Source organism: Aspergillus novofumigatus (assembly GCF_002847465.1).
Source record: "Aspergillus novofumigatus IBT 16806 chromosome Unknown P174scaffold_7, whole genome shotgun sequence".
Classification (NCBI taxonomy): Eukaryota; Fungi; Ascomycota; class Eurotiomycetes; order Eurotiales; family Aspergillaceae; genus Aspergillus; species Aspergillus novofumigatus.
The window spans coordinates 231,195-1,201,373 of NW_020194280.1; the positions used below are offsets into that span (position 1 = coordinate 231,195).

Here is a 970,179-nt window from a genome sequence, read left to right on the forward strand (position 1 = left end):
TAATATATTTAAGTACTATTAGTAAGCACTGCTAATCTATTAATATAACCTGGATAACTAAGCTCTCTAAGTTTATTTTAACACTACTCCTTTATTAACTGTGGTAGGTAGTCATTAACACCTTTAAAATATTAATAAACTAATTAATATAATAATTAAGGATAGAGCTTACTTATGCTAGCTACTCTATCCTAAAGGTTATTTAAGGTTAATATATTAGGTTTTAGGCCATAGTCTTGGACATCATTACCTGGCTAATAATATAATATTATAGGCTGCCCAGACACACAGTTAGGCTGCCTAGGTTAATGATAGATAGAATAGACATTCTATAAGTAAATAAATTTATAGATCTCTTTGCAAAGAATAGGCATATATATTACTAAAATAGTAATATAGTCTGCTTTTAAATCTTTCTGAAATTAACTATTTACTAATAACTATATGAAGTAGTCCTAGATATTATTAGTTTTAAGTTTTCTATTCTTAAGGAGCTGATATACCCACTAGAGGAATAGAATACTTTTTATTAACTAATCCCACCATGCCTTAATTTATTAATTAGTAGTGCTAGTCCTATAGTGAAAACAGCCTTTAAAAGAGGCATCCAGTTATAATCTCTTAATAAAAGAATAATGGGTAGATATAATAAGAGGAGTCTCTACACCCTAGTTAGCATGTAAGATCTGTGGGAGTACCTTCTATATCTCTAGAGTATTAAGATACTATTAAAGAATACTAACAGCTGTCCAATTTAAGATGCTAATATATATCTAGATGATATAGTGAGAGTATGCATTAATAGCAGCATAGACATCTATACCCTAGAACTAAAGCTTATAGTATCTATTAATTAACTAAAGATAATTTAGTCTAGGTATGACATATTCTCCATAATAGTATTAAAGGTCATTTAATTAGTGGGTAACCCCTTTAGGATCTAGCTTTTGCATAGCAGTGAAAAGATAATCACTAGGTGTATTAGCTAAATATATTTATTATAGATAATAAGAAAAGCTATACTGGGAAGCCAGATGCTAGTAAGTCCTAAAATATATATATAGAAGGCCACAGCCTAGTCCTTTAATACTTTTATTATCTAGTTCCTTCTATATAGTGGTAAGAAGTGCCTCATCAGCATCCTCTTAGTTTTATGGATTAATCTATCACATAAGGCCTATCTTATAATAGAGCTTAGCAAAGCCTCTAGAGCTAATCTCATAACCTTCCTACTATAGGATATTAATAATATTCTTATCAGATAAGCAGCATTGGTAGAATAATACTACTATTTAAGAGTGGATAAGTAGGTCATCTCTAATCCTAATATTTCTTTGAACACCCTATTCTAAAAGGCAGTGCCTAATTATCCTCTCCTAGACTAACACTCTATATATATGGTATAAATACTCTGCTATTTAAGTATCTAATATATAATACTTAGTCTTCTAAATTATTTCATCCTTATAAGGGAAGAGGTTAATTTCTAGCTAAGGCATTTTAAATAAGAATAGGAGTAATGCAGATATCTTAATAATAGATATCTTAAAGATAATAGATTATATATATTAGCACTATACCTAACTTAGCATGTGTAGCAAGGTGATAGAGACTATACTAAAATAAGACTAGTTTTAGCTAGCTAAAAGGAATTAGCACCTATACACATAATAAAGTTAAGTAGTTAGACTAAATAGAAATATAATAATATATAAGCTAACCTCCTCACCCACTAACTAGATAAAAATATAAATAGGACTATTATACCTATTATATAAATAGTATATAATTACCCTTCTATATATTCTCCTTTTTTTAGTTATTATAATACCTTCTTATAGGTCTGGATGGACTCTATATTATATAAAGCAGCTAAATTATAATTACTATAGCCAGAGTTCAGACCATGATGCCTGCCCTTACTATAATAAAGTAAATCTAAACTAGCTATAGATGATCCCTTCCTTGCCCAAACATAGATAGGAAGAAGATGTGATTATTATCTTAAGCCCTCCTATAATATTAAGCTAGTGGTTCTCCCCTACTCTAGAACCTCCTACTTAGCAGTCCTTAACATCAGATCCACTGCTTAAAAGGATCAGCAGTCTGATCTAGCAGTAGTTAATATAGAATACTCTAAATACTCTAGCTAAATACCTAAATGCTGGTAGTATTCTAGTTAGTAGGCATGGGTAAGGAAACCTAAGTTCACAAGCTAGGTAAACCTAGAAGATATGTTTTCATTGTAGCGGGCAGGGCCCGCTGGGTGCTCGGGCTGTTCGATCAAATCGTACAGCCCTCGCGAAGTCACGTCCAAACTGGACACCAGCTGCAGGTCATGTGACCTCATACTAATCAATATAGCAATCTGCCCAGTCATGTGACCGCGAGAACCATTTGCACACTCCTTTTTATGTTTAGCCGCCGCGGCCCTAGCTAGATTTCTCCCTTAGCGAATTCTTACCATCCAAACCTAGGTCATAGGTTGAACCAGCTTCTAGCCCGTGACATTAGAATTCGCTCAGCACCTCTAGACGAACCAGATGAACCAGACGAACCAGGTGAACCAGACAAACCAGATGAATCATACAAACCAGACGAACCAGACGAACCAGACAGGCGATACAGACAGCATAAACTATAATAACATGTTATCATGGATGTCAACATCCCCTGAAGGACCTAGCAAAGAACAACCATCACAGTAGAATGATATGCAGACAAATCTCATGGCCTAAATGGCCTAATAGTTACAGAATATCACTAATCAAATAGCTTAACTCAAAGAATAATAAATAACTACTACCACAGCAGCACCTACTCCCTAGACAACCCCACTTGCTACCGTGGTGGAAGACCTAATGAAAAGACCTAAGCCTGCACTACCTAATATAGAGATGTATGATGGCTCTAATAAGGCTGTGTACCAGACCTTTCATGCCAAGCTATAGGCAAAGCTATTACTTAACTGAGCTACAATTAGTTCCTTCCATGGGTGCTTATAGTATGCATTTAGCAGACTTAAAGGAAATACTACTGCAGCCTTAGCCCCCTGGATGGATTAGTATGGAAATGATCCAAACATGACTTAAGTGATGTTAAATAGCTTATATAACTAACTCAATCTTATGTTCCTTAACCAGGGCAGAAGTGAGAAGGCCCTGCAAGAACTATGAACCCTATACTAAGGCAGCCACCCATTTAATAAGCTATTAGCAGACCTGAACTAACTGCTGATGGAAGCTGGAGGCTATTTTTAGTCTAATAAAGTAAAGAAGAACTATCTAGATGGCGCCCTAAGCTATAAGGTGGAGGGAGCACTCACTAATATTAAGAAGGAAGAGACCTTTGCAGACTACTACCACTAAGTATAATAAGTAGCTAACTAAGTAGAAGCCCTATATGCAAGGGGAACTGGCCGCTCTAATTAGTGTGGGAAGAACATATAGACTACTAATTATAGTCATGTCACCTATGTTCCTACGCCCTGGGCAAACCCTACCTCAGCTGTAATGAACCTTAATAATGCCATGGACTGGGAGCCTTCCTCTATAACCTTAGCTTACTAGTGGCGTCACGCTAAATAGGTTGATGAAAATAAGTTATCCTATCATTACAGTAAAGGAAGATGCTTATACTGTAGGGCATCAGACTATATAATTAAGGGCTGCTAGTACCTAGGAGCTATTCCCCTGTAGAGTAAAGAGCTAAAGCCACCGCGCACTTCTTAAGCTATTGGACCCCTACTTAAGGATGATAAAGTAAGTAAGTTAGAAAACTAGTTACTCCTATGAAAAGACTCTCACAGGGGCTAGTTAAATAGTTAATGCAGCTAAAGAGCTGGTGTTACCCATACTCTAAGGAAGAAGATGTACTCACTAGTTATAGATAGTTCTAATAAGCTATTAGATTTAATGCTCCTGAATTCATTACGTTAGGTATTATTAATAAGGAACATAATTATAGAATCCTTTCTAATATTAGATGCACATCTTACATGGTTATAGCTGAATGCTTTACCTAGAAGCTATAACTAGAGCAGATTAAGATTAAACTAATTTACCTAGAGAACTACACTAGCACTATAGGAAGTGTTATTTTAATAATCACCTAATTCTCCCTAGATATTAGTGGTAACTACTAACACCTAGTCTACGCCTATGTGGTACCCAAGCTAGGCGAAGGCACTAATTTAATCTTGGGGATTCTATGGATGAGGGATTAGAGAGCAGTAGTAGAGGCTAAGGGACCTTGACTAAGGCTTATAGATGGGTTTATAGTAGAGAGCATGAAGAATGAGCTAAAACTAGCAGTGAGGCAGATTAGCACTCAGGGATTTACCATTTATAACCAACAGCAGAGAAAGGATAGGACTATACAGATCTTTACTGCTAGTATTAAGGATATTAAGAAGGCCTTGCAGGTTAAGAAGCATACTAACCTAGTCATGAAGCTACTAGCGCATTACTATAAGTTCCTAGAAGTATTTAACAGGGGGAAGGCTAATAAGCTACTACTATACCATCCTGGAGTTGACCATCAAATTAAACTAGTTAAGGATAAGAAAGGAAAACTAATGGAACCACTATAGGGACCACTCTATAGCATGTTATATAGGGAACTCCTAGTACTATAGAAGATGTTAATAGAACTACTAGAGAAGGGCTTTATTTATATTAGTAGCTCCACTGCTGCAGTACTAGTGCTATTTGCCCATAAGCCTAGAGGGGGATTATGATTTTGCGTCAACTACCGCGCTCTAAATGTAGTTATAAAGAAGGACTAGTACCTACTTCCCCTAATTAATAAGACCCTGGAACATATCTTAAAGGTAAGGTAGTTTACTAAGCTAGATATAATTACTACCTTTCATAAGATCTATATAGCCCTAGGAGATGAGTGGTTAATGGCTTTCTACACATAATTTGGCCTGTTTAAATGGCTTATTACCCCCTTTAGCATGGCAAACATACTAAGCACCTTCTAATGGTATATAAATTAGATCCTTTAGGACTTCCTAGATGAGTTCGCGTCTGTGTATATTAATGATATGTTGATTTTTACTAATAGATTATTAACTAAGTACTGGTAGCATGTCCGCCAAGTACTAGAGCATTTAAAGAACACAGGGCTGCAACTTAATATTAATAAGTATAAGTTTGAAGTGAAGAGCATGAAATACCTTAGTTTTATTATTAAAGCTGGTAAGGGAGTATGGATGGATCTAGATAAGGTAAAAGCTATATTAGAATGGTAAGCCCCTACATCAGCTTGCAGTGTGTGATTGTTCCTTAGCTTTGTAAACTTCTATTAATAGTTTATACAGAACTTCTTAGAGATAGTATAACTATTAACAGCTCTAATCTATAAGGGAGCCCCCTTTATATAGGGAGATGAGTAGGCAAGGGCCTTTAAATTATTAAAGAAGATGTTTACTACAGCCCTAATTCTCATGTAGTTTGACCTGGATAGGAAGACAGTCATTAAGATAGATGCATCTAACTAGGTGACAGGGGCCACCATGTCATAATATGATGATAATAGCATACTAAGGCTAGTTGCCTATATCTCTAGGAAGAATACACCAGCGGAGTGTAACTATAAGATCTATAACAAGGAGCTACTAGCTATTATTAATACTCTTAGGGAATGGGAATTAGAACTAATTAGTTTGCCATGATTTGAGCTTATTATGGACTACTGCAACCTTGAGTACTTTAAGACTATCTAAAGGCTTAATAAATAATAAATGCGCTAGTTATAGATACTAAGTAGATTTAACTATAAGATATACTACTAACCTAGGAAACTAGCTGCTCACCCTGATGCTCTGTTGTGAAGGGAACAGGACATGCTATAAGATATAGATAATAATAGGCTTAAGGCCTGCAACTGCTGCCTAGTACCTCTGAAGGTTATTACTGGCTAAATATGTATATAGGTGTTTTACACCCACAAAGTGGTGTCCAGCCTGGACATGAGGTCTTTAAATAAATGTAGTAATTAATGTAATAATTAGGCCCATCACATAACTATATTAGCTATATATACTAATAAGACGCCCCTACTACTAGAAGAACACTGGAGAGAGGCCTAGCTAGATGATACTAGTTTGAATAAAATATAATAGGCTGTAGAGGAAGGGGCAACGCGGTTCCCTGGTGAGTTATATATATAGGTGTTAATTACTGAATGCTTAATATCACTGGATGGTCACCTACTATACTAAAGCTGTAAATAGGTCCCTAACTTAGAACTGCTATAGATAAGAATCTTATAAGAGACCCATGACTTAGTGCTAACTAGCCACCCTAGAAGGAACACACTGTATATAATAATTGCCTGGAACTTCTACTGGCTGGAGCTCTCTATGGATGTCTAATAGTTTGTGCAGAACTATGATAAGTGCAGTGCTAACTATGTATGGTGTGAATAATACTAGGGACTATTAAAGCCATTGCTAATTCTAGACTGTAAGTGGCGCGAGATTGCTATTAATTTTATTATAAAGTTGCCTACCTCTGATGGCTGTGAGGACATCATAGTAATCAGTAACAGGCTTGGAAAGGGTGTGATCTTAGTGCCCTATAAGTAAATAGACTCTAAGATAGTAGCATAGCTATTAATTAATTAGTTTATTAGATACTATGGCGTCCCTAGTGCAATCACATTAGACTGTGGTCTATAGTTTGTTAGCTAATTCTAGGAATACTTCTGCAAGTAGCTGGGCATTAAATGATGGCTCTTAATAGCCTTTTATCCACAGATGGACAGGCAGATTAAATAAATGAATGCTATGCTAGAAGCCTACCTATAGAACTTCTATAACTACACCTAGACTAATTAGAAGTTATTATTACTAATAGCCTAGCTTGCTATTAATAGCTAAGATGCTGTGAGCACAGGAGTTAGTCTATTCTTCCTAGATCATGGATATAACATTAAACTGTTAGAAGTTAAACTACTAGATTAGGAAGCTGCCACTGTAAATATAGCCTGCTTACTAAAGGAGAGGGCTGAAGCAATCATGACAAAGATAAGAGAAGCTACTAATATAGCCCAGTCAGAGCTTGCTGCCACCTAATAGTATTAAGAAGAATATTTGAACTGCTCTCACTTAGCAGCCCCACACTATGCTGTCAATTCCAAAGTATGATTAGATCTGTAGAATGTTTAGATAGATCACCCAAGCCAGAAGCTTAACATACAGCATGTAAAGTTCACAGTAGTAGAGGCTATTAGGTTACATACTTACTAACTAAACACACCACTGGGCATATATAATGTGTTTTATGTTAGCCTCCTGCGTCCTGCTATGAATGACCTATTCCTGAGCTAGTTAAATGATGATTACCAGCCACCCCCAAGCTAGTTGATGGCGAGGCTGAATACGCAGTTGAAGAGATCTTAGAGGAATATGAGAGGTGCATTAGGTGAGGCCACCACACAGAGTACTTGGTTAAATAGATAGGCTATGAACGCCCTATATAGGAGCCTGCTATTAACCTCACCAACACAGCAGCACTTAACGCCTGGGAGAGCCGCCACCTTAGAGGGGAAAGGGGGGGGTAGTGTAGTGGGCAAGGCCTGCTAGGTGCTTGGGCTGTTTAATTAAATTATACAGCCCTCGCGATGTCATGTCTAAACTGGACACTAGCTGCAGGTCACATGACCTCATACTAATTAATATAGCAATCTGCCCGGTCACATGACCACAAGAACCATTTGCACACTCCTTTTTATGTTTGGCCGCCGCGGCCCTAGCTAGATTTCTCCCTTAGCGAATTCTTACCGTCCAAACCTAGGTCATAGGTTGAACCGGCTTCTAGCCCGTGACATTCATCTCTGGTTAGGTGAATTTGAAAACCCTAGCACAAAGTATTATGACAGGGATTCTTAGTCTAGGATAGGTTATATATTATTATTCTTAACTACTATACCTATTCTAATATTATAGCTTTATTGGAACCCATAGAAATATTTATTACTATTAATACTGCTTTCTCAACCATGGAGGAGTTCCTTGTGATTCTATTTAGTAAATATAAGGAGAAAGTAGAACTAATTCTTATAGAAGAGCAAGCTATAGAGGTTTTTATTACTACTATATTTAATAAAGATACTAGTCCTATATTACTTAAACCAGAGATTTAGAATAACCTACTTAACACTATCCTCTAAAATAACTTCCTTTTAAAGGGCTCTGGCAAAATAGAATAGATAAAAAATAAAACTATAAAGATCTATTAAAATATGGCCTTTATAATGCACATATATTTAGGCTAATAAAGTAATATAGCTACAAGCAGAGATGAGGCTTAGGATAATAGCTTAAAGGATAAGAAGCCACCATAGAAGAGAAAGAGAGAGATAATTAAGAAGGAGAAGGTAATTAATAAGGAGAGAAAGCTAATAACTCCTAAATAATCTATTAGGGTTAAGAAGGAGAAGACTACACTAGTAGAAATAAAAACTAAAGTAAAGGAAGTAGAAGATAAGATATTTATAGAATACTAACTACTACTAGAACTATTAGCTTTCTATCAATAAACATCTGGTAATAGTAATGAAGTATCTAATAACTAATTAGTAGATGCACCTACTGGACATATAAGATTCAGATAAAAAAGAAAGGAATAGTGACTATTTTATATTTTAGTTTAATATTCTGGTTATTAGTCTCTTTAGGCTCAACCCTCTAGAGGTCTAGGATAAGATTTAACATCTAACCCTCTATTCCTTAATAAATAAACTTATCTATATATATTCCCAGCTGCCTCTATTATGACTGTCTGCTTTAGTTATAATTATAGATCTTAACCCTCTACAAACTAGTAATAATATATTATCAGAACCAGAACCACCTGAACTAGATATCAACCTTTCTTAGTTAGAGAGATATAGATGCATGTTAATAGTAAACTATATTAAAGGCCCCCTATCCATGAAGCATTTTAGCTATATAGAATAATATTACCTCTAACCATCTATATACCTATTAATATCACACTAGTGCCCACCTGTACATATTTCCCTTATATAATAATATATATACTAATTACTACATAGAACATGCTGAGCAAGGAACTCATTCTATAAGGGTCCATTCTCTATAGTTTATAGGGTATAGATTAACTTAGTTTCATCATAGTTGCATTTATATGGCTGAATGGGTTGGAATAATATATATTACTAAAGGTGAATAGCCACCTCATGAGCATCCTCTGCGTCCTAATTCTTTTATTTTTTAATGGTTATATTACCTGGTGTCACCCCTGCATTGCCCTGCCACACCTTAGTAACTAATCTAGGGGTTATTCATCACCAGCAAGGTACCTCTATATAAAATATTAAAATCTAGAGGCCTTAAGTTCAAATCTAGCTAGTCTTATTCAGAAAAAATCTTTTTCCATTCTGAACCTGGATCCGCCACACTAAGACCCCCCTCAGGGGCATGGCTTACCATATAAAAATATATAGATATTGTGATATTGATTAATATGTGTGATTTCAATTAAGTCTATAAGGGTGCGCAGAGGATATTGGAAGATGTCATCAGCATGTATATAACTATGTAGATTCTTACATTCCTTCATAGCTTAGGTAGGATTATAAAAGGGGCCAGAATCCCTTAATATCAGCGGGATATGTACAGGGCGGCCTTTAGCCTACCCCCTACCCTCACATGATTTGAAGGCTCTATGCCCCCTATGATGAATGATTATCCCATCTGGTAGCATGTCTGGATCAGGTGATTGTATGATGCTTGATTCCTGAGAAGGTTCAAAATCCCTGTAAAGGATTTGATCTGAACCCCAGCAGCACTAAAAGACCATAGTCTTAGGACTTTAAGGACACTACTAATAGGTTAATTTTAATAAATGCCTTATATCAACCATCCTTAACTTAGTGGAAAATGCCTTAGATTAACTGCTTCAGCCTCCTTAGGCTAATCTAGATACCTATAATAATAATGATTCACCTGGGATATCTAGTTAGCTCTTCCCTATAGCTATATCATAGAGTGGATGTTATTGACTATCTGAGCCTTCTAAAAAGTGACTAATAATAGGATTAAGTTGTCTGATTATGAAGGATAAGATAAAAATAGGGATAATTAAAATTATTTTAATGGATTTAAATTACTATTAATAAGCTTAATTTAAATTTCTATTCCTAACTTAATTATTATTCTTCTCTTATCAAAATAGATGACATCAAATCTATGTCTTCTAGTATAGAGACTCCTCAAACCTAGTCTACCTATAATAGTAATAGCTTTAAGACTGACTAAGACTATCTTTAACAGTGGTTTGCTTAGGCAGCTCATGGTGTGACTAACCAGAATGCTTGAAATAAACTAATTAAACTATATGAACACCTAGTTAGACTTCTCTAGGCTGAGCATAATTATCCCTAGCTAGAAGGGGTTACTAGAGCTTTGACTATAGCTCCTAACCCCTACTTTCTTTCTTCTCTTTACTCTGAAGAATGCAAGCTATATTAAAAGGTCTCTAACCTTAAGCCTATCTCTATGTATAATGGTAAGTATAGTAAGGATGCTGTAGTAAAGTGGCTTAAGCAGGTTAATAATTACTTTTATAATAAATAAACTCTTGCTTGAAAGGATACTACTAATCTTAAAAAGATTATAATAGTTAAGTATCACCTTGTTAGCTAAGCTAAGGAGTGATAGGATGCTTATAAGTAAAAGGTTAAATATAATCTAATAGCTGCTATTACCACTCTGGATAATTTTAAGCAGTGGATTTAAGAAAACTTTAGAGAGATTAGGGGAGAAATTAAGTGTTAGGAAGAGTATAAGAGGTGTACTTAAGGTAATTAGATAGTGTAATCTTATGCTACTTCCCTAGTAGAAGCTACTAAATATATTAAGTTAGGAATTCCTAATAATATGTTGGTCTAGAAGTTTATTACTAACTTAAAACTAATTCTACATGCTTGCTGGGCAGAAGATTATAGTAAACTAACTACTTTTAATAATGTAGTTTATTACTTTACTAAGTATAAGTAGGGAGTTACTTTATATACTTAGGTATAGTTCTAATCCTTTAGCAAGACTGACAATCATTAAACAGACCTAATAGATATTAATTTGAATGCTATCCTTGCGTCTCCTAATTATCTGAAGAAGGGAATGCGTAAATAGAAGGCTTAGTATTAAATAAACCAAGCTTGCTTTAATTATGGATAGAAAGGCTATAATATGCAAGCTTATATAGCACTAAATTAATTAAAGACCTATTATAAGAAATAATTAGGAAAAGTAAATGACCACTAGACAAGGAAGCACTAGTTAGTTAACTACTAAAGGCTTCTAAAGTTAAGGAGTATGAGGTATCCAATAACCTTAAACTACCTAAATATCATAATAATTCAAATAGGAATAATAATAAGGAGGATCAACCACCTATTAAGGGAATGCTTAATGCCATATAGGTAGATTCAGAACTAGAAGATTATAATTATATTAATGCCTATCTGAATACTCTTAGATCTAATCTTATCTGCTTCCCTGCTGAGCTTGAAGCTTCTAGGATAGTAGCCTATATCTAAGCACTACTAGACTACAGCTCTAGCTATATATTTATATTAAAATATCTAGCTAATTTACTACCCTCATCATAGTTCTGCTTTTAGCATATGCTAAAACCTTTATGAGTTCACTTACTAAATAATAAAGTTATATATATATTATGTTAAGTTTAGATCCCTCTTAGACTTAGTGGTTAGCCTTATATTATCACTCCGTGGGTTCTTAAAATGACAGAATATAATATTATTCTAGGTTGAGATTAGCTAAGATATATTAATCCTGATATTAATTGGATTACAGGTTGAATGATAATTAAGGGGTAAGGAATAAAGTATATAACTATTAACCTTATTAATCTTTAACACTAAATTAAATTAGGCCTAGAAGTATATATAAGTCTTATCTCCATGAAATAACTTTAGTATACTCTTTAAAAAGATTAATAAGAAGCCTAATTATTTATTATTTAAGAGCTTAAAAAGGAAAAGAAAGAGGAAGCATTAATAGAACTATCTTAGTTAAGGCCTCTTCTCACCCAGTATAAAGATATATTTAGGGAAGAGTTGCACCTAGAAATACCTCTAGCCTAGTTAATATAGCATTATATTAATACTAGAGATTCCCCACTAATAAATATAAACTCTTACCCTTAGTTACCTAAAAAGTTTCGTGAGATAAAGAAGCAAGTTAAAGAGCTATTAAAGAAAGCTATTATTCACCCTTTAACTAGCATATGGGGCTTTCCAGTAGTAATTATCCCTAAAGCTAATAGGAAATAGTGAATATGTATTAACTACTACTTACTTAATAAGGTGACTGTTAAGAATACCTATCCACTACTATAAATTTAAGAACTTCTGGATTAAGCAGATTAAGCTAAGTGTCTTTTAAAGCTTAATCTCCTCTCTAGATACTGGCAGCTGTGAATAGGTGAATTATTAATTCTAGAAATAGCTTTTAATATGTTATTTAGCAAGTTTAAATTCTTAGTAATGCCTTTTAGACTTTATAATACACCTATAATATTCTAAATAATAATAAATAGCATTATACAAGATCTTAACTTCATGGTAGTATACCTTAATGATATCTTGATCTTCTTAGACTTAGATGAGGAACATGAGAAGCATATTTAATAGGTGCTTAACTAACTCTAAGAATATTAACTATATGCAAAGCTCTCTAAGTATATATTTACTAAGAGAGAGCTAGAGTTTTACAGTCATATTATTAGTAATAGATTTATTTAACTAATGCCTGCAAAGGTAGAAGTCATAAAGATATAGCTAAAACTAATAAATATTCATGAAGTTTAATAGTTTTTAGGACTAGTAATATACTATTACTAATTTATATATAAGTTCATAAGAATTACTACTCCTCTTTATAAGCTCCTAAAGGAATTAGATGCTTTGCTTTATAAAAAGAAGTTTTAACCTATAGTCTAGAATACTTAATATCAGCAAGCATTTATAATGCTAAAGAATATAATAGTTTATATACTTATTCTTAGGATTGCTGATCCCTCTCTACTATATTAAATTAAAACTAATGCCTCTGAATAGGCACTTAATATAGTACTATTATAATAAGATAAAAAGGGATAGTGGCATCTAGTAGTATTTAATAGATGTAAACTTAATAATACTAAAAAGAACTACCCTATACATGAGAAGGAACTTCTTGTAATTAAGGAAGTACTCTGATGATGGGACTATTATATTAATAATAGCTAACCTATTATAATTATAATAGATTATGAAAGTCTTCAGTACCTCACTAATATGAAGATATACTCAAAATGCCTTGCGCATTAGATTAAAGAATTTTAAGTGTACAATCTTATTATCTGATATTATAAGGGAACTAAAGTGGTTGTCCCTGATATGATAAGTTATTAACCTGACTTTATTAAAGAAGGTCTAGTGAATAGAGCATAAGTACATACTTTTAATCTATCTATAATATAATTATAGTAAATAATAGGTGAAAAGTGCCTTTACATGCTACTTAATCTCTCTGAATTAGAATAGCATCTATTAATAGTCTTATTCTTAAAAGGCAATAATCTAAATATGTCTAATAATATTAAAATAAAAATTAAAATATTAGCACCAAACTTTTAGCTTAAGATAGAATATATTAACTAATAACCTACTAATTAACTATATTATATGGATAAAGGTATTAAAACACCATATCTTGAAATTCCCTTTTGAAAAGACTTTATATTATAACTCTATGACTAGTTTAGCTATCTAGCTTATCTAGCCTTGCTTAGAGTAATTCATACCTATGCCTAGTGGCTAATAATATGAAGGGATATCTAAGACATTGCTAGAAGCTGTCTAAATTATTAAATAGTAAAGCCTTCAAGACTAAATCTTAAACACAAAGCTATATAATACCTAGTGAAAAAGGGCATCTATTTATTTAAGTATTAGGGGATTAATCTCATTAGGTGTTTATTAATAACTCTAAATAGTAATTAATAGATTATCATAGCTGTCAACCATGTAACTAGTTAGGTTATAGTAAGAGCTATACCTAATATAAAAGATGAAATATTAGCTTATTTTCTTTATAAGGATATCTTTATTAACTATAGAGCATTTAAAGAACTGCTCTTAGATAATGGAACTAACCTCCTATCTTAAGTTATAGTATTATATCTTAAAATTCTTAAAGCTAAATATTATATAATAACTCCAAATCACCCTAGAACTAATAGCAAAAATAAAAACATAAATAGCTTACTGGGAAAGATGTTAATAAAGTATCTTATAGGTAAACTAATATATTTATGGGATAAATACCTGCCTCTTATAGTTTTCACTATATAAGTATATATTTATACCTAGACAGGGCTTTCACTATTTTATCTTCTCTATAGTATACATCTATTACTACCTGGTTATCCGCGACATAATCAACTAACTAGTTAAGATATTAAAATATGATTATAATGTGTTAACTATGCTTAATCCCTAGCTAATAAGAAGTTATTAGCACATGCGATTAAACAGAACCTAATTTAAGATAGTAATATAAAGGAATCCTACCTTAAACCTAGTCAATGGGTCCTTATTTAAAATAAATCTCTGCAGAAGTTCTAAAGTAAATAATTCAGCCTATATTAAATTATTTAATTACACCTACTTAGCATGTATGCTATCGCGGAACCTAGCAGACATATAGTAGAGAACCTTATTAATAGCTAATAATTAGTAGAAGCTAATATTAGGAATGAACTAGAGAAATTATAGATATCTACTATACTAATATAATAATTATAAAAGGCAGGATTATCAATCCACATGCTAATTAAAGTATATAAGGTACTTAAAGAGGTTAATGACCCCTTATTCTTATATGATAAACTTTTAAAAATAACTTAAAAGGATTAGGAATCCACTGAATATCTAGGAGTATGTTTAAAGCAGGCAGGGGAGGATATCTTAATAAAATAACATACTTAATAAATGAGGCTTCAAGTTAGTAATATACTAATAGGGAATGGCTAACCTATGCACTATTAAAAGGAGTTAACTCTAGGAAGTGACTAGAGTGAAATTAACTTAACTTCTTTAGATAATAAGCTGAATGGGGGAATAATACATGAATTATTAAGGAGTAATTAATCCTAAAGGGACACTAGCAGGAAAGATATAGACTTTAATAGACTATTTATAGTAGTGATTCTAGCTTATTAGGAGTAATCAGAGAAGGATAAGCTGCTTAGTATTATAAGAATATTAAGATAAAGGAACAAATTACCTATTTAACTAAAGCTAATTACTTAAAGATAGCTAAGTATAAAAGAAAACCACAAACTAACACTAGCTAAGAGAGCCATATCTATACTAAACTCTGAGAACTATAAAATAAATCTAACTAAAAAAGCTTCTTTAACTTTATTAGCTTCTTTAATAGAAGCTATACTTAACCACCTTAGCCTCTGCCTCAGCCTTAATAATCACCCTAGTCTAAAAGAACCTAGTTCTAATATACCTTCTCACACTTATTAACCTCCTCTATATCTTCTTCTTCCTCTATCTTAATAGCCTCTAGAGCATTAATCTAATTCACTATAACCTTATTAAACTTCACTAGGTCTTAGTAAATAGAATATAGGCGCCCTAAGTTCTTGAAATCCTTAGTAGAGATTAGCTAGGTAAGTACTTAACTATCTATAGGATGGCCTTAACATCTCTACTTTAAAGGAGTAGTATTAGTTAAAGGGGTCAGATATTTCTTCCCCTTATTAAGAAGGGTAGAAGGGGCCTTAGAAGAAGCATCTTAGGAATAATATTAGTAAAATAAGACTATACTAAACTTATTAGCCTGGAAGAACCTATATAGATAAAGACTAGTAGACTTATGAGGTAAAGTAGGAGCACTCATCTTTAATATAAAGGAAGGAGGATTAAAAAAGGACTTCTTCTTCTAAGAATAAGTAGTAAGGCCTTCAGATGGAGAAGATATAATAATCTCTAGGGTTAACTTTTTCACAGACACTTTATCTTTCTTAGAAGGAGTAATTAGCTTCATAGAATAAGATTAAATAGTAGATTCTAGTACTTCTTCAGCCTTCTTAATAGGCTAGTTATATATAATAAGGCTATTATTATTAAGAGCATAAAGTCCCCCTTACTTAAGGAATAGACTGCATGAATTAGAAAGGAATAAAATAAAAATAAGGAAGGAAAAGAGAATTTATATATATTAAGGTCAGGCTTCTAGACTCCTGATTTACTAAGGTAAAAAGAGTAATCTATACCTTTATTATTCTATATATAATTTGCACAGGCACTAGCATACAAAGAATAACATCATCCAGAAGAATTAATTATATTAGGGGCAGCTATATAAGAATGAAAGGTACTATAACCACCTACATAGGTAGAATATGGTTTAGATACCTTATTACTATATTATTATAGGAGGAAGGCATTACAGTTAGGTTATGTCTTAAGGTCCTTTACAAGAATCTGCTTATTTTAAGTAGCCTAGTTAATCTCTTATATAGGGTCCAGTAACATCGCGCAGGATGTTTAAGTGCTTATTAACTTATAGCTAATCTCTTTCTTAGCTACCTGCATGGTGCTAGCGCGTTCAGGAATATTAGGCATCTTAAAATTAATAGAATAAAGATGAAACAAGGCATAAAGAACACTAAAATACTCTATATCAGGGAATAACAACAAGAGACTATTAGTTTAGATAAGAAGGAGTTTAGCCAGGGAATATACTATTAAGGCTTAAACTATAAAATATTACACATAATAAAGTACTAAAGATTAAGGGTATTTATACCTAGGCTACACATGCTAGCAGTAAAGACTTACTTATTTATTTATAATTATTAGTTAATTCTACCTTTATTAATTCTTTTATTTATATATATTTATAAATAGTAATATTTACTATAATTCCCTATACACTGCTTAGTAATTACTAATTACTTAGGTAACTTATATATTAATATCACTAAGTGAAGGGATCCAATTACAACCCTTATATATTAATAAAGAAGACACTAAGCCACCACCACCCTGATTTCAAAGTTAGAGAACAAAGAATGATTTAGTTAATTCTGTAGATATTTAATAAAGAAATAATACTATCCAAACACCAGATCTAGCAATTAATATATCTTAGCAATAGTCAAACCCTATTTAGCTGTAATAACAGGTGCTAACTAAACCTTCCGCTTGCTGACTAAGAACTCTGCAGACAGAGTTCGATCTAAGCAGGGGAGGATGTGATATTAATTAATATGTGTGATTTTAATTAAGTCTACAAGGGTGCACAGAGGATATTGGAAGATGTCATCAGCATGTATATAACTATGTAGATTCTTACATTCCTTCATAGCTTAGGTAGGATTATAAAAGGGGCCAGAATCCCTTAATATCAGCGGGACATGTACAGGGCGGCCTTTAGCCTACCCCCTACCCTCACATAATTCAAAGGCTCTACGCCCCCTGCGATGAACGATTATCCCAATATCTATGCCCCTTTAAGAGGTGTTATATTAGAATATTAGGTTATCACAGGCATGTATCACCTAGGCGTGCTAGTAATTATTATTTAATCATCCACCAGGTACCTAGATATCTTGTGCAGGCTTTACTGACTGGACCACCTCGCAATTAGTTGAAATTAAAGCTTCTCAGTTGAATATCTGCCTCCTACTTCACTCACTACCTTAGGTAATTCCTGCCAGCTACTCCATGTGATTACTAACTAGGTGGTGCGTGGCCGCGCGGGAAGCAGCATGGCTGGAGGTATCAATGGTAAAAATTTATTTTGGCCGGTTTGTACATTCAGTCCGCCGTACCAAACGGCCCGTGTAAGGTCTTCTGGTTGAACGGTCGGTTTCAGCTTGGTCTGAAAAAGGAGCGCTCGACCAATGGAGAGCGAGAGGACTGGGCCTTCGGTGGTGGTAATCAAATGATTTCGGCACTTGGCTGTGGTAAACCCCTGCTACACAACGTTGAGCTAGAGAAGAAGATGGTCCTTATATTCGCTGGTGGATAATCAAATAATTCGGCACTTGGTTGTGGTAAGCCTGCCACACAAGGTTGAGCTAGAGAAGAAGATGGTCCTTACATATATAAGGGCTGCAGGAGAATGTGATTTACAATAGACAGCAGACACTCATTCCATTCATTCCTTTCTTTCTTTCTTTTCACGACACGTTCAGTACCTTGATTTCAAAATGCGAGCAGGAGCTCAGCATCTGCCATTCATTCTGTCATGCCTTCAGCTGGCCTCGGCATTTTTCAAGGTCCCCTGTAGCAATCCACTGGTAGTTGAGAGAGCGGATCCTATCGTCCAGCCAGGCGTTGCCGCAAGTCATGCCCATACTATCATGGGAGGCTCCGGTTTTGGGTTCACGATGGATTACAACCAGACGCAGGAGGCGCAATGCAGTTCCTGCTCGCCCATTGCCGACAAGTCCAATTACTGGATTCCCTCACTTTACTACCAGGCCGAAAACGGTAGCTTTACCCCAGTGCAGCAGAATGGGGGAGCTCTTATCTACTACCTGTACGACTTCAACCTTGCCCTTTAATATGGCTAGCCCTTGCCAGATACTGACCTGACCAGACAACGACCAGATCCAAAAAACCAAACTGTTCTAGCACCCCCGAAAGACCTCCGTATGGTTGCTGGGAACCCAATGGACCGGAAATACAAAGGCACGCACGAAGCAGACGCCCGGAGCTACGCTTGCTTGGACTATAACAGCCCAGCAAAGCCCGAAACAAACGGATTTCCAAACTATAACTGCCCAAATGGACTTCGATCTCAAGTTTTCTTTCCCTCTTGTTGGAATGGCGTGGACTATGATAGTCCTGATCACAAATCGCACATGGCATACCCGGTTGAATCGTATAATAGCGGCTCTTGTCCCGAGTCACACCCCATCAAGATCGTCTCCATCTTTATTGAAGTTATCTGGCAAACAGGTGACTTCGCAGATATGTGGTACGGAGACAGCCAGCCGTTTGTGTGGTCAAATGGCGACAAGACGGGGTATGGCTTACACGCGGACTTTGTCAACGGATGGGACGTGCCAGTCCTCCAAGAAGCAATCAATACCTGTGACGACATGAACGGTGATATCAGGAACTGCCATGTCCTTGATCTTTACGATGAGACAATAACAGAAGGCTGTCTCTTGGAACCATCAATCGACGAGAAACTAGATGGATGGCTCGACGCCCTCCCTGGTTGCAACCCCGTTCAACCAGGACATGAAGACGCAATAGCAGTCAAGTCCTGTACCGCACCAGGAATTGGAGAGCCGCAGCACTACTACACCGATGTTACTAAGGAACTAGGGTGGGCGTGGATCGGGTGTGCTCGTGATTACATCAATTTCGAGCGCGTCCTGACCGGGTCGAGCTCCAGTAGCGACGACATGACAGTTCAGAAGTGTATCCAAACTTGCGAGAGAGACGGTTATACCTATGCTGGGCTCGAGTATTCGCGGGAGTGTTACTGTGGGGATAGCATTGACCCTGAGAAGATGCCGTCTGTTTCGCCAATGGGCAAGTGTCTGCATCCTTGCAGTGGTGATTCTAGTCAGAATTGCGGTGGATCTAAGTATATCGGGCTTTATCAGGCGTGCGGGTCGAGCTGTGACAATCTTAAGTATCCGGCAGTTCCCGAGTGAGCCGAATTATAACTTTAGCATAGACAAGCAATGGCACCGAATCGGCAATCCTAATGTTATCCGAGCGAGGAGTGCACGGGGAGCGCTGTCTGTAAAAATAGGCAAGTGCTAGAGAGCAAGTACGTACCCTGATATATATAGGTCTTGCCGGTCTCGTGCATGAACCCGGAAGCTGTAACAAAATACTGTCTGGGGAACCAGATTGATCCGCCTGAGGAGTAGCTGTTGGTCCGCGAAAATGACGTTGTTCCGGAAGAGGTTTACTCTTATTGACTACAGAGATGTAGACTGGTGACTTGTTAAAGACAGAATGACAGCAGGTATCAGTCTGGGAGGGTTCCCTGGTCTTCACCCTCGCATCGTAGTGCCTTGAGTACACCGGGTTGACTGCCCCTAGCAGACACGGTCTCTTAGACTTGAAGTATTGTCAGAATAGCATGGCAGTTTGCTCCGGACTTTGTGATCGCTCTGAACAATGTGATAATCGTTGATCTCGATCGGCTACTCATTGCCCTGAGCCCCGGGAGGTATATTTTGTGCTCCCCCACCCAAGAATCAGGTGGTGGCGGATCTTCAACCAGGCCACGTTGACGACAAGGAGAAGGTCCACCGCACTTTAAGAGGATTAGAGTGTGCCCCTGGATTTGATGTGAATAAGTTACCGGGCGAGGGCCCCAAATCTCTGGCAAAGGCTCAGGTAGTCCCTAAAAGTTGGGATCTTCAGGAACTGCAACACTTAGCATTCGAAGGCGAGGGGGACCGTGGCACACAGGGCAATTTGATCCTCCTCCACATCTGCGAACACCATCACATCGGCGACAAGGTTATGGATTATGGCCATCGATCTGATAGCCATGGATGATCATTGATTTCAACCGTTGTAAAAAAGCGATTTAATCTATGAGATCACCCAGCTGTAAGATCATTCAACATCTAAATTCCCTGAAAGGAATCTACTAAAGGGAATCGTCTATAAATACACCCTTAAAAAACACCCTATAACTAGTTATAAAAATTATTAACCTTAATTGATAAATTAAGACTCTATTAAGTGATATTCTTAGCTACTTTATTCTAATATCCTTTTTTTTCTATTCTTCCTCTATACCTAGGCAAGCTATCTATTGATATCAAGTAATCAATAGGCCATGTTGTAAGATAAGACTGGAGACACGTAGTAACAACACCCCGGAATAAGCCAACCACATTCTTCCACCTCGACCATCCCCGATCGGATCTATAGCACATATCACCATGTCGAAAACTCTCTTTGATATCGTCTCCGAGTTAGATAAGCACGTATCCCTACAGTTCTTGCACCGTTTCAATCCATAGCCACTAACACATTATAGCTTCCCATACTACGAGGAGGCACCAGCCCGCTTCACCGACACGCTCAAATCCTACCATGCATTCAAAGTACAAGGCATCGATGCAATTCTCGGCTACATCCCAAACACCCTTGTACAGAGCATTCCCTGGCCAAAAGAACATTGGATGATCGACTGCGGGGCAATTGTCCTACTGAACCCCCCAGACAATGCAGTGTCCACACACACTCAAATCATCCAAAACGCAATCAATAGGATGATCGAAGCCGGGTACACAGACATCCTGAAAGGCTGGCGCAACGAGAGATTCCCTATCTACGGTCCCAGCGGCGACGTGATCCTGGAGATTGAGCGGTCCGCGAGCTCACTATTCGGTATTGTAACGAGCGGTGTGCAGATGCTTTGTTATGTTAAGGATGCAAAAAACGGCATTCGCCTCTGGATTGCCAAGCGCTCTATGCGGAAGCAGACCTATCCAGGTATGTTGGACTGCACTGCCGCCGGGGCCCTGAGCGCGGGAGAGTCGCCGCGAAGTGCCATGATGCTCGAGGCTACGGACGAGGCATCTATCGCGCGTGAGATTATCGAGAGTGGCATGAGATATGTCGGGGCTATCTCGTATTTCCACATGAAAGTCTCGTCTATCGCTTTGAGCGAGGGGTCCTCGACGGCTGTTCTGCTACCCGAGGTCGAATACCTATACGAGCTTCAGCTGGACGAAGGTACTGTTCCCCGGCCGAAGGATTCGGAGGTGGAAGACTTTCGGCTTTGGAATGTGGACCAGGTGCTGGACGCCTTGGGCAGGGGAACGTTTAAACCGAATAGTGCGGTTGTGGTGATCGACTTTTTAACTCGCCACGGTGTCATAACACCCGAGACGGAGCCAATGTGCAAAGATATCATAAGGAGACTGCATCGCCGGCTACCGTTTCCTACAGCAGACTGGTCTACATAATCATGCACATACTCTGATATCCTCATTAGAGGAGCCAGTGGAAAGACGGCGGCGAGCAAGACAAGCTACACTGAGGCTAGTATTTGCACCTCAGATTGAAACACTAACCGGTCGAGGTTTCAAGTCCCAAATGTTACTATACTCGGGGCTGTACCCTGGGCGCGCAAAGGACGAGCTTCAGATCCTTCACCAGGAGTAGGTGCCCATAATCTCATCTGGCATTGTAAGCTTTGCATGATTTAGATACCGCCGAATGAAAGTAAAGACGGAACAGCACGGACACTCTGATCTATCGCAAGTCTCAGACAATAGACCGGAAGTAGAACCTTCCTATCCGTCGCTCTGAGTATGTAGAAGGCTCCATTCGAACGGCACCTTGAAGTCCGGGATCGTTTCATCCTTCATTTATTGCGAGCCGGGTCTACAAGTCTAGGTCTGGTGTAGATGTTTGGCACTGCCGATAATCCAGCCTAGCCGATCGTTATTCCCGCACTCTGACAGTCTGAGGCGATGGCACAAGTCGGGGAATTCAAGCAATGATATACAACGGATATCCACCACAACAGCCCTATGTCTGAGAGAAAGGACGGTGGAACGAGAATTATGCTTGCACCGCCATACCGGCCACCACCGCACCCACAAACATCATCGGCGCGACTGTCCTGCCTGCGACGTTCCCAGAAGCCGTTGCGCTCGTGGCAGAAGTCCCTGCTACTGTCGCACCAGTAGTAGAACCCGTCGTTGTGGTCGTTGTCGCTCTAGTAGCAGTTGCCGCTGTGCCAGTAGGGAAAGGACCCGTCCCTGCCACAGTCAAAGTAGCAGAGACAATTTCCCGCACCTCAGTTCCAGGAAGAACATATGTCCTGTCACGAGTCACAGTGGAAGAGCGAATATGCCATGACTGGCTGTACGAGCAAGTGGCGGTGGTAGGCGTGGGAGTGCCAGTAAAGGTGCACCCGGTGCTTGTATATCTAGAATCATCAGCGCGCAGCAGTATTATTTCCATGGTAGAACACACTGCCCATAGTTGCTCATGATGAAGTCGTAGGCTGCGTGATCCGGTCAGTCATGTCCAATGAATGAGTGAATGGAAGGCCTACAGCTGGGAGCAGCGATCAATGTCGCATCTGGATCAAACCTGATACAGGCCGTTTTGTCACTTGTTGGAGGGCAATTAATTGCGTACGTCGTCGTTTCCCCGTTCTTGAGTCATGATCAGAATTATGATTGTCGATGGCGCCATGAAACATACTTCACTTATCACGCGACCCTCATAATCGTGCCAGTAGTTCCCAGAGCTTGCAAAGCCCACCCATGGCATGGTCTGTTTGGTATGAACACCATCATCTACAGTTTATAAAGGTTTTGTGTGATGGACCTACTAGGACAAATTCCGCCAGACCGAGCTTGAAACAGCCCAGCGGGACTAATAATGACAGGGCGTACATGGAACGCATTCTGTGAAAGTTGACCTGGACGTAAAGCTATCAGACCTCCCTGAATAAAACTGCTGGAAATGAGCATTATTTATGCTTACCTTCTGCTGAGCCTCGCTTCTCTGAGCTAGTGCCTGACCCGCTAGTTTTTCTTCTTAGGTTGCATTCAACACAGCGGTAAGGCCAATCATACTGGTTTCTGGCCAATAGCTTAGAACAAGCCAAGTCAAATCGAGCATAGAACGTCTCGCCAAGCAAGGTCTTACCAGAAGTCCTGAGTCATCGTCCAGGAAGGTCTATGCGGCTGATTTGAAGGGTATTGCTACAGGTTCCACCACTCTGAGCGAATCAAGATGTGCTCTGAAGCCGGGGTCAAACTGTTGTACCTGCCACCATACTCGGCAGACCTGAACCCTATGGAGGAACTCTTCTCTGAGCTTAAGAGTTATATAAAGCAGAACTGGGAAATCTACGAAATATGGCCTGATCAGGGCTTCGGTACTTTTCTGCAAACATGCATCGATACCGTCGGTGCGAAAAGAGACAGTGCTGAAGGCCACTTTCGACGTTCTGGTGTAACAATAGAAGTATTTGAGGAAGACGAATGAGTCAAAAGGACAATGTTTTAATCTCACTGTGCTACCTAATCAACAGCCAGTGAACTTTCGCAGTATTGACAGCGGTAAAATATACTTGCGGATATGACTTATGCATAAGAGTATTCAGCATTGTAGAAAATTATTCTATAGGAGATTCACAACAGTCTCACCGCCTAAAGTTTCTGTTTCCCGAAACCTAATGCGAAGATGTACCATATTAATTATTTTGGGATTTGGTCTGAACTTTATCCAAAAATTTACCCGCAAAGCATGGAAGGTGGACGGCTTTATATTACGAGTTCCAAATGCTTGAAGCTCATGATCAAGGCTCTTGGAAAAAAAAAGAGCAAACTCTCAAACTATGATATTCTTTCCTCATAAATAGTCCAAAACTCCGCTTATACATCAGATAAAGTAGCAGGATAAAAATATATACCTCTTCCACAAAAAGCCTAGGCTTCACAATAAGGTGCCATATGGTTCTGACCACCACCTAAATTGAGATCTTCTTGTTAGCAAAACTCTCACAGAGGTTTACTCTTACTGGAAATACAGACAATTAAAGCATCTCAAGGGCATCCGACAGTTTCACTGAGCGTGATTTCTCATCCCACCTATGTAGTATGAGTCAAATGTCTCAACAGGAGGGAGCCCAGGGTCTCTTACATCGTCCGCATTTAACATAACACGTATCTTCCAAATAATTGTCATGGCCACAATTGAAACACTCATCATTCCACTTTCAAGCTCGGAGAACATTATCCCACTGCTGTTCACTGTAATCTGATACGGCGCTGCTACTAGAAAAGCCTCCATGGCCGTCATTCGTCCAGCCTATAGGGCTGTAGCCAACGCCATGGATGTCCTGTGACTTAAGAATACTGTTAGATAAGATCGACATATATTATGATGAGACAGTGGCCGCTTACTGTGGGCGAAGATGGCACATTCGTTATGACTCTTGTGTTTCTGGTCTGATCCGCAGACACTGTGAGTAACAATTCTTTCGCATATGCTGCTGCCACTGCCGCGGCGTGTCCCTGCCACTCCTTATTTTTGTGTGAGTCTGCATAATCACAGATTCCACGTATTACGAGACATGGGTAGTTGTTCATGAGTCCCGCCGCTTCCATCTCCACACAGAGAACACCCAATTCGCGACCAAGCTTATCCCGTAGTTGACTGTCTTTCACCACTTGATTTGCCGATGCAATTAATCCATAGTGAATGACAGGATTGCTGTGCCCCGACCAGGACGCGGTACGGTTTGGGTTGTATCACAGCCATTGCAAGGTTGGGTGTGGTTGTTGGTATGGTCATAGTTATCAAGGAATAGATGATCTGTCTGTGTAGGACGAGCAAAATTTGCAGCTTGTTCTGTTGGTAGTTTCTGCTCAATCTCAGCAAGAAAATTCATCACTTGGCTTGGTTTTGTGTAATGAGTCGCTTTTAGTTTAGAAAGCGCCGTCAAGAGACTCGGAGGCGGACGGTTGAGCATGCCTGTCCGTCAAAATTCGCCGCCACTCAATGCTTTGCCGTGATCGTATTACACTACTCCCCCATGAGTATCGGTAGGCTCACTGACCACGATATCACCAAGTCGGATATCCTTATCCTCCTTCGGGACCCCTCCTCCAATTCCGACCATAAGACCAAAGCGAATTGAGTGGAAACTAGACAACAACTGCATAGCTACCGTAGTAGCAGGTGCAATTCCATATTCGCCGCTAGGCAGGCATGCAACCACAATATTATGTTCCCCAATATGTCCAAGAACATACTCGTTGTGGTCAATATGGTTGCTTGGGTAAGTCCTGTGCACCTCATCGAGCATAACTGTTGCAGCGGCCATTTCCAGTGGTAAGGCGCAGATCCATCCAACTGTATATTCATCACGTGAAAGACAGGTCTTACCCGCCATAGTGTATGAGATATAGGCCTGAGCAGGAGTGACTAGGTCAACAACAACAAAAAAAACATATGATAACTAGAAGTTATCATGATAACTTGAGGAATGGAGGATGAAAGTTATATGACTGTGGAGAGGTGGAGAGGGGCCCCTCGAGGGAGGGGGTGAGGAGGGAAAGACGCGAGGCTGGACGTGAGGCTGACTCCAGCCTTGCACAATAGCGCTTACGACTACTAATGTACCAACAGTTTTCAGAGAGAATGACAGGGTTGTTGGATGCTATGAAGTTCCTTTGTATTCCAGCCGGCACAACAAAAGAGGGGGAATAATTATGGTGTTACAGTATGAGATCGGCGAATTCCTACAAGAAAGCAGTGTCTCAACGTAGGATCTTAGGGGTCGAAACAAGATTGTCTGGCCAAGGTAAAAGTCAGTTTGGAACCTTGGTTTGTCAAGTTGACTGTATGGAAGGACCAAAAAATCTCCAAGCTATATTCTAAGATTTGCCGTGCGTTGTTTAGAAAGAGCTTCTATCACAGAGAAATCATACTTCGCGGCCGTCCTCCACGGTTTGCGGTTGGTCTTGAATTTTCCTCTTTGATTCGTACATGGCGTGAAAGAAAACCTTTAAGTGGGAAATTTGCGACGTTTAAGATCATTAATCCCTTGAGCTTCCTGATGCTTATCTCTGAGCGGGCCTTCAGCTAATGAATATAGTGCAGGAAGTTATCCAGCAAATTACCCTACCTACAGATACTAATAAGAATCTGCTTTATGATGTGAAATTGCTGTCATATACAGCTGTCACATAGTCTTTTAAATATATGATCGTAAAAGGCCTTCCATATAGTCTACTGATGAATAGTTATATAAAGGTGGTTCTTCATGTCTCTAAAGAAAGATCTAACCACCTTGTACTATTGCCTCCTTGAGCCTAGCAAGGACGTTAAGGCGAATTAGATAATAGCTATAGTTTCTAGTACCTATATACAGCCGTTAGCTCCCAACTAGTGCTGATAATAATGGTGCTCTAAACACCATAATATAGCCAACTCTGGCGCAATGAGGCTATGAGGTGACTAAATAAGTAGGAAGCAGATTTTAAAGAGGCGGTTAGATCTATCCTAGAATCAGAAAGGAGAAAGAGTCTACTAGATTTAGATTAGTGAGCACCCTATCAACCCTCAGTCACCTTACCTCCTATAACAACAAAAGGTTCCTGAATTCAACCCCCCCACCCCTCCCCTCCCCTAACTGGCAACCAGGACACACCGGAGTCTTCAAGCAAATCTAATACAGCCCTATCTTAAATCCCATCTTCTCTAGTTCCCGTGCAGAGGAAAAAATAATAACAAATATTAAATCCTTAATGCAGTCCCAAGGATTCCAGTCAGAGTTACCCTCATGTCATGTTCATTGATTTTAGTTATGCGCAGATCACTCAGAAACGGAAATCCTTAGGATGGAAGCCACATTCATCAAAGTCAAAGAGACAGAGGATTGCTATGCGGTATGAGGTTATTATCTAGGTCACTTAAGTCATGTCATGTGCGTGGGATTACTAGAGTAGCAAAAGCAAGGTTCTCTAACAGTGCGGACCATACATTCCCCCAGAGGTTTGCTTTTATGGTCAAAACTCAGACTGAGATATAAAACTGTATACAATAGATACAACGGTGAATAATGTCTATCCCTGCTACACTAATGCCTGGAGCATCTCAACTATCTATAGCCTTTCCTCATCCCATCCCACCCCATTAAGCATCAAAGGACTTATGGCTGGTTAGGGACCATAGCAATAATGTTCACAGGCTGCTGAGACCGTCGTTTCTTACGCGACTACGGCCTACGACGTTGACGGAAAGTCCCCGAATCTGCCTCCACCTCCTCCCGATGCGGCCGGCAAGTCAGAGTTCGTTTGTCCTTATTGCTGGGTAGCTTGTCCTTCGCGACAAGGAAAAGGAAAGTCATGGCAGTAAGTGTCTAGGATCATTGGCGGAATGGGAGCATCGGTCCAACGGATACCAGAGAGCATATCCGCCAAGCTCTCCAGCTGTACGTATGTACCTACGAGAAATGCCCGGATGCTGACTGCATGTATGTTTTGCCTTCATCCGCTGCGAACGGTTCCTACTTTTGCAAAAACCACACTGGGTTAGGTATGAGTCTCACCACACGCCCACCCACATATGTAGTAGGATGCGTCGGGAGCGGATACAACTTTAGTTACTACCTTTCTATATCATCTGCTTTGAAAACAGCGGGTGGCTCTCCCCGACCCTACCTATCTCATGATCATCCTCGCGTGGGCTTCTATCTGGTTTACTAATACCTTATGTTTGAAATGCCTTGCTTCTTCGATAGAGACCAGGCCATTTGTATGCAGTCTAGTGGATACCCCGCTTGACACGTCACCTAGAGCGCATATACTTATGAATAGAGAGGTTTTGGTCTTCTGTGCAATATAGGTCGAACAAGTCTTCCACACTCAATATCTCTTCTTAACAGAACATTGCCATAAATAAAAACATAATAATGTCATCCACTACAATTGACGAAGTCATCTATCAAACAGACAAGGACTATGGTACTGTGAGGGACTTCTTTGGAGCCAGGTCACAGATTTTTCAACAGCTTATGACTACACAAGAACGAGTAAGGCTAAGTACATTGGAAATTTATGTTGTAATGGTTTCTAAAGCTAAGAAAGAAATGGCATTCCGGCAGGTTCAAGCAAGCCCTAAAGCAGAGAAATATTACAAAAACCAGAGAAAGCGCGCTACATATCCGACTGAAAAGCAAAAACAATCATTTTACCGCATGATGACGAGAATTGGTGACGAGCTGCAGGCTAGAGAGAAAATCATACTCGGCCCCTCCAAGACGATACATCTCCAGGCTCTCGATATCTGTTTAGCCCCGGGAGGATATTCCGCGACCGTCTTGAAATATAACCCTTATGCTAAAGTGTGTGGTCTCAGTTTACCAATAGACGAGGGTGGGCATGATGTTCTTCTCCCACGCTGGCAGACCGACCACCGCGTGAATATTAGGTTTACCGACATTACTATGCTCGCTGCAGAGATCGGCTTTCCCGATTTACCTTTACAAGACCATCCACAAGCATCCCAGTTTTCGAATGATTCACCTTTCGATAGTCGGACTTTCGATATCGTGTTTTGCGATGGACAGGTCCTGCATACGCATGTACGGGCGAACGATTCCAAGAATGAGGCCTTTCGACTTACTAGCGCACAAATCATAATCGCACTGCAAAAAGTCAAGCCAGGCGGGACTATGGTCATGCTTCTACACCAAGCTTATAGCCCACATACTATACGGCTCCTCGAATCATTTAACCAATTTTCTCAAATTTCGTTATTCAAGCCGAAAGTAAGTCACGCACACCGGACCTCCTTCTATCTCGTGGCAAAGTATGTGGAATCTAAAAGTGGGGCGGCGTGCCAATTGCTACATCACATGCGAGGAGTCTGGAGTTCGCATACAGTTCAGCAGTTTGGTGTGGATTTGCCGGAGCCTTACACTGGAACAATGCAGAGAACTCTGCAAGAGCTCATGGAATCGTTCGGAGAAAAGCTGGTTTCTCTAGCTGAGCCGTTATGGGAGCTTCAGATAAAGGCTATGGAACGGATGTTTCTGTGAATGCATGTGTTATTTATCTTCATTTTGTTTCCTTATAAGACAATGTCGTGCCCCTTTGACGTACTTCTCACGACCGCGTGCGCTTGACTGCTGAGACGGACAGAGCTCTTTCTCTGGAGCACAGTTCATGATTTCATCCGATTCGCTACCTAAAAGCTGGTCATCTCGCGCAATGCTTCTGGCGCTACTCCCCCATGAAGTTGTTTCTACAAGGACCATCTCCCATTGATGTTTGCTCGAGTTGAGATGCCATTGATGATACAAAGTCGGCCCACCAGTTGCGAATAATTTGGCGACCGCGAGGGTAAGAGGAAAAGTAATTCAGTGATTTCCATCCTCGAAAGATTTCCGAACTTCGGCGAAACCCTGTTCCCAAGCATACGTTGGAGCATGCAATGTGCCTAATAAAATAATTAGAGACATTCACTTCAGTGTCTGATGCTGCATACCTTGCTCTGTACTTGGACCCAGTTCTGGAATAAGCAGTTAACATGCCTGTTGTTACTTTCAGGGAGTTGCACCTCCTTCAGTGGAGGAGTGTAATTCTGAAGCACTAGCAAACTATAAACTCCCAGCTGGTGATAGAGATCATAGAATTTAATCATAAAAAGGTTAGATCAAAATTCTGCCTGTTGACGAGCAACTATATACCATGAGGTCTGCTAACAGTACTCTACATATATGCCATAAAATGATATTGTGCACTTTAGCCTGGTGAAGTCTGTACTTGGGAAGAGTGTATAAAACCATGTCATAACTAGTGTAGTCGCATTTTCAGCCATCTAGAAAGCTTTATCACAGCTTGTGGGTCGCAAAGTGCCTCTGCAGTGTATCTTTACAAGCATATATGTATATTTTGGCCCTAGGGTGGATGTTAGTGTGACCAAGGCATACTAGGCATTCAAGTCCACTCTCACTCTTTAGCGAAGTAGGGTTCTCAATGATTATGTTGGCTGAGGTTTCATTAAAATAGACTGTTCTCTGAAGCACTCTTAGTATATTAAGGTTATAGAGAGCCAGTTCGACTGGATCATACACCACTATCTGTTTATGGCCAGGGAGCGGATACTCAGACCAAACCAATATACCAAGAGAAATAGTATATATCGGGGATTTTTGACCAGTATAAATGAGGTGCCCTTCTTGTCTTCTCCGCTTGTATCCCATTGTGGAAAACTTGGAAAGAATGCCCAAATACAACTTCTTTCCAACCAGGGCGCAGCGGCTATGGTCCACCATCAAGCTATTGTGCCGCAAGGTCACCAGCTCTAGTTCACACTGGCGGTCCACTGTGACACCCTCAATGTGGCAGGACCACCAGTAAATGGCTCAGTCCCGAATTGCATATCTACACCAGTCAGTAGCGCTCGAGCAAAGCAGGCGACAGACTTACTGATCAGGTACTGGCTTGAAGCAGGGTAGCCATGCCTGCTGGTCAGGTAGTCCCAAAAGTCCATGACATCGCCACTGAAGGAGGTGATCGGGGTGGCAGAGACAAAGCTGTACGTCTTCTGGGTACTGCCGCCGTACCACAGCTGCCAGGTATGGCCCCCAATGCTGACGCTGTCGATCTGCGAGCCGATGGGTTGGACGCTACCGTAGCGAGCGAGCCTATACCAGTCCGTTAGGTTTAATTAGTCCGACTTGATGCAAGCTCATACCAGATCATCAGTTCATAGTCCCCGCTGTAGGTGACATGGTTGATATCCGCAGCTGTGAACAGGTCGTACGCTACGTCTGCGCGAGTGTTGGTCTTATCGTAGCTCCACTGCACGGTGGTTGGGATACTGCTGATCTGGCTGACAAGCTTCTTGGTCAAGGAGACCTGCGAGTTGGCGTAGCTTTTGACCTGGTTGTCGCCGCCGGACCATGTCCAGGTTGTGTGCCAGGCTACGCCGGAGTTGGAGATGCTGTCGACGTAGGTGCATTGGGAGCCGGAGCCGGAGCTCTTGCCCCAGAGGTTGTTGTTGACGGTATACCGGCCGTTGCTGTAGGTGGCATACTGGTCACAGAGGGTTTGAGCGAGGGCAGAGGAGAAGAGGGCTCCAAGGATTGCGAAGGTCTTCATAGTGTCTTTGCAGCGACTTCTCTCTTAAGGCTTGATAGGAAGAGAATCGACTCTGAGCAAGTCTGGACGGTCTTCTTTATAGACGGCCCCAATCTGTAAGTGAAGACCGCTCCCTCCGGAGTAGCCATTGTGTCCTCAGGGCTGTTGGTGTTTCATGTTGACAACAGCCTAATCATGGCCATCGTCTACTGAAGCATTCTGCAACCGGCTATAGGGAATATAGGTCTATGGCCTTCCATAAAGAGAAATTGTCGCCATGGCAGTGTCCATCTGCCGGCAAGTGCCGTATCTGCGCCAGTAATTGCATCCTGGGGACAGGCATCTAGGCCCGACAAGCCGACGGGTATGGCACTGAAGCTCTTCAACTTGTCCTATGGCTAATTCGCTAGTACTCTGTGGTATTTTCCCCGGTGAATACCTTCGTAGATATTCGTAGCGTGAAGAGAGTAGAGTGCCCTAACACTGAAATGGTAAGCCTGAATAGCGCCGGAGTTTAAGCCAACCAAGATTTGTCTTCAGCGCCACACGGACCTACGTTACTTCTTAGAGTGAGTATCGGCATCTGGCCGATATCCTCCAGGGACTAGCGATGTAACGAGGCGGGGTTGAGGCCAAGTCTGCACGAAAGGGGAAACTCCTGAAGCTGATCGTCATTTGGGCTTGCCAGCTGCCTGAAGGGGTAAATGGGGTCTTGCCCGCGACTTTGGCGGAAGATGCGTGATCTTATAAGCAGTCATAATTGCCGAGGACGTATACCGTCAACGAGCAGGAATATCAAGAAAAATCTACCCCATACATCTAAAACTTCGCGACGTGTTTCCTTTATGTGGTGGGCACTGTCAGCCATCCCCGTGCACGCTGATCCCTGCTCCTTGTTTGCTCGCCACAGAACAACTACTGTACTCCGTACGGACCTCATGGAAAGGAGGAGTCCGATGCTTCAACCATATGCACGGCCGAGATCCAGCAAACACGAAAATTCGGCTTTGATTTGTCCCCGGCGTTTCCCCCCGCAATGCCCAGCTTCCACAACAAGGTCATAACGCGCCCATTCTTTGCGGGGAACTAAGGACAAGAAGACTAGCCGTCTCTAGCGAGGCCATGTCTTCGATCTGTCCAATAATCATGGTCCCTGCAGTGTTAATTTCCTTGGTAAAGTTTGCGGAGAACCCGCGATGTAACACTGCCACGAGAGCGATGCGATTCGGGATGCATCTTTTCAGAGCCATGCGATGACTCAACGAGCAGTAAAGCCACTAAAATACATTCTAGCTAGTCAATCTAGACCACCGATATGGTCCATTCCAATCTTTCAGTCCCATCCGTCCACTGTGGCCGCGCGCTATTGATCCAATAACAGAAGCATGGCCCATGCGGGGAAGCAAGGGGGCCCTCACGCCCCTGTCGATTCCTTCCGCACTGACTATTTGCTCAGCGCCAGGATAAATAGTGACGATTGTCTCCTTTTTCCGATCTGTTTCCCAGTGATCAGCATCGACGCCCGCCCGACATGCAGAACCTCTTCCTTTCTCTCCTGGCGGCCGCCGTGACCGTCCACGCCTACGGTTCTGGTGGCAGCAACTGGGACCAGGCCTACTCTCGCGCCAAAGATGCCCTGCAGAAGCTCAACCAGACCGAAAAGGTGGGGCTAGTGACCGGAGTCAAATGGATGGGCGGCCCTTGTGTGGGCAACACATACAAGCCCGAGTCGATCGACTATCCTTCCTTGTGTTTGCAGGATTCGCCGCTAGGTATCCGCTTCGCGAACCCCGTCACGGCCTTCCCGGCGGGTATCAATGCCGGTGCGACCTGGGATACGCAGCTGCTGTATGCGCGGGGAGCAGCAATGGGCGCTGAGGCGAAGGGACTGGGTGTTCATGTGCAGCTTGGTCCCGTAGCTGGACCTTTGGGGAAGAATCCCAACGGAGGCAGAAATTGGGAGGGATTCTCAGTTGATCCGTACCTGAGTGGTGTTGCTATGGAGAAGACCATCAGAGGAATGCAGGACTCGGGTGTGCAGGCTTGTGCCAAGGTATGCTCTCCTCGCCAGCGTGAAGAGCATTGGGCTGACGATAAAGTAGCACTGGCTGGGAAATGAGCAGGAGCACTACCGCGACACGATCAGCTCCAATATCGGCGACCGTGCGGTACACGAGCTGTACGTGTGGCCGTTCATGGACGCGGTCAAGGCCGACGTCGCGTCGGTGATGTGCTCGTACAACAAGGTCAACGGCACCTGGGCGTGCGAGAGCGATGCGATCAACAATAAGCTGATGAAGAAGGAGCTCGGCTTCCCTGGGTACATCATGAGCGACTGGAATGCACAGCACAGCACCGTCAACAGTGCCGTGTCCGGATTGGACATGACCATGCCGGGGAGTGACTTCAGCAATCCACCCGGCAGTATCTTCTGGGGATCGAATCTGGAGGCTGCCGTAGCCGATGGGTCCGTCCCGCAATCTCGCCTCGACGACATGGTCACTCGTATTCTGGCCGCGTGGTACCTCGTCGGCCAGGATCGGGGTTATCCTCCGGTTGCCTTTAGCTCATGGAACGGTGGCAAGGCCAACGTCGACGTGACAGCCGACCACGCCACCGTTGCCCGTGCTGTCGCCCGCGACTCCATCGTTCTTCTCAAGAACGACCAGCGCACCCTGCCCTTGCGCAAGCCCAAGAGTCTGGCGATCGTCGGCCTCGACGCCATCGTCAATCCTGCCGGACCCAACGCCTGCTCTGACCGCAACTGCAACAATGGCACGCTCGCAATGGGCTGGGGAAGCGGAACCGCCGAGTTTCCCGTAAGTTGCCCCCCCTGCCCTTCTCACGCACAACATGCTAACAGGACAAGTACCTCGTCGGGCCTCTCGACGCCATTCAAAAACGCGCTGCAGCCGACGGCACCAAGATCGTCCCCAGCACGACCGACGACCCAACCGCCGGAGCCTCCGCAGCCGCCGCCGCCGAAACAGCCATCGTCTTCATCAACTCCGACTCGGGCGAGGGCTACATCACCGTCGAGGGCAACCAGGGCGACCGCAACAACCTGGACCCCTGGCACAACGGCAACGAGCTAGTCAAGGCCGTCGCCGCCGCCAGCAAGAACGTCATCGTCGTCGTCCACAGCGTCGGCCCCATCATCCTCGAGACCATTCTCGCCCAGCCTAGCGTCAAGGCGATCGTCTGGGCCGGCCTTCCTGGCCAGGAAAGCGGCAATGCTCTTGTCGACGTGATTTACGGCGACACGGCCCCCAGTGGAAAGCTCCCGTACACGATTGCCAAGCAGGCCGCCGACTACGGGGCCAGCTGGATCAACGCCGAGACGGACGACTTCACCGAGGGCTTGTACATCGACTACCGTCATTTCGACGCAAAGGGAATCGCCCCGCGGTACGAATTCGGCTACGGCCTGTCCTACACCACTTTCAAGTACAGCGGTCTCTGGGTGAACGTGTACACGAGCGCTGGGGCGGCCAACGGAAAAGTTGTTCCCGGCGGTCCGGCCGACTTGTTCGAGGTTGTTGGTCAGGTCTCCGTCTTCGTGAGAAATAATGGACGCTTGGCGGGTGCCGAGGTGGCGCAGCTTTACATTGGTCTTCCTGACTCGGCACCCGCAACGCCTCCTAAGCAGCTGCGTGGCTTCCAGAAGATGATGCTCCAGCCTGGCCAGATGGGACGGGCGACGTTTGAGCTGACACGCCGGGATCTGAGCTACTGGGATGTGCAGCAGCAGAAGTGGGTGGTGCCCAGTGGAACATTCAAGGTGTATGTTGGTAGCTCGAGCAGGGATATCCGGGAGGAGGGCTCTTTCAGGGTCCGTCGCGGATGGTCTTGATGTAGTATCAGTAGGTCGTTATTGGAAGATCTATAGTTGAGCGCCATAATACCTTGAACCTAGGCTAATCATGAGACCTGTCTTCAACTGTTCGTTTCCAATTTCTCTAGACCATGCTTGTAGGCATGGCTAGCTGCTTAACTAAAAAGCGCCAAGCGCGCACAGTCGTATAAGCGAATGTATGGCAGCATATGCTGCATTCTACTAGCCCCATTCTCCGGAGTCTCTTTGAAGCTGAGCACACCTCTCCACAGCAGAAAGACAAATGTCACGCATGAAGCTGGGAACACGGTCCAAGAGATCACCGTCCAGTATAGGATTCACCCCCCTTCTCAGAAGTGGCAGGTTATCGGTCGTAAGTTGTACGACAAGATCTCTGGGTACCCGATCACTCTCCGCTGTGGAGCTGTAGACTTCAACGACAGCAGAGGTGAATGAATCTCGATCAGGGTTAGCCATGAACGACTCCCTGAAGCACTGCTTTGCCTTGCATTTGAGAGCATAAATTTGGAAGTAGTCCCCCTGCGCGTACATCTGCGCATGGAAGTAAGACTCGCCCATTCGCGGGTTTGCAATGCTTGTTTGTCTCTCAGTCCCTGCAAAACGTTCAATCTCTCCCTCTGGCAGTGGTTCCAGCTTTGCGTCTGTTGGAGGGGTGTCGTAGGTATAGCTGCCCGTGTACAGAAATTCAAGCGTCTTTTTGACGAGTATTGGATCTTGACTATCGAGTGTTATCTGCCCGTTGCCTTCCTGTCCATGTTGGTTGTCAATATTGTATGTAGTTAAAGTAGGGGGAGGGGGAAATACCTTGAATCGTCCATCACAAGCCACCTCAAAGTACTTAGATTGAGGACAGACGATGTTCCTATGTGCTGGGAAGATTTCATCGTCGCTCGGCGTATGATCGACGCTGATTCTGTTGTTGGCTAAAATAGAACCCGCTGACTTCGAGAAACGTCTGGTCGAGATGGTCAAGAGCAGACGGATACATGCTGAAAACGTCTCTGGCATTGACAAAAAGTGCATCGCGTAAAACTGGACCGCCCTGAAAAATGGCCCCGGTGACTATCATTCAGGTAATGCCAACCTTCAAGTTTGTCCATCACATAGACTTCCCCTCGAGCGGCGGCCAAAGTGGTAAAGTTGCGTGATAATCCCGACCATGGAGCTGCTCATGATCAAGCTGAAAGCCCCAAGCAGCAGCAACCCGATCATCAGGCATATATGAACCATGACGTTCTAGCTCCCACTCGACGCTGGTCAAGCCCGCTCGGCTTGAGAACGTGAAAATGAGATAGAAATAGTGATTGAGATCAAAGTTGAGGGCCTTCAAGCGAGGCATACGCCTTGCGGCGTAACCCAGCGAGATGAACAGTCGATGAAACTGCTCTTGCTCGAAGATGGGTCGCTGTACGCATCTCTTTTCATAGCTGCGGATTTCTGCCTCCCAGACCTCAATCCCAGCAATCATGGCTTCCTCTCCTGCATCAGGGCGAACGATCCATTCCCCTATTGTACATTCAGAAGGTTAGCGATTTGGGTGCCTTTAGGTATCTGGCATATTGCATCTACATATCCATACAGCACATGAATTTCCGAGGAAAAGTTCTTACCTGAAGGAAGCCAGGGCTGAAATTGATACAAATTCAAAGTCTCCAGGTTGGGCCAGTGTAAAGGTGCGTTGGCTGGTAATGGATGATCTTTCGCGTCCAGAGGCCACAGAAAATCGAGAGATATAGGGACTTGAAGCAGTGTCAGCTCATGAAGGGAAAGGCTCAGTTCGCGGATTCTGATGGATAGGGTATCAACGCTTGAGGATAGAACATTCAAGGGGGGCATGGCATCCTTCCAATTCCTCTCGTCTGCATTCTCGAAGTGAAAAACCCGTAATGTGGGGGAGACATCTTTCAGACCTTCAGCCACGGCTACAGCTCCATTAGCAGGGAATCCAGGAGGCTACGAGGAACGTAACATAGTGGCATTGATCAACAGGGAGGCCATACCTTGGCGCCGCTTTTTCAAGTATTCCTGGTGATCTGGTCTGATATACTCATCCAGGTGGAGATATAGTTCTGTGAGTTCCGGACAGTGTCGAACAATCTGCATGGCGGCCCCAGCCCAGATCAGGTTAGGAAACGATATTTGATCAATACATGAAACATCTCGTAGCATTGACGCCCCGTCATCATCGAATCGCGCGCGGTACACGGGAACAGGCTGTGTGCCAAAGTCTACGGTGTTCGAGTTATATCGTCCAGCTTCGTAATCCTCTTCGGTACACGGTTCCTGGCCTAGCTCACGCCCTCGAAGCCGAAGAATGACGGACAAACGATGACTCTTGTCCCATGACCCTAGTGTGTTGAACAGATCGATGACTTGTGATTGAAAGGCGGTATCATTCGCCTGTCGAACAGGGTTATCGGTGGTATAGCCTTCCTCTTGACGAGTCGTCCAGTCTGGGAGTTCAAAGGGAAGAACGATATCGTACCACAACTGACGAATCCATGCTCGTCTTGCAATTCGTGGCCCAGAAGTAAATTCTCGGAATTGGTTCAGGCAAACACGGCGTCCACTGTAACCATCCTCCCTGTACAGGTTCAATTTGGAGTAAGTGAATGACTCAAACGCTGCCTGCCAGCGACGACAGACAGTTGTACATGCAACCAGAGAAGTGCCTGCCCGTTGGAGATAGCCTGCGATCTCACATAGAAGTTCAAATGGGAGACTGGCTGCCATATCTGTTGGATGCCAGTTGTTAATATCTAGTCGCGGGAAGTGTCTCCCACAGGACCAGCGGAGACTGCAGTGGAGAGTGGACAATGACAAAGCATACAGGCTTGGCACAAAAAACATGCGACTTGCGTATAGGACTTTAGAACGCAAACATGTCTTCTGTGACACAGCCATCATTCCCTCAGTCCACCAAATCAACATACTGCGATACAACCCAATGAAGAAGCAACAAGAAAGTACTGAGCGATAAGGCCAAGTCTGCTCCATTAGGCCACCCCATGTAACTCCACACTAACCACACAGCAGTAGTGAACAGCACGATAGAAATTAAACTGAAAATTCAGCTCCTCATATCCTTTCACCGCAGGTAGAACTGTGCTTACCTCCATGGGTTTCGTACGATTCTCTTGAGAACCCTGATCCACCGTGAAGGAACTGTCGAGGAAGAATGAGGGATCGACGTTGAGGTTTGTTTATCAGCAGCCATTTATTATATCTGACAATAAATAGATTGTGTCACTGGGAGAAGACAGAGCAGATTGCCCCAATGTTGCTTCCTTGAAATTGGTGATAGTAAGATGAAAATACAGAGGGTCATGCTAGGTACTTGACCGATCCTTCCGAGGGCCCATAGGACTGTTATCAGTATCCACTCTTCTAGTATTTTGATTATTTGATTCAAACTCCCTATGGAGACATGCCTTTTATGTAATAGGAAGACTAGTAGTTCTATAGCACATGCTTTGTGGATCAGATCACACTAAACGCAAACATACTGCTACATCTATTCAGCAATGACCCCCTTTATCACCTTGCGCCCTTGTTACAAACCAACCCAGAATACATAGAGTAAGAATTAACCCGATTAATGTATATGAATATGCCTAGTACTGCCTACCTAGTGACCAGCAGACATTCGTAGAAGCAGTCAACCCCGATTAGCATACTGCCCCATCTCAATCTCCCTATCCATCTCATCATACCGCACCACAACCCTCGTAGTCTTCCGGATGACACACGCCTCCGGGCTCATCCTCTCTTGCCCCTCAGCTGCCGAAACAGTCACGTCCGCTCCGCCCTCATCCAGCACGCTCCACCCTTCGACTTTTTTGGGGGTCGCGTCCACCGGCTGCGAGCGGTTCCCGTGCGAGGCTGGCCCCGCAGAGCTCTTGTGTAGTCTGCTGAAGAGCCGGGGAAAGAAAAAGGAGAGCGGGCGGCGCAGCGCGGGGAGACAGGCGCAGATGATGCCGAGGTTGGATTCGATGACGGTCCACATCGACGAGCCGATGCTGTTCCAGGTTGTGTCGAGGTGGTTGGTCGCGACGTTGAGGGTTGTGATGCGGAGGACGGAGGTGATGCAGGTGCTGTTGGTCGATCAGTATATCAGTATAGAGTGAACAGTTTTAGATGCATATGAGAAAAAGGGACTTACAAGAGACCCACGGCGAAGATGCCGCAGAGAGCAACCTTGGACTTGAGCGGGAGTTGCAGCTTCAGGACGACGGGGATGGGCAGCGCGATCAGGACCAGGTCGGTGAGGATGTTGAATGCGGCGTTGGCGTACCAGAAGGCCGTCATGTTGATGCAGGTGCCGCGGCCGGGGAGGGACTTGTTGAAGGCCCATTGCACCGGGGTGCACTGGAAGATGCTGGAGAAGACGGTGCCGATGGTGAAGGAGACGATGATGGCGATCCAGGCCCAGCAGGTCCTGAGGAACCAGCGATGGACGAACAGTCGGATGTAGAGAAGGAGAATGCTGATCTTGGTTAAGCCGAGGTTGACCTTGTAGAGAATCTGGGCCACGAAGTAGAGCTGTCGATGTGAGCTGAGGCCAGGTATTTTCGCCAACCGACGTACGTTTAATGTTCTGAGAACCAACTCCTTGGGCATCTCATGCTGATGCTTCCCAAATGCCCATCCGCAGACTAGTTCATTAGCTGTGTCGCATTACCGGCAGAGCCCGTCAACTTACCGATGATCATCTGGATTGAAACCGTTTCTGCGAAAGCCTACGGCGGGTCAATACGCAGACAGACACCTGCAATTGCTGATACTGATACTCACGCAAGAGACCAGAATCGTCCAGTCGTCTGCTCCAACGCGACCGGAAAGAAACCGGCGGCCGAGCAGTCTTGCAATCACCACGAGAGGAGTGACGATGGCAAAGACCAGCGATGGATAGGACAGCCGCGCAGAGCTGTCCGGGTGATCCCCATAGTCGCTAAACAGAGGCATGGCCTGCGGACTGACACATATCGCGCATTTTGCGTCAGGGGCGGAGGGCAGAGGGAGACCTGCACATAAATGCAGAGAGTCCAACAGAGAGACAGGGATCAATCACACCATGTCACACACAGTACTTTCGTGTCGCGCAGAATTGAGATTGAACCCATGTTGAGCCCAAGGAGACAAGACATGGGCAATTTCCATCAACAGGCTGGCTAGCAGCCAATTAACCGCAGCAATTGTCCACCCTGCTGTCGTTCTTCACCCATTCGGTAGGATGAGCACACTCGGCGCCACGGACCGAAGCAAACACTCCCATGTCTCAGCAGCGATTCATGCATGATTAAATTGAGGTTGCAGTTCCTTGAATAACCGGTTGGCATCACCTAATCATTTCGGGCCAACCCATGTCGGGTTTAATAAACTAGTCTGCACTGTTCATCCGATCGTCCAATCCTCCTCTTGGCCCGTGAGTGGACAAGGCCACTTGTTTCACTGTTTAATTTGTCGATAGGTGCCACCCGTGCAACCGAGAGGAACACTAACCACTAACCGCCATCCCCGCCGGCCTAGACATTTAGTTATCTCGCTAGTCATGCATCATCCATGCGATGGCGAGACTCGAGCAGGAATCTAATCCCGGCACGACTGTTGTTGAGCCCGTGGTGCGCCCATGTGCAGGGATCAGTGTGCCGTGAGGGGATAAATGTCCGTGTCGGCAAGACTCTTCATCTTGGTTTTGTGGCCATGTTACATTGATGTCTATTTATCTCAAGTCCTCTAGCAGGGGTATCTCCCTTTCTGTCAAATTCCTGTTAGTAACAGGTTCCGTGGCTGGCCACGCTATGCTGTGACGTTTTAAAAAGTCGTTTTTTCTCTTCGCCAGTCCTCTCAACGCATCCGTATCCCATCCCTCAATCCCAGGAACAGATTGCTCTGGTCGCGATGGAAAAACAGCCCAATCATGAGATCAGCCAAACAGGCAGTAGCCTGGAAACCGCGGCGCCCGAGATCGAGATCGACGAGAAGCGCGAGAAGGCGCTTCTGCGCAAGATCGACCTGCATCTCATGGTGCCTCTCTGGGTCATCTTCGTGTTCGGCTTCCTCGATCGAATCAACCTGGGCAATGTGGCGGTGCTGGGGATCCTCAAGGAGTTGAAGATGAACGGCAAGGATATGGCGCTTGCCATGCAGATCTTCTTCGTCCCGTATATCATCGCGGATATTCCGAGTAATATTGTGCTCAAGCGGTTTGCGCCGTCGACCTGGATCAGTGCTTTGACTTTTTGCTGGGGTAAGCGCCTCCCCTTCCCTTTGCTTGATAGTCATGTCTAACGAACTCAGGTATAACATGCATGTGCCAAGGCCTGGTGAAGAACAAAGCCGGTCTAGTCGCCTGTCGCTTCTTCCTAGGCCTCTGCGAAGGAGGCTTCGTTCCCGGCTGCGCATACCTGATGTCGATGTACTACCGGCGCCACGACTTCCAGAAGCGGTTCTCGCTTCTCTGGGTAGCCGGTCTCGTCGCTGGTGCCTTTGGCGGCCTACTAGCCTACGCTCTCTACCATATGCACGGGCTCGCAGGCTACTCGGGGTGGCGATGGATCTTCATCATCGAAGGCCTGCTATCGATTGTCTCGGCGCTGCCGGCCAAATTCCTCATCGCCGACTGGCCCGAGCAAGCTCGCTTCCTCAACGCCGAGGAGAAGGCGCTGCTCAAGGAACGCAACGCCCGGGATCAAGGCGGCCACCACGACAGCGCACGCATGGACCGGCTGGACGGCGCCGCGTGGCGACGCATCATGTCCGACTGGAAGATCTACGTCGGCAGCCTGATCTACATCAGCATCACGGTGTCCGGGTACGCAACTGCGCTCTTCATCCCGTCGATCGTCAACTCGCTCGGCTACGACGGCATCGACAGCCAGGTCCACAGTATCCCCGTCTGGGCGGTTGCGGCGGTTGTCACCGTGATGGTCTCGTACTTGACGGACCGCATGCGGCATCGGTACGGCTTCATCATGTTCGGCGTCCTCTTCGCCAGCATCGGGTATATTATCCTGCTTTGCCAGGGTCCTCCCGCGGAGCTTGGCGGACTCAACGTGCATGTGCGCTACATGGCTGTCTTTTTTGTCACCACGGGCTGCTATATCGTCCAGCCGGTGGCGATCGTCTGGATGGCGAATAACCTGGGCGGGCACTATAAGCGGGCTATTGGGCTGGCTATTCAGATTGGGTTTGGGAATATTGGAGGTATCATCGCGAGTAATATCTTCAATAAGGATTTGGCCCCAAGGTATATTGTCGGATATAGTGTATCGCTGGCGATGATGTTGCTCTGTGGGATTATGAGCACGGTGTTTGCTGTGGGCGTTGTGATGGAGAATAAGAAACGGGATGAAGGGAAGAGGGACTATCGGTTGAATTTGGATCCAAGCGTGTTGGATAATATGGGCGATGATGATCCGAGATTCCGTTTCTGCCTTTGATTAGCATTGGGGGTACGGAGGATAAAGGATACCAATTCAACTACTTAGGTGAAGATATTATCTAGAACACGGTTTCGAAGTGCATCTAAAGTCACCCCTATCTCCGTAGAAGAGGATGCCACCTTTAATCACCTGAGACTGAATATCGGCTCTAGCAAGAGTCCTGAGGTTGGACATCGCCCGGGCAGCTCCTCAGCTTCGAATTCAAAAACTGCATGTGCCTTGGACAGTCCCAGGGGTACCAACTTAGTGACCGGACGGCGTATAAGGCAGTCCCATAGGATCCACAGCGGTATCCTAAACTTGACATTACTCGTGGATCATGACTCTTCAACTAGTTGTCGCAGCTCTATTGTGATACTTTCCGGAAGCGAATTCGCAATGGCTGCCTCAACCACGGCATTGGTGACCACCGCTTCGCCTTCCCTTTGATCGAGAAGTAACTCGATGATCCATTTCCCTAGAGATTTGTTTGTGTTCTCCGCCGCTGCTATCAGTACCTCTTCCGTGGCGAATCGCGCATGTGGGAATTCACAGAGGAGAAGTTGCATGATATCAAAGCCGGCTCGTGGATTCCTCGCGGCCGCTTCAACAATACGTTCAATGCACCAAGGACGTGATTCATCATGCTCCCGAATCAGAAACTCGACAATTTCAAAACCATAATTCTCGTTCTCTGCTGCAACTTCAACAACTCTGTCCACGAGGTGGATGTAATGTCCATGTTGATCCATCATTAAAGTGAAGGTCTCCCAATCAAAGAATTTCACAATTGCCTGTACTCCGCTGGCAGTGATTCGCACCTTGTTGTGGCAGAGAAGCTTGCTCAATAAGTCTTTGTTGAATGGCTGCCGTTCATGCACTGCGTTAATAAGGTCCTCTGTGATCTGAATACAATCGCAGTACTCCGAAAGCTGATCCACAGTCTGCTCTGGAACATGATGGCTTCCAGCGACCGCTACCCAGAAATTCTCTGACAGGCAGACCTCGTCGGGACGTATGTCGAAAAGCATCTGGACCGTGTCGCAGACTGAGTAGCTGGTAGCTGCAGCTTCCATCACTCTCGTTGTGATGCATATTTGACGTCCCCATTGCTCGAGCAGGACTTGAAGTGCTGCTGTCGACTTCCCAGCCGCGATTTCGGCTGCTTTCTGGGTTATTTCCACTTCGGCGCCATAGTTTTCGTGAATCCAACGCAAGCTGTTCGCATTGGAGGCCGCTGCTTGCAGGACTCCATCAGTGATGAGTGGTCGGTCCGCTGTGTTCCCACATATGACCTCCAAGACGTCGCAGCTATTCCTCGCGGCCGCTTCGATCATCCTCGTTGTTATCGTGAACTCCCCCTCCCGCCTCTCAAACAGGAGACGCACGGTTCCAGGGCCCAACAGGCCAGCAATCGCCTCGGTCCCTGACTGCGACACTCGTACCCTCTCCCCATCACTGAGGAGGAGATTTATCAGCTCATGGCCATTGTCGAAGATGCGCGCTGCACTCTGTATCACGGATTCTGTTATCTCCATTTGAAGACCGTGACCGAGCAGTACCTCCAAAATTTCTTTTCCTGCGGAACTGTTTCCGACTGCGCCTTCCACTGCTTTAGTAGACAGGCTCTTGGGCTTTCCTTGATTCTTTAGTATCAAAGTCACAATGTTAGGGTTGGCAAGTCGCACGGCCTCCTCTATCGGGGGTCCAACAAGGGTAGCTCCATGACCCCCGACAGAAGCCGCGCGACCAAATATTCCGTGCCCCTCTGTAAGTTCAATCGTATCTCCCCTTTACACTCGGCAATGAATATATCAAACATACTCCTGCTGTCAACATAGTCAGGGCCTGTCACTGTCGCTATTGCTTTTTCCGTTATTCCCACCGACGGAGAACGCTCGAGCAAAGCTTTCACTGTCTTTTCGCTAAAAAATACATCTTTGACAGCTGCTTCAATCGCTTCTGGTGTAACCGGTAACTTGTTGCTGTGCTCAGTGAAGGCTCTGATGATTTCTGCACCAGACCATCTTTCGGCTGCCAGGATCACAGCTCTCTCGGTTACCTGGACAGATGGAGTATGTTTCAATAGACGTTGCACGATCGTTACGTGGGGCGCTGCTTCGATCACTTCCTCGGTGATAGATACTCGCTCACCGAGCTTATCTAGTAAGCCGCATATGAGGTCGCGTGTGCCCTCCGATACGATATAAACCATTGCCTCGGCAGTAAACCAGACCCGATCCTTGTGTTTTCCGTTAAGAACATTGAAGACAGCATCGTACAGGCCAGACTTGCGCTCTCCCCACGGCCATTCAGGGACCGAGCTTTGGACAAAACTCGGTGCTGTCCGCTCGGTAAACCGAATGTCATTTTGGCTGTGATCGAGAAAGAGGTCGATGATCTCTTTTCCATCGCGTGTATTATGGGTTGCCGCTAGGATCATAGCGTCCGTAAGCACCAGTTCACAACAACCATACTCGAGCAAAAGCTCGATGATTCGCTTTCCACTCTCTGTATTTGCAGCCGCCGCCAGGATGACTCCTTCGCTGTCCACCACTCTCCCCTGATGCGCAAGGAGGAGGTCGAGAATTTCTCGTCCATTTTTCTCGTGTCCTGCTGCAGATTGCCACACCTTTTCGTTTGCCGGGATTTCCAAACCATACTCGATGAGAAAGTGGATGATTTCCAAACCACACTCTTCATTCCTCGCTGCGGCCACAAAAATACGTTCCGTGTCTTGTACCTCCCGGCTCGGTGTCAATAACAATTGAAGCAGCTGCCTTCCTTGCTTATTCCGGGCGGCGCCTGCTAGAATCCCCTCACTGATCCAGATACTGGGTCTCCCTGCCAGCAACGACCTCATAAGCTCCACATCGAATACCTTGGCAATTATCTGTACACCTCTGGCTCCGATGGGAATATTCGGATTATCAAGAAGCTGTATCAGTATTTCCCTCCCGCACGCTTCATTTCTGTAGGCAGCCACAACCACCTGCTGTGTGATCCGTATAGGCGCACCACGGTCTTGGAACATCCTCATAATCTCCACTCCAGATTGCTCATTTGCAACAGCAGCCTGAATGACCGTACTTAGCAAATGGACCTTCCTCCCCTGCGTTTCGAGCAATAGAGCCATCATCTCAGGGTCCCAGATTCTTGCTGCTTCCTCGACTCCTTTTGGATGGATCGTTAATGTCGGTCTTTGGCGGAGTACTTGACAGACACGGGCTCGAATATCAGAAGATCGCGCCGCATCCTTGACCATTGCTTGCCTGAACACCCCGGAGTACTCCGTGAGAAAGGAATCGAGACCATCGTCATCTCCATCGCTGGCTGTATGTTCAGACTCGGAACCGGCTTCTTTCACCGAGTCTGTCGAGCTCGTTCTAGGGGGCTCTGGCGGCGCGATTAAGCTCGTGATTACCCCTGGGGTCTGGGTCGTAGATGCCGTGGATATGCGCTGGACTGGTTTTGTCTGCGCATTCTAAGTGACCACATTCGTAATTATAACGGGAAAGAAGTAGTAGTTACCGGTTTTGGGGCTGTCGTCCTCTTGAACAGCCGTGTCAATGCCATGTTGATTGTTCCGATAAGGAATCATCGCAGAACTCGAGGTTGGTGTGGCTGCGTCTCATTCTTGTGCCCAGAGCGTTCGCTTGACAGGCCGTGGGGGCGGGGGGTGGAATTGGGAGCGCATCAAGAGCCAGCTGTGCCCAGCGCCAATACCGACGTGGCTGTCTCGTATTGGGTTGACAGCTAAACCCTGCACTTGGGCCGACTGTAAATCGGACTTCAATCCGCGGCTGACTGAACTGGACTGGGTTCTTCCCGTAATTTATTTATCCTCAGCTGAACCTAATCCACGGGCGGTCTCTGCAAGGCATATAAGGATACAACAATGGCAGGCTTCTCAAGCTACCACCTGCAAGACCTAACATTCACCGGGCCGCAGGGCACCAGAAAATCCCCGTACGCATCCGTCGCAATCCTGGACCCGATCATCACGATCGAACGACACCATGGAATATACCATATCGCTGCGCGGTTTAATATCGAGACGGCGATTTTGAATTATGCCACGCAGGATAGGCACGTTCATCTTACCCTATGTCCTATCTCCAAATGCCCGTTCTAACTATGAAGAAAATGAGAAAAGTGACGCCCACGAGCTCTTCTTCCAAGACATCTGTCTCCAGTACAAGAGTCCCCGGGACAACGAAACACTCCTCATGAAGCCTGATTCGGATCCCACTGCTGCATTAACCGTATCCAGGGGCTTCACCTCGTCTTCGTCAGCCACCGTCGGTGCCACGGTATCGCAGACACCCGCGGGGAATGTTTCCTTGGGGCTTACGCGGTCCAGGTCGCTGACGGTAGAGTATGCCATGACGAGTTGGAGTTTGAGTGCGCATCGAGTGGTGCATGGCGAGTTTTCTGCTTCTGCGCTTCCGATAGTTGACTTCAAATAATAACCTTGCTGCTAGATGATGGGGCTTTTCCTGACGAGCAAGTTCGCTACCAGTGGTTCTGGGCCGGGACGCAAGACGAGTCGAGGAGGTTGTCAACCGATCTGAGGCATGCTGTTAAGCGGCATGTTGTCGTGAAGCGGATTGTCCCCGAGTACTTGATCGTACCGCTATCAGATGAGGCGGCGGACGCAGTAACGACGTCCTCGCCTCCCGAGAATACAACAGAGAGCCCGACAAAAGAGGAGGGACACGCGAAAACAGGAGATCAAGATCAGCCCTCTGACCTAAATGTAAATGCCAACGCCGATGCCAACGTCAAAGACACGGCCATATACACCTGGGACTCCCTGCTCGACTTTAGTTTCTCTGTCCAGGTTAGTCGGACACCTTTCCCCCCCCCTTTCAAGGATAACAATTTTCTGACCAAGACTTATTGGAAAGGTCCGAGTCAAAAAGCGGCTCAGCCGCCTGCACAGACTCGTCCTCCTGAGCAGCAACGAAGTTAAAGGAAAATATCTCCGCCCGGTTTATACGGAGAGCTTCCGGTTCCGAGTTCCCGCGCTCAGGGAGATGATACCTCAGTGCGACACGGCTGATATTTCGGCTACCCTGAATCAGATTAAGAAAGATGTAGGCCATGCCCATGCCTGCCGCACGCCGAACCACATCATAGGCAAGAAATTTAGAAAGAATATGCTTACTAAAAATGAGATATCAGTATGAAAATCGAATGGAAGAACTCTCCGAGAAGGACTTTTTCGAGCTGGCTAGCGCTCACATTCGGAAAGAGGTAGGTATTCCTGTTCTTTTCCCTAGGACTACGGAGATGTTCGAACCGAAGAGAGATATTCTAATGCTAACAAAACGTGCTATTAAGACGACCCAGCAACGTGAAATGACTCGCGCAGAACGTATCGCGCATGGTATAAATAGGGCAGAATTCATGGCACCGCCTGTGCGTGCTAGGCAGAGTAGAAGGCAGATGTAAGTGTAAGCGTAACCATGAATACCAGAAATGCTCTCTTTTGTGCAATCAGTGTAATGGCATAGATTTATACTCGGCTTTCTCTGTACACTTAGTGATTGAATATTATACTCTGCTTATCCTTGCATGCTTCAAGTATATTCGTGATGATGTGCCGGGGAGAACTACAATGAAGCTTTAGGGTGGGAGGTGGTAACTGGTAACCAGACAGGCTGATTAAATGCTGAATCTCAAAATAGGAATGGGAATAGGAATAGGAACATTATATCCAAGTGAAGTAATCCTATCGCTACTCACTAGTTGCCCTCTCGATCCTCTGGACTTTAGCCATTTACCTCTAATATCCTCCTGGTAATTCCTGGCAGGTGGCCTTCAATATCTTAAGATATCTTTTAAAAACGCCAGTAGATTAATCATAAAGGGAAAGTCCATGTCCATGTCAAAGATAGATAAATAGAGTTAAGCTCATTCTGATCACTTCTCCGAATCTTATTATCAGTCCAGAATCAGCGAGAGAAGTAGGCTTTCATGTTTTGCGCACAAGTCTAGCCTCGCTATCCCGCACTGAGTTGTATGCCTGTGAAATGACCGTACAACTTAGCAGAGCAGAAGAGGAAAAGATCTGAAGTACAGAATCACCGAAACTCAGCATAATGAAAATCAGCGGGAGCGAGACACTTTTGCAACTCGCCATAACTGTACAATCCCAGCATCATCCCTGTAAACCGCGCCCCGACTGGAGGTGCTCTGGTCATGACGCTATTCGCAACCGCCCCAATCCACTGCGTCGGAGATTCGCCGGCCTCGCTGGCCTCCTTGAATCCGAATCTGTACCTATCTCCGCATTCGATCAGGAAGATGATGTCGGAGCTTGGGCCCACCTCCCTGTCAACGACCTCGCCCTCCGCCGGTCGAAAGCGCACGATACGGTTTCCTTTCGGGGAGAGCCGGACGCCGATCGAGCTGTTGGTGAAGTAATTCCAGTAGACCACTGTGCCGGCTTCTACGTGGATGGAAGCGGGTTGGAAAGATAGTCGGGTCTCCCAGGTGCAGTGACGAGATGATTGCTTCCTTAGAAAGAGAGTTGGGCTGGCCGGTGAGGAGAGGTTGTATGGGCCGCCGTGCAGGCGCAGATGGTTTGGCCGCTCGGTAAGAGAATAGTCGATTTTTATGGGTGTGTCTATGCTCGTCAGCAGAGCTCACCACGATAGGATACTTTCAGCCGCGTACTCTTTCTATACCAGCCCAGCTGGAGCTTGGGATTGGAGAAGTCGTCCCTCCACGCCACTGGTGGCTCATATTCATAAAGCCCTGGCCCAGACTTGAGAGTGACCTTCTGCCCGCCATTAATGATCGGCCAATCATCCCTCCACTCCATGGGAACGAGGAACGTCTCCCGACCTGCCCGTCAGATATATCATCAGCTATCCTCATCGGTGATCCCAGCATGGTAAATGCACCCTACCAAAAACCGACTCCTCCCATCCCCCATCCTTCCACACCGGCCTTACCCCAGAAACACCGCCCACCAGTTCCCCTGCGCGTCCTCGACCAGATCCGCATGCCCGGTATTCTGTACCTCGTCGTCTACCCCATTCCGCCAGAGTGGATTACACGGCCCAACCTCCCACGGTCCGAACGGACTGACCTCGCTCCGACAAACCCACTCGCAGTGCCCGCTCTCGGTGCCCCCCTCCGCCGTGAAGAGATAGTAGTACTTTCCCCGCTTGAAGATATGCGATCCCTCCGCCACCCCGGAGGCCGATTCGCGGATCAGCCTCGGCTCGGAGGTGGAGTTACCCGTCTCGAGGTCGACGGTTGCGATGTGGATGGCGAAATCTTTGATATTTGCGCCGGGGAGCGAACGAGCTTGCGGTATGTTGATGATAGGTACACGGTTCCGTCGTCGTCCCAGAAAAGCTATTCCTCAGTTTTAGTCTAGTTAGGCTCAGGGCTGGATTCCAGGGCTGGGCTTACATCCTGGTCGAACCCGACCTGGTCGAAATACACGGGATCAGACCACGAATTCGAGTCCCAGATGTTCTCCGTCTTGACGTAGAATCCTCGCGGCCAGACCCGGTCGTCCTCCTGGGGACGATACCGCTCGAAACCGGCGGCGATGATGTAAAAGGTCCCCTTGTGGTAGCGCAGGGTTGTTGCCCAGATCCCGCCGCCGGGCTCGGGAGTGTGGATCTGCAGCTGGCTGGGTTTTGTTAGGGCATGACCGATCAATGACCAGCGGATTAGATCTGTGCTGTGGTAGATTGGGGCCCCGGGGAAGTACTCGAAGGAGGAGGTGACGAGGAAGTAGTCCTTGTTGACGCGGATGATGGAGGGGTCCGGGTTGAACCCGGGGATGATGGGGTTGTTGTACATTCTACACTACTATAGTGTCTCTCTGACTGACGTTCATCAAATTTGATGGTGATAGTAGATACCTAAGATATTTATTGCGGGGGATTGTTATATAGCGGAGGTGGATAACTTGATGCTTTCTGGTGATTGGTGGAGAAATCCAGTCCAGGGTCTGTCCGTGAGGATCATCTGTCGGATCGGGCTGAATGCATTTACCCATATCCACGTCGATTTAGCCGCAGATGTAGATTGCACAAGGTTGTATATTATGCCGGTACTCCCTGTTGATCTGATAGGCAACGAGGTTGACTTCCTCAGGCTTGAGGCTTCATTCAACTCACGATCAGGTTACTAGGGTGTCCATGACCCTTGGTAGCGCACTGAGCTACAATCTAAGGATCCGGGGCAAGCTTCCCGGGAGAATTGTAAGGGTCCATAATATGGGAAGCTCAGCCAACTTCTTAGATGTTTCACTCGCCATAATGGGCCATGGCTGGTCAACAAGTGCTAGCTTGACTCCGCATCCTCGAAGCAGGAGTAGAGAATGAGGTGCTGTCAACTGTCGCAAGATAGGTGCCAACTTCCTTTAATTTGCGGCATAAGCTGTATGTCTGAGAGGTACAGATGAGTGAAAAGGGGAAGTCGTCGACTCTACCTTATGATTCTTGTTGTATGATGGTTTTGTGGCATGTGATTGTGGATTCCCCGGATGGATCGCGATTCCACAAAAAGGAACAGGGCAGTCCTGACCAAATGGACAGCACGTTAATTTCAGATCATGTGAACCTGACTCCTGGCATGTGCTCCCTGCAAATGCTTGAAACTGGTAAAAATGAGTGTGAGATAATCCGAATACCAGGAGAATGGATCCTAGACTAAGTTATAAGCAGCACAATGCCAAGCTCTTTGTTGCCTGAATGACGAGGCACTATAGTGCTCGGAAGACACGCATCACAACGCCGAGTCAACTGGCAAGGCGACACAAGAACAAGAGATAATAAATCAATAAATGAAGCATCTTCAGCTCATCTCATCTCATCTCATCTCATCTCATCTCATCTCATCTCATCTCATCATCTCATTGAGGCTGTTAATCTGATGACTGATCATGATAATGATAGAATTCAGAGACTCCTCGGTATTGCCGATGAGGCTAGGAATCCCTGCATACCGACGCAGGGCTGATCTTGCCCATCCTGGTCATTTGATCTGTCTCGGCGCGTAGATTACCTTCAGTTCCGATGACTTTTCTTCTTGACCGAAACGACATCACTACTTCCCCTTCAAAGGTCACGGTATTCGATCGGAACACCCCGTAGATTCTGGACTGACTGAAATCAGGCATTCAGGCCACCACGCTGGCTGAGCCGAGGTAGATTCCCCATCGGGAAACGCCGCCCACAGGCCGAGGTGATAAACTCCCCCCCAATCCACTTCCCCGTGGAGAAAAGAAAGGCAGTTATAAGGGTCATTGTCCATTCTTTCATCAACTGCCTCATTTTGCTCAATCTACTCCTTACCTCCCCCAGATTGTCCTGTACCTACCATATTCGCAATGCCTTCTCCTCCTCCCGAATGGGTCAAGGCGCTGACGCCTTCGAGCCCGCAGGGTACCGACCTGCTCAAGCAGGAGCGTGCCCAGTCCAATGTCGAAGTCGACAAGCTTGCAGAGTTCCTACATACTAAAGCGTTCCTGGAGAAGCAGCAGCGCTTTCTTGAGCTTCTCTCGCCCGAGAAGGTCTTCGACAAGTCCCAGATGCACTCCCAGGGTCGTACTGAGCGGATCCAGCGGGCGTTGGCCAAGGGTAAGCGACTGCAGCAGTTGAAGGAGAAATACAACTGGTCGACCGAGGATTACCACTTTGCCAGTGAGATGATTGGAGAGCCTACTCCTTATGGTCTCCATGCGAGTATGTTCTTGGTACGTTACCGTCTGCAGCGTTACGGCAGGGCCTGAGCTAATGGTGTTGTGTTACAGGTGACTCTCCGCGAACAATGTACCCCCGAACAGAAGAAGCTCTTCCTCGAACCCGCCGAAAAGTATCAGATCATCGGTTGCTACGCACAAACAGAGTTGGGACACGGATCGAATGTGCGCGGTCTGGAGACCACCGCTACATGGAACCCCGAGGACAAGACCTTCACTATCCACTCGCCGTCCCTTACGGCATCCAAGTGGTGGATCGGATCCCTCGGACGCACTGCCAACCATGCGGTGGTGATGGCGCAGTTGTTCATTGCTGGCAAGAACTACGGTCCTCACCCCTTCATTGTCCAGATCCGCGATTTCGAAACACATCAGCCACTGGAGAATATCTACGTGGGTGACATTGGACCCAAATTTGGTTACAAGTGAGCATCATCTCTCGGTTCATTTGGTCCCTACTGACCTGTACAGCACCATGGACAATGGTTTCCTCCTCTTCAACAACGTCAAGATCCCTCACATCAACATGCTTGCCCGCTTCTCTCGCGTAGACAAGGAGACGAATAAGTACATGCGCCCCGCGTCGCCATCCCTGGTATTTGGCACCATGACCTGGGTGCGCTCCAACATCGTCCTGCAGGCCGGTTCCGTGCTGGCCCGCGGTGTCACCATCGCCACTCGCTACTGTGCGGTCCGCCGACAGTTCCAGGACCGCGACGCCAAGGCGGACGCCGGCGAGACCCAGGTGCTCAACTACAAGATGGTGCAGATTCGTCTGCTACCTCTGTTGGCAGCCATGTATGCCTTGCACTTTACCGGCCGGGGCATGATGCGTCTGTACGAGGAGAACCAGAACAAGCGCGCCGCCGCCGAGGCCGGACAGGACCAGCGCGGTGCGGCTCCCGAGGCCCTCCGTGCCGGGTCGGATCTGCTGGCCGATCTGCATGCTACTTCTTGTGGTCTGAAGGCGCTGGCCAGTACCACCGCGGGAGAAGGGCTGGAGATCTGCCGTCGCGCCTGTGGTGGCCACGGGTACAGCAGCTACAGCGGTATCGGACCATACTATTCCGACTATCTTCCTACTCTGACTTGGGAGGGTGACAACTACATGCTCACCCAGCAGGTTGCCAGATACGTAAGTTCTTTTTGTCCTACTTATCTGTCAAACAAAGCTAATGCTAGGTAGCTCCTCAAATCCGCGCGTGCGGTGCTTGCCGGCAAGGGAACCGGCAACGATACCAGCCAGATCCTCCAGGCGTACCTTGCGCGTCGCGACAAGGGTGCCTCGTTCGACATTCTCGAGGTGGACAGCGACATTGTGGCCGCGTTCGCCTGGCGCACAGCCCACCTCACCTTTGAGGCGCTGAAGCACCGGGATCTCGAGAAGCGGTCATGGAACAGCCTGCTTGTCGACTTTTGGCGTCTGTCCACGGCCCACTCCCAGTACCTGGTAGTCAAGAACTTCTACGAGGCGGTATCGTCGCCTGACCTGGCCGCCAAGCTCGGCCCGGAGACGACCAAGATCATGCACAACCTTTTCCGGCTGCACGCTCTGCACACGCTGGAGCGCGAGGCGGCCGAGTTCTTCTCCTCTGGCGCCGTGACCGTCCGCCAGATCACTCTGACCCGCACCAACGCGGTGATGAAGCTGCTGGACGAGATCCGGCCACACGCCGTCCGCCTGGTGGATGCCTGGAAGATCCCTGACTGGCAGCTGGACAGCAGTCTGGGCCGTTACGACGGTGATGTATACCCCGATCTGTTCAACCGGGCCAGCCAGAATCCTGTTAATGATCTGGTGTTTGATCCGTATCCGTGGAACGAGGCGGTGCTGAAGAACGCACCCAAGAGCAAACTTTAATTCTTTTTTTACTACTGTATATATTCAGCTGTATATGATAGACAGGGCCACATAGAATAGATGGATGACTCAGTCCTCAGTCACGAAGTATAAAGTACAATGTACATGACATGTCCGATGTCGGAAGCCCTTTGCATGCATCCCCGCAGTATAAATCAACACAACCCCACACCATATCATATCCATGCCATCTGTATACCACATCCTCAATTTCACATTCATTTTGAAAAAAGGGAAAAGGAAAAAGGAACAAAAATGGAAAAGAAAGAATCAGCAACCTACACCCACGGACACCACCCCTCCGTCCTCCGCTCCCACACCTGGCGCACCGCCGCCAACTCCGCCGCCTACCTCCTCCCCCACCTGCGGCCAGACATGCACATCCTCGACATCGGCTGCGGGCCCGGCACCATAACCGTCGACCTCGCCCGGCTGATTCCACAGGGGCACATAACCGGTCTCGAACTCTCCCCGTCCGTCCTCGAGCAAGCCCGCTCCCTCGCTGCCGACCACGCCCTAACCAACATCACCTTCCTGTCCGCCGACGCCAACGCCCTCCCCTTCCCCGAGGGGACCTTTGACCTGGTCCTCTGCCACCAGGTCCTCCAGCACGTGCGCGACCCGGTACATATCCTGCGTGAGATGCGCCGGGTCACGAAAGAAGGCGGGCTGGTTGCCGCTCGAGAATCGGATTATGCGGGGTTCGTGTGGCACCCGGCCACCCCCGGGCTGGACGTCTGGCGGGAGACATACCTGAAAGTGTGTCGGGCGAACGGCGGGGAGCCGAATGCGGGGCGGATGGTGCATGTGTGGGCGAAGCAGGCTGGGTTTGAGCGGCACGAAATAAAGTGCAGTTCGAGTAATTGGTGTTATAGTACGGCTGAGGAAGTGGAGTGGTGGAGTGGGCTTTGGGCGGAGAGGACGGTGGCGTCGGAGTTTGGGAGGACGGCGAGGGAGAATGCGGGGGTTGATGCAGGAGAACTGGAGGGATTGCGAGGGCGTGGAGGGAGTGGGGGTGCAGGAGGATGCGTGGTTTTCGGTGCTGTCGGGGAGGTGCTGTGTGTTAAGGGGGGAGGTGGTAGATGTCCTTTGGGATAGGATTTGTTGGCTCTACGATTCGTATATAGATATGAATGACTACGGGATTTAGTCAAGGGCGGTTCAAGTTGCTTTTTTCTTCTAGCAGATACACCAATTAGGGTTGGATGTCGCAGATTGATTGATAGATTTGATAGAACGAAGTGTCCGTGCCAGAACTGCTGCACTCAAAGAGAGCCGAATCCAGTTGCCCCTGTCACCTTCCATCTTCTGTCCCTGAGATATAGGCGCTTACACCAGGCTGAATGCTGCAAAGCACTCTTCCTCCAATATCCCCCTGTAAATGCGTCAAGGCAGGTTCTTCACACAGCTGGCCTGAACTGGCTGCCGTGGGAGGAGCTCTCATCCACGATTTCCGATTCAGCGAAAGCCCGAGAAGAGGATGGCTAAATAGCCGTACATATCAAATGCGCGGTTATACATCGGCGTGGTGGTTAGGAACTGACGTGCCATCGGCGGCATGTCGTCACCGATCAACGTCTCCTGTTGTCACCGCACCTACCTGGGTCTCCCATGTCTCGACGCAGACATAGCATGCGCTTATCACTGGGAGGGCCCAGTCTGCGTCTGGAGGAGCTGGTATAGGGCGGCTGGGTAGCTCAGCCATGGTCGCAAGTTGCTTGTATTCATGATGAAGCCAGTCGACATCAGCATCATCCGTGGCTTCGTCTGCGAGGTCCGCTAGCCTAAGCCCTGAATATAGGATTGCAAGATACCCACTCATATCGAACGCTCTGTTCTACAGGGGTGTGGCTGTTAAGAACCAGACATGGGGGCGCCTAGCGCAACGGCCTGGTGGACTCTCGTCCGGATGGTTTTGGCCGCGTGGCCTGTCACATACCATGCGGCCGAACCATCGGCCATATTCGAGTCAAATCGCTTGGCTTGCTGATTTGCCCAGTGCCGGAATTTGCTGTCATCTCCGTAGAAACGGACGGAGATTGCCTTGAATTTCGCTCATGTAGAACTGGAGAGCTGCCGCACAGGCCACATATCCATGTCCCTGGGCCACAGGCGTGCATCAGCACCGGGATCTGATAAGCGAACTCAGACGCAGCAGCGTTATTGTAATTGAGTCTGAATTTTGCCACTTGCAGCGTGAACCTTCCTCCGTTTTCCCACGAGGTTGACATCGTCTCGCAGGGGACCCGCCGTGCCAGCGGCAGTGGTTATTTGCTCGAGCCAACTAGATACATGATAATCAAGCCACCTCACCCTCAAAGATCTCCACCTCAATCTCCTCCTCGTCAGGGACAGGAGCAGGCACCCCGGCCATGGTGGACATGACCCCAAGAAGCCGGAAGACGTTGCGGTTAAGCGATCGCATGACATGCACAACCTCATTCTCCTCCAGATAGGAGGTAATGGCTTCTAACTCGGCGATAAAACCCTCGACACCCTCCGAGTCCCGGTCCGCAGGCGCCGTCGCGGCCCAAGTGGCGGCCCGACGGCGAACCTGCAGCGGGACCCGGAGGACTTCTTCTTGAGCCGCTGGCAACGTTTGTACTTGCGGTAGGCGGCGTCCCGTACGCAGGCGCACACCTGGCTCTGGCGGAGGGCGTCCTTCAGGCACCTCTGACAAGGGGCAGAGGGCACGGGCTCGGCGCCGGCAGGAGGGGAAGACAGCCGAGGAAGAACCCCGAGGGCGGCGCAGGGCTGAGGGAGCCACCGGCACGCAGGAGGCTCGCCCCGGGCGAAATGGCGGCACGAGAGAAGCTGTCGTCGGGGGCAGCACTGGTGGCACGCGGCATGGTTGCCAATGGAGAGGCTATTGAGGGACGCCAGAGCGGGGCCCTCGTCCTCAGAGGAGGACGGCTCGGACGCGGCCACGACGCGACGACGGCGCCGAACTGGGGCAATGGGGTCCTCGGACGAAGACTTACCTGGTTAGCACGGCAGACACGACGGCGACACGCCAGAGACAAGAAAGGAAGACTCACCGAGACAGGGGACTCGCCGCCGCAAAGATGCCCGCGGTACCAGGGTTGAATCGCCTGTTTATCGCCTGCTGGTGCAGCATCATCGGCGCCATCAGCCGCTGGGCTCTCGCTTCGTAGGTCAGAGATTAGGGTAAGGAGAACTGGACATTCCACGTTGCTGTTTGTTCCCAGACATGGTTGCCATAAACTCTGCGCCGTTATATACATCTAAAGCCCCTGATCCTGCGGAGCAACAGTTAAAAAGCTAACAGATCTGGCGCGCGAGCTAGGGGAGCACGCAACATTCCTAGGACGATAGACATTGGTGTTAGCAAGAGAGCTAGACAACCACCTAATAGGAAAGAAGTACTCACAATTGACCGGACCACAGATTCTCTAGCCCGAAGCAGGATCAAGAAGGCCTCCCAGATGCGCTGAATGTCTGCCAGGAAACCAGCGTTTGGGTAGTGGTCGTCTCGGAGTGCTCCTTCGCGGAGAACAACAAGGCCGTCGTGAAAGGTCTCTCTAGAGACCCAGTCCAGTGTGGCAAGATGACTGATGCTCGCAGTTTGCGGCAGACCAACGGCCGCGAGCAGAGCCATTGCATTACCTTCATGAATGTGGCGGCTTACCTGGTTTATAAGAGCCAGTATCTCTAACCAAGGGGATTATTGCTCAGCCTGTCGATGGCAGCTTGTGACATACCCTTGATAACTAGCCATTGGTTTCCTTGCCAATAGTTGTGCTCCAACTGGTCTCGAATGGCTTTCACCGCGTTGTGCAGCTGCTTTGGAGTGGAGCACGTCGAGAATGAACGGAGCTGGTGCCTTTGCTGCCATGAAGGTGCGGTAATTATCGGAGTGGCGGGCACAGAGCAAGGAGTAGGGTGCGCAGCAGCATCGCTTGACCAACAGCGATGCTGTTGATCGAAGCGAGCGAATGGCGGCGATTGAGGCCGAATCGCTGGAGAATGGAGGACAGATCGTGATTGTACCGCTCAACAGGACGGGCCAACCCGAATGCCTGATGGAGGATGAGTGCAAGTAGGAGAGGTAGGAGGAGGAAGAACATACCTTGATCAACAAGAAGAACGTGACGAAGCAGACGAACATCACAAAGCAGACGAACACGACGAAGCAGATGAAATTGACGGAGGGCCACAACACCGCGAGGACGGTGGTGTATCCAATGCTAACGCTTGGCACGAGGCTGGCGTGGGTGCAAGCTTTTGTATTGCTGACTCTAGTCCACAGACAGCGAGTGTGGATTCGGATATTTTCTTATCGACTGCGGCTTTGTATGCTAGCCTGGTCACTCGGGTCTTGATCGCTGTTGGCTTTTCGGAATTCCCAGCAGAGATATGCCTCGAAGTCTTCCTTGGTCAGGAAGGCGTCGGTCTGGTAAAATAGTCAGTTGAAGAAAACCGGATGTGTGTCTTTGGTGCCGTTGATTTCCTTGAGAACGTCGGTATGAACATCTGTATATATTGTCTTGCTCGTACCAAGCGCAGTTGGTTAGCGACGTCTGCTTTGCGATTGACACTGTGGCTGCGTGATCGGTATATATGATGACGGTTTTTGTGCATGACTGGATGATGTGCCCTAGTTTGCGGATGCCCCATACAACTCCTGCAATTTCTAACTCAGTTGGCCAGTGTCGACACGGTGTCTTACCGGCAAGAACTCACATTGGTGGATACTTGTGACCCACATCCTGCCCTCCAGGGCAAAACCTTCTTATATCAGCCGTGGTGTCGACAAGGCTCTGGTGCTCCTTTTCAGTGTGGTGGTCTTTCTGGTGTGATTGCTCCTCTCGCGCCAACGTCAAAGGGCCGGGTCTTTTTTCCGCGTGCTTGACTTTGTTTATAACCAGGTTGAAAGGCCAGTAGGCCGGACAGTTTTGCATGTTCTTGAGGTATTTGTGTAGCCATGTCTGTGAGAACCGACGGAAGAGCAAACGATCACTCGTTACGTAGGGCAATTGCGGCTAAGTGAGCGTGCAAATCGAGACGGAGAGCTTGCTGTGTGATGGAATACTGCATGGCTCCGAGCCAGCCGTCCGCGGATCGTCTGTTCAGAGGGACATGAAAATCATATACTCTTGCCTCCTTCAGGGCAATATCATCAAGGCTCTCTTATCCACGAGTATTCCAGTGAAAGAACAAATTGTTCACAGAAGCAGAACCTGACTTGTCAAACCCCTCCAAGAAGCTCTCATCCAGTCTGGATAGGAGACGATATCCGATATGGATACTATCTCAGAGAGAACCATCAAGCCATCGGTTTTAGGCGGATAGTCTCTCGAGGAATTATAAATTCAAGATGGTGGTTTCCGGTCGTCGCCCTGAGCTGGGTTCTGATATGACGAACCTCGTTCATCCTCGTCTCGCCACTGCAGAGGTAGTAGACCAGTCCCATTATGTTTCGGAGGACGTAAGTCGGTTTTGTTACGCCTCGATGGCGATGGGAAGTAGACGTGGTGAACAAGCGGCCAGTCTTTTCTCATGCCATTGTCGATGAGTTTGCAGTATGTAAGAATTATGATCGCGTCTAAGCGGCACCGCATGGCTGGCTCATTATTAGTAAATCTCGCAAATGCCCGATCTTATTTCTCAGGCGTGTCGACTAGTATATTGTCCGTTGTATTCAGTCCTGGGGATATTATGGATACTTACGTAGGTTGCGTGGTGCAATGTCGATAACCTCGTCTTTGGTCCAGAGACCAGGGTCGGTATCGACCAGGGAAAGAGAGAAGGTTACGGACCCTTTGTAGTCCTTCCGGTCCGACTGAGTCGGTTCGTTGTATTCTCTTCTGTCGATACTAAGGAGACTAAATGGAACTGGCAACCCCTGAACTTGTCAAGAGTAAGATATGTGGACGCAGGCTGGTGTAGCTTGCCCTCTGTCACCCCTGTCCACCGCCTTGGCAATGGCCAGGGCCATCGTATCCGATTCCTCATCGGCTGCTCGGTAATAGTCGTCGGGGAGCGGTGAGAAGGACAGGTGATGCGCCTCCTTGTCCGGGGCGCCGCTGCGCTTCATCTCAGCCACAAGCTGGGTAAACCGAACGTGGTAGTCCTGAAGCACCCTTGGGAGGTGTCTCAGATCCACAGACATGATTCGCATTGGTGGGATCTCATCCCCAATCAAAGCAGTTGAGTCTGATACATCCACGGGATCCCCCATGTCCCTTCGCAGACACACCATCCTCACGATCACGGGGAGGGCCCAGTAGGCCGCCCGGGGTACTGGATCAAGGTGATCTTCTTTCGAGCGGGAGACCACCTCTACGGAAAAACAGCACATACCTGTTAGCAAGGATCCATAAAGGACTAGTTGGAGTCACCTGCCTATCTGCGAGTCCCATCCTGCAGTAGCGCCCGGAACACGCAAGGAATATTTGGAACCCCGATCTCAAGTAGGGAATGCAAGGGATCAACTTCGAGGACAGCTGCCGAGATGTCTGTCGACTCCGGCGCCTAGTATGCGTCTGGTTTCTTTGCGCACTTGTTCCAATAGCAGGGGGAAGGCACGTGGAATCAATTCATCAAAGGCATATTTAGCCTAGGTTTAAACAAGCGAGAGTCTTGTGAGCAAATCAGGTATCTTGATTGTTAGGCGCTCGGCCAGAAAGTTGTATGCAAATTTGGCGGACTTCAGGTGTCTGTTCTTATCAGATGTAAGCAATTCGAATTCCGTTGACTGACGCCCGAAAACGCACAACTTCATGCCTCGCGTGTAGGCTGTCTTAGAGCGTGGCAGGAAATTTGCATACTTAGAAGATTGGTATGCTCTGAGGACGAATACGACCAAATGAGAGGCATAAATATAACAGATTGCGTATATGCAAGAATATATCTAAGATGACACGAAGTGACGGCGGATGGTTGAGAAGATAGAAGTGGGCGTTGGGGGTATTTATCCCTGATGGAGGCCAGTGAATAACCCATCTTCAAAGAATCTTTCAATTCATTGAGCAAGAATAGTTGTCTTTTGCCTATCATCAAAATTTATTCACAGACTTATTGAGTCAATGTCTAAGACTCCCTATGGACATTGTCTATAATCATTCACTCAGCCGACCCCTCAGTAATCATCTCTCTCCTCCACCTCCTTCAAGGTCTGTTCCTTCGTCAGACGTGGGTTGCGGATACAGAGCGAGAAGGCGATCAGGGGCACAGTCAGACAGATACCCGTGATACACAGCAATCTCTGCGCATGCTTGTAGGCCAAAACCACAGCGTCCCGGTCCGGCGTGCCGATGGGGTTTAATGTGGCGAAGCCGAAGGGATTACCATAGACTTCTGCGGCCAGTGTCGCGTTGCCAAGCCGATTCTCCAGCTCGCCGGGCAGGACCTGAGTCCAGATGGCGCCGGAGATGGTGTTTCCGAGGGCGCTGCCGACGTTGTACGTGGCGAGGTAGATGCCGGTGATGACCGCAAGATCTGTGGTGGTTAGCTTTGCGAAAGTTCCCGGGGACGCCAGACTTACGCTTATGCTTGGAGGCGGCTTGAATACTGGCCTGAGCTGGGTAAGGGAATAGACCACCGGCTGGACAGGTCAGTGGACAGTTTCTTACATGAATGGGAGCTCACTTACCAAAACCAAGCAGGATCTGACCACCGATGATCCCTGCATGATTAGAGCCGTCTGCGCCTCCCCGGAATCGGATGAGGATACCAAAGGCTGCCATGAAGATCAAGGTACCCGCGACAATGAACGGCTTGAGGCGTCTCACATACACGACCATGGCTCCGAGAGCAGTTCCCGTTAGCACAGAGACGAAGCTACGCATGTCAGTTAGGCCCAATACTGGCTGAAAGGAGGACAGACCTGTAGAGCGAGGTAATGCGCGTGGCGCTCATTGTACTCTCGTCGAAGCTCACAATGAGAACGGTGTAGAGGTAATCGCCTTGCAGGGTCCATGCTAGTCTATGTTAGCAACGGCTTGCGATGTTCCTTGGTGTGTATATACCTGTATTGAGCATGACAGCAATTCCTAACGCACCCCAAACCGCTCGATCTTTCAAGAACTGGACCTAGTCAGTCGATTCCGTACATCAGGTAGGAGAGACTCTACCTTGAAAGGGACCATCGGGTGTGGACACCACCGCTCCCACATTATGAAGGCTGGAACGCAGAGTACTCCAATGACAAGAGGGGCAATGACTTTGGCTGTCTTCCACTGCGTCACGGCACCTCCGGCAATCGTGAACGGAACGAGGATCAGAGCCAGGAGGGCAATCAAGAGCAGAATGCCAACCACATCCAAGTACCAGAACAGGTCGATAAAAAATCGACCAACTCCCTGGTCCAAGAGGGAGAACCTATAGGCCAGGGGGTTGGCTCGGCGAGCCTTGAAGTGGCCCACGAAGAGGACAGCGAGCAATGGAATGGTGCAGACGGGGTAGATGATGGCGAACATTCCGATACCCCATTTCCACGACGTGACTCCCAGGACGGCGGAGGTGACGTTACCGCTGATCCAGGTATTAATCTGTCATTGTGAGCTTTTCCCCACTGAAACGGGGACGGATATCGTACAATGAACGGCAATGCAGGAATATACGAGAAGAGCAGTCGAGACCGCGTGGATGTCACGTCGGCGACCAGAACCTCCACCAACAGGATAATTGAAGTATATCCGATCTTGATTTCCCGGTCAGCGGCAGTTTCATCGCTAGTTATCAAGGCGAAATACCTGGTAAAGCACGGCACCGATACAGAACTCGTACAAGCGGTCGGAAGCTGCCTCGACGATCGTGCCTACAGTATAAAAAACAATCGACAGCAGGACGAGCTCCACTCTCCCAAAGACATCTGCAATTTTAGCCGCGGTAGGCTGTTCCAATTAGCGTGGGAAGACAGGAAGATCAAGGCAGAAGGGCTGGTATACCTGAGCAGCAGCAGCAATTACCGAACGTAGAACATTGACCGTCGCCAGCAGACTGTGTGACCCATATTCGGCAGTCGCCAGAGGCTAGGAACGTTAGATGACATGTATACACCCTTGAAAGACGCATCCGTAAGACAAAATACCTGATAAGTATACCGAATTGTTCCATCCAGACCATAGACATAGGCGATAAGGAAGACACCGAAGAAGAAAATGATGCGGTGGACCAGATTGAACTGCGATGAGATCACCTCGATCCGCCTCACACCGGGACTACCGATGCCTCCAAATCGTTCAATGGGGAGGTCAGGCTGGACACGCGACTCAACGGCATCGGGGGCATTTTTCTCAGGGGAGTCGTGCATCGCCATGTTCACTTGCAGATCGTCACCGGTATAGGGGCACGAGAAATCGAAAAAAGAATTGGTCAGGCGGGTCAAGGCCTGCCTTAAGAACCCTGGTGCCACGAAGAGGGCCGCCTATTAGAGTTTGGCGAGCTCTGGTGCCAATGTCTTGGCGACTTTTAGTCGGCAGTACTCATCTTATCTGATGAGAAAATTGTGGAAGGAAGGAAATTGAAGCCGACAGACGTCAAGAAATGGACAAAGTTGGAGGTTTCAAGAGGAGACACGTTGGTGGTGGATGATGGATGGTCGTTGTGAGGCCGTCCGCATGCGGAAAGACCTGTCCACCATGATTGTTGTCTCGATCATATCCAGCAACAAAACGTTGCATCGGTTCGATCAGATAACCCAAAAAGACTCGGAAAATCCCTCTATCGGTGGTGGGGTTATCAATCAGATAAGCGGATCAGAAACTAAAACTAAAACTGAAATTTTTTCTGGTGGAATGACCGAATCGCTGCTCACGCTGGGGTGCGCCAAGTACTTAGTCCCGGCCCAAGGGCATCCAGCCCATCACACAGTCACACCGAGGTCAGGCCACCAATTCAGACGGGTGGGATGCTGGAAAGGGAAAAAGCAAAACTAATCATTTGACCTTGTTGTACACTTGGGTATCTCGTATTATACATGTCTGGTGCCACAAACTGCCAAAACAAAAAATAAGTACCTCAATAAAGTCAACACCAATGTCATGTGGAGACATTCTCCTTGGATCACGCTCCATTGCCAAGATCGCACATTAACTGACAAAGACTCTGGACCAATGGGGGACATTATCCTGGTGAGTGTCGCGTCGCAGGTCGCACTTGAACTGCCTCCATGATCTGACTGGGATCGGCGATGACAGCAGCACCATGGAGAGTCTGCAAAGCTGGACAGTCGCACCCCAGCTAGATGGACTTTTGCAGGTTGGTCGTTTCCTCGCCGTCTAGATCGACCGCTGGTCAGGGACATCAGACTACGGGTCCGATAGCGGACTGCCGACGACCGCTCGAGAGTCCTTGACTCTCGATACAACACGGTAGGACCAAAACGCGAGACTGCCGTGGCAGACTCCCAAAGCAAAGAACCCGGTCAAAGGTCCCAGAGGCGACTCTAGTTAATAATGCTGATCCACTCGAGCACGCTCTGGTACACCTGTCAGGCTTCGTTCTTGTCCTCCTTGCCGGCGAACAGCTGCAGTGCTTCTAGCGACATGTGGAGGAATATGGAAATGAGTCCAAAGACCAAAACAATCACGGGTTTGAGGGTGCTAACCGTCTCGAAACAAAGCAGCATGCGCGGATGTTGCAGTGCTTGCGACAACTCTTGATGTCTTGGAGTGATCAGCAAGGAACTCTTTCTCGGCTTAGGTCTTGTCGAATCCGACTTCGTCCTTGCGGACCACCACGTCTACCTTGGGCGCGGTCCGCTGCTCCAGCCAACGTGATCCCCGTCTTGATGAAAGCATCGAGGAAGCTGCGCTGAATCTCGACCTCTGCCTTGTAGTAGAATGGAAGATCCTGTCGACCAGTGATGAATCGCAAGTACTTGAGCTCGCTGCTTGCCTGTATGTAGCCCTCCACATAACTCCGCAGGTGCAGAGGATACCACAGATGTCGGGACGTATGTATTTCCTTGGACGAGTAGTAGATATCATCGCGGAAGTGATTCTCAGGGTCCGTAGATCGACTAGTCTTCTCGGTTGGCCATCAGCTCCTCATTCGGGAGGTCGCCTTCACTGGTACGTGAGCTCCAAAGCGTGACAGAGTCCACAGAACCATAGTTGCTCGAGCGAAGCCGCTTTGAGTATCAAATATTGGGCCGGCCATTCACATATCTCCAAATGCCAACAGTGTCCCTTTACGGCTGGAGATAGATGTAACCAAGTTCGAGGCGGTCGAAACAGAAATGTTTCGTGCTCAGCATCAGCCAGGTGAAGCAAGGGCCAAGGCTAAAGACTTGACAGCTTCGCGAACGCTCACTCGACGGCAAGGCTTTTTGACTTATTATTTCAGTGAAGCAGCTCGCAAACATGTGGCGACACTGACTCGCTCTCATTGCCCTATTTGGTGGCCAGCGACGCTGACAGCCATAATCTGAGAAAAGTCTTCTTGTACACCGCGCCGGTCTCCATGAAGGTCTCCTGGTTGCTGTGCTGGCGTCAGGTTCTGGCAGTCCCGCTGAGCTGCAGACCTCTAGCGAAGTCGTTGATATTGATCCCTACCATGCCACCCTCACTCTCGGGGAACGGAGAGGTGGTCTAGGGTGACATGGTCATCGCCGCAGACGCTGTAGGTTCTGTTGCGTAATGCATCGGCGCCAGCAACATTGCCCCTACGGCTCGTGTAGGAATGCATTACAACTCTTGATGTTGCGCCCGGCGGCACTGGACGATCCCGATTGAGGACCTAGCGACGGCGTACGTTATCTTCCCAATATCTGTTACGATTGCAAGGGAGAGGTGGGGACCGAGTATCCGGTCTTCAACCCGCATGCAGCAGAATCCAAGGCAGTCCCATCAAGGTGACGCGAGTGGCAAGACAACCAAAGCTTCCTTCCTGATTGATGCGGTGGGCTGGGAATCTCTGCGAAGCCTGCGGTATATCATTCCGCGCTAAAGTCCGAGAGGATGAGCATGTCCCAGATGTATCATCATCAATGCGCCTGGAGCAGCACTTGTCGAAAGAGAAGTTTGACAGGGCTGTCTCTCATGGCTGTGAGCGCGCCGTCCCGAAATGCCACATATGTACCAGTTCGCTCATTACGGTTCAAGAATAGCATGTAGCATCCCGGAGCAATTTTATAATGGCTGGTAAGTCATGTTCATAGAAGCCGCCAGTACTTCTGCTCAGCTCTTAAATATTCAAAAGCCCCTATCTACCGCCATACGAGTCGTGAGCGTGTACATTATTGGCCCGGCTCATATTGAAGGCCACTATGATCTGGGATTCGGATCCCACCAATCGTCTCGGCGTCAAACGCCCTAGAATCTAGCTGCAGTGATGTCTCCTGTTAGCCTGGTAAAATACACGACCTGTCTCCAAAAGTACTCTATTGGAAACTGCTCCCCGCATGTTTGGGGCAGATTCCCATAGCTCACGAAGCATCCACCGTGGTTCTCAGGTGGGGTCAGGCAACGCAACGAAGCTAATGTCACAGGGAGCGACAGACTTGACGTTCCAATGTATGCCAAGGACGATCAATAATATCAGCGACTACTGTGAGGTCAATAGCCAGATAACGGACGCCTATATAATTGTTCTGTCGACATTTCATCGCTGATGACATTGACAGGTTGCATCGGTTCCTGATATTCTGGTGTTTAGTCGTTGCTCGACTACCGTGGCTTTAGATGAAATCACGAAAAATCGCGAGATGGATGCCCCTGGCATTCGGCCGATGATGTCAGAAACGGCTGTCCTCGTGGCATCAGGCCAGGATAAAATCAGGCGTTGCACCATCTGGAAAGGCAGGTGTCGACCGTGTGAGGCTTTAACCTGCGGTCGCATCAGAGGCGCACGGCACAAATATCCGCCGCAATCATCCCATTGCGATTGATGAAAAAAGAGCTTGATATAAGCGTTGCATATAGATACAGGGGTAGTCTATCCCAGATTCAAAGCTCAATGGCCATCAATGAGGCCCTAGTCGGCGTCGCAGGGACGGTGCCAACCGCCCTTGCAGGTAGTACATTGATTTAATAACAGACGTGATTATATATCAACACCCTGGCTGAAGAGGGATGAATAATCCGAATAGAATCCGGGTGACTTGGGTAGAAGGAGAAAGAAAAAGGAAGAGAGGAAGGGAAGAGGTGATGATGACACAGGATGGCTGCCTGTCAAGAGGGCCTGATAGATAATACGGAATACCTAATCGGGCGGGCTGCCGGGAATTGACCTCCGCCATCAGCTGCACATCACCAGAAGCGCAACGCTTTTGTTTCTCTCCCACCACCCTCATATCCCTCATCAAATCATTCATTGCCTTTCTCTCCTGCTTGCGAGCTACCTTGGTAGTCAGCTCCTGTAACCGTCCTCCTGCCTTTCGTCTTCCTTCGTCTCTCCACCTTTTCCCCTTTCTTGCCCTCCTTCATCTTCTTTGTGCCGCCCCTCTCATCATCCTCCGTTTGTCCCTGTATGAACACCTTGTTTAGAACTCTTTTTGATCACTCTCTTCCGCTACACTACCTGTCATTCTCGCCTTGTACATTGCTAGAGACGACCTGAAGAACTAAGCCATATCATTATCTGGCTGGACTCGCGATCAAGCTAAGAAGCTTTCCCCGCACCGCACGCCTTCCAACACAATGTGAGTCGGTCGGGCTGAATCTGAACCCCGGCGGGCCGCCTTGCATCATCTGTTGCTGATAATTCTCTTCTGCTCTCAGGCGCATCACTGTCAGCGTTATTCGACCGGACCAGGCCGACTCTGACATCATCTCCCTCGAAGTCGGCGGGGATATGACGGTCGAGCTTCTCAAGGCTATCGTTGAGAGCGAAACATCCATACCCACAAATAATCAGCGTCTTGTATATAACAACCAACTACTTGGAAATGATGCGCAGACTTTGGAGCAGATTGGTATTGGGGAAGGCGACATGCTAGGCGTTCACGTTACAATGCGGAGCCCTCAGGCACCTGCTCGCAGCATCGGAGGCGGCCCCAGTGCAGCGGCTCAGCAGAACCTTCAGCGGCGGCAACCGATGACCCCCGACCCCGAGACAATCCGGCTACATATCCTGGGTGACCCTCGCGTGCGAGAGGCTGTCCGACGGCAGAACCCCGAGCTGGCAGACGCTGCGAACGACGCGCAGCGGTTCCGTGACGTCCTGATGGCGCAACAACGCCGGGAGGCTCAAATGGAAGCAGAAAAGGAGGCGCGCATCGCCATGCTGAATGCGGACCCTTTCAATCCGGAGAACCAGAGGGAGATTGAGGAGATCATTCGGCAGAATGCAGTGACCGAAAATCTACACACTGCCATGGAGCATCATCCCGAATGTAAGTGGCAGTTGATCTGAGGCTTGCTATCAGAGACTAACGAGAGCGCAGCATTTGGTCGCGTGACCATGCTGTACATTCCTGTTGAGGTCAACGGCCACAAGGTAAATGCCTTTGTCGATTCCGGCGCACAAGTCACCATCATGTCTCCCGAATGTGCGACCGCGTGCAACATAATGCGACTGGTGGACCGACGGTATGGGGGGATTGCAAAGGGTGTGGGAACGGCGACCATTCTGGGTCGGGTACACTCCGCGCAGATCAAGATTGGGAGCATGTTTTTGCCCTGCTCCTTCACAGTGATGGAAGGGAAGCACATCGATCTACTCCTTGGGTTGGATATGTTGAAGCGACATCAAGCGTGCATTGACCTGAAGAAGGGGGCCCTGGTCATCCAAGACGAAGCCGTGCCGTTCCTCGGTGAGGCCGATATCCCCAAGGAGCTGCAGGAAGGCTTTGAGGACGAACCTATCGTCAAGGGTGCTGATGGTGCCGAGGTCGGCGCTCGAACCGGTGCGGTCACACACCAGGCCAGCGGATCCGGCATATCAGCGGCTGCTCCGTCATCGTCGACGCCTAGGATCAACATCCGCCCGGCGCCGTCGTCCCGTTGGCCGCAGGACTCGATTGCGAAAATCACTGAGCTCGGATTCACTCGGGAGGAGGCCGTCCGAGCATTGGATGCAGCCAATGGGGACCTTGATGGAGCGATTGGTTTTTTGATTTAACATGTGATATCACCCGCAGGCCACTTTGGAACACGACATACTTGCATCTATACCGGGATCATCCGACTAGACCGTTATCTTGAGCAATCGCAAAAACGGAGCTTCCTCGTCCAGGCCGGCCTTGGTCGTCTAGACCTCTGCAACTACTTTAGAGAGGTCTATGCCTTGCTTGCCTGTGGCGCATACCTTGGTAGTGTTCTAGACTTCGACAATCGATCGATGAGATGTCCTGTCATGTTGTGGCAGCTTGTAAGATAAGAGGTCAGGAATGTTGCTGCAGTGAATACACACATCTTATGCCGCGAACCATCTCGCCTGTCATGCTGTGACGCATTTTGTAGAATAATTGACGCATTGTCTATTAATCATTTCGCAAGGCGAGCTAGAAAGCTATGTAAGCAACGCATATATTTTCAGCGAGCTCAAAAACAACAGCATCAAAAATTCCAACCGGCTTCACAGGGTATCAGACGGTAACAATTCATAAACAACCAACCCGCTATGCAGCACGCCATCCACCAAAAACCTACGCCAGCTTCCTCTTCCCCACCAACTTCCCCTGAGCCTAACCACCATATCCAGCGCCATAAACGCCCCTAGACACACGTCAGCGCGCCCCCATCGCAATCAAACCTCATACACAGAGTAAGACATCCATACCTAACGCAACATAAGGCCCATAAAGCATCGTAATACTCCTCTTCTGCGCCACGGTACGATCCTCCCAGCTCCACACCTGCACCAGACACGCCAAACTCGTCACGAACGCCTGCACGCCGAACGCAAGCAGATGCACCGGGACCATAGCGTTATCGCGGATCAAAGCGGGAATAGCCCAGATGCTCAGCGGGGCGTGGTAGAAGAGCTCCATTGCGATGAACGCGGTGAACCAGGGGGGAGGGGGCTCGGCGAAGAACTTGTCGTTGTAGGAGGAGACGTAGAAGGCGCGCATTTGGTGCGCGAGGTTTGTTTGGAGGGCGGTCGGAAGGAGGGGGACGGCATCGACCACTGATTGCATGAGCTTTCTTTCTATGTTTATTAAGGGAGGGTTGCGATGAGTGTGGCTTCACGTACGGAAGATGGTTGGGATGTGGATGATGAAGAAGATGAGATAGACGAGGTCGCGTTTCCGGCTCCAGATGGAGGCAGAGGCTGGTGGGGATGGCATGGTGATTTCTATTCTATCGCTTCACTAGGATATGGATTTCGTGAAGCAGTGAGCGACAGATTGATAGATGGAGCTCTACGGTAAGTCGCGTCTACGGAGCGTCGGGGGAGGAACGCAGGACAGACACGGAACCACGCGCGGTCAGGTGACCGGCTCAGAAAAAGCAAGCTACCTTACCGACCGGCTGTTCATGAGTCCCAAAGTACTGGAATGGAATATTCTAGAGAGATTCTATTGATATGGATAACAGCTAAGGAGATAATTGCTTTTTCGACTACGCGCTCTCAGACTCCAAAGTAAACACTAAGGCAGAAGTTAAGCTTAGCTACGCGGATCGGGGGTACTATGGTACGGATACACACTACACTACACAGTCGGGTAGACTAATAGTATGCGGACATGCTCCGTCACCCATGGTTCGAGCATGAGATCGCTGTTTTTTGCTTTTTCTGCTTTCGGTCTCTATATCAACGTCTGCCTTTCTTTTCTGCCTTAACAAATATGGTCGTCAGACTCCCATCAGCGATCTGCTGCGATCAGCACTTGTCTGATGATCTTTTCACCCTGGCCGTTTGACCGAGCAAACGAGGGCCTTCACCGCAAGTCTGAGACTTAGCATTTGTCATCGACGGAGAAGAGGCAACTTCCAAGTCGTCGTCTCCTTTTGTCGGAACTGGACTGACGATGGACGGCATGTGGTGACGGTCGTCGCGGCAGACCTTGTCCTCTTCCACTACTGCTAATTCGCTCTCTTCAGCCATTGCGCAAATGATACGTACAGTCTCCTTTCCTGTCACTCTCTGTGGGTATGCATTGAAGGATCAAGCATATGATCGAGGCAATTTCCTCGACGTGTTTACTTTACTAGTCTCCTAATCTAGTCCATGTTTCCATATTTTACGATTTAGACAGGCCGATCCTGGTCGAAATATTCATCGCGCATTTGGCTATCTGCGCAGAACCAAAGTTACAGACATTGCAGGTTAGGTTAGCACGCCGTTAGCGTCAGCCCACGCCCTTCTGGCTTTAATCTATCGCACACACTAGCCGGCTAGTCCGTCGCCAGGGGACCTTGAAGTTGAAACGTGAGACGGTGTTTGTCCCCCCGGATGTATGTTTGGGGCGAAACCTTGGGCGTCGGGATTCGATAATCCACAGTCCACACAACTTTCTTTGCCTACAATTGGATAGAGAATGCAATATACGAAGACACGCGACATGGTAGTAATTTACGGAAATAAACGAATCCTTCTCGTGGAAATTGGGCCACACCGGCCCGGCTGGCGTCACAATTGCCATTCATTGACCATATCCGGATATCGTTTCGTAAGAGCAAATATGCCAAAGAGACAACGAAGTATTATCCAGGGGTTAGGCTGGAGGTTAGAAGGTCGAAGCTGGGGCCTTGTCGTCGACTCGTCACGCCATGTGCGATCCTTGGGACTTAGGACTCGATCTATTCGATCTCATTCATACATCACCGACGTAGAATGAATTCAGGCAAGCCGGCAGAAGTACGAAGTACGGAGCACAAATGAGTGAATTACCTTGCCGGTCTTGTTGGCAATCGGGTGCGGATATTCTGATGCAGACTGCAGACTGCATGATGCTTCATGCTTTTGCTACAGGCTACTCTACGGATAGGAACATTATCATCATCGCTCGTATCTTTGTTGTCTATCTTTGAGGACGGAATTTCAACTAGACTCGTAAAGCGTTGTAGCCAATGTCCGACACGATGCCATGTGGGGAACCATGATAAACCACAGGCGTTGAACCGCGTTCCCGAAAAGGAACAGAAGGGCGTTAAGTCTTGGCTTGGAACAAGCGTAGGTGGGACTACTTCATAGGCAGATTCGATTAATTGGAATATTCCACGCTGTCATGTTCTGATGCATCAAGTCCATAGGTAACCGTTGTTATGTTACCAAGGCAAAAAGCTCCGTTACGCCGCCCGTTCAAACTGGGAGTACGACGCTGGAGAACTAGCCCCGAAAGCGAGTGTTCCGTCCAGTTCCAAGTTCTGGTTCCCATGGTCTGGATCTCTGAATGGAGATGGTGGTCGGGGAAGATGGGATAGCTTCCCAATCCTGGTCTCCTTCGTCTCTAGTCTGAGACCGAGACTGAGACGGGGAGCAACGACAGGGCCCGAGGAACATGCATGCCTTAGGCAGTTAGGTTAGGTTAGGCTTAGGCCACGGCAATTCAGCCCAATACCATGCCACAAAATCAACCAAATCAGCCAATTCGCGTAGTTCAGCCGAATATTTAGCGATCAGCATGAGTTTATCCAGGGGTTCTCTGTGTTCCAAAGAAGATTGATAGATACTCCACAATAATCATGTAAGCCAGTCCGCTGCATCACATTGCGACATCTTGCCTTATCAGCAGCAGCAATAAAAACCCACCACTCACGATCCACAGTCAAATTGCCGTAGAAAAGCCCTAGTCTGCGGGACTAGATCACGGTAGTAGACTAGCAGGACGAACAGCAGCCAGGGTTACTCATACTCACCACTAGACTCCGGAGTACTATTGAGTATCTACTGCGCGATATCCTCGGTCATCCGTAGTCGACCCCTAGCCTAGGTTCTACCAAGTGATGCAAGGAGTATGCAAGATAGTAGAGCTTTGCTACCAAGCTGCTGCAGCTACTACTACTACCAGAGTCAACAGCTCCGTTCCTTGGTTGGTTTCGTCGTCCGTACTCCGTATGCTGCGACATGCTCCACTCGGTTTCTAACTGCCTTATCACTGATGGGATCTCTGCGTTATGAGCAGATTAAGCGGTGAAACGGTAGAAGCGAATAGTCTACCCCGTAGAGTAGTACAGCTATCTACAGAGTACAGACTACAAATTGAGACAAAGGCAGAGCCCAATTCCCCGGAACACGGCGGGAGGAGGGAATGGTTACTGTAGATGGTTAGGAGGAACCTACCGTAGAAAATACCCGTTAGTATTCCACGATACTTAGACTAGCTCCTGGGGGCTTGGGTTTAGGGCCGAGGAGCTAGTTTCCTTCTATTACAGAGTATTTAATAAGATAATATCAATTAGTATTATAATATCCTTGTCAGAACATGATTCTAACATAATAATACAGAGCCAAAGAACCAATCGGCATCGCAATCAGTCACATCTGCGCAAGATGGCGCAAAGCTATGGGATAAATCTCAACGGGCCCCGGTAATAATGAAGATGAGAATGTCAGTAAGGATAGAACTTGAAGCCAGATGGACCCTTCCCAGGACTCTTGACCGCTTTTTTCTTTCCTTCTTTCTTCTGTCTTCTGGTCTGAACTTTGAATTTACAACTCGTGAAGTATGAAGTTCTTTGGGCTTACCATGCCGCTGCCCCTCCGTAGAGCAACTCTCCCCCTTTATGGCGATTATCCTGCATCTCCCCACTCATAAAGACTGAGAGTAACTGCATGAACATGCAACCTCATCAATTATATTATTATCGGCTTTCTTTTGAATTCAATTAATCTAACCACAAGTCCCCGGCCCGGAGATGAAAGGGAAATAATGAGTTTCCTAGTCTATCTAGTCTAGTCGCGGCCCTTTTTGTGACGCACGCCATTGCAACGAGATCATTGGCGCCATGGAGACGATGTCATCCACTTGGCTAAAACATTGGAATTAGATTATTTCGATTTACCTTTGATGTCCTGCTCGGCTTGCTTTATGTATGCAAGTAGTATGTCAGTATGTGCGTCCGTACTATGTCTTTATCGCCAGATGACGACTTGGTGGAGGCGAACGCTATTTACTGACTCCGTATCATACTTGAGACTTGATTAAGATTATTATTTTACAGCTTGATATTTTATGTTTTTTTTGTTTTATCTATCATCGGCAGAGTTCTCTATTTATTCCATTGCCGTCCTCGCCTTGACATCTAGACTTTTCTTTTCTTTTTCCTCTGCAGCATCAGATTTCGCCTTTTGAGTATATACCTGAGAAGCCTCACAAGGTCTTCTCCACCACCACGAGGAACAAGATTCTCCCTGCGTGTCCTCTTCATCTTGGCTTCTGTTTCATTTCATGAATAAAAGTTTCGCTTGAGCTCTCGAATCCTTTTTCGACATTGCCCTATCTAGACTTTTTCTCTCCATCATCTCAAGCATCTCTCCCATTCCGTTAATCATGCCTGCTTCAGCCCCCGTCACACCACCCAGCAAACCACAAGCTGTCAATCCTCACGAGGATGAGATCCCCATCAGCTACGACATCAACATCCCCTATGTCGATGTCACCAAGGAATCCACTTCACGCACCAGATACCCCGAGTACCTCCCCACATGGGACAAAGTCTGGTTTGATCCTCTGCCCCCTTCAAATACGACGATCCGGCGCTGCGCGTAAAGGACAAGAGCAAGCGCAACCTGCTCACCCCGGTGTCAAAGTCTCGCACATCCAACCCCAGATCGGGAGTGTCGTGGAAGGCGTGCAGCTGAGCCAGCTCTCCGACGCCGCCAAGGATGAACTGGCTCTGCTAGTCTCGGAGCGCAAGGTCGTCGCCTTCCCCGCGCAGGATCTCATTGACGCCGGCCCGGAAAAGCTGGAGCAGTTCATGCGCCATTTCGGGAAACCAAACTACCAGCCTGTCTCCGGGACGGTGCGCAATCACCCCGGATTCCATATCATCCACCGCGACGGCAACCGCCAGGAAATCGCGCGCTTCCTCGAGCAGCGCACCACCACCACCCTCTGGCATCAGGACGTGAGCTATGAAATCCAGCCCCCAGGCTACGTCATGCTGGGCCTGCTCGAGGGCCCTGAAGTAGGCGGCGACACCGTCTTTGCAGCCACAGACCTGGCATACAAGTAGGCCCTCCCCCTCCTCCCCTTCTTAACTCAAAAAACTGACCGCAGCAGACGCCTCTCCCCAACATTCACCTCCTTCCTCGACGGCCTACGAGCCGTCCACTCCTCCGCCAAAATGATCAACCACACCAGACTCACCGGCGGGCTCGTCCGGAAAGACCCAGTGGATACCGTCCACCCGCTCGTGCGCGTCCACCCCGTCACCGGTGAGAAATGCCTCTTCATCAACGGCGAGTTCATCACCCGCATCCAGGGCCTCAAGGAGCCCGAGCAGCGCTACCTCATCGACTTCCTCATGCAGCACATCATGACCGGCCATGACTTCCAGGCCCGCGTGCGCTGGCAGCCAAAGACGATCGTCATTTTTGATAATCGCTGCACTATTCGTAAGCCTCCCCCTTCCATCCCTACCGTTGCGTTTAGCGTCAAGCGTTGGGTTGCTGACAAATCACAGACTCCGCGATAGTCGACTACCTCGATGACGACTACGGCGCGAAACTCAGACATATCTTCCGGCTGTGTGCGCTGGGCGAAAAGCCAATCCCTGTTTATGATCAGTTCGAATAAGCGACAGACGCCTACTCTTGCTAATCGCGTTCGCAAAATAAAATTGCAGGGGTTTAGTCCATTTCCTTGTTTCGGGTTCTTGTTCCTTTCCCGGTTATACAGATACAGATACAGATACCTCGGTTCGGCTTGTGGATTCGATTCGGTTCTTATAGACGGTGTGCGTGTCAGTTCTTGGTCGGGGTTCTTAGACTTGGTCTTTTTTTGTTTCATTTTCATTCTCATTCAGGCCTGTGATTTAGATAGACTTGTTTGATTTGCTGGTTTGTTGGTCTGTTTGGCGTTGCTTTAGCGTGTGATGTTTGCGAGTGCCTTACTTTATTTACCCTGTCGGTAGATAATCCTAATGAACCATGATATGACTTCGATTGAACTGTCTAAGAGTTCTAAAAAGATACCTAGTATAGTCTTCCACAGCTCTTCAATTCGTTCAAAAAGATGCATTGACAATGGCAAAACTATGACCTGCCTTTTTCATACCAACAGCCTTAAATGCCGTCTCGCAGCGAAACTACTGAAAGAAAAAATAACGCCATATGCTCACAGTAACTCAAAAGAACATGCAGAAAACAGCTACCATGTCGCAATTGTACACTAGCATAAATTCCATCGACTCGTTACCGCAGAATTTCTGCAATCCGCGTGCGCAGCTCATGCGCAGCTTGCATCTGCTCGGGTGCAATCCCGCCCTGTTGCAACAGGAGAAGCGTCTCCGAGACACGCTCCGCAACTGCGTCGCTTCCGAACACGATCCCTCCCAGCCGGACTGTCTCGTGGTACCACACCTCGATCAGGTACAGCAAATCCCTGGCAATGTATTTGCGGTTCGATCCGTGGAATGGCGCCTCGTCAGTGTAATACATCGCTTCGAGCACGGCGTAGATGGTTTCGTGTGCAACGCCCAGATCCAGGAACAGATCAACAATCCACGTCGGCGGGCCGACATCACGCTGGTGCTCGAGCGCATACCGTTCAAGCATCGGTAGGAGGTCCTTGATCGGGAAGACGGTCTCGGACATGCGCAAACGGCTGCCGAGACTGCGCACCTTCTCAATCACAGCTTCGTATGGTTGAGGCTCCCCCTTTGCGAGTGTCTCATCATGCAGGTCTTGGAACAAGTGTTGCCATGTCGACCTGATATCCGCTGAATTGCGATAGTCCGCGAGGTAGAAGATCTGAAGGCAGATGTCGTAATAGCTAGCGGGATCGGCGTACTGGTTGAACAGCTGTAACACAAATTAGTATGCCCTTACGAATGCATGATTAGAACTGGAACGTACAGTACTGATGTCCATGATGGGGCCGTCCACCTCTTTCAGAACCTCCGTTCGGCGCTCGGGTGCGATGCGCGTGTCATCCTTCAGCCGCTGCAACAGATCGTCCTGGATGTTGGCAATATCGATGAGATTCGAAATGTCCTGCACGAGGCGCTGCCGGGACTGCCGGCCCACATCTGGAGTGAAAATTGAGGCGTTCGCCCGGGCGCGGCCCAGGTATTCGATCCTGCGAGCAAGAGGCAAAGCAAAGGCACTCTGCGCAAGGTGGTACTGAACGTTGGCGGCTTCGTAGAATCGCTGCGACTGGGCAAAATATCTCCAGAGCAGGTCCGCATGAGCGATGTCATCGGCTGACTTGCGCTCGAGGTATGTGACCACAAACGGAGAATTGTTCTGCAACAAACGATCGCTCCACCCCTGCTCGAGGTACCAGTCATACAAACTCGTCAAGAACACCTCGTCGGTCGAATCTGAAATTACGCCATAGGCCTCGTTCTTGCGTTTGGCAATGATTGTGAGTTGCCCATCAACCACACCCGGATCACGCGCTGCAAGATTGTCAACGGCGATGATGACCTTGAATATCAAATCATAGCATTGCTTTCTGAAGTAAAAGTAATCGCGTCGAGAATCCTGCGGGCGCGGATTAGCATGCTGCCTATCAAACAATGTCACAAGTGGATCCCTACATCTTCAGGGCGGCCGTCCACAATCCACGACAGTGCCATGTTAGCCTTGTCGGAACGAGCCGCGACGTTGAGAGCCAGCTGGATCGCGCCTGAAAATTGTCAGTTTTCACCATCCATGGTTGAGGTATCAAGACATACCTGCAAAGAACTGATTGGAGATGTAGCTCTCGACGGCCGAGACCAGGTAATCCATGGGAAGGCTGTCAGACACTTGCTGGAACAGATGGAGACTCTCATTCAGCAGATTCCGACCGACTTCCGAGTTGGCCCCTGCTTCGGTCGCCCTCTTCAACAACTCTTGAGCCTTGAAAATGACCACGTCCTCGGCACTGCAGAAGCTCCCGCATCGTCGTCTGAGTGCATCAGCCACGGTCTCAACGTTGGAGCCCTTGGCAATGTTTCTATTCACAATCCCCTTCACCAGTTCTTTTGCGATGTCATGGCCCTTGCTGGTGCTGAAAAGCTCCTCGAATGTGAGCTTGAGGAAGCGCTGCTTCGACTCGTCGGGCAGAGTTGCAACAATCTCATCAACACGCTCGTCGAACAGCACCAGGACGAATGAAATACCTTCAATGGTGTGTGAAACCAATTGAACCAACGAATGCAGCGCTCTGTGTTCGGCTTGTAGCGCCGTTTCTTCCTGCTTCGTCGACACGCGCGCCAAGGCTTCAGGACCGCTCAATCCCTCAATGAAACTCTTATTCGTCTTGAAGAAATTTTGCAGGGCAGACAGGTCACGCTGTACACTCTGCAGCTTCGTTGTCGCCACAGATGCCGAGATCGTCTGTGCACCATTCGGGCCGCTGCCGACCTTTGCGATTTCCTTCTTCCATATCGACCGAAGTAGCCTTGACATGTAGAGAGCGATTCCTGCATGCCTGGGCGATAGGATAACCGTGTCGATGGCTGGTGTGGAGCTGTCTGCGACCGCGTTTTCATTCACCGTCGGCCGGCCTCCATACTCGATGAACACTTTACGCGCGAACTCCAAAACATCAGGGTCATTGATCTGAGTTAGTCGTGAATCCGTTGAGACCTCGACTCCTTGTCCGCACGCGACTGCAAGCGCTGTCGCAAGAGTCTCGCTCCGGCCATACGTGCGGATGAAGTTCTTGATCTCGCCCTCGAGCCCCTCATCACCGCCACTACCACCACCCCGAACCAATGCAGCAAACATGTCAACGAGTCGCCGCCGGCGAATCACATGAATACCAGTGTTGGTCAGAATCGCAATCTCAGCCGCGGCGCTGTCAAACTGAACGGCAAGCTCGTTGCCAAATCCTCCCGGGGTCGAGGCAGCCGCGCTAGGCGCGGAGCAGAGGCCAACGTCCTCCGCCCTGCTACCTAAAGAGAGCCAGATGCCAGTCTCGCCTGCCTTTCCAGGAATGACATTCTCTTGAGAGCGAGCCACTCGGCCAGAGTCGGGAGAAGAAATGAAAAGTGTGTCGGTCTTTTGCGTGGGATCCTTGCACGTGAAGCAGAAGAAATACCCTGGCGGGTATCGCACGGTGAATCTGGTGGGATTGAGAGAATGAATGGGAACCCTAGATGCTCCGGAGGTCTGGAACCGGGGCTGACCCAGCTCCACTGGGGTAGAAGGAGGGTTGTCGAAAGGCGGAGTCTTCACATGATGCGCCTGCATGCTTGTCGGCGCATTCGTACCATGTGGAGCTGGCGACCAGCTATAAGACGCAGTCGCACTGAGATAGATACGGTAGCCGGTTGCGGTTGTGGCCATTAGATGGTATCTCGAGGCCTCGGCAGCTGGGATAGGGCTAATGGACACAATTGGAACTTTCGGGTTGAGGGTTTCGTTGGACGGAATGATGTGCCCAATGTTCGCGTAGATGTCCATGGCTGGTTTGGTAATAGCCAAAGCCAAGGTACCATCAGGTTTCATGTGGAAAACTCTAATGGTTGAAGATGACGACAAAGTATAGAGCAGTCTCCTTGTGTCGTCAATCTCCATCTGTTCCACCGTCTCAGTGGTCTTCTGAGTGAAACTCAGACTGGGCGTGAAAGCCGCGATGCGCGAACTGGTATGGTTGACTTTGGCGCACCTGCCTTGGAACCACCGTTCCTCCTGTTGATATGTGAGCTCATAGACATCGTTGTCGGTAGAGCCGCCGAAGAAGATACGACCGGTCGCATCCGACGAAGCGATCACATGGATATCCAAGCCACGAATAGCCACCGACATGCCGGTCTGATACAAGCTGACTTGTCGCGCACCCCCCGGCGTTGTTTCACAACCCATTCCCAGCAAAATGACCTCGGCAGTTGTTGATATAACAAGAAGGTGGGTAATTGAAGGCAGGAACACTCCGGCGCGAGGCTTCGCCAGCTTGACGGCATTGATACTATTGGGCTGGTCTTCAAACCCGACCAGTTGCGGATTCGGATGCGTATAGTCCCAGATGTAGAGCGCGTTGTCAATAGCAACCCAGGCGTGATTCAACTCGGCGAAGAGACCCATGCTGGTCGAAACCTGTGCTCGATTATACTGATCAAAGATCTGATCTGGAATATTATACATCTTCACTTTCTGAAAGGGCGCCCATGACGGTGAGGTGGGGATGTCGTAATCGGAAGAAAATCCTTCTGCGAAGGGACTGTCAGCCAGACCGAAAGAAGAACCAAGGCGATCAACATTTCCTTACGAGACAGGTAGCTATCCAGGTCGGGATACCGAGATTCCTGAACGAGCGTGTCGTTTACTGTGCCTGCAGCACGCTCCTCGATGCTCAGCGTTTGGCTCTGGGACTTCGATGCTGCCGGAGGAAGCTTCGGAAGAGAAGCTGGCGAAGCTCTCTCTGCCGGGGCAGGAGCTGGCTTGGGAGAGATGAGCGACATGTTCGATACATTCTTAGGTGCGGGAGTCTGGAAGAAAGCTCCAGGAAGATGTTTCTGAGGAGTTAGAGTCGGAAGATTGGGGTATGACATGGTTCTGTGCTGTCGCCGTCAACGGCTTAGGGAGAATATGTCGCGCTCCCCGGCGTGGTGGTACTTCGTTCGGCGAGGTAACGGTGAGGGAAGAACGATTTTAGAGGAAAAGAGAGGGCTGGAGACCAAGCATAAGCAAGTAACTAGGCGCCGTAGCAGATCAGGATTAGCATCAAAGAGTGTTGGTTCTCGTAAAACTATTACTATTATCGTATTGAGAGCCAATTGGGACAATGACAAAAAGCAGGTAACTGGCAGAATGGGAACTTCACAGCAGACAAGAAACAAAATTGTGCACGGACCAGACAAGATCAACAGCCCCAAGCAGCTTTCCGCCTTTTCTGTGTTCCCCGACAATGATTTCATTCCAAGTCCTCAATAAACATTGTTAGGCTCCACCCATGAAATTTGGGTTTATTCTAATTTTCTCAGCTCTTGTTTCTGATCAATCCAATCAATTGCTTGCGCTCCAGAAAAGAAAATGTTCAGAACTTTGAGGTCGACCAGTCGGCTGAACCTGAGTCCAGTGCGATGGAACTCGACCGCCAGTCCGGCTTCGCCGCCCTTAATGGCCAAAATTAGATCTGATCTCAAGGTTGCCATGAGGGCGAAGGATACGACCAGGTGATTCTCATACTACATTCGAAGATCTAAGTCCAACGTTAACTGAATTACGTCCAGATTGAACGTCCTTCGCGCGCTGATCTCGGAAACAAATAACGCCGCAAAGACCTCGTCGCCGATTCAGACAGACTTGCAATTGCTGTCGCTCATCCGAAAGCGTGCGGCTGCTGCCAAAGAGGCAGCAAAGCAATTCGCAGAGGCAGATCGGCCCGATTTGAAGGAGAAGGAAGATGCACAGGTCACGATCCTAGAGGAGTATGCCGGCAAAGTGGAGACGATGAGCCTGGAAGACATCAAGGCGATTGTGTCGCAGGAAGTCTCGAAGTTGAAGGAAGGCGGCAAGAAGGTCGAGGTCGGCGCTCTACTCAAGTCTCTCTTTGCTCCTGGCGGTGCCCTGGACCGCAAGCCTGCAGAGAGAGCCGAGGTTGCGAAGATCGCCAAAGAGGCCGTCGCTTCCGCTTGAGAAGAAATGATGTATCATGGAACCCCTTGTATTATGATGTAAAGTAGATCTTAGCCTTTCCTCTCTCTCTGTTCTCTTATCCGGCACCCAGGGACTGCCTTGAGGCGCGGAACAGTGAAAGAATTACTAATGACAGGTTGATTCCAGTCTCTGAGACGAAGACCTCCAACGCCAAGTGACGTGCAAGGATCTCCGTTGCAGTATATGATGATTTGTGTACGTCAAGATCTCGAACACCAATGTTCCCAAAATGCCAATGCATAATGCACCTGAAAGAGCCATTGCAGTCTAGAAAATCAAGAATAGATCAAAGCAATTCCGCCCATAGCAGTCATCAGAATACCAAACCATAGCCATCTGTCCGGGTCGCCGATGTGATCGCTCCGAATCAGAGTGTCCATGCCCACAGGAGACCCTATATCTCGGGCAATATGGCGCTTACTCTTACCCGTCTCCGAGCTGACCGGGTTCAAGGTCGTCGTGGGTAACATCTGAGGAGGTTTAAAAATAAGATACATTGGAGGCATTGGGGTCTCGTCGAATGCCTTGAGATCCAAACGTTTGACATGGTGGTATGAGTCTATGGAGACTGTGAATGACTACAACCCACAGTTAGCAACGGTATCAAGGGATGCAACAGGTCCTCAGCGTACACTAAAAGCCTCGGTCTGGTTGTATCTTGTGTACATGCCCACGTCCTTTGAGCATGGATCTGATACCAACTGGCGGCCATCGACCGCGATTGGGGTCATCTTGATGGATCCATCTGGCATCACAGCATATTTGCCATGCTGCCACAGCATGATACCTTTAGGACAGGAAGGCGTTGTGGCTGATGAATATAAGTCATGTCAGAAAACAGCCTCAGACGAGGAAGCGTGGGGAGCAACTGACGGTTGGCAACAGCCCGGTAGTACGCCTGTTCATAGTATCCATCAGCAGTAAATGAATATGAAATGCCAGTAAGACTTGGTTCGAGCAGTTTGTCGTCGATAGGATCATAGAAATCCTGCAAGGTACAGCGAGACGTTAGAGATTGCTGCAGACCACTCGGGAAGATCAGCGACTGTGCGCCTGCAGAGAGCCTACCGGGCCTGTCACAACACTGCGAGACTTAGTTGTCCAAGTTCCAACCAGATCAGCAACACTCCTGGCCCTGACCACGGCGACGAGGAAGCTGAGCAGCAAGTATCCGACATTCATCTTTCAGCGTATCCAAGCGAGAGCCTAGCAGCGTTAGGTAGCGCGAGGTGTAGAAAGATGATGAACAACCCGTGAAGGGACGCCATGTTGAGCGACAACCTGCCCTTCATTGCAGTGAAGGAGGTAAACCATGGCTGGTATGTAGAATTACCTGGCCCTGTCGATCCAGCCATGCGGATACTCCACATAACAATGTGCCAAGACGTGGTGACCTTCGTTCGGGAATATCGGAGAATACCGAGGGCCAAATCGCATCGACGGAATATTGATCAAACATATTCATGCCCTTTGAACAATATTGATCACGTCTTGAAGTGTTTAAAGAATGCGCATCGATACCATATTCTGCCAGCCGTCGCAATAATGATGGCTTCCGGTCTACAGACAGCTAAAAGGGACCTCCGCAAGAAGATCCGCGATGTTCTTCAGAAAACCCCCAATGAGTCAATCGTTCATCAATGTCAGACACTCTTCTTATCACCAACACATCCACAGTGAGCTAACAGAACATAGCCAGAGTCGCTACGGATAAGCTATTCTCCCTCACTGAGTATCAAAATGCCAAGAGGATCGGTGTCTACCTGTCCATGCCTTCGGGTGAACTTTCAACTACGGCCATAGTCCAGGACGCCTTGTCTCACGGCAAAGAGGTATTCGTGCCGTATATTCATAGCATAGACTCGCCGTCATCGACGCAGAAGAAGACCTCCATCATGGACATGTTGCTTCTGCAGTCTATGGAAGAATTCACGTCTCTTGAACCTGATAAGTGGGGAATACCATCGCTCACCAAGGCCCAGGTTGAGAACAAGAGAAACTGTTTTGGGACAATAGGTGTCTCCCCAAAGACGGTGGAGGATGCTACGCAGAGATTCGAGGGGCTTGATTTGATAATCATGCCTGGAATGGCCTTCGATCAAGGGTTCCGAAGACTGGGTCATGGTAAAGGTTACTATGATCATTTCTTGACGAGGTACTCGAAAAAAGTAGCCGAGAAAAAGACGACAACATCAAAAATGCCTTTACTCGGTGAGGAGCAGCCGCATCCGAAACCCAAACTCCCGTAAAATGATCTTACTAATTCCATATAGTTGCCCTGTCCCTCAAAGAGCAAATGCTTCCCTTGAATGAAGAAATACCCGTTGCGGATCACGACTGGCCAGTAGATATGCTCGTTATCGGTGACGGCCGCTTTCTTGTTCGCCAATCCTGATATTACCACTCGGGGAAAGAGTCTTCACATAGCAAAGAACCCGTCTATTCACTTAAGCATAAAACTGTCCTTCAGCGGCAAATCGTAAAGTATATGGCTGTGTGGAAATCGAAGCCGCCGTAGATGAATAGAAACTTTTTCCTCCTTTCGTGGTAGAATCACTGGACCGCTTGGATGAGAGACACGTTGTCGCCCTTAAGCAGAATTTGACCTGTGACGAACACGCGGGTTAGCAATAGCACTCACTTGCGATATCAAGTACTCAGTGGTAGCAGTTCATACCCAGAGGTCTCCGCTTCTCCTCATCAGTCTTTGTAGCCATTCTCACTTCCACCGCATCATCAATGACCAAGTTCATGAACTCATCGAATCCCTAGCGCATGTTGTTAGCTTGATAACGAGTTGCAAGGAAAGGAAAGGAATCGTACCCTAATCTTTCCCTCTATCCGGAACGCCAACTGCTCGTAGAGCCAAATAGAAACGGTCGTTCGTTGCTGCAGAAGCTTGAAGATGAAGTGAATTGGCGCAAGCAGCGTCTTGCGACCACCTCCACCGCCTGCTCGACCGGACATGATTGACACGCGACGTGGGAAATTGCTAAAAGAACGTAGCTGGCACTGAAACTGATTGGGCACCGTTCGACAGTGTCGTTGTTAATTGTAGAATTAGCGTTGAGGCTCTGTCCGTGGTGGTGGTTATTAGGCAAAGCTAGGCTGGTTGAAGGAGGTTCCTTCACCCGCACGTTTTCTTTGGCCGCCTTGGGGGACGATTGCGGCTCACCAACTTTTCCGTTTGAGTTTCTCGTCACCACATCCCACTTTCCCTACTACGTAAGGACGGTTGCCCGATCTATCAGTCCACTACGTTTATTGAATACCGGTGCCTGAAGCAATCGTTTCGTCTCTCGTCTGATGCTCATTTTAATGAGTGTACATGACATTTTCCAATAGTTTTTGAGCCTTTCCGGCCGGATTGACCCCTCCACTTCCGTCTCCTATACACTAGATCAAAATAATCCCACCTCCGTCGAACATGGCCAGTAAGGAAGGGGCCGCAGGACAGGCCTTTGGTCCTGTCCTCGCAGCAGTCGCTACAATGCAAGGAAACGTATCACGAAGTGAGAAGACACATGCTCATGAGTTCCTTGAAAAGTTCCAGAAGTCCGTGAGTTGGACCCTCGATCGCACCCCACACGGATTCACAGAATTTCTGCCTGACACTTGATATTTCTATCTAGATCGAAGCTTGGAGTATCACCCATGAGCTGTTACAGTCGCCGGATGTCCCTGTTGAAGCAAAGTTGTTCGCAGCGACCACACTGAAAGGGAAGGTACAGCAACCTATGCCATGGTGGTCAGGGAATGTGGTGCATAGGAATGCTGACCTTAATAGATCATATTCGATTTAGATCAACTACCGACGGAGTCTGTAGTTGCTTTGAGAGACTCTGTGCTGAACCTCCTCGTGGCCTATGCATCTGGTCCACGGCCGATACAGACACAGCTGTGCGTGTGTCTGGCGAGCCTTGCAATTCAGATGACCGAGTGGAAAGATGTCCTTGCTACCGTCGGCTCGGCTCTAGGAAGCAGCGCCGGTGACTGTGTCCTAGAATTCCTTAAAATCCTACCAGAGGAAGTGACCGAGGGTCGCAAAATCAATCTCAGTGTACGTTCCGGCAGAACCAACGCCTCACCACTCATAATCCAGTCTCAACGGATCGGCATAATCCAGGATCAGTGAAACAGACTCTAATGCAGATGTCTCATTATAGGAAGAGGATCTTACGATGAGGACTAAGGAGTTGTTGGAAGACAATGCGGAGCAGGTGATGCATCTACTGATCCAATATGCCCAGTCATCCCGTAAGTACGCATCTGTCATTTCTCAAGGCGCTATATACTAATTCGTGTCCACCTCTTCTCGTTTAGCAACAGCATCGACCAACCCACGTCTCTTGGACTGTATAACCTCTTGGATGCGCGAGATCCCGGCCGCGAAAATTGTTGAATCGCCTTTGATGGATGTCATCTTGAAAGCATTGGACAACGATGTCTCCTTCGAATCGGCTGTTGATAGCATGTGCACCCTCTACAGGGATACGCGAGAAGTCGATGAATCGGTGTCCATCATTCAGGCTCTATACCCACGGTTATTGGCTCTGCGTCCAAAGATCGCGGAATTCGCCGAGGCAGAAGATACAGACGCGTTCAAGGGTATCACCAGGCTTTTTGCAGAGGCCGGTGAGGCTTGGGTCGTAATGATTGCCCGCCTACCTTCCGAGTTCCGCGGTCTAGTGGAAGCGGTCCTTGAATGCTGCGCCCGTGACTGGGAGCACGACGCAGTCTCTCTTACTTTTGTTTTCTGGTACGAGCTGAAGCAATACGTCACACTCGAGCGATACGGAGACGCGCGTGTCGCTTTCACCGACGTATTCTCAAAGCTGGTGGACATCATGGTCAAACATCTTGAATACCCCCGTCCCGAAGAGGGCGAAACCGATCTATTCGGTGGTGATCGGGAACAGGAAGAGAAATTCCGCCATTACCGCCACTCTATGGGTGACGTACTCAAGGATTGCTGCGCCGTCATCGGTGTTACTGAGTGCTTGTCAAAGGCCAACGCGTTGATTCAACAGTGGGTCTCCAAGTACGCATCTCAGGCGAGCGACCAACATGTCCCTCACTGGCAGGAACTTGAGGCACCACTTTTCAGTTTGCGGGCAATGGGCCGCATGGTCGACCCTGAGGAAAGTACATTACTTTCGCAGATTATTCCATTGATTGTTCAAATACCCAATCAGGAGAAGGTGCGATTCCAAGCTATCATGGCGCTCGCACGTTACACGGAGTGGACCGCTCAACATCCCGAAACCCTGGAAGCACAACTCAACTATGTCATCTCTGGCTTCCAGCATAGTTCTCCCGAGGTCGTGCAGGCTGCCGCCTTAGCATTCAAGTTCTTGGGTACAGACTGTCAGAAGCTACTGGGAGGGCACATTCCGCAACTTCATTCCTTCTATGAATCGGTCATCGATAAGTTGAAGCCGGCCAGCCAGGAAGAAGTCACGGAAGGTGTTGCTGCTGTTGTTGCTGTTCAACCACTTGACAAGATCTACGAAACTATGAAGTTGTTTTGTGATCCCATCATGGCACGGATCATGAATCTGGCCAACAATGCGAGCGATGAGCAAGGCCAGCGCGCTGTTGCCGGTACGTTTGACTTGCATTTTTCACATATTTCGCAAGCAGTAGCTGACCAATCCCTATGCAGATCACTTGCAATTGATTACAATCTTTGTGCAAGTTGTGAATCCTTACGTTGGCCCGAACGAAGACAACCCGGCCGTCAAGTATTGCGGCGAGATTCTGCCCATCATGACGACGATTGTTATGAATTTCACTTCGTCCACTCCCATATTGGAGCGTGTCTGCCGTTGCTGGCGGTATATGATCATCTCGTACCGAACTGCGATGATTCCTCTGCTGCCCACGCTGGCCCAGAGCATTGCCAACGGATTCGAGGCTTCACGGGAAGGATGTTTCTTGTGGGCCACCGATGCTGTTGTGCGCGAGTTTGCTGAAGGGGCCGAGTTCGTCGACCGGTCGACAAGCAATGCTGTCTTCCAGTTCTACGAACAACAGGCAGTTGCTTTTCTACGGATCCTGAATGAGCTGCCACCGGAAAATCTGCCCGATGGTAAGCTCTATTGGTCTAGTAAGACTTTGTTATGGTACGCTAACTTTTTATGCAGTCATCGAGGACTTTTACCGGCTTTCTTCGGACGCTGTCCGGTTCTACCCCAAAGAGTGCATCACCTCGTCCCTCGCAGTGCCCATTTTTTCTGCGGCGCTCAGCGCCCTCACTCTCCAGCAGATTGATCCTCTGATTGCGACACTGCACTATTACCATGATCTATTCAGTTTTGCATTCGAAAAGCCTGCCGTCTCGGAGTTCACCAGCTCTGACGGGGATTCATACACGAATCCACCTGAGGTCAGAGAGGCTGTCAAGCAGTTGATCCTTGCTCAAGGTCAGGTTCTTACCCAGAGGATTCTAACTGGGATGATGTTCACATTCCCTGGGGACTGCTTCGCGGACGCTTCGGGCGTTATGATGACTCTCTTTGACTTGGTGCCCCAAGAAGCTGGGGCATGGGTGCAGTCCACGCTCCAGATGCTGCCGGCCGGGACCATGAAGCCAGGGGAGGCAGAGCGGCTGCTGAAAGGCATCGCGGACAAAGTGCAGACCAGGGAAATCCGGAAGATCAGATCTCTACTTCAAGGTTGGACCAAGCCCCAAGGCTCAACAGTCTCTATTACGACTAACAGCATCTTACAGACTTTACTCATTCATATCGCCGACGAAACGTGGCGCCTCGTGAGGGCTTAGGCCGGTTGGAGGCTACTCGGTTCCGCTTTAGCGGATAGATTTGAGACCAGAACTTCAGACTGAGCATTTCCAAGTGAGAAGTTCATGAGCGGGGACACATTATAGACAATCCCCATCATCCACCTTCGCTCAGCCTCTTGGCGAAAATGTCCTCTGAGTGGTCGCCACGGCGACTGCATGCGTCATGAGAGCAGGCAAGGGTCCATGGGGGATTTCATGTGTTAGAATCCGACCCGGTATGTTCTTCCCGGCAACCATACACAATCTGCGGACGTTCAGAATCCACGCAACATGATGGATGAGCACTCCGGAACAACACATGAGGGGGCGGCGACACATGCCACCGTCCGGTCCTGTAAGATTTTGATACCATAGCATTTAGCAACCTTAGAAATGGAACGGCGCAGATGCGACCCCAGGAACAACCAACTCCTCCTCTCTATTTTTTGCTTTTTCTTCCTTTCTCTCTTGTCTCGTTGCTTTTTTCTTGAGCGTGGCGCGATGCAGGCACGCTACTGCCGATATCGGCACTTAAATGTGAAAGCAAGCCTACAGACCGATCGTTGCCCCGGTACGCCAGCCAACTGCATTACCCAGGTAGATCCGACATTATTATGGTAGACGCGGTACGCTTCTATCTTGTGGGTCTAGCTTGACTCGTTGGCAGATGATCACCCTTGAGTCTTTGACATGAAACGTAGCTAACAGGCAACTACAGCCTTACAGTAGAATGCCGGATCGGTTCACCGATGAACTTATAGTGAAGGCAGCGTTGCCATTGCCTAGCCATTCACAAGCCTACGTTCATGCCAACAGTAGCAAGGTGACGATCCTTGATTCTGTGGCGGCCTTACTATCTGGAACTCTGACCGTTGATCACACTGCAGATCATATTATCAAGTTGAGTCGGTCCTGGGGTACTCAGGCTTGGTCTCGATAGGAAGGAATAGAAATGGCAGTTGTTGTGGAAAAAGTAGGAGTATAGATGTGGGGTTCCATTTAGCATCAAAGAGTGACTTGGTTGGGATGCTAAGTGGTGCCAGCACAAGTACACTCAACTCGATGCTTAGACCACACTGGTTTCGAATGGTGCATACTGCTAGGTCATTGTAGACGTTTAAGGCTTGGTTATAATCCAATGCTCCGCGGTTAATAGTGGTGTGGCTGATCTGAGCGACTGGGAGGATGCAATATATATTTCTATTTTGGGCGAGTTGTATAGCGGACTTCCCGAGTCGGATACGCCACGTTCTGGTTCTTTAGACTTGAGTACTCAATACTCTGGCAATGGTTTATAGGAGTGACATCTCTCTGCTCAATACTGTTTGCCAGAGAACTAAGATGCACATTCTGCCGTTCAACTGTCAACACACTTGGTCCGCCACAGATATTGACAAAGCGCCTCGGAATAACCCAGTCTAATCCCCATTCGTGCAAGGTCGTCGCCAAAGTCTTTAGTCCGGTTGGGCTTCCATCGAGGTAAAGTCGGCTACGAGCAAAAAAATATCATTGATGGATGGAGCGACGGGGAGTTGGTCTCGTGACGGGCCGATTCTTTGCTACAGCAGTAACGGCACAACCTGCGCGGAAATCTCCCTACCATCGACCTGAGACGTGGTCTAGATTCTGAGGCTCTGAGCATATTGCTTTTCAGTCAGATACATTGTCCGACCCGGAATATGCATGGAGGGGTCGCCAAAATAAGATTCCCGGTACGCTGGTACAGCACCGGGGAGGTCCGACGCAATAATGCAGAGATATCACGCCATGATCTGGATGCTAGGTGCTAGCCTGGTTGATGTATATGTCATGGTACCTATCACACGTGGACAGTCCTCCGTGTATATCTCTATCGAATGGCATCCACCGGACCTATCAACTATCATTCCATTAATCAATTTGTCCTGATATATTGGCAGCTCGATCCCCTTTCCCATCTCCGCGGTCCTGGTCACCGGTAAGGTCCCATTATTTGGGTCCGATGAGACTAGGCTGAATCATGTAGTCTCCTGATCATAAAGAAGAAAGGAACAAGGCTGATCGTATTAATCTCTGCCTCTTTGCCTGTTCTGGGCTTGCTTCCTTGATTTTTATTGGACAATGGAATTGCCTCAGAAAAGGGACCATCGGGGAATCACTGCGCCCGGGGGAAAGAGGAAAGCCAGAAAATAGGAATAGCCGCGACAGTCGAGGTGGGAAGATCGTTCTAAAAGCCTTACCCTCTAAAGCGAGTTAGATGGCCCTCGTGCGCGCCTGCTCGGATGGACGAGTGAGCCACAGGACGTATGTTCTTATGTGGGTGCTCTACTTCGTAGACGCAGATCTTCTCCGCATCATTGTACCTGGAGACTGGAGATTGGAGAATGGAGATGACAGGGACAGCATCATACACGACCACGTAGACACCTGCAGGAGATCTCCTCTGTCTGCATGGAATACAGCACCGCATTGGAGGCTTGATTGACCCAGTCGGCACCTGGTTCGCTCGGAAGTGCTGCGATCATTCCGCCCGCTTGACTATTCTCGATATTCTGGGCTGGAGGAAGAATGATGATCTGATGAAAGGGACTTTTGTTGACTCTGTCACTTAACCGCCGCTGCCGCAACTCATGCTTCACACACCTCGCCCAATACTCCTATTGTGCCATTGTCAGGACAGTGACACTCTACTCGTCTTCTAGTATTTTCTGGTCCCTCGTACTCCTTACAGACCGATTCCATTAGCGCCAGAAACTGTGCGCCCCGAGGAGGTGCTATTCATCCCAAGATCGGAGACTAAGATGGTGCCGTGGTCCATTTGTTGGATATCGACTATCGCGGCCAGGATTATGGATTGATTGACTAGCTGGAAACTAATATCTACGTGATTCTAGCTGGATTCCGAGCGTGTTCGATGCAGGACTGCAGGACCAATGACGGTCAGTAGAAGGGCGAGATGATCTCGCACAGAGCCATAAACCCTGTCGCTAGAGTCCGAAAGTAGTCGGCCATGGCCTCTTCATAGCAAGGATTGACATCTCCCCTTGCTTTTTCCTCAGTCCTGCCATTAAATTTCGTGTCAGAGTGTAGACTAAATACTCTTGAGTTTTGATGTGAAGATTTGATGTGATTGCGCTAGTTTCTAGGTAGTCTACGTCCGCGACAGGAGAAGAGGAAAAAGAAATACAGATGCCGATGCCCCACCTCGTGCTCAGGAAAAAGCTACGGAGTAGAGTCAACAAACCAGCGCACTGATCTCGTTCCTCGTTCAGACCAGCTGGATACCTAGAGGCCGCCTCTCAATAAGAAGACTCTCTCGCCCTCTCCATTGCCATCGGAAATTGTGACTTTACACCGGCTCGGCTCATCTCTCTCTCCAGAGCCAAGACAGTTGTTCCTCTTTCCCCTCCCCGAGTCCGCTGTCCAACGGTCCAACCACCGGCTAAATTGTCACACCACCTCACCTTTTTACCACGACTGACGATTTGGCTGCTGAGATCATATCACTCTCTCCTTCTTTTATATTTGTCTAGCTCGAGTTTACCTTCTATATCAACAAGATATACCTCCTCTGTTCTTCCCGCCAACCCTTCGGATCCCTTGCGAAACCTGTTCCCCACGGGGTTCCGCCGGCCGCCTTGGTGAAAGTCCCCCGCGCACAGGCCGTCCCGTCCAGATCTTTGTCACCTCCGACCTCCGTTCCGCCTCCTCCAAAACCTTGTCATGGCTCGCTCCGACCGACTATCTCCCTCACTGTGAGACCTCGTCGCCTGCGATCGTTTCCAAGGCTCGGGTCCTCCGCCCTCAGTCGGATGGTTACACTCGACACAGACGAGGTTACCGCAAGTTCACTACAGGGTATCGGATAAGCTCGACGACGCAAGATCGGGAACAAACCGCCACTACTGCGAGGACAAATCGTGCGCATAAGCCACAAGTTTTCCGCATCTGTCACACGACATGACATTCGTTGTTGGTACAGTGACTGGGTTGGATCAGGAACTCGACTACAAGCGAAAAGAACCGGGCGATAAGGAAGTGGCCATGGAGACCGACGGCCTGCGAGCGGACGGCGCGCCGCGCAAACGCAAGAGGGCCCGGAAAGTGAACTCGGATCGGAAGTTTGAATGTACACATGAGGGCTGCGGCAAGAGCTATTCGCGTGCCGAGCATCTCTACCGCCACCAGCTGAACCGTATGTCGGACGTCTTCCAACCGCAAGCCCGTTTCGGTGGATGCGGATGACTGATGTATAACTTGCTCTAGACACTCCCAAGCAGATTTATCGTTGCGACTTTCCGGACTGCTACCGGACATTTGTACGGCAAGATCTCTGTGTTCGCCACCGTGAACGGCACACGACGCAAGGCTCTCAGCTGCAAAAACGGGACCATTTCGCGCATGCGGCTTCGCAGAATAAACAACAAAGCCAGTTGCCTCACAATGTAGTCGATAATACTGTTCCGCAGATGGGCAGCACCCAGCAGCCGCCAATCTTGCCTGCGACTACCGTTGATTTGACATCGGCGCGCTCCGCAACCACCTTCCCTGAAGGCGGGGTGGAGACTCTGACACCGCAGTCGGCCAATGGTTCTAGCAAGCATATATCAGTCTCATCGTCGGCGTCGATGTCGATCGGCCGACCCCTCAACTACCAACCGTTGGTTGCTCAGCATGGTGTGGGGACACCAGACTCGACTGCATCGAGGTCTAACAGCTTGAGCAACCATAGCATTAATTCTCCTCCTGGTCAAGCAAATGCTCCCTTCAGCCCTTCAGACCTGCAAAAGCCAGCGTATGTGCCGCTCACCGGCCGCCACTCCATATATCCATCGGGCAGCCCTAGTGATCAAACATGTCAACTGACCGGACTGAATCCCGTTTCTAGGACAAGACCTCAAGACGCTGCATCATACTCCATGTCAGCCGACGTCAACGGCTCTTCAGTAGTTCAGTCGCTGCCGTATGGCTCTCCGACGAGCCTACAAATGCCTGTCGGTGGATTTTCCGACCTTTCGATGAATACCATGCCGCCCTCCACCCAGGCGTCGCTAGACAGATCAACCAGCATTACTGGATTAGATTCCCTGTCGGGGATGATTGCTTCCGCAGATCCTGCATTCGACCCGATGGCCTCTTGCGTCTACCCGATTTTCGGCGGCGAAACATACAACAACCGCTCCCCCTTTGCGATGGCCGATGACTTCACCGCCTGGCTGTTCAATGAACCTATTCCGGGATCGTCGTCCCTGGCCTATCCTCCCACGGCTCCCATGATGCCGAACTATCTGGATCCAACACAGCTGCAGAATCAGTTCCTCATCAGCGAGCCAGCGTTCGGCAGTTTCCTGAATGGCGTTCTTCCGCAACATCCAATGAGTGTCACCAGTATCTTAGATCCAGGCTCGCCCCAGGCGATCATGTCGGAGGAGAAGCGACAGGAGTTGCTGCATCTCATGGCCACTCGGTTCAATGAAGCCGCCTATTCAGCGGTGGCGAAGCGCAAGGATGCTCTGATGGACGGAGACGTCGACGATGACAGCCATGTTCTGAGCTTGCGCATGATGCAGACATATATCGGCTCTTACTGGTATCACTTCCACTCGCAGCTCCCCATTCTGCACCAACCTACTTTCGTGGCGGATAAGGCGCCAAATCTACTTCTCTTGGCCGTCATGGCCATTGGAGCAGCCACACTGGACAACATCCACGGACAAGAGGTTACCGAGACGGCTGCAGAACTGGCCAACTTCATCGGGTGGCATCTTCGATGGGAGATTTTCATGGACGCTGATTTCCGACCACCGGCCAAGCTCTGGGTCTTCCAGGCTTTACTCCTACTCGAGGTCTTTGAAAAGATGTACTCGACTCGCGCGTTGCACGAGCGCGCGCATATTCATCATGACACCACCCTGACGCTGATGCGTCGCGGCAGCTCGTTGATCGGCCGCTCCGCTCTCGACTCACCGGCAAGCTTCAGAGATGACCGGCAGACCCGGTCCACGACAGGATCTGCTTCGAATTCGGAATTTGCTGCTGACGATTCCTGGACACACTGGATCAAGGCGGAGGCCACCAGGCGGGTTGCATTTGCGGCCTTTGTGCTGGACTCGACCCATGCCACCATGTTCGGGCATTCGGCGAAGATGGTGGCCCATGAGCTCCGGCTCCCGCTGCCCTGCGACGAAGCCTTGTGGTCCGCCACCAGTGCCGCCGAAGTTGCGCGCGTTCAATCCAGCCTCCATGCAAACGGTGTGAAGCCGACCATGTTTCTCGACGGGCTCAAGAAGACGCTCAACGGACAGCGCGTTACCACGAATGCGTTCGGGCGCACTATCCTGATGGCCGGTCTGCTTAGTGTCAGCTGGCACATGAATCAGCGCGACCTGCAAGTCAGCTCGCTGGGCGTTCCGCAGGCCCTCGGTGGCCGAGACAAATGGCGATCAGCCCTTCTACGAGCTTTCGATAACTGGCGGCGCGATTTCGACGAGGCCCTGGCACAGGCAGGACCTCCTCCATTCCCTAGCCAATACCGGCGTCATTCTCTCGAAGACGAGGGCGTTTCCGAATCCCGGGACGTCCTGCACGGCCTGGCTCACATGGCCTCGCATGTCGACATTGTGGACTGTCAGATATTCGCAGGAGCTGGCCGACTCATGGGGCGATCGATCACTCCACGGGACTACAGCGCTGCCCGTGAGAAGATGACCGAACGATGGGCCACCAAGGCGTCAGCGCGAGACGCGACGTTTTACGCCCTCAAGTTTCTCTCCGAATGTCTTTTGAATAATCGGAGTGTATCCGAAGAAAGCGGAGTCTACTCCGGACGCGATGACTATCTGCTCAACCGGCCGTGGGTCATCTATGTCGCAGTGCTGGTCGTCTGGTGCTATGGATATGCGCTCGACGGGCCAATCGCCTCGCCTCCAGCGCTGGAAACGGTAGCTGAACAGCGACGCGACATGGAAGCCTTTCTCCGCCGGGTGGGCGGGGTGCGTGAGCCGAATGAGTTGGCGACGATGAAGGGTCGCAACCAGTGCCTCGGCCTGTTGATGACTATAGCGTTTGGCTTTGCGAACACTCGGTGGGAGCTGCTCTCAGAAGCATCCAACCTGTTGCAAAGCTGCATCAACAAGCTGCGGAACCAGACACCGCGATCGAGGTGAAGCCTTCACATCTAGGTAATACTCGATATATGGGATATATGTTTTTTTGGAGGAAGGTCTGCCATGTTATGATTTGATTATTGTTTGCATGATGTGATACCACGGGTTGGCGATTGCTTTGTATACTGTTGATAGGGATATCTAGTATGGAGTATATATTGAACCTTTCTCTAACTTACATGTATTCGACTCGACTAAACCAGTCCATTCCAGCCTTGCATACATTTAGTGCCAGAAATAAGCTATGTCATCTCGTCTGGATCGCCGGGGTCAGTCATCCACCCTTGCTGGTTACCACAACAACCACCCGCCTAAACACCGCCAAACCCACACCGGGCCAACCTCCAATCTTCACTCCTCGCATGATCATCTCTCAAATCCATTATCTACGGCCGTCTTCTTACGTGTTTGTAAGCGTCTATCATTGTTTACCATCTTAACAATATATTTGTCGCAGGCATTGACTCTCCCTTTCTTTGTTGCAGCAATACCGAATCTACCCCTGAAACGACAAATATCAACCATGGTACGTCTGGAATCCCCCCTCCACACCAGCACAGAACAATACGGAGGAATGTCGCTTGTGGATAACCTCACGAGGAGATCGGAAGTGAGAGTGAAACTGCATGCAATTCCTCCTGTCCCGTTGCTACTTCCTCCCTTGCGTCGCGTCGTCTTTCTGTTTGGTGTTTTGCCGTTGCGCTGCTGCCATTCTCAGATCGCCGCCTCTCCCCTCATCTTCACGGCCTGTAACAAACCAGTCAGTGGTTCTGGTTCCGGCTCTGGTTCCGAACAACTGAACTTCCCTCTGTCATTTCATTTCCATCTCAACTCCTCTTCATCACCAATCGTTTATCCGCTACCTGCTGGAAAATAAGATTGTTCTTTAAAATGCCTCGCTCACCTGATTCTCACAACGACCAGGCCTCAACCAACTACAAGGAAGCGTTCTCGCTTTTCGACAAGCGCGGCACGGGAAAAGTATCGCTTGAGTCCCTCGGTGACCTGCTGCGCGCATGCGGCCAGAACCCCACCCTCGCGGAGATTGCAGATCTGGAGAAGAGTATCGGCGGCGACTGTAAGCTCAAGTTTTCTTTGTGACCTGGTTTGGCTAGTGTGGTGCGGCAAGCTGACAGTGCACTAGTCGACTTCGAGTCGTTCCTGAAGGTGCTGAACCGCCCTGGTGGATTCCGGGAGCCCGGCGAGCCCGAGGATTATTGTCGGGGATTTCAGGTGTTTGATAAGGATATGACTGGGTTTATTGGGGTGGGGCAGTTGCGTTACAGTATGTTGCTCTGCGTTGCGCGTTCAGTTGGGTGTGGATAGGGTGCTGACTGCTGTAGTTCTCACGAATCTGGGCGAGAAGATGTCGGATGAGGAGGTCGATGAGCTGCTGAAGGCGGTTGATACCAGCTCTGGCGAGATCAACTACACCGGTATGTTTCTCGTCTGGTTTACTCGGCTAATAGACAATGGCTAAACTGATACCGCAGAACTCGTCCGCACGATCCTGGCCAACTGAACGATTACGATACCCCCCTTGACGCTTCCACGATGGTTTTACGATGTGCGCTGCGCGTCCGTCCACGCAGTCGGTGACTTGACTTGTCGGCTCCGCTTTAGCAATTAGTTTATATTCAGATAATATGACTTTTGTACTTTTGTACTGTATCTCCTTGTTTATTTCTGTAGACGAAGATGAAGATGTACACCCGTAGGATACTATTGAGCAATCCACCCGCTCCACTCCCTATCCATCGCCCGCATCTTCTCCTCATCGCCCATAATCTCCGTCTCCACCAACGCCCCAGGAAGTAAATATACAACCCGCGGCTCCTGATCCGCCCTTTCCCCTTCACCTACATCCTCACCCTTCCCATGAGCAACAGGGAAATGCACCGCATCAAGGAGATACCCCACTACAACCCGACACCGCCCACACCGCAGGAACCGCCTCTTCTCGAACCCGTCTTCCCGACGGATCAGCGTCGCCTTGCGATCGGGGAGTGTTGTGGATAGCAGGATGGTGTAGTGTTTCTGTTTGCGCCTTGTACCCGTCCTTCGCTTTCGCTTTTTTGGGTTTCAGGTCGGTTGGCTTCGGTCCCGGGTTCGGGGGATGTGGTTGTGTCTGCGTCTGCGTCTGCGTCTGCGTCTAGCTCGTCATCATCGTCGTCGTCGTCGTCGTCGTCGTCGTCGTCGTCAGCGTGCGGAAGAGGGAGAATCAGGGCGTTATCCTGCGCTGGGGCTTTTCGGCGGGGGAGGGTCGCTATCGTGCGTGTTGTGGCTAGGAGGAGGTGGTTGCAGAAGCGGCAGTGGTGGGTGTGAACATTTAGGCGTTGTGGCTGTTCCTGTTGGTAGTGTTCGGGTTGGTTGTCTTGTTGTTGAGGTGAGGCGGAGCGCGATGGCGAGGCGGAGGGGTTTGTATTTGACATTTTTATTTATTATTTTGGCCAAGTCAGTGTGAGTTTCGTGGGTAGTTATCTCGGGTTGGAGGTGGTGAAGTAATAACGGAAGAATTTAAGTTGAAGTGGTGATGTAGCGGGTTGAGAGGACTTGTCTTATCGATAATGTGGATAGCTAGCTAGCTACAGCACCACTTTACACGGAAGGAGTTACATTGCTAATATAGGTACGAAGCGAAGCGAATTCTTGATTGTTTAGCTTCTAATCAATTGATGTAGACCGATTAAGCCAGTCCCAATTCCTTGTAAAAGGCGTCGGTCTTGGGCTCGCGGCCGAGGAAGTCGGTCAATGTCTTCATCTCGTCCTGGCTGCCGCCCTTCTCGAGGACGCCGTAGCGGTATCTGCGACCGGCCGCTGGGTTCATCGGGTCGTCCTTGAAGACGGTGTAGAACATGTCGGTCGAGTAGACTTGGGAGCTGCGGTCGGTTAGATGATTGCAAGTACTCAATCGAAAAGAAAAGGCTGTTTACCTGAGATATCCGTAGTATCCGGCATCATAACCCCCAATCAAATGACCAAAAGTTGCTTCGCCGTGGCCCCATTCTTCTCCCATTCCTAGGACCTCTGGGCCGTCCTGCAGCGCGATCTGCTTTCGCAGCTGGTTGTATGTGGCGGAGATGGGCAGCTTCTGGATCCGCTCGTGGCTCTCGGCTTCGTGTACGGTCATGTCGAAGATGCCAAAGTGCAGCTGGCGGAGGTTGAACAGCGCATCGTTGACGTGCTTGGTCCGGATCAGGTTCTGTATGACCTCGTCGGGAATGCGCTCGGGCGGCTGGGACTTGCCGTTGGCCTGTTCTTGCCATGAGGCGAGGTACTCAGGCGACAGGGTCGAGTAGTGCTTGCTCAGAGACTTGAGCTGGGACGGTGTCCAGCACCAGTTCTCCAGCATCTGACTGGGGGCTTCCACAAAGTCCCGGACAGTGCTGGTTCCGTGGAAGCGCGAATAGATCGTCTTGGAGACGAGGTCGTGGATCCCGTGTCCGAGCTCGTGGAACAGGGTCACCACCTCGTCGTGCTTGAGGAGACTGGGTTTCTTGGCCGTGGGCTTGGTGAAGTTGCACACCAATGCAGTGGCGGGGTAGCGCCGCTTGCCGTCAGCGTCGATGAAGCCCTGCACTTGTTAGTCAAATGATATTAAACCTTATGTGTCTCACATACCGGCTGGAGATTGAAGTTGGCCGCGTGGCCGTACTTGCCAGGGCGGGGGAACAGGTCCAAGTAGAGGTAGCCCACGAACCCACTGCCCTCGCCCTCGTCATTCCAGACGCTAAAGACCTGGACATCTTCGTGCCAGACGATATCGCTTCCCTTGCCGGTGGGCGCAACCTTTTCACGATCCTCGCCCGTAATCTCAACGAAGACAAGGCCAAATAGCTCTTCGAAGATCTTCAGCATGCCCTCGATGGTCGTCTGCAGGGGAAAGTACTCGGCGATCAGTTGCTGATCCAGCGAGTAATCCTTCTCAAGCATGAGGCGGTCGTAGAACCGGTGGTCCCACAGGTAGTAGCGGCCATCAAAGGACTCGCCGCGAGACTCGAGATCTGCCTTCTTGAGCTCCAACAAAGCCTTAATCTCCTTGTGTCCTCCGGCAGTCAGACGCGACCGCAAGTCTCCCAGGAAGTCGTCAACCGTCTTTGGGGTCTTGGCCATCTTGTCTTCAATGCGGAACGCCGCGTGGTTGGGATATCCAAGCAGACGAGCGGCCTCGTCCCGCAGGATGATGGCCTCCCGGAACAGAGGCACGTTTTGGTTGCACTTGTTCTCGTTCTCGATCATCAGCCGCTTGCGCGTCTCCGCGTTCTTCGCATACTTCATGGTCGGGAACAGATCGGGATACTTGAAGGTCAGCCAGAGCTTGCCTTCATGCTCGCCCTCGCCCTTCTTCAAGCCGGATAGAACGTCTTCCGGCACGCCGTCGAGCTCCTCGCGCGTGAACCAGATTCCACCGTTCTCCTCATTCAGGTTCTTCTGGAATTCAATGCTAATCTGGCTCAGACGCTTCTTGATCTCCTTGAAGCGATCACGCTTCGGTCCGGCCGGAAGGCCCAGCCCGTTGCGGATGTAATCCTTGTGTTCCTTCTCCAGCAGTCTCCGGGACTCGGGGTCGAGGCTCTCGTTCTTCTTCAGCACAGCATCAACGAGCTTGAATACGTCTTCACGCATCACAGTCTCAATGAAGAACTCGTCCATCAGCTCCTCTGCCTTGGATGACGCATCCCGGAGCTCCTGCTCCGTAGACACGGCCTGGTAGAAGCTCAAAATGTGGGATTCCAACGCCATGGTATTCTCATCTTGGGCCAGAGGCTTCAGTACCGAATCGAAAGTCGCTGATTCGGGCTTGACATTCGCAACGACATTGTCCTGCACTTTGCGGGATGTTTCGATGAGGCGCTTGGCATCGTCGACGATGGACTGAGCAGTCGCGGTAAAGAGGGGCGGGGCCTGCGGGGGCCGACGCAGATGTTCGGGAGCCATGCTGGCGGTGGTGAGGGACTTGCGAAGATCGGTCAATGCGGAATTGTAAACGGCGGTAGTGGTAGGTAATCGAGAGCCACGAAGCTGGCTCAAGACCGAAGAGAGTCTGAAAGTGGGGGAGCTGAGGCGGAGAGGAGGAGCCACGGTGACAAGAAGAACGCCCGCGAGGAGGACGAGGGCGTGCAGATATAAAGCGCGAGAGAACAGTGGACTAATGGTGACGGTAGAGAGGGGCAAATCGCTAGGACAAGGCGGGTAGACCTCTAGCTTGAAGTAACAGATTATAAATAATCAAATGGCGATACACACGATCTCAATAGACGATAATTAAAGCTTTGATCCCGATGGAGTGCTCTCTAACTCCGTCCCTCCTGGCTGACAGTTCATTACTTGATTGGGTTTAGTATTCCTATTTAGGTGTAGTATCATGATCTGTATACTCCTCTACTCCACAAGGGACTCTACAATAACGTAGTACTACCTTACAGTATCTTCTTCTACTCTTCCCAACTGCTCATTTATTAATCGCTAAGGTATCTCTACTTATTAGCCAATCTACTTCATACTCTGCTTTACTGTTGTTAGGGATAGAGTACGCGCTGGGCTGCGATTCCCCTCTCGGCAAAAGACCACTACCGTCAAACCATGTGGTCAAACCATGCTCAGCCACTATACATTTGGATAGTTCTCCGTACGACCCTCTCCCATCTGGAGAGGACATATACCTCTATACTCCGTAGCTCTAACAGTGGGAGTTATCTACAACTTGTTATGTGATGTGGTAGGGCCTAACCCTCCGCATACCCGGTCAATGGCCATTGGTCATGTAGGCAGCCCTATACCTCACCTACTGTATCAAATAGTATGCTATTCTACATAGTCTAGGACACTGGAGATGAGCTTATCGTGAAAACAGCAACTAGATAGATCGTGGAGAGCATGGACAGAAGGCGCAGCCAATGAAATGCACGATTCAGTATGTCTTGGCGAGGAATCAGGTAACTTAAGTAATGGCGCCTTTACGAATTAAAGGCTTTCTTGGCCTCTTGCATGCAAAGGTAATCCTTTACATTCATTAGGTCTTGCTAATGTTTCAGAGAGTACTTCAGCATAGGATGGTAAGCTGGATCCAGGGCTTTTATAACCCAACCGCTTGGCGTAGATTGAGAGGGCCTAATACTACTATCGTAGGCACTTTGTGGTTCGAGGTCAAGTTAGGTTGACACATTGGAGTGGGTAATAGTGGTCATCATTTGTCACGTCAGGCAGCTCACCTTCCGCTTCCCGACAGTGGACACTCTTATTGAAGTTACTTGCCAATGCAGAGCCAAGGTAGAGAACAGAATGTCATGTCTCCTGTAGATGTGATTAGACGCAATAGATCAGCTGGTGGAGCTGTCGAGAGGGCATCAGAAGCCTTTGGCTGTGGTCACATGCAAGTTGTCTGGGGCAGCGAATACTTGGCTCAAGGACTTTCAGCTACTGATGATAACATCGGATTAGTGTAGCATGGTGAAGGGGCGTAAGGAGGATTCAGCTTGTATGAGGCAGACACTGGCTGATAGCCATATGTCAACTTCTTTGTGAAGGGGAAAAACTGGACAGGAAAGCAGCGGAGACTGCATCTCGGCTCCTTTCCCAAGTCTAATTTCATTCGATCTAAGATGACAGCCAGCAATATTAGGCAACCTCCTGCGAGGGGATGGCATGATTATCGACAATAGCATACAATTCAATCAGGGGGAAAAGTACGAGCGAGCTCCCAGTTCTGAATGCTGTAGCAGCTAAGTCTTAGACTAAGTACTGGTGCTGCTTAGCTCGGCTGCCGCAGAACTAACCAAGACGAGATAGTGCATCCCCTCGTTGCGGTGTTTCACAGAGCTTTGTCAATTAGCCTTCTAACCCCGGAATTGCTCTTTTGTTTATCTTAATCTCCTACCGACTCCAACTAAGGTTTTTATCATTAACTCCTGCTGGCCATTATGTTTATCAAACCAGAAGCCTTCATGGTAGGTTACTTTACAGCTCTGCGCCCATCTGGTTTACTTTCCACTCATTTTTGATGGAACGAAACGTATTGGTATCATGTCTTTAATATTCGTTTCAAACAGGTCTGCGTATCTCGCATTTTTAGAATGAGTTCAGACGAACAGTTGATCGTTCGACGGATCAACTCATGAATGTGCCGAAGCATGTGATGAGCAACCCAACTCCAGCAACTCCAAACGCACCGGAAGAAAAATTTTCAGAACGCCCACAATGTGCTAGACTTTGAACATCGACGATGTGAGATGAGAGAACAGTGTGAAGAATACGCTCGAAACAAAGCGGCGGTCATAAAATAAATACAGGAGGAAAAGGAGATATAGCGTAAGGAATTGCTCATGCCGCGTCAGCGGTGGGAATGGGCTCGGGGATCTTGGTGACCTGCTGACCAGCGCGGATAATGCGCTGACCGGACTCATCGCGGACATATTCGCTGCTCTCCTTCTGAGCACGCTTCCAGATCTCAACTTCACAGCCGCCGCGGATAACGCCGACACGCATGGTAGACAGCAGGTTGTGGGCAGCATTCGAGTGATAGTAAACACCACCGTTGAACATGGCAGTAGCATCCTTGCCAATGCCGGAGTTGATCATAGCCTTGCCACCAGGGTGGTCCTTGATGAAATCGGTCACATCGTGAACAACACCCGCAATAGCGATCAGTCCGCGGCCGTTCTTGGCCTGCTCAACATAGTCATCCCACTCCATGACGGGAAGCTGGTCGAGAGGAACACCCCAATCCAACTTGGCACGCTTCTGGTCGATCTTCTTCTGGAGCTGCTGAATACGACCCTTTTCGATTTCGTTGGCACGGAACTGCTTCAGATCATAGGCCAGACCAAGCTGCTTCCAGATCCAGATGGTCCACTTGGTGGGATCATACTGGTGCCACTCAATGGCGTTGCGGTAATCCGAGGGGAATTCGTGGTGGAAGTTGTGGTAACCCTCGCCAAGGGTGACCAGAGCAGTGATGACGTGATCTCTGGGGAGTTGCGGTCGTCGAAGGGCTGATCGCCGAGCCAGTGGGCCAGAGAGTTGACGCAGAAAGTGGCTTGCTGAACGAAGAAGATACGCAGGATACCGGCATAGATGAAGCCGCCAAACCAGTCACCCCAGCCGAGACCGGCCACGAGCATGGGCACGACGAGCCCCATCATCAGGACCACCTTCAGGTAGTTGCGGTGTTGCCACACGACAACCGGGTCTTCATTCAAATCGGTGATGTCGGTACGGCCGATACGCTTGGGGTTCTGCTTCATAACCATCCAGCCGAGGTGCGAGTAAAGGAGACCCTTGCGAACTGAGTAGGGATCCTTGTCGGTGTCGGTATAACGGTGATGAGCCCGGTGGTCACGAGCCCACCAGCGGATGGAGCCTTCGACTGCACCACCACCAACGGCTGCGAGCCAGATACGCAGAGGCAGACGAGCGGAGTAGGAGCAGTGAGCCCAAAGACGATGGTATCCTGCACATCATGCATTAGTATTTCTAGAGACTCCCCAGGATATGAGTTTGTGGCAACTAACCTGCTGTGATACCGAGACCGGTGAAGAAGTAGTAGACAACAGCCCAGATGGCGGTCTTGAGCTGCAGAGGCACCCAGAAAGCCTGGATGCACCCGTACAAGGGGATACCGATGATGAGGACGACGTTCAGCCAGTTGACATGCTTGTACCAGTTCTGACGAGTGATGGCCGTGTCGGCGATATGGACCTTCTTGGGGTCACCGGCCCGTGGGCGAGAAGCGTCTGCAGGCTTCGCAGACATGTTGCCGACCTTTTGCTTTTCTCTTCAAGTCCTCTAATTTCAGGTCGGGAGGTATATCCGCAAGGAAAGGATGTCCGCACTTAGTGGTTGCCAAACCGAGGGGGGGAAAGCAGGTTGATGGGGGAGGAGCACGCTCTTTAAAAAGACGACACGGGAACGAAAGAATTAAAAAGCGAAAGAAGACAGAAGAAGGTGGGGAAGAAAGAAGCGTGAAGGCGAAAGAAAGTAGTGAGCAGACGGAAAAGGCAGGGCAAGGAGGACTTGACTGTTCAACTGCATTCACCCCAGGGTCCACAAGCCGATGATGGTTGGGGCAACGAGCGGATAGGATTCGGACAATGCAGGGCCGAGAGATGTTGCTATGATGAAAGCAGACGGGATGGGGATGGACGGAGAAGGATAACAGGTGGACTGACAACGATCAGATGCCTGTGATCATGAGATTCCGAGGTCAAACGGACACCGATCTCATAATCAAACTGCAAGTTCTGTCAATTTTGATGCCCTCACAACTGTCAAATCTGCAACCAACCATACAAAAGCTGGGTATAGAACGATTACCGCTATCAGGGCCATAAGCTAGGTTGTTGGGCGGGCGATCTGATGGCGAATCGACGGCTAGAATCTTCCACTTTCGGACTAGGGCCATCCAATCCACCAATAAGAGCACATTCGCCTTCTGTTGAATCCCCAACACTTTTTCTAAGGTACGAGGTACCGTACCTTCCTCCCTTGCAGTTGCACTTGCAGGTACCTACAATTACTAACAAATGTGGCTGAAGATCCGTTTTTGGCCACTCGCTGTCTGTGGCGGCTGCTTATTCCGGTCGAAAACCTACGTAACGGCTCAATTATCCGCGATACGTATGAATGATGAATGGTCAGGACTTCAGGCTGCACATATTTAAATCTTCCAAGGCTAGGAAAGCACCTTGTCCAAGAGTAAAATCATCGGCAGTTCACATGATTGCTGGCAGTGTTGGGAAGGAATTTAGAGTTGTTCGCATGGCACATTGCCAAGACTCTATGCCTCAGGCATCGCACACCTTCCATGTACTTCACTTCATGAGATCATAACTACGCAGAGATGATCATTATTATGCCTGCTATATTTATAGACTTTGAGAATGATGACTGCGCCAATGGCACTGCAGCGTTTTAGACTCATATGTAAGTGACGACTGTGATGAGCGTACATTTGTCCACTCTTTAACTGAAAGGGCCATCGGTCGACCGAGATACCAACAGCCAAACAAAGAAGTAGTTGCGAAGTCTGACATTAGGGAGAATGGCGACGTTTGAACTTCTTTGGGCAGATTTGCCTTATCTCTATGGTACCTGGACATAGACTTTTACAGTTCATCCGTGTGCATGAGCACTTTTAGACACCTGGAACAGGTCAGCAAGATGCAGCTGCGACTCATATCATCACTTCTACGTTCTTGTCCTCGAATCAGCTGCGGTTTGCAGGGTACGTGGCAAGTCCGTGCGTAATGAGCACTTGTAGAATGTATCCAACACTTGAGCCTACACCCACCAATTTGGTTCTTCGCCTTCCCTATATCGCAAGGTTGGCGAAGAGGATCGGATTCTGTATGGCTAGCCATGGGAACTTCCAGATTTGAATGCTTCACGCAAGAGGCATCATACTGCTCCTTATCCTTCACACTGTCTTTAATAAACTGAAAGGCATTGAATGTCCAGTAAGGCATCGTGATTTGCCAAAATGCTGGATCCTCGTGTTTCTTAGAAAACCTCGGTTGAACATGCTCATGAAATATCGTGAACAACGCGCTGGGACTACTCAGGACTAGACAGAACCAAAACGTCCCTCTCTCCCGCCCTCCTGCAAGATGGGTTGGAGGCGGAATGGCAGCTTGTTCTTTGACTCCTCCTCTAGGAGAGCCTCCATGAACTCTTTGTGAAGTATCTTGTAGTCGTCTATGCTGATCAAATCAATAGCCTAGTTCGTCAACCAGTATGGAGGCTGAATCATTTCCACTAGATAAGAGGATGCCCACTCCAGATCGATAAGACACTTGATGTTCCAATTGTCGTGCACAATGATGTTGGTCTGATCAAAATCAGTGAGGTTGAGAAAAAAGGGCCGCGGAGAAGATCTTGGCGGAAAAAGCAAGGCCAAATGCTTCTCATAACCATCAGTGCAGATGTCAAGCGTCTCAGAAAGCATCTTGGCCCACGATGGCTTGATATATTCAACCAAAAGGTAGGGTGTGCCCAGCGCAACCTGATCTTTGTTCTGATGTTGAACGTACTGGGTTGGAGTCGGATAGCCTAACCAACTTAACAGTCGACGGTGCAAACGTTGAACAGCCAGGGCTATGAAAGGCAGGTTGTCGAGTATTGTGAACTAGGGGCTGTAAGCAATAGTTCTTCTTCGAGTATACGTGAAGTTGGCATACTCTTTGGCCAGTATATAGCCCAAACCCATAAAGACGTGGAATAGGAACAGACGGATAGCTTTCTTGCAGCCATGCGTAGGTACCAGCTTCACAGCGAACTTTCTCATCCGCATTACCTGGGTACCAGTTCTCTCCAATTCGGTAAGGCAAGGGAAATCGGATCATCACCTGTCTCCAAGCGTCTTGTCGTTGGCCACCAACATCAATTCGAATACAACATTGAAGCTTCTGTGTATCCAGTCCTCCACATCAACAACATGACAGATGTCTGCAGAAGTGAGGCCGAGATGGTGGCCAGCGATTGTCGCGATCAGTCCACGATTCCGGTACAAGTGGGTAAAAAATCAAATCCTTTGATCCCAGTAGCCCAGCTGGTGGAGGATATTGGCATCTTCTTCCTTTGCAGCTCTTATGTGATCTCGCTCCGAAGCAAGCGAAGAGGTTTTAGTGTGACAGGAGAGTCATGACCCTGAGACATCCCTTCAAATCGGGCACTTTCAGTCCTTTTGACGGACAACAGGAATCGAGACCGGACCAAATCAGTCAACGACTCGGTTGAATCTCAATCTTGTCCATCAGAATAAGGGCTGTGACAGATACCATGTCGGGAAAACGATCTTCCTTTTCGAGGTGTCACTCGTCGGGGGTCTTCCTGGGGTTCACGGTGAGATAGGTCTAGTTTAAGTATGGTGTGCGGAGTACGGATATATACCGCATAATATATCCAACTACCGGAGTACTAATTTCAAACCTCGCTGCAAGCTCAATCTAGTAGGAACTAGAAACATGACCATAGGTCAGCTGTTATTGTTGAGCGATCCTCGGGCCGATCCATCTATGCATCTAAGGATCGCTCAATTGATGGATCCTGTCCCTCTATGTATATGCCAAACCAGACACAGATCCACCTCTCAGGGTCATTCTCGATTCAATCACAACTTTGAGGGATAGGGATAAAGAGATGTTATTCAGATGTCGTTCGGCATATAGCTATCAGAGCCTGTGGAAGTTCGGCGCCCCCGCCTTGCTGATAAGACAGGCTGATTTTACACAAACAGCACCTGTCAGCTAGGGCGGTTCTTATCACCTCCACACGAGTCACATCGAACAGCACTAACCGTGGTTAATGGTCAGTCCGCCAGTGGAAAGCCCCTTCTATTCCCGAGAGTGGACATCGTCGCTGCTATCTATCGGCTAAAAGAGTGCTTAGAATCCTCTTCCACGCGACGCGAGAGATAACCGATCGTCTGATTATTCGATTGATTCACGCATCCTCATTCTATCAGCTTTGATAGAGCCGTATGGCTGTTATGCTTTTAACATCCTCATCTAATCTTGCGATTTTTGCAAAATGTTCATCTTATATAGAACGCACTGGTTCCGCTCAAATTGCGGGACCAGAATCCCCAGACTCGTTCCTGATCTGCTCCATTTTGCTCGGCCAAGATTGAGTCATTGACCGATTTCGGGACAATTTTTCTTCCCCGCACATTCTGTGTGCCACAGCTGCAGAACAAAGCTTAGAACCAGCGATTATCTTGCGCTTACACATTTCCCAGTCATTGTGAATAACAATAGACTTGAACCTCGTCCATACAACGAGCCCTGGACACATCTTTCGCTACCTCATCCGCCATGGACGGTCCCGATCGAATCGGTCCTGATCAGAGTCCCAGGCGGACTATCCGCGATAAAGCTCGACGGATCGTGAAGACATGGACTACCAAGTAGGTCGTTTACGGGCACTTGTATCTTCTGTCCTCTATATATGCTGATCCATGCACGATTATCAATAGAGAAGGATTGGTTGGAGACTACAACTACGCCTACCTCTTCACACCGAGAATTCCCTTTACCAAGAACATCAGAAGGACGTCCCCTTTCTTTGGGCTGCACGACAGGTTACCCGTGCTACTTGCCTTCATTCTGGGTCTTCAACATGCTCTCGCAATGTTGGCTGGAGGTAAGCTTGGAGACATTATTCATCAGACTGCCACTGATTAATGGTTACAAGTCATATCTCCTCCTATCATCTTGGGTGGTTCTAGCGGTGCCAACTTCGGAGATGCCGAGTACCAGTACCTCGTTTCCACCTCCTTGATCGCCTCCGGTCTGCTATCAGCTATTCAGATGGCCCGCTTACGCATCTGGAAGACTCGATACTTCATTGGTACTGGCTTGATATCGGTCGTCGGCACCTCCTTCTCCACCATCACCGTCGCATCGGGAACTTTCTCTCAGATGTATGCATCTGGATACTGTCCCACAGATGCCGATGGCAACAAGCTACCATGCCCCAGAGGTTACGGGGCTATTCTGGGCACAGCTTGCTTGTGCTCTCTACTTACGATCGGCCTGTCCTTCATGAGCCCAAGGATCTTAAAACGCATCTTCCCGCCTATGGTGACTGGTCCTACCGTTCTGTTGATCGGAGCAAGCCTCATCGAAAGTGGTATGAAGGACTGGGCTGGTGGCTCTGGCTGTGGATCGGACCCATCCGCTCGGGCTTTGTGTCCAAGTACTGGTGCGCCCCATGCCCTCCCCTGGGGAAGTGCCGAGTTCATCGGCCTCGGATTCCTGGTTTTTGTGACGATTATCCTTTGCGAGCGGTTTGGCTCTCCTATTATGAAATCCTGCGCCGTCGTGGTCGGTCTTCTGGTCGGGTGTATCGTGGCAGCTGCCTGCGGCTACTTCGATAGATCGGGAATCGACTCTGCGCCCGTTGTCTCATTCATCTGGGTGAAAACCTTCCCATTGACTATATACGCGCCTCTCATCCTTCCGTTCCTCGCACTCTACATCGTTATCATGATGGAATCGATCGGTGATATCACTGCGACATGCGACGTCTCCCAGCTCGAAGTCGAAGGTGCCGAGTTTGATTCGCGCGTCCAGGGTGGTGTTCTGGGCAATGGATTGACCTGCCTGCTGGCTGGACTCTTCACCATCACGCCCATGTCGGTCTTTGCTCAGAACAACGGTGTCATTGCTCTGACAAAATGCGCCAACCGCAAGGCCGGCTACTGCTGCTGCTTCTTCCTCGTCGTCATGGGCGTCTTTGCCAAGTTCGCTGCCGCCATCGTGGCAATCCCCAAGCCTGTTCTGGGCGGCATGACCACTTTTTTGTTCTCGTCCGTCGCCATCTCCGGTATTCGTATCATCTCCACCATCCCATTCACCCGCCGCAACCGGTTTATCTTGACGGCCTCTTTCGCGGTCGGTATGGCCGCTACGCTGGTGCCCGACTGGTTCTCGTACTTCTTCACCTATAGTGGTGATAACCATGCCCTGGAAGGTCTGCTGAACGCCGTGGAGCTCGTTATGGAAAATGGATTTGCAATCACCGCTGTTATCGGGTTGATCCTCAACCTCGTCCTTCCCGAAGATCCGGAAGACGAGGCGGCCATCGTCGAGGCTACGGCAAGCGATGCGCCATCGGAGGAGCTGAAGGATTCAGACCCTTCGTCATTTAAAGCAGGGCAACCATCTGGGTCTATGGCTGTGTGATTAATTATGTTACGCTGCATGGCTGAGGAAGCATTCCATGTGCGTGAGGTTGTTTGATGTTCTTTCTGGATACCCTTCTTTGGTACTATTTTCTGAGGATACATAATTCAATAATGATCTTCAAGCATTACTCTATTACTACGATTCCGCTCCTAGACTCGTAGCATGACAATAATTCACCATATCCAGGTAAATCTTTCAAATGCTGAACTACACCCCTTCCACAACCTCGCCCGGGTTCAGCATCTTGATATAGCGATGCTCGCCTGTTTCCAGCAGTGAAATAGTATCCCCTACGCAAATGACGAACTCTGTCGACAGTTAGCAAATCGATCTTTCATCATCGGGACATCACTAACCCTGTACAGCAGCAACACACTGCATCCCCAAACACGCATTCGTCGGATCACCAGGGTCAATCCGCCTATAGCTCTTCAGCGTCCTATCCGGCTCAGACGCGTGCCGGATACCCGTGGCAGGGTCAACGTTCGGCAGCCGACAGCGCATCGTCCGACAGGCAACATGTAACTCAATCCCAGCGTCAGCGTCACTCTTAACCGCCTTGGGTCTAATCAGGATGCGCTTCCAGTGATCCTCCGCAAATGCCTCGGGGCCCTGGACGATGACGTTGGCCCTGAACCGCCGCACCGAGAGCCGGGGATATCCCGTGCACATCGCGCCGCAACGTCCTGGACACTCGCGATGTTGAGGATATTCAGGGGATACGCGTCCGCGAACACGGTCACAGGTTGGAATCCGAGCTCCTCTTTGCGGGGAGCGTTGCGGAAGACCTGCCGGTGGTGCGTCGGTTCAACGCGGAAGAGGGTGAGAGGGCGAGACACACCCACATCTGGGGGAGCTAGAAACTCCCGCAGGGCGTGCGGAAGATGCTGGCCGTAGTCGTATGCCACCAAGGTATCTTTCCAGATCTTCACTGGCACGGAAGGATAAGCGCCAGCGCGGTCTGGTGGCGGAACGAGCGGGACACTGAATGACAGCTCCCGGGGGAGCAGACGCAGGGCTATCCCCAACTTGACGAGGTACGACAAATGCCCTCGAGCAGCTGGTCGTGAGTAGTACACGACCATCACGCCCTGAGACCTGACCTCATCCAGATCAGGCGCGTAGTCGGGGGCAGCGGGATCAGGGACCCAGATCTCAGGCCGGATGAGCGTCAGCCGGCTGTAATGGCCGTTACGGAGAGTCCGCGTATCCCAGTACGGCTGCGCCTTCCCATCGCTGGCGCTCGCATGGTCAGGCGCGAATTGTTCCGCGAAGCAGAACTGTCGATCGAACGCGAATCCGGTCGATACGACATCGGCGACGTCCAGCTCGACCGCGGCGCAGCTTTTGATGGGATAGGTGAAGAGTGCTTTAACACGACATAAAGGCTGACCTTTGTCATCGACGTCGCTTGAGGTTCCCTGGCCATACTTATGGTCGAATTCGTCGTGCAGATTGCTGCGGCCTGGTGGAAGGCCTAGCCTTCGGCATCCTCTCGGCTGCGCTGGATGAGCGGAGCCATATTGGCGCACAATGAAGATAAGTATGGGTAAAATTGAAAGCAGCGAAATGCCTGTAGTCGACAGTAAAGCCTTCACAGCATCTTGTTGGAAGCTGGTGAAGCTGAATGTATGTTCACTCAGCATTGATGAGATGTGCTTTACAGAGACCTCAGGAGTCACCAGCAAATGTAATCTCAGCAGCAGTTGCAAAGTACTCAGATGTTTCCTAGAGCGAACTTGTTATGTACTTATCTAAGAGTATAAGCTGCTGGACGCGATGAAATAATTGTGGAGGTGAGTCACTCCATTGGGGCGGATTCCGAATCCTTTTAACAATCCGCAATCTAAAATCTCCGCGCTGGAGTTGGCGCATCTGTTGATACATTGGTAATCAACCACCCATTTCGGTGAACAGCAGCCGAATATATGCTCCAACAAAGGTTGGACAAGGTCAAGCTGGCAGACTGGAAAAAATGCAAGATCTGGACTGCAGTAATGTCCTAGTGTCAACTATTCTTTCCTTGAATCTGCCGTTTTGCGTGAGACGATCTGGAGTCAAATCGGAGGAATCACAATCGCCGCCTGATAAGTGCCACCATGAGCACGCAGGATATCCTTGGTGTGTCCAGTCATGACCCTGGTAGGTTATCGACTCTAAGCTTTTCCTGCAATATGTAGCTGATTTCCATCGTAGGTCGCGTCATTTCATTCCCTGCTTCGCAGTATCTGCACGCGTCTACCGCGTCTTCAGTTCGTGGCGTGATTTCAACAGGACTCCCTCGACTTGACCAGGCAATCAGCCCGGTTTCTTCAGATGAGGCGTCACAGTCGTCAAGTGACGCAATTCTGGGAGGAATTCCTTGTGGTCATGTCACCGAGGTGTTCGGGCCACCTGGTGTAGGCAAAACGGCTCTGGCGTGAGTTTCACTGCAGATGAACTGACCATATGGTGTACCAATAAGCCTAATATTGACTGTGTATCTCAGAATGAGCATAACCGCAAACGCTCTGTGTGACGGTGGTAAAGTTGTCTGGATTGGTACGACATCCTTGACCGTTCGAGATGTTCGCTGACCGTTTAGATACTACCTCGCCACTACCAAAGCTCCGTCTAAAGAGCATTCTCATGCAGTGTCTCAAAACAACCAAATCATCTGATACAGCACAACAACTCATGGACAATCTAATCTACTTCCGCGCTCAGTCGCTGCCACATCTGCTAGCGCTTCTGCTCCACCCACCACAAGGATTCCCGCCCGAAAACACCAAGCTTCTGGTGGTCGATTCAGTGTCAGGGCCGTTCCCTTCTTACTTTCTGAGTCCGTCCGAGCTGAAATCCCGCCTGGCGCAGACGAAGATCACGGACAAGTCCCAGATCCATTGGCTCATGAACCGCAAATGGAACGTCACGAGCGAGCTGGCAAATCAGCTGATGAAGCTGGCGGCTTCAAGACGACTGGCCGTGCTTCTCATCAACCAAACCCACACAAAGATCAAAGGTCTGCCACGTGCTACCCTCAGCCCGCTGCTTGCGGGTGGCGCGTGGGAGAATAGCGTGTACACCCGGATTGTCCTGTATCGCGATCTCCCGGCCGTTGACGATGAAGAGTCAGAGATAGCTTCTAGGAGCGTCCGCTATGCGGAGGTATTGAAGAGGGATGGCAAAGCATTGACAGTGAGATCAGATGAGAACATTGTACCGTTCACTATCGACTCGGTAATCATCGCCCTATAGCCAAATGGAATTGCGTCAACATGCGACTGACATGAGGGAAACAGGACTCTCTGCGTGGGACGGACACGACTCAGCCGTCCCGCGCTGTTCCACAGCAGCCAGTTGAGGAGACTCTCCGTGCGGGTGGGCGGAAGCGGAAAGTGGACGAGATTGCGGACAGTCAGGATGAGGGCGATTCCGACGATGACTTCGGATGGGTTGATGGCGACGACGCTGGCTTGGTTGAAGGGCCTGCTGACGACTCATGAACTCACAGGACTCTCCCGCAGGTCCAGGCAGGAACTCGCTGCTTGGTCCGCTTCTGGTCATTTTCAATAAATCGTGGCCGAGCTATTTGAAGACATACAAGCGATCATTGGAAGAACATACAACCGCCTCGGCATTATAAGCTATAATATGCTACAATATCTCAAAATAAGTCATTAACGTATCGACATGACACCTCAATCATTACCGAGGGTATTAGGAACAATGGCTCAAGTCATCCTTCGGTCACCATCTCCATGGGACCGCTGCTCAACCCATGTTGAGAACTCAGTCATGGCCAGGATCTTGCCATCTGGGATTTGCGCATTGAAACTCCCAGTGGTTGCCCTCTTGATCTTCTCCGCCTCGGCGTTGTTCATCGCCGAAATCTCACAGATGTTGACATCCCCGTTCATACCTGGCTGAGCAGCGCCGTTGTTCGGGCCGGTATTGAATTCCAGCGAACAAAGGTGGACGGCATCCCTGCCTATCATGGGACGTCTATGTCCGTGTATCACATCAACGAGCCTGCCAAGGACGGCGAACTCCAACTTCAGCTTGAGGCTATATATCGCGCCTTTCAGTGTAATCTGGACCGCGTAGTAGCTGGCGTACTCGAGGCCCAGCAGGGCCAAATCCATCAGTACGATCAATATATTGATACCCACGAGCTGGTGCATGATCCTCTGCTTATCCTTGTCCGATCCCAGCCGGAGCAGCTTGACCGTCTCCCATACATAGAGGCCCGAGATGATCACCTCTTGTATTGTGAAGCCGGTCATCTGGAGCTTCTCCATGATATTGTACCCTCGCACGAATACAGGCGATCGATCGACAACGTTGGATCCGTACGTCAGGACCGTGGTAGGGATATGCAAAAAGAAGATGTTTGCGATGATCATTATCAGCACCCGCCGCAGGATACGCTCATCGCGAAGAACAAGGTGCAGGCGCGAGTAGAGCACAAATGCCTGCCCGGTCACCATTGTCCACCAGCCGACGCTGAGCATCGTGACCGATAAGGTGGAATTGGCGGAGGTGAAGAATTTGAGCAGGAATCCCAGCGAATACGGGATCACTCCGAAGCATCCGGAGAGAAGCAAGCTCCAGAAATACAGGCCTCTCCAACGCCGGAACGTCGATAGCACGAGCACGACGAGCTCCACGACGTTGTAAAAGGAGATGGCGCTGAAGATGAAGAGAGTCGCCTTGAGCCCGTCCCTGTGGTTCGCAAGCTCACCCGAGATACCGTCTAATGGATCTTGAATGGTCGACATCTCACGCTTTATGTTGCTTTGACATGGACTGTCTTGCTGAGGGTGGAGTTAGGATATGAGTATAGGCAGGTCGCGCGGTACGAGAATGTGAACTCACAGAGAATCAAGCACGAAACTCAACGATTCGAGATTGTCCCAGCAGAACTGTTTCTCCTGCTTCTACGGACAGTCTCTCGTACCTCTTCAGTAATCTTTCCTCGCTAGAAATCACCGACACATCAAATCCAAGCGTAGAAGCCTGGTGCTATCGAAACAAACCCAGCGACGGAACACTCATGACAGAATTGACCTCAAGTTGCGAACAGACAACATGTAATGTACCTTACTGAGACGAAGAAACAGACGGAAGATTGAACAGCCACCCGGGGCATACCACGCACAGCGCTCCTCAAGAGCTGGGGTAGTACAAGTCGTTCACTCTCCCGTCGGAGATAATTCCTCCCCTTATTGCTGTGTACCCTCGATTTCCTGCTTTCAACTTTTTCCCCCAGAGCAAACAATGATCGAATGCAACTGCATGCGTGTGATTGATGCGGGAAAGGCTCCTGGACCTTCCCTGCCTTCCGGCATTGCTTCGTGACTATTGCGTCTAGGCCTAGATAGTCGAGGGGGCCAAAAGTTTACTTACGGAGTAGACTAGAACCAATCCTTCTGCAGGTAGCGTTGCGATGGGATCTTTCATTCAAAGATCGGGAAGCTGAAGGATTAAATGTTCCGAACCTTGATTATGTTGTGATTTGGTGGTCATTGTAGAGGAAGGGAACTTGTCTCAGCTACGATAGGGTACCATTGATGGGGAAGTACCCGGGTGAGGCATTTTGTGATTTGGGCCGCGTTGGAGCACAGGACATGCATTGGCCCGTTTGTCGCCGCGTCGAGTCCCCTAAGAGGTTACATGAGTTGTGAGATGAGCTGTTAGTGCTGGCATGATCCTTCTCTGAATTTGCCTTATGCTTGTAGAACGGGCCTTCAAGTGGATCATGCATTGAGAGAACCCTTTGGCAGTTAGTGTGTTCAAATGACGGTTCAAGAGGTACAGGTCACTGATTGGTAGCCGATCCTACACCTGAGATGACGCATGCTTGCGATACTATTCCGAGAATTAAACTGTACATTGTACAGGAATGCCCTCATTTGCGAAAGCTGCACTTCATTCTCCTGGTTTATCTATGGGACTGCGCAAGTCATAACGTACCTCAGTCATGCCTTGATGATTCCCCTGCACAGCTCAATTGAGAGCCATATCAGTGGGTGCAAGCGTCCTTGGGGTATCCACTGAACTCTAAGGGGCAATGCTCATATGAATTTGGTCATTAGGTCGAAGGGACCTTGTAGAATTCAAGAATCGTCTATTATGCTACAAGGCTTGGCAGAGTTGAGAAACCGTACCAAAACAAAATCCATCATAGATTGGTGAGATAATCTTCAATCTCCTCTTTGGTCAACTTCCTGAACCGGGGGCCTCTGGCTCCTTCAACGCCTTCATAACCCAGAAGATGATCCGCGGGAGGGCCAACAATACCTGCGTAAGTCAGCTCTGTGTTTCGTACGGCGACTTTTGATCTAGATAAGTAGGACCCACCGATTTCTATTGTGTCTCCGTTCATCTCACCCTCGATAGTCTCTTTCAGAGTAAGGAGGGCGATATGGATGGCATCTTCAAGCTCCAGCCCCTCTGTGTACCGCTTCTCCAGGAACGTCTTGGCGCTGGTTGCATGCTTTCCAATGGCCGTGGCTTTCCAGGGATAGTAACTGCCGCTGGGGTCGACTTGGTACAAGCTGGGACCGCCCTTCAGGATACCACCAGTCTTACCAGTAGCTACTGTAGCCTTCTTGAGATCGTCCTCCTCATCACCGCGTTGAGCTTCACCTGTTTCGGGCTCGATACCCTCATCCCAGCCAGCGATCAGCAAGCTGACACCATATGGTCGGACACCACCAGATTGTGTTGCTTCCTGCACGACACGTGCAACATCTTGCACCAGTATCCGAGTTGGAGGGTACTCGTTATAGATGCGTTTGTAGCCAGTGTGAGAGACTTTGCGAGCCTTGTCGACTAGTACACGGTAGTCCGGACCCATTCCAGCATAGACCATACCGATATCCGGCGTGATGAGGGAAATCTTGGAGAGGGAGGGAGGGTCAATGAGTGGGGAGGACGACTTCTTTTCGGTAGCAAGAACAATCCCATTTGTTGCTAAGAAAAATAACGATGGTTAGAAGCTATTTTGGGTAGCTAGCGCAATCAGTCCATTTAAATGAAGCTTACCTTTGATTCCGAGGGCAGTTACGCCTTGGTTGACGGCGTTCAAGGCATATTCTACATTCGATCAGCATTGAGAATTCCATAAACTAAGACCAAGCGCAGTACCAATTTGTACCAGCTTCCCACTGTAAGCTATTGTTAGCATCCGATTATCTAAGGTGTCACCTGCAACAAGCTCCTCTTACCTGGGGGAGAAGGTAGTCAAAGAGAACGAGTAGCGATCAGCCATGGAGACGTCTTTTCAATTCTAAAAGCTCTGAAGAAGGTGGTAGAGCTCTAAAAAAAGATGAAGAAGGTAATATGAAGATAAAATGAAATTGTTGAAGGTCAAGTGAAGCTGTCCTTCTCCGAGCAACAGGCGACAAGGTGTTGACGCAGCACAGCTTAGGTCCATCCGCCCAGTGCCAAGCCGTGTCTGGGGCGGTGACGATACAAATGCCAGAACTGGCTTACGTGAGCACTAGTGCTGTCGTTGCCTGAGGCTCTTCCTTTCTCGAAGCTCCACATCGCTTCTTTTAAGCTGGTTGAGGGCTTTTTTCTTCCCATTTCTCTTCCTTTCTCTCTCTCCCACACAAATAATACAGCACGACACCCTTGTATTTATACAATCTGAGATCTCGTCGGATGCTCTTGCACCAGATCCCTGGTAGATTTAGTTAATATGCTGTGACTTTAGCTTCTGAGCATTCCACAGCAGCATGAATGTGCATAATGAGCCACTCTGGCAGTGGCCTTCCAGCGTCCCTTCTAATACTTCATTGAACTCGGAGTCAAGCCAGACACCTCAAAACACTTACCAGTCCAGTGACGAAAACACGACTCCTGAATGTCCCGAGTCTCCCAAGAAACACTATCCCAATCATACTTGTCGCATCTGCTTGGAATCAGTCCCTCCTACCTTCCACCCCCCTTCGGAAAACCTGCCAGGTTTCCTCCAGCCCAAGCCGCGAGTTGTCTATGAGTCTTCTGACCCAGAGCTTGGCCGACTTCTTCGACCCTGCAAATGCAAAGGTTCTTCGCGTTACGTTCACGAGGGATGTCTTCAGTCCTGGCGCCATGCAGATCCTCATTATGGAAAGAGGCACTATTGGCAGTGCCCAACCTGCGGGTTTCAGTACAGGCTAGAACGTCTGAAATGGGCGCACTGGATCAGTAGTGCATCTACCCAGATCGTATTGACTTTGAGCATTTTGTTGTTTACAGTATTTTTGCTTGGTTTTATTGCTGACCCCATCATCAATCTTTATGTGGACCCGGTGGAAACGATAGTTTACAAGGAATTCTGGGAGCCTAGTACTGTGTCGGGCGTCTTGCCGACTGAAACAAGACCATCTTGGGTAGAGCATTTCGTGAAAGGATTGGCCTCATTAGGTCTTCTGTCATTCATCAAGGCCATACTTGCATTGAGCCCATGGCAGTGGTGGAATCTGCGCAGTTCAGGCGTCGTCAGCAGTGGGAGGACCACCGGCAGGAGTCGAGCGGCTTCTATCAGTTGGATAGTCATCCTCATCGGTGTTGGTAGCTTCCTCTGGGTAGGTCAACGCGGCGAAAGCATCTCCCTTCGTCAATCACTAATCGCACTATACAGGCTGTCTGGAAAGGTGTCAGGACCTGGAGTCGCAAGACACTGGAGAAAGCCGGCGAACGCGTCATGGATGTTCCATTGCCTGACGATGATGACGAAGACGAGCCATTTACTTCCGCTGAAGGGTCGTCGAAGAAGGATGACTGAATGCGCTTGACCCTAGCATCTGTCCGAGAAATCGAACGCCTTCTGTAATGCTCCACGCACTACTTTGAGTTGTCACGCTCCTGTCAATGAGGTGCCAATCAGTCAATGTGCGGAGAACGATACTGATCCTCGTTAACTTCTGGGTCTCGTCTGTGAAGCAGAGCATCTGGAACAGGGCGTTTTGTTCTCTCCTTCTTTGCTCTGTTTCGTAAAGCAAACGTCCCCAGAGGGAGGATCGAGCTGCATTCTGACTCGATCGGTTTGGGCCGCTCCAGTGCAGTGAGCGTTTCTAGATTGAGGTGCGGTACATCGTACTGTCATATAGTGTAGTTGTCAATATATTCTCTTTTCATGACATCAATCCAGTCCTTGAGTACGTAATATTTGCTGATATCAATTCGCATCCCTAGCAGTCCACGGAGGCTTCTCGTCGCTGCCATGATTGTCAGTAGCCTCGACTGCCATCCATTACACTCAAGTCTCGAATCCCTCAGTGCTGCAACTGCTGCCCAGGACGCATAATCTGAATGCCACTTGAAACAGTCTTGCTATTTGCCAATGTTCTTGCGCCGTCTATGCATGCTGCACGGTTCACGAGATACTGACTCGCCCATTGATGCGACTTCTCGCATGAACTGTCTGCTAGTATGATGGGCATCCAATACAGGATCAGAGATATAAGACTAATGGATGCTTGATTACAGCGAATTCAGTGGGAAACAAGGCAATGGAAATATGGGGAAACTATGCCCTTGTGTGGCATTGCTTTCCCTCAATCTCTATATGCCCCAGCTGCCGAAACAACAGCCTATGATCACTTACTTCGTATCCGGATGGTCAAGGTTCCTCTACGGCCATCTGAGGAAGACGGCAGTATCTTGCCTGAAGAGCAGGCTTGGTTGAGCCGACTCTCTGTGAAACTGCACGACCTGTATCCATGAGTGTTTAAAAGACTCAATTGCACTGAGCTACTGCTCGAAGTCTTGAAACACGAGATACTTTTCTGGATTTAACAAGATGTGAAACAAGATCAATTCGTCGTATGTCGCTAATATGTGCTTTCCAGGAATTCCTTCTCTGAAACTCTTTGGTGGAAACATACAGTGAAACTCCTCTATACATCGGTAACTCCCGTCACTGAGATGGAGGGCTCCTGTTCCTAGACCACTTTGCAGTGAATAGTCTGAGGTGACCTCTAGTATCAACAAACTCGCGAGTATTCACTGCAGTATAATCTCGCTTATCCAAAAGCACCACTTCCCAGCTTTCTCTTTCAGAAATGTTCCTCTCAGTGTCCCTTTACACCTCTCCCATTAAGATTATCACTCAATTTCTTTGACTATCTACATCTACGCACTCTACACACTCTCTATCCCATACCTGCGGACTGATACTGTGATCATCATGGAGGACCAACGCCGAGACAATCACATCGCACGCCGAGATGAACACGTCCCTCAGAGTCAGGGACGTGAGAACAACACTCCTCCCCTCCCTTCTGAGAATCCTCAATCTCATGAACTAGACAGCTACACTGAAGCCTGTCGTGACCTTGAGCAGAAGCTAAAAGCCCAGATCGACCTCATCAAGAGACACCTCGGTGCTGTGGGCACGTCTCAGAGCTCAGACGCGTCTTCCGAGACTGTCCAAGCTGGTCCTTCTGACGCCATGCAGGGCCAGCCGATTGCCTCTGAGTCTTCTGCCCCTATTACACCTACTAAAACCCTCTCAGCTTCCGCCTTGACCAACAGCCACACTCACATTCACACTCCAAACATTGGCAACAGTGAGGGTCCAGTTGTGAATCAAGGTCTCATTAGTCCCGCTGTCTCGACTTCCCGTGCTGCAACGACCTGTGAGGCCTTTCCTGACTACTACGAGTCGTGCGAGAAAAATCCTCCCATCGTTGACAAAGCGCACGAAGCGGCTTACAACTACGCTATCTCCAAGGTTGTCGAGGAAGCAACTCGTTTCAAGAAGATTGACGCCAGCGTCACCAATCCTCCTGTGCTCAACGCAGCTACTGACCCTGTTGTGAAGGGCAGATCTGCCACCCCAAGCGCAAAGAAAGCTCTCGGGGCCTCTCAGACTTCCAAGAACTCCTCCACCGTACCCATGCCCCAATCTGCCCTCCCCTCACTGAGGCCGAGATCGCGGAAAGAAAGACGAAGCTGCTTGCAGAGATGAAGGCGTTCATTCCTAGCGGCAACATCCCAGCCGATCTCATGCGTCGTTTCGTTGCGATGACCAGCGCGATCCTCCACATGGAGATGATTCTCTTTCCTCGTGAGAACACTGCTTCCCGGCCCAAAAACTTGCTGTCCGCCCAGGAAACAGAGAAGATCCGTGCCATAACAAGCGATATGATCCAGTATCTCACTCATCTGAACAACACCGTGAAGAAGCAGGTAGACAAAGCCAATGAAGTGGCGTTCGTCATGGCCCAGATCGCGGGATGTCCTCAAGCCTCGGTGTACGAGCGCTATACGCGCATGGCTGAGGTGTTTAACAAGTAAGTTACCTCCAATCTACGACATCATTTTTCGTCTGGGATCCAACTGACCTCGCATTTCAATCATAGAAACGCCAAGAAGCCCAGCGACGAGGAGCTACGCCTACTTACCGTCTTCCTCGACCTCTATGACACCGTCATCTACACCCGCTTCCTCACGAGGCGCTTCAACGGCAAGCTTATCCTTGAGGAAATCCTCAACAAGCAACGCGCGGAACTGTCACAGCGTCTGGGTTCCCTCTGGGACATCCATAACCACGTCATCGAGAACTACCAGAAGATCATCAACTGTATGGTGCACATGAAGCGCAACATTGTTGCTCCAATATACGAAGAGATGACTCAGTCCAAAGAGCTCTGGATCGACCGTTGGAACGCAAACCAGCGTACACTGGAGCGAGAGCTGGCGCAGCAGGAGAAGGACCGGCAGGAGCTCGCGGCCAGGGAGCGTCGCCAGACTTAGGTGCTGATGCATGCCACCAGGAGGAGGAACTGTGGGAGGAAATACACGGAGAAGTGGACATATGATAAGGAAAGGGGGAAGAATGATTAACGAATTAACGGCCGGACGATGGAATGTATCATGAGCTCATGATTCTCATTTGGCGGAATCTAGGTACATCATAAAGACACAAAAACAGAGATAGGCAAGCAGCTTATCCAATTCAAGCAGAGCTATCATGATACGAACCCAACTTAAACAACCTCTTCGCATTCTCCCTCCCAATCTTCAACCGATCCGTCAGGTTCAAGGGAAGCTCGTCAAACCACTCACATGCATCAGAGAAAGTCTCGAAGGGGTAATCAATGGAGAACAGAATCCGATCCGCCCCAACCTCCGCCATGCAGAAATTCAACGTCGTGGTCGAGAAATGTCCCGACGTCGTGATCCACAGGTTCTGCGCAAAGTAGTCCCGGATCGTCTTCTTGCACGTCTCCGCCAGACCCAGCTGCTTCTTCCGATCCTCGAACCAGTGGTTGATCCGCCACATGTCGAAGGGGATGTGCTCGCCCAGATGGCCCAGGATGATCTGTAGCTTGGGGTGCCGGTCGAACACGCCGTTGGTCACCATCCCCAGGACGTGCAGGCTGACGCCGTGCGCGAAGCTCAACGGCGGGCCCACGAGCCACTTGCGGTCGGCCCAGAGCTTGTCGTAGATTGTTCCCGTGGGGTTGCGTGGGTGTAGATAGAGTGGAACGTCGAGGTCGGTGCAGGTCTGCCAGAAGATGTCCCATTCAGGCTGATCGTAGAAGATCATGTCGTCGCCGTCGGGCCCCGCTCGCTGCGTATCGTTTACCAGGGCGCCGAGGAAGCCGTGCTTTTCTACGCAGCGGCGAAGCTCGTCGGCTGCTTCTTTGGGGTCGTGCATAGATAGAGTCCTAGAAAATCATATCAGACTTGAGTATAGGAAGGACTATAGAAGCGGGAGTGGACGTACGCAAAAGCTCCAAATCGATCTGGGTTCGATTTGATCTGCTCCGCGATATAGTCGTTGATCTCAACTGCTAACGCCTGTGCCTCCTTTGCATCCCAGATATCCTGCACACCAGGCGCTGTGTAGGAGAGGATCTGGTAGCCGACGCCATGCTTGTCGGCGTGTTCGATACGGATCTTGGTGATGTCTGTGATTTCCTTGACGTGGGTTTCGGGGTCGGTAGAGAACAGACTAGCCCACCAGCGAGTCTTTTCTTCGAAGCGGGGAAGCGCAAAGGCTTCCTCGAGGGCGATCTTTCCGAGCATCTTTGTATGAAATGTTGCTTCACCTGCAGGCGCTGTCCGGATTTGATGAACAGAATACGGTGATTATGTATAGTGAATGATCAGGCCTTCATTCGACCGCTTATCTGGATGAACTGTTGAAAGCACTGGTTGTTGAACACTTCCGCGCTTTATACTTGCTACTGCTACGAGGTAGTTAGTATACATCATCATACCTATGTATGGGGTGCGGACCGAAGCCGCACCCGCACCGCAAAGCCGACGACAAGCGTTTCCACTTCTCCAGAAACAGTCGCAATTCGGATGATCAATAATCCATAGTAATTTGTCTAGGCTGTTGGAGAAAACTAAAAATTAGATCGTGTCCTTTTCCGGTGGCTGACGATACAAGTAACATGGGGGCTGAGGGGACCTCGTCAGCCTGGCATTCCACCACATATAGCACGTGGCTCAAGATCATATTTGGAATAGAATCTCCCTTCTGGGCTTTGGCCTCTACAGGTATCTATAGGTATAACTAATGCGTTATTGTAAGTCACTATGGTGAGAGACTACTCGATATTTATGAAGGCTGGCTAAGCCAGTGTTGTTCGAAATGCGGGGTTCTGTCGATTCATAGACAATGCAACGACCAACTCCATTGAAATAATGCCTATCAATCCACCAGAACGGGACCGATCACAGTTCTTCGGAAAAGGATTCAGTACCTTCTAGTTTTATGATCTCTAGCAGGAAAGAACGGTAAGTTACACCTGATATCATCCGACGTGCCCGGCAGCGATCCGACGGGGCTCTCAACCCCGCAAAATGATACATTGGACAAGGCTAGACTAGGAAGCCACTGATATAAGCGAAAGCATTATAGCACCATTTTTTTTATCGATCATTAGTACCAATGGAGAGTGGTAACTTAGCAGGAGACTATTGCCATGATGATTAGGATACGAGGCTTCGTATCATGCAACTGTCAAGCTGGTCAATTCTGCTGAGAGGACGCGGTGCATGTTGACACGAATACTTCAAATACGAAAGATACGTATTATTGGATTCCTTGAGACGAGTAATGGCACATGAGAGAGTAAGCGTCGCTCAATTGGAAATATGCCTCAGCATTAGTGACTGTATTGTGCGGTGGAGCGACTGGTCATGGGAAGTATTGCCGTGACATATATTGCGAGGACATGAACGTAGAGACTCATTGAAGAATTGCGGGAATCTCTACAGACAAATTGAATTAATTACCGGCTCAATGTTCCAGAGGATAGAGCATGCCTGCAGCAACCAGGTTCGGGGGAGAGGAAATGACAGAGAAACAGAATGCGTGACAGCCTTGTCACTTGTCGCTTGTCATGAGGCCCTCATGCATCACTTCCCGTCTCTGTCAGCTTCTACTCAGCACAACCAGGCGCTATTCTCTGGGGCGTCCCATTACTCTGGTTTCTGTATTTTTATCCTCCGAATGTGATCTAGCGCCTCCATTTATGACCTGAGCAATCATTTCCTTTCAAGAATGGATGAATCCACTTTGAAGGGATCAGCATTAGCGAGCACCGGAAAAGGGTTGACAGCCCCAGAGATCCGCAGTTTCAGACAGCAGTCAACCCCGGACAATAGACCAACAGAACGATTCGACGTGGCTGTGCGGCAACTGGGCGGAATACGAGACTCATTACTTTCATTGTCTGCACCGTTGGCATTTTCCTCGATATTATTGCTCAGCCGCCACCAACGACCATTGTTTGCTGACATTTTTGGTAGGAATGGGCAGGAAGAGAGATATGAGTAGAAAAAGCAATGGACGATCACAAACAATATCGGTGGATCTCTGTCGTCACTAGAAGCCTCTAGTCTTCGTGCCTGGGGCTCTGCTTGAGCGCATCTTGTTCATGGATGTACCTCTCGGCCTCTCCTGCGTTACCAGCACCTTGCTTCTTTGTCCTCGAGGGCTCACAAAGAAATAATTCGCCTTCTGCCCTCTTTGTTGCTACCATTTATGCTAGTATTCAGTGCCGATGGTCCGATTCAGCCCTATCCGTTTCAAATCTTTATTAGAAAATTTCTCTTTGATGGTATCCAACTTTACCGCAAATCTACTCTGCACGGCAAATCGTGAGATTTCAAATCCATCAACTTGCATTGATCTCCTCCTGGCAGTACTTATTAGTGTGCACTGATGCAAATATACAATTCAGTGAACTGCGTTGATTCTCTCCGACCTATTTAACAACAGCGCGCTGCCACTTGCAGGGATCAGAAGACATACGTCTGATTCGCTTCATCATTCATTAGAAGATGGCAGGACCAGGAGATACCGACATTTTCGGGGAGGGTACGCTAGAACAACGAGTTGAAGATATTGAACATGCGCCAGAGAGGACCAACTCCCTCGTGCCTCAGCGCAGATATCTAACGGCCGCAGAGCGAGCACGACGCAATTTGAATGCAAAACTCGCCAATCCATTGGCAGGTTATAGTCACGAGGAGCTGCGCAGTCAAGGGATCAAATTCGCCATAGAACATCATATGGGTGACGAAACCGACATTCGCGCTTTTGAGTTAGGCGCGCTTCTGGCCCAGGAGCCGGAAAAGTTCGATTCCTTTAGAAACTTGCTTACGGACGAGGAATTCGAGGTGTTACATCTCGAGTTCACTCATCGTTGGTCGCAACCCTGGACAATGTATTTGGTTATTGCCTTGTGCTCTCTCTCAGCAGCGGTGCAAGGAATGGGTAAGTGTCAGAATCAAGCACACTTGTGTATTTAGTGCTTAAGCTAAGTCTGCTTTCGACAGATGAAACAGTTGTCAATGGCGCTCAGATCTTCTACAAGACGCAATTCGGCATTGACGATGAAACCTCGAGGTCTCGCTGGCTGCTCGGGTTGGTGAACGCCGCACCATATCTGTGCTGCGCCATCCTTGGTTGCTGGCTGGCAGTCCCTTTTAACGCATGGTTTGGTCGCCGCGGGACCATCTTCATTACATGCTGTTTCTCCGCCATCGCTTGCCTGTGGCAAGGGTTCGTCAACACTTGGTGGCATATGTTCATCTCCCGGTTCTTCCTGGGCTTCGGCATTGGCCCCAAGTCCGCAACTGTTCCCATCTACGCGGCCGAAACTGCTCCTCCTGCCATTCGTGGTGCGTTGGTGATGCAGTGGCAGATGTGGACTGCCTTTGGCATCATGTTGGGCTATGCAGCGGACCTGGCTTTCTTTGAGGTCCCAGACCCGCCAAACATTGTCGGGCTCAATTGGCGCATCATGATGGCCTCTGCCATGTTTCCAGCTATCTTGGTTTGCTTGTTTGTATTTTCCTGTCCGGAGTCACCACGTTGGTACATGTCCCAGAATCGCTATTACAAGGCGTATGAATCCATGTGCAGCCTGCGCGCGCACAAGATCCAGGCCGCTCGAGACCTTTATTACATGCACACCTTGCTGGAAGCGGAGAAAGGGATGAAACTCGGCCAGAACAAGATGATAGAACTCATCGCCGTGCCTCGAAACCGGCGCGCCCTAATCGCATCCGAGATCGTCATGTTTCTGCAACAGGTAATTAACCCTCCAGTCATAGCAAATTTTCCGCCTGTCTCACTCAAATATCTAGCTATGTGGCGTGAACGTTATCGCGTATTATTCGTCCGAAATCTTCATCAAGGTGACATCAGCCCGAAACGCCCTAGCCACATCCTTCGGCTGGGGCGTGGTGAACTGGCTCTTCGCCATCCCCGCGGTCTACACAATCGACACATTCGGCCGTCGCAATCTCCTCCTCACTACATTCCCTCTCATGGCCCTCGCCTGGTTCTTCACCGGCTTCAGCTTCTACATCCCTACCTCGGAACACAGCAACGCGCAGCTTGCCTGCGTCGCCCTAGGCCTCTATCTCTTCGGCGTGGTCTACTCCGTCGGCGAGGGTCCAGTGCCGTTTACCTACTCAGCAGAAGCCTACCCACTGTACGTCCGTTCGTACGGCATGGCCCTAGCGACGGCAACAACCTGGCTCTTCAACTTCCTCCTGGCCATCACGTGGCCCTCACTGCACGATTCGTTCAAAGACCAGGGCGCGTTCTGCTGGTATGCGGCGTGGAACATGATCGGATTCGTGCTGGTGCTTCTGTTCATGCCGGAGACAAAGGGCAAGACGCTGGAGGAGCTGGACCAGGTGTTTTCGGTGCCGACGCGGTTTCACGCGGCGTATGGGCTGCGCCAGATCCCGTACTTCTTTAAGAGGTATATCTTGCGTCAGCAGGTGAAGCCGGAGATATTGTACGAGAGGGAAGATCCGGTGGGTCATTCGAGTGATTTTGTTTTCAACACTGCGGATTGGAGCAGGACAAGATACGTGCGGGGACATTGAAAAGGTCAGTTTGCGGCTAAGCGGATTTAGCTGTGCGCTGTTGGCGTAAATATATGTACATACTAGTTTTGTATTGCGCTACGACTCTTAACATGTAAATGATGACACGGTGCTCAATGATAATGACATTGCAATTTGGATTCATATATAGTTAGTCTATTGAAGGGTCTAAAGTGCCTTAACATCATGAAATAAGTGGTACAGCATTGCAGCGGCCTGCGCGGAAATGTTCATCTAGACTATAATGAGTCAGTCTTCTTTTCCCAAGTAATCCATCAACATTAAAGCCGGGACGACGTGCTATTCAGGGGAGCAAGGAAAGGAAGGGTCACTTTCTCAGACAGCAGTTGGAACGATTGTTGATCCGCATAGAAATACTCAGAACAGGTCTGTGTGAAATCTTTCTTCATCATTGGAAGTGACCCCGAAGACGGAAGGAGGCAAAAGGCAAGGAAAAGAGGAACGTGATATGAGAGAATACTATCTTACCTGCTGAGAGCACGAAGCTGCGTCCAAGAGACCTGGATATTAATCATGCTGTGCTGGTTAGCCGATAAAACTGATTTGTTGTCGCCTGCCTAGATGGTTGAAGAGTATTGCGAACGGTCCCTCCCGTGCGCTCAACCTGCTGAGCCGTGGTGTCAAGATGAGCTGTATCATCAACGGCCATGACGGTCATGGACCATCCAGACAGCGGGGCCTCGAATGACTCGGGCCGCTGCAAAGAACCAAGCAAGAACGGAGGTGGACGCGCCGCATCACGGACGTACGGTGGTACGACCGATGCGGACCGGATGTCCAGTTCCATCACACCGGTGTTCGACCATACAGGACGCACGTAGTCCCCGAAGTCAGCTTGTCCGACACCAGGTCCAAGGTGGATAACTCTTTGATTGAATAAATCCGCGAGACAAACCCAGAGAACCTGGAGGATGACGCCGTGAGCAACAACAGCAATGACCTCCTCGTTTGCGACATCTGCATTGACCAGGAAAGGCATTATGTGATCCTGTAAAAATGCGTTCATACGACTCCGCATGGAGACCACAGACTCCTCGTCGGTGTACGTCGGCTCGCCTCCACGCAAAGCATCCGGGGAACTGATGCTGGAAGCAGGAGCACCGGACTGCCACCGTGTACCTTCAAGGGAGCCGTACTGTTGCTCGCGAAGAGTCGGGACTTGTATCGGGGCCAACAACGCGCCACTTGCCAGCTGTTGTTGGCAGATACCCTGCGCCGTTTCCGAAGCCCGGTCCAGATCTGACGAGAAAACATGAGTGAAGCGGATCATGCGATCCCTGAGGCTTCGAGCGAGTAGATGCACTTGCGTCCTACCGTTCTCGGTCAGGTAGTGGCCATTTTCATCGCCTCTGCAGAGTCCGACGATGTGCCAGGACTGTCAGCTGCCATTCTACTGAGGTCAACAGAAGACGCGTACGCTGCCTGTCCCACGTTATGTCCACACTCTGCGTGACGGATCAAATAGAGCTTCATCCTGGTGTGAATCGGCTCAGATGATAACCAGCCTGATGGTATGACGAGTCCATCTTTTTAGCAGCAGAAGTGGCTTGTTTTAAGGAAGTACAGCAGAAGGCGACGTGGAACATGATGAAATTGTGATTGTTGAACTGCTGCCGGAAGAAATACGCTTGGTTCGCTAATGAGCCAATTAGAAACTGGTTAATGTTTGCCCTGTTTGAGGTCTTTGCTCTGTTTGACATATTTCGCCTCCATAGGTACTAAAAAAGTTTTGGTGCCATTAGGCAGACTTGAGGTGGAATCGTTGATGAGTATTCGTGCCAGCACAGGAGGTCTTTGGATGACTTAATTTTCTCTCTCTTTTCTTGAATTGCATAGCAATCTAGCAGCGAACATAATTCCATTCGCTGGTCCACACGGACGGATACTAATAAAGAAATTTATTCCTCAAGGTGAGAAAATCTAATCTTATCAAGATCAACCACTGCAAACACAGCTGCTAAATCTTCTCAATTCTTGCAGAGACAAACCACCTTCTAATTCATAATTTCAAAGAAAAATTCACAATGGCCGACGTTCCTGAGAGTCCCGTACCGCAGCAACAAAGTGTGTAGGAAGATACCTTTGGGCTGCTCATTTGGGGCTGTATCCAAAAAGATTCGCTTCGTGCCATTGTTTCAGAATGACTAATGAGTCCATATAGCTCCCGGAAGATCGCCTTTTCAAAATGGTGTTAGAACGTCAGGTCGCGCTTTCAGTTCGCCAAATTGGCGCATGAAGGGCGAGGAAAGTCCGAGTGCTCAGAGCTCTGGCTCGCCCGGGCGAAAGACAAATTCCTCGAGGCTCACATTCAGCAGACCAAGCTCTCAGGTGCCTCAGGCTATTTCTGAAGGCCGCCGTCTATACGTTGGCAACATGCCGTATACGGCCAAGTCGGAGGATGTGCAAGCATTGTTCACCGCCGCAAACTTCCCAATGTACGGAGATAGAATTTCTTGTATGGAGATGGCCAAAACTGAGTGCTTTGCAGCGAGCGGATCGATATCGCGATAGACCCCTTCACCGGCCGCAATCCCTCATACTGTTTTGTCGATTTGGAGACCAAGGAATTGGCGGATAAAGCAATGACCGAATTGGACGGCCGTGATATGCTTGGCCGGCCTGTCAAGATCAAACCTGGAGTTGCCAAAACGGCAAGCGAGCGTTCGCAGCAACAGCAACAGCAACAGCAACGAACTGAAAGCTCGCCTCGCAGCGATAAGGGCAGCCCGTTTGCCCTTGACCGCTGGAGACGCAACGACGCGGCCGCCTTCGCTAAGGTCAACAGCGACTCTAGCCGTCGCCTTTATGTCGGCGGTCTTCCTAAGTTAACCGACCCTGAGATTATCACCACAAATATTACCAACTTCTTCAAGGGATACAAGGTGTATGTCCGCAATTCCCCTCTATGGAACTGACTTTTCGAGACTAATTTGTCCCAAAAAAGTGGAAATGTCAGCAAATTGTTCCCACCTCACCCTGCGAAGCGATTCGAGCCTGGTGACCACTACTATCTGTTCGTCGAATTTAGCAGCACGGAAGAGGCTCAGAATGCCATGGATACCCTGAATGGCCAGGAAGGTCCCTGGGGGGCGAATCTTCGCGTGCAGAGAGCCCGTGGAGAGACTAGTAACTCTGACGAAAGGAGAAACAAGTGGTCATCTGCACGCGTTGATTCAAATGGTGCTCCGGCTACCAACGATATTGCTGTCGGTGTATAATCGACTCACTCAGATATTGTTGGTCGAGATAGATCGTCACACATGTGAATCCGCTCATATGGGAAGTTCATGGACGAAAGCTGCCTTGACATGCACTGCCAGACGATCAACTGTCATCGCTTTTGCCGACAAAGCAACCCAAGTTTCGAGTCATGCTGGAGATGGGGATAATAAAGAATTTCCGTTATTACGTCTACCCATACTCATCTCGCATGCTTGAACGCCCCGCATTGCGGTGGACGGAGGAAACATGCTTCCTTGGATGATCCACAGCATCAAGAAGGAATCTCCACCCAGGAGGACAGACCACCTGCGGAAGAGATAGTGAAACAACATACTATATCATGTTACTCCGCCGTCGCCTGCAACTGGCGCAAAGAGCGTTTGTACACTTAAGATATCTTAAAAGAAGACTGTAACCCCCTTGGTAATATTGAAAGAAGCCTTATTGGGTGAGAGTCATCTCACCGTGGCAGTATACGGAATCAACGCTTATTGCTGCGCTGCGATGCGAATGGGATATGGACAAGGGCGGTCAGGGGCTCAGGGCTGAATCAGGCCACCCTGAACCAACCAAATGCGGTGATAGAAGCGGTAGGAGCCAACCGGCAGAACAGTTATTTCGGGGATTAGCCGCATCCCACGCCCCCAGATCCAGATTCCATTGCTTCGACAGAGATACTCCATACTATACTCCGTAGACACATACATGCCTGAGTATCTCAGAGTCTCTTGTCTGTACATCGTACTACTCATGCACACTTAAACTGCAAGTAAATAAAGACAAACCCACTTTGTTTCTTCGCTTTGCGAGAATTCGACAGCCCACGGACCTAGGTAGAAAAAGTAGGCATGTCACCTGCCCGTTTGCTCCGTCTGGTTAGAGATGTAAGATGGCCAGTAACGGTTGCGACTTTACCCGACGAAAACAAGAGCATCACGTGGTACCATTTGTGGAAGTCATCCTTTCTTCAGCTTCAAAAAAATTCCCTCCATTGTATGAATATACACTCATCAAAAGGGGCTTTCAAGAGACCATCTATCTACTTCCGCTTCATCTTTTACAGCGGAGTTGCCATTCACTGCCCCGCGGCATGACGTCTGTGCTGTTCCTCTGCTTCCTCACCGCATCGACTGTTGGGCTTAATGTGATCCAGCCAGTTACAATTCTTGCCATTTCTGCAACGAATCCCCTGTAAGACAGCCGGATCTGTCATCATCTTATTCGAGGAAAATATACCATCGATTTCTCAGGCGATAAGGTGAAGAAATTTCGCCCCTACTTTTCTGTCCTGCTTCGCCAGAAATTCGTACGATCTTTAATTCGGCTGTCTGTCCGGTCGGGCGACTCTTGGCCGAGGCTAGAACCTATTTCCCCGACGTGCTGGGTCATACATAATATAGGAAATTTCCAACAGAAAGACAGTTCGATTGCTAAAATGACTTCTGGGAGCTCGAATCGGAGAGGCTCTGGTCACAAGAGCTTCTTTGCCAGTGTAAGTGCTTCTATTTCCTTGTGCTGCGTTTTGTTCACGGCTTGTTTATTTTCTTGGAGTATGGGATCTGCTTTAAGCCATAAGAGCTTGTGTATGTATCTGTCCTGTCGCTTTTGCTTCCTTAACAAGGCTTCGGCTATCTTCAAGGCGCATTGGCACGAAACGACAAGGATAATTGAACGGAAAAAGAAAAGGAGGCACGGCAGGCAGAGAACAAGCATGATCCATCCCTTACCCCTGGACTATGCTTTCAAAAAGTTTCATTTCTGTTGGTTAATATTCACTGCCCTTGCTCTCTGAGGGTTCTATTTCCCCTCTTTTTATTACTGGGAGAGTGCTCTTGGGACAGACATACAGAAAGACATTGCATGATACCTCATACGATCACTTAACTCACGCATCTACAGTCAGATGAAACAAAAATCTGTGTGGTCATGGTTGGCCTTCCAGCCAGGGGCAAGAGTCTCATAGCTGGAAAGGGTAGGTACACCCTCATTCGTTTGACTATCAAAGATAGGGGGTTGACGATATTATATGTAGCGATGCGATATCTTGCTTGGGTTGGTATTCCAGCGAAAGTGTTCAATGTTGGCACCTATCGGCGACAGGGAACTCCGCAGCCAACAGCTACTTTTTTTGACCCTCATAACACCGAAGGGGAGAGAATGAGGAGAGCCGCGGCAGAGGCGGCAATGTCAGACATGCTCAACTGGTTCAAAGCCGGCAAAGGCGTTGTAGCTATTCTTGATGCGACCAACTCCACAAAAACGCGACGTCGGTGGATCTACGAGACCTGTCGCGATGCTGATATTGAGACTCTGTTTGTCGAGTCAATATGCGACGACGAGGACCTCATAATGAATAATATCCTCGAAGTCAAAACCACCTCACCGGATTACAAGGGACAGGATCCCGAAGTAGCCGCCATGGATTTTCGAAACCGCATCCGCAATTATGAGAAGGTTTACGAAACCATTGATGATAATGAGAAACATTTCACATATGTAAAACTCATCAATGTCGGCTCCACTGTCATCATCAACCAAATAAAAGACTATCTTTCAAGTCGATTGGTGTACTACATTCAGAATCTACATATCAAGCCTCGCTCAATTTGGCTTTCTCGCGTGAGTGATGACCAAGCATGTATAAGACAGTGTGGTGCTAACAGTTGTTCAGCATGGCGAGTCTGAATATAACCTCACGGGAAAAATTGGCGGAGACTCAAACATTTCAGCACGGGGCGAAGCTTATGCTCGAGCTCTTCCCGGTCTTCTGCGAAAGTCTGGAGTTCCTGCTAATGCCAAAGTCGTCATTTGGACTTCCACTCTCAAACGAACGATACAAACTGCTCGGCACCTGGCGGGTGAGACAGGCTACGAGAAATTAGAGTGGAAAGCTCTCGACGAACTTGACTCCGGTGTCTGTGACGGGCTCACGTACGAGGAGATTGCAGAGAGGTATCCCGATGACTTTGCAGCGCGTGACGAAGACAAGTACAACTATCGTTACCGAGGTGGCGAGTCCTACCGTGACGTTGTCATTCGTCTGGAACCAATCATCATGGAACTGGAGCGCAGTGAAAATGTCATCATCGTCACTCATCAAGCTGTTTTGCGCTGCATCTATGCGTACTTCCTAAACATTCCTCAGGAGCAGAGCCCGTGGATGGAGGTTCCTCTTCATACGTTGATCAAGCTCACGCCTCGTGCGTACGGCACCGAAGAACAGCGCTTCAAAGCTGATATACCCGCTGTCTCCACTTGGCGTGCAAAGGGCACCTCAGCGAAGCATCAGGATTTTCCCACCGAAGTAAAGCATTGAAGCGCAGATATATATTCACATTCTCTCCCGGCTTTTTGGGCTTGTTCAGTTCTCCCGCAGGCTGTGCCTCATCCTTTACCCACCAATGTTCATCAGAGTCTCGTGCCTGGTCGCCAAGACCAGCAAGCTTTTCTACATCTTGTAATGGACGCCTCTCATGATAGCCTTGTTCTTGCTCGACAGTGCTTTCTATTTTCGAGCATATGATCAGTCAACTCAGTGGATAACACCGGTTGTACCGATGTTGCAACGTCCGACTATTTAATGGACTGCTCGATATTTTTGATTGCTCTTCCCTTTGCCCTGTTTCAATTGTTCTCTCCTCAATGCATAGAGCTCCCTACCCGTCATCCTGTCTAGTCCATTGGTCCCGGCTGCAGCCGGGGAGATCTTCAGATACCAGAGGCACTTGAAGCGCAAAGTGCTTTTATGTCACATATAAGTCTCATCTATTTTAGAACTGTATATCGCTGAATGCACAAGGGTAATGGCTGTAGATCCAAGCCAGTGCTCGAGGTACCTTATGACGTCTTCAGATGAAATGCGGGCAGAAACGCTCAATAATAGCGATATGATTGGCTGAGGTAAAAGACGGTGAGGGTCAGCTGTGTCACATGAGAGGGCGGGAAGCAACCGTCGCTACGGGGTACATGGTGTTCCCAGGGAATTCAGGTAGCTCCAAACCACAAGACGCCATGCCCAGGGCAGCATTTTAGCTGCGCTCAACCCCTCATTTCTTCTAATTAGATATGAATCTGGACTGTGCTCTCAGTGGTGAAGACGCCCGATCAGAGGAGCTCGCCGCCGAGCCATGTTATCCGCTTTCACGGCTCGGCCACTCGTCGAGCTCAAACAACGCGACAAATCGAAAATAGAGTCGGTCCTTGCATACGGGGACCGTCTTCTGGTAGGACTGAACAATGGTAGTTTGCGGATATACAGGGTCAATGAGGTCTCCAATGGCAGGCAAGCAGAGGACGATCATCATGGCGAGGGCGAAGAGGGTGGAAGTACGATGAATAACGGGGATAGCAGCAGGCCTGCGACCATGAGCTCCGTCACGAACCTAAAGCCTAAACAAAGCGAGCTACTTCGGGAGTTGGAAAAATTTTCCAGATATAAAGTTGAACAGTTGGTGTTGGTCAAGGAGGCCAAGCTTCTCATCTCGCTTTCCGGCGGATACGTCTCGATTCACGACTTACAGACCTACGAGTTCCAAGAGCAGCTTACGAGGACCAAAGGTGCGACTACCTTTGCTGTGACTTCGAACATAGTTCACGACCCGAGACCGGCGTCCCGTCGATCGTATCGCGCCTTGCCGTGGCGGTTAAGAGAAAGATCCTGCTGTGGACATGGCGCGATATGGAGTTGGAGAACGATACGGCGGAAATGAGCCTGGCTAGTGGCATAAAAACACTCACGTGGGTTTCTGGAACAAAACTCGTCGCTGGGTTGAGCTCGAATTTCGTCATGGTGGATATTGAGACCACGAATGTCACGGAACTGGTCGGACCGGGCAGCATTGGTGGACTACCTGGACAGGAAACAGGGCGACTGGCCGGTGTTGGCGTTGCTAGTATGAGCTATATTGGGATTGGCGGAACTGCTCCTAAACCGCTGGCCACGCGACTAAGCGAAGGGCAAGTATTACTGGCGAAGGATATCAACACTCAATTTGTTGACATCGAGGGCAATCCCTTGGGAAGAAGGCAGATTCCTTGGAGTCATGCCCCCTCCGAAATTGGGTACTCGTATCCCTTTCTGCTGGCACTGCATGACTCTTCGAAGGGAGTGCTGGAGGTTCGAAATCCCGAGACCCTGAGCTTACTCCAATCGATACCATTACCATCGGCGAGTCTCCTGCATATCCCTCAGCCCTCAATCAGCTTGGCTCACGCTGGCAAGGGATTCTTGGTTGCTAGTGACCGAACCATCTGGAGAATGGAGGCTTTGAGCTACGACACTCAAATTGATGCTCTCGTAGAAAAGGGATATTTGGATGAGGCGATCAGCCTCGCTAATATGCTTGAGGACGCCCTTCTCACGGACAAATATGGTCGTCTACGCTCCATCAAACTTGAAAAGGCGCAGACGTTGTTCTCTCTCCGAAAATACCTCGAGTCTATGGAGCTCTTCACGGAGATCTCGGCTCCTCCCGAGACCGTCATTCGGCTTTACCCGCGAGTTATAGCAGGCGATCTTTCGTCCATTCCCGAAGAGCAAGAAGGATCGGAGGCCGGTACGACGGATAGTCAGCCAAAACCCGAACAGGAGCAGAAGCAAGACACAGTCCCTGCTACGTCGGATGATGCTGCGCTTGCCAGAACGCTGGCGAATACGCCCTCAGCGAGGTCCCTCCTTCGGACGAAGACAGATGATACCAGCGATGCAGGTAGCATCCGCAGCAAGCTCATGGAAGATTCTCGGAGCGACAAACGCCTTGAAGGAAAAGACCTCAAGCTTGCTGTTCGTGAACTCCAAGCCTACCTGGCGGATGTTCGCCGGCGATTCCAGCGATTTCTGAATCCCGATGGCACGCTCAAGATGGACCCTACAGCTGATGCGTTGAAAGATGAATTTACCGAATCCGTCATGAAGTTGCTTGAAATGGACAAAGATGGAGGCGAGGATGACTTCGGTGAGAGGCTTCGAGCCAAAGCTAAACTCGTCGACACAACGCTCTTCCGAGTTTATATGTATGCAACGCCGTCCCTGGCTGGCTCCCTCTTCCGTATCGCCAACTTTTGTGATCCGGACGTGGTTATTGAAAAGTTGGAGGAGAGTGGCCGCCAAAACGACCTCATTGATTTCCTCTACGGGAAGAAGATGCATCGTCAAGCCCTGGAGCTCCTGAAAAAGTTTGGCCAGGCTGAAGTGGACGGAGAGACTGCGTCCCAGCTTCAGGGTCCGAAAAGAACTGTTGGCTATCTGCAGAATTTGTCTCCCGAGCATATTAATCTGATACTAGAATTTGCTGAGTGGCCGATACGTGAAGAGCCTGACCTGGGCATGGAAATTTTCCTTGCGGATACAGAGAACGCGGAAACATTGCCTCGTCATCGAGTACTAGGTTTTCTAAAAGGGATTGATGTCCGTCTGGCTGTTAGGTATCTTGAGCATGTCATTGGAGAATTGAATGACATGACTCCGGATCTCCACCAGAGCCTTCTCAGCCTTTATTTGGATCGCTTGGAGGAACAAAAGAACAAAGAATGGGAGTTCGCCAGTGAAGAAGACAGGACCGATTGGCGGAACAAGCTGCTGGACATGCTAAGGACCAGCTCTCAGTATTCGCCAGCGAAGATTCTTAACCGTCTTAATCGAGATGGTAAGTCCAGGGCTGGCAAGCCCTTGGCCAGGGCACATATATTGATCTAACTTATCTTTACAGATCCTGAGTTCTTCGAGGCAAGAGCGATCGTTTTCAGTAAGATGGGGCAACACAGACAGGCGCTAGAGATATACGTGTTCAAACTCGAAGACTATACCAAGGCAGAAGAGTCAGTCCTTACTACTTATGAGCCTAGCCAGGCCACTGCTAAAATCTGGTTCGCAGGTATTGCAATCACCTTCACAAGACCGAAGACGCCACGAGCACAGAGACGACGGCTATACAAAATATAGCCCTTCCGGATTTTGAGGGAGAAAAGCCTTCCATATACCTAACACTTTTATCTCTTTACTTGTCTCCGCCGCACGGATACAAACCACGATATGGACCCGCGCTAGAGGTGCTCGCAAAACACGGATCCCGCCTTCCTCCAAACTCGGCTCTTGAACTGATCCCGGAAACACTGCCAGTCAAGGAACTGCAATTCTATTTCAAAGGTCGTATGCGGGCGGCAACTTCTATACTCAACGAGTCCAGAATTGTGGCCAACCTGCAAAAGTCGCAGAGTATCAAGACACAAGCGCAGCTCTTGGTTGGCGAGGGTGGTGACGTGAAGGCATCGAGGTCGAGGCATGTCACGATCACAGAAGAAAGGATCTGTGGGATTTGCCATAAGCGACTTGGTGGAAGTGTTATCAATGTCTTCCCCGAGTAAGTCTCTCAATCAATCGAGCCATGTGGTGGCTTTCCATCCGTCTTCCGCGGACTCTCACTGACATTCATAGCAATACTGTTGTCCATCTTGGCTGTGCCAATCGCAAAGCTTCCCTTTCTTCCTAATTCATTTCTACTGTAACTCGAAAGTTGATGTGGTCTTCTCACATCTAACTCTTTTTTCTCTTGTTCTTCCTTTCTGGTGTGTCTCAATTGTATGTTGTATGCGCAGCGTGGAAATGTGAATAATATGGCGGGAGCTTCAGGCAATGTGATACCCCAGGATAGCATGAATGTCCAAGGAGTCGATTGAATTTGAATTGATTGCCGGCGTCGTCGTTCGGTCTTGTTGTGCAGCGGAATGAAAGATTGGCTCCGGCGAAGAGATCCATTCCCGATGTCATGGACCAAAGTACTGTTTTACGCAAGAAAAGCTTAAGTATCCTCCTCGACCACCTCCTCGCCGTAGTTCTCTTCTTCCTTGGCTTCTTTCGCAGACAACTGACGTCCTTGCGCTTCCGCTTCCTTCTTATCTTCTTCCATTCGCTCCGTTAAAAAGACATTGATTTCGTCTTGCAACTTCGGTACCAGACTCCTGAGTTCGGAAAGATAAGCCACCTTAACTTTCGTGTTTTCCGGTGAGGGGTTGGAAGAAGCGATGGGGGAGGAAAGCTTATATTCGAATGTGCGTGTCGATGGCTGAGGAGATTCGTAGACAGCGCGGAGGACCTGCTGAGAAGAATTGTTTGAGGCCATGATGATGATAGTGCAAAACAAATAGAAATTTTCTTGCTTGATGCGTGTTTCGAATAAGGAATTTGGTGGAGACAAAGTTCAATTCAACAAGAACCTTGAACTGTGAGACTGCAAAATGGTGGAAACTCGAAGGAAAGAGAGTTGCTGGGCAGGCGGGGCCAACAGGAGAAGGCGGCGTCGTTTCAAGTGCAGCTCAGGCCCAGTCGACGTCGAGATCGACGATGATAGGCAATGTCCCTCGTTTCTTGGTGCTGGTCTGGACCAGTTACCTACATATATCGAGGACTAGAAAGATTGGGAATGAAAACTACCTGGAAAAGGGATCATGGGGGCACATTTGTGATGCCCAAATTGCTTACTGACTAACCACGACTCGTCTTGTCTCATTCCGGACACGTCCTCTATGATGTTACGCTCTCCAATCCCACCTGAGCGCACCTCCTCCCGATCCCCAGCTCCACCGCGCCCATCCTTTGACGACGAACTAGAACGACCTGGCTCCTCTGGGAGTGATGCCTCTTCAGTTGCATCCAATGTGACCACTGTGTCTGCTATTCAGAGTTCCCTCAACGACTTCGGTGCTGCGCCAGGCACTTCCTCTCCCCGGATACCCCGGACTTCGAGCACCAACGGCAGTGGCACCACAGACGAAAATCCCAGGCGCCCGTCCGCCTCATCCTTGATGCCCCAGAATGAGATGACCAGCAGGAAGACTTCCGGTCGCGTCGTCCCGCCCGATCTGTCGAGGCATCGGCCACGACACCACTCGCAGGGCTTCTTCGAGCCATCCCTCCCCACAGCGTCACTATCAGATGTCACACTTTCCGCATCAAGAATCGCAGCCCAGACTGCGATGCAGCAGCAGTCGTCCGCTGCGCAACACCCGCCGAAACGATTGCCGACCAACATCCAGGGCCCTGATGGAAGGGGTGGAAGCATCTCGCCCCCTCCCCCACCGCCACAACAAGTGCTGGCAGCCCCTGGCTCCGGAACCACGTCGGGGCAATCATATCAGAATGGAATTGCTGGTGGAAATGCTGCGGCTACAACAGCTGCCAACGTGGTGTTTCCTCGAGGACCTGCGCTTCAACCGGGGATGCCCGGTGATCAAGCGCAGCCAGAGCGTGAGCAGAAGCAGAAGGGCGATAAGCCGAAGATGAAGTTGTTTTCGAAGCCGAAGCATATTGGAATCAGCCGAGACAAGGATTCTTACGGGAAGGATAAGGGTATACCGTCACCAAGCAAAATGGGCTTTCCGGGTTCTAGTGGGTTATCACGCATCGTCAGCGGCTCGACCGATACGCTGCCCTCGAACAACTCGTCGATGTATAGTTTATCCAATGCATCTGTGAGTACGGTAGTACCAGCGGACAGGCAAACATCCAGCGAGAAGGATAAGGATAAGGATAAGGACAAGGACAAAGCCCACAAGCATCATTTCCTGTCGAGGCAGAAACTCAAACTGAAGGACAGAGACGATCATTACAACCTGCCTCTATCTTCTGCGTCTAGCAATTCCAAACCGTCTGATCCCAACGCACCACAGTCTCTTTATTCTTTTACTCCGGCGTCTCCTAACGCAGGGTCGACAACATTCAGCAAAACTGTTGGCGGGTTGGACCTCTTGCACGGTGGTCGGGCGCTTCGAGAAAAAAAGAAAGAGGAGAAGCTGAGGGAGGAAATAGAGCAAGACTTGGTGGTTAGTGGCGCTACGCCAGCTGTCTTTTCGGGGCCGTCTTCCCTTGGAAACTCGACAGGACTCTTGCCCGAAGCTGCCCTTCGGGAGACTTTGTCAGGTTTCGGACTCCACAATATGACTCCGGATGATGCCTGGGATTTCTTGAAGGCGAAGCTATTGGTTATATTTGATGGTGAGGACGTTCGTATAGCAATTGAGGACCTGAACAAGTTGGTCCTTATTCACATTCAACGCTGCGTGCAGAAGCGCACACCAACCGCCATTGTCGACGATCTACGAGAGTTACTTGAGACAGGATGTGCCTCGTTAAATCATACGCTGAACGGAGTGCCTGACGAGAAACTGGTCCCTCATTTGGTGCAGATATGGCTACTGGTTTTTGGCACCATTCTTCCATTTATTCAGGCTGTATTTTTGCCTCTCGATCTAGAGTTTCGAGGCGCGGGTTCAGTGATGAATCTACGGGAAGCAAAGGATTTCTGGAACTCTGTACCGACCGGCAAGGACTTTGAAAATGAGCTCGAAGTTCGACACCTGGTCCTGGTGGCTTTCCGTGACATGGTTGTTCTAAAACGTTATGAAGGCTTGAAGGCTACATTTTCTCGCTTGAGTCTTGATAGCATCAATGTGGGCTCGTCGGCTCTCAGCATCACAACAAAGAGCAGTAACAATAGCGGTCGACCTGCCACGGCCGCTTCTCTCGATGCTGGCTTTGGCAGCTACAATTCTCAATCATCTACGCTCCTCAATACGGCGGGCAGTTACTCCTCTGACTCGATGAGCAATCGCAGCCGTGCTGCATCAAACACCTCGTCCAATCCGGACCAACTTATTTTCCAATCCTTCTCATCTCCAAATCAACGCGCAACCGTCATTCACAGGGCCTCACATACGGCAGATACCTCCCAACTCATTACTGAGACGGTGGGGCGGATGCTACAGTGCCTCAGTGTCCTGGCCAGTGTGCAGACAGGTGATGAAGCGCAAGAGAAGATTGAAACTCTGAGCAAAGCACTGAAACACAACTGGCTCGGACGTGGGCGGACAGGGCGGGACCGACGCGGATTTGTCGGAGCGAAGATTCGGCCCAGCATAACGACACACACGAATAGTGATGAATCTACGAATGATCCAAGAAATGGCGATCTAGGCTGGCAAATGCATGACGGGCGCCAGCAAGTGAGTGTCCTGTGAGACTCTGGAGGGAAGTTAAACTCTTGCAGCTTATTTTCTTACTTATGATTGGCCTGGCTATGGCTACCTTGATCCTTTTGTCTTTCTCTGGCATAGAATAGATACTTCTTGGTGGAATGATTTATTGCCTGGGGTATCTGGTGTGTATGGTTGTCACATTGAGCTGGGCCTCGAACTACCATGATGGGTTTCATCTTCCTGTTCTTTCGATTCTGGTCACTGGTTATCGAGATTCACGAAAACCAAGTTCAACTCCATTCTCCGTATCTGTACGCCCATGACCACCCTGGGAACCCCTCCGCCGAATTAGCTGAAAAGAAAAAGTGGGCTTCGCAAGTCCTGATTAATCTTGCTTTCCATACTGCAAAAGCGATTTCTCTAGTCCTCAGGCTCAACTGCAGCTGCAGACTGAGCCCTCTTGTTCAGCTCTTTGAACTTCTTCTGGATCGCATTCGCAGGATAGTTGTTTCCTCCATCCGCAGCAACAGCCTCGGCGATCTTATGCCATTTCTCCAGCTCGAACTTCTCCTCGACTTCTTTCTTCACCTTGAGAATCCTGGCTTCCTAAAGGCAGACAAGCACAGACGCATTCAGTCTCCTATCCACAGGGACAAAATCAAGCTCAAGCCGGACATATCACTTACATCTTCTGCACTGATGGAGACGAAGTTCGCCTTCATGGCTGTGTAGCGCTTCCGCAGCGTGCTCCCTTCAACCCTGATACCGGTCATTCTCGTCCAGGCATTGGTGATCTCAGACCAGCTACGGCCTTCCTCGTCTCTCATCCGCAGAACCATCTTGTTGGCCAACCCGGCTGATTCCAAAGTGGCCGGAATAGGACCCAAGCCTTTCTTGGGCGAAGTCTTTCCCTTCTTGGTCTCGGTACTGTCTGCGTCTGCGTCGCCGTCTGCGGTCTTCTTCCGGCCTCGCTTGCGAGGTGTTGCGGTTGCTGGGGCCGAGGTTGGCTGTGGTTCCTATGTGGTATTAGGTTGCTGCATCTTTAAAAGGCGGCTGTACTGCTTACCTCTGCGGCTCCGGGAAGCACGTTGCTTGACTGGTCGTTCTCGACCTTGATCTCGGCGACATCCATGTCGGTGTTGATGAGGGTGAAGGTAGAAACTCTGAGGACTGGTCCCGTCTGGTCGATGAGAGAGGATGTGTCGAGGCTCATCCTTGAAGGACTGATATGCTATCAATGAAGTTGTCTCAACCAGAGACTTGTGACTGTGGAGGGTATATCTGTGGATTGAGAGGTGAGAATGAGGATGGATGTGAAGAGAAGAACAGGGAGAAAGATAGGGAATTTATGTTGAGTTCAGGGTAGCAGGAGTATAACACCGGGCTCTCTATGCCTATGTTGGTTTCATTCACTGGACCATGTGAAATTCTGGCAAGTGTGAGAGAATTCTGTGTTCATCAATCAACTAAATGATAATAGTTGTATCTGGGTGCAATGTGTTTCCAAGAATTTGTTCTCAATGAGCTTTGTGGTCAATAAGCCATACTGTCTAGACAGCATGGCAGATAGCATATACAGAATCACTTAAATTGTCATATCTCAGGACTAAGTTCATTCCCGAATTTGGCAACTTTGATGCTTCTTTTCCACATTGTGTACACTGGCGGTCTTACCAGGCTCTAGAACAATAAGACAGTCAGAAGCCAAGAAACATCTCTTGAAGAAGCAATCCTCACTGCCGTCCAGTTCGTCAATATATTGTTGGGTATTAGCGTATGTTGACACTTCAGTAAGAGGCATCTCATACGAGTTGACTATGTACTCTGAGTGATCCGTGATCCAATTTGTTTTGCGTATCTATCCGACTTTAATTGCTTGCTTCCTGTAACTTATTTAGAACACGAATCCTTTCTGGTCTCGGTCGTTGAAACTGCCATGGCGCTGCCCTGGAACCGCCACAACACAGCTATCACATTCTGTGACATTACAGCAAGCGGGAAATGCGTCAAGTAGTCTACAGATAATCTGGCGACTGTACAGTTGAATAATCCTGGTCGAATTTCAATTCGCCCGTCGAGGATTCCTTGTCTCCATTCGGTGACGATCATCTCAGTTCAAAGTGAGGCTGCAGCTTTGACATCGGGAAAGGTTCTATAATATGATTGCAATGGTCTAAACTCATAATTTTATATTTTTGATCATCTACCCCCAGTCGTCCATTGACAATAAGAAGGTCGTTGCGAAATCACAGACCACCTATTCTCCTTGGTACTGGAACACAAGTCTGCGGCAATGCAGTACGTACGGGGCCAGGACGGGTCTACCCTAAGTGAGCAAAAGTACCATCAAGAGGACCCAATCCCACGACCAGCTCCAGTCTATCTAGATGGAATCCACTCTGTAGTCTTGGTTTCATTGTAAACTAGCGGGCTTGCATCGTCTTTCCTGGACTCGACTCTCAAGAGTCAAGCCCCACGAAATCGAGTCCTTGTGTAACCCAAGGATCGACAGCTGCAGATGGTCTCGTCCTTTGCCTTGTTGTCCCTGCTGTTCTCTCCCACGCTACCGGGATAATGGATATTGTTGGGTCGCTTAGAGCCAACGAGAAAAAGTCGGTGACGACTGATGAGGCATGTCTTCGAAGCGCGTTGATATGGTGCGGAGGGGAGGCGATTAGGCAGGTAGACAGGCAGCAAGCGCTTCGTTTCTTGACAGTGCCACTGTAATGAAAGTCATTTGGTCAGCGAGCTCAATTCCTGTAGTTTGCTTGATTACAGGTCCACGAGACTGGCTTGTTGGAGGACTGTCCACTGAGAATGAGTCCGTAAGATTTCGCTCTCACTCTCTTGGAATGGGGACAAATCAAGTGCATTTATTCAGCAATGATTCTGTGGGGCTGAACGCAGGTGAGGTTGACAACTGGTCCATTGCCAAAGGCCTCGCAGTGAGTCAGTGACAGGGCTGGGATCAGCCTAGAGACAAAGCTGCAGCTCCAGGCCACTACTAGGCTCACCAGGCACCCACTCCCAGTCATCGCCAACACTTCAGGTACAAAAGTAGATACTTAGAGAGGTGCCTAGTATCCATTAATTTCGTCTCTTTGGCTTCTTTTACTAGATCATTGTCTGGTCATCTGCTGTCTGGACGTTGTCTCCAGAGCTCTTTGTATTGACTGTATCTTCTCTTTATTTAGTTTCTTTTACTCGTCATCCAGCTCCAAGTCCTGTTCGCCTTGTCTTGAAGCTGCTTTGTAACTTCCAACCCACCTTCAGGACAGCTTCGTCTAGCTAGCCTATATCAACCCGTCCTGAAGACATAAGGACCAGTCATTCTCACCGCCACAAGCTGAGAGCTCCTTTCTGTCCTGTCAGCCAATCTTTAAGAGCCCAAGGACGCAAGGCGCTCCGTGTTCTAAAGGCATTCGTCTTGATTTCCTGGCGAACGTCAGAGATACATTAGTTTCTTCAAAGTATTTCTAGCTCACTATCCCCTTCCGGATCGCTGTCTTTCTTAATTCTTTACTTTCAGTTTGAAGCTGTTCCCAATCCTTCTTCGATCGTGCTGATCGTACTGCGAAGGCCGATAGCAACAGCTCTACGATTTAATCTTCCTATAATGTCAACTGACCCCAGTGTTGTCCCTAGCTCCACAAGCTCCCCGTCATTGATCTCAGTGCCCGACACCCCGACCGATCCAAGCTCCGGCCCGTTCACCCACTCTACTACCACGCCGCCTTCCGAAGCTCCACTGCGGAACCCGCCCCAAATTAAAGAGGCCCAAGCTACGCAGTCCGCTACGATGGCCGACCCCAACGCCAACAGTAATGCTGGATTGGATACCAAACATGAGGTAGAGCCTTCCATCGACAATAATGGAGCCAAGACGGAAGCAAAGCCATCTGTTTCTGTAACGGAAAATGCTGCCGTCAAAGTCGCATGCAAAAAACATTCAGGGAAAGAGTCGGACGCCGCCGGCCGAAAACGTGATTCCAAGAAAAAGAACCATAAATCGATCTCAACGCCGGACGAGAATACGACCTCGGAGTCAACTTCAACCTCTGGCAGCTGTAGTGTCAGCGATTCTGGCTCGGAGGATGACGAGACGTCGTCCAGCTCATGTGAATCAGAGACATCTCGAAAGAACCGAAGAAATCGGTCAAAGAACAAAGCCAAAAAGGTCCTTAAGGGTAACCGGAAGAGGAAGTCTCGGTCACACCAGCAAGTAGAAGTAGCTTCGGATACAGACTCTACCAGTGATGATAATGACGAAGATGACGACCCCCTGGACGAGAAAACGCTGAGAAGGCTTTTGACTAGGCTCCAGGCGAAGAGGTCGGCAAAGAAGCTTCGATCCAAGGGAGATTCCTCCGAGGATCAACCGGAAGAGGATGTTGAGGCCAATTCAGAAGAACTGGCTTTGCTACTGGCAAAAGAAATGGCGGCTCTGAGTCTCAAACTTGGCGACGGACGCAAACTAGGCGATGGACGCTGGGGCAGAGCTCGCGGAAAGAGACACGTGGGCGGCCTGACAGATGGTCAAAAGGGCAACCTGCAGAGGTCTAAGCACAAATTGAAAGCTGCTTCGAAAATGGCCTTCAAGCGGGTTGATCAATGTGAGTGATCGTAACTCGTCCCCCTGTATGAGGGCGACATGTGCTGACATTTTCTTCCCTCTCAGTGTGGGATAACACGATTCATAATTACAAGCTCACCGAGACTGTTGATGATACCGGTGCGAATGAGTGGGATCAGTATATTTTTACGGTTCGGCGCAAGTTTGACTGGGAGAACAAGTATCTGGAAACTGTCGTCGATATCAAGAGCAAACACTTGCGGGACGCTCTGGCTAAGATCATGGACGGTGTCAAGGGCGTGAGCTTGGTACAGGAGACTGCCGTTGTCGATCCAAACATGCTCTTCCTGTATCTCGAGGAGACTCGCGCATACATGAAGGAGCTGAAGCAGCAGGCCAAAAAAGAAACGAAGAAAAAGGCCAAAAAGCTGGCGGATCTCAAAGCAGCGCAACTCAAGGTTCTCATCAAGTATCTGGACACTGACTACGCAGAGACCAAAAAGACTCTGTATCCTTTGCTGGAAGCGAACATGATCACCTTCGATCTGCTCTGGGCACTATACAAGCCGAACACCATCGCCTATACATCGACTTATGGCAATCAGGACGAACCACGTGCCTTCAAGATTGAATACGCCACCAAGGAATCCTCTTTCATGAAAGGTCAATGGTACAGCATCGAGGGTCGCTACTTGGAGTACGACGGCAAGTCATTCGGCATGGGAACAATGGCTGCTGAGGTAGAATTCTTCAAGGGCGTTCGCAAGATTACGAGCCTCGGATGTTATCCACTCAAGTACCACAGGGAGGCTGAGGAGGTCAAGGCCAAGCTGATCGAGCGCGGCAAGAAATTTGTGGCGCTTGGCGGTATGAATTACCGCTTCCACAAGGGAATGGCCTTCTACAAGAAGAAGCGGACAGTCATCAAAGTCAACATCAATGGTCGAGTAATGATTGACCCCGCGATCCATCGTCGCATCAACCCCAACTACCCAATCAGTACTGTTCGTCCCAAGGATCCTGATATTCTAGGTGCGTCAGATGACGAGGCGAGCGATGACGGATGCAGATGCGGAATGTCTGATTCGGATGTCGATCAGCAACAACACGAAAGTCGAGACTCTGATAACCCCAAAATCGTGTACAAGGTCGTGCAGGACAAAGACGGTAGACCTCGTGTCGTGGAAGTGGAGCTCGATGAGAATGGGAATGTGATTCAAAAGGAGAAGATGGACGACGTGCAGGACCCCTCTGACCGTGAGTTCACAGAAGAGGAGTTGCTCATTGCAAGTCCCGTCGTTCTGGGGTTCGCCTTCAGTGAGAAGTTGTGGCTGGAGTTCAGCATCTCTGGAATCAGCGACATTGACTGGAATGAGGACGCATTTGACTCTCTTGTCCTTCCGGACAACCAAAAGTCGATCGTCAAGGCCCTTGTCGAGTCGCATACCTTCCGCGCCGCCCAGAACATCGACGATGTCATTCAGGGCAAGGGTAAAGGACTTGTCGCCGTGCTACATGGACCACCCGGCACGGGCAAGACCCTGACTGCCGAAGGTATTGCGGAGTTGCTAAAACGGCCTCTGTACATGGTCAGTGCAGGAGAACTCGGAACCGACTCAAGGACTTTGGAAGCCGAACTCAACAAGATTTTGGACATCGCCCACTCATGGGGCGCAGTCCTTCTGCTGGATGAGGCCGATATTTTCCTCGAGAAGCGCACAATCCAGGATATCCACCGCAACGCTCTTGTGAGCATCTTCCTCCGCCTCCTCGAATACTTCCAAGGCATTCTCTTTTTGACCACCAACCGTGTGGAAACCTTTGACGACGCGTTCCAATCTCGTATCCATGTCGCACTACGATACGGTGACCTTACCACCAAGGCAAAGAGAAGCGTCTGGAAAATGTTCCTGGAAAAGGTCCAGGCTAAAGAGGGCGTACAGACTGCAAAATTCACAGACAAGGACTTCGATGCGCTGGCACGTCACAACCTGAACGGCCGTCAGGTCAGTCCCCTTGCTTCCTCCTTGTCATGCAAGCATGTATCGACGGTTGCTAACACTCCTTGTAGATCAAGAACTCCGTCCGCACGGCTCAAGCGCTAGCAGTCAACGAACAGACTCCCCTATCGATGCAACACATCAAACGTGTCCTTGAAGTTGCCGAGACTTTCGACCATGACCTTCGCGGCGGGACTGGCTACATGGACGCCATGCGAAGCTATACGTAATACGTAACACGACAATCCGCTTCGGGTTCTCTATGCTAATGAATTTCCTTCCCTCCTTGCTTCTGTATTTGCTTCTCTACTCGCTTCTCTCCTTGCTTCTCCACTTGCGTCTCTACTTGCTTCTCTGGTGATACGGTCGTTCAGGAATACCCTTGCTTTTTGCTCCAGAGACAGTTTCTGATCGTTTCGTTTTCATTTTATCTCGCTCAAGCGTCGTCTGAACATTCTCACTTTTGTTTCTTTTTCTGCGATGTTTTTTACGATACGGCCAAGATTGGTGAATGATACGCAACAGTTATTCGTCCCAGGGAGGAAATATGCCTGATACTGAGAAGATCTAGCGAGAACGAGTCAATCCTTCTGATGGCAGATGTCTTGCTCAGGGAAACTATATGTCAAAGATACGAGCGAAGAACGAATTCAGGAACAAATTGAAATTTTTATTTATAGGAAATACATGCCATCTGCTTTTCCCATCAAATTCTCGCCAGTCATCAAATCCTCGTCAAGGGAAGAGAAATGCTTCAAACTCTGCAGCCGCATTCATCCGGTATCAAAGTCGATGCGGATGCGCAGCATATAGAAAAGGCGGGAATAATAGGCTAATGACAAAGTACACAAGTGACTGTTGTACAGGGACGAACGTAGCTGCAGAATTATTCACAATTAATTGGGAAAGACATTTAGGGGTTCTGAGCGACGAAGTCACGACCCTTCTGAATGTTCTTCTTGAGATCAGTGAGAGCAGCCTGGATGAGCTTCTCCTCGTAAGCGTTGACCTTGCCAACTTCAAGGATCTTCTCAACACCGTTGGGGCCGAGCTCGACACGGGAGGCGAAGAAGTCAACACCCTGGTCCTTGTAGAGAGGGCTCTCAACGAAGGTGGGCTCGATGACACCCTTCTGGCCCTGAGCGGCCTTCAGGAGGGACTCGGCGAAGCGAGCGCCGGCCATGGCCATGGAGAGGGTAGCGGAACCGGCACCGTCCTTGGCCTTGACGACCTCATCACCACCGAACTGGATGCGGTTGACGAGCGCATCGCGGGTCTCGCCCTCAATATCGGGGTGGTTGGACTGGGAGAGCAGAGGAACGATGGTGACACCGGAGTGGCCACCAACAACGGGGACGGCCTCCTGGGCGGGGTCGGTCTTCTTGATCTGGGAGATGAAGCGGGAGGCACGGACGACATCGAGGGTGGTGACACCGAAGAGACGCTTGGGGTTGTAGACACCCTTGGACTTGAACACCTCGGCAACAATGGGGACGGTGGAGTTAACCTGGCGGTGACATTAGTGCTGCTGATCTAGATATGATTGCTCGGAGTACGTACGGGGTTGGAGATGACCAGGATGTTGGCCTCGGGGAAGCCTCAGCAGCAGCCTTGGCGAGGTCACGAACAATAGAGGCGTTGGTGTTGAAGAGGTCTGCCAATGGCAGCGTCAGTAATTGTCCTTGCATAGAGAAGGCCAATGCACATACCGTCACGGGTCATGCCAGGCTTGCGAGGAACACCGGCAGGGATGAGGACGATCTCAGAGCCCTTGAGAGCATCGCGGAGACCAGAGGGAGTAGGGTCGTAGCCAGTGACGGTGCTGTTGGTGTTGATGTGGCTCAGATCAGCAGCGACACCTGCCAAAAGATCATCGAGTCAGCATATACTGGAATATTGGAATTTTGGCAACGCAAGTTTCGGATGTCCGGAGACGTACCAGGGCCACCGCGGATATCATAGAGGGCAAGCTCAGAAACACGGGGGTTGAGCTTGAGCAGGAGAGAGAGAGGCTGGCCAATGCCACCAGCGGCGCCGAGGACAGCGACCTTGGAGGCCTAAAGATGCAAATGGACATGGTTAGCACATTCGCAAAGCTCCGAGGTACCGAGCCGAGCGATGGGAGATGGGTCTACATACCTGGCTGGCAGAGGCAGAGAAGGCCCGCTTCTGAAGGAGGTTGAAGGACTGACGAGCAGCGAACATTTTGTCTATGATCCGAAGACGGAATTTGATCTATCCGCGAAAGAAAATGAATTGAGTAGGGAGAAGGATGGAGATGATCTGGATGGGGAAGAGAAGGAAAAAAGAAAAGGAAGGAGGAAGAGGTGACGGTTAACTTGCCGGTGAGAAGGATTTGGGGCGGCTAATTCGCTCCGTTTCCGACTATCTCCACAGCGCGTTGCGGAACTTCTTCGTGCGTCACATGGAGATGGAATTAGACCACTGCCTTGAATTTTCTGGGGAAACCCTCGTTGCTCTTTATGATATCTATCCCTATACGATAAAAAGACCTGTGTGGCAGATATTGCTTTTACTAACTTGTTGTTGCCCTGTCATTGACAAACATCAACCTGATCGTCCCACTGATTGGTCTCTTGTGTTAGGCTATTCATCCGTTCTCTGGAGAACCTAAACAACTGACCAAATGTACTAGGACCGGGTTCCCTCGAGCTAGTCCTGTGAGATCAATTGCAGGTAAACATGTTTGATTATCCATTCAAGCGACTCACTGATATCTCAGTCTGTCATCCCATAGCAGCGGGAGAAAGGAATTGCCTGTCTAAGGTCAGACAGCCGGCCCGACATTTTGCAATGCGAACTGAAGATTGGCCCGTCAGCAGCGGCCTGTAGGAGATCGACTACATGCTCCCTTCCGCCTTTTCCATCCGGTCGTACCCTACTACTGTTGTCTGTGCAATTTCAATTCTATTGCGCATCCTCCGTATGGACGAGAACGCATGATCTCTCTTGTACGTCATTCTTGATGATGCACCGACTCCAGATGAAACTCAAGAACTTGAGAACGACAGCGCGCAACCCGACAACGTAAATCGGAAGCAAACAAGATCGAGGTAGACCAGAACGCCTGCGCTTTCAAAGCCATCCGAAGCAAGAAAAATGCATGACGCAAGGGGAACAGTTCCAAAGAAATGAGTATATAGACACATAAAAATTCACCTCAAAAAGCGTAATACCAACCAGCAAAAGAGGAAGAAAGCGAGAACACCACCCCAAAATATCCACTTGTCCTGCTTTGCTCTTCGTTCGACTTTTCGAATCGTGTCACCACTCACACCCAGGGTATTCGCAACACTGTATAGCCGGCGCTGCGTGCCTTTCAGCACCTCGCGCTGTTGCCCAAGGTCTGTCAAAACAGCGCGGCCTCTATCGAGAAATTCATCCAGTTGCGAGTTCGTGTTGGCAAAAAAGGATTGCTCTCGGAGCGCATGCGTCTCCCTGGTGTAATCCGCTGGTGAAGCTCCGAAGCTGAGACCTGAGCGGGATGATGAAGGGTTTGCGAAAGGCGAAGATTGGGGGAGGGAAGACTGGGCGTACGGGTTCTCGGGAGTCGCTGCGTGGTGTGGTCGTCGGCCAAGCAGCTCGTTGCGATTTGTCACCGATTGCTATATAGCAGCGCACCATGTTAGCGATTGCCAGGACATGTACAAAGGGGAGGGGCTTGACTCGGATGAGCTTACAGCTTCTTCACGCTCCTTTCGGAGTTGATCAAAGTGTGTCCTATAATCCGCAAGCTCGGCGCGAAAATTCTTGACTCTTTCAAACGCCTTTTCTTGCTTCTCAGGTATCAGTTCCTTCTTGGACAAGGCGGAATAGTCATCGATAGTGCGTGATAGCGACGCCAAGGAAGCTGCAATCTGGCCTAATTATCCGAGCATTAGCATGTCACATAGACTAATAAAGAAACGCTCAGCGGTGAACTTGTAGCCCTGTACCGGATCTGGCGTGGGAGCGCATGTCTTCGAGCCGTACCTTGTAAAGCTGCAGATGTTGTTGCGGGCGACTGAGAGAATGTGTCCAGATCGCGGCGGATAGCAGAAGACTGCTTGAGTGCTGAATTGAAAAGGGAGTTCTGTGATCAAGTATGGAAGTGATATGTCAGTCATCAAACAATGCGCTTCGATTAACGACAATGGCGGGATTCACACACCATATTTGCTTTTGCAGAAGCTATCGAAGAGAGCTAGTTGTTTGTTTGTGTATGGTTTCACGAGCAGAACAGGATATGCTCCATATGATCAGGCAAAAGACGCAATGCTCTCCAGGCGTATGTTCGAAATTAAGGTCAACAAGAACCGTTAATCGGTGACGAGGAAGAAGTTATACTGCAAATCCACCGAACGTTGTCAATAATTCTTGTGGAAGGCCGAGGCCACATGTTCTGCAGCGGATGCGAATTTGACGTTGTTGACCGCCTCTGACATATGAGCTGTCACTACTTGAAAGATGGACACTTGATCACAAGTTAACATCTAGACCTTGCGGCTTTCAGTATAATGCCATGGTTTATCTATAATTTTATTTCTTGAATACGATGCGACGGGGATTTTCAGTGATTATCTTACCATACTACTTTTATCCACCTTGTTGTTGAATTGCCAGAACCGGTAGAGACAGCTAAAGCATATATATTAGGTGTGACTTCAATGTGAGAGACGAGTGGGTTTATTATCTTCGAATAAGTTACAATATGACGAGAAAAGGATCGCGAACTTCATCTCCCCCGGAATTCATGTAAAACCGCTGGGTTCACCCGATCATAACTCCATATATGGAGATAAACTCAAGAAGCACTGGGCCCCTGCTCATATCATATCCAGGACGCATCAAACCTAGTTAGGAGGGTACTTGTTTTGTAGCAGCCACCTAAATTCAATTCATTAGCCCAAATTCTCTTCTGTGCCTTGTCGCAGGATGCCGGTTCAGAAGAAAGTTGAAAACTCACTTGCTGACAAAGTAATCGACCGTACTGAAGGCTCCGACGATACCAGTCCATGTTCCAACAAGCTTCCACGACAGCTTGCCTTCAGCATGCTTCCTGTATGCGCCATATCCGAGCGCGGCACCGACAAGGGCGTACAGCAGGGCATTCCCGAGGAAGACAGGGTTGCGCTTGGCGACATGGCCGGCGCGCGTAGCCTTCGCTTCCGCCTTCTCCGCCTTCCTCTGCTCTTTCCGCTCCTCTTTCTCCTGTGCCTCTCGTTCTAAGCGATCAGCCTGAGTACTGGTCTTCACTTCCTTGTTGAGGAAATCCGAGTCTACTGAGACCACATGCGGGGAGTCGACGTCAACTAGGGAGGCCGTGCTTTCCCCTGTTTCACTCAGATAGGTTCGTGGTGGGTTAGGGGCGCGACTGTATTATGGAGAGTCAGTCAATAACCCCAGGAATTTGGCTAATTTCCAGATAACAACTTACGCCTACATTAGAGCCGGTCAGTCAGATCGCCTTTCGAGATACAGCATCCTCATGGGAAGCAGGGGAAACTGTGGGTAAGGCACATACCTCCTCTGGTGTTTGCTTAGGGCCTTTGGCCGCGGCTTCTGCGTAAGACATGTTTGCAGGATTTCTGTGACACAAAGGGCTGGAGGTGATGAAGAAAAGGCCTATTACCAGTCAGTGCTCCGTATTAAAAGTCGTAATGGTGAACAATGGGCGGCATATCGCGGAGCGGCTGCTCCAAGGTCGCCCACGTAATATGGTACATCATCACTTACAGGAAATAAGGTGATGTTTAGGGATTCGGAAGTCGAGGATAGTAAGTAAACTGACAACGGTGTGGGATACCAGAAAGAGAATTTGGGCAGGTGATGACCACTTCTATTTATGCAGAATGCAAGGGCCCCTAGCAATGGCTCACAAGTATGACATCACTGCCTGAAGCGGGAGTGGGCACTGCGCACATGGTCCAAGAATCATGGATGGGCCCATCACCTGTTTATATAACCCCAATCCCAATTTGTCAGTTGCAAGTTTACCGTCATTCTATAATGTTTACCAAGTTGCGCGGAAGTTCGAAGTAAAATGGAAATCTGTCTTCGCGGGCGACTTGGTCAGTCTGCGGTTGTCTCGTCAACTGACCTAGTGACAGCGGAGGGTTGCAGCAGTCCTGGTCAATCTGGTTATCGATGGTTGCGAGGGGTTAAACGCAATGTGAACCATCCTCAGATCATCCTAAGAACGCACCGTCGCCAATCTGGACTGAAACCGGACTTTAGCGAATTCTGGATCGCCTTAGTCACTTTGTTCTACACGATAGAAGTAGACCAGTATACGGGCTTAAAGTTTCTGAAGTAACAAAAGGAATCGATATTGAAATGCTAGAATCGTACTCAAGTGACCAGAAATGGTCGAATCAACTATAGTAGGTATTTTTGGGTACATATTACATGAGACCATAAAGGAACTCCGATCTCAAATGGTACATTTGGTATTTCGGAACTTCGATAGGTCGAACTTCATTCACAGAAGAAGCTCAAGGGGGTTCTCAACAATCTTCTTCAGTTCCTTGATCCATTCAGCACCAACAGCACCATCGACAACCTTGTGGTCGAAGCTGCCAGTCACGATAATCTGGTCATCCCACTCAACAGAGGTACCCTCCTCGGTCTCAACGGGAACAGCAACCTTGCGGGTGGTGCCAACGGCCAAAATACCAGCCTGAGGGGGGTTGATGACAGCGGTGAACCGCTCAATAGCAGGGTTCATGCCCATGTTGCTGATGGTAAAAGTACCGCCCTGGTACTCCTCAGGCTTGAGCTTGTTCTCCCGAGCGCGCTTACCGAGATCCTTGATCTGGTTAGAGATGCTGGAAAGGCCAAGACCATGTACGTTCTTGACAACGGGAGTGATAAGACCATTAGGAGTGGCAACGGCAACACTAATATCAACGGTGTTGTGCTGGCGGATGACAACTTGGCCATTCTCCTCGCGCCAGCTCGAGTTGACCGCAGGAACCTTCAGAAGAGCGGCGGCACAAGCCTTGACAAGGAAGTCGTTGACGGAGAGCTTGTATTTGCCCTCAGCAGAAGCGTTGAGAGCCTGGCGGAGCTTCAGTAGCTTCGTAACGGACAGAGTGGTCGAAACGAAGAAGTGAGGGTTCTCTCTCATCGACTGCTGCAGGCGGGTAGCAATGGTCTTGCGCATAGATGTGAGAGGGATGTCTTCATATGTAGGGGCGGCGGCGGCGGAAACGCTAGGCTTGTACTTCTCCACATCTTCCTTGGTGATCTGACCACCACGTCCAGTACCCTTGAGAGCCTTGATCGGAACACCCTTCTCCAGGGCCAATGCCTTGGCAGCAGGGCTGATGTTGGGCTCACGGTCAAGACTAGGCTGGAGCTTCTCAGTAGATGTCTCAGGCTCCTGAGCGGCGGGTGCAGGCTCGGGCGTCGAAGGGGCTGGTGCAGCCTCAGCCTTGGGCTCCTCCTTGCTCTCCTTGGCGGGTGCAGCTCCCTTATCACCACCGGCGTCTTCTAGAGTAAAGCTCTCAAAGGGGGCGACATCTGTTCCTTCCTCCACAAGGACGGCGATAGGCTGGTTTTGCGCATTAGCGATGGGACTCAGTGGACCACGGAAAATTTTTCAGTCAATACATACAGTGCCGACAGCCACATCCTTCTCACCAGTCTCCTTCAGAACCTTGGCCAAGACACCGTCCTCTTGGAATTCAAAGTCCATCTGTGCCTTATCGGTCTCGATTTCCACGAGAACATCACCCGGCGACAGGGAATCACCGGCCTTCTTCTGCCAAGCCCCAATGTTTCCTGCGGACATTGTGGGCGAGAGGGCAGGCATGCTGATGATGGTGTGAGGGGGGAAGGCTGTAGAGGCGCATGGTTAGGATCAAGTCTTCAATACGCGAATTTGATGGAGACGAGGAAAAACCGAGACGACATACACTTGGAGGCATAGAAACGGGAGAGGGCGGATAAGGCAGGCAATTGAGGTCTATAGATCAGGAAATTTTTATTAGTATCATTGTCAATACAGATTGACCATGAAATGTCCAAGGTGAACCATACTGGACAGCGTCCTTGAATCTGTGAATAACCTGAGGCCGCCTCACGCAGAGGCCGCCTTTCGACAACATGGCGCTGGGAATGCGCATTCGGACAGCAGAGGCAACCATGGTGCCAAATGCTGTAGCTATGATACAATTAAAAAAAGGCCGCGGCACAAGAGAGAAGAGAAGATAAGATGGAGATGGGGCCGGAGGATGAGTCTGGCAAGTGGTAGGGCCTGTATCAGAGAGTTGGGGATGCAGCTCCTGGAACTTTTCTGTTGAGCTTCCGGTGAGCGATCGGAATAGTTGTCGCCGGATTTCTCCAGGACGGCCTTCTCCGAGTTACGTAAGCCCAGCGCCGCATCTTTGGCACGCAGCGGTCGCCGTATATTTGTTCCGCCTGCGGGAGAAAGACACGCAGCCGCATCAGCTCCAGGACCCATGCAATAGCGCGATACTCCGGCCCACGGTTTCTATCTTCTTCCGTCATTTTTCCTTAGTCCGATTCTACATTCCATGTGTATTTTTCGTTTCAGTTATTGAATGCTCCGCTCGGAGTTTCGCATAAATGGCGGATGTTGAGAATGGCTCTTCGCAGGAGCCCAATCGGACATCTGTGGTGCTGCCGCAGGGAGACAACAAAGAGAATACTGTCGATACCTCAACGCCTGCTGAGTCTGAAGATGTTGTCGACGAAGACTCCAAGCCTTCTCTTCCTCTCGAATCACAGAGGCAGAAAATTGATATAGAGGAAGTTACAGACTCCAATTCACCACAGATCAAAGTAGACTCCTCCGAAGTAACAGAGACCGCGGACAAACCTCCGAGTCCTCCGAACGACGCCGCTGATGCTGAAGGTCCCGAGAAACACGGCTCCCCTCAGAGGGGATCAAAAGCAGACGATGTCGCTAGCTCGGAAAACGATCAGGCAGAGGCTCCTCCAGGAGACTCTGCTGGCGACAAGCAGGATGACGGCGCTGTACCCCAGTTTGAGCTTACACCAGATACCCGACTGCGCTCCGACTCGAGATCAACGACTGCTACGTATGCCACTCAGCGCTCCGTGCCTGTCAGCTCTGCAGTGTTCATAGTCAACGCTCTCGAGACAATTGGGGCGTCCAAGGAAGCCAAGAAGAGCAAAGAACTGGATGATGCCGTGAAGAGCGCGTTGGCGAACGTTAAACAATCTGACCGTCAGCCGATCGATCCGGAGCTTATATTTCGCCCTCTTCAGCTTGCGACAAAAAGCTACAGCATCCCCTTACAAGTCACAGCGCTCGACTGTATCGGGAAACTCATAACTTACTCTTACTTTGCCTTTCCATCATCTCAGGACCGCAAGGGCTCGGAAACTGAGGGCACGCCAGAACAAACTCCTCTCATCGAGCGGGCAATCGATGCCATCTGTGACTGCTTCGAGAACGAAGCCACTCCCCTTGAGATACAGCAACAAATTATCAAGTCACTTCTTGCGGCAGTCCTGAACGATAAGATTGTGGTACACGGAGCTGGTCTCCTAAAGGCTGTCCGCCAAATATACAACATCTTCATCTACTCGAAGTCTAATCAGAACCAACAGATTGCCCAAGGGTCACTGACACAGATGGTCAGCACAGTGTTCGACAGGGTTCGTGTGAGACTTGAGCTGAAAGAATTACGTTTGCGTGAAGGGGAAAAGGGACAGGAAAACACACCTGACGCTGCGACAGCCGAAACGGTTGAAGTGCCCCTGTCAACCGATCAGGATCAGGCATCTGATGCAGCCTCTGTTGTAGCACCCGATCAACCCGTGGCGAAGGAGCCTGGAGAAAAGCTTACTCTGCAAAGTTTCGAGTCAGGCAAGGATGTCACGTCGGTCGCGGATAACGCGCCGACAATGGTTACCCGCGCCAAGCTTGGTCAAAAAAGAACGCAGTCATTGTCTAGCACATCAGGGGAAGAAAAGGAGGACGGCGACGGGACTAACGACGATGATGAGGACGAAATTTACATCAAAGACGCATTCCTGGTATTTCGAGCTCTATGCAAGCTGAGCCATAAAATACTCAGCCACGAACAGCAACAAGATCTCAAATCTCAGAATATGAGGTCTAAGTTGTTATCCTTGCACCTCGTTCATTACCTCGTCAACAACCATGTCGCGGTCTTCACCTCCCCGCTCCTAACCATCAGGAACAGCTCCAACAGCTCCGATGCTATGACGCTTCTGCAAGCTGTTCGGCCCCACTTGTGCCTCAGTCTGAGTCGAAACGGGTCGAGCTCAGTGCCCAGGGTCTTCGAGGTTTGCTGCGAAATCTTTTGGCTCATGTTGAAGCATATGAGAGTGATGATGAAGGTTTGTCCATGTGCTTATCTTCTTTGTCTGACGGGTTCTAACTCCTCACAGAAAGAACTTGAGGTTTTCTTGAAAGAGATATACCTGGCTATTCTCGAAAAACGGAACTCGCCTGCTTTTCAGAAGCAGTACTTCATGGAGCTTGTGGAGAGACTGGCCGATGATCCTCGTGCATTGGTGGAGATATATCTCAATTATGACTGTGATCGCACTGCGCTGGAGAATATCTTTCAAAAGTACGTTTGTATCACGTCGTGTTTCAATCTCTTTGGGGCAGTATTGATTGTTTTTGCAGCATCATTGAACAAGTTTCACGATACTCGAGCGTACCTGTCACAGTTTCCGCAGTCCAACAGCAGCATTATCAAGAACACCATGTCAAGGTATCAAAAGTGGGCGCAGATTGGCATCAAAGCGGGACTCTGCCTCCGACACTCACGACAGCGCACATAGCCAGTATTCAGCAGCCAACTTCCCAAAACGTGCCATCTGAGTATATCCTGAAGAACCAGTCGCTGGAATGTTTAGTGGAAATTCTACAGTCACTTGACAACTGGGCCTCTCAACGAATTGATGACCCAGCCGCTGGGGTTACAAATCTGCTGTCCCAGAAATCAATCGATAATTCCAGAGAGTCGATAGACACCAACACTGCGACCTTTATATCCTCTCCAAGGGTCGAAGGCACCGATGGCAGTACTGGTCGGTCGACACCTGTGGCAGAGGACGATCCAAGCCAGATCGAGAAAGTCAAGCAGAGGAAAACTGCGCTGATGAACGCAATTCAGCAGTTCAACTTCAAGGCCAAGCGGGGTATCAAGCTCTTTATCCAAGAGGGCTTTATACGTTCGGACTCGCCCGAGGACATTGCAAGTTTCCTGTTTCGCAATGATCGACTGGATAAGGCCATGATAGGGGAATATCTGGGTGAAGGCGATGCAGAGAACATTGCCATTATGCATGCATTTGTGGACCAAATGGACTTCTCAAAGCGACGCTTTGTGGATGCACTTCGTCAATTCCTGCAACACTTTCGATTGCCTGGGGAGGCCCAGAAGATAGATCGTTTCATGCTCAAGTTTGCCGAGCGCTACGTGACTCAAAACCCGAATGCCTTCGCCAACGCGGACACTGCGTACGTGTTGGCTTACTCGGTCATTATGCTCAATACAGATCAACATAGCGCTAAGATCAAGGGTCGCCGCATGACTAAAGAGGACTTTATCAAGAACAATCGGGGTATAAACGATAACCAAGACTTGCCCGATGAGTATCTGGGGTCCATATTTGATGAGATCGCCAACAACGAGATTGTTCTCGACACTGAACGAGAGCACGCTGCAAATCTGGGCATTCCCGCGTCCACCACCACAGGCGGCTTAGCTTCCAGGGCAGGACAGGTCTTCGCAACGGTAGGAAGGGATATCCAAGGCGAAAAGTATGCTCAAGCGTCTGAAGAAATGGCCAATAAGACGGAGCAGCTCTATCGGAGTTTGATTAGAGCGCAGCGGAAGACGGCCGTTAGAGAGGCCCTCTCACGCTTCATCCCCGCGACTTCGGTACGGCATGTTGGATCTATGTTCAACGTGACTTGGATGTCTTTCCTCTCCGGGTTGTCTGCTCCCATGCAAGACACACAGAATCTTGAAACCATTAAGCTCTGCATGGAAGGAATGAAACTGGCGATACGTATCAGTTGCGCTTTTGATCTGGAGACTCCCCGGGTCGCATTCGTAACGGGCCTTGCCAAATTCACAAATCTGGGCAATGTCAGGGAGATGGTACCAAAGAATGTTGAGGCTTTGAAGGCGCTGCTCGACGTGGCGCTCACCGAAGGGAACAACCTGAAGAGTTCCTGGAGAGAAGTCCTCACCTGTGTCAGCCAGCTCGACCGGCTTCAACTTCTCACTGATGGCGTCGATGAAGGTTCACTACCCGATCCATCACGCGCCCGTATTGTACCACAAACTTCATCTGATGCATCCCGCAAATCTATGCAGGCGTCAAGACGCCCTCCCCGTCCCCGGTCAGTTAACGGACCTACGGCTTTCCGTTCTGAGGTTGCTATGGAAAGTCGATCCGCTGAAATGATACGCGGAGTGGACCGCATCTTTACAAATACTGCAAATCTCACTCATGAGGCTATCATTGACTTTGTTCGCGCTTTAAGCGAAGTGAGTTGGCAGGAGATTCAATCTTCAGGTCAGACAGAGTCCCCTCGAACATACAGCTTGCAGAAGCTTGTTGAGATCAGCTATTACAACATGACCAGAGTCAGGATAGAGTGGTCGAAGATCTGGGACGTCCTTGGGCAGCACTTCAATCAAGTTGGATGCCACACCAACACTACCGTGGTGTTCTTTGCACTGGATTCCCTTCGGCAACTTTCTATGCGTTTTCTGGAAATTGAAGAGCTTCCTGGTTTCAAATTCCAAAAGGACTTTCTCAAGCCGTTTGAGCATGTAATGGCCAATAGTAACGCTGTTACTGTGAAGGATATGATCCTTCGATGCCTGATACAGATGATCCAGGCACGTGGAGATAACATTCGCTCAGGCTGGAAAACAATGTTCGGCGTCTTCACAGTCGCTGCCAGAGAGCCATACGGTAAGCAAGTTTCTTATCGCCTAGGATCTGTGTGATAAGGATGCTAATACCTAGAAGAGGGCATCGTCAACATGGCATTCGAACATGTCACTCAAATTTACAACACGCGGTTCGGTGTGGTCATTACACAGGGAGCTTTCCCTGACCTAATCGTCTGTCTCACGGAGTTCTCCAAGAACATGCGATTCCAGAAGAAGTCTTTGCAAGCGATTGAGACCTTGAAATCAACTGTCACGAAGATGCTCAGGACACCGGAGTGCCCTCTATCACACCGTGGAACTACATCGGAAGGCGTTCAAGACGATGGAACAAACCTGGCCAAACAATTATCACGGCAATCTCAAGAAGAGCAGTTCTGGTATCCTATCTTGATTGCCTTCCAGGATGTATTGATGACGGGTGATGACCTTGAGGTTCGATCAAGGTGAGTTCCGAGTTCTGACTTTGCCCCAGGAACATCGCTGATCAGGAAACCAGAGCATTGACTTATCTTTTTGACACACTGATTCGTCACGGAGGCGACTTTCCTCAAGAATTTTGGGATGTCTTGTGGAGACAGCTTCTCTATCCTATCTTCGTCGTCCTTCACTCCAAATCGGAGATGTCCAAGGTGCCAAACCATGAAGAGCTCTCCGTATGGCTGTCAACAACAATGATACAAGCCTTGAGGAACATGATTACACTTTTCACGCATTATTTCGATGCGCTGGAATACATGTTGGGTCGTATACTCGAGCTTCTTACACTATGCATCTGCCAAGAAAACGACACCATTGCGCGGATCGGTAGCAATTGCCTGCAACAACTGATTCTGCAGAATGTTGCAAAGTTCCAGCAGGAACACTGGACCAAGGTTGTAGGTGCTTTCGTGGAGCTTTTCAGCAGGACCACGGCCTACGAGTTATTCACAGCCGCCGCCTCGATATCTTCGAAGCCAGCTTCGATTAAGAACGGGAACGGGGAGGCATCCAACGAGGATGACCTGCACAAGCCGGAGCAAGAGACAGCCGAGTCAACGCCTGTCCGGGAAACTCCATCGGACGCCCCCAGGGTGAATGGGTCGCAGCCTGTGACTTCTGAGCACGAAGAGGGCGACATGCCTGCCGCTTCGACCCCCGAGTTGGAAGATTACCGCCCGCAGGCCGAAACCCAACAACAACCCGCTGCCGTGACCGTTGCGCGGCGCCGATTCTTCAACCGTATCATAACAAACTGCGTGCTTCAGCTACTTATGATTGAGACTGTCCATGAACTGTTTTCGAATGACAAGGTCTATGCTGAGATCCCAAGCCACGAACTTCTCCGTTTGATGGGGCTGCTCAAGAAAAGCTATCAGTTTGCAAAAAAGTTCAACGAGGACAAAGAGCTTCGGATGCAGCTCTGGCGCCAAGGCTTTATGAAACAACCGCCCAACCTGCTTAAACAGGAAAGTGGCAGTGCTGCTACATATGTTCACATCCTTTTCCGCATGTACCACGATGAGCGAGAAGAACGAAAGAGCAGCCGCCGGGAAACAGAGGCTGCGCTTATTCCGTAAGTATAACGGGCTTCGTCCTTACAAACCACTGCTAACAAAATAATTTTGTCCAGTCTCTGCGCCGATATTATCCGAAGCTTCGTCCGACTCGATGAAGATTCTCAGCACCGAAACATAGTGGCCTGGCGCCCTGTAGTTGTTGATGTCATCGAGGGCTACACAAACTTCCCGTCTGAAGGTTTCGATAAACATGTCGAGACTTTCTACCCATTAGCGGTCGATCTATTGGGCCGCGACCTTAACCCCGAAATCCGCCTCGCTCTTCAGTCCCTGCTTCGAAGAATCGGAGAAGCAAGACTGGGTATAGCTGCTGTGCAGACACCCATCAGCCCCAGGAGCTCTATCTCGCAGCACCACTCCCGCAGGTATAGTCGGGATCACTAAGTGTCCGGGGTCGGAGTTCTGATGAAACGGTGGTTTGTTGGCCTTTGACTTTTATTTCTTTTTGGATATCCTTGCCTACTCTATAAGAGGCTATTTTACTTCGATCGCCCACTCTGGAGGAGTGCTGAATGTAGACTTAACAAATATATTGCAATGCCATTCTCGGACTTGTAAATTATAAGAATACAGACCGTCTACCTATTCTATCAATATCAAATTACCGAACTTGAGCTCGGCGAAGCAGACGTCGCTGTCACTATGATATTTGCGGCCGTAAAGCGGCATCAAGCCGATACATCAATCGCATCATTCTTGGCAAGTAGATATTGGCGACACAGTCGAGGCTGTCCCAGTTAACTAGCAAATTGTACATACATCAACTAGCTGCAGTGGACTTCATTATAAGACGGAATATTGCCAGATGCGAAGTGAGTAAGAAGACGATCCATGTCCTGTTCGCTCATTTTAACGAGCTCTTCGAGACTCCATGACTCGCAGACCCCAGACATCCTTTAATAAGTCAGCAGGCAGCTCAATCGGAAAGGTAAGTCTACAGTACCACTTCATTCTCTTAGGCCCCTCCTCTGGCCTGGCAGCGACCTCGCGCAGTTTCTTACGTAGTTTGCCCACATTTTCTATGGCGGCACCCATGTTGTCGGGCAATGATGCTGCAATTTTTTTCCGAATGATACTTGCGAGTTTAGGTCCATTTCCATTCGTGCTCACCATGACTTGCAGTGGTCCATCACGGTACATGCTGCCAAAGTAGAAGTCGCACTCTGCGGGCACATCGGCTATGTTGGCAGGTATTCGCTTCTCCTTGCACAGTTTCCAGACGCGAGACGAGGCGTCGGGGTCATCAATGGCACAAAGTACCATATCTGCTCCTTCTAGATCTTCTGGCTCAAATGTGCGATCGACATGCGTGACTTGGCCCTCAGATACACGGAAAGCGACTTCATCATTGAGACCTGAGCCAGGACAGACGACTGTTACTTTGGCATCGGCGTTCAGCGCGTGGAGAATGCGGCCTGCAGCTACCTGTTGGATGTCCTCGTTAGCTCTCTGTGGTGATACATATATATATATTTTCTGCGGCGGAACATGCATAAGACTATACCTCACCACCGCCGACCACTAGGACATGTTTATCTTTGACTTGCCAAGCGACTATCATGGAGCCTCCCCCCTGGACTGGAGGGTACTTGTGCGACATTTTAGCATAGGATAGATATTTTGAAGCTTTACTGAGACGTTATCTGTAGCGGGGGAGTCATTTGTAGTGCCGCTATCTATCGATTGGCGGGGCCATTGTACGGGGAGCTAGAGACACCCAAGACGACTTGGCCTATTTTACCTTTTCCCTTCTCCGCCAAGTTTTTTTCCTTTTCCCTCGGCCATTTGAAATGCCCTTCACAACCCCTACCTCCTTTCTACTCTTCGCTCCCTTCTCCCCATTGTCCATGCCTTCATTTCGCAGTACATAATAGGTCACAATGCGGGGAGTACAAATCTTCTCTGGGACATCCCACCCTGTCCTTGCTGAGACCATCTGCGAGCGTCTAGGCACACTCCCCGCTCGGGCAGTGCTCGGAAAATTTGCAAATGGCGAGACAAGAGTGGACATTGGAGTCTCTGTGCGGAACCAAGATCTATACATTGTCCAGAGCGGCAGTCAGAAGATCAATGATAGTGTCATGGAGCTCCTGATCATGATCTCTGCTTGCAAGGGTGGTTCCCCGAAGTCGATTACAGGTGAGCTTTTTGTCGAATGATTTGATGACCTTTGCAAAAGCTAACCCGATTTTGCGATAGCCGTCATGCCGTATGCTGCCCGTCTAACGTGAAAATTGCGCATTGTGCTGACATGGACGAGGTACTTTCCTTACTCCCGCCAGTCGAAAAAGAAGAGCCATCGGGGAGCCATCACCGCTCGAATGCTGGCGAACTTGCTTTCGGTCGCGGGAGTAGACCACGTCATTACTCTTGATTTACATGTGAGTTTAACAGATGGTTGATACAACGGACGAATAGACGTCTGACTGAATACCAGGCGTCACAAATGCAAGGTTTCTTCGGCAAGCCTGTGGATAACCTCTTCGCCGAGCCTTTCATCGCCCGTTGGATTCGGATGAATGTCCCTGGCTGGAAGGAGGCTGTCGTTGTTAGCAAAAACGCTGGAGGTACCAAGCGTGTAACATCGCTAGCGGACACCCTGAAGCTCAATTTTGGCATTGTCACAACCGACAGACGCCGTCCGAAGGTCACTCTGTCCATGACAGATAGTACTGTTTTTTTCGACTCCATGAATGATAGCGTTCCCAAAGAGCCGAGGCCTTTTGTCCTACACCTCCGCAAGAATTCCCACGGCGGCGAATCGAGCGAACACAACACCGCAGAGCCCGAGGAACTACTGCGCCCGGAGACACCACCCGCTGCTCGTCGCCCGTCAGAGTTGGAAGCAGCTCACGAGTACACAGACGTGCGTGTGCGTGATGTGATCACTGGTCGACTTGTACAGGGCCATATCGTGGATGATGATTTCCCCTCGGGTGGTCCCACCTCGGTACCTGCCTCTGGCCATACAACCCCAGGACAGCCGTCCAGCCAGGATCAACCCGAGTCCGTACCGGACGCGATGGTCAACTCGTTTATCTCGACCACATCTTCTCTACCTGGAGATCATGCACTTGGCGGGTCGTTCGATGCCGCTGAATCTTCGGATGAGGAAGAGAGCAACGGGCGAAGTGTCGAGCAAGAGAAGATGATCACCCTGGTTGGTGATGTTCGAGACAGGACTGTTTTCCTTGTCGACGATATGATCGACAAGGGTGGCTCGTGGATTGCTGCAGCAGAAACGGTGGTCAAACGAGGCGGGGCTAAGCAGGTCTACTGCATTGCCACACATGGAGTTTTTGGCGGCGATTCCCTCGAGCAGATGGAAGCGTGTGACGCGATCGACTATATTGTCGTCACGAATACCTTCCCAATAACTCCCGAGAAGATGAGAAAGTCAAAGAAACTGGTTATAATCGACATATCAAGTCTTCTTGCGGAGAGTATCCGACGCCACCATTACGGTGAAAGGTTTGTAGTTCTGCGGTCTGATCCTTGACTGAGTCAACTTGCTAACTTTCAATACAGTGTGTCGGCGCTTTTCCACCTCAATGACTAACCTGCGTCACCAAGTCTATCCATGTGGTATACGAGATTATTTCGCATACTATCAATGAATGAACATGCGACAATCCGGAAGTGTTGGTAAGAACGATGCATCAACAGTAACGACAGCTTACGACTCTCTTCTTTTCTCTTGTATTGATGACACTTTTTTTATACTCACGAGGAGGTCAAGGGTATTTGAGTGTATCTTCAATGTGATACATTTGCTGGATTTTTTCTCTCCCGATGTGAAGGGTGCTAGAGATACTGACTGGCGTCAGAACAAAGGCGCCCAGGTTTGACGTCTGAATAGGCTAAGATTGAACATTCTTAGCTCACCTATAGTGCAATATTATACCCAATGTCGGCAAGACACATCTTCGATTTCAGTGATATATGAGCCTTGAAGCTAGCTTCAACGGACTATGTCCATCTACACCAACGGTGCAGTCCACTTTGGGTACTGCAGGAGCATCTTGTCTTTACAAAGATTGTTCTTAACGGAGCGTTGGAAGAGCAAACATTTAGCCTTGTCAGTCCTCTGTCTTCTTCATGTCATTTGGCATGGAGGGACGGATGCGCTGCAGGGCTATATCGAGGAATGAAGGCATCAACTTCTGAGTCCCCGTCAATTGACGTGGGCTCTGGTCCTTTGGACCGGTGGACTTGATGCAAGAGAACATCTCGAACATTCTCATGTTATGTATCACAATGAGCTAGTAGCAAATATATAGATGATGTGAGGAATGGCTTGTCAGTAAGTCGAGGATTGTCTCGTGCTGCCGCTGAAATGGTTCTTCCGGTGGATCCTTGTAAGATCTGCGGTGCAAGAGGTAGCCGGCTGGTCTTTTCATAGATCTCTACTGTGACTATGCTGTATATTCTCGTCTCCATCCAAGTCACCCTCGTTTGATTGCAAGGAGACCCGCAGAACTAGCTGATACGTAGCTTGTAGTAGTCAGTTCCAGAGCTAGTCCGATGGATCTCGCAAATATTCAGTCAGAATCCCTCCCGATGTTTTCTTTATGAACAAGGGTGTATCAAGCGGTGTGCGCATAACCGTTCACTCGGCGCTTCGCTGCGGTGAGGCGCTTCTATCGACGTAGTTCTACAGAGAAGATTCGATCTACCTCATAATTCATGAACGAACATCACCAGGATCGCCATTGATATCACTGTGATGAGATGAGATTTGTAATATCATTTGAGTACCCCACGGCGTAGTGAGTAAACAGGCAGTTCATAGTGCTGACAACCTGACCCGAATTCCAGGATAGGTCTTGCTCTCGGGCCTCTCCCTGCATACTTCTGATAGATAGTCGCCGGGACTCACACCGTAGCATACATATCCCTGGATCGCGGTAGGGGGTATATTTGCCGGTGCGGTGTGCAGCGATTCCAAAATCCAACCACTTGCTTGTCATATGCATTGTCGCGAGGAAGAAGAAATTGTCGACTATCTCGATCTTCTACAATCAGAGCTGCGGCTGCGGTTGGAGCAGGGATTGACATTCAGCTGCAGCCTCACCTTGTGGAGCTTGCGATGCGATGGTTTCCAAGGCGCCAGGACAGAAATTAATGTACAAAAGTACGTCTGAAATTAGTACGTAGTGGGTTTAAGTGGGGGTTCCCCAAGTATGGACTTCCCGCCGAAGTCATGGTCATGGACTCATGGCCAGGGCGAGACGCACACTCGGTAATGAAATGTGATATGTCGACTTGTCAAAACACCGCACAAGTACCATGCGTCATCGGAGACGGGAAGGACTTTTAATTTCGAGTCCAGGGCTGTGGCAAAATGAGCAAGGGGTGAGACTAACAAGTGAGAACTGAGCAGTCTCGGATTAGTTCGAGATGGTTGGGACTTAGTGCACCGGGGAAGCACAACCGGTAGATCAAAGCCAAAGTTCGTGCTCCTGTGGAGTTTTGGACTTTTCAGGGAATCCAGGCTTTTCTTGCTTTCCAGCTCGTATTTCAGGACACGGTGGACAGTGACATGGATTGCTCGGTTTGTTATCGTATATGAGGACCAATCAGTTGATTAAGGTAGGTATTTCATCATACCTCTTGTCCATTCCTGAGGTGAATACGTACTATGCTTGTGTTCAGCCTGGTCGATGTGATAAAGTCGACAATCAACAATCCCAATAGCAACGATGAATAGACGATTGACAGGGAACTGACAGCCGCCATGTATCCAGGATACCTCTCCTGTTCCCTTAGCGTTCCTTCGAATCAGTCTCGACTCTCAAGTCATCAACTTAATCGTTTCAATATACGGAGGAGTCCGCGTGCCGTCAATTCGTAAAGACCATGGAGCATTGGGTTTAGATCCACTGCAGGTGTCCCGAATTGGCCAGGATGTCCACCGGAGAACCACTAAGAGGGCCGGAACTTTTATTTTTTAAAAACAGTTCCCTCGCTCGTTTTTCGGTTTCCGGAAGTACCCTGAGTTCAGTCCAGAACTGACCATTTACTTATTCGGTGTAGTCTGGAGTGTGGTGGAAAGTCGCGGCAGTTGACCGTTACGTGTTACATACACTCTTGGAAAGGCATAAATATGAACGACCGTCCTGTTTCTTTCGAAAGAGCGAACTAGCATGAGTCGATTTGGTTATCGCAGTGTACATCAAAGCAAATCAATTTGACCATTGATAGACTATGGACAACCTTGAGCTTGAGGGCTGGCAGAGAAGCCACTCTAGCCGCGAACCCGGTTGGCGGGCCCACGGATCACCCTGCACAAGCACGCCACGATCACCCAGCATCGGGCGAGATCTGTCAGAGTATTATGATTACTTCTTCCAGGGTCATTGTTCTCGTGTACAGACTAATACAAAGAAGTAGGGAGCTCTCTGGAATGAAAATTTATCATAATTTGGTAGAGTACGTACTGTAGCACCTAGCATATGTAGGTAGGACGCGCCAAATTCATTGGCGGGTGGTATGAATTGTATGTGTGTTTGTTTCCCGTTCCTCTCTCAGTTCCCCTGCTTTGAGTGGATCATGTCGAGTAATACGTTGGTTGAGATTAATCATCACTTGCTACTAAGTTAGTTAGTCGTAGGTTTGGAAAAACAAACTGAGCTGCGGCGAGCTCGGTCCTTTGTGAAGCTTCAAAAAAAAATAAAGAACAATCACGTAGCCTCACAAGGCATTATGATGGAATTGGTGAAACACTGTCCATAAACCTTGGCCTTGTCCTTGTCCTTGTTTTGATCTACGTTACTGTCCTACAGTGACTGGGATTCGGTTTCACAAAAATCTTCATGATCAAGTTTGTTTAGCCCATTGAGATTTCTACCACTTTCCTACATTGTCAAATAATATCCAGTCTATCGATTCGATGTTGCGCCACACTATGAAAATAATGATGTTATGACTTTAGCCTGTGCATACCATATGATGATATATCTACATCGGAGAATTTATGGGCAGGAATTTGTCACCAGCCAGGATTCCAGGCCCTTGGATCTGGGTTTGGTGCTCACGATCCTTGATCCTGGTTGACGTCTAGATGACCACACAGCCGCAGAAAAAGAAAAGAGATATCAGATGCACATTTGCGCCTAAGTCATAATATGTAACAAATGATGATGTATTCCGGGCCGTACTGCGTACAAAAATGTAGCTGCACCTCTGATTGCTAGATCTTGAGATCGTCCATGCCAAATCGCCAGCACCATTTGGCTGGGAAAGTGGGTAAGGACTGTGCTTTTTCGACCTCCAATCAAAACACGGCGTTCTCCCAATTGGCTCAGGGACAATCTTGATGCATGTTTAGTACATTGCACAGAATAAAAACTTGTCAAATCACAAAGAAAAGTCTATATGATGCTCTATTAACTAGTAGTTGATAGTCGTTGATAGTCATTGTTCCGAGTACTCGTATTAGTCTTCAATACCTTAATATCTCTGTGGAGTGACCCGTCTGTCTTGGTCTATTTGAAATCGTCTCCAATAATGCTGAAAAAAATAGAACAAACCATTAATTCGATATTGTGTATCCAATAATTTGTTAAACATCTTATTGTTAAAGTTAAGATTGGGACTATTGACGCTTCCCATCTCCCCGGGACTACTGCTACGGTCCATGGCCCACTGTCGACTATACATCACTTTTCCATGCGTCTTCGAACCTCTTCTTCCCACCTTCTCACTCTCCTTCCTGTCTCTCTTCTGCTTCAGATCTCATCTCTGTCTCATGTTGTGTTGCCCATCGTGCAGTTTGAGCAGTACTTTTTGCCCCCTTCTCTCTATCCGTCTGGGATTCGGAGGCCTCCATTCCACCATTGTCCATTCCTCTTCCTCAAAGAATCCAGGCTCTTTTCTCCACAGACCTAATTGTCAGCTCCGCAATTATCGGCTGCATGCATTGTGTGGAATAACATCATTTTCCTCGAAAAGCAACTTCCCTACAGCCACAGTCAAGCCATCTGCCGGTGTCAGGCCTGGACCCCGTAGATAGAAGGTTGTACAATCGCGCATCCTTCCAATCTCCTGAGGAAAGACAAACAAGATCCTTTTTGAGTGATGTGTTCATCGGATCATCGCTAGGCCTACACTTCTACCATCTGGTTGAGATTGAAACGCCGCCTATATATACTATGGAGTCGTCGTCTACAGCTTCAACTGATCTCTTCATTACACACAACACTCAAATCCCTATTCTGTCTCTTTTACCAATCCAAAGCATAAGTTGATCCTTGCACACCGACGCACCCTCTGTCCCGGCTCTTCCAGATTCCATCCCTACCATCTAGTCCAGACCCTGGAGCATTGTTGCATACGCCCTTGCCTTATTTCAACTCTAGAGCCCGGGTATTGTTTCCCAACCACTCGAATAAAGAAGGAGCCATCGCCCTTACAACCTTGTCTATCGAGACCCAGAGATCTGGTTCAAGCCGATAAGATTTTCTTATTTGACACTTCCGTAGTAAACGCAATAAGTACGTGGCGGAGCCAAGCATGACTGCCATTCCTCTGCTCACATACTAACCTCTGACAGTCATCAACATGGCCAACCAGTGCTCGGGACATGTCTTTGCCATTGTGCAAGCTACCAACGGGAATATCCTCACCTGGCGTTGCTCAGATTGCAACTCCGGTCCGTTCGTGGCTATCTGGCGGTGCAAGATCTGTGGTCACTGTCGTTGCAATGCATGCCATAATGCCAAAGCTTAGGCACTAGGTGCATCCACGGCGTCGTGCTGGACCGGTAGGCTCTCGTTCGAATAAGTCAGTGTGTGGAATTTGCTGATAGGATGCTTAGGCCATTCTCGCGTCACCTCAAGCAGTCAACTCGCACAAGATCAGCTGCTTATCCGTCAAATAGCATATTCTCAAAGCCATCAGTTGACTATCCTTCACGGATGTCCGCTTCCTATCCGACTGGATGGCAATTGTGATACTCACCTTGCGCGAGGCTTCTCTGACCGGTCCCTCCTACTCGATACCATGAAAGAAAGCACGCACAATTACGATCTGACTCCTCAGCTCTCTACTTAATGACGTTTGCAAAGACACGACCCAATACTGCTGTTTTCATGGACTGTCCTTTCAACACTGTATTGTTACTCGGTGTCAGGTTCAGCGACAAAAGCTTAGGTCTTTGTTTTTCTAGATTTGATTCCTCTTGATGGGCGCTTCTCTGCATGGCATACAGGTGGCTGTCTCTACTTTTGGTTTTGTTATGTTTTCAGTTTGGTTTCTTGGCCAGACTGCTCTTACTTGTTTTGTTTCCCTGGGAATGTTAAATAGAGAACATACATAGACACAGGCAACTGACGCGGCAACGCACCTCATTACACCATTTCAGACTCTCGTGCTAGGAAATACGACTTTCATAACTCCTTAGTCCAACAAATCATCATCATAGATCCCTTGAGATCAGGTCTCGTGCCCATTGACTTATTTTGATGTGGTAGTTTGTACCACTCGAAATGCATCGTGTACCACCCCAGCCAAGCTTCAACAAGGACCAGGAGTCCAAGGTGTGATCGCCGTTGGTTGGATTCTAAATAATAGCATACATCCTTGTGCTATCATTGAGTCATTGCTTCTTCAGGGATCGCGTACTATGCTGTGCGCATCCTGGAATTAACCGGTGGGAGGTATGGTGTACATGACGGCCAATAATACTCTTTTTGTGTCTCTGATCGATGGTAGTGCTACCGGTTGGTTGATTAGACTGAAGAATTTCTAAGAAGTATGTTCTTGACATAGATATTAAAAATGCTCTGTGTGTGACAGTTTCCTTATTGATGTACAGATGGGCTCGAAGTGTATGTTTATACGCCGGTTCCGACATCGCAGATAACCTGATCAGATGTGAGGCTTTCTTGAGGCGGTATCAATGCTGACATTCTGTCAGTATTGTTGCTTCTTTGGTAGCTTTTGTTGTTATTGCTGTTGCTTGTGGCTGATGCTGCTGCTGCTGCGCTCTGCTACTTTTGCTCGTGAGCGAAAGGACAAAGAAGGAGACCGAGGAATATGAGCTTTGGCCCAGATCCTGGATCTCCGATGCAAATCCTTTCATCGTTTGCAACGCCCGATTCGCGCTTCGGCCAGGGTAATGAGACGAGTTCATTTCACAATCGAGCAGTCGGAAGCTTTAGCTCACGCACTGTTTCTTCGGCATAGCAGTCTAAGTCCGCTCGTCCTTTCTCGATGTTACTGCTGAGATGGTAGCTTTCCACATTTCAAGGTTCTCTTCGAGCGATGTCTGAGCGATGAATGGGTGTGAGTCCGTACATGTCCGTCAGTACATAGCCGGCCATGTTTTTTGAGGTGGGATCAGAGCGTGTTGCGTGGTTTACTCGCCTCCATGAGCTGTTCTTTTGAATCTGACAGGTTCTGCTTTGTATGCTGATTACATGGATGTTTGAAACAAACTCCGCTGTGGCACAGGACGTTTAATCAGGCGTTCTCTCACATCCTCGCAGCTGTACGCTGCTCGACCATCCGCTTCTCTGAAGTCTGCTGGTACATCAAGTATGGCGTGGAGAGGTCGGCAAATACAAACGGATTCGGAAATATGCCGTCCCATCCATTCACGGCCTCTTCCCTTCTGGGGCTCAAATCCTCTAAGCCATGCGTCCTTCTCCATCAGAGTTGGGCTTGCATGGAACTCGGCGGAGTTTCATTTCGATAAGAAAGTCAACTGTACGCACTCCAGCAGTCGCTGGGCCGGTGTGAGGTCGGGCTGCAGCTTCGGCTCCAGCCATGCCTGGATGTCCTCCGGCACGAGGACACCTCTCTCGGCCATCTAGCAATATTAGCCACTGATATTTCCTGCTAAAGAAAAAAAAATCGCTCTTTCTCGTCCTCCTCGACAACACGGGACTCTTCGAGGGCCTTAAGGCGTTCGGCTTCCTCGCGTGCCCGACGTTCCTCCTCAGCGTTGTCGAGGAGGACGAGAAAAATTCGGAAGACGAATACTGGGAGAGTCTTGTGCTGAACATAATACTGCCGCCGCTCAAGGGATGATGCCTTAACGGCATCAGCCACCATGTTGGCAGTGGCGGTCCCCTCGGCTTATTCCACTGTGTCGGGTAAACGGGCCGGGTCTTGTCAGGCATTTGGACTTGCATATCACCGAAGAAAAAGGTGTCAAATTCACCATCATCCTCCATGCGTTTCTGTTGTTTTTCCCATTTGCGGGCTTCGGCAAGGCTCTTTTTATTTTGCGACAGTTCCACAAGGGATATTTCCCATTTGCGGTGCTCGCGCCGGAATTCCCTCATCAAAACATTGTATTCCGTGTGAGCTTTCTGAATTCTGTCGATCTGGTCTTGAAATGCAGCCTTAGCCTATCGTAATCTCTCGACCTTATCGTTAAATGGAGGGAGCAAGTGGCATTTTATCAGCTGCCATAGTTTTTCCAGTGGAATCGCAGATCTCGAAGAAAGGTGCAATGATTTTAAACTTGAGGTACGCAGGTGTATTTGCAAGCTTAGAAAGGCTGGGGGCAGCCGTTGTTGTCGCTGTTGCTGGTGCTTCTAGTGTCTCATACTGTTAGCAGGTCATCGACCTAAATCGTATATGCGGAGAAACCCGAAGATCCATGGTATCAACGGGAGAGTGGACAAGCTCACCTATTTTGACCATACAGGTGCGTCAAGAAGGAATAAGTCATTGCGAGAGTCCCGCAGATGAACCTGCAAATTGACTCTAATCGAGTGAGGGCCCTCTGACTCCATAGATATGAAGAAAGGAAGATGGAGAGCGGAGAATCGTGGGGGAGACGATGGTATTCGTCTCTATCTGTCTCAGTTCGATCTGCCGTTGAATGAGTCGTTCAAGGTCCTTACAGTGAACGAAGATTGTTGAAATTCACTATCCTTAAGCGCTACATATTATTGACCACAGTGAGCATTGCTGAGGACAGTGAATGTCATACTCAGTTAGTGAATACAGTTCAATAGTTCTGGGACATAGGGGAGACACAAAGTGAGACATACTGACGAGCAAGCCATGTGTCAGTCGTCTAGACTGAATAACTAAGGAAGTAGCTGGTTACTCTAAGCTGTTTCCAATCCTACCTATCTCAATCAGAAACTCGGGACCAACTGCTGCATCATTTACGGATGATACTAGGGCAGAATTGGATGATGCAACAATATGAACCGAGACTCGAGCGCAAGGGAACAATTGGATGTATTTAATGATACCGCTTTGTACTATACAGCGGAAATAACCCAGCATTGTTAGATGAGAATAAGTGCTCTGAGACTGGCTGATGTGATAGTATCCATCCAGCAGCGTCAATAGCCGGATTCGCCAAGTATTCGGGGGTTGAGGCCTGCTTCTCTGCTATGCTTGGAAGACCCGTCGGATAGATATTTACGACCTTAACCAAGCCAAAAACAAGAATCACCCTGCAATATGCTTCTTTACAAAGATAGCAATTCTCCACCAGTCTTGTCTCGTAGGCGGCCAATCATTTTGACGTGGAGACACCAACCTCAATATAAGATATCAATCAATCAGTCTTACATGAGTCGAAGCAAAGGCTAGCAGTACTGATCAGTCCACCACAAGAGACGAAGGCCTTTGAAAACAGCAACAGTAACAGCAATCAGCTTGTGATATTAGCCTTCAAATATGTGAGCAGTTGGCACTTTGGTGCGTTTGTGTGTACGCTCCCTGGACCTTTCCGGACAGACATTGTGCAAGGTCTCTCCGTAAGTCGACAGAACTCCCACCATCGGAGGATTCCATGAGCGTATGGCTCATAACTTCTTTGACCTGCGGCCAAGTGGAACTGACTGCTCACGTTATTACATGACTGGGTGACGACAAGTCTGTAGATCTTGCAGGTGCGAATTCAGTCCGAAGTGCGGACTACCCTATCCTGGTTGATGGACATACGGTGCATTGGTATTGAGCGTGCTTGGATCTGTACATGGCGGCGGTTTTGGGGCTTCATGAGCGCACAGAGAGCCATTGGCGGGTACTGCTGACATGGGAGAACCTGAAATTAGTCCTATCCTGATGACGCGACACTGGTTATCATAGCCTCTCTGTTGGTAGACAACTATGGGATATAAAGGAGGCTGTGGGCAGAGAATGAAGTTTGGGCCCAAGGTACTTGAATGGTGATTGATGGCGGGGCGTAAGCACTAAAACTACTGCGCAGTGTGTTTATCATTAGTCTCTAGTTTAGAGTTTTGGCTAGGCTACAGCGGCCTTAGGAATTGAGCCAGAGGCTGAACATGGGTCAATTGAGTCATTTCTCTGTTTACCTGGACTCTTGAAACTCTAGTATTTACGAGCAACTAGCTAATAGGCTAAACCTTCTCACGTAGACCATCCATCTTGATAACCGTGCAATTTCGTGGCTTATAAACTTGCTACTGTTAGACCCTAATTCCAGTCTTGCCCAGATCGGAGTCCAAAAAGGGCATCGCAGCCTAGAGCTCTCTTCCCGACTTACATACGTTCTTCTCACATTTTTTTGTACTTATACTTCTTTTTCGCTTCGAAATCGTCCTCGAAATATCAACGAATATTCGATCGCGTAGCTGTGGTCACCCCGTAACATTGTCATCTTCTCATTAACAACACCCACAATGGCCGCCAAATCATCCCCTCTCATTACTGTCTACCGCGGCTTCCCAGAAACCGGTTGCTACATCTGGTCCCCCTTCGTCACAAAGCTGGAGGCCCGTCTCCGTTTCGCCAACATCCGCTACCGCACCGAACAAGGCGCCATCCCCAAATCTCCGCGTGGCAAGGTCCCTTACGTCTCCATCCAGCATGGCCAGCAGCCGCCGCAGACGCTCTCAGATTCCACCCTGATCACCAAAGCGCTGATTGAGGAGGGGTACATAGAGGATCTGAACCAGCACCTGTCTCCGACTGAGCGACTGCATGACCTGGCGCTCAAGGCATTGCTAGAGGATAAGTTGCCTTCTTATCAGGTACGAATCGCATCATTACGCAGGACAGTGAAGAGATTAATCTGAAGATGGAAAGACCTACGAGCGATGGATCCTGAACTTCTACACCATGCGCTCCAAGATCCTCGCTGCCCTCCCCTGGCCCGTCCAGGTCGTCGTTGGCAACATCATCTACCGCAAAGTGACACGCAATCTCCAAGGCCAGGGTACCATGGCCTTCACCGAGGATGAAATCAGTGCGTTCCGGAAGGAGATCTGGGCGAGTCTGAGTGCGGTGGTGGCGGAGGCGCAGGCGAAGCAGTCCGATCGGGACGGGCCGTTCTGGGTCTGGGGTGGAGAGACGCCGACGGAGGTGGATGCGGTGCTGTTTGGGTTCGTTGTGTCCGGGTTGGTGTGTGATGCGTGAGTACTCCGCTTCTGCTTTGGTTTGCCTGTTGTGTACTGATATCTTGGGTAGCGCACCGGCCTCAAAGGAGATTATCAAGGGGTATCCGGCTCTGGTTGATTATGCGAGACGGATCCATGATAAGTACTTTCCTGACTACGAGCTGTGGGAGTAGTGATCGATGTATTCCTTTTTAATACAAGGTGTCGATCTCTTGCAGTATCACTAGTGGAATATATGACAATGAGTGGCTCAAATCTGGCTGATAAATATACTGACATTCTCATGGTATGGACCTTTGCTCGTGGCGACGGACATATTCCTCATTAAAAACCTGCTATATTTACATGATACTTGCTTTTGTGCCGATAGTGTTGTACCTACACTGCTGATATGGATGAATGTACCATTTTGCAGCTCATAATCTTCCTCGCTTGAATAGTCATCAAATGGTATCTAAAATCATGATTGCAACGAAGTACTTCGCTATTTTGGGACAAAGATAGAAGACGATTATGTATAGATGCTCTGCACCAAGATCAGCAAAAAATGTATCTTCTTAACCGTGCCATCAATGCACTTACCTCAGTGTATTGGTTAACAGCCAGACCAGGTTCTGCCATCTCGGCATCTTTCAGGAAATCGAGTGGCATCCAGACAAGGTGGCCTTTAATCTTGTCCAGCTTCTCTCGAACATCCTTGACAGGCTGGTACGGGTCGAACAGGTGACCCTCTCTGATTCCGCCTCGCGGTCTGAAATTATCATAGTCCCCAAAAGTGCGGATGTTGTCATCTGGATCCGTGCGGAAGAGCATCCGATATACTTCCGTGTTCGTTGTAGCTTGCTCTGTCCATGTCTTCCACAGGTCATCGTTCAAGGGATCCGTAACGAAGTCGTTCTCCGGGCCCTCAAGTATCTCATTTAGGCACACGTTAGGTGGCTGCGCATTGGGGTGCTTGGAGGCGTCGTAGTCTTGTGCTGGAAGAAGGCCTAGATGCTCCCGCCACAGCTGCCGCCGCAAAGTAGCGGCAAGGCGCGAGGCTCTATATGGCTTGCCATCCATCGTACTATCGATGAAGTCCTGATCTTCGACAACAATGGCCAGCTCGCTATCATGATAACCGAGTTGTGACTTCGAGTGTCAGTCCTGGAGTCAAGCATTTGTACAAGGGTGTACTCACCCGATCGTTGATGTTCGCACTGCCGCAGATGGCAATCCTGTCGTCTACGATGCACACTTTACCATGCACATAGAGCTCTTCCTGGACAAAGTTTGCCTTTTCACTCTCGGGATCTCCTTCCCAGGGCTCCTCAGATATCTTGCCGCCATTGAGCATCGTAGTATGCGCGACAGAGTCCTTGCTTCGGTATTGCTCGCTTCTGCGCCCTTCCTGCTTCTCCTCGTATCTGCGCAACCTTGCAAGCCTTTCTTCCTTCTCTCGCTCTGCGTCGTCGTAATTGACTTCGCGTTTGTCGCCTTCTTCGCCAACCAGCGGGTGAACGCTGTCGCTCATGATAGACTCGGCTATGCCACGCTGGATGTCATGATACGTTACCCCTGCTTCATTCTCCAGTTCTTCTAGAGCGGGAGTCTTGTTGATACGATCATAAGCGCGCAGATTAAAAAGGAACACATGCTCTGATTGAGTTAGTCATTTGCCCTTCTGTGAAGGTTGAGAACTCACCTCTTGGATCAACTCCTTGAGCAGAGATCTGACCAAAAATCGAGTGTTCTCCGCGCAGAATAGATTTGTATTGGTAATCCATGATCGCACGTGTGCCGGTTGCTGCACTTTGTCTCAGGTCTCCAGCAAATCCGGGAATAGCGGGAATCACAATGATTACTCGGAACTTCCGACCCTCTTTGCCAGCTCGAACGCAGGCGTCGACAATTGCACGACCAACTGTATTGATAATGGGCTTTTGCTGGTCTCCAGTGGCAGTAACTTGAACACGTCAGCATCTGAAGCATTGTAGCGAAGGTGGACTTACTGAAAAACTGGTTTTCGATATATACCAAATGTTGAGCGTTGCGAATAATCTCGCAATAAGCATTTTGAATACTCTGTTCAGTCAGGATTCCGCTGCTCCAATCACCACTGCTGCGAATAATCTGTCCCCGCACAGTGCCTTGCATTCCTCGCGGCTTGGTGCCTAGCGGATTGAGAGGATGTTGAATATAGTGTCCGCAAGGATACTTTGGGCGTTGTACCCCGACAAGAGCTTCGTCATCACCGGTGCGGCCCTCCAGCAGAAGCCAGTCGACGCCATGATCACGCTTGTACTTATCTCGCTTGACAAAGTTCCATCGAAGAACAAAATGCTCGGCAATATCATAGACGCAATCACCAACCAAGCCCATTGCGACATCATGCCATGGCATTCGACCATAGTCTGCTTTGCTTACTTCGTTCGACTGCCAATCTGCAACGCTCTGGAAGTCCATAATACGGTTGTTGTTCCAATCTTGACCTGGGAATATTTCGTCCTTCAAGTTCGCTGGGTGAACGTCCGCCAGGGGGTGTTGGTGAGCATCCCATCTACCAAAACATAAATCGATACCACCAATGAAGGCGACGGCGTAGTCAATGACAATAAATTTTTCATGATGTGCCTAGTATGTCAGCATAATACTGACTATAACTACAATCCACGACGGACTTACCCAATACAATGTCATATCTGCCGCATTCTCAAAAATATTGTGATCCGGGTGCCGTAGAACTTTGATGTTTCCGTGGCCAGGAGTTCCTTCCGGGCAGAGACTACGGAGCGCGTGTTTCGTATGCGCCGAGTTGCATGTCAGTGCTTGATTGACCTGAATCCTGTTAGCTGTATTGTACCGACTGAACACAGTCAATATGGCTGACAAACCTCCTTGTAAACAATCACATAGATCTTAACGCCCGCTTCAGCGCGGCGCTTGAGCACTTGATCGAGTCTCCATTCTTGCGTCAAATATGGAGGTCTACGAAGAAACAGCTCCGGGGAGAGCCACCAATCCTCGATATAGATCACCTCCTTGGCCTCCTCCAAGGCGACTGAGACAGCCCAGAGGTAGTCCAGCGCGTCGACATACCACTTGACCCTGTTGCCTTCTCTAACCGGAGCAAAGGACTTGAATCTATGTGACTCAGCAATCGCAGTTCTCTTATTGTCTGTTTCCCGCTCATGCTCCTCATCATGGCGGTGGTTGGGGTTGACGACGTTGAAGAATTTTCCAACTTTGTGTTTGATGTGGTGAGCTTTTGCCTTGGCTTCATGTAAATGAGAGTCTGATAGCCATTATCAGTCGGAATGAATATCTAACTGAAAGACATACGATACAGACCTTTCAAAGCACTTTCCAGATGGTCAATCTCGTGCTCGAATTTCTCCTTCAATTTCCCCATCTCCAAGATGTGACCCACAGAGGGTGCTTACTTGCAATCAAACCAAACGAAACGATCCAAACTGGCATCCAACTGTGAAAGAACCCTCCGAAGAAGTTCTCTCAATGCTCACGATTCTCGAGTTCGATCACGAATTATTCCTTTAAATATCTGGCTCGAAGACTCTTTTTTTATGTTTCAAAAAGAGGGGGATCGACGATTACTTGACAGTAGTTCGATACGCGTCGGTCCACGCTGTGACATCATTCCGTGCTAGCTTTACCAGCCTTACAGCCTTGTGGCCTGACTCTGAGGGAACCAAAAATTCCCGGCCCAAGCCCGTTCAGGAGAACACTTTCTCTCTCTCTCCAGTTGATCGTTGTTGCTCCTGCATCATTGCGTCCAGTTCATCAATGAGGATCATCGCAACATCACGAGGCTTTGTTGCTGTCTGTACCATTGTTTCTGTGCCTTTGGAAAAATCGAGGTAAGCCCCACCATCAGCCATGGTCGGCATCTAGCCTCCAATCGTCCACTAATATCGTCATTTGATCTAGATAATATTGAGTACCAGACTAGTCTACTACAGGAATCCTCGATTTTGTTTGACTAGTTCTCAACTACTTTCGTGGGACCTCTTGGCGCAGGTTTAGGCTGACACATTCTTACCTGTGTGGTCCACTGAATCTACCATAATGAGGGCAGCTCGAAATATCTACAAAGATGACGTCGATTTCACCACTCTTGCGTTGCAGTCGCCGGCTTTCGCGAAATAGTCAGTATTGCCCCTGTGATTGATACGCATTTCTGACCCTGCTGTCAGTGTGAAGCCAAACAGCCAGTTAGATTTCAGTGATCCCGATGCCGTACGGTAAGGATGGTCATAGACATTGCCGGTGTTCGCAGGTGACTGACCGACTTTTCAGCCAATTGACTAAGAGCCTCTTAAAGAGAGATTTTGATTTGGACGTTGAGATACCTGAGAACAGACTCTGTCCACCGGTATGTTAACTTGGCTCACAAAAAGTCTTACATGCTAACTTGATACTCTAGGTACCCAACAGGTGAATAAAACAGATTGCAAATGCAGAAATTGCTTATGTTCTGACGGTCAAGCAGGCTAAACTATATTCTATGGCTGCAAGACCTTCTCGATACCACAGGCGACCAGTACCGCGATGACTACGACCCGGACCGATCCGTCTTAGGCCTCGATATGTGAGTATCACCTGTTCTGGAGATGTTGCTCTTTCTGACTTTGATAGTGGAACAGGGTGCTGCAGTATATACCCGTTGCTCGGGTGCACGACACGACCTCTGTGGGATTTCGTTGCTACAGGTAATCATTGTCGGCTTCAATGCCTATCGGCTGGATGAAAGCTCACAAGAATCTAGATATAGATGACGAAAATGTTCGAACCGCCCGAGAAAATGTGACAAACAACGGGCTTGATAGTCGAATTCGGGTATTCAAAACCGAGCGCAAGGATGATCTCATTCCTCTAGACACAAAGCTCGACGTCCAAAAGTATGTATCCACTGAGATTGCATAAAACGGCATATATCTGAGATCTCAGGCTCGACTTTACCATGTGCAATCCTCCATTCTACGCCTCACGCGAAGAAATGATAGCTTCAGCAGAGGCCAAGGAACGGCCTCCATTTTCAGTAAGTCCAACTCAATGAGGCTTACAAATCTCCTGTTGAAAACCAGACATAGGCATGCACAGGAGACGAGGTCGAGATGGTCACCGAGGGCGGTGAAATTGCTTTTGTCCATCGCATGATTGAGGAAAGCCTTCATCTTCGCGAGAGGGTTGTCTGGTACACCTCAATGCTTGGGAAGCTCAGCAGTGTATCCGTCATAGTCGAGAAGCTCATGGAGCACGGGAACAACAACTACGCGGTAACCGAATTTGTTCAAGGAAGCAAGACGAAGAGGTGGGCTGTGGCGTGGTCGTGGACTGATCTTCGTCCGAGTATGGTATGCTTCAATACATCTGGGTCTAGTGTTTGAGTGCTCCCGTGCTGATTTGCAACAGAAAGTAGCCCGAGGCATCCCTGGCTTCCCGAAACACCTCCTACCATTCCCCTCCGAGTTCATGTTCGAAATCATGAATCAATCGATCGATGACCTCAGCGACAAGATTGACAAAGAGCTCAGCAGCCTTCGCATTCATTGGACTTGGCGTAAGAATCTGGCTACGGGCGTCGGATTCGCAATGGAGAATGTTTGGTCTCGTCAAGCTCGCAGAAAGTTGCAGAATTCAGCTGGTGCTGCGGATATGATGGAAATTGACGAGAGTGCAGCGGCTCTTGGTTTCAAGATTCAGCTGAAGCAGGATAGACTTGATGAAAAGTGCGTCCGCGTTGTCGTTCGTTGGCTCAAGGGATTAGATTCGGTCTTGTTCGAGAGCTTCTGCGGGATGTTAAAGAGAAAGGTGGAGGGAAGGTGATGCGGAAATGGGGCATGAAACGTTGAATGAGAACTCGCCACGAGGACATGATTGACCGAAGACAGATCTATTCATACTTAAACGCTAATCAAATTTCTATCCGACATGAATTGCATAAGACATCTCTCAGGTCTGACATCTAAGAACTTCCCACTTCGGAGTGCAGCTCTTTCAGACGATTCCAGCCCTCGGAACCCTCCCAAAAGTCCTTTCCTTTACCCAAAATACCCCTGACAGCGCTGCGGGCCTTGAATCGCCAGTCCTTAGCAACCATCTCAGCCTCCCCCTCATGTTTGCCTTCTTTGTCCATAGGCCCAAACTTGGCATATCCATCACGGACCAACCTCTCAGTTGCACGGACAACATCCATCCACTTCTTCGCATCGCCCATTTGGAACGCGCCCTGTGTGCACGAGGCAACGGTAGCTCGCCAGGCCTTCTCATGCGCCTCAAAGGCCTTGGAGGGCTGGCCACGGAAGTGTTCTACACGGGCAACGAGAAGCCAGAGCGGAGCCGAGTGGGTGATGAGAGGCACAACGCATTCGTCGACGAGGGAGAGGACCTGGCCGGCGATGGTGCCACTGCGGACGACGGGCTCCGAATTCTCGTCGTTCTCGTCGACCTTGATCAGGAGGTCCTCGTAGTTGTAGGTGTCGACGACGTGCTCAATCAGCATGCTGAGAACGGGTATATCAACGCACTTTTCTCCGTTCTTTGGGCCGAGAACTTCAATCACCCGTCTCTGGGCTGTGACCACATCGCGGAATGGTGTAGCTGGTGGAGGGATCGAGGCTGCGACGGTCAGGACATTGTCCCAAATGCGAGCATCGGTGTGCTTGAGCTGAGCGGCGCGGTGCAGAGCAGCAAGGGCCTCGCGCTTGCGCTTATAGGGATCCTGTGGTGCTTTTTTGGTTTCCGAGTCGGCATCGGCGTCTGCGTCCTGTTGCTCCTCTTCTGCCGTTTCGGTGGTTTCGCTGGGTTTGGCGGTTCGCAGGATGGCAGCAGCAAGGTTACTCCATGCTTCGGCGTCCGTGACTTCGAGCTGCACGGTCCGTGTAAATGAATCGATGGCGTCCTCCCATTTTTGCAGTTCAAGCTGTACACAACCAAGCGCAAACCATGCGCTGTGGTTGAGACGGTTGATGTGGAGACTCTTGCGGTATGCCTCCTCTGCCTTTTCGAGAGCAGGAGGCTTCAACGAGAGATAGTGGCGGGCCAAGGAACGCTGCGCGCGTGCGTATCTGTTGTTTGAGACCTCCCATGCGCGTTCGTACATGGTGGGATCACTATCGATGTCACCCAGGATGCAGAGCAAGCGAGGGGCGTCAACAGGCAGAGGAGACAGTTCCGGCCCGTCGAACTTCTCGTTCTCGTCATCTGGGTCTGGACCCGTGGGCTCATATAGCTGTCTGCGGACGATATGCTTAGCCTTTTCTTCTCTGTCTGTGGCGGCGTAGCAGAGAGCGGCCTCCGCCCACATCTGCAGGCGTTCGTAAATGTCCAGTGCAGTCCGCAGACCGCCAAGGTTGACCCAGCGTTGAGCCAACTCAGCTTCGAGACTCCACCGAGTAGGAGAGTTTAAGAGCCAGATGTACTCTAGTCTTTCAGCGGCCGAAGCAGACTCGGATTTCTCGGGTCTTGGGAGGAATGTGGTAGCCTGGTCACCATTTTCGGTAGCTTGAGTATCAAGAGTTGCTGTGTCTGCAATGACTTGGTCAACAAGCGCTTGCATCTGCAGAACAGATCTTTCTACGGTACGAGCTCGGTATCCTTCGACACGGCTTCGGACTAACAAAGCTTGAGTGTATACCTGCCAGTTGGAACTACCCCCTTCAAGGACACGGATAGCGTAGGGGTGGGTCTCTTCCCGAGTCAGACCGTTCTCCGGTGACGTGTTCGTGATTGCGGAAGCCAAACCCAGCAAAATGGCAGAGTCAACAGGGTCCAGCATTGGTTGGTTGCCGGGGTCAAGAGAGTGCAAAGCTGGGGGAAGCGTGGATTCTTCCTGGACAGTCGTCGACTTGTCTTTTGATGTCCGAGCGTCCTTGGTGAAGGATATGCTTTCGAGAAGTGTATCATCGTTGAGGTCTAGGTTCTTAGGTCCTGCTTGGGGGTATCCTCCTTGTCTTCCGGAAGAGCCGAGTTTCCGGTGGTCGTCAGTTCTTCGGCACTCTTTGCCAAGACGACCAGCTGGCTGATATCATGTTCTTGGAACTTCGTCCTTTTTCCCAGTCTTCCAGTCAATGCAAACTCAAATTTTCTGACTGCAGCAGCCTGCTCAAGATCTGACCGAGCCTTGGCGTCAAAGCCATGGTGGGTGTGGATAGTCGCCCTCTCCACAAGGAAGCGTCCTTTCTCTTGAGCAGTAGAGAATACAGACTTTTCACTAAGCAGCATCTTGCTCAACTCGTCCAAGTCACTATAGATGGCATCCTGTAATGTGCTAGTAGCTTCAGACAGCATCTTCTGGTGAAGGAAATTGACGCGCACTCTCGTCGTCCTCGCCACCAACGGTCCGTCAGGCACGAGGATGTCAGCATCAACAAGAAGAGCCTTCGCAACAGCAAAGAGCTCAACATTCGGCGTCAGCTTGTAGGCGGCTTCTCCGTCTACAGATAGTTCACGGATGATGTGATTGCGGACAGCCCGGAGCTTGGTGGCATCTGAGTGGAGAGCCTTAGGGAATACCACATCCGCCGAGTTAAAATCCAACGGCGGGCCGGTAATGTTGGATTGCATAAAGCTAAACAGAGCCGCCAGACCAATATGGAGGATCTGTGACCGTTGCTGTTCAGAAGTAAGCCCATCAAATGGCATCTGAGCCGTAGCTTTCGCCTTCTCGGTCAGGAAGGTGGTATAGCATATCTCGCCGTTGGAGACGCGGCTGATAGCACTCGCATCTGCAGAGTTGTGTCCCAGCAGTTCTCCAGCCAGTGGAAGCTGGAGGATGGGGACAATCTCTGCATCCGCTAGTTTGACCGGGTCATACTGCTCCCTCAACGGCGACGTCCCATCAAATAGAACGTCCAAGGACGACGGGTAAGAAGCGTTCGATGCTTCAGTCATCTTCAACAACTTCTTTAGAATCTAACACTTGAAAGAGCGACTTTCAAATGCCTTCAAAATGTCGAACTGATGGGTTATGCCTGACTGTACTTTGAATAGACCTCGGTTAGGCCGTCGACTTTAACGAACACGTGACGAATGGTATGACCTCGAAATCTTCACAAGAACATACTGAATGTTCTAAGCACTCGGATCAGGCCACTTAAAAACAAACTAGAAAAGAGCGACTATTGAAGGGCTTGGTGATGACGATGAAAAGCGCAGGTACCCCGCCTAACAGTTTTTTTTCCTCTCTCGCCCATTTTCGTTATCGATAAGGCGGATTTGGAGACCGTGGTGGGGCCACCAAAGGCCGTGGCAGTAATAAAATATGCTGGGATATTGAATGAGATTGCTGCAAATACGAGTTATGACCACGCTTAATGCACGCACCAATCACAGTGGTGGGGAATCGCAGTACATCCACAAGTCGTCAGAGTGGCTGATTGATAATAAGGTACAGATTATCTACTTTTCCGTACACCAGTCCCTCAGTGCTTCATTGCACGAGCATGTTCCCTCAGGATCTCATTCAGTCCTCCTCGCTGCACACACTCGTCAAAGTGGAAGCTATGTGCCAATGCCTCCAACTCCTTCTCATCCATTCCTCTGAAGAGCTCCGCGAACTCGTCTACAAAAGATGCTGCCAAGAATGTCTGGAAGACATTTCGCAGTAGATGACGCTCCGTATGCCATGGGGTCGGGTACGTTTCCTTTGCCCGTGGACTGACCTTGTCGATCCAGTCAACCAGTGGCTTGAGTGCTGCTTCAGGCTCTGCGGATGGCTCTCTGCCCCATGCATCAAGCCAGAACTTCTTTTTTTTCTCAAGCAAGGGCTGAATCGTCTTGTTCCATTTGCTGTCTGGACTTGTGTGGATCATTCCCTGCAGGCCAATGTCCTTGTACAGCCAGATAGACCAGTGGATGTTGTACTTGTCGTAGATACGAAGCTGCTCGCCCAGAAGGCTGTAACGCTCTTGATTTATGGTTTCTGCCTCTGCTTCCGTGCGGGGATTAGCGTAGACTGGACCGAACTCGCCGTTCCAGATTACCGTCCCGTTTTTGTTCATGAATTCGGCTTTGCGAAGGTACTGCCGTTCAAGGTATTCCTTTTGTTCAGTAGTTCCCTTGTAGCGCTCTCCGGTAGGGAAACCCATTGACTAATGAAAGCAATCAGCACGGAGGACTCTTTGGTCGGATGAGGAATCGCCTACAGAATAGTCATGCATAGCATAAACGCAGTTCGGAAGAACCGTATCGAAGCCTTTCCACTCCATGGCGAACGTATTTCCATCCAGCCACAGGATATGATCTGAGTCAATAGCTCGGATGGCTCTCTCGACACGCTCATAGAAAGCCGGAAGCCTGACGTGCTCCGGATCGCACGGTTCATTCAGGGGGTTGTATCCAGCAACCCATGGATTGTCCTTGTACCGTGCTGCAATCTGTTCCCACAGCCATACTGTCCGGTCTTGATGGTCCTTGAAATCCCAGAAAGCAGCGTAACTGGTCGGGTTATCAGAATGCCAGTCCCCGTTCTGTCCACCAGGAGCCGTGTGCATATCCAGAATGATGTATATCTTCTCTTTTGCGCACTATCATGGGGAATAACAAATTAGCATCATGCCGTCGTTATGCTGTAGGACTCTTACCAAATCAATCACCCGGTCCAAGTGCTTGAACCCAGACTCCTTCAGTACCCGTGGATTCATATCATCCTCAAAATGGCGATAATTGAACGGAATCCGGATGCAATTCAATCCCAGTCCAGCAAAGAACTTGGCGTCCGCTTCCGTGAAGAAATAATCGAGCCATTTGTCGAAAAAGAATTCGTACTTCTCTGGCCCTAAGACTCTCCGCATAGCAGCACGATGTTGCGACTCATGGCCTGGGTAACCAGTGATGAAATTCTCCATACTATTTTCAAGATATTAATTAGCATTTACTTCAAAGGTTGAAATAGAGGCATTGTGTTGCCGCGTACTTCATCCAACCGCCAATAGCGGCACCCCGGAGAACTACTTCGTCTCCATTGCTGTCAACGAGTTTGTTTCCTTTGACTTTCAGAATTCCAGTAGCCATTTTGTCTTCAAACGATCTAGAAAATTGTTATGTGCTTGCATTCGCGTTGCATTTACGACTTGATCGATTTTGCTTGGCATAGCTGGGGCTATACAAAGGGTTTTCAGTGCCTTTATAGTCCTCGACCCGTATGCTCGACTCTGAATAAAGGCAAAATCCATATCTAAATCTCCACGTCTAGCCACTGGAGAGAGCACAGCTGGTGACAGGCGGGGTTAGCTCCTGTTTCGCTTGCATTTCCTGCGGGGGACTTCCTACAATTTTGTCGGTTAAAAGACCCGATTTAGCCTGATTTCAGCACGATGAGACTGAGGTGTGAAGCAGCCAAGCCCTGAAGGAGCGAATAACCCGACGTAGCTTCATTCCCGGAGTGATTGTCGTCGGGGGGAACACCGACCAAGCAAATAAATCCGGGTGTTGCCCGACATTGACGTCCATGCTCGTGGCTCTACTGCTAAGAAAGACAATAATCACACAGACCCAATTGTTAATTTGTCAGAAGAAGTATAAGTACAGTGGTATGACGTATCAGACAGTTATAGCTGTCATGGGTATTTGTAAATACAGACGTCGGATGCATGGGACGCCTATTGAGGCACAAAAACAACTCCACGGATGCAAGAAAACCCTTCAACCTGGTTATGGACAATGATCCCTGACACCGAAATGTGAGAACTCCGAGAGAGACAGCGGGCTAATGGGTAAAGAAAGACATGAAAAACTCGTTTGTACTGCCACATGGCTACCAATCCTGACCTCGATCCCTCATGAGAATCTCGATAGCCTCATCCTCAGGAACAGGATTGTCATTCAAATCCTTCACGCATTGCGTTAACCCTTCGGCGGCTTCATCGACCTGTTCGGCCGTCCAGCCGGTACAGGCCATAACCATTCGACGGTAGTTCTGACCCAACACCACGTTCTTCGATTTCAAACGATCCACCTCGGCAAGTATCTCTTGATTGAAATCTTGATAGCATTTGATGCGTTGCTGCAGAATCTCAGGAGAAGTCAGAGACTTGAGAAAGGCTACCTGCTTTTCGGAAAACCCTGATGTAGGATCGAACGTTTCCGGGAAAAGGGCTTCAAATTCCGTCATGTCGACCCCAGAATCTTGATCCGCATCTCCAACTATCGTCATTTTGGAAGGCTCGAAGTACCCTCCATGTATCTCTTTGAGCATCACGAGAAGATCTTCCGATGACCTTTCCAAATTTTTGATCCGTCTGCTTAGTTCGACCCGATCAGAAGACTTGCTCTTGAGGTCGTCCAGTTTCTTCTGTTCTATTTGACGGGCCTTGGCAGTCTCGCGTATTTTGGAATGCCAATGTTCAAACTTCTCTTGCTTCTTGGACAAGTCGGTGGCCAGTTCTTTGTCGATACCGCCTAATGTCTCCTGTACTATTGCGCTAATCTGGGCCATTGTTGCTTCAAGTTGTCAGTAGATCTTGATCTTTGTAATTTGAGGGAGGGGTTCCGCACCATCAAAGATTTCTTTCTTTGTTTTGGCCAGATGATCAATGAAAGAGTCATTCTTGCTTCCGACTTGTTGGGATTGGGCGTTGCCGTCAACCATATCCACGCCGACGCCATAGTCGGCAGGACGGAGACCAGTGTGGTTGGGTATATGAGGGTCCGCACCAACTTCTAGTAATTGAGGCACTAAGACAGAGCGGGCTCGCCCGGCAAGATTAAGTGCTGTGTCCCCTTGATCATCCCGAAGGTTGACTATTTCCGAAATAAATCTGCCCAGGGTGATGACTTCGCCTGTTTGAGTTTTATTACCATTGGTACCCTCAACCCCATTCGGAGGCTGCTGGCTTATGGACGTGCCTCCGTGGCGAACTATGAACTCCAGTAGAGCCTCCAAATAGTGCTTCGCGGACACATGTCCACCACCACCAGTCGCAGCCATCACTGCGATATGGTGCAGGATCGTGCGTCCACTATAGTCAACCATGTCTATGGTGGGGGCCAGCACTTGTAATAAGCGCGGAAAGCTTCTGTAATCGAGGTTGTTTCTTGTCCCGACGGATTTCTGTAAAGCAGTCTCGCCCGCACCGTTTAAACGATAGATGCTCACGCCTTTCTCGACGAGCGCATAGACAAGAGGCATCCGAGCAAGCATTGCTGCCCAATGAAGAGCGTTGTTGCGGTATTCGTCAAGTGGAATTTCTAGATCTTCACCAGTGAGTTGCAACAACGCCGGATGGTTGGAGAAATCCTTGGTCCTCTTGTCAAGAAACAAGGTCATGATGAGCTTCATTTTCTGAAATCTTTCTGGAGTTGTGGCAGGAGGCAGAGGGTCTGAGCCACGCCTGTTGTCATCCACCATAGAAGCGGGCCCGTCCATTTCCTGGTAGAAAGAGTCGTTCGGTTCTGTCGGGGTAGGTTCTTGCATGGACAAGGAAGAGTGCTCCCGTTGAAGCCCGAAAGATGGCACATGGTTGGAAGACGACCTGATACGTTTACGAGGTGGCTCGATCGACTCTTCTGTTTCGAAGGCGGCGACATCAGGGCCATTGAATCGGCCATTGCTCTGTGCATTGCTGCCAAATCCACTGTCGGAGGCCACACTGTACATGCTCTGCTGACTGCTGAACGTGGGGAGCTGAGACTCCTGGCTGCTGATCTGATGTGACGACTTTCGCATGATACTCGAGCGCCTACTATCGGCATTTCTTGCTGCAGGTGAATCGAACCGAGCTTTGCTGATAGCGTTGACAGCCGTTGCAGCGGTCCGGGAGATATTCTGGAAGAAGGTACCCTGCTGCGGTTGCGACATTCCGCGGTTATCCACACCGCTATAAAGCCTCTTCCTCTGCGCTGCCATCGCTTGCTCCTTTGTAGGAGTGTCTAGGGTGTCATGGCCAGTATTTGCGGTGCCGTTGGGTCCCATATCGTATTCGAGAAGTGGTCTCAATAACTCCTCGACATGATACTCACGGCAAAGCTCGACGCCTCTCTGATAATTCACCCACGTTCCTTGGTATTTTCCATAGCCTCCCTGAACTTTCTCATGTTCGCCTGCAGCAATTTCTTTCTCGAGAGTTTTCGTTCTTCGAGCTTTAACAACGCCCGCTACTTTGAGGATTTGAGTAGCATTCAACCAGGAATCGGAACGTCGCTTCATAACGGCAACACCATTTACTTCCATTTCGTAGACCGAGACGTTGGAATAGACAGCCTTGAACGAGAAGAATCGTCAGTAAATAGAATCGCAATGTCAAGGGATAAACCGACTTTGTATATCTGCGGTCTATATTCCTCTTGATACTGCACCATTGCTCCATAGCCATTCATATCATCAAACCCCCCAAAGCTACCTCTCGCGCCGCCTGGAAGACCATTTGGATAACTAAAGGACATCGATTGCTGTGAGCTTTTCGGAGGGGGTGTCGCTCGAGGCGTCGACGCGACGGACTGCGAAGCATTGAAAGATCCCATTTGTGACTGAGAGAAAGCTATCCCATTTGCGGAACCTAAGCTGCTTTGAGAGTACGACATGGGCAAGCTGGGTCGCGGAGGATGGTGGTTGTTGGAAGTCATCACTTGGAGGTCCCGTTTCTGCCGAACCCTGACACCATGCACATGCGTGGTCTGAGCGTGATGTGTCAGTACAAAATGCGACTCCTCATATACTTATCACTACTCTTCCATCTCATTTGGAAAATAAGCAAAGATGAAAGGAAATTTCGGGTCGGGACAAGGATGAAATCGAGTGGGGAAACGCACCTAATCAATAACTACCGAGCAGGTGAGTCGCGCGAGGAGGCAATGAAGGGCGCGTGGCTGGCGCCTTGATCGTGAAAGGGATGGGAAAACAAGCCAATCTGAGCAAACGGAGAGATGTACAAGTAACAAGAGCCAGAATAAATCGACCTGTAGCTATGAAATATGCATTCGCCAATTCTAGATTCAATCAGTCTGTAAATCGTGCATGGAAGTGAACGAAGATCGTGACGAGGAGTCGCGGGGCCTGACGGTCGCGTTCTCCGCTTGGCGTTTTCGCGTAACTCCGAACTCAAAAAACCATCTATTTCCCTTTTCGGCCGGGGGATTGACTTGTTCTCCGCTCGATTCTTTGTCCCCGGGACCATCGGTGATCGTGACGACCACCTGCACTGCAAGATGCAGTATAGACGGATATTTCCAATTCCATGAACTGCGATCGATAAATTTTTCCAAGTGAACAATGTCCTCCTCACCACTCATCCCTCCCGAACAATGGCGACATCTCTTCCGTGCCTTGCTGCGCGAATGCACATATCTCCCTGATCCGATCGCCAGAGGTTACATGCATGACTATGTAGTCCGGAGATTTCGACGCTATTCCGACAAATCGCAATCTAAGCTACAAGATGATTTACGTCGGCAGCACCTCCTCCGCAAAACCGCAACCCAGAAACTGTCGTTATTGAAGCGTGCCAACGAAGGCTATTCTCGACCGCTCGAAAAAGTACTCCGGCTCTCATATGGACGAAATGGAAAGAAAAGAAGGGATTTGCTAGGTGTCTTCATTGTCCCGGAAGTTCCTCCCGATGCCTTGGCCGTGGAAGGCATTCTGAAGGGGCCTTCAATGTTCGAAGATGATTGGAAACCTCCGACGATTGTGCTCGATCTCTTGAAGTCTCAATTGCGGAATGGAGTCATTTCACAGCTCAGCGATCGTTCTGTTGTTAAGACTCTGGAGCCGCCTATACCCAAGGAAAACAGCTGGGGCAAGCCGGTTGCCAAAAGTCGTCGGCGGAATATCAGGAAAAGATGGTACTACGCCGTGCTCGACAGCCTTCTGCCGCCGCTCCCTGATGCAGAGCTCGATACATTGCATGGTCTGATCTCTGGGAGAATACCATGGACACCACCGAAGAGAAGGAAAGCCGTTGGCGTTCCCCTGGACTCTCGCAGCAAGACCAGTCTTGATGTAGTATTTCTCACTGAAGGACCAAAAAAGGGGCCGACATTTAGGGACTTCGTCAACGGGCGCCCTCATCAAATCACACGACGATTCATGCAACGACTTTGGGGGCGCATCTACTGCATGGTGCCGCGCTTGGAATGGGATGAGAAGAACCAAAAACATTATTTCAAGTGGGAATCGATGAAGCCCTTTCCCCGCATATCTACCGTCGTTCAACACGATCAAGTGCCAGACCTCTTCCAGAAGGTTGATGTCAACGGGAGATTGATACAACGTCCCTCCAGGGGCCGGGTACAGGTGGCTACGGAAGAGTAACCGCGTGCTACTCTCCGCCTTGCCCACAGCGGGCTTGCGGGTTCGCACAAGTGTAAGACCTCTCTCGCAGGCGGGTCCAGCCAGTCAGGCCATACATTAGCGTGTCCCTTCGTGTGACTAGTACGGCATTCGCAAGATCCTCGGTGACCGGCCCCCGGGTCCTCATTAGGTGCCTTCCCGGAATTTCCTCGAAGAAGATATCGTCCTGAGACTGAAAAAACTGTGTACAGTTGTTACACCTACATGTTGTCTCTGACAATAATGCTCTGCCTCCGATGGTTTCGGGTTAAAACAGAGCAAACTTATACTGGACATGACGTCATATAAAGAAACATAGGTAGATGAGCGAGCATTTCGAGAGAAAACAGCGATGAGCGGGATCAAAATATCTTCTAATAAATGAATAATGAATTAACCAATGAAACTCTGACGAGCTATTAGATTTCTCTGATCGTTGCAGGGTGACCGCTGAAGGTAACCGTGATAGCTCATATCGCGCGTCTGTGAGGTGGGCTTGTTTACACCCCTCTGAGCCTCCTCAAATTCGACGCGTTTTCCACCAACTGATGTGATTTTTCATCATTCAACTCATCTCTGTCATGTATTCAGTCTATTAAAAGACCCATTCAACGCTATACAGAACACCATGTCTCTTAAAAGAAATCCACAGACCTGGACCCTTCAAGTGCTGAGAACATCCCTCCTGAGATTGATAGTGGCGATGAACGGCTAAACTACATCGACTGGAACTGCGACCAAGTCCGTCGACGGATTCGCGCCTTCATAGAAAGCGGAGAGATGAAAATCGGCGAGTTCCAAGACGCAATTGGCGTCTCCTCGCGTTCTTACCTGGAATTTTTGGGCCAGAACGGCCGCGACAAGGGCTCTAACCACCGCAAAGCAATCAACACCACTCCCACATATTCAATAACAATCCAAGTCCTCTCAACTCTTCCACTTCGCAGTTGTTGCATCCAAGCCCGCTAGGTCTCGTCGTCGTGATCGAATTCCTTTTCGTGTTTGCATCCTCGGGAAGGTTATGAACGGAGAATTCGACAAATCGACAGCGGACAGCCAAGTCTGCCGCGGAGATCCTTTCCTATCACACCAGTCAACAAATAAGCGTGTTTGTTTGCCTCCTGGTTCCCACTTACCGCCGGTTACCATCAGACTAACCAGCATAGTTAATGCCAACCTTCCGTCAACGACATCCATCCCTCATTCTTCGATTGCGCTTGCCCTGTCGCGTACAACACCGTCTGTCAGCACATAATAACAGGTGGAGGTTCTAGAGATGAGTCAGCGTGGAGGACTTTCCCTGAACAAAAATTCCTTGGGCACTTTCCGGTTCAGTCAAGTCTCAGTTCCTTGTACTGGCTGATTCCAGTTTTCCGTGTCCCGTGCAATATCCACAAGCCTCTTCCTCTCTGTCGAGCGAGTTATCGAACAATCATGTCCCTACGCACCCGCAGACTAGAAATGAATCCGAATTGTGATGCAAATGACTGATCCTGCTCATAGTAGTCATCACTTTTGGTGCTCATCTTGGTCTCACCTCTTTTGGCGATTAACACCGGACACCACGTGAAGGTGTGAGCATATGGTCCCGGTAACCACAACGTCCGGCTACTGTACGTATCTGTACAGCACCAAGGCAACTATCGTGACATGTGCCAGACGCTTACCTTGGATCGGGTACAATGCATACATGATATGCACTTGATGGACCCCTCCCTCGAGCTACCTTCCCCAGTAGGTTCTCTTGCAGTTACTGCATAAAACCTTGAGGTTGGTCTTGTTCACAACATGGTTGCCCTTGCACAATGGTGAACCTTCGACGGCACCGCAATCGTCACAAGTGATTCGATTGTGGTTTATGCGATCCTGTTTCATCCGCGCATTGATTATCAAGATGCGGTTGTCTGCAGGGTCTCTGTGACTCCCATCGGTGGACCAATGTAGACCACATGGGGAGCACAGGATCATGACGAGTTCCTTGTTGACGTTAAACAGTTTCGTGGTGCCTAGGGAGCCCTCGGCTATTCCACAATTGCCACACACGATCTCGTTGCCGGCTTTCCGGTCAGCTAACATCTTCCCTCGGAGCACATGGGCTTGAGCTAGTGTCAGAGGCCGATGTTCCTTGTTTTTACGATAATAGAAATCGCATTGATAACAAAGCAATTTCCGGGTTTCGCGATTTGTGAGATGTTTCTTCCCACTGCACGCAGGAGAACCCTCAATCTCGCCACAATTGTCGCATATGATGTCCTCGCCTGCTTTCCGAGCCTCTATCAGATACACAGTGTCAAGGAATATGATGACCTCCTCAGAAGTGCGCATTCTTTGTTTGTCTTTAACAAACTCCCAGCATGGCTGGCAAAGAAATTTACCCGGGAAGAGATCATGAATCTGGTGACCGACAGTTCGTGGACTTTTGTCCCTTTTTGTCGTGTCCCACCTTACAAGATTTTGCGATTCGAGCCTTTCGCAACATTCGCATTTTGCGTCTCTTCCAGCAGCTTTCCTCGTTTCCAAACGCATTGCGATCTTGTCGAGGAACTCTCTGTCTGGAAGTACCCCGTGCTTAAATCTGTAGTTGCCACAGCAGCCACATATATATGGGCCTAGAGGGTCACCGAAGTTCAAGTGATAGCGCCGGGATTTTGGTGCATCATCAGGGCGCAGATGCTTTGGATAAGTCATCTTGTCGCAGGCTGGATTACTGCACTCGGACGGCGACCCAGCGGCTCTATTATAGAACCCTTGATATAAAGGCCATGCCGCATTCATCCCGGGCCAAGAGATTAACGGAAGGTTCAGACTTTCTCTGATTCTTTCCGTCAACTTATATGTGGCATGCGTTGCATACCTGTGGATGTATCCTTGGTACGTATAGGTTCCTAAAAGCACCATGAATATGCCTTCTACGAGGAGGAGATATCCATCCTCAACAGGCTGATTGAATACCACAAGCAATCTGAAGTTGCAATGCGCTCCATCTCGGCAAATTTGCTTATAATGGAGGCTTCGCTTGTTATCTCGCGGCAGACAGTTGGATGAATAATTCCGAGAAATGCCCAGATGTTCGGAGACACGTCGTGCGAGACATTTTGATGACCCTACATAGGCGTCACATCCTATATCACCCGGATTTTTAATTTGACCGGTGACAAAATTGCCATAGATACCTTGGCGTTTATCATCACCAGTTAGCGGAAGGGACAGGAGATCCTCTAAGGACCATGTCTCCTTCTCGAACAGAGCTTGGACTTGCAGAGGTACTCCGGGAAGTATCAAATCGACTAGGAAGTCAACTGATACGCGACAAAGTAGTCGCCAGAATCCCCAGGTCACGGCCATGTCCTTTGGACTCATAGCCGTGTAGTCGTGCTCTTTTGCCCAGTCTACTAGTTGGCTGATTGTCTTCCGCAGTATGACTGCGAACTTGCCATCAGCAACGGTAGTTGGAACGAGGATGGTCGGCTCGGTTTTGACCTCGCTGACAAAGTCCTCTTCATCGATGTCATCTGGACTGACAATAATGTCATCATCACCGATGTCTTCGATTTCATCGTCGTCGATCTCGTTGTCTAGTAAGGCGTCGATTTCGGCGTCGATTTCGGCGTCGATTTCGGCGTCAAGGTTATCGCGCTGTATGGCGTCGGATTCCTTGTCGTCGGTGGATGGCGGCGTTGAGGTAGAGACCCCTTCTGAAGGAGCCACATCTTCCTCGATATGAGAAAGTTTTCTCTTTCCTTTGCCATGCTCCTGCAGAATATTATCCGAGCCCATAGCCCGGCGTCGCTTTCTAGCTGGAGTGGGCTCTGAATCTTGGACGCGGTTTTCCTTGTCCTCAGAAGCCGAGGCCAGAGTCGCCTCGGGGAGCTCGACTCTTGCCTTTTGGGTTGTCTTATGATTGATAAAATCCATCTCTATGGATCAATTGTCAATTGAATAAAAAGATGGGACGCAATGGCTACAGTAATGATTGTCTCGATCGCGTTGAAGGAAGAAACCATCTTCTCGCGTTCCTCTACGAATGACCCATCCGAACTGGGGGAACCATCAGCATGACCTCCAGAATAGGAAGGCGTGCCATGCCTCAGGCTGATCAATCTTCTTCCTACGTGCTGGTTCTTGATCGGGGGCTTGAGGATATAGATCTGCTGATACATCATGTGCAATTAACAAGTGCAGGGATTAATCTACATAATATTCGTACTGAAATTTGTTGGATCTGTCTCGAATTCGGCTGGTTGTCTTGTTCGCTTGGGACCAGGAGATAATATCCATGAATTGAACCACTAAACATTTTAGGAGACGTCTCTGGTCAGTCTAATACAAGTTGACTGCCTTCAGATGCGCATTGAATCAAGATATATTCGATGTTGGCTATTGTATAGTACTGCTCATCGGGACACCATCCGGATGGAAGCAGCAATACAACAAACATTGCCTAAGAGACACGAAAGGTCAATCCCGTTATACCGCGATAACTAGAGATATCGTCGCTTCTACCACCAAAACACCTTTCCTATCCAATTTCCCAGCTAACACTCTTCTTAGTGCTGAAGGAGAGGCTCATGATATGGTATGCGGTCGTGCTCAACGTACACCTATCACGAAAGGACCCAGTATTCTCGCCATGGGAGCTATGATTCAAAGACGGTTAATACTCACGATGTTAATCAGTATGATCAGCCGAGGACATGGAGGTTATATGGGTCCATGGCAAGCTTAGATTGATGTTTAGCTCAGAGTTCCGAGTGTTCCAAGCATGTCACTGCCTCACTGCCAATGTGTCTGTCGAAACTGAGGCCTGAGGATGTATCGTGCTTTAGGTAAGCGCACTTTCCTTCCTTTCTCCTTCCAAGTAGCAGCAATAATAGCAGCAACAGCAACATCATCATCATCGTCATCATCATCATCATCATCATCATGGGTAAGTAGTCATCTCCTTGGCAATATTACTCTTAGAGGGCTGTAGACTGATTTGTGACTTAGAGGGCCAGCGTTCTTTGCTTGACAGAGTTACTACGGTAAGTTTCCCTTCTTCCTAATAGAAGCCCTTTTGAGGAGCAACAGAGATTGCTTTATAAACTTGATTAGTATTTATAAGGCTATTTCTATACGTTGTCTCTTTAATCATCAGTTTTCTCTCGATCCTGAGTAATCTGCCTTTGTTGATCGTTCCTTGATTATTTCTTGTCCTATTACCCTTTGCCCCTTCTATTCCCGTCACTGCTTGGTCGAGATTTCTTATTTACTACTTATTTACTATGCCTCATTTCAATACAGTGGCATGTGAGTTATGTTGTGGTATACTAATACTCAGGAAATACAGCCCAAGAGGAAGGCCGAGAAGAAGACCGAGGAGGAGCCCACTGCCACGCCCGCCGGTGCCACCACCACCTCCGCCTCCGCCCCTCCGCTCCTCCCCCGCGCAAGGTAATATAATAAAACTAGCATTCTTGACAGGCACATGACTAACTGACTTATAGAGGACTCGCCTGGAAATTATGAAGCAAGAGTGGTGCAAGGAGCTTTTACAAAAGGTAAGCTCCCCTTTAAGTATCAATGCATACATATATGTTGGATATGTACTATGTCCTCTATACTATATGCACTATATATCTTAAGATAGTACTAACTATAAGGTTATTTATTAGCTCCGGGCGGACCATTGGGTTGTCCCCGAGGACGACGAAGTCGGGGGGCCTGGCCAGGGGATACCCTGACCGCTGGCCAGGCCCTCCGACAGCAGGAGTTGCTGGACGAGCTCGAGGAGCGCAAGGCAATCAAGGACCAGCGCCTCCTTGAGAAGCGGGAGATCCAGGATGAGATCCGCGGCCTCCAAGTCCGCTTGGAGGCCGCGGATCAGGCCTTCCACCAGGCGAAGGCGGATGTGACAGAGACAGTTCGTAAATTAAATAAGCTTTAAAGAAGGCAGAACTTCGTCAATACACAGCTTTAAATCAAACCATTGGCACATTATTAGCCGTAGTAAATTTCACTATACATACAGAGTGATCAGCCATGTCCCTGTCGAGCTCGGTTTTCTCAACATGCCATATTTGTCAACATATGGAAGATTTTGTGTTGTTTTTTTCCCCCCTTTTTTTCCCTTTTTCTTTTACCTTTTAATTAATCTTATTCTTAAAACGAGACTGGCAGTTCACTTCATTATGACCCCGTAGCTAATAGAACGTAACTCCCCATAGCAATAGAGATTGCTTTATAGTGTGCTCAACAATTATTGGGTTGTACCAGATGATGGAAAAGGTCCGATACTATCGTCAGCGAATCATTGAAGGCCGACACCCTGCAAAGGTCAAAACAGTCTAGCCTGTTAGGTGACTGAACCATTGATATACTACTGTGGAGTTGTATAGCTTCAACATCATCGTCAAGAGACGTGTGCATCAAATTCATACTATCATAAGATCTATACGCATGACAGAATAGCAACCGGTTTGGCAGCCAGCTAATTAACAAATCCAAGCCAATTCCCTTTTCCTTTTGTCTAAGAACTCCTTCAGATGTCGTCCTCGTCTGAGAAGACTTCCTCTCCACGCTTGCCTATAAAAGAAGTTAGTATATGCATCTTTAGGGGGCTTTTCGAGGAGGGGTACGCACGACGAGCGAGACGCTCCTTCTTCTTCTTTCTAAGCTCGCTTGAAGTGAGCTTCTTCTTCTTCTCAACCGTACTTTTGTTGCCAAAGGCGTCCACTACCTCAGTGTCTCCCTCCTTGTCGGCCAGACGAGGACCGGAGCCTTGACCCTGAACCCAGTTGTGGCCGGAAGGAGTCATCTTGCCGTCCATGACAGCCCAGACTTCCTCGGTCAGGTTCTCAGTGAACTCACGGGAGTGGGTAATGATAACGACACCACCCTCGAAAGACTTGAGAGCCTTGGACAGGGCACCCAGTGAGTCACGGTCGAGGTAGTTGGTGGGCTCGTCGAGGACGATGACGTGAGGACGCTGCCACGAGCAGGCGGCGAGGACGACCTTGACACGCTGACCACCGGAGAGACCGCGCATACGGGAGTGGGAAACGAGTTCGGCATCAAGACCGAAGTTGGCGCAGTGGACCTCAATCTCCTTGCGGACCAGAGGACGGAACTGACCGCTGGCGAGGGCCTCCTTCTGGTCGACCTCGGCAACCATCTTGGCGTGGGACTGGATAATCTCGCTACGAGGAATCCAGGCGTTGTCATTGCTCATCATAGGAGTCCACTTCTCGCTCTTCATGCCGATGTTCTCACCGAGAGCGAACGAGCATTCGTACTCGTAGCTGTTCTTGAACTTACGACGAGCGTGGATACCGATGACACGGCGGTAGGTACCCTCGATCTTGTAGATCTTGTCCATGGCCTTCTCATCGTCCTCGGTGACGATCTTGTTGGCACGGTCCATAGTCTCACGGTCCTCACCGGTCTGGAAACGCCACTGAATGTACTCAGAGGGAGTCTTGTCGAGGTGGTTATCGATGTGAGCGAAAGCATGCTGCTTGATGTAGGCGATACGGATGTTCTCGTGCTGGTAGACATCACCGCCGGTGGGGATGAGCTCACCAGTCAGGACGTTGACGAGGGTGGATTTACCAGCACCGTTGGGACCGATGACGGCAATACGAGAGCCCAGAGAGACTTGGAAGGAGATGTCGGTGAGCTGGGGCCGGGGAGTTCCGGGGTACTGGAAGGACATGTTGCTGACACGGATGATGGCCTTGGCCTTGGTCTTGACACCCTCGAGGAAACCAGGCTCGGGGAACTTGAACTCCATGTCGGAGGCGCTGAGCTCGTAGTAGGAACGAGCGCTGGGAACCTTCTTGACGAACTCGCTCAGGTTACCGCGGTAACGCTTGAGCTTGAAGCGCTCGTAGTGGACAACGTGCTGGATGACATTGTCCAAGAACTTGCTGTCATGGGAGACGATGATGGAAGTGCAAGGAGAGGTGCAAAGGTAGTTCTCCAACCAGGCAACGTTCTTGACGTCCAAGTGGTTGGTAGGCTCGTCAAGGAGCAGAATGTCGGGGTTCTCGAACACGGCACGGGCAAGAGCCAGCTTCATCTTCCAACCACCAGACAAGGAGGTGATGGGACCTTCAAACTGCTCACGGAAGAAACCGAACTCCTCGAGCTTGGCTTCGACCTCGGACTGGGCGATGTCGATACCGACCTCACGGAGCTTCTTCATGGTCCAGCCAATGACGGTCTGCTCAGTGTCGGCAGCATCCAAGTCGTGCTCAACGTAGACAGTCTTGACCTCGTCCTTCTTGGGGAAACCTTCAAGCTGCTCGTTGTTGATGGCGCGCATCAGAGTAGTCTTACCGGTACCGTTAGGTCCGAGAAGACCGTAACGCTGACCACGCTTCAGGCGGAGAGAGGTCTGGTTCAGCAGGATCTTGGCACCATAGGCCAGAGAGAAGGTGCAGTTGCAGAGATCTTCACCCTCCTCCTCGTCGGACGGGACGGCATCAGCCTCGGCAGCGCCAGGAGAAGCGCGCTTGCGCAGAGTCTCGGCAATGGTCTTGGCTTCCTCCTCACCAACAATGGCGGTGATGTAGGGAAGAGCGTGATGGGTCCAGCTGGTGACCTCGGCGTCCTTCTCGTCAACGAGCTGACCAGCGATGGCACCGACATAGTTGATGATGGCCTCAGACTTCTCGATCTGAGCCTTGTACTTGGGGGAGAGGATATCCTTCAGGATACCAGCAACGGTCTCAACGTCACCGGCAGTCGAGATCTCGGGGATCTTGCCATCCTTGACATCACCGACACGGATGAGGGTGTCCAAGGCCTGCTTGGTCTTCTCACGGGCCTCAGGATCGGCAAGAGTGTCGTGGTTCTTCTCGAGACGGGGCATCAACTTGGGCAAGAAGGGAGCGACAATCTGGGGGTCCTCCACGAGCTTACACATGTTGTCGACAATAACGGCGGACTTACGCTTGATGGCAGTCTCGCGCTCAACGAGACCACGGTCAAGCAGAGGGACCATAATGGCGAGGGTAGGACCAGTGACATCGGAAACGAAAGTGGTAGCACCGAGCAAGTGAACAGTCTCGGGAACGTTCTCAGGCTTGGCGATACACTTGATGAGCTCGGGAATGAAGCGCTCAATATCCTTGTTGACGATCAGACCGCAAACCTTCTCCATTGTGGAATAGGCAGCCTTCTTGATATCGGCCTTGGTGTCCCACATAGCCTCGGACACAGCGGGGATCAGCTCAGGCACACGGAAGGAGAGCTGAGCAGGGGCGGACTCGACGAGGCAGTTGAGGCAGTCGAGAGCGCACATCTTCTCCTGCCACTTCTGGGCATTCTGGAGGGAGTTCAGAATGATAGGCACAACAGCCTTGACGGCGTTGGCGTTGATACCCTGCACGATGGCGAGGGCGGCAGCCTGGGCAGCCTTCTGAACGGCAGCCATCTTATCACCGGCAGCAGCGAGGACGGGGCCGAGGAGAGAGACGAGGTGGGGCTCAACACCGGGAGCGATGGTCTGGTGGGAGGCGATAGCGCGGATGGCTTCGCAAGCACGCTCACGGGCAGTAGCATCCTTCTTGTTGTTGAGCTGCTTCTGGAATGCATCGACAGCCCTGAGTGAAGAGAATGTTAGTACAGGCATTGAATTTCGCAATCATACGGTCAAAACTTACTTGAGAGGCAGTGTCTGTTCAGGGATAGGACCGCTGAAGTAGGTGGCGAGGTTGCCAGTTGCAGCGTGAACCTCGTCAGCGCTTGTCGAGATGGTGAGGTTCTTGATCAAATCCTCAAGAACTGCGACAGCCTGGGCAGTCTCCTTGCCAGAGACGGCAGGAACGGAAGAAACATCAACAGCAGGCATTTTGGACGAAATCGTGAAGACGAAAAAGGTCGGAAAGAATTAAGTGATGAGGAAATGAAGAAAGAACGGGCGAAAGGCGTTCTATTAGGGTATCTCAATCAAGAGGTGGCGGCCCACGAAAATTGCGTCTGTGTAAATGGACGACGCAAGAGACGCTCTAGATAAAATCTATGCTTTTGTCTATGCAGAAGACAAAAAGGAAAATGAAAAGTAAAGAGAGGACTAGACCTCTTTTCAGAAAGAAGAAAGGATGAGGAGTGAGACAGAGTGAGAAGGAAGAGGGGAATAGGAGGATGGGGAGGGATGATATTTATCGGTTTGTGGCCATCTTTTTTTTGCCGCCCAACCTTACAGCGAGGAAAAAAAAAACTGCAAAGATAAAAAATTTTTCATCGTTGTCCCGCGCTAAGACCACATTCGCACTAGTAGCTATGGCTGTCGAAGCAACCAACCCGATAGGGTCCGTGTCTACTTCGGGCTAATCTGGCCGCAGCTGATTGGCCAGCAACCCTCCATGATGGCGAAAGGGAGAGGAACCCAGTTGATGGAATGATTTTTGGTTGGAAACTTTTTCATATTTTCCTTTCTGGCTCGCTTATCAAATCTGGATCGGACAAACCGAATTCTGAAGTTTCAGCTTTTTTAATTCGATGCGATGGAAAAACTTCGCTCAAGTTCTGTTATCATAGAAAACTTTTTGTAAGCTTTCAGTGGTGTGATAATGGGACATCAATAAGATTAGTGGACTGAAACTTGGCCTTAGGAGGCAACTTCAATAAAGAATGGATCGAATAATTATGGAATATGGAGGCACTTCCAGCCAATCATAGTTTGAAGAGTGAGCAGCAGCCTGTAGCCCCTTTCTTTCTAATGAATGATTATTACAAGGCTGATGGAATCTATGTACAACACTTGCACAAACCTGGGGGAGAAAATAAATGAAGTACAGTTACCAATCTTTAATTCACAACAAGCTGAGCAGGCTTACAGAGGCTTGAATATGAGGATGGCAGCAATGAGTATTTCATACACTGAAAAACCGGATGCTGCGCATCCCTTGATCAGCATTGCGCTGTTGGGCTAGAAGTTTAGTCCCTGACAGGTGTGAATCCGGGGATGCAACAGTCAACCACTGCAGTTGACTAGTCTCCGTGAAATTGTTGGGGCTGCAGATGCTGCTGGGGCTATTTCTGTCGCCACAAAAGACTCTATTGTACCTCGACTTGGTGGCGCAGCGGATTCTTACTTAGCCTTTGGGCTCGGTCTTTGTACCAAAAACATGTGGAAGTCTGGGAGTGACGACGACAAACAAAAATTATTTTTAGAGTTGGGAAAGCCTTCTCCATTCGATCGCTTTATCCGCTCTTGCCGGTCATTCCCGCAGAGTAAGGTGATGGCTAAGCCAGTACTCTATGATGTACTCCGTTAGATTCTCCGTACAATTTCTGACTACGGTAGATAACGATAAGCGAACGATTGCGATAACAAGGCGGTGGAACTGGAAATTCAAGGAACGCAAGCTTGAATTTTCATTATTTTTCCTGAGAAAACTATCTCCTCGATCAACATTCTACGGTAGTATAATTCTTCGCATTGCCTTCATTTAAGAGGATTTGAAGAAAATATATCAAAGGGGGACCTACCCCTTATCGACAAGAAGGCAGAAAGTCAAAATGCAACCGAGATTACGAGCCAAAGGGACCAGCACAAAAGAGACAAGAGTAATCCGTACGCATTCAGGGATACTCCGGGGTTCAGCGTCGTTCATATGAAGCAGCTTACTACTCGTTCATTTCCCATAGTTCTGAAACGATGGCTTACGGGAGGCATGGATGAGCATCACCGCCATTCTTCCCTGAATAGGAGAAGGACAAATCTCACCGCTCAATCTGTATATGGCATGTAGCATAGCACAGTAAAACCTCTTGACCGATTTATCAGGCTGGCTGCTCCTAGGTCGAACTTTATAGTTTACGTGGTCTCCTTTTCCCCTTCCCAAAAAGCATGGTTGCATTGCAGATGACTCCTGAAAATTGATAGCTTGAAACAAATAAATCAGCAAAACACTACTCCATACATCTTCGGATATCAAAAATCGATCCTTATCCCTTATCGTTGCTTATCGAGCATCGGAATTGGATATTTTCGATCATTTTTGACGGCGCCTCGTTATCGCTATCAGAATCTCCGGATTGAGATCCCTTGATCCTGCCCTTATCCCCCGCGAAAAAAACCAGAGATGGTGGCAAGCCGGTGGGTCAAAAACTTTAACCTCACATTTATCGTTCTTTTCAATAATAGGCATTTCGAACTTTGGTAGATTTCAGTAGTCTATTCAACTTTTTCTCGAAATTTTTGTCTCATTTTTGTTGTCCTGTTTGTTATGATTTTTTGGGGAATTTTTCCACATCCCCCGTTGCCAGTTCCATGAATTTTTCCGATCGGATCTCACCCTTGCTCGTCAAGCATAGAGACCTCAGGACCTTTTTTTCCCGAAGTGAACCATTGTCTCTCCTAAAATCACAATCAGCCTCGACATCGACAAGGTCGCCAAATTCCTCGGTATCATGACTATTTGTTAACGTTATTTATTCGTAAATCCCATGATAATAAACCCACCATATCCAATCACTTTATATCATGTCATCCGCTCATGTCACAGCCAGAGCTTGTGTACCAGTCAGCTGTCAGCTCGCCACCACTCGAACACATTATTACGTCTTGACTTAGTAATCCTGCGGCCAGAACTGAAAAGAAAAGCAATAATGAACGGTGGTAACAGTTCCCTTGGTTGACACTCCCTGGATTATCCGGTGATTACAACCATATAGCGTAGACGAACTTCCAGATTTGCCACCCGACATTTGTTCAGAGCTTCCAAGCTCACTTCTAGAACATTTCCTGATTCTACCGCCGACAAAGCCATTGACGTCGCTCATTCTGGACCCTCAAATTGGACACTTTCAATGCCGTTCCATAGGAATGGGCTGTCGTTACCGAAGCGGGACCGATTCGGTCCAGGCGTTATGATGTGGCAACAAGAAGAATGCTTGGTACGCTGAGCATTGGGGAGAAAGTACCTCTGTAAGAGCTGGCCGATGTCAAGAGCTTCTCAAGCCGATTACGAAGGTGGATCCAATACAATGATGGAAGATATACATTTGTGATGAACGATAAGCTGTTAACAGTCTGTCAACTATACGGATGTAAGAATACAGAAAACGCCAGGAAACACCATCTTCATCTTCGGCTGTTTTGTTCATATAGAGCACAACAGGGTATCATCGTAACTGTCGTAGCTAGACTTGCAGCGAACAAGGTTGGCAAAGATCAAAATGAACTTGCGTTGGGTGACCAAGGGAACTAGTCAGAGCTCGAGCTAGAAGAGCTAGAACTCGATCCACGCCTGTGGCCCTTGTGGTGCTTCTTCTCCTTCTTGTGCTTCTTCGTCCTATTCAAAAGTTAGAGTCTATTACAATCAGTCAAAGTAAGTGCCGAGCCTTACATCTTACTGGCCATGTTCAATCCAGCAGCGCCTGCTAGTGCTCCTCCTGCAGTGCCTAGAAGTCCACCGCCGAGCTTTTTGCCTATAATCCCACCAGCAGCACCTCCAAGCAAGGTCGAACCCAGGCCCCTTTCACCCTCCTGTCCGACGGGCACAGGAGCATGCGCACCCTGGTAGTGTTGTTCCGGGTGAGGAGCGCCATAGTAAGATGCGCTTGCGCCTTGGGGATTGTGTTGTTGCTGCTGCTGTGGAGGATACGGAGAGTGACCACGGTCGTGCGACGGATAGTTCACGGGTGCGCCTTGCCCGTAGTTTTGATCACTTGGATACCCGCCCTGCTGGTGAGGAGCGCCATGTTGAGGCGGGTAGCCTTGTTGGCCGTATGAAGGGGGAGGACCGGAATATTGAGGATGGTGCTGTTGCTGGTCGTAGGAAGGCTATCAAACCAGGAAAAGTTAGCTCAAAGTGCCTTCAAGTAACGGCGCGACAAAACCAATCATTGACCGTGTAATAAGTTTCAGAAACACAATTTTCGACCAAGAGGGTACTTACTCCAGGTGGGTAATAACCATGTTGCTGGGGAGGCTGCCCGTACTGGCCTTGTGGGGGAGGGTGGTTGTAGTTGTGCTGACCTCCGTAGTATCCGTCGCTGGGCTGGCCATGGCCTTGCTGCGGGGCACCGTATTGATTGTAGTGGTTGTTGTACGGATCAGACATGGTGATGAGAGTGAGATAGTGAGTAATTTGTCTTTGATGGATGAGATCTTGCAAGTGCACAACAAGAAAAATGAAAGAGCGAGGCGCAGGCAAGGTGGTCTTATATACGAAGGACAGGCGTTCGCAATCTCAGTCTCAATGGCGGGGCCGTCTGACAATGTGGAAGGAGCCACGGCTCAGCGCGAAACAGTGTGAAATTCAGGGGCTCCGTCCCAGTCAGTACGTGGATTACGAGGCGGTGCAGCGGCTAAGCCGTCATTACCAATCATATTACTACCAACTCGTGAAAGCTGACATGGGCGTTATCTGACTCTGAGATTGCGTTGTATTTTATTTCATGCACCGCCCCATGACCTTCAAAAATGAGTATATCCAGTAGCCTGTGGCTACTGTGGCTAAGCAGTTGACCTACATGACAGGCAGCTGGGAAAACGGGTCAGGAAAATCCACAAACACAGTGTTCACAATCCAAATGAGTCAATGCTTTATATTGCTGCCATCTATTAATAAATCAAATCTCGATACTTTACACTGTTAGGCCATTATTGATTGTGTGGTCTGTTTGTCAGGGTGAATGTCACCGCCACCATATATCTGTAGCAGAAGCTCTGTGCTCCTTCATACAAACGGTCTTATCTGATAATCATACGAAAAGCGGGATACTATCAAATGATAGTCATAGATGTTAACTACATTCAGATCACAGTCGCCTCTCTCGGAATGATCCCACTGGCCGGATTATTGTTAGATCAGGAAACGAGGTGGCATATGACATAGTCAGCACATGGTAAAGCGAAGGGGAAATCAACATAAGAAGGAAATATGTCACTGCCAACCGACTGCTGCGTCGATATCAAGCGCTGTCCAGTAAAGAAGAACTTGGCCACCTCCTCCGTCGTGGCCTTATCCTTGTTAACAGTGGCCGCAACCACAACGGAATGAGAAATGCATCTCATCCATTTTCTCCGGATCTCTTTCCATTCCATCTCCTATCTTACTTTCTTGCCTCTATCGTGGTCTCTTCGGATCTGTAACCAGCTACATGAGTTGAAAGACCCCCTAAAGATGCATATACTACCTTCTTTTATAGGCAAGCGTGGAGAAGAAGTGTTCTCGGACGAGGATGACATCTAATCGAGTTGCTGGAAAAGAGAAGAGCTCTGGGTTTGGATTTGACGTTTTGCTGGCTATGTTCCCAGCTACAGACCTTTTACGCCTATAGACTTTAATTTGATAATATGAATTTCGTCGTTCATGATTCATATGAATGGCTGGTACAATTATAGATGTTTAAAAGATGAATTAACGTAGCTTTCGTTCGGCTTCAATCGTTCGCTAAATCGAATTGACACTGTACAAAGTCCGGCCAGGGTTCCAAGTGTCGTCAACGGACATCTGCTCATCATGCTATATGCAATGAGAACAAAGTGTCAATGGATTCGTGCCAGATTATCTCAATTTATACATCCATCTATTTCGTTTGCGATTTGCAGAATGCTTTATTATAGGCATTGCTACAGTTGGTGCACATAAGTCGGCCGCTTCTCTGATTCACAAGGATGACCTTTGCCTTTGGCGCCGAGGGATCTTTGATAGCTCCGCAGTTACTGCAGACAATCGGTCTCCCAAGCCTCGCGGCCTGTTTCCTGGTCTCGAAACGCTGCACGTGGCTGCTGTCACGCGTCTTGCCACTGCGGGCGAGGCTGTCACAGAGGTAACAGAGGACCTTTCCAGTCCCGAGTTTGCAATATGACCTCTTTTTGAGGGGTTCTCTACAGCGCCACAGTTGTCGCACCGAATCTCTCCACCTGCAGCTCTTGTAGCTTTCAGGTCAGAACGCTGCAAAAATTGCATAACCTCCTCTGGTGTACGTAGCCTTTTATTCTTATCAACAAAGACCCAGCATGCCTCACACAAAAGCTTTTTTGGGATGAGTGCATGTGTACGCCACCTGCGAGTATAGATGACTCTCTCACCCTTCCTCGATGTCATGGAGTGCTCATTCCTTGGGACTCAAAGGGTAAGAGGTGTCACGCACGCAGGAGCAGACCCGGTCCTGGTGTAGGGCATCCTTGAGGCACCGCTGACAGGGAAGAGCAGCGGGCAGGGGCTCGGCGCCGGCGGCAGTGGGGGACAAGGGAGGAAGGGCCCCGAGGGGCGGCAGCACGCCAAGGGAGCCGTCGGAACGCAGGGGCCTGCCAGTGGCGAGCTGGCTTGGCCCGAACTGGCAGCGGGAGTCGAACTGGCGTGGCACGACATAGTGCTGAGCGGAAGGCTGTTCAGAGACCCCAACGCCGGGGCCTCGTCCTCCGAGGAGGAAGGCTCTGACTCCACGACACGAAGACGGCCGCGAGCGTTCAAGGTGCTCGGATCGTCAGAGGACATACCTGGTTAGCACAGAAGACAAGACGGCGACACGCCAGAGACAAGAAAGGAAGACTCACGGAGGCTGCGGGAGACACAGGAGGAGGAGAAACAGCGCTTTTCTCAGGGTCAAAGTGTGCAAGGATGGGGGTGTCCACGAATGCGTTCTTCAGTTCTTCGAAGGCCTCTTGTGCCTCCTTCGTCCAGGTGAACGGCCCTGTCTTACGGCAATTCTTCGTTCCCTTTAAGAGGTCCGTCTACGGCGTCGTAATTCTGGAATACGCATGTATGAACCGTTGGGAGAATCCGGTGTACCCCAGGAATTACACAACAGTGACAGGCAGCATCCGGACCAGCCTCTGCTCTGGCCTCTAGACGGTCCTGTAACTTTGCAAAAACATCTTTATCTGGAAGGACACCCCCGTGCCATGACCTGTATCTGAAATAGATACCACAGAGACACAGCCCCAGAGGATTTCCAGGATCTCCACACTGGTGGTTATACTTTGGCGCCCCATCTGGACGCAAAGCTTCGGGATATGCTATCTGATCACATGCTGGATTGTAACACAGTGATGCGGACCGCGCTTTGATGTTAAAGAACCCCTAGCCTAAAGGCCAGGCTGCGTTTATTCCACACCACAAGGTAGATGGGATATCCAGATATTTTCTTATCTTTTCAGTTAACCTGTGGGAAGATCTTGTGGCAAATGTAGAGTAGTAGCCAAGGTGTTAGTATATATTAAAGAGAATCATAAAGATTCCCTTAAGCAGTAGTAAGTATCCTAGCCCTATTAAATGATTAAAAGTTGCAAGCCTTGAAAACCAGACTGAACGCCATCACAACAAATCTGTCTATAATAGAAGCTCTTCTTGTGTTCTTCTGGCAAGTTGGTCACTGAAAACTTTTCAGCTACTCCCAGATGCCGCGCAATGTGTTATTTTAGATGATGAGAAGAGCCCATATAGACATCATACTCCTCATCCTTATGTTGAAGATCACCAGGTGCAAAGTTGGCATATATGCCCTGACGCCCATCATCTTTGGCAAATGGGAGAGATGGGAAGTCCTCTTCGACAGCCTTGCGCTTCTTGTGCACCTCCTCCTGCTCCAGCTTCGCTACGGCCCACTTTCCGTCCAACTCGACGACATGGAGCTTATGCGCGGGGGTCAAATTCGACTGCAGCTTTGGAACCCCCAGCACTCTCCGGAACCTCTCCGGCAATGATGCCACATCGTGGCCCATGTCCTCATCTAGTAGATGATATCAATTAGTTACTGATATATACCTGTGTGCATAGACAATATAGACTTACTAGGCGGGTCGGCGAGTTGGTTAATAGATGTTATGATAGCATAAATTCCATACACAGTTTATTTGACTAAATTGAAGCTATACAAACCCCCGCAGGTACGTATATCGATTGTTCGGTCCTAAACCGTTTTAGTCTTTGCTTTCCCTGCGGGCCAGCATTATATTCCACATGGTGCAGGCGTCGCTGGCAGCAATGGCGAGGATGAGGAGTTGGTCCAACAGTCAATCAATTGTAGGGGATGTCACAGGTCTATCGAGATTGGCAATATCTCGATTTGCCGATATTGCAAGCCAGCGCAGCTGATAATGCGATTCCAGTGACCCGTTTCCCTCCACTTGACTTCCGTCGGCTTACCGTTTCCGCTCTTAGGATAAAACCGCGTTGGTACTTCTACTTCATCCCAGTCCTAAACTTGTCGGGCATTCAATGATTTGCTGATGATGGTATCGGCCCAACGTCATTATTAACTTGGTTGTAAGCACTGGATTGGGCCAGAGTCCAGACTGTCTCGACGACGATGACAAAGAGAAGGGGTCTGACCAAGGGACCGTCTATTAATATTAAGCATACGATAAGCATAAATGCATACGATATTTAGGGGTGGCCATGTACGATTCAAGTTTAATGCCATAAAGTGCTTTCGCAGTCGGAGAGGGCTGAAATCCAGTGTAGTGGTGACTATCTAGTAGTGGGGAGTCGATCTATGACAGAACAGTAGGTTGAACTGCGGTGATCCTTGGCCGAACCCACCGACCACTTTCCGACGCCAGCTGGGCTGTGTCCCTCGTTCAGGTTGAACGGGTGTCGAAGTTGGGCCTGGCTTGGTCGACACCCGCCGACCTGTGTCCCATTAAATGGCTTCATGCCACGGCTTGCCGAACTCCCGTACGACCGCAGGAGGGGCGATGGGGCCGACGGGCCCACTCTTGTCCATTTTTTTGCCTCAGGCATCAGCGCATTCTATAGATCCAGTGACTTTCTAGCCCCTAAAGCATCATCTATCTGGACTTCAAAGCAATCCCAAATACATATGGACATCCAACCTTGTATTGGTAATATCCCTCTTTAATGATTTAATGTATATGTGCTACTGTTTGCCTCACTTTATTGTCTGCTTATATTCACTAGGCCTGGTCAAGCCTGTGCAGCGGCCTCTCTGGGCTGCTAGGCCGAGGGAGCCATATTCATGTACATTAAATATCATGTCCGAAAGTCTTCAGTATTAGACTGCAGTATTCACTAATTTGTTTCACATCATATAGATCATGCCATTTACTGGCATCTAATATGCTTCTATTCACTGATGATAAAGCCTCGGCTATTTAGCGCTGTAGTCAAGCGAGGAAGTATAGACTTAAATAGTTCTGCCTCCCCCGTTCTTCTTGAACTTCTCTCTCATCTGTTTCTTCAAGTGTCTGCTCTTCTTGACTATCGAATGGGAACATGTCAGTCGATGACATGACACTGGGCCGAAGTCTCGACACTCACCCAGTGAAACGCATGTTCGCAATGGCGCCATCCATGATGCTATCCTTACAAAATGGACTGGCGGTCAGACAACCCACTGTCATGTACATTTTCTCTGTCTCAATCTCAACTCATTGATAGTTGATGATTCTCTGACAACGCTATGAACCCTCTGACAAGCCTTAAATCTTCCCGTCATATGTCGATCGAGTCTGACACCAAGCAGAGAGTCGTGGCACTCAACCAAAATGCTATTCTGACACACCAAGTTTGTCTCTTTATCTGGCTCCTCTGTCTTTCCCTCGACAATTTTTCAAATACGGAGCCTATGGACAATTAGCCCATTGGGTTGGACACCTTTGCGCCCCGCCATCATTTCAGAAAGGCGTTTCTCGAGCAAATGCATGGACCGAAGCAAAGGAAAGCAAGCAGATGACGGCGCTGCAGTCACAACAACAAGACAGGAAGGGCTCCGTTATTATGCTTATTTCTAGATTGGCTTGTCAAGCCAACCAAGCTTGATTTATTCGTCTTTTTATTCGTCTTTTTGTTTTGTTTTTGTCTTTTTTTGTATGGCTGGGAACCGGTCTACGTCAAAGGCTATCGGCATTGCTTCCAATGCCGAAACATGATAGAGTTTATCTTTTCACTTCGGAATCCTGCAGTAACGCTGGTATCTTTTGCAGAATGCGATTGTTATTCGAAACTCGAATGAACGTTTTTGCTGAGCCAGGCGTTTCAGGGCGCCCGCCACATGACCACTGATTCGGACACTGGATATCAATCCAAAGAAGACCTCAAGGGAGGCAGGGCTTACCTTGATGGCTGGGAGCCAGCCTACGTCAAAAGGGCTGTCGGCGATGCTTCCAATGCCGGAACATGACAGAAGTTATCTTTTTATCTCAGAAAGGCGCAATTGGACTGGTATGGCTTTCGCAAATTGCGATCCGTTACTCAAATCATACCAGTCCAATTGCGCGTTTTGGTCCCAACCACGAAAGAACTATTGGGGTTGTTACCCACACAGACACACTTCAACGGAACTTGGAGGAGGAGGAGATCCCTTCTTGTGTCTCTCCTGTGCCTTTCCTTCGACGAATTTTCGAAACGTGGAACCTACAGTCAATGGCTATAACTACATGCCATTGCACAGTTGCAGCAAGCGCAGAGTCGCAGAGATGTAACCGGAACTTCAGAAGGTAAGTCACTTTCATTTGATTTGAGGCTGGGAATGCTCCACGGTATTATTCTCATCTCTGTCAGATCAGCATATCAGCATTGCTCCGAACTGACGGTAAATCTTCTACAGGGCTCAAAAAACTGCGGGTATACAACAGGAGCTATTTTATGCGATTCATGGTGAGCCCCACAAGCCTTCGGAATTGATGGATTAATACTGACGAGAGTCTGCAGTCAACGTGGACACTGTGGATATCATTCTGAAGCAATATAATCATTACAGCAGCCAAACAATAGCATATGCGGATTTTCTCCTTAGCAAACACATTTATTCATCATGATAGCCAGATAAGATGTATATATGCAAACATAAACTCCTTCAAAGCAATTTAAGCACTTAGTCCTTGTGAGCAGCCGTAGCCTTCTCAGGATCCTCGTCGACAACTCCGCGGTGAGCAGCCACAATTTCCATATCGCGGTCATGCGCGACATCAAACTGACGGCCCAGCTTCTCCGGTCCAAAGAAGGTGATAATAATGACGTAGGCGTAGACGCATCCCATGAAGATGCAAATAACCTTGCCGTAGTCGTAGCGGTGCTTGACCTTCTCCGTCGGCGGCAGGGGGAACCGCTCCCCAATCGTCGACTCGATGGTCGAGCTGGCCGACGAAACGAGGTTACCCAGCTGGTACGCGGTACCGACAGCAAAGGTCCGGATCGAGCCCGGCGCAAGCTCCATCAGATGGATGGGGATGACGCCCCACGCGCCCTGCACGCAGAACTGCTGGAAGAAGGCAGCCGCCATGACGGATTTGTCATGGACAAAAGTATACGGGTACAGAAGGGCACCGCCGACGATGGCGATGACGATGATGGAGAACCGACGGCCCAAGATCTGACTCGCCCAGCCGCAGAGGGTACCGCCGGAGAGGGCGCCCAGATTGGCGACGACCTGGGTGACGGTGACGGCGTTGGAGGAGAAGCGGAATTGGTTGGTGAGCATGGTGGGGTAGAGGTCCTGGGAGCCGTGGGACTATTTTTGACCATGTCAGCTGGATTCGCTGTGCGCAAGGGCTGATACATACCATGAAGTTGAAGCCGGCCATGAGCAGGACGAGGTAGACCAGCAGCAGCCAGTGGCGCTTAAGCGCGACCTTGCCCTCCTCGAAGAAAGTGGAGGTGACGCCGCCGCGGACCTCAGCGCGGATGGCCTGGCGCTGTCTGAAAGCCTCCGTCTCAGGTAGACACAGACGGAAGGCGATGATGAGGACGGGAGGGCAAGCAGCGAACCAGTAGAAGGGTCTCCAGCCGTGCGGGGTGGTGTCGACGAGGGCGCGCGCAAAAGCGGTAGCAAGTAGATATCCGAAGGCGTAGCCCTGCTGCAGGAGACCGGACACGATACCGCGCGCCTCCATGGGACAATCCTCGAGGGCGGTGGCCGCTGCGTTACCGTATAATCCGCCCATGGCGATGCCGAAGAGAGCCCGGCAGGCGCTTATGCGTGTCAGTTTGACGTTCGACTGGAACAATGGCAAAAGAGACTTACAGGAACTGTTTGTATGTCTGGCAGAAAGCGGTTCCGAGTTCCAGAACAATGAAGAGGATGTTGTTCACGACGAAAGGCCACTTGCGACCCCAGCGATCGGATGCGATACCGAATGTGATGGCGCCGACGGATCGGAGCATGAGGACGAGGGTGATACCCCAGGTGATATCGGAGATGGATTTATCGAATTCCTTGGCCAGTTGGGAGGTGGTCAAGGAGACGGTGAAAAAATCGAAGGCGTCCCATGTCCAGCCGAGAAAGGCGACCTGGATAGATCAGTTAGGGTTAATCAGTGAGGATGCGATTAAGGGCTAACACACGAGAAAGAATAACCATTGTTGTTTGTTCAGCAGCGTAAGCGCCTTGAAAGGATTGGGAGCAGGGTTCATGGGAGGCTTCAAGGTCGAGAGCCGAGTGACGAGGTATCTGACGATGCTCATGCGAGGGCCGTCCTCGTCCGCGGCTGAGACGGGCGCCTCATTATGGGGAGGCTTTCCCTCATATTGTTCAGCCATGTTGAGGGGGAGGATAGCTGACCGAGATGAACAGACAGCGAAGGGATGAGAGATAGAACAAGTAGGGTGGATGAAGAAGGGAGGTTGTCGCAAAAAGCAGCAGAGAGGGAGCTGGGCCGGTTTTAAATCAGCGAACGAGCGACTCGGCTGAGAAGAAAGAAAAAGGCATGGCGAAATGACCCCTCACCCCGGTTATTATTCCGTCTGGGGAACAATAATACTACCTTACGTTTCTTAGTTCATAGACATTTACACGGTTACCCTACCTCGTGGAAGCATGCTCCAGTCTAGTCAGCCGCTAGGGAAGTTTAAGCCTCGGAGGAGAAGAGAAGCCGTGGCACCAAAGGGCTAAACCCGGGATGGGCTAAAGGGAAGCTTTGGTGGCAGTCTTGGAGAAGCCAATATCGTCTCGACTCGACTCCTTGCATGAAAGCTGCCATCCAAACTCCGAGGAAAAAATCTCCGACAGTGGCATTTCTTTACACTACTCTTCAATATATCCGTCAAAATGATCAAAAAAGTTATCGGGTTGATAGATATTCTAGGGGCTACAAGGGCATCACGCAGAAATAGTGCCAAGCTTTAGTCAAGAGGCCAAGAATCTCCGCAATTCTGGGGATAGAAACTTGAAATGACGCCCTCGTCACGACTTCGTTATGATTCTATTACTGTCTCTGTTCCGCGGAACTTGAAAATCAAACAGAGATGAGAACTATGTAGACTTCGATCTGCTATGCTATTATCGTTCCGTATCCTGCTCTTGAAGATTGATTCGCTTTGCCGAACTTCCCCGGGCCGTCTGCCAGCTTGTCGGTCACCCGAAGGTCTAAAGTGCGATACTTCTTTGCTGGCCTTTTTGCAATCCTTTTGCTTTGAAAAATTTCGCCACTGCAGACACGTAGTGGTCAGTGCGAGTGAAGTGGACGCTTTACCTTTCCCTCGAGGTTCCTGCCCTGGTCTGAGCAGCCGTACTGGTTGTCGGACATCGGCCGAGAGCGGTTGACGGTTTTGATTCGCTCGTCCTTTGGGGCACCGTGGGCGGTTCAGGTTCCTTTGAAATTCTAATAAATCCCGCACTGTGCGGTGCGGGGTGTTCGTGTGGAGATGTCTGGACTTCTCTTCTTTTGCCGGTACATCTGGAGAACCCCCATATTGCCATTCGGGATTTCTCGTTCGAAGGCGAGTACAAATACCTCAAAAGATACGACTTATTTTCGCCAAGATGAAGGTCAATGCTAACAGTGGTTTGTGGCTCAGGTTAATGACGCCAAATATCTTGTTATAGTGGACACGCGGTCGGACAAGCTCGCCCAGACAAACTCTTAGTATTCTTAGGCTCTTGACACTCTTGGCCCCAGCCCCAGTCAATAACTTGGGTCGAAACACGAGGTCTTTGCGGCTTCAACAGCGCCAGTCTTACGTCAATATCCCTTCGCACCCAGTGAGCTACCGCTTCGGCCACTCTCTCAAAAATAGTCTTGTTCTCCAATAGAGCTCCGTGTCCGCATTCTTCGGGCACTTTCCGTCGAGGGCCCCGACTCGAAAACGCCGTTAAGTGCCTCTCATGTACTCGGTTTCTCCGTGGATCGGGAACTCTAATTTCAGAGAACGGCCATCCTAGGTTGTCGTAGGTACAACAAGAAATAATCTTCCTGCCCTGCTGCAATCGTTTTCGAGTCAGTAGTAACAATAGCCTTTCCTGTTGACAGCGCCATGTCGCCGATATCCGGAGCAACTGGTTTTCTCGGTTATCTCTTGAATATCTCAGTTTCTCCGTTCTAACCACAGCTCGCCACTTAGAATCGCTTGAACCCGAAGCTGACTTTGACGCTTTCCAGACGCCGTAAGAGAAAAGTATACATCAGTCTCGAATGAGCGTCGGGGGTATTCAGCAGTTGCCGCACTGGCGTTGCACATCACATTCGAACGAAATATTGCCTTTCTAAAATCAAAACCACCTGTGTTATAGCGCCGAAGGTTTATAACATGCTGATCGAAGTCTGACTCTCCTGCTTAGATGCGAAGTACAAGGCATGGACATGTCACAAATCTCTACAATCCGTCGCGGGCAAGCTGTTGTAGCCTTCTTCGAATACATACTGTCAACAGGAGGTCAATTGGTCGGGCCTTCATCCGGGATTCGCTAGTCGCATGTCTGAAGTTAATATTGTGTTCCGGCTAACTCCAGCAATTGACGTTTGTCGGACGCAGGTTCGGGTTCGCAATGTTTCTTGCAGCTCTGATGAACACAAAGCATGGCGCTGAAAGCACCTTATCCCATGCCATGGTCGCTTTGACCGAGGCTGTGCATGCTTATAACCCTGACAGGGAAGACTTCAGATCGTTACAACTACTGCTGTTGGTGGTGTCCGGAGAGCGATATCTGCGGAGTGATTTTGGTCGTCAGAGGTTACTCCTGAATCATCACAATAATGGTCGCTGACACCTTTGATCAAGAGCCACGTTCCACTGTCAATCGCGTCTTGAACTCTGATAAGCAATGGAGCATCAAGGACTCGTAGTCGTGCGTTGTTGAGCTGCCTTAGTATGCTCGACTATAAACGGTCACATTACGGGTAACGGTCAAGCCCCGAATGAGATGCAGGAGGAGCTTGATTACACCGAAATACCAATGTGTCCTTGGCCCTTAGAGGGTCGGCCGGTTGCCAACATTGACACTTTGTGGTTTGAAAAGCCTGCGTATTGAATCTCCCTTTACTTTCAACCATGTCGTCTGCACCGCCAAGCACCAAACTCCTCGGCACAGACGTTTTATTTCCGATTGATTTCGGTCTAAACTTGCTGATACATATGGATCTCAATCTTCACTGCAGTAAAAAGGCTTCGATCCTTGCCAGCCAGTCACTGCATCCTTCTCCTGCGTTTATCTCTGACGAAGATATCATTCTGAACAACCATCGAATCTCACAGTAACCGTTTCGTCATACTGGAAGATCTGAAGGCCTATTACCGTAGTCAACAAAAGTCACGGTAGTAACAGACACAGACAAGACGTAAGGAGACATAAGGCTCATCAGAATCTGCTTAATATACAACTTCAGATCATACCGGCCGGCCAGAGAATTGACCGAATCACACTTTGAAAATTTCTTCATGCTTTATTCTTGGTTCTAGGATATCAAGGGAACCAGAAGACCTACGCTTTTCTATGTTGACCTGAGATCGACAGAGGTGTTGATTGGAGTTATCGACCAGATGGAGAGTGAAGAGTGTCGAGGTGTTCGTACCGCCGCACTGTGTGTTCGTGCCTGGACACGTCTTGGTTGCTCAGGTATATGAATGACTATTCATGATGATATTGAGAGCAGATAGCTAGTGGTCACACTGAGGTAATAGAACCAGATACACTACGATGGTTCAAACCAGCGTGGGAATGGTTACACTGTACCCTTTCTTAGGCGTACGTATAGACTATATTAGAGCGTTAATGTACCTTGTAGGTAGGCAGCTTTGTTTAGATGTAGGATCATCCTGATTGGTTTTTGATTGTTAGACGAGGCTTAAGATGGCGTGCTGTAAGCCTCTACGACCGTCATCTTCCTGTCGCACTTGTACCTTATGAGAGCTGTTATATTTTTCAGGGCCCCGTGATGCAAAGAGACTGAAGCTTCATACTTTTAGTTTCTATGTAACCCATCCCCTGGTTATTCTCTAACCTGACCTTGCTTCTGTATCTTAGTGATGGTGGAGCTATTCGGTATTGCAAACTTGACAAGGCGGATGACGTCGCCCGCACCAATTCGAAACGGTTTGGCAGTGACGGATAGACACAAGGCACCGCGTCGATAGTCCTTACAGGGTAGTCAAAATATGCTGGTAAATTTGTTTATGAGTAGCTCTCTGTTATGATCTCTCCTTAAGTCAGGCACAATTCAGACTTTTATTCATCGTCTTCCTGCCATCCTGGTGATAAGAAGCGTGCCGAGAGCATCCGCCAAGCCCGTTCCGTCTCCAGCGCCCAGCAGGAAAAAAAAAAGTATGATCCAGGAAATAAGGCCTCGTTTGAGTGGATGATTGGGTTTCACTCGGTGTCGACGGAGCACACACCCATTCTAGACTACCTCAAGGCTGCTAAGGTGGTCAGGAGGTATCTACTACTCCTTCTCCAGCTTCGTTCTGTATTACTTCAACATCCATTGCAGACCCCGTCTCCGTCGTCTTCTCTCTCCCTCTCATTTCTTCCTTATCTCCAGTCCGGCCGCTCCCCGCCTCCCGGCCAAGGATCTCGCTCTTTTCGTCCTGTATCAAAGGGGGAGCTAAGATTAATCCAAGAAACAACAGCGAAATAATTCCGGGGCTACGAGGCCAGCCACCAACTCACCATCACCCTTACACTCGTTCAGTATTGCAGTTTCTTCTCCCTCCCAATCAGCTCGTCCCAATTGCTCCTTTCGCATTCCTGGGGGCTCATCCCTTACCGCTGTCGCGATAAACCCACCCAACCCAAGGTCTTAGACTGAGATCCGCCTTTCCGCCCCAGAAAGCTTCGATCGGTTCCTGCGTGCTGGATGAGTACGAATATCTCCACCTCCTCCAATGCACAGACGCTCGTCTGGCTCTCCTGTCGAGGACGACGCTGAAGACTCGCCTCTGGTTTCACGATCCCCTACAGAATCAACAGCACATGCCTCTAACAATAATGCCTTCGAGACGGCCGAAAAGTCGCGCTCGCAGATAGCGAAAAGTGGTACGAGTTTCGATCTCCGACGAGACAACGGCGCCTCGACTCCTCGCTCCCGGAACTCAGGTCTGTGGAGGACGCCTTCGTCCTCGTCGACGACGACCATGGCCGCCGCGTCTACGGATACAAAATCCTCGTCGACATCCTTCCTGATGCCATTGGCTTCCCAGCGACTTCCCATGGAGGCTTCTCCTGAGAGTTCTCGGTTTCGGCCCTCCCGGCTTCGCAGCCCGTGGACTTGCTCGATATTGACGGCCCTCACGACGCTTGTCGCATCCGTGTTCCTCTTTTTTATCGTCCGCTCATTCTCGGCCCGTCAGGCAGGCGAAGATGGATGTGGGATACCCGTGATGAGCCCGACGTTTCTCCATATGGTGGGCTTCGATACCGAACATACGCGCTTCGCGAGCAAATACAATCTCTATCTTTACCGGGAGGAGGGTGTCGATTTTTACAATCATGAAAACTTAGGAGTATGTTATCCGCCTATGATCCGTCCGCTGCACTGCTAACGAGCCCAAAGTTGAACGGAGCTCCCGTTCTGTTCTTACCCGGAAATGCCGGTAGCTATAGACAAGTCCGATCACTTGCCGCCGAAGCATCGAGGCACTTTCACGATGTCGTCCGTCACGACCAGGAGCGCATCAAAGCCGGTACCCGAAGCTTGGATTTCTTCATGATCGACTTCAACGAGGATATGGCTGCGTTCCACGGCCAAACACTCCTTGACCAGGCGGAATACGTGAACGAGGCTATCGCATACATTCTCTCCCTCTACCACGACCCCAGGCGATCGCGAAGGGACCCCGAACTCCCCGATCCCAGCTCGGTGATTCTCATCGGACACTCGATGGGCGGCATTGTCGCCCGTACCGCATTGACCATGTCCAACTACCAGGCCAACTCGGTCAATACCATCGTCACCATGTCCGCGCCTCACGCCAAACCGCCCGTCTCCTTCGATTCGGACATCGTTCACACCTACAAGCAAATCAATGATTACTGGCGGGAAGCATACTCGCAGACGTGGGCTAACAACAACCCTCTGTGGCATGTGACCCTCATCTCCATCGCTGGTGGCTCGCGCGACACCGTTGTGCCGTCCGACTACGCTAGTATCTCGTCTCTGGTCCCCGAGACTCACGGCTTCACCGTCTTCACCTCTAGCATTCCGGATGTCTGGATCGGTGTGGACCATCTATCTATTACGTGGTGCGACCAGTTCCGCAAGGCGATCATCAAGTCACTTTTTGATATTATAGATGTTCGGCGTGCAAGCCAAACTAAACCGAGGGCTGAGAGAATGCGGATCTTCAAGAAATGGTACCTTACAGGCTTAGAGTCTGTCGCCGAAAGAACTCTACCTCAGAAGGGTTGGTCCCCTGGTTAAACTTTTCTGTAGGCCTCATTTTGACTAACTGTTCTAGAACCAAACACACTTCTGACCCTAGAAGACCAAAGCAATTCGATCCTCCCGCAAGGCCAAAGACTCATCCTACGCGAATTGGGCCACCGCTCGGGTCCAAAGGTTTATCTCTTGCCCATACCTCCGCAAGGAGTATCAGGCAAGAAATTCACTCTTCTCACCGACCAAAAATTCGATAAAACCGGAGAGCATGGCAATCTGGAAGTTCTCTTCTGCAGCGTTTTCCCTCTTCAGAATGGCAAATTTGCAACTGTTTTCTCTATGAACATGGATTTTTCAGGGGGCAACACGGGTTCGACGCGTCTCGCTTGCAAGAATGCGGCTGAGGATGGTATTCACCTACCAGCATCGACACCAGCTTCCAAGTACCCCTTTGACCGGGTCCAGCCTTTTTCATATCTGCAGTATGATTTGGAGGATCTTTCAGAGCACCAATTCGTTGCGATTGTGGACAAAGCCGATAGTCCCACCAAAGGTTGGGTTCTGGCAGAATTCTCCGACAGTTCAGATGCTGTGATCAGGGTCCGTGGCGGCCTTGGTGGTCTGCTAAGTGCCGGGCTGAAAATGAGACTGCCCGCAAATCGTCCAATGCTCACCGAAATCAAAATTCCAGCTCTGCATTCCAGTTTGCTGGATTACAAACTCCAGATTGTGAGACACAATCATGACAAGCGACAGGAGCTCTTCGCTCCTCTACTGCGACAGTCGATATCCGACCCGCACGAGTCGAAATTTTTCGTCAATGTAGACAAGGTCGATGTGAACCTTCACGGAGTAGCGCCTTTCATGCCTCCACCCCTCCGCGAACAAGCAACTCTCGGCGGTCTCTCCTTTCAGCTGTGGACGGATCCCAGCTGTGGTTCCACCGTCGACGTTTCGCTCAAAGTGGACATTGCAGGCAGTCTGGGAGAGCTTGTGATGCGGTATCGGACCGTCTTTGCTGCATTTCCCCTGCTTGTTGTCGCTCTTGTCCTCCGCAAACAATTCCAGATGTATGACAAGACTGGCTATTTCATCACATTCGCCGAAGGTATGGACAGTGCTCTGCGGTCATCGTTCCCAATTCTGCTGCTTGCCATGTCCCTGCTGGCATCTTCTTTGGCCACACCGACGCGCCTCCCACCCAGCGACGAACCGTTCCAGTGGCGAGTTAATGCCACGGAAACCCCGATTGACTTTACCAAAAACGATTTGCTCTTGGGATCGCAGGATGCATTCTTCTGGTTCTTGGTACCTGTCTTTGGCTTGATCAGTGTCGGTGTCTGCGTTATTCTCAACTACGTCGCACTCATCCTTCTGTCTGTGCTCTCTTTCATCTATGGGTACCTGAAAAGCAAATCAGGCTACATTAAACGCAACGAGAAGGGGTAGGTTACGACACTCTTGTTTCTTACGAATCTCGCTGACTGAATTAGAACCCCCATCTTCAGCGCTCCGACTGCAAGACGCCGGATGATCCACACCGCCATTCTGTTGGTTCTTGTGTCAACCTTGATTCCCTATCAGTTCGCCTACATGGTGGCGTGCATTGTTCAGCTCGCAACATGTGTGCGGGCACAATGGCATGCCAAGGAAACGGTACGCATCATCCAATGTCTTCAATGATGAGGTAACTGACAATATGCACAGAGGTCCACTGCTCATTACAACTTCACTAATTATGCCCACTCGATCTTCATTCTCATGCTCTGGATCTTACCGATCAACATTCTCGTCCTCTTGGTCTGGGCTCACAATCTTGTTGTCCACTGGTTCATGCCATTCTCGTCACACCATAATGTCTTATCCATCATGCCTTTCATCCTCCTTGTGGAGACCATGACCAGCGGGGCCATGATCCCCAGAGTCACCACAAGGTATGCGCCATCATTTCCTCGCGTCAGTGTCAGCGACTAATCATCGCAGGTTAAAACATGTCACATCTATGATCCTCTTTGCCATTGCCGTCTACTCGGCAGTCTACGGCGTGTCATACGCCTACCTTCTCCATCACCTCGCTAATATCCTTGCCGCCTGGTTTGTCGTCATCTACTTCTTCAGCAGCGGCTTCTCCCTCCGACGACTTTGGTACATTCTCGAAGGCGAAGATGCCACACACGGCATGTCCGAGCCAGGCGGGAGCCACCAGAAAAAGAAGCCATGACGGAGCCACTGGGCCCGATATTGAACGTCTTAATTTATGTCCCCATATCTAATATTTTTCCTTCTCCTGTTCCATCTTTGTCATCTTCATTTGGCTGAAGGATCATTACGCATACCGGAGTTGAGTTTCATGCGTGTCGTTTCTGGAGCGGAGTTCTTCTTTCGTTGCTGTGCTCCCATTGCGTGATGGGATTTGACTGTACAGAGACATCATTGAGTCTACTTTGAGTTTGAGACTTTTTTTCTCAGACCGCTTGACCTCGACATCCCCATCCCTACCCCTCTGCCTTTGTGTCTGTTGCCGTTGACTGGTCACTGGTCACTGATATACGAGGTGCTGTATGTATGGCTATCTTCAATGGTGGTCTTTCTTTTTTTTTTTTTTTTTTTTTTCTTTGGAAATCTGGATATAGAGCGGTTTGTCTGAGGAAAGCGCATGTACACAAGTCACGACGATGATCGATAGACTAGCAGTGAAGGCGATCCAAGAAACAGGAATCATACATAATCATTCAACATTTCATTCGAGGTATCATTTATACTATACAATAGTGTCAATGGAGAAAAAGCTAGATCTCAACCGGCCCGACCCTCACAGCGCCCTGTCTTCTCAACTCCTCGACCTCCTCTTGCCTCCGCAACTCAGAGAGCCGCTCAGCCCTGCGCGCCGCGAACCGCTGCTTCCCACCGAACTTCAACTTAGTGATCAGATCCGCCGCCTGGCCCCTGGTAAGATGTTTCCTGTGGATCAACCCGTGCCGGACCTTCGATTTATTCAGGAAGCGCACCTGCGCCTCCGTCGCGGGGAGCTGTCGCCATGGCTGAAACACCGAGATGTATCTCTCCTCGAACTCGCTGGTTGCGAATGTATCTGCCGCGCGGAGGGCGGTCTCGAAGTCCGGGGCTGTGGCGATGAGTCGCGGACGGGTATGCGTGACGCTGTCATCGGAGTTTTTGAATTTGGCAACGTGGCGGACGGTGAAGATGTAAGGGTCGTCGGGTGTGTTGGCGGTAGAGGTCGGGTCGGGGTTGGGTTGGGGTCTGTACGCTCGACCTGTGTCTTCTTCCTTGTCGATCGTGAGCCAGCCTGAGGCGTCCGAGAGGATGTAGCGGGCGTCGCCGACGCGGACCCAGACGTGTGGGCTTAGAGAGCGGATGTGTTTTTCGGATTTGAGGTCGGCGATGAGGTCGTAGATTGTGTCGTATTTTGTGAATGTTAGGTTGACGTCTGAGTCGTCCGGGGCGGCGGCGGTTCCTCTGTTCCTTCCTCGGCTGGGGTCCCTGTCCCGGTTGCGGTGCCTTCGAGTGGCACGTCTCTTAGATCTTTGGCTTTGGCTTTTTGGAGGACTTCGTCTGGGTGTAGGCCGAATAGGGTTGGTGTGGAGAGGACGCCGGTGTTGAGGGTTGCCACCATGTCGATGATGTGGCAGTCTTCCTTGCCGGGGTACAATCTGAGTCCCCGGCCGATCATCTGGATGAGTAGGTTCCGCGACCGGGTCGGTCTGGCAAGGAGGACGCAGTCGATGTTCGGGATGTCTGTCCCTTCTGTGAAGAGACCGCAGTTCAGCAGAACGGGATACTCTCGGTTTCTGAATGCGCGCAGCTGCTCCATCCGTACTTCTTTTGGGGTCTTTGCAGTGATGTACCGCGCATCGATGCCGTAGCTGCGGAAGGTCTCCGTAAGCGCTTTTGTGTGTGCGACATCTACGCAGAATACCAGCGTGGATTTGCGGTCTTGCGCGTTAGCGAGCCATGCACGCACGGTGATGTTATTGACATTCTCTGTGTTCACTGCCTTGGAAAGAGAGCCGATTGCAAAGTCCCCAAAGCTATCCTTTTTCACCTTGGACAAGTTTGCCTCGGAGCAGACCGTAGTAAAGACCGCATTGGCAAGCCAGTTGTCGTCGATCATGTCGATGTAATCTTTATGATATACAATGTGATCGATTGCAGCACCCAGTTTCAGTCCGTCGCTCCGAGAAAATGTAGCCGAGACGCCGACGAGAACTGGAGAATCCGCAGACGTTTCGTCCACTCCGAAATGCTTCAAAGCTTCTCGGTAGGAGGAAGCGACGATGTGGTGCGCTTCATCCACCAGCACCAGTTTAAACCGTTTCGGATTAAATTTTGCTAGTCTATTTCCTCGCGTCAGAGTCTGCACAGAAGCGACAATGATGTCCCCAGCTCCTGAGGCATGGCTATGGCCCATCTCAATCTCGACAGTTCGGTCAGGGTATGCGCGGCGGCAATGTTGGGCTGCTTGTTCCACAAGCTCTTTTCGATGCACAATAATCAAAGTCTTGTCGCCTATCTCATTGCGTGACGGGATGCGACCGATTAGCTCGGTGAAGATGACCTGCCAGCGTTGAGAGAAAGATCAGCCAATGTCCGAGCAATATGCAAACCGTCACACGAACCGTTTTGCCTGCACCAGTCGCAAGAGAGATACCCAAGCGCTTGTGACCCTCGTCCAAGTACTTTAACACAGATTGAATACATTCCTCCTGATAGTCTCGAAGGACTAACTTGGAAGATTCAAACGAGCGTGCAGGCTCTGTGGAAGGCTCTGTGGTCGGCCTTGAGTTGGTAGAGTTGAAACGGCCATATCGGTGAAATGCAAGTCGCCAGTGAGGTCGGTTAGCTCGAGTGATGATATCCAAAATGGGAATATGCCCCAATCTCCGTCGAAAAACGTTCATCTAGTTGCCATGAAGCAAAAGGATGTCAATAATGAGAGACACGGCCCTGTCTGTCACTGCTCGCCTCGTGGAGATAGTATGCTATCTACGAGGCAAACAGTGCAAACATTTCTTATCAGAAATCTTCCAGGCCGATAAGTACCTCGACGCAACATTTTTTTGGATTTTTGGATCTTGTTGCTATATGATATTTAGTCATTTAACTATGCAATTATAGCTTCTTCAGGCACCTTAGACCGTTGGGATGCGCCCATCATCTGCCCGAACCCAACGTCTTTGGCGTGCGTGCTTGAATCTCTCAAGACCCGACGATGAGCAGTTCAAGCGTTTACGAGCCAGATGATGACGAAGAAGCGTCTGATTCCGATATCGACTCCAGATACTCAAGCACAAAATTCTCAGCCTCGTCTCCTCCAATAGACGACTTTGAAGGCCTCGGTCCGACAGAGCCCGAAGGCGAAACCACTCCGGAGGTAATACCGAGGGCAACAAGAGGGACACGGGCTCAGATACTGGATACTCTACGCACATCACTCGGAATAAGATGTGTGGATGCGTACTCCGCTGAATTTGCAGAAGCAGCGAGCAATTCTGTGCCTTCCACTGTCAGCAGCGAAAATTACAATCCCACTCAAAATGGCGTCGCGATTTGGACTTCGCAAGAGAAGGAGATTCTGTTCAGCATGCTCGACAGAAAAGGGAAAAATGGCATCGCGGAAATTGCGCAAGCGATTGGCTCAAAATCGGAGTTAGAAGTTCAGGAGCATTTGAAGCTCCTACACAGAGGACTGGAACGGCAACACGTCCGAGATTCCCACAGCAGGACCATCGTCCTCGGCGAAGTTCCAGCAGCACTGGAGATTAGTCAAGAATGTTGCAAGGCACTTGACGATTATGCCGAACTATTATCTCTTGAAGAACAGCGGGCTGAAGATGTTGTTGGAAGAAAGTTACATCAGAACGTGTGGATTGTCGATCGAGAAATCGCAGAAATGGTAGAGGAACAGTTGGAGGAACGAGACGAGACTCCTCTACCTGGCTCAAGCGTCTATGTCACTGCCGAGCTTTTCAACATCAATAAGTGGATCAGACTGTCTGAAAGGTTCTTCATGAACGCTGGTGGTCCAAGGCTAGAGGACAATTGGGTCAATGTCGCCTGCGCTGATGAGACACCTTCCATTACGGCTGACGCTCTTGCGGACTTCTACGCTCTGGCCGTAAGCGTGACTCGCCGTCTCGTACATTCTACCCTGTTCTTCGCCATGTCACGACTGCGGAATATGAGGGAAACCGGAAACCGCAAAGCACGAATAGTGAGATCGCGTGATGTGAAGACTGCACTGAATGTGCTCAACATGCCTCAGGATCGCTTCGACTTTTGGGTTGGGTTAGCGCGGAGGTGCAGCTTGCAAGTTGCAGACCTCCGCCACAAGAAAGGATGGCAGTCGGAGCTTATGGATTACGACGAAGTGGAAGATATTCTTTCCGGGAAGGTTCCAGTCGACGAGTCCCTTAATGCAAGAAGCGCTTCCAGGCGAAGATCTGAGAGCCGCGCTCCGCACCACACAGTTGAAGAAGATGATGACGAATCTGACGTCTATTCCTACGCTTCATCCATATTGTCATCGCCTGAGATGACACCTATCGATGAGCCGTCGGTTAATCTCGAAGAGGAACACGCAGAAGAGATCGACCAGCTGAACAATGCCTCAGAAGAAATGCGGCTTTGGAACTTGATGGGCCAGCCAGCCTCATCTGGAATTTCGTCGTTGGCCTCCGGCACGGAGCAAGGCTCAAAGTTGCGCAAGCCGATTGGCGAGCGCAAGACGAAAGAAGACCTGGTCAGTTGGCGCGACCGGACTCTGTACCGAAGCGACTGGGAGGAATACGGGCACGAGGTGCACGATCTCTACGAAGACTTGTCAGAGAATAGACGGAAAAGGAGACGTATTGAAAGACACATGGTTACGGGAGAATCACCCGTCTCAGTAGCCAGCGACAGAGATCATGAAATGGGTGGTAATGATGATTCGCAGGGTCCAAGGCATCACACTGTTAAGGACGAGCTGAGGGCCTATGATGACCGAGACAGCGGTGGTGCAACACAAATCGACGAAAGCAATGATGCAATGGACATTGAAGGCTCCATCCAGGAGGAGTCGGGTTCTGCAGGCAGCGGAGACTCGAAGATGGATATGGAGACAGATCCTCGCCATCAAGGTCCAAGTCAGGATTTCAACCAGAAGGGGTTGGAGTACGGTTCAAATGGAGAACCGGCTCCTGACTCCGAGTTGAGCGATGGGGAACGAAATCATCCTCCTTCCTCTCGGGAACCTGAAGTCGAGGCCACTGCGTCCGAGCAACAAGATTCAGTCCTGACCAGGAAAGGGGAGGCAATTGCTGCTGATACAGGCGAACAGTCCGATATTGAAGACGCGTACGACTCTGGTTCTGATGCGACTTCTGCAGCAGAGAGCGGCTCTGATCAAAAACAACATGGCTCCCCACGAAACCAAGGGGGTGTGCCTGTGATTGAAATTGCTGGACCGAGTATCAAACACGAGAACTTACACCTTAACCGTGATAGCGACTGGGAGCCCGAGCAGGCGCCCCTTTCTAATCCCGAGTCCGACGAGGGTAGCGACCTCGACCAGAAACCTTCCGTACGGTCTCAAATCGAATCTAGAAACGAAAGAATACATGCTATTGAGGACACAGTGCCCGTTGTCAAAGAGGAGAACGTCAAATTTAGCCAGAGCCAAGATTCCGAGTCGGAGTATGAGACCGATTCTCAAGTTGAATCAGGCGAGGAGGGCAAACCAAGACCACATCTTCGGGCTCCCTCACGACCAGCAATCAGACCTGAGCATCAACTGGGAGGCACTGATTCGGACTCATACCTTGATTCCGATGACTCCGACAGCGACGATGACTCGTCGACCCGTCCCCAGCGAGGAGTCAAGCTCGAACCGAACAGAGAAAGCAGCCAAGCCGACGTGGCGCACCGGCGGTCTGCATCAGAGCCAGGTTTAGATTCAGAGTCGGGCTCAAGTTTCGATGATGATACGAAAGATAAAAATGAACGATATAAGAACGAAAATGAAGACGATGTGTCTTCCGGCTCGGATGACGATCTCCCGTACGATCGACACCAGAAGCGAGAGGTAAGATACTCATCATCGGAAGACGAGGACGAGAAGAATAATCTGCCTCTCCATTCTCAGCCCATGAGCCCGGTTGTTTGAGGAGCAGAATATATTGGTTGACGTGGACACGGCCGGGTTTTGGTTACTGGTCACTATGAAGTTACGTAGCCGATATATTATTGGCTTATCCATTGATCTGATACCCCAGACTTATACAGCAACTATGCTGTCAGTATATAGAAATTCTATGACGAAATATCAGCAAGGACTATTCAACCAATGGCCGCATTGGAGGTCGGCAGGTGTCAACCGCCAGAATCGATTATCATAGCGTAGGAGAAAGAACAAGAGATTTGTTACTATATCGGATTAATTGACGCGGACAGTATAACTCTCAAACTCCAAAACATCGTGCGCCTTTTCCTAGCTGGATGAACACAAACTGTAAACATGTCAAAGCGTTGCAAAAACCCATCCACCAGCTGAGACATCCTCTACCGAACCCGCGTCCAGAGATGGAGGAATAGTTGGAACATCCCTAGGTACGTCCTGCTTTCCCCTTAATCCGCCTTGATGATATTGTACAATAATTGCAAATTATAAATGAGTAACCCACTCAATGTCCCATATCATCAGAAGAATATGTGGTATTGCGTCTTCTCGCTGTTTCGGACACGTCCAATTTCATGCGAGTATTTTCTTTATGAAGAAGTTGTCATACGATCACAGATCAAGTGTTTTGTAGTCAGCGCCCGCCTCTGCACTCAAGGGCTGTACACCATCCCTCGCATCGCCACCTGCCGGTTGAAAGTTGTAACGATTGCCAATGCCTGCTGTGGCAGCATCTCCGATGAGATTAGCCGTCTCCTCAGTGAGTCCCTTTAGGCTGATAGCTTGGAGAGAGTCTTGAACTTCCTTTACTCTCCGCTTGAAGGCCATGCGGTCCAGGAAGAGCTGCTGGCGAGCGAGTTCCAACTCCCGGCGTTCAGCTTCGATGATCTCTTCCATCTCATTGAATTGTTGCAGCTTAATTTCGAATTTCTGAAGCGTCACGTTGACAGCGGCAGAGACGAGGCGAGTCATCTCTCGTTCCTCATGCGAGGCGAGGGCCGCAGCACGTGCTGCGGAGGTTCCGAGCGCAACCGTTGCGAGAGACGCCTTGCGCTGCTTCTCGCCTTCTCCCGACTCTGCAACATCAGCAGCTGCCTCTTCACGAGAGGTATCTACGTCCATCGAATCTTCATTCTTGACGCCTGCGCCCTCCTTCTCTTTGCCCTTATCCGACGGCTTGCCGGAGCCGGTGTCCTTGTCCAGCTGCTTCCTTAGTTCTTTGCGAATTTCTTCCACTGAGCGTCCTGCTGCGGCGGCGGCCACAGCCGGTTCGGCCATTTGCGCCAGGAAAGCGACCACGGACAAGACCGGGTTCTCGACATGGTTGATGGGGTCTCGCCCACTCGCCGCACGCATCTCCGGCATGTCTTCGACATATTTATCTTCAATTTCAAGTTGCAAGAACTTCATCACACATTCTTCTTTGGTCCTTGTGCCGACATGATTGGCAATCTGCTCCCAGTTGTCGTCGAAACTCTCTAGGCCTTCGAGAAGAAGTATCAGCTCCGAATCGGACCAAGGAGCATCCTTATCCGGTGCAATTGTGTACTCGTTATCTTCGAGCTTGACGAAGTCGGAGGCGTTGTGACTAGCAGGCATTCTGCCTTGTAGGAAACAGTTCGGGCAAAGATCGTACTTGGAGTCTGGCGCATTTGCGTTCGTGGTTGTTGGCGCTGCCTTGGCGTAATGGAATCTGAGTCGAGTGCAGTCGATGCCACAAGAAAAGCAATGGAACTTCTTTCTAGGCTCTCGGACCGCGCTTTCCATAGCCTTGGATGCGTCCGCAGCTGTACCGTTGGCGGCTGACCCCTCTCCGTTGGTCTGCTTTTCCTTATCTTCAGCAGCTGGTGTAATTTCCTTGCCCTTATCATCGTAGATGTTGCGGCGAATTTCAAGATTGAGATCGGCTTTGGATGCGGGAGTAGCGGAGGCAGCCCGGTCAGTGGCAGGGTGGGGCTTTCCGGCTTTGACAACATGCTGAGGACCAGGCTGGAAAGGCTGAAGACCTCGGGGTGTATCGGCGATCACGCGGAAATGTCCAGTGAAGGGAGGACCAATGTTCGATGGCCGTGTTTGAGGGTCAACCTTACAGGAGATCACTTTAGCTTCGGGAATGAAGTTATAGACAATACATGTAGACTTACCTGATAGTTGATCAAGCCCCATTGCTCGAGGAATGAATGAACTCGCATGATAGCGCATACATCTCCTGCCAAGTTGCGACGGCAAGCAGTGACTGTGAGATACTCGATGGGGTTCAATCGATACGTGTTGATCATGAAATCGCGATAGTCTTTGTAGACCGCCGGCGTCTTACTCCGGTTACGACCGTTGAAGAACTCCGCCAACGCTTTCTTTTCTATCGGATGAATTGTATGCATGTCGAACCACGTCGAATAGCTGGGAAGGATGATGGCGTGTGTTTGCGAGACGAGATGTGAGCGTGCCGAAGCTTCAAGCGCTGACTTTCCCTGCACTGTTTGTTCTTCCGATGCACCCTCAGCAGACGGCTGAGCACTCGTAGCGCCGGCTCCGTCGCCTCCCTCGGACTCCTTCTTCGTCTCTGGCTCGGTGCCGCCCATCTCTTCATCTTCAGGCTCACCCTCATTCTGGGGCTTGGGAGAGGCGGGAGCATCTAGTGGATTATCAGTGCCCGGAACGTCTTCGGTTTTCTTCACAGGAGATTCGCTGCGTGATTGCGACCCTAGGCGGTTGCAGCAGTTGGCGAATCTAGTGTCTTCTTTCTCAGGGGTGAAGTGGAGGCAAAACCTACCAGATGCATTGGCCAGTTCGGCCGGGGTATCTTGCGGCGCAACTGCCGTGTTAACATTGTCGGCAGCGCCGCCAGTAGTAGCAGAGTGTTCCTCCATTCTATTTGACTGGGATGGCCGCTGAAAGTTGGGGGTCGCAAATGATGTCCAACAAGGCTCGTTGCCGGTCTTAGGTCACTTCACTGGGGAAGACAGGGCGCAGCTGCAACCCTTGATTGGGATTAAGGCTTCAAAAAACAGAGCGACAAGTCTCCCGAATAAAAGAAAAAGGAATGGAAAGAGACTTCAAGCGAAGGATGTTAGTGGGTTTGATGATGGATGGGATAACTGCATCTAGGATCGCAGTGTAGTTACCTCAAGTCGCGACACGGCCAAAAACTCGCGCCAAGAGCCTCACGTGAATTAGCCTTCTTAGGACTAGCGCATATATCGATTCCCTACAGAACGCTACTACCTTAACTCTACTACGTCTACTTTGTGTTTTAATTTCATATCAGAGAGCAGCAATGCTGTAGAACGGGTTTCTAAAGAAAAAGATTCGGTGTGCGACTATGATACTTTTTCAGACTCAGTTGTTCTTAGACGTAGTTCAATTCGTGTATCCAAATACTGCGAAATCAATTCAAGTCCTTTAAATGTCATGCCGCCCAGGAACCCAGGTCCTTGAACCCAGTCATATTCCTTACTTTTCCTGTGCGGCCTTGGCTGCCTCTTGGATTTTGAAAGCCTTGGAAATAGCAGGCAGGGCATGAAGTCTCTTCAGCCACGCGTCGAGGTTTGGGAAGTCCTTCTCAAGATCGATTGTGTCCCCGGTGATTGCTGGAATAATCCGGACCAAGGAACGAATGCAGCATCGACATAGCTGAATTTATCCCCGACCAAGTACTCGCGGTTTTGAAGGTACTTGTTTAGGACGCCGCAGACACGGCGGATTTCGTTGTTGTAGCGCTCCTTCGCGCTGTCCACCTTTTCCGGATGGTGAATGGTAAACCACACTGCTTGACCAAAGTATGGCCCCTGGCCGGACATTTGGAAATGGAGCCACTGCTTAGCAAGGAAGTACTCTGGAGTGCCGGCGCGAAAACTGATGGTGTTCTGCTTGTCGTACGTTTCGACTAAGTATTCGAGGATGGCGCCGGATTCCCATAAGGATATTCCCGTATTGGGGTCTTCGATCGCTGGGACCCGGCCATTGGGGTTTATGTTCACGAATGGCTCCTTCTTCATCTGGTCCATTGGGACGTATTTCTGCTCATATGGAATACCCAGGTGTTCCAAAATGGAAACAACCTTCCAAGGGTTAGGGCCGGCAACATGGCTCCAAAGGACGATAGGCTTCAGAGACATCTTGTAGTTTGCTGAAGGGTAATAGAGAGACGACTCAGGGATTGATCAGTGGAAGATCCTTTCTCAACGAGCTTTGGGTCTGATTCCCATCACAGAAGAACCAGACAAGGGCAGAGATGGCCTCCATATTTATAGTCTTACCACTCGCAAAGTCGTCATGATTTCGCAGGCACCTCACATTGAGCATGCCGGCAGTGCTTGGCTGCGACAGCTCAATCTGTTTGAAGCTACCCTCTGAACATCACCTCCCTGTAGAGTAAATTAGTAAGCTCTCGAGCCCAAGCGGGGTGAATATATTCCATGCTGACAAATTGACCATCCTCATAACTAGTAGCTGGGATTGTTCTCCTTGAATCAATTCGTCAGGACTCGTCCAATCTTGGATGCCGACAGGACGCTTAACCGATGTGATGGGAAGGATACTCAAGATGGATTATCTAGGATTATCAATCAAGGCATCCTTGGCGGGTATCGAAGTACATGGAATCGTGCTTTCTCATTCAAGCACAAGGGTATGCTTGAAGACCGTAGTCCCATCTACGGGAACGATATAGCAAGAACGGTAAGACATCTCGAAGGTCTTGGAACTCAAGGTTGTGGCGATGATTGCGCATCTAGAGGAATCATGCTCGGTTTGTTCTTGGCGTATCGCTTGACCCCGTTGTGGGGTATCCGCAAGTTGTTAGACGGGGCATGTCATTGATATTGGCCTTCTCCGCTCGATGAAGCAAGAACATCCATCTGTTTGGACATTCTTGTAGTTGTAGACCTTGATCACACAGCATGAACCGTCATGCCTTCTAGCGTAAATGCTGACAGCTAGCCCGGCGACAGATGACAATCGAGGACTACCGAGGGAGGCCGATAAAATGATTAGCAATCAAATTATTCAGTACGCGAATAGTAATATCAAAAACAAGGCTCTACTGCCTTCGGAATAGGAGCAGATGCATACAAACTTGCGATCAGAATTCTCCGAGTACTTCCGTAGACCAGATGATTGAGGGTATCATGGACATGACCTCGCACTCAAAGAGTGCCACGGAGGATGAATATCACTTCCAGCCGTCGAGGAAAAATTTTTACCAGGATACTGAAGCTATTCAATGTTCTAGTGGCGTCTAGTCCTTTTGATATGCGCGAAGTGCAACGTGATGTTCTTTTCTTGTGATAAACGGACGTCATTGTTTCGGAGTAAACTTCGGAGCTTCGGAGTGGGTCCCTCATTGTCGGAATGCCCAAGCTCAAGGCTAAACAGACCCTGAACAGGCAACATATGGCCTAGACTGGGCTGACTGAGCAGATGAAACTGTTCAGCAGCTCTTGATGTCTTACTAAACAAGGTCATTGACAATTGAGGCGTTACGGACTGTCTCGAATGCGCGGCCCCAGTCTTCTTTACTCCGTCACGGCCACCCCGTGATCTCGACTTTGACTCATGCGCTTAATATTCCGAGTATCTAGACCGCAACGAGTACGCGCCAGCCAAAATCAGGACTGCTAAGCTTGATCGATGGGTCACAGGTGGATCCATTCTGTCCATCTTTGGATCGGATGATTCTGTCAGATGTTGCATTCGCCAGTCACGATCCCACATACTCCCATAGCTGCCTGAGGCTAGAACCCGATGGCTTACATATCTGTGACCAAAAGAGACTCCGGCAATGTTAGGCATATTGACAATTCATCGTGAGACTTCTACTATAACGACCGCCGTAGAATCCGACTCATGGAAGTACTTGGCGATCGAAAGTACGCGCATTACCAAAGTACGGAGTAAAAGGCGGAATGATCGATCTTTCTTTGCAGGTCCCTCGAGCAAAGCCTCAACGGTGGCTGACATGGGCCGACAGATCACGATCATCGTACTCCGTAGATGATTGGGCACTTCCATAATTATTAGGTGCCTGTAGGGCAGAATATCCGATGATGTCTTTGCGTCTGGTTCTAGGCTTGATGCACGTCGGTGGGTCCCGACTATTTTTTTTCTTACTCCGATATCACCGGAGTAGAGCATTTGATTCCGGAGTAAAATGTTTAGTATACAGCTTCACGCCGTCGAGTAAGTATATAAGGAATGTCGAGTATCGCCCTTCATTCGAAATTCATCACTCATCCAGATCAAGCTCACTTGAATACAATCAGTTCCTTGACAAAGCACAGAATCAAAACAATCCTCGCAACTCCATCGCAACAACATACCAGAACTATAAAAGACCACCACAAACCAAACAAAACATCTTCCGAACATCAGTCTCCGAAGTCCTCTCTGAAGACCAAGTCAAAATCACGTCAAAGACTTCTTCAAACAACAAATCACCACTCAAAACCAAAATGCCTTTCAGAACCTCCATGTCCTCCAACTCCTCCTCCGGCGACGCCGCCTCTACTCGCTCGGACTCCTCCAAAGCATCAACCCTAAAGGGTGTCCAAAACATGTACAAGAAGTTCCTCGCGACGAAGCACAAGGCCCACCCCCACGCCAGCTCTTCCCCATGCTCCGCTGCTGCTGAGCACAACGCGGCTGTCGCCAGCTATCTAGCTCTGCGGTGATTCCACTACTCGGAACTCGCTACTGCGCCGTCCATCCTGGTGACTGGATGGGCTTCTTCCGGAATGCGATACCCTCTCATTGCCTTGAAACGACGACCAGACACGACAAGTATGCTACGCCTTTTTTATCTTTTTTCGGGGCTTATTGGAATTTGTGATTTGAGGCGAATGGAGTCAGGGTTTTCAAGGACAAAAACACTAAATCAATGATCGATACCTCATTTGAGCACTTTGTATCCGCCTTGCGTTGTTTCGTTCTGTTCTGTTTGCATGTTGCTGTCGAGTTTGCTTACTATACTTAATAATTGCCCCAATGCATTAATAAAGCTTTGCCTGAATTTTTTTATAATACGTAATCAAGAGCGATTGCTTCTTGAAACAATGACTAGGCTTTCTCTGCCGTCTTCAATAAAGTTCGCTTCCCTAGACATGGAGTGCTAAGTGATATGCATAATCATAAGAAGGCTAGTATATACATAGAACCGGGACTGCCGCTATAGTCCCGCCATCAGCTCGTTCATGGAAATTGTTTTGCGCACAGCATTTGAAAACCCATCGTGGTACGTGATCCAGACTTTCCTTCCTGCTTTGGATGCTTCATTCTGCACTGGACTGCCATCCGAGCTCTGCGGCAGCGGCTCTGGCTCCTGGAGGATTCTGCCGAAGAAGTCACGCTTGATGCCCGGTGCGTTTCTTATTGCATTCTTCTTCGCTGACGGGCCATCATCATTCTTCCCACTCTTGCCGTTCGAGGTCTTCCCGGCCCTGGACGAACTAAGGGCTTCGGATTGTTTCCGCATAGTCTCCTTGCGGTATTCTTGGTCTAACACTTGACGAACGGCATATCGAACAGGAGCAGAGCCGCCTGTATCTGCTGAGGTACCTTTGGTCTTGTGGAATGTCACAAGCGAATCCAATGGCCTATGAGAAACTTGTTCAGCTTGGCCGGACAGCAGAAACACGAACAGGAAGTACTTACGGTTCCATACGATAAGCCCAACCCCCATGCCCACCACCTTCACCCTCAATTCGGATTTTCTCAAATACCACCCCTAAGCCTGCCATGACTCGAACCGCGGCCTGAACAAGTGCTCGTTCGCTTTCTTTGCGAACACTGGCCACGCTCTTCTGGTCCCCACTTCCACGCACCACAACTGGTTTCACATCAGGCGATAGCATGCGTATGAGATTTGGGATAAGTTCTGTCGTCAAGCAATCCGTTGAGCGGAATAATCGTAATAGAGGAGCCGAGAAAGAAGATTGGAACCCCGTAAGGATCGCGCGGCTCTGCTTTTGAGCTTCGAAGGCCGCAAAATCTGCTCTTGGACCCGAAAAGGGGTGCTCGTCCTCTTCGTCGTCATCGGGGTTCTTAGAGATCCTCTTGCCTCCGACGGATGAAAATAGATGGTGGAACGCTATAACTGACTGACTCAGATAGGGTGTGAGTTCCCATTCTTGGGAAGTAAAGACTTTCGAGGAGATAGTATCATGGAAGTGGAGCCAGTCGTATGCGGCGTTAGGCTTGGAGAGAAATGTGTCATCCTGATATGATTGAAGCGGATACGTAGCGAAACATTCAGATACACAGCGGTCATGATCGCCACTGGCATCAACCATTTCGCGCAGCTTATTGATGGCATGCCGTTTTCTAAGGTCCGCAACACCGAGAGGCACGTTCCCGCTAGAAATGGCGAACGGGTCATGGAATGATTCAGCATTTATGGGAGCGTCAGGGAAACCTCCACCTTCCAAAAAGACACGGTCCACAATGTCCCGTACACCTCCGCGACTCAGCCCTTTAAAGAATGAGGCTTCAGCCGTGCCACTGAGAACCCGTTGTTCGAGCCAGGTCCGTGTCAGCCTGAGAGACGACAGGTTTTCGTTTTTCAGCTTATGCGCCACCCACTCCGCGGCGACAAGCACACTTCGGATATCACCTTCGGCCGTCCCACTGCTTTTGAGGCCACCACTTTTCTTCCTCGCCAGACCCCACGACGCTTCGCATAGCCGCCGCACACCATCGTTGTCTGATGGAATACCCTCCAGAGCTAAGATGTTCTTTAAGCGTGAGACAACATTCTCAAACGGTGCTTGGCGGACATGAATGATCTCGGCAACAGAGGAGGCCCTCAAGGGGCGTAAGCTAGGGTGATACACATCGTTGCAAACCAATATCAGTGGGCGCAAGAACCGGAAAGTGTCGCCTTTACGTTTTTTCCCGTTCTTGGCATTCTGATCGGCTGAACCTGCCATGTTCTTCTGGTCGAGTAGAACGAGGTCAATTAGGGCCTTCATGAAGCCTCCTTCTCCACCGCTCCCAGACCCGCTAACGACTCCATCGACTTCGTCAACGACGACGCACACTGGTCGCCCAGCCTTTCGCACTTTGCGATCTCCCACCTCCACGTTCACTCCTTTCACGTTTTCAGTGCTAAGAGCATCTCGAATCCGCCCCTTGACGACGTCTTTGCTGCGGTCATCACTGGCATTGATCTCTAGTACCTCGTACCCCGCTTGTTTTGCGCAAACATGTGCCAATGTAGTTTTTCCGAGTCCTGGAGGACCACACAACAGTAGTACTTTACGTTGCAGCCGTTCGCCATCATCATTGTTGTTGCCCGGCTTTTTGGCTCTCGACTTGGCAAGATTTGGGAAGACGATTGGCTCCCAGCCCTTCAACCATCGCAAAACAGATCGATGGATTCGCTCATCGCCAATGAGTTCAGTGAACTTGCGAGCGCGATATTTCTCTGTCCACATCGCCGCCGCCATTTTCTTATTCCTTTGGCCCTCAAGAGGAGCCTCGACAGATTGCTGTATCGTACGGTCCAGCGCTTTTGTGGAAGCTTTAGCCTGTTCACTTTCTCTTGCAGCCTCATCCAATATTTGATGGATATCAATGCCATAGTAGCTTTTCTGCGCTCGTCCTGGTCCCGTAGTCGAGCGACTCGCAACTAGCCTCTCGTATGAAACTTGAGGCTGAGAAGTTTTCTGAGTGATTGTGTATGTCTTCCCAGAGCTAGTCTTTATTTTAACCAGTTGCGTTGTTCGTCGTGGCAAGTCATAAGTTAGCGCAATCGGATCGCTCACGCTCGTAGTAGAAGGCTCTGTGTGTATAGGTCTTGAGAGGATTTGTGGCAGGTCCACTGGCTCCTGCTCAATTAATTGCTCCTCCAGCTCAAATTGGCTCTTCATTTGAGCATCCTGAAATGCTGCCAGCTCATCCTCGTCTTCATCTTCTTCATCCAGGAAGCCGCCCATAATCTTCTGCCGCTTAGGCTCCATTGACTGTGACTGCTCATCATTCTTCCGCTTATGCGCCTCATTCGGAGAAGCAGCGCGCGATGCAACTGGGGATGAGATGAACGGCATCTTGGTGACGGGAGGAGAAGACGGTAAGTAAAAACTTGAGTTTATTTCAGGTATTTCATTCGGTTCGTGTAATGTCTTTCGCGCTCTTGTTGGAGTATCTGTTTCAATATCAGATTCCCAGCGGTCCTCCGCCTGCTCTTCAAAGCTGCATACCGGGTCTCACGTCCTCGTCACTTCGAAAAACTTCAGATAGATTCCAAGCCCGATGTCGTATAACAACCTTATTACGGATGTTCTCTAGTCGGTGGAGATTTAAGGCTTCGAGATCGTCGGAGAAAGTCTCTGAAAGAGGGTTCTGTTCTTCAGAGTGAAGGTGGATAGCGGGATCGAACGAAGGGAGAATTAATGGAGAAGAGGTCGTCATTAAGGTCAATTAGAGGGGCATATCAATTCGATGGCATTAAAAGTAACAAAACAAAAAAGAGGGTAGCTATCAGCTAACTCCCCATAGTTCGATGAGAAGTGGGATAAGACGACGCGTTTGAGACGCGCCAGCGGAGTACGCGCTTGGCCGCTTATCGTTGCTACTTTATTGCTGGCCACTCCGCATTTACTCCGTAGCACTCCGATAAGCTCCTCAACACCCCTAAGTTCACGAATCGCGATCAATTTAGCTTAATTGAATGTGTGATCACATTTCTCATGAATAAAGAAGGCTCTGAGACAGCTTGAGATAATATGTTGGGAGGAGACCACCCATCTAGCCTTTGCTACGTTCTGTCCACCAATTCATTAATGTACAGAGTAGCAAGAAGTCCTTACCATGTTTTGTACACGCCTCGTACGATTCAGGTGCACGTTGACTTAAGCAGCATAGGATGAATTGTTAAGACTAGGCTCCAAATCTATTTCCTAGCATTGGCGTTGCGTGGTATACAGTTATATAAACACCGCACCTGTAGAGGCTTGCATAAGGAAATGAATAACATGACAAGGCTGAATAAAAATCGTAAAAGGCACTTCCGCAATGAGATCTTTGTATTTACGCCTGGCTCTTCAGCTTCTCGGTAAGCTCTGGCACTTTCTCGAAAAGATCGCCAACAAGGCCGACATCAGCAACCTGGAAGATAGGAGCATCGGGATCCTTGTTGATAGCAGCAATGACCTTGCTGTCCTTCATACCAGCAAGATGCTGGATGGCACCGGAAATACCAGCACACAAGTAGAGCTGAGGCGCAACGTTCTTGCCTGTCTGGCCAACCTGGAGACTGTTGTCGGCGAATCCACTATCAACCGCAGCGCGGGAAGCACCAATTGCAGCTCCCAAGGCGTCGGCAAGAGGCACCATAATGCGGTCGAACTCCTCTTTCGATTTCAGGCCACGACCACCGGAAACAACACGAGAGGCAGTGGCCAGATCGGGGCGCTCGGATTTAGCAAGCTCTTCGGACACCCACTCGGTCTGAGCAGGAGCTTTGGGGTCTGCTCCCTCGACGATCTCGGCAGACCCGCCCTCGGTCTCAGTGCCCTGGAACGCAGTGCCTCTGACTGTGATCACCTTAATGGGATCGGTCGATTGAACGGTGAGGATGGCGTTTCCGGCGTAGATGGGACGGACGAAAGCTGCATGAACGGGTTAATATGCGGATGACTCACTCATCACGTAGTCCAACGAGATTCAATCCAGGGGTCACATACTATCCTCGCTCTCAATTGCTGTGATATCGGAGATCTGTTGCACATCGAGCAGAGCCGCAACACGAGGCAAGAGACTCTTTCCAAAGGCAGAATGCCCCGCGATGACGTGAGTATATTCGCCCTTCTTGATGTTCTCCACAAGAAGAGGAGCGTAGTTCTCGGGTAGCCCCTGGATTTCAATGAACATCAGTACCTGCAGAAAAGCACATAGATCGCTTTATGGCAACCTGGATCACTCTAACCTTTTCATAAGCGTCGTTCTCCACCGCCACTACTTTGTCCAGGCCCTTGATCTTAGCTGCCTCGGCGGCAGCAGTTCCCTTCACGCCTGCGCCAGCCACGAACGCTGTGACTGATCCTCCAAGCTTTTGCGCCGCGGCGATTGCTGAGAGGGAAGAGTTCTGGAGTTTGCCATCACGCTGTTCAAGCACGGCTAAAGTGGAGAGAAGGCGGGCAAGTGCGGAGGCTGTAGGTTGATTGAAGGCCCGCGATGGCTGGAATTGCGACCGCACGGCCCGCAGGGCGGAGTGTCTTGCAATCGGAATCATCGTGCTATATTCAGAGAGTGGTGAGACCTGCTCGGATCCCTTGTTGGGTTGGCAACAAGGATGAGTTTTTGAATGCGGGTAGCAGGAATCAGAGACGCTGACGATAATTCCGACGGGCTTTGTGGTTATCGTCGGAGCGCCAAGCATCGCCGATCCCGGCTTGTCCTCGGCTATGATGACCGAGCTCATGAGGCCTCTAACAAGCTTACGATAGACTATCTACGATTTGTACTCGCTTCTGGGAATACATTGCTTCTAAAAGGGAGCTTTTGCGGTGATCTAGAAAGCATAAAAGGCCATATCAGAAAAGAGACTTTTTTTGTTCGAGGGGTATTGAGAACACGCCCTGTGTCTATATCACAAAACTGACACACGTGACATTAAGTACGCCGCGGCAAAACCCGTACCTTGGACAAATACAACATCCGTAGAACACCAGTTAGAAGCAATTATGAAATCGACTTTCTCTTCTTCTTTGAGAACCCTGACGCCGCTCTCTCTGCCGTTGCAGCCTTCTTGTTACCAGACTCGTTCCCATCCTCCAACGCCTTAGCCTTCTGCCGCTGAAGCTTCTCTTTTCTTGCAGCCATGGACAACGCATCGTCATCCTCATCAGCCTTCGGCTTCTTGGCCTTCTTATTGTCCTCGAGTAACTTCTCCTCATCGCCAGTTTGCTTGCGCTTCTTGCCATTCTTCGCACCCTCGATAGCCTTGACATCTTCCTCAGCATCTTCCACAACGTCACCCTCGTCCACCCACAATTCGCTTGCCAGCCAAATTGGCATGGCCATAGTATTAGCGCCCTTGATGTGAAGAGCCTTGATGTTCCTCCAACCCTTCGTAATGAACTTATCCGTCAAGCCCTTGACAACAGCTTCAACATTCTCGGCGAGCTGCTCTGGAGTAAATTTAGATGAGCCCACACGAATTGCGGCCGTGGTAGCAGGCGCAAGTTGTACGGCGGCGCAGTTGAGCGTCTTCTCAATTTCCTTGGCAACAATGGCTGGGGACGCGAAAGTACTGTCATCGTCCTTTGACTTCTTCTTCGGGTCTTTCTTGACCTTCTTGCCATCAACTTTCTCAATTTCGGCAATACGAATGGGAATTGGCCGCTTGCTCGACTTGTAGAACACCTTTCCGAGAGTATTTACCAGTCGCATGATAATTCGGTCATCTGCGAGGAAAACATCGTGCTCAGAGAGTAGCTGACGGCGACTCTCGAAACTCTGATATCTAGCCTTGAGTTTCGAATAACCAATGATCCGGTCAATGCGAGAGGAAAGATGCTGAGGGAAGGAAGGATCGGCGACAATGTTCTTGACCGAGCGCTGAGGATCGGCGGTGATAAGACAGATACTTAACGACGGCGAGGCATTGAGGGAGTGTGGAATGCTGATTTTTCCGGGTTTCAAACGGTTCTTGTCGACAACGTGCTTCTTCGTGGTGAGCACAAGCCAGACCGCCTCATTTTTCAGCGGAGTGTCTTCTTCGGAATCTTCATCGTCACCAATAAGTGTCTTCTTTGTGGCTGTCTTTTCCTGCTCTTCCTGTTTCGACTTGATGTGTTTCAAGAGGGCGGAAGAAGCCCTGGCGACCTAAATGGTTCGTGATTAGCAAAAGGACTGGTTTGTGATGATCCCAAGGTTGTAGAAGTGGTGACATACTTGGTTCTTTTCAAGCTGATAGGGAGACCCAGATTCCACTTTCGTGGTGAGCGCTGTCGAGGACACCATTTTATACACTGATTGACTGCTGTTGCAGAATTCGAATATCTCAATTTTTGCGATAATGGAAATCAAAAAATTTACGGGAAGGCGGTAGGTAAATTTGTCCGGTCTTGGCGTGGATGCATCTGCTTAGTCATGTCCCCTCATCAAAATAGCACCGAACGACATCGACTCACCAGCAAAACTCATGATTCTCTAACCTTCTGAGTCATCCTAAGAGTTCATCTCTAGATAACGAGACTCTTATATTCAGCTCAGAAATGAAGGCGAAACATACCAGCTGGTGCTTGTTTCTCTTGGAATGTCCGGGTATCACTAGGATAAGCAATAATTTGGGTGCTGGTCATTTGCCCAAAGGTATGCTTCAATCGACATACTTAAGATCTCCTGCAGATCATACAAGCAAGGGCCCAGTATTCATGGTATGGCTACTTTGAGCATGTTCTTCAGAGAATTCTTCGGGCTCTATTATATCAGCAAGGAGCGCCTGATTCGCATGTATACTTCGCAGAGATGTGCATACATATATATATATACGACTGAACCAGGAGGACAAACACTCTTTAGACAGTCAGAGATAGCTTATGTAGTTTACAGGTCAGGTATCAGCATCGACTTTGTCTCAGTGGAAGCCATGTTATCCAATGTTTGGCATATCCTAGTTCAATTTCCATCGCTTCGTGCCCGTGAAAGATCAAGTATGAGCGTCTTGGGTCCAACATCAGCGGCTGTCTGAGTCCATCCTCCGACTGTGCCTGCCACCGACAGGCAAGCTGACGCAAATGCGATAAGATCATTCAGAGGGGTAGGTTATACAGATAGATGTGAGCAGTATAAGTGTCAACGACATTCGCCTTTGTGTCACTGTCATCTCATAGTCCGCTTTTCATGACAGGTATCTACTGCGGGGCAAATGCAGACGAAACACATTTGTGGTAGGGGCCTGGGCCATGAATAAAGTGTTTCCTGCATGGATCAGAATACTTGGTCCTTCAATCAGTAGACTAATCACGGCATCACCCCTATTCCTCGTCAGGGAATTCGGAACATAGTGCCGCAGCACAGTAGTCTCGGTTTAGTCTGACCGTACTCTTGCAGATTTGTAGAATATATCTACAGGCGCTTGGATGATGGCTGACGAGCTAATGAACTTAAACTAGAATAATATTACGATTGACGATGTGTTTACGACTATCTACTCGCATGGCGCATCTAAAGGAGTATCGACGAGACTCGACAGAGGCGAAAGACTCACTCTAGTTACTTGATTGAGTAACTCTGGAGATCCACCTATTAGTCTACGCTACTGGGCTACCTTCATGTGAGGGAAAGGCCTCGAATGCATGGCAATGGTGTCGGAGTGGCATTTGCTTCTCCAATATAATCTCTGCAAGATCCAAGGCCGCAGGGAGGAAAAATAGGCTTCGAAAACTTATCTTACATACTTAACAGCTTGATACCTCTATATATTGTTACCTGGCTCGTCGGTGACAGTTCAGTACGTTGGTGTAATTGAAGCAACGAAGGTAGTCCAAGCGGGGGAAACTGGGCTTCGAACTTCTGGAGTCAAAATTGGCCCTAGATTTCGACCTCGATATTCATACTTATAGGTGAACATATTTCTGCAAAATTCCAGAGATTGAAGTCAAGTAAACGATATCTGCTCTGTACTCAGAATGGCCCCGCAATAGAAGCAATACTCCGAAACGTGGGCAACGGGGCAGATTACCTAGGTATGATACCGCCCACCACATCTTCCTGTCACAGTGCTCCATGTATTTGACAGCCAGCTATGACAACAGCCTTGGTCAACAGTAATCAGTAGCAGCACGAACAAGGAAGATTTAAAATATTGCTCAAATGAGAGCAAGGCGCTCTGCGATGGACCAATTGCTGGTTAGGTCTCTAAATCAATCAACTTCGTAACTCCATTAAAGGTGTTGCCTAAGGTAAGCTGGTCCTCGACGGAGTACCCACAATGGGGCGATTTGGGGGATCATCTACAGTGCTTCACAGGCCACACGAAGTCTAGATAACAGGCACGCAGGAAGCTGCATGAATCAGCCCTCAAGGATATTTGAGAAATAATATCTTTCCCCGTAAATAGCCTGCTAGCTCAAGATCGGACAGGATCATTAAGGTCTCCATTAATCATCTAGAAAATCGTCTACTCAAATACTGACTCCGTAGTAGGTTCTCGAGCTCAGGTACAGGGGGTAACTTAGCCAGAACCAGCACAGATTGCGGACGGGAAAGGTAAGACATGTTCAGCAATCCAGGTCATCTATCCAAGCCATCAGAAATCTCTCGACTATCAAAAGTTGAGTCGCTGTCTTTCAAGTTGCGACTTGCAACATCCGATCTGCGCCAGTTAAAGTATTTACCAAGGGAACTATTGAGTTTACATGACTCAACCCCAAGATAGGAGAAGTCTAGACTTTATTCACCAATTAGATTGTTATTCAATCTACCAACAAGGTCCGACTTCTTGAAAACCAGTCCTTGAACTTCATATTTACTTTACCCTGCCGAAGTTAGATAGATACTGGAAGAACCATCCCCTATTTTGCGGGAGCGTGACAAAGTTTGGATCCAATGCAGATCGAAAGTGGATTTGCTTCCACAAACCGCGTTTCCTCAGTTGCTGCTTTTACTGAAAGCGCAAGTACACTCCGCGTCATGGACAGAGCTGGAATGACCCTCTTTCCTTTGCCGTTGTTTATTGTCTCATTATTACAGAAGAACTCAGCTGGCAACTTGCTGCTAACTTGACATCACCGTTCCTCCCGCAAGAATGACAACACATTTACCTTGCTATCATCAATGCCAGCCAGGACTAGGTACCTTGCATATGCAGTCATGCACATCAGAATCAGACATGAGACAACAACGCTTTGGAGACTTGGATTGCTGCTGGGGATGAAACCGTACGGCGATGGGATTGTTTGAACAGCCATCTGCTTTGTGATTGGTGTGCCTGGCTCAGGGGTGCGCCAGATTTTTGCATGGCCTGTGCCAAGGGTTCCAGCGTGATTGGCTAGACCTGACCATGGTAATTTCGGCAACCGCCAAGCTCAAGCCGACATTTCAGGCCAGGAACAGGAAACGGACAAACATCACGCACGGAGGCTAGATATCTGGGTAATTTGGTACTCCGTACAAAGTACAGGTCAAAAGTAAAAGGATATAAACATCCCCAGCCGCAACCCCTTGCCCAGTGTCTAGTGAGAATGTTCCAGTCTTCCGAATTCTGGAGTTTAGAGGCCGGGATTCTCGTGTTTAAGGGGAGGCAACTCGGCTTTCAGCTACTGGACTTAGCCAGAATTTAGATACTACTTAGACTACCGTAGTAGTCAGGATACGCACCACAAACTGTTGTAGACACGTCGGCGTCCCCACTGTGGCTGCTAATCCAAGAGAATTTCACGTTGTCCATGGATGATTTCAGAAGCGAGGTTTCTAACTTTGGGTTAGGTACCGACCTTTTTCCTCGGCGAGCGTACCCCTGATGAATGAATGACCAGTAATAAGACGTACCACACCGGTCTTACATCAGGCTCATTTCCGTCAACCATTGATTAAATCTCCCTACGGCCAGGTACCAGCTACTTCCAGGGCGCTAAGAAGACAACAACAGTAACAAAAACAAACGGGAGGGCGCCAACCGATTTATTATTGAATTCTGTACTATGAAGTGGTCCATACTGTACCATCTAGTCTGTATGCCTGGAGTCTTCGACCCCATTAACCTTCAGTCTTTCTCTCGGAGTGGGGCCCCCTATTTCTATTAGCATGACTATTATTATGATTAATTTAACACGTACAGTAGTAGTATTATTGACTATCAGCCTTTCTGTCTTTGTCTGTCCACTGTTTCCAGCGGCAGTGCCACCCACACACACTTTCGCTCTCTCAGCCCCCTGGAAGGGTCTGCAGTCTGCATTTACACCTTGTCCCGCAGCTTCCCCTGGACCGCCATTATTGTTGACTAACCGTCTTTCTCTCACTCTACTTACTCCTCTTCAGTCCCTTTGATCCCCTCCCTTATTTTTCTCTTTTGCGATCTTACGTTCCTCCAGAGAACCTTGTCTTCTGCGGCTCCAGAGATTCCTATCCGACCAGAGGGACTCGTCTTCTCTCTCGCACGCTCTTTTGGGAACCTCGTCTTCACTCTTTCAAACTCTCATATTCATTTCTAGGTTTCGGCCTTTTGTTTGCGACCACAACTTTCAGCGAGCAAACTGAGCTCCGGCGATTTTCTGTTTCTATACCGAGTCTTATCACACGAGCGTGCCTGGGCACTTTGCGGCGTTGAGGTATGTGCAATCGACCCTCACATCCTTGTCTGCTTTCTAGATTTGCACCACATTGAATTGTGGCACATCCGTGTCCATCTTTGAGAGGTCTGACCCTGGGCGGCGAGGCATCAGAGAGAGCAATGGACTCTTATGTATCTGTGCCAATGGCGCTTGTTGCATTGAGTGGATGAGAATCTCAATGATGCAATGGATTGGGATGCCTTACAATTTCAGTCTTGAACTCATTTTCTCACGGAGCGTACGCTAATTGGCATGACTATAAGATTACCATCATCGTCAGCGCAATATTAGGGACGTGAACACAATGAAGTTCAATACCGTTGCTCTTACTCTCGCCACAGCGGGTTCCCTGGTGACCGCTCAACATCACCACCAGCATCGTCACCACCAGCACAAGCGCGAGAACGTGGTCGAATCCGGTGCCACCGTCGTGCAATACGAGCTGGACGGAAAGCCGATTCCTCTTAAGGAGGTGTGTGCCGGCCTGGCTGATGGCAAACTCAAGTTTGCCGACAACGACCATCCTACCGGCGTCTGCGACAACCTGAGCAGCGCTGCTGCTCCTACCTCCACGCCTGAGGTCACCCCGCCTTTGCCCCGGCCCAATTCATCGAGCTCTCTTCCGTTGTCACCCCGGCCACCCCGACCTCAGCTCCAAGCTCAGAGGCAGCCCAGACCACCCCTGCCGCCTCTAGCAGCTCTGCTTCCAGCTCTTCCACCGCCACTGGTTTGGATGCCGACTTCCCTGATGGAGAACTTGATTGTTCTACCTTCCCATCCCAGTACGGCGCTATTCCCCTCGACTACCTCAATCTTGGCGGATGGTCTGGTATTCAGTACGTCTCCTACGCCGGCGACTTGATCAACAATATTGTGACGGCCATCGCTGGCGATACCTGCAAAGATGGTGCCATGTGTTCCTATGCTTGCCCGGCTGGTTATCAGAAGTCTCAATGGCCTAGTACCCAGGGCGCCACTGGCCAGTCTGTTGGTGGTATTGAGTGCCGCAACGGAAAGCTCCACCTTACCAATCCTTCTCTCTCGAAGAAGCTCTGCATTCCGGGTGTTGGAGGTGTCAGCGTCCAGAACACTCTGGGCGAAACTGTGTCTGTTTGCCGTACCGACTACCCTGGTTAGTCTGACCATTTCAGGAAACTTTATTCTGTCTAACGAAATCTTTCTAAGGTACCGAATCCGAGACCATTCCCATCGGCCTTGGTGGCAATGACCTCCAGCCCTTGACCTGCCCCGATGGTGAGACCTACTACAAGTGGCAGGGCAAGACAACCTCTGCCCAGTATTACGTCAACCCTAAGGGCGTTACCCCTGAGAAGGGTTGCCAGTGGGGCGATGGCACCCTGCCTATCGGCAACTGGGCTCCCGTCAACCTTGGTGTCGGCCTGAACAAGGGCAAATGGCTCTCCATCTTCCAGAACAGCCCCACAACTTCCGAAAAGCTTGACTTTAACATTAAGATTAAGGGTGATAACCTCAGCGGCTCCTGCAAGTACGAAAATGGTGTCTTCTACTCCGAAACCGGTAGCAGCAGCTCTGGATGCACTGTAAGTTTGAGTCGCCCCGCCATGTTGAGAATAGTTGACTTACATGCCATCCCCAACAGGTCGAGGTCATGTCTGGCGATGCCACCTTTGTCTTCTACTAAAGTATGAAGTCGTCCAGCTCCCATGGTAGTGCGTGTCGCCGTTGTGCGTAGATGGTAACGGCCACCTCAAATATTCCGCCAATACTCTGTGAGAGAAGACCATTGAGCGCCGCTCATCCGCCTCATGAACAATTACCCGGTGTGCTTGCTTTCTTCTGTGTATCTTACTATATTACCTTACGTGGCGTGGACTCAAGTTCTTGTCACATCTTGTCATGTCTTCAACCTTTTGTTAGAGACATTGTGGTTAAATTTTATTCTCCAACTTCAGAGCCGCCAAGTATCCCGGTTTATTTACCCTCGTCCATCTCAATTGCACAGTGTCGCTTCCTGCAAGTTTTGTCGTCTTTCCAAGTCTTATCTGTGACTGTCCACCTCTTGTCTTACGTTGTGCGAAATGTTCAGATTTTCCAAATACTTAGAACGTAACCCTTTTTTTTTTTTTTTGCGTTGAGCTTGGTTCAAATCTTAGACAGCACGTATTCGAGGAAATGTGTATCTTGCATATCCCTGGCTCAGCCCATAGATCCTACTATATATATCTGAGGAACATTCCACAGTACAGCCTGGATTTCGATATGCATGACACATGCAAAACTTAGTAGTCCGCAACCTTGATGGTAATACGCTGTATCCTTTGGGTGGAGTAGAAAACAATCAGTTGGGGATGCAAGGCTGGGTGGGAGGATGGTTTCGATGGCTGCAGCGTGCTGAGTACCAACGCATCGTGTAAATGGGAATAGACGAAAACCAGAATCCTAGAAATGCTTCCCGTTGGCTTGCGCACTGCGGTACGGGGCATGTTCTATGATATGCCGCACCGAACTAAGTCATTCCTCCAAAGAGCCTCTTTGGCAGATATTGAGATATTGCTGCTGCTGCCCTTAAGACTAGGAGGGAGTCCAAACGACAGGGACTATCTCTCCCGTCAAATTTGCTTTTCAAGTCGATGGCCCCAACCTGCTGGCCTCAACTTCTTTCAGTCCTGTCATCAGTAGGTAGCCTAAGCAAGGCACCAACAAAAACGCATGGTATCATCCAATTGGAGCACGACCAAGCTAGGTGGGCTGCATGTCAGGACCGGCATTCCAGCAAAGCGGCGCAAGCACTCTGACCAAGGGCTGACCCTTTTATCACGTGATAATGCGCGAGTCACGGGGACTCGAACCATAGAACGCGGGAGCACATGAGGCTAGACGCGGCGGACGCGCCTTTTGCATACACAACACAGATAAATGTATGCAGGCATGAGCCAGTGAGGCATGGTCTCTATCAGCTCATGCTTCACCATTTCTATCTTTTGCTTGGCTTGAGAATCTAAACGAGAATCATGCTGTGTGACACATAGTTTGAAATGGCCATTCAGTGAGGCTGCGCGAGGTTAGCGGTGGAGCTTCTGAGCCCTTGTCGGCGCCTATCGAACGCGTCTCAGTCTGTAAGCGTGCAAATCCGCGCTGGAAGGACGAGACGTTCCGCTCCGGCAGGCATTCCTGCACCACACACCAACTTTCACCCTTTTCTTCTATGCCTCGTACTTGTTCTTTCTCGCAGGCCAATTTTCTCGTGCTTCCCAACCTCCTGGTCGTCATCCTGGGGGGAAGCTTCGGTTCTTTCCATTTTGTCTAGGACAAGCTTCTCTCTTTCCTTTATATTGCTGTCCTGTGATTATTGTGCCATAGAAATAGGTCCCTACGCGGCCTCGACGCGAACCTCAGTCAATATCTTCTCTCATTAGGAGTTTGCTAGAGGTGCCTAGAACTTTTTTGTTTTTGGCTTTTATCTTTCAATTGCTCTGGACGAAGTCCATAGCATCATGGAGTCTTCTCCTCCAAGGAGCAGTGCCACTGCTTCTGTGGTAGGTGTGAAGCGTCCTGCGTCCTTATTGCCTGCTTTTGAGCCATTGAGCTCGTCTCCCTCCCTTCCTCGGCCACAGAAGCGTGTGGCTCGTGATAGCCATGGCATAGTATCGACCTATCCTACTCCTGTTCCGACCTCGTCGACCCATATCATGTCCTCGTCGCCGCCTCGGATGGCATTGTCACGGTCTGCATCACGTCGCACTATTGCCCAGTCGGGCTCCGAACGTACTCCCTTGTCGACCGTCCCAACACTGATGCTTCCTGAGAGTGGAGAGCCTATCTTGATGGGGAGGTCTAGTGCATCTTGTCACCACCAATTGTCTGCCAACCGAATGATATCGAGGGTCCATGTCAAGGCCACCTATAAACCGGCACCTAATCCATTTGATCGTGATAGGGTGGAGATAATGTGCATGGGGTGGAACGGGGTCAAACTTCTCTGCCAAGGCAAGACGTATGAGTTGGCCAAAGGGAAGACATTCACGTCCGATATCAAAGATGCGGACATCATGGTGGATGTCCACGACGCTCGGGTGCTCGTGCAATGGCCACGGAATGAAAGGAAGGACTATGCTTCAACGGACTCGGAGCAAACCTGGGAGGAGACAACACCAAAGGGCCCCAATCAGTCTCGCAGGAGCCTACAAGACAGTCCCCTTGGCGAACGACAGCGTCTGGCTTCCCCCGTCTCTCCGTCACCTGCGGTGCAGTCACTCGTTCCTCCATCCTCGCCTTTGTTTACTCCTACCCGCTCGCGAAACGCAGTGGTCGTATATGAAGATGAGGCATCTCCTGTTCGTCGTAACCCCTCTCGGGATGTGTCATCGCCCCGAGCCGCCCAGGAATCCGCACGCCTAGCGGATGTTCTCCAAAGCTCACAGTCCAGCGACCTGAGCGATCTGAGCAGACCTGACGAATTCTCGGATCACGACGAGGAGAACGATCCAATCATTCACTCCTTCGGTCCTTTCGGCGACAACCTCCTGCCCCGCATGGCATCTTTCTCCGCAGATGAATCACCACTGCGAGGCCCACGCCCTTCTCGCCCCCTTCAGCCTACTCAATCTCCCAAACAGCCAAAACGGCCTTCCGAGAAAGACAGCTCGGAACGCAAGTCAGGACTGACTGACGAGACCTATGAGAGAATCCAGAACCATGCGGCGAATCAACTGGCCTTCTCCCGCCTGTCTTCGACTCCATTCTCGACTATACTAAATAATCTTCCTCCGGCTCTGTGGAAGCGGGATGACCGGTTCAAACAGGGACCTTCGAGCGAGGAGATTCGCGCTATCCTAGAGTCCACCAAATGTATTGGCAAGGTTGCGCGTGAAGGAAAGGATGCCGCCGGCAAACCACTTGAAAGCGAATACTACTATATACCTGACTTCGACGACGATGATATGCGACGTGAAGCAGTTGTGAATGACCTCAGAAAGCCAGGTCTTCGCAACTGCCGAAAGCAACACAAGGTATGCTTCGAGTCTCTGACCGATCGTTAGTCATGCAACTAATTTCTGTACAGCAATACTTCTGGCGTAAGCCAAAATGAAACAACTTTGTGAAGACCAAGATGGCGTCTTATTCGCCGATATCCCGATTAAAAGATTTGCGGTAACCGTTCTTAGTACATAGTTACATTACCCCTTGTTTTCCCCTTGTTTTTGAAGTTCGAGGACTCGCATAGCGTGGCGTGGGCATACCCTGTTTGATTTTTCCATGTTGTATGAAGGTGTATGATGTATGGTGGTTCGTTTCTTCTCATCTAGGTATGATGCCTTGTTTGTTTAATATGCGCCTCAAACAGTCGAGATGCACCTTATATTTTGCATCCGTGCGATTTCATGCCACGTCCCTTTTGCTGACGATCGGGACTATGATGCAAGCCGATGGTTCCAGCATGATTGTTCATATGGAAATACTGAAAGTATTGCGTGGACCGAGTGTCTTTGCAAATCTTTTTGTCAGCAAAGGTCTCTTTCCATGTACCAGATGAGCTCGGCTCTTCGATAACTGTATGGTATGAAGACTCGTTCAAGAGAATAAAAGTATTCTACATTGCCTGCCGTCCTGACTGTCGAACCATTTGCTTTCCTTCAAACAGACGTACTGGTTATATTTTCGGTCCATTTTTTATCCGATCACTTATCTCTTCATATATCATATCACGTGACAACTATCATCCAAGGAGAGTGTTGGTCATAACGCGTGATCCCTGCTCGCTTTGATATCATTTGACGTTGGGTCTTGAGAGGGTACCTCTCAGAGGTGCTTTGGTAGAAATAAGAACTTGTCACTATCTGGAACCCCGAAAGTCTGTTATCCGGCCAATGTAACTTTCTCAGTCGCCACTACCTATGACATAGCTTGACATTCCGTGTCACCATGGGCTCCTGGCACCTATATTAATCCCTCTAAACTGTCAAATGGATGTCTGATATTCTTCGTGTCTGGCTAATCTAAACCCACTTTGCTGTGTCTCTGGAACTCCATCATTATCATACTCAATTGAGTAAGTCATGTTCCTTGACGGTTACTGGACTAATGCCTAAACCATCACGTTACAGCAAAGGCAGAAGAAGCCCCGCATCAGTAGTATAGATCAGTTCTATCTACAGCATCGCCCACCAACAGAACCATGTCGTCCACAGGCCATCAAGGACCATTCGCTGAACCCAGCTCTGAATCTCAGACTGTCCTGCTACCTGCAAACCCGTCCGTGAGCCGAAGCAGTGAGCCCCTCCCCGATCCACCAAGTGGCAGTTCTCAAGGCCGCTCCTCGGAGAAGCCGTGGAAGCCGAGTATCAATCGTCAACAAAGTTGGAGTGAGCAGGATCAGAAACATGAGCTTCAGTCTAGGCTGCTAGCAACGGAGAGGGGGAAGGAGACGGGGTTCACGGAGACGTTGCAGGATATGTAATATGCAGCTGTCTTTTTGAATCTATCTTTGAGCCTTGTTCTTGTGGTTGATGCTGGATAGCATAGGGTAAGACGAAGCTCAGTAGGCATCTGCTAAAGACTTGATTTCTATGAACGGGAAAGCTTGTGTTCGTTGATCACAAGAGACAGTAAAGGCGATGTTCATATCGTTGTCCCTCGTCAAGCAACAGCATGACCCCAAAAAAGTACAGCACCTTCGCTATGCTGAAATTATAATTCTAATACGGCTCACATTCTGCACGAAGTTTCCATAAGAGAAAAAATAAATGAAAGAAATGCCTTGAGCTAGGGCATCAGAAGAGCGCTTTGCTGGAATTTATAGTAAGGAAGTGGAAGGGCGATCTCCGCAACATCCCAAGGGTCCAGTTTCTCTGGCAGGACCGCCTTCGGATCCCACTTCGCCGCCGCAGTCAGTCAAATAAAAGAATCATCTTCATCTTCAACAAACAGTTTATAACTTGACGCTCAGAGGGCGTCTAGCTGTACCATACGCTGCGCGCCATTTTCGCCGTGCTTCACCAATGTGGCGTTCAAGTCACTTATGCGCTTTCCTTTCGGACTTTGAGAAAGGACCCCACGACAGTTACAATCGCTGCGGACAGCAGCCGGCAATAAGAGATGGAACGTCAGAAAAAGCGTACGCCTTTTCTTTGCATAGCATTTGAAGCCAAACCAAACTCTATTTGATATCTGACATTTTTGGCACATCTAGGGGAGCTCCGCGACCTGAATGAACGAGCCTGGGCTGGAGAGAGTGGTAATTACCTCCCCGTTCAATGACAAACTCCGCTGGACGCTTTCGTCTCACAGTCATCTAACTACGTATCGAACTATTCTACAGATCTCTTTCCAGTCAGCAGTTCGCTTGATTCGTCGCTGAAGAAGAATACGGCCTTTATCAAGCGTCTCCGAACAGGAATCAATGCCTCAGTCCTGCAAACCTTCTTGACCGATATCCGCACTTTGTCGCTCCACAAGTACCTTTCCGAGATTATCTCCGCATGCTATGAGGGTCTCTGCAAACTTAAATCCCCGGGGGAGATCGCCGCGGGCGTGGAAGTCACAAGCGCATTGCATCAGCGATTCGGACCGGACGAGTTCACGAGGCAGATCGGTTGGCTGCTAGGTCGCGGCCTCAGCACACCTGACAAGTCGCAGCTCAGAACCCTCAGCCAGGAGTTGCGCGAGCGTGAAGAGAAAGAGAGGCTCTCCAGACATCGGGTGCTGCTTAGGGTGGTCACGGAGCTATGGCTTGTCGGAGTTCTGAGGACCCTGGATGACATCGAGAGACCGGATGACCTGGGCGCCAAGGGCAAGGATGGTGTAGTCAGTATCGGTGGAAAGGCAACAGACGCCGTGTCGAAGCCTAAGGCGACGCCGTCTGCAGCCAAAGATCAAGACAAAGAAGCCGAGCCGTTCCCTCTGGAGGTCTTGAAAGACCTTCTTGGTCACGATCGCGAGCATGCCAATCTGCCACTTGCCGTGTTATTTGCCAAGAGCTTTAGTTGGGATATTCTAGGAGCGAATATGGTTGACGAAAACCGGAAGACGGTTGATGTGGATGGGACCACGACCTCTGTTGCTCCCGCAGAGACAGTGAATGGCGGAGACGATGCGACGGCCGCCGAGAACGACCCGCCGCTTGTGCCAGACAAAATGCAGCTTCGCTTCAGGAGTATTCTGAGCCGGTATTTGGAAGATGTCAAGGCGCACGTCGTTCGCGACCAGAGAGCATTGGCAGCCCAGAGTCGTCGAAATGCGGAAGCCTACGTTAAGAGTGGCGAGATATTCGAGGACCGTCAAGCGAATTTTGACAAGCAGAGCAAATCATTGGAGAAACTGGTTGCAAACACCCAGGTGTTATGCGAGGTCCTAGGGGTGGAAATGCCAGCCTTGGCCGAGCAGGAAGCGGCTGATTCTGCTTCGAGTGGTGGAATCGGGCTTGTGAAGACTTCGGAATACCTGCGTGGCCAGGGTGAAGGTCCCGGTATTTGGGAGGATGAAGAGGAACGGCGCTTTTATGAAAATTTGGTTGATCTCAAAGGCAAGGTACCGTCGGTTCTGCTTGAGGATGGCAAGAAGAAAAAGTCCGACACCGACGATGCTGCAAAGAAAAAGACAGACGGCGAAGCTACCCCCGACTCGAGCGCAGAGAAGCCTGAAAACGCGAGCCAAACACCAACACCGGAAGAGAAGTCTGCTGCGGAGGCGGAAGATCAGTCCATCGCTATCGCCAGCAAGACCGTTGGGGCTCAGGTAGATGCTCTCTTGGCTAGACTCCCCGAACTTCAAACAAAAGACCAAGTTGATCAGCTGGCACTCGAGTTCTGCTTTCTCAACTCCAAGGCGTCGAGGAACAGGCTCATCAAGGCTGTGTCAGATGTCCCAAAGGGTCGAGTCGATCTTTTGCCACTGTATTCTCGACTGGTTGCAACCCTCGGACAGTATCTTCAGGATATTCCTCAAGGTTTAATAACTTACCTCGACGAAGAGTTTCGCAGTCTTCAACGTCGGAAGTCCAAAGAATTCCTCGGCCAGGTTCGGATGACCAATATCCGTTATTTCGCAGAGTTGACGAAATTCGGTGTTGTTCCGGAGCATATCATCTTTCACTGTTTCAAGGTTTCCCTCGATGACTTTTCACGCATGAACATTGAGATTATTGGCCATCTGCTCGAAAACTGCGGACGCTACCTGCTTCGGAATCCAGAAACATCCCCGCGGATGGCTTCGTTCTTGGAGAAGCTCGGCAGGAAGAAGACAGTCCAACATCTGGGTCAGCAAGAAAGAATGATTATCGAGAACGCAATGTACTATGTCGACCCGCCGCCGCGACCTGCTATTCAACAAAAGGAGCGCACGCCTATGGAATCCTACATCCGCAAGCTGATTTACCTGGACATGAACAAGCGTAATTACACCAAGATTTTGAAGTCAATTCGAAAACTCCACTGGGAAGAACAAGATGTAAGCACACTCTACACCCTTTCGTGCCACAAGTTGCTAATCTCGTTCACCAGGTGGTCGATATCTTGGAGCGTGTCTTCAGTAAGCCGGTCAAGGTCAAATACGGCAATATCCACCTTCTCGCTATTCTTGTCAGTGCACTTTACAGGTATCACCAGGACTTCGTGATTAGTGTTGTAGACAACATCCTTGAGCAGATCACGCTGGGACTCGAACAGAACGATTTCAAGTTCAACCAGAAGCGTGTAGCTGAAGTGAAATACCTCGGGGAGTTGTACAACTACAAAATGATCGACTCACCCGTGGTCTTTGATACGTTGTACCGGATTGTCACTTTTGGATACGGTAAGCATCTTTGGATTCGTTATTGCTTCTATTACTCACATATTATGTAGAAGGTGGAACTCCAATCCCTGGGAAACTCAACCTACTAGATCTACCAGACGATTTCTTCCGAATTCGCCTGGTCTGCACTCTGCTGGACACTTGTGGCCACTGTTTTGATCGTGGATCTGCTAAGAAGAAGTTGGATTTCTTCTTGATCTTCTTTCAGGTACTGCTTCTCCCCGCTCAGTCTTCGAAAGGAGTAGTGATCTAATATTTTCGCAGTACTATTATCTTACAAAGGACCCTTTGCCTATGGACGTCGAATTTTTGATACAGGACACCTTCGCTATGGCTCGTCCCCAATGGAAGTTGATAACTGATTTGCAGGAGGCCACGCAGCTGTTCAGTGATGCAGTCGCTCAGAACTACAAGACTCAGGATTCTGAGAGGCCTATGGAGCCGGACGAAGATGATGCCGAAAGCAGCTCGTCTGATGACGGTCTCGAGGATGACGCGATTCCCGAGGCTGAAGAAGAACAAGAGTCGAGCGATGAAGCTGAAGTGAGTTTCACATCCATAAGGGCGAGGTAGCCTTAAGAGTCGTTACCGATGCTAATAAATGCAGGTCTCTGGCCCCAATGCCGAGCAAGATACTGATAGTGAATCCGAGGACGAGCAGATCTTTGTCACTCGTCAGGAGGAGGAGCGTGATCCAGAAGTCGAGGCTGAGTTTGAGCGCGAGTTCGAGAAAATGATGGCAGAGAGTATGGAGTCCAGACGATTCGAACGCAAGGCTGTGTTTGATATCCCTCTTCCCATGAGGCGCGCTGGCCGTGAGGCTTCGGCGGGTGATGTAGTGAATGAAGCGCCTCCCGAGCGAACCAATACAATGGCCTTCTCTTTGATGACAAAGAAGGGAAACAAGCAGCAGGTTTGTTGCACTCCCTAACCATATGCATTTCATGTTGCTGACAAGCCATAGACTCGTACAATTGATCTCCCATCCGACTCTAGCTTTGCAATTGCCATGAAGAGTCAGCAGCAAGCGGATCGTGAAGAGCAGCAACGCATCAAGAACTTGGTGCTCAATTACGAAATGACCAACGAGGCTGAAAACAACACTGAAGGTCAGCATCCCTCTATTCGAGCCAGTATTCGTTATCTGACTTGCGTTTAGTGGTTGAAAAGCGTACCCCTCCGAAGCTCGACAAGCCTGGCTCGAACCGCACAGCTTTCAGATCCAGAAAGCTCCAACTCAGCGATGTCAATTGGTAGTAGTCCTCTGTGTTACAGTTGAACTTGTTCAGCTGTACATTGCTCCATTAATATTGAGAGTGTACCCTCATCGGTCGATGTCTGAGGCGGTTGAGTAAGCTTCTGCGCGTCAGCTTCGCCGCCAGCGAACTTTGACGAGTGGCCATTAAGCATCACTACATCGTGTGATTTTTGACCTTGGACATCTCGAAGTGTTGACTTGTCTCCGCATGTACCCACCGTGCACTACTGGAAACATTTTATGCTCATGCTGTTCACTATCGAGAAGACTTTGTGAGGAGCATGATATGGCCTTCGTATGGTATGGTTGATGTCACGGAGTGGATTCCGGCGGGGCTAGTTGTGGTCGTTGTCAGGCTACTAGACTCTACGGTCTTGTCTTCTGGGATCGGATCGCGACAGCTCGAATGGCAGTGGCCTCGAAATGCCTGTCTTTGAGTCGGTGAAAGCGGGAAGCAAGATATGGGTGCTGCTGCTAAGCAGGCGCGGACAAGAAGAGGTCATAAAGCTTGGGCCGGGTCACGGTCTTCAGCTGAAGCACAATCCACTTTCCGCGTCTTGAACACTAAATTGCAATAGTCCAACGAAGTATTGATTTACCCGAACTTAAATCATCGATCCCCGTAGAGATAGATCAGTGACACATGGTAAGGTGATATGGTAACTCCGCAGAAGGCTCTATTTTCTATCGCTCCTCTTGCTGAATGGCCAGAACATAAAGTACAATAAGTTACATGATGGAGTAGGGTAATCAGGAGATGAATCAGATGCAGACCAAAATGGCGATGATGGGAAGAACACCCAGACGGATGAAAAGGAAAAGATCGGTCACTCCGGTAGGAAACAGTGTAGGAAAGAGAGCGATGAAGGTATAGTAGTACACGGCCTGAATCCCACATTTCCCACCCTTTCTGGACCGTCCAACTGATACGAGGGAAATTTTGTTCTGCTCGTCACATGTATTAATCTATCAAGATGGGACTGCTCATTTCTCCGTCTGCTGGGCCTTGGTGACAGTGTCGTTCTTGCCTTCGGTATCGTGCCAGGCCTTGGGAATAAGGTCTTCGCTCTCAGCCTGCTCGGCCTTTTCGGCGACTTCCGACTTCACCTGGGCGTGAACGTCCTTTGCGCGAGCCCGCTTTTCTTCGGAGTCAGAGGAGGCATCGATCTCAGCGGCGGGGCGCTGACGGCAGGGGAAGCGGGCTGCTCGCTGGGTTCTGGGATGCCGGCTGCGGTGGCAGCTGCGGCGTCGGCCTCGTCGTCATCTTCGAGTTCGGCACCGTAGACGTCGGGGTACCTCCGGAAGCACTCTTGCATGCCCCTGTCACGTAAGTAGTATTGGTTAGCACATGACTGCATCCCGAGCGATATTCAGCGGGGTGGGGATAGAACGAACTTGAACTTGTCAATGCAGTCCATGCCCTTGGGTTCTTCTGTGGAGTACACGAAGCAGCTGAACGCAGCCTTGAACTCCTCGCCGCAAGGACCATGAGCCATGCCACCCAGGCATGGGCAGTCCCAGTTGATCTCGCCAGTTTCGGGGTTGAAGGCCGCTTCCTGGCCGGCTTCGTCTTCGAGTTCTTGGGGCGACTTCAAGGCGGCTTCTGAGGCGGGTAGGGCCTCGTGCTGTGTGGGCTGCGCATCCGGTTGGGAGACGGTCTTTGTTTCTGCTTGTCTTTCTTCGCGGATTCTGGGCTTAATGGAGTCGATGGTTGGGAGCTGGGTTTCATTGGAAGAATCCGGTGTGTTCTGCTTGGAGAAGAGGGAGACTGTATCGTTGACCAAGTTCAATTAGTATGGGATTCATCTTTTATATGTAAAGCAGCTTGCTATTGTCCGAATATTGCTCGTTCAAACGTATGGTTCCAATTGTGTAGGAAGGGAAAAAAGCTATGACCGAAGTCAAAGATGACGACCAAACCCGGGATTTCGCACATACATGACGGCTGTTCGGCAAAGACACTGCTCGTGTTATAGTAGTATACAGCTCCAGCAGCCAACCCCAGACGGACAACGGTACTCTTCCAACTCCTCGACTTGGTGTCTGGGGGAGCGGTGCTTATCAATCGTCTGCTTGCAGGGCCACGGACTGCGACACCCGGCGCGCGGAGGAGAACTCTGGTCGCAGGACGGAACATGATGCGGAAGGGATGTGAGAAAAGGAAGTAGGGGAATATGAAGGGTCAAATACGAAGCCGGCTATGCAGACATTCAATCGGTATGCGAAGTCGAATTGAGGAGGATATGGCCGGCCAGACCGGTGCGAAGTGGAGAGAAAGAGGATGTGAACGAATTGATGTCCTGCCGGCCTGAGGCTCATGAATTTCCACTTTGAGAGTGAAGTGGGTGGTCACGTTTCGATCTGGCCAATCAGATGACGTCCATATCTACTTCCATCGTCTTCTTTTTGCCAGTGCTTACCATTATAAGAGCTGCGCTGATTAATTCGGTCTTCAATTCATGGCCTCGATAAATGGCTTTATGCTTATGAGGCTGTTATGTAATTCAATCTCTAGACTAAGAGAGAGATGTTTAGTGTTAGTGAAAGTTGGGATACCATAACGATATATATATGACGTGAATGAGAACATCAAGAACGAAGACCATTATGTCGATCTCGTACAGTAGTAGATGAAAAGTGAGACTATAAGGACAAGTCTTCATCGCTAGATGCTCTCGAATGAAGCGCCAATCTGCTTGTCTGATCAACCATCACCAGTCCCTTTCGAAATCTACTACATCCAAGTTAAGCCCCTCAATACAGATTTTCAGTAGAGGTAGACTTTTCCCAATTGCGGCAGAGCATCGTTCTCCAACACAGTCGCTCCCCAACCCAAGACGATCCAACTTAAAAGATCAAGTTGATAAAGTGATCGTCTGTCTAGCCAGACATACTTAGATACGCTTGAATGCCCGTGCGTGACATCACTGCCGTAAGAACGTTATCGTATCGCCATTTCAGCCCGCATCCCAGATACAGATCTCAATCTTCCTCGGATAAGGACCTGATCGAATCATCCTGAGAATTCCAACTCATCAAGCGATAATGTCAACGGAGTGGGACCCAACTCAATTCTTCTGCGACTCCAGCGAACCCATTTCTCCATTTGCGCTGCTCGTCCTCAACCAGCCAATCAACGAAAGAGCCTTTGCTGTCCTGAAGAAACATGGTATGTACCTGCACAGTGCAACTTCTCGATACAATCCTCTGGCATAATCATAAACGTACTTGCTGACTCATTCCAAGCATGCTTCACCATCTGCGCCGACGGCGGCGCAAACCGCTTCTATGACATGATGCACAAGCAGGGGAGGGAATCCCAAGAGGTAAACCAACCTGCTCTGCTCTACACCAAGACAGGACCACCCAAAACTAACAAACCGGAACCCAGCTACCGAACCTCATAATCGGCGACCTGGACTCCATCCGCCCCTCCGTGCGCTCGCACTACGAGGGCCTAGGCGTCTCCGTCATTGAGGATCCAGATCAATACTCGACGGATTTCACCAAGTGTCTCAAGTACCTCCGCGCGCACGCAGCTGAGATCATCAGCAAGCGCAAGACTTCAACCCCGTCGCCGTCTGCGCGGCTGGAGATTCTCATCATGGGCGGCCTGGGCGGGAGAGTCGACCAGGCGTTCTCGCAGATCCATCATCTGTATATGATGACGCGGGAGGTAGCTGGTGAGCCGGCGGCGGGGGATCTGTACCTGGTCTCCGAGGAGAGTATCACGTTTATTCTGCAGTCGGGAAGGCACACTATTCGCACGCCGAGAACGAAGCGGCCTGGTGTGTGTGCTGAGCAGGCTGAGGAGGAATATTATTTTCTGGAGGAGAATGTCGGGATAATTCCTCTATCTGGACCGGCGTGGATCACGACACGTGGATTCGAGTGGGATGTGGAGGACTGGTTGACTGAGATTGGAGGCCAAATTAGTACGAGTAATCATATTCGAGCCGATGAGGTGACTGTGGACACGGGGGTCCCTGTTCTATTCACGTTGGAGCTGGCGCAAAGATTTAAGAGGATGCGGTGATGGAGTCCCAGTTCCGGAGTTACTTTGTTTTCTCTTTTCCGTTTGTTCAAATAGACTCACGCTGGGACGGTGGTTGACACAAGTATATACACCCAAGTTACAGTATATAGAATTCTGATTCGAAGATGTCGGCTATCCCGAATCTGTGGACTAGAGCCGCGAGATTTCCATATGTTTGGAAGCCCGTTAAATGATATATTAATCAATTGATTCCGTGACACCAAAACTAACCAAGTGGATCGAATATACTGAGTATAGTGACAAGAAAACGACAATCCACAGATACAACCAAGGCGCCTCCCTCTGAAGCGAGTACAAAAAGGACCAAAAATTGCAGCAAACAAGACCCAGACAGACATCACGCCGTATTAAACCCCGAAAAGAAGATACCCAAGAAATGAGCTTCAACTCATCCTGACGCCTGAGTGGAGCGAGAAGCCTCCTTGTTCAACTGTCCGACCCTCTTCGCCCTTCCGCCCTTTCTCTTACCGCTGATCTGCTTATATATTGCTTCTCATGAGCTCGACAAATTTGCGCCAACTGCGCAAGAACGCATCATCCAACGCAACCCAGAGCGGACCCCGCCGCAAGACAATGACAAGCACGCATTGAAGCACATATATATCTATATCTACTTGCGAAGAATAGCCTCGTAGAGAGTGCCAACAGTCCCAATTGCAGCAGTGGTAAGCATGCCTGGCCAATGGAAGGGGACAGATACATTCACCCTCTCAATGGAGAAGTTGCTGTACAGACCCATAAAGTTGAAATGATGCGCATAAACCACGTACGTGATGACGGCTTTGGTGATATTGAAACTGAGCGGATCAAACTCAGGACGCGTCTTGTGGCCCTTGCGCGTCTCAGGCGCAGGATTGCCACTTGCTTGCAAGCTGATGTTGAAAAAGTAAGCAAAGAGCAACGGTAGGAGGTAGCTCGTGAGCAGCCACAGGGAGAACGGGGCCCAGAAGGCTCCATCCACAAGCATGAAGAGGTCGGGTACCCTAAGCGCGAACTCGGGGCTATTAATCGCTGGCACAGCAGGGATAGTGGTCAGATAACGGATGGGGATGAGGTCTTTCATAAGAAAAGCGCCTTCAACGGCCATCACGATGGTCTCCACAGCTCGTACGCTGCTCATTTTCGAGCGCAGCCAGTTGGAGGATTCCTGTACGCCCGAACGGACCCACGCGTCGTTGATGCGTTCGCGCCATTCGGCGGTCTGCCGATCAATCGCATCTGTGACCAAAGCAGGCGATAGTGGAGGCTCGACAGTGATTTGCGAGCGCGCAGGAGTCTTGGTTACAGCACTGGCAGCCTGGTTCGGTGTCGAGGCCACCGAAGCCTCCGAGTCGTCCCTACGTGGCAAAGTCAATAAAACTGTTGCTAAAGCTGCACGCGCATATCCAAGCTATCGCGAAAGCCAGCCAGGCGACAACGCGACAGACAAGGAGCTAGAAAGAACACAAAACGGTAAAGGACCTACGTCACTTCAGCCTCCTCCTTCTTCGGCTGTGTTTGCCTCCGACGCGTTGTTCCAGGCGTGGCTTTCCGTGCGGCAGGCGTAGCTTTCTTCGGGGCAGGCGTGACGTCGACCCCGACAGCTTTCTTGACCGGAGAAGTGCGCACGGGCGATGTCGAAGACGCGCGCGTCCAGTATTCCTTCAACTCGGGAACATTGATCAGGATAGTTTGGTTATCTTGAAGGTACTTGTGGAGCGCGACGGCCAGCGCGTCCTTGTTGCTGTAATCCGCATAGCTGCGCACAGATTAGAAGCGCCCTATTTCATTATTCTGTCCTTCCGGGAGCATACTCTTCAAGTCCAGCAGCATGCGCGAGGTCGTTGACCTCGGCTCTGCGTAGCTTCTTCAGCCAATTCAATCCGTTTGACATGGTGATACGCGCGGGTAGACGGGTAGACCAAGAGTGTGGGGACCATGCGACGGGCACAGAACACAGAGTAAGGGATGGGTTGCTTATACTATATACTGGAAGCGCTTATCGAGATCGATATCGAGTGCACAGAGCAAACAAGGTAAACAAAAGTGAAACCAGGGAAAATCGAGGGACTCAATTTAAATAAATAGCCAAGGTAGATGGGGATAGAGAGATAGAGAGTTTGGTTGCATCACCGCCGGAGACAACAGTAAGGCTTGACTACCTGAGGGGGTGACTCGTGGGGCTGGGGCGCTTTGTTTACATTTGGCCGGTTGTTGTGGTCGACCCATCGCCGTTGCTTCGCGCGGTTCGGCAAGCCTCGCCGTCATTGGCCTGGGAGCGATCAACATTGCATCCTCTCCTTACGTGTCTTTGTTCTTTCTTCTCGTCGATATATTCTCGAGAACATGGTTCATTCATTCTATTTCTGTTGGGGTTCTTTATTTTGTTTCGATACCCGAAGAGAAAGAGAGATTGATCTATGGTACACATCGCATAATTAGGCGTCGTCTAATGAGTCTATGCAAGAGAGGAAAGAAACAAACAAAATGCCGTACCAAGACCCCTCCAGAAATGGTACATATACATATCAACAATGACAGTGATGATTTGTGTCATCTTGTCATGATGCGCAATAGCGGAGAGGTTGGTCCGATGCAGAAGGGGAGAAAAATGAACATGCCACAACCCCGCCAGAACGCCCTGCAAAACATAGCCTGCCAAGGCACACACGTATGTTCCGGGTGCGATGCGAATATATTTTAGTTGAAGATAAGGAGCTCGACTAAAGATGACCCGTCTCCTCAGTAGTTTGCCATGTCTCGAGCTGCTTCAGCAGATACTGGTACATGACCAGCATGGTCCCGCTTTGTATGCTGGTCCAAACGCCGCGTGGGCCAACGCCGCGAAACCACCCGGAAAATCCTTCAGTCTGGTAGATCATCTTCAAGCCAGTGAAGAATGACGAGGTGTCCAGGCGAGGCGTTCCAGGGGGCCGTACCGAAGTAGAAGCTCCTCCGGTTGAGATCGGCCGGGAGTGAGTCCGGAGGCTCGAAGTGGTTTGGGTTGAAGTATGCTGCCGAGGAGTCTCCTTTGTAGAAGCGCGCTCAGCGGGGGCCTTGGACGAAGCGAAAGAAGGATTGACAGCATCTGGGTTCTGCTGTGTCTGAATTCGGGTCTTTACGACATCCATTGGGCAAGTAATCACGCCTGCCATTCCACCAGCGGTGGCAGCAGTCAAGATCTCTAGCCCAAGACCGATATCTCTAGACCCTACCCATTCTTTCGCGAGGCGGTGTTCTTGTTCGTAGAAGGCAAACTGAAGAGCAGAGAAAGGTAGATCACGGAAAATGGTAGCCTTGTACCCATGGAAGAGCGCAGAAAACCCTTCTTGTCGAATGATCGTTCGCAGCGCGTCTGAGGTCGAGCGGTAATTATATCCAGAATTGAAATAAGGGTTGTTATAGCGCCCCTGAAGTTGCAGCCGTGTCTTCAACACCTCCGAGGGAACATATACAACAGAAGCGGCCAAGTCCGCAATGAACCCTAGCGAGGAGAAAATAGATGTCAACATGATTGCACGTTCAACTCTCCCGGCGGATCATCTCCGACATACCTCCAGACAAATATGCCACATTCGCGTTGATCCCCGCATCCAACATCCATCGCTTGGTGAATTCATATGTCCCGAAGAAAATGACAGTTCCCGGGAAAGAACCAAGGAGGGCGGGGGTGACACCACCATAAAGACCGCGGAAAAATCCTTCTTGTCGGTAGATGGTCGCATACGATGAGGTCATGGAGGTGTACTTCGGGGGAAAATTAGGGTCGCCTTGTTGCCGGGTCTTGACCGTATCTAGCGAATGCATAAGCATGTCGCCGCAAGTGCCTCCGGTACCTCCGGCAAGCATTGCCTGTAATCAAAGAAAATCCATTCATCAGCACATAAAGAGAAAAGGTCACGTCGCAAGGGTCTTCCACTCTGGTGCGATAGCGCAGACTACCCCAATTCATCACGAGCCAGGTGATTGCGACTATATTGACATACATGTAGATATGGAGGCCGGGGCTCCTCCTCTTCATCCATCAAAGCATCTTGTCCGGCACCGTTTTCCCTCTTCATCGGACTAGCATTCTGAGAAGCATTATTGCCGCCGCTCTTGGTGTTCAGCAAGAATGATGACGATGTAGGCGAATCAGGTGTAGATGTCTCTGTCGTCGAAAACAGGCCCAAGACACGCGAGGTCAAGCTCATTGCAAGGACACCGCAACCCACCAGATCGTGGTGCGGGCCAGACCACGGGGGTTGAGATGCGGCGGCGTAGATTTAAGACAGCACGCCACCTCGAGCGAAGATGACGGGAAGGTGAGAGCGAAAGTGAGAGTCAAGCGCAAAAGAATACAGTTCAATATTATACAATTTCTGAAGGGAATGGAGAGGCGAGGATCGGTGACATCGCACCTCTCGATATGCCGAACAAGAAGAGAAGGGTGGTTGTTTCTTCCTATCGGCCTCTTGCAAACACCGCAAAAAGTTCCAAAAATTTCGGACGGGTTTTCCGCTTCCTCCGCCGCCCGAGCCCTGTGACAGCCTCAGGCACCATTCCCGGTCAACCCAGGAGATTTCCTACTGAGGAAGACAACTAGTCGGGATTGCACATATTCTGAAAGAATATCAAGAAACCTTAGTGTCACTATTGAACTTTCGAAAGCCCGTTAACAGACATGATATGCTTATTTAAAAAAGTGACAGCCAAGACAGTGCAAATGGCTAATAGAGGACCAACAACAATCAACAATATAATCGCACGGTGAATGACGATATAAGATGCATTGAAGATCTCATTGCATCTCGCACATCCAAGCGTAGCAGTATCTCTGCAAGAAACATAGAGCAAAAGGAGACTACGTCCTATGCCCGCTCCCCCATGCATACTTCAGCCATTCTCTCGCATAATTTTCACCACCAGCTCCTATCTTCAGAACCACGGGCCAGGCCAGATCATCGTCAGACCAATGGTCTTTATATTCGTAAAAAATCATCAGCGAACGCAACGGATATCTGCAAGCGCCCCCAAGGAACTCCTTGGAAGGAGAACCTTGACAGGATTTCCGTGGGACCGCTCTTCATTACAGACATAGCCAGCATTTTGGATAATTTGGACTACTGAGGCTTCTTGGCAGTGGCGCCGGCGGTGTAGCGGCTCAGATCCGTGGTCTCGTATCCCCGGCGCACAACGTTCTTGAACTGTTCCCAACCCTGGCGAACTGCGGGAGGAGTGCTCTGGTGAGAGACGGAGGCATCGACTCTGGCGGTGAAATGACGGACAGCCTGCTGGACGAAAGAGCTCTGGGAATATCTGGCGCGGAAGAAAGCCAGGTAGAGGATAAAGAGAAAGACGCTGCCCTTGGAGAAGGTGAGTAGGGAGACCACCAATCGGAAGAGGAGCGCCATCTCGAGGCCGGCAACAAGATCCATGCTGGTATCGTAATATTGTTTGACAAATCTTCCAATGGTATCCGCCAAAGGAGACTGCTTCGCAGCAGGTTTGGGAGAGCCAGGGGAGGACGGGGAGGCCACGCCAGTCGCGCCCTGGCTAGGAGGCTGCAGAGTAGGAATCAAGTGGGCACGTGTATAGGTGGCAACGTGGAAAACGGAGTACACGCTGAAGGGAAGCAGAGCCAGAGGGATCTGGCGAGAGTAGAGCCACACCAAAGCCATTCCTGACGTAGCTTCGTAAGCCAAGGCTGTCCGAGAAGTCATTGTAGCGATGAACCGCCAAGGAACCACTCACCAAGGTACTGGACATTTTCGTCTCCAGCGAGCTTCAACGCAATACTGGGAACGCTGCCCTGGAGACGGCCTCGGGCGATGTGTGCCTTGTACACAACAATTCCATATGTTCCGGCAGCCGCAATAAACGCCAGGCGATATGTCACCTGTGCAGCAGAGGAGTAGTAGTTGAAGGTGACATAGGACAACAGATAACGGAAAACCGAGATGAGAAGCGTCACGTGCCTGTAGATGGTCAGTGAACCTGCCAGCTAATGCTCCTGCATTCTTCGAAGGGGCCCTGGTGGTAAAATCGCAGGGTTTATGTGCGTTGACGGCGCCGAGCAAACCGAGAATGCAATAAATTCATAATTCGAGTCACTGACGGGGCGGATCGAGTGCTGTTCTTGCAATATGAACGGTGACCTACCCAACAAACCAAGCAAATCTATAGTGTTCACGCCATCTTCGTCAGTAACCAAATTATGAGACTAATGTGCAATGCAGTCCACATACTGTAATGTTTGAACGAGAGCCTTTAGCCTCTCAGGAAGTGGCAAGTTTGAGGGGGGTGGAGGAGCCATGAGTGCTTGTGTGGATAGCTGTTGTCTCAAGTGTTGCGTAGGCGGAGGAAGTAGGAAGGACGGAAAGATACTGTGAAGAGGAGTGACAATGGAATAGCAGAGACACTTTTTTCGGTATTAGGGCAAAATTCAGTTAATTGAGGCTGGCTGGCTCGATAATCCTTCAACAAACTGTGAGGGGGAGGCTGGGCGGGGAGACGTTGCGACTTGGGGTGTGCGTTTAGTCTGTATTATTGGAAGTGGTTTAGCTGGAGAACGGGCGGGAAGCTCTGCGCGGCTCTACTCCGCCTCGTCATTAAGTGACGTCGAGAGCTACCTCGGGATGATGCAACTGCTGGCCATTCTCAATGCAAACCTCAACTTCTGCTATACAAGTTTTTGAACGACTGTGCGCGCACACAACTCTGATTATCGCCGTCCGTTGACTTTTCCTTTGCTTTTCATATCCTTGATTTCCCTTACTTGTTGGTCGCTTCTCTGTCCTCCACTACATCATATCCACAACACATACGGCCCAAGACATCTAGCGAGAGAAACGAGATTACTTTTGACAACAACTTAAAATTGACAACTAGAACAGAGCAGACTGTAAGGGAAATAGGACATCGAGAAGGATGGTCGAGGGTGAGGTATTTCACTAAAATGTGTAACGAAAAGGGCAGAAGAGGGCAAGAGAATAGAATATCACGAGTGATTGGCCACATTGGGGAATAGGAAACAGGCAGACACCAGGTATAACGTAGGCGAAAAGTACATGACGCGAAGTGGAAATTGGGCGTAAGACAGCTGATTTCGACCTGAGCGGGCCACAGCCCCTGCTTATTCATAACCCTGTAAGTGAAGCAAAGGGACAACGCGAGCAAGCAGACATATTACTCGTCCGCTCGCCTGTTCCAATCTCACCTCCCAGTCAAGCCTCACTTTATGTCGAAACGATTCTTGCTGGAAAAGGAAAAGAGAGGGTGACTAGTTCTTTTTCTTAGTCCGCGCAATTAAATGGTAGAGTCGTTACCGGAAGAAGCAGATACGAGGAAGAAGAGTTTCAAGGAGTGTAGTGAAACAAATAAACACACGAGAATGGAGGGAAGTCGAAATGAGCGCTCGGTCAATCAACAGTCGTGCAGGATCAAACGTCGAGACACCGGAAGGTCTCCGACGGCGTTGCATACCTTTGGTGTTCCAAGGTAGCGCTTCTTGAAGAGAAGCATCAGAGTTCCAGTCACTGGATAGCAAAACCTTAACGGAGAGAAAAGCCCTTCCTCTTTCCCTTCTCTTCGATTGGCCTTCCACTCTCGAGCCGGGCCTTCTTCTCTTCCAGCTCCTGGCGTTGGCGTTCCAGTTGGTCCTTCATCTCGCGATGTCGCGCGTATAATTCGTCCTCGCTCTGTTTCAGCTTGCTTTCCTTCTCTGCAACCTTCTGCTGGAAGACCATCTTCATCTCTGCCTCCATCTTGGCGAGTTTCTGCTCGTGCAAAGCACGCTCCTCCTCCTGCTTGACTGCTGGGTTGACCTCCTTGAACACGCTTGGGTCCTGGGCGACACCCATTTGGGTAAGCTTGTCGGACCGGTAGTTCTCGTAGAGCCAGTTGTTGGTGTGCTCCTTGAGCTCTTCCATGTGAGTGCGGATCAGCATCTGGCGCAGTTTGACAAAGTCGCAGTGTTCCTCGTTGTCGACCTCAATGACACCCCAAGGATAGCTACGGCCGCGCACTTTACGGCCATCTGCTGTGGTGACCTCGGTGTTGGCACCAACAACGGCGAAAGGAACTTTGGACATAATCTCTTGGTTCTCGGCAATGGTCTCCTCGTCGTCAAGCTCGTAGCGGGGTCCCTCGAAGATCTGAATCGAATGGTGCTGGATATCTGCAAGAATCTAATTGGGGTCACAGGATTAGTTACTGTTACTAATTCATGATCAATGAAAAGCGGGGCCCACTAACTCTCTGCTTGAAGAGGGAAATCTCCTCGTCGGTCAATGTGTCGGCCTTGGCAATGACAGGAATGAGGTTGACCTTGGTGTGCAGTCTACGCATGACCTCAATGTCGAGGGGCTTCAGCGAGTGACCGGTGGGCTGGATGAAATAGACACAGGCGTGAATACGGTTATCGACAATGTTTGTGCGGTTAACCTTGTTCTCCGCCTCCAAGTAGGCATCGTATCTCTGCTCGATGTTTTCGACGATAGGGCGCCACGAGTCATCGTTGTTGACAAAATCACCAAAGCCGGGAGTGTCGACCACTGTCAAGCGAAGACGGACGCCATTTTCCTCGATATCTGCGCTGATGGACTGGATAGAGACTGTCTTCGGGATGATGTCGTGACTCGGGCCGGTACGCTCCTTGGGGGGTAGAGGGAGGTGTTGAACAAAGTGTTGACGAGAGTGGACTTTCCAAGACCCGATTCACCTATCATCTGAAGTCAGTAATCCGTGATGGGCGCCTTTTCCTTTCGAAATCGGCTTCGCTTCCGAACACCATTCGGAGAGAACTTACCAACAACCATTACGTTGAAGTTGAATCCTTTGCGCACACTCTTGCGGTGCCATTGGTTGGGCAAATTGGCGAAACCAACGTAGCCAGTCAGTTTGCGGCGAACGACGTTCTTCATGTCCGTGGCAGCTTGAGCCACAGCTTTTGGATCCTTGGAGCTGACTGTCTGAGCGTTGCCGGCACCCATGGGGTTGCTACGCTCAACGTAAGGAGATCCTGGGCTGCTAGGTGCAGGTGATTCCTTGACAGACGCGGGAGTGCCATTGGCAGCAGAGGATGGTGAAGCTACATCATCCGAAGAAGAGTCAGCAAAGTTATATGGGGTTCGGGTTTCACTTCGAGACGGATAGGTCCCTGGCAGGAGAGAGGATAGTGAAAGGGTCTTCGGTCCCGGCTTCTGTTGCAACGAACTGAGGGTCGGGCTCGAAGATTCCAGTGGTAGATTCTCCTCCACAGTGGGATGCTCCGAGGCCACCAACATTGTTGTATTGTAGCACGTAGAACTCAGCAGGATGACAAGTGAGAATTGACGGGTAGTTGGCGGACAGATTGACACAAGAATGAAGCTCGATGCAAAAGAATATCGAAAGCGGGCTTACCCATTGTAAAAATTATCCGTTGATTCTAGAAGCGAGCGTGGGATGCGATCAAGATAGCGAGCGTCAAGAAGGAAGTTCCCCTGAATAGCGCCTTCTGAATTAGCAAACAGAGATTCCTACTGCACACAGCTAGGGGAAGGAGGGGCACAGAAGGGAGCAAGGGCAATAAGCAAATCGATGCCTCGGTCTCAAAGGTTTTGCAGAAGTAGGGAGGAGTTGCAGCCCCGGAAGTGCTATCTTAACTTACCACCGTTTCACTGGCAAAGGGTGAAATCAGTCAACCACGAGCAGACGACCGAGACCACGGTAAATAATAATCCCAATCAAGCTCAACGGCGGTGCGAAAAAAGGTAGACACAATAACTATTGTAGAAAATAAAGTACTATGAAGGGAAATTATTGAGTACAAATAAAAAGAAGGGGTCGTTGAACGAGAGAAGTAAAGCAACAATAATATGAAGAACCAGGGGAAACTGGGCCTGCGGAGAGTGATGGGGTGGAGGTCGAAGAAAGGTGGTCGCTGGAGCGAGCCATACTACTAACTAGACTAGATACTGCCAATCCGCCAAAGAAAGGGGCACTTCGCTCAATTAAGCAACATCTTAGCCTCAAGCACATACTCGTCCTGAGAAACAAAACAGCATTGATCTATCTAATCACTTTGGCCATAAATTTCTCGAAAATCGAGCAAAAGACTTATCACTTTATCATGTTCTACACAGCTTACCTCTCTGAAGGCTGGAGATATCCTTGCTTTGGTTATTGTCCCCGAGGACCTTGAACGTGTCCTGATAACTGAGACAAGATTTAGAACTTCAGAAAGACAGTGAACTTGCCCAACCAAGGACGGACAGCGCGATTCTGCACAAAAGACACGTCTGTACGGGCTGTATGGCATCGAGTGCGGACTTCTTTTATGTTGCTCCACAAGATTTGAAACCTCGAGCTAGATCCTACAGCTTTCAGAACCTTACTGTACCGTAAACGGAGTATATCTACGGAGCATGCTCCGACCATCAATAAGAGTTGGCTCTTATGATTAGCTTAGTGCATAAGATTGACTGATATCAAGAATTTCCCGCAATTTTGACAACATCCCATCAGTTCATCCATATCAAGCGTATGTACGATATAGCAAGCTATCTCTGTCTGGCTTCTTGACCTACGCCGTGCAATACCTTACTGATGGTACCGCGGTTACCTTTTCAAATCAGGGGTAAAAACAGCCTCCCTTGGAACTTCCCGTCGATTTTCGAACGGAAATTTAGCCACCGACCAATCATTAACTTGATGAGCGGCCTGAGGCAGGATGAGATTCCCACCGTGGATGACCATCAAATTGGGTTGGTAGAGTTGAAACCTGGGCAGTCAAGATTCATATTTTGATTGCTATGTACTCCGTATCCTTTGCGCAATGTTTTGCCAGATTCGAGGATACTCTGAGATCGGGATAGAGTCATCGAAGACAGGAAATTACCGATATGGTGCCATCATCAATGTATATCCAGGTCATATTCCGGGTTATTTAAGGCATACAGAACTATTCCGTTGGCAGCACAGACGGTGAAGCAGCATATCAGTAATCTTCCAATGTAGTGCAGACCTGCAGGCAGGTCTTGAGACCACTTGATATTGGACGGAACATGATAGCATAATTGAACGATACGAGTCAGGTTGGATGCAATAGCCTAGAAGGGCAGATTTACTAGGTAGTGCTTGATCGAGGATAAAAAGCCCTGGATGCAAAGAAGAGGTAGCGCTTCGCACAATCACAAGGCCAGAGAACTGACCGCTGGTTCTACTAATGTAGCTTTACCGAGATCTACATGGCATTATTCATCGCTGAGGTACATTGTTCATCGTAGACCTATGAGCCGATGGATTATGACCAACATGGACGCGCTTTAATGCATATCCATGAAATTTCTCGCAACATTAGGTATCCGACTAATGAGTCTACCTCTGTCCGAAGCGATAGACCGAATCCTGTTTGGGATAAGGGTCTTTGTGCCGGGTTAATTTCAATAGTCGTGCCACAGACGGAGAGCTGACGCGATAGACGATTGCTTATGCGACACATCAGAACTCAAAGTGAGCTCAAGCAACAGTGACCGGAGCCTTCACTAAGAGATCTCTGTATTTGCAATTAAAGAGTAGACTATCTATATATCTAGATATTGGCTTAACATCGAGAGTCGTACTTCATTAAGATTCAACGTAGATTACCATGACAGTTTGTAGATTGATGGTACAGCATTTCTGTGAAGGGAAAGAGAGTTCGCTTCCAAGTGTATTCACTACACAATTAGGGTCAGAAGTATGTCGATTTTGTCCAGAACAAACCAAACTACTTCCCAATCTTGCTCTTTTTCTTGGGTCGTTCCTCTTCCTCTGACATGTCCACATCTTCCTCATCGTCGCCGGCGTCCGAAGCGTCATCCATCTCTGCGTCACTTGCGCTGCCGCTGCTTTCGTGCTCAGAATCAAATTCTTCGGCAACATCTGATTCAGAGTCTGCCTGGAAGTCTTCGTCAACAGATTCTTCATCCTCATCTGCTGAGCCGCGATCGGCCCGCCCGCCATCCTCATCACTAGACATCATGTCGTCGTTGTCAAGGGCAGCGGCAATAAGTGCCGAGGTCTGTTGCAATATATTAGCATCTAATGACCAGAAAGTTGTCGGTTGTTGTCGGAGTAGACATACATCATCTGACATCTCGTTCTTGAACCGAATGTTCTTGGCCTTGAAGAATTCCTCAAGTGGCTGTTGTTCCTCACTGTGGTAGGTATTAGTGACACTAGTGGCATGTAGTTCTGGAAATGGCATACCGGTTGATGTTACTAAACTGGTGTTCACCCATTCCAGCCTTCAATGTGACCGTAATATCGAATGTTCTACTTGCGGACACGGCGCCACCAACACGGGACATGGTGATAACAGCAATATTCTCAATCTGCACGTAAGTAGCGGGCTTGGGTACGAAAATCAAGCTCTTGTCCAAGAAGTACAAAAGACCTTCGTTGGCTTTGATCGAGCATTTGACTCCGCTGTGTCCGTGGTGGCTATTGCACGTAGTCAGCACGGGTCAGGCGAACTGCCAAGGATAAGTATGACTGACCTGACAAAGTCCTTTGATGGCATGATGACTTTCTTGCCAGACAGGCCACGGAAGATCTTGGTGACGACTTGATGAATCGGCTCTTCGTAGCGTGGTTCCAGCTTATCCTTGTAGCGGGATTCCAATAGTTCTCTACAGATAATTAGTTCCAAGTTCGACGTCAAAAAAATCTTTCGGGGAGAACTGACTCTGTCATATTGAGCTCCAGGCTGATTTCTTCATCGAGCTTCAACTGCATGACAAGGAAAGGATACCGAGTCTGACCTTGCCGTAGAGGAGGGTCAAGGCCTAATACAATGAGTGTGTGCATCTCGTCGTTCTTAGGAAGCAGGAAGAATTTCTTGATAGAGGCGTATTGAATCTTATAGTCGTATGTTTTGCCGCGAAGTCGGAACGACGATTCGTACATGTCGATATCAAAGCGACCTCTGCAGAGTTCCTTAGCACGCAACGGCGGGAAAGCGCGTTCAACAAAGAGACGTACCTGGGTGTAAGATGAAGGACATCAAGAAACGTAGCAAAAGTGTCACCGGCGACATCGCCAATCTCTGCCTTCTCCATAAGAGTTTCATAGAAAAGGTTGGCCGCATTCTGTTCCTCGCCTTCTTCCTCTTCTTCTTCTCCATTCTCCTCATCATTTTCTGTCTTAATGCCCTTCTCTGTCTTGACTGCCGTCCCCGGGATGTAGAAACGCATCTCGACTAACTCATCCGGACCCGCGGCAGCTTTCCGACCGCGGTTCTTTGTGCTTCCAGAAGGTTGGGCATTGGCGTCGCCGTCTGATGTGAGAGCGAACTCGACTGCGACCTCATTCTTTCCTGCCAGGTTTGTGTTCGAGATTTCCGAATACGGGATTTCAAATGCAGGTCGATTCTGAACGCTGAAAGCGAGTTCTGCCTTTGTAAATTCTGCTTTACCCCAATTCCACCCTCGTAGTGCATGCTCGCGGTTCTCAACATTGATGCCGTACCAAATCTTGAACGCCTTGCTCAATCGTTCAAAGTCCTATTCAAAACCCGCATAGTCAATAAAAGAGTCCCCAGATCTACCATTAAGGTTGGTTTTCGCCACGAGTCCTACCTCTTGGTCAAATCCGTCTAATTGAATCACACCCGATGAGCGTGATAGGATTTTCAGCTCATATCCCTTCGCTGCCCGGCTCCATTGAGCTGCTCCGATATTGTTGCTATCAAGCGTGAACGTATCGCCTCCGCCAGAAGGACGCCATCCCAAACCACTCTCAGCGAGCTTGCATTTTCCGGGCTGTTTTGAGAGGTCGAGGTAGATGTTGTCAAAGGCCTCCCTATGAACGAGATGAGTATAACGAGTCAAGGAGAAGGAGTGCGACAAAGGTAGCCCACATTGTGGAGGGTGTTTAGAGCAATTCGCTCTTGAACGTAAATTCACAATTCCTGATTTTGGCGTCAACAACGAAGAGAGAACAAAATCGCGATACTGTATCTGGTGATGAAAGTGTAGTCAGAGGTCAAATAGCTATCAGCTGCAGAGCTTCACTTTGAGATGTGCCCTTTTTTGGAGTTTGGACTTTCGCGTTGCGCGCGGCAGTCGGCAACTCCAACGCGGTTCTCATTTAAGTTGGCGCCACTTCTTGCGCTGCAAACTCGCTGCCTCAGGCTCCACTAAATACTCAGCCACAGGTACCCTCGCTCTCCCACAAATGTTCTATCCATGATTTGATACGCCCAAATAATTCGCTTTCTTTCATGAAAACAGCTCATCCAACGATTTAGGATAACCACAGGATTGCTGGGTCACAACCCGATAGCTGACAACGGCACTGTGGAACAAGAAACCCTATGTCAAATGATTCGAGCTATCTAAACAAATATATGCTATGGCCATCAGGGGCATGCATCAACTCCTGGGTTCATGACGGGGGTATGTCCGCTCAAGCTGCGGCGAGTCCTTCGTGCAGAGCGCTTCGAAATCAATTTTGATCAGCGCGCTGATCAGATAGAAGCCTCATACCCCAGCACCTTGCCATGCTCATCATGTTATGTCTGGCAACCAGCCGAGCTACTGCCACACAAACTCCCGGACTACAGCTATCACAACTGGGAAATCAGTAAACTGCACTCATCGTCACTGATGAGAATAAACAAGGCAACGTGACTTTCGTCCTACGTCTGTCAGCCCTCTCAATCGACGTTATGAACCACGGCATCCTGGATTTTTCGCCCGGCGCAATTGTTCAGTTTTATCCCAAGGAGGGTATGTCCTTGACATGCCACTATTTAAGCTCTCAGTACAGAGAATGCTACGTTATCAAGCAGCCAGAGATCCTGACTACTCACTGGTCCCATCTTAGAGGCGAAGAGCTACCGAGGCAGCGGGCCTTCTAATAGACCCATCATATGGCAAAGCTTCTGCTTGGGTGCAACAGAACACTGGGACCTTCTGATAGACGCGAATCTAAACTACATGCCGGGCGGAAGTTCCTAGTAGAGGGACAACTCCAGGCAGGGGCTAAAACTGGACCAGGTCAGGATGACGATAATATCTGGACTGTGGCTGAAAGCTATCATACATGGCAAGCTTTGGATGAGTCGCAATTGTCAACCATCACACACTACTCCAAAAGTTCTCACTCACAAGGTTATATCAAATTTCCACGTAGCCCCCTATGCAGTTATCACAGGACGGCTCTCGTGGCATGGCGAGGTATGTCTCTAGCTCTCGCACCATGGTCAAATTGAAATAGCAGCCTACCTCCATCCCCTCCACAACTCTCCGAGTTCCACATGCGCAGAAAAGTTCATATAGCCGGGTTCCTGCAAATTATGCTTAGTACTACATTTGACTTGCTGCCGGAAATGATTATAATTCCTGGAATCTTTTAGTCATGATCTGCTGGGTCAATCTCCTGATTGTTGCGCAGTTCCCACCCACCCTCTCAACAGATTACCCCAACAACATCAACACTAATATCAGGTTTGAAATGAACGACGTCGATATTGACTTCGATTATTGTTTGCAAGGATGCAAAACAATGGCGTGTCCAAATGCAAGACTTAGCAGTCTCTTTGTTCAACTTCCCAACGAGTCATTAATCGTATTATCGCCTGAACCTAACCAGTCACTACTTATTCGTTAACCACCCTGAAGATTTTCTTCTTTTTCCTGACATTCTTCCTCGAACAAATAGATGGATCAACAATTTCTACGACGAACACAATGATCTCTGATGACGTCCAGGGCCCCGAGGCCAGGCCCGATGATGGCACCACTGACCACGCCCCCATGCGGAAGAGTAAGAGTACTACCGCCAGAACAGCGCATATCACTGAGCAGCCCGTGACATGGTCAAACTGGCATCAACATATCAATTGGTTGAACTGTTTCTTCATTCTTTTTGTTCCTCTTCTGGGCTGTATTGGGGCCTACTGGACCCCTCTACATCCACGCACAGCCCTCTTTGCGCTTGTATACTACTTTAATGCAGGTCTGGGCGTTACTGCTGGTAAACGCCTTCCTTCCCACGTTTTATTCGCCTCTCCCTTCCTTGTCAATGATGAGATCGCTGACTTTTGCAGGGTATCACCGATGCTGGGCCCATTGTTCGTATAAAGCCGCCCTCCCATTAAAGCTTTACTTGGCCGCCGTCGGCGTCGCTGCGGGCCAGGGCTCGATCCGCTGGTGGGCGCGTGGCCACCGAGCTCACCATCGCTACACGGACACAGAGAAGGACCCATACTCAGTCCGGAAAGGGTTGTTATATTCGCACATCGGATGGCTCGTTATGAAGCAAAACTACAAGAAAGTTGGCCGCACCGATGTCACAGATCTCGACGCGGATCCTGTGGTGGTCTGGCAGCATAAGCACTATATAAAATCCGCCCTGTTCATGACCTTAATCCTTCCGACTCTGTTGTGTGGTTTGGGATGGGGTGATTGGCAGGGTGGGTTCGTATATGCTGGGATTCTCCGCGTTTTCTTTATCCAACAAGCCACCTTCTGTGTCAATTCACTGGCTCATTGGCTGGGTGAGCAGCCGTTCGATGACCGTAATTCTCCGCGGGATCATGTCATCACAGCCCTGGTGACCTTAGGTGAAGGGTATCATAATTTTCATCATGAATTCCCTTCCGACTACCGCAATGCGATTCAATGGTGGCAGTACGACCCGACCAAGTGGATGATCTGGATCTGGGAACAGCTTGGGCTCGCCTACGATCTCAAGCAGTTTCGCTACAATGAGATTGAAAAAGGACGACTGCAGCAGCTGCAGAAGAAGGTGGACCAGAAACGCCAAACATTAGATTGGGGCATTCCCCTCGAACAACTTCCTGTGCTGGATTGGGATGAGTTTGCTACTAAGTCGAAGTCGACTAACAAGGCACTGGTGGCCATTGGTGGCGTTATTCATGATGTCTCCGACTTCATCAAGGAGCATCCAGGAGGCAAGTCATTCATCTCATCGGCCATCGGAAAGGACGCCACTGCTATGTTCAACGGAGGGGTCTATCAGCACTCCAATGCCGCCCATAATCTGCTATCAACGATGCGCGTTGGAATCCTCCGCGGTGGATGTGAAGTAGAGCAGTGGAAGTATGTCACACCTGAGGGTAAACGACCCCTGGGAATTGGCTCGGAGCAGCCGCAGGTTGATCATGCTGAAAACCCCAGGTGAAAGCGGTGCAGTCAATTCAAATCGACAGTGGTTCATAACTCTGGGTAGACCGGCGGCTACAAAAGGACAACATTAATCTTTAGAGTTGTAGATAGCATACTCTCGCTCAAGAGCCTATCCATACTCTCCCACTCCTTATTAAGGCCACATGCGCTTGTACCACGACAGCTTGGTAGAAGTCGTGTGACTACCTCGATTCCAAGTTTGAAGTAGCTAGGTAGCATATGCATAGGTAATTTTGTGTTTACTTCAGTACACAACCGCAGTACCTATGCACAACTTTCTGGCTCATCTTATGTCCTTGATTGGCAACGACCAGATAAGTGACCATGGATGATGATCATTCCAGAATCTACCATGGTACTGTTTTCTAGTATAGTGTACTATTACATCGCAAGGTTTTGACACAGCCCGGATGCAAAAATGGCGAAGACAAACCATCACAGGATCATCCTCATAATGATCGCCCATTGTTTCATGTCATGAAACTCAAACGACAACGATGATCCCTGCACCGTGCTGTGTGCTTAATTGAGGGAGTTCGATACTGCTAGGAATGACGAGTTGACCCCTTGACAATAATGTCATCATTATTATTATTCAACTTATACCCCTAGAATCCTACATGAACAGTTAAAAGAGTCATAGTATTTAGCAGATCCCTGATACGTCATCGACTATATTCAGTGGTCTGGCCACTTGATACTAATATGAAGCCAATGATACTATGAATAGCATTTAGCGTCGAGGTTTGTCCATTAGCAAGGAACCTTACCAGTTCCCAAACTCGATACCGTAGGCACACCAGTAAATGTGAGGTAGCCGGCCTCAAGTACTGCACATATTTATTAATCTTAATCTCACGGTCATTATTGTCGTGCCTTACTTCGAGCAATAAGCAAGACCGAGCATCAAACTTTCTTAAACCAAATATACTGAGGTACGTAGTAGTATTTGTACAGCCCAGTCTGTCCACCGGAGGGATTCATCCATCCTGCCTCATTATTATTACATGGCTCCCATCCATCGCGATTCTGTGACTGGCTACCTAGAGTCTTAGACTCCTTAGGTACCTTAGATAGACGGCCGTGGCTGGTAAACAGTCGAGACGTGTCTTACATACCGGACCACCTCAACCTAACTTAACTGTGTTTCGAAGTGGGCCGCTTAAATGAGGTACGACCGTACGACTACCAAGACGGCCCGCAGTAAGTCGACCTAGGCTTTTTCGAGTAAGGGGTGTAATAATCGATTCCAAGTACCTTAGGCACCTGAAAACTAAGGTAACGGGAACACCACCGCCATGAGCAAGACTTCAAGTCTTCGAGCAAACGAGCCCTGCCATGTCATAATATTCCTTCGCATCATCCAACTTCATTCAGTCATTCGTTAACCTTCTTATCCTGCCCATTTTTATTCATGCATTGAGTTTTTTCCTTCTTGAGAACACGAAGTTCTATTCGTTCATTACCTATCACTGTCTTTTCTATCCCCCTTTTAGCACATTATTCGTATTCCTCACTTCCACTCTTTTCCGAGTCTCTCCTTTGCCAGCCTCTTGCATGACTTTGGGTGGAGGAATTTGAGCTCATTATATAGAACTCATCTTCATTCTCCGCCTAGTCAGCTTTTTCTTTTTTCTTACATACACCTTGGGCCAGGATTTCTGCAACAAAATTCAGGGCGATCATTGTCTCTCTCGCCTGTCGTCGCGCCCCTAAACAATGAGGGCTGCCTCACTGTCTGGGCCTGCGACGGCTGGTTTTTCGTACGCCCTCCTATTGAACTTTTTGACGGTTTTTCAAGCAGTTCCTACTGTGGGACTATCATTTACTTCGGTTTCGGAACCTCAGTTGGATCTGTCGCCTTTAGGCCGAGTCGCTTTTACAGGAGATTTCGATGCTGTGTCAATTTATTCGTATACCGAACAATCGAAGACAGCTTCGGTCCACGATGCCGGACAATCGATTCTGACACCACTTCCAAATGGCGGGCTTACAGCGCTTTCGTCCTCCGATGCCCAGATTCGTGCAATGTGCGCATTCACGCGAAAGGATGGAACCTATGAGGGTATCTTTGTCGGAGGGAACTTCACTAAGCTAGGCGGCGTTGAAACCAAGGGTGCGGCGCTATACAAGCCTGACTCCAACAAAGTTACAGCTTTGCCTGGTCTTTCAGGGTCGGTCTCGGCGTTGCTGTGCGACCAGGAGACCAACAGTGTCTACGTCGGTGGTTACTTCAAATACGAGAACACATCGAACGCGGTCGCTTGGGTCGGAGGCGAAGGCTGGAAGACACTGCCCTTCGATGGGCTCAATGGGCCGGTGGAATCCATCCTGAAGAATGACGATGGTCATTTAATTTTCGCTGGATCATTCGATGGCGTCGGCAATTCCACATCTTCCAAGAAGAAGGAGCAGATTGTCAACCTCCAAGGTGCCACAATTACCTCCGATGCAGTCTCGTCGAGATCAGGCTACAGTGACCCGAGGAATGTTATCTGCCAAACCAGTGGCGAGGACGGCGAAGGAAAGACCTGGTTGCTTGCTGATACCTCGCCAGGCTTCTGGCGAGCAGATATGGGTTTCGAGTACAGACCAACTAAACTCCGTCTGTACAATACCCATTTCGAGGGCAGGGGCACCAAAACCTTCCTGTTCAGAAGGCTTCCGGACAATGGCATCATGAACTTCACATACACAGATCCCGACACTGGCTACGACGTTCATTGCGACTCTACTTGCCCCCTGTCCGACAGCGCAGAGGAGAAATACCGTGACTTCGAATTTGTGAATGTCGTGGGCATGAGCGGATTCCAAATTGAAATCTCCGACTGGTATGGATCTGGTGCCGGATTGAATGGAATTGAGCTTTTTCAGGAAGGTGAGTCATTTCATAAATATGTTTTGTCAATGGTTTGTGCCTTACTGAAACCGAATATGACAGAAATCTTCACTTATGCCGTGGATGCGTTTAACGAGCCGACATGTGCAAGCATCGAGTATCCTTCCAAAGCAACCCGGACGGGCTCTTGGTCGACAACGGAGTCCGGGCAGAGTTCATCCAAGTACTTAACGGCTCATGTCACCGATTCCACTGCAGACAGCACTTCTGTGGTCTTTGAGCCCGACGTCAAACAGTCCGGAAACTATAGTATTCTTCTTTACACCCCTGGGTGCATCCAAGATGGAACCTGTGGTTCACGCGGTATCGTCAACGTGACAGCCACTGTTACAACGGATTCCGATGAGCCTATTCAGACTGTCATCCACCAAACCAATCTCTACGAGAAGTACGATACCATCTACACCGGTCATGTCGATGCCAGCGGTAGTTCGTTTCGTCCACAGGTGAAGCTGACTCCGGTGGCCGGCCAAGGAGACATCGCGGTAGTAGCATCAAGGGTCAAGTTTATGCTCACGAATGCATCAAACAATTCAACAAGTGGAGACTTGAATGGACTTTTTGAATATGATCCCACTTCCAAGGATACAAGCGCGAATCTGACACAATCTGCCGTGAATAAAGCGGGGTTACAACTTGACTCTGGCGCGTCTGTGAAGACTTTGGCCAAGCATGACAATAGAATCTATGCTGGGGGAAATTTCTCAGATTCTTCCATTCACAATGTCATGTTTTTCGGTGATGGAAATGCAACTGCAATGACTGGGGGTGGTTTGGATTCTGAAGTCACATCGATGGCGGTTCTGGACGACTTCCTCTACGTGGGAGGAAACTTTACCGATACATCTGATGGCGACAATCCGAACCTCAAACACGTCGCAGCTTATTCTTTCGATACTAAAACCTGGTCAGCTCTGGGCGGTGGTGTTAACGGCCCTGTCAACCGGATAATACCTTTACAGTTGAACGTCTCCATGGATTTCAATGAGACTGTGGTTGGGGTGAGCGGTGGTTTCAGCCGAATACTCTCGTTTGGCAATGAATCAGCGTCCGATGTATCTGGGTTTGCTGTGTGGGTCCCCTCGCGCAAAAACTGGCTTCAAAATCTCAACGTCAGCCAAATCGAGTACACCGGGCAATTAGCCGCTTACGCCAAACATGAAAACACAACTATTCTCGCAGGCAATCTAGCTTCAGGCGGTATTGCAGCGGCAGGCGCTGTGGCGCTGCTTTATAATGACGGGATGGCTCTGGACCCCTTGTTGACAAAGGTGGGCGGAACTAATACCAGTGCTGGGACATTCACCGGTACTTATGATACAAATTCTGGCCGCAATCTTACTATTCTTGGAGGTCATTTCACCACTATCGCCAGCGATGGTTCTTCGGTCCAAAATCTCGCTATTCTGAATGGCGCTGACAATACCATTCGCGGCATTGGCTCGGGGCTCGACAGCAATTCCACCTTTTTAGCCTTGACCGTCTCAGGCGATACCCTGTTTGCAGGTGGGAATGTTACCGGAACCGTGGGCAATTCCATGATTAATGGGTTCGTGGCATACAACTTGATGAACGAGTCGTTCGTTGAGAATGTGCCTCCCCCATTTACCGGGAAAGACGTCTCGGTCAATGCAATAGCTGCCCGCCCTGGAACCAGCGAAGTCTATTTCGGAGGCAGTTTCCAAACTGCTGGAGCGCTGCCTTGCCCCGCCGTCTGTTTTTATGATACAACCGAGGCACAGTGGACTCGACCAGGCGTGACTCTATATGGTAACGTCTTGGCACTCAAGTGGATCAGCAACAAGCAATTGATTGCCGTTGGAAACCTGACTGTTTCGGGAAATCAGATTGCCGTCGCGACCTACAATCCTAAAGATCAGAGCTGGGAGCCGTTGGCCGGGACCTCTACGGCTGACATTCTTGGCACTGTCACAGCTTTTACTCCTGCCAACACGGACGTTTCGAGATTCTGGCTTGCTGGAGAATCGAAGAATGGCTCTTCTTTCCTCGCAAGTTACGATGGATCTAATCTCCACTTCGCTGGAGGCATTTTCGGCGAAGGCACGACCATACGCAGCCTTGAGATCCTCCCTCTGTCCCAGAAGCATCGTGATATTTCTGTTCTCAATGATGACCAGACCCTGCTGATTACAGGACAACTTGTGATTCCGGATTTCGGCAATGCATCCGCTGCCCTATTCAACGGAACCGACCTGACTCCGTTCCTCCTGTCCTCGAAGTGGAATGGCCAGTCGGGCAGTATGTCTCAATTGTTCTACGAGAACAAGAATCCTTACACTAGTGGTGGTCAGTAGTACACATGGGGCTTATCTAGGCAATTAGTCACATATGCTAACTCTTGCCACAGGCCATCACCACTCGAACGGAATAGTGGTCCTCGTAGCTTTCTGCTGCGCTCTGGGTTGCGTGTTCCTGATTGTCATTGCCGGAGTTATCTTCAACAAGATTCAGCGGCGCCGCCAGGGCTATATGCGCGCCCCCCAAGCATATGGAACTGACCGGCCGTCGACCATGCGACGGGTTCCTCCGGAATACCTGTTCAACACGCTCAAGCATCCGAACCCAGGTACACCAGTGTTATGAGTCAAGATCCGGACTCGATGAAATTTGTCCATAATTGAGAAAACGACTCGAAAACATCATGTCTTGATTCTCTGGTACCTTCAGAAAGGCGTTCGTGGGAAGCGTCTATTGCTTTATACCCTAATTAATGTGTCTTCGATTTTTCTACTGATAATGTGGATTTCTAATTCTCCGCTGGCCAGGTCTTGTCAGATCTCATACCAGCCTTCTTTTCCTGCCGATTCCTCTATCATCTTTGCTTACCATTGGTCAGGCCAGGCATGTTGCGCTGGCGGTGGCAAAATCGATTGAGATCGGATATGCTATTTGGTGCTATCTCATTCTGAGCTCTACCTTAGTCTTTAGCTGCTTCGTTGCGCGGGGTTGGCATGTCCTCACCCTTAGCACGCTCTATCATGTTTCACTAGATGGACATAAATATATCCCGCGCGAGATCGCGGTAATGGAATGATACGGAATTCTTCCTCGTTTCTTAGCGCCTTATTTCTTCTATCAGTTCGTAGCTTTATCCAAGGGGACTATTCATTGCATTCGTCATATACGATCTTGGTGACTGTCCTACTGTCCATAATAGACTCCCCAGCAGTCGAGCGGTCTGGCTTCTGGTCCCTTGGAAGAAGATGACACAAAGATTAGCACAAGGGTACCACAGACGCAATTTTTCTTTGAAAGCCTAGTGGTTCGAGTCTCAACCTCCTTTCTTCTTTAAAGAGAACCAGTATTGCTACCACCGCACCATTTCTCAAACTCATGCTTTCCCCCGTTGAGATCAAATGCTTGATATGATTCAGAATGCCGTTTGGAATGTTAATTGCATCTTGATTGAATGAATGCCTTGGTAACACAATGGGAACTCTCTTTCAAGTTCTCATGTGCCATCCTCTTGCGTCAGTCCAAGAATTATGTTGATCCTGCCCTGAAGCCATTCTGAATGGCAGCTTATGATATATTTTTGTTTATATGGAAGCCATATTATTCAGTTCGCGCGACCCACTCGGCGGTCACCACTCCCCTTCCTTTTCCTAGGCGTCGGCGGATCGATTCGCATTTCAACCTTCCTTTCGCCCTTCAGTAGTTTTAAACATGGCTTCGTTCGTTTGACAGCGTGTGTTAACTGTGAAGGAGACAGGGTAGATTATATTAGAAGATGCCATGGCACTTCAATTCCCGCAAATGGAGTACTGTAGGAGCCTCAGGCGGAAAAAGGATCCCGCGAAGTGTTCCGATCTCAAGTGACACTCCGGACAGTCTCTCCTCTTCGGTCGGTCGGCATTTAATCTTAGTCTCCCAGGCTGTCATGGGGGAATTGGGGTCAGTCGGGGGGAACTTAGAGCCCTGTGCGATCCCCGGCCACAATTTGGAACCCCGCTTTCTCTCCCTCCCGTTCTTTTTCGTTCCCCGTGACCTAACAGAATTCATCTCCTTCGCGCTGTCATCATAGTCATTCGGCTGCCCTCAAAAGAGACGGCCTTATTTTAATATATGCATTATCCTTTAATCATAATCATCGTTGCGATTCGATAAACGCAACGCCATCCCGGTTCTGGCAGTTAATTTTCCCGATTACATTCTTCTCCTCGATCTAACTTACACCAACATCGTCCACGCTTCACATCGCATACTCGCTTCGTTTCTCGGATGCTGCAACTCAATCGCTATCGTTACCATCCGGTATGCGATCTCGCACAGGCTGGTAGGTAACTTGGCAAGGAGGAAATAGCGCTTGCTCATTTATAACACGTACTCCTACATGATTTTGTACTTCACGAATCTTGTCATGTACCGGACCATCTTGGACTACAGATCGACTGTCTAAAGATCAAAGAAAGAGACTTAGAGACTAACATTTGTCGTTCATCACAGTTTGACGTGTCGGACTCGAAAACTGAAATGTAAACTTCCACCCTTCGCTCTCATCGCAGTGACTCTGAACGTGTCGGAAAGTGACTAAAACCTGTGAATCAGGTGATGAGCAAAAACCGCAGTGTTCCCAATGTCGCAAAGGATCCAGAGAGTGTCGCCCTAGTGAGGGTGTTATTTTTCGGCATCAGCAAAATGCTTCGATGAACAAGAGTTTCGAGGACTCGTCGAATGGCCGCGGTAGTCTGAAAGGGTTTTATTCCTACAAGAATACTTTCGATGAGGACAGTGTCTGGCTGGATATACCTAAGGATGGTACGGACGAATGATTCCCGTTGCGCTCTTCATCTGCTCGAGCGTCTTCTTCTGTCTCTTGGTTCGATGACTGACATACGGATGTTGCTCTCTAGTGGTCTTTGTCGACAATTCTGATCCGTGTGCGGAGGAGCTGGAGACTGTTCTTGGGGAATCTGAAGCCGCTATTCTAGCTTCGAAGGCTCAACAAAAAGGTTTACAGACGCCTTCCTCTGCCGACGGGGAGATTCGAGGCTTGGAACAATCGTCCACAGCGGGATCTACTAATCGGTACTCTTTTTCTCCCCTCGCTACCGACAACGGATCTCATTCTCTGGCACCGGATCACAATACGCATTCCAATATGCTAGACCTTACCGCCCCTTCAATACCGTCTAGACCTTCAACCAATGTACCGCATACTGCGTTGGCCCCTCAACCATCGCCTCCGATTTCTATCTCTTCTTTCTCCAATCCCAACAGCAACAACACGAACAATGACATCAAATTCATTTTGAATCCTTCCCAAACTCTATCACCGCCCATTGATCCTAGTACCCAGCATACCTCGGAGCCGACAATATCTTCAATTCCCTCCAGGTCAGTGTTGCCACGAAATGCCGGGAATGCCGAACAGAAGTCAGAGCAGCCAGTGGAGACCGAGTATGAAGTTGTCTTTCTCCTGAGACACTTTTCAGAAGCTCCGGGGCTGTGGTATGTCTTTGTCTCCACCCTCAGTAGGATAGTAGGTCTTCTAACGGGAACTATGCAGGATGGATCTCTTCGATTTAGGGACCTACTTTGCGTCACTCGTTCCGGTCAAGGCTCTCACGAATCCTCTTCTCAAGTATGCCGCGTGTGCATACGCTGCGAAACAGCTTGGTCGCGTGAATGGCGTAAAATCTCCTTTTGGTGGCGTCAGCGGGAAGCAGGCTTTCACGGAGACGTGGCCTGATGGGAGACGCATAGATTGGACCTGGTGTGGCGCTAAGTACTATGAAAAAGCCATCCAACTCCTGGTGAATGAGCTGCAACCTGACGAAGGTCCGCCACCTTTGAGCACTCCGGAGGCGTTCGGTCAGTGGCAGGCCGCTGAACTGTGCCAGAACCGCGACAATTCTCGAAAACGTAGAAGACATAATCGATCATCTGGTGGTGTCCATTCCGACGAAGTTCTTGCCGCGACAGCGATATTATCCATCTATGAATTCCTTGATGCGACTGGTACCGCGTGGAATCGGCACCTGAGTGGTGTGAAATCCCTGCTGGATGTCGCTGAAGTTGGTATGTTGCCACTCGAGCAACACCCTTCTCCAGGGGATGGATCGCTTCAGCCGCCTAGGAAGTTCGGGCTTTCGAGAGCCAGGAGGGCAACATTCTGGAACTTTGCCAGGCAAGACTACCTGGCTGCATGTAAGTGCGCTCGGATGTGCCAGTCCCTTCCCCAAGTTGAAGAGATTAATGAGTATTTCATCCAGTCATCAACGAGACGCAAACCAGGCTGAATACCGACGACGTGGTATTGTGGACTGAAGCTGGTCTTCAGCTCGATAGCATGGGATTTGTGCGTACCACCAATTTGAACGCGGCCGGCTATCCCGACGAGGGCGACGAAATGAAAGAGGATCTCATTTCCAATGCCCTCGTGTGGATAGCTTCCAAGATTGTCAATTTCATTGGCGCCGGAGATACCCCTCATTTGACGCACACTGGTGCTGTTACAGCAGGCCAAATGAGCCTCTCTCAACAAGCTCTCCTTGAGCGTTGGCATCGCCTCGAAGCCGAGCTTGAGACATGGTACAAGAGGCTTCCGGCTAGCTTTCGACCGTGCGCTCGTATCGACTTATCCAACGTTCCGCACCCAAGAACGGCCGAGGATGAGGATGCTGCCTCGTTTTCTGAAATATGGTTCAGCATTCCGATGTGCTCGTCGGCTATACAGCATTATCACATGGCTCGCATTCTTCTACTTATCAACAAGCCTCATGATTCAATCAATAGGAGAAGTGCCATAACGAACCGGCTCAACTCATACCGATCTATTGAGAATGAGATTCGCTTCCATAGCCGCGAAATTGTCGGCATCTCATTGGCTCGTCCGCATGGCTCCGTTCGTATTAACTCTCTCCAGCCTTTGTTTGTGAGTGGTCAGTGTCTCACTGAGCCTCGTGAACGCCGGGTAGTTTTGCGCTTGCTTCGGGGTATAGAAGCTGATCTCGGTTGGGCAACCGAGTATCGCGTGAAGCAGTTGCTTAGGGAGTGGGGGTGGGATGAAGCATCCAATTCCACAGGGGTCTCATAAACGGTCGTATTCCAGCCCATTCCGGTATTCCATTCACGTCCCCCTCCCGTTGGTCGGAAGATTTCATTTCGGCTTCGGTATCTTCCTGGATTAGTACTCCAAGAGTGCTACCCTTGTCATCCCGGCTCTCTCACTGGCCGCAGAAAGGCGCTGAATAGCATCGCCACTAGCAAGTTCCAGTCCAATATGCTTGGCCTCAACCGCCTTCTCGCATATTGTCCGCGCCGCATGAGAACCACAACATCCTGACATCGGTGCAAGTGACGGACTCCCAAGTTATAACAGGCCTAGTGAATCATGCGAGTTTCCGCGATTCTTCACCCGCTTATGGGGTTGCGGCTTCAATGGCCAGCTTGCAGCGGATCAGTTTCAGTTTTGCCTCGCTCTGTTAGATATTGTCCTTTTTCCCTGTTAGACGCCTGGTCAGGCTCATCAGCGATCTGAAAGCATTAGCGTTGGCGCATATGATAGCGATATACGGTGATTTGATAATGAAATCATGATCTGAATGATTCCTCCTTTTAGTTACAGCACCGCGCAACAATTTCAGTGATGACTTCAAAATATAGGTTGCCTGGAGTCTGGGTTTGTTTTAATGCTTATCCACTCGGCTGAGTTGCCTGTCGCTCGGCGTGGTTATCCCCACATCAGGGTTGCATTTCTTGTTCGCTGAAAGTCTCCCGATGTTAATCGAACAAAATACTGCAGAACTACTGCATACTAATAATGCACACGGCTGGAACAAGCTAGAGGAGTTAGTATAAGGAGGACTGCCGATGTCACTTCTATCTTCTCATAATATGTCATACATAAACCCATCAACGTCATACTGACCATCCTGGCGTGTGAAGAACGTAGTAATCAGTAAACTGCTCCATAATGATCAACAGATCCGACCCACGAAGGCCCGAAAATCCCGTCGACTCATTCCCTAGATAAGCAGATGTCGATGGAGCCTGCAGGTTAGGGACATCGCGATCTTCACTGAGGGACAGCAGTCTACCAAGAGCAGGTTTGCCGATCGCAGTGGCAGGAAACGGCAGCACGGTTACGGTAGTGTTATGTCAATTCTCCACAGTTGTTCAATGCTTATCGCGATGGCCGTCCTTCAGCATTTGCGACGTGTGCACAGTGCTGTAGATACCCAGATGCCTTGTGGATCGAAGTTGTTGATGGTGATTTATCTCGGCTCTCGGGTTTCCTGTTTTGATGTTCCGCTTGGGTAGTGTATGGAGTACTTATGGCGATTGGCAAGTTTTGCGGATGAGGATTGAATTGCCGGATCTTTCGTGACTAGGGTGAGCGTCTTTGACGTATCGTAGTTTGTAGCTCCTGCAGGAATGATTTTTAGCCCTGCTGAAGTTAGGTACGCTGGCAATTGAATGCTGCACATTCTAGTCTGAAAATATATCTGCAATTCTTGGAACGGTCTGACGAATTGGATCATGGGGCGAAGGCTGAACAGGAAGTATACATCTATCAATATCTGTCTACAGGTGTATATTGCCTATTCCTGCCGAATCTATTTCAGCGGTTCCGAAGCCGCTTTGACATTCTTCTCGTTGTCGTAGTCTGTGAGGCTTGTATGACGGCCTTCACGTTTTCCTTGCTCTCTTTCATCTCCTTTGTTTCCGACTCGTCCTCGCTCGCAGGTCTTTTCAAGGCATAAGCCGTGGAGGTCGTGACTTCTGTCTCAACCTTGACAGACTCCTTGTCGTCGCCCTCTTCCTTCACAGCAACCTTGACATCTATCTTGCCAGACGTAGCAGCTAATCTGTCCGAGAATGTCCTCAAGTCCGCTGTGAACAGAACACTATGAGCCCAGCCGGCCTCCTTGCCCCAGAGTTTCCGAAAGTGGTTGCCAACGGCGTCGTAGGTTGCTTTCGTTAGCGACTTATGAGCGCCTCTGCCGAACTTGTAGTCTCTTTGCGCAATTTGCCAGACTAAAGAAAGTCAACATAAGTAATCTATAGAAGACATGTTGAGAGTCACTCACCATGAGTATCTACCGGCACCGCCTCTCCCCACCCCAACCCCATCAGACAGACACAATCCGCAACCTTTGGCCCAACCCCCTGTAGCCCCAGTAGCTGTTCATGCGCGTGACGGTACCCCTGTCTACCCTCTGCTCTCATTTCATCGCCGGGCACAGGCTCAACCCCGAGTACGGGAGACTCTGGATTTCGTAACGAGTCAAGCCAGCCCTGCTCTCTCTCTTTCGCTACAATCAAAGCTGTCTGGTGGATATATTTGGCCCGGTAACCGAATCCTAGACTTCGCAGGCGACCCTCAACATCGTCAGCAGTCAAAGCTTCCGGGGGAGGGAAGTCATGGTATGCGCGGTCGCCGACGGTGGCCACCAGGGGACCATAGTTGACGCATAACTTCTCGACCATTTGCGATATGCGCGCTATATTGTTGTTACTGCTGCAGATGAAAGATACAAGCGCTTCCCAAGCATCCTGGCGCAGAATCCTGATTCCTGTGAACTGGGGTGCCTTTTTCTTGAAGTTCGGGTCTTGCGAGGACCACTGGGCATAGAGGTCCGTAAGATTTGAGGAGAGATTGAGGTAATGCTTCAGAAGCTCTACAGTGTCGTCGTCATGGGAGTCATCTGATGATCCGTTCTGCGTTACTTTTCCATTCGAGCTATTCACAGCACCAGTTAACTCTCCGCGCGGAGAAGAGGAGGGTTGTATTCGCCGGTTGGTTGTGAACTGAGAGATAAGCGAGCGATATGTTCTATAATAGAGATATTGCGGGTCCTGTTTCAGAGATAGAAGTCGGCCATGGAGGACACATCGCCATTCGTCACTCTCAGGAACATTGTGCCATCTAGGGGCCCGAAATAGTCAGGAATATCGTTTCCATTCGATGATCAAGTGATATAGCCTACCGAAAGGACTGACCGCAGCGCAAGGTTGTGTTAATACATAATTCACTCAAACTCATGGGCAACTTGCGCCATTCTGAAAAGACTCCAACTGTCATGATGTCAAAGAACGGAACGTCATTTAGAGATAGGAACAACTTGCAGTCTTGCAGCTCTTAGAGGCACTAATAGGAGATAAAGTATCTTGAAATTCTGCCGAATTTCCCTCATAAAAGGCAGGCGGTAGTCCATGTACGCAGCGCGCGCGCTAACCGCTTCAATTCTAGACGCCGCGGTTGCTCTTCGCCGCCGATTTCACGACCTGCGAGTTTTCAGCCAGTCGCTCAGCGCAACTCCTTCCTTTGTCTCAGACTCCTTTGATCATTTTCATTAAATCATCAGGATCACCCTGTGATAGTATCTATCGCTCTGAAAGTCAGCCCTTATATCTTGTTGACTTCCTTTTCGCCACGTTGAGTAAAAGGAGCAGGAAAGGATAAGATAGCTCGTCCAACATGAACGGCGATACTTACTCTTCTTCGAGAGGTGAGCGGCCGTTTATCTCCCACAGTTTAACTGTAACTGACATGAGAACAGGAGAACCTGGCCGCTCAAGAGAGCACTACGTAAGTCGCGACAGCCGCTAGGATGAGCTCTTTTAAATAATTGCTAACAAGGCCTTGACAGCGCGACGAAAGACGCGAACGCGGAGGCGAACGTGGAGGTGAACGCGGTGAAAGAGGAGACAGAGGAGAGAGGAGACGATCGAGATCCCCCCATTACGGCTCCAGGGGTTCACGACGTGAATACGAGGCAGACTCATACTCGTCGAGTCGTGACTACCGCGCGAGAGAACGAGAGGACCGCTACTCCAGCCGGAGAGACGACCGCGAATGGGATCGGGACCGCGGCGATCGCGTCGATCGCGGTGACCGTCGACGCAGAGATTTCGATGACAGACCATCTCGACGTGACCGGGATAAAGACTTGTTCGACGAGAAACCCCGGAGAGAACGAGGAGGAGACCGCGAGCGCGACCGCGACCGGGAGAGGAAAGAACGGAAGAGAAGCGCAACCCCTCCGAGCAAAAGGGAGCCCACTCCTGATTTGACAGATGTGCCATCTGTTCTGACAAGGAAACGTCGTTTGACGCAGTGGGACATTAAGCCGCCTGGTTACGAGAATGTTACTGCTGAGCAAGCCAAGCTGTCGGGTAAGTTGCGACTGCGCGACGTGTGTCTATCTGTATCTAAGTCATCCTAACATTTCTAGGCATGTTCCCCCTTCCCGGAGCACCTCGCCAGCAGCCAATGGATCCCAGCCGCCTTCAAGCGTTTATGAACCAGTCAGCTGGTGGATCTGCGGACAATTCAGCTCTCAAGCCCTCCAACTCGCGTCAGGCCAGGCGTCTGTTCGTATACAACCTGCCTCCCGGCGCGTCCAGCGAGCATCTCGTGTCCTTCTTCAACCTGCAACTCAACGGCCTCAATGTCATTCACAGTGTAGACCCTTGTATCTCGGCCCAAATATCTGAAGACCATAGTTTTGCACTTCTAGAGTTCAAGACACCCAACGACACCACGGTTGCTCTTGCCTTTGATGGCATCACGATGGAGGAGCACGAATCTGCCAGTGGAACTGAGAACGGTGCTCCCAAGGGGCTCGAAGTGCGCCGACCCAAGGACTACATTGTCCCGAACGGCAGTGCGGATCAAGAATACCAGGAGGGTGTGTTGTTGAATGAGGTCCCCGACTCGCCCAACAAGATTTGTGTGTCCAATATCCCGCAATATATTCCAGAGGAGCCCGTGACCATGCTGCTCAAGTCGTTTGGCGAGCTCAAATCATTTGTACTGGTGAAAGATAGCTCGACGGAAGAGTCAAGGGTAAGTGGCGTCTATCCGAGCGCGGTAAGGTTTTTACTGACTTGTCAAGGGTATCGCTTTCTGCGAGTATGCTGAACCGTCAGCGACTGCTATCGCTGTGGAGGGTCTCAACGGTATGGAATTGGGCGACCGGCATCTCAAGGTTGTGCGTGCCAGTATCGGAATGACGCAGGCCGCTGGTCTTGACATGGGAGTCAACGCGATGTCGATGTTCGCCAAGACTACATCGCAGGATTTGGAGAGCAGCCGTGTCTTGCAGTTGTTGAACATGGTGACGCCGGAGGAGCTTTTGGACAATGATGATTACGAAGGTGAGTTTTTTCGTTGAGGGGGCAATTATGAAATATTTACTAACTCCGGTACAGAAATTTGCGATGATGTACGCGAGGAGTGCTCTAAGTATGGCAAGGTCCTGGACTTGAAGGTGCCACGCCCTTCTGGCGGCAGCAGGCAGTCTCCCGGAGTGGGCAAGATCTATGTCAAGTTTGACACGGTAGAATCGGCCACCAATGCCTTGAAAGCGCTTGCGGGCAGAAAGTTCTCTGATCGGACAGTGGTGACGACCTACTTTTCCGAGGTGAGTTGTCCCTAGGTCACTTCTTGTTGTTTTGTTCTGACGGTATCTTGCAGGAAAATTTCGATGTGAGCGCTTGGTAATCGATACCCGGAGGGCTAGGACTCATCGATTGTGGTATTATCCCTGGTGCTGACGGAAAACAATTTGCAACTCAAAATCTATTCCCTTTCCATTTTTTGAACCTCGCTTGACCGGCGTTTGCAAAGTATCCCTCGAAGGATCAAATCAATTGTGCTTGCATCGGACGATGCAACTAGTTTGACCGTGTATCATAGCAAGAAGTGACTTAAGCTGGTGAAAGTCGATCATCTTCTGTTGTAGTTATGTGCACATGGAAGGATTGCGTACTTCATGGACTCCCGACTTTAGACGAGGCCCATCCAACACTGCTACTATGCATGAATACGAACACAAGAGGTTCAAGTCTTCACTTTCAAGCCCTATCTGATCTCAAATCCACAATCACATGAAAACCGACCACCCGGCCTAGCTATGATCACTGACACCTGCTCCACTGCCGAGGCCGGTACATCGTACATTTTAGTCTAGACCTACCGGTGTCGACCCACGAACACATCCAGTGCACCACACACTGCGGCACATCAAACTCAAACTCGTCCATCTGGCACTATCGCACATGAGACCCAAACTTGAGTCGTTTACCCCATGGGGTGGGCAAATGGAGATCCATATCCATACCCACCGATGAATTGATAGTCGACGATCTCGTGTTCCATTTCCAGCATCCGCTTATCCGTGTTTGCGGGGTCGATGCTCGACGGACTAGTAAACTATCTACTTGTAGATCAGCGAAGTTTGTATACATCTCGACCAAGGTCTATCGAGCTTATGGTGTTGGGTTTGACACTCGTAGGTCGGTAGTCAGCTCAGCCTAGGGTGGTAGAATACACTTGTTGAACGATTTTCACATGGCCCGAATCGGCAATCTATTGTCACCACGAGAGTCCGCGCCTGTCGGCTGTAAAGTAGGTACTTTGTACTCATGATTCTCGTAGTGATGATGCTGATGCCTAGGTCTATCGGAAGGCCAAGTAGTCTCCATATCCCCGGAATGAGGGATTTTTACAGAGTAGTCTCAGTCTTATCTCCTGGACTTCTGACCGCGTATGGAAGACGGAGGACTCCGTGACAAGACTCTGTCTGATCTCGATTCGATAATCGATATTGTCTGCCCAGCATATCCACTCCACAGCAATACGGAACACTACTCTTCGAGTCTCTAGTCTCTACTTTATGACAAGGTATCCGTGATAGTGCCATGCTGATGCTACACCGTATGGACGGGATTCGCGTACATTAGTCTACGGATTATTGATTGATAGTCTCGTCCGACCATACGAATCCCTGTCCTTAATGCAGGAACGGTCCTGTTCCCTGTTTGGGTGTGGTGGCATTGCATCAGCTACCTTACCTGGATAGGGGTATGGTGACCGTGACCCCTGATATACAGTCTAGGGGACAGATACTGCATCACGTATCTACAGTGAGCGTCGAGGAATGCAAAATATAACTGATTCACGTTGACATCACGATATGGCAAATTCAAACTCAAACTTTACTGTACCCTACCTTAGTCTGCAGTTACAGTTTACCGTTTACTCTGAAACTCGAGCTAGCTCGAGTGCTAGACAGCAGACTACGCCTTACACCGAGTCACCAAACCGGTACGAATATGGATAGTCTACGCAGTCTGTCACAACCTGTCTTACGGTCTTACCTTTACTTCTGACCTTACCCCGTAGCCAAAGTCTATTTCTCCCAAATCCAAATCCAAGACCAATCTTCTTCTAGAAGGATCGGCTAAAGCAAGTTGCAGCTTACGAGGGAGATTATTGGTGGTTGGGTTGACCGTGGAACGATAGTGCGAGGTAGCTGGTGCAAGTGCCGAGTTTCAGTGTCAGATCGTCTCATACTGTTACTGTTGATGTTACAGTCCAGGGTTTGTGGTTGTGGACGGTGGATACTTGTTTGTGGTTGGACTCGTCAGCCATATTTTTGAGGTGATGGATATGCTTTCTATCGCAAGGATCTCGCCCACAAGCGATGCTGGAAAGGGAATGCGGGGAATCTCGTTCCTCAATCAGGTGGGTTGCTTCGTCTACAATCTTGGATTCTGCATACTCTGATGTGTATGTGTATGGAATACATTGTAAATCAGAGATGCTACGCTTGTGAAAGTAATATGCATAGCATTATCTTTGATATGAAGAGTAGGAAACAGAGGGCCAGAAACATTGCTAGGGTATACATTGCATCATCCAAACCAATATACAAAGAATTTTTTAAACACCTCAACAGCATGACATAGCATTACATAAAACCAAAGCCCAAAAAGACACCAGTCTAGTCATCATCTTCCCGATAGACGGCGGGGGCAAACGTTGTCTTGGGATCCCAGTCGCGCCCTTGTGATGCGCTGGGCGGCCGCGGGCTGGAGAAGCTCATGGACGGCCGCACGTACCTGGCATCTCGCCCGAAGTGGCCATTCTCGGGACTCTTCGTCCCCGCCATGCGCGCAGGACTTGGCGATCGGACCATGGGCGATGGCGATTTGTAGGAGGGGAGGCCCGTGCTGTTGAGCATCTCGTAGGACCGCGTGTCGCCCAGCCGCCCGCGTGCATCAGCGGACACGAACTCGAGACGGCCCTCGCCCACGCCGAACTTGTTCTGGAAGAAGTCGACCCAGCCGCGGAAGATCGAGGGGCGAGCAAAGAGGATGAAGTTCCAGAATCCGACCAGGGACAGGAGGATCAGGACGGCGAGTAGGAGCCCTTCGTTGGGCCGGACCTTTGACGCCTCGGGGTCGCATTTTGCCCGGTCACCCTTGTTGGCTGCCAGACATGCAATCCATGGAGTCGCCTTTTCCATATTCTCCGGGGTCGCTTTGAGGGCGCTGTCGAGCTCGATGAAGGTCACAGCGAAGAAAATCACATTCGCGATGATGATCAGGACCAGAGCTACGCCTCTCCATTGCAGTTGGAGGACTCTTCGGATGCGACGGTAGGCTTGACGAGCGGACACGGTGCGGACGCTGGCGGAGTACGACGGCAATCCCGAGCTATTCGTGGTTGAGTCCGTGTCGAAGAGAGACTTGACGTAGACATGGATGCAGTACCCCATTGTCGCCAGTTGGAGGATCAGTGCGGCAACGGAGAACGAGATGATGGGAATCCAGTAGTCCTGTAGGCCACGATCGATGTTGATATGGCAAACAGAGCCGAATCGAAAAGATACACCCGTCAAGAGCAGCATCACCGTGAGGCCGACAGCCGGGACGACCCAACCGAAGATCAACGCTCCCCACATGAATTTCGGACCCAGTATCACTTCCCAGCATACCTGAAGATGGAAGGCCACCGTACGGAGAAAACCTGGAGATCGTTAGTACGAGTCAATCCAGACGAGCTCAGAATTGTTCCCAACATACTCCATACTACCACCATCCAGCCTCCGAAAAGAAGAAGGGCACCTGTGAAAGCGCACGAGAGACTAGAATGCATATCGTTGGGAGTGATCTGGTTATGGCATTGATCCGGTTTTACCCCTAGAGGGATAATGAACGCAATCTGCATGTCGGTTAATAACACGTCCTGGGGCCCTCCAATGCGCCACTTTACTTACCTCCATGAAACAGATGCCCAATGTGAAGCAGATGCTGAGGTAGTGGCGATGCGTAAATTTGACCGGAAGAACTGCGTATGACACAAGCAGGAAGATACAGAGCGGCAGTATAGCAACACTGATCCAACTTGCAGCGCTCGCTTTCTCGAACAACCCTGGAAAAAAAAATCAAAGAGGTTAGATTGATGGGTTACTCTGCAGCTCGAACACATTGTGAGCTTACCATCGCCGTACGTCCATGATGCTATCGGACAGGGTAAACAGCAAGAAATATCACCCACAGGTTGACAATAACGACCTCCGACGACTAGCAAGTAAAAACCAACACGATCAGCGAATGTCGACAACAGCAAGCCAGCAATCATCAGGGGAGCGTACATCCACCGGTGGAGGGGAAGAGATCTTCCTGAAGAAACGGTACTGGACACCGTCCGTTCAATAATGTACGATTCGTCATACTGGCAGACTTGTTCGTGTGATTGTGACCTCTGCGAAATGCGATTGCGGTCGCCTCAAGTTCATATCCCGTTCATGCAATGGTCGTAGTATATTTTGCAAGTTGTTTCTGGAGGCTCAAGGGTGTGCACACCCCGCGCGAAGGGCTCGCAGCCGAGCAACAACGGCAATGGATATAATTAAACGTTGCTGAATAGAGGTATCGAGTCAAAAGGCGGAGGAGAGGAGGGGGAAGTGACAGAAATCTAGATCGAGGGGCAAGGTAGTAAGATATACATGGATCGAAATAATATGTTCTACTTCCCCGAACCCACAGAAGATACTATGGGTAACAAGCCAGGATCTTCAGTCGTTGGGGGCGAGTAGCTATAATAATAATAATGCTACTAGTCTACTCTGCAAAGTGCTAATGCCATCCATGCAGGCTCATACCTAGTCTCTACATCTAGTAAGGGGACAGGAGGCCCGTTCACCCAGGGCACGAGTACATCTGTTCCGCCAACCCGCTATGAGACGATGATTGGATCTGGGATCAGTGGGTAGTCCGACCAGTTTCCTTCGAGGAACGTGAGACTTGAGCTTGGCACCAGGGGCATTGGTGTGGATAGTGGAAACGAAGCGAACGAGGATGCAAGACGAAGGCACCAATGAAGAAGCACAGAGATTGTCGGGTATCCAATCGACCGGGGACGACGCCGGTGACCATCAGAATTTAGGGTGATTTGGGACTGTAACTGTAGTAGAAGTCTAACGTTGGTTGCTGAACTCGCTGTAACTCGCTACGGAAAGGATCAGTTCTGGGCGGGGCAACAAACAGCGATGAACTCCACCTTGAAGCCGGAAAGGAATTCAGACAGAAACTGCCACAGTCTAGACTACCTAAGAAGAGGAAATGCAATGATTCTGGTGTTCATCGCAGAAACATGATTGGGTTTCAAGTTACCAAGAGTGGTAAAGGTGGAGTTTGCCTATGGTTGGTTGTATCATTATAGGCGGCGCAGCCATCAGATTGGAAAATTCATTATTAGGGTATTATTGATACAAAGCTGGTAAATATGTGTCAGCGGAGGCGGAAAACCCTCCCTAAGGTTTGTAGTATCAAGCTTCAGTTACGTGATGAAAAATGAGTACTTTGTATGTCGATCTGTTCTGGACATGGACTGACAATCTGATTCTTCGGATCAGCATTCTCTGCTTTTACTTTGTTGGGCAAGTCTGGGACATACTTCTGTCAGAGCCATGGTACTACAGAGTTTTAGGTTGATTCTCTCATGACAAGGCACGCACGACGTTACTACCCGTCTTTCGGTAAGCCCCGTCTTCCTATCCTCAGTTCTTCACCCTTTAGCCAAATTCAGATACCTTTGCGGAGTACACAATCCTCGCCTAAGAACAGTTCGCAAGTACCGTAGGCAACGGAGGTCCTCGTCATAAACAGAAGACAGAGCCGTCCTCTTTTTCTAGGCAATATTCTTCCCAAACTTGTTAATATTACAATATGTAGAAATTCATTTAATACTCCAGAGTCTTCCAGGGTCCAGCATCAATGCAATTATTACCAGGTAGGTGAGGTATGACCAATTCCTGGTACCTTAGAGGTGCTGCTGGCTTATTATTGTAGTATTGCCCCATGGAGGCTTCGTATACCTACCTAAGCCCGGCCCATTACGACCTTTTATATCAACCAGGGGTATCCAAGCCTCTATGTTAATTAGGCGAATAGCCATGCATTCAAGATGGAACTTTCTGTCCGCTAAACCCAAGTAAGCAGACCTGCCAGACGCTAATGGCCACTAAACGAACTAAATTCTGATCGAAATTTATGGAAGAGGGGAACATCCCTGACTCTTTAGGCTCGGGCTTGGTTTGTGCCTTTTGACGGTCTCCCTCTTCTGCAAGTGGCAACACAGTAGTAGTAGTCAGTCGAGTGCTTCCTGCTGCCATTCGCCCCTGGTACCTGCGGCGGCCGAACCAGGTGCAGAACTGCAAAGGATGTCATACAAAGATTTTAACTTTCTCTTCCTCCCTACCTACCTACCTACCGAAAGTTTGATTCTCGAAGCATTCATAAAGTATGAAAATCATTAGACGGAAGGAAGCCAAAACCGGCTGTGCCATGCGAGCTGAGACGTCAGCAGAAGCGTCACTTGTTGTGGGCACAGAGGAATGTCATCCTTTTGAAAAGTAATCGCTAAAATAGAAATACGATCTAGATCTTGCTTAGGCAGCGATTCTGTGTCCGTTCTCAGCTTCTCCACAACGACAAGAATACTGATAATAATAATAGAGGATAGATACTTACTTTGTACCACGCAGGCACTTTAACTGCTCCCTTGTCTCATCCGCCAATCTCTGACGGAAAATGATGCACAAACAGATTAGTCTACAGACAGAATACAAATCTCCACAATCCCAAGCCTCATTGCAACCAGACCCTCCCACTTTATTGAAGATTTCCGGAGTTCGAGTCTCAGACTAAATCGTCCGTCTTTCTTCGTTATCTGCACCAAAAGGGGCCATCCCCTTGGAGCCGCACCTGCACCAAGTTCTCACCTCCACCTGTTTCAGATCGATAGCTAGGTAGTCTAGTACGCAGTAGGCTGTAGCAGGACCAGGAACCACACATTCACAAACACTGGTCTTTTTTCTATTCCAGGAATCGCATTTCCAGACCATACCTAGGTAAGCAGGTGTTGCTCGACGGCACAATATGCTTATTGATCGGCAGTCTCCGCGGAACAGGCACGCGGCGTGGGTAGCGGGAATACGGGATAGACTAGGGATGAAGTTTCCCCAACAGTTTGACGGGCAATCCTCGCCTCAGAGAAGCTCGAAAGTCTTTGAACTCAGAAGACGGGCGTCTTCTTGTCTGGTTAAGCAATGATCTTCGCAGCAGACAATGATTCCAACCCATAATTTGCTTGATATTACTCCGTATTCGTATCGATCTAGTCGAATCCTCAGAACAGATGATCAGATAGTGCTCTGCAAGAACTTAAGCCTTGTACATGGAGATTCAGAACCAGACTGGATACATAAAGGCTAAGATCACTAGATATGGCCAAGTTCTCCGTCAAAAGCATGACACATTAAGTACGGAGTCTCTGCACAACATCGCTCCTTGCTGAGTGACGAATTTGGTTGCTTTTTTCAATTTCCTCGTTCTACTTTGGCGTCAGCCACCCACGTGGAGTTTACTATTGTGGGAGCGTCCCCTGCTGTTTAGTATCCATGCCATACGCACCCACTCCGGCGCGGTGAGGGTAGCGTATGGCACGGATATTAACATCCTCCGTAGGATTTCTGCGTTGGATTTTCCACCCACGTTTCTGCGGCTCGGGCTCTCCTAGAGTCGGCCACCACTGAAGACCTCTGGGATAATGAACTATAAGATCGAAGACACGGCCCGTCTCGCAATATGTTTTAATTGCGATAAATTCCCACCGCGTACTCTATACTCCAAACAGGTCCTCTTTTAGTGGTAAGAGAGTAGGTTGTTGCGGTGATTGGGTATCGAGATTGTCGTATGTATACGCAAGTAAAACCCAATAATAGCGGCAGGAGATTCTCTCTCTGATTCGTCACAGTCATTGGAGTTTCAATGCGGAATGTCGTAGTACCTAAAGTTGATCCCTGACCTCTGAGGCAAACATCGAACGACTACTGCAGCTACGCCGCACCTGCGGCGATCAGCGCAATAGCAACAATGGCAATACCAGAAAAGAAACAGTTACAAAGTAAATAGAAGACGAGTCAGTCTCATGCTACGACATGGACAAGCAGCAATCAGGCTAATTACCATAAACCCATAATTTAGTCATAATACGAGAATTATTGTCCCTATGTGCACGGGAGGAGATTACACTGCAGCCTAGACGGGTCCAATCCTCGAGGCGAAGTTGCGATTTTGCCGTCAAACAGACGACACAACAGCGCACAGAAAGACTTGCATTTGAGTTTTGCCACTGCCTTGCATGAATTCTCGTCAATTGGCCGTGTTTTCGGTTTTGAAGACAGTCGCACACTCGCACTTATGCTCCATACAATCCTTGGAAAAGGCAGGCTGAGCCCAGACCTCGTCGATATTGCAAATGCTAATTGCTCCGTACATACGAGACAGTAGGACCAAGCTGAGCATTGGCATGGCATCAGCTCTTGATTACGGGGAACTGGTGGAATCGGCGGTGATTTGCGGAAGGATCAGCGGCAATTAACGGCCAATATACCATGCATCAATTGAGGCAAACTGTAGCGGCGTGAGGCGCAACCGGGATTTGGTGGAGAGGGAGAGACATATAACTGCCTTTTTAAAATCTATAGGACCATTATTGAACTTTCTTGATCCTGGCTGGCTTCCTTTGAATCATCAAAAGTAGAAACTATCCAGAGTCGATGACTTAGGCGACCTCCAGCCTGGATGCTGCCTTCTCCTTGGTTGATCGACAAGCGAGTCACATCGAACTCTCCCCGCCATCGAACCAATCGGCCTCCCTTCCTCCATCCTTGCGGTGATCTGAACGAGAATTGGTTCTCTTGCAAGCCAATCTACGATTATCTCAGACGCTCCTCGATCATCGATCTTTAACTCTACTGATCACGTCTCATGGACTCGATAGTCGATACGGAGTACCTTGCGGTCAATGCCCACACGAGATGATCGTCCAATCTAATGAATCGACGTCTGCTACAGCAGTCCGAAAGCGCTTCCTGCATTGATCGCCACCCGTTCTGCAGATTCTGTCATATAGACGTGATTCGACAGTGCTTCGTACACGATCTCTCTCATTTTCCTGCAGTAGTCGAATCGGGGAGCATTCTTTCGTTCTCGGCTCTTCCTTGATCCTGGCCACATGATGTGATGTCGGTTATTTGCTCCAATCTCTCTTCCAGAAAAGTATACTCTTTGGATTTGAAATCGTTGTGCGTCCGCGCCATGCGAGCGAATTGACTCCATGTTTGTCGACCTTCAAGAGTTGCGGTCACGTCGAATATTCTTTCGCTCTCTGCCCCGGATGAGTGCCTGGTTGTGCTTCATCACTTGATCCATGACGACTAGGAAGTCCACGAGACCAGATCCATCGTACCTATAATATCCAGGTAATGATCTTGTCGAAACCAGTTCGATCAAGCCTTATTTGGGGTCTTGAAAGCATTGCCCTCACCACTGATTTCCTGATATGTCCGCAGCTACTCCGGATATCGACAGAGACAAAGGATTCCGGAATGCAACCAGAATAAGCCTCGGGTTAAACTCATCGCGAGCCTGCAGGAGTTTGCAGCTGGACAAGAACTTGGAACACCGCGCATGTTCAAGCAACTTGCAGGGACGTAGGTTAACGCAACAACAAGATGCCCAACTTCTTCGCTCCAGGTTCACATCCTTGCATCTGCACTAACTAGACTAGGGGAGCGCAGTCTTGTTCGAAATGACGTCTTCATTCGAAATGTATGCTATGCACTTCTCTTCAGCATGCTCCCGCAGAGGCGCTGTTATTCAAATAGCGGTGTGATCCCTCTTTCTCGCGGTTCCAATAACAAGAGAACAAATTCAGAGTACAATACAGCTCATTTGCGCGTCAACAATGGCAGTACACCAGCAAACTCAAAGGTGCAGGTTTGACAGTCGAGAGTCGGGAAGTCATAATGACCCCACAAGCGATTGAAAACTGAGCCTCCATTCTCTGCACCCTCTGTTCCTTCTGTTGAATATTGCGTATGATATCACTTCTTGGTGGAAAATACACTCTGCACTAACCTCTCCAGCACCGCGTACTTTGCATAACATGGCTTGCTCAGAGTTCCAGAGGAGCAGCGAATCAACGGCATTCCTTGGATATCCCGGCTGTTGGGATACAGGGTCTAAAGCATTCTGTGCTATTGCCATCAGATCTCCAGAAAGCTCAGTTATCATTTGGGTTTACTGGAAGTGAGTGACTATCTCGCAGCAGATGAGTATCATAACGCAGCAATACCCGATTCTACCGGAAACTAACGCGCAGAGGATCATCATGTGTGATAGTATTCTCAGAGGCCGGAGAGGAATGATGTGCGCAGCTTCCATTCAGCCACTTATCACCCAACTACAAGCAGGTTGACGTGGCCTGTGATAACACAGCGTCCATCCCTTTTTTTGGACTTGAGGTATTGAAAGCTGTATCCAGCATTTACAGAGCAGGGGGACGAGCTCGTCCTGGCTAGTTGCCATTTGAACTTCCTCAGAGGTGAGTCAAGTTGACGTATGATCATTCGTTACGGTTACTACCTACATCTGACCTAGATAGGAAATGGTAGGTCTTATTGTATAGAAGCACAATCGTATTTCCCGCAGATGGGCGGATGTCATTGACTACGAGTTGCCTGTTTGGGAACGGGGAGTTTGTATTCATCCTCGGGATGTGCAAATTTTATCATTTTTCTCAATTCCTAAAACTAATCTGATATGCAAAACGCGAATTTATGATGGACGGAGTCAATTCAAGTAAAGGCAATGCCCAAAGAAAGCCTATCATCAAATCGAAGTCAGTAAGGATACGATGAAATCGATTGACGACTCAAAAGATGGAAATAGCATTGTTGTCAGAAGTCCATTAAGATCATCGAAGCAGACCACAAGGATCTGCTTCTGACATAAGAGGTACCAGAAAATAAAGTATAAAAGGTGTTGTCTCATCACAAAGATAAATCATGAGTAACAATGAAATTGCAAGTTCAGAACATACCTTTTGGAAACTTAGCTGAGAGCGATTGTGGAAACGTCAGTCAGTCATATGTACAGCTCTAAAGCTGGCAACCGTTCAATTGATCAACATCAAGATCAAAAACATTGAGTATTTTCGACAAAGGATAATAACGAAGAGGGAGGAAAGAAGTTCTGCGGACGTTGAAACCGCAGAAAAAGTAAGAAAAGCTAAGCGAACTCCACCCGCACGTGACCCACACTCCACCACCCACCCGTCCTTCATCTCATTCATCTTCACATCGGCTTCAATTTTTTACGATTTCATCCATCGCCAGTCCAACTCCGTCGACACACCCGACCAGTACACCCCCGACAATACTTCAAGATGGGGTAAGTTATCGCTCTTTGCGATTCAATGCGACTCGAGACGCATCACCACAATCGCTTATTCCGAACACTCGAACTAATGAACTCGCTACAGTCGTATGCACAGCAAGGGAAAGGGTATTAGCGCCTCTGCTATTCCCTACAGCCGTTCTGCTCCTGCCTGGTTGAAGACCACCCCCGACCAGGTCGTTGACCAGATCTGCAAGCTCGCCAGAAAGGGTGCTACCCCTTCCCAGATCGGTGTTGTCCTCCGTGACAGCCACGGCGTTGCCCAGGTCAAGGTTGTCACTGGTACGTTTACTCAATATTCGTCCTGTCCGTGCCTACCGTTCGCTAACATCATTCTGCAACAGGTAACAAGATTCTGCGTATCTTGAAGTCCAATGGTACGATACCGTCCACCATAACTCCAATCGCACCAGTATAGACGAGGATATCGAGGCTAGGGGATAATGGATAAGGATGTACGGCGGTTGCTCTGAGAATGAGATGCACGAGCGTAGAAACACCTCTGCATGAAACTGCTGTTGCCCGTCTTGATCCCCCGCCTCGATTCCGAATTCTATCACTGGAAGTGGGAAAGTCTTTTCGCAGAAATGCAAAAGTTTTCTCTATGCCTCTGCTTGGTCATTCCACAGGCTGACAGAGAGATTTTTCGTAAAAACAGGCCTCGCTCCCGAACTCCCCGAGGACCTTTACTTCCTGATCAAGAAGGTAGCGTTGAATTCTCTCTTGCGCTGTATTTGCTTCCTGCTGACTGTTGTAGGCCGTCGCCGTCCGCAAGCACCTTGAGCGCAACCGCAAGGACAAGGACAGCAAGTTCCGCCTCATTCTCATCGAGTCTCGTATCCACCGTCTGTCCCGCTACTACAAGTCCGTCGGTGTCCTGCCCCCCACCTGGCGTTACGAGTCCGCCACTGCCAGCACCCTTGTCGCTTAAGCGGCTCGCCATCTCTCTGGTCTTGGTGTGTGGTTGTTGGTTCTGTTGACATTCCGTTGCCGATGAGGAATTTCGCTCTGGCAACCTGAGATGGTTGCGGGGTGATAGACTAGGACTCTCCTAGTGTTAATGCATGAACGATCCTAGACACCTCGTGTCGCGAATAGTCAAAAATCAAAACAAAATTCAACTACCTGAAATCCTCAACTGTAGCTTCGAAGTAGTTCACTCGATCAGTAATATGACTGCCTGCAGGGTATAAACAGCTATACATCGCAATATTTCTATACATTATCCCAAATACCTCTATATGCGAAATCAACTCGCTCGTCTAACCTCCTTCGCAACCGCGTTGCAAAGCTCAACCTTCACACCAGCTCCAGTAAGAACATGGATCCACAACCTCTGGGTATCACTCAAACGATCATTCTCAGACTTGACCTCCACAAACATGACTTCCTTTTTCTCCACACTCCACAGAAAGAGATCAGGTATCCCCCCACCGCGCTGCTGATACTCCTGGGCCATAACCTTGCAGATAGTGGCCAGGGCTTCGCCTCGAAAACACTGCACGATCTCAACCAAGTCGTCCAGCTCAAAGGACCAGTCGATGCCGATGGCGCAGGTCTGCTTCGCTGATTCACGCTCATGGACATCGCGAATGATTCGCTCAGCAGCGCCGTTGGTTATCTCTACCAGGCGGTGATTGATCTCTGATGCACGGGAGGGGTAGAATGCATCGGTGTGGAGGTCTAGCGGACAGGTTTGAAAGGGTGTCTGGAAGACATTAGGGACGTAGGTGAATAGGATGTCGTAGAAGAGATAGCCGAACTAGGATTCGTATGTTAGGTGTGATATCATGCGAGATGGAATGAGGCGTACCAAGGTTCTGACGATCCCTCCTTCTGCATGGTAGCCCTTCCAGCCATGATCCCTATACCAGCTCAAACACATGCTCTCGACCCTGCATTCGCTTCCGCCTTCTCTCTCATCGATCCAGATAGTTGGACGGCCTCGCCTGGTCAACGATTCCTCGCTCTTTCCTGAACCACGAGCAGGTGAGTCCTCCCGTTCGATGCGAATACCCTCAATCGTCCGTACTTCTGGTTTGGCCAACATGACATGGCCAAAGTCGTGTTGCTCACGCTTGACTATTTTCAAAGCTCTTTCCAGCTTTGTGATCCGCTTTTGAAGATCATAGTGGTAGATGAGATGGCAGTCCGGATCTTCCAGCCCTTCTTCGCATGTCCGCAGAGCAATTCGCTTCCAGTGTTTCTTCTGGAGGTCCTCGCTCCGTCCATCAGAAGGTGTAAGAGCCCACATATAGTGTTCCTCCAACAGTGCTTTTCGCTGATACCATGCGCCACGTCGGGCAGCGTGGAACAAGCGCTGGCCTAGCAATTCACACAGGATTTCGTGTTCCCGTTTGTGTTCTTTGAAGCGCCCGAGAGGATGAAGACCTTTATGAATGATCCTGGTATAGACCCACGCTGGTGAAAAGCGACGTAAGTAGGCGCCTTCACCCGCTTCGTAAATCGTGTCTTCCTTGCGCTGTTCCTGTTCGAGTAAATTTTTCCATCGGGGATAGACGTCTGTACAAAGGAGTTTCACATGCTCCAGCCTTTCCTGAGTAGGGGTGCCGTTGAACTCAAGAAGATTGTCTATTTGATGTTGTTTCCGAAGTGCTGATTCAAATTCAAGCAGAATCTCTCTGGACGGAAAGATCGAGCTAGATCGAGATACAATATACTCGGGAAAATTTCTGCGGGAGATCTTCGCAAGAATTATAGTGGTGAGGGATCTCTCCGTCCACTCTGTCGACCTGTAAAAGACCAGATGGGCTCTCTCGAAGAGAGCATAGGGCCCCGGCGTAAGTCTGATGCAGTCACCGGTGTACTCAAGGATTTTCTGAATATAATGGTCATCTCGATTGAGAGCGGGGGGTGAGTCGTGCTCTTTATCGTTCCAGTTGAGACCTGTTTGTCTCTGGCTGGACGCACGAAAGGCCTCAAGGAGCTCCTTCTTACTTTTTCCTTGAACCTTTGCATCCTTTGCGAGGACTTTGAGTTCTTCAAGAAGTAGCAGAGAGGATGCTTCCTCCAGAGTGGTTATCTCATCAGTGTCGTCAGCGAATCTGAAATGAGTGCAACCCGCACCACTGCTGGAACTCATATCTTCAGAGTTATCATCTGAAGGTACTAGAGGGCCAGGCAGCTTACGGCTAGACCGCAGATCAGCCACCGCCTGGGAAATATCACTAATGTCGGAGAAATAACCCAAGCGATTGATGCGATGCCAAGCCGAGGTCTTACGAAGGAAGAGCCGTACATATCTGACAATAGACAATCAGCTTGTTTCTGACGACACGAATCCGCTAGCTCGACTCACAAGTATTGGGACTCATACGACAGCCCTTTCCATTGTCTGAAAACTTCTAATTCCGTCTCATTGAAAAGATGAGCTTCTTCGTCCAGCACAGTTTCCAGTGCCAGATTAAACGCATCCACATAGATTGAGCTCTTTCCCTTCCGCCATTTGCGGTCTTGGAGCCTCTGGCGCAGATCAGGCTCGTCATCCTGTTCTACTGCATGCGAAATCTCATACTCTTCGATAGCTTGTTTATCTGTAGGAATATCTGGTAGCGAAGACTCTAGTTCTGTCTGACTGTTTGGGAACGGGTTCTCGTCCTCGACCGCGAAATCGCCGACTTGAGCCGAGGGCAGGGAATCCCATGTATCTAACGGACTATCAGAGCTATCGATTTCGTTTTCGTTGATGCTGGATTCCTCTTTCGGGAGCGCGACTGATCTGGGACTGTCTTGACCCTCTTTAGGGGTAGTCTTCCTGCGCTTCACGGGAGGGCGCGATGTGTCCCAGTAGTCCAGAAGGGACATGCTGCCACAAGAGCTTTGACGTGATCATTCGAGACGGATTTCAGAGAGACACTCTGTAAACAGCATCACTAGCATCAAATTGATGGCCAACAACGCGCTGACACGACTGTTATTGAAGTCCGAAAGACCATCCCCATCTTCTAGGCGCCCAAACGTGTCACGAAAAGACGCGAAGTCACCTGAGTTTAATTGCATTTGTACCTGTTTGATATGTTTGCAGCCTGACCACTTGGCAGGCCGCAGTAAGATAAGCAGCGCCGATGAAGGCGCAATTGTACGTATCTAAAGTAAGCGCATGAATTATAACATCTATCCTCGCACTCTGTATATATATCATCGTTTGACATAATAGTAGCCATGGCGGACGTTCCTGTGAGAAATACTCTCCCCTCATGGCCATCCCCACAGTGGAGAGCTTGAAGAAGCTCCGCCCGCAAGCTCCGCCCTTGGAGATCTTTCTTCGTTCCAATTGCGACAACACTTTTAATTTTCTGTCTACTCTTGCTTTGTTTCTCTTTTCCCTTCAATCAGTATCGGTCGTACACTGAGATTGCTTCCCATCCGTCTAACTACTAGTCTTTAGTCACCCGACTCAGCCGCCTCGATCAAGAAAGAAATACCCTCTACGTCCTCTGCGCCTCTGAACAATTCACTCCCACAAAGTGATCCGACCTCCGGACCATGCGCATTACATCTACTCAACATGGGCAACGGAGCAACACCTAGCAGCAACACCGGCGCAGCAAATACCCCGCGAGCAGAGTCGAATACCCCCGCGGCGCAGCTCCGTCCAGGCGGCGCGCCCGCACGAGTATACATGAACGAAAAGATAGTGCCGTACTTGCTTGAGGGGATGAAATCCGTCGTGAAGGAACAGTGAGTGGCTTCTTATTGCTTGATAATGCGCCTGCGTTGTAATGGCTCAGCGCAGGGCTGCGCGGGACAAGGTGACTAGGACTAATATCACCTTTGCAACAGACCCTCAGATCCCCTACGCATGCTAGGCGAGTTTCTGATTCAGAAGAGCAACGAGGTGGAGGGCGGAGCGGTGCCCGTGAAAAAGTCGCCTGAGTAGGCTGGGGATTCAGACGATGGCGCTAGCGAGCGCTGTACATTCCACTGGGGATCGGTTACCTCATGATCTATTGTGTCTCATGGAGCGAGATTCAGAAAAGGCAACTGATTGCTCACGTCTGCATGAGGATGAGCACCACACCGGCCCTTGACTGAGAGCAGCTGGCGATCCTGATGAGAAGGGACATGGTCTTCTCGTCAATCTGTCTGTACCACAGATTATCACTGTGCTGACATCAAATGCTCGGCTTTGGTTATTCGGTATCACGGGAGAACATCCCACCACAGACAAGATTTTCAATCTATGTTGCAAGCTAGATTCAGCGAGGATTGTACGACTTTTGCCTTCATATTGTGGATATAGAGAGAGCCTTAATCTCGAGGTCCATATTGCCTCTCTAGAGGCGACGACATAAAATATCTTCTCCGTTATATGAACCACAGTAATCATTTTGTAGTCTTGCGTGGATGCGACCTGGCGGTGATTGCAGTATATATATATTTCAATGTCATTCAGCATCAACCTTGAAATCACATGCCCTGTAACAAACAGGATGACGTACAGGTCAGCTAAGCAAAATCAATTGGATAATAAAGGTTATACAATAACGACTCATGGCAACAGTCTACAGAATATTGCAATAGAAGTTGGTACCAACACAGCGGCTGAGATCAGAACGACTAGGATCTCCGACAAGACTTCATATGATGACTACTCCATGCACAAGAACCATGTTGCAAGAAGATCTTCCATATTAGAAGAAACTACTAGGCACCATAAAATCCGTGTGTAACAAGAATAATAAAACCTTGATTGTTAGTATTTCAGCAGAGCCAGACGAAAGAACCGTCACCGCAGGGCTAGTAGAAGGTTGTAGTAGGATGAGAAAGGAGAACTCTGCCCCAAAACTTCGATCAAGGCAAGTGATAGAACAGAAGTTATTACTGTATCTGACGTTAGTATCCTTTTCCTAATGTTTATCCTTACCTCTCGAGCTATTTTTATCAATCAGTGCCACCGACATGTCAACCAGCCCTTGGGGGTGCGACAGCAGGCCTGTAGATAGTGAATCAACCCAGGGTATTACTTTGGACTAAGTTGATCCGGTCCGGTGCCACAGGAGATGCCATTTGCAGAAGGCTGTCCTCGGGTTGGCGATACTACAGGCACAAATAACAGCGGCTGTGGCAGAATTGGCGAGGAAAAGGAGGATCCCGTTCAGTCAGTTTGGTTCAAACAAGGCGTAAGAATAGAGTCCTTGTGTGGGTGAATGGGCCGAAGCCATTTTGTTTGTTTATGTGTTTCAGGCCGAATACAATCGAGTCGTTACGTAGAGAAAGCTGTATAAGACGCAATAAGGCGAAAAGCTGACTAGCGAGACAACGACCAAGTTTTCCGGAAGAGTTGCAAATGTAGCAGTGCTGACGCATGAGATAATCCGAACAATTACAACGTTATTGTGAAAATTTTGTTTCTCTTTCCCTGCCGCCATATTTCCCGGGTGTATCGAAGCGATGAACAAATGAAAATATCAGTCCGTGACCGAAGAGAGTCGACACATTCTGTCCTGGCCTTTCTTTCTTGCTTTGTTTTTGAAGTGGTTGAGAGATTGGTCGCAAAACTGGTGGCCTTCCGATCGGAAACACATGTGCATGTGAAGACGACTTTTCCTTCGAAGACAAGAAAACAAACCATCCACGCCCTGGAGCCGGCCGTGGAATCGAGACCCAATTGTAGGGAAACTCTCGAAATAGAAGCGTTTCAAGGAAATTTGAAGAGTAATGGCACGTCACAAGAGGAAGGAGCAGGAGGATAGGAAGATGGGGAAAAGCCAGCGAAAAGAGGAAAAGACTAACATGGGGAATAATTACGTTGCATGAACCCGATTCGAGTGTTGGCTTCCCATGTCGTCAATTCACCTACCGGCCACTGTATCTGTCTTCACCACCACGGGGTTCATAAGAGCGGCCAGCGTAGGGTTCGCGGGCAGGAGGGGCGTCGCCGTAGCTGGGAGGGTTAGCATCACGATCATAATAGCCACGACGATCGTCACGGCGAGGCTCGCGACCGTACCGCTCTTCACGGCCACCACCACTACCGGAGGCGTAGCGATCAATGCCACCACGGTAGCTGTAGTCGTCACGATATTCACGACGAGGATGGTCGCGGTATTCGCGGCCGCCTTCGCGGCCACCACCATAGTCACGACGATCACTGTAGGAGTCATAACGACCATAACGGTAGTCGTCACCACCACCACCGCCGCCGCCGCCGCGACGCCAGCCGCCACCGTGAGGTCCGCGTCTGTCATCATAACGGTCACCACGGCCGCCGCGGCCACCAGGTCCACGGAATTCTGCAGAAGGGACAAGTTAGCAGTTGAATTGTATCCTTGAGACTCAAGGGTATGAGGACTTACCACGCTTGGGGGTCCAAAGTATTTGCCAGGGGTAGGAGTTCTGGGGCGGCTACGACGAGCCTTCTCAATGCTCAGAGTACGGCCCTCGATAACCTCACCCTGCAGGCCCTCCTTGGCAGCATCAGCCTGCTCGGCAGTGACCATCTTGACGAAGCCGAAGCCACGAGATTCCTTGGTGTGAGGGTCCAACATGATCGAGCAGTTCTCGACATCGCCGTACTTCTCGAACAGACGGGAGATATCGGACTCGGTCAGACGAGGGTGAATACCGGTGACGAAGAGATTCGAGCCGGGGTTGATGGCACCTTCTTCATCATCGTCGGGCTTGCGGGAATCGACGGGAGCACTGCACAAGAGATGTCAGCGTGCTGGTTCAAGTGATACAAAGGGACTGATGATCTAAGGGTGAAATTACCGGTCATCGGCACGTCCATGGGGCGAACGGCTGCGAGCACGATCGCCCCGAGGCTCATCGCGAGGAGAAGCGCTGCGGTCGCGTGCGAAGCGAGGCTCGTCTGAAGTTGAGAGAAGCAAAACAAATTAGTACTGTGACCGCTGTGTTGACGACTATGATAGTTGTCGATCGCGATGTCCTTAGGTAAACACATACCGTCATAGCGACCGTTCTCGTTATCGTATTCAGCAGACATTATGTCGACTTTGAAATGGAGGATGAAACGAAGAAAGTAGATAGGTGATAAGTGAGGTAAAAAGATGAACAAAGCTTGTTACTCGAAAGAGCGCGCGAGATGCACGTCCGGCAACAGGCTGTGGTTGAATGAAGGGGGAAAAAAGTAAAGCAGAAAAATCCAATCAGCAACAGTCGCGTATTAGACTAGGCTGCGTTAGGAATGCTGAAAACCCGAAGTTATCAGACTCCGTCAGTAGAAGGAGAAGTAGAAAAAGAAGGAGGAATGAAAGAGATGGGAGATGGAAGGAGGATGGGTGATGATGATGATGATGGTGGAAAGGAAGGGGGAGAGACGGAGCAGGAAAAAGCGAGGCGAACAATTCCAGACGGGGCGCGGTTTCTCGTGTGGATGGCGCCAAGCCTCAGCACGCCTGGTGTTTGCCTGCAGCAACGACATGTACCTGTCCTGTCAACAAGGAGTGTCTACGGAGTATTGTTGACAAATTAGTAAAAGCTGAGACAGTTCCTACTTATCTAAAGATGAGAAATAGATTTTTTGCAGTAAACTCAGGGCCATTTCATCCGTAATCAATTGATTCCCATTCTTAGCAAAGACCACAATGCGCAAAACAATGCTTCATCCACACACTTATAACACTCATAACACGCCTTTGCTCCCATCTCTAAGGTTAAGGCTCGAAATAAAACTCGTAAGGGGAATAGAGAAGGATTCAAAACAGGATCGCGAAGAAGAAAGAAAGCTTGCTAAAACCATGTTCGCAAGTACGTCGAAGAATCACTTGAATCCACGCCATCGCCTCCGAGTTCGATGGACTTTCACAGCCGTCTCGCTGGTTGGAGCGTCTGACGCAGCAGCGGCTGTATCCGTGGGCGCCGAGTCTCCCTCCATCTCGTCGTCTACCAAGTCTTTCAATTCATCCTCATCCAACTCGCTAAGCTCCTCACTCATCCCCCTCATGACATCGCGACCGGTCCAGCGTTCTTCGTGGATAGTCGTTCCGACGGGATCGAATGGTTGCATGTACCATAGAATACCACCCTGTGACAAGGGATGCTGCGGATCACCCTGAAAGCTTGGTGGAGGTGTGAGGAGCCCTTTCTGGGATTCGGCCGGCTGTGCGAGTAGTGGCGGGCTTAAAACTTCCTCCTTGCCTGGCTCGCCTTCCTGCTGTGCTTGAGCACTGGTGGGAATTGCTGCCGATGCTGCAGGAGCAGTCTGATTTTCCGGCTCCGTCACAGCCGCCGAAGCAGTAAGTTCAGCAGAATCAGTCATGGGAGTATCCTGTACTTGAGCATCTGCGATAGACCGCTCATTCCCAGCGTCAGGCATAGGAGTATCCTCGGCCTTCTCAGGTATGGCTGAGGAGGAAGATTCCTCTTGAGGCTCGACTTTGGTAGAAATCTCTGCTTTACCACCGACTTTCTCTTGCACACCATCCGAAGCTTCACCAGAAACCTGATTAGCGATATGCGCTTCGCCTTCAGCCGGCTCTGCAGATCCTTCTTCTACTGATCCTCTTCGGGAGAGGACGCTGTTCTCAAACATGAGATCCAGCTCTTTCAGTTCCTTTTCGAAGGGCTTGCGGTTGAGCTCGCTTTCTTTCTTGATCGCATCCTCGAGAGCGGGCTGAATGGCCTTAATGATGCGCTTAGCCAATTTCCTCTTCTCACGCTGTTCAAGAGGGAGTTCAGGAGCGCGCCCGCTGATCTGCATTTGTAACTCAGCAGTGTCCCCGGCAGGTTGAACCCCTATTTCCGACGTGAATATGGAAGCTAGGTCGGCCGAGAAGGCTGCAACCGATGTGTAGTACCGCTGCTGAAGTTTCGTTCGTAGAGAAAGCAGACCTTGTTTGAAAACACCTTTTCCGTCAAGCCTAAGATGCCATTAGCGAGGAAATTCTACCCTTCGATGACCCAAAGAGAATACTCACCCTTGAGCTTTGTCATAGATAGGCCAGAGCAGAGGGAAAATAGGGAAGTATACGGTATCCACAATGGTCCTCAAAAGTTCCGCATCCTTCAACTTTTCCCGCTCGCGTTTCTTTACTTCATCGCACAGCATCCTGAGCCGATCCAGGTCGTACGACAATCTTTCACCGAATTCAATGCGTCTCTGCAGTCGCTTGCCACCACTGACTCCCATGGCGACATAATCTCTTCGTGTCATCTCCATTGACGAGAAAGTCTCTAATGACAACTGCAGTCGTTTCAAAAGAGCTGCTCCTCGCCTGGCTTCGCGCTTGAGTGTCCAGTACTTGCAGGCATCTTCAGCATACTGTTTCCTCTGCCGAACACCAAAACGTTGAAGGGACGCCACTACAGAGTTAAGGACAACCTGAGGAATAACTGGAGCACCAGACGGGAGCTTCCATATCGTTTTTGGTGGACCAATGCGCTTTCTTTTGTTACCACCAACAGTAAGCGTGATGCGCGGGGTATGTGTCCTTTGTCCATCGAGTTCGCCGGGGTCGGCTCCCAAAGGATGGGATGGCTCCAGCGATAGAGCGGTCGCCTGGCTGTCACCCCATTGCCTGCCTTGCATTGTGTTGCGGTAATATTCTATAGCATCCGCCGTAGCAGCATCGGTGCCATGCTCCAAGCGCCAATCGTCAGGGACATGCTTATCACAAAATGCCTTGAGAAGATGAGAGTCCATAATTGCAGGAGCCCCATGGCCGGACTTCATCTTGAGGTAAAGCTGAGCGCGCCGTGCACAGGTAGGATGGAAGGCAACAAAGCAGTTTTTGTTGCTGCATTGAATTGAAGCTCCCATTCGCTGTTTGCAGATGTAGCAAGTTAGCTTCCAACGGCTTCGGGGAACTTTCTCAACGTCAGTCACTGGCTCCATGAGCGAGGGATTGCCAAGGGAGACTTCTGGGATCCATATGGCACAGAGGAGATGAGACCACTTAGAGCTCGTAGTCTGCTTGAAAGCACCCTCCGTGTTCGGGCAGAAGATACAGTTGACGGATCCCCGTCCGATCAGCTGGCACTTCCGACACAGCCATTGCCCCTCGGGAATAAAGGGAACACCGTAACACTCTTGGTGCACCGCGAGATCACAGCCATCGCAGAAAACAATGGCGTTGGAGTTCTCGCAATCGCCATCGTCGCAGATAGCGCATTTACTGTCTTGTTCCTCGCCCGGAGCAGTCGTTTCTCCGTTCACGGCTGCTGCGGAGCTTGACCGAGGGCGTTGTGTCTGTGGAGGTTTCGGATTCGGCTTCGGTATACGTTTTTCCAGAGTATGCCACTCCTTTTCGATCTTCGTCATGGTAATCTCAAAGACAGCCGGTTTGATAGGCTCTAACTGCTCTTCTCTTCGCTTCGCATTGTAGTCTTCCAGCCATTTTTCGTCTTGCTCATCCATGTCATATTCAACTCTGCCAACCGAGACATTGACTTCTCCCTCGCTAGTGGGCGGGTTGATAATATCCAGATCGTCTTCTTGCGCTCCCTCAGTCATACGAATCATCTGCCGCTCATGACGGACGAAAAGATCACTTTCTTGGTAGCCCACACTCGCCATCGTCCGGTCCACGTAGTTCTGCTGGCCAACACCTGGCTGGTCATAGAAGACAAATGGATCCCGCAACCGGAACGAAGGTTTTGGGAGAGTGAGCCTCTCACGGGGGTTTGGACCCGGTGGCGGTATAGCTTTCGGCTGAGGTGTGATACCGAGGGCATTCAGGATAGCCTCAGGACGACGGGGAGGACGACCTGGTTTGCGCTTGATAGGTGAAGGAGACGCGCCACTGGTATGGAGTTTGATAAGCTCCGCTAACGGATCCTTGCTCCCATTAATATCGATACCGTTCAACTGCAATATCTCCGTAATGGGTGTCGACGGAGCCGGACGATCTACTTCCTCCGCGTCGAAAACTGCAATCTTGGCATCGATATCCAAGTCCGGGTGGAACTCCTCCCAACCGCGCTCCTCGCGCGGCTTGTACCCGTCTCCCTGCTGTAGAGCCAAAGCGGCGGCGGTCGACGAGCCATAGCGACCACGACTCTGCGACTTCTCCCTTCTCAGACGGGCCGACGGGGAGTTGTCGGAACAGGGGGTGGCGGCGGGGTGGAGGGAGGAGGACTGGTTGTGGTTCAGGTTCAGGTTCGGCTATGGGTTCAGGTTCAGGCTCAGGCTCCAGCTCGGATTCAGGTTCAGGTTCGGGTTCGGGTGCAGGTGCATGTTCGGGCGCAGGTTCGGGTGCAGGGCGGCTTCGTGAGGATGAGGTCCGTCCGATGGGGGTTCGTTTGATCTTGGGAGGTTCATCTACGTCTATTTCGACATATCTCCCTCCACCTCCAGGTCCTCCGGGAATGTATCGTCGTTTCTTGAGAGGGGGGCCTTCGTTGGCTTCAGGGTTCGGCCCCTTGAGAGTAACTTTCGGACCCTTTCGCGAGGCCCTGCCGGCCGACAAGCGGTATTTCGATGAAGAATACGGCGCCATCCTAAAGAAAGTTCATGAAATAGCAGAGACTGATTGGAGGTAGCTTAATAAAGCGTCCCTGAATGGCGGTTCGTTGAGTTCGCCGCTGAGCCTCAAATTTCAAACGTAAAGATTAGGCCGCACCGTGCTTTGCAGAGAAACCAAATCAAACAACATAGAAGCGCAACTCATGACTTGGAGTATGCATGGAATGAATTAGCAACAGCTGTAAATAGAAGGCTCCACGGCCATGACGGGCGACGGCGAGGGGCGACGCGACGGCAACTGGACGTCCGCAATCCACTACTGTCAATGTCTTGGCGCTAACCGCCCTGGGCCAGCCAGAGCGGAGACTCCACTCCGGATCAGATATTCCCAAGCAACGCGGAGCTTATCCATCATTCTCACTTACTTCTTCGGCGCAGCAATCAGCTTGTTCCAGGATGAGTGGTCCCGGTGAAGAACGGTATGCATTCTCTTTTCAAATTCTATGCGTAAATAAGCCAGATCTTTTTACTGACAGGTGTACTTCTAGATGGCGCGGAGGTCGTCCGTACGATCAAAACCGCCAGTCGGGACAAAGACACTCTAACTCGAGGAACATGGGCGCACACAGCGGGAATCGCAGCGGACAGAGCTCAGCTCCCTGGTCGGATTCCCGTGAGCAACTCGCCACCGGGCCGTCTCAGGAGCACGTTCCTGTGCGCGGGTTCAATTCCACAGAGTTGAAAGCAGCTCTACGGAGAAGTAGGCATTCTCTCGTTATCTACTCCATTCCCTAGGATCCACTAACACTTATTTGTTACCTTTAGGCCCAGGAGGTAATACCCGCCCATCCATCCGGAACCTACATATCCGCCACGAGCAGAAGAGTCGCTGACCACCGCACCAGAGCCCAAGCCTTTCTTCTACAGACCAGGTGGAAAAGATGCCAACAACAATCGTGCCAGCGGACCCTGGGGTGCAAAGCGTACGTCATACTTCCACCGATCTGTCAGAGTCCAACGCTGTTAACACATGGGCAGCCAACACGATGGCGAATGGAAAGGACTTCTTTCTCGAGCTTCGCAAGCAGGTGACCGCGTTGCGCCAGGGAGCTACTGTTCCTGGAGGTTGATTCTAAGAGGATCAGTAGTAGCTCTAGGCGAAGAAGAAACATACGGGGGTGGTACCGTTCTCCAGCCGAGTCTGAAGTAAGGCTTCAGGGGCCTCGGTCCAGGACGAAGAATCGAGGATATACTGCTGCTGCTGGCTTTTGCTGGTTATTACCAGAGTGAGCGCCGTGGTCAGTGTGGTAGGCGAACTCGGGGTATGCGTTAGGAACTCTGGGTATTACCGCTATTCCTTTGGCATCTTCTCCTGTTGTACTGGTAGATGGCTATGACATGAACATATTCGAGAAAAGTACATGCAAGTTAAGGATAACGAGAGAATCTTCATGATCCGCATCTTGGTCTATAAATACACTGTACAGAAAGCAATGCACGTATGGTACAGTAGAGAGCAGTCTAGTATACAGTATCATCGACTTACTTTATCATCCACCCGTCAGCGCCCAAAAGACCACCGTCCTCAGCGCGCGGATCAAGAGCCCACTTCCTAAGAGCCCTACCACCGAGGTCCGTGCTGAAGCCTGCCTCGAACATCTCAATCCCAGCCCACCCGATCATGGCCGCATTGTCAGTACACAAGTACGGCGGCGGCGCAACAATCTCAATATGTCCGAACCCGCGGACATCAAGGAATGACCGCAGCACAGCCATCAGAAACCTATTAGCCGCGACTCCACCGCTAATAACGAGCGTTTTGACCTCTGGGACACCCTTGTTCCGCGCTTCCTGCTGCAGCTCCTCAAGAGCGATGATCGTCCGCGAACCAAGGTGCTCAAAGCAGACGCGCATTGCCTCACGGGCCAGAGCAACTCGCTCCTCATTGGAGACGTCCTCGCCTGCTGTCTTTTTCGCTCCCATCAGTTTGTTGATCATGCTCGGTAAAAACGAGAAGCTGAACTGCAGCTGTCGGGTATTGGCGAAGGGTGACGTGAGGGTCCAGCCCCACGGGCTTGGATGCTTGATCAGCTCCTCGCCTCGGCTCTTGGGAGCGCAGTAGCTGCTCCAGTCTGCGCTGCCGTTGGGAAAGGCAAACCGTTCCAGCAGTCTGCCGTACATTGTAGTTTTGGCTTCGTTGAGGACCGAGGGTGGGAGAATCTCTCGTGCTGCTTTATCGAGAGATTCACCGATCGCGATATCTGCAGTCGAGGCCATTATCGTATGCTCTGTGATAGAGGTGGACTCGACCAGCATTGAATGGCCGCCGGAGACCAGTATGGAGAGGAAGGGAAACTCGGGGGTTACGGGTGGGTTAGTAGAGGCGACATCGCTGCCGTGCTGCGCTCGGCTCATGGCGGAAACAAGTCGAGGAGTTAGGAGATGGGCTTGCATATGATGGACGCCGACAAATGGGATCTGCCATGCGACAGACAGGCCTTTGGCTGTATCGAGTCCAGTGAAGAGGTTCGCGCGCATCCCAGGCCCGCGGGTAGCCGAGATGAAATCCGGTTTGCGTCGTTCAGAGCCATCTGACAGGTTTATCCTTTTCGATGTATCTTCACCATCTTCTGCTGCTCGAGGTAAGTGCCCGAGGGCCTTATTGACGAGTTTGGCCAGGTTCTCTTGATGCGATTCAAGTGCTAAAATGGGGTGAATGCCGCGGTATTCCCTGGTATCTGCCGTCACATTCTCGAGGAAATGAATTCTCGCGGAAACATCTGGGGATCGGTCGTTTTTCTCGACAATCGCAACTGACGTATCGTCGCTAGAGGGAGGACATAAGTGAGCGAAATTCAGGCTGGGGGTGTTGTCCGACGGTAGCAAGAGGACTTACCATGACGTTTCAATGGCGAGGGTCAGAAGTCCTCGATTTCGGGCTGTCTGAATCACTTTGGAAGCACTGCATATTCTCCCACGGAGGAGGGCAGATGCAGATCTCGAAATCAGCATTGAGAGATGTAGTGAAAGTGGTCCTTCGGTTTAGCATGGCATTAGGTACGCTGCGAAAAACATTCCCCCGGAACCCGCACGGACCCTCGAAGCCCTGGAATACAGCCCTAAACAGGTATCAACCCAGCAACAGAGACGATATCTACTAGATACTTTGTGCTGCTATCAGCTTAGGTGGTGATAACACGCATTGGGGGCTGTCGTACAAAGAGTAATAATGTCCACCTATCTCGGTCTACGTCCTAAAATCTAGACTTCACCATAGTTTGATCACAACTAACACTTCAAGTCATAAAGAATGCATTTGGATCGTATCATCACGTCATAAACCATAATAGTATCTATATACACACTGTTTCTCAGGTTATCTCTCTTGCTGAGATTTCATTCGAGTAATCACCGAATCCATGCATTGCACCGACAATGCAAAATTATGGATTCTTGCGAGGATCCCAAAGTCGGAGCCGGGTGCAGACGCCAGAAAACATGCCGTCTCCGGGAACCCAACTGTCGACCTTGTGGTCTGGGCTTTGGCAGATCTGGTGTCTGGGCAAACACCGTACCTCATCGTTTCATTAAACCTCTCATTCACGCACCATCCAGCGTCTCTCTTCTTTTGACAGTTTCGTGTAGGTGCCGTAATACTCCTCAGGGTTCTCGATTGGCGTCACGCAGTGTACGGTGGGAGTACCCTGGAACTGGATTCGCTTCTCTGCGTGGCTGGTTGCACTGGCCATGGGCTGTTTCTTGAGGATGCTCTTTGATTTACACGAATTGGTGTAACCGTATGACTGCGCTTGCATACTCGAGAAACGCTTTCCGCCTGGGCTTGGGGGAACCGGCGAGTTTGGCGTGCGGGGGAAAGGACCAGGAGACTTCAGCGATAATGAAGGACGAGTAAGGCTCTGCGCGGTCGAAGTGACAACAGACAGCTTGGGTCTCATATTGACGGTATTGTGTGGTGAAAGATTTAACAGACGGTGATTGTTGAGTCTTGACGGAGTATGGTTGAACGCTGAGAGAGAGAGAGATGTGCAACTTGAGGTGAAGACTTTGATCAACAGAGTCTTCGCAAGATGTATGTATGTAAAAAGTGACTATTATTGACGAAGTGTAGATCCAAAATAAGAAGGCAAAAGATAGTAAATAATGTTTGGACCAGCCAAACAAACCCCTTGTGGGACGAAAATAGAACAGAAAGGACAAAAACGACAAACTGAGACGGAAAGTGTCTGAGGAAGAGAGAGACTCGCAGCAAGCCAGGGGTACTGCGCGGCTATATAGTCGCCCACTGCCCAAGAGGGACATGAGATAGGGACGGAGGAGAAAAGAGGGGAAAAGAGAAGAGCGAAAAAGGTGGACGAGGGGGTTGGGATGTCGACTGCCGGCAGCCAATGATCACCACCGCATCATCATCCTAAGCGCCAGCCAACGCACACCAACAGAGTCCATCACACTTGGGTTGTGATTAGTCGCATTGCAGTAACGAATCATGAATTGATGGCGACGGTGGAAATGCTCTGAAGGATTTCAACCTGACGAATTGGCTGTCTTTCCCATCGACCCCGGCTCAGCACTTCGGCACAGGTAAGTATAGAGCGAGATTATAGCCAAATGCTTGACCCTTGCTTGAGTGATGGTTAATTTAGATCTCTGCAGAACTCGAGTCAATGAATGACAATCATGTTGTTCGGCCGACCATGAGCCATGATCCTTGCCTTCAGTCCTTGACCGTACGAACTGCTACTCCCTCAGAAGAATAGCAGCCGGGACACCCTCAGAGTTCCCTCCCTCTCGGCCATGACAATCACTGACTCGGTTGGATCAACCTTCGTCACGCTCGACATACTACCTGGCCAATCTATTGGTCGTCGCTGGGATACACTTTTTGGGCTACTGGAAAGCTACTGGAAAGCCTGATGTTATAGTCACCAATGATCGCAGAGGCCGGACGGTCCTGCACCACAGTCACAAGCTGTCTGCAGCCATAATGCTCTCTTCACTCACAGACTGCTCTCTGTGCCCATCACCATCACTCCTCAGCATAATCACACTACAGTGCGAACCTAGAGTTGTGAGCTCAACACTGACCTTTGGTGACCATCCTGGTGGCCGACGTCTCGGTAGGTTTGAAATCTCAGGCATGTACGACTGGGTTAGTCTTGAGTTTCGTCAGAGCCATCCCAAGTACACTTAACGGAACAAATAGTACATATTTGTCTAATCTGGACGCATCGTAGATTTGGCAGTATCCTGCGGGCCCAAGGAGAAAGATACGAAGAGACAGGAAAGTATTTGGTAGGAGTCAATGGCTCTTGTTTGACCTGTACAAGGAAAGTAAAAGAGACAGCCATCGAAATCTTAAAAAGGGAAGAATGACCAACTGACGAATCAATTTTCATACTTCGTCCACTGGTCGACTTTTCGCTTCCAACCATCTTCTGATTTGACCACTCCTGCTTACTGAGCAGAAAAGGTAGTCGGTGGAGAGCACATGATATGAGTGTCTTTGCAGGTAAGTGAGGAGTGTGTAGCACATTGATCATTGTCACATTATCACACAAGGTCAGGGTGCATTATAGGTGGTGCTGAATGCAGATAGAGGAAGGCATCCATATCAGTAGCAGCAAAGACTTGCGCTCGGGCTTGCCATCACTTTGATATAGTCCGAGTTCAGTGCATTTTTCGCAGAACAATATCTTACCTAGTGCTGAATTTCTGTATGATCCCCAGCTACCTTGTATGCATGTATCTCTTCCTTTTATGCAGCGGGTCTGGAGGTTATGTGTGGCTATAGCCAATTGCTTGCACACAAGTACTGTGTGCAAGGTTGCTATATCAATACTAGATGGAGGACATGTCTGCAGAGCGCCTGGGAAGCTAGGAAGGCAGACAAATGGGTTGTCTGCTACTCATAATGGCGCCTCAATAAGTACTCAGGCCAGTGGCCCAACGTTTGCCAATGCCTGGTTCACCTGCCAGCTTGCCTGGAAAAGATTTTAATTCCTCCTCAGCTGCTGCTGGGTCTACATCTGGCCGAGCAGCAGAAGCCTCAAAATCAAAATTTTTTGCACCGTGCTCCGTCATCAGAAAATTGTACTTATTGAGGTCCCCATGAACAATTCCGCATGTATGCAGCAGACGAACAGTTTCCACGCAATGTCTGAGATTATGTATGTCTGGGATTTTCCCCAAAATTTCCTCCACTAGAAAGCCAACTGTTCGTGCTTTTGTTTCCTCATAGACGAAGCCAACAAATTTCGGAGCGAGAGGAAAAGCAGTTGATGTTAAGTAGAATATATCGAAACCTCTTGTTGCAGGGCCGGAATTTCATGTCTGAACCGTGCGACCTTCAGTATCCACGTTTTACCGTCATACTTTACCCGGGAAATGCGATCGCTGATCCGAGAGACCCTTGTCAGGTCTAAAAGGTTGAGAAAGACGGCACCAGGAACATTAAGCCGTTGGAGGTCTAGCCTGTGTGGTATGAATTCGTCTGGGGTGCTCTCAATACCCTGGAAGCCACTCCGAACAGTGAGTGTCTTCCATTCTTCCCCCCACTTGGGAAAACAGCTTTGGAAGAACTCGATCGTCGTCTGTCCTGCAATCACGGGGAATGATATCCCCATCAAGGATAGAAACATATACGACCCTTGAATTTCTCCTTATTCGATAGAGATAGTGACTTTCTTCGAGGTCTAGGGACAACACTTCCTACTTGATTTCTCAGTACAAGCCCGCTGGCGAGTTAGATTCAGGATATGCTCCACCTCAACAGGGGCTGCTACGACTGGCTGATTGCGTAAGGGTAGGATTGAGTTAATACGCCTAGAGAAGGATGATATCAAGAGTCATATAGTGGGCCAAATCTTCCATCTAAATGGGTTAGAATTAGATATGCTGAGCATGCCGACAAGATAGCTAAGGTGTAGGTATGCGACGACGATGCTAAGAGGTTGTCGGGTTCGAGACGTACAAGCTATCCCTTGGGGAAATTAGTAAAGATTGTTACGGTATCACACAAAGTTGAAGGTGCGTTATTGTAGGTACTTGCTTAATGCAGATGGTGGAAGACATCCATATCACCAGCAGCTAAGTACCCGGCCTCTTGAGTTCAGACTCGCCGTCACATTGATATATGCCCTGTATTCTGTCCAGAACAACATTTTACCTAGTGCTGTCCAGTCGTCCAGCCTTACCTTGGTTTTCCCATTTTTCTCTCCATTGTTGCAGCGAGTCTGGAGGTGACGTCAGCCATGCCCAATTGGTAGCACACAACTGTCGTGTGCAAGACTGCCTTATCCGCACCGAGCCGACGGATCTACAACTTAAATATTTATTAGGACTGATCACCCTTAATGATCCTTGAACGAGCCACCGTGGATCGCAGTCGACAGTATCATCATGGGCGCATTGGGAATTATTCTTGAGCCCGCCGGTAAGTCGACCACTACAACCTCCGACAACCGCGACAGACAAGATTGACTGACTATTTGTGACTCCAGCGATTGTGGTTATTTTTACAGCTGGTACCCTCATCAACCGTCGCAAAGAACTCAAGTTCGCGGAGACACCTTGCGTTGAGACACCGTTGCTTGAGAACGAAGACTGCGAGGATCTAAAACCAAGAAGGTCATCCAAGGGGCACCCCAACATCCAAACACGGATTCTTGCTCGTTTTCCGTTTCTTATAGAGATATGGTATTGGCTACTTACATATTGGGTACGGCATCATGGTCTTCCTCTTCCTTGATCTGTGACATGGGAACGATCTGACAGTGACGCAGATCTACCAAGGACTGCGCGCGATCTCTGCCCGAGCGATCAGCGACAACGAAGCCGTTTTTGAGACGGCTAGGCGCCATGCGCATCAGATCCTCAGTCTAGAACATTTCTTCCATATAGATGTCGAGCTACGGGTGCAACGGTTCGTCCTCAATCGCGCGCCTTGGCTAAAGGCTGTTCTCGCTAGAGTATATTACTCGCACATTGTATTGGGCGTCATCTTCCTCGTCTATGGCTATACCTTTTTCCAAAGGGAAAAATACCAAGGAATCCGCCGCACTCTGGCCCTCGAAAGTGTGATAGCATTTACAATCCTCACTCTTTGGCGATGTAGTCCGCCACGACTACTGCCGGAGGAGTACGGCTTCGTCGATATGCTGCATGACAACAGTGCCGGATCCGCTTGGACACAAAACAAGTTCCAGCTCACAATTGCGGCAATGCCGTCGCTGCATTTTGGTAACGCTGTTTTCATTGCTCTGTGCTTGTTGCGATACAGCCCACACTGGTTCATTCGTCTTGCTGCGCCACTCTGGCCCGTGATGATGGGCGTGACAATTGTCGCGACGGCAAACCACTTTGTTTTGGATGCCCTCGTCGGTGTTTGCGTAACCTTGACGGCGTATAGATTCAATCATGCCATGTTGGTTTTGTTGCCGGTAGAGCGGGTACTTTTCAAGTTGCTTCGCATTGAGAAGCCGGAGCAGTAGTGGTTCGAGGCAGTCGATTATATTCTTTCTTTATGTCTTAGGCAACATTATTAAGAGCTCAGTGCAGAGGCATGCGCCGCCTTCTGCACGAATTTCAGACTAAAGTCACAGAAGAAGTTCTGAAGTTCAATGTCTAACCTTCAATTCAGAGATCCACGAAGGTTGAATACATGCTACACATACATACTCTAGGAACCGGCTGACAAGGCCGACAATGACATCGGACACTTCAAGTATCACCAGCCATACAGTGTTGCAACACATCAGTAGTCACTTAGCAGCAAAAAGTCGAGATCAAAGGATGCTTGGGTACAACGACTCGCAGAATCTACAGAATGAACTCCCAGTTGAATAAGGTGTAGATAGTGACGTTATCGATAGGCTAATGCAACTAGTGAATCACCCTGTCTTTATGCACTGCACATCATTAATTCTAGCAACCTCAACTACCAAGTACTACTTCTCGAAACGGAGAGATGAAATGCCACAGCATAGATCACATCTGATCCATGGGAATCGTTCGGCAGCCGGACTACTTTATCAAATAATCAAATCCAAAGAACTTAAGAACCCATGCTGAAGAACTGCACCGAATCGACCGAGCCCTCCCTGCTATGGGTTGGCCGGTGAGCTCTCTTGGAGAAATCCCGCGCGGGAATAGTCCTACACCCTTGCCTAGTAACCAACTACCGTGAGGCGGGGTTGGATACGTTGACCGACACTTATTGGTTTAAGAAATCATCGATATATGAAATGTACAATGCACTTGCTTTTGCTTCGTGCTCCGCAGCCCTTACGAGATGCTTCTTAGCAATCACACAACGTATTCCACTCTTCTCCGTACAGTCAGAGAGTCATGAGCTGGAACTGGAAATTCTCCAATTCTGGACCCGCTGCACTAACTTACTCCGCACCGAAGACGGAGACGACTCAGACGAGACCAAGACTGGACTACCACATCGGGCCGAATGTGTGGGCAGGAATATAACTGTGCCAGTCAGACAAGTGTGACTGCATGTCATGTGAAGACCTCCGATCCCGTTCTTTTCTTCCAGAAACCAGGTAGAAACAAGGGATAACGTGACTCTTGGAATGAATGGTCTTCAGTCTACGAATATCATTCTTTGCGTATTCCTTATTCAAGAGATCATATATACAGGCATAAATAGTCATCTCGGTTACAGCTATCCTCGGTCGCGAGATCTTCTCGCGGGATTTTCTCTAGGGTCACCTGCCTCCGATCTGGTTATCGAATCAGTGGATATCGTGCGTTCCGGAGTTTACCGTGGCTCGCCATCAGGAGTATTTCTGCCCCTGGCTCGTGGCATGCGAATGGCTGCTTGGGTTGAAGACAAGTCCTGCGACTATAAAAGGTCCGATATAGATCTGTGTGACATGCGGTAGAAGATCAAAGAACACTGTAGACATTCCAAGCCAACGGGGAGTTGGTCAACGATCATACTGCGGAGAAGCGACTGGCCTCATGGCCTGAGGCAATAATAAGGTGTTCGGTCCCAAGTCCGACCACTCACCGGGTAATTTACCCATTCCAGAGGCGGTGAAGCGCTTGTTCCTTTTTCTCTTTTTCCTATTCGCGCCTCATTCTGAAGAGCGTGAGAGGCACATAATTGCTCTCGTCCTCTGCAGGAAAAACTTTTTTTAGCCGGCTTATGAGAGAAAGTCAAAGGTAGAAAAAAACAAGATATCTTCGTAAACAAGATAGAAGGATTTAGAACTCCTTCAGATCTGCATTGTATAATTTATTATTTCAACTGCATAAGTGGCAGATCAATCTGTTGTCATCTTGCTCCCCATTTTTTTGCCCTTCTCTTCTCCCTCTTTGTCCTAGTAATTCTGTTTCTCCACACAATTGTCTGGTCCCAACCCCTTCATAACCCCGTCCTTACCCACATTGGAGTCTCTTAGACCTCCCTTCTCTTTCGCTTCTTCTTGGATTTTGGATCGTCGAGGCGAATTGGTTGCATTGGCTCAGTGATCTGTGTGTGATATTTGCTTGATACAATGACCGTCAAAGAAGCTGTGAAGGAGTCGTTGCTCGGCAGCTCGGAGGAGCCCCGGCTATCGCAACAGGTGAAGCATCATTTCTTCCACCATGCACGGAAAGATGAAAGCACTGGCGAGTTTTATATGACGGAGGATGACTTTATCAATGCTATTGCACCAAAGCATGAGGATTATGTGAGTTTCGCAGCCTGTTTTCCCTCTGATTCTTTGCCTACTATGCGATGTGTCATCGCGCTGCTCATCTGCGGGTGGTCTCCAAAATATGACTAACAACCTTGCTTTTCGCAATTGACAGCACAAAATCAAGCGCGAGCACTATGGACTCCTCTTCAGAGTCGCCGACAAGCGAAGAGCCGGTAAACTCACCCTCAGTGACTGGGCGACCTTCGAGAACCTCCTGACCAAACCCGATGCCGAATATGAGATTGCTTTCCGACTCTTCGATTTGGATGGAACGGGCACGGTCAAGTGGGAGACATTCAAGAACATATACAATGTGAACAAGAGCAGTGATAGTATACCTTTCGATTGGAATTCGGAATGGGCTTCCCTGTACTCCGGACGGAGCAAGGCCCGGCACGACATGACATACCCCCAGTTCGCTCAGATGCTCCGAGGATTGCAGGGCGAGCGCATTCGGCAAGCCTTCCACATCTTCGACAAGGATGGTGACGGTTACATCGAGCCTGAAGATTTCCAGCGGATCATCCTTGAGACCTCGAAACACAAACTGTCGGATTATGTCCTGGAGAACCTTCCCAGTCTCTGCAACATCTCAGCGGGCACCAAGATCTCCTACTCTACCGTTCGTGCTTTCCAGAATGTCATGCGCGAAATGGATATGATCGACGTTATTGTCCGCGAGGCCACCCAGAAGAGCGAAGATGGCAAGATCACGCGCGCCGACTTCCTCAACGAAGCTGCTCGCATTACCCGATTCTCCCTTTTCACACCAATGGAAGCAGATATCCTATTCCACTTCGCTGGCCTCGATGCGCCTTCCGGCCGGCTATCTCAGAAGGATTTCGCCAAGGTCATTGATGCCTCCTGGCGTATGCCTTTGGCTCTGGCTGGACAGGCTGTCTCCACTGCAACAACCACCGCTCAAGTCGCCGCTGAAAAGACTCGGTCGGTGTTGCACAGCGTTTTGGAATCAGTCCACCATTTCGCGCTTGGCAGTATTGCGGGTGCTTTCGGTGCTTTCATGGTTTACCCCATCGATCTCGTCAAGACGCGCATGCAGAACCAACGTTCGACGCGCGTTGGCGAAAGACTGTACAACAACTCGCTCGATTGTTTCAGAAAAGTCATCCGCAATGAGGGCTTCCTAGGCCTGTATTCCGGTGTTCTGCCTCAGTTGATCGGTGTTGCTCCGGAAAAGGCCATCAAGCTGACCGTGAACGATCTCGTCCGCGGCCACTTCACCAACAAGGAAAACGGCAAGATCTGGTATCCCTATGAAATTCTTGCTGGTGGTACTGCTGGTGGTTGCCAAGTTGTAAGTTCTGTGGAGATCTCGCCCACTCTGGAGGTCTGTTCTAATTCGCCTTTTATTAGATCTTCACAAATCCCCTCGAGATTGTCAAGATCCGCCTGCAGGTTCAGGGTGAGATTGCCAAGACTGTCGAGGGAGCTCCCCGTCGCTCGGCCATGTGGATTGTGAAGAATCTGGGTCTGGTGGGCTTGTACAAGGGTGCCAGCGCTTGCTTGCTCCGTGATGGTAAGAATGAACCAACGCGCTCCTTCTACTTTTGTGAATATGCTTTCTGACGTTTTCGGACTCTAGTTCCCTTCTCTGCCATCTACTTCCCCACCTATGCCCATCTGAAGAGCGACGTTTTCGGCGAGTCTCAGACACACAGACTAGGTATTGTGCAGCTGCTCACTGCCGGTGCCATTGCCGGTATGCCAGCGGCATATCTTACTACGCCCTGCGATGTGATCAAGACCCGTCTGCAGGTTGAAGCTCGCAAAGGAGACGTTCGTTATAACGGCTTGCGCCATTGTGCGGCCACGATCTGGAGGGACGAGGGTTTCAAGGCCTTCTTCAAGGGTGGTCCTGCTCGTATCGTTCGTTCGTCACCGCAGTTCGGTTTCACCCTGGCTGCCTATGAACTGCTGCAGAAATGGCTTCCCATGCCCGGCTCTCAAGCTGATGTCTCTCCCTCGGGACAAGTTGAGCCCGGCGTTGGGTTACAGAGTGCCAAGGCGCCTCTCCCTTATCTGAGGTCAAGAAACGCTCTGAAGCTCCTCCTCGACCTCGACGAGAATATTGGCCGCGTCTATATCCCTCAGGCCGATAAATGGCCCAAATTCCTCCAGCCGTCGAAGCAATGATTTGCATTGTCTTGTTTTCATAGCGATCATTTGGCTTTCTTTTGTCTCCTGTGTTGACTTGAAAATATATTATGTTTCTGTATTTTCACAACCGTCTTTCTTGATTCACGTGGGTTTGGTTTGGCCGGGCGAAGATCATGCATAATTTTTCTTCTCTTTTGTTCATACAGGAACCAGATTACATTGCACATGTACCAAAAGCAGATAGACTCGAAAGAAGGTCGTATCATTCCTAGCACGCAACTGTTTTCAATATCAAAGCATGAGATCTTGCATACTTATATCACAGAGAACTACACCATATTTTCGGAATTTGAGGGTGCTATCGTGAGTCATAATACCTCCTGTTGCCTGCAAGATCGTCGATGGTTGCCTGTTGAGTTCCCCAGATCGATGATAAGATAAGCTGCTGAGATCGGAGCACGTGATATTATCCACTTTTTTTTTTTTTCATAGACTGCAGTGGACCCGCCGCAACCTTTCTTTCTCTCTTTTTCTCTTCCCCCCTTCCCTGGTTTTTACCAGGAGGGCTACCATTGAATAATACTGTCTGATCTCAATTAGCCAAGATGAAGTACGTTCTGGTCTCTGGAGGTAATGATCTTTCCGTGTCTTTCTCCCATGACGCTTTCGCTCATTCCTGGCAGGTGTCATTTCTGGTGTCGGCAAAGGCATCATCGCAAGCAGTTGCGGGTTGTTGCTCAAGACTGCTGGTTTGGCCGTCTCGAGTATCAAGATTGATCCATATCTCAATCCGGATGCCGGTCTTATGAACCCTCTAGAGTTGGTCTCACCTAGTATGCTCACCTGATTTCTTGAATTTGACGTTGACGCATCAAAGACACGGAGAATGTTTCGTTCTCGACGACGGAGGTGAGGCCGACCTCGACCTTGGCAATTACGAGCGCTACCTCGGAGTCACTCTCGGGCGGGATAACAACATCACCACTGGAAAGATCTACCAACACGTCATTGAGAAGGAGCGTCGCGGCGATTACCTGGGAAAGACTGTTCAGATCGTGCCACACCTCACCAACGAGATTCAGAACTGGGTGGAACGGGTTGCCAAGGTTCCCGTGGACGAGTCAGGGCGGGAACCCGACGTTTGCATCATCGAGTTGGGTGGTACTGTTGGAGACATTGAAAGTGCGCCTTTTGTGGAGGCCATGAGCCAGCTCCAACGACGGGCCGGCAAGAACAACTTCTTGGAAATTCACGTCAGCTACGTCCCTCTGATCGGCTCGGAACAAAAGACCAAGCCTACCCAGAGAGCCATCAGCGATGTTCGCAGTGCTGGCCTCAGGCCGGATCTGATCGCCTGCCGCTGCGAAACCCCTCTTGAAGAGAGCACTATCCAGAAAATCGCCAATGCCTGCCAGGTGGAGCGGGACCAGGTTGTTGGAGTTCACAACGTGTCCACCACTTATCAAGTGCCAATTCTCCTGGAGAAGCAGGGCTTCCTCAATACCATCAAGGAACTGTTGCACATTGACTCGGTTCCGAAGGATCCCAAGCTCATCGAGCAGGGCAAGGTGATCTGGCAGGAATGGCAGGGTCTTGCCATTAGCCAGGACCGTGTCTTTGAGACTGTCTCTATCGCCCTTGTGGGCAAGTACACCACTTTGCATGATTCATATATGAGCGTGAGCAAGGCGCTCGAGCACTCTGCCATGCATTGCAAGAAGAAGCTTGACCTCATTTGGGTTGAGTCCTCCCACCTGGAGGACGAGCACAAGGAAACAAACCCGGCCGAGTACTACAAGGCATGGCACTCTGTTTCGACCGCCAACGGAATTCTGGTTCCGGTAGGTTTTCTCCGTGTATACTTTATGAATGACTCTAATATTATGTTCAGGGCGGTTTCGGCGAGCGTGGTACCGAGGGTATGATCAAGAGTGCCCAGTGGGCCCGTACGAACAATGTTCCTTACCTGGGTGTTTGCCTGGGTATGCAAGTGGCCGTGATCGAGTACGCTCGCAATGTGTGCGGGTTGACTGGCGCTGGTAGCGAGGAGTTCCACGAGAACTGCGAGCATTCAGCGATCGTTTACATGCCCGAGATCGACAAGACCAAGATGGGAGGCACCATGCGACTCGGCAAGCGGGCCACCCACTTCCAGCCCGGCACCGAGTGGTCCCGTCTGCGGAAGCTGTACGGAGACAAGCAGGAGATCTGGGAGAGACACCGTCACCGTTACGAGGTTAACCCCGATCTTGTCGACCAGCTCGAACAGGCTGGTCTGACCTTTGTCGGCAAGGACGACAGCGGCAAGCGTATGGAGATTATCGAACTCAAGGACCACAAGTGGTTCGTCGGTGTGCAATTCCACCCGAGTATCTCAGCCGAGTCCTTGCGCCCAGCAAGACCTTCCTGGGCTTCTTCGCTGCTTCTGCCGGCTGCCTTGAGGAGATCACCGAGGTGTTCAAGGATCGCCACGATTTGAGCCACCGCGAGGTGAAGATCCCCCTCCATTAGATTGAGATGGGGCTGGCGGGCTGATGCCGGTAAAAGGCATCGGCTGGTTGTTGGGTTGGTTATTTCATGTTTGTTTCTGGCGTTTGGCAAACTAAAGAGTAACGTGGATCAATGTATGAGAGACATATAGAACTATGCCTGCATTGCTGGAATGGGCCCAGCTAGTATAATAGCTCCAAAATGATACTCCGTCCTCGCGTCATGCTCGCGATGGCATCATCTTCAGCCTACGCCACCACACCATAGATCCCTATCACAGCTCCATACTAAGACGACCTCCCGCAAACGCGATCCGTAGATCAGTCATTCCGTACAAGCGCATAGCGCCAAGACTCAGACGCTCAACAACAACAACATTTATACGCGCCTAGTAAACATAAACCACGTCCACAGTACGAGAACCCAACCACATCAGTCTAGAAATTGATCAAACTCCAGAAGCCTAGGAAAATGACAACCCTCAACATCACAAACCCCGACGAATTCCTCACCCATTTCAACGAAGCCCTCAACGCCGCCCCCTCGTCGCGCCTACGCCACATCATCCGCGACGTATGCAGGCTTCTCCCGGTTGCTCTCCCGATTGTCTCTGACTCCCTCCTTGTCACCGAGGAGGAGGTTCCCAAACAGCATGACTCTGACTCTAACGCGGGGTCTGATTCCGAAGAAAACGTAGACGGAGACACTTCAACGCCAGATGATGGGATCCTGGAAGTCAAGGCCAAGCCTGCAACCCTCAAGACTGAGAAGCGGGCCAGGGCTGGGACCAGCGTCCGGCCGCGGTATGCGGCGTGTGTTAACTGCGGTGTTGAGTACGACGTTACGAAGAACTCGCGGGGTATTTGTTGCTTTCATCCTGGTATGCATGCTGTATTCTACTGTGGGGTTGCGATGCTAATGTGCTGTAGAGGAGGCTGTACAGGATGAGAAGTACTGGGACCGTATTGACCTCTGGGAAGATGAGGAGATTGACACGGAGGAGAATCGGGAGGATCATCCCGAGGGGTTTGTGTATGGGTGTTGTGGGAAGTGCTATGGGGAGGAAGGGTGTAAGGTAGGGTGGCATGAGGAGGAGGGGAGGGATCGGAAGAGGAAGAGGATTTGATCTGCCTTCACTGAAATAGAGGATGTGCAGGTCCTGTATAAGTTTGGACTTGATTTTAGTATTACTGAGAGGTTGAGATGATGGATTAATATTGTTTGAAGACCTGAGGCAGGGCTATCTTAAATACTCCCCAATATTCGCCAGATTGAAAATAGCAGACACACCGTACCTGGCTGCCTCATTCGTCGTAATCCAAGCAGCCTCCTCCCCATGCGTAAAGTACTCCGGCGGCGCAGACTCAACAACCCTCCACTGATGGTTCTCTGTATACCCATCCGTACGCAAAAACTGCTCCCAAGCCGCCCGAGCCAGCTCCTCAATCTTCAGCTGGACAGCCGCAAACGCCGTAAGCGTCGAGTGACTCTGTCGCCAGGTCGCATGATCCGGGAACTCGAACCCGAATTCCCTGCGCTGGACTTCCGCGCCGCCATTATACGCTTTGCAATAGGACAGCCATACGGCCATAAACCTATCTACAGTAGTCGGATGCGCATCATGCGCGTAGTCAAGAAGCTCCGCAAATATCTCGGGGAACCCAAAGAGCATGGAGAGGTGAGAGATGGCGTACTCGGGCGTTGGCGGGGGGCATTCTCGAATCTCGCCCGTGGTTGGGTTCAGTAGGATAGCATTATTCCCAATGCCGTGTTTGAGCCGCGCGATGCCGTCTAGCAACTCGATCAAGAGATCGCGGCAGTGCTCCCAGCCCTCCGTCCGTCGTTCCCAGGCCGTCAACCATGCTGCCGCGAGCGCACAGCAATCAAGACCGATGTTCGTCATGGCGAAGCCCTCGGGGACATCAGCGTGCGCTTGCACCTTACGGTGCGAGTCGAGAGTCAGGAGGGCGAATTGGCAATCCTGCAGCTCGGAGATCAAATCGCCGATGCGCTCGTCGCCGGTCAGGTAATAGTATATCCGTTTATAGAGCACATTGGATACACGCAGCTGCTTTGAGCTATCGCTGAAATGCTGGACGCCGTGCCGCGTGCCGAAACCCTTGAACCGGCCTGTGTGGTAGGTGTCCACCTCGCTGGTGTGTCGGGTCATTGCCTCGGCCATTTTGAAGACGTCCGCGCGACCGGTATGCAGGAAGTAAAGCCACAGCCAGAGATCGGTCGAGAGCTCTGAGTTGTCCCAGGCGAAGCCGCCTACGTCGTAGCGCCAGGCGTGCCGGTAGGGGTCGTACGTGTGCTGCACGTCTCCGTGGTCCCAGAAGCCGTACCAGCGGTGTTGCTCTATCTGTTTCTGGTAGTGGTTGAATAGAAGGTCGAGGTTGTGCTCGATGGTGGCTTCTTGCGGTGATGCGGGTGGTTGGTTCGCGGGCGACCAGTAGCCGTGGAAGACGCCGACGGAGTGCATGTACTCGGCTGTCGGGACTAGACGGGGAGGGTTTCTCACAAGAGTCGAGAAAGAGCTGAGTTCCTGGTTGGAAGGGGTGCTTGTGTACGGCCGGAGGAGGAATTGGTTCGTCCTTCCGATACCGTTGGCAGTGGCAAAGCCCGGTTCGTAGTCTTCGTATGTGACGTCGAGTGCATGCAGCTGTTTTTCGTACGAGTCCAGCCCGAGTCCATCATGGTATGGCGACGTATCGAGCGGTTCTGCAAGGGGAGAGTAAAGCCACACGGTGATGGCACCCTCGCTCTGAGTGAGCTTGGTCAGGTCCAGCTGAGTCGGGTACCGTTCCCAGAAGTCGGACATGCCAACGGCGATGCCGCCGTGTCTTGCTGAGCCTAGATACACAGTTCCATCTGCGCGACCACCACCGGTTACCTTGACCCAGGAGCAGCCCTTTTTCGTTCGTTTCTTGACAGTGAAGCCGTCAGAGGAAAGCTGCGAGAGGGTGTAAGACTGAAATGATGGAATGTACGAGAGACCTTGATGGAAATCAGTCTTGGACCACTCTTCTTGCTTGAGAGTGACCGCCCGTCCTGCTGTTTGATCAATCCTGCTGGTAACTGTCGGACCGTGTCGTAATCCAGACAGTCCTTGGACTTCTTCCCGGAGGATCCCGCCATTGGAACCTGCAAAACGAACGTGTCGGTTATAAAGCTCCGTATTCTCCAAAGGGACTGAGAAACGAATTCCCAGTGAGGTTAGAGGTTCATCAGCGTCTAGATCATGGACGAAAGAGTGCAGGATCTTGATGGGTAACGCGTCGGCGTATATATAGACGCGCACATCGAACGGGAGGTGCTCAGAGTCAGGGGAGGCCATTGTCCCGGAGACTTTGATGACTGCTCTGGAGTTTGTAGCATTCTCGACCCCAACTCTGTTGACAATGGTCGAATACTCCTTGTGATTGATGGACGCGACAAGTGTGGCGCCAGAACACAGAGCCCGGCCACGCAGCGAAAGGCTTTCGAACAAGGACGAATTCCCTGAGCTTGCAAATTTGACCTGCAACCCAAGGCGCGTAGTGACTGTAATACTATCACCTTCCTCGATGGAGACACCAGCATCGGTGTCCTTAGATTTCGAGGAGCCCTTGACAGTGTACTCCTCGCTGTACCCGACATGCCCACCGATCGAGTGTGCCGTCCATTTGAGCGATCCGTCTGCCCAGTAGGCAATTTCTCTCGAATCTATCGCATATTCCCGACCATTCTCTTCAATGACAAAAGACTGACCAGGCTGATACAGCCCTTTTGGCCAAGGCATACCAAAGGAGACCCCGGCCGCCAGCGAGTCCTGGCCATAGTTAGTCAGCCACCGCAGATTGCCCGTCATTGTTGATTAACCGTCGGTGGACGATTGACACTTTTGACTCTGTTAATATGAGGTGGCCATCTGGGCGAGACAAAGAGGTGCGCCACTCACTTGTAGTCGTCTTGATCGGCCTATTTCCTCCCGGGGAAAGGAAAAAATCTCCGCAGCCCCTCTCGTCCATATAGGATGATGCGTTACTAGCTTTTCGTGGCTCATTCTTTCGGGGTTTTACTGTGCCGAAGGATGTTTCCCCGCAAAGTCTATCATGCATGGCGCCAACTTCCCCGGATTTCCACCATAGAGAAGGACGGAAAGCCACAAGGAATGGGCACAGAGAAGGGTCACAACTCACAAGCTTCTACTTGGCGAGGCTTATAAAGATTGGCCTCACTTGGCTTCTTGGAGAAAGATCATGTTCGATTGACATCTTCGCGTATACAAAATGGCCGCTCATCAAGAAGACGTGACAGATCCCACCACCGTTACGGTGATCCGGGAAAAAGACGAGGAACACTATGTCGTGGCCGAAGACATTGTCAAGGGCGCGCAAAAGGCCACGGACAATGAGCACGCAATGAGCCTGAGGGAGGGTCTGCGCAAGTACCCCAAGGCGGTCTTCTGGTCCATCTGGTTCTCGTCTGCGCTCATCATGGAAGGCTTCGACCATTCCTTCATCAGCGGGTTCATGGCTTTCCCGGCCTTCCAGAGGAGATACGGTGTTCTCACCAAAAACGGGTCCTACCAGATTCCAGCTAACCTCCAAGCCGCCGTCAGCAATGGAGTCAATGCGGGAGAGATTGTCGGTCTCCTGCTTAATGGTCTTCTGTGCGATTGGTTCGGCTACCGCTGGCTGATGATGGGCTCACTCTTCCTCATGGGGTGTTTTATTTTCTTGCAATTCTTTGCCACCGATATCTACATGTACATCGGCGCAGAGGTGCTCTTGGGTCTACCCTGGGGTGTCTTCCAGACGATCACCACCACCTACGCAGCCGAGGTATGCCCCAACGTGCTGCGCCCCTACCTGACCATGCTGGTCTCGCTGGCCTGGAGTATCGGTTACCTCACGGGGACTTGTGTCCTACGTGGGTTCCTGAGCATGTCGGGCGAATGGGCCTACCGCATCCCCTTTGCCCTGCAGTGGGCTCTACCCATCCCCCTCGCCATCGGCATTTACTTCGCCCCAGAATCGCCATGGTGGCTGATCCGCAAGGGTCGCACCGAGGACGCTACCAAGTCCCTCCGCCGGCTGCGTACCAAAGACGCAAGCGAGGAGGAGATAGCCGACACGCTCGCCATGATGCTGCACACCGTCAAGATCGAGGACGAGATGAACGCGTCCAGCTCCTACTGGGATCTGTTCAGGGGCGTCGACCGCCGCCGCACGGAAATCACCGTCTTCACCTACCTCATCCAGGAGCTCTGCGCCCCGCTGGTGGCGTACATTGTCTATTTCCTCGAGCAGTCCGGCCTCGATCCGTCATCGTCTTTCGACTTTGGTATTGGCGAGTATGCACTAGCCATCGTGGGGGTCTGTGTCGCGTGGTGTCTGGTCCCACGCGTGGGTCGCCGCACCCTCCTTCTGTCTGGAACCTTCTTCATGACCGTGACGACTATCCTTATCGGCTTTCTGGGGATCGTTAGCCGCAAGGCCCATCCCAAGATCGGTTACGGAATCGGTACCATCTTGCTGATCGAGTACTTTGTCTTTTTCATCACCATCGGTCCCATCATCTACACCATCGTCACGGAAATCCCGTCAAACGCTCTGCGGACAAAGAGCGTCGGTCTCGCGCGAGCGCTTTATAACGTCGGTGTCTTGGTGTACGGGCAGCTGGCGCCACGTATGATGCAACAAGCGGCATGGAACTGGGGAGCCAAGTGCGGGGTTTTCTTTGGGGGCATCATGGGCCTCAGTCTTGTCTGGGCGTACTTCCGGGTTCCGGAGACGAAGAACCGGACATTTGCAGAGGTGGATATCTTGTTCAAGAACAGGGTTTCCGCGAGGAAGTTTCCGGAGACGAGGGTTGATCTTGCGAGTGAGGAGGTCAGAGAGGAAGTCTTGTAGACAGTAGATTTGTCTTTAGTCAGGGATTAGTCAATGCAAGGATTTTCTTCAGGATTTTAGGAGGGCAAGACAGGAGCAATACCCTACCCTTATACGCGTAAGCTGATTTATATGACAATTTCGATGCAGGAGATAACTGTCAAAAGGATTGTGGGCCATATGATGTGCGTGCAGCGAGCCAGTGACAGGTGCAGTGAGCTAGTGTCATCAAGCAGAGGATCGTTTACCGTTTGAGAGCATCCTGAAGGAGCTGATACTGTCTCGAAGAGGACGGCGAGGATGAGCCAAGTGCGGCGGTGTCGTGCCTTTACCAACCAGTGCTCAAACGGGCAGATTCCATTGATCCTTCAGATCCTTCTGACTCTTCATATCATTCAAGGTATATTTACGGATACCTTGATGGAGTAATAATTGCTCACAGAGAGGTATAAAGGCAGCACCTCGATCAGGATATTCTCGCCTTCCCATGACAAGCAACAAACCTACTTTATCAACTCTACTGTACACTCTCCAAAGCAATAGCAATCTAGGTATGTCTTCAAGTCCATATCTCCTACCAAACTAACACCATGAAGAACACTATGCGTTTCATCAGCATCCTCCCCTCCATCCTGTTGAGCGCCGCTGTAGCCGCCGCGCAAGGCCCCGCCGAGCCCAATTGCGCTGGTTTCCCCTGTGGTGCTGGTGGTGATGAATACTGTATGAACTGGTGCAAGGAGGACCAGCACCGCCCTAATGGCGGCATATGTGTGACATTCGATATGGATGCGAATACCTGCGACCAATGTTACTGCAGCATAGACTAGTGTATCAATAAGTTGATTGATGAAGGTATGGCCTAGTGTGAGGCCCTAGAAAATATGGGTTGGGGTGGTGATGTTTTGAAGAAGCTGGATGCTAGAGAGCCTAAGCTGATATGAGGTATAATAACCTGGAGTGGTGGTCAGTGTTAACAACAACGCTTGATAATGCTTCATGACGGTCAAACTGCTTGAGAGCCATGTGATCCGGACGTGAACTGGATTAGCTGTTGAGATTCGGTATTGGGGGTCCGACTGAGACAGGGAAGGTGCTTGTAGGTAGTACTCTTGATCAGACACTCTGTACTCGGTAGAATGGGAAAACTGATAACCAAACGGATCAAACGGATCTCTACCTCCATTTTCTTGGAGTCCGAAGAATGTCCGAGTGGGCAGCAAGCTAGGTTTAGGTCAGAATCTGCCTCTTGGTCGAATCAAGTAGACTGATTGACACATTTGCGAGTCACGACGATTGTAATCATAATACTAGCTACAGTGGAATGGAGCAGTTAACTCAGATCCCACATTCTACGCGTACTGATATGTTAAGTAATTACTGCTGGTCAACAGCCAATTACTAGGACGGCCCCTGTCCTCTGACTTTTACAGAGTCTCCCAATCAGACAGGATAAGAAGTCCATTCTATTGAATCTAGCGAACATGAAAGCGAAGAACTCCAATCTGACGAATCAAACCATAATGAAAAGCAAGAATCATCCATCTCCTTCATCAGCCAACAATAACGCAACAACCTAGTTGCAAGTGCAAACATTCTTGTCGGAGCATTGTCCACCAGGCTTTCCAATGTAACTGCAGTGATCCTCACAGCAGAGCCCTCCCCAAGGATCAGGGAAGCTGCAGCAGATACTGCGCTTATCCAAGGTGGCATCTCTGGTATCCACCTTCTTCGCAACATCCTCGATACCCATGTTGTCCAGGACCTCGCGCAGGGGCTCGTCTCCGTCAATCAACTCGTCGCTGCGCTTGTTGTTCGGGTAGCAGGCGCAGATGTCGTAGCCGGGGCAGCCGTCGCGGGGGAGGCAGCGGCCACCGTGGGGGTTACCCTGGCGCACGCAGACGTTGTTGCAGGTGGAGTCGCCGCCGAGCATGCAGGAGATGGAGTTGTGGCAGAGGGCGGAGGCCAGGGTGGCGCTCGCCAGGAGGGGAGTGACGATGGTGGTGAAAAGCATTGTGGTCTTGTGCTGTTAGTTTGGGAGGAGATAAGGACTTGAAGATGCCCGCACCTTATTGCTTTGGAGAATGTAGACTTGATAGAGTAGACTTGATAGAGTAGACTTGATAGATCGGGTTGTTGCTTGTGAGAAGGCGAGAATGCCCTGGTTGAGGTGCTGCCTTTATACCTCTCTGCCAGCTATCATTACTTCTTCCGGTATGTGTAGAGACTCGTATTCACCCTCATGAAGTGCATTGATTCAGTATCTGAGTCTCCTAGAGTCCTTGCTGAACGCATGTTGCCTTGACTAAGATTTTCATCGACATGACGTTGGGTAGAGCACCTCCTCGTATTTTGCCCGAATCAGTATATCGAAGCCATTCACCTCCTTGCAGACTGCGGTTGAATTTAACTTTGACTCCAAGTATAGTAACAATAGAAACACGAATTGGGGCAACATGCCTGATCTTCTCCCTTGGCCGATGACCGATCGGCAAATGAAGGAGGGATACGAGGTGCGAGACGATGTTATTCATAGATGGCCCCATTCACGTGTTCTGGTTTTGCCATATCATTGTAGGGTTCTCCACAGTATCTCCAGATCCAAGATGATGATTCACGGGGAAATACGAGGTGTGGCTCGATGAGGTGGCGATCATCCGTGAGGCGTAAACCCTATTGTAATGAAGGCCTATGTGTCGATCGAATCATTTGTCTTCATCGATGAATTCAGGGAATTCTGCTGACTCATGCAGTTGTTGTCCCAGGTTCAGCACAGGTTGGGGTCCAAAAATGGCTCGTTCTCATCGGTGCAGTATGTCTGGTTGGGGATACCTAGAGAGGTCAGTATGAGGGGATACATGGCCATGTAGACACGGCTTTGTCGATCGCCTCGTATCGAGTAACAAAGAAGGCTGCCGTCACCGTGATGGCCTGGTCAGTGTGTTGTTGTGAGCCATCCTCTGCCAGGAGACTGTTACCTCGGCGCTGTAAGGGGATGGCATGGACTATGCACGCTGAGCAGCCCTCCACAACGACACGGTCCGGCGGGGGTGGATAGGAAGTGGCAAAGAAGCATGATTCGGTTCTCGAAATAGCATGGTGGGAGCATTTCAGCACTCGGACGAAGTCTCAAGCGAACTCCTCAATCGTCATTGCCTTCTTGTAACGAGTGTACTACTTGCCACAGGAAGAACTGGAGTCGAGGGAATGTAACGTTCAGTTTCTTCTATTGTCTTTCTAGCTTGATGGAGCCTGAGTCCATGTTGTGGCAGAATTTCACACATTGGTATGAAGATCAGTTTACGTTTCTCTACCTTGTCACACCACACACTGGGGGTGAGGAGGAAGTGACGTTCAATCAGCAGACATAGCTGCCTGCCTTTGTCGGCGATAAATCACGGCTATGTGCAGTCAAGGTTGGACTAGAAGCCTCTCGAAGTTATCCTTCACGCATATCTCGAGATGCTCAACGAGAGGATGCCATTTATCTCCGGATCCAGACTCGATAGAGACGTCGGTCATGGCATCGATTCATACAGACAATGGATCGTCGTGCTTATTCCCTCGTCGATCTTGGGAAACCTATTCGCATGAAACGACCCCTCGCTGCAATTGAGGCCCGTATAACAGCCGCGCACACAGTCTTGTCTCAGGATCTGTGGTGCAACTGGCCAAACCTACCCATTCTGAACTAGGAGTTCCTCTAGCATCGTCCTTCGCCTTCAGATTTCATTCTGCATTGACTTTTGCAATGGCAGGTTCGATTCCGCTGTATTACTCCTGCAATCCGTTACCAACTTCCTCTGGATTTCTCTCTCGATCCGACTTACTTCCTGCCGGGACGTTCGACCTTCCGTATACTGCTGACCGAGCAGACCTCCCCATCTTACTAAAGACGGACGAAGAACCGTGCATATCAAGACCTGATCAAGTTGGATCGGGGACAAATTGTCGATAATGGACCCCGGTTTCGCACCACTAGAACCACACCTGCGTACAACACTGCGTTGGGAATGAATGTAAACTGACCCTTCCATCGGGATTGGGGAGAAGGGTGGGCTAAGGAGTCGGATGGTCAGTATTGGGATACGCACTGGTAACAGTCCTGTGCTGGAGGGTGGGTACACTGGACTGTATCATTCTGGATGCACAGGCTTTACAGACCTACAGCTTGTGTAAATGCATTAGGCCCTGATGGACTAAGCGGAGAGAGAGCTGAGGAGGGAGCTTGGGATGTTAGGTAGATGGAGTCATGAGTTAAATCAGGAAGTTAAACAGGCAGATACAAAGAATAATGGAAGGAAATGCAGATCCCACCAAGTAGGTGGCCTTTGCTGCCCCAGGGAGTCAACAAGGATATCACAGCGCAAAGGTGAATGCCATCCAGTGAAAGATTTTGCAAAGTAAATGGCAGGTCCCGTTAGTCCCAAGATATCATTCACACTTCAACATCTGTAGACGGAATCTACCGCTTCCAGCTACTTCTACTCTCATTTATATTCACTGTCACTGCCCTGCACTGTCTATATAAACTCGCTTCTCCCCCATCGATCTCTCCTCTCTTCATCTCTCTCCATCCTTCTATCCCCAACTTCCACCTGCGTGCAGCCTCACTCACCAACGAAACACGCTACAACCACTCCATCGACAACAACTCCTCTCAAAATGAAGCTCAACGCTATCCTCCTCTTTTCCCTCATTGGCCTCGGCCTCGCTACACCCGTCACGGTCGATGGAAACCTCACTACTCGTGGCGACAGTACGTCCCTCCACCCTCTCACAACAACATCTGACCATGCTGACTCACTCCAGACGCTGACCTTGACAACGACGGCTCTCTCATTCCCCATCCTCCCTGCGATGCCAACGGCGACTGTCCCCGCTACTTCGGCTGCAGAAACGGATGGTGCTACTGTCTCCCTTACCACGTATGGCTCCCCTTGGCACTTGAGTTGAATTTGATGCTAATAGCTCTCGCAGATTCAGGACTGCCAGCCTCCTCATCAGGAGTAAACGATGCAATGCTAGTCAGCGATGCGGTCATCGAGCTGGATACTTTGGTTGTTTGGTGGATTGGCTGCGTCCTTTGCTGAGATGCTTTGCATACTTGGGTTGGTTATGAAAGGTGATGGTGATGTGATGGTGACGATTGGCGCAATGAGATTGTATTGCATGTAGTTAGCTAGCTACGAATGCCACCGCCTTATGACTTATGATGAAGAGTATTGTAGGTCTTATGTAGGTCTTCCATGACTGGGATGTGTTGGTGGTTAGAAAGCCATAGAGATTCCGGCTCTCTTGCAGGCTAGAGGAGTCTAGGTATTAAGGATCTCCGTGATCTTAGCTGCATCAAGGCGCATTACAAATTCGCTGGAATGGTAAACTAGGGAGAATTTCGACATTGAGCTCTTGGATCCGGCGTAACTCACCTTCGGAGAGAGCTTCACACAACTCTCTCCGTCCGACAGGCTCAAACCATCGGGGGTGCCTTCATGCAAGCCGGTGCCCAAGCGGCATTTGCCAATCGGCTCCTGGACGAACTGCCCAACACCGCTCCAGATGTTGACCCGGGAGCTGTGGTAGCGGCTGGAGCAACAGAGCTCAAATCCTTTGGCTCAAGCCTCGCGGGAATGCGTATTGCCTATATGGGGGGCCTGAAAGTGGCATTTGCCTTTACCGGTGCTTCGATGGGAGTGGCCTGCATTCCGGCACTGTTCTCGCGGAGGAAAAGAATCATGGGTGAAGCAGTCAAGAATGCCATGGCAGCTGCCTAGATTGAAACCAATCTCGCTGATCTCATCAAAAGCTAGGATAATCTATTCTCGGGGAGGGGTATTCTCACACTGCCAATATCGTATGCGGACAAAAATAGACATGTCCATAAATGGATATATATTTCAAGCATACCGCCTATAAGCAACGGGCCTCTAATGCCATTGCCATTCCCACTCTGGCAGATATATAACATTCTCTGTTCCACAGCCTCAAGACATATTAGAAATATAAGATACTCCGTCCATTTTATACTACATAGCTTTATCAATCTGAGCCATCATATTGGCAGTAGACACAGTCTCCACGCTAATCAAAAGGGGAATAGGACCCTCCCTCCACTAGTATTTGATTGTGGAATTTTGCGCCCAAAGAGGCTGGAGTCACCAACGTAACTTAAACTACCATTCACGCAAATGTCCTGGAAATGCCATCATCTGCCGAGCAAACTTTCAGCATCTATGAGCTTGCTGAGCTTATAATCCTGCAGCTGAATAATCCTGTGGAAATCGCTCGCGCCCAGCGAGTTTGCCGTAACTGGAGAGACGTTATCCAAACATCCCCGGCCCTCCAGGAGGCCTGCTGGTATCAATCCAATACTAGGGATGCTCAAACGCGGTCAATCTCCAGTGAACAGACATGGAAACTGAACCCTGCTTTCAACCGAATAGGCATCTCAATTTCCAGAGATGCAGCAAAGGGTGGAGATCAAGACCAGGGGGATTTCAGCTTAGGGGAAGACATCTACGACAAACCTGGATCATGGACGACCATGCTGGCCACGCAGCCTCCCTGCCAGCGAATGCTGTTTGAATGCTACGGCGACTATTGCGATGATGAGATAATGTAAAAGTCCCTCTGGCCCTTTACTGCAAACTCTTAAGCTGATATGTTGCTTAGGTCCTATCTAATCGTATCCAGGGCCGGTTCTCTCCTTATGGGCGACGTCATGGCTGTTGTAGCAGAATGCCGGAATCGACAGCAATACGGCCTAGATCGCTGGTGTGGAGTACGCCACTATACAGGCCAGTTAGTCCGATGGGAGGAGGACTACTGGGAACCCTATTCCTGGGTTGCTCTTGACGATATGCCGGAGAATGTGTCAATTAATGTTGCGATCGAGATGCCTTTTGGATTCGGGGCTGTCCTGCCTTTTCTCTTCGGCGCGTCTACGGCACCGAGCACTTTCTGCATGAAATGATCCTGCATAAGATGATCATGCCAAAAGGGCATGAATATCGGTGGGACTATGCTTCATCGGTCCCTCAATACCGCCCTGTCAGCAAGTCAAAGTACAAGGCAAATCTGTTGGCTGTACAGCAGCATCAGGAGGGATATCTGTCGACTTGCAGCAATGTCTTCCGCTTACTGTCTGATGTGAAGCAATTAATAACATGACCTGTTTACTTCGCCATCCTATTACTCAGACCATTGAAGTTAGGAGTACAAACATTTTGCACCAGTTCTGCAGTCAGGTGTATATGGGACAGGAGTGATGAGCAGCTGGAAGTATGTCAAATTTGGTAATTTTGACCCTTTATATACTAGTGTCATTGTGTGATCCAGAGACAAGTAAAGATAGAAAATGATGGCATTAAGCTCGTTGCCTACTTGTGACTGCTGCCATCAGCAAGTCTGGTAGTGGAAATATATTGTATACTCAGGAGAATAAGCCAGGGCAGATATTAGAAGGCATCACCTCAATTTCAGCCAATGTTGCATATAAGGAGATTGCTGCAGAGAGTTATCCTGTTATGTTATAGCATCTTAATAAACATGTCTTTAAGATTTCCTCCTCTTAAATGCTAGGTGTCTAGTTAATGTGCCCCTAAGACACAGTGGCCTAAGGTGTAAATTATTAACTTAAGCGTATCACATGGACGACATCAACCTTATCCCAAAATGCAATGCATTGTTAAGTATGGACAACCAATCAAATATGTGCAAGCAGGCAAGCATAAACATCTGCAACTAACTAACAAGACCCGCGGCTTTATCCGCCGGATACCCACAGTACACGCCCGCTCCCCCTGGATACAAACCAGCCCGCCGGGACACGGCTGCATCACCCACGCACCGTTATCACACAGCCCGAAGCTCGCCCCGTTGCACGCAGTTCCTCTCGCCGAACAGCGGGCACCAGCCGTGGGACAGCTACCGCTCGGAGCCGTCGTGCTACTCGTCGTGCTGCTCGTCGACGTCGAAGTCGTAGTCGTGGTCACACTCGTCAAGGTCGTCGGGACACTCGTCGTGCTGGACGTAGTAGTAGTAGGAGCGGAAGTAGAGGTAGTCGTAGAAGTAGTAGTGGAGGTAGAACTCACAGTCGAACTCGATCCGGACCCCGAACCTAGCGCAGCTCGCACCCCCTGCAAAAACCCAGTATTGGCCTTAACCTGACTGGCATCCCAGGCCATAACCCCGCCGAAAGACGAGAAGCCCTTGGTGTACGCGACGATCTTCGCCAGCGTATCCACAGAAACATACCCGCTTCCCGCGGCGGTCGAGCTGCCCGGCACACCGAGGAAGACTTTCACGTTCTTATTGAGCGAGACGGACTTGGCCCAGGTATCCCAGGTGGCGAAGTTGAAGTTATTTTGGGTTGTGGAGCCGGCGTCGTAGGCCTGCAGGCCGCAGTAGTTATTGTAGAACTGGACCCAGATGGCGTCGAAGGAGACGGCGCCGTTGAGCATGGGGCCGTCCGCGGCGTCGGGGTAGGGGCATTGCGGGGCGGCCGTGAGGTAGTATTGCTTTGAGGGGTCGGAACTGAACAGGGACCTGAGCTGGTTGGCGAAGGTGGGCATGTTGGAGACGGTGGATTCAAAATCAAAGTCGAAGCCGTCGATGGTGGCTTTGCCGAAGGGGCGGAGAGTGGAGGTGTTGGTGGGAGGGCCGAAGGTCTGCCAGATCTTGTTGGCTCCTGCGATGGCGGCGGACTCGCTGGTGAAGCCGCCTTCGGTGTAGGTTGCGCCGCCGATGGAGAGGAGGATGGTTTTGCCGAGAGATTGGCAGATGGGGATATCTTCTCTGGCTGGTGTTAGTTGTTGCCCGCACTTGTTGGTGGAGGATGGGAGGAAATACTCTATCTGAGGACAGCTGAGGAGGTTGGTGCCTTCAAAGGTGGTGCAGTTGTCGCCTGCGTTGGCGAAGTTGACTTCGGGGAGACCATTGGCGCCGTTGATTCTGGTGACAAAGGCGAGTTGGAAGACCTGTGACAGTTAGTGTGGGTGTAGGGTTAAGGTTGATACGGAGTCAAACATCAAAGTCGGCGTCTATACGGCCAGTCAGTGGTATGCCATATATACAGGGTGTGTGACTTACTCTGGCAATAGTAGGACAGTCTTTGCTGTGCGACGAGACCGGTGGATGCTCCATGGGAGTTTTGGCCTATTTCATCAGACAACGAAGACACAATGATAAGGGCAGAACATACCCCAGTAGATGGCAATGTTGGACGGGCTGTTCAGGTTCAACTTGGCAGAAGCAGTGTGGAATGTAGCCAAAAGGCTTGCCCAGATACCAAGTTTGTACAGAGCCATGATGATGTTTACAGAATACCTGATCGAGGAAAAACAGGGAAGAGATCGGATGATGTCAAGGCCGATCAGATCCAAAGTGATCTTGGCTCTGATTCTTATATCTTGACAATCACCCCTAAGAACTGCATGCATCCTACTGTATGAAACCATGAGAGTGAGGAATGTGACTGTGGCATATTGGTGGCCTCGAGGTGTCAGCCATCCTCAGGAATGCCAGCCCCATTCCTGACAGGAGGCTCGTATAATGCTTCATTTGAGGATATTGATGTCGCATGATATGATAGACAGTAAAGTCAGAGTAAGCAACCTCTTGATAGCATCAGTTGCATCAGTTGCAACAGTAGGAGTGTGGAGTGTGATATTGTCAGGGGTGATGAATTAAAGGTACCTGCAGAAAGATAGTTAAGCATGAAGGATGAATAAACTAGAGTATAACCTCGATCTAATAAAGTTATATTGTTCCCCTCATTACCTATCCAGTAGTGCTGCTACTGTAGCAGTCACAAACCACTAGCAGCAGACTAGCAATAAACTAGCAATCAACTAGATACTCTTCATCGGATCAATGGAAGTTTACAGCTTTTATCATCCGAGACTAATGCTGGCATGTGTGTTTTGTGCCTGACCATCTGCACTGATCATGCGCCCCTCAATATGCACCGCTCTTACATACACCAGTCAAAATATCTAATGATCAAAATCATCTCATCTCGCTTACTTTAGTTTTGGCTTCACTCGGAAATTGCATGCGATGATACGACTTCGAGCCATGTGCATAGCTGACCGGGGCAGGATCCCCCTTGCATGTAACATTCCCCGGGCCATGTGTAACAATTTAGTACCTCGTTAGTCTGTACTCTGTACATGCTGCATGCAGTCATCGACATCGTAATATTCTGAAAGGCTATGGACTATATCAACTAGGTAGGTACAAGTGACAGTCACTTCAATCTGGCCTCGACAACCCCAACAGGCACCCCAGGCGCCCTCCACGTCTTGACCAGTTTCAACCCAGCCTGGTCCAGCAGGGTTGCAAAGTTCTTCTCCGTCCGCTCTACACCCGCAAAGGTCATCATCGTATGGTCCATGTACGCATTGGACATGGTCGCTCCGACTTCAGGCATGATGAACTCGACGATCAGGATGCGCGAGTGCTGCTCCATTGCCGCCGCCAGATTCACCAGGATCTGTCGGACCTCGTCATCGGGCCAGTCGTGGAACACTCGGCGGACGTAGTAAACCAAGGCACCTATGCTATCAGTCTCCAGGCGCTTAAGAAAAGAGGGACAGGGGGAATACCCTTGACAGGCTGCGCCTGGAAAAAGTCATGCGCCATCGGCTCAATCCCATGCGATTCCAGCTCGCGCCCATTCTCCTCAATCACGATCGGCCGATCCTGCAGGATAAACCGGCCCTTGAGGCCCGGCTCCGTCTCCCGAATCTGTCGCAGGATATGGCCACGTCCACCGCCGACATCCACGATCGTCACGCCGTCGTCGCGCGCCAGAGCCCCCAGCTCCTGCGTAAACGGGTACAGACCGTGCACGACGAGCGCCGAATCCTGCGCCATCATGGCGTCGTTGAGCCGGCTCAGCCGCTCAGGGAACTGCGAGATGTAGTCGAACATGGTCTGTCCGGTGCAGTTGTGCACGTGTGTGTAGGGGTTGTCGGTTAGCGTCATGGTGTTCTTCCAGTTGTGCTTGGCCAGGAATTCGTGGTTGCGCAGCATCGGCGGGCAGTACTCGTCGACCCTGTCAATCTCAGTATCTATCCTAAGTGACATAAGAGGGTGCAGACGTACAACACCTTGAAGATGGCGCTCATCTGTGGCACCATGTAGATTTCGGAGAACGGGGTGTGGGCGTACTCCTCCTCGCCGGTTTCGCGGAAGGGGCCGATGGGGGTTAGGGCGCGCATCAGTCGGACTGTCGTCATTAGCCTGCTTCATTCTGTGGCTAAAGGGAAAATACCAATCATCTCCTTGTCCATTCCGGTCTTCGCGGATATCTCTTTGGCAGAGATGCTCTGTCCGCCCGTGGGAATGGCATGGAAGACGCCGGCTTCAAGGAGGGTGCGGATGGCACCCATGCTGGCCATCTATTTCCGTCAGTTTCTCACATATAAGGTGCAGGGCCAGGGTGTGCACATTCTCAAAATTGGTGAAGAGCATATCGACCGGGCCACGGATGGTCTGCAGCAGGCGCGTGGCCTTGACCATCAAGTCGTAGCGGGCACTGTAATCATTGTCTGAAGTCTTGTATGCATTGGTGGCATTGATAACCTCGTCCAGATCCTTTTGGATGGCATCGACATTGTTCTCGATGGTGCCCATAATGAAAAGATGCAAGATCAATCCCTGTCTTACCTGCAGGATATTTGTTTTACATGTCATCTGAGACAACCCGGTGCAGCGGTACTTCTTATAATATTGACGAGTATAAGCGGGGAATGGCTTCAGTTCTCCCTCGGCCAATCATCAAGGGTGCTCCCCTCCCTAATGTGATGCATCACAATCGGCTCTTCCTTCTCCCCGCTGTTCTGTCTGTGCTCGTTTCTGGGATGGGCTTCATTGGCCGGGGATGGCGCGCGGCGCACTTAGCTGCAGAATTAGATGAGTTTATTGTCCGCTGGGACACTTGCTTGGAACTCCCCGAGAGATTCTTCAACCATGCCTATGTTCTGATAGGATGATACTCAATGATCGGCTTGGTCTAAGCGAGATTTCGCTCTGTCATATATTGCTTTGGACATATCGCTTTATGGCCGGAACGGTCTATGTGAGCTGTCACATAGACTAATCTTCCTGATTGAGTAAAAGTGCCGGCGATGGTGAACCTGCAGGGAAACTGGCATTTACTGGTTCCCTGACAGAAACTACAACGACAATATGGCAGTACTGAGGAGTACGTATGTCTAAAAAGCAATGCTATTGTGAAACAGCCACAACGCCATAGTCATCGTACTTGTCTGCGCCATAGAGAAAAAGGGATACAAGACTTGCACGTTGAATGCCCGATCCGCTGGTAATTTCCACTGCTTTCGTAGGCATTAGGTAAAGGAGACAATCGATATTTATCGTTCCCACTCAGTAAATCTACAGGTTCTATCTGGATATTACCCGACCCGTCGGACCGGATCCTCCGTGCAAACCTTCTGCAAAGTAGACACATAGATAATGCACGCAAGATCGAGAAGCAGCATTGGCTCGCGGATGAGTTCCGAATGATCAGTGCTTTATCCCGAGCCATTTACCTCGCTGGGATAAGTAACTCGGTTATGGCTCGTCTGCAAGGGCTACGAATAGTGCCGCTGCACTACAGTGATCGCCATCGCGGGTATCTCCTATGCCACCGTCAGGAGGAATAGGATTGTCCCGCGCTTGAAGAAGCAAAAACAAGGTTGTCTCAGCTTCCCAGGATACGAAGATCGGCGTGCATCTGACAGCTCTCTCTATAAATCTTACAGGTGGGTCGGTTCGCAGGAACTGGACTAGGTATCCGTGGCATTGGAGATATTAACAGTGGTCGATACGTCTGACATGTCGTTATACGGACTGTGAATAGCACCATAGTACTAGTCAATAATTAAATAGGGATAGACGAATATGAGATATATCACTTCCGGGCGATCGTACTTTGTCCAGCACAGCAGGAGACAACAGGAGTCAAGGGGCTCAACTCCAAGCATATAAACCGGAAAAGCCTCCCGAATCAAGCTCCTCAGCCCGTCAAACCTACACAACTCAGCTTTATCCATTCAGTCTTGTCAGTTCGTTGACGCACCCGCCATCATGGATCTGAGCACGACGCCCGCCTTTCCTCCCCCACCGGGCGTGACGCCCAATTTCGAGAACCCAGAGCGGATCGACTATGACATCTACTCGATCAACATTGCGATGTGTTTGACTGGCACGTTTGTGCTGGGGCTGCGGATGTACACGCGGGGCGTGATCCTGCGGACGGTTGCTATTGACGATTGTATGTCCATGTTTCGCACGATGGTAAATGACGCTGACAGAGTAGGGTTCTGTATTGCGGCGCAGGTCTGTGCATGGATCTTTGCCATCCTCGGGTTTGCCAGTACGTTTTTTCCTTCATTAACATGATCAAAAACTAACAAGGTAGACATCCAAAACGGCTACGGCGTGCATATCTGGGACTTGTACCTGGTCAAACTCAAGCCTTTCAAACAGGTACCTTGCTCAACTCCATACTCTCCAGAGCGCAGCTGACAAAAGTAGAACGACCTGGCAGCAGAAGACATCTTCGCCCTCGGCATCTGGTTCGTCAAAACCTCCATCCTCCTCTTCTACCTCCGCCTGAACCCCGAGCGCCGCTTCCGCCAATGGACCTACGGCATCATGGCCTTCGTCTTCATCTACTCCCTCATCAGCATCCTCGTCTTCACCTGCGGCTGCATCCCCGTGACAGCCATGTGGGACATGACGCAAATGGCAACAGCCAAGTGCGTCGACCAGCTGGCCTTCGTGTACGCCAACGCGGCGTTTAACCTGCTCTCTGATCTGATGACGCTCATCCTGCCGATCAAGCTGTGCTGGTCGCTGCAGACGACACGCAAGCAGAAGGTTTTGCTGTGTTTGGTGCTGGCGATGGGTTCCTTCGCGTGTGTGATTGCCATTGTGCGGATTGTGACGATGATGCCGTTTGTGCATTCGATGGATTTTACGTGGTATAAGGTTACGTTGGCTAAGTGGGCGTACGTCTCTCTCCCCATTTTCCCACCCTTTTTTGGGATGGTATGCTAATGATGATGAAGAATGGTCGAAATCAACGTAGGCATCATCTGCGCCTGTCTACCCGTCCTCCGGCCACTGGTGCTACGCGTCTTCCCCCGGTTGGCCGGAAGCAAGAACTCCAGCGGGGATAAGCACACCGACGAGAGCTATACCCTGCGTGAGGCCGGGTCCAACAAGAAGAAGAAGGGCATCCGGAACTGGGATTACCTCACCACGGTTGGGGGACGCAGAATCCTCGCGAGGACGACGTGGAGAGTATCACTGTGCGGCCGAATGGGAAGAGCGATAGCCAGGAGGGGATTATCATGTCAACGGAGACGAAGATTACGTATCACTGATGTCTCGGGTTTCGGGGCTGGGAGTGGTATACTTCGCAAAAGTTGGGCTCTTGTATTCTAGTGACAGTGTTACTGGCTGTAGCGTGGGACTAGTTCATAATTGAAAAATTATATACAGTCTCCATATTCCTGATGCAACCTGGTGTTGATGTGTCACTACTCGAAACAATGTCTAGTCGACGATAAGAGAGCAAATAAAGTACGTACAAGGGACCATTAATGATGGAGTTTGGTATCTGGAAATAGCCTGTTTGTTCTAAATTGTGCGTATCCGACAGCGCATTCCGCCGAGTTTGAACCCTAACTACTTTCAATCTACCCTGGATATCCAGCTACTTTTGATATACTTAAGAGGACTTATATCCCCTAGAGCTGACATGGATCTTATAAAAGTTCCTCTTATTATAGGCTATTTGCTATAGTTAAATTATTAATAAATATATATGGGCAGCTCGGGCCTGTTCCATGGCTAGATTGCGTATTTGAATCGAGCATTGCGGTCATTGCATAGGTGAGCTCGCTTTTTTGAAACAAGACATCCATACAAGGCCAAGTACTTCATGAGCCTAGATGCTAAGGTTCCGCTAATGCTGGTTCTTTTGTCATCTTTTAATTTCTTCTCGTCCGTCCTCTACTAAGAGGGTGATAGAGAGTAGGGTTCGCAGTGGCTGCATCATGAGTGGGTGAGTGACCGCATTTAGGCCTGCCGATCCAGCCATTGTCTCAAGAACCATCATACTGCTGGGCCAAAGTAATGGGGCGGACGATCTTAGATTGTCATAGGATTGCGGGTATCATTCTCAATCCAAATAACCTTGTATGGATCCTCCTTGTTTCCTGAGCCTTTGTAGGGATGGTCAATAATTTGCTGGGTGAGGATGCCTTGATCTACCACCAGTCACCAGTATAGAATCTTCTATGTCGTGGGCAGCTTAATCTTCTTAGGGTTCTGGTCCCCTTTTCAGTCGCCATGATGGGCGATTAATCAGTGCAGAACTCAAGCAGAGGTGCGGATATATATAGATTGATTATGGAGAATATTTGTGAGTGGTATATATCAGAGTAAGAGGGACTTGAGATTGTTTATTTTTAAAATAGTGATCCTGGTAGATAAAGAGAGATTAGGAGTCCAGCAGTATGAATATTAACTGCTAAATGAATTGCGGAGGATGGTGAAGTATATAGTGTTCTGGATTAGGAAATAGTTGAGGTTAGGGTTAGTGTTCGAGTCAGAATGACGATCATGCCGTCATTTGTAGGTGATCGTCTATCAATCAATCTCAACCTTCTCAAACCTTCATGTCAAGACCCTCGGATGGTCGAGTTCGCGATAGAAAGTTACTTCGGTCAGGCAGCCGGATTTTTATCCATCCAACGCCTCAGTGTACGAGTCGTGTCAGGGAATCTATCAGTCTATCCCTTGTATGGCCCGCCAAATGTGGGCTCAGCAACACCATTTGCCATACCTACAAGATAACAAATTCCATCTCTCCACTCCCAGGTCCCAACTCTCGAGTACTCCAGATCATCACCAAGCCATGACAACTCCCATCCGGCTGTCGCCGCAAGTTCAGCGGATTCAAAGTTGTTCGCCCTACACCGATATCTTTACGAATGCCCCTGTCGCTTCCTTTCGCTCACGAGAAAACACGCAGCACCGCGGCCTAACACTCTCTCATGCTCATCCTGACCTCAACCGATGGCAAAATTCTGGAAGTTGGGGTGCACGACATATTAACGACACAGCTCCATTCACGCTGTGGGACGCAGAGAACCGCAAATTCCGTACGCCAGACCGCAATGAAATGCAGTGGATTCACAAGAAATTCGGCGATGGAAATCTCGGGCAGTCTGGTTGGTTTATGTGGATTGAGACTGCCAACCCCCCTCAACCAATCCCCCTGACTCTCGCATGTATGCCGGTCATATTTGTTGGAATCGGGGCATGTCCCACGGAAGCCATCCCAGAAACCCCTTATCCAAACCCGCGAATCCAGGACCCGTGTCCCACCCTAATTTGGCCCAAAATGGCATTTCCGACGAAGCAACAGAATATCACTCTCCTCAGAGCTCTGGAGCCCTTTGTGAACATAAGAGCAATCTTGTATCTGCCGAATTGGACTGTCGTGGAGGTGTGCTATGGCGATGGCCGAACTTATGAGCCGCGATCATTACCTGGAATCGTTGCAGGTCGCACTACATTATACCACCACGCAGATGAACCATTCTACCCTAAAATGCGAAACCAGACGCGGGCCCGTTTTATTGATCCTGCTCAGCACATGAACAGCTCGGAGTCTCTACCTCAAGACGACTCTAACTATCTCCGGCGGTTATGCCTAACGCCAGGGTGTAGAGTTGAGAGTGGCATGGGTTCTCCAGGCTCCGGTTATGGGTCAGTGAACTCTGCGACAACACTGGGAGTGAAACTTCGCAATGTGCGTGGGGAGGAGGTGGTTACGGTCGCGCACCACGGATTCTTGCTCTCTAATGAAGTATATCATCCAAGGGTGGGCGGAGACATGATTGGCACAGTTTCGGATACGCGCCCAGAATTGGATATTGCGTTCGTCAAGCTGACCCCTGCGGCATCAGCAAGCTTCACCAACGAATGCAACTTCCAAGCAGAGCCGCCACGGAGTCTTATGCCGGGTGACATGATTGAGGCCGGTTCATGGAGTGAAGTCGATGGTATGAGCTCTGGCCTGGTGAACCTGATGGCATACGGCAAGTATTTTATGGCGCCAATCCGTCCTATCGGCCATCCCGCGATTCCCTTTGAGCGATGGAAAGCGATAACGGTCAATGCCGTATTTGGGGCCATCAACTCCACGATATCAGAGGGGATTTGTGGGGCACCAATCGTCGGATGCGAAAGTGGCGGAGTTACTGGCTTCTTTCACCTCTCCGATGGAACCAACTGCCTTAGCGTTCACCTGGATGATTTGATAGCTGAGGGGTGGCAAGTGGTTTAAACCTGATCTATGGGTAGGTGCCTTGATTGGCTGAATCGTGATACTCAGGGTTAGAAGTAGACTCTTGAATCTTATCGCTTGTATTCAGGATTGTTGTCTGAGATGAACTAATATCACAAACTCAGAACTCGAGATCTTGCTGTCTCCTCGTCGAGCCCTTTTTGCTCTCAGAGATGGACGGGAACCGCGGATCGTGCTGGAGAATGGGGGAGAATGAGGCCACGACACCGCAACATGGTCAAAAAGAGGCGGGAAAACCTAAATATGTAGTGCCAAAGCACCCAAGCGAGAGCCGCAGGTTAGGTTTCATCGCCTGCATGACAAGTTCTCAATCTTCTCTTTCTCTCAGCGGAGATCCGAGGAAAGGCCTCATAGTTCGAAGTCGGATTTCAAGATGGTGTAAAAGAAAACAAGGTAGCCTGGGTCTACTATGTAAGGGCTATGGTTTATCCATCTTCATCCATCAATGTCAAAGGGCCAGATAGTTCTCAGGGTGCCCTCATCTTTTATAGGCTTGTTATCACTCAGTTCTGGGTTATCTAAAACAGCCTGTAATATCCCACTAAACAGTTCCTTATAAGCCAGCTCTGTTACTTTCCAGTTTTCTAAGGGTACCTCGATTCTTTCAGTAAGCGAAAATCCTGATGACATGGAGAGGTACTGTGCCCTATCTCCCTATGACTAAAGGTTATCTAGGTCTAAACCTTCAATTGCATTATTTAACTTCCCGACCAGGGATGTGAAGGAGGAGTCATAACAATTGTGCCAGTAGCTGGAACCATAACTTGAATAGCCCGAGTATGAATCTGTCCACCGTGGCGATGAGAACGACCATATGTTCCGTACGAGGTATTCATAATTCAAGTTCGGGAAAGGGGCCGCAGGCCTCGGCGACAGCAGACCATTTGAGTGCATCTGCTTGGAAAGAGCTCCATACATGATTGAGCTGCACTCAAAGCCACACCCCCTCCTGCCGCTTAGGAGAGCCTCACGTGTCTCATGAAGGAGCTGGATCAAGTTATTGACAGCTGCCTGTCTGCGTTCATTCATCACTTCTGCGTTCCATTAGAGACTGAGCAACAAGTAGAGTTCGTCTAGCCTTACCCATGACTTTATCAGGTATCGGAAGCCCCAGACCGTTGCTAATCCAACCGTTACTCCGTGACATGGCAGTCGATGTTAACTGTTTGAACTGAGTCGGGAGTTTGGAAAACCAGGAAATCCATAACCACAGAAATAAATCTCGAGAATATGTCGAGGGGATCTTTTCTTCCAGAGCGTCGATCCAGATAGTCGACCAAACGCACATGGCTTCCTTGCATTCATAGTAGTCGGCTAGGACAGTCACCTTAGCAAGCATCTCAAGAGTTAACTTTCGCGGTATATGGTAGTGTTGACTATGAATAGCACGGAGTAGGATCAAGAGCGCTTCGATGTCCCAGCCATCTGCAGTAATCTCGACTGAGCCTTTTTGCAGATAAGCAACACTTTCCTTCCAGCCGCCAGTGAGTATTTTCTTGAAAACTGAAGAGGCAAGCATTAAATGCTTCGCAGAGACTTGGATGCGGAAGCAACTCTCGTCTTGCTGTTCACAAACGAGTCCGATTTCGATCGGGTCTTCGACAGGTTGTTCTTCAGCAGGTTGTTCTTCAGCAGGTTGTTCTTCAGCAGGTTGTTCTTCAGCAGGTTGTTCTTCAGCAGGTTGTTCTTCAGCAGGTTGCTCTTCGGCAGCTTGATTTTCGGTAGCTTGATCTTCGGTAGCTTGCTCTTCGGCAGGCCATTCCTCGGCAGGCCATTCTTCGGCAGGCGCTGGGGCACTCTCGTCGGCAGGCTCTGGGGCAGGCTCTGGGGCAGACTCTTCTACTGGCAGTGGAGTCGGCTCAAAAGAAGTCCAAAGAGCGTTAGATACTTTCTTCTTCTTTTTTTTCCCCTTAGAAGTCCGCATTGAATCTGCCATATGGCCTGTTGAAGTTTCAATTATCTCTGTGGGATCCTGGACAGAATCGCATTTCTCTGGAAGGGGTTGAGAGACAATGTTGGCAACCATATCTTCATCCGGTTCCGCAAAAGGAGAATTTGCATTGCGCAATATTATCACCACTTCGCCATCTGGGTCAATAACATGAGTTGGTCGATCCATAGTGGCTAGGAATAAACTAGAATATGAAGGACTTTGCCGGCGAAAGAGAAAGGGAGAAGTATTAAAGCAGGGAATCGTGGACGATGTACCTGGGAGTCCGAAGTGGCCCTTGGCTTGAGGGCTTAGATATATTCTCAGCCTTACAGCAGGGTGACGGCGTGGCTGCCCATGATTGGAGCCCGCATATAGTACATAGATTCTGACATGTCATGCCATAATATGGCTTTGACGTTTTTGACTCTTTTCTCAGAATGGCAATGGTCAGTCCGACCTCACAGGCAAGGCTATATGACAAGCCTCCCTGCCACATCGCCGCCTTTTTTGCCTATCGTGGTATTGATTCAACAATCCTTTTTTCGTTAAGGGTGGAGAGACGCTGAAGGTCAAATCCATACATCCATTCAGCTGCACAGTTCTGTATTACTGTACTTCAAACCGGATCATTGTACTACCTACGATAGAGCTATCTGAGTACTAGCGTAATCTTAACCGCCTGTAAGTTCAAGGAAGTTCAAGGTTAGGTGTTAAGGGCTGGAGGTCCTCGGGGAACCAGGCTGTGGTGTGGCTGTGTGGCTAAGCTCAATAAAGGTCACTCTCGAAGAAGCCTTTCTTAAGACTGAATAGCCATTTTATGTTCAGTAGAGCGAGATGCGTTACTCGTTAGACTGTAGCTGTGGCGAAGTTGGTATGGTATTGCGATCAAAATGGATAAAACGTTGGCTAAGCATCAACCCTCTCAACATGCGCATTCGCACCTCCACCCTTAACCGCAACAGCCTTGTCAGCATGCACATCCAACCCCATCTGCCTCATAGCATTAACCCCAGAAAGCGCATCCGGCCCGTCAAAGATTTCAGCAACCTCCTCCAACCCCTTGCCCTTGGTCTCCGGGAAGAAGAAAAAGATCAACCCAAAGTGCACGCAAATCACACAGCACCAGACGATATAATACCGCCACGAAATGGCATCCATGGCGACGGGGTTGGCAAACGAGTTGTAGATGCCGGCCAGATTGCCGGTGAGCTGGTACATCATGCTCGCCTTTGCGCGCAGCGAGTACGGCACCACCTCCATGATGTACGTCGGCGCGACGGGCGAACACGCATGGTAGGCAGCACTGAACATGAAGATCATGACTAGCACGCCAGCCGCATACCCCTTATTCTTGAAGCCGTGTTCCTGGTTCAGCGCCGAGCATACCGTCCAGATCACGTAGGAGACACCCATCCCGCCCATGCCCCAGAGGAACAGCCTGCGGCGACCTGCGCGGTCGACCAGCATCGCGAAGAAGGCGGCCGTCAGGAACGACCAGACGGATAGGCAGGCGTTGATAATCAGCTGGGTGTGCGGGTTCGTCACGTGGATGGTGTTGAGGACTTTGGAGAGGTAGTACGATGTAAGCCCGTTGCCTGCCCACTGCAGCATGGCGGGGATGTAAAGTGCCAGAAACAGGCGGTGCTTGTTCCCCCGGGTAGCCACCCACTCCATCCAGCGGGAGGCGCGCTGCATCCTCTCCATTTCGAGCGTGGCCGTGATTTCGGCCATTTCGAAGCGGACGAGGCGCGAGGAGGCGTCGCCGTCGGCGTGGTATTTGGTGAGCATGGCGAGGGCTTCTTCGCGGCGGCCGTTGTAGATGAGCCAGCGGGGGGATTCCGGGGCGAAGAGGCTGAGCACGGCTTGGATGAGGGAGAAGAAGCATTGCAGGGCGCTGGGGATGCGCCAGCTCCAGCTGGAGTCGGTCATTTTGAAGGTGCCGTAGGTGATCCAGGCTGCGATGAGGGAGCCCAGCGACCAGGTAGTCAGGTAAAAGGAGACGAGCTTGCCTCGCTGGGAGGGGTAGGCGACTTCTGTTAGGAGAGGCGGGGCGGCTGTAGCGACGATGCCCAGCCCGAAGCCGACGAAGAAGCGCGAGACCACGAACATGGCGTAGTTGGCGGCTGCGGCCTGAATGATCGAGCCCACGATGATAATGAGTGAGCCGCCGCAGATGGGGTAGCGGCGGCCGAAGCGCTCGCAGAGCTGCGAGGAGATGAGCACGGAGATCAGCATGCCACCGGTTGGACCAAAGGACATGGCGCCGAGACGCGTGCCTGTTGGTTTGCCAAAGTATTTGTTCCATTGCGGGAGGGCCTGCATGCCGTTCAGCATGCTGCTGTCGTATCCGGAGGCGATTTGCGTGAGCAGGGCACACAGCAGGAGCATGTTGAGTTTGATGAGGGTCCAATCCCTATAGAAGGGAGGGCGTTTGGGAGTGACATCTTTGAGAGTGAGGCCCTCAAAATTGTCGTCTCCTTGTCTATCTTGGGAAGTCATCTTGTCTTGTCTGTCTGGCTGACTCTGCTGGTGGATTGCTGGTCCCCGGACAACAAGATGGTTGTGAGTTTATGTACCCACCTGACGCGGGGAAAATCTGGGGAACATCGGGCCAATTCCTGGAGTCAATCGTCCGACGACCGTCGGATCTTTTCTGGGGTTTCTGATGGGTTCGGGGCGGGCGAATGTGCTCGGGCATGATTCCTCCGAGCGACGATATAGTGGCAGTGATAAGCATCATAAGCATCGTAAGCACCCGCGGAGTAGCCTTATCCATCCTATAATTCTTAACCTGACAAACTGCAAAATGACTGTAGATGTTGCTAACCACCAAATCAAATCCTATGGGTCCCAGCCTCTAGAGAAGATTTTCTCGGAAAATGTGCTGGCCAAGATCCTCCGCGTGGCCGTCGAGGCATTAAACAATAATGTACCATCACCACACCCTACAAGATCATTGGGACAACGAATACTGACTGATACTGAATGTAGGACCCTCCAACCGAGTATCCGGAATTCGTCCCTCAAAAAGGCCCCTCGACAGGCCGCTACATCCTCCGCGAATCCTCCTTTTGGACCTGCGGCTTCTTCCCGGGACTGTTGTATCTTCTGCTCGAACGAGCCATCCGATACCCCTCGACCTTTCCATACCTCAGACGCACTCACACCCTCGATCCAGTCTCTCTTCGAGACGATCTCGTCACCCTCTGCACCAAATGGACCGCCCCCATCTACCCCATGTCCCTCCGAACAGACACCCACGACCTAGGCTTCATCCTCGCCCCCTCCCTCCGGCGCTCCTGGGAACTCACCTCCAACCCCGAGAGCCTGCGCGCTCTACTAACGGGCGCCCAAAGCCTCGCCTCGCGCTTCGTCCCCTCCACCGGCGCAATCCGCAGCTGGGACGCCCTCCGCCAGTCGGACGTGGATATCACGTCCCTAGAGACGGACTGCCTGGTCATCATCGACAGCATGATGAACCTCGATCTCCTTTACTATGCTGCTGCGCATCTGGGTCCGGAGCTGGCGGCTATCGCGACAACGCACGCAAAGACCCTTATTAATTCGCATCTCCGCAAGGAATCAATCGCAGGGAAACAGATACTGGCCTACAACACCATCCACGTCGTCAATTTTGACCCCGCGACGGGCGCGATAAAGGAGCGCCGCACCGCGCAGGGGTACGCGGCGGACTCAACGTGGGCGCGCGGCCAGGCGTGGGCGATCACGGGGTATGCGCAGACGTACGCCTGGACGAGGGACCGGCAGTTCCTCGATGTTGCCATTGGGTTGGCAGAGTACTTCCTAACGAGGCTTGAGGGTGCGCCGGCTTGTGTGGAGAAGATGGTGGATGGGAGGATGGTGGGCAGGTACGTGCCTCTGTGGGACTTTGATGCCCCTGTCGACGAGGCGAGTCCGTTGCGGGATTCCTCTGCTGGTGTGATCGCAGCGAATGGGATGTTGTTGCTCTCGCAGGCGTTGGTTGGGGAGGACGAGGGGCTGGCGCGGCGGTTCAGGGATGCGGCGATGAGAATTGTGAGTGAGACGGTGGAGTTTTCGTACTCGAGGGAGGAGGCGAGACTGGTGGATAGAGGACAGCAGGTGGAGGATGTTTCCGGGACGCGGTTTGATGCGATTCTGCGGAACGCGACGGCGAATCATAATGCGAAGGATCTGGATCGATACAGTGATCATGGGCTTGTCTATGCGGATTACTATCTGCTGGAGTTTGGGAATCAGTTGTTGAAGCTGGGGTTGATATAAAGTACTCTATAGAAGTTGGTTTCCCCCCTATGATATGAATGATTTCAAGTCAAGGACTGAATGCAGGACTACTGCAGCATGATACTATTGGCCCCCGTGGATAATCCATCCATCTCTCCCGTAGACTTCTCTTACTCTGGTCCTGTGTAGTCGCAACAGCAAAGACCGCCGTCACCAGGAGCGCCTCCTGACGGTCACCGTCCAACAGCCCATGTCTCACGACAGGAATCAACGTCCGCGGCGCCATGAGATTCGTATTCGAGTCCGGCTTCAGCGCCTCATGCTCCGTCCTTGCCATGGTAACTGCCCCACGAATGCCACTTGCCCCAGCTGCAGACAGGATGAGTACACTATCCTGAGATACATGGACCCCTTCCGCCAGGCCAGTTTCGTTATCCAACCAATCCTCACCCTCAAGGGCAGGAAGAACCCGCTCCCCACCAGGCGTCTTCGCATTCCCTCTCGGTACTCGCTCAATCGCAAACCCTCCTTCAACCAAATGCAACTTCTCCAGACCCTTGCCGCGAATACGATGAATCCTAACATGCCAATCCGGCCGCCAATCCGTCGGCGGAACAAGCGTAGTCCGCACCGTGATCTCGCCATCCACCCACGGCCGCCACTCGACCTCCGCCACGGGGATTCTGTCATTCTGCCCCTGTACACTAGCAGTCCCAAACCGCACAGGCGAGCACTTCCACTTCACAGCCCAGGTCGCACACCCATCCCGACTCAGCGCAAGGGTACTATCCGGCGCGAGCTGCTGTATCAGTGGCCCCGTGGGTACGCTAAACGCAAACGCGGACGAGTACGCGAACTTGCAGTATTTCGCCTGCGAGGCTTTCATCGGCCAGGCAACGAATTGGGCGGGGTTAAGGAGGAAGTGGTGGCCTCCGGATGGGTGGTTGCAGAGGAGTTGCTGTGGTGCAGATACAATTTCCACTGGTGTTTGTGTGGACGGGTAGGCAGCTTCTGGGGTGCTCCAGAAGGGATGCGAGTCGGGTAGGAGAAGGACAATGAGAGACTTGAGGCTCCAGTAGACTGATTGCGGGGAGTTGTAGTCTTCGGCCATGTACATGTTTCTGTTCTTTGTTAGCTAGTTGTACTGAATGGAGGAAGAGGGAGACGTACGGATACAAGTAGCCGATGTTCATTGTCCCATCGGCGTAGAACATATCGGCTGAGTGAGCTGCCCACCAGCGTAGATGTCTGAGCAGGAAGCCTTTGACTGCGCTGACGGAAGCCAATGGGTCTGGCATGTCGGGGATATCAGCGACAGCCAGCGCCGCGAAGAACCCTCCGCATGCAAAGCGATAGGTCAGGGAGCGTCCAAAGGGAATTGCGCCTCCTACTCACATCAGGTTAGCTTCTTCAACATCTATCCAGAGACAAACGAGACGGACCGTCCTTGTCAAAATACCGCCAGAAACTCCCCCAAACTCCCTTGCCTGGACTCGATATCTCTCCGCCCTCTCCGGGTCCAAATGGCTCGCAAACTTGACAAAGAGACACTGACTAAACTGGATCGCAAAGCTCCCAGAATAGTAATCCGCTTGCCTTCCACACCCTATCGCATCCCATCGCCCCGTGCGCATCGCCTCCTCCCTCTCCCTTACCTCCTCCTCAGGAGACAACCACGGCCCATCACCCGACCACCCACCCCCAATATAAAACCCATCCAGCACCTCAAAATCAGCATCCATCTGCTTTTTCACCTCATCATATGGGACGTTCGCAACAAGCACAAGCGCCAGGTTAACAAACACTCGAAACCACCGCCAATTGTTAACCGGCATGTCCTTCCCGTGCATGCCGCACAGCCACGCAACGATGTTCTTTTGAGTCAACTCATCCTGGCCGTGAAAGAAGGCGTCGGGCGCGAAGAGCAGCGCGCAGGCTAGGACCTCTGCTTCAACCATGCGCTGGTCGCCGTTGGCAATGGTGCCCCAGTATTCCGGATGGGAGGGGTCAGTACCGGCGCGGATTCCCTCGATCCAGGGTTGAGTGACATTCTTTATGGTTTCGATGGTGGCGGGGTCGGAAGTGAATTGCAAGGAATGTAGGAGGGTAGCGATTACCCAGAGTGGACGGGCGAATCCCTCGAGTAAGGCGGCGCCATCGTCGAAGTGGGCGCCGGTTGAGATTGGGAGGCGGATGAAGGCGTGTGCGGGGAGAAGTGGGCGTGGAGAGGGCGGACGAGGGCGAGGGCGGCGTCGATGAGGTCGTTACGCGTGACGAGGGGATTATTGCTAAATCCAGAAAGGGGGGCATATCGTCTCTTAATCTTTTGATGTATGTTTAAGGATTACTTTTTTCTACGGATTACATTCTTATTAAGATGAGGAGATGAGGGGTGGATATCTATCGGGGCTCGGGGTAAGTCTCGGAGATTCCTAGTGACTAGTCAAGTACCATAGGCTACATCTGATGCGAAATACGCATTGTTTAAACTGATGATCCGGTCCATCTCCGAGTACTGCTGGTCTAGCAGCATGGAGGTCACTTTCGTCAATTCGTCCGGGCTGCCTGTGTTGTAGCTCATTCTCGCCGGACTAGACTGCAGCATTGGTGCTAGATCTGGATGAAAGGCAACCTGTGACAATCCGGTTGTGCTTTCAGGTGCTGGTACTGCTGCCGGTGGTGTTTGCTGGCAATCTCCCGTCCATTCTATCTCGTTGGAGTAGCCCAGGACGTCCAGCTTAAAATTTTCGTCACTTTGACACGCCCGGTGGATGGCATTCAGCTGGCCAAAGTACCTGGCTGCTGAGTTCTGGCGGCTCGCCTGTACAAGGCCTGACCAGCGTGTTGCCATGGCATCGAGGCATTTCATGAGTGTCCAGTAATCTGGCGATAAGGGCGTACCATAGTATCGCCAGTGCACTATTCCAGGGGTCCGCTGTTAGTAGTTCACAGAATGTTCAGAGGAAAGGAAACCCACCAAGTAGAACCCTTGCACTGACAAACACACAAAAAGCAAACTGGCTATCCACAACTCCCTCCCGCGGACAATTTCCCAGGTACTTCTCCGTGATATTGGCCGTCTCGGCCGCCGCCGCCTCGCACGTCTCCGCGCTAGACAGGGTCGGCAACTTCACCACCTCCAACCACTCCGGCGGCGGATACGCAATCCGCTGATGCAGCAGAATCATCGACGTGTTGTGCGTGATATGCGCCAGCGTCAGGTTCGGATCCATCGTCACGACCGTCGGCTGCCGCGAGATATTCGTGTCCTTCCATTTCTGCGGGAGAAACATCTTCCAGCTGACCAGACGGAGATCCAGCTCCTTGAACCGCATGAGCCAGCTTCCCATCTCCTGGCGGTCGCGGTGGTTGATCCGCTGTTGGAGAAAAAAGGTCGTTACGCGGCTTAGCGACTCGGTGGCTTCGACGCGGTAGGCGAAGGCGCCGACGGTTGACATGTCGACCTGCGCGGTGGGGGATGGCTTGTCGGTAGGTAGGAAAGCGATGAGAGTGCCGATCTTGCCGGCGGAGCGGTCCCAGATGCCGAAGAAGGGTGTTGTGACGGGTTCCTCGTTGTGCCAGAGGCCGCCGTCGGCGGGGAGGCGGCGGTGGACGTCGTTGGAGGTGAGGCTGGTGTTCCATCTGCAGTTCTCAGCGGGGATTCGATGCATTCATCATGCTGGCAGACATACCCTGTAGTCACCGAGCAGAATCTGTGATGTTAGTGTTGGTATACAGAGAAGACGAGGGAGGACATACCTGTCCAAGTTGAAAACAGTCCAGAAGACGCGCCGTCGTTCTTCCTCCTCCACCCAGTCTGCAGCCACCGGGAGGGAAGGCCGAGGCTGCAACACTCGTCCAGTGTCGTGGTTCTCCGACTCGACGCTCAGCTGGAGGTACTCGACTGTCCTCGTCAAGGAACCTACAATCGGCCACGCTCGAGAGACCCTCCCGGATCCAATCTAACCTGTCAGTTTCTGCAAGTAGTATAGGGAAGATGAATCATACATCCTCAAAACATAATATAATCAAGGCCTGCAAGTTCTCCACGTAGAGATCGTCCATTGCGGTCAGGACAACAATCTTCCGGGATCGTTCACACACGGCTTCGATATCATCCAGGTCCGCCGGAAGCACAGATTGGTCCGCGTGCTTCAGCATCGCAACGACCATCGCATGCAGCACAACTTCCAGGCGAGACTTGTCCGGGCTCCTCAGCCGCCGCCTGAATCTCTTTTCGTGAAATATTGGGATCCACGGCTGTACAAGGGCGAAGTATGCATCGATCACAGCCTCTAGGACGGCTGGGGGAGGTAGACTCGACGAAAGATCAGAACGCTCATCCGGCTCAATCAGTGTATCATTCACCCGTCTCCGTTTGTTGGTTGGTGAGCGTGGTACATCAGACACCGAGTCCTCGCATTGTCGTTTACGGGTATGAGGCTGCTGCTGCAGTTGTCCAAGAAGGAGCTCCATTCCTTCTCGCAGCGCCGCAGCCACGGCACTGCTATCAGATCCTGGTCTATGCTCTTGTGGCCGTTCCTGGTGGAACACCACATCCTCAAGCGCCTCTACTGCCGTCAGATGGAAACCTGCATATCAAGAGATTACCTACCAACCCGTCTCCTCAACGCCTCCACAGCCCCGGCCTTAAGACCCGGTTTCTCTCTTTCCCCATCATACTCACACGTCGTCCCTATACCACTTAGCACGTGACCTTTTAGACAGAATAAGGAAAGGTACCAATCCTCCGACAATGAGCGCAGAGCGGAACCTCGCGCGAGCAGCGGAGTTTCCGCTTACGACAAGCGCGACAGGCAGGACGATCCTCTTGCACTGATACCTCGGCTTCCATTCTGCTGTTTCTGTTTGTCTCGGTGTCTGTTTCAGTAACCTTGCCCTACAGTCCGGACGAGGGGTAGGCTAAATACTCCGTTGTCCGGTGGAGATGGGCCGGCTTCCGTCCGAGTTCCCCGACAGAAGGCTAATTCGTCTGCGTTTCTCTCCTGTGGGGTGTCTCCGCGCGGGGTAATAAGCCTCGAATGGCAGAGTTTAACCTAACTCTGGAGAGGCTTTTGCACTATGGGCTAGTCTCAGCGGTTTAGCCGTTGTGGGCGCGTCTAGGAGAGGGGCTCCGTATTCCCAAAGAAGAAGCGAGTATGAAGATCGCTTGTGGATTTGAGTTATTGGTTGATATGTGCCAACTTATTAACCAAGTAACTGTCAAGAGTGCAATTGGAATAAATGAAAGTAAGCAGTCCAATATATCCCGGAACCATGACATCTAGCGTCAGACACGTCAACAGGTTCTCTTCAGCAGACGGATTGGAACTCTACTATTATGCTCTGCCCTGATTAATTGACGTCTGAGGGGCTCTTGTGTCTACCACTGTCAGTCGAGTCACGTCCTCCAGCGCGTTGCGTCGATCCTTGACGGATGCAACCGGACAGAGACTACCGAAGCAGAGGATATGCGCTTGGAGATGAATGCGCGGTGAAGAGCGCAGCTGTCTGCACAACACTCACACGTCTTCCAGGTCATAGATATTGCGATCTGTCGAAAAGGTGTCTTGGGATCAAACCGTCCATGGGTAATCAGCTTGTGGGATATCGGCAGCGACACATACGTCCACTTAGCGGCCTGTGACCGTCTAAAGATAGTCATCGAGGTAATCGTCATCGAGCCATGGCCGATATCTGAGGCTCCATACTGCTGCCTATGCTTGAATGGAGACTACTGACATCCACACTGCTCCTACCAGCTTCTGCCATGTACCCACTCCCTAGCAGGTACAATGTTTGCCTATACCATGAGCGTGTCTTATTCCCCTATTTAAATATTCCTTCGTGCTGATAGATATTAGCAATGAGAACATGGTCCTGCCTCCTCATTACCGGCATTGAGTCTACCTGTCCAGTATCGAGTTTCAAAAGGCGCATAATCCAATTGGCACAAATATCATACGAGCAAGAAGAATCCCACAATTATCTTCTGCTCGATCTCTGTCCATGTTAGAGTTGCCGATGTAGGTGGTTAAGTGCACTGATAGGTAAGCAGACGCAACTTATGCTGCGTGATGTCAGTGCTATGGAATCACCGGATAACGATCAGCCCACCATGGCCTGATCTCCATGCCCACTCCCCCTGATACCTTATATTCCCACACATCCAAAGCCAATCCAAACTCAATTCAGTGAAAAAGAAGAAATGGCAACTCCTCCACCAGTAATCATCGTCGGCTCCGGCCTAGCCGGCCTCTGCGCCGCCAGCACCCTCATCTCGCACCACATCCCGGTCCAGATGCTCGACCGCGCCCCCAAACCGGGCGGCAACTCCATCAAAGCCTCTTCAGGAATCAACTGTGCCGGGACGAGATTCCAAGACACCGACGACAACGCGGATATTTTCCTCCAAGACACGCTCAAGTCCGCCGGCGAGGCATTCACCCAGGCAAGTACCGACGAGCGCGCCCGGCGGCAGAAGCTTATTTCCACGCTTGCGTCTCGCTCTGCAGATGCAGTGCACTGGCTCGCTGACGAGAAGGGCGTGGATCTGAGTAGAGTCGCGCAGTTAGGGGCCATAGCGTCCCGCGGACGCATCGCGGGGCAGGGCGGGATCCGCCTGGTTTTTCGATTGTGCGGACGTTACTTCGGGAGTTGCAAGGGGAGGAGCTGTTTAGCCTGCAGAGCGGGGCGAGGGTTACGCGGGTAGTAATGGAGGGGAGTGCGTTAAGGGGGTGGAGTATGTGACTGGTGAGGGTGGAGGTGGACAGCAGGGCAAGGCGCAAACGCAGACGCAGACACACACACACACGCTCAATGGACCGATTATTTTCGCTACGGGCGGGTTTGCGGGTGATTCCAGAGGTATGCTGGCGCGGTATCGGCCTGATCTGGCCAATTTCCCGTCGACGAATGAGGCGAGGGAAGGCACGCAGCCGATTCTCGAGGCGGTGGGTGCGTCAGTGGTCGATATGGATTGCGTGCAGGTCCATCCGACTGGATTTGTGGACCCCCAGGATCCGGCTGCGTTGGTCAAGATTCTGGCGGCGGAGATGCTGCGCGGCGAGGGTGGAATCCTGCTCAATGGCGATGGAAGCCGGTTCGTCAACGAACTGCAGACCCGTCAACATGTTGTTGACGCGATTGTGAAGTCGACATCTCGGATGGAGACGTCTACGCGCCAGTGGGATGTGACGCTTGTACTTGATGAAAGTTCCGCTGCGGCAGCTGGCTCCCATATGGACTTTTACGTGGCGAAAGGACTCATGCAGAAGATGACAGTTGGTGAGCTTGATTTACCGGCGGTGAAGACCCTTCAGGAGTATGGCGATGTTGTGGCCGGAAAGAAGAAGGATCCATTCGGCCGTAAAGCCTTTGGCCACTGGAAATTGACGGAAGTAATGCCGGAGTACGAGGTTTATGTCGGACAGGTGACGCCTGTCATTCATTTCACGATGGGAGGGGTGGTGATTGATGAGCATGGCAGGGTCATAGGAGAAGAATGGACCCCGATAGAAGGCCTTTGGGCTGCAGGGGAGGTGGCCGGCGGTGTCCACGGCCAGAACCGTCTGGGAGGTTCATCTCTTCTGGAGTGCGTGGTTTTTGGACGTATAGCTGGGAATGAGGCGGCAGCATGGCACAAGGAACACTATCCGGCAGCTCCTCCCTTGAGTGATGATACAAGGAGCCCAGCATCATCTGCTCAGGGTAACGCATGATCACGCTGCTTCAGCGAAATCACCGGCTGAATTCTTGCTTCCCTGGTCTCCTGATCATTGGCCTCCTCAAGCCAAATCCTCGATCCGATGGATGGTGCAAAGGCAGCGCTTAACTCCTCTCATCCACTCCCAGCTAGTTCAATTATATGGTAAACGATAGTAATCAAATGATTGTGGGTATAGTTTGATGTTATCTAGCCTATCCATTTACTCATATACTATAAGTAACCGGTCCTAGTGACGCGCTCAGTCCACCCTAAAGCTGCTATGAGTTGGCCCGGCTTATGGGTAGGAAGCCCAGGTTGGGCTCGAGCCAGGGTTCCAGCCTGTTTCGCTTATTATACACGAAAAGTAGGGATGTCGCTAATAATTTATGGAGCACTAACGTAACATTAAGGCTATGTACGCTTAAAATGTCTAATCGACGGTTCCAGTGGGTGCCCTGTCAGTAAACATTGATTAGGTATGTCAAGGTGTGGTATGGCAGGTGAGGCAATATAGATATGCAACCAAGAAGTCGACGCTAGCTTCTAGTTTCATATAGGCTATACTTGTTTAGTAGCCCTGAGGGAAATTTGACAGGATAATGTAGAAAAAGAGGCTGTTGAATCGCCTTATAGAGTAAGTTGGGAGGAATCCTAATATCCATGCATGTATTCTGTGTCTCATTCCTGCGCTGCCACCATCAACCCCCTTCTTTAATTAATCTTCTGAATGTACCAGATAGTGACTTCATTGTGGATGTGAAAGAAGGGGTAATAGTTAAGAGGCACGGCTGATCTGATAGTTTGAGTCCAATGTTCAATACACTTCCGATCTAGTAAAGAGATCTTCCTCCCTTTTCCATGAAGAGAATCAGATGACCTCTGCGCGAAGGTTGATGTAGATAGATGCATCTGACCTTGTGACTTCCTCTTCTGAGTCTGGCTGCCTTGTTAAGATAACCGTCTGGACTAGAGGCTTCGAATATTTTCGAGCAGTCCAAGGGATGTCCAAGGTGCAGGAATTTCGTGACAGGTACCGGCTAATCGCCAAAGAGAGTATTGTCTAGAGTATGATACGGGTCGAGATTTGAGTATCATCACTGGACCCCTTGGGTTCTAGGCGGCCGGGTCGATGAGCCAGAAAAGCCTGCCAAATGCTCCGTGGCAAAGCGTTGAAGAGCTGAGACATTGCTAAGTTTCGACGACGCCGCATTTTTGGTGAGACCACTTCAGACTCCTATGTGAATTAGTGGAATATAGTAGAATTAACAGGGACGAAAGTTTGGAGAGCATGCAGGAGATCGATCATCTGGACTGGCTGTTGTATGCCCCAGCCGCCACGGTAACAACAGGCTGTTTCTTTTGGGATGTCTACAGGAGTGGCATTCTCATGTCTCGGGACATTCCGTGTAACTTCACTGGCCCGTTCGTAAAGAAGACATTTCTGGCTCCGCTCTGGAACGCATCCCTTGCGGACAGTCGTGTTTCCAAGGGCCGCAACTCTAGCGGGTATAAGAGCGATGGGACTAGACCCAGTTTTCATGTCTCACTCAATTTCCGTACGATAATCAAATCCCTAGGCTACTGTTTACTCCACCGCACCATGAAACTGCCCGTCGCTCTTCTCGCTTGCGCTAGCTTACTCCCTGGTGCCCTGTCCTTTTCGGATGCATGCAGGCAGGGTCTGCTATACTGTGGCTCCACTTTGGAGAAGTATAATGGTACGTACACCCCTGTTGAATCACAGGGAGAACTGTCTTGTCCTTTTGCTAAATCTACATTCAATAGGATACTCGTCTTCGGAGCTCATAGCGGCTATCAGTGGCAATCTGGACGCCCTTGTTAGACCCCAAGATGCCCTCTTCCGATGCAAAGATTCGAGTGGTGGCATTCAACTAAGTACATTCTGCTACTTGGGTTGCACTAACCCCCCGAATGGTGATACTTGTGCTACTGGAGCTTAGGTAACTATCTTCTTATGTATATTGTGACTTATGGACTTATACCCTTAGATATCTTATCTGCGAATCAATTCGTCATCTCGAGAATATCAGGCACACTGTCGGTTTCGTTGAGCTCATCAAGGTTATATGAGTGATATTTCCTTATAGCTGGTCATTGTACCGAACTAGTTATGATATAATTCTCTTTGGCCAGTACCCGAGTACATCGACTGGGTGCTAGGCATTGTCTTCGTGATCTGGCTCTTTAACAATGAACTAATTCCATCTTTGACTTGGATATGGAAGTTATCGTAGAACATTCGTTGCCGGCTATATCAAGACTATTGATGTCTGAGTATTTGTTATGACCCACCTGGGAGCTAATAAACTCTTAACTATGCTCGACTATGTCCCCTTGTAGTGGAGCTCTAGACAAGCCTCCAGAGCCTAACGACTCTGCTAACAGACAACGCTTGAGCTGCCAAAGCATTGTCTTTTCGCATGACGTCGCTACGAGCGCCAATGCGGGACAAACCGAGGATCATAGTAGTGTATAGTTCTCGGAACATAAGTGACTCGGGTTCCGTTTTGATTGCTCCCGAGTACCATATAATCCTGACGTAATGTTCTCCGACTCTGAATCGGAGCCTTAGCCTTGCAGCCTCAAGAAGTATATATATTAAACACATGTGTCCCCGTCGTAGCTTGGGTGGACGATCGAAACAGTACTTGTGAGCTTACGTCAGGGTGACCAGTTTATATTGTGTTGATATTATTAGGTTTGGATCCGGAACACATAAATCCCAGCAACATCGCAGGAGAGGAATTGAAGAACGCAGTTCCTTTCACTCAGGATAATGTCAGTAACACATACACGCTTTGATTCTCGTTCCTAATTTGAACGCAAAGATAACGTGACGGATATGCAAACCAGAGCTCCAAGATGCGCTACCCCTTCGATCAAGGCGACCAGGAGACATGGACACAGGTAGGACAGCTACTGGTAGCCACAGCGCTGTCATCCATCATCGGAATTGAACGGGAATGGAAACATAAAAGCGCAGGGCTTCGCACAAATACGCTGGTCGGAATAGGTGCCGCCCTTTTCATGCTGATCTCGAAACTCGGGTCCTTCGATGTCCTGGAGCGCGGTCTGGTCGTGCTAGACCCAAGCCGGATCGCAGCCCAGATCGTGTCTGGGATTGGCTTCATAGGTGGAGGAATCATTTTCAAACAGCGCAACGAGATCCGAGGGCTGACTACCGCCGCTGGCGTTTGGCTGAGTGCCGCGGTCGGGGCTGCCTGTGGCGCGGGGCTTCTCAGATTAGCAAGCGTTGCCACTGCGTTGTATTTCGTCGCTGTACTCGTCTATCCAACTGTGCTGTATTATCTGCGGCAATACCTGGACCGGAAGGACACCAGGGAGGTCTCGGCTGTGATCCGCTACCGGACCGGAGCTGATGGGTTGCAAACCCTGCTCATGAATATGATGGAAGCAGGGTTTCGCGTACGGGTGATAACCCGGCTGGAAGAGGTCCTTGTTAATCAGGCCGCGAGTAAAGGGCCTGCGTCAGGGGATAGACATCCGTCGGTTTCGAATTTCTCCAGGACACCAAAGACACCTGCGGCACATATTGAAAGGCTTGAGCGGATCTTTGACATTCATCTGACAGTGAATGGCTCGAGAGGTCCGGATAGTCTGATGCATGCGCTTTCCCAACTGGACTCTGTTATTTCGGTTTCCATTGAGGACGATGAAGGAGAATTCGTCCAAAGAGTTTGAAGTCAGATTTCCCGCATGCCACTTCACCACGCAGAGACGCAAGGCCACCTTGTGCAGACGCTGGACAGCATGACAGACGTGGTAAATGGGCTGTATAAGATGTAGGTGGAGGAGCCTGGATGAGTGTTAGTGCTGTTGAACGGTTTCCTGTAAAGCCTGCAATCTGACTCGAGCATACCAGTTTTTATACACTTTGAGAGGACGCTTTCATGCGTTCATTAGTGACGGTAGATATGGGTCTTTAATGGTCCCGGACTGCTTTTCTGGCGTGGTGATGTGCTGATACAAAAGGATATGCCAGATCGCTTCTTCAGCGGTAAAGTGTAATGAAATATGGCTAAAAGTGACACATTCCTGACTTTCCTCTTCGCCTAAGAAGGCATGCAAAGCTTCTCCTATCGCGCTGCAGTAATAGCCCTCTGGCTGTCATGAATAAACTTGGAATAGATGCTAATGTCTACCCAAGAGGCTTACGGATCGCACCAAGTCCAGAAAGCCTGTCGGCATGAAGCAAACAGATCACCAACAATAGGAATCGACGGCGGTTCAGCGGTGATGCGAATCCCTTGCTGCGGCAGGTCGATGTTCCCAGAAGAAAAAATCTAACGAGAAGTTTCCGTGATGCGTTTTCTCGACCACCACACCTCTATCCCAGTGCCTCATATTCTTCACTATGAAATGACCAAGGAGAGCCCAGACAAGCTAGGTCCGTTCATTATCATGGAGTCGTCGAAGCACTTAATACACCGGGAATCCCAGATGACGTACACATAAACCACCTTGTTACTCAGCGTAATGATGCCGTTGACTCACCTGAGGACTGCAGAACAAAGTGTATCGCAAGGTTTCTATTCCGGAAACTTGCAAGAGAGGGTCGATTCTGCAAGTACTATGACGGAGGCCCATTCAAGCTCTTCTGTGACGACTTCCGTCCGGCAAATGTTCTGACAAATGCGGGATTCAAGGTCGTTGGGGCAATAGATTGGGAATATACCTATGCAGCACCACTTGAATTCGCTTACAGCGCTCCGTTCTGGCGTCTACTGGAATTGCCCGAATACTGGCCGGAAGGACTGGATGACTGGGCAACTTTCTATCTGACACGTCTGGAGACCTTTCTTAGGGTCCTGGAAGAGAAAGAGAAAGTGGCGCTCGAGCGTGGACTTCTCGCCGAAGAACAGCGTCTCTCTACCTACATGAGGGACAGCTGGGAGACCGCAGATTTCTGGGTTAACTACGCAGCCAGGAGAAGTTGGGCTTGCAAGCCTACGGTTTATTTCCCATTATTCCTCCGGCGTTTGTCCATGCTTGTACTGAACACAATCCTGAAAGCATTTCTTAATTGAAGATATTATCCACATCTGACCCTCAATCCTGGAAAGGCGTTGCGGACCCTCGATCTTCGGGTCAGGAGCAACCTATGCTGAAGTATATAGTGCCATGGGCGATGCTATAGAGCTGAGAAAATTTGAAATTTCCTTACTCGGTAGACTTACCCTTTTTCGGTTCTTCTCATTTCGGAGCTCTGCTCTAGTCAAAGTAGTCCTGCACTAATTGATTATGTTTCACGAGCTTAGTGGAGTATATTGTGGTCTTCTGGTCAGCTTCACATAAGCTTAGCGACAATCATCTAAGAGTTGCATAATATGTGTAATACTACTATTTAGCTAGTCGGAAATTAGCGCTCATAACATAATAAACTAGCAATGATTATGGGAAAACAAGCAATTCAGACCCAACACTTCTGGTTGGTAATCGTTTCTTCCTGTGCATACATTCACTAAGTGCTATTCATCCTGACAAAGAATATACAAAGACCAATGTCAGCTTTAGCTTTGTCCTCTACCAAATCCTAACCTGGCTGCAGAAGTCAAGTATAAATAAGCTGCAAGAGTAGACATTCATCCATGCCATAACACTTCCTCGTACCCTACTGCTATCCACAGAGAAGCATACCTAACATTGGTTCGCTATGTATTTCCGCTTAGAAATTCTTGGGCTCTTTGCCCTAATTACAACATTGATCAGTCCGACACTGGCACTGCCTACGGTTCCAACCACCATCCCTTCATCTATATCGACCGTCTTCCAGTTCACTCGCAACGGCACCTGGCTCGAAAATCTCGCAGTCCGCCCAAACGGCAACCTCCTCGCCACGCGCCTTGACACCCCGAACTATGGCTAATCGACCCATCCAACACCAACACCGCAGAAGCCGGGTCCTTGTTCTACACCTTCCCCAACGCCACTAGCCTGCTAGGCATCACACAAATCGACAGCGACGTCTACGCAGTGATCGCAGGCAACTTCTCCATCTCTACCGTCAACAGCACACCCGGCTCCTACGTGATCTGGAGACTCGATGCCTCGGGTAGCGCACCATCAGCGAGTATTCTGGCCCGAATCCCCGAAGCCGAGTTCCCGAACGGGATTGCGCGCTTCGGGCAGAACCTGCTTCTCATTACGGACTCTGCCAAGGGCGTGATCTGGCGGCTGGATGTGAGGTCGGGTCTGTACTCGCAGGCACTGTCTGATCCCTCGATGCTCCCTGCTGCGGGCCAGCCGTATGCTGTTGGTGTGAATGGTATTGATGTGCGTGGGAGGTATGTCTACTACACGAGTACCACGCAGATGTTGCTCTGTAGGGTTCCGGTGAATAGTGTGGCGGAGGCCACGGGTCCTGTTGAGGTCATTACTAGTGGGATTACTCCGGATGATCTTATGGTCGGCAATGATGGGACGGCGTACATCTCGACTAACCCGGATAATGGACTGGTGCAAGTTGATCCGAGAGGGAGAGTCAGGTTGGTGGCTGGGAATCAGTTCACGATTGCTGTTGGTGGATCAACTGCTGTTGCTGGCAGCAAAGATGGTTCGGTGCTATATGTTACAACCAGTGGGGGACAGTTTTCGCCCATTCTTGGTAAGATTATTGAGCCGGCCAAGGTTGTGGCCATTCATCTATAGATGACTATGGCTGGATCGGGGGTGCTTTTATGTTGAATGGCTGATCCAACCCGCTTAGAATTAGACCTACACTTGATGCCTGATTAGACAGTGAGATTCTTCGATTTGCATGAAGAGAATGACATTTTACCTCTTGACTGCTGCAGCAATATGTAATAACCAACAAGTAAGAGGCCTAGTCTATCCACGTAAAGAAAAGTGACTGTACCACTCCATGCTCAACCCTCTCCCTTCCCGGCAACTGAGAAACCACATCGACAGGGCTCTCAAACCTCAGTTCCACCCTCTTCTCACCATCAACCGTCTCCCACCTCACTGTCGCAACATTCTCCCTCCCGACCGCCACCCTCGCCGAGATCCCCGACTTAACCTCAACCGTGGCTTGAACAACACCCTCCTTGCCCCAGGCGCATCAATCCTCACCCCAGCCAGCTCCGTACAGTACTCATAGATCGGCACACTCCCCCAAGCATGACAATCCGAGCGCTGCCGCACATCATCCTCCTCCCACGTCGTCAAATTACACTCCAGCATCCGCCGCCACGGATCCCACACCCGTCCCCAATACGCCTCGTACGCCTCATCCCCGGCCAGAGAGAACGCCCGCAGCGCATAAAACTGCATCACATACGAGCATTTCGCAAAGCTGGCGTCCGCAAAACTCTCCGTCAGCAGACGCACGCGATCGCTCTCCGCTACCGCACCAGATAGCACGGCGAACACCTGGCAGTGCTGCGAGTAGGCGTCCCCGTCGGCGACATCCGCCGTCGAATCGGTGAAGAAGCGCCCGTCGTAGCAGTGCTTGCGGACGGATGCGAGGACGGCCCCGCGCGCGCGGTGTACTCGTCTGCGTGGCCGGGTCGGCCTACATCGTGGAGAAGCAGCGCGGTTTGCTTGAGGACGTAGGCGTAGAGGAGGCTGAAGAAGGTGTGTCTGTTTGACTTTCGGCCGGAGGTCGGGACGCCTTTGTCTGGGTGGGCGTCTGTCGCGCCCCAGTTTGTCACCCAGTCGACGTATTGCCAGACGTCGTCCGGGAGGTTGCTTACCAGCCCGAGGGAGTCGATGTGAGCGTGGAAGAACTCGAGGACGCCGTCGATGCGGGGGAGAAAGGAGCGCGCGTAGGCTGTGTCGCCGAAGTAGAGGTGGTGGTCGCAGACTTGGAGGATCCAGTAGAGGGAGAATCCGGCGATTATCTGCGGGACGTGTGACGGGAACCGGGACTGGGTGAGGCCTTCTGGTGTGACGGAGGCGGCGAAGTTGGTGATGGCCTGCCGCATGAGCCGGTCGTCACCGGAGAGGAGGTAGTGGAATAGACCGACGGAGCGGCTGTCGCCAGAGTATCTGGGACGTTCTAGTTAGATTTCTCATGTGCAAGGGGAGGCGCTTACTGGAGTTGCTCGTAGAAGGGACAGTCGGAGTACCCATCGAACATGCAGTTGCGCATCGTGCGGATGGAGACCTCCCAGATCCTTTCGCTGTACTCGTTCCCATCTTCCTGCCAGCTAGCCTTGACTGCCATCGGATAATTAACCTGGGTAGCGTCGAACGACAGAAGCTCAACCGGTGCTGGCCCACTGGCGATCTCAAGCCGGATCAGTCGAAACGTGCGGAACCAGAACGGCTCGTAGATGGTCGTCTTTCCCGCCGACAAGTCAATGGTCACCTCATCATACGGTCCAATGAGACGTCCATTCTCCGCGTCCAGTCGATCAGCCTTTCTGCGGAAGAAGGGATAGGACGGAGGCTCTTGCTCGTATCCTTCCGAATAGGTGACCTTGAGGGTTACACGAGACGCCTGCACAGATCGAAAGGACCACCGCAGGAACGCAGTTGAATGGACCTCCGCCTGGATTTCAAGCACGTGCGAGGAATTTGCTGGGAGTGTTAGTGTCTGCTTTGGGTTCAGAAACACCGTCCATTTGTCGACACCGTTGCTGCTACTCTGGCACTTTCGGACAAGATCAACTCCCACAGGCGTCTCCTCTGGCATGGGAATCTGACGAGGCCGCAGGCGCCATGGAGACAGATCACCATTCGCCGTCCGTATCCCGTACACCATCGGCGTAACCGGCTCTTCCAGCACTGCCGGAGTAATCCGCTCATTAATCTAACCGATTAGCGCTTGTCCTCTATCCTGCAAAAGGCACAGAGACCTACATGCAGAAACATATCATCAACAAGTCCCATCGGGAACCGCACACTCTCATTCACCTGCACCAGCCACCCATCCCTCGACTGCACATCCACAGTCTCTGTCTGCGTCTCAATCGTCCCAACGACCGTCAAACCCGGAAAGGCCGTCCGCTCAAAGGCCATCGCGCCCCTGCACGCATTGAAATACCTCATCACAACAAAGACAATCTCGTTGTCTCCCACACGTAGATACGGCGCAATGTCTACCGTGTCATAGTACCAGATCAGAGGGCTGCCGCGGGCGGGTCCCACTGCCGCCCGCACGCCATTGACAAAGAGCTTATAACGTGTATCCGCTGAGCAATGGACTAGCGCTCGTGTAGCGGGGGACGTAAGAGATACAAGACGCGTGAATCGGACGATTTTACCGGCAGTGTTGGCTGGGGAGGAATCGATCCAGTTTGGGGCCCAGATCCAGTTGGACTGGAGAGAGTTTACGGTCTGGACAATTAGTATTAGGTTATTGGATTAGAAGAGGGGAGGTACCTTTTGTTCTAGGGGTGATCTCATGGTGTGTTGAATCTCTGCTCTGGATATAAAGCTTTGATGCAGAGTACGTGGTTGAAAGGATATTTATCTGGTTGATGGCTCGGGGGAATGAGCCCCGACATTTCCCCGCCGGCCATACTGCTACTGTGGGAAGTTAAGAAGCTTAGAGACATGGAATGCGATTTAAAGATCAGCTTCAACTTCTATCAACTTCTCTATTTATCTAAATTCAAAAAGCCAAGTCAGAAACAGATACCACATCCCTGCACATCTCATCTCCCGCCAACGATCACTCTCTTAGCATTCATGCCACCATTAATGTCCGTATGGACAATATGTGCCTGGCGTGCACGCAGTTACTTGCAGTGCTTGTGAATGCTCCATCCAACACAGACAGCTCCCTCGTAGCAGTTCCATGGAGCGCGGCCAGCAGTAGCACAGTCAAGGAACTGCGGTATCTCATCAGCCACTTTTCTTTACTCCAGAAGCAAAGAGTAACTCACCTCATCACCGCACTTCCAGAACGGAGCAGTACCGACGCAGTAGATGTAGGACCAGGCCCGCTTGCCATACTTGGCAATCAGCTTGGCGAACTTGATGGCAAGCTTCCACTTGGGCACGCGCTTCCCAAGGTCCTCGTCGTCATCGTTCATGTCAGCAAGGTTGACTTCCTTGCCTTCAGCATCGTAGAAGGTTGCAGCTGGGTCTGTCAGTTTTGTGTTTGTGTTTGCGGGATGGAGAGGGAGGCAAAGGACGTACTTCCTTCCGCGGTCTCGATGGCGGTCACTTCGAGGGTGCCGTCGACGTCGAAGAACTCCATCTTCTTCTTGCCGTCTTCGAGGACGGTGCTCACGATGTTGCCGTAGGGAGTTGCGACGGTGCTGTTGTCGCTGAGGGCATCTTCGCGGGGCATCAGGGAGGGGTGGCCGATGGTAGAGGCTAGGGCAACGTGGCTGCAGAGGGCCACCATGAGGGCGTTGACGATGACAATGAACTTCATTTTGAAGATGGTGAGCTGTAGATGCTTTCTTGTTGTTTGCTTTGCTGTCTTTGCTTGCTTGCTTGTCTGCTGAGCTGCTGTTGATTCCTCTCGTTTCTCGTGGACGTCGAGGGGTTTATATACCTTGCTCCCTCACAGAAGCCCTCCCAATCGAACCGTTTCATCCTCATCACAGAGGCAATCTCGTATTCTTCGATGTTATTTGCATTTCTAATTTTGACATCCCCAAATGAAGCCGACGACAAGCGCAGCTGAATACGATGCACCTCGTAATCATCATTCGAATCCCAGCATCCCCTTCACCTGCGGAATCATGCCAGCGGAACTGGACGCTTGGCCTGCAGAAGCAGATCCCTCCGTCCCTCGTATTGGACTTGGCATCTTGATTGTCTGCTGCCAAGCCGTTCGAGGACTGCTATAAAAAGCTCCGGGGGGCTGTGCGTGTGCCCAGCGCCATGGGAGCCAAGGCCTCCCACTCGCGTCTGCATTGGGGTTCCTGTATGCTCAGTCTTGGCGGCTTGGGCTTCTCGATTCGAAGGTATATCGCGATTGCATGGAATGAAGTCACTGAGGATGTATGAGATGAGGCTACTCTCGTATTCTATTTCCTACTTTTCCCTCCTGCCAAGGCCTAAAAACGACGCATGGGATGCAGGCCTATTCGGATTGCTCGGTGGAAGAAGCAGTTCCACTGAGGGTTTTAGCCAAATTGAGTCGTTTCTCTTGGATCTCGTTTGTAGGGGCTGAGGTATGCAGCATTTGATACTTTTGCCTCATGTTAGTTCACTGGGGCTATTTCCCAAGGCTCTGGCGCCAATGGCAAGGTAGAATTCAGTTTTCATCTCCCGAACGAAGACGCAGATACGAGAGCTGATATTATTTTTTACGCAACAGATTCTCCAAGATATCTACTTAGTGCTCCGGTTCGTGCCCAATTGTGCTTCAGCCTTCAGCTGGGGTACTGGAGGACTCTGGTTGAGTCTGAGATTCGCCCCATGGCCAAGAGCTCATCAACCTCGTACGATGCCGCATGCATTGCCCCGTCCAGATATGGCAGGACTCTACGGAGCGGCCAAAGGACGGAAAAAGACGGGCCTCGTGGAAATAGCCTGACTGGGGATGCTTGCATCGCGTGTCCGGTTATATCCATCTGTGACTTGAACAGTATGGAGGTTCCTGTGGTACTCCGCGGGAGCTCGGGATAACGGAGATATGTCGATCCTGAATCTACAGATACTTTCCCACTCATCGTTTTGTGCTCCTTGTGTCTATGCTTACACTGGTCAAGCTGAGACTTTCCTCTCGGGTGATAGATCATCGAATCGTCGACACCTGCTCCCATTGCTATTCTACACTTGTGCTTGGCGTAGCAGTAACAGAGAGCGTGCACTAAGTGACGAGTGGCAGGAACAGGTCGTCCCAGGCTCGAGGGCGTTCAGGAGATTCCGGTCAGACAGAGACCCCGACGGCTCTATGGCTATTGTCGGACCCTCATTGTTTTCCATTCAACCAAGCCGGACCTAGTGGGACGACGGGTCGAGGGGATATTACACATCATCAGCATTTCACCTCTTGCAATTCATGCAGGTAATCCGTTATCCTTTTTGTCAAAGCATTTGTCATCTGTTCCAGTGGCAATAGTTGCGGTTAGGAGGGATCACGATGGATCTGGCAGGAATGGACTGCAAATTCTCAGCGTCAAGCAGATGAACCTAAGCCTGGCCTTATCCCTGAAGTGGCCTGCTCAACTCCTCTCGAGTCTGGCCTTATTCCGCTCCCATACCACAGCTGCTCGCTTTCACAGGGGCTATTGACTTATCCATCAGCATTTCTGGGCTCTAACCGACGACGGAAAAGGATCTGCAATGTGGCTCCTACTTTCCGCCATGACTTATATCTTTTCTTCGGAGCATGCCTCCAAGCTCTCGGTGGGTGTTATGAGAATGGTAATGAGACATGGTCGCTGGGCTTTCGGGCTAAAACGAAGCTGAGACGGAGCTGAGCAACAAGCACGACGATTTTCAAGGTGAGAATACACCAATGTTGCGCTTCAATCCAGCCTTGCCAAGGTCCTGCTGTTTCCATATGGAAGATATGTATTGGCCAGCAGAGGATAACAGGAGCTAGCATAGCTGATATTGTCCCTGTTGATATACGATGCGTAATCTGCAATCCATGTTGAGTAATGTCTTCGAGAGTCATGTTATGTCTAAGAAGTTCTTGCTCTGTACCTTAGTAGTTTTCTCCAACCGGAGTGCCTATCCTAGCATCTGTCACTTCTCTGTGATTAGATCCCCAATTTTATGAAGAGTGATACACTTTTAGTCCGAGGAGGAGAAGTTGCATAAACAGATAATTTCAATACTATGTCCAACAGTGCATGAATAGCCCGAATCATTGTTTTTTGTAACTGGAGAGTGAGAAAGAAACGAGTATTCCTTCCCTTGTTAGTTTCCCCTTAGATTGGTGATGTAAGCTGTGCAAATCTATATCCACACCTCAGCATCTCAACGCTTTCATGCAACCTATATTACACCCAATTCTTTTCCTTAATCTAAGGGGATACTTGGCGCAATGATTCTGGTATCCTGTAATTGGACCCATCGAGGATGATGAAAGGATGGAGTCATGGATCCTGAGTAATAGATTAAGCTTAAAGTAAACGGCCAACCACAAGAGCTGCCTAGCCAGCTATGAGGCTTGATTGTGAATAGTTACAGCAGTTATTTGACCGAGACCTCATACAATGTAAAAACGATGGATATTATGTCTTGCTTGACCCATCAGTGCATACGTAACCTTGTATGGCGTGTTTCAGACTGTGGACGGAGAGCTCAACAGAAGATGGCATGACATTCATTGTGATCTTCTTAATTCATATATACATAGATTATATTTATGATGAGAGTAGACTAGATTGACAGCAATATTCGGTGTATTTCCGAAATATATTCCTCCAATTCGTAATTGCAGGATAGGCCGCGTCATACCGTGTTTCTTCTATGCTGACCCCTTCCACATCATCACCAACGATGATATACCTGAAACTCTCCGATCAGATCAGCCGGCTCGACGAATCAACTAGCAGGATTCATGCCGCATGCGGTGGAGCTGTCTCGCAGAGATATCGGATCACTTACCGGAACCTACATAGATTGTGGAGAGATCGGCATTCGAATCACCCTGTACAGACATTTTTCCTTTCCATCGCCGATTCAAGCAACTGGTGGATTCCTGGTGGACTCCCGTTCACTGAGTAATTCTACATCTCCACTCGACGGGGGAATTTCTGACAGACCATTATAGGATGCTGTTTGAGATGTACCATGGTCATCGACTGGTCGTCCAGGGGTTGAGACTGGAGGATCAACTGGATATAAAACCAGCGATGTGCAACTCACGGCTTATGTTTCGTTCCTCAGCACATCTCACCCTGTCATTCTTTTGTCTTTCCTTCATTTAACTCTTGTCATTCGTTTCGTGCCTACTTCCAGGATGAAGTACGCTGCTCTCTTTACCACCGTCGGCGCCCTGGTCTCCCAGGCCATGGCCATTGGCGTCCAAGGCACCGCCGAGGGTTTCGCCTCGTCCGTGACCGGCGGTGGCAGTGCTACCCCCGTCTATCCCTCCACCACCGACGAGCTGGTCTCGTACCTCGGTGATAGCGAGGCCCGTGTGATTGTGCTCACCAAGACTTTTGACTTTACCGGCACTGAGGGGACCACCACCGCGACTGGTTGCGCTCCCTGGGGTACTGCCTCGGGCTGCCAGGTAGCCATCAACCAGAACGACTGGTGCACCAACTACCAGTCGAGTGCTCCTTCTGTCTCGGTGACCTAGTATGCTGCTCCATCTGTTTTCTTGCAAAGGTTCTGACACGAAGTAGTGATAATGCCGGTTCGCTCGGTATCACTGTCAACTCCAACAAGTCCCTCATCGGCCAGGGCACCTCCGGCGTCATCAAGGGCAAGGGTCTTCGTATCGTCAGCGGGGCTAAGAACATCATCATTCAGTCAGTACCTGCAAACGAAAGGGAAGGATTATGCTGACTGGTCAGGAACATCGCTGTCACCGATATCAACCCCAAGTACGTCTGGGGAGGCGACGCCATCACCATCAACCAGGCCGACCTCGTCTGGGTCGACCATGTGACTGTACGTTTCCTCACACCCACACATAAGTTGAAAATACAAAAAGACTAAACGAAGTGATGATAGACCGCCCGTATCGGCCGCCAACACTACGTCCTCGGCACCGAAGCCAGCAACCGCATCACCCTCTCCAACAACTACATCGACGGCGAATCCGACTACTCGGCCACCTGCGACAACCACCACTACTGGAACATCTACCTCGACGGCTCCAGCGACAAGGTCACCATGAAGGGCAACTACCTGTACAAGACCAGCGGCCGCGCCCCAAGGTCCAGGGCAACACCTACCTGCACGCCGTCAACAACTACTGGAACGACAACTCCAACCACGCCTTCGAGATCGGCGACGGCGCTTATGTTCTGGCCGAGGGTAACCTCTTCTCCGACGTCACTGCTGCCGTCGAGTCCTCTAGCTTCACGGGCGAGCTGTTTGGGTCTGCGAGTGACTCGTCCACCTGCAAGTCGTATATCGGTCGGAACTGTGTTGCCAACTCGTTCTCCAGCTCTGGGACGCTCTCGGGCTCGACTGCTGATGTGCTGTCCAAGTTTAAGGGTGAGACTGTTGCCTCGGCGAGTGCGGCTGGTACTTCTCCTGCTTCTTCGGCTGGTCAGGGGCACCTGTAGATGGACGTTTCGAAAGGGGGGGGATATAATATAATTGCGTGGACTGTACTCTAGTCAATTTAGTAATATCAGTCTAACTATAAGGGGTGAGAAGATGTATACGCGGAGTAATCGATTAGATTACCACTTCCATTCTAGCCTATAATATGTTATGGCTATTGGCTGTAGATTTAGATTGTAGCACTGTGTCGCTAATAGTTGTCCAAGAGAAGACTCCAGTGGCGCATCTGGATTTAGCCTATGGCTAAGTATTGGAAACCTCTTGAAGACATGCGCTCAATAGACGGTTGTAGAGAAGAACGGCTCACTCATCAAACGGACGGTGAGACCGTTATTTTTATGAAAGCGGGAATATGGCCAAAGAACCAAAAATATGCAAGAAATGTGTTTTTCCATTGCAGTTGATCCTGCACTGCAGCTAAATGTCTCGACAGCCGGATCTAAGCGACTAGAATATTTCCCAACATTCAGATCGCATTCAGGTGGAAAACCGCGGGTCAGACACGACTGAATCGTTCATTTGACTCGCTAGCGTCAAACTGGACAGTGGTCGAATGCAACGGAGCTCCATCACATCTGCATGATAGTCCATTTCAGCAGGTTGTGGGATTTGTCTGCATTGCAAAGCGCTATGTCGCCCTGACTGGTGCTGGTTCAACCATGTCGTAGCCGCATTCGTGGTCTTGCTGCACGGCGACTGTGAGGCGAGATTGGATGAGCAAGTCAACTCCCTCTCGGAAGAAATCATGTTCAGCCGTTATGGCCGGATTTGTGGTGTTCCAAAATGAACTGCTTTCACTGACGAAAGGCTGAATCTAGATCGGGCGCGAAAATCCTCGCGGTCTCGATGTTTCAGCCACCGAGGAGTGCTCTGTAGACGCTTCGATTACTCGCTGGTTGGCAACCATCGTTATAGAATCCATTTTAGTACGATTTCGGTCACACTTTAGGTGCCATAAGTCTGGAATTGAGGTGGCGATGTTCAATGGGTCTCTATACGTGGGCCCAGCCATTGGCAACGAGCACCTGCATTTCGTTAATCAAACAAAAGTCGCCGGGTTCATGCCGGCCACTAGAGAGACTCTTCCATTGGGCAAGTCTCCGTCGAACGACAACCTTCTTGAAAAGAGTCGTAGTAGCCCAACGTCGTAATCTGTTCTCCCACAGAGCCAAGGCGATATATTGTGGAGACAGCCAGGAGCCAGCAGGATGGACCTTTTCGTATGCGGGGCCATTATAACCAACACGGACCTTGGGATTCACGTAGACGCCCTGGTGTCCCGAGAGAGGATTGTCCGCATGGATCAAGCAACATTCAGAGCCCTCAAGATGAAATAGCGCTAGAGAATCGGGAATCCCACGGAATCGCAACGGCGTGCCCGACACGAAAGGCTCACTGGGCATAGCGACTGTTCAAGCGGGTGAGTTAAACCAAAGGAAGAGATACACTACGAGCATAGAGTGGTGAGGGGGTGAAGGAAATATGAGCCTACCCATGCCATTCCAGCAACTCTTGACAGGGACAGGAGACATGTTGAATAGCGCATGCCGAGATGTTGTAGAACGGAAATAAGGCCACGTTTGCATAACGTGCTCATCGCCATGGCTATCCCGCAAAGCAAAAGTATCATAATACAACGGAGGTCGGGAATAGTCTAGAGAGCAAGCGGCGGCGTATACTCCATCGTTTGTGTTAAGCAGTTCAATAACGTCATCCACCTGCGGGCATGCTACAGGGTGAGAAAAGTCATTCCCTCGTAAAGGTTAAGTAGGATTGATACGTACGGTGAATACCACGTCATTCAAGAAGAGAATCTTATCAAATGCTACGCCTTGCCGTTCAAGGTCCTCCAGAGGACGCAGGGTCAAGTTGCGGAGCCGAGCCAGATAAGGTATACGCCTAAGTTCCTTCCGACCGCGAGGAGTATCTATCCAGCCTTCACTCGTAGGAGAAACCGAAATCTCATCCTCGTGAGTCGTGTTTGAGAGAGTGATGTTCCGTCTCACACCGAGGCGATCCAGCTCCACATCGAGATCCCGAAGCGCACCCTTTGTATCATCCCAGCTTCCGCTCTCATAGACACTGACGAAGACATTCTCCGTACCCCATCCTTTAGCCAATTGAACGATTGCGTCATTCCAGTGACTACGCAGAACCGCCTCGTTATTCCAGTGCATGCTCGCAATGTATATTCGCTCCGGTTTCTGTGGAATAGGAGGCTTGGTCGCGTCCGCTGTTGAGACCCGTTGATAAATAAGCAGCACCTCCAGGACAGTCCAGAGCGCGAAGCTTATCAACAAGGCCTGGAGAAGGCGGCGGCGCGGTCCGTACCGGCGAAGTAGCCCATGACGGAGAAACGGGCCAAAATCAGAAGGGATCAGGTGCATTTCGAGCCGGGAATCGCATCATTAGATGAGTGACGATGCAAGTTGATGCAAGTTGTCTAGGGTGAGACAAAGGATGATGCTTGTGTCCCCAATTCTGCCGCTCTTCGCCGACAATCAAGCTCAGGAGAAGAACATCACGTGCCAACATCGAGTCATGTCTCTGCCTCGGACAAGACTGCATCAGTGTATCAGCCACCTAACACATTGAAGATTATATGGCCCTCCGAGAGATAAGTGATTATCTGTCGAAATTTCATGTCCAGAAAGCATATTGTAATCTCTGCCTAAGAAGGTGCTTCCCAGGCGGAACAAGTCCAAGACAAGCCATTGGCCCAAGACTATATATATTTAGCGAGACCGCGAAGTCCGCAGCCGATCCAGTGCTCTCACATATAACATCTTGCAGCTGTCATATTTCGCTACCGTCCAGAGTCATTCTGGGACCATAGACTAAACATTCGTCCACCCCCTCTGACACAAAACCAACAAATACCCATCCGGATCCCTAACCGTAACCCCCCACTTCTCCCAATACTCGTTCGAATGTTGCACTCTGGTCCCCCATTCTCCACCAACCTCTCCACAACCCCGGGCTCAATCGCCCCATCCACATAAATAACCAATAGATCCTCCTCCGTCGGCCTCGGCGCATTCTTTTCGTCGTTGCCATGCACCAGCACCAGCTCCAAATGCCACGCTGCGCCCGGCCACCCCAGCATCAGCAGCTCATGGCCGCCCTCGACTTCGTGTGCGGGTCCACTCCGCCAGAGGACTTTGAGGCCGAGGCCGGTCACGTAGAAGCGTTCTGCAGCGGTGAAGTCGCGACAGGGTCGCGCGATGCGGATGTGTGAGGTTGCGCTGGGGAAGTGGCCTGTTCCTGGGCTGGCTAGGGTTGGGGTTTGGGGGCTGGAGTGGGCCATTTTAACGCAGTGAGATGGTTTGACTGATTGCAATTTGGTTGTATAGGTTAATTTGTCCAGATCTGTGGGGATAGGCTCATATATATGAGTTCATGCAGGGCTAGACCTGGTTCTGGGGCTTCCATTTGTCAGCTGGAGGCTGGATACGAGAATTAGTCAGGTGAGGTCTTCGCAAGGAATGCGCCAGTTATAGGATGGATGTAATGGAGGCTATATATGGATAGATAATTATTTGTGGTTGAGTACATACTGAGACCCAGACGAAAAGCAGTAATAACAATCAGAAGGCTGAATCTGAAGCCACACGTAGAGAGAAGCAAGGTCAACACCCCAACAAATGATAATCACGATACCCTCCCCTCCCGAAGTAGCACCTCAGCCAGCATCGCACGATGCAGTAGTTTATGCAAAGCTATATCAATCAGAATACATCTCAGAAACAACAAAAAATAAACACATACCTTCCGGCGGTGTCCCCTGCGGCGCCTGAGGCGTCACCCGTCCATAATCAACCGCCACATCTGGAACCTCAATCTGCTACAATCAGCAACGCTCATCTCTCTTGGAATTTAACAAACCTCACGAGCCCGCAGTTCCGCATGCAGCAGTTCCGCCTTGGCTACTACATTCCGCAGCAGATCATCCAACTGCGCCGCGTGCGCACGGACAGAGAATATCGATGGGAGACGGTACTTTCGCGAAAGCAACTTGCGCCAGCTGTACCATTTCACTGAAGCTGCAGGGAGCGTGTAGTTGTGTTTGGTTAGCCAGGAGAGTAGCTCGACGTGGACGTAGGAGAGGAAGACGCCGTGTTCGACGCACTGCGAGTCCTGTTTTGAGGCGTTGATGAGGTGGCCGTCGGATTCGGCGCGAGAGGAGTACTGGTGCAGAAGGGTCTGGATGGCGGTTCGGTCTAGGTGGCTGTGGTGGAGGTTGTTGACGACTTCTTCGAGGAGAGTTGCTAGGCGGGAGAGGAGGTCGATGGCGTTGGGGTCGGTGCTTTCTTTGGACATTGTGGTTGTGTTGAGGATGGATTAAAGTGATGGATGCGATGTTGCTGGGGTGTCTCATGGTAATAGGTGTCAAGGAACAATCATATGATCGATAAGCTGATCAGTATCGCTGGTTCTATGAAAGGTGGTGGTTGCTGTGTAGCTATGAACCATGGAATGGATAAACCTACAACTGCACCGAGAACTTGATCCGGACGGGTCTCTAAAGTCAATCTCTTAGCTATTGATCTTCAATTCCAGAAGTGTATTGCACACTATATATAGGCCGTGACAGTGTCACATCCACCAAGGAGAGAACAACGAAGCGTATTTCTTCTTCAACAACTCCCCTGCCACAGGAGGTGGTTTGGGCGGCTCCACCTCGTCATCCGAGTCCTCGAACCCTAAGGGAAGGGGTCTTTCCCTGATCTCTATCTCTCCAAACTCTCCCCCGGTCAGAAGACTTAAATACACACTGACATTCTGTTCACGGAACGTAGTCCGCACCCTCTCGTCTAATGTACGCAGAATCCCTTCCCAGCTGCCGTCCAAAAGGTGTATAGTGGACAATGAAAGGCGCCGCGTTGAGGGTGCCAGCCCGGAGAAAAATCTTTCCAGCTCATCTTGCTTCGCAGAGACTTCCGAAATCGTTATATCTTCGACGCGTGGCCAATTGACAGCACTAAGGACAAGACCTATATCGTACCAGCCCTCTTTCGTGGTGCGGCCATCATTAAGGCCAAACGAACGCAAGTCCAACCATACAGTTTTCAGATCTGCACTGCAAAGTACTGTGTTGAGGTATTGGTCGACATAGTACTTTTCTTCCGGTCGGAGGGGCTCGTGGCGGATGCGAAGGTTGTGGTAGTTCATTCCGAAATCGACTCTCCAGAGGCTGCTGCACGCCGCTCGAAGATCCGACCATGCTGCTGGATCGGTGGGATTGCTCACACTATCGGGACAGAGCAGAGAAAAGCTGCCCCGCCATGGGAACGGTCCAAGATCAAGATACCTCAGCTTGCTTCCGGCTTTGTGGATGGCAACCGGCAGGTCGAACAAGAGCCTGGCAGGCATAAGTTTGGCATCGCGCGTAAGTAAGCGATAATTGCCATGGCGCAAATCGTCGATCTTTTCCCACTCTAGCGCTGCGCTCATCATTCCGGGAAGCAAACTCGTGTCTCTCAGTAGAACTGTCGGGTTATCCCGATCATAGAGTGGTTCCATTTCGTCGGTGAAGCCCAGGGTTATCGTGTTGGGCAGTTGGGAGATACAAGATGCAAGCGTGGTGACGAAGGATCCACTGGTGATGAGCTGTAGCTGCTCTTCATGCTTTTTGCAGTATTCATTATAGCCTCGGACGAAGATCTCCATGTGCTCATCCGCCTCTGCTTCGGCGACAGCGTCATTCTGGTCACTCTCGTCGGAGTCAAAATAGGCGTCCCACGAGCGACAGATTTTGTCGTAATTGCGTTTCGCTTCCCGATATTCCCTCAGCTGCGGCGGGCAGTCTGTTTCATCGTCCGATTCATCCCCCCGAGCCAGTCACAGCGATCGGCCACTTCATACAATTGCTGCTTGCAATAGTCCTTGAAACGAGGGCAGTCTGAGACAAGCTCTTCCGGACGATATTGCAGCCCGACTTGAATGGCATGCACACCTTGAGCTATCCGGGGACGTTTGCACAACTCGACCGCCCCATTCAGCGATACCTGGTCAAGATCTACGCGGAGGATCGGACACAACAGCGGAGACGCCAGGTCGTTGAACAGGCTACAGACCAGGCGGATTTGCCGGATCGTCTCGCGGGCAGTCCTATGGGCAATATCTTCTTCACAGCCCCTGGGTAGCGATCTCCAGTCAATTTGGGCCAGTCGTTTGATCCTTGCGTCCTGGAAGTAACCAAAAATCTGAAGCAGAATATCGGCAGGCAAATCAACTATTGTATATGGTCGGATCTTCGCGCGTGAAAGCTTCATTGCCCCAGCTCGAAGTGCGATGCGGCGTGTGTTGATGTCCCAGAGTACAGTCTTCTTTCGCGTCTCTGGGTTGTCCTCACTATTCTTCCCAGCATCGGTATCATCCTTAACTTCCTTGTCGGGATTGTCAGGACCATCGTCTCCTTGCTTCGAACTTATATATCGCTCAAAAGCATCGAGCCGACTCAGCGCTTGATAAATTTCGTCCAGACTAAGCTTGCCGACCTCCTCAAATTCAGGGTCCCACTTGTCGGGCAGACCCATTCGATCGGCAGAGTGCATCCTGCACAGATTTGCATCCCAAGTGAGCCCAGTATTTTGTGATCTGTAGTGAATATATATTATTAAGTACCTCTGTAGATGCCCCCTCAGTATTGTATTGTGGCATTCTGACTCAAATTAAGGTGCAGCAGTTTTTTCAATTAAGGCTGCCTCACTAGCATGACTTGAGCTAACTATGCCAAGCTTAAATCCCATCGCAAATCGCCGACGCCATGGTTAAGTTACTCTGTAAGGAGTAGAGCATCCGAGCTTAGACTATTGTTTAATTTGGCTAGTTAGACTTGCAACTTCTCTTGGCGTCCCAGCCACCCTTATCTCTTCGCCAGTTGGCTTAATACCTTTGCCTTCCAGTCTATGGATCGATGTCCCTCATTGAAAACACCTAGCTCACTAAGTCGCTGGTTTGCTATTACCTGCGCTATCTGTACTACAGTCTCAACTGAAACTCCGTACACAAGACTGAACCAACTGAAATGATCATCCCTGGCCGCACTCTCCTCACCCGCGCCATCATCCGCAATGTCCAGAACCCAGCTCTGCAAGTCCAACCCTGCGGCGTGGACCTCACCCTCAAACGAGTCCTTACCTGGACATCACCTGGAACAATCGATCTAGACAACCACCGCCGCCAGACTGCGGCAACAAATGAAATCTCTTTCCCCGCATCAAGCACCACTACTCCAGAGGAACGCTTCCTCAATCTCCCGCAGGGATCCTATCTCGTCGAATTCAACGAAACAGTGTCCGTCCCTCTCGACGTAATGGGTCAAATCTTCGTGCGCAGCTCACTGTTTCGCTCTGGCGTGCTACTCACCGCCGGCGTTATGGACAGTGGCTATGTAGGGGCAGTTGGAGCCTTGATGCGGGTGCTGAACCCGGCCGGACTGAGGGTCTACCCATCTGCAAGACTAGCACAGTTTGTTTTTCACCAGATGAGCGAGGAGGTCGAGGGGTATGCAGGTGTTTACCAGGGGAGGACGTCACTCTAACCTATCCAACTCTGCCATTTAAATACTCATCTAAGCTATCAGCCTGTAGTAATAGTACTATTACATGACTGATTATCAATTCATATGCAACCCCCACTAACACAAATACTCTGCCCCGTCACCCACCCGCCGCCTCCCCAGCCAGGAACGTCACAACCCTCGCTATATCCTCTGGGATACCAACCCGATTGCCTAACGGCGTATTCTCCTGGATATAAGCGATCACCTGCTCAGGCACCTCCTGCCGCAACATATCAGACTCCACGGCCCCAGGCTGGACAGCATTAACCGTGCACCCCACAGGCCCCAGTTCACACGCCAACGACCTCGTGAAGCCCTCCACGGCTGCCTTGGAGGCGGAGTACACCGAGAAACCGGGTGATCCGCGCCGGGCAGCTACAGAGCTGAGGTTGATGACTCGGCCTGGGGCGCGCAGATGCGGGATAACGGCTTTGGTCATGTTCATCAAACCGTAAACGTTGACGTCGAAGATGGAGCATATATCCTCCTGGCTGGTTTCGACGAGATTCTTGCATTGAGAGACGCCGGCGTTGTTGACAAGGATGTCGATCTTGTTGTCATTGTTTTCCGATGGGAATGCCTCGAACGTGGCAGTGAGGATTCTGGCTGGGCCGTCTGGGCGTCGGAGGTCGGCTTCGACTTTGACTGCTGCGGAGCCGTTGTTTAGGGAGTGGATTTTGACACATAGAGCGTCGATAGCGGGTTCGCTGCTTGCGGAGGTGTAGGTTAGGGTGAGCTGGACGAATTAGCGATATATCATTGCAGTTGTGAAGAAGAGGGATGTACCTTTGCACCCTGCTTTGCGAGATCGAGGGCGATCCCGGCGCCGATTCCGCGCGAGGCGCCGGTGACAATGGCAATTTTTCCTTGAAGGCTCATTTTTATTTGCAATTTTGTACTTGAGTGAGGTTATGGATGACATGATAGAAGGATCTTCGTCGTCTTATATATCGGATCTGCTTCATTACATAACGTTATGTTATGATTCCATTGTGGAGATTATCCTACTGAAGGTTATGAAATACAGGTCGGGTTATGTTTTACTGCATTGAGTGTCTTAGAAGATAACGATATCCTGTCCGAGTTCGTAAATTCTCACCATAACGTTATGCAATACGGGGGATGCCCCATAACAGCGTGTGAGCTCGCTGAGTGGACCAAACCGTTATTTCATTATGAATTAGTAGCAGCTCTGGTCCATGGTATTGTAATTATTCCTGCTTGTACTCGAGGTCATCTGAGAGCATTTGACTGTTACCTAGAGCAGATGCAACTATACTCTCGACAGGTTCTTGACAGAATACAATGTTATCGTTGCACAGCAACACTATTATACATTACTTACATACTAATAGAACGCTATATCAAAAAAAAGCAGCTACCAAGTAAACGCCTCCTCCACAAAATCAAGGGCAACCCCCGATCCACCTGCCGCCTCGCCGCCTCCCTCACATCATCCCCAACGCCCCCGGCCCACAAACCGACACCACCGTCGCCCCAATCCTCCGGGGTATAATCTCCTCCAGCACAGTCGCCGGAGTACACCGCCCCGCAAACGTCCGGATCACCCCCCCGTGCTGCGCATCTCGCCGCGACTCCTCGGCTTCGACACAAACAGCATGATCGTCAGGATTGTCTCCGCGTGCGGCATCTGCAGAATCTCCTGGATATACTCCATCACCCAGCGAACGCTGTCCATGCTGCGGACCGCCCAGACCAGCGTGACGGAGCGCGTGGCGGCTCGGTCGGCCGCGGCGCGGAGAAGCAGGTCGCGGATGAAGAGGAGGTGGTGCGTTATGCCGACGCCGCCGGAGAAGAGGATCGCGGTGCCGTAGCTGGCCATGTTGACTGCGTGCGAGGAGTACGGGCCTTCGAGGAAGCCGGTTGTGGTGAATGTTTCGTCGGGGGAGGACATTGCGCGAGTGTACAGCGCGCGGGTCATGCCCTGGCGGGCGGCGACGACTAGTGTCACTGCTGTGTGGTTGTATGGGGAGGATTGGCTTTCGAGGGTTATGGACTTGGTGTCGCTGGCTAATGATTGGACGCTTTTTGGGCGGGAGGTGTGGGAGAGTTCTGCCCAGGCGGCGGAGAAGGGGTGGGACATCCACCAGGAGATCTGGGGGATGTATGCGAAGAAGTGGCTGCCTGGGGGACGTGGTAGTGTCTGGGAAGAAAGAAGGTGAGACGGCAGGCTTCGCCGGGAAGCGCCTCTACTCGTAGCTTTGTCATGCCATGTCGTCGAGACACGTTCAAAAAGACCAGCCAGAGGAGTCGGGTGGATCGTTCTGCACTCCAGAGGAGAACAACCCATTGGATCCATGGCTTTTGGGGAAGGCTGTGCATGTCGAGGTGCAGGTATATGCCCAAGATGATCAGGAAGGCGCCCATCTGATGGATGCAGAGAAAGGTTTCGTAGAATGCGTGTCGTACAGGTGAGAGGGAGTGAAGAATGAAAAAGGCCATGACCGCAGTTGCAACCATTCCCCAGGCGTAGGAGGGCGTTTCAGAAAGATGCTGAGCAAGTGCAGACGTGTTTCCCTCTCGGACGGTGTTGACGGCCCAAGCAGCCATGTGAATTATGCTCTCGACGGCGGCAATACGACCCAGCCATCGGTGAAAAAGGTTGTATGTGTCGAAACTGATCCGTAGCAGAGGTATCAAGGGGTTGTTGCGGGTTGCAAAGAGCACAAGAGGGACTATGTTTAATGTGGCCAATGTACCGGAACGTCCGCGAAGCTCTGCAATGACGGCGGGCGTCTCATTCTGATAGTCGAGGTCGCAGCAGTAGATGATTTGGCTGAGAATGTATCCAAAGATAAGGAGCGAGTGAAACCGGGAAGGGAGAGTGCCCATATTCATGGCCGACGAGAGCTGGATCTCTCGGTTATGGCGCTTGCCGAACAATGGCGCGTAGAGCAGACGGCTTTTGATTTGGACCCAGAGTGATGACTCCGTGATGCTCCAGACAGACTGTTGCTTTTCAGTTGCACCGGAACAGACAATGTAGCGAAGATAAGCATGCCCGATTTGAGCCAGCCGTGCAAGGAGGACCATCCCGGCGAAAGCCAACATGGACGAATAGATGAGCTGGACAAAAAGGACATCGCGAGGAGTGTTGAGGCCATCATGGCCTGTGGAATAATCCACCATTCGATTATTTTTCATGTCGACGATCCAGATGATTAGACTCAAGATGATCAACAGAGCAGCGCTCACTGCGTATATAAGTCCGCCTATCACTCCAAGGTTCCTTGGCTAACATGATCCACCAGGGACACTACTGTGGAGAATCCATTCTGATATTCTTCACGTTATTCTTTTTAGGGGCAGTACACCAGGCCATAGCTTCAGACAGGGAATCGCCAGGGTCTGCCCTAATCTCATGACACCATCGCGGTTGGCAACCTGGCTAATCCGGCCCATTAACGGATAGTCTGACAAATGAGAGCAATCTATCGTTCTCCATCGTTCGAGGGAAGACCATCGGATTCGTTGTTCACTGCTAACCGACAAGTTCAGGGTCCTGGTGAAACCTGCAGAGGGGTCATCCACGACAAAAGCCGTCCCAGCTTCCCTCCTGTCATTTGCGAGGGATGTCTCCGTCCCGTTAAGGAAGTCTGAGTGCTTCAGATGGAAAGCTTCTACTACTTTGACTCAGTCCGAGACATTTTTGTGAAGAAGAAGGAGATGCCTGTGTAGATGTGAAGCGTTCCATGGGAACTTCCTTCAATGGTGAAACAATCGTTGTTCCATTGTGTGGTATCCTCAAGTTGTATCCTCTCTGTGGGGAGCAGGAAGATCTAGTTATCGACTTGAATATGGTACCTGGCATAGAGACGATCTGAAACTGCCGACGAGAAGCAGTTTCAGGTTGCTGAATATCCTGCTCAAACCGTGGGTCTGGACTCAGGTAACTGACCCCAATCCCCACCGTTTCGAGTTTCTAATTATAGCCCCAAATATGGGCATTCGATATCTCGCTTGAGTCTCGACCTCGAATGTGTCGAACCCTTCACATCGAAAGTTAAAAAATACCCGGACTGTTCATACTCGCTGTCGCCTATAGAAAGGTAAACGTAGCTTAATGATCTTGGAAGTAAGCATGAATAACAAATTCAGGAGATCCCGAACCCTGGGCCCTGACCATTAGTTGTTCCTGGTTAGTGCCTGTGCAAAAGCGCTAGTGCTTGGACCTCGGCAAATCAGACATTGCTATACTAAATCTAAAACAAATGCAGTCTGATTCTGTCACATGTACATCTCCTCCCAGCACTATAAAAGGTAAAGCTCACTCTGATCTCTGTTCTACGGAGCAACTTGTACTTGTCATATAACTGGGGAAGTTGGCTGTGTAGAGCTATAATAGGGGTATTATATATTGAAAGCTGTGGACGCTTCAATCAATTCTATGTAACTAGGCCTGAGAGTCTATCCATACGGTGAACACTAGGGCACTCCATAGTACCCTATCGGCCTCCATTGTTTGAGGAGTCAAAGTAACCGACAAATAGTAGTAGAAGGTTCCCTATCAACCTTTCACTTCTGATGCCACCCCGGCCTTCTCCAGAACCTCTAGTTTTCCATTTGGACCACGTGTCTCTCCTTCGACTTAGTTCCTTCATATTAAGGGGAATAGTTTCTGATTTGTGAGGTCTGCTGAAGCATCTTCTTCGACATCTGCCCGAACTATTGAGCCGATTTGGTTTCGGTCGTGATAATATGCTTCGCGGAGATGAGGCTACCAACTGTTGCCAAACCAGCGCGTGGGGAGTCGCCAGCTGATGTTATACGCTTGAGTATGTTACTCAAGTGCCCGGGCCAGGTCAGACGAATGGATCTCCCATCCCGCGCGCCCTAAGATGAAGGAGAAAGCTTTTGTTCTCCGATTGAGGTATGCGCAGGATGGAGAGACGGCTTCTCGAGGGAAGCAGGGAACGACCGTAGCGTAATCCCGACCGTCACCAGCATTTTAACGCTCTGTTCTCTAATGCGCTCGATGTTTTAGACTCTGCATAGCCCACAAGAAATGAAAGCCAGCTATAAGATAGGAGAAGCCCATAAGCAGCTTTGCGCAAAAGATTCAAGTTGAAATTCCTTCTCGAGATGGTCTACACAAAACCGATAGGAAAGCAGATATTCCGGAAGCGGTTTGACGAATATACGGGACTCATGCCATACAAGGTGCTCGTTCGGATCGGATCTTCGGTGACTATGATTGTGCGGTCAAGCAGTGTTTGTCGATACAATGGCCATGCAGCCCTAGGGAGACCTACTCCTTAAAGCAGGAGCTAACATGGAGTCTAAGGACACTTATAATGGGACGCCACTATATCACGCAGCATTAAATGGGCATGAAGTAGTGGTTAAGCTACTCCTTGAGGCGGGTGCCAATCTAGAGTCAAAGGACATCACTCAACATACAGCACTTATTTTGGCAGCAAAGAGAGGGCACGAAGCAGCACTTAAGCTGCTTCTTCAAGCAGGCACCAACCTAGAGTCAAAGGATATTTATAATAAGACGCCACTATCTTGTGCAGCATTGAAAGGGCATGCAGTAGTAGTTAAGGTGCTGCTCGAGGCAGGCGCTAACCCAAAGTCAACGAATAGGTCTGGCGACACTGCCATGGGACTGCAGTGAATGGGCATGGAGCAGTGGTACAGCCGATCCTTGAGTCAGGCGCCAACCCCGACGATTATGCTTCAAGGTTGGGTTTCCTGTTCCTGTCGTCCATGAGTGCATTGGTACCAATCCACTTCCGAGAACGGTCCAAGGGTGATCCAGATATTGAAGACTGGTCAAGAAAATACCCGAGAGCTAAGGGAGGGTGGTAAGCGGCATGTATCGCAGGGATATGAGACGTATCCTTATCCATTCAAGCCATTTATGATAGTGTGTCTCTTCATAGTAGACTACTGAAGTGGCCTGTTCTTGTCTGAGACTCAAGCTCTAAAGCTTGGACTTTATCCGCCTGCTAGAACAGTTAGCCGAAACGAGTGAAACGCGAGTCAAACAAATGAGGCGTTAGACAGATAAGAAATAGGGGCAGAGGTTACATCTAGTTGTACTCAGAACAGGAATCGAGATTCGTTTGATGTAATATTCTATTTATTACTACTGATCACTACCGTCCGACCTTCTCTACCCTTGCACAACGACATCAATAGCATTTTCTCCATTCTGCACAGCGCATCGACCCTGGACCAGGCCAGAGATTCAGTAAGATAGACTAATATTCCAGTCGAAGGTCTGTCATCTGACTGTCATTCGAGCCATAGCCTTGATTAGTACCGTGGCTGGCAGGAGAAAGGCTGCTCAATCTGGACATAATAGGTTCCTCAAAGAGCAGACAAGTAGCTATTTCGTCCCTAGCTGCGTGATATTAATACCGAGCTATGAATAGGAGATACAAGCAAGAAAATAATGCATATGAATGAATATAATACTATGCTCTACTGAATACTAGATGTATCCCGCAGGGCGTAGGGCGTGGACGATGACAACGGTAATAATGCCGCAATTGGGCAGCCACAGATTGTACATCCTATATAATCTTCCAGCTACCCAGACGTCGCTGTATAAGACCTCGTATCTTTTATTGGGCGATTAGTTTACCAGAGCACTACCTGATGGCAGCAGAACTCCAGTAAAACCCAGCATTCTAACATACTCCAGCCCCGGGATATCGACGCAATGCATTTATTCAACAAGTAACTCATTGTATCTTCCCTTCAAATACATACGGAACTGATATCAACTCAGATACAACACTATCAGACCATCATCCCCCGAAAATGACAATGACAACCGCCCTGCACTACCGCCTCGCAACACCCACCGACGCCCCCAAATCCAACACCTCGTCCAATCCGCCTTCCGCGCCTCGGACCCCAGACCAAACTGGACCGGCGACACAGCCCTCTCCTCGGCCTTCCGCGTCGACACCACTGAGATCCTCGCAAAGATCACCACGCCGGACAGCGCATTCCTCCTTGCAAGCGACCTCACCGGCGCCCTGATCGCCTGCATCGGAATCTCCAGGGAAACTGCGGACGCTGACCTCGCACGCTTCTTCATGCTGGCTGTCGATGAAGCGTACCAGCGCTTTGGGATCGGGCGGAAAGTCCTCGCTTACGCGGAGGGGTATTGTCAGAGGAAATGGGGTGTTAGGCGGGGAGGTCTGAATGCGCTCTCGACTCGGGAGGAGCTGATATTGTGGTATTTGCGCTGTGGGTATCGGCCCACAGGGGAGGTGACGCCTTTTCCGGTTGAGAGGTTTAGGGGGTTGGAGTTGCCGGAGGATTTGGGCTTTGTGGAGATGGAGAAGGTGTTGATTGCGAGCTGAACCGCGGGGGTAATGGGATGGTGCAGGAGGTTTGTGTAGAGGATGGTCGTGGTCCAGGGAGGTATTGATTGGTGGCTTCCTCATGGTACTGGCAGCAGATTCTGACGGGTAAAGGTCACGTAGACTCAATAAGTGCATAAGCAAAGTGGACATGATAAGATTCAGCATAGAACTAAGCACTGTACAGTTGACCGGCACACTGGGTGTTTCCGCATAAATGCTTGACATCTACCAGCCGTTCTTCAGGATACAACGGAAATGCTCATGTACTGATCTATGAGTAAATTCATACTATGATACATAATCAAATGGTACAGGAAACACTAATTACGCTCCCGAAAACCCATAGCCACCCAATTACCCCGGACCCTGGCCTTGACATCCTCAGGATAGGAGTGCTCAAAATCGGCCGCCTCCCAGTCCGCACCGGTGGTATACTCAGCAGGCATAAGAGCGTCAGACACAACCTTTCCACCCCGCGTCGGGGACCCAGTACCATGAGACATGTACGGAATCAGCGGGAAACCACGGACATCCTCAAAGAAAGTCTCGTCGGCGTTAGGGCGGCAACGGGTCGAGAATGCCCACATCACGTCCTTTCCATTGTAGACGTCGATGTCATCACCTACGAGAACTATGCGATGAATGGTGTAGCCCGCCTTGTGGTTGAAGATAACATCGCCGACTTTCTTCTGGAACTCCTTTGCTGTGAGCTTCATCTGGCGAAGCTTGGCAGTGTCGACCTTGAGTACCACCCAGGTGACCTGGGATTCGAACGGGGAGAAGGCATCCGTGATAGGGAGGCCGGCGAGCTGGCAGACTTTGCGGATTTCCGCAGCGGCCAGGGCGCCTATCATCGTGTGTGTCTCGTCAGTGAGGCGACCGCAGGATGACATGGGGAGGATCGGGTTGGTCCGGTAGGTGATTTTGTTGATGGTGTAGACAGGGCATTTGTGGCTGTCGCCGGGGAAGACATAGCCGTGCATTTCGCCAAATGGTCCCTCGTCAGCGGTTTCACTGATGGAAATGGTACCTTCGAAGACGATTTCGGCGTTGGCGGGAACGTATAGGTCGTTGGTATCGCATTTCACGAGTTCAAGCGGACGACCGGTCATGGCACCGACATAGCCCGCTTCGGTGACGCCATCGGGAATGGGCATGGACGAGGCCATGATCGCCGCGGGGGGAACACCAAAGCAGAGCGCCCATGGCACGTCCTTTCCCTCTTTCTTCCACATCTGATGGATCTGCCAGATGTGTTGCGGTTCGATCACCAGGCCCGTAAGATGGTTCTTGTCCTTGACCATCGCACGAGCAATGGACCAATTCGTCCATGTCCCATCAGGGGACTGCACGACGTGCATACCATATGTCTGGAGGTATTTGCCTCCGTCAGATTTGTGCACCATAGGGACAGGCAAAGCAGTAAGATCAATCTCATCGCCCGTCAGGCTATTCCCTTTCACGGGACCGGTTTCAACGATTTTAGGCTCGATGGGAGGGAGTTCGCTAGCAGAGAGCATTTTGTCGAGTATTTCTCTCATGCTAGCCGTGGGTGGGAGGGCGAGATGGCGAGCCAGGCGGCCGTAGCGATCGCGGCTGGAGGCACGAAGGGAACCGGGTGCACCCAGGATACGGAAAAGTCCATTCTTTCCCATTCCCTTTAGGTTATTAAACAAGGGCGCTTTATCATCGGTTTCGCACACAAGCCGGGTAATCGCAGCAGCTTCGAGGTAGGGATCGACCTCTGTGTTGATCTCGACCAAGTCGTTGTCTGCCTTGAGGGCTTCGATGAAAGCGCGGAAGGAATGGTCAACATCGGTATCATTAACAGCAGTCATTGTGATATTGAGCTTATTGAGGAATGTTCAGAAAGGAAAGACTAAAATCGAGCCGTGGCGCGAGGTAGCGGACGAGATCGATCACCAGCGAGGGAGTTATATAGTGCCGCCATGGAACGGATGATCGGCAATGGCCGATGACAATATATTCTAGAAGTTGACCGAATACCCGGCAGGCATCCTTCTCAAAAGCTTGTCTATAATGATTTCATCAAGGCATTCCCGAAAGTTGGCATAGATGCCGAGTGAAAATGGTGGCTCGCCTATGCCGATATCCGTTGGTTCGGGGACTCGGGGCCTCGGAAGCTCGGATTTGCGCCCATTTTAGACCTCCACATCGACGTTATCAAATCCGAGACACCGAGATCAGGTTTCGCCATGAGGAGAGCATCATATGGCCGGGTAGTGTGCCGCAGTACTGGCAGCGCGTCGCCTTAAAACCAAGTCAAGCAACCGAAGGCTCTCTATCTCTTCCTCAATTCTTCAGTCTTCTCAGAATCGATCCTTGACCCAATCCACAATGTTTGCATCACTGCTACCCTCCGGCGCCAATACGCCCAACTCTGGCCGATACAGTCCTGATCATACCTCTGATTCTCAGTCTGTATCACATACAAGTCTCACACAGGAAACATCGACATCAAACAATGAGCGCCTCATTTCACCAGCGAAAGGTCGACGTAAAAGAATCGTCGTTGCAATGACGGGCGCCACCGGCGCAATCCTGGGCATCAAAACACTCATCGCCCTTCGGCGGCTCAACGTTGAAACACATCTGGTCATCAGCAAATGGGCCGAGGCCACCATCAAGTACGAGACGGATTATAGTCCACGGAACGTCCGCGCATTAGCGGACCATGTGCACAATATCAACGATATGGCGGCACCGGTGTCGAGTGGCTCTTTCAAGACCGACGGGATGATAGTCGTGCCTTGCTCGATGAAAACCCTCGCCGCGATCAACTCGGGCTTCTGTGACGACTTGATTTCCCGCACTGCAGATGTCATGCTCAAGGAACGGAGGCGGCTGGTCCTCGTCACGCGCGAAACTCCGCTTAGCGATATCCATCTTCGCAATATGCTTTCTGTCACGCAGAGTGGGGCGGTCATTTTCCCTCCCGTACCGGCGTTTTATATCAAGGCTTCTAGCATGGACGAGATAGTTGATCAAAGCGTTGGACGGATGCTTGATCTCTTTGATCTTGATACTGCTGATTTTGAGAGGTGGGAAGGTTGGAAGAAGGAGTCATAATCGAGTTGTCCATGGAACTATGGGGCTTGCCTAATCAAGCTTATTTTCCCTCGGCCGTATTCTGTGGGCCTGATTTATAAGGGTAACTTCAAATGTAATCGTGTTGCGGCTCATATCGGGCCGGCCTGGCTAATGTCAGGATAATCGAATAGTGGCACTTTCGGTGATTAGCAAGGAAACTAAGATATAAACAGGGTCCGTACCATTCATTATAGAGTCTAGGTAGGAAACAGGCGAGACATCGGTATCATTGCTGAATACATTCCCAGGCAAACTGGATCCGATTAGTAAATCTGTAGTGGACCGAGCATGGAGGAATCTCACCCAAAGTCAAAGTTTGCAGGAAAATCGCCAGATGATTGAACATCACCGAATTCCATGGCACCTGAGCCGGGTAGGCCGTCTTCCCGTTGAGGGGGGTGGCTTCGTGGCGATTCTCGCTGGCTCTCGGGGTTTGCGTGCTCTTCACGCATTGGGGAATCACGCACAGCATTTCGCAACGCAATGAGTGCGTGGATATGCCTTGTCGAAAACCATTGGCCGTTGCCATTTTGGCCATTACCATCCTTCCCGTCAGTGCCAACTCTGGAGAATACCTCGATGACTCGTTGCTGCAAGTCGCGACATGCCGGATCATGGCGAGTCTCCTCCCAAAGGCAAAGGAGTAATGTAGAACTGAGCACCGTGTGTACCATAGACCAGGTGCGTAATGGGACGATGCTGAGAGTTTCAAAGTCGAGGAAGGCCTTTGCAGCCTCAACCAGACTTTCTTTTGCCCTATCGCGCAGAACTCGAATACGTGGGTGGAGAGAGGTTCCGGGTGGGCGTTGGATGGCTGGCCGACATAGCACGGAAACGCAGAAGGAAACATGGATGCGGAGGGCCAAATGCTCCTGGTGCTGGTGCAAGCTCGTACAGTGTTCTCGGGAAAGGAGGTGGGGTTGTACAAGCTTGAAAACGCCGTCCAATCCAGCTAATGATTTGTGGCAGTAGACCAGATTATTGCGCTCTCTCTCATCTGAATCGTTAATTTGCAGACCTAACCGGCATAGGTAGTGCATCATGTCAGCGTATGATACGTTCGACTGCAGAGTCGTCAAGTCCAGCTGCCAGCCTCTTGTGGACACCATAGAGGGCCGATCATAGCACAGGCTTAAAAGGCTGTCTTGCCAAACCGTCATAGACCTTCAGGGGTCAGCCGTGAATGTCATTCTGGTATATCTACTCACCACAATGCTCTAGCCTTTGGTCTCATTTGTTCTGGCCAATGAGAAATGCTCTTCTCGGTGTGTAGTCCCAAGGTCTGGGCTAATCTGACAGTCGTGCCAAGCAAAGCCCAGGCGGCATCAGATTGGCCGTTGTTCTGTAGCGTATTTCCCAGAAGGAGTAGAGACTGGACAACTTCCAGGGATGGCCTCAAGAGGAAATTTGCCAGCCTTAACGATTGGAAAGATCGGCGGGCTTGTCCAGCATCAGTTCATGATTTCTCGAATAGAAGAGAGATTATTCTTACCAAAGCTTTGGTATTTTTCCGACCTCTCGGGGTTCTCAAGGTCTGAATAATGGGCTCCCGAAGCCAACGCGGCCAGGAGGAGACTGATCTGACCGACGGACCGATCCGACGACCATCTTTCCGAGATCTTGTCGCAATCGCGCAGTTCCCCGGACGCGTAGGATGTAAGGAACTGGCATATTACCGACTCAAAGCCATCGATATCGACAAGAATTGGGTTGAATGGATGAGCCGAGGCGCGGTAGAAGTGAAAAAACCTACTGCCATCAGCACCGGCAACCCCTACATAGTCGCTCAACATACTTCAAAACCTCCTCCCTTCGAGGCAGGATCTCTATAAGAGCCTTCCAGCGATCTAGGGGCGTTTTGAGATCAAGGAATGGGTAATTGCTGAAGCTATTTTGCAATCCCAACACAGAGCTCGCCTTGTGGGCAATTGATCCATCGGTGTCGTGTGAACCCAGTATGGAAATGACTGTATTCTCTCCAGAAAAGACGTAATTTGCAGGATTCTCTTGGTTGTGAGGTTCTGACTCAGGTCTAGTATGCAGAGGAGATGCCGAATCCCCGAGTTGAGGCCGCTCATTTAGACTCCTCCGCGTGAACGAAGCGTGAGAGGCATCAGCGTTGCCATTCTGAGGACTTAACATGGCCCGCTTCCGCGGAGGAGATTCCTCAAGATCATAGACACAGATCTGGGGATGACCACGTTTCTGGCAGGTTCTGCATGGATGGCCGTTGTCGCACTTGACTTTCCGCGAGCGACAGGGATAACACGCTTTTGCTTCGCGCTGTTGCCGCTTGGCCCGTAAGATCCGGTCGATCTCTTGGCGATCAACACTGGAACCTGTCATCTCGGAGGAGCATAATTTGAGGTTGCTGTAGGCCCTTATATATAATGTCTAAGCTCCAGATGGATGGAATTGTTATAGTGAGAGATTGGAAGGCCATCATCGGCGGTGTCGCGTTAGCATCCCGAAGCATGGTTGACTTTTCATTCCAGATTCGGTCAGAAGCAGTGCCGCTTTTAGCTCCAGCACGTACATGTGATAATTACTTCCTACATAATCCTATATATTATTGTATATTGTGGAATAAAAAGTTATATAGTACTCTAGAGTTATTTGAATCTAGATTTCACGAGCGATATTCTGTAGTTACAAGGTTATATGCAGATCAAACGTGAAGTAACCAACTTTATATTAATGGGATCCCGTCTCTCAGTGGACGATATCAAGGGTAGGAATTTGGGACTTGGAAGACGTGCAGAGAACCGGGATTATCCGCCTCAGCAAGGGTTTAGTTGAGCGTTATGGCTGCGTCTACCTCCTCAGACGAAACTTTTATGAACGATTATGGTGGAGAGCCATCCGCGATGGTGGCTTCTACTGGTTGAATCTGTAAGAACAAGCCACGGGCTATATCCTCTCGGGTCGCCCATCGCATTTCTTTCAGATAATCTACGCTCAAGTTAGTTCTTTGGTTTCCTGGCTTCGGGGCTCAATGGCCAGCTCAGACCTCAGTTCGGCCTATAGTGGCGTAGATTAATCCTCATCCTCAGAATCATCGGGAACGTTGTCCCGGACGAATTCGATCAGCTGGCCGACTGGAATTGCCAAGTAGCTTGTCGGATCATACATCAAAAGTTTGTTGCCCTCATACCACTGCCTATGCTTTTCTAAAACCCGTCTTTAGGGAACGTGGTGTCAAAGTGCTATGGGATTGGAGAAGGACGTTGGCATACGGCAATAAAGAGGTCGAATCACGTACGAGGTATAGGCTGTCATAGATACTGATCATTTGATCACGTCGCGTACCATAGTCGCGGTTGAAGCTATCATTATCTTCTACCTGGTATCTTGTCAGCGTCAGGTGTTTCTCTCGAGGAGGTGCGACTAGGACATACCACATCCTCATCCACTTCGAATTCATCCGAAATGATCCCCTTCACACACTGCTCAATATCGTGGCCGTTCCCGCACTCGCATTGCCATCACCCTCGCCATTGCCACTGTCATACTCGTCGTCATCATTGTTATTTTCACCTGATATCCGCCTCACCACCTCTCCGTCAACATAATCCCAGCGCCCCTCCAGGATACCGACGCAGTCCTCCCATGATATCTCGGGAAATGTATCATTTTGGCATTTGGGACAGTCCTCCGGCGGTACAGCGCGTGAGTCTAACCCAAGGCCAGCCTTGAGCTTATTTCTTGTGGACTGAGATGCGGGCAGCCGTCATCTTCCTGCTTGGCCAATTTGTCTCCGAGATCTGGATTCAGCACAGAGGGGACGGCCTGGTCTAATGCGTACTCAACCGCACGCTCATTTGTCTCGTCCGAAAGCGAGGACACGTAGGCAATAGTGTACTTTGCACTGTTCTTAGGTGATGCCGATCTATCCCAGTTTTCTGGAGGGGCTGAGATATCAGTTCCACTGCTGGCCCCGATATCTTTTCTGATAGGTCTAAACCTCGCCGGACGAGATCGAGTCTCTAGATGACGCCTATCATGATCCACAGGGCGCAAACAATCAGCCAGCCACCCATTAGACTCGCGCAGAATTACTCAAATTACTTAATGAAGCGGGCTGGTCTTTGGAGACAATTTCAAACTATTGTTTACACAAACACTACCTAGTCATGTAATATACACCGCGTGGTCACATCCCTCTAATAGTCTAAATCTTTTACGAAATTCTAAAAGTAAGTGGACTGACATGTCCTCATCAGCCTACTCATTCTCCCGAACATCAATAACAGTCGTCTTGAACTTCCTTGCAGGAACCTTGCGGTTGAACAGGATGTCGGCCTCACGGTACGAGCGGTGCTTGAGTTCAGGCAGGAAGAAGTAGGCCATCACCCAGCAGACGCAGGCGGTGCCTCCCCAGACGTAGCCGCACTTGCCTGCCAGGTTCCATCCGGTGGAGTTGAGCATGCGCGAGGCGAGGTAGATCATGGGGATCTCGGCGACGTAGTAGGCGGCACGACCGACACCGGTGCTCAGAGCGCGGAGACGGACGGAGGAGGTCTCGGAGATGATGGTGTAGGAGATGGGGCCGAGAGTACCGGCAAACACGAAAGAGATGAGGATACCGAGACAGGCCTGGGCGTAGTTGGTTGACTGGTTCTGGGGGATCGAGGCGCAGATACCCAGGATCATAAGCAGAGTGATGTTGGTGACGGTGCCCCAGAGATAGATGGTTCGACGACCGAACCAGCCGGTAAGAGGCCAGGAGCAGGCGTTGGCAACGAATTGGAGGCATGAGTTGATCAGGTTGAGCTGGAAAGCACGGTTGTGATTGATACCGGCCTCTGAGCGGAGGTCAGTCTCTGTCATCTAGTTGGCACATGGAGGTACTCACGCTCGAAGAAGAAAGTGGCCTGGTTGGCAATCAGGTTACCGGCAAAGTTCTGCGACGCGTACATCAAGCAGGTGATGATGGTTCGTCGGAGATCGGTACCCTTGAACAGGTCGAGGAGGGTAGGGGTGCCACCCATCTGCTCTTCGATCTTGACGGTTCGCTCAATCATGGCCAGGGACTGCTGAGCATGCTCTGAGGACTTGGCACCGAGGCGCTCGATGGAGCGAAGAGCCTCCTTCTTGCGTCCGCGACGAATCAGCCACCAGGGGGATTCGGGGCCAGGAAGATGAGGACCAAGAGGGGGTCTAACCAGTCAGCTTTGTAAGGCATGAGACCTAGGAAAACAAGAGACTTACAGGGAAGATCCACTGCAAGGCAAGAGGTACTCTCCAAGCCCACTCATCGTCTCGCTTATTGTAGCCATAGGTGGCGGCGGCGACAATGATGGAACCGATCGACCAACTCATTTGCAGAGTAGCCGTGCAGGCACCTCGAAGGGCGAGAGGGACGATCTCACTGGCGTAGGCGGGGGAGTTTGCAATGAAGAAACCCCACGGGATCCCCTCCAACGCTTGTCCGACCACCAGGAGGGTGAGTGAGTCGGCCTGTAATGCGGTCAGCGACAAGTTCAAACAACAAGGGGCCGGGCGACTCACGAAGAAAGAAATGAAAATGGTGGCATTCATGAGCATCAAGGCGAAGATGGTAGTCCAGCGGTAGCCAAGACGGTTGGTGACGGGGCCAGCCAGAAATACACCAACAAAGGCACCACATTGACCAGATTGGAAGAGGGCACTTTGCCACCGCGTTGGGATAGCATAACCACCTCCTTGCACTTGTACTCCGTATCTCTTCTGGAAAGCGCTTTGCGCGACAAAGTTACCATTCAAAAACATGTCAAACGACTCCATGACCTGTTTGCCCGTTAGTACAGCAAAACGAGCCCATGTCCTCGACCAAGGATTACTCACAATGGTGAAGCACATGGTAAAGGCCCAGAAACAAGCCCAGGGATGGGCCTTGACAGCCGCCCACAAGCTCATCTCATGCTCGCGGTTCTCACCATCAAAGGCGTCGTTCATGAGATCCTTGTTAGCCAGGACCTCGGCATGATGGGCGTCGACGCGACCATCCTCCTTCACCTCCCCCTTTACCTCGCTGGTATCTGACGACATTGCTTGGATTGGTCACGATATTACTGTGCCAATGCAAAAAGAGACAAAGGCAGAAGGGAAAAGAAAAGGAAAAAAGGTAAGACAGGGGTGTATCTTTTTAATATCAGTGCATCTGCATGGCGTGCACGTGATATGTGATACGTGGATTAATTAGTAGCTGCAATCGGGTCAGTAGGTAGCGGCCCGAATCCGATGTCACTGCAGCTTGTGCCGCCGGACTTTTCCCCATTCCCTCTACGCGGTAAGCAGGAATTGCAGGAGTAATGGGAGACAATTTACCCGAAAGCGGCCAGGCGCCGAAGCAACATAGCGGAGTGGTGCCATTGGGGTTTGACACAAACTTATCCTATTGGACTGGAGCCTGCTGATCAGAGGATTGTGGCGTTGGAACAGCCTGCTTCTGGCCCAGAAGTCTGAAAAGTCTCGATAACATAGTCCTCCACGGGGGAATCTCCATGTTTTGAGGGTAATATGCGGATATGCGGGGCCCCAAGACAAGCACCACGGTTAGGGCTTGTCAGGCTTGTCCAGTCTTGGTTGCTTTCTTGTTAGTCTCTTGTTAGTGCTTAGCTAGTGTAACATCCCGTGCGGCATTACCTAAGCTTTTGCCTTTGTGTCTTAGCTTGTCATCTAATTAGTACTGGCTCACATCATGATTGGTCATACACAGTTTAACTAGTTATCATGCACAGTCTGGTAGGCCTTGCCGGCTTAGGCCATTGCAACCGATACAGCTGTTCGTAAACCCTGGAGTGGTTTACGAGATGGTCTCACCATTACGGTAGCACAGTAATCCCAAAATGCTCATTTATTCAACTATCGTGAGTATAACGCACACACTCTCTCTTTATATTTCTGAACTCACCACCCGCCACGTTATCAACCTCGGAGAAGGGGGCGAGAAAACTTCAGACACGTCAAGGGCCCACTACAACGGGGAAGACTCCTTTGGGACAATTGGCCGCTGCCAAGCCTTCTTCAGTCGTTGATCAGGGTTTAGCTGAAACTTTCAAGTATGCTAATCTACTCCGTAATCTCGCACTGTGACCTGTTTGCCTCGGAAATGATTTTAGTCCTGTTGGCCACTTGCAAACGGAGAGTCTGCCTCGTATACGGGCCTTTCCGATGTCCCTACCTCTTCAGGTACAAGCACCTAAATAGTTACTCTAGTACATGCCAAAACAGGCTGTTCAGCAGGCTTAGTGCTTAGTACAGATCCTGATCCCTCCAGCCTCACAAGCAGTCCAATAACGTGGGGAAGACCGCGCTAGGTGGACAAGGGATTCGATCCAGTGCAGGAAGAAGAGAACCTGGCGCAGAAACTGGGGAAGAGAAAGTTTGATTGTCTGGTCTGCGATCAACTGAGTCAACCGACCATGGGGAGCAGTCTTTCAGTACGTGAATGAACCGAACCCTATTCTCTAGCCTCTTTCGCCTTTCAACCTATCGGGCAGCCCACGGTGGAGAACCGCGTTCCCCGTGTCTGCTTCTCCGCCGAAGTTCCCGATGAACCCGAAATCCCGCCCAGCTCTCCCGTCCAAACTTGACCATTCAAGTACGGAGTAAAGACCCGTGCATTTGTCCGGCTGCAGTTTCCCGCTGTTCAATATAAATTGCTGCCGAGGTAAAGACAGAACGACAGCTTGAGGCAGAATCCCAATGTTGCCGGAGACATAGACTGGGAAGTGGTATAATCCTACAGCCGGTGGCGAGGGTTTCAGCCAATGGAGGAAGATAGCTCTCCTTGCTGTCATTGTTTGGATATGTGAAGCCCAGAGTTATCTGATATGAATCACAATGACATATATTGATGATTTGGAATCATATATAGGTATCACTCTTTGTATGGGTGCTTCCGCATGCGGATATCCCCCGCGCGTTCAACAAACCTTATTCTGAACCCTCAACTCCATTGAGGTAGTTCTATCATCAAGAATATTTATGGCATATATCTCAGCATCGTAGGATGGGTTGTATGTGTGTTGTGGTATCAGGTCAAGTGGGATCTCATCCCAAGCAAGGCATAGATGGAAATGAAGGACAACTATCGCAGTTAGAATGAACCGAAGCGCAGTTGGGACCAATTAGAAAGTTTGTAGATATATCAGACCAGCAAATCTTTCAACCAAGGACCATAGCCATCGGCCAGAACGTATTCTACTCCATGCGGAATACACCCATAGCTGGCCAAAGAACATCGAGCAGATACGCCCAAGTCCACCGAATCCACAGTAGAACTCTTCTATTAGGGCGCGTCATTGTATCTCATGTTTACTTGCCGGGTACCAGTCGGGATGTGACTGGAGCACATCATACTGACACATGCATTATGTTATACAGGTCGGCGGCCAGAGGTAAAAATGCAACCTCTCAAAGGCACCTCATCGACCAGTAAGACCGATGTACATTCCTATGTAGGACTCATTCATCAGTGGATGACATTACCACTGGTCTGTGGTACAACAGAAGTCCAACCATTGCTACATCGTTCCAAGCTCACGTCCATCACCCCTTCGAGTTCCCCTCTTCAGACATATTTCTCAACGCCCGACGTGTTCCAGGCCTCCCAGCTAACGGGATGCATTCCACTCCCTCCCAGAATGGCCAGCGCAAATCCAGCGCCGGGACAAGTTCCGCTCTCGCAAACCTCGTGCAGTCACTAGGACGCAGAGGCAGTGGGGAGATGATCTCGTCCAAGAACATCGGCGCGGACTACGAGGCCATTCTGGAATGGATCCGCTCGGAGCGGATGCGAAAGCTTCCTCCCGAGGGAAGTAGTTATGATAGAGTCCTTGTCTGGGCGCGGTTGTTTGTAGAGCGTCTGCATTCGTTTGACTCGGCGATTCAGCATTTCGAGGGAGAGAGTCATATGGCCGCGGAATTGGCGTACATTCACTGTGCGAGTCTTCTCGAGGTATGTCTTGTCCGAAGGAGAGGTTGTGGCAAGATATTAATGACGTTGGTAGTTGGGAGATGAAAACGCAAGTGGTCTCTTGGATGTCTTTGGTTTCTTCTATCGTTGCTCGACCGGTCTGGAGAATCTGCTTCACCGGACAGAGTTATTCATGGTTTCGCAGAGCATCAAGGACCAGCTGATTCTCGCTTTGGCGGACCTGGTTACCTTGATCGTCGGGGTCGCAACCCACTGTCATCACTCTCTTGGCAGTCTGGCTTCGGGATCGGTCTCCATTGATATCTACAGCACTTTCGCTGCGTCCATCGAGAGCTTTCGCTCGCGATGTGAGCATGTATCGGAGATGATGTGGAGGCATCAGCTGCCAGGAGCTGCTCTCCATGAGGACAAGGGTATCCTTGATTCCTTTTGTCGCCTTGGCCAAACTAGAAGCTAATGCATTAACAGTGACTAGAGTGAAGACAATCAAGAATTGGCTCGAGCCGGAAGACCCCGTTTTGTGCAACATGACCGAATTCACAGCCAACTTTGCCCAGGAAAGGGAGGAGTCGACCTGCCTGTGGACGGCGCCATATCTGACTCGTTTCCTCAAGAGTGACCAAAAGACCATGTTCGTCTCCGGCAAGCCGGGATCTGGCAAGTCTATCCTGGCAACGGTGATCAATGACTACCTCCAATATCCGATTGGAGGTGTCATGTACGAATCCATATTTGTTCCGATCAGTGAGTCGACACAGCATTTGAACGAGTTACTTTTACGCGCGCTAACGATGACAGACGCACACATCGAGGCCAGCACGACGCCACGTGCAATAGCAAAGAGTATCCTTTCGCAGTTATTCTCGGCACGTATTGGCAATGTGCAGTTGTATGAGATTCTCTCAGACGCGCATGACCGCTGCCAAAAGACAGTTCTTGAAGAGCAGTACGATAATGAGCTCTGGCGTGCAGTCGGACCCTCCCTGCAAGCCAGCCTGCAGGGTGCAAAAGAACTCGTCCTTGTCGTCGATGGAGCAGACGAAGCCAGCTGCGGACAAAATGCTCTGGTCCAGCGGCTCAACGACGTGACTCTGAAAGCGTCCCCCCTGAAGTTGATTATCCTTGGCACGCACAAGCAAGACTGCTCCCCTACGCAGACAGCGGTGCAGATTACCCCGGAACTTATTTTCGACGACATTGCTGCGGTCGTACGGAGGATCCTCCAACCCTGCCCTGCGTTTGGCGAGCTGTCCGAAGAACAGAGGGAGATCATGGTAGCCCAGATCGCAGAAGCTGCCAATGGCTCCTTTTTGTGGGCCAAGCTGGCCGCGGAAAGGATCCGAGACGAGCACCCGCCTAATTGGAAGGGGTTAGTAAAGGCCGTTGACGCCCTGGCCAAGGCAGAGCTCTCTATTACGGATCTTGTCGTTCATCGATTCGACTCGAGAGTATCAGACGAGGCAAAGAGGATGTTGCTTTGGCTCACCACTACTGTCCGTCCATTGACGCTGCGCGAGTTGTCGGCGCTTTTGTCCATTCACGTGGATAAGGGCACCATCGTAGAGACCGGGGTGGATCCGCTCACGTTTCTGCAACCCCTGATGTCTCTGGTCTTCTGCCAAAATAACATGGTCTCCCTGCGACATGGACAAATCCGAACAGCCATAACAGGCACCATCAACAAAGGCAAACTTTTTCCAACCGTCCGGGATAGGCATGTGGATCTTGTCCGCAGATTGCTGCTCTACATCAAGCTGAATGTAACAGATGAGGAGGAACTGTCTGAGACACCAATAAGCTCGCACAGAACGTCCAAGATGCTGGAGCAGTTCCCACTTCTTGACTTTGCCCTTCGATACTGGGCAGACCACACGAAAACTGCACTGGGGAGCGAGACAGATCAGCAGATCCAGACAGTAGCAAAAGAACTGGGTCCATTTCTCTCCCCCAAGCCAATTGTGCCGCTACTGGAGATGTCTGTCTGGCAAGCAAAATCAACTCCGGTGCTGAAGTCACTGCAAAGCGTCCAGGTCCGCCTCTACCAGCATATACTCACTGTCGACCATCCCGCAACTCAGCAGGCGATCATCTGCCAAGCACTCTTCTACCGCAAGATACGAGATGTAGTGCCTTCCGAAACTAGCGATATCTTCTACCATGCAGCGGTTATATGCCACAAGGCGCTCTCCGCCCAACACGTCATCACCAGGAAGATGGCCCAGGGCTTCCTCGACAGCACTGCCGACCAAATCACCAAGGCGCGGACGGAGATCATGATAAGACGGACTGAGATGCTCCAGCTCCTTGCTGAATGCTACAAGGTGCAGTATGGACAGAATAGTAGCATCGCCATTGCGACATTGACGCAACTTGTGGAGCATTTCAAGTATATCAAGGAAGAAAACAAAGCGCAGCAACTTGCTGCTTCGCTGCAAACATGGCTCACGGAGTCTACTACTTCACAGTCGACTGTTTCTCATCAGTCTGACGACTCGTTGCTCGTTCATCTCCATGGCCGAAGGCCTAGCGTTCAGGAAGGCACAACCTTTGCCCTCGACGACATCGAAGCTGATAAGCCTATTTCCCAAATAATAGACACTCATAGCTCCCTGTACCGTGAGATTGAGAGCCACGTGCACTCCATCAAAGAGGAGACAGCGAGCCGGTCCGAGTCCACAACAACAGAGTCGAGTTTTCTAGAAATGATCTCCAGCAGGTCGGCCACGCACCCCTCTTCCATCAAAGCAGCTCAGAGTCTCACAGAAATGTACTGGTCTCAGCATCGATGGAAGGACGCTACAAAATCTCTAAAGGCAGTTCTGCGCCGTGTTTGGCCGTCCCTTTTCAGCCCATCGGTCCAAGAGGTGGTGCTTCCGTTGGAACACGTCGATCATTGCATCGACCTGGCAGAGCGCCTGAGAGACTGCTATCGCTTCAGAGGCCGTGCAGCAAAAAGGGAGAACATTTCCCTTGGTCTTTATTACAGCGTCCGACGAGGCCGGCCTATCGGAGATGAGCTGCGCGAGCGAGTCACACGGGACCTTCTGCATTTGTGTGAGCGTAAAGATCAAACTGACAAGCTGATCCTCGTGCATCAGGATATTCTAAACGACTTGACCAAGAAGTTTGGAGAGGATCATCCAGCGGTTCTCAAAGAGCTTCGGATCTTAGCGGACCTTGCACGGCCGCGCTCAGCTTCAGTCAGCTACCATCGTCGAATCGCCCAGATTCTGAACAAACACGCCGACACCTGTCACCCGGAGGCTTTCGAGTCTCTTCTCACTGTAGCCACGGAGCTTTTGGACCAGGGTCAATACTCTGAGGCACGAGAGGCTTGGAAAATCTTGTCGAATACCCTCCGGCACCCGAATATCAACCCCAAGCTTCGAGACCCGGCATTTGTCAAGTCGGTCTATGAGCGGTACACTCAGTGTCTACGTATGACTCACGCAGAGCTTCATGTGATACATGAAGTGACGGTTCAGTATTGCAAGACCTGCGAGACTAGATTTGGAGCCTCCGCATCAATTACCATCCAGGCCATGACCAGGTTGCTGGATATCTGTCGGGAGTCCAAGCGATACGAAGCCGAGGTCGTCCAGATATGCGAGCATCTCCTCAGGGCTCCATCTGTTGAGACTGAGATCGACCAAGACGAACTCCAAGCAATCCTAGATGCCCATTACGAAGAGCAGTACGCCTCCATCGCGTCGGCCGGTGTCGAGTCTGTTTCTACCGAGCAGATACAGCGAGTGATCACCATCGGCAGGGAACGGCTGACCACTATACGGGCTACCTACGGATGGGCTCACGAGACCACCCTGTCTGAGATGAAAGAGCTGGTCACCCTGTATATCAAACGAGGGGAGGTGCAACAAGCCGTGTCCGTGCTCCAGGAAGCAACCTTGCAAATTGTTTCGAAGGAAACCTCGGCATCTAGACTCGCTGCTGCTGCGCAGACCATTGCGTCCAGCTACATCGCGGCGGGTCAAATTCAACGCGCAAAGGAGCTCTGCGACGAGCTCTACCGTAAAATTGTGGTCAAGGAAACCGGTTCCACTAATCTCGGCATGCCTTCCGGTGGCCGTCAGAGCCTGGTCTTCCTCGCCCATTTTGAGCACAGTCTTCGGAAACAGAAAGAGCCCTCGCTCACTGTAAGCGAGATTCATTGGTCTCTATGTGCCGAGTACGTTTACTTTGAGCGATACCGGTCAGAGGCACGGTCCAAGTCCTGTACTCTCGAGAACATAGTGGACACTGCCGCTCGTCTGTACGGACTCCTTCGCGCCAGAAACCAGGAGTCGACTGCTGCGCGTCTCATAGATGATCTCGCCAACTCCATCGTCGTCACGTCACAGAAGGAAAAGGTCCAGGTGAACTTCGGTCAGGCCAAGGCCTTTGTCGGCACTCTTCTCGAGTACTTTAGCATGTACACCACTAAGAACTTCCTGCGGTCTGTGGCTATCGCAAGCTACCGCCGTGTGACGCAGCTCCTCACTACAAGGGACCACCAGGCTGCCTGCGATCTAGCTGTGACCACATTCAAGTACCTCCAGGCGCACAATGGGTTCTCCTCCTCGCTGAGCGTGGTGAAGCTCCTCATCAATCTGGGTCTGGCCATCTCCGGGCAGGGTCTAGACCCGCATCCAGACTCAGCAACAAGAAAGCAAATGCTCAGCGCATCATTCACCATCGTGAGCGCCACGCTCGGATATTGCGCACAAGCCAACATCGACCTCACGCACCTGGACTTGGTAACACTGAATAAGCTTATCAAGCTCCTGGACGCACAAGGCGATTATGCCAACCTTGTCTGGCTCCTCACAGGGCTCTGGAACAGCCGCGACCAGCATCCACCCTCTCAGCAGGAGGCAGCATACACACTCGCCCTGGGACGCATGCTAGTGATAACCCGCTATCTGATGGGCGAGTCCATGGCAGCCATCCGCCTAGCCGAGGACATCGTCTACAACTGTGCCCGCGTGCATGGCCCGCAGCACCCGAGCACCGTCGAGATGACCGTCCTCCTGTCCCAGATGTACACTAGCGTGGCACACGGGTACCAGGACCAAAAGGAGCGCCGCGAACTCGCATACCGGTACTACAAGAAAGCCGCGGCGCTGCATGAGAACGCGCTCCGAGCCTTTATCGATCCCACCGCCCTAGCTTCCCCAGCCATAGATGAAGGAGCCAGCTCGTCCGGCTCTGAGTCCGGGCCGCCTAGCCCTGGCGAGAGACCCGAGGGTTCGGGCAAGTATGTTCGGCAGCACCTGCATTTGCTCAAACTAGCGGTCGAGCGGCTGGGCAATTGGCCCAAGGAATATAAAGAGTACGAAAAGCTCAACTCAGCTCTGTTCCAAGCGTTTGGAGATAATCTCAAGGGTGTTGAAGGTGTGGACAAGTGGAACTTGAAGAACTTTGGATCTGGTCGTGCGGAAGCCAGCGACGATTTGATTTCGCCCAAGTCACATCCAGCATTCGGTCTGGGTGAACAGTTGGCGATTGCTGTTTGATGTTTTGATCGTACCTAAATTGGTCGGACCAGTTTCATATTCGCTCTGCTTCTTGCCTTGTTCCACTGTTTGATCCCTAGGCGTACCTGAAATTTCACGGAATCCATCCTATCTTTGCATAGTTGTGTTATTCATGCGTTTCAGGTCTCTTATTACTGGTAGAATATATCAAGGCGGCAGGCAGAAAGAGCACGAATTCCGCCCACGAGCTCTCAATCATCTCTTGAGATTTCTCTCTACTGAGCTCGGAGATATATGGTTGTATTTGAGTAGACCTGCTAAGTCACAACGCAAATTCTGTGCTGCTTCAAAGAATCTGTACTCCCTCTTATGATTTCGCCAATTCTTCTAGAGTAGGCATTGGGTATATGCATTAACCTTTTAAATCCTAGCTCTCCCTAATGTTGGGATGTTTTAATTGACTTATGGTGTAGAGCTACTATGCCCATCCCTCTATGTCCTGTAACAGTAGCAAAAAGGTTGAAAAAGACTTTCATTCATTAATCTTGGTCTAGAGAGTTTGGGAGCGAGAAACTGCAAGGACAGTTCCAAGGTTTTGGTGTAGATCTCAAATCTAGCTTTGAATCCGGGATGCCGCTCAGCTTGACCATTAGATTCTTACAGGCACAGTCTAACCAAGAACGTCGCCATGGAGTTTTCTATGTCGAGCACTTAGCTGCGAACAGGACCTCGACACCTATGACCGACTAGCCGCGAAAACGCACTGTTGGTGCGACTGAAAGACGGAGAGGGAAAGACATGGGCGGAGATCGACGCCCACTTTCCTGACAGAAGCGTATCATCCCTCCGGTGAAAATAAATGCTGTCTTATTATCCCCATAAAACTGGTTGATAATCTCCGTAATCTCCTGCACAGTGCACACCCTGTTGTGCATCCACTGCCTTGACAGCAATGTGGTTTTCGGCCCCGGCCGAAATCTGGGGTTTCTCCGATTTTCCTATGCGCTGTTTTGCTGCGAGATATAGTTTAAGGCTCGCAATTTATGAATATAATTAATCCCTATTACTAGATTAGCTCCTCCATAATTAATCCTATAATACGAATACTCCAAGTCATAATCACTGAGGAGCGAAGCGAAGCATGTCGTATATATACTAGATTAAACAATGCCTACGATGTGCCTTCTGCTGCATGCATATAATCGTTGTATATGGGTGCTCCTTCCTTCTTTCCCGCTCCTTGATTCTTTCCGGCTCTTTCTTATTATTGTCACTGAAATGTTTCTTTACTTCCCTGTGATATCTCTCCATCTTTCTCTTCATTTCCACTCTCCACTTCTCATCTTTGACAAGGGCACTTGAAACAAACAAAGACCTTCCCCAACCTGTCTCACAATACCAGCATCATGGCTTCCAAGAAGCTTTTCCGCAAGCATGCTCTCGGCCTTATCGAAGTAGCCCTGAAGTGGCTTTCGGCGACAAGCAACGTCTCGAAAGCGGAGGTTGACGAGATCAAAGAAACGTTTGAGGAGGTCAAGAAGGCGGCTGCGCGCGACAGCAAGCTACCTGGAGTAGCTATAAGCGACCTGACGCTGAAGGAGGTCAAGAGTATTTTCCGTATTAAGAAGTTGACTCCGAAGAACGAGCAACCAGGTGATAAGTGGGATTTAGAGCCTTACGACGACGTGATCGACATCCAATATCCCGATGACTTTTCGGAGTTTTTTATATTCCTCAGTAAATGCCCTCTTCTCTTAGAAACAGGATGTTTACTCATTCACCAAACCAGACAAGGCCCTTGACTACCTCGAACTGGCCCATGAGGGCTCCACAAAGGCTGAAGCGCTAGTACGCGCACGGCTCGACGTCATTCTCGGCTTGGTGCTGGGGTTCGCTAAGCAAGATGGTAAGATCATAGGAAATTCGGTCTCGTGGGGTTACGAAACCCCATTCTGGAAAACGGTCTACATAAGGTTCCGGCAGAGGTTGCTGCGTGGTCGGCCGGACTATGCACTGTGGTATGGAGCGCAGGCGAACCTCGAGACCAACCTGGTTATTGTGGAAGCGAAGACCCGGGAAGAGCTGGGGAAGGGTGAACGGCAGTTACTGGGATATATGGGTACGTCCGTTGTATCACAGTGGAAGCTTTGCTAATGAAGCTTTTAGGCCTCGTTCACACCGGCCGTATAGAGCGGGGGAAGGCGGATACAACAGTCTACGGGATCGCTACGGATAGCGAGACCTTCAACTTCTACCGTATCAACCAGAGGAGCAAGGTGAGTTAGGAGACACTTCATAGTATATTGCTTTTGCTTGTTCTGACATCTGAAAGTGGTGTTCCAAGGCCCTGACCTGGGGATACACCGACGAGGAGAACAGGGACATAGTTCGCCTGCTCCTTAGGATCATGTACCTCGCGTCACGTCAAAGCCCGACTCATACCCGTGAGCCTACCTCCCACCACCGTCAATTTAGTAGCTCGGCCGGTGAGGATGCTCCTATGGCAGACTGATAGGGACGTGTGGCATCGTTAGCTATGACCAGCTGTTGCTGGTATTACTTTGGTTTTCAATCAACATCCTGTTTAGCCTCTTCATTCCTTTTTGGCATTGTTAGCTATAGGCCAGCTGTCGCTGGTATTACTTTAGTTTTCAGACAACATCTTGTTTAGCCTCTTCCTTCCTTCTTGGAGTCCTCAGAAAGCTAGGTCACCGGCATCGGAATAGAAGTCTGCCCAGGCACAAGCCTCATCCCAAGACGACAGAGCCAATAATTCAACCCGATAGCACCATAGTTGCTAACCCACTGCCCTCGAATGCGCCCGCATTCCAGAATGAAAAACACAATATCACAGTCTCGCAGATATATTGAGGCAGCGTATGGTATCTGGCTCCTCGGAATTTCTCCATACTTCTGATTATCTGCTGGATATTCTAAGCACAAAGGTGAAGGAACCTTCCACCGTTCCTCTCTTCGAATGCCTCCGAACCAGAGTAGTCCTTCCTCTGGCAGAGGGTGAATTTCAGCAAAGATAGTATTTACACAAGGGAGGACCACGTCACGTATTCGTAAATAGTCTCCCCTCGGTTGAACTTCCACTTCGGTATATGCCGGGCCATTAACAGCCTTTCCATCTTTCTCCACGAGTCCAATACACGATCGAGGAGGTTGCTGAAATAGCATTCGTTTCCAACTTGCCCCTTTCCGGAGAAAAAGTCGGTCGCTCTGAGGATCGACCTCGGGTATCTTCGCTCCTCCTTCTACTGGCGGTGGGCTCGTATCGCTTGCTTGTCTTGCGCAAAACCATGGCCATATACATTCCTCTAGTAACGGGTTGCGAATGCCCGCCGTCCCGCGTGGCAGGGTATACCTGACGGGCTTGAAAAACAGGGCGGCCTGTAAGTCGTGCGAGTCCTGGACCAGGAAGTGCCATTTGCGGCAGACCCTTTGAGCGGACGTGAGTAAAGTGCGCGTGTCAGTTTCGAGCAGGATCAGTTCCAGGATCTCGGTTATCAGGAAAATCTTGTGCGGCTCTGATGAAGCCATAATGCGAAAGGTGAGATTTGGGACGGTTCTATTGAAGGGCAGTAATCAAAGGACATGGTCCGGGAGACCTGTTCTAATGAAGGACAGTTATTGAAAGGAGACCGGCAGAGTGACGTCGGTTCCGTCTACAGTACTACAAAATATCGGTACCTAAAATAGTTTAGTCTTGCGGGCTGGGCCGTGTAGCGGTATGACTTCCGTAGCCTAGCTGGAAAGTCAAAACATGTATGACGTGAGTCTGTGCCATTCCGAAGCCCCCTCAAGGCCTTCACAATGCAAGCTAACAGCTGAAGATTGCGCTGGCTTGCTCAAGTCGGAAGCCTAATCCTGTACTTATAGTTTCATACTGAAATACTTGATTGTAAATATTGAATGATAAATTAATTCTCTATATCATCAGCCTGGACAAGGAATTACTGCAGGATGAAAGAACAGCTTAGATGCTACTATTCTTTTTAGGGTCTTTTGCTGCTGCCCTTCATGCTCAACTGTGCGTGCCTTTAGTAACCAGGCAGTTGTGGCAATTCGTCACCATCGGCTACCACACACCAGAAGATGGTAGAGATTGCTTGAGACAGGGATGTGATAGTTGTCCGCGGTTATAGGTGTTTGAAAGTACTACCCTAAGACCAGCTAGTTCTAGAAAGGGCCCATACAACCTGTTCGACTAACATGTAAACAGGCAGGCACACGTGTGCTACGGTGAAGACAGTCGTCACTCTTAAAAGCCCTATTGCTGACTCATACCGGTTGTCTCATGATAACTATCCTTTTAGGACAAGGCCTGGATACTATTACCGGCTTGCCTCGTGGTAGCCTTCTTGAGGGAGCACCAAAGCGATTACCAGATTGCTTCGATAGCTGAACTTAGTAGCTTATGAAGATTCTAGAGATTTTTACTCAAATATGATATGGCACTACTGCATATGCAGACTACAAGACTCATTTCCTAGGCACCGTTACAACAACGCCAAGCCGCAAGAACCCTAGTTAATACGCTTATGCACCCTATAAACTGGGAAAAGAATCAAGTATTATGAATAATTTATTTAAAGCTTAATTAAGTTACTAACCATACCTTTGGGCTGGAAGCATGGCATTATGAAGGATCTAGGTCCCGTCGGCAGCGGGTGATCAGCAATGGCCATCGGAATTTGGCATATGAACCCTCAAGCCGGAGACTTTTTCGCAATAAACAATCCGATCGGGTAGTTTTTCCAGTACATCATATCCGTGCGTAGGCTCACCCTCACCGCTCCGCGTTGAGGTGAGCTAGTCATGGATAGTTCGCAATGTATTTGTAGAGATTAGTAACAAGCGCCGCTAAGATGGGTATATCCAACGCCATGTGGCGGAGCGGAGCACGTCTTGGCGGGTTACATTTCCCTTTTCGGAAAGCTCTCCGCATGGCAGCTATGCCGAATATGCCATCGGGGAAACCTACGCCACATTCCACATTCCAGAGAAAATCTCCTTTGAGTAGCTTATCATCATTACATCTTGAGCTCACATAAAGGACCACAAGTAGTACTGAAGGAGAACTGGGACGTGACAGAGGTTTCATGACAACCTGTCTACGGGAGAAAGCGAACAGTGTCCTAGACTCGATACTACGTTCAACTGAGGACGAGAGCTCCTCTATCCAAAAAGGGGCTCTTTGACTGGCTGTAAGGCTTGAAACATCTCTTTGAATCGGCAAGCCGAGAACTCTTGAACGTGGCATTGAACCGGTTGGCATGTCTTTGTCAGGGCAATGGGGGGTCAGAGAATCGTGGTCCTATGTTCCATCACTTGAGACAATCCTTTGTTCCTCGGCTGTTGACGGGTTCAAAGGGTGAAAGGATTATGGCTAACAATGTCATAATAATGAAAATGTCTAAAACATATGAATAAATCCATTGTTGTATGTTTAAAATAACAGCTCTATGCCTCGAGATATGTCTCAAACCGCATTATAAATATCTCTCGAAGTCTATCATTAGCACCATTGTCATCATCATCATCTTCTTCTTCCTCAGCTCTCTTACACTCCTACTCACTCTCTGCAATTCCACCACTACAGCAATCTAAACAACCCAACTTCCACCTACTAACACTATAAACACTACAAGCAGACGCCGAATTATCTCACTCACAATGCCAAAGCAACCCAAGTTCCAACTCCACGAGGCCCGCACCTACAGGAGTTTCCTTCTGATTCGCCCCGATGACCCAGACCTCCCTGCTCTAACCATGCTCAGAGAAGTGCTGAAGGTCCTGCAAGCCGGCCGGGGCAACTTCTCCCCCCGCCGGGAGTCCTTCCCCGACACGCAGGTAGGCGATCTAATTTTCGAGATCATCACCGAAGATAATACACTCAAGGGACTGACCGATGCTGCTGTGCAGTGCATCACGCAGCAGATCGAGAACTGGGACTATGACAAGGACATGATCAGATGGGAACAGTTCGTCGAAGGGATGGTTTTGATTGACTATAGGTATCTGCACTAGGTGAGTTCCAGAGCTGGACACATTGGTGGGATTCGTCTCAGCTTGCTTTAAGTGGATAAATGGATATATTGTCGCAACCTTACTGATCTCGTTCGATCTGCCTCTGGGAGCTATCATGATCGTTGGGCTACACAATCAAATCTAAGTTCAAGACCACTGTATAGTTCATTCTTCTTTTGAGCCGTAGAATAATGAGTACTGACAACTGTAGTTTCTGGTCGAAGCTACCTTGCATACATCCAATGAGATGAGGTCATTATTCTGAAATCAAACTCATACATAGTTGAACATCGGTAGATCGTGTGGATGGTACATTCTTCGCCCTAGCTATCATGAACCATCATCCAGTGCTGGCCATATTTCCTTACCAAAGCCGAAAATCCGGATATACGGGCTGAGCCGTGTTGGCACATCATGCTCGGTGGGTTGTCCCTCTTTAGAGACGGAGAGATCCACACAGTGGGTCGATATGTGGTTCAGAACCTTGGGGCAGCCATAACCCCCACAAAGACAATGTGCTCGATTGGTGAGACGGGGGCAATCAATTGATAATACGGCTATTGTATGATGTTCAATTCGGATTGATGCTTTTCCTCCGCACGGAAAGTTGCCCATTATGCTGGCTGGGACAGTGGAAGCGACGCTGCGGGCGTTTGGCCTTGACTCCGCCTGAATTGTTTATACTTCAGCTGTTCTTGTATAGTTCACAATAAATAAGAGGTGCATTCTGTCGGCCTGCACGTTTGTCTCTTGACAGAAAAGAATAAAGACACCAAGGGTGTTCGTGGTCCTATTTCCGCCAGGGTATATAGTGTCAATTGCAATAATTTGCTAGTTGGGTGCTCAGGAATATTATGTGAACGGCCCACTATGTGAGCCTTGTGATTCGACAACGTATACTGAGGCTGTGAACAAGCAATGAGGCGAAGCATTTTTTGTCAGCCAAGTTATTACATTAACTATGGCTTACCCCCACAACAAGAATCAAATACAGCAGTTTGAAAATTCCCCAGAAGACATCAAATATAAGCAACATGTCAGAGAACATGGCGGCAACGGGAACATCTTCCCCCGCATTTCCTCGCTTCCCCAGCCTCCCCGCGGAGCTACGCATTCAAATCTGGCACAGCACCCTCCACGAAAAAGACAGCCCAGCCCTAGTCTTCTTCAGAAGAGGATGCTGGCGCCGGGGACGCCTCTCTGAAACCGAGCAGGGGTACGACCCCACCGATCCATCCCATCCGCACTTCTACTTTGATCCTGAACTACTCGACCACGTAGAAGTCAATGTTCCACTGTTCTTCGTCAATCGCGAAGCCCGCAGGATCGCTCTAGCCTGGTGCCACGAGCAGGGAATCTCACTCCGTTTCTCCCCCAACCAACCGTCTCTTATCTTTTCGCGCCCGTTCAACTCAAAGCACGACGTGCTATACGTCCCGCTGGATCAATGGGACGGCTTCCTCTGCGAGCCGTATGATCAGATGTTTACACCTGAATGGACTGGCCAGTGTGTCAGCACTTATGCTCTCGAGCTGGGGGCCATTGCTGTTCCTGAGGCACAGATTTATAGAAACCCCGCTGTGCTGCATGAGATGTTCGAGTGGCCCTATTATCCAGCAGTGATGTATGTCGTCCTCGACGCACCGCGGGATCTGCGGTTGGAGTATGCAGGGGCGAAGGTCCAGCGGCGGTGGGAGGTCCAGGCCCGGCCGGGAGGGTCCTTATTCTATACCTGGAAGGACGGCCGTGGAAGCTTTGAGGAGGGGACTGGTGAGCATTCTGGCCATGAAGACTTGTACAAGCGGATCAAAGAGATCAGCAAAGGGCTCGGTGAAGGAATTACGTTGCACAATGTCCGCAGTTTTGAGGTGCGGCCTTGTCTGTGCCGTTCGGGATGAGGGTAGTACATCGTTTATACTCTGAGATAATGTCTTATTCTTGAGCCTGTGTTTATTAGATTATCAGTGTCTGATGAGGCAGAGCGACTTAATACTGAGCATGTAGAAGCTGAATGATGACTAAAGGATGAAATGAGCCCTGTCCAGATGATTGACTCGGCTCCATCGAGACGAATCTCGGCGAAGTCAAGAACCATGTCTGATACAAATAGACGCGGCATCGATTTCTCTTGTCGTGTCAATCTCTAGGAAATATATTCCTACAATATGAAACAAAAGAGAAGCACAGAGGGATTACGGAAAATTCATTGTAAGGTCCAATAGACCTTCTTGCCTCCAAAACCTATCCTAAGAATCCCAGAAAGCATGGCCTTTTCGTACGATTCGGAGTCTTGAATCCGGCCTAGCATCGGATACCGTTGGACATACGACTGGTCCGAAGCTTTGCCTCCTAAACAGTCAGTGAGTAAAGCCCCCCTGATGACTTGACTCGGGCTAATGCAGTTCTCCCGTGCGTACCTGAATTAGAGCACAGAGAGAGCACAAGCCTCTCGCTAAAATGGCATTTCCTCCGCAGTAGTCCGAGAGCAGCTACTGAATAAGGCATCTCCACGACACGCCTATTTAGTCAGTATAGCACGGTGGTAGCATTTCATGGCATTGACAGGGATTAGCCTGCGCCGCAATTTCAACACGAGTCAACGCGCCAGCACCAAGTCAGAGGTTAAAATGAGAGGACTCCTCCATGGAATCTCGAGAATATTCTCTAATTATCATAATCTTTTCCCTACGCGCGCTATCCTTCACTGACCATTGAAACAAATCCCATGGCCCCAGCTACGAAAAAGCTCAGCCCTGAGACTCTTCGACGCAATGGCATTATTATCGAGATGGATATCAGCGAGGACGGCTGGCCAAAGGAGATTGCACAAGTCAAAGATCGGATCCTCTCGTTTGACTGTATCATTCCACCAAAAGAGGTAGAGTGATACGTTTTCCACGAGGTGATTCTTTGTTGAAACGCTGACTCTGTACGCACGACAAGGTCGCGCGGGAGAGCCTCGAACCTCATATTTTGACCAAGCTGTACAAGCAACTGCCGCAGGCGAAGCGAGATAGGTGGTTCAAGGGAGAAATGGCATGTAATAGAGAGTGTCTCCCTGGACAAAATGAGGCGAAAAACAGGCATCTGGAAAATCTGACAACAGCGTATACTCTTGTGCGGAGAATATTCCCCAGCCACCAGAAAGAAAAGTGCTAATTTATTTTCCCAGTACGAATATGCAGTGGACTGGAAGTACAAGGGTGGCATGCACGAGCGCAAACTAGGAACCAAGCTCGCCGACTATGTATTCCAGGAATGGAAGAAGCATGCAGATGAAACGTACACATTTTGTTTCCCAAGAACTACTATGCAGGAGGCTGCTGATGAGACAAACCATTCTGCCCAGTTCAATCAGCTCGGCTTATAGTCGGTTTGGTGGTGAATTCGCGACCACGTTGTAAGCCACCCACTCATTTACCTACCAGGTACAGTCAACTGACGTTACTCGGTTTCCTTCAGCGGCCAAGACACAGAGTCCTTCAGCCAGGCATGGCATGTTCGCAATTACTGGCACAGTCAATGCTCCGTCGCCAAGGTAAGAGAACCGTTCCGCCATAACACGTCTATATACTCACGATTTCCTCTACCGTACGGTGAAGCCATTACACGAGAGCGAGATGCTATCAGTTCCCAAACCGGACTGGTATTTTGGATTTCACATACACAATGACATCCGCTCCCCCGGAAGACGGACAAAGGACAGTCTCATGTGGCATTCTCATTGGCAAACCTGAACCTCTTGGAAGAGACTGAGGCATTGCATTCGTGTCCCCTGATGTCGCTGAATAAGTATTGCGCGGACATTCAAAAGACTCCACGGCTGGCGAAAGTCCAGCGACGAAAACCAGGCAGTGAAGACGAGGTTCATAGTATAGTCACGGGATTCGAAGACAGCGATTCCAATGAACTTGACGAGTACGAGTATACCACGACAGAAGACGAGGACTACGAGCCAGGGAGCGAAGAAGAAGATGACAGTAATGATGGCAGTGACGGCAGCCTGGAGGACGACGAAGATCTTGATTCTGAGACTTACGAAGAACTCGCACCCAGCCGTGGATACAAGTACAAAAAGTCGGATGTGGATGTTGCCGAAGGTGGAGACACAGATGGAACTGATGCATCTGACATTGAAACAGGGACCTCCCGCAGAAATTTTGAAGATTATAAGCTGACCTGTTACCCATGGGCGGTGGTTGAAGTAAAAAAGCCTGGCGCATCCCCACAGGACACCGAGGAATGTTATAACCAAGTGGCAAACGGTAGCTCCGCCTGCGTCGCATTGCTTCGGGGACTATCAGATAGCCCAGCGCATGATTACCATCATCCAGTGGTTGCCATGACATTCGTTGGACGAGATGCCAGAGTGTTTCTGACCTATGCGGAGCCACTCAATGACGACGACGACGACGATGACGGTGAGCCAATCATTCTATATGTAAGTCTGGTTCAATTCTTCTCGAAGCCCATTAATCAAAGACCTCCTTTCGTGGCTGACGGGGCCATCCATCTAGCGAATGAGATGCATCTGGAAAGGGCGATTAGATGTGCTCTGGAATGCGCTGCAACTCCGACGCATGCTAGACACCATTCAGTATTGGGCTTTGCATAAGTACGGAACAGACATTGAGTGACATCAGGAGACGACTGCGAAAGCATCAACGTACGTCCAACCCCTCGACTCCAAGCAGTTTCCGGCAGGCCGTAGGGCAGGGACATTCCAGGACAAGCCCGTCACCATTGGCAAACAAACGAGGCAATCGGTCAGCGCGACCTGCATCGGTGAGTGTACCCTGTGTGATACACTGGCCCTAATTAACCTGGCGTAAAGGAGAATATAAAGGGCCCAAGCAGGTTGGAGAGGCTTCTGGAGGAGTTAAACGTGAATAGCATTACGTTAGGATTCAAAAGCTCGCCGCGCAGGTCAAACAGGAAATGACAGCAAGTGGATTACCGGGGGAAAGCAGCAAGGGGTTATATACCACTATCTCTGCTGTTGCAAGACGAGGCCGTTGTAAACTCTCTCTAGGTTGGGAAAGAACAGTGATATGGACCGAGCAAATGGTATTGAAAACGGCATGTAATCTTCTGCTGAGCTCTCAAGGCGTATAGCAATTTACTTGAGCCAATGGGCATTGCAAATACCAATAAGACAGTTCTTTAGAGTACGGGAAACATCGAAATATCGAGGAAAGCTGGTTGCAAGGCAGGCAAAAAAATGCATTTGCAGGTCATGAAAAATAGACAAAAAATGGACTCGCGGGGAATCGAACCCCGGACCACCCCCATGCTAAGGGGTATTATACCACTAAACCACAAGCCCATTTGTTGATAACCTTTTCATTATAGAGTTTTATAAGAGAAGAGGATCTATTATGCTGACATATTGAACATCCATGCTGGAATATAGAACAGACAGAAATAACAACAGGCTAGAATTGACTGACTAGACACCTTTTATCTAGGAGTTTTTTATTCAGGCAGCTCACCTACTGCCATGTTAAAATAATAGTTAAGAATGAATCACTATGCTCATGGAAGCTGTTTTCCTTCACAAGATATATTTCTGCTGCACCATAGTCAAATGTTATCTCGGTTGCTAGATCTACTCAGGTGACGGGCGTATTTAATGGCCCAGTGCTTCTATACTGCCATCGAAAGAACATCAACACCAGCACTAGAAATAGGATCAGATGCACTATAGAACCCAGGCTGAGGAGCGAGGTACTAGGCAAGCCCGCGGATCCAGACAGTCGTCAGGGGATTACCACGGAGATGAACTAGGCATTATACACTATGCCAGGCACATGATACTCGGCTTTGCTCCGATCATGGTGACAGCGGCGTTCCAGGTGCAGTACGGCAGTGACATGAGCTGTTGGAGAAAGCGGCAGAGAAGTTCGGGGAGAGGATTAATCTTGCCGGAAAGCAGAGGGAGTGCATGGAGGGTGCTGGGTTGTGGAGGTAAAGACCAAGTATTCAAGGTAGTCTCATTCACCGTCCCATCTGTAATGTATAAGAGCGGTACTCTAAGCGTTGTAGGTGCCACTGGGGGGAGTTGAGCGAGGAGCCCAGATGGAAGAGAGTTGGAAAGTCCTCCTCATACCAGCTGTTGAAAAGTCTAGAGGTGCTCTATGCGACGGTTCACTCGTACATAGGCTGGTCGAAAGAAGATACAGATGCATTCCTAGCCCGCTGCAGCAGGAGAACCTGCGTCTCCAGTCTCCTATTCTTACTTCCATGTAGTTACTGGACAGAAACCTCCCAATGCAAAAAGGGCAGAGCACTAATTCAGCCATCACATGTAGGGGTTATTCGTGGTTCAGAAAATCAAAGTCGTACAACATCGAACATCAATTCCCTCAGTAGGTGAGGGTCATATTTTATAACACCAGGATGAAAACATCGTATACAAGAAGGCAAAGGGCAATATGGAATGCTTTAGATCTTGTCTTAAGACATCTCCTTGATTTGGGGTAAGTTTGGCAATGACACCTATACAGCATCAGGGAAAGGATGGGGTTAGCCAACGTGGCAGGAGCATTGCGCTTCTCGGGACCAATCAGGTGGTCGAAAGCAGGAGAGTGAGAAACACGGGGAGTAAAGTCCTTCAGATCCCAGAGATATCCCAGCGTCTTGAGCACGGAGGTGGCACTGTACGAGGCCGACTTGCCAGTGGCAGGGTCGACACCGTAGTTCTCGATGTGTCCCTTGGGCGTGTACGGCGAGACAAGCCAGGTAGGCAAACGGCCGCCCAGACGGTCAAAGTTAAAGGTGTACGAGCTGCCGTCGGCGGCGGTCTCGGTGTAGGTCTTGCTGTCTGGGCGGACAGCCAGAGGGGGCTGGACGTGGTCGTAGAAACCGCCGGTCTCGTCGAAGGTGACGAGCAGGAGGGTCTTGTCCCACTGGGGCCCAGTGCGGACGGCATCATAGATCTGCTTGACGAGGACCTGGCCGAAGGAGACGTTGCCGGAGGGATGCATGGAGTTGGTGTCCAGGTCGCAGCAGGAGGGGTTGATGTAGGAGAGCTGGGGCAGGAGGCCGAGGTAGGCGTCCTGGTAGAAGTTCTCCAGAGGGACGACGTTCTGCTTGGCGTTTTGGGTGGTCCAGTTGAAGAAGAGAGCGTCAGAAAGGAAGGCGCCGTTGGTGCCGTCGTAGTTCTTCCAGGTGATGCTCTTCTCGCTGGCAACCTGGAAGATACTGGAGATGTCGACGCCCGAGACGTCGAAGCTGTTGTCGTTGGTGCCGTGGCCGTCAGAGGTACCGGAGAGGGCGCACAGGCGGTTAGGGTTGGTGGGCTATTCTCATTAGTATTGTGTACGTGTACTCTTAGTAGCGTAAGTGACTTACACCAGGGACACATGAGTGCCAGTAGTTGAAGGTGGTGAACTCGTCAACCAGGTTGACCAGAGTGGGGATCTCGTCCTCGGAGTAGTAGCCCATGACCTCCTCATCGGCCACCTTGGGATCAAGGCCCTTGTGGTGCACCAGCTGCTGCTCCACAAAGCCGTTCACGCTGGGCTTTAGGGTGCCGTTGGCGATGGCATCGTTGCTGGGAGTGTACGTGCCGTACAACTCCATGTTGTAACCGGTGACCGAGTGATCAGGGTCGTGTTTGACCGAGTCAAAGTCCTTGTACACGCTGCACCACTTGGTGCTGCTGGGATCGCTCACATTCTGGGGGTTGCAGAAGGGACCGTTGTTGACAACGTTGTCCAGACCCTTGCGCTTGACACCACCAAGGATGTTGTCAAAACTGCGGTTCTCCAGCAGAATCCACACAACATTCTCGATCTTGTCCTTCAGATTGGCAATGGACTCCTTGGAGCCAGAGGCGTACCCAAAGGGGGTGTTGCTGGACGCAGCCACGGCCGCAGCCGCAGCGCTGCTGGAGAGACCGAGCAAGGGCACCAAAGTGTTGGCCTTCATGATGATGGAAGCTAGTTCTTGCTCATTCTTCGCCCGTTGAGCAGTTTGAACGTCTTTTATATTAATGCAAGTATCTTTATTACTCTGCTGATACCACAACCTGCTGCTGTCAATATGTTATGCTGGATGGACAAATGAAGAGTGACACTTGGGAGCACATGCGCTGATCGACAAATCCTACAGGCAGAAAAATATGCAGCCACAATATTAGCACGCCATATCAGATATGTCTACCAGTAAGCGATATCTCCCCTCATGGCCAGTAATACCGTTGGATCTTGCAGTTGATGCCGATTTCCGGGTGTTTGTCCAAGGGGTGGGCTTGTCCAGGTGTTTTTACATTGAGATCGGCATGTCTATTGCTTTATTCATCTCTAACATTCCTCGAGGGTAGCACTGCTAAAATTAAACCCGAGATTGGTGCAGCCGTTATCACGGTTTCGAACTTTCTATCTCATTATTAATGTACAGCGCAACAGGAACAGGAAGGTATATAACTGAAGTGGGCCCGCTAAGCTTTAATGGCTTCACTTGGCTTTCTCCATCTTGGTGAGTTTGTGATTCGGCCAATCAAAACGTGTAGATGTGAGCACTCTTTTCATTCTGTAATATGATTGGTTCACTCTCTGTTGTGTGTACCTGCACTGGCCAATCATATCTGACCATTCGAGCATGTTGATCCTGCATGCCGATGATTGAGGTGATTGAGGTGATTGAAGATGATTGAAGTGTCTCGTCTGAATGCCTTGTTTTGTCTAGGCAACAACTTGGCTACTGATATGACATAGTGGCATATCATCTATTACCTTCTAAACTCTCCGGCATAGAGAGACGTCACGGCCCAACAAACTAAGGTCACGACTCCAAGTCCCACGTGGTAGGCCAGTTTCCCGTGTCCCAGGTTTGACCGGACGATGAATGAAGTTAGCGAACAGAGTTGTATGGGGTGTAACCATAACATTATAGTATGCCCTACAGTCAGCATCTAATGCGATCAGAAGCAATGCTGCTTGGCCACATGTGGCGTCCCAAGGACAGATGTTGTGGGCATTACATCCTACGCGCTGACCACAATGAGAAGACAACGGTATTCAGTATGGAATCCCAGCTCGTACGATTTGGCAGAAATGGTATTTAGGTGGGAACGGCATGGATGAGAGTCTTACATAGACATCAGTAGACAGAGGTGCCGGGTATCAGATCGGCAAAGGTACTGCGACCCAGTCTCCAAACACACTATTAAAAGATAAGGATGAGTCTGCACCCTGATTCATTGTATGGTCGGATTGGCCCGTCTACATCATGAGCCCTGTGAATGAGAGGAATCGTCCATGGTATCTTATTAAATACATCAAGTCGCAATTATTACTTCTTCCATAGGCAGGCAGACTTCAAAAAGCCAGATTTCTGGTTACAAATCAACTAGTCTTGGCCACTCCCAACAGTTGCATCCAGTCTACTCTAGCCAGCAGCGTACCGGGAAATGGCACGCAGCCTGGGTCCAAACCGCCAAAACGCAAAAGGTGCCACCCAGCCAATAGCCAGGGTGACGAATGCCAACACGCTAGTCCCCCATCCATAGCCCAGAGACTGGTACATGTACGGCGCGAAGAGCGGAAACCCAAAGCCCGCGAGACTGCGAAGAATCGCGCAGGCCGCCATGGCGCTGGCAGCATAGGTTTGGTAGCTGTCGACGATGTACGTCTGCAAGCCCTGCAGACAGGAAATCGTGCCTGCAGTGTAGATCAGAGCACCGATGTTGGGCATGATCCAATGCGTGTTCCCGATGCTCCAGCCGTACCAGAAGAGGCCGATGGTGCTGAGGACGGAGCCGACGGCTAACGAGGGCATGCGGAACTCGGGCTTGCCGATGTTGTTGTTCCGCGCTTTGAGCGCCTTGTAGATGCGGTCGACCAGCTTGAGGTTGAAGAAGAGACCGGCGAATGACCCGATGGCGATGGAGAGGTAGTTGAGTCCGCCGATACTGGAGCTCTCGTGGTAGACCGCGGTCCAGATCTCGGGAAACGTTGCGAGCATGAGGTACGTTATTCCAAAGAGGTAGGCCATGTAGATGGCCATGCAGAAGATGATGGGCTGCGTTGTGAACAGGCGCACCGGCCGCTCAAACGCATGGAGAAGCCTGTAGGTGAGTGTCTCTACCTTCTCTTCGGCACGCAGATTCTCGTTGCCCGTCTCGTTGACGAGGCGGTCGCGTCGCCTGCGTAAGAGCGTCGCGGGGTGGCACTCACGTAGCCAGATGAATCCGACAACCTGGACTCCGACGGCGGCGGCGGAGGTTACCCAGAAGACCCAGCGCCATGTTGAGTACTGGGCAATGAAGCCGCCGGCAATGGGTCCGATGACGGGCCCAAGGAGCGGCCCAAGAGTGTAGACACCCATGGCCTTGCCACGCTCTTCGGCGCTCCACATGTCACTGCAAGAAGGTTAGCAAAGGAAGAATTCGGTAGTTGCGGTGTCGTCTTACCCGATGGCGCCTCCTCCAATTGCCAATGGCGCGCTGCCACCAATGCCCGCAAGGAAGCGAAAGGCAAACAGCTGAGCCTTAGTTTTGGCAAAACCGCATCCCATATTCCAGGCTAGGTACCACGCATTGCTGACCTGAAGCAGGCGCACACGGCCGTAGAGCTCAGAAGCAGGACCAAAGAAGATGGGGCCGATGGCGTAGGCGAGGATGAAAATGGCCATGGAGAGGTACACCTCAATGTCGGTGCGCATCCCCAGTGTCTTGCCTAGATCTTGCATCGCCGGGGCAATCATGGACGACGAGACAGGCGAGATGAAGACGAAGAGGGAGATGGCCCAGGTGTTCTTCCACTTCAAGCTGTTGGGCCAATTTTTGGGGTTCTCTGGGTCATTTGGCCCGCTCCACATGACGAGATCTGGGTCTTTGTCGGCTTCGGCGTTGGCAGTTGTTGCTTTGGCTGATTCGAGGTCTCCCTTCTCAGGGAGTGGCGTGATCCCCTCGTCGGAGGCAAATAGAGTCTTATCGCTCATATTGGATGGAACCATCGACTGATTCTTAGTGCTGGGATGCCTGACTGACTTCTTATACTCCTTATACTTATCTCATATGTATCAAGCAGCCAATAACCGGGGCGTATTTCGCTCGGGCCCGGATCGCCCGTGAAGGACCGATGCGCTGTCCAATGAGAGGGGCCATTCTTCGGGGCCGGGGCCGACTATCGAAACAGCATATAGGTACTCTGTACAGCTGGACCTTGTGTTCCTGGACTGTAACCGACAGGAGAAGGGTCCAGAAGACGGCTCGAAGACGGCTCGAAGACCATGCCACCAATGGCATTGTTCCTTATTAGTCGTCCAATAGCGAGGCCTGATAGATCCGTTCCTATAATGGGAACAGGACTGATACTATCCCCTTGTATTGTCTGTTGAGTCGGATGATGGTCAGCAACTCTCCCATTATGAACTGGTAATTGTAAATGTGCTGTCTTACTGCATCGTGTTATCTAAGTCCACCCAGACATTTGTCACGGAGGCCGCCCGCTTAGCCCAGACTAGTCCCTCGGCACAGTTGGTCCCAAATCACCCAATCTGAAGAATCGAGAGCGAAGCCGGTATTCAGATTCAAGCCCGTTCCATCAATGTCGGCAAAAAGCTCATTAAAAGCAAACACACCGTCCGCACCCTTGTCGGTTCCGCCCATTTCATCAACTCTCCCCTGCTGCCTGTTGACTTTCGGTTCATGTTGGGCGCGCAGCGCGGTTATGAAAGCCGGTTCTGGGGACGAATTACTCGGAGGATTGGCAATCCAGGCCTTGAGAGTTTGCCTCCCAATGGTGACGTGCAGGGTTCTCTTGCGCTTGACAAGTTCTTCGTGATTCGCATAGACTTCTGCAACCTTGTTCCAGGTAGTGTTCAGCTCCGACGTCGAGTAGAATCCAACTTCCGACAGGCTAAGCAGGATACAGAGAAGGGCATCCCACAAGAAGAAGGCTTGCATCTGCCACAGGAACTTCTTCATGCTGGGGTTGCCGTAGATGGCGCTGTTTGTATCGAGGATCTTTTCTGCGAGAGTGCAGAGGCCTCTCCTTTGCGCGTCGGTAATGGTATGCTTCAGCAGCAGTGGCATTCGAGCACGCAGTCGGACGGCGTTGGCGGCAGATCGCACAATGCCCATGGTGAAAACGTGCAAGGGATTGAGGATATCGCAGTATCGAAGAAACCTTGTCTCGATGAGATCTTCGACCTCGTCGATGAGCCTTTCAGTTTCCTCTGCATCTCTGAACTGAATCGTACCACCAGTTTCCTTCATTTTAACACCAGTTCGGGTATAAAAGTTGGACAGCTCAATCCGTGACAAGCAGAAGATCATTTCCGAAGCGCCCCTTTGCTCTTGAGGCTGCTGCGTCATACCAGGGGAAATCTGGTCATCGTTAATGTTCAATGGTGGCTTGGTATCCCAGCTATTCGGCGATATGGAGATCCCAGTGCCGCAAACTTGGCCTGCATAGCCGTCCAGTGGAAGTAGTTGCCAAAAGAGCCGCCGTCGCATCTGGGACTCAAATGGTGGCAATCCCAGGCTTTCACCATCACGGTGGAGCCCCATGCGTTGTGCGAGACGAATCGCAATGCCTGTCAATATCCAAAACGTGTGAGAATCAATTTGAGCGCGCATGGCAATGAGGAAGAGACTGTAAGCCTGTAGTACTGGCAGCGCTGTAGTCTTCAGCCACGACGCGCTGACAAGTGCCTGACAAACAGCCGTGCGATATCTCGACATCAAATGCTTCCTCGTTTGGTTGAACTCTAGCAGACAGTCGGCATCTGACATGGAGAACACGGCGAAATAGTAGATGGCAAAAAGCAGGCAGTTGTCACTCTTCGAGGCCGCAGCAGGTTGTTGTGAGACTGTGTCGACCATCTTTGCGACGGTAGGAACATGAAGAACCTTGCAAAGAGGCTCGACATTTTGCACGTACGTATTCCAGAGCTTTGTAGCCTCCTCATAACTGGGATGTTGGTTAGCGAGGCTCTGGGTGCTGCCAAGTATTGCCCCAAAAACTGTATGTGCTGCGAGGACGCCTAGAAGACCAGTTGGGGTACTCTGATCAGCTCCGGTGTCGTCATGCTGGAAGTCATCTCGGTCTGAATCAGATAATTCACACAAGTCGCCTTCTCCGGCATCAAGGAGGAGAACATTGTCAACATAGCGAGACTTGCCATCGGCGGAAAGAAGTGTACCAGACCTAGCGGGTTGCACTGGGGTTGGATCCCGTGTGCTGACCGCCGACGTCTCCGTCCCATTGCCGCATGAGGTCGGTGTAGATTCCGTAGGGAGAAGATTGTTCTCCTGCAAGATACGCTCGTACCGTGCTAGACGCCCATACACGTCTTCGACCTGGCTTCGCTTCCTCTTGCGCGGCAGGGGAGCCTGGTAGACGCACTGGAGCTTTGCTTTGCTGCAGCTTGAGCATGTTGGCACAGCCCTATTGCACTTAACCTTTTTGCGCACGCAGGCCTGGCAGTTGAAGGGCATTGTAGTCAAGCTTGTATCGGGGCCATTCTGCACATCAGCAGAGGTTGCCCTAGGCGCGGAAGCAATTGGGACAAGGCGCGAGGCGACCGTGGTATTGACTTCCATGACTATGTACCATGACTCGAATGCGCAATTGTTTCTCGAGCTGCAAGGTAACTTTACATGAATGCACAACTACTTCTAGGACGTGCGAACCATGTCAGGATAGGTGAGACAAGAGATGCCACAGTGCACCAAGCGTAATCAGGTGCCAGCTGCAGTAAATGTTATGTCTGTAGTAGTGGCTATATTATATGAGTAGTAATAGTAAAAGGTTCGTAATTCCTTAACTCTATGTTGTTTTGTTGTTTAGCCTGATGCGTCCTTCGCTTGGTGCCTGCGCGTGGCACCAACACAGGAATCATCATAATCATCCCACAGAGTCATGTGACTTTGTCGGTGCCTTAATATCTGCTTGTGCCTTAGGCCAAATTTGAAGCCCCTGAGCGAGTCGCAAACCTAGGTGGGGAGAGTATCTGTATTGCGCAAAAGGCTCTGAAACTTCTGCAAGACAAATTGTCTCTCTTCCTGCGAGACTTCCTCCCGTCGGCTCAACTCATACCCATCCCGTAGTCGCGCTGTGATAATAGCCTTCCTCGTCTTGGACCTAACCGACGACTCGATACTCTTCACAATACCCTGAAATGGATACGCGACGAGCCCTAGTCCAGCGGAAGGGACCTTGGTCATGAATCCCGCCGTACCCTTTGCAAAACCCTTGACAACGCCCAGCGCTCCCTCCTCCTTGCCCCCTTTGATCGGCTGAGTGACCAGCCCCGATAAGCCCTCCATCATGCCATCCACAAAGTTCTTTCCCCCAACCGTAGCCCCGGACTTCCAATCCTGCACAGCGCCGTACTCCTTGGGTTGTTCGCCATACAGGCGCGGGACCTGCCTGAAGCCTTCCGCTGCCGCGTGCGGGATATCCACAATAGCACCCCTGGTGTACGATCCCATGAACTGTCCGAAGCTTTTCGCGAATTGACCAGCCATGGCACCCGCGGTGGCGACGGGGTGACGTTCTTTGCCATCGGAAAGATCAGTCCTATTACGGGTGAGTTCTTTGTATGGCTTGTAGAACATGTTCGTGGTATTTTTGAGCAAGTCAGTGCCGGTGCCTAGGGCTGCGGAGGTGACACCGGTGAGCGGATCCCAGCGGCGGTTTTCAATAATGATCGGTTTGATATCATAACTGACCCGTCAGTGTCGCGACGTAAACGGGAGAATGCAAACTCACCAGCGGAGATTCTTTGGATCAATCTTTAGGTGGTCGATGAGAATCTGCACGGCTTTCCTCGATAATCGGATCTCCCGCTTGTACCTCGCGTATTTCCACACAGAAACCTGGTCTGGGAATACCTCGCACCTCATCTGCTCCAGCGGAAGATGACGATGGAAGGACTGTACGGCGGCAGGAACGCCGGACTCATACTGCATTTTGGCGGCGATTTCACGCGCAGCAGCAACGGTCTGTGGCTTGAGGCAGAATCGAATAGCCTCGGCCAGATTCTGAACGCCAAGTGTAGCATGCGGAATGGGAGATGGACCTGCTCCAGCCCGTGATATCATGTTGCCCCAGAATTGTTGACTAAATAGTGAGCCCGCGCCCGGTTTCAAGGAGAACGCGAACTTACTCTCCAAAGAAAGGTACGACAACTGTTGGTTTCCCGTTGACAAGTCCACAGGCGGTCGTCCCAGCACCTCCGTGGTGGACAACCGCCGAAACGTGCTGGAAGAGCCATTCGTGGGGACAGTCGCCGATGAAGTAGATGTTTGGATTCCCGTCTCCGGCCAACTTGCTCCAACCTCGTGACACGATGGCACGAACACCGGACTCAGCCACTGCCTGCAACACGGTATTAGACAAGCGTTGTGGATCGTCCACAACAATGCTTCCAAAGCCGATATACACAGGTGGTGGCCCTGAAGCAAGGAATTGCTCGAGATCTGGCGGCGGTTGGTACGACGGTGCTTGCCGGAAGAAGAAGCCGCACACATCTATTGCTATGAGTATATTCCGTGTAGACACAATGGAGTACTAACCGATATGTTCAGCCCAGTCCCTAGGCTTTGGTACCAGAGCTGGAGACCAGCAGTAGGTGAAAGGAATCTTGAGGGTCTCTGCCAGACTGGGCCCCTCAGCCATAGGAATGGGTTCCAAGTCAATGGTGACTCGCCATCGATTGATCACATCGCCTAACCTAGTCCGTGTCAGTTATATGGATTGCATACAGACTGATAATCAATTACCCCTGCCAGGTCAACCACTCTACCACACCATACGAAACCCAGTGCGCCGCCCGGGGACTCATATCCGACGGCCGCAGATTCGCTAGTGGGTGAGGGAAAGCAGTCGTACTACTCCACGGCATGGTAAACATCAGATGCACCGGGATCTTCAACGCCTGCGCACAATGCACATGCGCGAAGCTGGGCGGATTCGCAATAATTGCATCCGCCACAAATGGAACCTTTGTAGATGGATCGTCGTCGATGCACGAACGCCAGCATCCGTCCAGCATCGTTGCAACCATGGCTCGCTTTTTCTGGATCTCCCCGCCCCGAAGGCTCTTCATCTGCGGTAGGAGGCCGGGGTTCTTCACCATGAAGGCCATAAGCTCCGCTGGATCACCGCCAATAGGATAAAACTCGAGCCCGGATGATCTCACAAAATCAGCGAAAACATCATGTGTAGCTAGCCGGACGCGATGACCGTGCTTTTTCAGTTCCGTGCCGAGTGCAATGAAAGGCTGGACGTCGCCGCGGCTGCCAACAATCTGGATCACAATATTGAGGTGGATGGTGCATTCGACGGGCTCTAGTTGATGAGCTTGATGTTGCTGCTGTTGGAGCTCCTGCTGATAGTTGGGAGGTGGGTTATGGATGTCTTCCTGTTGCAGCTCGATGATCCGAGCGAGAGTGCGGGCAATCCTCGAGTTCAGATCAACGTCAACTCGCCCATCGCCTGGTCTAGTTAGCGACATACTACCTGATATTGTCACTTACTTACCTCGAACATCAGCCGACTCCGCAACGAGTCCATCATCCACGGGTGAATACGGTGGAGGTCCATCGCTTTCAGAGGATTGTGCACGTGTCCCTGGTCTTCCCATGGTTCTGAGATTACTGCCAGAAGCGAGCGGGAAGGGACAAGTGAGACTGGACGGGATAACCTCTTAAGTCATCAGGCGGACGAATAATTATAGCAGGCTGCAAGATGTCGAATTGTCGATACCTCTCCGTATCCGTATTTCTTGCCTCTTCAGGTATATGACGGTGGAGTCAAGATTCGCCACTAGAGACGCAATAGTTTCAGATGGAGGATGTTGATTGGCTAAGTATCCGTATTCAACCTCAATAACCTTATCTGGAAAACTTTATCCCGTTTTCTATGGATCCCAACGGCAATACTTACTACCTACTTCCTAGTTCGAACAACCTAGAAAAGGGGCCAGGAAGAACCATGAACAAAACAAGGCTCAGGAAGTGGAGCATTGATCGACTCCAAGAGGGCACAAGCCTCGTCATATCCGTCCGCCAGAATACGCTCACAGAACACATCACCGCCAACGGTAAATTTAGACCAAGCCAGCTTATGCGAGTCATGGCCGCGGCTGTTTCCCCAATCCCATGTGTTGTCTTTGAACCGCAGTCGGAAGTATTTCGCCAGCATGTATCACGAACATGAACTGCAAGAGCTGATGGAAGAGCGCCTCGGAATGGCTTTTTTTCGAGCATACCAGGGTCATATTGTCTTGCCCCGTAGCGCTCATACAGACTTGCACCTCTTAATGTATTCACCACCCTGGGCATCCTTTTGCTCTCCTGTACAAGGATATTCGCCAGAGGCTGGAATATATCCCCATGATATCGGAATTCCTTAAATCTGAATATGGGATACTGGAGCAGACAGCGCTTCTCAGCCGGCGTAAAAGAGTCATCGTGATAAATCGTCCTCTTCATCCCACCACTCCATATTCTTCCGGAATTTATCCAGGAAACCCGGAAGGCCGCAAGTGCTCGCCAGAGTTAAGGGCTCCTGGTACGCACGATACTGCGCGGCACCTGCAAGAAAGCTTCGATACAACGCGACGTGCAAGCGCTCCTTCCACACTATCCACGCGTTGATCCTGTCTTCTGGTTCGAGACTTTCAATGCAATCATACCAGTATGGAGCACTGTTCTTCCTGGCAAGCCGTTCAAGGCACTCGACCAAATGCCGGAAATCGAACAGAACATTTAGCTCATCCAGGTTTGGTTTGCAGATCTCTCCTCTCAGTTCACCCAGAGGGAATGGAGAGGGAGGGAGATCTCCCTTGAGGATCGCTTGTTTTGCGATCCCTGTTGCTCTCACCTAAGTGTTCATCATCTTTTAGCGAGGATAGGTTTACTGAAGTGCCGGCGCGAAGAATGAGAAGAGCCCGTACTGCTAGCAGCGCGTCTCTGAGACCTATGATCTCAAGTAGGCCGATATGCCATAGAATTGACCCTGTGTGGGACTCCCAGGGTGAGTAAATGACCTGCAAGTCAAGATTGCGTCGCGTAGCTCAGCAAAGCTCTCGCAGTTTGCAAGTACGAGACCGATGATCTCGCAGGGGAGAGAGCTTATCAACTCCATCGTAGAGATCTCCTGAGAGGCGAACTTTGGTCATGGTAAGGAGGGCAAATAATGCTTTCAATGATGATAATGCTGGCAACGCTGACAGAAGGCGATGAAAGTGGGATGATGGTGACTCGTATTGGGGTCGCCAAGTCCGTGACATGTTGCACCACACACACATTCAGTAGCTTTGCCTTTTGTATTAGGGTCATTTCTTACCGAGGTCTCGCACTGTGACTGGGGATGGAGCCACAGCTGGCTTTACAACTCATAACTATTATCTACATCGATCATATACAGTCCTTAGCCCTGAAGCCACGGAGCTTAGTATGCCAGACTTGCAGAGGTATCGTGTTCCCTGGACACTCATGAAGGAACGCTCTCTCCAGTATTGACGTTCGTCAATGGAAAGGTCCCTTTTATTTTTGGGTACGCGAGCAGATTGTGTGCATTTTCAGAGTCCCTTTGCATTAGCTTTCGCTAGAGGTGAATTGCAAGGGCCACAGAACAGGATGCTGATATCCAAATACCAATCGTTTCTATTATGGATTGATCTCTGTTATTATCATATCCTTAGTTTGAGGTTGAAGAAGTGTGAGGAAAGACATCGTAGGCAGCAGATGACAGGGACATTAAGCAAGGCGCTACTTCCAATACGGACGGAAGGTGCAGAGCAGTATCCAGAATCAAAAAGTGGGCATTTGCCCGAGTAAGGAGACCAGAGTGACTTGTGGTCGATCTCTGTCATGTATACCTTTGTCAGTCATAGTCTGTTCCTGCAGCCTTCTAGCTCCGGTGTTGGAACCGGGCCAGATCTTGTCCTTGACTCTGATACCACTGGCACTTCCCAAGCCGGATTCTCGATGCGTTGAATCCGTGGCTTCGGACGAGTTCCAGGTAATCATTATGTCCGTGTTCTCCACTTGAAGATAACGACCCCTGAGACACCCAGGCATGTAAACCTGAGCTATACGTCTAGGAATAAGGGGCTGTAGAGCTCACTCTTTGGACGGGTGTGTACGTCAACAATTCAACAGAGCAACAGTAAATCCATAGTCAATACCACTTGAACCAAACGCACTGTGTGCCGCACCCAGGATCTCCCTGATCTCCTAGATCGTCATGACCTGCAACCCGATCATATCTTCAATTCCATTCTCGGATGGACAACTTCGGAGATGGTGAATGCTCCACAGCAAGATATAGGTCAATCATCGATTCGTCGCAGACAGCCTCCCATCGGCTTAAGAGGCGGAAGATACCTGCGAATGCCTGACGATATAAACTGTAATACTGGTACGGGACAACACAAGCCAGCACCATGGGATGACTTTTCATCGCTTCGCGAAGCCGCTCTGCGAGCTCAAAACTGACATATGGCTCCCAGAGAAATTTGCCTCACCCATTTAATTCTTGTCATCCGACGTGGCTTGCCGGTGGGGTATTTCTCCAGCCTTGTCAGTGCGTCTGGTTTGAGTAGGGCTATCTTCTCCCATATCATCGGTTCGAGAATCGCTTGCCATCTGCGGGAAACAACTGTACATCTTGTGAGGCTTCCGGACTGCCATCTCCCCGGTACGTCCTTGGCCGCATTTAATGTGTGGGTTTCGTCCTTGAGATGATGAAAGATTATGGTTAGAAGCTCAGTGGGAAGGACTCCATCTCTCACGATATCTGAATGGGATCCAGGATGTTTGAGAATATGTTGAGTGGTTTGGGAAAGGGAAGGGAGACGAACAACACAACACAATCACCTCACACTGAGACAGGCGCAGTCACACCGATACATGCTGTTTGCTAGAGGCAAGACGTGCTCAGTCTTCACTTCTTTCATAGATGATCTTGACTTGAATTGGAATCAAGTCTCTTCCAATCCTAAAAGCTGCTATTAGAGTGACCCGCAAGGTTTGAATTTCATTAGGTGTCATGAGCTAACATTAAATTGCAACAAGTAGTGTACCAGCCTCATGCTCATCAATCCAGGAAGACAAGATGTCCGTTCCGGTTCGTGATCCGCTCATCCAATCTTACCCACGCCCTCTTCCAATGGCCGTTTCCATCGGCCAGCTCAGCATCAAGTACCCTTCCACCTTCAGCAAGATGCACATTTCTCGCCGAAGCTCCAAAATTACCGCCACGCGCCCATACAAAAGAACCGAAGTGGTTCGAGAGAACCGAGTTCAGAGAGATACTCGACCGATGCAGTTCTCCTGAGATGGAACGGCATCTAGCGGTCAGCTCATAGTCGTGCTCAAGGCTGATATCCATGGACGAGGCGGAAAAGTTGCCTCGGAAAGAGGGCTCTGCAGGAGGATGTTGTTGACGACGAGCCCGACCGTCATCACTGTCCGAGGACGAAGAGGAGGACGAAGACCGGCGACCATGGCTCCATTTGCCCTCTTCCTTCTCCTTCTTCTTCTTGTGCTTCTTGATTGCATCCTCGGCGAGAGATCCAGTTATCGCTCCTCCGATAGTCCCCAAAACGCCGTGATGGACTTGATGACCGGCGTAGGCACCTGCAGCGCCTCCAGCAACCGCTCCCATGAAGCCTCTTTCATCCTTCTGATCCTGTGGATACGGCGGCTGAGTGGGTGGATGCTCAGGATAGGCGTCATGTGTAGGGTATGGGGGATACGGCTGTGGCGAGCCATAGTAGTGCTGGGTGTAAGGTGGAGGCCCAGAGTTGCTATACTCATTGTCGTACTGCTGTGGCTTTGTTTGCGGAGAAAATCCTGGGGCCATGCCTTCTGAAGGCTGAGACGGGTATACATTCTGAGGTCGCCCATAGCTGGTTGTCGGCGGGGGCGGGGCACCATAGTTGTAAGAACGATTGTCTACTCCTGTTGAGTAGGACATCTCAGGTCCCGGAGTGACAGTTGAGGATGGCGGGGTCCATGGTCGATTGCTGCCATTGTCGCTCAATGGGGTATCTGGCTTTCGTCCGCCGATATAGCCTGAATTGTAGTACTCTTGCGCGGACATGTTGCGCCAAACAGAAACGGCAGACAACCCTGAAAACAGGCGTAAATGGTCTTCTTCCTTCACAGAACGATAACTGGGTATCAATATATGTCAAATGGGCTGATGTAGATGAAAAGCTTAGGGAATGAGAATGTGTGCTACGTTAGGAGGATGAGGAGGACCAGAGACAGCTTTTTTAGGTAAACAAATGGGGCTGCTGCCTTGGCTCCATCTCATCGGAGGTGCGGCAGTGCAGCTCCACCTTGCAACCCAATTGCACTGCCACAGTGGGGTTACCGTCAGCCTTATGAGCGTATGGCTTGATCCTCCCTACACATCGACCTCCCGTGCTTATGTAGTATGGAAAATCATTCCAAACTTTACGCTTTGGGATCATCAAAACCAGAAGATACAGAGTGGATTGACCCGTCAACATTGTCCATTCGTGTACTAAGCTTCATCACTTCGCCTAAACCCTGGAATGACTCCATCACTCCACTAATCCCACTCCTCATACCCCTGACCAGCTATGACACGAAAGGTCAGTTATATCACGTCCATGCGTCAGGGCCAATATGACATCACGCACTGTAAGCAGGGAACTTGCACAGTTCCTCCCAGTTCTTCTGCACAGAGAGTTCCAACGCTTTCTGAAACTGTCCTCTGGGGATATATATTTCCTGTCGCTGGTCAGGCGTTGGGTAGAAGAAAACCATTTTGTTCGGCTCAACAGCTTTTGTACAGCCAGCTGGGGTCTCAGCTATTGCAGTAGTGTCGACTTTTGGCTTTTGGCCTGTCGTGGCTGGTGCTTTGTCTGCCATTATCGTGTAGGCCTACGTTTGGGGCATGCGGTACGGTTGGTAGTAGGCTTCGTAAGACCAGTGTAGTAGAAGACCAGAGAAAACACCATGAGCCGAGTATCTCTTGACCGTGATCACGATTACGAGTCTTCATGTCAACCTAACTTGCCGCTGGCGGAAAAGGAGTAGTCAGACGGATCCTCTGATTCGACCGCTTAGACTGCTGCTTTCTCCCTTCTTATCATGGTCTAACCCACTGATCCGCCGTTGATTGGCAGACTCTACAGTTTCATTTTCACAATCACCATCCTCTACTATATACGCTAGGTAACAATGGTAAGGTAGATTAGAAGAACCAGACCTTCATTCCAGTTCGTATCCAACACCTGCGTCTAGCACGGTACCTCGCCTTCATTGACCAGAGGACCGTCTGATTTGGCCTCGCCTCCTGATTGGCTTGCTCGACCTCAACGGCTCTCTCGATAGTCGCCTTTCACGTTTTCTCTCGTCTTCTTAACCTTCTCAAACTTTGCCTTTGTTTTTTTGGATCTGCCTTCCAACTGGCTAGACGCCTACTCAATATGATATATGGGCAGTCAATGAAGGGATGGTAGTCACCGCAGATGCACTTGCGCTGGGTTGAACAATTTGGTTGGTCTGATTGTCCTTGAAAGGTTGCAAAACTGGGCTGCTTGTCTTCGTCCGATGCGCGTTCCCATCGGTGTCGGAAGGCCTTTATCTCTTCCGGGATGCTTGAACCATCTGGCTCGAGATTCACATGCCTAATCTTCGCGTAGCGTGGCAGAAGCGGGTCAATTGATGAACTCGAGGCTAGCCCGGTACTCAATATATACCAGTTCAGCATCCTCAAGCTCATGAATTACGTTTTCCCATTCGCTGAGCCATTCCTCCATGGACTCATTGCGCTTCTTCTCGCCTAGCTTCTCGAAGCGGTCCATAAGCTTTATCGTCCGAGGTAGGTCATCCGGCTTGAGCTTATCTCGTAGTTTGATCATCCTCTGCCTCTCCGAGATATCCAGGTTCAAGATATAGCGCTGGTTCCGGCTGACACTGGTCTGGATGGCCGTCCAGGTCGCCATCATGGCGTTTGGGTCTCGTTCGTATATCCTGTACGACCAATCGTATAGCTTAGACTCTTGCTGCCAAGCCCATCGATCATTTGCATCCTTTTCGTTGAACGCCTTTGCTGGGATAGGTATCGTTGGCTCGACGAGTTCCTCTATTGTTATTGTCTCATCGTCTGGATCAATGTAGTTCCAGACGCCTTTCCGCCCAGCGAGGCCCTTGATATATGCGCTCCATGCCAACCAATCATCTGGCTTATCTAGCACCATTGGGACATTGGTTGCGGACACGAGACAGGGTAGGGAGATGTATCGAAATTTTAGCCGCCCTGAGATACCTTACGGATAGCTTCACAATCCCTTCAAACTGAAACAAACGATCACGAGGGGCTTTGATCGATTAGAAGCGGCCATGCTGACCGACGTTGTATGGCTGATATGAGATTAATAGGAGTGAAGGTATAGACGATTCTTGTCATCTTATCATAACAAATACTAATAATGAGTGGAGAAAGTGGAGAAAGCTGATAATCACTCAATAATCAGTCAGTGTTCGCGAAATTCCCTTTTCGAGATTAGCGTCTATTCCTTGCTCTATTTCTCTGCCACCTTTCTAAGACGCCAGAGCCCCTATAGCAGTGTATAGAAACCAAAGAAGGACTGGCAGCATAAGAACTGAATAAATATCATGTCTTCGTTACTGATGATAGAGGTATCTCCGTAGTCTAACTGTGGAATTATAGAACCAGAAAAGTATCATCAAGCTCGAGTGCGCACGGGTATAGCCGAGAGGCATGCTTCACTCGCGCCCTGACTCCTGACAAACGGTACTCTGCGCAATGGACAATATGTCGACGATCTGAGATCTGACTATATCCCGATGTCGAGCTCAGAGGCGTCAAGTGGGTATCAAAACGAGGATATGAGCATCATGGCGCGAGAAGTTCGATCACTTCGGCACTGGAGTACATGAGTCTGCGACGGGCTTGGAAAAGATTGCAATGCACTTGGGATCACCCTTTACTCAAGAAAAGTGGATACCTTCAGTATTGAATCCATGGAGAAGGCGGAGGAAGTCATTCTCATCACACTTCTGGGCACGAGCATTCGCCATATTGGCCTGATCCAAAACCCGTTGGATCTTCACTTGAACCAGTTTTGTCACCATGGCCCGAGGGACCTGTTGGTCTCCGATTGCCACGAGTGAGCCCTTGCTCGTAGTAACTGGGGCATCGTTTTCCACTCCCAAGTCCATGAAGATATCATCCTCGTCGTCACCTCCCTCAACCGGCTCATCGTCATCCTGGCCCATATCCATATCCTCATCAGCACCTTGCAGGGCAGCAACGTCCTTGCCCTGGAGGAAATCAATGTCCGCCTGAGTGACCTTCTCCGGGTGCATGGAAACCCATGTGATCCAGTTGCGCTCAATCAGCGCACGCACTTTCGTGGCCATGAAACCCGCGCGCAGAGTCTTGTTCTTTCGTACGAAGCAGATGCGGAGCATACCATCCCATTCATCCCAGCTGATGTTCGGTCGATCAGCCTTGGGCTCAATTCGGACCACGCTAGACTCAACTTGTGGAGGGGGTCGGAAGTTATTCTTGCCGACTTTCATTACGTGCGAGATTCGAGAGAAGAACTGTGCGTTGACTGATAGTCGGGAATATAACGAGTCTCCGGGACGGGCGATCAACCGAAGGGCAAATTCACGCTGAACCATGAGAATGCAGGTCTTTGGGGGTTAGGCATGGAGAGGAGCTTGAAGATGAGCGGGGAGGAGATCTGTGGCGGACTCGTCAGCGTTTACCACAACACCGGACCATGTGTTGAATCATACCTGATAAGGAGTGTTACTGATGCAAATCTGGAAAGGAGGCAGCTTGGAGAGATCCGTCTTGACGAAATCGCCCAAAATAACCTGGAGTTTCTTCTCCGCAGGCGTCCCCTGAACCGTCTTTGTGACCTCCGCCGCCATTCGGGGATCCAGTTCGACAGCAATGACCTTTTTCGCTTTCTGGAGAATTCGCGTCGTCAAGATACCCGTACCCGGACCGACTTCGAGTACCGTCTGGCTGGGCTGGACGTTGGCCTTGTCGACGATGGCATCGGCGATTGTGGGGTTTTTCAGGATATGCTGGCCGATGTCCGTATTGAACTTGAATATCGCAGAGGCTGCTTTGGAGAGTGGCGCACCACCGGGCTTCTGATACGGAGAGCTGGAGGGCGCATTGCGCTTGCCTCGTGCGGCTTTACCCATCTTTGATGTCTGTAGGTGGAGTTGATGTGGTGCAAGGCGTTGATCGCGTTTCTGAAATTTTTTTATCTCAAGTTTATCAGATAAGGGCATTGCTTGATCAGGTTAGACCGTTGTAGGTCATGTGATTTATGCCTCCCGATCCGCGTTGATTGGTTGCTAATTAAGCCAGGACGTGATTGGACAATCGACAGTCACGCTGATGCCTCAGGCAAGAAGCTGTGTATCGTCCTGGCTGCATCACTGCCATGAGTCCTCCCAACACGAATTTTCTTGTCACACGTTCCTCTTTCCGTCTCTTGTCATCTTGGGCTGATTTGCCTGATTATGGGTATTCTGAAAGAAGACTATACAAAAAGCGAGGGCGAAAATTTCCGATGTTCTAGACTCATAGAACACTGATATTTCGCAGTTCAACACGGCAACCAAATGTGTACACCAAGAATGTATCAAGCTGTATCTGCACGAGATGAATGCCATGTTAAATTGACCCGAAGAAAAGCCGCGCCACATGGTGAGCCTCCAATCACAAGCGCCAGGCTATCGTATTCCATGATTTGCAAGGTAGCTTTCTGAGTCTGAGTGCCGGCGAAGCTTGCATTGGCTCACAGCTTCACATTGTGCCAGCTCGACATAATCATATAGCGAGTCTAGAACACAAAGGTAGTACCTCATGACCTTTCTGCTATGCAAACTCTCTGAGCAACAAGAGCTCGCTACTCGGCCCGAAGTCCCGCCATATGAGTCATGACTTGATTGACGGACAAGAAAGCCAAGCATTATCTCGTATTTGGACTTGTGCTTACTTCAATGACATCTTGATCTCGGGGATAACTTCATGATATCACGGAGAAAAGGCTCCAATATGAGGCTTTTAAGTACTCGGCGTATTTGTTGTTGTCGCTGCTTAGAAATCAGCTTACTGAGGTTGCTGGAGATGGAAGCAGATAGTCACGCACTGCACCATATGGACATTGAGAGCTGTAGTATAAAAGCAAGCTCGACCCAGGTCCTTGAGGAATATCGATCGCCATCTCAGACTCAATTTACCTTGCGACTGCTTCAGGAAGACTCCAAAGAAACCAGATATAGACACCAAAGCATAAGACTTCAAAATGGCCGCTGAGCTTCCTCCCTTGCTAAAGGCTTCCCTGGAGCAAACGAAAGTCTCCTATCGTCAGCTAGGGAAGAGTGGTCTACGCGTTTCCGTGCCCATTCTCGGTGGCATGAGCATTGGCTCTCCGGAATGGGGATCGTGGATTCTAGACGAGGAGAAGGTGGGTCAGCGGACAGTCAAGTTGATCATGAAATAGACTGACATGTTGTTAGGCTCTGCCCTTGCTGAAGGCTGCCTACGACCGGGGACTTACCACTGTTAGTATCTCTCCGCACTATGCGATGAGTAGTGACTAAGTCGAACAGTGGGACACCGCAAACAACTATTCCAACGGCAAGTCAGAAGAAATCATTGGCAAGGCCATCAAACACTACAATCTTCCTCGGCATAAAATCCTCATCCTTACGAAATGCTGGTCGCCTGTCAGTGAACACGACAACAAGTTTGTTGTCCCGTTCGCCGACGACATGCGCCAGGACAAGGAATACGTCAATCAATTTGGTATGTAACTCGATTCCGCAGATCACATTGCATACTGACCCTCCAGGCCTTTCCCGCCAAGCGATCTTCAACGCAGTGAACGCCTCGCTGAATCGCCTTGGTACGGACTACATTGATCTCTTTCAAATCCATCGCTTCGATCCCCTCACCCCCATCGAAGAGACCATGGAAGCTCTCCATGACCTCGTCCGAAGCGGGAAGGTGCGGTACATCGGCGCGAGCTCGATGAGGACGTATCAGTTCACTATGATGCAGCATTGCGCCGAGAAGCATGGGTGGACAAAGTTTGTCTCCATGCAAAATCAATACAGTCTTCTCTACCGCGAGGAGGAGCGGGAGATGAATCGCTTCTGTAATGAGACAGGCGTTGGTCTGATTCCTGTAAGTACCGGTGAGCTATTCTGATGGAAAGGTTGACTCACGAGACATCTCAACAGTGGAGTCCTCTCGACGGTGGTAAACTTGCTCGTCCGCTCGCACAAGTTCGAGGAACCGCTCGCTCGGAGAACACCGACCCCAACGCAGTGACCCAAGCAGATGAGGTGGTCATCTCCAGAGTGGAAGAATTGGCACAGAAGAAGGGGTGGACAATGGGTCAGGTGGCTTTATCTTGGGTAAACAAGCGTGTCGCCAGCCCGATTGTGGGCTTCAGCTCTGTTGAGCGAATGGACGAGATGATACAAGTCAAAGATAAGATCTTGACTGCTGACGAGGAGAGGTTCTTGGAGGAGCCATACGTGCCTAAGCCGGTTGGCGGTCATGACTAGTTACACAATGGGAGATAGCTGTAGGTACCTCTCAATTCTCATTGCACATAGCTACAATCATTAGGCAATCAAAATCGCATTCCGGTGTAATATAAGTCATTAACATGGTAATCATTCCTCCAATCAGACGATGAACATCAGACAACACGTATGCCATTCCCATAAAACCATTCACATCAAATCGTCGGCGTCGAACCACCATAAGAATGAATCTGCATCGCACCATCAGTATGCACCCACACATCAAACAACAACACAAACATACCGTCTCATCATAACACCCCTCCGGCGTCTGGTACCCATACGGCCCTGTGTTGATATACAACCTCCCTTCACCCCCACAAACATACCAAGCCGCCACATTCGGCCGCGCAATATCACTCACGCTCCACGTCACCGCATCCCCCTGGAACCCAAACGTGCCGTACTGATTTTGGGTCGCGTTGAACCACGTCTGCAGGGTGCGCTGCGTCTTGTCGGCGGGATCTTCGACGTTCATGTAGAGCTGGCTTGCCCCGGTGTTGTAGACTAGCTGGCCGGAGATGATGTTGAATTGGCCGGCGTTGGTGTTGGAGGCGAGATAGGCTGGTCCGGGAGTGGCGCTGGGAATGGTCTGCAGGTAGCTGTGGTAGGCTGGGGTTTCGACGGCGCGGATGAAGTACCAGCCTGATTGGAGGGTTGGGAGGGTGGTTGTTGTTGGGGATGGGGTGGGTTGGGCGGAGGATGTGAGGGCGAGGAGGAGCGGGAGGGTTAGTTCGAGGAGCATTTTGGTTGATTGTTACGTCGAAGACTACTGGGTATGATTACTGCTCTTCCGAAGAAGAGCAATGATGTCAATATATAGATAGAGTCGGGATGTCGGTGCGAAAGCCGCTCGTCTACCCATTCTTCCGCTCCGTGCCAGAAGGAGCAAGGTCGAGATGAAACAATCCGGGGTACGAAGGGTTTCATCACGACGATCATTGCTTGAACCTTACTAGATAAGTGCCGAAATGGAGCTTACGATTCTTCACGGCAGGCAGTTTGCGGGGTGGTAATATCTGGTCCATGTTCTATTGGCCGGATAAATTGATGTCTCTTGATGGTGTAGCCACTTCTTCCGGGATAGGATGGATGACTACAGTGTCTATGGCGCCTTGCGTAGACCTTCATGTTTCACTACCCAGCTGCCATCAGAAGGGAACCCCGGAGCATCGCCGTGGGATCCGTTCCAGCCAGCTGCCATATATGCCACGGCATACAAGAAACCCGCGTTCCCCGGCATAAAGGGAGGAGGAGTGCCACCTATATACGCAAAGTCGTTAGTGAATTAGCAGATCACAAGGAAAGGAAACTTACCATCGCCACCACGAACCGCGAATCCTATAGGGCAATACTATTAGCTTTGTACTCTGACGGAAGCAGAATACATACCAGCATCATCGAAGATCCAATAGTCATAGGCAGTTAGATGCCCTATAGCTCTTTCGGGGCTCCCAACACGAGCAGCGTTGATGGCGAGCACAGGCCTCCCCCATCCTCTGATCTTGTCGTCTGTCCAGACTTCCCAGACCTTCTTTGCCGTTGCCAATGCAACTTTAGCGTCCACTGCGGGTGTATCGGGTAGGAGACCCTGCAACATAATCAAGCTGCGAGGATCCTTAGTAAGAGAGGTATCATTCCACCAAGAGCTATTCAGGCCTTGATAGACAGCATAAAGACCATCGACTTGCGGCGGAGGTGCGAGATTCTCTGCCACGGTCGTCCATGAATCAGGCACTCGCTGGCCGAGTTTTCTCTTCCATGAGCGGGCGACGTCTAGGCCGTATCGCCAGTAGGCAATCTTTGCAGAATTAGCACTGTTAGGCGCATGAGTTGTTGGCGTACCTCGTATGCTAGATTCAGGCTCTGCGTGGGTGGAGTATTTTCGGTGACACCGTATGCTCTGTCTCAAATCAGTCAAGGTCCTCGAATGGCAAATAAACATACGGCGGTCCAAGATCGTAGTAACCGGAGGTCTCATTCTTCCAAGCATATGAAGCCATATAGTCTGCAGTAGCTGTCAAGATGGGATCCCATCGCTCAAGAGTCTTGCGCGTTGGTGAGGCTTGATACGCCAGTGTCGCAAGGTACAGAGGATGGGGCTAATCTGTTAGATAGATTCAATATACTGTATGAGGTGACTGACCTGCTGCCACATGAGAAGGCCGTTGATGCCGCCAGGTGAGCTGATGCCACTCTCAATATCAGTCATTTTGGGCCACCTGCGCTCTGTGAGTAGTTGATCAGGGAATATTGCACAACGCAACAAACCGTGCTCCATCCCACCCCATAGACTTTGCTCGTGCAAGAGACGATGGTAACAAGCTCTCATATAACGCTGGAAAGATATTGTCAAAATGTTCTTGCCGACCCCAAGTCGCCCAGTGAGCATTGTGCCAGACTACCATTTCCATATGGAATTTACCTGCAGATAGCTGTAAGTAACAGTTGCATATTGAGAATTCATGCAAGTAACGTACCATACCACCCATTGTTCATCAATCCACTCTCCTGGGGTGACTGTCCTTTCGCCGCACTGTTGACCCGTACATGATATAGCGACAGGATGATACGACGCTGAAGTTCATTCGCTTTAGGATTGGACGATGCGGTAAGGTCGACGAACCCTCCACGAGTCCAGTATTTCTTCCAGTCGATGGGGTTCTGGTGTTGGAGAGCGGATGGGGAATCTGGCACCTGCTTGTCCAGCGCAAAATTGGCTGTGAACTTCAGGGTAGATGAGGATGACGTCGCAAGAGTATAGCGGTGAGTCGCATTGCTTGTGCGGGACAATCGTAAAGAAGAAGCAGGCCATCGCAGATTGACGAAGTAGCTGGTCTCTTGCAACTGATGGAAAATATTCGCCCGGTCTTTCCTATTTTCCACAATTGACGTGGTATGGTTCTGCGGGAAATCGTAACTGCCGACAAACACTTCATATTTGTACTTTGTTGAGTGAATCGGAGGATAAGGAAAATCCAATCCAACAGTCAGGTCCCCAGAAGAGAGAAGATCCGACTGAATCTCAAAAACAGCCGAGTCGGACTCAAAATCGCCCTGTGTTACCACTTTCACCAGTTGACCGTCGACTTTGAAAGTGGAGGTGATAACGCCGCTCCACAGATCTAGTTCTTGACGCGGATCACTAATTTGTGACGCTGTGAGGAATTCGCCCTTGTACTGAAGCCCAATTCGTCCCAAGTTGATTCGGTTCGGGTTGGAAATAAGCCATTGCGATGCTTGTGGCAGACGGGGGTCCGGAATGTCGTAGGAGACGTTTCGGCCGTGGGTCAACATCGCCATACCGTGATAATCCTCGATTTTCTCGCTATCCTAAGTTAGACGCAGACTCTTGTTTCTTCGGAGCGTATGGTGAGAGTGCGTACCCATTTGCTGGCAATGAATCATTGTGCCAGGCCCAACTTGACAAAGTGTTGAATGGAAGAAAAGACTGCGGACACATTAGGTCATTGTCTGGAACTGAGGGGAGTAAGGAAATACCTGCATGCCCGTGTTATCGACATTAAAGGCGAAGTTTCCATTGCCGACTTGGAGAGGCGTCGTTTCATTGTCGATTAGACTCGTGCGGACAACATTATACTTTGACACTACATGCTGTCTGCTATCGTCAGCGAGCGTTCATGGAAGATCGAATTGACAATTTCAACCCACCGGTCAATTCGTCCCAGAGCAAGATGTGGCACCAAGAGCAAGAATAGAAGTCCTTTTCTGGCCATTGTTGGTCGAGAAATCTCTACAGAAGACGTTAGGCATATTCTGTGAGGATACTCAAATCTTTATACAACCTCGGGTTAAACGATCCCGATAATCTGGGGTAAGAACATACCCCGCAGGGTCATCATATTAAAATGCTAGTTTATGCACCAATCGGATCCGAATAGCCAATACAGGCTATATAGAAGTAATTGTCCAGGAAGCAATCGGCATCGTCCAGGGATCTTCGTGGTTGGTGAACTGTTGACATATATGCCTTAGTATTTCCTTCTACAGAATACACAGAATGGCATCCAGTTCAAGGGATAGACTCTGTCTCGAACGCTTAGAGTAGATGGCTGGCGATCGTGCGCTCTTTGTCCGAGGCAAAGCTCTTCAAAGGCCACTCGCCGGCGTCGCCGTGCTCTGGTAGAATATCCCCCAATGGAGTTGAGATCAGTGTCGCTGAGGTGGCAACCACCTCTCTGGTGATGCCATACCAATCGCACAGTCCGTTCACCAGACGCTAACGCAGGGTCATTATGACTTTTGATCGACGGGTGTCCATCATGGCACATGTTTCACGATACCGCAATGATGGGCCTCGATCTTATTCCGACCATTCCTTCCGTTATGTATTTCATCATTTCTATCATCTCTCTTTGGTGTGGTACTTCCTGGTGCCAGTAGATGCAGTATAGCCTTCTCGACTCAGTTTGACTGCGGAATTGATAATACCTACCCATGGTGAGTGGTATCTGTGCCTTAGGCTCACGCTCACCCTCACGCTCCGCGTTGATGGTGAGCCAGATCGTATCCACCAACCACACCGAAACGACCATTTTCCGGTATTTTGACTATTTGAAGCTATTCCAACCACCCAGTATGCCTAAATCTTCTAAAGTTAATGAATCTTGCCTCCTTAAGGCCTACGAGGCCGCTCAGGCCCAACAAAAACCGAATATCTCCAAGATTGCGCGTGAATATGGCGTTCCTTATGCCACCCTATGTGATCGCGTCAAGAAGCATGTGCATCCTCGAACAGCCAACAAACCGGTCAATAGAGCCCTTAAGGAATACCAGGAGGAGGCTTTAATCCAGTGGATAGTCTATATGCCTGATCAGAACATGCCAGTGACGCCTCAGCTACTAGAAGAGTATGCAAATCAGGCACTTCGACGCGCTGGCGAATCGAGACAGGTTAGCAAGATGTGGGCATATCTCTTTGAGAAACGGCTCCCAGAACACCTCAATCTAGGCCCGTCAACGCGGAGCGGTGAGGGTGAGCCTAAGGTACAGATATAATGATGAATAATTCCCTAGCGAATGTTCTCTCACAGAGATGGTTACCCCACTATATATCGACCACCCCACTTTCGTCATCTTCAAAACTCAACTATCTGCATTCAACCACTTTTCAGTGCTGATATCACAGCGAAGCGACTTAAGACGGTACACTGAACCAAAATGGCGATCATCCACGTCGTCCAGTTCCAATTCAAACCCAGCACCAGCCCGGAAGTCATCAAAGACGTATGTCCCGAACCACTAACACTTCCAGCGCGGACACTGACCCACCCAGACATGTACCCGCATGCTCAATCTCAGGGATAATTGCATCCACCCGACAACACAAAAGCCTTACATCAAGGCTTCCGCCGGGGGAAAGGACAACTCGATTGAGGGAATGCAGGTATGTGCTTCCCGCAACGCGGTTATCCGGTGGTACTGACGGGCAAAGAACGGCATCACGCATGTCTTTGTGGTTGAGTTTGAGAACGAGGCCGATCGGGAGTATTATGTGCGGAAGGACCCAGCGCACCAGGCGTTTGTGAAGAGTCTGGATGGGGTAATTGAGAAGGCGCAGGTGGTTGATTTCACACCTGGTGTATTCTGAACGAGTCATTGGCTGTTTTAGCGTTGTAGGTCAGTCTTTGAGAAGTACATAGATTCAGGCTTGGTTGATCAGATCAATGGGAATGCCACCTAGGCTTGTTGCCTTGGATTTCGTCCTGCGCCACTACGACAGTCTTTTGGGCTTAAAGCCCCTTAGTCTCGAACAGTCTCCTCCAAGTAATATGCATTCCTCCTTCGACAGGCCATCTTGACTACGGAATACGGGCCTGGAGAAACGACTGGTCACTATACCCTTTTGTATACAGACCAAGCTGGTGAGAAATTTTAAGATCTGCGGAAGTTCTGGAAACGAAAGCGACTACCGCAGGACTGCAAAGCAAAAGAAAAGGCCGAAGCAGCAGGAGAATCCATATGATACCTCCTTTGGCGAAATCGACACTTGCAGCTTTCCATAAGCCTCCAGCTAATTCGATCAGCGGTGTTCACTAACTGGTTAGATGGAGCCCTTGACCAAGCTTCAAAACGGGATCATCCCGCTAATTTGCCATTGTAGCTGATCGTCTGAACTGATACCTTGTCAAGAAAGATCTGGCAATGCGATCATGCCACAGGGGTGTTTTCATGTCTTGGCAGGAGGACTTCCCCGGCGCCACAGACCTTGGCTCTCGGGGACCTTTCGGGCAATCCTTCGACCTGCTAAGTGATCCGCAAGCTAAATGAGGTATGGAGAAAGTGGGGACCAGAGGCATCATAATTCCGTCCTAGAGGAGCATCTAGATTATTAAGTTTCATGCTTTCGTGGCTGAACTCATGAAGTTTACATTGTGGGTAGGTTTGTGCCTGGCTCTGGTCACCGACTAGTCGCCGTCTAGAAGTCACTTGTAGTTACGTCTACTCCCTACGCCGCAAAGGTCTTAGTTGCTACTCCATAGAGGAGAGTCAGATATTTCGCTCATGCAGGCCAGAACATTACGCCATGGACTCATATGGAGCACTCTTTGCTACAGCCTACAGCCTCATTCCAGGGACGCCCCATACCCCGATCTGCCGGCCAGACCCGCCGAGTCGCTCTCAATGGCTTTAGTCGGGGAAAAATGTCATCCCTTTAAGGAAAGCTGTTTTTCATCTATAGCGTCATTCCCACTTGTTTACAGGGATTCGGCGTCGGCGAAGTGGTTGCAAGAGCCCCTATTCGCCAGTTGGCACACTCCTCCACGCAGGCAACAATGCTTTGCGGGTGAGCCGATCCATCCGCTGGCGTCAGCAATGGTCTCTGGTTTCCGGAAATTGCCTGAGGTCATCAAAAGGGTACCAGTTCCCTCTGCGCACAGTTCAGAAGTTTCTATAGGATCCAACTGTGTCCTCTCACTTCCGGCAACTGCAGAGCTCCCGTCTTAGGGGACAGTAGCCGCACTAAACCAGCAAACCAGCATGTGTAGGGGGCGGCGTAACGAACTTGAATCCTAAGGGAGAGGACAGAAGTAACTATTCAATCACTGGACTATGAGGATGCATCGATGGCTGCATATGAGGAGGATGCCGGGCAAATAATATGAGCCAGCTGAGGTGTTCTTCGGGTTCCATAGTCCCCGATATATTATAACCTTTAGATCCCTATGGTGCCCGTATCACCGCTGGAATCCAGGGTTAACATAATGAGATATTGGGCTTGTTTCAAAAATCATTGCATTCGGAATACGTAGTCGAGTTTATTACTTTATTTGGGGGCATATGCAAGAGTGATCGGAGGTATAGCCGTCCCCGAGACATGAACTGTGGTCGCCGATTCGGGGATCTCGGCCTCCCGCTGGGCTTCACGTATTACTACTATTATTATTCTATATCGAGAACATCGGGGATTGATCCAATTTCTGACTTGCAGGAGACCCGACAGGTTCAACTCAGGGACGTTTAGATAGTTATTGTAAAAAGCGAACTTGGCCGCTTCGAGCCACTGTAAATCTCGGGTATCTACCTCAATAATGACACAGAACCATCGAGTATAACCATAACTATGCCGCAAGATTCCACATCATCCAGGCCTCCCCGGCAGCCGTCATCGCTGGCATGTATGAGCTGTCGTCGCCGTCATCTGAAATGTGACGCCCAGATGCCAGTGTGTAGCCGCTGCCAGGCTTCCAGCACGGAATGTCGCTATATTCAGTCCAGACGCGGGCGAACGAAGAACGGCAATCCTTCCCAACAGCTGCTGGATGATAATACCTCCCTTTTCTCTGCAGTCGATCCAGACGATTTCTCAGAATGGCTCAGTGGGACAAGTCTTACCTCAGATCTTGTAGATGTATGGACCTTCTTTCGGAATGAGGCGGTATACGCCTAGCAGTCACTGACAGAACCAGATAGGTCAAGCACTCTTCCAACCACAACTCGACGCTCGCCAGACGTTAGACATCTCAGGTTTGCCAGAAAATGCACTTGCATGGCCCGAGCTAGAAAACGCCGTAACACCAGAGGTTGCATACGATCCCCTGATCCAGCTGTATTACCAGACTTTCCACCGCTCGCATCCGCTCCTGATTCCAAGGAAAGCACTGCACTCTCCCTTATCCGAGAAGATACCTCAATACATCCTCTCAATCATGCGTTTCATCGGCGCCCACCAGCACCACGATCCGTCCCTCAAAGAGCTCTTCCGCCGATCTGCTTATTCCGTGTTGTTCGACTCGACGCCTCGTGACGGTTTCAAGGTCCAGGGAATGGTCCTTCTTGCCATTGTTGATCATGCACGTGGCGCCGAAGACAGTGCAACCAGTATCATGCAGGCTGCCGTTAACCTGGCCTTGGAACTGGGTATGAACAAAGCCGCATTCGCGGCCGAACACTCGGGCGGAAATTCTATATTGGAGGAGAGTTGGCGCCGGACTTACTGGGAGCTGTACTTTGTGGACGGATACTTGGCTGCAATGCGTGATCAGAGCGCGTTCCAACTGTTCCATAGCCCTGCAGACGTGAGGTTGCCTGGTGATGAAGAGCTTTATAACTCCGGGGACGCGGTATGTCGTTTAGGTTTCCTTCTGGGCGCCTCGCTGATATCTGCTAGGTCATATTAAGCAATCTGACTTTCAAAGATCTCACCAACAAGTGGCACTTTGACGACGAAAGGCGATTCCCATCATTCGCATATAGGATCTGGGCCGTACGCCTTCTCGGCATGGTCATGGAATTAAATCGATCACTAGATATCGACCTGGACTCTCAAATCGAGACCATCGACGCTGCGCTGGTGGCATCTTTGATGCAACTTCCATCATCCCAGCGGGGTGTATACGGCAGCCATTCCGGCCTAGATGAAATGACCTTCCAAGCTCAAATGACGAGTTACCTGTGCGTGCATCAATCATCCAACTAACCTCTGTTCGCATGACAAACTGACCCTACCCAGTGCACTGATCTACCTCCACCACCCTCAATCAAACATGCGATACGCCTCCATCCACGCTCATACCTCCTGCACACGCCTCCCAACAACACGCGAGACCACTCCCCCTCCGCCTCCCTTGACCTCCATTCGCAGAAGCTCCTGCGAGCAGCTGATCTGCTGTGCAATCTAGCCACCCTGCCGAATCCAATTAAATATCGCACCCCGTTCTTCACCTGCGCGCTTGCCATGTGTGTGGTAGTGCATACAGTTGCCTGCCTGTTTGTCTCCGTCCCAGAGAAGCAGGAGTCGATCAAGGCAAGAATCCAGCTTGGTGTGGGCGCGCTGCATGTGCTGGGGAAGTCATGGCCACTGGCGAAGACGGTTAGGCAGAGACTGATCGCTATGTATCAGGAGCTGGGATTGCGGTGCCAATAAGGTCACTTTGAGATTGTGGAGTCCAAGATACCCTTTGCCTAGTAGATCTGTCGGTTGTTGCCATTTTGCAATCTATAACTATCATTTCGCAGTAGATTACACTCTGGAGAGACGGCGCCGTTCTTTCGTTGTGAAATAGGTGTAGCTTTAGAGGGGTGTGGCATGGATGTTTAGGCAGCATTGGTTGTTGTTTGTACGCGACGATGAGCCTTGCCCTCCTGTACTTGAGCAAGCACCTAGATCACATGCTTCATACTGCTATACTTCAGATATAATAAATAGCGAAATTAAAACACAGTCCGACTGAAATATATAAGAAGAATATTGCACAGCACCCGCCTATTTACAAGTATTTGAGCATATGTCTAAAGGAAACAGCCTGCGGCAAGGCCCACGAAGGGGAAGTGATTCTCTTTTTGACAATCATTATTTGCAGATTTCAATGTACCGGGAGTAGGTCTTTCTGCTGCCAGACGTGACTAATCAGAGGGCAACTGTTGTGTCACCGCAGATCATAAGGTCTTGTGTCTCGAACTGATATGTACGCTTTCTGTCGGCGATAGTCGAGAAGGGAAGCTTTCATGAAGATCAATGGAAACGAAGATCTCGCAGGCACTATGTGTCATATTATCCTATCCAGGCATATTGACGTCCTTGGCTGCATAAGCAAACATCTTCCCAAGGCTCCTAGGTCCAATAATGTATGTGCAACAGCTGCACTGCCCACCTACCTAATGCGCAACCATAAATCGAGTAATAGCAAGCCAAATGACGAGGCTACCTCTGGAACTCTTGCTCCATCGCTTGAGCTATTCGGTCTGTTTGACGGGGGATTTGTCAGTTCAGCCAGCGAAATCAACGGTAATCTTAGATGGGAGTACCTCTCATTCCAGAAAGCGCCTCGAATGCGATCGCACAGTTATTCAAACACTTGACAAGCAGCCGTAAGCTTTGATGCAGCTCGTTCAAAAGGGCAGTCAGAGAGGGGGTGTTTGCGAAATTGGACGCCTCCATGCGGCGATCGCGCAGAGCACGTGCCTTGAGACAAAGCATCAGCATCACATAGCCGGATTGCATTCCACAGCAGGCAAACGTGAGTATGCTTCGTGGAATCTCGACGCGGGTTGTCTGGGAGAGATAGGGAGGGCTGTTGAGCGGGATCTCGTTGGTCGGGTTAGGAAAAGGAAGGTTGTTCAGCAAGGTGACGATGTTAAGGGCGCCGTGGAAGCAGATTTTTGAGGATTCGTGTGAGGAGAAAGGAAAATGCAGAGGTGAGCTTGATGAAGGAGTTGAAGGCTGGGTGGTTTCTGCTCCACTAGCAGAAGAAGACTCGGGCTGGGTCTCAGATTCAGATACAGTGGGAGATGGGCCGAATTCGTATTGTCGTTGATGGAAACTGGGAATATCTTGGAAAGCGCAAAGTCTGTGAGCCTTAATTCTGGCTCTAGTCGCGAGATGTCAGTAATCATTTGTGTGTTGATGTTGTGAACAGTGTGCTCACGTGTGCAATCGAATTTCTGCAATAGTGATCATGATCTGGGAGGCCGCGACCTCTGGAGATCCCACTCGAGTTGGTACGATCTTGGGAGCAGACCGCGTGTCTCTGCACAGAAACAGCAATGATCCAATCTGAGAATCAAGACTCAACATTCGCTCCCGTATCCCAGAGTCACTTTGACCGGAAGCCTTCGTTTGCTCGAGGTCAGTCATGAATGCGACTGTCTCAAGGAGCGTCTGTTGCGCCTCGACAGGAACCTTCCATCCCTTTGGGCAAAAATGAGTACAGCAATACGTTACTTCGAAGATCGAACACATACCTCGGGAAGTGGTGTCACAAAATGAGGGTCAAATGGGTCGAATGTTGCAGGCTACCGATTTTTAGTTTCGTCAGCAAACACCGCAGTGATCAGTGGCCTACCATGCCGTTCAAAATGGCTGCTTGACACGCCACCATGTACTGTTTGTAACAAGAATCTGTCAGCTGATTTGCTAGAAGAAAACCCCAGAGTGCTGATAACAACCAACCGTCATCCACCAGCTCCTCCGCCGGGCCTCCGCGTATTCATCCTCCTCGAGAGACTCATGCAACGACAATTTCATCGCAGATGTCAGCGCCTCATTTGCTCGGTCGGTCATGGTGCATAAATTCCCTCGCTGTGCGTACTCATAGACGCTGAGAAGATTCAGAGCTAGAATTCCTTCTAAATGCAAAGGCACCCTAGGATGAATCTGTGCTCTATCCGCACTGAGAACATTATCCGATGAGTTCAGCAGACTGGAATCAAGCTCTACAGCGTTCAGGGCATCTCGAGCAAAAGATTGCGCAAAACCCCTGCGAAGCTTCACATACTCTGCTCTCAATGGATCTGACTCATTCGGATGTGGAATGAGGACCAGGAGGGCAGAGATAGCCAGACTGAGCGGACTTGATGGCCGAAATTCTGGCCACTGAGACAAGGGGCTGTTAGATACGGGCAAACGTTCGGGTGGAGGTAGAATGGGGTGATAAGGATGGATGAAGACGTAGTAGGCATCTAGTCTACTCTGATGATCAGCCACTGACATCGTGAGTTGGTACTGCTAGGGCCTTACATATCCTCATCACTTCCATACAGTTGGACTAGGTCTGACGCCAAAGAGGGATCCAGCTCATGTGCTGCTTCTCCTGGAATAGGAGCAAACACAGAGTCAAAGATGGATTCAATCTCCTCCATTGGTGTGTCGATACTGCGCAGTCCTGCCCCCGGTCCACTCATGCCTACTAAATGGATCAACCATTCTACAGCAAGGGGAACTGTTAATATGTTTTCCCAGAACCGGCGCACACACGAATCATACCATCTCCATCAGAGTTCGATGAGCTTCGTTCTTCCAGACCTCCTCCAGATTCGCGCTTTCCATCAAACGAGCCGACAGCGTTGGCCAATTTTCTGCCATACCGTGGTCCTCCCCGTCTGCTAGGAATGTAGACGCATGTGTAGCCTTTCGCGATGCAGTTCGAGCAAGCACTTTGGCCATCACAGCGAATTCGGGACGCGCGGCTGTAGAAGGGATTTTCTGTCAGAGTTCTTCGAATTCGAAACAGCTTACAAGTCCAGCGGTATACACACCAGGAAAGGCAGGCAACTCTGGCGGGAGGCCTACGAGACGGAGGATTATCGGGCTCGACATCTGCTGTCCTGGTAAACATTGCTGCCATAATATCGACTCATTATTACACGGCCCTCCAGGGTTGTTGATATTTCCAGCCGAGGAAAAATCCCATGATCAGACCGACAGTGGCATACGTGGGGGTTTCCTTCCCGTGATTGGGAGAGGGAAAAACGCAAAGCCCGGTCGGGAAAAGCGAATCCCGACTTTGATGCCAATCTGTGATGGATAAGGACAGCTTCATCTTCAGTTCATGGTTCACCCTTGAAAGACATGAAGAGAGCACAGGGTAAGCTTCTTGGTGCCTATTAAAACTGATGATCCGGCACAAACCGAGAAGACGCTACGACGGCTATGGAGCCTATGACTCCACGTTCACGAGATGTACGTCCATTCCGGAGAAACATTCCGCGAGTGGAGTTCAAAGGTGGCTTGTGGCGTGCATCGCCCATTCCCAGTTCAGGTGCCTAGTAGACGCCTCTATGGATGACGGGCATTTAGTGCCTGTCATTATGTTACCAAGAAGAGCAGTGGGATGCAGATCTGGTGATTTCAAATCCCGATTGCGGCGGCTTATGCGTGTCTATCTCTGCGACGTCAAACTCCTGGGACTATTCCTTGCATACTATTGGCTTTGAGCACAAGTGTACGAGCACCAGACCAGGCTCAGCCTATCCCATACTTTCCGAGGGTATACCGCCGGCCGAAACGTCTCAGCCGGCGGGAGTTGACAGGCATCATAGCTCCTTTGGACCAATCCCCGCAGCCTATTCGTATTCAGTGCAGTTGAAGGTACGCGTTACATCAGACCTCGGCAAAAATCTTCGGCTTGTCATTCGATTCCAGCATTGCATTCTATAAGAGATGCTCCAACCAGTGAAGTCAAACGTTGACACTGAAGCAGGCAGAATTTCGCACTGGGCTACAGGGGCGATCAAGAAGGAGTTCACTGGCTTCATGATCTCCCGTGTACCAGCTCTCTAGGGGCCTATCTCACCCCCTTGCATTCAGGGGAAACTCCGCTGCAAACAGTCGCAGCTCCATCCAAGTCCGATGAATCCTGAGACAAGGTCCCGGGCCAGTCCCGAACGGGCAGAAGCCGATGCTGGCTCAGTTTGAAACAGGTCCAAACCCCGAAACTCAACCTTTCGGGTTGAAAGTTCGGGATTTGGGTAGGGATAGGGAACCTTGTTGCGAGTTGCGACGGATTGTATAAGTCTGGTGCTCACCGTGATACCCTGTGGGGTGTAGTAACTTGACATCGCTGCTCCCCTTTCAGAACAGTGCGAAGGAGACCGCGCGGAGCCGCTCCATACAGTCTCAATATCTCCATGACAGCCGTCAGCAAGTGCAGTTCTCCCAATGTGGCTCGGTCGAAGCCGCTCTAAACTGCAAACGTCCTCAATTTCGCGGTGCAGGCGACACTGCGACAGAACCCCTCAAACGAGATATGTCACCGTGACCCCCATGATATGCGAACCGGTCAGAATCAGATTCTGGCCTCTTGTATCAAATGTTATCCCTGAGGGTTGTATCGTCCTTGTCGACTCGTGAATTATTCCAGCGAAGACGTTCCTGGCTGCATTTCCCGTCATCTGTTGTTGACCACAGCTCGTGTCCATACTGGAAGCGATACTCCGTGGCGCGGAGCATTGTCCCGAATGCTGAAAGGGGCACATGTCGACCGATAAACCACACCACACAATTGGAAGTTCCTCGTTAACCCCAGAGCCCACCAATGGTTTTCTCGGCAACTGAAGATACTTGGTTATATTCTCAAACAGCCAAAGCAGCACCCTTTAGATGAGACATCGCTCACCTCCCCAGCGGCAACATATCAAACGACTCCCCCAACCATATGGCCATCCACATCAGTAGCCAAGAAAGTCCGCCGTTTCAAAATATCCCCCCTGCCCTGCGCAGCCAGCTCCCAAGGGTCCAGGAAACAGCCAACTGCATCTTCGTGGGCTAGGTCTGCCGCAGCTCAGCCTTGGAGAAAGGTCGCGCGAGAAAGCTTCCGCGTCAGCGCATGCAGCCTGGGTGGTTCACACCGGCTCCTTGGGCCCGTGATGATGGACAGCTTGAGCGGGGTTCCAGTCACATCGGTATAGAAAGGACTTAGAATGTGTCACCCTGAGCTCGAAGAGGTCCTAGAGAGTAGAGCGCATATTGTAAGCCACGTCACGACTCGAACAGCGACGGTCAAGAGATATATATACTTGGACTATCCGTATGGCAATGGCAACGCCGCAGAGAGGATAGCTCAAACCCCCGCCCTCGCTATGGCCTTCGACTCTGCATCTGTTCTACTGTACCTTCAAAACACCTTATGCAGGTATGGTTATTCTACTGCCGAATTTACCCCCATAACTCCACATCGCGTCTTCCCCCACTATACCAGCGATGTCCAGATATTGCAACCTTGCAATGGCTATCTGTCTACGATCTTGAGTGGCCCTCAGCTGTGATTGCTAGATCGATAATAAGCACTATCCCATGCAAGACGTGTATGGGTTCAGCTGTACTACAGTTCAAATACTAGGTACTTTACCCTGTAACTTAGCTTACGTTGATGCTGCGACGCGCAAGATTCAACCAATAGTAGTTTAATTATAGAGTATGCCAGGAGCAGGCCAAGTCCCGTCATAGCATTGACCAAAGCCCGACAAACGAGCTCATCCGATAAGAAAGATCATCACCAATCATCAAGTTATAATGAGTATTTCGGCCTCGGAACAAGAGACAAAACTGAAAAAGGGAAAGAGATGAGAAACATGGTATAGAATGTACAAGGAGTCACCCGTCGCTGGAGTCGAGGCAATGCCCGCTCAGCTGAAGAAATCGGGAATGAAGAATAGGAGGAGAATGGGGTAGGGCATCACTAGAAGGTCGTACGGAGTCAAGAAGATAAGTGGTATATAAGGTAGAAGCGACAAGGAACGTAAAATGTGGACATCGTGTATCTAGATGGGACGAGGGCATTATAGACGGAGCAGATATCCATTATCGACCCCACATCCGGGATGCATTCTCATGGCCCTTGACCGGGCGTTGCAACGAGTCTTTGCTGGACCGGTCGCTCCCTTCGGCTTCGGGATATGCCGGTTCGTGGGTGATTTCGATCGTGGTGTGCTGGAACACCTTACCCATGGGGGCCAATTCGACACCGGGCTGTACGATGTTGTCTGTTGATCCGTCGCGCGTCGTCCCATCGACGTTATCTTCTTCGTCGTCGCGGCCTCTGCGGGTGCGAAGGACGCTGATGTCTGTGCGGGTATGTTTGGGATCCGCGGTGATGGTGGTGAGGTGGTTGTCTGTTCTCCGGTTCCTGCTGCTGGCGAAGCGATTGTAGCTGCGGTCTTCGCTCGGCTCGGATTCGAGGATGAGGTTCCGACGGGTCAGAGTGTAGAGCAGCACATCGACCAAACCGGAACTTGTGATGAGCGCTCCGGCGACGCAGAAATAGGCGACACTCGGTGTATTGCCCCGGGCGGTGGCCATTCGGCCGGCGGCCAGCGGAAGGGAAAGCACAATGTATGCGATTGGGTAGATAACCATGTATCCGATGACTCGACGGAGACGCTTCAGACTGGCTGTGTGGCTGCTTCCCAGAATCGCGGATTGCTTGATTTGCGCGCGTAATTGGAACCACATGACGGCATACAGACAGACCGTGCCGAATTCGGCCAGGAAAATCCAGATGTAGTGTGTCCACAAACGGATGGCTTCGTACTCCTCACTGATCCAGCACTTTTGATCGGATCGGTTAGCATTTGTTAGGTCAGCGGGAAGGGCGATGAGCATGCTTACCCAGGCACCAGACGGGATAAACACAAGTGAGCCGTGTGCAGCAAGTGGAATAATAACCAGTACAGCGACGAATACCCAGAGCCCGACAACTCCAAGAACAAAGATTCGGTAGCTCAACTTATGGCCCATGGCGACTAGAAGGAATGTATGGATGGCGATGGCGAGCACAAAGAGACCACTGGCTGGGTCTCCGATTTGCAACCAAAATCCCTGCAGAAAGCATGCTGCAGACGAAGCTTCGATTCTGTCCTCCGCAATCCATTTTATACATATTAGGAAGGCGAGCGACTGTTGGAGATCGGCGATGACCAGGTTGTAGATGAGAATGATATATTGGTTGTATCCGATGTACCGCTGATAGTTTGAGCGCCAGAAAACAAGACGGTATGTGATGAAACAGATCAGACAAAGTGTTGCAATAAATGAGAGCAGGGCCATCACAGCCACTGCAATAAGACCTTTGTGTTGTGTGACAGGTAGTGGGTCGATATCATATGTGATACCACCGTCGCTGTACGCCAGCCGCCGTGACAGGCCATGACTCTCATCTTGCCTGGCCCCGGCCAGATACAGCATTTGGAAAAGACTCATTGCTCTCGAAGGTTCCTGGTGATTTCACGGCTTCGTATGTGTCGCAGTCATCGTCCTCACGAATCGGGCCGGTATAGAAGAGCTGGTGAGTAAGACGGTCCCACAGAGAGAAAATCTGTAGCCTGATGCTGTCCAACACCTGCGACCGACAGGTATTTGAAGATCTCCAAACGAAGGGAAGGGTGCCGGGAAGGGAACCAGGGGAAATGACCGAATTGAGAGAAAAGGGAAACAGAAATAGGAAGAAGGAAAGCTCAATAATCGAGCAAGAAGGAAATGATCAGTGAAAGGATGCGAAGAAAGATTTTAGCCACAGCAGTGGTTTACGCCCATTGCCATCAACTCCCCGACTGAGCCAAAGTGAGTAAGTAAGCCACGGAACCAGCAATGATATGGTTGTTGCTAGCGCGCATTCAGCAAAGCAAAATGTCAAAATGAAAAGTTAAATCTATCGGAAAATGAACGTAATGTTAATATTATTAATAATAAGATTGTTCGGGTCCTGAATTGGTTGTGTGGAGAGTTGATCAGCGCAATCACAGCCAGAAGTCTAACGATCATCTTTAGCCCTATTACAAAGTATTGTAGTACATGGACTATCTAGTTTTGCTCCACCAGGAGAAACCCCCCTCTCCAGGCCGAGGAATTGAGAGAAAGGGGGGCAAGTCAACGTTTACCGTTAGGTGAGTGGAGTTTAGAATTTTCCAGTGATGGACTATCGAGTTCAAGGATGCTGCACAGTGATCTTTGGACACGGACATCACCGCCGTCAGATTCGGGAGAAATCCGTGCTCGGATGGATAAAGAGAACTCAGGTGCTAGGGCGAAGGAGCATTATAAATCGGCTGACTAGCTCTTAAGGTTTGTACCTTGAACCACTACCGGCTATTTTGCATATTGGCCTCTGGATACACTCATGCTGCGGCCCAGGGGTTGCGTAGGACGGCCATTTTCATTCGCTTCTGTTGCAAGGGGGAAGACCGACTGGCGGATTAGGATTCATTTTTGCCATAGTAACTCCGAACCCGGTTCCAGGCACGTGGCTCAGGGCCAGATGTATATTACGTTGCATTGTTGACAATGTTGGAAAGTCAGAAACGGACCTCCTTGACTTCAAGAAGTGCTGGGAAAGAAACAGGAACAGGTGATTTGCCACCACGGAAAACGGTTCAATTGCACGGCCAAGGAAGTCCGGGTAACTAATGGTATTAGTGCTTACGGAGACACGAGGGGAGGCACCAAAACCCCGCAAGAACAAAACCAACAAGACTTTCTGTTTCTGGTTACCGAAGACTCAAACTTTGGCTTAGCATGCGCGAGATTTAATAGACCTGCGCTCGAATCGCGTTAGATCGCCGACACCTCTCCGGATTGGGGACTCCAAAACACTCCCCAAGGCCCACTATGGCGATTCACTTGTGCAACTGCGAGTCTGCGATGACCGCAGAGATGGACAGTATGAAGTACGTACATAGTACGGAGTAGTACTGGTATGATTGGTATCAAGGATAAGAACTTGAATATTGGTGAAGCTTGACGACGATCATCCCACTTTGGTACGCAACCTTGAGTCGATTGAACCAAATAAGCTTCTTGAATTTGGTGCTATCGCGGGTCATGTCACCATTTCGAGGGACTGAATTGTATTGCAGTCGATGTGCCATGGTGAATCCGCTTGTAGCTGATAGAGAACATCCAAAATGACCTGAAGACTGAGGTGTTGGACTCGACGATAGTGCGCTCTGGAGGCACAAGAGGAGCTTGCATTACCCAAAGCACATCATATGCGGTACTACTCCGCGATGGGTTGACGCCTACGGCGTACAACAGCGAAACGTGTGACGTCTCTTCTGATGCTGGTAAGGATAATTGCGGTTCGCCATTGTCGCCATGCTGCCATGTTGCCATGTTGGAGGCATTGAGACAACCTCAACTACAGATGTAACGCAGCAGAGGCTGTTTAGGGAACCGGTGACTGACATGCTTTGCATTATTTGTTGTATTGAGTGGCCATGCTTCTAGGCTCGTGGCCACAAAGCCACAATGTAACCAAGTCATTAAAAAGGAATGTGCCTCCCCGCATTTGTGGGTCATAGGCTGGGCTGTTTCACAACTAGGCCCATCTGACGCAACTCATTCCTCTCCGGGTCAAGATTTTCCTTAAGTCAGGAACTAAGATTCGCAATTGTTTAATGTCTTGGATATGATGGGCGATCGACAATGACAAACCATGGCAAGCCTCAGTGCCAACGCGGTCGATTCTTGGGATTGGTACCTTTTCAAGGTATTTGAAATTTCCACTTCCAGACTTATGCAGCTGCTTTGTATCACGTGATCTGTGGCTGCCACGCGATGTTCCAGTGTCGAGTCTTTCTGATTCCCCCGTTCCTTTTAAAGTACTATGCTTTACCCAGGTAGTTAGATAGTCCAATTATCACCACTACTTTGACAGTTCCTTCTTTCAGACTTGTTTGGATCCATCATTGCTCCGTATTGACTGTCCTTTTCCATCCACGTGCATAGTGCTTGTTCTTGTCTTCAGCATCCAGGTGGGCCCGTTACCGCGTGGGCCATCAGTGATTACTGAAGCCTGATTAGTGAGAAATAGGTAAGGACTACTAACGCCTAATATCCAATAACAGCCAAAGCTGCGGACGATCAACCAGACTTGTGGAAGATCTGGGCTTCTTATCATCACCATCGCTGTCCCCATGCTCTGATCAAAGTATGCTTTCACTTAGCTGTTATGATAGGAAATACCCCAAAGGCAATATGGCTCTCGACATGTACTTCCTGGGCATCGTCTACTTGCTCAATATGTACCATTTAATGACGGAAACAACTACATTATCATGTGTGGATACCTTGTGTACGGGACCAATATACATAGTAGTCAAGACGACAACGGAAATCTACTCGACGCCATCCACAGCCAGCATCAAAGATAGCTCGCTCATCATGTTACCTTGATAATATCTCTGGTACTCCGCACAGCATTCGCGTGGGTTACGGCCCATATCAGACCCACGAGTCCCGGTCGGACCTGACTTTCCGATTCCGCGAAAATTTTTCTAGCTATCATACTCTATTACGGCATCGCTCATCACGGTCGAATTATCAAGGCCTGAAGAATGAACGCACATCGATTACCGTTATTCTTCAGTGAGACTTTCTGCTAGATGCGCCGACCCACCTGCGGTTCGCAAACTAGGTATGCAGTACGGTACTTCCCAAGACTTCCTTCCAAGCAAATCTGCAGTCGAACCTCGGCTTGGCCGGCTCTGGTGAGACCTGATCGCCGCCACAACAAACTTGGGAGAAGCGGTCACCGAAGACAAGACAGATTAAGCAAGGTGTTGGATAACTGACGGACTTGTGCATGGTTCCATGAACATGGTTCGCTGGTCTGTGGGATTCATTACCGAAAGCTTGAGCCTGTCCTTCAACAATCTGATATGAGACGTCAAATCCTTGCCGGTTGGGCATTTTAAATTTCTGCAATTTCCAGCAATTACCTTTTCCGAGGAAAGTCTCCTCACTCTCCTGTACACCAGAGTCCAGGGCACCCCTGCCGATCGAAAGGTGGATTCCCCTCGGGACCCGGTTTCGACATGCTTCTAGAATCCGCACACGGCAAATACCTGCGCGCAATACTCCGTACGCCTGATTCTATTGGTGAAGACGGTGATTATTTTGCGCTCTCTTTTCCTGTGTGCTTGGGCCTGATAGGCTGAAGCTAATATATTTACACTTCTGGGACTTGCACTGTCACAATATTCACCTCAATAGTATGGTCCATTGTGAATTTGTCATATTGTCTCCGTCCAGTTGCATGACTGGAGGCACTTGGTCTGAAGCTTATTCATAATACCCCAGACTCAGACCTTCGCAGGTCAACATACGAAGAATTTAGCCAAGAGATAGCATTTCCAGGTGAACGGAGAGCAAGTCTGCAAGATTCTCGTTCACAGACGGTGCTCTTTTCTCGTCACACTGAGGAATATGTGGAGATTAACCATCATTTGCAAAGGACCGGCCAATTTCAGCAGCCAAGCCCGTCATTTACTTGATACAGGGGCAACTGGTTAAAAATGGGCCAGTTCTATGAAGTACGAAAAGATTGATACCTCGATCATGCTGTCGTCATATTCAGTATACAAGGCCAGGCGCTTCTACTGTACAGTTGCGATTGGAAATCGACCGTCGTGGTTGGATACTCTAAAGATCACGACTTTCGACGAAGTGTTCTGTGGGCACACGCTCGTCTTTACGCGTCATGAACAATCGAGTTATGCCTCTTTTTCTTGATTACTCTCGATTTTGCTTCAGGGCTAGTTTAACCTTGGTCCGACCACACTTGAAATGAGGCTGCAGCCATCACATGTTAGTTAGTTGACAATTGGCTGACTTAAAGCTTGAAGGATCATTTTGCCCTGCATCAGGTCGATCAATGGCCACTATGGATATCTGCAAAGCCAAATGCGGCTCTCCCTCCCAAGCAGTGGCGTGCTCAGGATCCTGCAAGCTCACCTTTGCTTGTCTCTGTTTGGGGCTTGATGACCTATGTCTAGTCATTTGACACGTCTGCGGCGCCAAGTCTGTGAGTGGGCGCGGTAACGCTCTACAAACTTTGCATGGTCAAGCATGTGAAGCATCCGAGTTCTTCCTTCTTGCTGCCGTTGGTCGAGGCCAGGGCGACCATACACTCGTTGATGGTCTAGGGCAGTTGCTTTTCGTCGATCAGCAACGATCTTCAGACCCTTGTGTAACCTGAGCAGAAGATGATTGTGCACATCGTATATCAAACATCTACGGCTGACAATTACGATGGACCCGAATTGGTGGGAGGTGAGACACATCGATGCGCCGGATAGCGGTGTGATACGGGGAAATCCATATTAAACGAAGAATCGTCTGATAACCTAGTCCGAAGTTATTCGAGAACCCTCTGAGGATGATGATGCCGTACAAGGGGCGGAGAGAATGACTACTGCTGCTATACACGTAGGTCTGATCTGGAGCAGTATGCCATCAGTCTGGATCAACGATCTGCAAGCCTATGGGGGTCTCTCGATCCTTTGATCGGATCTCACTAAGACGGTGGGTATTCGGACAAGCAAGTAGAGGACCCTGAACTCACTTCGTTGCTCCTTGTCGAGTTTGTATTCTTCCATTGCCCTCTGTTTCCGTTCTCTCGATTCTTCGTATTACATCCTCCCCGGGCCAAAGTCAATAGCAATTTGGCGTAGGCATGTCGTGCTTTCTTCAGAGTACTTGCTTTTTCTATCCTACGTCCTTGACCGCAAATCTTCAACTGCTGCCCAATCTACGCAACTCACAATCTCTCAGAGTTTAAGCATTTCGACTCGAAGATTGTAGACTTGGTCGGCTCATAGCCTCATCGCCTCGTGATGCCATCATTCTGGTCCAAGCAAGGTCCGACCGTCTGACTAGATGAAGAAAGGACAACCAATAATTCATTCCTTGCCCGGTGCGCCAGAAAAGCTATCAAGAACGAGCCGCCAACACGAGCCTTAACCGAGCCGGTCACTGTCACATTCACATTTTAAGGTTTCACCGCGCCCTGTGCCGGACTACAGAGCCAGACCCTGACCTTGACCCAGCCCTGGCTGCACTGCAGTGCTGAAGGATCAGCGCCAGGATCATTATGGTGGCTGACAGCCTCAAGGTCTATTTACCAATTATGGAAATCCTTCCATTATTTTGACTGGGAGGCCTTCGTATCGTATCTATCTAGCCAGCTCGTATCACGTGGGGCGGCCACATCGACCTCGACCCCGGATTTCCACGCCGCTTCTGGAATCGAAGATCCTTCTCGCTCTCAGACTTCATGCAAAGGATCAGCAGTATATAGAAACATGCAGAAGAAAACTTTGCTTTTTTTGTTTACCTTTTTTCTGTATCTTTTTCTAAGATAGTTACGGAGTCCGCCGGTAGCGTAGCGTATACCGGTCTCCTTAAGAGGTTACTGGACACGATAAAACCGGAACCAGATTTGAGGATCCCATGGAACTGGGCACACACCGAACCATGGAAGGCAACTCGTGGTCCGCGTCGTCGTGGGTCCCAAACTCAAACTTGCGCTCGAGTCAGGGTGACCTGGACACAACCAAGGAACCGCGGCATCTGGCATTCAACTCAAGATCAGTTGAATCCAATGGAGCTCAACATCTTCGATCGGCCTAATTGGTTCTTGGTCTGACCAATGTCCTAGTCGGTTGTTGAACATATGCCCGATTGAGAATGGCTACCTTGATAGTTAGGGAATACCCCAGCTGAACTCTAAACCCTAGTCACACTACACTAACTGCCACATGATCTATTGAATGCTATTATCAACCCCTCACCAGGCCGGGAACAAATCAGATCCAGTCCCGAGTTCAGGGGTCAAGGAACCATGGTACTCTGTCCCGGAGTCGGTAAGTTATAATAGGTAAGAGCCGGGTTCTTGGTCCTAAGCTTCAGGTAGGTGTCAAGGTTTGGGGGACTGAGTTTATTGTTTATTGGTTGTTGTATACAAGGGGTTATTGTGTTGATTGATTGGATCGAGGTTTTGATGTTATTGATTTGGTAGACTGGATAGTGTAGATAGTCCTAACCCCTGGGAGGTATACTTTCATGTGACTGCGATGAGGTACATGTAGATCCTACCCACTATCCAGTAATGAAAAAGGGGCCTCTGGTTGATGAGCATCACATGCAGAAGGCGCGGTCTGAAGCTGACGGCTCGGATAGAGTCCGTCTTCATGCTGGTCCGTGTTCATGCTGATGCTGTTCATCTACGGAACAGGCGGATTCATTGATCTTCATGATTCAGTAACTGGGACAACGATTCAGAGCAACAGCCGAGTAACATCCTCAGTCAACCTCCGAGTAAAGTACAACAGAAGCAGGAATACCAATCTGCCGAAAGTACATGTACAATCCATATTCCCGCCGTCTGGTCCCATGTGCTCATTTCATGTCTTACGCTTCGTTGCGATCGTAACTACATCGTTTCTCGTCGTCGTTGGGTCTTCCCATCGACTTCCGTAAAGAATACCGTCAACTTGGGAAGTAGAGTCGTAAAACCTCATCACGTAGAATAGATTCGAAACCTTGTCAAATTTCAGTCAAGTCATCTCCTTCGCGACCCTCGATCGCGATCGCGGCGGCTTGGATGTGCCTCCTCCTCTTCCTCGTCTTCCTCCTCGACGGGCGCGGGTGTGCGTCGTTCGGTGCGTCGCTTGGGTCGTCGTCGACGGTTGGAACTGATGTTGCTGGCCGAGTCATCGGGCGCCAGTGATCGGTCATCGTCAATTCCATCATCCTCTGTTCCACTTTCCCACGTCCCCAAGGCGGACGATGGTGTGCCAAGTCGTGCCTCGACGTACGATCCACGGCGGTTCTGATTAGCGATGGACAGGCCTGCTCCACGTTCACGCAGCGCGCGCCGGACGGCCTCCGCCTTGCAGTGAAGAGCTTCAAAGGCATCCTCGAGGGCTTCCATTCCGAGGAAAATCTCACGCTCAATCTCAGCGAGGGCCGCGATCTCCGTCTCCTCGTCCAGCGCAATGGGTCCGCCGAAGGAGGCAGGCGATGATGAATTGACGCCGTACGGCTGACTGGCCGGTCGAACGCCACCATCCATATGGCTCGGTGTCGGACCGCGGGACATTCCCCCTGTAGTGAAGGGCGTATTCGATCGACTGCTATTCCAGCGTGAGGGAGTCGCGCCTGGGACGCCGGGGATCGGATCCTCAGCGCCACTGCGCAAGAATCCATCAAACCGACCTGAGATGAGGATATCCCATTCGTCATCGCTGATTGCAGCAAGGGTTGCGAGTACATGGTGGATGCCGGGGTTGTTCAACATATAAATTGCAGTCTCAGGGTCACGCGGCAGAGAGGATAGCCGGTAGAGTCGTTGAATGGCGATTGACGATGACACAAGCGCCTGCGGTTTAGCTCGAGGCTGGTGGTCGTCCGTCCGTGGGGTGGGTGTCGACGTGGACGTGATGCCTAGAAGCGAACAGAACAATGGACGCAGCTCCGGGCCAAGATGTGTCAGCATTGCAAAGGTCAATGTCTCGTCATCCACTTCCTCCGGAGCACTGGTAGGCTGCGCGACTTGTTCATTCAACCACTTATCTACTGCAGCCTTGGTCTTGCGCGACTGCCGGAGATAATGCTCACGGTACTCTTCAGGTACGTCAATGTCCATCTTTTGCATGGGAATGTGCTCGTCGCCCGACAAGTCAGCTTCGACTGACGGCGCCATCATGAATGGTGGCCAGCTAGGCAGTTCCCTGCGACCAGATACCAGCTCGAGTACCTCGCCCCAGCTCACTCCTGATGGACGTTCTTCCATCTCATCGTGATCACACATCAGGCAGTTACACGATTCGGACGAGATGTCACGCGCAAACACCGCTTCCAGCCGGTCGAGAAGCCGCCGAGCGACAGACCGGTACCCCGTCGCCACAGCCAGCGAGCCATTCTTGGCCATGACGTGTTGATAGTCATCGAGAAGACGATTGAATGGATCAAAGACTTTGGCAGCCGCGACAGCAGGCTGCAACTGCTGCTGAGGGGGCAGATCGGGGTGTTCCGGACCCAGCAGTAATGTCTTCGGCACTCGCTGGTCCAGACCGCCATTCTGTAATAGGTAGTCGACTCTAGGGATGGAAACGGGCACCTCCGGCGGCGGAGGAGGGGGAGGAGGGCGCCGAATGTTGAATTAGCGGTTGGCGGACGACCGTAATCAAATGCTATATCGACCGGCGAGCCGCTCCCTGGTCTAAACGAGTGTGACATAGACGACCGCGTTTGGTTTCGTGAAGGCGGTTTGACAGGAGGTGTTTGTGGTTTCCGGGAAGTGATCGATGGCTGATGCGGTGCAATGGTGGCGTCAGACCCGTTTGCTGACCCTGACCCAACTTCACGCACCGTCGCGGGGGATCGAGGCGGGGACAGAGTACCCCGGCTTGATGAGCGCTTGGGGAGCTTGTCCTCGTCAGCGATCTTCGCTTTGGAAGACTTTTTGCTTGCAACCCGAGCCGGTGTATCCTTCTCTTTGTTGGATTTCGGGGTCTCTGGCCTCGCCGTTTTGCTTGACTTGGACGCTTCATCTCTTTTCGAGCGCAAACTCGAAGACGATCTTGTAGACTCGGCTCGAATCCGAATCTTCGTCTTTAGGTCCTTGGGTTTCGCTTTCTTCTCCTCTGCCGCCTTCTCTTCCTTGTCGCCGACCGTGCTTCCCTTCCGGGAAGAGTTCTGATCCAGACTCGTCAACGGCGGGCTGGGGGTGCATGCCGACTATCCGTACGATGCTTGTCGTCTGCATCCCCGCTCTCTTTATTCTCCTCTGTCAAGTCGGTCGGGTCCGGCGTGGGAATTCCCGGTTTGCTGACAGCCTCTCTGCTATGGGCTTTCGAGAAAGTAGGGTAGGGCAAACTGGTCCTCGACTCGAGGAAAGAGGCCGTAGCGGAACGGCTGGCGGCGTCGACACCCGGCATGGAGGACCGACGCTGCTGGCGCGAGGCGGAGATGGAAGTAGATAACGATGTGGTGGAGGAGTGACCCGTGGGGATGTCACGGTCTCGATCCTTGGTTGAGGGGCGGGAGGGCCGTCCGTGGGACGAGCGGTGATGACGTTGTTTGGGCTTTGACGATGTAGAAGATGAGGAGGATGGCTTTCTGTCCCGGTCCCTGTCGCTATCTCTGTCATTTAGCCTCAAGGGAAATAGCATGACGGGATGAGAGAGGTCCGACATGGGTAGGACTGGGCTGGGATGAATGGACGGAGAGATGGAAGACGACAGGGCGGTCCCGTCGGTTCTTCGGCGTCTCTGTTCGACCGGAGTTGAATGTTTCGTCTAGTTACCTCGTCAAAAAATAGCAGTCAAGTCAAGAGGATGACTACCTCGTGGAGGTCGAGATGCTGTGCCACAGTTGGAGCGGGATCGTCTGTCTGTTGGCAGTATGTCGTCTGGCGCTTAATTTGAGAGGAAGGCCGCACTGCTCACTGGTCGGATACCGGGCAGGGCGCTTGTGTCACTCATGCCGTCGCATGCGAGAGAACGTGATAGAAAAAGAAAGTTTGACAGTCCGAGTAATCAAGACGATCAAAATGGTGTTGCACGAGAAGACCGAGCAAAGAATTAGTGCATCAGACAGAGAGAGAAGGAAAGATTCGATGGGGAAGAATTATGCGGTGAGGAGTGGAATCATCGTTCGTTTCTTCCCCGCGCAGTTTGGGCTAGCTCGTGGTCCAAGTTGGGTTGGAGACTCAATTTGGGGGTGACAGAGTGACGTGGTGCTGCATGGAAACCCGATGGGCAGGATAGGATAGTAAGGCTACATGGGCAGATTTATTTCAGACAATTACTGCGAAGAGGACAGTAAAGGTTTCAGTCTGACAATAATCTACGATGTGTCCTTGTTGCTGCTGTTCCATCGGTACTTTTGGGTATCGTCATTCACGCCTCAGGCAACGAACTGATTGATGCCTCGTGATGTGTTTGGATACCATCAGCCGTTGTAACAGAAATGTCGAATTTTCTGGAATTTTCCCTATTAACGATCACTTTACAGGGTATCTTTTGGTTTCAATTCAAGACCTCAACTCCTGTTCCCAAGCAACCCAACTCCGTCTTCCGTAATCAACCAACATCAAATCCTAGACGCATTCAACTCCAGGCTGTCAGACCATTCGCGACTCTCTTCACTGGCGACATCTCCAACACAAAATTGCCGTCCTGTTCCTGAGCCACACCTCCACGGCGTGCAGCACGCATCATCTTCTCGCTGGCTCGTTTGCGCTTGCCTGTATGCCGATCCCAGACCCAGCCTTCCTTGAGCCACATCCACGTCAAATATGCCCGTAGCTCCTTGTCCTGTGGTAAGACCGATTTCCATTCCGGTTCAAAATCTGCTGATGCCGCGCCATTGCCTTTCCAGTCCTTCGCTAGTCCCCGCAGCTCATCTCGGCAGAAGATGCGCCAGCTATCCAACGAGTACGGGCCCACACCAGGCAGATGTGCGATCTCCCATGCTACACGCGTGTCGTCCTCGTCGTCACCGATGCATTCTTCGCGGCCGACGTCTTTTCCATCCAGCTTGCGTGGGTAATGCAGTCTGCGGTATCGTCTACCCTTCGTCGGTGGACGAGCCAGCCATGTCTTAGCAAGATCGATGCATTTTTTGGCTCGCTCATTCTGAAATCCTAAAGAACGGATCATGGAGAGCAACTTCCAGAAATCGGCCGTACTCATATCGTGGACTGTTGGGAAATGGTCAAACACCCGGAAGAGAACAGGCAAAGCAACGCCTCCGCGAGTCCGATTTAGGAAGATCGTGGCGATAAGCAGACGGAATGGATCATGTGCGAGCTGCTCTTGCACCAAACCGAATGTGGGTGCGTCAATTGAGGGGAAAGGCAGACAGGAATCGGGATCGATGAGCGGCTTCGGGAAGTAAGGAGACACTTTAGGAGGCCTAGGCCGAAGTGTCATAACGAAAGGAACGTCAGGCTCTGCAGATAAGGTTTTTTTCAGTGGAGTCCTAGGGATCCCTTCCGCAGGTCTAACAAAGGTCTCGTCTCGGACATGCGGTTGTATCACGCCCCACAAAAAAGCATCATGATCCAAGATGCTATCGTCACTCGGCACATCACTCAGGTCGGAGTCTGAGTCAGAGTCCAGAAAGTCAAATGGCAGTCCAAATTCGGTCAATATCTGCCGAGTTTCCTCAGGAATATGTTTGTAATCTCGAACATAATTAGCAGAGTAAGTAGCGGATATCTGGCTGCTCGACGCCAAACCATCAACTTGCTGAGGGCTCCTAAAATATTTTGACTTCACCTCATCGCTGGCGGTCACACCTTGCGAATCATCGGTTTTTAAAAATCCAGAGTCCAAAAAGGGTCATCAAGGATGAGAACGTCCTTCGCAACTTTGATATCTCCACCGTTTTCCCGGTCGAACTTCTTGGTCGTAGCATCCTTTTCAATGTGACGATCATCAGCTGCAAGCTCTTGTATCTCCGAGTCCTGCAGGCTCTCCCGATGTTTCTCGGCTCTTCTCTTCCTGCGGCTCTGGCGCTTTCTGTGATTCTTCTCTTTCCTGGGTGCGGCTATGCTCTCCTTGCGTGTTTCCGGCCTATCCGAAAAAATGGGATTCGCTAAGTGTGCAACTGGGGCGGCTGTAGTCGATTTTTTGGGTCCATCGGAATCGCTTTCCAGACAAATAGGTTCGTCCTTGGAATTCGCAGGTGAGCGCAGAGATTGCTTAGAAGAAGACAAGGCGCTTGCTCTGTTGTTGCGTTTCTCTGGAGTGACAAAGGTGAAACCGTTCGACCTGTTGTGTTTCGACGAACGATCAGATTGCTTGCTAATGCTTGGGCGTCTTTTGGGTAACTCTTCCGCAGGCGATATGCTCTCCAGAACCTCGTGCTCAGTGGCACTAGCGAAGTCCTCAAGAGGATACTCGGCCTCAAGATCGATTACCTCACGCTTGGGATCGGTGTGCGAGTCAGCGATTGAGGTAGTACGCTTCTCCTCAGAAGACTGCGAAGACTGCGATCTGCTCTTCTTAGGTTTCTGTTTAGCCGTGTCGCCATTCGACCGCTTCCTCTTCCGTTCCTTTTTGGAGACCTTCGAGGAGCTTCTTCTCTCCCCCGCCACGTCATCAATCTCGTCACCAAACTCTGAGCCTTGGGTATCGCCATAGTCCTTTCCGTAAAGCTCGAGATATGTCTTCCTCACGTAGTTTGTCAACCGGTCGATCGAGTGCTCGTCCATTCCAGTCGATTTCGCTTGTTCATAGAGTTCACACACAAAGGTCCGCCTTTTGGACCGCCTGACAGGATACGAACCACCACGCATAAATGAATGCGATGCAATGAAATCCAGCAAGCGAGCCTGCGCTTCCGGTCCAACTGAAGCGAAGACGATATCTTCCTCAGTGATGTCATCCTCGACTGCATCCCCGTTGGCTTTAGCGTATGTTTTATTATTATGGTGCTCGTTCCCGATGTTGTTATCGGCCACCTGAATTTTCACGGATTCGACCGACGTAGCAGGGGTGAGGTCGTCCTCATTGTCATCCTCATTCTTGTCCCCGTCATCGCCGTCGACATCAATCCTGGGAATACTCCTCTTAGATCCGATGCGCCGCTGAGACATCTGGCCCGTCGAGAAGTAAGGCGACTTCTTGTGAGTACGTCCAGTTCCTTTGCCGACGGAGGCTCGACTAGTTCCACGCTCTCGCTGTGGAGAGTCATTCGCCCCGTCCGTGGAGATGCCACTATTGTATGCGTCGAATGAGGCGTCGAAGCTAGGTTCGTCCGAGAGGATCTCGTCCACGGTGCGAATGTATTCCTCGTCAAAGGGTTCGTAGGAGTCCAAGTCGACGGTGGGAGGGGAGATGACGACGGAGACAGTGTGAGGTGACATTTTGGGCGCAGTAACAGACTATTGTAATTATTCCTTGTGCTGGTAAGTAGATTGATGTGTTTGTAGTTGTTGAAGCAGTAGGTCTGAGTATTGTAGGTCTATCAGACATGGCTGGTTCTGTCTGGGTGATGCCTTTTCATGGCTAACACAAACGTGAAAGTGTCAGTGAATAACACTCTCACTGAGAATTTCAGATATTCACTCATTGACAAGAAACAAATACATCATTCATACCGGACAGCCTTCACCCTACAATAGTAAACGAAGTTATAGCTTCCGCATATTGAATGGGCAGCAAGGACAGTGATGCAGAAACATCCGAGTCGGGCTTGACAGGCTTAAAATCAAAATAATAATTAAGTAATCGGGGCTCAGATTTATCAGTTTGGAAGAGCCCTGCTCTCTTTCCAAGTCCCTTATGATGTGGATTGAGCTGAATTGTGAGGAACAGCTGGTGGAAATAATTTTAAGTGCAACAATACACAACGCGGAGAAGGGCGGCGCACAGGCCAATTGGAGATATCCAGGTACAACAGCGTGACAGGTCCAATGCCAAGGTTTACCTGTCAATCTACCACGATGATCAACGTCGAATTCAGAAAAAGGCTCCTAATCCTAATATCCAATGACAATTTGGTCTGCACCTTAAGTCTAATAATTATGTGATTGAGCTCATTATATCACGATGAATCTTGGTATTGGGGTATGTAGCTGGACTTTGCCAAACTGCAGGTTGCTTGTGAGCAACAATGCGCGTAACCATGAACAGAGTAAGAAGCAGAATCTCTAAAATGACTTCATCGACGCCAAGATATATCCTCAGAACATACCCTTAACGTGTCGTGGTATCTATCTACACTTTTTGCCTCTTTGGATCATGACAGTCTCCAACAGTTGTGCTTCCTCAGGAGAGCCTATTCAGCGTGAGCAACTTTTCGAATACACAATGGACGATTTCTGGTCAATGAGAAACATGAAATTTCCAAACGCTATGCCAAGTTTGATCTTGACGCTCTATGCACGCTAGTTTGTCTTTGCCCTCTATCTCCTCACCTATATCCAAGATTGAGAAGATGGAAGGTGGCTTCAACAAAGCTTTGTTGATGACTGCAGCAAACGGGAAAGAAGTCATCGCAAAGATACCCTGCCCCAAAGTTGTGCCGTCGAAGTATAGTACTGCGTCTGAAGTTGCTACATTGGAATATGGTAACTACGTTGTTGTCGTCGTTGTAAAACCTCACTGTTAATACGGTCCTCCTTCAGTGAGGTCTCATACTTCTATTCCGGTGTCCAAAGTCCTTGCCTGCAGCTGTGATGCTCTAAACCCTGTCGGGATCGAGTACATTGCGATGGAGAAGGCCAAGTGACGGCAGTTGGTCGAGGTATGGGGCGAGATGGATCAGCTGCAGAAGTACAAAGTTATCCAAAACCTCCTCATGCTAAAAAGCCAGCTGCCCTCGCTGAAGTTCCCTGGTTACGGAAATTTGTACATTCGTCATTCAGTTCGACACAGAGGTCGAGTGATACCCGTAGATGATGTCTATTGCATTGGCCCCGTCTACAATGCATCATGCTTTCCACAGTTCAGCAGCAACAATCACGCTGGTCCATGTGTGTTTTCTATCCTTAAGGCTGATCCGATGCTAACACTTACTTCTCGTAGGGGGAAAATCTTCGCGATCTCGGTCTCGCCTTAGCCAATCGCGGTCTTAGACATGCACAGCATTCGCCTCTCGTTGCCCGTGGGCCCCATTATGGCTTCAAAGACGAACATATCCAGACCTTAGAAGCTGCCTTGAAGGTTATACCCATACTAGCCAGCTACACTCCCGTACAACGCTTCTCTAACCCAACACTATGGCACGATGACCTTCACCTGGGCAATATATTCGTTTGCGACAACGACCCCACAATCAGCGTGAGCATAATAGACTGGCAATTCACCGTCAGTCATGCCCGCATTTATGCAAATCCAGCGGCCATCTTTCCTTTGCCCTCCGGACAACTACCAAATCGGGATGATCAAACCAGAGCTACCCCCCGATTTCGAGGAAATGGACTCAGATGAGAAAGCGTTCGCGATAACAGAGAGAGATGAAGCGTTGCTGGCGAAGTGTTACGAAGCAGCACTTGCCAAATTCACCTTCTGTCGTATTTAGCATTTACTCAAGTCGATTCAGGTACCCGGCAGTGTTTACTTGCTGTGAGAATACGTCCAAGGATGTGATCATACCTCTTCGTGATTCTCTGGTGTACATTTCTGAAAATTGGGGCCAGATGGGTCTGCCTCATGACTGTCCTTACCAAGTCTCAAATGACGAGTTATTAAAGCACGCACTTGAGCTTGCTAGGTACAGGGATTTGCATAAACTAAAGTCGTACACCCAAGAGTTTTTGCAGTCAGATGATGATGGCTGGGTCCCCCCTCAGCTTGACTTTAAGAAGGTTGAAGCGAGACACGCGGAGCTATTCCAGCTTTACATCCAGAAAGAAACTGAAGAAATTACGGAAGAGGAGGCAAAGAAACTTTGGTTTTATGTCGACAGAGGATCAGGTTAAATGACCCTACAGACCAGCAGATCTTAAATACTCGAGGACGTTTGGGGAATGCTCAAGACAAATATAATCTAAAGAATGTGAAGGAAGGAAACATATATTCCTTCTGCCTTATCATCCACGCCGTTGGTCTAGTGTGGGAAGTTACCTTAAGGTAAGCGAGCGCCTGTCGGGTTTGTGACGAGACGCGAGACGTGCATACCCTAGCAGCTCCAATAGCACGCAGCGTGCAGATAAGCGATGTTATTGCATAGAACCATCTAGCAGTCAGTCGGGACAAGTCAAGAATCGTAATACACTTCCCGTATATACATGAGTGTAAAGTGCTGTAAATTTAAACTGGACGATATATTTATACTCCGCAGCCCAGAACACTCGCCCAGCAAAACAGTCCTAGAGGTGTTCTGTCACCTGAATTGCATCTATGTTTTCCTCGACGCATGATTCGTAAAATTGATTTCCACGGCAACACTCAAATCGAGAAGCCTCCCGAATCCAACTGTCTGGGCTCTCCAGCGGCGTCAAATGTTCCGTTCGGCAGGACCCGGATGGCCTGCGCCGTGCTCTGACCTGGAGCGACCCAAGTCACATTATGCCCGCGAGACTTCATGAAATCGACGGTTGAATTGTCATATGTATACTCAAAGCTGACCTGGTTCGGTATTAGCTGATCGTGCAAACGGGGTTGAGCCAATGCCTGCGCTGCCGATAGTCCTTGGTCAATAACGCGGATTATATTTTGCACAGTGGCTGTTATAATCCGGCTCCCACCAGCGGAGCCAGCGAGGAAAAATAACTTTCCATCCGGACGTGTGACTATGGCGGGCGTGATGGAAGACAGTGGACGCTTTCCAGGGCGAATGTAGTTCGCCTTTGAAGGAACATATCCGAATGAATTGGATTTTCCAGGAACGGAGAAATCTGATGAAAATATTAGTTTAGTTGAATCGGGTCAGACAGTGCAGCACTTACCGTCCATTTCGTTGTTCATTATGATTCCGGTTTCAGGAACCATGACTTGGCTGCCAAAGAGGGTATTAATAGTTGTGACGAGGGAGATCGCCAGGCCTGTATGATCTGCCGCTACCACGTGTGATGTACCCGAACTGGGCTTGTTAGTAGAGAACTGTAAACGTGACGAAGGATATTCGTACTCATTCAGGCTCTCAATTCCTTGCGGATCATAGGCAGACACATTCTGTGTGCGGTAATCGGAGATCTTTCGTCGTATTTCATCAATGCTGGATTGCTTCAACATGTTTTCTTCATACTCATCCAGTCCAGCAACGAAGAGAGGGTCGCCGAGATTAGTTCTCTTAGTCCACTGGTCAGTCGATTTCTCGCGCTGCTTATTGAGGAAAGCAATTCAACATACCTCACCATACCCAAAACGCATGGCTTCGTCCAGACGGTGTGTGCTCAAGTTCACAGTACCCGGGGCGAAGAAGTCATCGTAAGTACTCAGAATCTTCAGAATACTCATGGCGACGGTACCACTTGAGGGAGCTGATGTGCTTGTGATCTGGTATCCCCGGTAATCAATCTGTGACACATTTCGAATGGCTACAGTATAGTTGCGCAAATCCTCCATTGTCATAGTACCATTCGCAGCCTGCAGCGCGTTGATCATTGTCTCCGCGATCGGTCCCGAGTAAAAAGCATCCGGACCCTTGTTTGCAATGGTTTCGAGCGTATCAGCGTAGCGCCTCCGCGTCATGATGTCTCCTAGTCCAATCCGGGTGCCATTGGGAGCAAAGTCGAGCGCCCATGTCGGGTTCTCGACTAAAAAGTCCTTGCCGTCACCAACGGCCGATTTCATGTACTTCACTAGATCTCGGCCAACGGGAAAGCCCTCACGAGCTGTCCTGATTGCAGGTTGCACTAGGACTGACCACGGCAATGAGCCATACTTTTTGTGAAGATGCTCCAATCCACGCAGCTCGCCTGGAACGCCACTTAGACACACATTAGTTCTCTTGCGCAATCCAGCCGGATAAAGTGAATCTCACCTAGCTAAGCCGCCAATTGTAGATGCGTGAGTCGAGTTATTGAACATCTCCTCAAATGCGGCAGCCGGAGCTGTCTCACGGAAGTCGATGAACTCGAAGGAGCCATTAGGAGCCCGGACTAGCATAAAGCCACCGCCCCCAATCCCACTATGGTACATTCCTGAGCATACAATAAGTCGATTGATCTAGTCCGGTTTTCAATGCGGGGGCTTACCAATTACTCCGACACAGAGGACTGTCGCGACCAGCTACATCGTAAAGCTTAGTACTACCCTGAAAGACTCGCGATTGGTGCTCTCCGATGGATGGGACAAGGATGAAGCTTGAAGAACTCACAGCATCGGCCGCATTTCCACCCAACTCCAGAATGTCGATTCCATGGCGACTGCAGATAGCATTCTCACTGGCGACTGCCCCGCGCTTTCCATCCTTTACATGATGACCTTGATGATCTCCACCATTGGGATTACTGCACGCAAGATCCAAAGGTGAAGTAAGTACATTAGGCACATGTATGACCAACACCAAGAGTAGTAGTGTGACCAAGAACGCGGCCCTCAGATGTCCGGACATTGTTGTTGTAGCTCGATCCGGTCTGCGCGTGGCTGACTGGGATGAATCGCTCAGCCCGACCGGGGTATTTAAAGTAGAAGAATGCGAATGCAACAGTGGCTGGGTACACCATCGTAATTAGACTTTGGCTCAACTACAACAATAAATGGCGCGATATGCAAAGGATGAGGGGAAGCATGGCTTATGGACTAGCATACCTGTTTCTCCACATCTTGGAGTATCCTAGGTGACTTGGGCCCCTGCATCACGAAGCCGCCGGGGCCTGACTCGCTGCGGAGTCCGGAGTCCGGAGTTATTTGACTGATAGGACGGAAGTCTACCGAGAGACTGCAAATGGCTGAAAACACACTATCAGGATAGTGCAACAATAAGAATATCCAAGATAACGGGAAAATGAGAAAAAGAATGAACTGATAAAGGATGATAAACTCAAGGACTCAAGGGGAGAAAAGTCGACTCACATGGACATCCCCACAGATAAGCGGTCGCGTGGGCAGGGGCAACTGATAAGCTTCGGCGTCTCCCTTCCAGTGGCTCTCCCTCGTTCTATCCGTGGTTCGGCCAACAGGAATCGCGCCTCAGGCCGTCCGGCACCCGTCCCTCATTCGTTGCAGAACTTGGGCGTTATTATTAATGCCTGAAAGACAGGCGTACTGGCAGAATTCTCCTCCGCCACACACTGCTTCTGTGGAAGCTTGCCTTTTCTTGGCTCGCGGATCCTTCTGATGAGTATTTCGGAAAGTCTCGCATGCTAGTGCGCTGTTTGCACATCTAATCTTCGTCCCTGCGCTTCAAGCCATGCGAATCTTCAGGCATGCTAGAGACCGTGTTTGCTGGGACTGATAACGGCCGTTGCGACTTGTCATAAAGAACTAGCCGTTGAGATCGACTGCCTGTCTTATCCAAGTGATAGTTTCGGTCCAGATTGGAGGAATGTCTTGTAGAGGCTGCAAAACTGCTGCCACCAAGCGACGTCCCCAATCGCTAACATACCATTTATCTGACAGCAGGTGCATGCCAACTCCATAGTGTAGGAATAAGATACGAGCGATCCAGTCTCCCTGCTTCAACAGAGCAATGTAGTCTTCGCCAATATGGACGGGCCAGGATATGATGCCTCCACGAGGACCTCCCAATGGCCATAAACTGATGGTGTCGTGCAGAAAATCCCAGGTGTCCTGGTAGGCTGCCCGGTGCGGTTCACTGGCATCGTTCATGACGGCCGCTACTTGTCGTAGAGAATCTAGAAGAGCACTTGCACGATGTCAGCTGTTCCATTCAACGATGCAGGCGGAGGAAGATACGTACCTTCGCAGCGGCACAAGCTTCGCATTCCACGTCCTGAGGCCAGAATCAGCTATTATACTAGGCACAAAGAAATGAATGGTAGATCACCCTTGAGATGTGACATTCTCCTCCCGTTTCACATCGTTCGGGAACCGTAGCCACTCTTTCAATTGCCCTGGATGTCGATGCAGATGATGGTAAAGAAAAGCACATCCGACAAGGAGGCGGCGAGTTTCCAGGACCTGGGCTAGTGGATCAAACGGATGAGTATCCCCGGCGACGCATGGATATGCAGTCGCACATAGGAGGATGAAAACCGCGCAGAGGAACGCAGGTCCACAATTCTCCGGGGAGATATCCACAAGAACGCGACTAAAAACCGAGCATGCCTGGCTTTGATATTTGAGCGCAGCTTCCATCCACGGGCGCTTGTCGTCCGGGTTCAGGAAGGCTAGGTGCAGAGCTGTCAGTGCAAGTAAGCTGTCCAACAGAAACGGGTGGGATGTGGCCATTTCCGGGATGACCGTCTGGAAGTGAGTCGCATCGATTTTGCCTTGATGTAAGGTATGGTAGGTTTTTGTCAGATAATGATGCATCAACCTCATCTCGAGCATTCTCGTGGACAAGGGCCACTCTTTGGGCGTTATGTCAATGATCTCTCGTGGGGTAGATGCAGGTTGGCTGTCGACTTCACTGGCCGATGATGGATAGATGCATTCTAGCTGCCGTTTCTCGCACAACCCACAGCTATAATCGAGTCAGTATTTGGCTCCTGGAATGGTTGACATGCAGCCTTGACAGCGTGGCGCTGAATGGTCAAAGCCCTTGCTGCGAAGAGACAACCGATGAAATGGAGCAGTCGCACCTGGGTAGCGCTTCATCGCATTTGACATGCCGCTTCTTGCAATTAGTACATCCCTTTCGGGATTTAGTATGACTGCGACGCGGTGGCATCTGAGAGCGAATGACGATCTCAGGAACTACTAATTCGGATATAGGCGTTGTTTAGTATGCCAAGAAAAGGATGTGCTGATTGGGAGAACGATGCAACAGGCGTGGCCAGCAAATCGCGATGGCTTAATCCGAAATGCGTGGATCAGAGGCTAGCCCGATTATAATAGGATGATGGCTGCGAAATGTTGTTTGCAAACAGTGTGCAGCACAGAAGGTACAAAATTGTCAATCCGGAGGCAGCTGGAGCCGAGTGGAGCCACCCGATTCAGGATCAGGTGTCAGTTTATGCCTGAGGCGGAAATCCTACTATCTCAGGTGTCATCAGACTCACAATGCGCACAGACATTGAAGTTGGGAGTAGGTTGAAAATTGATATCTATGTGACATCCATATGACAATAATCGTTGTTGGCATCTTAACAGTTTAAGGTCCACAACATGGCTCACGGTGTGCACTAGATTTGCAAACAGTTGAGGCGCTTCTTGAGATTTATTGATTATTTTAAGTACATATTTCTCCTGCAGAGAGCCCAATCAACTTTATGACTTAGGTATTCCTTTCTCTAACAGCATTCATTCTTCTTGCTGACTGTATCTCAACCCTGCCCAAGTTGAATGATGTTCATCTCCCTTTAATCCAAGAAGCTCAAGAGGATAAGAAATAGTGGATGGTGTTTGCCTAGATACCAGGATACCGCAGCAAGTCTGGAGTCAAAGCAAACACACGGCGCATTGCCTATGGACTACAGAGTACTAGGGTATGGAAAAGATTTTCCGCCAAGAAGTGAGCTTGAATAAAGAGCAATGGGCGAGTATTACGGATGGACAATTCTCTATAGACCCAACTGTTACACAATCACTCAGACTAGGGATTGATTGATTTTTTCTCGGCTAGTGTCCATCTTCCTCCATGGGTTAACTCGCACTGGACTCAAGAATCCAGCTGCGTGTCCCTCTCAAAGGCATTTAAGCCAGTCGCATAGTCGCGAACATCCGATCTCATGAGCCGGTAAGGAGTTTTCTGCTGCCGAGGAGAGCCATTACCTATGTCGCCCACTGGCGGACTTTCAGCAACGACTGGAGAGCACTCTATGATATGGTCGAATTCGGTTTTTTCCTGCTCTTTGGGTCTAAAAGGGCCATATATTAGACATTTAGATGCTATCTAGACTACTACCAACTAGCGCTACGTTCTTGTTCAGATAGGGATTTTTCTTGTTTCTCCACTCAGCCTCGTCTCGGAAGCAGTATGCACTGACGGTAGCCGGTCTCCGCCCTTGGACGAGTAGTGAATCCATTTTGCTTTTGACGACTGAGACAATAATCGTGACCTTCGACATAAAACGAGCATTTGTTATGTGAATTTGAGTCTTCATCTCAGAATTCGCACCGCATTGTCTGTCAAATAGGATATGGGCAAAACTGTTACGACCCATAAAGCGTCATCTGATTAGATTAGATAAGCCGGACAAAGTTTCCTCGAATTCTGCGAAGGAAAAGAAGTTTTTTGCGGCACGCTAAGCCATGATTGATGACGGTTTACTGGAAGTATTGAGGATCAAGGCAGAAAGATATTTTGTGGCGTATACTATCTTTTTACTTCCTTTCTTGGTTTGCTTGTCTCTTTCATGGCGTTCCTGTCGCTGTCCATAGTGGATACTCAAAAAGCCTAAAACGCACAAATCAGATAAAATTGATCAGATAAAGAAGCGAGTACATGTGATCATTGATCAGTGCCTCTGGATTACCACGACTAGCCGACATTTGTGACCGTTCGACTCCCAGCTCTTTAGTAGCCACAGCTGGGGCTCGCTGCTCCACTGGTATAGAAACTGGAAATTTGTTGTGCTGTTTGTGATTCATCCAGATCCCAAATTCGGGGACATCAGGGAATAGCTGCAAAATCCATTTGTCGTCTCATGAAGTATTACTCCGTAGTCCATGGTCATTAACGTTGTTATTTAGTATTATTCTTGAGGACAGCCACAACGACCTCCATGACACAATGACCGTTAATTGGGATTATCCTGTGGGCTTGGGGAGGGGCTCTGGTCCATCCGCCAGTCCCGACAATACCTTACCCATCTATCATTCCCTATTTCCCGACTTTAAAAATAACGCTGGCCATCTACTGTACGTTTGTATTGGATTTCCATAGCTTTCCAGGGATTATCGAGTACCCTTCAGATTCCTCTGAAGGCTCGACTGGTCAGCAAGTAATTCAAATATCGATCAACCTTGAGATAAAAACTTGATGACGACGAAGACCTATCTTGCCGACAGTGCTCCACCAACACCACAACCGGAAATTGTCCCTCCCAAACGCCAATCGCTGCTCGACTCCATATCCCACTCTCTTCCTCTTCCAATCATTATTCTGCCTTCATCCAAGCCGTGGTACGCCAGGCAAGAACCACGCCAATAGTCTTAATCTCCTCAAGTTATCTGATCCGTCTTCCGCAGAAAAATGCTATCTGATCAGGCCAGCGGCTGCCAGTCCCACGCTTCTCAGACGGTCAGACCACTCAGGGAAGTTCAAGCTAGTTTTCTAGTGTGGGCTCCATGCTCGATTAGACTAGCAAGAAGCAGGTGTGTGCCACGCAAAAAAAAGAAACGGACGAGCAGAAAATTTGTCTTGCACGTTCTGTTTGGTTCCCTTATCGGCTGAGTGGAGGAACTCATGTCCACGGGGTCTGGGTCGTCCTCTGGACCCGTCTAGTAGATAAATGAGCCCATTCCATGACCCCATACTACATGAATACTCAGCCTTCCCCCTTCTTCCAGGGTCTTGTCTTTCAGTCTCTTTTGACCTGACTTTAGCCTTTGCTCGTGCTAAGCTGGACAAGCCATTCGCTTGGCTTACGAGGACAAAACAGTGTCATATAATTGACCCACCCTAGAAGAAAGGCTAGGAGGAGGACAATATACGTCAGCATGGGGCTCTTTGGTAGTTTCGGGGCTCGCAACAAAGCCACTCCTCAGGTTCCTCCTGGTACTGAGGCCAATGCTCCAGAGGGGACACCGAAAGGTCCTGAAATAAACGATCAACCCGACACAGATTCATCAAGGTTGAGTCTGGAGGCCCGTAATGAGAAGGAAATCGAGCAACATCCGGATCAGGTCACCGCGGATGCTCACTTGGGTGTCCAGAAAGTCGAAGCGGCTGCGCTGGTCTGGAGCAAGAAGGCAGTCTGGGCAACTTACGCCTGGTAAGTCGCTTTAATGGGTTAATCTTCTCCAACCTCATCTAATTGACCGTTCCACTTCAGGATTTGGGTCTGTTTCTTCCTCCTCGCCCTACAGTCAGGCATCAGTAGCAACGTCATCAACAACGCCTACAGCGGATTCCAGTCGGCTCCTCAAATCAGTACTGCAAACATCCTGTCCAGTATTATCGGCGGCGTGCTCAAGCTTCCCATTGCAAAGATACTCAACCTCTGGGGTCGTGCCGAGGGTTTCCTCCTCTTCGTCGGAATCTACACCATTGGCCTCATTATTCTGGCATCATGCAACGGGCCCGATTCCTATGCCGCGGGTTATGTTCTCTTCTGGATCGGGTACGATGCAATCTACCTGATTCTCGACGTCTTCGTGGCAGACACGTCCGGCTTGAGGAACAGAGCTTTCACGTTCGCTTTCGCCAGCACCCCCTTCATCTGCACTGCGTTCACCGCCCCTCTAGCTGCTGCGTCCTTCCTGCGCATGACGACTTGGCGATGGGCCTATGGAGCCTTTGCTATCATCATGCCTGTTGCGCTTGCGCCTCTCGCAGTCGTCTTCAAACGGTACCAACTCAAGGCTGAGAAGATGGGGTTATATGTCCGCCAGCCTAGCGGTCGTACATGGACACAGTCTGCCGTGCACTATATTCACGAGTTTGATAGTATGTCGAGCCAAATCCCTGTCCTCACCCGTCCCTCACCCCTGATGAGGTCCCAGCTAACATTGTTGTCAGTTATCGGTGCCTTCCTGTTGATGGCCGCTTGGGTGCTGCTGCTGCTGCCCTTCAGCTTGGCCAGTAACGGTCGCGCAGAATACGAAAGCGCGGCCTTTATCGCAATGGTCGTCATCGGGTTCTGCCTCCTCTTTGTCTTCGCCGCTTGGGAGAAGTGGTTTGCACAGGTCCATTTCATCAACTACGAGCTGCTGAAGCAGCGCACAGTCCTGGGTGCCTGCGTCATGGCCGCCACACTCTACTTCAGCTTCTACTGCTGGGATCTCTACTTCTACAACTTCTGCACGGTAGTCTACAACCTCAACGCCGCAATGACTGGCTACATGACCCAGATCTACAACGTGGGTTCCTGCTTCTGGGGCGTCGTCTTCGGTCTCTGGGTGCGCTGGACCAAGCACTTCAAGCACACCTGTCTATTCTTCGGCTTGCCGCTTATGATCCTGGGTGCGGGCTTGATGATTCATTTTCGGGGCCAGTCGGACGACATCGGCTACGTGGTCATGTGCCAGATCTTCATTGCCTTTGGTGGTGGCACTCTGGTCATCGGCGAGCAGATGGCTGTTATGGCGTCTGCGAACCGCGAGGGCGTCCCCATGATGCTGTCGTTCATCGGTCTCTTCTCCAGCTTGGGAGGCGCCATTGGATACGCCGTGGCGGCTGCCATCTATACAAACGTCTTCCCTGGCGCTCTCGAGTCTCGTCTCCCTGCGGACCTCAAGTCCGATACCACATCGATCTACATGGGTGGATACACAGTGCAGCAAACATATCCGATGGGCTCGGCTGCTCGTGATGCGATCAACTATGCCTGGGGCCGCAGCCAGATGTATGGTGCGGTTGCCGCTACTTGCATTTTGATTCTGGGGATTCCTGCCATTTCGGTCTGGAAGAACTACAATGTCAACAAGCACCAGAACAAGGGTGTGATGATCTAGGGGAAGATAATTCTGTAGTTTATATTAGAGATACCTTTGTATAAAAGTTGAGTTGGGAGTTTCGAGGTTACAGATACTAATAGAAGACCACTGTCTTGGAGATTATTCTTGCGTCGTAGATCCTTGCATATCAAGCAGAGACATGACCCCTTACAGCAAACGCAATAATACACTGACTTAAGGGCACTGCAGTCAGCGCGCACACCAGGTTTTCAGGGGTAAAACTGTGATATTCCGTTAGCAGAACACCGCCACTGGGGTATGAATTCTTCCCGTAGGGAGCAGTGCATGAACTTGCATTAGCCCGTGAACAAATGATCGCTCTTTCAATGCTGGAGCATATTCGTAGAGATAGTTAAACTGAACAGCCAAGTGCAGCAGTAGCGGATCCTCGTCACTAGGACCGTCTAGCCAGCTCTCAATGAGGGCATCAAGTAAGCCCGACAATGGTGGAAACGACAGTGTTTGGCCTGGTAGGTTCTCCATAGGCACGCGTTCAAGAGCAGAGTCCGTCGCGAGGGGAAACTCCCAGTCCGATGACAGAAGGACAGTTGTTGTCTGGCTATCTGGAGCCATTAGCCGGTGTCGCCGAGTGTTCCCTTCTGCTTTTCCATCCTATCTTCTTGTGTCTGTGGCAGTAGATGCGGTCATTGTTATCTTGTTTACCCCGCACGGGCATTCTCCTCCTCCTCCTACCCAGCAACCTCTTTTGTCGGGACCATTCCTGTCAAGCAGTGGCAGTGTCGATCTCTCCTTCTCTGCATGGAACGTTACATTGACATTGACAATTAGCAAATTAGTTATACCTCGTCCATATGTTACAAGTTGCCGTCATGTCCAACCCTCGCCTTCATACCAGGATCCTGCCCCCAACAGATGACAACCAACACAGAGTCCACTCCCCACCATGAAAAGGGTAGCATTAAGGAACTTCGCTGCTATACTGCCCGTCCAATGGACAAGTCTCGCTGCAGGCCAACCTTCATCAACTGAAAATGACATCCTCAAATATGTCAATCCCCTGATCGGCTCCACCAACGGCGGCAATGTCTTTGCAGGCGCAAGTCTCCCCTACGGCATGGCCAAAGCCGTCGCCGACGTCGACGGCCAGAACACCGGCGGCTTCGCAACAGACGGCAGCCATGTCATCGGGTTCTCAAGCATGCACGACTCTGGCACAGGGGGTAATCCCTCGCTAGGCAATTTCCCCCTCTTCCCGCAGTATTGCCCAGACGATGTGCTGGATAACTGCCGCTTTCCGAAAGCTGCGCGCGGAGTGCACTATGTCAATGAGTCGGTTGTTGCGCGGCCCGGGCACTTTGCCCTTGCGCTGGAGAATGGGATTCAAGCTGAGATGACGGTGTCGGAGCATGCGGCTCTGTACCGGTTTACCTTTCCATCGTCCACAGCGCAGGACGGGTCGGAGCTCAGTCCGCTGATTCTGGTTGATTTGACGGACGCATGGGATAGCCGGCAGAATGCGTCTATCAAGGTCGATGCTGAGAATGGTCGGATCACGGCCAATGGGACGTTCTTGCCTAGTTTCGGGGCCGGGTCGTATGTCTCGTACTTTTGTGCGGATTTCGGGGGTGCGGCTGTGAAGGACAGTGGGATTTGGGTTAACGACCGTGCGGGGACCGAGCCTCAGGAGCTGTTTGTCACGCGGGGATTCAATCTGTTCTATCTGCAGGCCGGTGGGTTTATGAGATTCAAACGGCCCGAGGATGGGACGGTTACTGTCCGGGCGGGGTGAGCTTTATCAGCTCGGAGAAGGCGTGTGAGAATGCAGAGAAGGAGATTCCTCATCCTGAACACGACTTCGATACGCTGAGGCAGCGGGCTGAGAGTGCATGGCGGGAGAAGCTCAGCCCTGTCTCTGTGCAGGCGGGAGGCGTGAGTGAGGACTTTCTCGAGAGCTTCTGGAGTGGCGTGTATCGGACCATGCTGTCTCCTCAGGACTTGACGGGCGAGAACCCGCTCTGGCGCAGTGATGAACCGTACTACGATTCCTTCTACTGGTACGTATTGCTGGATGATATTGCCTTTCGTGCGATGGCTAATGGTTGGCAGTATCTGGGACTCCTTTAGAGCCCAGCACCCATTTCTCACCGTTGTTGACCCTGTCGCACAGTCGCGGATGGTACGAAGTCTCCTCGATACCTACAGGCATGAAGGTTGGTTGCCGGATTGTCGTATGAGTCTTTGCAAGGGCTGGACGCAAGGCGGATCCAACGCGGATGTCGTCCTGGCAGATGCTTTTGTCAAGAACCTTACCGGGATCAATTGGGACCTCGCGTATGAGGCCATGGTCAACGACGCGGAGAACGAGCCCTTGGAATGGTCGTACGAAGGTCGAGGTGGCCTGCAGAGTTGGAAGCGTCTGAACTACATTCCTTACCTGGATTTTGACTACCTCGGCTTTGGGACCAATTCCCGCAGCATCTCACGTACTCTGGAGTATTCCTACAACGACTTCAGCCTGGCCATGGTTGGACGAGGTCTGCGCAAGCGTGACTATACCAAGTATCTCTCTCGAGCGAGCAACTGGCAGAACCTCTACAAGCCAGATCAACAATCCCTGATCAACGGCACCGACACCGGCTTCGTCGGCTTCTTCCAACCGAAGTACCTGAACGGAACTTGGGGCTACCAAGATCCCATCGCCTGCAGTGCCCTGGCCTCATGGTGCTCACTAACCTCCAATCCCTCCGAGACCTTTGAGTCCAGCGTCTGGGAATACCAATTGTACGTTTGCCCATCCCAAGCTCAATAACCATTCAACCCACTAACAAAAAGCCCCAGCTACGTCCCCCATGACATGGCCACCCTAATCCACCTCCTCGGCGGCCCAGACACCTTCATCTCCCGCCTCGACTTCTTCCACACCTCCGGCCTAGCAGACATCGGCAACGAGCCCGTCTTCCTAACCGTCTTCCAATACCACTACGCCGGCCGGCCGGCCCTCTCCGCCGCGCGCGCTCACACCTACATCCCCTCCGCCTTCAACGCCTCCACATCCGGCATCCCGGGCAACGACGACTCGGGGGCCATGGGCGCCTTCACCGTCTTCACGATGATGGGCCTCTTCCCCAACCCCGGTCAGAACGTGTATCTCATCATCCCCCGTTCTTCGAAGCCGTGAGTATCACTCACCCCGTGACGAACAAGACCGCGACGATACGGAATGTCAATTTCGATAGTTCCTACCGGAGGATATATATCCAGAGTGCGAGGCTAAACGGGGAGCCGTATACCAAGAATTGGATCGGTCATGAGTTTTTCACGGAGGGGTGGACGCTCGAGTTGACGCTGGGTGAGAAGGAGAGTGATTGGGGGACTGGTGTGGGTGATCTGCCACCGAGTCTGGGGGAGAGTATGCATCTATGGAATTAATCTGGGGAGAACGGTGCTTGACGAGTTGTTTCCCCACGGGCTCGCAGCCTTTACAGTTGCAGAGAAGTAGATGGGATTGAGGGAGCGTCCCTTTCACCCAAGGTAGAAATATCGCATAGTTGAAGTGAAGGAAACTACGCTCTCGAACAGATCTATATCAGCACGCGCTCTCTAATCTTATTACCAGAACCTTTCTATTCGGTCTGTAACTTTTATCTAGAATCCATGTCATATGCATACAAACCCACGCTTGCTGATGACGATGACAGTCAACAAAACACCTAACGCATCCATGCAAATGTGGCATATGGCCGGAGTAGCAGATAGCAATGCATCCAGCTTTAAAGCCAATCAATCAGTTAATAAGTGGATCAATCCGTCGAGACAACCGCTTCGGCAGACATCTCGACCGAATTCCTCGCATCAGTCATTTCGTTATTCTCCTCCAATTTGGGCTGTTCTTCCCCTTCCGACTGTTGCTCGCGTTCACGCTCACGCTCGCGCTCCTCCTCCTCCTGCTCCACCTTTTCCTCCTCTTCTTCCCAGTTATCCGCGACCTCAGTCGCGGGCGGAGTAGAGAGATTCTTCTTCGCGGCTCCTACGCCGGACCGAAGAACAAGCTTCTCCTTCTTAGGAAGACCCCAGCCCCGCTATCGCCGCCAGCAAGGGCCGCGAACTTCGAGCCGGACCATGGGCTAGGATTCGCAACGGGCGTTGTGCTTCTCGTCGAGCTTAGGCCGTTGCTGCGACGGGAGGCAGCGACCTGGGCCCAGCCGCCGTCGCTGGTTGTATCCGTGGACTGCTGCGCTTTGGCAGCTTCCTTGAGCGCCTTGGCTTCTGCTGCGGCGAGGCGTTGCGCTTCGCGCTCCTTAAGGCGTTGGCGTTCGCGGAGCTTAACGCATTCACCGACACTCTTGCCGCCGATGCCGATGGAGTTCTCGGGGCCGAACCCGAGGAGTGGTGGCGTCCACGTTGTGGGCTTCAGGACGAAGACGTGACGGTGGGGTTCTGGGTCGAAGCTCTCGCTGGCGAAGCCCCAGTCCGCGGCTAGGGAGTGGATGAATGCACGGAGTGGGGATTTGGCGGGCTGGAAGCGTACGGATCGCTGGGTGGTGCTGGTTGCTAAGGAATGGAGGGTTGATTCGTACGTCTGTAGAGTGGAGAGCGGAGAGGTGGAAGAAAGCTGGACATAAAAGTCCAGGGTTTCTGTTGAATAAGGAAGGGTGTTGGGAGTAATGTTCGATGCAACCGTGGTTGTCGGGTTGATCTCGACGCCAAGCGCGGATGCCAGGGCACGATTGCGCTCTAGACGCGCGCATTCGTCGTCGCATGTCAACGGAGTCAGGGAAGGTCCTCTTGTTGGCTGCGGCACCGGTCCCTTCGATGCCGCTGCTGCGTTGCAGCGCCGCGATTGACGAAGCCGTCCACAGCCACATGTTACTGTGACCATGGACGCGCAGGGCGTCTTCTCAGAACACTGATACGGGCATGACAGGGCTCGGTGCATGGGTGACCGCACAGGGGCTTGGTCTTTCCACATGGCTGTTGGCAAGGTCTGGAGGCATCCTCGCAGTCACCAGCCCGGTGGCAGGTCTTCTGGCAGGAATGAGAGCCACATTTAAGCGGTTCACCGCACACCTGCCCACAACGCGTCTCCGCCAGCCAGCAAGGCTGGTTCTTCAAGACACGTTTGCCACAAAGACAGGCCTTCTCCGTGAGGAAAGGGCACTTGGGACAGCTCTCTTCATCGGTATGACAATTATGAGGTGTCTGAGGATGGCCGCAGGGCTTAGGCCGTTCACAAGGAAACGAGCAAGCAGGAGGTTTAGTCCCACAAGGTAATGGAGGAGACAGAACAGTTCTACCACAATTACACGGGATGTCCTCGAAAATTGCCTCTCGGCAAGTGTTGCAAGGGCCCTTGTGGCAGATTTCCGGGCATGTGTGTCTTCCGCATTTCAGCGGACGACCACAAACTCGGGTGCAAATATGTTCGGCTTCAACATCCTCGTCGCTAGGTCGGAGGTGGGACTTGAGCTTCCGCCGCATGGCCTGACGTTCGATGGCTTTTTGCTCCCCAGGGCAGCACCTTTCAGCGCAAGCGTGTCGGCCACAGTGCAAGCCTGCTTTGCAAACACGGAAACACCAAGGAGGTTCAATCGTGCCTTGATGGCACACAGTTACAACCGTGGTGCGACCGCAGCGGCAATTAACTGGCACCTTGCGTCGACACGAGCCACACGGGCCGGTGTGGCAGATCTGGTCGCATGAGTGTCCACAATCCAGCATCTTGCCACAGGGCTTCGAGCAGTTCGGTATAGGATCATCACACGATGTACGGGGGAGAAGTCGGGCATCTCTGTCAACGACGTCTTCCCGCAAGGACAGTGAGAAACGACATCCGGCGACCGTGGGCAATGAGCGGGATGTGCATCCTGAGGATGGCAACCTTTTTCACAGAAGTGCACTCCGCAATCGAACGGACGACTGCACTGATCTCTGCAGCTGAAACAACCAATCCACTCAACGATCGTGCCATCGTCCCCTCGCGCCAGTTGGCTTTCAAACTCCTCATCCTTGGAGCTGCAAAGCATCTCGGTTTGCACCTTTCCACAATAGCAACGACCTTCTATTTTGACTTCACATGCCCCACAGAGGCCCTCATGGCACGGTCGAGTACAAGTGTGTTCGCCGCAGGGCAGCAAATCGCCACATATTTCACCACAGCTCCAACCATTCTCGTAATCTGTATCCTGGCAGCGCTTAGTCGACGAATTCCTCCCACAGAAACAATCCTGAGTCGGGCCCATCGCGGTACAAGGTGAGCAAGGACCGGCATGGCAAGTCGCATCGCACGGATGCGGACAGCCTTTGCGTGGCCGTGAGCAGGTTTGACCGCACGAGTGTGGGGGCAGGCCAGGTAGCGGACGGGGATCGACTTCCTTCTCACACCAACAGGAATAGGTAGACGGGAAGATCTCGTGTGGGAGATTACAGCCAGGGCAACGCCAGGCACGCGGTGCACTGGGCTCTCCCTCTGCCTGCCGACGCGCAGCATCCTGGGCGGCCGATCCTTCATTCTTTGACCATTTCTTGACGCAACTCAGATGGAAAACAGTCCAACACAACCCGCACGACCAGACCCGCGACCTCCGGCCCAGCTCGCTTGTACAAATCGGACATTCATAGAGATTGTGCGCGATGTCTTCGTGTATCCGGGTGGCGATATCAGGTGCTGTAGATTTCGTCGTTATTTTCGGCGGCCGAGGCTGAACGTTCTTCGACTTGCCCTTTCTGGTCGTAGAATCTGCTGAGGACGTAAGTCCGTTAGGTACGACTCCACCCGTAGGCGCTCCGGGGACGAATTCGGGCGCATCAGCTTTCAAGCTCAAGTCCCCCGTATCATCGGGCTGATCCTCGTCAGACGCCCGCTCGGGTTTCGACAATCGTCCCTCAAATGACCGTCCTCCCAGCCCACCGCTCACAGTCTTTGATTCTTCACCTCGTCCTCGTCCACGTCGTCGACTGCTGTCCTGAGATGCGCCTCCCCCTCGTCCACCCCGTTTGCCTCCTCTCGATCCTCTCGCGGCCCGTGACGATTCGTTCGGCTGTATACTCAACGACGAAGCTTCGCTTGCTGGTGCTTGAGACGGCTCCTGAGCTTCAGGTTGTGTGTGGGGCTCTGTCGGGATAGATCGAACAGAGCCACGACCGCCACGGCCGCCTCTGCCTCGTCGTCTGGCAGTCTTCGGACGCGGGGTGCTATTGTCAGCGGGGGCCACAGGCGAACCCGACATGTTGTCGACGGCCCTGGAGGGTACAGACGAAGCTGCTTGAGGTATTCCCATGCACTAGTCGTGTATAAGGCGATTGGAAAAATGGAAAAAGAGCAAGATCACTTCGCTCAAAGATCCGTCGCGAAGCTTAAACGCCACCTGATAAGGTGCAGTGCACAGAAAAGAAACGCGGAGGCAACAGTGCACGCCGCGCTGAAAGTAATACGACGGCGTTGAAAGGTAAATAAGAATCCTGTCAGCCCGGAGGCAAAGAAAGTAATGATGGATTTTTAAAGCACAACGAGAGAAAGGAAGGGGGATGGAATTTAGAAGTGTTGCCGAACAATCGCCGGAATCTTTTTTTGCTTATACGGATACTGCTGGGTGGCGGCAAAGCTGCTGCTGCTTTGGTTCCACCGCGGATTACTCCCAACTGTTTCCAACAACCGAAGTGGAAGAATTCGTATCAAACAGGGATCTGATTTGATGGAATAAATGAGTCAGCCAGTCCTAAGCTCCAATTAAAGACCCAGTCTAGTTTCATGAACTATCAGGCCGTTCATCAATTGTCATTGGAGAATTTATTATTACAGGTGAATGCAGCATACTTCCGAGTCATGGCCATCACGAAATGAGTCATAAAAGAGTCATCAACCCCTTCACAAGATGCATTACATACAGAGTCCGGCATGAAATCTGAATGCATGAAGTAGATTGAATTAGCCCTAACAACATAAGCCAAGCGCTATGCATAATAGTTCACGTGAAAAATCGACGGAAAGTCGAAGAAGGCCCACACCATGCGAAGCAGCAACATGTAATCCTTAGGAAGCAAACCAACAATCAATTCTCAGAAGAAGAGAACCACCTCTCCTCGCTCGTTCTGCTTCACCCTCAATGTGCGCCACAAGTCCTTCTCATCCTCAATTCTCCGCTCGCGATCTGCACGGCTCCGCCCTTGACCGCGGCCACGATCGTCATCAAATTCATCGGTAATCTCGCGATGAAACCGCTTCAATACCTTATTTACGGAGAAGCCTCGTGAGCTCTCTGGCCCCTTCGTCACTAGGGAAAGGAAATGGGCAGCCATTTGTCGTTGTAACTCGTTGGGAATATTCTCCTGCCGATAAACAACCACCTCGCGGCCGTCGTCGCCTTGTTGGGAACCGTTATGTTCGATCTGCTTTAGCCGCTGGGAGGGCCGGTCCCCTCCTGCCTGAGCGCTGACCTTTCGTTTTGTCTTCCGGGAATCAGATGGCATCTGATCTTGGGATGGACTGGCCATGCGGTGAGATTTTTTCGACCGGCGAGCCTCCGGCTCTTGGCTGTTGTTGCTGCTTCCCGACACAGCAGAGCCTCCAAACATGGATGAGACAAGACGTCCTGCCTTTTGTTTCATAGAAATACCCAGACCCGAATCGTTGTCACCATCCCTATGATCGCGGCGGGTCCGCTTGATTGGCGAGGAGGGGTCCTGATACCGTCGTCGGGAGTCTTCCTTGGACTCATTCCCATCTTCTGTGGATGGAGACCGCATCATACGATTCAAGCCACCAGTGAGGCCTGAGTGTTTCAGCATCGGCGTACCCGGGTTGTTCACAACACTCGATGGGGCCTCGGCCATCGGAGAGTCAATTTCCATGTCATGATCATCGGTACGGCGCTTGCGTTTCTTGTCGCTGGTCGTAGCACTGGCTTTGTCGTTCTCTCCACGCGCACGATCCTTCTTCTTTTTCGGCGCCGGGTCATGAACTCCATGGAAACGTTGGGAGCTTTGCCTGGGTACACCGATGGCTCAATCGGACCAGCCCCATATGAGAAACCATTCTCCTCATATGCCACATCGTAGTCCTTCTTTTCGTCATCGTTGTCCGCCTCGACGTGGGCTGATGCCTTGCCCGGCTCAAAGACAGACGGAGCATGGTCAACCATTTTCATTTGCTCCTTGGGCCCGCCAAGCGAGACTTTGGATGCATTGGGGGTATCTGCCGTCACGAGATAGTCGAAAACATTAACCGACTTCGAGTCTTGAGCGGTAGTGGCAGAGGGCTTCTCAGTGCTCGTAGGTGGTGGACTAGGAGCAGGCGGGGGCGCGTTGCCTTTTGAATTATCGCTATCGGGACCATCTTCGACGTAGGGAGCACGATGTTTACCATTGACGTTGTTTTTCTGGTTCTGGTCCTGGTTTTGATATTGATTTTGATTTCTCCGTTGGTTTTTCGTCGGCTTCTCCTTGTACAATGCGCCCTGGTACTTTTGGGCCTCGGACATGCATGACTAGATAAAGCAGACAGTCAGCTGGAGCTATAAAGCGACAGCGAGGGTTGTCAAGAATTTCTCCCAGCGACCGCTGCCCATTTGCTATTAAAACAACGCGACAATGCAGGAACGAGTCCGCACAAGAGATATGCGCTGGCGAAATCTAGAGCCGACAGCCAAAAAAGCGATAGACATACCGTATGCGATCTGTAGCTAGTTCCCTGGAAGTGTACCATACAATCGATGCAAGTGAAGGATGCGCCTCGGCATTGGTTGCGATGAGGGTCAAGCTTTTTCTTGGTGAGGACATCACCACAAGCCTAGGAGAAAATAAGGGTTAGATCCAATTGCTTCTTGATTCGGCGATATCTCTCGTCTACCAAGAATGAGCGCAGCGACGGATAAGACTCACCTCACAGGAAAAGGAAACCATTTTGACCCCGCTATCACCCGCTCAGCAAGTGTCTGCGCGAACTATTGGATCCGAACGGAGAGACAACAAAGTGACTAGCTTTTAGGTTGCAAAGAGAACTATCAGATACAGTCTCAAATGCGCAATCTTATCTGTTTCTTTGCACTAGAGACGAGCAGAAATTATGGAGTAAGCGATGAGCCCCTTCGGCGGAGGTAATGTCAACAAAGAGCGTTGATGGAGAAACGAGAGCAGGTAGGAGAATAGAATGAGTTTCGCGCCGGTTCACAGAGATACGGCACACTAAAGATCTTCTTCCCACTATAAGCGCTGCTTCCTGCGACCGCTCGTAAGTGTTTGAGAGATTCCTGAAACTCCGTCTTCTGCTGAGCGCGTCTTTTGCGAAAGAAATGGACAGGGAAAAAAAGAAAAAAGAAGCTCATCAATAATTCCTTTTGGCGCTATTCCCTTCTGGTACTAGGAGAAATGTCTGGATCCTGCCTTACGAACCAGGTATCCACTATCCATGCAACAGACTCGATCATAAAGATAGAATACTTCCGAGTCCAGCAGCTTCCACATCAACCTATTTCTATCAGAAGTTGGCACGCCAGTCTTAAGTATAATCTTTGTGGCAGTGAAACATCGTATTCTTTGGGGCTGTTTCACATTCGTAGTACGCGTGTGTATCAACTTTGCCGCTCAATCTACATCCGCTTATGGGCGAACCCTGAGACGCGTTACAGCCAGCCAAGGAACATCGGAGTCCATGATCGTAATGACAGAGATATGGGATCAACTGTATCAACGATGAGGGCGGCATCCACATCCCTACAATGATCGACCCAGGTTGTCAGAAGACTCGCTGCGGCATGGCCAAGGAGGGGGACTGTCCCTCAGCTGATTGGAGGCGGGGCCGTGAGTGCACAAACCACTGGAAAAGTTCATATGAACATTCAGAATCATAGGGGAGAATGAAACGTAGCAGAAGGTAGAAACTAAATTTATCACAATGTTGGGTTCCTTTTGTCGATATCTTGGGCGCGGACTATCGGAAGGTCTATATACTTAGGAATCGAGAAGGCATCATAGGTGATCTGTCCGATTCATCCACACTGATTGCTTGGGTAAGCGAGAATAATCTCAGATTTGCTTGTTCCTCAGGTTCGAGCGACATATCTCGCACTTCCATTCTGCAGGAAGTACTGATGGCAATATGAAGAAACTGCCTCTGGTGGCCGCCACGGTCACTTGTGTGAGTCACGGATGCTTTCAGGTTGCCAATAAAAGTCAGGCGTCCAGAGAGGAATTCCTGTGTACCCATGTGCAGACTGTCATATGCCCCTCCATGGGATATGAACATGCTGAAGCTTGTGTTTGCATCCAGTGCCTTGCAGTATCGGAGTACCAAGAGATAGCGAACAATCCTTTTCATGCAAGGGTATATTCTGAGCTCAATTTTACAAAGAAATTCCGACAATCGCAGACTCTATTACTGTACAAAGAGGCCAGCTCCAGCAAAAAGGTAAATGTGGGACGACCTGCGTGATAAATGTTCTAATAAAGGAAATTGTATGGCTTGCCGGGCATTTGTAGGAGACAATGGCAATCAGCCCCGAGTAGTTCTGTGATGGTCTGTCAGCAGCTGATGTGTGAAATAATGAGGGACTACTGACGGCTCCCTGTGTATCTCGACAGGCGTAGTAGTGTCGCCTTCGTGGTCCTCTTTCTGAGGCAGACCCTGACTCTCAGCCTGAGGCTTGTCTTTATGCCCTGCTGCCTTCTCGTCCTCTGCGCAACCGCAATCGTAAAAATCGCCGATGTTGTTGCAATCAAATTCGGGTTTCCCTAGCATCGCATTGACCTCGTTATGAATAAAGCAGCCCCAGCCCGCAGCCGCGTTCCTTGAAGACACTTGTGGCGGGTATTTCTTCAGGTGACCTTGAAAGTGAGAGGCGCATTCACCGCTAGTCCACGAGTCAGCTTCTGAAAGGTGTTTCATTAGGTCCACAACGATAAACACACCAAGGATAAAGTCGCGCAAAGAGGAGGATAAATGAGCGTAATGTTTCCTGTTGCTCTTCCGTCGGTTCCTCTGGATACCGAGCCAGCATGGTATGGAAATATTTCCAGGTCGCACGACCCAGCTCCGCTCTGATGTTCCCCAGTCTGATTCAGTACGTGTTCTAGTCCCAAAATAAGAGGTCCACGTACTTTGCAGTCTCATTCCCCAGCCGGGGCATGATCACCTCCCCCTTCAGCAGATCATCTTTGACTGTCACGGCCGGTGGAGATTTATCGATGTGACCGGGAGCGCGGAGGGCGGGACTCGGCGGCCCTTGGGGTCGAATGAAGAGGACGAATAAAACAAACACTGCTATTGCTGAGGTGATCAGAATGCGTCTGGTGATCTGGCGGTTGGCCATGGTCGATTCAAAGAGCTGTCTAGATAAGCAGAGGTTCGAATATGAGATAACAATGATCGGCGATTGAAAGAGAGCTTAGTCGCCCAGCGACCTATCCAGTGTACGCGAATGTCAAATTAGCTCGAAGGAGTGGATCGAAGAGTTATACTCTAGAAAGACGTAAATTGAATCGAGGAATGAAGACGGAGAAGTCGAAGTGGTCGGGAGCATCATTCGACAATTATCGCCTTCATGATTCCTTTGATCCACGTGGAATGCATAATAATGATAGATAAACCGTTGATAAGCTTAGTAATTATGTAATTTTATGCATTGCCTCGGGCCTTATCCGCATCAAAAAAGTCACGTGACCTAGCTGCCTGAGCTATCAGTCCGATAGTGTTCGATAAGGATAATGATGTCGTGTGCGGAGAAATCTCGTCCAGCAGTCGGAAGAATGTATTATGTTCGTGGTCTGTTTCCGTCGCCTGTACCTTTTTGCATGCTTATTCACCCCTGGTCTGGATGATGGTCGACCTCTGAGCTTTCCATGACTCTCTCATAAGTATCTATTCACCCATCACCATACTCCATGCCCGTCTCCGCGTGTGCAGAATGGCTGATTGTGGGGTTCCTTTAGCGGCGTCGACCTCCTTTGATGGAATCTGACGTCTGCTCAATTTGGGTAATTTCAAAAGACATTTACACTTCGAACCTCGAGTTTAGGCTTGTTGAAATCTGGGCGGAATAATTTTACCCCCGGCTTTAATGGTCACCATTGTGACATTGTCTAACATAGTCCTTTCCTGAACCGGTCCCTCGTGTTTTTATCCTTGTCCTTGATCCGCCGGATTGTGCTATACTTGCCTATTTAGCCTAATAATATCTTCCCCAGGGTTATGTGGAGTGTGACACCAGGACGTGGAGCATGCCTGCAGAGGGGAATATCTCCGCATCTGCAATGGCTCCAGCTTGGCAGCTTGCCTAATAGGCAGTTGACAATATGAAATGTTCTTCCTGCCGACTTCCCTGGTTAATATCCTGGCATCCGCGCCGGGCCCAATCCCGCTGAACGCTCGGATGGTGGGTATTTAACCCTCGAGATGCCAGCTCAGGATTGTCTCGTAATAGGAATACCTGAACCACTGTAACCGGACCTCTCACTCTTGCATAGCAATGCTGCTGTCAGTACTTCTGACTGTCAGCTGCGTGGTGGGAGCTGCACACGCTCTTGGACAGGAGCCCATCGTTGCTTTTGACAAAACCAAGGGAGCCTACAAGTTAGCGGGGAAGAATACTGCTCCGGGTGTGATTCTGCTTGACGGCGACGACTGGGCTGGTGTCATCCGTGCGGCTGGTGACCTCGCTGTCGACTTCGGACGAGTGACCGGTACAAATTTCACGACAGGCCTAATCAATGGCACAACCCTTCATGATCAATCTTCCGTTCGCGGTAAGAGAGCAGTGATCATTGCTGGAACAATTGGCAAGTCCCGACTCATCGATTCTCTTGCCAAACGGGGCAAGATTGATGTTGATCAGACAAAGGGAAAATGGGAGGCATTTCAAACCGAGGTTGTTAGCAATCCTCTTGAGGGTATCTCGGACGCGCTGGTCATCTCTGGCAGTGACAAACGAGGAGTCATCTACGGCCTTTACGATATTTCCGAGCAGATCGGAGTTTCTCCCTGGTATTGGTTCGCCGACGTCGCTCCTGTCCAACACGAAGAGGTATATGCGTTGAAAAAGAAGAAGATCCAGGGACCTCCGTCTGTCAAATATCGAGGCATCTTTATCAATGATGAACAACCGGCTCTGACGAACTGGGTCAATGAAAACTACCCTCCTGCCAAATACGGCCCCGGTTTCAATGCCGACTTCTACTCCCGTGTGTTTGAGCTTCTTCTCAGACTGCGGGCGAACTATATGTGGCCGGCAATGTGGGACAATGCATTCTATCCCGACGACCCACGCAATGGTCCCACAGCAGATGAGTATGGTATCGTCATGGGCACGAGCCACACAGAACCCATGATGCGAGCGACAAAGGAACAGTCGCTGTTTCTGGAGGGAGAGTGGGATTGGACCTCAAACAAAAAGAACATCACTGAATTCTTCAAGGAGGGAGTCATCAGAAGCAAGGACTGGGAAGTGCTCTGGACCCTTGGAATGAGAGGAAAACACGATACTGCCAATCCAACCAATACGAAGCAATCGCTGGGGGATATCGTGAATACGCAGCAGCAGATTCTGTCAGACGTCCTCAACATGACAAACATCTCGTCCGTCCCGCAGATGTGGTGTTTGTACAAGGAGGTTGGCCAGTTCTATGAGGAAGGACTGCGTGCTCCGGATGACGTTACTCTACTCTGGGCGGATGACAACTGGGGCAATATCCAGCGGCTGCCGGTTGGCAATGAGACGGCTAGGTCTGGTGGTGCAGGAGTGTACTACCATTTTGACTACGTCGGCGATCCCCGTGACTACAAGTGGATCAATACGATTTCCCTCCAGAAAACCTGGGAACAGATGCATCTTGCATATGAGCGCCAGGCAAGGCAGATCTGGATTGTGAATATTGGAGACCTTAAGGGAGTGGTAAGTACTGTGCCGGCCACCGAAGTTGATCGTTTGAAACCTAACATGGAGTCAGGAACTTCCCCTAAACCATTTCCTTGACCTTGCGTACAATACACCATTGTGGTCCTCGCCTGATAGCACTCTTACGTGGCTCAATCACTGGGCTACCCGAGAATTTGGAGAACAAGTGTCCAGCAAAGTTGCTGATATAATGGATCGCTACGGAATGTATGCTGCGCGGAGAAAGTATGAGCTCATTGACAGCTCGACGTTTAGCGTGATCAACTATAACGAAGCGGACCGGGTTCAAGAGGAGTGGCGGACACTCGTAAACGATGCTCAGAGCGTATACCAGAAGTTGAAAGATTCAGCCCGTCCTGCATTCTTCGAGCTCGTTTTGCAGCCTTGCATGGCTGGCCAAATTGTCACCAATATCCATATCACAGCGGCAAGAAACAATCTGTACGCAGGCCAGCGCCGTACGAGCGCCAACAGTTTGGTGGATCAAGCCCTGAAGCTGTTCAATGATGACCACGCTTTGACGCAGAGATACCACAAACTTCTTGATGGCAAGTGGAATCATATAATGGAGCAGACACATCTCGGTTATGATTACTGGTATGTCTAATTCGTCTCTGTACATCTTTGATTTGGTACTCATCAGGGGCCAACAGGCAGCAGCCGATGAGGAACACATTACCCCCTCTGGCTTATACCCAAGTGCTCGAGGAAAGTCTAGCAGGAAGCATGGGTGTGTCTGTCGAAGCAAGCAATGCATCGGTACCGGGTGACGATGTCTGGCATTCGTTATCGTCTAATTCTCTGTCCCTGCCACCGATGGATCCTTACGGACCAAGCACTCGCTGGATTGACGTTTACTCACGCGGAACGCACGATTTCACCTTTACAGTATCGCCGTATGATTCCTGGGTCAAGGCGTCCCCCTCGTCCGGCAAAATCTCAGCCTCTGGAAATAACACAGATGCCAGGGTTCAGCTCTCCATCGACTGGGAGAAGGTGCCCGCCGGGTCTCACATAGCCTTAATCAATGTCACCATCTCATCGGATGACTACGGCAACTTTGGAATGCCCACAGTCCAACTTCCTGTCAACAAGACGTCAGTTCCAGCTGATTTCCATGGCTTTGTGGAATCGGATGGCACAGTCAGCATGGAAGCTGAACATGCCACCCGTAACACATCGTCAGCTGATGTCTCGTACGCCGTCATTCCAAGATATGGCCATACGCTGTCGGGGGTAACGTTGCTCCCTGTCACGGTTGAAACACAACAGCCTCCATCCTCTCCTCGACTCGAGTATGATATGTACTTGTTTTCCAACGTGTCCACTGTCAAAGCTACGGTCTACCTGGGACCATCGCTCAATACCGATCATTCCCGTCCTCTCAAATACGCCATTTCCATCAATGACGCTGACCCTCAAGTGGTGCAGTTTGTTCCCTCAACTCCCTTGGGATCCTTGCCATCGAATTGGGGCACTACGGTCCGTAACGCCGTGTGGACCAATACTACCAGTCATGCAATTCAAGGCGGCGGTAAAAAGAACACACTGAAGCTTTGGGCCGTAGAACCCGGAGTCGTGTTTCAAAAGATCGTTGTCAACCTTGGAGGAGTCAGGCCAAGCTACTTGGGACCTCCGGAGAGCATGATTGTCTAGTTGCTTGTATATAACACATATAACTCTGATCAGGTAGTTGTACATGCAATAGAATCTGAACCTAGATAGAGTTGCATACAAATTACGAAGAGACCTTGATACGTTGTGTTAGGGCTCAGCAACTGCTCGGCGACCTCGCTCGGTGACCGATGGTTGCGATGATTATATAATCATTTTTTATCTCTATACTTCGACCTTCCGAAGTCTCTCGCTTTCCTCCGCACCGCATCGACCATATTGCAAAGGATGGCGTCGTCAATTAGACCTTCTGCATTTCAGTCGCTACTCCGGGGTAGATCGTCCCTGGCACGCACGCCTCAACGACGATGGGCCCGGGCGCATGATGTGCGCTTCCTTGCCACGCATCACGATCCGAATCACGTCCTGGACAGATACAAGTCGAAGCTGGACAGGAAGGCCAAAGAGTAGGTTATATTTTAATGCTTTAGTGACTCTCAGACGTTAGTGAATGTACGCTGACAATGCGTCTATAGAGAAGGTCTTGGCTCAGTAGAGTCACTCAAGGAAGCCTACAAGGAAAAGATCCAAGGCCTCCGCCGCAACGCAGCCACGCCTCTCACCCCAGAGCCAACTACACCTCCCTCTTCCCCGAAGTCTTTCACACCCGCCCATCCACCACCCCTCCTACTCCACCGCCGTCTCCTAAGGCCGCCGCCGCCGCAGCGTCCGTCTCAGGCTCTTCCACAGGCATCAAGCCGCTCAGCTCCTACCTCGACGTCGAGAAAGTCCTCGCCCTCCCCCAGAAGGAGATAGAAGCCCTCTGGCGCCTCCGCCACGCCAACAACCCCAACTCCATCTGCGCCTGCATCCCACTAGAAACATACCAGCGCATCGCCGCCGCCGCCCGCCATAACCCACAATTCATCCTCCCCCTCCCCCGCTCTGCAACCGAGCAAGCACCCGCCGAAGACGGCTCCACCGTGGACCCCAACGCCGTCGGCGCAGACATCCACTTCCTGCAGTGGGCGTTCCACCCGCCTGCCTCCCCCGCGCCCTCGGGCTCCTCAGCGAACAACCACACCTCCACGGTGATCTTCACCCAGCTGGCCGCGTACAAGCTGCACGGGGCGTTTGCGCAGCCGCATACGACGATCACGCACCACCTGGATCTGGCGGATGAGAAGGGGTTGGTGCTGATGCATGGGCAGGTCATGCCGGATTCGGGGATCTCGACGACCGAGGCGAGTTGGTTGGTGAGCTGTTTGCAGAGGTTTTATGATTTCGAGGGCCAGGCCAGTGGGCGCAAGGGGGAGCTGGTGCGCATGTTTACTCGTGGTGATGTGGAGGGGTTCAAGATGGAGGAGTTGATGGAGGAGGCCGAGAGGCTGTAGAGACTTCGTTTGAGGTTGTATTTATATACTTGTTGTACATTCATAGATTAGAATATGTCTCGCAATACCGACTTGCTTTGGTCAAATGATACTGAATAGCGACTGGTTACAGAATCTAGCGATCCCCATATGCTAATCATAAATCGAATCTAATACATATAGCCATCCAAACATTCAGCTCATACACCTTGACAAACAGGAGGAAGAAGAAAAAGGGAAGCGACCAAGCTAAGAGGACAACGCCGTGAGTAAAACACATTAAAATAGTCTGATATCGTCGGAACAAAGCGAGACAAGCCGCCAGGTAATACGTAGTATGCGCACGAAGTATCGTCCACTCCAGTCACAGAGTATAAATCGAGTAAGGGGAGGTGAACCCTCGGATAGAAGAGGATGCTGGTGAAGAGAAGGCGTGCGTCAATATGGCGCACCGTTCAAACAGTAGAGGATACATTGAATCCTCGTGGTGTGTCGTAGTGTCAAACAGCTAGCCAAACTCATGGAGTTCATGCAAGTCAATGTCGAAGAGGGGTATCGATAATGCACACAACAGTGCGTCTTATATGCAGCGGATTTGGATCGATTAGACCAGTCAGCGATGAGCCTGTTCTATTGTTTTCGTATCACTTCCTCCATGACAAAGTCGTGAATATGCTCAAAGTAGCCTGATTCGGCGACAGTATCATTGTGCCCGCCGTTTGGAAGGGTGCGCCAGACCTTGCGGCTCGATTTGCAAACTGCGAAGAGCTGTGTCATGTTTGAGGGGCTGAACCGCATCAACGATTAGTGTCCTATTCAACAGGAAGACAGACAATAAGCTTACGGAACCAACTCATCCTTCAACCCGCTCAGGAAAAGAATCGGCACATCTTTAATCTTCGGCATAACCTCCTCGCTCGCCCAATGCTGGTGACACAGTCGAGCGAGATACCGGGCGGGAGGAAAAACGCTGTTCATGTGAGTATGATCACTCGAATATCAAGCCAAGACAGTGGAGTACTTACTTCGGGATTAACTTGCGGATACTTAAGAATGTATTCTCCAGTATTAGCCCGTCAATATCACCACTATCTTGGTTCTCAGCAACCAAATTAGTGGCTACTGCACCACCCAGGCTTTGGCCGTACACGATAATCTTCGTGTTCCTCGTCTCTGCCCGTTCCCGCAAGTAGTCGAAGCCTGTTTGCGCATCGATCTTGAGCCCTGCCTCATCTGGAACCCCCGTCGAGAGACCATAGCCGCGGTACTCCAACATCAACACGTTGCAGCCGAGAATTTCTTGAAGCACCTTGGCGATAGGGACACGGTGGCCAATATTGCCCGCATTCCCGTGAAACATCAACACAGTTATGTTCCGAGCATGTTGCTTGTTTGCGGGACGGATGAAGAAGGCATGTAACGACTCTCCGTCCGGTGTGGGAATTTGGAGATCCTCATAGTCGCTGATGCCGAATTGTCGGGGACTGGGGATATTGGTGCGGGCGTCGGTGGGGACATTGCGAGGATAGATCAGCTCACTGGACACGCGATCAGTTTCCGGCCATACAAGAGACAGAACATTGTCTATCTAGTAGTCAGGGTCGCACTTTTGCTTAAAGTATAAGAGACCACTGGCAACAACAGCGAGACCAGAAGATGCCAAAACTGGTAATCGAAGAAAATGAACGGCATTGTTAGCCATGGCAGCGATGCTCCATGACGGCGGGGGCGGAGGAGACTCGGACATTGCGGCGGATGTAAGACTAGATAAGCAGACTGAATGAGAGACTATACTGATGATGTGGTTATGTCTTTCGAGAGTCAATCATGTGGATGGATGATCACATCAGTAAGTCATGATAGACAAGAAAATTAGTGATGACTAGGATGAGATTTGCCTAGATGACTAGCAATCTGGTTTAGTATGAAACAGGTTATATTATGGTAGCATCGATGGCTGGAGTTCAGAATTGTTACTTTATATGCGGGGAGAATGCTTTCCCCAACCAGGCCAATAGGAAACTGTATCCACCACACCGCCCGGCAGAATCAGCTTGAGCTGACAACGTAACGCGCTCTGCCTGTTGGAAGCTCCGTCAGAGCTATCATCATCAGACTACCTACTATCATCCACCAACATCCACACTCGTCATCAACCGGCCATTCCCATTTTTTAGCTTGTTGGACGGCTCTCAATCTTTCTGTTCTTCGCACTCCGACAGTGTACATTTTGTCAAACGAGAATTTTCCGTCAGCCTCCAGCTGCCACAGACACAATGGTCGGCCACGGCGTCACAGGGATGCTCGGGGAAGGTAAGTCACTGGTTTATCGACGAGTGACAATGGTTCAGAGCAATTTCTGATGGTCTATTTAGATGGAATTCACATTGACATGAACCACTTGAAGACCGGAGAGGTCAAGTACGTCTTTCAACTCCTGCTCATACAAGTCCTCATTGACAAACTGCTAACTACCGTGCCTTTACAGCCTAGGTACCTCGATGTGAGTGAGCTGATTTCACATTGTAGATTTGGCTGGTATATTGATTGCAGATAGTATGGCTATCAACTTCAAGGATGGTGTTATTCTGGGAGCAGATAGCCGGACAACTACTGGAGCTTACATCGCCAACCGAGTCACCGACAAACTCACACAGGTTCACGATACCATCTGGTGCTGTCGATCGGGATCTGCGGCGGACACACAGGCTGTTGCGGACATCGTCTCCTATCATCTCAACATGTACGGCATCGTGAACAATGAGCCTCCCAGCACCCAGGTGGCCGCGGCTCTGTTCCAGGAGTTGTGCTATGAGAACAAGGATATGCTAAGGTTGATAACCTCCCCCAGCTTGCTGAAGGAGAAGCAAAAACGTACTGACGGGATTTGATGGTAGTGCTGGTATCATCATCGCGGGATACGACCCACGCCATGGCGGTCAGGTGTACTCGATACCTCTGGGCGGGTCTCTACACAAGCAGTCCTACGCCATTGGCGGCTCGGGATCAACTTACATCTACGGTTATTGCGATGCTCACTGGAAGGAGAACATGACGGAGGAAGAAGGCATCAAATTCGTGCGCAACGCCTTGCAGGAGGCGATCAAGTGGGATGGCAGCTCCGGAGGTGTGATTCGATTGGTGGTGCTGACGTCCAGGGGATCTGAGAGACATTTGTATTTGCCAGACACGGAGTACACTGGACCCGGCTTAACCAACAGATCATGAGTGCAATCATATACGGGGATGATTTGATTTGAATGATGTTGACCACTTAAAATGTGCTCATCTGCATCTATATCCGCTGACGCAGTACCTCTCTGGTCGCAAGGACGGGCAATTGCCTTGTCGAGAGGCAACACCAGGATAGAGATATTCTTCACATTCAAGCAAAGTGGTGTAGCGGAGTATGAGCCGGACATCTGAAAGTGACGGTTTGCGGGATTTAAATGGACCTGATAATAATAAAGACCTTACCTACAATCTCAGCCCCCTGTCGTCGAGCTCCTCAAGTTCGATAATAATATTAGGAACTCCGTAGCGCGTTTCATACGTATCATGATCGCGGGGATTCTCGGTGAGAAGTGAAACCAATGATGTTTTTTGACTAGGAGAACATTGCTCTTTCCAGTGATGCGATTGCTCATTTCCAATTTGAGTTGTGTCAAACAGAATACGAAGTAATGAATAATAAACCAGTGACCTGAATCACTCAGCATCAAAAATCGTTACTATGCAATGTAATAGTCCATATGTCGGTGGACCAAAGATCGTAACAGGAGAACTCGAAGAGATGAACCAGTCATACTCCCTACTAGCCCAGACCTTTTGCGAACCCGAATCATTGCGTATCCCCTCAACACCTGCACCGTCAGAGTCCTGTCATTCGTCCGCTGGAGCCCGCCCTTATTGGGCGACAAGCTTGACCTTAAGGTATCATAGCTAGTGCTGTCTAGGTAGTAACTATCCCGTAGTACTGAGTCGCTTTGAATTCCGGTCCGGATGCTTGGAGTATCCGAGTATGTGTCTCTTTCTGGCCATGGACATAAAGTATATCGTCCGGACACTCTGTTGAAATGTATATTCTCTTGAGGGATAAAGAGTTGTCGCTAGTAGTGCGGAGAACATCGTCTTATCGCCAGAGAACGAGGAAATAGTCAGCAATATCCAATAAGGATCATCATGATAGTCGTGGTACTATTGCTACCTGGGGTACGGAGTTCTCTGGTAAGACAACTTAAGGTAGAAGTAATTGTGGCTTAACTCCTTAACAAGGATGTATATGATTAGTATTGAAGCTTTAAGATAGTAGTATGTAGAGAGGTAGAAGGATTCCGTGGCTAGATATCAGATTCATGTTGATGGAGTTGACCGACTGAATTCCATACATCACAATCAGTATTATTTTATTTTTCTGGTTGATCGTCAGCATAGATAGATAGTAGTATTCATCATAGTCAACATCATCACTTGGTGATTGTGGAACCCCCATCCTTCAGATTTCCTTGTTGTTGTCAAGACGTCTTCATCATCATCCTGTAGTAGTCTATGGCCTTCGCCACTACTGACTGACTTGAACTGAATCTGTCCTGATTTCATCCTCCGCCCCATTCCTTTACTCTCCCATCCTTCATTCCATCCTTCTCTGGTCTCTCTCTTTTTCTTCAGTTTGTTTTCCGTCCTATCTTTGCTTTTTCCTTGGAACCTCATCTTCGCCATGGATCATCGAACTCCCTTTCATCCTCTGTGAACCCTTTTCCAGCCTGGGTCGGGTCCATTGCCTCCCGTGCACTGTGACCTTTTCAGTAATAATCGCGGGTAAAGCTGCGGTCTCCAGGTCCAGGCTCTTCTAACGTCTCTTGAATTTCTTGTTTATAATAGAATAGTAATCAACCCCTCCTTCTCCTTAGCCCATCACGCACTCTGTCTCCGAGTCTTGCGATCGAGACTCGACTCCCTTATGTTCCCCACTTCGCTTGTCCTCAATGCTTTCTTGAGGCTGATTGTCGTTCCGCCACTGTTGCTCTAGGATTCGCCGTTACGCGCGCGATTCCTCACACTCGCCCTCTATCTATTTTCTCCTCGGCTTGACATGGGATCGGTCGTTCTGAATCAACCACGGTCGGATCGAATTGATAGCTCCTACACGATGCTGGGCGGCTCCATAAATCCATCGGAATCTGTTTATCGGACCTCATCTCACCATCCGTCGTCACAGCTGGAGACCGGAAGCTCCAGGTCTACGTCCGCGACCACTACCCCACCTCGTCCACGGCCCCGCCATCAACGTCTGCCGCTGGCTCTGCTCGCCTGCACTCCCACCCACCACCATATGATGTACCGGCCTACATCTCCCGTCAATCTCACATCAACTCCCTTCCTTCCACCCGGGCGTCTTCAACTACCCCAGGGCCAACCCACACTCCTCCCCATTCGGTCTCAATGAGCTCGACCACCTCCAACCACGCACACCATCCTGAAGCTTCCTTCCAGTCGACTCCATACACCTCCAACCGATTCGGAAATGTCAGCCAGACGGCCACGGAGCCGACACTGGTCGCTTCGTATAGCCACTCATCACCCGCGTCGCCGCGGTTGAGGCCGACATACCAGTCGCTGCGCTCTCTTGGAGGCTCCGAGGCCAGTTCACCGAGTCGCATCAAAGTTCGTGACTTGTCTCATATCCAGAGCTTCGCTAGCGAAGAGTTTTTGGCGCAGTCGCAGAGGAGCCAGGCGCCCGGGTCATGGTACCAAGAGCGTCAGTATGAAATCAGTTCCATGCCGGTCACGGATATCATCGAGATGGTAGCGGGGCTCCTGACGAAAATTACCACCACCAACGACCTGCACCACGAGCATGTCCATCGACATATTCCGCCACCTGATAGCACGGCCAACCTCAGCCCACAAGCTACAAGCGTACTCGCTTTTCATGGCAAGAACGTACCGAGTATCACTATTCTCAGCTACCTAACGCGTATCCACAAATATTGTCCCACCACCTACGAAGTGTTTCTCAGCCTGTTGGTATATTTCGATCGCATGACGGAGTTGGTGAATAAGGGCCAACTCGAGCGCCTGCAGCGCCGCTGGGACCGTGGAGCAACCCTGCACACTGACCCATCCAGGTCGAGGTTTTCTGATTCGTCGACCGGTCCTCATACCCAAGCGTCCCCGATGGTCACTCCGCCATCATCGACCGGGATGCGAGCGCAGGATCCAAAGAGTCCGTCCTCCATTTCACCTTCTCTTTACCCTCAAGACGAGAACGAGAGCCTCTCGCATTTTTTCGTCGTCGATAGTTTTAACATTCATCGGCTGGTCATCGCGGGCGTGACTTGTGCCAGTAAATTCTTCTCTGATGTTTTTTATACTAATTCTCGATACGCAAAGGTTCGTAACCCTTGAACCGAGGTAAGAACAAATTCGCTGAACTTCATTTAGGTCGGAGGCCTCCCCCTAGTCGAATTGAACCATCTCGAACTTCAATTCCTCCTCCTGAACGATTTCCGCCTCTCAATCTCTGTTGAAGAACTCGAAGCGTACGGTACGATGCTGGTGGAATTCTACGCTCGAGAGATTATAGCCCAGCAGCAGCAACAGCAGGCACAGAATCCAGCAGTGCCTCGTCCGATGGATCCACCACCCACGGCCACCGATTCCCAATCGGACGGCATGTATATGCGATCCCGCGAGAAGCGCCGAGCCGACCAGCCAGAGGTCCGCCAGACACCTACGCCCCATAACAGCCATAACTTAAATCTGGCCTGCCAGCTGGTTACCTTTGACCTTGCAATGCTATAGTTATAAGGTTTACTGGTCTATTGCGCGCGGATATGTATCAATGACCGGCCTGCTCCGATTTGATGATTGGCGTCTCATACCCATTTTAGCCTTGTGCTTGTGCTGGTTCCGGTTCTTCTTCGCACGTCTCTTAAGGCATCGCTTCGTCACTTGACCTTTTTTTTCGTATAGACTTTGGGCTGTCAGCACGTCGGTTTTCTCTCATTGATTCTGGCGACGTTTCTATATCTTTCTACTGGTCTTCATTCGTCTTCGATATCCTGCAGTCTTGAATCACCTTGTCCCGCCTGCTGTCGCTGCATTTATGAGCTGGCGTTCCCGGCGTTGTTCTCTCCGCTGTCTCTTTTCTCTTCCATTCAGGCAGTCTGGCCATGCGAATCATAACATTATATTCTCTTTCTAATCTCCAATTGAGATTGGTAAATCGCAGTCGTCTCATAAGTCGCGATCAGCTCAAGCTCCATTCTAGAAAATCCGCATGCGACATGCGCATCTTTACTCAGCTATCCACTGTTCTGTCTGCCAACGACCATGAAAGCAGACTCGGAAATGGCAGTGGAAGAGCCACTGCGACTGGGGCTGCACGCCTCTCATCCATATTTGCCTATAAGAACCAAGTATCAGATCGCATCGAACTCAAGGACTCTCACACAGGGCTTTTGTGGATATATTGGACGCTTGCATCAGCAGGGTGAGACAGATGAGTCACATTGCATTTAGTTCACATAGTTGATGGCCACAATGGATAGATCCATTCCTTCTGATCTGGAGCAAAGTAAGCAGACAATGGTCATAGCGAAAGAAAAACCAGAGTTGTTTGCTTCTTTTGACCTGCACCTATGTCACCAGTAGATATAAAGCTCTAATTACCTGATTATCGAGAGTAGGCCCTGACCTCCTGCATCTGATATGTAGGGATATGCAGATGCGGATGCATGCCGTGCATGCAGCGTATGCAGCTATGTACCCCTTACACCAGTCTAGGTTGCATGAAGACACCCCAATCATTGTTCTGCCTCGGATACGTAGACGAACAATATAGGGAGGCATATAACTCAAAGCTGTTCGCCCAGCAGTGTGGAGAGACTGCCACAGCTATCGTCCAGCAACTACCGTCAAGCCCCTGCAGTCTTCATCTACCGCAACTTGTGCTTGGATATGCCCCACCAGACCTGCATGCATGTGCCTTTTTAAGATCGAGGCAACGATACTGAATGTTGCAGAGTCTGAGGCCCGAATCTAATGAAAGGCAAGCGCCGAACCTCGTCTGATAGGCATAAATGAGTATGTGGAGTGAAAAACTGAAAAATGGCATTGTCAAAGCCCAAAATCAAAGCGGACTGGAATAAGAGATAAGTATGGAAACCATCAGTCCGTACGTGCAAAGCGCAAATCAACAAACAGAAAGACAACAAGACGAACAACCCGAACACAGAATCCATCCACCTCGACGCACCGAACCCGCATCGTCCAAACACCTGGCAACCGATGATCATAGTACTTGATGTGGTACGTTAGCAGCGGCTTTGAGAAACAACCAAGCGAAAGCTTGACTCACGAATCTTGCTTCGGATGCTTCCCAACAACCTCAGCCAGCGCACACCTCCAATCCGCCCACCCTAGATCATCTCAGTCAGTGCGAATAACAAAACAACAGAGGACACCAAGCTTACCCAGTATCTGTCGGAATCCCTCCTACCTCCAATTTTCGGCGAACCACAGGACCGTTAACACGCTAGGAGATCTCAGCAGTTGCCAATGAAGCCGCCACCAAAATCGGAGCTTACCATGCGTTCCAACAACACAAGCCACCATCCTCCCCCACCATCCTGGAGACTCCCTCGATTGGCCGCGGGCCTCTGGCGCTTCAATCCAAGTCAGCCAACTCAAGAAACGCGGCTTCTGTCAATAGAAGAGCACTCACCTGAAGTCAAATCGAAGTTCGGCTGCAATACAGTCTTTCAAGAGTGGCCACCAATCACTAGATCGTATCAGTGTCAGTAGCAGAAACAAAAGGAGAGCAACTCACCACCAACTCTACACTTTTGCGCCACCACAAGCCTCCAGAGGCGTATACAGTCTTCGGTGTCGCTCTCGGCATCGGCTCGGCGGGGCGGAGCGCCGCCCTTGGCGCTTCTGGCGGGGTGCGTCATTACCACACGGAATGTCCTACAATTCCAGTCAATCCAGCTTCGATGATGTCAGGAGACGGTCGACTCACCTTAAGGTCAGAGCAGTAGCGCCATCAATACCTCAACAGGACAGAGTACGCCAGTGATCTATAAACTCATCAGCAGTACCTGGTTGGTCTTCCCCATCGAAGACCAGAGCCAGCAGACAACTGTGAAGGGACGGAGCTGAACGAATAGACAATACGGTGTCACAGTGGAAACGAGTATTATCTCGAGAAACCAGCCATCCTCATCAGACCCCCACGGGTTGAGCAAGAGTAGTGGAAGTGGCCCGGTCGCCGCTAGTAACTACGTTTGTGCACGTGCTTCGACTTGACGATCCAGCGAGACACAGGCTGTACCGTAACATCTCCGAAACGAACGCGCTTCGCTGGTTTATCCTTGCGGAGTCGGTCGGCGGACGGAGTCGAGCGTCGAGTGCGTACAGGGTCTGCTGCTGGAATCGCCGTGTTTCGGGTGCTGTTAATCGGGGCCGGGTGAGGTGACGTCAGGTGTCCCTCGCGGGATCGGTTGGCGAGTCGTGCCTGATGCTTGGCTCGGAATTGCTCGATGGCGGCGGAAGTAGTGGCCCGAGTCAAAGCACGTTCTTTTTGCTGAGTGATCATCTCGTCGATCCAACGGCGTCGCTCGGCCTGGGCGGCACGAAGGTTGGAGATGCGGTCGAAGACCGAAGAAGCGGAGGGACGGACTCGTTCTGAGCTAGTGACAGGACGAGTGACAGGACGAGCTACGTTGACAGGAGGAACGGAGGGACGGACTCGTTCCGCGCGAGTGACAGGACGGGTGGCGTCAATGGGAGAAGCGGAAGGCGTCGACTGTTTTCGTGCTCTGACACGGGCGACAACTTCGTCGAAGGCAGCGAGTTTCGAAAGAGTGGCGCGGCGTTTGGCAGAACTAGCGGCTGCTTCTTCGGCGAGAATGCGGATGCGCTCGGTGAAACGGGTGGGACGGGTGGTCGGAACAGAAGAAGTGGAAGAGGGTTCGACTCGAGGTTGGGTTCTAGGGTCGACTCGTCGTCTCTCTGGGTGACCATAGCGGGAACGAAGCGCTTGAGAGCGGAGTCGAGCTCTCTCCATAATGGAATGGACGACGTCAAGGGTTCCGTCCCGTTGAGCAGCTCCTCGACTCTGCGAGGGAAGGCTGCGGGTGAGAGTGTCACCTGTCCCAGTGCGAGCTGGAACAGGTGCACGAACGAAGCGAGTAGAAGGAGCCGAAAGGGAAGGGGCGGAACGTGCAGGGGCAGGGGCAGGGGCAGTTGCACAGGAAGACCGAGTGGAAAGATATGAACGTCTACGTACCTCGGTGAAAGAAGAGACGCCAGCTGAACGGATGGACGAACAGTCTGACACGAAAGACTTGCAAGGAACCGCCGGAGTCCGGCGATTCTTGAAGCGGGAGAAGGAAGAGGAGAAGGAGGAAGAGGCGAGGGAGGAAGGGGAGAGGGAGGAGAGGTTGTACCCAAGCTTGCTGAGACGAGACATTGCGAACAACGACCGTCAAAACAATTTGGTCAAGAACGGAAAAAGAGGGAAAGGGGAAAACGGGAGCAAGAAAAAGGTGGTAGCAGTAGCAGGAGCAGTAAGCGCAGAAACACGATATGAAGTTGAGACGAACGCAGAGCGTGAAATCACGATACTAGCATCAGACGACCATATGGTGTTGAGGAGAGAAAGAAGAAGAAAGCGGGAAAAGAGGATGGAGGAGAGAAGAGGGATTTTATAGGATCTGTTTTGAGTTCCAGAGAGAAGTAGAGGAAGGAGCTCAAGAGGAAGTCGAGCAGGGAAGAGCAGCACCGACAGAGGGGCGTGAGGAAGCAACGAAGGCAATGACGGCAGAAGGGAGGCGCATACCGGCAGCCATGGCAATGGAGGAACGACATTCAGTTGCACATTAGATCGATTGACATGGGATGGCATGGGAGAACATAGATAATCAAGGAGCCCAGCATCATATATCCAACCGACAGAAGCTTGTAAACCTGCAAAGATGTCGACGTAGCTAACGGTCATTTGCGTGTCGTAGCCAGGCATATCCTGCTCATTAGTCCGCTGATACCTAGGAAAGTGTGAGACGTTAGAAGCAGGCAGGAGCAGGAAAAATGTTGTCCCAATTCAAGACTCCTTGAGAGAACAAAAAGGTATCATCCATTCAAAGCACTGTTACGACTGGTAAATTCATATCATCGTATGCATGTAGAATCATAAACAACAATTCTCAGCCCCCTTGTGTTGACCTATACCTGCGCCTGTTCTCCGGTGCGCCCTCGTTATTCAAATATTTGGGTAGCATGCCCGCGTTACTGCTGACTCTAGCGTCATTCGATCCGAGGAGGACTCGACGACTTCTTCCCCATAGGACTCAGACTTGAACTTTTCTCCATCAGTACGGGCCGGCATCTTCAGGAAGACGAATGAGGAGAGTTTACTTACGACCGACGCCTCTCGCCTTCTTTTCGAAAACCTTCGATAATCTTGGCGATCTCTTTCCTACCAGCACGAGCATCAACCTTCCTCCCACCCAAGCTCATGCTGACTTTCTCATTTGCATTGGCGGTTAACAGTCGTTTCAGAAGAAGGTGCCGCATACTCAGGCATACAAAGACGCCGCAATCGCTGCCATTTTCCTGTACGGGGGAATCTTCCAGATGAATAAACCGTATTGGCCGGTTGAGAAGCGTGCCAAATTTCTGCGTCACGGCTCTTGCCTCCCAGTAGTTCCCCGGAGGCAGCGAATCATAGTGAAATGCCACGCCGTCAACAATGGATATCAGTAGAAGCGACCAGTGCGAGCCACCCTCTGCTTCAGTCACGTTCCGGCAATCGTTGATGGGAAGAAAGACATGCGTTGTACGAGAGAAGTCGGGTAAGGCCTCACGCAATGAGAGAGGATTCGGCGTCTGTAATAGCATGAAAGACATGCTGGGACGAAGAAGCACAATATTGGACGTCTTATACTGAACGAGGAACTCCCTCTCCAGATATCTGGATTCGTCAGTTCTCCGACAGCCATCACAACACTCGCCTGACTTACTCCTCCCAGAAGGAAATAATCTGCGAGCAAGTTAGTTACCGCATGCATTCTACGGCCACTATGCAACCCACATTATCCGTAAGCCAGTCATTCTTGAGAGTCTGCATGTCCTCCCTCGTCACTGCAATTTGTCAGGCCATCCAGTCACGCTGATATAAACCTGGGGGATACCGTACACCGTATATCATAGTCTATCAACACCAGCCCTAGTCAAATCCACTTTGTTCTAAGAAACAATATCGAAGAGGAACACCACTCACAACTAAGATACGCATCCTCCGGGTTCAACTGTCAAAGCTCAGCACATCCCCAGATCAAATCTCCGCAGTCCCGCCGACTGCCTCACGCGGTAGGTTGCCCGACTTACAGTATCACCAAACCGCCTCATCTTTTTGTGCAGCTTTCCTAAGCCCCGTCCCGCATTGTGTCCGGCTCCTGCACTCAATCCTCCGAGCTCAGTATATACCAATCCGTGACTGTGCGAATAGAATCCAACTTCGGCGATACGGAACGGGATGAATTTCGTGTGAACCGATCAAACACAGCGCTCGTACCGATTTAAAGGCACCTATAAAATGAGGAATATACAAATCCAAAGATAAATATAGCTTCTCGTTCAGCCCGCTACTTTGCAAGACAAGCATCAACTGAACGAGCACGCAGCGGAATCGGAGATTCCTTTCAAGAATGGGCTCGTACGACCTTGCGGGGGTGGGGAAGATGGATAACGGGATCGGCGCAGGGGAATCGTTGACGAAAAGGCTTCGGTTATAGTCGTGTTCACAATTGTTTGAACCTGGAAGTAAGGCTTGATTGATATCACTGACGGAGCCCCTTCGCCCCCGAGCTCCTCGTCGTCGACAGGAAGATTCCAGCTTGCTCCCTGCGGCGATCCATGAGCCACTTCAAGGTGCCGCGGTGCAAGACGTCACTTGGGGCTGGTGCTGCGCGTGGCTGGTGCTGCGCGTGGCTGGTGTTGCACGTGATCCTACCGCGGCTTGCTCTATGTGTGGGCGAGTTTTGGAGGCATCTACGTTAGACTACGGTGTAAAACGGTATAGACGTTCGAATTTAATGCATTCGTCGCTCAATCAGGGGTATCTAAATGTACATTCGAATATTGCCTTCTGAATGGTAAGAGCAGTGGCAGTGGGTCAATCAGTCGCTTCCTTTTCCACCCGCGTAATTGCAACCAAAGATCTTCCTTGTCCGTCATATCAGAAAATGCACGCCATAAACAGACAATAAAAAGCAAATATGAAGGATAAGTCCAACATCGGCCCATGCATCAGATTCATCCACCGTTGCAGTTGAGTGTGATATGAATATAAAGCGTAGATGAAAGGTCATCCAAGGCCATGGTACTCTGACAGAAAAAACAATTCAAGTATTCCGCTGGGAATCGTCATGCAAACATATAACATCATAACACGCATAATTTTACCCGCGTAGTCGACTTCTAACTCGAGAGCTTCGCAAAGTGTTTGTTCCAGATCCACCCCACCTGGTGGGTTGGATCGTCCTGGTTTATGGCAAGCCAGAGCTCACCCTTTTCAGCGATGACATCAAAAATCTCTCCGGCGACATAAGTGAGATAAGGATAACCGGCTTCACGCCGCGCCCGATCGATATTAAACTCATAGATGCTTGCAGCGAGGAAGAGTACCGTCGGCTTCTTGGGCGCGGTGTCCTCCACAGGTGCGTCGTCCTGCGGATTGTCCGACATGGGCATAGCGGACGAGAAAAAGCCCGAATAACGACCTCCAGGAGAGGTTGGTGGATTCTCAGAGATTCGGTCGTTGTTTGATGAAGTGGCCATAATGTCGACGAGGAATGGCGAGTCAAGACTTAACCTCGGCAGGCTGGGAAAGGACTCTGGCTTGGGCTGTTGGGCCATGGACGCAGAGGAGGAGTTCGTGATCTGCTGCAGAATCTGACTCCGTGGGAATTCAGAGCTTTCTGTCGCAGCACGACCTGAGATAGCTGAATCGGCTCGATGGCGGCCGTACGATCCCAGGGATTGAGCGTCGAGGCTTGGAGACTGGAAGATGTTGCTGCCGTTACCGAAGTCGTGGGAGACTTTAGGTGATTCACCCATGGTAGACCCTATGCGAGTGCTAGTGCTGTTCACAGTTGACGGCCGCCGAGGCGAACTAATGGTAGGTGCAGTCGAAGGCGTGTTGAAATTGACAAGATTGATAGTATCAGCCAGCAGCGATCCGTTGCACATGCCAAGCGACAAAACCTGCGCCTCCGCCAAAGTGAAGTTTGCAGACCAGTCACCGATGATCTGCTGGATATCGTCGGGAAAGGGGTCGATGAGATCCGCAAATCTTTTTTGGAGGATGTTGAACCACGTAGTTTGTATGTGCACAAAGTTTTTCAGGCATGCCTCCATCATCCTAGCAGTCAGAGAGTAGAGCTTGGGCAATTCGTCCTTGAGGGTCTCATTGAGAGCTACGAATTGTTCGCTTTGCTCTGTCGTTTTCTTGTCGGGCTTGTCACCACGGTCCTTGATGGATTTGAATCGGGCATGGTCCATGAGACGCTTGTCCCGTTTCTTCATCACTCTCTGGGGCCCGTCGTAAAGTTTGAGCAGCGTAACCATCGGGTCAATCACGCTTTTCCGGACAACGGCGAGCTGAGCATCTTGCATTAGCCTGAAATCTCATTTCCACACGTCAAGAGTCTGCTCCACTTACATGTTCAGGCAGAGCTGTGGCCATTATTTCACGTACTGCCATCTTCAGGTCACGCCACCTGCTCTCCACGTCCAAGTAGCCCGACTGGGCCACATCGACGAATCCTTCAATCGCAGCGACAAACTCGCTAAATCGATCTAAGGAGCTCTGGACCTCCCGTGTGTACATCTCTACATCACGCATCACAACTTGTAGCTGGAAGAAGCTATCCCCAAATCGTTGCGATAGGGCGTCGTACTGCTTGTCTTCGAACATATCGGAAAGGCCAACTTGTTGTCTCAATTTCTCAGTGCGACGACCAAACGCCTTTGACAGCCCGGTTCTAACATCTGATTCTTTCCTCTTGCGGCCAACTACCTGACCGACCAACTCTGCTCGTTTCTTCATTTCGTTGATACGGACCGAGATGTTAGTGACCTCTCCTAGAGCATTTACCAGATATGGACGGTCCGGGTGGTCGCTGGGGGTTGAATCTAGAATCTCGCTCAGGAGTAAGGGGTACTTTAATATTCGTTGCACCGGCTTCACAAGTAGCGAGTCTAGGTCCCAAGCAGTGGTGAGATCTGAAGCCCACTCCCGACATTCTTTCAGCCAAATGGCTACTTTCGGGTTTCGTTGCAGCACTTGAAGTTTCTTGTTGGCGGCATCGTGGTTCTTCAGATAATCGGCGTACACTTTCTCCATGGGAGCAATATGAGCCAGGAAAACCTGGCCAATAAAGGTTAATCTGTCTTTTTCTGTATCAGAGACTTCACCTGCGCCACTCGCAGCCTCTGAGTCTGTCCTGGATGCATTGGTATGATTGTTGCGAGCGCTGCGTTTACTGCTCCATCGCTGAGATTTTGGCATAACATAAACACTTCTTGCTGCCTCTTTAAGTGCATCCTGGAAGCTCATTGAGAATTGCACAATCTGATCTGAGTTACCGAATAGGATTTTGACGTCTTCGGGTGACAGATCCAAGCATGAACTCGAAGTCCCTTTGTAGATATCGTCAACGACCTTCATGTCCCTTCCAAAACTGTACTCAGTATCAACCAGTTCTTTGATGACATGCTTCCGTTTCTTTAGGCGTTTTTGCTCCGGGGATGGAGAGCATTTGCGAATATCGACTCGGATCTGGTCGGTAGTGGAAGGAACCAGGGATGTCGCTGATGAGTCAAGGGTGTGGGAAGAGGGCGTAGGTTGAAGCCTCCGAAGAGAGGAGTCTTCGCTGCTTCCAGCACTTTCAACTTGGCCCAAGGGTGCGAAAGTCAGTGACGGCACGAACCGAGAGGATGTTTGTGTTGACTGGATACCCAGTGCAGCCTCTGGCTTTTGTTGCGAATGATTAATCGCCTCGTTGGCGATCGACTGGGTGACAGGATCAGAGCTGGGGAGCGCAGTCTTTGGAATCTCGCCTGATTTGAGCTCTTGCGGAGGTTGGACTCTGATGGCGAGACCCAAAGTGTCTCGGCCCTGTTCGTGCCCATTCCGATCTGTAGCTGATGTGTCCAATCGTGGAGTTGATATATTATCTCCTGCAGAAATACCATTGCTATCTTGCTCTTGGGGGCCCGTTCCATCAGTAACGGCCGCTTGCATCCAGTCTGCAATAGATGGAGAAGCATGTTCCCAATCATCTCGAAATATCAGGCTTGCCGTATGCCCAATTCGTTCCGAAGGAGGGAAACCATCGGCCTTGGATATCACAACCGGGTCATCAGTCAAGCTATCCGTTCTTCCATCCGTGCGCCTCTCAAGCCGAGCCTCAGGAGACGCGCGGATTGCAGGCATCGGAAGACTATGGCCTCTGCCACGAGCCAGCTCCTCAATATATAGCCTAGATACCCGTTTCGAATCCCATCCACCAAGTCTCGCCAGGTTGGGAGCGCTAGGATGCATATAAGCGCTTCTTTCAGAAACGAGGTCGGGTTTTTGTTCGGTGACAGGTTCCCTATTGGCTGAGACGTATGCGGTGGGTTGATGACCAGAGACAGAGGGGGCATTACTTGACGAAGCGGAACAGGACTGGGTAGCGACCTCGCCGTCCTGTCCAACTTCTTGTAACTGGGAGAGGTCATCGTCGCTGCCGTCGCAATGGTCGTCCGTGGACTGTTGGTTATGAAGGGAAGACGACCAGGAACCTATACTCCACCTGTTCAAAATTGCATGACCAACTTGGTCCGAATGCACGAAAGCATCAGGGTGTACTTGACAATCGCTGGAGGCTACCGATTCTTCAGAGCATGGGGCATCACTCAGCAGTACTGGAACTGATACCCTATCCTCGGTATCAGAAAAACTGTAATCCGCTTCATCACAAGACGATGTGTCAGGGCTCGATTCCCGGATCTGCATAATTTGACTCAGTAATGTTCGGTGAGAGGCATGGAGGCTCTGTCGACTTAAACTAGCTTGGGGCTCGGGGTCAAGGGCAGTGATATTAGTTTCGGCCGACACTGGTGTTCGGGCGCAAGTAGACTGGTCGTCGTCGGCGGCTCCCGGGGAAAAGATGCGGACCGCATGCTCTCCAGCACTTATGTCCGGAAGACCCAACGTCGGGGAGTCCATTGTCATGGGATGGGCGTTGGGGTCTTTTGCTGCTGTGTCGTGAACAGTGACATTGGTGTCAATCTGCAGCTGGGGTAGTCGCCGTGAATCCCCGTCATCCGATGTCAAACGTTCTACTTCATGATCGGCCGCGGTTGAGATCTCATTCACGGCAGAGTTACGCTCGGATGGCAGGGAACGGTCGATTCCGGTGTCCCCTTGGGAGTTCTGCTCTGACCAAGTCGGCTCATCATGAGCCCGCTGGCTCTCTTGGGCTTTAGCACGAAGTCGAAGCTGCGCTGCTTTTTCCTCTTTTCTTTCATTCTCTTGCACTGTGCGATTGAATGCCTGCTGGATTTTCTGGCGTCGGGTCGCGAAGTCGACATTGCCCAGCTCCGGAAGTCGACGTCCGCGCGTCCGCGAAGTCCGCAAATCCCCATCGCGGTTTAGCTGTCTCTGAAAAGTGGACACTGTTTCCACAACTCGAGATCGCGGCGTGGTGGAATTTGTTTGCGAAACAGGCTGCCGAGGTCTTGAACTGCGCAGCGGAGGTGACTTCTTGGGAGGAGGAGAGGCTATGTATGCTTCAAGGAGGGTGTTCCTCTCCGTTCCTCGACGAGAACCTCGACCATAAGTCATTTCTCGCCTTCGAGGCGATGTCATCCCGATGGGTGTACGGTCATCATCTGCGACAGCAGGAGGGGATTTGGGGGACGGTTTGGGGAGTCGGCTAATGCCTTTGGGTGGTAGCGGAACTTGCACGTCGAAGCGATTGCTAGAAAGTGGGTCGATTTTCAGTTGGGAACAGTCCTCCGCAACGGAAGCAGTATGGAGACGAGTGGACGATATAGGTATGCGGGACTTGGAATGTGAGCTCTCCAGAGACCCTCCCAGCCCTGGATGCAAGGGGCTCAGCACCGCCATGTGGGACTCAGGCGAGTATGCCACGACACCAACAGGCAAAACTCCAGACAGGTCACTTCTGGTTCTTCGATGACTACTGCTGCCCTCGCCAGTGCTCACAGCTTCAAGAAATGGCGTGCGGCCCAGATACCATGCGGTCGGCGTCAGAGGCGATAACCCAGCTGAACGGTCCGGATTGTCAAGGAGTGCAGGATTCGGGCTAGGAATGCTTCCCTCAGAACCTCGACGTCGCAAATGTGCCGGAATTCCCAGTCCTGATCTTGGGACCCCTGTATCAACTGTGAGCAATCCACCGAACGGCCGCCGAGGTAGCGATGCCTCCAGAGTTTCCAAGGCACTGTTGTTGACCACGCCTGCCTGAAAAGATCTCGACAAGAAATCTCCCTTGGAATGATCGATTGACTTCCACCGGGATGGCGGCTCTCTCCTTTCCTTTGGGAGGTCACTCAATTCTCGCAATTGGAACGGTGCCTTGGATCTCACTACGCTGTCGACGAGACCGGCCGGGCTCGGAGCTCTTGAGGGTGACTTCGAGGTAGACGCTGATGTCGTTGGAAGTGGGAGCACTTGGTCAACGTTCTGATTGAATTTATTCACCAGATCTTTGAACGATGTCTGTCTTGGTCTCGCGGTCAAGTTTGGGGCTGCTGCTCCTTTGATGTGATTTGACCCACGGGCCCTATAATATGAGTCCGACACCGAACGATTTTGCGCGATACTTCCACGCGGTAGCTCCCCAGTTTTCACCGTCAATGAAAGTGCACGCTGCGCGTAAGTAGATCGATTTTCAGTGGCGGGACCAAGCTCTCCAACCATCGAGGTATCACTTGAATTCAATGCCCTTTCACTTCCTTCAACCACGACGGAGGAGGGGTGTGGGCGATAAAATTCGTCTGCGTCCGGCGATGCTCGACCTTTCTGGTTGTGGTTTTCTAATTGAACCTTTGAGGAAACGGAGGCGGGCACACAGCTTGTTTGAGAGACTACCGCAGCCGAGTGAGTAGGATAAGTATCGACCAAAGGCTCGCGAGTCAAAGAAGAAGACGCTCCGACGGTTGGGGGTGTATCTAATGGCCTTTCAAGAGGGGAGTCATAATATGCTCCGTTCGAGCTTGACGAGGATTGGCGGCGGAATAGATGCGGTCTGCTGTCAGGCAAGCAAGAAACGTGTTCGACATCGCTGCCGGACATCTTGCATTCTTTCGACCAACGGTCAGCGTTCGGTTATCCGGACGTTTGCATTCCGCAATTATTTTTCCCAAATGGAAAACCAAAATAAAAAAGGCAAAGAAGGGAAGCAGCTAATTTTCCAGTCGATATCCTTACCTTTTTTTGGCCCAACGGTCGACAATTGGCGATGATCCTTCCCGTCCGAGGATATTAGTACTGCGATGTGTTGTTCAAAGCTGGTAGGTTGCGGGCAAGATCGCAGCTTGACCGGCTGGAGCTACAGAGCAGTCGTCCCGGGTGGCGCCCCAGTTCAGCGTCATATTTGAGACGAAGGATGCAAATTCCAGGCCAACGGGGTGGTACTGAGATCCAACCCCGAGAAACAAGAGGATGACTGTTCAGATGGGAGCGATGGGTAGGAGTCGGGGAGAGAGCAGAAAACGAATGACGGTTAACGAAGGCGAAGGACAGCCGGAGGGAGCTGCAGGGTCGATGGATGAGCGAAGGAAGACCAGGCTGCGGTTAGGATGAAAAGGCGAGCGAGCAGGACTACTGCCGATAAGTCAGATGCGGAGCTGGGGGGCTGTTTGCACGGCGTCTAGACGAACGGGGAAGAAAGAGTGGTGGTGGTCACAGGCGGGCCGAGAGGGGTTGTTGAGATCCAAGTGGCAGCGCGAAATAAAAAATAATAATAATAATAATAACAGAGTAGTAGATAGTACGTAGTAATAATAATAGAAACAAAAGGACCGAATCGACAGGGAAGCTGGGTGTAGGACAAGAAGACAGCGATAAGCAATGCAGATAGTCTCAACAGACTATAATGACGATAGTATCTAATAAGTCAAACTCTCAAAGTCGATCCTATCAGTTTGTTGGAAAACAGCGATAGATCAACCATGAAAGCAACAGTGTAGATTCTATATCAAGTCGTCTTTGTCTGGATGGAGAATGCTGAGACGAGAGGGGAGCCAATAACTGTATGGGATTTGCTGGGGCTTTGAGCGATATGGAGCAAAGACTTGAAGAGTGGTGTGTAAAGCGCCTCACTTACCTACAGATCGAATCTGCGTTTAGTGTTGCGTGCTGGACTGCTGATGCTGATTGGGGATTTGAAACAAGTTCTCGAGGCGCAGAGAGATGTTATTATTGCGCAAGAGTAATGGGTCACTTCTTTGTGCTAAATTTCCTGAGGATTCCTCTACTTATTATTATTGGAATATGGATCCCGACAGAGGTTCAGCTTCTTTCGTTGGGTGTCATTTTGAGGGAACGGTCTAGTTCCTCAGATTTTGTTTAGAAAGAGTGGTCCTCATCTCCTTGATCCTTGGTCCTTGAAAGGAAACAAACTAGAAATGCATTACTATTTCTACCTAGTCAAGAAAGCTAGAAAACGATCGCGCGAACAAAGTGGGGTCACTGGGTTGATAACCTGGTTCATTATTGCCAATAAATAGTCTAGGTATCAATATGCGCCGTAGATATTCTCTAGATTGGTGATGAAAAATATGGACACAACGATACACTATATGTATTTCACATGTGCAGCTTACATAGTACACTATTTATGAGCATGCAAGTAAATATGATAGAGGATGATATTGCTAGATTGTGATACTGAGAAGTCATCTCAGATCCTGATCGATCGTCTTTGTTAGTGTTGAACTGCTTGAACTTAGACGATCCGACTAGATCATATTGAGATACTAAGAAGTGTAGACACTGAGGCTGGATAGATCATGATCTGCATGTCTGACAGTTGTAAGGCCTAAGGATTGTAAGCATTCCGGGTCATGGAGCAATGTCAAATACCTCTTTTACTAAGTCTCCTGCTCTGTCTACTTAGGAATCACGAGGAGAGGAGATTCTGACTCATCGCGTCTATAGGTAACTAACTAACTAACTATACTTATTTGCAGTGCGTTGTGGATGTATCATTTTAGAGCCGTTTTCCCGGCAGGGTCCACAAATCTCGCTTGCGGGACAGCTAGCTAGGCACGGAGTACGTAACCTGTAACTCTGTATCCTTTGATGGAAGAACTTTGCTCCTTTCTTTCTGTTCCTGGCCAGTTGTGACGGAGTCGGCTTCCACACACACTTACAGGCTAGGACCTTGGAAGATGGGATGGTCGTCATAGAAAAAGTAGTAAAATAGCGTAGTCACCAGCTTCTGGGATATTTAGTACAGAGAAACCCCTTGGTAGCTAGCTGGTGTACTTAACTAGGTACTGAGCGCAGAGCGACTCCAGTGTTTCGTCATGTTTACCTTAGCATTATTACGATGGCCGACCCGGAGTGAGGACCTCCCTTTACTCATTATTGGGAAGACCTATCATTATCAAGGATCAGTGAGCCAGCTGGCTATTTAAGTATATAATTATTGCACCACCTCGCCGCTTAGACCGTAGAATCAATAATCGGCAAGCAGAAGCTTGCGCAAATCACTTGAGAAGCCTGAGAGCCAGTGCCTTTGATCTCAAATGATCACTTCACTACATTGATATAGCCCTGCATCTGCATCTGTCAACTGTGAACTGTCAACTGTCAAACCAAGCCCTTGTGTTGTAGCCCGCCCTTGTGTTGTCCATGGGTTGTCACCGCCTGTGAAATATTCAGGTAGACCTACGGAGTACGGTGGATAGATACCTTACCTACCTTAGGTACCTAGGTCCCATTCCATTGTCGTGTAACATCCTTACTGGACAATCCTCAAGGGTCATTTGCTTGCTTCGTTGTACATGACTACCTTATCTGGTTGCCTTTCTCTTTTGTTTCATTCCCTAATTACACCGCTTGCCCTGTTATGCCGACACGAATTAGTTAAATAACAATGCCCTTGCAGCTGAGAATGTGGCTTGTTTTGTCCCTCAAGCCTCCGACGGTATCAACATTTGTGGATTCAGGTACGGATGGTCTATCATTTCCACTCTGTCCAGGGGCCGTCGTCCGTACCAGGGTTTCATTGCCGTCTCGAAAACTTCAGTAGCAAATTATGAGGGCCAGAGGGATGGAGAGTGGAGACGCAATTATTTACGGACTACAGCCATCCTAATCCGAGAATCGGTTAGTGCTGCGAGTCTGCGACTTTTCTAGACCACCATCGTTCCAGGGATCTGGCTCGATTTTTTATCCTTGTCTGTGCGAGATTGCAGCCTGAGCCACTAGGCTACTGGCTGGTTGCAACGATGATCTCACCTCGTCGCTAGCTTGTAGACACACGGTGGTTGCTCCGTGTTGCACTTGACTAACACATACGTAAGTGGTCATCTTAGTTTCATGATCAGCGATGCTGGATGCCGTTATTAAGGCATATCTGGTTGGCTGTTTTCATGAAATGAAGTATCAAATATTCGTAGAGCTAAGGACCTAACTTATATACAGGCCATGAGGTATCACAACCACACATCCAAAGGCAGACTATGTATTTCTAACTTCCCGTCGGGCCGCCGGAGGTTGCATTCTGCATCCGCTCTCCAGGGTGTCTTTGACTTTTGTGTGATTCATGTCCACCTTAGGTTAATTGCGCGACTGGTGCGATGCAACCAACTTCAAGCATGCTTAAGCTATTGAGACATTGTTGGGCAATAATAATAGTCTGCCCTCAATCTCAGAGCCTGCAAGGCCGGTTCCTCTTTCAGTTGAGTTTACTCCAAAATCAAATACCAAACAGCCCCAAAACCAATTTCAGCCCGCGATGGAAGTATCACTCCACGTGTAACTGTATGAACAAGGCCCCTGATAGGTGTCTATCTCAAAAGTATTGCATCTCATTCACCTTCGCTTTATCTTCATTCTGCGTAAGAATTGATTAATTAAGTACTTCACCTGATCTGTTCGACTGTATCACCTGACGTAGGCATTGTCTTTCTGTAGTCGCGTTGACGCGTTTCCGGTCGCGTCTCCCGAGGAGTCAACTCAACACTGTAGATAGCTATGAGATTATTCCATCCACAACGACACTGTAGATTGTCCATCTGAACGTTACTATGGGTAAAAAGAGAAAAAGGCCCATTAGAGATGGCTGTGCAGCCGACGACTCAGCGCAGAGACGCATTATCAGCCACTCCGGCGGTTCCAGAAATCACGGAGCTTCGGCCAGAAACGAGAAAGATGGACATTCTCATCCTGTCATCTCCCTGTACTACCCCCAAGTCGTGACGCTGAGGCAGTACCTCCTACAGCAGATCCCCGTAACGTCCAAGTCCCGCCGGAGGAGGATCGCATCGGTACGGAGTGATGCGCTCACTGAACGCCAGGGGGATGGCAGCTCGGGAGAACGACAGGTCCAAGGTCTTGCCAGCGTTCTCGATACCACGCTCGTGGGAGTGTTGAAGGAAACCTCGCCCACAGCGACTCAGGAGCGACGGCGAGACTTTGCCGCTTATTCCCAAACCCAGTCCCAATGCAGATCGGAGCTCACCAGCACGGACACTGGGCCACCATGTCCACAGTCAGAGGTAAGCTATGAGAGACAGCCATATTTTCTTCAAACCACGTCGGTATAGCCTTTGGGGCATTCAGCACGCATGGAGCAATCTACCATGGCTGTCTTCTTCAAGCCCGTAGATGCTGACCATGGCGCAGATGGTTGACTTTGTCATAACCTCACTCTTCAATCGCAATGGCTTTTCGTATCAGAGACCTCAGCACTTGCTGGCTCATGGTTATCAGCGTGCGGGTGGATCAGAACGGATGACGGATAATCATGCCGCTCCAACAAGCAGCATCCCGGGTCTCGTAGTGCGGTATCCCAACAGAAATGTCGAGACGCTGAAACAGGCGCCGTGGACGAATGTTCTTGCTCTCCTGGGAGGCAACGGAGAAGAGATCATGCTGAGACTCTTGCTCGATTGCGGTATATTCACAGCCATTGACCATCGGAAGGGGATATATTACCAGATTAGTGGTGAGCTCTTCAGCCGGCCATACCTTTGGGAGGGGGCACTCAGAGATGACGTGACGAACAGGTCTTCCGCTGTCGAGCCTAGAACCTGTCAGGAGGGAGCTGGCTCAGGATGTTTCAGATCTCAGCGGAGCTTCCATTCATACAGCAAACACCATTGGCGGAATTGGTTCTCGCCTCAAAAAAGGGAAGAGTGTACACCAAGAGGTTGTACACAAGCCGAATAGTATTGTCTTTTTTCGACGGCGCATGCTCTATGCGAAACCAGTGCTCAACTCAAAAGGCGATGTCCATTTTGGCTTGACCCGTCTTCGTAGGTGCTCGAGTTACTTGTTCACTTCCGAAACTAACGAGGCTCAGACGTACTGAACCGTTACCCTCGAGCGGACTCATTGTCTGAGACGGTGCACATACTGAAGTACATCTTCCCTAGACAATATGGTCTGCATAACGTTTTCACCTCTGTCACTGATAGTCGTGAAACCGTCTTGCCATTCAAAGATTACTTCTCCAGAGAGGCCGAGATAGCGCAGATTGAGGAACAGGAACGCAAACGCCGCCAACGCATTGGTCCCGGATTCACGAATCATTTTGAAAAGCATAATGATCTTGTCGAAATACCGAAGCGGCTCCGCGGGAAGGCCGTTGAATTGGTGCAGCAGCTGCAGAATCGTAACCGGCGTTGCCCATACGTGAAACTGTTGGACTACTACTGTCCGACAGAGGTACGTCAATGTTTCCACGAAGCAGGTGCATGTGCTGACAGCTCAGGATGTTGGGCCTTGGAAACTCGATCCTGCCAATTCTCAAGAAGGGTCGACGGGCAAAGAATCCCGCACGGCGTCGGATCAGCTGGTAACTCAACCGCGAGGCGCTCAGCAACAGGCAGCCACAGAAATGGACCCCATAGAGAGCCCACGGACAAGGAGTTCGACCCACGATACAGGGAAAGGGACTACCAAGTCCATAGTCCCAGGACCGAAACAGAGTCTGATGGACTATGCGACGCCTTCTTCGTCTGTATCGGCTTTCTGCCGGGCAGTACTGCGAAAGTTGATCCCTCCACAATTTTATGGAGTTGGCCAACATCAGAAAAGCAACCAAGAGATCGTATTTAGCCATGTCGATAGATTCATCCGCATGCGAAGGTTTGAGAGTGTGAGCCTTCACGAGGTTTGCAAAGGAATCAAGGTTTGTCTGCTCTTAATGTTGGTTCGAAAGGCTTCTGACATTACTTAGATCACCGGTATACCATGGCTTGACTCTCCAGGTAAGCAGCATCAAGAGTCTCTATCGAGAAGTAAACTGTCATTATCCGATCTGCACAAACGGACGGAGCTACTCCATGAGTTCATCTACTACATATTTGACTCCATCTTGATACCTCTGATTCGGTCCAACTTCTATGTCACCGAATCACAAATATACCGCAACCAGCTCTTCTACTTTCGACATGACGTGTGGCGCCACTTAACTCTACAGCCATTGGCAACTTTCAAGACGACTCTTTTTGAAGAGATGAAACGAGCGGAAGCGGAGCGGAGGTTGGGTGGAAGGTCCCTGGGGTATAGCTCGCTGCGGCTCTTGCCAAAGACGACAGGCGTCCGGCCGATTCTGAACCTTCGACGACGAATGCTCCAGCCAGGATGGGCTGGCAAGGCTCCGTTCCTGGGCCCGAGCATCAACTCCACCATCACACCGATATTCAATGTCTTGAACTATGAGAAGGCCCGTAACCCTGCGAGTCTGGGTTCGACCCTGTCTTTTGTCGGCGAAATACACACTCGTCTCAAGAGCTTCAAGGAGCGCCTGATTCAGAGTCAGTCGAGTGCTCAGCGGCAACCGCTTTATTTTGTGAAGGTCGACATTCAGTCTTGCTTTGACACTATTCCTCAAGAGGAACTTATTCCTCTGATTGAAAGCCTGTTTTCCGAAGAAGGCTACCAGATCGGGAAACACGTGGAAGTTCGGCCGCCAGACGAGTTCAGCAGCATGTGGCCGGTGCAAGAGTCCCATCAGAGTAAGGCTCTACGCCAATACGTTGGCAGAGCAGCGCCCGTGTCGAAACCGCAGCATCTGACTGACGCCATTACCGATGGTGGCATCGGCCACAGGAGAAATACCGTCTTCGTTGATACGCCGGCTCATAAGGAGTATTCTGGCGACTATCTACTGGACCTACTTGATGAGCACATTCGGTACAACTTGGTGAAGGTCGGGAGGAAGTATTTCCGCCAGCGGAATGGCATCCCTCAGGGCTCGATACTATCTAGTGTTCTGTGCAACTTGTTCTATGCTCAAATGGAGCGGGAATCTCTAGGTTTTCTGGATCCCAATGAAGCCGTTCTTCTTCGGCTAGTGGATGATTTTCTGCTTATCGCAACCAACTCGAGCTTGGCGATGCGTTTCCTGCAGATAATGCTCAAGGGACAACCCAAGTACGGCATCTCCGTCAATCCAGCCAAGAGCCTTGTCAATTTCTCAGCAGGGGTAGACGGTGTACAGATTCCTCGGCTGGAGGGCAGTCATTTGTTCCCTTACTGTGGAAGTCTGATCGACACCCGGACTTTGGAGATATACAGGGACCAAGACCGAATCCTCGAGGGGACTGACTCGGCCGCTGCCACTATCTCCAGCTCGCTCACAGTAGAGCCAGCACGAGCCCCCGGCCGTTCTCTACACCGGAAAGTGCTCTCGTCATTCAAGCTCCAGATGCATCCGATGTACCTAGATACGAAGCACAACTCGCTCAACGTGGTGCTCTGGAATCTGTACGCGAACTTGGTGACCTCGGCGATGAAAATGTACCGGTACATGAAGGCTCTACCTCATCGGGCACATCCCACCCCAGACGTGGTAATCCGAGTCATCCAGGATCTGATAGAACTTGCTCATCGCATGACGCGCGCCCGACGGGAACTCAAGTCCAGGGATTCTTGTTCGCCATATATGTGCCTCGTGCAGCAGCAACAGGTCCAATACCTCGCTGCTGCTGCATTCCGGTTTGTCCTAGGCCGGAAACAGACTAAGTACGCAAAGGTACTGCACTGGTTGGAGCAGGTGTGGAAAGCGGCGCGGCCACAATCCGATGGAAAGGCGGCTCGGCTGGCTCAGGTTGTTCGAAATGGCAACTCTGTTTTTGCCCGTTGGCGGTTCTGAATAACTGGCTATTTACCCTTGATTTGATTCTGGAGGTCATTATTAGCGATCCCCTTGCTGGGCCGCGGTAAGTCGGGGATCCCCTATGGATGCTGTCTGCAACTCTTGATAATTCAAGGAAAATGATGTAATCGTTCTCATTATTATTCGCCGCGGCAAACAAGGGCAAAAATCAAGAAATAGTGCCAATTGGACTTAGACAACAAAGTAACTTTGTCCCGGGAGTAGTTGGGCGACTATCTACACTGTACTGAGTACTTGTGGCATTATTTTGCTTTTTTGTTGATGCGCAACAGCCAACAGATGAACAGCGGAAATAGCGGATATACAGTGCCTTGGTTCTCTTGCGAACTTCTCCATGGTTCGTTCCAAGCTCACATACCACGGAAAACCTGAAGTGGGATGCAAATGACGGGATGTGACTGGGTCAAAGCAATCAGGCAAAAGGGGGAGGCAAATCAGGTACTTCCAGGTACTCCTCAGAGGTATGTTGTGGTCGCTGAGAAGAGGAAAATGTCAACAAGCTGTGACAGGAACTCTTTAATCCAACTTACCTTCTACAGAAACAGAATCTTTGAGCTTGATGGCCTTGATGACGGCATTATATTATCTTCCGCTATGGGGAATTGGCTCAGTGCGTGTGTATAAGGTATCACTTAGTACTTTACTAGTATTATTGGCTGAAACGTGGGACAGGCACTGAGGAGTACCTAAGGATACTCTCTCTGTTGGCAACTTTGGCCGTTTTCTAACCTTCTCCGTACTAGTTTGGCCCATTCACTGCATTGGATGAATGTGGATGAATAAGTGTCTTCCGAAAAAGTCAAGGATCAGCCATTTAGGCCTCTATTGCCAGTTTTTCTTGCTGTTTGCAATTGGCCAGACCCGAATTCAAGATTTCCTAGTGTCAATGAATGTCGGCCTCAGGGCTCAGGCACCCCGTTTGCGGTATGTGACTTGCTACTGAAGGAGGAGGCTAGACTGTTTCCGCTTCTCCCCTAAGAGGAAGCATCTCCTTCATTTCCCGTCTCGTCTATCCCCTCCCCATCCCCATCCCTCACCATCATCATCATATCATAGCATCTCTTAGCATCCTTCGTTTGCCTCATTTCATTTTCTTGTCCTCTTTTTCCTTTTCTTTTTCTTCTCTTTTCTTTTCCCTGTCTCCGTCCTTCGCTTGAATCCTCCGATCCCTCGTTATACCTCTTTTCTTATCTTCTCATCGAAAGACTACTCACCTCTCGTTCAGCTGATCCTCCTCCCAAACACCATCCCCTCCCGTGAGCAATTCTTAATCCCCTTGTTGAATTGCTCCCCTTCTCTCGACAGTGCCCTTGTTCCCCGGATATTACCGTCGTTCTAGAATCATTGTCGGCTGGGCTTGTTTCAGGAGCGACTGCAGAACTAGGGGATATAATCCAACACCGATAGTCTCTGCGGTCGTCCTTTTTTTTTCTGCTTCAATTTATTTTATATTTTTCCCTTTTTTTTTTTTCCTTCGCTTGGGCCGGTTACCACTTTCATATACGGCAATTCCTTTCTTTGGTTTGACTTGCATCTTGCGTCCGAACTAGCTCTTGCTACGCCCGTACTTCAATTCGATCAAATCGGTATATGAGATGACGACCATTTGCACGACACCCAATTCCCCTCCCGAACTATCGGGATCCAAGTCCTCTAAATCTTCATCCTTCCGGTCCTCTTCGCACGCGTCCGGTCCCGACGGTATCCTCGCCGACATTTCCAATTTCGAAGAAATCGGCCTGGAGGATGACCCGGGGTTGCCCTACATGGATGGTGTTACTACTGCTTATGGAAAGTCGGGAGTCCTGGCTCGCTCGTCGACGACCAGGTTGCAGCCCAAAACTCCGATAACTACGACTCGTGACTTGACGTCGACGGTCAAACCCACCAGGACTCCGTATCCATCGCTCAAGGGCCATGTCAATGGGGCATTAGCGAAACCGAAGCACAGCAGCTCCAAGCTTAGGTCGGGCAATCAACGAAGTGCGAGCAGTACTCACATGCTACCGATTCAGTCTTCCGCACCCCATCGTTCAAGATCCAATTCCCCGCTCCGAATGCCCTCTAATCTGGGTTCGTCTCCCTCTGCTCAGACCTTGGCTGTTTCGCCCGTCAGCGGCCGACCCCCGCTCAATCGCAAGAGTTCGTGGCAGCGAAGCCGCAAATCCCTTAAAGAGCTCGAGGAGGAATACCATGACTCCGATGAGGAGCTGCCAGATGATACGAGCTTGTGGAACGTCCCTATTTCTCCCCGGCCGGTGCAGGATCGCGCCCCGTCCCGAGGTACAAGTCCCGATGGCCGAAGTCCAGGCCCGCGCCCGCTTCCCTTGTCGCATTCTGTCTCGGACATGTCTGTTTTGTCTTCTACGGGTGCGAAATCCCCCAGGGGATCTCGGTCGGGCCGACAGATGGTGCGCTCAAGCTCCGCCGGTCCTGAGCGAGGACAGATTTCGCCTCGCAATCCTCGCATTTACTCGTACAACAATATGTTGTCGGATCTGTCGGAGGAGGCGAAGATCATCACTCAAGCTCTGGAATATCATGCCGACGAACGCGATCGCAAACGTGCAGAGAACCTCCAGAACGGTATCTCCTCGCTACGGTCTAGCACCGAATCGAAACGCGACTCCAAAACCACCATTGAACTGCCTCCTCTGCAAAAGTCCAATATCATGATCGATCCGTTGCCCATCAGCAAGGAGAAGGAGAAGGTCCTTACGCGTACGCGGCCTAGCTGGCTTCCTCCCAAGGACCAAAACGAAGAGAGGAGGCATCTGAAGGAATACAAGAAAATGATGGCAATGTCGCGCGAAGCAGGTTAGTCCATTTCTTCATTTTCGGCCTTCAGCTGCCTTTGTTATTAACACCCTATAGACAAGCGCAGAGCTGCCAAAGCCGCTTCGGCCAAATGCGAAAAGGATAATACGCGGGAAGCTCTCAAGCGTATCTGGGACGAGTACGTGTTTCCGAACTGGGACCGCGCCATCGGCGAGACCCGTACGCGGGAATTGTGGTGGCGCGGTGTGCCGCCCCGCCATCGGGGCGCGATCTGGCAGCGCGCAATCGGCAATGAACTATCCCTATCGGAAGAAACGTACAAGAAGGCCTTGCAACGGGCCAAAGACGTTCGCTCCATAGTTCATGGTGAGGCGGGTGAAAGTCATAAGCGGATGAAGGAATGGTTCGATACAATTGAGGCGGACGTGTCGAAAGCGTTTCCGGACCTGAAACTCTTCCAGGTGGGCGGCCCACTGCGCGATACTTTGATCGATGTGCTTGAGGCATACTCGATGTATCGAAGCGATGTGGGATACGTCAGTGGTCTTCATGTAAGCTGACCCATCCAGAGTCTTGATCTGTTTTCATTTCTCCTAACCTTGGTACAGACGATAGCCGCTCTTCTGGTTCTACAGTTCCCATCGCCATCTTCCGCCTTCCTTGCCATGGCCAATGCACTGAACCGGCCTCTTCCTGTCGCATTTCTCACGCTGGACCGCGGGGCCATCGGTCGTACGTATTCATTGGTGTCTGCGACGCTCCGCTACAAGTTCCCCCGCCTGGCGACTCATCTCTACGAGACTCTGCGTCTCAGCGACGAGGAAATCTGGGAACCGATGTTCCGCTCTCTCCTTACGAATGGGCTAGATTTGGAGCGCGTCAGTCGCGTCTGGGACTGCTGGGTGTTTGAAGGAGATCGTATTCTAATTCGCGCCGCGGTCGCGATTCTCGGTTGCTTGCAGCCGCAATTGTTTGCATTTACGCAGCCGGACGACCAGGGTCGTGCCGCTGTGAAGGACATTCTCGGATGGGGCCCTCACCACCCCGGAAGCAACAAACCCGCCGCACGTCACAGCGCTCCGGCTGCTCCTATGACTGGTTTCGGTGGTTCTCAGTCCGTCAATACCGTGGCTGGTGATTACTGGATACTCACCACCGCAGGGGACGAAGATGGGTTCATGAACGAGGTCCGAGAGGCGGGTAAGGTGCGGGATTAAGCGGAGCTGTCGATGGGATTGGCGTAGGTCAATTCATGTATCAGCAATCGTTCGTTGTACAGCTTTTTTGTGTGCTTCTTTTCTTCTTCTCCTTCGTTGGATATATTCACACAGTGGTTCTGGCAAACCACAACTTAATCTTAGTTCTCTTCTTGTGGCCAGCATGTTGGCCGTGTCTTGGTGTTACTTCTGAGGTCTTAGAGTAGTTGGCTAGATAGCAGCGACCGCAGTTGTCAAATGAGCAGTTGCACTTGAATGTGGCTAAGCATCTCAGTGATGACGAGCTTCACTCTGCAACTCTTTGTTCTACACTTGGGGTACTTGAATGTATTGTCCACTGTTAATACAGCATTTCTATGAAAAAGTAGTCCTTGCTGGATCATTGGATTTCTTAACAAAAGGTCTATAAATATCATTGGTCGTCATATGTCTTGGACTGCGCCAGGCTAGCGTATATAAAGGATCCCTTTTTTTTATGTTGTGTCTAATCACCACGAGATCTTCGCAACAATACCTTTCGGAAACGCGCGAGCAAGCAGCTTCCTCAACTCATCCATGAACAGAATACCCAGCGCCAAGGGCAACGGGATGAACCAGAACTCAATGGGGACGGGGGCGGTGTCGAACAGGGTATGGAAGCCCGGGACCTCGGTAACAAAAATGGCGATGATCAAAGAAACAAGCATGGCGAGGGGCAGCCAGGGGTTGCGGCGCTGTTTGCGGACGGGGTCAGCGGTGAGGATGGAGAGGCGCTTGTTGCGGACGGAGAGGATGTTGCCCCACTGGAGCATGACGAGGGTGACGAAGTAGACGCATTGGCCGACGTTGTTGAAGTGGGTGAGCTGGTCGGCGGAGTAGCCGTAGAAGCCGTCGGAGTAGGACTCGAAGGCGAAGATGAGGGCGTGGAAGGGGATGCCTGCCTTCTTGTACATGTACAGGAAGAACATGGAGTGGGCGATGATGGTCTCCATGACGCCGATGAAGAGGTAGGATTGGGCGTAGATCTTGAGGTTGATGAGGTGGTCTTTCTTGTGGTTGCGGGGCGGGAGGCTGAGGAGGTCGAATTCCTCTTTCTCCATGATGAGCGAGAGGGAGAGGAAGAGGTCGGTGAAGACGCAGATGATGATCATGAGGAAGGAGCTGAGGGGAAGTGGGACGCCGAAGAAGACGTTCATCAGCACTGGCCAGATCTCGGACCAGCTGCCCGCGGGGAGCAGGTAGGCGATGACCTTCTGTAGGTTCTGGAAGACGAGGCGGCCGAGGCGGATGGCGTCGACGATGGAGTCGAATTTGTCGAGCAGGACCAGGTCGGCTGCCTCGATGGCGACGTCGCTGCCGGAGACGACGGCGATGCCGACGTCGGCAGTGCGCAGTGCGGGAGCGTCGTTGACGCCGTCGCCGGTCACCGCGACGACGTTGTCGCGCGCCTTGAACTCCTCGACGATGCGGTACTTTTGTTCGGGCGAGGTGCGGGCGAAGACGATCTCTTCGTATTGGCACACGGCGTCCCACTGCTCGTCAGTGAGGGAGGATATGTTTGGGCCGTCGATGAGGAGACTGCGTCGAGAGCGGAGAGATTGCTTCTCGTTTTCGTCGTCGTCGTCGCTGGTGAATGGCCGCAGGTCGTCGACCGTGTCTGGCTCCGCGGTACCGCTGAAGATGCCGACGTCCTGGGCGATGGCAGCTGCGGTCAGACCAAAGTCGCCCGTCACCATGAAGAAGCGGATGCCTGCACGGCGGCAGGCCGCAATGGTCCGCGCGGTCTCGGGTCGGGGCAGATCGACGATGCCAAAGATGCCAATCACCGTCAGGTCGTGGACACCGTGGGCCAAGACCTCGTCGTTGAAGTCGTTTGATCCCACCGCGGCACTGGGGGTATAGTGCCGTTGGCAAAGCACAATGACACGCTCTGCGCGCTTTGACAGGGACGCTTGGAAGTCTGAGAACATCCTTCGGGCATTCTCGTCCATGGGCTGGACTTTGCTGTCAATGCCGGAGTAGTACGATGTGCACCGTGGCAGAAGAACATCTGGTGCACCCTTGACATAGGTGAGATAGCTGCTGCTGCTCTGGGGATCCTTGTGCATGGTAAGCATCCACTTGTTCTTCGAGTTGAACGGTATCTGGTGGACTCTTTCGTACTGGGCATACTGAGAATGACCGTTGGGCTGAGCAAGCTCGGCGAACCGTAGGACGGCAGCATCGGTCGCATTGCCCGTCACCTCTCGGTCGTTCACTGGCAGTCCAATTGTCGCCGGATTAAAAGAGGCGTCATTGCACAGGAACGAGCCCCGAAGAAGGATGCTCAGCGCTGCGGGCCACTCGGTCGAGCCCCGCTGTTCTCCAAGCAGCTTCTCTACGTTGAGCTCTTGATCGATCAGGCCGAGTGACCTGACAAACATCTTGTTCTGGGTCAATGTGCCCGTCTTGTCTGAGCAGATGACATTGACACAGCCCAGGGTCTCTACCGTTGCAAGTCCCTTCGGCAAGATGTTGCTCTTCTTCATCCGCTTGGCTATCATCATCAGAGTGAGTGCCACTCCAACAGGCATACCTTCAGGGATGAACGCAACGACACAGCCCATCACGTTGTTCAGCATCGCGACCACGTTCATGAACTGGTAGTGATCCACACGCAACCAACCCACCCAGGTAAAGAGGATGATCAGAACCAGCGTGACGGTCAGGCAGATGATGATGGTCACAAAACGAGTGATCTCCTTTTGTATCAACGTCGGTTTCTCCTTGACGCCAGTGGTCATTTTGGCGATGCGGCCCATGACAGACCGACTACCCGTCAGTACCACCACACCGACCGCATTGCCGTTGGTGACACTTGTGCCCATGAAAGAGATATTACGGGTTTCCAAGAAGTTGTCGTCGGTCACGTCGATGGCACCTTCGATCTCGTCCGACTCTCCTGTGAGAATAGAACGGTCGAAACGGACGTCGCCAGATGTCTGGAAGAGACGCATGTCCGCAGGGACTTTATTGCCGATGGAAACATGGACGATGTCACCGGCAACCAGGTCTGTGGATGGCACGCGGATTTGCTTCCCGTCTCGCACAACAAGAGCTTCAGATGGGAGCAGGTTGAGAATCGAGTTCATGACATGTTTCGTAGACCAATCTTGAAATGCAGAGAAGCTTGCTTGCAGGAAAATCACGATGAGGACGAGTATGGCCATGGCAAGACTCGGGACGGACGGTGGGTTGCTGAGGGGTTTCCAACAAATGAAGAAGATGATTACCCCGATCCACAGAACCGAGCAGAAGCCGCCAAAGACATAGAAAAAGATTTTCTTGAGGTAGTTCTCGCTATGGTGAGCGATGACATTCTTCCCATCCCGCTGCAGTCGAGAGGTGGCAGCAGACGAGCTGAGACCGGACCGGGGGTCCACGTTGAGTTGCTGGAAGAGTCTGTCGGGCTGCAGGATGTGGTAGTCCAAGCTCTCGAAATAATCTTGATCGGGCTTATTCTCCTTGGCCTGCCTTGCTTTGATAGCCGCTTCTGTAGCGTTCTGGGACTCGGAAATTTGAAACGAGAGGGTCCTGAACTCGATAGGTATCCCGGCGGCCTTGTTGCTCTGGGAGGCGTCGTGAGAGCTCCGAATGGTGTCTCGGCTCAGAGAACGATGCCGACTGAGTCGAGAGTGGTAGATTCCTCCACTTCCCTCTTCCGGTGGTACTGCACCATCGAATTGGATGCGGGTTGTACGACCCGTTCGATCATCAGGGGACTCGTTAGGGTTATCAACTCCCAATTCGAGATCCTGTTTTAAAGGTTCGGAGGAAGCAGGAGATTGAGCCATGTCAACAGCAGGGATTTCAGGAGTGTATGAGACTGAACACTCAGATCTGCTGTCTAATTATGGCAGAGGCTCTGGGAGGGACGGGAAAGTAGAGGGAAGGTGAAAGGACGGAGGAGGCCATGGAGCAGGCATGATGGCTGTCTTATATGCGTAAAAACCAGTAGATCTACTAACCCAGGACGGATAAAAGGACACGAATGGGTAATAGCAGATTCTACGATGCGAGATTTTGATCGATTAGGGGGAGCCATGACAAAGGATTTCGGTCACCACGGACACTAGACTGTCGCTTGAGGGATAGAACTGTGGAGGCAAAAAAGAAATTATGAGATCAGAAGTCCGGTACGGGATGAGTGAGACAGTGTACAGGATGGACGATGACAAGACAGAAAGGGACAAGGCAGAGAGAGATGATGTGGACTTAGGGAGGATGGAGAGCAGAGATGGCACTGTCCGAGTATGCTCCGCGTGTATCCTTTGCTGTATGGAGTAATTGAACCATAGCTGAGATGGTTCCAAGGCTGATGATCTTGAGAAATGTCAGTAGCATCAATTCGTGTCGACGGATAGAACCGATTCCTCGTAGAATAGACTGGAATTAGGATGGAATCTGCCACAGTTTGAGAGAGCGAGAGAGCGATTGATGGTCAGAGGGATCAGTGAGGGAATTTTCTCCTCCACAGAAAATGTACCACTTCCATGTGCTCCATCTGAACAGATACTACTCCGTATAGCCTCGACAGATTTTGGATCGCAATTTGAAAAGCACTGCTCTGGTCTCCATCAGTAAAAGAGTTTTTCCTGGCCAGGATTAATCCCTCAGCATGATAGCCGCAAGCCACCATCATCTCGAGGCTGCTCCAATTAAGCTCAGTACGTGCGCTAACAGGAGCGCCACACTGACATCGGAGATTTTCTCTAGACAGACGAGATTAGTGCATGATCCACAATAGAATAACAAGTACGTAGTGCGATATCGTGAGAAGAAACGAGAATTGCAACTGTCGCTTGCAGCCGTGGCCGTCTCGATTCTCTTTCGTCCGGAAAATGCCTCAGCGGAAAACTAGCCAACTCCCCCGCCGCGTCTTCTGGCATGAGTCTTTTGTTTGAGCAAATCGCTGATTGAAACAGCACGTAAGAGATTCCTCCCACTTCAGTGAGATTTTCGGACTGACTGACTCCAAAGTAGCCAAGTGCTGATTGCAACGGTTCCCCACCATGGTTCATTCAAGCGCTTTCGGCCTCCGTCTGTTAAGCAGACAATGTGACGGGGTCGATAGCTCCTGTCCATAGAGCTTTGTTGCTGCCTGTGACGGGACAGCTAAGTTAATGAGGGACACTACTCCGTCTTCGAATTGGCAAGAGAGATGGAAAACGGCCGGACCGAAGCACAGCTTTGATCATTGCAATTGACAGTCAAGTCAATGGTGAGCAGATGGCTGGCTCCGGACCAGACGCTCATGGGGCATCAAGCTGTTATTATACCTGGTACTTGACAGGCAAGATAGGAGCACAGCTAGTAGTACCCATCATGCAGCAAACAACTCATATTTGAGAGTCACACAGATCGTGGGAGATCACCATGACTTGCAGACGGGCAAAACAAGGGCGATGAGCGATTTCAACGGTTCATCAACTGCCAATGGATCTGCGGCTGTATGTATGTATCCAAGCCACGTCAAGTACCAGGACTATGAGCATATGATCCGCCATTTTGAGCTATCTGAGGTATTTTCTGTGGGACAACGGCTGTACAACAGTCGATACTACGGATATACTCCTGCCTTCTCCTCCCGCTTATCCTCATCCCTTGATTGGACTCTAGCACGCTCATATAGATGGATGGCACTGCTATTCGTCTTTTGAGTTATAAATACACGCTTCTTCGGATGTATCACGATGCGTTGAGGTCCATGTTATACACTCAGTAACAGTCATGTCGCCCATACCCAGGCTGAACCCCAGCCACTGCCATGACAACCATCACTACCATGACCTGGTATCCCAGGAACCGAAGGAGACCTACAACTTCTTCGAAGGCTTGAAACTTCCCGACGTCTTTATCCGCTGCTGGGCACCCAAGAACTCCTGCAGTCCGGAACAACGACCACTACTGCTGTCTTCCTCCTCCGTCTACTCCAGCATCTCCGAATCACCATCACCAGCACCCTCCTCCCTAGCCCAAAAGTACGGCACCTGCCTCGAGATCCTTCACTATGGCTCGTTCAGCTCCGTGCGTCTATACGCCCGCAAACCCACATCAAGTCCTACAGGTACATCCCCCAAACAGCTCCACGTCGTCAAGATCTTCCGCCGCTCCTCCAGCCCAACCATCATAACCCACCACCGCTTCGAACAATCCCTCTCCTCCTCCCTCTCCCACCCCAACATTCTCCGCACCATCGACTCCCTCCTCAACGACCGCGGCGAGCTCTGCCTGGTAACAGAGTACTGCGCCGCCGGCGACCTCTGCACCCTCATCGCGACAGCAGGCGCCACGCTCACCCTCTCCGACATCAACTGCTTCTTCAAGCAGATCATGCGCGCAGTCGCCTACCTCCACGACCGCGGCATCGCACACCGCGATCTCAAACCAGAGAATATCCTCCTCACCGTCTACGGCGCGGTGAAATTGGCCGATTTTGGGAGCGCGGTGTGCTTGCCCCGTGGTGATGCCTCTGACTCGGATACCGAGGGTGAGGTCGGGTCTGTCGGTGCGGTGACCTACTCATACTCCCCGCCCCGCAAACTCCTCGGGACGATACCCTACATTGCGCCGGAGGAGCTGTGCGAGGTTCAGAGCTTCGACCCGCGGGCGGGCGATGTCTGGGCTGCGGGGCTGGTGTATATGGCTATGCGGTGTCGGCGGCTGCTGTGGCGCATGGCGAGCGAGGAGGAGGATGGGCGGTACCGGGAGTATCTTGTTGGGCGGAAGGGGGAGGAAGGGTACGCGCCTATTGAAGAGCTGGGAGAGGTAGGTGCCGCTTTGTGAAGACCAGCATAGAATAGCACGATGGCTGACTGAGAGAATAGAAGCGGTGTCGCAATGTGGTGTATGCGATGCTGGATCCGAATCAGAGGCGGCGCATCACGGCATCGCAGGTGGTCCGGTCTGAGTGGATGTATGCGGTGAGGGTTTGTCGCGCTGGAGAGATGGGGTTGTAATTAAATAGGTAGTCATGGCTGGTCCAGACACTGATAAGGATATTCATTCTTTGTCGTAAAACGAGGTTTATGGCTATGCTACATATAATCATTGCATTTTCACTCATTAGACAGTGCCTGCAGCCAACACGTACCCTCCGTCGACCACGATCGTCTGCCCATTGAGATACTGGTTCGTCGCCGTGAAGAGCACCGCACTCGCCATATCCTCGTCCTTGCCCGGCCGGCCCGCCGGCACCTTCTGCTCGTACTTCTCCTTGGGGATAAAGCTCTTCTGTTTCTCATCGCTCTCCCCCGCCGTCATCTCACTGGGGAACACACCCGGGGCGATATTATTCACCCGGATCTTCAACTTCGACGAACTAATCTCATGCGCCAGCATCTTGGACAGATGGATCGCCGCTGCCTTGGACGCATTATACGCAAAATGATGCTGCGAGACCTTGACGATCCCCGAGATCGACGAGATGTTGATCACTGTGCTTGACCAGCCGTACTCCTTCTCGGACCCCTTGGCCAGCAGCGGCAGGAACGCCGTGGTGGTGAAGAACAGCTGCGTCACGTTCGTCCGGAACACGCTCTCCCATTCCTCCGGCTTGGAGGCCGGGTCATCGAACAGGCTCTTGCGCAGCTCGGCCGGCTCCTCGTGCTCCACTGTCTGCGAGTGGCTGGTGATTCCGGCGTTGTTGATCAGGATGGAGAGATGCGTCTCGCGCGAGGAGATCTCTTGCACGAGCTTCTCGATTGACTTCTTGTCCGTGATGTCCGCTGTGATAGGGATGATTTCGCCGGGGATATTCTTTCCGTACAGCTCAACGACGCGGTCCAGTTTCTCGCCTGTGCGTCCGGTGATGTAGACTTTGGCGCCGTTGACAGCGAGAGCTTGAGTGGCCATCAGACCGATGCCGGAGCCTCCGCCGGTGATTAAAGCCACTGTCCAGGTTTAGTATCTCTGGTCTTTGGTATTGAGAAGAACGAATGTCGCATACCCTTTCCCTTGACATTGAAGAGATTGTCGAGCTTGAAGGTCTGGTTACTACTCTGGGCCTCCATTCTGACTTCTTCGGAGACTGATCGATGCGATGTAGCGGTAAATGGCCTGTACGTAAACGCAGAAAAATGACTAGAATAATTTTGTACCGAAGACAAGCAGCTTTTATTATATACAGCCCGGTGGTAGATACGTGGTTGAAGTATCTGGCGAGAGACAGCTCGCAGGGGAGCAATTGGGCGCATCATCACTGCAACAGTCGGGCCGTTTACAAAAGTAAAACAGGATTTCTAGAGTGTATAAAAGGCATTTCTCTCATCTAGATCGTCATGGATAAACGATTGCGGCATGTCTGGCAAGATTTGCGACTGTCTAGACAGGATTCACCCCCCACGGTGTTGTGTGTGGTTCATCACCATGACGTCGATCCGTAGTACTTTATTTGGTAGAAAGTGATGTCGGTGATAACCACGAGCTCTACCAGACTGATCTCCTGCATCGGTCCAAACGATCTTGGAATATTAAGTCTTCCATACAGAAGATTCATTTTGTTGCTGTCATCTGTGTACCTTGATCTCCATGCAAATCTCAACGCAAAGTTCCAATACAAAATGCACTACCACGTTCTATTTACATGCCCTTTCATAACATTGAAGTCATGACAGAAATCAATGCACGCTTAGAATATCCTGTAGCAAGCTTACATTACTTATGTATACAAACTACAGCTTGGCCTTGGCTCCAATAGCCTCACTAACAGGTGCCACCTCAACCATCATCTTGCCGGTATTGGCACCCTCGTAAAGGCTCACTAGACCCTGAGGCGCCGCCTCCAGTCCACCCCGGATGATATGCTCCTTGCGCTTGATCTTCCCCTGGGTCAACCATGTCGACAGATCCTTCAAGGCAATGTCATACTTCTTCGCATAGTCGAACACGATGAAACCCTTCATTGTGATTCGTTGCGACTGCAATACACCATTAGCGACCGATCAGCTACCACATGCCATAGCAGGGAAAACTTACAATGACGTTCATGAAGCTCGCAGGCCCCTGCGGCTTGGCCGAGTTGTACTGGCTGATCGCACCGCAGATCGCGAACCGAGAGTCTTTCTGGGCCCGCGCGAGACAAGCATCGAGAATTTCTCCTCCGACATTGTCAAAGTACACATCAATGTACTCGGGCGTAGCCTCCTTCAACTGCTTCTTCCAATCCTTATCCTTGTAGTTGATCGCCGCATCGAATCCAAGCTCCTTGACCAGGAACTCGCACTTGTCGGCACTGCCCGCAATGCCAACAACCCGCTTGGCTCCCTTGACCTTGGCAATCTGTCCGGCGACCATGCCGGTCGCGCCGGCCGCACCAGACACTACGACGGTGTCGCCGGGCTTCGGCTGTCCGACCTCGATCATGCCAAAGTAGGCAGTCAACCCCGTCATTCCGAGCACCGACATGGCATCGGTGGGCTGGCAGCCGGGAGGGACGACCACCTTCTGAGCCTCCTTGGGTCCCAGCAGACAGTACTCTTGCCACCCGGAGTAAGCGACGACCCAGTCGCCGACCTTGTATTGGGATTGTAGTCCGCTTCCGACCGCGATCACCTGTGCGATGCTCTGGCCGCGCATGACGCTGCCGCGCTCAACGGGGCAATGTATGACCGTTTTGCTGTGAGCCATTGGCGCATGGCCGGGTCGAGGGAGAGGTAGTGCACGCGCACGAGGACTTTGTCATTGGGGATCTGGTCGGGGATGGAGGTTGTGTTGAGCTTGAAGGTTCCATTGGTCAAGGAGGGGTCGATGGCCGGGGACGGCGTGTTGGCGTAGATGAGCTGTCTGTTTGAGATGGCCATTTTGGCTGTCTGTTTGCTAGGACCAAAGATGAAAATATAGATGGAAAATAGGGTGCAAGGATGGAAAACGTGGGGTGAAAGAAGGAGCGATCCTTTTCACATATAGGCTTCGGTTATCTGTGTACCTTTTCTCGCATCCTTTGACTTGCAGCGAAAGTGCCTCGGCACGGCCGAAGTTCTGCATTCAGTTATCAGTCCGTTCTTCAGTTGCCTGACTCAGGACAATCCAAAGGAGCTAATCTAGAGAGAGAGTTTGGCTCCGCAAATTAACGGACTTTGTCTCTAGTTCTAGAAGAAGGCTAGAAATTAATAGGGTCATTGGCTCATTGCAAGAACTGGGGGAGGACATAACTGCATTGCTAACTTATGCAATGCATAAATGTTCATTTGTGCATTCATGACGTAGTTATGCATCCCATCTTATCGATAAGGATTTTTCTCTTTTGGGAAATAGAGAGAGGAACAGCCACTGAGCAATTGTACGACCCTCATCCCAGCTCAAAGAGATTGAATTGGTCTCGTTTTGAATTGAGCGAGCTTTTGATCTCAGATAGCCTATGATCTACCGAATACCACTTCGGATCTCATCCAAAGAGCATGTGGTCCCCGACAGAATGTGCGATCAGCCTGACGTCACCGGTCTAGGCGATGATGTCGAAAGGTGATGAGCATCAAACTGGGGCAAACTATAAGAACATCTACCGTGGTACTAGACGGACTTGCAATCCGAAGACTGAATAATAACTTCTTCTCTCATATCGACAGATAATTTCTGACCTGCATCATGAGTACCACCCAAGCACCTTACCAGTCCTCCACCGGAGGCTACAACCAAGACCCCAACTCCACCACTCCTATTGGGACCAACGTCAACACTGCAGCTAGCACCGCAGACCCTTTTACTGGACCTGCGTCCAAGTCAGCCGGACCGCATAACTCCAACGTCGCCAACACTCTCGATCCCCGCGTCGACAGCGATTTGAACAACCGCGCCCAGTACGCCCCAGGCATGGCCTCCTCCGGCAACGTCCACCCGGGCGCCACACAGAGCTACAACAACCCAGACAGCTCTAACGCTGGCCCTCACAGCTCCTCGGTCATGAACAAGCTCGACCCCCGTGTCGACAGCCAGACCGGCAACACCACGACCAAGACGACCAACGAGACGGGTACAGGCGCCTCCCGCAATCCTACCGATACCTCTGGAGCAGGTGCTGGTGCAGGTGTCACGCAGGGCTCCTCGACCACCTCCGTCGGATCGCCTGGGGTGGCAGATAATCGCTCGCGATATGACCCCAGTGTATCGGGGTACAACCCCGCAACTGGGTCCGGATACGCGACTGCCGGCGGCGTGGGCCACCAGCCCGCCCCGGGATCCAGCAGCTACGATAAGCAGGACTACCGAGCTGAATATGCGCCCAGCACGGAAAACAAGCAGTATACTGCGGAACCACAGGGCCGATCGGCAGGGAAGGGCGAGGAAATTGGCCGTGGTGTGAAATCAGCCATTGCTGGCGTTCACGTAAGTCGATCTGCTACATTCTCCTGATGAGCGGACATGAGTACTAACGAGGACTTCAGGGTGCTGGGGAGTCGTTGCGGGGAGCAATGAATGCAGCTGTTGACAAGGCATTTGGTCATGAAGCAGGTGCAGCGAAGAATGAGGCCATAGCGAATAAGGGCGAGCAAGAGATCCGGTCAGGAACACTTTCTGGCCAAAGGGAAACTCGATAAGCAGTCTACGTCTACTTTTGTTATGAATGATGATACCACGTTTTTGTACTTTGCAATTGAGACTACATGAGATTGTGATCAAGTTGTACTCCGTATCTTACTCCATATAGTCATTGTGCTGTGGCGATGGACATGATGTGTCATAGCTATGTAGTCGTATGTTCAAGGTATTAAGTTATGATGCAGTGGCAAGATAATAGCCAGGTCCAAGTGAGAGAGAGTTTGGTTTATCTGATCTTTTATGGGGGAGGTTATCCTTCTATGACGTGCTCTACGACACTGTTCATTAAGATATTGTATAGAAGCAACAACAAATATATACCTACCGCTCCACAGCGCCATGGAACACAGCATCTGGACAATCAGGGGCTAACTGGCTCAAGAGCGATTCAAGCATTCTCCAGCTTCTGCTTACCAGCGAATCATTATCATCCTTCAATAACTTCATCCACAACAGTCGTGTAAGTGTCTTCCGGGAGCTCCGGAGGCTGTGCAATTCCAGTGGAACCGCGATAAAAAAAAAAAAAGGAACGAGAATGAAACCAACAGAAACTTCAGTTGGAAAACAAGATTATGAAAGGATTATGAATCATCATTATACTTGAGAGGAGAAGAGAAGAAAGACCTTGAAGGAAATTCCTCCTCTTATTATCATCAAACCACGCAACTTCTTCCCACTGCGATTCTCGAGACAAAATACGAATACGACAAGTGAGAGCTTCATCGCCTCATCCCAGCTCAGACAACTTCCATCTCCACTCGTTAGACTGTCCTAGTCTCTCACATGTAAATTCGTGGTACTAGTCTGCTTATTTATAAACCATCGTTATCTGTCTTCTATTATCGTTCTTGTTGCATCATCACTCTCCTTACTACTGCATGGACAGAGTCATCCACCACCACCAGCAACGCCAACTTCGACATCATGCCGCACTCGCTGGTCAATCCGGAAGGCCATGATCAGTTCAATGCGATCGTGGAGGCATCCTCCAGCCCGGAGGATCGCTCTCCGATCCTGCAGTCCAATTCTGACAGCGACGAACTGGGCTACCAGTCCGTCGACGCAGCCAAGGAAGATGAAGCCGACGAGATGGTTGGTGTCAGTATCGGCCCAACGCAGAGTCGCATGAAGGCCCGTATGACGCCCGCGGAGGAGAAATCTCGCATCATGGAGCGCAATGGCCAGTATTTTGATGCCGTTCCTGACAATGTTCCCGACTCCGACGGTCTCTTTCTTCCTGAGATCACTTCTGAACCAGAGTCGCTGCCAGATGCTCGAGAATCCCAAGCGCATCCGCTAGAGGGAGCTGGTCAACAGGACCGTGTTGAACTGGCCCAGAATAGGGTGCACCAGAGCACTATTGCCCCGGCGAAAGACGGTCAACGGACCAGCTTCACCAGATCGATCCTGAAGAATGGACTGCCGCGTCCTCGGGCCTGGTCTGGAGATGCTATATCCAACCTGCGACTGAAGAAGTTTTTGCCGGATCTGGGCTCTTTGGCGAAGCGGTCTTCGCTGCCCTTTCGGTCAAATACTCTGCATAACCGAGCCCGCAGCCAGACCGTGAAGCCTATGCCGTCCGGACTGGCTCTTGAGCAGGCCCAGGCGGCCGCTGAACAGCAGAGGCGGCGGTCGTGCTCAACGCCCCACGCGCATCTACCTGCTGCGGAGGAGCCGATTCCGGAGTTGAGACCTTTGAACGGGATGATGGCTGCGAAGCATTCATTTACGCGCAAACCAAGTAATTTCTCCGGGAACGCAGCCTCGCTCAGGCGATCCTCATCGGATCAATCTTTGTACCTGAGAGCATCGTCCACGGCGTCGTCCCTGGATCAGGCACCCCGGTACGAACATATTCATTCCCAGATCAACAGTCGTTTCAAGGCCATCAAGGACAGTCTCCAAGACTCTAGTAGCCGGCTGCTGAGCATGCCCACCTTGCACCTTCAGGATCTCCGCAGCGAGTGGGGATACAAGCCATTTCTCAGCGAAGTCACCTATCGAAAAGCAGTCCCACAGGCGGCCGAACGGCAGTCCCACCGGGAGATTCTCAGAGAAGGGGCCTCGCATTCGCGTGAGCAATCCCCACGCAATAATTCAGCCTCGACGCATCCCATCCTGGCAGAAGCCATGTCCGAGTTGACCGGCGACGTTGTCATCTTAGGAGGCTACCGGGGCTCCATCCTGCGCTCTGCCAAACCGCCCCATCGCCAGCTGTGGGTTCCGATGAAAGTGGGACTCAATCTTCGCAAGGTCGATCTCGAAGTCGGCTTGAACCCGGAGGACGAAGAGCGGATGGAGGAAACGATCATTCCCTCGGGCGTGTTATCGCATGTCGGGCCCGTGGACATCTGCCGCAGGCTGATGAAGCGACTACAAAAGTGTGACAACGCCGTCAATGGCAAGCTCCGCGTCTGGAACTACGGCTACGATTGGCGACTGAGTCCGCACCTGCTCTCGAAGAAACTGATCAGATTCCTGGAAGGCCTCCCGTCCAATGCACCCGATGTGCCACCGGAGAAAAGAGGAGCGTATGTCATTGCCCACAGCCTGGGTGGTCTGATTACCCGCCAAGCCGTCAACCAACGTCCCGAGCTCTTCGCCGGCGTCCTCTACGCAGGCGTCCCACAGCACTGCGTCAACATCCTCGGGCCACTCCGCAACGGAGACGAGGTCCTCCTGAGCACCCGCGTGCTCACCGCGCAAGTGAACTTCACCTTCCGGACGAGCTTCGCCCTGCTCCCCGAAGACGGCCGCTGCTTCATCGACAAACGCACCAAGGAAGAATACCGCGTCGATTTCTTCTCCGTCCAGAACTGGGATGAATACCGCCTCTCGCCCTGCATCAGTCCCGCCCTGCCCCCGCTAACAGCCACCCGCAACTTCAAGGACAACCTGCCCGACCTCGGCATCCGCAAGCGCTTCACCACCGTCCTCGGCAGAGAGATCAACAACGGCTCCGCCGAGGAAATCACCGACACACCCAGCCGACGCAGCACAGACGGCCGCGCCGTCCACCACCCACACCACCGCGAGAACGCCCCTACACCACCGACCCCGTCTCCGACGTCGCCAACAAAGCCTCCGCCATGGCCCCAACAGCCGACGGCCTCGTCGGCCCAACGGCCAACCTCCGCGGCGCCGCAGCGCACACCAAGCTCGCAACAACCTCCACCATCCCCGCGCCACGGCCATCGCCTACCTCGAACGCACCCTCGCCGAAGTCAAGCGCTTCAAGCAGGAGCTCGCCTTCAACCCCGCCCACCAGGCCGAGAACCGCTACCCGCCTGCTGCGGTCCTCTACGGCAAATCCGTCCCTACCGTCTACGGCGCGCGCGTCTGGTCGCCCGACCAGATCAGGCGCCAGGATGCATACGACGATCTGGCCTTTGCGGCCGGTGACGGCGTCTGTCTTGCGTCGGCGGCGATGCTGCCCCCGGGTTACCGGATCATCAAGGGCGGACTGGTCAAGAGCGAGCGCGGGCATGTTGGGCTGCTGGGCGATCTGGAGGGTGTGGGCCAGTGTCTGCGGGCTTTGGTCCGTGGTCGACGGGAGGGCGTGGGATTGGGACCGGGGCCTGGGCCGAAGCCTGAGCCTGCGCCTTCTTCGTAAAGTTCTTCTACGGACTGCATGCATTTGATACCCCAAAGCGCTTGTTTTATGATGACGACAATACGAGTAATGACCCGACTGGTGCTATCTGCTGCATGGCGCCTTTGTATACTACATCTCCAATCGTTCATATAGAGAAGATAGACATGTATAAACGTATCGATCTATCCTTGCTATATTCTGATGATCGGTTTCACTTTTTTCTCATATACCCATAGTCTATAGTATTCCGCCAACCGCCAAGATAATCCTCCAAGTTCAATAGATATAACGATACCACAAATCACGCGCCGCATAGAATTCTAAAAGCGAGAAAAAGTAAAAAAAGGAAATTGTAATCTAACCCGTTCTCGAGTTGGCAATGTTGAGGACCAGAATGTCCGATGCGCCGACCTTGAGCAGCTCGTCCATGACCGTCGCGATCTTCTTCTTCTCGACCATGGAGCTGACGGCCACCCAGCCCTCCTCTTCGAGAGCGGTGATTGTGGGCGCACGCTTGCCGGGGGTGATCTGCGAGGCAACTGATAGCCCGGAGCGGGGAATGTTGTACTGGCACAGGACGTATCTTTGAGCGGCTGTAGCAGGAGGTGAGCATTTGGCCAATTCAATGAGACTTGGGGGGAGGGGGACGTACTGATAACACCACTGATACGAGAGGTGATTAAATCGACTAGCGAGTTCTTGGTTGACCGAGACTTGACCAGCACGGCCGTGCTCTCGACGACAGTATCAATGGCCTTGAGACCAGCAGCCTTCATGGTCTCGCCGGATTCTGCACCCGTCAGCATCGAACTCAATCCCTAAGCTGAAAGAGAATCGGAACCACATACCAACGAGATCGACAATACCGTCGGCCACACCCAGAGCACAAGCAGCCTCGACACTACCACCAACATACTTGATCTTGGTGCTGAGCTTCTGGCCAAACTCCACGCCCTCCAGCCGAGAGAAGAAGGCCTGCGTCAGCGCCGTGAAGCTAGTCACAACATTCTTGCCGATCAACTGCTTCGCCTCCGTGACGTCGCCCTTCTGCGGGACCTGCACCTGCAGCTTGCACCCGCCGAACCCGAGATCCATGATCTCCTCGACGCCCGAGACCTCGCCCTCGGCCAGCTGCGCATCATGTTCGGCGACCTGGTCGCGGCCGGTGATACCCAGGTCTACGCGGCCCTCGCCGACGAAGGTCGGGATGTCTGCAGCGGGGAGGAAGATGAGTGCAATGGGGAGGTTCTTGACCAGCGCGATGTCGAGGCGGGTTTCGCGGCGGAATTGGATGTCGCTGCCTGACAGGAGGTCCAGGGTAGCCTGCTGGAGACGACCCTCTGTTGTGAACAAGAGGTATGAGTTAGCTGGAGAGTCTTCGTCTGTTGCGATCGTAGGGTCTTGCGGTCAAAGAATGGAAATGCGATTGCGAATGATGAGGTGAGTCACAGAGGGAACTTGCTTTTAGGGACGGCGAAGAGGAGTCTTCCTTCGAGGCTGAGAGAAAATGTTAGTGATTATGAGACGGACTTATGGTATAGCAATTGAGTCAAATGAAAGGTCTGTTCTTGGTGGTGAGGTCACATACTGGTTGACGAGATCCATGTCTGATGATCGACGGCGCGGGGTAGATGTGAGTTGTGTAAGGAATCGCGGCAAATGTAGAGGGGAAAGGATTTATATTATGCACAAGTGAGATTGAATGATAATGACAATGTTATACAGTAAATCCAACGGGAATTGACTGGCGCGCCGCCGACGTGCCTAGAATGAAGAGTTGACCGAAAGTTGTTGGATTGCAGGAACGAAATCGGAGTTCAGGTTCTGACTCGAACGGTGAGGGGCAGAAGAGCAGGACAGCCAGGAATTCAACTCAATTGCGACTACATCTGTTAAAATAAAGCTATCTGGAGTATGTACATGGAAGCCGAATTCATAAATACAGGTTCTACAAATCACATTATTCTCTTGGACCACGAGGATCCCAAGGTTGAACATGGAGTCTGCCATCAAAGGGGAAAAATAAGTGTTGGACGGATCCTCATCGGAGACCAAATTGGTGCCTTGTGGCCTGAATGCTGCCTTGAACATCTATGCCTGAAACAGGTTGCTTTCATGCCTGAAGTTCCAGGTGTCAGTTAGCCCTGAGCCCTCGCGTAAAGTTCCAATTTCCCGCGCTAAGCCCAAAATAGAAACCCACACACGCCGGCAAATTCCTCGCTTGCAATCACAGTCCACCACACCACTCTATACCTGTACGGCCTCATCTAACCCACCGAACGCCGCCATCTTCCCTTCTATCCCGTCAAGTCAACCCTCTCGCTGTCGTCGAGCCCAACCTCCAAGATGGATTCCGCCAAGCAGCCTGTTAAGCTCGTCAAGGTGACTCGTGTTCTCGGCCGTACCGGTACGTGATCTACAATCTACAATGATGGATGTCGCGTTGGATTTGGTATAATAACTGCTTCTCGCTTTAGGCTCCCGTGGTGGTGTCACCCAGGTCCGCGTCGAGTTCATGGATGACACTTCCCGCAGCATCATCCGTAACGTCAAGGGTCCAGGTATGCGATTTCCGTTCAGCGATTGAGTTTTGGAGGTTTTTCTTTCGGTGGTCCTCGTATCCCGGCCGACAATCCGATTGCGACGATTCAAGACGGAGGAAGAAACTGGTCATCTCGGTGCAATGGCGGAGAAAAAAAGAATGACTGCGAATGCGAATGCGACTGCAAGCCCGACCCATATTGAATCCGGATATCGGGGACCATCGGAAGGGGAAAACCAGGGTCGAATATTCAAACAAGTGCATGTGCATGGGCTAACTAGGAATCTTCGTCGCAACCTACAGTCAAGGTCGATGACATCCTCTGCCTGCTCGAATCCGAGAGAGAGGCCCGCCGTCTGCGGTAATTCCGCGCCGATTTTCTCGCCGAGTTGTCGTCTTTTATTCCCCTCTCGAGGCCGGCCGTGTACGTTTGCTTGCGTTGGAAATGATTCTGGGAGGTCGGGAAAGGCAAAAGTTTTTCTAGCAATGAGAAATGCGTGGCTGGGTTCAACTTTGCACGGGCTGATGCGAACGAAACGGTTGTGATACTTTGGCTTTCCATCCAAATCTTTCTACATTATCCTATCTGTCTTCGAGATATCAGGGAATAAAAGAGAGAGCCAACGGGGAAACCAAGCTCAACCCTTTCTAATGAAACGCAAAAAAATTTGAAAGCAACGAGGCTCGAATGGACAGGCTTTTCTACCTTGGTCCTTTTTCTTCGTCTGTCGCTTGTCATACCCTTGATCGCATTGCCCTTCTCGAAGGCGATAGGCGAGTAGAATTTGTGTTCTGGTTGATCTTCCGTTCAGGATGGCGAGCATGATACATGGGGTATAGAAGTCTAGGTCACTGGGGAAATCGAGGACAAATATATGACGATCACACAACCACGTCCTTGCATCGAGACTGGATCTAGGTCTTCGCTGCAATTGGGGTTCTTGGGACAAATTTGAGGCTGCATTGGTAACAGAGATGTTGTGAGTCGCCGCGCAAGTCCAACTCCTGCCAAATGCAAGTCGCAATGAGTCTACCTTTTCCCCAGTCAAGAACAACGATGACCGACAGTCCTTGATATAGATCGTAATGCGTGGTAACTTTCGAGCCAAGTCTATATGATAGCGCTCCACAGGCTGACCGATTCTCAACGTAAACTTAACTACGGTTTGATACGGAGTAAGGATGATGATTGAACCCGATCTATGTCGTCCTATATGTACAGTAGCATGCCAAATCTCCGAAACCTCTCGCAGTCTGCAAGCTAACCTACAGCTGCTCCGCGTTGCTGATGAGTCTTTCGAAGAAGTCCTCATCCCCCTTTGCAGGATCTTCCATCAATCCTCCAACAGCCGTAAGAAGTCCGGCAAGTCGACGACGGCGTATCCGCTCTTCTAGCTCCGAACTCTTCTGCCTGGCCACTTCGATTAACGGCGCTGGTAGGTTCGCCAACCGCGCCACGTTCAATCCGTAACTGCGATGCGCCACACCTTCCCCAACCTCGTAGAGAAAGGTGATCTCTTCCTCCTTGCCAGACCCGGACTCGGTGAAACGCATGTGGACGTTGCGAAGTTCGTGGTCCGGGAAGGATTGCGCCATATTGGAGAGATGCTGATAGTGGGTGATAAAGAGGGTCAGACTTCGGAGCGTCCGTACCATGTAATCCAGAACCGCCTGCGCGATGGCAACCCCATCATGAGTAGACGTCCCCCGGCCCAACTCATCAAGGATGACCAGCGAACGGGGCGTTGCCTGCTTGAGGATGTCGGCCGTTTCTGACAGTTCGACCATGAAGGTCGATTCACCCGCCAGCATGTTGTCGAAAGCTCCCATGCGAGTAAACACGGCGTCCAGCATGCCGAGCTTCGCGGACCGAGCGGGCACGTAGGAGCCAATCTGGCCCATAATGGCAATTAGGGCTACTTGCCGCACATAACTGGACTTGCCGCCCATGTTCGGACCAGTGACGAGGAGGGCACGAGTCTTGTCACTATCCAGATCAATATCATTGGGAACATAGCTGTCGAGCAGAAGCTGCTCCACCATTGGATGGCGCCCTTGTTCCACGTGAACACACGTTTGGTCGGTATACTCGGGCTTCACGTATCCTGGCTGGCTAGCAATTGCAGCCAGCGAGAGCAAACAGTCGAGCGTCGCGAGAGACTGGACGCAGTCACGGAAGGACTGATAATTAGTCGCTATCTCGGCCAGAAGAGCCGCGAACGCTTGGTCGCACGCTGCAGCGAGCGCTTCCTTGTGCTGATCTCGTTGCCGTAATAGCTGAATGACCTCCGGCGTATGGAATCGAGAAAGCTTCTTGGTCCCGCTCACCTTGACCCATGATGCTGGCACTCGTTTGATGGCCGCTGCAGTGTTTTCAACCTCGATCAGATACTCAATCCCCGACGAAGTAACATAAGTCACCTTCGGCCACTTGAGGATCCCAGCAGCGACAGAGCGGTGTTCCTCTAATTCATGTTCAACGCTGGCGATCCCGCACTTGTGTTCGCTAATTCTTTCTGTCTCTTCCGATTCCCGAAAGAACTCATACTTGTCGTCGTTTCGCGCCGCATGCATGTTGATCTTGTTCAGGAACTCGACAACATCTTCCAATATTGACGGTAGTCGAGCAATAGCCTCACCGAGAATTGGCGATGTGAAGCCGGAGTCCTCGGGGTTCTTGACGTCGACGTACTCCTGTGCAATGGTCTGCAGCGTCTGGAGGACAGTGAGAAGCTCTGGGCGCGTGCACTGCTTCCTCGTTAGCAAAAGGTCCGCTCCAGCATATTCAAAGTCACATGTACGTACCTTTCCATAGTATATCCGAATCAGATTCTTCTCCAGATCGCTCTTGATCCTTCCTAGCAATATCTTCACTCTCTCGACCTGCACAGTCCTGTCCGGACTCTTCAGCTCCTCGACAGCATTCACCCTTTCCTCCAGGCGCTCCTTGTCCAGCAAGGGACGGCCCACCCATTTTCGAAGTAACCTCTGTCCAAATCTCGTTTGCGTCCGGTCCAAGGTCCAGAAGAGACTGCCTTTGGCCGAATGATCGGTCTGGTTCTGGTAAATCTCGAGACTGACCAAGGTATTCGCATTCAGCAACATGTGTGATCGAGAAGAAAAGTGTTGGAAATACTTGGTAAGCTCGAAAATGTGCTCCAATCCGTACTCTGTCAGATGCTCGATCATAGCCGAAAGACACACCGTCACCTGCTCCGGCAAATTAAGCACCTTTTGGAGTAAGTTACTGGTTGACGCATCGTCCGCAGTGTTGGCTGCCTTCAGTTTTGCGGCATAAAAGTTTGCAACATGACTATGTGATTCGGCCACTGCGGTCTTCTTCTTAGCGACCCTATCCACGCGGACTTTGTCGCCAAACGTATTCAGCTTGCTACCAGAGAGATGTTGCACGAGTTTCTCTGTAGCCTTGGACAGTTCTCCGACGATGACAAGTTCGCAAGGCGCGATATGGAGTAACCTAGTTTCAACCTCACTTCTCATAAATCCATCCTCAAAGTCATCGTAGATGATGTCACCCGTATTCGGCTGGACAGCGACGATACCAACATGTACCTTTTCGTCGTTGCCCCAGCCCTTTGCATTTGTCTCAGTAATGCATAGCATGTACCCGGTAGCCGGGGAAGCACCGCCTGATGCAGCAGGTGTAGCGCCATCTAACCCCTCGACATCGTCTACATAAGTACCCTTCGTGTATAGGTTGGTAAGTTTCCGGGAGAAAGGAGCATTGCGATTGTCTCCAGCAGCTTTGAGGGCGGCAGTTTCCAACTGCCTCACAACGCCGACCTTGTATCCAGCTGATACGAGACGCTTCACATGCACATGTAATCGGTGGACTGGTATACTAGCGGATGCGAAGCGATCGAGATGAGCTTCGGAGGGATCTGTTCGCAATTGTACACCCTTTAGCAATCATATCCCCAATGCAGAAAGACAAAAAAGGTATTGCGAACTAACTTACGTTCATCAAACCTCATTTTCCCAGGTATGCATACAATACTCAATTCCTTAGCAGCGATCCTCGCATCCTCGCCAAAGAATCGAAACTTGTAGCCCACCTCGATCACCAAAACTGTGTCCATATGCTTGCGCTTGATGTCAATCACTTGCTTCTCCAGCGGAGTCAGCTTGCTCCCGCCCTTCTTTGACGCTCCTTTCCCCTTTGACCGGGGCGGAGGTGCGGGCTCATCATCCTCATCGCCTTCCGCAACTTCCTCCGCGCCAGAGGGAGCCTCAGTCGTGGCATTCCTACCGATTCCGATAAGGCAGTCAGCTCCTCCCAGCTTCTTGACAAAAAGTTTGTGCAGTTTCTCGCGTTCCAGCTGCCGCTTCCTCGCTTCCGGATCGTCTGCTTTCTCAATGCCTGCATCATCAGCAGGAGAGCTCGCAAACTTGTAAAGGTTGGTGCGCTGGCTGCTGCTTGATGGAGGTTCTGGTCCCCGTGCAGCATTCGATGCTTCTTTGATATTGCGTCCAAACCTGTTCTCGGAATCAACTCCGTTCGTTTTGACCCTCTTCGGAGCCGGAACCGCTATATCCTCATCCTCATCGTCCACCAAATCATTCTGATCCCTTGTGGCTTCACGCAGCGGTATCTCTGCCTTTTTCTGGCTTGTCGCTCGCCCATCTTCAAGGTCGTTGCTTCTCTTCTCTGCTGTCGGCGCCCGCTTCGTGAAGAAGCTGGAAATGGTCTGTTGTTTACGCTTGAGATTCTGTGAGGATGGCGGCGATGACTGCGATGAACTTAGTGTCATTTTACCTCGCAGGAGTCGCTGCGGACTCCTGAGTCAACTGGTCAACGCGAAGCAGGATCAGGTTAGAGGCGTGGAGTTTGGCATCGCAAGTATAGAAGTGGCGCTGACTCTTTCCGGTGTCTTTTGAGCGAGCGGTACTAGGGTGCACCTTATTGAAAAGCCTCTAGCTATTTTCTTCATTAATCAGCCAGATTCAAGGCTTCTGGATTCTGTAGATGATCCCAAGTTACGCTGGAGACAAAACTTATTCCGCTGCGTCCTGGAGCTTGACGCGTGGAGAACACGCTAACTTATCGTGCGCGCGATCGGATCTTAATGGTTGATTATCTAATCATCTAATCAAAGTATGAGTTATCGTATACAGACAACCGTACAGCAATGTTCCACCATGCAACTCCATCCTACCGGACCCTGACGATCTGCTCCCTGACAAAATGTATAATAGTACAAATCCTTGAAGTAATCGGAAAACACTGGTAGCAAAGGCGCGATTCTGAGCCTAGAATCATGTGCCTTCTTGGAGGCAGAAGTCCGTGTGGATACTGGATGATAGCAAGTGCTAATATATAAATAAACAGGTCAACGGTTCGGTGGCGGATAAGGATCAGTCATTCACGTTCAAGCGTGCCGCAACAGATGCGACTTGAGAGAGAGAATGATGGCGTTGGAACTTCGCAGACTAGAGAGAACTCGTGTCCAAGTAGAGTTGCTCGAAGTCGTCTTCCTCAATGTCTGATATAGTCGCCTCGGGCGATGTAGCGCGTGTGATAGAATGCAATCGGGGAACACGACTATTGGCGTCAAAGATTGGGTTCTCAGTCGGCAGCTTAGGGGCTGAGATAACCAATGGGTTGAACGTATAGCCGGCGTAGAAACCATGAGTCTCAAAAGGACTCAGTCCGTTACTTTGGGCTTCTTCGAAGAAATACTGCGATGCATAACCCGCATCGCCTGCGTGCTGCGATCTAATTGACGATTGCCACAGTAGAGGGGATTTACCCCGGCTGTGGTCGTTTAGCATAGGGTCGATGTTTTCTTTCGCTGCAGAAGCATGAGCGAGCCTAACAGAAGGCAATGGAGCCTTATTGCCCGAAAATCGGTTGACTCTACTTTCAGCTGTTGCTCCACGCTGATAAAGAGTTTCCCGAGAAGGACTCGATACTCCAAAGCGCAGGTATGGCTCATCGTAGCTGGATATGTGCTGGCTAGGTTCGTCGTGGAAAACTGTGAAACCAGTTCGAGCTCTGGAGTCAAGCCCATTCACCGCCAGACTGAATTCTTCCGTTTCATCTTCGTAACAGCAGTGGGGATTAACGCCGTATTTATATGGCAACTGAGCCCCAGAATTCCCTGAAGCCTGAGAGTCATATCTGACCAAGCCGTCTTCACGTCTGATTGCCGCGCGTTTCGCACCTTTCTTGCTCCTTTTCCGATCCTGTCCACGTGGAACATTAGAGTCAACTTGGCAAAGTGCACGCTTCGGGCGAGTGGCTCGTCTTTTAGGGATCGGTGTCTCTCCCTTGAGGGGACTGCTGTCTTCGACGTTGCCTGATATAACACGTTGTTTTCGCAGGATGCCTGTTGGCGAAAACACAAGTTCCGTGGGCTCCACACGCATAGAGGTCTTTTCCATCATCTTGAGTATGCTCTCATCTTTCTTCTGGTTGCGCTTACGCCTCATCTGCTCTGTTGCAGAATCAAAAATATCCATGCCAGGCCACAGTACACCCTTTAGTCTTGTCATCTCGTCCGCCCTCTCTTTGTCACCTCCGACTAGCCTGAGGTAATCAAAGCTTCCATTGTCGTCAACAAAGGGGTCGTCATCGATGGAGCTGCTGCTCAGCGGTTGCAAAGTGTTACCAGATCTGCTTTCTCGTTTAATTGACAGGCTCGGCTTGATTTGCGTGGTGGAACCACCTTCCTCTTCGGATTCAGAGTCAGGTTCCTGTTTGCACTGGTGCGGTGCAAGCCCTTGGCGCAGATTGTTCGAATGCAGGGTATAGCCTGTTCGGACATGAGGCTGAGGATCAGGAACTGAAGACATAGCTGACGTTTCATGATGACTGGAAAGAGAAGCATTTCTACTCCTCACATTGGGTTCGCCGTTCAGGTAAGGGTCAGAAAGGCGTGGGTCAAGGAACGCAGGTAAAGGCTGATGAGATGGAGGGCATATAGCTCTAGGTGTATCTGTCGGTCCAGCACCACGTCGAGCAGTCAACGATGTAGCAAGTGCGAGCGTACTCCCGTGAGTCTTTCTTTTGCGAGCCTCCTTCGATGCCATCCGATCAGAAAGCAGTTTGGCCAAGTTGTTGGCCTTGTACCATTTGTCGTATTCATCGAGGAGGTTCCTGGCTTCAATTTCTTGATGGCTTCGCACTTGGAGTTTGAAGTAATGGGAAAGATGGGCCTTCGATGAGACGTGGGTTAACAAGTGAGACACATCGCTGAATCGAGCCCGTTTGGGACAAATGTTGCATTGAAGTGCTTCAGCATCCATCTTGGGCAGTCGGAATGAACGATCCAACCCAAGCGAGATCTGAAAGGAAGTGACAAGTAAGAAATGTAGCCCGATATTTGCACGAACACGGAATAGAGCAGAACAAAAATCCAAGATAGAAAGACTGGCCCTGATCGAGGACACCCCGCCTGATTGCAGAAGAAGTGACGAGAATGGACGATACTTGCCTTGAGATACCCATTGCCCTCCGAGCAGGTGATTGACGTGCAAGGGGATGTGCTTGCCTCTTTTCGACGTAGCGACACAGGTTGCTGCTTCGAGAAGGGGCGCCCTGTAATTGACTGGATGTTTGTATTGGGAAGGTGGCGGGGATGTCCCATGTCTACAGCAGTCGACTTCAGTCGACCATGACGATTGATTGCAACAATAGAGGAAATATTTTCGATTCATCTCATCAACTATCTAGAAAGAATAAAATTAGGTTGAGCGTTGCGATATATTGTGCCAGTGCGTCTTAACAGCCTATTATCAGGCAATTGTGGAATGATATGAAGCGGAAATAAGTCGCAGTGGCCATTTCTCTTCTCCTGCCTTGTATCCCATAGTCCATGGATGGTAAAGAACAACGGGTTATTAGATTGCAGGAGGTCGAGTTGACTACGGTTGGGGACAATGTTGAGACATTTGCGCCTTTACTGGCTGGAAAGGTGCTACTTCTTCAAGTATTTCGTTGTAACTGCTCTGGGCATACAACTATTTCTGGGTCAGCAAAACGTGTCATAGGAGTAAATCGTGCGGGTGACGTACTAAACAGGATCTACTTCCTGGACGCCTTCGAATTTCAGGAGACTTAAGCCAGCAATTGCGAAGTGCGTATGGAAGACATCAACCATATTACCTGGGCGGTCTCCGAAACCGCCAGCTTCAGGATCCTGCATCGAGTCAGTTCTGACGACACTCTGGTAGACGACGAGGCGGCACACCTGACAGCGCAGAATATATGTAGCCAATTTGTGGCCATCGATCCAGTGCAGTCTGTCAATCATCGCTAAGCTGGACCCGACCCACCAACTGTAACAAGCATCTGGCAACTTCTCAGGACGTCCATTCAACCCACCATTGTCCAGTTGCCTTTCGCTGAGCCAACTACCAAGACGATCCTTGTTCACAAGGTCCAAACGACCAGCAATGGCCAACGCTCCCACGCACGTGAAGACCTGTCCAGCATGGGACTCTGCTCCGGGACAGATGCCGTATCCTCCATCCAGATTTTCACACTTCTGAATGTAGGCCACGGCTTTAGAGACATCGACCATATCCATAAGTCCTAATAATGACAAGGCATTAAAGGCACCATAGACGAAACGGGTGTCCAATTCACCCCATTCGTCGCCCATGAAGGAGCCTGTCGTCCTGTCCTGTAGCCCTGCGATGACTGCGACTGTTTAGTATGATCGAGGTGTGAATGGAAGATGACTACAAGAGAGTGTGGGAAGCAAAATCATACAAGATGCAACTTTCCGCTTGCCTCCCAAACCACGTTTTTCCAGCTCGTCCACCGCATCCAGGGTCACGAGTATCTGCACGGCTGAGACAGTGTAAAGCATGTGTGCATCATGGCCGGGTGCAGCTCCGAACCCGCCATTTTCGCGCTGACAGGAGAGAACAAAGTTGATAGTCTCTTCCCGAGGGAGAGCTTCCGGGAAGCCAAGAAGATGCAGGGCTGTCAAGCCCCAGTATACGCCATTCAGACGAAGATGCTCTGTGAGCCAATATTCCAGCTCATCCCGCCTCTAGCGTCACCTGTCAACCATCTTCCCCATCATTAAGAGAAGATATAAGTATCACGCACGCTGTCCAGATTCCTGATGTACTCCACATGTTTCTGTACACACAACGTGTGATCTGGAAGACTGCCCACAGCTCTACCAGGACCTGAGACCAGAGACATTTTGAATTCGGGTCTGGATAATTATTTTTACTCAGGAAGAATAGCTTGATTAGTATTTCGAAGCTGGAAGTTCTCTTATTAGCTCGCAATCAGGTCCAGGTTGGCGAAGCAGATTCTGTGCGGTCCGCTCCACAGCTAGATAGATAGCGGAAGCATTGAGGGCACCCGAATTACAAGATTGTTCTCCGAGCGAACTGGCCAGAAGAGGCTAGAGCATGATACAAATCAATTTTAATTGTATAAAGGACACAAAAAAAAAAAAAAAAAAAAAGCCACAAGGGCAGCCAGGATTCAGAAGCTAACAAGACGCCTAGCTTCGCTGGTTGTATTAGGCTTAGACGAATGGCAGCCAGACTCCATGGAAAAGTGTCAAGGGGATAAATTTCTGCAGTGGAAGACTGCTACTCGCTAGATGGCAAAGGGCTTGCTTTCACGTGACTTAGCGACACCAAGGCGGGCCAGGGCCAAAAGGGCGGGGCATTGTTTCAGAAGGAACATTCAAAGACAAGGATCGCCATGCTCGCCAAGTCCCCATGCACAATCGAGTCCAAGAGCGGTGTGAAGTCATGTAAGAGTGAACCACGTGAATATGTGAATCGTACCAAATAATATCCAGATAATGTCAGTTTATTGGTTGATTTCTCTTTCCATACATCCAATTTTTCCTTTTGAACAGAAGGCCATATGGACTTCTGAGGAGGCTCTATATGGGCGACAGGGGCAAGTAACCATCAACAGGTGCATATGTAAGATGGTTGCTTGCATAAGAACATTGATTAGAGAAGCTGCTCCATCGCACATATTACTATTCTCAATCTTTATGCGCAAATTAGTCTGTCTCGGATTTTCATAACTATCAGTGACTTTCAGGGTACATCGAACCGTCGGTAGTCTACTTCTTGCCCTTCACCAAATCTGTAAAATGCGATGATCGCTTCGCGCACAGGATTGAATGTCCCTGGGGCATTAGTCAACTTCGTAAGCTGATACACCGATAGAGTGATAGATCGACATGGGCCTGTGAGAATCCAGCGGGGTAATGGAAGTGTACTTACGTCCACAAATGACAGATTAATAGTAGATGGTAGATATGTAGACTACTAGATAGACATTGGTAAGAAAGTGAGACTTGAGATATTAGTTACCTCTGGTATGACTAGGTACTTTTTTTATCATGACCCACTGGTTGTATCAAGAATCTCTTTGACCCGTGGTTACCCATTGTATGATAAACAGGAGCCAGTATGGAGTACCGTGGTACACTTTCAATTCGGACGTTGCATAGATACTAAATAAGGACAGGTTGAGAAAGAACAAGAATTGCTTGTTGCTTGTATGAACTATGGTGATGATAACTCCCCCTTTCATATATCCATACAGCAAATATTTAGGATATCATGTTAAGGCTAGGTGATAGTACTGACTTAATTTACTAGCCGCCAGGTAACCTTAGGTAGCCATCCATTCCGTCCTTCTGATATTGAATGCAACCTGGTGATTCGGCAAAATGAGTCAACTCGACCCTCCGGCAATATTTGGTTGACCAATCCGCTGTCCCAATCGCATGCCCTGAACCGAAGTGTACCTCAGCCCGTCCAAGGCTGGATCCAACTGTCAGAGCGAATTCTTGTGACCACTGGGAATTATCTTTCAGTTTAAAGAACAATGGCACTGACCATTGTTAGGCTGTTCGGTGCCTGTATAAATCCCCTGGAGTAAACAAAAAGCGAAGTTGGTTGGAAGTCTGGAGATCCTACAGTAAAGGTATAGGCGCTCAAATAGCTGGTACTCTTTACTGCCTCAGTATTCAGTAGAGAAAAGAATCATGAGAGTAAGGTTTCGTCCATACTGGTTATTGTATTGGTCATAGACCATGAATACCCGCCCCAGACAAACTCCATTGTACCAATATGTTAAATGTTAATCATCAGTGTCCCTCTCCCATTTAATCGAGGATTGACATCGCAATGACATAGCGTCATCAAACCAGCCACGGACACAGATGATCTCCCTTTAGGGAATATGCTTTATCTGTCTGGATACAAATTTCCGTGACGGTATTGCAAATAATTGGGATGATCCAGATTGAATATCATTCACTGTTCTGACAAGCACGTACACCAAAAAAAGGTGGCACCTGAAGTGCCCACTACACATTCATAGATCCATAGAGCAATTTCCCATTCGCTGTCATCTCCAATCGCCACTAATCCTCCCCCTTTTCTTAGCTTACCACGCAGCCGCGCTTGCATTATTATTATTATTGTCTTATCAAACTAGCGCCTGTCAAGGACTCAAGGAATGTGTCGTCGCTGCGACGAGCAAGTCAGCGACGCTACGAGATATCTATTAGATACTTAGTCTATATACTACTCTGTACTCTAGTCTGTGCGGGACCCATCCATCCTCTTGTGTCCCTCCTGCTTCGTACTACTGCTATTGCTACTACTGTAAGCCCCTACTTACACAAGAGTTTCCATTCGACTCATTCATAGCGACATTTTTCTTTCGTTTTTTCTTTCGCTTTTGAAGGATCTGTAATTCCTATCGGAATACTTCCTCTTCTCTTTGACGGTTCTTCTTTCATATCTAGCCACCTGGAAGCTGTCGTCGCGCTTCGCTTCTGTCTTTGTACTCTCTTCACCGACCGCCCCTCGATTCCACAAGGGGAAAAATATTCCCACAAAACATACACGAAAAATTTCAAGGCATTAATCAAACGTACATTCGTTCAATAATCGTTGCCTATAACATCGTGGGCAACAATTTCGTGGATCGCTCGTCTTTAACTGCGATTGATGGAAAGCCACAGAGAATAGACCTCGGGCAGAGAGAGCTTTCAAGAGTATGAGGGGTGACACACTTTGGTAGGTCAGAAAGATGATTTTGTTGAGCAATCCAGACCGAAGTCCCATTGTCTCTTGTGATGATCCCTTTCATGAAAGGATGCGCTTCGTCAATGGTCATCAAGGGGTTGAGATTATGTCAATGTCAGCTTTATTTATAGCTCGCCTTGATTCATTCTGAGACCCCTACATTCAGCCATGCTCCTTGCGGTGAAAGACATCATCCTACATACTTTTTATCTCTTCGTTATTCATACAGCAGGTTTTGCTCCTTACTATCTCACTAATGGTCGTGCGACTTCTTGACAGATCTCAACCCCCGAACCATTTTACACCCTTCAACGGCGATCCGTGCCGATAGTGACCATCCGAAGCATCGAAAGAAGTACTGGAAAGGCTGGTTCCGTTCCAATACTTTCATCAGAGTGATCTCAGAAAACGGTCTCGCTCGCGCCCCTTCCTCTCGGACATTTCTTGAAGGAAAGTTGAATCTGCTCCATTATCAGGACGACTGGGAAAGTGTCAAGACGGGTAAGTCCATAAGTCCGGGACTGTCTACTCATAGCCGGCTCACTGTGATTTACCTGCTGGTCAAAATCTCGAGATTTGTGCTGACCATGCTGGCGCAGACTAGTCGATTAGATTCCCCTCATAGAGCTTGCACATCCAGTGGGCACTTGATATATCACTTTTCCCGCCCTGACGTGTTTTTCCGCGATACTTCTTCAGGTGAATTGCCCGGCGAACCGACGCACGTCTAAGAATGCCTTCGAGACAGTCCGCCGTTCCCAATTTAGATCTAAGCTCCTTCACTCTACAGGCGAACTCGAAGAACTCTTCTCCACTTACGCCCGGTGCTCAAAGCTCCGACAGAGCCAGTCCCCTGACACCCCGTTCTCCCAAGTCATCGTCCAGCTCGCCGTTCTTCAAGGGAGCGACTATCCGCCCTGTAACACAAGAGTCCAACAGCAAGTCGAGCAGTCCTACTTTCCCACTCTCTTCTGCTCAATCGGCGGAACCCACGACTCCTGGTTTCACAGCCATTCCTCCATATCCTCCTTCGCCAAGGGATTCGCCCAAGCACAGTCGCGAACCGTCTCGCTCTTTCTTTGCAAACCTCAAGGCGCCGAGATCTGCACACAGAGCCCAACGCTCAGACGGTTCGGGAAGTTCAAGTGACAAGCCCAAGAGCCGGGGCAGTTCTAGGGATCGCAGAACACAGATCGCTTCCAAGTCGTACGAGTCGACGCCCGATCTTCCTGGTACAGTCGAGCGCGCAGCCCAAGAGGAAAAAAGTAAGCGTCTAGCTTCATACGAATGTCCTGTGTCTTAGTTTTTATCAATATACTAATGGCAGGTCTGATAGACGGAGATACGGTCCAAAGCAAGAATCCTCAACCGCTTGAGACCAAAAAGGTTGGCAACGATCTTGAGACCGGAAATCCTACGAAGAAGAACAAGCCGCGCTTTGCCAATATCTTGTCGCGCTCTCGCTCCATCAGACTGGACGACTCCGCGTTAAACAGAATAGCCAATCGGCGTCCGTCAGCGCCTCTAGTGAAGCTTGAGGAAAGCAGCAAACGGGAGGCGGAGATGACCCCCAAGACAGCTACGGCCCGACAAGACCGCGGCTTCAAGGGAGCTGGGAATGCTGCAGTGCGTACCTATGCCGTCGATCGCGCCGGAGAGCCAGGCAGTGGTCAGGTTCGGAAAGAAAGAAATCACGTCGGCTCAATGGTGCCCTCCGCTTCACTAAGTCAGGTGTCAGGTGCCTCTGCTGCGCTGTTTAACAACATCAAACAGTCTTCCAGTGGTGCTGCAGACAGACTTGGAAAGGCAGGAAAAGGATTCTTTGGAAAGATTACCAGAAGTGGCAGCACAAATGAACGTGAATTACTCAACGATGATAACTATGTCTGCTCTGTCATCAACCTCCCTCTCATCGAGCAGGCCAGACGAACACGCATAGCAAAGAAGCTGGAAGACTGCCGAGACAAGACTGAGTTTTGGATGCCTGCTTTGCCATATCGCTGCATCGAGTGAGTTGCCGTCCTGTCGAGCTGGTCCTCACTTATACTAATATCACATCAGCTATCTCAATTATAAGGGCTGTGAGGAAGAAGGACTTTACCGCGTACCCGGTAGTGGTAAAGAAGTAAAGCACTGGCAACGGCGGTTTGATACAGGTAAGCTGAACTGGACAAGCTTTCATGTCTCTATCGCTAACGGCGCAGAACTCGACATCAATCTTTTTGACGAGCCAGATCTCTATGACATCAATACAATTGGATCTATGTTTAAGGCTTGGCTACGGGAGCTGCCCGACGAACTTTTCCCGAAGGAAACCCAGGCCATGATTGCGGAGAAATGCGAGGGCGCAACTACCGCCCCGCAGTTGCTGAAGGATGAGCTCTCGAAACTGCCACCCTACAACTACTACCTTCTCTTTGCAATCACCTGCCACCTCAACCTCCTCCACTCGTATGTCGATCAGAACAAGATGGATTATCGGAATCTCTGCATCTGTTTCCAGCCTTGCATGAAGATTGACGCGTTTTGCTTTCATTTCCTCGTATGCGACTGGAAGAATTGCTGGCAGGGTTGCTGGACCGAGAAAGAGTACCTGCAGCTTGAAAGGGAGATGGACGAAAAGGAGAAGGCCGCATCTTCGAAGACGGGAGCTGTTGATCACTCTTCTCTACCTTATTCGGATGCTAACGAAAGAGCCATATCCTCTTCCGGCAGCAGTCAAGTAGCTGTCGAGGATGAACCAACGTATCGTCCTGAGACAGCCAAGAGCCGGAAACAGAAGCCCAAACAGATTGAGACTACACATACAAGGAGCATCTCCCAGCTCCCCGAGCTCGGGCCCCCTTGTCTCCGATTCAGATATGACCTTGATTCTCCGCTCACAATTTTTGGTGAAGTTGTGCCGTTGTTGACACTGCTGGCCTGACAACCTCCTTTCCAAACTTCTCCGATGCGTTCTTCTTGCCCTTTAAGAAAGCATCCTGCTTAAGACACGGACTGGATCCGAGGTCAAACTAATATTCTTGTGGTTGTACATTGAACTTGACTTTTTCCAAGATCCTGCTTGCAATTCGTGATTCTCCCTACTTCGCCATCTTGGTTTCTCTTTTTCGCGCACAAAGTCGCGGAAGAATTATTGAATCCAGCACTTCCTCCGGTGCACTCATCACTACTCTTTTTTCCGTCTCTCAAATGTGGTTCTTTGCGAAAGAAGTGCATAGATTGGCGCCCTCGGAGTTGGGTTATGGGTGTTTCATACGATTTTTTGGTTGTACATTGCCTCAGCTAACGTGCAGTATCCTGGTGGCCCGATTGTTTTTACGTACATGTACTTGAAACGTCACATTTACTTTTCTTTTGCCATTTGATTCCCAGCTTGAAGCTTTTTCTCGATGTTTCTCATTTCCATTTGCGTGCATACCCCTTACGCCATCATTCCTTTACTTTGTTTGTGCGCCATTTGTGTGCCTCTATCAGCCTCTTATTGTAAAATATCCAAACGGAACTCTTATGGGTCAACTTGAGTACAAAACCAAAACGAAGGTGAATGGTCGCAAAGTGTAGTTCTAGACCACCTTTGCATTTGAGACCTCAAACGATCGGGGTATGAAGCATTAATCTGATCTTGTTTTGTTTGGTCCAACAGTGAAAATCCGTAAAAGTGATATAAACAATAGAAAGACCGGCGACTCCAATCCGAACTCCTGCTTTTCTTTGGCCAAGCCCAGTGTTTGAGAGACATGAAAGAAGAACAACGAACGAAGATCCGATCTTCGTCTAGTGCATCCGAAGTAATGTCTACTTGCTCATCCACCACCGGACTTGCGGGATCTCCGCTCATTAGATCTCATCTTCCTCTCATTGCGGCGTATTCTCTCCTTGCGGTCGGCACGCGACAAGCCACGGATCGAACTACCCTTAGCCGCCGCCTCTTCTTCCTTCTTCCAGTCCTTCTCGTTGACCTCTACCAGCCACTCATCATCCGACTTGTTTTTGCCCTTGTATCCCCATCGAGGTACCCATTCACCCTTCTCTTCGTCGTAGACCAGCTTCTTGCGGCGCTCCTTGTCCGCCAACGCAGCACCAGGCTTGCTGCTATACTTGCCAATACCCTTCTTCCGGGCGAACAGCTCCCACTTGGTAGGTGGCTTGGGTGTGGGCAAGGGCTTGTGTCGCGGGAGTACAGTCGCCGGGGGAGGGAGAGTGAGGAGGACACCGTTCTGTGCGGAAGATGTAATCGGGCAGGTAGTGAGGAGCTGGTTGAGGAGGGACTGGGTGCCGTCTCGCGCGATGGCCTTCAGAGAGGCGTTCAAGGGCTCTGAGCGGGGGAGTTCAAGGGGGTTAGGATCATTGGCCATCAGGTAACCCAAGTCGAAAGTGTACGGCGTGGGCTTGGAGACTGTGACAGGACTATTGAAGCGAAAGAATCAGCATATGCAGTGAGGCGGTTACTGGCTTGTCCATTGTACTCACAGTCTCTCGGGTTTGGGCTTAGCCTCAGAGGCAGCGGTCGCCATTTCGACTTCAGTCATTGTGATAAGGGTACGATGCCGATTCTTGAAAGAACGGCGATATATACCGGTGAGGTTGGAAACTGCGAAATGTAGACGATCAGTATGGACCAGTATTATTCCCGATCGGACTGGCCAAAAAAAGTTGCGGAACAAATTTTGGGAGGCCGCTTTAACCCAAGTTCCGGGCCCACGCTTAGGACGGCCGCTACGCTAAGCCCTAAATAGTAACAGGAGAAGTTCGAAAATGTTGCTCCGAGACCCCAACCGCGTTGGAATTGATACACTTGGGCAATCAACGGCAGCAGCCTGTCTCCCTCTTCTCCCGACCTTTCAGCAGCCTCCATTGACAGGTTAACGCTGGCCTCTGCGCCAGTGTGTCGCAATGGTTTCCTCTTTCTGCTGGAGCTGCTTGACGAGGCTTCGTCCGACGACTCGAGCTCTCCTACCACCGACGTTGGCAACACCCAGAGCAGCGGCATTCCACTCATCACCGGTGCAATATGCAAACCCGACAAAGAAGAAAGCCAGTCTTGATGGTCCTCCCAAGTACCGTCAGGCAAAGTCAGCCAAGATGAAGAAGAAGAAGCCCGTTGACAGGCCCCGTCCGCCGCCTGTGGGAGAACGCAAGGCGCTCCGGAAACGCATCGTTCTCAGTAACCCGAACGCTCTTGAGGTTGAGGGCATGCAGGACCTCACAGAAGAGACGATGGTGGATTCACGCCTTCGTGGAACGGTCCTCGGTCTGCCCCTGCCTCTGATCGATCCGCTAAGAGCTGTGCAGGCTTTCAAGCCCAAACAGGGCTGGTCTATATTCCGCCGTCCCGGCACGGTGGTAAGACGGGAGACTGTCGAGCTGGGAAGACAATTTGACATGATTTCGGGTGAAAGCGAAGACAAGGGCAAGGTGGTCAAGAAGATCGTTACTGGTGTGCGAGGAACGGGAAAGAGTGTGCACCTGCTACAAGCCATGGCCATGGCCTTTACCAAGAAATGGGTCGTGCTTACTGTTCCCGAACGTATGTTATGACCCTGTTTACCTATACCCTGATATTCTGTTTGCTTGATTGCGACGTTGGTGTACGTGGGCTTACGGAACATTTTAGCCCAGGACCTGGTCATCGCACACACTGGCTACGCGCCCCTCTCTGACGAAGTCCCCAATCTATATGTCCAGAATGGAGCAACAGCTGCACTTTTGTCTCGTACGGTCAAAGCGAACGAGGAGGTTTTGTCGGGGCTCAAGGTTTCTCGGGCGCATCCCGCTTTCGGCTCGGCTGTGAAACCTAGCACGAGCCTAGCAGAGCTTGCTACTCTTGGCATCAACGATCCCGCTGTCGCCTGGCCTGTCTTTGAAGCGCTGTGGGCTGAACTTACTGCAACTTCTGCGTCTCCCGGCTACGAGAAGGCCTTCAAGCCTCGGCCTCCCATTCTTGCTACTGTGGATGGCCTGGCACACTGGATGAGGAACACTGAATACCGAACTGCTGACTTTGAGCCTATTCATGCTCATGATCTCGTCTTCGTAAGACACTTCCTTTCGCTGTTGAAGCCCGGTGCTGGTCAGCCTACCCTTCCGAACGGGGGCATGCTGCTCTATGCCACTTCCGCTTCCAACAATCCCACTGTCTACAGCTTCGAAGTTGCTCTCAAGCAGGTAGCAGCGCGCCAGGCTGGCGTTAATCCTTCGACTCCCGAATTCCCTCAGGCCGATCCCTACAGCCAGGTTGACAAGCGCGTCCTTGACGCGTTCGAGTCTCCTAAACCCGCCTCCGCTAAGGAAGGTGCTCTGGAGCTTCAGACTATTGGCGGCCTTACAAGGGATGAGGCTCGAGGCTTCATGGAATACTTCGCACGCAGTGGACTTCTGCGGGAAAACATCAATGACGAGTGGGTTGGGGAGAAATGGAGCTTGGCGGGAGGCGGCGTTGTTGGTGAATTAGAGAAGCTGGGAAGACGGCTCAGAGTGATGGCCTAAACGACTCCAAGCAACGTCGTTTATTCATCTAGAGCTGCGCCGGTTGGGTTGCTGCGGTTCTGTGTATAAACCTTTTGTGGCATCGAATTCCCGTCCATATTGCTGTGCTATAAAGGATGGGTTCGGCTTTTCGTTAGAATATCTGTACTTTACTGGATGTGTTGGGTTTCTTGTGTCTCTGTATGCTATAATGGAGTCTTCAAAAGATACAATCGACTTCCCTTCTTCAATTTGATGGTACGTCTCCTATCAGGATGGGCAACATCCGCGATTCTTTGCCGTTTACTTTGATGATAGACACACCACACCGAGCTCACGTTGGCTCTTCCAGAAATACCAGGCAGATTGAATCTAGTGCAATAGGACATTCAAGGACTACTGCCGACAGCTTAAGTATTCATTCGCATTGAAATCCAGAAGAGGTACAAAGGTTATCATCGAGGCTCCTCGTCCTCATCTGCCAGCCCCAAACCATGAACATATAGCAATCACATGGATACAAAACAACCTGAACCAAGCAGCAGATGCAAAATAACCTCAAAATATACAAAAATTTCACCCATCACGATCAACAGAAACACAATCATGCACCAAATCTGATGCCCCTCAAGATGAACAGTCCCTGCTCGGCTCTCTAGCAAAAGAAGTACATCAGGTCCGGCTGCCAATGTGCAGGAAGCTGTCGACATAGCTCGAGCTCTGGTGCTACTTCCGCAGAGATTGATTCTTCTAGGAATCGAAGTGTCGACGCTTGTAATGTCCACTCTCTGCCCATTCCCCGCGGTAAGGGCGCTTCCTTGTTGCCATATAACGCTCCAACTCCCAGTCAAACTGCTCTTCGGCCTCAGTCGCTTCGGGAAGTAAAGGTTGCTCTCTGGCTGCAGTCTCCTCTCTGTCGTCATCTGCTCCGTCCATCTGCGCCCGGCCAAGTTTCGTCTGGGTCCCGAGTGCCCTCGTAGAAGAACCCTGACTCGGAACGGAACTGTTATCTGGAGTCGGATCACGAGGTGCGGCGCTCAGTGGCGGGTACTGGGGAGACTGCTGCGGAGTATCGTCCTCATCGCTCGACTCGTCTCCGTGTTCACCGTCACAAGCGCATTGTCGGCCAAGCTGCCTGAGCATACCCTTTTCTGTCAAGGGCGACTCGGTGTAGGAGATGAGAATTTCCTTTCCCTTGGGAATATCGTCTTTTGCCCATACAAATACACGGTTTGGGACCCCGCCGAAGTCGAATCCCCACTGTGCGTTGTGCTTTTCCGGGCAGGCATGATTGAACAGGCTGAAGCCCGGATAGAGATACAATGCTCGAAATGACGGGTCATAGCTTTCAAAGCTTTCCCTCTCTTTGGCCATTTCTCGTTGCTTTTCTGGGTCGTCAATCTCCTTCCGCCTAACAATCTTCTTGGCTGGCTCTTTGCTCATCTTCAGGGCCGGTACATTAGCCCAGGGAACCGCGTTGATCAGCAGTTTCCTTAACACAATTTGAATGATCCAGGTGTCGAAGGTGAGGTCGCTGAATATGTCCACGCCCAGCTGCATGAGAATGTCGAATGGGACCTGTATGTTGGCAGCCAATGTGAACGGAAATGCTACTTTCTCATCAGCCTGGTCCAAGTTATCCTCAAGGAACAAGAGTTCGTCAATCTCGTGCGCCATGAGGTTCGAGTCCTGAAACCTTTCGCGCCTCTCGAGTGTGATGTCAAACACCTCCCTGAGAAGAAGGCTCAGCAATGTTCCATGGGACTCGTTTGTGTGGCTAAAGTAAGAATAATCTTTATGATTAGCCCATTTCATCATGTAGGGGCGCATAGCATCATGCAGCCATTTCCAGTTCTTCCCACAGGCCCGAAAGTGATAAAGCTTCCGTGCAATCTCGGAGCATGTCTTGGGCCCGTGACCTGGGGGACAGTAGTTTAGCGGTATAGCTTCTTTCTCATTGAGTAGAACGCATTTGCATGCGGTCTTGTCCTGTCCGGCTTTGATCTTCCTGATCCGTTCTTGGTCCTCTTCCGGCCACACGGCACCAAGTTCTTTGTAACAGTTGTCGCATCGTGGCGTGCTTGCGCTGTATTCACGCCGGTCCGATGGCAGCCTGCTCACGCCGAGATGTCCCCGCATTGCTGGCTCCTCGACGAAAATCATCTGTCCTTTCTTGATGTTTTCGGTTGCAAACACTCCTAGCGCCGTGGCGGAATCCTTTGCTGGCTTGACGCGCTCTACGGGTTTGATCTTGCATCTTCTCCAGGGGAGGGCTTGATTGTTTCCGAAGAGCCTTAGGTTCAATTCATCGAGGAAATTTCGGTCGGTGCGATGTTTGTCACTCGATTCATACGGATATAGCCTTTCTGTCGAAACCTTTCCTGCCCGGGACTCGTGAAACCAAAGCTTCTTCGCCTCCTTTTCATCCTGAGCCTGCTCGAAATAAGCCTCCATTACCTCGTGACGTCGTTCGAAAGGTCGTCTATCGCGGTCCGGCATGATGACCCTTTGAGGGAGGTATTTCTCCATGGTCTTGCAATCCCCTCGGGCTTGAAGCGCAGCGAGACTGAGGCTGATGATGTTATGAAGTGCCTTTCGGAGGGTTGGGATGAAGTAGTTAATCCCGTTAGGTTGGCGCATCTTTTCCACCTCTGGCGGGAGGGCTTCCGTGTCACTGTTCATGCCTGCCATGATATGCTGAGAGATCGCGTGCCAGATTCGGGGGTAAAGCCCGGGTTGGCGGTTTCTGCACCGAGCATCGACAAGCACCTCGCAGAGAAGCTGGGCTCGGTAGGCATCTCCGATCGCAAGGTCAAAGAATGCCTGTTGATAGTGGCAATAGGCACGGCTGACCCAGTATGTAGGGTTGTATGGGCTGAGTTTAATGGCCAAGGTGTACATGTCCAACGGGTCCAACTCATCGCCCGGGTGGATTCTTCGTCCCCGCGGCTTCCCTGAGGATATCTTCCAATGTCCAAGGTTGCTTCTGGAAAAGAGGGTGAGAGACTTTCGCTCATAGTCATAAAGACGCCGGCGCAGGACTTGCGATGTCCCAGTTTGAAGTTGGTTTCGGTCCCTAAGCTCCTGCTTCAATGTTGCAACTGTCAATTGGCGGGAAGTCATTACATCCTTGCCTCGAATAAGGATGGGACCAGTATTAGGCGTATGGCCCCAGTCGTGCAAGATATCATCGAGACGCCACTTCGCCTGGTCCATCCCCATCTGTGTCCATTGATCTTGCCATTCGGACTCTGCAATGGGGTACATGTGCTCCCGCAGGAGAAGCTCGTACACCTCGAAGGCGAGTCCTTCCGTGTGCCTCATTGCCCTTGTATCGTCGTCATCATCAGGCCGAGGAAAATGGTGCTGGCCTAGGCTGTCCAAGTATTGTCGGAGCTGTTGGGTGGGACGATCCCACGAGATGCGTGCTAGTTTCGCATCTTTCGATTCTACATAAGGGGCCCAATCGATCTCTTGAAACTCGTCCGGCCTGGGAGGGAACTCCGGTGCGTCAACCACCTCGCGAGGCGGATGAGACAGGAAAACTTTCGTCCACCATGCCTGGGCTCTTTCGGGATCCGAAGGAGGATGAAGACCGAGGACCATTATTTCAACAGCAAACAGCAGGGGTTCTGTCGGAGAAGTCGGTATGGCTGATCAATGGTTGAACGATACAGGTCAATCTTGTCATTCGATAGAACATTGTATATATCTAATTCTTCTCGATGGCCAGCAATGAGAGAGGGGCATGTCGAATATTTAGGGCAACAAAGAACCCTTTATCCAAGGACAGGGCAACAGATGCTTATGAAAGTGTTTCTTTCAGGGGATATGTAGCACATTAGACTTTCGAAAGTCCAGTGGTTCAGGGACAAAGAGACACAGTAGGCAAGGAATGAATGCATGCTAGATGGTCGGTCCCTAGGTAAGGTAGACCTTCTTTTACCCTATTTCGGCTGCTCGCAGTTTATTCCCATGGTACCATTCAGGAACAAAGGAAAGCCCCGAGTTCCCCGATTTGGCTGTCTTTCATTATCAAAACCAGCCCGTGAGAATCGCAAAAGCATGAGGATAACAGAAAGCGTATTGATTTTAGAATCCGTTGACCTGTTGAGGTCCGGCATATTGTATACACTCGACTGTCGAAGGCTCCATGTCAACATGATATATATGGGTCAATATGATACCTACTGAGGGTTTTCTCAGCATTTGACGTCCCGTCAGTCTTATTGTTTGTGCTGAATATCGATGAACGACACTTATCAGCACCCCGAGTAAACGTGGGGGAAGAAAGACGTTCATCTCTGCCTTGTCATTGAATCGGGACGTTGTCTTTCAAGAACCCCCGTTGAAGTCGAAGGTTATTCAGGGTTCACAAAGCAATCATGGCCGTGTCCTGTAACCAAGAACTCTTAAGGTCAACGAACGATAAATATCTAGCGGTATTATGATGATTGCTTTTTTTTTGGTTTTCGATGTATTGTGGGTCGTGTTGTTGATGGCAGAGTTGGAGAAGGCGAAGCCGAAGGGAGACAATAATAATGCGAAATACGGAGTAGATACACTCAGCACAGCCTCAGGTGCTTCTTCCATCATCATCACCTGGACTCGGGCCCCTGGGGTCATCACAGTTTTTTTTTTTCTTGTCAAGACGCAGAGTCGGCCATCCGGTGTCACCAGATTATTTTCCTTTATCTTGTCCTCCTGATCCAGGGTTGACTAGGTAGTCATTATTGATCCTCTTTCTCCTTGTAAGGCTCATAATCATCCGAACCCCACCGGTTCTGCGGTAAGTGGCCTTCAAAGAAACAAACAGACCGGCAATATCCATGCTTGTCCAGGCGCATTTCTGTAACTGACAAAGAAAATCTCTTAGCCATGTACGGATCGCATTCTCACTCACATTCCACCGGTCCACCGCATTCAAGTCCTTCTCAACCAGAATGGCGTTTACCTGCAACAACTCAACACCAGCAATCCTCATGGTCCACGGGTTCTGTGGCACCTCCCCCGCCCCTCCTCCTCCTGCGCCTATTGCAGCTCCTTCATATCATCCTAATACGTACGGATCTATCTCCAATATACCACCTGGCGCAGGTGGGTCACCCGTGTTTGGTGCTCCCGGCGGCCTGAATACAACGTCATGGGGAGTGAAATATAAGCATCAGATTCTGGCGCCTCCGCCGCTGCCTGTGAGTATCTGAATCATCGCACAGTTATACGGGGACGACCTCATGCTTACCCGGCCTTATATAGCCCGACCCCCAAGTGCGGCGGAGAATCAGTATCATAATCCTGCGCAAATTCACTCCCCGACTGTCGGCTCCCCTGACCATCACAAGCCTCTGCCACCTCCTCCTGGGTATGGCTCACAGCCTCCCTTCTTCGAGAATCATCAGCAGTGGACAACAGGCGCCTCGCACCCGTCCCAGCAAGCTCTTGCGCCTCTACCGTCTCCCCCTCCAGCTCCGCCAATTCCCCAAGCTACCAGAATCAACCCACACCGTTAGACAACCAGACATGGCAACAGCCGAACCACCCTGCTTATGCAGGATTTCCTTCCAGTCAAAATTTTCAGGCGTCGTCCTACTCGGCCTCAGCACATGCAACCGAAGCCAGCTCAGGGCTTCCCCAAAGCATGAGTCCTCCACCTCCCGTCCAGCAGCTTCCGCCTGCAGAGCAACCTTGGCCCCAGACCTTGCCAAACGAGCATGGAACTGCTCCGCCAGTACCACCCAAGACCGGTCCTAACATGTTCCCAGCCAATTATGGCTTCGGGTCTGGAACCCCGTCAGATTGGGAGTACCTGGCACCTACTCCCGGGACAGGAGTGGGCGTGGAGATATCCGAACGCAAGCAGAACCATCCAATCATTTCCTCGACTGTAGCCGACTCACTTCCAAGTCAGCCGGCTTCCTTCCCGCCTGAATTGGGTAACCAATGCTCTGTATCTACTCCACCAACAACGACATCACCTTCTGCGCAGCCTGAATACCCTCAGCAGCATCATGACAGTGGGTCACCAGTTAGTCCAAGCACTACGCCGGATATGCGTGATCCGCCCCTTCCTGCTAGGGTAAATAGTAGCGGCACCGAATACAGTATTATCTCGGCTACTGAAGCATCTGAAAGTATTGATGGCGTTATCGAAGCTTGGAATCAACCAATCACTCCACAGACCAAATCCGCTGTCGAGCAATCTCGGGAGGGTCTGGCCTCAGGGCCCGAAACCAGGTCCTCAACGCGGGGGTCGAGCCCTGTCGATATCGCACAACAGAAGCAGGAATTCAAGGTTCCTCGGAAGGAGGTCCCGTCGCGCACGGCTACGCCCGCATCGAGTAGTGCCGCTGGTGAAACTAGTGGTGGGAGACCGAACACAGCGAGCCCGCAGCCCAAACCACACGAACTCTACGAAGATCTAGACTCCTGGTCCAAGTCATCGTTGGCACGTTACGTAGCGATGCTGCGAAAAGAGGAGGTTGCCGATTCCGACGAGGAGCGCTTCAAGATATTCACGGCCTTCATGGCCAAGGAAACAAAACTGCGTGAGATCTTGTACAACATCGAACCTGAACAGAGGAAGGATCAAGATGCGCCACAATCGTTACCGAACCGGCAGAATTCAACATCTCCTCCTGTCGAGTCGGGCTTGATTCCAGTCCAATCAGAAGAGGGATATGATGCGGAGATTTCTTCTAACGATGCCCTTGGGGAATCAGAAGAAGGCCGCTATAGTCCAGGAGGCCGTCCAATTCTTCCTCGACTGCACACGCCCCAACCGTCGGGTTTGCACAGATCAGCCTCGCAGCCTAATGCCTTCAAGGCAAAGGTAAGCAGAGACTTCTCGTCGAATGCTCAAAATCCAATCTCGCGGGCTACGTCCGTCCCGCCCTCCATGAATGACAAGACATTCTCCCCGTTAGCAACAAACCCTCCGCAGCCTATTTACACTCCCTTTCGATACACTGAGGGCCCTCAACGTGGCTCTGATGACCTTACCTTTGACCGCCCTGCGTACCAGGCATACTCTGCGCTGCGTCAAGCGTCTGCCGAAAGTGGTCGTGTAATGTCGAACGCGCCCAACGCACCGAATCGGAACAGGTCGAGTACTGTGACGTCTTCAGTGGCTCAAAAAGACTTCGACGAAACTTTCATCGGGCTTATCCGAGAGAAAAGCGTCGCTTATAGGAATAAATCTTCTCCAAGGACATCTTCGCCCCCTCCACTACCGGCGGCTTTCAGGGAAGGAAAGACTGGTAGTCCGATCGATGACCTGCGTTCTATGGTTTCATCGCCATTAGCTAAGCAGTCTGAAAGCTCATGGCACGTTACAACCAGAAGGGATTTGGAGAAATACTCGGATGACTTCAGCTACATCCGCGAGGCCGTCAATACTTGGGAGGCTTCAACCAAGATTCGTCGCGAGAAGACTGACCGAGAGCGTATGCGACGGCAGGAGGAGTCCGAGAAGCATATTGATGACTTATTCAACGAGAAGGAAATTGGCTATGCCGATATCAACGTTCTGGAAGAAGAGTTTCGCCAGAAAGAAGCGCGAGTGCAGCTGGACGAAGAGAGACAGGAGCTGGACGACTTCGTCACTAAGGTCTTCAATCCGCTGGATGAGCGTCTGAAGGGGGAAATCTCCGCCCTTCAGGATCATTATGGATCCGCCCTCGCGCAACTCGACCATGAAAACAGCAAGATCAAGGACTCTGTTACCGACAAGTACAACCTGTCTCACACGATGAAGATCGTAAACGACATCTATCAGAAGCTCGAAATACGCTATTACAAGCGTCTTGAGATCGCCCTGGACCGTGAGCGCCGCCGCAAGAAGGCAGAACGACGCCCACTGGTGTTCATGGGAGATTCTGCCGCTCTGAAAAAGTTGGATGGAGAGTTTGATCAGATGGAGAAGCGAAATATACTCGAAGCAGCCAAGGAGCGAGACGATCGGGCTAACAGGCTTATGGATACCTTTGACAACGCAATCATACTCGGACTAGGCGAGAACCAAAGTCTCTTGGATGAGGTCACTGCCAAAGTTACACGGATCGATTCTGAGGCGATCCGATCATCTGGTCTAGCAGTAACTGAGGTTGAACAGTTGTTGAAATATGTGTTCGCTCTGGTCGAATCTTTGCGGCAGGATTCCGAATCCATTCTGCACAGCTTTGGTGTCGCTGACACGGCCCTCAACAACGCGGATTACAGTGTTTCTGTCGCTGAAGCTCGCTACTCCACCGCTGACCCTGAGATCTTCCGCCGACTCGATGACGAAAAGAAGAAGGAAGATGCGAAGATTCAGAAAGATCTCCACTCGAAAATGGAGAGCGTGCGAGTTGGTCCCTCCAAGATCATTGCTAAAATTAATGATCTTCTTGAATCGTTGGGCAAAACGCCAATGGAAGAGCAGCCTATGTCTTCCGAGACCATTCCTGCTGTGCATCCTATGGATGTCCTGCTTCCAGGTCCTCGTCCGCCTACAGTGACCCCCGGGCCCAGGAAGCCGGACGGACATCCTGAGCATCAGGAGCGGCTTCGGAAAGCTCTGGAGGATGCGAAGAGGAGGAACGCTGCGAGGGGCAGTTCATAATCCCGCAGCTTGAAATGAGTGTGCTCGGCATCGCTCAAGCATTTTGAGGCTTCCAGGAACATATATCATTTTCCTGATCTTTCTTTTTTGTTCGCTGCAACTCTCAGTGATTATGACTGAACGAATTTCCTTGACTATACCCCTTTATCCTTCCAAGCCTTACTAATTTCCAATGCATACGTCAATTCTGCTTTGGATTGTTCAAGATATACACATCGGTCAATTTTAGCATATACCCCCGCAAGTACACTTGCTCTGTGTCGTTAGAAATTGAAGAAAGGAAATCAAATCAGACATGGCAATTCGTCCCTCTAGGATCTGTGATCAACCGTCTACTTCATAGGTAGATAGCAACCGTAGTTTGCAAAGAATGTTGCTGTGCCGCATCTCAAACAACTGCTGCGCCCCGTGGCACAAGCCTGGGGCCGATGCCCCTCAACTACGCTGGTCATTGCTCAAGCCTCATTTATACAACTCAGCTCCTGCGGCAGCAGAATAGAGAAAGACAACGTCTCGTCCACCCATTTTCATATTTTCTCGATGCTTCTCACTTGCTAGGTCATCGAAGCTGTAGTCAATGTGCCTCCTACGATAAGCCTTACGAGGCTCTTTACCTCTTGTGGTCAATCATGGGGATCTTACCGCCGTCTAAAGTTTTCGACACCGAAGGTGAGCATTTTGATTCGCCGGATTTTCGTGCAAAGATAGAACCGTTCTGATAGTTTCTAGATCGTGACTCTAGTCGAGGTCTTGTGATTTAGTACCTCTGATCTGCCGGTTAGGATGCCTCCTAGCTCCTACGCACTCCGACACCGTTCGGGGACTTGTACCATGGTTCCCTGGCCCCGGCTCTTGAGGGCAATTTGGACATTCCCGGGTCCTTGGCACAAGCTGGTGCTTCGGTCGAGGGGACGACAATGACAGTTTATCCGCTATTCAAATGTCCAAACCATCATGCCAAGACGTGCACAAGTGATAGTTCTGCGGCAAAGGTGAATGGCAAAATTGGCGCAGCTTCGAGCCTCAAATCCAGATCCCACGATCCGGCATGAAGGGATATGCGGCTGACTTGCCGCTGTTCGCGAGAGAGCCCGGCGCATTTTGTTGGCTCTTGTTTGTATCTTGGTACCCGCTCCCATCCATGGTTCGATGCGAACTCTGTGGGTGTTCGTATAAATTGGGCATGTCCGCGCAGTATCTCAGCGTGCTAGTAACATCCTGGGATTTTTAACCGGAATCTGTTCATTGGCACGACTGGTGTCTCGGATCCTATGTCTGCGCCCACGAGGCATCTCCACAGACTCTCGATAGGTGGTGACGTTCCAGTTATGGACTCGCAGGGGGAGGAGTCGGCATACGGTGCTGCGATGAATAGCTTCAGTATAGAGAGCAGGTCAGGCGGAGAAGAGTCGGCCGGGCTGTCAACCGTCCAGGCGAACTCTGGCATCGTATATGACCTCGCTCGCTTGGACGGTGATTCGGAGGCGAGGGCGCTTGTTGGACTGACGAGTCACTTTGATGTTGTCGGCTGTCGCTCGATATCGGGGGGCTATGATTTTCAGTTGTCGGAAAGGCCGCGGGTTCATATCGGGTCTGATGCTTATACGTGCACCTGTTTGACCTTCTCAGGCCATGCTGAGGTGGCCTGCCAGCATATTTTCGTAAGTTGGTACCTATCGATCAGATCAGATAAACGCTAATCCTCAATTCAAGTGGGTCCTTGATCAGTTACACGGCTGCTTCATGTCCCAGCCACCTGCGTCTGATGTACCGCTGTCAGAGAACGGGTTCTCTGAGGATTTGCCCCGTATCGAGCAGCTTCTTGAGGGCAAGCTTGAGGCCGTAGCTGAACAGCTGAACTGGCAGTATCTTCGCAGCGAGTCAGAAGGGGGCATGAGCCGCCTCCAGAAAGTGAGAGATATCATTTCCGCCTTTAGTACATCCACAGTCCTCGAAGACTTTCGCAACGATCTCGTGGAACATGCAGATCAGTCACGCACTCCGGAGCAGTGCGTGGTTCAGGGTGATTTCGAAGCCACCATGGTACGACTAGCCCTACATGACGACGCTGTCTTCTCTAGTCTATGCAAGGCAATGCCTCCCGGCGCTTGTGCGGCGATCTATTTCGATAAGATGCAGGAGAAGACGCGGAGGCTCCTGGCGGACTTTGATCGCTATTGTCAAACGGGGCAGCTGCCTGCAGACAGCACAGGTCTCGATGTCGACAAGGTTGTCGAACAGCTACAACGAAACGTCAACCGCATTGAGCAAAACATCGTTGCTCGGGCACCGCATGGCGCGGAAGGCGCAGCAAAAGCCCTGGTGACATTGCTCGAGGACATCTGCAGCCGTAACAAGGATTCTCTAGACGGTAATACGTGGGGGCGGACGACGTTTCACGGAGAGGATGAGGACGAGCGGAATCTTTATCACCAGCTTATCGGCAGAACAGACGAGACTGGGAACTTCTTCATCCTCGATGCGCTCGAGAAGCTACAGCCCGCGGTTTTGGGTGGATTCGCAGACAGACTGGGAAGGATCCTGCGGAAGAACGAGGTGAATAGAGCCCCCAAAGCCTATATTCTGAAGTTGGGCGCTCTAGTACGCGCGGCTGAATCGACCTCTACTACATCTGGGCAGAAACGCCCAGCCATGGCCACGTCTGGAGGAGATACCAAACGCAGTCGATGACTCTTGCGACTGATGACTTCTAGTGGTCATTTTGTGTGTGTGTGTGTGTGTGATTTGGTTGGCTGTCTGTACATATCCTATGCTTTCTTTGAGTGCTTCACATCTAGATACCCTTGTGCTTTTAATATAGTTATTCTACTTCATTCAAACTTGTGAATTTCTGGGAAAGGGGTGATATTCCCCTATAGTCAGTATGCTGATCATCTCGATCGCCACCTCCCTGAATATATATCGATACATATATAGCACGATATCAATATCCACTTATTAATTCAAAACTTGAGATGAAGGTCGAAAAATATATTGCAACCAGCAGTACTTATAAATAACATAGACCAAGGCAATCTATTGAATATCTACTGTTGGTGGCATGGCCAAGGCGCTTCTTTGCTTGAGCCTACATTAAGCTTCATAAACTCGTTCCTGACATGAGGTTTTGGCAAGGAACCAGTTCATCTCTTGAGACCTGAAATTTTTGTTGTGTATCTAAATTTAGCTTTTTGTCTAATAACCTTGGCCGGCTGGCCCAATGGTAAGGCGCTTGACTACGGATCAAGAGATTGCAGGTTCGAATCCTGCGTCGGTCAATTTTTTCTTTTTGGATTCCAATCCTCCACATATCTCTTCCGTGTCCTATGCTCGAAGCCGCTTACGACAGGCGTCATTTACTATCTATCCCTCAGCAGCTTCATCATTAATTATTTTCAGCAATGATGTATAAAACGAAACTCACAGAGCGACAGGATCAGGATGGTTGAAATCCTACCGGGATCAAGTAGACAGGCCACAACGCCCAGGACGACAATAATGATCACGTTGAGGCATGGTCAACACAGGAATAACGCACTCGTGATAGAACAACTGACGCCGACAGCTTAAGACAAATCCAGAACCACTCTCCCCTGAAGTTTACCCTCGCCCATTTCCTGGAAAACGCTCGTCAAGTTCTCCAATTTCTCGGTGCGGACGTGAGCCTTGAGGACACCCCGTGCTGCAAACTCTAAAGTCTCGATAGCATCGGTTCGGTTTCCAACGGCCGAGCCAGTGATCGTGTAATGCTTGAGGACCATTATTCCCGGAGTTGCTGTTGCGATGGGCAGAGGAGTATGTTCGGGGACACCCACACACACAAGCGTGCCGTTAAAACGTAGCATGAGGAGAGCCTGGGCATATGCGGCATTCGAAGCGTTGCAGACAAGAGCGGCATGGGCACCCAGGCCATCGGTCAGCGACTGGACATGAGCGACGATAGCCGCGCCGTTGTCGTCGGAGGGGAATTTGGTGATGTCCACAAAGTGGTCTGCGCCAGAGGTTTTGACTAGTTCTTCTTTGCTGCCGTGGTCGATGCCGACCACGCGCAGACCCATTCCCCTGCTGGCCAGTTGGACTGCCAAGTGTCCCAGTCCACCACCAGCGCCAGAGATGACGACCCACTGCCCTGGTTGGACGTGGCTTCTCTTAAGGGCAGCGTAGACTGTGACACCCGCACAGAGCATGGGGGCTGCTTGGTCCGAGGCAAGCCGGTCTGGGATCGGTGTGACATAATTCGCTGGCCCCACGGTGTACTGTTGGAATGTGCCTGGGGTATAGTACCCGGAAATTTTCTGCTTAAAGCAGAGTCCGTCGGAGCCCGCCTGGCATGGCTCTGCAAAGCTCGTTGTCAGTCCGAGACTGCCAGATGAAAGCTTTGGAATATCGGATGGCACATACGGCAATTTCCACAAGCACTCGAGATCCATTTGACACCAACTCTGTCCCCAATCTTCAAGCCAGATGATTCAGCTCCCGGGCCGAGCTTGACGACTTTGCCCACTCCTTCATGCCCACCAATTTGGCCTGTCATCGTAGGATGTGGAAGCATCTTCCACTAGGAGACGTCAGGGCCCCGCTTCAGGTGAAGGTGGACTTGACTTACGCTGTTTGTCATGACACTATAATCGGAATGACAAACACCCGAGTGTGTTCTATTGTCTTCGTCAGTACAAAGGAAACAACACAGGGTTTTCGGTATAGAAGAATAACACAGCGTTTCCTTTCAACGGAAAAATATTCCGGGCATGAGACATACAAATTGACAAGAACTTCACCGGCACCAGGTTCCGGAACATCAATCTCCTCAATCTTGGTCGACACAGTTCCAGGCTGGTCATAGACAGCCGCCTTTTGCTTCTTTGGAATCTCTGGGGCCGCCATATCGAAAATATGAGTTTCTCTGGTGCTATTCTGATGGTATACGTGCAGTGTTGACGGAAATGCGAAAGTAGAGACAAGTCGTGAAGGAGTGTAGGTGGCAATCCGAGTGGTTCATAACACTCCCACCGTCCCACGATCTTCGGACCCCTCTTTATCTACTCCACCTCTATTTTGATCTTATTGCCAAGTCTGTGCTACCTGCAATGGTCGAATATTACGCTACTCCTGAACGAAAAGGAGGAGTAAAGGTGGAGCGGGGAGAGTTAGCCGGCAATTGGGCACAACCACACAACCGACCCTACCGCAGCAAGGTGTGCAGGCCTAGGCATGTCGAACGCGACAGCTTGGAAGTTGTATGCTGCGTATACTGCATGAGCTTGCCCAAGGCACCAAAGTCTAGGCAATAACTGAATTGGCACTTGACATCTTTCAGCGTCCAATCAGAAGAGTGTAAAAGGCGGATCATGAGGGGTATGGCTTGCTCCAGACTGCCATAGTCGCATGCCGGCATGAGAAACGAGGGTAACAACCAACGGTCAAGCGGGAAGACGCGACCTCGGTTGTACCTCAGCAGCAGCTTATCTTGGAAGATGCACGAGTATAAGTGTGGTATTATGCTTGTTTCGTTTTGTGCGAGGTGCGTTGATGGGAGCGAAGGAAGGAAGGATCAATGAGGGGTCCAGAATGTCGCAAGCCGAAGCGGGGTTCGTACAGGTTGAGTTCCCTGTCCCAGGCAGGATCTATGGTCGAGCAAAACCTTTCCAAAAAAACTCCAAGGTATGAATGGAACTCGGCGAGGGAGAAGTATATATCTCCCCGTCCAAATTGCTCAAAAGGTACTCACCTGATTTTCGTGCATCCACAGTCAACGGTGGAACCAAGTGGTACGCTCGGCATAATGGTCGCCGATCGTGTTATTTCAAGGAAATCAACAAAGTACAGATCTCGATGACGACCTACAAGAGACCTCATTTATGCCGTATTCTTACACCAACTCCTTGTTGCTCATGCATTGTGATACTTTGTAACAGCTGAAGCGCCCTACCCCGCATTCAGACCAGCCCAGAATACAGCCCAGGTGAACGAGTCGCGGAATCTCTGCGAAGACCACTGCAGAGAAGCACCAAGAACGACGCAATGCCTACTCCAATTGTCGACTCTCACATACATCTATTCCCGGAGTCGCATCTCCCAACTCTGGCATGGTATGGTCCCAACAACCCACTTGGATCGCAGCACTCGGTCGACGAATATCATGCAGCAACAGCAGTAGTACCTACATCCCCGAACGCAGCCCAAGACACTTACCTGCGCGGCTTCATTTTTCTCGAGACGGACCGCATCTCATCGGTCGAAGAATCGGGCGCTGGCTGGTCGCACGCTCTGGATGAAGTGTCTCTGCTGACTCGCGTTGCTTTGGGAAAGCCAATCGCGGGTGAGGGACATAGAGATGTCGATAGACATCTATGCTTAGGGATTGTTCCCTGGGCTCCCGTACCTGGGGGCCCCGCCGCGCTCGAAAAGTATCTTTCCTTAGTCAAGAAGAGGACTCAGACGGAGGAGGTCTGGAGGAAAGTATGCGGAGTGCGATACCTCGTTCAAGATAAACCGTCGGGTGTCATGCTCAGTCAGGGGTTCATTGACGGACTCAAGTATCTCGGTAGCAGAGGGCTGACCTTCGACCTTGGGGTAGACGCGCGGCAAGGCGGTCTTTGGCAGCTGAAAGAAGCGGTCGAGATGATGAAGAGAATCTACGAGGGAGTGGATGATGGAGGCGCTGCAGTGACACTGGTTATTAGTATGTTGCGTTCAAGCCAACAACTGATTGACATGCAGATGAACTGACCGAGGCACCATGCAAGACCATCTCTGTAAACCGAATCTTCGCCTGCCCTATTCTACTCCCGAGTCTATAACTTCTCACCCAGAATTCCTCGAATGGAAGTCTCTGGTCAGCGCCATGGCCCATTATCCTACAACTTACATGAAACTCTCCGGTGGCTTCTCGGAGTTACCTCCGCTTGTTTCGACTCCTGATTCAGACATCGCGTCCCTAGTTGATAGACTACAACCATGGACAGACGTCATTTTCGACGCCTTCGGCCCAGAGCGGGTCATGTTTGGATCGGACTGGCCTGTTTGCAATATAGGTGGAGGAGGCAATGAAGTCTCCTGGAGTCGCTGGAAGAGTGTTGTAGAGAATGTCCTTGACAGACGAGGATTGACTGAAGAACAGAAAAAAGGAGTCTGGGGAGGGGTTGCAGTGAAAGCATATGGTATCAAGATCTGAATATGCAATCTGCGGCAGTTATTATATACATATATACGCCTTATCATTAAGGTCATGTAGAACACGCTCGTCGCATCGTCACAACGAAACCTCAGCATGATCACTGCAGGTTCACAAACAATCCTCCATCCACAAGCAACTGTGCGCCAGTCTGTTCATTTGTTAGTAGCATTCCCCTAAAGCCACAGCCAGAAATTTGGATCAGCAGCACTCACCACATAGCCACTCAACTCATCACAGGCCAGGAACACAGCTGGGCCAGCCAGATCAGGAGGCTGGCCCAACCGTCCCAATGGAATTCTCCCCTCCATGTACGTCCTCTTGACTGGATCACTCATGTCCTCATCATTCAACTGGGTCCGGATAGTTCCAGGGAGTAAGGCGTTGCATCGGATTCCGTACTTTCCTAGCGCTACAGCAGTTGATTGCATCAGGCTGAGCACTCCAGCCTTGGTAGGGGTATAGTGTGTCTGCTGTCCGCCTCCGACAAGCGCGGAGATGGAGCTGATTCCGATAATCGAGCCACCAGGTGGTGATTGGGCTAGGGCCATCTGCCGTGCGGCCGCTTGCGTTGCGTAGAAGGCTCCGCAGAGATTCGTGTTCACCGTGTGCCCGAGAAGTGGAGGGTCAACCCTGCAAAGCCGGACGGTCAGTAGCTGTACAGCGGCTTGAATTTCTGTAAACTTGACTTACTCCAGGAACTCCTCAAATTTACACACGCCCGCATTGCTCACGAAAACGTCCAGACGTCCAAAAGCCTCGACTGTCTTCGCGACAAAGTCCCGACCTGTCTCGGGCTGTGAGACGTCTCCAGGTACTGTGATGAATCGGCCCCCCTCGCTTCCAGTAATCTCAGAAACATCTTTCCGCATGGCCTCCAGCAACGGCTCTTCGTCTGGACGCCCGAGATGGTTAACTGCTACCTTTGCGCCATGGCGGAGATACTCGAGAGCAATCGCCTGATGAACAAGTTAGCCGAACCGCAAACGTCAAAATCTTAGATATAAGAATCCATACCCTACCAATACCCGTCAATCCACCCGTAATGGCCGCAACCTTCCCAACTAACAGCTGAGGAAGAGGCATCGCGACACGATAGTTTTCTGATCGCCGTATGTCTACCACACTTCAGAGTTTCAACTCAAACGACGCAATTGGAGGAGGAATCAACGGGAAGCCAGCAATACGCCAGGATATAATGGTTGATCTCCGGTTTGATCGTGATCTTTTTTTCTCACATGAGGGCTACTGGCTAGCCCTGGGACCCCGCCGAGGGGTTGGCGATAAGAGAGCGATAGCGGCAATTGGTGGAGTTTTGTTCGGGCTTCGTGCTATTGATACCCCGATCAGCCCCATCCCACTTCCCCACACTACTCCATACATACTCCGTAGCATCGGAGGAAACGCCGACTGAGAACAAGAAGGGTCTGTATGTCTTACTGGTGCTGTACGACTCCTAATTTGGACTAGTATTCCTTGACAATAGGTCGCTCTTTACCAAAATAGGGCGATTGATTTTATTGTGAAATAGATGGGTAATCCAGTCTGAGATATAGTACTAGCATTTGACAGAATTCTGGTCATTCAGTCTATCAAGTAAATCAATGCGATTAATCCATATGTACAACTCATGAATAAAAAGGGTGCAGTAAATGGTTGAATAGAAGAATCTTCGTCAAGAACCTGAGATCCAAGTGGATATCTAGACAAAAGACCCAATCTAGTGAGCAGCGCCATTGGTCAACTTTTCGTCCTCGGCGGGCAATGTGAGGCTCTTCTGAGGGGCCGGTGTAAGGATAGTGGCAGCAGGAATCAGCGGCGCCGCAGGGTTCAGTTCCAAACCGAAACCTGGCTTATCCAGGATTGAAACATCGAGGTAACCCTGAGTTGGGATGGGTTCGTTCACGAAGAGGTTGCCAAACACTGGCTCAACGGTCATTCCGTCGGGAGAGTTTGCCAGGTATTCCTGGAAAGGTGAGTTGGTCTGAGAAACAACAAAATGATACGAGTACGGGCCCGATGCGTGAGGCACAACAGGGATATCGTATGCTGCAGCCATTGCCGAGACCTTGAGCAGTTCTGTCATGCCACCGACCCACATCACATCGGGCTGGAGGATGTCAAGGTTGCGACCCTCAACAAGTTTCCGGAAACCATATCGAGAGTATTCGTGCTCACCCGTAGTGAACTTCACTGTGGGGTGGGCCCGCTTGAGAAGGGCATGACCATCAAAGTCATCGGGGCTGAGACACTCCTCCCACCAATCGATATTGATTCCTTCCGCTTCACACCGCTTGACGAGCTCAATCGTGTATGGAACATTCAAGGACATGTAGCAGTCCACGCGCAGGGGAAAATCAGAGCCGACGCTCTCACGCTGCTTGCGGAGGTACTCTATGTTCTTGAGCAATCCTTCCGTACCCTCATCGGGCCCATGAGGCAGGGCCACCTTTGCACCAATAAAACCGGCTGCCTTGGCTGCTGCAGGTTGAGGACCGGTGCAGTAGAAGTGCAGTCGCGTACGGGTAGCACCGCCGATGAGCTTGTAAACCGGCTCGTTGCGAATTTTGCCCAAGAGATCCCAGAGGGCCAGGTCAATGACGGAGATAACGGCGACCGGAAGACCCTTTCTGCCGTAGAACATAGAGGCTCGGTACATTCTCTCGAACAGATCATTTGTGTCACGAGGGTCTATTGTTTAGACATCAGGTCAGCTTCTTCCATTGTCTGCTTGTTGAACAGCCTGTAATTAATCTTCTTGGGCCGGAAACAGGGTCACTTACCAGCCCCGACCAGGAAACGTTCGAAGTGCTGATGTACCAGCCAGCAGGCTGGAGGGCCACCGAATCCAGTGGCGAAACCCTTGGTACCATCCGTAGCTTCGATTTCAACGCAGAAAGATCCCAAGACGTTGATACCCCACGATGTCCGGGAACCGCGATACTGAGCCCATTTTGTCATGGGAGTGGAGATGTCGCTGTCGACCAACCAGTGGCCACCTTTGACCTAAGCCATGATGAGGAGGTACATTTAGCCAACGCATTTCGTCCCAGGTATCGCGCTTCTACAACCGGAAAAGCTAGAAGAGCGCAAAATGGCAGCCTTTGAAGGAATACTAACATTGTGATAATCTCCACCAGATCCAACTCCATCGATGATGAAAGTTCGGACTTCTTTAATGCGGGGGAAGGTCGATTTGAGAGTCATGGTGTGCTGAGGTGAAGTTGGACAAGTCGCGACCGGGCAAAAAAAAGGAAGAGAAGAGAGGAGCAAGGGACTCAATAATCTAGCATGATGATAAGTGGAAAACCGGTCATATTTGAAAGCGACCATCCCGACAATGCGTCGAGGGAGCCATGACCATCATACTCCTGCATATGCTTACCTCGGGGCATTGCTTGCCCGAGACCAACACTAGTGATTGGCCAGTGACCTACCCAGTCTACCTTACCGTACTAGGTCCATAGGTAACCTAAGGTAAGGTAGGTAAGGTATCGGCCGGAAAGATGGAGAGCCACTGTCCGTCCGCTTTCGCAATGGAGCTGCCTATTATGATTGTTCATTCTGCTTCAGTGCGAAATTGGAGATACCTTTGCTAGTCCGAGATAGTCCAGGTGCAAGTAATCTAAGCGTACTCTGTACTCTGCCATTATGATTAATCCACACCGCCGTCACTGGTCTCGTGGTCATGTTATTTGTGGGGATTTCACTTATTTTGCGGGGTGACGGGGGTGAAAGGGTGTTGCCTCAGGCACTGCCGAGGGCGATTTCATTGGCCCTCTCGTGTTTGTTCCGATGGCCTTCCCCAAGCATAATCCTTTGATTCTTTCTCATTTCCCTCCTTTCTCTGTTCTCGATATCGGCAGTCTATCTCGGTCTCTGTCCGTTGATCCTCATTGATACCCGGATTAACTTGCTTTTTCGGCTGGGCCCGTTACCCTGCATCCCCGTCTTGTTGCATTGCGGCCGATGATCATGCCTTCTTGCTGCTGATAGTGCTGCTCTGGAAGCTTTCCATAACCCCGAAACTCGCTAGAACACAATGCCGAACCCTGCTATAGCTTCTGTTCAGCAGACTCCACCACCACCAGCACAGCTTGCAGGCGATCAGAATAAGGAAGAAAGTGCTGATGAGTCGTGGTCTGCTGGCGACAGTGATAATGATCACGTCGCGCCAAATGATTCAAATGCAGCCCGAAGTTTGAAACGGAAACGGCCGCTCACCGTGTCGTATGTTACTTCCCTTCCTTTCTCCAATTTCATCAAATCGACGGCGTCTTCAGAAATGTTATGCAACTGGTGATTAACACATCTCAATCCGGGTTATAGATGCGAACTCTGCAAACAGCGTAAAGTCAAATGTGGTGAGTATCTGCTGCCCCGGGGTTTGGTCCTTTTGTGTATGTGACTCACAGTTGTAGACCGGGCCCAACCCAGTTGTGGATGGTGCGCTCGCAATGGCCAGCTATGTGAGTACAAGGAACGAAAGAAGCCTGGTCTTCGGGCTGGATACGGAAAAGAATTGGAGCAGCGGCTTGGTATGCTCATGAGCTCTCTCTCTCTTAAACCTATACTCGCCGCTAATAAGGACAGATCGGCTGGAGCAGGTCATCCAGACGCAAGCCCGGCTCATCGAGACTCATATCATTCAAAGCCAGCATCGCATGAGTATGAGTCATGACCTCTCACAACCTGGGCCACATTCGTATAGTTCTCCGTCGGAACCTTCTGCGGCTCATGGACCAAGCCCGCGTAACCCAGTCTATTTCCAAGAGACATCGACTGCGCCTTTATCAGCTCGCCACAATGATGTCTCAATCACCAGCCCTTCAGAGACTTCGGTTAGGATCGAGATGCAGAACCATGTCCCGAATGGCATCTCTTCAGCGGGCCCACTCTCCTCAATATCGGGCAGTAATCCGCACAACGACTATACAGGGAATGAGTCTTCCTTGAAGGTACCAGTCAACCTGTATTCTAATCAAGAACACTCTCTGGCTGATCCAGAACTCGACCTGCCGCCGTATGACCTCTTGTACGCACTGGTGGACTTGTACTTCGAACATATCAATACCTGGTGTCCTATTCTTCACCGGAGGACAACTCTGGACACATTCTTCGGACCTTCTCCTCTCGAAGAAGCCGACCGTATGGTTCTCTATGCTATAGTCGCGACGACTCTGCGCTTCTCGAGTGACCCTCGTCTGAATGAGCAAAACCGCAAGCGGTACCATGACTCTTCGAAACAGAAGGTCATCTTGTACGGCCTTGAAAACTCGTCGGTGAAAGCACTCCAGGCCTTGGTGATATTAGCACTGGACCTGGTGGGATCGTCTAATGGTCCGCCAGGCTGGAAATTGCTTGCTCTTATCACACGGTCGGTTGTCCAGCTGGGTTTAGCAGTTGAGTCCAAGTCGTCTCTCATCGCCCCTGTTTATCCGTCCATCTACACCTTAAGAGCCGTCACTCTACCGGAGCCCAGTTCCTGGATTGAGGATGAAAGCAGGCGCAGACTGTTCTGGATGGTATACCTTTTAGATCGATATTCCACCATTGCTACGGCCTTCGACTTTGCTTTGGATGACAAGGACATTGACCGCAAATTACCGTGCAAGGACGAATACTTCACCAAAAACGAGCCGGTAGAGACGAGATGGTTCCAACACACGAGTGAACGTCCCGATTATCTGAGTCGGGCAGAGAATGTTGGTTCGTTCGGTTTGTATGTGGAGATCCTTGGGATCTTTTCACGCATACATCTCTTCTTGAAGAGACCAGTGGATATTGGATCTCTATCCGATGTTGAGGGATGGCAAGCAACGTATCGCAAGTTGGACAATGAGTTGACCTCTTGGGAGTTTAACCTACCCCCTGAATATGCGTATGAGAACTCCTCGCGACTGTTCAATGGATCGAAGCACAGCAAAAGCCTGCACTGTGACTGGGTGCAACTTCATTCTACATTTCAAACGTAAGGAACCTTGTTCATCATCCTATTGCCTCATCCTGACTATTAATACCGGAGCCAGAGCTGTGATCCGCCTCCATTCATCCGCCGCCTATCCGACCACGAGGTCTCCAATCTTTACACCATCGTATAGTGCCAGCCAACGCTGCTTGCTAGCTGTTGATAATATCCTTTCCGTGACCCGTTTCGTCGTGGACAACAATATGCTCGACAAATTGGGGCCCCCCTTTGCCTTCACTCTGTGGGTCTGTGCTCGCCTGTTGCTCGTACATGGCTCGACCATCGCTCACACCGTGAGCCCCGACATAATATTCTTCGTCGACGCGCTTGCCCAGATGGGCAAATACTGGAAGGTCGCAGAACGCTATAGTACCATCTTGCAGCGTGTTCTTGACGAGTACGGCGAATATCAGCAATCTGGAGCGACAGATGGCGATCGATCTACACCATCCAGTGTAAAGATTCTCGCAGACATGCGTCGCTGCGCGTTTGATCTGGACTTCCTCATCTCACGACAGCCGCGCTCATCCCCAGCGGGCAGCCAACTAGCAGCGCCAACAGTGCCCATGCCGTCACGAAATCTAGCACCAAATGAGCTTGAGTATCTCGACGTTTTTGGCTTCTTCAATGTGCCCCGTGTTCCTCCCACACGAGCTCCAGACATGACGAATCTGGATATGAACGAGCCTGTCAACAATCCGATGTCAATACATGGCCTCACCGGAAATGGTCCCAACGGTCCCACAAACTCTACCGTTGACAATACACATAGCAGTACCAATGAATTCAACATCACCAATTATCTGATTCCGACCCCTGAGACTGACTGGCTTTTTCGACCTGGCGGGTAGAATTTGGCCAAAGAGTCAGTTCTCATGAACCGGTTTCTATCGAAGTGCTGAACGGAAGTGTCTCGACTACGTGGCTTATCAACGACACCCCGTAAGCTTCAACGACCACAGACAGAGGTGAAGCCTTTAGCGCCCTTTCTAAAAGGGGTTGAACTTGGCAGAGTCAGATAACGCTACTTGATTTGTGTCAGGAATAGCGGCGCGCAGCCATACTAGGATACGTGGACAACCTCGGCTTTGAACTTCATCATGTCAGACGAAGGCAGGGCAGCTACAGATATTTGTGCGTGAACTCAAATGCCTTGTCAATTCTGGCCTGTTGTGGCCACGGGAGTATATCGCCAGCCATAATGTCCGGTCTACCCTCAGCAGGAACTGACACGATAATATTGGTTCGATGCCATGACTGCGACCCAAAACCTTCCGCTCTACACAGTTGTAATGCTCCGGCTGCACATCGGTCCTGGATGAGAACCAGCTCCGTCCCAGGAGAAGCACGTGTCCATTGTTTTGAACATATGTCCATGATCACAACTTTGCCAGTCCCACCTCGCATCCCTTGTTCAGGGATCATTTACTCTTTCATATGTACTAGGGCCTGAAGTGCGATATGGCGCCGGTACCATGTCTCGCTGTATAGGAGGATTTTCCCCAGCCAGCTACCTCGAAGCAGTAGCAAAACCAAAGAAAAGTAGCACGGAATGGGTTTGTTTCATTAATCATGGTCACTGATTCGTTTTAACATGGTCACCTTCCTGTACACTCTCACTTGCACAATAGCCTTATCTCCACTCATCTTCGCGAATCCGCGGACACAGACCCAAAGGTATGGAGAATCAATTCAGAAAGGCCTCTGGGACATAGATTGGGAGGAACCAGCCTAGAATCCAACACTAAAGATAAGGGAAACAGACAAATTTGAAGTTAAAGGAGACAATCGAATGGATTCGCACGTGTCGCAAAGTAGAGCCAAACAACATAATAGTGAAACAAAGGCTTGACAAGAAAGTCAAACTTTGCGCACACCTCAAGCAGAAGGCCTGCAACTCCTTGAGGGATGCCTTAGAGCCGGCCCAAGAAACACTCAAAGCTCAAGTAAGTGGGCGAAAAGAATTGAAGCGAAATCAACATGCCGACTTGAGCGTCTTCGGCAGTAATGCATCAAGCAAGTCAGATGGAATAGTGTGCCGAGTGCGAGGGTGGTTAGGTCTTAGATGCGTTCTTAGCATGGCGTGCCTCAGAGTCGGCTGGCTTGGATGGATAATATCCTTCGTCATCATTTTCATCGTCAGTGGGAACCTCAATGCGGACGAGAATCTCTTCAAGGAAGCCCTCAAGGAACGAAACCACGCCCGAACCCATTCCAACCGGCGACTCGTTGTCCCAGTTATCTATCCGGGTGAATGAGTGAACCAAGTCGTCGACCAGGCTTTCGATCTTAACCTGTACGTATTGGCGGGCACCCTTAATCTCAGCTAGTTTGTCTGGATTCTCGCCACTGTGTGCCATAGCCTGACGAGAAATCAGATCTACCTGCTCCCTACGACGACGCACAGCGGTTCTGAGGGCAGGAACAATAACATTGAGCAGAGGTGTAACCGTCTGAGGTTCAGGAGCTTTGGTGGGAACTGGCTCGGTCTCCTCAATATGACGGCTGATATTCTTCGGTGCGAAACGACGGACGGACATTTCGGGACTGCCCCTGTCGCGCGGCGTGTCTGTCTGTTGTTGCGGATGGGGGAATATATGAGACGGGGTCGGTGGAGGACGTGAATGCGAAGGTAAATGTGTATGAGGTTGAGATTGAGCTTCTGATGCAGTCGGCTTCCGCTCGGTGCGAGAAGGGGAGATTTGAGTTGAATCCTGCGAGGGATAGGGTGTTTGGGCAGTTGGAGTCGGGACGACGTGTCCGTTTTTCGATGGACCCGAAGAGCTGCTGGGTGAGAGATCGAGTTGGAGAAACACAGAGTCCTGCGCTAAAGATTGTTGTAGGGCCCTGTTGTACTCGCTTGTGCTAGGGCTCTCCGTAGGTTGCCCGGCAACAGGCCTCTGAGAACGTGTAGGTGTTCTAGGTGGGCTGACTTCTAAAAATGGATGTTTGACAGGCGACGGTGGCAGCGGAACCTTTGTGGGAGATGCACTAGCTGCAATGAACGAGCTCCTTTTCTTTGGGGAGTCGGGTTGAGGACGGCTTGATTTCATGACCCCCTCGTGTGGCTTGTCTTGGAAATTCCAGGCCGTGGTATTGTGGTTCCTGGTATTTGTATCGGCCTCCTTCATCGGGTCCCTAGCTGTTGTGCGTCCTACAGGGCGCACAGTGCCAAAGTCCCAGAGGTCTTCCTCATGTTCGCGATCTTTGTCATCCGACGGGAGATCTTGTACGCAGTCCTCATCCATGCCGCCATTTTGAACGCCTTTACGTATCTGCCATCCTTCATAGCGCTCGATCAACTCCGTCAGATAAGTCGTTCGTCTTGCTCGCTTGACAAACGGGTGCTCGAGTAACTCCTTGGCCGACGGCCTTTCCCTGGGGTCGCGCCGCAAACAGAGCTCGACAAAGTTCTTGAACGTTTTGCTGAAAGGTCCCTGAAGCGTGGGAGGAGGATTCTTGGGAATCAAGAACAAGACCTTCATCGGATGGATGTCGGAGTAAGGTGGTTCTCCCTGCGCCAACTCTATGGCAGTGATTCCCAGAGACCAAATGTCAGCTTTATAATCATACCCCGACTGTTTGATGACCTCTGGGGCCATCCAGAAAGGGGTCCCCACGAAGGTGTTCTTCTTTGTCATAGTTGCTGAGAGCTGGCTAGAAACACCAAAATCCGCCAGCTTCACCTGTCCGTTGGAAGTGAGAAGGATATTTGCAGCTGTCCGGATTGTCAGCTTCCCTATTGAGTCTCGAATGAAGATCGCAATGTACCTTTGACGTCGCGATGCAATTTCTTATCAGTATGCAGATAATCCAGGCCACGAAGCAACTCTCGCATGATTATCATGATATAGTCCTCCGGAATTGGCCCCGGGCGAAGAAGATCGCTGCAACTACCCCCGAACAAAATTCCATGACAATCCACAGATGAGAACCCTTGAGAAAAGAGCCATGATACTTCGTAACATGTGGAGAGTTGAGTTCGGACAAGATGGCAATTTCCTGGATAATATCTTCGACTTCGTCTTCAGCATTTTCGACATCAATGACCTTGATAGCGACAGAATTGCCGGTACGTTTATCGACCCTTAATTGCAAAAAGACGAACATAGTCAGCTAATTCGATGATCAGGTAGAAAATGGGGCACGGCAGCATACCCTTTGTAAACTCGTCCAAAGCTCCCACCACCTTCGGCAACATCAACGTTAGCAAAAGCGGCCCCGATCAATAAAGTCCGATATACTAGGGACTGATACGCACCAATGCAGTTTTGCCTCATGTAAATGGTCTCAGGATCCACCATGCCCTCCATTTTTGCAGAACTATGAGCAGCCGATTACGAGAAGAATATAAGCTCTTGGTGAGACCCTGTAACTGATGACCAACGATCAGCCAGTTCACAAAGCAGGTGTCAATCACTCGCCTGCCGAATGAGATCGAGCGCAATGAAATAATAAGCATCTGTATCAAGGGCCCCGTTCACCACAAAAAGCCTGGGGAGATACATCATTCACTGAGAGTCAAATACATACCAATCGCCTCGAACAGGCTAGGTGCGTGATTTGCGAATCGAGGGGAGCAGCCGTGCCATCAGAGGAATCGTTAATATCAATCAAAGGAATTTCGCTGTCAGCGAGGTTAGTAACCTGTCTGTCTCTATCATGCCTGAGCACATTACTACACCAAGGATCGTCTGACTCTCAATGAGATCCCTTGTCCCTTCTGCGGATTCCAACCAGCTGCGTGCTCTGAGGGGACTATACAGGCACCGGCAAACAGGGCGAATGCCTTTAATCCTTGCTTCCCACTAGCCCTAGATTCAGGATATTGCGTAGGACAGTGAAGCTAAACCAGACTCTGAAGATGTCTTAGTTCTAGTTAAGTGAATGTGGGATTACCCTTGCGTCTCTGGCGGCAACAACAAGACAACAACAACAGAGAAACAGTCCGTTGATTGGAGCAGCGCGGGGTTCATTTTGCCAGGCGGTGAGGTCTATCTCCGCATTTGGTCCAGGACAGATCAGTTAGGCGGTGAACTTGTTTCAGATAACAAGCATACAAAGGTGAATGATTAAGGCTGGATAAGACAGTTTAGACTACAAGGCAGGGCGCATTCATCATAAGATCAAGTTTCATTCCTATCAAGAAAAATGGTCGCACATCTATAGTGACATCAACGTTAAAGATGCAGTCATCAAAGCCACATGTCATGCAACATGTGTTCAGATAAGATCATGATCATAGCAGAATGGACAAATCCAGTCAGTATAGAAGAGAGATAATATGTTTGTAATATGCCAATGTAGAAGCCAGTAGTAGAATGGACAAAGGCCAACTGTTTCTATCACCAGCTCAAATGGCCAAATTCCAGTCGCAACGCCTCTAAAATGAGAGCTGTGGTATGTGATGGATCAATCTCGGGTCTATAGGTCTTCAAGGTATCCTATCATGACCGTTCCGTTCTTGAGGCCTGCCTCCTCAATGCTCGAATCGAGTGAATCGATTAGATTGCGGCCCATTGAATTGAGCTCAAACTCAACCCCTGCCTTTTCCGGTAAGGGGGGTCAGCTTTGAGCCATTCGTAAATCCTTCTGACAGGATCGACCAGAGCAAAGCGACGAATGACCCTTCCGGACGGATGGCGAAATTGAATACGTGTAGTAGTAGCAGGATCGGCTGGTGGCTCAGTATGTGGCCGGTCATCCGGAATGGACCAGAACAGTGAAGATGCTTCTTCCACTGGCTCCTCGGCAAGATCGTCTTCACCCATAAGGACATCATCAGTAGGAGCGGCCTTGCCTTTGCCCTTGACGTCTTCAGTACTGCGGGTCAAATCGTCCGGATCCACCACTCTGTGAGTTTGTGCTACCCCGTCTCCCAAGCTATTTCTCATGGCCATTTCCAGCATTTCTTCCTCGGTCATCGTGTCGATGCTCTTCCCCTTCTTTTCGGGTTTTCGCTTCGCCACTGGGTTTCGCACGTTATGCTTGAGACTGTAACGGTCGAGGAATTCATGAAGCTGCATGAGAAATTCCGCAGGCTTGACCACAGGTGGCCCGGACCAAACTTTCATTTGCTCGCCCGTCCGAGGATCAACGATGGCTATATGGGGGTAGTTCTCAGAGACATCACTCGCTTGAAAATAGTATTGCAGATAAGGCGTCGCACGTGAATCATCCTTGGAATACTGCAAAAAAATGAAATGTTCTTTGACAGTTTCCTTGACTCCGGGATCTTTCCACAAGTCTCTGTTCAATACTTGACAGTCGAATATGGACTGATCCTGTATGTTGACAAGCAGCCACTTCTCGTTTTCACGACCCTCCTGCCGTGCGAGATCCCAAGGCAACCGTGACATGATATCAAACGGGGGCCGGTACATCTCTGCTAGCATGTTTTGTTTGCTAGAAGCTTCAGATGCTCCGCCTGTAGCCGCAGCAAGTCTTTCGCGATGCGAGCTTTCATCACCACCAGCCCAAATTTCTGCCGTGTCCCTTTGATTGAATATACCAGGTCGACCTAAGTGCAGATAACAAAGTTAGAAAGCTGCGGAAAGAGTATCGGTAGGGACAATGGAGAATTTGTGGGGAAACTGACTGCTTCTTTGCTGGCGCGCACGTAACTGGCCCAAAATACTCGCATGCATGTCACCGTCGTCGAAGTCCGCCTCCGGCCCCACGAGCGTTTCCGTTGTGCGGGCTATAGGAGCTCTGACACCATCTGAACTATCTCTTCCGTCACGGTACATTTCTTCTTGTAAACGACGGGCCATAGCTTCATCATCCTCAAACGTCAACCCCTCTGGCTGCCGTGCTCGAGGCGCAGAACGGGCTTCATCGATGGCAATATCATCATCGGAATCAATGTGTACGACACCGGAGTTGTCCTCGTACCCAGTAGGGCGCGATGGACCAGGCCCAGTGGCTGATGGAACCGGTTCCTCAGTCAAAGGCGCACCTCCATTCTCAAAATAGAGTTGCATGGCCTGCTCAATATTGAAGTCGGCCAGCTGCAAATACTGAGTCGCCAGCGAAGGGTTCGAGCCGGTGATCTCTGTGAACTGAGCAACCACGTCGCTTTCCATGATGGAAGAGTGAAGCTGAAGGTAGTAGAGGTAAGGAAGGGAAGAAGGGCGATGTGAGCGACTTCAGTCTCCAGTGCAGGACAATGGGCGATGGTTCTCCGTTGAAAGGTAAATCGATGCAAACAGTTGCAAACCATACATAGACTTCGAGATGAATGATGAGCACGGCTCGGATATGCGACGTCTCTTGGAATTACTTCAGAAGAAAGTGAATATATGCAGCCGGGCCCGATTCATCGACAGGTACCTGAAAAGAAGAAAGAAACGCTGATGTGATAGGAACTAGTTTGGAAGGAATGAAACTTCTAGTCTTAAAGCATTGAGTACTTCCCCGTCTTCGATCATCCACTCAACAGTGACGCACTTGCCCGTGGCCGCGGGCGGTCTGATTCACCGTTGGCGTAAGATATTCTTTGGTTACCTTACCGTTTCGTGTGTAAAGCTCGGTATTAATAATGGTAATTCCGGCCAAGTTGCCGTCTAATATGCAGCACGTGACACTCGGCTACTATGCCTTTTTTCAAGGGCGCTTAGACGCGCGACGCGTGTCAGTAGGAGACGCGTGAAAGATGTCGCGTTGAAAAGGAATCATGCCTCTTTTGGATGAAGCTCCCGACCCCAACCCTTCAAAGTGAATGCATTGCTGCAGGCACATGGCAAGCGTATATCTATTGGAAGGCTCTTGCACTTACTTCATCAACTCTCATTCAACCTAGCTCTTTCCGAAAATACAACATATTATCCAGCGTACCTGGTAATGGCCGTCTCGGTCCTAGGCAAGCGCCAACGAGGTGCCATTGAGACAGAAGGTACGATAGGCAGATAGCCACCCAGTCTGCCTCAAGTTCATATACTGACAGTGTTGATATCAGCATCGACATTGCCGCTGCGTAATTCTAGCAGGCGCCGTACGCAACCACCTCTCATCCTGCCGGAAGTGAACGAGCCTTCTGCATCGTCAACGCGCCAGCTGCGATCACGAACACGGAATAGCACATACTCGAATCAAGAAAATGACTCTAGCATTAAGGTCACGCTTGTCACGACCGACAAGACCAAGCATGTTGTACGGGTCACTAAGATCGCATCCCCCTCGAAGATCGGTCCCGAACCTCGGACTTCAGAAGTGGTCAATGGTAGGCTATAAGCGGATTTATGATGAGTTGGTACTGACGACAGCAGATGAAAATACAAAACCCGTCGAGTTCAAAACCCCTTCAAAGTCCAGATACCGAGACGCCTTCGAATCGCCGCCAGTCACCCCGAAGCACAGAGTGCAGGTTGGTGGCAAGTCGATGACTCCGCGCACACCTCGCCAGATATCGAGCCCATCATCTTCTCAAACTATTTATACGGCTGCTAGGCAGCTATTCGCGCGAGGGGCAACTTCCGGTCGATTGGTTGGACGGGACGCTGAGCGTGAAAAGCTGACCTCATTTATCCAGGAACGCATTACCTCAAGGGAGGGCGGTTGTCTGTATGTCAGCGGGCCCCCAGGTACTGGCAAGAGTGCTATGGTCCGAGAGGTATGCAACGGGCTGGGACTCGACACTGTTCAGGTAGCGCATATCAATTGCGCCAGTATGCGAGGACCCCGAGACGTATACTCGAAGCTCATTGAGGATCTCGGTGACGACGGTCAGGTGTTCAGGAAGAGCGATGTCGATAGGCTAAAAGCCATGTTCCTTCCTGACAGGAAACATGGTGGTCTGTTCTTGGTCACCTTGGACGAGATCGACCACCTGCTCACCGCGGATGCTGGAGTTCTACAGTCCTTGTTTGAATGGTCTCTGAACAACAAGTCGCGTCTGTTACTCATCGGAATCGCCAATGCGCTTGATCTGACCGATCGCTCATTGCCACAATTGAAGGCGAAGAACTTGAAGCCTTGCCTCCTACCTTTTTTACCTTACAATGCTAGCCAAATCGCGAACGTTATCACCAACCGCCTCCGGTCTTTGCTTCCTCCTGATCAGGATGTGGAACCGAATTTTGTGCCTTTTGTTCAGCCTGCCGCTATACAGCTGTGCGCAAAGAAAGTTGCATCCCAGACCGGTGACCTGCGAAAAGCGTTCGAACTTGTCAAATCTGCCATTGATCTTATTGAGCAAGAGACGCTACAAAAGCTGGAGAAGCAGAGCTCGAGTGTCGATGGCGCCTCCAAAACCATCCTGGTTGAGAATAACAACCTCTCATCGCCGGCCAGAACTTCGATATCCAAGCACAACCCCACCTCAACATATACTATCCTTACGGCACCACGCGCAAGCATCGGACATATAGCTCGCATTACTTCATCTGCCTTTGGACAAGGAACCGTCCAACGGCTTCAGGCGCTCAATCTACAACAGAAAGCGGCTCTCTGCTCTCTCCTTGCCCTGGACCGGAAACGGCGCGAGAGTGATATCCCTGGCACGCCGTCTAAAACCAAGATGTCGGCGCCTACTATTAAACAGATCTTTGATACTTATTGCACGCTGTGTCGAAAAGACAATATCCTCCATCCCCTGACGGCTACTGAATTCAAGGATGTCATCAGTAATTTGGAGACGTTAGGCCTCGTCGGCGAATTCCAGGGCCGAGGCCGAGGTGGAACAGTTTCTGGCGGCTCTGATATCAGACGCACTCCCTCAAAGTCGGGCTGTGGGCCGATGACTCCAAGGAAAGGAATGGATGAGCAAGGCCTTGTTTGCTTTGTTTCACAGAAGGAAATCGAGAGCCAGATTGCTGGTCCGGGAGAAGGCATTCTCAGAAGGTTACTCATGGGTGAAGGCCTGTAATCCCATCAGCCTCAGGCCCAGAGGCACTGAAGGACATATGCAATGTTGGGGACTTTTGAGCGCTGATTTATTAGCATTCTGTTTGGGCGTCTAGGATTGTTGGTTGGGTCAAAAAACAAGCATAACTCGAGAACTTTGGGCTGGGCGCTCCTTTATTAGACACCAATATATGGTTACAGCGAAAGAGTCGACCAAGATCATGATTTTACAAGATGACACTCCGCGGACTTCTACGAGTAGAGTATGGCCTGATGAAAAGAGAAATACTATATAACAAGATCCACAATCGCTCTCGATAAGTACAACACGATTTGAAAAGTAGTTTCAAGGGAAAGAACAAAAGTAATAACGGAAGGAATGACGACAGAAGTGTCTCTGGATAGACATGATAAAGATACATGATGAAATGGGTATGTGTTAGGGGAAAAAGGGCTGTATGCATGAATACAGAGAACATTGGAAAAGAAATCAGAGAATCAGAAAGCAGTCCCATCGCCAGCTCGACTAACAAGACCTGCCGAAAGCTCGAGCGGTGATGTTCATATGATCTAACCTTAGTCTGCAGGGTAAACTCAAGCCTCGCTCGAATTTGATCATGACAGCGTTGACAGCATGAAGACATCGATGTCCTGAACGTCTAATCATCCATAGGTTTATCCTCCAAGGTCACACCCTTGGGTTCGCTTTCAGCAAGGCTGTTCCGCTTGCTGTCCGGTTCTGATTCCGCGCTTGCAACCGCGGGGAAGCTGGATCGGTTGCCGAGACCGGGTTTGCGGTTGAACATAGCGCCAGAGCGTGGAATCGAGCTACGCTTTTCCGGCTCGCCTGGAGCTGTCACATAGCCGGGCGTGGGAGTAGGAGTCGGAGAGCCGTCAGAGTTACCTGCAGGCGGAGGACTAGATGATTCCGAGGAGGCATTCTCTCCGGCATCGGCAGAGGCTGGGGAGTCGCTTGATGTGCCATTAGGGGCGCTATCGTTGGTCTGGATGTTCACGTTTGTGAATTGCTCTCCTGTTGTGGGAGCTTCAGCGTTGGCCGGGACTTCCAAACTGCTCCTCGTGGCTGCTTTCCTTTCGGTCGGGCTGGTGACGTGGATTGGAAACCGTCCAGCCTCCGAAGCACCACTGGAGCGGTCTCGCCGATGCTTGCGGGGAGGAGCGGGGCTATTGGCACGACTGCGGTCTACGATAGCACGGTTCCTTGCCTCCATTGCAGCACGGCGATTGCTCTCATCTGTGCTAATGGCACGTGGGCGATTGGATGTTGAGCCTAATCCAAGCACGCTCGATTGACGTTTCAGCTCGCCGAAGATAGCATCCTTGTGAGCGAAGAGGTCACGAATAAGACGGTAGTTGTGACGTTCATTCATTGTAAGGCTGTTCTCAACACGAGGGCGGAGGATGCAGGGAGCCAGTGTTTGCGCCAATGCGGAGATATATGCCTCGTCGGCAGATGTTAGGTCTATAAGGCGCGTGAAATGGGTCATGATGGCGTCAAGTGTAGCGATGTTGTTGAGACGAAGCTGACCAAGGGTGCTTTGCAGAACTTTGATCCGTCCGTCTTCCGTCGTTTCATGAGCGGTAGTTGAATAAATAGTCTTGACAATCTCATAAACTTGCGAAGAAACAAGGGAATCTAGTAAGAAATTAGGTCGATGAGCTAGAACACCTCCACCATTTCTTGATACGGACCTGGTAGTTCAAGAAGGTACAATTTCAACACGCTCGCGACAATGGGTATATCGTATTTCTGAAGGATTTCGTTGTAATCCGCTTTGCTGTTATTCAATGCATTGCGAAGGTGATGCGTTGCGGCCAAAGGAACATCATATAGCCAGATCGCACGGCGCGCTTCATCACCTTCGAGTTCGGGATAATCTGAGAAGATTGGTTAGCTCAAATGTACTTGGGCAGGAGAAAGGGATACCGTTGGCCTACGATTGTCCAAGTACGTCAGTAGAGTCGTCACAAGAATTGGAACTCTCTTCCGATCAGCTCGAGCTCTAGCCTCAAGATCGACCCCGAAATTTTGTTCTGCAAGAGTGAGAAACCGTAGTACACACGATATAAGCCTATCGGGATGTAACCGTACCTTCGACGGATCCGTAATAATTCTCATAGGCTTGGACCCGTGGCACAAAACCGCCTGTACGATAATTTTCCAGCAGATAGCGTAGATCTCCCAGCGGCCGAATTGTCTCTTGATAGAGCATCATGTGATCGACGGTGCTTTGCAAGTTTGGAATGACGTTGCTGATGGCACCCGAGAAGTCGAGAACGACCGCCTTGATCGCTTTGAGACGATCCAGCTCACACTGCTCCATGAAGCGGAGATTCTCCACAATTTCTTCTTCGAGCTTACATCTGATCTGATCCAGTTTCCGCACAGCGGCTCTGTACCGTTCATCGGCTTCGCGCGCCTCCCTTCGTAGCTTATCAGCTGGAGTCTCGTTCGGGTGTGGGTTGTTGAGAGGATTCCAGCCCGCGAGCATCTCTGATACGGAAGCAATCGGTGATTCACTGCCGTCTTCACTGGACGCAATCGACATCACGCGCATCAGAGGCTTCTTTTTCTCGGGAATTCCCGTGATTTGAAAGACTTTTGGGCGCCATTGATAGTTCATCTTGGAGCTGTTGGCGAAAGTGCTGCCTATATTGCCCACCAGGCGCAGAAATCCATTATCGACAAGATCCTGACCGATTCTCTCGGCATAGCTGATGCTGGTTCCATTCATGTACTTTTGAATATACTCCACGATATCAGCACCGTTGGATGTATTCTGATAAGTTCCAATGATAGGCACTTTGACCTCCCCAACCTTGAGATTATCAAGCATGTGTATCAGGAGCTTCTTGAGGTCCTCGGGGGCGTAGACTCGATCTCCCAGCTCGATCGGCTCCTCCTCCTCTGCTTGTTCTTCCGGCAGAACAATCTTGGGTGTCGTCTTGGCCTTGGGGCTGGTCTCAGGGTCCTGGAAAGCCAACTTGTTTTCTTCTTCCAGATCCTCTACCACCCGGCACTTGTTGAAGTAGTGGCTCCGTAGCTTCTTGGTAAGTTCCACCTGCTTGGTATGCTCCTTAATCCGGGCCTGAAGATCATCATGGGAGTTCTGAATTCGAGCCTCGTGCTGGTCACACCATCGTCTGAAGGGGGAAACGACGAGTTCACGGATGTTCGACGCAATCTTTTGATGGTTTTTGGAGGCCTCAATCATTTCCGAGCGAACACCTTCATACGCCTGAGAACGCATACGATCAGCAAGTGAGCCTCCTTCGAAAGGGCGAAGAACAACCTACCTTTCTCACGCTGGCCCCATCATCTTTCGCAAACCCTGCTGTCATGCGATCAACGTTGGGCGCGATTTCCCCTAGCTTGAGACCATACTGCTCCTCCGCATCCGCTCGCAAGCTCGCAATAGTGAGAATCTGCCTGTTTTCGACGACACCCTGTTGGAGTTTCCCATACAGCACCCCAAGACCGGTAGCATAGTCCGGTGTCCAAAATGAATCCGCGAAACCAGGCATTTTTCGTTCCCCAAGGTGTCCACTGCAGCACTGGCCCGGGTAGCTTGTGGAAATGTTTATCAAGCGAGATTAGAGCGACTGCCGCGCGGGGTATCTCGAGGTAGACGGAAGGCCGAAGGAAAGAATGACTTGTGCCGTGCCCGAAACTTCACACAACCACACGCTGAGATACTCCCGAGACAGCCTCGAGAGCAGAAAGGACTACTCAAAATGCGAAAGGGGTGATGAGTGACCAGACTCTTCCGAACCGCTTCTTTTTATCGCACTTGCAAATCCCAGGGTAGAACAAATCGGCTGCGAGCAGGCATGGGCTTGGGGAGAATGTATATGAGGGCGCCTAACGATCGACCAGAGCGGGCGTTTAGCAGGAGTGAGAGCTAGACGAAAGCGAAAAAGAACATTGCCAACGAAATTGAAGTTAAAGAAAGTTCAATTGTACAACCCGTCCTCTGAACGCGACGACAACAGCAACATGGAGTGGACAACAATACAGAGATTAATGAGTTTGTCTCGCTGGCCCGAGATTCTAAAAAGAGTCTGGGTTGGCCGTTTGGACTGCCGTCATGTAATTAAGCTACGGTAAAATTACGCGGGTTTGGGCTCCAGCCACCACGTTGTTTTCTCCTGGACTTTAGCTGAAGTCCCTATTTTTGGGTATGTTAGAGAGGTACGTTGGCGTGGCAGGTCGAAAGATTACAACACTTAACATCGTGGGAGAACATTTGTGGCTGATATGATACCAAACCTTACAGTACGCAGTAATAGCCACCAATCTTAGCGGTTTCCTTCTCAGTAAAGCCATTACGACGCTTTATTGCCTTAGGCAGACGCATTGTCCGTCCTAACAATGCTCAACCGGTGGTCGTGGAATACAGCTTGCTGTGACATGGATTGGACAACGTATCTAGATTTGCATGATTCAGTAAAGCAATAATTCCTTGATGATTGGATTGATCTGCAATATCGGATTTATTTTCCCGATACACAGTCATGGATTGAGGCTGTCAAAGCCGAGATAGAGTGACATCATGAATGTACAGAAACTGAAATGAAAATTAAAAACACCGCAAGAACGTCACGCGTGTCTCAGAGAAGAGAGCTTCTATGAACTACACATCATCTCTAGCAGAAGGTCTTATAAACCTTCTTCCATACAGGCCAAGCGGCCTGTTCAGCACGTTCCTCCTCAATCAGATGCTGGATATCCAACTCCCGACGACCAGTGTGCAAGTCCATGTCTTTAGCACGCAGGAAGGGCGTCTTGTAATAGAACTTGTAAGCGACGTAGAAAACAAGAACAACAGGCGCGGCCAGGTAGACGGAAAACCAGCTCTCGACCAGCTCGCCTGTAGTCATGTCGCTGTAACCGATAGGTGAAAAGCCGACCCAGAACTGGGCAACCAGCACAAGAAGATTGAAGATAAACCCGATCCAGGAGCCGACAAGACCCGCCTGAGACTGGAAAGCGAGCTCGTTCAAGCTGTGGCCCTGCACCTTCCAGGCTTTACGGAAGCGGATGTGGGCGAAACAAACGGAGCCCCAGGTGAAGATGGACGAAAGACCCGAGATAGCCATCATCCACGTGAACGCATCACCCTGCTTGCTAGATGCGGCGAGGAATCCGAGCAAGCCCAGGGCCGATGCGACAAGAATGGCAAAAAGAGGACGTCCCTTACGATCGATGTACGCGAGGAACTGAGGTGCTTGCCTCTGCTCGGCCAGAGCCGCGAGGGTACGCGAGGAGCCGTAAACCGAGGAGTTACCAACGGACAAGACAGCAATCATGATGACGACGTTCATAACGGAGTCAAGACCCGAAATTCCGGCATTCTTGATCGCAATGACGAACGGGGAGGCTTTGGCATCCGCGCTCGACTCGCCCAAGAGCCGCTTGTCGTCGTACGGAACGAGCAGGCCAACCAGAGTGAGTGAGACGATGTAGAACAGACAGATACGCCAGAAAACCTGCTTGACGGCAGTTGGAAGGGACTTGCGAGGATTCGCAGTCTCAGCCGCAGCGAGACCGACCAACTCAGTACCAGCGAACGCAAATGCAGCGTTGACGAAGACGCTGCAGAGACCTTTGAAACCATTGTGGAAGGCACCCGGCGAGTGCCAGTACTTTCCACCGATATAGCCACCCTTGGGCCTCCACCGCAGTTCAGAATAATACCAAGTATACTATTTTTTGTCAGTCGGGCGCAGCTCGAAAGGGATGTTGCGAGATTACTCACATGAAACCAATAACCGCGATGACCTTGACGAGCGAGAAGACAAATTCGGCTTCACCATAACCCTTGACACCGAACAGGTTGATTGCCACGATGACAGCCCAGAATATGGCGACCCAAGCGGCATTCGAGATGCTCGACTCCCAGTAATCAACTGTGATAGACGCAGCGACAATTTCCAGGGGCAAGACGATCAGCCATTGGAGAGCATAGTTCCAACCCATAGCGAAACCCCAAGCAGGATCGATAAAACGGGTTGAGTAGTGCGCGAAAGAACCAGCGACGGGAAACAGCACGGCCATTTCACCCAGCGCATGCACAGTGCAGTAAAGCATGCAACCGATCAAGGCATAAGCAATCAGCACAGATGCCGGACCACCGGTGGACAAAACCTTTCCAGAACCGACGAAGAGACCAGTACCTGTGTGAAAAGACTAGATTAGCAAGGATCATCAAAGCAATGTGCGGGATTCCGAGCGCCAGTCCATACCAATGGAACCACCAATGGCAATCATCTGCAGATGACGGTTCTTCAGACTGCGTTGCAGAGGAGAGTTTGCGGTCTTCTGCGCAGCCTGTTCGAGGTCAAATGTCCCGCCATTCGATCCAGAGGTGTGCGCCGTAACATGCGCGTTAGGGTCCCTCTTGAAGCTGTCCCATATCCGCTGACTCATGCTTCCTTTGGTAGTCTCTGTTTCACCATAGATTGGGGGAGGGTCGGACACCATAGGCTCCGCCTTAGGTTCAATAGAATCTTTCTCCATGATTGTGTAGTCGTTAATGAAGCGAAGATAAATGTGACATGAAGGGGTAGGATAAGTGAAAAGGAGTGAGGTGAGTAGATTGATACAAGATGGAGACTAGGAATGTACTGTCTAGCGTTCAATGCAGACAGACTATTTAGTCTGAGTGAATGACGAGGGAGAGGCAGATGGGTCGGTATAAATAATTGAAAACGAGGGCTGTCTATGGGATGATCACATTCTCACTAGGTTAGGTAGACTAGTCTCAAAGACAATAATCATTTTTGCCTCTTTAGTGTCCAGATACGAAGAACGCTTTCGCAGCAAAGGAAAGGTCCCCTCACCCAGGCGCCACACAGATAGATAGATACCAAGAGTCGGGATATCTGTGGTTGGGCTTACTGGCCGACAGCTTACGCTTTGGCGTGCTGTTCCCTAGGACGGGGGAAGTTAAAAACAGCGAAATTGGCCGGGCCCGGGGTAGACTAGATCCAATTAGACTTTGCTTTAGTAGTTTATTATTTAATGATTTTGATTATTATTATTATTATTATTTACGATGACCCTTGATTTTTGCCATCCATCCTGGACAAGTTTGAAATTATTATTATTGACCAGTGGACTCACTGAACTGACTGCGGGAATAATGACAGACCACGAGCCATTTCAACTCAAAACTAGACCAGCCGCATCTTGCATCAAGCTAGTCAGATAATAATAATAATCATGATAATAATACAGATTTCTTTCTAAATATCCTATCGTCGTGGTTAGAATCTTAGAATAACCCCTGAACCTAACCAGAAACCATCTGTTATCATCCACCCTTCTGTACGATATCCAGAGTAGACCAACGCCATTGCAATCTGGTGATTCCAGGGAAGTACGGAAAAAGTGGCGTAAAAAGGGAGAGAACAGCATGATTGCATGATCCATGCACACAAGAAAGATAACATCGAATTAAATATAAGAGGATGCTAATGCAATACAACGTCCTCTGCCTAGGTAACAGGTTGGGTTCAGCTTCCATGTATCTAGGATTCTAGATAGTCGCTTGATTTAACAGAGGTTCCACATGGAGTTAGTGGCTGTACCGCACTACCGCTTCGGGTTAGAGAGTCTATGGGGCACTGGCTAGTGGCCAGCTTGGAGTTGGGGTTGGGCAAGTTTCTTGGTATCATATATCCTGCGAGCCGCGATCGCGGACAACCTGAGACTCGAGCAGTTGAGCTGCTCATGGTGCCTCTCCAGATTGGTGAGGATCCATCCATTTGTGGAGTTGAAACCACCGACTTGCTAAGTTGGCCTAGAGACTCCATACTACTTATCTATGCATAACCATAGATAGCCTGGAGCGCTCTGCTATCAAACAGCTCTGTTACAAAGGGCTCTTATCACGGCATTGGTAATGGACTGTTGTAACCACTAATCTGGACGACTGAGGAGATATTCCGTTTGCAGACATGACATTTCCTATACCAAGGAAACCGCAGACCGCCAAGGATAAGAGAATACTACCTTAGTACTTCTTCGCTTATACAGGGCTCTACATGGCGAATGACTTTGGGGCGAATGGTCGATTGCCAACACAATAGGCTGTCTCGATTCTCTACCTTACTGTGCCATTCGCTGGGATGGTGGCGACATCGCTTGTGATTTGTGAACCATGAGTCCATGGTTAATGAGGGCGATAAGGCATGGATTCCTTGGCCTCCTGCCCTTCTGGAGGCCAGAGCAGAAAAGGAGGGGTGGGGCTCACCGGACAAGCCGTCGTCGCTTTGAGAGGTGAAACCCGCTAATCCTCATTAGGAATTAGTCTCCGCACCACTTCTTCCACGCGATATCCTCCAATAACCAATCAAAAATTCCATTGGCAGCCCCATAGATAACACTTGCCTAGGTATTACTCCTTACATCTGAAACCTACAGTAAGCTGATGATCCTGATATGCACGGGACCGCGCGACCGAACACCACGCAGATAAGGGATTGTTTGTGTTTCGATGATTTATATCATACTGTGGTGAAGTCGCTACTTTGCTTCTGGAAGGTCGAGGGAAGAAGGCTGATAACTTGACAGTGCTTACTTCCCGAAAACCATATCCCCGATCATGTACCTGGCTGGCTGTTGCCAAACTTACCATAACTACGCAGAACTTAGAGAGCCACAACGCTACACCTGAAGAGAGCTTCCTACTCGTCTGTCTCAACCGTGTTAGGGGATCTCCAGATGCACGGAAGCGCAGTAATCCTTGAAGTGGCAGGCGCAGATGCCATCGTCCTCACCGGCGCTTGACCTCTATGCCCAATCTGGCACATAATCAGCGTGTTCTGATATTCAGTCACCTTCCTCAAAGTTCTGAAGGCGAGGGCTTCGACGCGTTCAATTCAGGTACGATCGAAAGTCCAGGAACGCCTGAATTGCAGGAATAGTGATACGTATTTTCGGTGGCACTGTTCTATCGACTGGTACCTACAAAGTAAGATGCGATCGCTTCGGAATCCGTCGGCCATCTTGCATTTCAGCCTGTTGCCCAAATCTTTCTTATGCAGCCCAGGTCACTATTGCCCTGTCAGCACCTTACCATTCACGAATACGTACTGATAGATAAATGCTAGGATAATTTATTTTCCTTGGCCACTAACTGGGCATTTGGCCTCATTACTGTCCTGTCTGTGCGATTGATCACGCATATGCTGGTGAGTAGTGACCGAGGCCCAGAGTACCACACAAGCAGACCACGGCTACTTTTTCCTCCCTCAGCCAAGTCTTCCCGAGTACTTTGACTACTCACCACTCCTCGAAATCATACGCTAGATGAAGTTCATTTCTTACCTTTCGATTCGATGGTCTACGGTGCCCTACTTTGGTTCAAATTTTCTTCAAAGGGCTCTCCTTGTCTGCCAGGACCATAATAGTAATTAAAAATTCTTCTTTGTGTGGCAAGCAAATTCACTGTACTCTGTAGGACTGAAGGAATTACCAAGCCTTAGTGGCTGACTCCTGCTGACGAAGATGGCTGATGAACCGGCTACGGTAACATCGCGCGCAGATGGCGTAGCCATTAGCCTTTGGGGCGCTTCTGGATTCCAGAAGAACAAAAGTTAGTTCCACGCCCCAAGTTTCCAGAAATCCAATTATCCCTCGCCATCAGCAGGGTGTTTTGGACTCCTCGCATTTTGCTTTTTCACAGGATAAGATGAGAAACTTCGTTCACGTGACGAGATCAATATGTCGTATGGCTCTCACCGTGAGTACATTAGCCTTAAAGGGAACACAGGATCCTCGTGGCATCGAAAAAGCCAAAAAAAAAATGTTACACAAATGTCGTGGTTTTCTGCACGGGCCAACCTAATAGTGATACGCTATATTGACATAACATTTAATTTCTATTACCGAATCGAGTGACTCTGTGTCTACAAAATGAGTAGAGATCGTAGTTGAAACGCAACGATTTGGGATTGGACGCACGACCGGGACTCGACCGGCAACGGGCATCAGTCTCCCGCCGAAAACAAGTTCAACCGACCAAAATCGCGCAATGATATATCCCTGTCTCCAATGATATGGACTTCAGTGTCATATGATGGGGTATTGCTGGCTTCCGTCCCCTTCTCTTTCCTCCCCTTAACCACTCCGGATCAATGATTGGAGTACGAATAATAGACGCGGTGGGAGTTGTCTCATAAACCGCTCTTTGAATCTCCGGACATCCTTGGATGTTGCCGCTTCGCCCCCGTCTCGCTGTGCAAACGCGGGGAATAGCGGAACCTGTTATGTAATAGATTCCACTCTGTGATCTGGGGAAATATCTGGGGCAGAGAACCGAGCACAGCAAGGCTCACCGGCTGAAATGAGTGGAAATCACTTCAAAAATGATCTTGTCCAACCAGCCTGTTTGCACAGAGTTCAAGAAAGATTCCGCTGCCAACCGACTGCGAGCGATCGAAGCAGCGGATGGAGTCTCCCCAAAATATCCGCGAGCGATCCACCCCGTACTGACGAGACGACCGGTATTCGAGGACATGCTATTCGTCGGACTAGACTTGGAGCCATCAAGTCCGTACTTTTTACCCCATACTCTACAAATCATGGTTTACATCAAGAAGAATACGGGGAAGATTTACCCCAGGTTTTCCGCATCTAAGCGACTAGTGTTCCCCATTCTCAACGATTGTCAATCATGCGGGCCAGTCTCCGCTCGTTGAAGAACCAACGGCTTCAGACGGTCATGGTTTCCTCCGGGGCGGTTCTTGAAGTGACTAACGAAAATAGCTCAATTGGATGTCATGATAGTCATAGGCTTCAGCCATACCCCTGCCACCGTCTAGACTCCTGATCAACGAGCTTGAAGACCAGAAATTGACTTTCTATTTCTGAGTTCATGCCTGTAAAAGCTTCTCGCTGCACTCACAGCTGTTCCCCTCGCATCTTGCCGAGAATGCCAAGTCAATAACGTTCGTATGGGAGCGTCCTTCTCTCCTCCATCTCGTCACATTTCGATTGTACTGCTTCTATACCACCCATTGAGACTATCTCTGTTTCTACTCAGGATTCTCGCGGGGTCTTGCAACCATGGACTGTACCCAGGCCGGTACTCATGATCTTCTGCGGTATCAGCGTCGCTTCTCAAGCTCGGGGAACATGCCTATGCGAGGTCGCATTGGGATGAACTGAATGAAGAATGCAGTGAGACTGCAACTGTGCACAAGGCAACACTTTTGCTATTCAGGTGAAGTTCTATGCAGTATCATTGTGACAGCCGTTTGCAAGTCATGTTCATCATACTGATCAAAAAATAAAATAAAATAAAATAAAATTGGAAATCATAGAATCAGGAGCTGCCAACTGGTCCCTCGCCGCCAGGAATTAACTAGAAGACAACGTCAGAATTGTGCGATCGATGGCGGGAGAGGGACTTCGGCGTCCATACCATGCAGATATTGTTCCCGTTTAGCAGGATCTTAGGAAGCTTGACCTGTGCTCCAGAGTAATCGCTACATTATGTTAACGCTTACACCATCATTGAAGCGCAGAAACAAAACAGAAGGCTTCCTGGAAGAGCTGGCGGGGGTATGAGGCCAGCTTGACAAGAATGAGAGCATTCACCTACAATTCAGTCACATCTTCCAGAACCATATCTGCAACAAATTAGTACCTGTTAGGACTCTCACTGATACTCGAGATAACTTACTGACGTAGTCGTCGAATCCAAGTAATGTGCCGGAGAATTCTTTATTTTGTCAGTACATAGTAGTCGCAGCCACTGTAGTCGCGTACCTTTGTCACTCTTCATGATAACCCAGATTCTCGATCCCACGCACTTATCGATCAATTCTGTCGAACTGTTAATCACAAAAGGTCTATGTATGCACGTGGTTATGAAGATTACCCAAAGGAAGGAGTTGGGACGCCATTGTGCTCGAAGTGTTCTGTGGTCAGAATCTAGCGCGCTCTTCTCACAGCTGCGCCCTTACAATTGAAAGTTTACCTTCAAAAGTAAAGAGAATATTTAGTATCAAGTGTTATGCGTCGTATAGAAAATGATGCCTCAAGCGGATCTTTGAGCTTTCCGCCAGACGATCTTGGAGGGCCAGGGAGCAGGTTTATCCGGTCCGAATTACAGCCAATCACATCTATCGCCGATCCCTCTCCGCTCATCCTGAGAATCTCCGATCAGATACATCTATACAAATCCTGCCACTGAATACATAGGCATGAAAAGATCGACTATCTCATTAATAACTACAGCGAGCCCTGCGGGGATATTTCCTTGATGATCAGCCACCCTATGCATGATACTGTGTAAATCGCTCACAAGGGTCATGTTACTTCGCTCGTCTGTTCGAGTGAAGCAAGTCGGACCACTTCGAGTATCGCGTCGAGAGCTCGGGTCACGGCTTTGCTGACTGGTGTACACTCGCCTGGCGCATAGTAAGCGTATGGACTACCATGATCTAACTAGTCCTAGCTTCAGGTACATTACCAGCAGATAAAAGCGCAGCATGATACCACCCACACGCCTGTGTGGAACGTGCTTCCCAAGAAGCCTCGGGACACCAGACCTCAAATTTCAGAGATGCATATCCAGATACTGGGCTGCATCTCCGGATTCCAAAACAGGCACTTGGCTCTTAAGCCTAAAAAGGCACCTCTGCCTTCCTAGTATCTGTCTCGACTTGGCCCAGCAGTCACGGCAAACGCGTCTAGCCCCCACTTCGAGGGCTGTTGCCAAGAAGTACAATGGATTGCAGAACGACTTGAAGTTCTCGCATTGGCTGACTGGGCTTTGGCATGAAGAGCAAAGCTACATGCGAGAACAAGCATTTTCGACGCTCTCGAGGGAAACTGCGGGAGGCGATCACAGATTTCCTTCCACACGGCCTGACGAATCTGGCCCGGGAAGGCTAAGAATGAACTTCTGCGCCAAACACTCAAGACGCTCGTTTAGCACGGCCCTGATAACGCAATCAATTGCTAATCCTTCCAACCACGAGGATAGTTCTGGTCATACCGGCCAATGCCAGTCGTACAGCAATGCAGATGTCTCACGGAGCATCAGGTCTGGAGATGAAGCACAGACCGAGAGGGCAGTATGCGAGAAGTTTCTGGTTGCGCAACAGTCTCTTGCTTTAACCATTCCTCCGGGCCCCAAGTTCTGGAGCCACAGGCTGCGCAAGGCCCCGAGTGGGAAGGACATCATCGTGCACTATTGCAAGTCCCTTAAAAAGACCGAGGAAGTCGCAAAATACTTCTTGAATGATGATGTAATAGGCTTTGACATGGAATGGAAACCGCAGTCCAGCAGATCTGCCAGCATTCAGAACAACGTCTCGTTGATACAGATTGCAAATGCGGAGCGGATTGCCCTCTTCCAAATTGCGCTGTTCAAACCCGCGAGAACACCGGAAGACTTTATTTCTCCTTCTCTACGAAAAATTCTTGAATCACCAAAAATTACGAAGGCTGGAGTAGCGATTAAGGCGGACTGTACGCGACTAAAGAACTTTCTCGGTATCAATGTTCGTGGGATTTTCGAACTCAGTCACCTGTACAAGTTGGTCAAGTACTGCCAGTCAGATCCAGCGCTCATCAACAGAAGACCTGTCAATCTAAGCGAGCAGGTCGAAGAGCACTTCGGTCTACCTCTAGCAAAGGATGATGACGTCCGATGCGGCGATTGGACCACTGCACTAAACTACCGTCAAGTTCAGTGTGAGTTCTCTTGAACTTGATTTTGTTTTGAGAGTACTAATGGATCTCTCTATAGATGCTGCAACCGACTCGTATGCATGTCTGTGTCTTTTCAATACTATGGACGCTAAGCGCAGGGCCTTGACTCCGATGCCCCCTTTACCAGCACATGCTGAGCTGGATCAGCCGATTCGCCTAGTAGAAGAGCTTGATGTTGAAACAACCAACAACAAACCGGTTGAACCTCAGGTCATCAAGCCGGCAGTGTGTCTTGAGACCGAGGACGATGCTTCTAAAATAACACCCTCCGTACGCCCCATGTGAATTTCTAGAACCTGGAGTCCTACATTGTTTCAGGTAGTCTGTTGATATGATCTGTGTTGGGAGAATACCCTTGTGGAGCATTCAGCGTCATTGCATTATAGAAACTGCGTTGCCAGTTTCCGGTCATCTTTTACCAGGTCAAGCAAGCTATGTATACGCATATGAGCGAGACTTTGCAAGTGTCATTGATTTCGTTTTGAATCGAAATGTTGAGATTATCATGCAAAAAACTAGCAGTGGGTATATGTCACAAGCCGGTCAACCCGTCACCTTGCCAAGAAGCCATAATATCGAGGCTTGATGAGACGCGGGCGAATTGACACCCTGCACCGAACATTGATATGTTTATAATGAATGTACAGTTAATTCACCCCCTCAGCGGCAGGACCTTAGATGGTATTACCTCTTGTCGACAGAGCGGACACTCCGGCTTCTCGCGTACCCAATCGCGAATACACGTCCAACAGAAGACATGTCCACATGTTGTGACACTGGGGTCTTTGTACAATTCCAGACAAAGCGTGCACTTGCTCTGTTGCCCGGAAGGAATCCACGGAATGACATTCGAATCTTCTGAAAGATCATATCGAGCTGCAGAAGCAGGAAGAAGCGGAAGGTTGTAAGGGTTCTGAATGGAGCGGATCAAGGAGTCGTCTTGTGTCTTGGAACCAGCCACTTCGGTCTCAATACCCTCTCCCTCTTGTTGCATACTAAGACCGAGTTTTCGGATATGCAGAATGCCTTGTACCGCGATCTGAAGGGCAAGCAAAACCCCCAAGACCTCATACCCTACTCTCCGTTCATTTTCCTCGAGTTTCTTCGTGAACACGTAGCGCAGTCCCCAGAAGCGTTTCGACAAATGGTAATAGGAGCCAGTGAAATAAAAGGTTGCTATACTTAGGGCGTAAATAGGTGAAAGCGAGGTGATTGAGTCGAGATGCTCGAGAATGTACGTCTGGACTCGAAGTGCGGTGAAGAAAGACTGCCTCTTTGAAGCATTTTTCTTGGTAAATCTTAATATTTCTGCTTTCTGCTGCGCTTTCAGTTGTTGCCGGGCGATGCTACGCTCCAATTTCGCGCGTAGTCGCTGGCGAAACCCGGGGAGAATCCGCTGAAGCGCCCACGGTACTAGGATGCTACTCAGAATGTAACCCGCTCTTCGGTGAATCGCGGGGAGCTGAAGTGTATCATCTTCCAGTTGCACGAGGTCGCAATACTCCTCACCCAGAGTCCGATTGCCAATCAACGTCGTCAGTGAGAAGTACAGAATTTCGGTCAGGTGTTTGATGGCGTCCGAATGGATATGAGCAAATCGTGCGCCACGGAGAGAACGGATAATCGCTTGTGCCTGGTTGACCAGACTGGAAGTTAGGAAAACGTCCTTTTCATGGGAGCGGATAATATCCGGTGACGTTGCGAAGGGGTAGAAATGGGCGGAGGAGCTCAGACTCGGCGGAGATGTGGGAGTAGGTAAGGAGAGTTTGAGATCTTCGTCTGCCATACTGAACCCTGAAAGTTGCAGAGAAGGGGCAAAGAAACGAGATAATCACGGTTAAGGAACCAGTCAGGCAAGTAACATCGTGATATTTCCTGGAAATTGTGCTTCATCTCTTCCCCATAGCGGAGAGCGCCCTGGTAAGACCGCAACTCGGCGATGAGTACAAAATGCCTCGGTAATTCCCACGTGACTCTTATCACGTTATCTCCAGCTCACGTGGGGCAGAAGATTCCATTTTTGGATTTCACGACTCTTGAAGACATCACACTAAGCCTACGAAGGACTGGCGCTTCCGAAACTAGAAGCCGCGCGGAGCCGCCGAAGCCGTCGTCTATCCCTGAGCTTCTGCATCAATTAATCTAGAGTGGTACATAGAAGGTCTAGTCCAGCCCATGACGATTAATTTTTGGCAGTAATTCTCACCCCTAGTCACTCTTTTGCTTCAATTCTAGCACTTGGTTCTCTTCTTGTTCGATTGGAAACAACTCCTCTCCATCACATCCGGCCAGTTCTTCTCACCCTCGCCTTGTTGTAACTCCTATTTAGTTGCTGATTCGCAGCGCCGCTTGTTCGATGGAATATGGGTCCTGATCAACATGCTCAACTTGACGGCTTCAGTCTTTTCCTCCCTTTCCCCTATCGGGTTGCAGTAATACTGGTTGCTGGTGCGTATTTCACACTCCAATCGGTCAATTGTCATATGTAATATTAATATCCGTGGCTTAGGATTCTGGGGTTGGGGTGCCAACCTTCAATATCTCTCTCGGGCGAATATTGTGAGTTGTCCGCCCCATTCCCTCAATACAGAGAATCTCGTACAGAATCATATGCTTACTCTCTCTAGGATCTACCGGCCCTCATCCGTTATCCCGCCCGTCAAACTCCTCAACAACCTCCTCACCATATTTCTACTTACCGGCTCGCTACCCTTTTGACGGCCCCTCTCCTGTTCTCCCTCCTTATCTTCTGGCTGTTTACCCACGGCTCTGCTGAGCGAGTGGAGTCATTAGACTTCATTCCGCAATCGTATCTATTTATATTCATCATTCTACTCGTTCTGCCCGTCAACCGTTTGTCACGGTCTGGACGAAGTCGGTTTCTTAGGTCTTTGCGGCGCATTAGTGTGGGAGGATTGGCGCAGCCTCAAGATGGTAAATTTGGAGACATACTGCTGGCAGATGCTCTTACCAGCTACGCCAAAATCTTGGGGGACCTCTATGTTACATTCTGCATGTTCTTCACTCCGGATGTTTCGAGCACCTCGAAACCGAATCGCAGTTGTGGAAACGATTATGTGGTCCCCATCATCATCGCACTCCCCAGCATGATCCGACTGCGGCAGTGTCTAACTGAATATCTTCGTGTGCATCGGTCGGGTCAAATAGGGGAAAATAAAGGAACACAGCACCTGGCAAACGCTTTGAAATATGCCACTGCATTCCCCATTATTATTCTTGCGGCCAAACTTAGGAATTACAATCCTTTGGAGTTCTATGGGTTCAGCGAAATGAGCGTTTCCCGGCTGCTGTATGTATAACCCAACTCTCTATGCTTAGATCGGAAGAAATCGCAACTAACAATTGTTGTATCTCAGCACCTTCTTCACTTTCATCAACTCTACCTACTCCTTTTACTGGGACATAAGCAAGGATTGGGATTTGACTCTCTTCACTTCTTCTCGCGCCGATCCGGACTGTCCTTATGGCCTGCGCCGCCATCGATTCTTCGCTGATCGGCTCTACTATGCCGCAATCCTTGCTGACCTGCTCATTCGATTTTCCTGGGTCACCCGGTTCTTACCGGGCTCTGTCTGGCTTAGCGAGAAGGAGTGTGGCATCTTCCTGCTCATGGCCTTGGAAGTCGCCAGAAGATGGATGTGGGTCTTTTTCCGAGCAGAAGCAGAAATGAGTAAGTCGTCATCTCCAATTCTGTGGTCGCTCGATGCTAATTCGGAATCTGCAGTCAGAAACAGTCGTGATCCAGTCATGGGCGACATCCTTCTCGGCGAGTTCAACCGCAAACTGGACTCTGACTGAAAGAATTCCGCAGGTCTTCACGGTTACCTCCTATCGATGACATGACACTTCCCCAAGATAGACCGATACGCGCTTTACATACTTTCCGACTTCTTGTATGTTGTTCCAAGGCTTCGCTCGCGTCTTTAATCTTTATCTACTTGAGCCCTTTGCCTACCCTGTCGTTCCAACATTTCGCTCCATGCTTCATCTTGGTTTTAAATTATGTCCGCTTTTGGCGGCTTCGTTGCTTGTAAATACTGACGTCGCAAACCTTTTGGTGTGTATCATATATCTGAGCGTTCTGGAGTTGTCCTCTTCCGCGTCTTTTTCCTGGTGTGCAATAATACTCAGCGAGCATATAGACAATTATCAGGCTTATCATTAACAGAAGGCTAGTATCAACCATTGAGAAGGAAAATGAAAATGTACATAATCAATCACAGCCCTGCCCGTCTTGACTCAGCCAATCTGCAGTCCACTCTTTGTCGTCAGAATCAAACAGGAGTAGAATGTCACTGGCATGGCCATGCGTGACTCGTATAGAGACATGAATATTAACTTAAGTATATGTTAAACGAGATCCTGTATGTATGGGTCGAAAGCTGTGAACCCGAGATAGGAAAACATGAAAAAGGAAAGAAAATAAGAAATAAAAAACAATGCATGTTTCGACGCCCGTTGAAAGCCCAATCATCTATGACCGTTGTCTGATTGAGGGGCATGGCTTTCAAAAAGGTCCTCCAAGAAAGCACTGGGAGTTCGTCCATGGGTAGGAGAGGCAAGATTCAAGGAGCTGGTAGAGCCTGCGACATACGAATGCCTGGTGGGAGGATCATAGTGAGTGTCATGTAGACCGCCAGGCGATAGGCCCGGCGACCTAGGAGGGCTAGGATTGGATTTGGTGCGAATGTAGCCCTGCGAGTGGGGTCGCGTTTCTGGCGTCGAGTATGGGATGTTCTGACTCCCCGTGGGCGCAGCGTTCCCTGCAGCATAGTAGCCCGCCGGAAGGTAGCTGGATCCTCTGTTTCCGCTTGTATGCATTCCGGCGCCTGCGGTCGGAGAGAAGAAAAGACCGCTACCAGTACTGGGGATATTGGATGCTCTTGGATTGTAGCTGTTGCGGTGGTGTGGGGGAAGCTTTTCGAGTGACATGCTTGCGGGTACAGCGCGGGAATGCCTTGATGACCTCTTCCTCTTGGACCGAATGAGCCCTTTCTTTTCCGAGGCGTGCATCAATGCGGCGCGGCGGACGGATCGGTTGACCGACCATGCGACGAGCCCACGCCATGCCAGCACCGCCAGCCCAATGAAACCTAGGGCTGCACCTACAGCAATAAAAACTGTCCCTTCGGGGGTGTTCGATTTTTGCATGTACGGCGCATCCGCTGTCGGTGGCACGGTCACCACAGGGAAGCCGTCTGTTGAGGTTGCAGACGTTGCAGTCGAGCCCGCTAAGTCGGTGGTAGACGTCGCTGCATCGGTAGTTGTAGAAGCCTCCGTGGTTGAGGTTTTACTACTGGTCGAAGCTTCTGTAGTTGTAGCATCTGTAGTTGTGCGATCGGCCGTCGATTTCGAATCGGTGGTCTTCCCCGCGTCTGTAGTCGCTGGATCTGTGGCCTTCGTGCCCTCGGTCGTTTGCGCAGTAGTTGCAGCAACGTCGGTATTGGGATCCTGTTGGGCAGAGGCCAGTTGAGCCAACAAGACGATCAGGAGAAATAAAAGCAACGTAACGGAGCGCTGATGGGGCTTCGCACGCCCCACATTGAGGAATCTCATCGTCGGAGGGGTTAAGCAGTTGTTCAAGCGCAAGTTGTGAACGTTTCCTTTCAGACGAGGAGTATGAATCCCAACCAATGGATCACCTCGTTCAGCACATTGATAAAGTCCGTCGCACGCGCGATCATAAACAAATGTAATCAATCCCTCAAGAGGAGGTGCAGTTCTCTCCGGCAGGCCTTGCGGTGCAAGTTCTGTACCAGTGTTCTGGAGCCAAACAATTCAACTCTGCGACAACGCTCGTTGAGTGAGAAAAAGGCCAGGAAGACACTGGAATATTGAAAGGCAACGAAGAGCGAGGGACAGCTGCACAAATGCAGCCCAGAAACTTCGATGTAAATGAGGGCTTTGGGTTAGTCTCACTACCGCCATAAATTATCGATGCACCCTCGCTGGGCTGGTTGTTGACCCCGTGCCTGGCTTCTGCCTCAGGCGCCAAAGTCGAGGCTGTGGAGGCGGAGTAACCCACGTGATTTTTATATATAGGCATTAAAGTACTGTCCTACTCTTATCTTCTATTTCACTTATTCAAATTCGATGAAGCCTTTTGCCATGTGTATCCATGCTTCGTGAGAGCCGGATTCAGGTGTGGACTATCTGATGATACTCCAAATGAAATTGACACGACAAATATACATGATATAAAGGCCAGTTGCATTGATACAGCATGCTGAGTTAGCTCTCGTTTGGACATTGCGCAGCTACTGAGGTCAGTTCAAATATGGTATAAGAGATAATGATAGCCAGTAATATGTTCGCTGCAATGGTAATAATCCAATAATGCCAACGAGTGATCATTGCTGTTTCTTCTGCACGCTGGCGGATGTATCCTTTTCAAATGCCGCATAGGGAACTTCAAGACTCGTAAGAGCTCGAATACCAACGTATAAGATCATCAGGAAGAAAAAGGCTGCAAGAAAGCCCATAAAGAGACCTAGAAGCGGTCAGTCGCTACTTATGAACGTTGCAAAAAACCTTCAGAGATCGTACCTGGGGTAAGGTATTGGTACTCTCGGAAAAGAGATTTGTTAGATGCAGGAGTACTTTGACTTCCGTGGGCTGAGTAGTCCCGCTTCAGCTCCATGCGGAGAGGGTCCTGGTAACTGTCCTCGGCTTTATAAACGACACCCTCGGATCCCTCAAACTCCCTCGGCGATGTCACGTAGAGAAGCGTATACTTCTTCGAAGAAGGGATTCGGTCAATGATATCGGCAAGGAGGCCATCTTTGTCATTCGTCAGAACGAACATGCGATGTCAAAATATGATGCATTCGATCACAAACCGTTGTCTGAAAGTTGCTGGGCTCGGTCGGCTCCCAGCGAGAGCATAGGAAAGTCCACATAGATGATGCGAGGTCCCGCCCCGAACTCGGAGGGATAAGAGCTCGCTATATAATCTTGTCAGTTTCGACCTCTAAAGCTTATAAGCCTCTCGAACTCACCAGATGCATCGATCAAAGTAAACTGTGCCCCGCATTCCTTTTCGATAATACTTTGGATCTGCTTTGCCTCCAAAACACCTGCAACCTCCTTGACAATCATACTGGATCGAATTGCTTTGTCCTTCCCGGTCAGCTTTGCGCCCAGGCGGGGCGCGGACTTGCGAGTCGCGAAATCGCTGCTGTGCACACCAGGCTGAGACGCAATAACATAGTAATCCGATGGACAGGTGCTCAGTTGTGAACTAAGATCCTCCAATACACCGGTGGCGGCTTTGATATTTGACGAAGTAGCAAGTATCCTAGAAGGAGCTTGTTAGCTGGATGCAGGTATGTACGGCCCGCGACTCCGAAGCTCAAGTAGCTCCTGGACAACGTACTCGGACGTAGAAGCTAGGAAGAACGGAGATGTATCCCGGAATGCATTTGCACTCACTGCTCCAAGAGCAAGCAGCGTAAGTCTTCCTAAGCGCATTGTGGCGATTTGACTGATTGTAAGCGAGCAGAACGCAGGCTGAGGATGATGTTGCTTCAGTAGAGCCAACCTGGAGGCTTGGCCGACGAGCTCGGAGGCGGTCGAGCCAACCACCGACTAGACAAGGTTTAGTTTTATTGGCAGCAGCTTTTTTTCTTTTTAGTCCTATCTTTTTTTATGCACCAAAATTGTTATGAGGTTGAAATTAGTTGAATACAGATTATTACTCTCGTTATAATTTATTTTCTTAAGACCAACCATCGCACTACCCAGGGAAAATGGGGCCACAAGCCAAAAAACGCAAGTTGACCCCCAAGGTCGAAGAGATCAATTTCGACCCTGCCGATCGGCAGGAATTCCTCACAGGATTTCGAAAGAGAAAACAGCAGCGGATACGGAATGCACAGGAACTTGCAGCAAAGAGAGCCCGAGAAGACAAAAGGCTAGAACGGAAGAAGGTTTGTACTCATTGGTTCCACGGGCTGGATGATGAGTGAAAGCATGCTGACTTGACTCGATCCAGATCCGTGAAGAGCGAGCCGCAGAATATGAGCGGGCACTTGAAGAGCATCGGAGGCAGCTGGAAATGCTGAGGAAAGAAAATGGCGACAGTGACGAAGAAACAAATTCCAACAACGTAGATGAAGACGAGCAGGATGAATGGGAAGGATTCGCTGAGCCTCCTGCAGTGGACTACGAAGCCGAATATATCGATGAAGACAAATATACCACCGTTACTGTCGAAGAGATGGATGCCTCCAGAGAAGGCTTACTCAGGGCGGAGAAGGGCGACAAGTCAGACGAGGATGAGGACGACCAAACGAAACGAAGGTCGGAAGCCGATGTCAAATCCACAACCACAAATTCCGCCGAGAAGAAAACGAAGGAGAACAACAAGCCAAAAAAGAAGAAAAAGAAGTTCCGATACGAAAGTAAGGAGGAGCGCAAAGTTACTCTTATGAAGCAGCGGCAAGCCAAATCGAGAAAGGCCAATGCTCGGCGAGAACGAGAATAGCGATTCCCGAGTTAGATTCGTTAAAGAACGCTTCGAGCAAAGCTAAGATATCACAGTGACAACTTCCATTAAATATGCTCTATGTACCTCAAACAATGGATATATGTAAAGGACAGGAAAGGGTCCAAGCTGCAAAGACGAGCCGATCTCCAGCATGAGATGACAAGGGCGAAAGAGAACCTATTAAATTGGTTCCTGCCGAGAAAGAGAATAGCAAGGAAGGCTGTGATTTGCGACTAAATCTGATATCCGTTGGAACAAAGGCTGGATCCAATATCTTTCCGAGTGTACGCCGATGTGCGAGATTATCTTTACACATTGCTGATAGAGACCTCCAGGTCGTGGAGATCCTTCTGCAACTCAGCATACTTCTTGGCCATCTCCTCATACTTGCTCTCCCACTGATCACGAGAGGCTTCCAGAGCCTGCACCTTGCGTTCGTAATGGCCAGCCTTAACGTCGGTTTGGCGAAGTCTAGCATCCCAGAGTCAGCAAAATCGACCTTTAGTGAATATGGCAGGATTAGGCCAAGTCATACTTCTCGTTTGTCTCCCGCAAATTCCGGTCAGCTTCCTCGGCCTCTTCTTCCAGCAATTGCACCCGTCTCTGAAGGGCCTCGTTCTGAGTGTCGTGCTGAGCACTCTGGTTGGCAGACTCCTTGGCCTCCTTAAGCGCAGCCTCGAGCTTCTCGACCTCACCCTCCAAAAGCTGGTTCCGGTGGTTGAGGGATGTGATCTCCTGTTCCTTTGCCAAATTCTCTTGCTCCAGGGTCTTCACTTTAGCCTTGAGCTCTTCCACCTTGTTCTGGGCCTCATCAGCCTCGAGGCGGAGGGCGTTCATTCTCTAGAAGAAACATCTCCGTGTCAGTCTCAACCCTTCCGTCTAGAATATCATTTATTCAGAACTATAGTATTTGCTCGTCCTGTGCTCCACTTCAAGAAGATCTGTCCCTAGATAGGGTACATGAAGCAAGGGCGGAAAGTGGTGCATTTCCGTTTCTCGACAGCTTTCAAGCTACCCCGCCGAAAGGGATCAGGGGAGAAGCTTACCTCCTTGATCTTATCCATTTTGGCGACGAAATAGCTTATTTGCAACGACAAAATCTATGTATCAGAGAAAGTAGAGTGGGTTTGAAGGTAGAAAGGCTTTCGCTCAGCGAGAAACCAGGCGGAAAAGTGGACAACAAGGAGGTAAGAGTTGGAGGGATGTGGTTTGGGAATTGGAGATCACGAGAGAGGAATAGTAAGGCCTAAGAAGTGGAGGGCCTCCCTTACCCGTTTGGCGGTCAGCCAACAAAACACCTACCTAGACAAAAATAGATTAGCCCCTGTTTTCGATGTATTATTGATGTTCTGTGGCTTGACAGCCAGAGGCGCAAGGGAGCCTTAGTGGGCCTAGTGGCACATGTTGACTCTTTCGGCCTGAGGCACTCGGACCCCCTGCCATTACCCAAAGGTTCCTTCCGACTTGTCCCAGGGAAAGCCGCTCTCCGTCTCCACGGGCAACCGCCAAGAAAAAACAACTAGATGCGTCCTGCATCTAGAACTACCTTACCTTAGACTACCTTAGCTAGCGACTTATGATCACCACGACGCATACACGCCCATTCCGACTTGAATGAGTATCATTGAAAACCATACATTGCCATGCTGGCTCTTCGTGACCAGGAAAACCTGGTGCATACTCACCAGACTGTCGCTGCAGCTAAACCCTTGAACCATGGCGTGAAGCAGTTGCAACCGCGAACCCCGGGAGCCCGCGCACCGAAAACGCCCTTCAAGGTGCCTTTGAACGATGAAAATGGCCCTTTGGCGTTTGGAAAGAAAACAGTAAAGGCTGCTGGCAGGCAAAAGGAGAACACAAAACCCGCCAAGGATGCCTTTGTCACTCCGCTGGGTATGCAGGAGAGAGACCCCAGCGAGCGGGATCGAGAAGGCTAACGAAACACTGGCAACAGAACCTCGAAATCGTGCACCTCTTGGCATGAAAACGACCAATGCAAAGGCGAGAGGCTTACAGACACCAGCAGCGCCGGCAGGCACTATCAAGCCTGAGAAGACGAACAAGAGAACCTCTACCCAAAAGATTAGGAAGTTCTCGCCACTAGTTGACCAGCCCAAGATTGAGTTACAGGGTGAAGAGAGCCAGGATGAAGTGCCCGATATTGAATATATGCCCCCCAAACCGAAAGGTGAGATGCACATCGGTCTCGTAACGGCCTTAAGTCGGAGAGGTTTTACCTTCTCTAACATTCTTGTAGAGCTCCCTGATATCCCTGACGACATTACTTATGACACGACGTTTCCTCAGTTTCAGCCCAAGAATTTGGCCTTGGGATTGGAAAGTGTTTACGGAGACAATCAAGTCGGAGAGGATGGTCTTACCAAACGACAGCGCAAATTCCAGGAGGACTCAATTGCGTTCGACAAAAAGGTGGACGAAATGATCTTGAAGCAGCTTGAAGAGATTGGATTCGAGGACAAGACGGAATTGAACCCTCCCAGCGAGCCTCATGTGGAAGAGGTACCTAAACGACGCCTCGAGGTGCGCCGTGCTGTATCGACTATGACGAAGCCCAGGTATACCAGCAATATCTCTACTGTCCGTGCTCGCGATGCAGTTGCTGTACTGTCCAGGGTTGAGCCCTCGGGTGCACGAGCGAGGCCCGCGGCGATGTCAAAGCCGAAACCCAGAGTCGCATCATCTCTCTTGACATCTAGGAGGCCCCGAGTGCCGAGCAATCTGTCCTCCATGCGTCACACTGCGGCCACTGCCAACTCCAAAACGACCCTGGGCTATTCAAAGGGCCGGACTGTGTCCTCCAGATTACATGGAAAGCCGTCAACTACTCCGGAGAGGTCGGTCCTGTCGCCTGAAACATACATCGAATTGTACGGGATGCCTCCGCTGGGTTCGGAGATGTGGTACCGCTGCAAGGCTGCAGGCTGTTTTGATAGCGAGGAGGATCGACTGGCGGCCGAAGCTGAAAGAAATCTCCCGACCTTTGGGGAAGATGAAGAGGCGCAGAATTTCCAGCTCACGCTTTGAGTTTGGACAACGCCAAACGTACCCTAGAGTCATGGTTCAGGAGCATTCTAAGGAAGTCTTTTACTTTTCTACTCGTCTTCACTTTTCAGGGATTGGGATGGTCGGCGTGCATGAATGAATGGCAAGATTACAGTAGGGCAAACCGACCGGGACGGAAGCGGCGTTTCTTGACCTTTGCTTTTTGCGTACTGATGACACTACGAGGCTTCACGATTCACAGCCGGTATCTTGTATGATTTAGATCCCTTTTCAGGGATAGCTTTCCAACTGTAGGAGGTAGCAATTCGATCATTCATATTTGCAGAACAAGTCCCTATTTCAGGATCTCTTAGCTGGATGAAGGACGTCGTAAGCAGGAAAGCGGTCAACTTCTCGTGAAGCATTCAGTATCGAACTGGCCTAGATTATCGGTCCGGAACTTAGTGGACTGGGAAATGAATCCTATGAAAGCATAATCATATTTATTAGCCAAGGGGTTGGGAGATTTGGGACACGCACTCACGCAGATTGCCGCGTTTCAGGGTCTGGCTGCAACCTTGGGTGGATTGAGCGATGGACGATCCAGGGTTCTCGGCATCCGAGGGCTCCTCGGATATGGTCTTGATAATACTGCATGTATTACGGCACATGAAATCGGGCTTTGAAACGGTTGCTAACAATGTCAGGAGAGGGGACTTGGTATTGTCACTATATCACGCTCAGTATTATTTTACACAGTGGCTCTGTCTAGGGCCCTGGGGATCATTGCGGATTGCTAGAGTAAATCGACTGGTTACACAGCCGTGCTACCCAGTATTATTGAGTAATTTATGCAACGATGGGAGGGGCAGACAGCATAGCATGATCATTGCCAGCTCTTACTCACATATGACAATGCAATTGACTTTCAATTCCAGTTCCTGGGACTACATTAGACTACAGTATACTAATATCTATTGCCCTACTGCCGATTCTTCATGCTGGAGATTATAATAATAATCTTCTGGTACGGAGTATACGTATGCTCACCGCCGCCCATTCAGGAGAAACAACCATCCCGCGCGTGGTTCCACTTGAATTTGTTGATACGTACCAGCTAGGGGAGGTAGAGAGCTACTAATAATAATAATCTATTCGAGCAGAGACTCGAGAGCCAAGCTCGTCAGGTCCACTAGTACTAGTACTGCTGCGAACTTGCTAAGGTAGGAACCTAAAGACCAGCTAGGCTTGTTGGCGCCGCGTCAATTCCTCATCACCGATAAACCAACCCGACTGCTCCTGTTCTCCATCAACATCAATTGTTGTTGTTCTGCTTTCTTTCCTGCCCTCGTGGCTCTTCGTTTTTCTCCCCTTTCCATTTATCTTTTTTTCCCTTTCTTATCACGACAGAACATCTGTCGTGATTTGTGACACTGATCTGCCTTGGTGTCCTTTCCTCCCACTCGATCCCTCCGCGAAATCGTCGAGCAAACCATGACGAAAATTCACCCCGAGTCCCCTGAGGACTTCGAGTACATTGAAACACCTGCTGCTTCTTGCACTACCCCCGCAGACGATTGCGGTGTGCGGACGACATCGGTAAGTTGAGGTGCTCAATTGAGCCGACAACAATTTTGCTCATCGAAGCTCTCTTGGAGCTCTGTGGAGCGTCTTCATGAAAGGCAATGGGCTAATTACTTTCTCTTTCACGCTTTTAGTACCCGGCCATCAAAAATGCTCCCGTCCCCGCAGACGCTGCAGGCAGCGATAGTTTCTCCAACATCCTGCTTTTCTCTCTGCTGCTGTTTGTTCCGTGGTACTTGGCCCGCCAGGTCGGTGGTGGTTTCTACACTACTATCTTCTTTGCGATCTTTACCACCGTCCCCATCCTGATGGCCTTCTGGTCCGTGGCTTCTTCCATTTCTCCCCGCAAGAATGAGAAGGCCAAGTATGCTGGTCGCCCCGTCGAGCACTACCTTCACTTCCACAGCGAGCATGACCGTGCCACCTACCGCGGCAAGAGCAAGATTCCCATGGAGGTCTTCTACGAAAAGTACTTCAATGGAGAGGTTGATTTCAAGGGCGACGCTCTTGAAGCTCTGGAGTTCAGACACGACTGGGCTAACTTCCGCTTCACCATGGGCCTCTACAAGCACTTCCTCTTCGGCTTCATTCCTGAATTGCTGGTCCACTCGCGTTCTCAAGGTAAAGTGGCATTCCCTTGGTTATTCTGCACAGATGAATGGAGTTCATGGTTTCTGACTAAAATGATCTGCAGACGAGGAACAGGTGCGCGACCACTATGACCGTGGTGACGACTTCTACGCTTGGTTCTTGGGCCCTCGGATGATCTACACCTCTGGCATCATTAGTGATATTAACAAGGAAGAGACTTTGGAAGAACTTCAGGACAACAAGCTAGCTGTTGTCTGTGAGAAGATCAATGTTAAGCCCGGTGACACTCTTCTCGACCTGGGTTGTGGCTGGGGTACTCTCGCCAAATTTGCTTCAGTCCACTATGGCGCACACGTCACCGGTATCACTCTCGGTCGTAACCAAACTGCCTGGGGTAACAAGGGTCTCCGCAACGCCGGTATCCCCGAATCTCAGAGCCGTATTCTCTGCTTGGACTACCGTGATGCTCCCCGCGTCGAGGGCGGTTACAAGAAGATCACTTGTCTTGAGATGGCAGAGCACGTCGGTGTCCGCCACTTCGGTTCCTTCCTGTCTCAGGTCTATGACATGCTTGATGATGATGGTGTGTTCTTCCTCCAGATCGCGGGTCTCCGTAAGTCCTGGCAGTATGAGGATCTCATCTGGGGTCTGTTTATGAACAAGTACATCTTCCCCGGAGCTGATGCCAGCACTCCTCTTGGATTCGTCGTCGATAAATTGGAGGGCGCTGGTTTTGAAATCAAGGGCGTTGACACTGTCGGTGTCCACTACTCTGCTACTCTTTGGCGCTGGTACCGCAACTGGATGGGTAACCGCGAGAAGGTCGAGGCCAAGTATGGCAAGAGATGGTTTAGAGTAAGTCCCTTTGACGAATTCATTATACACGTTGAGCACGACTGACTGGAGGACTTTCCGTTCCTTAGATCTGGGAGTACTTCCTGGCCTACTCGACCATCATCTCCCGCCAGGGAAGCGCTACCTGCTGGCAGCTCACCATGGTCAAGAACATCAACTCCACCCACCGTATTGAGGGCATTGACTCCCAGTACGGCCTCAATGGCGCCCGCCAGGCTGCCATCGACAACGTAGGCCACGGCGTTCTCCCCAAGGCCCATGTCCCCACTGTGAACAAGGAGTAAACTACGAATTGTCCCCTGTGGATTTTGGCATCGAGGAACATGATGTCATATGGTGAAATCATATCACGTGCACATGTTATGGGAGGGAGGAAGGCGACCAGGGAGGAAGCTGGCTTTCCGAAAGGTGATACAGGACCGGCGGGAAGCAGGAGTCAGGGTGAGTGGTCTCGGTGAAGGTATGGCAGGAATGTATGATCGCAACGGCAACTGTCTGATGTACGATGGATCCGATCTATATAACTCTTTCGGTCTCGGATGAGCGAGAGAGCTGTGTATGTCTAATGTCAGAAGACACATGGTAATGAAAAATAGATGTCATGATGCGTGATAGTCTTGACCTTGCTTCTCATCTCTCCTTTACTCTTAGTAGAAAGATCTCAAAATAGCTCTTTGAACACTTTGACAAACTAAATGAGTTGTATGAGATTTCTGAACCAGACGCTAATCAACCATGTCAACACCAATAGAATGCTACATCTAACCATCCCAAACACCCGAATGCGAGTGCCAGGCATCAAACAACCAGCCCGATTATTGACGGAACTATTCAATGCGCTTGTAAAGCTTCGCCCTAGTACTGGCACCCCCGTTGGAGCAGCATGCTGCAACGGGAGCGGGCTCAGGATGGAGGGTGGATTTGTTGAATGACTGAGTTGACGGGGGCACATCCAGGGCCGGATTTTTCGTGAAGAAACCATCGGGTTTGAGCATGACGCTGATTCGCTCCATAGGCATGACGGGGAAGTCTTCGACACGGGGGTTATGGGTGAGACCGAACGCTGCCGAACTGGTCAGTCCTGGCTGTGAGACCCATAGGGCTCGAAGAAACTTACTATGCCATAGAACCACATCTTCGTTCTCTGTCGAGTCGTTCCTTTGTACCCAGGTCTCAACGCCTTCCGCTCGTCTACTCTGGTTGGTGAACTCGCCTGCGGCGTACAGCTCGTCATCGTTGTACTTGGTGACCCAGATGGGTTTACTGGCGAATTCGGCCCGTCGGTAACCCATTGCGTTTTTGCTCAATAGGAGCATCTGGCTGGGTGCCGTTTGGAGCTTGTATGCAACGGGTTTATAGGTCACGGGGTTGATGATATTATCGTTGCGGATCTTGAAAACGCGATGGCGGTTAATGTCAGTGTTGGCTGAGCCGGACTTGCGGATGACCGTCTGCTCAGTAGTATAACCAACAAGGTAAGGATTCTTCTCGTCTTCAGGGAGTGGTACGCTGTCCTCATAGTAGACTGTATTCTTGAAACCATCTATGGCCGGATCAATCCGCAGAGAAAACATATGCTGATGGAAAGGAGCCATGACTCCAGGACCGACGTTTGTGCCCCAAGCGACTGTCTCGCCATTCTCATTGTCAAAGGGAACGGTCGATAAGATACCGGTGGCTCGGACCTCAAGTTCAACATTGGCAGCTTGGTCAAAGATGTATGCAAAGATGTACTCGTAATTTGCCACGGTGCAAATCATCTGAAGGACCAACTGGCGATTTCGCACCACAGTCGCAGCGCCCGATCGGTAGTTGGTGTGTTTGTGTTGAAGGCCATTGTCCTGCTCATGCATGCAAATGATGTTTTTCAAATGGACAGGATTACCTTTTGAATCCGTTCGATAGCCGTCAAAATATTTGATGTGACCCAGACAATCGCACCCAAGCGTCAACTGGTTAGCATTGAGACCAAAACCAACATCTCCCACATCAAAAGCCTGTTTCCGGTGATAAGGGGCCCGAGGATCTGATGCCATCCGGATGATCAGTAAGGTGCTCTTACTCTTGGTGTCATGGTAAGCTCACCTCCGTAGGGAACCGTCATCTCTGAGACCGAAAGCCGGTAGAAGACGTTGCGATTGTCGTATGTGATATTGTAGAGCACCAGACCCTCCCGGTTGTTGAAGCCGACTCTGAATCGCCATTTCTGCCAGTACACAAAGTTTCCGTCAACTGAGAAGGATGCCCCCTCAGGTTGCTGGACGATGTAGGGTTTAAGGTCTTTTCTCAGTGGCTCGTCCAGAAGATCATGAGCATATTGAATAGTTTTAACAGGTCTCCACGGTTGTGTCTCCATTACATTTGTGTCTGCGCCGCCAGGAAGATAGTCCATGCGGACCAGCTCCCGGGTGATAGCATCGAAGACGGGAGAGAACTTGCATGGTAAAGAGTAATGGTTGTTCTCTGGGTGGTCCACTTCAACCATGTACATAAAGCATTGGAAGAGCCGTCTCGTTTCATTGGGACTGTCCGAGCCATACATCCACGGATCATTGCAGACTGCCACTCCTGGCGGCAGCTTGAGTTTCTCGATTTCTGCCAGCACCGCAGGGTGCCGCATGCAGAGTGCCTCAATCTCAGTCACCTCGTCTACATCAATAGGTCCCTATATAGTGAAGCAATCAGCTATCAAAACAGGCGGATTCTGGAAAGAGAAGTAGGAATGATCTACTCACTTGCACATGTGCGGGGAGCTCCTTGATATGGATTACCGACTTGCTGTCAGCACTTAACAGGGCCTTGTGGAAGACACCACTGTCCAAACGGTGAAAGTAGGAAAATAAAAGACGAGGAGGTTTCTGAGGCAAAGGTTTCCGTAATCTCTCTGCCTCGATATATGCAACGACATCTTTCTTGATGGGCTCCTGCAGATCAATTCGCTTATAGCGAAGAGGCACACCAGGAAAGGCACCTTCGAGAATGCGAACGGCAAGTTTGATCTCTTCCGGAGTAATTGGATCGAAGGGATGGAGGTTGACCGAGGTGGTCGAAGGAGAGCTCTGAGATGCCAGCATATTGCGGAGACTTGGGTCTGTATACTACACGTTGGTGGTATGTATTACTGAGAACCCTCGAGATTAGGGATGAGCGTGTAAGAAGGGACTGGAGAGAAAAGAGAGACGAGACGGTGCTTATATAGTGTGCCTATAGTGTGCACAGAGCTGACCTCCACCGATTGTTATCTTCTTCCTCTCAGTTGTAGGATTAGTTATGTGAAGAAACGGTTTGCCTATATCTACCCTCCGCAAATCAATGGATATGATCTTTGTGCCAGTCTTTCTCCACGCTCTGGATGGACATGCCATTTTGGGATAAGCTCCCACCATTTTTCGGTGGGGCCTCCGATAGCGATCCAGATGAATGGTAGATACTAAGGTAGTTGTGCAGCATTAGAGCTTCAGAAATCAGAGTGCACATGACAGACAGAAGTATAGGACCAGAGCCGGATTCAGATTGACCATGACAAGATCGACATATGAGAAACAGTTTCAGATGTCCATCAGCAATGTTTGGATAACAAGGCCTGCCGAAAAAAATACATTGTTCATTCACCCAATGCTAAATGGAGGATTCATATTCGACGATTCAAGCGGGCCCAGAGCTATTTGCTCAATGATCAAGGGAGCTTTCAGCCCCGCAGAAAGATAACCTCTATTACTTTTGGAGGCCATAGGTCTAGTTTGAAATAGACATCTACCTTTCTCCGTAGAAGGATATCCGTATGTTGGTTGATGAGGGGAACATGAAAGATTGATGATACCGATTAGATAGTACAGCGTATCTCTTGCCATATCAGGACTAGCGCACAACTTGCCTCTTCTCCTCTTTCCCTTCTCCATGACTTCTCCAACAGCAGATTGACAATCATTGTTGCTGCGCGATCTATCTTTTGCTCAATAGCATGTCTGCCATGTTTTCATGTGGCGATACAGTAAACCATCGTTCCGTTGATTCAGATGTGGGCGTGACCATTCATTACTCCTCTTACTCTGCACCTCGGTCTGATAAGCGTGATAGTCGCTTATCGGTTTAGTATAGAGAGGTACAAGGCCGCAGTATTCTGTTGGCCTTGTTCCTTTTTCGTACAAGTTGAAATGAGTCAATTTGCTACCACGTATAACGAGTTCTCGCTGAGAAGCGAAAGCTCAATACCGTCGAGGAAGAGATGCAGAAGGGAGGGTGGGAAGTGGACTCGGTCAGGTTGTCTGACCTGCAAAAGGCGCCGAAAGCGCTGTGATGAAGCTAAGCCTGGGTAACAAATAACTTCTTCTCAAATACCTGTGGCCAGCGTGACTAATCTAAAACTAGATGCCAGAATTGCGCCAGGTTAGGGCTCAGCTGCGAAGGATATGGCTCGGTGTGGGCAAAGCCTCTCGATCCAGGCGCACAAGTCTTTCAACAAGTTGGACTATCAAAGCGACGCAGAATTAGTCGCTCTCATTCTGCGTCCGTCGGCTCAGATGGATCCTCCCAAGACCATCCATCTCCCAAATTGACCTCGTTTCCTTCAAACTCTCTGAATACATCATGTTCATCCATGTCGAAGTACGATGCCGATGAAACCCGCTGGTGGGAAGTTGGCTGGAGGATCGCTGACAACAGAAACGATACCGAAAAGTCTGTTACTGCTCCTCACAATGACAGGTCTGGTGTGATCACCAAGTCTTTTGGGTACATTAGTCATTTGACTGCCCTCGAGACGCTTTACCTCCAATATTATGTGGAACGAGGGTCCAAACTGTTGGCGAACTTGGAAAATGAAGAGAATCCATTGCGATCATTGCTCATTCCTCGAGCCCACTCCTCTCCCCTTTTAATGAACGCTCTATGCGCGCTGTCTGCCATACATCTCGCGAACCGTACAAGTGATAGCTTGTGCGCCCAAACTGCAGCAGCGGATTACTACATTCAAACAATGAGAGGCGTTCGGATCGCACTTACTGAGCGTTCCACCGATAAGTTTCCCGAGGACGCTCTTCTCTCGGTTGCTCTTCTTTGCAAGTTTGAGATAGTACGTGGAAGCGTGAAGCAGTGGACGGTGCATCTGCATGCATTAGGAAAACTGATACTGTCTCGCGGTGGATTCGACTCCCTCAGTCAAGACACGGCTCATTTTCTGCGAGGACTGTAAGTAATGATGGCAGTTTGACACGAAATTGCAGGGACCGAGCTAACTTTCAGTTCAGTTTTGTATACGGGCAAAATTTGGCAAAATTGACGAACCCTAGACTGATCACCGCGGCCTTGTCGGACCTAAATCATGCAGAGATTACCAGGCTCGACATATACATCGGCTACACTGAGAGAATTATCAAGCTGTGTGCGAGGATTGCGGATCTGCCTCTTCTTTACGGTGACCCAGTTGCCCTAGGCTTGGAAATTCATACAATGTCAGTACTAGCCCCCTTACAAAACGTTTGAGCGCATGCTGATACTGTATAGCGACGAGTCGCTTCGTAATTGGACAAAATATTTACCATCGTACATTATACCTAAGGGGACAACAGAAGAAAACCTCACCCGTCTGCACATGGTAGCGGAATGTTTCTGCAACGCTGCATACATTTATCTCCATTCCACGCTAGAAAGGATGATGCGGGGGCTTACGCAAAGAGCATTCTCGATTTGGACTTCCTTCATATCATTATCAAAACGGGGGGCAGTAGAGCGTTGTCTCAGAACTATTCGTTCATCGCCACTCGACGACCACTGCGAGTATTCCGCGCTTACTTTTCCACTCTTCATCACAGGATGCGAGTGCGAAGAGACGATAGACCGAGAACTGATTATGCGATCGTTGACTCAACTGGAAGGTAATTTCGGTATCGGGAATGTTAAGCGCGCAAAGGAACTACTGAATATCCTCTGGACAGGAGAAAAGCTGCATTGGCTCGACGTTTTGGAACACCTGAAATGGGATTTAATCCTAACGTGACTGACAGTGTCCATCTGATGACGTCCAAAGCTCATGAATAGCCCATATTGCTTAACTGCTAGCAGTCTGCATTACTGAGGTTGTGAGAAATGAAGGTCAGGTTGGCATGGTTGGCTGTGACTCGAGTCATACACTGGCCGATGCCGACGATGCCAGAGCTTACTTCTGTGAAAAGTGTGTACGCGATTCGAAACTACCCTCGAAAGGCTACGACACTTGCGTAACTATCGGCGATATATATATTGTGAGTGACCATCCTCATTTTGCCGGATGGTGTCCAAGAACCGTTCTTGAAAAGAATCTGAAGTATCTTCAGAATTTGTTCGAGACTTGGATGATGCCATTAATAATATATGCTTCTGAATGTTATTATACACTCGGAAAAGTAACCCTATTTGCTGAGTCGAAACCGAAAACTGGATGAAAAATGGGCTGCCACAGACACTGCTCCATGAAACTCCCCGGGTCTCTTTCGCGGATTGCCCTGGCTAAGAGACTGAACAATCAACTCAATCCCATATTGACCTCGTCACCTAGCCCCAGTTCTCGCTCCGCTCGCTCAATACCACCTGTAGCTCGAGTACCCCAGCGGTCTAGACGATCTTGAGCGTGGACAATTTCCTTATCTCGAATGCTGGCACTGTCACTGTGCGAGACACTCCCCGCAACGCTGCTGTCTCGGCCCATACTGCCATGACTTGTGTTGCCGGAATAGTTCGATGGCTTCCGAGAGTGCGCGATGTCAATCGGTCTCGAGACGGGGTTCCCGATGGGCTGTAACTGGTGGTAGAGGTTATTTTTCCAGCGTCCACGGAGGATGTATTGGTGGAGGCTGGTAGCGCAAAGGAAGTGCTACTGGCTTTGTCGCTTACAGGTTTCGAACCCCCGAACCAACGTCTTCTCCGCGCCTTGGAGGAGGCTGACGGGGCGAGACTCACGGCATCGGTATCGACTGTTGAAGCGTCAATGTTCCCCGACTCCCTCTGATTATCCAACGCCTGTGTTAAACTAGACTTGGCCGTAGCCGGCGTGTTTTCAGTCGCTTGTGGTATCTCGACGAGTTCAGCGTCGCGGCACCACTTCCGACGACGAGTATAACGATCCCAACCATCTTGCCCACGACGGCCATCATTCCACTATAATGTCACAATGACGGTTAAGTAGGGGTCAATTCTCACGGACGGAGGTGCGGTCTCACCTTGTTATCATAGTAGATCCATCCTCCACCGTCCGCTGCTTTACCATCTGTCTTGCTGTTCGTATCGTCAGCTCCTTCGATACGCCACTCGCTGCCCTCGACCCAGCGCCACTTGGCATTCCCAGCCTGTACATGCGGGAGCTCAAAGTCATCCTTGGACGGTGCTGGGTTCAGGTGTTCGTCGGTCCATGCAGCACGCTCAGAGGGAAACAGAGAGTATGTCCATCCAATTCCGAGCCACCGGCGTTGATTCTCATAGAGTACAAAAGTGAAGCGAACGCCCGAGGAATCCCCTCGCCGCCTCGTTGCAATGGTTGCAGCATGACCGTGGCTCTGAGCCCAGAGGGACTGCGGTTTATTGGCATTTAAGGAAAATGAAAGGCCAGTAATTATGGAACATATTCGGCGAACAGTCAAGGATCTCCATAAAATGACTCGTGATACTCTTGCTGGTCGGGAGTGATAGGTGAGAATGATGGTGCCTATAGTCATGACAACACGGCGAGTTGTGATTATGTAAAAGGGCGGAAGGGTCAATGCGATCCAGATGGGAGTCACAAAAAGAATTCGTATGAACATAGTAGTGAGAGCGGGTCTTGTAGTTGCAGAGGTCGCCGTTCTCTGGGTCGATAGGAAATCCGTAAGCTCAAGGAGAGGCTCCAGGAGTATGTTGCACCGAGTCGTGAAAGTTCTCAATGTCTCGACAATCTCATCCAGAGTCTCATGCTGATGCGAAGAGCCCTCAGAGGCACTCTTTTGGTGCTGTCGTTTCTCGCCCGTGAATGCCGCCGTCGATAACGGAGAAAAGCGTCTCCAATACATGCCTAGGATTAACCCGACTACGACTAACATCGGACCGCCCCAAAGAATAATCGCATCGCTATACAGGACCACCGTCCAAAATCCCGCCACGAGAAGGAAGCTTTGCCATGGGTCGTCCGTTGTCCACGTGAGCAAGCCGGCGAGTTTATTCAAAGGAAGTATAAAAGGATGAGAATAGGCCAGAGCTCGAGTGATGGCGGGAGGTGTAGCCACAAGAAGGGGAGATTTGCGATGTACGATTATGCTGGAACGTTGTCTGGACGTCAAGGATGAGCCTGAAATAGTAGTGGGCGAAAAAGCAGCAACCGTTGGTGGCTGAGAATCAGGCTGTAAGCCATGATCCTGCGCGTATGACGGGGCCATGGAATCTATCCACGGAATATCTTCTACCACAGCATCAGCATCTCCTGTATACTCTTCAATCGAACCGGATCCATGTGGTTTCTTCCTCGCTCGGGAATCCTTCTCCAGTATATGGGCGCAATAAGGTAGCGATGGATTACAGCTGTGTCACGTACCGAGTGCTGCCATCCAACAGAGAGGTCACATGCATCATCGGGATGCATCAAGAGCATTGCGGGCAGTGCGATGGCGAAGAAGAGGAGGAGAGAGAAAGGAGAAGAGAAGGAGAAAAACCGATATTACGTCGGACGAGAAGAAAAGCTCTCCTAGAACCGAAAGGGTTGCAGGCAGATCATCGACTGCGGGGGAAACAGTTTGGAGATCCGCGGGCAGTTGAAGCCTTTTGCTCGTGGTTCTCGGGACATGTGACTGCTTGTCCCAAAGAGGATACCAGGGCGATATCTTAGAGTAGATTACAAGAAATAATAAGGATTAGTTAGTATTTTTAAGATCGAAAATAGTTTGAAAGTACAAATAATATCAAGATTGACTGTATGCAGTTATCTACTGGACTGACCATACGATAATGGTGTCCTTCAGCTGTCCTGTCACAGGCGGAAGCCGACAATAATGAATCGCGACTGGAACCGATTCCGCCGCCGAAATTTTTGCCGTTGAGCGTCTGGCTTCAGGTTCCATCTGCGATTCCCCGGTTGTCCAGCGCCATCCATCATCCATTCAACCCTCATCCCTCAGTCTCTTCACGACCGGATAGCTATTCACGTTTGACCGGTTAGCTTCATTCTACTTCTTTCCTTATTGAGAATTCTTTCTTCGATCTAGGTGCTTCAGTACCGTTGATCTTTTCCGACTCTGATCTTCCTTTGCTTCCCTACTTCCTCCGACATGGTGAGTTCTTTTCTCAACAACCTTATCCCCGTTCCCATAGAGTCAGGCTTCAGTCTCTTCATCACCAGCAGGCGCAACTAGCTGACTCCTCTGCTACTTCATAGGCCCACCGTATCCTTACCCAGGTCGTCGTCACGGGCGCTCGAGTATTCGGTCGAGCCTTCGCAGAAGCTTACAAGCAGGCGTCCGCATCGTCCAAATACGCCCAGGCAAATAAGGGAAAGGGAGGAAGCTCAAGCACGTTTGCATCTTCCGGCTTGACACTCGATGAGGCTTGCAAGATTCTCAACGTCAAGCCACCGGCCGGTGGAGAAACGAATGTGGAACAGGTGATGGAGCGGTTCAAGAAGCTGTTTGATCTGAATGATCCCAAAAAGGGCGGCAGCTTCTATCTGCAAAGCAAAATCTTGCGCGCTCGCGAGAGAATCGAGATGGAGATCCGACAAGCGGAGCGCAAAGCCGCACAGGAGAAAGAACTCCGGGAAGGCTGGAATCCCAAGGTGTACAAGGACCGGTGATTTTTTTTTCTGTTTCGCCGGAATTTGAAAAATGTCGAGTTTGAGTGTTTTCGACTTCTACCCACGACGCTATGCGCTCTCGAATCCGAACCGACCCGCTGTCGATTCGCGGAATGGAGAGCTCGATCGTTGAGTTGGGACACACTACGATCCGACGTCGCTTTCTGCTTTTTTTCATCGTTCTCCTTTCAGCTCTTCGGCATAGCAAGGCGTTTTGTTTGGTGGCTTCCAATGTTGGTATTGGAGACAATATAGACCCCTGCCCTTTGCATTGACTACTTCGATGTTCATTGCATGGCATGGTTGGAGCGAAAGATGCCGTCGCATCATGTTGTACACCACCTCGCTCTCAACCTATTGTTTTTCTCGCCCATGTGTTTTATTCGGCTCCTGCGCGGGTCTGTCCCTGTTTGTGTATATTATTCTCGAGGAGCGGGATACATGGGAAACAGTTAGTTCTGAGTCACGGAGAGTTCGTCTCTTCTCTGAGCAGAATACTGTCCTTTTCCCCTGTCTATCGCAAACTTTTCTCCACTCTACCTTGCCTAATATACGGAATGAATCAACAAATGTACCATAGTACACCATGTGGTGACGGTCGGCTTTTGTCTATTCTCTTTTCTTGTGCAATAAAGTCCATCCAGCCTCCAGCTTTATATAATTTCAGAACCCGTCATATACTGGCTACCCGGACAATGACAGAATAGTTATAGTTCAGGGAATATCTCTTGTCATCTTTAATAGTAGGAGATGCGTATAGACGTGTAAAGAGTGTTGCTGGGAGTTCGTTTTTAGCTTTTCTCGGCGTTCTCTCACCACCGCCTTGGGATCGATCAATCGATCCCATCTCAGGTACCATCAAGCAATACTGCCAGCAGAAGTCTTCCATCTTCCATCTTCCAAGATCTCCCAACCTCTGATAATTCTAGATCCGATCGATTATGTATAGTCGATTGGCCATGAAGTCCATCCGGGCTGATCTAAATCAAGCACTAATCGGACCCAGCCCATGGCGCCATTCCCTCTAAGGTGGACATCCGCCCCACGGGTTGGAAATCAATTCCAGAATAATAATGGCTCGCCTTCGCGTCCCTCCTAACAAGTATTTCTTTCTTTCTATCTCCACGATTGATCACTGGCTTGTTGATAGTCTCGTCAGTGAAAATTGCAGCGCATTGCTCTTACCTCAAAGAACTCTGTGAATTGCTTACAAGTGGCAATCGCAGTCATGGGGCGTCCCTCTGTCCCTCTGTCGGCGGATCTTCCGCCACTCATTATGGGCACCGCGACCTTCAATTCTCAGTACAACCAGGATCCATACGCCCTCCCCACGACGGAACTAGTTCATCGTGCTCTCTCGAACGGTGTCCGCGCTTTCGATACGTCCCCATATTACGGCCCAGCCGAGGAGCTTCTTGGTCGTGCTCTGGCTACTGATTACATTCGCTCGAATTTCCCCCGTCATACATACCGATTGCTCACCAAAGTGGGCCGAGTGGCAGCCTCTTCCTTTGACTATTCTCCGAAATGGGTGAGGTACAGCGTGAAGCGAAGTCTGCGCCGCCTCCATACCGATTACTTGGATGTGGTCTACTGCCATGATGTTGAATTCGTGAGCCCCGAGCAGGTCCTCGAGGCGATTCGAGAGTTGCGCCGCATACGCGATACCGAAGGCACTATTCGCTACGTTGGCATATCGGGATACCCTGTGGATGTACTGTGCGACCTTGCAGAATTGGTCTTGCGCGAGACAGGCGAGCCACTCGACGCGGTGCAGTCATACGCCAATTTCACACTCCAGAATACCCGACTGCTCACCCAGGGTCTCCCTCGGTTAGTGGCCGCCGGCGTGGACGTGATTCCCAATGCGTCGCCGTTAGGTATGGGCCTTCTACGGCGCAAGGGTGTGCCCATTGGAAGCATGGGCGATTTTCACCCCGCTCCAGACGGTCTTCGGAAAGCCATTCGCAGTGTGAGCGAGTGGGTCGATGCTCAAGGAGAGAAACTCGAGGTGATTGCCATCCGCTTCGCTCTCGAGTCGTGGCTCCACGACGGTGCTAAGGCTGGGGCTCTAGGCCCGCCTCTTGCGCGGTCCCCCGGCGCTGATCCTGGATTCCTCTCCGTCGCCCACATGGGAACGGGCGAGCGGCTAGGTGTCAGCGTGATGGGTGTAAGCAATATAGAGGAACTGAACGAGACATTGCGCGTTTGGCGCAGCGTTGTCGATGGACTGGAGAACCAGGACAACGAGGAAGATGCCAGCGAACATGCTCAGGCCGCTGCTATACCTACCGCATCCCAAGCGCCAGCCATCCTCACGCCATCTGAAGGAGTCATCACCGACCGTGCTTGGTCCAAATCGCGTCGCAGTCGCATCTTGTCCCTCGCTCAAGGCATCCGGTCCATTCTTGGCCCGCAATGGGTGGACTATACATGGCCCAGCCCTGGCCCAGATTTTGTTAACTCGCAGCCCGCCGAGCATCTCGCTCTCCTAGAAAAACTTGATATCGAAACGGCCGGCTCGAAAACTCAGAATGTTGGTTTGGTTACCGGAAAGCAGGACGAGCCTATGGTAACACCCCCTTTGGACGCGGTGGACAAGCAGATACCCTTTGGCACAATGCCATCCAATGTTGCTTTATGATATTTTTCTTTTTGACATTATGACCCATGATGAGTGCACACCTTGATAGAATTCATAGGGGAAAGGTATACAAAGGGTCTCTTCTCGGACCTTTCACGAGGTATTATCGACTTCCTCTGCTTTTTGATTCGGAAGCACCGTTTTATTCATCCCTTTGTCTTATAGACGTCTTCCCAAAGGACAAATAAATTCTTGGCATGTGTGTCAGTCTGAATCAGTATTCCCCCGAATCATCCTCTCCAAGCAATCGCATATAGCGCTTCCTTGATGAGAAAGAGGTGGAAGGGAATTTTGCAAAACGGAACGGAGGCGAGTGCATCTCTGTAACCTGTAGCATTTCGAAATTCTTAAAGTCAATATTGTTTCTCAACTAGCCATTTCAGGTTCATAATGGATCAATAAGCTTCGCCCCGTCTCGGGATGTGAAACCTGTGACAGGACGGTCCAACCGGTCTTGTGAGATGGCTGGCAGTAGACGAAATCTGTGTTGATTGAGACACTCGACCAAGGAAATCACTGTATCTGTCAGCGACGGCACACAGCCTAAGATGTATGCTGTTAGAACGGGTGATATCTGAAATAACAGGTAGCCCATATCGACCCCAAGGGCTCGGTCGTTTCGAGGGCTGCACACTTTAGGGACAGGATGTAAGAGCAGTATGAACAGAAGTACGAATCACAGACTCTTTCGTAAACTTAGAACGCCCTGAAAACCCCCGAGAACCAGTACCGACAACCAGCACAACATCCAACCCTATTCACAAATCCAAAGAGAACTCCACATATACTCAAACACGGGTATCTGATGCAAATCGCGATGAAACGAGAGAATGAAACTGCAGAGAACAAAGAATAGAGAGTCGAATCACCCGCATAGACCTCAGCAGAGGCATATCACCGCTCGTGGGCACCGCAAGAAGCGTCAATGTCGTTGAAATCCGACATCAAACCTCGGGCCACGAATTCACCTGCCTTACTGGCTCATTTCGTCTCTTTTTCTCGACTCGCGAGATCTCTGTCCATCTCAGACTGGGTTTTATAACCACCTAGACTCAAGGCTTCCTCATTACTGATGGAGTTTGGAATAGCAGGTATATCGGGGCGCAGACGTCTAAGACGAGCGGCCCGTTCCCGAGATGCTTGTTGTTTTCTTTGCATCTTGGGCATCTTCTCCTTCGAGTCCTTGGAATCCTTGGATGCCGGTGCTGGAGGAGCTTTGGAGGATTTCACTGAAGGGGGTTTAGCAGGCAGATTAGATGGCAGAGGAGCAAGGTCGGCAGGAGGTGGAGGAGGACTCTCTGGGGGAGGTGGCGGAGGTGTGGGAGCTCGACGATACTGTGCAAATCTGGGATGGGTCTCAAACACCGCACGTAGCTGCGAACGCTGCTGTGCGTACTCCTCATAATTTGCAGCGATGATACTTTGCAGAATGCTGGCTTCCGTATCGCCAGACACCACCGAGGAGACCATACGTTCCTTAAGAAGTTGGAATGCCCTCGAGAACAACCTGAAGATCAGATGAATTTCCCTAGTCCCACCCGACACATCGTTATCCGGATTGTTGGGATCCTCGATTGATAAACGAGCATCGTTATTCCCTTGGAACCCCTTGTACACTCTCTAAAGGACGCGCGTCATCAGTGGATGGGAAGGTCCGCCAGAGTTTGCATTGGGATACTTACCTTGTTGAAATAACCCGGCGGATTCAGGCGAATTCCGACATTCTCGAAGTCGAAAGTGTTGCCGTAGAATTCGAAAAAATCCATGAGAATGCTGCCCAGATTAGGCGCTGTGTGACCATGTGGTAGATGCTGAAGAAGACTGGTAACGAGGCAGGTTATGGAGAACCCTCCCAGACCACCAGTTGGGACCTCGTTAAGGCCACGAAGTAGCAGAAATTGCTTGATCACCGCTACAATCATTGGCATCGCCGGATACTCTGATTTCCAGTTCTGAAACGTGTTGTTGGCGATGAGCCCGCTATCATTGTCAAACGACAGGTCAACCCGCAAGCCGGTCATCTTGTCCACAAACTTCAGAATAGGAACTCGCGCATGCGCGATGGTCTCTATTGAATTAGGAACGGCGATTTCAAGATTCTTGAGAAAGGCCGCGAAAGCGTAGATCTGCCCTTTACGCTCACCAAAAGTCTTTATGCCGTTGCGCATGAAATTTGACGACAGTAGAACAAGATCTATATCTGCAGTGGGCAAATACAAGCCAGAAGCGAACGAGCCGAACGGACGAAGTTGCACACCATAGTACCTACTTTGGAATGCTACCTGCAGCCTTGTAATCAAATCTGCTCGGACAATCTGCTCATACTGCATCGGTTTAACCCAGTGGTAGAAACTCAGAATTTCGTTGTGTAGCCGAGAACCGAGGTGCAAGGAAGGCTCCATGAGCGACATCCAAGGAGTTGCATCCTCATGTGGGCGCGCTCCCCACTCGTCAAGAATCGAGCCATCATCGTAGAACCTGACCATGGGCCGTCCGGTCTTCTTGGAATAGCCCTTTATCTCGTCATCGTATGTCCTCTTCCGGCTCCCGAGAGCAGAGTCTCTTCCTTGCAGACGTTTCGGTCCCGAAGGAGCATTGTCCGGGACCTTCATCCTGGCTTCTTCTTCGTCGATCAGGCCACTGAAGGATATAAAGTCCTCGTTGGTTGTCACTGCATCCGCAGGTGCTGTCTGCTTAGCGTTCTCAGCGATCCGCGCCTTACGAATCAGCTTGACGACATCAACCCTCTTCGCCAACGTCTCATCAGGCGGGGGTAGGACAGTGTAAGGATCTGGGTTGGACCATTTTGGAGCTGTGACTGGTGCCGGAGTAGGAGCAATCGCAGTATTTGTTCCTAGCGCACGCCTCTTACGCGGATGCGAAGCCTCGTCGTCCTTATCATCATCGGACATGTCCATCTCGGCTTCCTCGCTGTCACTGAGGCTTGAAATAGGTGCAAATTTCATGGCCCGTTTTTCGTCTCCTGATTTAGCCCCCAAGATGGGCTCTGGAGTGGTTTCTCTTTTGGTAGTCAAGAGCGGTCGTTCGGCCGTCCCAGGTCGCGCATATCGGAAAGTGAACTCATGTCTTGGATTATTGTTATTGTGCGACCGTCGGTCGTTGCCTCGAAACTCGAAAGCTGGCGGCATGATTGTACCGCAGCTAGCAAAGTTCGAGTATGAGCAGAGAAAATGAGATTATGAAACAGGGACCGGAGACGGGAAGTTGCACCAACAAAGAAAAAACGACGAACGACGCGGGAGGAAAAAAGTCGCAGGGGACCGATAGCGTATCGGGAAGGCGGTGAGTGTTTGTCAGTTGTCTTCGATGTGTTGAGTGGTACAACTACAGGAACCTTTATCAACAACATCCATACTCGGTCAAACAGTCAGCTATATACAAGAAGAGCCTATCTATCTACTTCAATGGAACTAGGATACCGTCAAAATCTTGGTCAACCTGACCTCAAGTATTAGGGTCTTTCTTGCTTTCTCCCCAATTTTTCAAGCCAACTTCCAACCGTTCAATAAACTCCTGATCCAAGGCCATTTCTTTGAAACTCACTCGCTCAGTTGCCCATTCTAACCATTCCTCAGCTTTGACACCGCTTCTGGCCCGGAGAAGACCTGCGCTCACATCTACGACGCCCGGCCTTTCTTGACAGTGCCAGAACACAGTTGCGCCACAGCGATTGCAGAATTCCCGGTAGATTCCGGGGCGACTTTCATATTGCTGCATTGTCCCTGAGCCATAGACTAGGGACTTCTCGTCGCCGGAAATGATGTTTGATCTGGGAATGAAAGCCCAGGACTGGATGGAAAACCCACTGGCCAGACGACATGATCGACAGGCGCATGTTCCTACCAGATATTTGGTGTTTCCATCTCGCAGCCACCACTTGACGTCTTCGACATTCTCAGGAGATGCCAGATGGTAGGGAACAATCAAATCTGGCCAGGGGGACCATGGCTTGGCGGAGTTCGAGTCTGGCGGTGTAATGTAGAATTCAATGCCCCCACAGTGACATCGAGCCTGCAGCCGGTGAAAGCCATGACCTTGTTCCTCCAGCTTGTTGTTGTCCTCGGCGTGTCCGTTACAGATATTCTGCTCGGCGTCTAACCAGCAGGCTGATGTTGTTTGTTTGGCGTCTCCGGGCAGAAAAGAGCTCAAGCCGCCATCACGGGTATCTTCAGCTTTCCAATGCCGTGTAAACCTAACCGGCGGGGTTTCTCCAATAGTACTCCGTCTGCGACCAAAGTTTTGCCAGTGGCTTCCAGCCGGGCGAACACATGGGCTCCACAAGTTCTACAGAAATAGCGGCTGATACAGTCCGACTGCTGGTATTTTTGAAGACGATCCAAGTTCGGGCCGGGAGTCTGCAGGAAATAGTAAGAGGAATACAGCATGCCCGTAATGGCCCGACAGTCGACGCAGTGGCATAGATTAAGTGTCGAAAGGTCATAAGCCGAGTCAAGCAAAACGTCTTGTGCTGCATCACCGCACAGGCACGAGATGGGGCGAGTCATTGCGTCCGTAGCCATGGAGGTGACTAATGTTACTAATGGTTTCGAACAGCAAGGTGGTGAAAACTCCCGTCAAAGCTCCCTCTAGTCACTATACTTAAGAAATCGGCAATTTGCTGCGCGTAATATCTGACTTTTGTGTCAATGTACTGGTTCTAGAAGACTGAAGCTCCTGGGCAGTTACCTAGCCTCTCATGTAAAGATATGTCTCGTTATAGCCAGGAAAAACACTCCCAGACTGTGGAATATGCTTTCAAGACAACTTATTGGCAGCTCCGAGATCATCGACGTGCAGAAATCTGCTCACATCGATGTTGGTGTGGCGATAAAATATTCGCTGATGCCAGAGGTAAGATGTACTATTCGGGGGTAGGCCAAGAATGGCAACCTTGGCCTATATAAAAGCGACCCCGCCCGTCGTGAGCTTGGGTTTCAGATTTTGACTCCTCCAAAACTTCACACAAAAGCTTCTCGCGAGACCAACTTGATCAGAAAGAGCTATTCCCTTCACTATATTCACTACTACCATCATGAGTAAGTGCCAGCTTCATATACCGATCAATCATTGCTGTTATGTCGTCAGTTGAGGGGAAGCGGGGTAATTCCCCTTTGCAATCAGCCTTGCGATATTTGTTTGCGTTCATATATTTTGCCTGTTAAAGCTCATCTCCATTTCTTCTTGCACGAGTCCTTTTTGAAGTTTTCGACCTTCCAACTGACATGAAGCTCTTCCTGATAGGCGACCACGGCTGCACCTGCGGAGCCTCTTGCCAGTGCCCTGCTGGACAATGCAACTGCCCTGTACGTTCGCATCTCAACTGATAGCTTTTCTATTCTGGATTCCTACTGACAAGGTTACTGGTTGCAGAAGAGGTAGAGGGGATGACAATTTTTACTTGCTACCTCTCGGGAGGATGCTGCGAAGCTTAGGGGACGGACTTTGTTTACCGCGTTTGTCGAGATAGAACAAGTCTTCGGCTAAGTTCGAAGCAATAAAGAAAGGAAAATCTTTCTACTCTCATTATCTGGACTATGGAATTGCTCTTGCGAAACATTAGTTGAAAATGGTAGTAGTGCTTAGATTCAAAATCTGTAAACAACAAATTGCAGTATGCCCTGGGTTCATTGCCATGGATGACCATGAGAGAACACGCACGCTCTATTGTGGCTATCCTTGAACGTTCTTCCGACATACCACAGCAGTTAGCAAATTCCAGATGATGCGCAGAACGATAGTACCCGTCGAAGGCCGCTTGAAGCCCTCGGACCATCATCAGACCAACCACGTGTGACCAAGTCGCCCGATCGCTCTTCTGACGCGGTGCAAATGTGGAGAGTTGCCAATCTTGCCACTTCATACGGAACCTTCTAAGGGCTCAGTGCGCCTGATTTCTGACTTGGACCCGAGCTGATCATGTACGAGTTTGTCGCGGATCCCGCAGTTGGCGCACCATATAAGGTAGGTATATGCTGTCCCTCCCGTATATCGGAAGTTTTCCCTGTCTCCATATTTCTTTTGACTTCGTCATAAGAAGTGGATGACATAGCTCCCATCAACCTCAGCTGGAACCTCCACTTTCTTTGCGCCTGAGCTCGAGGAAAAAGCATACCTTACACTTTTTTGAACCAATGACTTCGTGGTACATCCTGGTGTATGAGGAGGGGCCGATGGAGGGGCAGTGAAGCGTTAACTGGGCTAAAGGCGGCCAGTGCAGGAAATTGCCTGCATAACTGCCCACTCGTGGTGCTTCACAAGCTCAATGCTACAGTAGGAGAACCTATTGTGGAGTGCTTCACGGAATCTGCATCAAGCAAGGGTGGGATGCCTGCAGCCCTGGGCTTCTTGCCTCAGCCTGCGTGGCCTGGTCGTCTGCTCCAACGTCTGCCTGTTAGATGAACACCATCGAAGATTCCTTGCAGAGAGCTGCTTCAGAGATGGAAAGAATAATGAATCCTCCTAATTGTCCCCATGGATTCTCTCTATCTCTAACATCAAGACGCACGTGCACATTGAACTGTCGTTCACTACACTACCTTAGTACGTACATCTTTGAAACAAGTATGTAGGAACTGCTAGGATTTAGTGTCCGCGTAAGTGCATGGGAGATTGTAACATTGCATTACTAAAAAGTCAGAATAATAAGAATAAGACAATATACTTACCAGCAAGGAAAACATTTTAGCGATAATCGGCTTGCAAACTCTCCTTCTTACTTGCTGCCTCACTTTGTCACTCGCCTAGTGGCCTGTTCACGGTTCTGCTGTGATCAACATCAGCTAATACGACGGATGACTGGAGCAACGGTATGAACTTAGCTAGCTCTGGCTATGCTCGTGTACCCTAGATAGCTGCCTAGTCGAATCCTGGCCATGTACCTACAGCGCAGAGCCCAGTGCTGAAAGTGAATCTTGAAAGGCTGCCTCTCATCGGTCCATCGCTGTTCTTCTTCCTCCTCTCCTGATACCCCCACTGGTATACATACAGTAGTGACATTTTAGCACCACATTGACCACCAGAAAGGCACTCTCAGAAAACTGAAATCAGATTGGATCATCTGACAAAGATCAAAAATTGGCGTGGGGATACACAGAAACAAGTTCCAACACTGACCTCTGCATCCCGAAACAAAAAGAAAAGCAAAGCCCTGACTGGCTGGCCTGACCTCATATCCTCATACTGACTGATAGCTGACCACCTCCACCAGAGAGTCCATCGCTGGGTATAAAGACAGCCCTGGTCTCCCTCTTTCTGTCCGTTTTCTTCTCCCTCTCATACCAAGCCTCATACCTACTGAACAATACAATCTCAAAGCCTATCTTCAAGCAACGCTTCGTTCACCACCAACTCAATCAAAATGACTCCCTGCTCCTGCAACACCTGCGCCTGCGCCAGCGACTGCAACGGCTGCTCCTGCTCCTCTTGCGGTGTATGTATCTCCCAGATACCAGAGCCGATCCTAGTCTATATGGAAGCTAACCATCCTCAGCACTAAACTGCACATTAAGCCCCACCGGCTCTCATCTTCAAGACGACAGACAAAGATGTCCTGACACGATGCCACCAAGTACACTATCGTTGACGTCGTGAGCTATGCTAATTCGGGGTTTGTCTTGAGGCTCGCGGGTGTGATGTGTTTTACTTTCCTTGTTGATTTGCTACCTGTCTCTCTGCGTGTGTCTATGGACTGGCACAGCATGATTGAATTGACTTTCAGTCGCTTGATTTAAGGCATGATAGGATAGGAAATTCAAGTTCTATCTTAATGAGAACGCGTGTACCCCTGTTCACTGACGTAGTCTTGAGTTTTAAGGTCGACATCTGAGCTCTTATGTTCGAAGCTCGATATGATCTTTGCCAGCGTCGAATAACATCTAATGATCAGAACCTGATGGATCGGCGCTTGTGGATTAGGAATATTTTGCCCTGAAGGACGTGGACATATACTTACAGGTAGATCCATCCAGACGTTGGTTTCTCTGACTGCAAACATGCAAATCCTTCGGTTACGTACGGAGTAAATGGAGCTATTATAAGGTAGAATACCTTCAAGGAGGAACAGGAGGGCTCTTCTATATTAGACGTACGTGCATAGCGTCTTACAGATAAACCATAGCGCATAATTCCTCTACAGGTAATGCCTGTAGTTCCGATTATTCATCTTACCATGTGTCTGGCCTCTGAAGCCGGCGCTGTGTGTGTATCTTGGACTAATAGCTGGCAAGGCAGAAAGGACTAACCATGTTGAACCTGTATGAATCATAATAAAGTCGGCCGCTATACATCAACCCTAAATCCAGGATTTGACAATATCCGCTTCTACAGTTCATCCTTGCGCCTTGGTGCCACATCGCCTTCTTCTTCTCCTCCCGGACATACCGCCGGGTGGTGACAATCATGGAGTAGACACACTTCTCGTCCTCTGTCACTTTGAGGATCTCGTTTTCTTCCCCACACTCCAAGATGACTGTGGTTGACCGAGCTGGTCCGTTCCAGCAGGTCTGCCCATTCGTGTACTCAAGAGAAACCCGTTCCTCGGGCACAATCTCGCCGGTCTCGTTGAGCTCGTCCACGCTGACGGATCCGATACGACCGAATTTACCCATCCGAACAGTTGCTCCGCCTTTCTTGGGAATCTGTTTGGTCTCGCCCAAGAAGCAATGTTCATACGTGTACTCCCCGGAATCTTTGGAGATACAAACGCCTTTAAGGGCGCGGAAAACGCCTGCCTTTCCATAGTCGGTTTCAAGATCGGCTTGATGGTTTTTCAGCTGAGTGTATAGTTCCGCCAGACTGGTCTTGGTCTTTTCAAGACTCTCGCGAGCTTCGGTCACTACCTTGGATTCGGCAGTCGAGCCTTCTTCCTTCTTGGGCAGAATGCCGTTGTCCTCGAGGAAGCGCCGAATAGAAATTACTTTATCTTCCACAAACGACACAATAGAAGGAGGCAAGTAAGCTGCCAGCTTGTAGACTAGATGGAAGGGTCAGCAACCGAACCGGCATACGCAATGAAGTAGCTGAAGCACGAACCTGCATCGGTCTCGTCCTCCTCATTTTCCCACTGCTTCCAGTTGACTCCCGATGTGTCGTCATCAGGTTTGGCAATTTCATCCAGATCTCGGTCGCGGGCGCTGTTTCCGAGATTTCCCACGTCTTCTCTGGCAGCATACTCCTCCCAACTGCGCACAGCTCGTTTGACACCCTCGTCGTTGAAATTGGGGTTGTATTCGACTTTGAACTTGGACAAGATGTCCTCGAGCTCTTTTAGCCGCGATCGAGCCTCATCCCTCTCCTTGCGAACCTCTACCAGCGCATTCCGCAGTTCCTCAACCCGTCCTTTGGCCAAGGAAGCAAGGATGTTAACCTTGCCTGCTTTCTTGCCGCTTACCATTTTGCTCTCTTCTCGCTTCTTTACCTCCTCATATTCAGCCTCCATGTCCTTCACCTTCATCTCTAGTGCCTGGATTTCAACTTCGAATCTCCTGATGTGGTCCTCGACTTCCTTTTGCTGTCGGCCCGAATCCACAAGCAGTTCCTTCTTCTTCTTGAGGGCAGCCGTCATGGACTTCGCTCTCTTCTCCTCTTGCTTGCGCCATTGCTTGCCAATCTCTTTGCACTTATCTTCGCACTTGGTGCCCCCGACGTGCGCCCACTCGTCACTTCCGTCACAGCAGAATTCGTAGTCGCAGATACCATCGTTCACTCGCTGGAAGGAAACATATGACGGTTTGTGGCCTTTATTCTTGCAATAAAATCCCGGGAGGGCAAGTGTAAGTTCGAGGTCGCTGTTCCCCGGCCGATCGGCGGCCGTCAGTGGGGAATTACGGGATAAATAAGAACATGCTGACGTCCCAGGCTCATCGCTGCCATCAGGGCAGTCACAGTAGTCATCGTTCACGGCAGAGAAGGGGATCTGTATAGCTGGGTTCGATATACAACTGAATGTCGTGGTGTCTTTGTAGAACTTGGCAACTGGTGCAAGCGAATTGCGCCATTAGCTTGTTTGTAACTCGTAAAGGGGTTTCTAACAATTGCAATCATGGAGACATATAGATAGAGCTTTATGGGGCCCGAATATCATAGCAGGCGAACGGAGCCTTCACATGAGCTCAGATTCATGGTAATAGTATACTTACATTCTGGACCGACACCCCGAGGTCTTGCTGTACCATCGGTCGCGGCAGCGGCGGCAGTAGAGCATGCCGCTATGCTCGCAAAGAAGAGCACTCCCTGAGAAAGTATCATGATGCAAGCATTGAGCTCGCTCGTCAATGCCTTGTTGTGCCCGGGACAGTTGTTCTATAGGAATGCGGAGAGAGCTTCTGGCCAGCTGTTGATAAGGCGGCGGAAACAATCTGCGGAGAATGGACCGGCGCCTTAGTCATCCCGTTATCATTCTTTGGTGGCAAGCAACGACTGATCTGTGAATGAGATTGTCGCAACACCTCTCAGATACTCTATATACGAAATTTCTGGAATTAATCGCTGCAAAAATGGGTAATGATGGTGGCAGGTAAGTGTTCTTAATGCGCTTCATCAGTAGGATTGTCCAACTAAGGTCTTGCATAGTATCCCAACTCGCCGCGAGCTCGTCAGAGAGGCCGCAAAAGCTCCCAGCACAGCGCAAGTGAAAGAGGCCCAACGTGAAATGCAAGAACACTTTTGGACCAACTGTCCATTGTCGCATAAACCTTTAGCTCGACCTATTGTCTCCGACTGTGTCGGTAATCTATACAATAAGGATGCAATATTGGAATTCCTGCTTCCCGGTGACGACGCCCAGGGTATCAGCTCTAAAGCAGACTGCGAAGAGATCTTATGCGGGCGAGTGAAGGGACTTCGCGATGTTGTTGAGCTGAAGTTTGAAGTCGATACGGAGCGTGGCGAACACCCATCCAGCAAGCATGATAGACGCGAATCATGGATCTGTCCCGTGACTGCTAAGCAGCTAGGCCCGAGTGTGAAGTCGGTCTACCTTGTCCCATGTGGCCATGTTTTCTCTGAAGAAGCCATTCGTCAGCTTAAGGACGATAAGTGTCTACAGGCACGTTTATTGTGACCCACATCTCAGCTTCCCAACTTTTTGCTAATTAGTTCGTGACGCGCAGTGCAACGAGCCCTACGCCGAGGATAATGTCATCCCAATTCTTCCACCGAAAGAATCAGAAAAACAACGGCTGATGGCGAGAGCGCAAAAGCTAGCCGAGCAAGGGCTCACTCATTCCCTCAAGAAAGCTCCTGGCTCTAAAAAGCGCAAGAAGCATGCTAATGGAGATTCGGCTGAGACTGAAGCCACTACCGAAGCAGACTCCAAGTCAGCCTTGGCTTCTTACTCACAAAAGGATCGGGCTGCGGCTTCGAGTCGAAGTAATACCTCGACTCCGACTCCCAGTGCCTCAAACGGTATCAAGAACGCCTCTACTGCGATGCTGACCGCTCGAGTCCTGGAAGAGGAGAACGAGAAGAAAAGGCGTCGGAAAATGATGGGTGCGAACGAGAATATCAGCAGTCTTTTTACTAAAAGCTCTGGAGATTTCAAGTCCACCAATAGTGACTTTATGACGAGAGGCTACACGATGCCCTCTAAGAGATAATGGGCTCTAATGTGTGCATTTCTGAAGGCGCCCGGCGTTAATGGGGTATGCTTGTCGGCTACTGCACCGGCTTTCTGATAAATCCAATATTCGATAGACGCTTTAACACTTAACTTGATGCTGTAAATATCCCAAAAGCATATTTCATGTATTGTACAGATGTTCCCCTATTCAGAAGAGAACGAAAACATGCTACCCAATAAAACTATATGACATATTTAGTGTAACATTCTGAACGCGAGACACATTTTATTCAATGAGGCCTCTGGCGCGAAGTTCAGATTCAATGATCTTTTTCCGACCCGATTCCTCATCCTTGTGCAAAGCTGTCTGTCGCTTGGTAAAGAGCTTGACGTTAGGCAGGTGCTGAAGCTCGGGGTTGTTGACTAATTGATCGGCCAACTTGGTGGGCTTCGGATTGACGACTCCCTCGAGGTATTCCACGGCCTGCTTGACAGTGGAAATCGAATGCATGACAGGATCAGGGAAATAGTGACCGCTCAATTGAGACAGTCTCTTCAGGAACTATGATAACGGGAAGTTAGCAGAATGTCTCATTAGATACTATATCAAAGATGTGAGACAACTTACAGCAAACTTAGTTTCTGGATCGTTCAATGACAGGGAGAGGAATCCCTTATCCTGCACACTACGGTAACCGAAGAATGGAGGAGTGGGGGCCTGCGATACCGAATCTTCGACTGGTTCCTCATGCTCCTCTGTCTCAGCATCCTCTTGCACTTCTTCCTCGGCTGGTACTGCAGTAGTATCGGCTCCCCCACCAATCTGCTCGAAGATGTAAACGAGAACATCCTTCGATTCGTCGTCCGGATAGACCAAAGATTGGCCCCATTGACTCTCTGCGTTCGGCTTGATCTTGCACTTCCAGATCAGTTTGAAAACGGGCTTTTCATGTTCCACGACGTCGCAGATCTTCGTGAGTGGCTTCTTGAGCGCATGCATCAGGCAGATTTCGACTGCGGCTTGGTGAGCGGCCAAATGAAGGTGGCCCTCCTTGGTCAGTTTCTTCTTGAGCATGAAACTGCATTCCTGGTCAGTAAAGAGCTCGTTGTCATTCACCAAAGCTGCCGCGGCCGCGAAAAGAGTGTGTAACGGCATGTAGAGGAAGAGTAGCAAACTTACGGATTAAACACATCAGCTTCCGTAGGGGGAAGGTCTGACCACTTCCCCAGGTGACCAACACGAGGAAGACCCTCCCATGTTGTTGCAGGCTCGTAGGTATCAGATAAGACATCCTCGCTCTGGGTTTCCAGAGCTTCATTGGACCCGCGAGCCGGTTCTTCCTCTTGTTGTTCAGGCTGCTTCTTCCATTTCCGTTCAAGAACACCCTCGCCTCCATATGGATCCTTCAAGCCTGGCGGATTGTCCGTTCCCCAAATCTTGCGGCGCACTCGTTCGGTGAGTGGTGTTGCGTTCGAGGCATTTCGCAGGAATTGACGGACAAGGACGGGGCGCGGCCGCACGTCCTGTCTACAGATCGAACAAACGTAAAGAGTTCTGGAGCCCTGGAGGGGTGACACCTCCAGGTTCAATAGCCGCAGTGATTGACGCATGACTGGGGCGTTGCGGAAATTGTTGTCTATCCACCACCACCTTTCGAAAAGTTTCATGATGCCGAGCGATCTTCCGCAATATTCTCACGTGACTTGGAAAATAGTCTTGGCACCACGACCAATCCATGACCATTTCTCACAGTGTATGGTTTAACCTGGAGGAATTCATACAATCGTTTGGACAGAAGGATATAGAAAATGCGTAACATAGCAAAGGGATATCTAATTTAACGCTATGATGTATATACATGTCTTTACGCCGTTATCATAACATAGATACACCGCAATTGATACCAGATGGAATCAATACATTTACTCCCGAACAAACATACCGGCCATACCCATGCCAGTTCCGATGCACATACTGACTACACCAACATCCTGTCCAGTGCGTTGGAGCTCAGGTAGCAAAGTGGCGAGCTGCCTGGCACCAGTAGCACCCAAGGGGTGACCAATCGCAATGGCACCACCCTTGGGATTAACCTTGGCCTCGTCAATTCCAAGCTTGCGCACAGAGTAAAGAGCCTGCGATGCGAAAGCCTCGTTAATCTCCCAGATACCGACGTCAGAAACGTTCATGCCGACAAGTTCAAGAAGCTTGGGTATGGCAACTGCGGGTCCCACACCCATCTCATCGGGAGCACATCCAGCCACAGCGGTAGCAACCCAGCGAGCCTGGATTGAAGCAGTCAAGCCAAGCTCCGTAGCGGTAGAACGGCGCATCAACAACGCAGCAGCGGCACCATCGCTGACCTGCGAGCTGTTTCCAGCGGTGCTAGTGCCATCTGCCTTGAAGGCAGGCTTCAAAGTTGCCATCTTCTCAGCTGAAATGTTATGACGGATACCGTCGTCTTTTGTCACGGTAATCTCCTTGGGCGCCGCATCAGGATCCTCCGGGTCAAAAGAAAGGGTCTTGACTGGCACGATTTCGGCGTCAAACAGGCCAGCATTTTGGGCAGCTGAAGCCTTCTTGTGCGACTCGGCCGCGAACGCATCCTGATCCGCCCTCGAGATACCGTACCGGGCGGCGACGTTCTCAGAAGTAATTCCCATAGGCATAATGCAGTCTCTAGCATCCTTGGATGGCGATTCTTTCAATTCAGGCCATAAAACGGTCGGGATAGCACGGGACCCGTAGTTCCGGGTCATAGACTCCATACCACCACCAACGCCGACGTTCAGTGCACCTGCCCGAATTCCATTACCAATGGCTGTGATAGCGGCCAGGCCAGACGAACATTGTCTATTGATTGTGTGGAAAGGCACCGAGTGGGGGAAGCCCGCGTGGATCTGAGCCATGCGCCCTGCTTTGGCACCGCCTAGTTCCTGGAGGACCGAGCCGATAGCGACATCGTCAATCAGAGCTGGGTCAAGATTTGGGTTCGCCTCCAGAGTTGCTTTGAGGACGTGGGTGAGAAGCTCTTCGGGATAGGCATCCTTGAATCCACCCTTCTTCGCGCGAGTTACTGGTGTACGAAGTGCGGAGAGAATGACGATATCTGAAGGGGACTTTTGGAGGACCTGGCGAAGGCCGCGGGGAACAGGAGAAGCCATTCGGGCGTCTGTGAAAGTGGTCTGACGCCGACACAATCGGAGACTGGCGCCTGTCGATTAATTCTAGGTTTTGAGAGAGTCAAGGTGGGCGAAGCTGCGTGGCCGAGATAGTGACCGTATATCGTCCAAAACACCTTCAAAGAGCAGTTAATTTCGCCTCCACTATCCCAGGAAGATCAGGACCCGGCAAAATACTTATATAAAAGAGGCTACCCGGCTGGATTCCGGGGTTCGGGACCCGTCATGCCTAGACGAGGCGTTGAAGCTGCCATTGAACTGCCGGCAATGAAGTTCGGCTAAGGGATCTGCCGCCGGCAGCAGCGGAGGCAATCTGAGGATGGCGGGATGTGGGGATGTTATCGCTCATAAAAATGCACCACGTGCAGCCTGGAGGCCTTGTTATCATATCCACCTCCCATTCATATTGTTCGAATGTTTCCTGTCTACTCGACTATTTCGAAGGTCATCCGGCTCGTCTTGCTTACACCTTCGTGCACCATTGTCCTTCGGATATCAGGTAGGGGGAAATCCGACCGCTAATCGGATGCGGTGGCTTATGTCATCGGTTTCGGATCGTTTGTCGGAAATGAGAAAACATCAAGTGACTTCAAGGATCTACCTTACCTATCTACATGTCTTACCTCCCCTGGACCAGTTGAGAACGATTGTGTAGAACAGAAGGTCGAAGTTTTCATTCATTGGGATTATTGAGCATTGATATATGTGGGTTGCGTGGCCCCATCCTTATGAACATTGAAGCTCTGTGATGTCTCTGAACCGTTGCTTCCATGGGTATATTGGTTTCAAGAGCACTCAACGAGATAAATCATGACGATAGAACAGGTATCATCAGAAAGGTCGCATGGTGGTGAATGAGGGATTATTACATGTGAGGTTGTCGTAAGTAGGACAAAAGATGTCAATTGCGGATAATATGGCTGTAGTGGCCCGGAACCTTGCGCAGGCATTTGTCGCAATCAGCTCGAAATCCCATGGCAAAGGATACCTTCTTCTTGTTTAAATGGGGTAGGTTTGGATAGCCGGACCGTGTGGCTTGCTGTTGTGATTCAGTCGTGCCGAACCACTGCGACGGGTCTCGTTGAAATGGGGAGAGCGCCGGGGATGTTGATCGAGATGCACCACTTGTCATCTCAGCATCACTCGTAGAGCACTTTCCATGGGAAGCGGTATTATCGTCCTCGCTGATTGGACTTGGGAGACGCTGAGTGGAGCCAGAAGTTTTTTGACTACTCTCGGTAGACAGCTTTTGAGGAGGGCCAATCTTATTTGTAGATTCAACGAAGGCCTGATCCATCACTTGCGCGGACGGATTAACTGCGGAATTATGTTCGGGTATGCTCGATGCTTTAGGTTGTCCGCTGATGTTGAGGAACTGATTGACAAGATTGTGTGGGATTGGTGATGGTTGAACGCTCCCGTTCCGAGGCGTGCTGCCTGGCCAGTCGTGCGGAATCTCGTTGCTAGTCAAGTTATAGGTGTCCCCTATGCTGTCGACGTCCATCGTCGTGCTAAATACCGGAGCGGAGGAGTTAAGGATCTGCGGAACACAACGCGAGGCGTTCACGGCTGCCGTTGTAGGATGGCGTAACGTTCTAGTGATGCCATCGTCATCATCATCTGACGACTCGGCAGGAGTCAAAGTAGGTATACCACCAGGTCGGTTTGACGCCTGGCAAGCTTCGGTGTAGGAGAGTCCTCGGCTATCTGGAGAGGTGCGCAAGGCTAAAGGGCGTGGTTTCTGGACGCGCGGCTATCAGTAGTTGTAGGGTGGATGACTTGCACGCAAGGAAAAGTATAACATGAATCGGCAGGCGGCAGATTGGCCTTGCTTCAACGAAATGGATCATGGCATCGGTCGGAAAGCATACGGACCTTGTTCACCCTGGGCCCATTTTTATCATCGCCCGTCAGCTCATCTGGCTCCCTCTGTCGTTTCGAGATCCCTAACATGACCTTCTCGTCATCCCACTGAAGACGGTGACCCTCCCGGGTAAAAAAGGTAAGGGTATGATGTGATTATTCAACCAGAATGGTTTAAGAATGGATGTTCAAGCCTGCATTCAGTCGAAATGCGTCGATTGGAATATTTGAAAGGGAAGGGGCAGTGAGAAACCTCCCTAACTTGAGGCCAGCATACACGTCAACGAGAACGGTGAAGAGAATGATGCAGAGGAAGCAAACCAGTAAGCTGGCCTTGTATGGGAGCTCTGAATAACCTAGTCTGGACTAAGTTGGTGACCAATCCACAAGGTACTGCTAAGATCCTAAGACTGAGCTTCCTCACTGTCCGTTAGCCTCGAAAGCGGAGTAGCGGACCGAAGTGGAGAACAATTTTATGCTTTATACTTATCGCTAAAGGTTAGTGATGTACACATCGGCTACTAAGGTAAACCACTATATCGATCACGCTAGCATTATGCTCATATTACTCTGACCATGCGCCTTGTAGACTGATTGTCACTAGACAGAAGTAGCTCCTTCACCTGTTCTTAATTTACATGATTCATAAGTAGGTAGTCTGTGGCCTTCTTGCATCAGTAAGGTTCGGTTTATAATATAGGTTTGTCTGATTTGTAACCAGCCTGAGCCTGCATCATGTATACTTCAAGTATTCAGCTCTGTATCTTACTAGTTTACTTCAAGTATCGTTCTCAGGGACATGAAGTCCATACCATGTAGGACTGCGGACGTCATCCGCATGAGTGATGACTGCAAATAGTGATTCAGTTTTAGTCAGATCAAGAAACTCGAGCTTACTTTTCAGATTGACCTCCCGTCAGTAAAGGACTCCGTAGGGGTCTAGACTCCTTTGGCCGACGTGAAGTACTACAACAACTCGGTGTTACAACTAGATATATGAGTGGTGGTCAATGTGCGGTGAGATGGATTACAGAATAAAACCTACTTTAAGGTGCCTACATCTAATTCTTACAGGATCGAATTGAGGCGTCAGGCACGGGGTAAAAGGGTGGCAATGGAGTGGCACAAGTCCAATGCTTAAAGGCATGAACCGACGAGTTAGAAGTGCAGTATGGACTGTGACGACACTGAGTTTTATCTCCTTGTCTTTTTAATTGACAATAGAAAGGGTGATGGTAAGGCAGTAGAAGATCTCAAGCATATATTTCCATGCTGTAAGTACCTGGTATTTCCATTCAATGGTACAGAGCTGTCCGATGCTTAAGATACTTAGCTAAGGTGTGGTAGGTACTTAAAAGTACTCTGTACCTACCTAGGTACAACATCCAAGATTCCATGCGACCGACCGAGTAATTACAATACCAGTCTTTAAGTGGTCAGTTTATGATTTGGGTGCATGATTTTCTCTGTGTGAATCATTTTGTTACCCCACTTAGGATACCCGATCTGCAATTTTCCTCTTCTGTTATACCTCTCTACTCGTATCCCATCTGGCATAAATAACCACTTTCATATCGCCATCTTACCTTGTGACTAACGTCGCTTTTTCAATTGGTTCAGAGTCTTCTTTTTGTTCATTAGTTTTTGCTGCTTCCTCTTGGGTCTTGACTACAAAAACCACTGCTCCGTCTTCCCCCAAAGCTCTCAGAACTTTTCCTTTTTGACTCCGACATCGCTGCAACCCCACGATAAACCATGCCCCTCGTAAAAACTACTGAGGTCAACGAGGACACTCGTGGTAAGTGTCTCTTCTTTGTTATACTAGAAATTAATCGTCCCTCTAATCAATTGATCTTTCTCTTCAGTCCTGGGATATGACCCGTTGCTTTCCCCCCAGTTCCTTCAGTCCGAGATCCCTGCTGTGAGTCACCCATTTCTCAGCCCTGTTCCTGGCCAGCCTCAAACAATATGGGACTACAAAATCCTCTTCAGAAATGCCAAATAAACCATCCCGTGAAAAGTATAACATTGGGGCTGACCAGTTTTGTTACAGCCTGCCCATGCGATTGAGGCAGTCCGATCTGGCCGTAACCAGGCTATTGAGATCATTGAACAACGCGATGACCGCCTCCTGGTTGTTGTAGGCCCATGCTCGATTCATGACCCCGCTACAGCGCTCGAGTATGCAACCCGGCTGAAGGAGCTCTCTCAAAAGCTTTCTGGAGAGCTCTGTGTGATTATGCGTGCCTACCTGGAGAAGCCCCGCACAACAGTTGGCTGGAAGGGTCTGATCAACGACCCGGATATTGACGAAACCTACAACATCAACAAGGGTCTGCGTGTCTCTCGTAAGCTCTATGCTGATCTTACTGGTATGGGAATGCCCATTGCTAGCGAGATGCTCGATACCATTTCCCCTCAGTACCTTGCCGATCTCATCTCTCTTGGAGCCATTGGTGCCCGTACGACTGAATCGCAACTGCACCGTGAGCTGGCCTCTGGTCTGAGTTTTCCTATTGGCTACAAGAACGGCACGGATGGCAACCTCACAGTTGCTATTGACGCCATTGGAGCTGCCTCCCACCCCCACCGTTTCCTTGGTGTGACCAAGCAGGGCCTTGCTGCCATCACCAAGACGTCAGGCAACGAGCACGGCTTTGTGATTCTGCGTGGTGGTAACAAGGGAACGAACTACGATCGAGAGAGCATTAAGAGCGCCCGTGAGGCCCTGCGGGCCAAGAAGCAGCGCGAGGTGGTCATGGTGGATTGCTCTCATGGAAACTCGAAGAAGGATCACCGCAATCAGCCTCTCGTTGCTAAGGAGGTGGCAGACCAGCTGCGTGAGGGCGAAGACGCCATTATTGGCGTGATGATTGAATCCAACATCAATGAAGGCAACCAGAAAGTGCCCCCTGAGGGTCCCTCAGGACTTCTCAAAGGTGTCAGCATTACGGATGCTTGCATCAACTGGGAAACAACTGTTACTGTGTTGGAGGACCTCGCTGATGCAGTCCGTACCAGGAGGACCGCCAAAGCTTCTAAATCGAATGGTGTCTCGCAATAAGCAGTTCCCTTGGGGCAGTTTCCGAGGCATGTCTTCCTTGGTGATCCACCTAAGCGCTCTTTTTGATTCAGACACCAGGGCCATCGTGACATTCCCCATTTAGGATTTATCTTCTCTTCTGTCAAAATTTGGCGACTGTTATCTTCCATGAGCTCTCTTAAGTAATTCACCGTTGGGTTTGGGGAACCAGACTGAAGCAAAAGTTTTCTGAGCCTTGTCTTCTCAGTTGATCATGTTTTGGGCTTCTTATAACGTTCGATTCCAGTAAGGTGCAGCTGGCGTTTCAGGGCACAAATCGACCTTCCTTTCAGTGGGTAGACAGGATGCAATGATATAGGAACTCGTAAATGGTCTTTTGTACATATAGACCCACACTTGATGATCTATTTCTTTTAAGCACAGGTAGCGGAGCCAAGTGACCAAGGTGGAAGCAGATTATATGTACACAGTAAGAGAGGGAGCCAGTATTACATAGGTCAAGGCAAGGCAGAAAGCTCAAGGGATACCGTATACAGACGCCACAACCCCTGGGAAATGACGGGAAATGAAAGGAGATGAGAGACTGAGACACATGCCATGCAAGAATGATAGGAACAATCGGCAACATCAGTGGAAGATAGAGAGCGCGGAGAAGTCGAAGATATGCCCGATTCTGCTTTATTGGTAGGTATATGTCACTTTCACCGTCCGGTAAGCCAGCTTTTCCAGCTTCGTGTTGACTGCTTCGCAGCGGTTTCCACATTCTCAGCAAGAACATCCAGCTGTCCTGGCTGTGCCGGCACTGGCGCTGTTTCGGCGGCCGTCCTCGACTTAGAATCTTCCGCAGCCTTCGCGTTGAGGGCCTCGAGCACTCCCACTCTGTTAACGGCAGTCCCGTCAACCTTTGACGATAAATCGGAAGTTGACTCGTCCTGCTTTAGTCCACCAAACAGGTATTCCTTGGCCCGGTTCCATGGTCTCTGAGCCTTCGCCTCCTCCTTCTTCCGCTTCATAATCTCGCCAATTTCCTCGTTCTTGATTAACTCGAGTTGCTCTGGTGTTGCTGATCCGCTGGCATAAGCTGCCTTTGCATCTTGCAGCTTCTGCATTTCTTTCTCAACCCACAACACTCGCTGACGACGGTTGTATAGTGTCAAGGAGACCATAGAATAAACCGTGAGGACACCGCAGATACCTAATCAGAGACAGAACATATTAGCACATTCCGACCATCCCGTAACCTTCACTTGCAATCAACAAGTCTTGAGCTTGGAGGGTTGCCGCTTGGCATGCTTCCTAAACACCTACCGGACGCGGTGATCAAACTGTAGACCATGACCTTATGCGCCTTGTTCGCAAATCTGCGCCCTACATCAATCATCTGATCGACGCGCGTGGTTGACTGGGCCAGCCGAGCCGCCCGTGCCTGGGCTCGCAATCGCTCGACCTTTTCCTTCGGAGTCTCTGGTCTTTCACCGGGTCCCCGTGCGTTGTTTTTCTTTGACTCTGCCATGAAGCTGGGGAGCTTGTATGGCGTCCCGCCGGGCTTGGAGCTGGCATAGGGCCCTGTGGCTGTGAATCGTGTCGCGTCGGCTGCGGATCTGGACATGGTATCGGGACGGGGGTCTCCGTATCAATTTGTTTCGATTCAATCGTTTTGTTTTTCTGTTTGCCGTATATAATGTAAACAAGCTGCCCTCCCCAACCACGTATCTTTTGACGTCAACTTTAGTATTATTCCGGCAAATTCCAAGGGCAGCGCAGGTGGCAGATCGCGGAAGCAGCACAAGCGGCGTGGGAGGTTAGATCGGGAAAATTTCAGCGGAGGAATGGACAGAAGGAAGAGCCAAGACCCGCACATCGCCCACTAGACAGATGTCATCCCATACTTCCAGAAGTACATCTACGTCCATCTCTCAGATATTTCTTTCGCGTGGAATCTAAGTTTTCCGTTGAATCATTCTATGGATATAAGACTGATAATTAAACGTTGTCAATCTTTTCAGCATCTCGCTGTCCGATTGCTCCCTTTCATCAACAATGAATGCGGAGGGCTACGACTCCGCAGATCTGACGTCTGTTTTGAGGACGCTATCAGCTCTGTCAAATAATCGAAGTCATCAGGATTATCAAAACCATCCTCCTTCTGTCCATATATCACCTCATTCCCCAGTTCAACAAAGAACGCAGGACGAGGAAGACGACTCGTATGAGCCTGCAGAAGCTTCACACCCATTTCCTGTAGCCCAAGTATATTCAAATCATTCAACTTATCAAAGAACCACAGGGGCTCATGCGCCCTCAGCTAAAGCTCCTCTGCAACCTCATGCATCAAGCAGTATCGCGGACTCTTCTTCCATCACCACATGGCCTGCCGCACTGCGACATGTGATGCGGGAAGTGTCCCAGAATGAAGACGCACAACGACGAATTCGACGACTGATCCAAAGCCAGCACGACCACGAGAGGCAGTGGTGGCAAGGACGAGAAGCTTTACTCAAGAAGCAGAAGGCTCGTGTAGAGAAGAAAAAGGAGCTAGATGCAGTTTTGTAAGTCATTGTTGAACCATCCATCATTGCCTGCGATAGCCCGTCCGGCCTGTCTATTGCCATATACATTCCTGCAGCTGTACTGATGTGATTCCTCCAGGCGCTCTGTTGGGGCACCGGTCGATGATACAAAACAAGTCTCAGTATGTTCTATGCCTCCTTTCAACATGAAAGGAAAGAAGAGAGCTTTCCATGGAGACCTGAGACTAATCAAACTCCCGCCTACTCGTTCAGACAGCCGAAGAAGATCAAGCAGAGTTGAAAAACTACAATGCGAAGGTCTACAGAGCTTCCAAACAGATGGCGGAAGCGATGACATTCGAGCTTCGACGTCTGGGTATTCCTTTCTTCACCATCAAGGAAAGCCTGATTTCTGACGCCCCGAAAGTTCCCCAACATGGAATTTCCAGACGCCCTCAATCCACTGAGTCGGCCAGTCAACATCAGGGCCTGCTCTCGAGGGACGAATTGTCCGTGCTCCAGCGTCGAATGCTGGAGTTGCTGCAAGATCTCTGCAAGGAATGAGTCTCTTGTCCGCGCAATTGTCGCACTGTTCCATCAAATAATGCCTTCGCTCGACGTTCGTCCAGATTGATGGCTTGCCACTTCACAGACATGACAATCTGACCCGTGCGATGCACCATTACTCGGTTGTTGGCTCTACCCTGTGGCTATGTTCTACCTTTCAGAAGCGTCAGAGAGTCAAGTAAACTTCGTTCGGCAGCAGTCCAACCCTCCTCGTACGTTATCGTTGGGCCAAACACAATGAACAGCGATCAGTCGACTTGGAAAGACCCGATGCTTTTGATCTGTGGCTATCATTATGTACATCGAAAGTCTAAACCACAAACCGCCTGTTCGAACCCTCTATACCAGACGCCTAGAGACCCCTGCTTCATCCGTCTCTTCGAGCCTTATATGCAGTAGCAAACAAATCGCAGAATCGCAACTAAAAGAGAGTCTCATGATATGGAAACGATGGGCTAGAGATAAGCTGAGTATAACGATAACAGTAGTCCATACGCACAACACCGTTAATGCAAGTTGAAAGGCAATGGAAAAGAGATCAAGAGCATGAAAGACACGCCTCGCAGGGAGGGTGTGAACACAACAACATCAAGTCTCCACAAGAGTGAGAATTCTTTATTCTTACTTCTGATCCGCCACAGCCACGGCAACTGCAACTGCAGCCCCCAAGATAGCACTCTCTGGCGCTAGTTCAAGGCGAATATAAGGACTCGTAGCAGGATCTAATGACCCCTGCGACGAATTAGTTTGCTGGGTGAGCTGGTTGAGATACTCCTGGCAGCGATCTCTGAAGCCGGGATATTTGTTGATGACACTACCATCACATGCGATGGACAAACTCCGAGAGTCTTCCTCACTCTCTACAATCGTGATTTCCTGAGTATCCTTGACAGAGGATGCTTTTGATTCTGTCGGATCGGAAAATTCCGCATCATTGCGTAGGCACCACATACTGTGGATCGCGGTTGCCAGATAACCCGCCGCGCGCTTCGATACGATCTGACAAATTCGTCGCAAGAAGCGCAGGTCATCGACGGATGGAGACACTGGGAACGTATGCTCTTTCTGGAGGAGAGCTGCTGAAGGGACCAGTGATGGTGACGTGTCTGCTTCGAGGAATGCAACAATGCTGGTATCGAAGGAGTAAGGGTCTCGCATGGAATGAGGAAGCTCGCCTCCAAACAAGTTCGCAGTTTCGACGGCCTCTGCGATGATGAGTCGGACAATTTCACCCAGGTAGCGTCCAGTAACCATGTACTCCAATGGCTGGTAATCAGGCCGTAAGTGAGTCCGGTTGAGGATGTCATCCCATCGGGTCATGGGCAAAATTCCACCACCAAACATGCTCAGCTCACTGTTGATAATCACATGCTTGGCATAATCAAACCAGCCTGGCGGTCTGGTGCCAAACTTGGTTAACCCTATCTCGTGCACAGGAAAGTGAACCGCAACGTTTGTTCCAGTTCCGAGGATTAGAGACATGCGTGTTTTAGGGTCGACGTACGCTCGCGAAAGAAGCGCTGCGGAACTGTCATTCACTATTGCGTCGACTCGTACGTTGAGGCTCCGTCTCCGGCATGATTGGACGATCAGATCCCCCAACTCCTGACCAAGGGTACCGTTGGAACACAAGAACCCTTTTCCCATGTGGATCACCAGGCCGCTGCTGATGGATGTCTGCTCAATCGGAAAAGACCATGACAATCCCATTGAGAGAGGCACGGCTTCCCGACCATAGTCAGCACCCACCGCACTTAGCATTGACTCAATCTTCTCGGCCATCCAATCGAAGAACAAGGTCCCTTCCAACAGCTTCACATCGTTGTCGATTGGAGATGATGACTCTTGAAGAATCTTCATTGCTCCCGGGCCTCCTAATTCAATCAAGGCGACTCGGAATGTCGATCCCCCAACATCCAAAGCCAGATACGTCCCTTTCTCAGTTCCTGACGGCAGTGCATGGTTGTACGATGGCAACATGCACACCGGGCTGGACTGTAGGCACGACTTGAATTGTTCTCGGATCTTTTCTGACATGATAATCATATTGCGCAAAGACAACGGTGCATTGAAGAGGCGGTCGACTTCCTCGGAAAAATTGTCGAGCGTCCGTCGTCGCCAGTAGGCGCCATGGAAAGCCTTCCGCCGCTTACGCGAGGGATCCCGGAACAATGAAGGGAACAAAATCATTGCCTCTAATGCAGCGACAATGTTGGAGAAGAGCTCCTGCATCCTGTGCAGGACTTTGACTAGAGGAGCTGTCATGGCTGAAGCGGCAACGATGGTACGCTAGCAGTTTACCTAAGGAGGCCAACAAAAGCGACAATACGTACAGCCAAGTCTGCAGACGGACAACAGATGGGACGATGTTTAGTAGTGGAAGACAAGACGAGGCTGATACCGATTTATACAACGATGCATCTGAAGACTCGGGCAAAGTATGGGGTGAGCAGAGGAGTAAATAATAGAGGCCCCACCGAGGCTGATGGTGGTTAGAAGGTTGACAGCTCAGCTTCAGAACGAGTGCGTCCACGATAAAGTGAACGGTGCCAACAAAGACCAGGTCCCTTTCTGTCAATCGAGCCCAGTAGCATGTATGAAGAACGAAGGTGACACCAATAAAAGTGTCAAGTTAGGTCCTTGTTCGACTGGCAATGTGGAGCCACCTTCTTTCCTTGCAGGTGTCGAGCGGCGAGGTAAGATGGAGAGGAAGGTAGACCAAGAGGAAGATACGGAGAATATGCCCAAGCAAGGGAAGAATAGAAGCAATCGAATCAACAGAGGTGGACGGGGACTCTCCACAGAACGGTGCCAGACGGGAAAAAAAGAAAGGTTCAATGCTGTAGTTGCACGAAGGCCGCCAAGTTGAAGGTGGTGGCGGTGGGTGAGATGGTTGTTGTAGAGGTCGTAGCAGTCAAAATTAGTTTCAGGTCAGGCCGGGGCCGTTGTGAGTGTAGAGTAGTATTATTATTATATTATAGAATAGTACCGTAGTAACAGTCGTCAGTCGTAGTCAATGGAGGGTGACGGGGACTATAGATGGTTGGAGCATGGATCAACGCGTGTCCATTCCAGAAGAGATTGTCACAAGGGGGAGAGGAGGAGTAAAGGGAACTACTTGAAGCAACGATAACAACTGCAAGGAGGAAGCGAGGCAAGAGAAGACGTTTGAAGATAGATGATCTCGATCATGAACCCAAAACGAAGTAATGTAAACTTTAAAAAAGAAAAGGAAAATGGAAATAGGGAAAGCAAAAATAATGGGATGGCGATACCGTGATAGATACTACCAGATTATGGTTCCTGTTTGGCAGAGTGCAACATAACAGTGCCCATTTGGGCCCTCAGTCCCTCAGGTATGGTAGTATTGTATCGTAATTACTTTCCATCATCTGCTACCTTACTACCTTACCTATCCTGGGCAGTAATAAACTAACTGGGTTCGAGAGAGACGATCAACCAGATGTCCAAATTCTTCCAGGGGCGCGGACGAAACTACTGTTGATTTTCATAAAACTTGACGGCAAGTTGATGAAGGACTTAGTGGTGTTTAACTAGCAGTCCCTTCAAGGTACGGAGTACTACAAGGATATCACCTAGTAGCGTGGGTAGCGTGGCCGATCTCTTGGCTTCAATATGCCCAATATTAATTCTAAGACGTCTTCAGAGGGTTGACTTTGTCTGCATGACCTTAACATAAATAGAACTAAGCTACTCTATAAGTAAGGACATGCTACTACAGGTTCACTAATAAGTACTACCTATCTTCCTGATCATTGTGATCTATACGTACAACAATGCGCTACGACGAGTAGACTTCAGCATCATATCCACTGAGATCGGTAGTAAATGCTAAATAAATAATAGTGAACCTAAGGTACGTAAGGAGTTGTAGGCCGATGTGGTGATCGCCATCAGAGTTACATTCTCGAGGTTCCATACGTAACCAGTCCACCAGCTGTTTCGGTTCTGTCATTACCGTTTCAGTACCGTGTCACCATCTCCCATTTCACTGCTCAGATCTCCCAATCGTCTGCAGAAAACAATTGAATATATAAGAGAGCAATCTGCTGTATTTTCTGCGAGCAGGGAGAGACATACACAGCTGAATGTTGATTATTTGCTCAGGAGCATTCCTCATGATGGCTTCTTGGCAGGCTCCTTTATGGGGCTGGTCAGTAGGTCCGCATGTTGTGGTATGTGTGACACTTGATGGTGCAACGGTGGTAGTCGGCAGTCTCTAATCACAAACGCCGAAACTGTTACACTGGCAGCTCCATCAACCCAAACTTCGTAGCGATGACTATGAATCGTGTCAGGATCTTCAGGCTGATTCTATTTGGTCATCATAATACTATATAAATGATACACTGTTGTTAGGTTCTTCTTCAGTGCCCTCTGTGTGCATTACTATGCGTCTTGTTTCTTGATTTGGAGGACCTCACAACCAGTATGACCCTACATTCCAAGCGACGTATGTACTCTGCCAAGGCACGGTAGATAGGTTATGCAGGTAGTGTCACTGTGAAGGTATGGTTCGATATGCTCCGTATACCACTTGCCTGCAACATATACTACTTGATCACATAGGTAAGTAAATACTGCTCGCTTACTGATATACTCTCACCTCCCGATCAGGGAGAGTGCCTCAATGTTTTGTAGTGTTGTTTGTACTACATGTTGTCATTGCCGAAGGCGAGGAACAATTGACAGTCTGGGTACGGAAGATTATCAACGTATCAAGTAATGATCCAAATTGTTTGAAACATCCGCACCTTATCAAGCTAAGACGGCTTGTACAACGCTCTTTGTCGCCACACCGTAGGTTGATTGCGTAGGCAATAAAGAAAAGAATCCGCGAAATCTTGAAATCTCGAATCGGAAAAGATATTGACCTCTCTAATGCTGAGCACCACCATCTCTTGACTACTTGCATTCTGATCCCGAGTAATTGGGTTGTTTTCATCGAGCCTTTTCTCAAAGAATTCAGACCGCTCCCAGAGCTTGTAATAATCGCACACTACTAAATACTAATCTCTGCCTAGTGTGACATCTCACCACGTGGACCGGGGAAGGCCCGTAAGCCGCAGTCTGGAGATATCCAAACATTGCCACTCAACGTGGATTCAGTACTGGGATCCAACCTTCTTAAACGAAGGTCAATGTGGGTACAAAATTGCTCATAGACCTGGATTACTCTGGGGTCTGAATGTCCTTGGAGAGATATCTACAACAGTGAAGGGGAATACTTGCCCAATAGGTCAAAACGTACTCCAGAGAGCAATATACGGCGCGAATTTAGGAACCACCAGGCGTAGGTTGACCGGCATAGCTTGGCCGGGCAGTCATCCTCTAGGATAACAGACAGACATTGATCATCGCATATCCTGAAACAAGAACTGATGACGACCAGCAAGACATGGAATAATTGCTAAGCTAAGGACAATACTTCAATCAGAAACCAGCACGTGCGCATTTACCATGCTATAGGTGCTAAATTTGGTTTCAATTGCAACTGTATGCCATGTATGGACCCTAACCTCGAGTGCAACATTGTGAGACACTTAAACATCAGTGATTCTGATCTGGTCTGACGGACCTCTTTTTCAGCCTATGACTGCATTAGTGTATATACCTATGACATGCCATCCGAATGATAATCATCCAATGGGGTCACATATATTCTGAATCTTTAGGCAGTTTCTTGATGCCGATTATGCCTACCTAGTCTTGGTCACGCCGTCGGTCATTTCTATGATTTGACTGATCTTGAGGATTAAAACATTGAGACTGCTATTGTAATCTTTGAGTCTTCTTCTATCCAGAAAATCATTATTCAGCAATAGCATCTTAAGTCCAAGATGCTACTTCCACCGTTCTGCTCTAGAAAAGGAACAGAGTCTAAAGCAGTTCGTCCACCATAGATCTCTAGAGGCCTAAGGTAGCTGTCAACAATTGCTGGGATAGATGTCGATCAACCACTAAATAATGCAAACACAGCACCCGAAGTGAAGCCATACAAAGATCTCTTTTGTCTTGTCTTGTTGACAGCTGCCCACGGAGGATCCATGGGTGCATCTGAGATGACATCAGAATTACAGAAGCGGAACATCTATTGTATATCAACCACTTTGTACCTCTCGTATATCTTCCCAGTTCTTTGATGCATCTTCAATTCTTTAACAATATCAACACTCAGATTTTCTAGTCGTCAGATTGAGTAAAAAAGATGTCGGCCGAGCGAATCAAAGACAAGAAAGGAGAGAATATTAATGAGGGTGACCATGTCTATACCCGCTATCGGGGCGGATCTCATGAAGGACAGGTACGTCGATATTCCTTTACGCTTATCTCCTTGATCAACATTAATAGAGGGTTTCTCTAGGTTGAAAAGATTGTGATGAATCAAGCCGAAGCGGACGAGGAGGACGTCGCGAATCCCCCCAAGGTACGGGACGATGCGATTTCGCCCCCACTACCCCTAATACATCGTCTCAGAGAGTCAACGACGCAAATGCTAACGCTCGAAGGTCATCTTCACCGATCAACATGGACATCGGGTTGCGCATAATCCCAGCACGTTGGAGAAGACCGGATGATACCTTCGCCATATGCCAACGCTCGCAACCCAGTTTTACGCGAGTTGGCATGACAAATATCGTTGTGTCCTTGAGCATACCTTGCTGCCTACGACGGGACTTAGCTCCCCGTGTTATACGTTCTGAGTTATATCCTTGATCGCGGCTCCACCTGTTTATTATCCATCGTGTTACTCTTCTTCGAGTTTGCTGTGCAGAATGCAAGTATGTCCATCATATCGGGCAGACAATACATCCAAAAAGCGCACTAGAAGCGACATAAGAATGTATGAATATTCTGCTGCGTACTCTCCTCATCCCAACAGTCAAGCTAGGTTAAGCTTACATGCGTCGTCGATTTCTCGGAGCAATCTGAAGATCGCCGTAGTATGGTTTGATCACAATCAACCTAGGTTATCAGCTCTGATCTTTGTCAATCGTTCCAGAAGCTCGTGCTTTCTTAGCCAGTACTGAGTACTGACAAATCAACACAGCGACTAGCTATCGATTACAGCAGGGGCTGGAGAGTTGTTGCCTTGTGAGCTGTGAGCAACTGAGCATTGTCAGCAATACGGGGTGGTTTCCCCTCAAATGTGGGGAAGTGCTAACTGCTAATGCCGCAAGCGCCGAAGAGACCCCGGCATTCCCCCAGCTAAGAGCGCCGATCACATGTGAGTGAATCGGGGCCTCGTTCGAGTCGTTCGAAGAAGAATTGAGCTATTCATTGATATCGGGTTCTTCATGGAGTGGAAGGGCCCTAGCCAAAGTGTAATAGATTGAGTTCGGGATCCTGCCCTTGCTCGTTTGGATCTTGGTGAGGGGCAGTTCTTCGTTCTGATGCCCGTAACAGAGCGCCCAGGGTCTGCCATGAAGATCCACTTAGGTCAACCGAGCTTGAGCGGAAGACAAGAAGCAATGGAACTTCATCTGGAGGACGATCCTATCATTGGCCTCTTTCCCCTGGCCCCTTTTGCTCAGCATGGCCCGACGCACTTCCGCGCCCCGTAAGGTCGTGGAATTGGTCAATGTAGTGGTCACGCACACCTATTAGACCGCGAATGATCAGCCACCATCAATAAGAGAAGTCTCAATATTGAAGCTAAAATTCAAGATACGATTAGGAGGCCGAGGCATTTCAGAGAGGGGAAGGCAGCTCGTATACTTCTTTTCTGGAGAAAACGGCAGATAAATTGCCTGCTGCCTTCCCTCCGAAATGTCTGAATCAAGCTGGTTACCATCTCAAGGCGTTTCCACTGAGTGGCAGCCGAATCAAGATGAGGTGGAGTTCCTTGCTGAAGGCAGCCGTCCTGTACAGGGCAATCTTTAGTCCCTTGGTTTCTGGTGCAGTGCTTCCTCGCGGCGCCGTTCCAACCGCTTCGGATTCAAGTCTTGTTTCGATCCTGTCTAGTGCTGCCAATGATTCTTCAATCAAAAGCGAGGCTCAGAGCACTGCCTCCTCAATCGCGTCAAAAATCGACGAGACTGAGAACAGTCGCTCGACGAAGGACGATGAGTCTGTGCAGGACGCCTTCGACAAGATTCAATCCATCTTTGCAGATGGCACTCCTGATTTCTTGAAAATGGCGCGTGAAATCCTCACGGTGGGATTGATACCGGCCGACATTCTCTCTTTCTTGAATGGCTACCTCAACTTGGATCTCAACTCGATTCACAACCTGAACCCCAGTCCGAAGGGCCAAGCCATTTACCCGGTCAAAGCTCCAGGAGATGCCCGTTACTCAGTCGCAGAAAATGCACTGCGAGCAGCGATTCATATCCCCACCTCGTTCGGCTATGGTAAGAATGGAAAGAAGCCTGTGATTCTGGTTCCCGGAACTGCTACACCCGCTGGGACGACTTATTACTTCAACTTCGGCAAGTTGGGAAGCGCCGCAGATGCTGACGTGGTTTGGCTCAACATCCCCCAGGCCTCGCTGAATGACGTTCAGATCAACTCTGAATACGTCGCTTATGCAATCAATTATATTTCGGCCATTTCAGAATCCAACGTCGCGGTTCTTTCATGGTCCCAAGGCGGACTGGATACTCAATGGGCCCTGAAGTACTGGCCATCTACCCGAAAAGTGGTTGATGATTTCATCGCCATCAGCCCTGATTTCCACGGGACGGTCGTGAGGTCACTTGTGTGCCCGTGGCTGGCAGCGCTTGCCTGCACTCCGTCGCTGTGGCAGCAGGGGTGGAACACAGAGTTTATCAGAACTCTGCGAGGCAACGGAGGGGACTCTGCATATGTTCCCACAACCACCATCTATTCCACATTCGATGAGATCGTACAGCCTATGAGCGGCAGCCAGGCGTCCGCCATCCTTTCAGACTCCCGGGCTGTCGGCGTATCTAATAACCACCTACAGACCATCTGCGGCGGCAAGCCTGCAGGAGGGGTTTACACTCATGAGGGTGTCTTGTACAACCCACTCGCATGGGCATTAGCGGTTGATGCGCTAACCCATGATGGCCCGGGCGATCCGTCACGGCTGGATCTTGACGTAGTATGCGGGCGTGCGCTACCACCCCAGCTTGGCCTAGATGATTTGCTAGGCACAGAAGGACTGCTGCTTATCGCATTAGCAGAAGTTCTTGCATATAGGCCCAAAACCTTTGGCGAGCCAGCCATTGCGAGCTACGCTAATTGAAGGGCAGAATAGCGGATCGACGGAGTCGTGCAGATTAGCTTGATGCCCTCAGTGATTTGTTTGGTCTGGGTAGACACCATGCTAAGGACCTTGTTGGAATCCGAGGACCCTGGCCCAGAATTCTGTGAATAGCTTATGTAAATAAAAGTTTGGATAATAACGATCAGTTCACGGGCGAGTCTGAAGGTCCGAACCGGTGTGGGTGTGAGTTGCTTGATCGAAAATAATAATGGTCATAAAGCCGAGTACGGATAGAAGTGATCACTGAGAGGCGTAAAACTAACTGTATTAGTGTCCATTTCCGAAGAACTGTCACGTGGTGCTCCCTCAACTAGAGAGGGGCAACACAATGCAGGGAGACTCAAAACAGATGGCTCGCTGGATCGCCTGAACCACTTCGCCTCAGATGGATGTGATGTGATGAAGCAGTATTGGGACTGGAACCTCGAGTGATCAGCGCTGGGCAAAGGAAGGCTAGGCCAAAAGCCAAGGCCTCCAAGCTCTGTGCACAGTGGAGCATGGCCACGTCCACATCCCAACAATGATTTGCCGTCGTCCAGTAGACTAATCTGCGGGTAACCAGCCGTAAAGCTGAACTAACCATTGCCATTGTTGACGCTGATAGACTTCTTCCAGAAATTCTGATGACTGCGGTTCCTCAATCCCGCTAAGGGACGCCAAGATGACTGTTGAGTGACTGATCCAGTAGAGGCACACAGCATCGAGATCTCTTGGTCTTGTGTCTCACATTCCAATCGGGCTAATAATGATGAAGAATAATCTTCCCCGATCGGGTTTCGGCTGTTGCAGAAAAAGGGGACCCGAGAATGGGAAGTATCACAGGCCGCGCAGTCTTCGACCTGGACTCGACTAATGTTGACGCCGCTAATGGGTTATGGGCCACTGTACACGAGTCGGCATACGTCAATCGCAGAACTCAGCCATCACATTTTGTTCTCAAACTGCGAAGTTCGCAATCTGCTCCACTGCCTACAACGTCGCCAAGAATGCCCGCTTCCATTGATTGCCAAATCCCATACCAGATCTTGCGTGGTCGCAGGAGTAGACACATGGGCTTCGTCTGCTCCTGAGTTCCTACGGAGCACAAGATCACTTGTACCGATGTGAATGAGCATATGTGATTATCATGTTTTGTGGCTTCGTCAGTTTCATTCTAGCTTCCTTCTCGTTTTATCATCACTGTCGTCTAACTTCTCCACCACGGAGTACTTTGCTACTCTTGGAAATAAGTCTGTACGCTTCTATAGTCTCTTTGATCAGCAGGATTGCAGTCGTCCAGTCGAAGCGTCGACTCATCAATCTGCTCTGGAGTTCCCTCGAGACCTAATATCATTCCCTTTGCTTCTTATTCTCGCCTGCTTTTCTTACGGAGATTTTCTCCTAGCCACTCCTTGACCATGATGTTTTTCTGCATTTTGTTTCTACTTCTCTTCCGCAAGGGTGTTGCCGGTTCTGACGATGATTTGATGTCCTTTGTCACAGTATGTCCTCCAATACAAGCTGGACGACCTTGGACTGACAAGATTAAGCTCCCCGAAGTTAGAGCGCTAAGATTCGACGTTGCTTACTATGACCGTGAATCTGTAAGTCCAGGATACTGGTTCGTCGCGCCATATGGCGTGATTGACCCAGAGGCTCCCACCAAGCAATGGAAGCCATGCCAAATCGGACCGTATATCTATGACGCAGATGGGGTATGTCTCTCCAAAACACTTGAAGCATGGACCCAACTTACGAGTCTAATTCTGCTCAGACCCTGATTTGGGCTGGTTCATGCATGTTTGACAACCGAAATATCTTCGATTTCAAGGCGGTGCACAACATCGATGATCGACCTCATCTCTCGTTTATCCTGCAGCATGCGTATCATGATGACGGCAGCGAAAAGGGACTAGGATATGTCCTCGATGAGCATTACGAGCCGGAATATGCCGTTGGCGTGACGAATGATCTTTCAGCATTCAATATGCACGAATTCAACATCCTCGACGGCGGAAAGACAGCCCTAGCTTGCCTATACCGGCCTGAATACATGGATCTTGGAGATTTCGGGCGTCCCGATGAACATGGCTGGGTCATGACTGGCGGTTTCGTGGAATTGGATGTAGCTACCGGAGCTGTACTCTATGAATGGAGCTCGGTCGGCCACATCCCTATTCATGAGTCTGTAACAGTCAATTCCTGGGATTCGCCGTCTCACCAGCCTGGCTGGGACTACGTCCATGTCAACGCCGTGGATAAGAACGCGGCCGGTGACTATATACTGTCTGCGCGGTTCACAAACACAATCTACCTCATTTCCGGACAAGATGGACACATTATCTGGAGGCTTGGGGGAAGTTTTCAGACTTTGTGCAGGATTTCACATTCTCTAAGCAGCACCATGTCCGGTTTGTCGAGTCAAATGAAACACATACAACTATCTCGTTCTTGAACAATGCTTCTGATGAAGGCGGACAAGATGAAGACCATTCTGCTGCTCTCCTTGTGCAGGTGGATACCAGTGCATCCCCCATGACAGCGCGGCTGCTCAACCGCTACGACCGCCCGGATGGAGGTCTCACACGGCTCCGTGGTAGCGTTCAGCGCTTGCCAAATGGCAACGTCTTTGTTGGCTGGAGTGAGCGAGGCTACCAAAGCGAGCACTCGCCCGACGGCAAAGTCCTCATGCAGGCCAGCTTTGCATCCACTCGATTCTCCACCTACCGGTCCTACAAATTCCCCTTTGAGGGTCGTCCTCTGACCCCGCCGGACGTGGTCTCGACTGTGTACGGTACAGATGAGACAGACCTCACGACTATCTTCCACGTCAGCTGGAACGGAGCAACGGATATCGCCTCGTGGAATTTCTACGCCCGCAAGGAGAAGAACGGAATCCCCGTGTTGGTCGGCAATACCACCAAGATCGACTTTGAAACGATGTACATCGCTGACGGATATCTGGACTGGGTCTCCGTGGAAGCAGTGGATAAGGCCGGGAACGTCCTGGGTACTTCTGCCATTCACCACACAACTACACCAGATAATTGGCGACTGGCGGGTTTCCAGGGCGAGGAGAAGCCCACCCCTGACGACCCTTCACTGCTGTACAGCTCGAAGCTGTCCGATGAAGATGACGTCACAGGTTCTTACAGCACAGCCAAGGAAGCAGCCAAAGCTATAAACCAAGCGTATGAGCTTATCCAAGGGGTCGGGAGCTCTTGATATTTGTTTTAATTGCATGCTCCATGAGCGGGCTCATGGCTGGCATTTACCTATTCATCCGGCGACGTCGTATGCAGGCATACCACGCAGTCCCATCCGATGAGGCTCAACCTACGGAGGATCTTGGGCCTCATGAGAGCAAATAAAGGAAAATGCATGTTTGAGGGTTGCGAATCCAACAACAAGGCATTGTGGTGACCTCGGCCTTGCGCGGATCCTTTTCCATCATCTTTCTTCTTACAGTCGCCTATAATCATGACTCATGTACATATCGATCATCATCGCGTTTCCTTACTTGGCAAAGTCATATACTTCCTGAATTTCTTTGAAAAAGACCACCTACTTGCCTGAAGTATTTATTGATGCCAATGTACGAGTGATCCTTGTGCGGATTCGAACCATTTCTGTCTCAATTTTCCCATTCCTTCGTTGGCAAGTCCCTTTTCCCACTCCTCATATCAATCCCAGTGTTTCAACGCCATGAACAGCTACCAAACAAACTAAAACACAAGTCTTAAAACCTTGGCTTTGACAGGCCCCGCCAACTCCCTCGCCAGCCGTTCATCCTCACGAATTTGAAAAGCCGTTGGACCCATGATCTGTTCCTCAATCTCCCGAGCGACTTTCTCAAGCTGGTCCTTTTTGAAGCTGCCCATGTGGAGTCGAATATCGACCCAGTCGAGTCGTGGTCCATAGCGCGCAAAGGCAAGCAGCGGCAAGGACCACCGCTCACCCACTTGAAGACTGATGGGCCAGTCCCGAATATTCATATCGATATGAAGGACACGCAGCGCCTTGCAGTAGACAGTCAGGTCATCGCAGGCATTGTACCACGCCATGTCGCTCATGCACTTGTACCACCTGAAATTCAGCAGCGCAGGCTCGCTGTACATGGTATGGTTGAGCTCGATGTGCTGGATCGCCATTTGAGCTTCCTTGCTGGTGATCTTCAGAAAGCGCATCACGGTACGAGTCGTGTTGAAAATGAACTGCATCCTGGAGTAGAACAGGCACAGAGTATCACGATAGATGCTGCGGCAGGTGATCAGAAGCGCAATGGGGAGGGCAGGACAAGTAAAGCGTCCCTCACTTGAGGGTGCGGCATGTGTTCTTGGGTCGCGAGGTCGCAGTTGACGATGGTAGAGGCGGTAATGGACTCTCTTGATGTTGTTTTCTGGGTTCTTGTCCCGCAAACGGACGACTTCGACTCGGTGAACGTCAAAAGTGAGTTCATAGATCCTCCAACGTAACTCGCTGGGAAGACGCTGAAATGCCGAAAGTTTGGCGGGTAGAGTGTCTCTCACGATGGCAGATGCATCCCTACCTGGACGTTGGTAGAAGCTCTTCTTCGTAGGAACGAACTGCAGAGACTGAGGTAAAAGGACACGGTCTGCCTCAGGCTTGGGCTTCGACGAAGAAGCAGGGTATGCTAGGTAGCTATCAGAGGCGGTCTGTTCACTTTCAAAGACTTGGAACAAGAAATTCTCACCTTTGGTGAAGCTTTTTCCATCACGGTTTGAACTGCCGGTCTGATAAACATTCGAAATGGCATTACTCGTCTTGCTGGTGAGGGCATTGGGTACAGAGGCTTTGACATTCCCGGTGGACGCAATCCCCGGCTTCTGCGAGTCTCCGGGTTTCTATTGGGTGTTCTTTGTCAGCTGGGTTGCACTCAATCGAATCAGGACAGCAGACGACTCACACAGATACCATGCTTTCGTCCTCCGGAGGAAACGTTCCTGTATCCGCCTCTGCCACAGGATGCCTAGATTGTCGTCAGTGGTTCCTAGCTTGCTTAGGCTGAGGTGTAAGTCCAACTAACACTGGGTTCGGAGCTTTTTGCTGGAAAGCGACAGTTGTTGTCTACTGTATCGTGTGAATTGAAATGGGATTGGTTGGGTCTGCCGCCTCTTCCTCGACCGAATCTGTATTCACGGCCTCCTTGCTGATCTCTATTTTGCTGTTTTGGTTTAGCCATGGCAAGATGATGAGTCGCTGATACTCAGAGGGTGAAGAGTGGTATGAAGAGAATGTGTGCATGTATGCGTATGAGACAGAGGAGGAAGGAGGAGATGAGGTGCCTTGAGGGAACCAAGCTCTAATACAGAGCGTACTCACAATCAAAATTCAACTAAATCTAAGAGACTACAACACATATCTCACGAACTGCTGAGATCTCAATCATTCACTGCTTCTGACTCGCTTATTATTCTCTTCCTAGTTGGCAGGTGCAGAATAGACTGAATGGTCTGTCAATAATTGATGAGTATCACACAACTCCATGGCAATTTGATTAGCTAGTCATAAACACATCAACCTGTATATTTCAAAGTAGTATTGTCATTGTCGTAAGTTCAAATGAATACCTTATGATTCCGTTGTCAAAGATTACTACCAGACAGAGGGACTACCTATTGCGCTGTAAGAGAAGTATACAGATATCGCGCTAAGCCACTTCCGGACGGTTGCATGCCTTATTTTTCTGTCATCTATCTCGCTGCTGTTATTATTAGACTCAATTTTCCATCCCCATCACAGAAAAGGCTCTCGCTGCTCCTCTTTATCGGCCTCCCCCAGCTCAGTTGTTATTCAGAATCAAGTACAAACTTCATTTCCATTCTTAAAGGAATGTCTTTTCCTTCTGGAGCCCTGCGACCCTCCAGCCTCTCTGCTCGAGCTCAATTGCTGTCGATATTGCATCCCGTGAGATCATCACCGGGACCCCACCACAACCACCACCACCACCAACAGCTGCAGCATCACCGCCGCCCCTATTCTTCCTCCTCTTCCAAACCTGACTCTCCTTCCCCATCTTCCTCTCCGTCTTCCTCCTCCTCTTCAGGGTCTCAATACAACCGCTCTCAATTCAAAATCCTTCCCTTCGTGACCATCTTCGCCATTGGCACCGGTTCCTACATCCTATTGGTGAAATCGCGCACAGGCGTCCGCAAGCCGCAATCCAATCAATAAAAAAAACACCACCACCAGCACCACCACCTCGTTAACGAGCAAATAAGAACATGGCCAACACACAGAATCCCCCAGCCGTCCCTCCCACACAACCCGCCCCTCCTCAGGCCTCAACGAACACCACCCCGCGCTTCTCCCCCCAGGATGTCACCGTCGTTTTCCTGCTAGGCGGACCCGGCAGCGGCAAGGGCACGCAATCCGCCAACCTGGTCCGCGACTACGGGTTCATCCACCTGTCCGCTGGCGATCTGCTGCGCGCCGAACAGGCCCGCGAGGGAAGCCAGTACGGCGACCTCATCCGCACGTACATCAGAGAGGGCAAGATCGTGCCCATGGAGATCACTGTGGCGCTGCTGTCGAACGCCATGGCCGAGGCGTTGGCGGCGGGCGCCGGCGCGACCGCTGACGGCGGGAAGAAGAAGGCCCGGTTCCTGATCGACGGGTTCCCGCGCAAGCTCGACCAGGCCGTGTTCTTCGAGGATACCGTCTGCCCGTCCGAAATGACTCTGTTCCTCGACTGTCCCGAGGAGGTGATGGAGAAGCGGCTGCTCAAGCGTGGTGAGACCTCGGGGCGTGACGACGATAATGCCGAGTCGATCCGCAAGCGGTTCCGGGTGTTTGTTGAGACCAGTATGCCCGTCGTGCGGGCTTTCGAGGAGCAGCAGAAGGTCTTGTCCGTCTCCGCCACAGGGATGGTCGATGAAGTGTATGCCAGAATCAGGGAGGGACTCGAGAAGAAGGGTGTCCAGCCTATCTGATGGGAACTGTGTTAACTCGGCATTTGACCGCCAACTGTTTCCAATCCTCTTGCATCTTTCCCGTTATTGAATATATTCCTGTTCGTTCATTGGAAGAAAATTCATGTTCGTGTTCATATATATATATAGACATATCCCATTTAGTCCACCTTTACTAGAGCCAAAGAATATACAATCTCTGCCTCCAACACCTCGTCAGAAAGGATGAACAAGACATGATTCGTGATTGATTGATCTGGCCCATTCCTAACTACTAACATGCATCCAAGGGCTTTCCCGTCTCTAAAACAGAAGTAGCTACCATATGAACATTGTAGAAATGGAAAATAAAGAGAAACGGACGGGAAATTCGAACAAGTAAAAGGGGGGGTCTCCTGGTTCAGATGAACAAGACAAGTAAATTAAAGCAAAGGACACCCCAATCATTACTTTTCTTCTTTTTTTCATCTTGTGGCGATCAAGTCTATTGCTTTCTCCTGCCTCGCTGCAACTCTTGTTCCCCCTCAGCGCGTCATCTATTCAGCACCTCCAACCAACTCAACCTCCCGAGCCTGCTGTGGTTGTGAGGGTTGCGACTGCTGTTGTTGCTGGGGGTTACGTCTCCGGTCACCACCCTTGGCTCCTTTGTCGCCCGACTTGCCCTGACCGGCTTCCTCAGTCGCAGCCTGCATGCTCTCTCGGATATAGCGCTCCCGCTCGGTGCGGAGAACACCCAGCACACTCTCCAGACTGCGGCGCCAGACCATCAGACGGCCCTGCACCTCCGCCCACTGCTTCTCGCCGAATACACGGTATGTGGCCCGGTGCACCAGGAACTCGGAACGCAGCTGCGACAGCTTGCCCTCGACCAGACCAGCCCGAATAGTGTCGATGACCCACTTCTCCACATCTTCAACGGGCACGCGCAGCGCCGAGGCGATGGTAGCATAGGGGAGGGAGCGAGAGGGAGTCGAAGCCGCAAGCGAAGCCAGGGTCAACAGGCGCATCTTGGTCTGCAGAGCCTCGGCGCCATCGGCCAGAACACCGCCAGAGATGGTTTCGAGAGGGGTGGCCGCGATGAAATCCTCGTAGGCGTCCAGAGTGTCGGCGGTGAAGATCTCCAGCAATTCGAACAGGGTGCTGTCGCTGGAGCGAAGAGCCTGGATGGCATCGGCGGCGGTCAACGAAGTGAAATCGAAAACGCCGGGGCTCTTCAGGGTGGAGGTCAAGGCACGGACGGCCAGGTCGCGCGCTTTCTTGCTGGAGGCCTCGTTGGCGGGGATCGTCTGCAGGGCCTGCACCACATGAGTCTGTGCCAATTCAAGATCGCCCGAAGCCTGAGCGGCATCGGCAACGGCAAGGTGCAGCTTCTGAGCATCCTCGTCATCCAACTCCCAGGCAGACAACCAGGTGGGCAGCTGAGCGGCCAGCTGAGGCTTCAGAGCCTCGAAGGCGTACGAAGAGCCGGACTGGCGAATGACGGCGACGATGGCCAGGAGGACGTGGAAACGGCTGGAGTCGGTGGGAGTGAGAGTGTTGAAGATGGTGGTCAGGATGGAGATTGCGAGCGTGGGGCCAAACTGAGGCGAAGTGGTGATAGGTTTGGCGAGGTAGGTGCAAATGCGGGAGAGGAACATATCCGGGTTGGAGGCCTGGTGCACCAGGTGCACGAGGAGGTTGTAGGCGGAAATGATTTCTAGTTGCAAGATTGCAAAGGTCAGCCTTTCCCAGCTCCTTCTCTCTGTCTCGATCCTCCGGGTTCATCTATAGCAACCCGCTCACACAAACTCACCCTTCTCTGGAGCCGCGTTCAACACGGCCGCGGCACCCACCAACTTCTTCAGCACTTCATCGCGCTGTTTGCGATCGGGCTCCTCTTCCGACTGTTCTTGCTGGCGAAGAGGCTCAATGAGGGGAGCGATCTCGGATTGGAGGCTGGCGTCCTCATTCTTGCGGAGGGCGTCAATGTACTGGGCGAACTCATCGGCGAGTTCGGTGAAGGTACCCTCGATCAGGAGGGTGTTGGTAGGAGCGGGCATAATGGGCGTAGATAGGAGAGGGAGGGAAGGGAGAGAGAGAAGAGAGAAGAGGCCTAGAAAAGAAAAAGAGAGGGGTGGAGTGTCCCAAGAGGCTATCGATATTCGATAAGTTCGATGATGCCGGCAAGGGCGAAATTTCAGTGTGGGCAAAACTCTTGGCGAATTGGCCCTTTTTGGTTGGAGAAACCACCTGACAAAGAGACATCTCTTAAGGTGGACGGAGACTGATTCAACCCAACAGCAGCGTATTACTTTAATAAATCCATGATTATGATCGATTTGCATATTGTTTTCATGACTATTCGGTACATATTTTGAGAAGGAAATTTTTGCACACTCTCAGGGTCATCACCGATTAACCACATTCCGCCGCCAACAGGAGCAGTCCAGAGCACTTATCATTCTACAGGCCGGATTATCGTCCAAGGGCATCATCACAATTGTTAAAAAGTCAGAGTTACCAGAACGTCAATTAATAAATCGGGTCGTACCCATGAATAAGTCAATTCCTAAGCGCCGACAGGTATTTGCAGGCTCCAATTAAGGACAGTCATGAAAAGCGGATAGTGCATACAGGATCATAATATCACAAATGGCTCAATTACAAGACATGAACGCGGGGGAATATTGCGATGCAGTGCAATGAGTCAAGTGTTCGGAGGGGGGGGAAAAAAAAAAGTGCGGAAAACAGGCGACGAACAGGCATTAGAGCAGAGAAGTGAATGGTCGAGTATCAATCTCCGTGGTTGTCTTGTGCGCTCCATATACTGAACGGATGTGATAGGTATGGTCATGGTCGCAAACATGGCACACCACCCCATTTACAGCAAGAGACGAGCCGCAAAGAAGAGCACGGTCGCCATCACACCAGTGGCGTGCTCTCCGACCAGGCGAATGGCAGCATTGCTGGTCTGAGTGGTAGCACTGCTGCTAGTAGTCGTGGTGGCCGTGGCAGTCGACTCAGCCTGGTTTCCGGTCGCGCTCTCCGTGGCGGTGGGAATAGCGGAAGAGGTAGTGCTCGATGAGGAGGTGGAAGAGGCCGTCGCGTTCAGTGTACCGCACTCTTTCTGGGCGGCTGTACACTTTTCATCCTGATCCTGAGTCGAGGAGGCATCGACGCACTGCTTGTAGGTTTCCTGGCAGACAAAGAAGGGGATGGTCTGCATGTACGGGGACACATCGGCCTCGGTACCGTTGCTGCAAACGCAGGAGAATTGGAGAGTGTCCTGTTCATTTATCGCATTAGTTTGGTGAGGATTGAGAACGGTGGGTTTTAAGTTCATCTAAACATACGGAATCACATGAGTTCTTATCGGCGATTCCACCGCAGACACTCGGGCAGGTGTTCCGCTCAGCCAGACACCAAGCAGCTATGAATCGTCTCCATGTTAGTCAATTGACCATTTGGGGTGACGAGCGACCTCAGTAACGAACCTTTGTCAGTATTTTTAACCTGGGCGATGTTGAAGCCCGCGGGGAAAGTGTAATTGTTGGCAGCAGCAGCGGCAGCCACCAAGGCGGACAAGACAATGGCGATGGAGCGCATGGTGGAGAAGGTGAAGATCTTTGATTATGTGAGAAGATCGGCAGTCAATTGATAAGGTTATTGAGGATGCAAATAATCCTGACTGGATGAGATCGTTATTGGTAATGACGACGACGACGACGATGCAGAGAGGAGAGGGAGGAAGAGAAGGGAGAAAGGTAAAAGAAGAACAGGAAGTGGAGGAGGAGGAGAAAGAGGGAGATAAACAAGAGGGAAAGATCAATTCTCTCCCAACAAACAAAGTCTTAGATTATTTTGTGTTAGAAGGAAAGGACCTATCGAGGATCAGGAATGCCAGTTTAGCGTCAATTCTCGTCGAAAACGGAAATTATTCGAACTCGACCAAGGATCATAGTTTAGGACTTGGACCGTTGGACTTGGGTAGGAGGAGGTTAGTTGCAGTATCTAACGGAGATACCTTGGTACAGTCATAGCTAGTCCATGGTCTTGTCCGTTATTATTATTGCTATTCTTCTTCTTAACTGGTCCCATGACTGTTAGAACTTGAATAGCACCTAGGATTCATTATCAATCAGTCCTTTATTTCCGTGCAGAATCGTCTACTCCGTACGAGTATAACATTGCGAGGAACTTCAACTGAGGCACCACAATTGGAGCTAGCAACTAGCAACCACTACCTAGCAGCAACTATCTTAGCAAGGATATAGTATCCACTACGTAACCTAGTCTACTACTTAAATGACTGAACCCATTTCATTTGTTGACAGCCAATCATTCACCTGACTCTCCGGAGTCTACGGAGATACCTACAGAGTAGTCTACTCTGTACAGTGGAAATCAAGGAACGACCGGCACTTTAGGTGTAGCCAGGAGAGTACCTAGTGTAACTCAGCATTCATCATCAGCCGTTATTATTATTATTATTATTGTTGTTGTTGTTGTTGTTGTTGTTGTTGTTTTCATTATTCAGGTCTGGTGGCACAGGAATAAGAAATACCGTCAAAGGAAAGCAATCAAGTCCGATCCGAGTCATATCATACCATCCGAAAACAGAGGAATGCCCGTTGTTGCTCATGTGCTCAGACATTGGTTGGGTACCTGAATGTACCTGTGGGCGGACAACGCAGGTAGACACTATACAGTAATTAGCCTGTAGCAGATAGATAGTGTCAGAATAGTTGACTATCCGATCCATATAATAAAATACTACGAGCACAAGGAATAAATCTCGTTATTATCCTTGTCCTTTGTCACCAGACTTGTCAATCTCGGAGATAACATTTCCATAAACAAGAGAACATACCCGCTGCGGACTGGTATGAAAGATCGTAGGATTTCGCAGCACATTCAGTCTACTACCTTAAGAAGGTCGATATCTGAGTCAACTATAAGTATTCTTCTCAGGTCCCATATCTTGATAGATGATTGTCTAACTAACTACTGATCACTCCAGATCAACTGTAAACCTGACGACGATCAATCGGCATGATGGTTCTTCATCCGAACTATAGCCGAGGTTCGTCGCTGCTGTTGGACACATCGAACAGGCACTTTTTCTGGATACATTTCCTGCCTTCTCGTCCATCTCACCCTCAATTATCTCCTCCCTTGATACAATATCTGTGTCCAAAATGGCCGAAAAAGACCACCCTCCCTCCGCTCCTCCGCCCACTTCCTACATGAGCGAACCTACCTCCGACCCCGCCCTGCTTGATCCCTTTCGCGCCATCGGCTGGTCCAACTCCCTCCTCAACTCCCCAGACTACTATCCCATCCGCACCTGGTCCCGACTCCCCAAGCCACACACAGGCGAAGATGGCTTCTTCGCCGGAACACTGGCCACATCCTCCACAATCCCGCACTGTCTGACTCTCCGCCGGCGCAACCTCCTCCCTCCCGCGCAGGAGGTCCCCGTCTGGCCCAGTCCCACCGCAACCCCGTCGTCGGCGCCTTCCCCAATTCCTCCGGATATCATCATGATGGTCGATCTGGCGACGCCCGGCGTGAGTGGCCATCCGTCCACCGCTCATGGCGGCGTCGTGGCCACGCTGCTTGACGAGGCCATGTCCTTGGCAGTCGCCATGCATGCTCCGTCCTCCGGGGACCATCCGCGGGGTGCCATCTACACCGCGCAGCTGGACGTCCGCTACAAGAAACCCCTCTGTGTGCCGGGCTTGGTTGTCGTCCGCGCGAAAGTCGTGGCTCGGGTCGGAAGGAAGTACTGGGTGCGCGCGCAGGCGGTGCAGGAAGAAAGTGACGAGAACAACGGCCGCGGTCTCGGGGTCATCTGGAATGGGCGAAAAAGAAGACAGTGGTGACGGATGCCATGGCGTTTTGGATACAAACTGCTCCTTCGTTGTGACCATCATCTCCACTTCATACTCTAGTTCTAGTGTATATACTCCGTATAGAGATATATATGTACATACAAGACATTCATTGCGTAGATTCAGTGGTCCAAGGAGAGAAGGGGGAAGCGATGCAGGGAACAAGGCTACATCTTCGACTTCCGCTGCCCGATATTCCGGCTGGCATCCACCACCAATCCCACCTGGGTGCTCAGCGCGATCACATCCCCCTGTTCATCCAGAACCACCACGTCCAGATCTGTCCGGCCGTTCCGCACAGACCTGGTCTGCACTCGGCTATACAGCCACTCCACCCCGCTCGCCGGTAACCGCTTCTTGAAGTCGATGTTCAGCGTCACGGTCGGGTACCAGTACTTGGCCAGTTTCCCCTTCGCTGATTCCGACCCTGCAGAATTTTCTGCGCTGTCTCCCTCCTTCGTCGCCTTGCCCATGCTGTCAAACCCATCCAGCGCCATCGGGAACATGTCCACCAGAAACGCCACGGCCTCATTCGTCCACCGCGCCTCCGTGTTCCCACCTGGCCGGAACCGTGCCCACTGGTCGACGACCGGCGGTTTGCCCAGCGCAGCATCGGGTCCGTACAGTTCCACCTGCTGCGACGCCCGGCGGAACTTGGGAAACGGCGCAACCAGCCGAACCCATTGCCCATCGCGACCGGTCTCCCGCAATGCTGCAAGATTCACGCGACCCTGAGGCCCCGACCCGCGAATTGCCTCAGGTAGCAAAGTCCAGTTCGAGGGCGCCGACACGCCCACTTCAGCTGTCGCGGGGCTCACCGTGATGTAACCCGCGACCTTGACTTCCAGATTTTCCTCGTCGTCAGATGAGGTCGACGACTCTGTCTGTGCCTTCTTCTTCTTCCCCTTCTCGCTAGGCTGCAACAGCGCGACATGTATCGTACTGGTTCGAGCCCCGAGCTTCGTATCCTGCACCTCCAACACAGCCGGCCCGACGGCCGTGCGACGTAGAAACGTAAGCTGCATAGAGATCGGGGTGGCAGGGCTATCATACCGCGTGGGGTGTGTGTGCGCGAAATGTGTGATTGCCAATCGGTAGAGGACAGCTGTTGTATATCCGCCGTTGGGAACTATACGGTGTCAATCAGCTCGCAATGATCTCAAATCACTATCATCAAAATAGGAGACGCACCAGTGCCAATGCACCATTCATCCCGCAAGATGGCCGAGTACCGGTGGCTATTTACTGGAGTTACTTTGATCGCCTCCTCAAAGGCCTGGTTTGCTGCGGGGGCTGCCATCGCGATAGGTTGTCGTTACGGCCGGAAAAAGGAGACAATACTTTTGTAGATTGACAGGTCAGGTCAGATCAGGCCAAGCAAGCTGTTCAAGAAATTGAAAGTCCTGTTAAATGAAAGAGAGGTTGGAGACATGCCGGAAACCGTAGCTAATGTCGCAGTCGATTGTCAACATTAATACGTCGGCCATGCGCTTCGGATCAGACCTGACCAGACCTCGGTTCTTCGTATCTTTGGAGCTATAACTAACTTAATAATTGCCGAACGCTGACTAACCCGCTACAGTTCGTGACCAGTTGTCCGGTTGACCAAAAAAACTACTGACTGAAAACGTTCATGAAGATGTTCGTGTATCTGGCATCCGTGTTCTGGTATTTTTATCTGTAGGGAACGAAAATATACTCCCTCACATTCCCTATCCAGACATGCCATTCATTACGCCCGTTGACCTTCTTTTATCTTCAACGCTGCGGTGTAATTAATTTATCCCAATACATCCAATTATTGCGGCATTTGCATCGTACCATCGTAGATTGATTGAATCAAAAGAAGAATCCGTGTACTTAGTGCGCTGGTGACGCATTTGCCAGTCTCTCAAGGCAAGAGAGGACACCTGTGAACAGTTGGAGTCAGCGAGACGTTCTACATTGCTCAGAAGCCTAGTATGGCACGACAAACTACTCACCAGTCACTCCCTGCGTCAAAGTGGCTTTGGCTTCTGTGCTGCGAGACCCCAGAGTGACTGTCATCGCATAGCCAACTGCCTTTGCACTTTCCAGCTTGTTAGCCCATCGGAACACTGGCTCGTCGTCTCGACCGTCTCCGATGGCCAACAAAAAGTCCGGCCGAGCAATCTGCTCGTCCTTTTGGCTCGCAGTGAGGCAGTCCCTCCATACCAGTTCCGCCGCCGAGGCCTTGTTCGTATTTGCTGGTCCTACCACGAGTGCACGGTCAATGAGAACGGCATGTACTCCCTGACTGGCGCATGCATCGTTGATATGACCTGCACACTCAGATGCCAGCCGAGAGGCAGCTTCGTTATCTTCCGCCGAGCCATAGTGGAACACGAGGGAGCAGTGGCGTTTCTCAATCCAGCTGCCCTCCGCTCGTTCCTGGTAGTAGCTGAGAATCTGACTGACGCCTTCCTTCCAGGCATCTGTCCGCTCCTTGTTGGTCAACTTGAGCCATTCTTCGGTGTTCGGCTCTCGCACGAAGCAGCCATTCTCTGCGATCAGCCCGAGGCCGGGAACTCGTCGGAACAGACGTTCCATCTCTTCGGGCATTCGTGAGCTCATGACATAAACCACATTCTTGCTGTCCTCCGTCAAATCCGTCAATGTGGTAATGGCTCGCTGTGGAGTCGTGACAATGATGCTCTTGGGAGAACCCCATGACGCAAGAGTGCCCTCGTAGTCCACAATGATCAATCGACGTGCGGATTTTCGGTACATCTCCTCCACTTTATTGACGGGCAAGCGCGGAACAGCCATGATCTCACGCGAAGACTGTTCATTCCAGACACGTTGCAATTTCTCATTGAAGGATTTCACCCAGTTTCCTGTCGAGTTCTGAAGGACGGCCCGGCGAAGCTGCTCCCACACCCGTTGACGCTCCGTCTCGCTCCTGGTCAGTGCAGTATGGATGGCCTCCGCACATTGTCGGTAGTCCCAGGGGTTGACAAGCAGCGCGTGGTTGCCGAAAACTGACGCACTTCCAGTGAACTCGCTCAGAATGAGAGATCCATACTTCTTGTTTCCGTATTTTCCATCTTGGCAATACACAAATTCATGACTGGTCAGATTCATTCCTTCACGCAAACTGGTGATCATCAAGGCATCCGCCACTGAGATCAAAGCCAAGTATTGCGGGAAAGCAAGATCTTGTTTGAGGAATACCAGTGGCTGATGAGCAAGCGTTGAGTGCATCGAGTTAATTCGCATGGCGATGTCTGAAATCATGGCTTCGAGCTCTGGCTGTTCGGTGGTGCTTGTCGCGACTTGAATGAGAACAACCTGTCCAGAAGGGTCAGCGCAATCGCATAAAGGCGCATATAGTAGCCAAAAATGTACTTGCCTTGTCTCTCCATTCAGGGTACGTGTTTAGGAAGAGCTCGTAGCTCAGAAGCTTTTGCCTGATTCCGCGAACTGAGTCAATTTTGTCGCGGGAAACGATAAGACGTTTTCCTTCATATCTCTCCGAGATTGTCTTCACCCATTGTTCCACATCGGCCGCTTGTCGTCGCTTGTCCCAGGAGGTTGGATCGATACCGATGGGAAATGTACCCACGTTAACAAAGCGATCCTCCAGCTCGAGTCCCTCGTTGGTTGCCTCGACGCAAAGGATGCGACTACAGGTCTGAAGGAAATGTCGGCAGTACTCATCAGTCTGGAACCCAATAAGGTTAGCGCCCAACATGCCCTCGAGAAGTTCTTTTCGAGGCGCCAAGCATCTGAAGACTTCGGAGGAAGGAAAAGCTATATGCAGGAAGAAACCGATTTGTGCATCCGGGAGCAATTTCCGAAGCATCGCGGGAACAAGGAGCAGGTGGTAGTCCTGGACCCAGATGGAATCGCCGCGTTTCCAATTCTTCGCAATGCGCTCCGCGAACGCTTGGTTGGTCTTGACATAATAAATCCAGGAATGGTCTTCATATGCTTTGCTTTTCGGGTTGTCGGGGATCTGGTAATGAAACACAGGCCAGAGGATTGTCTTGCAGAAATGAGTGTAGTGACCGTCAAAGTCGCCGTCGCTGACATAGACCGTCAACGATCCGTACTCATCTTCTAACTTCTCGGCGATGGCAGCTTTGGTGTGCGGCGACAAGGCATCCGTGGGCATACCTAGCGTGCCAACCCACACTTTGTCTTCCAATTGGCCTGCATCCGTTGCAGATCGCACCGCATTACGCAACCCGCCGTTACCCTGCTCTGCTGTTTCGACGGTCCACTCGGCCTTCGAGAACGAAGTTTTGCGGCTGCGATCCTCGGCTTTACCCGGGGGATGCGACCGGAAGGGTTCGATTTTCAATGGTGTCTTTTCGCGAATCGGCTCCAAAACAGAGACAGTGGGCTCCTGGTGTTTAAGGATCGAAGGGGAGGGTGAAATAGGCGGCCGAGCCCTGGGCTGGTTCAGAGCTGTGGTGGCACCCCAGGCGGGAGAATGGGCTTCACTTTCGGTGAGAAGATTTGCATCATCCAGCACAGCAGGAAATGGATAGCTTGGGGGTTCCTGCTCTGCCTTTGTAATGTCCGATGTGAATATTCGCTCATGATCAGTTGTAGCCCCAGGCGTCAGGCCTGCCTTTCTAGCACCATTCTGTCGTTCAAACAAGCTGATAGCAGCATTGGGTGTTGGGGTCACAGCCTGGGATGGAGGGTTCGATACGGGAGGGCTCGTTAGAGCACCGGCTGGATCTTCAGAGTCGTTGTCATGAAAATTCACAGTGTACGGTAGGAATCTGGCAGATCGAATACGTCAGCGCAGCAGTGACAGTAGGAGAGAATAATCGACATACAATGAAGCGATGAAGATCGTCATCTTTGCTGATTGATACGGGCTCTAAAGCAAATGGCGGAGGAGGGATGTCAAAGGGAATGGCGAAGGAGGGGCTGCAGGAAGTGGAAAGGAATAGTGCTCGAACTGCAGTTGATGAACAAAGGGTCATAGAAGATATAGAAGAAGTGACACGGCGACAAGGAAAAGGCACCCTGAATGCTGGGTTGATACAGCTGGTTCTATTCTACCACGGATCGTTGTACTTGTCACAACTTGGACAAAAAGGGCCTTCTCTCATGGCTACGTCATGTGAGAAAAAGGTGAGGCCTAAGGCGGAAGAACCCAGCAGGAGTGGGACGGCCACTAAAAACCTGATAAGCAATGGCAAAAACAAGAGAATCCAGGGTGAGAAGAAGGATGTATCTCTTTTTTCCCTTCCCAGGGTGGCTTCGGCCCTGTCTAGAAAAATTTTGGACTATTGACAGTGATCTACAAAGTATCTCTCTGATTAAACTAAGATCTTTTGTCGTGCCGACTGATCAACCATTTCGTATTGGCTGAGGTGATCGATCCTTGTTGGGTTGGTTCGTCTGTCATCATGCAAACCATAGGCTGCGCTCTGATTGGCCCAGAAATGTAGATTCAAAAGCGGTTCGGATAGTGAGGGGTATTTGTCACGTGCTGATAAATCGGCTCTTATCATCACATGGAATGGGAAACCTCAGGCAGAAATTTCGTATCACTCGAGGGCATCCAAAAACTTGAACGACATCTCTTCCTGAAAGGATTCTAAAACCGCAGTCTTTCCCTTCTATTCTTCTTGCTGGGCCATGCCATTACGGATCACATCTGCTCCGGTATCTGGTATTCAAAAGAAAAAGAGACCCGCCGCGTTTAAACCTCGCGCCTCCCCTTTTGCCGGACATGCTCGCCAGAAAGCCGCCGTTCAATCCTCCCGTCCTTCCAAGCCCGATCAGCTAGATGAGCTGTACACGGGTGATTTCGATCAGGGCTCACTTCCTGACCTTGGGAGTTCTCATTATGTGTCACAGATCGCCGCCGTCGAGGATGTGATTCAGGCCATCCAATACATTCGCGACAAGATGTTCGAGGATATCCCTGCTCGCGCTGGCATGAATAGTACTCGCATTGCTGAAGTACTTAATCTACGCCGGTCGCTACCCCCTCTAGCCTCAGTGGCTCATGTTCACACTCTGATGGATGCGCCTACGAAAGTGGAGAAAGAGATTGTGGAACTGGTCAATGCCGGTCGTGTTCGTCGCTTGATCGTCCCAGGAAGAGGGAATGATGCGGCGGGGCTTGGCGATTGCCTAGTTCTAACAGAGGATTGGGAAAGGCTGGTGCGGGAAAGCAGTGTCTTGGAGGCCTCAGTTAAGGGTAAGTGAATGGCGTCCTGCCGTATCACCTGTCTGCCTTGCTCTTACTGATCTGCTCGCAGATAAATTCCTTCAGGTTCTCGGCCAGATCGGAAACACTTCGGCTATACCTGCATCGCTTCTTTCCCAATCAGAGCGTATGGAACTGCTTCGCGCCGGATTTTTGGTGTCATCGTCCTCTCTCGTCAAAGTTTCCACGGGTGTCGCATCGCTTCCCGGTCTTCCATCCTCTACTCCTGCTTCTGCTAGTCGGAGTGGTAGTGACGGTCAGTCCTGCGACACTCGGGATAGCCAGCATCAGTCACAATTTGAGACAGCGGCCCTCTTTCTGTCACTTCCCAACACTGGGCCATATCTTCGACTTCTCGGAGCTGGTCGGAAACATCTCCTTGCTCTTCTCAACAAATCCAGTTCTGGCGAGGCCCCCGTCTATCTTCTGCGCGATCGCTGGGATGGCGCGGTTGAAACGGATAAGAGCTTCAGCGTTGCGAAGCGCGTGCGAGGTGAATTCGCTGGCATACTTCCAGGAAAGACGAGAAAGTGGAAAGAGCTCTATGGCATGAAGTTTCGCTGGGCTCTGGAGGAAACTCTGGGGGCCGGGTTAATTGAGATCTTCGATACTGGAAGTGTTGGGCCTGCAGTACGCGCTCTATGAATTTCCTTTGTAGAGAAAGTCGTGCAATGTGGATGAAACTGGGTGCGATGGTGAAATTCCACCCGCTTTCACCTCATTGAAGCACACATATATACACGTCGTCCAATATCGACACCACTACGGAAGACGAACCATAGCGCGATTGCGCAGTTCGAGGCCCGGGAGGTTCGATCCGACGAAGAATATTTCGCTGACGGACGCCGTGCCGTGCTGGATGATTTGGGCGAACGTATCGATACCCTGGCCGTTCTTCTGACATGGTGAAGACGTATCAAAGCTCATAAAGAGCCGTAGGTACGGTCTTTGGAGTGCTTCATGTTCTGTCGAGGCTCGAGTACTGAAAAGCGTCTCGAGCCCCTTCATATACCCCTAGTTAGGTTTGAGATAGAAGTCACTATAGAATACAAGACATGTTTGCTCACGCCACGGCTTCTCGACTCATAGTCTAAATTTACCCGCAGGCTCGAGATCCACATCTGGCAACTCAAGAATGATCAGCACACAGCTTACTTACTATTCAGGAGCTCGCGGAGCTTATCATCTAGCTCACCTAGCTAGCTTGCCATTCCAGCTCCATAATATTGAGGTAATCTAAAATGGAATCTTCAAATCTCAAGTCCACAGTGTCAACACCACTCATCCGCCTCTCCCCACACCCCTTTTCCTCCCTTCCCGCTCACCCCTCCCTCAACGCATCCCCATCGTCACCTCGTCCACCACTCCACAGTTTCCTCGAAACAGCCCTATCCGAAGCCCACTCTCTCCTCACAGACACCATCCCGTATACCTTCAAGGTAGACCCGAAACTACGCTCCTCCCCACCCGCCACAGCCAAGGTCCAGCTCCTCAAGCGCACCATCCGCAACGGCGCGGGAGTGTCCGAGGAGAGGAGGAATTCTGGGCATGCCGGAAGAGTGTACACCGAGATGCGGCAGTGGCCGGCTCGGCCTCGTGGGAGGAGTTCCGCAGGGGTTTGAGGGAGAATCATTCCGAGAATGAGATGGCGTATACGCCTAGTGTGACTTCTGTGGAGAGGTTGTTGGAGTGGCCGACCGAGGGGAGATCGAGGGGGTTGGAGGCAGGTCGGAATGCATGGTGAGTTGAGATCTTGATCTTGTGAGCTGATTTGCTTTGTGTGTAATCGTGTGCGACTCGTACATCGAGAATGCGCTCCTTGTATTTGCATCCTGTCTCCGGCAGGGTGTATCTTTTGCTTCGTTAATCTATTCTACATACACCCAAGACACCCAGGTCTATGCACCACGCATCTAATGGCAAGCCACTAACGTGCAGCCAGTGAATATCATCACCCATACTTTCCACCCAACAGCCTTGATAGCCCCCGCACCTTCATCAGCCTAGTCATCTCTGCCGACTTACTAAACTTCGACCGTCAGGCATTCATGACGGTTCAGATCCCTCTCGCGTCGAAACCTACAGATGCAATTCCCCACGAGATACGGGAGAAGGTTGCATCCGCCGCGCCCAGGAACGCGGTTTTTGCATCCTATGCCAGCGTGGAACAGGTCGTGTCAGTGCCCACACCGGCGGTGACCTCTAACCCAGACGCGAGGGGCAGGACTGGTGATGCCAATCAGCTGGAGTGGACGATGGCGACCACTTCGGATGCAGGCGGGGCGATTCCGCGGTGGATACAGCGAAGCTGGACGATGGGCGGAGTCGCCAAGGCAATCGTAGCCGACGTGGGGTATTTCATCAGTTGGACAGACCAACAGAGAAGCAATATATCAGATTCAGCTTGAACCCCGCATGGAATGATAAATAGTAGTGGAATGCCGTTAACCGTATCTAAGATCGATGTCTGATAGTGCACTCCTGCTGTGCTACTCCTTTGGACTTCCTTGCAGCCATAGATGGGTACAGAGGACTAGCCGGTGCTGAGTTTCTCCAAGTACAAGAAGAAAGCGAATACAAATACAGAACTCAATCGAAACGTCTCCCAGACGGGCAGAAGTACCTATGTGGCCCAACGAATGAATTTGTGACGGATTTTGCCAGCATGAGCTTCCAGACCAAGGAGACCAGAAGGACGAATTTTTAACTCCTTACCCCTGCGCCATAGACCCCGGGAAGACAAACGCGGAAGAAGAAGAGTATGTTATGAAACAAGATAGCGCAAAGTACAGCCAAAGTGGAGACAAACCATCATACCCAGCGTTATGCAACTTTCGACATGGCGAACACCGTCACGTAAATGGTGAAATGAATATTATAGAGGCTAAGAAATCAAAGACGAGACGTAGGTGAGATAGTGGTAATCAGAAGCACGAATGAAAGGGAAGAAAAGAAGGAGTTCGGCGAATTAGATTTACCAGCCTTGCTCGGCAGCAAACTTCGTGTAGACATGGGATGATCTGTCGTCAAAGACATCTGAACTCCGAGCAACGAGACGGTTGAGAGGTAGTAATCGAACCTTTGGGCACGACGGGGGGCTATTAGACATAACAAGGGACATCATATGAAAGTTCGGGGACCAATAACAGATGAGTGCATATCAGTCATCGCTGTGCAGTGCTACCGGAACTGCTCTCGGGTTGAGCCGATGCGGCGCTTGTATTCGAAGGCGCTAGGTTGCTGGCATTTGACGAAGCAAGTTGGGATCGTAAAGCAGCCACTTCGCTTTTCAACCCCGCCAATTCTTCGTGGACTGATCGGATGTAGGCCCAAAGCTTGTCCTCCCGATCTCTGCCTTGTTCTACAAAGCTGGGATCATGTGGTCCGGGAAGATGAGTACCATTGCCTGTAGCGTCCAGGCCAGCTTTCGAAGACAGGGATCCACTGTGATTGGTAGAATGACCGAGGGAAGATCCGTGTTTTGTAGCGGCCGACGGCGGCGGCGGCTGCACAGAGCCTGGATTGTGAAGGGAGAACCGCGTATCCGAGGGGCCCATCCCGGGTGGAGGAGGCAGCTGAGGGGCGCCGGGTTGAGGGGGAGGAAGTCCCAAGCCAGGAGCGGCATGATTCGTAACGGGTCCCTGGGACGGTCCGGATCGGCTGAAGGGTTGCTGCTGGAATGGCTGCGACATACCGGGAGAGTGTGAACGGTGCAACTGGATACTACTGCCCTCCGGACCATGTCCGCCTTGGTGCGAGGTAAGAGCATTTGGTGAAAGGGGCCTTGGGCTCTCGGTCACGTTGGTAGACTGAAACACCGACGCACCCGAAGGCTGCCCTGGCGGTGGGAAAGTCATATTCCCGGATTGAGAAACGGGTGATGTCGACGCACTAGACCCACCGTGGCTTGTGGGAGGAGGGAATAATCCTCCTGGGGAGGGTCTGCCGGCAGCTATTGGAGGGTATGTATTTGGCTGACGCGGTTGGTAGCTGCTGCCAGAGTGAGAGCGTGGAATAGAATCTGAGGGGGCATCGTGCTTTTTGATGCTGGGCATGTTGAGTCGGCGTTCATCCTCTTCATCCATTCGCTCCGGTTCGGCATAGACGAGACCGTCCATGGTATCTTCGGCACCGGGGGGAACAGCGCCCTCACCATAATCATCCTCTGGAGCATAACTGCCCATACTGGCTCTGCGACCGGCGCAGCCGCCCTGACCTTTATTATGTCGAGCAAGAGCATCACCGCGCGCGAACCGACGCCCGCACTTCGGACAGATATGTGGACGCTCTCCGGTATGAAGCTTTGTATGTCTCTTGAGATCATGGAGTCTCCGAAAGCGCGACTGGCAAGTCTGACATACGTACGGCTTCTCCTGGCTGTGGGTGAGAAGATGGCTCTTGAGGTTATGATGTCTGGTGAACTCGGTGGCACAGTAAGGACAACGATGTTTTTTGGCCGACGGTGATCGCTGGCCGCTTTTTTGGAACCCCGAATTGGGTAGACTGAGACCCCGGCGGGCATCGCCGAGATGGCCCGTAGGCATTGGGTAAGAGAAAGCCTTATTACTACTCTCCTGCATATCTGTGTCGTCTCGATGGCGCGGGCGATCACCGTCCTGAGAGGTAGAATCCTCTATGGGGCCCGGACTAGCCACAGTCGGAGCGGCCATTAGGGTCGAGCCGTTATCGGCAGTACCAAAATTATCGGGGACGCTGCCCGAGGTATGCACCGAATCGACTTGCATATGGTCCGACGACATGGGCATGGAGTCGTGGATGGAACCGACATTTTGCTTTTCGCTAGCACCCAGAGCCTCTCTTGCTACCAGCGAACTGTCCTGCTCGGCCGCCTTTTCCGAGTCCTGTGGTCGGTCCATCGGACCGTCTGTTGGTGCAGTGGTGGACATCTGGGGTAACGAGTCCCTCGACCTCGAGACGTTTAGTCCGGCGCTGGCGATGGACGTCAAGCTCGAATCTTGCTTCGATGGCTTCAGAAACGCGACGGATTCGGGCGGGCTCAAGATGAGCGAGCTAGGTGTTCCGGACAAGGGATTCGAGATGGCAACCGGCTCGTTAGTCGATTGCGTCAATGCAGCCATGGATAACAGATGCTTGTTGCCAGCCGGAAACGGATGACGAATGAACGGGAAAGCTACTTGCACGGAAGTCATGTCAGTGAATGGATATCTCTTTTGAGTACGACGGCTACAGGAAGAACGAAGGGATCTTCAAGTCGGCAGGCAGTAAAAGGGGTCCATTGAACGAGACAAAAAGGCTTCGACCAAAGGAAGATGATATCCCAAGAACAAGAGTCAAGTAGCACAGAACGACGAGTAATATCATTATATTGAGAAGCACCGTCGCGTGGGGCGCTCACCTGGAACCGAGTGTGGCGCAAGCTGACGGGTGTGGGAAGTTCAGCTTTCGCAAACGCCTTGTCAGACGATATGGGACCCCACGATGAGAAGTATGGACCCGGTGGCAGTGTAAAAATAGTGACTGAGCCTTGCAAGCCGGATGAGCGCCTCTGATGGATGCTGAAATCTCTATCAGGATTCGGCTAACCCATCGGGTGGGAAGAGATTTGAAGAGTGTGGCGGGCGTGCAGGCGGAATGGAGAATGCTTATTTGGGCTGTAAATAAAGCTCGAAGCAACGACTGATTTGAAATACAATGGAAACGAATGTCGTGCAGGCGGATTGACCCCTTTCAGATGTACAAAACAGCAATACCGCATAAATTGTCCACCAGAAACAGACAAGGGCAGGCAAGGGAGAGGAAGGAAATCGGGGGACAATGCAGTGCACAGGACAAAAGTAGCGTAAAAATGGAAGGGAAGAGAAGGATTTAATCGGAGGCCTTAGGTTGACAGAAGGGATAGCTTGGACAGCGACAATTCAGGATGGTTGCGGATTCCAATATATTCCGTTTTTTAGTAGTAGTAGTTGTTGTTGTTGCAGTATGGTAGTAGATGGTTGAGGAGGAAGAAAGATGGAATGACTGATGGACCGAATGAATCGAAGAATGAATGATCAATTGATGGATTATCGATGGATCGATGGATTGGTAGGTAAAGGTTAGTGTTGCTGGGTTGATGTTTTGGCTACTGTTACAGTAGAAAGCGGAGATAGATTCTCTCTCGGTCTCTCAGTGTCTCTCTCTGAAGGCGAACACGAGGATCCAAGGGACAAAAAGTGGCTGGAGAGGGGGAAAGGTACGTATTTGGGTTACCGTATGGATGCTGGGGCTCTGAAGTTGCTGGGTCGAGATTCAGTGTGCCGACGTACCGGATCAGTGGTATCTCCGTCTGACACCTTGATGTAATGATGTAAGGTACTGTCAGGTAGGTAGTTTATGCCTAAGGCTAATTCCTGACGCCAAGGATTACGTGACAGTCTTCCTTTCAGTGGTTATGCCAGAATATTCTACCCTGTTTCGAATTATGTGAGATTACTAGTTAAGGGAATTAACTTCTGTTTTGCGATGATTCGTAAGCTTGTTCATTAGGAGGAATGGAAAGAGCGATGTCTGCCTAGATATTGTGGAGGAATTTGAAGACGCAGCACAGCCATGTTCTAGAGCCGCGTATCCATCGACACAGGACGGCGTAGGTATCCACTGGTACGGTTGTTCCGTAGAAACTCGACGGGAATCAGCGAGAATGACATCAATGTCCATCTTACTCCGCATGTAAGTGTACCTCTTTACTCTGGCTGTACCTTTTTTCTCCCCTATCTACATTGCAGTGTGCGCATGCATCCACACCTCTGTCAGTGGCACTGGGACAGAATAAGCCCGATTTCAAAAGATGAGGCTGAATCCATCCCTAGAGCAGTGTGGCTGGCGAACCAATGTGATCATAGTGTAAAGACGAGTCAAACCTGATTTGATTTTTAGCAGACAGTGGGGCATCCCTTGAGGTGGCTGTACACTCTGTCCTGAAACTCCGGGGCAACAGTATCTTCATAAAGTGTCTATCTAGTTCATAACTTCTTACTGCCGTCCCTCTCTATTAATATGTGCAAGATGATAGTCCTACAATACCAGACTCACAAGTCACGCCTCAATGGCTCCTCCTCATTACCTTAGGCGATCACCTCCTGCGTCCCGTAGACAGCGCCCCAGTCTTCGATCCACCTTCCAAATATATCTTGCACGTACTCTAGTACATGTCATTATCCCGATGTCCACTTCTCAGCATCAACATTGTTATATAATATGTAACTTACACAGTCCGGCGTATCCACGTTATTGATTACAGCCATCTTATGTTCTTCGACAACCACTGCAGCGAGCTTCATGACCTGACATCACGTGGAAACTTCGGCATGGACCATCTTCATCCACTTTGGTACATTTCATACTAGTATGTAAGGTACCTCTGCTGGTAAATGCCTCGCATTATTACTTTATATCCCCATAGCTCTCACCCAAGTTGGCTGGAATCATCCTTTCAAGATTCGACGAGCGGTCATGAGCCGAAAAGTACATACTCAGTCCCAATCAAGAAGTATTAAAAGGTAAGCAAGCCACTACAGCTCTGAGAGGCCTCTAGCAAGAGAGATGCCAACTGGGTTAGTTGCGGTTAAGTATGTCGCCTGAAGAGAAACTGCCAATAACCAAGAATCCTGAGTGTCAGCTTTCAAAGTACAGAAGGACTCATGTCCTCATTAATTATATATAATTTTGAGAATGAACATGTGCATTCTCTGATTGTTGAATCAATAAGCTGACGGACCATGGATGCGATCGATGTTGACCAAATCATGGGCGCTTAGTGCACATTTGGAATCTAGTACTTAATGATATAGAACAGCAAACCCGATCGAAAGCAGCATCATACCATGGTCGTGATGCAGAAATTAATATGATGGATTCTCTGGACGAGCGGCTAGACAGTTGGACGAGCCTAACGAGGAGACAGGTGGCAGTAGATGGACTTTGACAGCGGTTCTGCAGCCACCATGGTTGGTTGCGCAAGAGACGATCAATTTTGGCGCCGGGGAAGTGTCGAAAGGGAGACGAAGAGAGACCACACCAGGTGCGATGATGACTCGTCTCATTCGCTCTTCTTGTGACACGGCCTGCATCGTCAGTGGTAGATAAAAGGCCGGATTAACGCACACTTTGGTCCTCTCCACTGTGATAAGCCAGGGCTGTTGCGCTAGTGAGTGTGCTCTGCATCCAGTCACCTCCTCATCGTGCACTTTTGTTCCTTCGACATATTAGCCTACACCTATCTGGGCGCGTCCCTGACTTTACTCGGCATCAGCTTTCCTCCAATCACTCCTGTCGGCCTTGACTGTGCTGCATGATGCTAAGCGCTCACACTTGCGCCTTCACACGGCCCGGATCGAATCAACCTAAAGATGGGTTCCCCCGCCCAACTTCGAGCGAAGATGACGGCCAGCCCCAGAGCTCATAATTGATATTCGGGGCGATCACGCCAATCTGATTTCAATCAATCGATTTCTTCCTTCTCCTGCCGCTGCTACTACTGCATCGGTTGAGTATAGAAGTTGAAGCTGTGCCGGTACCACTTGAAGTGAACAGAGCACTCAAAGTCAACTACTCTTACGGTGAGTCGTCTTCGCTATTCATGAAGAACGCTCCAGAGGCTAATTCTCTGTATAGACGGATCTTGCAATTATCGTCTGTCTGATTGACTTAACTATCAAGTGAGTGTTGACCTCGCTTTCGGCCCCTGATATTCGCTTCTCATCATCTGTGATGCTGCTCGATGAGTGTAATACTGATTTTAGATTTGCAGCAAATGGAAGCCTTCCTCCACTAGTCAACAGCAGGTCTGAGCCTACACATTGACCGCAGCTCACCGTTTGGCTGTGTATTCGTACTTTAGCAAACACGGTTTCCGAAAACGCCAGGGGCAAACACCTGTCTTATCCAAGGTTGAGAGCTGGTTCTCTTGGCCTCTGCTGGACTTGTCAATCATCTTACTCCTGTATTGACCTGGCTCATCAATGTCGGTCTCCAGTGAGAGCCAGAGCAATTCTCCTCACACCTACGAAGCTGTTTCTCCCGTCGATATCGTGCGTGGTCACAATCACTTCCCAATGACAGCCTCTTCGCAACCGGGTGGAGGAGGTCGGACGGAGCGAAGCTCCTCTGAATCCTCTGTTTCCTCGTCACTCAGGAGTCCTCGCACCGCTCGATTCGCGGAGGCAACATCGGTGCACTCCCCTACCGAAGCCAGGGGTGCTTCTACGTCTCCGTTCGCGGACCCGCCGGGTCATTCACAAAGTCAGCCCGATGTGTCTGACGTCGGCTTTGGTTATGTCGCAGCTAGCGATCCTGCTCAGCATGCATCGCATCAGCTTCCTCCAGCATCACCTCTCAAGAGCGCCCTCAAGGTCCCAGGCACTCCTGGGCGGACTTTGAATCCCCTGAGTCCTACTTTCCGGGAAGAATTCTTTGTGGAGAAGCAAGAAAAGGTCACTGAGAAGGAGAATGCGAGAGACCTGGTAAGCGGACCCCAAGAATCAGCAAACTTCTCCTGATCATCAATGCTCACATACTGCTCGCAGCGAATCAAACTACGCGTGCGTTTCGCCAAGATATTCCTTCGTTTTGTCAACTTCGGTTGCAGTCTGATCGTGCTCACTATCCTGGCAACGACTCTGACGATATTCCATGCGTCGAAACATCTTCCTCCTCGTAACAATTTACCCCCCTGGGCCAAAGGGACGAACCCATGGCCGCAGTATCTCCTTCTGACATTGGCTTGCATCTCCCTGTTTTCGTGCCTGTTTGTCTTCTGGGCGTATTGGAAGGGTGGCCACAAGCGCGCTGAGAAGATCGCAGTGTACTACACAATCTTCTCAGTCTGCTTCTTCACATTCAGTCTAATCATGTGGATCGTCGCAGCTGCTATCTATCAGAACTCCAAGGCCAACGGCAATGGCCAGGACCTTTGGGGCTGGTCGTGCAAGCAGAACCTTCGAGAGCAATTGTTCCATAACGATATCGATTACGCGCTGCTGTGCCGTCTGCAGGTAATTGGAATTCCTTCTCCCAACTAGTCTTCAACGAGGCTGACTGGAACAACTCCCAGGACTGGGGCTTGGTTTGCGCCATCATCGAGGTCGTGATTGAAGTCCTGGTCATTCTCATCTATGCGGTTGTCTTCTACCGGTTCTACACCAAGCGACGCCTCGCAAAGTCAATGAACCGCCGTGACAAGGCCAGGTCGGATCTGTACTTGGCCCAGCTCCGGCTGCAATCTGCCCCCAATACCCCCGGCTTCGCCAACATGCCCAAGTCACCCTTCACGTCCGTCCAACCGACCCAGGATTCCTACTCGGCCGCCGAGAACGGGGAGATGTACTCGACGCAGTTCGCAACTCCCCGGTCGCCGACGAAGCCCAAACCCACGTTCCAGCTGCAGCCGCCTCCCATCCGTGTACAGCAGGCGACTCCAAAGATGGACCAAGGAGAATTCCCGGCGCCGGCTCCAGCCCAGAATATCAATGAGCACATGACTGCCGCCCCTGGCGAGCGGACCTACGAGGCCGTCCCTATCCCGGAAGCATACACAAGCCCCATGAGTCCCAACTTCCCTCAGAATGTTCACCATTGATCAACAATAATGGCTGGGCAAAAAAACAAAAAACAAAAGAAAAACCCAGCAAAAAAAGAAACACTCCTGAGAATGGTTCGCTACGCCGCAGTGGTCGCTTGAGGTTGTATTTATTAGCACTTCTCATTGACAAAGCCTACTGTTTCACCCGGAATTCTATTTCCAACTCTCCGTTGTTTCCCAGTTACGGGACTCTGCGAACCGATCCAAAATTGGAATACTTATTCTCTTGGATGGTATGCTATGATTAATGCTCCTGTCTTTAGTCTCGTCTCATCTGTCCGTTTCTACATTCTATATACCACTATGCATTGCTTATCATTCCTTTAACATCTCCTTTTCTACTGATTGTTTCAATCATATTGAGATTGAGTGCAATGACCATCTATCCAAGCCCCATATATGTAGTTGCGTGTGCTCCAACGCAGGTCTCTCCAGGTACTCCTCGACAAGGCTATGTCCTATGTCGTGCGGTGGACGAGACTATCAATCCCAATTGATCATCTTACTTGAGCAATTATGAGTGCCATTGCAAAACTTGGCACCGATCTCTCAAAGGTCATAAATATGAAGACGGAGATTCATCATCAAAAAGGTCAATTGGGTGAAAACCTGCGGTAAATAACGATATAAATTCCACCAACTCCCCAAGTGTATCCCCCATCCCAATCCATAATCTGCGAGAATTCCTCAAGTAGCACTTCGTAGCATCCTGAATGAACAAGGTATTCAAGAATATACAGCATCTTCGTCCCCTGACGCTTATCCAGGGTGGACCATCAAATGATCGATTCAAGCAGACGCTTCGTCAATAACAGCATTCGCGTCTTTGGCAACATAAATCTCTTCTAATGAGCCCGCGCCAACGCCCTCGGACTGACCGTCGTTTTGCAAGATGAGACCTTGCTCGTTGGCCAAGTGAAGAAGACAGATAAAGCCAAAGGAGGTGCTGATGTCACGAAGCTTCTCTGGCGGATAGACCGTTTTGAGGGAATTCATAATCTGCGTGAATCGTAATCGACGGTCTTCCTTCGGTTCTTCCGAGCCGTCGACCGGCTGCGGTCTTTGGGGTGTGGGTGTTGGCGGTGCATCAGGCTCGGTCTCATTATTTTGTACTTGATTGATATCGTTCCCAGCGCTTGTTCGTGGTGTGGAATCAAATTCTGTGGATGCAATCAACCTTTCGCCCATGCCCTTCCACATCTCTTGTTTCAGTCTCCGCACGTCGATTTTCTTGGCGACTCTTGCATAGGCGACGTATTCAGGTCGCGCTCGCCGTCCGCCTTGTGTCACCAACTGTGAGCCAAAGCCCCCAGCGCCCGGCCTGGGCGTCGCCCCTACCATGTTGAGGAGAGCAGCAATACCCGTAGCTCCTCCTGCATCCCCTGCTGTTGTGCCTGGAGCCCCGTCAGCTGGTGGGGACAGCATCTCTCGCGCATCTGCAAAGGGCAGGTTGTCGTCGTCATCGTCGGCGATACCGAGCCCGTTCGGGAACGCGAGACCATCGTCGTCCGCGAAGAAGTCGGCATCATACGCGCCAGGGGCAGCACCCTCGTCGGCAGCCGCTTCCTCCTCCTGCTTACGACTGGCCCAGAAGGCCTCATCCATTTCCCCATTAACCGCGGTACGGTCCTGTCGTCGGCTGCTGAATTGACGTAGGCCCACCAGTTTCTTCGAGCCCATGCGAGCCTTAGGTTTGAGGAAGAGACGGAGTAGCTGTCTGGAGTTGAAGTGTTTGTCGTCTGGTAGCAAATTCCGCCCTTTGGTTCTCCACTGTGTCTTGGGCAGGGAAATGGTGGAGTTGGAACTAGCCGGGGTATAAATCAATTCAGCGACGGTTGGATCGAGAGGTGCCGCGAAGTCGATTTCAAACGGCTCCTTTTCCTTCCGCTGCTTCGGCGCTGCAGTTGCAGAACTTGCAGCCGCGTGTTCCTTGATACGCCGGATCTTCCAGTGCTCAGGACCCGCCCAGTTCTTCTGGAGGGCATTGTCAAAATAGCTGAGAATGTTCTCATGGTCACGCTTCTCTGGTTGATGAGTAAGCGATATAGCATACCCATCTTCATCGTCCATTGCCTCGTCGCCGTCCTGATTCTGATCGCCATCACGGTCAATGCGATGGACTTTCAGCATTGGCTCCAGGGCAGCCTCACGGGCCCACGCCTCACCCCCATTACCAAAACCGGCATCTTCACTAAGATCGAATCCAGCTAAAGTACCATCGTCGTCATCAAAGCCGACAGCGTTGTCGTCGTCGAGCATGATCCCGGAGGCATCGTTTACGCCTCGTCCGTCCTCGTTGCCTTTCTCGTTGCGCCATTCTTCAGGCGCCTTGAGAAAGGGAATATCGAGTGATCCAGTGGGATCGCCAAGGTCGAAGTTCTTGAGGGACGGACAGATATCCTGCTCATCGAGGCGCGCCAAATCGGGGAAAAATTGGTTCGCTAGTGGCGTTATATCAATCTCAACGTCTTCAAAAGCATCATCAGAAGATCGCTTTGGAGCCGGTGAAGACGATTTCGGGTTTTCAGGGTCTTCCGAGTCTTCGCGAGTATTGTTCGCGTCATTCGGGCTTTCCTCAACAGCGTCGTCGCTGCTGTCAAACACGATACGTCCCTGCCCATCTATTGACAAGTGGTTCAGGAGCAAGCCTTTTGCCCCTCCCTCGTCGAAATCTGCGGAGGCTTTTTTGAATAACGGGTCAACTGAGAATTCGAGCTCAAACTTTTTCAACTGAAGCGCGGCAAAAGAAGGTGCAAGCGTAGCCTCGTGTGTTCTCTGGGCCTGGTGAAGTCAGAATCAGACGGGTTCCAAGTCACTGAAGCGGGTATACTGTTCTCCGTACCTTTCTCCGCGACTTTCTAGTGGTTCCATCTTCCCCTTCCTCGTCGTCCTCGTCATCACCCTCACCGTCCGCGCCAGTGTCACGACCTCGCTTCTCACGGCTGTCCGCCAGCCCACTTAGCAATTTACCTGTTTCCGTCGCGACGCTGTCCACTCTGCTCGTATAAATCTTTACGCAACCATCGAGCGTGCAGCTGGCCTTCTGAAAGTTGACACCATCGCCTTCCTTGAGTAGAGACATATCATGGAAGTAGTCAATCAGAGCAAAGTTCCAGGAGTTGTTCGCATTGATCTTGTTATCCGTGGCCATCTTCATCCATTCCTCGAAGTTTGCCAAGATAGGGACCCGTTTCATCGGGGTCACCGCTCGTCGTCCATCAGCGTCGCTCTCTCGTCCGCGGTGTCCTGATCCCCTAGGGGTACCAGGACTCATACTCGAAGCGCGGTCATATGTGTATCGTCGAGGAGGCATTGGCGTCTTGACGGCAGCCTTGATCTGATCCATCTGGCGGTCATGGCGGGCTTGTCGGGCTTCCAAACGGGCGGCCTTCTCCCCTGTGTCATCGTTCAAAGGGATCCTGAGCTTGTCAATATCGTCTCGTCCTTTGCATCCTAAAGCGCCATTCAGTTTGAGTTCTTACTTCATAGGCGAGTTTTTGTGAGGCGTTGATGCGCCATTTGAGCGGCGATGTTTAGGATTTGCTACGCGGGGCATGGCGAATGGTTACCCCAGCAGTAAGGGATAATGGATGGCCACCTGGTGTTCAGAAAAAGATTGACAGAAAATGAGGGAAGATCAGAGGAGTAGAAAAGATATTAGCGATCTCAAAAGCTGTGCTTCATTTCTTGATGATACATCCACGGGCTTCGACGGTCCAGGTGTGTGATGTGATGGCGCTGGGTCTCCTCTTTTCGTGCTGGTTTCCTCTTTTGGCCAGACAAGAACAAACAACATCAACAAAAACATACGCCAGGCCAGAGCAACCACTTGTGCAATAACTAGCCTCATCGGGGTAGGCACAGAGTCACCTGACCTAGTGTGTAATAAAACAGACTGATTCAGCGCATTACCTTAGGTTATTTCAGTACCGTCTGTATTTCACTGAGTCGTTCTCGTAAAATATTCTTGGTACGTTTTATGTACCTCTTCATACTCCAGACTTTCATGATGCCTGCCTAGATACAACAAGTAGATATGTAGATCACACTCTAGTATAGATTATCTTTAAGCCATGATATCTTTCCTATAATACCTAGTGGACTTTGCTCCAAGCGAGATTCCCCTTTATGAATGACTATGGGAGTGACATGATGCTTTGGTCACTGTAGCACCGCCTCCGCCACAACACAGCCACACCACCAACAGCTTTTTGGCTTGACATCACTCGTCGGCTGCCGTGAAGACGTGTTCTATCTCTGTAGGTACCTTATCCGTCCGCATCTGCTTATCTATGATGGGCTGCGTAGGACATGGAGACATGTCCATCGTCCCTCCACCAGCCCGATCTTGCCTCATCCACCACCACCATCCATTTACAGACGGTCTGGATCTTCGTTTCTCAGTCCGTTGTGTTGCTGCCTTCTCGTCCTTTCTTATATAGTTCCAATCGGTAGATGATCCCCCGCAATTTCTTCCTCTGCCGTCTTCCCTACTGCTCATGATGCCGCAGTGGTCACTATGGCAAGCAACCTGACTTTTTACCCAAGACGATCACCGATCCGTCAGAAACGTCCCTATTCTGTTCGACCGTTCTATTGGGCTTTTCTGGCGTTAATCATTCTTTCGGTGATCAGCTGGTCTCTGGGGAACTTGAACAATCCCTCGGCAGCATCTTCCCCGCTTCATGTCAAGCGAGGAGCGGACCTCCTGCAAAGCAACAATGAGCCAGAGGTACGAATACAGGACATTTTCCTTCGCAGACGTGCTAATAAATCTTATTTTTTGACAGTGTCGTTTGGTCCGTCAAGCCAAGGATCAATGCTCCTTCGTCCGTGCCAATTGCTCCGACCTTGAGGATGGATTACTCTCATATATCCAGCTGTACTATTGCACATTTGCGAACGCCAAACCTATAGCTTTCATAGTCCTCGTCTTGTGGCTATCCTTGCTTTTCAGTACCATAGGTATTGCTGCAAGCGACTTCTTATGTATAGATTTGAGTACATTGGCCAGCATTCTCGGAATGAGTGAGAGTTTAACCGGTGTCACATTTCTCGCATTTGGAAATGGCAGCCCCGATGTCTTCTCAACGTTTGCTGCCATGAGGTCAAACAGCGGTAGCTTGGCCATCGGGGAGCTGATCGGTGCTGCGAGCTTCATTACGTCGGTAGTAGCAGGCTCCATGGCCCTGATTCAACCGTTCAAGGTTGCCCGGCGGAGCTTCGTCCGGGACGTGGGATACTTCGTCATTGCTGTCAGCTTCAGTATGGTTCTTCTAGCTGACGGAAGGCTTCATACCTGGGAATCGGCAACTATGGTTGGCCTGTATTGTTTCTACGTGATCTTGGTGGTCACTTGGCACTGGTACCTTGTACGGCGCCGTCGGGCCTACGAGAGGAATTTAGCTGCACGGGCTCACTTCCACATCCCGGAAAACCAAGAGCTGGAAATCGAAGAAGAGGTGGAAGAGGACGACCCCGGCGTTGCGTCGGAGTCGAGGAGTCTTCTCCGCGGGCCGTCGACTGAAGATTTCGACGCATTGCAAGGATCCGATTTGCCGCCTTGGAAAGATGGTGACGAGGATGAGAACGCGCGCAACCGCTATCTCGCTGAGATAAGTGAGAATATGCACGTATTCCGCCCCTCTACGCGCAGGCGCAACACATTGAATCCCATCAGGCCCAGCCTCGTTGGCGCGCTGGAGTTCCAGACCGTACTCTCTTCCCTGCAGAAGTCCCGTAACATCAATCGAGGCACACCCATTGGGCTCGACAGATATTTTGATAGTCCAGAACTTGCGCGCGCCCCTTCGCCACTGCAGGACAATTTATCAATCGCATCCCATCCCCGAACGAGCAGACCCTCCGGGAACAACCGTCTTCTATCGCCGAATAGTGCAGCAGGCTCCTCTCGAGTTCGTGCTGTGTCTGCCAACGATGCTGCGGGGCTCAAGCTGGATACCAGCGTCTTCACTTCCGGTACGCCACAGCCTCGTGTGACCGTTAGTCGACCTTCCGGAACCGAAGAGACGTTTCAGCCTCAGATATCCCAAACTGACCAGACCTCGGCAACTCTATCATTACCATCCTCTGGCAGACCCTCGCGGGATTCAAGTATAGCAGGTGCCGCCCGGTCTGCCAGCCCCAATCTACTTGCACCACCAGGTACCTTCCACTCGCCAAACTACCAGGCGGACTCTCCCCTTACGCGGTCCCCGCTGGACGTCTCCCCACTAGGGACTTCATATGCCACGCGCGGCGCTGAAGGTGCTCCGGAAAGCCCCTCCAGCCCGTTTCCTCCTTTTCCAGACGCCATCGATTCCATGCAATCAAGGGCGCCAAGCATACGTCTTCCGGCCCCTGCCAGCCCTACAGAGACGTTGCAAGTTCATGACAACGACTTTGAGGATGAAGGCCATCGGTCCTCATCACCAGCAAAGTGGTCACTGCTTTCCCCATGCTGCATCGCGAGGTCCGTTATGCCGGTGCTCTTCCCGACCTTGGTTGACTGGAAGACCAAGAGCTTCCTAGAACGACTGTTGGGGGTCGTTGCAGCGCCAAGTGTGTTGCTACTCACAATTACTCTTCCTGTTGTGGAACCAGCACAACCTGAAGGAGACCTCGCGCATAATGTATTACCCTCGGCGGACGGTGGAGAGTCGGCAGCACCCCGAGTGAGACTGCCGGAAGACAGTCCACTTATTCGAACTCTAGACCGTGATCTGGGCGATCAGGATGTGGGTTCGCTCGCGGGCAAAGCTCAGTCGCTACAAGAAAGGCGACGATGGGACTCCGAATTGCCTGCCCTCGAGCCGCCGACCCCATCAGCTTCTCAGCCGAAAGATTGGTGCCAGTGGCTGCTTTGCGTACAGCTCTTCATGGGGCCCTTTTTTGTCGCCTTGATCGCATGGACTACGATGGATCCCGAGATGAAGGTCCGCAATCTGCTCCTCCCATCCTTGTGCTCCCTTCTTTTCTCATTTCTATGTCTTGCGTGCCTTGTGGTGAGTACAAGGAATGGCCGCTCCTCGCGGCCTTCCTCTTTTTGGCGCCCCTTCCTGGCCATGTTGGGCTTCGTGGTCGCTATCTTTTGGATCGCAACCATAGCCACGGAAGTGGTCGGCCTTCTCAAGACTTTTGGGGTCATTCTGAATATTAGCGACTCCCTCTTAGGGCTTACTGTGTTCGCTGTGGGGAACTCGCTTGGTGATCTTGTCGCCGATATTACCGTTGCCCGCCTAGGATACCCAGTCATGGCTTTGAGTGCCTGTTTTGGAGGACCGATGCTAAATATCCTGTTGGGAATTGGCCTGGGCGGTCTTTACATGACTGTGAAAGCGAAGCCAGAAACGAAAGCCGCTCGTCAGGGTTCGTACGATATTGCTATCTCTAAGGTCCTGGTCATTAGTGGCGCTACACTTCTGGCTACTTTGCTTCTTTTGCTGATTGTCGTTCCATTGAATAATTGGAGAATGGATCGAAAAATTGGCTGGGGTCTGATCATTTTATGGGCCTGCAGCACGTTAGGGAATGTAATTGCTGAGGTCCTTAACTAGCCTTGAGCCTTGGCTTCTCCCTTCTTTTGGTGAATTTTGTTCTTGAGATTTTCCTTCGATACCACTCTTCCTCATGCTTGGGTTTGGCGCCTACCTTCGGCCCTTGTACGTTTACTTTGCAACGCTGTCTACTATTTTGAGCAATGACTTCTGTCATGTATGTACATACTTTCTTTTGGTCACGACTGCAGTTGAGCGCGTCTATCCGACGGTCGCTTAATTTATGAGCTGTTTATCTTCAAAGTCCACGTCGACTGAAAATACAATTTCTGGCCGACTATGAGTAACTACAATTGAGGCGACCGAGATCGAAAGACAAGCAAACATATAACGCTATAAGTTCTTTCTACGGTATATGGATTTCCAATTCACAATATACAATCCCTGATGTTCACTTGCAATACATTGCTGGCACGAGCGTCAACTGGCCATGAAGCTAGTCGAGCACGCGACCGGCACTTGAGCTCTTGCTCCGATCATTCGTTTGGACCTTCCGAAGCCCTTTGCCCATTTGAATTGAGGCCAAGAGCGCGCTACGATCGGGTGCCCCTGCAGGCGCAGGCGGGCCACCGGCAGCCGGAGGAGCTGGCGGTGGTGGAGGGCCTGGAGGTGGCGCAGGTGGTGCCATAGGTGGTGCAGGAGGTGGGGCGGTGCAACGGATGGATCATAGCTGGGCACTGCCGCTGGTGGGGGAGGAGGAGGTGGCGGAGGAGGGGCAGCAGGTGCAGAGAGGCTGCCGTTGGGCTCAGGCACCGGGGGAGAGATAACTGGGCTGTCCTGCACTGGGGTCGACGACTTGGAGGGCGATTTGTCATCCATAGCACTCAAAGGTCGTGGTGGTGCCATAGTACCAAACAGAATACTTGCGAGTTGTTTAGCACTACCACCTCCTGGCCGCTCGTCGTCGTCATCGTCGGACGAGTCGAACTCAGACCCTGCAGCAGACCAGTCATCGTCTGCTTCAGGACGCGCACGAGATTTGCGTTCCAGAGGCGCGGATCCAGTAAAAGCAGGTTTCGAACTCTCCTGCTGTGCGAGACGGTGGAAAGGATTGGTCGAGTGTACATCAGCCTTGGGGGAGGTGACATTGGTTTGCGGCGCGGGTGGAGCAGAGACCACTTGTGTGTCAGCGGCCTGGTGGGTTATCTTGAAGTACGGATTCTTGGACTCTGTCTCTGGGCTGAAGCTCACAGGTGGAGCCTGAGAGGAAGTGTCTTCGGGACCGGCGGCCTGCTCAGATTCCGGTGCAGAAACCGGAGCCGCAGGAGTCACTGTGGGGAGTAATTGGCTCTGGGTCGGTGTGCTGTCCTGAGGCGTGATGTTCGCTGGTCCTTCGTCATCAGACGAACTCTCCTCATCGAGACCTTCTAATTCTAGTTGAAGCTGCCGCTCTCGTTCCCTGGCCCTCTCGATCTCAGCGCGTTGAGCTGCAAGTGCGGCTTCCTTTTCCTTGGCCAACCGTTCGGCTTCTTCTTTGCGACGCTTCTCCTCTTGCTTCCGGATCTTGCCTTGCCTGACTTGCTCCTCCAGTGCACGGAGACGAGCTTCTTGTGCCTCTTTCTCCTTGAGGAGTTCCTCCTCACGCTTCTGAACTTCCATCCTACAGAAAAGTGAGAGCATCGTTAGCCAAATGTACCTCGAAGCGACAATGGTAGGGGGGTTGGCCTTACTCGAGGCGATTCGTCTCTTCTTCTTGTGCCTGTTGCTCCTCTCTGATAGCCTGTTCGCGGGCTGCCTGTTCCGCAGCGACGGTTTCTTCTGCGGCCTTTTTCACTTCGGCCTGGCCCGCGCTGTCCGTGCGGCCACGGCGTGAAGGCGGAGCTGGGGGTGGCTTCTTGGCCACAGGTTTGGCAGGTGCATTAGAAGTGCTACGCTGCTCCTCAGCCAAGCGACGTTGTCTCTCTTGCTCTCTCTTCGCGTCTTCCTCCTCTGCTCGTCTTAGACGCTCCTCTCGTTCCCTCTTTTCCCGCTCCTGGCGTTGCAGAAGGGTTTCAGAGGTATCAGTCTGTGGTTTCAGACCGGCAGCCGCCATGCGCTCCGCAATACGTCTTTGGGCACGCTCTCTAGCCGCAGCCACTCGGTCCTCATGAGTGGATCCCGGTAACGAACCTGCAGAACCAGCGGAAGGCGCAGGGGACAACCGAGAGACACCGACGGACGGCTCTTCGTGCCGGAGTCGCTGCTCTTGAGCAGAAGCTCTTGATTCCCTGCAACTGTTATTTCGAGCTCGACTAAGGTACGTTTTAATACGGTCTTGTCACTTACTCTTCCTTACGGATGTGTGCTGTTCGGCTCCCTCGTTGCAGGTCGTAGATGAAGTCCCGAATGACGTCCTCAACCCCCAAGGCATCTTCCCACCGACGCCGTTCATGCTCACGTGTCGAAGTTTCACCCTCTTCCTTGAGGCTATCTTCAAGACTGCGAGTGAACTCCCTCACGCTCTCCTCGACGTCACGTGTCATGGCCTCATTCTTTTCTCGGTCTGCTCGAATACTGGTACTTTCAGCCTCCAACCTGCGAGCCGCAGCTCCATCATCGTCCACTGAAGTAGGCACTGGTCTGCCAGCAAGTTCGGCGGCCCGAGCCTGCATCCTTGCGCGGGCGCGGGCCTTGATACGATCTGCCTCCGTAACGGTACCACCGGGTCCTGTTCCAACGATGTTGGCAGCACTGTTTGGATGTGCCTTTGCGTCCTTCAAGCGGAAAAGTTCAAGTTTGGCATCGGCAATCTCACGTTCAATACGGCGGACCTCTGATGCGACCTGAGGAACCTGGTCCTCGAAGGCTTGAAGCTGACGACGCAAGGATCTCCTTTCGGCGCCATTATCCAGGTTACGGAAGGCTGCATTAGGATGGGTGTCGATATCGTCCTGAACGCGACGGATTCGGTCCATGAGGCTTTCCGCTTCCCGACGATCACGGCGATCCAAGACCTCCTCCTCCTCGGCTCGATTTTCATCATGAAAATCGACAGCATCAAGCATGATCTGAGTCTCCCGGATCTTCTTCTTCAGCTGCTCAACAGATAGCTCCTCCTCGGATGCCTGAGAGGCAGCGGGAGATGATGGCCGGGCGTCATTACCCATACGACGACGGGCGCTAGACCGGTAACCAGCAGCAGCCTCATCATTATTCTTAAAGAGAGTGGCATCCTTGCGGCCGAATCCTGGAGACCTTGCGCCGCCACGGAATGAGTGCTCCTTGAGGTAACTCACACCCGTCTTCTGAGGTTGCAAAAATGCGCCAGAAGCTTTGCGATTCTCTGCATCCTGAGACAGCAGAGACTTGACCGCGCCTATTGAATCGTTCAAGTTCCTCGTTGACGGAGGAATTAGCTCAGGGGGTAGACGATTCGGGACTGGGTATCCGTTGAGTTTTCTGTAAATCAGGTGCATTGCTACGGCGAATTCGTCCATATTCAAACGGCCTCGATTGTTGGGGTCGGCAAGCGTCCAGATCCGCTCTAAATCCTTGCGATCCAGGCCACTTTGTCCCATGATTTCGATAGCGGTATCGCCGCCTATGAAGCCTTTATGGAAGCCATCCCATGCTCGGAAGAGATCATCGTAAATTTTCTTCTCCTCCTTTGTGATCGCCCAAGGAATACTTGCATTGCCAGAGAGACCGGCTGTCGTAAAGCCGCCCTCACGACCAGGCTGAGGCATGAGTTGCTGTTTCAAGGCCTCGATGTTGGGCAAACCCGACGACGGTGCGTTAACAAACCCCCATTGGCCAGGAATTCCAGTCGGCTGGGCAACCAATCCGCCCGTCTGCATTGAACTAATATTCGAGGCAAATCCGGTAGGCATAGGCGGAAGTGGGGGACGGGGACCATTGTAGCCTGTAGCTTGAGGATTGGTCATTAAACCTGTTGGCTGGGGCTGCAGATACTGCTGCTGAGGCTGTCCGGGGAAGCCCGTAGCCTGTGGGGCGAGAGCCGAGTTCGCTCCAAGCAGAGAGGGTTGATTGGGTTGCAAGCCGGTTGCTTGAGGACCAAAGCCTGTGGGCTGCGCAGTAAGTTGCGAAAGAAACTGTGCATTCGATGGCTGCTGCGGCTTAGGATGCTGGGGAGCCGGGGGAGCAGATTTGTTCTCCAATAATGGAGCATCGAAGCTGGGAACGTTCGTTCTCGCAGCGGCTTGCGGCTCTGTGTCGGGAACCCCAAACGAGATGATATCCACCATACTTGAAACCTCATTCTTGATCTTGTCCGGTAGAGTCGCTGGAAGTTCTCGACCCGTGATCCTCAAATTGCAGAGGTACATGGCTAAAGCAAATTCGGGGAAGAATAATTGCCCAGACTTGGTGGTATCGGACAGAACCCTGGATTAAATAATCAGCTTCATGATCATCCCTCAGAACATTTGACATTTTACCCACCATATCTTCGACAATTCACTGCCGGGAAGTCTCGAACGTAGAAGTAGCTCCTTAGCTTTTTCCCCTGATGCGATACACTTCAGCAATTCATTCTCTCAATCAATGTGATGTCATCTGAGGACTACCAACCGTCCATTGTCTGACTATCTCCCACCGCGGACTTGAAAAGTTGCTCAAACTTCGCTTGGTCTTGCGCAGTGATGAACGATAGCCGTATGTTAGGAATCTTGCTCCCTGAAGACTTGGGTGGTGGTGGAGGCGCCACGCCGGCACCATCGCTAAACGAGTTGGCTATCTCCGAAGACGTCCTGGGAGCAAGTCGAGTGGGCAGACCGGTGGTCGAAGGAACCTGAAGCGACGGAGGTTGACTTTGAGGAGGATAACCCGTGAACTGCGGCTGTTGTGCGGGCGCCTGATAGCCGCCAAGCTGTTGCTGCTGCTGAGGCGCTGCGCCGGGGAAGCCTGTGAACTGAGGTTGCAATTGTCCAGTAGGGAATCCCGTTGGCTGAGGCTGCAGATGAGAGGCCGATTGAGGTCCATATCCAGTCGGCTGTGGTTGAAAGCCAGTCTGTTGGGGTATTTGTTGCTGACCCTGAGGGAATTGCGAGTATGGAGGTTGCTGGATGAAAGGCGGCTGTCCTGGGCGGGCGTTGTTGACGCCGCCCAAGAAGGAGTTCGATGAAGAGTACATCACAGCGCTCGCATTAGAAGTGGGAAGGAAGATAGGTACCGCAAGTCGAGAAGATACAGATATCAAATCACTATCAAGCAACTAGAAAATTGACGACAAAGAAGCAGATGAACGAAAGAAAACCAGACGATGCGAGATAGAGTTGGGAGGAGGGATTCAGGAGGAGCTGCGGCTGTGGTGACGCCTGGACGTTCAGGCACGCAGAGGCAACATCGGCGCTAGCCCAAAAGGGAGATGTGGAGCCTCAATTTCCGGGAATCCACGCTCCAACCCCTCGTGATCCAAAGCGTGAACTAAATATAACCTACAGTAGGTACAACCATACACAGTAACTTACTCATCGCAACTTGAAGATATTCCAGTCACAAATGCAATCTGAATTGTAGCTTTGAACCTCTAGGCGGTATTAAAGTCTCGACTGCTGCTTGTCGTTGCATAATAGTCATCAAACCGGACGTTATCATTAGAGACAGCAATTAACATCCCTCATTATCATGATGAACTCGTAGCGTAGAGGCTCCTCCAAAAACCGAGCCCAAACTTTAGGCGACTCGATAAATCATCATCTCGAGTAACGTGCAATTTGCGATACCATGAAGCCCGTACAAGACAATGCATGGAAAATATGGCAAATCGCCACGTTTTAGTGTACAGGTGATTCGCATAAACCAGATGCGCCAAAATCCAGACCAGAGGAAAACAAGCAGGTGCAAAACAGCTCCGATTCGCCAGTATCGCAGCCTACAATCTAAGCACCTTCTGCAGTACCATTCTGCTGCTGCTGGGTAGCTCCGACCATCTTACGCAGCTCGTATTCTTTGGTGAATTCTCGGGAAAGGATGCCCAGATCCTTGACAAGGTCATGACAGGCGGCGAGCAGAGCATCCTTAGGAGTGATCTCGCCATCAGTCTGAACGCGGAGTTCAAACTTGGGAACTAGAGGATGGGGAACCTGAGACAATTCGTCAGAGTCCCGCATCCCAGAGCTCTCAAGGAAAGCCCTTAAGACCTCAAGTAAATTTGAAGGAAGCACGGCTTCCAAGGCGGACATACCTTGTAACCAGCAAAGATCACATGAGAATTCTGCAGAAGACGGGAGCGGAGGAGGTTGCCGAGCGTGTGGTCCTCTTTGTTGAAAGTGAAAATAGAGGCAGATGGAATGCCTACATGCATTAGATCGGCCGTCATATCTGCACCGCGAAGTTTGATGGAAGAACTTACGAGTATCGGTCTCAACCTCGACTTTCTCTTCTCCAGGAGACAGAACAAAAGACTCGAAACTAAAGAAAAAACACAGTGTCAGCTTGAATACCCAACGCTCGTTGACCCTTGTAGAGTTATTTTAGGCACGTGAATGGGATATGAGTGAGCACCTGCGCGGCTGGTCATTGTCCAAATTTATGGAAGAGTGGCAGGCATTATTGTTACGGGAACCTCCAGCAGCATGTATCCAACGAGCGTAGGCCATCTCGTTGGGGAGCATGAATGGTTTCTTTGGATTCATGGCGACAAGACTCTCTCAAAGGACAAGACCAGAGGCCAAGATGTAGAAACAAAAGGGCGTTGGGCAACGGAAGACAAACAGTTCACGATCAGGTCAAGAGGGAAATGGGTTGTCAACAGAACTTGTGTTGATGATGGTAGGCACAAGCATGAGGAAGGTGGTGATTGTGTTGCCGAGAGCGCAGAAGACCAAGCTGGAAACCCGGTTGCAGGGCTGCACATAGTGAAGGCAACATCCTCCATTTCCACTTTTGGCAAGGGACAACCCCTCCATCACTTTTGGCTGCAGTTTTGAGGGAGATCTCCTAACAAGAGACAGGACAAGAATAAAGAAGGCAGCCAAGACATCAAAATGAAGATGCGTTTTCCATAGACAGTGGGACTAATCTTGCTTACCGATCTGGCGCGTTCATCTTGACAGAATGACAAGTGAACTTGCGGCTGTCTCAAACTTGCTCTCAAGAGTCCCACGATCCTCACGGACAAAAGAGCCGGCGCCCAAGGACGAACAAACAGAAGTGATGATTGACAGGGTGAAATAGATGAAAACCAAGAGAGGCAACTGTTCTCTGTAAGATCCCCTGTTCGCCTCGGAAACCTCGATCGAAACTCACCTTAAATATCCAAAAAAGGGAAAAGAACGAAAGAAACAGTAGTTTGATCTACCAGACGATATCAGCAAATGACCAATAATAATGCCTAAGGACAACAGCCTTGAAGGACATCAGAGAACTTACAAGCCTGAAAGATCGAGGTTAGGAGGGCGAATCCTTTGTACAAAGCAGCAGGGGAGTTATTAAAAGGTTGTGAGCTTCTGTGAGCAAACTGAAGATATGGATGGAAGAGTGAAGCAATTAAGAAGATCTGTCTAGTCTATTTCTACTATCAAAATGCTTTTATCGGGTTCAATCATTCATTATCTACCGCCTTCAAAAGTCCCGTGATTTTAGCCACGTGATACTACGGATATTGATCACTAAAAGTGTCCCGCGGCCCGACCGTATCCGAGTGACTTACCACCCAATGACTCAAGGCAAGTTGAATTGATAGCTGGAGAGGGTCTCCCTTGCGGAAGAGTGAGCGGTTTACTGATTGGATTAAACCCCAGAGGATGTGGAACGGCATCGGGATGGCGGCTGGAAACGATCCGCAAGCTGAGTATAGTATCTTACAGTGATATAAACTGGCATGCATCCTCACTCTAGTCTTAAGGCACGTTATCTATTGCTCTAAACTATGCTCAAGCAATCCGAGATCTAGACATCACACAGTATTGATATCATGTCTCCGAGAACTATATTGAAATCAAACTATCCTTGGACAAAGAGTCCCCTTCTGGCCTCGGCTCCAATGCTGAACATTGCCGGCCCCCAGCTGGCAGTATCTGTCTCCTCCACCGGTGGGCTTGGATTTCTTGCTGCAGGATTCGATGTTTCGAGCTTAGATCATAACCTGGAAGTTGCCGCCCGTCTGGTGAAGCAATCAGGTGGTATGGCACAGCAAGTATACGAGGAAACAGGTGTGCTCCCCATTGGGGTGGGCTTCATCAACTGGGGTGCCGATTTCAAAGTCTCTATTGCCGCGATCCAGAAGTACACGCCATGCGCTGTGTGGCTATTTGGTCCAAAGAACCAACCGGACGACCTCGTGCCCTGGGTGAAGGAGGTGCGTGGCGTGACCTCTGGCCGGACCAAGATCTGGGTGCAAGTGGGTGCCGTGGATGAGGCAATTGCGGTTGCCGAAGGTCTTCGACCAGACGCTTTGGTCGTCCAAGGTTCTGATGCGGGGGGTCATGGTCTAGCCCATTCGGCCTCAGTTTTGACTCTGATACCTGAGGTCCAAGATGCTTTACGGGAGCGAGACCTAACTCACATAGCCACCATAGCTGCAGGAGGAATAGTTGACGGACGAGGACTGGCAGCGGCTTTGGCACTGGGGGCTGCCGGCGCTGCCATGGGTACTCGCTTCCTGGCTTCTGCAGAAGCGAATATAGCTCAAGGATATCAGAAGGAGATATTAAGAGCATCTGATGGCGGTCTCAACACTATCAGGTCGACTGTATATGATCGAGTGAGGGGCATCGGGGGTTGGCCTAATCGATACGACGGGCGCGGTATTATCAACCAGAGTTACGTCGATGCTGTGGAGCGAGGAATGAGTGATGAGGAGAATAAGAGTTTGTACGAAGAAGAGTTGAAGAAGGGCGATGCCGGCTGGGGACCCAAGGGGAGGCTTACAACATATGCTGGCACTGGTGTTGGCCTGGTGCGTGAAATCCTGCCTGCATCCACAATCGTGGAGAACACACTGTGTGAAGCAAGAGATGTGATTAGGGGAATTCCAGTAGATTGAAGCACTGCGGAGACCGAGTCTAGTGAATCGCTAGCCATATTTTACTGACAGGAGGAACAAAGATGGCGATTGAAATGCAATCAAATATTTAGGAGCAGCGTTCCCTAGAAGCCCATGCCCAGTATATTACTAGTAGTCAATTACAGATACAAGAGTAGATACATTTGCCGATTGCTTTGATACAGAGGATTTCACAACCCTTTGCTGAATAATGATCATATACCATTGCGGCCTCAAAACACCAGCCTTAAAACCCCTAGCTTGCTTAAAGAATGGAGAAAGACAATAAATAAATGGATAGAAAGAAGCTGTCATGATGCAGTGCCGATCTTCAATGCTGTATCGTAAACCCGCCAATAGATATTCGAGGGACACGGGGGGTCCAAAAGACATAAGTGAAAGGAGCATCCAACCGCTTTTTGGATATCTCGGCTGTATGAAATAAGAACACCGGGATGTCGAGGGCAAGGACTGTAAGTCAAGGTAATAGAGTATGCGTATATGTCTGCTTACGCAGAAGGTATCGTGACGAGACCGAGAATTTGGCGCCGAGTAAGGGCATCATCAATGCACCACATTCAGTAAGTCTCCGTGACTGGACGTTTCTTTCTTAATTCTCCAACTGCTTTTCTTCTTTTCGCGTTTCTTCAACAATTCGGCCCACCCTTCATCTTCATCCTCGTCGTCTAGCACAGCGTTCTTACTTTCATTTTGCGGTCTTCCGTCGGTAGAGACGGGACGGACGGTCACACTTGGCATCGACGGACTTTTCATCGCGAGCGGTCCTGCTGGGGAAGCTGTTCTCTGGTTTTCGTCATTCCATTGTCTGGCCATCGAGGGATAGGCCGCAGATCCGTGGTCGGGTTGCAACGTCGATACAGGCCGATACCGAGGTGCCATGCCGACATTGCTACGTTCTGATGGCGCAATAGACGGTGCATAACCTTGGCCTAGCGGTGTGCCCGGTCGGTTGCCAGCAGGAAGGTAGGGTATCGCCGGGCCATTGAGACGAGAGACATTCGGGTCCAGCATACTTAGAGTTCTTTGGTCATTGAAGGTAGGAGGAGCCGGACTGAACGGTCCTGCTGTAGGCATGGAAGCAGGCCTCAAATTCGCATTGGCAGACAACGATGGCGGAAAACCCGCGGGTGACATCAGTGGTTGCGGCGGCGGAGTCTGCCCTCCTTGCATGGAAATCATTTGCTGCATCCATTGCATCTGCACCTGCATCATTTGGGACATCTGTTGTGACAATTGTATCTGCGCCTGTTCTGTAGCAGAGACTCCCGCCTGAAGGTTAGGGGAATTCATACCCATCATCGTGTAAGGTCTTGGGACGCCGCCCGATGGGGTGGGTGCCCCTGATGCTCCCAGTCCGTTCTGGAACTCATAAACGGCTTGAGTATTGGGACTCCCTCGTCTCAATGCTCTTGCTCGCTCTTCCGTAGCGATGACGCCCACCAAGCCACCCGGAGGCAATGCAGCCGAAGCAGAGGGCCCCCATGCACCGACGCACCCCCTCCAAAAGCCAAGGACTCTCTGTTTGGGGGATTGACTAAGCTTGCCCCGTAGTACGGATCCCGAGGGAGGTTTCGAGCAAAGACAGGTAAGCTGCTGCGATTAGTCAAATCATTGTCCCCAGCGACGGAGCCTGGAGATGCGACATAGGGCTGCTGGAACGACGCCCGAAGATTTGGAATGGAACTTGAAGGTGCCAAGCGACTTGGGGGGCGGTTTCTATGTGGAAAGCCATGTGCAGCAAGGATCCCTAGCGGGATGTCCTCGTCCTCATCACCCTCGCTGCTCTTCCCGCTGCCCGATCTGTTGCCAGAATTTGGTGCATTGATCGTCAGGTTCGGCGTACTATTGCTGGCGTGGTCAAGTTCCGGTCGAAGGGACGGTGGTGCGGGAGACTGTTGGCCTGTGACTTTCATCATCTGCTGTCTATATACAGATAGATGAGCTTCCTGCTTCCGTCGCTGCCTTTCAGCTTCCCGGTTCTTCTCTACCTCGTCGTCTTCATCGAAGTCACTCTCAGCCGAGGCTTCACTCCTGGAAGCATCACTGTTCGACCTCCTGAGTTCTTGCTGCTGCCGATAATGCTCAAATTGCGAAGGCGTCATGACTTTATTCGTCGATGCGCCGGGCTTCGGCTGGCTTTGCTCGTACTGGGCAGCCAGTAGCGCGTGCGCCGCAATGGAAGGGTCTAGTTGGCTCTCCCCCCTGGAGGCGATTGACGTCGTATTTCTGCGGGTGACTTTGAAGGGCTGGGAGACTTTTGCGTGTTTGAGTGAGCAAAGAGGGGTGTGTCATGCTCGTCGTCCGAGCCCTCATGGTCCGACGTCGACGCGAAATGCACCCCACCTTTACTTGAATGAAGGGAGTCCATTATTAATTTAGCGTCTTCATCTTCGATAGGCGTAGAACCCCGTTTCATCGAGTAGACGACGCTTCTCCTCAGTCCTCTGTCTCCTCCCGTCTGAGGCTTGATCAGAGACCGGTGGGAAGTCGTAGCAGTTGCCAAGGGAAGAGATTTACGCCGCCCTTCTGGCACACCTGGCTGACTGATCGGGGAGTCCTCCGCGGGGGACTGCATAGCGTTGAGAAGGCCCTCTCCGGAGTGCCGACTGTCCCAGGAGTAAGGGGAAGGTTCTATTTCCTTGGACACATTCGTATTGATAGGGGCCGGACGCGATACTTTTTCTTCCTTCCGGTAAGCCGTGGATGAGGGGTGCGCAGATGGTGACTACCAAAGGTTATTAACGTTGACCCTGTTAGAGAACGACGAGGAGCTGAGAGCGAACGGAGTGGCTCGTACCATGTCTAACGACTTCCCGGGAGAAGTGGACTCGGAAATGTGTGCGCTATCCCGCTTCCCGAGGTCATCAAACATACTTTTAAATTCATCTCCAAGCTGACCAACATCCAGATCGTCTAACAGCTTTGGTGGTGTTGCAGTGCTGGCTGTACTGGACGTCATCGTCCTGTTCCTGGATGGGCCAGGGGTGGACTGTCGAGCGGGGGGATTGAAGGCGAGGCCTTTGAGAGTCTTCCCCCAAAAGAGAAGGTTCTGCCAGCCGCTGCGCGTAGCGCACCAGGTATAGGGGGAATAGGTATGTCGTGGAGGTTTCGAGAGTGCGGTGATTGGGCGTCGGATTGAATTGGTATGGCTGTCAAAGAGCGCGGCGCCGATGATGAGCTGAATCGGATAGATGAAGAACTTTCTGATGATCCTCCGGGATTGCTGCTAGTGTAGTTGAATCCCAAAGTTAGTAACCCTGCCAATAATATATCAACTGATCCGCCTAAGACTGGGAAGGGGAACTGTACCGATGCTTTGGTGGTAAATTCTCGGATCCAGCGAAAATATTGTCGTCCTCTTCTGTGGGAGTGTACAGAACTTGGCCACCATTTGATCTTTTTGAGAAAATATTCCCTTCACTCAAGGATTTTCGGTCCGCAGACGGGCGTTCAAAAACTCGAAAGGACGGCTGAGGAGGAGGATTCTCCACCTCCTCAAGAGCATTTCCAGACGACTTTCGCCGGGTAAAGCCCTTGGGGAGCTTAATTGGCATCTGTACAGATGGACCGTCGGTCACAGACTTGTGAAGGTCGGCCACTTATTCCTAACGAGGAATCGCAAGCTAGACGGAAAGTCCCGCAGACAAGGCAATTCCAACAATTATCCTCTTGGGTTGCTCCTCGCTTTCCGTAAACAAGGCAACGGGTGATTGTGGAGGGGCGATTCTGGGCCTTTCGAAACGACTCAGATTCCGATGCAGGTGGGGCTTATGTCGAGGAAACGCCAAAGAATGAAGACGCAGCGGTTACGAGGCTATGCACCGTCAGGGAAAATCTGTTGTGGGCGGACTTGAATACATTAAGGGGTAAGGAGAATGCTGACTGCGAGCGCACGAAATGAGCGAAGGGAAGTTTCTGGTAGAAAATCGATAGCGCCTCTGGCTAGGACCATCAAAAATAAATCACCAGCGGGGCTCTTGGAGTGGATAATGGTTTGAGAGTCAGACAATTGTCGCTGCGTAGACTTTGCAGTAATAAAAAAGGATGACAATGACTATGCTTTTTGAGTGACGGATTAGAAGTCAGAAGAGTATGGTGTGGTCCGATGACAGAGAGAAATGAGCGGGTGGTTAAAAACTGGAAAACAAATAAATAGTCAACAGGGGGTGAAAGAAGACAATGAGACTACGGGGAGTCATCAGCCAGAGAAGCGGACAATAATAAATCGTGGATGGACAAGGAAGAGAGAGGGAGGCGGGAAACCAGAAAAGACATTAATAGCAGGCCTGGACTGATAGATAGTCTGGAAAGTTATTTCTTAACCTCGAATCATCAACCATCAGAATTTAAAGTAAGGTGGGTAGGTAGACAGATACGTAGTAGAAGAAGGGCCGAGTCAACCCTGCTCCATACCTTAGGCACGGATGGGATCCTGTCTAGCCATCGGTATAATTCCTATAAATATCCAAGGTACCCGGGTCCTGGGCCTGGTGACTTGTAATCCCCTACCTATCTACTACTACTCCGTACCTTACTTACATTACCTAGGTACTTCGCGGAATCTTACCATGGTTTTGGCTCTTGCTTGTATTTCAGAAATATTAATACCAAAAAGGTATGATACAGAACTTGAGAACTTGGGCGTGACATAGAAGTTGATAATAGAGAGATGTCTTTTGCATCGAAAATTATCTAGATACCTCTCAAGCTTTTCTATCTTAGGTGCGGATTACGATACTCAGTACGGAGTACCTAAGGTAATCTACCTAGCTTTAATAGTACGTTCCTAGCCTTCTATGACCCACCACAGCCTGAAGATACTGTAGCAGTAATTTTTACGGAGTAGACTCAGATATCTACCTGGAAACCAGGCAAGAAGGGACCTGGCCAACAAAGTAGAGATGTCAATATCGGTAGGTAGCCTTTTTCAGGTCGGAGTCTTATAAGTTAGCATTTGTGGCGGGTCCGTCGAATTTCGAACAATATGCCATGGAGTCCAATGGGGATGCTCTTGAAGCAGGTGGTTGAGTACTGTGTTCCTGCTTGACTGGGTAGAGTCAGCATTCGGAGTATTTGCTCCCAACTCCATATTCACCAAGTATTCCATGCTTTTGATTTCCAGCCTGTTTTCTTCTAGGTAGCCGAGGTGTTGTACCGTACGAGTCTAGCCATCGACAAAGGCTTGGTACATTGTTATCGAGCTGCATATTCCGAAGCCCTTGAATATGATCTCACCCTCGTTCATCAACCACTGAACCTTCACAGACTTGAGATGAAGCCATATAATAAGAGCAGATTCTTGCAGGTAGAAGACGAGCATACTGGGATTGCTCTGAGAACATATCTCTGGAACACATTGAGATTTTTCCTGCTTACGATCCGAAGGTATCACCCTCGGAGATGTCGCCCCCTGACTGAGGTGGACGGACAATAAAGATGCGTGGCTGTTGCCATTAGGCTCTCTAGCACTGTTCGAAAGAGATAGCCCAGCAAAGGGGTTAAGGGTCAATTAAATTCAGCTCTCACTTGTAGGAGAGGTTGCCCGTCTTTTAATGTTGTATGACCTCATTCAACAGCTAGCAGCTTAGAAAAGAGTATCAGAAGCAAATAGACTGATGGCGAGCTTCCTGAGGCATCATTATTTCTGACACGGAACGTCAAGGTCTGAATCCGGATAATCTACCTCCTGATAGACTCCATCAGCCAAATGTTGGCGCTGAGCAAGAAGCTAAGCAGTAAGGTACCGGACCACCGTATTATTTAGTCTAGATTTTACGGTAGCTCGCGGTGGCGTCTTGGGAGCAGAGAGTGTGGAGCTTATGGAATAATATATTAATACCTAATTTGAGACTTGTAGGGTACGAAGTCGTAACTTAAGCCATGCCAAATATAGCAGGCAATCAACAGATCCCTTCGAACCGCGGTCGAGCAATGATCGTAGATGTAATCACCACGAAATCAGTGATGATGTGGTGTACTTGATCATCTTGATGGAACTTGAAACAGGACCGCTTCCAACGAAAAATCTCGACCATTTATTGAGACTGCATTTGAAGAAAATCAAATAATAAAAGTAGGTGCCAATCCTAGCCCGATGCTACTTGTTGTGTATACTTAGTACAAAGGTACCGTAGGTATTCCGGGTACTGTACTGATACTGTGCCGCTGACATAGGTATCCGGCCAGAGGTATCTAAGGTACCTACCTAAGGTCCCAAGCACTGTACCTTACTTAAGGTAGGCACCCCAAGCTAGTCGGGGGAATCTCTCAAATCAGATGTAACTATCATGCACATGCGCTTTCTTCAAAGTAGCATACGTCAATGCGGTTATCACTAGACCATAGATACTTTACTAGAGTACCTGCATAAAGATGCGCTGGATCAGTTTGTGCGAGCAGACTGACCTAAGGCAATTATGCAGATCACCTTATCACTTTATTATGAGATTTCTATGCTTGAGACCTTACTCTTCATCCGGAGTTCACCGAAATACTTTTCTGACACCTTTATGATGCCTGGCCTGACCAAAGCTTGTGACGTTTGACGCCAATTGCCAGCTTTCGCAAATCTAATAAAAATCATGAAATATCCAGAATGACTATACCCTGCTTCGACATAGTCATTGATCGGTTGACGACGGGGTTCAACCTAGAAAGCAACGTCTTCGGTACGAATATTGGCGACGCGGGGCGAGACATCTCAGTAGGTAGGTTGATAGAAGTAGGCGAAGTCCCCTTTCAAACGTAGGTAACCTGCATCAACTGTCACGGTCAAGAGCCACTCGTACATCCATGACTTAAGCTTTGATGCAATGTTGTGTCAACGTTTGCTCCATTCAACATAGGTACTTGATTCATCATGTCATCGAGAAAGACAGAGCGCATCCTACTATGATATTGCTGGCTTGTGTTGGGGCTAAACAGAGCTTCCTTGCAAGGTTGTTAAGTTAAGCACTTCATGCAGCAAGCTATAACATAATGTAACACTGTAACGCTTGAAGAAAGGACCAGAGGCGAAAGTCTGGTTAGGCTCACCCATTACGCCACATGGAACGCAGATATGTCATCCCCTTAGCTTCATGCCTTGTCCTAAAGTATCTTGGAAAGTCTTTTGCCTAGATGATCTGATTAACCAGACGCTGGGCCGTCGATGACAATGGAGTGCTGGGCCTTCAAGCCTCCAACCAATGCAACGCCAACTGGAACCTGGACATCGCGCACATTGAAGCATGCAAAAGCCACAACTTTCTTGATCGCTGGACAGGATTGGAATATTTTACCAATGAGGAAATCATCCATGACCGTATGAAAGGATACGTCCAGTTCCTGCAGGAACGGGTATGTCTTTTCTTCTGAAAACACCTCCTCGAAAGCAGCACGCGATATATGTCGGCACGATGAGATGTTCAGTATCTGAAGGGTCGAGCCTGAGTGGTTCATGAGCGCAATGAACCCTTGAGATGCAAGTCCAATTGCCTCGACAGGACCATCAGGGTTAGCATTATCCACGTCTCGCGTGGAAGACAAATCCACGAATCTTAAGGGAGGATTGGCCCAATTCGTGAACAGGTCGACAAAGCCTCTGTCGCTGCACAGAGTATTGTCTGAAAAGCGAAGTTTTGAGAGCAACCGACATTTGTCATGAATAAGATCCAAAAGCCGATCATCAGCGTTGCGGAAGCCCTCCAGGGATAGTGTGCGTAGACTCGGGCCAAGCGTATTCACCATCAGTAAAAAGGGCTCAATCTCGAACTCTTGGACAGTATCGAGAGACAAGTGCTCAAGCGTTGGTAAAGTTGAAATTGCCCGTAGAGAATTGCTACCTATTTTCCAGCACTGCTTGAGCTTCAGTCTTTTGAGGGCTGTGCAGTTTCTACACAGTGTCTCCACGGTTTCGTCATCAAAGGAAAAGTCGAGATTCGACAGTTTCAGGCTTTCGAGCTGTGATCCCAATTTCTGGAAGAGCCGCCGCCAATAAGGATCAGAGACAAGGTTAGCGGCATCTAACTGCAGTTGCCTGACTTGGAGATCCCGGTCAATCATGTATTCAACGACTCTGTCTTTGATTTGGCCCGCAAATCGGAGATTGACACGATTCAAGGCCGGCATAATAGCGAATATTTTGTGAAAGTCGTCCGTTTCGAGTTCTATGACAGGTTAATACGTTGAGAATTTGATATAACCAAGTAGAGACATACTAGCCGCATCGTAGATGTCAATGAAATTCAATTCAGGTCGTAGGAACAAGTCCAAAGTCCTTGACGTAAGAATCCGCCTCTTGGAAAATATCTGGCTAAGGCGCCGAAGCAACCGTGACGGTAAGTCCCCAAATTCTTCGATGTCGTTGTGGTTATCAGCAACTTTCTGACTCCGGTCAGCCTCGAACAAGACGTATCGAAGGATTGGTCAAAAATGTTCACCTTTGCACACATCTCGACCAAACTGAGAGCACCTTGCTGAACAATTCCGTCGAGCAAGTTGCTTTGATTCTGCCGCCGACCACTTCTCGGCCCTCGCTTCTTAGCTTTTGACTTTCTTTCATCGTCTGCTACCTCTTTGGAACATTTGGCGCAGAGGAGACCACCACTGGGGCCGGTTTTGCTGTATGGAGTGACCGTGAAACGCTTATTGCACAGTTCACAATTCTCAAGTTGGCCTGGCATTGGTCGGGATTTTTGATACATCATCTCTCTAGCTATGACATCGTCGTCATCATCGGGTTCCCCAGTGCGGCGGGCTTTGCGGCGAGCGAACTCCTTGCTCTGCTTGATCTTTGCGAGCGTCGCTGCCTCCTTTCGCTTGCGTTTCTTTCTCTGCTCGGCCGTTTCGCCGTCATTGTCTTCATTGTCTTCATATTCATCTTCCTCCTCGAGTTCATCTGCCGGTTCATTCGCAGCCGCCTCTCGCTCGGCTTGTCTCACTCGTCTTTGGTAGTCTTGATGAATCTGAGCGGCGGAGATGTTGTTGGACTAGACAATTCAAGTATCAGCACGGACATGGCCATTTATTGATGCTAGAAGAATGAGGTACTTACAGCTAAGAAATCTGTGAGCGCAGAATGGCTGCGAAATCATGAATCAGCAAGATCAACCAGGCGGATGGAGAAAGGGTCGAGGACGTACGGGCCCCTTATCTGATTTCTTGTTGACCTTCTATCCGCCCTGTGAACAATTAAAATGACAGCCTCGAAGACCTCGGAGCGAGTGAAACGTACATATTGCATGCAGAACCTCTTTATTGACAACGTTATTCAAAGTGGTGCTAAGATGATTGATGCAGGTCTGATAAGCTTCAGGTCACAGGACTCGTGGTAATTTCGTGTTCCACTTTACGCGAACTTCGGGGTTGTCCTTATCAGCGCGTTTCCTGGATGAAGACTGAATTGTCTGGGCCTGGTGAGGAGTAGGAGATACAGAAGAACTTTGATGAAAGAAGTTTACTTGGACTCGCCAAGAGTCGTATACGAGGGGGTAGTGACAGGTCTGTGAATGACAGGCCGTGTTCCTGTCGAGCTGTGAAAGAATTTTCCAACTCTTCCCAAAATTCCGACACTGCTGCCTCCCTTTTCCGACCGAAGGTCCATATCAGCAGTGCCGATATTTGCCACCAACATTCTTATCAATTTTTGAGCACGGTACCAGGGGCACACTTCGGTTTGTCACTCATCCCAGATCCTCCTTTTGACAGGGGAATCAGGACCATTTGGTAGATAATCGAAGTCCTGTCATCATGGGGAGAAGGGCTTCCACAGCAAAAGGAACAATGCCATCTGGCGGTAAGTGCTGTCGCTTCCATGCCAAAAATCCTCCCAAACATGCTACTCATCTTTGAATTCGAAGATTGAAAGCTTTCTACTACAATTTCGTCCAGCACAGTTCATTTATAAGGCTAATGATTTGTTCCAGTGCCTCAAGACAAGCAATCATCGTTGCCGAGACGCACCTCCCTGCGATTAGCACAGTCAAACCCCAGATCCACCACCGACCATCCGAGTGACCACGGGGCTAATCAGAAAAATGAAGAGCGTCATTTGGTGTCGGTTGAGCCGAGATTTGTCTCTACTTCAGTCGAAGTTGCTATACCCTTGAAGAAGAAGCAGTCACCTCCGTGCGCTTCTTCTTCCTCTTCCTCGGAAGACACGTTTGGGGAAGGAAGAAACGACTATGATACTCCTGCAACTAGCGTTGTTATGACTCCTGCCGAGTCGGATGTGAATAAACCCAGGAGGAGAGTTAATGCTTCTACACGAGCTCGGGAACTACGCTCAAGAACAATACCCCTCAGCAGCATGCAAAGAGGACTTAAGCGGAACGCCGCAGCACTCTCCCCGGATGACTCGACTCTGGGTACCTCGGACGAGGCTTTGGCTGAGGCTCTGCAAATGCAAGAATATCAGGAATCCTTCTCCAAGCGTCGGAAGGTTGCCGCGAGCGCCAGTCGTGACACCCCGGAGATCAAAGATTCTACTGAGGATGATGACCTCCTGGAGATCCTCGATTCTGACGGCTTCGAGGATGCAGAGGATGAAAAGGACCTTGAGCCTTGGCAGCCAAAGCGCAGTATTAGGACTTCTCGGCGGTCGACAACGCAGCAAACCGTTCTGGACAGCGAAGCTTCTGACTTAAGTGATGATGAAGCAGGGGATGGCAACTATCAAACTGATTCGGAAGCAGACGGTCCTCCGTCGTCTAGTAGCGAGGAGGAGCCGTTGATTGCCGAAAGGGCGAAAAAGTCCGGCACAGCAAATGCCAGTTCAGGCTCGCGAGCGCGGAGGCAAGCGTCAAGGGCCCCTGCAAGCCAAAGACGCACTCTTATTCCACCTTGGATGAGTCAACGAGTAAGTATGCTCGCTTCGTCCAACGTCATATTGCTCTAACACAGAATCTAGGCTTACAGGGAGCGACGCAAACTTGAAAAGCAACATCCTCTCATCACAAAAATGTGGGACGACTTGAAGAACACGCCCCCTATAACACCGGTACCAGCAGAACAGCCTCCGGGCATTTCGAGAACGCTGAAGTCGTACCAGCTCGAGGGCTTGAACTGGATGTTGCAGCAAGAGAAAAGTCAATATAAAGGTGGTTTGCTGGGTGACGAGATGGGTATGGGAAAGACTATTCAGGCGGTCTCCCTTCTCATGTCTGATTATCCCGTCGGCAAACCATCGCTTGTTGTGGTGCCACCGGTTGCTTTGATGCAATGGCAGTCTGAAATCAAAGTACGTCTGTTCTGCGTGTTTGAATTATTGTACGGCGCTAATCTTTATGACCTCAGGCATACACGAATGGGCAGTTGAAGGTTCTTGTGCACCACAATTCCAATGCCAAGGTCAAACACTTAACAAAGCAAGACCTTGAATCTTATGATGTGATCATGATTTCTTGTGAGTTATATTTTTTGCAAGTGTGAAAATTCGGTCTAATGTCGGATGTAGATTCCGGCCTCGAATCCATTCATCGGAAGGAATGGAAAGGATGGAACCGCAACGACGGGATCGTGAAAGAAGATAGTGAGTCTATCAACACAATGGTACAGCAAAGGAAGGCCCACTGACAATGAGAAGGTGTCATTCATGCCATTGACTACCACCGCCTTATTCTCGATGAAGCGCATAGCATCAAGGTATATCAAAGAGGCCCTTGGACTTTACAATTTGATATTTGCTAATGCTTCTCAGCAACGGACTACCAGTGTTGCACGTGCATGTTTTGCCCTTAAAGCCTCTTATAAATGGTGTCTTTCCGGCACTCCTGTTCAGAATCGAATCGGCGAGTTCTTCTCTCTTCTTCGCTTCCTCGAAGTACGCCCATTTGCGTGCTACTTCTGCAAGCAGTGCAAATGTCAGCAACTTCATTGGTCCCAGGACGCGGATAAACGTTGTAGCAATTGCAAGCACAGTGGGTTCAGCCATGTATCAGTCTTCAATCAGGAGATCCTTAATCCCATTACCGAACGAGACAATCCAGAAGCCCGCAAGGAGGCCTTGGCCAAACTTCGCCTGATCACTGACAGGATCATGCTGAGACGAGTCAAGCGCGATCACACCGCGTCAATGGAGCTCCCTCCGAAACGCGTCGTTTTGCATAACGAGTTTTTCGGAGAAATTGAACGTGACTTTTCCAGGAGTATCATGACGAATTCTACAAGGCAGTTCGATACATACGTTAGCCGAGGTGTGATGTTGAACAACTACGCCAACATCTTCGGTCTGATCATGCAGATGCGGCAGGTTGCGAATCATCCAGACCTGATCCTGAAGAAGCATGCTGCCGGTGGACAGAACGTCCTTGTATGCAGTATCTGTGATGAGCCTGCGGAAGAGGCTATTCGGTCTCGTTGCCATCATGAGTTTTGCCGTCGTTGTGCCAAAGATTACATCCAGTCTTTCGAAGCAGACAGCGTCGTCGATTGTCCTCGTTGTCACATCCCCCTCTCCATTGATTTCGAGCAGCCAGATATTGAGCAGGAGGCGGAGCACATCAAGAAGAACTCCATCATCAATCGCATCCGAATGGAGGACTGGACGTCGTCGACGAAGATCGAAATGCTTGTTTACGAGCTGTACAAATTGAGGAGCCAGAAGCGGACTCACAAGTCCATTGTTTTCTCGCAATTTACCTCGATGCTTCAGCTTGTTGAATGGCGTCTTCGTCGGGCTGGTTTCAACACCGTCATGCTGGATGGGACGATGACGCCTGCACAGCGTCAGAAATCAATTGATTATTTCATGAATAACGTTGATGTAGAGGTTTTCCTTGTGTCTTTGAAAGCAGGGGGTGTCGCCTTGAACTTGACCGAAGCCTCAAGAGTATTCATCGTCGATCCGTAAGTATCGCTCGAGCATCTTGCTACATACCTGGTCAAAGTCGTGTACTAACGGGAATCCATCAGGTGGTGGAATCCAGCTGCCGAATGGCAAAGCGCAGACCGATGCCATCGTATTGGTCAACGACGGCCCTGTGTCATCACCCGGCTCTGCATTGAGGATTCCGTAGAATCGCGAATTGTTCTGCTGCAAGAGAAGAAGGCAAATCTCATCAACGGCACGCTGAACAAAGATCAAGGGGAGGCGCTGGAAAAGCTCACCCCAGAAGATATGCAGTTCTTGTTCCGCGGATCGTGATTTGTCCTTTTTCTTGGGATTATTGCTATGCTCGACGCATTGCGGTATCCCACTCGAGGAAAGCGAATCTGTTCTTATGTTCCTATTGTACTAGGCTGTCCTTGCTATGCTGAAAGTCTACTGAGCTGGTCTCAGTTGATGCTGAAGCTCGACTGTCGCCCGAATTGAGAATAATTAAGAATTTTAAAATGATAGTAACCCATTATTCAATTACTTAGAGATGTCATAACAAGTCTATCTCGCTCATCTATTGATTTTACTACCGCGCCTGTCTCTCACTCTCTCTCTCTTTTTTCTTTTTCTTTTTTTTTTTTTTTTTTTTCTTCTTCGGTCTGTTGCTGTGGGTTGACAATAATGGATGGATAGTCGGTGAGAAAATCATCATTGCGAGTACAGACCACTCGCAGGGAGATAATAACTCCTCTGTACGGAGGTGCGTATTATTTGCTTGTTAATGGCGAGAAGAGAAGACTCCAAGAATCTCCGAAAATGGCAGAAGCTTGGCCTTGCTTAAACCATCCGAGAAGATCCGAGAACCTCTGCCGTTCAGGAGTCAGAAATGGTCAGAACTACTTACGTAGGAGAACTTGGGACAAAAAGAGGGGCGCGATCATGCAGGCTTGCAGTGCCTCTGGAACTAACTACCTGCCGCCAGCTGAGGGGGAAAGGGAAAAGGGAAACAATACTAAGGGAAGTCAACATCCATCATGAACTGACCTTTTTCATTGAAGGTAGGTTTGGTTGTATGTGAAGTGACTTGAAAGCAATTGATAAAGCAACCTGTGCTTCCTCTTCCTCTTTCTTTTCTCTCTTTCCTCCCCTCATTACTTGCTTCCTGACTTCTCTTCTCTCCACTCAGCCCTACGAACGGACAAGAGCAAGACAAGATCTCGTCCCCACATCGTCCCGCATGTTCACAGCTGACTCGACGAAGTGCTGCAGGCAGCAACTATAATAAAATAGTGTAAAACAGAACAGGATCTCTTCATAACTTTTCTAGGTCGCTGGGATCATGGAGGATGAAAAAGAGCCGCCACAAGCACGTCCACGGCATGCGCTGGACAAGTATGGCCCGAAATTTGTCGATAAAACGGAAAAACTCCATGATCGAGCCGTCGCAATGAAGGTCGCAACCAATGGCGAGCACAAGCCCGCGGGGGGTTCGACAGTACTCCAATTCCTCATGCGCCCCCTGGTTACAGCCTGAAGTTCACGTTTCATCGCGGCATCAACCTTCCATGTGCGGACTTCGGCACGTTCTCGTCTGATCCTTACGTGAGAGCTCAGCTGGTTGTAGACCTACCCCAGCGGCATAAACAGGACCCCATTGTAACCTTTAGGACGCCAACTGTACGCAAGAACAGAGACCCAGTATGGGACAGCGAGTGGATTGTTGCGAATGTTCCTGCATCCGGCTTCGAGCTCAAGTGCCATGTCTACGATGAGGACGCTGCCGACCATGATGATAAGTTGGGTATCGCATACGTCGAGGTCGGCCGTATCGATGACAACTGGTCTGGTTTTAAGGAGCAATCATTTCGGGTCAAGAAACGACTCGGCAGCAAGCGGGTCTACCTGTTTGGCAATGTCGCCGCCTTTGCCTCGCGACGTCTCGACCTTGGCTCACATCTTGTCCTCAGTGTGGAGTGTTTGGGTAAGACCCCAGGTGAGGAAGGTGGACAGATGTACACCGTCGGGCCAAACTACTGGTTTAAACACTTTTCCCCCCTGATCGGGCGCCTGACAGGGACGAAAGACAGAGTGCAGAGCTCGGATGGCAAGAAGGCAGTCAGCCGTTACAAGTACGTTATCTCGGACCCGGCTGCCCTTGACGCAGATTGCTTATTTGATCTTCTTTTCTTAAGTTTCCAAGCCATTCAGATACAGCTAAAGGGTCCGGTACCTGCTGAATTATATCATCGCTATGTTGAATTCAAACCCTTTGTGGCGGGTATGTTCACATCGCACAGTCTCAGAGGCCGTATCCTCAATCGCGCTCTCCATCATCAGCATGAGAGAATCTACAACTTTGATCGGACAACTCTTTATGGTAAATTCGAAGCGCCGTGTATCGAGCTCACTCAAAAATTCCTTGAGTTCGTCCACCATGCTCAGAGCGGCCGCATATTCACTTATGTCCTCACGCTCGACGGACAGTTTCGATTTACCGAGACGGGCAAGGAATTTGGAATTGACTTGCTAAGCAAACACACCATGCACAGCAATGTCTCCATTTACATCGCGTATTCGGGAGAGTTCTTCGTTCGTCGACTGAAACACCGCCATCGTCATCATTCTTCCTGTGCAGAACCATCAGCGACTGAGATTCCAACCCCAGGGCCTCTGGCCGAGGCTACCACAGGGGTATCAACAGACCCTGGCGATTATGAGCTTTTCATCGACAATGACAGCGGTACCTATCGTCCCAATGGCAAATATCTTCCACTGCTCAAGGATTTCCTCTCTAGGACCTTAGTTGGCCTACATATTACCACATTGGACTGCCAGGAAGATGCTGAGCGAATGACGGAGCTGAAAACTGAACAAAGAGAATTTAAGAAGAAAGAGACGGGCCAAATGACATTCCTTCAACAACGCAGCAGTTCATCGCTGTCGATCTCAAGTTCAGATGAAGAGGAGCTCGAGGAACGAAGCGGCTCCTCGTCCAAGAAACGAGGAGACTTTGCCCAGAAAGTGCACGACATGCGCGACGTCAAAGGCAAGGTCATGAAATGGGTGGAAGGGGATGCACACAAGAACATTGCAGGAAACCACAACGGCCATACCAGCTCATCACATCAGCCATCTGAGGCCCGACAATGAGCTGTTGTGGTAAACCCTGGCACCATCCATGGCCAGTAACCAAGAAACACCTGTTTCTATTTATGTCTGCTTCTTTTCTGATCGGGATGAGAGCACGTGGTTGTCCTTAAATATCCTTAGGCCTCTATGTCTGAGCGGTATGCATTTGTGATCCCCTGGTGGTTATTATTATTGTTGTTGTTACTATTATTTATGTGATGCACTCAAGCAGCCTCATTCTTGTTTTCACTGATCCTGGTTGTGGACACGCTCATACACTCCTCTTTGCGGTGGCTGCCAGAATTAGCCCGTTTTCCTTCTTTCTCAGATACCCCTCCGACATTGGAGAATGGATAGATAAGTAATATTAATGATGTTCTGTTGATGCTCTGATTAGCACAAGCGCTTTTTTTCTCCATGTCTCTCTCTGAGTTGATTATAGAGTACTCCGTACTGCGAAAGGCTCCCCGGATCTGCACGAGAAGGATCAGCCGGATCCTGTTGAGGTCGGTTCAGAGTGTCATTCTGAAATATCTAAAGGGCAAAACTGGATATTGCTCTTGTGATCCTCTCTTTATGTAAATAATCTCACTGTCTGCGTCATGCTCCCATGTTCAACAAGAAGAAGTTGAGGATCACGCGTGGGGTGATTTTAAAAGCTCTCCTGCAGGCGCAGCCTCCAGCGTGATCCCCAATCTGTGCTTTTCTCTTGGTAAAGCATATGTGTTATCTGTATCTGTTGAGGCAGTGATGACATTTTCTTGGGAGAAATAAAATGTCAAGCTTAAATCACCGGCTGGTCACCTCTGTTCTCAAGAGTAACCTGTAGCTAGATAGATCTTTGTGAAACACTGGTCTGTGTGCTAGGCGGGGGATTGGCACATATTATTGTTCCTGTGCTTTAATGAACATATCATTATCGCATCCTTCCCACGTTCTTCTTCCCCTCCTCCGCGCGCCAAACCTCCGACTCAACCTCCACAATTACCCACACTGCTACTCTGGCCAGGCACTGATATCGGAGCCTCTTTTCTTGTTCATCACCTTCTTCTTCTCATATAATCTGCCTTTTTATTATTCACGTTCTCATCTAGTCCCCCGGTTCGACTCGTTATCCCCTGCGAACCAAGCGCAGCAGGATCTCAGAAACCAGGTATCGCGCCCTCCTTTGTCGGGTTGACCATCACCACCTTTGCTTCCACACGACGGCTCGTGTTCTCCGATCGCAAACCTACCTCTCACAAGCTCTTCCATCATACAGTAGTTTATACTTGTGTGGTTTCAGGCTCAGAAGATCCCTGGAGACGTTTGAGTAGAGTCTCAGACTAGATGACGGCTTTCCCGTTCGGTTGCCTGGTGTTTATCATTGCTTCAGCTTTAAACTGATGCCAATCCGACCGTCGATGGTGACCTCCAGCTGGCCCAGTCATCCTTTCGGACCGTCTCTTTTTCGAGTGGTGACGTGAATAGTTCACTCGTCTTCATTATGGGCAATGTTGGAAGTCGTCTCGATGACTCTGGGAACTTGTTCTTAAAAGACCAAACAAGGTGTAAGTGTCCCTCCCGGATTTCTTTCTCTCATTAACATAGCTGATGATCGGTAACTCTCTGCTGATCTTTTGCTAATCGCTTCGAATGAGCAATAGTTACTGTCTCTTCCGCCACGATAAGCAACTCTCGAGGACGGGTATTCTTGCATCTTACCCCCAACTCTTTCCCGGCCACGAGATATACTGCGAAGCGTGAAGTTGGTGACGACTGTCCTATTGAGTATATACAGGTAAGGTGCCGGAGCGATAATGACTTGAGTCGCAGCCTCTCTCTATTCACCCCTTGTTCTTTTCGACTGACGAACTCGGTTGCTATCTCTCTACAGGATCCGGATCTCTCCTCATCTGCATCAGCGCCCACATTCCTTTTGCGCCTGACGAATGAAGATGAATTGCACTTCAATTTCACGTTTATACTGAGGCAAACTCAAGCCGCTAACAGTTCGAATTCCGTCGTCAATGGTGTCGCAACCTCACTTCCAGAAGTGATCGACACTGTGCTTACCGGGCTCACATTCGCACATGCAACGAACTCGAAGGAGCTCGACAATTTGATAACGCGAGAATTTCATGCGAATCCCAACCTGCAAAATAACACCAATGTGCAGTTTGTAGGGGATTATACAACGGGCGGAAGCCCTTCCGTTCAGTTCAATTGGTCCTGGAAATGGAAACCACCCAAGCCCACAGAAGATAAAGGCGGTGGTTGGAGGAACAGCTGTAGCTTCTTGGACTATGACCAGCGAGCTAATCGTCTCAACACTCTCGCGCACTTCTCGTTCTGGGTGCACAACTGCCCGCGTTCGCTACCCAGCCCGCAAACCTTGTCACCAAACCTGGAAATCCCTCACCCCATTCGGAATCGTATGCCTTCTTCGCACTCAATTCTCTCGCATTCCAGTGATGCCGACACCGCATCCAATCTGCATCTTCCTCCGGGTACTCCGCCTGACACCATCGATATTGTTCTGCCTCCCCCTCCTCCCCAAGCTCCGCCCCCGCCGCCGCCTGTGAAAGTTGACCTTCCCCATTCGCGTCCTGGCGAAGATATGAGTGTAGTGGAGGATGGCCCATTGTTTCGAGCCACTATGAAAGCGTTGGAGCAGAAGACAGGGAACATGCGTGCGAAAATCAAGAAGGTGCTGAAGAAGGCGGAGGCTGCCCAACAAGCCCAAGGGGCCTGCAACGATGCCGTGGAAGCCTTCCTATCCGCTCTCAGTGAGGCCTCAACGACTAATTCCAACGCAATCCAGCCAGCTCTCGATCACTACTTTGAGAAAATTGCTCGGCAGATCCTCAATTATGAGCGACTCAATACCATCCAACTGCAAAAGCTCGTCATTGAACCTCTGGTGAAGCTTTATAATAATGACATCAAACAGGCCGAGGCCAAGAAGAAGGAGTTTGAAGAAGAGAGCAGAGATTATTATGCCTACGTGAGTCGCTACCTCGGACAGAGGCAGGATTCCTTGAAAGAGAAAAAGCGAGCGGAGAGCGATTCCAAGTACCAAGCCAAGAGGCGGAACTTTGAGTTAAAGCGGTTCGATTATTCTTCGTTCATGCAAGATCTTCATGGCGGCCGTAAGGAACAGGAAGTCCTTTCGCACCTGACCAGGTACGCGGATGAACAAGCTAAGAGCTTTCTTGCGGCGGCCAAGAAGGTGGATGACATGATTCCTCAGCTGGACGCTTTGATTCACGAGGTCAATCAGGCAGACAAGGAATTCCAATTTCAGAGGACAGAAAGAGAAGAGAAACGAAGGGCTCTGGAAAAAAGCAGTAACTTGTATCTGGAGCCGGATTCCCTCGCCAACCCAAGTGTTCCGTCACCGCTGACGGGCAATGGTAGTGGTGGCCACATGCCTGAATCGGACTTGGGCCGCGCAGACAGCACAGGGTCTCAGCTGCGAAGTGTGGTCAGCAACAGTTCCTCCATGGCCTCGCAGACAAATGCAGCTATAAACAGCACGGCCGGAATCGCGCCGATATCCTCAATTGCCAATCCGAGCGGCCAGCAGCGGAAGGAGGGACTTCTCTGGGCATTATCACGTCCGGGCTCTCACATCGATCCCAAGGGCATCAACAAGCAAGCTTGGCATAAGTTCTGGATTGTGTTAGATCAAGGCAAACTCTCAGAGTACAGTAACTGGAAACAGAAGCTTGATCTGCATATGGACCCGATTGACCTACGGATGGCCTCTGTGCGAGAAGCACGGAACGCCGAACGACGCTTCTGTTTCGAAGTCATTACCCCTCAGTTCAAGCGGATTTATCAGGCCACTTCCGAAGAGGACATGGGCAACTGGATCAGGGCCATCAACAACGCCCTGCAAAGTGCTGTCGAGGGTCGTGGCATGTCTCCCCCCGTTCCGTCAAAGAACGACAGCTCGTCCCTGGGTCGCGATATTGGTTCTGTCTTGACCGGGAAAAGCTCGTCGTATTCCGGCCAACATTCGCATTCTGCAAGTTCTGCCAGCAGCGTGAGCCGTCGCACCACGGTGGGTGCACGACCAAGCTACGTGCGCAACGATAGCAACGGCTATGAAGAGAATCCCGCCAAATTACTCCAGACCGTCCGCGATGCGGACCAAGGCAATAATTGGTGCGCTGATTGCGGCTCGACCTCGAAGGTTGAGTGGGTGTCGATTAACCTTGGAATAGTCTTGTGCATTGAGTGTAGTGGCATCCATCGTTCTCTGGGAACTCATATCTCCAAAATCCGTTCCCTCACATTGGACGTGAATTCTTTCTCAAATGACATCGTCGAAATCCTCTTGCAGGTTGGGAACCGCGTCAGTAATATGGTCTGGGAGGCGACACTAGACCAGAGTCAGAAACCGATGGCAACCTCGACTCGGGAACAACGACTGAACTTCATCACTGCCAAGTATAGCGATCGAGCGTTCGTACAGCCGCTGCCCTCGCCTTTGTCACGGTTCTCGACTCCTGATGAAACCTTACTTGCGGCAATCAAAAAGAATGACATCCAAGGCGTGCTATATGGCATTGCACTTCGAGCCGATGTTAACATCACTGACCGGTCACGAAACACCCATGCGGTCTTCCTCGCTCTAGCGGCTGCAGACCCCGCGTCGCCCGGGTCGACACCGTCTAACCTGCCGCCCAGACCCGGTACTGTAAACGCAGTCAAGGCGATTCCGTTCCCGATAGCAGAATTGCTTGTGCAAAACGGCGCGGAAATTCCTTCACAGCCACCTCCCATTCCTCTATCACCAGCTGCTCAGCTCTATCTGAGTCAACGCACCACGAGATATGTGACGCCCATGGCGGGCAGCTCTACTGCGGACACAGTCGGATCACTGCCCAGCATTCGAGGAACAGCAAGTGATCAGGCGGTGCCATCGGGATCCCTGGACAGCAAGGAGCGTGATAGACTGCATAAGAGAGGAAGCGCTGGAGCTCGATTTGCTGGAAAAGTCGCGTCTCTCGGCATCGAACGATGACAACGGCTATTCTTTACAAACCCTTCTATTGTTCCTTGGCTGAGTTTCGGCCAAGTCACACCTGTAATAGTTAATCATGTTTAATGATGCTTAAGTGCACATGATGATGTCACGTCCAGTTTGCATGGTCCTCTTTTAACGCCCTAGGATGGGCGACGGTTTGCTTTCGCATACTGGATGGGGTATACCTTCTTGTTCTGCTCTGTATTTATCCCTCTACATGTTTAGCGTATTCTACATTCCTGCTGGTCTCAAGTCAGTTGGACCGTCTAACCTTCGAATTCATATTTCTCTGGTGACTATGTAAATCATATTTTCCCTGATATCTTCCACAGCCGTCTTCTCCCGTCTACTAAATATATACTGGGCCTCACCACGTATGAGATAAAGTGCTGTGCGCTTACCATGCCGTTGAAGACAATTGATCTGAGATCGTCAGGTCAGTAGCTGTAGAGTGGAGACGAAATGGCCTCTATTTTGTCGCGCTTATTCCCATCGTGGAAGATCCATTGCCAAGCATGAGATATTCCATTTCAGCCATTGTCAGTGAGTCATTGAGCTATCCCTGCAGCTCAGCAGTTGAGATCAAGGGGGTCCAGCCCATGAAGGGAGAGGGTGTGGAATCAGCAACGGCGCCGGATACTCTTTCCCACAATAGCCGGAGAATGTAACAGATAACAGGCGATTGGTTCGGACCAGGCGGACAAGAAGTCAACGGAGTGCGTCCATCCATTGAACTAAGGTCAGTTGACACATAGTCTAGATAGGCTAATGCTTAAAAGGTGTTAAGGGAACAAAAGGCAAGCCGTGGGGTGAGGAATCGTAGCTTTGCTTGACTTGAGCGAGGGAAGGTTTCTCGGTTGCGGTTCGGACAGAATTTTCTTTCGTCTGTCCATCAGATCGGCGGCGGTACACAGTACGGGATCCTTTTTCCTATGTGCTTTTTTGCCACATAATCCAGGAAAAGAAGTTCAATCGCCCTTGGTCGCAGCAGGTGGCGCGCGATGAGACCGCAATGGCTTTACTCTGGTCGAGGCGATGGAATCAAAAGAATCCATATCCAATGCTTTTTGTATGCGGCTTGCTCTGTGCTCTGAAGGGATATGATTCCCCAGTCGCTGATTGGCTGTGTATGAGCAGGGAAGAACCTAAGTTTGGATTTGGATCCAAAAGCCACAGTTGTCCTAGTACTTGGAAGAAAGCATGCGATACCTAAGCCGCAATGGCTCGGTGCGGAGACTTGGGCGGCACGGGTATGTACTCTTGAAGACAGGCAGACAATGGCATCTCAGCCCAGCCAATAGTACTGGTTGATTGACCCGAGGGATGATAGCGCGGATGGTAGATGGGAATGTCGATGGAGATGAAGGCCGCAGTTGCGGGCCAGCCGATGACGTCATTGGCTGCCATGGCGCGACAATACTGCCCAGTAGAAATTGGACCCATGAGAAGAATCACAAAAACAGTACTGCGGGCCACGAAGTCTAGGGTAGCAAGAGGGCAGTAAGGAAACTGTTGATCTTCGTTTGATCAGCTGAGATGACAATCCTCATTCTATGTAGCAGCCCCCAGGTGGCGAGAGTAATCAGTCCAAAATGCACCCACTGGGAATGCGAGCAGCAGTTGTGAACTGTTTTCCAGTCTCCACAGTCATTGTTGATAGTGCATCACTTTGAACAGCAGCAGCGACGGAAGAAATTCATATACATAAGTATAGCAAGATACTATCTACGGGAGCTTCGAATGATAGGGCAGGTTAGGTAGCTCTTGCTGCTGCAAGGGCGGGAGGCAAATCATATCAGTTGACCACTTAAGGTTACCGACATATGTATAGTCAGTGGTAGTAATTAGTATCATTCTTTCATTGATATACTACCCTTCAGGCATTAGTCTGGAGAAACCAAGACACTCTCATGACACATGGCATGATAACAACCACAACGGAAGCAATCCATAAGCGATAGTTTGTCGGCAGAGTAGCACCAGGAGTATGAAGTAGGACAGGGCAGGAAAGGGCAAGGATCTTATGATCTATAGATTCCCCAACTTGATTCGTTTTTAACTTTTACTTCTACACGGAGCATCAATTCTTCTGTGCCATTCCCAGGCAGTTTCTGGTAGAGTAGCATTGATAGGCATTCATCTATAAAGGCGGGGCAGATCCCATGCTTTGAGCTGTTCCATTAGTACTTATATGTTCAATATGTGGACAGCGGCGTAGGGAGTTTCTCGAAGCAACCATTTTCAAGATTAATTGGTAGAAGCTTGGCAGCTCGAAAGCTCGACAGCCGCTGGCCATCAAATTTGACCACAATACCTCTCGAAAAGTCGTAAGGATGCATGCAGAGTAGGTGATGATTCTGAACAAAAGCAAGAGGGGCCCTGTGCTAATAACACTGTTCTTACTGCCAGTCTGCCTGAAAATAAACAGAAATAATCATTCAGACGCTAGGTTACTGGGGTGCGAAGGGCATTTCCAGAAAGGGATGAGATGAGGTTTGAATTACGCCCAAATGATTGGCCGGCATCTCATCCCGATGGAGATGCTGAAGGTGGAGCCCCTGTACTCCGTATGTGCCGCCCTTAATATTTTCCACTTTTTCTTTCTTCCCTTTTTTTCCTTTCAATCCCGAGATATGTCGCATGGGCTGGAGAATATTATTAGCTAGCCCCATGTCAATTTGGCCCAATGCATGAAAAGGAGGCATGCTTGAAGAGTCGGCCGAGGCCGAAAGTACAGAGTACGTAGTAAAAGAAAAGTACCGTAAGTTAATTCCGATAATTAACTACTAGCCTCTCAATCAAGGTGGAGCGAAGGATAAGATTAGGTATGCGGTTCCTTACTTCCCTCGGCTCGTGAGCTTAAAGCTACGCACCTAGAACCCAGAAAGCCTTGGCCATCGAGAGTCGAGACAGCCGTCCATGAAGGAACCAGCCCAATAATGGAATAATTATCATGTTAATTTTATGTCCACATTGATGGAAATACCTCCTGAAGTCTCTGCAGAACATCTGGACCAAGGATTTCTGGTACGGCGGAACTGTAAGTTAGGTATTAACCATCACACCTGCTAGCTAGGCGGTGAGCACACTCGCAATGCTACATCCTCACTTAATCCCTTCATGTTCTGAACCATCAAGAATGATTTATTATTCTGCTTGATTCGACTGTACTGCCGCCATGCGTATCATTTCGATGATGGTTACTGTGATAAGTGATTGTGCATACAGATTTTGACAAGTACGTAGTGGTAGTAATGCGCCTCAGCGCCACATCTCCATTGACAGATCCCGAGCAATATGTCACTTCTTTTTCCCTTTTCATCCTGTTCTTTTCTTTTTCCCCCTCTCCTTTTGGCCGTTTATTGGGATCGGGCCCTAGTGGGAATGCAGCCAAATTCTGCCTTAGAGATTAGTAGCATCCTAGTAACGGTTAATACGTAGTATCTTTATAGAGATGAGGAGTTATGTCCTAGATTCCCAGGGCCCAGCTCCACCCCCATCACAACCAACCTCCAATAATCAATCCAGGAAACTAGTTCATCCAAAGCTACACTTGTCTCACTTTGGAAGGAGCCTCTCTTGTTCCAGATCCTATTTTTCTGCTCATTTCCCTTGTAATTTGGGGAGGAAAAATGAACAGAAAAAAAGGGGAGAGAGAGAGATTTCCTTCTGAGATGACTATTTAAATTCACAAACTGATGTATGAATGGCTAAGTACATAATTTACAAAAAATATTTCAGACAAAAAGAGAAAAATGGAGATTGGCGGAAATTGTAATTCCTGGACATGAATTGGAGCATCATCCATCTCCTCATCAAATCATCGGCCAAATGGCAACGGTCGATTCTGGAATACTAAAGTACCTAGAGGCCCGTAGGGACAAAATCAACTACGTCATCAACTTAGATGGGCAGACGGAGCTACATCTCCTCACATTGCATGCTGATAGGTTACACTGTTGGCGTTGTTAGGTATGACTTACCTGTACCTTAAAGCCCAGACAATAAGTTTGTCGAATCCAGCTATCTCTCCATTTTTGCGTTCATGTGCCCATGCCACCATGCGTCCTCTCTCCATTTGTGGCTTGTTGTCATCAGCAAATCTGCTACTTCCATGCTTACCTCTCATGACGATAGCTAACCACTGAAACGTCCTCAGGGCAGTCGATCCCTGGATGCCACTTCCTGTGTGGCTAAAGATCAAGTATCATGTGGGCTGGCAAAGTTAAGACGAATGATAAATAACGCGTCATTTGTACTACTACCTCTACTGCGCATCTAGTACTGGACAGCCAGGCTTGGCCCACAGGCCCGTTTTAATAATACTACAAAATAGAGGACAGAGTAGTAGTACAAGGACATCCTGCGCACATACATGTTTGACCTGCCGCTGTCATGTTATTGCTTAACATAAAATAGATGGTAACTACTCCATAGTCTCCGGGCAGGGACTGCTCATCTTTAGTCTGACTATCATAGCTCTGGAGGATTGCCACTTTGCCACACCTCGGAATTTACTTCTCTATATCTTCCTCAATGAAGATTAGCGAACCCGTCATACCACATTCCGGACAATCAGGCTATCAGGTCTAAAAACTACCCACAGAAAAAGAAAGAAATAAAATAATAATAAATCAGAGAAGGAAAAGCTGAAAAGTAATCGGTTAAAGGAAAAATTAAAAATATGAGAGAAAAAAAGAAAAAGAGATCCATGGAATCCACCGGGTCAGGAACAACCTGGCGGTACCCAATCATCGACGCTTGAGACAAGCCATTCCTATCATCTTTGCGTCCTTGGTCTCATTGAAGCTCGGACGCCTTCCTTCCCTACCTGCTTGCCTACCTGACTAAATATTGGAGAAGAAAAAAAGTACTAAGCCCACGGACATTTTAAGATATGCGACCAGACAGAAACGAGCATGATAGACGCTGATTCTGCCACCGTTCCGTTGTGGCTTGGGTGGTATCCACGATCCAAGTACCTCGATGGAACCCGGGCCCTTCACGAACTGCCCAACTATTATTGTCGCTACTACCTGTTCTGTGTTGAATGACGATCCTCCTCTGCTGTGGCTTCGACGCCTGTCTGTTTCAATCAGGCACCAGTCTCATGGGCGTTTCATTGTCTTTTTAGACCCTCCTGATCTTGTGTCTCTCGACAGAAGGATCATACAATCCCATCTAGTCCATCGGACAGATCTGATGCTGTATACAGTATCGTCAGTCTATCCAATAGGCGCTGGAACCGTTCGGGGGGTTGCTTGTGATGCTGTTGAAGCCTCAGATGCAGCTCTTTGTTTCAGACGGATCGGTCAATCGAGCCAAGTGACAGACTATTTTTTAGAACTTTCCAGGAATAAGGCAGGAAGCAGAAGCCAGCCAAAGTGGTGAATCATTCGTCGCGGAGAGGACAACCTAAAATCAGCTTCGGTGCCTTTTTCTGGGTGCTACTATCTACTGCTCAAAGCCTCAATGGATTTCCGATACCATCATTGATGCGCCACATTTGCAGGTCAGACAAACAAACAGACACGATCGAAGTCAAGCCCCCTCTCCCCTTCGCCGATACTATATCTGTATCTAAAAGAACACGTCCCCGGTGCGCCCCATTGACCATTCTCAGTTTCCGCCCCGGTAGCCTTACCGACTCCCCACATCGTTGCAGTCTTTTTTTTCCCTCCCCTTTGGCATTGCTTGCTTATTGAGGCTCACTTGCACTACTCCGGTTAGAGTTCTGACGGTAGTCAGAGATCATCTCGGACATTTCTAGGGGTGCCGAGCCTGGAGGGTCATCTTCTTTCCATACCCCTTCAGTCTTAGTTGATTTACGTTTTTGCAAAGCTCAAGGAAAACCAAACGGCCGCACACTACTACCGGAAATAGCATTTGCTCGTCCCATACCGACAATTTTGGGGTGTATCTGAGAGTCTGATAACCTCCAGGACTCTTATCATATTGGAAGACTCCGCACCTACAGCCCGAGAACCACTCTGTTGGTTGTAATTGATGATCTGAAGAACCCTGGGTTGCGTTTCAGAAGAGGTATGTACGTATCATAGATTTGGTATCCTTTTGTCCCCTTCGAACCGTTTACTCTGCCATTCCCGACATTATTTATTCCAACCTTCAAGATGCCCTCGTTGGAAATAGTCATACCTTATGGGACTGCAACGCCCGGTGTCAAAGGCTGATGCTCTTTCTGTTCCGACTCATCCTTGGTTTTATTCACTGTTCTCTTTTGGAGTTCTTCCCTCACAAAGACACCTACCTACAAATCTGGACTTCCAACAGTGGCTCTTCCTAGAGTGAAGGGTGATACAGCCCATCCACTGGTACTGTTACCCTTTTGACCTGGTATGCATGCAATTGAACTATCCCCCTTGACAAGTCGATTACCATTGTGGATAGATATCTTTGCCATGCTGTGTGGTTGTTACCTCTTACCATGTTCCACTGTTTGGCTTTCCCTTGTTTTTTCCTTTTATTATTTCGCACCAAGACTCCCCCCTTCCTATTGTGATTATTTTCCCTCCACAACCCCCCTTAACCACCACTTTCTGCCAAGGTGATGCACACACACCATGCACACTAAGCCTTTGCCTCTTCCGCTTATGCCCTATTTCTAGCCCATGATCACTTCTCTATCTTCCGGAAGAGCAGGCTATCTATCAGTGGATATATAGATGCTGGCTTAAGGCATTTCTGCTCTGTCATCAATTCCTCCATATTTGATCATGGCCAGTTTATGGCTTATGAGCTCCTTCCTCCCAATTCCCAGTTCCCCACTGTCAGCCGCCACTATATATGCCTTCACTGTCACATTTCCATTCCCCACCTATGGTTAGAACATCCCAGCACTTTGGTGTGTGCGTGTGCTTATTCTATAGCTGTGTGCGCATGTGCGCATTTTCCTGTGTGTGCGTGCATGCAAGCGTGTATATCCTGTAGTTCCGTGCACACAAGCCCCTCTTGTTATTCGGATAGCTGGAGTGTTGGCTGAATATTACACTGGGCGTCAGATTGGGCTCCCTTTTCCCTGTGGATAGTTCCCTCCTCGCTGCTTGCCCTGTCCTTGACCCTCCCATCTTCCCTTGCACTTACAATTGGTCATGGTACTTGGTATCATCTCCGGGCATTTTTCTCCTATCTTCTTATGTGTGTCGCTTCTGTCTATTTTTCTGCTATTTGGCCTATCTGGGGCCTCAACCTGTCATTTACGGCCGATGATCTTGGGTTCTAACCAGCAGTGGGCAAATCCTCTAGTTGTTATACTCGGCGTTGAACTGTTACCAGAATAGATAGCAGTGTGAAATATATCTTGAAAGAAAAGAAAGGTATGTTGACTTCTGCTACGGTCCTCCAACTTTGAGATTTCCCGGAGGAAAAGTCTGCTACAGTAATTCCCCGTGAGCAGGATCTTGTTTATCACGATTCTGACTTCTTTGCTATGCGCTCAGTTGCAGTTCCGATGGACAATGTTCCTGCAAAGCAATCCAACCAATCTGGGAGAGCATCAAACGGCAGACATATCTCCTCAGAGGAGCGATTCGGCCACTCAAGGGCTCAGCTGTCACAGTCCGGTAAGACTTCCTTTCCTTTCTCTTCCCTTAAGTGAAACAGAAGCGAAAATGATTCATGGAGAAGAGCTGCGTTGTTGGTTGGCAGAGTCGATTCGATTGAGCTTCTTCTGTTACTTTTCTTATGTTGCGCTGACGAGACACCTTTCACTTTCTGGTAGATACAGGCACTGTTCGCCGGAATCCCCCCGACCTGAGAATGTTGACAAGCACCCGGAATCGCATGGCCGTGGAGCGCCTCCGTCGGCCATGAACATGGGCGATATGAGGTCCACGCTACCGGGCTACAACCACCCTCCTATGCAATCATCTTACGTCCCTGCTGCGATTCACCCGCATGGCGTTTTATATCCTTTGCAACCATTACCCTCGTTTGCCGACTCCACATCGGGCAGGACTGTCTCTTATAATGCTCACTATTCCCAAATGTACATACCTTTCGCTCAGCAGCCGCAGCACCAACAACAGGAGCCTCAACATCATTATCAGAGTACTTCTCTCCAGCCTGGCATTCCTGATTATCCGCTGTTCGTGCCGAACATGACCGCACCCTCCAACGTCCCTCTTTCGAGCCAGACCATTGTTTTTGGACTTGGTTATTTTCCTCAACACATCTATACAGCGGCAGTTGGACACGGTCAAGGTCCACCGAGCCCCTCGATTTACTTGCCACCCAGTAGTCCATATCACAGCACATCAGGGCTAGCTGCTCAAGTGCCCTCCAGCTTGCCAAGAGAAGGCCGGCAAAAGTCCCCCACAGCGAATTATGATGTTTCCAAAACCATCGTTGACGGCTCAACACCAATGAGACCGACAACCGCCCAGAATACCTCAACAGGTAAGCAAGCAACGGCCGTCATGGAGCAATGGGAGGTATGCGCATTTCGTTTGCCATTCCGCTGATGTCAGTGCACAGACTCGTCTCTACCACCAGGCACGTCAGGGTCCGCTACGCCTTGGGGACCCCCTCGGAAGCCCAAGCAGTCCGGTCATGCTCTTTGGGTTGGGAATCTCCCTGCTGGGACAAACGTCGTGGATCTCAAGGATCACTTCTCTCAAGACGCTACGAAGGACATCCAAAGTGTATTTCTCATATCGAAGAGCAATTGCGCCTTCGTCAATTACAAAACAGAATCTGCCTGCGTCGCGGCCTTGTCTCGATTTCATGACTCCAGGTTCCACGGGGTGAGGCTCGTTTGTCGCCTTCGGCGAGGGATGGCCTCTCCTGGGAAGACCTCCAATAGCGGCTCCTCGACGACCTCGACTGTGAACGAACACGGTGGTTCAAAGCTGTTAGACACCAACCCAGAGATTGAAGAAACTTTGGAGACGCGTCCTGTTCATAGCAGGCACGCAAATCTAAGACTACCTAACAGATACTTCATAGTCAAGAGTCTCACGGTCGGCGACTTGGAATTAAGTAGACAAAGCGGAATCTGGGCAACCCAAAGCCATAACGAGGATAATCTCAATCGGGCTTATGAAGTGAGTTGTTTTCCCCCCAACTTTCTCGCTCCTCATTGGTTGGGAAGCGATTCGAGAGTGGCCTGCACTGACTGCTACATATTAGAGTGCCTTTAATGTTTATTTAATTTTCTCCGCCAACAAGTCTGGAGAGTACTATGGATATGCTCGCATGATTTCGCCTATCAAGGAAGATGAAACCCTAGCCCTGGAGATGCCCGTGCGACCTGACCATGGTCCTCCTGAGCCAGAGGAATTGCACGTGATTTCAACTCCGGCTACAGCCACCGCGCCAACCGGACGAATCATAGATGACTCTGCACGGGGAACTATATTCTGGGAAGCGGATTCATCCGGGGAGGATGATGATGAAGATGATGATCGTGATCGTGATCGTGATGGCGGTGGTGGTGACGATGACAGCGGCGAGAGGAAGGAGGAAGGCAAGGGGGATGAGAGTAGTGATGAGGACGAGACTGGGGGTGGGAACGAAAAGAACGCTGCTGAATTAGTCGAAGAAGCTGCCGAGTCGGGATTCCAATCGATAGGAAGGCCGTTCCGGGTCCAATGGCTTTCAACAGAACGGGTCCCCTTCCATCGCACTCGAGGTCTTCGCAATCCGTGGAATGCAAACCGCGAAGTCAAGATTGCCCGGGATGGCACTGAAATCGAGCCGAGCGTCGGGGAGAGGCTGATTCGGTTATTCCACACGCAACACCCAACCCATGGGTTTCCAGTATATCACACTTCGCTACCCAACTGAACACAGCGAGTGTTCGCAACCACTTTCCAGTCTCTTGAAAAAGTTGGTGTCACAATACAGCCTCGCTTTTTGCATACGGGATCAGGATCAAGATGCATGATCGCGAGCTCCTGCTTATGGACCAATAGGACTGGCGTACCGAGTACGACGCACACGAATTAAAACATAGAACACGATGAATGAAATAGACATAACTAGCATGTATATAATATAAAAACGAGTTCTCCACTTCTGTAGGCTTACTTGTTCGACCAACAGGTTGTATCAAAAGATTGTCGTATGTTTTCTAGGTACCCACCTACCTTCGTCAAGTCATGTAGTTATCATTGTAGGGAGCAACCTGACACTCCTTAGGAATAAAGCAATAAACTCAGTAAGTAGAGAGGTACATGGGTAGATAAATGCTGTGCAGTGTGTACTAGCGATCATGGAGTGAGGAACTGTCTTGGGTAGGAGAGGTTTTTGTCTCAGTCTATGTAGGTAGGTAGTTTAGTGGCAGCTATGTACTAGACTTGATAGTAGATACATCAATCATCATCCAGGATAGCTCAAGCTGTGGTTCGAAAGTCAATCCTGCAGCAAGTCGGTTGGTACTAGCTCTCTGTTAGGTATATATGTAAGCTTTAGACCTTGATGATGATTGATTGATTAGGCGAACCCTCGTGACTATCTTACTTGTGGAGGACCTGGAACTTAATACGTTAACACTGGCACCAAAAAGACGAAGCTTCTTAGGCTAATCCAAAAGCAGTAGTGCTAGGGTGGATCCATGGATTCTCCTCTCGTGAGGAAGATGTTGAGGCATGCTTGAGGATCTTCATACCAGAAAGTGATGACATATCGAATCATCCCTTCATTGAGCTAAAGGTGTTATTAGTTATACGCTCCACCTCTCTATATGTGCCATCATCACTTAGGATGTCATCGAATGACGTTCATTCTGTAAAAGAATTCAATTTTCTCAAACAACAGCTACCTTAGAGGCAGCTACTTACTCCGTAGTTACTCCGGATTGATTCCTCTGCTAATTGAATGCCCTAGTCCTTTTCCGGACTAGTCTGACGGTCCCCGGATTCTCTTTGCTGTGGATATCCAATCCACTTGTTCAGTTGGCTAGACCAAATCCGTCCCACGGTCAGAGCCTACTATGAGTCCAGAGGAGGAGCGGCAGCATGACGATCATGATGATGATGATGATGACGATAATGATAATGATAATGATTAATCAATAGGAAAGTCTTATGTCCGTCTGTTGTAGCCTTTATCGTCATGGATATTATATTATCATCACCCATGGATCTTCGCACCCGAATATAATTGATCACGTTACGCGAATTACCCTTTACGCTTACTGGATATGATTGGGAAGAATGGAAGGTGGATTTGTGTGGGGTAAAAAGCAAAGATAACTCGAAAGGTAGGTAAGGTAAGCTCTGCCTAGCTCCTGCTATCATCCGTCAAGAATTCTAATAATTCATCGCACACTCCATTACTTTACTTTCATTTCCTTCTCTGCCTCTCTACCTTACCTTTGCAAATCTGCATCTTCAACAGCAGAAACAACGGCATCCATCGTCATTCACAGCCAGTGTTTCCATCCTTATCATTCCTCTTCCTTCATTTGTCGTCTACTTCTTGACAGTGTCCCTGTATGTCAGTCCCTCATCGTCGTTCTCCAACCGGCTTCTTCGCTGTTGCTTGATTGAACTCACCCCGCAAGCCAATTTCCTGTCTCCCCTGCCACTCTCTTACTCTTCTCCGTCTACGCAGCTTCTGATTCCACATATTCTGTCATACATTCCGCACTTTCTCTTGCCACCTTAGCTTCCTGTCTCCTTCTTGTACCCCAAGCTGTACAGGAAGGATCGAGAGGGACCGTCTGCTACCCCTTGGGCTACTTTGCATGTCTATTATGCTGTTTGCCGCTCTCAGACATATTTGATTACCGTACCCACTGCTAATATGGCCTGATCTCTCACACTCACCCGCTGATCCATGCACTCGGGGAGCATCCTACTAATTTCCTTTGCTTAGAATCTGCCGGAACCCCTTCTTCTTTTTGTTGCACTATCGACCTCTCCTCCTCGTGTCTTGTCTCAATCAATCTATCCCTCTCCCATCGCTGTTGGTTGTCCGCGGTTGACGTCACATACGTGTGACGGTGAAACATCCATATCATCATTCATTCGAACAACTGGCGATAACGTTCCTCAACTTCCATTATTCATATTTCTGCTCTTTCTTCCCGCAACAGCAACGGCGGTCTACCGGTTCGCTTTCTCAGCCTACTCACGCTTGATTAATACAACCCCGTAGCCATCTCATTGGACCATTTACTCAGAAAGAATCTTTTTGTATCAACCTGATCTCTGTGCATTTGTCAGTGCATCCTTGTTCTTTTCTATTACGAATTTTCTTTCAGTGATCTACCATGTCAAACGATCGGTCTACATCTCCAATCTCTGTACCATCCTCATCTGCCCGCCAACGGCGGCCGTCCCTATCCTCGGGCTTCTTCACCGATTATCTCTCCAGGTCGAGCAACCCAGGGGCTCCGCCTGGCGGCCACACTAGTCCCATGGCTAGTACTGTAAACAATGTCCAGCCGAATCAACGACGCAGGCTGTCAATCAGTACACTTGGGCTTTCCGGTTCGCCGACCCAAACTGCACCCTTTGGGGTCAGAAATCCTCGGCATGGCAGCTTGTCTAGTTCCGTCGGGTCAAGCCCAAACGCCGACGAGGCCGCCATGGATGATACAGACAACGGCTCTTCCAGCGTTCCTCCCAGCTCGCCGTTTGCACGACGTCTCTCCTTTGGTGCGCATGCCATGCGAGATGTCCGTGGTGGAAGTATAGGCAATGGTAGATATCCCTCCCCTGGGTCTTCTGTGGCTGGAGGGCGCCGGAGCACGACGACCACCAGTCCTGCATCTGCCAATACCCCCCACGCATTAGTTGTTGCAAGTACAAATAAAAGCTTTCCTCAGAAAGATATGTCTAACAAATCGTGGCGACCCTTAGGCGAAGGCTTCAACTGGTCGGAAGCTCTCCGAACACGGGCTGAGCGCGCCCCATCCATTGGAGGCATCTCCCCAGTCGCGGGTCAGAGCCAACAACATGTGGCCTCCGCGGAACACCAACGCTATCATCAGCGAGCTGCTTCCATTGCTTCAATGGAGCAACCTGCTCGAGAGATACCAAGACAACCAAAGCAGAACAAGCCTGATTTCTTCCAAGAGAAGATTCTCCGAGGAGATTTTATGGATTAGGCTTACTCTTTCCTTGTACTTGCTCCCTTTTCCCTTCTCCCAGTGGACAAATCAATCGACACAATGCTGCCATGACTTGTGTGTTCCCATTGTTCGAAAAGAACTATCTGTCACCCTTCAGAGCGAGAGTGCAGCAAAATTGCATCCCTCTGTCTGAACCGTCAATGAGGAGTCAACATGGAAGCATGTTGATAAAATGCCTCTTCTCATTTGGTCATTTCTTCTACGATTACTCCACACCATACATGCCAAAGGACCTGATCAATTTGGGAGCTATCAAGTATACCTCGTACACTCCAGGTGGTCTGATTTGAGCACTATACTTCTCTTGTTCTTTCTCACTTTTTCCTTCTACCATCGATTCACATGATGCCATATTCTACTTTTCACTTCCCAGTTTTCTGCAGGCATGAAACGAAGGCTCTTTGAGGAATGTTTTGTTCGTTTGCTTTTACCCTTGTATTGCGTGAGATTCCAGTTATTCGGAGACTGCTGGCAGACCGATTGAGTGTTGTTAAGATGATCTGATGCTACTTTCTTCTACTTTCTTTTCTGAATGAGTAGTGACACCGATTTTCGGCCCGCAAGGAGCTAGGAGATTTATTGTTGAAGTGCCTTCCCCTGTCTCACCTTTTCGGCGTTTTTCAAGCTCCGTCATGCCTTGACTCCTTATTTATCCTTTCCTTTCACTATCGAATGAGAAAATATTGCAATCGATTTGGAGATAATCTTGCGAAGATCTTGGATCATAGCCAGCCCACGGTCAGTCGCTATCAAGGTACAGCGAGGAACGGATGTCTCGTGAGATTGATTCTATATAGTACTTTGACATTTCGGCTCTTGAGGGATAAGCCGTCTTCCATGACTCGCCGGACTGTTGATTAGTCACTATAACTGGCAAAGGCATTCATGTCAGGTTGTCGGATACTGCGCAAAAGATGAGAGGAAGTCGCTTCCCCATTTTTGAGGAAGCACACTTTTGGCACTGATCGACGCAGCCTAGAGAGCAAACCTGTGGTCATGTGAGGGAAGGATTCGCTATATAAGGCACCATTTCTATCATAGGACTCGTTCAGGCCAGATGATGTTCAGGCTGACGATGGGCCAGCACCACTATCATCGATATGCTGGTGGTGACCCCAGTCACTATCAGCGTCTTGTTTGCCCCAGCTTTCGGCCCGGTCAATCCCCACTGCTGTCCTCCGGTCCAGAGCTTGCGCCGTAGTAATCCGGTGCTCTGGGGGTGCAGGTATCCATTTGCTGCTTTCCCATGCCGGGACACGCATAACGTACATCATGTCCATCTCCTCGAGAGTTTTGCCCTTGCCTTCCAACACGCAGAAGTAGACGATCACGACCCCAGCAAATAGGCATCCGGTGAAGACATAACCGTGCGCGAAGTCAATATCGCCGGTAATCAACGGAGTGAAGAAGCCAATGAGGAAGTTCCAAAGCCAGTTCGAAGCCGTGGCCAATGCCATGGCCGTCGCGCGGTATCGCGATGGATAAAGCTCAGCGCCTATCGCCCACACCATAGGGCCTCATGTCATGGCGAACCCACTTGTCGGATTCAAATTGGATATCAGTATCAGCCTCCTGGTTCAAACAAGGAATGACGAAACGTCTTGAGGGGGAGACTGGAAGATTCTCACGTGATAAACAAACATGCGAACACCACCATTGCTTTTCCAGCACCAGGCGTCTGAGGAGGGTCATGGACATTTAAGGAGAAATGTCCGACAGAGGGGAAGACCATAAAACATACGACAGCCAAATGCCCCCGGTGATGAGTGACTTGCGGCGCCCGAAGTACTCGATGACATACAGACCTCCGAATGTCGTGCCGAAATTGACAACGCCAAGGATCATCTGCGTGACATAGGTGTCTCTGATACCGGCTCCATTGAACACAACAGTATCGTAGTAGAAGAAGTAATTAGCACCGGTCAGCTGCTGTAAGGCTTGTAGCACGATACCGAGGAAGATCCGGTACGGCATACGAGGTCCTTGAAATATCTCGGCCCAGCCATGCCATCCCCCTTTAGACGCACTCTCTGCCTCGAGCTGATCCTCGATTTCGCTGAGCTACTCCAAAACCACACGATGATTTTGGGGCACCCCGTAGAGCTTTGACATGGTACTTCTCGCTTGGTCGATGCGTCCATGACGATAATCATAGCGCGGACTTTCGGGAAAACATGATTCCTATCCCTAGTATTAAGCCACAGAGGGATGCGATCCCAAGAGTGATACGCCACAAGCCGGAGTTGGCCATTGATTCGGTGCCGAAATTGATGCAGTAAGTGACAAAGATCCCCAATATCACAAGTAATTGATATGAGCTGCGGAACGACGACGTCAGACGCTCCGAGTGCATAACCAGGCTGAAAAATAGCGAGATTCCTATCAAACCATTGCCCCCGGACCTGTCGAGGAGCACTCTCGCCTTGGTACAATCGGGACCAACAAAGAACACGCCCCAACACCGAAACCGGTGACAAAACGTCCCATCATTAAATGGTACCATTTTGGCGCCGGAGAAGATATCTGTATGATCAGACCGATGTAGAAGACCGGCTGAGATCATCTAGAGCAACACCATAGCATAAAGGAGTGGAACTAGCCAGAGTAAAGATAGATGTCGTTGGCCATCCCAGGCACGTAACCTGCTACATGGGGATCTCGCGGCAGGGGTCAATGGCAGCATGACTGGAGAGGACATTGAAGGGATTCTTTCTCATTCGAGAAGCTTATGCTGTTTAGTCCCTCGTCTATTTTTCGCTCTCCTAGCTATTCCTCACTTAGAGTCTAGGAATGGGCGATGAGCAGCACAGCATGCAATGCCATCACGTCCTTCTGACGCCACCCTCACAGTGAGGTGGCTCGGCGCAGGTCCACACGTAGCTTTACCAGTTCCAGACCTGTCTTCCGGCCGGCCAGTAGGCCTTTCGATCTATCAGAATTTATATTTAAATATTACTAAGTACTTGCGCAGTTAGGCAAGATGGCCGAGTTGGTCCAAGGCGTGAGGTTAAGGTCTACCTTAATATCAACTTTCCAAGTTCCTCATCATCGTATGATGGCGTGGGTTCGAATCCCACTCTTGTCATTTCTTTTTGTGTTGTCTTATTTTTCACATCAATATGTTATGTTATGTACGTCAATAAACAGATCTATATACACTCTGTCTGTCCCAAACGAAGACAAACAATAATTATATCCAAGAATCTCAAATATAACAAAGGGTGGCATTCGACCACGTCTTCATACGATGATGAGGAAGGAAGTCAAAAAGTTGATATTGAGGTAGTAGACACTAAGCTCATCACCCATTGGAGCAACTCGGCCATCTTGCCTCTGGAATGCCAATCGTCACTTCAGCCAAAATGCACTCCAACAAGTAGATGTCACCTGAATTTTGCAACCCAACTGAGTCCACAAACAGACTTCGTTCGCATCCGCCGAGAAGACGCTGGCCGGAAGGCTCCACTAGCGACAATGGGTTTATAAAGGTAATCCAAATGACAGATTTCGTTCGCTGCCGAGGATAGTCCCCTGAGATACATAATCAAATGGTACGTAACTGCGAAACAGAAAGTCTGATCAGTAAGGTATTCCGTTTGTCAACAACTGAAACTGATCATATCCCTTTGTTGAAACGCTCATGTAGGACTTGCGGATGAGTTCCCGCATGTACTCGGCTGCCTCCCTTTCATTCTTCTCTAGCACAAACCTGTCACGGAAGTTCTTGAGCGTATCAGGTTTGAAACACGGCAGGCCGCTATCAAGCATCAACGACACAATATGAGAGAGCTTGGTGCAAAAGGGACGGGATGCGAGGAATGCCTTTATTACCAAGGATTCGAACCACCGGTACGGCTGTGTAGAAGTTGGGTTGTTGGAGTGTCCTCCAGGCAAGCCGAGCCCGCCATCCGAACCACCATGTGAATGGACATGTGGATGTGAAGTACCACTCATGACAGCCACCATCTCGGATGTGAGCTTGAAAGGTGCGCGCTCAAAACGTACACCACCTGGAGCAATGTCAAAGCAGAAGCCAAAGTCAATGTGTATGATATGGCCAGCATCATCAATCATAATGTTACCGTTATGCCGATCTTTGAACTGCAAAAGGTAAGAGATGACTGAATAGGCAGCCATGCTCTTCACAAAATTCGTTCGCGCTTCCTGGAAACGCTTGGAATGCTCCCCGCCGTACTTGGAAATGAAGTAGTCGTAAAGACCATTTATTGCTTCGCGACCTAGCATATCACGAGAGATGGAGTTGGGAAGAACGTCAATTACTCCGCAGCCAGGGGCCGTTGAAGTCACTCTGTAGGGGAATACCCAAAGGTCAAGCCCTGCACTAGCAAAGATACTGCGAAAAGCCGCGATCATCTGCAAAGCCAGCATGTCCTGGCGACAGTCATCACCAACCTTGAAGATAGCCGACTGCCAAACTTCGTACGTCTCTTGGGATGAAGGAGAATGCAGAGGCGCCGACAACGTCTTCGTCGAGGCATCATGGCCAGCAGTACTCGGGCGGGATTGGCCCTGGGAATCTCGTTCGTCCCCACGGGTCCTTGTTTTTTGAATCCGAAATGTTGCCATGTATGGAGCCTTTGCATGGCTCTGTAGTGGTTTACCGGATTTTCGGTCGATCCCAACGACAACTCCATCAGGATTGCTCGGAAGGTATACACCAATCTCGACCTTGATTTTTCGGAGTTCCTCCTCGATCTTCGCCTTCTTCTCGGGTTTACTTTTCTTGATGTATGGCCGAAGCTTTCCTGATATACCCGTGATGTCGTTGAAGAAAGAAAACTCCCTTTCATAAAAGTCACGCTCCTCGTCGCTGAAGCTAGAAATGAGAGTGTCCATGAAACGGTCAAGAGTCGGCTTGAGCGGGTCGGGCTGTCACTGGATGTTAGTCAATTGTCCGTCCCCGGGGTATCATAACGCACAATCTGGGAGTCTTCGTCCTTATAAGAGTTGGCTTTCATGTTCCAAATCACTTGATGGGCAAACAATTGCGATTGTTTGGTTGTCTCAAGGATGTAACGCTCTACATAGCCCAGTGCATCGTATCGCAAAGCCTGAACGAGCTGTGGGACAAAGTAGAAACGAACGTCTATGGGGTGGCTTTCCAATGCTCTCATGGCGTATTGTAGAACAAACGGATGATTGCCATATGCTGGTAAGAAATAAGTCAAAGCTTCCGTGGGATTGACTGCTGCCCAATACAATAAATACTGGTAAAGTCAGCTACCTCTCTCTTTTTTGTCTTTGGTTGTTGGGTCTTTGAGGACTGAAGAGAGGACAACGGACCTTCAGCTGAAAAGAGACATCCGAGGGTAGTGCTGCACCCAGCATGACCTCGAGACTGCTCGGCTCATCCAAAGCCTTCTCAGGGAAATTGAGCAGTAACCAACGTATATCATTCTTCATCTTCGGGGACGAGTAGCGCGACGAGAGTTGGATCGCTAGCCCTGGGCTCTCAGCCCAGGCAAGCCGCAGAAGATGAATAGCTTCCTAAGCAGGCATTAGGTCCAATGTAACGTAATGCAAGGGGCATGAACTGCTGCTACTAGCACATAACGAACAGGTTATTGACGAACCTCTGCAGAGTTTCTGTTTCCAGAAATCTGGAAATGTTTTCTATCCCCTTCTAAAGGAAATAGCCAGACTCTTAGACGAGATCTCTCATGTTCTATGAGCAGCTGAAGAAGATCATGCTTGACCTGCAGTGGCTTGAAGTTGCCTTGTGTGTGAGAGGGCACAGTCGAAAGTCGACGTAAAGCACGGCTAACATCGTCGAGTATTTGGTCTTCGGCTTTGACCTGCAACCTATTGCCCCCAAAGGACCACCTGATAAAGTATAGAGTAAGCACTCGTCTCCGACATTATAAAAAAGGTGGACAAACCTCGGCGGATGCTTGAACCAATCGAGCGCAGCAGACAATATTTGATCGCTGAGCTTCCACAAAGCCACCTTTTCTGGTTGATAAGAATCTTGTATAACCCTTAAGCCAAAGAGAACAATACGGAAATGCAACTCCCTAGCCAAGGGGTGGCCACTTGTTTGCAGAAGCCCGACAGTCGTTCTATCAATAAGACGACCGAATAGACGGCGGTTCTGGGCGCTGTTTAATCGAACGGCATTAAAATGGCTCTCGAAAAAACGAAGGGCAATAAGATGCGGCGCGAGAGTGGCCTGAGCCTTCTGTTGCTTCTTCAACAATAGAGCTTTGTCACTAGGAAGTAGCTCAATCTTCGTATACATCGGGTCAACGTAGCTGAATAGTCGCAACTCCATCAATATCCCAAATTCTAAATGTGAAGGATAGTATACTCACTCGAAAGAACGGTCGAACAAGCCCTTCCTGCACTGAATAGTCTCCTCCCAAGCTTCTATCACTTCTGCGAGGATCCTGGGTCCAAGCTTTGGATTTTCATGTATGGCTCCGAGCCACAGTGCGACACCCACGTTCATCGACTCCTCTGAGAACAGTTGAAATGGCAAAATGACCAGGTGGTGAAGAACTGAGGGCTGAAAGTAGTCTGAGCCACACAAAACAGCAGCAGCTCTTCGCAGCGTATCCCTGAATTCAGATACGACAACATTATTTCCCGCCTTGAGCTGATCGTGGAGACGGTGCAGCATATTCTTGACATGCTCGCTGGATTTCAGGAGGCTTCGTGAGATCTTTCCACAGTCTTCGCCTATATATCTCCAGGTCAATTGCAGAACGTGGCAGAACAAGGCGGACACAAACCATTGCTCTCTTCCGATCCCTGCTCCAAATAGTTCGTCACGAGCGGGTCTGGGGCCCGGTACTGCTGGCGGATGGTGTATTGCGCAATAAAGTCAGAGGCAACGTTTACCCTGCTAATCCCGGAGCTCTGAATACATCCTAGAAACCTGTTAGGACATTCCGGCGAGTGCAGAAACAAGAGCTTACCGAGTCGCTGATCGCTTCGGGGAATTGTGGAGCCCATATCGAGAGCGAATGAACGACCCAGCGAGATGTGGCTGCCGTCAACGGTGTCGTTGGAAAGGGACAGGTATGTCTACCTTCTGGTCAGCAATCAATCCTAAAAGCCTTCCTAAAGGTACTCGCCTGGAGAAGGCCTTTCACATCCAGAGGTGCAATGTCTATAACCGCTGCTACCCAAGCTTTAGCTCGCTCAAGGAGTGTATTCAGAGTTCTCTTCCTGGCATTGTAGTTGTCGGCAAGATCAACCTTCACAATTCCCATTGGTGATGCACAGGAAGCCTTCCACTCGAATTCATCGAGCTCTTCCTCAAGACACGACAGCCACATTACAGTCAGCAATTCAAGAAGAGCGAATAGGGAATGTTTATCACAGAGAGCTGATGGGCATTCTCTAATGATCTTGTCGGCGCACAACATGGCGACGCTCTGCACTCGTTCTATACGATGACAGCAAGCCATGAAGCATTGAGCCAATTCCTTTGACAAGTATGGAACAGAGAAATTCTCATCGTTCGCTGATAGGGTCAGGGTCAGGTAGTCGGCGACGACTTTATCTGCAATGGAGCTCATGCAACTGGCCATGTCAGCTGTAGTCAAGGCTGGGTCACGGAAATAACTGAGAACTTTGGTGCAATTTCCCGACGACGCACGGAGGCTCTCAACCAACAAAGAAGCGTTGAGGAAGACCACTTTTGGATAATTCAGATGTTTAATCCCTGATTCGCAATCAGGTAGCTCGGCCATGAGAATTCTCTTGAGCTCTATCAACCGTTGGGGGCTCATTCCGCGTCTGAGGATTGTGTTCAGCTCTACGTCACTCTCGAGCATCTCTATGCGACTCTCGGCAATCAGGGGCGGAGAGTGCTTTGCGAGCAAGCGTAATTCTCGAATATGACTTCGAGTAACAGCTGACTGAGTCGAGATCCCATGAACAGAGATATTAAACCAAACATCACGAAACAGGGCAGTGATGTCTTCATCAAAAATTGCATCTGTCTGCTGTGTCCCAGCTCCCTCTTCGTCCGATGAAATGAGGAGAGCCAGAGGTCTGAGGAGAAAACTGATGGCCTCTGGTGCTAGAATAACCTCCTTTTGCCGCTCATTTTCGCTTACTGCATCGCCTTTATTCACAATACATTCCAAGAGATGAACCAAATAGACCCGAAAAAGCGGGGAATCCCTCCTCAGCGCGAGAGATATGTATGTCATTGCGCCCTTGACTGCATTTGTGACATCACTAAAATTCCGGGCAATACTGTCTTGATAAGCACGGTCATAGAACTTGAGCAGGAGTTGAAACTCTGCTTGTCCTGTGCTCAAGGAGAGGGAGGCAGTTTCTCTAATGATGAGAGCATCCACTGCAATGTTGACTTTGCCGATCTTTTGCAAAAGCATTGACTGAGCTAGCGCACTAATTTTCTCATCATTAGAGCTGGTTGCAATTGTCACAATAGCACGGAGAATGTTTCTGCAGGTTGCATTATCGTGGTCACCAATGGCTGAAATGGAGACCGTACTACCATTACCAATTGGTGGTGGAACGGAAGAAACACTGTCGGGTTGCCCAGCATTCTCATTCAAGAGCTGACCATGATAATATTTGTCAGTGCCTGAGCCGGGGCTCAAAGCGTTCCCGAGCGAGTAGAGAGTTGTTATGACGGCATCTTGAGACAGAATGCCAAGTACTTGAGCCAGACACTTTCCAGCAACAGACCCGGTATATTCTCCTAGCACGCACCCTTCAATAATGAACCTCAGAAGAGAGCGGCTTCCAGAGGATGCACTGGCCAGAGACATCCTTGAGATGATAGCTATGCTTTTCAGGGTGGCCGTTGCAAGCTCAAGGCTTGCCATCTGATTGGGGTCTGCCAGTGTGTCCTCCAACCAAGATAGAAAGGCCCCACTGTTGGCAGCATTTCCACTCAATATGACGCAGTTCAGGTATCCAATAAGAGCGAACGCTTTCGCAGAAAAGGTGAGCTGCTTTTGCCAGGGTGAGCCCAGTTGAAGATAATCGGAACCATCCTCAAGGAGTTGAATTTCGTCAGCAATTATCTCTGTTATACGATCAATGAGGGTGATTTCATCGTCATCGCTACTCCTGGCAATTCCAACACCATTCATGTAGTCGTCGAGAAGCTCTTCATCAGACAAATTTTGAGCTCCCACAAGGGAAGTAGCGCATGATTTGACGAGACGCATGAACCCTTGTTGCAGAAGCATAGCGCCTAGAGGACGTCTGCTTGCAGCATATTGTCGGGTGTACCTTCTCCAGTCCCTCAACGTAGGATCAGCTATGCTCGCATTGCGCACAGTGGACGAGGCGGTTTCAATTGCAACCATGAAGCTTTCGGACAACATGGATCGTACGTGCTCGACAATCTGCAGTTTTTCACTGGCGGACCAAAGTGAAGGAAACTGTGCGGACGCTTCTAAAAATCCAACAAGAGAAACGGCGAGTGACAGTATGCGCTTGTGCTCTTGAACAGCCCCGTATTTGTCGCCTGCGGAATCGTAGCGCTGAAGAGGCGTAATGGCATTAATAGCATCCGCACAGCTATACAAGTACTCGTGGACAGCGCTGAGAGTGGTCGAGCGTAACGGAGGAAAATTGGAGCCCAGTGAGAGCAGTGACGATGTCAGTTTATGAGTGAGCGTCTCCCAAGGTGAAGGCTTCATGTCGTACAGGAAAGGGGACGGCCGAAAGCACTGGCTATGAGACTCGGGTAGGTAGGGGAACAGTTGTGACACCAATTTCGAAGCGTGATCAATTTTGGTAACCGAAGGCGCAGCATCGCATAAAGCGAGAAGTACATCCAACTCTCTAGAATCCTTCGTAAATCAGTTCTGAGTTGTTTGTGTTCAGTCACGAACAAATTCAAAGTGCATACCATCGGCAACTGGGAGATCGTTCTCTTGTTGTTTCCGACACCATCTGGCGAGACGTTCAAACGACTCGATGGATGCGGACATCGTTGAGAGAGCCGCGTGAGGTCCGACACGTCGTGGCAGTCTGCTTCTGTGACGGATAAAGTTGCAAGTTTGTCCAAGGCACGGCGTCTGATGTTTGTGAAGAAGCTGCTGTAAGGTCAGAGTCGCTGATCTTAAAGTCGAAAGTGGTCGATATTTCTTACCAGTCCATTGTGAGAGGTTGCCTCGACTTGGATGTCTACTCTCTGGAAAACAGATGTCATCTAATTTGAGAGGAGCGAAAGTCTGGTGTGCAGCAGCGGTTGTTGCTTTCGACGGTTTTTACAGTCAATGGCTACCTTACCAACGTAGGTACCTGACATGTACCTTACCTCAAGACAATGTAGCTCCAGGGGAACGATAGGGGAGTTCGATACTGGACCGACGTTAGGTACTCCGTACCTTATCTTTGTAAGGTCGTTACCCCATGCGGAGACACATATACGTAATTACTGTGTACCTTACATTCAAATACAGGAGTAAGAACAGGGCTCGGGGACTCGGCTCTTAACCATTGCAAGGTATAACTACATATGAGCATGACAGGTCGGTAAACAGCACACGTGTATGGGTAAATAGAAAGCCTGGAGGATTATTCCGATGATAGCAATTTTGCAGGAGTAGATCGACTACATAGGGAGGAGGAAATTGATTTGATTCTGAACGGCCCCATTTTTAGCCTCGTATAAAACCGATGAACAAGAATTTCAAAGGTGGTCTGCTCAAACGTCAAGAACAAGGGAAGCAGACGATCGAGCATACAATCATGATTTGTTACAATCTCAGAGTATTTCTATTAGGCAGGCAGTGAGACACGCTGTGCTACTCCCGAGGATTGTAAAGTATCTACCGTCTGAGTTTCGACAACCTAAGATGCACAGGCACCTTCTCCGTGAACCACCTATATATTGAATTCAGTTGTTAAGGTACATTTAGTGGGTCGCGTTCACGTATTCCCAGGTAAGGGTACCAAGTACCAAGGTACTAAAGTACCATCCTTTCTACTAGGGGGGTACAAATCAAAATATTAGCTACGTACTAGAATATATCTAGGTACCTGAGGTACTCTTCTTGAATTGCATTTAGTCTAGAGTATCAAGGTACTATTGCCGCCTGCAAGCTAATCTGGTGTTAAGACCAGTCTCCGGGTCTAGACTTGACCGCTCAAGTTAACTGCTCTCTCCGACCCGTGATCCTCACCTTCGACCTTGACCCAAGGAGTTATCTGAGCATTATCTCAAAAATTTCTGTCTCCAATCCTCAGACATGCAGAAATGAGATAGATTCTACGCCTGCGTGACACTGTACCCGTGCATCGCGGTCTGGATCCGCCTATCCTTTGTCCTCGAAGGCTCCCAAGCTACCGGTATTTGAATCAATCTGAGGGCTGTCGAGGCATGCAAATCAATGAATGATGGCACCTCAAAACGAACAGAGTTCTCTCAAACGTAGCAGGGTATGTATCTTTTGTTGCACTCTCCTTCTCCTTCGTTCAATGCTAAAAGTGAGTTCTTCTAGGTCAGCACAGATAGCGATTCACAAGATCTAAAGAAGCCTCGACGCTCCGAGAGAATTACATCTAAGAAGCAGTCGCAAGCGACCCCGGTCAGCCAAACGTACTTGCCCACCCCATTGACTGAACTAGATTCGACTGCTACGGATGTTCGGAATGAAGTCACCGCTACTCCACCGGACAGTCCTAGCCAAGCTCTATCGACTGTCGAACAATTCAAGGCGTGTTCATCTCCTCCTGGTGACACTCAAGCTCTTTCACAATTTGTTTATCCACCCAGGGCATTCGCCGATGAAGTCGAGGATGAAGCAGCAGAGGGAGTTTGGGGTTATCTGATTCCTCTTGATGACAAAGTCCGAGATGCGCTTGTGTTGAGAAAGCGCCATAGCTGCGATGCTCGCAAGAATGGCGACTCAAAGACTCAGCCGAGCAAAGAATCCCAGCACTCTCAAGAAAAGAGTCCCATCGGCAGACAAAGACCTAATCGACCTCCTGGGGGTTATCTGGTCGGTCGTCATCCAGAGTGCGGTGGGTGTTTACAGTCGGCTATTGTTCCTTTCCTGAAAATTCTAACGGCATACAGACCTGGTTATCAATATTCCCACAATATCCAATCGGCATTTCTTAATATTCAGCGAAAACAAGAACGGCGATTCTGTCGCAATTGTGGAAGATCTGTCCAGCAATGGCACCTTTGTAAATGATGCCATTATCGGGCGGAACAAGTATCGCGAGCTTGAAGATGGCGATGAAATCACCATCCTGGATGAAGCGCGATTCGTTTTTAGATACCCCCGGACGAGAGACACGAACGGTTTCCGCCAGCAGTATCGGTTGCTTCAGCAGCTCGGAAAAGGTCATTTTGCAACTGTTTACTTATGTGTAGAACGTGCGACTGGCACTCAATATGCCGTTAAAGTGTTTGAGAGGCGTCCTGGCGATTCTCAGAAGTCTCAGACCGAGTCCTTGCAGCAAGAGATTGGCCTCTTAATGGGGGTCAATCACCCGAATCTTCTGTGCTTGAAGGACACCTTTGACGAAGCCGATGGCGTTTATCTCGTCCTCGAGCTTGCACCTGAGGGCGAGCTCTTTAATCTGATTGTTAGCAGACAAAAATTTTCCGAAGAAGAAACCCGCCATATCTTCGTTCAGCTCTTTGAGGGTCTGAAATACCTGGTAAGCTCCTTGTTCATTAGATTGCAATCTACAGTACCAGTCAACCATCCAATTTGTAGATGGGAGGCAAACCCCCCGGCGGAAAATAAGTCTTGAACTGATTCAAACACAGCATGATCGTGGCATCGTTCATCGAGATATTAAACCCGAGAATATACTTGTAGCAGACAAGAAGCTGACTGTGAAACTTGGTGACTTTGGACTTGCCAAGATTATCGGGGAAGATTCATTCACCACAACTCTGTATGTGCTGCCTTCTCTTTCTTCAGATCGCTTTTCTCCTTTGCCTTAGCTGATCCTTCTATTCACAGATGTGGGACACCAAGTTGTAAGTTGACTACCGGCCAGTTGGGAATTCGTCAGTTCTGATTTTCTTTAGATGTCGCTCCAGAGATCTTACAGGAGTCTCGTCGTCGAAGATACACCAAGGCCGTTGACATCTGGTCATTGGGAGTCGTTCTATACATATGCCTTTGCGGATTTCCCCCTTTCTCAGATGAGCTTTACACGCGTGAGAACCCCTTCACATTGGCACAGCAGATCAAAATGGGCCGATTTGATTATCCATCACCGTATTGGGACTCTGTGGGCGACCCAGCTCTGGACCTGATAGACAGGATGCTTACAGTTGATGTTGAGAAGAGAATCACGGTGGATGAATGTCTGGAACATCCGTGGCTTACCGGGAAACACATTAGCGTTTCCGATAGCACAGAGGGGCTGACGGGTGCACTTGGAAAGCTCGACTTCTCAAAACGCAAAATCGAGCGCGAGCGGACATTGCTCAGCAGTATCAATGATGCTCATTTCAGCGAACACAATGAAGGACCTGGTGCTCCTGTGAAGGTCTTCCACAAGAATAATGCTGGCAAGCGCATGCACAACCAGCCAGCCCATACTATCCAGCAAAATGAGGCCGCGCCCGATGAGAATACCGCTCCCAATGATTTTATCAATCTTGGAGAGCGCGGTGACCCGGTGTTGTTTGAGGAAGACTCAACAACTCATTATAAGTGATCGGAGGCCATCTTTATTCGTATCTAAATCGCAGCATTGTTAACGTTGGGATGTTGTAAAGGTATGATCGTCCAGTTCAGCCCGCCTGACGGTCAAGAGCCCTTTAAACCTCAAGTACGTGAATATGATATCTAAAGCGCCACACCAATGGCCAGTATTAATATGCTTATTCGAGTTGTACCAGTCCTGTATCCGCCTGTCAGTTGATGCTACCCCGAACAGAAGGAGATTGGGCAATGACTGCTGTCCAGCATCATGAGCCCTGCCTACTTTACTATCTAACTGATTGAAGTTAGTAGATTACCTGCGACTGCCAGGCAATAGCGTTGCATCCTCGTCTTATCACAGCAAAATCACAGCAAAGCTAAACTAAAGACAAATGTAGAATATGTTGTAGTCACGATTCTCACCTGTTCCTCTTTTGTGCCTTTCAGTATGCTTGGATCCTTGGCAATACATGGTACTAACATCCAACCATGAGATATCATTGTTTTAGACACCCGGCTCCGTTGAAGTGGCGTGATTATTTAAGAAACCTTACCATAGGTTGCTTTGCCAAATCGGATTAGTCTAGCGCAACTAGGGCCAGTTAGTCCAGGGGTTTAACGACTCATGCTTACTTAGTGCGTGAATAAGGATAAGAAGGGATCCATGGGCGGTGACTGGATACTTGCACGGAAAAAAGCAAGCCAACCAGCAGATGCCTATCCTTTTTCTTCCCATCTTCATTTCGTCTTCCCCAATTCCTGTACTCTCTGTTCGTTTGTGAATTCGTGCGTTCTTTAGGCTCCCTAAATTCGTGCATTTCTCTTCAAGGATTAGGAGGGTGCCTCTAGGCGAGACACTCGCCTTCCTTTATCCGCTGCGACAGTTACTCGGTTGATCGATTTGAACACTGTGCTGCAGCGATGGGTCTTATCGCGTTCGTCCTCGACGGCATCTGCAAGCATTGCTCGACGCAGTCAACATGGGTGCTTGTGGGAGTCGGACTACTGTCCATCCTCGCTGTATCTGTCATTATCAATGTGCTGCTGCAGCTACTGTTCAAAAATCCTCACGAGCCTCCTGTGGTCTTCCACTGGTTCCCCTTTATTGGTAGCACCATCAGTTATGGCATTGATCCGTACAAGTTCTTTTTCGACTGCCGCGCAAAGGTTTGCATTGTCGCAGCCAAATTATGTGTCTAGCTAACTTTCTTTGCTCGGCAGTATGGCGATATCTTCACATTCATTCTACTTGGCAAAAAGACAACGGTGTATCTTGGTACGAAGGGCAATGACTTCATTCTAAACGGCAAGCTGCGAGATGTTTGCGCTGAAGAGGTGTATTCACCACTCACTACGCCTGTTTTTGGTCGACATGTCGTGTATGACTGCCCTAATGCTAAGCTTATGGAGCAGAAGAAGGTAAGCGACTTTGGCAAAAACACACCTGGATTCAGCGACTAATAATCCTAGTTCGTCAAATACGGTCTCACCTCTGATGCGCTCCGATCTTATGTTCCCCTAATTACGGATGAAGTAGAGAGCTTTGTCAAAAATTCTCCGGCCTTCCAGGGACACAAGGGCGTCTTCGATGTATGCAAAACAATCGCTGAAATCACCATTTACACTGCTTCGCGCTCGCTTCAAGGGAGAGAAGTTCGAAGCAAATTTGATTCCACATTCGCAGAGTTGTACCATAACCTTGACATGGGTTTCGCTCCTATCAACTTCATGTTACCCTGGGCCCCGCTGCCACATAACCGCAAAAGGGATGCTGCGCAGCGCAAATTGACCGAAACTTATATGGAAATCATCAAAGCACGCCGTCAGACTGGCAGTAAGAAGGATTCTGAAGACATGGTCTGGAATCTCATGTCCTGCGTTTACAAGAACGGCACACCGGTTCCCGATGAGGAAATCGCTCATATGATGATTGCCTTGTTGATGGCGGGTCAGCATTCTTCCTCTTCTACTGCTTCCTGGATTGTTCTGCGCCTTGCGACGCGGCCTGATATAATGGAAGAGCTATATCAGGAACAAATTCGTGTTCTCGGATCCGATTTGCCTCCACTCACGTATGACAATCTGCAGAAGCTGGATTTGCACGCGAAGGTCATCAAGGAGACTCTACGCTTGCATGCACCGATTCACTCGATCATTCGAGCCGTGAAGAATCCCATGGCTGTGGATGGTACTTCATATGTGATCCCGACATCTCATAATGTTCTCTCTTCTCCAGGCGTCACTGCCAGGTCTGAGGAGCACTTCCCAAATCCACTCGAATGGGACCCTCACCGTTGGGATGAGAACATTGCAGCTAGCGCTGAGGACGATGAGAAAGTTGATTATGGCTATGGGTTAGTTAACAAGGGCACCAATAGCCCGTACCTCCCGTTTGGTGCTGGACGGCATAGGTGCATTGGCGAGCAATTTGCATATCTTCAGCTTGGCACAATCACCGCTGCACTTGTGCGGTTATTCAAATTCCGTAATTTGCCAGGTGTCGATGGCGTCCCCGACACAGATTACTCTGTGAGTTATCCTTGTCCAATTCAACGTCGAATCCTTCTTACTAATACTACCAGTCTCTGTTCTCCAAACCGCTGGGCCGATCTTTTGTGGAGTTTGAAAAGCGGGAGTCCGCTACCAAAGCCTGATCGTGATCACTACATCAATGCCTCTTCTTGATATGATTGCATGGAAGGTAATTTCGTTATCACTTCTGGGTATTCTGCCATGTTGTTTGGCAGTTTGCGGTTCCAGAACTTGTACAGCATTTAATCTCTGGATGTTCAATTTTGAAGTTCTATACCGTATTGATTTCATAACTTAGCATATTATGAGGAATAGATAATGTCTTTATAAGTCACTAAGATCGCTGATCCACTTGAATCACGCCCGTGGCCCTGCCTTACGCATTATAAAGCCCCAGGGTAGAAAAGAAACTGGCCGTAGGACACAGCATTGTGATTGAAGCTGGAATAATACAGGGCGTGATGGTGAGTAATATACAGATATGTAAACTGCGTCTGAGACATCACAGATTCAACACAAAAAGGAAGATAGCTTATGCAGTGCCTTTCCTCCGTTCCTCGCTCCTCTTGTTGGCGCGGACCTCAGCGCGTCTCCTCTCACCACCGTCAACTTTGTGTCCCAGCCTATCCTCCCACATACCTTCCTGGACCTTGATCAGAGCGGCGCTGCCGTTTGTTCCCTTGATTGGTTGCAGGAACGGTCCTCTAATCAAAGAGCCACGGTGTATCTTCATATGTGCATATTTCTTCAGGGGTCTGGAGGGCTCATGCTCATAACTGGTAGTATCTGGCCGGAGATTTACAATCATTCGTTTCGTACCGGGTGACAAGTTGGCCGAGGAATCCTGAGGGCTCGACTCTCGCTCACCTCCGGGTGTCTGGGTGCCCGGCACAGGCACTGCGACTACTCGCAATTGGGCAGCTCCATCGACGACATGCTCCAAATCACCACCAGGACCGTAAATACCCTGCCTGAACTTCTCTCGTTTGCGAAGTAAATATCGTCGTTGGCGCGCAGGCTCGATGCCGACTTCACGGAGTTCAGTGGAGTTGAGGGTGAAAAGCTTGTCCCAAGAAGACAGTTTGCTGGCGTGCTTTTTCATATCACGACCGATCAAGGTAAGAAAGGTCTGGACGTCGGGAACGAATGGCGTCGGGGAAGGAACAGAGGGCGTGGCAGCATTCTTGTGGAAGCAACGAGTGCATTGGATGGTGAGAGTAAATGGTCTGATAAGTCTCGAAGACAAAGTACCCAGATTTGAACTGCACAGCTTCATGGTGGGCGAGCTCAAGACATTAAATGTCTATACTGGCACAATTGGAGACAACTTATTGTTGAGAACGGTTTTGGAAGGGTTCAAAAAGGGACACTGCCCTCAGTAATTCTTTTTCTTTGCTGGTTCTCTTGGCATCTGGAAATTTAGGGATCCCCAACTTGTATGATCGTCGGGATCAATAATAGTCCGAATTCACAGCTATCTATGGCGTCTTAGTACTCCATATCTTATATCAACGTATCCTTTAGAGGATTCCGTCAAACGATCCTGTTATAAATACATTTCGGCTTCTCATTTATAGGCTTTGTATTGCGTTCAAAGTCTTGATATCCTAGGTTCGAAGCCATCTCTCTTCACAATTCGTTTGTGAACACTACGCGATCAAACCAGAAGAGATTCGAGCGATGGCATTTTCACCTTCAATTTCCCAGTCACCGTCAGCCACTGCGTCATCTTCAAGTGCAGCAATTAAATTGCGGGCTGTTTCTACCCAAAAATCAGTCAATGAAGAGGGAGATGCACCTGCATTACAATCAGACATTGACCGTGAACTCACAGAGCTCTTAAATGAAGACATTCAGCACAAGTATGTCAAGGGTACGGTGCCAGTTTCAGGCTCCTTTTTCCCATTTTCTTTTTCGGCTTTTGATTAACATATAATACATAGACAAGAAGCTCGGTGAGGGTACCTATGCCGTCGTATATCTTGGGCATCTTCGCAACGACCCCTCGTCATTTGTGGCGATCAAGAAAATCAAAGTCAATACTGAGTACAAGGACGGTCTTCCTATGGATGCCATTCGCGAAGTGAAATATCTACAAGAGTTATCACATCCCAATATAATAGCTCTCCACAATGTATTCTCTTCTAAAGACCAGAATCTCAATCTGGTTTTGGAATATTTACCGCGTGGCGATCTGGAGATGCTCATTAAGGATGAAAATATCCACTACGGTGTTGCAGATGTCAAGGCTTGGATGGGAATGCTTGCTAGAGGTGTTTGGTTCTGCCACGAAAACTTTGTGCTACATCGAGATATCAAACCCAACAACCTTCTCATTGCCAGTGATGGTGAGGTCAAGCTGGCCGATTTCGGCTTGGCTAGATCATTTGCGGATCCTTATTTAAATATGACACATCAGGTCATAACTCGTTGGTATCGCCCGCCCGAACTGCTTTATGGTGCCCGGCAGTACTCTGGGGCCGTTGATGTATGGTCCATGGGGATGGTATTTGCTGAACTCCTCCTGAGAGTCCCGTTTGTTGCCGGAAATTCGGACATTGATCAAATCTCGAAAATATGTGAAGCATTCGGCACGCCTTCCGAAGAGAATTGGCCGGGAGTCAGTACGTTGCCCAACTATATCCCCTCGGATAGGCAAAGCACTGTTCCACTACAGGGTCGTGATTTCTTCTTACGGCAATTCCCCACGGCAGGTCCAGTGGGTGCAGATCTACTTATGTCGATGTGCACGTTGGATCCAAGGAAGCGGAGCACGGCTTACCAAATTCTACAGCACGGCTGGTGGTCGACCGAGCCAAGGCCGACGGCTAAGGAGGATCTTCCTCGTAAACCGGGTGGGAGTAAGAAAATGGGTGACGATCTCTCAAGGCGCGGTGGCGAGGTAGACGACCGTCCATTCAAGAATGCCGCTCGACAGCTAGATTTCATGGCAATCAGGCGTTAATTATAGTGGACTCTATATCTGATGCTCAAATCCCAAATTGGCACCGAACCCGCCCTCTCATGCTCTCATTTCAGAGCCATGTCTACATCTTGGCGATCTTTATCTCTCATTCACTGCTAAACCCCCGGGTTTGATGCGTTTGAGTTTGAGAGAATATCACCACTGTGCCAGAGCCAATATGCAGATCATGGATTCTGCCCTCCTTGGAAGACCTTTTGACAGTTAAAGACGGTTGAGCCGCTACAGTCTTTCAATAAAAGGACCACCCTACCTTGTGCACGATAAATCTCCAATACGTCGAACTTGATGTCGCACCGGAGCTCATCGAGGAGACATTCCCTGTGGCTGTTGAAGTACTCCAGGATGGTGAGAGACTCTTGCAGTCCTTGAAGTGCGATAGGTTCAGGGTACACCCTACCTTTCTCACATCCCTGATGGCGCTCTCAATCGGCTTGATGTTCTGGTCGTGTCGTTTTCAATCCAAGTCCTAGCAGACTCAAGTAACAGTCGGTACGCATTGACTTGATACGATATACTGAAAACAGGTATTTGACCCCTTGTGGATACTTTGGAAGTGATACATTTCTCCCAATTCTCCAGACGGGTAATTGATCCTTTAACATGGATTGTTTGGTGTTTCTCGCACACCTTGTGGTGTTGTATTCATGCATGTAGAGTGTAATGCTGCATCTAGCTTTTCAAGCCTTCAGTCGGAGAGTATGGACTTTTCTGAATGGTATGGAGCCAACGATATTGACTAACTCTTTTCAAGGCCCCGAGAGTAGACCGGCTACAAGAACGAATCAAATGAACTATACTGCAACTTTCTATGATGCGGGTTGATATGTCACCTTTAGTGTTAGTCACCTATACTGCGTCGAATAAGTTAAGTAACGATATCAGCTTACAGAGCGTAGAGGGCCTTGCGTAGAGGGCCTTGCGTCGTGGAAACGAGTTATTAGGTCATCCAATCTTAGCATTTATAACTATGTATCTGAATGATCTTTTCCCCGTGGACCTAGGTCATCTTACTGTAAGGTACCTTAGCTTCGACCCTTGTAAGGTTACTTCTGTACAATAATTAAGCTAACTGGTTATAGCTTAGTATGGGGGTTGTCTAGGAGGGAACCTACCTTAAGGTAAGGTGGGTAGGTTCCTTAGTATCTAGACTCACTCGTAGAGATGTCCCTGTGTACGCAAAATACGGTCGCACCTACCTTACCCCTGGCGGACTGGTACAACCCATCTTTTATCTAGTGCTTATCGAGTACCGTACCTTAACCTAACTAAGGTACACTTAATAACCTAAGCACATATCCACCCGAGGTACCCCTCAACTTCAGGTACCATATTTTGATGTGTTCACTCTGTGATGGTTTGTTTTGGCTCTAATCAAGATGCTGACAGACGGTTGAATAGGTGGTCTATAACAGTATCACTATGAAGCACGCGCATATTGGGAGCAAATTCAGGTATTGGACATCTCAACAAAAAATTCTTCACTATCCTTTATAGGGATAAAACAAGTACCGAGTACCAAGTACTCATCAAATAAAGTCGCCCAACACAACAATCACCTTCTGTATTAATACAGACAGTATTATAAGCAGAATAATTTATGTATTGCGTGCTAATCCATGGAGTAGAAGTACAATCATTGTAGCTTCAGTGTATATTAGCCCTCAATACCAGCTTGTAATTCATTTCCTTAAGCTAAACACGACTGTGAGATATTCATGTCGTTGATAGGTACCTAAGGTGTTGGGAAAACTGACCTCTCCCTGTCCTGCCTTAGACAATATGGAAGGGGAGATTCAATCCCGCTCTCCCTTTACTCCGTCCGTATCTACCAAACTAGACGCGACTAACAAAATCGAGCTAAAAGGATGGAGGACGACGGCCCTGACCATCTTCAGTCCAACACTTGGCTCTTCTACGCTTATTTACAGTGCTATTCATCCTAGTCGTCTTCTCTGCCTGTATATCCTCTCGTGCTCGCTCATCGATATTACACCAGATCGTTTCTCATCTGTCTCCATCGATAATACCCAGAAACGCTCCAAGAAAGGCGCTCCGAGTAGTTGCTTGGAGTGAGTCAATTGAAAACATAACAACATCAAAGAGCCTTATAGGCCCCATTGTTTGGTTCTGGCTGCTGAAGGCTTCAGATTCACCCGCTATTGAATGCCCCAGCAAGGTCCAGATCCTGTATCCTCTCAACTACTCGAGGTGGCTTACAGGCCTACATCGCCAATAGGAGACGGTCGCCATATTACTGTAAGTACTCTGGCTTCAGTTTGCATCTATCGAGCCTATATTTCTCCCTCTATCTATCCATTTCTTCTTTGTTCCTCCGACATGGCCTTCTACGAACAGTGTCAGTCCCAGCGGGGCTTGTCTTGCTTTGATCTAGTATGAAAAATGCATGTTCGCATTTCTGATCGATTCATCCGGTGCATAAACCGGGCCCTTCCTGTTGTGTCGCCATAATGATGCTCCATATATCTACCCGATCTCCTATCTGACTTTTGCCAGCTCATCTGATAGCCTGGTTTCGTCATACCTGCATATCGGCTTCGCAAGATCGCGCACCTTCATTTTCCCCCAATGACCATGCCACTTCTAATCTGAGCCCCTTCTGAAGTTGGTCCATTTATCACGACAGGGCAACGAACAAACACGAAAGACCTCAAAATATATAAGCGCTCTATGTCCACCATACCAGAACCGTCCCGACCGGCCGCGAGTCCTCCGGCTGGTACTCTGCCGCCATTGCCAGCACCGAAAGTCAGAAAGAGCTTGCCCCTATCAACCGACATACAGAGGGCGTCATCTCCATCACATTCAACTTCAAAACTGCGCACGCCCTCCAGCCCTAGATCAAATTTTAACAGGTCCCCATTATTAAGTTCAATCTCTAACCAAGGCAGCCTGAGGTCTGCGTCGGGAGGTCGGAGTCCGGCCAGTCCTGAGAAGTCACTTCGCAGGACGATAAGCATCGCGGCCTTTCCCCAGCCACCAAAAGTCAATGGCCGTTCTTCTGTGGCTTCCGCAATCTCGGGATCTAATAATATTCCGCTTGGCAGCGCGAGAGTCAAGAGTGGCTCGAGGTTAAGTTCAGGGACTACCAGCAGTTATCGAAGTTCAAGAACCCCTTCCCTATTGAACGGACATGGGGACGGCAAAAATGGCCCTGTCTTAGACTCACGAGAACAAGAAGCCTCCCCTACACAGAGCAGAAGCTCGTCAGCCCAAGGATCGTACTCAACAAGTGCGACCACTTGTGAAGATCCGGACGATGCTACAGGGATCGCCAAGTCAAATTCGAGAACCAAGCAAGTGAAAGGAAATGTGATCGTCAGCGTCCGCGTACGTCCCAATCTGACCGGGACAGACGGTTCGGCTTCTGACGGCGATTGGGTTGTTGACGGTCGGCGCGGCCTAATCTCCTATAAAGGAAAGGAAGGCGGAGTCGACTATTTATATGGTGCGCACCTAGATCAAGACCTTTCTAACGATTCGCATGGCTGATTGATCAATCTACTTCTACAACAGACAATGTCTTTCCGCCGCACGAGCACAATGCCAAAGTCTACGACGCTGCGGCCAAGCGCCTTGTGAGAAGGGTTATGGAAGGATATCACGGAACAGTCTTTGCTTATGGCATGACCGGGACTGGCAAAACCTTCTCTATGCAAGGGACCGCGACTTCTCCCGGTGTGATACCATTGGCAATAACGGATATCTTCTCTTTCATCAGAGAGACACCTCACCGGGAATTTCTGCTTCGCGTCAGCTATCTGGAGATCTACAACGAAAAGATTCATGACCTCCTGTCGACTTCGGGCTCTACTGGGCTTGCGAATTCTCAGCAGGAGGAGATCAAACTCCGCGAAGACAGCAAACGAGGTGTGTATGCAACTCCGTTAAAGGAAGAGATTGTGCAGAGCCCTACCCAACTCCTACGTGTAATTGCCAGAGGCGACCTTGCACGGAGAACGGGCAGCACGCAGTTCAATGCTCGTAGTTCTAGAAGTCATGCGGTCGTCCAGATTGTTGTGGAGAGCAGAGAACGAGCACCAACGAGCAACCCATCCCAAGAACGGCGCTCCGGCATGGCCCCAGGGGGAGTCAGGGTGTCGACCCTTAGCTTGATCGATTTGGCTGGGTCTGAGCGCGCTGCAGAGGATAAAGAGCGTCGGACGGAAGGTGCTCATATAAATAAAAGCTTACTCACATTAGGCACGATCATCGCAAAGCTCTCGGAGAACAAGGATAAGGGCGGAACCTCAGCTGATCGCGAGGGCAGACATCTTCCGTATCGTGACAGCAAGCTTACACGGCTGCTACAACCGGCTCTCTCGGGGAATTCTCTTGTCAGCATCCTCTGTACAATCCAGATTGACGGGTCTGGCAGCTCAGCAACAACGGGTTCACTTTCAACTGAGACTCTAAACACGCTGAAATTCGCCGCCCGTGCCAAGAACAGCATCGTCAGTCACGCTAAGAGGGCAGAGGAAGCCTTTGGCGGTGGCGGGGGCGATGCGGGCAGCCGAGTTCTTCTGGAGCGCTACCGCATGGAGATTCAAACACTACGCAGTCAGCTTGAGAGTCAGGCAAAGGATCAAGCTGAGAAGGAGTTAAAACTGGAAGAGCAACAATTGGAGAAAGAGGCAAAAGTGCGCCACGAGGAGCAAATGCTTGAAATGCAACTAGCTCGAACAGCGCTGAAGGAACGTATTGAACATCTCAATCGTCTGATCCTCTGCTCTAAATCAACTGGAGTCAATAGTCATAACGGTATAGCCGCCTTCGGGCGGCTTTCTAGGATGTCTACTACCGACTCCATTTCTCGGTCTCTACGGTCATCTGTGAGTCAGTCAACATTGGGTGCATGCGGATTTTCATCGGTCCGGCCTGTTTCCTTCCTGTCCACCAACAGCACTGAAGTGTGGGCGACTTTGCCGTATCAAAATGCACCTCTTGAACACGAAGAGGACGAAATTATGGGGGAGTTTGCAGACGGAAGAGCAAGCGCCCAGAGACAGATTGCTGCTCTACAAGCTGATCTTAATGATAAGAATCGATATATCTCAACGCTGGAGAGACGCCTACTGCAAGCCCGACGCTCAAGTCACTCTCGGATATCTATGGGTGTGAAGTCAGTAAATGCTCCCTCAGAAGAGCCGGACTTCAGGGCTCTGCTCCGTGAGAAAGATATGGAAATCAACGAACTCCGCTTGCAGCTGGATGATAAGGATCGGATGCTTGCGGCACTTCGGTCTGCCGCACGACACTGGGATCTCGCACATGTCACAACAGACCCATGCGCTGCTGACCCCAAAATCAAGCGTGCGTCTTTGAATAGTAATGGCGGTGTTATGCCATCATATGGTCGTGCAGCTGGTTCCCTTTCGTCGCCCGAATCTGATGAGAAAGGACCAGATGGAAAGAGCATGGACGAAGTCTCGCGCATACTCGATGAAATGATACAGGATAGAGTGGTGAGCGGTCATTTAGTGAAGGGATCTCGTGGAAGTGTTCATGTTGCTGATGAAAAGCAACGAGCGCTTGAACCGGCGGCAGGTATCCCTGCGTTAAACACAGCCAGCACAATTTCAGAAGACGGGACAAATGTCATGTGAATGAGTGAGATTCAGTGGCTCGAGTCCCATTTCGTCCTTCTGTCCCAACTGGTATCCCCTTGCCTCCGCCCGAATCCCATAGCTCCCGCTATCCACAATCTCCCCCGAATATTCCGAGTTACCTTCATACTGTGTCCGTTCCTCCCCATTGGTTTGTGGTCATGACTACTGGTGTGAGCTGCCAGTTTTGGCCTTATGCCTTGGTGTTTCAAAGGTGGTCTTGATGGAATCAGGAAGCTACCATCTGCTGGTGAGTGTAGTCATGATTTCGCTGCATATTTAGATACCCATGCATGATCTTTTTCCTTGAACCCGACTTAATGAGACAGTTACGTTTAAATTGAATCAACTAATCTAGCTTCGCTTTGCATTTTAAAGCATGATTCAAACCTCCTATTTATATTTAAGAGCCATAAATGTAACCAAAGAGCATGCATCATGTATGGAGAAAATCTGTTGGAGTGGATGGTAGAATGTGAAGATCGGTCCTGATATAATGATGCCAAAATTGAGGATTGTTGGCCGTCATTCAAACACTTCATTCATCAGAGGCAACCAGGCATCTCAGCATGAGGATTGTCTCTGGACCAGAACGTAGGTCAAGAATTTCTATCGATTTTGTTCTAGCATTTCTGGACATGAAAACCTCCAGAGCACCACCCACCTTACTTTGGGATTGGATCTACCTGCGGCAATGGAGACACCGGATTGCCAGCAGGAACAATGTCGCTATGAGGGATTCCTGCGACCGAATTGATAGGAAGCATCCATTATCCAGGTGTCATCCCAGACGAAGTTCGTAGGCATACAAACACCACGACATGTTCTGGAGACGCCCGAAGCTGATTCCTGACCTGAAGTGTCAAGTCATTAGGTCGAAGGTAATCGATCGATGGTCTCAAACCATATTACGTCACAGGCCTCTTCCTGGGGATCACTTCGAGGATGCCCACTTGTGGTTGATGATTTGATCAGCGGCGGAATATTATTCAGGCTTGCCGGGAAGCTCTCTCTTTTTTTTTTAACCTAATTCTTTGGCCCTTGTTCTTTTACAAGAGGAGTGCATCAAAAGATGAAATCGAGGCCATTTCATGCAACTATCTCAATTTCAGAGATTCGGTCCTTCGCAAAGACATCTTTGTATTGCTCCCACAACCGTCGAAGCTCTTGTATATACTTGGCATGAAGGTCATCAATGTACGTTTCGTCGATCTTGTCTCTGTCACGCTGTTGAACGACTTGAATAGGCCGGCCAACGACAATATTCAAGGGACGTCGATAAGGCATCAGTCCCACGTCATAATTGAAAACCCCACGAGCATGAAAGAGCGGGATCGTGAACCCCATCGTACGCTTAATGAGCATTTGAAGCTTGTGTATAATGGGATGCTGATCTGATCGCACCTGCTCATAGAGATCGTTTTCGCCGAAAGCAAGTACTGGCACAAGATCAGCACCGGTGCGAATTGCTAGCTTTATGAATCCTTTGCGGCATTTTAAAACAAGGCGCAGAGAATGAGGTAAAGCGTCCAGGGACTCGCGAGCCCCACCAATGACAATTGTAATCGCGCGGCCCATGCCTTCCCCGTCAGCACCACCTTTAGACAGTAGGTTTTCACAAGACTCCCGGGAAACACTGGCGAGTCCCATGGCAAGAGCATATTCTCTGTAGAACGGAATTCGAAAATTCGAATCAAGGGTAAGTAAGGTGTTTGTGATTCCCGGAAACAACCTCGAAAATCCGAGTGCTTCAGTAGCAAATGCTGCAAATGCACCGTGAGAAATTATGCCATGTGGATGGTAGCCGAATATATATTTGCGTGTTGGAAGTAGCGCTTCGGAGCGATGCAAGCAAGCAGGAAAATAAGAGGCATAAAGTGACCATATCGGGAGCGAACGCATGAAATCGCTACGCCCACTCAACGTTCCAGACGTTGCAGACGATGAAAAAAGTGAAATATAAACTAGGTATGGGAGTAACAGCGGCCAGAATAGAGGTATGGCACAAGCGAAGAAGAAAAATGTTAAGAATATTGCGATTGTCAAAGTGTGGCATAAGACCACGAACGTCTGCGTGCGTCTTTCGAGACCGATATTCAAGGGAGCCCAACGAATGCCCCTAAACATTATCAGCCATCATTTTCAGAAACCCTCGGTCCTACATATACACCAAAACTGCGCACACGACTGCAGAGGAGAAAAGGGGATTCGAAAAACCAGAACTTACCGACTCCTGGGTGCATGCCTTCGCGGTTCTGAACAGCCTGGCCCTGACTGAGAATGATCGTGCGAGGATAGTATCGCTGGGGTGTCAATCTGTTTTATCGGAGAATATAAATCCGCACCTGATAATTCGGTGTTGTTTGCTACAAAATCCCGGGATTTATTACCACTTTGCACATGATTCACGCGCGAGGTATTCTGCTCGGTCTGGGTCTCCGGGCTCAAACTGACTTTCCCGGAAGATGAGGACTGAATCACCGACTCAAGCTGCTGCAAGCTTCCTGCTTGTAGATTTTCTTGGCCTGACATTATTGACCAAGAAGAAGTGCAAACAACCCACGAGTGCAAAAGATAGACAGGAATCTACTCTGAAGTAGACTGACTGGCTCGATATCGGCAATCTTCAGCAAGGGTAATTCTGCCGCCTAATCTCAAGTCCTAGCTGAACTGGAAATCTGGTATCGATTTGTATTCCACTTCGGCAAATACACTGTCGATTCCTTTCCTCAGATGATCAAAGAATTGATCACTCTGCAGAGTGGCAGATGATTTGGAACTTCGATCTAACCCAGGTCGCCGTGCGCAGTGGAATCCCGTATGAGTAGTATGACGTCTGAAGGCGGGTCAGTTTTGCATCAAGAGTATTGACTATTGAGCGGGTGTACTCTGTGTTTATATGTTCATATTGATTTGGTATTTTGCTGATAGTACCTTGAGGACTTGGAAGTTGAGAGCGTAAGGTTATGTTCCGTACCTCTGGTACCTGCCAACCAATTTATGTACTCCATAGATACACTCCTAGGTACTTACTTGGGGAAAGTGGGGATCAAGAATGGCCATCTCTGAATCTACCAGGTATCAACCCGACGGTCGGGTTACTTCAAAGTTCGAACGTTAAAACATTAATAATACCATCTTTGCTACTATCCTGCTTGAATGGCACACTTATGTTTCTTTCAGCTAAGTGAATTGCGAATAAGTCTTTCGAGGCATCGGGCTCCGATCATACATCTGAATACCTCCAAATGTCTAGGAAATCAATACCTGGTATAGCCTCGGCTTGGCCCGCCGCGACATCAATGTAAAGAAACGATCTGGAAGGCACGTGATGGTAAATTAATTGAAACATTGTGCCCACGACCGGACGCAAGTCAATTACCTAATAGCATCAGCCTATCAGATCATTGCTGATTCGCGATCTGTAAGTTACTATGGGGAATACGAGACAGTAATAATATTCTTTCAAGATGTAGACATGATTCTTTGAGCACAGGTGTCTAGGTAGTTTGACATGGGCCAACCGGTGAATATTTATTATTACGTTTTGATCATGAATATCTGTGCCAGTTAGCCTTTGTTTAACATGAAAAGGATTGCTAACAGGAAAGGATAATAAATACCTCATTGAGAGATTTATCGTCCATGAGGGCTCTTTTCTTTTGTTCAATATGGCGGCTTCGAAAGATCCGTCTTCCCATAGGTTGGCGTTCCCTCGATGTTGATGGACCATTCGAGGCCAGCAGACATGTACCTTTATCGTTCGCGACTGCTACAAGGACTTTTGTAGAGGTTTTGTCCGCTGTTTCCGCGTCGAGCCCGTCACAGTCACTAAGTTTCCTTTTCTTCTGTCTCTTCTCTTGTTTCTTTTCGCGGGATTTTCTGGAACTCATGTCCAGCTCCTTCCCCTTCTCGTTCTTCTTTTTCTTCTTCTTCTTCCCTCCTCCTCCTTGGTCATGGCACAGCCTTCCTGTTGTGAGTCGCTATCCATGGGCTCCATCTTAAACATGCCGTTTTCACTTTCATGGGAAGAGGTCTTCCGTGGAAAGTCAACGCGAAGATCCTGAGAAGCCTTGGAGGCCGTAGCATTATCCTTCTCCTGCGCAAGAAGTCCGCCACTTATGAATCTGACAGTCTGCCACTTCGTTGCAGCATATCGAGCCAATTTATCATCATCCCGCTTTTGCTGCTCCGCTTCAAGTTGTGTATCAGATTTACCATTGAGCCGGCCGAGTAATCCTTTGAATGCGTCCAGGCCAGTGGGTCCATCCAAAAGATCCCTCTTTGGCCGAGCTCCCAGGCCTAATGTGTCATCCTTCAAGACAACTCTTATATGTGATGCGCTAGCCGTAGTGAATAGATCAGAGTGAGTGGCATTTCGGGCGCCGAGGAAGCCACCGGGAGTCCAGCCCTGGGCTTTGAGAATCCTGTGTCCAAAACCATCCGTAGATCGTGACCAAGAGGTGTTGTTGGGATCATGCGAGATTTTGGTTTTTCTGCATATTTTGGTCAGTGACTTATCGCAGTGACATTATTTTGAAAATTTACTTGCGAGGCGCCGCCAGGCCCATTTGCGATAGGAGCGAAAAGAATTTTTGAGCGGAGATAGAGAAGATGGAGATATAGTGTCGACGTGACGGAGACTTGAAGTCTAGACCAAGAAACTGCTTCTAAAGTATTACTCTGGGAAAATCAAAAGAAAATAAAACAAGACCGAGAGAGAGAGGATGGAAAGTAAAGCAGGAGTGTGGCAAGGGTATCTAAAATGAGTAGCCGTTGTAGGCATCTTTTCCTTTTTGACTTGAAAGAGAGCGGAAAAATTATTTTCTCAGACATGGTACCTCCGGTACCTGAGTCAGTTATTAAATTATGCTTATTTTCCTGGACACCCCCTTGGATACATCTGATACCTAGGTACTTATGTACTCCTAGGAACAAATAGAATGCTCCATACCTAAGGTATACTTATGTATCTGTTATCTCTGTAGTGATAAAATAACATTGTAGTAGATAACACTACAACCATAATATAGGGTTCCCCCAAGTATGAGTCTCCTTTAGGGCCTTGGCGATGGCCTAATTCTTCCAAAATCGTAATGACCTTCCATATTCATCACGAATAATAACACTCAACTTACTGAGAATAATATATTATTCCCAAATACTAATATTGACTCTTTTATCTAACTAATACTCAAGCATTATAATGTGTTGTTAATCACTTAAGTCACTGAGTCAGTCCCCTCTCAAACTGGGTCTGAGCTGTGAGATTAATCCCTTCGGAAATCCTCTAAACACTTCATATATACCATCATGAGAATCAAAATCTGATATCTTGTCGAAGAATGCCTGTTTTGCGAGTCTTCTGCAGAGACTACCCTCAGCGTACTCTGATTTTGGCCACTACTGACAACGCTTTGGTCTTTAAAGCCATCGCAGCAGAAGTGGACCACAGTACAGGAAAGAACGAACGAGACACTATCCATTGCTTGGTTGAATTTTGCAGTTTGTCTTCCGTGGACTTAACAGGTTACCGCTGTCTATGCGATGGGCACGGTACGCTTGGGTTAATCGCTCTGGACGGAGACGTGTTCTTGTGTGTGGTGACTGGTGCCTCTAAGGCCGCAACAGTGAGGCCTGGCGAAGCTGTATGGCGAATTGACAATGTGCACTTTCGTAATAGCTCCCACTCTCTCGTTTGTCTTATTTTGTCTGACCAAAGCAGTTTGTCTCAATCATTCAAACTATGAAGATGGTCTTAATTATGAGTCCGAGTCCGAGTTTGCCGCTGAAGAACCCAACCGGGGTGAAAATAAAGAAATTGTCACTGATCACCCATTCTTAGCGTTGAAGAAGCTCCTGAGTGATGGCAGTTTCTACTATAGTCTAGATTTCGATCTCACTGATCGGCTGCAGAACCGGTAAGCCAATAGAATGCCTAACCCATAGATATACAGTGATTGCTGACATATTGTCAGCTCGGACAAAGCTGATGCGTTCGACATGGGCTCTTTGGATGAGGACATGCTGTGGAACTCATACATGATTAACCCTCTTCTTCTCCTCAGAAGCCACTTGTCTCCCCTTGAGAAACTGCACCTCGACACGTCTCGAATGTTGACATATGTAATACGAGGATTCTGTAGCACTTTGACCATTCCCACTTCTAGACCGATAGTTCCGCAAGCGCCAACGCGCTTGCCATCAACATTGACTGTTATATCACGCCAGTCATCTCGACGGGCAGGTACGAGATTCAACGCTAGGGGCATTGACGATGACGGAAACGTTGCGAATTTTGTGGAAACGGAAACTGTTCTCTGGATTCATCCCGGCCTCACTTTCTCATACGTCCAGATTCGTGGTTCTGTGCCCCTTTTTTGGGAACAAGCACCTGGCTTCTTCCCTGGCCAGCAGAAGATTGAGGTGATCAGGTCGCGCGAGGCAACCAAACACGCCTTCGACAAACACTTCGAAAGTCTTGAATCACGATACGGCGCTGTACATGTCGTTAATCTCCTGAGCGCTCTGAAACCCGGAGAAGTCGAGCTTTCAACGAGGTTTCAAGAATTGGTCAGCAGAAGTCCACTTAACCAGAAGGCTAACGCTCATGCCTCCTCCAACCATATGTTACTTGAAATGACGGAATTCGATTTTCATGCGGAGGCCCGCGGTCCGCTAGGTTATGGAGCTAGTGATCAAATCAAGGACGTTATTTTGCATTCTGTGGATGGTTTTGGATACTTCTTGTCAGAGAGCACTTGCTATGGTAATGAGGCAAAAGCCTCATCCGTCGTTCTGCAACAAGAAGGTATTTTTCGGACGAATTGTCTAGATTGCCTTGACAGAACCAACCTTGTACAGACGATCATTAGCATGATGGCCCTTGAATTTTTCTTTCGTCAACAGGGAGCTCACATTGATCCCGAACTTCGGCTCAGACACTCAACCCTTTGGGCCGACAACGGGGATGCTCTATCGCGAATCTACGCTGGTACTGGTGCGCTGAAAAGCTCGTTCACGCGACATGGAAGAATGTCTCTCGCTGGTGCCCTTGCAGATGCACGCAAAACCGCCACACGGCTATACGTGAACAACTTCTCCGACAAAGCTCGGCAAAGGACAATAGATTTACTACTAGGACGTCTAACAAACCAAGCCCCAGTACAGCTCTTCGATCCGATAAATGATATAGTCTCCGAGAAACTCGCTCAGCGAGCATCTGAGTATTCTTACGAGAAATCGGTCCTGATCTGGACCGGAACGTTTAACGTGAATGGACGCCATGAGGGCCCCGATAATGATTTAACACCCTGGCTCTTTCCTCTTCCCGATCAGGGGGGCGAAGATCCAAGCATCTTTGCTGTTGGTTTTCAAGAAATTGTTGCACTAAATCCACAACAAATCATGTCTACCGACCCCACTCCTCGCAAAGTGTGGGAAGCTGCTGTCAGAAATTGTCTCAACAATCGTGCTGAGAAGATGGGGAGTGCAAAGTACGTTCTTTTGCGGAGTGGACAGCTGGTTGGAGCAGCTCTTATGATATTTGTGAAAGAAGATATACTCAGAGACATAAAGAATGTTGAAGGCAGTGTCAGGAAAGTGAGTGTCCAGTGCAAGAAGTGTTGCTTCGTTATGAGTATCTAACGATTAGAAAGACAGGTCTCTCGGGGATCAGCGGTAACAAAGGAGGCTGTGCTATCCGCTTTGAATATTCAAAGACTCGAATATGCTTTGTGACTGCTCACCTTGCAGCTGGATTCGCGAACTATGAAGAGAGAAATAAGGACTATGAAACTATCTGTCGAGGTCTCAGGTTCCTGAAAAACAGAACGATTGACGATCATGACACTATCATCTGGGTTGGTGATTTCAACTACCGAATAGGTCTCAGTAATCAGACCGTCAGAGACCTGGCAACGCAACGCAACTACCAGAAGTTGCACGACAATGATCAGGTACTGTGATTCACTCAAGGGAAGGTCTATGCGCTAATTCAAGCTGAAGCTAAACCTGCAAATGATGGCGGGCAATGTGTTCCAATTCTACAGAGAGGGGCTCATTACATTCCCACCGACTTATAAATATGACGTTGGCACAAATTATTACGACACATCGTAAGATAATACACTGTTTCTTCGACACACTTCTTTATTTAACGACAGACTAATACTCAGCAGCGAAAAGTCGCGCATCCCTGCATGGTGCGATAGAATTCTGTGGAAAGGATCAAATATACATCAGCTGCATTACGACTCTGCCTGTTTACAATGCTCAGATCATCGCCCCGTGTGGGCACTTTTTTCCTGTGACATCAATCTTGTTGATGATCACCTAAGGGAAAATATCAGGAGCATAATCTATGCAATGGAGATAGGGGATGCACCCGAGACACCGGCAAGGTCGAAGACCCAAGCAAAAATGCGTAAGCGAGAGTCAGCTGAACTGGACTTTCTTACACTTGACCTTCCACCAGCGAGCTCAGACGATCGGAGATGGTGGTTGGACAATGGTATGACTTCCCCAATCTTGAATCGGTTCCCAGAAAATATCTTCGTGTCTGGCTATTCTAACACTCATACGTGGCAGGTATGCCGGTGAAATCAATTGTACAGCCGCCTTCAAATAGATGGTCACTGAACATGAATCGCGAGTCCAACCCATTTTCTTCAAGTAATGCCACTGATTGGGTACCTGCAAGAAGATTAACGGACAGTCAAAAGGCCGTGGTGGATAACATAGATTCCGTCACATACAAGCCTCCATTGCCCCCACGTGGTGGGAAGGGAGCTGCGAATTCATCGGATTTGATCCAAGACGCTGACATGCGATGTTCCAGAGCAAATGGAGCCAAAAAAGCACCACCAATCCCTCGGAAACCTGTTGCTTTAAGCAACGATCATAAGGCCTTGTCTGGCCAAGCTGGATGGCAGTCCGTTATGAAAGTACCGGAGAGCGTTGCGTCTCAGCCAAGTAATCGACTTGACGTTCCGAGGTTCAATTTGAACGACCAAATTAGAACTCCACCTGCTGAACGCAGGATTCCAGGTAGTCAAGACTCTCTAAACGCTGGATCCAGGCACTTTGATGGATTTGAGCGTCATACAGACATCACCGAGGACCTACTTGATGGTGAAGTAAATTCAGATATCAAGTGGGAGCCTTTGTTACCAAAATGATACATTGTTCATCCAGCTTTTGTGATACCTACTATCGAGCCATGCTTGTACGCACATACATTGGCCTATGTCCTTATGCCCTTACTCACTTCTCTATTACTGACTGCCTGTCCTAACCCAGTATATATGGGCTTCTATATCAGTTCTAACAGAGGAATTAAGCATCCTGGAACAGGAGCTATACACCATTCCTTTGCTAGAAGCTTGCGATCACCATGTAACCTGTTTTATAACTGAAAAGCTCGATGTCAATGGACCAGGAGTCAATTAAAGTACAGTCTTAAAAATATTGGGAGTCATGTTCTATGGGTATATAAGAAACTCCAGTGCACATAATCCAGCACACATTTCCTCACTGATACAGACAGATATTATTCCAGAAACTTCCACCCCTGGCCAGGAAAAGTATGAAATGTCACCATAATCCAATGCTTGATCTTTACATAACTCAACATATCATAAAATACTACCAACTCCAACCACCGAGGCATGAGAAACCAATCCCGAGCTTGTCGAGAGGAAAAGCCATGCCCCTCTAAAGCAGACCATGATAGGGCCAGCCTATATCCCAGTATGTCGTTGGGCTGCCTGGCTGACGAGAACCTGCCGAGCACAGATTCGGCAGAGAACGAGCCATGACTGCGATCCAAGCAGTGAGTCTGTTCTTTTAACAGTGAATGCATATGGCCAGAGATAGCTGCCAGCCAACCGCCTAGGATACGACCCTATCACATAACACGGCAAGAGCTACCGTGATGTTGGAATGCTTTAGGCTTTTTTCCCGCTTTTAAAGCCTTGTTCAATCTCAAACGATTGCTACCCACCATCCACATGGCAAAAGCGCCGGGGTCGGGCCCCTTCGCACGTGGTTTCTTTGCACCTAAGGTCGAATGCTAGGTTAATGCTTGGAGAGAACAAATGCACCATTGTAGCAAATCTGAATTAACTGGTCCAGCATAAGGGGGTTGGGGGGGAGGGGAGAGGGGAAAGAAAAGGGGAAAAAAAAAGTAAAGTGGGGGGTTGAGGGGGAAGGGAGGCCTCGACAAGACTACCACAAGAGTTGATATGGAAAGAGATCTGAACATACCTGCTGCCGGCTCGGATTTTTTCTTCGAATCATCGGGGGCAACGATGACTGCGCTATCAGCAGATCCTGGAGCGGTTTCCGCAGTTGCTTGTCCTTCCGGGACAGTACCCCCCTCTGCAGGATCAGGACTCTTCGGCTTCTCTGGTATGGGCCACATGTGCATGGTAATGGTCCAGTCCGGTTCAATGACGGTTTCCCAGACTTGTGGGAGAATGATATCACCATTTGGCCCTACTAGATCATAATGACCTTCTGCAACATGAGGCCCTATTACTTCAATGTGGAGGAAAGCCTGTCGAATAAGTTCTTCCATTCCCTAGACTCATGGTTTTAGAAAAGAGCATTTGCGCGAGGCCAAGAGGGGATCATACCTGCCATGTGCAGCACAAATCAAAAGGAAAGCTGAACTTCCTCCCGACAGCATCTTTGAATTTGATAGGTTTCTTTTTTTCTGGGCCCTTGTTTGCTGCGGCTGTAGCGGCGGCAACAGCTTCTTCGGCCTCCTTCTTCAATTTTGCGGCCTCTTCAGCAGCCTTCTGTTCCGCCTCCGCTCTAGCGGCCGCAGCGGCCTCTTCGGCTTCCTTTTTCGCTTTCGCGGCCTCTTCAGCAGCCTTCTGTTCCGCCTCCGCTCGAGCGGCAGCGGCGGCTTCCTCGACGATTTTCTTTTCATGCGCAGCACGCTCTTCTCGGGCAGCTTGCTCGGCGGCTTCTTTTTCAATTGCAGCTCGAAGCGCAGCCTCTCGCGCCTCTTTCGCTTCGCGTTCCGTCCTTTCTTCTAGGATCAGCTTCTCTAGCCTTGCAATTGCCTCATCCTTAGCAACTTCTGCAGCGGCAGGAACTGGAGATGGACTTGATTCCCCCTGACTGGGAGATGGTACGCGGGGGTAGGTGTTGAGGTAGGGCGGGGGACCATTCCAGGCACCATGGCGTAGGGTTCTCTGAATGGGAAATAACCTCCCGGGCCGTATGGAATAAGTTCGTGAGGGCCTAATGGGTTTCCACCATAGTGTGATGGGCCATGTGGTGGAACTGCATGTGGTGTTGATTGCTGTGGTGGGCTATGCCCATCATTTCTGCCTTGGCTAGAAGGGTGTACTTGCGGCATATGGTGGCCAGGATGATGCTCGTGCATGAAGAATGCCGGCATTGGGGGCCCATGGGGACGTTGATATTGAGGGCCGTACCCATACATAGGATGGCTGTAAGCTGCCGAATGACCCGTCTGATGGTGACTCAATCTAACAAGTTGATCTGATGGCGGATGAAGACCAGAATGCGGAAAAGCGCCGGGTGATATGCCGCTGTTCGGATACATATAGGATGGCCCCGGTGATGTGCTATGTGCGTAGTTTGAGCCTTGAGCCATGGGCGGCCAGAGCCTTCTCTCGTGGGATGTGCGACCATACGGAGTCGCATATTCCTCAGCGGAATCCATACTCTCTGGGGAGTCGGGGGAAGGCTGACGGCGGGATCGACGGACAAATGACTCCCGTTCCGGCATAACATGACGTCTTGCAGAGTGACGGCGGCTCGGGCCCGATGATGAGCCATGGGTCGGATTGCGGTTTCGCGTGCGAATGGACGCTCTGGGCCGGGACGCCGAATCAGATGGCTTCAGTTCGTCCGGATATGGTAAGTGAGCCCACTCATCATAAGGGTCATGATATTCATGGCTTCCGGACTCAGAGGGCGGCGAAACTTGAACTCCTGACGAGTCTTCCTCGTCAGATAGGGATGAGTCCGAGCCGCGTCGACTAGGGTCAATGGTAATATTGAACCTGCTTATGTATGTTTAGTCAAAACAATGCCAAGCCGTTCTTGGGTCGAGCCGTCAGAACGTACGTCATAGATATCAGTCAATAATGTTTGAGAAAGAATTGGATTGTAATAGATTTCGAGAAGTGATTATGAAAAAGTCATTCTTGAGTCGGTTCCGAGCGACATAAAGATGACCATCCAGAATAGCGAGCAGACTTGGGTCGAAGATACTCTTTGAAAATGTTCGGAGAGAGACAGAGTTAGTGAGCACATCCAACGAAAAGGTGATGCTGATAATTCATATCCAATTCACGGGTTCTTCAATCTCTGAAGTAAAGTGGCACTCATTCTTGAAACGCAGTTTCCAGGTTTGGCAATAATACGCAGCCTAGCTGAAGCTTGGTGAAATGTAATGAGCAAACTCTTTCAGATCGAAGCTATGGCTCAGTTTCCCATATGTATCTGATCACAGTGGGAAAGAATAGAAGAATTTAAGCCAGTACAGTGGTTTGGGGATCGGCGATGACACCAGGAGAAGAGAACCCAAATGTGGGAAGGTGCCTGACCAGATATGTTTGAGGCGGAGTTTGGGCATTTTAGTATACCGAGGACGAAAAATTTACCATTTTTCCCCCCATTTTACTAGGTAGGGTAAGGTATGTTTTGATGCGCAGTCTCGTTAGGCACTGAGTTGGCAACTTGATTCATACCCTCCCAGGCACCCTGCGAATACCTTGTGCTGCCTGAATGCCCAATTGAGGAATTTATTCTTACTAACACGATAAATTCTGCCTTCAGGTTCAAGCCTAGGCCTTCAGCCTCCCATGATTAGCCAATAAATGGCCTTCAGGTTGGAAAAGAAACCTAAAGGTACCTACCTTACCTCTCTACTGTACAGAGGTACGCTGAGTAATAATGCCAAAAATGTATGTCTTCTCATGAAATGGCTTCATAGTTGGGAGAAATGTACCGAGGCATACTCCGTAATACATACGGAGATCGAGACACGAATAGGAAATACCTACACTGAATATCGACCCCAGACACTGTCATCAAAATTATCCTAGGTCTAGAAAGGGGTTGTGACACAGGAATACCTATTTGTAAGTCTTTCACTTATCTACCTTAGGACCATGACGTAAGTGGGTCATGCCTATTTAAAGTTGATACTATGAGGGGTACAAAAAATTGGTGTGCTCCCTTAACCGGATTATAGGTACTGTGCTTGGATTAGCTCATGTATACTCATCGTTCGATCATGTTTGAAAGACTAACATGTACTTCATCTAGCAATGCAAGGTCCTTGAATATTCAATAGAACGCTGCTTCAGACCGTGAGAGAATAAGCCTTCGGCGTAATCAGATAAGTAATGAGAGAGTAGTTCCAGATCCAACACAAGAAGCACTCAATTATGAGAACAGATGATACAGGAAATTCAATAAATCAGCGATGGGGAATAGTTTTAGTCGGATACATTGAGACGATTGAGAAGCTCCTTCGCTGCGATGAGCTCGCCTTGGCTGTATTCAGAATGAATGCGCCCCTGGGACCGTTCTTTCACGATACCCTCGATCCTAGTTTTGGCAAAGGCATTCAGCTTCTCGAGCAGCACTACTGAGAGTGAATCGTCTGCTTGCGACAATGAAGAATCCTGCAGGTAAGTTCGATACCCTTCACCTTTGAGCAAGATCGCAGAGGCCTTCGATATTTAGATTAGTTTTGTGGTAAAAGCCGTGTTGTAGGGAACATGACGGCACTCACTGAAGCCAAGCCATAGAAACCCCTCAGATAATCATCGCAGAGTTCAATACTTCTGCTGAAAGAACGGATCGACCCGCGCAATAGGTGATATGATTGCTCTGGGTCGGAAGACCCAGCGACGAGGTATTGAAGCTCACCGAGACGAGCATGAATCTGATCCGGAACAACGAAAGAATCGTTAGTCTCTCTACTGGTGGACGGTGATGTGCTCTGAAGTAGTTACATTCCACGCGTTTGGTGCAATCAATAATGCTTCCTCAAGGCAGAAGATTGCCTGGAGTCCCATTCCTTGAGACTTATATAGATCTGAGAGTTCGCACCAAGCTTCCGCATCCGTAGGGGCAGCTTTCAGCAGATCTATTAGGCTGTGTATAGCGTCTGTGTGCCGAGACAATGCACGCAGAAGCGCAACACGCCGCTTTAGAACAGGCTATCAAATATGAATTAGCGGATAATTCTAGCTAATAAGACCATTACAGACCATGTTGGCCGGGTTCTCCAGCAGTAAGGTGTCATATTTCCGTAAGCAGGATTCCAGGGAAGATCGATCCTCTGCAACGGCCTCTTCGTATATGCCGCGTAGCCCAAGGACCCTCTCATTTGAAGCCCCGAAGCGCTGTTCGAGTTGATTGAGACAGGATAGTGCTGATCTGTCATCTCCAGTCTGTAAACAAGCTAATAAAAGCTGTTCGATCTCCCTGTATTCCTCAAACTTTTCCGGCGAGAACAGCAATGTGGACTTTAAATTGGTCTCCGATGTGAGGCGTCGGCTGAGGATCAACGGTGCCTGTTGTGACAGATGAAGGCTAGAGAACAAATTCGAGCCATGAATAGCATGGAGTTCTGGAGTTGTACGACTCATTGTTTGGCAAACGTTGGTGTCAACCTGTATTATTCAAGTAAAATGAATGTCTGTCGGGAAAACCAAAGCAGGAACTGTATTTAAGTGGATCTCACAGAAGTCAGGAGAAATTGTCTGTCTAGGGCGGATCTGTGCTTATCAAAGTGACGCTATAGAGCTAAAATATGGGGTATTCTATACTCGATAGAGAGGTACTAGCAATTAATATTAGACTATTTCAGATTCCCGTGACTTTAACCATCCATCATAGTACTTTATCTACATATACCCCACATGACAAAGAATATCAGAATCATGCCATATTTTGAGAATTAATTTTTATATTTTCTTAGATCTATATTCAGTGATCTGCGGCCTTTGAAGCCAGATGGCATATCTACCTGATCTCTCATGAGACAAAGCGTCGCAAATACCTTCATTCAATCTTTTAAAATGTAGGGTCGATTGCTGAGCCGGTGTAACTTCCCACTGACTAGAAGTAACTAGGTTCGAGAAATCACTCTACGACCTGATCAAAGGCCTAAGGAATCATAAAGGGGCAGAAGATGAGTTTATACAGGAGAGTCTTCGAGAATGTAGGACAGAGATCAAGTCTCAAGATATGGGTATGCATATCCGAACTTCACATTCGCCTTCAAGGTACGGCAAGTAGCCCGCTAATATATTCCAGATAAAAAAGCTACTGCACTCTTGAAAATAGTTTATCTGGAGATGTTTGGGTATGATATGTCATGGGCATCCTTTCATGTCCTGGAAGTCATGTCATCTTCGAGATATCTGCAGAAGAGAGCTGGCTACCTTGGGGCAGTTCAAAGCTTTAGACCCGATACTGACGTATTGATGCTGGCAACGAATCTATTGAAGAAGGTCTTTGAAGTCCCAAGTTCCGTCTTAAAAAACTTCTCTGACGCTGGAATAGGATCTCATATCATCAAGTACTCCGAACCTGTCCTTACCACTGACCACATTACCGCACATTATCACTCCTTCGCTTGCTATGTCATTGCTCCCTGACGTTCTATCTCGGATTTCTCACTCGCGCGGGGTTGTGCGCAAAAAGGCAGTTGTGTGTCTCTACAGACTTGCTTTGGTTTATCCCGAGGCGCTCAAGTTTGCATGGCCGAAACTAAGGGAGCGCCTCATGGACGATGAAGAGGAAGGTAGTGTAACTACGGCCGTGATCAACGTCATATGTGAGCTTGGATGGAGAAGGCCGCGTGATTTTCTTCCACTTGCCCCGAGGCTTTTTGAATTATTAGTCGATGGGGGGAATAATTGGATGGCTATCAAGATAATCAAGCTGGTATGGTGTTCCCTTTTCGCAGGATATACGCTTCTAACGAGACAAGTTTGCGACTTTGACACCCTTAGAACCTAGACTAATTCGGAAACTCACTGGACCTCTGATGAACATAATTGAAACGACGACCGCCATGTCACTGCTATACGAATGTATCAATGGCGTCATTCAAGGAGGCATACTCGATGGCGACGAAGCACTTGAAGAGAGGGATGAAGTCGCAAGTCTCTGCGTCGGGAAACTTCGAGGAATGATTGTCGCCAATTCCGACCCAAACCGTAAGTTTCTTTCTGAACAGTAAGTGTGAATACTAAAAATGATTTGTAGTCAAATATGTCGCGTTATTGGCGTTCAATCGAATCCTGCTCTCACATCCTGCGTTAGTATCAGTCCACTGTGATGTCATCATGGATTGTTTGGAGGATGCCGATGTCTCGATACGAATTCAAGCCCTGGAGCTTGCAGCCAGGATGGTCACAAGCGACACACTCCAGTCCGTGGTCGATCGGTTACTCAAGCAGCTTCAGGATGCTACGACGTTTGATCCTGTTGAGTCGAGACATTCCGCAGCAACAGAGAACTTGAACAATCAAAAAGGACCCGTTACTTTGCCTGCGAGCTATAGAATCGACGTGATACATCGGATACTTGACATATGCTCCTTCAACAACTATTCGGACTTGTACGACTTTGAATGGTATGTCGACCTTTTGGTAGAGTTGATGAAGCTCCGACCACGGCAAACTAAACAACTTCGTTTTCCGCGAGCTATTCGGGCGCTGGAAGACGATCGTGGAGACGATATAATGTCCCGGATCTGTTCGGAAATACGCAATGTCGCCGTCCGTGTCAAAGGAGTCCGACTGCAGGCCACAAGAGCGGCAGAACTTCTGATTTCCGTTGAGAACCGACATGCATTGTTCCTTCAACCTCATACCGATAGCCACGCCCTTGGGTCCCTAGCTTGGGTAGTGGGCGAGTATTCGGGCTGTCTTTGTAACCCTCGTCGAACGCTCCAGTCACTGATCGACATTTCGAACAAGTCACTTCCAGCTAAGGCATTGTCTCTCTACGTTCAGGCAGTTCCTAAGGTGCTCATACAAGTGGCCAATGAACCACACCAAGATTGGAACACAGCAACGGTGTGCGAGATATCACTCCTGTTTGCGCAAGTTATCAATTTCTTCGAATCCCTGGCAGTTCATCCTGATCTGGATGTGCAGGAAAGAGCCATTGAATTTCTTGAAATGGTACGCTTGGCAGCTGATGCTCTAGTTACGGAGCGCCATGGTTCGGAAGCAATGCCTTTTCTATTATCGTCCATAATGCCCGGATTGTTCTCTGGGTTGGAACTCAACCCAGTCGCTATCGGTGCTCAGAAAAAGGTCCCTTTCCCGGGGGGTCTCATTCTGAACGAAGCTTTCAATCAAGAATTCCCAACACTTCTCGGCGAATTGGACTGGAACCCCGAGATCGACAGCCAGCATCCATCTCAACAGTTTTACCGTGTCGCAGACACCTCCGAAGATCATGGCATGCCCATTGGGTCTGCTACGGTCGAGCTATATCCAGATTCATCATACCAGGTTCCAGATGGTCGACCAAATGACCTATCTGCCGCCATTAAGCGGAGGTCCGAGCGCCAAGAACGCAACAGGGAGGATCCCTTCTATATAGTTACCGAAGATCGTCCTTCTGGTGCGTCAGACAGAGACCACAGCATCTCACCCAACGGTGATTTGGATGTCGACTCTATCCCCATAATTAACCTTGATTTGAATACGTTCGGAGACCAACGTGCGGCTTCACTGTCAGACAGCAAAACTCGACACCGCAAACGTCAACACCCCAAAAAACATCTTGTCATTGCTGATGAAACCATTGGATTGGATGAGTCGGTTTTGCCGAAAGCTGCAGATGACCTTGACAAAAGCAAGCGTTCTCTCCTCCAAGTTGATTCCAGTAGCCTTGGGCTCCTTACCTTGGAGGGTGAAGATCGAAGCCCGAGTTCCACACTTGATCTAGGCGAAACCGTTCAGGATGACGCAGAGATGGCGAGAGCGATGCGACAAGTAGAGAGGTTACGGTTGGAAATGCAGCGAGCATCGGAGCGAATTCACCCGGAAGGCATACCTATGGAGGGTACACCTGTGAGGAAGAAAAAGAGAAGCAAGAAGGTCAAAGTGAAGGGACATGCGACTGCCAAGGTATTACAGGATACAACTCAAGCGGAAAAGGATGGTACCCGCGGGATGTGATTATCTGCAACCTCTCCAGAAGCGGAAGGCAACAGTGCGGCGCAGCCTTGGGTGAGGTGACCTATCCTACTTTCATCGAATAGTGGCATCCGCCGATGAATATGCATCGATCATATAGCGACGGTTTGTCTTTGACGGTTTTACAGCCTGGAGTCTATGGTTTGGATGCATGAAGCCCTTCGGAAGGAGCAGCATAATTGTAATATGCGCGTGAGAGATATTCACGTACGTAAGAGAGTATCATTTCTGCTTGATATTCGTTGAGAGTCGAATATTCAACAGATGAATTCGATGTGGCTTCGAAATGTTGGAAAGCTGAGGTTCACGAATAGGTGGCATACTTCGAAAAGCACTCTGTATTTTACAGCATCGCTAACAGCGGCTACCTAGGCAATGAAGCGACCTAGCATCGTGGTCGCAGCTGACCATATCGCTGGAGTGACTCTCAGAAGTTCGAATGCAACTCCCCCGCAGACAACAAATGCAAGAATGACTATGATGTCTTAGCTATTTGGTCATACCCGTAGATGGCTTCTAGTTGCTGTGGTACATACCCAGCCATCCAGTGGACACTGGGGACTTTGAATTCTGTTTTGGTTTTGCTGTGGTCTGCCCTTTGCCTCGTTTTGCAGCCTCATGCTTCGCATATCTCTCATTTGCTCTTCGCTGCTGGGGAGTTTGAGCCTATAGAAGGAATGACGGGTCAGCTCCAGGTCAGGCCAGTTAGGCGTTGTGATTACCATTGTGATTTTATCCGCTGTGGTGTGTTCCCTGTAGTAGGAGGATGGCGTAAGCAATTAAACTTCGTATCTATTCTGTAGGGCCAACTAAATGATTATATTACTAGCTTGGAGTGAGCCACTAGCTAGGTAGGCTCTTAATAAGGAGCTGAGAGGTATGGGGAATAAGGCCACGTTGTTTGGTTGTTGATCTCCCTTTACACCTTGATGTGCAAATTACATTGATAATACAGTCATAAATACTCCGGAGATACCTTATCACTCACCTATACTTGGCCTGATTAAGTAGGATTCAAGCCGGTTCAATATATGGGCAGAATAGTGTCTGTACTAAGTAAACAATGTTGGTGTATTTGATATCACATCAAGGGCTAGCAAAAAGTAGTGCAAGGCATATGACAATTGGTTCTAATATAGGGTAAATGACATTATACTCTTTTCATTAGCACCCTCTTAATCCTTACTATATATGATATCAATCAGTATGGATGACTTTAATGATGTCTACAAGAGTAGAGTTGCATTTGGTGCGGGTTCGGGCGGGTTCAAATTTTAGAACCCGCAACCAAACCGGTTTGGGTTGTGATTTTCACTGCAAAACCCGCCGCTAGGCCTAGATAGGCAGTCACTAGCCTACCTAGGCGGGCGGTATGCCTAGGCAATATCAAAAATTTCAGTGGTTTTTAGATTTCAATTTCCCCTACCTTAGGCCTATGCCCAGCGCCTATTAAACATGCTTATAGAAAATTAATATTTTTATATGAAATATATGGTAATTATAGTCATTTTAATCTATATTTAAAATATTGATTCAATATCTATAGGGCTGAATAGGTGGTGGTTAAAAAATCATTTTTAAACATGGTGGTCGTCAAGGGTTGGTTACATATATATATAAAGCACCACTACTTTCATACCAACCTATGACAGAAATGCTTATTCCCTTATATCTTACTAACCACTAGATATTTTCAATCGATATTTCATGTTTAGATAGACTAGATACTAGGCTATCTAGTGATATTAATATTTCTAGAGAAATCCTAGAAATTAGTGATTACTAAGCAAAATGGTTTCTAGTGGTTTAACCCTGACCCGCCCCTAACCTGGTGCAGTTTCTCAATCTAGGAACCGAACCCAAACCGCTGCGAGTTCGGTGAGGTTCGGGTTCAATTTTTGCAGTTCGGTTATGCAACTCTATATCTGCATATTATTCTACTATAATAGTTATTCTTTGCTAGGTCCTTTAGGGGATATTAACATCTATGATAATACATTATTATAGTTCATGCTGTCTATATTACCCATCTAGTTTATCTAGTTCATCTAGTTTATCTGGTTCATCTGGTTTGTCTGGTTTGTCTGGTTCATCTGGTTCATCTGGTTCATCTGGTTCGTCTGGTTCATCTAGTTTGTGTAGTTTGTCTGGTTGTGCTGAGTGATTTCTAATGTCATAGGCTAGAAGCCAGTTTAATCTATGACCTAGGTTTGGATAGTAAGAAATTACTAAGGAAGAAATCTAGCTAGGGCTGCAGTAGCTAAATATAAAAAGGAGTATGTGAATAGTTCTTATAGTCATATAACTAGGCAGATTATTATATTAATTAGTACAAGGTCATGTAACCTGCAGCTGGTGTCTAGTTTAGATGTGACTTTGTGAGGGCTGTATAATTTGATTGAACAGCCCAAGCACCCAGCAGGCCCTGCCCGCTACAATATATATATAATTATATAGACCCTTGTATTCCTTTATAGCTTATATAAAATTATAAAAGAGGCTAGAATCCCTTAATATTAATAAGACATATATATAGGGTAGCTACTAGCCTACCTCTTATCCTTATATAATTTAAAGACTCTACACCTATTATAGTAATAATTATACTATCTAGTAGTATATCTAGATTAAGTAATTATATAATACTTAAATCCTATAAAGATATAAATATTTATTAAGAACTTGATTTAAATTATAATAATATTAGAAAGTATAGTCTTCTTATTATTAAGGGTATTATTAATAATAGGGATTTAATAAATACTTATATTAATTATTTTAAACTAGTAGAATTACTATAGATTATTTATTTTTAACCTTCTTAGATTATCTAGATGTCTTAAGTAATAATTATTTTATTATAAAATATCTCTTAACTCTTCCATAATATAATATTATAATTATAGATATTATAGACTATTTTAAGTCTTCTAAAAATTAATTAATAATATAACTAATAAACAAAGAATAATGTAAATTTATATTATTAAAATAAAATTTAAATTAAATAATTATTAATAATTCTAATTTTAATTTTAACTTTAAATAAATTATAATATAATAAAATAGATAATATTAAATCCATATCTTCGTGATATCAATCAGTATGATGTCAATTCAATCTATAAAAGTATGTAAGGGATATTTAGTAGGTGCTATTAATATATATATATTTATGTTAATCTTTATATTCCTCTATAGTCTAGGTAGAATTATGAAAAGGGGCTAGGGTCCTTTAATATTAGAATAATATATATAGGATAGCTACTAGCCTACCCCCTACCCTTATATAATTTAGACTCTATAGCCCCTATAATAAATAAATATTCTATCTAGTAGTATATCTAGATTAAGTAATTATATAATTGTCACACCCTGGGATCTGTCTCTGCTGTTCTCTACTAGTCAACTACTTTAGGAATGGGATGATATAGTCCCTAGACTATATCTAATACTTGCCTAAGGTCTACTAACCAGGTAGCCTAATAATATACTATCTAGGTATATATCTAATATAGTGGTATAATAATCTAATTAGGATTAAGGATAATCCAAAAGTAATATAAGAATAATAATAGTAGAGATAGAAGTAAGGCCCATTAAATATATATACTTAATAGTATAAGAGTAATTAATAAATTAAACTAGTAAGCTTATACTTAAGTAAATAATTATTATTAAATATAAGAAATTAAACTAAGAGTATTAGATATATAGTAGTAAGTATCCTTATATATTTATATTTCCTCTTAATAGTATACTAAATAGTATATTCTAAGTATAAAGATAGTAAATCATATACTCTTATTTTATAGTCTTAGTATACTATTTATATACTACTTTATCATGTATTTATAGTTATAGAATAACTATCTAGTTATATCCTACTATATAACTTTCTTATAAAAGTCTATCTAGATTAAGTATTCCTCTAGATTACTTAGTGATTATTTCTAATAATAATTAGTAACTAGTAATCCTTATAATTCTGCCTATCATATCTACCTTATACTAATATAGCTATATTAGTATTATAACATCATCTCCCTCTCTTCTAGTATTTTTTATTCTTAAAACTTAAAAGGCAGCCCTTCCTAGGTGAGTAATACCTTATTTTTTCTATTTCTCTTATTATATCTACCTATTATACTAAAGTATTATACTAATACTTTATCTAATAGTCCTTATAAGCTTCCTTATAATTATCCTACTATTCATACTAAGTAAGAAGAATATATTTATTATAATAGGTTTATTTCTTCTTCTTTATATAAGTGTTGTTTATTATTAGGTTAAGAGTATGTAATAGATTAAACTTATTATTATTCTAAGTATACTACTTACACTTATTAGGGTTATTTATATAAAAAGAAATTTTATACTATAAAAGAAAAAGATATTTTAAAATAAGTAGAGGATAAGATAGCTAATAATATTACTAAGACTAATACTATATTTAAGTTATTATAACCTAAGTTAGAGTAGCTTTAGGCCTACCTAGCTAAGATTTAATTAAAAATTATTATAACCTTAGCTTATTATTCTCACCTCTAAAAATAATAGTATTTTCTTAAAGAGTATAGTTTTAAAATATTAGAATATAATACTAAACTACTATAAATCTTAGATAAGAAGAAGTTATCTAATTAGCCTAATCCTACTACTAAGGTTTAATAACTAGCTATAACTTCTAATAATCCTAATTTTAATTAGATAATAATAGAGATTAATTAGATACCTCCTATCTTTTAGAATAATTTTAATTTTTCTTTAAGTAGTATTATTAAATAAGTTAATAATAGCTTATTAGGTTCTTAATAGGCTCTTTTATATTTCTATATTATAACCTTTCTATTTTATAAGGTAGTATAGTTTTCTATTAACTTTCTTATAATCTAGGATTTATTTAACTTTATATTCTTACTCTATATTATTATTAATTTCTATATTTTCTAGTACTAGTTCTAATAATAAGATATAAAATACTAGATAAATTTTTAATATACTTTTTAGTACTTATAGTCTAAAATTAACTAGTCTTAATTTTTCTTTAATCTTAAATAGTCTAATTTTCTAATAGTCTAATTTCTAACTTAGTTATTTTATTTTAATATTTTTATAAAGTAGGTAAATCTTTCTCCTCTTTTTTAGATCTAGAGTACTCCTATACTTCCTATTATAGTAAATTACTATATAGAGGTTTATAAATATAATATCCCTTAAAAGTTAAGTCTTTAAATAATTAATAATATCTATTATTTCTATAGCTTCTTCTACTATAGGTACTTTATTCTATAGTTCTCTAATTAGAGTAGTGTAGGGTTATATCTATAATTTATAAAGAAAAATATTTCCCCTATTATTAAATAAATAATATTATTATATATAAATTATACTATTAGTAGATAAGTTACCTAATTATCTTACTAGTAATTTATATAGTATTATAAGTATTACTTAACTATCTAATTTATTTACTTAGTTTATCTATTAGCTTATAGATAATATATAGTTATAAGTCTTTACTTAATTCCTATTAAATCTATTAATAACTACTAAAATTTTAATATAAATAACTTATCTCTATTTATAGTAATATATTATAGTATGCTATAATTAATAATTATATATCCTATAAGTAAGCTTACTAGTTATAATACTATTATATTTATTATTACCTAATAATAGTTATAGATAGATTTTTTATACCCTTTTAACTTTAGTAGTAGTCTAATAAAGTTAATTATTATCTATTTCTATAGTTATTTTAGTACTTCTAATAACTATATTTTACTATAAGGCTAGTGCCTAGTAGGTTTATCTCTAATATAAATCTTATATTAGTAAATATATCCTATATTTTTCTTCTTATATTTAAAAAGTAATAATTCCTTAAAATAGGTTTAGCTATTTTTTCTATTCCTATATAGCTATATATTAGGTTATTATAGTATTTTATAATAATCTTAATTCTTATATACTTAGTATATAGATAAGTCCTTAGAAATATATTATTCCTCTATTATCTATAGTAAGGGTGTTTATTATCTACTAAATTTTTAAGTATTTCTTAGATAATTCTATCTTTCTTAATTACTTTAATAATTTTCTAGATAAGTAGGTCCTCTTATAGTTTAACCATTACTATAAGAGTATTATAATTATATATTAGTAATCTATCTTTTTATTACTTTAGTATTACTAGTTTAACTATTTTTCTTAGAGTTTATAATTTAGTTATTAACTAAGTATATTAGCTTATCTATTTTCTATTCTTTTATAGTAAATAATCTTAAAGTTATACTATAATAGTATTTAGCCTATCTAGTTTATCTCCTTATTAGTTCTCTTACTAATATAAAGAATATAAGATTCTTATAATCTATTTTTATAATAATAGTATGCTTAGCTCCTTCTAGGTAAACTCTCTAGACTTTAAATACTACTACTATAGCTAGTAGTTCTTTATTATAAATATTATAGTTAAGTTCTACTTAAATTAACTTTCTTAAGTAGAATATAACTAGTTATAGTTTTTTATTATCTTCTAGTTAAGTTATCCTCATCCTAATTATATAATCTAATATATTATTTTAATAGTTATTAGTTTTTCTAAATTATATTATACTAAGACTAGTACCTCTATAATCTATTTTTTTATATTAATAAAGGCTTCTTTATATACTTTATCCTAGTTAAATTTTTTTACTTTTTTAAGTAGTATAAAAAATAAATATATAATATTTATATAACCTATAATAAATTATTAATAATAATTAATATGTTTAATAGATTATTATACTTCCTTAATATTCCTTAGTTAAGGCTATTTAATAATTACTTTAATTTTATTCTAGTCTATATAGATTCCTTCTATAGAAATCTAGTATCCTAAGAACTTAGTTTCTTAAATATGGAACTTATATTTCTTTAGTTTTAACTTAATATTTATTTACTTAAGTTTCTTTAGTACCTTACTAATATATTCTATATATTCTTCCTTTTTCTTATAAGAAGATTAAGATGTTATCTAAGTAGACTATTATAAAGAGATTTAGATACTCTTATAATACCTTATTAATAAATCTTTAAAATAATACTAGTATATTAGTAAGCCTAAATAATATTACTAGGTATTTATAATATCTATATTTAGTTCTAAAGGCCTATTTTCTATTCTTCATCTTTAGTAATCTAAATATAATTATATATATTTATAATATCTAACTTTATGAACTACTTAGCTCCTTAAATTTAATCTTAGATCTTATAGATTAATAGAAGTAGGTAATAATCCTTAATTATTATTATATTTAGTAGTCTATAATCTATATAGAGTTATAGACTTCTATTCTTTTTTAGTATAAAGAGTATATTATAACCTGCTAGTAAGATTAATAATTATATCTTTCTAAGTTATAGTTATTTATTAATATATTCCTTTAATATTATAGATTCTTTCTCTAATATCTAATAGATATTTTTATATACTAGTGACTTCCTTTCCTATAATAGAATTTTATAGTTATATTTACTATATTTAGGTAATTTATACTATTTAGGTTGCTTAAATAATACTATAAATTTAGTATATTCGTAGAGTAATATTATTCCTATATCTATAATAATCCCTATCTAATTATTCCTAGGACTATTAGTTCTAGAAATTATTTTATTTCTTAGATTATCTTTCCCTAGTTTTAATTCTTCCTTAGAATCTTTATCTAGTATTATAATATTAGTATAATTACTATTATACTTTAGTATCTATCTTAGTAGCTCTATTATTACTATTCTTTATAATAGCTTTATTACTACTAATACTATTATTACTCTTTAGCTAGTTATTACTCTCTTTTTTAGTCTACTCTTTAACTACTTAGTATTATTATTATTATCTTTTAATCTAATATACTATAAGGCCCTAGTTTCCCCTTAATACTAGTTCTATTATAGGTATTTATAGTTAAATTAGATTTAATTTATATTCTAGTTAATTACTAGATTATAATTCCTAAGCTATAAAATCCCTAATACTATATTATACTATCCTATTAGTATAATATTAAAATTAATCCTTTTAAGGTATTCTAATATAACTATTAGAACTAGTCCTAACTTAGTTATAATTATAAGAGTTCCTAAGTTCTCTTTATTTAGATCTATAATTAGTTTAGATACTACCTTTATTTTTCTAAGAATCCCTAGTTTTCCTATAAATATTAGATTTATAAAGTTATCTATTACTCCTAAGTTAATTATTACCTTTACTAATTAATTAAGAATTTTTATAACTATCTTTAAGTACTTTCTATATTATACTATTTGTAAGGATCTACGTATCAGGGTAGATGGCCTGTTGACTAGGTAAGAATTAGTGATGATAATCAATGGAAGAGGATGGTAGAGAGTAGTAGATTATATAAAATAAAAACTAATCCTTATCTTCTTAAATACCAGACAAGGGGATACTATTTATCTTCACTATCTATCCTAGATGCATTTAGTAATGATTCAAAAGCAGCTCAAGGTATGAAAACAGGAGGTTAAAAATAATTAGGGAGCAAGGGGTGGCTGTATAATTAAGTAGCTGGGCTATAGCTGAGCCTTTATAATTATACCCCTCTAGTTATAATAACTATCCTTAGTCAGAGTTATATAACTTTAAATTTTCCTAAAGAAGTAAATAATATTATAATAGTTAATATAATATAATACTATTAAAAGAGATAACTAATTATAGGGTAGATATAATGCTTCTATTATATTAGCTTTATATATTTTAAAATTTTTATATTCTTTATTATTATATACTATGGTGTGGTAGTAAATAATATTATTATAGGTAATAACTATAGTATATTTATCTTAATTATATCTTTATTTATATTTTCTCTTCTTTTACCTTTATATATTAATGCTTCTCTTTTATATTATAGTATTTTCTTTAGTATTATAGTTACTTTTTATTTATTAATACCTAATATTTAAGTTCTCCTAAACCTTATAATATCTTATTTATTTCTACTATATTTTACTTCCTCTTTATGTTTCTTACTATCAAGTTTTATTATAGCTAATACTATTATTTATAGAAAGTATTAGTATATATATTACCTTTATACTATATTAAAAAACTTTAACCCCTAAGGGGTCTTCCTTTTAAAGTTAATTATAAGCTTATAGATAGCACTTCTATAAAGTATATCTAGTATAATACTTATTATTTACTCTATAAACCTATATATTATGTTAGTCCTATATATTATTTTAGTATTAATAGCTGTTTCTTAGGCTGCGCCTAGTATGGCTAGGAATACCCTTAACCTATCTACTATTATTAAATAGTATACTAGGTTCTTTAATCCCTAGTATACCTAGGACCTGAGCCTTTTTATAGACTTTTTAGTTACTCTTCTTAGACTTATTAATACCTTTAAAAACATAGAGCAGAGCTACTATTAGTTATATAATATTATAGGTAAGAAAAAGGAATAGTATATAAGTTTTTAAGTTAATTTATTACTATAGTACTATCTTAATACTAATATTCTTATAGAGTAATAAGTATAATAAATTCCTTAAAGATTATTATACTAAATTAGCTTATATTTAGTATCTAAATACTAGGGCTACTACTAATAAATAGGCTATATATTATTTAGCTAAAGCTCTTTAACTTATGCTTAGTAATACTAGGTATATAGCTTAGGCTGCCTCCCTTCTCTTCTTTATAGAGGAGATTAAGGTAATTAGCATCTATTTCTATAGTAATAAAATAGTAGTTACTAGCTAGACTTATTTAGCTAATATTAATTAGTCTTTTTCTTTAATACTTAAGGATATTTAAGTTAGTATTATATTCTATATTTATCTATTATACTTAGCCTTAGCTAAGCCTTCCTAGCACCTTTATATTAGTTAATAGTAGTAATTCTTTTCTTATATTTCTATATTACTTCTTATGCATTAGTTATATTATTAGTATAGACCTACTAGTTATATTCTAAGGGCTAGTCCTTCTATTTAACTAAATAATACTATTTATTTCTAATAATATAGTTATCCTTAACCTCTTTAACTTCTTATTTATTATTATCTTTAAGCTCTAGTATTAGTAGTAATTAATTATATTTTACCTAATTCTATAGTTCTAAGTATGATATATAAAAGATATTATAAATTTAATTATATTTTATAGGTAAGATAAGATAATATACTTATAAACTAATAGTACCTAGTATATAAAAAGGTCTAATAAAAGTAGGAGCTAGCTTCTTACTTAGAATCTTTAACTTAAGATTCTTTATTAATAGCTCTACTAGTTATCCTTTTTCTAATATTAACTCCTTATAATATTTATTATAGTACTTTACTTATATTTTACTAGCTTTATACTATTATTCCTTTAATCTTTCTTAAAGATCTAAAAGTTTTTATACTTATACTATTATAGCTGGAATCTCTCCCCCTATAGTACTATCCTTAGTATATATATAAAAGTCTAGATTATAGCCTAGTGAGATTTTAAATAGGGATTTATTTAGTAATATATTAATTACTCTATTTATAGTAAACTTAGCTTCTCTTAGTAGAGTTACCTAGTTATTTTATTCTTTATTAATAAAATAATAGAGGTATCTTTTAAGGACTTAGTTTATCTATTCTATTTAACTATTAGTTTAGGTATGAAATATAGTTAATAGCCTTTATTTAATCTTTATAATATAGTATAATTTTATCTAGAATTTACTAGTAAAGACTGGTCCTCAGTCTAAAATAATACTATTAGGTGGTCTAAATTTTAATTTAACTTCTTAATAGAATAGTTTAGTAACTATTTAGAGAATCTGTTAACTATAACTAAAATACTATTAACTAGATTAATCCTATATAGTACTATTAGAAGTCTAGTTATAAAATCTATTAATAGTTTACTAAATAGATAGGATGGTTGTAGTAATAAATTAAGCTTACTATAAGGCCTATACCTTAGTACTATAGTGCCTTAGTATATTAGATATTCTTTAATATATGCTTTAATATTATTTTATAGATTTATCTAGTAGAACTTTTACCTTAGTAAAGCTTCTATATAGTTTCTACTAAAATAACTAGCTAGTAGTTTATTATAGTAAATGCTAATTAATTAGTTCCTTAATTATTTAGTATTAGGTATGAATAACTTGCCTTTAAATTATAAAAGATCTTTAGAATTAATATTCTAATATTTTTACCCTATAGTATTCTACCTTATAGTGGTAATTTAGTATTAAATCTTAATATCTTTAGTTTATAATTATTTAATTAAATCCTTTAGATCTTTAGTAGTTTTATATTTATAAATATTTTCCTTTTAAGTAGTATACTTAACTAAGACTTATAGTATTAACTAGTTATTAGTTAACTACTATAGATTATCTTAGTAAATCACCTCCTGCTATAGGTAGTTTTTATAATTATAAAGCTCTAATAATATATTACCTAGCTCTAGTTTATAGTTATCTTAACTCTTAGTCCTTAGTGACTATATAGTAACTATTTATCTATAAATTAGTATAATAGTGTTATTACTCTTAGACTATAGTATAGTCTAATTACTATATTATCTTATAGGTATATTAGTAGGATTAGCCTTCCCCTTTTAATACTTAATAATAAAATTAAATAGTATTAATAAAATTAACTAATAGGCCTATCTACTATTTAACTTTAGTTATTTTATAAAACCTTATAGGTTAGTATAATTAGAAAAGACCTTAATCTAATGCATAGCTCCTTTAGTATACTAATACTAATATTTAAAGGAATAAATAATAGTAAATAATTCTTTATCTAGTATTACCTAATTAAGTTTAGCTCTTATAAACTTTCTTAACTAGAAGGTAATAGGATACTATCTCCCTTATTTATCTAGTTAGAAGAGGATACTAGCTATACCATCTTTTAAGGTATCTATCTCTATCTAAATTAGTAGAGCTAAATTAAAGTGCTATAATAGTAGTACTATTTAAAAGACTATAATAAGTCTTTAAAATATAAGCTTTTTAATAAGGTTAAACTTTATTAATCCTAGTTTCTTTCCTTCTTTTATTCCTTTTAGGAGATTAGTTAAAGGTAAAGTAATTAGGGAATAGTTCTTAATAAATTATTAATAGAAGTTATAGAAGCCTAAGAAGACTTAGATATTATAATAACTATAAGATTCCTTCTATATAATAATAGTTTCTACCTAGCTTATATCTATAAATATACTATTAGCTAAAATAATATATCCTAGGAATTTAATATAATTTTAGTAGAAGGTGTATTTTAAGGGTTTAGCATAAAGTTTCACCTTCTATAGTCTTTCTAAGACTTAAGAGATATGTTTAGTGTGTTCTTATCTTATTTAAGAGAAGATTAGGATATTATTAAAATAGGCTATATAAAAGATATTAAGAATATTATATAAGGTAGTGTTAATATAATTCTAGAAGATAGCTAGTATATTTATAAGACTAAAAGGTATAACTATATACTTATAGTAGCTATATTAGATATAAAAGGCTATCTTCTATTTATCTCCTTCTTTAATATAGATTTAATAGTATATATCTTAGATATTAATTTTACTAAAGTATTTAGCCCCTGAGATTTAGTTAAGAATCTCTAATATAAGAGGTAATAGGTACTAATTATTTACTATTATCTTATTAAGTCTATAGTAATTAATATATAGTCTTAGTCCTCTATCTTTCTTTAGGATAAAAAGGATAGGAGCTCCTGTAGGGCTTTTAGAAGATTAAATTCTTCTATATATAATATTCTTATTAAGATACTCCTTTAATTCATAAAGTTCTACTTAGGATAAGGGATATAGTAGGCTAAATAGTAGTAATTTATTAGGTTTTATTTTAATAGCATAATCCTAAGAAGAGTAAGAAGATATAATCTTTAACTTTTCTACTAAGAATATATTATAGAACTTAGCTAGTTCTAGAGATATATTCTTAAGAGAATAATACTTCTTATCTTTCTCTTCCTCTAAGAGCTATACCTCTTTAGGTAATTTAACTAATATAAATACTATTATATAGTTATAATATAGTTTCTTAAACTTTTAAGGGTTAGTTAGGGAAAAGGTTAATATCTTAAACTACTATTAATATTTCTATAGTAATAAGTAGATATAGAGGTCCTATAATATAGTTATTAAAAGAAGAATAGGACTTCCTTTAGGTTATAGATCTTAATTAATAGTTATATAAGCTTATTTAAAACTTTATTTATTACCCCTAGAATTATAGGTAATAATAGGGACCTTCTAAACCCTATAAGTAAGGATAATAAAGTTATTAACTACCCTAATAATAGGGGTAGTAAGTTTAGCTTATTATAGCTTTTATAATTTTATAAAAGTAATACTAATAATATTAACCTTAGTACAGCTATTAAGATTAGTATATATTTTAAGGCTATTAACTAGTTATATTAGAATATAGAAATAAGTAGTAGTCCCTACTACTAGGTAGGAGATTAGAGGTATAGGTTTTACTCTAACCCCTTATTATTTTCTATAATTAATTAGACTTTAGCATCCCTTATAATGTACTAGTTAGTAAGATATTCTTTATTACTATATTTATAGTATTTTAAGGGATTCCCATCCTTATTAAGTTAGTTTTATTTAGGTTTTATAAACCTCTTAGAATTCCTTTAAAAGTATTTTAATAGGTTACTATCTTAAGATTTCCCTTCTTAAGGCTTTCTAATATCTTTTCTCTTCTATTTCTATTATTTCTATAAAAAGGTATGGTATTTTAAAGCTATAGATACTATTTTATCTTAAGTATCTAGTAGTTTATTAAGATATTCTTAAATATAAGTATATAACTCTAGTATAAGGCTACTAAAGAAGGCCAGAGCTTATTACTTTTTATCTTATCTAGAGAAATATTATTCTAGAGAATCTAGATAATAATAAAATTCTCTAGGGTCCTTATCTAGGTATTAATAGGCCTAATATAATTTAATAATAATATTAATCTTAATAGTTTTAGCATCTTAGATTAAGCTTAAGATCTAGTCTTTAAAAAACTACTATAAATTCTTAGTATTTTATTATCTTTCTATTAATATTTTATAAATTTTAATATACTATTACTACCTGCAGGTAGAGTCTATTTATATAATAGTAGTAATAATTTTAAATTTATTAGGGGTATATTTCTTTAGGGCTCCTTAGAATATATATTCTATATCTTAGAAGCTATTCTTCTCTTTTCTAGAGTAAATATTTAATAATAAAAATAGAAAGATTCTTAAATTTAATTTCCTGCCTATCTTCTATTAAAGAGGTGTTATTTTAATAGGAAAGTTATTTAAACTTATTAACTCTTTAAATCTATTAAAGGTATTTAAGTTTAGTAATTTATTATAGGATTTATTATATTTTAGCACCCTTTAACTCTTAAGGTTGATTAGTAGGGGTAGAGGAGTTAATTAGATTAGGAGATATTTCTTTAATAGGACTATATTATTCTACTAGTAAAGGGGTAGAGGTAATAGCTCTATAGTGAAAATTAGCAGGCATTATAACTAATACTTAAGTAGTTAAAGAAGAAGGATTAGGAATTATAAGGATCTATATATTAGGGTAGATGGCCTATTAACTAGGTAAGAATTAGTAATAATAATTAATGGAAGAGGATGATAGAGAGTAGTAGATTATATAAAATAAAAACTAATCCTTATCTTCTCAAATACCAGATAAGGGGGATACTATTTATCTTCACTATCTATCCTAGATGCATTCAGCAATGATTTGAAAGCAGCTCAAGGTGTGAAAACAGGAGGTTAAAAATAGGAGGTTGAAAACAGTTAGGGAGCAAGGGGTGGCTGCATAATTGAGTGGCTGGGCTGTAGCTGAGCCTTTACACTATTACTATAAAATACTCTATTTCCTACTTTAGTACTCTTATTACTAGAGGTGGCATAGGGAAATATCCTCTAGTTAATTTATCTTAATAGTATATTATATATTAATTTTTAAAGCATGCTATCTAATATATTATATTATATTCTAGGAATTATCTATATCTTTTATAAGAGTATTTAAGCTTCTAGTATAGATAAGTATTATTCTCTTTTATAACTACTAGTATTTTAGGCTAATACTTTACTATATACTTATTATTATAGTAGATACTATAGTTATTACTATAATAAATAATCTATAATACCTATTTATATTATAGGTGTCCTTAGAAGTATTTATATAAATACTAGATATAGTTATATTTCCTATAAAATAGCCCTAGTAGTCTTTTTTCTAATATCCTCCTAAGTTCCTAATAATATTCTCTTATCTATTATCTATATTATTAATAATATACTATATAATTTCTATAGTATATTATATATTATTCCTAAGATTTAACTTATATCTAATACTCTAAATTTTAATATATATATCCTTTCACTCCTTATTTAATCTTTTTAAGGATTTAAGTATTTAACTAGTATACTTCTAGTTCTACTAATTATTTTCCATCTAGCTATTATAGCTATATAGTATATTAGTCTACTTTATTATTATTTTATAGGGATTTATCTCTAGGTATCTTAGGAATCTTATAGGGCTACTCCTTACTAGGATTAAGATCTACCTACTAAGTTCTATACTCTTTATTAAGTAGATTAATAGGTTAGTTAATTATAATCTAATTTATTATAGGAAAATCCTCTTAATCTAGCTTATCCTAGTTAATCTTTTCTTTATTAGAGTTAATAATCTAATTAAGTACTATTAACTAGTATATAGCTTCCTTAGGTATTATATCTTCCTATTTATTAAAGCTTTCTTTATTACTAGTTAGTTCTGTAGCGGGCAGGGCCCGCTGGGTGCTCGGGCTGTTCAATCAAATCATACAGCCCTCGCGAAGTCACATCCAAAATGGACACCAGCTGCAGGTCACGTGACCTCATACTAATCAATGTAGTAATCTGCCCGGTCATGTGACTGTGAGAGCTATTCACACACTCCTTTTTATGTTTGGCCGCTGCGGTCCTAGCTAGATTTCTTCCTTAGTGATTTCTTACCATCCAAACCTAGGTCATAGGTTGAACTGGCTTCTAGCCCGTGACAAGTTCCTTCTAATTAGTAGCTATAAGTATATTTAAGTTCTTAATAGGCTAATTATTATTTATACTTTTATAATTAGTAGAATCTTTCTTCTTAAGTTCTATTTTAATTTCCTTATTACTTAAGCTTATATACTCCCTATATAGTATTCTAAGTTATTTATTAACCTTCTTTAGCTTAATAGTTTTAGTAGTATTATAATTATTTCTACTAATTATAGTATTAAGCTCCTTTATAGCTTATATCTATTTCTTTTTATATTATTTACCCTTCTTAGGTTATTACTTATAGTCCTTAGATATATATCCTAGCTTCCTATACTAAAAATATAGTTTCTCTTTTTATTACTATTCTCTCTCCTTATTAGAGACTACTATATATATTATATCTAACTCTATTAGTTATAGTCTATAGGGGTCTAAGTACCCTTAGTTTTATAGCTATACTAGCCTTCTATTATTTACTTAATAGTTTATAGTATATCTATTACTAAAGTTATTCTAGCTATTTTAATCCTTCTAATATATATAGAAGTCTTATAACTTATTATTAATGTTAACTACTTATTTAATTATCTTATTAAGTATGTCTAGTCACTCTATCTAAATTAACTTTTCTTAGATCTCTAGTTTTAGTCCTCCTTTAAAGTATGTAATGTTCATATCTTTATCCTAACTTAAATAGGATATAATCTATTAGAATCTTAATATATATTCTCCTATAGATCTAGTTTACCTAAGTTACTATAGTTATTATTTAGCATTTCTTTCTTTATTAATGTTGCTAAATATTCCTTCTAGTCATTTCTTAAAGGTTTTATTATCATAGGCTACCCCTATAACACACGCTGCCTGGTGCATGCAGCTATGTAATCACCTAACTAGTAACTAGTATCTAGCTTAGACACCACCTAATTAGTTATATAATAATGACTAGTTATTATATTAATTAGCATATTAGCAGCCTATATCTAGTTTCCTTCCTTCCTTAGTAATTCCACTCCATACCTTCATGGCCTATTAGGATGACTAGGATAAAACCTCAGACTGAGATATCCTAGCCCGTGATATTTATAACTTAAAAATATTTCTTTAGTCTTATTATCTTAAGGGTCTATAGTGTATTCCTAATAGTCCCTAATAAAGGGTTTAAACTAATTAAATGCTGGTCTAGTTAGGATATAGTTATAAATAAGAACTTATCTACTTTATTAGCTAATTTCTCCCTATTTATCTAGATATATATATCTAGTTGCATAAGAGATACCCTTAACTTAGATTAATTTCTATTAAATAGTTCTAGTAGTCTAATCTTAATAGATTTAACTACTAGTTATCTATTCAGAGCTTTATTCTATTATTCTAAATTATTAAATATGCTCTTAGAGCTATTTAACTATATTTATTAGGCCTTTAGCTATTATTAGAGGTTATATAGTTACTACTATTACAGTATTGCCTATCTAATATTTAAGCTAGTAGGGGTTGGTGTATTTCTGGCTATAATATTTAATATTAAGAGTTAATTAAACTTCCTAAAGTAATTTATACTATATAGTATTTAATTTATTATACCCTGGGATCTATCTCTACTATTCTCTACTAGTTAATTACTTTAGGATTAGGGTGATATAGTCCCTAGACTATATCTAATACTTACCTAAGATCTACTATAAGAGTAACTAATAAATTAGACTAGTAAGCTTATACTTAAGTAAATAATTATTATTAAATATAAAGAACTAAACTAAGAGTACTAGATATATAGTAGTAAGTATCCTTATATATCTATAGTTCCTCTTAATAGTATACTAAATAGTATATTCTAAGTATAAAGATAATAGATTATATACTCTTATTCTATAGTCTTAGTATACTATTTATATACCACTTCATTATGCGTTTATAGTTATAGAATAACTATCTAGTTATATCCTACTATATAACTTTCTTATAAAAGTCTATCTAGATTAAGTGTTCCTCCAGATCACTCAGTGATTATTTCTAATAATAATTAGTAACTAGCAATCCTTATAATTCTGCCTGTCATATCTGCCTTGCGCTAATGCAGCTGTGTTGGTGTTGTAATGATTATACTTAATTCCTAGAAGGTTTAAATATTTTATTAATAATAGATTATAGTAATCCTAGAAGGCATAGTCTCCCTATTATTAATAGTATTATTAATAATAGAGGATTATTTATATTTATTAGACTAGTAGAGTTATTATAGATTAATTATTTTAATCTTCTTAGATTATCTAGATACCTTAAGTAATAATTATTTTATTATAGAATATCTCTTAACTCTTCCCTAATATAATATTATAGTTATAGACATTATAGACTATCCTAAGTCTTCTAAAAAGTAACTAACAATAGGATTAATAAATAATTATAAAGAATAATATAAATTTATATTACTAAAATTATTTTAATAGATTTAAACTACTATTAATAACTTTTATTCTAATTTTCTTATAACTTAATTATTATTCTTTAATAATATAGATAAATATTAAATCTATATCTTCTAATATAGAGATACCTTAAATCTAATCTACTAATTATAGTAATAGCTTTAAGGTAGACTAAATTTAACTTTAAAAATAATTTAAACTTAGCTATTTAAGATATAGCTAATAGTAATACTTAGATTAAATTAAATTAGCTATATGATTATTTAGTTAAACTTCTTTAGATAAAGTATAATTATTAAGACTATACCCGTCTAATTAGTATTAAGAAAGCTATAATAATTATCTTTAATTTTAACCCCCTCTTTTCTATTCTTTCTATAGTACTTAAGATATACTAAAAGGTCTTTAATTTTAAACCTATATTCCTATATATAATAATAAGTATAGTAAAGATGCTATAATAAAGTAGCTTTAAAGAGTTAATAATTATTTTTAGAATAAGTAAATACTTACTTAGAAAGTTATTACTAATATTAAAAAGATTATAGTAGTTAAATATTATCTTATAAGCTAAGTTAAAGAGTACTAAGATACTTATAAGTAGAAGGCTAAATATAATTTAATAGCTACTATTACTACTCTAGATATTTTAAATAATAGATATAAGATAACTTTAGAGAGATCAGAAGAGAGAATAAATATTAGGAAGAGTATAGGAAGTATACTTAAGAAATCTAAATAGTATTAGTCTCATACTAATTTCTAGTTAAAGCTACTAAATATATTAAGTCTAGAATTTCTAATAATATATTAATTTAGAAATTTATTATTAATTTAAAGCTAGTTCTATATACTTACTAGATAGAAGATTATAGTAAACTAGCTACCTTTAATAATATAGCTTATTATTTTATTAAGTATAAGTAGGAAAGTTATTTTATATATCTAAATATAGCTTTAATCTTTTAGTAAGATTAATAATTACTAAATAGATCTAATAGATATTAATTTAAATACTATTACTATATCTCCTAACTATCTAAAGAAAAGGATATATAAATAAAAAGTATAATATTAAATTAATTAAGCTTATTTTAATTATAGATAAAAGAGCTATACTATTTAAGATTATACTTTACTAAATTAGTTAATTTTAATTATAAAAAGTAGTTAGGAAATATAAAAGACTATTAGATAAAAGAATATTAGTTAGTTAATTATTAAAGTCTTCTAATATTAAGAACTATAATATATCTAATAATGTTAAACCCCTAGAAGATTAGAATAAATTTAATAATAATAGTAATAAAGAGAATAGACTATTATAAGAGACTATACTTAGTATTATAAAAATAGACTTAAAACTAGAATAGTATAATTATATTAATACTTATTTAAGTATTCTTAGATCTAATATTCTCTATTTCTTAGCTATACTTAAAATACCTTAGATAATAGCTTATCTCTAAATCTTATCAGACTATAGTTCTAGTTATATATTTATTTTAAAATATCTAGCCAATTTATTACCCTTATAATTTTAATTTTAGTAAATATCTAAACTACTATAGATCTAATTACTAAACAATAAACTTATATATATATTATACTAAGTTTAAGTTCTATTAAGATTAGGTAATTATACTATATAATTACCCTATAAATTCTTAAAATAATAAAATATAATATTATCTTAGGTTAAGATTAGCTAAAATATATTAACCTAACTATTAACTAGATTATAGGATAGATATATATTAAGAGATATAATATAAAGTCTATTATTATCTATCTAATTAATCTTTACTACTAAATTAATTTAGACTCTAATTTAAAAGTATCTATTAATCTTATCTTAATTAAATAACTCTATTATATACTTTAAAAAGGATAGTAAGAAGCTTAGTTATTTATTATTATTTATATAAGAAAGATAAAGAGATATTAATAAATTTATATTAGATAAGTCCTCTACTTATCTAATATAAAGATATATTTAGGAAAGAGTTATATCCTAGAATATCTTTAGAATAGTTATTTTAGTATTATATTAATACTGGACATTCCCCCTTAATAAATATAAACTCTTACCTATAATTACCTAAGAAGTTTTATAAGATAAAGAAATAAGTTAAAGAATTATTAAAGAAAGTAATTATTTATTTCTTAGCTAATACTCCTAAGGCTTTCCAATTATAATTATCTCTAAGACTAATAGAAAATAGTAGATATATATTAACTATTACTTAATAAGATAACTATTAAGAATATCTATTTACTACTATAAATTTAAGAACTTCTAGATTAAATAGATTAAATTCAATATCTTTAAAACTTAATCTTCTCTCTAGATACTAGTAGTTATAATAGGTAAATTATTAATTATAAAATAGTTTTTAATATATTATTTAGTAAGTTTAAATTCTTAGTAATATCTTTTAGACTTTATAATATATCTATAATATTTTAAATAATAATAAATAGTATTATATAAGACCTTAACTTTATAGTAGTATACCTTAGTAATATCTTAATCTTTTTAGATTTAGATAAAGAATATTAAGAGTATATTTAGTAAGTGCTTAATTATAACTCTATAAATATTAATTATATATAAAACCCTTAAAATATATATTTACTAAGAGAGAATTAGAATTTTATAATTATATTATTAGTAATAGATTTATTTAACCTATATCTATAAAGCTTAAGGTTATAAAAATATAGCTAAAACTAATAAATATTTATAAAGTTTAATAATTCTTAGGACTAGCTATATACTATTATTAATTTATATAAGAATTTACTAGAATTACTACTCCTCTTTATAAACTTCTAAGAGAATTAGATACTTTACTTTATAAAAAGAAGTTTTATTCTATAGTCTAGAATACTTAATATTAGTAAGTATTTATTATACTAAAGAATACTATGATTTATATACCTGTTTTAAAGATTACTAATCCTAAATTACTATAATATATTAAGACTAATACCTCTAAATAGGCTCTTAGTATAATATTATTATAATAAGATAAAAAGGGATAGTAGTATTTTATAGTATTTAATAGATAAAAGCTTAATAATACTAAAAAGAACTATTCTATATTAGAATATTTGTTCATCACAGAGGGCATAGAGTCTTTGAATCATGCAAGGGTAGGGGCAGGCTAGTAGCTGTCCCATACATGTCCCCCTGATATTAAAGGATCCTAGCCCCTTTTTATAATTCTACCTAGGCTATAAAGGAATGTAAAGGTCTATATAGTTATATATATATTAATAACACCTACTAATTATCTCCTAAGACTCCTATATATTCTTATAGATTAAATTAATATTATACTAATTAATATCACATCCTCCCCTACTTAGATTAAACTTTATCTATAGAGTTCTTAGTTAATAGGCAGAAGTTTAGTTAGTACCTACTATTAACTAAATATGTCACGGGCTAGAAGCCAGTTCAACCTATGACCTAGGTTTGGATGGTAAGAAATCACTAAGGAAGAAATCTAGCTAGGGCCGCGGCAGCTAAATATAAAAAGGAGTATGTAAATGGTTCTTACAATCATGTGACTAGGCTGATTACTATATTAATTAGTATAAGGTCATATGACCTACAGCTAGTGTCTAGTTTAGATATGACTTTGTGAGGGCTGTATAATTTAATTAAACAGCCTAAGTACTTAGTAGGCCCTGCCTGCTATACTACTCACCCCCTTTCCCTACTAGGGTGGTAGCTTTCCTAGGTGTTAAGTGCTGCTATATTAGTAAGGTTAATAGTAGGCTCCTATATAGGGTATTTATAGCTTATCTATTTAACTAAGTACTCTATGTAGTAGCCTTACCTAATATATCTTTTATATTCCCCTAAGATCTCTTTAACTGTGTATTTAGCTTCACCCTTAACTAGCTTAGGGGGTGGTTAGTAATCATTATTTAACTAGCTTAGGAATAGGTTATTTATAGTAGGGTGTAGGAGGTTAATATAAAATATATTATATATACCTAGTAGTGTATCTAGTTAGTAAGTATATAATCTAATAGTCTTTATTACTGTGAACTTTATATGCTATGTGTTAAGCTTCTAGCTTAGGTAATCTATCTAAATATTCTATAGGTCTAATTATACTTTTAAATTAATAGTATAGTATGGGGCTGCTAAGTATAAGTAGTTTAAATATTCTTCTTAATACTATTAGGTGGTAGTAAGCTCTAACTAGGCTATATTAGTAGCTTCTCTTATCTTTATTATAATTACTTCAGCCCTCTCCTTTAGTAAGCATGCTATATTTATAGTGGCAGCTTCCTAATCTAGTAGTTTAACTTTTAATAGTTTAATATTATATCTATAATCTAGGAAGAATAGACTAACTCCTATACTTATAGTATCCCTACTATTAATAGTAAGCTAGGCTATTAGTAGTAATAACTTCTAGTTAGTCTGGGCATAGTTATAGAAGTTCTATAGGTAGGCTTCTAGTATAGTATTTATTTATTTAATCTGCCTGTCCATCTGTGGGTAGAAGGCTATTAAGAGCTATTACTTAATGCCTAGCTGCTTGCAGAAGTATTCCTAGAATTAGCTAATAAACTATGGACTACAGTCTGATGTGATTATATTAGGGATGCTATAGTAACTAATAAATTAATTAATTAATAACTATGTTATTATCTCTAAATCTATTTATTTATAGGGCACTAGGATCACACCTTTACTAAGTCTATTACTAATTACTATTATATCCTTATAACTATTAGATGTGGGCAGCTTTACAATAAAGTTAATAATAATCTTATGCTATTTATAATCTAGATTAGTAATAGCTTTAGCAGGCCCTAGCATTACTTATGCTATATATAATTAGTACCATACTTATTATAGTTCTACATAAATTATTAGATGTCTGCAGAGAGCTCTAGCTAGTAGAAGTTTTAGGTAACTATTATATATAGCATATTCTTCCTAGGGTGGCTAGTAAGTACTAAGTTATATATCTCTTATAGTATCCTTATTTATAATAATTCTAAATTAGGAACCCATTTATAACTTTAATATAATAGGTAGCCATCTAGTGATATTAAATATTTAGTAATTAACACCTATATATATAGCTTACTAGGGAAGTGCATGGCTCCTTCCTCTAATACTTAATATATTTTATTTAGAATAGTATTATATAGTTAGGCCTCCTCCTAGTATTTATCTAACAGTGGCAGTGATTCATCTATAGGGGTAGTATAAAAGATTATATAATACTATTAATTATTATATTAATTAGTATAATTATTTAGTAATCTTATGTCTAGGTTAGGCACCACTTTATAGATACAGGATGCCTGTATATACATCTAACTAGTGATAGTCTGTAGTAGTACTAGGCAGTAATTATATACCTTAAGTCTGTCATCTTCTATGTCCTATAGCATGTCTTAATCCCTTTATAATAGGGTATTAGGCTAAACAGCTAATTTCCTAGGCTAATAGTGTATCTTATAGTTAAATTAGCTTAACTAGTGTGACTAGTATATCTACTATTTATTAAGCCTATGTCCGAAGTACTTAAGGTTATAATAATCTATAATAAGCTTAAATTATAGTAGGCTAATTAGCTCTAATTCTTATTCCTTAAGAGTATCAATAATAGCTAATAGCTCCTTATTATATATCTCATAATTATACTCTGCTAGTATATTCTTTTTAGAGATATATATAATAGGCCTTAGTATACTATTATTATTATATTATAATATAGTAGCTCCTATCACCTAGTTTAATATATCTATTTCTACTACTATTTCCCTGTCTGGGTTAAATTGCATGAGAATTAGGGCTGTAGTAAATATCTTCTTTAGTAACTTAAAAGCCTTAGTCTACTTATCTCCCTATATAAAGGGGGCTCCCTTGTGCATTAGCACTATTAATAGTTATACTATATCTAAGAAGTTCTATATAAACTAGTAATAGAAGTTTACAAAGCCTAGGAATGATTGTATACTATATATAGAGGTTAGGGCCTGCTATTCTAGTATAGCCCTTACCTTGTCAGGGTCTATCTATACACCCTTACTAGCCTCTATTATAAATCTAAGGTACTTTATACTTTTTACCTTAAATTCATACTTATTAATATCTAGCTATAACCCTGCATCCCTTAGGCATTCTAGTACCTAGCAGATATATTACTAGTGCTTTACTAGTAATCTATCTATAAAGATTAATATATTATTAATATATATAGAAGTAAATTCATCTAGGAAGTCTTGGAGTGTCTAATTAATATACTATTAGAAGGTACTTAGTGTATTTACTATACTAAAGGGGGTAACCAGCTATTTAAATAGGCTAAATTATATATAGAAGGCTATTAACTACTCATCCCCTAGAGTGATATAGATCTTATAGAAAGTAGTAATAATATCTAGCTTAGTAAACTACTTTGCTTTTATAATGCATTCTAGGGTCTTATTAATTAAGGGAAGTAGGTATTAATCCCTCTTTATAATTATATTTAGGGTGTAATAATTAATATAAAATTATAGTCCACCTCCTAGCTTATAAGTAAAGAGTACTAGTGCTATAGCTATAGAGCTACTAGTATAAATAAAGCCCTTCTCTAATAGTTCTATTAATATCTTCTATAGTACTAAGAGTTCTCTATATAATATACTATATAATAGTCCCTATAGTAGTTCTATTAGTTTCCCTTTTTTATCCTTAACTAGCTTAATCTAATAGTTAACTCTAGGATAGTATAGTAGTAGCTTATTAGCCCTTCCTCTATTAAATACTTCTAGGAACTCATGGTAATATGCTAGTAACTTTATAGCTAGGTTAGTATACTTCTTAACCTATAAGGCCTTCTTAATATCCTTAATACTAGTAGTAAAGATCTGTATAGTCCTATCCTTTCTCTACTACTAGTTATAAATAGTGAATCCCTAGGCACTAATCTACCTTATTACTAGTTTTAGCTTATTCTTTATGCTCTCTACTATAAATTTATTTATAAGCCTTAGCTAGGGTCCCTTAACCTCTACTACTACTCTCTAATCCCTTATCTATAGAATTCCTAAGATTAAATTAATGCCTTTGCCTAGCTTAGGTACCACATAGGTATAGACTATGTATTAGTAGTTACCACTAATATCTAGGGAGAATTAGGTGATTATTAAAATAATACTTCCTATAGTGCTAGTATAGTTCTCTAGATAAATTAGTTTAATCTTAATCTACTCTAGTTATAGCCTCTAGGCAAAGTATTTAGCTATAACTATATAAGATGTGCATCTAGTATTAGGAAGGAATCTATAATTATATTTCTTATTAATAGTCCCTAATATAATGAATTTAGGAGCATTAAATCTAATAGCTTATTAGAACTATCTATAACTAGTAAGTATATCTTCTTTCTTAGGGTATAGATAACACTAGCTCTTTAGCTATATTAACTATTTAACTAGCCCTATAAGAGTCTTTTTATAGGAGTAACTAGTTTTCCACCTTACTTACTTTATTAACTTTAAGTAGGGGTCTAATAGCTTAAGAAGTATATAGTAGCTTTAGCTTCTTACTCTATAGGGGAATAGCCCCTAGGTACTAGCAGCCCTTAATTATGTAGTCTAATACCTTATAGTATAGGCATCTTCCTTTACTATAATAATAGGATAACTTATTTTTATTAACCTATTTAGCATAATACTACTAGTAAGCTAAGGTTATAGAGGAAGGCTCCTAGTCTATAATATTATTAGGGCTTATTACTACTAAGGCAGGGTTCACTAGGGGCATAGGAATATAGGTAATATAACTATAACTAGTAGTCTATATATTCCTTCTATACTAATTAGAGTAGCTAGTTCTCCTTATATATAAGGCTTCTACTTAGTTAGCTACTTACTATACTTAGTAGTAGTAGTCTATAAAGGTCTCTTCCTTCCTAATACTAGTAAGTGCTCCTTCCACTTTATTGCTTAGAGCACTATCTAGATAGTTCTTCTTTACTTTATTAGACTAAGAATAGCCTCTAGCTTCTATTAGTAGTTAGTTAAGGTCTACTAATAGCTTATTAAATAGGTGGCTGCCTTAGTATAGGGTTTATAGTTCTTATAAGGCCTTCTTACTCCTGCCCTAGTTAAGGAATATAAGATTAAGTTAGTTATATAAGTTATTTAATATTATTTATATTATATTTAGATTATTTCTATACTAATCTATCTAGGGGGCTAAGGCTATAGTAATATTTTCCTTAAGTCTACTAAAAGTATACCACAAGCACCTATAGAAGAAACTAATTATAGCTTAGTTAAGTAATAGCTTTACCTATAGCTTAGTATAAAAGGTCTAGTATATAGCCTTATTAGAGCTATTATACATCTCTATATTAGGTAGTGTAGGCTTAGGTCTTTTTATTAGGTCTTCTATCATAGTAGCTAATAGGGTTATCTAAGGAGTAGGTGCTACTATAGTAGTAGTTATTTATTATTCTTTAAGTTAAGCTATTTAATTAGTGATATTCTATAGCTATTAGGCTATTTAGGCTATAAGATTCATCTATATATTATTCTACTATGATAGTCATTCTTCACTAGGTCCTTCAGGGGATATTAATATCTATAATAATATATTATTATAGTTTATGCTATCTATATTGCCTGTCTGGTTCATCTAGTTTGTCTGGTTCATCTGGTTCATCTGGTTCGTCTGGTTCGTCTGGTTCGTCTGGTTTGTCTGGTTCGTCTGGTTCGTCTGGTTCATCTGGTTCATCTAGTTCATCTAGTTTGTCTGGTTTGTCTGGTTTGTCTGGTTGTGCTGAGCGATTTCTAATATCATAGGCTAGAAGCCAGTTCAACCTATGACCTAGGTTTGGACAGTAAGAAATTACTAAGGAAGAAATCTAGCTAGGGCCGCGGCAGCTAAATATAAAAAGGAGTATATAAATGGTTCTTATAGTTATATGACCAGGCTAACTATTACATTAATTAGTATAAGGTCACATGACCTATAGCTGGTGTCTAGTTTAGATGTGACTTTGTGAGGGCTGTATGATTTGATCAAACAGCCTGAGCACCCAGCAGGCCCTGCCCGCTACAAAATAGATTTAAAAGATATATTAATTACTAGATATAGTATTTAGGTAGTATTAATTCTTTATTAACTATCTATAGAATTAACTAAGATATTCTTTAATCTTTAACTTTAAGATTAGGGTAGTAGTAGCTTAGTATCTTCTTTATTAATATATAAGGATTATAATTAGATTATTTTACTTACTAATGTTAATTAGTGAGTTACCTAAGTAATTAGTAATTACTAAGTAGTATATAGAGAATTATAATAAATATTATTATTTATAAATATATATAAATAAAGAAATAAATAAAGGTAGAATTTACTAATAATTATAGATAAATAAGTAAGTATTTATTACTAGTATATATTACCTAGGTATAAATACTCCTAAACCTTTCATACTTTATTATATATAATATTTTTTATAGTTTAAGTATTAATAGTATCTCCCTTAACTAAACTTCTTCTTATCTAAACTAATAGTCTCTTATTATTACTCCCTAATATAGAATATTTTAGTATTCTTTATACTTTATTTTATCTTTATTCTATTAATTTTAAGATACTTAATATTCCTAAATATACTAGTGCTGTGCAGGTAGTTAAGAAAGAGATTAACTATAAATTAATAAGTACCTAAATATCCTATATAATATTACTAGACCCTATATAAGAGGTTAATTAGGCTATCTAAAATAGGCAGATTCTTTTAAAGGACCTTAAGATATAAGCTAACTATAATACCTTTCTCCTATAGTAATATAGTAATAAGGCATCTAAACCATATTCTATCTATATAGGTAGTTATAGTATCTTTTATAATTTTATTCTTATATAGCTGCCCCTAATATTATTAATTCTTCTAGATAATATTATTCTTTGTATACTAGTGCCTGCATGAATTATATATAGAATAGTAAAGGTATAGACTATTCTTTTTACCTTAGTAAATTAGGGGTCTAGAAGCCTAATCTTAATATATAGGATTCCTCTTTTTCTTCCTTATTTTTATTTTACTCTTTTCTAATTTATATAGTTTATTCCTTAAGTAAGGAGGGCTTTATACTCTTAATAATAGCCGCCTTATTATATATAACTAGCTTATTAAGAAGGCTATAGAAGCACTAGAATCTACTATTTAATCTTACTCTATATAACAAATTACTTCTTCTAAGAAATCTATTGTCGTATGTCAACAAATCACATGCTATGTCAATTCTTGTGTCACTTATCAATAATAGGTACTAGCTAATAATAAAGAACCATCTTTCCTATAACTTAAAAGAGCTAACCCTACTAATTAGTAGCATGTCACTGGGCTTTCTAGGAAGGTGATTAGGTATTATTAGTTATAAAATTATTATCCTATTTAATTTCTTATTTATAGAGTAATATAGTAGTAGTTTACCTATACTTATTGATCTTCTTTACTTACTTAGAGCTTTAGTATGATTAAAGCTTTGCTATTTCCTCCTAACTACTTTCTTAAGAAGGAAATTAGCTTAATTAATAGCTTAGGATTTAGCTTAATTAGTGATCTTTACCTTCACCTTTATATCTATTATTATTTAACTTCTTTTTATTAAATCTATCTAAGTACTACCTTAAATTATAAGTATTACTTTCTACCCTCTTATATTAAAGATTTTATTCTTCTTACCTATTAATAGCTTATTTAGATTCCATACTATATTCCACTATTTCTAACCTTAAACTTACTGATTATTACTAAGTTATTATTATAACTATATAAATTATCACACTATTATTATTACATTAAAATACTGTTATTAGTGGGGTTTTACTGTATTATATTAATTATTATATGTTAATAACATCATGTGCTATATTACTTCTTATATTACTTATTAATAATAGCTACTAGCTAAGAATGAGGAACTATCTTCCCTATGATATAAAGAGCTGACCCTACTAATTTATACCTAGATAATATATATTAGTAGTAAATATTTACTTATTTATCTATAATTATTAGTTAATTCTACCTTTATTAATCCTTTTATTTATATATTTATAAATAATAATATTTATTATAATTCTCTATATACTATACTTAGTAATTACTAAATTACTTAGATAACTTACTAATTAATACTACTAAGTAAAGTAATCTAATTATAACCCTTATATATTAATAAAGAAGATACTAAGCTACCACTATCCTAATCTTAAAGTTAAAGATTAAAGAATAACTTAATTAATTCTATAGATAGTTAATAGAGAATTAATACTATCTATATACTATATCTAGTAATTAATATATCTTAGTAATAGCTAAATCTATTTAATTAATAATAGGTGCTAACTAAACTCCTACCTACTAACTAAGAACTCTATAGATAAAGTTTAATCTAAGTAGGGGAGGATATGATATTAATTAGTATAATATTAATTTAATCTCTAAGAATATATAGAGGATATTTAGTAGATATTATTAATATATATATAACTATATAAACTTTTACATTCCTTCTTAGCTTAGGTAGAATTATAAAAAGGGGCTAGGATCCTTTAATATTAGTAGGATATATATAGGATAGCTACTAGCCTCCCCCTACCCTTATATGATATGAAGACTCTACACCCCCTGTGATGAATATATATTCTGCTATAAAAATTTCCTCTATACTTATATTTTACTGGTTATTAAAAGTACAGCTACTAGATTTACTAATCTACTAAAATTACTAGAAGTATATATCTCTTATTTAGCTACTATTAAAGATAGAATCCTAGTATAATAAAATACCCCATAGAAATAATACACTAGAATCCCACCTAGAATAAATAACTAGTAGAATTCTAGACTATATAATAACTAATAAGGCTAAATAAAAGACTATAAACCTAGAAATAATATTAATTTTAAATAACTACTAATTAGAATCTAGAAAGTAGAAATATTCTTATTCCTCTTATAGGGAATATCCTAGCATATATTATAATAGGTATAGGGAATATAGCTATTAGCTAAAATACTATTCTAAATTATAGATTTCTAAGTACTTAAAAAACTAAGTTACCCTATATTATATACTGCTATAGTATTAGGTATTAGAGAAAAATCTAATAGTAGTAAGGTACTAGCCTTTCTTACCTATATTCTAATCAAAGGAAGCTACTATTAATACTATATATTAATTAATAATAGAGTAGAATAAATATTTATTAATTAATGGTAGATAAAGGAATTCATACCTAATATAGAATATCTATCTTAGCTAATAAAGGCTATTAATAGTTATAATATTACTTTATATAGCTAGAGAAATCTAGAAGTTAAAATTACTAACTATATAGGAAATATCTAGGTCTACTAACTAGCTATATAGGTAGCTAATATAGTTAAGTATAACCTTATCCTAGGTATAGACTAGCTAGAAGCTACTAATCTATATATTAACTAAATAAACAATATATAGTACTACTATGTAGAGTCCTATAATAGGAAAATAAAGCTAAATATTAAGCTTATATTAGCTACTATAGCTAGAAAAGAAGTATATATCTATATAGTATTATTTTATATAGTAGATATACCCATAGGGATAGAAAAATCTATATAGCTAAGAGCTACTATAAATATATCTATAGAGGTAATACCCCTAGAATATATAGAATTTATAGATATCTTTAGTAAAGAGTAAGCTAGTATACTACTAGAAAATACTATATATAATTATATAATAGACCTTAAAGAAGACACTTAGCTATCTTATAGGCTACTATATCTACTATTATAGGAAGAACTTTATATCCTTTAGAATTATATTAATAAATATCTATATAGTAGATAAATAAGGCTATTTAAGAGCCCTATAGGTATACTAATATTATTTATATCTAAGAAAGATAGTAGTCTTTAACTCTATATTAATTACTACAGCCTAAATAAAATTATAGTAAAAAACTATTATCTACTGCTACTTATAAGTAAGCTAATAGATAGATTATCTAGAGCTAAGATCTATACTAAGCTAGATCTCTAAGATACTTACTACTAAATCTAAATATAGAAAGATAATAAATAGAAAACCACATTCTATACTAGACAGACATTTTAAATATAAATACTATTATACTATTTAGCCTAGCTAACACACTAACTATATTCTAATCTGATAATTACTAAGTTATTATTATAATTATATAAATTATTATACTATTATTATTATATTAAAATACTATTATTATTACTACTATAGGCTAGTTATCTACTACTTATATAATAGATAAGATTAACTTATAGCTTATCTTAACTACTATATAATTTTAGTCATTCAAAGAGATAGGGTATAGATTTATAAAGGATCTAGACCTAAATATAATAGTAAAAATTATATTTCTACTATAATATTAATAGATCCCTAATAGATTAAATTCCTAGATAATTAGATTTATATCTAAGCTACTCTCTCTATGGTGGTATAAGGGTTTCTTAAGTAGTTAGAATTCCTCTAGAATAATTAGTAATTCCTTATCTTTTATATAAATTATCTAAAAGATAATAATTAAGTAGTAAAATAACTATTAGATAGACTAAAGAATTTCTTATTACTAATATTAATACTAAGGTACCTAGTATTCTATAAAAAAGATACCCTATTTACTATACTAAAATTAGAGGATAAGGATAAGAAAGAGAAGGATAAGTTTCCTATATCTCTAAACTTTAAAGCCTAGATTAGTTAATTAGACTTAGGATTATCATCTTTTATATATTATAGATTAAATATAGAGTTATCTAGAAATACTAAGAGATAATTAGACTTACCTTTACCTATCCTAGAATCTCTAAAATCTTAGAATTCCTAAAATCTCTAGAATATCTATAAAGTTCTACCTAGAGTCTATTATCTAAGGATCTACTTATACTTAATTCCCTAACTATAAATATAGTAGGATAGGGTCTAAATAGTCCTAATAGACTAAATCTTATTTTTATAGAAGGATAGAAAAAATAGCTTAATACTATAATTTAATAAGTAATAGTAATATCTATATAAACCTTAATTAATACTTAGCTTAAGGCTTAAAAGTAGTAAAGTAATATAAACCTTAATAATTTAAATAATAATTAAAATATAGGAGATAGTTATCCCTTTAACTATTATTATTTTAGAGAATATTATTATTCTAGATATAGATACTAATAAAGGGGCTATAGTAATAATTATAATAATAGCTTAAGTAATAAGAGTAGTTATTAACCACTATATTACTATACTAATAATAATATTAGATAAGAGGTAGATCTAGAAAGACTAAGTTATAGTATTAAGAATTAAGATAGACTAAATAGAGGAGTATAGTATATAATAATTAATATTAGATTCTTCTATCCTAATAGGCCTTTCTTATAGGAAGGTAGAGAGATAATTAATAAAAATAATAAGATATTTTACTAATTAGCTATAGTATTTACTAATTACCTTAAAGTAGCTATATAGTCTTAATAGATTACTAAGATTAGCTAGAATCTTAATACCTACTTTTATAAAGAGGCTTTAAAGTAGTAGAATTCTAAACTAGATAATATTATTAGATAAAGTCTTATCTACTCTATTAATATTAAAGATTAGTATATAGCCTTTAAAAAGTGATTTAAACTCCTACTAAGCTAAGTAAGATAAAGATTAGATAATACTTACTATATAGTTATAGATATTATTACTAAAAGACCTTTCTTATTATATATTACTTTAATTATATCCCTTACTAAATAATATAGAAAGGGAGAAACTAAGTTCCCTTTAGTATTATAAGTATAGTATAATCTAGATATAACCTTATATAGATTAATTAATAAACTAGATAAAGAAATAACTATTATATAGTTTATTTAAACTCTAAATAAAAAATCTATAAACTAGTTTAATAAGTTTACTAATATACTAATTCCTTATTATTTTCCCCTATAGCTAGTAGCATAGAATATCTTATATAGAACTTTCTATAGCTAGTACCCTTAGGCTATATAATCTTAAGTAAGATTTTATAGTAGTAATATAGGCTACTCCCTAAATCATATTAGATATTAAGGCCTAATTACCCTCCCTACCTAGCAGTAACTAGTTCCCTAGTAGTAACTAGTTTCCTATTAAATAGCCCTTTTCCTTCTAACCCCTGTACTTCAGGCGCACCTCAAGCATATTGACAGCACAGCGACCCGCCGGCTCCAGGCTATCAGTGCACTGGGCAGATCTAAATGGGGCCTGTGCCTATAGGAACTTTATCATGTCTATACAGCCTGCATCACCCTAATCATGCTGTATGCTGCCTTAGTAAGGTATGTGCCACTAGTCCAGGGCTAGAAGCACTTCTATAGCTAGTAGATGAAGATGTTAAATTAGATTCAGTATTGGGCTAGGAAGTTGATTATAGGGGCCTTCTAAATAGTTAGTAGGGCTATATTTAATACTAAACTATACCTTACCCTAATGCTACTACTCCTCTAACAGTACTGTAAAGGCTCAGCTGTAGCCCAGCCACTCAATTATGCAGCCACCCCTTGCTTCCTAGTTGTTTTCAACCTCCTGCTTTCACACCTTGAGCCGCTTTCGAATCATCGCTGAATGCATCTAGGATAGACAGCGAAGATAAATAGTATGCCCCTTGTCTGGTATTCGAGAAGACAAGGATTAGTTTTTTTTTCATATGATCTACTACTCTCTACCATCTTCTTCCATTGATTATCGTCACCAATTCTTACCTAGTCAACAGGCCATCTACCCTGATACGTAGATCCTTACAAGTACTATATCTAGACCCTTATCTAAATTACTACCAGCCCAGCATACTGTATGTATATCTTAAACTAACACAGGCACTACTAGAATATGCTACTATACTTACTACTAGAAGCTATAGAGGAAGAAGTTAAATTAGTAACTAGTATTAACCCTAGGGAGCTAGAGATATGCTTACTATAGGTAGTACCCCCCTAGTGGGAACCACTAGAGGTAGTGATTAAGGAGATAAAGAAGTAGTTAATAATCTACTATAATATTTACTATATTACCTACCCTAAGGCCATTCAGAGCTATACTAATAGCTCTAGTATCTACAGGTGGGTGGGCACTGCTATAGTATGCCTAGACCCCCTATCTGCTGCTAATGCTACCTAAGGACTGATGCTAAACACACTATGCTAGTTATAGAGGTTATAGGGTTAGTGCTGGCCCTATAGCTCTTAAGATCTTATGCCATATAATATCTGGATAGCAGTGGTGTGGGTAGTATTAGTAGGGCTAGCTCCCTATAGCTAGCATAAATAGGCTGAGATATATTCTAATAACTAGGGTGCACTATATACACTACTTACCCTAAAGCAGGCCTCTAGTTAATATCTAGTTTAGGAGCTGGTGAACCTACTTAACTAGCTAGAACTAGTACTTTATATCTCCTTCTATTAGCTAGTAGTGCACTGTGGAGTTACTAGTAATGAGCTTATAGACTATAAGGTAAAGGAGGCAGCAGGCTGGTATAGGGGTATTATAGATAGGAGGTATAGGCCCCTACTACTAGCTATACTCCTAGATCACCCTACACATAGGCCCCTGGATGCCTGGATTAAGTAATATACTAAGGAGTAATAGGAGGAGGCCTAGTAATAATCTAGATATAGTAGATATCTTTAGTACTTCCTCCCTAAGGTTACTAAGTATTTAATTACTATCTATAATAACCTCACCTCTGTATAACACAGTGTTCTAGCATAGATGCCAAACTAGGAAGGTTAGGCTAAACCACTATCTCTTAATTATTAACTAGGCTAAAAGCACCCTCTGCCTGTGTGGGAGGGCCCCAGAAATAACTTACTATATACTATTCAGCTGCGCCTAATATAGTGACCTTTAGTGTGTGGTATAGATAGAAGGGACCAGGACCCCCTGAAACTTAATAGAGGCCTTAATAGAGAGATAGTATGTATAGTAGACTACATAGCTTATATTAGGTACTAGCTGGTTAATATATCTAGTAGAGGCTACCTAGCTAGTATAGCTTAAGCTAATCACCCCTAATAATAAGCAGCTACTAACAGCCCTAGCAGGCAATGGTTAATAGACCACTATTATATACTATTACATACTATTGGTTACTCCTGCTGGTGTGGTGCTACTACCCACAGTCCTAACCCACACATCTGCATGGCATTAGTATGCTGGGCCAGGGGCCCTAGGCTAGCTAGCCCAGCTCTGTCTAGTAATAGCGCCCCCAAAACCCTTACAGGCCTGGGAATCTGCAACATCTGAATAAGTCGGTGGCTATCTATAAGGTAGATTAGGCTTATACGGGCACCTAAACGGGCGTGAGGACATCTATAGAGGGAAGAAAGGTAGCAGGCACTCACTGATTTTGGCCCCTGCTAAGATGGATCTGTAAGGGAAATAAGGTAGCTGGTCTGGCACTCTGTGATTTTAGCTGGGGCTGAAATGGGGGCAGGTATGAGGGAATCTACAAGGGTTCAGCCTAATCTAGGTGCCTGAGAGAAATATTCATGTATGCTGACGGTGTCAGTCTGCAAAGATAGCCATTAGTTAGATAGTTGCTTCTCGCTAGGAGCCTCCGACATGGCCCAGCTCAGTGCCGAAACAGAGTAAGGAATCAATCAATCAATCAATCAATCAACCCCCCTACTTCCTTAGGTTATGGTTAAGGTACATAATAGAATAGGCTAGGTAGTCTAAGATAGTAATACTAACCTAATAATTATTATTAGATATACTAAGAGATAGAATAGAAAGCTAATAAATAATAGAGAGCTTTAGTTTACTATCTACTCTAAATAATTAACTATTAAATTACCTATATCTCTATAAAGGGAACTAGAGTCTTCCCTATAGGACCTATATTTATTATAGTAATAAATAAAATAATAATACTTATAATTATAATAAAGAGATAGACTTTAGTAAATACCTAAATAGTAGGATATAGAGTATACTAAGTATTATAAAGAATTACTACTAGATGATAATAGTTAGGAATATTAAGATTAGTAGGAAGATAAATATACTAATATATATTTTATATAGCTAGTTTAATACTACACCTATAAATAGGAATTTCTATTAAATAATATCTTATATATATATATATTAGACTATAATAAGATGGGTACTTTCTATATAAATATTATAGATTTATTTATTATTAAAGTAAAGCCCTTACTTACTAAAACCTATAATAGTATAGGCTTTTATAACTAGAAATATACTATAGTAAGGCCATACCTAAGCCTTAAAAAACTGATTATAATAATTTACTTTAACTCTAGCTATATAATAACTATAATTAATAAAGATTTCTTAATTTAATATCTATTAGATATTTAAATTTACTAATACCCTGTTCCTATACAGCTATACCTATATATAGTATTATAAATAGCTTTACTAATATATATTTTATAGTTTTCTTATTATTCCTTCCTATAAAGCTAAGAACTTAGTAATATATCCTTAAATTACTAGTAGAATTATATATTATAACTAGATTAAAAGCTAACTTATTAGTAGATATAAATATACTAGGTAAATATAGTATAGTAATTAATTTACTATAAGAAAAATAAGAATAATATTATATAATAATACTAAACTTCCCTTTATAATCTCTCTAAAGTTATACATATAGAACCTAAACTAGTATATACTTAGAAGAAAGTAGTTATACCACCTTATACTACTATAAAGATTTAGATTAAATAATTATAGCTAATAGAGGATTATAATAATATAATTTATAGATACTATCTCCTATATATAAGATATAAACTTTTTAAATATAGTAGTAGTAAATTAAATAAACCAGCTAGTTACCTTATATTATTATAAATAACTAGGTATACTATCTAAATTTAAAATAATAAGTATATACTATATAAATATTTAATATATTTATAACTTAGCTATTATACTACCTAGGGATGCTATAAAGATATTATAAATTAAAGCTAATAATTTAATAATAATAAAGCTTAATAATAGTATATAGATATATAGAGGGTTAGAAGTAGTTAATAAATTAGTAGATATTCTAATAGCTTATCTAATAGTATAGATAAATACTAAGATAGTTAATATTCTAAAAGATAGATAGATGTAGATATATCTTAAAGATAGCTAGGAGAACTAAGTTAAGTAATTTACTAAGATTTATATTATTAATCTAAGATATAGGAAGGTTATTAATAATATATTTAACACCCTATATTAGCTAGGTAGGACTACTCTTCTATAAATATAATACTATCTAGAGTACTAATATATATCTTAGATCTTATATTACTGCTATAGCTAACTCTAGAGTTACTAAAGTTTAATAAGCTACTATTTCTACTATCTCTAGCTTTTATTATTAACTAAACTAGTAAAAGTAGGGTGGTAATTAATTTCTATAGAATTAATACTATAGTAATACTAGATATATATCTAGTACCCTTATAAGTAGAGATTATTTCTAAGCTAGCTAGTTATTCTTATATTATAATAATAAATACTATAGTAATATTCTATTAATAGCTAGTCTACCCAGGCTACTAATAGTTTATAGGAGTTATAATCTACTATAGTTAGGAATATTTCTATATATATCCTATAGGGTTTATTAATTTAGTTCTATATATCTAATAGTAGGTAGACTTAATTTTTAAGTCTATAAAGAATTTTCTTTATATCTATATTAATAACTTTATCTTATAGAGTAAGACTCTCAAAGAATATAAGTAATATCTTTCTAGATTTCTTAGATAGTATGCAGAGATATAGATTATATTAAGTCTTAAGAAGATATTTATTACTTTTCTATTAGTATAGGTCTTAGGATAGAATATTTTATTACTTAATATAATAGCTATAAAAGATAAGCTTACTATAATTATAAAAATTAATTTTCTAGTGAACCTTATAAATCTTAATATATATATTAGTCTTATAGGCTAGATATATGTCACACCCTGGGATCTGTCTCTGCTGTTCTCTGCTAGTTAATTACTTTAGGAATAGGATAATATAGTCCCTGGACTATATCTAATACTTGCCTAAGGCCTACTAACTAGGTAGCCTAATAATATACTATCTAGGTATATATTTAATATAGTAATATAATAATCTAACTAGGATCAAGGGCAATCTAAAGGTAATATAAGAATAATAATAGTAGAGATAGAAGTAAGGCCTATTAAGTATGTATACTTAATAATATAAGAGTAACTAATAAATTAGACTAGTAAACTTATACTTAAGTAGGATATTATTATTAAATATAAGGAACTAAACTAAGAGTGCTAGATATATAGTAATAAGTATCCTTATATATCTATAGTTCCTCTTAATAGTATTTAAGATAGATGGTAGGATAGTAGGTTAATAGATATTAGCTATACTAATATCCTAACTATTATATCTACCCATCTATTATTATGGTAATTAATTATGTGATGTGGTATTTATAGGATAATAGTTTAGTTATACCCTACTATATGTCTTTTCTGTAAAAGCCTGTCTGGATTAAAGCATTCCTCTAGATTGCTCAGTGATTGCTTCTAATAATAATTAGTAACTGGTGATCCTTATGATTCTGCCTGTCACATCTGCCTTGCGCTAATGTGGCTGTGTTGGTGTTGTAATAATATAGAACTATATTCTATACTACTTAGCTATTATCTAGCTATTTATAAGAAAGAAAAATATAGTTAATAAGTTAGGGCCCTACTAAGGGTAAAGCTTATTAGTTTTATATAGAGAGAACACCTTTAGATAATATTATAGATAAGGAAAAGGGATCCTTTAATTACTTATAGGACTATCTTAAAAGCCCTAGAATGCTTAAACACCAGAATATAGTATATATTAATATAGACTTATTAAAATATCATGGCCATGGAGCCATAATATTCTATATATAATAGGATAATCTAGCTTCTTTTATAGAATAGGATTATTTCAAGGGCCTTCACCTAATATAGTTATACTAATTATATTTCTAAGTTATAACTTAACTAAAGTAGAGATAAATTACTAGCTAATTAAGCTAGAGGTATTAAATCTTATCTAGGTACTATATAGATAAGATAAGTATATAATAGATACTTATAAAACAGGTATTTATATCTATATTAATTATACTATAATAATTAATATTACAAAGTAGACTAGCCTTTCTATCTTATTAACTAATAAATAGTTAAGGATTATATAAATAATCTATATAAACTCTAAATCCTAAGTACTAGTTATTTACTATATAAATTATATAATTACTTACTATATATAAAGAAGGGATACCTTTATATATCTTGTTCCTTACTTTATAAGATATTATAAATTATATATAATAAGAATAGTTATCTAGATATTAATAGGATATTAGATTTACTTAATAGTTTAATTTTTAATTATATATAGTATTAGGTAAAGTAATATATATACTATTACCTAGAATACTAGAAAAAATAGATAAGATAGTATTAATCTTATAGTATTCTATAACTAATCTTAATACTAGTTCTTCTATTCTATATAATTATAGTTAATATTATTATTACTTTACTACATACTAGATTATTTAATACCCTAATATCTATTATTAATAAGATTACTAAGTAAATAATAGCTATTCCTAGATATACTAAATAGAATACTTAGTAATAGGTAGATATACTACTAGCTACCCTTAATAAAGGAGACTAGGGGCTGCTAAGAGTTATTATCTCTAATAGAGACCTAAAATTTATCTTTAAGGTCTAGATAAAACTAATAAAAATACTTAAAATTTCTTAGTGTTTTTTTAATAGTATACTATACCTAGATAGATAGATAAAGTACATAAATTAGACTATTAAAAGTATATCTCTAATATATAATAGCCTTATTAGATAAGATTACTAACTAGCCTATAGTCCTACTATAGCTATAAAGAATATTTAATTCTTATATAAGCTTATATATAGTATGAGCCTTCCTACACCCTTAAATATTATATTATATTAGCCTAATAAATAATCCTTTATATGTTATATAGTAGTAGTAGAAGTATTATATTTTACTGCTCTTATAATAAAATAGTAGTATAATAATAAATATATATTAATTATATTTACTAAAGGTAATAAGGTCCTATTAAAACTCTATATAGGATATATAATATAGGTAACCTTAGGAAGGAAACTAGGTAATTAATATACTAGATTATTTAAGGTCTTAGATAAAGTTAGGCCTCTTATATATAAGCTAGATTTCCCTATAACTAGAGAATCTATCCTATTATCTTAATAGCACACCTTAAGAAGTATTATAGTAATAATCTATTCTAGTAATAGCTGGAAGAACTAGGTCCTATCTATATAGAAGAAGATATAGAGTAGTATAAGTCCTATAAGATTAAAAGAATCTTAGCTAAATAAACTTTACTATCTAGTAAAGGTAAATATAAAATTATAAAGATAGAATACCTTATTAAATAGAAGGGGTATAGAGATAAGTAGAATTAATAGATAATACTAAACTAGCTAGATAATATAAAGCTAATAGTCTAGGAATTTAATATAGTATGGTAGCTATTTATAATACTAACTTTTAATATTAATTATTAATATTTTATCTTGCTTTATATTAATATAGCTCTTTATACTATATGTATAGATTTATACTATTTATAGATTTATACTAGCTCTATATATTACTATTTCTTTATCTCATTTACTTACTATTTATAGGGATTATTATATTATAAATAATAAGTATAGTTAACTTACATTAAGCCTCTCTCCTTAATATTTTTTCTTTCCTATTTTTAACTTATATACCCCTTATTCTACATTCCTCCTATAGGGCTGTGTAATTAATTACTACTATTATTACTAGATAAGATTATTAAATCTACTTCTACTACCTTCCTAGCTATGTTGTATAACTATAACTTTATTGGTCTATCTTCTTAAGGAACTAGTTATCTATCACCCTACTAAAGTCTCTTAATTAGTAAATACCTAAATAATAGGATCTCCTAGGCTAGAGTAGTTATTATAAGAATATCTAATAGCTAGTAATAAGATAATTAACTCTATTAAGCCTTATAATATCCTAGATAATATATTCTTATAAGATAAATATTATAATACTATATCCTATACTCTAAGAAAAAAGTAAAAGGACATTAATATGATAGCAGCTATAGAGAAATAAGTTAAATCTTTATAATAAGTTACTTAAGACTTAATATACTTACCTTTCCTATTCATGCCTGCTAAGTACTAAGTAGATATTAACTATATAAGAATTAACTAATAAGGATAATAGTATAGCTAATATTAATATTCTAAATAACTTAATAAAATAGCATAATTAGGTCATAGAATGGTATTTAGTATAGGATATAAATAGACTACTAATAAATAATAAGGATATTCTTGTAAAATATAATCTACCTAATAATATATCTACTAATAAGATAGTATGGCTAGCTTTACTCTAGAAACTTAGAGTTACTATTATTAAAGTTAATAAAGATATAATAACTTCCTCTTAGGGCAAATCTATTATTACACTATAATATACTCTTATAAAGGTAGCTAAGTATAATAATAATACTATATTTAGTACCTAGGCTAGGAAGACACTTTAACTAGGTTAAAAATATATACTTTAATCTCTTAGAGGCTGAGTGGGGCATAATATTAGATTAGGATCTTATTGAGTAGAAGCTTACTAGTAAGGTAAGAAAGCATCTAATATAATTACTTATAGATTTATATATAACTAAGGAGATATACCCTGCACTCTTCTAATATAGATTTATATATAATAACATTCCTTTAGCTCCAGGCTTTCTTTTTCCTCTTTTTTTTCTTTGTTTTGCAGTAATTATTATATTCTAATAATATCATGTGCTGATGTCACTTATGTCCTAGAAACTATCAAACTTTATAAATATTTATTAATTTTAGCTATATTTTTTATAATCTTAAGCTTTATAGGTATTAGTTAAATAAATCTATTACTAATAATATAGCTATAAAATTCTAATTCTCTCTTGGTAAAGGTATATTTAGAGAGTTTTATATATAACTAATATTTTTAGAGTTAGTTAAGTACTTATTAAATATACTCTTAGTGCACTTTATCTAAATCTAAGAAGATTAAGATATTATTAAGATAAACTACTATAAAGTTAAGGTCTTATATAATACTATTTATTATTATTTAGAATATTATAGGTGTATTATAAAATCTAAAAGGTATTATTAAGAATTTAAACTTACTAAATAATATATTAAAAGCTATCTTTATAATTAATAGTTTATTTATTTATAACTACTAGTATCTAGAGAGGAGATTAAGCTTTAAAAGATATTTAGCTTAACCTACTTAATCTAGAAGTTCTTAGATCTATAGTAGTAAATAGGTATTCTTAATAGTTACCTTATTAAGTAAATAATAGTTAATATATATTTATTATTTTCTATTAGCCTTCGAGATAATTATAATAGGAAAATCTTAAGCACTAGCTAAAGAATAAATTACTACTTTCTTTAATAGTTCTTTAACTTATTTCTTTATCTTATAAAATTTCTTAGGTGACTGCAGGTAAGAGTTTATATTTATTAGAGAGGAATCTTTAGTATTTAGCAAAATAATAAACTATATTATCAAAGGTAGCTAGTTTATTATAATCTTCTATCTAGTAAGTATGCAAAACTATCTTTAAATTAATAATAAATTTCTAAATTAATATATTATTAGGAATTCTAGACTTAATATATTTAAATAGTAGCTTTAACTAGGGAAGTAGTATAAGATTATACTATTTAGATTCTTAAATATATCTCTTATACTCTTCCTAATATTTATTCTCTCTTTTAATTTCTCTAAAGTTATCTTAGATCTGCTATTTAAAAGTATCTAGAGCAGTAATAGTAGCTATTAGATTATATTTAGTTTACTACTTATAAGTATCTTAATTCTCTTTAGCTTAGCCTATAAGATAATACTTAACTACTATAATTTTTTTAATATTAATAGTAACTTTCTAAGTAAGAGTTTACTTATCCTAAAAATAGTTATTAATCCTTTAAAGCTATTTTATTATAGTATCCTTACTATACTTACTATTATATATAGGGATAGGTTTAAGGTTAGAGATCTTTTAGTATAACTTAAGTAGTACTATAGAAAGAATAGAAGAGAGGGGTTTAGAATTAGGGGTAGCTATTATAGCTTCTTTAATACTAACTAGAGGGATATAATCTTAATAATTATACTCTACCTAGAGAAGTTTAACTAAATAATTATATAGCTAGATTAATTTAGCCTAAGTATTACTATTAGCTATACCCTAAGCAGCTAAATTAAACTACTATTAAAATTAAATTTAGTCTACCTTAAAGCTATTACCATAATTAGTAGACTAGATTTAAGGGGTCTCTATACTAGAGGATATAGATTTAATATTATCTATATTATTAAGTAAAGAATAATAATTAAATTATAAAGAAATTAGAAGAGAAGTTATTAGTAATAGTTTAAATATGTTAAAATAATTTTAGTAATATAAATTTATACTTTTCTTTATAGTTATCTATTAATCCTATTATTAGTTACTTTTTAGAAGACTTAGGATAGTCTATAATGTCTATAACTATAATATTATATTAGGGAAGAGTTAAGAGATATTCTATAATAAAGTAATTTTTACTTAAGATATCTAGATAATCTAAGAAGATTGAAATGATTAATCTATAGTAACTCTACTAGTCTAATTGATATATATATCTATTAATCCTCTATTATTAATAATACTATTAATAATAGGGAGACTGTGCCTTCTAGGGTTACTATAATCTACTATTAATAAAATATTTAAACCTTCCAGGAATTAAGCATTATATAATTACTTAATCTAGATATACTACTAAATAGAATATTTACTTATTATAGAGGGCATAGAGTCTTTAAATTATGTGAGGGTAGGGGGTAGGCTAGTAGCTATCCTATATATATCCCCCTAATATTAAAGGATCCTAGCCCCTTTTTATAATTCTACCTAGGCTATGAAGGAATGTAAAAGTCTATATAGTTATATATATATATATTAATAACACCTACCAATTATCCCCTGCACATTCTCATAGATTGAATCAACATCATACTGATCGATATCGCAGTATATTTAATTATCTAAGATCTTTTCTACTTCCTATTCTAGATATCTATTAAGTTTAACTAGTCTAGGCTTTAGGTCTATATTCATGCCACCTTAGAATAGTTCTAGTAGTAAAATATAGAATATTAGATATAATCTATAGAAATATAGTAGTAGTTTTAGCTTATAGGCTTATTTAACTATAGCTTTAGTAATTTAGAATAACCCTATTCACTAATAGTTAAGCTTCTTACTTAGTCTTTCTATATCTATATTCTTTCTGCAAAGCATGACCTATTAATCTATACAGAAAGTTATATCCAAATAATTCTACTTATAGTATTATTCTATAGCTTCTTTTACTACTTTTAAGTAGTTTACTAGGAATTCCTATATAACCTAGAGGTCTTATATATATTATATAGTATTTAGGTTAAGATTATTAGTATTCTATAAGATATTAACCTATAGCTCTAGTATAAATCTTATAAATATCTATATAGATATAATACCTAGTACTAAATATTTAGAATTATTATAGATAAATTAGATATATAGTAACTATCTTATCTAATTATCTTAGTAGTAATTAATATAGGTATATAGGTAGTATTCTAGTATTGAATTCTATCTTTTTATTTAGCTATTAGTTTATAGGTGAAATACTATTAATATATAGTATTTAGTAGCTAGTAGGTAATATAAGCTAGACTAAAATACTAATATTAAGAGGGACCCTTAATTACTAATAAAATTCTATAATATTCTAAAATAAGATATAAACTTTATATGTATTTATTTTATAAGGTTTTCTATAGTTATATCTTTCCTATATAGGTAATAGACTATAAATTTAGTATATATATCTACTATATTAGTAATTATAGAGTTAGCTATAGCAGTAATATAAGATCTAAGATATAGACTAGTGCTCTAGAAAATATTATATTTATAGAAAAGCTTATCTACCCAGCTATTATTAATAACCTTCCTATATCTTAGATTAATAATATAAATCTTAGTAAATTACTTAACTTAGTTCTCCTAGCTATCTTTAAGATATATCTACATCTATCTATCTTTTAGAATATTAACTATCTTAGTATTTATCTATACTATTAGATAAGCTATTAGAATATCTACTAATTTATTAACTACTTCTAACCCTCTATATATCTATATACTATTATTAAGCTTTATTATTATTAAATTATTAGCTTTAATTTATAATATCTTTATAGCATCCCTAGGTAGTATAATAGCTAAGTTATAAATATATTAAATATTTATATAGTATATACTTATTATTTTAAATTTAGATAGTATACCTAGTTATTTATAATAATATAAGGTAACTAGCTGGTTTATTTAATTTACTACTACTATATTTAAAAAGTTTATATCTTATATATAGGAGATAGTATCTATAAATTATATTATTATAATCCTCTATTAGCTATAATTATTTAATCTAAATCTTTATAGTAGTATAAGGTGGTATAACTACTTTCTTCTAAGTATATACTAGTTTAGGTTCTATATGTATAACTTTAGAGAGATTATAAAGGGAAGTTTAGTATTATTATATAATATTATTCTTATTTTTCTTATAGTAAATTAATTACTATACTATATTTACCTAGTATATTTATATCTACTAATAAGTTAGCTTTTAATCTAGTTATAATATATAATTCTACTAGTAATTTAAGGATATATTACTAAGTTCTTAGCTTTATAGGAAGGAATAATAAGAAAACTATAAAATATATATTAGTAAAGCTATTTATAATACTATATATAGGTATAGCTGTATAGGAACAGGGTATTAGTAAATTTAAATATCTAATAGATATTAAATTAAGAAATCTTTATTAATTATAGTTATTATATAGCTAGAGTTAAAGTAAATTATTATAATCAGTTTTTTAAGGCTTAGGTATGGCCTTACTATAGTATATTTCTAGTTATAAAAGCCTATACTATTATAGGTTTTAGTAAGTAAGGGCTTTACTTTAATAATAAATAAATCTATAATATTTATATAGAAAGTACCCATCTTATTATAGTCTAATATATATATATATAAGATATTATTTAATAGAAATTCCTATTTATAGGTGTAGTATTAAACTAGCTATATAAAATATATATTAGTATATTTATCTTCCTACTAATCTTAATATTCCTAACTATTATCATCTAGTAGTAATTCTTTATAATACTTAGTATACTCTATATCCTACTATTTAGGTATTTACTAAAGTCTATCCCCATCTTATTATAGTCTAATATATATATATATAAGATATTATTTAATAGAAATTCCTATTTATAGGTGTAGTATTAAACTAGCTATATAAAATATATATTAGTATATTTATCTTCCTACTAATCTTAATATTCCTAACTATTATCATCTAGTAGTAATTCTTTATAATACTTAGTATACTCTATATCCTACTATTTAGGTATTTACTAAAGTCTATCTCTTTATTATAATTATAAGTATTATTATTTTATTTATTACTATAATAAATATAGGTCCTATAGGGAAGACTCTAGTTCCCTTTATAGAGATATAGGTAATTTAATAGTTAATTATTTAGAGTAGATAGTAAACTAAAGCTCTCTATTATTTATTAGCTTTCTATTCTATATCTTAATATATCTAATAATAATTATTAGGTTAGTATTACTATCTTAGACTATCTAGTTTATTCTATTATGTACCTTAATCATAACCTAGGGAAGTAGGGGGGTTAGAAGGAAAAGGGCTATTTAATAGGAAACTAGTTACTACTAGGTAAGAAGGGTAATTAGGCCTTAATATCTAATATAATTTAGGGAGTAGCTTATATTACTATTAAAAAATCTTACTTAAGGCTATATAGTCTAAGGGTACTAGCTATAGAAAGTTCTATATAAGATATTCTATGCTACTAGCTATAGAGGAAAATAATAGAGAATTAGTATACTAGTAAATTTATTAAACTAGTTTATAAATTTTTTATTTAGAGTTTAAATATACTATATAATAGTTATTTCTTTCTCTAGTTTATTAATTAATCTATATAGGGTTATATCTAGGTTATACTATACTTATAATATTAAAGGGGTTTTAGTTTCTCCCTCCCTATATTATTTAGTAAGAGATATAATTAAAGCTATATATAATAAGGGAGGTCTCTTAGTAACAATATCTATAATTATATAATATATATTATTTAGTCTCTATCTTATCCAGCTTAGTAGGAGTTTTAATTACTTTTTAAGGGCTATATACTAATTCTTAATATTAGTAGAGTAGATAAGACTATATCTAGTAATACTATCTAGTTTAGAGTTTTACTATTTTAAAGTCTCTCTATAAAAGTAGGTATTAAGGTTTTAGCTAATCTTAATAATTTATTAAGACTATATAGCTACCCTAAGATAATTAGTAAATACTATAGCTAATTAGTAAAATATCTTATTATTCTTAGTAATTATCTCTCTACCTCTCTATAAGAAAGATATATTAGGATAGAAGAATCTAATATTAGCTATATATTATACTCCTCTATTTAGTCTATCTTAATTCTTAATACTATTTCTTAGTCTTTCTAGATCTACCTCTTATCTAGTATTACTATTAGTATAGTAATATAGTAATTAATAACTACTCTTATTACTTAAGCTACTATTATAATTATTATTATAGCCCCTTTATTAGTGTCTATATCTAGAATAATAATAATTAGAGGGATGACTATTTCCTATATTCTAGTTATTATTTAAACTACTAAAGTTTGTATTACTTTGCTACCTTTAATTTAAGTCTTAAGCTAAGTATTAATTAAGGTCTGTATAGATATTACTATTACTTATTAAATTATAGTATTAAGCTATTTTTTCTATCCTTCTATAAAAATAAGATTTAGTCTATTAGGACTATTTAGACCCTATCCTACTATATTTATAGTTAGGGAATTAAGTATAAGTAGATCCTTAGATAATAGACTCTAGGCAGAACTCTATAGATATTCTAGAGATTTTAAAGAATCCTAAGATTTTAGAGATTCTAGAATAGGTAAAGGTAAGTCTAGTTACTTCTTAGTATTTCTAGATAACTCTATATTTAATCTATAATATAAAAGATGATAATCCTAAGTCTAATTAACTAATCTAGGTTTTAAAGTCTAGAGAGATAGGGAACTTATCTTCCTCCTTCTTATCTTCTACTTTTAGTATAGTAAATAGGTTATCTTTCTTATAGAATGCTAGATATCTTAGTATTAGTATTAGTAGTAAGAAATTTTTTAGTCTTTCTAGTAGTTATTTTACCACTTAATTATTGCCTTTTAGATAATTTATATAAAGGGTAAGGAATTACTAGTTATCCTAGAGGAATTCTAACTACTTAAAAAACCCCTATACTACTGCAGAGAGAGTAACTCAGATATAAATCTAATTATCTAGAAATTTAATATCTTTGGGATCCTTTTAATATTATAGTAGAAATATAATTCTTATAGTTATATTTAGGTCTAGATCCTTTATAAACCTGTGCCCTATTTCTTTAAATAACTAGAATTATATAATAGTTAAGATAAGCTATAAGTTAATCTTATCTATTATATAAGTAGTAGATGACTAGCTTATAATAGTATTTTAATATAATAATAATAGTGTAATGATTTATATAGTTATAATAATAATTTAGTAATTATTAGTAAGTTTAGGTGGATATAGTAGAATATAGTATAGAGTCTAAATAAGCTATTAACTAATAAGGAGAATGAAATCTTAATATAAGAGAATTCATACTTATAATTTAAGGTAGTACTTAGATAGATATAATAAAAAGAAGTTAAATAAAAATAGATATAATAAAGGTAAAGGTAAAGATTACTAATTAAGCTAAATCCTAAGCTATGAATTAAGCTAATTTCCTTCTTAGGAAGATGGTTAGGTGGAAATAGTAAAGCTCTAATAATACTAAAGCTCTAAGGAAGTAAAGAAGATTAATAAGTATAGATAAACTACTACTATATTACTTATAAATAAGAAATTAAAATTAGAATAATAATTTTATAACTAATAATGTAAAGGCTCAGCTGTAGCCCAGCCACTCAATTATGCAGCCACCCCTTGCTTCCTAATTGTTTTCAACCTCCTGCTTTCACACCTTGAGCCGCTTTCGAATCATCGCTGAATGCATCTAGGATAGACAGCGAAGATAAATAGTATGCCCCTTATCTGGTATTCAAGAAGACAAGGATTAGTTTTGTTTCATATGATCTACTACTCTCTACCATCCTCTTCCATTGATTATCGTCACCAATTCTTACCTAGTCAACAGGCCATCTACCCTGAGACGTAGATCCTTACAATTTCTAATCCTTCTTTCTTTGACTACTTAAGTATTAGTTACAATGCCTGCTGATTTTCACCATGGAGCTATTGCTTCTACCCCTTCACCAGTGGAACAATATGGTCCCGTTGAAGAAACATCTTCTAATCCAAGCAACTCCTCTACCCCTACCAATCAACCTCAAGAGTTGAAGGGTGCTGAAATACAACAAATCCTATAACAAATTACTAAACTTAAACGCCTTTAACAGATTCAAAGAGTTGATGAGTTTGAACAGCTTTCCCATCAAAACAACACATCTTCAACAGAAGATAGGCAGGAAATTAAATTTAAGAATCTTCCTATCTTTACTATCAAATATTCACTCTAGAAAAGAGAAGAATAGCTCCAAGATATGGAATATGTATTCCGAGGAGCCCTAAAGAAATATGCCCCTGACAAGTTCAAAATCATTGCTGCTATTGCATAAATAGACTCTACCTGCAGGCAGCAATGGTACATCAAAATTCATGAAATATTAATGGAATGACAACAAAACACTAAGAATTTATAGCAGTTTTTCAAAGACTGGACCTTGAGCTTGATCCAAGACACTGAAACTATTAAGGCTAATATTATTATCAAATTACATCGGGCCCATCAACGCCCAGATGAGGACCCTAGAGAATTTCATTATTATCTAGATTCTCTAGAACAACATTTCCCTCGACAAGATGAAAAGCAACGAGCTCTGGCCTTCTTCAGCAGCCTTACACCAGAGTTATATACTTATATTCAAGAACACCTTAATAAACTACCAGACACTCAAGACAAAATGGTGTCTGTAGCTTCGAAGTACTACACCTTTTTACAGAAACAATAGAAACAGAAGAGAAAAGACATTAGAAAGCCTCAAGAAGGGAAATCTCAAGACAGTAACCCATCAAAACACTTTCAAAGGAATTCTGAGAGGTCTATAAAACCTAAATAAAACTAACTTAACAAGGATGGGAATCCCTTAAAATACTATAAATGCAGTAGTGAAGAACATCTTGCTAACCAGTGCATTGTAAGGGATACTAAAGTCTAATTAATTATAGAAAATAATAAGGGGTTGGAGTAAAACCTACACCTCTAACCTCCCACCCAGCAGTAGGGACTACTACTCATTTCTATATTCTAATACAGCTGGCCAATAGCCTTAAAACACACGCTAATCTTAATAGCTACACTAAGGTTGATATTATTAGCATTACTTTTATAAAGTTACAAAAGCTACAGCAAGCTAAACTTACTACCCCTATTATTAGGGTAGTTAACAACTTTATTACCTCTACTTATAGGGTTTAGAAAGTCCCTATCATTGCCCACAATTCTAGGGGTAATAAACAAAGTTTTAAACAAGCTTATATAGCTATTAATTAAGACCCACGACCTGAAGGAAGTCCTATTCTTCTTTTAATAACTACATTACAGGACCTCCGCATCTACTTATCACCATGGAAACACTAATAGTGGTTTAAGACATTAACCTTTTCCCTAACTAACCCTTAAAAGTTCAGGAAACTATATCATAACTATGCAATAGTATTTATATTAGTTAAGTTACCTAAAGAGGTATGGCTCTTAGAGGAAGAGAAAAATAAGAAGTATTATTCTCTTGAGAATATACCTCCAGAACTAGCTAAGTTCTATAATATATTCTCAGCAGAAAAGTTAAAGATTATACCTTCTCACTCTTCTTGGGATCACGCCATTAAAATAAAACCTAATAAATCACTACTATTTGGCCTACTATATCCCTTATCCCAAGTGGAACTTCATGAATTGAAGGAGTATCTTAATAAGAATATTATATATAGAAGAATCTAACCTTCTAAAAGCCCTGCAGGAGCTCCTATCCTTTTTATCCTAAAGAAAGATAGGGGACTAAGACTATATATTAATTACCATGGACTTAATAAGATAATAGTAAAGAATTAGTACCCATTACCCCTTATATTAGAGATTCTTGACCAAATCTCAGGGGCTAAATATTTCAGCAAAATTAATATCTAAGAGGCGTACTATCAAATCTATATTAAAGAAGGAGATGAATAGAAGACAGCTTTTTATACCTAATACAGCTACTATAAGTATATAGTTATGCCTTTCAGCCTTACAAATGCGCCAGCCACCTTCTAGAATTACATTAACACCGCCTTACATAATATTCTTAATATCTTTTATGTGGCCTATCTTAATGATATCCTAATTTTCTCCTAGATAAGAGAGGAACACACTGAACATATCTCTTAAGTCTTAGAAAGACTATAGAAGGCGAAACTTTATGCTAAACCCTTAAAATATACCTTCTACTAAAATTATGTTAAATTCCTAGGATATATCATTTCAGCTAATAGTGTATCTATGGATATAAGCTAGGTAGAAACTATTATTATATAAGAGGAACCCCACAGTTATCATAACATCCAGGTCTTCTTAGGCTTCTGCAACTTCTATTAATAATTTATTAAGAACTATTCCCTGATTGCTTTACCTTTAACTAATCTCCTGAGAGGAATGAAAGAAGGAAAGAAACTAGGATTAGTAAAGTTTAACCTTATCAAGAAGCTTGCATTTCAAAGACTTATCACAGCCTTTTAGGCAGCACCACTATTACAGCACTTTAATTTAGCTCTACTAATTTAGATAGAGATAGATACCTTAAAAGACAGCATAGCTAGTATCCTCTCCTAACTAAATAAATAAGGGAGATGGCATCCTGTTGCCTTCTAGTTAAGAAAGTTCACAGGAGCTAAACTTAATTAGGTAATACTAGATAAAGAATTATTTACTATTATTCATTCCTTTAAATATTAGTATTAGTATACTAAAGGAGCCACACATTAGATTAAGGTCCTTTCTAATCATGCTAACCTGTAAGGTTTCATAAAATAACCAAAGTTAAATAGCAGACAGGCCTGTTAGTTAATTTTATTAATGCTATTTGATTTTGTCATTAAGCATTAAAAGGGGAAGGCTAATCCCACTAATACACCTACAAGATAATATGGTAATTAGACTATGCTATAGTCTAAGAGTAATGACATTATTGCACTAATTTATAGATAAATAGTTACTATATAGTCACTGAGGATTAAGGGTTAAGATGACTATAAACTAGAGCTAGGTAATACACTATTAGAGCTCTGTAATTATAAAAACCATCTATAGTAGGAGGTGATTTACTAAGATAATCTATAGTAGTTAACTAATAACCAGTTAACACCACAAGCCTTAGTTAAGTGTGCTACTCAAAAGGAAAATGTTTATAAATATAAAACTACTAAAGACCTGAAGGGTTTAATTAAATAATTATAAACTAAAGATATTAAGGTTTAACACCAAATTACTACCATTAAGCAAAATGCTATGGGGTAAAAATATTAGAATATTAATTCTGAAGATCTTTTATAATTTAAAGGTAAGTTATTCATGCCTAATACTAAATAATTAAGGAACTAATTAATTAGCATTTACTATAATAAACCACTAGCTGGTCATTTTAGCAGAAACCGCATAGAAGCTTTACTAAGGCAAAAGTTCCACTAGATAAATCTACAAAATAATGTTGAAGCATACATTAAAGAATATCTAATATACTAAGGCACTACAGCACTAAGGCATAGGCCTTATAGCAAGCTTAATTTATTACTATAACCATCCCATCCATTCAGCGAACTGTTAATGGATTTCATAACTGGACTTCTAACAATACTATATAGGATTAATCCAGTTAATAGTATTTTAGTTATAGTTAATAGGTTCTCTAAATGGTTACTCCTATTCCCTGTCTTAACAATAATAACTGTGGTAGAACTAGCCAAATTATTCCATCAAGAAGTTGAATTAAAATTTAGACCACCTAACAGCATCATTTCAGACCAAGGACCAGTCTTTACTAGTAAATTCTGGGCGAAATTATACTACATTATAAAGATTAAATAAAGACTATTGACTGCGTTTCATGCCCAAACCAATAGCTAAATAGAATGGATGAACTAAGTCCTTAAAAGATATCTCTGTTATTTTATTAATGAAGAACAAAACAATTGGGCAACTCTGCTAAGGGAAGCTAAGTTTACTATAAATAGAGCAATCAACACATTGCTAAATAAATCCCCATTTAAAATCTTACTAGGCTACAATCCAGACTTTTATATACATGCCAAGGACGGCACTACAGGGGGAGAAATTCCAGCTATGACAGTATAAGTACAAAAACTTTCAGATCTTTAAGAAAGATTAAAGGAATAATAGCATAAAGCCAGTAAAACACAAGCAAAGCACTACAATAACCATCATAAGGAGTTAACATTAGAAAAAGGACAACTAGTAGGGCTGTTAATAAAGAATCTTAAGTTAAAGGTTCTAAGCAAGAAGCTAGCTCCTACTTTTATTAGACCTTTTTATATGCTAGGCACTGTTGGTTCACAAGCATATCATCTTGCTTTGCCTACAAAATATGATCAAATTCATAATATCTTTTATATGTCATACTTGGAACCATGGAATTGGGCAAAGCATGATCAATTACTACTAATGCCAGAGCTTGAAGATGATAACAAATAGGAAGTTGAAGAGGTCAAGGACAACCACATCATCAGAAATGAACAGTACTATTTGGTTAAATGGAAGGACTAGCCCTCAGAATATAACCAGTGGGTCCATACTAATGATATGACTAATGCACAAGAAGCAATACAGAAATACAAGAAAAGAATTGCTACTATCAACCAACGCAAAGGCGCTGGGAAGGCTTAGCTAAGGCTAAGTACAACAGACGAATGCAGAACACAACACCGACTTAAATATCCTCAAGTACCAAAGGAAAAGACTGATTGATGTCAGCCAAGCAAGTCTGGCCAGCAACCACCATTTCATCACCATAGAAATAGATGCTAATCACCTTAATCTCCTCCATAAAGAAGAGAAGAGAGGCAGCCCAAGCCACATACCCAGTATCACCAGGCATAAGTCAAAGAGCTTTGGCCGAACGATATGCAGCCCAATCATCAGCGGTAGCCCCAGTGTTCGGATACTGAACATGAGCCATTTCGGTGCGACGACCTTCAATACAGTGATGAATCGACCCAAAAACTTACACGCCATTCCTTTTTCTTTCCTGTGATGCCATGCAACTGACGGTGGTTCTGCTCTATATTTTCAAAAGCATTAACAAGCCCAAGAAGGGCGACCGAAAAGTCCTCAAAAAGGCTCAGATCCCAGGCATACTGGGGATCAAAGAACCCAGTATACCATTCAATAACAGCAGACAGGTCAAGGGCGTTCCCAGCCATACTAGGCACAGCCTAAGAAACAGCTGTTAACACCAAAACAACACATAGGACTGACGCAACATACAGGTTCGCAGAGCAAATGACGGGCATTGCACTGAATACACTTCGTAGAAGTGCTGTCCGAAAGCTTGCAATCAACTTCGAAAGGAAGACCCCCTTGGGGGTTGAAGTTCTTCAATGCAGTGCGAAGGCAACACATACACCAATACTTTTTGCAAGTAATAGTATTGGCCATGACGAAAATCAACAGCAAGAAACACAAAGAGGAAGCGAAACGCAACAGAAACAAATAAGAAATCATGAGGCTTAAAAGAACTCAAGTCTTGAGTATCAACAAATGAAAAGGAACCGCAACACTAAAGAAAACACTGCAACATAAAAGAGAAGCATTGATATGCAAAGGTGAAAGAAGAGAAAACATAAACAAAGATATAATCAAGACAAATATACTATGGTCATCGCCCATAACAACATCGTTTACTACCACACCACAGTACACAACAACAAAGAACACAACAAATTTCAAAACACACAAAGCCAACATAACAGAAGCGTTACATCTGCCCTACAATCAGTTATCTCTGTTGATAACATTACATTGCGTCAACTATCGTGATATTATTTACTTCTTTGGGAAAATTTGAAGTTATACAACTCCAACTGAGGACAGTCATTATAACCAGAGGGGGTATAATTGTAAAGGCTCAGCTATAGCCCAGCCACTCAATTATGCAGCCACCCCTTGCTTCCTAATTATTTTCAACCTCCTGCTTTCACACCTTGAGCCGCTTTCGAATCATCACTGAATGCATCTAGGATAGACAGCGAAGATAAATAGTATGCCCCTTATCTAGTATTCGAGAAGACAAGGATTAGTTTTGTTTCATATAATCTACTACTCTCTACCATCCTCTTCCATTGATTATCGTCACCAATTCTTACCTAGTCAACAGGCCATCTACCCTGAGACGTAGATCCTTACAAATAATATCTAATCACCTTCCCAGAAAGCCTAGTAACATGCTACTAATTAGTAGGGTTAGCTCTTTATATTATGGTAAAGATAGCTCTTTATTCTTAGCTAGTAGCTATTATTAATAAGTGACATGAGAAGCAACATAGCATGTGATGTTGTTGACATACAACAGTTAATATCTAAATTAATAGCTTCTAGCTAGTCTATACCTAGGATAAGATTACACTTAATTATATTAACTATCTCTATAGCTAGTTAGTAGACCTAGATATTTCTTATATAGTTAGTAATTTCAACTTCTAGGTTTCTCTAGCTATATAAAGTAATATTATAGCTATTAATAGCCTTTACTAGCTAAGGCAGATATTCTATATTAGATAGGAATTCTTTTATCTATTATTAGTTAATAAAGGTTTATTCCACTCTACTATTAATTAATATATAGTATTAGCAGTAGCTTCCTTTAATAAGAATATAGGTAAGAAAGGCTGGTACCTTACTATTATTAGATTTTTCTCTAATATCTAATACTATAGCAGTATATAGCATAGGGTAACTTAGTTTTTTAAGTGCTTAAGAATCTATAGTTTGATATAGTATTTTAGCTAATAGCCTATTTTCCCTATACTTATTATAATATATACTAGAATAGTCTCTATAAGAGGAATAGGAATATTTCCACTTCCTAGATTCTAATTAGTAGTTATTATTAAAATTCCTACTATTTCTAGGCTAGTAGTTATTTATTTAGCCTTATTAGTTATTATATAGTCTAGAATTCTACTAATTATTAGTTCTAGGTAGGATACTAGTATATTATTTCTATAAGATATTTTTTTATACTAAGATTCCATCTTTAATAGTAGCTAAATAAGAGATATATACTTTTAATAGTTTTAATAGGTTAGTAAATTACTAGTAGTAGCTTTGCTTTAAATAATTAATAAAATATAGGTATAGAGGAAATCTTTATAGATGTAGTTAGGTAGTAGTTTTATAAGCTAACTATAAATATTATTAATAAATATAGAGAATTCCTATATACTCTAGTATTCTAACTATATAGTAGAGAAATATCAGATAGCTACTTCCTTATAGAGACTCTCTAGTATAGATATTAGGTATAGGTAGAAGTCTTAGAAATCTAATTATCTTAGGGCTTTAGTAAGCTTAGCCTTATAAGTCTATTATTTATTATAGTATATATCTATAAGTTAGGTAGAAGCTGTATAAATATAGTTTTCTTTATTTTTAAATTAATCTTAGTACTTTTTAAAGTTAGCCTCTAGGTAATTAAAGAAGGTAATATATTCCTATATAAAATATATAGTAAATTATTTAATATTTACTAACATCTTTAATCTTTCTAATCTAGTAATCTTTATCTTAATTTCTATAATTAGCTTAGTATTAGCTTAGAATTCTATACTTCGTATCTAATTAGGTTATTAACTTCCTAGTTAATAGTAGATATAGATTCTCTATTAGAGATTTTATTTTAGATTTTCTATAGTTAAGCCTAGAGTCTATCTCCTAGATATACTTTTAGATTTCTATCTTTTAGAGTTTCTACTTAAGGTGCTATTCCTTCTATAGTAATTTATAGATTATCTTATTATTTTTATTAGGAATAGTATCTATTACTTATTTCTCTTTTTCTATTATTTAGGAGTTATATTCTAAGAGTATAGTTAATTATTCTATTCTTTTAGGGGTATATTAGTTATTAGTACTTTATAGATAGATATTATCCTAACTATTATCTAGTTAATTAGTTATTTTTTCAATAGAATTAGATAATTCCTTCTAAATTAGGATTATTTAAGCTGCTTTTTCTATAGCTAGGATTAACTTATTATACTAGGTTAAGGTTCTAGAGGAAGATCTTATACTAACTGTTATTTTTATAGTATCCTAATAGGCTAATTAGGTTTTAAAGAGTAATTAGAACTATAAGATTAGTGTAAAGGGAGTAAATAACTATATATTATCTAAGGAAGGAGAACTAATTACTAAGTTATAGAATACTTAACAACTTATAGGATAATTACAGTATGCATCACATGATCTAGTGTATATTGTGGTCTTCCAGTCCACTATAGCCCTTAACATACTCTCTCTCTCTCTAGATAGCTTCTTAGAATATTGCTTGTATGGTAGCTAGTTACCTTAATAAGTTGGATATCTATCATCTCCAGTTGTATATCTCAACACCACAGAGACTATACTAAGAAGTAATAACTGTCTTTATTACCTCACTGGCACTTAAGTGGTTCCATCAGATATAGTGCAGCATATTAAAGTGTCATTATCCCAGTACGCATATTTCAGTAAACAATAATTAATATCCACATGGCATCATGCGCACATCAATGGACAAGTTTCAAATACACATTGGATTAAACATGTGTCAGCTAGTGGTGTAGTTCAGATTGAGTAAATCAGCTAGCCTGGTCTCAACAGATAGCTCAGGCTACAGATATTTTCCTTTGGTAAATTTCGAAGCAAAGTTGACAGTTTCACCCACTTGTTTCTGATGTTGTAGAGTAGACAGCTTTGGCGCCGAGGCCATATCCGTTGTCCACCGGAAAGGACGACAACTTGGGTCATCATTGGAAGAGGACATCAATGAATTTGTAGAGGATGGTAGCAATCTTTCAGACGCTTCTGATGAATTCTGGAAAGGCGTCAGAATAGGCTCTTTTAGTACAGACTTCAATGGCCGATCCGCTGAGACTTACATGCTGCCTCGGGGGGCTTTTCGACGCCATTGAAGTACTTGATCTATCATGACTGAGCACAGGTTGAGACGAAACCCCCATGGCCTCATCTTGCAAGCGCTTCAGCTTTTGCTGCGGAGTTTCTGTCCAAGCTATATCCACTTCTTCCCCTGAATAACTGAGCGATTGTCCCCCTTGAAACTTCCTATTTTTCAATCTAGTCGGATCAAGCCTCGAGCTCAACTCCGAGGGTCTTGGAGGTCGCAACATCCAAATATCACGCTGAGAATTGTTGTTGTGGGCATCTGGCTTTCCTGACTGTATATGTGACCCGTTGTCCATCTTGACCTCATTGGGTTTTGCAGTAACATCACCACGTAAAGGGGGAAGGCTGGGACCATAATCGTCATCAGCCTCTTCGTCTTCGTCTTCGTCTTCCTGGCTGAGACCATCAGTTCTGGTACTCTCAGCACCCTGTTCAGTTTCGGCGTCCTCAGGACCATATGATGATGGCAGCACTGGTCCAAAAACCTTCCGCCGTTTCAGCGCAGGGCTGGTCTCATTACCACTGCCAGGATCATCGGATTTCCGCTTTGTATTATAATCCATTGAACTGCTCATGTTTTCCATTCCTGGTGTTACAGGTGTTGAGGATTATTAGTCATATTTGCAGGTTGAATCACAAGATTACACAAGCCTCACGTGTTTTAAAATCGTTATGTTAGATCTGATACCTGATACATACCATTTGTATCAACACCATCCTCTAAAGCTCCTCCTTATTAGCACCCCCCTCCTTATAGACACCCGCTCTTATAAAAAAGCAGTATATAACCTACTACTGACCTCCTTAAGCCTAAATTTTTAGGGTCTTAGTACAGAGACCCACCTTCTCTTATAACAGTGGCGCGACATAAGTTTGAATACAGGGTATTTACCACTGGCCTGATTAGGAATCTGGATAGATTCTCAATCAGTAGTTATAATAGTCCTAAGAGGGATACCAGGGATGTTTTCTATAAATCCTGGAATAATTATAGTTAATACTATGGAGCCCACAGATGCATAACTACATCTATAGTGATTTATTATTTGCAAGACACCATGGTGTTAATTAATTTAGTAAGGTATCTAAAGATAAATGATTAAATCTGGAGCAGTATAGTAGGGAAGAATCCCTAATCAGGCTAGTGGTAAATAGCCTGGACTCAAACTGATGATGCGCCACTGTAGTACCAGGGCATCTGCTGAAAATAGTAAGGTCTAGATATCATATAACTACTACTGTAACCCTTTATAATCCTATCTTTCTGATTTATTTATAAAATTAAGAGATAGAAAGACTATAAGGTAGGCTTAGAAAGTATTAGTTTCTTATTTAAGAAAAATTATTTATAGAGCTAATTAGAATATATTACTCAAAACTTAATTACATTTATTATATTTACTAGAATAGCTCTATTTTATTTAATACTATACCTATAGCTACTATACTGATTCCCTTACTATATTACCCCACTCCTACTAATTATCTGTAATATTCTTAGTTTGCTAATAAGTAGATACAGCTACAGTCTACTATAAAAATAATGGTTAGTACTAGATCTTCTTCTAGAGTACTAATTCAGTATAATAAGTTAACCCTAGCTATAGAGAGAGTAGTTTAAATAATCCTAATTAAGGAAGAATTAACTAATTTTAGAAAAAGAAAATAACTAATTAACTAGATAATAATTAAGATATTATCTATCTATTAAATATAAATAACTAGCATGCTCTTAGAATCTAAGTTTTAAATAATAAAAAAGAGAAATAAAAAAAATACTATCCTTAATAAAGAAATTAAGATAATCTATAAGTTACTGAAGAAGGAATAATACCTTAAGTAAAAACTCTAAGAGATAAAAATCTAGAAATATATCTAGGACATAGAAGCTTAACTATAGAAAACCTAGAATAAAATCTCTAATAAAGAATCTATATCTACTATCTACTCAGAAGTTAATAACCCAAGTAGATAAAATATAGAATACTAGACTATTACTAGAGCTAACTATAGGAATTAAGATAAAGATCACTAGGCTAGAAGGACTAAAAATTAATAAATATTAATATTAATAGTTTATAATATATTTTATATAAAAATATATTATTTTCTTTAATTACCTAGTGGCCTAGTTTAAAACTCAATTAAGTTTAAAAATAGAGACTTATATTTATATAGCCTCTGCCTAACTTTTAGATATATACTATATTAAATAGTAGATTTATAAGGCTAAACTTACTAAAGCCTTAATTAAGATAGATAGATTTCTAGGACTTCTACTTATATCTAATCTCTATACTAAAGAGACTCTATAAAGAAGTAGCTATCTAATATTTTACTATTACTTAGTTTTTAATATTAGAGTATATAGGAATTCTCTATATTTATTAATAATATTTATAACTACTAGTAAAACTATCTAACTATATCTATAAAGATTTCCTCTATATCTATATTTTTTAAATTATTTAAAGTAAATCTACTAGATTTACTAACCTATCAGAATTATTAAAGATATATATCTTCTATTTAGCTATTATTAAAGATAAAATCCTAGTATAATAAAATACTTTATAAAAATAATATAACTCTCTATTTATAATTTGTAAAATAATAAACTATATTATTAAAGATAATTAGTTTATTATAGTCTTCTATCTAGTAAGTGTATAGAACTAGATTTAAATTAATAATAAATTTCTAGATTAATATATTATTAGGAATTCTAGATTTAATATATTTAGTAGCTTCAACTAGGGGAGTAGTATAAGATTATATTATTGTGATATCAAGAATTACATCAGAGGTTCAGTATGATCTATGAAGCATATAATAATATTTAGTAATTACTATTATTATATATATAATTATTTAGATTATCACACTCCTTCATAGCTTAGGTAGAAGTATAAAGGGGACTAGAATTTTTTAATATTAATATGATATATATGGTGGCTATAGGCCCACCCCCTACCCTTATATAATTTAGAGGCTCTATCCCTATTATAATAAATTGTTAAATCGCTTATGGCTCTTGCCATTCATGGATTACTAGCAATTACTATAGCCAATTGAAAAAGAATGAAGGTCTGATTCTTCTAAATGAATGACTATCTAGCTCCTATTTATATCCTCAATAGGGGCCAGATTTGGGAGAATGCAAATATGAATTTTTAGCTAAGAATATCAGTGTGGAGGAAAACTCTGCTCCTTACTAATTAGGCAAGTAGTACTATAATTCAATACACCCCCCAGCTAAGCTGATAGGTAAAGCTGCAGAATTCATAGCTGTTAAAGCTATTCCCATCTTCTAAATCTAGTACTTATATTAAATTAATGGTGTGGATTAGGTTGAAGCTCAATATCTTCTATCTAATTAGTTGATGAGCCTAACCATTTTGCAAAAGTCAATATACTTATTCTTTAGTAATATCTTTGTTAGGCCATCTGCTGGCATCTAATTAGTTTTAATCTATTTAACTAAGATGTGGCCTGATTGGATCTCTTACTAAAGCTAGTACTAGTAGATATTAACATAGTATAGCTTTATATACATTATTAGTTCTTAGTTACACAGTAGCCCTACTATTTAATAATTATCATGCAGAATAGATATGTCATGCTCTAGATTAAATCTAATATCTAGGAATAGTTATTTCTACTAATAGATATTCTTTACTGCCTTAGATAGGGCAAGTAATTCTACTTTAGTAGTAGAAGTAGTAACTATTTATTACTTCCTAGTATACTAATTAACTGCAGCACTAAATAGCTTTACTAGGTATTCTTTACTACTACTATAATCTAACTAATCTGCATAGGTAGTATTACTTATAATAATAAAGATATTCCCTATTAAATTATCTCCTCTATATTCTAAAGCATAGTCCTTTATTAAAGTAAGATATATAATAATATAATTAGCTACATTAAAATAGGCTAGACTAGGATTTAATAGATATCTTACTAGATCTGATATTATCTTAGTAATATCTAAGTAAGTAATCACTGCAGCATAAAGGATTAATCTGATCTTAGATTAATAGTAGTATATATTATTAATAGTAGCCTTTTCATTATATAGATATAGATTATCTATTACAGGTGTCTGCACCTTCTAATTAGTTGAATCTAAATAATATCTTATAGTAATCTTATTAATATATGCCTATTAGCTAAGCTAAAGCTTCTGATTTATCTAATCTCTACTAATTTTAATATTTAGGAAGCTATCTCCCTCACGTAGATTACAGAATTTATATTATTCTTATGGTTTCTGAATCAGATTATCAGCATGCTCCTTGCTTTTAGGATAGTAAAGGAATAGTATATTATTAATAGATACTAAGATAACTATCTTATCATCTATATAAAGGTATGAGTCTGTATTAATTCTCTATAAACCTATCTTATTAAGGGCTTTTGAAATATCTCTCTACTAGAGGTGTGATGCCCTATATAGGCCATAGAGAGCTTATCTTAACTAGTAAATATAACCATATTTAGAGAATCCTTTAGCTATATAGGTATAGACTTCCTTATCTAGCTTACTATTAACAAATATGTTGACAGCATTAATTTGCTATATATTAAGATTAAATACTACTATAATAGCCATTAATATGCAGAATGTTTATGTAGCTAGGGTAGCAGTAGTAGTATTATTATATATTATACATTATATATCTCTACATATATAAATATATGCTTTTACCTTAATTAAGAAGCTTTCTTAATTAAATTTATATATAGAAACCTATTATAGTGGAATAATCTATTTATCTCTAGGTCTCTTAACCTTCTGAAAAGTTCCTTAAGCTAATAATATATTATATTCTAACTTTGTAGCTACTTTAAAGAGTTCCTTTAGTAGGTGCTTTTACATTTCTCTCCAGCCATTAGATTTAGTTAGTATTTTATTTTAATAAAGTTATTTCTTTAGCACCTTATCTTATAGTCCTATTCTAAATAATATAAATACTAAGTAGAATTGCTTTAGGCTATCTATCTAAGTACTAGTATAGGTATATTATTTAGCTTGATATTCCTGTTTTCGTTTAATAATGTTATCTACTAAAAAATTAGCACTTAACTATACTTTAGCTTCTTATGGATATTATTAATGTTATCTAGGCTAGCTAGATTAATACTTAATTAATTTATCTCCTCATATAGCTATTTTAAAGGTGAATCTTCTAGCTCTAGCCCTAAGTAATCTAGGGAGTTAGGCAGGGTATCTATAAGCCTTATAGGTATCTCCAGCTCTGGGGAATTATTAATTCTTATAGGTGATCTTAGGGTTATTAAATTAAGTTAAATAGGCTATTCTCTCTATAGGCTATTAATCCAGTCTCCTAGGATGCTATATTAAGTTATTCCTACCTACTCTAGTCTCTAGGCATGCTACTAAATCATCTTACTTAATTAATTTAATAGGTTTATTATATTAGATAGATCTTCCAGGTGTAGTAAGAGGGGTTAGAGGTGTAAGATTTATTTCTAGTAATTCTATATTTACTCTTAGTAATTCTGCTATCTAACTACCTACCTTTTTTAGTATAGTACCTTTACTTATTATATTACTTATTACATTCACCCCCTAAGCTTTAGCCTTATCTAACTTATCTTTATTACTTAATTCTTCCACCTTCCTGATCTGGAAGTTATCTATTACTATAATATTATTAATTTCAATTAGCAGCTCTAGAGTATCTAATATTTTAATTACTTCTGCATGGAATGGCTAATCTAGATTAAATATAATATCTTTATTAAATATAATATCTATCTTATTAGTGATCTTCCTAGTTAATAGATTCTATATCTTCTATATATTAGACATAGTGTATCTAATAAGGTAGCCTACTTAGGCCCTTAGATCCAGCTTCTTTAACCTTAGAATCTTATATTACCTAACATATGCTCTGCATCTATATACACATAGATTCACTAATAATAGCTTCTTATATAGCATGATCTAAATCTATTTTATCTATCTATTCTCTTACACAGCCTTTCTGTATAGGTATTAATTATGTAAGTAGATAGCAGCTTAAAAGATATATAGCTATAGCTTCTCTAGTAATCTTATAGCTATTTACATGCTACAGGCTATTTTAATTATTATTTATCCTACTTATTTAATCAAGCCCTTCTACTCATCAATATATTATATTAAATAATAGATCTTAATATCTTTAGCTTTTATTATTTAATGTATTTACTTCCAAGCATTAGTTTATAATCTAAAAACATCTTTTTAGATATAATATTAAATTATATTTTAACCCATTTAATAAATTCCTTTATTAAATTATTAAGCTAATCTTTGCCTGGATATATATAGATTACATGCCATCCTATTAATTTATATATAAAGTAAGTAGCCTAATAATCACTATTATAGGCTAGGGTCATTAGCATCATATTAAAATAGATACTTTTAAATAGCTTAGTTAATCTCTCTCTAGGTATTTAAGATATCTGCTTAAATACCTTCACTAATCTATATATCTTACAGATTGATTTCTTATAGCTTAGCACCTTTACACTAATAGATACCTCTTTTAGGTACTATACAGCCTCATCTCCTAGATATACAAGCCTTTAATGCCATTATTTACTAGTTTTAGCTAATTCATATAGTTTCTCTAAATGTTAATTCATTACAAAGATATTTAATATAAGATTATATTCTACTACTTCTATATTAAATCTCATGTCTATGCGGTAGATTAGATTGCCCTTTTAATTATTAATAGTATTTATATATTAATTAAGATAAAATTTATACTTCTTTATATAAAAGGTTAAGACTTAGATATATAAGCTACTCTACTAAGTTTTAAGATATGCAGCTTTCTATTCATACTAATTACTCTTAGATTAACCCTTCTATTTCTAAGGATTTATATATTTATTACATTAAAATATATGTACTCATCTTCCACTAGTTCATAGGTGAGGAATTAAGTTTAATTATTATAGATATTAATATCTGCTCCTGAATTAATAATCTAACTATTTCATAGCTTATATACTCTACTTCCCAGGGAAAATATTACTAAATTACTATAAATAATACTTATTATAGTATAGGAACCTTCCTAATTCTAATTAGCTTACTTAGTTAATCTTTTAATTACCTATTACACTCTTAGGTTATTTTACTTAATCCTTTTAAATTTCTCTATAATATCTAGATTTAGCTTCCACCCATTTAGCCTTATTAATTTAATCATATAATAGTACTTATTAAATTTATACCTCATTCCATAGATGCAGTCTTGCTTAGGCTGTTTATTTCTATAATTCTAATTAGCTAAATTAGAATTCTGTTAATCAGAGGATTGCCCCTTAAAGATAGTAAACACATTCTTCTATTCTTTCTAATTAAGGGATTACCACTATTTTTAGAAATTATAAATCTTATTAAACATACCCAGGGATTTAGCCTCTATTAGTCTATCTAATCTCATATTAGTATTATTTGATCTAGCCCCCTTAATACTATAAGAAAGGCCCTGGTTCCATCTTCTCTAGTAAGGGTATTTAATTTAAGATAATTATAAATACCTATCACATCTTCCTATTTGCCTAGCTCACTCTCAATATTCTAATTAGCTAGTTTTAACAGGAGTTAATTATATCTCATTATAATATATAATATCTAATCTCTTCTCTTTAGCTCTAGCTTAGCCTTTAGCTTCTAATACTGCTTAATAGCATAATCTAATTCATTAGTTAGCTAATTAAGATATTTCTATGCTACTATTTACTCTATCTCTTATTAGATAGCTACTAGACTAGCCTCTACTTTCTCCTATTTTATATAGAGTCTCTTCTAGCTTTTAACTTATTAATTATATAAGGTTTTTAGATTAAGATCTACTTTGGCTGGTCTTACTTATTCTTATATATCTTATGTATCTTATGCATCTTAATTATTTAAAGGCTCAGGTGTTGCTACTACTATTTAATTACTTAGTACAATGGTCTGATTAGTTAGTTTAGGTTCTAAGTTGTTAGGGTAAATTAGTTCCTTAGTATATGATATCTTCTTTAGCAAGATATCCAGTATTCTATAGGTCCTAGCTAGGCTTTTAATATGTGAGTCCCATTTCTACTAATTATTAGGCATATCTAGCATGATGGAGATCTTCTTAGTAGATCTTATTAGCTCTGCATAGTAATCCATGGCAATGTTAACTTAGGGGTGACAGTGGTATTAATATAGCTTTAATTCTTCTAATTCTAGCAGCTCAGGCCTAGAAGAATGCTTTTAATTTAATCTATATGTCTAGTAAGGACAATCCAGGCTTATAACTGTTAAATTACTTATGGCTCTTGCTATTCATGGATTACTAGCAATTACTATAGCTAACTAAAAAAGAATGAAGGTCTGATTCTTCTAAACAAATGACTATCTATCTCCTATTTATATCCTTGATAGGGGCCAGATTCGGGAGAATTCAAACATGAATATTTAGCTGAGAATATCAGTGCGGAGGAAAACTCTGCTCCTTCCTAATCAGGCAAGTGGTACTATAATTCAATATAAATATTATCCTATCTAGTGGCATGTCTAGATTAAGTAACTACTTAATACCTAATACTATGAAGATCTAAAAAGTTTATTAAAGGATTTAATCAAGATCTTAGTATAACTATAATATATAGTTATAATACTATTAAGAATACTACTAGTAATATAATATTAACTTAAACTAGTAGGTATATATTAGATTAGCTACTTTAACCTCCTTAGATTAATATATATACTAAAGATAGTAAAGATTTATTAATAATAGGAAATCTTTTAGCTCTTCCCTAATATAATATTATAATAGTAAATATTATTAACTACCCTAGGTCTTCTAGAGAATAATAGAGATATATTTAATACCCTAATTTCAATAAAAGATATAAAATTAGGTTATTAACTTTATTTTAATAGTTCTAAAGTAATATTAATAAGCATAATTCTAAAATTATAATCCTAGTTTAAACTATCTTTCTTTATAGATAAAATAAATAATACTAAACCTATATCTTCTAATATAGAGACCCCTTAAACCTAGTCTATGCTATACCTACTACTCCTAACCTATCTATCTTCTTCTAGGTCTTTACTAAACTATTTAAACTATATTAAAAGGTTTCTAACCTTAAGCCTATCCCTATATATAATAGTAAGTATAGTAAGGATGCTATAATAAAATAGCTTAAGAGAATTAATAAGTACCTTTATAATAAGTAAACTCTTACTTAAAAGATTACTACTAAAATTAAAAGGACTACTATAGTTAAGTATTATCTTACTAGCTGGGCTAAGGAGTAATAGGATACTTATAAATAGAAGATTAAATATAATCTAATAGCTACTAATACTACTTAATACTTCTAAATAGTAGGTATAGGATAACTTTAGTAAGATTAAAGAGGAGAATAGGTATTAGAAAGAATATTAAAATATACTTAAGTAAATTAAATAGTATAATTATATACTATTTCCCTTATTAGAGCTACTAAATATATTAAGTCAAGAATTCCTAATAATATATTAGTCTAGAAGTTTATTACTAACTTAAAACTAGTTCTATATACTTACTAGGTAGAAGATTATAATAAACTAACTTCTTTTAATAATATAGTTTATTATTTTACTAAGTATAAATTAGGGGTTATCTTATATACCTAGATTTAACTTTAATTATTTAGTAAAGTTAATAATTATTATATAGCTGTAATAGATATTAATCTTAATACCAGTATAGCATCCCTAAGGAAAGGGATATATAATTAAACTTATTTTAATTATAGATAGAAGGGCTATAATACTTAAGCTTATACTATACTAAGCTAGTTAAAATCTAATTATAAGAAGTAGTTAGGAAATAAGAAAGATTACTAAAAGAGGAAGTACTAGTTAGTTAATTATTAGAGGCTTCTAATATTAAGGAATATAAAGTATTTAATAGTCTTAAATCTCTAAAGGAAAGGAATAATTCTAATAATAATAATAAGAAGAAGAATTAACCTCTATAAAAGGGTACTCTTTATATAATAGAAGTAGATCTAGAAGATTATAAATATATTAATACTTACTTAAATATTCTTAGGTTAGATATTCTTTACCTCCTTACTAAGATTAAAGCCTCTTAGATAGTGGCTTCTCTCTAAGTACTATTAGATTATAGTTCTAGTTATATATTTATTTTAAAATATCAAGCTAATTTATTACCTCCTTAGTTTTAACTTTAATAAATATCTAAAGCACTGCAGATCTGGTTATTAAATGATAAACTTATATATATATTATACTAAGTTCAAATTCTACTAAGATTAGGTAATTAGTACTATATAATTACCCTATAGGTTCTTAAAATAATAGAGTATAATATTTTCTTAGATTAAGATTAGCTAAAGTATATTAATCTAACTATTAACTATATTATAGGATAGATATATATTAAAGGGCATGGAATAAAGTCTACTACTATCTATTTAATTAATCTTTATTACTAATTAATTTAAACTCTAATTTAGAAGTATCTATTAATCTTATCTCTACTAAAATCTTTTTATATACTTTAGAAAGGATGATAAGAAGCTTAGTTATTATTTATTTATTAATAAATATAAAGAAGTATTAATAGATCTATAGTAGATAAGTCCTCTACTTACTTAGTAAGATAACTATTAAGAATACCTATCTACTACTATAAATCTAAGAACTTCTAGATTAAGTAAGTTAAGCTAAATATCTTTTAAAGCTTAATCTCCTCTCTAGATACTAGTTATTATAAAAAGATAAATTATTAATTCTAAAGATAGCTTTTAATATATTATTTAGTAAGTTTAAAATCCTAGTAATACCTTTTAGACATTATAATATATCTATAATATTCTAAATATAATAAATAGTATTATATAAGATTTTAATTTTATAGTAGTATACCTTAATAATATCTTAATCTTCTTAGACAGATAAAGAGTACTAAGAGTATATTTAGTAAATACTTAAGTCTAAAAGTATTAGTTATATATAAACTTTCTAAATATACTTTTACTAAGAGAGAATTAGAATTTTATAGCTATATTATTAGTAATAGATTTATTTAACTAATACCTGTAGAGCTTAAGGTTATAAAAATATAGCTAAAGCTAATAAATATTTATAAAGTTTAATAATTCTTAGGACTAGCTATATACAATTTTTAATTTATTTATATAAGAGTTTATAAGAATTATAGCTCCTCTTTATAGACTTCTAAGGGAATTAAATACTTTAATTTATAAGAGAAAATTTTAATCTATAGTTAGAAGACTTAATATTAGTAAGCATTTATTATACTAAAGAATACTATAATTTATATATTATTTTGAAGATTACTAATCCTAAACTACTATTTATATTATAACTAATGCCCCTAAATAGGCTTATAGTATAGTACTATTATAATAAGGTAAGAAGGGATAGTAGTATCCTATAGTATATAGTAACTAAAAGCCTAATAATACTAAAAAGAACTATCCTATATATAAGAAGGAACTTCTTATAATTAAGGAAGTATTATAGTAATAAGATTATTATATTAATAGTAAACTAATTATAATTATAATAGATTATGAACGCCTTTACTACCTAACTAATATAAAGATATTTTTAAAATATCTTATATATTAGATTAAAGAATTTCAAATATATAATCTAGTTATATAATGTTATAAGGGAACTAAAGTAGTTATCCCTAATATATTATATTATTAATTTAACTTTATTAAAGAAGGTCTAGTAAATTAAGTGTAAGTACCTACTTTAAGTTTAACTATAATATTATTATAGTATATAACTAGTAAAAAATATCTTTATATCTTATTTAATCTCTCAAAATCAGAAAAATATCCATTAATGATTTCACTCTTAAAAGGTAAAGATCTAGACGCATCTAATTATAGATATATAAGGATATTAAATATATTAGTATATATTTAAAACTCTTAGTTTAGTTTCTTATATTTAATATTAATTTCTTACTTAAGTATAAGTTTACTAGTCTAATTTATTAGTTACTCTCTTACTATTAAGTATATATACTTAATAGGTAATATGCCTTACTTCTATCCCTATTATTATTATTCTTATATTATCTTTAGATTACCCTTAATCCTAGTTGGATTATTATACTACTATATTAGATATATATCCTAATAGTATATTAATAGGCTACCTACTTAGTAGGCTATAGATAAGTATTAGATATAGTCCAGGGACTATATCACCCTATTCCTAAAGTAGTTAATTGGTAGAGGATACTAGGGATAGATCCTAAGGTATAATAAATTAAATACTAAATAATATAAATTACTCTAGGAAGTTTAATCATATCTTAATATTAAATATTATAATAGGAAATATACTAACCCCTACTAGCTTAAATATTAGATGGGGTAACTCTATAATAGTAAGTAACTATATAATATAAGATTATAGTAGAGGGCTTAATAAGTATAGTTAAGAAACTTTAAGAGTATATTTAATAATTAGAATAATAGAATAAGATTCTAAATAGGTAACTAGCTAGTAGTTAAGTCTATTAAAATTAAACCCCTATAATTATAATAGAAATTAATCTAAGCTCTAGGCATTTCTTATATAACTAGATATATATATCTAGATAACTAAGAGAAACTTACTAATAAAGCAGATAAGATCTTATAACTAACTAGACTAATATTTAACTAGTTTAAACCCTTTATTAGGGATTATTAAAAACATACTATAGACCTTTAGAATAATAAAACTAAAGAAATATTTACTAGTTATAAAGCTTAAGAAATAATTAGAAGGAATATTTAGTAATATTAAAATAATACTAAATAATAATAGTAATAACTATAGTAACTTAAGTAAACTAGATCTTTAGGAATATATATTAAGATTCTAATAGATTATATTATATTTAAGTTAGGATAAAGACATAAATATTATATACTCTAAGGAGGGACTAAAGCTAGAAATCTAAAAAAAAAGTTAATCTAGATAGAATAACTAGATATATTTAGTAAGATAATTAAATAAGTAGTTAAGATTATTAATAAATTATAGGATTTTAATATATAAAGAAGAGACTAAGATAACTAGAATAATTTTAGTAATAGATATACTCTAAACTATTAAGTAAATAATAGAAGGCTAATATAGTTATAAAACTAGAAGTATATAGATCTCTATAAACTATAACTAATAGAGTTATATATAATATATATAGTACTCTCTAATAAGGAGAGAGAATAGTAATAAAAAAGAAACTAAATTCTAGTATAGAAAGCTAATATATATATTAAAAGACTATAAAAGATAACCTAGAAAGGGTAAGTAGTATAAAAAAATAATTATAAGGTATAAAGGAGCTTAGTACTATAATTAATAAAATAATTATAATCCTACTAGAACTATTAAGCTAAAGAGGGCTAATAACTAACTTAAAAAGTTATATAATAAGTATATAAGCTTAAGTAATAAAGAAATTAAAGTAGACCTTAGAAAAGAGACTCTACTAACTATAAAAATATAGATAATAATTAGTCTATTAAGAACTTAAATATACTTATAGCCACTAATTAAGAAGCACTAACCAGTAATAAGAAAAATTTTAATAAATAGAAAGATATAATATCTAAGGAAGCTATATACTAGTTAATAGCCCCTATAATATAAATTAATTAGAATATCAGCTCTAATAAAGAAAAGGCTAACTAGAATAAGCTAGATTAAAAGGATTTTCTTTTAATAGTTTAGACTACTATTAACTAACCTGTTAATCTACTTAATAAAGAGTATAGAATTTACTAGGTATGCCTTAATCCTAATAAGGAGTAGCCCTATAAGGTTTTTAAGATATCTAGAAATAACTCTCTATAAAATAATAAAAGAGTAGACTAATATACTATATAGCTATAATAGCTAAATAGGAAGTAGTTAGCAGAACCTAAGATATACTAACTAAATATATAAATCCTTAAAAAAGTTAAGGAGTAAAAGGATGTATCTACTAGAATTTAGAGTATTAGACTTAAGGTAAATCTTAGGAATAATATATAATATACTATAGAAACTATATAATCTACTACTAATAATATAGATAGTAGATAAATAAATATTATTAGGAACTTAAAAGAGTATTAAAGAAGAGGTTACTTACTAGGACTATTTTATAAAAAATATAACTATACCTAATATTTATATAAATATTTCCAAGGATACCTAAAATATAAATAGGTACTATAGATTATCTATTATAATAATAACCATAGTATCTATTATAATAATAAGTATATAGTAAAGTTTTGGCCTAAAATACTATAATTATAAAAAGAAATAATACTTATCTATACTAGAAGCTTAAATACTTTTATAAGGGATATAGATAATACCCTAAATAAAATATAATATATTAGATAGTATAATTTAAGAACTAATATATATTACATTACTAAGGTAAATTAGCTGGAGGATATTTCCCTATATTATATCTAATAATAAGGATTTTAAAGTAGGAAATAGAGTATCTTATAATAATAATATAATATATAAAGTACTTACAGATAGTTATAAATATTCCTAATTAATTAATAGAGGTAATAATTAACTTAGAAGTAATAGATTACTTTATAAATCTAATATTTATAGGAAAATTAGAGAAGTATCTAAACTAATCATAGATTTATATAGAGACAACTTAAGAACTCTTATAATTATAACTAAATTAGGACTAGTTCTAATAGTTATATTAAGATATCTTAAAAGGGATTAATTTAATTATTATACTAATAGTATAATATAATATAGTATTAGAGATTATATAGCTTAGAAAATATAATCTTATAATTAACTAGAATATAAATTAAATCTAGTTTAACTATAGATACTTATAATAGGACTAGACTTAAGGGGAAACTAAGGCCTTATAATATATTAGATTAAAAGATAATAATAATAATACTAAGTAGTTAAAGGGTGGATTAAAGAAAGAGTAAATATTAGCTAGAGAGTAACAGTAGTATTAATAATGATAAAGCTATTAAAATAGGTATTAGAGTATAAGAGTAATTATACTAATATTATAATACTAGATAAAGATACTAAGGAAGAATTAGAACCTAGAAAAATTAATCTAAGTAAAGATATAATTCCTAGAACTAATAATCCTAGGAATAATTCTATCCTAAAAACCCATTTATCCTTGGTAATAACTAATTAGGAGTATATAAGAAGAGTCCTAGGAATAGTAAACCTAGAATATTAAAATAGGGAATAAAATAAAATTATAACAAATTTTACTCTAAGAATATATTAAATTTATAATATTATTTAACCTAAATAGTATAAATTACCTACATATAGTAAATATAACTATAAGATTCTATTATAGAAGGGAAGTTACTAGTATATAGGAAAATCTATTAGATATTAGAAAAAGAATCTATAATACTAAAGGAATATATTAATAAATAGCTATAACTTAGAAAGATATAACTATTAATCTTATTATTAGATTATAATATACTCTTTATATTTAAAAAAGATAGAAGTCTATAACTTTATATAGATTATAGATTACTAAATATAATAATAATTAAGGATTATTACCTACTTTAATTAATCTATAAAATTTAAGATTAGATTTAAGGAGCTAAGTAGTTTATAAAGCTAGATATTATAAATATATATAATTATATTTAGATTATAAAAGGTGAGAAATAGCCTTTAGAACTAAATATATATATTATAAGTACTTAATAATACTACTTAGATATGCTAATATACTAGTATAAATTTAAAGATCTATTAATAAGATATTATAAGAGTATCTAGACCTCTTTATAATAGCCTATTTAGATAATATCTTAATCTTCTTACAGGAGAGGGAAGAATATATAGACTATATAAATAAGATATTAAAAAAGCTTAGAGAAATAATTCTTAAACTAAAATTAAAAAATATAAATTCTATATTTAAGAGACTAAGTTCTTAGGATATTAGATTTCTGTAGAAGGGATCTAGATAGACTAGAATAAAATCAAGATAATAATTAAATAGCTATAACTAAGGAATATTAAAAAGTTTAATAATTTATTAAACTTATTAACTATTATTAATAAGTTATTATAGGTTATATAAATATTATATATTTAGTTTTTATATTACTAAAGAAAGTAAATAGGATAAAGGATATAAAGAAGCTTTTAATAAGATAAAAAATTTTATTATAGAAGTACTAATTCTAGTATAATATAGTCTAAAAGAATTTAATTATTAAGTCTAGAGTCTTAGATTATATAATTAGAATAAGAATAACTTAACTTAGAGATAATAGAAAGCTGTAACTAATTATATTTTATTTAAGGGTTAATTTAAGTAGAACTTAATAATTATAATATTTATAAGAAGGAAACTACTAGCTATATAATAATATTTAAAGTTTAGAGAGTCTACCTAGAAGGAGCTAAGTATACTATTATTATAGAAATAAATTATAAAAGTCTTATATTCTTTATAATAATAAAAGAACTAGTAAGAAGATAAACTAAATAGACTAAAATACTCTTATAGTATAACTTTAAGATTATTTATTATAAAGGAATAGAAAATAGATAGGTTAATATACTTAGTTAATAACTAGATTATAAGCTTTAAGAGAAGGTAGTTAAACTAGTAATCTTAAAATACAAAGAGGATAAGCTTAGTATTAATATATAACTATTATACCCTTATAGAAATAACTAAATTATAAGAGGATTTATATATATAGAAGATTATTAAATTAACTAAAAAAGATAATATTATTTAAGAGATATTTAAAAACAGTAGATAATAAATATCTTTTATAGATAATAGAGGAATAATATATTTCTAAGGATTTATCTATATATCTAAGAATATAAGGACTAAGATTATTATAAAATAGTATAATCCCCTTATATAGTTATATAGATAGCTAAAGCTATTTTAAGGAATTATCACTTTCTAAATATAAGAATTTTGAAAGGTATAAGATTATATTTATTAATATAGAACTTATATTAAAGATAAAACTACTAGGCACTAGCCTTATAGTAAAATATAATTACTAGAAGTACTAAAATAGCTATAGGAATAAATAACTATTAACTTTATTAGACTACTACTAAAGTTAAAAAGATATAATTACCTAATAAAAATTATAGATAGACTTATAAAGTTTATCTATTTAGTTCTAATAATAATAAATATAATAGTATTATAGCTAGTAAGCCTGTTTATAAGATATATAAATATAAATTTAGAATACTATAATATATCATAACTAATAAAAATAAATTATTTATTAAAATTTTAGAATTATTAATAGATTTAATAAGAATTAAGTTAAGTCTTATAACTATATATTATTTATAAGCTAATAAACTAAGTAAGTAAATAAATTAGATAGTTAAGTAATATCTATAATATTATATGAATTACTAGTAAGATAATTGGATAATTTATTTACTAAGAGATTTTATAACTATTCTGCTTTTGCTGGTTTAATTAATAATAAATACTAGAGATAGTGGGAATAGTAGCTTATTAAAGCTTAAAAACTCTAGAGTTAGCTGTAATAGTAATATAGGATCTAAGATATATACTAATACTCTAGATAGTATTATATATTTATAGAAAAACCATCCTGCCTAATTAATGCAGGCTATTAAATATATTATTAATAACTTTTCTATATCTTAGACTAATATTATAAACCTTTATTGATTACTTAACTTAGTTCCCCTAGCTATCTTTGAGATATATCTATATCTATCTATCTTCTAAGTAATAAAAATAAACTAATTTTTTTAAATATACAGAACTAAATTATATTAAATTAGACTATTATTACATTTTAGATTCTGGAACCACATATATAATTTATATAAATAGGACAGAAGTAGTAAACTATTACCTATACAGACCTAATAAGAAAGGATATTAATTTAAAACTACTAAGGGGACCCTATTATATATAGTAGGAGAAGGAAGTTTAAATCTTTAATACTATATAGGAGATGCTATTAATAAGCAATATATCCTATATAAATATTATCTATAGGTAATAATACTTATATTAACTAATTAGCTTATAGAGCTCAGATATTATTATAACTCCTATATAAATATCTTATAATGTGATGATGGAACCCTATTTAGATATACTATATAAGATATAGGAATACTAACTAATATTAAAGAAACTATAGTAAGCTAATCTAGTAGCTATAGTATTAACCCTAATAGAGATCTACAATAGATTAGGCTATTATAGTAAGTCTAAGCTAAATTCAATATTTAAAAGAGGTAATCTTAATAGTAAAAAATAAAGATTAGATTAATTTTATTATAAAGCATGCCACCTAGCTAAGATAAAGAAATAAATATCTTATAAGTATATAAATTAAGTAAGAGCTTCTAGCCTTCTCTAGAATATTAATCTATAGCTAGTTAAACTATATAGAATTTATAGATACCACTATTATCTTATTAGTATTAATAATTACTTCTAATTCTAGTAAATTGAATAGTGCAAGAGTAAGGAAAATAAACTATCTAATTTTTAATTAAATATAATAAAGAATATAAGCTATTAATTAGAAGATACATCTAGATAGAGGAACTAAATTAATAAGTTCTATATATAGGCTAAAGATAAAGGAATTATTAATATTATAATACCTCTAGGGTCCCTAGAGATAAATAATATTATAGAAATCTATAGAGGCTATAGTAATAGCATAGCTAGGGCTATATTAATTAATTCTAGCCTATCTAAATAACTATAGCTATATATAATAAAGACTACTATTTATATCAATAACTACCTAGTCCTTAATAGTAAAGACTATACCCTAATTACTAAATAGTACAAAGGCCTAGGAATTAGTAATCTATTTCCTCTATTTAATTATTATAACTATTTAGCATCCTAATATATATCTATATTAATAAAGATAATTATATTTAAGCCTATAAAACTACTCCTTATACATATAAAGTATAATTAATTAGATATAAGGGAGATAATAGTTATGTCTACCTAGGCTAGATACTAGAAATAAACTAGATTATCTATATAAGAGATATAATATTTAAGAATAGTCATAAAGAAGATAGTTATAAAAATAGTATAGTTATAGTAAAAGAGACTCCTTACCTAAAGGGCCCTACTAATCTAGAACTAATATCTAGCCTAGATATAACCCCTAAAATTGTCTAATATTAGTAAAAAATAGTTTAATTTATATACCCTAGGTCTATCTTAATATAAATTATAATTATACCTACTAACTAGCTAATTAGAATACTAGAATTATCTATTTAGGGAAAAATTTAAATACTTACCCTTGTTCCCTTACTTATAATATATCTAGATATGTAAGTATAAGTGAGAGCTCTATTAGATATATAAACTAAAATAAGTACTTAGTTAGATAAGTAAGGTAAACTAAGATCTCAATTAACCTTAATTTAACTAGCTGCTTAATATTAGCTTTTACTAGAAGAACTTAAAGACATCCTATAATCTATAAATTACTAGGGAACTATATATAAGCTAAATAAGCAAGGAACTAGGTATATTAAAATAGGCGTAGGGATCTTATAGAACTACTAGTAAGATTAGCCCTAAGCTAGTAAAGGCCTTATGATAGTATTATTAGTATAGATAGATTATCTACAGCCCTAATAGCTACAGAAGTAATAAGGGCACCCAATAAGAAAGCTAGATATTTAATAAGACTATAAGAAGGTATATAGTAGTTAGTTAATAACTATAAAGATTGAAAGAAAGATTTTAGATAAGTTAAATAGTAGTATATCTATAAATTAATTAAATTGCTAGATCTAATTATTAAAGATGTTTATATACATAGAAAATACATAGAATATTAAAATCTATTTAATATACTAGAAGATCTAATACTATAAGCACTAAAGTCTATAAGATCTTATTAAAATTTAGCTATACTATTATTAATAAGGTCTAGATCTCATGCCTTATACTTACTATTAAGAGTATCTAAATAATCTATTAAAGGAAAACCACTGCAGTAGCTTCTAGATAAATTAAATAATAAAGTAGAAAGAAAGTATAGAACCTTAGGGGTATAATAGAACTAGAAGAAGATAGAGTTAAAGAAGATATGGATATAATATCTATATTTAGATATACTTTCCTATTAATTTCTAAATATAATTATAATATAATTAGATTTGGATATATTATGATTCTAAGGGGTCTATATATATATAATATTAAGATTCTATATACATACTATAAAGTAATAAAGAACCTATTTAAATATTATTAGGAACCTACTATATATATATATATAAATTAATAAATTACAGGTGCGGTGGTACTATGTGAGTGGTGCTATACTAGCTTATATTCTTACTATGGAGTACCTTAGGAGAATTATTAATTAGTTACTAATATAATACTATACTTAATATACTTCTACTATAATATGGTAGTATATCTATAAGATCTAAGACCTTAGACTAAAAAGTTCTTCCCCTATATAAAAATCCTTTTAATAAATACTAATATATTATACTAACTATCTGCAGGGGATACCTTATAGACTAGTAAGGCTAAATACTAGATACTAGATATTATCACCACCTCCTACTTTATCCAAGAAGATTATTAGAGCTATCTATTAGATTATTATATATTATAAAAGCTTTTTAAATTAAACTAGATTACTAGACCTTAAAATATATTTCAGTTATATTACTAAGTTTTACCTTAATCTATTACTGTATTAACCTATATTAGAAGAATCTAGCAGAATAAGAGTAACTTTAGAACTAATTAAGCTATGATATCTAGAGATCTAGCTATACTTACTAAGAGTCTTCTAAATAGTACTAAGGCACTTCCTTACTAAGATAAATAATATTACTATAGTGAAACCTTAAGCTATATTTAGAATAGAAGAGACAGCTATAATATAATATTCTAAAAGGGAAGATACCTATAATAGCTAATTTCTTACTAATATTTAGAGGAAAGTACTCATTCTTTAAGATAGTATCTATAGGTACTAATACTAGCATATCCCTATTTATACCTAATCTAATTTAAGACTCTTTCACATTATATTATTCCCTAACAGTTGAGATGTAGTAATCAGAAGAAGATAATAGTAATAATATATTAGGTAAACTACTATTAGGCCCTAAGTCTTTATTTAATCTATATAAAATTATTAGGCCTAGACAGGCACTACTACCTAGAATAGTAGATATAGAACTATCTAGTATATAATAGGCATATACTACTAATATAGAAGAAGTTTAAGAGATGCTATTTTCTCCTATATAAATCTAAGTTTTATAATATATTATATAGTAAGCTATATAAATATCTATAGCATTACTAAATATACCTATAGTATCTATAGTATATACTAGAATACTAGCTATTAACCCCACAGAGTATACCACCCTACTATCTATAATAAGTATAGTAATAATAAATAGTAGCTACTAGTAGCTAGCTAATATCGGGTACTTCTTTCTAGATATGCTATATTTATAGGGATATAATAATAATATAATTAATAAAGATAATAAAACCTACTATTAGTCTACCTATACCTTTATTAATTAGCTATATATTATAGTAAGATTATAGGATATTACTAAGCTCTGCTAAAATTTAGATATATATCTTTAAGATAAAGCTATAAAATAGTAGAATAATAAAATTAACTATATTATATAAACTAGTCTTATCTATTCCCTTAGCATGAAAGATTAGTATAAGTAAATTAAAAAGTAATTCTATATACCCCCTAGTTAGATAATAGAATACCTTATAAACACCTATTATACTCTAATAGATATGAACTATTAAAGGTGTTTATTATTATATATCTTACTAGTTATTATCTTAATAAAGTAAGCTAGTAAAGTAGAAGCTAAATACCCCTTAGTTATATATATATATAGCAGAATATGGATATTACTTTATATACTGATATTAATAAACTCTAAGAGGGAATAACTATTATATAGTTTATTAATACTCTTAACTATAAGTAAATAAATTAGTTTAGTTATTATAGAACACCCTCTGTGTAGTAACCCTATAGATAAGGGCAGAACTAGTAAATATAAGGTAGAAACTCAAACCCCTAATAGTAGAACCCCTAAGGGCAGAACCCTTAGTAGTTAAATAGATGGTCCTAAAACCTATACTAGAATATAAATATCTAGGGATAATAACCCCTATACTAACCTAATTAGTAGAACTATAATTAGGCTAATACTTAACCTTAGTAGAAGATGCTTCTAGCTCCCTCTATGCCTCTTATACCCCCTAAGTATTTAGTAATTACTTAAGGTGAAAAAGAAAAGTCTAATTTTATCTATATATAATATAGGTACCCCATACAAACTATAATAAATATATAGAAGAATAAGGCTCTAATCTAGCTATAGAACCTAAGTTTAATAACCCTGACTTTTATTATGAACCTAGTCCTAAATAGGATGACTAATATCCTAAAGAACCAGCTAAAGGCATAGCTAAGCTATAATAAGCTAAAGCCTATATAGTAGAATCATAGGAAATATCTAGTATTAACTATACTAGATACAGTAATACATTCCCCTCTAGTAATATATTATATATATACATCCCTGACTATAACCCCCCTGAAAGTAGAATTTTACTATCTAAACCTAGCTATACCTATTCTCTAATTAAATATAAAGCTAGGGATAGATGTCCTAGGTCTAAACTTCTATAGCTAGAAATATATAACTATATAAGTACATGTAGCACAGTCTAACTTAGTAGTATTAGTTTACCTTAATATAGATTATACTATAATTACTATTAATAAGTAATTCTTATTACATTATATCCGTAATATAAAAATATTAGACTACCTAATACTAATCCTAGTGAAGGGAATATCTAATGGATTTATTAGTACTTAATATATTAATATTTAACTTTCTTTCTTAGCTATATTAGATAGTAATACTATACTTATATACCTAATGTGAAGTCTATATTATATAAGGCCTGAAAGCTAATATATTGATTAGTATTAACACCCTTACGGCTAAAGGCTTTTCCTTTAATTTTATATTATGCACTATTATAATAGCCTCCTGCAAGGACACTATTATACCTATTATAGGAGTACCGAAGTAAAATCATAGAGTAGCCCTATAACTAATCTATACTGATAAGAAAGTCACTATCTATAGGGCATAGATTTATAAAAGATCTAGACCTAAATATAATTATAAAAATTATATTTCTACTATAGTATTAAAAAGATCCTTAATATATTGAATTTCTAGATACTTAGATTTATATGTAATCTACTCTCTCTTTCATAGTATAAGGATTTCTTAAGTAGTTAGAATTTCTCTAGGAAAACTAGCAATTCCTTATCTTTTATATAAATTATTTAAAAAGTAATAATAATTAAGTAGTAAAATAACTATTAAATAGGCGAAAGAATTTCTTACTACTAATAATAATACTAAGATATCTAGTATTCTATAAAAAAGATATGCTATTTAATATACTAAAATTAGAAGATAAGGATAAGAAGGATAAGAATAAGTTTCTAATATCTTTAGATTTTAAAGCCTAGATTAGTTAATTAGATTTAGGATTATTATCTTTTACATATTATAGTTTAAATATAGAGTTATCTAGAAATCCTAAGAAGTAACTAGACTTATCTTTATCTGTTCTAAATTCTCTAAAGCTCTAGAATATCTATAGAGTATAGTCTAGAGTTTATTATCTAAGGATCTACTTATACTTAATTCCCTAAGTATAAATATAGTAGGGTAGGGTCTAAATAGTCCTAATAGATTAAATCTTATCTTTATAGAAGGATAGAAGGAATAGCTTAATACTATAATTCAATAGGTAGTAGCTATATCTATATAGACCTTAATTAATACTTAGCTTAAGGCTTAGAAGCAGTAAGGTAGTATAAATCTTAGTAGTTAAATAATATTTAAAATATAGAAGATAATTATCCCTCTAATTATTATTATTCTAGATATAGATATAGATAATAGGGGCTATAAGTAATAATTATAATAGCTTAAGTAATAAGAGTAGTTATTAACTATTATATTACTATACTACTAGTAATACTAGATAAGATATAGATCTAGAAAGACTAAATAGTAGTATTAAGAATTAAGATAGACTAAATAGAGAAGTATAGTATATAGTAGATATAGGATTCTTCTATCCTAATATACCTTCTTGTAGGGAGGTAGAGATATAATTAATAAGAATAATAAGATATTTTACTAATTAGCTATAGTCTTAACTAATTACTAAGATTAGCTAGAACCTTAATATCTACTTCTATAGAGAGGCTTTAAAGTAGTAGAATTCTAAATTAGATAATATTACTAGATATATAGTCTTATCAACTCTACTAATATTAAAGATTACAATATAGCCCTTAAAAAGTAATTTAAACTCCTATTAAGCTAAGTAAGGTAGAGACTAGATAGTATTTATTATATAGTTATAGATATTATTACTAAGAGATCTCTCTTATTATATATAGCTTTAATTATATCTCTTACTAAATAATATAGAGAGGGAGAAACTAAGTTCTCTCTAGTATTATAAGTATAATATAATATAGATATAATCTTATATAAATTAATAAATAAACTAAATAAAAAGATAAATATTGCCTAGTTTATTAAAATCTATAAACTAACTATCTAATTTATTTATTTAGTTTATCTATTAGCTTATAAATAATATATAGTTATAAGTCTTTACTTATTCCTATTAAGTCTATTAATAATTACTAAAATTTTAATATAGATAATTTATCTCTATCTAATATAATATATCACAGCATCCTATAATTAATAATTATATATTCTATAAGTAAGCTTACTAATTATAATATTATTATATTTATTATTATTAGAATTAAATAGATAAATTTTATAAGTCTATCTATAACTATTATTAGGTAATTATACCCTCTTAACTTTAGTAGTAGCCTAATAAAGTTAAATAGTTATTTATTCCTATAATTATTTTAGTACTTCTAGTAACTATTTTTACTATAAGGCTAGTGCTTAGTAGATTTATCTCTAATATAAGTCTTATACTAGTAAATATATTCTTATACTTTCTTTCTTATATTTAGAAAGTAATAATTCCTTAAAATAGCTTTAGCTATTTTTTCTATTCCTATATAACTATATATTAGATTATTATAATACTTTATAATAATCTTAGTCCTTATATACTTAAATATATAGATAAGTTTTTAGAAATATATTATTACTCTATTATCTATAGTAAGGTATTTATTATCTACTAAATTTTTAAGTATTTCTTAGATAATTCTATCTTTCTTAGTTACTTTAATAATCTTCTAAATAAGTAGGTCCTCTTATAGTTTAATTATTACTATAAGAGTATTATAGTTATTAATAATTAATCTTTTTATTATTTTAGGATTATTAGTTTAACTATTTTTCCTTAGAGTTTATAATCTAGTAATTAACTAAGTATATTAGCTTATTTATTCTCTATTTCTTTATAATAAATAATCTTAAAGTTATACTATAAGAGTATTTTAGCCTATCTAGCTTATCATCTTATTAGTTCTTTTATTATTATAAAGAATATAAGATTTTTATAATATATTTTTATAGTACTATATAGTATACTTAGCTCCTTCTAGATAGATTCTCTAAATCTTAAATACTACTACTATAGCTAGTAGTTTCTTATTATAGATATTATAATTAAGTTCTAAATTAACTTTCTTAAGTAGAGTATAACTAGTTATAGCTTCCTATTATCTCCTAATTAAGTTATTTTTATTCTAATTATATAATCTAATATATTAGTTTTAATAGTTATTAGTTTTTCTAAATTATATTATACTAAGATTAGTATCTTTATAATCTATTTTTTTATATTAGTAAAGGCTTCTTTGCATCCTTTATCTTAGTTAAATACTTTTATCTTTTTAAGTAGTATAAAAAGTAAATATATAATATTTATATAATCTATAATAAATTATTAATAATAATTAAGAAGTCTAATAAATTATTAAACTTTCTTAATATTCTTTAGTTAAGGCTATTTAATAATTATCTTAATTTTATTCTAATCTATATAGATTCCTTTTATAGAAAACTAGTATCCTAAGAACTTAGTCTCTTAAATATAGAATTTATATTTCTTTAATTTTAACTTAATATTTATTTACTTAAGTTTCTTTAGTATCTTATTATTAATTCTATATATTTCTCCTTCTCTTATAAGAAGATTAAGATATCATCTAAATAGGCTATTATAAAGAGATTTAGATACTCTTATAATACCTTATTAATAAATCTCTAAAATAATACTAGTATATTAGTAAGCCTAAATAATATTACTAAATACTTATAATATTTATATTTAGTTCTAAAGGCTATCTTCTATTCTTTACCCTCTATAATCTAAATATAGTTATATATATCTATAATATCTAACTTTATAAAATATTTAGCTCCTTAAATTTAATCTTAGATTTTATAAATTAATAGAAGTAGGTAATAATCCTTAATTATTATTATATTTAGTAGTCTATAGTTATATAAAGCTATAGACTTCTATCTTTTTTTAGTATAAAGAGTATACTATAACCTGCTAGTAAGTTTAATAGTTATATCTTTCTAAGTTATAGCTATTTATTAATATATTTCTTTAGTATTATAGATTCTTTTTCTAATATCTAAAAGATTTTCTTATATACTAGTAACTTCCCTTCCTATAATAGAATCTTATAGTTATATTTACTATATCTAGGTAATTTATACTAATTAGGTTACTCAAATAATACTATAAATTTAATATATTTTTAGAGTAATATTATTCTTGTATCTATAGTAATTCTTATCTAATTATTCCTAGGATTAATCTTCCTAGGATTATTCAAGTCCTAATTTATTATAACTAAGAATAAGTAGGTCTTTAGGATAGAATTATTCCTATGACTATTAGTTCTAGGAATTATTTATTTCTTAAATTATTTTTTCCTAGTTCTAATTCTTTCTTAGAATCTTTATTTAATATTATAATATTAGTATAATTATTAGTATACTCTAGTACCTATCCTAGTACTCTATTATTATTATCCTATATAATAGCTTTATTACTACTAATACTACTTTTACTCTTTAGCTAGTTATTATACTCTTTTTTAGTCTACTCTTTAACTACTTAGTATTATTACTATTATCCTTTAATCTAATATACTATAAGGCCCTAGTTTCCTCTTAATACTAGTCCTATTATAGGTATTTATAGTTAAACTAGATTTAATTTATATTCTAGTTAATTACTAGGTTATAATTCCTAAGCTAAGGAATCTCTAATACTATATTATACTATTTTATTAGTATAATATTAAAATCAATTCTTTTAAAATATCTTAATATAACTATTAAAACTAGTCCTAGCTTAGTTATAATTATAAGAGTTCCTAAGTTTTCTCTATTTAGATCTATAATTAGTTTAGATATTATCTTTATTTTTTAAGAATCCCTAGTTTTCTTATAAATATTAGATTTATAAAGTTACTTATTACTTCTAAGTTAATTATTACCTCTACTAATTAATTAAAAATATTTATAACTATCTTTAAGTACTTTCTATATTATACTATTATTATAAGATACTTTATTTCTTATTTTAGTACCCTTACTATTAGAGGTAGTATAAGGAAATATCCTCTAGCTAATTTACCTTAGTAGTATATTATATATTAGTTTTTAAAGTATACTATCTAATATATTATATTATATTTTAGATATTATCTATATCCTTTATTCTTAAGAGTATTTAAGTTTCTAATATAGATAAGTATTATTCCCTTTTATAATTACTAATATCTTAGGCTAATACTTTACTATATACTTATTATTATAGTGGATACTATAGTTATTACTATAATAAGTAATCTATAGTACCTATTTATATTATAGATATCCTTAGAAGTATCTATATAAATACTAGATATAGTTATATTTCTTATAAAATAGCCCTAGTAGCCTCTTCTCTAATACCCTTATAAGTTCTTAATAATACTCTCTTATCTATTATCTATATTATTAATAATATACTATATAATTTCTATAGTATATTATGTATTATTCCTAAGATTTAACTTAAGTCTAATACTCTAAATTTTAGTATATATATCCTTTTACTCCTTACTTAACTCTTTTAAGGATTTAAGTATTTAGTTAGTATACTTCTAACTCTACTAACTACTTTTTATCTAGCTATTATAGCTATATAGTATATTAGTCTACTTTATTATTATTTTATAGGGATTTATCTCTAAGTATCTTAGGAATCTTGTAGGGCTGCTTCTTATTAGGATTAAGGCCTACCTACTAAGTTCTATACTCTTTATTAAGTAGATTAATAGGTTAGTTAATAATAGTCTAATCTATTATAAGAAGATCCTCTTAATCTAGCTTATCTTAGTTAACTTTTTCTTTATTAGAGTTAATAGTCTAATTAAGTACTATTAACTAGTATATAGTTTTCTTAGATATTATACTTTCTATTTATTAAAATTATTCTTATTACTAGTTAGTGCTTCTTAATTAGTAGCTATAAGTATATTTAAGTTCTTAATAGACTAATTATCTATATTTTTATAATTAGTAGAGTCTTCTTTTTTAAGATCTATTTTAATTTCTTTATTACTTAAGCTTATATACTTCTTATATAATATTTTAAGTTATTTATTAGCCTTCTTTAGCTTAGTAGTTCTAGTAATACTATAATTATTTCTACTAATTATAATATTAAGCTTCTTTATAACTTATATTTATTTTTTTAATACTATTTTTTTCTTAGATTATTATTTATAGTCCTTAGATATATACTCCAGCTTTCTATACTAGAAATATAGTTTCTCTTTTTATTACTATTTCCTCTTCTTATTAGAGAGTATTATATATATTTATCTAACTCTATTAATTATAATTTACAGAGATTTAAGTACTCTTAGTTTTATAATTATACTAGCCTTTTATTATTTACTTAATAGCTTATAGTATATCTATTACTAAAACTATTCTAGCTATTTTAATCCTTCTAATATATATAGAAGTCTTATAACTTATTATTAATCTTAACTACTTATTTAATTATCTTACTAATTATATCTAATTACTCTATCTAAATTAATTTTTTTTAGATCTCTAGCTTTAGTCCTTCTTTAAAGTATATAATATTTATATCTTCATCCTAACTTAAGTAGGATATAATCTATTAAAATCTTAATATATTTTCTCTTATAGATCTAGTTTATGTAAGTTACTATAGTTATTATTTAATATTTTTTTCCTTATTAATATTACTAGATATTCCTTCTAGTTATTTCTTAAAGACTTTATAACTAATAAATATTTCTTTAGTCTTATTATCTTAAAGGTCTATAGTATATTCTTAATAATCCTTAATAAAGGGTTTAAACTAGTTAAATACTAGTCTAGTTAGATATATAGTTATAAATAAGACCTTATCTATCTTTTTAGCTAATTTCTCCCTATTTATCTAGATATATATATCTAGTTATATAAGAAATGCCCTTAGCTTAGATTAATTTCTATTAAATAGTTCTAATAGTCTAATCTTAATAGATTAGACTATTAATTATTTATTTAGAGCCTTATTCTATTACTCTAATTATTAGATATACTCTTAGAGCTATTTAGCCATACCTATTAGGCCTTTAGCTATTATCTAAGATTATATAGTTACTTACTATTATAATATTATCTAACTAATTCTTAAGCTAGTAGGGGTTAGTATATTTCTAGCTATAATATTTAATATTAAGAGTTAATTAAACTTCCTAAAGTAATTTATATTATATAGTATTTAATTTATTATACCCTAGGATCTATCTCTGCTATTCTCTACTAGTTAACTACTTTAGGAATAGGATGATATAGTCCCTAGACTATATCTAATACTTGCCTAAGGCCTACTAACCAGGTAGCCTAATAATATACTATCTAGGTATATATTTAATATAGTAATATAATAATCTAATTAGGATTAAGGGTACACATAATTTGAAGACTCTACGCCCCCTGCAATGAGCGAATATTCCATATATTACCCCTATCTTTCTGGCGTCCTCTCCTACTATAATTTACTTCCTATAATAGAACTCTCTTAAATAAAGAAGGGTCCCTCTATATACTAGAATCTTAAGATAGTATAGGGGCCTACTAGCTTATAGTTATCTAGCTTAATAGTGTAGTGTAATTAGGGAACCTATAGGTCTACTATATATATAACCCTTAGCTCTAAGATAAGGAGCTAGTACTAGTGGAAAATTTTAACAAAAAGAGATTACTATATATTAATACTCTCAATCTTATATATATAAGGGATACTATATATTTATCTAGTAATATCTATATACTCTATAAAGATGCTTTTCTTACCTAGTCCAAAGGGTAGATACTTATTATATAGAGATAAAGTCTTAGTAAGGATATAGCTTAATACCTTCTTTACTACCTAATTAAAGAGGGGGCTTAGAAGCCTAAGTAGTACATTACTATAATCTTACTTAAGACCTGTTTAAACTTCCTAATACTAGTAGGTAATTATATACTTAATGGATTAAATTACTAAAAGTATATTATATATTAAGATCTCTAGATCTTATTTAAGATATCTATATACTATCATATTCTGTGAGGTTATAGTATTATCAAAGTATAAATAAGATCTTATATAATAAGAGAGTAGATATTTATTAGAATAAGAATTTAACTACTCCTTCTTTAGATACTAATTAGCATAAAGCTATTAAAATTATATTATCTTTTAAAGTCTTCCTATACTAGCTTTATTTCTTTATAGAAAGGTATATAAAGTACCTTCTACTAGATTTTTAATATAATCTTATACTTCTCTTATATCTATATTGTAAATTAGCCTAGAAGTCTAACTCTTATTACTTATCTAGAGTTAATATCTTAAGGACTTCCTTTTATAGAGCTAAGTATACATAAATAAAGATTTTATTATAATACTAGATTTAAATTATAGTATTCATTAAAGGGAAGATAGCCTTAATTATATTTAGTAAAGTTTTATCTTTATTAATTATAATTATATAGAGATATAGATCTACAATTTCTAGATTTTAGTAGATATTATAAAGGCTTTTTAATATAAATTTATATAATTCTTACTTCTTATTTAGAAAGGTAACTCTAATATAGAAATATTATATTTATAGTAGTACTACCTATAATATCTAGTAGAGGCATGTTAAATCTATTTATCTTATATATATAATCTAAATAATATTTATAGATTATACTATAGAAGTTCTAGTCTGCTCTCATATATATAGAAAAGAGATAATAAGATATTATCTTTATTGGCCTACTAGTTAAATATCTAATTACTATCTTCTAGGAGTATATTAATAAATTATTAGATTAGTATAAGGCCTCTAAGAAACTAAATATATATAGTCTTTAGTATAAATTATAGATATTTTATACTATAAGATTACTCTCTTCTTAATTCTAGAGTATTTAAAGAATTTAATGTATTGATATAACTATTTCAAACTATATTTTAATCTAATTAATTTACTTATCTCCCTTATGTATATATGGAGATATAAGTATGGAGATAGGTGCTAGATTGTAGTTATAGTTTAGATTCTATATAATAATTATATACTAGTTAAAGGGCTTCTTATATTAAATATAGATACTAAAAGAATAGTCTATTTAATAAGTCTTTATCTCTTAAATATAATTATCTTTATTAATTTATATTTATAGACTCCTCCTTAGCTATAGTAGTAGTAGATCTTTATAGAGATAGGCTCCTTCTTAGTTATATTTAAATAAACTCCTATAATAATATAGCTATATACCTCTATATATATATAATTATATATAAATATAATTATTACCTCTACTATCTTAAAGACTTAATTATCCAGTAGAGGAGGTATACTATAAGTATAATTCCCTGCTTCTTACTATCTATTACTATCTTATGCGGTATTTCTTCTCTATACTAATATTTTACTATATACAAATATCTATAATATTATATTACTATCTTATAATACCCTAGCATTATGCCCTAGCCCTTATTAAAGCCCTAGTGCTAGTACATTTATAGTTATGTAATATTAAATTTTAACTAATTACAGAAGGAAGGTGTGTCCCTAATTTGGGAGGGTATATCCCTAAGTTAGGGGGGTGTATCCCTGACGATTACCTAAATTAACTTAGATGAGTGTAGTATGCCCTGATAATATAGGTGCCTGCTCTAGATGGCATTATTTATTATTTGTATGGCCACAGCAATACCCTCCACTATGTACTAGTAAAACATACACTAATACACAAGTCAAGGAGGTATCAACCACTGCTATAAAAGCATACATCTCTGGAAAAATGACACATAATAAAATATAAAACTTATTCAATGGTAGGATCTATCTCCATTACATCTTCATCAGCATTACACACAAGATTCGACTTAACTTCTTTCACTATTCTTTCTGCAGATCTGCGCTGAGTCTGAGCTGCTCTCGCTCGTCTCCTGGACTCAAGGATGGCTCTTCGCACATAATCATCCTCCTCTGGAACGGTCAGAGATTTGGGATCCCTGTAGAGGACCAATTCGTTGTTCTGAGGCTGTGTATCAACAGTAAATAACTTCGGCAAAGTCCCCAACTTGGCTCCGATTTCGGGCAAAAAGGTGATTGAGTACTCCTGAGCATCAGAATCTGCTAGCTCAGAATCAAGATCATGAATGTATATTGTATGCTTAGTGTCATCCAACATCATCCGCTCAGTCGTATCAAATGGATTTGACTGAATTGGAGATTTGCCCCCACCACATATCTGAGGTGTGCCAAACAAACGCGGTTCTAGATGGGATGAGAGTCTTAGTCCATGACTATACATCGAAATTTGAACGCCGATGTTGATGGATGATATGACTCAAAGTGTTACTGGACAAACATACCTATTTGCAGCCGCCCGAACTTCTTTGCCAGAGGTTGGTCACCATCAGGATCATTTTCTGCGGGTCGCTTTTTCCCGTGCTGGGGTGCCTCACTCATCAGGAACTCAAACCACCCACCACCACCAAGATACGACATGCGCAAAAGAATATGATAAGTTAAGTATTCTTTTGGAGATTAAGAACACTCATTAGTATCCACTGTCTTTAGTCTAAAAAGGATCAAGGAATCATCGACCTTCACTTGATGCGAATTTCCAGAATTATGAGAAATGGGGATATGGCCTTGAGTCATCCGCCGTTACCGTTTAGGTCAAACCCCAGAAGATTCTACCACTTTCACACTACACCTACCCCAGAACAAAATCAACTCCATACGAACCATCGACACTTCAGAATGACTTCAGACTCCGAAGGCAGTCCATTCTGGACTGCCAAACGCGTTCGCGACACATTCCTTGATTATTTCAGACAAAATGGCCATACATTCGGTATGTTTTTTGGGGCTTTTGACGGCTCTTTATCAATCAACTGACAATGTTAAGTTCCGTCTTCTCCTGTTGTACCCCTCTCGGATCCAACATTGCTTTTCACAAATGCTGGAATGAATCAATTCAAGTCCATCTTCCTGGGCACTGTGGATCCGCAATCTGATTTTGCAAAACTGAAAAGCGCAGTAAATTCTCAGAAAGTCAGTCTCTAACTCTCTTTGATGTCAAAACTGCTCACTAAATCAAATGGCAGTGCATTCGTGCTGGCGGGAAACACAATGTAAGTTACACATGTGATTCGACAGGCAAGATAACAGAGTCTGACAGAGGTGAATACAGGATCTGGACGACGTGGGAAAGGACAGTTACCACCATGTGAGTCAAGTTTGCCATGGTCCAGTCAAGCACCCGGACGCTAACGAGGGATTTTAATGAATGGATAGACTTTCTTCGAGATGCTTGGAAACTGGAGCTTTGGCGACTATTTCAAGGAAGATGCAATCCGGTACTCTTGGGAACTTTTGACGAAGGTTTACGGTTTGGACCCCCAACGCCTCTATGTCACCTACTTTGAGGGTCACGAAGAGGGTGGACTCGAACCTGACCTCGAGGCAAAAGCTCTATGGAGAGCTGCCGGTGTTCCAGAGGATCATATCCTTCCAGGAAACATGAAGGACAATTTTTGGGAAATGGGCGACCAGGGCCCTTGTGGGCCCTGTAGTGAGATTCATTATGATCGGATTGGCGGCCGCAACGCTGCTCATCTTGTCAATCAAGATGATCCCAACGTTCTTGAAATATGGAATAACGTGTTCATTCAGTACAATCGCGAGTCTGATCGGTCTTTGAGGCCTCTGCCAAATAAGCACGTCGACACTGGAATGGGATTCGAGAGATTAGTCTCAGTGCTTCAGGACAGATCGTCTAATTATGATACGGACGTGTTCTCTCCGCTGTTCAACGCTATCAAGAACATCACCGGAGCCCGGGAATATCGAGGAATGTTTGGCGCCGATGATTCTGATGGAATCGACACGGCTTATCGTGTTGTCGCGGACCACGTTCGAACATTGACTTTCGCCATCTCAGATGGCGTCACGCCAAACAGTGATGGTCGTGGATATGTTGTTCGACGTGTTTTGCGCCGAGGTGCTCGCTATGCTCGAAAATACTTCCAGGTTGAGATTGGAAATTTCTTCTCGAAAATTGTTCCAACACTCGTCGAACAGCTCGGAGACATGTTTCCCGAGTTGAAGAAAAAGCAGCACGATGTCATGGAAATATTGGACGAGGAAGAGATCTCGTTCGCCAAAACCTTAGATCGCGGTGAGCGACAGTTCGAGAACTATGCTCAGCAAGCAAAGATCAAAGGCGATGACAAGCTTCATGGTGCTGACGTTTGGCGCCTGTATGACACATTCGGTTTTCCGGTTGACTTAACCCGTCTCATGGCGGAAGAGCGTGGGTTGAATATTGATGACCTCGAATTCGAAGAAGCGCGTTTGAGAGCCAAGGAGGCTAGTAAAGGACAGAAGAAGTCGGCAACAGGAACCGTCAAACTGGACGTTCACGACCTGGGAAAGCTGGAGAAAATGAATGACGTCCCCAAAACAGACGACAGCGCCAAATTTGGAAAGGGTAACATTACCGCTGAAATCAAAGCGATTTACCACGGAAAGAACTTCCATTCATCGACGGCGCAGATATCAGATGGGGAACAGATAGGCATCATTCTGGACCGCACGAATTTTTACGCTGAACAAGGTGGACAAGAGAACGATACCGGCAGAATCATCATCGACGGACGGGCAGAGCTAGAAGTTGGTGATGTTCAGCTTTACGCTGGCTATGTCCTCCATACTGGCTTCATGAAGTACGGTTCTTTCTCAATCGGTGACGCCGTTCTGTGTGAATACGATGAGCTTCGTCGCTGGCCCATCCGAAATAATCACACGGGCACACACATCCTCAACTTTGCGCTCAGAAGAGTTCTTGGAGATTCTGTCGAGCAAAAGGGCTCCCTTGTTGCTGCTGAAAAACTCAGGTTTGATTTCTCTCACAAGTCTGCAGTCACAGAGAAAGAATTAGAGAAAATCGAGGAAATATCAACCGAGTATATCCGCCAAAACTGTGATGTCTACTCCCAAGAAGTTCCTCTTGCAACTGCACGCCAGATCTCAGGTGTTAGAGCTGTCTTTGGCGAGACGTACCCTGATCCTGTCCGAGTCGTTTCTGTTGGGGTGGAGGTGGAGGAGATATTGAAGAATGTGGAAGATCCTCGCTGGCTTGAAGTCAGCATAGAATTTTGTGGCGGAACTCACGTCCAGAAGACAGGAGACATTAAGGACTTAATTATTCTAGAAGAAAACGGCATTGCTAAGGGGATTCGTCGGATCATCGCTGTGACTGGGGAGGACGCCCATGAAGTACAGCGAGTTGCCAAAGAATTCGAGAAGCGGCTAGATCGCCTGGATGCAATGGCTTTGGGGCCGCAGAAAGAACAGGAAGCCAAGCAGATACAGGTTGAACTAAACCAACTCTCGATCTCTGCTGTCCAGAAATCTCGTTTTCGAGAGCGTTTTGCGTCTATTAACAAGCAAGTCATTGACGGACAAAAAGCGCAACAAAAACTCGAAACAAAGAAGGCGCTTGAGGCGATCATTTCATACTTCGAATCCCCGACGAACGAAGGGAAGACGTGTTTGGTGACCAGGCTTCCTATTTCTGCAAACGCGAAAGCCGTGAGCGAGTCGCTAAACTACGTTAAGTCTAAGTTGCAAGATAAGACCGTCTATGTTCTAGCCGCCGATTCGGAACAGGGTCGCGTTGCCCATGGTTGCTACGTTGCAAAGGTGAGCCTTCCCTTGTGTTTCACATATGGTCCGGAAGTCAAGTCTCATGAGGTCTTCTATTGTAGGCATTGCTTGACCAAGGGCCTCGGCCAACGACATGGCTGCGGTTGTTTCTAGCGCTGTCGGAGGGAAAGCGGGTGGGAAGGGTTCGACGTCTATCGGCAATGGCGTGCATCCGGACAAGATCGAGGATGCAATTGCATTGGCTTCTGATTACTTGGCAAAGTTCAAGCTTTGAGGGTTCTGTGCGACTGAGTTTCGCTGACTGGTTTTGCCCCTGCAATTAATGGTGAACCTGAACCTTGAGGTTTAGATGCCCTTACCCTTGAGCTTGAAACAAACTGTATTTGAAAACAGGATGAGTACGAGCTAATCATCTTTATGGTTATCATCCTATTTTAGGATCGCAAAAAGCACGGACTTAGACCAGAACACCCTCACATCTCTCCGCATTGTGTAATGAGCACATCTTGGCTTGGCTTGTCCCTAATTGTGCGTGTATTTTCGATCATCCGCACGATATCCATGCCATCCACTACCTGCCCAAACACGACATGCTTCCCATTCAAGAATGGAGTCGCTGTAGTTGTTATGAAGAACTGGCAGCCATTTGTATTTGGCCCAGAGTTCTGTAGCACTCAGCACCATCCGCAACTCAACGGTACCCGGGTCAACTTACAGCCATGCTTAAGAGACCTGCGCGGTCGTGCTTCAGAACAAAGTTCTCATCTGGAAATTTGGGGGTGCCATAAATGGTACAAGATCCTGTTCCATCGCCATTGACAAAATCGCCTCCTTGTATCATAAAATCTTTGATCTTGAAAGCGGTTTTGGATCAGCTTTCTGCGCCGACACGAAGGACTGTAGACGTACTACTCGGTGAAACTTGCTGTTCTTGTATCCTTGTGGCTTTCCTTGGGAGTTTTTGCTTTCACCTGTGCAGAATCTGCGGAAATTTTCGGCTGTCCGAGGAGTGACATCTGCGAATAACTCCATTTTTATGCGACCTAGCGGTTCGCCTATTGCGACTGAATGTCAGTGACGGGATCATGGTAGATAGAGATTTGAACCTGATCGACCGGGATAATCTAAATATGCTAGCAGACATGTCAAGGGGGACACAATGGCTGGGTGCAAGTAACAACACCTCCACATTCTGGTATGGGCTGAGATAAAAGATCAGGTACTGGAAGCTCACCTCCTAGGGTTATGTCGAAGAAAACGATTGGATTGGTGTCCGTCGCTGGGCCTGTGTGAATATCTTCCATTTTGATGTGACGAAAACGCGACTTGTGGTGGATAATAGATAATTACTGATATTTCTGTTTTAAAGTGGTTAGTTAGCACTTCTACATACTTTTCTGTTGGTGACTTAGTACCAGTATGGATTAGGTATGACAGAAGTAACCTGCATCCAGTATTCCTACAAACTACTCCACCAAAAGAGGAAAGGGGGGAAAGAAGGAAAATCAAGACAGAAACAAAGAGAAGAAGGAAAAGACTTCGCCCCCTTGAACAGGGAGAGGTAAATTCTAATATTCTCCATATCACTGTAGAGCGCCAGTGGTTATACATATCTAACTATTTTATTACTCTGTAGGTGAGGTGCTTGAAGTATCCATCTCTAGTGTACCTTAGACACTTCCATTTATGCACAGGTCAGCAGTCTTCCCGCCTCTATCTCTCTCTTCCGCACTTCCATGTAGGTGATAACGGCATGATACCACTCTATGAAGTCTAATAGCTCCAAAGGTCTATTACCGACTTGATCCTTTAGAGTAGTAATAATGAGATGCAGAACATGACTTAATTAATGTATATAATTAAACAACTGAGAGGAATGTTCCATCCTTCTCATTTCCTTAGGCTTATATTTATATGTACCAGAGACCTCGTGACCCAAACTATATTTGATTAGCCATCTCCGTTAGTTCTGTTTCTGCGAAACATGGTACCCTTCAACAGCCCAACACGGAATCCGGGACAACCTTAGAGAGCATGAGAACATACAGAGGGACTCAGTGCCAAACAGAGAAGGGCAAGAAGGAAGATAGAGAACCCTTCAGCAAGTTGACCTAAACACACAGCATGTTTAGTGATGACTCCCCAGGTGCACAGCTCTAAGTGTAACTGGAGTCATATGCTTCCCCCCAGATGAGTGGATATACACAATCGTCATCTACAAAAGCATCACTCCCCTTCAAGGTCTCTATACACACTCGAAGTGTCTTGAAGGAACTGAGTCTTACTCGCCAGTGATCTACCTATCCTTGCCCGGTCAATGAACAAACAATCGGAGTGGCCTCTTCCACCTTTCAATAGGTTCATTTTCTTTTAATAAGTGACCGATACTGCATTGCCAACATCAGTCCTGCAATTGTGGCCTCTTACCCCGAAGATGTCCTCCACAAGCCCTGTTCCTCCCTCGGGCTCCACAAACAGCGATCGAGCTGCAGATTCCAGTTCGAGCCCTACGAGCTCACCGTTATTGTTCTTTGTTGCCCTTGGTTTCGGGGTCGTCTTCACGAATCTATGGTATGTTCAGAGAGGCATTGTCTGCACTTCGTACGCATCGATTCATATCTGAGGTTTGATGCTAGGATCATCGTTGGTGTCAAGTATTGCTTTCGATATAATCAACGGAACCGCCAACTACGAAACGAAGAAACGGGAGAACCGATAGACCTGGTTACTATGCCCGTACGCATAGACGAAGAAGGGAAAAGAAGTTGATGACTATGGACGAAGTTAATTTGCGGTTTCCACTCACAAAGTACAAGGCGTGGAGGTCGACGCGGGCAAACGCCAACATTCCGACCGCAGAGGTGATATCCGCAGCCGACAGCAGTCTACACAGTCCAAACATCAAGAACGGCACTTTGGTTATAGATACTAGTGTATCGCCATCTTTAGTGAAACCTGCATCGACGGATAGTCAACGGCAGATTGGGCCCACCATCGCACAAACTTCAACAGTCGCACCAGATGCTGGAACGCAATTCGCTCAGTTAGACGAAAAGACCGATGGTCGTGCAGTTTTTGCTGATTGCACTCACGCTCGAGACGTATCAGGGTACACCAACCATGAGATGAAGCACGTACATAATCAGGACAGTTGTGAATACCATGGGTTGGAAGACATCGGAGAGGCCGACCATCCCAGCCGGACTGCAACACCAGCAGAGCTTCTTCCCACTCCCGGAGACTCCTGTGCAATATGCCTTGATGCGATCGAGGATGACGATGACATACGTGGGCTGACATGCGGTCATGCTTTCCATGCATCCTGCGTTGACCCATGGTTGACAAGCCGGAGGGCCTGCTGCCCACTCTGCAAAGCAGATTACTTCACCCCTAAACCTCGCTCTGATCCGGTGGCGGAGCGTGCGAGCACGGATCGCCATAGTATGGTGGGAATGTATGCTCCTAGCCGACCGCGGCCTGCATTTATAGGATGGCGATCGAATCCATTTCGTCGAACAACGATATTGCCCCAGCGACTCATGGAACGCGATGGAATCCCGCCATCGCAGCTGTCGGGTGCACTCAATGTCGATTCGTCCATGGCGCACAATGCATCTGACACGAGGTCAGAAAACTCCAGACCTCAGCCCTGGGGATCAATGCGGCTGTTCCCTCGTCTTCGCAACTCTCTCCGCCTTCCATCCTCAAGTTGGCATCGTGCACCGAGGAATGCGGGTTCGGCCATGAGTGCTTCTCAGCCGAGTGATAGTCGGAGTACTGCAGATGTCGAAGCAGGCTTACGTTCTTAAAACGTAGCTAGTCATATCGCGTGCAGGTCTAATGGCTCATCGACTCTACTTGATTGATGAATGTCTTTGCTTGAATTATGGCGAGTCCGAAATTTCGCCCCAAAGTGGTTAATTGCACCCGGTATGGTTTATTTCATGAGCGGACTCGAGAGTCACTCGGAGATTCTTTCTGCCTTCTCTTGCAGAACCCCATATTCATTCTGTCCGCCCTGGATGGCGTCGACGACCTTCTCGTCTCAAGAGACTAGACCCGTTCCAAGGGCCGCTGAGATTTGCTTCAGCGAGACAATTGCTCACGTGCGAGGAATGATTTCTCCTTTACGCCTTCATTCTTACCAAATAATGTTGGTAGTCTTCAATGTAGGTATAAGCAGGTCAGAGCCTGAGGATCTCGGAGAATCTGACCCTTTAGTTTCAGAAAAAGAAAAAGACAAAGAAAAAAAAAGAACGCCATAATAGCAATTTCAAAACCACATCATATCAGAACGTGACAGCACCACCCTGCGCGTTCAGCTTTGTGTAGTGAACACTGGCACAGCATCGCCCTCAACCAAATACCTCGCAGCAACCCTCATAGGGTCAACTTCAAAGATATTCTTATCCCTGTGCTTTCGTGGGCCCAACCCCAGCGCTGATGACGCCCGGCAGGTCATCTTGCCCAACCCTGAACAACATTCCAATAGCACCGCCCAGCGCTATTATTACCATGATGCTAGCCGTTGCTAAAAGGAAAAAGGGAGAGCTGATATCTTGCTTTTCACAAGCGGCGCCGCCCCATCGGATAATCCGGGTCGTACCATCGTCTTGTCTGATGGTTGTTGCATGGCATTTGCATACAAAACAGTCATTGTTGGTAAGTCCGCTCTTTGACTCCGATTTCCTGTAACAAGACCCATGTCCTGAACAACCACTGGTTGCTTCGTTACAAGATGAATTGGTGACATGGCAGGTTGGATTCGGAGACGTTGAACCGGGCGACTGCCTTCTCAACAATGACGGAGATGCCATGTCCATTTGTAAGGTTTTGGCTTCATGGTTACCACGACGGCTCGGGTTTTGTGGCATTCGGGAATCTTGGGAGTCCGGCATGAATATAACAGTCACTGCTGTACCATCCAAAGACAGCGAATGAAGATCACTCATAAGAGATCTCAGCAAGCCAAGCAGTACTGTGTCATGTACTGATCCGGAGAAAGACTGCAATGTCTGTCAAATACAAGAGAACTGATAGGTATAGACGAAGGAGTACCTTGAATGACAACCTCAAGATCAAGGGCTCTTGATCGTTAACCCATGATTCCATGATATTGACGTACTCAGGTAATTGCTGACCAAGTGCGTGCGCCACTGGCTTGAAAGCCGATGCGTTAGGCAGGCAAGATAAGAGTGTCTAGGGTTAATCGCAAGTCAGTCCGAATATTTTTTTAACACAGCCCGCGCTAGCAATCGTCCGGTTTCGACTACCTGAACATTCTCCCGTTTCCTTTGCTCGCTGTCAAGGTACTTCAGGCAATGACCATCGGCTGTTCCAGCATCATCTTCCGATTCGCCATCGATGTTCCAGTTGAGGGGATTGTTATGCAAAAACGTAGCTCGAGAGTCACAATGGACTAGGCCTTGCTTGTATTCCTTTTGAATGGAAGATTCTACCGACATAATTATAGAAAAATGAGCGGCTGCTTCACAATATAAGCATATCTGGAAAGACCTACCAATGACAGGGTCTAGCCCATGCAGAAGAATCAAGCTGGATCTCAAGTCTTGGTCGTCACTTGAAATGCCGAACAATGATGGCTGCATTCCTCCATATCTATCCAAAATTTCAACAATATCTCGATCAGCTGTCATGAGGTCCGTTGTGGTCGAGGACCTCATTCGATAATTCAGGAGTCGTTGGGCGGTATCGTTTGATAGAAACGGAATCTCTGAGCCTCCTGCATTGGCGCTTGAATCTAGTGCGAAGATGGATGCATCTGGATTGCTGATAGCCGATGTGAACGTCGCTGACAGAGCAAAAAAACCAAGATATTTGTGCATGTTGGTAGATAAACTTGGACAAAAGGTCATGCACTGATTCCCCCAGTCCGCAACTTAGATCGGCGTACTCCGTATTTTGGCAGGTACATCCAGATAGCTAGCACAACTTAGGTAATCTATGTTGACGAGATAATCACGTGCATCAACGATCAGACAACTGAAAGTTGAACAATGAAATTATCTCCGATTCCTGGCCAGAGCTGCCGCGGCTGACATTGAGAAACTCTCGCTTTAATTGACCTAGCAGTCTGTGTAAACCCTCTCTATCCTTTTGCTTTCCTTTATCTTCTCCGTCACCTTTTAGCCCCGCCTCCCTCTCCTCTATTTCTTTCTTGAGGGACATATATTTGGCGAAGTTTCATGACGTTTCTGTCAAAATCGAAGACCACGATCGGTTGCCATCCCTATCCTTGAGTATGATCTTCGCCTTAGAGAGACCACCGCAAAGTCATACCAGATGTTCCGAATGAGGCAACGGCTCTTTCTTTTTCGAATACCCTTTCGTGCCAGTCATTCTTTTTCCAAGAGCGATGCCAACAACATAAATGTTCGCCATGTGAGATTTAAACGCCCTTGGTTTAAGTGTGTAGTCCGCCACCCCTTTGCGCTGCCTTGCACGGCGTACAACTCGGTTTTTGCTCAACTGACCTGAGTCGCCAGAAAGTTTGTTACTACATGTCTGCTATATGGGACCGCATTTCATATATGGGGTTCTTTTGTCCTCGGGGAATACGATAAGATGCTTGAAAGCGCATCAGATGAGGCTCTTCCAAAGAAAGACTTTCCAGAAAAGAGCGTTATGGCCGCTGAACGAACTGTGCGCCGTTCGGAGGAGGCTGCGGCCTCAGATCCTTTTTTCATTCCTCTGGGTTGGCCGCGCCTGCGCGAAGGCGAGTTCTATTCTTCGTCGGACCCGGAGTGGAGAGAGTTCGTTCGTATCTCTCGGGATGGCAGGAAGCTCGAGTCGCTGAAAGGTATCCCCCAGCTAGTATAATAACCTTTCCGAAGTAAGGCTTACTCGCCCAGATGACCTAGCAACCATAGCTTTGCGCAATGCCTCCGCATCAAACATACTTCTTCAACTTCTTGGTGGACCGCTGACCATAACTGGTTTCTGGCTCGTCCACCACTTCCCGTCTCGTGCCCCACCTGAATATGCATTGTCAGGGTATGTCATATCAAAGACAGCGTCTTGCCATATACTAATATGCTCATTATTGTCAGGTTAGAAATAGCTGATACTGAAATCTCGTGGGCTGTGAGACCGGTGTCCTCAGATACCGGTGATTGCATCCGAAAATGCATGAAGCCTCTCTTTGTGGCACTTGCTGCAAGAGACGCATATCTTATCTTAATGAAAAGACAACTTTCACGCATGGGTTTCCAAGTGTCTGATAAAATCCAACTCGGTACTGATTCACTGGTCATGCCACCATCCGGAACCGTGTTTACAGGGCTCATTGATGGGTCCACTGGTTATCACAAAACAGGGTCTCGACTATCTTTTGCGGATGAGCCCCACGGGAGAGTAACACAGCAACACCACCCATGGTTGAATCCCTCGTCAGTACTATCCTCCCTTCAATGGTTACCACTGCCGAAATTAGGTCCCGAGTCGGATTTGCGTGCGGCTGCAGTAGCTTTTAAATGGCGGTTAAATGATTGCTGGGCTCGCGAGTTGCGCACTCCCCGCCGCGGCACTTTCTTTATCGTCGGTCCAGTTGGTCTCAAAGGGCCCAAAGGATTCTGTAGGGTTGAGGTTCGGGGCGAATACGATCCGTTAACTTCTCGATGGACGCATGTCTCTATGCAACTCAAAGACTTGAATATATTCAAGCAGAGAGCTCTTGGTAGCCAATGAACAGTGTTTGAAAACTTGTCACTCTAGCCAAGACGCTCATAAAATTACTTGAGCTGTTAAGCATGGACTGAGAGTGGTCACGTCGGCCAATCACATCCAGACATGCAGAAAATGACTCTTGTGACCCAAGGTGTTTATGATCTATACCTAACCTTCCAGATGATTAAGGGTCCTCTTCCTTAGAAGCGGGGTGAAGCATAATATTAGGACAGCAAAGGCCTTCGAGGATTGGTGTCAAGCACACAGCTTGAGCATAAGTATCATAGGAGACCTTGGGAGGACAGCTGTTAGATAGATACAGAGTAGTGCAAGCAGCTGGTTCTGTAGGGCTTGCAAGGGTCCTGATAATCCTGCGTATAGATATTCCAGCAACAGCTTCTCACTACATCTTTCGCGTTCTCAGGCTTCAGTTACATGCGTGGGTACACAATGACGGTTTTAATTATTCACAGTTCTCTTTGCTTCGAGGACGAGGTGTAATGTTCAAACTCAGCCCTTCGCCAAATTTTGGCGCTATACCCGGCAGCATCGTTTCTAAAACCCTACGGAACAGCCGCCATAGCTTTGAGGATCGAGTTCGAGACATACGGGGTTTTAACTACCGCAATTTAGGTTATACGCGAATCGAATACGAGCGCACACGAGAGCACCTGCAAGAGAGTAGGGAGCATACCTGCCATCCTTCACTTGAATGAGCACAGAGAGAGAGAGAGAGAGAGAGAGAGAGAGAGAGAGAGAGAGTGTGTGTGTGTGTGTGAGTGAGTGTGTAAGAGAGGAGTGTGTGTGTGATGAAACAAGTCGGATATTTTGGGCAATCGAAAGTCGAATAGGTCGCTGGTAGTATGAAGTTGCTCATGGGGCAAAGTTTATTCATTATGCCAGAGCCATCTGTAAAGGTCTAATGCGGCACCATATAGACTGATCGTGCGATTGATATCCATTTCTCCAACTGTAGATGTAAAGGTAAGAAAACTCCAGATATATTCCATAAGCTCGAAAGGGTCTGACATCATGATCTAGGTGATTGGCAAGCCCAGAATCAGCAGCAAGTTCGGGACTACCCAGAGGGAGCAGTGATCGCCCAGAAATGTAGCTGAAATTTCTTGCAATCACAGGAAGTCAAGCCGCGCGTCACAGGCATCATACCGGGACGTAAAAGGACAAGGAGAAAGAGAAAAAGAAAAGCAAAAGGTTTCAGCGTACGTTGGTATCAATAATCTCACTCATGTGCAACAGCCAGAGCGATTCTTCATTTCCATGGCTCGAACGGTGTATGATCATTGTTGCCCTGCCCTGGAAAAATCTCCTTGTTGTAATACCCATAACTTAAATGGGACTGTGCCCCGTCAGTGCTTAACGTGAAATCAATTGGGCCCGCAATGTATCTATCGATTACCACAGTTACTGGGAAACCGGAGGTTGATAATTCAGGGGCCGCCTAAAAAGCCATCAGTTCATCGTAGAATACTTCATACATCATCATGTGCTTACTTGAAAAGGAGGATATGTGGCTCTGGCTCATGGACCTCGTAATGTTCCCACCCCAGACTCTAGAGAAACAAGATTAGCCGCAGGCTGGCAGAACGCGAGTTTCGCAGTCCACTTCGTAGTACCTGAGTGATACCGAGTGCCCTCCATTCTTCCTCCCATAGCAATTTCAGCGTTCCTTTTGAGCTATCGAAATAGTCGGCGGGAATCTTCTTCAGCATGTTTTTGGGAAGCTGAACATGTCGGTACTCAAACTGGTCGTCAGAATATCTGTGCTTGTCAATTCAGCCCTTGTGTACGTTAGTCAGATGCTCATACCTCGCTGAGTAGTGTATAGAGTCAATGAATTCCTCAAGCCTCTCTCTTTCGGATTCCAACAGAAGGCGGGGCTTTTTGTTCCTCCTGCTTAAATCGATATCCATCTGGAGAAGTGGGGGTTCGGATCGGTTCGATTGGAATTTCAGAATATCTGCCTGACCGTCATTTAGCACCTTGCTCGGGATCTGTCTTTGTTTCCAGAGATGCCATATGCCATAGAGTTACTGAGTCAAGATTCTGATGAGGTGCGCAGGGGCCACGTACAAATCTGGACTTCTAAACTTTGATTGGAGCGAGCTTGATAGAGCTCGTGCGCTGATAATAATTGTAGCGAGAGTTGACTCTCAATTTCCAGTAGTGACTGTGGTCAAAAGGCTGCTATTTAGGTTTCAGAACCAGAGGTGGTATAGATCTGGCAAATGTGTTTATAGTTAATATGTTATTACTGACCAGGCTAAAGAAAATTCCAGTTAAGATAACGGAGGACAGTAACTTGGTTGCTTGGTGTGGGACCACTTCGCAACTTGTCTAGGTACGTACTTTAGGTACCTTAGGAACTAGCTCTAAGAGGTACCCTTCTGATAGTAAGCACTTGCTATTGTGCGTTAGCATTGAAGTGTGGGACGTGACTTAAGACTACGGAACTGCAAATTATCTACATCCTCTCTGACAGGATTCTCTGTATCTTCCTTCGAGTAGTACGCATCTAAGGCTAGTAGCTGTGGAGGCCCAGATAGTAGATAGTTATTAACATCTTGAAAAACCATGTCACAGTCTGAAAGATTTACACTCTACTTTAGATCCCGCAAAAAATAAAAGAGACGGAATACTTTCTGTCATCAGCTTTTATTATTCCAATCGAGCCTGTCCTCTCATCGTAGAGCGTAGGGTTTGGTCATGCCTTGGTAACCTCCGAGGGCTACTAGGTATAATGGTATCGTGCTCTAGAAGTGCTAACTACTACTATGGTACAATGTGCACAACATAAAAGTAGTGATTGAGGTAGCTAACAGCCAAGACTTTAATAGTACGACTTTTAGGAGCAGCATCAATAATACCGTCCGTCCTAAGTACGACGCCTAAGTTGATTCCTATCAATTATCTCTCGCACACTCTGCATACACTTGGATCCGTGTCTTTAAGGCACCGCCCTACTATAATTATCTTGATTGCATAATATAAGAATGCCTTTCCATTACGCTTGCACACAGTCTTATACTCCAATCTTCGAGCAAGAGGTTTTGGTAGGAGCTAAGAAAGGTTGGGTAGTAACTTGAATGGCCACAAGTTGAAGAGGACATCGAAAAAACGAACTAGACCATATTCGGGACCAGATGAATCTTTTAAGTAGACATTGAATCTAATCACGTACTACAGAGTATGTATTAGAACAATAGCTCAGATCTTAATAAGTATTTGCCATGCTACGAGACAAATGAGTGAAGATTTTTTATAGTCTCAGTAACGGTTGAGATTACCATAACCATGGCCGTTGACATTGGAATAATCTTCTCTAACCATGGGGCTGAATTGGGGAAAAGGAAAGTCAACGGGAGGCGAAAGTAAAAAAGAAAATTGGGAAAAAAAAGAGTGAAAAAAGAGGCGAAGTGGGTTCGGACTTAAAAGATCAACCGCTCCCACACTGACCCTTCGTTCAATTTTCTTGTCCTCTTTCTCCCCCAACTCTTCCCACCTCCTTTCAGGTGCTCTCACTGTTATATTCTTCTTTTTCTTCAATTTTTCATTGTTGATATTCAGTGCGAATCGAAAGCAATATGTCGGACGAAGTCTACGAAGGCGCCATCGGCATTGACCTTGGTAAGGAATCTTATTTTTTTTTTGTTCCCTTTCCTTTCTTTTTTTTTTTTTTTAAAAAAAAGGCCATCACATATACCATAACACGCTCTTCACGAAGAAATCGAGTTTTGCTAAGACATCCATCCAGGCACAACCTACTCCTGCGTCGCCAACTATGAAGGCACCAACGTTGAGATCAGTATGTTTTTCGAAGGCACAAGATTCGGCAGGAATAGGCCCTGACTTGGACTCATCCTACAGTTGCCAACGAGCAGGGTAGTTACACAACCCCGTCATTCGTTTCTTTCACCGAGAAAGAGCGCTTGATTGGTGAGGCAGCCAAGAACCAGGCGGCAATGAATCCAACGAACACGATTTTCGACATCAAGTGAGTGAGGACTAAGCAAGTCTCTTGCCATGTCTACCTCTCCCATTTAAGCTCTCTTATTTACAAACCTAGGCGTCTCATTGGCCGGCGTTATGAAGATCCCATCGTCAAGAAGGATATCGAGTCGTGGCCTTTCAAGGTCGTTGACCAGGGCGGAAACCCCGTTGTCGAGGTTGAATATCTGGGTGAAACCAAGACATTTTCTCCCCAGGAAATCTCTTCTATGGTCTTGATGAAGGTATATCACCGACCTACCTGGTATATTGTTTATCGTGCATGGTTGACCTGTTTCGATTCAATAGATGAAAGAAGTCGCAGAGACCAAGCTTGGAAAGAAGGTTGAGAAGGCTGTCATCACCGTGCCAGCTTATTTCAACGATAATCAACGTCAGGCGACGAAGGATGCTGGTGCCATTGCCGGTTTGAATGTCCTCCGCATCATCAATGAGCCCACTGCCGCCGCTATCGCCTATGGACTCGGCTCCGGGAAGTCCGAAAAGGAGCGTAATGTCCTGATCTATGATCTTGGTGGAGGTACCTTCGATGTGTCTCTTCTCAACATCCAAGGAGGTGTTTTCACTGTTAAGGCCACAGCCGGTGATACTCATCTCGGTGGACAAGATTTTGACACCAACCTCCTTGAACACTTCAAGATGGAATTCAAGAAGAAGACTGGAAAGGATCTCTCAGGCGATGCCAGGGCTCTTCGCCGTTTGAGAACGGCCTGCGAGCGTGCCAAGCGTACACTGTCTAACGCTACACAGACAGCTGTTGAGATTGACTCTTTGTTCGATGGAGAGGATTTCAACTCGTCTATCACTCGTGCCCGCTTTGAGGATCTCAACGCTAAGTCTTTCTCTGGCACTCTCGAGCCAGTACAGCAAGTTCTCAAGGACTCTGGCCTTGAGAAGAGCCAGGTCGATGAGATTGTGCTCGTCGGTGGCTCCACTCGTATCCCTCGGATCCAGAAGCTGCTCAGTGACTTTTTCGACGGCAAGAAGCTTGAGAAGGTCAGTTGCATTAATTCTTCATAGTTGCCGGTCATGTCCTCAAGCTAACGTTGGCGTAGAGCATTAACCCAGATGAGGCTGTAGCTTATGGTGCCGCTGTGCAAGCTGGCATTCTTTCTGGTAAGGCCACCTCGGCTGAAACTCAGGACTTGCTCCTTCTGGATGTCGTTCCCCTTTCCCTTGGTGTTGCCATGGAAGGCAATATTTTCGCCCCCGTTGTTCCCCGTGGTCAAACTGTTCCCACCATCAAGAAGCGCACCTTTACGACTGTTGTAGACAACCAGACGACCGTTCAGTTCCCAGTTTATCAGGGTGAGCGCACAAACTGTGCAGACAACACTTCCCTGGGCGAGTTTACTCTCGCTCCTATCCCTCCCATGAAGGCTGGCGAGGCCGCTCTTGAAGTTGTTTTCGAGGTCGATGTCAATGGTATCCTTAAGGTCACCGCTACGGAGAAGTCTTCTGGCCGTACCGCCAACATTACTATCTCTAACGCTGTCGGCAAGCTCTCCACCACGGAAATTGAGCAGATGATTGATGGTACGTCTACTGCGTTGTCTCACTGTGTTCTTTCAAAGGAACAACCCTAACGCTGTTATAGAAGCCGCCAAGTTCAAGTCGAGCGACGAGGCCTTCACCAAGAAATTCGAGTCTCGTCAGCAGCTCGAATCTTATATCTCTCGCGTTGAAGAGATCATCTCCGACCCTACCATGTCTCTGAAGCTCAAGCGCGGCAACAAGGAAAAGATCGAGTCTGCCCTGAGTGACGCTATGGCTCAACTTGAGATTGAAGACTCTGCCCCTGAGGATTTCAAGAAAAAGGAACTCGCGCTCAAGAGACTCATCACCAAAGCTATGGCCACCCGGTAATCTGAATGCTATGAACTTTCTTGAGTTGTTATCACTCAGTCACTCCTCGTCATTCTCTACCTCAGTATTACCGTTCCCTGCGGATGTGTATTTGCTTGCAATTTGGAGAGATTGAAATTTGTCTCTAGGGCTTGTTACAACCGTTCCCAACGATCCATGTACGGAAATGTCGGAAATGTGCTCTATTTCTCCTCCGGTTTCTTTTTATCCCTTTTCATGTCTTGTGTCCCTTGATTTGGTCCACATTATCTAAAAGTTCATTCTAGATTAGATGAAATCCGTCGGGGGAAGAAATTAATGATTTGATGAGCCTTGTACTTCTACTTCTTACTTTAGTCTCAGACATATGGTAGACGACATAGGTAATTTAAATGCTATGACTCGCAACGTGTGCGATGTTGAGGCAGCGAAATTTACTCCCCTGTATACAAACCATAAAGGCCTGTTAGTCTATTTCTCGGAAAAACTGCTCTGTGCTTAGAAGGTATCGTATTCTGATTGGTCTTGCACTACGCAGTAGTGTTTGATGAATGCAGTGTATGTTTTTGATTCCTAATAACCCCAACTTTTTCGGTACAAAGAATACTTCCAATAGCTAGCTCATCATCTCTGCAAAATCTAGAAAATGCAGCGGATACAACGACTCTCAATTCTTTCTGACATTCCTCGATCTTTTCATTCTGCGAATTTCAGCCCAATTGTGCTTGACGCAGGTCAACCCTGGCGGCTCCTGACTCCCTCTAAGCGATTCAATCTCACAACTCGAAGCTTCTCTAATTCTCCCTCTCTGTGCAAGAAAAAAGACAAGCCTCGAAAACTCACTGGCGCAAACGCAGAGTTGAGCATTTCGTCGGAGGACCCCTATGATCTTTCTTCGCTAGAAAATGGCATCGTGGCTGCGGTGGCCCGACTTAAAGATGAGCTTTCCAAATTGCGCATGGGCGGGCGGTTCAACACGGAATCACTTGAGGATTTGAGAGTGTCCTTGAGCAAAGGAGGCAAGGAAACAGTAAGACTGGGTGAGCTGGCGCAGGTTGTCCCCAAGGGAGGGCGGATGGTTACTATATTGGCTTCAGAGGAAGAGGTAGGACTTCGTTCAGATCCGAACGGATTGTTCTCAACGCAATTGCATGCAGCAATTCGTATACTCAGGGCTGCTAATGATATTTTCGTCCTAGCACATGAAGCCGATCACCTCAGCGATTCTTTCTTCCGGTTTGTCTCTAACGCCACAACCTGACCCTCATAATATTCTTCAACTGAATATATCAATCCCGCCGCCCACGAAAGAATTACGTGAACAGACGGTGGTTGCTGCTAGAGCGGCCATGGAAAAGGCAGCTGGTGCAGTTCGCGAATCGAGGAGTGTTAGTCATAAGCGCCTTCAAGATATGCAGAAGAAAAAGCTAGCCAGGCCAGATGACGTTCGCAAAGCTCAGGACCAAATGGAACGGCTGACAGAGAAGGGACAGAAAGAGGTGAAAGATTTGTTTGATGCTGCAAAAAGGGCATTAGAACGAGTATAGTCAGATTATCATTTTGTCGAATATGCAAGCTATACTGGTTCCCAATGACTATCATCAGTGTCGCATATTTAGCCAATAGTTCCCCCTAAAAATACAGAAGATAGATACAAGCGAAGAAAAAAAAAAAGAAAAAAAAAGAAAAAGGAGGTAGACACTGGTAAATTGATGGAAGTTAAAGCAAGAGAAATCAGTTCAGTTCGGAGCCTTCCTTCACCAGTACACTTTCAGACTCCTTTCGCGGATGCAGGGCGACCTGAAGCAAGAAGTGATTCAACTTTTGAGATAAATTGTGAACTCTTTCCGGCAGTGCGGTACGTCTCATTATTATTGAGGTTCTTCACAACCCCAGTAAGGACAGTTGGCTTATCGGCCAATACTGTCTCCAGCTTTGGGTAGTTTCCTTGAACAAGCTTTTCGACTAAGGCTCTCTTGTCCAGTGCACTCATCTGCTTAAAACCCACATCTTCAGGTTCCACAAGATCTCCTTTTCTCTGTGAGAGGGTATCGGCACGTTTTCGTGCAAGCTTTTGCGCCTCCGACACAGCATTATCCTTTTCATCCTGATTGAAAAACTGGACGCTTCGTCCTTCGAAAAGTCGCTTGCCCAGTTCATGAGGGGGCACATAGCCATTCGGGAAGCGGTCGCTCAGCCAAGAAAGCTTTTCAACAACTCCTGCAGCCCTGGCTGTGACGCCTGTCGGTAAAGATGGCCAAGTCTCCGTCAAATTAGACTCAGGGGGTTGCGGTGTATAGCGAACAGGAACAGGCACGGATGCCTTGGACAGTTGGACATATGCTTCTTCAACTTCAGCCTGCGAGACTTCGTCCACCTCCTCAACGTCTGTGCGCTTTCGCTGTGTCCTCCCGTTACCCTGCTTCCGCCCCTTGGGTACGGCAGTCTGAGTCCGATGTATAGTCCTGGATCTACGACCGTGAGTTTGCGCTCCAGTCCTAGATTTCTGAAAACGGACGCTCCGAATGATATTGGACGGTAGACTGCCGGCTTTAGGAACAGCGAGCGACCTTGCGTCAACCACGCGCCGGGGATGATTCCGACGAGAAGTGACATTCACGTTTGAATTACTGACTCTGCCAGAGGCGGCGGAAGAGGATGAAGAAACCTGAGAAACCGATTGAGTTGCTGCAATGCGAGGATCTATACAGTCAATGATACAAAATTAGTAAAGGTACATAAACGATACCGTACTGGGAAACCGTGCATAATGCTATATTCCTCACGTACTTTGTTGACTTGAGTGATTATCTGCCTGCTGATGGGAGAGCGTAAAGAATCGTACGGAGGTAATGATTCCATCAACCGGCGTCCTACGGTGACGGCAGCTCGCCAGAAACCTCAACTTCGTTTGGATCATTTTCCTTGCTGTGTTTGGCGGAGATGATGAGAAATTTCTTGAGTATTGTTCTTGATTACAAACGGGTAGCTCCGGGGAATCGAAAACTTATCACGTTCCTGTCACGTGCCCTGCATTCCACTCCTGTTCTAGGGGTAGATCCGAGTTTCTTTCTCTTTAGAGTGTATATGCCAAAATGCTACGTCGGAAGCCTACAGCTATCGCAATCACTTCGGAAGATATCGCAAAGCTTGAAGACATGCGACTTCGCAAGCGCTGTGAAGAGACTCAAGCCCAGGCGCATGAATCCGTCAAAAGCACCTTGAGTCATACTACTATCGACCCGAACGATGAATTGAAACCATTACCTGGAGACAAAGCAAGAATTGTCCGCTCTCGGGAGGAACGTATTGGCATCGGTCGGCGCAACTAAGTACACATAACTTAGTAAGCTAGATTCATTTTGGAGGCCCAATTCGATATACTGACGCTTTTTCCTCACTTACCCGAGTTGGATGGAAGTTGGTTATTATCTCTTGTCACGGCTTTGCTTCTGATGTCTGTTCCGTCTAGCCCATTATGACAAGAGCATGAAGGGTTGTTGATGATCTGTTTCTGGCTGGTGTCCACATACGCACGCGTTTTCTGTAGCCCAATTTGGCGACTTTCTCGATGGAAGGCGATATTTCTAAGCTTATGCACTGAGTTTTTTCTCCTAATAATAGTGGTCTACAAAGAATTCGATCGCGATAGGCTTTTTGACATGCTATAAAGCAGTTTGTAGACGGGTATGCCAGTTGCCACCATGCCATCCATGTATCTATTGTATTACATGAAATATCTTGTGGTTAAGACTTAAACTACAGTGTTGACTATAAGGCCGGCAAGTCGACACGTTAATCTCCGGAGATCTGAACCTCTCGAGCTCGTGTGATAGAGCTGTGGCCCTACAATTTGCAGGACCTAGAGATGGAAGAAAGACTATTCCAGTAGAGAGAGAACGAGACCAACAAGCCATGATTATCTATGATATTTAGGCTCAATTGAAAGGTTTGCAGATAATGAGCCAATGAGGTGGAGCGAAGCATAGTGAACATGAGCACAATAATTTTTTACCGCTGGCGTTTGGTGTTACTCTGCTCGCTAGTATCGATTGAGTGTGCCCACCTCCGCTTCAAGCCATTGGGATCATATACACTAGCAACGCTCTGTTGCCAGTCACGTGCTGTGAACAGGACTGGGTGTCCACTGAACTGACTTTGAGGAAGAGGTTGGGTAGCTGCAATCGGAGAGACTTTCGTATGTGTCTCATAGTGAACAGGAAACTGGTTCGATACACCAGTGGTTCCTTGTGTAGAATGGGCTATGCCCATCGGCGGCGAGTTTGTACTCACATTTGACGGGCCGACAGGGAATGCCAGGTCCCACTGGCTGATGAGGACGTCAGCAAACAACTCTCACACAATGGAACAGCCAGGGCAGCACATACTTTATGATTCGAGTGGGATCCCAGTTATTTTCGTCAACTAACGGAGCATCTACCGAATGACTGTGATGTGGGTGCGGTGCAAGCATGCCCATAGGTTGAAGCTGACATGAGTCAGACTTTGAGTCCTCAGTACCAGCCGATATTGGAGGGGTCATTGGGTAAGCATAACACACTCTATTCTGCACGTTACTTGGAACCTGGTCCAATTGAGCATGGTAATTTGACCCAAGTGGTGGGCTGGGATGGTACGGTTCTGAGGGACTTCCGTAAGGAAACGTAGATTTGAGCTCGAAAGGGCGATTGATGTCAGCGGAGAACGCGAGCCGCAGGGAGTCAATCTGTGCCTGTATTTCGGGCATAGGCCAAGCCGAAGAACATTTCTCAAGGATACGCATGTGTCGCGTGAAGTAGTCCCTCGCATCCGTATGAAAATGAGGATCAGGGGATGTGATGGCAATCTTAGAAGAGTTAGTCCAGTACCAGATAGTACAATCACGTTACACTTACCAGATGCAGCATAGTGCATGTCAGAATGCAGTATATTGCGAAATTGATACCTCTTTGCATGAACAGAAGACCGCGCAGGCCGAAACGGTCTAATATACCTTCCTGAAGCCTACACAGGCTTTTTGCGGAGGAATAGCACAACGCCATGTGGATCTTCCATCCTCCGCCGGCCGCAAAGGACTTGGATGCTAACAATTGTGGTCGATGTAGTAAGATGATGCCGAGATGGCAATGCGAGTGCATATTTCCCACAAAATGTGACGGTATCCATGGCGGCGAACCATCGCTAGGATAATTAATCTGTAAGTCTTGAGGGAGGTTTTGGAGCCAATCGGTAAAAAGGGGGTTTTTTTCAACAAATCTGGGATTGGCTCCCCAGTCTTTCTGCTTCTTGATTTTGTGATATATATCGGTGATCAAACGGATATGATAGGCGTTTCTGACAAAGTATGCATATTGCCTCGAGCGGTCGATTTCGAACTGGTCAAGGCCATCGATATCTAGAGTGGGCCGCATATCTACGGTCTCTGGGTCTACCCCGTAGTCCGATCGACCTAACGAGAAAACGAGATCAGTCAAAGCAGTCAAAGTCAACGAAGTCACGTTAGCTGATATAGACATACCTTGTGGTGCACCGATCATCACTTCGACAACCAAGAGGGCTTGCCATACTCTTGTCTGCACAAGACATTCCACTGAATCCAGCTCACAAGGCCTGCCCTGTGCGTGGGTATTGTAATGTTCATGGATGTCTAAATCCTTCGACATCGACACAATTGTCTTCACAGTTTGCCATGAACGATAATAATAACCCTTCTTTGGCAGAGACTCCCGAGCTTTCAATAGCAAAAGCAAAGCTTGAATCGTGCTTAAGCGTGGTACATCCATGAAGCTGGACTCATGTCCTATCATTGTATGAGCATTCGTTACTGACTGGTGTGCTCCATGCAACGCATACAAAGCGACTAACTTACTGTTTGCCAATGCGAGCCACTGTGCGCCCTGAGCCGGATCGTCTGATAGCCTTCCGGCACAAGCGAAAAGTGCTTCGAGGAGTAGAGGAGATATGGAGCTCCGTTCATTCTGCCACTGGTAGTAAAGGTGAGATCGATGAACCACAGGAATGTAAGGATGTATATCGTTAAAGTAAATCTTGAAGTAATTCATCACTTCGTCATCGGAGGGCATTAGCTCCGGGGAATACGGATGGTGGAGCCCGCCCCGGTGCTTAAAGGTGGCAGTCTTTCCTCAATTTCATCCTGGACTGGAGCTTCCGCTTCCAATCGCTCTTTTCGTTGTTGTCGAATATAGGGTGCTTGATTTGCAATATCAGCATCCTTCTCTTAACGCCAAAGGACTGACGCTATCGATCTTACCGATACCAGTTTCATCGATTTTCAATTCACCTAGAACTTCGCTAAGGTTCTCGGCAGTAGATTGATCGTCGTCCGGGAAAATGCCAGTATTCGAGTTAACAAGACCGTGATTAGGAGTGGTAGGAAATACTTGGGCATGCTGGTAGGCCTGGCTTGTTACGGGTAAATGCGATGACCGTATTTCATAGATATTGTGTTGGGTGGGACCATTCGGGACATATTGAGACATGATTCCGGCGCCGTCGCTATAGGACTGACTATTTCCAGCGCCGAAGCTCTGAGGCATTGTAAAGGAATAATGCGAGGCTGGAGTCGCATGAGAAGCTCCTAAGGCGCCCATTGAAGTTGCCTCAAGACCTTGCTCCGACTGGAAGTCGCTATCCTGTCCAATGGTAGGAGGAACGCATACGAGCTTCAAGCGAGTGCAAGCTGAGCAGGGCCAGGTATTCGTTGTGGCAGCGTCACACTTTATTTTCCGTTTTCTGCAGCCATTGCAGGCTCGCATCACTAGCAATGCATAAGTCAACCACCGAAACAGACGATGCTCGGCCTTAATAGTTCAGAACTGGAGTAGGGACCGGAGGGAAAAAGAGGGCACAGAGCATGAAGAGAAGAAGGACAAACCTTTCAGCCTCTTGTGCCTATTATGCTCATCAACAAATACGTAGTCTACAATGTGAGCAAGTTATTAACCTGGATTGACGAAAAGATCATCCAAAAGGGCGACTTACTCTTGTGCCCCTCCCTTGGGGGACCATTCGAAGGCGAGAAAGCGTAGCCTTGCATTGTGATGCTTGTTTGATGTGGATCAACGAGGCCGCAAAGGCGGAGGTGCCTCAGTCCAGTAGTCGCAGGGTCTACGCTCGTGACCAAGTTGTGAAACTATTGTGTGAGTGTTTATCCGCAAAGACCCGCCTTGCTTGGATCAATCAGCAACAGATAACGAAATCACCAAAGGGCCCAGCTTCGCCAGGTGAGACTGTAGCTGATGGAAGAGTATGACTAGTTTGATGAAGTTCCAGAGTCACATTCGATGTAGAAGCGCTTGGACCATGTGTATCGTATGTAGAACGAGGGAATCAATATAGCCAGGAATCGACTAGCGCACTACGAGAGCACGTCAGCAAAAGCATAACCTGAAGGATTCGGCCCATGTGGAACAGACTCACGATCGGAATCAGTGACCATCTGGCTGAGACTGTAGGATGATCTCTTTTCGGTCCCTCCGAAGCCTGTATCGATATAGTGGACGCCGCAAATTCGCCGACAGTTATGTATAAACAGTGGCCAATGTGTTGTCCTGAGTGTCCGGAGGCGACGGCTTCTCAACAATTATGCCAGGCGATTGATCCGCTATTCTCGGGATTGCGGGACGCGTTGCAAGGTCTAAAGAAATGATAAAACTTCTTTCTCCTTATCTGGTACAGGATACCATCAGAGCTCGAGAAAATAATTGCGGACATTAAGGCGCTGACGTGGTAGAGAATGATATAACAGTAGCTGAGATTTGCACTGCAGGTGCCTTCATTTGGTCATTAGTCATTGTCCAACTGGAAGGAATCTGAGAAAGGCGAAAGGATAAAGATGCAAGATCGCAGTTACAATTTTGAATTCAACTGACGAAACAAAATCATTGCCTTCTTGTACCAAAAGAAAAGAGTAAAGAAATAATTTGAGGCTCGTGGAACTTCAATGGCGCAGACATATGCCAGGATTCGCCGATGCACTGGGCAGGAGGAATCTTGTGGCGACTAACCAGATAGCTGATGCTGAGACTGCTCCTTGAAGAAGAGTAGAGAGATGTAGGAAGTCAGGCCGTTCAATGAAAGACAGAGGATGGCATGGGCCTACTCAACTCCCATCGTTGTCCAAAACGATCAGCGTATCATCGAGGGTTCCTTGATAATAGATGACAAAGGGGGTGCACGAGCCTGACTTAAGACACCGCACCCAATTGAAGATGGTCTCCCGGAGCGGATAGGTTTCAAAGTAGCAAAGATCGAGGTCGGGATCAACGCTAATCAATACAGTCAGGCGGCCAAGAAATACAAAAGCCACAGGGGGTTGCACAGCAGAATTCAGGTAACGAGGGGCAGTGAGATAATGGATCAGAGGATTAGACTAGGGGATCGGCGACAACGCGAATTTCCACATGGAGAGATTGGTCGGGTACTCTGAGTATTATGTAGATGATGAATGGACAACTCCGCTACTGTACTTGCCTGCGCTTGAACTTCAGCTATTAACTCTTGGCCACGCACACTAAGTATTTCTGGGGTTATATCAATGTTCTGCGGGGTGCTGCACACAGAGGCAGAACCCAGAAAGTAGACAGATGCTAAGATAGATACCCTATAGTACCTTCCTTAGTCTAGTAGAAATTGGTCAAATGATCATCCGTGATTTGAGAGTGGCGGGTGCCGCAGAGATGGATGTGGGCGGGCGGAAAAAGAGCCTATTGAGTGATTCAAGTCTACCCGAGAAATTTAAGGTACTGGAGGGGTAATGGTAATGCTGATTATTCCGATAAGTCGAGAAAATTAACAATCTTGGGTAACGTAGATTTACCTTAGTACTCTGTACCAGAAACCTCATACCCATTCTTTCAAGACCACTTGCTCATTACCTAGGTAGATAGCAGCAATACCTAAAGTAAATACTAGGCGCCCTGAAATCCGCTCTGTTTTGATAAAGGTCGAGTACTGCGCATCGATTTCTACTCCTGTTTCTAAAGGTAAGCTACGAGGCATCCCCGGGTCGTGCTCAGGTTGCTCCAACAAGTGATCGGGAGGATCTATCTAAATATACATCGAGATTATCCTCTCGCAGCAAAGGACATGTAGCCATCCTATCGGTTTGAAAGCAACTATTAGAATATGTGAAAGAAGGGTTCAACAGCAATATGATTACTATTGGAGAAGCATCCGCAAGATGCTCTTTAATGGATTCAGCATCCTCTGGAACATAACCTGATGAACAGTCGTCGGTAAGGTATGTGTATTGAATTGTCTTTTTGCACACTACCACCAAAGTTCAGTGTAACTAATACAGTATATCCTTGTGCACGGTCTACCTTACCAATTCATCGGTTTCACGGTCCTGATTAGTACCAGGGTCCCTGTGTCGCTGGTAGACTAGTAGATGGTGTCTGCTCCGGTGTGGTAGCCTCGTAGGTTCCTATCTATCCGAGTACTTGGTGGGGTGGAACTTGGCATCTAGCTAGCTTTTGGTGGAAGCATGCCTAGACTACATAAAATATTGCCTCCCCCACTCTTCTGTAATAACTGCTGACGGTTCAGCATATTCTCTCAACGCTACGAAACCGCTACGAAACCGCTGACTCTCAGGCTTGCCAATACAAAATGGCCTCTGAAATGCAGAACTCGAATCCGATAATCTTGAATGCCGCTGATCTGCCAACTCGGCTACCCAAGGCGCCGCAGAAGCCCTATGCTTATGGAACTGATGTCTTCAGTTCCACACTTCAGTCGCTTGGGCAGTCGGCCGATTCCTTCTCCCTGAATTCACACCCAGACTCTGAAGAGGATAATGACATGTCAGATGAGCCCATAGACGAACAAGAGATTTTTGGTAAGAAAGTGAATGGTTTCTTTTTGATTGGTCCTGTGGTGGCTGCACTCGGAAGAAGAACTAAATGATGAATGTATGTCTAATCATTTCTTAGACCTCGTCTCAACCATATCTGACCCAGAACATCCAATTTCGCTGGGATCACTAGCTGTTGTCTCACTTGCAGATATTATGATCAAGCCATCTCTTCCCCATGTACCCGGATCCCCCTTCGCACTGTCACAGTTCTCATAACCCCCACAATCACACACTGTAGCCTGGCTACTGTTATTGGTCTCGGTGTACGTGTGCGGCTTGAACAGTCACTTCCACCCAGGTTCCGTGTGGACGTGCGGATCAAGGAGGGAACACATAGTACCGCCGATGAGGTTAACAAGCAACTGGGCGATAAGGAAAGAGTGGCAGCTGCACTCGAAAACGGAACATTGATGGGCGTTATCGCCAAGATGCTGGAAACATGCCAGTAATCAGAAGTTAGCTGCGTGACCAGCTCAGGTTTCAAACGCAGTGTCGCCAGACTGTGGCGTTCGCAGGCCTATTCTTTGACTCGGCAATACGTTGCTTCAAATTTTCGACATTACGTCTACATGATAGATCGATACTTGTGGTATGCCCTTCTCATTCGGTTTGACAGGGAACGAGCCCGTCATGAATCCAAAACGCCACTTTCCTTCAGGCCTTTCCAGAGCTCCGGTTCCAGAAATTTACTCACTGTCACATCTTCTGCCAAACCTTTCCGTCTCCTTGTTTTCAATACAAAATCCCTCGCTGTGGCCATCGTGGGCGCCATCTCGAGTGGCTTTGTCTTGACTTCGCGATCCAGCGGATCGCCTGGAACGACGCTCCATCGATCGAACACAAGACTGATCGCAGCTTGACCTTGAGTATGAATTCTGAGATCCGTTTCGAACCCGAAAGAGTCAATAACGGGAATCAAGCCTTGCACCGTATACAGCGGTGTCCCAGCAATTGGCCCGTCTGACAGAACATGACCCCTTCTGCGTGAGAGCACTGTATATACCGAAGCCACAGCATCCGCAGGCCCTGTCATGGTGCAAGAATATATGGGTTCCATCAAGCGAGGTGATGCCATGAGGAAGGAGGAGTAGACGGCACGTCGGGCCGTAGGGATTATCTGACCACCTCCCCTGTAAATGGCCTGGTCAGCAAGAGATACATCTGTGAGCCTGAACTTCGTGTTTCGTATTGCTGTCTCAAAATTAGTCTCCATGTATGGTCATAGTTTGAAAATATAGGAAGTGCCTCGACAGGAAGGAAAATCACGGGGTTCGAGAGGGGAGGAGAAATGATGGGGGAGATTGTTGGGGAAGAACGAAAAAGGACCGAGCAAACAAAAAGCAACCAGAAGACTTACGTTCCTCGCAAAGAGGGCCTTCCCGTGTGCCCCAGCTGAAACCTTGTGTGATGGAATCCCTGACATTTCCAAGTAGCTTCTTGTCCACTTGCGATGGTAGCGTGTCGTCTTGTAGTATATTGGGACCCATCTCGTCAGGGCCGAAAGCCCAGATACTTCTAGCTGCGAGCTTGTCCCAATCGTATTTGTCTTCAAAGAACCTCGCTACTTTGCGGATTGGATCTTTGATGCTGACTCTGCCGCTCTCGATGTCTTCGGCAATCCCATCATCCAAGGGCTCCGCAATCATCGTAATCTTATTCTTCTTATTTGGCGTGATAGAATAGCACATGATAGCTGAAGTCTCAACGACAGTTTCGCAGAAACGGGTGACAGGGTCGGACACCTTGATCTCCATCTCCGAATAAAGTCTTCGAAGATCGTGGAGCACACAATCCATGTAAAGTTCTCCGGTTCCCAAGACCACATGCTCACCGGACTCTTCTACTTTCGTTGAGATGAGAGGGTAGCTTTTATTAATCTTCCGCAGCCCGTCAAGCATTTTGGGAAGTTCTGATGGGTTAACCGGCTCAACAGCAACCTTGAAGACAGACTCTGTCATGTGTCGAATAGGTCTGAAGATGTATGCTTCCTCGTCATCTTCCAGCCTCAAAGGGACAATTGTGGCAGTCTTGACGATGGAATTGTCCACACCACCTAACAGAACGAAGTTTCCCGCAGGAACACCGCTGGTTGGGATGCTATAGCAGGTTTCTGCAATCCATGTATCCGATATAGTCGCTGTGACCATGTCTTCCTCATCCTCAGGTGTATAGCCCTCGCCCAACACTCTGACCGGTTGACCAGGGCGCGCCGTCCCGCTCATGACTCTTCCAAACGCATGGAACTTGGTAGCATCCGTGCTGATAAATAGCTTTGTGACATGGACGACAAGCGGCCCGTCCGGGTCACAGGCCGCCATGGCGGCTGCAACTTTCGTATCAAGGGGGCCGGTATAGTACCTGTCGAGTGTTCTTTGGGCTCCTTCTACTGGGGAGGGAATATGCTGCACGATCATGTCCACAAAGCCAGTGGCAGGACCAAAGAACTCATGGCAGACCATGTTGAGTAGCACCCTTGCATCTGATTTGAGTTGCGACGGCTTCAAGTTGATACCCACACCTGCAAGCGTTTCTTTCAGGTCATCTGGACTTTCACTTATGGTGTGAGAGTAGAGTTTATAAATAGGCTCCAGGACGAATTGAACGAATGTCCGTTTGGAATTCTCTTCCACTCCTTTTCGAGTGAACTTTCGGCTTCCTGGGTTGAAGAAAATATCCCCCCAAAGACGCAAGGCAAAGTCAGACGTTTCGACTTGGGGATAAGTCTCGGCATACATTTTGGCAAAAGATTGTAGGGTAAAACACCACTCCATAGAGGCACATGCAAAGGCAACATTACCCTTTTCAGGGCTCAGTCGATACCTTTCCCCTTGCCCGGGCAGAATCCTCTCGATAATAGTGTTTACCTCTTCGACCACGTGCTTTAACTTGAAGTAAGCATCATTCGGCGGAATCTTCAACTCCAAAATCAGCCGGTCCATCTTGTTCACGACCATCGTTATGGGAAGACCTTCCAGCACGGCGTGCTTAATGATCTGTTCCGTGTTCGCTTGCACGCCTTCGACGACATCCACAACCAGCACTATTCCGTCGACGAGCCGAGACGATGTGGCCACCTCGTCCACGAAATTCACATGGCCGGGAGTGTCAATGATATTGACAAGGTGAGATTTTCCTTTGGTGTTTTGGAGTACTAAAGTCATAGGTGCCGACTTTACAGAGAGACCCCGCTCTCGCTCTAAGAAGTGAATATCGGTATAGCGGAGCTGTTCCTCCTTCCGCTTGCCTACTCGCTTCTCCAGACGCTCTGTCAAATCATGTGTCTGCGTCACAAGCATGTCCATAAACGCTGTTTTCCCATGGTGAAGATGGCCAACAAGCGCGATGTTCCTTATTTGACTAGGGAAACTGAGCAAGTCTGTCATAAACTCTCGCGAGAAATGAACCGGTGGCAGCTCGGCCTCCTCGATCGAAAACTTCTTCTGCTGAACGGGAGCGATTATGGGTTGCGAAAGTGGCTGCGAGTCCTCCTCTTGGACCAAGGTTTCAACCTCATCACCGTAGACTTGCTTTGCACTAGGATAATATTGTTTGTCTTCATGTAGGACGACCGCATTCGAAGGGCCTTCTGCATACGAAGTCAGAACGAGTGTGAGGTAGTAATGCTTCGAGAGATATGAAATACCGTCAACCTCCATCAATTGATCTGCATTCTGGTTTTCATCTTCTTCCTCTCCAAATGCTTCGTCGAAAGCAAACGCCTGCGGCTTGAGCTCTTCATCTTGGTTTTCCTCGTCAGAGTCCGCAGGCTCTCCAATGTAATTGCCGAACCTAGAGCCAGATTAGTTAAGTTCTATTTGTATAAGTCTTTATTTGCATATGGCATACTCATCATAAAGATCCTCCATTGCGCGAATAAATTCTGAATCTGGACAGACCTGGCTCCAGACGTTGGAGCGGATACCTTCTTTGTTCAAACCAAAAAAGGCTGTCTGCTTCGGTAGGTCCGATTTGGGTACTCGCCGAGTGGCCCGGGCTTGGCCAACCCTTCTGAGTTACCACACGCGAATGTCCGCCCCCCGCTTTGCTCTAAAAGGGGAGGTTGACCTCTGGGCTTATATTTTCCTACAACCCCCACCCTGGATTCGCCGATTCTTCATCTGGCATCTTTTGGAGACATTCTCTATAAATTGGTCTAGATTTAAGAGAATAGACCTCCAGGCTGACGCCCAGCGAATTGTTATTGTCGCGGTGCCCTCTTCAAGGCTTGGATCAGACTCTTTTGCTACTTAGAAAGTCTGAACAAAATAAATGACTACTATGTCTTCGCTTCCAGCTGTCTATATTGTTTCTTCCGCCCGAACACCGGTGGGGTCTTTCTTGGGGTAGGACTTCATAATTCGTGGCTTGTTTCACTTGAAGAATGAGGTTGACCTTTGTCTCAACTGCATAGTTCGCTCTCAAGCTTGACTGCCCCGCAGCTTGGTTCCCATGCCATCAAGGGTATGTTATAAGTTCATAGCGCGTTTCCTAAAAAAGGTCTCCTGATGGATTCGATCTTTCTAATGGTGGGAAACAGCTGCTCTTGCCAAAGTTGACGGACTTAAGCCTTCGGACGTGCAGGAGGTCTTCTTCGGTAATGTCATTTCTGCGAAGTGAGCTGAGCCTTGTGTGAGCGTTCTGAATCTATCACAAGCGGGTACTGATGACATTCTGCAGTGTCGGACAGAATCCTGCTAGACAATGTGCGCTTGGTGCTGGGCTTGAAGAGTCGACCGTTTGTACCACCGTCAACAAGGTTTGCGCATCCGGGTTGAAGGCGATCATACTCGGTGCTCAGACTATCATGACCGGAAATGCTGACGTCGTTGTGGCTGGCGGTACGGAATCGATGTCGAACGCACCGCACTATCTCCCAAATCTGCGTACTGGTGCTAAATACGGCCATCAAAGTCTGGTGGATGGCATCATGAAGGATGGCTTGACTGACGCGGGCAAGCAGGAACTCATGGGATTACAAGCGGAGGAGTGCGCCCAAGATCATGGTTTTAGCAGGGAACAACAGGATGATTATGCTATCCGCACCTATGAAAAAGCTCAGGCTGCCCAGAAGGCTGGGCTTTTCGACGAAGAGATTGCCCCTATCCAGCTTCCTGGATTTAGAGGAAAACCAGGTGTGACTGTGACGCAAGATGAAGAACCGAAGAATGTGAGCATCTCCATCCGACGCGTTGCGTTCATGTCAGACTGATCATTGAGTCCTTAGCTCAACCCGGAGAAACTTCGAGCCATCAAGCCTGCGTTTATACCTGGTTCTGGGACAGTGACGGCGCCTAACTCTTCTCCTCTCAACGACGGCGCTGCTGCTGTTATCCTTGTTTCAGAGGCCAAGTTGAAGGAGCTCAATTTGAAGCCGGTTGCGAAGATCCTTGGATGGGGAGACGCTGCTCAGCAACCCAGCAAATTCACGACTACTCCAGCTCTTGCAATTCCGAAAGCGCTCAAACACGCAGGTGTGGGCCAGGACGCCATTGATGCTTTTGAGATCAATGAGGCTTTCAGCGTTGTTGCTCTCGCCAATATGAAGTTACTTGGCATTCCTGAGGAAAAGGTTAACCTTCATGGTGGAGCCGTCGCTATCGGTCACCCTATCGGTGCTAGTGGTGCGCGTATTATAACCACCTTGCTCGGTGTTTTGAAGGCCAAGAAAGGAAAAATTGGCTGTGCTGGCATCTGTAACGGCGGCGGTGGGGCTAGTGCTCTGGTGGTCGAGCTACTTTAGATGTATTTTTGACCTTGTCCATATGTGTCGAGTGAATATATCATAGCGTGCACATGATCTGTGGTCCTGGGACTGTTTGCATGAAAGTGTCGATATCCCCTAGCTCATGAAGGATCAACTTTGGTCCCTACTCTCTGTGCTGGAATATACATATGCCATGCTTGTTCAGAAAACGACTAGAAACGTCTACTAGACTATCTGTGCTGGCAATATCTGAGCTTAGAGTGATGTAGTTCACACCATCTTAGTGTGAAGTTTGATCCCTTGGGTTAATTGATAGTGTCAAGGCGGCATGCTTTACCTAATATGAGCTCCTTTGGACGGAAATGAAAGTAGCATGATGGAGATTCTACGCTATTCACACGAAGCCCTCGGTTCTGACGCCTGCACTTATGTTTAGAGAGCGTTTGACCCGCGCCTCGGACATTTACATAAAGCTAGAGACAGTTATACGAAAATGTAAAACCAAGTCTGCGTAACGTATCGCACATGACGGCTAGCAGCTGTAAGCAGTCTATATCGATCAATATCTACAAAAAGATACAAGACAGATTCTGACTAAAATCTAGGCAAAGGCGCCCACGAATGCCATCAGCAGAGCTCCGCTCGCGACGGCTATACAGGCCTCAATACGCCGCCGACCCCTGAGTGTCGCGTAGCTAGACTCACTTAGAAAGTCCTCCGCTAAGAGTTCCACAAGTCCAGCAAAGAGTAATAACCCGCTGCTGATTGCATTCGTGATGCCAACCATGAGCAGGCCCGTGGTGCTTGCAGGGTCATAGAGATTGTGCAAAACTAGGCCGATAGCTTGTCCAACGGGTGTTGTAGTTCCGTAGGCAAGCGACATAAGCCAGGGCTTCGGCGACGACGGTGAAAAAAGGTCTGGTATCAAGGATGCAATACGCGATCCAAGGGCGAAACCTTCGAAAGTTTGGTGAAAGCAGATAGCCACAAGAAGGACAATAAATGACGTCCCAGTGGCGACACTGAGGGCCATGCCGATAAAGATACTGTGGAAGAGGATACCAGCCTCGAGGAGAAGACATTGCAGTAACTGACGCTGCGGGCTTTGCATTGGTAACCCGGGACTCGGTTTTGGAGGCAAATCACGTCGTTGGGATTGCAGGTAGCGAGGATGTGAGTCAGAGACTTGAGAATCACTGTGATTGTCCAGAGAGTCGATGTCTCCATATTGAGTGTCGCCGGTTTCACTGTTAGGGTTCATTTTCTTAGACCGTCCTTGTTCGACACCATCTGTTGACATCCGGGACAATGAACTGGAGTGCTCCTGCGCTCCATCCGCGTAACTATTCGCTTGAATGAGATTAAGGCGTAGGTTCTCTGTCGAGTGATGACGGCCAAGCCTCAGATAATTTGCGTCATCACGAACAGACTCGCTAGAACCCCGCCCAACACTGCCAATTAAATGATCATACTCGCTCCCATGAACATGACCAGCACCTTTTGTAGCGAAAAACATTTCTACGACGACAACCAGAAAAACCGATATCATGGCAACAAATCCAGCCATTGCACGATAGGTCTCCGACCAAAAACGAGGAAGGCAAGGATCCGTAAGAGAGACAAATGCCGTGGGTAACAAGTGAACGAAAGCTGTGGCAATCAAGACCCCCGTTCCAAAATGCCTGGAGATGAAAAGAAAGTGGCGCGGTATCGGTAGCCGTGGAAATCGACGTGCGAGAACTGGAAATGAACATGCTAATATATGATTAGTATATTTGAGACAATATCAACGTTTCCAGATGTAAACAATACCTAATGTGCTCAAAACCAGAATAAGGAACAATGCCAGCACATGTATTTGGGTGTTGTAGGCGCCTTTCTCCTTCGAACCGCAAGCTACTCGATCGCTGGTCGATCCCCGAATTTCGCTCCTCCGAATAAGCTCTGCCCGGAGAACGGAATCAGGTAAGACTGAGACTAGAGGGATACTTCGATTGAGAGCTGCAACAAAGAAGATGGAGTATTAGTGGATATAATCATTACCACACCGAAATTGCAACGACCAGAGAATCGTTATCAATGCAAATGAGCTCCTTAAGTGATACGAGTATGAAATATGTTAGTTGGAAAATACTTACCAGAAGCTGCCATGTCTGACTGTGGCCATTGCGTAAGCTGGCCCATCTTGATTCGAGCCTTTCTTAGGATTTGATCAATGCCATGACCCGAACAGAGTGAGGTTGACACACTATTTGGACAGCAGGCCTCTGTATTTTGATTGAGAAGCTTGAGTGGTAACACTAGAGAACAGGAGAGTGTGCTAAGGAACAGGGACCATTGTCAAACCAATAAATAAGACAGTAGTTGCGAGCCAGAGATGAACGGACGATGTCTTACCTGTCTTTGTATGGAGTAGAGTAGGTAGCAATTATGTGGCTCGGATGAGAGGTAGTGAGAGGTGAAAGGATAATCCGGGCGTGGATGCTTGTTATCTTATCAATCATTAGATCTTCCAGTCTGCTGCAAACTCACGTTTCATTCAATGCTCTAGGTTAACATCGGTTTTATTTCTTCTCTTTTGGGTTGAGAAAGCCATTCATTCAATGGTGCTTCGGTCCGTCTGCGTTTAGAGCTACGTTGCTAATCAATACTGCAAGCTGTAAATCATGCCTCAACAACAATAAATTGCTTTCACCCAACTTTTTTTCCTACCCAAGTCTCCCCATTAAAGGCAAATCGTTAGGTGGGTAATGATTAGGATCCCAAATATAGTAACGATCAGGTTATCGATTTCTCAATTTAGTCCAGCCACTACTTCCCCGTGGGCGGCTGGTGCTATCTAATTCATTAGGGCCACCACTAGCTGATGCCAAATGACTGACATAATTCTTGTCCGGCATTACGTCGTCTCCAGGCTGCGACCTCGACCCTTGGGCAGGCGCTCTCGTCGAAATCTGTTCACTATCATTCCACTCTTTCTCCTCGAGAACTTCCCATTCCGCGCTCGCCATCTCTCCCAGGAGCATTGATTTCAATTTGTCGATAACCTTGAGCGGGATCGGCAGTCTCCACGTCCTAACGAACTCCGTACCTTCCGAAGCACCCAGGAATGAATGCACAGTGCCATGTGAGTAATGCCCCATCATGGGGAACGATATGGTCCTTTGGATAGAAGTTCTAGGAGGGTCTCTTAAGAGCTTCATGGGCTGCGTTTCTCGGCCAGCAAATGCTCTCATCAGAGTTGCCGCTTCCAGCGGAGGAGCAACAAGTAGCTGCCACATGTTCTTCCCAATATCGCAGATCTCTTCCCAAGAGTCCGACGCGATATTGAGTCCTTGCGTACGACATAGCCAGGAAACGTTCCAGGCCAACAATGTAACTCCTTCTAGGAAAAGGACGTATGACCCTGGGTCTTCCCTAGCGAGCTTTGGTAAACTTCTATCGATAGTGAGAGGTCGAGGTTGGTAATGATTAGACTGAAAGCCTAATGGGTGTGCTGTAGATGAAGTGGGGTTATGTGGCTGCGCTGAGGTGGCTGTCAAGATCAACTGCCGTGAGGTATACGACCCAATAGGTGCATGAATCGTGGGAACGGGATGGTCTCTATGAGGAAGGGTAATCTCCGCCGGAAGCCTCAAAGATAAGTAATGTGAAACGAGGACTAGAAGATGAGCAATATTAGAGAATGATGTTGATATTTGGACTGCAGTGGCACCTATTTGGGCATTAATATTTCGTGTTGGCATATCCAGGAGGAGGGGCAGGTTTGCGACTTCCCGTTCAGGTCTCGGAGATCAATGATAGGAACACTGCCAATTACGTATGTCTCCTTCGTTTCACTGCCATCCTGCTTTATCCACTGTCTTAGGCTGTATAGATTCGCAACCTCGCGGCAAAGAAAGATTCGAGCCTCTGCTGTCTTGCTGTGCAAGGAATGCCAGAGATGCTCCGTCCTTTTGATGGTATTCTGGACACCACATAGCAGAGCTATCTCGCGACTTTCCAGCTGAAACTTTGAAGACTCAGCATCTGAACGTCGTCGGGCTAATGTCAACCTCCGCTGAGAAATGCCAAGTTGCCTGTCTTTAATCTCGGATTTCAGTTGCTGGATCTGAAGCGCAAGCTCTTTCCTCCGGGTGGAAGACTCGGCTTTTGCGTTTATAATTTGCAAGACATCTTGAGGACAGGGCACCTTGTTCGGCGACTGCGTTGAGCATTCTTCAGAGCGACGATGGGAGAGAGTAGGAGATGTCTGATGCAGAAGTGCTTTCTCGAGCTGCCGTCCTAAGATTTCCTTCTCCAGGAGAACCCTGGCATTATCGATACGTAGTGTGTATAGTTGGTTACAGGCACAGGTGGGACAATAAAAGCGTAGGCGCGAGCTTGAGACTCGAAAGCAAATAGGACAATTCATCTCAAACGTACTGTTTATTATGCTATCGTGCCGTCAGCAGATAGCTCACATTCTTGCGCCCTCCTGTTAGTCTATGAATCTCGCTTTGCCTGCTAGGCAACTCATAGTCATCAAGAAAGTGTATGAAATCGAAAAATAATGGTTCATGACTCCCAGCAGTCAAATGTTTCTTGTAGCAGGCCAAGGTTGGAGGTGCGGTATGTCTTCGAACGTTGACGTCACATGATACTACTCTGCACTTGATGCCTCAGGCGGCCGCGCACTCTGCTTTGCTATCTGGCAGAACTGGTGATTCCCACGAACTGTTCAATGCTGAAGCATGTTATTAGCGAGGCAGGAGTGACAGCATGGTAAGAGGAGCTGTTTGAAATTTAGATCCTGCGAGCAAACAATCATCCCACTCGACTTTTGACCTTTTATCTTTTGCTCTAGTTATACAACATTTGAGAAGAAGTGTCGTGATAAGGCACTGTATGTAAAGATGGATTCACTGGGTGGAACCCACGTCAAAGCTTCTATTGTCTACGGCAATCATGGATCCAGACCGGATCAGCAGAAGAGTTTGGATGAGCATCATAATGTTCCACAAGTCAGACGGCAGTTGGCAGAAGACTTGTCACAATGCCACTGGACGAAACTTCAACAAATATACTCAGATATTATGAAACAACATGGGGATGCTGAGGAAGAGTTGCGGGCTCGATCTTTGAGGCTTCTTGAGGTACCTTGTACCTTTCTAAGCCATGACCCATCTCTCTGACATTGCTGGTCTAGATTTTTACGGCCTGGTCACAATCTAGTGTTCTTCGTGATGAAAGCAGAGCGCTGAAAAGGTCTCGGCCTGTACCCTCACAGCTAGCCGACAGTTCAGCTGACTTACGTCTAGATTCAAAACCCAGTCGCAGCATGTGCAGACCTCCGAAGAGGATTTAGAAAATAGGAGAAAACATTGTGCGAGAGTACAACAATTGCCGCCAGCCAAGCCGTGCTAACATATCCATGCAGATGCCGACGTTGTGAAGGCTTTCGAAAGTGCTCTCGCTCTCCTGAACAATGCCCCAAAGTCTTAGGTATATCAAGTTGAAGGACACTTCCAGAGAGGCTCCCTTGAAATTCAGACCTGCCCACTTGAAAGTTACCATACGGAGGCTCGACGACGGTATCTCGTAAACTCCGACTGTCACAAAGGGGAGTATAATGAGGGAAGCCGAGAGGTAACACTATAAATCACGTGGTATAAGGCTATAATCCTTTGGCGAAAATCACCATATCCGCTGTCTTTTCCTTGTTATCACCTCTTGAATCAAGAAAACCTTTTCCAAATAAACGTTCATTATTCGAAGTAGCGGACTCTCTGGAAGCGTTGGGACGTCCCCTCATGTAGGATTGCCACTTCTTCCGGTGCTTGCCAACAGACTTTCTTCCTCTGCCTCTTCGGCGTCCTCATCCAGCTGGCGTTCGTCGAGTCTCGGCGAGCGGACGAGAGATGCCACAAGGATGACTAAGTAGATACCTATTTTTTCACTATCGTTAGCTTCCAAGTTTGCAGCACAAGAAACAAAGTGCCTTGTGACAGGTCTGCCAAATACCAAGGAAAAGAAAGTGTGCCCAAAACAGCAAGGCACCAAAAAGTGGAAAATTCAGCGCCACCCGATTTAAAATGGTGCTTGCGACGCTGGGCGTGCAGGTCTTATCTGCAGCTGTGCTATCTGCCTTCTCTGGACATGGCTTGACTAAATGCCTGTGGTTTGAGCAATCCGGCTGCTCTTCTGAAGACCTCGGGGTTGAGTCGCAGAAAGTTTGCGGTCCAAATGTTGCGTACTGGGGTGCAAGCATCATGACAACCGAGTAATTCAAGCCCAGGGTTATCAACGTCAGCATGGCTGTCGCCAGCAACATGGCCTGGGGCGACGTGTGACCTTTCCTAATTTGGAAAATTCGTATCCAAAGAAACCGAATGCCCACTGCGACAACGCCGACAACCGAGCCCCAAAAGAATAAGAAGACAATAAGCGCAAAAATGATATAGTCAGTTGGAAAAGCCCTGGAAGACTGAATAAGAAGCCAACTGATAGGGTTGAAGTTGGTACGGCTGACTACATAACCACAGTGATGCTTGCAAGGCGAATTTATCAACTTATCAATAACGGTCATGAGCAATGAGATCCACGTCGAGAGCCCAACGAGGAATAGACAGAAGCCGCCCAGAAGCCTGAATGGACGGAGGATAGTCTTCAGTTTGGAGTAAACGGTGACTGGCCAGCTTTGGTCTTCTTCTTGGCGTTCTTCGATCAAGCGCTGCCGGCGGATGAGAGTTCTCTCTTCCCGCACCAAAGTGTCCAATTCTCTTCGGTCTTTTGGAGATAGAAGCGCCGAATTACCCCCGCAGCGACCTTCCAATTGGCGTTGACGTTCACGATTGAAATCCAGTTGCATGGCTGTAGAACCTACCAATGTTTGGTTTGCGAAAGAATAGGGTTTTCTGAGAAGAAGCGCCGGAAGCAATGCTAGCCCTGAAGGTGTATAGAAGACATATAGACAAGAGCCAATGGTCGTTACGAACCCAAGGAGAAATGTAAAGGCATGTTCACCTCCTGTAGGACATCATGAGCGTTTTGAGAAGAAAGTCGTCATCCGAAAAGGCATCAAACTCACGGTTCTCGATCAAAAATCCTCGCCAATACCCCAGATCGTGGCCAGGTTGACTCTCCAACATAGGAGCGAAGAAGCCGACAAGAACCAACGCAATGACTACTACAATGAAAGCCAGAGTGTATTTGGCAGCAGCCCAAAACCGCTTGCCGGCTGTCTGATCGCCCGTCTCGACGGCTACTTCATCATATTCCTCGTGCCAGAAGTAGGCAAAAGGAATTCCAACAAGGCAGAGCAGAGCATCCAGGAAGTATAGCGAGTAATAGACAACTGTTAAGGAGTAGGTGATTTTATCGACCTCTTCTTGGGTGGCCCACTCTTTTCGCTGACCCAGAGCGGATGATGTCGTTGAGGAAACCAAAGCGACATCAACTGGTAGTAACATTACAGTCGCAAGAAGAGCGGCAATGGAAAAGACGCAGATAAAGGTCACAAAAGAGGATCGATCCCGAGGTGTCTGATATACATGTATAAAGACCGAGGCAACAACAATCAAAACAGTTATCACTATTAGATACGCAAACCAAATTAGGGAAATCCATGGGAGAGGCATTGTGGCATGTTTGCAAAGCCTTTAAGAAATCCAACTAAGCAAAAACGGACGGGCGACAATGCTTGCCATATATGTTAGCTTTGGCGAAATAGATACTCCACAGGCTTTGTGGAGCAGAACACACCACTATACTTCAGCGGTTCTCTGATCAGCAGTTGTGATAAAGGTGGTAACAATGATGAGAACAATGAGCGATCATGGTGTTCTGGGTGCACAAGTTACAACTCTGCAGGGGCATGGATATTATCAATTACATCATCAACATAACAAGCCCGACGGATCACGTGACAGATCACGCAGGACTGGCAAAATACTCAAAACACAGCAGACACAGCTGTATAGATCATCAGCCTATGGCCACCCTTCCTTCATTCTCTAAATCCCAATTCTTGCCCTTGACTTTGCAATGTATAGTCTTCTTGATTATTCCTGGACTATTTTAGGTTGATAAAGGTTTCTAGCAGGGAAAACCATAGCAATCGGCCACACAAAAAATGCAGTGCTATACAGAATTGTTACCCCTTCCGGGGTAACTCATGCCCTGGCAATTCCATTTATCTCAGCAACAGCGGAAAATCTGGTCGTGGTGAAGACCTCTGTTCTCCAGATCTTCTCTTTGCTCAAGGTTCAACATCACCCGAGAGGGGGAACCATTGAGGGTAAGTCTGCGCGGCCAGACCAGGTAGAGACAACGAAGCTCGTCCTGGAGCGAGAATATCCGCTTTCTGGAACAGTAGTCGACATCTGTCGGGTCAAAATTCTGGATCCTAAGAGCGGCGGTGAAGCTCTTTTACTTGCTTTCCGCAATGCCAAACTTAGCTTGGTGGAATGGGACCCAGAGCGTCGTGGGATCTCAACCATTTCAATCCATTACTATGAGCGGGATGATCTAACCCGTAGTCCATGGGTACCCGACCTGAGCAGTTGTGGCAGTATCCTGAGCGTGGATCCGAGCAGTAGATGTGCAGTCTTCAACTTTGGGATTCGGAATCTTGCAATTTTACCCTTTCATCAACCAGGAGATGACCTAGCCATGGACGAGTACGAATTCGATCTTCATCAAGACGATCTCAACCAGGTACCGGATCACGTTGGCAATGCTTTGAAGAGCAAAGACCGCACCGTGTATCAGACCCCATATGCCTCGTCTTTTGTGCTTCCCTTAACTGCATTGGATCCGTCTATACTTCACCCTGTCAGTCTTGCGTTCTTATATGAATATAGGGAGCCGACGTTCGGCATCCTGTACTCGCAGATTGCTACGTCACATGCTTTGCTCCCTGAAAGAAAAGATTCTATCTTTTACACTGTGTTTACACTAGATTTGGAACAGCGAGCTTCCACGACTTTACTGTCGGTACCGAAATTGCCTAGCGACTTGTTCAAAGTGGTTGCCCTTCCACCTCCAGTTGGAGGCGCGTTACTTATCGGGTCCAATGAATTAGTGCACGTCGATCAGGCAGGCAAAACCAATGCAGTTGGAGTTAATGAGTTCGCCAGACAAGTCTCGGCATTCTCCATGGTAGATCAGTCAGACCTCGCACTCCGGCTAGAAGGATGCGTTGTGGAGCATCTTTCTGACAGCACAGGGGATCTGCTTCTCGTTCTTTCGTCGGGGAATATGGTGCTTGTCCATTTCCAATTGGACGGAAGGTCAGTGTCAGGCATCTCACTCCGCCCTCTACCTGCACAGGCTGGGGGGACTATCATGAAAGCTGCTGCATCATCCTCAGCTTTTCTTGGAAGCGGCAGAGTATTTTTGGGCAGCGAGGATGCAGATTCTGTCCTTCTCAGCTGGTCCTCCATGTCCTCAAATTCAAAAAAACCTCGACCAAGAATGAGCAATGTGGCAGAAGATCGTGAAGAAGCCTCAGACGATAGTCAAAGTGAAGAGGATGTTTATGAAGACGACCTCTATACTGCAGAGCCTGAAACGCCAGCTCTCGGTCGTCGTCCATCCGCTGAAACGTCCGGAGTCGGGGTGTATAAATTTCAGGTACTCGACAGATTGCCTAATATCGGCCCCCTGAGAGATATAACGCTAGGAAAACCTGCTTCGACTGTCGAAAACACAGGCCGTCTCATTGAGAATGCTTGCTCCGAGCTTGAATTAGTAGCTGCTCATGGCTCTGGCAGAAATGGTGGGTTGGTACAGATGAAGCGCGAAATCGAACCGGATGTCGCAGCTTCTTTTGACGCTCAGTCTGTTCAAGGGGTGTGGACAGCAGTTGTAGCTCTTGGAAGCGGTGCACCGGTGGTCCCTGATGAGCAGCAAATCAATCAAGAATACCGCCAATATGTTATACTGGCGAAGCCTGAAGCTCCCGACAAGGAACAGTCAGAAGTTTTCATTGCGGACACACAAGACTTGAAACCTTTCAAAGCTCCTGAGTTTAATCCGAACAACGATGTGACCATAGAAATTGGGACGCTGTCGTGCGAAAGGCGAGTTGTTCAGGTCCTGAGGAACGAGGTCCGAAGCTACGATATTGGTGAGCCTTTAGCCCTGAAGAGTAAGGAGCATATAAGGAAACTAACAATGACAGACTTGGGCCTGGCGCAAATCTATCCGGTCTGGGACGAAGACACCAGCGATGAGCGCATGGCTGTTAGCGCCAGCCTGGCTGACCCATACATAGCAATCCTCCGAGATGATTCAACGTTGATGCTTCTTCAAGCAGATGATAGTGGAGACCTTGATGAGGTGGAATTGAACGACTCTGCGAGGGCGGGCAAATGGCGCTCTTGTTGCTTATATTGGGACAAAGCTGAGATTTTCACGTCTACGGTGCCTACTTCGAAGCAGAAGACTCATTGCGAGTTGTTCCTCTTCCTACTTAGCATAGATTGCAGACTTTACGTAAGTCATTGTGACTTTAGTCACACCAGCATCTTCCTCAAGTTTGCCAATGCTGACAAACGTTAGATTTATCGATTGCCTGATCAGCAACTGATGTCGATTATCGAGGGTATTGACTGCTTACCACCGATACTGTCAACTGAGCTCCCCAAGCGCTCTACTACGCGGGAGGTCTTATCCGAGGCGGTTATTGCAGATCTCGGCGAATCCTGGAATCCTTCACCTCACTTGATTGTACGTCGCCAGGCCCTTTCACTTCACCTTCCTTGGCCCCCGAGTTAGGACCGTGTACTGATGTTCTAGGCAGTTACGCACTGAAAGTGATGATCTTGTGATATATAAGGCATTTGCGTCGTCTACCAAGGGCGAAAGTCATACTCGCTTAAGCTTCGTCAAAGAAACTAATCACACATTGCCGAGGGTTACTACTTCAGAGAAGCAAATGCAGTCCAACGAGGAGATATCAAGGTCCAGGTCACTGCGCATTTTGCCCAATATTTCAGATTTTAGTGCCGTTTTTATGCCTGGACCGTCTGCGAGCTTCATTCTCAAAACGGCCAAAAGCTGCCCCCACGTTTTTCGTTTGAGAGGAGAATTGGTGCGGGGCCTGAGCATTTTCCACTTAGCCAGCCCTTCGCTTGACAAAGGCTTCATCTATGTGGACTCGAAGGTTTTCCCACTTCCCCACCTTCATGTGGCACATGCTGAATCAATTCCTAGGACGTGCTTCGCATCTGCCGGTTCCCATCAGAGACCCTATTCGATTATTCATGGGCCTTGAGAAAAATTGGTATCGGGGAGCAGGTGGATCATTTGGCTTATGCTACATCCTCTGAAACATACGTACTGGGTACCAGTCATAACGCAGATTTCAAGTTGCCTGACGATGATGAATTGCACCCGGACTGGCGAAACGAAGGTATGACTTTTGTCGTCACATATATGCGCATGTTAACAGGTCTAGTAATTTCATTCCTCCCCGAGCTTCGCCAATGCTCGCTCAAAGTCGTAAGTCCGAGAACATGGACGGTTATCGATAGGTGTGGACCTAAACCAACTTGCAAATTAATTTTCCAGTACTTACACTTTTCTTCTTCGTGAAGCTACTCACTAGGTCCCGCTGAATATGTAATGGCGGTAAAGAATATGGACCTTGAAGTTTCCGAAAACACCCACGAGCGGAGGAATATGATTGTTGTCGGAACAGCATTTGCTCGGGGTGAAGACATCCCGTCTCGTGGCTGTATTTACGTGTTCGAAGTGATCAAAGTGGTTCCGGACCCGGAGAAACCAGAGACAGACCGCAAACTGAAACTTATAGGCAAGGAGTTGGTCAAGGGCGCCGTGACTGCGCTATCACAGATTGGCGGTCAAGGATTTCTAATTGCTGCACAAGGGCAAAAATGCATGGTCAGAGGGCTGAAGGAGGATGGCAGTCTGCTCCCTGTTGCTTTCATGGATATGCAGTGTTATGTCAACTTGGTGAAAGAGCTCAAAGGTACTGGAATGTGTATAATGGGGGATGCTGTCAAAGGGCTTTGGTTCGCAGGCTACTCGGTATGATCCCCTACATCCACACATACAGGCGGATCAGGCAAGCTAACGGGTGGTTTAGGAGGAACCATACAAGATGAGCCTCTTTGGCAAAGACCAAGGGTACCTTGAAGTGGTTGCTGCCGATTTTCTTCCTGATGGCGACAAGCTGTTCATTCTGGTTGCTGACAGTGATTGCAACCTCCATGTCTTGCAGTATGACCCGGAAGGTGAGATCTTGTAACATCGATAGAGCCGACGGAGGAGAGTAAATGCTGATTTCAAATAGATCCGAAATCATCTAACGGTGATAGATTGCTGGCCCGCAGCAAGTTTCATATGGGTCACTTTGCCACGACAATGACTCTGTTGCCACGTACCATGGCCTCCTCAGAGAAAGCAATGGCCGGCCCAGATTCAATGGAAATAGATTCCCAAACCATATCCCAGCAAGTACTCATTACCTCTCAGAGCGGTTCGGTTGGCACTGTGACGTCTGTTCCTGAAGAGTCATATCGCCGGCTGTCAGCCTTGCAGTCCCAATTGACGAATTCGCTGGAGCACCCTTGCGGCCTAAACCCTCGAGCTTACCGAGCTGTTGAAAGTGACGGAACCGCTGGGAGAGGCATGCTTGATGGGAATCTGCTGTATCAATGGCTGGATATGGGACAACACCGCAAGATGGAAATTGCTGCCCGGGTTGGGGCACATGAGTGGGAGATCAAGGCTGACCTCGAAGCTATTGGTGGAGAGGGACTGGGATATCTCTAATAATACCGTCTTTGAAAAGCTCTGTTTGCGTGAGTCAATCAGGGCTCGCTTGATGATACTCGTACAACAAGGCATCTCTATTGTCCGTCATGTCATAAAGAACCATGTCAGCCATATATATATATATGTGTGTGTGTGTAGAGGTGCGCGCATGAGTCTCCTAGTATTGGAGGGCATTATACTTCGAAGAGCTAAGAGTTCATCTCACCTACACTGTGAATCCTCTTTAGACAGTCATACAAGGTTCCATGACACTGACCAAGAACTAAAAGAGAAATAATAGCCCCTGAAAGACATAGCATTCATTCATTACCCATTTGCGGATCTGATATGCCACTAGAAGCGAAGGAACCGCTGGCAAGTAGTACGGCTATGAATTGAGTGCGAAGAAAGCCAAAAAGAAAAGAAAATTCCTTGACGCGCTGTTTATTAGCGCCCACGAGCCATTACTTGCATTTCTTCTTCATCTTTCCAGGGCTAATTTTCAGGACCAGGCATCAGCTTCGGGTACTAACGCACATAAGACCGGGCCAAAGATGGATTTCAGAGTCTCCTTGGAGCATGTATATGATCCCAACAATACTGCCGTATGCCGACAGGGTCGTAGCATGACATCATGACACAGTGAGATATGTGCATACCAAACCACATGAACTCTTAAGAGCATAAGTAGGGAAATCAAAAAGGGGAAAGAAAAGGTCAAAGGGACAGCAGACAAAACCAAGAACTCCGCCGTCATCATAAACTCCTTCACGCCAGAACTGCCCCTTCAATTGCAGTGTAGCCCATACCCATACATAAGACTAGTCAGCACGCACTCCGTTAGTGCGTATTCTGTCCGAAAGATGTGCCCGTATCGATAACGCCAGAAAAAGAGAAAAGCGATGGAAAAAGAGGAATGCGGGGTTTTAAAAAGGTTAAGGGATCAGGGCTATGGGGGAGGGCGGGGTGTCGGATGCAGAGTCTTTGGAGGAGATAGTGGATAGCAGATTGATCGAGATAGGACTCATAGCTGCTGAACTTTCAAAGAACCTCTGCAGAATAGTAGAATGAGACCCTGCCGAATTCCAATACAAGGAAATTCTTAAAAGACATCTTCCGCAGCAAAATACCGCTTGCTTCTCCCTCTTCCAGCGACAAATTTCATTTCTGGCATATTGGTGTGATGTACCACATGTGGACGGTAGACCGCATCCACAGGAGCTTGCCAATCGTCCAAGCCCAGAGGGAAGTATTCATACAACAGATCAGCACTCTCATTCGGAAACGGAAGAGACGATGCGAAGGGTTGCTGCAGGCCAGCGGTGTTCAGCAGGGGTAGCGACGTTGATGTGCTTCGCGACGGCGCCTGCGACACGCTGTGGGACAGCTTGCGCATTTTGGTGGGCGGCGCCGAGCTGCTCATATCGCGACTCTTGTGCGAAACGTCGTTGGTATACGAGGAGCCAGGCCTGGCTGAATCGACCAAGTTGAGACCATCGCCACTAGTATCGTCATCTAGTAGGGAAAGGTTGATCGGTGCCGCCATGGCGCTCGACCGTCTTTGGCTGTCCGTCATGCGTGAAAATTCAGGACTGGACTGAGGATATATTGACGGTTGAGGGAGGGGTGTAGAAGAAAGCGCGCCTCCCGAGGAGTGAGGTATTTGAGTCCAGTCAGGGGATGACTGTCGCTGCGCTGCAATGGCCGACTGAGGAAGCGAAGTGTCTGGCGAGGTACTTTTAGCCGCGGACTTCGCCTTGCTTGGTGTCAGACTGGGCCGATGGTCGGTATCGCTGGTAGGGGTGCGGTTGAGAGTGGCAGCCTGGGCGCTCTTTCTTGATGCAGCAGCGCTGCCGCTTAGAGGTAAGTCCTTACGCGACTGGAAATTGCGCGGACTACGACCTCGTACAATCACAGGTCCCGAGTGTACCTCGCAGATCGGGATTTTGGCGCCAGTGGACAGAGTCGCAACAACCTTCAGTCGGACGACGAAATGCTGTTGCAGCTCTTTCCTCCGCCCATTGTTGGCCGTCGCAACACGGAATTGTAACCGCTTCCAAGCAATTGGGAACGTCGCATAGTCGGTGTCCAGGTCTTGGCCCGCCATGATGTCCAATGGAATTGGTGGCGGTTCTTTCTCAACCTTCGCGTTGCTGTTACTAGCACCATTGTCATCAGGCGGTTGATTGCCGTTCGCAGCGGGTGTTTTCCAGGGCACTGAAATGATTTTGACCGAATTACCCTCCACGGACTCAGTGGCGGAAACGCAGAGTTCTTGCGCAAGGATAGGTATACGGTCGCCCTGCTCGGTCATGATGTACCGTAGACTTCGTGGCAGGGTCACGGAGCCTGTGATCTGAAACAGGTTGCGCCGGTAGCAAGTCAACTCCGCCCCTTGTTGAGGCGGTGCGTTTTCCATCGGTGATGTGGTCCAAGGCGATTCTGCCAGGAAGAACATGCCATGTAACTGGGCCGACAGCGATAACGATGTCCGCCGCAACGAATAATCAAGTAGAGTGAAATTATAGGCGGGCATTGAGAAACTCAGCAACTTGTTATTGTGGTCAATAGACGAGTCTGCGGGTTGTTCGGAGGGTGCGGGGTCGAATGGGGTCACCATTTCCGTGAAGGGATCGTCGTACCCCGAAGAGAAACGTTTCAACGTGTTCGGCAAACTGTGCTGAGTGAAGGGAATATCCTCGCCGCTGTCCCAGTGCGCTTGGTCAGAATGATCATTTGCAAGCGCAAGGCGAAGATGGACTTACCTAACGAACGTGTCGGAGTCGAAATTCGAGCGTTGGTCGGGTATATCAATACCAGGCATGGCATTAAGGTAGTCGGCGCCCTGCATATTGCCCAGTGACAACGGACTGGCCAGATACGGCATGGCCATTGTATCGAAACCCTCCATGGTGACGGCACTGTATGAGTGGATAGAACAGCGCCGACGAAAGAGACAACAGATCCGAGGACGTAAGGAAAAGGGAGAAAGGCCAAGGTAGTTGCGTGAAGAGGAAAGAAGTAGAAACGAAAGAGGATGGAGGAAGAGGGAGGAAAGGCGATCGTGACCAGCCCGGAGGACGTAAGAAAGACCTAATGCGAAACGAACATGGAGAGGACGAAGATGATGGAAATGGAATAGTGCAGTGGATCGAGCAGTCCGTAAGACCAGAAGTAGACGCCTGGAGGGCTAGGAAAGAGAGCGGGAGACAAGAATGAGGTGAACAATGAGAGGAAAGCAGGAGTAAGAAGATGGGAGAGGTCCGGACTAAGCTAGGTGAGGTATTTTGGCTTCCAGCTCCAAGGCGATTTTTGGTGTAGTTGGAATAGAACAGTAGGAAGAATGATACAAATAACGAGTAATAATGATAATGATGATGATGATGATGATGATGATGATGATGATGTTAATAACAATGTAAACTATGCAAGATTACTGCAAATAGTTGTAGATATGTAGTAGATAAATGCAGTCAGTAGTAATCGTAGAGGTGGTGTAGTTAGTTTAGTGCCTTGGTTGGTGGAGGCGATCGAAGACTCAAAACGGCAAGTCCACAAAAGACAGCGAGAAGAGCGATCCGGAAGCGCAAGAGAGCATGTAGAGAGTAGGTCGAAAAGACGTTAAGAGGTCTGGATTGAACGGGATTTGTTGAAAGCAGCCCGAGCAAGAAAAGAACCAGGAAGAATAATGGGATGATGTGCAGCAGGCAAGAAAAACGAACCGAACTGGCGTGGGGAACGAGGAGCGGAAACCCAGTCCTTCTCCCGAACCAGTAGATAGTATGGAGTGGTTCTGATACAATTCCGTCTTCGGATTCACCTAGGTCGAGCTACACTACCTGACTAGTAATTATTCTACGGAGTAGTAGAGATTACTGCAGTCTGGACGGAGTAAGATAGTCTGTAGGCTGTACCACAAGCTCGTAAGTTGACAAAGGTTTATTCGTTAGAGTGGACGGACTCTGAGAAACAAAGCATTGCTCAAGTTGCCGAATTCAGCGCGAGTGGATCAGACCCAGATACCTTAGGTACGTAGTCTGTACTCGGCTCGTACTTACCGTAATAATAAAAGTTACTGAGCTAGCTGAGGTACCTACCTACGTAAGGTACTGCATACCTAGTTCGTATCAAGGTATAGCCCCCAATTTCTACAGTGGAATCAGAACGCCCACAGGACATACATGGTTATAATCATTCTTGTGGTGTAGAAGTTGATATGATGGAGTCTGATTCTCTTGCAGAGGTAGCCAGAAGAGTAGCCAGTACTACTTGTACAGAGAATACAGAGTACTAAGCTAGGTACTAAGTACTAACGCATCTAGCCAGTAGCCACCCTAGTCTAGTACCTACCTTAGTCAATACGGAAGAGCAGGACCCCCGACCGGAGACGGCCTATTGACTTGACTGAATTCGGATTTAACTGTGGAGACGCGAAGAAGGGTATTTGGGAAGGGAAGACTTCTGCAATTGTGATTCGATTATTGACTGTACGATTGCGGATTTGCGGGTATTAATTAAGGATTTTATCTAGGTCATCTGGTTGACTGGGCTCTTGGGAATGAAGTAGGTAGAGAGGGCCCTTCTTGCTTTCGCTATCCGAAATTATTAGAAGAATAGAGAGAGGTATTCTTATCATAGATCATTTTCGCGTAGATTACCTCTCTCGCCTCTTCTTTCATTACCTTCCTTTTCACTTCAGATTGCCGATATCTATCATCTTATCTACGCCGTGGGCTCAGAGCGAGTAGATACCTCACTCTTAGCATTTTCTTCTAGAACAGGGGGCGCTGCAGGGAGGAAATTTAGATACCAGATCATGAGGCAAGATGCGTCTTTAGCTCCTTCCAGGCTTCCTTAGCGTCCGCAACCGATCCGTCCCAAAGTTCTGCCTGCTAGCAGTCCCCTCCAACCCCACCCTCCCAAAATGGGCCTCAGCCCCAAGTCATCAAACATTGGTGAGGTAGATCCATAGTCCACACACTCCATCGTAAGGTACCCGGGTAACTAGGTACCGACTGATCAGTAAATATTTGGGGAAAATGACAGATGGACAGCAGTAAAGTAGCAATTATTCCTCATACGGAAAGTTCTACATCATCATTACATTTCATACATAATACCTTAAAGTAGCGGGAATTATGGAGTAGATGTCGGAAAATAATATAACACCGACATGGACATAAAATGATGACGATACCTGAGGTCCTACCCCGTATCGGAAGGCAAATGACACAAGAAGAGAGAAAATCCAAATAACGGATCTGAAGGTTCAGCCATGATTATCTCCCTGCAAACAGACATGATTATTCAGTCCTCACCTTCCTTTAGCTGAATAATGTCGTTTAACACCAACCACCTAACGTATGCATGACTTGTATCCACAGTCATACTTCGCTTCGTACCATGGCTGTTATCTACGAAATTAGCGCAAAATTACCCCAGCTTGGCACTTTAAGGACCTGCCACTTTTGGAGACGCGGTCTTGTGTCTAATCACACTATACCTGAACAGGAATGGCTTGCTCTCAAACCCGGGGAAACGAGAGCGAGTCAGTGAGACGCAAAGGCCGACCGGATGCTGTTCCAATTTACACCTAGTGAGGAACTAGGAGACTACTCAGGCCTTTTCTCTTGACCTGTTGTCTAAGCTTGATCATTACGACTAAGCCTAATCTTAGTGCCTGAGGTACGATGTTCAAGGGCTGATAATCTCAAGGTATTTAGGTGATGGAGAAGCCGTGTGCCTATTTGTTATCCATAAGGATCCATAAGGTTGCCTTCAGAGATCTGAGTGGCCAGTGCAGGTGATAAGATAGTACTCCATAACAGATACCTCAACACTATGATTCCACAAATCAGGAATTAGGGCACTTAGTGAGGATTGCAGCCTGCTTCGCTAGAGTCTTAATTCATAACCCTGTGGTAGAGTGCCTGCCCAGACTACTTTCTAACTCTCTTACAGTACTCCAGGGTCCATCTTCATCTAGGACGAATGCAGTTAACACTTGGGACCAAGAAAGCTTTAGCCTCTGAGGCTTTTTCTCTGACTTCCTTACGGAGTATTCAGGAAGTACTATACCTCTCCTTTCACTACCGTTTTTGTACCATTATTTATCATCAACCCATACGTTGATGAGAAGTATCCTAAGTACAGAACGGCGTAAATTATTTAGGTATCATTCAAGATATTGAGGTCGAAATGATCCATGGGGGCCAAAATCAGACTTCAACCAGCTACCATTTTAATTGGCTTGGTTCAGCTGTGTGTCTCAGATCAGACAAGGCGGCGTTGCCGGATTAGCCACAAGCCCACAACCCAAGGGCCTTCATTCAACTCTGTCGGCCATTCCCGTCCTCAAAGTTTGAAGAAATTTAAAAGGGGTCGGTAAGATGCGAAGGGCTGTCGTAGAATAATCATGGTCATAACATCATGACAGAGCACAGTACTGAGCTTACATACATGGATGCATGGCATGGTTGAATGGATTAACTATAGACATCGCCATGGGGACTCGATCACCAGTTGATTGCCTGTTGTAGTAACTTTCTAGAATTATGCCTGCTCATCTTCCTACCCCTCCTTCGCGCAGCCTTTCTCCCATCTGCAGTCTTCCGAGGGCTGCTAGGCTGTAGTCCGCCGTCTTCTTATCTACCTCCTCGTACTCTGATCTGTATGAATTTGATATCATGCAGTTTACGTAACAATTGTGGTTGTCTGCCAAGGGAAATCAAGTCGCTTAATAGAATAAGCCTTGTCTGAGAGTATCATCCATTCTCTGCTTAACCTCTCTCAAGTCTCAAGTCTCCAAGTACTCCGTACAGTGGGTATGGCCGAGATACCGAGTGGTACTATCACAAGCAAATCCGTTTAGTAACTCCAGTGGGCCTAGGGACCATTGCTGAAGAGGGGCATTTAAACTTTGTCCTATTGCCCCCTTCATAACGTTAGCTGCAGCCATTATTGTCTGCATTATCCAGATTCGGGCTAACCTCTTGCCAGAGTATGGTTGCACAACTTGCTTATTGAACCAATCATAGATAAAATCCAATTTCTCTAAAATCATGCAGTCTTGGACTAGGTAGAGATATGTCTCCTCTCTCACTAAGAAACCTTTGAACATGATTGATTTACCGAGGCGGATGGAAAGTCACGGTACTCCTTATGGCGGGTATTTCGTCTACACGAGGCTCGGTACGGAGTACTAGTAGTATCATGGCGTCCATCTGGCCTATGTACTAGCCGAATCCTTAGCTCAGTGGAACTGAGGGTGAAACTGTGAAACTTTCCGAGGATCTGCATGATTTTCTTTAGTCTCATGCTAAGGAATTCAGCGCTGCTCGGTTGTCATCTCCCGTCAACGACGGCGGCAGTCGAAGGAATGGTCCACTGAGCTGCTGCTGGTCTGTCCAAAGTCACTCATGTGCTCTCCTCTCCCCTGTGTTTCAAGAGCCGGTCCAGGCATGCTATGATCTTGGTCAAGACTCACTGCCTAGTCCTCATTGCCCCTGTGTGACAGCGGATTGCTGTCGATGATCCCGAGGGCCCCGCAAACGTCAAACAAGTCGCTACGGCATGGCCGCAAGCAGCCGGGCATATCTCAAATCATGACCAAGCCTGATTCTCTGAAAACAACGTGTTTTCCATTTCCTTCGTGATTTGCACATCAGTTCTACCCGTCCCGTTATCACTGGACACCCCCGAAACGTCTACAGACCCCGATTATTCCCCTTGGTCTTGCGAAGATTAAGTCCCGCTTGGGACGCCGGCTCTGAGGCGGGAAGTCTCAAACCGTCGAGAGCGCACGCCGGATTCAGCTAGGACTTCGGTCTGCCAGACTTCGGCTCCGAGGACAACAGATGTCTGTTTTCAAGACATTTAACGGACGAACAGAAGTAGGAAAGAAGTAGGCCCTTGGGTGGGCAAATCGATTCCTCCTTGAGGCTCAAGCAATAAATCATTCTATCTCGTAAACACAGATCAGTCGCGGTTCAGACTCGGCTGAAGTTTTGCAAGTGACAGCCAGCTGGAGCTAGCAGGAGATAGACGATGTCCTGTGCTGGACTTGATCCAGGAGGAGCTTTCCTGGGTGTCTTAGACTTGTTTACAAGGCAGCGAGAAGGGTATAAGAGGGAAGCTTTCATGCGTACGGCCTTCAAAAGGGACATCCTCTGAATTAATACCCTGCCATCTGAATGGAACTGAAACGTCCCAAATCACGATGTTCACCCTCTCAGTCACTTCATGTTGGTCCTTTGAAGGTGTAAGCAACGTACTAGTGCTCTAAAGTGGCTTTCTTGACCCCTCTAGATGACGCATCTTACAAATTTCCCTATTCTCCTCAGCAGTTGCTTCCGGCAACCTCTTCGAGCGGCCCTTGTTGATATATACATTCGTGCTCCCCGCTGCTGATCAAGCTCCTTGGCATCAAGTCAAGGTCAATCTGTCGGACAACTGGGCATGCGATAGAATGGCAAACACAGCGGGGAAATGACAGAAGAAGTGAAAATATATACATATAGACATAGAAGAAGACGAAAAAAGCACCCGCGAGTCGTGTACGAGAACAGCCAGACGGTCGCCCCAATTCTTGCGGAAAGAGAATAACTTCTGACACGGGCCACGCAATCAAGGTCAATCAGACAAGAACATGTCCAAGAGTCAAAAAATGAGGAAGATGAAGTAAAGGGATATCATCAAAAACATAGCGAAGAGAACGATAACAGCCAAGAGGCGGGAAAAACTTTGACTTCGATCACGTCGTTGGCATCATGGTCCAGGTTGCTGCATCGCAGTTCACTTCCTCGAAGCTATGCAGCATGCTGAAGCCCATTCCAGAGAGGCAATCGAAATTGCTGTCGCCATCAACCTGTAAATGTAACGTGTTAACATAATGCAGATCGAGATGCAAACTTAACCCGTGAGCCGGGAGAGGGAACAGAATACTTGGAACGCTGGATGAAAACAAATTTGAACTTACGCAGTCAATGACAACGGCCTCCGCACCTTGCCTCCGAATTTGCTTGATGCCCAGTAATATGAGCCCCTGCATCACCGTAGCATACTCGCCAACAGACGGAGAGATCACTGGAGATGATATGCCTCCGCTCGACGGTTGTGTGGCTTTCAGCACAGGCATGTGCTCTGCCAATGGCGACCGTCCGTTGTATATCACCACAGTACCCAAAATTGCTCCATCACTCGGCCGCGTGGCCCTGATTATGCCGCAGTTTGGCGCTCCTCCCAAAGCGATCTTGTATATATCAATCAGACCTTGTCGGGAATTCGTCTTGATGTGATCAAGGATAGGCTCCGCGTAATCCCAGCCATGAACAAGGTCGTAAGAGACGTCAGCATTTTTCAACCCCTGTACGAGGCCATCGGGCGGCGTCCATGTTGGAAGATTCCGTAGCACCACACTGCAAACTGGCCGCGAAAGGGCAGTGTTCCAGCCCAGGTTGGCAAACCACTGGCGTAACCTCTTACGCTCCACTGGATTAGAAGACGGAATGCCAAGGTATATGCCTGGGAGTCGAGAACCCAGCTGAAACCTCCTCATTCCCTTTCGCTGGAGCAGTGTTCGGATTGCGCGGTTGTGCAGTGAGTTCCCAATGGACAATTTCCGTCTTGCAGGATCAACAATCAAGGATCCAATAACCCCTGTGCCCGTCGACCTAAAGAAATAAGTCGAGCAAAATCCGTATAAAGCCTGCGTACTGCTGTTTCGTACAACAAAATGCGCCTCGTCAATTTCTTCTCTTCGTAATAAGAAGCTGCTGGATGTCACACCTAGCAGCTCAGAACGCTGACCCTGCGCGCAATCCGCTCTGACCGCATCCAGTAAAGTATCCAAGGACTGAGCATCTCTCTCTTCATTCCAGTTTTCTACAAGCCAGTGCTGCCGCGCTTGATGGAGCTTCTGGCTGCGGCTGATAGAACCCGGCAATGAGCCTTTTGGTGTCAATTCTCCATAGAGAACTTTGACCAACGCCTCCAAAGCGGTCTCTGTGAAATCGTAAGTGCAGACATAGGTACCAATGGACGTATCCATGGCAAAATCATATGGGGAACTAGCGGCGATGACGATCATAGGCTTCTCTCGCGGCTCGCCCGATGGAGTAAACTGAGACCTACAGATTAGAGAGACATGTTTCGTAAAGCCATGCTGGTATAGGTTCCTGTTTGCATCTGCAGTGACGACAATGACGGCACTAGCCCGATCTATTAAATTCTCATGGATTGGTCGGACGCCATTGGCCGTGTAAGATGTATGTAGAACGCGACCACTTCTTTGACGCGAGAGAGAACGACCCAGTTCCTTGAAGACACTCTCACCACTCAGCACAGAGGCGGTTCTGTCTGAAGCAATCGGGTCGATAGAGAGATTCATGTGCTCCGTCACCGAACGAGAGACTGCAGATGCGGGCAATGGCTTGACTAACGGAGTCAAAAGTAGCAATTCCTCATTAGGCTCAATGATGTTGGACAGCGGAAGCAGATTCTGCTTATCACGTACAACTGAAATAGAGTTGTTATATGCCCTTTTGGAGAGGCTGGTATGAGATGGTTGCATCTGAATTAGAGATGGCAATCCCGGCGGGTTCAGGGCTTGGTCCCAAGAGGTGCATTTCGCCTTCATCTTCAAAACCCTGCGCAAAGATTGCTCTATGCGAGCCCGACCAATGATGCCGTTCTCCACCCCGAGCTTCAAACCATTGATGGCCTCCTGTTGCACCGGAAAGGATCTGCACAAGAGGATGATATCGCAGCCCGCATTCTTCGCCATCACTGTTCCGCCGCCGACACCGATATTGTGAGTGAGAGCCTCCATCTCTAAGCACTCAGAAACCACCACACCATTGAATTTCAGATCTTTCCGCAGCAAGTCATCAACAACCTGCTCACTTAAACAAGCATGCATGACATTTACGCCGGCAGACGACATAGAGACACCTCCCACCATCATCGAATCTAAACCGTGGACTATGGCGTTGCGGAATGGGACCAGCGCTGTCAAGCTGAGCTGCTCCAGCGACTCGGTGATGATGGGAACGTCTGTTTGAGACCCGAGGAATTCAAGGTTACCATAGGACGGAAAGTGTTTGCCACATGTCACCAATCCGGCTTTTTTGTAGCCTTTCATGAACTCAACGCCATATTGCGACACCTCCTGGGGATCATCGCCGGTAGTGCGAACCCCCAGCGGCTGGGTTCGTACGTTAGTCAACACGTCTAGTACAGGGCCGAGAATCCAGTTGACCCCTACGGCTTTGAGCTCTTGGGCCGTAGCGTAAGCGACATCATGAGCCAGTGACTTTGAACCGGTTGCTGCGATTCCCATTGCGCTGGGGAACTGTCGAATGTAGATTTCATCGTACAGGCTATTCACGCCGCCGTTTTCCTGATCCAAGGCGATAAGTAAAGGCACGGGATGGCCAGCATCTCGGGCGATCGTTTGTAGCTCAAGGACCAGTCGCGTTGCCTCTTCTGCAGCTGCTCACGATTCGTTTTGTTAGCAAAGGGAAGGTGCAATCTCTTTGATAAGTGATCAATAAAGAGGTGCTTGAAGGGAAGAGGAAATTGATAGAAGTGACGATACATTTTAAGTTCTTGGCTGTCAACAGAACTGATCCCAGATGGTAATTCTCGATAAGAGAGCGAATTTGAGGATTGACTGACGTCCCATCGAAGCCCATCATGAAGAGCTGCCCCATCTGCCTGTAAACAGGACGCAAAGGGGAAGACCAAAAAGTCAGCCATTATTTCAGTCGTCAAGCAAACTGTACGGACAGGGAAGTAAAGCCGAAGGCCCAGAGAAAATGTAATAAATTATGCTTGATGGACCCGATTGTAGACCATGGAATACAGTGAAGACGAACAATAATAAGGGAAGGAAAACAATAAACAAGTGGCTAAGACATTAAATTTCCTACCTGTCTAGATCCTCCCAGCCAGGGGGCAGCATATCCTCTTTCGGGGCCATCAGGGCCCTGGGTTGAGGAATGCAAGTGCAAAACTGAGGGGAGTGGAGAGTAAGGTGACCTGTCAAAGGATTCCAGAGTGTTGTTGACGATGGAAACGAGCGTGGTGTTGTGGCACGATAACCGCAAACGTCGTCGTAAGCCGACTGGGAGTAACCAGATACGGCAATTGAATTAAGCTCCTGATGCTGAAATCTAACTGGCTGGTCCCCAAGGCGGGCGTGCAAGCTGGTAGTAATGTCAGGTAAGCTATCTTGCTAGTAGCTCATATTCCCAGCTTCGAGCCACTTTAGCTACCTCACCTAGGAGGCAAGGACGGTCGATAAGGTAAAACGACGATTATTGATTATGATTAGCGTGCTCGGTACTCCGTCGGCTCAATGCGGGCCAGATAATGGAGATGGCCGAGCAGAGAAGACGACGGGGATGGGGATGAGATGGGGCACTCGGCGTGGGTTTCTCTAATGGTTACCGGTGAACTGCACAATATCAGTACAGCCTTGCCTGACAGGGGCATCGGCAAAGAACTGTCTGCAGTCTCCTAGTAGAAAAGCGTCCGGGGAAGGACAGAAAGCATTGACGGCCCATTGTTTTCCCTGAATGACTCGTGTTATGACTAAGAGGGCTTATCACGTGAGAATTGAAGCTCCACCTTACCTTCTGCCTTTCTCCGCACCCTGTACTGTACAGTCATCAGATTCTGTAATTCGATTCTGTAACGTACATTACCTTTACTTTACAGTACCTAACAGAACAGATGTATGTGTGATTTTCAGACTGTTACAGACTAGCCCGACTTTCGTGAATGAAACTGTATGCAACGCCGCAGCCAGGCTACATAGGGTTGCACTCTTCCCCGGGTTTCCATCCGATGCCGAATGCAACAGTGGAGTCGTTCGATAAAAGTGAAGAGCACCTAATACATATCAGTAGTAACTCGACAAGGCCGAGTTTCTGCCACTCTCCTATCAGAATATCCCTTTCGGATCGAGTCTACTTGACGCCCATCAAGGTCACCTGTTTCGTCTGCCACCTCTATTTGTAACGTCAGGTCGATTGCCAGCCAGATGGAACGTTTTCGGCCAACCTACTTCATAATAACTTGCCTCTTATTGATAACCAAACAGTATTCACATTTCCCCATTCGCCTCCCCGATTGGTTGCGCCTCTTGAGGCGTTGACATCCCCCTCGATGGATGGTGGTGCGTCATCTGCAGCAGTTGAACCACGGACTCTTTCTCGTACAGTACAGAGCAAACGGGCACAGAATATTTAGATGGAAGTTCAGCAATAATGGAGCTTTGCTACCATGGCCATGGTTAGTGGGCAAGTGTCCTGAGTTCAAGACGAGGAATAAGAACAATCATACCCTGTAGTATTACGAGTGCACGGAAGAAGAGGAAGTACCTAGTAGTAGTAATCTATACAATACGATATTATCGAATCCTAGGAGTGGTAGGTATCATCCTGTCATACTCCACAAGCCGATCCAGATTGACAGGCTGAGTTGCAACAGATCCATGGACGATGGGGCGAACATTGAAATCCCCTCGTAGCAGACGGCTACTTTATCAGCACCCTCCTTTGTCCAAGTTGGACATACCTTTATATCTGATTTTCACACACACGGCGCGATAGATCCATTCTACTTTCCTGACCGCGAACGAAGCCTTTCTTGCCATAATCAGCTCTGATATTGCGGATCTCAGCCCTGCCATCTTATCAGCCCTTATCGGCTAAACCTTTTGGTGGAGTGACGTACGACTACAGATAAAATCACCATGTAAGTATGCCTTCTACTTCTGCGTGCTGCCACTTTCATCGAGACGTCAAGAGACGTCAAGGGGCGTTTTCAAGATGGGAGATAAAGAAAAAGAAGCTTTTTCGCTACTTTCTGACACGTCTGTAGGAGAGTTATCATCAGGGAGAACGCTCAGCAGGCGTCGGAATATATCGCCGACTATATCATCAGTACGCTCAACCTTGATCTTGTCGATGAGGCTTACTTGGTTACTTCTCTCTCTAACACTTGATTCTCTGCTACCCAATAGGTCGTATTAAGTCTTTCAAACCCACTCAGGATCGTCCTTTCGTTTTGGGTCTTCCCACTGGCAGCAGCCCCGAGATTATATACAAAACACTGGTGCAGCGTCACCGGGCAGGTGAAATATCTTTCAAAAATGTCGTGACGTTCAATATGGTATTTTTCTCATTTATATTATCATGACTCTTTGTATGCTGCCATATGCTGATCAACTCAGGACGAGTATGTGGGTTTACCTCGTGACCACCCCGAATCCTATCACAGCTTTATGTACAAGCACTTTTTCTCGCATGTCGACATTCCTCCACAGAATATCAACATCTTAGATGGCAACGCCCCAGATCTGACTGCCGAATGTGCTTCCTACGAAGCCCGGATCGCCGCCCATGGCGGTATCGAGCTTTTCCTGGGCGGCGTTGGAGCTGATGGCCATATTGCCTTCAATGAGCCGGGATCCTCGTTGAGCAGTCGAACCCGGGTGAAGACGTTGGCGTACGATACAATTCTTGCCAACTCGCGATTTTTCGACAACGATGTTGACAAAGTTCCCCGCATGGCTTTGACGGTTGGCATTCAGACTATAATGGAGGCCAGGGAAGTGGTCATCGTGGCAACGGGCGCTCACAAAGCTCTTGCGTTGAAGAAGGGCCTTGAGGGCGGTGTTAATCACATGTGGACACTGTCAGCACTGCAGTTGCATCAACACCCGCTAGTTGTATGCGACCGCGATGCTACCTTGGAGTTGAAGGTCAAGACAGTCCGTTATTTCGAGTCAATCGAGCAGTCTGGAACAGATGCTCGTACGCAAGGCCCGCCACTTGTCTATCGACCAAGGACCTATGTGCCTGCTCCATTGGGGGCGAGCAAATTGCCGCAGCAGCTCAACCCTGCGTCGACACCCCCAAAGCTCCAAAGGACCTGAGGATCAACACAGAGTTTCAAAACTCTATAGAGGAAGATGAATTGACGCCTGATAGCATGTCGTCTCGATTGGTGGACTCCGCCATTGGGGGTTGGACTCGACACTCAAAGCCGACATGATGTTCGATCGGATGGGCGCGAGAGTCGTATCTCATTGAAGTTCGCGACTCAGATTGTCACAGTTTATTGGGAACAAAAATACTGGACACCTCCGTGGGAGGATTTGCTATTGTCTGAAAGTTCAAGAGCGTAGGGTGAACATACAGCAGACTTGTTCGCGCGCCGTTGCTGACGACTGTTTGTCATATTTATGAGTGTGTTGTGTTGTATAGGCCGATCTTGCTTTCTTCATAGATATATTTGTTCGCTTTGCATAGCAACTAGTTACTGCGTATAGAGTTGGCTCTCGATGATCGTCTCAGTTGGCGTTCTTTCTGCCTGAGAGCTTTTATATATCCCGCCAATTTATTATCGTTCCAATGGCTAGTTTCAAAGTACAAAGATAAGTTACCTGTATTGAGACATCTTTTATACATAGATGGCAAAACGACAAAACACCGAGGAGCTGGGATTTGAAGTAAATTTGTTTTGACTTTTGTCTCAAAATCCGTTTTCGACGTCTGCCATGAGAATGATACGGTTCTTCTTGACCAAGATACCTGATACAATCGCTCCTTTAGCGGACAATTTGTACACTTTCATTCATTTTGGATTACAATTTCGCAAAGACAGTAGCAACCTGTCCATTCATATCCACCAGCGTACTCTTGTTCCTCACCCAAGCTTCGATACCTCTGCGGCCGTTCTCGACGCCAACACCACTCTTCTTCCAGCCACCCACAGCCATCTCGGCCGGGCTTTCACCCCAGGAGTTGATCCATGTAATGCCTGCTTGGAGCTGGTCGATGATACGATGCGCCATATTCAGGTCTCGCGTAAAGACGCCAGCCGCAAGGCCAAGCTCAGTGTTGTTCGCGCGCCTAACGGCTTCCTCGACGGTATCATAGTACAGGATTGACATGACCGGCCCAAAAATCTCTTCCTGGACAATCCGCATGGAGTCGGTGCAGTCCGTGAAGACAGTTGGCCGCACCCAGAACCCATTCTCCAATTCCTTCGGAAGAGAGGGCTTTCCCAGCCCGCCATAGAGGAGCGTTGCCTTGTCCGTCTCAATGCCATAACGAATGTACGAGGTTACTTTTTCGAGGTGAAGGGCGGAGCTCAAGGGTCCGAAGTTGGTTGCGTTGTCAAACAGAGGTCCCGAGCGGATATATTGCATCTTGTCCAGAAGAGCCTTCTCAAAAGCAGACTTCATGCTTCTTGGGACAAATACCCGAGTCCCATTAGTGCAAACCTGGCCTGTACTAAAGAAATTGGCCATCATGGCTCCATTTACTGCATTTTCAAGATCCGCATCAGGGAGGATGAGCAATGGGCTCTTGCCTCCTAACTCCATCGTGACGTACTTCATTTGTCCCGCGGCGGAGCCGGCCACCTTCAATCCTGTCGCCACCTGGCCCGTGAAGCTGACCTTGGCGATTAGGGGATGAGCGGTCAAATAAGCACCCACATCCCCAGCGCCATAGACAACATTGAAAACCCCAGGGGGAAGCCCAGCTTCCCGGTAGATCTCAGCCAGCATCTGCGCATGCAGGGGCGTATATTCACTAGGCTTGTAGATCATGGTATTTCCAGCCGCAAGACATGGTGCTGATTTCCAGAGAGCACTGTGCCGCATTTGTCAATTACTAAGCCCGATCGAGAAAAGAGAGACAAGCAGATGTGATATGTTTTGCGCGCTCCGTCTGATCAAGAACAACGAAGTACTTACATCTGGAGAGGATAATTCCATGCGCCGATGCCAACGCAGACACCCAGCGGAGCCTTCTTGGTGAAAACCCATGCGTCTTCTCTTAACTGTGTTGTCTCGCCATTGAGACCCCCTCCTCCTACCAGGTTGGCATAGTATTCCAGTACATCTGCACCAGTCACGATGTCGACTGTGCTTGTTTCCGAATAGGCCTTGCCGGAATCTAGAGTTTCGAGACGCGCGAGTTCGTCATTTCTCTCCCGCAGCAACGTCGCGGCCTTTTGAAGAATGCGCGCACGAGCGATATGAGGGGTTTGCGACCATGAGGGGAACGCGCGGTCAGCAGCTGCAATGGCCGCATCTGTATCAGAATTTGAAGCAACATGGATTTCAGCTAGTGGAGTATTGTCGGCAGGGTTTATTGTGCGAAAAGTCCGACCGGAAGACGCCGACTGGATTTTGCCGTCGTAATATGGGTGACGAGGAGGGAAAGGTAGGTCCGCCATTTTTCTTTTTGCTTGAGGGGGGCCGCTGGGAAACTTGTATAGGGCGATCACGACGTAGATATCGAAATAGGATATATGAGAGATAGATATTTTGCCCTGTGTGTTACTGGCAGGTTGCTCAGAGTACTAGAGAGGTATTGATAGTACTCCGCAGATAGGTGCAGATAGTTAGCCTCATTATTGACCGGTGATGTATTCATATCTGAATCACACCGCCTCATAATTCCGCCCCATCTTCATTTGACGAGGACAGGCTCCGCTGTGGCTACGACCACTAAACCAACTCCACATCAGACCTATTGGTCAACAGGAGGCCTGTGAGATCGTGGTTGAACTTTTCTTCCGAGTATCCGAAAAGGTCCTGTTGTCCCAGTGCTCCTCCGTACTACGTAGTAGCAGAATCCTGTAATCTTTGAGGAGCGAATCCACAGCTACTCCTGGGTGCTGGGGCGGTAGGGCCCCTCCGTAGATACTGCTCAACCAAACAATGAAACCAAGTTTTGATGGTGTAGGACTAGCCACGCGATGGTCAAACAGCGTCAAAAGCTAAAGAGAGGCTGGGATGGATGGGGAAATTAAGGAATGGCCTCCAATAGGAAACACGGGACAAGACCGATATCCAAATAGCGTCGCCTTATGAAGCGAACTTTCTTGCATTCTAATACTCCATCTGGACATGATTAGCAGAGTCTCCAGTAAATAATATCTTTTAGGGGGAAAGAACTCATGCACAACCGTGCTGTCTTACTCTTATACCAAGCGGGTAATAGAATCCAGGATCTAGCACGGTTGACGAGCCTCCGAAGGATGTTCAAACCGTTAATGAATTAGTGCGACTGGCTTAGTGTGAGTTCGTGGATCGTGGCGTCGTCTTAGTCTCAAAGCCCTCATAAGTCGTGTGGGCTGCGGAGTCTTTCGATGACGTCGAGTGACCTTTTCGTCCGACCAGACATCACAACCCGCGGGTACAGTCGTCCTTGAAATATAAAAACGAACGCGGCCGACGATGAGGTGCCTACTCCAGTACGGACGGGACCCTTCTAAGTACCTGCATATCATAGTAGTCTTCACTCAGCACGCAGATCGATGTAGTAAGGTAGTTACATTACCTCTAGGTGCGGTCGATCAACCATTGAAGCGGAAGATGATGATTATAGTCCAATCCGAGCCCAGTATCAGGCCATATTAAACCGTGTTTCCATTATCTAATACGGCCTGCGTTCTTCGGGGGATAAGGAGATTTTTGCCTTCGATTGGCTGATCCTTCTTTCGGCACCTTTTCTTGTGGTGGGGAAAAGTTAGGGAAGAGGAAAAAGAGGAAAAAGATTGGCGGCGAACGGATGGATAGCCTCCTGGACACCTGAGGCCCATGTCTCTAACTTAATTCCGTCCTTCAATTTAAAATCTATCAGCATTCCGTTATGATTCTACACTTTTTTACTTTTGTCTTTCTAAACCGTCTCATTGCCTCCTCCGCCCTCTTTACCCAGTCTCTCCTCTCTTGTCGATCTCCAGAGGCGCCGGAATCCTCTTGTTTCCTCACCAATTCATCCCGGGTTTGTTCTCCGCACCAGTAGACAGCGCCCTGCAATCATTCATTCCATTATCATTCGACATGGCCACCACAAACGATTTCCCTGCATCCGACGTCAATAGCTATGACTATGTTATTGTCGGCGGTGGCACGGCCGGCTGTGTCATTGCTAGTCGGCTGGCTCAGTACTTGCCCAATAAGCGAATTCTAGTCATTGAGGGTGGTCCCAGCGACTTCATGGATGATAGAGTCCTTAACCTCCGGGAATGGCTCAACCTCCTGGGAGGCGAGCTGGACTATGACTATCCCACCACAGAGCAGCCCATGGGTGTGTATCCTTCGCACATTCTCTGTTCTATCCGCGTGCCCTTGCGGACTACTTAGCAATTCTGTCAGTTACTGACCGTCTTTTTATTCTCCAGGCAACAGCCATATCCGTCACTCTCGCGCCAAGGTCTTGGGTGGCTGTTCCAGCCACAACACTCTCATTTCCTTCCGCCCCTTCGAGTATGACTGCAGAAGATGGGAGGAGCAGGGTTGCAAGGGCTGGTCCTTTGAGACCTTCACTCGCGTCCTCGACAACCTGCGGAACACTGTCCAGCCCGTTCACAGCCGTCACAGAAACCAGCTGTGCAAGGACTGGGTGCAGGCTTGCTCGACTGCCATGAACATTCCCATCATCCACGATTTCAACAAGGAAATCCGTTCCAAGGGTGAACTAACGGAGGGTGTTGGTTTCTTCTCCGTCTCGTACAATCCAGATGATGGCCGTCGCAGCAGTGCTAGTGTAGCATACATCCACCCTATTCTGCGCGGTGAGGAGAAGCGCCCCAACTTGACAATCCTTACCAACGCGTGGGTGTCTCGCGTGAATGTCGAAGGAGACACCGTCACTGGTGTTAACGTGACTCTGCAATCCGGTGTCAAACACACCTTGCGAGCCAAGAAGGAAACCATTCTTTGTGCCGGTGCTGTCGATACGCCGAGATTGATGCTCCTCTCCGGTTTGGGACCCCGTGAGCAGCTGAGTTCTCTCGGGATTCCGGTCGTCAAGGATTTGCCTGGTGTTGGTGAAAACCTCCTCGATCACCCAGAGAGTATTATCATTTGGGAACTCAACCGTCCTGTGCCCCCCAATCAGACTACCATGGATTCGGATGCGGGCATCTTCCTGCGGCGCGAAGTTCCCAATGCGGCTGGCTCCGATGGCCGTGCCGCCGATATCATGATGCATTGCTACCAGATTCCCTTCTGCCTCAACACGACCCGTCTGGGCTATGAAACCCCCGTTGATGCCTTTTGCATGACACCCAACATTCCTCGCCCCCGCTCTCGTGGTCGTCTATACCTGACCTCGGCAGACCCCTCCGTGAAACCGGCTTTGGATTTCCGCTACTTCACTGACCCCGAAGGCTACGACGCCGCAACCATCGTGGCCGGTCTCAAGGCTGCGCGCCGGATTGCCGAGCAGGCTCCGTTCAAGGATTGGATTAAGCGTGAGGTGGCGCCGGGACCTAAGGTCCAGACTGATGAGGAATTGTCAGAGTACGGTCGCCGTGTGGCTCACACGGTCTACCACCCTGCTGGTACCACCAAGATGGGTGATATCTCCCGCGATCCCATGGCTGTTGTTGACCACCAGCTTAAGATCCGTGGTCTGAAGAATGTCCGTATTGCGGACGCTGGAGTCTTCCCTGAGATGACGACCATCAACCCGATGCTGACTGTGCTGGCTATCGGTGAACGCGCTGCCGAGCTGATCGCTGAAGAGGCAGGCTGGACTCGGGAACAGCCCAAGCTGTAGAAGGCCTTGTTTTCCAAGCTTGCGGGTTTGCTTGTGCATTCCTGGTACACGGGGTGCGCGGAGCCATGCAAAATGGCTCTTAGTTGGCAAAGCATTCCTTTTGTCGAGATGCCTGTCTTCGCCCATCCAATTATATTCCATAAAGCGACTGACTTCATGCGGGATCATGAGTGGTGCAAAGTTGGGTGGTGTGCTTGTATTGGGATCACTGGAGTAGAAAAGCGCGCAAAAAAAGAAGTTCGAATATGATGGATGCTTTTTAGCGTGGTGTTGGCCTGGAAATTGCATGATGCCTTTTTATATACAGATGCTGGCTCCTTTTTGGATATTTGTCCAGAGAGCAATTCACACAAAAATATGCTGTATATAGCAAAAGGTGACAAAAGAGAAATAGACAAGAAATACCACGAAATACGAGCACTGATACATTTTAGAGGAACCAACAAACAAGTCTAATGATGTATTGTCTTTAAATCTAGTTTATAGTCTGGGCAATATCTTTATCCTCATATCTATAGTACTTGCTGCACGTGGCTAAAAAGGACAGAGGGCCCTTTGGGCAAAGGGCCTGTAGCGCAAGATAAATCTCCGGAATCTCTGGATTGGATACAGGGCACAGCGTCGGAAAACAGAAAGATAAAGACTGAGGAGCAGTAAAATCCACAGCAGAGCCATAGTATGCTAGTCGAGGTTGGAAGGAAGTGTGCACAGTGTTCCGGAGCAATTACCAGAGGCGAGAAAAGAAAAAAGAGGAACGAATATGCCAGGGTGTCTGCTTCATACTGTATTCGTAGACGTGACTCCTTTATCAGTGTCATGGATCTTGACTCCCCGTTTCCACACCTGGCAGACAGTTAGCGTGGGCGAGTCGGGGTCGTCCTCCTCGCTCAGCACGACAAGGTCCGCATCTGCACCGCTGTCCAGGGTACCCTTGACACCTTGTAACCCCAGTAAGCGCGCCGGAGTCGCGGTGGCAGCATTAATGGCATCGGCTATAGAGGCGCCAGACCAGCGCAGGAAGTTGTTGACGCACTCGATCAGGGTGGCCGAACTACCTGCGATCTTGTCGGATCCTTCCAGGGTCAACCGGGCTCCCGTCTTGACGATGCGCTCGCCGTTCGTCCAGTCATAGACACCGTCGGGAAGGCCGCAGAGCTTCATTGCGTCGGTCACGAGGACGAGCCCGTCCGGATGGGCGTTGTATGCGATCTTGATCGAGGTCGGGTGGAGATGGATACCGTCCGCGATAATGCCGTAGAAGGGCCTGCAGTGTTCGCTCTGGCCCAGCAGTCCGAAAATGCCGGGGTTCCGGTGGTAGAAGGGCCGCATCGCATTGAACAGATGCGTGACCATTGTAGCTCCTACTGTAGTCGCTGAGAGTGCTTGTTCGAATGTCGCATCCGAGTGGCCGATCGAGCAGACGATGCCGGCGGAGGTCAATGAGGGGATGGTCGATACCATGTTTCCTACCTCGGGGGCGACTGTGATCATCTTGACTGACTTGGAGCTTCCGGTAAGATTCTCCTTCCCATAACACTCCTCTAAATCTTCGAAATTCCGCGCAGCACGAAGAACTTCGGTCTTGTGAATGCCATTGCGGTTTGGGTTGATGAAAGGCCCTTCTATATGAGCTCCTAACGATTCCGCGCCGTCTTCAGGACGATGGTTGCTGCCCGAAGGACCCAAAGAGGGCAATACCTGGAAGAGTATTTAGTCAGATCTGTTGATTTTTTGGGGGCCGGCTGGGGCCGTCATACTTTCCAGTAAACCTCTGGGGTCGAGCTGACAACAGTCGGCAAATATGAAGTTACACCGGTCCTGGCAAGGCCCTTGTTCACCATGCGCAAACCCTCATCATATTCGTCCTTGGACGCTTGAGGCACAGAGAAGTCAAAACCCTGAGCGCCGTTCAGCTGGACATCGATCAATCCCGGAGCGAGAATACGGCCGCCGAGGTCGATAACCTCATCCGGCGAAAGATGTAATCCGTAGAAAGCCTCTTGATCTTTGAGAATCTTGCCCGACAGAGAATCGATCCAGACATCCTGTTCAACAAGCTCTGAACCCTTGACGATGCGACAGTTGGTGAACTTGGTGATGCGCGGAGTAGTCGTCGTTTTGCCTGGCATGATGATGGCTCCGACTCTTTCGTTTCCTACACCTATGATGTACCACCAGGTGGTATTCGCTTTATACGCTTATGATAGGAGAAGCGCAAACAGTGAGGATGAAGTTAATCGCTGGGAAAAGGTAGAGAGAGTATGTGGATATATTTTGATACCTGCGGCGGATGGAGATGAAAATCAAGGTGAAATCCACATGGACGTATATGAACAGAGTTTGGAGGCAACAAGCGAAACAAGGGACAATAATGACAGTGCCTGGCTACATGATGGTGACATCAAAGGAACATACGCTGTTGCTCCACGACGGAGGGGCAGAAGGATCAAAGAAAACCATTATGGGATGTGACGTCGAAAAAGGTGGTGGATGGAAAATCCTCGTACGACCTCTACTAAGCCAATTCAGACTCCACGTGGATGCGACATACATGGTCATTTGAGGCATGGCTACCCTTTAGCTAATAAAGAGGACTTATCAAAGCAAACTCGAACGTTAACAAGTCGATTTGGGAGTACTGATCCATGGATGATAACAGGCTTGCCTCTTCTGTTCCGAGGTGATGATCATCATGGGATTGATATCACATAGGTTACGTAAGCC

At 47.5% G+C, this 970,179-nt stretch overlaps 312 protein-coding genes and 3 non-coding genes across 315 annotated transcripts; 142 read left to right on the top strand and 173 right to left on the bottom strand.

The window, feature by feature from the left end:
- Positions 1–18,169: 18,169 nt before the first annotated feature.
- P174DRAFT_411495 (DUF1996 and WSC domain-containing protein) lies at positions 18,170–19,746 on the top strand (the record flags this gene model as incomplete). Its single annotated transcript, XM_024824274.1, has 2 exons — positions 18,170–18,613; positions 18,674–19,746. Exons 1-2 carry the CDS (start codon positions 18,282–18,284, stop codon positions 19,743–19,745), a joined length of 1,404 nt encoding a protein of 467 aa, XP_024679194.1. The 5' UTR covers positions 18,170–18,281.
- A 1,253-nt stretch (positions 19,747–20,999) lies between these two features.
- P174DRAFT_376352 (thiamine pyrophosphokinase-related protein) lies at positions 21,000–22,031 on the top strand (the record flags this gene model as incomplete). The annotated part of the gene is made up of 2 exons (XM_024822680.1): positions 21,000–21,031; positions 21,098–22,031. The coding sequence occupies 2 exons, from the start codon at positions 21,000–21,002 to the stop codon at positions 22,029–22,031; spliced, it is 966 nt and encodes a 321-aa protein (XP_024679195.1).
- A 110-nt stretch (positions 22,032–22,141) lies between these two features.
- On the bottom strand, positions 22,142–23,352 carry P174DRAFT_453540 (uncharacterized protein; the record flags this gene model as incomplete). Its single annotated transcript, XM_024829166.1, has 4 exons — positions 22,142–23,002; positions 23,050–23,080; positions 23,132–23,234; positions 23,284–23,352. 4 exons carry the CDS (start codon positions 23,350–23,352, stop codon positions 22,633–22,635), a joined length of 573 nt encoding a protein of 190 aa, XP_024679196.1. The 3' UTR covers positions 22,142–22,632.
- Positions 23,353–24,950: 1,598 nt separating this feature from the next.
- On the bottom strand, positions 24,951–25,987 carry P174DRAFT_462792 (Pfs domain protein; the record flags this gene model as incomplete). Its single annotated transcript, XM_024830177.1, has 3 exons — positions 24,951–25,261; positions 25,318–25,566; positions 25,648–25,987. The coding sequence occupies 3 exons, from the start codon at positions 25,985–25,987 to the stop codon at positions 24,951–24,953; spliced, it is 900 nt and encodes a 299-aa protein (XP_024679197.1).
- A 2,463-nt stretch (positions 25,988–28,450) lies between these two features.
- On the top strand, positions 28,451–29,730 carry P174DRAFT_266753 (uncharacterized protein). Its single transcript, XM_024821507.1, has 2 exons — positions 28,451–28,630; positions 28,686–29,730. The coding sequence occupies exon 2, from the start codon at positions 28,688–28,690 to the stop codon at positions 29,636–29,638; it is 951 nt and encodes a 316-aa protein (XP_024679198.1). The 5' UTR covers positions 28,451–28,630; positions 28,686–28,687; the 3' UTR covers positions 29,639–29,730.
- Positions 29,731–30,906: 1,176 nt separating this feature from the next.
- P174DRAFT_375724 (glycoside hydrolase family 12 protein) lies at positions 30,907–31,706 on the bottom strand (the record flags this gene model as incomplete). The annotated part of the gene is made up of 3 exons (XM_024822639.1): positions 30,907–30,986; positions 31,032–31,249; positions 31,300–31,706. The coding sequence occupies 3 exons, from the start codon at positions 31,704–31,706 to the stop codon at positions 30,907–30,909; spliced, it is 705 nt and encodes a 234-aa protein (XP_024679199.1).
- Positions 31,707–33,115: 1,409 nt separating this feature from the next.
- Positions 33,116–35,628, top strand: P174DRAFT_444375 (beta-glucosidase). Its single transcript, XM_024828072.1, has 3 exons — positions 33,116–33,738; positions 33,788–34,504; positions 34,555–35,628. Exons 1-3 carry the CDS (start codon positions 33,217–33,219, stop codon positions 35,536–35,538), a joined length of 2,223 nt encoding a protein of 740 aa, XP_024679200.1. The 5' UTR covers positions 33,116–33,216; the 3' UTR covers positions 35,539–35,628.
- Positions 35,629–35,742: 114 nt separating this feature from the next.
- On the bottom strand, positions 35,743–36,549 carry P174DRAFT_375522 (BTB/POZ domain-containing protein; the record flags this gene model as incomplete). The annotated part of the gene is made up of 2 exons (XM_024822628.1): positions 35,743–36,288; positions 36,346–36,549. The coding sequence occupies 2 exons, from the start codon at positions 36,547–36,549 to the stop codon at positions 35,743–35,745; spliced, it is 750 nt and encodes a 249-aa protein (XP_024679201.1).
- A 91-nt stretch (positions 36,550–36,640) lies between these two features.
- On the bottom strand, positions 36,641–38,274 carry P174DRAFT_375738 (F-box protein; the record flags this gene model as incomplete). Its single annotated transcript, XM_024822642.1, has 3 exons — positions 36,641–37,047; positions 37,152–37,463; positions 37,542–38,274. 3 exons carry the CDS (start codon positions 38,272–38,274, stop codon positions 36,641–36,643), a joined length of 1,452 nt encoding a protein of 483 aa, XP_024679202.1.
- Positions 38,275–39,199: 925 nt separating this feature from the next.
- P174DRAFT_462799 (putative plasma membrane protein Pth11-like) lies at positions 39,200–40,506 on the bottom strand (the record flags this gene model as incomplete). The annotated part of the gene is made up of 5 exons (XM_024830178.1): positions 39,200–39,635; positions 39,704–40,083; positions 40,129–40,196; positions 40,244–40,280; positions 40,336–40,506. 5 exons carry the CDS (start codon positions 40,504–40,506, stop codon positions 39,200–39,202), a joined length of 1,092 nt encoding a protein of 363 aa, XP_024679203.1.
- A 740-nt stretch (positions 40,507–41,246) lies between these two features.
- On the top strand, positions 41,247–43,067 carry P174DRAFT_444378 (putative transmembrane transporter). The gene is made up of 2 exons (XM_024828073.1): positions 41,247–41,791; positions 41,842–43,067. Exons 1-2 carry the CDS (start codon positions 41,443–41,445, stop codon positions 42,981–42,983), a joined length of 1,491 nt encoding a protein of 496 aa, XP_024679204.1. The 5' UTR covers positions 41,247–41,442; the 3' UTR covers positions 42,984–43,067.
- Positions 43,068–44,584: 1,517 nt separating this feature from the next.
- On the bottom strand, positions 44,585–46,614 carry P174DRAFT_266817 (uncharacterized protein). Its single transcript, XM_024821508.1, has 2 exons — positions 46,497–46,614; positions 44,585–46,440 (listed from the first exon to the last, which is right to left on the bottom strand). The coding sequence occupies exons 1-2, from the start codon at positions 46,539–46,541 to the stop codon at positions 44,662–44,664; spliced, it is 1,824 nt and encodes a 607-aa protein (XP_024679205.1). The 5' UTR covers positions 46,542–46,614; the 3' UTR covers positions 44,585–44,661.
- Positions 46,615–46,792: 178 nt separating this feature from the next.
- Positions 46,793–48,447, top strand: P174DRAFT_506265 (uncharacterized protein). Its single transcript, XM_024831300.1, has 6 exons — positions 46,793–47,054; positions 47,122–47,390; positions 47,450–47,808; positions 47,876–48,064; positions 48,153–48,224; positions 48,312–48,447. The coding sequence occupies exons 1-6, from the start codon at positions 46,864–46,866 to the stop codon at positions 48,420–48,422; spliced, it is 1,191 nt and encodes a 396-aa protein (XP_024679206.1). The 5' UTR covers positions 46,793–46,863; the 3' UTR covers positions 48,423–48,447.
- A 607-nt stretch (positions 48,448–49,054) lies between these two features.
- On the bottom strand, positions 49,055–50,795 carry P174DRAFT_462801 (glycoside hydrolase family 43 protein; the record flags this gene model as incomplete). The annotated part of the gene is made up of 6 exons (XM_024830179.1): positions 49,055–49,599; positions 49,650–49,820; positions 49,885–49,925; positions 49,949–50,223; positions 50,286–50,339; positions 50,397–50,795. 6 exons carry the CDS (start codon positions 50,793–50,795, stop codon positions 49,055–49,057), a joined length of 1,485 nt encoding a protein of 494 aa, XP_024679207.1.
- A 1,282-nt stretch (positions 50,796–52,077) lies between these two features.
- On the top strand, positions 52,078–54,607 carry P174DRAFT_444381 (acyl-CoA oxidase). Its single transcript, XM_024828074.1, has 4 exons — positions 52,078–52,695; positions 52,753–53,126; positions 53,173–53,836; positions 53,888–54,607. Exons 1-4 carry the CDS (start codon positions 52,330–52,332, stop codon positions 54,560–54,562), a joined length of 2,079 nt encoding a protein of 692 aa, XP_024679208.1. The 5' UTR covers positions 52,078–52,329; the 3' UTR covers positions 54,563–54,607.
- A 104-nt stretch (positions 54,608–54,711) lies between these two features.
- On the top strand, positions 54,712–55,660 carry P174DRAFT_506267 (class I SAM-dependent methyltransferase; the record flags this gene model as incomplete). Its single annotated transcript, XM_024831301.1, has 1 exon — positions 54,712–55,660. The coding sequence occupies exon 1, from the start codon at positions 54,818–54,820 to the stop codon at positions 55,658–55,660; it is 843 nt and encodes a 280-aa protein (XP_024679209.1). The 5' UTR covers positions 54,712–54,817.
- A 360-nt stretch (positions 55,661–56,020) lies between these two features.
- On the bottom strand, positions 56,021–56,524 carry P174DRAFT_423485 (uncharacterized protein; the record flags this gene model as incomplete). The annotated part of the gene is made up of 3 exons (XM_024825126.1): positions 56,021–56,101; positions 56,163–56,353; positions 56,425–56,524. The coding sequence occupies 3 exons, from the start codon at positions 56,522–56,524 to the stop codon at positions 56,021–56,023; spliced, it is 372 nt and encodes a 123-aa protein (XP_024679210.1).
- An 88-nt stretch (positions 56,525–56,612) lies between these two features.
- Positions 56,613–58,113, bottom strand: P174DRAFT_267451 (uncharacterized protein). The gene is made up of 3 exons (XM_024821509.1): positions 57,954–58,113; positions 57,601–57,886; positions 56,613–57,538 (listed from the first exon to the last, which is right to left on the bottom strand). The coding sequence occupies exons 2-3, from the start codon at positions 57,805–57,807 to the stop codon at positions 57,032–57,034; spliced, it is 714 nt and encodes a 237-aa protein (XP_024679211.1). The 5' UTR covers positions 57,808–57,886; positions 57,954–58,113; the 3' UTR covers positions 56,613–57,031.
- Positions 58,114–58,431: 318 nt separating this feature from the next.
- On the bottom strand, positions 58,432–59,164 carry P174DRAFT_423487 (uncharacterized protein; the record flags this gene model as incomplete). Its single annotated transcript, XM_024825127.1, has 4 exons — positions 58,432–58,602; positions 58,653–58,819; positions 58,895–58,976; positions 59,081–59,164. The coding sequence occupies 4 exons, from the start codon at positions 59,162–59,164 to the stop codon at positions 58,432–58,434; spliced, it is 504 nt and encodes a 167-aa protein (XP_024679212.1).
- A 1,127-nt stretch (positions 59,165–60,291) lies between these two features.
- Positions 60,292–61,094, bottom strand: P174DRAFT_267857 (uncharacterized protein). Its single transcript, XM_024821510.1, has one exon. It carries the CDS (start codon positions 60,882–60,884, stop codon positions 60,438–60,440), a length of 447 nt encoding a protein of 148 aa, XP_024679213.1. The 5' UTR covers positions 60,885–61,094; the 3' UTR covers positions 60,292–60,437.
- Positions 61,095–61,664: 570 nt separating this feature from the next.
- Positions 61,665–63,845, bottom strand: sit1 (putative siderochrome-iron transporter Sit1; the record flags this gene model as incomplete). Its single annotated transcript, XM_024825128.1, has 10 exons — positions 61,665–62,023; positions 62,070–62,129; positions 62,178–62,365; positions 62,412–62,505; positions 62,554–62,611; positions 62,659–63,075; positions 63,123–63,227; positions 63,280–63,420; positions 63,475–63,558; positions 63,618–63,845. 10 exons carry the CDS (start codon positions 63,843–63,845, stop codon positions 61,665–61,667), a joined length of 1,734 nt encoding a protein of 577 aa, XP_024679214.1.
- A 1,173-nt stretch (positions 63,846–65,018) lies between these two features.
- Positions 65,019–65,689, bottom strand: P174DRAFT_423490 (uncharacterized protein; the record flags this gene model as incomplete). The annotated part of the gene is made up of 3 exons (XM_024825129.1): positions 65,019–65,185; positions 65,248–65,557; positions 65,606–65,689. 3 exons carry the CDS (start codon positions 65,687–65,689, stop codon positions 65,019–65,021), a joined length of 561 nt encoding a protein of 186 aa, XP_024679215.1.
- A 79-nt stretch (positions 65,690–65,768) lies between these two features.
- P174DRAFT_462805 (uncharacterized protein) lies at positions 65,769–66,422 on the top strand (the record flags this gene model as incomplete). Its single annotated transcript, XM_024830180.1, has 4 exons — positions 65,769–65,894; positions 65,962–66,115; positions 66,147–66,151; positions 66,273–66,422. The coding sequence occupies 4 exons, from the start codon at positions 65,769–65,771 to the stop codon at positions 66,420–66,422; spliced, it is 435 nt and encodes a 144-aa protein (XP_024679216.1).
- A 3,664-nt stretch (positions 66,423–70,086) lies between these two features.
- Positions 70,087–70,760, bottom strand: P174DRAFT_514657 (EXPERA domain-containing protein; the record flags this gene model as incomplete). The annotated part of the gene is made up of 2 exons (XM_024832100.1): positions 70,087–70,600; positions 70,667–70,760. 2 exons carry the CDS (start codon positions 70,758–70,760, stop codon positions 70,227–70,229), a joined length of 468 nt encoding a protein of 155 aa, XP_024679217.1. The 3' UTR covers positions 70,087–70,226.
- Positions 70,761–74,909: 4,149 nt separating this feature from the next.
- Positions 74,910–76,510, top strand: P174DRAFT_506273 (TauD/TfdA dioxygenase family protein; the record flags this gene model as incomplete). The annotated part of the gene is made up of 4 exons (XM_024831302.1): positions 74,910–75,074; positions 75,139–75,590; positions 75,642–75,976; positions 76,045–76,510. 4 exons carry the CDS (start codon positions 74,910–74,912, stop codon positions 76,155–76,157), a joined length of 1,065 nt encoding a protein of 354 aa, XP_024679218.1. The 3' UTR covers positions 76,158–76,510.
- Positions 76,511–76,569: 59 nt separating this feature from the next.
- On the bottom strand, positions 76,570–81,302 carry P174DRAFT_411530 (putative non-repetitive nucleoporin). Its single transcript, XM_024824275.1, has 5 exons — positions 80,784–81,302; positions 78,262–80,724; positions 78,124–78,212; positions 77,438–78,067; positions 76,570–77,383 (listed from the first exon to the last, which is right to left on the bottom strand). The coding sequence occupies exons 1-5, from the start codon at positions 81,064–81,066 to the stop codon at positions 76,775–76,777; spliced, it is 4,074 nt and encodes a 1,357-aa protein (XP_024679219.1). The 5' UTR covers positions 81,067–81,302; the 3' UTR covers positions 76,570–76,774.
- Positions 81,303–81,437: 135 nt separating this feature from the next.
- Positions 81,438–82,644, top strand: P174DRAFT_453563 (uncharacterized protein). The gene is made up of 2 exons (XM_024829167.1): positions 81,438–81,690; positions 81,748–82,644. Exons 1-2 carry the CDS (start codon positions 81,548–81,550, stop codon positions 82,151–82,153), a joined length of 549 nt encoding a protein of 182 aa, XP_024679220.1. The 5' UTR covers positions 81,438–81,547; the 3' UTR covers positions 82,154–82,644.
- Positions 82,205–83,514, bottom strand: P174DRAFT_444388 (uncharacterized protein). Its single transcript, XM_024828075.1, has 4 exons — positions 83,243–83,514; positions 83,048–83,162; positions 82,807–82,985; positions 82,205–82,752 (listed from the first exon to the last, which is right to left on the bottom strand). Exons 1-4 carry the CDS (start codon positions 83,354–83,356, stop codon positions 82,450–82,452), a joined length of 711 nt encoding a protein of 236 aa, XP_024679221.1. The 5' UTR covers positions 83,357–83,514; the 3' UTR covers positions 82,205–82,449.
- A 99-nt stretch (positions 83,515–83,613) lies between these two features.
- On the top strand, positions 83,614–84,882 carry P174DRAFT_444389 (5-formyltetrahydrofolate cyclo-ligase). The gene is made up of 4 exons (XM_024828076.1): positions 83,614–83,816; positions 83,870–84,385; positions 84,448–84,778; positions 84,850–84,882. Exons 1-3 carry the CDS (start codon positions 83,723–83,725, stop codon positions 84,567–84,569), a joined length of 732 nt encoding a protein of 243 aa, XP_024679222.1. The 5' UTR covers positions 83,614–83,722; the 3' UTR covers positions 84,570–84,778; positions 84,850–84,882.
- P174DRAFT_376394 (small nuclear ribonucleoprotein E) lies at positions 84,728–85,141 on the bottom strand (the record flags this gene model as incomplete). The annotated part of the gene is made up of 3 exons (XM_024822685.1): positions 84,728–84,780; positions 84,852–84,942; positions 84,998–85,141. 3 exons carry the CDS (start codon positions 85,139–85,141, stop codon positions 84,728–84,730), a joined length of 288 nt encoding a protein of 95 aa, XP_024679223.1.
- A 460-nt stretch (positions 85,142–85,601) lies between these two features.
- On the top strand, positions 85,602–88,958 carry P174DRAFT_376282 (nuclear import receptor MTR10; the record flags this gene model as incomplete). The annotated part of the gene is made up of 7 exons (XM_024822672.1): positions 85,602–85,733; positions 85,807–85,899; positions 85,962–86,234; positions 86,341–86,431; positions 86,498–87,778; positions 87,840–88,265; positions 88,321–88,958. 7 exons carry the CDS (start codon positions 85,602–85,604, stop codon positions 88,956–88,958), a joined length of 2,934 nt encoding a protein of 977 aa, XP_024679224.1.
- Positions 88,959–92,634: 3,676 nt separating this feature from the next.
- On the top strand, positions 92,635–96,278 carry P174DRAFT_444393 (putative C2H2 finger domain protein). The gene is made up of 3 exons (XM_024828077.1): positions 92,635–93,132; positions 93,204–93,732; positions 93,826–96,278. The coding sequence occupies exons 1-3, from the start codon at positions 92,898–92,900 to the stop codon at positions 96,101–96,103; spliced, it is 3,042 nt and encodes a 1,013-aa protein (XP_024679225.1). The 5' UTR covers positions 92,635–92,897; the 3' UTR covers positions 96,104–96,278.
- A 210-nt stretch (positions 96,279–96,488) lies between these two features.
- Positions 96,489–97,766, top strand: P174DRAFT_444394 (putative cytokinesis EF-hand protein Cdc4). Its single transcript, XM_024828078.1, has 5 exons — positions 96,489–96,629; positions 97,028–97,181; positions 97,248–97,388; positions 97,447–97,539; positions 97,597–97,766. Exons 1-5 carry the CDS (start codon positions 96,627–96,629, stop codon positions 97,623–97,625), a joined length of 420 nt encoding a protein of 139 aa, XP_024679226.1. The 5' UTR covers positions 96,489–96,626; the 3' UTR covers positions 97,626–97,766.
- Positions 97,767–98,085: 319 nt separating this feature from the next.
- P174DRAFT_423502 (uncharacterized protein) lies at positions 98,086–98,535 on the bottom strand (the record flags this gene model as incomplete). The annotated part of the gene is made up of 1 exon (XM_024825130.1): positions 98,086–98,535. The coding sequence occupies one exon, from the start codon at positions 98,533–98,535 to the stop codon at positions 98,086–98,088; it is 450 nt and encodes a 149-aa protein (XP_024679227.1).
- A 254-nt stretch (positions 98,536–98,789) lies between these two features.
- P174DRAFT_433749 (M3 family metallopeptidase) lies at positions 98,790–101,860 on the bottom strand (the record flags this gene model as incomplete). Its single annotated transcript, XM_024825821.1, has 5 exons — positions 98,790–98,982; positions 99,037–99,677; positions 99,725–101,252; positions 101,608–101,768; positions 101,846–101,860. The coding sequence occupies 5 exons, from the start codon at positions 101,858–101,860 to the stop codon at positions 98,790–98,792; spliced, it is 2,538 nt and encodes an 845-aa protein (XP_024679228.1).
- A 1,563-nt stretch (positions 101,861–103,423) lies between these two features.
- On the bottom strand, positions 103,424–104,854 carry P174DRAFT_433750 (stearoyl-CoA 9-desaturase sdeA; the record flags this gene model as incomplete). The annotated part of the gene is made up of 3 exons (XM_024825822.1): positions 103,424–104,094; positions 104,169–104,552; positions 104,614–104,854. 3 exons carry the CDS (start codon positions 104,852–104,854, stop codon positions 103,424–103,426), a joined length of 1,296 nt encoding a protein of 431 aa, XP_024679229.1.
- Positions 104,855–108,912: 4,058 nt separating this feature from the next.
- Positions 108,913–110,784, top strand: P174DRAFT_376400 (nucleobase:cation symporter-2 family protein; the record flags this gene model as incomplete). Its single annotated transcript, XM_024822686.1, has 3 exons — positions 108,913–109,004; positions 109,074–109,240; positions 109,292–110,784. 3 exons carry the CDS (start codon positions 108,913–108,915, stop codon positions 110,782–110,784), a joined length of 1,752 nt encoding a protein of 583 aa, XP_024679230.1.
- An 86-nt stretch (positions 110,785–110,870) lies between these two features.
- Positions 110,871–112,827, bottom strand: P174DRAFT_444399 (MOSC domain protein). The gene is made up of 3 exons (XM_024828079.1): positions 111,471–112,827; positions 111,144–111,399; positions 110,871–111,095 (listed from the first exon to the last, which is right to left on the bottom strand). Exons 1-3 carry the CDS (start codon positions 112,431–112,433, stop codon positions 110,995–110,997), a joined length of 1,320 nt encoding a protein of 439 aa, XP_024679231.1. The 5' UTR covers positions 112,434–112,827; the 3' UTR covers positions 110,871–110,994.
- A 300-nt stretch (positions 112,828–113,127) lies between these two features.
- P174DRAFT_268383 (uncharacterized protein) lies at positions 113,128–114,386 on the top strand. The gene is made up of 3 exons (XM_024821511.1): positions 113,128–113,328; positions 113,372–114,006; positions 114,069–114,386. Exons 1-3 carry the CDS (start codon positions 113,277–113,279, stop codon positions 114,270–114,272), a joined length of 891 nt encoding a protein of 296 aa, XP_024679232.1. The 5' UTR covers positions 113,128–113,276; the 3' UTR covers positions 114,273–114,386.
- A 114-nt stretch (positions 114,387–114,500) lies between these two features.
- P174DRAFT_376707 (uncharacterized protein) lies at positions 114,501–115,547 on the bottom strand (the record flags this gene model as incomplete). Its single annotated transcript, XM_024822711.1, has 1 exon — positions 114,501–115,547. One exon carries the CDS (start codon positions 115,545–115,547, stop codon positions 114,501–114,503), a length of 1,047 nt encoding a protein of 348 aa, XP_024679233.1.
- A 1,265-nt stretch (positions 115,548–116,812) lies between these two features.
- On the bottom strand, positions 116,813–118,194 carry pre8 (proteasome core particle subunit alpha 2). Its single transcript, XM_024828080.1, has 5 exons — positions 117,999–118,194; positions 117,919–117,938; positions 117,817–117,867; positions 117,130–117,744; positions 116,813–117,069 (listed from the first exon to the last, which is right to left on the bottom strand). Exons 1-5 carry the CDS (start codon positions 118,040–118,042, stop codon positions 116,951–116,953), a joined length of 849 nt encoding a protein of 282 aa, XP_024679234.1. The 5' UTR covers positions 118,043–118,194; the 3' UTR covers positions 116,813–116,950.
- Positions 118,195–118,371: 177 nt separating this feature from the next.
- P174DRAFT_411568 (E3 ubiquitin-protein ligase MARCH) lies at positions 118,372–119,904 on the top strand. The gene is made up of 2 exons (XM_024824276.1): positions 118,372–119,345; positions 119,402–119,904. Exons 1-2 carry the CDS (start codon positions 118,512–118,514, stop codon positions 119,543–119,545), a joined length of 978 nt encoding a protein of 325 aa, XP_024679235.1. The 5' UTR covers positions 118,372–118,511; the 3' UTR covers positions 119,546–119,904.
- Positions 119,905–120,758: 854 nt separating this feature from the next.
- P174DRAFT_494046 (uncharacterized protein) lies at positions 120,759–122,520 on the top strand (the record flags this gene model as incomplete). The annotated part of the gene is made up of 3 exons (XM_024830854.1): positions 120,759–121,654; positions 121,690–122,057; positions 122,127–122,520. Exons 1-3 carry the CDS (start codon positions 120,950–120,952, stop codon positions 122,518–122,520), a joined length of 1,467 nt encoding a protein of 488 aa, XP_024679236.1. The 5' UTR covers positions 120,759–120,949.
- Positions 122,521–122,631: 111 nt separating this feature from the next.
- P174DRAFT_394270 (amidohydrolase family protein) lies at positions 122,632–124,111 on the bottom strand. The gene is made up of 2 exons (XM_024823626.1): positions 123,497–124,111; positions 122,632–123,437 (listed from the first exon to the last, which is right to left on the bottom strand). Exons 1-2 carry the CDS (start codon positions 123,796–123,798, stop codon positions 122,723–122,725), a joined length of 1,017 nt encoding a protein of 338 aa, XP_024679237.1. The 5' UTR covers positions 123,799–124,111; the 3' UTR covers positions 122,632–122,722.
- A 1,958-nt stretch (positions 124,112–126,069) lies between these two features.
- On the top strand, positions 126,070–128,133 carry P174DRAFT_375852 (sugar porter family MFS transporter; the record flags this gene model as incomplete). Its single annotated transcript, XM_024822652.1, has 3 exons — positions 126,070–126,505; positions 126,568–127,325; positions 127,381–128,133. The coding sequence occupies 3 exons, from the start codon at positions 126,070–126,072 to the stop codon at positions 128,131–128,133; spliced, it is 1,947 nt and encodes a 648-aa protein (XP_024679238.1).
- A 166-nt stretch (positions 128,134–128,299) lies between these two features.
- P174DRAFT_444406 (histidine phosphatase family protein) lies at positions 128,300–129,729 on the bottom strand. The gene has a single exon (XM_024828081.1). The coding sequence runs from the start codon at positions 129,422–129,424 to the stop codon at positions 128,666–128,668; it is 759 nt and encodes a 252-aa protein (XP_024679239.1). The 5' UTR covers positions 129,425–129,729; the 3' UTR covers positions 128,300–128,665.
- Positions 129,730–129,916: 187 nt separating this feature from the next.
- P174DRAFT_268477 (RNA-binding protein) lies at positions 129,917–131,447 on the top strand. The gene is made up of 5 exons (XM_024821512.1): positions 129,917–130,064; positions 130,135–130,218; positions 130,316–130,589; positions 130,643–131,038; positions 131,099–131,447. The coding sequence occupies exons 2-5, from the start codon at positions 130,179–130,181 to the stop codon at positions 131,370–131,372; spliced, it is 984 nt and encodes a 327-aa protein (XP_024679240.1). The 5' UTR covers positions 129,917–130,064; positions 130,135–130,178; the 3' UTR covers positions 131,373–131,447.
- A 945-nt stretch (positions 131,448–132,392) lies between these two features.
- Positions 132,393–135,165, top strand: P174DRAFT_506294 (bifunctional nucleoside/nucleotide kinase/histidine phosphatase family protein). Its single transcript, XM_024831303.1, has 4 exons — positions 132,393–132,868; positions 133,276–133,348; positions 133,409–133,995; positions 134,048–135,165. The coding sequence occupies exons 1-4, from the start codon at positions 132,812–132,814 to the stop codon at positions 134,690–134,692; spliced, it is 1,362 nt and encodes a 453-aa protein (XP_024679241.1). The 5' UTR covers positions 132,393–132,811; the 3' UTR covers positions 134,693–135,165.
- A 338-nt stretch (positions 135,166–135,503) lies between these two features.
- Positions 135,504–138,738, top strand: P174DRAFT_462831 (putative vacuolar morphogenesis protein AvaB; the record flags this gene model as incomplete). Its single annotated transcript, XM_024830181.1, has 4 exons — positions 135,504–135,965; positions 136,025–138,020; positions 138,084–138,192; positions 138,249–138,738. The coding sequence occupies 4 exons, from the start codon at positions 135,504–135,506 to the stop codon at positions 138,736–138,738; spliced, it is 3,057 nt and encodes a 1,018-aa protein (XP_024679242.1).
- A 196-nt stretch (positions 138,739–138,934) lies between these two features.
- On the bottom strand, positions 138,935–139,695 carry P174DRAFT_268627 (uncharacterized protein). Its single transcript, XM_024821513.1, has one exon. The coding sequence runs from the start codon at positions 139,491–139,493 to the stop codon at positions 139,173–139,175; it is 321 nt and encodes a 106-aa protein (XP_024679243.1). The 5' UTR covers positions 139,494–139,695; the 3' UTR covers positions 138,935–139,172.
- A 201-nt stretch (positions 139,696–139,896) lies between these two features.
- P174DRAFT_376663 (uncharacterized protein) lies at positions 139,897–142,386 on the top strand (the record flags this gene model as incomplete). The annotated part of the gene is made up of 1 exon (XM_024822707.1): positions 139,897–142,386. One exon carries the CDS (start codon positions 139,897–139,899, stop codon positions 142,384–142,386), a length of 2,490 nt encoding a protein of 829 aa, XP_024679244.1.
- Positions 142,387–142,764: 378 nt separating this feature from the next.
- On the bottom strand, positions 142,765–143,557 carry P174DRAFT_423520 (uncharacterized protein; the record flags this gene model as incomplete). The annotated part of the gene is made up of 3 exons (XM_024825131.1): positions 142,765–142,950; positions 143,031–143,360; positions 143,411–143,557. 3 exons carry the CDS (start codon positions 143,555–143,557, stop codon positions 142,765–142,767), a joined length of 663 nt encoding a protein of 220 aa, XP_024679245.1.
- A 2,223-nt stretch (positions 143,558–145,780) lies between these two features.
- P174DRAFT_268873 (ATP-binding protein) lies at positions 145,781–149,343 on the top strand. Its single transcript, XM_024821514.1, has 3 exons — positions 145,781–146,957; positions 147,023–148,923; positions 148,989–149,343. Exons 1-3 carry the CDS (start codon positions 145,961–145,963, stop codon positions 149,145–149,147), a joined length of 3,057 nt encoding a protein of 1,018 aa, XP_024679246.1. The 5' UTR covers positions 145,781–145,960; the 3' UTR covers positions 149,148–149,343.
- A 487-nt stretch (positions 149,344–149,830) lies between these two features.
- P174DRAFT_462836 (malate dehydrogenase) lies at positions 149,831–151,122 on the bottom strand (the record flags this gene model as incomplete). The annotated part of the gene is made up of 5 exons (XM_024830182.1): positions 149,831–150,424; positions 150,474–150,571; positions 150,627–150,776; positions 150,857–150,974; positions 151,057–151,122. 5 exons carry the CDS (start codon positions 151,120–151,122, stop codon positions 149,831–149,833), a joined length of 1,026 nt encoding a protein of 341 aa, XP_024679247.1.
- Positions 151,123–152,093: 971 nt separating this feature from the next.
- On the bottom strand, positions 152,094–157,067 carry P174DRAFT_375647 (dihydrolipoamide acetyltransferase component of pyruvate dehydrogenase; the record flags this gene model as incomplete). The annotated part of the gene is made up of 8 exons (XM_024822633.1): positions 152,094–152,543; positions 152,619–152,795; positions 152,911–152,980; positions 153,884–154,291; positions 155,403–156,472; positions 156,536–156,759; positions 156,837–156,886; positions 156,961–157,067. The coding sequence occupies 8 exons, from the start codon at positions 157,065–157,067 to the stop codon at positions 152,094–152,096; spliced, it is 2,556 nt and encodes an 851-aa protein (XP_024679248.1).
- A 315-nt stretch (positions 157,068–157,382) lies between these two features.
- Positions 157,383–163,995, top strand: P174DRAFT_453592 (Arf family guanine nucleotide exchange factor SEC7). The gene is made up of 6 exons (XM_024829168.1): positions 157,383–159,276; positions 159,328–159,512; positions 159,572–161,883; positions 161,941–162,307; positions 162,361–163,416; positions 163,474–163,995. The coding sequence occupies exons 1-6, from the start codon at positions 157,510–157,512 to the stop codon at positions 163,802–163,804; spliced, it is 6,018 nt and encodes a 2,005-aa protein (XP_024679249.1). The 5' UTR covers positions 157,383–157,509; the 3' UTR covers positions 163,805–163,995.
- On the bottom strand, positions 163,968–165,020 carry P174DRAFT_411602 (bifunctional precorrin-2 dehydrogenase/sirohydrochlorin ferrochelatase MET8; the record flags this gene model as incomplete). Its single annotated transcript, XM_024824277.1, has 3 exons — positions 163,968–164,314; positions 164,364–164,845; positions 164,925–165,020. 3 exons carry the CDS (start codon positions 165,018–165,020, stop codon positions 164,185–164,187), a joined length of 708 nt encoding a protein of 235 aa, XP_024679250.1. The 3' UTR covers positions 163,968–164,184.
- A 280-nt stretch (positions 165,021–165,300) lies between these two features.
- On the top strand, positions 165,301–166,919 carry P174DRAFT_376686 (ribose phosphate diphosphokinase subunit PRS1; the record flags this gene model as incomplete). The annotated part of the gene is made up of 4 exons (XM_024822709.1): positions 165,301–165,559; positions 165,620–165,629; positions 165,681–165,801; positions 165,858–166,919. 4 exons carry the CDS (start codon positions 165,301–165,303, stop codon positions 166,917–166,919), a joined length of 1,452 nt encoding a protein of 483 aa, XP_024679251.1.
- Positions 166,920–176,792: 9,873 nt separating this feature from the next.
- On the top strand, positions 176,793–178,190 carry P174DRAFT_506305 (glutathione S-transferase family protein). Its single transcript, XM_024831304.1, has 3 exons — positions 176,793–177,390; positions 177,446–177,771; positions 177,827–178,190. Exons 1-3 carry the CDS (start codon positions 177,040–177,042, stop codon positions 177,927–177,929), a joined length of 780 nt encoding a protein of 259 aa, XP_024679252.1. The 5' UTR covers positions 176,793–177,039; the 3' UTR covers positions 177,930–178,190.
- pldA (putative phospholipase PldA) lies at positions 178,002–181,612 on the bottom strand. The gene is made up of 8 exons (XM_024829169.1): positions 181,087–181,612; positions 180,630–181,030; positions 180,421–180,573; positions 179,748–180,369; positions 179,441–179,701; positions 178,937–179,394; positions 178,339–178,887; positions 178,002–178,282 (listed from the first exon to the last, which is right to left on the bottom strand). The coding sequence occupies exons 1-8, from the start codon at positions 181,145–181,147 to the stop codon at positions 178,268–178,270; spliced, it is 2,520 nt and encodes an 839-aa protein (XP_024679253.1). The 5' UTR covers positions 181,148–181,612; the 3' UTR covers positions 178,002–178,267.
- Positions 181,613–181,821: 209 nt separating this feature from the next.
- Positions 181,822–183,582, top strand: P174DRAFT_375771 (DUF890 domain protein; the record flags this gene model as incomplete). The annotated part of the gene is made up of 10 exons (XM_024822643.1): positions 181,822–181,901; positions 181,950–181,997; positions 182,053–182,128; positions 182,180–182,190; positions 182,243–182,344; positions 182,392–182,465; positions 182,522–182,654; positions 182,704–182,794; positions 182,847–183,110; positions 183,169–183,582. The coding sequence occupies 10 exons, from the start codon at positions 181,822–181,824 to the stop codon at positions 183,580–183,582; spliced, it is 1,293 nt and encodes a 430-aa protein (XP_024679254.1).
- Positions 183,583–183,635: 53 nt separating this feature from the next.
- P174DRAFT_444424 (tetratricopeptide repeat protein) lies at positions 183,636–186,884 on the bottom strand. The gene is made up of 7 exons (XM_024828082.1): positions 185,754–186,884; positions 184,284–185,700; positions 184,070–184,259; positions 183,923–184,048; positions 183,818–183,901; positions 183,778–183,790; positions 183,636–183,750 (listed from the first exon to the last, which is right to left on the bottom strand). The coding sequence occupies exons 1-7, from the start codon at positions 186,646–186,648 to the stop codon at positions 183,722–183,724; spliced, it is 2,754 nt and encodes a 917-aa protein (XP_024679255.1). The 5' UTR covers positions 186,649–186,884; the 3' UTR covers positions 183,636–183,721.
- P174DRAFT_394313 (glycoside hydrolase family 5 protein) lies at positions 186,885–188,769 on the bottom strand (the record flags this gene model as incomplete). Its single annotated transcript, XM_024823627.1, has 4 exons — positions 186,885–187,847; positions 187,902–188,282; positions 188,340–188,604; positions 188,672–188,769. The coding sequence occupies 4 exons, from the start codon at positions 188,767–188,769 to the stop codon at positions 187,179–187,181; spliced, it is 1,413 nt and encodes a 470-aa protein (XP_024679256.1). The 3' UTR covers positions 186,885–187,178.
- A 742-nt stretch (positions 188,770–189,511) lies between these two features.
- Positions 189,512–192,276, bottom strand: P174DRAFT_462848 (putative APSES transcription factor (MbpA); the record flags this gene model as incomplete). Its single annotated transcript, XM_024830183.1, has 3 exons — positions 189,512–190,197; positions 190,252–191,956; positions 192,013–192,276. 3 exons carry the CDS (start codon positions 192,274–192,276, stop codon positions 189,512–189,514), a joined length of 2,655 nt encoding a protein of 884 aa, XP_024679257.1.
- Positions 192,277–192,858: 582 nt separating this feature from the next.
- Positions 192,859–194,418, top strand: P174DRAFT_394318 (uncharacterized protein). Its single transcript, XM_024823628.1, has one exon. The coding sequence runs from the start codon at positions 192,965–192,967 to the stop codon at positions 194,003–194,005; it is 1,041 nt and encodes a 346-aa protein (XP_024679258.1). The 5' UTR covers positions 192,859–192,964; the 3' UTR covers positions 194,006–194,418.
- A 2-nt stretch (positions 194,419–194,420) lies between these two features.
- P174DRAFT_506313 (uncharacterized protein) lies at positions 194,421–197,938 on the bottom strand (the record flags this gene model as incomplete). Its single annotated transcript, XM_024831305.1, has 3 exons — positions 194,421–195,104; positions 195,472–195,634; positions 195,750–197,938. The coding sequence occupies 3 exons, from the start codon at positions 197,936–197,938 to the stop codon at positions 194,910–194,912; spliced, it is 2,547 nt and encodes an 848-aa protein (XP_024679259.1). The 3' UTR covers positions 194,421–194,909.
- A 1,008-nt stretch (positions 197,939–198,946) lies between these two features.
- P174DRAFT_433783 (uncharacterized protein) lies at positions 198,947–199,949 on the top strand (the record flags this gene model as incomplete). The annotated part of the gene is made up of 6 exons (XM_024825823.1): positions 198,947–198,950; positions 199,013–199,047; positions 199,307–199,312; positions 199,353–199,456; positions 199,512–199,563; positions 199,758–199,949. The coding sequence occupies 6 exons, from the start codon at positions 198,947–198,949 to the stop codon at positions 199,947–199,949; spliced, it is 393 nt and encodes a 130-aa protein (XP_024679260.1).
- Positions 199,950–200,448: 499 nt separating this feature from the next.
- P174DRAFT_411622 (putative translation elongation factor eEF-3) lies at positions 200,449–204,248 on the bottom strand. The gene is made up of 3 exons (XM_024824278.1): positions 203,671–204,248; positions 200,645–203,610; positions 200,449–200,587 (listed from the first exon to the last, which is right to left on the bottom strand). Exons 1-3 carry the CDS (start codon positions 203,856–203,858, stop codon positions 200,544–200,546), a joined length of 3,198 nt encoding a protein of 1,065 aa, XP_024679261.1. The 5' UTR covers positions 203,859–204,248; the 3' UTR covers positions 200,449–200,543.
- Positions 204,249–207,398: 3,150 nt separating this feature from the next.
- P174DRAFT_270128 (uncharacterized protein) lies at positions 207,399–208,178 on the top strand. Its single transcript, XM_024821515.1, has 3 exons — positions 207,399–207,808; positions 207,916–208,002; positions 208,058–208,178. Exons 1-3 carry the CDS (start codon positions 207,572–207,574, stop codon positions 208,097–208,099), a joined length of 366 nt encoding a protein of 121 aa, XP_024679262.1. The 5' UTR covers positions 207,399–207,571; the 3' UTR covers positions 208,100–208,178.
- A 1,729-nt stretch (positions 208,179–209,907) lies between these two features.
- On the bottom strand, positions 209,908–211,691 carry P174DRAFT_453607 (uncharacterized protein; the record flags this gene model as incomplete). The annotated part of the gene is made up of 3 exons (XM_024829170.1): positions 209,908–210,445; positions 210,525–210,686; positions 211,416–211,691. 3 exons carry the CDS (start codon positions 211,689–211,691, stop codon positions 210,080–210,082), a joined length of 804 nt encoding a protein of 267 aa, XP_024679263.1. The 3' UTR covers positions 209,908–210,079.
- Positions 211,692–214,749: 3,058 nt separating this feature from the next.
- Positions 214,750–216,527, bottom strand: P174DRAFT_444435 (sugar transporter family protein). The gene is made up of 4 exons (XM_024828083.1): positions 216,274–216,527; positions 215,954–216,219; positions 215,493–215,901; positions 214,750–215,440 (listed from the first exon to the last, which is right to left on the bottom strand). The coding sequence occupies exons 1-4, from the start codon at positions 216,466–216,468 to the stop codon at positions 214,805–214,807; spliced, it is 1,506 nt and encodes a 501-aa protein (XP_024679264.1). The 5' UTR covers positions 216,469–216,527; the 3' UTR covers positions 214,750–214,804.
- Positions 216,528–220,607: 4,080 nt separating this feature from the next.
- On the top strand, positions 220,608–225,135 carry P174DRAFT_411627 (GPI inositol-deacylase). Its single transcript, XM_024824279.1, has 6 exons — positions 220,608–221,643; positions 221,694–222,543; positions 222,598–223,963; positions 224,012–224,174; positions 224,226–224,452; positions 224,502–225,135. The coding sequence occupies exons 1-6, from the start codon at positions 221,026–221,028 to the stop codon at positions 224,737–224,739; spliced, it is 3,462 nt and encodes a 1,153-aa protein (XP_024679265.1). The 5' UTR covers positions 220,608–221,025; the 3' UTR covers positions 224,740–225,135.
- A 126-nt stretch (positions 225,136–225,261) lies between these two features.
- Positions 225,262–227,474, bottom strand: P174DRAFT_444438 (DEAD/DEAH box helicase). Its single transcript, XM_024828084.1, has 3 exons — positions 227,156–227,474; positions 225,965–227,094; positions 225,262–225,881 (listed from the first exon to the last, which is right to left on the bottom strand). Exons 1-3 carry the CDS (start codon positions 227,435–227,437, stop codon positions 225,308–225,310), a joined length of 1,986 nt encoding a protein of 661 aa, XP_024679266.1. The 5' UTR covers positions 227,438–227,474; the 3' UTR covers positions 225,262–225,307.
- Positions 227,475–227,662: 188 nt separating this feature from the next.
- On the top strand, positions 227,663–231,024 carry P174DRAFT_270313 (uncharacterized protein). The gene is made up of 2 exons (XM_024821516.1): positions 227,663–230,742; positions 230,802–231,024. The coding sequence occupies exon 1, from the start codon at positions 227,749–227,751 to the stop codon at positions 230,680–230,682; it is 2,934 nt and encodes a 977-aa protein (XP_024679267.1). The 5' UTR covers positions 227,663–227,748; the 3' UTR covers positions 230,683–230,742; positions 230,802–231,024.
- A 282-nt stretch (positions 231,025–231,306) lies between these two features.
- rscE (putative RSC complex subunit (RSC8)) lies at positions 231,307–233,564 on the bottom strand (the record flags this gene model as incomplete). Its single annotated transcript, XM_024822640.1, has 2 exons — positions 231,307–232,779; positions 232,839–233,564. The coding sequence occupies 2 exons, from the start codon at positions 233,562–233,564 to the stop codon at positions 231,307–231,309; spliced, it is 2,199 nt and encodes a 732-aa protein (XP_024679268.1).
- A 660-nt stretch (positions 233,565–234,224) lies between these two features.
- Positions 234,225–234,812, bottom strand: P174DRAFT_433793 (glutathione S-transferase family protein; the record flags this gene model as incomplete). The annotated part of the gene is made up of 1 exon (XM_024825824.1): positions 234,225–234,812. The coding sequence occupies one exon, from the start codon at positions 234,810–234,812 to the stop codon at positions 234,225–234,227; it is 588 nt and encodes a 195-aa protein (XP_024679269.1).
- A 1,940-nt stretch (positions 234,813–236,752) lies between these two features.
- Positions 236,753–237,365, top strand: P174DRAFT_453614 (uncharacterized protein; the record flags this gene model as incomplete). Its single annotated transcript, XM_024829171.1, has 2 exons — positions 236,753–236,874; positions 236,933–237,365. Exons 1-2 carry the CDS (start codon positions 236,846–236,848, stop codon positions 237,363–237,365), a joined length of 462 nt encoding a protein of 153 aa, XP_024679270.1. The 5' UTR covers positions 236,753–236,845.
- Positions 237,366–237,859: 494 nt separating this feature from the next.
- Positions 237,860–240,737, bottom strand: P174DRAFT_375445 (putative sister chromatid cohesion factor (Chl12); the record flags this gene model as incomplete). The annotated part of the gene is made up of 2 exons (XM_024822625.1): positions 237,860–238,286; positions 238,345–240,737. The coding sequence occupies 2 exons, from the start codon at positions 240,735–240,737 to the stop codon at positions 237,860–237,862; spliced, it is 2,820 nt and encodes a 939-aa protein (XP_024679271.1).
- A 982-nt stretch (positions 240,738–241,719) lies between these two features.
- Positions 241,720–242,923, bottom strand: P174DRAFT_375802 (electron transfer flavoprotein subunit alpha/FixB family protein; the record flags this gene model as incomplete). The annotated part of the gene is made up of 3 exons (XM_024822648.1): positions 241,720–242,300; positions 242,376–242,568; positions 242,618–242,923. 3 exons carry the CDS (start codon positions 242,921–242,923, stop codon positions 241,720–241,722), a joined length of 1,080 nt encoding a protein of 359 aa, XP_024679272.1.
- Positions 242,924–243,192: 269 nt separating this feature from the next.
- On the bottom strand, positions 243,193–244,700 carry P174DRAFT_394342 (uncharacterized protein). The gene is made up of 2 exons (XM_024823629.1): positions 244,588–244,700; positions 243,193–244,518 (listed from the first exon to the last, which is right to left on the bottom strand). The coding sequence occupies exons 1-2, from the start codon at positions 244,654–244,656 to the stop codon at positions 243,373–243,375; spliced, it is 1,215 nt and encodes a 404-aa protein (XP_024679273.1). The 5' UTR covers positions 244,657–244,700; the 3' UTR covers positions 243,193–243,372.
- Positions 244,701–249,273: 4,573 nt separating this feature from the next.
- Positions 249,274–250,632, top strand: sun1 (SUN family protein UTH1; the record flags this gene model as incomplete). The annotated part of the gene is made up of 4 exons (XM_024830184.1): positions 249,274–249,549; positions 249,585–250,101; positions 250,155–250,531; positions 250,591–250,632. The coding sequence occupies 4 exons, from the start codon at positions 249,274–249,276 to the stop codon at positions 250,630–250,632; spliced, it is 1,212 nt and encodes a 403-aa protein (XP_024679274.1).
- Positions 250,633–251,117: 485 nt separating this feature from the next.
- Positions 251,118–251,652, bottom strand: P174DRAFT_444445 (uncharacterized protein). The gene has a single exon (XM_024828085.1). The coding sequence runs from the start codon at positions 251,432–251,434 to the stop codon at positions 251,231–251,233; it is 204 nt and encodes a 67-aa protein (XP_024679275.1). The 5' UTR covers positions 251,435–251,652; the 3' UTR covers positions 251,118–251,230.
- Positions 251,653–252,333: 681 nt separating this feature from the next.
- fhdA (putative transcription factor Tos4) lies at positions 252,334–254,127 on the top strand. The gene is made up of 2 exons (XM_024821517.1): positions 252,334–253,960; positions 254,014–254,127. Exons 1-2 carry the CDS (start codon positions 252,446–252,448, stop codon positions 254,038–254,040), a joined length of 1,542 nt encoding a protein of 513 aa, XP_024679276.1. The 5' UTR covers positions 252,334–252,445; the 3' UTR covers positions 254,041–254,127.
- Positions 254,128–254,784: 657 nt separating this feature from the next.
- Positions 254,785–255,659, top strand: P174DRAFT_444447 (uncharacterized protein). The gene is made up of 2 exons (XM_024828086.1): positions 254,785–255,000; positions 255,056–255,659. The coding sequence occupies exon 2, from the start codon at positions 255,127–255,129 to the stop codon at positions 255,406–255,408; it is 282 nt and encodes a 93-aa protein (XP_024679277.1). The 5' UTR covers positions 254,785–255,000; positions 255,056–255,126; the 3' UTR covers positions 255,409–255,659.
- A 134-nt stretch (positions 255,660–255,793) lies between these two features.
- On the bottom strand, positions 255,794–256,198 carry P174DRAFT_270620 (uncharacterized protein). The gene has a single exon (XM_024821520.1). It carries the CDS (start codon positions 256,134–256,136, stop codon positions 255,894–255,896), a length of 243 nt encoding a protein of 80 aa, XP_024679278.1. The 5' UTR covers positions 256,137–256,198; the 3' UTR covers positions 255,794–255,893.
- P174DRAFT_376710 (regulator of nonsense transcripts 2) lies at positions 256,159–259,997 on the top strand (the record flags this gene model as incomplete). Its single annotated transcript, XM_024822712.1, has 8 exons — positions 256,159–256,185; positions 256,239–258,395; positions 258,449–258,740; positions 258,791–258,948; positions 259,005–259,283; positions 259,348–259,653; positions 259,705–259,849; positions 259,900–259,997. 8 exons carry the CDS (start codon positions 256,159–256,161, stop codon positions 259,995–259,997), a joined length of 3,462 nt encoding a protein of 1,153 aa, XP_024679279.1.
- A 985-nt stretch (positions 259,998–260,982) lies between these two features.
- Positions 260,983–262,239, bottom strand: P174DRAFT_453621 (coiled-coil-helix-coiled-coil-helix domain-containing protein; the record flags this gene model as incomplete). Its single annotated transcript, XM_024829172.1, has 4 exons — positions 261,937–262,239; positions 261,394–261,766; positions 261,186–261,318; positions 260,983–261,135 (listed from the first exon to the last, which is right to left on the bottom strand). Exons 1-4 carry the CDS (start codon positions 262,133–262,135, stop codon positions 260,983–260,985), a joined length of 858 nt encoding a protein of 285 aa, XP_024679280.1. The 5' UTR covers positions 262,136–262,239.
- A 598-nt stretch (positions 262,240–262,837) lies between these two features.
- P174DRAFT_453622 (thiamine diphosphokinase) lies at positions 262,838–264,034 on the top strand (the record flags this gene model as incomplete). The annotated part of the gene is made up of 3 exons (XM_024829173.1): positions 262,838–263,167; positions 263,245–263,324; positions 263,390–264,034. The coding sequence occupies exons 1-3, from the start codon at positions 263,044–263,046 to the stop codon at positions 264,032–264,034; spliced, it is 849 nt and encodes a 282-aa protein (XP_024679281.1). The 5' UTR covers positions 262,838–263,043.
- A 495-nt stretch (positions 264,035–264,529) lies between these two features.
- Positions 264,530–266,207, bottom strand: P174DRAFT_270500 (uncharacterized protein). Its single transcript, XM_024821519.1, has 3 exons — positions 265,849–266,207; positions 265,521–265,793; positions 264,530–265,392 (listed from the first exon to the last, which is right to left on the bottom strand). Exons 1-3 carry the CDS (start codon positions 265,926–265,928, stop codon positions 264,666–264,668), a joined length of 1,080 nt encoding a protein of 359 aa, XP_024679282.1. The 5' UTR covers positions 265,929–266,207; the 3' UTR covers positions 264,530–264,665.
- Positions 266,208–266,757: 550 nt separating this feature from the next.
- Positions 266,758–268,095, bottom strand: P174DRAFT_376476 (putative mitochondrial carrier protein; the record flags this gene model as incomplete). Its single annotated transcript, XM_024822690.1, has 3 exons — positions 266,758–267,518; positions 267,589–267,886; positions 268,021–268,095. The coding sequence occupies 3 exons, from the start codon at positions 268,093–268,095 to the stop codon at positions 266,758–266,760; spliced, it is 1,134 nt and encodes a 377-aa protein (XP_024679283.1).
- A 518-nt stretch (positions 268,096–268,613) lies between these two features.
- P174DRAFT_270465 (uncharacterized protein) lies at positions 268,614–269,021 on the bottom strand. Its single transcript, XM_024821518.1, has one exon. It carries the CDS (start codon positions 268,904–268,906, stop codon positions 268,667–268,669), a length of 240 nt encoding a protein of 79 aa, XP_024679284.1. The 5' UTR covers positions 268,907–269,021; the 3' UTR covers positions 268,614–268,666.
- P174DRAFT_444452 (uncharacterized protein) lies at positions 268,645–270,540 on the bottom strand. Its single transcript, XM_024828087.1, has 4 exons — positions 270,262–270,540; positions 270,176–270,193; positions 269,768–269,991; positions 268,645–269,696 (listed from the first exon to the last, which is right to left on the bottom strand). Exons 1-4 carry the CDS (start codon positions 270,327–270,329, stop codon positions 269,137–269,139), a joined length of 870 nt encoding a protein of 289 aa, XP_024679285.1. The 5' UTR covers positions 270,330–270,540; the 3' UTR covers positions 268,645–269,136.
- Positions 270,541–271,361: 821 nt separating this feature from the next.
- On the bottom strand, positions 271,362–273,300 carry aspB (septin AspB; the record flags this gene model as incomplete). The annotated part of the gene is made up of 4 exons (XM_024830855.1): positions 271,362–272,202; positions 272,270–272,668; positions 272,707–272,735; positions 272,823–273,300. The coding sequence occupies 4 exons, from the start codon at positions 273,298–273,300 to the stop codon at positions 271,567–271,569; spliced, it is 1,542 nt and encodes a 513-aa protein (XP_024679286.1). The 3' UTR covers positions 271,362–271,566.
- Positions 273,301–275,607: 2,307 nt separating this feature from the next.
- On the bottom strand, positions 275,608–278,090 carry P174DRAFT_444455 (FACT complex subunit POB3). The gene is made up of 8 exons (XM_024828088.1): positions 277,899–278,090; positions 277,618–277,840; positions 277,022–277,542; positions 276,726–276,965; positions 276,538–276,669; positions 276,248–276,481; positions 276,123–276,195; positions 275,608–276,059 (listed from the first exon to the last, which is right to left on the bottom strand). Coding segments are annotated over exons 1-8 (1,719 nt in total). The 5' UTR covers positions 277,901–278,090; the 3' UTR covers positions 275,608–275,765.
- A 1,389-nt stretch (positions 278,091–279,479) lies between these two features.
- On the top strand, positions 279,480–281,260 carry P174DRAFT_444457 (acyl-CoA desaturase). Its single transcript, XM_024828089.1, has 2 exons — positions 279,480–280,018; positions 280,092–281,260. The coding sequence occupies exons 1-2, from the start codon at positions 279,733–279,735 to the stop codon at positions 281,186–281,188; spliced, it is 1,383 nt and encodes a 460-aa protein (XP_024679288.1). The 5' UTR covers positions 279,480–279,732; the 3' UTR covers positions 281,189–281,260.
- A 1,652-nt stretch (positions 281,261–282,912) lies between these two features.
- P174DRAFT_462873 (putative cellular morphogenesis protein (Rax2)) lies at positions 282,913–286,696 on the top strand (the record flags this gene model as incomplete). The annotated part of the gene is made up of 3 exons (XM_024830185.1): positions 282,913–284,071; positions 284,135–286,399; positions 286,461–286,696. The coding sequence occupies 3 exons, from the start codon at positions 282,913–282,915 to the stop codon at positions 286,694–286,696; spliced, it is 3,660 nt and encodes a 1,219-aa protein (XP_024679289.1).
- Positions 286,697–288,759: 2,063 nt separating this feature from the next.
- On the top strand, positions 288,760–291,152 carry P174DRAFT_462874 (uncharacterized protein; the record flags this gene model as incomplete). The annotated part of the gene is made up of 4 exons (XM_024830186.1): positions 288,760–288,871; positions 288,967–289,564; positions 289,623–290,263; positions 290,329–291,152. 4 exons carry the CDS (start codon positions 288,760–288,762, stop codon positions 291,150–291,152), a joined length of 2,175 nt encoding a protein of 724 aa, XP_024679290.1.
- Positions 291,153–292,638: 1,486 nt separating this feature from the next.
- P174DRAFT_453630 (8-oxoguanine glycosylase OGG1) lies at positions 292,639–294,180 on the bottom strand. Its single transcript, XM_024829174.1, has 3 exons — positions 294,049–294,180; positions 293,149–293,987; positions 292,639–293,095 (listed from the first exon to the last, which is right to left on the bottom strand). The coding sequence occupies exons 1-3, from the start codon at positions 294,141–294,143 to the stop codon at positions 292,680–292,682; spliced, it is 1,350 nt and encodes a 449-aa protein (XP_024679291.1). The 5' UTR covers positions 294,144–294,180; the 3' UTR covers positions 292,639–292,679.
- Positions 294,181–294,343: 163 nt separating this feature from the next.
- Positions 294,344–296,879, top strand: P174DRAFT_444461 (splicing factor u2af large subunit). The gene is made up of 7 exons (XM_024828090.1): positions 294,344–294,570; positions 294,622–294,650; positions 294,712–295,237; positions 295,297–295,910; positions 295,960–296,221; positions 296,276–296,487; positions 296,541–296,879. The coding sequence occupies exons 1-7, from the start codon at positions 294,540–294,542 to the stop codon at positions 296,565–296,567; spliced, it is 1,701 nt and encodes a 566-aa protein (XP_024679292.1). The 5' UTR covers positions 294,344–294,539; the 3' UTR covers positions 296,568–296,879.
- Positions 296,880–298,675: 1,796 nt separating this feature from the next.
- gprM lies at positions 298,676–300,959 on the bottom strand. Its single transcript, XM_024824280.1, has 5 exons — positions 300,508–300,959; positions 300,353–300,436; positions 300,130–300,284; positions 299,936–300,074; positions 298,676–299,879 (listed from the first exon to the last, which is right to left on the bottom strand). The coding sequence occupies exons 1-5, from the start codon at positions 300,584–300,586 to the stop codon at positions 298,852–298,854; spliced, it is 1,485 nt and encodes a 494-aa protein (XP_024679293.1). The 5' UTR covers positions 300,587–300,959; the 3' UTR covers positions 298,676–298,851.
- A 6,646-nt stretch (positions 300,960–307,605) lies between these two features.
- P174DRAFT_453633 (40S ribosomal protein uS15) lies at positions 307,606–308,591 on the top strand (the record flags this gene model as incomplete). The annotated part of the gene is made up of 5 exons (XM_024829175.1): positions 307,606–307,654; positions 307,746–307,942; positions 308,005–308,037; positions 308,319–308,365; positions 308,418–308,591. Exons 1-5 carry the CDS (start codon positions 307,650–307,652, stop codon positions 308,589–308,591), a joined length of 456 nt encoding a protein of 151 aa, XP_024679294.1. The 5' UTR covers positions 307,606–307,649.
- Positions 308,592–308,886: 295 nt separating this feature from the next.
- Positions 308,887–311,588, bottom strand: P174DRAFT_506345 (fanconi-associated nuclease 1). Its single transcript, XM_024831306.1, has 3 exons — positions 310,980–311,588; positions 309,474–310,923; positions 308,887–309,422 (listed from the first exon to the last, which is right to left on the bottom strand). The coding sequence occupies exons 1-3, from the start codon at positions 311,483–311,485 to the stop codon at positions 308,910–308,912; spliced, it is 2,469 nt and encodes an 822-aa protein (XP_024679295.1). The 5' UTR covers positions 311,486–311,588; the 3' UTR covers positions 308,887–308,909.
- Positions 311,589–311,778: 190 nt separating this feature from the next.
- P174DRAFT_444468 (DPY30/SDC1 family protein) lies at positions 311,779–312,988 on the top strand. The gene is made up of 2 exons (XM_024828091.1): positions 311,779–312,361; positions 312,464–312,988. The coding sequence occupies exons 1-2, from the start codon at positions 312,189–312,191 to the stop codon at positions 312,558–312,560; spliced, it is 270 nt and encodes an 89-aa protein (XP_024679296.1). The 5' UTR covers positions 311,779–312,188; the 3' UTR covers positions 312,561–312,988.
- A 1,357-nt stretch (positions 312,989–314,345) lies between these two features.
- Positions 314,346–315,734, bottom strand: P174DRAFT_271157 (RNA recognition motif domain-containing protein). Its single transcript, XM_024821521.1, has 5 exons — positions 315,590–315,734; positions 315,395–315,494; positions 314,980–315,325; positions 314,634–314,916; positions 314,346–314,567 (listed from the first exon to the last, which is right to left on the bottom strand). The coding sequence occupies exons 1-5, from the start codon at positions 315,627–315,629 to the stop codon at positions 314,476–314,478; spliced, it is 861 nt and encodes a 286-aa protein (XP_024679297.1). The 5' UTR covers positions 315,630–315,734; the 3' UTR covers positions 314,346–314,475.
- Positions 315,735–316,168: 434 nt separating this feature from the next.
- Positions 316,169–320,319, bottom strand: P174DRAFT_444471 (putative PHD finger domain protein). The gene is made up of 4 exons (XM_024828092.1): positions 319,691–320,319; positions 317,716–319,656; positions 317,563–317,694; positions 316,169–317,505 (listed from the first exon to the last, which is right to left on the bottom strand). Exons 1-4 carry the CDS (start codon positions 320,080–320,082, stop codon positions 316,407–316,409), a joined length of 3,564 nt encoding a protein of 1,187 aa, XP_024679298.1. The 5' UTR covers positions 320,083–320,319; the 3' UTR covers positions 316,169–316,406.
- A 126-nt stretch (positions 320,320–320,445) lies between these two features.
- Positions 320,446–321,493, top strand: P174DRAFT_444473 (uncharacterized protein). Its single transcript, XM_024828093.1, has 5 exons — positions 320,446–320,527; positions 320,597–320,808; positions 320,874–320,882; positions 320,954–321,031; positions 321,087–321,493. The coding sequence occupies exons 1-5, from the start codon at positions 320,505–320,507 to the stop codon at positions 321,176–321,178; spliced, it is 414 nt and encodes a 137-aa protein (XP_024679299.1). The 5' UTR covers positions 320,446–320,504; the 3' UTR covers positions 321,179–321,493.
- Positions 321,494–321,504: 11 nt separating this feature from the next.
- On the bottom strand, positions 321,505–323,060 carry P174DRAFT_394392 (N(6)-L-threonylcarbamoyladenine synthase family protein; the record flags this gene model as incomplete). Its single annotated transcript, XM_024823630.1, has 2 exons — positions 321,505–322,875; positions 322,945–323,060. The coding sequence occupies 2 exons, from the start codon at positions 323,058–323,060 to the stop codon at positions 321,591–321,593; spliced, it is 1,401 nt and encodes a 466-aa protein (XP_024679300.1). The 3' UTR covers positions 321,505–321,590.
- Positions 323,061–323,644: 584 nt separating this feature from the next.
- P174DRAFT_375425 (uncharacterized protein) lies at positions 323,645–324,004 on the bottom strand (the record flags this gene model as incomplete). The annotated part of the gene is made up of 1 exon (XM_024822623.1): positions 323,645–324,004. The coding sequence occupies one exon, from the start codon at positions 324,002–324,004 to the stop codon at positions 323,645–323,647; it is 360 nt and encodes a 119-aa protein (XP_024679301.1).
- Positions 324,005–325,985: 1,981 nt separating this feature from the next.
- P174DRAFT_462885 (uncharacterized protein) lies at positions 325,986–327,137 on the bottom strand (the record flags this gene model as incomplete). The annotated part of the gene is made up of 4 exons (XM_024830187.1): positions 325,986–326,297; positions 326,369–326,620; positions 326,646–326,774; positions 327,111–327,137. 4 exons carry the CDS (start codon positions 327,135–327,137, stop codon positions 325,986–325,988), a joined length of 720 nt encoding a protein of 239 aa, XP_024679302.1.
- A 117-nt stretch (positions 327,138–327,254) lies between these two features.
- P174DRAFT_453641 (phosphatase PAP2 family protein) lies at positions 327,255–328,783 on the top strand. The gene is made up of 3 exons (XM_024829176.1): positions 327,255–327,498; positions 327,566–327,783; positions 327,848–328,783. Exons 1-3 carry the CDS (start codon positions 327,465–327,467, stop codon positions 328,553–328,555), a joined length of 960 nt encoding a protein of 319 aa, XP_024679303.1. The 5' UTR covers positions 327,255–327,464; the 3' UTR covers positions 328,556–328,783.
- Positions 328,784–330,577: 1,794 nt separating this feature from the next.
- Positions 330,578–333,015, top strand: P174DRAFT_494170 (citrin; the record flags this gene model as incomplete). Its single annotated transcript, XM_024830856.1, has 4 exons — positions 330,578–330,754; positions 330,876–332,078; positions 332,138–332,300; positions 332,367–333,015. The coding sequence occupies 4 exons, from the start codon at positions 330,578–330,580 to the stop codon at positions 332,915–332,917; spliced, it is 2,094 nt and encodes a 697-aa protein (XP_024679304.1). The 3' UTR covers positions 332,918–333,015.
- Positions 333,016–333,418: 403 nt separating this feature from the next.
- P174DRAFT_444478 (putative CTP synthase) lies at positions 333,419–335,468 on the top strand. Its single transcript, XM_024828094.1, has 5 exons — positions 333,419–333,511; positions 333,565–333,700; positions 333,759–334,722; positions 334,773–335,224; positions 335,260–335,468. The coding sequence occupies exons 1-5, from the start codon at positions 333,487–333,489 to the stop codon at positions 335,390–335,392; spliced, it is 1,710 nt and encodes a 569-aa protein (XP_024679305.1). The 5' UTR covers positions 333,419–333,486; the 3' UTR covers positions 335,393–335,468.
- Positions 335,469–335,774: 306 nt separating this feature from the next.
- Positions 335,775–336,581, top strand: P174DRAFT_411702 (uncharacterized protein). The gene is made up of 2 exons (XM_024824281.1): positions 335,775–336,251; positions 336,301–336,581. Exons 1-2 carry the CDS (start codon positions 335,843–335,845, stop codon positions 336,495–336,497), a joined length of 606 nt encoding a protein of 201 aa, XP_024679306.1. The 5' UTR covers positions 335,775–335,842; the 3' UTR covers positions 336,498–336,581.
- A 30-nt stretch (positions 336,582–336,611) lies between these two features.
- Positions 336,612–339,221, bottom strand: P174DRAFT_453645 (polysaccharide lyase family 26 protein; the record flags this gene model as incomplete). The annotated part of the gene is made up of 1 exon (XM_024829177.1): positions 336,612–339,221. The coding sequence occupies one exon, from the start codon at positions 339,219–339,221 to the stop codon at positions 336,612–336,614; it is 2,610 nt and encodes an 869-aa protein (XP_024679307.1).
- A 421-nt stretch (positions 339,222–339,642) lies between these two features.
- Positions 339,643–341,253, top strand: P174DRAFT_411706 (putative MFS alpha-glucoside transporter; the record flags this gene model as incomplete). Its single annotated transcript, XM_024824282.1, has 2 exons — positions 339,643–340,081; positions 340,193–341,253. Coding segments are annotated over 2 exons (1,500 nt in total), but the record flags the coding sequence as incomplete, so codon positions are not given.
- A 539-nt stretch (positions 341,254–341,792) lies between these two features.
- P174DRAFT_444480 (uncharacterized protein) lies at positions 341,793–342,142 on the top strand. The gene has a single exon (XM_024828095.1). The coding sequence runs from the start codon at positions 341,838–341,840 to the stop codon at positions 342,072–342,074; it is 237 nt and encodes a 78-aa protein (XP_024679309.1). The 5' UTR covers positions 341,793–341,837; the 3' UTR covers positions 342,075–342,142.
- A 554-nt stretch (positions 342,143–342,696) lies between these two features.
- P174DRAFT_411711 (defensin domain protein) lies at positions 342,697–343,391 on the bottom strand. The gene is made up of 2 exons (XM_024824283.1): positions 343,313–343,391; positions 342,697–343,264 (listed from the first exon to the last, which is right to left on the bottom strand). The coding sequence occupies exon 2, from the start codon at positions 343,256–343,258 to the stop codon at positions 342,821–342,823; it is 438 nt and encodes a 145-aa protein (XP_024679310.1). The 5' UTR covers positions 343,259–343,264; positions 343,313–343,391; the 3' UTR covers positions 342,697–342,820.
- Positions 343,392–345,909: 2,518 nt separating this feature from the next.
- Positions 345,910–346,257, top strand: P174DRAFT_462893 (uncharacterized protein; the record flags this gene model as incomplete). The annotated part of the gene is made up of 3 exons (XM_024830188.1): positions 345,910–346,003; positions 346,057–346,172; positions 346,225–346,257. 3 exons carry the CDS (start codon positions 345,910–345,912, stop codon positions 346,255–346,257), a joined length of 243 nt encoding a protein of 80 aa, XP_024679311.1.
- A 1,186-nt stretch (positions 346,258–347,443) lies between these two features.
- On the top strand, positions 347,444–348,414 carry P174DRAFT_462894 (F-box protein; the record flags this gene model as incomplete). The annotated part of the gene is made up of 3 exons (XM_024830189.1): positions 347,444–347,862; positions 347,917–348,160; positions 348,199–348,414. The coding sequence occupies 3 exons, from the start codon at positions 347,444–347,446 to the stop codon at positions 348,412–348,414; spliced, it is 879 nt and encodes a 292-aa protein (XP_024679312.1).
- Positions 348,415–349,191: 777 nt separating this feature from the next.
- Positions 349,192–350,552, bottom strand: chi3 (putative class III chitinase; the record flags this gene model as incomplete). The annotated part of the gene is made up of 6 exons (XM_024822715.1): positions 349,192–349,269; positions 349,338–350,040; positions 350,095–350,222; positions 350,272–350,285; positions 350,335–350,400; positions 350,447–350,552. The coding sequence occupies 6 exons, from the start codon at positions 350,550–350,552 to the stop codon at positions 349,192–349,194; spliced, it is 1,095 nt and encodes a 364-aa protein (XP_024679313.1).
- A 941-nt stretch (positions 350,553–351,493) lies between these two features.
- Positions 351,494–352,884, bottom strand: P174DRAFT_433827 (O-methyltransferase; the record flags this gene model as incomplete). Its single annotated transcript, XM_024825825.1, has 5 exons — positions 351,494–351,801; positions 351,852–352,324; positions 352,354–352,477; positions 352,523–352,649; positions 352,699–352,884. The coding sequence occupies 5 exons, from the start codon at positions 352,882–352,884 to the stop codon at positions 351,494–351,496; spliced, it is 1,218 nt and encodes a 405-aa protein (XP_024679314.1).
- A 1,458-nt stretch (positions 352,885–354,342) lies between these two features.
- P174DRAFT_514742 (putative integral membrane protein (Pth11)) lies at positions 354,343–355,646 on the top strand (the record flags this gene model as incomplete). The annotated part of the gene is made up of 5 exons (XM_024832101.1): positions 354,343–354,529; positions 354,677–354,744; positions 354,793–355,268; positions 355,329–355,524; positions 355,551–355,646. The coding sequence occupies 5 exons, from the start codon at positions 354,343–354,345 to the stop codon at positions 355,644–355,646; spliced, it is 1,023 nt and encodes a 340-aa protein (XP_024679315.1).
- Positions 355,647–357,184: 1,538 nt separating this feature from the next.
- Positions 357,185–358,621, top strand: P174DRAFT_376226 (uncharacterized protein; the record flags this gene model as incomplete). Its single annotated transcript, XM_024822669.1, has 2 exons — positions 357,185–357,730; positions 357,779–358,621. 2 exons carry the CDS (start codon positions 357,185–357,187, stop codon positions 358,619–358,621), a joined length of 1,389 nt encoding a protein of 462 aa, XP_024679316.1.
- Positions 358,622–359,663: 1,042 nt separating this feature from the next.
- P174DRAFT_506358 (uncharacterized protein) lies at positions 359,664–360,761 on the bottom strand (the record flags this gene model as incomplete). Its single annotated transcript, XM_024831307.1, has 1 exon — positions 359,664–360,761. One exon carries the CDS (start codon positions 360,759–360,761, stop codon positions 359,664–359,666), a length of 1,098 nt encoding a protein of 365 aa, XP_024679317.1.
- Positions 360,762–361,481: 720 nt separating this feature from the next.
- Positions 361,482–363,074, bottom strand: P174DRAFT_376717 (hexose transporter protein; the record flags this gene model as incomplete). The annotated part of the gene is made up of 1 exon (XM_024822714.1): positions 361,482–363,074. One exon carries the CDS (start codon positions 363,072–363,074, stop codon positions 361,482–361,484), a length of 1,593 nt encoding a protein of 530 aa, XP_024679318.1.
- A 166-nt stretch (positions 363,075–363,240) lies between these two features.
- Positions 363,241–364,838, top strand: P174DRAFT_462901 (glycoside hydrolase family 88 protein; the record flags this gene model as incomplete). The annotated part of the gene is made up of 2 exons (XM_024830190.1): positions 363,241–363,504; positions 363,567–364,838. 2 exons carry the CDS (start codon positions 363,241–363,243, stop codon positions 364,836–364,838), a joined length of 1,536 nt encoding a protein of 511 aa, XP_024679319.1.
- Positions 364,839–364,887: 49 nt separating this feature from the next.
- On the bottom strand, positions 364,888–367,109 carry P174DRAFT_494209 (glycoside hydrolase family 154 protein; the record flags this gene model as incomplete). Its single annotated transcript, XM_024830857.1, has 5 exons — positions 364,888–365,496; positions 365,524–365,920; positions 365,970–366,186; positions 366,259–366,937; positions 367,068–367,109. The coding sequence occupies 5 exons, from the start codon at positions 367,107–367,109 to the stop codon at positions 364,888–364,890; spliced, it is 1,944 nt and encodes a 647-aa protein (XP_024679320.1).
- A 133-nt stretch (positions 367,110–367,242) lies between these two features.
- On the bottom strand, positions 367,243–369,364 carry P174DRAFT_394416 (fungal specific transcription factor domain-containing protein; the record flags this gene model as incomplete). Its single annotated transcript, XM_024823631.1, has 4 exons — positions 368,808–369,364; positions 368,559–368,761; positions 367,787–368,441; positions 367,243–367,734 (listed from the first exon to the last, which is right to left on the bottom strand). The coding sequence occupies exons 1-4, from the start codon at positions 369,273–369,275 to the stop codon at positions 367,243–367,245; spliced, it is 1,818 nt and encodes a 605-aa protein (XP_024679321.1). The 5' UTR covers positions 369,276–369,364.
- A 1,447-nt stretch (positions 369,365–370,811) lies between these two features.
- frdA (putative FAD dependent oxidoreductase) lies at positions 370,812–372,719 on the top strand. The gene is made up of 2 exons (XM_024828096.1): positions 370,812–371,369; positions 371,512–372,719. Exons 1-2 carry the CDS (start codon positions 371,008–371,010, stop codon positions 372,518–372,520), a joined length of 1,371 nt encoding a protein of 456 aa, XP_024679322.1. The 5' UTR covers positions 370,812–371,007; the 3' UTR covers positions 372,521–372,719.
- A 1,388-nt stretch (positions 372,720–374,107) lies between these two features.
- Positions 374,108–374,468, top strand: P174DRAFT_376820 (uncharacterized protein; the record flags this gene model as incomplete). Its single annotated transcript, XM_024822717.1, has 2 exons — positions 374,108–374,225; positions 374,293–374,468. 2 exons carry the CDS (start codon positions 374,108–374,110, stop codon positions 374,466–374,468), a joined length of 294 nt encoding a protein of 97 aa, XP_024679323.1.
- Positions 374,469–375,390: 922 nt separating this feature from the next.
- Positions 375,391–376,230, top strand: P174DRAFT_376455 (MgtC/SapB family protein; the record flags this gene model as incomplete). The annotated part of the gene is made up of 1 exon (XM_024822688.1): positions 375,391–376,230. The coding sequence occupies one exon, from the start codon at positions 375,391–375,393 to the stop codon at positions 376,228–376,230; it is 840 nt and encodes a 279-aa protein (XP_024679324.1).
- A 761-nt stretch (positions 376,231–376,991) lies between these two features.
- On the top strand, positions 376,992–377,438 carry P174DRAFT_360174 (uncharacterized protein; the record flags this gene model as incomplete). Its single annotated transcript, XM_024821746.1, has 1 exon — positions 376,992–377,438. A coding segment is annotated over one exon (447 nt), but the record flags the coding sequence as incomplete, so codon positions are not given.
- Positions 377,439–378,202: 764 nt separating this feature from the next.
- On the top strand, positions 378,203–379,197 carry P174DRAFT_462907 (uncharacterized protein; the record flags this gene model as incomplete). The annotated part of the gene is made up of 2 exons (XM_024830191.1): positions 378,203–378,321; positions 378,483–379,197. 2 exons carry the CDS (start codon positions 378,203–378,205, stop codon positions 379,195–379,197), a joined length of 834 nt encoding a protein of 277 aa, XP_024679326.1.
- Positions 379,198–379,372: 175 nt separating this feature from the next.
- P174DRAFT_514746 (putative rhamnosidase B) lies at positions 379,373–383,367 on the bottom strand (the record flags this gene model as incomplete). Its single annotated transcript, XM_024832102.1, has 9 exons — positions 379,373–379,544; positions 379,568–379,998; positions 380,067–380,538; positions 380,586–381,304; positions 381,355–381,831; positions 382,383–382,579; positions 382,639–382,927; positions 383,183–383,272; positions 383,293–383,367. The coding sequence occupies 9 exons, from the start codon at positions 383,365–383,367 to the stop codon at positions 379,373–379,375; spliced, it is 2,922 nt and encodes a 973-aa protein (XP_024679327.1).
- A 2,780-nt stretch (positions 383,368–386,147) lies between these two features.
- Positions 386,148–387,656, top strand: P174DRAFT_506362 (polysaccharide lyase family 1 protein; the record flags this gene model as incomplete). The annotated part of the gene is made up of 5 exons (XM_024831308.1): positions 386,148–386,718; positions 386,766–386,891; positions 386,937–387,033; positions 387,097–387,252; positions 387,288–387,656. Exons 1-5 carry the CDS (start codon positions 386,375–386,377, stop codon positions 387,654–387,656), a joined length of 1,092 nt encoding a protein of 363 aa, XP_024679328.1. The 5' UTR covers positions 386,148–386,374.
- Positions 387,657–388,649: 993 nt separating this feature from the next.
- On the bottom strand, positions 388,650–390,044 carry P174DRAFT_376291 (glycosyltransferase family 69 protein; the record flags this gene model as incomplete). Its single annotated transcript, XM_024822673.1, has 3 exons — positions 388,650–389,065; positions 389,150–389,375; positions 389,442–390,044. The coding sequence occupies 3 exons, from the start codon at positions 390,042–390,044 to the stop codon at positions 388,650–388,652; spliced, it is 1,245 nt and encodes a 414-aa protein (XP_024679329.1).
- Positions 390,045–390,185: 141 nt separating this feature from the next.
- On the bottom strand, positions 390,186–390,964 carry P174DRAFT_453657 (VOC family protein; the record flags this gene model as incomplete). The annotated part of the gene is made up of 2 exons (XM_024829178.1): positions 390,186–390,463; positions 390,538–390,964. The coding sequence occupies 2 exons, from the start codon at positions 390,962–390,964 to the stop codon at positions 390,393–390,395; spliced, it is 498 nt and encodes a 165-aa protein (XP_024679330.1). The 3' UTR covers positions 390,186–390,392.
- A 344-nt stretch (positions 390,965–391,308) lies between these two features.
- Positions 391,309–391,977, bottom strand: P174DRAFT_411720 (glyoxalase family protein; the record flags this gene model as incomplete). The annotated part of the gene is made up of 3 exons (XM_024824284.1): positions 391,309–391,376; positions 391,426–391,498; positions 391,543–391,977. The coding sequence occupies 3 exons, from the start codon at positions 391,975–391,977 to the stop codon at positions 391,309–391,311; spliced, it is 576 nt and encodes a 191-aa protein (XP_024679331.1).
- A 265-nt stretch (positions 391,978–392,242) lies between these two features.
- P174DRAFT_514751 (uncharacterized protein) lies at positions 392,243–394,214 on the bottom strand (the record flags this gene model as incomplete). The annotated part of the gene is made up of 2 exons (XM_024832103.1): positions 392,243–393,464; positions 393,503–394,214. The coding sequence occupies 2 exons, from the start codon at positions 394,212–394,214 to the stop codon at positions 392,254–392,256; spliced, it is 1,923 nt and encodes a 640-aa protein (XP_024679332.1). The 3' UTR covers positions 392,243–392,253.
- A 366-nt stretch (positions 394,215–394,580) lies between these two features.
- P174DRAFT_444490 (putative dUTP diphosphatase Dut) lies at positions 394,581–395,249 on the top strand. Its single transcript, XM_024828097.1, has one exon. The coding sequence runs from the start codon at positions 394,688–394,690 to the stop codon at positions 395,201–395,203; it is 516 nt and encodes a 171-aa protein (XP_024679333.1). The 5' UTR covers positions 394,581–394,687; the 3' UTR covers positions 395,204–395,249.
- A 72-nt stretch (positions 395,250–395,321) lies between these two features.
- On the bottom strand, positions 395,322–396,103 carry P174DRAFT_514753 (SDR family NAD(P)-dependent oxidoreductase; the record flags this gene model as incomplete). Its single annotated transcript, XM_024832104.1, has 2 exons — positions 395,322–395,960; positions 396,011–396,103. 2 exons carry the CDS (start codon positions 396,101–396,103, stop codon positions 395,322–395,324), a joined length of 732 nt encoding a protein of 243 aa, XP_024679334.1.
- Positions 396,104–396,602: 499 nt separating this feature from the next.
- On the bottom strand, positions 396,603–398,395 carry P174DRAFT_514754 (ferric reductase family protein; the record flags this gene model as incomplete). Its single annotated transcript, XM_024832105.1, has 5 exons — positions 397,333–398,395; positions 396,793–397,255; positions 396,706–396,744; positions 396,653–396,671; positions 396,603–396,620 (listed from the first exon to the last, which is right to left on the bottom strand). The coding sequence occupies exons 1-5, from the start codon at positions 398,387–398,389 to the stop codon at positions 396,603–396,605; spliced, it is 1,596 nt and encodes a 531-aa protein (XP_024679335.1). The 5' UTR covers positions 398,390–398,395.
- Positions 398,396–401,826: 3,431 nt separating this feature from the next.
- P174DRAFT_444491 (GNAT family N-acetyltransferase) lies at positions 401,827–402,837 on the top strand. The gene is made up of 3 exons (XM_024828098.1): positions 401,827–401,932; positions 401,985–402,084; positions 402,117–402,837. Exons 2-3 carry the CDS (start codon positions 402,023–402,025, stop codon positions 402,565–402,567), a joined length of 513 nt encoding a protein of 170 aa, XP_024679336.1. The 5' UTR covers positions 401,827–401,932; positions 401,985–402,022; the 3' UTR covers positions 402,568–402,837.
- A 53-nt stretch (positions 402,838–402,890) lies between these two features.
- P174DRAFT_376072 (UbiD family decarboxylase) lies at positions 402,891–404,408 on the bottom strand (the record flags this gene model as incomplete). Its single annotated transcript, XM_024822661.1, has 1 exon — positions 402,891–404,408. One exon carries the CDS (start codon positions 404,406–404,408, stop codon positions 402,891–402,893), a length of 1,518 nt encoding a protein of 505 aa, XP_024679337.1.
- Positions 404,409–404,807: 399 nt separating this feature from the next.
- On the top strand, positions 404,808–405,822 carry P174DRAFT_444492 (UbiX family flavin prenyltransferase). Its single transcript, XM_024828099.1, has one exon. It carries the CDS (start codon positions 404,929–404,931, stop codon positions 405,658–405,660), a length of 732 nt encoding a protein of 243 aa, XP_024679338.1. The 5' UTR covers positions 404,808–404,928; the 3' UTR covers positions 405,661–405,822.
- P174DRAFT_433850 (Zn(II)2Cys6 transcription factor) lies at positions 405,796–408,027 on the bottom strand (the record flags this gene model as incomplete). The annotated part of the gene is made up of 5 exons (XM_024825826.1): positions 405,796–405,934; positions 405,985–406,845; positions 406,890–407,121; positions 407,174–407,430; positions 407,477–408,027. The coding sequence occupies 5 exons, from the start codon at positions 408,025–408,027 to the stop codon at positions 405,796–405,798; spliced, it is 2,040 nt and encodes a 679-aa protein (XP_024679339.1).
- Positions 408,028–409,905: 1,878 nt separating this feature from the next.
- Positions 409,906–411,711, bottom strand: P174DRAFT_462921 (maltose permease; the record flags this gene model as incomplete). The annotated part of the gene is made up of 5 exons (XM_024830192.1): positions 409,906–410,486; positions 410,537–410,841; positions 410,882–411,141; positions 411,193–411,450; positions 411,508–411,711. 5 exons carry the CDS (start codon positions 411,709–411,711, stop codon positions 409,906–409,908), a joined length of 1,608 nt encoding a protein of 535 aa, XP_024679340.1.
- A 2,360-nt stretch (positions 411,712–414,071) lies between these two features.
- On the top strand, positions 414,072–420,117 carry P174DRAFT_423609 (uncharacterized protein; the record flags this gene model as incomplete). Its single annotated transcript, XM_024825132.1, has 5 exons — positions 414,072–414,102; positions 414,144–414,625; positions 414,678–415,017; positions 415,073–415,348; positions 415,403–420,117. The coding sequence occupies 5 exons, from the start codon at positions 414,072–414,074 to the stop codon at positions 420,115–420,117; spliced, it is 5,844 nt and encodes a 1,947-aa protein (XP_024679341.1).
- A 1,367-nt stretch (positions 420,118–421,484) lies between these two features.
- Positions 421,485–422,590, top strand: P174DRAFT_433853 (uncharacterized protein; the record flags this gene model as incomplete). Its single annotated transcript, XM_024825827.1, has 4 exons — positions 421,485–421,815; positions 421,868–422,197; positions 422,245–422,354; positions 422,411–422,590. The coding sequence occupies 4 exons, from the start codon at positions 421,485–421,487 to the stop codon at positions 422,588–422,590; spliced, it is 951 nt and encodes a 316-aa protein (XP_024679342.1).
- A 191-nt stretch (positions 422,591–422,781) lies between these two features.
- On the bottom strand, positions 422,782–423,624 carry P174DRAFT_433854 (uncharacterized protein; the record flags this gene model as incomplete). The annotated part of the gene is made up of 1 exon (XM_024825828.1): positions 422,782–423,624. One exon carries the CDS (start codon positions 423,622–423,624, stop codon positions 422,782–422,784), a length of 843 nt encoding a protein of 280 aa, XP_024679343.1.
- A 2,136-nt stretch (positions 423,625–425,760) lies between these two features.
- Positions 425,761–426,114, top strand: P174DRAFT_462923 (uncharacterized protein; the record flags this gene model as incomplete). The annotated part of the gene is made up of 1 exon (XM_024830193.1): positions 425,761–426,114. The coding sequence occupies one exon, from the start codon at positions 425,761–425,763 to the stop codon at positions 426,112–426,114; it is 354 nt and encodes a 117-aa protein (XP_024679344.1).
- A 1,034-nt stretch (positions 426,115–427,148) lies between these two features.
- On the top strand, positions 427,149–428,012 carry P174DRAFT_433856 (2EXR domain-containing protein; the record flags this gene model as incomplete). The annotated part of the gene is made up of 1 exon (XM_024825829.1): positions 427,149–428,012. One exon carries the CDS (start codon positions 427,149–427,151, stop codon positions 428,010–428,012), a length of 864 nt encoding a protein of 287 aa, XP_024679345.1.
- A 1,657-nt stretch (positions 428,013–429,669) lies between these two features.
- P174DRAFT_444494 (uncharacterized protein) lies at positions 429,670–431,163 on the top strand. The gene is made up of 4 exons (XM_024828100.1): positions 429,670–429,819; positions 429,864–430,555; positions 430,632–430,899; positions 430,949–431,163. Exons 1-3 carry the CDS (start codon positions 429,735–429,737, stop codon positions 430,749–430,751), a joined length of 897 nt encoding a protein of 298 aa, XP_024679346.1. The 5' UTR covers positions 429,670–429,734; the 3' UTR covers positions 430,752–430,899; positions 430,949–431,163.
- A 206-nt stretch (positions 431,164–431,369) lies between these two features.
- P174DRAFT_t153 lies at positions 431,370–431,440 on the bottom strand. Its single transcript has one exon. It is a non-coding gene; the product is annotated as a tRNA-Ala (tRNA).
- Positions 431,441–432,146: 706 nt separating this feature from the next.
- Positions 432,147–434,046, bottom strand: P174DRAFT_423615 (putative phosphatidylglycerol specific phospholipase C; the record flags this gene model as incomplete). The annotated part of the gene is made up of 3 exons (XM_024825133.1): positions 432,147–432,165; positions 432,649–433,415; positions 433,468–434,046. 3 exons carry the CDS (start codon positions 434,044–434,046, stop codon positions 432,147–432,149), a joined length of 1,365 nt encoding a protein of 454 aa, XP_024679347.1.
- Positions 434,047–435,507: 1,461 nt separating this feature from the next.
- Positions 435,508–437,076, bottom strand: P174DRAFT_462925 (MFS transporter; the record flags this gene model as incomplete). Its single annotated transcript, XM_024830194.1, has 2 exons — positions 435,508–436,480; positions 436,532–437,076. The coding sequence occupies 2 exons, from the start codon at positions 437,074–437,076 to the stop codon at positions 435,508–435,510; spliced, it is 1,518 nt and encodes a 505-aa protein (XP_024679348.1).
- Positions 437,077–437,290: 214 nt separating this feature from the next.
- Positions 437,291–439,839, bottom strand: P174DRAFT_271853 (putative C6 transcription factor). The gene is made up of 2 exons (XM_024821522.1): positions 437,522–439,839; positions 437,291–437,453 (listed from the first exon to the last, which is right to left on the bottom strand). The coding sequence occupies exon 1, from the start codon at positions 439,667–439,669 to the stop codon at positions 437,573–437,575; it is 2,097 nt and encodes a 698-aa protein (XP_024679349.1). The 5' UTR covers positions 439,670–439,839; the 3' UTR covers positions 437,291–437,453; positions 437,522–437,572.
- Positions 439,840–440,062: 223 nt separating this feature from the next.
- P174DRAFT_514760 (putative sterol glucosyltransferase) lies at positions 440,063–442,716 on the bottom strand (the record flags this gene model as incomplete). Its single annotated transcript, XM_024832106.1, has 6 exons — positions 440,063–440,795; positions 440,841–441,191; positions 441,238–441,601; positions 441,647–441,804; positions 441,854–442,588; positions 442,610–442,716. 6 exons carry the CDS (start codon positions 442,714–442,716, stop codon positions 440,063–440,065), a joined length of 2,448 nt encoding a protein of 815 aa, XP_024679350.1.
- An 824-nt stretch (positions 442,717–443,540) lies between these two features.
- P174DRAFT_423619 (uncharacterized protein) lies at positions 443,541–445,108 on the bottom strand (the record flags this gene model as incomplete). Its single annotated transcript, XM_024825134.1, has 2 exons — positions 443,541–443,944; positions 444,958–445,108. The coding sequence occupies 2 exons, from the start codon at positions 445,106–445,108 to the stop codon at positions 443,541–443,543; spliced, it is 555 nt and encodes a 184-aa protein (XP_024679351.1).
- Positions 445,109–446,016: 908 nt separating this feature from the next.
- On the bottom strand, positions 446,017–447,346 carry P174DRAFT_444496 (putative glutamine-serine-proline rich protein). Its single transcript, XM_024828101.1, has one exon. It carries the CDS (start codon positions 447,183–447,185, stop codon positions 446,178–446,180), a length of 1,008 nt encoding a protein of 335 aa, XP_024679352.1. The 5' UTR covers positions 447,186–447,346; the 3' UTR covers positions 446,017–446,177.
- Positions 447,347–447,601: 255 nt separating this feature from the next.
- On the bottom strand, positions 447,602–448,096 carry P174DRAFT_444497 (uncharacterized protein). The gene is made up of 2 exons (XM_024828102.1): positions 447,754–448,096; positions 447,602–447,691 (listed from the first exon to the last, which is right to left on the bottom strand). The coding sequence occupies exons 1-2, from the start codon at positions 447,983–447,985 to the stop codon at positions 447,663–447,665; spliced, it is 261 nt and encodes an 86-aa protein (XP_024679353.1). The 5' UTR covers positions 447,986–448,096; the 3' UTR covers positions 447,602–447,662.
- A 192-nt stretch (positions 448,097–448,288) lies between these two features.
- P174DRAFT_271885 (uncharacterized protein) lies at positions 448,289–449,013 on the bottom strand. The gene has a single exon (XM_024821523.1). It carries the CDS (start codon positions 448,839–448,841, stop codon positions 448,458–448,460), a length of 384 nt encoding a protein of 127 aa, XP_024679354.1. The 5' UTR covers positions 448,842–449,013; the 3' UTR covers positions 448,289–448,457.
- P174DRAFT_335824 (uncharacterized protein) lies at positions 448,942–449,343 on the bottom strand (the record flags this gene model as incomplete). Its single annotated transcript, XM_024821683.1, has 1 exon — positions 448,942–449,343. A coding segment is annotated over one exon (402 nt), but the record flags the coding sequence as incomplete, so codon positions are not given.
- A 261-nt stretch (positions 449,344–449,604) lies between these two features.
- On the bottom strand, positions 449,605–451,357 carry P174DRAFT_444498 (dimethyladenosine transferase). The gene is made up of 2 exons (XM_024828103.1): positions 450,890–451,357; positions 449,605–450,784 (listed from the first exon to the last, which is right to left on the bottom strand). The coding sequence occupies exons 1-2, from the start codon at positions 451,307–451,309 to the stop codon at positions 450,074–450,076; spliced, it is 1,131 nt and encodes a 376-aa protein (XP_024679356.1). The 5' UTR covers positions 451,310–451,357; the 3' UTR covers positions 449,605–450,073.
- A 925-nt stretch (positions 451,358–452,282) lies between these two features.
- On the top strand, positions 452,283–453,746 carry P174DRAFT_453673 (aldo/keto reductase). The gene is made up of 5 exons (XM_024829179.1): positions 452,283–452,583; positions 452,636–452,680; positions 452,729–452,924; positions 452,971–453,305; positions 453,362–453,746. The coding sequence occupies exons 1-5, from the start codon at positions 452,422–452,424 to the stop codon at positions 453,689–453,691; spliced, it is 1,068 nt and encodes a 355-aa protein (XP_024679357.1). The 5' UTR covers positions 452,283–452,421; the 3' UTR covers positions 453,692–453,746.
- A 121-nt stretch (positions 453,747–453,867) lies between these two features.
- On the bottom strand, positions 453,868–454,457 carry P174DRAFT_376346 (uncharacterized protein; the record flags this gene model as incomplete). The annotated part of the gene is made up of 2 exons (XM_024822679.1): positions 453,868–453,903; positions 453,957–454,457. 2 exons carry the CDS (start codon positions 454,455–454,457, stop codon positions 453,868–453,870), a joined length of 537 nt encoding a protein of 178 aa, XP_024679358.1.
- A 360-nt stretch (positions 454,458–454,817) lies between these two features.
- Positions 454,818–457,449, bottom strand: P174DRAFT_433867 (uncharacterized protein; the record flags this gene model as incomplete). The annotated part of the gene is made up of 11 exons (XM_024825830.1): positions 454,818–454,975; positions 455,030–455,053; positions 455,105–455,513; positions 455,558–455,615; positions 455,660–455,814; positions 455,859–455,934; positions 455,984–456,137; positions 456,193–457,040; positions 457,099–457,163; positions 457,214–457,331; positions 457,385–457,449. 11 exons carry the CDS (start codon positions 457,447–457,449, stop codon positions 454,818–454,820), a joined length of 2,130 nt encoding a protein of 709 aa, XP_024679359.1.
- A 1,339-nt stretch (positions 457,450–458,788) lies between these two features.
- On the top strand, positions 458,789–459,410 carry P174DRAFT_444501 (Dabb family protein). The gene is made up of 3 exons (XM_024828104.1): positions 458,789–458,959; positions 459,009–459,119; positions 459,168–459,410. The coding sequence occupies exons 1-3, from the start codon at positions 458,894–458,896 to the stop codon at positions 459,321–459,323; spliced, it is 333 nt and encodes a 110-aa protein (XP_024679360.1). The 5' UTR covers positions 458,789–458,893; the 3' UTR covers positions 459,324–459,410.
- Positions 459,411–461,297: 1,887 nt separating this feature from the next.
- Positions 461,298–463,100, top strand: P174DRAFT_462933 (fungal specific transcription factor domain-containing protein; the record flags this gene model as incomplete). The annotated part of the gene is made up of 4 exons (XM_024830195.1): positions 461,298–461,352; positions 461,648–462,297; positions 462,345–462,621; positions 462,781–463,100. The coding sequence occupies 4 exons, from the start codon at positions 461,298–461,300 to the stop codon at positions 463,098–463,100; spliced, it is 1,302 nt and encodes a 433-aa protein (XP_024679361.1).
- An 867-nt stretch (positions 463,101–463,967) lies between these two features.
- On the bottom strand, positions 463,968–466,118 carry P174DRAFT_462934 (transcription factor domain-containing protein; the record flags this gene model as incomplete). The annotated part of the gene is made up of 5 exons (XM_024830196.1): positions 463,968–464,523; positions 464,602–464,864; positions 465,126–465,639; positions 465,693–465,894; positions 466,007–466,118. The coding sequence occupies 5 exons, from the start codon at positions 466,116–466,118 to the stop codon at positions 463,968–463,970; spliced, it is 1,647 nt and encodes a 548-aa protein (XP_024679362.1).
- A 3,135-nt stretch (positions 466,119–469,253) lies between these two features.
- On the bottom strand, positions 469,254–470,636 carry gprC (the record flags this gene model as incomplete). Its single annotated transcript, XM_024830197.1, has 2 exons — positions 469,254–470,000; positions 470,061–470,636. 2 exons carry the CDS (start codon positions 470,634–470,636, stop codon positions 469,254–469,256), a joined length of 1,323 nt encoding a protein of 440 aa, XP_024679363.1.
- Positions 470,637–477,789: 7,153 nt separating this feature from the next.
- Positions 477,790–480,427, bottom strand: P174DRAFT_423632 (uncharacterized protein; the record flags this gene model as incomplete). Its single annotated transcript, XM_024825135.1, has 3 exons — positions 477,790–479,310; positions 479,433–479,969; positions 480,065–480,427. The coding sequence occupies 3 exons, from the start codon at positions 480,425–480,427 to the stop codon at positions 477,790–477,792; spliced, it is 2,421 nt and encodes an 806-aa protein (XP_024679364.1).
- A 915-nt stretch (positions 480,428–481,342) lies between these two features.
- Positions 481,343–484,483, bottom strand: P174DRAFT_394450 (putative pre-mRNA splicing factor; the record flags this gene model as incomplete). The annotated part of the gene is made up of 3 exons (XM_024823632.1): positions 484,342–484,483; positions 482,622–484,249; positions 481,343–482,535 (listed from the first exon to the last, which is right to left on the bottom strand). The coding sequence occupies exons 2-3, from the start codon at positions 484,105–484,107 to the stop codon at positions 481,343–481,345; spliced, it is 2,679 nt and encodes an 892-aa protein (XP_024679365.1). The 5' UTR covers positions 484,108–484,249; positions 484,342–484,483.
- Positions 484,484–485,643: 1,160 nt separating this feature from the next.
- On the top strand, positions 485,644–486,694 carry P174DRAFT_506385 (uncharacterized protein; the record flags this gene model as incomplete). Its single annotated transcript, XM_024831309.1, has 4 exons — positions 485,644–485,718; positions 485,771–486,025; positions 486,084–486,220; positions 486,288–486,694. 4 exons carry the CDS (start codon positions 485,644–485,646, stop codon positions 486,664–486,666), a joined length of 846 nt encoding a protein of 281 aa, XP_024679366.1. The 3' UTR covers positions 486,667–486,694.
- Positions 486,695–487,135: 441 nt separating this feature from the next.
- On the bottom strand, positions 487,136–491,486 carry P174DRAFT_462939 (uncharacterized protein; the record flags this gene model as incomplete). Its single annotated transcript, XM_024830198.1, has 12 exons — positions 487,136–487,584; positions 487,636–487,769; positions 487,818–487,978; positions 488,039–488,618; positions 488,673–488,832; positions 488,887–488,920; positions 489,009–489,115; positions 489,355–489,378; positions 490,291–490,499; positions 490,554–490,586; positions 490,641–491,279; positions 491,398–491,486. 12 exons carry the CDS (start codon positions 491,484–491,486, stop codon positions 487,136–487,138), a joined length of 2,619 nt encoding a protein of 872 aa, XP_024679367.1.
- Positions 491,487–494,419: 2,933 nt separating this feature from the next.
- Positions 494,420–496,375, top strand: sit2 (putative siderochrome-iron transporter; the record flags this gene model as incomplete). Its single annotated transcript, XM_024822631.1, has 3 exons — positions 494,420–494,694; positions 494,755–495,368; positions 495,441–496,375. 3 exons carry the CDS (start codon positions 494,420–494,422, stop codon positions 496,373–496,375), a joined length of 1,824 nt encoding a protein of 607 aa, XP_024679368.1.
- On the bottom strand, positions 496,375–497,001 carry P174DRAFT_444517 (uncharacterized protein). The gene is made up of 2 exons (XM_024828105.1): positions 496,674–497,001; positions 496,375–496,599 (listed from the first exon to the last, which is right to left on the bottom strand). Exons 1-2 carry the CDS (start codon positions 496,949–496,951, stop codon positions 496,506–496,508), a joined length of 372 nt encoding a protein of 123 aa, XP_024679369.1. The 5' UTR covers positions 496,952–497,001; the 3' UTR covers positions 496,375–496,505.
- Positions 497,002–497,282: 281 nt separating this feature from the next.
- On the top strand, positions 497,283–499,768 carry P174DRAFT_462941 (GH92 family glycosyl hydrolase; the record flags this gene model as incomplete). The annotated part of the gene is made up of 5 exons (XM_024830199.1): positions 497,283–498,113; positions 498,149–498,393; positions 498,446–499,120; positions 499,178–499,481; positions 499,544–499,768. The coding sequence occupies 5 exons, from the start codon at positions 497,283–497,285 to the stop codon at positions 499,766–499,768; spliced, it is 2,280 nt and encodes a 759-aa protein (XP_024679370.1).
- Positions 499,769–499,926: 158 nt separating this feature from the next.
- On the bottom strand, positions 499,927–503,873 carry P174DRAFT_444518 (putative NF-X1 finger transcription factor). The gene is made up of 13 exons (XM_024828106.1): positions 503,112–503,873; positions 502,904–503,075; positions 502,764–502,870; positions 502,665–502,706; positions 502,491–502,637; positions 502,254–502,406; positions 502,108–502,217; positions 501,915–502,069; positions 501,634–501,857; positions 501,455–501,510; positions 501,307–501,406; positions 500,478–501,265; positions 499,927–500,418 (listed from the first exon to the last, which is right to left on the bottom strand). Exons 1-13 carry the CDS (start codon positions 503,563–503,565, stop codon positions 500,140–500,142), a joined length of 2,787 nt encoding a protein of 928 aa, XP_024679371.1. The 5' UTR covers positions 503,566–503,873; the 3' UTR covers positions 499,927–500,139.
- Positions 503,874–504,276: 403 nt separating this feature from the next.
- Positions 504,277–505,815, bottom strand: P174DRAFT_444520 (uncharacterized protein; the record flags this gene model as incomplete). Its single annotated transcript, XM_024828107.1, has 2 exons — positions 504,277–505,273; positions 505,309–505,815. The coding sequence occupies 2 exons, from the start codon at positions 505,813–505,815 to the stop codon at positions 504,395–504,397; spliced, it is 1,386 nt and encodes a 461-aa protein (XP_024679372.1). The 3' UTR covers positions 504,277–504,394.
- P174DRAFT_272758 (LYAR-type C2HC zinc finger protein) lies at positions 505,761–506,336 on the bottom strand. Its single transcript, XM_024821524.1, has 2 exons — positions 506,216–506,336; positions 505,761–506,123 (listed from the first exon to the last, which is right to left on the bottom strand). The coding sequence occupies exons 1-2, from the start codon at positions 506,234–506,236 to the stop codon at positions 505,872–505,874; spliced, it is 273 nt and encodes a 90-aa protein (XP_024679373.1). The 5' UTR covers positions 506,237–506,336; the 3' UTR covers positions 505,761–505,871.
- Positions 506,337–507,824: 1,488 nt separating this feature from the next.
- On the bottom strand, positions 507,825–508,641 carry P174DRAFT_462944 (flavin-linked sulfhydryl oxidase ERV2; the record flags this gene model as incomplete). Its single annotated transcript, XM_024830200.1, has 3 exons — positions 507,825–508,182; positions 508,241–508,369; positions 508,430–508,641. 3 exons carry the CDS (start codon positions 508,639–508,641, stop codon positions 507,825–507,827), a joined length of 699 nt encoding a protein of 232 aa, XP_024679374.1.
- Positions 508,642–509,796: 1,155 nt separating this feature from the next.
- P174DRAFT_506393 (glycoside hydrolase family 115 protein) lies at positions 509,797–512,889 on the top strand (the record flags this gene model as incomplete). Its single annotated transcript, XM_024831310.1, has 3 exons — positions 509,797–511,218; positions 511,274–511,818; positions 511,875–512,889. 3 exons carry the CDS (start codon positions 509,797–509,799, stop codon positions 512,875–512,877), a joined length of 2,970 nt encoding a protein of 989 aa, XP_024679375.1. The 3' UTR covers positions 512,878–512,889.
- Positions 512,890–513,106: 217 nt separating this feature from the next.
- On the top strand, positions 513,107–514,327 carry P174DRAFT_444525 (ATP11 family protein). The gene is made up of 3 exons (XM_024828108.1): positions 513,107–513,302; positions 513,372–513,535; positions 513,562–514,327. The coding sequence occupies exons 1-3, from the start codon at positions 513,124–513,126 to the stop codon at positions 514,227–514,229; spliced, it is 1,011 nt and encodes a 336-aa protein (XP_024679376.1). The 5' UTR covers positions 513,107–513,123; the 3' UTR covers positions 514,230–514,327.
- A 511-nt stretch (positions 514,328–514,838) lies between these two features.
- Positions 514,839–515,910, bottom strand: P174DRAFT_423645 (alpha/beta hydrolase; the record flags this gene model as incomplete). The annotated part of the gene is made up of 4 exons (XM_024825136.1): positions 514,839–514,995; positions 515,053–515,178; positions 515,234–515,746; positions 515,816–515,910. The coding sequence occupies 4 exons, from the start codon at positions 515,908–515,910 to the stop codon at positions 514,839–514,841; spliced, it is 891 nt and encodes a 296-aa protein (XP_024679377.1).
- Positions 515,911–516,421: 511 nt separating this feature from the next.
- On the top strand, positions 516,422–517,678 carry pre3 (proteasome core particle subunit beta 1). The gene is made up of 5 exons (XM_024828109.1): positions 516,422–516,521; positions 516,584–516,629; positions 516,697–516,711; positions 516,766–517,041; positions 517,106–517,678. The coding sequence occupies exons 1-5, from the start codon at positions 516,485–516,487 to the stop codon at positions 517,434–517,436; spliced, it is 705 nt and encodes a 234-aa protein (XP_024679378.1). The 5' UTR covers positions 516,422–516,484; the 3' UTR covers positions 517,437–517,678.
- Positions 517,679–519,361: 1,683 nt separating this feature from the next.
- On the top strand, positions 519,362–521,198 carry P174DRAFT_272883 (putative cyclin-dependent protein kinase complex component). Its single transcript, XM_024821525.1, has 2 exons — positions 519,362–520,601; positions 520,653–521,198. Exons 1-2 carry the CDS (start codon positions 519,651–519,653, stop codon positions 521,010–521,012), a joined length of 1,311 nt encoding a protein of 436 aa, XP_024679379.1. The 5' UTR covers positions 519,362–519,650; the 3' UTR covers positions 521,013–521,198.
- A 629-nt stretch (positions 521,199–521,827) lies between these two features.
- P174DRAFT_272911 (uncharacterized protein) lies at positions 521,828–522,371 on the top strand. The gene has a single exon (XM_024821526.1). It carries the CDS (start codon positions 521,948–521,950, stop codon positions 522,224–522,226), a length of 279 nt encoding a protein of 92 aa, XP_024679380.1. The 5' UTR covers positions 521,828–521,947; the 3' UTR covers positions 522,227–522,371.
- An 861-nt stretch (positions 522,372–523,232) lies between these two features.
- P174DRAFT_444531 (uncharacterized protein) lies at positions 523,233–525,142 on the bottom strand. Its single transcript, XM_024828110.1, has one exon. It carries the CDS (start codon positions 524,683–524,685, stop codon positions 523,486–523,488), a length of 1,200 nt encoding a protein of 399 aa, XP_024679381.1. The 5' UTR covers positions 524,686–525,142; the 3' UTR covers positions 523,233–523,485.
- On the bottom strand, positions 525,102–526,549 carry P174DRAFT_273178 (Ulp1 protease family protein). The gene is made up of 5 exons (XM_024821527.1): positions 526,495–526,549; positions 526,306–526,425; positions 526,235–526,254; positions 525,634–526,185; positions 525,102–525,567 (listed from the first exon to the last, which is right to left on the bottom strand). The coding sequence occupies exons 2-5, from the start codon at positions 526,339–526,341 to the stop codon at positions 525,519–525,521; spliced, it is 657 nt and encodes a 218-aa protein (XP_024679382.1). The 5' UTR covers positions 526,342–526,425; positions 526,495–526,549; the 3' UTR covers positions 525,102–525,518.
- Positions 526,550–527,693: 1,144 nt separating this feature from the next.
- On the bottom strand, positions 527,694–533,583 carry P174DRAFT_376356 (putative Rho guanyl nucleotide exchange factor; the record flags this gene model as incomplete). The annotated part of the gene is made up of 2 exons (XM_024822682.1): positions 527,694–528,875; positions 528,937–533,583. 2 exons carry the CDS (start codon positions 533,581–533,583, stop codon positions 527,694–527,696), a joined length of 5,829 nt encoding a protein of 1,942 aa, XP_024679383.1.
- Positions 533,584–543,243: 9,660 nt separating this feature from the next.
- P174DRAFT_423651 (putative TBC domain protein) lies at positions 543,244–545,643 on the top strand (the record flags this gene model as incomplete). The annotated part of the gene is made up of 3 exons (XM_024825137.1): positions 543,244–544,465; positions 544,523–544,977; positions 545,035–545,643. The coding sequence occupies 3 exons, from the start codon at positions 543,244–543,246 to the stop codon at positions 545,641–545,643; spliced, it is 2,286 nt and encodes a 761-aa protein (XP_024679384.1).
- A 488-nt stretch (positions 545,644–546,131) lies between these two features.
- P174DRAFT_375962 (cation-translocating P-type ATPase) lies at positions 546,132–549,455 on the bottom strand (the record flags this gene model as incomplete). Its single annotated transcript, XM_024822656.1, has 1 exon — positions 546,132–549,455. The coding sequence occupies one exon, from the start codon at positions 549,453–549,455 to the stop codon at positions 546,132–546,134; it is 3,324 nt and encodes a 1,107-aa protein (XP_024679385.1).
- A 1,936-nt stretch (positions 549,456–551,391) lies between these two features.
- On the top strand, positions 551,392–552,620 carry P174DRAFT_394489 (putative serine/threonine protein kinase; the record flags this gene model as incomplete). The annotated part of the gene is made up of 2 exons (XM_024823633.1): positions 551,392–552,429; positions 552,489–552,620. The coding sequence occupies 2 exons, from the start codon at positions 551,392–551,394 to the stop codon at positions 552,618–552,620; spliced, it is 1,170 nt and encodes a 389-aa protein (XP_024679386.1).
- A 28-nt stretch (positions 552,621–552,648) lies between these two features.
- P174DRAFT_444538 (SDR family NAD(P)-dependent oxidoreductase) lies at positions 552,649–553,754 on the bottom strand. Its single transcript, XM_024828111.1, has 2 exons — positions 553,610–553,754; positions 552,649–553,553 (listed from the first exon to the last, which is right to left on the bottom strand). Exons 1-2 carry the CDS (start codon positions 553,671–553,673, stop codon positions 552,727–552,729), a joined length of 891 nt encoding a protein of 296 aa, XP_024679387.1. The 5' UTR covers positions 553,674–553,754; the 3' UTR covers positions 552,649–552,726.
- A 407-nt stretch (positions 553,755–554,161) lies between these two features.
- On the bottom strand, positions 554,162–555,745 carry P174DRAFT_444539 (MDR family NADP-dependent oxidoreductase). The gene is made up of 3 exons (XM_024828112.1): positions 555,271–555,745; positions 554,638–555,241; positions 554,162–554,579 (listed from the first exon to the last, which is right to left on the bottom strand). The coding sequence occupies exons 1-3, from the start codon at positions 555,459–555,461 to the stop codon at positions 554,334–554,336; spliced, it is 1,041 nt and encodes a 346-aa protein (XP_024679388.1). The 5' UTR covers positions 555,462–555,745; the 3' UTR covers positions 554,162–554,333.
- A 212-nt stretch (positions 555,746–555,957) lies between these two features.
- On the top strand, positions 555,958–557,332 carry dprC. Its single transcript, XM_024823634.1, has 2 exons — positions 555,958–556,983; positions 557,043–557,332. The coding sequence occupies exons 1-2, from the start codon at positions 556,246–556,248 to the stop codon at positions 557,193–557,195; spliced, it is 891 nt and encodes a 296-aa protein (XP_024679389.1). The 5' UTR covers positions 555,958–556,245; the 3' UTR covers positions 557,196–557,332.
- P174DRAFT_273559 (uncharacterized protein) lies at positions 557,192–557,728 on the top strand. Its single transcript, XM_024821528.1, has one exon. The coding sequence runs from the start codon at positions 557,373–557,375 to the stop codon at positions 557,658–557,660; it is 288 nt and encodes a 95-aa protein (XP_024679390.1). The 5' UTR covers positions 557,192–557,372; the 3' UTR covers positions 557,661–557,728.
- A 9-nt stretch (positions 557,729–557,737) lies between these two features.
- Positions 557,738–560,956, top strand: P174DRAFT_444540 (uncharacterized protein). The gene is made up of 4 exons (XM_024828113.1): positions 557,738–558,135; positions 558,160–558,294; positions 558,316–560,255; positions 560,344–560,956. Exons 1-4 carry the CDS (start codon positions 558,121–558,123, stop codon positions 560,807–560,809), a joined length of 2,556 nt encoding a protein of 851 aa, XP_024679391.1. The 5' UTR covers positions 557,738–558,120; the 3' UTR covers positions 560,810–560,956.
- A 192-nt stretch (positions 560,957–561,148) lies between these two features.
- On the bottom strand, positions 561,149–562,882 carry P174DRAFT_423658 (ATP phosphoribosyltransferase; the record flags this gene model as incomplete). The annotated part of the gene is made up of 4 exons (XM_024825138.1): positions 561,149–561,384; positions 561,444–561,581; positions 561,640–562,173; positions 562,744–562,882. The coding sequence occupies 4 exons, from the start codon at positions 562,880–562,882 to the stop codon at positions 561,149–561,151; spliced, it is 1,047 nt and encodes a 348-aa protein (XP_024679392.1).
- A 202-nt stretch (positions 562,883–563,084) lies between these two features.
- On the top strand, positions 563,085–563,698 carry P174DRAFT_394501 (40S ribosomal protein eS28; the record flags this gene model as incomplete). The annotated part of the gene is made up of 3 exons (XM_024823635.1): positions 563,085–563,198; positions 563,269–563,352; positions 563,637–563,698. Exons 1-3 carry the CDS (start codon positions 563,138–563,140, stop codon positions 563,696–563,698), a joined length of 207 nt encoding a protein of 68 aa, XP_024679393.1. The 5' UTR covers positions 563,085–563,137.
- Positions 563,699–564,513: 815 nt separating this feature from the next.
- Positions 564,514–568,330, bottom strand: msh3 (mismatch repair protein MSH3). Its single transcript, XM_024832107.1, has 3 exons — positions 567,313–568,330; positions 566,139–567,235; positions 564,514–566,081 (listed from the first exon to the last, which is right to left on the bottom strand). The coding sequence occupies exons 1-3, from the start codon at positions 568,103–568,105 to the stop codon at positions 564,600–564,602; spliced, it is 3,372 nt and encodes a 1,123-aa protein (XP_024679394.1). The 5' UTR covers positions 568,106–568,330; the 3' UTR covers positions 564,514–564,599.
- A 454-nt stretch (positions 568,331–568,784) lies between these two features.
- Positions 568,785–570,602, bottom strand: P174DRAFT_423661 (uncharacterized protein; the record flags this gene model as incomplete). Its single annotated transcript, XM_024825139.1, has 1 exon — positions 568,785–570,602. The coding sequence occupies one exon, from the start codon at positions 570,600–570,602 to the stop codon at positions 568,785–568,787; it is 1,818 nt and encodes a 605-aa protein (XP_024679395.1).
- Positions 570,603–570,988: 386 nt separating this feature from the next.
- P174DRAFT_453706 (Rab geranylgeranyltransferase subunit beta BET2) lies at positions 570,989–572,785 on the bottom strand. Its single transcript, XM_024829180.1, has 5 exons — positions 572,416–572,785; positions 572,071–572,356; positions 571,547–571,998; positions 571,371–571,495; positions 570,989–571,316 (listed from the first exon to the last, which is right to left on the bottom strand). Exons 1-5 carry the CDS (start codon positions 572,512–572,514, stop codon positions 571,274–571,276), a joined length of 1,005 nt encoding a protein of 334 aa, XP_024679396.1. The 5' UTR covers positions 572,515–572,785; the 3' UTR covers positions 570,989–571,273.
- A 3,338-nt stretch (positions 572,786–576,123) lies between these two features.
- Positions 576,124–578,316, top strand: P174DRAFT_514793 (putative Rho GTPase activator (Bem2); the record flags this gene model as incomplete). Its single annotated transcript, XM_024832108.1, has 5 exons — positions 576,124–576,655; positions 576,718–577,399; positions 577,452–577,546; positions 577,595–578,236; positions 578,288–578,316. 5 exons carry the CDS (start codon positions 576,124–576,126, stop codon positions 578,314–578,316), a joined length of 1,980 nt encoding a protein of 659 aa, XP_024679397.1.
- Positions 578,317–578,852: 536 nt separating this feature from the next.
- P174DRAFT_506412 (ribosome biogenesis protein RRS1) lies at positions 578,853–580,005 on the bottom strand. The gene is made up of 2 exons (XM_024831311.1): positions 579,864–580,005; positions 578,853–579,800 (listed from the first exon to the last, which is right to left on the bottom strand). The coding sequence occupies exons 1-2, from the start codon at positions 579,920–579,922 to the stop codon at positions 579,197–579,199; spliced, it is 663 nt and encodes a 220-aa protein (XP_024679398.1). The 5' UTR covers positions 579,923–580,005; the 3' UTR covers positions 578,853–579,196.
- A 172-nt stretch (positions 580,006–580,177) lies between these two features.
- P174DRAFT_444544 (mitochondrial 37S ribosomal protein mS29) lies at positions 580,178–582,114 on the top strand. Its single transcript, XM_024828114.1, has 2 exons — positions 580,178–580,920; positions 581,008–582,114. The coding sequence occupies exons 1-2, from the start codon at positions 580,287–580,289 to the stop codon at positions 581,877–581,879; spliced, it is 1,506 nt and encodes a 501-aa protein (XP_024679399.1). The 5' UTR covers positions 580,178–580,286; the 3' UTR covers positions 581,880–582,114.
- Positions 582,115–582,310: 196 nt separating this feature from the next.
- Positions 582,311–585,213, bottom strand: P174DRAFT_444545 (uncharacterized protein). Its single transcript, XM_024828115.1, has one exon. The coding sequence runs from the start codon at positions 584,757–584,759 to the stop codon at positions 582,609–582,611; it is 2,151 nt and encodes a 716-aa protein (XP_024679400.1). The 5' UTR covers positions 584,760–585,213; the 3' UTR covers positions 582,311–582,608.
- A 1,588-nt stretch (positions 585,214–586,801) lies between these two features.
- On the top strand, positions 586,802–590,457 carry P174DRAFT_433906 (uncharacterized protein; the record flags this gene model as incomplete). Its single annotated transcript, XM_024825831.1, has 3 exons — positions 586,802–587,050; positions 587,075–587,220; positions 587,271–590,457. The coding sequence occupies 3 exons, from the start codon at positions 586,802–586,804 to the stop codon at positions 590,455–590,457; spliced, it is 3,582 nt and encodes a 1,193-aa protein (XP_024679401.1).
- A 1,328-nt stretch (positions 590,458–591,785) lies between these two features.
- Positions 591,786–593,171, top strand: P174DRAFT_514798 (uncharacterized protein; the record flags this gene model as incomplete). The annotated part of the gene is made up of 2 exons (XM_024832109.1): positions 591,786–592,118; positions 592,171–593,171. 2 exons carry the CDS (start codon positions 591,786–591,788, stop codon positions 593,146–593,148), a joined length of 1,311 nt encoding a protein of 436 aa, XP_024679402.1. The 3' UTR covers positions 593,149–593,171.
- Positions 593,172–593,663: 492 nt separating this feature from the next.
- Positions 593,664–593,735, top strand: P174DRAFT_t136. The gene has a single exon. It is a non-coding gene; the product is annotated as a tRNA-Arg (tRNA).
- A 288-nt stretch (positions 593,736–594,023) lies between these two features.
- On the bottom strand, positions 594,024–595,341 carry P174DRAFT_376529 (zinc-dependent alcohol dehydrogenase; the record flags this gene model as incomplete). Its single annotated transcript, XM_024822694.1, has 4 exons — positions 594,024–594,793; positions 594,859–595,015; positions 595,064–595,112; positions 595,217–595,341. 4 exons carry the CDS (start codon positions 595,339–595,341, stop codon positions 594,024–594,026), a joined length of 1,101 nt encoding a protein of 366 aa, XP_024679403.1.
- Positions 595,342–596,478: 1,137 nt separating this feature from the next.
- P174DRAFT_375940 (uncharacterized protein) lies at positions 596,479–597,631 on the top strand (the record flags this gene model as incomplete). Its single annotated transcript, XM_024822655.1, has 2 exons — positions 596,479–597,139; positions 597,204–597,631. 2 exons carry the CDS (start codon positions 596,479–596,481, stop codon positions 597,629–597,631), a joined length of 1,089 nt encoding a protein of 362 aa, XP_024679404.1.
- Positions 597,632–597,682: 51 nt separating this feature from the next.
- P174DRAFT_453715 (SDR family NAD(P)-dependent oxidoreductase) lies at positions 597,683–598,892 on the bottom strand. The gene is made up of 4 exons (XM_024829181.1): positions 598,649–598,892; positions 598,325–598,590; positions 597,847–598,264; positions 597,683–597,782 (listed from the first exon to the last, which is right to left on the bottom strand). The coding sequence occupies exons 1-4, from the start codon at positions 598,715–598,717 to the stop codon at positions 597,732–597,734; spliced, it is 804 nt and encodes a 267-aa protein (XP_024679405.1). The 5' UTR covers positions 598,718–598,892; the 3' UTR covers positions 597,683–597,731.
- Positions 598,893–599,208: 316 nt separating this feature from the next.
- P174DRAFT_444556 (L-rhamnonate dehydratase) lies at positions 599,209–600,899 on the bottom strand. The gene is made up of 3 exons (XM_024828116.1): positions 600,752–600,899; positions 600,415–600,637; positions 599,209–600,322 (listed from the first exon to the last, which is right to left on the bottom strand). Exons 1-3 carry the CDS (start codon positions 600,836–600,838, stop codon positions 599,352–599,354), a joined length of 1,281 nt encoding a protein of 426 aa, XP_024679406.1. The 5' UTR covers positions 600,839–600,899; the 3' UTR covers positions 599,209–599,351.
- Positions 600,900–601,673: 774 nt separating this feature from the next.
- P174DRAFT_423673 (putative C6 transcription factor) lies at positions 601,674–604,450 on the top strand (the record flags this gene model as incomplete). Its single annotated transcript, XM_024825140.1, has 5 exons — positions 601,674–601,861; positions 601,961–601,995; positions 602,053–602,169; positions 602,225–603,602; positions 603,661–604,450. The coding sequence occupies 5 exons, from the start codon at positions 601,674–601,676 to the stop codon at positions 604,448–604,450; spliced, it is 2,508 nt and encodes an 835-aa protein (XP_024679407.1).
- A 1,203-nt stretch (positions 604,451–605,653) lies between these two features.
- Positions 605,654–607,912, bottom strand: P174DRAFT_462976 (putative Ste20-like serine/threonine protein kinase; the record flags this gene model as incomplete). Its single annotated transcript, XM_024830201.1, has 5 exons — positions 605,654–607,317; positions 607,371–607,492; positions 607,525–607,686; positions 607,758–607,788; positions 607,861–607,912. 5 exons carry the CDS (start codon positions 607,910–607,912, stop codon positions 605,654–605,656), a joined length of 2,031 nt encoding a protein of 676 aa, XP_024679408.1.
- An 822-nt stretch (positions 607,913–608,734) lies between these two features.
- Positions 608,735–610,988, bottom strand: P174DRAFT_444560 (DNA-protein crosslink repair co-factor UBX5). Its single transcript, XM_024828117.1, has 3 exons — positions 610,198–610,988; positions 609,197–610,119; positions 608,735–609,146 (listed from the first exon to the last, which is right to left on the bottom strand). Exons 1-3 carry the CDS (start codon positions 610,682–610,684, stop codon positions 609,024–609,026), a joined length of 1,533 nt encoding a protein of 510 aa, XP_024679409.1. The 5' UTR covers positions 610,685–610,988; the 3' UTR covers positions 608,735–609,023.
- A 327-nt stretch (positions 610,989–611,315) lies between these two features.
- On the top strand, positions 611,316–613,654 carry P174DRAFT_506424 (AAA family ATPase CDC6). The gene is made up of 3 exons (XM_024831312.1): positions 611,316–611,493; positions 611,557–611,820; positions 611,867–613,654. Exons 1-3 carry the CDS (start codon positions 611,442–611,444, stop codon positions 613,462–613,464), a joined length of 1,914 nt encoding a protein of 637 aa, XP_024679410.1. The 5' UTR covers positions 611,316–611,441; the 3' UTR covers positions 613,465–613,654.
- Positions 613,655–614,101: 447 nt separating this feature from the next.
- P174DRAFT_423677 (GTPase-activating protein RGD2) lies at positions 614,102–616,988 on the bottom strand (the record flags this gene model as incomplete). Its single annotated transcript, XM_024825141.1, has 5 exons — positions 614,102–615,099; positions 615,156–615,341; positions 615,402–615,497; positions 615,556–616,702; positions 616,761–616,988. The coding sequence occupies 5 exons, from the start codon at positions 616,986–616,988 to the stop codon at positions 614,102–614,104; spliced, it is 2,655 nt and encodes an 884-aa protein (XP_024679411.1).
- Positions 616,989–617,925: 937 nt separating this feature from the next.
- Positions 617,926–620,411, bottom strand: P174DRAFT_444563 (amino acid permease GAP1). The gene is made up of 4 exons (XM_024828118.1): positions 619,710–620,411; positions 619,223–619,640; positions 619,130–619,169; positions 617,926–619,109 (listed from the first exon to the last, which is right to left on the bottom strand). The coding sequence occupies exons 1-4, from the start codon at positions 619,981–619,983 to the stop codon at positions 618,111–618,113; spliced, it is 1,731 nt and encodes a 576-aa protein (XP_024679412.1). The 5' UTR covers positions 619,984–620,411; the 3' UTR covers positions 617,926–618,110.
- Positions 620,412–624,796: 4,385 nt separating this feature from the next.
- On the bottom strand, positions 624,797–625,379 carry P174DRAFT_375823 (RNA-binding protein LSM5; the record flags this gene model as incomplete). Its single annotated transcript, XM_024822649.1, has 6 exons — positions 624,797–624,835; positions 624,896–624,959; positions 625,076–625,103; positions 625,157–625,195; positions 625,243–625,299; positions 625,355–625,379. 6 exons carry the CDS (start codon positions 625,377–625,379, stop codon positions 624,797–624,799), a joined length of 252 nt encoding a protein of 83 aa, XP_024679413.1.
- An 894-nt stretch (positions 625,380–626,273) lies between these two features.
- On the top strand, positions 626,274–627,480 carry P174DRAFT_375702 (3'-5' exonuclease; the record flags this gene model as incomplete). The annotated part of the gene is made up of 2 exons (XM_024822637.1): positions 626,274–627,177; positions 627,233–627,480. 2 exons carry the CDS (start codon positions 626,274–626,276, stop codon positions 627,478–627,480), a joined length of 1,152 nt encoding a protein of 383 aa, XP_024679414.1.
- Positions 627,481–627,655: 175 nt separating this feature from the next.
- pex10 (ubiquitin-protein ligase peroxin 10) lies at positions 627,656–629,092 on the bottom strand. The gene has a single exon (XM_024828119.1). It carries the CDS (start codon positions 628,979–628,981, stop codon positions 627,848–627,850), a length of 1,134 nt encoding a protein of 377 aa, XP_024679415.1. The 5' UTR covers positions 628,982–629,092; the 3' UTR covers positions 627,656–627,847.
- A 466-nt stretch (positions 629,093–629,558) lies between these two features.
- On the top strand, positions 629,559–631,014 carry P174DRAFT_423682 (EXS domain-containing protein; the record flags this gene model as incomplete). Its single annotated transcript, XM_024825142.1, has 5 exons — positions 629,559–629,643; positions 629,705–629,754; positions 629,823–630,505; positions 630,573–630,886; positions 630,941–631,014. The coding sequence occupies 5 exons, from the start codon at positions 629,559–629,561 to the stop codon at positions 631,012–631,014; spliced, it is 1,206 nt and encodes a 401-aa protein (XP_024679416.1).
- A 325-nt stretch (positions 631,015–631,339) lies between these two features.
- On the bottom strand, positions 631,340–632,772 carry P174DRAFT_394557 (uncharacterized protein; the record flags this gene model as incomplete). The annotated part of the gene is made up of 2 exons (XM_024823636.1): positions 631,340–632,468; positions 632,514–632,772. The coding sequence occupies 2 exons, from the start codon at positions 632,770–632,772 to the stop codon at positions 631,687–631,689; spliced, it is 1,041 nt and encodes a 346-aa protein (XP_024679417.1). The 3' UTR covers positions 631,340–631,686.
- Positions 632,773–633,296: 524 nt separating this feature from the next.
- Positions 633,297–634,725, bottom strand: P174DRAFT_444569 (Ac45/VOA1 transmembrane domain-containing protein). The gene is made up of 5 exons (XM_024828120.1): positions 634,592–634,725; positions 634,215–634,513; positions 634,056–634,160; positions 633,763–633,996; positions 633,297–633,706 (listed from the first exon to the last, which is right to left on the bottom strand). The coding sequence occupies exons 1-5, from the start codon at positions 634,684–634,686 to the stop codon at positions 633,567–633,569; spliced, it is 873 nt and encodes a 290-aa protein (XP_024679418.1). The 5' UTR covers positions 634,687–634,725; the 3' UTR covers positions 633,297–633,566.
- A 144-nt stretch (positions 634,726–634,869) lies between these two features.
- P174DRAFT_506432 (rRNA-processing protein RRP17) lies at positions 634,870–636,100 on the top strand. The gene is made up of 2 exons (XM_024831313.1): positions 634,870–635,144; positions 635,210–636,100. The coding sequence occupies exons 1-2, from the start codon at positions 634,965–634,967 to the stop codon at positions 635,699–635,701; spliced, it is 672 nt and encodes a 223-aa protein (XP_024679419.1). The 5' UTR covers positions 634,870–634,964; the 3' UTR covers positions 635,702–636,100.
- Positions 635,757–636,898, bottom strand: P174DRAFT_444571 (tropomyosin). The gene is made up of 3 exons (XM_024828121.1): positions 636,751–636,898; positions 636,240–636,544; positions 635,757–636,175 (listed from the first exon to the last, which is right to left on the bottom strand). The coding sequence occupies exons 1-3, from the start codon at positions 636,766–636,768 to the stop codon at positions 636,013–636,015; spliced, it is 486 nt and encodes a 161-aa protein (XP_024679420.1). The 5' UTR covers positions 636,769–636,898; the 3' UTR covers positions 635,757–636,012.
- Positions 636,899–637,278: 380 nt separating this feature from the next.
- P174DRAFT_514817 (uncharacterized protein) lies at positions 637,279–639,038 on the top strand. Its single transcript, XM_024832110.1, has 3 exons — positions 637,279–637,597; positions 637,659–637,892; positions 637,962–639,038. Exons 1-3 carry the CDS (start codon positions 637,348–637,350, stop codon positions 638,747–638,749), a joined length of 1,272 nt encoding a protein of 423 aa, XP_024679421.1. The 5' UTR covers positions 637,279–637,347; the 3' UTR covers positions 638,750–639,038.
- A 1,163-nt stretch (positions 639,039–640,201) lies between these two features.
- P174DRAFT_423688 (putative cyclopropane-fatty-acyl-phospholipid synthase) lies at positions 640,202–642,021 on the top strand (the record flags this gene model as incomplete). The annotated part of the gene is made up of 4 exons (XM_024825143.1): positions 640,202–640,306; positions 640,426–640,912; positions 640,986–641,737; positions 641,806–642,021. The coding sequence occupies 4 exons, from the start codon at positions 640,202–640,204 to the stop codon at positions 642,019–642,021; spliced, it is 1,560 nt and encodes a 519-aa protein (XP_024679422.1).
- A 427-nt stretch (positions 642,022–642,448) lies between these two features.
- P174DRAFT_394572 (amine oxidase) lies at positions 642,449–644,993 on the bottom strand. Its single transcript, XM_024823637.1, has 4 exons — positions 644,473–644,993; positions 643,823–644,402; positions 642,855–643,763; positions 642,449–642,800 (listed from the first exon to the last, which is right to left on the bottom strand). Exons 1-4 carry the CDS (start codon positions 644,809–644,811, stop codon positions 642,565–642,567), a joined length of 2,064 nt encoding a protein of 687 aa, XP_024679423.1. The 5' UTR covers positions 644,812–644,993; the 3' UTR covers positions 642,449–642,564.
- Positions 644,994–645,891: 898 nt separating this feature from the next.
- Positions 645,892–647,732, top strand: P174DRAFT_462994 (Zn(II)2Cys6 transcription factor; the record flags this gene model as incomplete). Its single annotated transcript, XM_024830202.1, has 4 exons — positions 645,892–646,049; positions 646,106–646,924; positions 646,960–647,187; positions 647,240–647,732. 4 exons carry the CDS (start codon positions 645,892–645,894, stop codon positions 647,730–647,732), a joined length of 1,698 nt encoding a protein of 565 aa, XP_024679424.1.
- A 305-nt stretch (positions 647,733–648,037) lies between these two features.
- Positions 648,038–650,207, bottom strand: P174DRAFT_274298 (PEX28-32 family peroxisomal membrane protein). Its single transcript, XM_024821531.1, has 3 exons — positions 648,931–650,207; positions 648,605–648,868; positions 648,038–648,506 (listed from the first exon to the last, which is right to left on the bottom strand). Exons 1-3 carry the CDS (start codon positions 650,113–650,115, stop codon positions 648,237–648,239), a joined length of 1,719 nt encoding a protein of 572 aa, XP_024679425.1. The 5' UTR covers positions 650,116–650,207; the 3' UTR covers positions 648,038–648,236.
- Positions 650,208–650,743: 536 nt separating this feature from the next.
- Positions 650,744–651,521, top strand: P174DRAFT_376519 (import motor complex subunit PAM16; the record flags this gene model as incomplete). The annotated part of the gene is made up of 3 exons (XM_024822693.1): positions 650,744–650,806; positions 650,919–650,945; positions 651,108–651,521. Coding segments are annotated over 3 exons (504 nt in total), but the record flags the coding sequence as incomplete, so codon positions are not given.
- Positions 651,522–652,386: 865 nt separating this feature from the next.
- Positions 652,387–654,506, top strand: P174DRAFT_444577 (D-arabinose 1-dehydrogenase (NAD(P)(+)) ARA2). Its single transcript, XM_024828122.1, has one exon. It carries the CDS (start codon positions 652,798–652,800, stop codon positions 654,163–654,165), a length of 1,368 nt encoding a protein of 455 aa, XP_024679427.1. The 5' UTR covers positions 652,387–652,797; the 3' UTR covers positions 654,166–654,506.
- Positions 654,507–655,719: 1,213 nt separating this feature from the next.
- P174DRAFT_274269 (putative topoisomerase family protein TRF4) lies at positions 655,720–657,384 on the bottom strand. Its single transcript, XM_024821530.1, has one exon. The coding sequence runs from the start codon at positions 657,312–657,314 to the stop codon at positions 655,803–655,805; it is 1,512 nt and encodes a 503-aa protein (XP_024679428.1). The 5' UTR covers positions 657,315–657,384; the 3' UTR covers positions 655,720–655,802.
- Positions 657,385–657,535: 151 nt separating this feature from the next.
- P174DRAFT_444578 (GFA family protein) lies at positions 657,536–658,814 on the bottom strand. The gene is made up of 2 exons (XM_024828123.1): positions 658,379–658,814; positions 657,536–658,358 (listed from the first exon to the last, which is right to left on the bottom strand). The coding sequence occupies exons 1-2, from the start codon at positions 658,704–658,706 to the stop codon at positions 657,631–657,633; spliced, it is 1,056 nt and encodes a 351-aa protein (XP_024679429.1). The 5' UTR covers positions 658,707–658,814; the 3' UTR covers positions 657,536–657,630.
- Positions 658,815–662,505: 3,691 nt separating this feature from the next.
- P174DRAFT_514826 (putative protein kinase C substrate) lies at positions 662,506–664,486 on the bottom strand (the record flags this gene model as incomplete). The annotated part of the gene is made up of 4 exons (XM_024832111.1): positions 664,323–664,486; positions 663,217–664,158; positions 662,566–663,157; positions 662,506–662,524 (listed from the first exon to the last, which is right to left on the bottom strand). Exons 1-4 carry the CDS (start codon positions 664,429–664,431, stop codon positions 662,506–662,508), a joined length of 1,662 nt encoding a protein of 553 aa, XP_024679430.1. The 5' UTR covers positions 664,432–664,486.
- A 154-nt stretch (positions 664,487–664,640) lies between these two features.
- P174DRAFT_444581 (uncharacterized protein) lies at positions 664,641–665,978 on the top strand. Its single transcript, XM_024828124.1, has 3 exons — positions 664,641–664,699; positions 664,756–665,230; positions 665,295–665,978. Exons 1-3 carry the CDS (start codon positions 664,680–664,682, stop codon positions 665,778–665,780), a joined length of 981 nt encoding a protein of 326 aa, XP_024679431.1. The 5' UTR covers positions 664,641–664,679; the 3' UTR covers positions 665,781–665,978.
- On the bottom strand, positions 665,830–667,411 carry P174DRAFT_514828 (mitochondrial 54S ribosomal mL50 protein; the record flags this gene model as incomplete). The annotated part of the gene is made up of 3 exons (XM_024832112.1): positions 665,830–666,305; positions 666,372–666,822; positions 666,924–667,411. 3 exons carry the CDS (start codon positions 667,409–667,411, stop codon positions 666,030–666,032), a joined length of 1,215 nt encoding a protein of 404 aa, XP_024679432.1. The 3' UTR covers positions 665,830–666,029.
- A 143-nt stretch (positions 667,412–667,554) lies between these two features.
- P174DRAFT_444583 (thiolase family protein) lies at positions 667,555–669,156 on the bottom strand. The gene has a single exon (XM_024828125.1). The coding sequence runs from the start codon at positions 668,906–668,908 to the stop codon at positions 667,667–667,669; it is 1,242 nt and encodes a 413-aa protein (XP_024679433.1). The 5' UTR covers positions 668,909–669,156; the 3' UTR covers positions 667,555–667,666.
- A 171-nt stretch (positions 669,157–669,327) lies between these two features.
- P174DRAFT_453743 (uncharacterized protein) lies at positions 669,328–671,219 on the bottom strand. The gene is made up of 2 exons (XM_024829182.1): positions 670,802–671,219; positions 669,328–670,667 (listed from the first exon to the last, which is right to left on the bottom strand). The coding sequence occupies exons 1-2, from the start codon at positions 670,877–670,879 to the stop codon at positions 669,828–669,830; spliced, it is 918 nt and encodes a 305-aa protein (XP_024679434.1). The 5' UTR covers positions 670,880–671,219; the 3' UTR covers positions 669,328–669,827.
- A 969-nt stretch (positions 671,220–672,188) lies between these two features.
- P174DRAFT_444585 (3-deoxy-7-phosphoheptulonate synthase) lies at positions 672,189–674,285 on the top strand. Its single transcript, XM_024828126.1, has 3 exons — positions 672,189–672,587; positions 672,655–672,710; positions 672,843–674,285. The coding sequence occupies exons 1-3, from the start codon at positions 672,545–672,547 to the stop codon at positions 673,851–673,853; spliced, it is 1,110 nt and encodes a 369-aa protein (XP_024679435.1). The 5' UTR covers positions 672,189–672,544; the 3' UTR covers positions 673,854–674,285.
- On the bottom strand, positions 674,170–675,626 carry P174DRAFT_444587 (cytochrome c oxidase assembly protein COX14). Its single transcript, XM_024828127.1, has 2 exons — positions 675,141–675,626; positions 674,170–675,027 (listed from the first exon to the last, which is right to left on the bottom strand). The coding sequence occupies exons 1-2, from the start codon at positions 675,439–675,441 to the stop codon at positions 674,534–674,536; spliced, it is 795 nt and encodes a 264-aa protein (XP_024679436.1). The 5' UTR covers positions 675,442–675,626; the 3' UTR covers positions 674,170–674,533.
- Positions 675,627–676,223: 597 nt separating this feature from the next.
- On the top strand, positions 676,224–676,906 carry P174DRAFT_394601 (uncharacterized protein; the record flags this gene model as incomplete). Its single annotated transcript, XM_024823638.1, has 3 exons — positions 676,224–676,381; positions 676,482–676,524; positions 676,616–676,906. The coding sequence occupies 3 exons, from the start codon at positions 676,224–676,226 to the stop codon at positions 676,904–676,906; spliced, it is 492 nt and encodes a 163-aa protein (XP_024679437.1).
- A 624-nt stretch (positions 676,907–677,530) lies between these two features.
- P174DRAFT_376816 (putative hexokinase) lies at positions 677,531–679,174 on the bottom strand (the record flags this gene model as incomplete). The annotated part of the gene is made up of 1 exon (XM_024822716.1): positions 677,531–679,174. The coding sequence occupies one exon, from the start codon at positions 679,172–679,174 to the stop codon at positions 677,531–677,533; it is 1,644 nt and encodes a 547-aa protein (XP_024679438.1).
- Positions 679,175–683,138: 3,964 nt separating this feature from the next.
- Positions 683,139–683,647, top strand: P174DRAFT_433942 (DUF2945 domain-containing protein; the record flags this gene model as incomplete). The annotated part of the gene is made up of 3 exons (XM_024825832.1): positions 683,139–683,234; positions 683,295–683,357; positions 683,408–683,647. 3 exons carry the CDS (start codon positions 683,139–683,141, stop codon positions 683,645–683,647), a joined length of 399 nt encoding a protein of 132 aa, XP_024679439.1.
- A 1,114-nt stretch (positions 683,648–684,761) lies between these two features.
- P174DRAFT_423706 (putative lipase) lies at positions 684,762–686,141 on the top strand (the record flags this gene model as incomplete). The annotated part of the gene is made up of 1 exon (XM_024825144.1): positions 684,762–686,141. One exon carries the CDS (start codon positions 684,762–684,764, stop codon positions 686,139–686,141), a length of 1,380 nt encoding a protein of 459 aa, XP_024679440.1.
- Positions 686,142–687,562: 1,421 nt separating this feature from the next.
- On the top strand, positions 687,563–689,366 carry P174DRAFT_423707 (uncharacterized protein; the record flags this gene model as incomplete). The annotated part of the gene is made up of 4 exons (XM_024825145.1): positions 687,563–687,643; positions 687,692–687,856; positions 687,916–688,552; positions 688,615–689,366. 4 exons carry the CDS (start codon positions 687,563–687,565, stop codon positions 689,364–689,366), a joined length of 1,635 nt encoding a protein of 544 aa, XP_024679441.1.
- Positions 689,367–689,708: 342 nt separating this feature from the next.
- On the bottom strand, positions 689,709–691,454 carry P174DRAFT_494501 (uncharacterized protein). Its single transcript, XM_024830858.1, has 4 exons — positions 691,189–691,454; positions 691,069–691,131; positions 690,856–691,006; positions 689,709–690,834 (listed from the first exon to the last, which is right to left on the bottom strand). Exons 1-4 carry the CDS (start codon positions 691,342–691,344, stop codon positions 689,867–689,869), a joined length of 1,338 nt encoding a protein of 445 aa, XP_024679442.1. The 5' UTR covers positions 691,345–691,454; the 3' UTR covers positions 689,709–689,866.
- A 443-nt stretch (positions 691,455–691,897) lies between these two features.
- Positions 691,898–693,277, top strand: ura6 (uridylate kinase ura6). The gene has a single exon (XM_024828128.1). The coding sequence runs from the start codon at positions 692,387–692,389 to the stop codon at positions 693,092–693,094; it is 708 nt and encodes a 235-aa protein (XP_024679443.1). The 5' UTR covers positions 691,898–692,386; the 3' UTR covers positions 693,095–693,277.
- A 332-nt stretch (positions 693,278–693,609) lies between these two features.
- Positions 693,610–695,112, bottom strand: P174DRAFT_433947 (PCI domain protein; the record flags this gene model as incomplete). Its single annotated transcript, XM_024825833.1, has 2 exons — positions 693,610–694,769; positions 694,866–695,112. The coding sequence occupies 2 exons, from the start codon at positions 695,110–695,112 to the stop codon at positions 693,610–693,612; spliced, it is 1,407 nt and encodes a 468-aa protein (XP_024679444.1).
- An 821-nt stretch (positions 695,113–695,933) lies between these two features.
- Positions 695,934–696,658, bottom strand: P174DRAFT_463015 (uncharacterized protein; the record flags this gene model as incomplete). The annotated part of the gene is made up of 3 exons (XM_024830203.1): positions 695,934–696,395; positions 696,438–696,482; positions 696,566–696,658. The coding sequence occupies 3 exons, from the start codon at positions 696,656–696,658 to the stop codon at positions 695,934–695,936; spliced, it is 600 nt and encodes a 199-aa protein (XP_024679445.1).
- A 1,592-nt stretch (positions 696,659–698,250) lies between these two features.
- Positions 698,251–698,981, top strand: P174DRAFT_463016 (PaaI family thioesterase; the record flags this gene model as incomplete). The annotated part of the gene is made up of 2 exons (XM_024830204.1): positions 698,251–698,901; positions 698,925–698,981. The coding sequence occupies 2 exons, from the start codon at positions 698,251–698,253 to the stop codon at positions 698,979–698,981; spliced, it is 708 nt and encodes a 235-aa protein (XP_024679446.1).
- Positions 698,915–700,433, bottom strand: P174DRAFT_411916 (thioesterase family protein). The gene is made up of 2 exons (XM_024824285.1): positions 700,138–700,433; positions 698,915–700,075 (listed from the first exon to the last, which is right to left on the bottom strand). Exons 1-2 carry the CDS (start codon positions 700,244–700,246, stop codon positions 699,114–699,116), a joined length of 1,071 nt encoding a protein of 356 aa, XP_024679447.1. The 5' UTR covers positions 700,247–700,433; the 3' UTR covers positions 698,915–699,113.
- A 142-nt stretch (positions 700,434–700,575) lies between these two features.
- Positions 700,576–704,206, bottom strand: P174DRAFT_444596 (putative alpha,alpha-trehalose phosphate synthase subunit TPS3). The gene is made up of 4 exons (XM_024828129.1): positions 703,758–704,206; positions 702,317–703,700; positions 700,929–702,255; positions 700,576–700,856 (listed from the first exon to the last, which is right to left on the bottom strand). Exons 1-4 carry the CDS (start codon positions 703,778–703,780, stop codon positions 700,807–700,809), a joined length of 2,784 nt encoding a protein of 927 aa, XP_024679448.1. The 5' UTR covers positions 703,781–704,206; the 3' UTR covers positions 700,576–700,806.
- Positions 704,207–704,492: 286 nt separating this feature from the next.
- On the top strand, positions 704,493–706,215 carry P174DRAFT_411918 (Stk19 family serine/threonine-protein kinase). The gene is made up of 2 exons (XM_024824286.1): positions 704,493–705,136; positions 705,198–706,215. Exons 1-2 carry the CDS (start codon positions 704,569–704,571, stop codon positions 705,788–705,790), a joined length of 1,161 nt encoding a protein of 386 aa, XP_024679449.1. The 5' UTR covers positions 704,493–704,568; the 3' UTR covers positions 705,791–706,215.
- A 171-nt stretch (positions 706,216–706,386) lies between these two features.
- On the top strand, positions 706,387–707,553 carry P174DRAFT_514845 (SRPBCC family protein; the record flags this gene model as incomplete). Its single annotated transcript, XM_024832113.1, has 3 exons — positions 706,387–706,665; positions 706,704–706,861; positions 707,121–707,553. 3 exons carry the CDS (start codon positions 706,387–706,389, stop codon positions 707,551–707,553), a joined length of 870 nt encoding a protein of 289 aa, XP_024679450.1.
- Positions 707,554–708,309: 756 nt separating this feature from the next.
- On the bottom strand, positions 708,310–710,244 carry P174DRAFT_463020 (C2H2 zinc finger protein; the record flags this gene model as incomplete). Its single annotated transcript, XM_024830205.1, has 1 exon — positions 708,310–710,244. One exon carries the CDS (start codon positions 710,242–710,244, stop codon positions 708,310–708,312), a length of 1,935 nt encoding a protein of 644 aa, XP_024679451.1.
- Positions 710,245–714,126: 3,882 nt separating this feature from the next.
- Positions 714,127–715,742, top strand: P174DRAFT_433954 (uncharacterized protein; the record flags this gene model as incomplete). The annotated part of the gene is made up of 3 exons (XM_024825834.1): positions 714,127–714,627; positions 714,691–715,158; positions 715,218–715,742. 3 exons carry the CDS (start codon positions 714,127–714,129, stop codon positions 715,740–715,742), a joined length of 1,494 nt encoding a protein of 497 aa, XP_024679452.1.
- A 658-nt stretch (positions 715,743–716,400) lies between these two features.
- Positions 716,401–720,507, bottom strand: P174DRAFT_494537 (condensin subunit BRN1). Its single transcript, XM_024830859.1, has 5 exons — positions 720,013–720,507; positions 719,731–719,762; positions 719,556–719,620; positions 718,588–719,198; positions 716,401–718,526 (listed from the first exon to the last, which is right to left on the bottom strand). The coding sequence occupies exons 1-5, from the start codon at positions 720,244–720,246 to the stop codon at positions 716,535–716,537; spliced, it is 2,934 nt and encodes a 977-aa protein (XP_024679453.1). The 5' UTR covers positions 720,247–720,507; the 3' UTR covers positions 716,401–716,534.
- Positions 720,028–723,541, top strand: P174DRAFT_411927 (sodium/calcium exchanger protein). Its single transcript, XM_024824287.1, has 2 exons — positions 720,028–720,477; positions 720,536–723,541. Exons 1-2 carry the CDS (start codon positions 720,265–720,267, stop codon positions 723,299–723,301), a joined length of 2,979 nt encoding a protein of 992 aa, XP_024679454.1. The 5' UTR covers positions 720,028–720,264; the 3' UTR covers positions 723,302–723,541.
- A 14-nt stretch (positions 723,542–723,555) lies between these two features.
- pan1 (actin cytoskeleton-regulatory complex protein PAN1) lies at positions 723,556–728,508 on the bottom strand. The gene is made up of 5 exons (XM_024829183.1): positions 727,811–728,508; positions 727,682–727,745; positions 725,567–727,624; positions 724,972–725,508; positions 723,556–724,901 (listed from the first exon to the last, which is right to left on the bottom strand). The coding sequence occupies exons 1-5, from the start codon at positions 728,370–728,372 to the stop codon at positions 723,722–723,724; spliced, it is 4,401 nt and encodes a 1,466-aa protein (XP_024679455.1). The 5' UTR covers positions 728,373–728,508; the 3' UTR covers positions 723,556–723,721.
- A 220-nt stretch (positions 728,509–728,728) lies between these two features.
- Positions 728,729–730,411, bottom strand: P174DRAFT_444603 (DNA-directed RNA polymerase II core subunit RPB11). The gene is made up of 4 exons (XM_024828130.1): positions 730,272–730,411; positions 729,594–729,652; positions 729,426–729,535; positions 728,729–729,324 (listed from the first exon to the last, which is right to left on the bottom strand). The coding sequence occupies exons 1-4, from the start codon at positions 730,286–730,288 to the stop codon at positions 729,121–729,123; spliced, it is 390 nt and encodes a 129-aa protein (XP_024679456.1). The 5' UTR covers positions 730,289–730,411; the 3' UTR covers positions 728,729–729,120.
- Positions 730,412–730,902: 491 nt separating this feature from the next.
- Positions 730,903–732,332, top strand: P174DRAFT_444604 (nitronate monooxygenase). The gene has a single exon (XM_024828131.1). The coding sequence runs from the start codon at positions 731,226–731,228 to the stop codon at positions 732,225–732,227; it is 1,002 nt and encodes a 333-aa protein (XP_024679457.1). The 5' UTR covers positions 730,903–731,225; the 3' UTR covers positions 732,228–732,332.
- A 459-nt stretch (positions 732,333–732,791) lies between these two features.
- Positions 732,792–735,802, bottom strand: P174DRAFT_423724 (uncharacterized protein; the record flags this gene model as incomplete). The annotated part of the gene is made up of 5 exons (XM_024825146.1): positions 732,792–733,838; positions 733,892–734,502; positions 734,592–734,973; positions 735,046–735,460; positions 735,558–735,802. 5 exons carry the CDS (start codon positions 735,800–735,802, stop codon positions 732,792–732,794), a joined length of 2,700 nt encoding a protein of 899 aa, XP_024679458.1.
- Positions 735,803–739,130: 3,328 nt separating this feature from the next.
- On the bottom strand, positions 739,131–741,795 carry rad7 (DNA repair protein Rad7, protein). The gene is made up of 6 exons (XM_024828132.1): positions 741,463–741,795; positions 741,371–741,409; positions 741,283–741,310; positions 740,669–741,217; positions 740,447–740,612; positions 739,131–740,395 (listed from the first exon to the last, which is right to left on the bottom strand). Coding segments are annotated over exons 1-6 (1,803 nt in total). The 5' UTR covers positions 741,465–741,795; the 3' UTR covers positions 739,131–739,376.
- On the top strand, positions 741,626–745,581 carry P174DRAFT_444607 (DNA repair protein RAD16). The gene is made up of 8 exons (XM_024828133.1): positions 741,626–742,023; positions 742,154–743,085; positions 743,137–743,466; positions 743,523–743,631; positions 743,683–743,757; positions 743,812–743,870; positions 743,926–745,073; positions 745,140–745,581. Exons 1-8 carry the CDS (start codon positions 742,011–742,013, stop codon positions 745,369–745,371), a joined length of 2,898 nt encoding a protein of 965 aa, XP_024679460.1. The 5' UTR covers positions 741,626–742,010; the 3' UTR covers positions 745,372–745,581.
- Positions 745,582–746,383: 802 nt separating this feature from the next.
- On the top strand, positions 746,384–748,194 carry P174DRAFT_463030 (C2 domain protein; the record flags this gene model as incomplete). Its single annotated transcript, XM_024830206.1, has 3 exons — positions 746,384–746,539; positions 746,581–747,173; positions 747,237–748,194. 3 exons carry the CDS (start codon positions 746,384–746,386, stop codon positions 748,192–748,194), a joined length of 1,707 nt encoding a protein of 568 aa, XP_024679461.1.
- Positions 748,195–749,659: 1,465 nt separating this feature from the next.
- On the top strand, positions 749,660–753,187 carry P174DRAFT_433965 (putative ARF GTPase activator (Csx2); the record flags this gene model as incomplete). Its single annotated transcript, XM_024825835.1, has 3 exons — positions 749,660–749,723; positions 749,820–749,953; positions 750,050–753,187. 3 exons carry the CDS (start codon positions 749,660–749,662, stop codon positions 753,185–753,187), a joined length of 3,336 nt encoding a protein of 1,111 aa, XP_024679462.1.
- A 6,258-nt stretch (positions 753,188–759,445) lies between these two features.
- On the top strand, positions 759,446–759,847 carry P174DRAFT_276051 (uncharacterized protein). Its single transcript, XM_024821532.1, has one exon. The coding sequence runs from the start codon at positions 759,547–759,549 to the stop codon at positions 759,757–759,759; it is 213 nt and encodes a 70-aa protein (XP_024679463.1). The 5' UTR covers positions 759,446–759,546; the 3' UTR covers positions 759,760–759,847.
- Positions 759,848–761,193: 1,346 nt separating this feature from the next.
- P174DRAFT_376301 (putative YT521-B-like splicing factor) lies at positions 761,194–762,994 on the top strand (the record flags this gene model as incomplete). The annotated part of the gene is made up of 3 exons (XM_024822674.1): positions 761,194–761,605; positions 761,684–762,252; positions 762,338–762,994. 3 exons carry the CDS (start codon positions 761,194–761,196, stop codon positions 762,992–762,994), a joined length of 1,638 nt encoding a protein of 545 aa, XP_024679464.1.
- Positions 762,995–765,425: 2,431 nt separating this feature from the next.
- On the top strand, positions 765,426–766,265 carry P174DRAFT_433968 (uncharacterized protein; the record flags this gene model as incomplete). The annotated part of the gene is made up of 1 exon (XM_024825836.1): positions 765,426–766,265. The coding sequence occupies one exon, from the start codon at positions 765,426–765,428 to the stop codon at positions 766,263–766,265; it is 840 nt and encodes a 279-aa protein (XP_024679465.1).
- A 1,182-nt stretch (positions 766,266–767,447) lies between these two features.
- Positions 767,448–768,776, bottom strand: P174DRAFT_463037 (uncharacterized protein; the record flags this gene model as incomplete). Its single annotated transcript, XM_024830207.1, has 8 exons — positions 767,448–767,502; positions 767,559–767,805; positions 767,931–767,967; positions 768,027–768,350; positions 768,384–768,450; positions 768,524–768,607; positions 768,678–768,706; positions 768,729–768,776. The coding sequence occupies 8 exons, from the start codon at positions 768,774–768,776 to the stop codon at positions 767,448–767,450; spliced, it is 891 nt and encodes a 296-aa protein (XP_024679466.1).
- A 487-nt stretch (positions 768,777–769,263) lies between these two features.
- P174DRAFT_t137 lies at positions 769,264–769,374 on the top strand. The gene has a single exon. It is a non-coding gene; the product is annotated as a tRNA-Leu (tRNA).
- Positions 769,375–769,510: 136 nt separating this feature from the next.
- stt4 (1-phosphatidylinositol 4-kinase STT4) lies at positions 769,511–776,542 on the bottom strand. Its single transcript, XM_024828134.1, has 11 exons — positions 776,398–776,542; positions 776,155–776,341; positions 773,387–776,095; positions 773,228–773,336; positions 773,042–773,179; positions 772,622–772,988; positions 772,190–772,561; positions 771,884–772,133; positions 771,594–771,797; positions 771,230–771,517; positions 769,511–771,179 (listed from the first exon to the last, which is right to left on the bottom strand). Exons 1-11 carry the CDS (start codon positions 776,403–776,405, stop codon positions 769,869–769,871), a joined length of 5,943 nt encoding a protein of 1,980 aa, XP_024679467.1. The 5' UTR covers positions 776,406–776,542; the 3' UTR covers positions 769,511–769,868.
- Positions 776,543–777,194: 652 nt separating this feature from the next.
- On the top strand, positions 777,195–780,286 carry P174DRAFT_444619 (serine/threonine-protein kinase chk2). The gene is made up of 6 exons (XM_024828135.1): positions 777,195–777,689; positions 777,752–778,274; positions 778,330–778,922; positions 779,035–779,165; positions 779,234–779,250; positions 779,302–780,286. The coding sequence occupies exons 1-6, from the start codon at positions 777,648–777,650 to the stop codon at positions 779,937–779,939; spliced, it is 1,944 nt and encodes a 647-aa protein (XP_024679468.1). The 5' UTR covers positions 777,195–777,647; the 3' UTR covers positions 779,940–780,286.
- Positions 780,287–780,601: 315 nt separating this feature from the next.
- On the top strand, positions 780,602–782,789 carry P174DRAFT_444620 (cytochrome P450). The gene is made up of 4 exons (XM_024828136.1): positions 780,602–781,093; positions 781,148–781,345; positions 781,397–782,455; positions 782,509–782,789. Exons 1-4 carry the CDS (start codon positions 780,848–780,850, stop codon positions 782,578–782,580), a joined length of 1,575 nt encoding a protein of 524 aa, XP_024679469.1. The 5' UTR covers positions 780,602–780,847; the 3' UTR covers positions 782,581–782,789.
- Positions 782,790–782,867: 78 nt separating this feature from the next.
- P174DRAFT_444621 (mitochondrial 37S ribosomal protein mS41) lies at positions 782,868–783,860 on the bottom strand. The gene has a single exon (XM_024828137.1). The coding sequence runs from the start codon at positions 783,732–783,734 to the stop codon at positions 782,991–782,993; it is 744 nt and encodes a 247-aa protein (XP_024679470.1). The 5' UTR covers positions 783,735–783,860; the 3' UTR covers positions 782,868–782,990.
- Positions 783,861–784,138: 278 nt separating this feature from the next.
- Positions 784,139–785,423, top strand: kin28 (TFIIH complex serine/threonine-protein kinase subunit KIN28; the record flags this gene model as incomplete). Its single annotated transcript, XM_024822678.1, has 2 exons — positions 784,139–784,331; positions 784,402–785,423. The coding sequence occupies 2 exons, from the start codon at positions 784,139–784,141 to the stop codon at positions 785,421–785,423; spliced, it is 1,215 nt and encodes a 404-aa protein (XP_024679471.1).
- A 2,709-nt stretch (positions 785,424–788,132) lies between these two features.
- Positions 788,133–791,068, top strand: P174DRAFT_433975 (putative kinesin family protein (KipA); the record flags this gene model as incomplete). The annotated part of the gene is made up of 2 exons (XM_024825837.1): positions 788,133–788,910; positions 788,979–791,068. 2 exons carry the CDS (start codon positions 788,133–788,135, stop codon positions 791,066–791,068), a joined length of 2,868 nt encoding a protein of 955 aa, XP_024679472.1.
- Positions 791,069–792,157: 1,089 nt separating this feature from the next.
- On the bottom strand, positions 792,158–793,195 carry P174DRAFT_376314 (diacylglycerol acyltransferase type 2A; the record flags this gene model as incomplete). The annotated part of the gene is made up of 1 exon (XM_024822676.1): positions 792,158–793,195. One exon carries the CDS (start codon positions 793,193–793,195, stop codon positions 792,158–792,160), a length of 1,038 nt encoding a protein of 345 aa, XP_024679473.1.
- A 1,366-nt stretch (positions 793,196–794,561) lies between these two features.
- Positions 794,562–796,038, bottom strand: pxr1 (telomerase inhibitor/ribosome biogenesis protein PXR1). The gene is made up of 4 exons (XM_024829184.1): positions 795,617–796,038; positions 795,089–795,564; positions 794,692–795,038; positions 794,562–794,629 (listed from the first exon to the last, which is right to left on the bottom strand). The coding sequence occupies exons 1-4, from the start codon at positions 795,637–795,639 to the stop codon at positions 794,609–794,611; spliced, it is 867 nt and encodes a 288-aa protein (XP_024679474.1). The 5' UTR covers positions 795,640–796,038; the 3' UTR covers positions 794,562–794,608.
- Positions 796,039–796,084: 46 nt separating this feature from the next.
- P174DRAFT_276654 (SacI domain and endonuclease/exonuclease/phosphatase family protein) lies at positions 796,085–800,470 on the top strand. Its single transcript, XM_024821533.1, has 8 exons — positions 796,085–796,744; positions 796,794–796,989; positions 797,047–798,670; positions 798,727–799,026; positions 799,076–799,185; positions 799,249–799,580; positions 799,658–800,294; positions 800,369–800,470. Exons 1-7 carry the CDS (start codon positions 796,414–796,416, stop codon positions 800,245–800,247), a joined length of 3,483 nt encoding a protein of 1,160 aa, XP_024679475.1. The 5' UTR covers positions 796,085–796,413; the 3' UTR covers positions 800,248–800,294; positions 800,369–800,470.
- Positions 800,471–800,975: 505 nt separating this feature from the next.
- On the bottom strand, positions 800,976–803,181 carry P174DRAFT_433979 (uncharacterized protein; the record flags this gene model as incomplete). The annotated part of the gene is made up of 5 exons (XM_024825838.1): positions 800,976–801,127; positions 801,335–801,650; positions 801,706–802,194; positions 802,257–803,112; positions 803,177–803,181. The coding sequence occupies 5 exons, from the start codon at positions 803,179–803,181 to the stop codon at positions 800,976–800,978; spliced, it is 1,818 nt and encodes a 605-aa protein (XP_024679476.1).
- Positions 803,182–804,243: 1,062 nt separating this feature from the next.
- Positions 804,244–805,878, bottom strand: P174DRAFT_411972 (uncharacterized protein). Its single transcript, XM_024824288.1, has 5 exons — positions 805,336–805,878; positions 805,078–805,284; positions 804,855–805,007; positions 804,368–804,792; positions 804,244–804,311 (listed from the first exon to the last, which is right to left on the bottom strand). Exons 1-4 carry the CDS (start codon positions 805,714–805,716, stop codon positions 804,556–804,558), a joined length of 978 nt encoding a protein of 325 aa, XP_024679477.1. The 5' UTR covers positions 805,717–805,878; the 3' UTR covers positions 804,244–804,311; positions 804,368–804,555.
- A 115-nt stretch (positions 805,879–805,993) lies between these two features.
- Positions 805,994–809,767, top strand: P174DRAFT_444628 (putative AP-3 complex subunit delta). The gene is made up of 6 exons (XM_024828138.1): positions 805,994–806,150; positions 806,203–806,321; positions 806,387–806,583; positions 806,636–807,019; positions 807,066–807,294; positions 807,344–809,767. Coding segments are annotated over exons 1-6 (2,862 nt in total). The 5' UTR covers positions 805,994–806,148; the 3' UTR covers positions 809,275–809,767.
- On the bottom strand, positions 809,468–810,405 carry P174DRAFT_276686 (RAMP4 family protein). The gene is made up of 4 exons (XM_024821534.1): positions 810,281–810,405; positions 810,015–810,045; positions 809,829–809,958; positions 809,468–809,767 (listed from the first exon to the last, which is right to left on the bottom strand). The coding sequence occupies exons 2-4, from the start codon at positions 810,015–810,017 to the stop codon at positions 809,661–809,663; spliced, it is 240 nt and encodes a 79-aa protein (XP_024679479.1). The 5' UTR covers positions 810,018–810,045; positions 810,281–810,405; the 3' UTR covers positions 809,468–809,660.
- A 57,800-nt stretch (positions 810,406–868,205) lies between these two features.
- Positions 868,206–869,245, bottom strand: P174DRAFT_394678 (GPALPP motifs-containing protein 1; the record flags this gene model as incomplete). Its single annotated transcript, XM_024823639.1, has 2 exons — positions 868,474–869,245; positions 868,206–868,445 (listed from the first exon to the last, which is right to left on the bottom strand). Exons 1-2 carry the CDS (start codon positions 869,080–869,082, stop codon positions 868,206–868,208), a joined length of 849 nt encoding a protein of 282 aa, XP_024679480.1. The 5' UTR covers positions 869,083–869,245.
- A 31,752-nt stretch (positions 869,246–900,997) lies between these two features.
- Positions 900,998–901,784, bottom strand: P174DRAFT_394680 (uncharacterized protein; the record flags this gene model as incomplete). The annotated part of the gene is made up of 2 exons (XM_024823640.1): positions 900,998–901,550; positions 901,649–901,784. 2 exons carry the CDS (start codon positions 901,782–901,784, stop codon positions 901,096–901,098), a joined length of 591 nt encoding a protein of 196 aa, XP_024679481.1. The 3' UTR covers positions 900,998–901,095.
- Positions 901,785–901,892: 108 nt separating this feature from the next.
- On the top strand, positions 901,893–905,226 carry P174DRAFT_463051 (alanine--tRNA ligase; the record flags this gene model as incomplete). Its single annotated transcript, XM_024830208.1, has 6 exons — positions 901,893–902,136; positions 902,191–902,336; positions 902,390–902,416; positions 902,476–902,511; positions 902,580–905,002; positions 905,070–905,226. The coding sequence occupies 6 exons, from the start codon at positions 901,893–901,895 to the stop codon at positions 905,224–905,226; spliced, it is 3,033 nt and encodes a 1,010-aa protein (XP_024679482.1).
- A 48-nt stretch (positions 905,227–905,274) lies between these two features.
- On the bottom strand, positions 905,275–906,361 carry cyp3 (putative peptidyl-prolyl cis-trans isomerase). Its single transcript, XM_024828139.1, has 4 exons — positions 906,187–906,361; positions 905,862–906,007; positions 905,668–905,805; positions 905,275–905,617 (listed from the first exon to the last, which is right to left on the bottom strand). The coding sequence occupies exons 1-4, from the start codon at positions 906,254–906,256 to the stop codon at positions 905,426–905,428; spliced, it is 546 nt and encodes a 181-aa protein (XP_024679483.1). The 5' UTR covers positions 906,257–906,361; the 3' UTR covers positions 905,275–905,425.
- Positions 906,362–907,386: 1,025 nt separating this feature from the next.
- On the top strand, positions 907,387–908,761 carry P174DRAFT_463053 (E3 ubiquitin-protein ligase RNF103; the record flags this gene model as incomplete). The annotated part of the gene is made up of 3 exons (XM_024830209.1): positions 907,387–907,523; positions 907,589–907,688; positions 907,715–908,761. 3 exons carry the CDS (start codon positions 907,387–907,389, stop codon positions 908,759–908,761), a joined length of 1,284 nt encoding a protein of 427 aa, XP_024679484.1.
- A 597-nt stretch (positions 908,762–909,358) lies between these two features.
- On the bottom strand, positions 909,359–910,798 carry P174DRAFT_463054 (DUF3844 domain-containing protein; the record flags this gene model as incomplete). Its single annotated transcript, XM_024830210.1, has 4 exons — positions 909,359–909,958; positions 910,011–910,151; positions 910,226–910,407; positions 910,474–910,798. The coding sequence occupies 4 exons, from the start codon at positions 910,796–910,798 to the stop codon at positions 909,359–909,361; spliced, it is 1,248 nt and encodes a 415-aa protein (XP_024679485.1).
- A 193-nt stretch (positions 910,799–910,991) lies between these two features.
- Positions 910,992–912,966, top strand: P174DRAFT_394688 (uncharacterized protein). The gene is made up of 4 exons (XM_024823641.1): positions 910,992–911,380; positions 911,459–911,772; positions 911,825–911,966; positions 912,023–912,966. The coding sequence occupies exons 1-4, from the start codon at positions 911,256–911,258 to the stop codon at positions 912,657–912,659; spliced, it is 1,218 nt and encodes a 405-aa protein (XP_024679486.1). The 5' UTR covers positions 910,992–911,255; the 3' UTR covers positions 912,660–912,966.
- A 957-nt stretch (positions 912,967–913,923) lies between these two features.
- Positions 913,924–914,706, bottom strand: P174DRAFT_276975 (cyclin-dependent protein kinase regulatory subunit CKS1). Its single transcript, XM_024821535.1, has 4 exons — positions 914,466–914,706; positions 914,273–914,417; positions 914,151–914,209; positions 913,924–914,097 (listed from the first exon to the last, which is right to left on the bottom strand). The coding sequence occupies exons 1-4, from the start codon at positions 914,567–914,569 to the stop codon at positions 914,061–914,063; spliced, it is 345 nt and encodes a 114-aa protein (XP_024679487.1). The 5' UTR covers positions 914,570–914,706; the 3' UTR covers positions 913,924–914,060.
- A 1,534-nt stretch (positions 914,707–916,240) lies between these two features.
- Positions 916,241–920,056, top strand: P174DRAFT_463057 (putative Hsp70 chaperone; the record flags this gene model as incomplete). The annotated part of the gene is made up of 10 exons (XM_024830211.1): positions 916,241–916,283; positions 916,411–916,461; positions 916,524–916,650; positions 916,723–916,888; positions 916,953–917,660; positions 917,720–918,200; positions 918,262–918,526; position 919,067; positions 919,153–919,614; positions 919,709–920,056. The coding sequence occupies 10 exons, from the start codon at positions 916,241–916,243 to the stop codon at positions 920,054–920,056; spliced, it is 2,652 nt and encodes an 883-aa protein (XP_024679488.1).
- A 224-nt stretch (positions 920,057–920,280) lies between these two features.
- On the bottom strand, positions 920,281–921,429 carry P174DRAFT_376460 (uncharacterized protein; the record flags this gene model as incomplete). Its single annotated transcript, XM_024822689.1, has 2 exons — positions 920,281–921,212; positions 921,300–921,429. 2 exons carry the CDS (start codon positions 921,427–921,429, stop codon positions 920,281–920,283), a joined length of 1,062 nt encoding a protein of 353 aa, XP_024679489.1.
- A 175-nt stretch (positions 921,430–921,604) lies between these two features.
- Positions 921,605–921,841, top strand: P174DRAFT_375713 (CDC26 family anaphase-promoting complex subunit; the record flags this gene model as incomplete). Its single annotated transcript, XM_024822638.1, has 1 exon — positions 921,605–921,841. One exon carries the CDS (start codon positions 921,605–921,607, stop codon positions 921,839–921,841), a length of 237 nt encoding a protein of 78 aa, XP_024679490.1.
- A 679-nt stretch (positions 921,842–922,520) lies between these two features.
- P174DRAFT_463061 (Zn(II)2Cys6 transcription factor) lies at positions 922,521–925,566 on the bottom strand (the record flags this gene model as incomplete). Its single annotated transcript, XM_024830212.1, has 9 exons — positions 922,521–922,839; positions 922,898–923,355; positions 923,405–923,958; positions 924,028–924,309; positions 924,379–924,573; positions 924,609–924,719; positions 924,781–925,287; positions 925,405–925,449; positions 925,512–925,566. 9 exons carry the CDS (start codon positions 925,564–925,566, stop codon positions 922,521–922,523), a joined length of 2,526 nt encoding a protein of 841 aa, XP_024679491.1.
- Positions 925,567–928,037: 2,471 nt separating this feature from the next.
- Positions 928,038–928,838, top strand: P174DRAFT_514884 (iron-sulfur cluster assembly protein CIA2; the record flags this gene model as incomplete). Its single annotated transcript, XM_024832114.1, has 3 exons — positions 928,038–928,371; positions 928,466–928,589; positions 928,628–928,838. Exons 1-3 carry the CDS (start codon positions 928,143–928,145, stop codon positions 928,836–928,838), a joined length of 564 nt encoding a protein of 187 aa, XP_024679492.1. The 5' UTR covers positions 928,038–928,142.
- A 71-nt stretch (positions 928,839–928,909) lies between these two features.
- Positions 928,910–932,319, bottom strand: P174DRAFT_444645 (116 kDa U5 small nuclear ribonucleoprotein component). The gene is made up of 4 exons (XM_024828140.1): positions 932,236–932,319; positions 932,033–932,178; positions 929,747–931,975; positions 928,910–929,580 (listed from the first exon to the last, which is right to left on the bottom strand). Exons 1-4 carry the CDS (start codon positions 932,253–932,255, stop codon positions 929,018–929,020), a joined length of 2,958 nt encoding a protein of 985 aa, XP_024679493.1. The 5' UTR covers positions 932,256–932,319; the 3' UTR covers positions 928,910–929,017.
- Positions 932,320–932,455: 136 nt separating this feature from the next.
- On the top strand, positions 932,456–934,286 carry erg10B (acetyl-CoA C-acetyltransferase). The gene is made up of 5 exons (XM_024828141.1): positions 932,456–932,732; positions 932,801–932,850; positions 932,927–933,002; positions 933,067–933,556; positions 933,614–934,286. Exons 1-5 carry the CDS (start codon positions 932,659–932,661, stop codon positions 934,127–934,129), a joined length of 1,206 nt encoding a protein of 401 aa, XP_024679494.1. The 5' UTR covers positions 932,456–932,658; the 3' UTR covers positions 934,130–934,286.
- A 408-nt stretch (positions 934,287–934,694) lies between these two features.
- Positions 934,695–936,534, bottom strand: P174DRAFT_453800 (putative ZIP family zinc transporter; the record flags this gene model as incomplete). Its single annotated transcript, XM_024829185.1, has 4 exons — positions 936,491–936,534; positions 936,232–936,413; positions 935,906–936,094; positions 934,695–935,848 (listed from the first exon to the last, which is right to left on the bottom strand). The coding sequence occupies exons 2-4, from the start codon at positions 936,275–936,277 to the stop codon at positions 934,695–934,697; spliced, it is 1,389 nt and encodes a 462-aa protein (XP_024679495.1). The 5' UTR covers positions 936,278–936,413; positions 936,491–936,534.
- A 334-nt stretch (positions 936,535–936,868) lies between these two features.
- P174DRAFT_514888 (Atg14 domain-containing protein) lies at positions 936,869–938,677 on the bottom strand. The gene is made up of 2 exons (XM_024832115.1): positions 937,871–938,677; positions 936,869–937,808 (listed from the first exon to the last, which is right to left on the bottom strand). The coding sequence occupies exons 1-2, from the start codon at positions 938,505–938,507 to the stop codon at positions 936,877–936,879; spliced, it is 1,569 nt and encodes a 522-aa protein (XP_024679496.1). The 5' UTR covers positions 938,508–938,677; the 3' UTR covers positions 936,869–936,876.
- Positions 938,678–938,803: 126 nt separating this feature from the next.
- P174DRAFT_444648 (uncharacterized protein) lies at positions 938,804–939,814 on the top strand. The gene is made up of 4 exons (XM_024828142.1): positions 938,804–939,228; positions 939,282–939,340; positions 939,394–939,458; positions 939,513–939,814. The coding sequence occupies exons 1-4, from the start codon at positions 938,989–938,991 to the stop codon at positions 939,575–939,577; spliced, it is 429 nt and encodes a 142-aa protein (XP_024679497.1). The 5' UTR covers positions 938,804–938,988; the 3' UTR covers positions 939,578–939,814.
- Positions 939,815–939,883: 69 nt separating this feature from the next.
- P174DRAFT_463068 (putative LMBR1 domain protein) lies at positions 939,884–941,712 on the bottom strand (the record flags this gene model as incomplete). Its single annotated transcript, XM_024830213.1, has 3 exons — positions 939,884–940,020; positions 940,097–941,101; positions 941,163–941,712. The coding sequence occupies 3 exons, from the start codon at positions 941,710–941,712 to the stop codon at positions 939,884–939,886; spliced, it is 1,692 nt and encodes a 563-aa protein (XP_024679498.1).
- Positions 941,713–941,909: 197 nt separating this feature from the next.
- P174DRAFT_444652 (cleavage/polyadenylation factor CFT1) lies at positions 941,910–946,990 on the top strand (the record flags this gene model as incomplete). Its single annotated transcript, XM_024828143.1, has 10 exons — positions 941,910–942,120; positions 942,213–944,204; positions 944,259–944,572; positions 944,639–944,806; positions 944,880–945,242; positions 945,293–945,491; positions 945,537–945,612; positions 945,676–946,129; positions 946,188–946,335; positions 946,395–946,990. 10 exons carry the CDS (start codon positions 941,910–941,912, stop codon positions 946,874–946,876), a joined length of 4,407 nt encoding a protein of 1,468 aa, XP_024679499.1. The 3' UTR covers positions 946,877–946,990.
- Positions 946,991–947,960: 970 nt separating this feature from the next.
- P174DRAFT_375686 (PhoG like DNA-binding family protein) lies at positions 947,961–949,769 on the bottom strand (the record flags this gene model as incomplete). The annotated part of the gene is made up of 2 exons (XM_024822636.1): positions 947,961–949,563; positions 949,624–949,769. The coding sequence occupies 2 exons, from the start codon at positions 949,767–949,769 to the stop codon at positions 947,961–947,963; spliced, it is 1,749 nt and encodes a 582-aa protein (XP_024679500.1).
- Positions 949,770–955,610: 5,841 nt separating this feature from the next.
- P174DRAFT_376599 (putative beta-N-acetylglucosaminidase) lies at positions 955,611–958,838 on the bottom strand (the record flags this gene model as incomplete). Its single annotated transcript, XM_024822701.1, has 4 exons — positions 955,611–955,724; positions 955,836–958,348; positions 958,455–958,573; positions 958,789–958,838. 4 exons carry the CDS (start codon positions 958,836–958,838, stop codon positions 955,611–955,613), a joined length of 2,796 nt encoding a protein of 931 aa, XP_024679501.1.
- A 183-nt stretch (positions 958,839–959,021) lies between these two features.
- P174DRAFT_423771 (putative glucosamine-6-phosphate deaminase) lies at positions 959,022–961,802 on the top strand (the record flags this gene model as incomplete). The annotated part of the gene is made up of 4 exons (XM_024825147.1): positions 959,022–959,080; positions 960,746–960,807; positions 960,888–961,036; positions 961,098–961,802. The coding sequence occupies 4 exons, from the start codon at positions 959,022–959,024 to the stop codon at positions 961,800–961,802; spliced, it is 975 nt and encodes a 324-aa protein (XP_024679502.1).
- A 711-nt stretch (positions 961,803–962,513) lies between these two features.
- P174DRAFT_376512 (betaine aldehyde dehydrogenase) lies at positions 962,514–964,117 on the bottom strand (the record flags this gene model as incomplete). Its single annotated transcript, XM_024822692.1, has 2 exons — positions 962,514–963,528; positions 963,633–964,117. The coding sequence occupies 2 exons, from the start codon at positions 964,115–964,117 to the stop codon at positions 962,514–962,516; spliced, it is 1,500 nt and encodes a 499-aa protein (XP_024679503.1).
- A 1,330-nt stretch (positions 964,118–965,447) lies between these two features.
- P174DRAFT_394726 (GMC family oxidoreductase) lies at positions 965,448–967,948 on the top strand. Its single transcript, XM_024823642.1, has 2 exons — positions 965,448–965,979; positions 966,074–967,948. Exons 1-2 carry the CDS (start codon positions 965,733–965,735, stop codon positions 967,453–967,455), a joined length of 1,629 nt encoding a protein of 542 aa, XP_024679504.1. The 5' UTR covers positions 965,448–965,732; the 3' UTR covers positions 967,456–967,948.
- A 284-nt stretch (positions 967,949–968,232) lies between these two features.
- P174DRAFT_375843 (N-acetylglucosamine-6-phosphate deacetylase) lies at positions 968,233–969,584 on the bottom strand (the record flags this gene model as incomplete). The annotated part of the gene is made up of 2 exons (XM_024822650.1): positions 968,233–969,153; positions 969,213–969,584. 2 exons carry the CDS (start codon positions 969,582–969,584, stop codon positions 968,233–968,235), a joined length of 1,293 nt encoding a protein of 430 aa, XP_024679505.1.
- Positions 969,585–970,179: the final 595 nt, after the last annotated feature.

Bases quoted from the DNA above. Each gene is read 5' to 3' on its own strand.
- P174DRAFT_271885 (XM_024821523.1), bottom strand. From the start codon at position 448,841: ATGAGCTTGAGGATGCTGAACTGGTATATATTGAGTACCGGGCTAGCC.
- P174DRAFT_506432 (XM_024831313.1), top strand. From the start codon at position 634,965: ATGGGGCCACAAGCCAAAAAACGCAAGTTGACCCCCAAGGTCGAAGAG. The intron at 635,145-635,209 runs GTTTGTACTCAT...GACTCGATCCAG, and splicing joins AAAGGCTAGAACGGAAGAAG to ATCCGTGAAGAGCGAGCCGC.
- P174DRAFT_514817 (XM_024832110.1), top strand. From the start codon at position 637,348: ATGCTGGCTCTTCGTGACCAGGAAAACCTGGTGCATACTCACCAGACT. The intron at 637,598-637,658 runs GTATGCAGGAGA...CACTGGCAACAG, and splicing joins TGCCTTTGTCACTCCGCTGG to AACCTCGAAATCGTGCACCT. The intron at 637,893-637,961 runs GTGAGATGCACA...ACATTCTTGTAG, and splicing joins TATGCCCCCCAAACCGAAAG to AGCTCCCTGATATCCCTGAC.
- P174DRAFT_506345 (XM_024831306.1), bottom strand. From the start codon at position 311,485: ATGTCCCTTCTGGACTACTGGGACACATCGCGCCCTCCCGTGAAGCGC. The intron at 310,924-310,979 runs GTGAGTCGAGCT...GTCTATTGTCAG, and splicing joins TCGTATGAGTCCCAATACTT to ATATGTACGGCTCTTCCTTC. The intron at 309,423-309,473 runs GTACGCCTCATT...TACGAATCCTAG, and splicing joins GAGGGATCGTCAGAACCTTG to TTCGGCTATCTCTTCTACGA.
- P174DRAFT_444607 (XM_024828133.1), top strand. The intron at 743,758-743,811 runs GTGAGTCTATCA...GACAATGAGAAG, and splicing joins CGGGATCGTGAAAGAAGATA to GTGTCATTCATGCCATTGAC. The intron at 745,074-745,139 runs GTAAGTATCGCT...GGAATCCATCAG, and splicing joins AGAGTATTCATCGTCGATCC to GTGGTGGAATCCAGCTGCCG.
- P174DRAFT_444517 (XM_024828105.1), bottom strand. From the start codon at position 496,951: ATGGCTCCAGATAGCCAGACAACAACTGTCCTTCTGTCATCGGACTGG. The intron at 496,600-496,673 runs GCAAGTTCATGC...GGAATATCACAG, and splicing joins TCATTTGTTCACGGGCTAAT to TTTTACCCCTGAAAACCTGG.
- frdA (XM_024828096.1), top strand. From the start codon at position 371,008: ATGGCAACTCCTCCACCAGTAATCATCGTCGGCTCCGGCCTAGCCGGC. The intron at 371,370-371,511 runs GTTAGGGGCCAT...TTACGCGGGTAG, and splicing joins GATCTGAGTAGAGTCGCGCA to TAATGGAGGGGAGTGCGTTA.
- P174DRAFT_267857 (XM_024821510.1), bottom strand. From the start codon at position 60,884: ATGTGCTGTTTTTCCGTAGAGGTGGTCTCCCGCTCGAAAGAAGATCAC.
- P174DRAFT_444406 (XM_024828081.1), bottom strand. From the start codon at position 129,424: ATGATCCGCTTCACTCATGTTTTCTCGTCAGATCTGGACCGGGCTTCG.
- P174DRAFT_444540 (XM_024828113.1), top strand. The intron at 560,256-560,343 runs GTCTCCGACGTC...GCGGCGCCGCAG, and splicing joins GCCCCTACACCACCGACCCC to CGCACACCAAGCTCGCAACA.
- P174DRAFT_453743 (XM_024829182.1), bottom strand. From the start codon at position 670,879: ATGTTAGGGATCTCGAAACGACAGAGGGAGCCAGATGAGCTGACGGGC. The intron at 670,668-670,801 runs GTCCGTATGCTT...CCGCGCGTCCAG, and splicing joins ATGGGCCCAGGGTGAACAAG to AAACCACGCCCTTTAGCCTT.
- P174DRAFT_444603 (XM_024828130.1), bottom strand. The intron at 729,536-729,593 runs GTAAGTTCTTCC...TAATGCATGTAG, and splicing joins CGAGGTTGAGACCGATACTC to GCATTCCATCTGCCTCTATT. The intron at 729,325-729,425 runs GTATGTCCGCCT...GAATTGTCTCAG, and splicing joins TGATCTTTGCTGGTTACAAG to GTTCCCCATCCTCTAGTTCC.
- fhdA (XM_024821517.1), top strand. From the start codon at position 252,446: ATGGAGTCTTCTCCTCCAAGGAGCAGTGCCACTGCTTCTGTGGTAGGT. The intron at 253,961-254,013 runs GTATGCTTCGAG...ATTTCTGTACAG, and splicing joins ACTGCCGAAAGCAACACAAG to CAATACTTCTGGCGTAAGCC.
- P174DRAFT_411530 (XM_024824275.1), bottom strand. From the start codon at position 81,066: ATGTCATACCCCAATCTTCCGACTCTAACTCCTCAGAAACATCTTCCT. The intron at 80,725-80,783 runs GTAAGGAAATGT...GTCCCTTCGCAG, and splicing joins CCTGGATAGCTACCTGTCTC to AAGGATTTTCTTCCGATTAC. The intron at 77,384-77,437 runs GTACGTTCCAGT...TTTGTGTTACAG, and splicing joins CCATCATGGACATCAGTACT to CTGTTCAACCAGTACGCCGA.
- P174DRAFT_411627 (XM_024824279.1), top strand. From the start codon at position 221,026: ATGCACAGACGCTCGTCTGGCTCTCCTGTCGAGGACGACGCTGAAGAC. The intron at 222,544-222,597 runs GTTGGTCCCCTG...TAACTGTTCTAG, and splicing joins AAGAACTCTACCTCAGAAGG to AACCAAACACACTTCTGACC. The intron at 224,175-224,225 runs GTACGCATCATC...CAATATGCACAG, and splicing joins AATGGCATGCCAAGGAAACG to AGGTCCACTGCTCATTACAA.
- P174DRAFT_270500 (XM_024821519.1), bottom strand. From the start codon at position 265,928: ATGTCAAACGGATTGAATTGGCTGAAGAAGCTACGCAGAGCCGAGGTC. The intron at 265,794-265,848 runs GTATGCTCCCGG...ATCTGTGCGCAG, and splicing joins CATGCTGCTGGACTTGAAGA to CTATGCGGATTACAGCAACA. The intron at 265,393-265,520 runs GTAGGTCCTTTA...TTTGCCACGTAG, and splicing joins AAGGAGGAGGCTGAAGTGAC to GGACGACTCGGAGGCTTCGG.
- ura6 (XM_024828128.1), top strand. From the start codon at position 692,387: ATGGCCAACACACAGAATCCCCCAGCCGTCCCTCCCACACAACCCGCC.
- P174DRAFT_411568 (XM_024824276.1), top strand. From the start codon at position 118,512: ATGAATGTGCATAATGAGCCACTCTGGCAGTGGCCTTCCAGCGTCCCT. The intron at 119,346-119,401 runs GTAGGTCAACGC...CGCACTATACAG, and splicing joins GTGTTGGTAGCTTCCTCTGG to GCTGTCTGGAAAGGTGTCAG.
- gprM (XM_024824280.1), bottom strand. From the start codon at position 300,586: ATGACGAATCGTACATTATTGAACGGACGGTGTCCAGTACCGTTTCTT. The intron at 300,285-300,352 runs GTAAGCTCACAA...TTTTTTTTCCAG, and splicing joins ATCATGGACGTACGGCGATG to GGTTGTTCGAGAAAGCGAGC. The intron at 299,880-299,935 runs GTATGTTGGGAA...AACGATCTCCAG, and splicing joins CTGGATGGTGGTAGTATGGA to GTTTTCTCCGTACGGTGGCC.
- P174DRAFT_514888 (XM_024832115.1), bottom strand. From the start codon at position 938,507: ATGAATTGTCCTATTTGCTTTCGAGTCTCAAGCTCGCGCCTACGCTTT. The intron at 937,809-937,870 runs GGAAGTCGCAAA...ATGCCCAAATAG, and splicing joins TGATCTCCGAGACCTGAACG to GTGCCACTGCAGTCCAAATA.
- P174DRAFT_270128 (XM_024821515.1), top strand. From the start codon at position 207,572: ATGCGCTTGCGCCTTGGGGATTGTGTTGTTGCTGCTGCTGTGGAGGAT. The intron at 207,809-207,915 runs CCAGGAAAAGTT...GAGGGTACTTAC, and splicing joins GTCGTAGGAAGGCTATCAAA to TCCAGGTGGGTAATAACCAT. The intron at 208,003-208,057 runs GTATCCGTCGCT...TATTGATTGTAG, and splicing joins TAGTTGTGCTGACCTCCGTA to TGGTTGTTGTACGGATCAGA.
- P174DRAFT_272758 (XM_024821524.1), bottom strand. From the start codon at position 506,236: ATGGTTTCCTTTTCCTGTGAG. The intron at 506,124-506,215 runs GTGAGTCTTATC...ATTTTCTCCTAG, and splicing joins TGGTTTCCTTTTCCTGTGAG to GCTTGTGGTGATGTCCTCAC.
- P174DRAFT_271157 (XM_024821521.1), bottom strand. From the start codon at position 315,629: ATGTCTGCTGAATACGATAACGAGAACGGTCGCTATGACG. The intron at 314,917-314,979 runs GTAAGTCCTCAT...TCCCTTCTGCAG, and splicing joins ACTTTGGACCCCCAAGCGTG to AATTCCGTGGACCTGGTGGC. The intron at 314,568-314,633 runs GTACGGTCGCGA...TAACCCTCCCAG, and splicing joins GGTGGTGGCCGTGAAGAGCG to CTACGGCGACGCCCCTCCTG.
- P174DRAFT_444525 (XM_024828108.1), top strand. From the start codon at position 513,124: ATGGCGTCGTCAATTAGACCTTCTGCATTTCAGTCGCTACTCCGGGGT. The intron at 513,303-513,371 runs GTAGGTTATATT...ATGCGTCTATAG, and splicing joins CTGGACAGGAAGGCCAAAGA to AGAAGGTCTTGGCTCAGTAG. The intron at 513,536-513,561 runs GTCTCCTAAGGC...CCGCCGCCGCAG, and splicing joins ACCCCTCCTACTCCACCGCC to CGTCCGTCTCAGGCTCTTCC.
- P174DRAFT_444471 (XM_024828092.1), bottom strand. From the start codon at position 320,082: ATGGCGCCGTATTCTTCATCGAAATACCGCTTGTCGGCCGGCAGGGCC. The intron at 319,657-319,690 runs GTTCCGACAACT...CCGTCTGAGAAG, and splicing joins CCACCCCGCCGCCACCCCCT to GGAGAAGTCGCAGAGTCGTG. The intron at 317,506-317,562 runs GTGAGTATTCTC...ATGGCATCTTAG, and splicing joins ATCTATGACAAAGCTCAAGG to GCTTGACGGAAAAGGTGTTT.
- P174DRAFT_444560 (XM_024828117.1), bottom strand. From the start codon at position 610,684: ATGGAAAGCGACGTGGTTGCTCAGTTCACAGAGATCACCGGCTCGAAC. The intron at 610,120-610,197 runs GTCAGTTTCCCC...ATCTGCACTTAG, and splicing joins TGCGCGCCAGCAAAGAAGCA to GTCGACCTGGTATATTCAAT. The intron at 609,147-609,196 runs GTCAGAAGGATT...TTACCGGAAAAG, and splicing joins GCTTTGCTCTGGTCGATCCT to GCAGGGGTTGAGTTTGAGCT.
- P174DRAFT_444518 (XM_024828106.1), bottom strand. From the start codon at position 503,565: ATGTCGGGTTCGCCTGTGGCCCCCGCTGACAATAGCACCCCGCGTCCG. The intron at 502,638-502,664 runs GTCAAACCTGCT...GGCCACGCAAAG, and splicing joins CCTGCCCCCACACTCGTGCG to GCTGTCCGCATCCGTGCGAT. The intron at 502,070-502,107 runs GTACATCGTGTG...AACTGCTCGAAG, and splicing joins AGATGCCCGACTTCTCCCCC to CCCTGTGGCAAGATGCTGGA.
- P174DRAFT_506412 (XM_024831311.1), bottom strand. From the start codon at position 579,922: ATGACTGAAGTCGAAATGGCGACCGCTGCCTCTGAGGCTAAGCCCAAA. The intron at 579,801-579,863 runs GTGAGTACAATG...TCGCTTCAATAG, and splicing joins AAGCCCAAACCCGAGAGACT to TCCTGTCACAGTCTCCAAGC.
- P174DRAFT_444583 (XM_024828125.1), bottom strand. From the start codon at position 668,908: ATGGCTTCTCCTGTTCCCCGCGGCCTTCGCCAGGTCCTCCAAAAGTCC.
- P174DRAFT_444645 (XM_024828140.1), bottom strand. From the start codon at position 932,255: ATGGAGGATCTTTATGATGA. The intron at 932,179-932,235 runs GTATGCCATATG...ATCTGGCTCTAG, and splicing joins ATGGAGGATCTTTATGATGA to GTTCGGCAATTACATTGGAG. The intron at 931,976-932,032 runs GTATTTCATATC...CTTCGTATGCAG, and splicing joins TCAATTGATGGAGGTTGACG to AAGGCCCTTCGAATGCGGTC.
- pxr1 (XM_024829184.1), bottom strand. From the start codon at position 795,639: ATGGGCCTGGCGGCGCCTCGCAA. The intron at 795,565-795,616 runs GTAAATTTTCAA...CAAAATATGCAG, and splicing joins GGCCTGGCGGCGCCTCGCAA to AAAAACCAAAATCTCGCATG. The intron at 794,630-794,691 runs GTATTTATTATC...TAACTGGCACAG, and splicing joins ACGATAAATCTCTCAATGAG to ATATTCATGATCAAAACGTA.
- P174DRAFT_444473 (XM_024828093.1), top strand. From the start codon at position 320,505: ATGAGTGGTCCCGGTGAAGAACG. The intron at 320,528-320,596 runs GTATGCATTCTC...GTGTACTTCTAG, and splicing joins AGTGGTCCCGGTGAAGAACG to ATGGCGCGGAGGTCGTCCGT. The intron at 321,032-321,086 runs GTACGTCATACT...ACACATGGGCAG, and splicing joins CGGACCCTGGGGTGCAAAGC to CCAACACGATGGCGAATGGA.
- P174DRAFT_444604 (XM_024828131.1), top strand. From the start codon at position 731,226: ATGCTGAACATTGCCGGCCCCCAGCTGGCAGTATCTGTCTCCTCCACC.
- P174DRAFT_444628 (XM_024828138.1), top strand. The intron at 807,020-807,065 runs GTATGGTGTTCC...TAACGAGACAAG, and splicing joins CTATCAAGATAATCAAGCTG to TTTGCGACTTTGACACCCTT. The intron at 807,295-807,343 runs GTAAGTTTCTTT...AATGATTTGTAG, and splicing joins CGCCAATTCCGACCCAAACC to TCAAATATGTCGCGTTATTG.
- P174DRAFT_444461 (XM_024828090.1), top strand. From the start codon at position 294,540: ATGAACGGCGATACTTACTCTTCTTCGAGAG. The intron at 294,571-294,621 runs GTGAGCGGCCGT...ACATGAGAACAG, and splicing joins TACTTACTCTTCTTCGAGAG to GAGAACCTGGCCGCTCAAGA. The intron at 296,222-296,275 runs GTGAGTTTTTTC...ACTCCGGTACAG, and splicing joins GGACAATGATGATTACGAAG to AAATTTGCGATGATGTACGC.
- P174DRAFT_444480 (XM_024828095.1), top strand. From the start codon at position 341,838: ATGAAGAACACTATGCGTTTCATCAGCATCCTCCCCTCCATCCTGTTG.
- P174DRAFT_411702 (XM_024824281.1), top strand. From the start codon at position 335,843: ATGACAACCCTCAACATCACAAACCCCGACGAATTCCTCACCCATTTC. The intron at 336,252-336,300 runs GTATGCATGCTG...AATGTGCTGTAG, and splicing joins TATTTGTTGCTTTCATCCTG to AGGAGGCTGTACAGGATGAG.
- P174DRAFT_394342 (XM_024823629.1), bottom strand. From the start codon at position 244,656: ATGGTGTCCTCGACAGCGCTCACCACGAAAGTGGAATCTGGGTCTCCC. The intron at 244,519-244,587 runs GTATGTCACCAC...CGAACCATTTAG, and splicing joins ATCAGCTTGAAAAGAACCAA to GTCGCCAGGGCTTCTTCCGC.
- pan1 (XM_024829183.1), bottom strand. From the start codon at position 728,372: ATGTACTCTTCATCGAACTCCTTCTTGGGCGGCGTCAACAACGCCCGC. The intron at 727,746-727,810 runs GTTGGTAGTCCT...GTATCGCATCAG, and splicing joins AGATAGTCAGACAATGGACG to GGGAAAAAGCTAAGGAGCTA. The intron at 727,625-727,681 runs GTGGGTAAAATG...TATTTAATCCAG, and splicing joins AGTGAATTGTCGAAGATATG to GGTTCTGTCCGATACCACCA.
- P174DRAFT_444587 (XM_024828127.1), bottom strand. From the start codon at position 675,441: ATGTCCAGATCCGCAGCCGACGCGACACGATTCACAGCCACAGGGCCC. The intron at 675,028-675,140 runs GTAGGTGTTTAG...GTCTCTGATTAG, and splicing joins CAGTTTGATCACCGCGTCCG to GTATCTGCGGTGTCCTCACG.
- P174DRAFT_444447 (XM_024828086.1), top strand. From the start codon at position 255,127: ATGTCGTCCACAGGCCATCAAGGACCATTCGCTGAACCCAGCTCTGAA.
- pre3 (XM_024828109.1), top strand. From the start codon at position 516,485: ATGGTCGGCCACGGCGTCACAGGGATGCTCGGGGAAG. The intron at 516,522-516,583 runs GTAAGTCACTGG...TGGTCTATTTAG, and splicing joins CACAGGGATGCTCGGGGAAG to ATGGAATTCACATTGACATG. The intron at 517,042-517,105 runs GTTGATAACCTC...ATTTGATGGTAG, and splicing joins GAGAACAAGGATATGCTAAG to TGCTGGTATCATCATCGCGG.
- P174DRAFT_444544 (XM_024828114.1), top strand. From the start codon at position 580,287: ATGGTTTCCTCTTTCTGCTGGAGCTGCTTGACGAGGCTTCGTCCGACG. The intron at 580,921-581,007 runs GTATGTTATGAC...GGAACATTTTAG, and splicing joins CGTGCTTACTGTTCCCGAAC to CCCAGGACCTGGTCATCGCA.
- P174DRAFT_444399 (XM_024828079.1), bottom strand. From the start codon at position 112,433: ATGCTGAGTGAACATACATTCAGCTTCACCAGCTTCCAACAAGATGCT. The intron at 111,400-111,470 runs GTTGCGGCGCGA...GTCATCGTCCAG, and splicing joins ACATCGCGAGTGTCCAGGAC to GGCCCCGAGGCATTTGCGGA. The intron at 111,096-111,143 runs GTTAGTGATGTC...AACTGTCGACAG, and splicing joins GTGTGTTGCTGCTGTACAGG to AGTTCGTCATTTGCGTAGGG.
- P174DRAFT_268477 (XM_024821512.1), top strand. From the start codon at position 130,179: ATGGCCGACGTTCCTGAGAGTCCCGTACCGCAGCAACAAA. The intron at 130,219-130,315 runs GTGTGTAGGAAG...GAGTCCATATAG, and splicing joins TCCCGTACCGCAGCAACAAA to CTCCCGGAAGATCGCCTTTT. The intron at 130,590-130,642 runs GTACGGAGATAG...AGTGCTTTGCAG, and splicing joins ACCGCCGCAAACTTCCCAAT to CGAGCGGATCGATATCGCGA.
- P174DRAFT_411711 (XM_024824283.1), bottom strand. From the start codon at position 343,258: ATGCTTTTCACCACCATCGTCACTCCCCTCCTGGCGAGCGCCACCCTG.
- P174DRAFT_266753 (XM_024821507.1), top strand. From the start codon at position 28,688: ATGGCATTCCGGCAGGTTCAAGCAAGCCCTAAAGCAGAGAAATATTAC.
- P174DRAFT_444438 (XM_024828084.1), bottom strand. From the start codon at position 227,437: ATGAACGTTTTTCGACGGAGATTGGGGCATATTCCCATTTTGGATATC. The intron at 227,095-227,155 runs GTTCGTGTGACG...CAACGCTGGCAG, and splicing joins CGACTGGTGCAGGCAAAACG to GTCATCTTCACCGAGCTAAT. The intron at 225,882-225,964 runs GTCAACCTAACA...CCGCTCTCTAAG, and splicing joins CCGCCCCGGACGACTCAGAC to CCCACACGTCTGGGTCCGCG.
- P174DRAFT_394572 (XM_024823637.1), bottom strand. From the start codon at position 644,811: ATGCTGGCATCTCAGAGCTCTCCTTCGACCACCTCGGTCAACCTCCAT. The intron at 644,403-644,472 runs GTGAGTAGATCA...TTCACTATATAG, and splicing joins AGCTCCCCGCACATGTGCAA to GGACCTATTGATGTAGACGA. The intron at 643,764-643,822 runs GTGAGCTTACCA...GGATGGCATCAG, and splicing joins GATGACGGTTCCCTACGGAG to ATCCTCGGGCCCCTTATCAC.
- P174DRAFT_444563 (XM_024828118.1), bottom strand. From the start codon at position 619,983: ATGGAGAAAGATTCTATTGAACCTAAGGCGGAGCCTATGGTGTCCGAC. The intron at 619,641-619,709 runs GTATGGACTGGC...CTTTTCACACAG, and splicing joins TGCCATTGGTGGTTCCATTG to GTACTGGTCTCTTCGTCGGT. The intron at 619,170-619,222 runs GTGAGTAATCTC...GACAAAAAATAG, and splicing joins ATCGCGGTTATTGGTTTCAT to TATACTTGGTATTATTCTGA.
- P174DRAFT_444494 (XM_024828100.1), top strand. From the start codon at position 429,735: ATGCTATCAGTTCCCAAACCGGACTGGTATTTTGGATTTCACATACAC. The intron at 429,820-429,863 runs GTCTCATGTGGC...ACCTCTTGGAAG, and splicing joins CGGAAGACGGACAAAGGACA to AGACTGAGGCATTGCATTCG. The intron at 430,556-430,631 runs GTAAGTCTGGTT...CCATCCATCTAG, and splicing joins GTGAGCCAATCATTCTATAT to CGAATGAGATGCATCTGGAA.
- P174DRAFT_506305 (XM_024831304.1), top strand. From the start codon at position 177,040: ATGGCCGCCAAATCATCCCCTCTCATTACTGTCTACCGCGGCTTCCCA. The intron at 177,391-177,445 runs GTACGAATCGCA...GAAGATGGAAAG, and splicing joins ATAAGTTGCCTTCTTATCAG to ACCTACGAGCGATGGATCCT. The intron at 177,772-177,826 runs GTGAGTACTCCG...TATCTTGGGTAG, and splicing joins TCCGGGTTGGTGTGTGATGC to CGCACCGGCCTCAAAGGAGA.
- P174DRAFT_444648 (XM_024828142.1), top strand. From the start codon at position 938,989: ATGGATTCACTGGGTGGAACCCACGTCAAAGCTTCTATTGTCTACGGC. The intron at 939,229-939,281 runs GTACCTTGTACC...TTGCTGGTCTAG, and splicing joins GATCTTTGAGGCTTCTTGAG to ATTTTTACGGCCTGGTCACA. The intron at 939,341-939,393 runs GTCTCGGCCTGT...ACTTACGTCTAG, and splicing joins GAAAGCAGAGCGCTGAAAAG to ATTCAAAACCCAGTCGCAGC.
- P174DRAFT_444394 (XM_024828078.1), top strand. The intron at 97,182-97,247 runs GTAAGCTCAAGT...ACAGTGCACTAG, and splicing joins GAAGAGTATCGGCGGCGACT to TCGACTTCGAGTCGTTCCTG. The intron at 97,389-97,446 runs GTATGTTGCTCT...TGACTGCTGTAG, and splicing joins GGTGGGGCAGTTGCGTTACA to TTCTCACGAATCTGGGCGAG.
- P174DRAFT_444490 (XM_024828097.1), top strand. From the start codon at position 394,688: ATGATCATCCCTGGCCGCACTCTCCTCACCCGCGCCATCATCCGCAAT.
- P174DRAFT_494537 (XM_024830859.1), bottom strand. From the start codon at position 720,246: ATGAGCAGTAGGGAAGACGGCAGAGGAAGAAATTGCGGGGGATCATCT. The intron at 719,763-720,012 runs GTACCTACAGAG...TGTTGTATCTAG, and splicing joins AGCAGATGCGGACGGATAAG to GCAGGCATCATGAAAGTCTG. The intron at 719,621-719,730 runs GTACATAAAACG...ATTACACACTAG, and splicing joins AAAGTCTGGAGTATGAAGAG to GTCAGGTGACTCTGTGCCTA.
- P174DRAFT_506265 (XM_024831300.1), top strand. From the start codon at position 46,864: ATGGCAGGCTTCTCAAGCTACCACCTGCAAGACCTAACATTCACCGGG. The intron at 47,055-47,121 runs GCACGTTCATCT...AAATGAGAAAAG, and splicing joins AATTATGCCACGCAGGATAG to TGACGCCCACGAGCTCTTCT. The intron at 47,391-47,449 runs GCGAGTTTTCTG...CCTTGCTGCTAG, and splicing joins TGCGCATCGAGTGGTGCATG to ATGATGGGGCTTTTCCTGAC.
- P174DRAFT_444468 (XM_024828091.1), top strand. From the start codon at position 312,189: ATGGGCAACGGAGCAACACCTAGCAGCAACACCGGCGCAGCAAATACC. The intron at 312,362-312,463 runs GTGAGTGGCTTC...CCTTTGCAACAG, and splicing joins AAATCCGTCGTGAAGGAACA to ACCCTCAGATCCCCTACGCA.
- P174DRAFT_270620 (XM_024821520.1), bottom strand. From the start codon at position 256,136: ATGTGCCAAAAATGTCAGATATCAAATAGAGTTTGGTTTGGCTTCAAA.
- P174DRAFT_444457 (XM_024828089.1), top strand. From the start codon at position 279,733: ATGATCTCTGATGACGTCCAGGGCCCCGAGGCCAGGCCCGATGATGGC. The intron at 280,019-280,091 runs GTAAACGCCTTC...TGACTTTTGCAG, and splicing joins AGGTCTGGGCGTTACTGCTG to GGTATCACCGATGCTGGGCC.
- P174DRAFT_444585 (XM_024828126.1), top strand. From the start codon at position 672,545: ATGCCCCTCGTAAAAACTACTGAGGTCAACGAGGACACTCGTG. The intron at 672,588-672,654 runs GTAAGTGTCTCT...CTTTCTCTTCAG, and splicing joins GGTCAACGAGGACACTCGTG to TCCTGGGATATGACCCGTTG. The intron at 672,711-672,842 runs GTGAGTCACCCA...GTTTTGTTACAG, and splicing joins TTCAGTCCGAGATCCCTGCT to CCTGCCCATGCGATTGAGGC.
- P174DRAFT_444538 (XM_024828111.1), bottom strand. From the start codon at position 553,673: ATGGAGGCCCAGAGTAGTAACCAGACCTTCAAGCTCGACAATCTCTTC. The intron at 553,554-553,609 runs GTATGCGACATT...AAACCTGGACAG, and splicing joins CTTCAATGTCAAGGGAAAGG to TGGCTTTAATCACCGGCGGA.
- P174DRAFT_394318 (XM_024823628.1), top strand. From the start codon at position 192,965: ATGTCCTCCTCACCACTCATCCCTCCCGAACAATGGCGACATCTCTTC.
- P174DRAFT_444424 (XM_024828082.1), bottom strand. From the start codon at position 186,648: ATGACTGAAGCATCGAACGCTTCTTACCCGTCGTCCTTGGACGTTCTA. The intron at 185,701-185,753 runs GTGCCGAAGAAC...GAAGACAAGGAG, and splicing joins GCTGGTCGTCTTGGCAAAGA to GATACCCCCAAGCAGGACCT. The intron at 184,260-184,283 runs GTGCGTTGATAT...ACCCGTTCTCAG, and splicing joins GGCCCAAAGAACGGAGAAAA to CATGCTGATTGAGCACGTCG.
- P174DRAFT_444577 (XM_024828122.1), top strand. From the start codon at position 652,798: ATGGGCACCGCGACCTTCAATTCTCAGTACAACCAGGATCCATACGCC.
- P174DRAFT_271853 (XM_024821522.1), bottom strand. From the start codon at position 439,669: ATGGAAGTCAATACCACGGTCGCCTCGCGCCTTGTCCCAATTGCTTCC.
- P174DRAFT_444619 (XM_024828135.1), top strand. From the start codon at position 777,648: ATGGCACCTCAAAACGAACAGAGTTCTCTCAAACGTAGCAGG. The intron at 778,275-778,329 runs GTGGGTGTTTAC...AACGGCATACAG, and splicing joins CGGTCGTCATCCAGAGTGCG to ACCTGGTTATCAATATTCCC. The intron at 778,923-779,034 runs GTAAGCTCCTTG...ATTCAAACACAG, and splicing joins TTGAGGGTCTGAAATACCTG to CATGATCGTGGCATCGTTCA.
- P174DRAFT_270313 (XM_024821516.1), top strand. From the start codon at position 227,749: ATGAGCAGTTCAAGCGTTTACGAGCCAGATGATGACGAAGAAGCGTCT.
- P174DRAFT_444452 (XM_024828087.1), bottom strand. From the start codon at position 270,329: ATGGCTCCTCCACCCCCCTCAAACTTGCCACTTCCTGAGAGGCTAAAG. The intron at 269,697-269,767 runs GTGAGTGGTTCC...AAGCTACGTCAG, and splicing joins CGAAAATGTCCAGTACCTTG to GAATGGCTTTGGTGTGGCTC.
- P174DRAFT_268627 (XM_024821513.1), bottom strand. From the start codon at position 139,493: ATGGCCTCAAACAATTCTTCTCAGCAGGTCCTCCGCGCTGTCTACGAA.
- P174DRAFT_444381 (XM_024828074.1), top strand. From the start codon at position 52,330: ATGCCTTCTCCTCCTCCCGAATGGGTCAAGGCGCTGACGCCTTCGAGC. The intron at 52,696-52,752 runs GTACGTTACCGT...GTTGTGTTACAG, and splicing joins TCCATGCGAGTATGTTCTTG to GTGACTCTCCGCGAACAATG. The intron at 53,837-53,887 runs GTAAGTTCTTTT...AATGCTAGGTAG, and splicing joins CCCAGCAGGTTGCCAGATAC to CTCCTCAAATCCGCGCGTGC.
- P174DRAFT_444388 (XM_024828075.1), bottom strand. From the start codon at position 83,356: ATGAATGTCGGATACTTGCTGCTCAGCTTCCTCGTCGCCGTGGTCAGG. The intron at 82,986-83,047 runs GTCAGTTGCTCC...TATATTCATCAG, and splicing joins CTACCGGGCTGTTGCCAACC to CCACAACGCCTTCCTGTCCT. The intron at 82,753-82,806 runs GTACGCTGAGGA...TGTGGGTTGTAG, and splicing joins ACCAGACCGAGGCTTTTAGT to TCATTCACAGTCTCCATAGA.
- P174DRAFT_444578 (XM_024828123.1), bottom strand. From the start codon at position 658,706: ATGGCTACGGACGCAATGACTCGCCCCATCTCGTGCCTGTGCGGTGAT.
- P174DRAFT_444501 (XM_024828104.1), top strand. From the start codon at position 458,894: ATGGCGATCATCCACGTCGTCCAGTTCCAATTCAAACCCAGCACCAGC. The intron at 458,960-459,008 runs GTATGTCCCGAA...TGACCCACCCAG, and splicing joins GCCCGGAAGTCATCAAAGAC to ACATGTACCCGCATGCTCAA. The intron at 459,120-459,167 runs GTATGTGCTTCC...TGACGGGCAAAG, and splicing joins ACTCGATTGAGGGAATGCAG to AACGGCATCACGCATGTCTT.
- P174DRAFT_494501 (XM_024830858.1), bottom strand. From the start codon at position 691,344: ATGGCTAAACCAAAACAGCAAAATAGAGATCAGCAAGGAGGCCGTGAA. The intron at 691,132-691,188 runs GTTAGTTGGACT...ACGACAATCTAG, and splicing joins CAAAAAGCTCCGAACCCAGT to GCATCCTGTGGCAGAGGCGG. The intron at 691,007-691,068 runs GTGAGTCGTCTG...AACACCCAATAG, and splicing joins GACGAAAGCATGGTATCTGT to AAACCCGGAGACTCGCAGAA.
- P174DRAFT_268383 (XM_024821511.1), top strand. From the start codon at position 113,277: ATGAGCATAACCGCAAACGCTCTGTGTGACGGTGGTAAAGTTGTCTGG. The intron at 113,329-113,371 runs GTACGACATCCT...CTGACCGTTTAG, and splicing joins TGGTAAAGTTGTCTGGATTG to ATACTACCTCGCCACTACCA. The intron at 114,007-114,068 runs GTAATCATCGCC...TGAGGGAAACAG, and splicing joins TACCGTTCACTATCGACTCG to GACTCTCTGCGTGGGACGGA.
- msh3 (XM_024832107.1), bottom strand. From the start codon at position 568,105: ATGACACTAAGTTCATCGCAGTCATCGCCGCCATCCTCACAGAATCTC. The intron at 567,236-567,312 runs GTAAGTTAGTTC...AATTGCGAACAG, and splicing joins GAAAATGAGGTTTGATGAAC to ATCCCTCCGAAGCTCATCTC. The intron at 566,082-566,138 runs GTACGTACATGT...ACGAGGAAGCAG, and splicing joins TTCGGATATACTATGGAAAG to TGCACGCGCCCAGAGCTTCT.
- P174DRAFT_411916 (XM_024824285.1), bottom strand. From the start codon at position 700,246: ATGGCAGCCCCCGCAGCAAACCAGGCCTTTGAGGAGGCGATCAAAGTA. The intron at 700,076-700,137 runs GTGCGTCTCCTA...GACACCGTATAG, and splicing joins TGAATGGTGCATTGGCACTG to TTCCCAACGGCGGATATACA.
- P174DRAFT_453706 (XM_024829180.1), bottom strand. From the start codon at position 572,514: ATGTCTCTGGTCTCAGGTCCTGGTAGAGCTGTGGGCAGTCTTCCAGAT. The intron at 571,999-572,070 runs GTATGATTTTGC...AAACAGTCGCAG, and splicing joins CAAGCGGAAAGTTGCATCTT to TCATCGCAGGGCTACAGGAC. The intron at 571,496-571,546 runs GTGTGCCGCCTC...GACTCGATGCAG, and splicing joins CATATATTCTGCGCTGTCAG to GATCCTGAAGCTGGCGGTTT.
- P174DRAFT_411622 (XM_024824278.1), bottom strand. From the start codon at position 203,858: ATGCCTGCTGTTGATGTTTCTTCCGTTCCTGCCGTCTCTGGCAAGGAG. The intron at 203,611-203,670 runs GTAAGTTTTGAC...CTCTTCACTCAG, and splicing joins GAACAGACACTGCCTCTCAA to GGCTGTCGATGCATTCCAGA. The intron at 200,588-200,644 runs GTGCGTACCCCT...CTTCTTTTATAG, and splicing joins GAAGGAGCGTCTCGCTCGTC to GCAAGCGTGGAGAGGAAGTC.
- P174DRAFT_444491 (XM_024828098.1), top strand. From the start codon at position 402,023: ATGACAACCGCCCTGCACTACCGCCTCGCAACACCCACCGACGCCCCC. The intron at 402,085-402,116 runs GTCCAATCCGCC...CTCGGACCCCAG, and splicing joins GCCCCCAAATCCAACACCTC to ACCAAACTGGACCGGCGACA.
- P174DRAFT_453715 (XM_024829181.1), bottom strand. From the start codon at position 598,717: ATGCCTCTTCCTCAGCTGTTAGTTGGGAAGGTTGCGGCCATTACGGGT. The intron at 598,265-598,324 runs GTAAGTCAAGTT...CCGGCTTTGCAG, and splicing joins AAATTTGAGGAGTTCCTGGA to GGTTGACCCTCCACTTCTCG. The intron at 597,783-597,846 runs GTGAGTGCTGCT...ACAAATGAACAG, and splicing joins ATGAGTTGAGTGGCTATGTG to ACTGGCGCACAGTTGCTTGT.
- P174DRAFT_444435 (XM_024828083.1), bottom strand. From the start codon at position 216,468: ATGGCTGAACAATATGAGGGAAAGCCTCCCCATAATGAGGCGCCCGTC. The intron at 216,220-216,273 runs GTGTGTTAGCCC...TGATCTATCCAG, and splicing joins AACAATGGTTATTCTTTCTC to GTCGCCTTTCTCGGCTGGAC. The intron at 215,441-215,492 runs GTATGTATCAGC...GGTCAAAAATAG, and splicing joins TGGCCGGCTTCAACTTCATG to TCCCACGGCTCCCAGGACCT.
- P174DRAFT_444620 (XM_024828136.1), top strand. From the start codon at position 780,848: ATGGGTCTTATCGCGTTCGTCCTCGACGGCATCTGCAAGCATTGCTCG. The intron at 781,346-781,396 runs GTAAGCGACTTT...TAATAATCCTAG, and splicing joins AGCTTATGGAGCAGAAGAAG to TTCGTCAAATACGGTCTCAC. The intron at 782,456-782,508 runs GTGAGTTATCCT...TAATACTACCAG, and splicing joins TCCCCGACACAGATTACTCT to TCTCTGTTCTCCAAACCGCT.
- pre8 (XM_024828080.1), bottom strand. From the start codon at position 118,042: ATGGCTGATCGCTACTCGTTCTCTTTGACTACCTTCTCCCCCAG. The intron at 117,868-117,918 runs GTACTGCGCTTG...GATCGAATGTAG, and splicing joins TGGGAAGCTGGTACAAATTG to AATATGCCTTGAACGCCGTC. The intron at 117,070-117,129 runs GTGGGTCCTACT...TGACTTACGCAG, and splicing joins CGGAGACACAATAGAAATCG to GTATTGTTGGCCCTCCCGCG.
- P174DRAFT_444581 (XM_024828124.1), top strand. From the start codon at position 664,680: ATGGGTAATGATGGTGGCAG. The intron at 664,700-664,755 runs GTAAGTGTTCTT...GGTCTTGCATAG, and splicing joins ATGGGTAATGATGGTGGCAG to TATCCCAACTCGCCGCGAGC. The intron at 665,231-665,294 runs GCACGTTTATTG...CGTGACGCGCAG, and splicing joins AGGACGATAAGTGTCTACAG to TGCAACGAGCCCTACGCCGA.
- pex10 (XM_024828119.1), bottom strand. From the start codon at position 628,981: ATGGCAGACGAAGATCTCAAACTCTCCTTACCTACTCCCACATCTCCG.
- P174DRAFT_274269 (XM_024821530.1), bottom strand. From the start codon at position 657,314: ATGCCGCCAGCTTTCGAGTTTCGAGGCAACGACCGACGGTCGCACAAT.
- P174DRAFT_444571 (XM_024828121.1), bottom strand. The intron at 636,176-636,239 runs GTATGACTTGGC...CTGGGATGCTAG, and splicing joins TTGCGGGAGACAAACGAGAA to ACTTCGCCAAACCGACGTTA.
- P174DRAFT_276975 (XM_024821535.1), bottom strand. From the start codon at position 914,569: ATGGATATCGATTTAAGCAGGAGGAACAAAAAGCCCCGCCTTCTGTTG. The intron at 914,210-914,272 runs GTACTACGAAGT...TTGTTTCTCTAG, and splicing joins GGGCACTCGGTATCACTCAG to AGTCTGGGGTGGGAACATTA. The intron at 914,098-914,150 runs GTAAGCACATGA...ATGGCTTTTTAG, and splicing joins CCACATATCCTCCTTTTCAA to GCGGCCCCTGAATTATCAAC.
- erg10B (XM_024828141.1), top strand. From the start codon at position 932,659: ATGACTACTATGTCTTCGCTTCCAGCTGTCTATATTGTTTCTTCCGCC. The intron at 932,851-932,926 runs GTATGTTATAAG...GGTGGGAAACAG, and splicing joins TGGTTCCCATGCCATCAAGG to CTGCTCTTGCCAAAGTTGAC. The intron at 933,557-933,613 runs GTGAGCATCTCC...TTGAGTCCTTAG, and splicing joins AAGATGAAGAACCGAAGAAT to CTCAACCCGGAGAAACTTCG.
- P174DRAFT_444569 (XM_024828120.1), bottom strand. From the start codon at position 634,686: ATGCGCTTAGGAAGACTTACGCTGCTTGCTCTTGGAGCAGTGAGTGCA. The intron at 634,514-634,591 runs GTACGTTGTCCA...AGCTCCTTCTAG, and splicing joins TTCCTAGCTTCTACGTCCGA to GATACTTGCTACTTCGTCAA. The intron at 633,997-634,055 runs GTTTGTGATCGA...CGAATGACAAAG, and splicing joins CCAGCAACTTTCAGACAACG to ATGGCCTCCTTGCCGATATC.
- P174DRAFT_444531 (XM_024828110.1), bottom strand. From the start codon at position 524,685: ATGTCTCGTCTCAGCAAGCTTGGGTACAACCTCTCCTCCCTCTCCCCT.
- P174DRAFT_272883 (XM_024821525.1), top strand. From the start codon at position 519,651: ATGAGCTCGACCACCTCCAACCACGCACACCATCCTGAAGCTTCCTTC. The intron at 520,602-520,652 runs GTTCGTAACCCT...AACTTCATTTAG, and splicing joins CTAATTCTCGATACGCAAAG to GTCGGAGGCCTCCCCCTAGT.
- P174DRAFT_444455 (XM_024828088.1), bottom strand. The intron at 277,543-277,617 runs GTAGGACTCGTG...GGTTTTGAATAG, and splicing joins TAGACGGATTTGACCAAGAG to GACTTTGAACGATTGAGCAA. The intron at 276,966-277,021 runs GTACGTCTCTTT...GGAACTCTGCAG, and splicing joins GTCCTTCATCTTACACCCAG to AGGTCGCTTTGATATCGACA.
- P174DRAFT_453630 (XM_024829174.1), bottom strand. From the start codon at position 294,143: ATGACAGTTGGAGTCTTTTCAGAATGGCGCAAGTTGCCCATGAGTTTG. The intron at 293,988-294,048 runs GTAGGCTATATC...TCGGGCCCCTAG, and splicing joins CGCTGCGGTCAGTCCTTTCG to ATGGCACAATGTTCCTGAGA. The intron at 293,096-293,148 runs GTGAGTGACTCT...GACTTTCTTTAG, and splicing joins GGTGCCGGTAGATACTCATG to TCTGGCAAATTGCGCAAAGA.
- P174DRAFT_394726 (XM_024823642.1), top strand. From the start codon at position 965,733: ATGGCCACCACAAACGATTTCCCTGCATCCGACGTCAATAGCTATGAC. The intron at 965,980-966,073 runs GTGTGTATCCTT...TTTATTCTCCAG, and splicing joins CACCACAGAGCAGCCCATGG to GCAACAGCCATATCCGTCAC.
- P174DRAFT_276654 (XM_024821533.1), top strand. From the start codon at position 796,414: ATGCCTGTTTTGCGAGTCTTCTGCAGAGACTACCCTCAGCGTACTCTG. The intron at 798,671-798,726 runs GTGAGTGTCCAG...ACGATTAGAAAG, and splicing joins TTGAAGGCAGTGTCAGGAAA to ACAGGTCTCTCGGGGATCAG. The intron at 799,027-799,075 runs GTACTGTGATTC...TTCAAGCTGAAG, and splicing joins AGTTGCACGACAATGATCAG to CTAAACCTGCAAATGATGGC.
- P174DRAFT_276686 (XM_024821534.1), bottom strand. The intron at 809,768-809,828 runs GTATGTACCACA...AAGACATCATAG, and splicing joins AGTGTCCACTGGATGGCTGG to TCATTCTTGCATTTGTTGTC.
- P174DRAFT_411918 (XM_024824286.1), top strand. From the start codon at position 704,569: ATGCCATTACGGATCACATCTGCTCCGGTATCTGGTATTCAAAAGAAA. The intron at 705,137-705,197 runs GTAAGTGAATGG...ATCTGCTCGCAG, and splicing joins CTTGGAGGCCTCAGTTAAGG to ATAAATTCCTTCAGGTTCTC.
- P174DRAFT_444389 (XM_024828076.1), top strand. From the start codon at position 83,723: ATGGCTTCCGGTCTACAGACAGCTAAAAGGGACCTCCGCAAGAAGATC. The intron at 83,817-83,869 runs GTCAGACACTCT...AACAGAACATAG, and splicing joins TGAGTCAATCGTTCATCAAT to CCAGAGTCGCTACGGATAAG. The intron at 84,386-84,447 runs GTGAGGAGCAGC...AATTCCATATAG, and splicing joins ATCAAAAATGCCTTTACTCG to TTGCCCTGTCCCTCAAAGAG.
- P174DRAFT_453592 (XM_024829168.1), top strand. From the start codon at position 157,510: ATGGCGGATGTTGAGAATGGCTCTTCGCAGGAGCCCAATCGGACATCT. The intron at 161,884-161,940 runs GTAAGCAAGTTT...AATACCTAGAAG, and splicing joins CGCTGCCAGAGAGCCATACG to AGGGCATCGTCAACATGGCA. The intron at 163,417-163,473 runs GTAAGTATAACG...AATTTTGTCCAG, and splicing joins ACAGAGGCTGCGCTTATTCC to TCTCTGCGCCGATATTATCC.
- cyp3 (XM_024828139.1), bottom strand. From the start codon at position 906,256: ATGGAAGATATTCACACAGGCCCAGCGACGGACACCAATCCAATCGTT. The intron at 906,008-906,186 runs GTGAGCTTCCAG...CAGTCGCAATAG, and splicing joins CTTCGACATAACCCTAGGAG to GCGAACCGCTAGGTCGCATA. The intron at 905,806-905,861 runs GTACGTCTACAG...ACCGCTTTCAAG, and splicing joins ACAGCAAGTTTCACCGAGTA to ATCAAAGATTTTATGATACA.
- P174DRAFT_444445 (XM_024828085.1), bottom strand. From the start codon at position 251,434: ATGCCCCGTACCGCAGTGCGCAAGCCAACGGGAAGCATTTCTAGGATT.
- P174DRAFT_273178 (XM_024821527.1), bottom strand. From the start codon at position 526,341: ATGCAGACTCTCAAGAATGACTGGCTTACGGATAAT. The intron at 526,255-526,305 runs GTGGGTTGCATA...ACTTGCTCGCAG, and splicing joins ATGACTGGCTTACGGATAAT to ATTATTTCCTTCTGGGAGGA. The intron at 526,186-526,234 runs GTAAGTCAGGCG...TGACGAATCCAG, and splicing joins ATTATTTCCTTCTGGGAGGA to ATATCTGGAGAGGGAGTTCC.
- pldA (XM_024829169.1), bottom strand. From the start codon at position 181,147: ATGGGGAAATTGAAGGAGAAATTCGAGCACGAGATTGACCATCTGGAA. The intron at 180,574-180,629 runs GTTTGTCAGCCA...AACAGGATTCAG, and splicing joins ATGTGATTGTTTACAAGGAG to GTCAATCAAGCACTGACATG. The intron at 178,888-178,936 runs GTGAGTACACCC...TGACACTCGAAG, and splicing joins GTGCGAACATCAACGATCGG to TCACAACTCGGTTATCATGA.
- P174DRAFT_444492 (XM_024828099.1), top strand. From the start codon at position 404,929: ATGTTTGCATCACTGCTACCCTCCGGCGCCAATACGCCCAACTCTGGC.
- P174DRAFT_444556 (XM_024828116.1), bottom strand. From the start codon at position 600,838: ATGACTCTCAAATCGACCTTCCCCCGCATTAAAGAAGTCCGAACTTTC. The intron at 600,638-600,751 runs GTTAGTATTCCT...ATCATGGCTTAG, and splicing joins CTGGTGGAGATTATCACAAT to GTCAAAGGTGGCCACTGGTT. The intron at 600,323-600,414 runs GTAAGTGACCCT...TCTAAACAATAG, and splicing joins ACGTTTCCTGGTCGGGGCTG to ACCCTCGTGACACAAATGAT.
- P174DRAFT_394270 (XM_024823626.1), bottom strand. From the start codon at position 123,798: ATGCTCGGAAAGATCGCCCTCGAGGAAGCCTTTGCGCTTCCCCGCTTC. The intron at 123,438-123,496 runs GTACGTCCACTC...ATGATTTTCTAG, and splicing joins GATCGATTTGGAGCTTTTGC to GACTCTATCTATGCACGACC.
- rad7 (XM_024828132.1), bottom strand. The intron at 740,613-740,668 runs GTGAACATTTTT...GACCGGAGTCAG, and splicing joins TGGTCGAGATGTGTGCAAAG to AAAGTTGCTGATAACCACAA. The intron at 740,396-740,446 runs GTATGTCTCTAC...AACCTGTCATAG, and splicing joins TGACATCTACGATGCGGCTA to AACTCGAAACGGACGACTTT.
- P174DRAFT_444378 (XM_024828073.1), top strand. From the start codon at position 41,443: ATGGAAAAACAGCCCAATCATGAGATCAGCCAAACAGGCAGTAGCCTG. The intron at 41,792-41,841 runs GTAAGCGCCTCC...TAACGAACTCAG, and splicing joins TGCTTTGACTTTTTGCTGGG to GTATAACATGCATGTGCCAA.
- P174DRAFT_394688 (XM_024823641.1), top strand. From the start codon at position 911,256: ATGTTCCGAATGAGGCAACGGCTCTTTCTTTTTCGAATACCCTTTCGT. The intron at 911,381-911,458 runs GTGTGTAGTCCG...CTGAGTCGCCAG, and splicing joins TTTAAACGCCCTTGGTTTAA to AAAGTTTGTTACTACATGTC. The intron at 911,773-911,824 runs GTATCCCCCAGC...TTACTCGCCCAG, and splicing joins GAAGCTCGAGTCGCTGAAAG to ATGACCTAGCAACCATAGCT.
- P174DRAFT_444393 (XM_024828077.1), top strand. From the start codon at position 92,898: ATGACATTCGTTGTTGGTACAGTGACTGGGTTGGATCAGGAACTCGAC. The intron at 93,133-93,203 runs GTATGTCGGACG...AACTTGCTCTAG, and splicing joins CTACCGCCACCAGCTGAACC to ACACTCCCAAGCAGATTTAT. The intron at 93,733-93,825 runs GTATGTGCCGCT...TCCCGTTTCTAG, and splicing joins TCAGACCTGCAAAAGCCAGC to GACAAGACCTCAAGACGCTG.
- P174DRAFT_444621 (XM_024828137.1), bottom strand. From the start codon at position 783,734: ATGAAGCTGTGCAGTTCAAATCTGGGTACTTTGTCTTCGAGACTTATC.
- P174DRAFT_268873 (XM_024821514.1), top strand. From the start codon at position 145,961: ATGTCAACTGACCCCAGTGTTGTCCCTAGCTCCACAAGCTCCCCGTCA. The intron at 146,958-147,022 runs GTGAGTGATCGT...CTTCCCTCTCAG, and splicing joins CTTCAAGCGGGTTGATCAAT to TGTGGGATAACACGATTCAT. The intron at 148,924-148,988 runs GTCAGTCCCCTT...CACTCCTTGTAG, and splicing joins ACAACCTGAACGGCCGTCAG to ATCAAGAACTCCGTCCGCAC.
- P174DRAFT_444478 (XM_024828094.1), top strand. From the start codon at position 333,487: ATGAAGTACGTTCTGGTCTCTGGAG. The intron at 333,512-333,564 runs GTAATGATCTTT...CATTCCTGGCAG, and splicing joins GTACGTTCTGGTCTCTGGAG to GTGTCATTTCTGGTGTCGGC. The intron at 335,225-335,259 runs GTTCGTCGGTGT...CGAGTATCTCAG, and splicing joins GAACTCAAGGACCACAAGTG to CCGAGTCCTTGCGCCCAGCA.
- P174DRAFT_506294 (XM_024831303.1), top strand. From the start codon at position 132,812: ATGACTTCTGGGAGCTCGAATCGGAGAGGCTCTGGTCACAAGAGCTTC. The intron at 133,349-133,408 runs GTAGGTACACCC...TATTATATGTAG, and splicing joins GAGTCTCATAGCTGGAAAGG to CGATGCGATATCTTGCTTGG. The intron at 133,996-134,047 runs GTGAGTGATGAC...ACAGTTGTTCAG, and splicing joins GCTCAATTTGGCTTTCTCGC to CATGGCGAGTCTGAATATAA.
- dprC (XM_024823634.1), top strand. From the start codon at position 556,246: ATGAGTACCACCCAAGCACCTTACCAGTCCTCCACCGGAGGCTACAAC. The intron at 556,984-557,042 runs GTAAGTCGATCT...CGAGGACTTCAG, and splicing joins CAGCCATTGCTGGCGTTCAC to GGTGCTGGGGAGTCGTTGCG.
- P174DRAFT_444375 (XM_024828072.1), top strand. From the start codon at position 33,217: ATGCAGAACCTCTTCCTTTCTCTCCTGGCGGCCGCCGTGACCGTCCAC. The intron at 33,739-33,787 runs GTATGCTCTCCT...ACGATAAAGTAG, and splicing joins GTGTGCAGGCTTGTGCCAAG to CACTGGCTGGGAAATGAGCA. The intron at 34,505-34,554 runs GTAAGTTGCCCC...TAACAGGACAAG, and splicing joins GCGGAACCGCCGAGTTTCCC to TACCTCGTCGGGCCTCTCGA.
- P174DRAFT_276051 (XM_024821532.1), top strand. From the start codon at position 759,547: ATGCATGCAATTGAACTATCCCCCTTGACAAGTCGATTACCATTGTGG.
- P174DRAFT_270465 (XM_024821518.1), bottom strand. From the start codon at position 268,906: ATGCATGGGGGAGCGGGCATAGGACGTAGTCTCCTTTTGCTCTATGTT.
- P174DRAFT_444596 (XM_024828129.1), bottom strand. From the start codon at position 703,780: ATGACGATCTTCATCGCTTCATT. The intron at 703,701-703,757 runs GTATGTCGATTA...TCGATCTGCCAG, and splicing joins ACGATCTTCATCGCTTCATT to ATTCCTACCGTACACTGTGA. The intron at 700,857-700,928 runs GTGAGTAGTTTG...AACTGTTCACAG, and splicing joins TTTGACGCAGGGAGTGACTG to GTGTCCTCTCTTGCCTTGAG.
- P174DRAFT_444539 (XM_024828112.1), bottom strand. From the start codon at position 555,461: ATGGCCATCTCAAACAGACAGCTCATCTACGCCAACACGCCGTCCCCG. The intron at 555,242-555,270 runs GTCATACATTGC...TGAGCGCGGCAG, and splicing joins CAATGGCTCACAGCAAAACG to CGTCATGCGCGGCCAGAGCA. The intron at 554,580-554,637 runs GTAAGTTTTCCC...GGTGTATTGCAG, and splicing joins CGAGCTTCATGAACGTCATT to TCGCAACGAATCACAATGAA.
- P174DRAFT_453563 (XM_024829167.1), top strand. From the start codon at position 81,548: ATGTTCAGAACTTTGAGGTCGACCAGTCGGCTGAACCTGAGTCCAGTG. The intron at 81,691-81,747 runs GTGATTCTCATA...AATTACGTCCAG, and splicing joins AGGGCGAAGGATACGACCAG to ATTGAACGTCCTTCGCGCGC.
- P174DRAFT_444498 (XM_024828103.1), bottom strand. From the start codon at position 451,309: ATGGGTAAAGCCGCACGAGGCAAGCGCAATGCGCCCTCCAGCTCTCCG. The intron at 450,785-450,889 runs GTATGATTCAAC...TAACCCCCAAAG, and splicing joins TCAGTAACACTCCTTATCAG to ACCTGCATTCTCATGGTTCA.
- P174DRAFT_411927 (XM_024824287.1), top strand. From the start codon at position 720,265: ATGGCAAGCAACCTGACTTTTTACCCAAGACGATCACCGATCCGTCAG. The intron at 720,478-720,535 runs GTACGAATACAG...ATTTTTTGACAG, and splicing joins AAAGCAACAATGAGCCAGAG to TGTCGTTTGGTCCGTCAAGC.
- P174DRAFT_453673 (XM_024829179.1), top strand. From the start codon at position 452,422: ATGGCCGCTGAGCTTCCTCCCTTGCTAAAGGCTTCCCTGGAGCAAACG. The intron at 452,584-452,635 runs GTGGGTCAGCGG...ACATGTTGTTAG, and splicing joins GGATTCTAGACGAGGAGAAG to GCTCTGCCCTTGCTGAAGGC. The intron at 452,925-452,970 runs GTATGTAACTCG...CTGACCCTCCAG, and splicing joins GGAATACGTCAATCAATTTG to GCCTTTCCCGCCAAGCGATC.
- P174DRAFT_444545 (XM_024828115.1), bottom strand. From the start codon at position 584,759: ATGTACACCTTGGCCATTAAACTCAGCCCATACAACCCTACATACTGG.
- P174DRAFT_266817 (XM_024821508.1), bottom strand. From the start codon at position 46,541: ATGGCATTGACACGGCTGTTCAAGAGGACGACAGCCCCAAAACCG. The intron at 46,441-46,496 runs GTAACTACTACT...TAGAATGCGCAG, and splicing joins GGACGACAGCCCCAAAACCG to ACAAAACCAGTCCAGCGCAT.
- P174DRAFT_273559 (XM_024821528.1), top strand. From the start codon at position 557,373: ATGATGCAGTGGCAAGATAATAGCCAGGTCCAAGTGAGAGAGAGTTTG.
- P174DRAFT_453641 (XM_024829176.1), top strand. From the start codon at position 327,465: ATGGGCGCATTGGGAATTATTCTTGAGCCCGCCG. The intron at 327,499-327,565 runs GTAAGTCGACCA...TTGTGACTCCAG, and splicing joins AATTATTCTTGAGCCCGCCG to CGATTGTGGTTATTTTTACA. The intron at 327,784-327,847 runs GTACGGCATCAT...ACAGTGACGCAG, and splicing joins ATTGGCTACTTACATATTGG to ATCTACCAAGGACTGCGCGC.
- P174DRAFT_411972 (XM_024824288.1), bottom strand. From the start codon at position 805,716: ATGAGTCGTACAACTCCAGAACTCCATGCTATTCATGGCTCGAATTTG. The intron at 805,285-805,335 runs GTCTGTAATGGT...CATATTTGATAG, and splicing joins TGGAGAACCCGGCCAACATG to CCTGTTCTAAAGCGGCGTGT. The intron at 804,793-804,854 runs GTGAGTGCCGTC...TAAATATCGAAG, and splicing joins GTTTCTATGGCTTGGCTTCA to GCCTCTGCGATCTTGCTCAA.
- P174DRAFT_267451 (XM_024821509.1), bottom strand. From the start codon at position 57,807: ATGTATATAACGGCGCAGAGTTTATGGCAACCATGTCTGGGAACAAAC. The intron at 57,539-57,600 runs GTGAGTCTTCCT...TAACCAGGTAAG, and splicing joins GCGGCGAGTCCCCTGTCTCG to TCTTCGTCCGAGGACCCCAT.
- stt4 (XM_024828134.1), bottom strand. The intron at 776,096-776,154 runs GTATGCACTTTG...TGATTTACGAAG, and splicing joins CGATCTCCCAGTTGCCGATG to GATTCTAGAGAGTTGGATGT. The intron at 773,180-773,227 runs GTAAGCTCTTGT...ACAGGTTTCTAG, and splicing joins CCGAAGCGATCAGCGACTCG to GATGTATTCAGAGCTCCGGG.
- P174DRAFT_444497 (XM_024828102.1), bottom strand. From the start codon at position 447,985: ATGGCAGACAAAGCACCAGCCACGACAGGCCAAAAGCCAAAAGTCGAC. The intron at 447,692-447,753 runs GTGCGTGATGTC...TTCGTGTCATAG, and splicing joins GTGCAAGTTCCCTGCTTACA to CTGGTCAGGGGTATGAGGAG.
- P174DRAFT_506424 (XM_024831312.1), top strand. From the start codon at position 611,442: ATGGCCGTCTCGGTCCTAGGCAAGCGCCAACGAGGTGCCATTGAGACA. The intron at 611,494-611,556 runs GTACGATAGGCA...TGTTGATATCAG, and splicing joins AGGTGCCATTGAGACAGAAG to CATCGACATTGCCGCTGCGT. The intron at 611,821-611,866 runs GTAGGCTATAAG...TGACGACAGCAG, and splicing joins GACTTCAGAAGTGGTCAATG to ATGAAAATACAAAACCCGTC.
- P174DRAFT_272911 (XM_024821526.1), top strand. From the start codon at position 521,948: ATGCCGTGCATGCAGCGTATGCAGCTATGTACCCCTTACACCAGTCTA.
- P174DRAFT_274298 (XM_024821531.1), bottom strand. From the start codon at position 650,115: ATGGCCCCGTCATACGCGCAGGATCATGGCTTACAGCCTGATTCTCAG. The intron at 648,869-648,930 runs GTGAGACCGCAC...GTGACATTATAG, and splicing joins GGATCTACTATGATAACAAG to TGGAATGATGGCCGTCGTGG. The intron at 648,507-648,604 runs GTAAGCGACAAA...CACCAGTTACAG, and splicing joins GGTTCGGGGGTTCGAAACCT to CCCATCGGGAACCCCGTCTC.
- P174DRAFT_444496 (XM_024828101.1), bottom strand. From the start codon at position 447,185: ATGTCCGCGCAAGAGTACTACAATTCAGGCTATATCGGCGGACGAAAG.